Below are 1130171 nucleotides of genomic sequence, written 5' to 3'. Positions count from 1 at the left end.
AGTATGTGTGTATAACAGATGGCTTTACTAGCATGGAGGAAACTAAAACAGGATGAAGACAGAGAGTAACTGAGAGGTGGTTGTTTTATTTAGAGGTCTAGGACAGTCTCACCAACTGGTGACATTTGGGCAGAGACCTGAAGAAAGTGAAGGTGTGAGTCTCTAGGCAGAGGGAAAAGCCAGTGTAAAGGTCATGGGATGGGAATATTCGGGCTGTCCAAGGAACAGCAGTGGTTGGAACAGAGTGATCAGTAAATTCAGAGAAATATGGGGACCAGGTCAGGCTGGGCCTTGTTCATGCCAAGGATTGTGGAATTTATCTGGAGTAAGCTAAGAAACTATTAGCAGGTTTTCAGCAGGGGATTGATGTGACGTGATATGAGGCAACTGCAATCTTCCTCAAAAGAGATGGAGGCTGTGCTGGTTCTTCCTTGGCTCACATATCCCTTTATCCTGGAGTGACCTGTCCCCACTTCTATCATGTTAGACTACATCCAGGGCCACCTCCTCCAGGAAGCCTCATTTGATCTCTCTTTCCGGGTTGGGTCATGTGGCCCTTCCCAGTGCTCCCACAATGCCCATTCATGTCCCCCTCATTGTGGATAAGGTCTGTTTACTCATCTGTTTCTCCAATAGCCAAACAGAAACTTGGGCACAGAGGCTGGGATTCTTTCTCCCAGGGTCAGCTTGTGACTAGCACAAAGGAGACACTTAGTGAACATGTGTTGAGATGAACTAAAAGATAAACAATATTAACACAGTGAATACCATTCGACAAGACCTGAAAGAATCCCTGTCAAGAGGAGTTTCTAAGAGTGCCAGAGACTCCTCACTGAACTGCCACTCTAGGATCTGGGGAACTTCCAGATTTAGGTATGGCCAGACTATAAGAGACGGCAGGAGAGTGGTGAGAGCTGATGCAGAGTTAAATTATACTGTACCTTGAATGTCAAGCTAAAGAATTTGCACTTTGTCCTTCTCATTGGAAGCTGTTGAAAGCATGTGGAATAGTCAAATCTCTGTTTTAGAAATATGACCCTAAAATGGCACCAGGCCCAGATGGTTTTATGAGCTCTCACAAAGAATAGATAATTCACATGCAATCACTACTTCCCAGAGAATAGGAAAAGATGGAAAGTTTTGCTTATAATTCTAGGAAGCTGGTACAAATCTAATACCATAACCCAACAAAGACAGAACCATAAGTTCTATAGACAATCTCGTCTGAAATATCAATGGGGAAATATAAAATAAAATGCTATCAAAGAGAATCTAGTAGAATATTAAAAGTATAATACAGTAGACTGTTGAACAACATGGGTTTGAACAGTGTGGGCCCACTTAAACATGGATTTTTTTCAATAAATTCTGCAAATGTAATTTCCTTATGATTTTCTTAATAACATTTTCTTTACTCTAGCTTCTTTATTGTAAGAATACAGTATATAACATATATACAAAATATGTATTAATTGACAGTTTATATTATCAGTAAGGCTTCTTGCCTACAGTAGGCTATTATTCATTAAGTTTTTAGGGAGTCAAAAGTTATACACAAAAGTTATACACAGATTTTAAACGGCACCCCTAGCCCTTTCGTTGTTCAAGGGTCAAATGTACAATGTGATTAAATAGCATCTATTCCAGGAATGGAGATCCAAGAATGCATGCTCCACATGAGGAAAAGCTACTTACTTATAGAGTCCATTACATTTCATGCCCATTCTCAATTTAAAAATCATGCAGACTTTGTACTTAAGAGTGAAATGCCAGCAGTAGACCTATGAACCAGCCCACGTTGCTAACAAGGATGCCTGAAGCCTATGGTACAACATTGTCCTGGCTCTGCTGACTCAGGGGTCCTCCTCCGTTTGTCTTCATGACACAGACACATATTTACACACCCTTCTCTTCACGGCCACCCCCAGGTGTTGAAAGTGGGGCTTGGCGTTACTAAACCATGCCTACGATTATTCATGATTCCCAGACCACAGACCATAACCCACCCACTCCAAATAATCAGGATATGCCAGTGACCGAAGAGGAAGTATAAATATTGGAAAAGAAAGTATCACCATTTTCAAATGAAGATGCTGTTTGCCAATAAAACCCAAGACAATCAAATAAAAAGAAATATTAGAATTAAAAAGAGAGTTTGGTAAAGTAGCTAAAGGTTGGATAAGTAGGAAGAAATAACATTTCTTTATTTCAGTAGCAAGCCATTAGAAAATATAACAGGAAAAAAATCCCATTTATAAAAGCCATTAAAAAAAAGAAAGCCATTAAAAAAAAAAAAGCCATTAAAAAAAAAAAAGTACCAAATGCCTAGAAATAAACAGAACCAGAAATGTATAGGACCTTTAAAACTAAAAAACTTTATAGAAGGACATAGCAGAACTTTTAAGTAACTAGGGAGACAAGGTATTTTACTGGATGGGAAGATTGATTACTATAAAGATCTATAAAAATTGCCTGTCTTCGCCAAAGTAGTTTACAAATTTAAACAAGTACAAACAAACAATCAGTGGAATTTTATTTTTTAATTAAATAGCTCTAAAGTTCATCTGGAAATACAAATGTTTTAGAATTACCAAGAAATTTTTGAAAAGAAAGATTAATGAGGAGGTTTTGCTTATAACATAACAAAATGTACTGTAAAATTATAGTAATTAAATCAGGGAGATACTGGCAGAGGAAAAGAAAAGCAGGTCAATGTAACAGATCCAGAGACAATGAGAATTAAGTTCAGCAAAACATAGAATTCAAATCAATAAGGAAATAATGGAATTTTTAGTAAATAATGTGGAGACATTTAGAGGAACCACTGGGAAAAACTAAGGTTATATTTCTACATTATGTGAAAATAAATTCCAGATAGATTAAAGTTTTTAGAAGGAAGTTTATTTTTTTCAGTTTCCAGAAGAAAATATTGGTATGTTTACAATTTTGAGAGGATCTTTCTTTCTTTTTTTTTCGATCTTTCTAATATGACTCCAAAGACAAAAAAAAAAAAAATTAATCGCTATATTTAACTACATAAAATTATAAAATATTTGGTATATCAAAATATTGCAAATGAGCAAAATATAAAAGAGACACTCTATATTGGAGGGAGGAGGCATATTTTCTAGATATATGGCAGATGGAAATGAATATATTTACATATAAGCATATAAGTATCTCTTACAAATCTAAAAATATGATAGCGATAATTCACAAAAGAAAACATAAAAATGGACCATATGCATAAGAAAAGGTACCCAACCTCACCAATACTCAAAAACAAAAAAAGACAAATTAATACAACCCCAGGATAGCATGTTTTGCTTATTAGATTGGTCAACATTCCAAAGAATGATTAACACCCAGTGCTGGTGAGGATGCAGGGAAAGAGGCATTCTCGTGCACTGCTGGTGGGAGAGTCAATTGGTACAACCTTCTGGGGGAGGTAACACACATTAACATCCATTAAAATACACATAAACTTTTACCCAGCATTTCTGCTTCTAGGACTTTGTCATGAAGAAATAGACAAGTTCCACTATGCAAAAGTATTCAATTAACCCCGTTTACGTGTGTGTGTGTGTGTGTGTGTAAAATTGGATACAAGCTAAAAGTGTAGGGAAACGGCTAAATATATTGTTGCACATCCAACAAAGCAGCATGAAAAAGAATACGGGAAACATTTGTGTGCTGATATATGGAAGCACCTCCAAGACCAAGGTTAAGCAAATGGCAAGGAGTATGTATATTTGTAGTTGTCGGAAAAAAATATATTTACATGCGTATTTATATGCATAAAAAATCTGAAAAGATGCCCCCAAAAAACTATTAACAATGGATGGGGGGAAGTTATTTGTAGTTTTTAAAATTTTATCTTGTTTTTTTTAATTAAAAAATAAAGCAAGAAAGTTATGCTAAATATGTGTGTATATATTTTCACATGGGAGAGCTGTCAAAAATTATCAGGTTAGTAAATAGCACAAATAACATGATATCACCTTTTTTAAAAAGAAATATACGTGTGTGTGTGTGTGTGTGTGTGTGTGTGTGTGTGTGTGTGTGTGTGTTTTGTCTGTATCTGCCTCATTTATTGCTTCATCTCACTGCTGGGTTTAATAAACATTTGTTGGATAAACCAAAATGCATATTTCTGGAATATATATGTTAATATCTTAAATGGTGCCAGTCCCTAGATGACAGAATTACAAATGGTTTTATTTTCTTCTATTTGTCATTTTTCCCTAATTTTTAAAAAAATAAATAGGTATTGTGTGTATTGCTTTCATAACTTTTTCAATTAAAAGAAATAAAAGCTAATCATTTCTCTACAAAATGGGTGACAAATGGGCTGATCAATGAGCCAAGTCGTTGAGGTCTGGCAACATTGGGGAGACAGACTGGAGGGGCCACACATGCTGGCACAGTCTGCCCAGGGCACACCCCTACGAAAGACCCCTCCCCTAGCGTCCCTGCCCCACTGTCCTGATTTCTGTCCCAAACAAGCATCAGACTCATCCGGAAATTTATTAAAAAGAGTCATTGCTTAGACGGGCTGGCTCCCTGGAGGTGGCTGAGCGCACTGTGGTCTGGAGTCTCCAGGTGAGCCCAGTGTGGCACCAAGGCGTGGGCAGTACACAGAGCAGGCTCAGTGCTGCTGCCCCGCTGACATGCAGTGTTCAAGGCCTCTCAGGATCTGGCCTCAGTGTACTGATCCAAAGTCATAGGGCACCCATCTCCCTTGAACCCCATTTCTCTCCATCACCACCCCACACTAAACTTCTCTCTCTTCCTGCCTAGAACAGGTTTGGCCCCTTCACACCTTCGTACGTTCATTTGGACAGCTTCCCAATCTGGGATGCCCCCCACTTTGCCTCCTGGCACTCTCCTACCCATGAAAGCCAATCCCGAATTTGCATTCAGAGATACCCCCACCCCGTTAACAAGTAGGGTCTAGAAATAGTCCACAGCTGCCCTGCACCTAGAGTCCCGGGGTCTCAGAACAACTCTTCATCTGCCTAGACTGCAATCACCCCTCCCAACCCAACCCTGGGCAGACCACCTTCAGCCCTGAAGCTGCTGCTGGCATTTTGTGTCCATCCAGGAGACAGGATGCTCAGCGGAATGCTCCAGAACCATCCCCTCTTACAGATCCAGTTACCGATGCCCAGGGAGGCTGGCACTATCCCCACCACCCCTCACCTCCCACACCTGCTGACTCACAAAGGATTCTTACACATTAATAGCCAAGAGTCAAACACCCATTAGAAAAACAGCCAATCTTCTTCCAATAGGCACAGGGGGTGCAGTGGGGGTGTCCTGATCTGCACAGAACTGCAAATGGCTCAGGAACCTTATATCTTGGAATAGGGGTGGCATCCTGGTTTGGTCCTGGCCCACGGGGGCTCTGGCCCGCCTCCCTTGCCTCTCACCTGACCCGACCCCCACCCCAAGCTTGTCCAGCTGGGCTCGGCACCTGACACCCTGCATGCAGTCTTAGAACCTCCCACAATCCCTTGTGTCCTCCCAGCATTCTCCTCATGGCACCTCACTCCCAGCAGGTGAAGGCTGAGCCCTGCTGACAAGAGGACTGGAGGAAAGGGTGACATTTGCTGGGGAGAGCGTGCTGCATGCCCCTGGGGTCTGCAGGGTTCATTCTGCCCCATTTCCCACAGTGCCCTGGAGCAGGGTCTTGCTATCTGCCCTCTGTTCCCTGTTTTTACCAAACTGTCCACCATGACGGGATGGGTGAGGTAAATAGAGCATGCAGGTTCTGTCCCTAGGGCTCCAGGACTCCAGCTCCTCTCACCATCTGTCTGTCCCTCTGGCTCTGGTCTCAGCAGATCTGGTGGCCCCTGGCCTGGCCACTGGGTGAGAGGCTAGAGGGAGTCCGAGAGCATTCATCATGAGGGAGGCCTGACCTACATTAGTCAGGAACAGAGAGCAGGCCCGGGAGTAAGGGCCTGCCCCTCGGACGTGCCCCACGTTGATGGGCCCAGCAAGCCCCTGGGGTGGGTCTGGCCTGATTCCCTCTTTGACTCCAGCGTCCATCCCTGCTTAACATGGACTACGAGTGAAGGAAAGACTGAGGGAAGGACAGAGCTGGCGCACAGGTCAGTGCAGAGGGTTTGGGGTCTTACAGGATTCTGTCTTGGTTAAAGTGGGTCCGTCAGAGGCCGGGCCTCTGGTCATCAAATCCCGACTTTGTTGCTGACTGGCTCCTCACCTGTGTGGCCTCAGGAAAACTCCCACGCTCTCTAACCTCAGTTTCCTCCTCTGTGAAATGGGCACAATGCTTGCATCCATGTCCCTGGGTTGTTGTGTGGATTAAATGAGAATGTCCTGCCCAGTGCTGGCTCTGCGTGAATGCTCAGTGTACAGGATGTCCCCTGATCCCTCCTCCCGCCCCCATACCTTCCTCTCCCGCTCCTGTCTGCCCTCCCTTCCCTTCCTTCCTTTCCTCCTCTCCTCCTCCTACTTCTTCAACAGTTTGAATAAAAATGAGATGATGATGATAATAATTATAGTAAGGAGGAAGAGAAGAGAAACTGGAAGTCTCGGAAACCCACTCAGGGTCCTCTTTACTGGCTCCCGCCCTGGAGATGGCCTCACCCAGGAAGCCCATGGGGATGGAAGGGCGGGGAGGAGCTGCAATGGAGCAGTCGCTGGCCCTGGGCCCAGGAGATGAGAAAAGAATGATGCTCAGAGCCTGGTGGGGAAACAGAGAAATGAACAGAAAGGGGGATAGTCCGTGCTGGAGTGGGGGCCAGCTCTGACCCCCATGAACTTCTGCTTCCTGTCCTTGGTCCCTGAGGGGGAACCCTGCTGCCTGTCCTCTGTGCTGTGCCCATGGCAGCCAAGCATTGCTGGAGAGACTTCACCAGGGACCCCTAGTCTTCCCCTCAGCCCCTCATCTGCAGCCCGTCACCCGTTCACCCACCCCTAGCCTCTCTCACCACTGGGACCCAACAAGCTCCCCTTCTTAAGGCAGTGGGGCCGTCAGGTGGGAAGTCCCCTGGACATCTCAGGACCCCCAAACCTAAGTCCCCCACCACAGGCCCCGCCTAGCCTGTGGCCAACACCTGCTGCTGGGCTCTGCCTCAGCCCCTTCATCAGAGGCCCCTTCTCTCTCTCTCCACGTTCCCTTGGCCCTATAAACCTGGTCAGGTCTTTCCCCGCTTTAAAAAATGCCCTTGACTCTCTCCCCCAGCAGCTGTGCCCCCTCAGTGCTCCTCCCCTGCACAGGAAAACTTCCCAGGGGTGTCTTTGGCATCCCAGCCCCACTCCCACCTCCCCTGCTCCTCGCTGCTCCTACCTGGGCTCTGCCCACCTCCCTCTCCCCACAACGCCCTCCCGCCCAGCCACAGACCCAGGTGCGGGTCTGGTGAATCTTCACCGCGTCTCAGCTTCTTGACCCAGCCTTCCTTTGAGACTCTCCCTTCTCTTGGCTCCCCTCTCCCTCTGCACCCTGATCCCCGCTAAGTCTCTGATATTCACAGGTAACGTCTGTCTATTCCTCGCTGAATCCTGAGCACCTGGCACAGTATCTAACACAGTTGAATGAGTGTGTAAGTGAACAAATGAATGGAGAGAAGCCAGAAACCAATGAGAGGAAAGGGACTGAGAGGATCCAGAAGGAAGAGTCTGGCCGGAAAGGCCACCATGGCAGGCAAAGTGGGCATCCCTGTGCAGACAGGGACCCCACGAGGCCAGAGAGGCTGGTGATTGAAAAGAAGGACCATGGAACCAAACAGGGCTGGATTCCAACCCTGACTGCCTCCCGGGCCTCCGCTTCCTCATCTGTGAAGTGGGGCCAATAACCGCCCTTGGATGATATCTGCGGGGATTAAGCAAGTATATGACGCCAGCTCACTCCTGTCGGTGCTCGCCTGAGCTCATCTCCTTCTCACCACAAGCCTGGAAGCAGGTCAGACTATTGTCCCCATTTTTCGGATGAGGAAGCCAAGGCCAGAGGGGTTAGTGGTTTGCCCGGGGCCACTAGGTTCGAGAGTGATGGGGACCTCGAGGATTTGAACCCAAGCAGTTTGATCCCAGAGCCAGCGCTCCGGGGCACACGGCACAGCAGTACAGCACATCACAGGCGAGGGTGCCCACCCAGCATGGCGCTTACTCTCTGGGGTCACCCAGAGGTGGGGCCTCCAAGAGTCAGTAAGGAAGCCCACGATGGTGAAGGCTTTTGGCTGCAAAGTAAGGACACACCAACCTAGACGGGAGAGGACAGGGAACCTTACATTTCAGGCTGGAGTTCTGAATGTGAGCCAGTGGCCACAGGAGGGCAGGGGCTCTCTGGCAGCAGTGTCCATGGAGCAGACGCTTACACTCTAAGAGGGCAAGAATAAGGTCCGGCTCATGTACCACTTGGCCCTCTGTACCCCACTTAGTGCCTGGCACATAGTAGGCAAATGTTGGACGGCTGAATGGATGGATGATTGAATGAATGAAGTTACTACGTTAAAATGAATTCCACCCTTCAACCCAACAAGTTCTATTCTGGGAATTGTTCTATAGACAAACAATCCAATGATATGTTCACAAGGTTCTTCCCTACAGTTTTCTTAGTAATGATAAAGACAGGCCGTAAAATGTCCACCACAGGGGGCTGGTTAAATGAGCCAAGGCTGTCTGCACAGTGGAATACTATGCAGCTGTCAAAAGGACAGGCCCCGTCTACCACAACGTGGAAAGACCTTCAGGATGAAGTGAAAGAGCAAGGTAGAGACCATGACGCACAGCGTTTTGTTTGCACCTTATAATCATATCTAGACGTATGTATGCATAAAGAAACTCAGGAAGGACACCCAAGGAGCTGATGGCAGTGGTTCTCTGTGGAGGTGGGACTTCACTGCTCTGTCTATAAATAACTTTAACCATGGGAATTCTTATGTATTTCAAATAATTAAATTTAAACTCTTTTGTAATGGTTTCCAGGGTGAGGCAGGACCAGGGAGAAAAGGACAGAGAGGAAGACTCAGCTCAGCCCTGCTGTCTGGCCAGGGCCGTGCTGTGATGGAGGTACCATGGAGCTCCCCTCGGCCCTCACTGAGGGATGACCAAGGGGTTGGTGAGCTGGCAGGGATCACACCCCTTCCCCAGGAAGGGTGGGCTACCTTCCTGGTGGCTGCCCCTGATGTGCAAGGGAGGAAACTGAGGCACAGAAAAAGCAAGTCATTTGTCTGCCAGGTTCCTGGCCTGGTAATGAGTAAAACTGCTATAGGAGGCCCGTACCAAGCTTAGGCTTATGCATCTACTTTGTTCATTCATTCGACCTTGAGCCCTTGCTTTCTGCCAGAACTGGGTGCTGGGCACATGTATGCAAATCAGGGGGGCAGGGAGGGACACTTCAGGCTGGGGCTTGAAGGTACAAGATGAAATCCACAGATGGGGAAGCTGGGTAGAGGGACAAGCACGGCAAAGGCTGGGAGGTGGGAAGGGAGTGGGACTGCTGGGGACACGGTGCCGGGCCTCACCCCACCCTCCAGATGCAGGCTCGGAGCAAGCAGAGACCTGCCCATGCCACACACACCAACATTTGGGCCCCCCAGCCTCAATGCCGGTGCACTAGGGGAGCGGCAGGAGACAGACAAGAGCTGGGCAGCTGGACTAGGGGAGTGGGTGTGAATACCAGGCAGAGGGCTCAGCCCGTGAACAGAACAGCCCGTGTGGGGGTTGGGGAGCAGTTGGGAGAGGCAGTTCTTTTGAGGGGGGCGGTGTGGAAGGTGGCAGCAGCTGCGTCGCTGGCCACCGCCCGTCTCTGACTAGGCGATGGGCAGGGCTGATAGCAGCGATATTGAGCCAGCCGAGGGGGCTCACTTTGTCCTCCCCCCAAAGTTCTTTATCAGCAGGATGCGCTGTTGCCAGGGAGCCTGCTTCAGACCCTGCTCCAGCCGTTGCTGGGAGGATTATCGGAAAGATTTGAGTCTTTTTAATTAAATCCGAGCCGAATGCAATTCTATGCCCGCCTGCTCAGAGAAGCCCATTCAGTATCCTGTCGACGTCTCCGATAGCTTTGTCTCACAGGCCCTGCTATCAGGCCATCTATCTGGTCGCAAGGCAGCCACCCCTGTCCCCAGCCTGACAGTGGCAGGCACCTGGGGAGTAAACATGGGAGGGAGGGGTGCCTGGCTGCTGGGTGCTGGCCTGAGGTCCTCCAGGAAAACTTTGCCCCGAGCCAGGCCAGGAAACCAGACATCAGTCTCTTCCCTTCCTGCCTTAAACGTCACCCTCATGGGCCACAGTGCCCAAGCCCATGCCATTTGAGCTTTTACTCTGTGCTACCCGGTAGCTATTGTGCCTGGCATGTGGATTCCTCCGACTGCAACCCCAAAAGGAAGGTTCTGTTCCTGTTCCCATTTTACAGATGAGAAAACAGCCCAGAGGGAGGGAGGGGAGTCACTCACCCAGGTCCACACAGCTAGGAAGTGGCAGAGCCAGGATTCAAACCTGATTCTTCTGCCTCCAAAGTTCCCACTCTAAATTGCTGCACCTACGACTGAGTGCCCAGCCTGGGCCTCCCCCGCCATCCCAGCCTCCCTCTGGCCAAGGCCTCCTGGGCTCCATCCACAAGCTCCCTCCACGAGTAATCACCATACCGACAACAGTAATAGCAACATTTTCTGGGCACCACTGTGCCTCATCCAGGCCTCACCCAGCCTCAGGAGGCAGCTTCAGCTTATGGCCCATTTCTTGCTGCAGAAACAGAGCTGGAAGGGGTGAGTCACTTGCCCGACAGCGCAAAGTCAGGCGGAGTCCAGCCCGGGTCTCCCTCGTTTATAGCTGGCATCCACAGCCTCGCTCCTCCCCAGAGGAGGCAAGTGTGTGCTTGGCACAGCCTGGAAGAGGCAGGCAAGTCAGGGTCGGGGCTGGGGGGCTCCGAGTTGGTTCACGCTGCGGCCAGAGGACAAAATTAACTCGATAAATAACGTGGGCATGCAAGGGCGGGGGCGGTTTTTTTTGTTGTTTTTTTTTTTTTAAGAAAACCCGGCAGCTCCGGGCATCCAGGCCTGTGCGCTGACTTTATGGAGCTAAGTTTTAATTGCAGGTCCCACACCCTGGCTACAGTCGCCCTGCAGAGGAGGACATGCGTTCTTTTTAATTAAATCTGTCTGTTATCGCGGCGTATTGTTATGAAGGGAGGCCCATTAGCGGCGCGTTGGCTGCTGGGAAACCGCTTGCTACACTGGACACATGGGCTGAAATCACCAGCGGGGCCAGAATCCCTGACCCCTCCCCTGTACACGCTGCACCACCAGGAAGAAGCTCTGGACAGGGTCCCCTCACATTCAGCCCTGTTATGCTCCAGGCAGGCACCTGACATCCCTGCTCTAGATGAGCTCAGGAGCCCCTCACAGAAACTGGAAGGTGCTGGGCTCTGACCTCAGAGAAGTCTGGACTGAATACTGGCTTGGCCACTTACTTGCTGTGTGACCCTAGGATGTAACTTCACCTTTCTTGGTTATGGTGATGATGGGCAGCTCCCATGTGCCCATCTGGTTGGTCAGCTATGAGATTTATGTGCACAATCCTACTGACCTCACGCAACACCCCAAGAAGTAGGGACTGTTGTTATTCCCAATATACAGATAAGGAAACTGAGGCTCAGAAACCACTTATTGTGGGTCACCCAGCTTGTGTTGGGTCTGAGCTAGGATTTGAATAGACCACTGCTTCAGTTTCCCCACCTGGAGAGTGAAGCAATGATCCTCAATTGGGAATGGAAAGGTATGTTTTCATTTGAATTTTGTATTTTAAGTACAGGAGTGGCTATTAGCCTGATTTTCTAGATGAGTAAACTGAAGCTCTGTCCCCCATCACCCCTTGTACACATACCCCTCTGACATCATCCCACACCTGGACATCCCGGTAGACTCCTTAGCAGGCTTCCTGCCCCGAAGTCATGCCTTTCAATCCCGTCTCCTCTAAGCACCCAGAGCAGTCTCTCATTGTACCATTAAAGTAACGTATATTCGATTATAAAATAAAATGAGGATAAATATGTATAAAAGAAGGGTATAAAGAGAAAATTGAATCATCTGTAATCCAATACTGTTATTTGGGTTAATTTCTTTCTGTCATTTTCCTGTTTGCTCATTCATTCACTCAGTATTTAGTGAGCCCTTACTCTGTGCTAAGCCCTGTGCGTGGTGCTGGGGAAACAGTGATGAACAAGACCAATCTGGCCCCTGCCTTCAGTGAGCTCATCATAACGGGAGCAGATTGGTGTTAAACAGGCAAGTGCATCCATGATATTGAACCTCAGGTGTGAAGTGTACTGTACCACATATTTAAAGGATTATACACCATGACCAAGTGGGATTTATTACTGGAATGCAAGGATAATTCGGTCTGTAAAAGTTAATCACTGTAATACACCACGTTAACAGAATGAAGGGGAAAAAAATCCACATGATTATTTCAATTGATGCAGAAAAGCATTTCACAAAATTCAATACCCTTTCATGAAAAAACAAAAACAATAAACACTCAACAAACTAGGAATGGAAGGTAACTACCTCAACAGAATAAAGGATATATATGAAAAACCCATAGCAAACATCATACTCAATGGTGAAAGATTGAAAGATTTTCCTCTAAGATCAGAAACAAGGCAAGGAAGCCTGCTTTTGACACTTCTAGTCAACATAGTACTGGAAGTCCTAGCCAGAACAAGTAGGCAAAAAACAAACAAACAAACAAACAAAACAAAAACAAAAAAAGGCATCTAAATGGAATGGAAGAAGTAAAATTATATCTGCTCACAGATAATGTGACCTTATATGTAGAAAAACCCTAAAATTCCATAAAAACCGTGGTTAGAATTAATAATCAAATTCAGCAAAGTAGCAGGATACAAAATCAACACCCCCAAATCAGTCGTATTTCTGAATATTAACAATGCACCGTCTGAAAAGGAAATTAAGAAAACAATTCCATTCATAATAGCATCAAAAAGAATAAAATACTTAGGAATAACTCAACCAAGGAAGTGAAGGATTTGTAAAATAAAAACTACAAAACATTTCTGAAATTAAAGAAGACAAATGAATGGAACGACATCCATGTTCATGGATTGGAATTAAAGTTTCTAGGATGTCAGTATACCTAAGACAATCTACATACTTAATACGATCTCTATCAAAATCCCAGTGATTTTTGTTTTTGTTTTTTTTACAGAGAGGAAAAAAACTCATCCTAAAATTCATATAGAATCTCAAGGGACCCCAAACAGCCAAAGTAATCCTGAAAAATATGAACAAAGTTGGAGTTATACTTCCTGAATTCAAAACTTACTACAAACTTACTATATTAATCAAAACAGTGTGGTACTGCCACGAAGACAAACATATAGACAAATGGCATAGAAAAGAATGTCTAGAAATAAACTCAAATAATTTTTTACAAGAATGCCAAGACTAGTCAATGAGGAAATGATAGTCTTTTCAACCAATGGTGCTGGGAAAACTAGATATCCCCATGCAAAAGAATGAAGTTTGACCCTTACCATATACAAAAATTAACTCAAAAATGGATCCATGGCTTAAGTGCAACACTGAAAACTTAAAACTCTGAGAAGAAAACATAGGATAAAAGTTTCATAACACTGTGTTTGGCAATGATTTATTGGATGTGACACCAAGGCACAGGCAACAAAAGAAAAATAATAGATAAATTAAACTTCATCAAAATTAAACATTTTTGAGAGGAGGCCGGGTGACGAAATGGGGAAGATGGCAGCGGCCATGGGCTCTGTGGCTACGGGGGCAACAGCGACTGGGGAAGACGCCTTTCAGAAACTTTTCTGCTTCTAAGGGCAGAGCGGCCCCGGGACCCCAGACCTGGGAGGGGTCATCGGCTTCTTGGCAGCCCACGCTGCTTGCGGCACGGTGCCCAGTGCCCACCACATACGGAGAGAGAAGCGGCGCCCGCCCCCCAAATCTGCCTGGCTTTTTGGAGGACTTTCAATTCATGGCTGCGCCCACGGTCAAAAATGTCTGAAAATTTGAATTTATTCTTGCCATTAACTGTCCATTGGATTTCTACTTCGATTTATGTAAAAATCCAAATAACCTAACATAGACGTTTCAAGCCCTGAAGCTTGAAAAACCACTACCTGAGTAATCCCAGAACCATACAGATCGATGTTGGTTAAGCCTTTGTCCATTAAGCTGGTCCTGGTCTTCTCTGGGCCTTCTTGAAAGAAGGCATTAAAAGATTGAGATAATCCCTACAAGTTAAAAGTAGAGGGCAAACGAATCCAAGCACTATGCATTATTTCTACCTTTCCTCATGAAAATTTTAAAAAGTAACATGAGGTGGTCCAGGGAGAATCACAACTATAGTGTAAAGTACATTTTCTTTACATTCGCTCTAACACTGAGGACACCTGATCACTTAATTTGCCCATGGCATTGTCTGCAGATGGCTGGATGAGGCATTCTTTCCAGCTTAGTAATACCTAGCTCTCAATAAAATTGGAATGCTGTAATAACACCAAAAAAAGAAAAGTTTAAAAATTTTGTGCAACAGAAGACACCATCAATAGAGTAAAAAGGCAACCCACAGAAAGGGAAGAAATATTTACAAATCAAATATCTGATAAAGGATTAATATCCAAAATATATAGAGAACTACTAAGACTCAACAACAACAAAACCCACAAACAACCCAATTCAAAATTGGGCAAAAGACTTGAATAAGAAATTCTCCAAAGACGATACACAATTGGCCAATAAACACATGAAAAGATGCTCAACATCACTGATCACTAGAGAAACCCAAGTCAAAACTACAATGAGATACCACTTCACACCTTTAATATGGCTATTACAAAAACAACAACACCGACAACAGAAAACAAGTGTTGGTGAGGACGTGGGAAAACCAGGACCCTGTGCACTATTGGTGGGAATGTAAAATGGTATAGCCGCTGTCGAAAAAAGTATGGCGGTCCCTTAAAATATTAAAAATAGTGCTACCGTATGACTCAACAATTCCACTTCTGGGTGTATATACTGAAAAGAATTGAAAGCAGAGGGGCTATGGACAACAGGGGAAGGCAGCGGAAGGCATAATCTTTAGAGTTATCTTGTATCACTTTTCAATTTTGTTCTACATGCCTTTTATAACTGATTGTTAAAAATAGATAACATTTGGGCGTCTGGATGGCTCAGTTGGTTAGACTGCGAGCTCTCAACAACAAGGGTGACGTTTCAATTCCCCGCATGGGATGGTGGGCTGCGCCCCCTGCAACTAAAGATTGAAGGACAATGACTGATGGGCCCTGGAAAAACACACTGTTCCCTTCCCGAATATTCCCCAATAAAAATTTTTTTAAAAAATAAAAATTAAACTTTTACTCCAAAATAAGCTATCTTAAAAAAAATAGATAACATTCAAGGAATAATATGTTTTTCAAACATGGTTTTAAACTTCTCTTTGCAGTAGAACTTTGTTAGCTATTCACCTGGGTTCAGATCCTAATCCCATCACATACTGGCTGAGTGACCTCACATCTTGGAGCCCCAGGTTCCTTTTATTTTTTTTTAACTTTTATTTATTTTAAGTGTGTTTTTCTAGGACCCATCAACTCCAAGTCAAGTAGTTGTTTTTCAACCTAGTTGTGGAGGGTGCAGCTCACAGTGGCCCATGTGGGGATCAAACCGGTAACCTTGTTGTTAAGAGCACCGTGCTCTAACCAACTGAGCTAATTGGTTGTCCCCACCCACCCCAGGTTCTTTAGCTACACTCTTCAGGTGGGAGCAGCCCTGCGAGACAGGAGAACAAGATGTATTAAGTGCCCAGCACATAGTGGGTGCTCAGCTTTTCCCACCTGGGGTCCATCAGGGTCCTCACAGCTCGGCCTGGGCTCCCCTACTCCCTGCCCCGTCAGGACCATCTCTAGCTCTGGCTTCAGACAGGATCTTCTCTCCCCCGGGGGTAGCCCTGACCAGCTCTGGCCCCAAGCTGGGCCAGGAAGTCTTGAAATGGTGGCCCCCAAGGAAAGGGGTCCCCCGTGGGGCTCAAGTCCTGCAGCCCCCATCCATCTCCTGCTAGCTGCCAGCGCATCTGAGGCCCATGTGTGTGCTCTCCCGGCCAGGGGTTTGGGTTCCTTGTTTTATGGCTTCCTAATCCTCACTTGGCAGAAAGGAAGTGGTGGGTCTGCCCGGCCGTGTGGAGAGTGCCCCGAGGATCCGCAAAGCAAAGATTCATGGACCATCAAACGGGACTTGTGCCTCTGAGGCCGCCCCAGCCGTTCACATGGAGATAAATCATTGCCAGAGAACGAAGATAAAAGGTGTAGGGATGCAATGTCCTGTCTTATGAGAAGAACTGTGCTGAAGGGGACTCCCCACCCCACCCCCACCCCCGGACTCCTGCAGAGCTGGCTAGTGGCCTCCCAGGGGCTCCTGAGACCTGTCCCTCAAACCGAAGGGTCTGGCTTCCTGGGCATGCAAGCTGTGCAGTCACACACAGCCTTGCACTTAGCAGGGCCCAGTGCTTGGCTTAATGCTTTGCCGTAACCATCTTGAAATTCTTCATTTTTGAGCAGAGGGCCTCACACTTTCATTTTGCACTGGGCCCTGAAAATTATGTAGCCGGTCCTGCCTGGCCAGGGGTGACTTTGGGCATCTGGTGCCCCACACCCTCTTTGGCAAGTTCTTATTTGTCACAGCTTGCACACCACCAGCGACAAAGAACTCACCTCCTCCTGGGGTGGCCCGCTCAGTCTGCTGAGGGATAAATGCAGCTCAGAGGCCTTATCTCATGCTGTTGTGGGAACAATCTGCCAACTAGCTCTTACTCCCCCTTGGCTGTGACCTGGGCCATGTTATTGCACCCCAATTTTCTTGTCTAAAAATGAGATTAATAATAGGGCTATTGTGAGAATTCGAAGAGAAAATGCAGGTGGGGCCTGGTAAATGATTAGGGGAGGAGGAAGAAAACACACACACACACACACACACACACACACACACACACACACACACACACACACACACGCACCACCCACCCGACCCCCACCCCCTTTCCTTCTAAGGTCAAACCTGTCTTCACCTGGGCTCCACCCATCAGGTACCTTGTTCTCTGCTGCCATCTTCTGGCTACAATTGGGCACTACATCACAGCTGACGCTACTGGATACCATGCTTGGAACTTCATTCCTTCTTCTAGTCATTAGAAGATAATTGAATCATTCGACAGTGTTTAGAGGGCCCGCCTTGTGCCAGACACTGGGGACTTTGCTGTGCACATAAAGACAAAGTCCCTGCCCTCTTGGAACGTACATTCTTATGGGAGAAATGGATAATAAGCAAAAATAAATAAATAAACAAATAAATAAATAAATAAATTTCTGATAGTGATACGTACAATGAGAAAAAAAAAAAAAAAACACGGAGGGTGGCGAATGGAGGCGGTGGGTTCTGGGTCGAGCCAGAAGGACAAAGTCCATTCTGAGGCAGGGTCTGGAGGGCAACAGGCTGAAAAGCTCAGGCAGGGGCACTGGTGGACTTTGCTGCTTATCTGGTCCCATTGTCAGGCTTCCCAGTCCCGCCTCCCACTTCCGGTTTCGATGTGGGCAATTTCCTCCCCTGATCGTCTTCCTCAGTTTCCTCATCTGGAGAATGGGGAGAATCACAGCCACTCCTCCAGTAGTGCTGTTGTAAAGTTTCCTTGGGCTCCTGGAGGGAAAAGAAAACATTTTGTGGATTGTATTATTCTTATTCATTATAATCTTCTTATTGCTATGGGCTTACTAGAGCAGGAACTCTGCTAAGCCCTTTTATAAGTAACCTCATTGAATTCTTAGAAAAATGCTGCTAGTTAGGTACCGTGATTACTTCCCTTTTACAGAGGAGAAAATTGAGGCCCAGGAGATAAAGTAGCTTGCCCAAGGACACACAGGACAGTGGAAGCCAAGGGTCTTGGATGAGTGAGAGTTTGGGGACCAACGCCTGTCAGTAGGAAGGCAGAATCACAGCTCGAGTCACCTCCCAGCACCACCCGGTCGTCACCACCCTGAGGCAAGATGGCAAGAGTGGAGGAAAGGGCTCCCCTCAAGGCCGGAAGACCTTGGGGAGAAGCATCTGTTGACTCTTCATGACACAGGGCTGAGTTCCTATATCCATGGAACTTAGTCTTTCACACTGAGCGGTCCTGTGTCTACCCTTTCTGACCCTGGATATGCTGCCTATTCTCTCAGGCCTCAGTTTTCTCATCTTTAAAGTAGGGAGAGTAAGCAGAATTATAGGATGTGGGGGTGGGGGTGAAATAACAGAGTGAAAGGGCTGTGTAAACTGTGAAGTGCGGTGCTCAGACGGCCCCAGCTCTTTACCAAGTACCATGCTAAGCACTTTTCTTGCATTTTCTCTTTTCATCTTCATAACAACTCTGTAATGACCAGCTTGTCCTGGTTTGCCTGGAACTTTCCAGGTCTTAGCCCTGAAAATCCCACATCCCAAGAAATCCCTCAGTTCTGGACAAACCTGTACAGTAGAGAACATTTTCTCCATTTTCCAGGTGAGGAAACAGTCTCAGAGTAGGTGCCACTTGCCCCAGGTCCTACAGCCAGGAAGGGACTCAGGTCTGCGGGCTCCAGAGCTGTCTTCTAGCTAAGGCACCTGGCTGGCCCCTGTGGTCAGCGGGACACATGGAATGTTCAGGGCAGTGACGGGCTCGTGCCCAAGAGTTCACTGCCCACCCAGGCAGGCCTGTGCCCTGTAGCCACTGAGTGTCAGCCAGTGATAGAATTCAGAAGACGATAATCAGAATGGACAGCAAAATGCTGTTACCTTCCCTTCCTTATTTAGGTTTCAATGTTGAAAACACAAGTGTCTCAAATAAGTTCAACATTGGCTCGCAACCCAAGAGACTCAGTCCCCAATTGCTTCCAAATGGGGCTGTAGACCTCACCCAGAACCCGTGGTCGATGTGCACCTGGTTTCAGTCGCATGAGGGTCCCTGGCAGAGCAGGAAGGGGCCACGTCGTTCTGGGAAGGCTGGGCCACGGAGTGGAATGAGAAGGTTCAGGTTCAGGGTCAGGCTCGGGCAAACCCCAGCCCAAGCTTCTATTGTCAGCCACCGCTCACTGAGTGATCACTGAGTGAGCCCGTAGCAGTCACTGAATTGTCACTGTGGCTGGGTGGGGGAAGGCCTATTATTATCCCCATTTTACAGATGGATAAGCTAAGGCTGAGAGGGTGCATTACTTGCTGCAGGTCACCCAGTGGGAAGTACCTGAGCTGAGGAAGACCCAGGAACCTAGAGCCCCAAAGCCCCACTGTTGGCCTCCGTATCTTACCCCCATATCTTACTGTAGGGTGGCCTGGATGGGACGGGTCTCTGCCCTCTGCATCTTGGTTGGCTCACCTGGAAGAGGGGAGTAAGAGTCCACACCTCCAGTTGTGTTAGAGGACTCAAGACAGTGTGTAAAGCACTTGGGAGGGCACGGACCATGGCCACAGAAGGGAATGATAACCGTTATTATTGATACACAGCGAAGATGATCCTCGCGTTCAAATACATGATTTACTCCTATATCTTTGTTGCCACTGTGCCCACAAGATCTGGGAGCAAGGAGTTGAGCACTTACTATGTGGGGTGAAGGGGGGGCTCCAGCGGCAAGTTCTTCACGTACATTATGAACTCTTAATTCTCACAACAGCCCTGACACAGGTACAATCATCATTCTCCTCGGCAATTTACAGATGCAGAAACTGAGGCCCGGAGAGGAGAAACTCAGCCAGGGTCACTCAGCTACTAAGAGGTAGGGCTGGGATTTGGGGGACTCCTGGCTTTGGGGAAGAGCAGGAAGCTGGAGGGCTCTGTCCAGGCCCCAGGGCTCTGTGAGCACCCAGACTGCGCCACTGTTGGCTGCCTGCCCTGGGTGCCTGGAAAGGTGAGGGTGTTCCCATCTGTTTCCTCTGTGAGGTTGGAGGTGAAACCCCAAAGGCAATGAAATCAGGGTGCAGGGGCAGAGGATGAGCAAGCAGTGAGGGTGGCAGGGAGCCGGCTTAGGTCACGCAGTCAGGACAGCCTCGCTGAAAGGGCGACACGGATGCTGAGTCCTGAAGATGGACTGGAGATAGTGCACCTGCTCACCCAGCCTCAGTTTCCCCATCTGTAAAGCAGGCAGGGTGGAGTTGTCCCTGCCCTTGAGGAGATGACCGACTGAAGTTCAGGCGGAAACCCAGGCAGCTATGACCCATGGGATCCAGGCAAAGGCCAAGGGATACAGCAGGCTGGGCAAGGTCAGAGGAGGGAGAGGTAGCCTTTTCTGGGAGGGTTGGGAAGGCCTCCTGGAGGAGGGGCCCTAGCAGCCAGGCCTCAGGTTGCTGGAGGGGTTGACCGGGGACCTGAGGGGCCCGAGGGCTGGGGCAGGGCCAGCCTAGGAGCTGTGGCCTTCCTTCCAGTGGAGGGAAGAAGGACCAATGATGGGTCTGAGGTCCAGGGCTCCGGACATGCAGGAGGCAGGGTCCTAACCCACACCTCTGACATCTCCACCTGTTGGACTAGAGAAGGGCTGGAGCTGGAGCCAGGCTGACAGGACAGGACAGGAGGAGGAGGCTGTGTCCAGCGGGCGGAGAGAGCCAGCAGGTGTGGGGGACACAGATGGGAAGCAGGTGGGGGGTAGGTGGGAGGCAGGAGACAGATGAGGCCTGGACAGGGAGGAAACGGAGAACAAGATGAGAGATAAGATTTCAAAGGCGCGTCAGACAGTGGCAGCGGCGAGCGGGGAACATGAGGAGCAGCGCCTGGCCCTGCGCCAGGGAGGGCAGGGCTTGTGGGGGTGGGGGAGTGGGTAGGGCTGACAGACCTGGGACAGCTCTAAGCCGGGCTCCCCAGAGCCCTGTCCACACTGCTGTGTCCCCAAGGACTGTCCCACTGTATCTCTAGTCCTGTCCTACTGTCCTTAACCACAGTCCACTGTGCCCCACGTCCAGTTGGGACTCATGCCCACTGTTCAGGGGTGTGCCTAGTACTGTCCCCTGCATCCCCAGCCCCTGTTTGAGCCCAGCCTCTACATGTCTGTGTCCCTATGGCACTGGCCGTACTCTACAGCACTGCCCTAGCCCGGAGATGGCACTCACGCTCTGAGCGGTCAGCTTCCGTATGCAGTGGGAGGAGAAGTCCAAGACCTAACCTAAGTGGGCAGCCCACAGTGTGGGGGGCTTTCCCTAGCCCCTGCAGCCCCCACATTTCAGAAGCAGATGGAACCCAAAGGGAAGGACTGGAAGGGCATGGAGAAGCCCATGCAAAGCAGAGTCCCTGGGAGCATGTGGAAGGTCCCTGATGAGCTGAACATAACTCTACCCCCACCCCAGCCGCTGTTCACACCTCATCCTCTGTGGCCTGCACGTGGTTCTGGGGACACGGGCATGTAGATCCTGCAGCAGCCCCTAACTTGCAGACATCAGCCCAAAGCACCGCCCCCCATCTCTCTGCAGCACAGGTGTTGGCACCAGGCAACCTGGATTGACACCCAGCTCCACCTCATACTTGCTGGGTCCATTGGGTAAGTTGTTCAGCTCTCAGTGGCTCAAGGGTGGATGAGTCGGTGGTGGTATCAGCATCCCATGGGTTAATCTTAGGAGACATTAGGGGCACAGCACACAGTAGGGCCTCGCTGAATTGGCAAATGACACCTCCCCTCAACCCTGCCATCTCCATGGCTCTACTGGGAGTGATAAGATATGAAGGACCCAACGAGATGGTAAGACCTAAGATGGCCTTGCCACCCAGTGGCATCAGGCAGTGTTGGAACCCAGGCTGGTCTCTGACATATGACCTGGATGAGAGGACAAGTGTCCAAATACAGCTCTGCCTCCACTGACCGCTGGTGCCAAATGGCAGCTGACTGGTGCAGAGTCCGTGGGCGAATGGGCATTGGCTAAAGAGAGAACCACAGGCAGGGCCACTCTGACTTTTGGTAACCATGACGATGGTGCCGGAACTCAGCCCAGCGCATGGAGCAGGCGGAGACCTAAACCTTGGCCAGTGAACGCAGCGTGGGTCCCAAGTTTCGTTTTTGCAGCAAGGAGAACTTGTGCCCAGGCAAATGCGGCCTAAGGCGAGTGCGGCCAAAGCCGTGCCTGCAGTTGGAGGCAGGCAGGCACTCAGTGACCACTTACGGGGCCCTGCTGTGCGACAGCAGGCACTGCTCTAGGAATGCATCAGTGAGCAACTCAGACCCATCTCCCTGTCCTGCACTCACCTTCTAGGCAGCAGCGGACAGGCATGAAACAGGCACGAAACAGGCAAAGGATATGAGACTTGTGGGTTAGATGGTGCTGAGTGCTCCAGAAAAAAGCAGAGCAGGGAGACGGGGAGGGAGTGCTGGAGTGGGGATTACAAAGAGGTTACAAACACGATGGGCAAGAGGAAGTGCCCAGGAGTGAACGATGGACAAACAAGTGAGGGAGGTGAGGAGGGAGCCATGGGGACATCTGAGGGAAGAGAGTCCCTGGCAGAGGGCAGAGCAAGTGCAAAGGCCCTGAGGAGGGAGTGAGCCTGGCATATTTGAGGCAGGAGGGGCAGAAGCAGAGCGGGTTCAGAAAGGAGCAGGGGTCGTTTGCATCCATGTAAGGGCCGTGCCTTGGGCCCTGAGTCGGCTGAAAGATACTGGGAGTCATGAACAGAAACAGAACACAGGTTCACTTGAACTGAGAGATCACGCGCCCACTGTGTGGTGAAGAGTGTACAGGGAGCAAAGGGCAGAAGAAGGGAAGCCATTGCTGTCACTCAAGCAGAAGGTGATGGTGTCCTGGACCAGAGAGAAGTGACCTAGGGCTGTGGGAGGTGTGCTCAGAGTCGGGGTGTATTAGGAACATAGCTAAAAGGGGTTCCTGATGGAGTAGAGTTGGGTGGGGCGGGGGGAGAAAGCTTCAAGGTTTTGGGCCTGTGCAAGGCAGACAGGAAACCCCTTTCTAGAGATGGGGAGGCTGTGGAGAACAGGATTGGCTGAGGCGGGGATTCCGTTTTGACCTTTACATTCATGCACTGAGGGCAGCAGTGGGGTGCAGTGGAGGACAAGGTTGTGTAGTGGGTGACAATATGCAGTGGTGGCAGAAATGCCACTGTCTGAGTGTGGTCAGTGTGGGCAGCTTGAGTGGTGCACAGAGCAGAGGGGCTGGGCCGCAGCACAGGCCCAGGCGAGCCATTCTCAGAGGAGCAGGGGTGGGAGGTGTGAAGCAGAGCCAGCAGGGCGGGTGTGAGGGTGGGGCGGGATGGAGGAGGTGCGCTCAGAGCGCTCCCTTCAGAGTCCTGGGACCCATGTCGCAGCCTCTGACATCAGGGTAAATGGAGCCATGTCCACCCCCTGGAGTCTGACAGGCCCACATCTGAATCCAGCCCCTTTACTTCAGTGGGCAAACCAGCCTGAAACATCTCCAAGATTAAAAAACAAAACAAAACAAAACAAAACCTATGCTCAGGGATACTGAACTGGGGTCAGAAACCAGCTAGGATCACACAGCCTGGCCCAAGGTCTCCCCAAAAGTCAAGATATGACCAATGAAAGCCGCAACTACGTGTGCTTTCTGGAAAGTTTCCTCACAGGTGGCTCAGAGGGTCAGGCACAAGTCTGGTTCATTCTCACCTCGGGTCCCACCCCAGTGTCGCCTCTGAGGAGATGCTCACGCACTTCACATGCCAACGGGCTCTTCTGTCTCTATTGCAGCTCCACACATGGGCAACTGGACAAAGCCTCACTCAGGCCGGCCCACACTTTGCTCACCTGCTGCCTGGGGGCTTCTCCGTGGACACCGCACAGTGGAAACCCACACGGAGCTCATGTGTTTGCAACCCGAACGTTCAGGAAGAGATAACGCCCAGTGGGACAAACCTTTGCCAATGGGGGACTGATGCCAGTGGGTAAACGCTTCCCCCATCTTGCCCCAGATGAATGGTCCTGAGACGTGCTGTGCTCCACACAACAACCCCCCCATCCTATGGGATTGAGCAAACATCATCCCTAGATACCCTGTTTCCCCGAAAATAAGACCTAACCGGATAATCAGCTCTAATGAGTCTTTTGGAGCAAAAATTAATATAAGACCCGGTCTTATTTTACTATAGACCGGGTCTTATAATAATATAATAATATAATATAATTATAATATAATATAATATAATATAATATAATATAATATAATATACCAGGTCTTATATTAATTTTTGCTCCAAAAGACGCATTAGAGCTGATTGCCTGTCTAGGTCTTATTTTCGGGGAAACAGGGTAGCAGTGGCCAACTTGATGACACTTCCTCACACTGGCTCTCCCTCCTCCCTGAGCCGCTCTGCGAGATGACTCCCTCCTCCCTGGGCTCTTACTTCCTATCAGGTACGTACACTGCAGCCTATGTCTCGGGCCCTGCTTTCTGGGGAGCCCAGGCTAAGGCAGTGGCCCTCCCAGCGCCAGCCCCTGAGAGCGCCCTCATTTCAGCACTTCCCTTACTCTCTTCACTGCATCTTTTATGCTTCTGGTGTTCATTTGTATGTTGATTTGTGTTTCCTCCCCAACTAGACTGCAGACCCCATGAAGGCCCCCATCCCTAACACCAGGAACTGGGCCTGGCACATATTTGGTACTCAGTAAATATTTGCCAATTGAAAGGAATGGCCCTTACCAAGCCTGACCACCCCGCATTCAGATCACGAGACTGTGAAACCAGACTCTACACTCAGCAGCTGGGATCAGGCGCATTTAGAATAGAACATCTAGTAAGCTGATAAGTCTATTCTGGGGAGGGAAAAGGTTATTCTCTTTAAAAATAGGAGGTTATCTTTCAGATCCACCCAGACAGGACTTTGCCCTTGAAGATGATAAAGGTCAACAAAGAAGCAAGCATTGAAATCGCCGGTCAGAAAGCGTGGTGAGCAATTCTGGGAGCAGCTCATCCTCCCAGGAGCTTGATTGCTTTGAGCGTCTATATCACCTGGGACATTAGGAAGTGTCACCAGGCCCCAGAGAGGAGCATGGGGGACTTGATGACATAGACTTCCTTTTACAAAGTGGCAAAGGTAAGCTTCCCAGGTACCAAGCAGGTGCTGGGCTTCTGTGATCTCATTCACCCATGTCGCAGTGTGGGTTCCTCAGGGCTTGGCACGGGAAACAAATGAGACGTCACCATCGTCTTCATTATTCTTCTCACCTACGACCCTGGACCTTTCTTGTCAGACCTACGAGACAGACCCCAATCCTCCCACACAGACCACATCCACCCCAGAGGAGGCATAGATCCAGAGCAGTGGTTCTCTTCTGGGGGCGCTGTCACCCCGTAGAGTGGCTGTGTGTCCTGAAGCAGGAGAAGTTCCCCTCCGAGCCTCAGCTGCCCCAACAATAAAATGGGGAAGACGATACCCACCTCTTTAGGCTACGGGAAGATTACATGAGATCATACATAAAAAGAGGTTAACTCAGCTCTGCACAAAGAGAGCTCAAGGGATGGAGGATATACTGGGTTGCATAGTATCCCCCAAAATTCACATCCAACCAGAATCTCAGCCTGTGACTTCATTTGGAAATAGGTCTTTGCAGATATAATTAGTTAAGCTAAGATGAGGTCATACTGGTTTAGGGTGGGTATTAAATTCAATGACTGCTGTCTTTACAAGAGAAAGGGGACGGACATTGAGACACAGATGCAGAGGACACACACAGGGAGAAGACCATTGAAGATGAAGGCAGAGACGGGAGTGATGCATCTACAAGCCAAGGACCCCAAGAATGGCCAGCAAGCCCAGAAGCTAGGAGAGAGGCAGACACTCCCTCGGGGCCTTAAAAAGAACCCATCCTGCTAACACCTTGATTGTGGACTTCTGGCCTCTGGAAACTGTGAAAGAGTAAATTTCTGTTACTTTAAGCCATTCGGTTTTTGGTACTTTTTTACTAGCAAGTTAATCCGGGGCTATGGCCACACTGTGTTCACCATTCCAATTATCCGTGGCACGCGAGGGGATGTACCCAGAGCACAGAGGGCTCCATGCCCTGGGAGGACCTGCACACGTTCGCTCTCCAGCTGCTGCACGCAACTTGAATACCCAAGACGTTTCTGAAGCTTGGGGGGTTCCTCCGTGGACTGGGGAGAACGTCTGTATCTCCAGGTGCCCAGATATACTTAGAGCGCCCAGTCTGTGAGGTCCCGGAGGACCTCTAGAGCCCCTGGGATTTACCCACAATACATGGCGTACACCGTGGGCACCACCTGTGTGCCCCACCCCAGGGTGGTCCAGGGTGGCGACAGCACACAGAGCAGTGCGTGTCCTGACACAGCTCCCCATGTGCATCTAAGGAAAGGTGAGCACATTTGGCAGACTCAGACAGAGCCCACACGCACAGAAGCCTCGACAGCACCTGTGTAATGGACAGGACACCAGGTGTGGCGACAAACTGCATCCCTGGCGAACAGATAGTATTTATGGCACCAACCAAAGCTGAGGCACCGGGCGCGTCTGCTGGAGATCCGCAGGCTGGGGAAGATGTGGCTCCGTGGAACTCAGAGTAGCTATGGTACATGGAAAGCAGAGAAGGAGGAAAATCCATTTGGGGCCAAGAGCTCTGTCTGAACTTTGTCCTTTTCTCAAGCAAAAGAAAATATTATTTCACCCTCTAAAGAACCACACATAATAACAGGCGAAATGTCAAGACCAATGTTGATATAAACCCCCAAGGAAAACAAACATCTCCGTACCTTCTCCGCGGCCTCCCCACCTCACCCTGCTCAGCTAGTTTAAACAGATCTAGCAGTGGGCAGAAGGGAGGTGGGAGGCAGGAAAAGGCTGCCTGGCTAGGATTGCTGGGAGAGAGGCTGGGCCTCTCCAGGACCGGGAGCTGTCTGCGAGAGCCTGGCCTGGGATGGACACACAGATCAGACCAGCCAGTAAGAGCCTGGCCTGATTTCAAGTCCCAGTGTCACTCACTGCCTCTGTGACCTTGGGCAAATAGCCTGACCTCTCTGAACTGAGTTTCCTCGTTGACATATCAGGAGGGTGGCATGGGATAATACAGGTAGGGCACAGTGCCTGGCACAAGTGCTGAATAAAAGAGGCTGCCATTCCTGACCCAGCCAGGTCTCCCAGTGGGGAAGGCCAAGGATGGGCCCTCCAGGGAGGCCCCCCAAGCTGCATGACTGTGTGAACAAACATTACCTGAGCACCACTGTGTAGCTAGCACTAGTCTAGCTGCTGCGCTGAAATCACCTTATTGAATCCATGCAGCCCTGTGGAGATTACCATCCTCGTGTTGCAAGAGGGGAAACAGAGGCTTGGGGAGGAGAAGAGACTTACCCAAGGTCACACAGCTGGGAAGAGGGGCTGAGATTTAAAGCCAGGCCCATCTGGTTCCAAAAGCCCCAGGCAGGGGCGACTCCCAGACTCATCCAAGAGGCTGGCAGCCCAGTTCTAGTCCCAGAGTCCCTGGGACTCTCCACACCCAGGATATGGATTGGGAGCATGTGGGATTATACTGTCCAAGAGACCCCCAAGTTTGGCTCTGGCTTGAAGCCTCTCTTGACCAGGCCCTGGCCACTGGTCCTGCCAGAGGCACCCAGGTGCTCCACCAAACTTTCAGTCCAGTTTTCTGTTTTCTTTTCTTTTCTGAATGGAAGGCAATCCACCAAATATGTGTTAAGCCTCTTCTCCGTGCCAGACCCTGCGCTGAGCCCTAGAGACCTAGGGCTAAATCCTCCTGAAGCCCAACCCTTGAGAAACTCCCAATCCAGTTGGGAGAGGAGGGAGAACAGATATGACAAGACTATTACAGTATGAAGAATGCTCGCATTCGTGGGTCCCTGAATAAGCTCCGGTAGGACCTTAGGAGAAGGAACACTGAATCTTCCAGCTGAATCAAGAGTGATGACTTGAAAATGAACAGTCGTTTGCCTGGAGAACCAGAGAGAAAGGGTGTTTAAAAAGGAGCAGCCCCTGCGAATGCGGGAGGCAGGAGAGCCTCGAGTGATGGCGTCTACGTGTAGTTCAAGTTGCTGTTGAGGGTGGGAGATTGGCAAGAGGTTAGTGACCTGATCCAAGATCCCACAACAAGAAAGTAGGACGGACGAGCTGGCAGGGGCCACGTCACGATGGGTTTTACTGAGTGGGTTTTAGTGCGAGAGCAGCAGGTGCCACGGGAGGGACAGAACCAGATCAAACTTGCATTTGAGAAAGCTCATTCTGTATACGGTGGGGAGAAGAGTTGTGGGTGGGGGAAGAGTTTGCAGGAAGAAGGCTGGAGATGGGAGACCACTGAGGAGGCTGAGAATATGGCGGCCTGAACTAGGGCAGTGGGGGGGGGGGGATGCCGACGGGGAGGGAAGGGGGAGGGGGCACCCAGGATGAGCACAAGGCAGAATTGAAAACCTTGGTGCCTGACATGCAGCAGGAGGTGTGGTGAAAGGAGAAGAGGGAGATGCTCTGGGTGGGGCTGACTGTGGTCCTCTGGGGGAGATGGGAAGCCCAAGAGGGTCTTCTTCCTGGGTGAGTTCCTCGGGGATGCTCTGAGTCTGAGGGGCCTGTGAGGTGTCCCAGCAAAGATACCCCGAGGCAGTTGGCTCTGTGGGTCGGGAGGTAAGCCAGAGGTGGGGTGCAGGTTTGGACATCACCCCTGAGGTCCCCCAGGGAGGGTGGGCTGTGGGCCTGGCTTAGAACATGGGAGCACACCAATACTTAGGACGTGGAGCAAAGGAAGAGATGCCAAGAAGTCGCTGGAGAAGGAGCAGCCTGTGGTAGGTGGCGAACCAGAGAAAAGAAGTGTTAAGAATACAAGATGAAGACTAAAACCCTGACAAATGGACCGGCTGACATGGAGGTCAGAGGTGGCCCCGCCAGGAGCCATTTCAGGGGACGGGTGGGAGCAGAGGGCAGAGTGCGAAGAGCTGAAGGGTAGATGGAGGTGAGGAGGTGGGCAAGGACAGGGGGCCATACACTGGTCTTTTAAAAGCTCGGCAGGAAATGGAAAGAGAGATAGAAGATGGTAGCTAACAGGGGCTCAAGGTCAAGGGAAGGTTTTTATTTCAAAACGGGAAACTTAAAGAGCTGCTGGCGAATCAGAAGTTCAAGTCACAGGAGTCAAGGGGTTCCTGGAGGCAAGGAGGTTCCTGCGGAGGACATTTAGACAGATGGACAGAAGCGATGGGCTGGTAGGGTCAAGCCAGCAGCCGTGTGACATGAGGGGGTGGGGGGACGTCCACACAAGGCATGGGGCAATTCCAGGCCAGGCTGTGGAATCCAGCAGTGCAGCAGAGAGGTGGCGAGGCACAGGCTCTGGGCTCAGACTGACCTGGGTTTGCATCCCAGCTCCGCCACTCACCAGCTGTGTGACCTTGCAGTCCCCCCACATGGCCGTTCCCCTCATCCCCGAGGTGGAGAGAGCAACAGTCTCTGCCCCACGGGAACAAATGCATGAAAGGCATTCAACACAGGACCCTGCGAGCAGAGGACCTCGATAAATGTTAGCGAATAAGAATAATAAATAATGAGGAGCTATCGAAGGGTTTTGAAGCCGGGAAGTGACAAGGTCAAATCTGTATTTTAGAAAGACCCTGCTGGAGGAGGAGGTAGCCTGGGGGAGAAACTAAAAGGTCGTGCACTTCTCGAGGTATTTCTCTGAAGTCTGTGGGAAGTTTGTAGTGTCAGGTTAAAGATTTTATTGGTTCCATGTTTGGTTTTGATTCGGTGGTTTCCTCGGGTCCTCGCACGGCGGATGTCGGTCTTACTGGCCGTGCTTGTAGCTGGCCTGGTGACGGGGGTCTCTTTGGGGCTTCGAGGTGTATTTCAGAAATGAAATAAACGGATGGGAACAGTAAATAGAGATAAAGAAATACATAAATAACATGGAGAGTGGATTTGGGGAAGGCCTGGGCCGGGGGGTGGCAGGGGGATGGGTGGTCCAGTGACCCGGGCAACTCCAGGATACAGCAGAAGGGTGGTGGCCGAGCGGGGGTGGGGAGGAGGGTGATTCCTTGAGACAGTCCCAGCATGTTCTTCAGACGCAGGTCAGCCCTCCTTTCACATCCCTCGCAGCCTCAGCAGGAAAACCTCCAATTTGGGAACAACATTGACCCCTCTTGGAGGAGACTCCGGGCCAGGCCTACAGTGAGCCCAAGGGTGTAGGCCTGGGGGAGCTAGAAGAGCAATAATAATAATATCAGCAAAGGTTCTCGTTGAGTTCTTCCTTCTCACCCACATTCACAGCTCTCTGGTGAGACAGACACTGTTATTAGCCCCATTACACAGGAGGAGAGTGAGGCTCGGAGAATTATGCTGCTTGCCCATAACCTTGGCTTGGATTACGGCCTCTTGGAAAAGACACCCACACTCTTATCCATCCTTCTCCAGGGACCCTGGCCCACGTGAGCCCTAGGCAACACTTCTTGCATGAGACCCCTGGGAGACTAAGTTTCTCTGACAGTAATTCAGGCACAAAGCAAAAAGAGCCTTGGGGGAGCAGGTGGCCTCCCCTTCCAACTCTCCACTCACCTGCTGTGTGACCTTGGGCAAATAGCTTCCCCTCTCTGAACCTTAGCTGCCTCCTCCTCAATCAAGTGTGGTTCTGTGCTAATCCCTGGGGTTGTTTTGTGGATTTCATTGGCTCCCGCCTATCTTGGGCCTAGCACATAGTAGGCGCTCCACAGAGGCCCAAGCGCTCTTCCCAGGATGTCCCTGTCAGAGACGATTATCTCCATGGAATCCACACTGTGAAAATAAACATGAACTCAAGTGGCCCCGGTCTCCGTGGTAGCCAAGGGGAAGCTCAATCCCCAGCCTGTGTCTGTTCTGGGCAAGAACAAAAGTTTCCCTGTGAAGTTGCCCCCATCCCCCCCTTCCCTTCTGGAGCCAGCTGGGATGGGGAGGCGGGGAGCAGGACAGGCCTGCAGCCCGGTGAGCTCAGCTGCCAGTCAAAACCCAGCCTTCCTCCTGCCCAACCCCATCCCAACACCATCCAGGCCAAGGCAGGTGAAGGGCCTCCAAACTCAGGTGCCTGAGGGGCAGAGAGCTGGGTCCGTAGTAGGTTTCGAGGGAGAGAAGATTCCCATGGTGGCCCTGGGGACAGAGTGTGTAAGGACTAGAGTCCAGGGACGTGGATGGGAGAAGCCACTCGGTTATCCTTGGACAGAGCACCATGCCATTCACCTATCTCACACCCCTTTGCCCACCAGCCTCCCTGTTCAGAGCTTCTCAGATTGTGGGTTTCAGGAACTTGGGGGAAATGGGTAGGGCTTGGAGTACACAGCAGAACCAGCACAGAACCTGGTGCCAGAGAGAAATGGCACAAATTCTGGTCCATCATAAGTTGACATGAGACCTTGGGCAGGTGAAGTCCTTTCTGTATCTGAGTCACTGAATGGACCGCCCAGCTGGGGCCAAGGGGAAGCCACATCCAAGTTTGGCAACAAGCTTCTCTTCAGCAGCTGTTTGCACCCACTGAGGACCGGACAGTGTCCTGGCACAGATGTGAGACACACCCACAATGGGTTCAGACATGTGACAGCCTGAGGGGACAAGGGAGCTGGAGTGATGGGAGCAGGGCTTCAGGGGGAAACAGTGGGCCTCTGAGAGGGAAAAAGAGCCAGGCCTCAGCACAGGGCCTGAGCACAGGGGGGTGGAGGCAGGGGTGCACATGGGCAGGATGTGTTGCTCTGGGTGGCAGTGTGGCAGTGTCGACACCATTGTGGACACAGCCCTCCTCACAATACGATTGTTCCCTGGGGAGGAAAGGAGCTGTGTGGAAGGACGTCCCATATGCTAAACTCTAGCGCTTCATGTGTCCAAGCAGCCCTACTGTGAAGCCCCCAACCAAGCAGAAGCCAGAGGAGTGACCTCACCTTCCCCTCCAAGGTCATCAGAGCACATGAGTCCCCAGGGAGGGGCGGCTCTGCATGGACATGGGCCATGGTGGAGTTCCAGCATGGCCAGTGGCCACGGGGGTGAAGTTTGTTCAGCAGTGCAGATGGCACAGGGGTTGCAAATGACAATTAGGATTTATGTGAATTATATCTCAATAACACAGTTTAAAAAGACTTACTTTATGATTGTTCACTGCTAGTATATAGAAATACAATTGATTTTTGTACTTTGATCATATATCTTGCCACAAACTCACTTATTCGTGTTAGCAGCTTTTCTACGGATTACATTGGATTTTCTGCATCGATAATCATGTTATCTGCATATAAAGCACCGTACTTCTTCCTTTCAAAATAAAATAACGATCAGGATGTACATGTAGGTGTACGTTACACACCCCCTGGTGGTGGGCCCCCCTGAAACACCTAGAAGAATGGGACTCTGAAAGACACTCCGTCCCCTGAGTGAAGAGGTGGACGCTCAGTTAGCAAGACCCAGCTTCTTGTCATCATGGGCTGATGACATCAGAGTTATGGTGATCCATCCCTTCCCTATTTGGCGGGGGGGGGGGGGGGGCGGGTATCATGAGAATTCATGACATCAGTGCTATAAAAGTGTCATGCAGAGCAAAATTTGGAGCCCACAGCGCTGGGCCCCTTGTTGTCTGGAAAAGACATTTAAATGTTTAATAATGTATTGTTGTGTCCCCCTAAAATTCATATATTGAAGCCTAATCCCCAATGTGATGGTATTTAGAGGTGGGGCCTTTGGGAGGTGATTAGGTCATGAGAGTGGAGACCTCAAGCATAGGGTTAGTGCCCTTATAAAAGAGAGCTTCCTCGCCCCTTCTGACATGTGTCCTCACAGCAAAAAGATGGAGTCTACGAGCCAGGAAACAAGTCCTCACCAGGCACTAACACCCAATGTTCCACCACCGTGATCTTGAATTTCTGAGCCTCCAGAACTGTAAGAAATAAATTTCTGTTGTTTATAAACCACTCAGTCTCTAGTATTCTGTTATAGCAGCCTAAAGGGACTACGACATGTATTGTATTCAAAAATTAAACATTTCTAAAAAATTACCAAGCTCGTAGGTTTTTAAATCTGTAAAATTCTGTGACTCTGCAATCCTAGTCTTCAATATTGATCAATGGAAAATTATGAAATGCACAAATATATAACTCAATTGATGGATAGATAATAGAGAACATCACACCATCATTTATACAAAAATAACTTGATGATAATCTGACTATTCAATAAAAACATGACATGCAGTGTAGCCATTACAAATGACTGCGCTGTGCAGATATATCCTTAAGATGTGTTTGACTTCTCTGTGAGTGAAACAGGTATGATACAGTATTAGAGAATAATCCTCTTTTGGTTTTTATAAATATACGTAAGAAAACATCTGGAAGAAAAATACTTCAAAATATTTATCTAATTATCCCTAAGAGGTGAAATTAGGAATAATGTGTATTTTTTCTCTGATTTTCTTTTTCTTTTATCTGCATTTTCACAAAGTTATAACAACAACAATATAAACAATTTACTAAGCACTTTGTGTCAAGTAAGTACTGCATCAGAGCTCTCTATATGTTTTCTTATCTAATCCTTGTAACAACTCGGAGAGACAGGTACTATTGCTTTATCAGGCAGCAATCTTGCAGTTGAAAGTGACAGAATATCCACCTCAAACTGGCTTAAGCGAGGAAACAGGATTAATTAGCTCCTGTCAATGGAAAACCATGATTGGCTTCTTATCGGGGCTCAAAAGTTGTCTCCCACAATGGGTTCTTGGTTGTACTCTGGGGCAGCCCTATTCTCAGACAACCCATCCCATTGGTGAGCAGGATGGCTTTGTGGCAGGGGCCAGTCACACCCTCACAACCGCAAGGCTGTGAAAAAGAAGTGGTTCAAGCAAAAGCCCTATAAGACCCGCCACTGACCTGGCTTGGGTCACGTGACCCCCATGACCCAATCTCTGTGGTCGGGTGATGGAAGGCACTGATTGGCTTAAGCCGGGGTCACATGCTACAATCGTGGAGCCTGGGAGTGAAATCATAGCTGAGAATGGGAGAGAGTTTGTTCTCTCAAAGCAAAAGCAAAGGCAGCGTAATGGATGCTGTATGGGAGAAGAAGGGGGAAAAGCTGTCTACCAAATTACATCTCTAATTTACTGATAAAGAAGCTGAAGCTCAGAGATGGAAAACAGTTTGTTCAAAGTCATATAGACACTAAGCAAGGGGGCAGGGACCTGAACACCCACTGTCTAACTCCAAAGACCACAAACTTATTTACTAAACGATATTGCCTTCCGTGATTACTTGTATGGTATTTTGATTAATTTAGAAACAAAAGAAAATCGTAAGCTCCTTCCAATGGGTCTGTGGTGCCTGGCTGCTTCAGGCGCGGGGTGGGGGTGGGGTGAGGGGTGGTCAAAGACGCCTGAGACCTTTGTGCCAGATGCTGCCTTCCAAGATGGCGACCATCCAGTTGCTTCCTATCTTTCCATCAAGACAAGTTGCCAAGAACAGCCCTGACACCAGCAAATGGCAAGCGCAGCTCAGAAAAACAAGACACTCCACACACGCAAGTTAGAATAACAATATCTGATATTTATTGGTGGCTTATCATGTGCCAGGCATTGTGCCATTGATCCCTCATGATCACCTGCAGAGGTGGGAACAATTGCTGCCCCATGTTACAGATGAGGAAACTGAAGCACAGAGAGGTGAATTTCCTCGCCAAGGTCACACAGCCGCCTCAGATGGAGCAGGGCTTAGGTTGAGTCTGACTCCAGAGCCAGATGCTCTGATGCCTGTGTCATGGTTCCTCTGCTGCCAAGAGACAACTACAGTGGTACCTGCAGAGATCAGAACTGTAGACAGCAAATGTGCTGATAATAAAATTCCGAGTGTTCAAGGAGGCAGGGGAGGCGGATGCCACTGGCTGTGTTCTCCTGGCATTTCCCTCGGTGTTGCTGGGGAAAGATTGTGCCATCAGGGCTGAGGTACAGTGCACAGCCTAGAAACCTGCTAAATAGCCTTCCTGTTGTGGTTTCAGTCCTAATCTTGAGTTTATAATTATTTTATATGGTAAAGGATGTCATCACTGGTGAAAATAGGCGTAAATCTAGCCTTTAGTAAGGATGTTCAATTAGGAGAGTGTTCATGATCCATTGTTAGTGATTTTTTTAATGCAAATTATAGAGCTATATATATAGCATGTTCCAAATGTTGTTTCTTAAAAATATATATCCACACATGAGAAAGACCAAAGGAATATACAAAAGGCTAACTCTAGGACTAGTATTACAGAGTATTTTTATTTTCTCTTTTGTTCTTTTCTATACATTCCAAATTTTCTATAATGAAGTACATTATATCAATAACTTAAAAGTTATTAATATTTTTACAAAGGTTTCCGAGCGTAAGAGGCATAAGAGTTCCAAAACAACCTTAAGCTTTGTTTTTCTTTTAACCTTCTTTCTTCATTTATCTCTTTATTCATTCAGCAAACATCCACCGATTTCTGCTGTGTAGGGCTCTCACTTACAGTGGATCAGACGCAGGTCCCTTGAGGAGCTTCCTGTGCAGCAGGTGGACCGACAGATGGACAGACAGTCCTATACCTTAATTGTCTGCTCAGACATGAACCAACCTGCTAGCTGTATGCCCCATGAAGACCGGAGTCTGTCTAGTTCATCTCTGTATCCCAGTACCTGGGATGGGGTCTGACAGTTAGTGCTCCAGAAACACTGATGAACAAATGAGTGAAACCAGTGAGACCTGAGTTCAAATTCCAGTTCCTTGAGTTCTAGTTTCCTTTTCTGACAAGTGGGGGAGTAATGCCTACTTCATGCGGTTGTTTGAACATCTTTTATACAGTGCCTGGAAATAGTACTAGGTCCTCAACGAATAATAGAAATCACTTCATTTCAAATTGGGTGGATTACGATGGCGTCCCCAGCCTGGGGTCAGGCTTGCCTATATATGTATCTGGAGCCTAACAAGAAAGAAATTTGGTTTAAAATTTGGAGAAGAATACGTAGACTATTCTCCCATTTATCTAAGAAAAGAGCAGCCATTAAATTTTCAAATGAAAAGACAAACTAAAGAGCCGAAGCAGAAAAAGTGACTTAAAGGGAGAGGAAGGAAGGGAACAGGGGAAAGGGGCAGAGAAAGAAGCTAGGCTACTCGAAGTGTCCCATGTTTTGTAGACTTGGAAACCAGGCCAATATTTCACATAATCATAAAACAATGTTACATGTTTCAAAAAGAAATTCCAAATATCAAAAGCAAAACAAACAAAAAAGCTAACTTACAGTAAATTGGTGATAACCACATGGAAAGGAATTAAGAAGTGACTCAAGTGCAGTAATTGTGACTATCTATCCCTAATAAGATATTCCCCAAAGGCAAAGCAAAAATAAATAAACTGCAAAAGAAAAAAAAGTCACTAATTGTATTGTTGGTGGTGTTGGTATTCTTACCTGAGAATGTTATGTGGAAGTGAGACTTAGCAAGTAAGTGTGTCTTTCACCAGGAACTGGAGGAAAGGGACACACAGCATGGAAGAAAGCATATAAAGAGGTAAGATAGACGGGGCTTAAGTAAAAATGCTGTTGTCCTGAATTTAAATTGGAAGTGTCAATCTGAACTCATGATATATTTTTAGTCAAGCAATGTACTTTATTTCTTGAGCATTTTGAGGTTTACAGAAAAATTGAGTAGAAATTAGTTCCCACATATCCCTTCATCTCCCTCTGCCCTCTAGTTTGCCCGATTACTAATATCTTGCATTAGTGATATCCATTTGTTACTATTGGTGAGCCAATATTGATACATTATTATTAACTAAAGTCCATAGTTTATATTAGGCTTCACTCTTGTGTTGCACGTTCTGTGGGTTTGGACAAATGTATAATGACATGTATCCACCGTTGTAGTGTGGGGCTGAATAGTTTCACTGCCCTAAAAGTCCTCTGTGAAATCATGACTCATGATGTATTCTATCTTTGAAAAAACAAAATAATAATAATAATCAAAATAAATTTTTAAAAAACGTATTTCCCAGCTCTGTCCACTAAAAACACCCAGAAACGATGACCAACTCAAAAGCAATAAGCATCATTTAAACCTCAGTTATGGTCTCTAAATACCACTCCCCATTCAAAGAAACCAGGGGTCCTTGGAGAAATAGCTGATTCCAGGTTTGGAGCAGAAAGTGTGTAGGACAAGTCTGGGGCATCTTTCTATTCCAGAGAGCAAGGAAGTTATTAAAGTTTACTGGGGTCAAAAGGCCTTGGAGCCAACCTGAAGAGGTTCTCTCTGGCCCAATGGAATCGTTTGAGCATCAATACGAATAATAATTTCAGAGGATTGAAATGCATCAAATAACATTACATTTCTGTTCATAATGATATTACAAAAAAACTCGATAAAAAAATAACTTCAAGAATGTTAAGAAACCAACTCATTATTTGAGAACTGTTAAAGAACCAAGACTTGGTACTGTCTGTACTATATATATGAGATGATATTATACTGTACCTTGGAGTAACTAAAGAGTTGATGAAAAGAGGTTCCCTTTCACAAGTATTCCAGCTAATAAATGAGGAAGGAGGACACAATTACAATATCATCACAAACCGTAATGAAGTAATAATCTAGGCAATGAACATCAACAACTGCTAACTTCACAAAGAGAAAACACAAGACATTGTGGACCTTCTGACGGATGCACATAACACCTTTTGTGAAGTATTATGCCCCCAAATCAAACCTGAATCTGATCAAGCCTCTAGATCTAATTACGAGAAATACAGAGGACAGAGGAACATGTTAAAGGACCCCCACGGGAATACAAGCAACACAATCCAGATTGGGGAAACGCTACAGGACAAACAACCAGGTTTCCTTCAACAAATAAATGGCAAGGGGAGGGTTGGGGAGGAAGGGGGGGAGAAAGAGAGAGACAGAGAGAGACAGGGACAGAGGGGGAGAGAGAGAGAGTCTACAGATTAAAAGAGACTTAAGAGACTTGTGTGGACTTTTCTTTATCAAGTGTAAAACACATTTATGACATTTATGAGACAATCAGGAAAATGTAAATATTGACTAGAAATATGGGATGATAATAATTCTTCCAGATATGATAATGGTATTATGGCTATAATCCTTTTTTTTTTTTAAGATTTCTTTGTCTTTTAGAAGGAGATGCCAAAATAGTTATGATTGAAATGTTATATATGCTTCAAAATAATCCACTGGATAGGGCAGTTGGGCATAAGTTATAAATGTTGAAGGTGGGTGATAGGTACACTATTCTCTTCACTGTTATATATATTTGAAACTTTTCATTAGGAAAAAAGCTTACCAAAAATAAACATAAAAGCTCCTTTTAACAAGGCAACCCAGGCTCTCTTGTGCCTCTGATGTTTTTATACTGTTACCTCTTTGTATAAAATGGTTTGAGTGGCAACCCTCTTCCCAATATTCCTTCAAATGCCTGTTGGTGAGTTGGTTCTACCCTGCAGAGGTGAGGAGGGACCATATCAACCTGCACCCTGGGAAGGACCACCAACCACCAGGCAGAGGGAACAAAGCTGGGTTTGGGTCCCCACTACAGCCAACTTTGCATGAGTGAGGTAGGAGTGTTCTAAACCCAGCCCCTTGGGGCGGGCTCCTTTCTGGGTCATGTGCAGGCCTGGCATAAACCAGGTGGATAAAAGCAGAATCATGTAGTGATGAACAGCCTGGGTTCTGAAAGACCGAGGTTTGAAGCCCAGCTCTCCCAGCATGTTCCTTCCCCTGCTTGAGCCTCAATTTCCCCATCTGTAGATTGGGAACACTATGAGTACCTTCTTCATAAGGTTGTGGTGTGGACTGTGTGAGAATGTGTGTGAAGCACTGAGCACAATGCCAGGCTGGAGTGGTACCCAACAAATGGTGGTTATTTCTGCTGCTGCTATTATTATTATTATTATTATTATTATTATTAGCCAGAATATAGAATAGGGCTTTTCCCAAAAAATTATTCCTTATATTTGTCTCTCGAATTATGGGACACTTTCTCAATTATTTCATGTTGACCAACCAGGATGCTGTTTGGGGAAGACACATCAGCCTGGAATGACCCCACTCGATGCTCATTTTAGATGTTAGTCACAGTAACCTGACAAATGGGTTTTAAAAGATAAAGTAATTTTGTGTAGCTTTAAAATTTCTCCTGGGAGTGTGGCATCGCACAAGCAGGGGTTGGAGACTGTTGCAAACAGGACTGTACAGTCCACTTTTTAACCCAGTAGGGAGGCTGTGCGGTTCATGAGTCTATGCCCACAAGGAGGATAAACTAACCTAGTGGTGGGATGTTTGGCAAGAAGGTGTCTGTGGTGTGGGGATACTGACAGCACCATACACATGCCACCATAGTCAAACAGCTTAGGGGGCAGTAGAGATAGGTGCTCTGGGAAATGACACTGGCCATCCTGAAAAGTGGCTGAGTAATGACAAAGGACACAGATTCAAAGTGCAGGTGAAGCACAGGCAACAAAAGCAAAAATAGATCAATTGGACTTCTAAGTCAAAAACTGTGCACCAAAGGACATGATCACCAGAGGGAAAAGGCAACCCACGGTATGGGAGAAAATATTTGCACATCATATATCTGGTAAGGGGTTGATATCCAAATATATAAAGAACTCCTACAACTCAACAGCCAGAAAACCAAACATGGGCAAAAGACTTGTACAGACATTTCTCCAAAGAAGATGCACAAATGACCCAGGAGCACATGAAAGACTGCTCAGCATCACTATTCATTAGGGAAATCAAATCAAAACAAGGACTTACTGCCTCGCACCCAGTAGGATGCTACTCTCAAAAAATACAGAGGGCGTGGAGAAGTGCGAACTCTCATGCCTGTTAGTGGGAATGTAAACTGGGGCAGCCACTATGGAAAACAACATGGCTGGTCTTCAAAAAATTAAAATAGGGGCGGCTGGATGGCTCAGTTGGTTAGAGCGCGAGCTCTTAACAATAGGATCGCCGGTTCGATTCCCACGTGGGCCAGTGAACTGCACCCTCCACAACTAGAGTGAAGACAATGAGCTGCCACTGAGCCGCAGGATAGGCGACCATGGCTCAGGTGGTTAGAGCGCGAGCTCTCAACAACAAGGTTGCCGGTTCAATCCCCTCATGGGATGGTGGGCTGCGCCCCCTGCAACTAAAGATTGAAAACAGTGACTGGACTTGAAGCTGAGCTGCGCCCTCCACAACTAGATTGAAGGACAACAACTGATGGGTTCTGGAAAACACACTGTCCCCCAATATTCCCCAATAAAATAAATTAAAATAGAACTACTATTCTTAAAATAGAACTTAAAATAGAACTACTATAAATTAAAATAGAACTACTATGATCCTGGAAGCCCATTTCTGAGTATATACCCAAAAGAATCGAAAGTAGAAAGATATTTGAGGATATTTGTATACTCATGCTCATAGCAGCATTATTCACAATAGCTAAGGAGTGGAAGCAACACAAGTGTCCATCAACAGATGGATGGGTAAACAAAATGTGCTACATACATGCAATGAAATATTATTCAGTCTTAAAAAAAAAACAAAGAATTTCTGACACATGCTATAACGTAGATGAACCTTGAGGATGTTATGTTAAGTGAAATAAGCCAGACACAAATGGACAAATATATATGATTCAACTATATGAGGTCCCTAGAGCAGTCAAATTCTTAGAGACAGAAAGTAGAATGATTAGTTCCCAGGGGCTAGGGGAGGAAAGAATAGAAGTTACTGTTTAATGGGGACAGAATTTCAGTTTTGCAAGATGAAAGGGTTCTGGAGATGGAGGGCGGTGATGGCTGCACAACAGTGTGACTGGACTTCATGCTACTGAAAATGGTTAAGATGGGAGGTTGTTATTTTATCACAATTAAAAATAATAAAAAAGGGAAAACATGCAAGTGAAGTGTTTGAAATTAAACTGCCTCAGCAACTCAAGAAAAATCAGTATTTATATCTATTATCTCTTTTGAATCCATTTGTCAGGTCACTGTTATAACCATCCAAAATTATAGTCAAAATTGTGGCTGTAACTTTGCAGGTAATGCCCAACTCATAAACTTACTATTTTAAGTAGGCAAGTGATAGTTCCACCATCTTGAGTTTATATATTCAAATTGGCCCCAAACATTTGAGGGTATCTTCTCATTAGGAAAATCCAACGGCTCTTTCTATCCCTTCTCACAGGTTCCGGGCACACATGGAATCAACTCCTATCACCACTACCCACACCCCCAGCCCTGTCGAGCAGTCCTAGACTCTTCCAGGCTCCCGCACAGCCTAGAATCCAGAGCTTAGGACCCCGAGACTCCCACAAAGCCTGCTCTCCTCCCCGATGTGGCTCTTCCCAAGCACAGAGAACTGCTAGTGTCTAAAAGGCTCGTGTTTTGTGCTTTTTAAGGTTCTTTTGTTAAGAATGAATGAGCTGAAAACAGATTTTTTAAATTGTTCTTGCATCCCAACACTCTGAAAACAGAGTTCCTTTTGCAGAGTCCCCTCAGAGCTGTCACCTTCCGGTTGCCCCCACAATGAGCTCCCTCCTTGGTCAGCTAGCCTGCAGGGCAGACCAGGGCTTGCAGCCCTGAGGATGGAATCCTGACAGTCACCACCACGTCCTGGGTGCTTATGACGGGGAACAGGCCCCTGGCCACATCCTCTTGTCCCCTTACACTGTGTGAGACCATCACAATGCCCCTGCGAGGTTCCCCGATGAGTGCCATCCAGAATCCCCAGAGAGCAGCCTCCCCTTTCCTCCCCCTCCCCCATCCCAACCCCAGGCCTCTTAGTTCCTCCCCATCTCCAAGACCCTGCTGCCTCAGTTTCCCCAAATCATGCCAGCCTCCCTGAGAATCCAGCAAGCCCAAGTCTTCATTTGCATCTTCTCCAGGATGGGTGATGAGTCCAAGCATTCTTCTCTCCCATCCTCAGTGCTCCTGGCAGAAGGGAATGCGCTGAAGGAGGATGAAGGAACGGGGGCGATCACTCAGCACAAGCAATCAGACTCATCTTATGCCGTGAGAAGTCATTTCTTGCCTGAGTCCTCAGCTGGTCCACATGGGAGAGGCATATCCCCAACCACTGAGCCACCATAATGTGGACCATGTTATATGTCAAGGACACTTGTCTCCTCCCTGTCTTACAGAACCCCTTCCATTGCCTTGACACTGAAGGGTGCCTGCCCCATCACTTCTTCCTGGCCCTTCCTGGCTTTCTTCCTGAGACTGCACGGGGATGGGGGCGGGGTGGGAAAGATGGATAATCCCATCTCACCCTGAAGGACAAATACATGTTGCTGAAAACATAAGAGGTAAACCTAAGCTGGTCCAAGAGGTGAAGGAAGGCTTCTGGGAGGTGGTGATGTTTACACTGAGACAGAAAGGATGAGAAGGAGTAAGCTAGGAAAAGGGAGTGGGAAGAGCCTTCCAGGCAAAGGGAACAGCCGGTTCAGAGCCTGCAGACAGGAGAGAGGATGGGCTGCTTGAAAGGCTGAAATCAGGCCAATGTGTTTGGCGAGTAGTGCACAGAGGAAAGGGGAAGGAGGTAGAGCTGAGGCCGAGGAGGTGGACACAGGCCAGAAGGCCTTAGAGGCCATTGGGAGGATTCGAGACTTGGAGGCTTTTTCTGTGTTGGAAAAGCCTGAATTACCAAGCTCTTCCAGGGAGAGCAACTCTGCCCAGCAGATTGTGTGGGCTGACGTGTAGGTGGAAGCCTGGATGCAGGGATGGAATTCTCTGGCTTTTCTGTACACTGGGAACAGTTGCAGGGCTGTCTGGATCCCACAGAGCTCTAACATGCCCACTCACCACCCTTCTTCGGCTGCCTGGCACCACAGGTGGTAAGGGCAGTGGCTACAGGCCTCGCTCTGCCACTCAGTAACTACGAGCAAGGCACTTCCGCCGACCCCCGAGCCTCACTTTCCTCATCTGCACAATGGGTACCAATGCCAGCCTCCTCACAGGCTTGTTTTAAGACTCCATGAGATCACAGACGTTAGGGGTTTCACAAAGGGCCTCTTCTAGTAAGTCATCAATAAAGGTTGGTTCTTATCATCAGTCCTATTGTCATCGTTATTGCATCGTTATACGCAGCCTGGCCCAACTCCTGAGCGCTGCTCCGCCTGTTGGACTGTTTTGGGGCCAGACACTGCCAAGCCCTGAGATGGGGATGCTCCACTTTTTTGCATAAATGTGCATCTTGCATTCAGAAGAGCCCCTCCTTCCAAGGAGGGTCCAGCAGGGTTGCTCGGGGGACACATTCCAGAAAGAATAACTCTGTGTAACATGAAACCCTGAATCTGGAAACACAACCTCTATGGGAAATTAGAGGACAAGGCCTGCTCTGAGGACCGCCCAACCTCATTCCATACAAAAGGGATATTGAAACCCAAAGGCCTCGTCACTTGGCCCCCTGCCTCTGGTCTCACCCTTCACCACAGCCAGAGACATCTTCCCAAAAAACAAACTTGACCGTGCACTACATTGTTTAATGCTCCCATGGCTCCTCACTGCCCTCACACCCCTCATCATGGCCCACAATGCTCTGTGGTCAGGCTCCTGCCCACACCAACAGCCACAGCCTGCTCTGACCCCGCCATACGTGTTACCAGTGGAGCAAGTTCATTCCTGCCTTAGGACCTTGGCACATCCAGTGACCCTCCTGCCCCCTCTAACAGCCCACTGCCAATTCTAGATTCAAAAATTTCCAGATGAAGAAACTGGGGCCCTGAGAACCACCATGTGGCTCCTGAAACTAAGCCCCAAGCCATGTCAGCCAGACTCCAGAATCTTTCAGAAGCCGAGAGGAAGCACCTGGCTGCATCTCCATCAGGCGGCTCAGATAAGAGAGCTGAGCCAACGAGAAGAATGGGGCCAACGCACCACAGAGCACAGGCACTGAATGTATTCAAAACCCAGACACTCATACACTTTGGTCTAAGGCAAGACATTTGACCTATCTGAAGCTCAGTGTACTCATCTGTAAAGTGGGGCTAAATAATAATGCCTCCCTCAGAGGCGCATTGTGAGTATTCAGGAATGACACATAGGTGGCTACTCAGTGAATGGTATATGCCACCCTCCCTTGGTGCATCTGGGAGACTGCACCAGTCCAGACCAGCCCATTGCAGACTAGACTTGCATCACCCAAGGTTAGGCTGCTGGGGTCTGGGAACCATCACCACCCTGTTTGTTTTGAGTTTCGTTTCCCAGCATTTCCTTTGGAAAAAGGCCAGCTTCCTCCCTGCTGGAAGGAGGCAGAAGGGAAATGTTCATGCCTGTGCCTCAATACCTAGGGAAGCCTTGTGGAGAGGTGACAAGAGCCTGAGGTTCAGAGTCTGGTAATTCAGGTTCAAATACAGGATCTGACACTTACAATGCTGTGTGACCCTGGGTGAGTGACTTCACCTCTCTGAGGTGCTGACTGACTCACTTGTTAAAAGGTCTCATGATTTCTACCTCAGAGGATACTGGATGCAGATGGAGGGACTGGGAGAGAAGATTCTGGACGTGTTTCCCCAGTGTACATATAGTGATTCTTCTTGGGGAGGGACTGAAGATGGGGGAGAGAAGTAGGTTTACAACAGGTGTTACCAACACAAATGCCCCCCAGCAATGGAAGAGGGTGGGTGCCTGGCCCACGGTGGGGTAATGGGATAAACTGGAGGGTAGGACACAATTCAGCCCCAGATTGTCAATACCCCGCTGGGTGAGGGTCCAAGATTATCAGGAGAAGAAAATCCACGCTTTCGTGCAAAATCTCATGATTAAAGTACGGTAAGGAGTATATACTGTATGATTCCATTTATATAAAATTCAGAAACAGGCAAAACTCCCGTATGGTGATAGAAACCAGGATAGTGGTTTTCTGGGAGGAGGGCTGGGTAGTGCCTGGGAGGGGCACAAGGAATGATTCTGGGGAGCTGGAAACATTCCCTCTCTTGATCTAGGTATTGGGGACATGAGTGTGTCCCCTTTGTAATTTCACATTTTGCACACTTCTCTGTATGTATATTATAGTTCAATAAAAATGCTAAAATAATTTTAGAACAAATTAATTAAGACTGGAGGGTTGGGAGGAGCGACAGCCAGCGAGGGCCACGCTGAACACTCCGGCAGGCTGCATCCCGAGCACCAGTCGGACCCCTGAGACAGGGGCATGGGTGCTCCCGGACCCTGACACCCTGGGCTGGCTCCTCACCCTTGGGGAGCACCCCTGCTTCCTGAGCCACACAGGAGGAACGCCCATCCTGCTGAGAGCCACATCTCTGTCAGCTCACCTCATGGCCAGAAACTGCTGAGCTCAGATTCTAGAGAAACAGGCATGCCCCTGCCGCTTAAATGATAAAGCGACGCCCCAAAACCTCACCCTTATCTAGCATTCATTTTACTTCACCAAGAATACCTAGAGGACAGTAATCAAAAGGCAGCAATTCTGTTTCCAAAAAGCCTTCCTAGAATCTGGAATTCACAGATCCCGCCTCCCAGCCCACAGCTCGACTCAGCAAACCCCAAGGCTGCAAACTCAGCTGGCAGCATGCCCCGTGGGCCATCAGAGGGGTGGTGGGCAGCAGTGGGACTGCCCCGGCTCCACCCCTCTGCCTGTCCAGATAGCTTGGTTTTAGTTTTATTTTCACTCTCATTCTTTTCTTTGCTGGGGCCAACAAAAGATGCACACGCCTCCTATATAAAGTGGCACTAGCCAAAACAAATGCATATCAAATGCATTTATTTGCACAGACACTCATAAAATCTTTACTAGACACCAAATAATTACAGGAAGGGGCGAACCTCCAACTGCGCTGATCCCCAGTGTTTTGAAGTGGATTTAAGATAAAGATCAAATAGGACGGGCGCTGGCCCCACATCACACCCAGCCGGCTTTCCAGCATGGACCCTCCCAAGGGAAGCCAATGAACTTTCTTGCTTTTGTGAATGTGTGTCCAATTCATATAAAATGTCTTTCTGTGAGTTATTCTTAGTGTCCTAATGGGGCTTTTATGGCTCCAAATACAGTCCTCAGCCATCTCTTTATTGTGGCTCAGGTCCTCAGCCCCTGATTTCAGCCGAGCTGCTGAAATAATCCAGCTCATTCATGTAGTAAGAAATGCAAAGAGTTTTGAGAAAAGTGTCTTTTAAAAAGTAAATAATAAATGGCACCTTGAGCGTCACACACAGTCGATTTTGACGCAATGGGCTGCAACCCTAATTCTGTTCCTTTCCAGAGGTCCAGCTTGGGTACCCTTGGCCTGGGATCCACAGCCAGGGCAAGTGAAGAAGGCTGAGGCTGTCTGTGTGGGACATCTGGGCGCTGCCTGGGGGGGTCTCCTGTGCCTAGCCCACACCTGCCCGATCTGAATCCCACCTGCCCTAAAGGAAGATAGATGGCTGAGCTCAGCGTGGTCTGTTTCTCCTCAGGCTTTGGTTTGAGGAGGGGCTGTGATTTCCCCAAGTTCTGGGGACTCCCTTCCATCCAATTATTCACTGACTATTTAAAGAGGCCCACTACGTGCCGGCACTGCCGTGAGCACTTACACTTCGGCCTCGCCACAGCCCTGTTGGATAAATGCTGTCATCACACACACTTTAAGGGTAGGAGGCTGAAGTGCAGAGAGAGAGCAGGACTCCTGAGGTCCCACAGCCAGATCTTAAGCCAGATCTTGGTGACGACCAGGGACCTGCCCTTGACCACTCCTAACTCCTGCTTGGCCAGTGTTAGACCTTATCCCTGAGCCACCTGGCCAGGGCGCTGTCCCTCCGTAAGCATCAGCCCCTGGGCTGACAGCAGCCTTTGGATCTGAGGGAGCCTGGTCTCCTGACCCACTAGGAAGGAATCCCATGACTAACGACCCAGACCTTTAGCTGAAAAGTCATGGGTCTGTGGCCAGAGACCCCACCAGCTGGTTGAGGGTGGGGCTGGGCTGCAGGGAGAACAGAGAGACTTTGCTGGGGCGGGTGGTCCCCCACATTAGCACACAACCTCAGAGCCACACACACTGTGCTGCACCATCTAACTGCCTAAAATCCTGCCCCCTGTCACAAAACCCAATCAGTCTACAAAAGCCCAGAAGGAAGAGAACCTGTTCCCAGCCCTGAGTCAGAGGGACACCAGCTTGGACCTCTCTCCAGTCACTCCTCTCTGTGGGCCTACAATGGACTCACGGTCTCTATGAGCTCTCCAAAGGCACAAGACCACAGACGATTTCCCCTGAACTGTGGGAAGGTGAGGCGTTCCTTATCACAGACATCCATCTCTCTGCTAGCTAAGAAGGGGCCTTAAACCTTTGACCCACAAGTCCGGAGGCCAAACGTGGCTGAGAGGGGAGCTGGGGATACTCGACCTGTGTTGGTGCTGTCCAGCTCCACTCCTGGAGCTCCCAGGTCTCCTGACCCTGGGCTGCTTTCTGGGAATAGCGACTCCCAACCCTGGCCATGGCTTGGAGCGGCTCTGGTCCAGGCTGGCTGTCTCCCATGGATCTGATAATCCCCAGGGTCTGGGCGCAGCGTAGTTCTCTAGCAGGAAGGAATCCCACTCCTCAGCTGCACCCTCAAGCTCCAGGGCACCCAGCCCCGGCTGTGCCTTCTATTCCACCTCGGCCCTGGATCCTCACCTCCAGCTGGGATTGTAAACTGGGAGGGGACCCCGCAGCTCTGCTCTGGTCAGAAGCATAGCCCTGGGGAGCATGCACAAGGCTCCAGGCAGGGAGGACGGTCACAGGGCGGTGCTCTTGGCCGCTGGTAGCTCAGGTGCGGGCAGGAGGGGGTGCAAGGCTCTAAGGAGAGAAGCAAGGGGGGATAGGAGAGGGCTCAAGGAAGATGGGGCATCCACAGGATTCCGGGAGCCGAGACCCTCGCCCTAGAGCTTCCCTTTCCATTTTTGCTTCTTCCCAAGTGATTCCCAACAGCCAACTCGGTCTTTCCTTGGGTGGAGAAAATTTGAAGCTGTTTCTGCCACTGAAATCTGAGCCAGAGACAATCCCGGATCGGCCAGAGCTCTGGCGTGGTGGGCTGAGGATGGCTGGGGCAATCGCCTGGTACCGATCTCCCCCGCTGCTATAGAGCAGAGCAGAGTGCCGGTCGCCACTCACGGGCAGCATCCAACTCCCCGCCTAGGCCCCGGTTGTACCGTCCATCCGTCACTTCAGCTGAGGAAGAGGTCCAGTGGCACAGGAGCCGCAGTTGTGCTTCGTAGAGACCTGGAGCCTCTGTGCGCCTGTATGCGAATGACCTGGGACCACCGGCTCAGCTGGGGGAAGGAGGGACCCAGGGAGCGGAGACAAAGAGCCAGGAAAAGGACCTAAAGAGTGATCCGGTACGTGGGGGTGGGGTGGGGGGAACGAATGGACAGTGAGTGCGGATGTGGAGAGAGGACCCCAGGTTTGTGGACTAAGCAGCCCCACTCCCAGACCAGAGAGGGCAGCCCGCGTCTGGTCAGCCATGGGTGGCTCTGAGCGCCACCCTTGGCCCTCTTGATGTTGGTCCTGGCAGCGTGGGCTGTGGCAGGGCCAGGGGCACGCGTGACCTGCCCAGATTCTGTGACAGACCTACCCCTCGCACCGGATCTGGGCAGCCAGCACGTCCTCCTGCGCTAAGACCCAGCCAGCAGGCAGCCCCAGAACTGTGACCCTGGACACAGTCTGCAGCCACCGCAGGGTCAGAGAAGCCCCTATAGGAGACCTGGCCACAGAGGCCGCCATTCAGCCGAAGAGGGTAGTGGGAGACAGCGGGATGCGGATGGAACACTGCACCCGGAGTCTGAGGTCCGGGATGGGTCTGCAGGGCCTGTGATGGGAGAGGATTCCCAAGTGCGCTCTAAGGAAGTCAAGGGTTTGGGCCTGGAACCAGGACCCTCTAGCCTACAGGCTGTAGCCCGATAGCAGATGCAGGGACGCAGCGCTGCCAGCAGAGGGCAGAATATGCCCGGTCGGTCCATCGGCCCTGAGCCGGGCTCTGCTCGCCCGCGCCTTGCCCGCCCGGCTTCTCCCGGCAGCTGCCGCGCCCCGGCCCCAGATGCCGGGAGAAGGCGGCCCAGGCCCAACCTCGCGAGCCCAAGGCCTGGGGTTTGCAAGAACAACGGACCAACGGCGTGTGAAAGAAACTCCACATCCACCCATCCACTATCCTGAACACAAAGACACCGAGAAATACACGTAGACAGAAAGCCACATACACATATACACACTTAAAAATCCCCAAAACTCTGAGACACCGGAGCACACAGAATCATTCAGAAACTCGGAGATACACAGAGACACACAAAGGTGACACACCTACAGAAAAGGACCCCAGACACAGTACAGAGACTGAGAGACGACACACAAAGACCTACGCACCCACATAGAGTGATAGACACAGAGACACACACAAAGACCTACAAAACCACAGAAGATACAGAGGCACGGAAGGACCCCCAGATTCACACATACACGGATGCAGGGGAATCAGACATAGATTCACAGAGTCACAAACTCGGGGCCCAGAAAGTCGCAGGGACACAGAAATACTGTATGTGCACAGAGACACGGGTGCACACATGTGCAAGAGACTCAGAGGCGGGGGCATAGACACGCACAGTCACACATAGATACCCACCGACACACATGCAGGTACTGGGGTGGGGCGGGAGGCCCTAAACCTCCACAAAGCTGGGCCCCTCCGTGGGGCCCCGCGGCACAGGGGGCCACTTCTGACCAAGCCTCCCGCAGGCTCCAAATCCGATCCGCCCTCTCGCCTCCAGAGAGGTCAGGGGACCCGCCTCTCATGCCCTCCGCCCCCGCCCCGCTCCGCGCCGCTGCTCCGCTCCGGGAGGGGCGGGGGCCGCCCCGCAGCGGCTCGCTGGGGTCAGTCCCCTGCTCCCAGGCGAGCCGCCCCTCCGTAGGGACCCAGGGGCCAAAAACACAGCCGATCACAGCGCGGTGCACTGCAGCCTAATGCAGCGGCCTGCGCACCAAGCGCGGGAGCCAGGACCGGTGGGCGCCAGGCCCCGAGGGCGCTGGAGTCGGCCGCTTGGTCTCGCCCGGCTGTCGCTCCCCAGGGCCGGGGCCCACTTTGCACAGCCTGGACAGGGTTCTGTCCCTGAGGGGCGCGGCCTACCGACCCCTGGCCGGGTCTCTCTGCCACCAAAGGTCGCCTATCCTAGCAGCCAATCCGATTTCCCCTGAGCGGGCGAACACACGTCGTCCGGTACCTTCAGTCTCCGACCCGGGGGCCACTACCTGCTACCCGTGTTCCTCAGTCCAAATTCTGTGAGGCCAGATTCCCGTCCCTTGCCCCCACCCCAATCCGGGGATCCCTTTCCCAGACTTACTCGTCGTCCTCTAAACTCTCCGTCGCCTGAACCTGGGCCTCACCTTCTTTGCCTGTTCAGTGTCCCCCATTCTTGATCCTGGGGCCCCTCTGCGATCTTCGCTCACCCCAATCTCTGCCACTTCTGAAGCCTTTCCGCACCTCTCACCCCAAATCCGGGGCCCAACCCCTCTCTCCTTGGGCCGGGGCCCCCTCTGGCAAGTCCTGGGTCAGCAGGGCCTCCCCTCCTGCCGGTCCCCGTCCCTCAATCCCGGCAGCCAGCACTCTCCGCGGACCAAACCGGCCCCGGGAAGGCGCCGCCGCCCGGGGGACGCCAACTCAGCCCGGTGCGTCCTACCTCGGCCAACAGTCGGAGTCCCCCGGCGGCCACTCCCGGCCGGCGCCGTCCCCTGGTGGAGATGCTGCGCTCCCCGCCGTCCGCGCAGTATGGCCTCGCTCGGGGCCACTCCTCTTAGCGTTGAAGCTTTACAAATTATTAATAATAAAGAAGGCAAGAAAGAAAAAAGAAAGCTTTCATTCCCCAACTCCCAAATCAATTTTTCAAGGGGGTGGGGCAGAAGGATTTGTTTGGAGGGCGACCCAAACTTCTGCGAGAGGCCAGCGGGGCGCCTGGCCTGGCCGGGGCGCCCGGGCCAGCGCTCCGGGCCAGGCGCCGCGTTGGGCACAAGCTGGGGGCTAGGGGAGCCCTCCCGCAGGGTGGGGGGGGCGGCGACGGCACTATTTGACGTGGAGCCGCCGGCTCATCCCGGCGCAGGGATACGAGGCGCTCCAATGAGTTCAAATGTCAGGAAGTTTGAGGAGGGGTGAGGCGGCTCCCGGCCGGAGTATCCCTCCGCCGCCAGCCCCAGCTCTAAACCGAGCGGCTCCTCCTGCGCACCATGGCACTGGAGTAGCGCGGGGAGCGCGCCCGGAGCCCCGCGGCCCGCTGCGCCCCGCCCGGGACCCCGCTGCGCCGCCCGCGGCCCCCCCCAGTCCGTGGGGCCGCCCCTGCACCCCCGCCCCCTCCCCCGCCCGCCGCCGCCGCCACCACCGCTGCCGCCGCCGTCTCCTCCCGCGGCTCCGTCTGCCGCCTCCGCCGCAGCCCGGCTCCGAGGCTGACAAGCAGGTGACAGAGGAGCCGGCGCGCGTGGCTGCGAGTACCCAGGAGAGCGCGGCGCGGACTGCAGCCGCCCCGGCCCGCCCGCACGACGCCGGGGCCCGGGGCCAGCGCGTCGCCGCTGCACGGTCGCCGGGGGAAACCCGCGGCCCCAGCCGCAGCCCCAATCCCGCCGGGGCCGCGCCTCCCTGGCTCCGGGGCCACGGCGGCGGCGGCGGCGGCGGCGGCGGCGGCGAGCGGGCAGGCGGGCGGGCGGGCAAGCACCCTGGCCGGCGGGGCCCGCAGCGCGCCCCGCGTCCCATGGATATAGCAACAGGTCCCGAGTCGCTGGAGCGGTGCTTCCCCCGCGGGCAGACGGACTGCGCCAAGATGTTGGACGGCATCAAGATGGAGGAGCACGCTCTGCGCCCCGGGCCCGCCACTCTGGGGGTGCTACTGGGTGAGTGCTGGGTCGGAACGCCCGAGTGGTCATGGGCAGGGAGCCGGGTCCTGTCCCGAGGTGGAAATAGGCGTCCGGGCCAACGGATAAAGGAAATGGTTTGCAGGACATGGGGGTGTGGGGAACACAGAAGACTCCTGGAGTGATCACGAGAGGGGCAACAAGCTAGATGGGCATCCTGCGGGGTCAGAGGTATGCAGGGACATCACCTAGGCGGAGGATGGACAGGACAGCTCCAGCCGCCGCCCCCTAGCCTCATCAAGCCGCGGTTCTAGAGCTGCCACTCCGGGAGGGAGGGAGGAGACGGGTGGCCGGGGTGATGGAGGACCCAAGTGGAGGACCTTTGCAAGCTTGGGAGTAGTGCTGGGTCACTTGGGGAGGGGGACTTTCTAAAAGAAAAATATCCCCTGAGTCACCCAAACCACAGGTTTTGGGGAGATTGGGGACAGAAGACCACGAACGCCACTGTGGGGCGTGTCAGCCAGCGAGCGCCCCAGCCTCACCTCGCCTGTCTCCGTCCCAGCCGGCCACCCCGCGCGGTGCTCGTTCTTTTACGTATTAACACCAAGCGCTGGATCTCCGGAGAAGGGGAGAGCGCAGCGCGGAGCCAAGGCTCGAGGCCCGTGGCCTGTCTGCGCCGGAGTCTGCGGACTGGGGCGAACTAGATGAGGCTGCCCGGCCCTTGGCGCGGCAGCCGGGGGAGCGCAGGCGGTGGGCGGCGCGCTGGGGCTGCCCTCGCCCTTGGAGCCGGGGCTGCCGGCACCGCGCGGCCAGAATGCCTGGGACCGGCTGGTGGGCGCTGACGGCCCGGCTCTCGCCCTGTGCGCTGCAGGCTCCGACTGCCCGCATCCCGCCGTCTGCGAGGGCTGCCAGCGGCCCATCTCCGACCGCTTCCTGATGCGAGTCAACGAGTCGTCCTGGCACGAGGAGTGTTTGCAGTGCGCGGCGTGTCAGCAAGCCCTCACCACCAGCTGCTACTTCCGGGATCGGAAACTGTACTGCAAACAAGACTACCAACAGTAAGCGCCTCTCGTCCTCCTCCTTCCCCGCCGCCGTCCGGCACTAGAGCCCGGCCGCCCCCCCTTGCCAAGCCGGGCCGGCGTCCGCGCTGCCACCGGCTGTGCGTGCCGCTGGGCCCGTCAGCTCCGAGGGTTCCGCGGGCTGCGCGTCTCCGGCAGAGACGAACCATCTTAGCAGGGCCGGCATTGGTGGGGTGACCCGGGGCTTCTGGCAGCCCCTAGTTGCCGTCCTTTGTCCGGAAAAACCTGCGCTGAGCCACTGATTGGGGTGCAGGACAAGGCCCTGGGCCGATTGGGGGATAGATGCTGCGGTTCTAGAACAAGGCCTGGCCCCACTGAGGCCTGAATTGGGGACCAAAAATTGATTTCCAAACAAAAGCAGTGCTTTAGGGAGTCCGGCCCTGGTGGTGTGCTTGTCCAACCCAAAGGCAGGCTTTGTGGGTATCTGGGATTCCTGGAGCAAGGAGGTGGCGTGCAGGAGTGCTGAACTGCCTGAGCAGCCCCCATACTCCTTTCCTGCCAGTCTGCCTGCTGCACTTTTAATCCGCGATGGAGAGAAAAATGTCCGTTCTCCCCAAACCGGTCCATGCGGGAATTTTGCACTTAAAATTTTCGTTGGCTGGAGAAGCTGTCTAGAAAGAGGACCTCAAGAGGTGGCAAACCACAATCTGGGGCTCCCCGTGGGGGTGAGGAACTGACCAAGTCAGCCTTCCCCAGCAGGCCTTCTTTCTTGCAATGTGTGTGTTGGGGAGGAGTGGCCTGTCCTGCCCTGGTGTAGCTCAAGCCTCAGGGTTGAGGCCAGAGGCTGTGGGTTGAGCTCTACCTGCTGACTTTTGTTTTTAGCTGAGACTGTGGATTTGTCTGGCAAGGGACTTGGGACAATTAAAAGTAGATGAAGGCTTTTATTTTTTTCCTTCTATATGGGTTTGTGCCTGGCAGTATGATTGAGAGGGAGGCAGAGGGGCGCAACAGCCGAAAGAGGGATGTGGGGATCCCCAGGGCAGCATTGCCGAGACAAGTGGGTGCCTGCGAAAACTTTCTAATGAGGCCCAGAAAACCCTTTCAGTTGGGACTACAGAGTAGGTAGGCTGCTCAGGTGGATTGGGGCTCAGAGGGAACTGTGCCCATGCCTCTGGGAGAAGGCTGGGCTTCCAGTGGCTGGTGGTCAGTGCAGCCTACCTGCTCTGCCTAGGGACTGTCTCTAAATCCAGGCCCTGATGGGAATTGGAGCAGCTGCTGTGCCCCTTCTCTGCCTCCACAACCCCTTGGCTGAGGCCTGAAAATAGTGGGACTGCAGGCCAGAGCCCTCTCGAGGGCATCAGGCTCTACTCTAAAGGACTCTGGCTGAGCCCCACACTCGGGCCTAACCAGGCTGTGCTTTTCCTGTGTTCTTCCTGCTGCCTGGTGTCTCTGCAAGTAAGAACTGGGGCCCGGTTCAGAGAGTCAGCTCTTTTGCTGGTCCCAGAGCCTATCTGAGGTCTCCCCTCTGTCTGGAGCACCCCCACCCCCAACTGGACACACTGCTGTTGATCGGGTTTGCGCTGTGCCCTGGACTGATGGGATTCTAGTTCAAGGCGAAGGTGAGGCCGCCAGTCAGCTCCGCCACAGGCAGGCATAGGGCAGCACAAATAAAATGGGGCAAGGAGTTTGGGGTAAATGTGGTCAGGGGCTTTGGGAGAGCTCAGGGAGCCAGCCCCTTGGTGGGGCTCACCAGCCTCCAGCCCACCCACATCCTGCGGTACTGTAGCCCTGCTTGCTCTGCCTGCCCGCCGGAGCTGGGCTCTGGCAGTGCCACTTCCCACTCAGCTCAGCCACTGGCCTGGACAACTCAACACGTGGGGACAGGAGGCCCAGGAAACTGGAAATGGGTCTCTGGGTCATTTGTGCAGGTTTTTGAAAATTTTTTTACATATTGGAAAGATTCTTTTCAACCTCTTGTTCAAATCTGCCAGTTCTCCCCCCACCCCCAGTCGTCTACGGAGCTTCTTTTTAAAACAAGGAGAGGATACTCCTGGTTCTTCACCGAACTATAAAGTCACAAAATCCGAGTTGGATGTTCCCCTTAGAGTTGAGCAGCCAACCCCCTCATTTTACAAAACAATTAAACATTTGTGATTGCTCTGTCAAAAGTATATTTGTTTAGAAAAGAAAAAAAGCGCCTAAGAGCTTTGTTCTTCAGTGCAGGAGGGGTATGTTTGCAAGTGAATTTTGGATCTGGGCGAATCTCAGGTCTCCAGTCCCTAGTCTGGGTCTTGCAGGGCTGCAGTATTCAGGCGGGCATTATTCACGCCCCTCACGGTGTCCCCCTCCTCCCTCGCCCCCTCTTTCTTCCAGTAACGCCAATTAGGTATCTGCACTAGGCGAGCTGGTTGGGGGCTGAGGAGGAGTTATCAAGACAATCCTGGGGACAAATACCCAGGCGGGTCTCGCATCAGTGTTTCTCAGGGAGAGCCCGTGCAGCCAGGCAAGCAGGGGCTGAATGGGAAGCGATGTTCTTTGCACAATAAAAATATATTTCACAATTTATTTTTTTTCTTTGAGGATCGCAGAGGCATATTTATTGCATCTGTGTGTAAATGCTTTCAGACGAGAATCCAGGCAAGTGGGCACAGAAACGTGCCTTCTCGGTGTTGTTTTGTCTGTGCGTCAGCCGTATTGGGAAATTAACAAACCCCCTCCACCACCACCGTAACTTTTGAAAAACGTGTCTTCCCTGCGAGGAGCAGCCGGGTTGGTTCATAGAAAGAGGTTACTATTTTTGTGAAGCGTCTCTTCCTCAACTCTGTTTGTTTTCAAAGACCCGGGACACCCAGAAGCAAAGCATTATTTTACGCACCACGGGGGTAATTAATTGACATTCGGGCGCATTTAATAGCATTTGATCAAATCCACCGGCACGCCCTGCACGAGCAAAGAGAGCCCGGGCCGGCATGTGGCATCTTCACGAAAAACTCGGAAAGCCTCCTTTTTCTCCTACCTGTTTTTTGGGGTTTTTTTGTTTTTTGTTTTTTGTTTTGAGTGGGGGGGCCTCTTCTAAGGAAAAAACCAAAAGCATCAGATCCTTCTCCTGTGCCCGAGGCTCTGGCCCCTCCGCCGCCCGGGCTTCTCGGACAGGAAACCGGTTACAAACCGGGAGGAGACGCGGCCTCCAAACGTAAAATCACGAACACCCCACTCCTTCTTCCACCGGGGAACACATGAAAAAATGACATTACCTACCCCCCGCCCCCAATTTTTTTTCTTGGCAGCTTGGCCAAATAGAATTATGTAACTCTTTTTTTGCCGTCTGTCGCTCGTCTGGAAAAGGTTTCTATCCTGAGGAGGTGGCGAATTCCTCCTGGAGGAGGCTCCGGAAGGGGGGAGGGTCGGCGGGGAGAGTCCAAAAATCTGTCACAAAATGGAGTCTAATCGCTTGTAAGACAGCTCCCAGGTCTGGCGACCGGAGACTCTCCGGTGTGCGAGAGGGAGCCTGCGTGCTCGGAAGGACGCGGGGCTCCCGCCCGGGCCGTGCGCCCACCTCGGCCTCCGGGGCTGGCGGCGCCCTTCCGCCGGCGGGGCCTGCCCGGGCGGCCTCGCTTCTCCGCCTCAGTTACAGGGCCCCGCTGAGCCTGCGAGGGTTCACTTGGGCTCATCTGCCCAGGTAGGATGCGTCCACCTCGGCAGGAGGGGGTCACCGAGGCTTTGATTGAGTTTCACAAAAAGTCTCCCGAGTCCCGGGGTGATTTTTTTTTTTTTTTAATTTACCCCAGCTGGTCGTATGTAGCTTCAGTGGCCCAACCCCGCTCTTCCAGCACATTCCTTTCCTTGGAAGTGTTTACACCGGGAAAGGCCTTCCTGGGAGGCTCACCTCCCCTAGGAGCACCAGCAGAGCAGAGCCCTGGTGTGATGCAGGGAGAGCAAAATCCGCCCCAGTCTTTTCTGGCTGCTGCTTCTCCCAGCTTGTGAGGCCTCCCATAGGCCTTAGTGCAGGGTGCCAGTTACGAGCAGCACACCCTCCCCCGGTGGTACCCCAGCTGACATGGCCCCCATCAGACTCATTCAGGGCTGTAGACTCTCCTGCCCTCAATGAGGGTAAGGGTAGAGGGTCTGTCCTGGAAATGGGTCTCCTTGTAAGGAAGAGCCAGCGCTTTGACTTATGAAAAGGCCTCCCCAGGGCTCTCCGTGGGGAGCTGATTGCTGAAGGGCTCACTTTGCCAGCCCAAGCCTAGGGACCGTGTAGCCCCTGGGAAGGCGCCTCTCCGTTTAAACCCAACCCCTTAGCTGCAGGCGGAAGGGTAAGCAAAGGCCTTCCTGAGGCTGCAGTCCTCTGCTGCTGAACGGAGGCATTATTCACAGCTGACTCCTGACTCACCCTGTATTCCCCAGGCTCTGGGCTCATGTAGCCTAATTTGTTTGCCGGCTTTTTCTCGAGTGGGGGAAGCAGGCTGTGAGGATCTCCTCTGGGGTATGTGATTGGTGACCCTCAGCTCCCTCTTACCCTATTCACTGGAGCCAGGCTAAGGACCACAAAGCCCTGGCACCCACCTGAGCCTCTTCTGTAAAATGGGGACGTACCCGCCTGGGGGAAAGTATACTTATAAGGAGTCGAGATAACCTGCCTCAAAGGACCTGGCATCTTGTTGCCTGGAAATTATAGTTGTTACTAGTATTATCACCATCAGTGTGGCAAGGAATGTCTTGTCTTCAAGAACACACACCACACTGCCCATGGGTCCCATGCCAGAGAGCAGTGCCGTTGGAAGGCTAGGCTCGCCATCAGCCTCTCTATGCAGGGAAGATGAGGGGCACCCCTGGGAAAACCATTCCCTTTGCCTGAGTGGGACACAGTGAGAGTCCTGCCTCCCTCAGTGATGAAAAGAGCTTTAGACTCTGAGGAAGATCTGGGTTCACCTCGAAGCCCCAACACTCAGCAGCTGTGTGATCTTAGCCAGGTGGCTGCCCATCTCTGAGCTCTGGGTTCTCCATTAGCAAACTGGAGGTGATGATATCATTTCTCACGACATCATGAGAATTACACAGGACACCTAGTGGGCCTTCGTTCTGTAAGTGTTCTATATTCCATGGGATCCATTCTCCACTCCCATACCTCCAGAGAGGCAGAAAAACTTATGGTTGTAGGGGTGACAACAGATGCCAACTGATGCATTATCAGGAAGGGCAGGCAGCAGGGTTGGGGCTGGCTTGTCGGCCTATTTCTCTTTGGGGAAGGGGGGGGGGTGGAGGTTGGTCCAGAGCAAAGACCTTTCCACTGGGGACAATTGGAGTCTCTAGGGTCGGCATATAGCTTGGAAAAACATACTCAATGTTATAATTTCATATTTGAAAACTGTTCAAGATTATTGTTTTTGTGATTCAAATGACAGAAAAATAAAGCTCAACCAACATCTCCAAGGCTGAGAGGGGATTCAGAAGAGGGGGCTTCATGGGGGAGAGCTCTTGTGTGTCTCATAAAGAAGAGGAGGTTTAAAAGGTGAGCAACACCAGCCTAGGTGGTCAGAAGGATCCTCCAGCCCAGAGAGGTTCTTTTGGTCCCTGATGGGCTGGCAGTGCCTCCCCAGGGAACTTCCTCTGTCCTGCGGCTGTGAGATTTTTAAAACAAAAAAGGGAGGGGGGAACAAATAAAACAACTCAGTCCTACTTTGGCATTAGTTAGGCTGAGGAATGGAAGATACTCTCAATGACATGAGTTATAACTTCCAATTTGTAGGACACCACAGTCAGGCCTCAGCTTCAGGGGAGGGAGGAAGAGAGGGATGGTCCACTCAGCTGAGGCGCCTGTGCGAGCTGTCAATCAATTGGGAGTGCTGGAGGACCCTAGGCCCTTGGCGCTCTGGCTGACGCAGCCCTCTCCAACCCCCAGATTCTGTGCTGATGGCAGCAAAGAGCAAAACCAAAATTATATATATTTATTGCCACTGTAGTCAGAAGTGGAGAGGCAGTGGTAGTGAGGGGAGGACTAGGCTGAAAACCATATTTGAAAAAGTTGATTCACGAAGGCAGAGGAAGCAAAGTGGCAGACGTTTGCCATTTCATCGACCGGCTGGTGTTCTCCATTCATGTCATAAATGTCTCCTGTCATTTGAAGCCAAGAGCAACATGATTTGGTTCCCCGGTGGCCTATAGGGTTTTTCTCCTCTTTTTTTTTTTTTTGCAGTAAATGTTTATTTGTTAATAATATACTTTAAACAGCCTAGCCTTGACCTCAAGTCTCCCGAAGCATCCATCTTCTCTCAGAGAAATCTTTCAAAGTTTGTGTAATTTTGGGGGGAAGGTGTAACTGACGGGGCAGTGAAGGGCCTGTGTTTGCTTTAACTGCTGCTGCGTGGTGGAGTGGTGGGGATAAGGGGCCACTGTGTTCGGAATGGCAACTTTCTTGGGTTTCAGGCCTGGCTGACAGCACTTCCTTGCTGCCCTGTACCTTCGCTTCTCCTGATCAGTACAAATAAATTTCTGCGTGGGCCCTTCCTTTGTTATTCCCGGGGCAATAGTCTATCCATCCATTTCTGTTCAGCTTCTTGACTGGCAGCCGCTAGACCTGCCCGGTGGACCCTGGGGCCCAGGAGAGGGTTAGGGGGAGTATTGGGGTCCGGAGGATGTGTGAGTACATTGTGGGTGGAGGAGCTTTGTCTCAATTGGGAGCCTGGCTCAGACTGGCCTGGACCGAGTGCTGGCTGATGGCAGAGCACCTGGCTGGCCCTGCCCTCGGTGAACTGGGGGAAGTGTCGATGAAGGAAAAACCCGGTTCCTGGAGTCCGGTTCCAGAAGAAACAAAGATGTTTGCTTCCTGACTGGCCCGTGCTATAAGAGGTTTCCCTGGGAACTGTGAGGTGGTTGCCAGCTGGGGAAGGTTCTGAGGGCTGCCCAGAGCAACAGAGGTGCTCACCAGGGCTGGCAGGACTGAGGAGCCCAAGGAGCTGCTGGCTACATGCAGAAAGCTGAGTGAGCATGCAGGGGCGCAGGTCTGCCAGAGGTCCCCCCCCCCCATCAGATGCCTCTGTCGGGTGCTGCAACAGCAATGATGGGAGAGGAGGAACAGCACTGGGCTGAGACAAGCTGGGTGTGGTGACTGCTGGTACCCTTCTCCTGCCTCCTGCTTTCCTCTGGGACTCAATGACTGTTGTCATGTAACTCCAAGATTGCCATAGTTACTGGACTGTTGGGGTGTGGGTGCTGGCCCACCCAGGCCTGAAGCTGCCCAAGCCTGTGGAGAAGGAGAGGATCAAGGTGCTCTGGGTCCACCTCCTCCAAATGGAGTTCCCCCTGCGTGGTGCACATTTTCTCAAAGGAAAGAGTAAGATTGCAATGACAGATCAAGGATGGAGAACATCTCTGTCTTCCAGTGACACAGACCAAGGGCCTTCAGGGAAGGACTGATGGCTCTTTTTGAGCCTCAGTTTTCTTCTCTGTAAAATAGGGGTGATAATTCCAAACTCACGGGATAAAGTGAATCTGTCTCAGAGCATAAAGTGAAACAAACCCAAAGGTGCCAGCCTGCATTGGGCATTCAGTCAGTGTATGTTTCCTTCCAGTCTGCCTGCTGGGAAGTGAGCAGGGAGTCGCCCTGCCTGGCAGGAATGCATTGTCTGCCTTGCGTGGGAGGCCCAGAGAGTGTAGCCTCCAAAACAGGCCTCCCTGAGGGGCCTAGCCCACCCTCCTGATCTTCACCCAGATCTGGAGTCTGTGCAGCCTGTGGATGGACCCTCCACTACTACTGAGGGATGTAGGTGCCGTTTCTCTCCAACAGACTCTTGAACGTGGCCAGTGTAGATGTGAACTCGCAGGAGCAGAGCCTTACTGACCCCAGAGGGGCAGGCCACAGTAGTGTGCATAGAAGGAAAAGGAATTGGCGTTCCTTGCGTGCTTGCGATGTGCATTGACCTTTATCGCTCTAGCTCCGTGTATAGTTGAGGAAACCGAGGCTGAAGGAGTTAAGTAACTTCCCCCTGGTCTAGAGTTACTCTGTAGCAGATTTTTCCACCGGCAGGTCTGACTCCCAAAGCCAATGGGATCCCGAAATCCTCCCGTCCTGACCCTCCCGAAGGCCCAGATTCCAGCTCTGGACAATTGGGATTCTCCCTAGAGCGCCCAGCCTGGAAGGTTTGCGGGGGATAACTGCCCAAGGGTTGGGAGGGGTGGGGGTCACTGCCCTCTTCTCGCCGGAATGCCCTTGTAGGGCCAGCCTTTGCTAGAGAAGGAAAGAGGTTAGAATAACTGCCTTTCTCCCGGCGGGAGAGCTTCCTTCGCCGCCCCGGGCGCGCGGGCGGGGTGGCTCTCTGCCGTCTCCATCCGTGCCCTCCTCCAGGCACACCTCTCTCGGAGGGGGCCTGCTCCTTTCCCCCGAGAGGGACAGCACGGTGCACCGGCTCCTAGGTTCCCGGGCCGAGCCGCGGGCGCCAGCGGTGGTTGATGAATTTCGGTGTCACCAGGGGTTTAGCCCGGATTTGGGAACCGCGCGCTCTAATACGCGCACACGGTCCTGCCCTTTCTAAAGCGCAGCCCTTTCACCCAGCCGCTGATTTATGAAGGAACCCGATCCGAGGACGGGCTGGGCTGGAGCCGGGAGCCCTGGGCCCCCGCGGCAGCCTTCGGACTCCTTCGCATTTCTGGGGCCCTTGGCGGCTCTGGGCTCTCTTCCTGGGCAGGACTTGGGGTGCCCTGTCAGGTGGGGACTCGCATGGCCCAGGAGGAGTGAGTCCCCTCTGAGACAGCTACACCGTCTGAAAGGGCGAGAGGCTGGCAGAGAGAGTTCGCATTTTCGTTCGAAATGGAGTAAAGCCCTCACCCCTCCCCAAACTCTCCCGGCGACCCCCTTGGGCAGGCCCAAAAGCAGCGAGTTGGAGAGGTTTGTTTATCGAGGGAACAGAAAATTGAAAAAAGAGTCTAAGACCTTTTTCCCGCCTGAGAAATGTGCAAAGTCCCTCAGCTCCTGGAGGCGGTGAGGCGGCCCCGAAAGCCGAGTTCTCGGCGCGGAGGCTCGGGCGACCCCAGGCCCCCCTCCCCCGCCCCCTCCTGCGCCCCGGCCGCAGCGCAGCGGGAGGGCGGATTTTTTTCAGATTTGGTTTGCAGGGGGGAAATGTGGTTGTATCAATCCACAAATATTTACTCTTAACAGACTTGTATCTGTGGAGATTTCGAACAAAGACAGTTTAGGGGGATTACAAAAACTCTAAACCCCGTTTTTCTCCCGGACTTGGTGCTTTAAATGCCAATTACAGGCGCGCCATATCCAACAGCAACGGGGGGAGGCCGGCAGGGTCGGGGACCGGGTGGGGGGCGAATCCAGCCATTAAATGTAACTTTTCATTATGAGAAGGATTTCGCCGGTTTTATCTTCTAATAAGATTATGTCACGAACACAAGTACCTAGGATGGTGCTGAGTGACAGGGCTCTGTCGTTTAATCAGAGGCTGCGCCGCTCGAACTGCGGGGCCCTTTGTCCGACGGAGTGAACTACGGAAACTTGCCGTCCTAATCCCCTTATTCATGTCAAGCAGAGAAAAGAAGCCGAGCACCTTACAACCGTGTCCCCTCCACCCCTTCCGAGGGCAGGAGGCGGGGGCTGTGGCCCTGTGGCCCCCGGCGCCTTTCGTTTTCCAGAGCGCGCTTGGGTTTCCCGAGCCCGCCAAGCGTTGCAGCAGAGGTGGGGGAGGGGGTCGCTTTACTGAAACCTCAATTGTCAGCTTCTGGAAAATGGGGGCAACGGACCCATGAATAGAGGATACTGTTTGGGGGAATTTTTTTGCCTCCCCAGATGGAGAGCATGGGCCTGCACTGTCCCCTCTTCCCAGGAAAGATGGCACTGGGGTGTGCACACCCACCATCCCCCATTAGAGCAGACTGACAAGAAGTGAGAGGCCACATGGAGATGCTAGGCTGGGGTCCTCCGCGGGGCGGATTTCGTTGGATAGCTGGGACTGGTGTCGATGCGCGCCCTCCTGCGTGTCTCCGGGCTTGACCATTCCCGCTGCTCACTCGACCCGTTTCTTCCGAGGGCAAATTCCTTTGTTCGACCCCTGCGGAAACCCGTTTCTGCACCGGGCCCGTGGCGCCTTTATTTCTCGCCACCACCGCCGCTGCTGCCACCCTTGTCCCAGTTTGCAGATCTTTCCTGCGGCACCCAGGCCCCTCGACGTCGCCGCCTAGCCCTTGCCCGGCTGCCTACTTGGACAACTACAACTCCAGCCAGCAGAGCAGGCGCCGCAGGCACGTACTTTCGCCGCCGGCGTTCGCCTTCGGGCACAGCGGGAAGCCGCGGGCATCCGAGAAGCGGCCGCGCGCGGTTCCGGGTCGCTGCACGGGCTGAAAAAAGCAAAACCAAAACCAACACCCCGCCAATGAAACCTGCGCGCCCCCACGGCTCGGCTCTGTGCCCCTCCGGAGGACCAGGCCGGCCACCACCGGCTGGCTTCTAGGGTCTCAGACCCGCGGCCCGAGTCATGGGAGCCGGAGGGGCACTTCGGAGGAATTTGCCTCAAATACACCCGGCTCCTTGGCCTCCTTTTAAAGCCCTGAGGCTGTGTTCAGTGGCAGCGGCCCGGGGACCCCAGTGCGCGCTGGGAGCGCTCTGGAGACGCCTGACTGCACGCTGTCTCCTCCCTCTCGAGCCCAGGCTCCAGCACCGGGAGGATCGGGCTGAGAGCAGGGTGTCACCTCGTAAAAGCGACAGGCAAGGGCTGTTTTATGGGGAGGGAGAAGGGGCAGGAAGTGTTGCTTCCATCTCTCTCCGCGCAGGGACAGAGAACCCCGATGGAGGGAGCCCTATCTGGGTAGGGGACGACCAGGGGGACAGAATGGGTCAGAGGCAGTGGGGTCCTCGGCCATTAAGTGTGGGACTGGAACAGGCCAGAGCTGGGAAGGGGACTGACCGACAGACCGGGACCCGGAGCTCACCTCGCTCCCGGCCTCTCCTCTCCCGGAGCCCCCTCTGCAATTCCAGGCTCAGCCAACAGCCCCGGCCCTGCCTCCCAGGCCGGGGGTGGGGGAGACTTTCTCCATCGAAACACTTGATACCAACTTTGTTTTTTTGGCAAGAAAAATAAGCCTTGTTTGGAAAGGGGGGGGGTGGACGAGTGAGCGAGGGAAGGAGCGAGCCTGCGGCAGAGCAAACTTTGCGGATTAGGTTTCAGCGCCTCCGCCCCACCCCCAGCCCCGCGGCGGTGATTTGTGTGCGGGGGTCTATGACCCTGCGAGGCATCAAACGGCCCGCGGGAACCAGCCGAGTTCAGAGGGACAGTGGGCAGAGGGGCGGCCTAAGACAACGCAGATGGTTCATATCAGCCCTGCCGGGCCGAGCCCTGGGCTCGCAGCGTCTACCGGGCAGCCCGGGCTCCTGGGCAGGGAAGAGGCCTCGGGTCTTCAGGGGAGGCCAAGGCCTGAGCCTGAGTGGTAATAGGGGACCAGGGACGCGGCAGTCAATGCCCAGCCGGCCCCAGCTGAAAAGAGGCCAGGCAGCCAGCGACAGAGTTCCTCCACCTTCGTCTGACCCCATCCAGCTCAGAAGGAACCTGACCCTCCTTGCCAGCCCAGAGTAGCCTCTGAGCACTGACTGATCAGGAACCTTTGCCAAGTGGCCTTGTCTACCCCACCCCTGCCCAGCAGGCAGCTGATACTCACCCAGGTCATAGTGCCCCTCCCCCAGGGACCGTTAATTGCCTTTTTCTTCTCAGGGAGGTGCTCTGCCTTCAGCCTGACTTCTGGGATGGCTTTGGGAAGCCCCCATCTCCCTCTGACCATTCATTCATCCATTCATTCATTCACTCATTCATTCTACCATTGTGGTAGAGTGCCCTTCCCCTCCCTGCCCACTTGAGCCCTGCTGCCTAGAATGGGCTAACTCTAAGGGACTCCTCTTTCTCACTCAGAGAAAGGAGAACTCAGCTGGTTCTCCCCAAAGGAAAGCTAGCAAGGAGGCTAACTCATACCTTGGCCCAGAGCCTTTCTTTGGGGATGGGAGCCCACACTGGCCTTGGACTCTGAGCCTGCTGCCCTCCTCTTCCCAGAACTGGCGCCCAGCTGGCTGTTGACACCAACAGGCCCAGGCCTCCCTGCCCTGATCTTCAGGGCCTGGCTGTCTCTGCAGCCTCCAACAACCTTCTTCAGTGACCACAGCAAGGGTGCAACGGCCACACCCACCACCAGGACCTTGAGCTCCTTTAGAATGTCCCAGCTGAAGGGCTCTTCAATATCCTTGTAGAAATGGGGAAACTGAGGCCCAGGTGTGGCCAGGACTTGCCCAAAAGCTCACTTAGATGTAGCAAAACAGAGGCAGGAACCCCAGTCTGCCCACCACCAGGTTAGAGGTTTATGTGGCCACTCCACAATTCTTTCTAGAACCCTCTCCCAGACTCTGGCTTTTGCAGCAGCCTACTCTGTCCTCCCTGGACTGAGGTCACTGGGAGGGGAAGGTCCTTCGATTCTGGCTCCTGAAAGGGGGTAATAGGTAAGCCTCCATGATGAAATGATTTTGAGAGCTTTTTGGATAACATGGGCCACGTGGGTTTGAGTTTTATCTTCTAAATTGGGACATTGAGGGACAAAAGCCAGGTGAGCACAGTGCCACATCCCACCATCCCTCCATCCTTCTTGTGTCTGACTCCCAGGTACCCTGGGCTTGGCCCTTCCTCTCTAAAGCAGTGGGTGAGGGGGAGCAATGGGCTTCAGGGACCTCACGGGGCTCCATCTCCCGGGGTCCCTGCCTCCGGGGAGCAGCCGGCTGGGTTATCTATACACGGAAGACACATCTGTCCTCCACATGTTGGAGGCCAAGCAGAGGACATGTGGTTTGGGACGTGTTATCTTAATCATATTTATTTGCCAATCCTGAAATTTAAAAAAAAAAGTTTGATATTGTTACAATTCGGAAAAGATCCCCAAAATCTACAGGGCGACAGATCAGCAGAGGCTGCCAGCAACAGCCAGGTTTCTTTCAGCTGGAATCAGGACATGGCTTTGGAAGTTCTCTGGGTTGTTCTAGTGTGATGGAATCTCTATGCTGTGAAACAACACTTACCGCTTTCATTTTCCCAAGCAGAGATCTGAAGCAGAATTAATTACCTTGCCTTGACTGATAGTTGTTCTGTTGGAGTATGGTTCTAATCCTTATTAACATTCTCTAAAGTCAGGCATGAAATATGACTTTTACAACACACTCTTTGGCATATGTTTTTCTTTCCCAGGATATTTTTCAGGCTATCTCTGAGCTCACTGCTCTTCATTATTTTTGCCATAGGCCTGAAGTCGCCAGCCCCAAAGCCAGTCCCGCACAGAGCACAGCCAAGGGGGTGGAGAGTGGGAATGACACATCTCTGTTCACAACGCAAATTGCGTCTGATTATTAAGCTTTGAATGTTTTCCTCCATCATGTTTTTATTAAAAACTCCAGCAGCATATTTGCTCTTGATGGTGTCTTCATTTAGGTTAAAAAAAAAAAAGAAAAAAGCAGGGGGGTCCCCTTTCTATGGCAGTATGTAAAGAAAATAATTCTTATGACCGCAGAATTACCGTCCAAACCTGATTCTAGTAAAGCTGGCCCTGCTTTGACAAGCCCAGCAGGCTGGGAACTTTTTTCTAAGTGTTCCAGCTGCTGGGAAAACAGACCAGGGAGAAAGGCCACAGAAACCTCCATTCTGCAGGGTATACGGGGCGCTTCTCAGGAGTTAACACTTCCCAAGTTTGTGAGCTGCAGAAGGGGGCCTGGCTGCAGGGGGCTTACTGACAGGTAGGACCAGCCCAAAGAGCACAGGATGGCAGCAGCAATAATGAGATCTTAGCTGATGCTTTGCCAGTTCTCCTGGCCATCGGGTACTGCTCTAAGCACTTCCATTCTTTACCTGCACCAGGACCTAGTGCCATTATTTTCATTTTCAGATAAGACAACTGAGCCACCAAGAAGTTGCGTAATGTGCCCAAGGTCACACAGCTAGTAAGCGGAACTGGGATTGGAGGCCAGGCATTCTGTCAGGAGAAAACTTTCAGCCATCTTTTGAGAGGGTAGATTCTGGCCCTTTGCTGGGTTCAGTGCCTGTTGCTGGTTGGCCACCAGAGCTCACTGTAATTTGTTGAATGAATGCCTCAGAATTAATGGCCAGTGTTCACTGTGTGCTGCCTGTAGTAAAGGTCTGATTGAATCTTCTCACTGGCCCAGGGCAGGCATTGTTATTATCATTTCCTGTTTTGGCAACACTGAAGCTCAACCTGAGAGGTGCAGTTATTTCCCCAAGGTCACACAGCTTCAGATAGCAATGATAAGAGTTATCATTTACTGGGCACATGTTATGTCTAGGCTCTGGGCTGAGCCCTTGGCCCCCCCAGATCTTGATGAGAGTTCCTAAAAGCCCTATTGTTTACCCTGGTTTTCAGGTGACAGAACTGGGGCTCAGAGAGGTGAAGCCACACACCCAGGGTCACACAGCCTGTTGGGACTGGCACCAGCATGGAGCCAGCAGCTGCAGGTGCCAAGACTTGTCCTCTGGACTCTCCTCAGCCTTGGGGGGCACTCCACCAAGACTTCTTGGTGGGTCTCACTTGGGCTGAACAAGTATCCTGGCAATATGTGGGGTGTATTTCAGCATAAAGGGGAGCAGTGTGTCTGTGACCTGCCTCATGCCAAGTGGGCACCCATCATCCCATCCTAGCCTCACTTTACAGATGGGAGCGAGGGTACAGAGCACTTAAGTAACTTGCTCTGGGCCACACAGCCAGTGAGGCGCTGATGGGAATCCCACTCTAATGTTCTGGCTTCGGGTGGTGTTTCTCAGAGAGACTTTGCATCCTCATCTTCATCATAAGCATTGTGCCTCTTGAGTGCTTTGCAAATATACCCTGATAGGAGGGAGGTTTGGAGCGGGGAGGGGATTTTCCCAGGATTGCACTGCAAGGTATAGCTGGCCAACTGGAATGTGCCCTCCTGCTCTGCGCAGGGGACGGGGGAGCAGCCCCACCCCGTGGATGGGAGCTTGGCCAGCCCTCACAGGGCCGCCTTTACCCCATCCTGCCTCCTCGGCTCAGGCTGCCGGTACAAGAGCTACAACAGCTCGGGGCAGGCAGGCGCTGTCTGCCCTTTGAAGGGGACAGCCGCCTGAGTGTGTCACTTTGAACTGCAAAGGGGCCTGTGGTGAGGGCTCGGCCCCCTCCCACGTGCCCCTTCCCACCCACCCCTCCAGGTCTGGTTCCAGTTGGCAGGTCTGGAGCCAGAGGGGCAGGCAGGGCAGCGGCCCCCCTGTGGGATGTCAGCCTGATAAGTGAGCAGCGGCAGACCCCTGGAGGAAGCTGGAGCTGGCCGCCCACTGGTCTCACCATCCCACGTGGCAAGAGTTCAGCCTAGTCACCGAGGTGCCATCCTCCCACAGACATGCCCTTGTGGCTGCCAAGAAACATCTCCCCAAACGTCAACGATTTAAATTAAAATAACAGTAATGATAGTACTAATAATAATAACTTGTAAAAGGAAACATCTTCCCCTGGGGCACAGGGAGTATCACGGATTCCACCTCGTGCTCTGCTTGGTGAGTGCTCATGGCAGGAGGTCAGGAAGGGTATTAGGTAAGAGACTGGTGCGTGTGGGCTGCCAATCACCAGGAACCCAGCGGGGGGCCTTGAGTGGCTCAGCTGGGTCCTGACTAAGCTGGGCCAGGATGGGGCAGGCCCACCCTGCCCTGGGAGAGCTCCCCCGCAAAGAGGGCGGGTGGGGATGGGGGCAGAGTTCCGCAGAAATCCTGTCCGCACAGTCCCTGTGCCTGGAAACATGGGCCTCTGCTCTGATTTTGTGACCCCAGAGCTGATTCCTTGGGAAACCGAGAACTTAACCCGATTCTTAGCCAGGTAGACAGAGAAAAGATGTCAGTGCTTTGGAGCCTCAGGATTCAGAGTTTGATCTAGGCTCTGCCACTTACTGGCTGTGTGACCTTGGGTTAGATACTTCACCTCTCTGTGCCTTGGTCCCCGCAAAGTCTACTGAGGACCAAACACCTGCCTTCGGGCAATGATGAACTTTAAAAGAGACAGCAGATGCAATGTCCTCGTGTTAGGTGTGTGGTTCTTGCTGATATTATTACCGATGCCCCTATAGTCCTTTGTGTTGGTCCATCTGGTCTTGGTTATATGTGTCGGGCAGTCTCCTTGCCAGAGTTCTCTGTGTGCACCGTCCCTTGGCTGCAACAGGGCACGATGCATAGTAGATGCTCAGTTAGTACTGAAAGAAAGTATAGGGGAGTAAAGGGGAAGAACAGCTCGGGGGCTAGACTGGCTGGGCCGGGCTCCAGGCTCAGCCTCTTTCTAACTGTGTGACGCTTGGCGAGTGCCTCAGCTTCCCTGAGCCTCTGTTCCCTCATTGGTAAAATGGGGAAAATGGAACAGCCTAGCTTCTAGGGGTGTTGTGAGTATTAAATTAGGTGATGAATGCAAAGACCTGTGCCGGTAAATGTCAGCTATTTTTGTTAGTGGGAAGGGCCATGGGCAGGGATCCGGTTATAACGCAAGACAGCAAGCGTATGTGCTGGGTGACCCTGGGCTAGTGCCTGTGAGGTGGGAAGCTGGAGCTGGGGAGGGCATTCCAGGTAGGAACACTGGTAGCTGGAATATTAGGGGTTAAATTGGTGGGCCGAGAAAAGTGGGCTGGGATAGTGAGCCTGGCTGGAGGGGCTGCCTAGGGGGCTACTGGGACATGGGGCTGCAGAGGGGGCGGGGGCCGGTAGCTATGCAACAGGGTTTGGATTTTATTCTGTGGGCAGGAGGGAGCCATCGAAGGTTATTGGACAGGGGAGTGGCAGGACTGGAGAGGCACTTTATGGAGATGACACTGGTGGCGTATGCATGGGATTGGAGACGGGAGACTGGCAGGAGGAGGCGACTGTCTCCTTGGAGGCAAGGAGAGTGGAGGGGAATGGAGAGGGGACAGATTTGAGCCAAATTTAGGAGGCAGTTGTGAGGGTTGAGGGGAGAGCACAGGGCAAAGGGAGAGTCAGAGAGGCCTGGGGCTTGGAGCTGCGGTGATGGAACCCCCAGGTCCTGAGTACTCTGGTCTGGTCCCAGCAAGGGTGACCCCACTTGGCTGAGTCCTTGACAGGTCTAGCTTCATGGGCATATGACCTGTGCAGTCACACAGGCCCACACTGCGAAGGACTCTGCTTGGTTTAATGCTCTGGCGTCGCCCTCTTAAAATTCTTAATACTTTCTGAACAAGTGCCCTGGGTTTTCTTTTTGCACTGAGCCCTGCAAACTATGGAGCTGGTCCTCGTCCCTGAGTCTCAGGATCTGGCCTCGTGGCATGGAGGCCTGGATGGGCTGGAGCTAGAGCAAGGCCTATAGGAATTGAGAGCTCCCTGCTCCATTGGCCTGAGGCTTGTCATGGTCTTCCTCCTGGCTCTCATCCGGGACTTCCGGGCCTTCCTCAGCCAGGCCCCGCCCCCTCTCATCCTCCACCGCAGCCCTGAGCTCACCTGCTATTCTCCACTCATCTCCGACACTTGTCCATATCCAGGTCTTGCTCAGGCTGTAGTGGTTGTGCCTGAGCAAGTGGATATGTCCTCTGGCCTCCATCATCCTGTCTGCTTATGGAAAAGTCCTCCTTGTCTGAAAGCTTGGCATGAGTCACCAGTTTCATGAAGTCTCCCTGGCTTCATACTCTTATCCCCTAAGACTTGGGTCTGTCCTGTAATGCTTGTTAAACATGCACATTCCTAGGTCTGTGGGTGGACTTGTACTCTCAGGGTGAAGCTTGTGAATCCACAGCCCTCACGGAGCCCCTGGGGGGCACCTGTGTACACAGGTCTGAGAACCTCTGCCCAGGATACCCCAAGCCTGGCCCAGGGCTTGGTGTCTGTGTGCTGAGTGAATGACTGAGTGGTGCAGCTCTTCCTGAGTCCAGGCACATTGCCTGGCATGGCATGGCACCGGTGGGTGGGTGACTCTGGGTGGAAGGTGGGATGGCAGCAAGTATGGATCTAGTGGATGGTTGGGAGGACACGTGGCCCGTCCTGGAGAATCTAGCTGGGCCAAGGTTCTTCCTCTCTCCCTGAAAGCCCAGGATGTAGGGGCCAGGCGGCCCATAGTGGAGCGGGGGTGGGGGGCAGAATGGGGCATGGGAGGGCAGAATTAGTACTCTCTAGGAGGCAGGAAGAGGGCAAAGGTCAGGGGGTCCACTGTGTCATCTCTCCAATGCTCCTTGTCCCCCTAAAAGGCTACCCGCTCCCTGTGCAGTTCTCTCTGCACACAATTATAGCAGCATGGTAGGAGTAAAGGGTTTTACTTTTTATTTCTAAAGCCTTCACACTGTGCAGGTACCGAGTTAAGGACTCTGTTATCTCACCATACCCTGACAAGTCAGTGAGGCAGGGTCTGGTATTATTCCTATGTCAGAGATGTGGAAACTGAGGTACAGACAGGGGACGTCAGCTGTCCAAGGTCACACAGCTTAGGTCAGTCACCCCACCAGGCCTCTGAGATGCCTGATCCCCTTTGTGGTTCCTGCTTGTGGTATCCCAGGGAAGCCCCTGGCACAGGGTAGGTGCTCAGTGAGTATCTGAGGAAGGCAGGCAGGGAGGGAGGGAGGAGGAAGGGAAGGACCCCTGCTCCAGGAAGGGCTGGGCTGACGCCGAGGCCGTCACACCCAGTATTCTGGGGATGAGGAGTGGGCAGGGGGGCTCAAAGAAGAAGCTCCTGACTCTGGCAGGATGGGCTGAGAGGGAGCATCTAGAAAGTTCTGCCGTGTAGCATGGAGGCCAGGAAAGCCTCCTTGCCCAGCAGTGATGGGCACCATGGAGAGGCCTGGATGGGCCAGTCTCCAAAGATGACATCTCATTTCATACAAGCATTCCAGGATTACATGTGGGACCCCCTCCAGGCCAGGCCCTGTGTGGGTACTAGAGGCCTGGGGAGCAAAACGGATGCAGGCCCTGCCGTCAGGGAGCTCATGATCTAGGGGGCAGACCCAGCCCCAGCCCGATGGGCCCTGGAGTGCTGAGCAGGGTGGGTTCTAGCCAAAGGAAGACAGATGCCAGGAGCAGGCCCAGCACGTAGTAGGTGCTCAGCGGCCATCATGATTATCAGTTGCCCACCTACTGCAGCGACCCATTGATCAGCACCCCAGAGTACCAGGCCCTAGGCCCTCCCTATTTCTACTCCGGTGAGCTGTGCTGTCTCAGAGGAATCCCTTGACCTCTCTGAGCCTGCTTCCTTACCTGTAAAGTGGGTACAACTCTTCCTCCTCTCCAGGTCATTTGAAGGACTAACAATGGGAAGATGTGAAGCACTTAGCACAAAGCTCCTTACTAAAGACAATATAAAATTCAAGGAAAAAAAATGTTTCCTAAAGCTATTGTTATTTTGATGGTCATTATTTTTGTTATTAATAAGAATTCTAACAAAACAAACCACAAGCAGGCCAGTTGACCCCCTCCAGGCCCTCCCGAACCTGACGTGGCCTCTTTTTCCCCCTCCCTCCCACCTCCTTAGGGCCAGTCCCCACCTCCACCCCCGTAACTCCCTGCACAAGGAGCAGGGAACAGAAGTGACTAAGCTGGTCCTGACCTCGCTGGAGCGCCAGCCTCACAGGGGACAGAACCAGGGAAAGGCAGGGCCCACAAGGCTAATGCTGTGGGTGGAGGGCTATGACAGAGGGGAGGGTCCTTAGTAAGGAGACACCTGGAGGAAGAGGTAATGAATGCTGCCTACCTGGGGAGGCGGGAAAGCCTTTACGAAGCACTGGGCATTTGGACAGAGTTGGGAAAGGTGAGGAGGAGGGCTTTGCAGGCTTGGGGAATGGTGTGGGCCAAGGCCTGGAGACATGGAAGACTGCGGCCTGTTAGGAGACACACAGTGTCCCTCTCTCCCTCCGCTTCCCACCTTGTCCCTGGCTGTCCTCTCCTCAGGTCAGTGCGATTCAGCAGATTTGATTCCAAGTCCTAGCACCTGCTGCATGCCAGGCTCTGGCTAAGCTTGTCACCTACACCCTGTGAAGCCCCATGACACACCTGAGAGGTAGGTTTGATTTTATTCCTATTGTGTAGAAAAGGAGACGGAAACTCAGGCACAGGAGGCAACTTGCCCAAGGCCACACAGCCGCCTCACAACCAGGTCTGATTCCAGCCCTGTCCCTCCCTCACCCCCCGACTCCTCTTCTAGGGCACTGCTTACTGTCCACTTGCTCCTTGCCCACAAACCATTGTCACACAAGGGAGCAGGCAGAACATCCTAGGGCTCACACAAAGGCAAGAGGGAGTGGACTGTTGGGATTGGGGAGATCGGGAACAGGTCCACAGGGGAAGTGAGTGTAAGAAGTTTTGGAAAAACCAATTGTAATCGGAGGAGAGGCTGTGGCAAGGGCACTCCGGGCTGAGGGTGCTGCTTGGGCAAAGGTGTAGAGACTGACAAGCCCGGACCGTACTCACATTCTGTACGCATGCTTGATGGAACAGTGCAGTCACTCATGACCTTGGAAGTTCAAAGGGAAGCGTGTGTTTCAGAGCCTGGTGGTCTGGGTCTTGGTTCCATCACTTTCTGCCATTTAACCTCAGTTTCTTCCCCTATAAATTGGGCTATCTAAAAATCCAAATCAAGATTTCTAGCAAACGAAGAAATGGTAGCTGCTTTGCAAATATACCCTGCCAGCAGGGAGGTTTGGAGAGGGGAGGTGATTTTCCCAGGATTGCACTGCAATCCTCCTCCTCCTCCTCCTCCTCCTCCTCTGCCTCCTCCTCCTCTGCCTCCTCCTCCTCCTCCTCCTCCTCTGCCTCCTCCTCCTCCTCCTCCTCCTCCTCCTCTGCCTCCTCCTCCTCCTCCTCCTCCTCCTCCTCTGCCTCCTCTGCCTCCTCCTCCTCCTCCTCCTCCTCTGCCTCCTCCTCCTCCTCCTCCTCCTCCTCCTCCTCCTCCTCCTCCTCTGCCTCCTCCTCCTCCTCCTCCTCCTCTGCCTCCTCCTCCTCCTCCTCCTCCTCCTCCTCTGCCTCCTCCTCCTCCTCCTCCTCCTCTGCCTCCTCCTCCTCCTCCTCCTCCTCCTCCTCTGCCTCCTCCTCCTCCTCCTCCTCCTCCTCCTCCTCTGCCTCCTCCTCCTCCTCCTCCTCCTCTGCCTCCTCCTCCTCCTCCTCCTCCTCCTCCTCCTCTGCCTCCTCCTCCTCCTCCTCCTCCTCCTCTGCCTCCTCCTCCTCCTCCTCCTCCTCTGCCTCCTCCTCCTCCTCCTCCTCCTCCTCCTCTGCCTCCTCCTCCTCCTCCTCCTCCTCCTCCTCTGCCTCCTCTGCCTCCTCCTCCTCCTCCTCCTCCTCCTCCTCCTCTGCCTCCTCCTCCTCCTCCTCCTCCTCCTCTTCCTCTGCCTCCTCCTCCTCCTCCTCCTCCTCCTCCTCTGCCTCCTCCTCCTCCTCTGCCTCCTCCTCCTCCTCCTCCTCCTCTGCCTCCTCCTCCTCCTCCTCCTCCTCCTCCTCTGCCTCCTCCTCCTCCTCCTCCTCCTCCTCTGCCTCCTCCTCCTCCTCCTCCTCCTCCTCCTCTGCCTCCTCCTCCTCCTCCTCCTCCTCTGCCTCCTCCTCCTCCTCCTCCTCCTCTGCCTCCTCCTCCTCCTCCTCCTCCTCCTCCTCTGCCTCCTCCTCCTCCTCCTCCTCCTCCTCCTCTGCCTCCTCTGCCTCCTCCTCCTCCTCCTCCTCCTCCTCCTCTGCCTCCTCCTCCTCCTCCTCCTCCTCCTCCTCCTCCTCCTCCTCCTTTTTCTTCTTCCTACAAAATTGCAACTGAGGAAACTGGAGCTCAGAGAGGTTAAGTGGCTGCTCTGAGGCCATCCAGCTGGGAAGTGGGTGGTTTGGACTCAGGCCTGACTTCTAATAACTCCTAGGGTTTGGGCACCTCTTAGTGTTGTGGGCACTGCCCCCAAGGGGAAAGGAGGTGACACACTGAGGCCCAGTTTGAACCCAGGCAGTGCCCTGTGGGCTGCCGGCCCTTCAGTGGTGGACAGTGGAAGGCATCCACTCCCACAGCCTAGGAATGGGCACTGGGGACAACGAGTGACAGAGCAATGGCCGCTTCCTGCAGAAGGGCGGCCTGACAGCATCCTTCACGCCACTGCTTTCCCTCGATGCCCCTCCTGGAGGCTTTGGTCTCACATAGGAACTAGGACCCCACTTGTGTTCTTTCCAGTGTTTACAGAGAGGCTACTGTGTGCCTTGTCACAGGTAGTGAGGACACAAGTCAGACACAGCCATGTCCCTAAAGAGCTCACCATCCAGTGCAAAGAGAGGCACGTCCCTGGCAGCAACTCCATAAAGGCTCTGATGGAGAAGCATGGGGCATGGAGGGCCCTGAGGACAGGGTTCCTCTCCCAGATTGGGGGATGTGGAGGAGGGCTTCCTGGAGGAAGAGCTGTCCATGCTGATGGCAGAGGGACTATCCAGGTAAAGAGGGTCGGAGAGCAGCTTTTGGGCAAGGGAAACAGCATATGCAAGGGCCTGGAAGTGGGCTGTGGTGGGGGTGCAGGGAGAGGACAGGTCACACAGGGACTTGAGGGCTGTGTTGGGGAGTCTGGCCTTTACTTTGGGGGCCACTGTCAGCCATGGAAGGATTCTAAGCAGAGGAGTGCCTGGGTCAGATTTGAGCCTGAGATTCACTGTGAATCTTGCAGGGGGGATGGGCAAGGCCAGGAGGAAGCAGAGGACATGAGGAGGGCGTGCCGCAAGGCAGCGTTCTGGTGTGCACTCCTGAGTGCCCGTGGAAGTCTGTGTGGGTATCCATGAACCTGAGTTCCGTGCGCGCCTGGCCCATGGTGGGGACTCAGTGTACATGTGTGGGTCACATGTCAGTGGGCATCAGGCGTCCACGTCTGTGTGCGTGCATCCAGGCACGTGTCTGCGTGAGTCCACCCATGGTGGTGGTATGTGGTAACAAGGGTATTTTGTGTGTGTGCACGTGGAGGGTTGTGAGATGGCAGCCCTCTCTGCCAGCCATGCTTCCTGGGAGAAGCCCAGGGAATCTTGGGCAAGAGGGCAGAAAGCAGCTGGCTTCGGCTGGACCCGCTAGACCTGGTCTTGACACCCTGTCCCCAGCTGGAGGCTGCCGGCCCCACGTCTGCTTAGCTTTAGTACCAGGCTGTCTGTCAGGGGGTTATCACTGCTGTAAATTGTCGGAACAGTTTAGTCACTGCAGTACCTGCCCGGCTCACTGCAGCTGAGCTGCTGGGTGGTGGGTGGTAGGCGCAGTGTTCTGGAACAGGCAGCATCTGGAGGGGCAGGCCCAGAGCCCTCCCAGGATCCATGGCTTCTCCCACATTCTGAATGCCAGCATATACTGGGGGCGTGGGGGGGCTGGGGCAGCACCTGTGTCAGTGTGTGTGCACCTGGATGTGCTGCTCTGCGGGGGGTCGTGTGTCCACACACCATCCTCTGTGCCCATGACAGTGTCTGCCTGTCACCGTGTCAGTGAGCTCGGGTCTCGGTGCACACGCACGTTTGTACCTGTGTGCCAGTATCTGTGTCAGCATGGGAGGGCGTGCTGCGTGTAACTCAGCGTGTGTGTGGACAAGTGCAGTTCCATGGTGTGTGATGTATATGCATGTCTGTCTTGGGGATGCTGTGTGTGAGAGGGTGCTGGCCATTGTGGGGTGAGATGTACAGCATGGGGAGGGGATACACGTGTCAGTGAGGCACTGCACTATGTTTGGGCACAGGGGTTGGGTGTGACAGGTGGAACCGCTGATAGCCCCTCCTGGCCTGTGACGTCGTCGTCCGTGGCTGGCTCCAAAAGCCCAGCCCAGGTTTGAGCAGGAATTTCCTCTCACCTTTATCATGGTCTGAGGGTGGAGGGTGGGGTGTGATGATGGATGCCTGTTCTGGGGCAGCAAAGGCAGCAGTAGAATGCGGGTGCCCTCCCCACTCCCTCTCTGAGGTGGGAACATTCAGCAGCTCCTCCCCTCCCCTCCTTACCTTTCCCTCCCCCTCCTCTTCCTCCTCCTCGTCCTCCTTTCTCTTCTCAGGTGCTGGGCCCAGGCTTAGCTTCAGAGCCAAAGGTGTGGATACCCAGGAAGCCTCCCCAGGTGGGGCCCAGACCCTGAGAGGAGACAGACACTCCCCCCTTCTCTTCCACGGCCTCATGTGGGGTATCTGCTTTGGGCCTGTGGTCAAGGAGCTTCATCAAGGTCCCAGGCTGGGTCTCAGGGCCTAGAAGTGAGGAGGGGGGTCAAGATGGCACAGTGCTAGGCAGGGGAATGTTCCTGGAGCTCAGGTGAGCCCCCGCTGGTGTCCCTGGCAGGTGGGTCACTACAGGTGTGCTCCAGTGGGTGTGCCCCAGCTGGTGTGTCCTCACAGGTGTGCCCAAGCCCATGGCCCCCAACAGGTGTGCCCTGACAGGTGCTCCCTGACTTTCTCAGGGCAGAGCAAATGGAGCAGGCAGGCTGGGTTCCCGTGGGCCCCCAAAGCCTGCAGGATCCCCGCAGCCTCTGCACCCACCCACCCCCTAGCCCGGAGGCCACTGCTGCTCTGCCCTGCCCTCGGCTCTGCCACCCTGGGGAGCTGACCCCGACCCCACCCAGCCCCCCGTGTCCCAGCTCGGGGGCTCACAAAGGGAGAGGAGGGAAGAGAAAGATCGTAGAGATTTGTCTTGTCTCAGGCTGACAGCAGAGCGAGTGATTGCCAGGCCCGCTTGGCAGTTTTTAATCATTTTATCTCTGTTCTCGGCTCTCCGGGGAGACAGCCAGTGCTTAGCAGTCTGCTCAGAAAGACCTCGGGGCGCGTGGCGCAGCGGCGGCTCCGAGCTCCCATTATTAGCTGTGCTCTTCCGAGCGCGCTCCGATCTCTCCCGGGGGAGCCGGTGAAAAATTAACACGGGCTGGCGGCGCGGGCGCCCGATGTAACTGTAATTACTCCATTGATATTCCTCACACAATAGCGCTGTCATCAGTCATTTACATAAACTTTCTCTCCGCAAAGACGGGCGGAGGTGCCTAATCCTATTGGGTGCTTCCACAGCATGCATTATACATGGCAGCGGCTCCTAGGTGAGGGGGGGAGGGCAGGGGCGGGACCGGGCTGGAGGGAAGGGAGTTGGGAAGGAGAATTAGAAAGGAATGAGGAGAGGAAGGAACTGGGAGAGGCTGGGTGGCGAGGAGGGGATGGGTGAGAATAATTGAAAAAGAGAAATGGAGAGAGGAGAGGAGCGAAGGGGAGAGCACAGGGCCAACTGGGTGGGGGGGCGGGGCGCAGAGCCCCAGCCACACCTCAGACGGTGGGGGCCACATAGGCTGGAGCCCAGGGAGGCTGGGGTCTCACTTTGCCTGATGAGGGTACTACTGAATCTGAGACCAGCCCTCCAGGGTTGGGTGAGGGGTCTCCTGGTCACCCTGCCCCTCCAGCATCTGTCTTGTCCTGGGGCAGATGACTCTGATCCTCCAGGACCTCCAACAAAGCCTTGCCCCCTCTTCTGGGGACCATCTCTGTTTTACCCACGGGTGTGGGGGGGGGACCTTAAGTTCCACTGGGGCATCTGGGCTCTGGCTGGAGGCTCTTCAGCTGCTAAGGAGTTAAAACCTCCCTGGAAATTACCCCCGTAATGACCTAATTAAAGACTTCAGGGCCACCTACTCCAGGGTGAAAGCTAATAACACCGCCCAACAATAATAATCCTGGAGGAGCCCCCCTCCCCGTCATTGCTGCAGCCTCACCCCCCTTCCCAGCACCCTCGCCTGCCCCCTCCCCTGGTCCTGCCTGTGCAAACTGTCAGTGACTGAGGAGCGACAGGGGCCGAGCCCCCCAGTTGGGCAGGGAAGGCTCAGGAGGGGGCCGAGGAGAGAGGCCTGGGATAGTCAAATTTCCGTTGCTGAATATTTAATGAAGCTTGCGCGGTTTATTTGGTTGGCCTGTCGATTTTTATTCTTCTGTCAATAGCTTCTCATATGTGGGGCTGTGATGATCTTTAGCAGGGCCTCCCCAGGGACGGCTGCCACTAAATGCAATTATGGATTTTATACCTCAATGTGTTTGATATTTCCACTGATCTAATTTGCAGCCTGGTAGTTTATTGTTTGGCATTTTAATGGCGTTCAAATGCTATGGGAAATTTGATTTCTTTTTATAATTCCTCCTTAACGCAGTTAATGCGGGTGGCGGGATGGCCCAGATTTTAGAGTCCAATGTATAGAAAGAAGAAGGGAAAAAAAGGGAACACACCCTTGTTTGTATTTAAGGATGTGTCCATCGAAGGGGGATCTCCCTCGGAGCTGTGGGGCCCAGGTGCCTGCTGCCTGCCTCCAGGCTGGGGATCCCTGATGGCTGGCGCAGGGGGCTGGAGCGGAGGTATGAGGGCGCTGATGGTGGCACCCACGGCTCAGGCAGAAGGACCTGCAGGCAGCCTTTTGCTTCCACTGTCCGGAGCTCCATGGCCTGTAGGCCTTGTTACAGGATCTCTCCAAGTGGCTTTTAGGTCACTGCCCTGTCCAGTTCTGAGCAGCTTCAGAGTCAGGGAGGCCAACCCTCCCACTGTCACCAGTTTTTGTGACCTATCTAAGGGCCCAGACAATGCCAGCCCTGGGCCTTTGACAGTGGGCTGACTCTGCCACACCTGTCATCTCTGTGACAAGTCCTTGTGGGGCCACAGCCACATTCACCAAATGTATCCTCTCAAGTCCCAGGTCAGGGATGTGCCCCCTTCTGGTCCTGCCTGTACCTCTCCTTCCCCTCCTTGGAAAGGCTAAGCGTGGAGGTGTGGCCAGACCCGGGTTCCTGGAGGCTCTGCTGGTCCTTTGCTAGGCTGGACTAGAGCGGAGAGGACGCCGAAGTCCACAGAGCGAGGTGGATGTTCCCCACCACCTTGGGGCAGCTCCCCCAGCGGAGCCACCTCTGTCCTGACAGTGAGTCCACAGGCTGGCCAGCTGGCCAGGAGTAACCTTCTGCCCTTGGTTAGCAGGGTGGGGCCGTGGAGGCCACCGGGAGCCTACTCCCAGGAGCTGCCTGCCCATAGAGGACAGCTTGGGCCAGACTCCCAAGACTTGTTCTGGATAAGCTAAAACATCTTCTGGGGAAAGGAGTCTACAAAGGCTCAGGAAGCTCTTCTAAGCAATCCGCCTGAACGTGAGCGGGAAAATCATATAAGACTGGTAGACCGAGTCCCTCTGTCCTGGGTCCCCGGGCTCCACGGGGCAGGCCAGGTGGGCTGCATGGGGCATGATGAGGGAGCTGCTCCTCAAGCCTTCCAGGGAGGGTGTGTCTGGGCTCCCGGTGGCCTAGAGGCCCCAAGTTCTGGTTAGGAAGGTGCCCTTTCCTGGAGCACAGTGGAGCCTGGTCCAGGACTCTGGGGATGCAGAAATCATTCAGGCTGCCCTTACTGGGCACTCACTGGGTGCTGAGCAGAGTGCCAAGCACTCTGCACACGTTGTCTCGTTGTATCCTCAGGTGCCAAGTGTAGGTACCATTATTACCCCATTTCACAGAGACACAGACTGAGACTCTGAGAGTTTTACAACACCTGCCTGAGGTCATAGCTCATCAGGGCCAAGACATGAACCCAGGTGTGTGTACCTGCAGAGGCCCTTCTCTTAACCATGGTGCCTGACACACAGTATGGTCTCCCCGGGTTGGGCCAGGCTGGGCGTGCCGATGCAGGGAGAACCTGTTGCTTTTTATTCTTCTGTCCTTCTTCCCTTTCCTTCCTCATCCCCCACCCTCCTCAGCATCACTGGCCCTCGTTTCTGTCCTTCGGCCAGTCTATCACTATAACCCACTGGGCACTAATAGCCGGGAACATTAGTGAACCCACCTCCCCCAGGTGTCTGCTGTGTCCAGTCCAGCTGCCGCACGGTTGCTATGAGCTGTCCAAAACACCAGTCGCACCAGCCTCTTGCCCACTTAAACGTGAGCAGTCGTGGGAACAGCTCACACTCACAGAACCCCTGCCCCGGGCCAGGCCCTGGGTGGAGCGTTTAACACACACTCTCTCACAACTCGGGGAGGTTATCCCCACTTTACAGATGAGTCTCAGAGAGGACACATTCCTGCTGGGGGCCTAATGAGACTCAAAGCTTCCCCCAACACCCCCTTCCAAGTAGACCAATTCTATTACCCCGTAGCTTTCCTGTGCGTCTAATGCCATGGCAGTTGTGTTTATATGTGTGTCCTCAGCCAGGCTAGGAGGCTGACAGGGCAGGGGCTGGGTTTGTTCTACTCAGAGTCGATCTGTTGGTACAACAGGGCCTGGCATACCCCAGACCCCAGAAAGATTGCTGAACAAATGAATGAATGAACAAGTGAAGCACCATAGCCCAGGCTGTCGACCTTTCCTTACAGACATTCTAAGACCTCCTGGCACCATCAGGAGAGATCCTGGTCTGGATGCAGGTGCCGAGGTTGTTCACAGTTTTCTTTCCACGTACCCCTCAGGTCCTATCACCAGATGCCCAGTTCTTACCCCCAACTCTCTTTCCCTGGAGACTCAGCTGTCTTTCATGCCTCTGTTCCCTGTCCACACTCCCAAGTAAACCCCACTCATCCTGTAAAGCCCCAGCTCTGGTACCCCCCCATTCAGCCTGCGCAGTGACCTGCATAGGCCTGGCCCTGCTTCCTCGGGGCGCCCCAGCTGCCCCAGTCTCATCGCGTGGCTTTGCCACTGTCCCCGCTGCCCTGCCATTGCCTGGAGGTGAGGCTCTCCACTTATAGCACAGACACTGGGGAGGGTCTATTGAATGAATGGGGGAGTGAAAGACGGAAACCAGGGGACGAAGTGCTGTCCTTCTGGTCATCTCGCGTAACTCCCCTGCCCGTCAGCTAACTCAGGTAACATCTCAGATAACTGCCCATCCTGGTGGGTTGAGACAGAGGGACCTCCTGTGTACTCAGAAACTCCCACCTTGAGGTGGAAGGGAAAATGGATTGAAACTTCGTGGTCCCTGAGCGTGGGCGGGACACTGTCAGCAGGTGATGAGTAAGCAGCCCCCTGGTGGCTTCACCCTGTCCTGAGAGCCGTCTGGTGTTAAGTGAACTGCCCCCCTTCCCACCCCCAAACAGCAGTGAAATCAGACCTGGGTAATCTGATGTTCCACTTAGGAAAGAAAACAGGATTCCCCAGCCTCGAAGGAGGCTGAGGCTGTGGTGGGCGGGGGGCAGCCTGAGAGCATCAGCTTTAGCCATCAGGGTCTGATAAGATCTTCACAGCTTGTTATCCTGGGCCAGGCTGACGTGTGTGCGCACGGCTGGGGGCAGCTCTCCCCGTAGCTGGTCTGTTCTCTGTAACCTGCCAGTGGAGGGGTAAGGACAGTGTGGAGACTACTGCATGAGGAACTGGGGTCTCCATCTGCCACCGGGAGCACCGACTCTCCATCCTTGACTCCTGATAGAGCCCAGAGGGGATGAATGTGGGCAGTGCAGCTCAGTGGGGTCACACAGATGAGGGCTCAGCATGAGCCTTGCTCAGTCACTTCCCAGCTGTGTGCCCTTGGGCAAGTCACACACCCTCTCTGAACCTCAGCTGCCTACTCTAACTGGGGAGCACAACCCCTACTCCTGGATTATTTACGAGATTTAGTGACATCCTATTTGTCCCTGACACAGCTGAGCAGTTAGGTCACCATGTCATTCATTGTCCAAACCGAGACACTTTCACAGTGAAAGGAGATGTTATTAATAATTATGCTGGGACCACCGGTATAAACCAGGACTGTGCCAGGCATCCTGGGATTTACGGTCACCTATCAAAAAAATACTTTTCCACAGATCAGGGACGGATATGTCAAGGTATGTCACGGGTGCTCCCTCATCTTTCCCCAGTGCTTGTTGGTAGGTGAAGGTCTCAGAGGGTCTCAAAAAGGGACTAGCTAGAAACAATACAATGTAACATTTCAGGAGCAGTTACTACATGCCAGGCACTGTGTTCTCTTCTGGATTTGCCACAGTAGCCCTATGAGGTAGATGCCACTTTTATACCCACTTCACAAAGGAAACTGAGGCTCAGAGGGGTCAAGTAGCTTGCCAAGGTCTCCCAGCCAGGAAAGGGAGCAGGTCTGGTCGATTCCCAAGCTGGAGACCTAACCACTGGACGGCACTGCCCGTTCCGCATCGGAGCAGACCGGTCCCTCTGCCCCAGCAGCAGAGAGGAGGCCAGGCTGATAAAGGGCCATCTGGAGACCAGGTGGGAGCCATCTCACCCTGCCAGGTAACCGGCTCTCGGGCCTGCACACGCCTCCCCGGGCCCTCCATGTTCTGTACCCCACCAGCAGGTCATCGCTGCAGAATCGGTTTCCCACACTGGAGGGTCTCCCCCATCAGCTCGGCAGCTGTCAGGATTAAAGAATGAGATGGGAAGAAAAATCCATAAACTGTGGTTTTGAAAAACCAGTTTGTTGGGTGAGCTATTGATTGACTGGCAGTCTCCTCCCAAGTCAGCATTTAAGCTTAATGGCGACAGAGGATGGTGGGGTCAGTCGCAGAAAAAGGGGAGAGACATGTTAGCCCCCTCCATCCTCCTCCCCAAAACAACCTGCTTGGGCCTTGCTGTGACAGTCCCCTTGGAGGAGGGGGCTGCTCCTGCAGCCTCAGGACACTTATCCCTGGGGATCACTTCCCTACGTCTGAAGCCCCCTGTGAAATGCACAGAGCAGTGCCCTCCGTGAAGCAGCGCAGGGGAAGAGAGGCTTTGCCTGCAGCTGAACTGAGTGAGAATCCTACCGTGCGCTTCCTAGCCCCTCCCTGAGCCTCAGCTTCCTTTTCTGTAAAATGGGACCACTACGCCCCTTGCAGCGTGCCAGGAGACTCACATGCACACCCAGCTGGGCTCAAGGTGGACGCTGAGAGAAGCCCTGGGTATATCTTCCTGAGTCAGGTACTGGTGGAGACGCATGTTTCACTTGGGGTTCTCTGGAGCAAGACAGGGCTTTTCAGCAATTATGTTGAGTTCCTCAGAATCCCTGCCAAGAGCTGACAGGGACGGGCCTGGGGGCTTTTCCTGCCCTTCCAGCCCACATGCTGTCAGTCTTCCCCAGAGAGGCCCCTGCTCCCTCTCCCACCTGGCCCCCGGCAGCAGGCTGTTCTTCCAGCTCGCTTCTGATCTCTGCCCAGCTGGGTCGCCCCCGCCCCACTGGAGGCCCCCTGGTGAAGAGCCTTCCTCAGCCCAGAGAGCCCACCTCTCAAAGAGACCACCTCCCCCACACCGACTGGGCGCCTTTCTCCACAACTCTGCACTTGGCCCTGGGCAGCCCCTTCACCAGCGCCTCCTGTGGGCCTGGTCTGCCTTGTGGGGGCCACAGGGAGGACTCAGACCTGCACTCGTTCTGGGGAACACCCCATCTGATAAGGGAGACATATTTGGACACCGGTGATACCAGACTGCTTGAGGGATGCCTGGCAGGGAGCAGAACCACTCCTAACGCAGCCTCCCCACGGGGTACCTGGCTCAGCAGGCGGAACGTGGGCAGATTTCACCCCTCTCACCCCTCTGGGGAGCATCCTGCACAATCATATAGGGCAGCCTAGGAGGGGGGAAGAGCCACAAGAAGACAATTCTGTAGACCCTTGAAGTCAGAGATGGTGCTTGTGAGGCTGAAGGGTGGAAGAGCTGCTCTCCGGGCCCTGGAGCACACAGGGAGGAGGGCAGGGCACCAGGCTGCAGGAGGACGCTCCGTGTGGAGCTAGGGAGGGTGGGGGGCACAGCCTCAGAATTCTCAGATTCCGTGTTCAAGAGTTTGAGTTGACTCGAGCCACAAAGGGGCTTTAAGCAAGGGAGCAGTGGCGCCCCAACTGCTTTGTGGAGGCAGGTTAGGGAGAGAAGCTGATGAGAGAGGAGGTGAGGGAAACGCTGTACCTCTGGGATGGAAGCATGGTGAGGGCAAGGCCCCCCTGGACTGTTCAGCATGCTGAGTACAATACCTGGCACCCGCTAGGCTCATGGGAAATAGTTCCTGAGAGGATTACTAACCCAGGGTAGAGGGTTAGAATCTTGGCTCAGTTCTCATTTGAGGCCAGAGTTCCCTGGCTTCTTGGCAGTGTGACCAGGGGCAAAACATCAGGCTAAACCCCGTTCTTCTTGAGAAGAGGAAGAGACCTCGATTTGGTCCCCTGTGATGTGGGCTGATGCCCCAGAGTAGAAAATGTCGACAAGGCAACTGTCTGAGGGCCTAGAAAAGCAGGAAGGTATGCTGACCCCTCTTACCTTATTTATCCATCCACCCCACCCTTTCCATCCATCCACCTATCCATCTAGCCATCCATCTGTCCACCCATCCATTTATCCATCCATTCATCCACCCCCCTACCCACCCACCTATCCACCTATCTATTCATTGTTTGTCCATCCATCCACCCTTTTATCCACCCATCAGTTTATCTACCCACTCATCCACCTGTCTATCTATATCCATACACCCACCTATCCATCTATCCATCCATCCATCCATCCATCCATCCATCCATCCATCCAATATTCACTGAGGGCCCACTTTATACCAGACCACGTGTTAGAAAAATAAGACACAGCAGTGGAACCTAAGGTGTAGCCTGCCCTGTGGGGTCACAACCTAGTAGGGGAGAGAGACAGGCAGTCAGGTGACGGGGTGCAGCATACTCCACTCCCACGAGGCCAGGGCCAGTTTGCACTCTGTAAGACAAGCCCCTTGGCCCCTAGGTTCCAGTTCTGCGGGATGACCAGAGTGCAGCTCTTAGAGACAGCGTTCCCCAAATCAAACTTCCTTAGAGGAGGTGGACTTTCTTAGAGGAGGGATAAATCCCTCCAGACATTTTTCTACACATTTACATTTAGTTCTAATGCTGGTAACTTTGGGACAAAATAAAATCATGCCACACATACTGTTTGGCAACCTCTGTTTTTCACTTGCTGGGCAGTTCCTTTTACATTGATGTATTTAGCCCCTTCTCACTGTCCGCGGGCCCAGCGTTCATTTAACCAGCCCCTAACAATGGGCAGGGGGTTTGCATTAGATTTGCACTGTTACAAATAAGGCCGCAGTGAACTTCCTTGCACAGAACAACAGCTTTGCACGGATGCACAGGAACTAGGTTTGAACATGAATTGGGAACGGAGAGTTGAAGACCACGAGAGGGGAAGGGTATTGTCAGTGAATGGAAAATGTATGCAGACACCCAGAGGTATGGACCACTTCCTGCTTGGTCTGGGGACTGGTCATTGGCTCCTGAGGGGGGAACCATCACTTGGCTGGTCCTTTCAGGAAGCCACACTGGGAAGAGGCTCAGAGCTTGCAGGACCCGCTTGCTCAGGGTTGTGCAGCTCCGGCTTGTGGACATCCCTCTCAGCCCTCTTGGGGGAACCCAGAGGTCTTCACACAACCCCAGGCCCCACTCCACAAGCCCACCCTGTGTCCTTAGGGAAACCCCACACCTCAGGAGTAGCCAGCCCAGGGCTGTTCCAGGCATGGACTCGGGGAGTTTAAAGGGACACAGCAGCTGCCATCTCTGCCCTCCCTCTCCTGCTCTCCTGACCCTGGTAACTCCTTGGGTGATGGGAAGGGCAGCTTTCCAGCATGTGGCCCTGCTCTATGAAGTACGCATTTTTATTTCTTCAGCACGTTGTGAAATTCATAACACCCGGTAATGACTTCCTCACTGTACTGGGGAAAGAGAAGGAAAGGAGAAAAAAAAAAGGGGACCTAGAAGAAAAATGAACCGTGGCAGGCGTGGACTCCATTTGTAACAATATGGAAATTGATTGTTGAGTCGGAGGAATATTTCGTAGTTTGCTTAGCTGTGCCCGGCACTAATAGCCGGGAACATTAGTGAACCCAGGGAATGAGTTATGGGCACATTAAAGGGGCCTCGAGGCTTTCGGGCCTCCCTTGAAGGCAGGTCTCAGCCCCCTGAGTCTGCCCGCCATGGGCACTAGCTCCTTCCTGCCCTGGGAGATCCAGGCCAGGCCAGGCCAGAGCTCTGAAGCAGTAGGAAAACACAGGTGCCACCCTGGTGGTGTGGTGAGGGCAGGACTTGGGTTCAAATGTCAACTCCTCTCACTGGTTTGCTGCATTACCTTGGGCCGGTGAGTGGGCCTCTGTCTTAGTTTTCTCGTCTGTAAAATGGTGCCAATCATCCCTTGCTCAGGGAGTGGTAGGGGAAACAGTGACTAGAAAGAAGGAGCACAGGGATGGGCAGAGTGGGGCTCAGATGAGCAGACGGATGCATTGGCCGCGACTCTCCAGCTAAAGATGGTGGCTGGAGTCGGGTAGACAGATGCTGGGCTGCCAGTTGGAGGCACGAGAGAGTGACGGGTGCCCAGGACCATGCACCTCACCAGGATTGAGGGGGCTGCCAGCTGGGCCCGAGTAATTGGGTTAGGGAGACAATGACTTCCAGTCTCTTCTGAGCATCAGAAACTTCCAGGCCCCGAGCCCCCCCCGGATGGGGCACCGTGACTTCTTGACTTGCTCCTGTGAGGTCTTTCCAGGGCCCTGAGACCCCATTGCTCGGAAGTCGCAGTCCTCACTCCCACCCGTCCAGCACCCTACTTTCTGTCTCGGCGAGAGGCAGCCCTCATCCTCCGGGTGCTTAGGTCAGATGTCTCCTTCTCCCTCGCCTCACACATCCTGGCCATTGGATCCCTTGACTGTCAGTTAAATCTGTCCCCTTCTCTCTGTCCCCTTGCTCATGCCTAGTCCCGGCCTCCCGATCCTTCCCCTGAACAACTGTGTTGGCCCCTCCACCCTAAAGTCAGAGCACACTTTTAAAAATGTCCATCTGGACTTGTCACTCCCTTGTTTCCAAGCCTGCAGGACCCTTCCAAGAAGTCAGAATCTTCTAGGAACCTCCCAGAGGCATCTCCTGCCGTAGCTCTAGCACCAGGGTTCTCAAACCCGAGCAGCTATCAGACGCGCCCCCCCCCCCCCCCCCCGCCGAGGGCTTGTTAAATGACACACTCTAGTTTGTACAAACAGGTTTGTTACACTAAACACTTCCCAGAGTTTCTGATTCGGTAAATCTGGGCTGGGGCCTGAAAATGTGTATTTCTCGTAAGATTCCTGGTGATGCTAAGGCCGTCGTTCTGGGGAACCTCGCTTTAAGAACCCCTGTTCTGGGCATACAAAATATTTCACTGTTCTCAGATGTCAGTTTCCTTCTTGCCGCCAAAGCTTTGCACCTGCTGTCCCTGCTGATAAGCATGTTCTTTCTTCCTCTTCTCAGCCTGGTGAACTCCTGTCCATCCCCTCTCCTTGTGTCACTAGGCAGAGGCCAACCTGGAACCCCTCTGTTACAGCGCCCATTTGTCCCTGTTGGTCTGTACAGCCGGGAACACTTGTCTGACCACCTCTGAGTCTCCATGAAAGCCAGGCATAGGAGGCCTCAGGTAAAGGGCTTCCTGCCCTCCCAGGTGTCTGGGCCGCTTGTCCTGGCACATCAAATATGGGACCTGGCTGCCAGGGGTATGGGCCGTTTGTGGGAACACAGACCCAGGTCAGCCCTTCTAAAGGCAGGCCAGAGAGAGCAGAGGCCTGTGGGAAGACAAGGCCAGGGTCACAGGCCTGACCGGTCAGCTGAAAGGCTGCTCCGAGGGGGCAGCCCAGTGTTTTGTTTTAATCATGAGTGAGATGCTGACGTGGGCCTCCCTGGGGGCAGCGAGGGGGAGACCAGCCTTATGGGCGGTGGAGGCGCTTCTGCAAACAGTGAGGAAAACCCAAGTCAGCAGCAGTGGGGGAGAGTGAGCCAGCAGTCCTGGGAAGAGGACATTGATTATGCCAGGAGGGTGGCAGGAGAGCGCCTCGATACCCCGAGACTCCTCGCTGGCTGCGTGGCCTGCCCACGGCTCTGGCCTGGCCCATCGCCCTTGCTGCTCCAAGGACAGTGCCAGCCTCGCAGGGGTCCCTTTCAGAGCCACCGTGCAGCTGGAAGTTGTTGGCCTTAGCAAAACTTGCAGCGCATCCTTTCCGTGGGTGCCCTGGGCAGCCCTGGACGGCCGGGAAACTGCTCGCCATACCTATTTTAAACACTAGTGTAATGGTTTATGGCCCATAGAGGGATAATTACGGCGTGCAGAACCTGGCTTTTATGGCCCCTCCTCCCCGGGGTGCACTTAGAGAACAGTATGTGTCATGTAGCCAATTTAGATAATGATTCTGATAAAGATAAACGGAATTGTTTATTATAAGTAATTGGGTCTGCTAAGGCCCAGATGAGGCGGTGATGGGAAGGAGGCCGGGCGTGTGGGGATGTGGGGACAGGGGCCTGGATGGGGCTCCAGGGTGGAGACAGGCCCGCTCCCCTCTCACTCTGCGTGTGTATCTCTCTTTCCCTCTTCTCTCTCTTCCCTCTCCCCCTCTCCTTCTCCTCTCTGGGGCTCAATGGATCCTCCTCCATCTGCAGCCTGGGCAGCGGCTGCTCCTGGGCATAAATAAATCATGGGAGTTTTCTGTTGAGTCAGCTGAGCGGGGGAAGTACCTGGAAGGAGGGCCAGCAGGAGCGGGAGGCGCTCTGACCCACCCTGTGCTCCAGGACAGCCTGGCCTGTCCGCCACAGACCCCATGGAGGTCCCCAGGGCCCTGAGGGCTGCTGCCCTCCTGGCAGGCAGCTGGCAGGTGTGTGTGTGGGAGGGTCCAGGGAACGAGGGGCAGCTCAGAGCTGAGACACAGAGCGGGTCTCAAGGGGGATGGTGGCCCCTGTTGGGGGTCTTTGTGAAGGATAAACAAAATGAAGGGCCTTCAAGCCCACCCCCTCCCCACAACACACACACACCTGAGACCTCTAATTATGCCTCAACCCCAGGCAGGGCCGTGGGAACGCTGCCCCTGTAACCTGCCCGCCTGACCCCTCTCCCCCAGTTCCTCTCCTGAGGCCTGCTGGGTCTCGGCGCCTGGCTTTGTAGGGAGGAGAGGGATCCTGAAGACCTGGATTCTGAAATATGGGATGATCAGGACCCACGCACCAGAGTCTCTGAGATGAGGGTCCCCAGAAGCCAGGCCCTGAGCTGGGGGTTCAATAAGCCAGGGTATCCACAGAAGGATCCTGCAAACCAGTGCCCTTGAGGGGAATGTGGGGACCTACAAGTGAGGGTCTTAGATGCAGGATCCCACAATCAAGCTTGAATGGGAGACCCTACAAGCTAAGTTTTGGGCTTGGGGGATCCCATAAAATGAGAGAATCTTATAAACCAGTGTCCTTAAGGTGAAGGACCCTACATGCCAGGGCCATTGAGACAAAAAAACAAAGACACAAGCCAGGGTACCTGAAGTAGAGAGGTCCCTGAGGTGGGACATCTCATAAGGCTTGGGGATCCCAGGGTCCCCACAGTAGAGGCTTCCAGTTGCCCATCAGACCCAGGTGGAGGGGCCCCGACTTGGCTGCCTGAGGCTGCAGCTTCCTCGGATTGAAACCCAAACCGGAGGAGCCACCTGTCACCGTGCCTGTGATCCGCAGCGTGATTGAGAGGGGCGCGGCAGGGAGGGGGTGCTGCAGGCCCCCAGGCATCCCCTCTGTGTGGAGCAGCAGCGCAGCAGGAGTCTGAAAAGGAGAAAGAGCGGGGATTTTCTCTTTCTTCCCTGCCCGCTTATCTGATCACAGGGGAGGGAAGGGCTCCGGTTCAAAGGCAGTGTCCTTATCAGCTGAGATTTGTTTGGGGCGTGATAACTGCACCTGGCAGGGAAGCCTTCCTGCAGGTGGGGGGCGGGGAGGCAGCCGGGCGGGGTCAGAGGCTGCAGGGTGCGTACGTCCTCACCCACGATCTGTGAGCGTGCACACATCTTTACGGGCTTCCATGGTCTCTGTAAGCAGGTCTGTGTGCTGTGTGCGTCTCTGTCTGCATGTGCACATGTGCCACCTGTGTGTGACAGTCTGCATGTGGGTGGGCACAGAGCAGACCTGCCCTGCACAGGGGACAAAAGGAAGGGGTTCAAGTCCGGGCCTGGGACTGAGCTTCCCTGGCGAGGCTGGGCCTCCCTGTGGAACCACGGGGGGGGGGGGTACAGCAGGGACTGGGGAGGAGAAAGGGACACGATGCTGATGGACAAGAAAGAATCTGTGGGAATGAGGTGAGGGGTCTGGTCCAGCCCGGGGCCAGGCAAGACTGAAGTGGGAAATGAGCTACAGGACCAGGGGCCCACGGGCAGGGGCAGAGCCAAGGGCTGGTCCAAGTGTGCCAGGAGTTGACTTTGTCTGAGACCGATCCCCCCTCCCCTTTTTTCTTCCAAGTCCATGTTTTTTAATTAAACTTTTAATTTTGAGATAATTGTAGATTCACAGATAATTGTAAGAAGTAATACAGAGCGATCTGCTGTACGCTTTGTTCAGTTTCTCCCAATGGTAACAACGTGCACAACTAAAGTACAATATGACAACTAGGATATTGGCACCAATACAATGCACCCATCTCACTCAGATTCTTCAGTGTTACGTGTATTCGTTCGTGTGTGTGTGTGTGTGTGTGTGTGTGTGTGTGTGTGTGTGTGATGTAGGCAACCCTATCACGTGTGTAAGTTCTGTACGCACCACAGATAAGACAGAGAGCAGTTCTGTCACAAGGATCCCTGCTGGGGCCCTTTCTAGCCACACCCATCTCCTTCCCAAGCCCTGTCCCTAACTGCCTGGGGTTTTGGATTTTGCTTACTGAATGGCCCTCTATCTACCAGGTTCCAAGCTGAAAACCAGGGCATTGTCTTGGTAGCTCTCACCTCTGCTCCCCACTCCCGTGAATCCAATCACCCAGGCCTGGGTACTCACCTCACCCTAATCACTTCTGGGATTTTCCCCTTGTCTCCGTCCTCCCATCATTGCCCTGGCTCTTCTCCCTATTGTACCAGGGCTTCGCCCCCCCCCCCACACCTGCCCCCTGCAGGCTTGGCCCTGCCAACCCACCTACTGTGCTGTAACCGAGGCAGCTTTAACCACATCACTACGTACCCCAAATCTCTGCAGCTCCAGCTCCGCTGTTAGCTGTTAGAATAAACACAGGACCGGCTGCTCGCTCTGCCCTGCCCCTCCCGGCCTCCCCTCTCTCACTCTGTGTTCCAGCCATTCTGAGCTACTTGCAGCCCCTGGGATGCCACACTACCAAGCCATCCCTCTGCCGGGGCCCAGTGCCCACCCCTCTTGGGTAACTCCTGTGCCTCCTGCAGGTTTCAGCTGCTGTGCACTAGCCAGGGAGCCTCCCCAGCACTCTGCTTGGTTCACTGCCGCTTCCCTGGGCTCCTGTGGCCCCTCTGCTCCCCCACTCAGCCCCATCCCATGTATTGTCACGGTCTGTTTACTTGCCAGTCTTCCCCAGAGACGGCAAATAACTTGAAGGCAGAGACTGTGTCTGGTTCAGCGCTGTGAGCCATGTGTCTGTGCGGCAGGGAGCAGGTGCCCAAATGTAGTTGGTGTGAACGATGAATGGATGGGTGGGCAGGTGGTAGGTCCACAGGTTGGCCTGGTATACCTGCCTGAGGTGGAGACAGCCAGCTGAGGTGGGCTGGAGCCCGTGGAGGGAGACTGCTTGCATCACTCTTGCCGAATTGTAGCCACATGTCCCAGAATATGGCCTTCCCCTGTGACCTCTGCCTTCTGCCCTCTGACCTGATTGCCAAGGCCTGAGCCAGCTGACGCTGGAGAAGGAAATAAAGGAACTATTGAGTGCCTCCTGGATGCCAGGCTCGGAGCATGCCACAGGGAACAGAGTGGGCCAGTGGGAAGAGTAGCGAGTAGGGAGAGTTGTGACATAATATCCTGCGTCTGTTTTTGCCAGTTGTGTGACCTTGGGCAAGTCCCTTCATCCTGTGCAATGGCAGTGAGAATACCTTCTACATGCGCTTCCTGGGAGGAGGCAGGCAAGCGGGGGGATGAGTGTGATAACGCTGTGTTTTTCTCGTGGTCTAATTAACTTTTTCGAGGTCCCCAAACCAGGGGGGTGTCCCCAGCTGAGCCCTGAGGGCCCCAGTATCCCTGCCCTTGAGCCCTTCTGTGGGGGCCCCTGTAGACAGGAAGATCTAAGTCCTCGCTGCTCCAGCTCCCTAGCTGGTTCTCCTGAAGGGGACAGGCAAGATGGGGGCAGTGATGGGTGGGACTGAGGGAGCTGGCCAGGGTGCTAGAAGTTGGGGGTCCCCTGCCCAGCACAGCGGAATTCCGTCCCAAGAGGGCAGACAGACAGGCAGACAGGAAGGGGAGCACCTCGATGACTGACGGCACTGATGGGGATCCTGGCTTTGCCCCCCACCCTCTGGGATGCGGCACAGAGGGAGGGGGTTTTCTGTTTTGTTCCCCAGTGTATCCCTAGCACCCAGAACAGTGCATGGCACCTAGACGCTGCTCAAAAAATATTTGTTGAATGAATGAATCATTCCATTGATTCATGGAGTCAGGGGTGGGCACTGGGCCCCGGCAAAGGAATGGCTTGGTAGTGTGGCATCCCAGGGGCTGCGAGTAGCTCAGAATGGCTGGAACACAGAGTGAGAGAGGGGAGGCCGGGAGGGGCAGGGCAGAGTGAGCAGCCGGTCCTGTGTTTATTCTAACAGCAGAGCTGCGGAGATTTGGTCAAATCACTTCACTTCTCTAAGCCTCAGTTGGAAATAGGATTATAATGCTGCTGTTTTGTTTTCTTTTAGATATAATTCACATTACACACAACTCACCATTTCAGAGCGTACCATCCCGTGGTTTTTGGTGTATGTGCGAGGTTGAATGCTGCTGTTTAGGTCATTGAAAGTGATATTGGGGGGTAAGGGGACCCGCAAAGTGACTGGCCCGCCCTGCCCCGTGGATGGTGGTGTGTTTCTTAGTTTGTGGTGTACACCTGCTACTTTCTAAAAGGGTGGGAGGCAGCTTCCAAGATTCTTAAAATAAAAGCAGTGGATCAAATCCCTGGAGAGTGCAGGGGAAGTAAATCGAGCACCCAGGCTAATATCCCACCAAGAGGAGAATTCAGTGGAGCTCTGAGCATCCTAGCAGCCAAGACAGAAGGGGAAGTAGGATGCAGTAGAGGATTCCCATTATCTGACCACAGGAGGCTGATGAGTTCATCAGCAAAGATTGGTTTTTTTCCTGTTACCAAATTCATTTTTTTGCAGGTGTCTCACATGAGGAATGGAAAATGGGCCGGTGTCAGACCTTGCCGGGTGCCTGCCCATCAGAGGCTCTCATTAGACCTTTGATGAAGTGTAATATTACATCTGATCTTCAGCAGAGGCTGTCTCTCCCCCCCACTCATGGTTTCAAGCTGACAAGGATGAAGGGCTCAGAAGCCACTTGGAGAAGGTGTTTCTGGGGCTCGTATGCTGAGGAAAGAATGGATGTGGCGCTCCAGGGAACTTGAGGGGCGTGGGGGCAGGCAGATAGGGCTTAGGGCCCAACAGGAGGGCGGTGGCACGGAGCTGCTGTCCATCCCTCAGGACTCCGTGCCTCTGCGGGTTAGAGCTGAGCTTTCCGACCAGTGTAAACTGAGGTTGGATGGCAGCATTTCTCACCCTCAGCACTCCTGACCTTGTAGACCACATAATTCTCTGTTGTGGGGGGCTGTTGTAGGATATTCAGCAGCACCCCGGCCTCCACCCACAAGATGCCACTAGTACCACACCCCCTCGTCATGACAGTCAAAAATGCCTCCAGACACTGCTGAAGTCCCCGGGGAAGCAAAATCGCCCCTGCCAGGGACCAGCTGAACTGGCCTTCCGACCTGTGGCCACATTTGGAGATGTTATGCACCAATGCCCCCAAAATGTCCTCCATCTGGACCTGGCTTTTGCCCATCTGATGACAGAAGGAATCACACTCTTCTGACATGGCACTGGCCACCTCCCAGCCCCTCAACAGGCCCCATTGCCGTCTTTTAAGTCACACGCGTGCATTTTTTGAAGGTTTTATTACTTTTTGTTCTGAGCTTTTAAAACGGTAAAATAGGTGGGAAATGGGCAAACTAAAAGCACTACTCCTAGTCAGAAGAAGCACTCTTCTCACAGAAGGGGAGGAAAATGCGGACATTAACGAACAAGAACACAGCAGTGCGTGGAGAACGCCAGACAGCATTTCTGAAGACTGGGCGGGTGATTATCTGACACACAAAATGCACAAAACAGGCAAAGTATACTTGGGAATCTGATCATATTTTTAGTCCTCTGCAAACAGAACTCTGCTTATAATGTGTAACTCTGCTACCCCAAAGCGACTTGTTTCTGGGCTCGCCTTATGCATGGGAGCAGGGGCTGCCTGCCTGGATTGGGACGGAGGCGAGCGGATAGGAGAGGGAAAGACCCTCGGGATCCCAGAAGCCTCATGACTGGGGGGGGGACAGGGAACAGCAGGGCTCACTGCAGAGCCTTCACTACTTCCCCAGGGGCATGAATTCCCTGGTCCTGCAGCTCCTGGGCCAGAGTTTTGAGAGCGGGAGGACCGTGCTGCAGTCATCCACTCAGCAGGCAGGCCTTTGGCAAGCAGTTCATGCTGTGGGCCAGCCACCATAGTAGGCATGGGACATATGAAAATAGGGAAGGCACCCCAGGGAGCTCCTGTTTTGGGAGAGCACCCAAGGCTGTCCATGTACTGATGTGCAGGTTGTTCGTTGCACAAGGTCACGCAGCCAAGGTTGTGAGTAGGAGACTGAAATTCATCTTGCACGGGTTCACCTGGCACAGGGCTATGTCTGGCCAGGAGAAGGGGGCCACCTTCGTTTAGCATCAAGGTCCAGCGTGGGCTAGCAGTCCAGTGAAGGGAGCTTGGGGCTTCACTTGGGGGAAGTAGCAGTGGGATGGGAGACATCTGCTCAGAAAAGGGGCTAAGGGATGTGATGGCCGTGTTGGAGATTCCTAGATGTGGAGGGCAGAAAGGGAATTCCAGTGGGTGCGGAGCTCAGGAGGCGTGAATAAGGAAGGAGACTGTGTTGGAGGAGAGTGGTGGCTGGGTAGGAGCAGGGGGAGGGGTGAGAATGAGGCCAATGGGGCAGGAGAGGTGAGCCTACAAAAGGTACCAACCACAGGGCAGGTTTGGAGTTTGGGGGAAGGGAGTCAGGAAGGGTCTACAGCCAGGGAGGGACTTGTCAGCTCTAGGTCCCTTTGGCCAGGGCATGGGGAGTGGGCTGGAAGCAAGCCAGCTTCGTTTTGGCCTCCCCCGGCCCCCAGGCAGCAGGGCTCCAAGGGCCTGGGGCACCCGTTTGCTGACCCTCTGCCCTCCCTGCTGCCTGTCAGCCCCCTCCCTCCGGTCCAAATTCCCACCTCCTGATTAGATTTGGGAAGGACTAATTAGATATAATTCATTATCCTCAAAAATGAGATCAGAAATCAGGAGCTCTCCTCAGAAGAAGGTGGCCTCGCCCCTCATCCATCATGCCTCTAAGTAACCAATTTAAAGTCAGGCGGACGCACACGGCAGCATTATTACCTTGTCATAAATAGTTAGGGGAAGGCCTCCGAACAAGGCAGCATTATAAATGGTTTTTATCACATTAGTTTGCAGTTATTTGTCATCCACTTTGCTTAAGATAAATGCTGAACAAATAATCAAATTATCAAGCCAAAACCTCAGAAAATCATTTGCATTAATTGCAGCAGGAGAGGCCAGGCGTCCCAATCCAGAGAGCCCCCTGCCCCTCTCCGGCCGAGTTTAGTAGGTGGGGAGGGAGGACTTCCTGGCAGGGGCAGGAAGTCTGCACTGGGGCCAGAGGCACCCAGAGGCCCCACCATGGGACAGGGCAGGCCAGACCCAGGGCTGGGGTGCAGGATGGGGAGGGCCATTCAGGGCGCTGAAAGGCTGTGCTTTCCTGGGGCTGGGGCAGGGTGTTTGAGGGTGGATGTGCTGGGCCTCCTGTCTTGGTGTATACGCACACACACACACACACACACACATTACACACTCACACACACATATGGACAGACACACACAAACACATGCCAACTCATACACATGCACACACTTAGGCACACTTACTCTCTGTTGCTGGAAGCTGGTGCCTTTTGTCTGGCCTCAGAAGGGCCCTTGTCACAGGCGTGAATGAGCCCCCTGCTCCCACAGAGCATGACAGCTTCAGAATTGTGCCCCAGGCCTGTCTGGTTCCTGTCCTGGCCACCAGTGCTGGGCAGGTGGTGAGGAGGGTCCTGGGTCTGGGCGGAACATGTCCAGGGGCACCCGCTGAACCCCTTCCAGCTGGGCCCGGAAGGCTCCCTCCAGCAGCAGCCCCTCAGTAGAGAATGGCAATTTCACGCCACCCCCAGGAGGTCCTCCTGTGCCCCAGCTGGGCTAGGGATGCGCCAGCCCTGCAGGCGCCCACCCCCCTCACCCCGGCAGAGCCCGGCCTGGCCCCTCCAGCCTTTTCCACCTTCAGATCAGGGCAGGGACCTGCTTGATCTTCTGGCTGTGTGAGTGTCTACACTGGCTTTATAGGGTGGCCCGTGTTTGCGTCTGCACTAAACCTGGAGGTTGCCCTGGTGTGGCCAAGGCAACACAAGCTCTCCATGGTCAGTGCAGAGCCTCTGGGAGCTGCCGAAGCAGTGATTTCTGAGGCCAGTGTAATAGTATCGCGATTAGCATGGACACTGGAGCCGGGTGGCCTGGGTGCAACCCCGGCTCGACCACTGAGACTCCAGCAAATGACTTTGCTATCTGTGCCTCCGCTTTCTCAAGGGTAACTGGGAATAGTAACAATACCCACCTCCACAGGCCACTGTGAGGTTAACTGTGTTCATATTTGTAAAACGCGTGTAGGGAAGCTGAGAACACAGTAAGTGCCATGACTGGCCTTGAAATACTATAGGTCAGAGCAACTACAAGGCTCGTGTGTACGCTTGGGCCACCTTCTCTTCATGGTTCTATCTAGCTCTCCCTTCCATCTTCACCTGACACCAGTAGTCCCTGAGCACCTGGTGTGGGGCAGGTTGGACTGGGGACACAAATGACGAAACAGGCAGTGTCGGGGCATTTGGTAGGTGTTGTGCTCAGGGGCACACAGGCAGCTGCTGGTGCAGGAGCACTTAACCAGGGGGGACCCCATGGCAGGCGTCCTCGAAAAAGCAAGGTCTGAGATCTGGGAGGGGAAAGCGGTAGCCTGGGAAAGAAGAGTGGGGAAAGTTCCCCGCAAAGGACAACCTCCGAGGGCCGTGTGGACACCCCATGCAGGTGACTCAGGCCCGGGTGGACACCCCGTGCAGGGCTGCCTTTGAGGTCCTGTTGGCTTCTCGCCAGGAGCTCCAGCAGGGCCAGGGTGGGTTTCGGAGCAGAGCAGGATTGGCAGCTCAGAATGGGGCAGGCAGATGTCTCCAGGGCAGCTGTTCTGGGCGGTGGGCGGAGGGCTGGCGTGCGGGGGCACCGAAGCTGAGCCACAGCACATGGTTGCTGTCTGTTTATTGGGCAGCAAGTAGGTTTAATGGGCCAGCCCGGAGGCCCTGGGCCCTCAGAGGAACTATAGACAAGGGAGGTGCCTCCCTCCTGCCCCAGTTACTCCAGCTCAGCTGGGCCCTGGGAGCCTGGGGCTCTGTGGGGCCGGGTGGTGTCCCTGCCCACCCCTCCCCGCCCACTAGCCTGCGGTGGGGCTGAGGCCCAGCATTGAGCAAGCACCTGGAAATGCCAGGCCCTGGTGGGAGGGGCTGGGCCTGCCCCTTACTGTCCTCAGAGCCCTGAGGGTTCCCTGTAAGGTGCAGTCATCACAGTAGGGAGAGAGGACACCTGGCCAGGCATGACCTTTGCCCCAGCAGGCCTGCGGTGCCCCCAGCCCAGTGGCCCCTGCAGCCCCCAGCCACCTCAATCACTCATCTCCCCACTCTCTGAACAGCTGGTGCTTCCAGGGAAATTACCTAATGAATCAACAATGTGGCGACTGAGGAGGCGGAATGGCTGGGAATGGGCCTTTCTCCCAGCTCTTGGCCCACTGGGCACGGATGGCACCTGCAGGGCAGCAGAGCCTCCTGCACGTTGCTCCCCGCCCCCAGCACCCTGCGAGTTAAATCTGGAGTCGGGCAGACCTGAGCACCACTGCCAGTCCCTGCTTTGCCACTTGCCAGCTGTGTGGCCTTACGCAATTGATTTTACCTCTCAGCTTGCGTTTTGTTCTCTGTACAAATGGGGTTAATGTGGTACCTTGTGCTGGAGGCGGTGCCGATTGAGAGAGATGGCTCACGTGTGGTGCTTAGCATGGGCCTGCGCGAGTGACTGCCCAGCACAAGGCAGTCTAATAACAATAATTATCATACTATACCTGCCCGGGAAACGTTTTATTTATAGGTCCCAGTGACCCTCACCAAGGAATTTCCTTTCAGCTGCAAAGTGGGACCAGGAGCCTCTTTGCTTGAGGGTGGTGGCAGGGACTGAAATGTCACAGCCTGTACAAGGCCTCTGGCCTGGTTTCTGCCCCTGGAGACCTCCTGGCTCCCAGCCTGAGAGCACAACCCTGGGAATTCTGCAGAACCAGTTCCCTGATCTAGCCATGTGGGACTCCCACGCCCTGCCCTCAGGGGAAGGATGCCTGCTCCCAGGGTGGGCACAGGAACCTGGGGAGGAACAGCGGAAGTGTGTGGGGCTGGGGCTGGGCTGGGAGCCGGTGGGCAGCCTGTTGGAGCAGGCCCCGAGCTGGGCACAGAGGGCCCATTGTTGCTGGGCCCAGCCAGGCCAGGCCCTTAAGAGCGGCCACCGCTGCCGAGTTTCGAGAAGTGTCTAGACAGGGCAGCCTCAGGCCCTGGCCTGACCTTCTGGGTGGGGCTATGCCACAGGGGACAGGCAGGGAGCTGGTACCCTTGGTTCAGACAGACAGACAGAGGAGGCTAGGGTGGGGACAGGGCTGCCAAGCAGGAAGAACAAATGGGCACAATCCAGACACTGCTGGCAAAGACTGCATTGGCCATGATTCAGTTGGGACCTGGGGAGGGGCCTGTACCTGGGAGTCAAAAAACCCTGGGTTCCAATTCTTATTCTGTTGCTGTGTGACCTGGGGCAAGTGAATGCCCCTCTCTGAGCTTCACTGGTCTTAGCTGAACAACGTAAAATTTAAGAACTCTGTGGTCAGAGAGACTTGGGCTCAAATCCCAGCTCTGCCACTTCCCACAGCTGTGTGACTTTGGCAAGGGACCTCTGTGAGCCTCAGTTTCCTCATCTATAAAGTGGGGATAATAATAATCCTTTCCTCTTTTCTAAAATGAGATGAAACACATAAGATGTTTAGAATGGTGCCTGGCAGATAGAGTGTGTAATAAATGTTAACAACTATAGCTATTGTTACCATCTTCTCAATTTGTTTTGGATGAAACCAGACCTGCAGATCGGTTGCCAGGCAGTGCCTGGCACAGACCTGGTGCTCATACTGGAAAGTGCCTTTTCTGAGAGAGCGAGCTGGGGCCCTTGCCCTGTCCTTCGCCTCAGTTGCCCTGCCCGTGAAATGGATTCATCTCAGATCAGGCCACCCACTACACAAGGGCAGCGGGCCAGACCATCAATGGGGAATCCCCCTCCCCAGACTCTGCCTCCCAGTGCGAGTCTATTTTTAGCAGAGTGGGTAGGAGTGTTGTTGCTCTTATCTCTGCCTGGTATTTTTGGCACATCCTGCCTGAGAGGGCTCCTCTACCCTCCGGTGCCAGCAGCGCCCTCTGAGCCCAGCCTAAGTCTTGTGCCAAGGTCTTACCTCCTTCCCCAGCCCAGGGAGACACCAGGTGGAAGGGATGCCAGTCCAGCCACCCCTCATTTGCCTCCAGCGGCCTCCAGGCCACCCACAGCTGGCCCCAGGTCTGAGGCTGTGGGGGTCTTACATCTGTAAAGGGGAGCTGAGCACCACGCTCCCCTCCCCCCACGCACTCTGTGTGGTTTCCATGGCAATGAGCACAAATCCCCCAGCCCTTCACAGAGGAGCCTTGTTTGTTTTGCCCACATAGCTCTGGAGACCAAATCACAGGCCCGGCCCCCCAAGTACCCACCCAGCCCAGCCCACTCCCCAACCTGATCAGATGGACAGTCCCAGGGTGGGGCTCAGCGCAGCCCTCCTCCTCTGGACCAGGCTGAGCAGCCATCAGCAGGGAGCCCAGCAGTGTCACCGCTCAGTCCCTTCCCCACTTGGAGCCTCATTTCCTTTGTCTGTAAAATGGGGATGTGTCACAAGGTAGAACCTATGATACGGCCTGTACTAGGTGCTTAAGGAATGCACAAGTTGTACAAAATCTTTTTTGTCCTTGACCAAGGTAATTCACCTTCCTGGGCCTCAGTTTCTCTACCTGCGAAATGGGGGTAAAGATCTCTATGTCATTAGAGGGGGTGAGGGTTAAATAAAATGCTGTATATACAGTACTTAGCACAGTGTTTGGCACGGAGCAAGTGCCCTTCAGCAGGGATTGGTTTCTTCTTCCCAACAGTGTTTCTATTGTTGTTATTGTTACCATCCCCAGGTAGGGGTGGGGTGTTCTCATCGTACCCTCCTGCTTGTCTATGTTCCTCCAGCCAGCTGAACCCAGTCCCCCTCCTCATCCCCCAACCCCACGGAAACCTGATTTGGGGGAGGGTCGGTGCAGCCTGGCACAGACCATTGTTGGGCCTCCCCCTTCAGCCGGGGCCAGGAGGCAGGGGGGCGGGGCTACCAGCTGTGCAGTGACATTCCGCAGCCCTGCTAACCGCTGCTCCTGACTCTGGTGGCTAAATTGAGTCTTGGTTTCCTTAAAATGACTATTTATTGCTTTAATGCAGTATTGAGTATTTACTGAGTGTTGGCAAAAAGGCTGGCCCAGCGTGGGCTCCGTCCGGCTGCAAGCCAGGAGGGCTGCTCCAGGACTGATCTGGAAAAGGGGGGAGGCCCCTCTTTTCCAGAGAAACAAAGGCTTCTCAATGCTCCCAGTGCTGAGTTGCAAGGGCGGGGTCACAGAGTCTCTGATCTGGACCCCACCCCCCATAGTGTGTGTTCAGGAGGAGGGACCCAGCCTGACACCCCCACCTGCCCCTCACCAGCCGTGGAGAATTGCTGGCCTTTGAACAGAGCAGGCACCAGCTGCTCCCCACCAGCCCCTGAGTAGCCCACCTTCTCAGCAGGGCTAGCCTGTGCCAGCCTGGGGCATTTCAGCTGTGTCCCCCTGCACGAGACCCCCCCCCCACACACACACCCAATGAGGAGGGTGAGGGACCTCCCTGAGGGCTGCACCATTGTCTCCAGGGTTAATGCAAACGCTGACCAAAAACCAAAAGAAACCATACGTTGAGGGGCTGTGATGTGCTGGTGAAACAAAATAGGAGGCGGAGGAATCATTTGCATCATAGCTCAGGTATGTGGGTTGCCTGGCCCTGTGCTAAGGGGCTCTGCCCTGGGACTCAGTCATCCTCATAACCTGGGAGGTAGCTACTATTTTTGCCCTATTTTACAGATGGGAAAACAGGTTTGAGAGACTTGATCTGAACCCAGGTCTGGCTACTGGGCGCCCCACCTTCCAGGGACCCAGGGTGTGTGGGCAGCCAGAGGTGAAGGGGGGTGCTCGGTAGGCTCCCTGGAGGAAGTGCCAGTTGAATCTAACCCTGAAAGATGGAAAGCCTTCAACCCACAGCCCTGGAGGGGCAGGAAGAGGGATGGGTTAGAACAAATGCACGGAGGTGGGCCAGAAGATTCCAGCGTACAGAGTAGCTGAGGGAGGCTGATCAAGTGAATGGGGCCAGATCAGGGAGAGCTTGCCTTTGTGTGGCTGCAGCCTCAAATCCATTTCTAGAAAGAGGAAGGGGAGGCCATGAGAGAGAGGGAGGGTGGAAAGTTGAGGGCAGAGAAAGAAAGGACAAAAGGACGAAGGGAAGTGGGACAGAGAAGTTGTTACAGTACCAGCAGTGAGGATGCGAACAGCTAACGTGTCGGCAGCCTTCCCACGGTGCTGGCACCGTTATAAGTGCTTCATGCATATTTAAAAATGTGGAAGGAGAGCTCGGCTGGCTTAGGACTTTGGAGGCCACACTGAAGGAGCAGGGACTGCTCTGTCCTGTTGTTGAGTGCAGAGACTCTGAAGACCTCTGAGCAAGGTGACAGTTTGATTTTCACTCCCAAAGAGGCAGGAAGCCAGCGTAAGGCCTGGTGGGGGGGGGGGTGTAGACAGAGGTGCCACATGGGCAGAATAGGAGAAGAAGAAGAGAGGACCGAGGGTCTGTGCTACTGGCCCTCAGCCCCGGGGGCATGGCGGGTGTCACCTCCAGAAAAGCTGGGCAGAAGGAGCAGCGCTTAGGAGGAAATGACAAATGGAGCATTTTCTCTCTTTTTTTATATGTATTATAAAAGTCATTGTTGCTTGTTGTAAATAAATCCAGACAAAGCAGAGGTAAGTCTGGCAAAATCGGACAGTCCACCCTTCCCCCACCCCTTCCCGGAGGCAGTTGGCTGATGGGTAACATTCCAGACCTTTCCTACATGTGTGCAAGCATGTTCAGTGCACATGCAGCCCCTTTGCCTTCCTACAGGATCCGTACGTGTTCTGCACTTGCCTGCTCCACTTAGCGACATGCTAAGAACATGTTAGTGCATGTGAATGTACCTGGTCTTTGCAGCCGCGACGTAACTTTCCAGGGAATGGGTGAGCTGTGATTTATGAACCCATTCCCCCACTGACAGCCCTTTGGGCTGTGGCCAGCGCTTCGCTGTCACACACACAATACATCAGCAAACGTCCTTGTACATATATCTTGTGCACATGTGCCGCACGACGGGAACGGGGATGTAAACACATTGTGCTGTGCTGCCCTGGGGGCCCAGGAAGCAGGCGGGTAAAGGGGTCTGGAGCCCAGGGGAGGAGGGGGCTGGAAGGAGGGGTCAGTGCTACAGTGGTGGTGGCTCGAGGGCTTTTGGCATAAAAGTAACAACTGAAGCCATAAGAGGACAGAGCCCCTGGCATTTAAGAGCAGGTGGAGAACCAGGAATCTGCAAATATGTGGGGAGAGACCAGGACCATAATTTCCAGAAGAAAGGGATGGCTAAATGTGGCAAATGGCAAAGGAGGGTGTGAGCTTAGACGTCCAGCCCCTTGCACGGTCCTGGCACAGAGTAGCTGCTCAATAAACATTGTCGGGTTGAATGAATGAATGAACGAATGAACGAATCGGGTCTGGAAGATGGTGTGTGTTTTCAGCTGAATGGTAGTTTTGGGTAAGTGGAGGAAGCTGAAGCCAGGTTGACTGGGGAGGAAGCACAGGTGAAGACGTGGTGGCAGCGGGTGTAGACAGCGTCTCCTCAGAGCACGGCAGCCAGGGAAAGGGGTAGGTGGGCCACTTAGGAGAGGAAGGACAAGGAAGAGATCCCAAGGAAGTACTTTGGTGTTTGGGACTCAGGGACAAAGACTCTTATTGAGGCCAATGGCCTGCAGGGGCCTCAATATTGGGAGCTGGTCACCATCTCATCGTTCCTTCACCAGAACGCTGCAAAGGCAGATTATAATCTCCCATTTTACAGATGAGGAAACTGAGGCTCTGGAGGTAGAGTCATGGGCCCAAGCTCAGAAAGCTAAGATGAATCCACATCTTCTAGACTCCAAAGAAGTCCCCACCTCTGTGACCCCAGCTCTCACCTCCACCTGGGGTAGTGCTCAGCAAAGGGTAATGCTCACACAGAGTGACAGGAGCCTGCAGGCAACCGGTTCCTTTCGCCCACAGTGTGAGGGAAAGCCTTCACACTTTTCCTCCTTTGTGAAACCACCACAGATGCTTCACTGGGTAAAGAAACGGAGATGCAGTTAGACCTGTTTGCCATTTAGAAATGGACGCGGAGACTGTGGTGGGCCTGACGTCCAGCCCAGCCAAGGGGGTCTCTGGGTGAAAGGAGGGGGAGGAGGGAGTGAGGGGTGGGGAGGAAGAGTGTGGCTGGCACAGGCCGAGAAGATGAGAGGGCATCCAGGCAGTAGACTGAGACTGGCAGGAATAAAGGGTGGCTAGGTGACAGTGTGTGTCCAAAGCAGGGAAGCAAAGCAGGGTGCTGGCTGAAGGCTGGGACTTGCTGGTGCCTGGGACGGGATGGGGCGGGGGAGCGGAGGGTGGTGAGGCCTAAAGCAGGGCTGCGCCCAGAGGCAGACACAGGGATGGCTGGCTTCCATGGGTGTGAGGCTGCGGGAAGATTGAGGTTGGTGAGGAAAGGCAGCCTTCAAGTAGGAGCAGAAGGTGGGGGGCTGGCCTAGCCACGAGCAACCCCAGCCTGTGGGCCAGTCACACCCCTGTCTGCCTGACCTCTGTCCCCACCTGGCAATAACCCAGTAGCCACTTCCAGGACAGCCAAACCTTCCTAGATGTTTTCTCCTGAGAAAGAGTTTCACTTGGGTCTATAGTTCCTGTTTGTGTGTGTGTGTACACATATGTCCAGGGGTGTCCCTGGCACCTGTGTGGGCCTATGTGTCTTTATTTTCATGTGTCTCTGTGTCCTTGTTTGTCCTGCATCTCTTATGGTCTTGCACGTTAGTGTGTACCTGGGTTTTTGTACTCCTCTGTGTGTGTGTGTGTGTGTGTGTGTGTGCATGTGCGTGCACTGTGTCTGCAGGTGCCTGTGTGTACCTTTGTCTCCCTGTGTAAGGAGGTAGCATTCCAGTCACCTTATGTATATGTGACTCTGTGTCCACATGGCTATGTCCACTGGTAGACACGTGTTATGTGTGTGTTCCTGTGTCTATATACTTGTGAGGCCGTGTGTCTTTGGGGCTGGGGCATGGTGGAAGGAGGGCCCATAGGAGCCCAGAGTCCCTCAGAGTCTGGGCAGCCCATTTCCCTGCCCCTGTCCCCAGGGTGACCCCCAAGCACCCCAAGCCACAAGGCCAGACAGGAGTCACAGTGACCATGACAGAGGCGGGTAGGCAGGTGAGAGGGAAGAAGGCTGGAGGTTAATGACAACTGCAGGCAGGACCTGCCCAACTAACAGGGGCCAGGATCCCAGCCCCGCCTGGGGCCCCAACCTGGCAACTTTTCCAGAAACCTTACACTGGGATATCTCCCGAATCGGAATGCCCAAGAGTATCTCTGGCCTGTGCCTCAACGTCCCAGAATGCAGGCCAGCAGGACTGGGTCCCCCAGAGCAGTCTGCTGACCTTGGATCTGGGTGACATCCCTCTGAGGAGCAGATCCCTGAAACAGCCCCAGTGGCCGTGCGTGGCTAGTCACGTGCCCACATGAGCAGAGGCAGTGTGCATCCCCACAGGTGCCAGCACATGTGTACGCAGGTGTAAGCAGTGGCATGTGGGTACAGGTGGTGAACTTGCTCAGAGATCAGCCTGCAGACAGTTGTATACATGTGCCGTCCTAAGAGGTGGCATGTGTCTGTGTGCACGTGAGTCTGTGTGGACAGTGTATGTGTACATGGGCCCGGACCCTTGTATTTGCATATGTCTGAACAGCAGAGTGTGGCAGACACAGATGTGTAGGTGGGTGTGAGTAGCTGCACGTGTGTGTACAGATACGTGCACTTATAGTGCTAACTTACACGCAAGTGTTGGCAGGCACGCGTAGGTGGATATGGGTAGGGGCCTGTAGACTACTAGTATGTGTAATCCAGGTATGCACACATACGCGTGTACACATGTGTGTGTACAGAGAGGTGTGTGTATTAGTGGAGTCCTGTGTACTGTGCTGGGGTTGTGTACCAGGAGAGCTCACCTGGGGGTGGGTCGGCCTGAGGTTCAGGAAGCTGTGCACACACACCTCTTCTCCCTGACCAAGCCAGCTGCTACCACTGTGGTTGCCTGGAGGGGAGTGCAGGACAGACAGACACGCAGCGAGGGGGGCATCCAAGGTGGCAGAGGGGGCAAGGGACACATGGGGTGTGGGCATCTCCCCACGTCGCCCAGAGCTTGGCATCCTAGGCACAGTCCCCGTGCCCAGCTCACCAGTCCTGTGGGCAGGATTCAGTCCCACCCCAGTAAACCCTGGCTCTGTCTGCTACCGTCACCACCACTGCCGCCAAGCATGAGCTGGGGGGAGGGGAGCGCGCTCGGAAATCGACCATAAATTTCTTGAGATGCTTTAATTTTTTAAAAGCCCCACGTAGATGCTTTGCATTGCGAAAACCCACAAATATTGGCTAAATGAGGTGCGCCAGCAGAAGGCCTGGCCAGGCCCGCAGCCCTCCCCTCCCCGCAGCTGGGCCAGGGCTCAGCTGGGGCCCCTGGCCTGGCCAGCGGGGCCAAGGGGCCCATCTTTGTTCCGAGCAGGGCTCAGACTGCAGAGTGGCTGGGTAAATAGTCGCCACAGTAATCGCAGGCTGATTTCAACTAATTAAATCCTGCGCCAAGAGCCCACTCCAGCCAGTATCCCGAGAGGCCACGAAAACACAGACACCCCAGACGGGGCTTTGCTCCAGGTCGGGTCTGGCTCTCTAATCCCGTATCTTTTGAAAGATAGGCGCGTCCCGGGATGAAGGGTCAGCGGGCCTGCCCTGCGCCGAGCGGTGGAATTTTTCAATAACCAGCAGCTGGGTCACCAGGCACACAAAGGCAGTGCAATATCCTGTGGGCTTACGCGGGGAGAGAGCACGGGTGCGCGGAGCCAGCTCCCTCCAGGCCCCGGGGCAGCGGCCCCCCACAGCCCAGGCCCCCAGCGGCTGAGAGGCCACTTGGCCAGGCCTCCGCTCCCCTCCCACCAGAAAGGCAGACACAGCCCTGGTGGCAGCCTCGCTGCCCCCTCCTCCCAAAGTGGGCTTTCAAGTAAATTCATCTTCCTTATTAAAACCCAGCGTTGGTGCTCTCGGGCCCCAGCTGCGACTGTGGGGGGACCTGCCTGGGGCAGAGCTGCTGGGACCAGGACCCTTCCAAGGCACAGTGGATGCTCCTCACTGCGCAGGGCAAAGGTCTCCAGCTCAGGAGGGAAGGACCAGCGTTCAGATCCCACCGGGCCTGTCTACCCGAGGACATCATGGGTTGGCCATGCACTGGCTAATGACCTTGAGCAAGGTGCTCATTTGTCCCCTCTGTGAAATGGGGATCGTCAGTTGATGTGAGGTTATTAGGGCGATTAAATGAGGCCAGTGTCTGGCATGAGCCAGCTGGGTGACCAGGACATGGTAGCTCTCTAGTCCCTCGCCCAGCCTCAGTTTCTCCCACTGTGTAATGGGGATCTGGCTCCGGGGAGAAGCAGCGTTTGTGTCCCGTGGGGTGTGCACACTGTAGAGGGCTGTCCTCAGCAGGAATCATGAAGCACATGTGAGAGTGATTAGAAGCTGCAGAGCGCCGGTTGATTTTATTTTATTTTTTCCCAGAGAAACAATAGTTGCCCCTCTCCCGAGTCTGGAATGCTTTCCACCCAGGGTCTGGGACCCCTCATTTAAATTGGCTGCGAAGGGACAGGCGCTGCGAGCCCGGGAGGAGGTTGTTAGGGATGGAAAACCGGGGCCCAGGAATTTACAATCCGTTACTTGAGAGGTGTCCTGCCTCCCCCTCAGCCCCTCCAGGCCTACGCAGGCCCAGAATGTGCCGTAAAGATGTCACATTGGGTGGGGGGTGCTGAGGAGGGATCCAGGGCCTGGCCTGGGGCGGGGGGTGGGGGGTGGTACATAGCCAGGGACAGAATCCCAACTGCACATGTCCCAGCTGGATGAGCCCGGACAAGAGCTTCCCTCCCTGAGCCTCGGTGCCCCTCTGTACAGCAGGACAAGGAAAGTGCTGGGGGCCCAGCTTTTCTTTATCATGTACCCCCTCACCCAAATCATGCCAGCTGTGAGGCAGGTGCTAGCCTGGTGGTGGTGACGTCCCCAGACACATGGGATGCCTTGCTCAGGGACTTGGTCAAAATTGTGCACCTCTCACTGCCAGCCTGTGCCAGGCACAGGACTCGGAACTCTGCTCCCATAACAAGCAAGAGGCTCTTTTGTCTTTTGCCAAATCACACACTGATCCTCTCTCTTACTGGGGGCTCTGACACTTTGTAGCTGTGAGCCTTGGCACAAAGCATGCTGGCTCTCTGAACCTCTGTTTTGTCATCTGTGAAATGGGTAGAGACATTAACCTTGCCTTATAGGGTTGATGGGAAATGGGATAAATAATGCATGAGCTGGGCCTAGAGCCAAGCACACAGCAGGCACCCTACACAGTGCTGTCAGTGCTGGCGCAGGGCACCTCCCAAGGGAAAGGGCATTTGAGGGGACCTGTGGGAGTGAGTGAAAGGGGGAGGGCGTGGCATGCGGCTGGCTGGGCCTTGTGGTCACCTAACATACCAGGCCCCACCAACAACTCACCCTCAGTGGGGAGAGTCAGATCTGAGAGCTACATAGGATCCTGACCATGGGTCACATGTGGGGACAGCTGTCGAAGGAGAGGGAAAACGCAGGGGTCACTCAGAGAGGTGAAGGTAGCTGTTGGTGGCCTGAGGGACAGAGGAGGAGATGTGGGTCTGGAGGCCAGTTAATGAGGTCAGCGTGTCCTGAGGCCTGAGACGTGCTGGGACGCTAAGGTGAAGCTGTCTCCAGAGCTGTCCCCAGAACTATGAGAAGGTCGAGGGCAGGCTGGCACGGGGCCTGGGAACCCTGACAGTCCCCATCGGGAGCCCTGTCTGCCCGGAGCAGACATAGTCCCAAGAGGTGAGTGGAGATGGCGATTCTCCAGGCACCCTAGTTTCACCAGGTCCCCAGGCTCCAAGATGCTCACTTTCTGCTCTTGGCAGAGTGGGCCTTGGGCAGCATTGTCCGGAGCTCGTGGTGACTGTGGTCCGGTGGGGCCAGTCAGCCGCTTAAGTCACCAATGCCTGGAGACACCCCCCCCCCCAGCCCAGAGCCCTGAGCAAGGACATTCCTTGTCTTCAAGATGAACATTTAGGAGCCTTCTGCTCAGGGATGGTGGGAGGCGCAGGGGTGGAGGGCACATCCCCAAGGGGAGACTGCATGGAAATGCCCTGCCAGTGTGTGACCGTGGTGGGGGAGGGGAGCAGAGTAAACAGCCACTGCCCTGTCCTCTCTGCGGCTGTGGCCAGGTACACAGGCCTGTTTGGACAGCTGCCTTGTCTGTCCCTCTGTTTGGGAGATGCTGGCTGATAGGTGGGGGTGGGCAGACTGTTAACCCCTCACTGCCTGCAGGGCTGTGTGCTCACTGCCTCCCTCCGTGGTCAATAGAGCCAGAGGGTGGTCCTGGCTGCTCCCACCCAGCTTCTCTTTAGGGGGACACCTCTAGCTCCGAGTCAGAGACAGTGGTAAGGGACAAGGTGAGGGTGGCTCCAGGATATGGACAGTCTGTCTCCGGACCAGGGAGCCAAGGGCAGAGGAGAAGGGTGTCTCTCCCAGTGGTGAGCACGGGCAGAATTTGTCCCTCTGTCTGTCCAGAATCCTCCTCCTCACCCCCACACCCTGGCCCTAGGGCACCTCCTCTACCTACGTCCATTAAAAAGCCAGCTGCCAGGCTTTCTGTGGGCTGCCCTCTTCACAAACACCAGCTTAGCCTGGAGTGGAGCAAAGGGGGGGGTTCAGAGTCCCTCTGAAGTATGAGCCGGCAGAGATGGGGCTTGGGCCGGTTGAAGTCGGGCGGGGGGCTGGGCTCAGATCCCAACAGCCTGACTTGGGGGGAAATCCTGCAGCCACTGATGAATCAGAGCTGCTCTGGCCCTCAGTGCAGTGAGACCAGAATGACTGTGCACCTGGTGTCTCCAAGTGGCCCCATCCACCGTCATGTGTCCCATCTCATCACTGCTCTCCCATCCGCCAGAGCCCAGTCCATTTAACAGCCCACAGGGCTCTCAGATAACACCCCCCCTTCTCCCACTCCTGCTCCTCTCACCTGCAGGGTAACAACAGTGATCCTCTTAGCTGGTCACCTGCTGCCCCATCTGTGCTCCCCACACCCTGGGTCCCTGCTCTGCAGCCAAAATGATCTTTTCAAATTGTAAATCGCGCAAGCCACTCCCCCATTTAAAGTGGCCACAAGGCCATCAACAGGGCATGGGTTAAATAAATGAGGGTTTGCGCATACAATAAAGTGCAGGCAGCTGGATGCTCCAGGCCAAGACGGGGAGTCCTCTCCCACAGTTACGCAGGTGGGAGGGGGGAAGAAGGTGATGCAAGAACAGTTTGTAAATTATCATTTGCATTAAAAAAATGTGGACAAAACCCCCCAAACTCTCATTGCAAAAAAAAAAAAAAAAAGTCAGGGGGCGGGGAATGGATACACACCAGCGTGTGCACGTATTTCATAGGGATCGTGGGAGGAGGCTCAGATGGGAGACTTTGGTTGCCTCTGGGGAGGGGACCTGGAACCTAGGGAATGGGGGGAGGAGACAGAAGGGAACACCCTTTGCATCTGAATATTAAATCAGTATCTATTCAAAAAGAAATTCAATTATTTTTAAAATACCAAAATTTTAAAGTCTGTAAGACTCTTGCACACTCAGACTGGTGCCTGTGACTCCCCAGCCTCCTCCTGTTCCAAGCTCCTCCCACCAGCACCCTCCCCAAGCCCCCCCCACACCCTCCATAGGGTGATTGGCGCCCGTCTGCAGGCCTTTGCGCTCACTGTGTCCTCTGCTGCCTGGCCTCTCCATCGCTTCCTGACCTCTCGGAGCTGAGCACCCTCCTTTTGCCCAGTCTCAGCCCAGACCTCTGTCTTCAGGAAAGTGGCCTTTCCCACCCCCCAACCCCCCACCCCAGCCGGAGCTGGGTAAGGAGCAATTGCCCCACTCGTCCAATTCACCTGCTGCCTTCTCGGCACGTCGGTCCATGTGGGCAGGACAGAGCCCACTTCTGGCTTGCGCACCGCTGTCTTCAGAGCCCAGCACTGTGCATGGCACACAGAAAGCACCCCATCAGTATTTGGGGAATGAAGGAACTAACGGGGAAAGAGGATGCCCTGGGAATTCTGAGGGGGCTGTTGCCATGGGGGTTGGGAGGTGCCCACCTGGGCCTTGAAGCACGAGGATTTTGCCGGACTCACAAGGTGGGCGGTGCTCCAAGCAGAGAGCAATGCGAGGCGCAAAGCCCAGACAGTTGGATGTCGCTAGCAACCGGTCTGCCAATCCCGGCTCCTCCACGCCCAACCTGTGTGCCTTGAGCAAGTTACCTTCCCTCTCTGCGCCTCAGTTTGCTCCTCAGCAAAATGGAGGCGTTGGCAGGCCCTCTCCGAGTTGCTAGGTGCGCGGTCCGCGGATCTCCCCGGGAAGGCGCGTACACAGTCGGCGCTGGATAAATGCTGGGGGAACTGCTGCGGGCGCGGGGAAAGGGTTAAAGCCAGGCGCTTTTTAATTGTCAAATGACTGCGGGCGATTAGCGCTGGCAGCTTCCTCAATAATCGCTCTTCTCTGTACCTGCTGGGAGCTTAATTAAAAAACAAAGAGGCTCAATTTAAAGGCCATTACTATGCTAATGCGGCCGGGCGGGCGGTGATTAAGCGGCTCCGGCGGGCGGCGGGCGGCTGGGGCGGGGCGCGGGGCGATCAGTTACCCACTAAACGGACCGGCAGGCGGCGGGGCCCCGTGAGTCGCGGTGCGCTGCGGTGCCCAGTCGGGCGTCCGGCCCTGACCCGCCCCGTTCGCCCTCGCCCGCCCCCAGCCGGCTGGACCCTGAGAGCAGAGACCCAGGTAGGTGGTCTCCCAGAGCCTCTTCTTACTACCTAGCAAAGGGACGGTCCGGTTGTGGATAGGAAATGAAATAAATGCCAGCCACACCTGCAAGGGTTCCTCCACCAGAATGTCCCCTCCGACCTCGCACCAGCACTGAGTCCTGCTCCTCTCAGGAACCACTTCTCAGGTTCATCTCAGGCCCCTCCACTGGGGGACGTGTTCTGCTCACGCACTGAACTAATGGTTGTGTCCAGGCAAAAAGTCAGCCAGGCCGCTGACTGGGAGCAGGTCTCCGGCTCCCAAACTGCTAGGGCATTTGCGCCCCTGTCCAACCACCTTCCCAACCTCCAGGAAGGCAGGAGAGCATGGTGGTTACCAGGCAGGCTAACCTGGCACGGGGCCCTGGCCCTACCTCACCAGCTGGGTGACCTGCAGAAGGAAGAGACTGCTACTTCCCAGGGTTGTCATGAGGCATTGGTGAGGCCTGTATGCGTGAAGCTCTGAGCAGGGGGTTGGCCTGGTTCCTGTGAGTTTGACATTTAGTAGGAATGTATGCCAGGGTGGGGTTCAAAAACGTAACAGCAGGAACACAGGTGTGTGTGTTGTGGGGGGATTAATCCAAATCTCACGAGAGAGACTGGGCAGTGAGGCCCTCAGTGAGTAGGCTAACAAAGTTAATGTTATCTCTGGATGCATCAAGAGGAGTATAGGGTGGGGAATAAGGGAGGAGATGGCTCTTCTTGCCACTGGAGGACTGAGTTGCTGGGTGCCACGCTTTATTTTAAGGGCTGTTTGGACCAACTCAGACTTGTGATATGAGTGTGGAGAAACAGCCACCAGAATCTGGAGGGTTTAACCAGGAGAAGGAGGTGTAAGTGGAGGGGTCACTCTCTTTGAGTCTCCAAAGGCTGAAGGCCGAAGGGCGAGAAGGAGCACACTTAGTGTGTATGGTTTTGACGTTGAGCATGTTTTCATTGGCTGCCTGGTAAATTGGTGATCATAAACATTAGTCATTTTGTTGATAACATTGAAAACCACCCTACCTGAGCCTGGGGGGAAATTTAACTTGGTAAATTAACCAGTACAAGATACAACTGATAACAATGAAACTATCCATGGTAAAATGTGTCATTGGCTACAAATTAACCTACAAATTAAGGGAAGAGTCAAGTCTTGATAATCAGTGAGATGCAATATGAGCACAAACCTGAATGTAGAGCCAACCTTTATTGAAGTTTTTCATGGAAAATAATTTATCTTAATGAAAATAATTTTAGTAAAATAAAAATGAAAATGGAAAAAGTCGTAAATTATTTAACTACACTAGAAAGAAAATTGATCAAAAAATTAGATTGCCTTAATGGAGTTTGTTCCAGAAAACACTTGATCAAAGGAAGTTTATCAATATTGTTACAACCCTAATTAAAATGTTGTGGTCTATGTACTGGGAGTCCAAATTCCTTGGGGTCAGAACGATGGGGCCAGAATGTCAGCTTGGTCAGCTGCTAGGCTCTCCAGTGGTGCCCCAGATTTCTCCCTCTGAGACCTCTTTGTTCCTTACACCAGGAGGGGAAGTGACCCTGGGTCTTGTTCCCCACTGATTCCTCATCTTCTGGCACAGTGCTTGGTCATGGTGGGTTTTTGGTAAATGCTTACAGAATTAACTAGTCTTATAGTGAAAACCTTAAAAGGCAGTTTCTGCTTTCAAGAGGAGGAAGTGTGGCATAAGATTTGGCACAGGGCGAGTGCCTAAGTATGTGTTGAATGGATGGATGAAAGCATGGGTGCGTGGGTGCGTGGATGTGTGTGTGTGGCTGGCTGGCTGGCGGGCTGGCTAGACGGCTTGGTGAGTGGGTGAATGGATGGATAGATGGCTGGAGTGGCTGTGTGAGTGGGTGGATAGACGGATGGATGGATGAGTAGATGGGAACAAAAGAAGCCTGATCTGTCCTCTTTAGCCCAACATTCAAGGCCTCCAGCCTGATGCTTCTGCTTTCTCACCTGTGCTCCAACCTGAGCGACCCACTGTCTCCTTAACCCTGCAGACGGCCTCCATTTTCTTCATGCCTTTGCTTTTTTCGAACTCTCCCTCCAAGAATCATCTCTCTGCTTCTCTGCCCCTAGACAGAGCCCAGATTCTGGAATCAGACACACTCCTGTTCCCAACCCAGCCTGACCACTTCCCCCATTCAATCCTTTGCACTCTTTATAGACCCTTCTCAGGGAAGTTTTCCCTGAGCCCAGCCCAACCCGCCACCTGGCCAAGTTTGCACCAGCTCAGGCCCTGCCCTGGATCCCTCAGCCCTATTCTGGCCACACAAGACCCTGGACAGAAATCCAAAGCCTCTACATCTGGTGGTGTGGGCTTTCTCACATCCCACCTTTGTTATCAGCCCCTCACCTCTGTAACCTTGGCACCCCCAGCTGCAGACCACCAGGTCACAGGCCCAGCAGCTCTGAGCTGAGGGAGCAAGTGCAGAGTCATTCCAAGCATTGTGTGCGGAGGAGGCTGAGGCAGGAGAGGGCTTCAAGTACAGGGCGGTCCGGGAAACCGGGCAGCGAGGCAGGGAGCGTGAGCAGGAGCTCCAGAGGCCGCTCCGCCCTCCCCCAGCTTCAATCCCAGCTCTGACACTGAGGGGTTGTTACCCTCTCCAGCACCACTTTCCTCTCTCGTGAAAAGACAGTGACAGTGCCTACCTCTCAAGGTTCTTACAGGGGAGGAGTCTGTGTGCAAATAAGGCACAGGGCCTGGTATGTAGGAAACACTCAATAAATCTCAGTAAGTAATAATAACAATAATAATGGCTGCTGGATTTGGCAGCTAGGAAGTGGTGACTCAGTGAGAGTGGGGGAAGGGCACCTGGGATCCACTCAGAGGGGGTTGATGAGCAGGTAGGAGGAGAAGGCTCCTACTGTGAGCCCAGCATAAGGCCTGGGTCATAGTAGGTGCTTAATGAATGTTAGGTGGACGAATGAATAAATTAGTCTTCCCATGAATTGAATTCGCCAATGAAGGGCAGAAAAAAGAGGGACGAGTTCAACCCAAGGGTTAATGGAACGTTGTTGCGAGTAAAGCCCTCAGCTCCAGCCTGGCCCAGAGCTCACTGATGCTCCCACGCCTCTCTGCCCAGGCTTTCCTGCACTGTTTGCTGTCTGGAGGGCAGGTGGGAGGCCAGCCAGAGGGATGTGACCCTCCACCTTCCACCTGCTCTGGGCCACTGTCTCTTCCTGATGTCACCAGGAGAGGTCCGGTCCCCAAAGAAGCCCCAGTATCTCCAAATGGAAAAGAGACTCTTGGGCAGAGTCTGGGTCTTGTCTCAACAACTCCAAGGATCAGAGCCCCAAAGGTGCAGCAAGCCGTGTGCCCGTAGCAACTCCCTCGGTAGGACACTGCATGTGTGTGTCTCTCCTGGCAGCTCCCAGCAGTATCTCGAGCATGGGCCTCTCTGAACTCCAGACCCGTAGACACAGCGGCCCCCTGGACGCAGTCACATGGCTGTTAGAAGGCAGCTCAGGTGGAACCTGTCCAGAGCTGCACTCCCGATCCTCCCCCGGCCCCGCCCCTCCCCCCCTACATTTAATTTAGTGGCAGCTCCATTCCTCTGGTTGCTCAGGTCCCTGATCTTGGACTCACCCGTGCCTCCATCCTCACATCCTCCCCATCCAGGTCTACCTTCAAACTGCATCCAACTACTTCGCAGCACCTCCCCTGCTCTCACCTGTCTGAGCCTGCATCCTCTTCTGCCTGGATTATTGACAGCACCTCCCAGCGCATCTCCCTGCTCCCTCACTTCACCCCCACACAGTGCCTGCTGAAGCCAGTTAAAATGTCAGTTGGATCATATCCCCCCTTTGCTCAAAGCCCTCCCTTGAGTCAAAGCCCACGTGATGTGCCCCCTCCCCTGCCACTCACCTTTCGTCTCTTCTCCAGCCACGTGGAACTCCTTGTCATTTCTCCGACACCGCAGATACACTCAAGCCTCTGGGCCTTTGCACTTGCCGTCCCTCTGTGGCGAGCGGTGAATCTCTTTCCCCAGGTATCTCAGTGAGCCTCTGACTGCCCTTTGTAAAACCCCTGCCACCCCCATCACTCTTTTCTGCCACAGTTCTTCCCCATCACATTGTCGCCGTCTGTTGTACGCTGTATGCTACTGATGTATGTATTTGTTGCCTGTGCCCTGGTCCAATAGAACGGAAGGAAGCGGGAGGTTTGGGAGGGACTGTCCTGACAGATAGAACTGGCTCCCTGTTTTGTGGCCAGCCACCAGGCAGTGCCTGGCACATTAGCAGCCGCTAAATAAATACGTGTGGAATCACCGAATGCGTGTATCCCAGGCTCCCGGCTGTGCCCGTCCCTCCCTGGCCCTGGCCCGTGACCTCCAGCCCCTGCTGTGGGCTCCCGACGGCGCCCCGGTCCCGATCAAAGGGCCGAGGAACCAGCGGCCCCGCACAGCTGGGTGTGCGCCCCGCAGGAAGCACCAGGGCAGCCCTCGCGGCAGGCGCGGCCCCGGCGGCGCGACGAGGCTGCGGAGAGGCCCTGCGAGGCCCGCGCGCTGGCGGCCGCTGGTCCGAGCGCCCGGCCACGCCGCGCATTCCAGCCGCGTGATTGACGCGCGCACCGGGGCCCCCGCCTGCGGCTCCTGCCGCTGCCGCCGCCGCCGCCGCCACCGCCGCCGCATCAAAGCAGATGTTTGCAGCTGGTTTGAGTTGGATCCCCATCAACAGGCCCCTTTTTGTCTCAAAATAAAAAACAGCTACGCCCGGAATGATAAGGACGCGGCAGGCACGTGGGGGAGATGTCAACGAGCTGGGGAGGGAAGAGACCGAGCGCTCATTCCGCGTGCTTTCCCCCATCAGCTTCCACAAGTGACAGGCCCATTCTAGCAGCAGCAGCTGGACCCCCAAGAGTGTCCAGCGACCTGTCCCCTGGGCTCCCTGAGCTCCAGTTCATCATCCCAGGCGTCATCACAGGCGTCACAGGCCCGGGGCAATGATAAGGCCACCGCCGTACTGAGCACGTACTGTCCGGCCGGGCCTGACAACTCTGCGTGAGACCCTTCCACCCCGGGATCCCTCCCACCAGCTGGTGAAGGGCGCTTGGCGCAGAGAGGGGTAAACACATTAGCGTGACTCCTAGAAGTGGGGGTTGTGGTCCCCAGTTTTCAGATGGGAAAACAGGTTCAGAAAGTGGGGTTGGCTTGCCCGGGGGTCAGACAGCTCCTAAGCGGCAGAGCTGGGACTCAGACCCGTGACCATTCCTCCCGCCTCCAGCAGCAGGTTCCTAACTGTGTGTCATGCTACCTCTTCCAGGAAGTCCCCCGCTGTCCTCTAGGTTGACCTTTCTGTGCCCCCCAGCTTGCAGAGCATCACCCATCAAAGCACGTCATGCTCTGCCAGCTCTGTGGGACGAGATTTGGTCTGATTCTGTTCTCCAAGCATGTTTTTGATGGCTTATGTGCATTTTGTTGGGGTTCTTTCAGTTCCCCAAGCATCTTGCAAGAGCCTGACTCAGAGCCAGCCTCCATGGGGGTTGCTGGGTGACTGTGAGAAGGTGTAGCCAGTGGGGACAGGGGGCTTCAGTTCCAGGCACCACGCCTGGTGGTCCCCATGGAGGGAGTGTTTCCAGAGACTGTGGCACTTGGGCCTGGAGAGGCCCTAAAGGAAACAAGGCTCAGAATCTGCCTGGTCCCCAGTAGGGCCCCGTGAGGGTCTGACAGAGAAGCCCAGACCTCAAAGGTACAGACAGACAGACAGGTAGATAGGGAGAGCACAGACCCAACAATGTAATCGGGGGCTTCAGATTTAAATTAGAGGTGAGGAAGGGAAGGTTCCAGAGCCCACACCAGGCACCATGGTGAGAGACTGGGGAGGGAGAGGAAGCACACACCAGCCAAGATGCCCTCTGTGCCAGGCACTGGGCTAGACCTTCTCACACAGGTTAAAACTCACCAGGTTCTCAATCACCAGATGAGGGAGGGATCAACACCCACATTTTACAGAAGCGGAAACTGAGGGTCACAGAAGGGATGTGGCTGAGCCAAGGCCACGCAGCTGGTGCCGCAGAAGTGGAAAGCCACACCTCTGAGGATGGGGGGGAGGGCCGACAAAGAGCTCCTGAATGAGCAGGAGAAGGAAGGGACACAGGACAGGGGGTCTGAATGGCCCACCTTGAGTCAAGTGTCCAGGCCTGGCCCAATCACCTATGGTCAGGGGAGTCATTTAATACCAACATGGCATCCTCGGGCTTTCCCTGCGTAGTAGGGTGCTGTTGGGGTTTTTCTGCAGGACCCCCAGATCAACAGGCACGCAGAGAGCTTCGCTGATAAAAAGTTAGGACACTGCACTCCAGGTTGTATAGTTGTGACGGGAGAGGACAGCAGAGGGTGAGTTCATTTATCTTGCCACTTGGTGGCGTTCTCAGACCTCCCCTCTCCCCCACCCTGCCCTCCCCACCCCCACAAAGCAGAGTAGCCAATATTCTCTTGTCCTACCTGGCTGCTTATTCCGTTTCTCACAAGGTTGGTCATTCATTTAACAAACACTCATTAACCACCTCCTCAATGCCAGAGCCCAGGGAGGTGAGAGTAAATTAGACCCAGTTCCTGATGTCTAGGGCAGTGGGGGCTTCAGACATACACATATCTGGGTCTGTGGGCATCAGCGAAGACTTTCCAGGGGAGGTGACACTTGAATGGGGTCTTGAAAAATGAAAAAGAGTCTAAACAAGAAGCAAAGGAAGAGAGAGAAGACAAGCCTTGAAGGCAGATGGAATTTTAAGTGTCAAGGAGGCAGGAAGAGCCTTGCTTTGTTCAAGGAGCAATGAGAAGCATGGCAACTGTAGCAGAGGCCCTGAGGCCAGGTGTGACAGGGGTGTAGGGGGGCCTTGAGTGCCACAATTGGATGTTTGGGCTTATCCTGAAATTGATGGGCTCTCTTGGACTGAGAACCCAGCGAGGGGCTATATAAACTGTAAAATGCGGTGATGGGGTGTGGGAATGGCAATGCAGTGAGGAGGAAGCAGAGAAGCTCCCACTCAGCAAGGACCGTGAACAGGTGCTGGAAGACCTAGAGAGATGATGACAGCGACCATGATCCCCACTTATTTAGCCCATCTCATGGGCCTGGCTGTTATCCCCATTGGACAGATGGGGACACTAAGGCTCAGAGAGGAGAAGGGACTTGTGTAAGGTTCCAGTGCTAGGAAGTTGTCATCTCTGCAGTTGTCAGTGGTTTTAGAGAAATGAATTAATCAGATTTGTAATCCATGTTCAAATACTCCAGAAAAAGTTGGTTGCAAGGTTTTGTTTATTCCTTGATGTGTTTTGTAAATTGAGCATTAAACAAATAAACCAACAAACACTCAAGTGAGATGGAGATGTGATCTCATAGCCTGGGACTTTTCAAAGGAAGGACACCCCTAAAAAGGGAACTACTTGCTCCACAATCACAGTGTTGGGGGTGGGGGGAGTGGAGAGGGTGTTTGTGAGGGAGAGATGTTCTGTTTGGTTTAAGAAAAACCCAACGCTCAGCCATACCTACTGGGTACCAGGCTTATGCTGAGTAATGAGAACTCAGGTTGAATCAGGCCCCTGCCCCAGGATGTTTAGATCCCTGAGGGCAGACAGACATGGGCGTGGTGCTCAGAGGGCAAAGCAAGGTTATTGACAGGGAAGCACACTTGGACACACAGAGCAGGGAGGGAGTCTAGGACGATGCTGCCCTGTGACCTTGAATGAGGAACCCGCCCTCTGCACCTCGATGTGAGGGAAACAGCATCTTCCTTTTAGGGTTCAGGATTTATGAGGTGGTACATGTAGGTGATAAGTGAGCTTTATCTGTGCTCAGTAATGTTAATGAGACAGAGAATTGAGCCAGGAGTGCTCGGTCCAGCTTAGACCAGACAGAAGCCAGAAGGACCGACCTAGGACCCAGGGTGATCATGAGAGGGAGGCATGGTTGGGGCCTGAAAACCGAGTGTCATTCCTGGGTGGTTCCTCCCAGGAATGCCGGAGACTCCAGCAAGGGTGACAAAAGAAGGGCAGACACTAGTGCTTGTGGTGTGCCCTCGGCACTGTAGGTAGGTACCGTCAGTCCCATTTTACAGATGAAGAAATTGAGACGCAAAGATGTTAAATGTCCTGACCAAAGTCACACAGTGAAAAAGTTATGGAGCCAGGATGGAACCCCAGGCTGCCTGCTCCAGCTCCCCATCCCTCCCACGGTCCCACACCTACTGCTCCCCTCCCAGGCGGCACTGTCTCCCTAGGGCAGGTGGACAGGGCTCCCACCAGACCAGGCTGGGGTGGGGACTGCCTTGCCCTGCTTCAGGCAGAGCAGGACGGTATGGGTTGGTTTAGTATTCATTCAACAAACATTTAGTGCTCATCTTGATGTGTGTGTGGTCTTGTGCTCAACACCGAAGATACAGAGGTGACCAAGGGGAAGGTGGACGTGGAAATATGTAAAGTGGAGTCCTTAGTCTAAGTGCTACTGTGTGGAGGGGGCCGTGAGGATAGGGAACTCAGAGAGGGAGGCATCTATTTAAGAATGGAGAGGAGAAGGGCAGGGGGCTTCCTGGAGGAAGGGACACCCAAGCCAGATCCTTCCAAATCAGCAGGTATTTTCGGGGCAGAGGTTGGGCGTGAGGGGATGGTGATCTAGGCAGTAGCAGAGCATGAGGAAAGGGTTGGCAGTTTACATGAAAAATGGGGGAGTAGGGTTGTGTGGGTTACCAGCAAGCCTACATGCTTGTAATGTGGTCACAAAGCCTCCCTCTAGATTTGGAGTTTCTGGACTGGGGCGGGAGCGATTGGCACCCAGAGGGCAGGCAGCTAGCAGAGAAGCCACAGCCTCCCCATGGCCCCCCACCATGCCCTGACCTCAGGGCCCGCTCCATCCCCCCTCCCAGCGCCAGTGCGGGCAGCAGGGACACACATATCTGGAATCCCCAGCACAGCTCTGGGGAATGGGGACTATTGTCCCCATCTTGCAGATGAGGCAACTGAGACTCTGACTTGCCCAAGGCCACAAAGTCAGTGAGTGGCTGAGTGAGGCTTGAGATGAAGACCTGGGCTCCAAATCCACTGACTGTGGTGCTGTTCAGGGCCTCTCACAGCAGGCTCCAGAGCCGCTGGGGCAGGAGGGGAAAGACAGCGGGCCAGCTTGGAGCCTTTCATCCCAGCCCACTGTGCAGTTCTGCCTCTCTGGTCAGGCTTTGCAGCATTCCTGGAAACGCTGCTCCTGGCCTTATGAAACCTGCCCCAGCCCACTGACCACTCCCTCTGTGCTCACCACTTTGTACTGACACCTCACTGCACACTGAGAAGTAGGCTGTGTTGTTGAGCCCATTATATAGATAAGTAAGTTGAGGCTCAGAGGGAGGAAACTACTTGCCCAGTCACCAGCCAGAAGTGTGGCATCAGGCATTGAACCTGAGTCCATCTGATGCCAATGCCACCTGCCTGTGGCTAGGCCTGTTTCTCAATGGCTGCTTCCACCAAGCCCTCCATGGTGGGAGGGACTGAGAGACGGAGTGGGGGCTCACAGAGAGGAGCGACCCCACTGTTGGTGCCCCAACCCCTCCCACGCACACAGCAGCTCACCCCTGCATGGTAGACAAAGGCACCCCATAATTGGGAGCGAGTATTTCATGCGTCCCCCCTGATGTTTTATTGGGAAGAGAAAAGCTCGGAGACCAAAGGGATGGCACATTCCGTTTATAAAGTGTGTGCGGTTTGTTTTATTTCTCGAGTTTTTGCAATCTAGATAACAGATGATGCCCCGAGTGACTGGCGCTGCCTCCGTAATGGCGGCACTGAGCCTTTGGAGAAGTATTAATAATAGATTGTGTTGATGAGTTTGGAGAAAGTAGCAATCGACCCCCTGCTGCCAAGGCATTAGCACGGCTGTTCTGAATGCAGCCTGCACAGTGGCAGCGCCTGCAAATGCGGGTCACCCGCCCTGCTGCCCCTCCCCCAGCCTACGACGACCTCCTCTGGGGAGCCACCCAGGGTGTGCTGACCCCCTGAGACCCTGGCCCTGCCATGCTGGCACAGAGATGTGGCCAGTGCCTGTCCACTCATGGGCACGGAGCCCAGCCTGCAGAGCTAAGGGGGCCCCACTGTCAGGAGGTAGAGCCTGGGAAGGAGACAGAGGGGCAGTGAGGGGAGCAGGGCAGCGGGTTCTGCAACCCTGGCTCCTTCCCTAGCCCCTTGGCAAAGTTGGATGGGGGGCAGGGGGCTCTGCCTGAGGTTGCCATGGACAGTTGGGTAGGTTGTACCCTGAACAAAGGTATCTAGCCAAGGGGCCAAATCGGAGCCAGAATCCAGCTCAGGTTCCCTTTGCAGTCAGGCATGGTGTGGGCTGATGGTAGGGTCCTGTCTGCCTGCAGCAGACAGCCTGGCCCGAGCCTCAGCCAATGCCCACACTCACGGAGGCCTCCTGCCTTGTGGAATCCCTGCAGATTGGGAGCTGACGGGGCACCTGCTGTCACTCTGATGTGATCCCTACTCAACGAGTTACATGCTCAGAATCACTGACTCCTTTGAGGGAGGTCCTGTTGGCACCCTCATTTTATAGGAGAGGGAACTGAGGCCAGAGAGAGTCAGGTGAGCATAGAGGAAGCCACCTCCCCCAGACTGGGGCATCGAAGAAGGCTTCCCAGAGGAAGTGGCGTTGGAGTTGGGCTTCGCAGGATAAGTAGGAGCCTGCTGGGTAGAATAGTTGGGTGACAGAGGTTGCTGGGGATGCCCCCAATTTGAGTGCCCTGGCCTGTACCAGGGGAGTAGGCAGCACTCGGATTGGCCCTGTCCGCTGCACCCCACCAGCTAGTCGTGGGCGGTGCTGATGGCAGCCCCGGGAAGGGAGGCAGGCCGAATGCCTCGCATTTATGGCTGTTTCTGTTCCAGAACCGATTAGTAGAGAATTGCAGCTGTAATCTGTGCCTGTGATGGCGGGCCATAAAGAGGGATGGGATGTGTGCAGCGCTCCCAAGGTGGCGCCCGCAGACGTGGCCCGGGAACGCGGGGAATGAAAAATGGTTTTAATTCCCTCCCAGCAGCAATAATTTGATTCTTCATAATTTTTTCCATCAAAGTGTTGTTGAGGCTGAGTTCCCACAGAGCAGGGCACGTGACAGCGATGGGGACCGGGAGGATCGGACAGTAGTGTGGGCAGAGGAGGGGCTGTGCTGCTCAGAACCTTCTGTACATGCTGGCCGAAGGCGCAGAGCCCCCCACCCGGCTTTGTCTCCAGAGAGGGAGGGTGGCTCCACTTTGTCATGGAGGGACTGGATTAGGTCCAGGCTCAGGGTCAGCTCCATTTACTACCCATGTGACTGAGCAAGTGGCTCCGCCTCTCAGCACCTCAATTTCCTAATCTCTGAAATGGGATTAATATTCATTCCTGTCTCATAGGGCAGTTGCACGGGTTAAATGTGTTTCTGCCGGCAGCGTGCTAAGGACAGCGGCTGGCATGCTCAGTAAGCACATCTCTTCATGTTGGACATGCCTCAGCTAAAATGAGGGAGAAAAGGTGTCAGCCAAGCCCAGGGCCACAGAAAGAACATGTGGAAAGGCTAGTGTGATGACGCTCTAGAGAAAGTGCAGGCTGACCCGTAGGGCACAGCCTGGGGAAACAGAGTGGGTGAGAAGAGAGGCAGGATCGTGAAGGGCATTGAGTGCCAGACTCGGGAACCTGGATGTTCTCCCAAGGGTACTAGGGAGCCATGGAAGAGTCTGGAATAGGGAAGCAGCATGATCAGGTGTGTGTTGTAAACAGATCTCTCTGGCTGTCCTGGAGGGTGAGTGAGATGGTTGGAGGGGCCAGGAGCCCAGGGAGGGGACTGGGACAGCCACTCAGGCAGGAGAGGAGGGGCCCAGGCTGGGTGGTAGGTTGAACAGGGTGGGGTCGGTTGGATGTGGGGGTGAAGGAGGAGCAGGGAGGAGGCATAGGGGGTCTTGGAATGAAGGTGAATAGACCTGTGGGCTGCTTGCCCTTCCCCTCAGGGCAGGGGCCGACCTAGTTCTGGGGGAAGGCTGAAGCTGACCCTGCACTCTGCCCTCTAGTGGCCACTGTGTCTCTGAGCGGGAAGGGCCCTGAATTGACGCACCAAAGAGAGGGCATCTCTGGGCAGGATGCCCAGAGCTCACCCTGAGGCCACCAGAAGAATAGGGCTACACGACCCTCCCCTGTCTGGCTCTGTGCCCAGGGAGGGCCTCTCCCACTTGGGCTGGAGAGTCAGGGTGGCGGGAGGGAGGGGCTCTCGCTAAGCGGCGGCCTCTGAGCCCAGCTAATATGCCCACGCGGTGCACCTGCAGGCTCTTCGCGGCCAAGTGCAGCGGCTGCATGGAGAAGATCGCCCCTACCGAGTTTGTGATGCGGGCGCTGGAGTGCGTGTACCACCTGGGCTGCTTCTGCTGCTGCGTGTGTGAGCGGCAGCTACGCAAGGGCGACGAGTTTGTACTCAAGGAGGGCCAGCTGCTGTGCAAGGGCGACTACGAGAAGGAGAAGGACCTGCTCAGCTCCGTGAGCCCCGACGAGTCTGACTCCGGTGAGCCCGGCTGGAGCTGGGGGTCGGGCGGCCGGAGGGCGGCTGGCTGGGCGGGGTGCTGCCAGAGACGCGTGCTGTGCCCCAGGACCGGAGCTGCACAGGCCGCGCCCCCACACCCGAAGGCGTGTGTGCACTGATTGTTCGCATACACACGTGCACACGTGCAGGGGCACGTGGACCCTCATGTGCGCACAGCCTCACAGGCACACAAATGCAGCCTGTGGATGCTGCCACACAGACCTGTGCACATGTGTACATGCGTGTGATCACAAATGCACACACGCACGAGCACATAAAATGCACATGTGGGTCCCCATGCTCAGGACTATAGCACATGGACATAGATGTGCTATAGTCCTGAGCATGGGGATGTGCTCACATGCCCAGCAGGCAAAAGCTCACAGCCAGGTGTGCGCACACACACACATGCAAGCGCACGCACACGCAGTAAGCACGGATGCATATGGCCATACTCGTACATGCGTCTCCCACATGCTCACATGTACTGTGGTTTGACATGTGCACACACACCCTGATCTCGGGCCCAGCACCCTTACCCTCTCTTATCCTTGCCTTGACCCCCCCCCCCCCGCCCCCGGCACAGCACCATGGGGTCTCTGCCAGCACCAGGTCTGTAGGCTGCTGATATCTGGCAAGCAGGGACCTGATGTGTCCTCTTGCCTTTGGACCCCCCCAAAGCCTTCAGCAGTGGGGAGCAGCAGCCCTGAGCTATTGTTTCCCAGCTGGGTGGGGGCCTGAGGCCCTCTGTGATGGAGGGAAAGACCCCATTTCCCAGGGTGAAGGCGCCTCTTTACGCGGCTCTGACCCCCAAAGGACCATAGTTTGGAGCTCTCCTGGCAGGAAGGGCAGGCCCAGCCCGGAAAAGCCAGGCAGATGGCTGGCGCCTGGTCATTCCTGGGGTAGTGGGGAGACTGAGTAGGGAGTGTGGAGAGAAGATGGCCTAGTCTGTGTGGGCCCTTGGAATGACCCAGAGCCTGCAGTCACAGCATCTGCCCAGCAGAAGGGCTTTGTTACTGCCAGGGCCCTGGTGGAGGTAGTGAGTTCCCATCCATCTGTCCCTCCGTCCATTCCGGGGCAATGGCTGCCTGGATTCCTGTGGGAGAGCAGAGGCTGGCCAGGTGCCATCAGGTGTAGGGAGCGGGCTCAGAGGGAGGAGACAGCTTCATCCTCGGAGGAAGACGGGCCTGGAGAAAGGAGACCAGTTCAGATGCAGAGGCAGTGGGAGGCACATGGTTGGGGGAGGCTATTCTGTCCATCTGGGGCTGGCATCTCTGAGACCACAACTCTGGGGCATGGAAGTGGCCAGCTGTACATGGTATGTGTGGTGTGTCCCTGGGTGAATACACATGCTTCTGTGTGCACGTGTGTGTGTGCCTGTTCAGGTGTGTGCATGCCTGGGCATCCTACCTGTGAGCACGCACCTGAGTGTGTGTGTGAATATACCTGTGAGCTGCCTGTGCAGGTGCCGGTGGGTGAGTGTGCATGTGTGTGTGTGATGGTCACGAACACTCCTGTGTGAGAACGTCTGGAGTGTGGGCTTGGCCTATCCATTCATAGTCCCTGGAGCTTCAAGGAAGAAGGCTCTCTGGGCCCTGGTGCCCAGCTGGCACTGGGCTAGTGAAGTGGGAACTGATTTTCTCGAAGGGTGTCATTCTGGGCTGGGGTCTCCAGGGTGCCAAAGGCCAACCATGGCAGGCGTTGGTGGGAGGTGGTGAGAGCCTATCAGGCAGGCAGCAGATTGCCTGAGGGTCCAAGGCTGACAGGCTGGTTGTATCTCCCACAGTAAAGAGTGAGGACGAGGATGGGGACATGAAGCCGGCCAAGGGGCAGGGCAGCCAGAGCAAGGGCAGCGGGGATGACGGCAAGGACCCACGGAGGCCCAAGAGACCCCGGACCATCCTCACCACGCAGCAGCGACGAGCTTTCAAGGCCTCCTTTGAGGTCTCCTCCAAGCCCTGCCGAAAGGTGAGAGGCTGCTGGAGTGGGGCGGGGCTGACCCACACCCACTGCCTTTCCAGACACCACGCCTTCCACCCTTGCTGAGCATGGGGTTGTCCCTCCACCTCCCCACCCATCTGTCAATTCCCCCGAGTCCCAGCTGCTCCGTCCCCTCCCCAGGGGCCTGACCTGTCTTCCTCTCCCCCGGCAGGTCCGAGAGACGCTGGCAGCAGAGACGGGCCTCAGTGTGCGTGTGGTCCAGGTCTGGTTTCAGAACCAAAGAGCAAAGGTGAGAGGCCACCTGCCAGCCCCACTGGACAGGAGTAGGGTAGGGGGTACAGGCAGAAGACAGAGGGCCTGATGTGGGTGGGGCAGGGAATGAATGGGGGCCGGGGAAGGGGCAAGGGATGGGGACTGGCATGAACCGTGTCTTCTGCAGATGAAGAAGTTGGCGCGGCGGCACCAGCAACAGCAAGAGCAGCAGAACTCCCAGCGGCTGGGCCAAGGTGAGACAGGGCGGGGCCAGGGCCAGGGCGGGGCCGGGGCCGGGGCCGGGGAGGGGCCAAGGTGAGACAGGGCGGGGCCGGGGGCGGGGCGGGGCCGGGGCCAAGGTGAGACAGGGCGGGGCCGGGGGCGGGGCCGGGGCCGGGGGCGGGGCGGGGGCCAGGGCCGGGGCCAAGGTGAGACAGGGCCAGGGCGCCCGGCTCAGCCTCTCATAACAAGACTCCTAAGAAACCTCCAACCAAGTCAGCTAGAGCTCAGGAAACTAATGCTTTGGAACCATTTAAGATCAATCAAGTAGAGAGGCGGTAGCACAGGACACAGAAGGAGAGATGGCAGGGCGGGCGGCCGGGAGGGGTGGCAGATTTTCCAGAATGAACAGTGTACTGCAATCATCTACTCACCGCCACCGTGTCCAGTCAGTGGTCTCACCATTCGACACCCTCGCTCTCATTTGATTCTCACAGATCCCCATGAGGAAATGTCCCATTTCAGTGATGAGGAGACTGAGGCTCAGTGAGACTAAGGGACCTGTCCTGATCACTCAGCTAGTAAGGGGCAAGCCAGGCTTCAGCCCCATGGGTGCGGCAACTAAGTGGTACTTTTGACCGCTGCCCACAATAGAATCCAGAGGAAGTCTCCAGAGAAATCGCCAGAGAAAGTTTGCAGGCTGTTAGGGAGTCAGGGTAGGCTCCTGCTGGATGGTGAGGGGCAGTTTAAGGGGCAGGGCCCAGGCTCCCCCCAACAATGGGCTTTGCTAAAATGCTGTTTCCACATCTTGGGCCAGGGCTGGCCTCCCAGGCCTCGTGGGGACATTGAGCCTTCGAAGTCTGGAAGGGAGGGCACAGGGAACTCTTTGGGAGTGCTGAAGTGGGGTGGGGCCCCAGAGCTGCCTGCTCCCAGGTGAGACAGGGGCTCTAGGAACCTTCTACGCAGGACTCTGGGGGCCAGGCCAGTGTCCCAGGCCCAACCCAGGGCTTCAAGACCATGGCTTCGGAGGCTGGTTCTTCCTCTCTCCTCCCTTTGCCCCCTCACCCAAGACAGCCCAGCTTCCTAAGGCTGCAGCCAGTGTGTCAGGTCTGCCAGCCAGCTCCCGAGTTCTCACCCTTAAAATGTCCCCGGTCCCCTTGAGCTCGTCACATCATCCTGTACTCCGCACCGCTGCCCCTGCTGCCGTGTGCAGGCAACACCCGCTGCTTCTCCCCGACCTGGTCGCAGCAAATGTTACCACTGCACACCCACTGCCATGCCAGAAGCCCAAGAGTCACTTCTGACCCTTCCTGTCCCACACGTACTTCATCCACTCCGTGGCCAAGTCCTGCGTGTCTCCCCGTCCATGTCCCTCAGGCTCCTAGTTGTCTTTCCCCCATGATCGGGACCGCAGCGCCTCTGCCTAACTTCCTCCTCCCACCTGTCCTGCCTCTTCCTCCACCTTCCCAGCTCCTTCTGGCTAAGACCCTCCCCTGGTTTCCTACAGCCTCAGGGGGACCCCCACTCAGCTCAGCCCCCACACACCATCTCTCGTGTCTCCCCACACCTGGCCTCTCCGGCCCCACAGACTGGACTCCCTGCTCCCACTGGGCAGTTTCTCTCCTCCCTGCCTCTGCTGGGGCAAGCTGCCCCCTGCGCTGGCCTGTTGAACCCCTCCTGGTTCTTGAAATCACACGGGGGTGGGAGCCCCTTCCTCCAGGAAGCCTTTCTGGGTCCTTTTGGCCTGGGTGTGGGCCCACCTTGATGTAGGGTGCTCAATGCATCCACCCATTGAGTCATTATTGCCTGCTTAGGTGCCTGTCAGCCCAGAGAGTGTGACTTCCTAGAGGGCAGGGCCTTTGGAGGATGGGGGGAGGTGGGGAAGGGAGGGCTCTGACTTTCCATAAACTGATTCTGGAAGATGAGCTGGAATGTGTGCCTGGGGAAGGGGGCAGGACCAGATAACTGGGCTCAGGGGTCCCTGGCAGGGGTGGGGGAGGGGTGTCCCTGGGGAAGTCCAGGGAAGGTCCGAGGGACTGGACTGGGGGGGCGTGTGGGAAGTCTGTGGGGACCCTTGGGGCACATGAGAGGGGGCTGCTGGGACAGGCAGGCAGGGCCGGTGGGTAAAGGTGTGCTCTGCCCCCAGAGGTCCTGTCAAGTCGCATGGAGGGCATGATGGCCTCCTACACGCCACTGGCCCCACCACAGCAGCAGATCGTGGCCATGGAGCAGAGCCCCTACGGCAGCAGCGACCCCTTCCAGCAGGGCCTCACGCCACCCCAAATGCCAGGTGACCACATGAACCCCTATGGTAAGCCGCCCCACCCCCTGCCCACCCAAGCACCACCCCTGCCCCTGCCTGGCCTGGCAGGCCTGGGGCCATGACAGTCACCTCCCACCCCAGGCCCAGCACAGCCTACGTGCCTCCTCCTGACAGGAAGGGGACACCTCGAGACCCTTCCATGGCCCCCAACCCCGCTGGTCAGGCACTGCCAGCAGGTCACCCTGTCCCTCCCTTGCCTCCAGCCATACAACCTGTAGGGCCAATGGGGCCCCCAGGAGCCCCAGCCCGCACCCCGGTACTGACGCCCCTTCTGCCCCCCAGGGAACGACTCCATCTTCCACGACATCGACAGTGATACCTCCTTAACCAGCCTCAGTGACTGCTTCCTCGGCTCCTCCGATGTGGGCTCCCTGCAGGCCCGCGTGGGGAACCCCATTGACCGTCTCTACTCCATGCAGAGTTCCTACTTCGCCTCCTGAGAGCCAGCTGGGCCGTACGGACGCTTGGGCAAGGGTCCTGGGGTAGGACTGAGGGCCACGGTGGCCAGCCTCGCCACTTCCAGCCCTGCCGCCTGCACAGACTCTACAGACAGCCATACGGTGCCCTCCCCTCGGCCAGCCAGGCCTGGCTAAAGTGCCCACTGGGCACAGCCAGACAGGCAGACAGGCACAGCCTGGGCAGGAGGCTGTGTTCTGCCCTCAGAGACCGTGTCACCACAGGGACCCAGAGCTCTTGGACAGTCACTCGCCTCCCAGCCCCACCTTGGCCCCCATCACCTCTTTCTCCCTCCTCATCTCCTTTTTGGGAAGCTGAAATTCTCTCTATTTTTTTAAACGTCCTCTCTGTGTCCAGCCGACCTCCATGGCCCAGGCCTCGGCCCAGGCAGGCCCCCGTGCATGCCTAGGACGATGTACGCCGTGCCTGTAACCTGTGAGGAGCGTGTGTACCTGTTCCCTGTGCTGGCGCCCACCTCCCCCACCTCTGTAGGCAGGTGCACTGGCCTAGGATTACCCCCCCCCAGCCAGAGGCTGGCACAGAAATGGGGAAGAGCCTACCAGGTGCGCCAGGCCCACACGGCTCTGCCCTGGGGGGCAGTCATGGGGGAGGGTAGACAGAGCCCAGGCAGACCCGAGGGGACAGAGGCACACACACTCAATGGCACACTCATGCAGATACGCACACAGTGATGTAGAGACACTGAAAGAGACAGAGGCTTCTGCTGGGCAACCCTGCCGTGTCAGGAAGGGAAAGAGGCCAGGTAGAGGAAGGACCCCCTCTTCTTTATAGCAATAGGAGAGGAAGAGGAAGGGGAGAGGAGGGGGTAAGCATGAAGCAGGTGGACTCGGCCCAGATGGGGGCTCCCTGGACAGGCAGGACAGTCCCAGACCCAACCAGCACCAAGGGCAGAGATAGAGCCTCCAGAACCAGGCAGAGTTGGACAAAATGGCATAAACTCCAGGTGGAAAGGGACCTCATAAGTCACCCACTTGATACTCCATCTTATGTTTGGCTCCTGCCCAAGCCCCCTCTGCCTCTCTTTTTGCATACCTCCTGTGACAAGGAGCCCACCACTTCATCAGGCCCTGCTGATTTTACCTCTATCATTTTCAGCCCTGGGTCCTTATGTTTCAAAGCCAGGCTTTTCCAGTTTCTCCAGTTCTTCCTCTTAAAACTGTACCCCAAGCTTGGCTCCAGTTTTCCTTCTAAAGGTATGGAACAGATAGACCCCAATCATCCCACTGACATCAGCCAGCCAAAGTGAGCAGGCCCATCACCTCCCCCACTATAGGTGCCCTGCCTCTGTTATTGTGGCCTGAGAGCCAATGAATGGTTTAGGCCACATAACCTTGGAAACTCATCCGGCCCTTCTGTAACTGAATCCCCTGAACACACATGTGTGACAGCTAAGCCACATCTCTTTCTCTCTCTGTGTTGGCTCTGTGCCTCTCACCTAAAGCCTGTGGACCCTCGGGGCCTCTCCCTGATTGGTGCTGGCCCATTAAGCAGCCCTCCTTGGATGATATTCCAACTGCACTTCCAGCCCAGTTTTGTGCCCCGCTGGGAGCCAGATACACTATACCAACCCCCACCCCCAACCTGCTCAACTCTAGCCCTGCCAAAGAGAAAGTGTGGTCAGGCTGATGGGCCTTGCTCGCAGTAACCCCTCGCTGGGTTCTGGAGGTCACTGTTCTCGGCCAGGTGCTCACAGCCCTGCCTTGAATTCTAATTCGCAGCCCTGAGGTCTGCCCGTCTGCCTTTGAGCAAATGGGACGACGGCTGACCCTCCGCCATTGGGCCCCTCTGCCTGGCCCTCACTGGGATTCTCCAAGTTCAGCAACCTGCTCTGTGGTTTGGCTCCTCTGTCCGCTGGGGAGACTTCAGTCCCTCCAGAGGGATCTGGCCAATCTCTCCACCCCTCCTGGCTCCTGGGGTCGAACCTGCTCTTCACCAGGGCACTTGTCAGAGGGGGGACGTGGCTCAGTGCCAGCTCTCAGGCTGAGCAGCCAGCCTGGCCCTTCTGGGTTCTAATTGTTCCGCACAGAACTTCCACAAGGATCTCAGCTGATGTCCTCGGTCGTTCGGCAGCCTCAGTCCTTCTGTGCCATCTCTTGATCCTGGGCCACCCAAGTCCCTTAGGCAGCCATGCTGGTTTCTTGAGAGGTGCTCCCCTTTCTCCTTTCACGCTCACACAGTCTGAATCACGGTGGGGCACTTGGGGTAGGGGCAGGGGTAGATGCCCCAGTCTCCAGGAGACCAGGCCTTCTCTCCCAGACTCTTCAAGTTGGAAGGAACATCAGGAATGGGTCATCTGTTCCACGCCCCTCATTTTGCAGCTGCAAAATCTGGGCCAGGAGCGGGGAGGGGACCAGCCAGTCACAGCCAGTCAGTGACAGAGCTGGAGCTACGAGCAGGGACTGACTCCATGCCAGCCCCTCATCCTCCCTGGTGAACAACCTCCAGGTCAGAGGCTTAATTTGTCTCAGTCACTCTTGCCACTCCAGGGTCTCACAAACCCAGACTCCAGCCCGGGCTCTGCCCTCGCCACTACATTGCCCCCTGCCAGGAGCTGGTACAGGGATGCCCACGCTCATCACCTACAGATTGTCAAAGTCAGAAGGGACCTCCAAGAGCTTGTCATGCTCGAGTCACCCCCTCAGCTGTGGCTAGGTAACCCCTTCAGTGAGTCTGCTGAGGCCTGCAGCCCCCAGCCTCCCCCAGGCTCTCCCAGACTGATGTTCACTCTGTCCAGCCCTGGATGCACATCGGACACGGATGAACAAAGGGCCTGCCCTTGAGTGGCTCTCTCCTAGAAGGAGAGAAATACACACTCTGTCCCAGACCTCATGGAGGACCCAGTTCTCAGAGGAGAAACCCGACGCCCAGAGAAGGGAGGCAAGTATTCAGGGTCACCCAGCAGAAGCACAGTGCTAGCAAGCTCACTGGGGTGGGCTGAGAGGAGCAGGCTCTTCCCATGTAATGGGAGGAAGTGCAGCCTTGACTTGGGGGGCAGTGAGTAGCCAGGATCCACCTTCCGGGGTGGAAAGCATGAGGGTAGAGAAGTAAGGGTCTGGTCTCTGGAGAAAGAGGCAGAAAGTGAGTGGTGGGCAGGGGAAGTAGAGGCTCAGAAGGAGAAAGGAATCTGCCCCAGGTAACAGCGAATGAGAGGGGACAGAGGAGGGATGAGAAGGTAGGCTGGCGCCTCCAGCCAGAGTCTCATCTGCCTTGCCTGCTCCATGGACAGAGGGACACTGTGGTTCTAAGGGTTAAGCCATGGGTCCAGCAGAGCCTGTAAGAGAAGGGGTCAGTGCAAGTGGGCTGGAAATCTTGGGAGGCTTCCTGGAGGAGGCAGAGGTGAAGGGGTCCACCATGTCCAGAGGAGCGGGGTCCAGTAGGGTCAGGCCTCCAGCCCAGGGTTGGGGCAGCCTCTTCTCCTTTAGGGGGCTCAGCTTCCTCGCCCACCCACCTGGAGTTGGTGCCCCTCTTACTTCACACACATACACATCTTCTGGAGAGGGAGAACTGGCCTCGCCCTGCCTGGCCCCAGCCTGAGCTCTGGGCACCACCTGGGGTGAGGATCTCACCTGCCCTCTGGGGGAACCCACAGCTCTGGGGCTCAGTCCACCCTGTGGGGAAGGGGATTCACGCTGACACGCACGCACATGGACACACACACTCACACCCGGTCGTACACGGAGGCTCACAGACCCACACTCCCAGGCACACACGGCCTGGGGGGCTGGGGAGCAAGAAAGTTCCTCCAGTCTTTGGCTCCAATGAGCCTCTTTGCTGGTGTCCCTTTCCCCCCACTGGGGTTCCCCAGGGAACCCAGCCCAGTTGGGTGTGGGGACCGGGCCACTGGCCATTCCTCTGTTTTCCTTGTACAGACTCACTGCCTACCCGCCATCCCCAGACACATTTTATTTAATAACTTGTCATTGTTAAATTATTTATTAGCGTTTACCACATCACCACCCCCACCCTGCCCTCCACTCTCACCTTTCGCCTCTTCCCACAAAAGCAGAAAATGGAAACCACAAAAAATGAGACATCAGTATATTTGTAAATAAACCAACCTGTACACGCCTGTGGTGCCTCTCCTTGGGGGGAGGGGTTGTGCTGGGCCTGAGCAAGTCCTACATTAGACTTAGGAGCAGATTTCTTGGTGACCACCAGGGACAGCCGATCAAGGAGGAACGCTTGGGGTCCCTTGTCTGGCCCACCCCATTCTCTGGTCTCATTCTATAATCTTCATCTCCCATCCTCCCATCCCAACCCTGAACCACCTCAATCCTTAAACACATCCATCCCATCTTACTCCATCCTACTCCCCGACACTTGTTCATTCATTCATTCAACCAACCAATGTGAAGGGCCTCTTAAGTGTCAGCTGCCAGGCTGAAAACCAGGGATTGGTGGTCCTTACATCAAGGAAGTAACAGTGTGAGATAAGCTCAGTTGAGGGGCAGTGAGGGCTTGTGACAGGGGTACCCAATCTCATCTGGACTGATGGAGCATCGTGGAAGGCTTCCTGGAAGAAGCAACATGTCAAGCTGAGATCCAAAGTTATCTAGCATGGCAGGGACTGGATGATGAGGAGGAGTGTCTGGGAGTGCTCCAGGCTTATACAAAACCTCAGGAGCAGGCAAAAATCTTGTGACTCTCCTAAATTGCAAGAATAGCTAAGTTTGGGGGTAGAGGAGAAGCAGTGAGGCTGGAGGTAGGGCTAGACCATCCAGGGTCTTGTTGCTGAGTGGAGAATAGATCCAATTAGCTCTGGTGGACTAGAGGGGGGTGGGGGGGTCGAGTGGGTCACCTTTCTCACTTAGGTGAGAGGTGACAATTGCTTTGAGAGGGTGCTGACGGGAGAGGGAGGAAGAAGACAGCTCCCTGAGATAATGGTGAGATAGGGAAGTCACAGTCACACGCAGGCTCCTGGATCACCGAGATGGAGGTGTCTGGCACACTCTGGGGCTGTGGAGCTGAGGGTCTCTGGGGACATCCAAGTGGACATGTCCTAGAGCAGGGCTGAGCCTCAAAGTCACCAGAGACTGAGCACCGAGGTGGGTGGTCACTGAGGCACCAGGTGGGTAAGCTGGCCAGGGGAATGCAACACGGGAGAGGGAAGAAGCAGAGGCCAAACGCTGAGTAATCATGAGTACCTGGGACTGGCCATGGCCCTGCGATCCAGAGGAGCTGGTGGCAGGGGTGGGGAATGGGTGGGGATGGCAGGGGTCAAAGGAATTTGGTTCTCAAAGTGTGTTCCTTCACATCTCAAGGTTCTTCAGAGTTCCTTGAGGAGAATCAGTGTGTGTGTGTGTGTGTGTGTGTGTGTGTGTGTGTGTGTGAGTGGAATAGCTCTGTGGCTCGGTCTGCCTGGGTACACTGCGCAGGAAGTTGGGTATCTGCAGGTATCAGCCTGCTGAGTCTACCCGCAGGCAGTCTAGAGCTGCATATATGGATGTGTCTGTTTTGGCGAGGATGTTTGCATAACCACACATGGGTCTATCATTGCACACCTTCATCTGTCTGTGCCTCCGGGAGGCTTCTGGGCCTCATGTCCACAGACCTGATGTTTTAAGGATCTCTCCGTTCCCCCTCCTCCTGGTTGCTCCTTCTCAGCCTCTTCTCCCCACTCCAGCTGCGGGGAATCACTGGAAGCCACCGCTGCCGGCGGGCACCAGCGCCCCCTGGAGGCACGCTCCTCCATGTACTCTCTCCTGAAACCTCTGGGTGATTTGTCTTGAAGCCACATGGCTTCTGGGAATCTAGACACGTTGAGGCCTTCCAGTTCATTTCTTCTTTTGCACCCCACAACACCCTGAGAGGCAGGTTTTAAGGGCCCAAGTTTCAGAAGGGAAACTCAAGGCTCAGAAGAAGGAAGCAAGTGGTTCAATATGACAAAGCCAATAAGGGGCAGTACAACCAGAGTTCAAAACCATGTTTGGCTGCAAACCCCATGGCCTTGCGACCACCGGGACTGGCTCCCCAAGCCCACACTCTCTGGCCCTGTTATCTTTTCCTCAGGCCCAGGGACCTGGGGAGCAAGGAAATTCCTACCTTCAGAGTGGCCTCAATGAGGTTCAGAGAAATTAGGTCACTCGCCCCAGACTGCACAGCACAGAGGCAGGACTAAACTGGGTCTTTGTGTCCAAGCCCCAGGCCTAGGCTCATGTGAGAGGGGCCTCCAAGCTCCCCCCAACCCCCTAGCAGTGGGCTGCCAACTCTTGCCTACAGCAACTGCTTAAAATCCTGTCACTGAAAAATGTGTGTGTGGGGGTAAGGGTTGAAGGGGAGGGGCTGTGCTAATCCACTGCTCCCATGTCTCCTGCCTGCCTTCTCCCCTAGCCCAGAAAGTGAAGTGATGGGAGGGGGAGGAAATGTAGGCTGCGTCTCTGGAGATAGGAGAGGGTGTAGGCAGCTTCAAACAGGAGACACACTAGCCAAGTGCCCACCACTGCCAGTCACAGTCTGCTCCTGGACTCGGGCCATGGGGCTGGCCTGCTGTCTGATGGCCAGCCTGCTGGACAGTGAGGCAGAGAGGCAGAGCGTCAGGAGGCTGCAGGGTTCCACATAGCGCCTGTGTGGGCAGGAGGAGCAGCCCTTCCTGGAGACAGGCTGTGCGCCACACTCTGGGCAACGCCTTGCACTTCTTATTCTCCCAGGAGCTCCCATGCTGCAGCCAGCACTGCTCTGCCTCAGATGCCGCCTTAGGCCTCTGGGTGTCCCCCGACCCCATGCCAGGCAGACCTTGACCCCAGGCACTGATGGATGGACAGGAGGATTCTACTTATGGCTTTGACTTCAGAGCAACCCCGGGGGCTTGACTGCAGAATAGAGACAGCCCCCCGATTGCTCATCCTTTTGGTCTTCATCCGTGCATGGCAGACCTTCCCAGGCCCAGGACTGCCTGGGCGGAGCATAGAAGGGACGAGAGAGGTATAAAGGACTCAGAGGGCGTGGGTGGTGGCGTTGCTCAGCTGTGCCTGGGAAGTCAGGGACAGCCTCCTGGAAGAGGAAACAGCCAGAACAAATCATCAGAGGCGGGAGCTGCAGGGAACCAGTGAGGTGGGCCACACCCAGCTGCAGGGGACCAGTGAGGTTGCATTCAGGGTCTAAAGGCCAGAGATGGCAGGAAGTGAGATTCTGGGGTTGCAGTGCCCGGGCATGCCCAGGAACAGTCAGGCTCTTGGCAGTGGGAGGACACCTGACATACGTCCCATCCTCTGATTTGGCTGGGAATAAAGTCAGCACATGAAATTTTAAATAATACAGAGGAGTATATGTAATGTACTTATTTGTGGCCTAAAGAGGAATAGTAAAGAACAAAATCGCTTGTATCCACTCCCTAGATAAAGGAAATGTACATTTTCAATTTCTTGGAGCCCTTGATGTGCCCACCATGGTCCCAAGAGCCTTTATGTCTTCATTTGGAAAATTCTGGTCCAAATTAGAAAGGAGTGATGCACAGAAAGTTCTTAGCACAGAATCTGTGGGAATGGGCCCAGTGGCAGGCGGGCCCGACTGCATCTCCCACCTGCCGCAGAACACCCAAGCACCTTTCTATGGGCCGCACCCCATTTTCACTCCTCGTCTCCCTTATCAAAGCTTGGTGTGCTTTGCTGCTAAATCCCTCAGACAGACCAGAAGCTAGTTAGAATTTCGCTACTAAACCTGCAGTCACCTGTCGGGCCACAAGGTGGTGATCGAGAGTCAGGTAGGCGAGAGCTGAAGCAGCTGCCTGGCTCCGCAATTTTGCGTGGATTTCGGAGCCTTGGCCTTACAGCCAAAAGGGGAAGAAACCCTCCTCCTCGGAGGCTTCTGTGCGCCAGGTACTGTGTAGGCGCTTCACAGGGACCACCCAGGGCATTCTTCAGAACCCTGAGAAGCAGGTGTGAGCATTCCCATTTTACAGAGCACGAAAGTGGGCTCAGAGATGTTAAGTAACCTGCCTGAGCCTACACAGCTAGGAAATGGCAGAGCTGGGGCAGTGACAGCGACGCATGAGGAGGAAAATATAGGGACGTGAGCGGGGAAAGCTAGTAACTTCTTCTTGAGCACTTGCTTCAGCCCCTCCCAGCCTCGTTTGGCTCTTCCCACTGACTTCTCACACTGGGCTGGGAGGCAGGTACTGTCACTGCCTCCATTTTATTGATAAGGAAACTGAGGCTCAGGAAGCTGTTTATCCTCAATACCCTGGCTCCTGGGGAATCAGCCCTCCCTGAGCCCAGACAGAGGACCACAGGGGTGAGGAGGGGACCGCTGCGTTCCCCCCACCCGCTAGCCCTGCCCCTTCTTTTCCATCCCTTCTTGAGGAAGGTCAGCAGGCTCAGGCCCTGCCCAGAATGCAGGGCAGCCCCACCTTCCCCAGGCACATGAGGGGCCTCCCTCACCAGAGCAAGATCCAGGGCCACCTTCAGAGTGTGCTGGCCCTGCCCCCATGGATGCTTCCAGAACAGGGGAGGTGGGTCACAGCAGGCAGTCCCTGATCCGGGGTCAGTGTTTCACTCTGATCCTTTCAGTCACTGGGACCTACCAGTGGGGGCAACTGATCTGGTCGGGGCCTGGGGCTCCGGGGTTTGGGTGTGTCCCGACCCACCCAGCTTCAGGGAATGCATAATACAGTGCTGTCCAGCTCCAGTCCCAGCTCTGCCACTCACTGGTCATGACCTTGGACAAGTCTCAGTTTCTTTATGAACTGAAGGATGAGCATAGAGCCATCATGAGGGTCGCACGAGTAGGTGACCAGGCCCAGTGTTCATCCGACCCCAGGCACTCAAACAGTAGGGTTAATATTATTCACGGGTGCCCCTCACTCTGTCCACCCAGGCGGCTAAACAGCCCAGAACGTTGAACCAAAAGGGGCCCAAGGGCCTTGAAGGGGGTGTGTGGGGCCATCCTGGCCACTGACAATGGCGAAGCTCCCCTATGCCTTTAGGCCAAGGAAGCCTCCAGGAGCTGTGTTTCCTGTGGCACCAGCCTTCCTTTCCCCACACTCTGAGGCTGACAGACACCTGGGCCTTCCATGACCTCAGGAAGCAGTCACAGAGGCACGGGTAGTGGGAATTTGTCCCTGCTCGTCAGCCTGGCCTGAGTCCTGTGGCCCAGGCCTCCTGGCCAGAGCCCTCCGTTCGCTGTAATTGGTGCCAAGGTGAAGTTGGGGCACCTTCTCGCATCACAAGTTACAGGGATGCTGGCTCCTTACCACAGGGGGGAGCCCTAGAGACCATGGTCAATGCACAGACAGGTAAGAGGAAGGATGGGTACAGAGAGGCAGCCCCGAGGCTTCAGTTTATGGAGGCATTAAAGGGCTAACAAATACGTGACTAATAAAGCCTTTTGTTGTTGTTTTTTTTGCCTGAGCTAGTTTGAGTTAAGCCTCTGTCACTTAACTAACACTAATACTAAAACGCACACCATTTCAACAGGTGAATAAATGAGATAGTATTTCCAAGTTCCTGGCATAAAAATCAGTGTTCAAAAAACAAAAATGTAGCTCGGATGATTCTCAACAGAACACAAAGTGACCTCTGTGCCTCCCCCATCCCAGTTTTGCAACATCACCCCCCTTTGTTTATAGAAATATGGTTTGTGAAAACTATCGAACATGTGCACAGATTCTGGGTATTTAAAAGGGGGCATTGCTTGGGGGGCATTTTTTTCCTGCAGATTCCATTCAACTGGGTATTGTCAGAGATTCCTGAGAACAAACTGAAATAATTGTTGGCGTAAAACACTCAACGGACAACACGTATCATCACCACAAGAGCAATGTCTGCCATCTGAGCTCCGGTGGCCATGAGCGCCTGCCTGATGTAGACACCCCTCTGGTCCCACACACCTCTCGGGTTCACCCACAGCTGGAACCGGGAGGCTGTGCCGCAGGGCCAGGCGGTGGGGTACTTCATAAGCAACGGAGTTCAACTGAGAAAGTGAATTACTGGTGCTGAGTTACTAATAAGCAAATAATCAGCTTATACCCATCACAAAAATGTCCACAGACAAAGTGACTGTGACAAGGGCAGAAAGCTGGAGTCACACTCTGCAAAACACAGGGAAGCCGAAACTCTAGGAAGGTAACTTAACAGCTATTGATCTTTTTGCTTATACAACACCCTACCGACACCTAGTAATAATAATAATGACAAGGACACAACCAGGGCAGTGATAATAGCGCCTGTGTGTATACTGACGACTTCTCATGGGCCAGTGCCTTCAGGCATTATCTCATTTCATTCTCACTCAAGCAGTATTATCCCCATTCTACAGATGAAGACACTGAGGCTCTGACACGAGAAGGAGCTTGTTCAAGGTCACAGAGCTAGTGAATGGCAGATCCTGAGAGTAGGCAGGCAACCAGTGTAAACAAGCAACTCTGCCTAGAAGGCAGGCCAGGACAGGCAAGAAAAGCCCCCAATTTTTTGCAACTCTGCCTTTCTGAGGAGGTTGGGGGGGCTTCACCAGACCAGGCTCTAAGCTAAGAAGTGCCTTGGAACGGCCTGAGGGATGGAGAAGGAGGTCTCCTCCCAGGAGAGGACTCAACAGCAGAGCTGAGAGGTACGGCCCATCCTAAGCTGCTAGCCGGGTGCTGGCCAGGCGTTGGCTCAGACACGCCAGGACAAGAGAAGCAGGGAGAAAGGGAGACTGATGGCCAGAAAGCCACCGTCCGTCTCGTGGGCCAGGCCAGCCCTGTCACAGGCATGATCTGTGCCTCTCACATCATTGCCTTGTGCTGTCCACAGGAGAATGGCAGAGCTCAGAGCAGTCAGCGAAATGCACACAGCCAGTCAGCACAGATGGGAGGATAGGGAAGGAATGGGGGTGGGTTCATTTGCAAGATTAAAGCCCCTCCCTGCTGCCCTGAGAGTCCAGGCAAGAAATTTTGTAGATTAGGAGCCTAGAAAGTTGATGACTATCAGGCCAGTCAAGAGAAGAAGCAGGAAGAAGTGGGGGTCATCCATGGGGCATCCAGACGTAGGAGCTGGTGTGGGAGCTGGGCCCCCGGGAGCCTGGCCACACTCCCTGAGCCCTTTCCAAATCTGGAAGTGGGGACCTGTCTCATTGGTGACTCCTCGGAACCAGGGCACCGCTCAGGAGTGGGCCTGGCCAGCAGCACCATCGCAGAGAGGACTCTGACCACTGAGCAGAAAGATGAGGCAAACTACTGTGATTCCCTGCTGCGTGTTGGCTAATTCCTGAGCCCCGAAAATTATCTCATTCAATTTTGATTTTTTTTTAACTTTATACAAGTGACATCATACTATGCATAGTTTTCTGCTAGTTCCTTTTTTAATTCATACAGCTGCCAACATTCATCCGCATAGTTGCATGTAACCATTATCATTGTTACCGTGTTTCCCTGAAAATAAGACCTAGCCGGGACCATCAGCTCTAATGCTGATAAAGTATTATATATAATGCTTATAGAATATATTACATTATATGAGACCCGGTCTTATATACTATAAGACCGGCTCTTATATTAATTTTTGCTCCAAAAGATGCATTTGAGCTGATGGTCCGGCTAGGTCTTATTTTCGGGGAAACACGGTACATAACCCTCCACTTATTTACCAATTCTCCTACCACAGATATTTGGGCTTTCCCAGCCTCACCAGAATGAACGATGAGCGCCCATCTCCGTGGCACCTAATGCACACGGCCAGAGTTTTTCCAGAACGGAACCTGGTAAGGGAGTTACTGGGTTGCCAGCATAGGCACAGGGTCACCTTTTAAGGCAAGATCATGGTTTTCCAAAGTGATTTCACTATTTACACTCCTACGAGCAGTTAAAGGAGTTCCCATTGCTCACCATCCTTGACAGTACTTATCGATTTTGATCTTAATTTGCTAACTTATTACTATTGAAGTTGAGCATTTATTCATAAGTCTTAGTCTCCATTTGTGTTTTCTCTGTGAAATGCCTGTTCATGTCTTTTGCTCAGTTTTCTTTCGGGCTTTTTTCTTTCTCTTATTTACTTCTAGGGTTTGTTTGGTTTTCTAAAATATATGCTGGATACAAATCCATTGCAGATAATTTCTTCCAATTTGTGGAATAGAAGTTCTTCATTTTAATGTAGCCTAATTTGTCATATTTTTTTAGGGTTTATGCCCTTTTTTGTCTTATGTACAAAATCCTTCCCTACTCTAGTCATGATGATATCCTCTTACAGTTTCTTCCTAAATTTTAAAATTTTGACTTTTTAAAATTTTGACTTTCACATTAAAAATTTTAATCTATCATGAATTTAGTTTGGAGTACAGGTGAGATAAGGGTCCAATTTCATATTTTCCAATTTCGTATGGACAACCAATTATTCAAACACCTTATATTGAATAGTTAATTCTCTCCCAGTGATCTGGAAAGCCAGTTCTGTTGTAGGTTAGGTTTCCATGAATATGAGCGTTAATTATCATTGCATTCGTCTGTTGGTCTAATCCTGTGCCAATGCCACACTATCTTAAGTCCTAACACTTTGTATAAATCTTGATTGCATTTGGGGCATGTGTTAATCGCCCTTTCTTCAGGAGCGTACAGCTAGTCTTGGACTTTTGCTCTTCCACATAGATTTTAGAATCAGCTTGTAAAGTGCTTTTCAGAAATCCCGTTGGGATTTTAATTGGAAATACAATCACTCTACATAGATCATTATGGGGAGAATTGATAAAACGTGGCTAATGAGTCTTTCCTTGAACAAGGGAAATCTCCCTATTTATTTAAGTCTTCTTTAATGTCTTTCAGTAAGGTTGTGTCATTTTCTGCATCAGACCTTGCATATCTTTTATTAATGTTTACATTCCTTACTTTCTGTCACTATCCTAAATGTTGTCTTTTTCTGAGTTGTTTTATAAGCAATTGTAGAGAAAAGCAATTTAGTTTTGAATATTATCTTCTGTCCTGTCACCTTGATAAACTCTTATTAACTAATATCTCAGTACATTATTTTGGATTTTTAAGGCAGACAATCATATCATCCAGAAATGATGGCTTTGTTCCTTTCTAATCATTAAACCTTTCCCTCCTTCCTCTCTTCCTTCTTTTTCTTCTCCTTTTCCTTTTTCTTCTTTTGTATTCAACATGTTGGCTAGGACTCCCAATAAAATGCTCATTAGGAGCATATAATTAGGACCCTTTTCTTGTTTTGTTAAGAAGAATACTTTTTTTATTTTTTACTACCAAGTATGATTTTGCTAAATTTTGCAAGAAAATTCCCTTATATTTCTAGTAAGGTAAGAATTTTAATCATGAAAGGATGTTGATTTTGATAAAATGCTTTTTCTGCATAGATTTTCTCCTTTAACCTGTTAATGTTACTGCGTATAATTTTTTATATATAAATAACATTACATGACATGTAATATATAATATACTAACATGTAACAATATATAATTATTATATGTAATATATTGATATTAGTATTACATTAATATATAATATACTTTGTTAAACTACCCTTAGATCCATGGTATAAACCCATTTGGTCATGATTTCTAAATATTTTGTTGGACGCAGTATTCTATTATTCTTTCTTAATTTTTGCATCTAGGCACATGGATGAGGTTGTCCTGGTTTGGGGTCATAAGGTTAGACTGATTTCTCAAAGTGAGCTGAGGAGTGTTCCCTATTTTCTGTGTTCTGGCAGAGCTTGTACAAAATTGTAATATCTGTTTTTTTGAATGTTTAAAATCATCTGGACTTGATGTTTCTTTTTCTTTTTTTTAAAAAGATTTTATTGGGGAAAGGGAACAGGACTTTATTGGGGAACAGCGTGTACTTCCAGAACTTTTTTCCAAGTGAAATTGGTGTCCTTTCAGTCTTAGTTGTGGAGGGCACAGCTCAGCTCCAGGTCCCGTTGCCGTTACTAGTTGCAGGCGGCACAGCCCACCATCCCTTGGGGGACTTGAGGAAGTGAACTGGCAACCTTGTGGTTGAGAGGACACGCTCCAGCCAACTGAGCCATCCAGGAGCTCAGCAGCAGCTCAGCTCAAGGTGCATGTTCAATCTTAGTTGCAGGGGGCGGAGCCCACCATCCCTTGCGGGACTCAAGGAATTGAACCAGCAACCTTGTGGTTAAGAGCCCACTGGCCCATGTGGGAATCTAACCAGCAGCCTTCGGAGTTAGTTGCACGGAGCTCCAACCGCCTGAGCCACCGGGCCGGCCCCTGGACTTGATGTTTTCTATGTGGAAATATTTTAGCTACCTAGTCAATTATGTTTCAGGGCTTTGGGCCTATTCAGGATTTTTATTTCTTCTTAAGTCAGTTTTGATAAGTCATGTTGCAAGGAATTTGTACATTTTACCTGTTTTTAAATTTATTAATATAAAGTTGTATGAGATATTCTCTTTTTAATCTCTTCTCTATCTGTAGCACTATTTCCTTTTTCATTCTTAATATTATTTATGTATACCTGTGTTTTTTAAATTTTGCCAGATTTTTATCTATTTTATTAGTCTTTCAAAGAACCAATTTTGGCCTTGTTGATTCCCTCTACTGTGTCTTTACTTTTCTATTTTATTAAATGATATCCTTCCTTCTACTTTCATTGAGTTCTAATGTACTTTTTCTAATTTTGTTGGCTGCTAGCTCATTAATTGTCAGCCTTTCTTTTTTAAAATATAAGCATTTGAGAGTGAGGCTCTACATTTTCCTCAAATGACCACTTTTGCTGGCTTACACAACTTTTGATATGTAAGGTTTTCATTCATCTCTAAGTACTTCAATATGTTCCATTGTGATCTTTTTTCTAATTTAAAAACATGGACTTTTTTTTTTTACTTAGACGTTTATCATTTATATCCCTCACGCTGTGTGAACCCCCTTCCCCCCATCCACTATCCCTCTGACATCGCACAGAGTCATTACATTTCTACTGTCTCTATTCCTAATGCTGTACTCTGCTTCTTGTAAGTATATACATACATATATATACATAAAATTATAGTTGGCATTTATTATTGTTCAGCTTCAGGTGTACAGTGCAGTGATGAGGCATCTACATAATCCCTGAGGTGGTCTCCCACATGGGACAAGTGTCCATCAGATACCCTACAAAATCTTTACATTATTGATTACATTCCCCAAATTAGTTTTCAAAACCCTGTGGCCATCTTGTGGTTACTGACTGTTTTCTAATCCCCTCACCTTCCCCTTTATCCCCACCCCCCACCCATCTAGCAACCCTCAGTTTTTCCTCTATGTCTCCAAAACTGTTTCTGATTAGTTCATTCGTTTATTCTTTTCTTTAGATTCCACATATAAGTGAGATCATATGGTATTTGTCTTTCTCTGTCTGACTTATTTCACTTAATATAATGTTCTCTAGGTCCATCCATGTTGTTGCAAATGGTAAGATTTCTTTCTTCTTTATGGCTGTGTAATACTCCATTGTATAAATGTACCACAGTTTCTTAATCCAGTCATCTACCGATGGGCATTTCAGTTGTTTCCAAAAACATGGACATTTTTCATTCATTATTTTATCAATGACTTTTAACCTACTTGTATCGTAGGTGACCTGTGTGATACCAGTTGTTACTTGTTGAGAATTGCATGACGTTCTAGTATGTGATAACTTATTATAAATTTCTCATGTGTGCATGAAAACACTTGTACTCTCTAATTGTTTTATTTAGGATTTTACCTACATCCATTTGTTCAAATTTGTTAATTATAGTTTAAATCTTTGATAGCTTAATTTTGTATTTGCTTGAGATATCAATAACTGCAAGAGATATACTGAAATCTGTAAAATCGTGGATTCATTAAATTTTCTCTGTATTTCTATTCATTTGTGCTTTGTATATTTTGAGGCTATGCTATTAGTTGAATTCTTTTATCTTCCAAGTGCACTAAAAATTTTATCATTGTTAGGAACTTTATCTCTTCAATAATATTTAATTTAATGACTTTTTTTTGATACTAATTAAAGCCACCCCAGTTTTCCTTTGGCTGGTATTTTTCTCATGTAACATCTGAATACCTTTATTTTTAGCCTTTTGGTGTCCTTATATTTTAGGAGTGGCTCTTATAGACTACATAGTTACATTTAAAAAATATTGTATCTCATAATCTCTGTCTTTTAACTAGAGAGTTTAGCACATTTATATTTTTTTAAGATCAGTGATAAATTTTCACTTGTATCTGTGATCTAACTTTGTGCTTCTTTTTGAAACATCAATCTTTCCATGGTTCTTGTTTCTTCTTTTACTTTTTTAAAAATTGAGGGATTTCCCCCTTTTATTTCATTTTTCCCTCTATATATTTTGTAGTCACATACTCCTTTTCTATTATTTTAATAATTACCCTTACATTTTTATCTGTCAAATTTAAAAAAAGTCTAAACTTAATAATTATCTTATTCCTCCCCCCAAATAATTCAAGGACTTTAAACCATATTAACTCCAATCACCTCTTCCAACTTGTACACAATTGATAGTCAGAATTTGAGTTCTGCTCCTTTTGTGCCCACAAAGTAGACATTATTATTGCTATTAATACTATTTTATAAGATAATTTTGGTTTAGATTTACCTACATGTTTACCACTCTTTACTCACCATTTCTCCTTGTATATCAGACTTTCCTTTTGGGATCATTGTTCTTTATTTTCCTTTAGTAAAAGTCTGACACTGGTGAATTCCCTGTTTTTGTTCATGTCAAAATGACTAGTTCTCATTCTCAAAAGATAGTTATACTGAATATACAAATCTAGACTGATAATTATTTTGTCTCAGTACTTAGAAGACAGTTTCCCATTTCTTATGGATTTCTATTGTGGCTATTGATAAGTCAGCTCTTAATCTAAATGTCATTTTCTTTTGTAACCAATTTGTTTCTTTTCTCTGGTTGCTTGGAAGATCTTCTCTTTATCTTAGGTCTTCTGCAAATTTGTTACACTGTGTATAGGTGTGGATTTATGTCTCATAAATTCTGAAAAGTTCTCAGCCATTATCTCTTCAAATATTACCTCACCTTGGCTATCGCTCTTCTTTCCTTGTGGGTCTCAGTTGCATAGACCTTCTCATTCTTCCATCTTTCTCAACCTCCTCTTCATAGTTTCATCTCCTGCTCTTTGTGTGGTATTCTGACTAATTCCTTCAGATCTATTTTCCAGTTTATACTTTATCTCTTCAGCTGTATCCAATCTATTTAATCCATCTGATGACATTTTTATATCATTGATTATAATTTTCATTTATATGAGTTATATTTGGTTTATCTTCAAAATTTCCTGGCCATTTTTGATCGGCTTTTATTCTGCATTCATTTTTTTGTGGTGTGATTCCACCTTTTATTTCTTTGAACATTTCATAATGATTGCTTTATATTCTGTATTTACAATGTAATTGGTAATTACAATAGCCAAACTACGTCTAAGGTGTCTAAATATATTGTTTATTATATTGCTGACTCTCACACATAGTGCCTTGTTTCCTTGTGGTTTGGTGAGCACTGATTGTGAGGTCATTTTTTTGTTGTCGTTGTTGAATTTAATCTGTGGGAATCCTGAGAGCTTAACTTGGAGGTGCATTCCTACTCAGGTGCATTTGCTTCTGCTAGGAATCAGAAACTGCTATTTGCCTGGGACTACTTTAACCACCTTTGAGAGACCCTGGCTCAATGCAGGAGTCTCAAGTTAGGTTCTCTCACCTTGCCTCTGCCCTAGATTGAATTTGCCTATCACAGTGCTTATTTCAACATTTAGCCTAAGTTTCCTGCTTACCTGTTAGTTACCACACCATGTTTTAGTTTCAGTTTACCATTGTCTTGTGTTTTTCTTGGCAGAGGGTGTTTAGTTCTTGGAGATTTTTCTTTACTTTCTAACAAAACCAGCAATGCATTAAAAATAATGGTTTGTTTTGTTTTGTAATTAATGCAGAATATACTTCAATTTTAGTGGAAGGGACTTTCAGAGCTCTAATTCACCATCTCACCAAAGTAGAAATCCCAGGACGCTATTGTTATCCCCATTTTACAGATGAGGAAAAACTGAGGCTCAGAAAATTAAATGTCATGCTCACGACTACACAGCCAACCAGTGGATGAGTCAAGACTAGAACCCATGCTTTCTGACTCCAGAGCTTGAGCCTGAGTGTTTAATCTGAGGTTTGTTGGTCTCCAAAGGAGAAGAAACAAGCTTACAGGCTTGCAGTCTTGAAGCACGTGGTATAGGCCCAGGCCAACACTCTGGGATGAACCCACAAGCTTCTGCTGGGAAAGAGTAAGGAGACCCAGTCTAGCCCAACCTGGGCAGGCCCCTGCCTTCCAGCACTAGTTGCCATCTCAGCACCGGCTCAGCCAGAGCCTGTACAGGGCATTCAGCCCACAGCTCCCACCCTGGGAAGGGAGCCAGCAGGCACTTTCTGCTCTTGGGTTTCCATGACAACCAGTCACCCTATGCGATTAGAAGCAAAAGCCACAGGCAGTGAGTGGAACATTCCTGAATCTTGAGTCCTTATTACAGGTAGGTCTTCTGCAGCCTTAGGGGCAATGTGAGGGGAGCTTAGAGGGAAGACAATTTATGTGAAGGGGTAATGTACAAGCAAGCCCACAATGCCACTCGTTAGACCCTTTCTCCTTACCCACTCCCCAATTATGATGGCCCCAGGGTCCCAGGCCCAAAAAAGTCCAGAAGCATCCTGGGGGTGGCCTGGTACTAGGCCCCAAACAACACCAGATTTCCCTTTTTCATTCCACAGCAATCCCCTCCTGCCTCCTCTGGCCAGGTCCTCACGCTCCTATGATAAATGAGGGTCCCTGCCCTCAGTGAACAATCAGTCTGCTGCAAGACAGACAGGTCCTAACAGCCAATTACAACCCGGGAACAAGGAGCACAGAGGCCATGAGAGTACAGAAGATGGATTCCCTCTAGGAAGGCTTCCCAGAGCAGATATTGAGCTGGGCCTCAAAGGCTGACAAGAACTTTGCCCTGTAGAGAAGGCAGGGAAGGGCATTCCAGGCAGAGGGAACCAACTGCAGAAGGCTCAGAAGCATGAAGGGGCAAGATCACTTTAGTACAAGATGAGGGAAGCAGGAAAAGATGGCCATACAGGGGAGCCAGGCCAGAGCTTGAAGGACCTTGAATACAATGCTGTGAACTTTGGCTTTCTCCTGGGTGCAGTAGGCGACATGGCCCTATTGTCATCACAGCACCGAGGATGGACAGGAGCCCGGAAACCCAGGACGGAATCTGTTGCCATAATGTAAGGAGAAACCACAGTAATAAGGACAATGGCTGTGGTGGCAGGGATAGGAGAGAAGGGGACAGATTTGAGAGGTGTTTAGAAGGGCAAACAAACAGGACTTGGTGAAAGACTGAATGTGAGGAACGTGAAAAGGAAGGGGTATTAGCCCGGAGACAGGACGCAAAAGTAGGGGTGGAAATAGGGGTGGAGTGGCCCTATCAGAGATGTGACCAATTTTCCTCATAAGATGCCAGTGGTGGAGTTTCCTGGAGGCAATAACCAGGATATTTCCTTTCCAGGAGAAAAAGGATGTTTCAGAGCCTTCTTCAGCCTGGAAGCTTCCAACGGTCTTTAACCACGAGGTGGGCAGTTCCAGCTGCGGTTTGCCCTTGACCCCAACCCCTGCTCTGAGCCACACCAACCCAGGTGTCCCACAGCCCCTGCAAAGGACAGTGGGGGCAGCTAGTGTCTCTCACAATGGGGCCACTGGCCCCTCATCTCCAGGGCTAGTGAAGCCAAATTTCTGTTTCGTGCCTTGTTTCCTTCTGGTTATGTGCTTGTCACAAAGGTATCTGCGACTGCTGGGTTGTGTAGCCTGGAGCTATATTAATAAGAAATAAATTGTAGAGGAATCAGGGTGATTGCAAATCTACGAGAGGTGGCTCTGGAGTCAGAACTGTGTGCAAAGCTCACCTCTATCCTGTCTGGCTGTGTCTCCAGGCATGCCGCCCCCACTGGACAGGACCCTCAGATACTCCAGGCTCTTCTGCTCATGCTTTTCTCCTCCCTCACGCCCCCTTTCCTGTTCACACTCATCTCCTGTTCATGTTTCTCTCGTCTTCCTCACTCCCTTCCAGACCACACACATCTCCAGCCCACACCTGGGACATGCGAACGCCACCCAAACTAATCCTGGTAATGAGTCATAGCCTCCTGAGCCAACAATGTTGAGACCCAACGTCTCCCCATTCCCCTCCCTTCATCTCCAGCCTCCATCTTGATTTCCAGGCAGGTGCCAGGCCTGCCCATCAGGAACTAGACCTGTTTCCTGGCTCCTCTGCATGGCTGGACTGGGATATTTGACCCTGACTCAGGACTAGGAGGCATCATCCTGCCTCCAGGGGAAGTTGGCAACTCAATTGGGACACCAAGGCTGGTATCCATTTCTGCTCCTCTTACTGCCTCTTCCAGAAGGCCGCGTCACCCCAATACACATCCCAAAGCTTGCTGGTAGTAGGATAAGGGAGGTGTGGCCGGTGAAGAAGCCTGGAATGGGGGCGGGGCCAGGTCTGAAGCTCAGAGGCAAGCCCCGCCCTCTGGGCCCCAACAACCCAAACCCCTTGCAGGAAGGCCCGGGAAAACCAGAGGGGGGTGGCAGGCTGGGCACCCCGCAGGCCCGGGTGCCCCGGGTCTGATCCGCGCCCTGCCTGCTGGAGCTACCCCTCAGCCTGGGGAGGCTCCCAGACCCAGCACCCGCTTCCTCCCCGGGGCGGGGCCCGTCGGCCACAAGCCAAGCGCCGTAAAATTTAAAGAGGTGAGAGAGACACTTCGCAGAAACCTCAGCAGCGCGGGGAAATGAAATAAGGCCTCCCTTCGGGGCGCCCTTCGCCCCGCCCGCTCGCGGCCCGGGCCGGGTCACCCCAGAGGGTCCAGGTGCAGGCCCAGCGCTCAACACCCCCCTCCCCAGGGCTGGAGTAAAGAAACGCTCTCCTCCCCATGCTGCTCCCCAGCATGAGAGAGCGAGGCCAGGCACCCAGGGATCTGCACCCCAGCAACCTGCTGGGTGTCTCAGACTGGGGCCGAATCCCGCCCCTGCACGTGGTCTTCTCCAGGGCAGAGAGCACGTCCCCTCCTCCACGTGGACAAGCGGACCCAGACCACCCTCCCATGCTTTCCCGGGTGTCCGTTGGTGCTTCTGGTTCCTGCCACCCCTCCCTCTCCGAACCGCCAGAGAGCCCCCCAACCCCTGCGTAGCCTCCCTCTTTCCCCCCATGATGGATGGAGCCTTCAGGGAGCCAGCGCGGGCGGGCTCGGCTCAGGCGGAAATGAAGAGGATAAGATCTGCGAGCCGAGCCGCCCCTGACACGGTGATATCCGCCTTGCTCGCTGTGCTCTGGGTGATGGATGGGGCGGAGCAAACCCCCACACACACCCCCCGCCCAGCCCTGCAAGCGGTGGGCCCAAAGGTCCCCGCCCCACAGCCCCGGAACCCCGCCCCCACGACAGAGCTCTAGCGCGCGCACGCACACACACACACACACACACACACACACACACACACACACACACCCCTACGGCGCCCCACCCAGACACACCACACTGCTGCCACACACGCGGCGGACTGCCTCCCCACACTTCGCCCCCTAACTCATCTGGTCGTGCCCACGTACATATATGGGACTGTCCCTTCCCCTAACACCTTCGCAGCAGACCCTTCTCCTGGCACTTACAAGACTGCCCTTAGCGCCAACCACAACTTACACATTTGTCCATCTGCCTGCCTCTTGCCTGTGTACATATACATACATCCAGGCAGTCTAGACCCTCTTGCCCCTAACATGGTGTACCTAGAATCTCATGTACCACTTAGGAAGGTGTGACTACTGTGAAACTCAGCCCTGGGTGGGGGGTCTTGGCACAGGAGTAGGGCAACAGTTGCTACTTGCATTCATCATCTTGTTTGTCCACTGAACAGGTCAGGCTTGGCATGAACAGGGATAGCTGACAGCGCCAGTACTGTCCAAACAAGCTTCACTGTCAATGTTGCCATGGTTACCATCTTCCTAGCACTATCTCACAGCAACATCATCGTTACTATGGTTACTGGCCCCCGCATCCCCCTTCTCTGCTTTGCTACCATTTGGTTGCCATCATCATTCACTCATCCCCTCATTCTGCTCATCAGCTGGGGATACAGGGATGAGTAAGCCAGTGCCCGCCTTTGAGAGTGCACAGTGGAATGGAGAAGACAGGGCAGCCAATGGCCTTACACATTCCTCAGAGCCCTGAAAAACAATTAGGCCTTGCCACATAAGTGGTTTGGTAGAAAGGATACTCAGGGGAGAGCAGGCAGAGAGGGCAACAGTAAGATGGGCAGGAAGCCATCGACAGCATCACCACCACCACGTGGTGCCCCCTGTGCTTGGAGAAGAGTACACTGTCTGGGGTGTCATGGGCAGACAGTAAGGAGAGGAGGTGGATTGCTGCTACACTATGTAGGATCTTTAATGACCCAAGATTCCCTGTGGCACGGTTTTCAGAGTCTGACAGACCTGGATTTCAATCCTGACTTTGCCACCCCCAAGCTTAGGGACTTTGGGCACATCATTTCTGCACAGGGTCTGGCCCTTCAGTAAGTGCTGTGGCGGCAGTCCTTTTTACTTATTTCTAACCATGCAAAAGAACTTTGGCAAATCCCCAACGATAACACTTTTGGCCTCTGGGAGGAGCTCAAGTTCCTCTTCTCCCTAACCTACCTCCTAAGGCCAAACCCCAGAGGAACCACCCACTGGTTAAAGCCAAGGGTGTTACTGGAGGATGAAGTCTGGGAGTGGGGCTTTCCTGAAAATAAATCCACCTGTGTGCTCCCTCTCCTTTGTCCACAGGCTGTCTACGGAAAGAAAAGAGTCAATCCCTGGGACATGACAGGTGGGTAAAGACTAGGGCTCACTCACCAGGGCCAGGGATTCAACATGGTGGTGTGAACTCAAGGCCATAGATGACTGTTCTTTAACTAGTTTCCCATCAGAACCAAAAGGAGGGCCTTTTTGAAATGTGAATGCCTGGGAAATCCTGACTCAGCAGGTTTGGGTTTGAATCCTAAAGGAAGCTCCTAGGGGATTCTAATGTGCACCCTGGTTAATTTCCCAGATATCTTGGCTGCTTAGGCCCCTGGGACCAGCACTCAGTGGGCATCCTTGGTTCTGTCTAAGCAGCTCCCTTTTCTTCTCAAGGACACTATCTCCATGCCAGCCCTCTGCTGACACATGGCTATATGGAGAGCTGCCATGTTCTTCCATGATTCAGTTGATTGGTCCAGAAATGGAAAACTGACACAGGATCAGCCAATCAGAATCCTTCCCTGGGATTTTAAAAAAATTATTTCATTCAAGTTTTAAATATTAAGTATTTTATTTTTATTTATTTATTTTCAAAGTTAACACACCGAGCTTTATTTTTTATTTTATTTTTTTTGCATGAGTTAGTAGTTTATTTATTTTTTTTATTGCTAAGTAGTATTCCACTGTACGATATACTATGGAATAGAGAGTAATATAATAAAACCCTTGGCTCATCACCCATATTGAGCAATCATTAACGTTTTGTCGTATTACTTCTATCTGATTTTGCCCTCTTCCTGATCCCTTTTCATCACTTTCTTCACTACTACTTACCCATAGGTAACTATTATTAATTGGCGTGTATCCTGCCCATCCACATTTTCATACTTTTATAGTATATAAGTGTCCATAAAAATAGCGTTATTTTTAATATTTAAATAAGTTGCCCTACACCATTATGTTTCCATGGATGGAATCATTCTCAACTTGTTTCCACTCAACATTTATTTTCTGAGATCCACGTTGATACATGTAGCCCTAGTTCATTCATTTTACCTGAGGAAGAGTAGCACATATGAAAACACAATAATTTCTTTATTTACTTCACTATTGGCTGTGGACATACAGATTGTTTCCCGATTTTGTTGCAATTGCAAATGATCCTGCAATGAGCATCCTTGGGCATGTCGCTTTGTGGAAAAGAGCAAAACGTCTCTGGTGCATAAACCAAGGAGTGAAATGGCTGAGTCCTGTGCTGCGTACATTGTCAAGTTGTATTTCCAAATTGATCTCCAAAGTGGTTGCACTAATTTAACCTCCCACCAGCGGTGTTCAAGAGTCCATTTCCCCACATCCTTACTAATAATTGATACTGCCAGAATTTTTGCCCATTTGATGGATGTGCTGTGGTATCTTATTGTTGATCATTTTTTATCCTTCCCCAATTATTAGTGAAGTTAGGCATCTTTCATTTTTTATGGGAAATTCCATTTTCTCCTTTTCATACTAGCTGTTCATATCCTTTTCCCATTTTTCTGCTGGTTGTTTGTCTTTATCTTATTTAATTAAAAAAGCTCCTTATGTAACCTGAATATTAATCCTTTACAGTTTTTTTACTTTGAAATATTTCTCACGCCTTATGGTTAAAAAAATTCTACTTTTATTATTTAGGATATTATATATTGGCACAGAAATAGACAAAATAATGAAGCAGAAAGGAGAATCAAATTCATCAGTCTTTTCCTTCATGGTTGGTGCTTCCTCTTTCTTTCTCACTCTCCTCCCCCATGTTTACGAAGTATTTCCCTACACAAAACCATAAGATATTCTCTAATGCTTTCGTCTAATTATTGTGAAGCCTTCGCTTTTTTTACATTTAGCCTTCACGTCACCTAGATTTTTACATATGGCCTCCCATATGTATTATTTTATATTGCAGATGACCAACTGTCCCAGCACCATATTCCCCACTCCCCATTGATTTGTGAAGCTATCACTACCAATACACAGATTTTCCGTACATGTGTAAGTTAGTTTCTGGGCTCAGCGTTCTGTTCTATTGACCTGTTTATCCCTGTATCACTACCACACCGTTTTCGTGATTATATCTGTATAAGAAATCTTGATATACGCGCTTGCATGGCAGGTGTGACAGACTGGCTAACTCTTCAGCATCCTGTTCCTCGGGTTCTTGGAACCACAGCTGGGCTCCATGTCACAGCCTCCCTTGCAAGTAGGTGCGGCCACATGAGTGAGTTCTGGTGAACGAGGTGCATGGAAACAATGTGCACCACTTAGGCATTGCTTACAAAACCTCCTACACAGGAACTTGCAGTTTTGCATTCTCTTTCCCCTTCGACCAGCTTGATGCAAACATGCATGGTGACCCTGAAAGATGGGAGCCAAAAATGGAAGAAACCCAGGTCAATGAATCGCTGCTTGAACGAGAGAGGCCCACTGATCAGGAGCTTTTATTCTGGATTTTACACAAGCCAGAAATACACTTTAATCACGTTTGAGCCTTAAACATGTTGAGGTCTGTCTGTTTCAGCCGCTAGTGTCACCCTGATACAAAATGGTTAGGCAGCTCTCTGCTCCTTTGGTCTTCCTTTTCAAAATTGTCTTGGCTGTCCTTACCTTTATAGGAACCTTAAGTTCAGTTTACCAAGTTCTTTTTAAAAACTGCTGTGTCTTAGTTGGAATTCTATTTAATTTTTATGTTAATTTGTAGAGGCTTGCTTTCTTTACAATATTGAGTCTTTCCATTCATAAACACAATCCATTTATTTAGATATTATTTATTTGATATTATTAGCTCTCATTTGATTAGCTCTTACTAGATCAATAAAATACATAATTTGTTTTATACCGAGGTCTTGTGTGTCTTCTGTTAATTTTGTTGGCGCCGAATGAAATCTTTTTCTTTTTCACATGGTCTGTCCTAATTGGTTGCTGCTGTTGTATAGGAACCCCAGTGTTTTTTGAATATTTATCTTGTATCTGACAACCTTGCTAAATTCTCTTATTCTAGTAATGGATGGTTTTGGATTTTCTACATAGAAAATCATATAAAAGATGCCTCCACTTGTTATTCTCTCTGCCTTATCCCATCTGGTTTACTCCTTCAAGTTCAGGTCTTTGTTGAAATATCATCTAATCAGTCAGGCCTTCCCTGACCTCTATGTAAAGCAACACTCATGTGTACACACACACACACACACACACACACACACACACACACTGTTGTTTATCCATCTTAGCCTACGTTATTTTTCTTTTTAGGGCTGATGTATAAATTATTGGTTTATTTTTGTCTGCCTGCTCCACTAAAATGTAAGCCTATAAGAGCAAGAACTTTTTCTGTTTTGCTTATTTCTCACAGTGCTTTGCTCAATTGACTTTTTTTAAAAGTAAAATTTATACTTTGCTTTCTTATCTCTATTCCATGTATTTCTTCTTTTCTTTCTCTTTTTTGTGTGTGAGACTTTATTGTTTTAGAGCAGTTTTAGGTTTACAGCAAAATTGAGAGGAAAGTACAGAGATTTGCCCCTGCTCCCACACATGCGTAACCTATCATATTATCAACATCACTTGCCAGAATGGCTTTTTTTGTTTGTTTGTTTGTTTTGTAAGGATGAACCTGTATTGCCACATAATAATCACCCAAAGTCCATAGTTTACCTCCTGGTGTTGTATAATCTATGGGTTTGGACAAATGTATAATGACCTATATCATTATAATATCATACAGAATATTTTCACTACCCTAAAAATCTCTCCCCCCTCCCTACCCCTGGCAACCACAGATCTTTATTTTATTTTTTGTCTCCATTATCTCTTCCAGAATGTCATATAGTTGGAATCATACATAATGTAGCCTTTTCAGATTGGCTTCTTTTCCCTAGCAATACGCATTTAAGATTTCTCCATGTCTTTTCGTGGTATGACAGCTCATTTCTTTTTCACATTGAATAATATGCCATTATCTGGATGTACCAAAGTTTTTTTCATCCATTTACCTACTGAAGGACATCTTGGTTGCTTCCAGGTTTTGGCAATTATGAATAAAGTTGCCATAAACATCCATGCGCAGGTTTTTTATGTGGACGTAAGGTTTCAACCCTTTGAGTAAATACCAAGGACTGAAATTGTTGGGTGTCATGGTAATAGTATGTTGAGTTTTGTACGTAACCACCAAACCGCCTTCCAGAATGGCTGTACCATTTGGCATTCCCACCAGCAACGAATGAGAGTTCCTATTGCTCCACATCCTGGCTAGCATTTAATATTGTTGGTGTTCCAGATTTTGGCAATTCTAATGTGCATGTAGTGGTATCTCATTGTTTAATTTGTATCTCCCTGATGACATATGATGCGGAGTATCTTTTCATACGCTCATCAGCCATCTGTATATTCTCTTTGGTGAGGTGTCTATTAAGGTCTCTGACGCATTTTTAAATCAGATTGTTTGCTCTCTTATTGTTGAATTTTAAGAGTTCTTTGTATATTTGGATAACACTCCTTTATCAGATGGGTCTTTTGCAAATATTTTCTCCTATTTGTGTGGCTTGTCTTCTAATTCTCTTGATACTGTCTTTTGCAGAGCAGTTTTCAGTTTTAATGAAGTCCAGCTTATCAATTATTTCTTTTATGGATGTCTTTGATGTTCCACTTTTTTTTTCAATACAAAATCAAAGGGATTGCTTCTAATATTTCACCACTTATTATCTTCATTGTAGGTTTTTGGTAGGTTAAAAAAAGTGTTTTTAAAAAATATTCATAGCTTTCTAAGAGTTTAAATATTTTATTTTTATTTCCAATGGTTTGTCTCCATCTATTGATATTTACTTTTAATCTATTAATGTGGTGAATTGCACCAATAAAGTTACTAATATTAAACCATCCTTGTTATCCTGGAATAAATGTGATTTAGCCTTGGTGTATATTTAGCATAGAATTTAGGATTCATTTTGCCAACATTTTACACTTGATCTTAGCCAAAAGGCCGAGAAGCGATTGCCAACATTTTAAAAGAAATTTTGCAACTATGTCCCTAAGTGGGACTGGCCTATCATTTTTCTTTCTTAGAGTTTTATCCAAGTCTGGTATAAAAGTTATCTCAACCACAGAAAAGGAGACGGAGATGACGGTTCATTCTTTCTGTTCACGAAACAGTTTAAGACAAGAGTTACCGAGTTCTTGAAGTTTTTGGTAAAAGTCACCTGAAAAATATCCAGGTTCTGATGTTTTCATTGTAGATCAAATTCTTAAGTGGTTATGGGTCTATTTGAGTTTTCTTTTTTCTTCTGAAGTTAGTAGTATTCATCATTTTTTAGATTTCTAAAAAATATGTCTATTGACAAGTTTCTAAATATATTGGCATAGAGTCATTTAAACTATTTTTTAAAATTTATTTTAAGTGTGTTTTTCCAGGACCCAGCAGCTCCAAGTCAAGTAGTTGTTTCAATCTAGTTGTGGAGGGCACAGCTCACAGTGGCCGGTGTGGGGATGGAACCCGCAACCTTGTTGCTAAGAGCACGCACTCACTGACCTAACCCGGCACCCCAGCATAGAGTCATTTAAAGTATTCCCTTATGATCCTTTTCATCTCTATTGAGTTTGTACTTATGTCCTGTTTTAAAATTTTCTCTTTTTAGTTTCTTTCACCTTGCCAAAGGATGCGTATTTTATTTGTCTTTTCAAAGAAGTAACTTTTTATTTTACTGATAATTTCTGTTTGCCTTCTAGTTCATTTTTCTACCTCTTAAGTTGAAAACTTAGTTCAATTACTTTCAGTCACTTTGTTTTTTCTAATAAAGGTATGTTAAGGCTACAATTTTCTAAGTTCCACGTTGGTGGCAACTGGCAAGTTTTGACACGTAGTTTTATTGTTCAGTTATAAATATTTGTAATTGTTATTATAATCTTTAATTCGTTAGCTAGAGGTCTGTATATAGTGCTTCTTGTTATTTTTTTTTAGTCTCCTTTTATGTGCTAGAATGGGTCGATATTTATAAACATTCTACACGTGCATGAAGAGAATATGTATTCCCCATTTACTACACCTAGAATTCTACTTGGATTCTTTATATTAAGCTTGTTAATTCTGTTGTCTAGTCTCCTATATCTTCTTTACCCTTACTAGTTTTATTTTTTTCTTACTCCAGCTGACGTGTGTTAAAATCTCCCAGTGTAATTGGGGATTTGTCGATTTTTGCTTAATGCCTTCTAGGCTACATCAAGTTCAGCGTTATATTTTCCTGAGAAGTTGTTCTTATTATCATTAATTATACCCTGCTTTTCTTAATATTGCACTTTTCTCTAAAGTTTCTATTTCGTTCAGCATTAACATTGCTATACCAGCTCCATTTTGGTATCTACTTATTACTATATATCTCTTTCTCTACATTTACTCCAACCCATTTCATTCTTTTAGGTTTGTCTCTTGTAAATAGGATATACAAGACAGCTAAATTTTTAAACCAACCTGAAAAACTCCTGTCTTTTAATGAGTGAATTTAATTTATTTATACTTACTGTGATTATTATTTTATTTGGAATTATTTGTAACAGCTGTGTGTTTCTCTTCAGTATGTTTTTCTTTATTCTTTCTTTTCTGCCTTCAACTGAATTAATCATTTCCCTCTTCCATTTTATTGATTGAGAAGTTATATTTTCTATTTATCTAATCTAAGTAGTTATCCTTGCATCATAACAGAAATAACTGATGTAACAAAGGAAAGAGTTAATAATCAATATCTCTATAATTTTCCATAACAATATAAGGACTAAGATATTTATGTATCAGCCCCATCATCTATTTTTTTTTTATTGTCTAGCATTTAGTGTCACCTTATTTTTAACTCTCCCATTAGTTAGTTAGTTGTTTTACAGCTAAGGCTTACCATATTTTATCAAATCTAAGATGCTATGAATTGTAAGGAACACTATTATTATTATTTTATGTACCTCTAAAAAACAAGAGGGGTGACGTCGGCAAAAATGACAACGTAAGAACCTCTGAAAATTCCCTCCTCCATAAAAGGAATGAAAACAGTGGCAAAATCATTAGAAACAACTTTTTCAGAACTCTGGAAATTAACCAAAGGCTTGCAGCAATCTGGAAAGCATTTATTTAAAAAAGAAAACAAAAACCAATAGCTGAACCTCAGCAAGAACAGCAAACTTTATAGCAGTTTAACTTTCACGATTCTCATTTCCCCCCTTCCCTGGCTCTTCAGTAGCCCTTTCACTGCAATTACAGTAAAAACCAGCAGCCTGGCAGCCAGTGGAAGGGCCAGAACAGAACGGGTTGGTGCCCCTTCAAAGTACCATTCTCAGAGAAGACTCAAATGACTAAAATCAGAAATTAAAGAGGAGAGAGCACTACTTGACCTTGCAGACTTAAAAAACAAACAAAAAAAAGATTATTAGGGAATACTATGAACAAATTAAATAACCTAGATGAAATGGACAAATTCCTAGAAAGACAGAGACTACTGAAACTGGCTTTTTTAAAAAGTTAAAGGGTCGGCCCAGTGGCTCAGGCGGTTAGAGCTCCATGCTCCTAACTCCGAAGGCTGCCGGTTGGATTACCACATGGGCCAGTGGGCTCTCAACCACAAGGTTGCCAGTTCGATTCCTCGACTCCCTCAAGGGATGGTGGCCAGCGCCCCCTGCAACTAGGATTTGAACATGGCACCTTGAGCTGAGCTGCCGCTGAGCTCCGGAATGGCTCAGTTGGTTGGAGCGCATCCTCTCAACCACAAGGTTGCCGGTTCGATTCCCACAAGGGATGGTGGGCTGTGCCCCCTGCAACTAGCAACAGCAACTGGACCTGGAGCTGAGCTGCGCCCTCCACAACTTAGATTGAAAGGACAACAACTTTACTTGGAAAAAAGTCCTGGAAGTACACACTGTTCCCCAATAAAGTCCTGTTCCCCTTCCCCAATAAAATCTTTAAAAAAATTAAAAAGTTAAATACCTGAACAAGAGACCTGTAATAAGAGACTGACTTCATAATCAAAAACTTTCTGCAAAGAAAAGCCTGGGAGCAGATAGCTTCACTGGTGAGTGCTGCCAAGTGTGAGGGTGGCCCTGCTTCTCAGTGAATGCCTCCAACTTGAACATGAGACCTGCTAAAGTGTAAACTCACTTGGCATTTGCCATTCAGTTTGGGTTTGGTTCTCAGAAATCTCAACCTGCATGTCCAGGAGTTAACGGTTTCTTGCGGGGCAGACACAAGTGCTTTCTGGATCTTGACCCATGTCTTGATCTGAGAATTTAAAACCCTGAGCTCATCTGTTTTCTCCAATAATTTTTCTGATGCACTAAGAATCGACCAACCCATCCCGTTGTCTGTATACCCTTTATTTCCACTGGAGTGTTCCACAGCAGTAGCAATTCCATCTAAGGCTTGCCTTCTACAGGCCTTGACCCCAGGGATCTAAGGGTGTGAATTTAAATAACTGCTTCACTACTGCATGCCAAGGACTCAAATCACTAAAATCAGAAATTGATTTTAGGCAAAGGTGTCCCCTTTACCCCTCAATGCCTCTAAATCGACTCAGATCGGAGCGCGAATGCCAGCTCCCATCCTTAAGGTTCTGCTCCCCTGGAAGCACCGCCACTACCCATGACTGCATCAGACAGGGTTCGGTCGGGAAGCAGAGCCCCTGTGAGTGCTGTGGGAGATGGATTTATTACAGGGATTAGGCCTGACACAGCTGTGGACAGAGCTAGAGAAGTGAAGGTCCAGAGGGGGAACTGGAGGGTCAGAGGCAGTCACTGAGCAATATGCCTGACACTTAGGCTCGGAAGAAATCTAAGAAGGGAAGCACTAAGGCCACTGAAGTGAGACCACAATGGGGGGCTTGGAGGGGGGTCTGTGGGATGCTGTTGCTTCGTAGCTGCCTTCTCTGTGCATTCACTGCAGTACATCTTATGCTGCTCCTGGTGAAGAGGAGAAGGGCTGGTTGTGGAGCAAAGGAGGACAGGCTGGGAGGGACTCACTGGACACCTCAGCATCTGCCATCACCACATTGACCACAAAGACTGTCATGGAATAACGGCAGTGACTGCACTTCTACCTCCTAATTTCCTTTTTAGTCAACAGTCCTCAGGGAAGGAGATTCTGGGAGAGGTAGCTCATAGCCTAACCAAGTCAACAACAGAACATAACAGCACAGGGACTGTGACGGCTCTATAGCTCAGAGATTTACAAGCCATGGATGGAAACTGATTTGCTCGGTCCAAGCTCCAAATTGTATGGAGAGAGAATCTCATTGGCTCAGCCAGGAGGGTACACCCGGTCCAATTTGCTATGCCCAAGGGGCACAAGTCATGTGGTAAAACATGGCTGGGTGCCCTCCCTGGGAACCAAGGGACAGTTCTCAGAAAACAGAGTTAATGCATAACTTAGGCACAAATTCCCTCAACTGGCATTGTGTAAAATCGAGAACTTTGGAGAGGTGCTTGTTATTAATGTGAGGCACCCTGCTCACGGAGAAAGAAGAGCTCACACTCCCTTCTTGGGTGTGGGGGTGGTGGAAGCAAAGGGGAAAATCCTTGTCACCTGCTCAATAGGTCTTCACCATATGCCACACACTGCTTTAGGCTTCAGAACTAGTGCAGCATCAACTCTCCTGGCGCTTACAAATCGGGACATTTTAAGTGGTTGGGGCCTGACCCCCAAAGGAAGAAGATATTAGAAAAGAAATGGAGGCTGGTGGTACCCATGAGACAAGTAGCTTTTCAATTCAACAGACCCAACGGTCACCAACAGTGTGCTCATCGCTGCGCCCATCTTGGGTGAGCCCCCCAAGAGGCTCACACGTGCACACAGAAAAGAGCTCCTGAACGTCCGTTATCATGCTAGGAGATTGTTCTTTTCTTTTAGATGATGGTCAGGCAGGTGTGGCCACAAGAGGGGACACAGAGAGGTTCTGGAAAGCAAAGTTCATTATACTCATGGATCCTAGAGAGATAAAGCCCAAGGGAGCAGGTTCAACCAAGCAGAACAAGGACCTGTGGGCAAGTGCCTTTATGGGGGGTCAGGGTGGGGGACGCTAGAGAAGATGCAGGGGGATTTCACCGGTGTGTCTCACTGTTACGAGTGTTTTCATTGGTGCATTCATTATGCTCATTTCACTGGTACGTTTGAAGATCATGGTCAGGAGAGGGGAGGAAGGGGAACTTGTGACACAAGCCACCTTATCACGCTGGTGCGTTTGTCACCTGTGGTCACCTGGGCTGGGTGCTCACAACCTCTTTGTGGGAGGTGTTGAGGCAGCAGGAAAAACGGGGATAATTATGAAAATTTTCAAGTTTACAATACAGAGTTAGAAATAGGGTCTGGGATAATGTGAGAGAGAGGGAGAGGCTGAAAGAACTGAATCAGTATAACGGTTTGAGATCAGTGAAACGTACCCATGGTCTTTTTTCCTCCCCTTTCCTTCCATTTTCCTTCCCTCTTTTCCTTCCTTTCTTTCTTCCTTCCTCCCTCCCTCCCTCCCTCCCTGCACCCCTCTCCAGGAGAGATGGGGAAGCAGGGGCAGTCTGTGGCTCAGTGGTTAGCCATTATATATTACTGGTCACATATTTTACACTCGGCAGCATGAAAAAAGGGCATAAAACTGCAATTAAATGTCTGAACTGTTGCTATTTTGGAAATTAAAACAGCCTACATTATCCTCAGTGCAACTCCGATTACTGACTCAGGGCTGAGGAGCAGTTATTCCCACCACTTTAACCGACTTCTTTCCCATAAAAACCCGTTGTTAATGGGTCCCTGGGGACCTCTGAAAATAACAAGATCTGTAATAAAGAAATTAATAACATGCAGAGCAGGCCACAGCTAAAAAGCTTTTAGAATACATTCATGGTTCTGTTCTGAATGAGGAATACTTGCACCCAAATACCTCCTGTCTTTGATTTCTAGTTGGTGCGGGGGGGGGGGGGGGGGGCAGGGAAGTGGGGGCCACCTGGAGAAGTCGGCCACCCCTTGGTGTCAGCCTCCCTGCAGACAGCAGAGCAAAGGCAATCCCTAGTCGGCCTCCACCCTTCTGCTTTCTTCTCTCTCCCTTCTTGCCTGTCTCCATCTGTTCTGCTCTTTCTCATAACGACTTTCTCCTTCCTCTCTCTCCTTTGTTCCCTCTGTGCCTTTGTCATATTCCCTTTTTCTATTGCTGTTTCTGTGCCTCTGTTTCTCATTCTTTCTCTCCTCACTTTGTTTTTTTTTTCTTTTCAGTTCACACTTTAACCTTTCCTCAGTTTCTGTCTCCAATTAAATACTTCTCTGTGACTTTACATTTCTATCTATCTATCTATCTATCTATCTATCCATCCATCCATCCATCCATCCATCCATCCATCCATCCATCCTTTCTCTCTCTCACCCTCCTTTGACACCTTGGTTTCTCCTCCTATTTCTATCTGTCCCCATCCTCCCCCGAACCCCCACTCTTCTGCCTCCCTCTTCCATTTTCCCAGTCCTGCATCTCTCAAAACTCCACACATTCTCTGTATGAATCAAAAGCTCCTTGCCCTGTTGTTCATCTAATGCAAAGTCAGGATTTTCCTAAAGAGAATTCAGTTGGAAATTAAGTGGCCACTAAGAAAATGCAGCTGCCTAGGCAGGCTCACGTTCCCCTGGAATTCCGTGTTCCTATTCCACGTGGCGCGGGGTGGGGGGGCAGGAAAGCCTTTGGGGGCACGTGATCAGCCTTAGGAGGGGAGGGGCGATTCTCCACCTGGCCTCTACTAGTGCCGAGGACAAGAGCTTTGGAATCAGACAAACTACGTTCCAATCCCACGTCCTTCCTCACTTCCTCACTAACTGTGGGACCTTGAGCAAATCACCGAAATCTCTGAGTCTCATTTTATTCATCTGTAAAATGGGGATAATAGGGAGGTAAATATAATTTGTGCCCATTTTGGCAATCTACCATGGCATGGTAAATGGAAAACAGAAAATGTGATGGCAGAAATCTTTTGCAAGTAACTTTGTAGCTCCTCCCATCAAGAGGTGGAGCCTATTTTCCCGTCCTTTGAATCTGGGCTGGTCTTGTGACTTGCTATGACCAATGGAATACAGGAGAGTAGCAGTATGCTGGTTCTGAGCTTGGCCCTAACTCTTGGGACTCCTGCCATTGCCATAAGAATAAGCCTGGGCTAGCCTGATGGAAGGCGAGAGCCTACATGGTCAGAGACAAGCTGTCCCAGGTGAGCCATCGTAGGCCAACCAGCCCCCAGTCAACAAGGCCACTGACTGCAGACCCATGAATGAGCCGACCCCAGATAAGCAGAACTGCCTCACTGAGCCCAGCCCAAACCACTGACTCACAGAATCCTGAGCTAAGCAAATTGATTTGTTTTTTTACCACCTTAACCCTTTTAAGTGTACAATTCAGTAGTGTTAAGTATATTCACATTGCTGTGCATCAGATCTCTAGAAATTTTTCATCTTGCAGAACTGAAACTCTATACCCATGAAACAACTCCCCATCTTCCCTTCCCTCCAGCCCTGGGCAGCCATCACTCTACTTTCTGTTCCTACAGATTTAACTTCTCCAGTTACCTCACAGAGGTGAAATCGCACAGTATTTGTCTTTTTGTGTCTGGCTTATTTCGCTGAGCATTGACGTCCTCAAGGTTCACCATGTTTTGAGCCATTAAATTTGAGGGTAATCTGTTACTCAACAAAAGATAATTGATGAACCTGCCGTCCTCATTATTCACACACACACTCACACGCACGCACACACATTTTTTCTTTTGTGGATGAATCTTTTTCTATTTTGCTCTCTACAAGCTTTTGAAAGTCATAATTCTGTATCTATTCTTTTAATGGTTATTCTTTAAAATTTTTTGCCCTTAAATTATTGGCACCCATTATTAAACATGTTTTTCATAAAATGTCTAAAGTTAACCTATGTGACTCAGCTTCAAAAAAACAAAAACAAAGAAATTTGAGATTTTTCTTATTCTTTCTTACACACACACACACACTTTCAGGTATGAATCGTGGTTCCAGCTTGTTACTTAAAATAATGTTTTACTATCACTAGTTGTTAGAAATTGCCAGCAGGTGTTAGCATTTTCTGGCTTCATTTTCCTTCTTGCTGGAGTTCATCTTTTGTTAGTTTTAGGACAGCCTGTGAATGGCACACCTTCTGCTTTCTTATATGTCTGATATATGTCCTAAAATCTGAATGATGGTACAGAATTCTAGGTTCAAAGTTATTTCTGATCAGCCCGTTAAAGACATGCCTACACTTTTTTTTCTAGTGTCTAACAGAGCTGATGAGAAGTCTGATGCCCATTTGAGTCTCATTTCTTTGTAGATAATTTATCTCTTGGGGGGGCACATCACTTTTATGGTTTCTGTAATTCTGGTGGGTAGATGTTTGCACTGTTGAATCCAGGTTCCATTCTCGTAACTTTTCTTTCATACATTCCTTCTCTTTTTCTCTTTATTCTATGCTCTAGAAATTTATTTCAGCCCACTCATTTATGCTTCAGCAAACTTAAAAAAAAATCAACAATGACCATTTTTTAATTTACAAGCTAATTGATTCCTTTTAATGAATGCCATTTTGATAACTTCCTGTCATTGTTCCACGAATGGAATTCCCTCCTTTATCTGGGATTCTAAATATCCTTAATTCAAAGTCCTTTTCTGACTGCTCACTTCTCTGTTGAGCTCCCTGTTGCTCTTCGGTAGTGCTGGCATTCTGGGGCGCTGGGTGACCCTCACCTTTGAGGAGGGCCCCCCCCACCTCCCAACAACACATACTGTGGCTGTAGTGGCTCCTTCTTCCTGCCTTGGCTTTCGTCTGCTTCCTTCTTTTGGGGATACCTGTTTCTCTAGCTCAGAACATTCTCTTGTTTTCGAGTACACTTCTGTTTGAGTTAACTGACTTTGTAAATCTTTGTCTACCAGTTCCAGGGCTGGATGAAAGATGGTGAGACTTTTGTGTTCGCTTAGTCTCTGCCAGAAAAACAGATTTCCTGCCCATTGGTAACTGAGCATTCAGCAAAGTGTGTGACCCCAAAGGCCTGAGGGGGGAGCCCCTTGGGAGCCTCTGGGAGGGCTCCTTCTGCAGCTTTACTAATCAGCAGCCAGAGTCCTGGAAGGCTCGGACCCGCGTGGGTGAGGTCGTGCTGCACCGCGGAGAACAGGATCCCCTCGGCCCCCACCTTCTCCTCTTCTCCATCCTTGTTTCTGTTCCACTTGCTCCTCTTCCTCCAGCCCCAGTGAATCATCCCTGTGTTAGTTAGAACTCTTAAAACTCTGGGTTATCGTGACTTTTAAAAAATGAGTAGTTTCAGCAAAAGGGGGGATTTATTGGTGGAATCTTGGGAAGTGTGGTAAACAGCCAGACTGAGGACGGGAAGCTGAGCCTTAACGACGGGCCGGAGGAAACGGGGTGCTGTGGGCTTCTCTCTGCACACCAGCGTCACCCTCCTCTCCCACTCTGAACCGGCTTCCTCTCAGTCCCTATGTCCACGTGACAGAACACCTGCCACCAAGTGCTCCAGAGCTGGCCACGTTACAGCTCTGGCCATCCGGGGCGCCTGAATCAAGAACTTCTATCCGAGATAAAGTTCCCAGAAAGGACTCACCACTTCAGCTTGGGTAGATGCTGGGTAGACAGGGGGATGCCCTGCTCAGACCCCCCTTTAAGGAAAAACTTGCGGCTGCTGCAAGGAGGGTAGTTAGCTGCCAGCCTCCACCTGTTAACTCTTTCAGGCCTGCCTCAGCTGCCAACCAAGGTCATGGTCTCGGGATGGCCCCAGCCAATGACTGTGGCACCACAAGGCTGGGGTAGAGGGGTCCAAAGCGGACTCCTCCACTGACAACCTTTATCCTGGAGCTTTCCACGGCGCCAGCACAGCCTGTCAGGCCCGCACCACAGTCTGTCAGCTCCCCACACCTCCTTTCACAAGCCCAGTCCCCGATAAACCATCTGCATTCCTAATTCTCAGTTCCTGCTTCCCTGAGGACCCAAGTGACACACCTCTTGGCCATTATCTGAGGCCAAGGGGTCAGGATGACCTTGTACAAAATAGCTGCTCTCACACAGACACGCAGGGAAGGGAAATTGCCTAGAAGAGGGGGTGCCCAGGACACTCCCTGTCCTGTCACCTCCAGCTGAGGATTTTTAAACATTAACTAATTCATTTTTAATTGTGGTAAAATACACAGAATATAAAATTTACCATCTTAACCATTTTTAAGTGTACAGTTCAATGGCATTAAGTACAGTCACATGGTTCTGTTACTGTCACCTCTCTCCACCCACAGCACTTCATCTTGCAAAACTGAAATTCTGTACCCATTAAACACTAACTTTCCATTCTCTCCCCCAGCCGCCCCCCAAAATTCTGATAACCACCATTCTACTTTCTGTCTCTAAGAATTTGAATTTGACTACTCTAAACTAAGTACCTCATATATGCAGAATCATTACCATATTTGTCCATTTGTGACTGGTTTATTTCACTCAGCATCACGTCCTCAAGGTTCATCCATGTTGTAGCAAGGGTCAGAAGTTCCTTCCTTTTCAAGGTTGAATAACATTCTACTGTGTGTGCGTGCGTGCGTGCGTGTGTGTGTGTGTGTGTGTCTGAAGGGCCACCCCAGTCCCAGAGCTCCTGCTGAGACGAGCAGAGGTCTCTGTTGTAACTAGATTGCAGTTCAGCTTCATTGTCTCCCCAGTTCTTGGGGCCTGAAGGGACCAGATAAAGTCCTCTATCAATCTGGTTTGAAGCCAAATTTGAAAACCACTGCAGTAAACCCTGGAACAGTTCCAGTCAGACTGTCAGGGCCGCCGCCCAGGGTGAGGTCAGTCACAGCAGTGTGTCAGGCTGCCCAGCCTCGCACCCCTGGGCTCTGGGCTCTGGGTAGAGACTGGACCCACCTCGACGGACACTCCTCCCCTCAGTGTCCCCAGGACCCAGCCAGCTCAGGCCCTCGGAGGCACTGACCAACTCCTGCTACACTTCAGCTTGCTGACGACCTTCACACCAGAAGCTGCAAGGACAAGGTCTCCTCACCAGACACTGACCTGCAAGTCAGTGTATTTCACACCGCACGGCTTCGTTCATGCTGCTCCCCCGGGAGAAATGTCCTTCCCACTTTGGTCAACTCCTTCTCATTCTTCTTGGTTCAGCTCAAGAGACCTCCTTCACGAAGCCCTTCTGGACTCCTCTCACCACCACCGCACACGTAGAGAACCCCCCCTTTGTGCTCCCACTACAGCCCCAAACCACCAACCCCATGTATGTGTCAGTCCCCCCAACCAAACTGGACACTCCTTGAGGGAAGAGCTTGGCTTGGCTCTCCTTGACGCTGCCAGCGCCCAGCAAGCACCTGGCACAGAGCAGGCACCAGTGAGTGTCGACCGAGAGGGACAGACTGGGCTCTGAGCCCCGGGAACAAAGTATGTCTGACCTTGTTCCAGTGATGTCCAGATTTCTAGTTGTTGTTGGGTCTACTGATGGTGAACACTGTCCCACTGCCCTAATGTGTGGCAGAGGGGAGCTGCTTCTGTTCAGCCAAGTCTGCCCACCAGCCAAGACTGAAAAGACCCCGAGAGCAGGGCCAGGGTGAGACACGAAATCTAAGGAGGCCTCGCTCGCAGGTGCCAGGCCTGCACCTGCATACCTGAGAGCAAGGTGGCCTTGCTTTTTGCTCCCTGGGCACCTTGTCTGCCTCGCCCCCGTCCCACCCCTGCCTTGTAACAGCAGCAGCAGCAGCAACAGCCACACCGGACATTTATGGAGTGGTTACTACGTGCAGGTCACCGAGCTCATCAATTTGCGGCACGAAGTCATCCATCCACACAAACCCTCTGAAATGGGACCTGGCTGTCTCCACGTTACGCATGAGCACAGAGAGGCGAGTGCCTGCCGAGCTGGCACAGACATCCACTCCCAGCCTGGCCTGGTACCTTGCAATCCTGCCCTGGAGAGAGAGCCCCTTCCCTCCACTGTTCCCACCTCCGGGCCTGTGCTGTGCCAGGCTCCAGTGAAACACTCTGGTGCCACATTTCCCTGAATCTTCACAACAGTCCTGTGCAGTGGGCGCCATGGTTCTCCTTACTTTACAGGTGAAGAAACCGGGTCTCAGGGAGATGTGGCGCCCCCCCACCCCCCACTCCCTCCGGCCACCCAGGGTGTCAGTGGCACAGCAGAAAAGAGTTCTCTCCTGTCTCCCCAGAGGACTCCTCTGTGAGACCTTCCACCAACCCGCACCACATCAGGTATTTACGGTCTTGCCTGTAAAAGGACAAGCCATCCTGATAAGATAGAAACATTTTATGGGGCAACAAAAATATAGATAAAATTTTATAGTGCAAATCAGGAGGAGGAAAGTATTAAGTTCCACAAACACCTTTAAATTTTAAACAGCCCCATTGCAGGGTCCCCAGAGCCAAACTTAAATAATGGATCAGAAAGGGGATAAATTTCCTCGGTCCCCTGTGTGACAGTGGGAGAGACCTGATCGACAAACAGACAGGAAGGGGGGTGCGGGTGGCCGCCCGGTGCAGTGCCGGGCCCTGGTGAGCCACAGTGCGGGCAGAGAGCCTTGTCTTTATTGTACTTATAAAATATACATGGCCCTTTATTGAATTGCCTGCTGTCGAAATCTGCAAGAATGTTATTGCCTTTTACTGTCCTGGAGAGAAGCAGAGCAGCAACATCTGTGTAATTTCATAAGATGCAGGAGCCATAAATCTGATTGTGCCGGATATAAGATCGATCGTAAAAAATCACGCATTGAACAGAGATCGGGATGCTGGGAGGCAGCAGGGGCCGCAGCAGCTTGTGGGGGGCTGGGGGGAGGCGTTGCCCCCCACCCCCCACGTGCGGTCCCAGTGGGGCTCTGGACAGCAGGTGCTTTGGAGAAGCAAGACACTCTCTGTGGGGTCAGAGCTTCCTTGGGGACCCTATGTGGTGACAAAACCCTCCCAGACCCAGGCCCAGGCCCATGGGAGACTGGCCCACAGGCGGGAAGCAAGAGCTGGAAGGAAAGGGAGCCCAGGAGCCACTGTCCTTGACACATGCGAGGAACAGACGGATGCAGACACACTCACTGTCACCCCCAATATCAGGGACACACTGACACACCCAGGGACACAAAGGTACAACCAAGAAACGCACACCCCAACCCGTCCCGACACCCCTCACGACACCACCCACAATGACCGAGTTGCCTGATCCTTCCCTTCTATCAAAACTTGCTTTATATCTTCACAAAAAGCACAATTATTTAGAACATATATGTTGATATTTGGGATGGACACAACAAATAAAACCCCTCTCTTTCCCTTTGAGATTGGAACCCACGGGAAATAAGACGCAGACAGATCAAACATCAGCTGAATTACTGATCAAATCGGAATGGAGGGCACGGCTGAGATGAGCGACCCAGTGGGCCTCCTCACGCGCCTTCTGGACTGAATGGCCCTTGGAGGGGCACAGCCTTCTGAGGAAACCTACACACCCCGGCTTGGGCCAGCCATCAGGCGCTGTCCCTACAGGCAGGACCATGGCGTCAAGAGAGCCCAGAAGGGGCTGGGTGGAGCATGCTCAGTTCCTGTCCCCAAATGCACTAATCAAGGCTCACCGCCCCTGGGGCAGAATCAGTGAGGGATGCAGAGATGCCAGGAATGCTCCTCCTGGAAATGTGAGTCTACTCAGCAATGGAAGTGTCTCCATCCCGGCCTCTGACCTGAGACGAAGTCCCAAGAATCTCATCAGAAAGTGTGAAAAGATGGGAAAGGCTCGTGCAGGACTTCTGGGCTCTCTGAAGGCCTGCAAATTATCTTTTCCTGTCACTCACAGGTGCCCTGGCCCTACAGTTGTGTGAGAAAGGTGAATTTTTGAAGGGCAAGGAAGTGATGCAGAGATAGGAGCTGGTCGCTGGCAAGGAGATGGTCTTCCAACCGCACTCTATCAGTTACCTGTTGTTGCGTTAACAAATTACCCCCAAACTTAGGGGCTTGAAACAAGAACATGTGTTAACTCATAGCTCCTTGTAGGTCTAGAATCCTACAAGGTGTGGCCTAGCTGGGTCTCTCACAGGCTGCAGTCAAGGTGTCGGCCCCATGGGGCCCTCAACCTATCTCATAGCTCAGCTGGGGAAGAATCCAAGTCCAAACTCACTTGTGTGGTTGTTGGCCATACGCATTCCTCAGGGGCTGTTGTCACGTGGCACCCTCAGTTCTTTGTCACGCGGGCCTCTCCAGCATGGCAGCTTGCCTCATCAAAGTATACAAGCTGAGAAGGCAGCACAGAGAATACCAGCAAGACGAAAGTCAGTCTTTGTGACCTAATCACACGAATGGCATCTCCCTGCTTTTGCCATATTGTATTCATCAGAAGCGAGTCTCACGCAAGGGGAGGCAATTAATTACACAAGGGCCCGAATACCAAGATGGGGATCACTGGGAGCCATGCCAGAGGCTGCCTGTCACCAGCACTCTTTCTAGAAGCTCCTCTTCCCCAGCCACAAGCAGGAGCCAGAAGGATCCCTGAGGTTGGTGGTTCGAAGCAGACTACAATGAGAAGGTAGACATGGCGAGGCCAGACTGGGAATACAGCTAGAGGCTACTGGGACCAGGACCAGAAAGAGGTGACCCTGGGATTAAGAGTGGGATTCTTTACGTGAAAGCCTTAGAGCTGCCCTTGGGGGTGGATGAGGTCGCAAGACTATTCTAGGCTAACCAATCAGCCATTGCAAATTCTATTTTCCCTTGCAACTTTCTACCACAGGCCCAAAAGCTGTTACTCTTTTTTCCCCAGGGTCTTTTACAACCAGGATAGCCATGTGATCCAGTGCTGGCCAATGAAATGCAGTATTAAGGATGGCTTCTGTGTAAGAAGTAGCTAGTACCATCCACCTCCCCCTCCTTCCTGTCTCGGACGCAGACTTGCTGTCTGGAGTGGTGGCAGCCACCTTGTGACGGTAAGATGATGACCATCAGGAGAGAAAAGCTGCTAAAAATACTGAATTAGAAAGACAGAATGAACTTGGAAGCCATCATTGAACATGGGGTCAGCCACCTTCCTCCTGACATCGTTTTACATGAGAAAATAAACTCCTATTTGTTTGAGCCAATAGTCACTGAGTTTTCTGTTAGCTACACAGCCGGACACATCCTTTATCTGGCTGATCGCGGTAGCCAACAGAGAAAAATGCAGCTTTGAAATGGGTGTCCCCTTCTGCGATGCGATGCAGTGCACTAGTTTACAGACACAAAAAGGCAGAGAGAGATGAAAATTTTTTTAAAGGCATGCCATCCAATTTGGCAGGAGTGTGGGAAAGCGATCATTCTCATGTACTGTTGGTGGAAGTATAAACTGGTTTAGCCTTATTGCGAGTAATTTAGCTATATCTATTATACTATGAAATACATAAACTCTCTGACCTAGAAACCTCGCTTCTATAAATCTATCCTACAGTAATAATCACATTCCCGTGTAACGTGGTAAGCATAAAAATGCGCATTGAGCATTGCTTATAAGAACAAAGTTGGAAGCAATCTCTATTTCCATCAGCAAGCACACAGTTAAATACATTATGGCTAAAGTCTGTGCCACCCACCATGGCAGCCACTGGCCACACAGCGACTCAGCACTTGGTCTGACCAGTGCAAATTGAGATGTACTATTAGTGTAAAATACACTCTGGGTTTCAGAGATTTAATATTTAAATATAATGTAAAATACCTCATTAATATTTATATATTGTTTCCATGTTGAAATGATAATATTTTGGACCTATTGGGTTAAGTAAAATATGTTATTAAAATTAATTCCTCTTGTTTCATTTTCTCTTTTTCACTATGGCTGCTAGAAAATGTAAAATTACATGTGTGACTCACGTTCTATTTCTATTGGGCAGTGCTGTTTTAAACAGCCTCTAAAAGAGGGAGGTAGCTAATGAATGCTCATTTGGAAAAAGGCCCACAATACATTACTAAGTTATTAAAGAATTTGAACAACTAGACAATTGGTAAGATCCCAAATTTGGAAAAGAAAACCAGTGAGCGTTGTATGTGTAGACAAAATTCTTACAGGACCTACTAAACCACTAACAGGTTATCCTGGAGTAAGAGTGGGGTCTTGCTTTTTGTTTTTATTTGATTTGTTATTATTATTATATTGTGTTATTATTTGATTCTGTTGCACCAAGCATGTATTTCTTCTGTGATTGATACGATTTTTAATGGGAAGACAGAGGAGTAAGAGCAGCACAGTAGCAGCTGTGGCCACATTTTGACCACGGAACCCTGTGCATTCGAAACGAGGTTTCTGAAAAATGCAGAGGCCCCCGGGGGCGAGAACTGCAGAAAAGCCTAGGGGGGCGAGCCCGGGGGACACTGGCTCAAAAGAGACATCCAGTTATGCAGGACATCACTGCAGCATTCTGACCGCACCTGCCCCACTTCTTGAGGTGGCTGGAAGCCACCCCTCCTGAGGGGGCACGAAATGTGAAGGGTCTGAGGGCTGCTGTTTGACAAAGCTGCATGCAGTTCGCCCACCTCAACGGTCTCCGTTAAGACTCATTTGTAAGTAACAAAAGCCCACTTCCAAGCAGCTTAGGAGAAAAGCACGTTGTTGGTGTTATGGGGTCTTTATTACCCGTCACTCTCCAGGGCTTCATGCTTAAGTAGGAGGCTTAACCAGAACTGGTCTGCCTGCATCAAAGAGACTTCCCATCTCGTCTTGCAACCTGGGGCCTCCCCACCCTTCCCGTGTCCACTGAGAAGTTCTTGGCCATTGCCTCCGCCAAGGGAGTCCCTGTTGCCAGGGAGTCCCTTAGGAAGCGTGGCTTCTGGGGGCCTCCTGTATTTATGTAGAGGGTGGGAACTCTGCAAAAGGCTTATGCCTCAGTGTGACTCTGTTGTTGTTCTTGTCATTAATTTTTTTTTTTTTTTTGTCATTAATTTTCAAAGTGCCAAATTCAAGAGCCTCATGCGTGTTAAGGTGGAATTACTGGAGGAGAGGAAATCTGCGGGACCACATGTCCCCAAGGCCATGTCAAGGACTCTCTGTGAGGCATCTGCCGTGTTCCCAGTGCAAGGGAAGCCTGTCGTGACACCTGCCAGGCCTCATTCCTAACTGCCAGCTGAAAGCAGGACAGTGCCACCTGGATGTCTGCCCGTCCTTCACATCTAAGATGCCCAAACGCTACCTGGCGCCTCTCTCACTCCTAGTTAGTCCTGCACTTTTCTTCTCCTTCTCCTCGCTTTTTTTTACATTTCACCACATATAATTTTTCCAACTTTATTGAGCTATATTTCACATACCCTAAAACTTAGCTGTTTAAAGGGTACAGTTCTGTGGTTTTTAATAGAGTCACAGACTTGTGTAACCATCACCACTATCTAATTTTAGGATATTTTCATCACCCCTTAAAAGAAACCCCATACCCACTAGCTGCCACACCCCCATTAACCCTCAACCACCAGCCACTGGGAACCACTAATTTTTCTGTCACTACAGATTTGCCTATTCTGGACATTTCATATAAATGGAATCATAGTATGTCATCTTTTGTGACTGGCTTCTTTCACTTAGCATGTTTTTAAGGTTCATCCATGCTGTATGTAGCATGTATCAATACTCCATTCCTTTTTATTGCAGAATAATATTCCACATATGAATACACCATGTTTTGTTCATTTACTCATCAGTTGATAGACATTTCAGTTGTGTCCACTTTATGGATATTATGGATAATGCTGCTGTGAACACCCATGTACAAGTTTTTCTGCGGACACATTTTTCATTTCTCTCAGGCATTTACCTAGCAGAGGAACCAAGCCTTCTAATCTTCCTGTGAAACTGACCTTTCCTCACATTCTCTAGCTTCCCAGGCCACCCCTCCCTTTGACATCCATAAAACAGCCACGTGAGCCCTCACGGGGCAGTGACTCACTGACTTGCCTTGCTCTCGTGTAGCAGAAATTTCTGAGGGATGCTTATGTGTTCTGCAGACCCATCTCCTCGCAAACAGGCCCGTGGCTTCAGGGGTTTCTGCCAGGCATCCCTTCCTGCCTGTCACCTCTTCTCCAGGATATTGTGGCTCTCCTCACATTGCTTTACCCCAAATGTAGATATAGGCACCCCCCAAATTCTCCCAAAGCACAGCCAACGCCAGACTGTAACATTTTGATTTTTACTAAAAGCTAGGGGTGGGGATCCAAAGGAGGTATGGAGATTAGAGGAAACATTAAGACCAGATGTTCCCAGAGAAATAAAGGGAGGGAACTCTGCTAGAGGCAGAACGTCGCCAGATTCTCTCTACCCCGGAAGGGTGTATAAGGCATGTCTTCCCTCCATCCACAGCTTAGTACAGGCACAGATGAAGGTCTGGCCAATGTGTTCTCCATTTCCTCCACCCTCTACTCTCCTCGTTGATCTGACACTGGGTCCTCCCGGCCCAGGGGTGGAGGTGAGGAAAGCGAGGGAAGGGGAGCAAGAAAGCTACTACCTGCCTGTCCTGTCATGGCCTGCCGTCATGCTCTCCAGATCTGGCAAGAGTTCAAAGCTGAGTTCCTTTCTTGGGTCTTTACATGGGTTCTGCAAAGACCTTTAATCACAGGATTTCTCCCCTTCGTACTCTTGGCCCAGGTAAATACCCCTCTATTCTGGCCATGGGCTTACGCCTTCCTCAGCTCGGAGGAACTGGCAATACCTTCAGCTCTGTTCTGACATGGTGTCCAGGCCTCCATGCAGCCCGTTGGTGAGGGCAAAGACAACCCCACATCCTGTCCACAAGAAGCATCTATGTATCCTCAGCCACGACAGACCATGAGAGCGAAAACCCCTCAGAAAGACGCCTGTCCTTTGGTTCCAGCAGCCAATCAGCCCACCTTAGCCCTTCAGATGTCTCAGGTGGGATTCAGACCCAAGTCCACTGTGGGCCCTAACTTCAGGTCCTAACTTCCGCATACCAAGCTCTCCAGATGGTTCCTTTGAAGCCTCCCTTACTAGCCTCAGGTAAGAGACAGGTAACCCCTGCCTCTCCCCGCTAGGGACCGGGGACTCACATCACACCAACAGCTCTCTCCAAAAGCCATTCCACAAATCCTTTCAGTAACCACTACCCTGCCTCTGTCATAAATTCAGTGTGGTGAGAGGTTGGAAAGTTGTCTAACGAATTTCTCACCATCAACTCTCTGCAGGTTCCACGAGGTATCTGGTCTCCTAATTTCTGTTGGTATCTGATGTCTATTGCTTAGGGCATGGCCAAAACTTCCCTTTTAACAGTGTTATCCTATGACACTGCTGTTGGAATAGCAATGTAAGAACTGGAACTACAGGGAAACAACTAAAAATCTCCAGATAGCTCAACAAGGGAAAGAACAACTTGTCAGTGGACAGCTCATTTACTACACCGAGTGTGAGGCAGAAAACATTTAAGAGATCTGAGCGGAAAGGACTGTGATGCTAGAACTCCATCTCCAGCAGAATAACAATATTCATATAAGAAGACGAAAGAAAATTTCAGACCTGTACCACCAATATATCCTTCCTGAAAAAACAATTCAAAGAAGTATGTAGTCAAGACACAAACACTTAAAAATGTGGTCTGCAAGAAACATGGGTAAGAAATTAAACCTGTTAAGCTTTTTTTGTTTTGTTTTTTGTGGCTCAGGTGCATTTTACTCCATTTTAAGAACTGTTAAGCTTATAGTTAATTCTAACTAATAATTAACACTGTAAAATTTTATGCACTATTTCAAAAAGGATTCTTGAAATATAAGACACATACACTAAAAAAAGTTAATCAAAATAATGCATCATTTACCAATACATGTTAATTTAATAATGCTTTTGAAGTGAGGATGGTAAGGGAAGGGACACTAAAACACGCTAAAGGCCAAATCTTGTTTGTACATTATAGATACTTTAAAATTTTGACATTGTTATTAGCAATATAATTCTGAATACGTTTGTAATTCTTTATATTAAAAGAGAAAAGCATATAGAATGACCCAAAAAAATAAGGAAAAAGATCAAGCCACTAAAAGTCAAACAAAAAGAGAAAACTACAAAAGTGAAAGAAACAAAGTATAACATAAGATGTCAAAAACAAGGCCAATTATTAACACCTGTAAAAAATTTAACGATTAACTTCTCCTATTAAAAGACAAAGATTCTCGGGTTGTGTGGAAAAGAAAACTCTAGCTCTATCCTGGGTTCAGTTATCTGTTGCTGAGTGACAAACCACCCCAAAACTTAGTAGCTTAAAACAACACTAAACTTATTTCTCACGATTCCATGGGTCAGAGATGCTATGAGGGCTTGGCGGGGGTCACTCACTAGCTGCATTTTGCAGGTGGCTGGGCCGGGCTGGGCAGTCCCTGAAGACCTCACTCACGCGTGTGGTGCCTCAGTGCTTTGCTACTGTGGCCTCTCTGGCCCCAAGTGTGCTTTATCATTTAACATTACAGCCTCAACGGCTTTAAAGTACGATGGCTGGCTTCCCCAAACACGAGCAAAAGTTACCTGGCCTCTTAAAGACTGGGCTGGAGCTGACGCAACGTCACTTCCTCTGCTTTCTATTGGTCAAGGCAAGATACCAGGTCGCCCTGATTCAGCCAGAGGGGAATAGACCCCACCTCCTGTGGGTGGAGCTACATGTGCTTAATGAGAAGGAAAGAATTTACGGTGGCCATCTCTTGGGAAACTGTCTACTTCAGTTGTGCTTTACAAGAGCTACAGCTAAAGGTAAATAATTATGAAATATTTAAAATAGACAAGTGTATGTCAGGAAACTCCAAGTAGAATAAAGAGAGTCTGGTAATGCCCGGATTTTAAGGGCGTAAATCAAGGGCAGAAGCATTAAGTGGAACTGCGGGATATTTTTTAACTGATAAAATGTACAATCATTGAGAAAATGTAATAATACCCATTTAGTGAACACTCACATAGATAATTCTGTTTCATTGCACAACAATTCTAGGAGATAAATGCTATTCCTCAGCCCATTTCACATATGAGGAACTTGAGGAACTTGAGGCTTAAGTAAATCATCCACACCTACGTGTTTTGTAAGGGAAAGAACCAAGATGTGGAGCCGGGTAACCTAATACCATATGCCTGCTCTTTTTTTTCTTCTTTTTTTTTTTTTAAAGATTTTATTGGAGAAAATGAACAGGACTTTATTGAGGAACAGTGTGTACTTCCAGGACTTTTTTCCAAGTCAAATTGTCCTTTCAGTCTTAGTTGTGGAGGGAGCAGCTCAGCTCCAGGTCCAGTTGCCGTTGCTAGTTGCAGGGGGCACAGCCCACCATCCCTTGGGGGACTCGAGGAGTCTAACCAGCAAACTTGTGGTTGAGAGGATGTGCTCCAACCAACTGGGCCATTCGGCAGCTCAGTGGCAGCTCAGCTCAAGGTGCCATGTTCAATCTTAGTTACAGGGGCGGAGCCCACCATCTCTTGGTGGACTGGAGGAGTTGAACCGGCAACCTTGTGATTGAGAGCCCACTGGCCCATGTGGGAATCGAACCTGCAACCTTCAGAGTTAGGAGCATGGAGCTCCAACCGCCTGAGCCACTGGGCCAGCCCCATAATGGCTGCTCTTAATCACCGAGTAATTGATTAATTGTGAATCTGAATCACACATATGGACAAATACACTGAAAATAACATAGTATAAAACAAAAACTGAAATATGAGGAGACTTCTACAAAACCACCACCAAATTAGGAGATTTTAAAACATCTGTGTCAAAATTTAACAGATCAAATAGCTAAAAAATTATATAGAAAATTGAACAAAATTGACCAGATTGTTTTAATATAGACAGAATTTGAACAAGGTATACCTTTTTTTCCAAATGTTCACAGACCATAAAGAAAAATTGATTAAATAATGAATCCCAACGTAAACCTCAATAAAATTCAAACAGTAGAAACTACAATTTCTACAAATCAATAATAAAAGGACAAATGATCAAATAGAAAAATGGGCAAAGGATAGGAAGGGATAATTGACAAATGAGGATATATAAATGGCCCAAAATATATAAAAAGATGTTCAAACCTCACTAGCAAACATGAAACTTGAAATCAAATCAACAAGATACTTTTTTTTTTTTTCACCCAATGGGTTAGGAAAACAATTAAAAATTGGATATCAGTTGTTGGTAAGAGGGAAGGCTTTTGTATAATGCTGGTAGAATGAATATTGATATGGCCATTTTAAAGAATAATTTGGAAGTGTCAATGAATAGTTTAAACGTGTGACATAACAACTCAATTTTGCAAAATCTACACTGGACTTCTGGTGCTGGCCACGATAAAGTAAGCCACTGCAGCTGATCTCTCTCTCTCTCTCTCTCTCTCTCTCTCTCTCTCTCTCTCTCTCTCTCTCTCACTGATTACAACAAAAAGGTCTGGACACAATACAAAGGGCAACTGCCTGATGACTGAAAATAGCAAGTGGATTGGCAAAGGGGGCCAAAGCTGGAAGGAAGACTCTTTCAGGGTAAGTTTTCAGGGTTTTTTGTTCCTCTTTAATCATCCAGCTTTCACCCAAGGGTGGCCCCAGTACTGAACTGTGCAGCAGGTACAGGCAGCAAAAACTCCAAGAGATCCCCATTTTCCTGGACAGAGAATTGGAAAAAGAGGCCTCTGTGAGTCAGAGAGTGTGGGGTGTTTCTTCTTCTCTGTTCTCTCTTTCTACCTTTTCTGAGAACAGAAACACAATAATCAATACAATCAAAAGCTGGTTCTTTGAAAAGATAAATAATATTAGAGCCCATGGGTTATTTCCAAAGCCATACTCACTTTATGACCTCAAATGCTTTTATTAACAAAACAGGAAGATTACAAATAAATGAACCAAACATTCAACTCAAAGAGTTAAAAGAAAAAAATTAAAGAGGAAAGAATTAGTAAATATAAAAGCAGCAACTGCCTAAGTTTAAATCTCAGCTCCACTACTTGTTAGCTGTGTATCCTTAGGCAAATCACTTACTAATTTTATAATTCAGTTTCTCCATCTATAAAATGAGACAACTATGGTTCCTAATTCATCGGTTGTTACAATGATTAAATGAGTCAATAGAGCTTGGTATAGTACTCAGCAAAAAGTAAACACTATGTAAATGTTTGCTACTGTATTTCTCTACTGCTACTATTACTATTAAATTTCTGGCAAGTCTGATGAAGAAAACAAAAGAAATAAAACACAGAAATACATCATGACTAAGGTGGGATTTTTAAAAAGAGAAATACAGAGAAGATTTTTAAGATTATAAGCTAATACTGTGTATCACTTTATGCTAATAAAGCTGAACTTTTCTAGGTAAATATGATTATTATTTCAGGAAAATATATATGATTCAAATATACTCAATAGGGAGACATCAGAAAAGACTAATAATACAGCAAATAAGTTTAAGGCCATTGTCCAATGCCCTAGGACCAGATGGTTTTACAGATGAATTAGCAAACATTTTAGGAATACCTGTTGTCTACAGTCTTTCCAAAATTTTCAAAGCACTGAAATGCACTCAAGTGTATGGAAAATTTCCACTTCATTTTATAAGTCTTGTATAATGCTGATACCAAAAGCAAATAAAGCACAAAAATGAAAACTGTATTGAAAAATCTCAACTAAATGAAAAATAATATATTAAAAAAAAATCAGGTAAAAAGAATAATGTGTCATTACCAGGTTTATTCTTGGAAAGCAAGGTTAGTTTAACTCAAGAGTGGGGGCTTGAAGGTAAACCACCAGGTTTTGAACAGGCTTCACCACTTCCCAGGAACTGGCTCAGTGACCTGGGTAAGTGACGTGACCTCTCTGTGGTTGTTTTCCAAATTGCAAAATGTAAATATTAATATCTAATTCATAGGGATGGGAGGATTAAATGAACATAACTCATTTGAAGAACTTAGCCAAATGTTTGGTACATAGTAAGCACTCAAAAATGGCTAGATATTAGTAATAATTTCAAAAATAATTAAAAACCCCTTGATGATGCAATTGGCAATTGGCTTGAGCTCTCTACTAAGCTCAAGTTCTCAAACAAGTTTAACTAAATATCTTAATTTCTGGGTGGGAGGAATGGAGAGTAAGGCGGGGCAGGGCAGGAAACTCAAGGAGCAGGGGGACAGAGGGTGTGTCCCTGTGTTCTCAGTATTCTTCCAGCCCAATCTCCCTACATTGGTTTGACATAATTAGTATCAAACAACCCAGGAATTCCTAGAATTGCTGCTCTTATCCTAGAAGTCTTAGCCAGCCACAGAACTCAGAATAGTCCCCAAGGATATTTAAGTCATAGCAGCAAACAACCACCAGGAGGCAGCAAACTGCAGCTAAAGATGGGGCATATTAGCTGCCACAGCCAGACCCAGGGAACCCCTGGCCTACTGGCTGCTCAGTTTCACCCTGTTTGTTCCACAGTCATGCAATCCTGCAGTTTATCCATTGGAATATCTTCAACCACATTTAATGCATTGTGATGGAGTTTGACAAATTTAAAATTGAAAAGCAGAAAATTATCTGAAAATCATAGATATCTGAAAATCATTTTATCAAATTGAACTTCCATTTCTATTTTTTAAGAAAACTCTTAGTAAACCAGAAGTGGAAGAAAATAGTCTTACCATGATAAAAGCTATTTGTTCACTCACCCGACATCTTTTTTCTAGAAATCACAGCAAACATCATACTTACTGGTGACACCTTAGAGCAGCAATTCCAACATGACCCTGTTAGAACACTGTTCCAGGAGAAGTTAAACAGTAAGGCATGAAAGAAAATGGTAGATGGTCAAATCAGTTGAGGATATGTTTATTAGTCTTGGACATCCACAAGGCATAATAGCATCAAATTTTCTGATTATTGCTGAAATAAAGAAACAAGTTTGTCTTTGTTTAACCCAGCATGTTTTAAAGTTCTTTGGACCCAGAACTTTTTTTTCCCCTCAATAAAACTATTAGCATCCTGAAGACCAGTGTTCTTCAAATGTCAGTTTGGGAGACATCACATTCAAGGTAGCAACACTTTCGGGGGTGTCTCCTGCCACAGTGGTTACTTGCCTTCATTCTGAAGGTGCTAGCCAAGACATTAAGATAACAAAAAGAAAGGAAGGGTACCTACATCAACAAGGTAGAGACAAAATTGCCATTATTTGCAGATGATGTGTTTGGCTACCCTGAGAAGCCGAGAAGATAAACTGAAAAACTACAAGAACTTATCAGAGTATCGAATAAAGAAGATGACACAAGGTTATAAATATACCAAGATCAATATCTGTTCTCCACACCACACCAGCAATAACAAGTGAGACAGCATTGAGGGGGGAATACACTTAGCAAAATATGTGCAAAGGTGTGTGCTAAAGAACATTTTAAAAACTACTTAAATCAATGGAGAAATGGATCCTGTTTTTTGGATTGTATTGCAAAATTGTCAGTCTTCCCTCAAAGAATCTATAAATTTGATGTGATTCCAATAAAGTCTCCACAGGAATTTTTTATCTTGAGAAATTGATTCTATAGTTCATCAAGTAGAGTAATTGCACAAAATGGTCCTGGATCCCACTAGATATGCCTGGGGTTCAGGAACTCACTCTTGGATGGAGAGGGGAGCAGTTTTCTGAGAAGAAACATGTAGGTGCTTGGATACCCCAAAAGGTGTCTCCATCATGCCATCACTCGTGACCTTCATAGACACTTCCAACTCCGCTTGAGAAAACTGGACCCAGGATCTTCCCCCACTAACCTGGCCCTTCTGCAAGAGTCGTCTGGTTTGGCAAGATACCGTCATAATCCCAGTAGGGCAGGTCTGAAGCCAGAGGTCCCCTGAACCCCTCCCACATGTCCAACTGACCGTAAAGTACAGGTGATTTTATCTCCTAAATATTTCTAGAATCTGGTCATGTTTGTCTACCTCTGTTGCCATCACCCTAGTTAAAGGAATCATCATCTTTCACCTGGACCACTTCAATTGGTAGGTACTTGGCCACCTGCCAATATTTGCCACCCTGCAGTAGTGCCCTTTAGCAAATGTAAGGTTAATCAAGCCACTCCCTTTCCAAAACCTACACAAGACCAACCAGGCTCTGTATGGTCTGGCTGCTGCCTACCTCACCCGCCCCATCACCAGCTGCTCCTTTCCTTGTGCTCTGGACTCCTGGGCCACTGGCCTCCCTCCACCCTCTGGAGCACACACATGCCGTCCTGCCTCAGCATCTATGCACGTATTGTTCCCTGTTTCTGGGCTGCTCTGCCAGAGCCACTGTATTGCACAACCCAGGAACACACTGATTTCTATGGTACTGACGCCCCCTAGAGTTGTGCAGCAGGAGCCGCTCTTACCACGCTGTCTTCTTCCAGTTAATGTGTACTCCCTCCCGTTCAGAGCTCACTTCAGCAGAGCTTCACCAGGAATCCCTGACCGGACCAGGTCAGCTGCCTACTTCTTGCTTTCACCGTTACGAATTTACCACAAAGCAAAACACATTGTTTATTGTATAATAATGTTAAGGCAGCTTTATTGAGGTATAATTTGTATGTAGTAAAATTCACCAGTGTACAGGTCCATGTTCTGATAAACACACACAGTTGTGGAAACACCACTTCAGTCCGGATATAGAATATTTCTGCCACCCCGGAAAGTTGTCTCGTGCCCCCTGGAGTCAATCCCCTCCCGGACCCACGCCCCTGGAACCACTGATCTGATTTCTGCAACGATAGTTTTGCCTTTCACAGAATGTCATAGAAATGGAATCTATAGTATGCAGCCTTTTGTGTCTGGTTTCTTTCACTTCGCTGTCATATAATAATTTAATGTGTGTCTTCCCTGCCAGAATGTAAAGCTCTGCACATGAGGAACCATGTCTGACTCAGTAACTACTGTATCACCATGGTGTTCCTCAACCTTTTTTTCATTACTGCTTCTCTGAGGAGAAATTTTTAATTTAATTTAAATTCTCCCTGGTGAGAGAAATTAAATACTGAAGACGAAGATGTTGTTGAGTAGGGTTGAGCTTCGGAGGGCCACAAAACATCGCAGTAGCTAAATAGTTTTTCACCCTCCAGGAATGAATTTTCACCCCTTGGGGGTGATATCACCCCCATTGAGCATGCATGACTCAGCACATAGTACATGCTCAACAAATGCCTGTGAATTGATGAGAGAACGCTTACAGATATTGCCACGTGGTGGCACCTCCCAAGAGAGCCAGCTCATCTCATTGGAAGCTGAACTGCTGAGTTTCAGGCCAAGCTAGGAGTGACGACTCACCCCGATGTGGAAACACCCTCCTCCTTCTCTTGAAGACCCCACCAGTACCCGCAGGGCGCCATGTTGGTGGCTTCAGAAGCGAGGCCCAGCACCCATGTATTCAAGACATAATCAGATTTGTGCTTTTGAAAGTCCACTCCAGCTCAGAGAAGGAAAAGGATTAGAGGAACAAGATGGAAATGGGGGAGAGCCTATAAGAGGCTGTTGTAGTCTTGGTAGGAAATGAGGGTAGTTTGGACTTGGCTAGTGGCAGTGGGATGGAGACAAATGGATGTTCTTGAGAATCATTTAGAAAATAGAATCAATAAACTTGGTGATGATTTAATTGTGGAAAGGGGAAAGAAGGGGGGATGTATCCATATTTCTAGCCTGGACACCTGGGGGACTAGGGGTGTCATTTCCTGAGTTTGGACACTTGGTCACAGGACGCTGACGACATGAAGTTCAGTTGTGGACTCTTGAAGTGGAAGTGGCTTTGGGTTATTCAAGTGCAATGTCTAGTTGGCTATTGGATACACAGGTGAGAAGTTCATGACCTCTTCAGAGAACGTGAAGCATGAGAAGAAAAGATGGCACAGGGCGGACACCTAGGAAACAGCAAGACGGAAGGGTGCCCAGCCAGAAGAAGAGGCACGAAGGTGAAATGAACCATGATTACAGCATTAACATCTAGATTGTATTTGGATTTTTTGTCATTGTTTTTGGGTCTTGCTGGTATAAACAATGCTGTCATGAATATCGTTCCATAAAATATCTCTGTGCAAAGGTTTTTGTGTGTATAGGATTATGGTTTCAGGACAGATTCTTAGAAGAATAACTAAAGGGTAAGACCATTTATGACTATTGATGTCTTCTGTCACATTGCCTTCCAAAAAGTTGTCGACATGCTTTTTTGTCACCAAAATATGAGAGTGGGTGCTCACCAATACATTCAGTCTTGTTCTTTTTAATCTGTGCTGGTTTGATAGCAAGGAAGGAAGGAGAGGAGAGAGGGAGAAAGAGAGGGAAGGAGGGAGGGAGGGAGAGGGTGGAGGGAGAGAGAAGGCAGGTGGATGGAATCTACAAGGTTTGGTGACTAATGTGACACAGAGAGTGAGAACAACAGAGAAGTCAAGGGTGAGTCTTAGGTTATCCACTTGGGCCCCTGGGTGATGCTGGGTCGATAATTAGGAGGAGAAGCTGGTTTGCCACAAAGGTGATGATTCAGTTTTGACTTCTTTGAGTTTGAGGGACATGTGAGGCATCCAGAAGGTCAGATGTCAAAGGTAAATGATGTTTGCAGGTCTGAAGCTCAGAAGAGAGACTTGGGTTCCAGAAGGGCTGGGCTGCCCTAGCAGTTCTTGACCCAGAAGGGGAGCAGGACATTCAGTGCAGGGGGCACGTCTCAGGGAACCTCAGGACCCTGCAGCCCATCCTCTCAGCTGTCTTCTGATTTCAGCCGCAGCGGTGGTGGACAGTTCCGTACACGCTCAGCCTCCCCTAGCGCTGACAGCGTCCCACCTCAAGCTCCCTCCGTGTCGTTTCCCTTCTTCATCGCCACCGCTCTGTGCTCAGCCTGTGCTTAAGAGCCGCCTGGAAACGTGAAGAGTTAGTGTCATCCCTCCAAAGGAGACAGGAGCCTATGGATTAGTGCTCCGCCCCATCCTTGGAGAGAAAATTCTAGGTGGGGGGCGCTCTGTACACTTCACAGAGGCCCTGGAGGAGTCAGCCCCTGGTGCAGACAGCTGCAGTCTCGGTACTGTCTCCTGACATTGCCTTCCCTCATCCTCCCTCCCCCTCACTCCTGCTTCCTGGGATCACATCCAAACAAGCTACCTGAAGTCAAGTCCTTGACTCAGACTGCTGCAGGGTGCCCTGGCCTCCGCACCCTTTCCATACCTGCACGGCACATGTGTCACTGGGCTGGGTGGTTGTTCCTTCCTGTGGTGGGGCCAGCTCTTTTCAGGGAAGGTAAACAGCTGGAAAAACACTCAGCCTAAGCTGACCGAGGTTTATTTGCACAGCCCTGGAATCCTGACCCTGAACCCTCTTCACAGAGCCGGGGTATTTACAAAACAGTCTCCTGGAGGGTGGGCAGTCTCGCTCCTTCAGATGGAAGACGGTGGAAGGTTGGAAGGCAGGTTTCTAGTCCAAAATGACGCTCTCCCCGCAGGGAGTCAATGCCCCTGCCTCCTTCCCTGCTCTGTATTGCCCCCCAAGCCGGTGAGCAGGGCCTCACCCAAACTCAGTAGGGCCCTCCATCATCATCTGAATGTTCTCCTACCCCCATCTCACAAGCTCAAGCCACTCACCTGTCCTGGATCAACTGCAACAGCGCCACCTCCAGGCTGGCGTACAGAAATGTATCTTCCGACCCCTAACAGCGTGCCTTGATTAGTCTTTCAGGCTGGGAGGCAGGATGGGGGTGGTGGTGGTAGGGTTTACAACCTTGAGGACAGAGTGATATAATCACATAATACACCTAGAATGTGCCGGGCACCCAGCAAGAGCCCAGTCACCAGTTCTGTTATAAGGTTGGAAAAATCACCAGACAACCAATAGTTTCCGGGTCTTATGGAAAACTTGGCCCCCTTTCCTTTCTTTCTTTGCTTTTTTTGCTTTGGACCTCAGAGGTGCAGCAATCAATTGCTCACCATCGTCAGTTCAGCTCACAGACCCAAAAGACAAAGGTCTTCTTGTCTTTTCATTTGCTTCGTTTTTGTCTCTTTCATCCCCCTTCTTGAATCTCTTCCCTTCCCTCTTCCCTGTCCCCACAGGCAAACCTTCTAATGTTGTCAACGTGTGAGTGAGTGTGTAGCCAGGAAAATACATATTGCAGAATATTTACGTCGTATTTGCCAGACGTCTTGTTTGGCATTACGTTCTTGTGATCTGCCTGCGTTAATACACGTCCTTCTCATTCATTCTATTGAACCGGTGCCTGGTGTGCATCATTTGCAGATTCCTCTGTGATTCATCTGTTCCTTTATGAGTAGGCACTCGGGTTGTTTCCATCCCTTGGCTGTTACAAGGACATGCTTCGAGGAATACCCTTGGGCAAGTCTCTTTGTCTACCTGTGTGAGAGATGCTCTGGAGAGTGTGCCCAGAAGTGGAATTGCTGGAGTGTGGGGTATATGCTCTCCACAATGGCCACCAGGTCACACACCTGCTAGGACAAGGGTTCCTGGGTCCCCGTGTCTTCCCCAGCACATGCCCATCTGATGGTTGTAAAGTGGAGCTCATTGCCACCTCCCACTCCTTTTCTCTCCTGACTTTCTCGCCTGGATGTGCTGCAGAAGGAAGTGATGAGGCCTCTGTTACCTTTTAAGACAAGTGGACCCAACTGCGGGATATCCCCACCCTATCACTTGCTCTCATCCATGCACAAAGCACTAACTTGGTCACAGCCAGCGGGACAAGGGATGGTGCATGAGACTAAATGCATACCAAGGTGCATGGCCAACTAAGATGGGCCTAGAAACTCCGTCCACACGGAGAGTGCCAAGTCAACCCACTGGCTGCAGCTGGCATGCCTACCACCTCGCTCTAGGAAATAGAAATGTGGGGCAAACAACAGCCATGTGGGTGATTTTGTTTGGGCTGCTGTCTTGAGACACTGTTAGCAATTTTCTCGGTTGTCTCTGGAGCATGAGGGGCCACTATGGTGTAGGACAAATTAGGGTCTGGGAGTGGATGGCCGTGTCCCTTTCAAGCTCACATTTCTCCAAATCTCTAAAGTGCTTTTGCATATAGGCTTTCAGAGTCACAGGCTCTGGAGTCAGAATGTCCTGGGTTCATGTCCCAACTTAGTCACCTCACAGGACCATTGTAGATGACAAAGACATGGGACATGGGAAGGGCTTAGCAGAGGTCCAGGCACATGCGAAGCCTCAAAAATGGCCGTCTAGTAATAGTCATAGTCTATAACATAGGAAATATATTCTCCACTTTACAAATTATAAAAGTGATTCCCAGAGAGGCTGAGCCACAGCAGGAAAGCAGAATTCAAAGTCAGGTCTGTCTGCCTCTGTTTGTTTCCGTCTTCCCAGGCTGCTGGACTTTATTGACGCCCATCCTCTGCCAGGGCCTTGGGCTAAGGTCAGCACTAGATGACCTTCATGGGGCTCCAGGTCCTAGGGTCCTCCCCAGGGTGGGCAACAGGCCCGCTCGGCCATCTTGGCAGGAGTCCCTCAGGGAGTGGGAGGCCCAGGGCAGGCCTGGGCCCAGGCTGGGCTATAGGAGGCTCGCAGGTGCGGGGAAAGGCAGCAGCCTGGCCTTTCTCCAAGTACATTCAGAGCCAACCCAAGGGAAACCCCGATTCTGTCAGTGCCGGCACGCCTGGGGCGCAAGCATTGGAGACATTAAATATTAAACATGTCGGCTGGCTTCCAAGCTTGGTAATTAAAACTCTTATTTCATATTTTACACAGGATGGACAGGGAGGTCACGGGGCTGCTCTAAGAGGTTTCATAGCTTCCTTGTTCACAGATGAAGTGGCTCTTCCGAGGAAAAACCCTCTCACTGGGGACCCACGCTGCCCTATTTACAAAGTGATTTCCTGGGAGAGCAGGGTGTGGAGGTCGGGGACTTGCTCAGGGTAGAGGGCCACCCGGGGCTCCCAGCAGGGTCTCAGACTTTCTTTCTACTTCTCCAAAGTGGGTCTGTGTTCCCAGGAGCCCGCAGAGGGCTGGGCCTCAGGCCCCTCACCCCTGCTGTAGTGGCAGCCTGGGAAACGGAGCTGGCTCTGGAAATTGGGAAAGAGAAGGAACTCCAAGTTGGGACTAGAGGGAGGGCCGGAGGGAGGGGGAGCCTTCCCTTAGCTTCTAGCGCCATCTGTTGACTCTGTGTTGAACTGCAGCTCTCCCGGAGGCAAGCTGGAGGCCAAATTTGAGCTCTGGGCAGGGGGAGAAAAAAGGGGGATCAAGGAAAAACAGGCCTAGTGCTTAGGGGGAAACACAATTTAGATTTGTGACTTGTTCATTGTGTCATTCTCCGGGGTCAAGAGATAAATAAGACTCCGACTTGAATCTCTGGAGACCCAACCCAGGATGAAAACCAGAATATGCGTGGTAACTGTGGCGGCCTGTCACTCAAGTGTTCACCATGTACCGAGCGAGGGCCTACATGGCCTTATTGTGGGGGCTTTTATCGTGCTGCAGCCCATTTTACAGATGAAAACTGCAGACAGCAGGTGTCAGGACTTACTACAAAGTAGCAGTGATTAAGATGCGTGGTGTCAGCGCAGCGGTGGAGAAGGAGAGCCCGGAAGCAGGGCCTCACACATGGGCACGTGAGAAATGCAGAGCGGTGGGGGAGCGAGAGAGTTTTCCAAAAGTGATTGTGAGACAACTGGGTCTCCATAGGGGAAAACAATGAAATGAGACCCCAAATTTCACTATATGCAACAATACAAATGGTGTGCAATCCTCAGGAGGAGCTGGAACCAGGAATTGAAGAACTATTGGGAAGCCGGTGGCTTCTCTGTCCCCGCCCCCTTCTCCTCCTCCCCATCCTGCATTTCAGGTGCTGGGCACTGTGCTGAGGGCTTTGGGGGCACGTTCATTGAGTCCCTAGACATTCCTCTGAGGCCAGTATTATCCCCATTTTACTGCTGAGGAAACTGAGGCTAAGAGATTAAGTTATTTGTCCAAAGATATGTAATGCCTAGGAGGTGGGGCTGGGATTTGAACTAAAGTAAGGCAGTTCCAGAGCCCACTGCGTTACAGGACCCCTTCTGGAAAAATAAGCTCGCAGTGATATGGAAAGGGATTGGAGGATCTGACGGCTGGAGGGTGAAGGGAGAGGGGTGGGAGGTGGACCTGGAAAAGTGGGGTAGAACCAGGCTACCGAGGGCCTAGAATGCCAACCAAGAAGCTTGCCCCCTCTTCTCCAGGAAGGTTGGGAAGCCAGGGAGTCACATTTGCTCCTTTATAGCAAGTACCCCCCAACCCCTCACTCACCACTCAGGACCCCAGGCTGGTAGTTGTGAGAGGACTGTGGAGACATGGGCTGGCTCCCTCCAACCCTCATCCTTATCTCTTAGGCCTTAGAGATGACCCAGTTGTCATCTTCCCTGCCCAGGTCATGTCAGAATCTGGTCTTGCTGGATGCCACATCAGGACAAAGTGGAGAACTAGGACGTAGGCTAGCTATGTTCGTGAGAATATTCTGGTTGTGAAACAATAGAAACTCACTTGAACTGGCTAATGTCCCAAAGTGGGAATTCCATGTTTCAAACAGGGAAAATCAGAAATGTCACCAGGATCCAGGAGGACCTGGAATCAAGAATTAGAGATCCAATGGGATATGAGTGGCCCCCCTCTGCTTGCTGCACCCTGTCCATTCCTACCCCTTCCTATCTTAATCTGGGTCCATACGGTTGCTCCTGTCTGCTGTTGCTGCAGCCCTCCACCTCTTCAGCCACCTACAAAGGACACTAAAAGTTTGGCAGTTCCTCAAAAAGGGAAACATACCATATGACCCAGGAATTTCACTTCTAGGTATACACCCAAGAGATTTGAAAACATATGATGTTCACACAAAAACTTGTACGCAAATGTTCAATGGCAGCATTATTAATAATGGCCAAAAGATAGAAACAATCCAAATGTCCATCAACATACGAATGAGTGAACAAAATGTCGTATATCCATACAATAGAATATTATTCAGCCACAAAAAAGAATACCGATACGTGTGACAACATAGATGACCCTTAGAAATAGTATGCTAAGTGAAAGAAGCTAGACACAAAGGTCACATATTATATGACTCTTTTTATATGAAATGTCCAGAACAGGAAAATCCAAAGAGTTAGAAAATGAATTAAGTGGTTTCTAGGGATTCATGAGAGGGGAGAATGGGGAGTGACTGCTAATGGTATGGGGTTTCTTTTGGGGGGGATGAAAATGTTCTGGAATTAGATAGTGGTGATGGCTGCATTATTTTATAAATGTGCTAAAAACAACTGAATTGTACACTTTAAAAGGATGGAGCTTATGGGGTGTGAATTATATCTCAATTAAAAGAAAAACAAAAAGAGTCATGGCCTCCAGGACTTTTCATGATCTAACCCTGCTTACCCTTCCAGCCCTAGCTCCTGCCAGTCTTTCCATTGAGTCTTTCCATTAGACCCTAGAAATGATTTTTTTGTTTTTTTAAGGATTTAACATTGGGATTTGACCTCAGACATAGGAGCTGGGCAAGCATTTTTCTAAGTCTGTTGCCCCTGCATTTGCATCTGTGTGAGCTGTAATAGCACTTGATTAACCATGGCTGCTGCTTCATCTCTGCCTGCCTCACTTCACAGGATGTTCTCTTGAAGCCAACCCATCCCGGAGCACACAGGGAAGGGCATTCTGGGAAACGTAGTTCCAGCTTAGCTACATTGCCACAGCACAAAGCCACCCACCACTATTCTCACAGGGTGTTCCCTTGCAGAAACACAGTCCCCACTCTTCTCACTCATTTCTACTCAACCTTCAAATCTCAGCTTCCAGCAGGAAGTCTCTCTGGCCCTACCTCCAGACTTGGGTGACCCCTATCTCTGTCCTCCAAAGCCCACTTCATGGGGTCCACCACATATAGTTGTGGAGGTTGTACATGACTCTGAGGGCACAATTCACATTCATGGTCATCATAGATGTGCATCTTCGTATGACCGTTTTCCCACAGATGGCAGTAAAACAACTGGCGGAATGGGCATCTTCTAACAAAGGTGTTCACAGCCTGTGCCGGACTAACCGCACTTCCTTTATCTCCAAGGGTGGTGGGACTGGGCTGCTAGGCTGTGTCCCTTTCTAAACTCAGTTTCAGGGACCATGTTGGAACAACTCAGTGGGGGTCCCTCAGCATTTCGCATAGGGCCTAGCACACAGCGGACATGTTCATAAAACAAAGGAATAAATGAAGATCCAGGGGATGAGAAAGGTGTCGCGGGGGTGAGCACAGAAAGTTGGATGAGCCGAGGGCTTCAGGCTGAAAGAAGCAGCAGCACAGCAGGGTAATTTAGAGTACAGATACGGGAGCCAGGCTCCCATCTCCATCACTCACCAGCTGTGTGACTTCCAACAAGTTACTTCACCTCTCTGTGCCTCAATTGGCTCATCTTTTAAAAAGAGATAAAAATGGCACCTTTTCAAGGGGTTAGTGAAAAAATTCATTGGGCTAATGTTTGCAAAATGCTTAGCAGTATACAGACGTTTGTAGATAGATAGATGATAGGTAGGTAGATAGACAGACAGACAGACAGACAGAGAAAATAAAGGAAAGATGAATCATTTTGTTTCTCTCTCAAAGCCAGAGCAAAAAGCATCCCCTCTAGAGAAGCAGCTGCTGGGATTCCCCGTTTGAAGGGTAGAAGGCAATGCAGCACTTCTACTCTGAAAATATATAGGTTTAAAAGCATCAAGACAAATGCCCCAGCTGGTAAGAACATCTAGACTGGAGGGTATTGCATTAGCATACTGTTAGTTAAGCAATTATAGCTCTTAGGATACCAGCTTTCGCACAATAAAATGATTTTTAAAGCAACATTTTAAAAAGCCGATTAAAACATAACATTCTGTTTAGTTACTGCCACAGAATGTTTTGTGTGCAAAGTACAGCCTAGTGGATTTCATTTACCTTCTGCTGACACCCGTATTAGACACGATGGACCAGGCAGGCGCAGCAAGGCTGCAGGCTCCAGAGCAGCGTCATGGGGATGTGAGTTTGTGGGCTCCACCGCTGAGACTTTTTGGAGGAGGTGGCATGGCCAGGCCTCCTCCCCCAGGACCCTGAGGCTCTCCCAGTGGCCAGTACATGGCAGTCCTCACACAGGCTCTTCTTACCATGTAGGATTTGCAACGTGGCAGGACGCTGTGTGCTGCTGAGAGCAGAGACCGAAAACTGGTAACTCCAAGGACCAAGTTCAGCCCACTGATTGCTAACCCATCACAATTTCTAAAACTACAACCTAACATGTAAAAATAAGGAGATCTCACTTAAAAATCTGGATGTTTTGCTACTTTAGAAAAATGGGAAGAACTAGCAAAACTGAACTGTTGTTGTCATGGCAACAAAAGGCTGAAGTCTGAGAGGTCACATGTTTTCCAGTTTGTCACAATTCCTACCATTCTCTGCCGTCTCCCGCACATTCAGAAGTTTGAGACTGACTCCAATCCTGTGTGGTTGGTGCGTGCGAGCCATTGTTTTGCTTTTGGTGTAGAAACCTCCAATTGCATATATATCATTCTGTGTGCGGCAAGAAACAGCACACTCAAAGCTGAGTTATTAAGGAGAGTTTAGTAATGGTGTTATTTATAAAGGTATGGACAGGGTTTAGGAAAAGCAACAGGCAATGATACAGTATCCTAGTGCTACTAACACTGGGGGGGCCGTTACCACCCTAGGTCTGAAGGGATGTAGGGGGGGGCCCTGGAGAGAAAGCACTATTGATGGAGCTGAGTTTGGGTCAAGGGCTGCAGCTAGCCATGGTGACTCCATGTGATCAGAGCCTGGCAAAGAATCCTCAAGTACCCTCTCCTCCCTCCCTTCAGTCTCCTCTGGTGCTCCCCAAGGGCCACACCAACTGGAAGCCAGAAGACAAAAGTGTCCATATGGGTTAGCCTCCCAGAACCCAGAGTTGGAGGGGGGGGAGGTGTAAAGAGAGGATCTGGGGTAAGGGCCATATGGAAGAGAGCCCACATGCCATGTGTCCATCAAAAGTGGCAAAACAAAAAATACAGAGCGGACTAAATGTTTAAGGAAAAATAAGAAAGTGTATCTATTCATGTAGAAGTTAAGAATATGTGGTCTTACTCTCAATGTGCAAATGCCTGGTCCACTTCTCTCGCTGGCATCACCTTCCTGATCCCAGTAGGTATCCAACTTTGCATTAGTGACACTGGGGAAGGTATGCCCTTCCCTGCTGCCCCCCTCCTACCCCACCACACTCTCTTTTGCCTTTATTTCCATTTGAAGAAGGCAACTCCCATCCATTGCCCAAAGAGGAACCAGCATCAAAATAAGACCCTTCCCATCCTCCTTTCCACTCCCCTCTTCCGTGTGGTGAGGTGGGAGACAGGTCACAGCTCAGACAGCAGCCTCCCCTTGGACCTGCCCTCAGGAACAGCTCATCCCTTGTGTCTGTTCCTGCTGCCACACGGTTACTCAGCAAGGCAGAGCATCCGTGCCCCAGGGCGGGGGGCTGCATGGCTGGGAGAGACACTCAGAGAGAGGGGAGTCAGAAGCTCCAATTCAAATTTGCCACTAATATAGCCAAAGCTATTGTCCCCATTTGAGCTCCGTTCTTTATGCCTTATGTTGAACATTTGGTTTACTTTTTGACTACCCAACATGGACCCCCACCCTGTGTTTGAGGAATTCCCCACTTTATGAGCCTTGGAGGGAGATGGAACCCACCTCCCACTGTAGGAGCCTCCAAAGCCAGTTAGTTGTTTGCCCAGACTCCCTTGCAGCTAGCACGCAGGCACAGGACCACACTTGGCCAGACAGAGGACTTTGAATCTGTCACTAGAGGCTCAGGTAGGCAAGTTGCAGCAAGGTTGGCTTCCAAGGCAGCAGGGACAGCAACAGTGCAAACTGGAATGTCCATGGGCAGTGACAATGGTGGTGGCAGCTGCATCCTAGCCACTCCAGTTCTGTGACCTGATTGTGGATATGGTCACTGAGCCTGATTTTCCAGCGCTCCCTCCCAGGCACTCTGTGAGCCACCAGTACCCTTGCAGTGAATTCCTTTTCTGCTGAAATTAGCCAGACTCCATTTCTATTCCATGTAACTTTGAACTCGTACTGGTACCGCTGCACACATACCCTGACAGCCAGAACCCTGGAGGAACAAGGCGGTGACTGGGAACCATAACCACTCCCCCAGCAACTGTGTGTCAACTAAGGCTATCTTGATGGTAAAACGTCAAAACAAAAGCAAAGCCTCAAACTGACAAACAATAAAGGTAATGTGTGGGTCCACAGGAGCCTGGTCAGGTGAGGATAGGTGTAGACTCGCCAAGAAACTGATTTTTCTCTGGTTCTTTTTTTTTTTTGTCTTTCTTGCTGTCAAGTTCACTTCCAGCCCCCTCATATGGGTCCCTGCAACCATTGACCCTCCTCTTACAGTAATAAAATGTCTACAATAGAGCTCGACCTCACACCGACCCACACCATCCCCTAAAGAGGGTCTCTTCTGTTAGCTCCCTCACGAGTCCCAGGGTGTCCAGGCTCGTATGCCTGTCCCTGCACACACCGTGGTGGCAGGAAAATTGGATAAGCTGATTGGCTTAAGCAAATCAAAGCCCATCCCGGAGCTGAATCACCTCAAACCACAGGGTGACAATGGGACCAGTGGTGAAGGCCCCGAGAAAGTCAGTTTATTGTTGGTGGGAAGAGGGGCATGGATGCTGGGAACCTTTGGGGGACTCAGATATCTGGGGCAAGGCTCAGCTGGGCCAGTCCCTTTTCCTTCTCATGCTTCAGTGGCCAGGTCTATACCATAGTGGAAAATGGGGTGCATGTTGGAGCCCTCTGAACCCTTCCATTCTACAGGTCTGTGGGTCTCAGAGGAGGTGGTAGCATTACTTCAAGTCAGTGGCCAGATGGACTGAATTATTTAAAATTCACACGTTGAAGCCCTAACACCCAGTACCTCAGAATGTGACTGTATTTGGAGACAGAGCTTTAAAGAGGTGATTAAGTTAAAATGAGGTAACTAGAGTGGTACCTAATCCAATCTGACTGGTGTCCTTATAAGAAGAGGACATTAGGACATACAGAGAGGCATCAGGGGCACATGTGTTCGCACAGAGAAAAGGCCATGTGAAGACACAGTCAGAAGGCAGCTATCGGTAAAGCCACGGAGAGAGGCCTCAGAAGAAACCAAGCCTTGACCTTGGACTTCCAGCCTTCAAAACTGTGAGAAAATAAATTTCTGTTGTTTAAGTCACCCAGTCTGTGGGGCTTTGTGATGGCCGTCCAACCTAATATAATGGTCATGAACTTGGAACAAGTCATTTTGTGAAGGGGAGGGTTAAACCAACCGTCCCCGCTCAGCCTCTTCCCAGTTGTCTGGACAAGTCACTCCACTTCTCTGAGCCCAGCAGCATAGCTGGAGGAACACAGTCTTCAAAAGTGGTTGCTCTGTCAACACTTTCTATTGGCCACTTGCAGACACGGTGATTGTCAAAAGTGTAACCAAAACACTTTCAAGGGAACAGGGGAAAGCCAGAGCCAGTCTGTCCATCAGGTTACTGAAGCATCAGTAGTCAGACTTGAGTCATATGAGGGGTAGTCAGAGGGCAGCGTGCCCCCTCCGACCAGTGGCAGGGTCCTCCCATCACCCCACATGCCCCACCTCCAGAGCCTGCCCTCAGCACCTAGGGATGGAACGTTTTGGGGGCTCCCTCTCCCAGGTGATAAACTCTGGCTTATACCTCTGCCAGAGCCCCAGATTCCTCATCTGAAAAATGAGGATAATTGCAGCATCTACTACTTGGAGTTGTTATAAATATTCAATAAAATGATAAATGTAAAGGGCTTACTCCTACCAAGAGCGAGTGTGAAGGTCATTGTAACTCACTATAAGACAAAGACACTATGCTTGCCTAAGAGCTGGAACCATCCTCAGTTTCCTAAATATACCCCACCCCACACACAAGCCCCACGCCTGGGTAGCTGGACCACCCTCCTCATTGGTCCCTCTTACCTCCATTCCAAGCTCCACATAGTAGCCAGCATGATCGTTCAAAACATCCCTAAACGTGTTCCTCCTAGCAGAAACTCCCCCATCCCTGCATATTTCCCTTGTCCTTGGGATCAAGGTCAAGTTCCCCAAGTGGCTTACCAGGCATGCTGTGATCCCACCCCTGGCCTCCCCTCCTGCTTCATTTCCACTACTCCTTTCTCCAATCGCCATACGCCCACCAGATTGAACTATTTTCAGTTTCTTAAACATAACGTGTGTGTTCTCATCTCTGGGTCTTTGCCTGTCCCCTCTGCCTGGATTACACTTGTCCCACCTCTTCACTTGGCCAGATCATCCTTTAGGCTTCCAGTTGGACGTTACTTCTTCTGGGAAGACCTCTTGGCCTCTGAGCCCACGCTGGAGGCCTCCTCTACGCTCTCGTGCCCCACAGCTCCCATTGAAGTGGCCTTTCGACTTCTTTGTTTCCATGCTATGCCGTGAACTCTGTGAAGACAGGAACTGGGACTGTTTCATTCACCACTGAATCCTGTCGGCCGGCATGGGGCCTGGACGATTGCAGGCCCTCAATAAAAATTTGCTAATTGTATTGGTTTCCCATGGCTGCCAAAACAAATTACCACAAATTTAGCAGCTTAAATAACAAAAATGTATTACTTTACAGTTCTGCAGGGCCATCCTGTAGCGAGGGCGTGTAGGTCAAAAGTCTGACATGGGTCTCAAGAGGAGGATCCAGTTCCTTGCCCTTTGGGTTATTGGCGGGATTCAATTCCTTGCAGGTTAGGGGACCGACAGTTCCCTTGCTGGTTGAGGTCAGCTGAGGACCATTTCCAGCTTCTGGAGGCCACACACATTCCTTGGCTCGTGACTGCCTTCCTCCATCCTCAAAGCCAAAGACAGCAGGTTGAGTCCTACTGTTCACATCCATCCTCTTTATTCCATCTCATCTCTTAGAACAAAGTGGGAAAGGCTTTTCACTTTTAAGGACTCATGAGACCAAATTGGGTCCATCTAGATAATCCAAGATAATCTCCCCATCTCTGGGTCTTTAACCTTAGTAACATCTGCAAAGTCCCTTTTTCCATGTAAGGTAACATAGTCACCGGTTTTGGGGATTAGGACGTGGACATCTTTGGGAAGCTATTGTTCTGCCTAATACACTAATAAGTGAAAGTTACTGAAAAATCAGCAGGATGGAGAAACAAACCTAGATGAAGGCGGGCCACCCACAACTAAGGAGTTGGGCCTGGCCCAGTGCCTGCTGTGTGCTGCCAGGAAGGTGGAGGCCCAGAGCTGGTGGTCCATATGGAGGGGGTGGCGCCCAGGGGAGGTAGGAAGAAGCTACCTACCAGAGAGGAAGACCCTTCATCATGAAGCTAACGATCAGAATACAACTCTTTGGGGCCAGCGATGATGTGGTATCAGGAAGAATTAAGATCCCAAGTAGAATGGCAGGGATGTGAGTTTAACTTCCTTTGGACTAGAAATTGATCCTGCTCCCAAATATAACCCAGGTTTTACCTAGGTTCCCAGCCCCTTAAAATGCACGTCATGTCAGCTAAAACCACCATCCCTTCTCCTGTGGAGAGTTCAGGGTGCCTCCTAGATACCTGCAAGTAGCCAGAGCATACCTCTCACTGCTCATCTCTGGATCTCAGTGCCAGCTTATGCTGAATTTGTTCAGTTTCTGTCCCTGTTCCTCGTCCTCTCCAAAGGCACTTGACTTTTCCTTTGATGTATCTGTACACACACATACACACACACACACACCTACAGGGCCATTGTGGTTCTAACAGCTTTTATTGAAGGTCCAGGATGACAGAGGGGGGTTTAACATCACAAGCATCCAAGCAAAAAGCTCTTTAAATTTACATATTAAATATCCTTTATCTTAAATGAACTTTCATGCTTCCTGCACCAGAGCTTTCTCACTGGCCACACCACAAAGCTCCCTGGACTCTCACCATTTTGCAGGCTTCTCTATCCCTTTCATCCTTCCTTTTCATCACCTCCTTTCTTTGTTGGGCCTCTCTGAATTCTTCTCATTCCAGCATACAGAGTAGTGGCGATATATATTGAATTATTGGCCCCAATTCTTCACCCCTTCCTGTATCCTTTTACCATGCGACTTTGAAGTTCCCCCACTAGAAATGAACTTTCCTACTTCTTGACCATCTGACTTGGGTTGGCCAATGGGATGTTAACAGAGATGATAGAAGCAAAAGCATGAAATGTGTTTGCACAGTGAGGGTTGATCTCTTGCACCTCTGTATTCCATGAGAAAAGCTTCTCTTGGGTAGCTATTGTCCCTTCAGCTGGGCCCCAGAATGAAAATACATGAGTAGACCTGAGTCCAACCTGCAACGAGAAGCCAGGCCCAGCTGGCCTCCAGCTTGAAGCAGACTGCCCAGGTGAGCCCAGCTTAAATCAGTCAACCCTTAGCTGACCTGCAGACACATGAGTGAGAATAAATAACTTGTTTTAAGCTCCTGGGTTTTGGGGTAAATTGTGTGTGTGTATTTATATACATATATATTTATATACACATACGTGTCTATATACCTACACATTTATACAGTCTTATCAATCTTGCCAAATACCTTTCAATTTTATTAGTCTTTCCAAAAAAATCCGACTTTAAGTTTTATTGATCTTTATTGTGTTTCTGTTTTCTATTTTATTAATATATGATCTTATCTTTCTTATGTCCCTTCTTTCACTTTCCTTGGGTTTGTTTTGTTTCTTTTTCCCAACCTTTTAAGTTAAGCAATTAACTCATTACCTTTACACTTTTCTCCTGTTATAAGAATTGAGGGACATTTTCATTATCCGTTAATCCTAAATATTTTAAAATTTCATTATAGTCTTTTTTAACCTGTTAATTATTTTCATGTATGTTTTTAAATGTCCAAATGTAGATAATATTTTGACTTGTGGGAATGTAAAATGATGCAATCACTGTGGAAAACAATTTGACAATTTTTAAAAAAGTTAAACATACACAAGCGCAAGCTCTTAACAACAGGGTTGCGGGTTTGAGTCCCACGTGGGCCAGTGAGCTGTGCCCTCCACAACTAGATAGAAGGACAACGACTTGGAGCTGATGGGCCCTGGAAAAACACACTGTTCCCCAATATTCCCCAATAAAAAAAATTAAAAAAAATTAAACGTATACATATAGTAATCCCACTCGTAGGTATTAATGAAAGTGAAATGAAAACTTAAAACCTATACATGAATATTTATAGTGGCTTTATGCATAATTACCCAAAACTGGAAACAACGCAAATGTTCTTCAACAGGAAAATGGATAAACAAACTGTGGTATATCTATATAATGGAATACTCAGCAATGAACAGGAATAAACTGCTGATACCACAAGAACAAGATGGATTAATCTCAAATGCATTATATGCTAAGTGAAGGAACCCAAATTCAGAAGGCTACATACTATATGAGATTCCATTCTGGAATGGAATCAGAAAAGAAATCAGTGGTTCCCTGGGGTGAGGGTAATGCACAGGGTAGAAGAAAATATTTTCAAATCACATATCTGATGAACGTATGTCCATAATATATAAACAACCTCAAAACTCAACCATTAGAAAGGAAGCAAACCAGTTTTTAAATAGAAGGAGGGGCAAAAGATTTGAGCAAACACTCCACCAAAGAAGATCTGTAGATGGTAAATGGGCACATGAAGAGATGTTCAACATAATTACTCATTAGAAAAATGGAAAATAAAACCACAATGAGATATCACAACATATCTATTAAAATGACTTTCTAAAAAAGCTGTCGAGACCAAGTACGAATATTAACTCAAATATGGGGTGGATAGCACTAATGAATTCCACAATCTCCACTATTGTATGGTGAATTTGTCAATTTCTTTGTATAGTTCCCTCAATTTTTTTTCTCTAGACCACAGTTTGAAGCTATAATATTATGTGGATACAACTTAGAATTATTATGTACTTCTGTTGAATGGAACTTTTCTCCTTCTCAAATAGTCTATCTGTATCAGTCATCCTTTGCTAAGTTAGGCGGCAGAAACCGAATGACAGCACAAATCATGAACTCACTCTTAACGCACCCACCTGCAAGTGACACGTTTCATATTACATTACTCAAAGGAAGCCACATGACCACACCTAACTTAAAAATCTCTGGTTTGCAACAATAAGGGTTAATTTTTCACTTGTGCGATACATCCTTTGTGGGTCATTTGTAGCACTACCCATTTTTCATTCCATGTTATCTTCATTCAAGGATCCAGGCAGAAAGCATACCCCACCTGGAACGTGATCTTCTTGAGGCAGAAAGAACAATGGTTCTTAAAGCTCAGCTCAGCTTCCATTCACATTTCAGTGACCAATCTTGAAGTCCACTGGCTGGGAAGTACAGCCTTCCTATAGGGAGGGACTGCAAATTACTGAGAACAATAACACAATTCAGCACATTATTTCTAGCAATGCTTTTTGCCATGTTAATATAGCTAACAGACCCAGAAGAATCTCATTTACTATGCTTTTACTTCAAATTTTCCGTTTTTGTGTTTTAAACAGTGTGTGTATTAAGTTTGACTTTTTTTTAAAACCTGGAGTTGCAATTTGTCTTTTAACTAGAAGGTTTAGATTTTTTAAAAATATATTTATTGCAATTACTGATACACTTGAATTTTTTCCACTTTATTTTGTGCCTTGTAGTTTTTCCACTTTTTATGTTCCTTTGTTTCTGCCTTTATTTCCTTCTTTTCTTAAATGTCACTTTTTTTCCTTCTGGTTTGGTCAATAACTCTTATTTTTTATTCTTTCAATAGTAAACCTCAAAATTTTAACATTCATATTTAATTAAAAGTCTAACGCTAATTAATATCTTTATGGACAGTGCAAACATGTTAGATTGATTGAACTAATGAGTCCAATTCTTCACTTCCCCTGTAAGCAAACCCTTTGCCGTAATCCTTCATAGCGCCCTCCTACTATAACTCTGGACTCAGCCATGTGACGCTTTGGCCAATGATATGTAAGGAGTCTTGAAAATGTGCTTGTGCATTTTCATTTGCTCTCTTTTGGGCCCCTGCCATTGCCATGAGAACATATCCAGACTACCTGGCTGGTGAGTGAGAGAAGCACAGAGAAGAGTCAAGGGTCGCAGCGAAGGCCATCCTGGATTAGCTGACCCCAGACTTGCAAGCAAGCCCAGCCAAGCTCCTCAGAGCTTCCTAACCCACCCAAGCAGACACCAGGCATGTGAGCAATCAACAAATACAGTTGTATGGCCGCTGAGGTTTTGTGGCTCCTTGGTCTGCAATAGATAACTGATGTACACTTTATGATGCGTTAACCTCAGTAATCCTCTTATATTTTATATACTATCATTCCATTCTTTTGTTTTTACCTTTTTTAAGCCCACAAATGACAAAGTATTCTCGTTTTCTGCCCTTGATGTTTATTTATATTTACCCATGTTTGCCATTTTGTTTGCCCACCCATCCTTATTGTTCCTCGGAGCTTCCTCTTGGGATTTTATTGCCTCCTGAAATGTGTCTTCTAGAAGGTCCTTTGGTTAAACTCTGTTGGTAGTAACTCTTTAATTTTGTTGATATGAAAAGCATTGTGTGTTCATTCTTGAAACATTGTTTGCTAAGTATACAATTCTAGGTAGACACTTATTTTCTCTCATCACATTAAGACTATTATTTCATGGGTGGCGGGATGGCTCAGTTGGTTAGAGAGTGAGCCCTTAACAAGGTTGCCCATTCAATTCCTGCATGGGATGGTGCAACTAAGATTGAAAATGGCAACTGGACTTGGAGCTGAGCTGTGCCCTCCACAACTAAGACTGAAAGGACAACAACTTGACTTGGAGTTGATGGGCCCTGGAAAAAAAACACTATTCCCCATTAAAAAAAAAAATAATAATAATTTAAAAAATACATTGGTTACTTTTAAAAAAAAGACTGTTTCATTAATGACATTTTTTCGTGATATTGTTATCGTTGCTCCCATTCTTACCGTTGAACAGTCAGGGGTTGGTATAACTGTCATTTCATTGTAGATTATCAGACTTACTTCTCTGTCTGCTTTTAAAATCATCTCTTGTACTTCGGTGTTTTGCAGTTTCACCAGACTGGATCTGTTTATTTTTTTTTCATTTTTTCCCCCCCATCCTATTTGGGATTCATTGTGTCTCTTGAAGATTTTTCTCTTTCATCCATTCTGGAAAATTCTTAGCCATCATCATCTGACAACTGCCTTGTTCACATTTACTTTATTATCTCTTTTAAACAAAAGTGATAAATTTATGATGTGCTTTCTCACTCTTATTTCTCATTTCCTTGCTTCTTTGGGATGCCTTTTGGATTTTCTTCAAATCTATCTTGTAGTCCACTTATTTCTCTTCAGCTGTATCTAATTTGGTATTTAACCCTTCCAAAGAGCTATACATTTAAAAATGGATCTGTCTCTGCTGCTTGTCTTCTTTGCTTATTTCCTCTTGGGTTTTGACTGTGAGTTCATACTCATTTGGAAGCCTACCTGTGGGAATTCTTTGAGATCTGTGCTGACAGTTCTTCCAGAGAGGACTTGTGTTTGCTTTGGCCAAGTACCATAAGTACTATATACCCAGGCCCATTTTACATTGAAATGTTCAACTTGCGGGCTTTTAGACCATGCAAACAGTGTGGTCATACATCTACTAGGGAAATGTTTTATTCTCCACTCAGAACCAAGGCAGAGAGAGATAACTTTCTTGCTGCCTGCCTCTGCAGGGAAGATTTTCTCTAGTTTATCCTTCCTCTGAAGATATATTCCTTCTGAGGTCCTAACCTGATGTTCCAATTTGGCTCTCATCCTGCCTGGACCCAGGCAGATGACCCTACAGCTGGTAGCAGCATCACGGTTTACTTACCTCCAGAGATGATTTTCAAAATATTTGTCAGTATAGCACATGCACCAACCGATCGGAACAGATGTAGACTGTACCTGTGCATAACTTCTGAATATCAGCTCTATCTTCCCAGGCCTGTGTTTCTCCTTTCTTCCTGGCTTCAGATCATTGGCCTGACTTTCAATTTCAAAGGGTGCACTTAAAAGGGTGTTTTCAATATTTCTCCTAGCAATTTTATATATTTTGTTGTTGTTGTATTTACACATATGTAGTCTACAAAATTGCCAGAAACATAGTCCAAGTAAGAAGTTTATTAGGCCCATACAACAAAACATCCAGAGGTAAGCCATTCAATCCTGGAGCTATAGCTTAACGTCACATGAGACCTAGGCTTTCTCAGTCTTTCTGCTTCACCGGCCTTAGCATTTGCTTGTCACAAGCACATGACAGTGACTGAACGTCCAACCGCCAGAGGCAGGAAGAAAATAGTAAAAGTTGCAAAGTACTTAAGGAGCGTACTCAACTAGAAGTCCTAGAGAATTGGTTAAAAAACAAAAAAATCTTTTCCAGAAGCCTCACTCAGTGACTTCTGCAGTAAGTATCATGGGCCAGGAGTTGGTCACATGACTTGGCCTCGTCCAACTACCAACTACCGGGGTAATTAGAATGAGATTACCATGGTTAGTTTTGATCAATTATGAGTCATTCCCTCCAACTGGGGTGAAGGACTCCCTCCCCTGAGATCCAAGGGTCTCTTCTGGTACCTGAGCAAAACGAGGTTTTCCCTAGGGGCGCCGAGCACAACGCTTGCCACACAGAGGGCGCTCACTGGTCCTTTCATTGAACACGTACCAAGCACCCACCACGTGCGGAAGGTGCGGTGGAGGCGAAAACGACTTGATACCTTTCTGCCAGGCAGGCTGAGATCGGTCAAAGTTGAGGACGCAAAGTCCCCGGCGCAGCTTGACCGGCTCCACGCTATATTGCGCAGGCGCCAGCTACCGCGGAGCGCTCGGCAGACGCCTCGGCCAGAACGTGGGTCACGCATGCTCACACCGCTTTATCTCCGGCTCATCCCCGGAAGCACTGGCAGTTTCGGCGGACGGGATCGGGAAGCGTTTCCGGGGGCGGGAGGTGCAGGCTGAGGCGCTCGCGGCGGCGACGGCTTACACGGGGCTGGTGCGGGTGGCGGAAAGTGTCCCGGGCCGGCTGTGTGAGCGCCGAGCCCTTGGCAGGTACGGCAGAGTCGGGACAACGGGCAGCGAGGGGACAGGGAGGGCAGCCGGAGAGGTTTAAGGGCTTCTCTGAGGTCCCGGCGCGCGCCGCCGGTCCTGCCAGGCCTCTTCCGCCGACCGGGATGCTTAGGCAGCGCGCAGGCGGTTGGAGTCCCGGTGCCCCGGGTCCCACCTTGGCGGTCTCCAGCCATCCCGGCGCGCATAACGCGACACAAACGTCCCCGAGGCAGCGTCTCGCCCAAGGTCACCCCGCGGTGGCGGACCTCGGCGGACCTGAGCGCTTAGAGATCAGCCCCTGTCCGTCCGCCGGCCTTTCACGGGCGCCGGGTGGGCGCGGCTTGGCTGCCTCGGGTTCGAGCCCAGACAGGGAGAACCAACTGCGCCCGGATTTCGCGGATATTTCTATTTATCTCTGTGTTTCACGTGTGTTGCTGTCTGTTGTCACCTGTTGTCACCTGCCCTTTTTTGCCTCTCAACCCGGCCCTGTCAACTTTGTAGTTCCCTCCACTCTGTTTCTCTGGCGCCCATCTGTGAGTATCTTTATTTCTGTCCCCACCTTGCCTCTGGGCTCGACCCTCTGTTTCCCTCTCACGCCTTACTCTCATTCGTTGGCCATCTGAGTTTCTCTCTCTCTCTCTGCCTTTTCTCTGTCTTTCTCTCTTGTTTCTGCCTCTCCAACTGGGTTTGGCGGGGCGGGGCGGGGCAGGCCTGCTCGGACCTCTGAGCCATGGAAGGTGACTCATGACCCGTGAAGCTTCCTGCGCTGTTGACAGTGACTAGACTGCAGTCTGGCCTGAGCGCTGACAGGTGTCTGCCCAATCTAAGCGTTAGGGTGCAGGATCTCCTGGCAGGCAAACGCGAGGCCAGCTCAGAGCCAAAGTGACGATGAATCCTTGTCTTTCCTGATCCACGGTTTCTCAGGCCTGCAGAGCAGCCTTCTTCCCTTTGCGCCATAGCCCAGGGTGGCCTCCAGGGCTCTCAACAGCCTGCTTCATCAGGCCTAACTACAGGCTAAGGAAGGGTCAGTCGGAGATTCTCTGCCCTTGGGGCTCATGGAACAGGAGCAGAATTTCTGGGAGAACTGTATACTTAGTTCAGAAATTGTCAGGATGTACAATTAAATTACGAGAAACAATACTTTGGGGTTCGTTACTTGCTTTACAGAAGTACTCACTGGAGAAATAAAGCAGATGCAAAGGAACAAATATTGTTTGAGTAAGCTTATTCACAGTATCTAAAAAGTAGAATATAGTTTACCAGGTATTGGGAGAGGAGGGAATGGAGAGAAATTATTTAATGGATACAGAGTTGTCATTTGGGATGATGAAAAAATTCTGGAAATGGTCAGTGGTGACGGTTGCGTATCATGGTGAATGTACTTAATTGCCACTAAGAGTACAGTTCAAAATGGTTAAAGTGGTAAATTTTAGGTGAAGTATATTTTACCACAGTACCACAAAAGAAAAAAAATCTCTCATTGGAGACACCTGGAACTAACAAGCTCTTTGAAGGAAGATTTTACTTTCCACATGAAGAAAACTCATGGGGTTGGGAAAATAGTCTTTTTTATTAAAATAATGCAAAATTATGTTATTTCTTATGTGTTCTCACGGGTGAGGCCCTTGTTTGTGTTCTCTTATTTAAGCTTATCAGATTGCCTGTAGTTTATCAAGCTTTCTTATAAGACGTACCATGTTTCCCTGAAAATAAGACCTAGCCGGACCATCAGCTCTAATGCGTCTTTTGGAACAAAAATTAATGTAAGACCAGGTCATATATAAGACCCGGTATTATATTATATTAAATATAATATATTAATAATTAATATAAGACCGGATCTTACATTAATTTTTACTCCAAAAGATGCATTAGAGCAGATGGCCCGGTAAGGTCTTATTTTCGGGGAAACACTAGCTGCTAAACTGCTACTGTGTTGAGTCCCTAGATACCATCGATTATTTTATGTGCCACCAAAGGAAAACACGGCTAATTAAGCTATGCCATATGCTTTCTTATCATTAGGCTTTTAAAAATTCTTTTTGAAAAAATGTTTAGACTTATTTAGACATTCTAAATATCATTCTAGTGCATATATAAAAAGAAAAAATAAGTGGAATAAATTGTTTAAAGTGTTCAGTAAACTTCTTAACATTCTTTCTCGTTTGAATACTTTCAGTTCAGAGCTGTGTCCATGCTTTTCCACAGTGTCGTCCTTTGTGCCATCTAAAACATTGATGAGGCGCTCAGGAATGCTCTGTCACTCTCTCAGGCAGTGACAAGTATTACAGTGTCTACCAGGCCATCACATCCTCATTGCAGAAACTTAAAAATGTGAAAAAAATGCTCCTCCTAAAATCCATTGAATATGTTCTATATATATTTTTCATGAATTTTTCCTTTTTACCTTACTTATATCTACAATAAGAATAGAAAGATTTGTGTCTTATTTGTAACATATTGAGGGGAAAAAAACTTGTTGGTATATAGTTAATAATTTTCGTGAAACGAGTGCCTTTTTGCCTCCTTGATTTGAGCTTCTTATCCTGAATTCTAATGAATATGAGAGAGGGTGCAGTTAAAAACATTTCTTTGGCTTTACTGTAATGTAATGGCAGGGTGACTGATTAGTGGGGAGTTAGTGGCTAGAGCCATACCTTCTTTTTTAAAAAAATTTCATTGTAGTTGGCATACAATATTGTATTAGTTTCAGGTATACAACATGGTGATTCGACATTTATGTATCTTATGATGTGATCACCACAGTAAGTCTAGTCACCATCTGTCACTGTGCAGTTGTCACAATATTATTGACTATATTCCCTGTCCTGTACCCTGCATATTTATGGTTGATTTATTTTATAACTGGAAGTTTGTACATCTTATTCCCCTTTACTTTCTTTACCCATCCCCCCACCTCTCTCTTCTTTGGCAAAATCTCTTCTCTGTTTCTATGAGTCTAGTTTTGTTTTGTTTGTTCATTTGTTTTGTTTTTTTTTAGATTCCACATACAAGTGAAATTATACGGTGTTTGTCTTTGTCTTCACTTAGTGTAATACCTTCTAGGTCCATCCATGTTGTTATGAATTGCAAGATTTCATTTTTTTATTGCTGAATAATATTCCTGTGTGTGTCTGTGTGTCTGTGTGTCCATCCATTTATCTATTGATGGACACCTGGGTTGCTTCATATCTTGGCTATTGTAAATAATACTTCAATAAACATAGGGGTACATCATACTTTCTTTTTTTAATCTCTGAAGTTTTAGGTAAAACACTCAGCTATGGTTCCAAATTAAAGGGAAATAGGTAAAGGGAGATTCATAACATAGGTAGCTTGTTTTTTAGAAATCCTAAAACAGGTTTTACTAAGTTCTTTGTTTGGCTAGAGTTTTCCAGTTAGGAGTACTGATTGACCACAGTCTAGAGACCGAAAACACTTTTCCAAAAGATATTTAATTCTGCAAAATTACATAGGCATTGACCATTAAAACTGAAATGATGTTGGTTTTCTATTTTTGACAAATGTGCCATGGTAATGTAAGATACTAATATTGGAAGAAACTGGGTGAGGGGCATATGGGAAATCGCAGCATTCTTTTGCATCTTTTCTATAAATCTAAAATTATTCAAAAATTAAAAGTGATATGATTTGCATATGTTTTCCCCCCTGTTGTAGGTTATCTTTTTACTTTCTTGACGGTATTATTTTTACCTTTCACTACTCTTCAGTCTGCCTGCCTACTGATTGAGTCAGTCCCATCCATTCTACCTCCGTTTTCCATATTCACTGGTACTTTCATTGCCGTCAAACCTAGACTGTATTTGCTGAAATCTTGTACGTAGCCTGTACTTGAGAACTGCTTCTTCTTTAAATCCATCAACAGATTGTCCTTCCTGGACATATTTCACATGTCACTCCGAAATTTTCAGTGCTGATCCCCAGTGCCCACATGTGAAGCTCAGACTCAGCCTTTGGCAGGGTAGTCCTGTCATCCTTTCCAGGTTTATCTCCCATCACGCCCTGTGACTTGTAGAAAGACAGGTAATGATGTCTGTGTCACCTCCCATCCTTTCCAGGTTTATCTCCCATCACTCCCTGTGACTTGCAGAAAGACACACAGGTAATTATGTTTGTGTCACCGCCGGGCGTGGTCTTGAATGAAAGAGCTGAGGGAGAGTTTGTGAGATGGCTTTTTGGTGGTAATTTTATCATAGTCTTAAGATCTTACCCTAAGTGTGATGGGACCAGTAATTCAATTTAGTCTTCAATGTGTCATGTTCACAACCCACAAGAGATTAAACAGACCAGAATGCCATATGATTTGTAATTTTTCTTTCTATGTTACTAAATGAGATAGGCTTATAGTTTCTTTGTTGTTTTGTTTTGATACTAGGATTTTATATAAAAATAATTAGCAAGTTTTCTCCTACCCTTATTCCCTTGCCCCTTTCTTCTCCTCTGAAACAGTTTATGTAGCATAGGAATTAATTTGTTTTACCGAATTTTCCCATAAAATTTGTTTTACTGAATTTTCCCCAAAAGGCCTGGTGTGCTTTTGAAAATCATTTGCATATGTTTTGTAATTTCTTTGCAGTTATTAATCTGCTCAGGTTTTTTTTCTTTCAGGCCAATTCTGATCACTTACATTTTTCTATAATACTTTTTATTAATGAAACTTTAAAATTTATTAGTGTGGAATTATCTTCTATTTTAATAAGTTTCTATAATGTGATTATATTCCATTTCTTATTCCTAATTTTGTGAATTTGACATTTCAGTTTTAATTTCTTCATTGTTTTAGGAATTAAGACTACTTAATTTAATGGCTTTTAAAATTTTGTGCTTTTAATTTTCTAGATTTATTACATTGTGTAATCACATGTAATCAGATGGACTCTATGTTTGCATTTCTGCTTTGGGGAATTTATTGGTGCTCTCTGTGGTGACTTACATGCTCATTTTTGTAAATCTCCTGTGGAAATTGAAAAAGGAGGTGGATTATTTGTAGGGTTACAGAGATTGTATGTTTCAGTTAAATTAGCCTTATTAATGATACCAATGTAAACCTCTAGATCCTAATTAGTCCTTTGTCTGCTTGATTTATTAAGGATTAAACACTGTTGTCACTGTTGTTTTGTCACTGTTGTTTTTTGAAGACTATACTACATTTACAGATAAAAGTTCACAAGGTAACCCTCATTGTGAGCTATAAATTCATCAATTAACAATAAACTTGCATACCATTTGATGCTTTTTACATTGAATTTTACTTTGATATGAAATATGGTTGCCTGACTTATTTTTGTTTTCATGTACCTGTTTGTTTTCTGTGGGGTTTTTTGTTTGTTTGTTTGTTTGTTTGTTTACACTTGACCTTTTTTTGTGATTAATTCTGAAGTATTTTGCCTTCATTTTGAAAGTTACTTGGTTGCGTACAGAACTCTAGGTTGACAGTTTTTTCTTTTAGTGCTTTAATGATGTTTTATGGCTTTCATTGTCTCCTTTCTCTTGGTTGGCATTGTTTCTTACAAGAAGTTTGCAGCCTTTCTTATCTTTGGTCTTCTATACACAGTGGGTCTTTTTTTTTTTTCTGGCTGCTTTTAAGATTTTTCTTCATTGCTGGTTTTAAATGAGTTGATTATGATATACCTTGGTGTTTTCTTCATGTTTCTTGTGTCTGGGCTTTGTTGAGCTGCTTGTACGGTATCTGTGGGTTTATCATGTTCATCAAATTTGGAAAGATTTTGGCTGTTGCTTCTTCAAATAAATTTCGGTCCCTTTCGCTCCCCTCCTTCAGGAACTCCAATCAGACACCTTGAAGTTGTCCCACAGCTCACTGATACTCTGTTCCCCCTTCTCTTTTATTTTTCTCTCTGTGTTTTATTTTAGGTTGTTTCTATTACTATGCTTTCAAGTTCACTAATCTTTTCTTCTGCAGTGTTAATTCTGTTGATACTCCCATCCAGTGTTTGTTTTGTTTTGTTTTAACCATAGGAATTCCACCTGGGTCTTTTTTACAGCTTCCCTGTTTACCTAATGTGCTTAATTTTCCTCTATTTTCTTGAACATATGGAATATAGAATTTTCTACCAATTGTATAAATCTGTCATTCTGGGTCTGTTTCTATTACTTGATTTTTTTTCTCTCTTTATTATGGGTTATATTTTCAGGCTCCTTGGCATGCCTGGTGTTTTTTATGTTTGTTTTTTTTTTTGTTTTTTTACTGGGTGCCAGACATGAATTTTACCTTGCTGGGTTCTGGATATTTTTATATTCTGCAATATTCTCAAGCTTTGTTCTGGAACACAAGTTACTGAAAATAGTTTGATCCTTTTGAGGCTTGTTATTAAGCTTTCTGTATTTAGCAGGAACAGAATTGCCTTTTGTCTGGGGCTAATTTGTCCCCACTACAAGACTCTTGTGAATGCTTGAGGTTTTCCACTCAAGAGAAGTTTTCTTCTATTAAATATTTTATTTGATTATTCCTTCTACTTCATTTGTTTTGTTCTTTCTCTCAAGGACACTAATTAGCCATACGTTGGATCTCTAGTCTCTGATCTCTTGTTCTATTATCTTTTCTCTTGCTGTGTTTATAGTTTATCCTCCTCCTGCATTTTGATTGAAGTTCCCCAAAGTGCCTTCCACATCATTGATTCCATTTTCTGCAGTTGCAATTCTGCTTCTTACTGCCTGTTAAAATTTCTGCTCTATTAGTGTCCTTACGTCTGTAATTCAGTCAGCTTTTTTTCAAAATTTACATATCATTCGGTTATTCTGTCTCATCTTTTTTATACTTCATTCATAGAGACCATGTTTTCGTAAGTTGGTGGAAAACTTTAGTTTAAAAATGCTATCTAAACTGTACTCTGTTTATCCCTTAGTATTTCCTTCTTTTTTGTTATTGTAGGATCTACTTACAGACCCCACTTACTTACTGTTTATTAATTTTTTAGAGGGAAATATTCTGAAATTTTCTCCCTTTGTGGGTGGATTGGTTTTGGTCCTTCATCATATACCGGAATACTGGTAGAATCAACTCTTTGCTCTTTTGCTGGAGGACAGGCTGAACCATATTAATACCAGGTTGTAGCTTGAGTGGAATGGCTGAGTCCAGAGGCTGGGTCTTAGGTACTTTCAGGGGAGCTTGAGCTCTGTGCACTTTCTTCTCTGTTGGTGAAATTGCGATGACCACAGGGACCTCCTCGAGTCTCTCTGTCCCAGCTGGCAAACGATGGGTGATACCTTTGCCTCCTTCCTGGCGCTATTACTGAGCCCCACCCTCTCATGTCAAGTTTCTAAAAAAAAATCTTTGCTGAGGCAACCTTTGGTATCCCAGTGCAGCCACCTCTGAATTTTGCCAATCTGCAGGACCTGTCCCATGGCCACCCTGGCCTTTTAGCTATGGATCTTCCAAGTGAGCTGGTGTTAGTTGTTCTCTGTCACCATTGCTGCTATTATCACGTTTCCCTGAAAATAACTCCTAGGTGGACAATCAGCTCTAATGCGTCTTTTGGAGCAAAAATTAATATAAGACTCGGTTTACTAATAGTAAAATAAGACCGGGTATAATATAATATAATATAATATAATATAATATAATATAATATAATATAATATAACGTAATACAATAGAATACCCGGTCTTATATTAATTTTTGCTCCAAAAGACGCATTAGAGCTGATTGTCCGGCTAGGTCTTATTTTCGGGGAAACACGGTATCCATCCTAGGATTGCCTGTTAGCAGGTGCAGTTACAAGGGCAAGGTCTCCCTTCAGTCTGGCCCCATCTCTACTATATCCTTAATTAAAGTTTGTGGCATATAGATAACTTGAACCCCTATTTTCCAGGACTCAAGCCAATGTTTCCATATTTTTTAGATTTTTTGGGGGCGCAGTTGTTGGGATGTGGTAAATGGGAACAATTATATGCTGCCCTCAAGTCTTCCTCTTACCCTGGTGACACCAAACTTTATAGTGACAAGATATATAACTCGGGTACACTAGGTTCCCTCTTCTGAATTCCTCCTGGGTTTGTAATTCTTTTGTGCCTTTTATCAGCCTTTGCCTTGAGTAACAGGATTGTGCGCATGTGTTTTATCTCCCCTGCCAGATTATAAACTCTGGGCCGTGAAATTCCTTGATCATCTTAGAAATCCCCTTAAAAGACTTTCTATGAAAGTCTTTTAAACAAAACAGCAACTATACTATTAATATATATCACAACTGCCTGTAAGTTTGTAAATGTTGCTTATATAGCAGGAAAACCTGTAGAAGTTCAGGTTTTGCATATTACTAAGATCAGGGAATAGGTAGAAATGCCACACTCACCCAAAATTAAGGGCAGAGGTCAGATACTTGTTAAATTGAAAGTACTGTTGCCACCTTGACACAGTTAAGGTTACATGCCTTATTTCCAGTAGTTTTTTAATGTGTGGTAAAAGCATGTATCATTCAATTTGCCATTTTAACCATTTTCAAGTATACGATTCAGTGGCATTAACTACACTTGCAGTATTGTGCAACAGCACCACTATTTCCCAAAGTTTTTCATCATCCCAAACAGACACACTCTCCTCATTAAGCAATAACTCCCCTGAGCCCGTGGTGACCTCCAATCTACTTTCTGTCTCTATGAATTTGCCTGTTCTAGGTACTTCAGATATGTGGATTTATACAACATTTATACTTTTGTGTCTAGCTTATTTAACTTAATGCTTAGTATGATGTTTTATTTTTAGCATAATTTCAGTGTTCATGCAGCATATATCAGAACTTCATTCTTTTTTGTGTGTCTTTTAGGTATAACTGATTTATAATGTTTGAGATCTATTTCCTTGTAGATCTTCTGTCTGGTTTTTCTATCCGTTCTTGACAGTGAGGTATTGAAGTCTCCACCAGTAAATCTGTCCCTCTCTTCAATTCCGTCCATTTTTGCTTCATATATTTTGCTTCATTATATTTCTATTGCTATGTATATACATATATATATAATTGATATATCTTCTGGATAGATTGAACCTTTTATCAATATAATGTTCTTTAATCTGCTTTGTTTTATAATAATATAGCCACCCACTCTCTCTTTTGGTTACTCTTTACATGGAGTATCTTTTTCATCAATTGACTTTCAACCTCTTTGTGCCTTTGTATCTGAAGTGAATCTCTTATAGACAACATATAAATAAGATTTTGCGAATCTCTGTCTTTTAATTGGAGGAAGGATTTACTGCTACCATTTAGCTATTTGTTTTCTGTATATCTTGTATGTTTTTGTTCCTCAATTCCTCCATTTACCTTTAAAAAAAAATTTTTTTTTGACATTCCATTTTGATTTCCTTCTTTCCTTTGCATGTATATATTTTTAGTTATTTTCCTAGTAGTTACTGTGAGGTTTACAATTAACACTGTAAACTTGTAACAACCTAGTTTGACTAGTTCAAGCTTAGTTTCAGTAGTATACAAATACTCTGCTCCTATACACCTCTGTCATTCTCCTTTTATATCGTCACAGATTACATCTTAATACCTGTGTGCCTATTAACATAGATTTATAATGATTGTTTTATGCATTTGCCTTTTAAGTCAAATAGGAAAAGAGTCATAAACCAAAAGTGTAATAATATCAGCTTCTATATTTATGCGTACCTATGTTGTTACCTTTATCACTAGTCTTTATTCCTTCATATGGCTTTGAATTACTATCTAGTGTTTTTTATCTCAGAAGGACCCCTTTATCATTTCTTATAGATGAGATCTATTGATAATGAATGACACCATTAGCTTTTGTTTATCTAGGAATATCTTAATTTCTCCTCATTCTTTGCCAGATATAGACTTCTTGGTTGACAGATTTTTCTTCTTGCATTTTAAATATGAGGTGTGATAAAAAAAATATGGTGACTGTTTAAATAAAATAAATTATTACAGTAAAAGACACATTGCCATTAATCCCCCTCAAAATAATCTCCCTTGCTTCGAACACACTTTGTCCCATTGTTCTTGCCACTTTCTGAAGCAGTTCTGGAAGTCCTCTTTCGTGAGTGTCTTTAGTTGCACTGTTGTGGCTGCCTCGATGTCCTGAATCGATTCACAACGTTTACCTTCCATGGTCATTTTGACTTTGGGGAAGAGCCAGAGCTGCACAGTGCCAGATCCAGTGAATAAGGTGGATGAGGACACACCGTAATGTTTTTATTTGGCAGAAATTGCTGTACCAGAAGCGATGTGTGACACGGAGCCTTTCCATTGTGATCACAAAATACAGTGAATGCTGCTGCCGAGTGCCATCCAACAGAAAGGCAGGGGTCTTCAATACGGGAAGTGGCACATCGAACCTTAATAACAGTGTGTGACAAGTTTCCACTTGTTTGGTACAGTCAGTCGGGTGTGAGCTACCGTTGACAGAAGGTGTGTTTTAAAGTGTGCTGTAAATCATCCTCCATCATGACAACGCTCTGTGTCACACTTCGCTTCTGGTATATGGCAGTTTCTGTCAAATAAAAACATTACGGTGTGTCCTCATCCACCTTATTCACCAGATCTGGCACCATGCGACTTCTGGCTCTTCCTCAAAGTCAAAATGACCATGAAAGGTAAACATTTTTAATCAATTCAGGATATCGAGGCAGCCATGACAGCACAACTAAAGACACTCATGAAAGAGGACTTCCAGAACTGCTTCAGAAAGTGGCAAGAACGATGGGATAAGTTTGTTCAAAGCGGGTGGGGGGGGGTGGGGGGGGTGGAAGCGGGGGGATTAATGGAAATGTGTCTTTACTGTAATAAATTTTTTTTAATTTAAGTACTCACCATATGGTTTGATCACACCTCGTATGTCATACCACTGCCTTCTGGCCTCCATGGTTTCTAATGAGAAATTGGCTGTTAATCTTTTATGTGACAAGTTGCTTTTCTTGTGTTTCCAAGATTCTTCCTTGTTTTTGGCTTTCTACGTGACTTATATAATATGTCTCTCATGTCAATCTCTTTAACTTTCTCCTGCTTGGAGTTTATTGAGATTCTTGGATATGTAGGTGTATCTTTTGTTAAATTTGGGAAGTTTTCAGCCATTATTTCTTTTCTTCTTTTTAATTTTTTAAATTAAATTAAATTAATTAAATAATTATTTTTTATTGGGGAATATTGGGGTACATGTGCTTTTCCAGGACCCATCAATCGTCCTTCAATCTAGTTGTGGAGGGCGCAGCTCAGCTCCAAGTCCAGTCACCATTTTCAATCTTTAGTTGCAGGGGGTGCAGCCCACCATCCCATGTGGGAATTGAACCAGCAACCTTGTTAAGAGCTCGTGCTCTAACCAGCCGAACCATCCAGCTGCCCCACTGGCAGCCCAGCTCATTGTCTTCAATCTAATTGTGGAGGGTGCGTCTCACTAGCCCATGTGGGAATCAAACCGGCAACCCTGTTGTTCAGAGCTCGTGCTCTAACCAACTGAGCCATCTGCCCGCTCCCCATTATTTTTTTTAATACCTTTTCTGTCCTTTCTTTCTTCTGAGACTCCTATGGTGTGCATATTGGTACATTTGATGGTATCTTGTCCCACAGGTACCTTAGATTGTGTTCATTTTTCTTTCATCCTTCTTTCTACTCCTCAGACTGGATCATTTTAGTTGCTTTATCTTTGAGTTTGCTGATTTTTTTTTTTCCTTCTCCCTGCTTTAAATCCACCATTGAACTCCTTTTGTGAATTTTTAATTTTGACTTGTATTTGTTTCCTAGGTCTGCCACGGGCTAGGTGACTTAAATAACAGACTCTTTTTCCTTTCCCCCCCCACAATTCTAGAGGCTAAAAGTCAGATCGTGATGTTGTAGAAGATTTGGTTTCTCTTGAGAATTTCTCCTTGGCTTGCAGATGGCCACTTTTCACTGTGTCTTCACATTGCACACACCTCTGACGTCTCTTGGTGTGTCCAAATTTCATTTCTTACAAAATCACCAGTCAGATTAGATTAGGGCCCATCCTAGGCCCCATTTTAACTTAATTACCTCTTTACAGGCCTCATACCAAAATGCAGTCACATTCTGGGGCCCTGGGGTGTATAGAGGTAAAGGGCTGCAACATGTGAATGGGGGGGGGGGTGCAGTTCAGCCCCCAACACAGCTATTACACTTTTTAGCTCCAGAATTTCTACTTGGTTCCTTTTTATAATTTATAACTCTTTGTCGACATTGTTCTCCTGATTTCCTTTAGTTCTGTGTCACATAAGTGTGGGTTTTGTTTGTATGTTTTTAGCAATTTGAGCATATACAAGACAGTTGATTTAACATTTTTGACTAGTAATTCCAATGTCTAATTCCTCAGGGATGGTTTCTGTCTAATTCTTTCTCCCTCCCCCCCCCCAATACACAGTTTTTTCCTTTTTATGCTTTGTAATTTTGGTTGAGAACGGGAACATTTTGAGTATGCTAATATGGTAACTTTTAAAATCAGATTCTTCCCCTCCTGGGAGATTTCTTTCGTTACTTGTTGATGGCTACAGTTGCCTGTTTGTATGGTGATTTTTCCAAACTATTTTACAAAGTCAGTAGTATTCCTTGTTGTATGTAGTCACAAGTTTCTGTTGCATTATCTGTGAGGTCAGCCTATGACCTCACAGAGATGTCCTTAAAATGCCTTGACCAGGGGCACAGGGGAAAATGTGTTTGTCTTTTAAAATCTTACGATAGATGCTACTGGGGAAGCCATTGCAACCTGAAGGGGGCAAAACAACGCTGTGGGTCTGCCAGCTTGGCCAGGATGCAAAGCCCTGTTTTTGGAGGACATGCTCCTTGTCCACCCTGACATCAGCAAGCCACTGCAGGAACGTGGGCCAATGTCCCACGGGCTGTGGCAGGGCTGAGGAATGGAGATGGAGGCTGGTTTGGGCACCCTGCTCTCTCAGCAACTTCCAGCAGCCTCTCCCTTCATCAAGCATTCCTTGGCTTCTGTAGTGTCTGATCGGATTCCAGAGTTCCAAAATAGTTGATTCTGATCATTTTATTAACTTACTGTTTGTTCTGGTGGAGAGACTAACCTCTAGAGCTTCCTACTTCATTGTTTTCTGTAATGTCACGGCATTTATTTTTGTAGAACTTTGTAAGTCTTATTGTCAGTCATTTAAAATTCCACAATAGATATTTGAAATCTTGAGGAAAAAATGGATATTCAGTAAACAGTGTTGGAAAACTAGTCTAGCCGTTTTGGAGGGGAAAGGGCTGGGTCCCAGTCTTATTCCTTACGACAAAATAAACTCTTTGTATGTTAAAGGTTTAAATGCTTTTTTTAAAAAAAGTACCAGGAAAAAACCTAAATAATTCTTTTTACTTTTTAAAAATAACCTCGGAGTTGTGAGTGTGTTTCTATGTCTAACACAAAGCCCTGGAGCCATAAAAGCAAAGATTGAGTAATTTACATAAATTGAAAGTTAATTTCCTGAATTCACAAACAAACTACAAATCAATAAGATGAATTACCCAATTTATTTGAGCAAAGGATGACTGATAATTTATAGGAAAAACAAATGACCAGTAAACATGAGAAAAGAGGATCTCATTCATAATTAAAGAAATGTTGATGAAAACAACAGTTGAATCATTGGTTATTCACTTTAGAGTTTTGCCAACCTTTTTTTCCAATTTGATAATATCCAGTGTTGGTGAGAATGTGGGGGAGTAGACGGTGTCGTCACTGTAGGTTGGAGTGTGACTTGCTGCAACCTTTCTAGGAAGTAGTTAGGTAATCTATATCAGAATGCCAAATGCACAGCCCTTTGACCTAGTAATTCCCCTGGTAGAGATTAACCTACAGATATTTCCAGTAATTCCCCCAGGAGAGATTAACCTGTAGGTATTTCCAAAGATTTGCCAAGATTGTTGTGCACAGACGTCCATAATTTCAAAAACCTGGACAATTAAAATTCTGTAAAAAGAAAACTGCTTAAATTCTGATGAACCCATACTGCAGGAAGTTGTACAGCCATTAAACAGAATGAGCTAGTTCTTTTGTACTAATGTGGTGTCTTAGTCCATTTGAGCTACTATAACAAAATTCTATAGACTGGGTGGCTTATAAACAGAAATTTATTCCTCCCAGTTCTGGAGGCTGGGAAGTCCAAGGTCAAGGTGCTGGCAGGTTCATTGTCTGGTGAGGGGCACTGCTCATTGATAGCTGTCTTTTCGACACAGGGAATTCTCCGGTGTCTCTTTTATGAGGTGTCCCATTTATAAGGGCTCTGCCCTCATGACCTCAATACCTCCCAAAGGCCCCACCTCTCAGTCACATTGGGTGAATAGGTTTCAACATGAGTTTTTGGGAGGGAAAAGAAATCAGTCTATAGCATGTCGGAAGATCTGCATACATTAAGTGACAAAAGCTAAGCGCAGAATAAAATGCTGTTAATGAACCTATTTAGGGAGGAACTCTTAAAGGATATATAGGATTTATTCTGCTATATGCAAAGAGATGTGTCTAGAAAAATACACTGGATGTTGTCAATGGTGATTTACCTTGGGGGGAACATACTAGGAATAGATAGTGGAGACGTGTTTTTACAGCAGCGTCTGTAAGTTTTTTCACATGTGTGTATTAATTCCTCTTCCCATTGTTTTTCAAACAGCTAAAAGCAAATTCTACAGTGATGAGCTCTAGCAGATAATCTGTTTACCCAGATGTAGTTCTCAGAATTTACAGACCTCTAGTCTATATATTTACATGGTTAACTTTTAGAAACTGCAAATAATTCGTTTGTTTCCTGGTCTTTTTTTATAATTATGATAAAATGTTGTAAGGTATAAACCATAAACTAATACTTCATTCTAAAACCTGAGTCTTCTTGAAATTATTAATGACTAATCTGGTATTTTGGCGTCGTCTTAGATGAGGCAGAATGATGTGTTAGGAAAAATAGGCTTTAGAATAATAGAAACCTAGATTCAAATTCCAACTTAATAAAAAAATAGCTTTTATTTTAACCTTTGGTAAATTAATTGAAATAGCTGAACTTGAGAATATCAATCCCTACATTTGCAGAGTCATTGTAAACATCGAGTGAAAAAAGGTGTACAGCCCCTGGTATATAGTAATGACTCAAGAAACATTAGTTTCTTCCTTTGGCAGCTCTCCCTGTCCCGAAGATGACTTGCAATCTTTGTTTGGCTTGTCTGGTTCTTCTGTCTCACACCTGGTACTTAGAAGTGTTTTGATGTAGACAAGAGCCAGGTGACAAATAGTCCTGGTAAACCTGTTGGGTTTTGTGGTTTGTATGGATTTACTATGGAATTATGGGGCAGGAGCAGGAGCACGTATAAAGTTCATCTTGTTGATTGCCTTTGTTAGAAAGTGTTCCTCATGCCTGATTTACCCCACAAAATAGATGGACAATAACAACACAACTAATCCCTTATTCTCTTTTACAACTTCATCTTCAGATTGAGTTCATTCAGTAACAGAGACGATATTTACTATCCTCATTGGTCTGTAACTTTTGAAACAATTTGAAGACCACCATGTAGAAGGAATACCTGGCCTTGCCATTTCATTTGTTTCACATTATCAGAAGCTCCTAAAGGACCAAAATTCTGATGGCATCTAGAGCAACTCACATTGTTCGGGGTCTCTGTGAGTTCACCCCTGTGGTGCTGAGGGACCCAAACGATTGTTCTGGCACAGCCCCCTTGCTCTTCGCTCCCTCGCTGGATCCTAGCAGTGGCCGAGTTCGCTCCTGCCTCAGCCTTCTGCCTCACTTTCTTCCATCCTCACTTTCTTCCACATCCCAACTTGAAAGTTTGGGTGAAGTCGGAGGCCTCTTAAAAATAATATCATTTTCATGCATGTTTATTTTGACTAGAAATGTTCACTTTGTTTTACTTGGGCGATTTCTTTGGTTCGCAAATCTAATCTCTCTGGATTCTAGTCTCTCATTCATAGACACAGGCAAAATCAAGAGTTAATGCCGTGAAGCGTGGTGGGTGATTCCTGCTTTGGGCGAGCTCACACCTGCGAGCCTTGCCCCACCCACTAGTGCCCGCAGACACGGGGACGTTACAGGACCGTGGAACCTGCCTCAGTTTGCTTAGTGATCAATTGGGCTGGAATTCGTACTAATTTTTCTTTCTCTTGTAGCACTGAACAAGATTTGTGATGAAATGGAGCCTGGAACAAACTCTTTTCGAGTAGAATTTCCTGATTTTTCCAGCACCATTCTGCAGAAACTAAACCAGCAGCGCCAGCAAGGACAACTATGCGATGTCTCCATTGTTGTGCAGGGCCACATTTTCCGGGCACACAAAGCTGTGCTTGCTGCCAGTTCGCCCTACTTTTGTGACCAGGTCCTCCTGAAAAACAGCCGGAGGATTGTCTTGCCTGATGTGATGAACCCGAGAGTGTTTGAGAACATTCTCCTATCTAGTTACACGGGACGTCTAGTAATGCCTGCTCCCGAGATTGTTAGTTACTTAACAGCAGCCAGCTTCCTCCAGATGTGGCATGTGGTGGACAAATGCACCGAGGTTCTCGAGGGAAACCCGACAGTCCTTTATCAGAAGCTAAATCACAGCAGTGACCACCAGTCTCCAAGCAGCAGTAATTACAATGGCCTGGTAGAAAGCTTTGAGCTGGGCTCAGGGGGCCACGCTGACTTCCCCAAATCCCAGGAACTGAGAGATGGAGAGAACGAAGAGGAGAGCACCAAAGACGAGCTGTCATCTCAGCTCACCGAGCACGAGTACCTTCCCAGCAACTCGTCCACGGAGCATGACCGGCTGAGCACTGAAATGGCGAGCCAGGACGGGGAGGAGGGGGCCAGCGACAGTGCCGAGTTTCACTACACCCGGCCTCTGTACAGCAAGCCCAGCATCATGGCCCACAAACGCTGGATCCACGTGAAGCCCGAGCGCTTCGAGCAGGCGTGCGAGGGCGTGGATGTGCACGCGGCTTACGACGAGCACCAGGTCACCGAGTCCATCAGCACCGTGCAGACGGAGCACGCCGTCCAGCCCTCGGGAGTGGAGGAGGACTTTCACCTCGGGGAGAAAAAAGGGGAAGCCGACTTTGACGAGCAGGCCGATGAAAGCAACTACGACGAGCAGGTGGATTTCTATGGCTCTTCCATGGAAGAGTTTTCCGGGGAGCGGTCGGATGGAAATCTCCTTGGACACAGACAGGAGGCTGCCCTCGCAGCGGGCTACAGCGAGAATATTGAAATGGTAGCAGGGATTAAAGAAGAAGCTTCCCACTTAGGATTCTCAGCCACCGACAAGCTGTATCCTTGTCAGTGTGGGAAGAGTTTCACGCACAAGAGCCAGCGAGATCGCCACATGAGTATGCACCTCGGTCTCCGGCCTTACGGCTGTGGCGTCTGTGGCAAGAAATTCAAAATGAAGCACCATCTCGTGGGCCACATGAAAATCCACACCGGCATAAAGCCCTACGAGTGTAACATCTGTGCAAGGAGGTTTATGTGGAGGGACAGTTTCCACAGGCATGTGACTTCTTGTACCAAGTCTTACGAAGCTGCAAAGGCTGAGCAGAATACAGCTGAGCAGAATACGGCTGAGGCTAACTAAAAATAGGAGCTGGCCCTTGAGTGGCAGGCACAAAAATAAACGATGGTAATTATGCAAATCTGGGCACAGATGATATGTGCTACTTGCTATTATGAGAGAAGCTTAAAAAAAAAAAGGAAGATATTTCTGAAAGACCAGTTCTAAGTAGGCCAATTAAAAAAATCTAATTTGTCAGATTTGTATGTTCCAGTCCAGGCCTGGAGTAGGTAATAGGGGTAAGTTAACGCACCTGCCAGCTGGCAGTGTAAACCTTGAGGCCTGTGGTGATGGAGGCAGGCAGACCTGGTGAAGGAGGGGTCTGCACTTGGGACTGGGTTTAGCCCACCAGTTCCACTTAAGGTGGCAGCAGCGTTCGAGCGCTCATTACAAGGTCACGTTGGAATTTTATTTTGCTCTTACTATAGATACTTAGGTAATGTGGATTTGTTTTGGTAGCTGCTTCAATGAATGAAATGCTACTTCTGTAAAAGCTACAAATAATGTGATTCCTAGGATGCGAAATTGATTAACAGCTCTCTTGTCTGGTTTCATTCTTTCTAAAGGGTATTTTACTTAAAACTATGGAGATACTAAGAGGGCGCCATTCTAAGTATAAAACAACTTATGGTACAAGCTTCAATTTCTGTAAGATGCCACTGTCACAATGTGTTTCAGACTCTTGATAAGGCAAAGTTTTATATTTTAATATTAACGTTTAGTTCGAACAATTGCACCTAATTATAATTCTCTAGTGTGCCAGAGATAGGTATGCCTAATTGGTTTGCTGTCCCCAATCCTTTCGGTTTCATTGTAGCATCTCCACAGTGGGATCTGCTCTACGGCTGGCAGACGTCTAGCCTGCTGGGACTGACCACGGGACCGTTGGCTGCTGCAGCCGTTTTGCTGTCTTAGATTATGGTGCTTCCCAAAGAGGTCAGTCAGTGACCACAGTTAGTGAGCAGGAGCCAGAAGTCACAGCTGAGAGTTACCTGTGAACTTCAGGGATTACTGGAGTGCTGCAGTGACACTCCAGCTGGCAGAGTGAGTTGCCGAATAGCAGACTTTTGAGTGGCAGGTTACACTTGAGGGGGGAAAAAGCTGCCCAAGAAAAGAGGAGTCTGGAAAATACACTGGTGGGGGCGATAGTCTTTCAGGGGAGGGCACTGAGCTAATACTACCAGTTCTTTAGAAGTCCTGGCATGTGTTTTAAAAGGGGCAAAGGAGTCCTCATTTTAGAAAGTAGTCTACAGATTCATGCCCCCAAATGACAGGTAAAGCTGCATAAATGTACAAGTCCTCGTAGCCATCCCTAGCAAAAACAAGATAAGCAGCTATTCTGAGACCTTTTCTGCCAATCAGTCAGATGTTTGAAGGTAAAAAGCAAGCTTATACTCAGGATGTTTGACTGTGTAAGATACCCGATGTTACCCCAGGGTAGGACGGGTGCTACTCTCGTGTCAACTTTCCCCGAAACTTACTGCTCTCTTACTCCGAGTGGAAACTTTTCTTCCTTAAAATAAAAATAACTTCTTGGATTTGGGACGAAATTTCGTTTTAAAAGTTTGGTGTTGCTCTAATGTGATAAACATTGCTGGCAATGGCCTCTGGTCCTCAGCTCCTACCACCAAGGCGTTTACCTGCTGAATGTTGTCTGGAAAGGGGAGAGAAAGGACTTACTCACCAGTTAACTCTTGTAATCAAGATTACAAAACAGGGATCTATTCATGAACACTGTATCATTCTCGATATAAAAAAGCACTTTGTATTTAAAACTTTATTATAAATAGATATATATACATATACATATATATATATATACACATACATATATGTATATCTATATATATATAGATATATTGCTTTTTATAACCTAGAAACTAGATGTTACCTCTTGGTTCTTTGCCACATTATTATCCTCTTAGTGTTGACAATTCACCAGTTAGCACTCCCTTCTCTGTGTACCTGACAGAAGTGTATAGAGGTGACTGTACAATCAAGCTCGGTGGCTCCTTTCCTTTTTTCTCATGTCAGAAGCCGCTGGGTTTTAGGTGTGATCCTGGCCATTATGTGTGACGAGAAACTGTTTTATTGCTCCTAGTAATTTCAGTACTGAGGCAGTGGAGCCATTTTGTTTGATCACCCTCTTCCATGGGATTAGGAAACCATTTTCTGCCTGTTTGGAAGGTTTGATATGCTGTGTCCCATTAAAGATGACATTCAAGTGAGCATTGGGACGTTTGGGGAGACGAGTCTGAGAGGTGAAATGAAAATATTCAGGAAAAATCATGGTCCTTCAGTTTTGCTGAAATCAGCCAGCACCCTTGTCATAAGTAATGATGACAAGCTTTTGTTCAGCCAGGACAGGTGGGCACCCTTGGGTGACAGTTTTGGAAGCAGTCAGTGGTGCTGTGACTTATTTCACGTGAGGAGAGGTATATCTTTTGCTGAAATCCTCATATGCACATCAGCTACTAGATGTAGAATTTAAAGTGTAAGTTCCTCACATCTGCTGCTTTACATTTTTCATGAGAGTTGGGGTTTCCGTAAAAATTAGGGTTGCTAATCGGGTCATCCGACCCTGTGAGATGGTTGGGCATCTGAAATGCTGCCATGTTCAGAGACATGGGAGATGGGGCTTGCCTTAGTTTGGATATTAAAAGTGAATTTTTATAAACTCCGCTGTTTAGGATCAGATCATACTGTATTGCTACCGTTTTTCCCTGCCCACCTGGGTTGGATAGATAGTCTGTCTCCTGAGCCTCAGTACAGCTTTAGAAAATCTTTATCCTTCCAAAGTTTGGATAGTTATGGGGTAACATTTTCCAAACAGCCTTTCAGGGATCGCGTCAGTGGCCTACAACCAAGGTATTTGTCCTCTACTTTGAGTCTTAACTGGGGTTTTTCTCCAATCCCGGTGGGAAAGGGCTTCAAGGCACTGCCAAGGGTATTTAATATTAATACTTACCCCAAGCCTTTAATTTTCGGTACACGCAGTACAGTAATCCACTTGTTAAAGCAGGTGTCACTGTGTAACTAGGGACGGAGTGCGATAGCCTTTCCTCCATGGTGAGGGCTCCCCTCAGGGGTCCTTTCTGGCCCCAGCCCTGCTGGTTCCGGTTTCCACATCTCACCTGCCTCCGGTCCCTTCTTTTGGCCACAACTTTCAAAGAGCCTGCCCCAAAGGGTCTCCTCCATTCTAGTAGGCATTTGCCGAACTAAACTGACCCTGAGCTGATTTCTAGCTCTTTGGGAAAGCTGCTTAGTCTCGCATATCCCCAAGCTGCTGGGAAGTGAAGTTGAGGCAGAGCAGAAACAGCAGAGCTGTGCTCTCCCTAGGGAAGGGGATTTGCTGCAGCCCCCTGGTCACTGAGGGTGGAGAGGACGCCATCACACCGAACCCAGGTGTGTGCTTTCATAAGGTCTCTGATAATTTAGGAATGCTGGAAACCAAGCAACATATTACGCCCCCCCCCCCCCCAGCCCCCGTCTGTACCACACTTACTTTTGTGATTTAGGTTGCAGTCATGGGTGACTGACTTTGTTCATTGAAACCAGGGTTTGTTTGGGTTTTTTCTTTGCTACTTACATATTTAAAGGTACCTGTTTCTTATTTCAGATTTCTACTGATAGTGCTCTATGGGAAGATGCTGGAACACATTTTGCAAATGTGATTTTTTTTTTTTTTAGTTTTGCTTGAAGCCTGTGTCACATTGTCAGTTGCTGCTGCCTTCTTTCCCTTTATGAGGTTCCCAATGTTTCTTCCAGAACATTACTTTATTTATGCAAGTCAGGTGACTCTTAGACCACAAAACCGTTTGATGATAACAGATTATCACTAGGTGCATATCTTATTGATATTTTGTGAAATGTTATGCCTGTGTTGCAAAAGTTGAATAGTTTTGTCTTTATATATTGCTGTCTTCAGTGTACAGCATGGTTTTACTTAATTGAATGTTACTGTTTAATATTTTCTTCTTATAGAAGAGACCATGCCCTTTTGTATGACATGTTTTAATAAATGTTATCTGTCAACTTTGTAACAGTTTTTTCACTTTGGGCATATGACCACATGTCTTTGTTTTCATTCTGGCTTTTGCCACCTGAGAATAAAAGGTATATTGTGGCCTTTTACTAGCAAATGCCAAATAGATAATCGGATCAAATAGGTAGTGAGTGACCATTTTGCTGTGCCAGGCACTTACGATTGTCTCATTTTAACCCCCACCAGCCCCATTAGGTGTGCTGGGTATTCTCTGTTTGCACCTTTAGATCCCCTCCCCACCCTGTGCTTTGCTCTAGAAGCTGGCCTGTGTGGATGTGTCCTTCTGGCTTCTGGTCAGGGTCTTCCAGAGACACGCTGGAAAGAGCTTGGCAGATGAGAGGGGAGAGAAGTTGGGGAATTCACCCCCCTGGCTGCTGCTTGCCAGGCCTGGGTTGACGGTGGCTAGGCTCCTCTGTCAGGGGCCCAAGGGTTTGGTAACCACACCCCTTGTCCTTACTCCCTGTTTGGGGCTTCACTGTCCTCCCAGGAGCCCCATAACCCTGCCCACACCCTTTGTAAATAGTCCTTTGATGAAAGTCTCCACAGTCAGGCCAGCGGAGTGTGCCGTGTTTCATGCCAGGACCCTGGCTGATGCCTTGGGTCTGTCTCCTCATTTCACACGTGAGCCTGCCGTGATTCCAAGACAGCAGGTGTGTTACCGAGGGCAGGACAGTGACTGGGATTCAAATCAGGACGTGGTGGCTGCACCACGAGGAGGTGGCTGGTGTTTTCCACTTCTCTCTATGCCTTCATGCTCTTTAGGTGGGTCTCTGCCTCACCTCACTTTGCTCTTCCCCCATCACCCCCCCCAAAAAGAAAACAAAAAACCTTCAAGAAACAGCAGCAGTGCTTTTTAAAGTGCTGCAGGCACTGAGGGCCCCACATATTTCCTAACAACAGCTCATTACCAGAGATACTGCTTGTTTTAGACCAAACTTAACCATCTTCCCACACAAACCTTCTGTTACCACTGTTTGTTGTGAGGGTTTTTCCCCCTCCCCATGGCTGATTTCGAAGCCAACTACAGATCGCCTCTGCAAGTTGAGCCATTCTTTGTGCGGAAGTCCAGAAGAACCATTTCTAGCCTCGTTCTAAGGTGGGGCCTGTCCATCCTGACCAAGGGTGAGCAGCTCAGGCCCTGTGGCATGGTGACCCCTCCGAGCCTGACTCTCACCCCTCCCGGGCACCCTGCTGAGGCCCCCAGTTACCAGCAGGCCAGCCCCCCTAGGAAGCAGGACTTCCATAGGGGCGGGACCTCTGGGGTGTGAAGATGAGAAGCACTGCGTTTCCCGTCAGGAGGAAGGAAAAGATGAAGTGGCTCATGTGTATTTGGGAACAGAAGCGGAGTGGGATGTGACGGGTGTCACGCAGATGGAGCATATGACACCTGTGCAGTTTATGTAGATTTCCTCAGTCAGTTCGGGGACCACTTCCCACCGAACCCCCGGAGCCTTCCCTGAGACAGTCTCCGTGCCTGGCTGTCCTGGAGCCTGCACCCTCTAGAATTTACCCACAGTCAATGGATCAGTTAGGTCAGCAACAGGAAATGAGGTAAGCTTGAACTTGATGTCTTTTATTATTTGGTAAATGATTGTAAGTATGTTCTCAGTGCAGAAAGGGAAAGAGGAATTCTGTCCTTTCCAACTCTATCTTGTGTTTTTTTTTTAAGAAACTTGGTCAGAGTTCTGTGTTTCGAGTTCAGCAAATGAAGGTGGGCACAAGTGGTATTTTTTGCCCTTACTGAGAAACCAGGAGGGGAGTGAGAGTAGGGAGAGACTTCTCATAGTTATTTTTCTTTTTTGTTTTTTTTTTCCCTGAACTGGTTTGACTAGTTTCAATCAAAACCAAACAATTTGATTTTATAATCTACCACTTTCTCGTACCACTGCGAGTAGCCAGATACAATTACAGGAGAATCGCTGCTGTCCTTTGAGGGAGTGTCTAGGCTCTATAAAATCGGAATTCACAAGCACTTTTGTAGGTAAATATATATTATAAAAAATAGTGCCTTTTTACTTAAACTCCAGTGATTGAGGTCTGTTTTTTTCCTCCTCACACTCCAAAATACGAAACCAGTATTAAAGCCATTAAATATATTTATAACTTAATAAGATACCAATTACTCCCCAGAGTACACTGGTCTGCCTAATAGCTAATATTTATTCATGGAAGCTACAAGCTGCTTCTAGAACGACCCCTATCTTGTTACTTTGGGATCAGCAATGCTGTGATAAAACCTCATTTTTCAGGGTTTTCTGAAAAGATCCTCAACTGCACAGCCCTTCACTCATGGTGGACGGATGCCAAGTTGGTAAAAGCTGCTAAAATTCCTGCAGGATCTGGCACAGAAATTGTAGGCTTTAAAAGGACAGCAGTGACCTTGAACCAAACTAGAAAGGATTAATTTTTACCTCATTTCTGTAGCGTGTCATGATGTGTAAAACATCTTTTGTCTACTCACTTAGGAGATACAGAGAATTTTTCTTGGACAAAAAGAAAAATTTAACTGTAGTTCTATGTATTTATGGGGCTCTGAACACCCACTCAACCCACTGAACACCGTACCTACTTTAATAGGTGTGAGAAGAATTGGGATTATGGACCAAAAATAACAGCTCTAAGTGAAGATTCGTGGCATGCTTAATATGTGCTAAGTACTTAACGTGCATTAACTCGTTTATTTCTTATAAAAGTCCCATGGGGTAGAATTTTATTCCAGGCCGCCTCACGTGGCAGGAAGATGACAGCTTCCTATTCTGTCGGAGAGATGTTTTTCCCTGCTTGGGGAAACCCCTCTCTAAGCCCTTACTTACTGCTGGGCCAGCGGGGCTGTCTGTGTCTGAGGGTGAGATTCGCCGGCGGTCCCCCTCCACCTGCAGGGCCCCGAGCATGGCTTCCCATGCTGGGGAGCACCAACCTCGGCTGGATTCGCCTTCTGGTGCCTGTAGGTAGGTTGTGCACTTTGCTCTCTGGAGAAATAGAGACTCCATCCAGAGACCGTTCCAGGCCTGGCATCAGCTGCTGACCCTGCTTGAACTTCGTGGGTTCAGGAAATACATGTAGAAATGAACCCAGGAATGGAGAGCCCAGTGACTTTCAAACTGGTAGAAAAGTTCCATCAAGGCCTACTCCAAGGAATGGGCAGGGAACAGGAGCATGACCCCACCCCACCCCTCTGACCAGAGCAGCTTTAACTTCCCGTGGTACGGCCGGCCACCTGCTCCCTCCTTCGCAGAGCTCCCATTTCCTTTCATGGATTAACTCCACCCTCACCCCCACCTGCAAGGTGGGTGCTGGGGCCATTCCTGTCTAGTAAGGGGACTGACGGCAGAGCCAGGATTCAAACCAGGCGGCCCGAATCCCGGGCTCTGCTTTCTGGTGATTTACTTGCCCCAGGGTTCAGAAGGTCCAGAGGAATCCCCACTCTGTCTGCTGGTGCTCTGAGTCTTAAATTTTGAAGTATGTAATCTAGAGGGGGGTTCCAAAGGCCAAGGGCTAATCTGGGCCCCCTGACCACTGCCCTCGTATTTATCTCCAGGACGTTGTGGGTCTTGGCACCAGCAATACCTGCTTATCTCTGGGTTGGTGGGCCCAAAGCAGGCTGCCTGTTCCCGTCAGCCTCTGGGACCGCCGCTCCCTCACCAGAGCCCCCACTCCTAGCGTGTCTCCTACCACTTCACTGCTCCAGGCCTTCCTCCTTCCTAAACATCTAATCCTGTCACTTCCCATGAGCCACCTGACGGGAACTTAACTCCTCAGCTTGGCACCTGGGCTCCAACCTGACGTTAGCCTACGTGCTCATTTTTGTCTGCCAATCCCCACTTGGGTCCTGGCTGCTCTCCTTGGGGTTCTCTCTGTCTTCGCATGGATGATCCCCTGGCTAGAATATTCATCTTCTCTCCCATCCACCCTCCCTAACCTTTGTCTTCCTGGAAAACTCCTTCTTAGTTGTTCCAAAACTAATCTCTTCCCTGAGCACCTCTGACAATTCTTCACACCAGTCTTAGTGATACCATTTCAGTTTGAACTTTGTCCTGCTGTAGCATTTGTCATTGTATTGTAATTTTATATGTCCCATCTCTTCTTCATGTACACCCAGGTCCCCTGTTAGACAGTGAGCTCCTCAGAAACAGGAACTGTGTCTTCATTGTCTCTAAGTGGCCGTTCCTGGCACAGTCCTGACCTTCAGTCAATAAACACTGCTGAATTTAAAAAAATAATAATAAATGCAGATTTTACTGTTCAATATTTACCCACCAGTTACAGCCATGGACTTGTTGCTTCTTCAAAGACTTCTTAGGCAGTATGGGAACCCACCAATCTTATGAAGTACCCTCTTCTGACTGAATATCTTCCAAGAATTGCTGAAATTGACTGTGAGCTGAGAACTCGAGATAAGTATAGGTCCTCTTTCCTAAGCCAAATGAAAGATTTTATATCTGAGTAAGTACTTAGCTGTAATACTGGGTGGTGGCTTATTTAAGAAGAAAAGTCAGGCAGAAGTGGGCAATGGGATTTAGCAAACAGTGATTTCTGGTAGAGAAAAGTCAGTGTCTGCCTCCAGCCAAAATATCAGTGGAATAACTCACAGTTGACAACTTGCTTTGGAAGCAGAATAAACTGAATTGCCACACTCCTCATGAAACATACCAGCCCTAGAGTGAAGAAAAGTGACTCATTTTTGTTGTTGTTAATTTCTTCTAGAAGCCTGTTCTAGAAGAGAGTATATTTTCAGTGAGATTTTGGCACAGTCGAAAGCAGATGGTTACATGTTATTTGGTGCTTCATGTAATTCTAAAATTTGTGGCAATTGATTAAGGACCAAGAGTGGCTTTGGACAACATTCAAATTGTGATTGTGCCTATCTGAGCTGTATGTAACAGTAGAATCTTGTAGTCAGGAAACAGAATCTGGGCCAGACAACTGGGGGGATTACGTGCAATATAAACAGTTGGTCTCTTGTGAGTCAGCTCTGAGGGAGCATGGCATGAGACTTTTCTGACTATCTGAAAGGAGACCGGGCAGCAGTGAGCTTGTGACTCACACAAGGAGCTCTGCCGAGAAGGTGTTAAGCAGTTCTGCTGGGAGTGGTTCCAGGAGCATCTTAGGTTTGCGTCTTTTCAAGTAGAAGGGTCAACTCTTTGAGTAGTAGAAAATTTTGCAGAGCTGCCCCTTCAACATGGTAATAGTTGATCAAGAAAACTTCAAAATCACGAAACACTATTATAAATTCAGTAATACTTAAATGCATTTATATTTATTCTTCAAAAAGCAGAGTTGAAAAGTATTAAAGCAGACGTGGGGGATCTAAAAAAAAAGTAGCTTCCTATCCCTTTTTTCATTCATTCTCTCATTTATTTACCAAATATGTATTGACCACTAGCTTTGGCCCTGGGTTGGTGATTGGCTGTCTTCAGAGGTTGTGAAAAACACTCCAGGAAACAAAGAAATGGACATTTCAGGACAGGTCCTTTGCTGTCTGTGTCACATAAACGGCTAAACCTTATGAATCCAGACCTGTAAATAAGATACAACCATCAACTTCAAGAGAGCACTGCTTAAACCAACTTAACTGTGGATGTTACCCACGACACGCTTAGCTGTGGATATGGTCTAAGCCACTGAGCTTAATTAATTCATCTGTAAGCCAAGACCCAAGTTATAGCCATTTCCTGTAATGGCCACATAGCTACCCTCTATCTCACCCGCTTTTCTGGGTTTTCAGTTAACGTGTTAGGGTCACCCCAAAAAGCAAAAGAGGGCAAAGCTTCCCGATCAGTGATTCCTAGTTCTGCCTCCTAGGATTTTCCCATCCCCCGTTTCGAGCAGAACCCTTTTCTTATTTGTCCACCACAGTTCAGCACATTGGCACATTGAATTCACAAGGACAATATGGAAGCTATAGACTAAATCAGTAACAGGCCCTCAAAGAGCACACTGTCTAGTAGGCAGCGTCGTGCTTTCCAAAACAATACAAGAGCCTAATAGGACGTGCTGTTCTAGGTGAAGGACATACAGCAATAAATACAACAAAACTCCCGCTCCCCTGGAGTTCCCATTCTAGAGGCAGAGAAGACTGGCCCCTCGCTCATGCCAATGAGAAGTAGCACAGACTCACACAGGAACAGGAAGGCTGGAGGCGGGTAGGAAGCCTGCCTAGTGCCAGCAGTGTCTGAAAGGATGGGTGGAATTCTGACCTGCATACTGTGGGTTGGAGTGAGGAAGAGGCCAACCTTACCCAGAGGGAAAAGTATTAAGCAAGACATGGAGGTGGGTGGGGAAATATGGAAGGAGCTGTGGAAATACAGTTGGGAAGTATATACAGTTTGGGGGCCAAGTTGTTACCATGGTAATGGCATCAACTACTGAGCACTTACTGTACGCCAGACTCTGTGCTACCTTCTTCACCTATGATACCTCTTTAGATCTTTATTATAACCCAGCTGGAAAGGCGAGAGAAAACCGAGGCTCAAAGAAGTTCAGTAAGTTCTGGCAGCACCAGAATTCTAGGTCATCTGTCTCTGAAGCCCCAGCTCATGACAGTTACACCACATTGGTGGCCAGGATCACGCAGTGCCGCAGGCCCCAGGCTGAGGAGTGTGGATTTGATTCCGTAGGTGATGATCAGAGCTCAGGACGATGACCCCAATGGAAGGAGGTGACCTAGGATGTGTGGTTGGTGCTGCATTCCCGACATGGGCTGAGCGACCAATACTGGCCTGGCCAACGTGGTCTCCTGGGTGTGGAACCACCCAGGATGCCCAGAGGGAGGTCACCACTGCCCAGACAGGCCCAGTTCAAAGTCAGTGATGGAGTGGGGCCACACTCTCAGACTCCTGGCAGCCTAAGGAGGGGCTGTGTTAGCCTGGGCACGGTCGTCAGAGAACAAGAATTGCAGAGGCTCCTTCTTAGCTTGCTTTTCTTTCATGGGATTTTTGCCTCCAGCTCTGGTCACGTAGCCGCCAGTCACGCGTGCCATCCAAACTCCAATTAGCAATTCCTTTCATGTAAATCAAAAATTGCTCCACCAGTGTCGTCAAGAATGGGTAATGCTCACCCTTTTCCCGCCACGAAGGTCATGAGGGAAGGACAGCTGGCAGGGAATCTGAAGACCCCCGTCCCCACACACGAGTCCGGTTCTGTAACACCTTGGAAGGTGGCTGTCGCCACCCAGCCTCATTCTCTCTCACCTAGATTATTGAGCCAGCCTGTTCGCCCACTCCCCTTCATCCTACATACACCTGTCAACCTCACTCTTCATGTCACCAAGCTGCTCTGAAACCTCCAGGGGGTCCCCCCTTCCTACCAGAGTAGGTCCAAACTCTCCAGACTCTAGGCTTAGACTGCCTTCCTGGTTTGTTTTCACTATTTCTCCATCCTACGTATGCTACTCTCCAGCCCAAACCCATATTCCTTGAACTTGCACTCCACTTCCCTCTCTCTGAGTATTACTGACGTTCCCTCTGCGGAGAACGCCCACTTTGTCGTCTGCTCCTGCCAGAATCCTGCCCATTAGTTCCGCCTAGAATAAAGGCCATTTCTCATGCTACCTCCTCTAAGAAGCCTTCGCTGTTCTTCCCGTCTCACTATCATCTGTCCTTCCTTAGAGCCCCCATAAAGCTCAGGTTGTGTGTCACGCATGCAGGCATCATTTGTTTGCGTATTGCTAAGCTCTGTGAGGACCAGAAGAGTGTGTCTGTTCATTACACTCCTATGCTCCTTACGGCACAGCGCCTGGCACCCAACAGGTTTCTCGGTTGAAATCAGAATAGTCTTCTGCGGTCTTTAGGAAGGTTTGGGTGTGGCAGCTTCAAGGTGAGACGGGAGACCTGAATAGTCACTGAGATAAGAGACATCAAATTCTTGTTCTGGTGAGAGCTGACCATGTATGAAACTCTCCCATTATTGGGTGTAGTCCCTCTTGTAAATTCAATCACACAGCAAATGCAGATTATTTTTGTCTTTGAACCAGTCACCCGCAAGCCAGGAACTGCTTCAGAAATTACTGGGTGTTGAAGGTTGTCCCATTCAAGTTGCTCCCCTCATCGGGACTGAAATGTGCTGACTCACGGAGGGGACCCTGCTGCACCTCCACCAGCCCTTCCTTGAGCAGCTGTCACAGCCTGAGATCAGGAACCGAGCCCTGGTCTCAAACCAGATCACATACAACAGTCACTCGCATGGCCAAGCTGCTTCTGCTTCTCCCAGTCTCTCCACCGTCTTTGCAAATGGAGGCCAGTGATAATTCAGCAGGATTTTATTTCTGAACTTAGAAAAATGACTAGCGTGGCCATCTTTAAAAACAAAGTCTCTTCTTCTTCTCTAAGTAATCCATCAGAGTCATAAACTACCCCTTTCAGAAGTCCACACCCCCCAAATCCCCCTGCCTTGGGCAGGATATAAGTTAACTTCTTGTTCTACAGAATGCCTGGGAGGCAGCGTGTTCTGTGATCAGCGTGGCACTTGGGGGAAATTCTGCAACATGGAAGGGTGGTCTCAGAATCTGTGGTTGGGAGCCCCTCCCCAGATACCACCCTTATCTGCCTCAAGGGAAACTTACATGTTCTTAGATTTTCTCCAGTCAGCAGCTGCATGTTCTAGCAGCTCTCAACAGGATCAAGGAAGAGACCTGGATGAGAGCCCCCCCCCCCCCCCCCCCCCCCCCGTTGGCAAGGAAAGGGAAATTCTCTCCGTAGAGTTTAATGACCCCTATGGACACAAGAAAGCGGGGCACTGTGTGTTGTTCTTTCCTCGCGCTGTGAGTTAGTTTAAACTTAAAGAAATGTACACAAAAGTTTGCATCATCATTGCGTGATTCAGTCCTGGACCTCAGGATTTCCTGCTGGCCACATGCACTTTTTTTTTTTAATAACTCAAGTATGATCGAGCATAAAAGAGCACAAATCATAAATGGGGAGCTCAATGAATTTTCACAAAATGAATGTACCCATGTCACCAGTACCCAGATCAAAAATCATGGGGCTCAAAATTCCCCTCATTGCTCTTTCTAAGAGTAACCTATCCTGACCGGTACCACCATAGATTAGTTCTGCCTGTTTCTGAGCTTTATATCAATGGGATTAAACAGCACATACGCTTGTGTCTGGCTTCTTTTTTTATTTTTTTTATTTTTTTATTTTATTAAATTTATTGGGGTGACAATTGTTAGTAAAATTACATAGATTTCAGGTGTACAATTCTGTATTACATCATCTATAAATCCCATGTGTCTGGCTTCTTTTGCTCAACGTCCTGTCACGGAGCTTCATGTGTGTCATTCTGTGTCATTGTAGTTCCCCATGCTCATTTTTAATTCATTTGTTCTTTAAATGGGATGGTCCCCAAAATTGCGGCTCCGCCTCCATTAGAGTGCATACTCCACAGCAGACCAGTGCAGTTCTGAATGAGATTGTCATACATGTCCTCGTCCTGCTAGAAACGGCATTGTCATCTATAGGCATGTGACAGGAGCAAGGGAAAGCATGAGTGGAGACATTCTTGAGCCAACAGTATGGCTAGAATTCTACTGAGCAAAGAAAGGGCCATGCTTACACTTTGGCTTCCAATTTGTTCTTCTGAGTTTCTGAGTCCCCTGAAACTGTCTTTGGAGTGTGCTTTAGGATTCAAGAGGGAATTTCTGCTGAGGAAGTTTAACTGGAGGGGGTATAGAGGCTGAAGTATCAGAAAAACTTAAGGAAGAGCACCACACATTTTATTGAAAGGAATGGCTGTCCCATGGGTGGGTTTCTGGAACACCTTGTTAGGACAGTATTGTTGATGTGTTGATGGAGGAGAGGTTGGACTCTCCCTCTGAGAGAGAGAACGCCGTCAGTTACATGTGGCCCTTAGCACCTGGGGCACTGATGATGCTCGTTTCTTAGAGGTAAACTGCATGTTTTTCAGCTCTGGGAAAAGGCAGGGTGAGCAGCAGTTTTGAGAGAAGGTGGGGTGAGGACCAAGGAGGGTTGGCAGGGTAGGGGATGGTCTGCCTGCAGGCAGGGCAGCTGGAATGCTGCCCACTCAGGAGGCTGTGAGTCTGTATTCCCTACTTCTGAGCCACCTCATTCTAGTGGGAGCCAGTGGGATCCTGACCCCTTTCTGTCCTTCCTCTGTTCCTCGTTTGGAAACATGAGCACTTGCCTTGTGCCCAGCTTGGTGCTGGCACAGGACCACAGTGAGGAATGAGACAGAGTCCCTGCTCTGTCACAGGAAGCCCTGACAACAGGAAATGCTGGTGACTTCTAAGACTTGTGAGCCAGCGAGACAAGGCCCCTGTGTGAAGCGGCTTATGCCTGCGGGACAGGCCAGCAGCTGCCCAGGGCTCAGTGTGGGTCCCAGGTAGCTGGCTGTGATGGAGAAGCCTCAGCAGGAGAGTAAGGCGCATCCTGATAGGTTGGTGCGAGAGTCATTGCAAACACCGCAGTGACTTCTGCACCAACCTAATAAACCCCAATGTGAACACATGAGCGACTGCTTTTCCCGTGTTCATCATACAGGAGACAATTTGTAAAGTGCTTTACAGTCATTATCTATCTTACTGTGCTGGTCCCAACAAGCCTTTGGGATCAGAACACTTGTCCCCATTTTACAGATGAGGAAACAGACGTTCAGAGAGGTTAAGCATCTGAGCTTTGTTCAGGGAGTTCTGACCATGGAAACTGTGTTCCTAGTCTATTGCCTGAACGGAAGTCGAGCCATCGGGAACAAGACGTCAGGGCTAGAAGGTCTGCCTAAGGCGCCAGAGCAGAGGAGCATATCCGACCTGGTCAGAATCCCGGGAGCTCAAGGAGAAGGAAGCAGGAAGGAGCTTCAAGGACGAGGGGAACAGTGGAGGTTACTCACTCATCAGAATGTCTTGTGAGAACTGGAGGCAGGTGAAAAAATAGGAAGTGTTACAGTGTGAATTGTCAGCTAAGCCAGGCTTCCAAGCTGGGAAATAACAAAGGTGCTTTGGTTCCAGCCCGGAGAAGGGATCCATGCAGAGATACTGAGATTCTCTCGGTGCAAACGAGCACCCTGGGTAAGGTTAACCCACTGACTAGGGAGGTGATGAGTGCCACGACTCCTGGGTGTTCTGCAAGGCCACTTATTTTCAGAGAGGAGAAAAACAGTGTCTACAAACCGGGGCACTAAACATGAAGACAGGGCCAAGATACCCCAGTCTTCTTGAGTCTTGACTGACAAGGAAGGGGTCTTCCCCTTTGAACAGCCTGCTCTTCAGGCAGATTGGGAGGGAAGGAGGGAGCAGATCAGTCGAAGAGTTTTTCTCATTAAGTGGCCAGAGGCAAAGATGCCACAGCATTAAGCTTCCTGATGAAAGGGGAGCCAGACTGACAGTGACGGGCGGGGGGAGGGGAGGGAGAGACAAAGCAGGGGTGCACCTCCGTGCCATACTGCCCCCTGCATCGCTTCTATTAGTTCCACCGCTCCCTTGTTAGCAGCTCCTGATGAGTCAGCACCCACTATGTGCCAGGCTCTGAAAACCACTGTACCTCTATCTATTATCTCATGGGATTCTCATAACAACCATCTGGGCCAGGTGCTGCTACCACGCCCATTTTACAGATGAGAAAACCGAGGTTCCGAGAGTCTGGTTACCTTGCCCAGGGTCTCATGGTTTTTACCGTGTGGCCCCGTCTTGGAAAAACGAATGGGGAAAGAATGCCTAGTGATGGTGGGAGCACTGAATCTGAAAACAAAGCCAGCTCAGTTCTGGACCAGAGATGGTGGGCAGGACAACAGAGCTGAGACCAGGGACAGAGGGGACACAGGAGCTGGGGAGGAGCAGCTCCTGGAGGAGCCCAACAGAAGAGGACTGATCAGAGCAGAGCAGGTACCCAGGGCTCAGGCAAACCCCAGCTCCAAGTCAGCAGGGAGGAAGAGGAAGGTGGGTGCCGTGAGCCGCTCCTCACTCTGCAGCTGAGTATCCTCTAGTCTGACATAGAAGTAAGGTAAGAATTTCAAACTAGTATAAGACTCTGTCATTGGGTGATGCATTGTCTTCTCCCCTTTTCCCTTCCCTATTTATTTTCCCATAGCCCCGCTCCCCATATAACATACTATGCATTTTGTTAGTTTCTGCCTCTTTCCCTAAGAGCATGTGTGGTCCTAAAGGGCGTGAAGTTTGTTTTCCTGTCCACTGCTATGTCGCCAGCACCTAGAGCAATGCTTGGCACGTAATTGGCACTCGTTAAATGACAAAATATGCAACCGTAATATCATGACGAGGTCTCTCCGGCATTGCCCAGCTGATCTGCTTTGAGCATGGTGGTCTCACCTCTCCCGTGGGGACTCCCTCTGTCACTGAGTTGTGCAGCATGAACAAGCAAGAGGAGCTGCCCTGGGACTCTGGGAGTCCCCCGCGGAGCGCCTCATTCACGCTCAGCAATAGTCACAAAAGCAAAGGTCACGGTGCTGGTTCACAAATGTTTACATTGCCCAAAACTCATTACACCTCATGACATGAAGTTGATCAAAAGAAAAAGAAACAAAGATGGACTCTCCTCCCTCCTCCACAATGCCTGGAACCATCCCACAGCTCTCTGGGGACTGTTCCCAAAGGGCTCCTCTCCATTCTGATTCTGTCGTAAGGAGGGAAGGACTAAGGGACTAGCAGGAAAAGAGATTAAAGAGGCACCCTCTCCCCTCATCCTCATATTCAAAACCTTTTAGTGAGGCTTTCAAACAATCAGATGCCATGACTTTATTTTTAACCAGCTCCTGACTCAAGAGAGTACTGAAGTCACGTCTAAGACCAATGGAACTACTTGCTCTAGGGAAATTTACTTAAGGGAAAAAGGTTCTGTCTCCCCAGGCATCTTTTTAAAAGTCTTAGTCATCAAAGTCATCCTGCAAAGCCCTCTGACTTCTGAGTGAAGGCGAGCAATGTTTCTGGTCTAATGTTTGACGGACAGGTTGTTGCCTTTACATTAAACACACGTGACGGTGTGAATGCACGCTCCATTGAAATCCAAGGCATGCCTGGTCGGTTCATGCCGGGTTTATAACACTTAGAGCACTGTCACCTTTTTAAACCAGGCTAGATCTTTGCAGATGTCTTCACTTTACTGACTTTAGTTAAACATCTGCCTATGAGAAAATGTGGGTTACAACAGTCCACTTTAAGACCTATCTTTCGAGAATGCCATTGATTCTGAGACACACTCTGGATTTGTTGACCATGTTTGGGGCAAAAAACACAACCAGACTAATTTATTCATTGATTGTAAAATGTCTTCTGGTTCCAAGAATGTTTAAATGTGACAAGAACACATCCTTTATTAAAAGAGGAAATTCAGTAATACTAGGCCCCATTTTCAGATGAGTAAGAAGTAAAAAAGATTAAGTCATTCACCCAAAGCAACCCCAAGGATCCCTCCATTCTCTTAACCAATACAACACTGCCTACCACAGTATGTATGAGTGTCAGTATGAAACTTTGCGGCTCATGGCTTTGATGAAAATAGAGAGGAAAATGCACTGGGCCAAAAAAGTGGCCCTGGATGTATTTGTGTACCCTCTCCTGAAGTGTAGCCAGCATTTTTGACCAGGTTGGTATGTCCTCTGCAGGAACTGGGGTTAGAGACAATCCAGGCTTATGTCCTGAAAAACTCATTTTTCAAATGAGAATTCCTTACAAACGTGAAAGGGCTTTCTCTTCTCACCTATCATCCTTACGGGTCAAGGAAAGCTTCAAGAGAGGGGCTGGTCAGGTCCAAGAGACCGTTTACACAGATGGGGAGACTCGGTCGTAAGGCATGATGCAAGTAAAAGCAGAAGAGAAATGGGGGTTCATTCTCTCAGTTCCGTCATTTATTCATTCTTTGTTTCACTCAGCAAATACTTACTGCTGCCCATTCAGTAGCAGGTTCTCTGCAGAGCGCAGAGAAAATGGATTAAACAGCCCTTGCCTTCAAGGAATATAGACTTAGAAGCAAAAACAGGTAATCACTCCTTATCTATTAATTCAACAAATATTTACTGAGTACCAAGCACTGGGGAAATAGCAGGAAAGAAGTCAGACAAGGTCTCATTTGGAGTTTACAGGCTCGTGGTGGAGAACACAGATATTAAACTCATAATTGTACAGGTAATTAATTACCATTGCAGTTAACTACAAAGCAGAAGTAGAGTGCCAGCAAAGTCATTTGCCAGGGGCAGTGTTGGAGAATCAGCGGGACACCAGGAGAGAGCAAGCCGGGAAGAAAATGACAGCGGGCAAGGACTCCAGAGGCAGCTCTAGGGCCCAGTGGGTGTCGGCAGGACTCGGGTCAGAGGGAAGCCGGTGCAAAGAGCACCCTGGACAAGTTGAACCCACTGACTAGATTGGCAATGAGTGAGCTGGGCAGGTGAGACGGGGAGCGGCTAGAGGAAGCCATCTCTCCGGAAGTGAGAAAAGGCCTCATGGAAATGGGTCGGGCTCTTGGAGCCATCTTTTTTCTCTTGCTTTCTTGCTGACCAAGCGTAATTATTGAGTACGCCATGCTGGAAGCATTAGTATATTATCTTATTTACCCACCAAGGTGGGAGCCATCACCCTCTACACGGACGAGGAGGCCAAAGCTTGGTGATTGTCTTGCCCCAGATCAGATCAAGCCCTTGTGTGGCTGAGAGGGCACTGGGACTGATATCTGCCGAACCTCTTAGCCACAGCACTTTACTGCTCAGTCCCGACTGTGGGAAGGCAGAGGTGGCTAGCTGGGAGGAACCCTGACCCATGGCGATGTTCTAGAAATCAGTGGGCATCTTGGGACTGTTTGGAGAGACGGACTCCCCCTGCTGGTCCAGAATACTCAGGTGGTGAGGCAGGTGGTAGGGACACACCAGGTAGATCCCGGTGAGGGGAGCATGAGTGAGGAAACCCCACATAATTCACAGAATGGTTTTGTTGAAGGGATACTCATGACTTACATGTGTCCTGTAAAGACTCCGACAGGTGCCAACACAGACAATAAGTTTTGCCAAAGCGGGCCAGAGCCGTATAGCATAGCTTGGCTCTGGCAGCAAGGGCTTCCTATGGCGAAGGAGACGCTGGGATCCGATAACCTGGCTATCTCGACGCTCCAAGAGCTCAGGAATCTGGGATAGATGAAAAGTGGAGATTCGGGCCACAACTGTCCTAGAAAGGGGAGAAGAGGAAAGAAAGGGAAAGGAATTCACTTTACAAGCACTTCACACACTATCTAATATGTGACATGGAGGGGAGGCTGGGAGATGTGTTTCTACCATGTACCTTAAAAGAAGAGAACGCAGAACACAGACATTGGCAAAAACCAGCAATCACTGTCGCAAATGCTGGCCTCCATTATGGACGGCAAAACCCCTTGACTGGATTGAAGGTTAACCCCAGCACGAGGAAATGTGAATTTGATCGTTTCATAAACGCTGCTGGAGAAACTGGATAACTGTGGAATAAATTAAAATGAGGCCCATATGTCACCCTCTGGACTCTTCTTGATTTCAGATAGGCTAAACCATTTAAAATGCCACAAAGATTATGGGAAAACAGTAACACATGCACCCCAGTTGTGGAGAAGTGACAATTTTCTAACTAAAATACATTGGTAGGGATTATGACACAATCAGCTAAACAACAAGAGCAGGGGACTGGAAAATATATGAGTTTAATGGCCAAAGTAGATGGGGGCATAATAGAAATTTAAGAGGGAAATACCCAATGGACAGATGACCAATAACACTTGGCACAAAGGTTAAATACTTAGAAACATTTTAGTCTATATAGTCCATAATGACATACAAACACTGCATTACAGCCAGGAAGACCCTCGTACCAACAGATTTAGCAAAACTCAATTAAAATGATGAGGTCCACTGCTGGTCTGTAGAGACAAAGTAACTCACTCATGTGGGTGTGTGAATCGGCCCGCTGGTCCTGAGGAAACCTGGTCTGACAAGATGATGCATTCCTGTGACCTTGGGTTCACTGAACTTGCTCTTGGGGAAAGATCTCAAGGAAACAACTCAAGAGGAATAGTAATTAGAGTGAGACTGCCCAGGAGTCTGCAGTGAAAAACTGGTTACCTAAAATTCTGTGTTCGGAATATTCTATTACCATAAGAAGTTCTTGCCTGGAGTCAGAGAGACGGGGAGCTCCTCCCAAGTCCAGCACTTAGCTGTGTAGACTTTAGATACAAGGTGTGATCAAACAATATGGTGAATGTTTAAAAGAAAAGTATTACAGCAAAAGGTATACTACTATTAGTCCCCCTCAAAGTACTCCCCCTTGCTTTGAACACACTTATCTCATTGCTCTTGCCACTTTGTGAAGCAGTTCTGGAAGTTCTCTTTCATGAGTATCCTTCCTTGTGTTGTCATGGCCCTGATTCAATTCAAAGCGTTTACCTTTCATGGTCATTTTGACTTTGGGGAAGAGCTGGAAGTTACACGGTGCCAGATCCGGTGAATAAGGTAGATGAAGACACACTGTAATTTTTTTTTAAACTTTTATTTATTTTAAGTGTGTTTTTCCAGGACCCATCAGCTCCAAGCCAAGCAGTTTTTTCAATCTAGTTGTGGAGGGTGCAGTTCACAGTGGCCCACGTGGGGATCGAACCGGCAACTTGTTAAGAGCACTGCACTCTAACCAACTGACCTAACCGGCCGTCCCTCACCCTAATGTTTTTATGTGACAGAAACTGCCATACCAGCATATCAGAAGCAATAGGTGACATGGAGTGTTGTCATGATGGAGGATGAAACCGTCTGCCCATTTTATGTTAATGCATTGTTTGTGATACATGATTTATGGCACACTTTAAAACCGTAAAACTGTGTCAACCGTAGCCCACACCCAGCTGACTGCACTGAACAAACTGAAACGTCACACACTGTTCCTAAGTTTCGATGTGCTGCTTCCCGTATTGAAGATCCCTGCCTTCCCGTTGGATGGCACTTGGCAGCAGCATTCACCGTATTTTTTGATAACACCTCGTATGTGACTTACCCTCTGAGTTCCAGTTCCATCGTGGATAAAATGGAGATAATAACAGATGGCCACCTCCTGGAGTTGTGTATTAAAGGAGTCATGTCTATGAAGTATCTACAAAGTGCCCTGCACAGTGTTTACCAAATGGTAGCTGTTATTGGAAGACGACTACTGGATGGATCCTGGAGAAAGTTCCTACTTGCAAAGATGAGGTGGCATCCTGAAGTCTCAGCTTTATATCTTAAACAGGAGCTGCTGGTGTCCTTGACTCCTAGTTTATTTTTATTACAAAGTCAGAAAAAGGAAAATAGACCTCTGCCAATTACTGAGGAGTCCACCAAAATGCAAAGGGGAGCTCTTTAAAGGGTGTTAAATTCGCCAAAAGCGGAGAGTTAAAGTGCTGGGCAAGGTTCCCACTCCCATCCCAGGGTCAAGATTGGGGTGTCTCTAAGAATCTGGCAATGCACATTTTTTGAGACCTGTTCTGTGACAGGGGTTTTATAACCTCAAGTTCGGAATTTTTATCTCCGTTTTGAGGGAGAGAAAATCTGCCCAAGGTCTTACATTAAGTAACCCTGTATGGCAGGTCCCCAGGTACATGTTCCTAACCACTACACCTTACGGCCTTCAGCTGCCAAGCCAGGCGCAGCTCGGGTGAAAGGCAGGTGCCTGACCGGCTATGGGAGCGAGGGACTCAGAAGAGGAGGGCTGAGCGCAGGCCCGGGTGACCCAGGGTGAAGTGTCTTGGCCTCTCACCCATTGCGCTCCAGGAGCCCCGGGGTGCGCCCCGCTGCGGAGCCCTCCTCCCGCCAGCAGGGGGCGCCGAAGAGACCGCGGGCGGGAGGCTTGGAGAGCGAAGCCGTTGTCACTCCCTCCCGGAGTCGGCACCAAGGCTGCCGCTCTCCCAGTCGTCCGCGGCGAGGCCCCGGGACGCGCCTGAGGCGGGACCCGGGACCCGGAGCCCCGGCAAGACGCCCACTCCGCAGCGCCACGCTCCCGGTCCGTGCCTGCCCGGAAGCGCTGGCGCCGAGGGGGCGGGACTGGGAAGCGCTTCCGGGGGCGGGGGGTGAGGGCTGGGGCGGCAGCCGGAGCGGCGGGGACGGGCCTGGCGCCGGCGGCGGCGGCGGCGGCGGCGGAGGGAGCGCCGCGGGCAGGCGATGTGAGCGCGGCGCTCGCGGCAGGTGAGGCGCGCTGGCCAGGGGCGGCGAGCGGCGGGCGAGGCGCGGGCGGAGCCGTCGAGGCCGGAGACAGCCCCCGGCCGCTGTCCGGCTGCCTCTGGGCGCGGTGGGGCGGCAGCCTCCGCGCCTGGTCAGTCCGACGGGCCGGCCGGCTGCGCGGGCTGGAGCTGAGGCCGGGCGGGGTCGGGAGGCCCAGGGCACCTGCTCGGTGCAGGCGTGCGCCCCCGAGGGGCCAACCGTGCTCGGCCCGGAGTCCGGGTGCCGCTGGCAGGGCAGAGTGTCGCGCTCGGCCAGCTGCCCCGAGCGCTCCAGCCTCTGTCTCGGGCGTCTGGGGATCCCCTGCTTCCGGGCCCTTCGCCCCTGGGCGCCCTCCCCCTTTGTATGGGAGGCCGGATGGTTGAAACCCCTGGATAACAGGGCCGACCGGCGGGGTTGGCCCTGCTGGTGGCTGCAACCGAGACCCTGCCCCACGCCACCGCCTTTTTTTCAGGTAAACAGGCGGCGGCGCGTCGTGCTTGGCCCTAGACGTCTCCATGGTCACTCGTCCTCAGTAGGTCCTGCCATTCCGCAGGGCTGGGCTGGCGGGGTAACAGTGTCCTTCTAGGCTAGACGGCTGTGCTTTCAGGACGGCACTAGTCTGGGAGTGTCAGTCTTGAGGCTTTCAGCACGCCGCTTCCACGCTGGGCCTCAGTTTCCCCATCTGATAAGTGAGGAGTTTAGAATCTCTCTCTAAAGACCCTTGCTTACTCTACCATTCTGTGTATGTCTGAAGTTGGAAGGGCTGTCCCTGGTTCAAGCTATTGGGCAGTTTCACTGAAGACTTTTTGCAAATATGGACTTTTTGGTCACTTAATACACTTGGTTTCAGACAGGCTTTAAAATGATTCCAAGAAGCGTTTCTAAAGGTTACGTTAATCATAGTCCATCTCTTGCTTTTGTTCCTAATAGTAGTCAATCACATCCCACTGAGTTTTTGCGTGCAAATTTTTGTTGTTGTTTATATTTGCCCATTTTCTCTTTGTTCCCTAGTCCAGGCCCTCTTTGCTTCACATCTGGATTATTGCAACAGCTTCTTAGCTGGTCTCTGACTTTAGAAGTTCTCCCTACACCTCCCCCATCCTTCCTTTATGCTAATGCCAAACTTAATATAGGAAGTCAAAAAAAGAGTGGAGTGTTTGCTTGCTTATTAAATGTCAAGATGCTGTTCCATGTAGTAGAAGACACACGGCCCCCCGAGCAGCTTTACACCAGTTGCTGAGATTACCTGTGAAAAGGTAATTGATTAGGCAAGGCTGTGTGCTGTAGAATTAAGAGGAAGGAGAGATGGAGGTCGTTATAGGACAAGTGGTCAGGGGAGGCTTCGTGAGGGGGTGAGGGTTGAGCTGGCTGTTGAAGGATGAGTCGGATTCAGATAGGAAAAGAGCAGTCATGCCCAGTGATCTTACGGAGTTTGTGAGTAGACCAGTCTCCATGTAGAGAAGGGTTCATAGAAGGAAGGGAATAGGAGGAAAGATGGGTTGGGCTAGTTCCTGAAAGAACTCGAATACTAGGCCAAAGTTGAAACTATTCTAAAGGCAGTGGTGAGGGCAGGAGACTGGGGGTGGCTCATGATCATTTGCAGGAGGAAAGGGAGAGCTTAGAGGCCAGATCAGCCAAGAGGCCATGGCATTTATACCACTCTGCAAAGCTGAGTCGTGGCCTCTCGCCTGCCACGGTATGTCCAGCCATTGCCCACCCTGTCGTTCCAAGGCTCTCCTTGGTTCGGCCCCTCCTCACCTGCCTGAGCCTTTTTCCCTGCCTCTCCATCTCCCAGTCTCTTCCCTTCGGAAGCTAGTTTATGACTGCCCCTAGGGCTTTGCTTCTGTTATTTCCCCTTCTTAAGTGCTGGCCTTTTTCTCCTCAGTGTAAATTCTCCATTTCACTTCCTTCAAGACCCTGCTGAAGATATACTTCCTCCAGAGGGTGTTCCCTGACTGCCCTACCCACATGCCTTTGCGGCACTCGGAATCTAAAGCACAGGATTTAACATTGGTTCCTTGGTTATTGAACTGTTCTTGTCCCAACTGGAGTGGGAGTTTTGGGGGGGCTTAATACAGCTCTCTGAGCCCTTGTAGTATCTAATACTATACCTGGACTTTTATAATAGGCTTTCAAATACTTCTTGATTTTTGTTAATCAATTTTTAACAATTTTTTTAAAAATTTGCCCCCCCTTAAAAGAGATTCTGTTATTACCAGTTTTCTCTGTCATATATCATTTATGTCTAATACTGCCATTCAAAGTGGATATTTTCAGTTTTCATTCTTTAGGGTGCCAATAACGTAAAATGAGTCCTTGAAACATTAAAATGTTTACTCTTGATTATGGGAAAAGAAAAAAATTCAAGTAATTCTGCGGTTGGAGGCTGTGGGAGAAGAAAGCCCATCAGCTTTGGAATCCGACAGGCCTGGGTTTGAATTCCATCAAGCCTACTTACTAGCTGTGTGAACTTGGGCAATTTATATGCCTCTGAGCCTGTTTTCTCATCTGTAGTGTGGGGATAAAACCCACTTCATAGGGTCGCTGTGAATTTTAAAGTGAAAAAAGTATATGAAGGAGGTAGCAAAATTTGCAGCACCTAGTAACTGCTTAATACATTTTTATCATCGTCATCATCATTATTATTGATATTAGGTGTAAATATATTAAGGTGGAGAAATGATAGGCTGCGGAACCTCAGTGTATCTACTGAGTTGTGGGTTTCTGCATGTCTCTCGATCCCGCTTCTACCTTCCAGCTGAAGCTCTTATCAGAAATGCCAGTATGGTGGATCTAGAATGCCATCATTATGTCTTATTCCCATTAATTTTCATGTTACTTTAGTTTAAATTCTGCTTAGTATTTTTCAAACTTATTAATTGTGTCCATTTAATGTTTTGTAGCTGACAAACTGCTGACTTTAGCTTTAGTGAAGGTCATCAACTGAATGCAGTTGAATTTCTAATGGTTATTTTCTGGTTAATGATGGCCTGGAAAAACCTCATGGAAGAAAGCAATTCAAGGTGAGCTTTTCTAATCCTTTTGTCATAAGAGGTGGAACTTAATGTATTTTCCAGGTCCAGTGTCCCCTGAAGTGCCAGCAGTAAACAATAAAAGCAGCCCTCCTTGACATTTTTGAGTTCTTTGTCTGAAGAAAACTTGTTCTTTCATCAGAAGCACATCTTTCTAATTCGTGATTCGAATTCAAAGCATCTATTCGCCCATTTCATAGGTAGAAGTAAAAAGAACGGACATTATGCAGAGAAACAGTCACAAACTACTCAAAGTACCAGCAGCTAGATTGTCTCCCCTTAATCATCACTGTGTTGGTATAATGATGCATCCTTAAATGAGACTTCTCTTTCCAAGTTCATCAGTAAGAGTCTGGCACCAATAAAAATCCTGCATCTCACCCATGTGCCTGGATTAAAATCTTATTCTTACAGGAGATAAGAATTCCGGCTCTGGAGACAGACAAATCTAGGTTCAAATCCCGACTCAGCCTGTCTTAGAGACCTTGGGAAAGGTTCTTAGCCTCTCTGAGTTTGTTTCGTCATCTGTAGAATGGGGACAGGTGCGATATCTATCTCATCATGCTGTGGGGAACATTCAGTGAGCAGGTAAAGCGCTTACTTAGCATACAGTACACAGTAGCGGTTCAGTAACTTGGTTTTTGACATTGCCAGTAAAGCTGAAGAGGCCGTTCCTATCCTGCTAGGAAAGCTCAGAAGAAGCTTTTAATGTTTGCAGTGACTGAAAGACAAACCCTGCTGTCAAACCAAACCACACTCTCAGGATGAGTGTGTCTGAGCAGACTTGGAGAATGTTAATGCCTTGATAGGAAATCTCACAGTTTGGATAAAAATGTTCTTTCAGGCTCACATGAATTAATGCAGTAAGAACTCTAGACTTGTTTTCTTTTAAATTAGGATGAGTGCTTCATGAATATCCATCACGGAATGCCATTTTATTTATTTTTTTCTTGCCTGGGGTTTCAGCAGCACCAGAATGTTTCTTGCAGCCCTGGCGTTGTTCGGCGGCCGCTTCCTAAAGGATTAAATTGTAATTGGTGACAGCTCAATTTTCATTTTGATCTAGACCCAGGCAGAAATACCTACAAAAGTTATTTTTATATCGTTGTTACTGTCATCCCTGGTGCTTCCATCTGTGGTCTTTTTAATGACTTTGTCTGAGAATGAAAGTTGGGGATCTTCAGGTCTGGGGTGCCTGGGAGGGAATGCCTCGTTGGAGTTGTGTCTCCGGTATCAGCAGGTGACTGAAGCCAGCAGGTGCATGCCTGGCTCTGGGTCCTGAGCATCTTGGTTGAGAATAATGGTACCTCCCAGTGCCTTAGACAGCTTCCAGATTTGTAACCTCACTTTCCTTTTTTGGAAGAGTCACTGTTTGGAAACGAAGCGGAGCCAGTAAGAGTGTTGATGGGCTAGAGGGGACTGGACCACCTTGTTAGGTGTTGGGCAGAGATGGTCCCACGCGGTTGGGTCTTCAGCAGGAAGTGTGGAAAGCTGAGGGTGCAGCTATGGTGGCATTCATGGATTTTGAGCCACCAGCTTGCTTGAGGTTGTCAGCTGACCGACGCTGAGCCTCTCTCTGCCAGACACACTTCTGGGCTCTGGGCGCACCGTTCCTGGCCTCAGAGCGCTGACCCCCGAGAGTGAGAGCTCAGCAGCACGGGACGCTCAGAACGCAGCCCATCTCTAACCGCGTAGGTTGTGCACTTTTGTTCTGCTTGTCATTACGGGGAACCGGCCCCAGGGCTTTACCCGAGACAGGGGATTTCAAGGCCCATGGGGGTGTTTTGCCCAGATGATATTTAAGTGTCCTTTATTATCTTTAGGTTCGCTTCAAAAATGGGTCAGCAGTATGAGAAGATGTCACTGGTTTTGGTTTTCATTTTACAGTTTCCGTACAGCTTAAAAGACCGCATGATGTGTTCTTTTACTAGTTGTACTAGTCATTGAAACGATGTGTTAAGGAGAGGGTTAAGTGTGGATGTTGCCTTTTTCAGGAGGTACCATGTTACAACACTACTTTTATAGGAGCAAACACCTTTTCTGTAATCAGCTCTCTTTTTTCTGTCTTCTCTGCTGAGCTAACCTCTTCTTACCACATCCATCCTCAGTTGGAACAGCGTTTGGTTACTCCCAAGGGGTAGCTCCAGGTCTGATGTTTCTCGGTAGCTGCAGCCCCATACTTCCCACCGCTTGTTGGACAGCTCTGCCCAGGTGCTCGATGGGTACCCAGAACTCATTTTGTCTGAGGCTGAACAACTTGCGTCCCAGAATGGATAGCGTCCCTCAGTCTCCAAGCCCTGTTCAGGCCTTCTCTGGACCCATGTTCAAATTGGCTGCTGCCAGATTCGGTTTGAGTTTTCTAATCTAGCATTCAAGGTCCTCCACATTCCGACTGTGGTACCCCTCTTTCCCACATCACCCCTTGTACCTGGGCCCTGGCCACCACCGCAGACGCCATACATTTTCACTCTGCTTTCTCTGCTCTTGCCATTCCTTCCATCTGGAGTGTTCTTTCTGTTCCATTTGAAATGCAAAATCCTGTTCAGATATTACTTCCACCATGAAGTTTTTCTTTGTTCTATTTTGATTTTTTAAAATCCCTTTGGTCAAAAGTAATCAGCCTTATCATTGCTCCTCATAGTTCTTTTCTGCCTCCATAATTGCTTGATGGCTGTAATTATCCATTTACAGCCTATCTTTCTCTGGATTCTTTGGTTTAAAAAAATTATGTATTTTTAAATAAAATCCTTAGAAAAAAACGTTTAGCAAGAATAACACAGCTATGTGATTAAAAAAATTCAAAAACACAACCTAAAGTCTGTTTCTCTTCCCTCTCTCCAGTCCTTAATCCCTGTTCCCAGACGTCACCAACATTACTAGTTTCATGCGATTCCTTCCAGAATGGCTACAGCAGCATATACTTATTCTTTTAAGAAAAGTACATGAAGGGAATCACATATATACATATGTGTTGTTTGTATCTTGCTGGTTTGGGCCAAATATTAGACCTCTTTCCTTGTCAAAGCATACAGATCTGTATTATTTTTAATGGATGCATAATGTTTCATTGCTGACGGGGGTTTTTTGGGACTGTCTCCTCTTGTGGATTTTGAGATTGTTTCTCTCTCTCTCTCTTTCTCTCTCTCTCTCTCTCTCTCTCTCTCTCTCTCTCTCTCTCTCTCTCTTTCTCTCGCAAGTAAAAGTGCTCAGTGGACGTCCTTGTTACGTATATCCTAACGAACTTTTGCAAGTACTGTGTGTTTGTAGGCTCAATTCCTAGCAGTTAGTTGTGGATCAAATGGTAAATGCCTTTTACATTTTGATCAAATTTACCAGATTATCTCTCAGGATTACACTTGCCAGCCCTTTTAAACAGTACGCAAGTCTGGGTTACAAATGGTGTCTCATTTTCTCTTTGTAATTTGCATGTCTTTAGTCATGAACAAAGCTAAACATCTTTTTATACGTGTTTTTTTTGGTCATTTGTCTTTTCTTTGAACTGTACGTATCCTTTGCCCCTTCTTCTGGAATATTTTCTGTGTCACCTCAATCTGTTTGAGTAATGATATAAATTAAGGAATTTGGAAAGTAGCCTTTTGTCAAATGTGCACGTACTTTTCCTCACTATGTCGTATATCTTTTGGCTTTTAAAGGGGGGATTATTTTTTTGGCGTAAACTTCTATGTTGTCAAATGTGTTTGTCTTTGCCTTTGGCTTCTGGGATTTATGTGATGCTTGGAAAGGCCTTTATATCATTATTATAAAAAAATTCATTCATGCTTTCTTTTAGTTATTTTTTGGTGATAATCAAGTCTTTTCTAAATACTGTCCTAAGAATAAAATGGCACTAAGTGAAAAATAATAGGACCCTCCTTATATTCCCTGGTGCTTTCTCAGAAATTGCTAAACATGCAGCACCTTCGAAAACTCGGAGAGCTGTATTTCCAATAATCGGGTGTTTTATGTTACATGAACCTGTAGTGTTATACATAAGGGCAGTTGTTGCCTTTTTGCCTCTTTTGCTCAAAATTTAGTGGGAGGGGGAGGGTGAAAGGAAGAGCAGAGTATTGATTAACTGGTGTCTGTTCACCGCTTAGGATCAGCGTGTCTATAAGGTTATGGTCAGCTGGTTTCCCTGTCTTTGCGAAGTGGCTTTCTTATTCTAAAGCTCCTTCAGGTAAAATGCATTTATTCTTAGCGAGCTTTGAAACTTTAGCTTTGCAACTTGGATTACGGGCATCATTCCCCGTTTGTTGCATTTCAGAACAGTCTCTTCAGGGTGTGGTGATCTGTTCTGTAGCTTTTTTTAGGGAGGGATCTTACAAAGATTTCCAGCAGCTTTACTTGTTAAGCCTTGTTGTCATATGGTCTTGCATCAGACCTTAGTTTCCTTTTCAGAACATGCATGCATGTTTCTGTCTAGGCCCCCCTCCTTCACTTTTTACTTCAGGTCTGTGGGAGGCTGGCTGGTACGGTGATTTGCAGGACAGCTCCGCACTGGGGAAACGGCCTCCCGAGGCTCAGTCTGCCTTCACTCCGTGGCGTGTCCATTTTCTTCCCGAACCTGTTCGCCCTCTACTCCTCATGGTTCTGTGTTGGCCCTGGCCTGAGCGGCGTCGCTGCTGGCTGCGGTGCTTGGACCGTCCCCGAGAGCCGCTCACAGTCTGCTCTCGCTTTGTGAACAATCTCAGGGCTGCTTTGAATTCCGTTGAACTTGGGCTGAACCTGTGTCTTCTTGGCAGCATCTGCTGCCTGTGACTTTCACCTTCAGACATTAAAAGAACCAGTTCCTTGAGCCCTAGATCAGTGGTTTCTAATTAGTTGAGGCTTTAGCATATAAAGCTAGCTGTTTACTTAAAGCAGGTAAAATCAGCCAAGCCTGGGGCTCTGCGGGGGTGGGGTGGGGGGTGGATAAAAGCTGTGAATATGGAAGACAGATACTTCAGCTGACGGGCCAGCTGCCTGGGACTTTTTTTCTGAGCCCTTACCTCTACTGGTGATTTTGATCTAGAAAAGAGGGAGATTTTGATCTAGAAAGAGGGTGCTGTAGTAAATTCCTAGAGCTGAAGTTGCTTGGTATGTATTCCTAAAATGCACTCACAGGAAGCAGCAGGAGCCTGGGCAGCAATGGGATTTGTCACCTGTCCTTGTCCAGTTTCCTGGCTGCCACCCTCAGGCAGGAATGTAACCTGCCTTTTCCTCAGCCCTTCCTGCCTCCCTCTGCTGGTCCTCCCTTCCCCCTGGGCCAGATTAAACCAGGATGAGGGCTTATTGCTTAGAAGGTCTAGATGGGCAGCCTTTGGATCAGTCCTGGGAAAGGTAGCCTCTGAGAGCCTCAGTTTCCTCATTGCTAACGTAGTGCCTTCTGGGGGAAGGCTGAGAGGATTTAGGCAGCGAGGTGCAGAAGGCCTTGAGCCGTCCCCAGCCTGGTTCAGGCAGGCAGTGAATGTTGCTTGTTGATGATGGTGATGGACTTTCCCAAGTGGGGTCCTGTGGGAGGTGCCACTGATCCCCTCTTACAGTTGCTGAGGCCAGTGTGGAAGTGGCCCACCTGGAAGTGGACACAGGTTTGGACTGCCTGCCTCAGAGTGGGCCTTCCCAGAACCCACTGTTGAGACCAGTGGTGGCAGAGTCTCATCAGCTGACCATGGCAGAGGCTGTGAAAGCTGCTTTTAGGCGTGGGAAAGTATCCTCAAATTAAAGTAATTGGAAGAGCAGGAGGTTTGGCCATTGGTTGAATGAGACCTACGAAGAGGTAGAGAGGCTGACAAGTTGGAACTTCCCAACGGGGCATTTCAGCTATGTCCTCTCCATGTATGTTTTTTAAAAGAAGTATTTCACATTCTTATCCAAAGTACAGCTTTTACAAACAAACACAAAATAAGTATTGTTAAAATATGTATTAATGGTATTGAAGAAAAATAGCTTCTATGTGCTTTTTTTAAAATTAAAATATAGCGATATAAATGTCTAATTTGGGGATGGTTTTTTGCTTCATACAATATGACAGAAAGACCAGTGACTAATTTGCTTAATTAAAGCTACTGATTCTGATGTATTTAGTGAGTGGAATAATCAAATTCACTATTGTTTTCTCAAGCAGCTGCAAACTTAGTCTAAATGAAAAGCTAATATAAATCACTTCTCTGCATTATCAAAAGTGAATCCCACTCCCATATCTCTCTGAGTTGGAAGGCATCTGTATTAAGCTTGTATCAAACTGCAAGACTGGGACTCTTTCTTGTTCATTTTTGAATTCCCTTTGGTTGTGTGCATGCAGAAGATTGAAATCGAATGAGTATGTCCTATAAATGTAGAAAAATAATTCAAATTCCCAGTTAGTATGCCATTTAGTGATTGCAGTGAAATCTAATATGGATTTGCAGCATGTGTGACAAAAGGCTAATTTCCTTAATTTGCAAAGAGTTCTGACAGTTCAATAAAAAAGGCAAATATGGGCAAAGGATATGAATAGGCAATTCAAAGACAGACAGATTACCATTAAGCATGATAAAAGATGATCAGCCTCATTTATAATTATGTTAATGCACATCAGAACAATGAGATACCGTTTGTTTTTTTTTAACCTATCCGTTTGGCAAAAGTGAGAAAGTTTAATACCCATTGTTGGCAGTTATGGGGGGAACGGGCAGTTCCCATGTGCTGTTTGTGGAAAGATAGTTGCTGCCCCCTTTTGGGATGTCATTTGGCATTATTGATCAAAATGGAAAACTAACCCAAAACTTCCTCTGCTAGGAAGAAATACTATGACTATTTAAGTTATTTCCTGCTCTGGTATCAGGTGGGGACTGGTTAAGTGCAGTGTGATGCACAGAGTAGTGTGAAGTCGGGAGTGGTGATGAAGTAGTGAGTTTGTGCTGCTGTGGGAGGATTGTAAGGTGTAGTAAGTACATTTTAAAAAGCAGAGTACAGAACAGTTTACGCTAATAGATGCTTACAGTTTTCTCTGAAAGAGCACCCCAAAACTCTTACCAGTGATTATCTTTGGGAAGAGGAACTGGGAAAGCGTTTTGCTACTCATTATATATTTTTCTGTACTGTGGTTTGAAGTTCGACCACATGCATATAGTTTATTTTAGAGATAAATTAAACATTGATGTAACTTAGGTGTAGGCCCTCTGACATTCCATGCAGGGGAGCAGTCAAGACCTACAAGAAACCAATGAGTAGCCCATGCTGGGGAACTGCTGCTACAGAGTGGAGGGTCGTACTTGAACTTGATGTCTCTGTAAGAGGGTGTGACTTCCTCTGCCTTGGGACCACTGGACCTGATAAATCAGGTCACTGGGTGTAGGTAGCACTTGTGGTTTAATTATGTCTTTTACTCCTCTTAGCCTGGACTTAAATTCCCTGCAAATTCCCTGCATGTCAGTCTTTTGGAAGCTCTTACTCAAGAGTGTTTCTTGTTAACAGCTTTAGGCAGGAGTCTTTGAATCTCATTGTCACCACCAAAAGGAAGTGTGAAGTGAAGGAGAGGAGAATGAAGCACTTCCTTTCTCATTTTGCAGAAAAATGGAATCCCTCTCAGGTGTTAATCACGATCTCTCTAGCTCTTTAGTGTTTTTCTTTCATGTATAGTTCTCTACTTTTTTTATGAGACGAAGATGAAAAGTCACATACAAGAGGAAGAAGCCTCATTGTGAAACTATTTTCCGTTTTACAGACTCTTTTCAGAAATGCTTTATTATTTTCCCTTTTCTGCTGGTTTTTGTCCAGGACTCTGTACCTTTAAAAAGCCTGAACCCACCTTCCTTTTGCCTTTTAATTCCAAAAGTCACTGTTTGCACACTCTTGTGTCATGGAAATGCCATAATGAATAGGTAACATTTGGACACTTGGCAGCTGCCAGGCAGTATCTGTGTTTCTAGAAGGCAGCACAACCTCTGGAACCAGACTAGGGTCATCTATTAGCTGTGGGACTTTTGGCAAGTGTCTTCATTTCCTATTTCTTCATCTATAAAAATGGGAACAATCATAGCATTTCCCTCGAGGATCAAATTAATTAACATACAAGGTGTTTAGCACAAGGTACGTACTCATTATATGTAAGCTATTATAGCACATTCATTGCATGAATTTCCCTCATTTCATTATTAAGCAGTAGTGTTGGGAAGTAGTTCTTCCAAGACCTTTTCTTGATAAATCAGTTAACTGGCTTGTCCAACGCCACATAGCTATGTAAGTGTTCTTGTTATTATTTGTATTAGAAAGTGGCAGAGCCAGGGTTCATATCCAACAGGGTTCACATCCAAGTCTAACTTCAAAGCCAGTTCTCTGTGTTACCCCACCCTGCCTCCCTAAAAAGAGTATAATAACTAACCTTGATTTTACCATGTGCCAAGCAGCCACTGCTCAGTGCTTCCTACTTCCATCGTATATTCCTCATAACAACCCATGAGGCAAGGACTAGTATTATTCCTATTTTAAAGATTAAAAAACTGAACTTGGAAAGGTTCTAAAGTACCTTGCCCAAGGTTTTGCAAGTGGAAAACAGGTATCATTTGAACCCAGATCTGACCCCAAATGCATGTTCCTAATGGTTTTAGTATAATCTTTTCTTACCTTTTAAAAACTGGATGAGATATCTTAAAATTTTTAAAATGTTTCTTGTTTTTAATAAGTAATGCATTCACATAGTTAGAAATTTTAAGAGTCTGAAAAGATTACTGAAAAGATTACTGAAAGCGAATAGGCCTTCCAGCTACCCTGTCCCCCTTGCAAGAAACAGTTGAGGTTGTCTTAGTATATCATTCCAGAAATAGTCGGCGCTTATCCATGGATTTGTGTATTGACACAGCGGTGTGTGTGTTCTCATATCGCTTTATACAGACAGCATACGAGTACGTACTGTCCTGCACCTTACCCTTTCCTTCAGCGGTGTAGCATGGTGATGGTTTCATCTGTGCCAAAGAGCTTCCTCATTTGTTTTTTCTAGCTGTCTAGTAGTCTATAGTGTGGATGGACCATCATTTATTAACCAGTCCCCTCGTGATAGGCATTTAGTTTGTATTGAATCTTTTGTTGTTATTAACAATAAGGTAGTAAATTCCAGGACTGAAATGGCACAGCCCTGGGGGCTGTGCGTTTGTACTGTGGTGGGTATTACTAAATGCCCTCCAAATTATTTGTACCGCCTTACACTCTTGCAGTATTTTTTCTATGTATATGTAATGTCTGTATATGCATACATACTTTTAGAAATATCCTACCTTTATTGTTACCTGATTTTTCTTTTTACTAGCTTTAACAGGTATAACTTACATATCATAAAATTCGCCCATCTTAAGTATACAATTCAGTGATTTTTGGTAAATTTCTGAAGTTGTACAACTATCGCCATAATCTAGTTTTAGACCATTTCTATTATCCAGAAAGATCTCTCCTCATTGGCATTTGATCTTTACCTGATTTTTTGCTGTGCTATTAAATATCCATTGCGCAAATATTTATTGTCAGGCAGGAATCTGGCAGATAGTTATTAAAACAGATAAAAATCCCTGCCCTTGTGGGGCTTACAGTTTGTGGAGCTAACTTTGTATTCTTCTGTAACATCACTTTAATAAAGACATAGTATTCAGCATATAGGTGTACTGTATTATAATAATTCCCTTATCGTTGGACATTTAGGTTGTTTCCATCATTTTGCTATTGTAATTGAATGTATTTATGGATAAATTCTGTGCTATATTCATGATTTCTTTTATGATACAGAGTGCTGAAACGAGAGAAATGTCCATTTTAAAGCTTTTGTTATGTTTGTCTCCCAGGAGAATATGAGAGCAGCCCTCTCCCTATAAGACTGTCAGCCTGGGTTGTGTTTTTAAGTCTTGCCAATTTGAGAAAGAAGAATATGTCTAATGTTAATTTTTATTTCTTTATTGATGAAGTTGTTAAGGATTTTATCTGTGTTTAAAGGCTGTTTTAATTTTTATTTAGCCAAGTATTCATATTCTTTGCCTATTTTTCAGTTATTATATTTGGCTTTTATTGATTGTAAGAGTTTTATACTTCTCTGCCATATAGCCTGTATTTTTCATAATTTGTCCTTTTTGGATATAAGGTATTTTTTATATGCGCAAAAGTTTTTACTTAATAGTTAAGTCTGTGTTTCTTCTTCTGGCATCTGTCATTGTGTGCTTAAAAATGCATTCTCTGGAAGCTATTTTTGGGTATGTTGTGAAGAAGGGATCTAACTTTATTTGTATTATCCAAGCAGCATCTATTTCAAGAATTCTTCCTTTTTCACTGATTGCAAATGGCCCATGAGGCCCATCCTGGTCTGATTTCTTCCTGCCTTGACAGCCCTACGTGGCCTCTGAACCTCCCCCTGCTCCTCGTCCCAATTGTACCACGACACCCCAATATTTCCTGCCTCCCTGACTCAGGCTCTCATCTTTGTACATGGGTTTCCTTCTGTCTGGAAAACTGGAAGATTTCCCTGCAGCAACCACCAGTCCCACCATGTCTGGCTAACCTTTACTCATCCTTCAGGTCTCAATTGAAATATCATTTGTCCAAGTGGCCTTCTCTGACCACTCCCTCATTTTGAAAGATCTCATAGCTTTTATTGCAATTTACAACAGGAGAATTATAGCTCTCCCGGATCCCCAGTGCCTGGCATGTTGAAGACAGTACATACTTACCAAATGAATTATAACCTAATCACTCATTTTGACATCTAGATGTTTGGCTGCATATTTCTTTCTCTAAAGTTTCTTCAGTATTTATTCTTTTAGAGCTGCACTGTCCAATATGGTAGCCACTGGCCAGCCACACGTGGCTGTTGAGCACTTGGAATGTGGTTATTCCAAATTGAGGTGCACTGTGGTGTAACATACACATCAGATTTCAAAGACTTAAATGACTTTTTGATATTAATTGTTGAAATGATAATGTTTTAGATATATTGGATTAATAAAATGTATTAAAATTTATTTTATATTTTTAAACAATGTAACTGCTAGAAAGCATTACACATATGATAGCTTGCATTACATATTGGTTGGACTGCAATGTTCTAGAATAATTTAAAAATCATTTTGTCAGGTTTCTAAGGAAGTACTCCATTGGGCTACATTATGTTTATGAATTAATTTTGAGGGACAGTATCCATCTTGATAGTATGGAATCTTCCTGCCAGAAGCATGATATGTGTCTTCCTTTAGACATGTTTTTGTTCTTATTAAAATCTTACCGTTTTCTTCTTGTAGATTCTATTTTTTGTTTATCCTCTAGGTATTTTATTATTTCTGTTACTATTGTTGGTTGTAACTTGTCATTATCTTACCTAACTGGTTTTTTATATACAGTACTTTTTGCAACCCTCCAGTTGTTAGATCCTGATTCTAACAGATTTTTTCCAAGTGATTCTCTTGTGTTTTCGATGTAAATAGTCATATCTGCCTTGAATAGTAATTTTGCCTCCTCTTTTCTAATGCTATATGCCCTAATTTTTCTCTTGTTGCTTTGGCTGGAGCTTCCAGAACAATCTTAAGCAAGAGAAGTGATGGGCAGACAACCTTTTGTCCTCCCAGGCACTGACGGGAAGGCCTTCACAAAAGTGTTTACTAGAGTGTGTGCCAGGGAACACTAATTCTTTGGAATATTAATATGTGTACCTTGAGAGAAGAGTTTCACCGTTAAATGAGTTTGCAAACTGCTGAGTTAAATAGAATTCTTGTCTGCAGGACTTTCCAGATGGGTTATTATGCTAATGTGTTTTTTAATCCCTGGGAGATAGGGATATTGAGGCTAGCTCATGGGCGTGTGTTCTACTAAACACAGTGTGGTAAAGGCAGATACGATGTTTCCTTTTTAAGGATGATGTTGCCATTGGTTTGCAGTAGAGGCTGTTATTATATTAAGAAAACGTTCCATTCCTAGCTTATTGAATATTTTTTCCTTACTTTGAAAGGGCATTTTAGCTTTCTTTAAGTGCATTTTGGCGTAGTATTGATTTGGCCGTATGGTTTTTCTCCTTTAAGTTACTGACTTTGCAAATTATATTGGTATATTTCCTAACATACAGCCATCTTTACATTTGGTCATACTATATTATTATTATTTTAATAGGTTATATTCTCTAGTATTTCCTTTAGGACTTTAAAATCTGTTTACTGAAGTAAAGTGACAATTTTCCTTTTGCTCTTTGCCACCTCTGGTATCAGCTTTATGCCGTATGAACCAGGATGCTTTAAATGTTTTAACGTGCATCTAGAATAGTATGAAAGGCCTGACGATCATTTGTGCTTTAGTGTTTCTGTGTCTTTTTTATTTAATTCTGCCAATTTATGTTATCCTAAAAATATGTTCATTCCATACAGATTTCAAATAGATTCCAGTCATAAATCTAGGATAAATAAGGACACAGTATTCCTCTTTAATAAATAACTTCTTTCGACTCAAATGCTGATGTGATAAAAAAAAATTCTGGTGTGATCTAGTCACAGCAACCAATTGATACTTTTCTGTAAGAGTCTTAGATTTAGTTGCACATTGTCTTGTCTTGTAATTTAAATTTTTTTCTCTGTATGAATTACTTTTTTGCTTTCTTTGGGTTTCATTTGTTGTTGTTTTTCTAACCTTGTGAGTGATTTCATTTTTTATTTTTTGTCGTTTCACTGACGTTCCCTCTTAAATTTTGTTGTTCTTGTCTCAAAACCCTCAACATTTCATTATGAAAAATTTCAAACATACAGAAAAGTTGAATTTGACAGTAAACACCTGCATACCCACCGTCTGTCTGGGCTCTTCACTTGTTAACATGTACTGTGTTTGCTTTATCACATCTGTCGGTCTCTTCTTGTGGCTGCATTCTCAAGTAAGTTGAAGACATAAGTAAGCTTCACTCCTAAACCTTTCTTGCTGCAGATTTGATGTGTTTCCTTATTTTCGAAGTAGTTTTATTCCTTTTTGATTTTGTCTTTGATTCAGTACCGATTCAAGAGGTTTGCATTTCTATTGATTGGGTTTTAAAACCTAAAATATAATTGCTCGATCTCATTTTATTATGTTTGACCAGAGGAGGCGGCCTGGGCTGTATGTATAGACTGCAGTATTGAGTGAGGCAGTGCTGTGGATTCTAGACAAGAAGCAGCCAGCCTGTACCAGGTGGGCCGGTGTTGTGAGCACTCACGGAGGGAAACGTACGCGTGATGTCCGTCACTCTTATTTTGCTGCTACTGACTCAAAACCCTCGCAGGGACTTCGGTCCCGCCCAATACTTCCACTGAGACATTTGCTACGCAGAGACGAAGGGGGAAAATGTACATGAAGACAACTCAAATTCTTAACTAAGCAGGGTTCAGCTCCACTCATTGCATCCAGGGTGCTGTATGCTTGAAATACACCAGTTGGAAATGTACACATAAGGCAGAACATACTTTGATGAATGTACTCGTTTTTTACTAAGTATGTCAAATCCGCAAAACTGTGAAACGGTAATAGTTTTCCTAAAATGATACCAAATTCTCAATGAGAGTCGAAATAGCCCTACTCTGTGTGTTTTAATTTTGATCAAGATGAAAGTTAGGCAATTAGGGCACTAAGCTAATTGATCATTTGGTTATTTGGCTTTAGATGAATTAACCAAGACATGAAAGACTGAAAATAAGTAAGAGGAAGAATGGTGGTCCAGTAGCCAAAATGGTGGTGTTATGTTTGCAAGCTTCTGTTTATGCTGCTTGTACTTAGGAGTCATGGTGAATTACGAAACTCTCTCTTTCCACAGATTGCGCTTCATGTCAGTAGAAATGGACAGCAGCAGTTTTATTCAGTTCGATGTGCCCGAGTACAGCAGCACCGTTCTGAGCCAGCTAAACGAACTCCGCCTGCAAGGGAAACTATGTGACATCATTGTCCACATTCAGGGTCAGCCATTCCGAGCCCACAAAGCAGTCCTCGCTGCCAGCTCCCCGTATTTCCGGGACCATTCAGCATTAAGTACCATGAGTGGCTTGTCAATATCAGTGATTAAAAATCCCAATGTGTTTGAACAGTTGCTTTCGTTTTGTTACACTGGAAGAATGTCCTTGCAGCTGAAGGATGTCGTCAGTTTCCTGACGGCAGCCAGCTTCCTTCAGATGCAGTGTGTCATCGACAAGTGCACGCAGATCCTGGAGAGCATTCATTCGAAAATCAGTGTTGGAGAAGTCGACTCTGTCACCGTCGGTGCTGAAGAGACCCCAGAGAGTCGGAATGGAGTTAAGGACGGCAGCTTCTTCGCCAACCCCGTGGAGATCTCCCCCCCATATTGCTCTCAGGTGCGGCAGCCCAGCACAAGCAGCGATCTTCGGATGGAGACGACGCCCAGCAAAGCTTTGCGCAGCCGCCTGCAGGAGGAAGGGCACTCGGACCGAGGGAGCAGCGGGAGCGTGTCTGAGTACGAGATTCAGATAGAGGGGGACCATGAGCAAGGGGACCTGCTGGTGAGGGAGAGGCAGATCACTGAGGTGAAGGTGAAGATGGAGAAGTCCGACCGGCCCAGCTGTTCCGACAGCTCCTCCCTGGGAGACGACGGCTACCACACCGAGATGGTTGACGGGGAGCAAGTTGTGGCAGTGAACGTGGGTCCCTATGGCTCTGTGCTCCAGCACGCATATTCCTATTCCCAGGCAGCCTCGCAGCCAGCCAGTGTCTCAGAAGCTTTTGGAAGTTTGAGTAATTCCAGCCCGTCCAGGTCCATGCTGAGCTGTTTCCGTGGAGGGCGTGCCCGCCAAAAGCGGGCTTTGTCTGTCCATTTGCACAGTGATCTGCAGGGCTTGGTGCAGGGTTCTGACAGCGAAGCTGTGCTGAATAACCCCGGGTACGAGGGCAGCCCCCGGGAGAGGAGTGCAAGAGGTCACTGGTACCCGTACAACGAGAGGTTGATCTGTATTTACTGTGGAAAGTCCTTCAACCAGAAAGGAAGCCTGGACAGGCACATGCGACTCCATATGGGAATCACCCCCTTTGTGTGCAAGTTCTGCGGGAAGAAGTACACACGGAAGGACCAACTGGAGTACCACATCCGGGGCCATACTGATGACAAACCATTCCGCTGTGAGATCTGTGGGAAGTGCTTTCCATTCCAGGGGACCCTCAACCAGCACCTGCGGAAAAACCACCCCGGCGTAGCCGAAGTCAGGAGTCGCATCGAGTCCCCCGAGAGAACAGATGTGTACGTGGAACAGAAACTAGAAAACGATGCATCAGCCTCAGAGATGGCCCTAGATTCCCGGATGGAAATTCACACAGTGTCCGATGCTCCTGATTAAGATGGTAAAGAAGTGCACCAAGACAAAGCACATTAATCAATGCATATTTGTGATTTGCTTTGTTGTTTTCTTTAGTTTTCCCAACCATCTGGAAATCTCTTGGTCTTTTGGCAGTTTTTTCTAAGGTTTCTGGAAGGAACACTTCATTGGTTATATCCTTTCCCCACTATCCCCCGAAGGAGCTCAAAGCATGAAGGGCATCGTATCCAGGGAAAACACAGGCTGACAGTATCCCTCTTTGGCTGAACTCTTAGTCCCAAATCTGCCAGTGATTTCGCTATGCCAACTGGTTGACCCTACATTCTCTGCCAAGAGGCATACTCTCTCTGGTGCCATCACGCGCTGGCACCAGTGCGTTTCCATAGAGAGAGACTAGGATGCCGTCAGCTGATACAAATGGGTAACCTTTTCTAATTTAAAGTTACTTTTAGACAATTTATATATATATATAATAAAGTGATTATTATATATATAGTATATATACATTCTCAAATTTGATTTTATTCTGGTTGAGGTGAATGTAAGAGGAATATATAATTTAATGCAATGTGAACAGGGCTTTTGACTCTGTCTCGTCCCTACCTAATATGTTAGGGTTTTGCCCCTTTATTTCCCTTACAAAAGAATGTTAATAGGTTTTCATATATAATAATCATTGTGTCCAAAAGCAAGCAAAGCAAATCACAGTGTTCATAGCTCTGCTTCATAACAAATACATAAACCAAATGCCATAAAATGTACTCAACTCTAGTTGGAAACCATTTGGGATTTTTGTTCGTTGTCCAGGTAGTACGCTGGATGACCCGTGGTGCTGACCTTTTTACATATTGTAGTGTTTTAGTAGCCAACCCCAAAGGAGCAGTGGTTTTCAGTGTTTTACTGGCCTACGAATCTACCTGCATTCCGTACTGTAGAAACATACCAGGTAACTACATCGAATCACTCTACCACGAGTTACTACTCGCACTGAAGGAAAGGGATTTGTAGTTCCGTCTACAATATTCTCCACGCAGTGTTGTGGTTTTGTTGTTTTTCTTTCTCTTTTCAAACAGCCAGTTTCAGGTGCACAGCAACTTTTTCTACATGCAGTTCCCAGGGAAACTGCAGAACTTGGAATTTGTACTTTTGTAAAGATATACTCTATGGGAATTGCAAGCAATATATCTTAGTATTGTGTGTGCTAACGAGAGCCTCAGTGGCTCCCCCACTCTCTCAGTGTTTCCTGCTTCAAGAAACCAACAGTTCAAAAGCCCTCTGAGATACTCTGTGTGTCACCAAATCTGTATGTCACTATTTTTTTTGGTCACGTGGTGCTATGTTTATGTTATCTATCTTTTAGGTCAGTATAGTTGTACAAAATGTGAAATCGAATGGTAATAGTGAATTACTATTTTTTTCCTCTCTTGAGTTCAGAGCTTGAAAAGAGACCTCAAAAGCATGTGCTGGCAAACACATTGCTGTATAAAAACACACCTGAGTCCTATTTGAATAATATTCTATTAGAACTTTAGGAAACGTCTTCAGTTCTCTGTTTTGTTCACCGTGTGCTTCTAGTAAACAGAACGGGCTTTACGAGATTGCTTCGGTACTGTATACTCGGGCAGTCATTTTGTGAGCAAATTGGGGGTGAGTTTGTGCTGACGCTGCCTGTAGGATGTCAGCGCTCCAGACTCTCTGATAACCTTGGCTCTGCACCTCACAGCCAATGCGTCCACAGGAGCACAGCACAAACCACCTAAAAGAAAAAACAAATGAAAAGACCAACCTCAGAGGAGTACAAAAGCAGACGTTTGCTGGTTCTCCATGCTTTTTTGGCTCTTAAAATACCAAGAATGGTGGGGGTTGGGGGCGGTATTTTGGGGGGATTTTTTTTTTTTTTTTTTTTTTGGGTTATTTTGAGGAAACCAATCATTCAGGCCCTTGTGCGTGATGGCCCCCAGGGGTGGTAGCCGTGCAGTGGCATCTCTTTAGCACACAGGATCTGTTCACACGTGAACTGCTGCACCACATGTCAGTGTTACTACATACATATTACACTCGAATCCTGCTGCTCCCAGGAGCAGCTTTTGCTAAATCGGGTATATCGTATGCCTTCTCCTGTCAAACTGCCTAAGTAAGGGGCTTGTTCTCTCCCTGGAGCACTTGTTCAACTCCTGTCAAAGCCGCGTGCCTCAAGGGGAGGCTGGACCCCAAGTGTTTACCCACTTAAATATGTTCTGGGGTTTCAGGTAAATGTTTGTGATTTTTTTTTTTCTTACACGAATAAGTTTGGTTTTGATTTTTTTTTTTTTAAAGAATTAAATGCAAAAAATTTGTGTTGTGATACAACATTACGTTTGTGACAAGAAATGTCCAAATCAAGGACGTGAGAGGTGAGGCTCAGGGAAGGAACCTCCTTTTCACTCAGGCTTGGGACCTCGTGAGGGGTCTCCAGAGCATTCCATGATATTTCAGACAAGGTAGGAGGGGAAACACTTGGAGCAAGCTCCTTGAAGGTCCCAGTTCTTGTCACCGTGTCAATCTTACCCTTATTTACACGGCGTTCTTTGTATGTGTAAATTTGTTTAACTGGTTTGAGTTTACCAAAGAGTGACTTATCCAAAATTGTCTTTGACAAAAATATACATTGCTTTGATTGTACAGTTCAGGTTCAAACATTGTAATGGGACTGTTAAGGGGCAGAAAATGGATTGAGTTTCTCTCTAATGATCATGACTCCACATTTTGCGAGTTCCACTTGCTCCCATTCATGTTGCTAACACTTTATCCTTTCCACTGCTAGCAGTGTTAAGAATGAATTCTCAAGCCATAACACAGTACTGTAAGGTTCCACAGGGCTTCGAGGGGTCGGCGCGGAGGCCGGCACCACGTGTGGCCTCTGAGCGTGCGCGCCGTCATGCTTCTCAGTGTGCGTGTCAGGTGGCAGATTTACTCCATTCAGATCGGGCAGCAGCAATTACTTGTGCCTTGTCACACGAGGATGTGCCAGGAGGATTGACATGACCACAGAACAGAAACATGCTCCCCGAAGTTCCCATCTCCGCAGGCGAAGTACGCTGTGTAACTCCTTAGAGCGACTCTTTGGAAAGCAAAGTCCCTATTTCTGTACAGTTTTAGATTAGATGGTTCATTTATAACAAATGCAAAAATCAATTAAGAGAAAAGTGATATGTGAAGAAATCTTTTACAGTAAAATATATGCTGAGTTCCTACAGATTTGTTCATAATTGAGTCTCTTCTTGAGCTACCTTTTCCACACAGACAATGTGAAGACAGTGGCAGCGTCCTTTTCTATAGGGGTTTTACCTGTTATTACAAACTGTGAAAACAAAGAATTTTATACTTTTACTGTTTGTGCTTCTAAACAGTTATTTTCATTCGAATCAGTTCTCTACCCTCTAATTTCTACTAAAGTTGTAAATACATTTAGAAATTATATTTGTAAATACAGTATATGAAGACAAGTTAATTTTTCGGTCCGTGGAAAACCTCCCAATTGGCTCTGCCTTGGCAGATTTTTGTTTTTTTTGTTGTTTTTTTTTGTTTTTTTTAACAGCAGAAAGGATACTGTCGGTTCACTGTTAAGCAGAATATACTGTAGATCTGAATTAATCATTTTTAAATCTTCCAGAGCATGAGTAGATGTCTTTTCTAATGAGAACAGTTATAACCAAGTCTTTGTTTTCCCTTAGCCCAGACCGTAGGCCTGCATATTTTCGTGTGTGGTTTTGTTTTTACTGTTGTTTTCACAGCCTAGATTCTAGGAAGAATCTGCAGGAACACAAAACAAGGGCTGGGGGTAGGGGGGGTCATCTATGTGAATGAGCTTTACTTTAAAGAAATCAATGTATTTTATTTTAACAACTTTTTCTATTAGTTACTGTGATTATTATTATTTTTTGTTGTCGTTGTTATTGTTAAATTCTGTCATGGTTTCCTGTGAAGCCTCCACTGAAAGGGACTCAAATATGCAACACCTAAACTATTTTCCAAGGGCACACGCCCCTTGAATGGTGCTTCTAGACTGGTCAGGGTTATTTATTAAATTTTATATATGAAAGTATTGGGGAATTATGTAAATTCTTTATATGAAACTATCTAGTACATAAATCATAGATTTCATATTACTCAGTGCAACTGAACTGAAAGTTCAGAAGAGTCATTCACATTGTTCCAAATTTGTAATGGTTGTCACATGCCACATACGTCTTTTTCAGTAAGTGCCAGAGTGCTTCCACTGTTTCTGCCCAGTGCGTGACTTCTCGGCCCGGAAGAGAACCTGTTTTCTCTGGTTTCCCTCTGGGTCTGCACAGACAGGGCTGCTGTAGTTCTTGACCAAGCCCTGGAGTTAGCCTGGCTGCAGAGTCAGTAAACGGACCTCTTGCTGCCCCTCAGTGACAAGTATGCTGTGAATTCAACCTTCGGCCTTGCTGCCCAAGCCTTTGGTTGCTGCCCTGACTATATAGTAAGAGGTAAACTCACCTGGTTTTTTTGAGAACGACCATTTTCCTAATGTGAAAACCATCTCTCTCACCACTTTTATTAGTAGGGCTAACATTCTTTTCCGTTATAAATGGTTGAGCAATTTGAATGACTTAACAATGTCATTATCTTGCAATATAAACTGGTAACCTCACAACTCCACACTTCATCACCATGTGAAGTAAATGAAGCTAGCTAAGCGGATGCTGTATCAACTAGTAACTTGCCATTAAGGATTATTTTATAGCATGAATTTAAGACTATTTATTCAAATGATATTTTACTCTTGTATTCATTTTGTTTTAGATTTGTGACATGAATATTTTAGTGCTGCTTAATTTTGTTCTGAATTCTTGTTTCTTGCTTGTAAATGGCTTTTTTATGGTATAAATACAGTCAATGGAAATTGCTGTTTGTAAATAAAAATGCTGCTAGAGCAAATGCGCTGTGGTCTCCCTGTGTTTTTGCCCCTTCTGGCCTCTGGGTTTCACTGGCTGTAACAAACATCTGCAGTGTCAGATTCTGTAACTGCTGTTTTCTAAAGGTTAGGATTTCATAAGAAGCTCTTGTGCCACTGTGGTGCTGGGAAGAGGAGGAAGAAGCAGGTCTATTTCTGACCTTTCTTGAGTGCGGTGAAGACTGAGTTGTCAGGGGCCCCGGCCTGTGCCCAGGCTTCCCCAGAAGGAATCGCTGGTGAATCCCCTCCCCACTTGCCCGCAGAAGTGTTCCTTTGGCTCCCTGGAGTGTCCCTTGTTCTCCTGCCACAGGGTTGGGGCTTCGGTGCTGTTTCTGCTGTCTCCAGCTTCTCCCTCTTAGCCTGTTAACTCCCTCGATTTCAGCTCAGGGAGGGAGCCCTTCCCTACACCAGCCCTTCGAGGTCAGGCCCCTTTAACAGAGACTTTTATTGAGCTGTGTTCCTGCCCTTTGGAGTACATATTTCAATTGGTAGTTGTAAATCGATTCTTGAGGTTATTCAATTAATGTTTTGCCCTCTGGCGTGTAAGTTCCACGACAGTAGGGATCCTGGAAGGTCCCTGTCACCTGTATATGATTAACACAGGGCCTGTTACCACAGCAGGTACACGGTAAGGACTGAAGGAGTGAGCAAATGCATGTGTTCTGGGACGGTCGAGCAGGACAGGTGGCTGGAAGGCGGGTGGGGATTAAACTTGGCTGCTTATGCTACTAGAGCTGACTTGCTCCTTGCTGGAAAGCAGTCTCGCCCTTCTCACTAGGACTCCTTTACAGGCGAGTGGGCAGTGAGCTGGTGCACAGTGTAAGAGGTCATGCAGGAACCAGCTTTGCTTGCTGGCTGGGGGCCTGGGGCCTCCTGAGCTACTCAGGGGCATGATGGAGAAAGTGCATGGACTTGCAAGTCTGGAGACGTGGTGTGTATCCACGCCTTTGACCGTGACCCTAAGCAGGTCACGTACCCTTTTTACCCAGTTTGTCTAAAATGATGGATTGAACTTGCGTGGCTTAGCTAAATTGTGAGGCAGTGGCTTCTGATAGGTTTGTTTTCTCCTTAAGGCTGGAGAAGTAGCCCAGCGGTCAAGAGTCGGGTGAGCTGCTTCTCTAGCCGGACTATAGGACTATTACCAGGGAATGTGTCCTGGACATGGGACCACCACCTGAAGCAGATACACTGAGAGCAGATGTGTAGCCGTCCTGACCGCATTGCGCAGTAGCTGGCTCTTTCCATTTGTCCTGAAGTCATGATCTGTCTTCACTTTAGTTTCTTCCAGTTGTAATTCATACAATCGGCCAAGCCCGCCCAGTTTTGGGGATGTTTATGATATCCTTTGTAATGCCAAAGGACCACCACCAATCCCTCATTGCTAGCTGGCCTTCATTTCTGTTTCCTGGACCAGTTCCTTGAAAAGCCCTCGAGCCTCAATGACTCATAGCTAAACATCTCGGGTGATGTTTTCCTTTTGTGTTTCACAACTGGCCTAGCTTGCATACCTTTTGTCAGCACATAGGGCTCAAAACTTTCCAGAACACAAATGGCAAAAAGCAGCCACCTGTGTTGCACAACTTCAGCCCTGGGGAGTGCAGTGAGCCCTCGCTGGCTGATTGCTGTGCGGTGCGGGGCGAAAGGTGTACAATAAAGCTTGCTGATCCAGCTTGCACTGGGCAGGAACGTGCTATTCCTCTAAAAGCGCAGTGCGGGGGAGTCTGTCTATATGAACAGTGGATTATAATGCAGTCACCCACGGGGAACCTGCCTGAGTCTGCCCGGACCAAGCTGCCGCCCTTTCCTCTCCAACTGGGTCAGCAAGCAGAGGTCCCCTGTCCTTCATCTTTGAAAGAGGTTGTTCACTAGGGCTTTTCTTGTTCCTGCCTCTGCCCTAATGGAGGTTGGCTCTAATCAGTCTGGCTGGGCCTCTAGGGGATAGTGACATTGTGCTTTGGGGCTGCTAGCCAGGTGTTGCTGGTGGCTAGGCGATCCCATCTGGCTAGGTACACGGGCCCACTTTAAGTTTGCTGATGGGGGGCAATGAGGTCCTGGCACTCCAAGCATTCCTTCAGACTTTTCTGCCCCAGCCTTGGCAGTCTGATCAGCCCTTGGGCACTCTTCTTTGCGTCTCCACACAAGATTTGCTCCTCTTGTCCCTTGGGCTCTCCTAGGCCCCACTGGTGGCTGTGCATGGCCCAAGCCTCTGAGCTCGAATGGATCCTGCAGGTTTGCTTGCACCGTCTTCACGTGCCCTGTGCGTGTGTGTGTGTGTGCTCTAAAATGTGCAAATCAGAGGTTAAGTCAATTTGAATGCTTCAGAGTGCTCAACATGGAAGCAAAAGACCCTTACAGTCTCGTAAGAGTGGGAAAGGACCTCCAAGACTGTCTGCTCCCTGCCTCCTAATACTGGGACTACAGCCGTCTAAGTACTCTCCAGTTTCCACTTGCTTGGGGAAACTGGCTGCCTTCCAACACATTCTGCATCGTTGACAGCTTTCCATGATAGAAAGTCTTTCCTTATCCTGAGCCCAAAATCTGCCTCCTTGGTTTTCTGGTCTATTCCACAGGACCATAGCGTGCTTTCACTATGCAATGACAGCCGTCCCTCTCTCTCCAGCCCTCACTTGGGGCTTCTCTAGGCCAACTGTGACACGGGGCTATTTCCTCTAGTGTCTTGGCCACGGGCACATCCTTCCCCTTTCTGTCTGCCCACCTCCTTCCACTTCAGGCCTTTAACAAATATTAGGAGACATGTTTCTGACAGAATTTTGTTGGAACGGAGGTGGTGGAATCTATAACTTGGAAGAACACTTCTTTGGCACACAAATTACTTTTGTGTGACTGTTATTGTAACTAGTCCATCTCTGCCAGATGTTCTATTCATCGCATATCCAGCTCCCTGGAGCTGTTTTCAGGTTTGGTTTGGTTTTTACCCCTCAGCTCCTTCACTCTCCCCTTCACTCTCCAAACATTAATGTGAGAATTGAAAACCACCTTTAATTTGAGAGATCTGGATTCTGAGAGTGGACTCCTGCATCCGAATTTCCTCATACCATTCCTTCTGAGCACTTCCCTCCCTGTATGACTGACTGAGTCTTCTGCTCTCCAGGGACTCTGGCTTTCTTAACTTCACAAGCGCTGGGGCTCGCTCAGCTGGGAAAAGAGATTCCCGTCTTGCGTGTATCATCTTTGCAGAGGACAGGCTCAGGGGCCGGTTGCTGGCTTCATACCACTTCCTCTTTGCCCTTTCAACACAACTGCCTCCCCATACTTTGGCCTGACTCACCCCTTCTTGCCCGCTGGCCCCTGGCCAGGCTGGTGGTAAAATGGGAAAGCTATTAGGTGTTCAATAACTAAACGACTAGCTGCCTCTTCCCCTCTACTTCATGGTCTCCCTTTCCCCAGAACCGGCCTCCAGGTACCTCCTGCCTCTAGGCTCTGTTGATTGATTGGTCAGTGGATGACCCCTGCAGGCCCTGTGACTGCGGGAGACTTCCACCCCTGACGGAAACCAGCACTTCTCTGCCTACAGTTTTACCTGTAGAAATGTTTCCTTTTATAAATTGTCAGGTGCTCTGTGGATGTAATGGTCGAAGCCTAGATGGAAAGAATTGGATGACGTCCTTTGTGGGGGCTCTGTGTAGCTAGCTGAGGCTTATAGCCTCACTGAGACACCCCCCCCCCCCCCCCCAGAGAGCCAGCAGCAGGGCCTGGTAACCCTGAGGACTCTCAGAGGGCAGAGGACCCAGCGACGGTATTCTGTACCTGGGATTTGTCCTGGAACTACAATGTGCTCTCTCAGGTTCTGGACGGCAAAACTTGGGTGGCTTGATCATGATTCCAGGACACCACTCCCTCCTGCTGTCTTGGGAAAGGATTACTTTGTCAGGAGCCTTTGCCATCCGTGGTGCACCGGGGAAAAGCATTGAAATGCTGCTAGTCCTGCATTGGCTAGAGACCTCAGCCTTAGGGCTGAAATCACCTGGGACTAGTTTTGAGGTCCCTTGAGAACCTATATCCTGCTGGAGGGAGGAGGGATCAGGACAGAGCCAGTCTGAGGGAGGAGGCCCAGCTAAGTGAAGAGGGAGCAAGACCCTGAAACAAAATTCAGGTGAATTAAATAGTTCATCGTAGAAAAATGAAACCATGACAGAACCAGTTGTTGTTGTTTTTTCCAGGGGAAAAAGCCAGTTTTTGTTTTTAAAGGAGGTGATGATATTTGCTTTTGCAGTGGGGAAGATCTTTTTAAGGGTAAGACCAAAAAGAAGAAATCTTAAGGGAAAAATAGATTGGACTATATGCAATGTACAATATGTTTAGTGAAAGAAAACAAAACAAACACTACAAGTTTAGAAGAAAACCTTTGCAACATATAGAACAAGAACTTTTAAAATTAACAAAAAGATGAATAGTCCAGTTTTTAAAAGGGAAAGGAACTAAAGATGCAATCTACACAAGAAATACTCAAGGCTAATAAGTACATAATAAAGATATTTTCCCTCTATTGAAAGTGATCAAAGCAACAACAGGAGACCATTTTTCAGTTCAGTTGGCAATACCCAGCACTGATTGACGAGGGTGGGGGAAATGGGAAATTCATACCCTGATGTTGGAAATATAAGTCAGTATAACATCTCTGGAAGGTAGATAGGTATCATGTCTCAAAAATTTAATTGCGCATTCCCCTTGATACAGCCGTGCTCCTTTTAAGAATTTAACCTCAGAAGATAATCTAACAAGTAACCAAAGATGTATACATTTATTTATCCCAGGGTTGATAATACTATTGAAAAGTAGGAGGCCGCCATAACATCCGTCAATAAATCTGGTACATTCCTACAAGGCTGTTGTAGGAGAACACTTAAAATGATGATACAAATGTGTCACTAAACCTTTATGGCATGGAGAAATATCCATGATATATTATTAGTGTGGAAAAGCAACATATAAAATAACATGTTGTGTGAGACTACTTAGGGTAAAGTTTACACGTGTATAGACAACATGATATTATATTACATAATATATACGTAATGGCCTCTATATTTAATACCTATAGATAATGTTCATTGAATGAGATCATGTATTTAATGAGATGAAACATAGTAAGTGCTTTATAAATGCTATCAATTAGGAGGTGAAGGTGGATAGGGTAGTTCGAGCCAGATGTTAAAGTGTATTTTATTTCAAGCTAAGAGATTTGGATCTTACCCTTTGGCCATGGGAGGCAGTAGAACTCAGTGAATACTTATGCAATGTCTACTATAGGAATGCCAGAGTTGAAAAGGCTTTTTCATAAAGAAAATTGCTGCAGAGAGTGAGGCTTATATCAAGGGAAGCTCAGCCAATTGGCTCCCAGGGCAGATTGCCTTGGGGATGTCACAAGGGCCTGGGGTCAGCCCTCAGCCTTGTCCACCTAGAAACCTGACTTTGGAGGCGAGTCTGAGTCTACCACGGACTTGAGGTCATTAAGTGTAAAGCCTGACGTATAGAATTAGAACGCCACCATATTAAATTTCAATGAGACATGAGTGGTATGCTAAAATATGTCATGCTTAGCACATTAATTTTCAGCAGACCCACGTGGGAAGCTACTACTACTACTGGTAGTTCCAATCAATGATGGCAGCCATTTATGAAACATTTACTAGGTGCCAGGCAACGTGTTGAGCACTATTCATGCATTATTTCCTTGAGTCCTCAGAACAACTCTGTGAGGTAGGTAAGTACTATTATTTATTATCCCCGTTAATTTTTTTAAAGTCCCCATTTTCTAATACTGACTGGAACATGGAGTCACCATGTGACTGGGCTGCGTACGACGAAACTAAATGTTATCTGATCCACCAAGCTGTAAGGTGGGACATGGGCAGCAGCAATCCAACATCAAGTAGAAATGATATATAAGAGATTGGATTTAACAATGTCCAGAAGGTACAAGTAAGTTGTATGAATAGGTAGCTCAAATACCCTTAACACCTACTCTTAATTGTGTCGATTCCTTTACCTCAATCCAAACATAGAGCCTCAATGTACACCCATGCTGGCACCTACTGGGAAAGGACTGCTGAAAAATGACAGCTCCATTCAAGAGTGTACGGTGTCAATGGGCAATGCATTTGATTGTCCACTTTGCGTGGCCTGAGAGGTGACCAGAAGTGCAGATATGCATAGATTCCTGGACACTGATGAATGGTTTGGCTAGGTGGTCACAGAAAGGTGGATTTGGAAAGAAAAGGACTGATGGTCGTAAGAGGGCTTTGCGAAGAGATTTATGGATAGACCTCTCAGAAGGCTCAGGGAGAGTGAAGATCTTTGTATTAGGAATCTATTACCATGTAACAAACCGTGCCCAAACTTTGTACTTTAAAACAATAACCAAATCATTTTCTCATGATTCTGTGGTTCAGCTTCATTAGGCTTCTTTTCTGAACTTTTAGATTCTGAAAACCCAGAATCTCTGTAATATTGTGATTTTTAAGAAATGGTGATTCAGATGACCAAAATATGTTTCTCACATATATTTGGTCTTCATCGGAACTTCCTGGCTCACAGCTCCCCAAACCCTTGGAATTTCCTAAGCTGTTAGAGCAATGGGATCATCTTTTGTCATATTTGGCCTCTTGTCCTCAGTTCCTGAAAAATACTTCAGAGCCATAGTGGTGAAATGAGTTACTCATAACAAACCCCTTTCAACTACAACTAAGTTTATATTAATGAGGTGACTTTTGGAAATCCCCTAAGGATGGGGGTGGGGGACTGGTTGCTGGGGAAATCAGCCATAAAGAGAGGATTGGAACATTCTGTCCTTCCCCTGATTTCCAGAGAGGGGAGAGGGGCTGGAGTTGAACCAATCACCAATGGCCAATGATTCAATCAATAATGCCTATGTAATGAAGCCTCCATAAAAACCCTAAAGGAGGGGTTCAGAGAGCTTCCAGGTTGATGAACAAGAATGTTTCCACATGTCACCATGCTGAGCTCCAAGCTCCTCTTTTGGGACCTCGACCTCTGTATTTCTGCATGTGGCTGTTAATTTCTACCCTTTAATATCCTTTATAGTAAATCAGTGACCTAGTGAGTTTCCTGAGTTCTGTGAGCTGCTCTTGGAACTTAATCAAACTCAAAGATGGGGTTATGGGAACTTCTGATTTATAACCAATTGATTGGAAGCACAGGTGACAACTAGACTTGCGACTGCCATCTGAGATGAGGGGCAGTTTTGGGGACTGAGTTCCTAACCTGTGGAATCTGAGGCTATCTCTGGGTAAATAGTGTCAGAATTGAGTTGAATTGTAGGATACCCCGCTTGTGTAGGGAAACCCCCCCTCTCCACACACACACACACACACACACACACACACACACACACACACACAGTGGAATTGGTGATCATAACCTTCACTTTCCTTTGTCCTTTCAGCCTTAGGAACAGGAGCTGCTTCCTTTCGTCATTACGTGTTTCCTTAGGGTAAGAAGGTCCTTAACACTATATGTGAAGTTATATAATATTATTTGAAGATAGACTCTGATTAATTAAAGATGTATGTTGTAAACCTCAGGGCAACTGTTAACATTTTTGTTGAAGCATTCAAATGGTTTAACATACTGTACTGGATTGTCTGTTAACCGTTTAGCACTGTCCCCGCTTTCTATGCTCTCCCATGTATCACAGGGTCTGGACATGTAGGAGAACTACACTTCCCAGCATTCCTTGCCAGAAAGGTTACTAGTTAGAGTTTACCAATGAGAAGTACAGTGGACTCTTGTTGTTTGCAGGAGTTATACCCTATCAAGTCACTTTGAACAGTAATTAAATTAGTAAATCCTGAACCATTGCTCCTAGGGGACATAAAGGGTTAGGTTCCTGTGAGCCTCTGGTCACAACATTTTTTGTGAACCAATCAAAAATAACCTTGTTTTATGTGTGCTTCTGTTTAAAGACACCTTAATATGTATTGTTGATTCCTTAACATTGAACTCACGAGCAACAACACTCTAACTTATGCCTCAACCAAGCTTATCTAACACATGCACTTTCTCCATAAGGTACCTACAGCCTTTCTGGTGCCAGTTTAGGACTATTAAACAGTACCTCAGGACTGACTGGGCGTCATTTTCAACAGAGAAATCACCAACAAAAAGCTAAAAAATGGGGCACTCAATAGGCTGCGAAAAGGACAGTTGTTTATAGTATGAGAGCTGAAAAAGAAGGTGGAGTGTCACCTTGTTTGACCTCTGCTGGAAATGTGCATATTGGGTCACTAGTTTTTCGCTTGTCTGAATGGCCATGAAAATGCTGTGAGAATTAATTTTTGGATTGTAAATAAATTTTAGTGATAGGCTAATTTGCAAGTATGGAAACCACGAATAATGAGGATTGCCTGTATGTCTATTTTATTAGGTTGGTGCAAAATAATTGTGGTTTAAAAGGTTGAAAAAAATTGTGAAAAATGCAATTACTTTTGCCCCAACCTAATTGCATGCCCTCTACTTCTACCATCAACCGGAGCAACTCAGGTATTTCCACTTCACTGAGAATTGGCTATTGTTTTCTTCCAGGCTTCTAAGAGCTACTCCAGTAGCTGGGGTCCTTGCTAGGGTGTGAAAGCCCATGTCCTGAGAAGGTGTCCCCAAGTCAATGAATTTTATCTAGTCTTACATTCCCGCTTCCTTGATTGAGCACCTGCAAAATTCAACCTTCGGGTCACTCCCCTGGCTTCTGCCAGTACATGCTGGCTACTTCCTGCATTCTTAAAGTATGTAGTCTATTTTGTTCTCTTATCAGGTCCAGTGCATTCCCAGCCGGGTGATGCTAGAGCTTAACCCTACTTACCAGCCTGGCAGCCTGGAGAGGAGGTGGGAGCAGCACAGAAGGCACGGCACTTGTCTGTGGGGAAGGGCTTCTGTAGCACCTGCCAGCACAGTGGTGGCTCCGGTTCTTACTAAGGAAGGGTGTGCCCGCTTGGCAAGCCTGGAGGGGCCTGGGTGCATGTTGCAGAGCCAACCTCCTCTAGAACATCTATCCAGATGTCCCCATCCTTGTTTTAGGATCCTAGGTTTTCCCCACCAGGGCCCTGACCTTCGCCTGAGAGACTCGCCTTGGCTGAGCATTCAGACGTCTCTGGAGCTCTAGACTCTAACAATGTGGTCGTCAGCCTGCCACTCAATGTGCCTGTTCTTCCATTCCCACAGGTGATGAGGGCCTCTTTGTCAGCTACCTGCACAGCTCTCTGGTTCTCACACTTAGCCATGAGTTGCTCCTTACTAGCCCTCAGTCCCCATTACCCTTCCACGATACAACTGAGCTGCAACCAACCAATTAGTTCCTCTGTCTTTGTAGACGTTGTTCTCCCCATACTTTTCAAACCCCAGCATTGCAGCACCTACCATAGTATTCCCCTCCACGACGGTACTGTCACAGGTCACCACTACTAAAATCTTTAGCATTTGAGCCACCACCTGTTCCAGGGAATGTCCGTGTTCCACCAAATGGGCAAACTCTTTGCCTGCTGGGCAGTAGGTGAACCAGTCCTAAATCCACATCTTACCACCTATTTTGCCCAACCACTCTGCTACTTGTGCCTGTGTGGGTTCACTGAAAAGCAGGTGCCAGCACAGGATTAAACATGCAAGGATTTTCTTAGGGGAAATGGGCAGGGAGCTAAGGAGGGTTGAAAGACCCAGCAGACTGTGATGCAAGTCTGACCCCAAGTGAAGGAGAGAGGGAGGGCCGTGTGTGGAAGCAGCGTATACCACCATGCTGTCCAAGGAGTTTAGCAGAGCTGCTGGGCAGTTCTTGAGTCAAAGTTGATCGTCAGAGGCGTCTCACTGTCACCCAGGAACAGACCCACCTTAGAATCCCTGCCATGCTGCCATGTCTGGTGTTGGGTACAGTCTACGTGTAGTGTTGCCTCAGTGCAGATGCTTTGATGGGTTTTAGAGAGCAGCAGCTGGGCCCTTGGTCAAATGAGCTCCCAGTAGTTGGAGGTCTGCATGGTGCATTCTCATGACCACTAGAGGATTACTCACTTTTTTTCAGGAGATCCCTACAAGGTAGGTACTCTGACTATTACCTTCTTATAACTGAGAAAACTGAGACTTAGAGAGGTTTGGACACTTGTCCCAGGCCACATAGCTGGGAAGTGGCAAAGCCAGCATTATTTCCAAGAACTGACCAAACTGAAAACTTCATTCTAAACTCCTGTTCTTCCAGTCTCCTGCTCCTCCCATATTGATGGTTGTTTCCCCTTGGGGCACGTCACCATTGCCACGGCTATCTGTCCCCAGTGATGGTGTTCTTTTCTCTATCCTCTCCTCTGTCCCCAGATGCCCCCTAGGATCTGGAGGACCACTACATTCTAGAATCTTTGTTGCACCCGGTGCTTGATGGCCTCTGCACAGAAGCTGTCACTTGGGCACCAGGGTAGGGTGGGTTGTGCCTCCATATTCGTTATCTATTGCCGTGATCACAAACGTAGCAGCTTAACACAACACATACGAGTATTTATTATCTCAAAATTTCTGTGGGTTAGGATTTTGGCACAGCTTGGCTGGGCCTTCTGCCTCAGGGTCTCACAAGACTGTAATTTAGGTGTTGGCCAGGGATGCAGTCTCATCTGAGGCTTGACAGGGGAAGGATTTGCGCCTGCAGTCATTTGATTATTGACATCATTCAGTTCCTGCAGCTGCTGGACGAAGGGTCACCATTTCTTGCTGGCCGTTGGCAAGAAGCTTCTTGTTGCGTGATCTTCTCCATAGGGAAGCTCACAACATGGCAGCTCACTTCTTCAAGGCCAGAGAGTCTCCTAGCATGATGGGTTATAATCTTATGTAGCATAATCACATACATCCTAAAGACTGTCTTATTCTACTGGTTAGAAGCAAGTCAGGTCCTGTCCACACTCAGGGAAGGGGATCACACACGGCGCTGGACCTCAGGAGGTAGGAATGATGGGGGTCATCCTAGGGCCCCTATACCACAGCTTCCTTGTTGGTCAGCATCTCTAATGAAAGGAGCTCCTTGAACTGTCCCAAAGCTTGGCTCTCACTGAAGTACAAGTCTATGCAGATGCAGCTGGCCTGGAGGATCCCCCTTGGTGACTTCTCCAACTCTGCTTTCCTCCTGAGGTTCAAAAGACCCTTTCCCTCATTGAGAGGGACTCAAATGTATGAGACGCTGAGGGCTGGCCCACTCTACCAGCTCATCACGCTGTCACAGTGGGCGACCGAAACCCTCATAAGCCCACTGAGATGATCTCTGCATCCTGTCACGCAATGTTTGAGCAAGGGAGTGACGTGAGTTATCAGACTTTATGACAACTTTAAAAAAACAGCTTTATTGACATGATTCATGTACTGTATAATTCACCCATTAAAAGCATACACTTCAGTGGCTTTTAGTATATCTACAGTTGTGCAATCATTACCACAATCAATTTTAGAATATTTTCATTATCTCAAAAAGAAAGTCCAGGTGCCTTAGCTATTACCCCCAGTTCTCCCACCCCACCCCCCAGCCCTAGACAACCACTAATCTACTCTTTGTCTCTATAGATTTGCCAATTTTGGACATTTCATATGAATGGGGTCATACCATATTTCCCCGAAAATAAGACTGGGTCTTATATTAATTTTTGCTCCAAAAGATGCATTAGGGCTTATGTTCAGGGGATGTCATCCTGAAAAATCATGCTAGGGCTTATTTTCCGGTTAGGTCTTATGTTCAGGGAAACATGGTGTGTGATCTGGCTTCTTTCATTTAGCGTGTTTTCAAGGTTTGTCCGTGTTGTAGCATGTATCAGTACTCATGTTTTAACGTCCCATGATATGGATAGACCACATTTTATTTATTCATTCATCAGTTAATGGACATTTGGATTATTGCCACTTTTTGTATATTATGAATAATGCTGCTATGACCGTTTTTGTACAAGAGTTTTTATGGCCCTATGTTTTTATACCTAGGAATGGAATTATTGGGTCTAGAGTAACTCTATGTTTAATCTTTTAAGGTATGGCCAGACTGTTTTCCAAAGTGGCTGCACCATTTTACCTTCCCACCAGCAGTATATGAGGGTTCCAATTTCTCCACCTCCTCACCAACCCTGTTATTGACCATTTTATTTGTTATAGCCGTCCTAATGAGTATGAAGTGGTATCGCATTGTGGTTTGAAGTTGCATTTCCCTGATTTCTAATGATATTGAACATATTTCCATGGCCTTATTGGCCATTTGTGTATCTTCTTTGGAGAACTGTCCATTCAGATCCTTTTCTCATTTTAAAATTAGGTTTACAATAGCTTTTTGATATGTTACAAAACAATTTATGTTCATTGAAGAAAACTTAGATGCTACGTACAAGCATAATAAAAACAATAAATGCCATTTAGCAAGCATAGATTGCAAGCACTGAGCTAAACGTCTCTGAGCTTGCCCTAAGTCACACAGGTAAAAGAAACTGCAGCTAATGTTTATTGCGCTCCTGTTAGGTGCCATGCCCTCTTCCACGTATCATCTCATTTAATCCTCCCCACGCCTTTCTAAAGAGAGTGCTATTTTCAGCATACTCATTTTGTAATAAAGAAAGAGGCACAGAGATAGTAAGTAACTTGCTTACCTGCACACAGCTTTCTGGTGGCAGAACCAGAGTTTAGACTCAGACAGTCTATATCCCCAGTTTTTGCACTCAACCCCCACCCTGTGCATTTCTGAATCCAGAGGCTCTGAGCAGAACCATTGCATTTCACTGTCTCTTTGTCATGCGGGCAGCCTGCGGGGGGGGGGGGGGGGGGGGGTGTCTCTGGTCCTGCTCCCCACATAAGAACGCAGGACATGGTGAGGCCAAAAAGGAACACCCACGGAGCCATAGATAGGGGAATCATACCACTATATTCTCGTTGGCGACTGGGTTGGAGACACAGGAGGCAGGAGCCACACTATCCGCAACCCGCCATCCTCTTGTTCCTGCCAAACAATCTCACTTGCTAGCAATCCACTTCTCTGCAATCTGCAATCCACACTCCGCTGCTTGCTAGCTCAGCCACCATCTTCTTGCTAGCCCCCATTCGCTGGTAGCATAGCCACAGCAGTTATATTAGTGGCCAATGGCTCACTGGTTACAGCTGATGGCCAACTAGCCACAGCTGATGGCCATGCAATCACAGTTGATGGCCATTTACTACCTGAGCCAGTACCTTTCCATGTGAGGCCGAGAGCCTGGAAAGTGCACTCCTGGCTCTGTCCCCACACTCCTGTTCTGTTTAAGTAAAATAGTTAAGTATCTTCTTTGATAATTATTCCTTTCTGAATGCAAAATGACAGAAGTTGCCCTCACAGATCCCTGAAGACTTAGAAATGGTTTAATTTCTACTGACTCTATTTGTTTTTTAATATTTTTGTTTATCTCTTTTTTCTTCCATAAGCTTGGGAAGTGCAGTAACCAAATCTTTCCATACTCTGGTGTTACTGCAAAATGAATTTGAAAATTGATGAAATGTTGTTCTACTTGTCTATGTGTCCAAGAACCATCCAGAGTAAGTCAGGACATACGGTCTCCTTTTGGTGGGAGGCAGAACAGAGGGTGTTTTTGTTTTGTTTGTTTTTTGTTTTGTTTTGTTTTGTGTGTGTGTGTGTGTGTGTGTGTGTGTGTGTGTGTGTGTGTGTGATTTCCAAGGCTTCACAAATCTGGCTTCGACTATTTGTAACTTATTATCTCTGTGACTTGCATCAAATGACTTAACCTCTCTGCTCGCCTCATCCTGACCGGCAGAGTAAAGGATGTGGGAGCAGGGAGTCAGGAGCGAGGCTCATTTCTCAGCTTCGCACCTGTGTGGTCTTGAGCAAGTACCTTCACCTTGTGGGACCTAATTTGCCCAGCTGTAAAATAAATGGGTTGGACCCAAGGCCTTTTGAGGTTTCTTATGGTTCTGTGTTCTGTGCCTACTTCGGAGTTGTAAATAATGGACATTGAGGTGGTGTCTCTCACAAAACCCTTTTTTGTTGAAAATAGTAAATCCTAGGTAGGAATTTTTAGGGGAAATTTTAGGAGGCCTGGAAGGATGTGCGGGGAATAAGATGCGCTGCTATATCTAGGAAGGGGATGGGCGTGGCGGGGCACTGAAGGGGGGGTGTGCGGACAGCGGAGCATCCTTGCAAGCTGAGAGGGTGTCTGCGGGCTGGAGCCGAGGCTGAGTCTCGGGAGGACCACGACTGCAGCGGCTGCGCACTGGCGCGCCCAGACGGCCGATTTGCGTGTCTCCGCCTTTGCGACGAGCTGATTGGGGGCTCTGGTCTGGAGCCGCGCGCCGATTTGCTGGGCGGACCGCCGCTCAGGCCCAGAGCGGACGGTTCCTACTGCGGCTGGGCACCGGCTCCGCTCCCGCGTCGGCCCGCGCTCCAGCTGCGCCCGGCCTCATCCCCAGCCCGGCTCGGCCCGGCCCTGGTCTCCGAGCGAAGGCGCCGCTGCCGCCTGGGCCGCTCTCAGGGCCATGAGGAGGCGGCGGCAGCCACTGCGGCCCGCGTCAAGGTGACCGGCCGGGACTGCGGCGGCGGCGGCAGCGACAAGAGCGGGCGGTGAGAAGAGCTGTCCGCGGGGCGGGACGGGGCGGGGCCCTGAGGGCTCGGCCGGAGGGAGCTGCAGGTGCGGGGGGCGGGACCCGGAGGGGAGGGTGGGCCGGGGAGGGGCCTCAGGGAGGGAGGCGGGGCCGGGGGGGCGGGGGTTGTGTCGGGCGGTTATGAGGCCTCGGGGGCCAGGCCGGAGGCCTTCGGTACGCCTGTCCGGTGGGGGCTTGAAGGATATGAAGGTTAGCGGGAGTGGAGGTGCAGGTGGCGAAAGGCCTCAGGTGGGGGGACGGGAGCATTTGGGAGGGGCCGAGGTGCTGGAGGTGCGCGGGGCCGGGTCCGATGGGACCACAGATTTGCTAGTGGGCGGGGCTGCGAGGTGAGGCCAAAGCGGCCGGAGAGCCAGGGCCTGAGGAAACGACAGGTGCAGGGGGCGGGGCTAGGAAGACCTGCAGGCGCGGGGGGCGGGGCCCCGAATGGTTTGCAGGTCCGGAAGCGGGGCTTCAGGTGAGGAGCGGGCAGAGGTGAGTGGTCGCTGGGAAAGAGAATGCCGCCCTCTGTGCTGTTTTGGGGTTTGGGTGGAAGCAGGAGTTTTGGGCTCTTTGAGGATTCTGGAGGCTTCGAGGGTCGCTGCTGGGACGAAGGGCCTGCCAGGCCTGCCTGTACCTCTCCTGAGTTGGACTTGGGTCTCAGCTGCCCTGGTTACTAGGCCGGCAGCTTCCCCCATGCCACGCTGTACCTTAGATGGGATGTACCATTTTTCACGTCTTAGGGACTTGTCCTGTTGCGGTTGCAGGGGTCACACATAGAATGGGGGGGCGGTTGGCTTTCATTTGATGATCAGCTGTGGAGAAATGTGTGTGCTTGAAGAGTAGTTAGTATGAAGCTTGAAGGGTCCTGGCTTGCTGGCTCCTGATACCAGATGCTGCCTCAAATCTTACCAGTGTTGTCTCCAGAAGCCCGAAATGGCAGCTGGTGAGGGGGAAGAAGGGAATGAGGGTTCAGCAGCTTTTGCCTCTGTGTTACCTTGGACAGTCTTTTCCTCCTGTGCAAAATGAGCATCGTGGTACCTGCCTGGTGTGCCTCCCAGGGGCCTTGTGAGGATAGGATGGAACCGCGCTTCCTGAGCACATCGTGGGTTAAAGTTATGAGTCTCCCTTGCCTGTGCTGATGGGCAGGTTGGATTTGGGGGCTGGGGGGTCTAAAGAGGAGGGGCTTTCTAGACTATTTTCTTGTTTGAGTTTGGGATGAGGTTTGTGGCAGGGAGTCCCCAAAAGACTCGTTCTTGTGTCAGATGGTAACTGCTCCTCGGCTCTCGGAGGGAGCTGTGGCAGGGAACAGTGGGAGATGTAAAGCAGAGGAACATTGAGTTGTTTACTGACCTTTAGACCCCAACCCCAGTAAGGACTCTGAAGTAGAACATGAGGCTCAGGCTTGAGCCTTACGGAATTCCCCCTCTGCGTCCCAGGACAAACCCTGATTTTACCACATTCCAGAAGGAAGACACCAAACAGGGGAATGCCAGCACTACAGGGGCAGAGAGAAGAAAGCAAGGTCATGGGTCCTCTGCTATTCAGGAGAGTGTTCTGTGCCCATGTGTGCGGCCTTTCGTGGTGCGGGGCCTTTGCTGCTTAGCAGTTGGATCAGTCAGCACTGGAAGCCCTCCTACCTGTGTGGTACGGACAGAAGAGAAGACCGGAGGAGGCTTCTCCTGTGCTGGCTGCATTTTTCTTCACTGTAGAAGCTATGGGGCTTTTGGGGACCAACCACCATGTGCTGGCCTCTCTCACTACCACCAGTTTTGTGGTGGTGACCCAGTGGCATCATGAGGATGGCATCTCAGGCCCGGGTCCTTACTGGGGCCTGTGCTCATGTGGCAGGTACCCAGAGCATCTTGAAGCAGCGTGTGTAAATTGTCCCATTCTATCCCGGCAGAAACTATGTAAATGGCTCTCAGAGATCGCTGCCCTCTGGATAAGCATCACGCCCAGTGGGTTGGAAGGAAAGCCCAAACTTGGTGGCACACAAGAGGTAGAACATGTGTTGGATAATGAGGGGCTTTTTGATTGTAATTATTGCAGTGACAACATCCAGGGTTGAGAGAGAAACTTTATTAATGGAAAATCCTGCATCTCATATGGCCCAGTCTACCTTTTGAAATCAATTTTCCTTTTCACTATGGAGGGTAAGAGCTCTGGCTTAGAAGTCTGACAGGTCTGCATTTGAAACCTCATGCACCAATTTTAGCTTCTCAGAGCTTTGGTTTCCTTATTTGTAAAACAAGGGTGGTTATGCTCACCTTGAGAGCTCGTTATGAAGAACAAAGGAGACAAGATATGTGAAAGCACCTGATACATTAGGCACTCAGTATATATTAGGGTCTGTTTCTGCCCTGCCCTGCCTGCCCGTCTTTCAACACAACACAACAGCATGTAGCACGGAAGGAGAGCAGGACTGGTAATTGTGAGGCCTTCACTTACGTAACCTTGGTCAAACCCCTTCCCCTCTCCAGGCCTTGGTTTTCTTAGTTGAGTGGGGATGGTGTTAGATGATGTGAACATCAAGAGTGGTCCTAGCTCTGGCATTCTCTGAGCGTGCCAGCATATTAAAAGGCAGGAGGGAGGAAACTAATGGCCTGTTGTTTTGTTCTTCTTTTAAAAATACCTGTTTAGCACTTTGCCTGGCACATGCTAGGTGCTCATTAAATACTTGTTGAAGGGACGTGAAGAACTTTAAGAAGGTGTGGCAAATTGTCCTTGCAGCTTACATGTCTGTTGTATCTCTGTCTTCAAAATGCATTTTACTTATTACAGAAAAAGTATAACTTATTACAGAAAAAGCAACAGTGTTAGTGAAATTAGTGAACCTCAACATGAATGACAAAAGTTGTTTAACAGTCCTATTTCACTGCAAATAAAGTTCATCCAGCTTATGTTCATAAACGTGTAATATTTCATGGTTATAATCATATGCGTGTGAGCATTTGGGAAAGGCCTTGCAGTAAGTGCTTTCTTTAAATGGTGTCTTTATCTTATTTTTTAAGAAGTGAAAAAAAAAAAAGGTCACACATGGATTTTTTTAAAGGCAAGTAGTTGAAAGAGAAACACATTGTAAAGTGCTTGTCTTTCTTGCCTTGCGCTTCCAGTTCCTAGCCCTTCTCCCTAGAGGCAAGCACTATTACCATTTTCTTGTTTATTATAATACATATTCTCTCTCTTACACAAAGAATAGCATTCTATACATACTCTTGCTCCTTCATTTATTAACTTGATCTATTTTGAAAATTGTTCCCACTTTGGCACATGTTCCACTTGGTGCATGTATTTCTTCCTTAATAAATGTGTTTGACTGAAATTGTAAGCACAGTTTTGTATCTCCCTCTCCCCTCCCCAATGTTTACTCAGTAATGGTTAGCAGTCATTGTTTAGAAGAATAACAAGAGACAGCCCTTGTTCTCCTCTAGGAAAGAAATGGCTTTGGTCCCAGTGAACAATAGACTAAAGGGCAATCCATGTATTTGGATTCAAGGCAGAGGACAGAGAAAGGAAAAGGGATTTGTTCACTAGTAATTCTAAACTGATTTTCCATTCACACATGATTCAGAGTTCACCTCTGTCACTAACTGTGTGACTTGGGGCAAGTTCACCTCTGTCACTTACTGTATGACTTGGGACAACTTACTAATTCAGTTGCCTTAGCTGTAAAATGGATGATGATGATCGGATCTGCCTTTTGGGGTTTTTGTGTACAGGAAATGAGACCACGCATGCAAAGTACTTGCAGCAAATAGCAGGTCATCTGAGGGGTGGCTGCTATGTTGGTAATAATGTAAAGTAGAATCTTTTATTCTTTGTCAGCAGATGTTTCTGGGCAGCTGAGGGGGAGCCGTGGGGAATGGCCAAAGTCCTTGCCCTTGACATGCTCACAACCTGTCCCTGATTACAGAGCGGCATGGTGGGCCTGATGCTGGGGGAGTGAGCAGGATGGGGGTCATGGAGGCGGGAAACCATGGCTTTGCCCTGGGTGATTTGGGAATGGCTTCCCAGCTCCGATTTCCCCGCCTTTGTGAAACCTACACTCAATTCTCGGCACAAGGCACTACGCCCGTGTTGCTGCCTCGACTGTCATTGTATGCACACCTTGTGGGAGGACATGTATGTCGTCGTCGTGCGTATTACTTTGTGCTTGTGTCTCCTCCCTGCATAGGGAAAGTCTCCTTCTTCCAGTGCTGCTCAGGCTTTTGGTGGACGTTGTGATGGACCTGTGCTCAGACAAGTCATGCTGCTAGATGAGGGCACACTCTTACTGCTAAGTCATCAGGTGTGTGGTGAAACCCAGACTCTGGACTCTTACTTCATTCCCCAGGTATCTGAGTGCTGACTCGGAGACAGGCATGTCCTGTGCCATGTGCTGGCTGTAGACTGCGTATGGCTGGTGACACTTGTCCTCCGAAGTCTTAGGGATGGGAAAGGAAAGAAATATTTGCTCCAGATGCTCCAGGGCGAGATGGGGAAGCAGAGAAAAAGGCCACGTCTGAAAAGGAGCTGCCCAGCTTGCTGGAGCCCTCCTCTCCTTTCCTCGGAAGTCTGGCTGCTCATCCTTCCCTTGGGATGGGATGGTGGAGGCGCCTGCCAGAGGGAGCGGAGAGGGGGTCTATAGATTTTGACCGGGGTGGGGGGAGAGTTGGTTGGCTTGGTTTCTGTGATGGCCATCCTGGAGCGTTTCTGGGAGCACTTTCTTAGAGAGAGCAGGCTTCGCTCGCTTCCTTCCTGTGGGCACTCATTCATCAGCCTCGCTGGGCTGCTGGGGGCGAAACCCTTTGCTGGACGCCAGGCACATTGAGGCGAAGGAGCTCCGTTCTGCTCTTGGGAAGCTGGTGGTCGGTAGGTGGAGGAGTCACATGCAAGCAGAAGGGGACCAGAGGGTGACTGGCTGTGATGGAGGACCTCGGGTGAAGTGGCCAAGTGGATTCAGGCTCGAGCCAGGCGGACCTGGGTTCAAATCCTAGCTCTTTCTCACACAGCCTCTGTGACCTCGGGCAAGTGCGTTCCCTGCTCTGAGTCTCAGTTTACTGATTTATAAAATGGGGATAGCAGTGTTTCCTAATTTGGGGCTGTTATCGAAGATTCAGTGAAATAATGTGGTGGAATGTTTGGCACGGGGCCTGGCAGGAAACTGGTGCTTACAGAGTGCTCATCGTCATTTTAATTGTCCTCAGTGCTGGGGGAGCACCAAGCAGCACTTCTGGCTGTTTTCTTTGGGGTCTAGTGGAGCGGCAGTGGTGCTGTTGGGTGGTAAAGGTGAAGGAGGTGGCCGAGGTATCCGAGAAACCTCACAGTCCTTTCCTCACAGGCCCTGTTGACCACAGGGCTGTGGGTTTGTCCACTGGTGTATCCGCCCTGTCTTTTGCACAAGCCCTTGTCAGCGGTGGTTTCCAGCCTAGCGCCATCCCCAGCGCCTTTTCTTTGATCACCTGCACAGATCACTTCCATGAGTCAGGTTTGTCTCACCTGCACCGATGGGAGAGTCGAGCAGCAAATCCTTCCACAGTTTTTCTGCAGAGCTTTCAAATCCATTGTGTTCCTTGCAGGAGATTTATCTCCTGTGCATCAGAGAGGCAGATAGGGCAGCACAGAGAACAGACTCTGGAGTCAGGATGAGTGGGGTCGAGTCCTCACTACACCATTCAACAAGCCCTGTGGTTGGGGCAAGTGCACTCCTCTGTTTCCGCGGGGGCACCAGAAGTCTGACAGAACTTACTGCTCATGGGCCTACAAGGCTTCAAGGACATGCTGTGGAACAGGACTTAGCAGCATCCTGGGACACCATGAACACCTGGTAAATGGGAGCTAGAATAACGTTCTCTTTAAGCTGTGTCAGAAAGCTTCTAGGATGCTCTGTGGGGAAGGGTGTGAATTTATTGCTTATGGAAGTTATGTGACTTATTGCACAAGGAATGTGTTAAAACTCAGATGTACAGGTGGTGGTGGTGGTGTTGGGGGCGGCACCCAGGGTGGCAGGCAGAAGTCAGCCTGCTTTGGGAGTGCGATGCAAGCCCACGACAGCAGTAGGGTACCCGCAAGGGAGAGGACGGAGTCACCCCGCGGGTGGGGCCTGTCTCAGGCCCGTCCAAGGACTGGAGGCTGGTGTTCCCAGGTATTTCTTTCTCATTGTTCTGTGATTCCACATAAGTAATGGGTCTTTATATGAACTAAAGCAACATTATACTTTCCCTTTTTAGGATTTCAATATTTTTATTATAAGGTGTTATTTTAAGGTTATGACAATTACTTTAGTAATCAGAAGAAAAATTAAATGTTGGGCTGCAACGGTCCAAGATCGTCTTATTGGAGATGAAAGAAAGAATAATGAACATAATTAAATTCGTGTTTATTGGATGCAGTAATTCTCACCCACTCTTGTATAAGCTGGATAACTAGGTCAAGGGAAATCTGTGCTTTTGGTACATTTCTGGGTAATTAAATATTTATGGAAAACAAGTTAATAAATTCAGGAGAATTTGCTATGTCTCTTTTTGTGGCAATAAAGTCTATTATATGGAATTAGTGACTTTCACTATTTGAAGGTATTTCTTATTTTGTGTCCTTGTTTTGTTTGTTTTTTCCCTTGTAGGCACTATATCTCCCACACTTCCAGTCCACTAGCATTAGTAAGTTATTTCCCCGTCCGGCTCCGATAACCCCGCTGTAGCATGTAATAACCCTGTGTAACCAGCAGCCCTGGGGCTCCCCTACGTACTTGGCCTCTGTTCCTCCCGCCGTGTTCATGGCCTTGCCCAGGGCTAGTAAGTGATCTGATTTTGTCATGCCCTCTGCTTAAAACCCTTCCGTGGTTTCTAATTTCTCTTAGAAAGAAGACCAAATCATTAGCGTGGCCTGTGGGGTGTAACAATATGCTCTTCAATGTAATTGTTGGTATGTCTCCGTTGCTGCGCTGTAATGCAGCCCCATCAAATCGTGGACTGTGGCTGCTTTGCTCACCATCGGGTCCTCAATGCCTGGCGCATAGTATCTGGCCCATAGTAGGTGCTCCGTAAATATTTGTTAAGTGAACAAATGAAGTGAGTGCCTAGGCAGGAACTGACTGGAATCTATAAAATGAGAAGGTTGTTGGATCTGAGGTTCCTTCATCACAAAAGTATCTCAACACGTCACAAAGTCTCTTGACACCTGTGGGTTTTTTGGTGTGTGTGTGTGTGTGTGTTTTGCCTCATACTGATTCTGCAGGGTTGAGGGGGCAGGCTTTGGAGCACAGAGAAGAAAATGGAAGCTCAGAGAAGTAAACTGCCCAAGGTGTACCTATGGGAGAAGCTGAGAGCTCCTTAGTATCTTTTCTCAAACCCTGGGCTGCCTCGAATGTGGTTTCTGACACAATGGAGGAGTCACGGGTGAGATAAGGAAACAGGTTCATTGAAAAAAGTATTTGTAATAGTTGCTCTTGGTTTTAGTTATTTTAATTTCCTGATCATTGAATTTGAGTCGTTGAGTTCAATTTGGAGTGATGGGTTTAAGGTCCGGTTTCATTCTAGGGACCGGGACACCCTGACCTTTTTTATTAACGGCTCACGTGGAGTGATCATTGATGCCCATGCGGATTGGCTGATAACTAAAATTAGAATTTGTTCTTGTTGGGAAGCTTTTGAATGTGACTGGAAGTTACTTGCTGATTGATACGCAGCGTTCTTTTGCTGTTTCCAGAAGATGCTGGTTGCTGCAGTTAGTTTATTTCTCTACTTTATCTCTGGGTGTACCGGCTCCTGGACTGTTTTGCTGTGGCCTTTGCGCTCAGCAGACTAGTGTTGTTAGTCCCTCCTAAAGGTTAGAGATCATTGAGTCCACGCTTCCACGTTCCAGATGAGACTGGGGACTTTGCCAGGGTTTCATAGTCAGCTGTCCTGATTCTCTACCCAGCAAAACCCATGCACTTTGGCACATCTATTTGCATATTGCAGTTTCTCAACAACTGCCTGCAGCTCATGTAACGTAGCTCATAGACCACGTCCATGAAGAGCATTTCTCTGTGATGAAAACCTCTGCTTCAGTGTCCTTTGTTGCGTGTGCAGTGTGACTGCTTGGGAAGAAAACTAAGACCTGACATAGGGCACAGCTCCGGTGTCCGGTGAGGGTGGTTGGCTGAGAAAAGGCAATGCCCCTGGTGGTCTGTTAGCAACACATATACTGACCTCAGGGGGCTTCATCGTGATCTTAGGGGGCTTCTCAAGGGCTGAGAGATTCTTGGAACTTAGTTTGATCAATATAGCCAGCATACTTGTGGCCAGAGAGAGCAGCCTGGTAGTATAGTGCGATCACTGGGTATGAAGCCAGAGCGCCAGGACTGTCAGTTTGCTCTGACGCCTGCTTTCCAAGTAAACAGGAGTCTCCCTGGCGTGTGTGCGTCCTTTCTTCAATAGGAAATCCCCAGTTTTAAAATCAGAGATTGCTTTGCGAGAGTTGAGTCAGATAAAAGAGAGCTGGATGATATGAAGTATTGGACAGTAACCAGAGGCATCCGTGTCCCTTGTTCCTCCCTGTCTTACAGGCCTGCCTGCCTGTCCATCTGTCCGTCATCCCTCCAGGGCCTGCTCAGGCCTGCTGAGCGCCAGCACTGTGCTGAGTGGGGCCACAGCAGAGGGAAAGACAAGTCTGGTCCTTGCTCGCTTTTAGCTTACGGCCTAGTAGCAAAGTTAAATAAGTCTAAAACAATAAAAGTAATAAAAAATTAATTACAGCATCGACGATGGCTACAAAGCGGAGTACAAGGTGCTTAGGGACCGTAAACCAGACGAGTTTACCTGGCTTGGGGGATCAGAGCCAGCCTCCCAGAGGAAAGAGGAGTTGGAGTTAGCCAGGTGAAGCGGTGGCAGCTGCATCTGTCATGGTCCCAGCTGGGGCAAGGGCATGGTGGATTCAAGAAGTGACAGCGAGCTGGTGTGGCAGGGGCACCGAGCACGAGGAGACGCGAGAACGTTCACTCCTCGGTGGTCACAGCATTGTTTTCCTGACCTGCACTGGAAATTCTGACAGATTCTACAGCTGCTGACTCTTCTTTTTCTGAACTCCCATCTATCACCAAAGCATCATTACTGAATATTACCGGCCATGGTTTCCAAGATAGCAGTTGGCCTTTTTATTGCTTTACAGATTGGTTGCTGCTTTTGCTTCTCCAGGGGATTGAAGAACACCTTGATCTCATTAGTGGTTTTCATTCATGAAGTAAACATTTACTGAGCGAGCATGTAACTAGCTTGACTCCGCGCCCTCAGGAGCCCACAGACCTGACAGATAGGAGTAAATAAATGACGCTGATGCTGTGTCAGGGCTGGTAAGTGGTGGAAACGAAAGCTTCTGGGACCGAATCAGACTCACAGGATCTTAAAGATAGATTTTTCAGTTGGCCAGGTGAAGGGGGACCTCGACAGAGGGAACAGACTGTACAGAAACTCTGTAGGACAGAGCGTGCTGTGTCAGGAAGGGTGAGCTGTGTGGTGCTGCTGGAGTGTGGTGCTCGTGGCAGAGGGAGGCGGGACGAGCTGAGGGAGCTGAGGCCGGAAAAGCGGCTTGGGACCCGGAGTCAGAGGGACTCACAGACCGTGCTTTGGAGTCCGGCTGTTTCCCCGCGGGGAGTGGAGAATTGTTCTGGAGTGACAGGAAGAGAGAAACACCTTCCGTTATACTCCTGAGGTGCAGGATGGATGGTGTGGGAGGTCACTGGCGTTTGGGAGATGAGTGAAGGGGCTGTTACGCTTGAACCTGGCGATGGCGATGGCGAGGAGAAGGCAGGTTCAAGAGAAACCCAGGCAGAGGCCTCTGTCCTTGGATATTGAGCAGACGGGAGGGTGGGCAATGTCAGGGCTTCTCACGGTAGCGGCGTGAGGCGCTGGGCCAATCCTTGAGATAAGGAACATGAAAGGAGGACTGAGTGGGGGTCCGCGGCACAGCGTTCGGCAACTGGCCTGCGCGCCTGGAGCTCGCAGAGGTCTGGGCCAGCGCAGTGCTTCTCGCTGTTTGGAGCATTGACTCCTTTGCAGGGTTTGGAGGAGCGAGGCTGGTCATCTGTATGTTGAAGAGTTTTCGCAGATGGTTCTGATGTTCCCACTGGTCGAGAGAGAATTGGGGTCATCCTTCTGTAGCTGGCCCCTCAAGTGGTAGGAGGGGTGTTGGACTCTTTGGGAAGTTTATGTGTAGTGAGCGGGGGATCCTGGGTAGACTGCTGGGGAGCGGCAGCACGAAGGATGGATCACAGTGGAAGGGTCCGAGAAGGAGCAGGAGGAGGAAGCGATGGTGTGGAAACTAGTGGAGGTGATGGTGGGGCCCCCCAGCTCTCCCCCCGCCTCCTGAAGCTGAGTGCCGTGGTGCCCCGCGTCGACACTCTGACTTTCACTAATGTCAGAGCCAGTCTCACGTGAGAGAAGTCGTTACAGTTACCTTTGCTTCTGTGCGCAAGAGACTCTGAGGGAGCCCCTAAACCCTTTCACCTCCCTCAGAACCTTCTCAGACTGTCCACTCACGTCTTCTGCTGGTCGTCCTTTGGGCTGAAATCACTGGCTCCTGAGCAGGCAAGTTGGGATCCCGTGGAACATGCTGGGATTCAGGATGGGTCTGCGACCTTTGTGGGCAGGTGCATGTCTAGATCCGAGGAAAGACAGCTGTCAGAACCGTTGGAGGAAGTTCTGGGAAGATGATGAAACCATTCAGCCTAGATGAACGTGTTCTGGGAGCCCTGTGACGTGGGAGTGCATCCTTGGTCCCCTGTGTATCCTGAGCTTGGGGAGCAGGGAAGAGCCTGCTGAAGAATTTCCAGAACTTATAGGTGGGGTCTCAGTTTGAGTACATGAGATCTACCCAGATTTCTGGTGGAGAGAAAGTCATAAATTGGCAAAAGTGGAAGCCCATCCCCCTGGGCCTAGAAGCCTGACTGAGATTAGTTTATAGAACCCAATGAAGAGCCTTTAATCTGGGAAGCCAATGGGAAACTGACCTATGACCCAACGTATGTTTTGTAAGTATTACCCTGAACCCAAAGACCTCAGAGTGGAGGATGGAGGCGGAGACCCGGCTGCCACTGACCCTGGTGCTGAAAGCCAAGCTGGGGAGAAAGGATCAGGGATAACTAGAGGGAAGCAGCTGTCCTTAATTCTGGGGCCAGCCACCCTTGTGTGAAGCCATTTGCTGCTCAGGAAAGGAAGAAGAACGGGATTGCTGTTTGTGGAGCTGAGACGCCCCAATGCTTAGGCAAAGAGAAGGGAGCAGATGGATAGACAGAAGTATGCGTACCAGTACAGAACGTAAAGTGCCCTTCAGCTCTTGTGGGATGGAACGTAAAGAAATGTTTCAGACCAGGGGGCAGACTGAGCTGGGTTCACACCCTGCCTTTGCCCAGGGACTCCCCACCACAGCCAGTGAGCATCCTCTTTCTGACAGTGTGTCCTTGGATAAGTTACCTAACCTCGGTGGGCCTCCGTGTTCTCACTCTAAATGGGTGTGCAAAGATACCCTCCTTAGAGAATTAGTGTAAGGTGATCGCAGTGGCACGTTATTATGGATAAGGTGCTTAGCGAAGTATCTGTCACAGAGTAATGGTTCGATAAGTGACACCATCAGCGTCTGAGTGCTGCTGCAGATGTCTGCACTGGACCAAACTCCGCCAATGTATGAAATAGAGAAGAACTGCAACAGTAACAGACCCAGCGATGTGAACATCACCATGTGGGAGGGAAAATCAGCTCCACTGGTGAAAAGATTCGAACACCTGGAGGGTAAGTGTGACAGGGGAGAAATGCAGACAACGTGACAGGGGAGAAAATGAAAAAGCACCAGGCCCAGGAACCTGGATCAGAGGAGTTTTACTGGCTGTGAAGAAGAGAGGCAAGCGGTTCTGAATAAACAGCTGGAGGTGCAAGGACGAAGCAGCACGTTAGCCTGGGTTTTCAGCGACGTGCAGATTTTCATCAGTTCTGTCTCCCTGGGCATGTTGGGGGGCACTGGGGGAGATGGTGTTCGAGATTATTTACCTAATATTTGTTTATTTGTTTATTTACTCCAAAGGCTGATTTTTTTGACAAGGCTTACTACAGAGTAGTCTCTTATTAAATGTGTTTTGAATGAATTGGGTGAAAATCAGTCAGTCAGTTAAGCAGTCAGTCGATTTCTGGCTCTTTCCAGGGAAGTCTAAACACAGTTAATAGTGACAGTAATGTTGGTAAAGATGTAATGCAATTCAAATGAGATATTCTATAAAACTTGATAAAATAGTGATGCTCGTGTGGAAAAATAAATTGGTACAAAGATTAAGTTTTTTTACAGCAACGAAATGGCCTTCATTCTTCCAGAATCCGGTTCATTTCAATAAATGTTTGCATTTGTGTAAAAACGGTGCTTTGTTGTGGGAATATAACAGTGGATATCTATTGTGATGGATAGTCTCATTTAACCCTTATCACTTCCCTTATGAGGGAGCCATTTCTGTAGGTTGGGGTGCAAGGGGTAGAAAACTGAAAATAGCAAAGACATAAATAACATAGAGGTCTCTGTATGTGTGATAAGTCAGGAGGTAATCAATAAGCTCAGAGTAGGTACAGAGCCTGCATGGTGACAGACCTTCTGTCTTGTTGTCACCTCATGATGCGATCTTGGGAATGGCTCCGAAATCTGAGGCCACTTCATGGCCTGAAGTGGCTGCTGGAGCGCTAGCCTTTGAACTTGCATTCTAGCCTTTGAGGGCCACTTGCAAGACATTGCTCATGATTCTTCTTGCATCCCATTGGCCTGATCTTGGTCGTATGGCCACATCTAGCACTAAAGGAAGCTGGGAAATGTAATCTGCATTCCGGGAAGCCTCATGTCCTGCTAAAGACTCTGAAGTTATTTTCCTAAAGAAGAAGGGGAGGATGGCTATTGGGGGCCAGCTCACAAATACTGGCCCCTTTTAATGGATGTGGAGCCTCAGAGAAGTTGAGGTTAGCCCGGTGTTACATAGCCTATAAAGAGCAGAACCTTCAGAACTTATTATAAAGCCACGATTTATTAATCTCATATGGTGCTTGGGTAAGAGCAGGAAACTATATGAATGGATAAGAGGTGACTTTATTGTTGACACAGGAGCTTAATTCATGAGACGTGAGGAGAGAGAAGGAATGATGATTACGTTGTTGGGACATTTGACTCAATACTGAGAAGCATTGCGAAGCTTAACTGTGTGCTGCAGTGGGTTCCAGGCGCGGTTGAGTTAAAGGACAGAAGACGGAGTTGAAGGAGGGAAGATGTAAGCCGACTCTGTAGTGGGACCTAGGAGAGGTGGGTTCCAGGACTCCGGTTGTCGGGGGGCTAGGAAGGAGACCTTTCTCTGTCTCCTTGTATCTCTTTTTGTGTATGTAGCTCCTGAGTCAGAGACAGAGCTTTATCACTAACGTGAGCGTTAGCATGCGTGTTGGTTTCCCTTCCCCCAGGCCCCATAGGGGTGATGCCATGGGCCCAGGGGGATGCTGTGCTTTTGTGCCACAGCTGAGAACGGTGAGTCTGGGAGCCTGCAGCTTTATGACAGGCAGTAAGCAAGCCTGCTCTTTGTCCCTGAAGTATGGCCCTGAGAAGTGGCCTGCGGAAGGGTGGTCAGGACTCTGCATTCTTGGCAGACGTGTTAGAGAGCCAGAGACCATGCAGGACGGAGTCTCCCAAACAGGTGGTTGGCAGGATTCAGTGGGATAACGCCGAGTGCGTGCCACAGTGTGTGCCAATAGGAAGCTCTCCATCAGTGTTACGCATTACAATGTGGGCCCAGCGATGTCACGGTCAGTTCCCACAGTGTTTCTGCCTGGTGTTCAAAGTGTAGACCAGGCTGAAGTCCTGGGACTGACAGGATGCTGGGGAGACTGAGAGGGAGGGAGGGGGAGAGAGCTAACTCTCTGGCTGTGTGTGTCTTTTGCCGTCTTGCACACATTTCCTACCCAGTGCATCCCTGGGGCATATACTCTGCCAGCTCTTGGTAAGTTATTGATAATTCTCTATTTTCTTACATGGAATCAAATGAAATCTATTTCGTGAGCTTAATATTTGTGACTCACTTCATTTGAAATGAAGTACAGTAAGTCTTTCTTAAGAAAGAGGGTATTACTTATTTATACATATATTTAGCAAAATTCTTGATAATTAATTCCAGACTAATGAAACTTTACATCTATATGATGGATAAGAGTGTCATAAAAATGTAGAGCTAAAGGACATTTAAAGATTAGCTCAACTTTCCAGTTTTATAGGAGGAAACGGAGGCAAGAGAATTGAAAATATTTACTAAGGAGTGGTCACAGTTGATGAGTGACAGACATGGTACTGGACCTTAGCCCACAGTCCCATCCAAGAAACTGAATCCATTAGGATGTATAGAGAGGGGACAGAAGGGAATCCATCTACACTGTTTTCAGGTAAATATCAGGCCAGGACTCATCTGTCCTCGTTCAAGAATGAACAAATAGAAAAGCCGACGCTAGAAGGACCCACTGAAAAGATCCAGACGTATAAAGGGGAATAAACAAAGCGTGCAAGAAATAGAGGAAAAGCAGGCTTTGGGGGAAAAGTTTCCAAACCTTTTACTCAGAAAAACTGAAGTAAATTTCAAACATCACCTTTTTTGTCCGCTCGGAGAAGTTATAGATGCTCTGAAAGTTGAGCTGATGAGTCAACAAGCTGAGAGGAGGAGGAGCTTGAGCACTTAAAGAACAAAAGGAATCACGTAATGCTGCCATTTGAAATCAGTGGCACAGTAGACAGTGAAGGATTCGGGCAGAGGACAAACTGTGGAGCTCAGAAGGGACAGGAAAGCAGCAGTGAAGACCCCAGACGTGGATGATGGACCAGATTGGAGACCAGAGCAAACGGAATCGAAGGAAGCCTCCATCTCCTGACCTGAGGAAGGCCCTGAATCTGTACATTACAAGGGCTCACCATGAACCACAAAACTGGTAAATTAGCTTAAAATAATATCCAGGTGAAGTTGTTTTTTAAATTTCGGGAAGAAAGAGAGGGTACCATTAGCACCCAGGCAGAAGGAACCTGTAAATCAAAGGAGCAACATGAGGCTGGGCTCAGCTTGCGCGCACATGGGAGCCGGAAGGCAGTGCCGCAGTACGTCAAGGTTTGAGGGAAAGGTTGTAGCCCAAGACTTTTGTACTCAGCCAAGTGTTAGTTCACATTTGACAGTAACAGAAATTCATTTCAGTCATGCAAGGGCACACCTTGTGTGTAGCTTTTGCTACAGCTGTGCATCATTTTTTGGGGGGAAAAATCACAAGAAGGTGTGTTGCGGCCACTGAGAGATGAATCGTAGTAGAAGAGCGTGAATGGCCACGTCAGAGTAGGAAAGGATTGACGGGGAGAGTGCAACCATTCAAATACAAAATTATTTCTAAATAATTGTTGTGATTATAATTATAAAAGAGAACACCAGTGAGGTGATATTGAAAGGTACAACACACCATAATTAACAGAACAAGCAGGAAGAGAATTTCTGCTCAAACCAGAGATCCTGCATGTGAACACTGTGGACTCTGAAGAGCCCTACAGATGCGAAGGATGAGAGATTTGAAAGCGGGTCCATGCCCTCCAATATGTCTGCACACGTGTTTCCAGCTAATAAAATGCTGTGCAGGTTTACAGTCCACCTGGGACCACTTGTAGGCGACTCCGCTGGGCACCATCTTTTCCAGCTGCCTGGAGACGTTTGCTGGGCATCTTCTTTCTGCAGGTGACACATTGCTGGTGGGAATGTGAAACGGTGCAGATTCTTTGGCAATCAGTTTGGCAGTTCCTCGAAAGTTTAAACATCAAGTTACCAGGCGACCTAACAATTCTACGCCTAGGTGTATATCCAAGAGAATTGAAAACATGTCTACACAAAAACTTGTCCATGTATATTCATGGCAGTGTTATTCATAAATAGCCAAAGTGGAAACAACCCAAATACCTGTTAATTGATGAAGGGATAAACAAATGTAGTGTATCCCTATAGTGGAGTATTATTCAGCCATAAAAAAATGAAGTACTGATTCATGTTACAACATGGATGAGCCTTGAAAACATGCTAAGTAAAAAGTCCAGACAAAAAAGGCCACATACTGCATGATTCTACGTATCAAATGTCTGGAAGAAGCAAATCCATGTCACAGTAGATGAGTGGCTGCCAGGGAGGTGAGGAAATGGGAGTGAGTGCTGATGGATACAGGTTTTCGTTTTGGGGCGATGAAAATGTTCTGGAATTAGATAGTGGTGATGTTGCACCGCTTAGTGAATATGCTAAAAACTGCTGAGTTCTATAGTTTAAAAGGGTGCATTTTGTGGCATGTAAATTATATCTCAACTTGAAAAAACTAGCTCTTTTCCTTATTACTAAATGTTAATTGAAGAAAAATAAGAAAATAAAGATAGACCAAGAAAAAAAAGCAGCCATCATATTGTTAATACTTGAGATTTATATTTCCAGACTTTTTCTGTGTGTCTGTCTCAAAGTGGGAGAAAGACCATTTTATTCTTTCTTTCCTGTCGTGAGTGGTGTGTTGGGATCGGCATAGTCCACAAGCATGTTCTGCTTTAGCCCCTTGTTTTAGGTGCTTATGTTGCAAACAGTAATTTGCTACAGGTGGAAACAATGCACTATTTGGAATCAGAAGACCTGGGTTCCTGTTCCAACTCACCTTAGGTTTGTGAGCTTGAGAGGGGCACTTAGTTTCACTTTCTTCATCTTTAAAATGGATTGTATTACTTTGTGACATTACCCACCAGACTGGAAAAATGAGAAAAACAAAAGACCATATCAAGTGCTGGCAAGAATGTGGAGCAGCCAGAATTGTCAGACGCTGCCAGTGGCAGTGTCAGTTGGTTGAGCCCAATTTAGAAAACTGGCGTCACCTACCAAAGCTGCACATACACTTACTTTATGACCCAGCAGGGGTCATAAAGTTGTAGGTATCAACCCAACAGAAAGGCAGAGTGTGGGCCGGTGGTACAGGGTATGGCGATTAAAGTTACGGACTTGCCACCGTGCACTTAACTTTGGCAGCACTGTACAAACAGCTTGGTAAGGTTTCATAACCTTGGTATATCAGTGTCTCACAGCTGTGTTCGTGTTGACATTTGTGGCGGTGTCTTGCTGAGTGGCGTTCACTATTGTTGCATGGTTTTGTGTGCTGTTGCGAGAATGAGCTTGAATTAAGCAACGAACAAACATTATATTTCTTGTTAAACTTGTCAAGAGTGGAAATGAAATCAGGCACATGTTATTCCAAGTTTATGGGGATAATGCCATGAAGAAAACGGCAGTGTACAAATGAGTTAAACATTTTTCTGATGGGAGAGAACATGTCACTGATGAAGAGAGGTCAGAGCTACCAGTAATGAGCAGAACTGACAAAAACATTGCAAAAATTCGTCAAATTGTGTGTCAAAATTGTTGGCTGACTGTGAGAAGCATAACAGACCAAGTAAACATTGATAAACAGGAAAATCTTAATTGAAAATCTTGGCATGAGAAAGGTGTGTGCAAAAATAGTCCCTAAAGGAGCTCACCGATGAACAAAAGCTAAGGAGAGGAAGCTTGCCAAGACCTTTTGGAGGCAAGACGATGTTTTGGGCTGTGTTATCACTGGTGATGAAACGTGTGTACCAATAGGACCCTGAGACAAAGCATCAAAGTGCACAATGGAAGTCAGCCAATTCTCAAGGACCAAAAATGTTCCATCAGTCCAAATCAAGAGTCCAAACGATGTTCTTAACCTTTTCTGATATCAGAGGGATTATTCATTATGAATTTTTACCAACTGGACAAACAGTTACCAAGTTTACTATTTGGAAGTGCAGAAAAGACTACGTGAAAAAGTTACATGAAAACGACCTGAACTTTTCGCCAGCAATTCATGGCTCTTGTATCACAACAATGCACCAGGTCACATGGCACTGTCTGTGAGGGAGTTTTTAGCCAGTAGACAAATAACTGTTTTGGAACACCCTCCCTACTCACCTGATCTGGCCCCCAGTGACTTCTTTCTTTACCCGAAGACAAAGGAAATATTGAAAGGAAGACATTTTGATGACATTTGGGACATCAAGGGTAATATGAAGACAGCTCTGATGGCCATTCCAGAAAAAGTTCCAAAATTGCTTTGAAGGGCAGACTAGGCACTGGCATCAGTGCACAGCTTCCCAAGGGGAGTACTTCGAAGGTGACCGTAGTGATATTCAGCAATGAGCTATGTAGGACGTTTTCTAGGATGAGTTCGCGAACTTAGTAGTCAGACCCCGTATGTTCAAGATTGTTGATAGCAGCCCCGTCTGTGAGACGCAGACTGGAGACTCCAGTGTCCGTCAGGAGTGAATGACAGATGCGTGCGGTAAACTCCCCCAGGGAAGAACACTGTCACCAGGGAGAGGTAATGAACAATGATTCAATGAAAAATTTCACAGACGTAATGTTCCTTCAGACAGAAAAGATTATACACTGTACGATTCCATGCGTATAAAGTTTAAACAGACACGTAACCTATGCTGTTAGGAGTCAGAATAGTGGCCGCCCCTGGGAGGCAGGTAATGATGGGGGGGGGGGGGGTGCAGCGGGTGTCTGGGGCCGGCGGCGTCCTGTCTGTCCACGTGGGTGCTAGTTACATGTGTGTTCATTTTGTGAGAAGGCTTTGACCTGTGCACTTGTATGCACTTTTCTGTAAATGTGTTTCACTTCCATAAAAAGCTTGCTTAAAACACTGAAAAAAAGGAAGCTTATCGCATCGCTCTCACTAAAACTATTAATGAGAATGGAAGTTTTGTTATATTGTTGATGAATAAAATACGTGAACCTTTATTTCATCTTTATCTCTTCCTTTGATCATTTGTACTTGTTTTATAATGTGGATAGCATGTTGGAACATTATAATATATATTTAATTTACAAAAAATATGTATGTTAGAGGTGCTTGCTTAATTTTTTATTTTTCAATTGGTAGTGAAACATCAAAAAGTTTGGTGAGCTGTGGCTCAAGGTCAAAACAGAAGGGGACAGTCGGAGCAGAGGCCTGGCCTTGGGAAGCAGGTGGGCGACAGGCTGAACCTCAAACAGTTTAGCCAGTGTTCTGTGTTGGGTCGATTTCCTTGTTTCTGGAGCATGAAGTGTGGGACTGGGTGGTGGTGAAGCTGGCAAGGGAGGCGGGGGCCGGCCTCTGAGTGACTTGAGTTCCAGGAGCCCCCATGGGGAGGGGCTGAGAGCAAGCTCTGGAAGGTGAGAGGGCAAAAGGAAGGGGGCAAGCAGAAGAGAGGCCGAAGAGGCGAAGGAGACGGGAGGAGGAAAAGAAGGATGAGTCATTTTTAGGGGCCGAGAGATGAGTTTCCAGAAGGAGGGACTGGTGAGCCATGTTGAAAGCTGCCCAGAGGTAGGAGAGCCTTAGGTCACAGCCTTAGCAGTTAGGAGGTGACCCAGAGGTTGCAGTGCGGCCCCGGTGCTCAGGTAGGGGCTTACTAAGCGGGTGCTGGTGAGGACATCACTGGGGGCTGATGGGAAGTAGCCTGGAGTTCAAGGGTCGAAGCTCTTTGGACGACTGGGGAGAACTGAAGATGTTCGCAGGCAGAAGGAAGGACCACAAGAGTGGAAGGAACTGAGGTGGCCACAGGGCGCAGGACGGGCCCTGTGTCGCAGGATTTTCCTTGGAGGTAGAAGGAGAGGACCAGAAAAAGAGGCAGAAACATTTAGGGTAAAGGAGGGACCCGAGGGAGCTGAAGTCAGCTTTCCTCAGTGACATGTTGTGCGGCTGTGGAGTGAGGTACGGGGGTGTGGGGAGCGGGGTGCTTTGGAGGACAGAAAACGAACAGGCGGGGCCTCTGCAGGCACCTAGTGCAGGATGCTCCTCTGCCCGCGGGCCTCTCGGCTGCCCCTGCTCTGCCCCCGCTCGGGCCGTGCCAGGCACTCCCTCTCTTGCCACATATTCTCTCTCTCTCTCTCTCTCTCTCTCTCTCTCTCTCTCTCTCTCTCTCTCTCTCTTTATTAGTTTCACATACTCTCTTTTGACAGCCATGTGCTCTGGGCGCCCCCGAGTCCCTTTCTTGCTGGGTGGTACCTGTGGCCTTTCTGGTACTTTGGGCCTGCCTGCCTGCATTTCCCCGTGGAGTCAGCGCTTACCTGTGACTGCAGGAGACCCTCACCCACTTACCATGGCATGTATCCATGTCCTGCATGATGGGAAAGGAGAATAGTCACCAGAGAAGTTTCAGTTAATTCCGATGAGTTTAGGACAGGCTTTGCCACCCGTAGGCGAATGAGGATCAAATATTGACTTTGGGAAAAGCATTTGACATTTCAAAGAACAGGTTGCATTCAGATCTTATAGCACTACAGTTAAGTCTGACTTGGCTGAGTTTTGACAAACAAGTCTTACCATATGGAACATTGGTGTAACTCGAATGATTCCCCCTACTTTTCCAGTGGCTACTGTTTGGAAAAGACGTGCTGGGGCGGTTTATCCCATTGGCCTGGGATTGTGAAGCACGACGTGTATTCCTGGTAAGTCAGTTCACTGACCTGAGTGAAATGCGCCGTCTTGGGCAGAGGCCGCAGTGTGGGCACCCAAAGGTGCACGCTGGTGCAGGGGAGCATGTGTGGGTCAGAGGAGCCGTGTACCAAGCAGAGCCTGCGGGGCTGAGATGCTGCAGAGCAGCCTCGGGGCCTCAGGCATCCTCAGTGAGCCAGCCACACACGCAGGGGCCTTCCAGGGACTCCTCTCCGGATTACACTCGGGTTTTCTCCATGGTTCTTGTATCAAGGATTTGTCCCTTCCTTTCTCTCTGTGTGTCCTCCTGTGTAAAACCTCTTGTTGCTACCCTGTGGTGCTGTCGGTCTTTTGCTCCCATTGACCAGAAGGCAGATGTTCTGTATCTGCTCCCCAATAGCTGGGTTACTCGGGCAACCTCCTTTCTCTCAACGTCAGGTGCCCCTAGTTCTGTCTTTCCAGTTCAGCTCCCCTCCTCACTTTCGGCCGTCCCTTCATCAGAAAGGGCCAGCGCATTGCATAGGCTACACTTGGCCATGGAAGGATGGGGTGAAGGAATGTGAAGATGAACGAACCGTCATCATTGTCTTCAAGAGACTACGATTTACTGGTCAATCCCCTGCCACCCTCCTCCCCTCTCCCCTGCAGTTGTTTCTCCCTGAGATTCTGCCTTCTTCTAAGAATGCTTTTCTGCATTTCCCAGCTCACGGGAACCCTCCTTCCTTTAAACCCTCAGAACACTTGTTTTGACCTCCTCTCATGGCCTGCCCACAGTCTGCACTGCGTCCTGCTGTTGTGATGTACCCTGTACCTCTCGCCTTATCTCCTTTTAAGGCAGGGGCAGTGTCTTGCTCACTGTTGTGTCCCATGCAGTCTAGTTCCTCTCTACTGTGTGCTTTTGAGGCCACGAGAGGGGCTGCAGCTGCCTACTTGCTGCCTATGCCCTGGGGGTGCGGGGGGCCTGCCTGATCTTGCGGGTCCCAGGGCATCCGTGCAGAATGGCTCCCAGTCCATGCCGTTGGGAGAGGACTGCTTCTCCCGTCATCACGGGACCGATGGGCAGAGGATCTGCTCCCCACTTCTCAGCAGGAAGATCACAGTTGGCCTTGCTCATTTCACGGGGGCCCCTTGGACAAAGGCTGTCAGGCCATCCGGGGCCTCAGGCTCGCTACCGCTGCAGAAGCTCAGGGGGTGTGTGGTGAATGGGGAGATTCGAGCGCCTCCATCCTTCAACCGGCAAAGACAAATGACAACACACTTGCAGGACTTGGCCACAGAAGGGAGGGAAGCCGAGCTTTACACTTTGAGGCAGGATTATATTTGACAGGATGTGTAAGAACTTCAAGTTACAAGGAGGGCACGTCCACAGGGACAAGATCGACGTGTACCAGAGGCTTTCTGGAACTAAACAACATGGCTTCTGAATTGAAAAAGCAATAGAAGAACTGAAATTAGTGGTTTGGAAGGTCAAGTAGAAGAACTGCCTCACAACCCAGAACAATAGCAGAATGACATGGAAATAACTAAAATGCGAGGCACTTGGAGACCTTATCTAGGAGACCTGGCATGGGAGTAATGGGCGTTCCAGAAGGAGAAAAGGGAGTCGATGGAGGAGGAGGAGAAGAACAGCAGAAGCACATTTAACTGAATTGAAGAAAGATTTGATTCTTCAGATTAAATGGATTCATTCAGCTCACACGAACACTAACGCTTCACACCTGTTTTCTATTCAAGTCCCTAAACTTCAAGAAGGAAGAGAAAACTGAAAATTTTGTTGGAAGAAAGAACAGGTTGTTTTCAAATGAAAGAGAATTAGACTCTCCCTGGGCAACCCTAGAGCCTGGAAGACAGTGGACTGGTAAAGGGGGGGTGCGTCCTCTATACACCCAGCCAAGATGTCACTCACGCGTCATGGCAAAAGAAAGACGTTTCAAACATGTGAGGACACAAAACATACGCTGTCTATTAAACGTACCAGAGGAAAATACCCGGTGAAGTTCTGTATCTGAAGGACAGTTAGAGCAGAGCTGTTGAGAAAGGGGAAGTGAAGAGTGCAGGAAACTGAGCAGCAGTGTAACTGTGCATAGAATTTAATGTCAGTGGATATTGCTCCTGTGAGTCGGAATTTTTATTGTGTGTTATTAAGAATTTTTAAAATAGATGAGGAACTCCTGTATGGGAAAGCATATAGGCTGAAAATAAAATTTTAAACCATCTCTGCAAAACCTAAGGCCTTAGGAAAAAGGAAGAGAGAGTGGGGAAAAAGGGTTCCACTTTTAGGATACTTAAATAAACATAGGGCAAATAAAACACAGAGGCATGGTTATTTGCATTACAGAAAGAGAAATAAAGGTTCAATTTTGACTTTTGGGCATCAAAAGGTATATTAGTTAAGACTAGATTTTGTTGCATATTGTAGGTTATCCCTGAATAGCAATGGCTTAAACATATAAGGGTCATATCCTCATAAAAAAGTAAAGAGGCGGGCAGTCTAGGGTTGGTAAGGTAAAATCAAAGTCATCACGGACCCACGCTCCTTATATTTTGCTGCCATCCATAACAGATTGTTTCCTGATTCAAGATGGCTGCCTGAGCTCCAGCCATCACATCTACATTCCAGAAGCCGGAAGGAAATAGCGGGGGAAGAAGGGTGTGCCCTTTTTTTCCCCAGACACTTCTCAAAAAGTCTCACACAGCACTAACATTTACATCTCATTGAGTAGAGCTTAGCCACACTGAGCTGCAAGGGAGCATCGAGAGTGCTTGGCTAAAAGTAGTTCTCTTGCTAAAGGAAGAAGAAAGAAGTTGGGATCTCTGCCTCAAAAGATAATCATTAGCAGAATGCAAATTTAAACAATAACTTTCTTTTTCACCTTTTTAACTGGCAAAAAGTTACAAAGATTGATAAAACCAGTGTTAGCAAGTGAATGAGACGTGGGTACCATGACATTGCTGCTGGAAGTATGAATTGTTCTAACTTTTGGTGAACGTAATCGGAAAATATTTAATAAATACTAAAATATCCATGTTTGGCAACCCAGCAGCATACTTCTAGGAGTCTGCCATGCAGAAATAAAGCACCATTGCAAAAGTGATACAAAGCTGTATTCTGCACCGCTGTTTGCAGTGGCACAAAGACGGAAGGCATGGGTGTAAGCATCAGTGATGTGTTAGGCGGCTATTACAAAGGAGCCAGCTCTCTAGATTGACATGAGGGAAGGCCATGAAATGCTGTTATGTTTAAAAACAAATTGCAGAGCAACACCTCCAGCAGGGCTTGCAAACTGGTGGCCCGTGGTGACAGACAGTAACTGTGTGCTGTGCCAGGCACAGCGCTAAGTGCTTTAAATTCTTCTCTTCTCACATGGAGTTAACAAGATAAGTACTACTGGGTCACCTTTTTGAGAGGAGGAACACAAAGCACAGAGACTAAGTAACTTTCTTATGGTCACCCAGCCAGTAGACACAGGGCCCAGGATGTGACCAGGGCACCGAAATCTGAACTCTTATCAACTCTGCTGCCCTGCCCAAGGTTCGCTGTCTGCTCTCCCTCGTGGTGCTGTGTATGGCCAGCGGTTCTTTACAAATGTTCCCCATGGAAAGCTCTAAGTGGCGTAGTTAGCCCCAGCCCAGCTGTCCTTCTTCCACCTGCAGCTTCACTGGGACATGATCGGCCTGGGCCCACAGGCATTTGAAGGCATGACCTTGGTCTTGGTGGGAATCCCACTTGGTTATAACTTATGGTGCTTGGCAGGAAGCCTGGGAGGAGTACCCCCTGGCTGCTCGTTACTTCAGGCGGGTGGAAGAGGGTGGGCATTGCGGGAAAGGTGGGTTGAAGGCCTTTTATTTGTCTACCCTGTTGGGTTTGACTAATAGCAATAGGGATATGTGGCTTCTGCAGTTTAAACAGGAAGTCCAGTAAAGTATTAGTATAATTTAAAAAGAATTAAATATCAAGAGACACCTTAGAAGGTGTATCTGCACCTTCCTTTCTGTCATTTGTTTCTTTTGGGCTTATCTTTATAAGTGTCACTGTTTAAGCAAGGACATTTGAGTTTTCCTTTTTGTAAGACAAAGGCTTAGGCTGTTGGTTGTGTTAACATCTCTCTTCCCACTTTTGGGCTTGGCATTCTGGACCGAAGCATAAATAGACAACAGCACCAGTCCTGCTCGAGCAGCAGGGAGGCTCTGCTCCTCATAACCCGAGTCAGGGCTGCTCAGAAAAGGCCCGGGAGCCGTGGGCCAGCTCCTGCTGCTGCTTGCGTGACCCTTACTGGGTGTCCCAGCTGTGACAGTCCAGGGAGAAGACAAACACATAATTCACCACAAATAGGACGGCTGTGCGGAGCAGTCTGGGTGCTCCAAAAGCCTGTGGAAGAAGGACGTAACAATCAAGGTCACAGCAAGGTTTCCGGAGGAAGTGACATCTAGAGTGAAACTGGAAAGGAGAGTAGGAAGGAGATGAACCAGTCCCTGTGCACACGTGGCTGTGAGAGACAGCAGGGTGGGGTGGCCACCGGGGTTCTCCAGCGACACTTTGGCACCTACCTGCCTGTTAGGGCTGCACATCTCTTCTTCCTTGGCTGGAAGCTACTTCCAAGGGGCCAGATGGGAAGGGGCTGGCAGAGGGACTGAATCTCAGAACATGCACCCCTGCAGGCAGAGCCTGGGGTTCTCAGTGGGTTGGGTGCCTCTAAGCCCCCTTCCTTCCCTCACACCCAGCTTCCCTCCACGACCTTGTCTCCTGACCGGCCCTCCTGTGTGAGGGCCATGGCCCTGACCACGTGGGAGTGGATTGGAATGCAAGGGAATAGGGGGAGGAAGCAAATGGAAAGCTGGGACTGGACGTGGTCTTCGAATGGGGCGATGCTTGTTGGGTGTGTTGAAGGTCAGTCTTTAGGGAGTCTGGGAAGGGGTCTGGGCTGGAGGGATTGTTAAATCAAGTCTCGCCCACTTTTAGCTGAAGCCCCTCTTGGGTGTCTAGTTCCACTCGAGCTGAAGCTGAACCTAAGCCCACTGGTGCCCCTTCCCTTGGCCCTTCTAGCCATTAGCCCAGGTGTTTGTACCACTTCTCCCTCCTCCCCACCCTCTCCAGTGCTGCAGAGGTGTTCGCATCTGCCAGAGCATCTTCTCTCCTGGAAGTCCCTGTGCAATCCTTGAGCCCTTTTTCCTTTTTGGCAGCAGAGCCAGGTGGCTGGGGTGCTGATGGGATGGCTTAGGCATCTCAGTCTTGCTCTGCCCCTGCCCCTGGCCATAGCAGGCCGGGGGGTCGTTCGTCGTTCATTCATTCATTCATTTTTTTTCCTTTTTTTGAGAACGCAGCAGACTATGCTGCAAACTGGGGATAAAATGACATTTAAGCACTTACCTGTGCCAGGCGCTGTGATCAACACTTATCCCACAGAGGTGGCCTCAGTTCAGGAACTTAACACTTGTAAGTGCTTGGCCGAGAGCCTGGCACCCGCCAGTACCCGTGAGTGCCAGCGGGGCTGTTGGTTAGTGCTCACACGAGGGGAGTACAGTCCTGTACCCCCACTTTACAGAGGGGGACATTGGAGCTTCGAGGACTTGCCAGCCATCACATAGGTGGTAGGTAGCAGAGCCAGGATGCAAACCCAGAATTGTTGGACTTCAAGCCCGTGTCTCGGGGTGAATGAGGTAGGTGTGACACCTTACAGAGCTGAGCGAGCAGGGAGAGGCAGGAGAAAGCAGCATTTCTATGTCAGAGTGACGAGGGCTACAGCGGGAGGGGCACGACGCGGACAGGGGACCTGAAGGACGGAGGAGGGGGACCAGTATTCCAGGCAGAGCCCTGGGGTGAGCAGCGTTGCTTCCCCGTCACCCATGGGCTACGCCTCAGTCCCCTCCGGGCTTTGGTGAGGATGCACCTGTTTAGTGGTCTGTCCATGCTTAGTTAGTGATTAATCATTGGATGGCAGGGAAGTGGCTGTTCATCCCAGATCTCGGGGACCATGACCCCAGGCCCGCCCACTGGGGAAGAACCCTCCTCAGCATCGTGTCACCTGACGTCCTGCCACTCTATGAATCCCACAGCCTTCTGGGGGACGCGTGTGCATGGCCTGGGTTACAGATCTGTGTTGCTCAGCCGTCCCGCTCATTCAGTTGCCCCATGGGACTGACTGCTCCACGGCAGTTGCAGAAGAATGAAGCATCGTTATAAAACTGGGATTGAAAATCTAAGCTAAATAAGCCTCACCATGGCCTTCCATCCCAGCAAATCAAACTGTTTCTTTCCCCGTTCCCTTCCCGTCCCCGTCCGCAGGGCGAGTGGGTTTTTACACAGTTGCGCATCTCGCTGCTGCAGCTGCTTTTTGCGGTTGGAAATGAGATCGAGCAGTGAGACAATGGCCACCAGGTGGCGCTACAGCACCAGGCATCCGACTCCAACCTCCCAAGTCTGTCAGACCTGCCGGTGAGCCAGCCTTGAAGTGCTCGTGTATAGTAATTTTAAAAGAAATTGAAAAGTACAAAAAGTAGAAAGTAAAAGTGCTGTACAACGACCTTTAAGAGGCAATGACATAAACAGATGAATGGATATCCTTCTGTACTTTTATGTGTTCACATGTACAAGTGTGCATACGCGCTGGTAAATTTTTAAAAACATGTCCAAAGGGCTCAGGCCTTCTCAGACGCCCCCACCCTCTTTAAAATTGTAACCCCGCGCTCCCCCCACTCTGCCTCTCTCCTTTCCTTGCTTTGCTTTTTTCCCTATTACCTGGCATCAGCTGACACACCGTGTATTTTACTGGATGCTTTATTTATTGTCTGTTTCCCCTACTAGAATGTACCGGGGGACTTCTGGCTTTTCCTTCATGCTCTATGCCCAGCAGCTTGATACATATTAGACTTTCAGTAAATGAACGAACGAACGAATGAATGAATGTGACTATGTCCTGAATTTGTAGACATCTTTGTAAATACTGATCTGCCTCATCCTTTCAAACCACGGCTTACTGTCCCCGTGAGTGGGTGCACTCCAGCTGCATGGGCTGAAACACATCAATGAGGTTTTCCAGCCTTTTTTTTTTTGGTAGCTAATATTGCAGTCAGTGAACTTCCTGGAACCTACTCTCTGGTCGCCTGTCTGATGATTTCCTTGCTTTGCTCAGACTCTGGGCTAACTGAGTGCTTTACAAACAACATCTCATGTAATTCTCATACCATACACCTCACACCTGTAAGAGGTGCTGCTCTTAGCTTCTCTTTTTACAGGTGACAAGCCTCTGCCCAAGGCCACATGTCTGCTGTTGAGCCACAGCTATTCAGATGGGGGTGGGAGGGCTCTTTCTATATGAAGGATGTTACTTCATCATTTCTCACGTGACTTCACAAACACCCTTTCCCCAGCTTATTGACTGTCTTTCATCTTTTTTATAATGTCTTTTCCTAATCAGAACTTTTAATTTTTAACATAGTTAAATCTGCCAATAGTTTCTTTTGTTTCCAGGCTTTTGTATCACCCTAGAGAGAACTTTTGACTCCAATAAAAATTTTTTTTTTGGTATTTCCTCTCATGTTTTTATGGGAATTTTTTCATTTAAATCTTTAGTCCATCAAAAATTTATTTTTATATGTAATATTGGGTAAGATTTTAAACAAATCCTCCCTCAAGTGAATAGTCAATTGTTTCATTAGCATTTATTGAATTATCCATTCTTCCCGACCATCTGAAATGCCATCGTGATCAGATAGGAATTCTCACATACGCTTCGTCTTGGCTCTGGGCTGTGTTCTGTCCCGCTGATGTGTCCATTCTCTTCCATGCAGTGTCCTGGCAGGACACGTGCCATCTCATTATACTTTCTTTTTTGAAAACTTCTTAGCTATTTTTGCCTGTTCTTCCAGATGAAATTTTAAATCAATTTGTTGACTTCCAGAATGAGTCCCCTTAGAATTTAGAATGAGCTTATATTTTATATATAGGTCAGTTGGGGAGACTTGATGTCTTTACAATATTGTCTCCTTATCAAGAGAAGTGAATCAACTCTCTTTTGACTTTTAAACCCTCTTTTCTTTTTTGTCTTTTAATTTGCTTCAAATGATTTTTGTACATTTCTTTTAAAGTTTATTTCTAGATATTTTTTCCTTTCACTAGTGGACTCTCGTGCCATTACATTTTCTAGCCGGTTATTGTTCGGGGAGAGGAAATAGTTGATGTGATGGCCGGATGTCTAACACTCATAGCTTCCTCCTCAATCCAATTCCATTTGCTTCAAATCTTCTAGGAATTCTTCACTTCTGGTCTGTTGATGTCATCCTTGCTTGTATTCAACACTGAAGATTTCTCATTCTTATTTTTTATTTCTGTGGTTATTTCAACAAGATTTGAAGAGGGAAAGGCAAAATGTATGGACCCAGTTCATCGTCTTGAAACCAAATCTTTCTGTAGTTTGATGTCAAAATGTCATTTCCTCGGTGCACTTTTGGTGGCTCTACTTCACCCTTCATCCCTGCAGTATTCTCCACCGAATGTGGACCGATACTTGAAGACAACTTGGTGCTAGGGGGACGTTTCCCTTAAGTGTCACCCAGCCTCACGGGGCATGCCCTTTTCCTAACAGGCTTTCCGGGCTGCCGCTCAGACTGTTTTCACACCCCTGCTCCGGCCACACCTTGCCCAGCCCACCTTACTCCCTGGAGACACCCATCCTCCTGTTTGGTGGGACGTGCTAGGCTGTGCTTAATGAGGCAGGAAGGTCCAAAAATGTGGGTGTCCTGTTCTACCAACAATGGGGGCCAACCTACTCCTCACCTCAAGGTTTCTGAAGCATCTGAACAGAGAAGGAACAGCAGCAGAGGAGAATTAAAGCACCTGTATCATGAGCCAGGCTTCTCTGGTCGGAGCTGGTTGAAGCAAGTGATAGGCTCATAGCACGAGGGGGCCTCCTACACCCCCAAGCTTGATCTGTGTCTTGGGCCCTTACCTTCCTCTGGCCAGCAGCAGTGTCCAGGAATGTGCAGGCGAGGTGGGCACATTTAGGGGTACATGTGGGAGTCAGAGAAAGCCGAGCCCAAGCAGGGCCCCATTTGCCTCACGGATCTCACAGCAGCAGTGGGGAGAGCACAGGTGGGCCTTGAACAGGTGTGTGACCTTTTGGCACTCAGTGATGCTCCTAATGGATGTGGCCCAGTCGTTACCAGTCAGACCAGTTAAGTCCTCTGCCCTTGGCCGGGACTCAGAGGGAGGGAGGGAATCCCCTGGTCCTTACAGTAAAGTCGTCCTGTCTCCATTGTTTGTCCACCAGATACTACATGTTTGGCCTTCGGCCCACATGTCACGGGTGGAAAATGCCTGAACCTCGGTAACCCGGAGCTGCAGCTCACATGAGGGTTCGCTTGGGAAATGGCGAGCCCCTGGTTTTAGGCCTGCTTGTTGGGATTGTGTGTGTCGGGGGGTGCGGTGTGAGGGTGTAGAATCCCTTTACATTTGTTTAAACGTTTTATTCTGAAATAATTTTAGACTTTTAGAAAAGTTGCAAAATAATACAGAACATTCATATATACCCTCCACCCAGGTTCCCCATGAGCAGCTTACATAACCATAGTACAGTTATCAAATTAGCACAGGGAAATACCATGAACTAAACTGGCGACCCATTTCAGATGTCACCAGTGTCCTGGTAATGGTTTCGTCCTGTTCCAGGATTCAGTGCAGGATCCCGGCCTGCATTTACTTGTTGATGAGTTTCCTCCCGTCTGTGACAGTTCCCCAGTCTGTCCAGAAGGTCACGTCAGATCCTCATTGGATGATATGTATGGTCTAGTTTTGTGCTTCTGCTTCACATACCTGCCGAGTAAAAGCGTCTCACCCGAGAGAGCTCACTGAGCCCCTGGGTATTGTTAGGTGCCAGGCTGGCTGCCACCCCTGTGGAAAGCAGGTTCTCCCGCCTCCCTGGGGCTGCCCTCCTCCGCGGTGGCCTGAGTGGTGGCCACCCTTCTCCTTTGTCCAGGGCGGGGGGCTGCTAACACAGTCCTACCCTGGCCCCCTGCTCCGAAACTTGCTTCGTCACATGTCCTCCCTCTCTTGCCTTGTTAATATTTTGCCCTCCACTAACTCCTTCGTCTGAGCCTGAGAAGATGCTCAGGCTGCCCAGAAAACGCCAGCCTCCATCTCCTGCCTGCATTTCTCGCCTTCCCTTTTCTGCCCCACCTGGCACTGGGGGGACCGAGAATGTCTCTCCCTTTGCAGGTTGGCCTTTCCCTGACGGCGCTGAGGGCGCTCTTGCCAGCAGGTGCCGGGCTGTCCTCAGCTCCATCCTCAGTGGTGCTGCATTATTTCCTGCCCTTGGTGGGGCTCTTTCTCCTCTTCCACTGCCCGTGTCTGTATAATGAGGTCGCTGCCCAGGGCCTACGTCATCCCCTTATCATCCAGGGCATTTTTCTCACTTGCTTCTGGAGGAAGATCCAGGATGCAGCCTGTTTTTCTGCAGATGGGATGCTCTACATACAGGAAAATTCACCCTTTTTAGTGTAAATCTTGTGAGGTTTTGTTTTATGTTTTAAAAGGCTCACTCTGTTTGTGTCAAGAATAAACCGTGAGGAGGCAGGGGTGAGCCGGGAGGCTGCCGAGGGCTGCCCGGGGTGGGAACAGCCAGCCGCTCTTCTGCTTCCAGATGACACTGCCTGCTTCTGCGCAGACCACATGCTCCCCAGACTTTCAGGTGAAGCAGGGGACTGACTGAGTGAGGGGCTGTGCAGTGTCGGGGACAGTGAGTGGGGCAGCGTGTCCCTGGTCTGTTTCCCAGGATCCTCGATTCAAAAAGGGAAGCTTCACTACCCAGGCTTCCAGAATGGACGGGCACCCACCAGGATGCCCAGGGCTGTTGTGGGTGTCTGGCGTGTCCTGGGTAGACCACCCTCATTTCTTCACTTTCCTGTTCACCCCCATTTCCCAAAGCTCCCTTCAAGCCCTCCCCTCCACCTCCCGTTTTCCTAATGGAAAAAAATCTGCCTGCCCTTCTGACGGAAGAATCAGGCCTTACGTACCAACTAGTGGCTGCGGGTGAGGCTCTCTCTCCTCCATCTGTTTCCACAGCTTTGTTTTGGAAGGAAAGAACCTTTGGTTTCAAGAGTAATTATTTGTGCACGCGGAGGGCATGGGGAAGCGCTAGCCAGCCTCTTCATAGAGGGTTTAAAATAAAACTGTTCTGCCAACCAGAGGATTAGTTCTCTTTTGAGAACCCTCTCCCGGTTTTAAGAGAAATGCATATTCTTCATTCGTGTTCCTCCCTCTGCCTTAACTTCACATTGGTTTCTGTAGTCTTGTGCTAAGACCCGCCCCAGGGAGGGTGAGGAGGTGCTGTAGTCACAGCTGTCATTCACGGGGGCACTGGCCAGCCGCTCATGATGTACCTCATCCTATGAGTCCCTTCCACACTGTGAGGGAGGTACCGCGATTCTCCCCATTATACAGATGAGGAAGGTGAGGCTTGGCCAGGTCCAGCAATATGCCAAGGGCACAAAGTAAGTGATAGGTGAGAATTCAAGTCCTGATTTATCTGTTCGCTAAGCCGCAGAGGAGCCTGGCCCCTGCCTCAGAGGCTGTGCTGTAGCTGCCCTGCTCTGAGCTTTGCCAGGCCTGCGATTGCGGGTCGTGCTCCTCGGGGGAGCAGGGTGTTGAGCTACAGGCTGATGTGAGGCCTCCCCAAGCCCTGCTGTGCTCGGGGTGCCGTCCGTCCATAGACCGAAGAGTAGGTGCTGTAAATACGTCTCACCATTTTCCCAGTGGCTGTAGATATTGCTGTGACTTTTAAACCACAAATTCATTTCAATGTTGGTGATTTATCATAGCTTTTGTTATTAAGGGTTTCCTCTTAATCAGCAGATGCCAAAAAGAGAACTAAATTATTTTTAGTGTTGAAAAGGAAGGTCTCTAAAATGCATTTTCATGTATTTACCTGTTTTTGTATCTCCTCATACCTATATGCGGACGTGCGCATAAATGCTGCCTCACGCTACGTGGCCCGTGGAACCTCGGGCCTGGGACTAGGGGCTGTGCAGAGGAGTCTTTCCTTTTTTATTTTGTTTCTTTTTACTCACTGTCTATCATTTTCACATGGACGTGTATTACTTTGACATGAGAAGTTCAGGAAGTCCTCCTACCTGACTGGCAATGTGAAGCACCCAGGCCGGACTGGAGGTTTCCGAGGACGAAATGGGCCTGTTCCTGTCTGCCTCCCCGGCTGCAGCACTCAGTGTGCGGGCCGGGTGGGGGTGGGGGAGGGGGCGCTGGGTCAGCGCCTGTCACGTGACCCCGTGGATTGCTGCCTGAGGGTGCCTGCCCTGCTTCAGCTCCATAAATGCAGGTGCTTCCGTTTCCCAAGAACATGCTGTCTTCCTGGCCCTTTTCTCCAGGTTTGCTCCGGTTCCCAAGTTTTACCCTTTTTTCATGGGGTCTGCAGACCCTCGGTCTCTAATGCCAGCCCTCCCTCCCAGCGCGCTGCTGCCCTCCATGTGGACACTGCTGCCTCCCCAGCCATCCAGCCCTCCCCGCTCGTTACCTCCCCCTCCCTCAGCGAGAGAGGTGAGATGTTGGACGTGGAGCATTTGGCAGGGGGGTTGAGAGGAGTGGGTGAGGATGGCGGTGAGCCCTACAGCGAGTGACGGCGCTGTGCTTACGTGGGCAGGCCTCTTTGAAAGCCGCCAGACACTGCTGCTTGCCAGGAAAAGAGGTTTGGCTAGTGCGGAGCGGGTCAGGAGGAGGCAGAGATAACACCGTGCCAGCCCGCGGAGCAGGGCCTTCCTTGAGCGACTGGGAGGTGGTCCAGCCCAAGAGTGATGGTTACCCTGGGGGTTACCTTTTGCGATACTGTGTAAATCTGACAGCCTGTGTGTGTGTGTGTATGTGTGTGTGTGTGCGCGCGCGCGTGCACTTATTGTTCCTGAAGTGAACCTAAAATTGGTAGAGGGGTTGTAGGCAGAAACCCTCTTTGTTTTCCTGTCTGTCTTTGTTGTAACGTCTGTTCAAGACCCAGGAAGGTGAAACAAGCTTTGACCACATCTGCTGAGAGCAGCTCACCCCACGCTGAGGAAGCAGGCTCTGAAGTGGGGCTCGGAGTCCATTTTTATACTTGCCTGAAACATTTGGAAGAGATCACGCTCTTGTAATTGAACATTCCTGGATGTGTGTATTTTCTTTGAAACAACCTCTTTAAACTTAGGAAAAAGTAGTTATTCTGCCTTTTCAACAGTGGTCAGCACCAGACTGTCTGATGTTATTTTCTTGGTTTCCTGAACTTGAAACACTGAAGCAGAATTCTGAGTTTGGAAGGGAACCAACTTTGCATATGGGTTTTCCTTCCCCTGGTCAGGAGCCCGCACACAGCAGAGCAGATTCTGTCATACAGAAACGAGACGTGGGATTGTTCTGTGGTTCTCACACAACGGCCACGTTCTTCTGAAGTTACATCATGAGAATCGCTTTTTCTTCTGCAGTGTTTTGGTTTTCAGGGAGGCATTAGCAGCATGAGATTGTGTGTGTGTGTGTGTGTGTGTGTGTGTGTGTGTGTGTGTGGTGAGAGAAGCAGGCAGAGGGGGAAAGGTAGGGTTTTGGTGCGTACAGATAATTATGGCCCAACTAAAACGTCTGGTGCTCTTACCTTTAGGCCAGGCTGCCTCCCCGTGTGGCAGAGGGCACAGTCAATGCAGGGGGGTCAGTGTTTCCTCATCTGTAAAATGGTTTTTTAAATGCTGATAAATCCTTAGCCAGAGCCAAAACAAAGTGTCTAATAGATTGTCAGGATGACAGTCGTGATCAGACTGCACGTGAGCTCCTTGAGGCCCCAAGGGCTGGCACAGCGGTGCAGGGCTTGAGAAGAGTTTCACCAAGTTTGCTGGACAGATGAGGGAGTGGCCAGGAGACAACGTGCTGGTGCTGTGGCTGCGGTGTCAGGGCCACCTGTTAAAACAAACTCCGTGCCTGCCTCGTGCTGCTGTGTCCCCTGAAATTTAGCATTTCTCTCAGTTACTCATGCCTGGGTAGTTGGGGAGAGACACGGGGCTAGGGACAAATGAGAAGGGAAACCGCTCCCTTACGCTCCTGGCACACTGGCCTCTCGGTGGCCTTTGATGTCTTCGTGCTTCCCCACATGCTCAGACGGCCCTTCCTGTTCTCTGCCCGCCCTTTCCTTGGAACACTCCCACTCATCCTTTAAGACCTGGTTCACTGGCTCTTCTCAGTGATGTCGACTTTGACCCCCAAGGTGAACCTATGATCTGTTACAGCACATGTCCTGTGAGTATCCACTTACTGGGTTTTCTCCCCCACTACTCTGTAGGACCCTGGAGGGCAGGGCTGTGTCATCTTCGACTCTCCAGAACTGCTGCTCCACCAGCAGTCTCAGTGGATGGGTGTTGAGGGAACGAATGAATGAACTGCTTAGCAGCGTGTAGCTGGTAGGCCACCATCTACCCAGTCGTAACAGCCCCAGACTGAGACGTCATCCCTATTTACCTCTCCCCTCGCATGCATTCCATCAGCAAGTCTTGTCTGCTTCCCTACCTGGCCCCCTGCCAAATGCATCCATCTGTGCTGTGGCCAGCATTCCAGGCCATTGCCGTCTCATGCCCCCCTGGCTTCACCACTCCTGGCTTGGGCTCTCCAATCCAGTTTTCCGCACGGTAGCCACACGATTGTCAGAAACAGATCAGATCGTGTCACTCCTCGGCTCAGAAGCCTCTAGTGACTCCACACAAAACCCAACTCCCCACTATGGCCTTCAGGGCCCTTCGTGCTCGGGCCCCAGCCTGTCTGTCCTCTGCCTCCCTCTGCCTCAGCGGCAGCCCTACCACCGGCCTCCATCACAGAGCTTCTAAGCTCAGTTGTGTCTCAGGGCCTTTGCACTTGCCGTGCCCTCAGCGAAGAACATTGCCCTGGTTATTATGGCCGACTCCTTCTTTCCTCAGGTTGCCGCTCAAATGTCCTGGCTTCAGGCAGCCCTTCCCGACCATCCTGGCAAATACCGTTGTCTGCCCTATTTTATTTCTTCAGGACAGTTTTCATTATCTGAAGTTATCTTTTTTGTTCACGTGTATTTTCTGAGTCCTGCCTGGAATATAAATTCTGTGGGGAGAGGGCCTGCTCATTTCGTGTCCTCAGTGCCTGGAATGGGGTTCTTGACCATGCGTCTCTGAGTTTGCACGGGAGAAAAATGACATCTTTATTTTTACACACTTCTACCTGAAATTTGGCATTTCTCTCAGTTACTCATGTAGACAATGAATCACAGTAATATTAACAGTACCGTGGACTTTGTCACAAAAATCACAGGTATTTTCGTATCACATAATAACTGGACATCTCAGAATGTCTATGCTCATAGCTACTTTGAAATTATGGTAGTTGTTAGATCTGCCAATAGATCTGGTTATTGAATGCAATAATAAGTATGGGAATGCATATTCCCTTACATGAAGAAATACATGTATTACTTACTACATTACACATTGTTTTTGAAATAATTTAATGACTGTATGTTAATATAATTGGTTGCCTGAGTAATCCTGTGTAATTGATTTCCTGTGTAATTTTATTTTCTGCATTTAAAAACATTGCTGTGAGAAGGGGCCCAGATGCTTCACCAGACTGCCAGACGGGTCCGAGGCACAGCAGCGGTCAGGAACTCCTCCCTAGAACCCTGCCTGCGTGACGCAGGAGTTCAGTGCGTGAGTGGGTGCGTGAGTGACGAGTGGATAAGTGAATGATGGTGCATAGCTTTCCCCGCTCAGATGAGCCCCCGTGTTTTCAGGGTCAGGTTTCTGGTGGCTTGGCATGAACTTGGAATTTAGGGAATAGCCTTGGTCAGGGTCTTTTGGAAATCTTAACTACCTGACACTGAAAAAGAGGCATTTGTTCCAGAGCCCTGGACGTGGGAACCAGGCCCACTGCTCTCCTTTTCTTTCAGACATGGCTGTCTCTTTAGCTTCCTCTGTGCGTCTGCCTCCTCCCCACTCTGACCAGACGGTCCCTGCACCGGGCGGGAGTCGGCCAGCCTCCACTCCTGAGGGTGCCTGTGCCTCGGTTTGGCTGACCAGCAGACTGGTGTCTCAGGGTCCTGAGTTCCAGGAAAATCATGGCCACTCTGGTCCAATCAGTCTGGCCTGGGAGGCTCGGCCCCCATCTTTAGGGAAGGGGTTCTCAGGGAGGGGCCTGGGCCAGGCTGATCCACTCGATGGGAGTCTGGTGTCTGAGGAGGAGTTGGGGCTTGACCAGGCCTCAGGGACTGAAGGTGGATGGGTGGGAGTTTCTCTGGGCCCTGGAAAGGATGTTCCATTCTGCTTGGTTCTGTGTTTTTCTTAGAATGTGAAATATCACTTGTATGAGAACCACTGCCCATAAATTAGGCTGTTTTTGTCAGTGGCAAGACGTGCAGGAGTCAGATCGGAAACAAGCACTCTGCCTGTCTAGCGTAGGCTGCCCATAGGAAGCATAACGGGTGTTCAGATAGCCCAGATCAGGCTGACACTTGATTCTTTTCCATCTGCCTCCAGACCATCTTTCCCAGTGACTTGTGGGCTTCACCTTGCTCTCTGGGATTGATTTTCTCATGGGCACCCCAGATCCAGCATGTCCCCAGTTAAATTCAGCTTTCCCTACACATCTGCTACACCATGTCTGTTTCTTTCCTTGGTGGACACGCCATCCTTCTGGTACCTCAAACGAGAAGCTACTCATCCTCAGCTTCTTCTCCCTGACCCCTGTCTGTCTCTCCGTCTGTCTCCTCTCTGAATTCGCTGCTGCAACCTTAGCACAGAGGACCCCCCTCCTCTCTTGCCGGGGTAATTGTTGGCTTCCCAACTGGTACCTTCCCTTCTCCGTTTCCTCCCCCATTATATCGCCCCTACTCTCCTGGTCACTTTCCTGCTAGCAGGCTGGTATGTGGCTACAGTTCTGTGATGTTAAGTGATGTGACAATTCTCTATTAGAGTTGTGCACACACTGGCATGAGAGCCAGCGGTTTGGCTTTGGGTGATCCCGGCACGATAACCAGACGGAATGGCATTCGAGCAGCGTCTTGAATGATGGGATCGGGGGACAGCATGAGCAAAGGCACCAAAGCCGAGTTACGTACCTTCTCTGTGCCTTAAATTCCTCACGTGTGATGTGGGTCTTACAGTGGGACCTGCCTGAGGACCGCTGTGAGCGTTACATGAGTTAAGGTGTGTGAGGCACACGGCACGGGATGAGCACAAGTGTGAGCCCTTGTCCACATTGTCGCTGATGAAACAGACGGGCTGGTGTGCAGGGAAACGCAGTAGTTTGTCTTCTCCATCTGCCTTCACTGTAAAACAAAGGTCATGAACCCTGGTCCCTGTGAGGGCCAGGCACGTACCAAAATGGTGGCACAGGCCAGGTGGGCAGCCGTTCTCAGCCCGGCTGATGGTCGTCATGCAGGAATGTGGGCCCAGCACTGCCAGGTATTTCTATGTTCAAGAAAAGTCAGAAATCCAGAATTCTGTTTGAAACCTTTCAATTTTTAAACATTGGTGATTCATTTAAAAAAATATTCAGACCTGTGTAAGCCCAACAGCTACACCTGTGGGCCATACTGAGCCCGAAGGCCGCTGACTTAGAGCCTGTCTTTCCAGGTCTCCTCTGGGCTCACTGCTCCTCGCACAGCTCGCCCCCAGGGGTGGGAACAAGCTGGCTCGGAAGGCTGGTCTGATGAGTCCCTTTGCCTTGCAGGACTTCTTCAGACAGGTTATGTCACCGACAGAAGCTGCCCTGAAGCTCCCTGTGGCCTGGAGACTATGTACAAGAGGAATGGTCTGATGGCTAGCGTCTTGGTCACCTCTGCCACTCCACAGGTACAGGGGACAGTGGGCGGGGCCCCTTTCAGCTGACCCTGGCCCCAGCTGCATCGTGGAGCGCAAGGCCGCGGGCTCCATGAATACCACCCTTCTTAGCACTCCCGAGGCCCCTGGCCACGCCAGGTGTGAGATTTGGGAGGCAGTCAGCCCTGAGGATCAGTGTGTTTTCTGAAGTTGTTCAAAGAAAAACAAATACCTGCCCAGTCCAGTCATAGCAAGTGCCACATTCCATTTTGGTGGCAAGAAGAGATCAGACCTTTCCCAAGAAAAGCCGCCGCTGATTATAAATAAGTCACACATTCCGGAATGAAGTCAGACAGAAGTGAGTCCAACTGGCCCTGTGTTCTTATTTACCTTGCTCACTAGGAAATGGCTGTAAGGACCGGTGGTCTGAGAGTGACCTGGGCTAGGGCCCCTGCCCTGGGGGTTTGGAGCTTGCTTTCCAGGTTCAGTCACGGAGCAGAGGCTTGCGGAGGAGTGGGTGTCATCTGAGTCTCAGGGATGCCACATGTCCAATGCCTGGCTCCTGTGACAAACTGGCAGCGCTCAGTGTTCTGAGCTCACAAGGCCCCATAGTCGAGCTGGGCTTTGAAATGATCTTGTGTAATCAGCTAGAAATTCACAGGAACTAATTCATTTCTTATAAAACTTTCAAAAGATTCCTTATTTTGATCTCTGGTTCTGAAAGCAAACTTGTGGGTACCTTTTAAAATTTCCTGATGGCGCCAATATAGGTTTAAATAAAGTTACTGCATCACCACCACCACCAGCACCGAATGTATTCGGGACAGCTTTTGATTAAATAAGGCCCCTTGTATGAGTGTGTTTGGGGCAGAGGCAAAGGGTGTTACAGGAAAGTTACAAAACCTGAAATCCTAGGAATGGACTCTGGTTGGTAACAAGAGGAATCAGACTTCTGTTTCTGTTTACAATTTGCATCCATCTAGAGCGCGCGCACACACACACACACGTATAGATACTATGTATATGTACATGTATGTATATACACATATACACGTATATGTGCATCCAGAACATGGTAGTTACTCGATAAATATTTGTTGAGTGAATGAATGAATGAATGAATGCATGTATAATCGAAGTGCTCAATACATTTCGGTGACTGAATGACCCACTGACACACACACACACCCGTAGTTAGTGCTGACTGTATACCAGGCACTGTTTGGCATGTTCCACAGGCACCACCCACTTAGTGCTCACAGTAACCCCATCAGCTATGGGCTGTAGTTCACCCCCAGGTTAGAGGTGAGGACACTAAGGCAGCGAGAGGTGAATAAACAGGCTTCAAATCGCCAGCTGATCAGCGGTGGGTGGGGATTCAAAGCCAGGCCTCTGTGACTCTCGAGCTGTGCCCCTAACCGTGATGACACTCCACTGCCCTGTCCCCTGCCTTCGCCTGCCTCCTGGATGGCGGTGTGGAAGTGCGGAGTGATTTCTAGGTGTCATCTGCTCAGAGTCTGTGTGTGAGACTGAGGGGTAGAATGGACTGCCAGTTCCAGAGGCACTCAGGGTGAGTCTTCATTGCTTTGCAAAGTTTAACATGGATTCTCCTCAGTGGAGACTGTCCCATCACCCATGGGATGGCAACTTTTACAATAGCCACCCCTGAGCCCACTCAGGCCCCTCGAATCAGCATCTCCCATGGTGGTGGGGGTTCTGCCACTTGCTTTGGGAGCTTCATTGTTTATAACCCACACTGCAACCCTGGGGAGTGGGTTCCAATGGCGCCGTTTTACAGACGGTGGCTGAGACTCAGTTACTAGGTGACAAGTAACTCACCTGAGGTCAGATAGCGGCCGGTGTGGAGCTGGCTCGTTGGCCAGATCAGTCTGACTTCAGCACTTTTAACCACCACAGTGTACTGTTGCTTACGATTATCTGAGAGTGTTTGGTAGAGGAAGTAGACTCATTTGTAAAACCTTTAAACGGCACAGGCCTATTGAAAGCTACAGGTTTAAGTTTCCGCTCCTCCTTTTAACCTCACATTTTCAGTTGTTGACTGTTGGTTTCCTTCACTGGCCTAAAAACACTCTAGTTTCCAGTAAGATTGCAAAGTTTTTCCAGATATAGCCATTTTGGAAAGAGTGAAATAAAGAGGAATTAATAAAAGCATATATTCTCTAAATCCCACTCCAAGATGTTGAGTTTAATGGAAACCACAAAATCCGTCTTCATGGATCGAGACAAATGAAACCGTTTGTGAACAGGGCACAGTCTTGGGGTGGTAAGCGTGATTGCCAAAGTACAATTTGATGAAATTCAATAAAATTGAAGAGCAGGTGTGTTCAGCATTCTGGGATCCCCACAGTGTTGGGTTTTCCTGACACCGGCCACACTTGGGGAGTTTTAACTTGCTTTTTTTATGGGAAACCCTTTCTTTGCATGCGGGACTGTGTTCTTCTTAATCACAGGCTCCACTAACTATAACGGTCACGCCCATCTCCCAGAGCCACTTGGTTGCCTCTCAACTCAACAGCTAACTGACTTTGAATTCCAAGTGGCCCGTACATGAGATAGGTCTTGAGAGCCAGTGTAACTTAACATTTCGTGGAATAATTTCCTGCAGTGACTTCAAATCACAGGAAAAAAAGAGGTGAAAACAGGTAATGTTTAAAAGAGGCAACAAAACAGGTGAGCTCCGCAGGCCTCCTGAGACGTGGAGGCCAGTTCTCCCCGAAGGAAGAGGGGGCTGTATTTTTGGCCCCACCACCACACAGCCAGCTGGAAGCAGGTGGGGTACAGTGATGGAGGGGATGCTTTCTGGGATCAGCAAGCTACACAGCGACGTTCGCTCTGGCTCTTCCGTTTCCTAGGGGGAGTGCCGTTGCCTCTCCTCCCTTAGCTCTAAGGTGGGACTAGTCGTCGTGTGTGCTCAGAGCCTTGGTAAGAGAAGTAAAGAAGGTGATGCCTGTGAAGTGCCTAGCGCTGTCTGAGCCCTAGGAGCGTTTGTCCCTCTCGCCTCCTCAGCTGTGAGGTGTGGGAGTCGGTCACCCTGGAGTCAGCCCGACACTCAGGCGGCACCGTCTCTCCCTGCAGGGCAGCAGCAGCTCCGACTCACTGGAGGGCCAGAGCTGCGACTATGCCAGCAAGAGCTACGACGCCGTTGTCTTCGATGTCCTGAAAGTGACTCCCGAGGAGTTTGCTGTAAGTAACAGAACTGATGTGTGTGCTGGCGGGGGCAGGGGTGGGGGTCAGTGCTCAGGTCGGAAATAACCCACATACCCAACGATAGGGGATTGTTGAGTAAAGTATTCTTTATGAAATACCATGCAGTGTTAAACGGGATGCTTTCAATCTAGAAATTAACCACCTTGGGAGGCATGCCCAATATACGTGAATAATAAGTGAGAGGAGTAGTTATAACACAATTTAGAGAGAATAATGCCATTTTTTTAAAAAGCATGTACAACACACACCTATTTATATTTGCATAAGAAGAGGTCTAGATTTGATGTTTACATATTCATAAATATTTGGATGTATATGGCCAAACAGATTATTTACTGTAGTTTCTGGTTACAGGAGTCTAGGTAATTGGAATTTTATTTTTCTTCTTTTTATTTATCTGTACTTTTTACATTTTTACAATGACCGTTTTCTACAATGGCAGACAATATTATTTGGGCAATTTTTGTAATGATACATTTAAAAAAATTGCTTTCGTTCAACCCGTGTTGCTGTTGGTCAGACTGGGGGCCGTCCTTGTGGTGGAGCAGAGCTGGCTCCCCGTTTTTCTATGACTTCACTTCTTCCTTTTGCAGTTTGGGGGCACAGGGAGTCCACTGGCTCTGGGGTGACCTCGAGCCTGACTCTGAGCACTGTCCCAGGGCTGCATTTCTCTGCAGAACCACGGTGGTGTTTCCCACCATGACCGTTTCTTCCCTGTCTCTCTTGCTGGAGCAGGTTTTGTGCCCTCCAGGGCATTACGGGAGCTAACTGGGCCCCATCTCATTGCTCCGGCATCACTGGCTCCCGCATGTACATTGAGCCAGGACGTGCTGAGCCTGGCACATGCATCTCGTCCTTCAGTGTGTCTGAGGGATCCTTTCAACACCTGCGTGGATCTGTCTAGCGGCTCCGTCTTACTGGAATGAGACCCAGAGTTGCTCCCAGGCCTCCAGTGCCCACGGTGGTCTGGCCGACCCTTCTCTCCGCCCCGATCTCCTTGCTCCCCAGCTGTGCTGTGGCTGCCTTTCTTGCCCAGACTCACTTGGCATCCCCCTGTCTCAGGGCTCTGTGCTTATTCTTCTTTCAGTCCTGATGGCTCTTCTCCACATGAGTCTCTGTTCAGATGTCAGCTCTCGGGCTCAGGTAGCGTCTCTCCATCAGTCTCTCTTCCCTCACTCTGCTCTGTTTTCTGCATATCTCTTATTACTACCCAACATTACATTATTTAATCATATTTTTGTGCTGTATCTTTTCCACAGGAATATAAACTCGAAGGACAGAAACTTTATCTGACCTGTTCATTGCTCTTTCCCCAGTGCTTGGAATAATGCCAACTCATGGGAGGTGTTCAATAAACACACGTTGACTGAAAGAATTCGCTCCTCAGAACAACCTGATGAGGCAGATTATCAGCTCTTCATTTTCTAATAAAGAAACTCAGGATCTAAGAGATCAGTTCCTTTACCTGGATCGGGGGTTAGGCAGGCCAAGGCTGCCACCTTCGTCTACTCGTCACTTACTCAATGATAATAACAAGGGCAGCTCCTGTTTTAGAACCGTGTCTATGGCTTCTGCTGTATGTTTCACACACGTTATCTAATTTGCTTTTCACAAGAGCCTTATGAAGTCGGTATATTTATTATTCCCAATATACTGATGAGCAAGTCAGTGCTTAGAGAGGAAAGTCACCTTGTCACACAGTAACTGGCACGACCTATCTGGGATTTAACCTCAGGCTGTGTGACAGTCTAGACCAGAGCTGGCCAGCAGAAATATAATCCAAGCCACACGTACAATTTTAAACTTTCTACCTTCAACCTTAAAAAAGGCGAACTTACTTCAAAAAATATATTTTGTTTAACTTAGTATATTTAAAATATTATCATTTCAATGGATAAGCCACATAAAAGTATTGCGATACTTTGTATTCTTTTTCCAAAGTAAGTCTTCAAAACTCAACATGCATTTTGAACTCAGAGTGTGTTTCAAATGCCCAGTAGCCACCTGTGGCTGGTGGCCACTGTGTTGGGCAGTGCAGTGAGTCTGGACTTGTAGCCAGACTCGTAGCTCCCAAGCCTCATTACTTCTCCTTTAGAAGACTTCGTGGACCTTGCTGGCTGGTGGTTGAGCTGCTATATTCTATTTGCTTTTGTTTGTTTGTTGTATTTCTGAGCTTTGTGAACGGAATGAAGCAATCATGAGGCTTAAAAACCCCTTAACAGCTGTTCACCATGCGGAGTGGCAGAGAGGTACGGTGGGCTGCACCTAGAATGACCCTGCCCGGCAGGACTGCCTGCTGAGACATCGGTCCTGGCGTTCTAGCCTCCCCCTGAAATACATTCGGCTTGCCCTGGCCAATTTTCTGAGGCTGGCAGGCTGCAGGGAGGATGGGGAATGCTCTAAGGGTGCAATGCTAACACGTTGGCTGCCCCTGCCAGAGTCAGTGCGTCTTTAGCTCAGATGTGAAGCCGGGTCCCCTGGAGTCTTTGGTCGCTGTGGAAGCATTAGAGTTGCCAGGTGTTGGAATTGAACCAGACCACCTGGTATTTTAGTTTCCTGTCTAATAATATGAAAGAAGGAAAAAAGCCAGACACAGAAGTCCATAAAAAGTCTTTAAGCGATTCTGGGAAGATGGTAGTGACAGCAGCGTGGTTCTTATTCTCTCTGAACCCCCCACGTAAAAGTACCCAGCAACCAGACAGCAAACCCTGAAATACATTAACGATGTTTACAATAAAACTAGGTGACAAGTTATCCCCATCAACCCAAAATACAAGTGGCTGGGGGCACACCGCCCACATCAGTAACACCTGTAGAGCATCAACATCTGTCTAAGAGAAACAAGAAGTAAGCGTTGAGGCATTTGCCAGACTCGAGAATTGGAGAACCCCAAAATTTCCAATAGGAATTCACTGGAAAGTTTGGCAGGTCAATGTGAGAACAACAACTGGAATTGAGAGGGATTTTGACCTGATGAGTGGATGAGACGTGTGCACTAGGCCTTATAATCTCCTGAAACCAACCAGCTAAGGCTCACTTTCAGGCCAAGGCTCCATGCCAAAGAGAAGTTCAGTGTGGGAGTGGAGTGACAGTGCTCAGGACAGGGCAGTTAGGTTAAGGAAAAAAAAGGTCTAAAGAAAAGTGTGTGTGTAATCTCAAACAACAACTGTGTGTATTTGAACACTACATGAAAGCAACCAAAAGGAGAGCTATATGAAGTTAGAAGAACTACTCCGAACAATGTTTCCCTCAAATAAGTTCAGGAAAACTAATTCTACATAAAAATAAGCAACAGGAAATTATTGATGTCAAATCTTTCAGTTATTATAAGAAAAAAAGAGTAAGGAGAGAATCCCTATAGATAATGAAACCAAGCTAGGAAGGCACTCCACAAAACAGATAAAAACTGTAACTCTATTTCAAAATAAGCTAAGAGACATTAAGATCACGCTGTAAGGCATAAACAACATAAATCTGAAATAGAAAAATTTCAGAAATGAGGGTGACAACTTAGGAAAGAAGTGAAAATTGAAAAATGATTTTAGAAATGAAAATCGAACTAGAAGAACACAAGAATAGATCAACATAACAAAGTGCGTAAGGGAGGAAAAATTTTAAGGTCAAACTAAATGAAGAAAGAGATAAGACTTTGAGAAAAAGTGACAAATATTGATGATAGGCAAAGAAGATCCAACATACAGATAATATAAATCCCTGAAAGGGGAAAATAAAAAGGCAAGGGAACTGAACACATACTTAAACTATAATTTAAGAAAACTTTCACACACACAAAAATTAAAACTATATATTGAAAGAGCACGCCATGAAGCTGACAATGTCAACATATTCTTGGTAAACTACTGCATGTTAAAGAAACAGAAAATCCTGTGGGCATCTAGGCAAAATAACAAGTGACTTTTAAGAGAAATAAAATTAGATTACCATCCATCTTTTTGACAGAAACACTTTTTGCCAAAATAAAATAAAATAACAGATAAGTCAAGATAAGTGAGCCAAAGATTTTATATTCCGCAAAACTGACTTTCAAGTATAAAGGGCACAGATAAACTATTAGGAACATGCAAAGCCTCAGAGAATATTATTCCCATGAGCCCTTCCTGAGGAATCTACTAGAGAACAAGCTTAAGACAGTGAAAACAATTAGAGAAACATCATTATAAAGATTAATGGAGAGCGGTAACCATTCAGTTACAGTAGAATTAAGACTAAGTGAGGATTAAAAGGAGAGGGCATCGTATGCAATGGCTGCATGCCCATATAGTAGATATAATATGACTATTATAGTATGAACTATAAAAATGGAGGAGAATGGAGAGAACGTATGCAAAATTTCATAACTTTTCTCAGTAATTACAGTGATAGTGGTAGCATTAGTGTTATTATTCTGAGACCGTTGTGTGTATAATGTAGGATAAAATAAATGAATACTTTGGGGATGCTGTAACCCTATATTCCCTGTGTCCTACAGACCAGGATTTTTGATGTGGAAGAAAGGAGATACAGATACAATACAAAAGAGGCTAAGTAAATAAGTTAGGGAAAAAAAAACTGTTCTGAACTTGAATTTGAAATCTCTGTATAAATTCCAGATTGTGGTCTTGAAATATTATTTGTCATTAAAAGAAACAGGGCTTCCCGGGGAACTGGTTGATTCCAAGTCTAGGAAAGGAAATGTTCAAGATAAGCCTGGTATATCTTTCCAGTATGAGCGAGGAAGCTATCAAGGACTTGTAGAGTCATGTTAAAAGGATTCAAGAGCCAGCTAGAGGAGGCTCCCACGCCCAATGATGGGACAATTTGAACTTCAAAAGGATAGTCATAGCAATTGACTGAAACCCATCAAACAATGGGTCCTCACTGGATGATGATAGGGAACCAATGTATTATCTTAAAAACAGGAATATAAGGACAGAATCCACTGTTTGTCCTGCCTTTTTCTTTTGATCTGTATTGTGTAACCAAATTATAGATGAGAGAAAGTTTCTCTCTGTTAAATTATTTCAGTGACTAAATGGGAAAGAAATGATGGAATTGGAATAGCATCATTTTATAACGCCAGTGAACTAATAGATGTAAGCATTGGACATCAGCAGCCGTTCCCATCACAAAAGGAGAGGGGTTCTGTGCCTTCTGATGAAACAACATACCATCACTTCCAGTCCTGCCAAGGGATGGAGCCTGTGTCTGATCAAGTCTCTGGTTCCAGCTGCCAACTTTCAGGAAATGCCAAGGACAGAGGAATGTGTTGACCTCCATCACGAATGTGGGGAAATGTGTAGGTCAAATGGCTGGATTCCTCAGCAAATACGCTGTAAGGAAAATAAAGGGATGGAGAGAATACCTGTAGATTAGAAGAAACTTAAAAATATGCATCAACTTTTAAAAACACACACACAAGATGACATTGTAATGCCTTGGTATACACACTTGGGTGATAAAATTATAAAGAAACTTGAGGAAAGTCAGGATAGTGGTTACTTTTGACAGGAGGGAGGGACTTGTGATTGGAACAAGGCACATGGAAGAACTCTGAGGTGGCTTTTTAAAAAAATTGTGGTAAACTCTATGTAACATACGTTTACCATCTTTACCATTTTTAAGTGCACAGGCCAGTAATGTTAAGTACATTCACATTACTGAACAACCAATCTATAGACGTGTATTCATCTTGCTCACCAAAAACTCTGGACCTGTTAAACAACTCCCCGTTCCACCCTCAGCCCATTGTCCTTTCTGCTTCTATGAATTTGCTTACTCTAGGTACCTCATCTAAGTGGGATCACACAGTATTGGTCTTTTTGTGACTGGCTTATTTCACTTGGTATAATGTCCTTGAGGTTCATCTGTCTTGTGGCAGGTGTCCGAATTTCCTTCCTTTTTTAAGGCTGCATCATTCCATTGTGTGTATAGACCGCATTTGTTTGTCCATCCATCTGTCGCTTAGGGTGGCTGTTTCCTGACCTCGGCAGTGGTTACAAAGTGTTCACCTTATAATAAGTTATCAGACCATGCATTTGTTTAATGTAATTTTCTGTAAATGTGTGTGAGTTTACAGTAAAATGGGTTAACATTTACGAGGTCCTCATTCTTTTTCTGGGGGTGCTCGACGGGTAAATCCCAGTCCTTTTACTCCCCAGTGGCTGAACACAGAGCAAAAAGCAATCCCATAACTTGTCTTCATCATCAATGGATCATGGGCATCCTTCCAGGCCAGTATGTGTCGATCTGATTCTCTATTTTAATGGCTGCATAATATTCTAGAGTCTAGATATACCATGATTTTTTTCCAACAAGTCCCTTTTGATGGCCTCTTAGATTGTTTCCAGATTTTTACTGCTAAAAATAATGGTGCAGTAAACATCTATATTTATATCTGTGCTAAATGTAGATCTCTGTATACACTCTCCTTACATACCAGTGCTTTTGTTTCTCTAGGTATAGGGACTGGTGTGTCAACAGTATTCTCATTTCACTTTTTAGGTGATCATATCTAAATGCAATGCATGATCCTGGATCAAGAAAAAAATTGCTATAAAAACAGTATTGAGATAATTAGCAAATTTTGAATGTGGATTATGTATTAGATAAACTGTTGTACTAATGACAAATTTCCTGAATTTAATCAGTTTAACGTTATGTAAAAGCATGACCTTGTTCTTGGGAAATGACATGCTGAAGGATTTAGGGGTTAAGAGTCATAATGTCTGCATATTACTCTCAAATGGGTCAGAAAAAATGTGCATATGTAATTGTATACATAGTGATAAAGCAAATGAGGCAAAATGTTAATAATTACTTAAGTTAGGTGAAAGGTTATAGAGTTCATCATATTATTCTGGCAACTTTTTTGTAAGTTTGACATTTAAAAAAAAACCAAAAAGCTGGAAACTTCTTTATGAATTCCTGTCAGATTACTTTCCAAAAAGAACAGCAGTTTCTAGTCCCATCGTCGTGATGGCATTGATGGATGCCAAATGGTATCTTCCTGTTTAATATGCATTTCCTTGACTACAATTCTAAAATTGCCTGACACGTGCTTCCTGTAGCTCTGGGAGTAGAAGCAGGAATGTATCTTTGGAGCTGATTACTTTTTGTTCTGTGAGCCTTCCTGGTTATGCTCAAATTGAAAGAGATCGTCTATTAGAAGACACACTGCTTATTTAGATTTAGTCAGCCACTGTGAGAGGGGAGAAACACTATATTCAAAATATGCAAAAACTTCTTGTTTTCTTTTTGGCTAAGTAGCTTTCACTTATCCACATAAGACCACCTTTTCTTTAGGGCCACATTGTGAAGTGGTCCTATTGTTCTCTCCATTCGCAAAGATTCGTATCTGTAGAAATGTTTTGGGTACATGGAGATTGTCCATTTTCCTAAAAAGCCTGGATTTTTAGGGGACCCTGGACTAGGAGGAAGGGAGAGATGGGGGAAGAGGTTAGGATTAAGGAAGGCATTGCCAAGTGACTAGCTTAATTGGACATCCCGTGTTGTGGCTTTATTTCCAGGAATCAGGAGAAGCCATTAAGATGCCTGTTGACGAGTGTCGTCATCAGTCTAGTGATGTGCTCCCCACCATAGTAGGTCCGCTGCTTAGAGCAAGAGTCACGTTGGCTCACGTTTCTGTTGAGGCTGTACCACACCCCTCGGAGATGACCTCTCTCCAGGAAGAGGGGACATTTCCCCAGGGAGGGCTGAGAGCTGGTGTGCTGAGGACAGAACTTGGTCCCGCCCCTCAAGCTCTCACCCCGGTCCACACCCTCCCTTTTTCGTAAAACTGTCTGCCTTGGGGGCTCAAACTTCTGGGGAAGGATTGCTCATCAGCAACCTTTTACACATGTTTGGATTTGTATTAAAATAACATTATATAATGAAATTTATAGTCGGGTTATTTTAGCTGTGTATCGGTATATTCTTGCTCTGGACACTGCGTCTTTTTTGGTCAGAATTGAGAGGATAGAAATGGGAGAGATTCTTCTAAAAACCCTCAGATTGTGTGTTTGGGACCAGCCAGTCTATTTTAAGTCTGGAGACTTCTGTTGTTCTTGTTTGCTTTGAATAACACACCTGAACACATTTTCTGATTTACAGTCTGAGCAGGGATCAGAATATTTGCAACTTGGACCATCCAAAAAAATATGAAATATAAAGTCACTATTTTAATAAATCATTTGGAAATTCAGTAGCAAACCCTAGAACTGATGGCAGGATGGAAAGGAAGTTTTCTCATTTTCACATTAGCAGACTTTTGGTTCTTTTCCTAAATGACACTGCAAACATCCTGCCGGTTCTGGATAGGGAGTTACCTTGAACTGTGGGAGAGATTTCCAAGGCCCTCTGAGCTCTCTGCTCAACTCTCCTGTTTTCACAAGGCCGTTCTGTTCCCCAGGACGGCAGAATTAATCCAAATGTCAGGAGCGCTTGGCCCACAGTCTCCATGGGTCTGGCAGGAGAAATGCCAGTCTGTTTGCACTGCCTCGGCCAGACACACAGGCCCGTAGGCCTCAGGGCTCAGTAGTCACCCGGCACCCAGATTGGGAGGCCAGACCCACATGTGCTGATGTCCAGTGAGTGCCCCCTTGCCACTGGTGGGTGGGCCTAGAGGTGGACAGGTGTGGATTCCTAAGGGCTTCTTCGTTCCCGGTGCCATCTGCTGTCTCTGCCGAGCTTCCATTGGTGGCAGCATGTCACCATTGTGCCATGAAGAGCACTACCTCCTGGGAGGGGACAAAGGGGCTGTGCGCCGAAGCCGCCTGCTGCTTTCCCTCGCCGGCTCAGCCCTGGTGCTGGATGGTGTGCTTTGGTCTGCATCCCGTGCTTCCCCGGGGCCCAGTGACTGTGGACTGCCTTTCAGTTGTGCTAAGAACTAACTGTAATTCTGCACCTAAGCCCTAGATTATGGTGACAGCTGTCCTACTGTGTGTGTGTTGCCATTTTTCTCCAATGTATTCTTGACATGAGGCTTTTTTTCATGACAGTATTTGCTGACTGAGTATAACAACCTCCTTTAAATATTCTCTAGAGCGACTTTTATGCATGTATATCAGTGGTCCCTTATTTCCTAGCTCATGTATTGGTCAGAAACCATAAGTTCACATGCCAGTACATGAGCCCATCTATATGACTTCCCTTTTGTCAAAACACACACACACACACACACACACACACACACACACACACACACACACACACGGTGTGACAATTAAGTTCGCGAACTCATCCTAGAAAAAGTGCTACATTCCTCAATGCTGAATATCACTAGGTCACCTTTGAAGTACTCCCCTTGGGAAGCTATGCACCGACACCAGTGCCTAGTCCACCATTCAAAGCAATTTTGGAACTCTTTTTCTGGAATGGTCATCAGAACTGTCGTTGTATTAACCTTGATGTCCTGAATGTCATCCAAATGTCTTCCTTTCAATATTTCCTTTATCTTTGGGTAAAGAAAGAAGTCATCGGGGGCCAGCTCAGGCGAGTAAGGAGGATGTCCCAATACAGTTATTTGTTTACTGGCTAAAAACTCCCTCACAGACAGTGCCGTGTGAGCTGGGGCATTGTCGTGATGCAAAAGCCATGAATTGTTGGTGAAAAGTTCAAGTCGTCTAACCTTTTCACACAGCCTTTTCAGCACTTCCAAATGGTAAACTTGGTTAACTGATTGTCCAGTTGGTACAAATTCATAATGAATGAGCCCTCTGATATAAAAAAAGGTTAACAATATTGTTGCAACAAGTTTGTGAACTTAATTGTCATATCATGTATGGTATATAAATATATATGAAATTTATGAAAATTCAAGATAAGTGATGCAGAATGCTGGCACCTGACAGATGCTCGCTCATTCTCTCTCTCTCTCTCTCTCTCTCTCTCTCTCTCTCTCTCCCTCCCTCCAGAGAGAAAATCTATATGTGTATATATATATATATACAAATACACACGCACACATAGATGTATATAGAGAGTATCTGCCAGGTGCCAGGTATTCTGCACCTCTTGTTTTGAATTTTCACAAAGATTCTGTAAGATAGGGATAATTGTTACTATTTTCTAGATGTGTCACCCGAGCCTGGGAGCGGCCGTCAGGTGCCTGAGAGCACTGCTGTTAAGTGTGGTATCACACGTCCACTGCAGCCCCGCTCATGCCAGTGCCCACGTTGGTTGCACGACATCATGACCTCCCCGACGACCCTTGTTCAGTGGACAGGGGAGGGTGTCTTTGCGAATTAAGAGGCATCCAGTGGCCCTCAGCTCTCCTTTCCCTGGCCTGTCAGAGGCGTCTGTTCACTGATGCCTGGCATCTCATGTGACACATGGAGACAGGTCACGTGAAGTCACTCAGTCCATGCCTTGGGCTGCAAAATCGTCAGCAGTGATGCCTCTTTTACTGCCGCCCGATGAGCTTCTAACAACGGGAACAGCCTTGTAACCAAATGTGTGTTTTCTATATTGACAACATCAGAGCTTCTCCAGCTAGCTGCGGCGAAGGACCAGTTCCTTTCATTTCCGGTCTGTGGAGGACGGATACTTTGAAAACATACAATAGAAATGGTGTGGTAGTTTGCTGTGAACGTTTCCAAGCGCTTACTCTCAAGTTCTGTAGTTTTCTCACTGTGGGCAGGTGGGATAAACAGTTAGCAATCCAACACTGGTCTGAGGGCACATCTTGACTCGCACTCTACCGTGTAATTTAGAGGAGGCTCAGACTTCAGCTACAATTCTTTTAAGAAATTAAGTGTAGAGTAGTAGTGTCTCTGTTTAGCATTCTAGTTTTTAATATTATCAACTTTTTAAAATTACAAAAATAATTCATGCTTGAAACAAACAAAAAAGCTTAAATTATACAAAACTATCCAAACTAGAAAATGTTCCCTTCCTCTCAGTCCCACCCTCCAAACTACTATTACCAATTCTTAAACTGGATGTTCAAGAAGGGTGTGGATCAAGATTTATGAAGCAGGAAGAGAGGGAGAGGCGTTTTAGAAATTTGCCTATTTTTTCACTCTATTCAATATTGATTTTTATTCAAGGGGCAAGGTATAAAAATAACACATAAGAATGTGTTATTATGCTGCCAGTCGTCCTTGTGTCTTCTAACACCCCTTCTCTTCTGTTGCAGAGCCAGATCACATTAATGGACATACCCGTGTTTAAAGCCATCCAGCCGGAGGTCGGTACCCTGTCCTTTATACTCTTCTACTAATGCTGTGGCCGGAAAGAGAGCTTTAGTCGGCCATGTTGGAGTGACTCAGTTTCTCGGTTTTGCTATTGAAGTCCTTATAAATGCATGTTACTGACTGACACTCCTGTTAAAGAAAGCGAACAGGAACTTTCCATTCTCGATGGTGCTTGTTCTTTGAGCCGGGTGTCTGGGTTCTCCAAATAATGTCGCCGCTTCTGGCCCACTCTAGCAGGGCTGGGGCAGTTGGTGTCCACGGCCTCCACACCTGAGTCAGGCCTTGCCAAACTAATGACTTCTCCCAGGCTCCTCCTGCTGAAAATGGTGACTGTCAAGAAGGGGACGTGAGCTCGTGTTTTTTAAGAGAGCTTTCTTTTTGTTGATCCCAAATTCTGGTGGTTGTCTTGTTTCTGATTTTGAAACCAGTTGCCACAGCAAAACACATACATATTTGCATTACATTATAATATACATTTTTAGAAACAGCACATTCATAAGGAGAAAAAATGTTGACTTAAAAAAATTGATCAAAAAAGTCCCTGGAAATGCTTAGCAGTTGGTAATGAGGCTTTATAGTTATTTTAGTCCGGGTTCTTTTTTGTTGTTGTTAGCAAGTAACAGAAATGCATTTCAGAGTAGCTGTAATAGGCAGAAGAGGAATTTATTACAAGGATAAAAGGGGCATTTTACAGAATCTGGGCATGGAGGCGAGGTCGCCTGGACAGCCAACCCGTCTCTGCATCTTGCCTCCGCTTTCCCTCTCCTTCTCTCTCCTGGCTTCTTTCCTGTCTGCCCGTGTGGTTCAACACGGTCTACCTAAAGGGCCCACCTTTACATGATCCGCATTTAAGCCGCCTGCCAGACTGAAACCTGCAGCGCTCAGTGCAGCCCAGTGGAGTCACGTGTCTGTGGTGGGTTCAGTGACCCAGGTCAGGACTAAGTGGCCAAGACAAGCAAGCACAGCTGAGGGGACCCAGCTTGTGAGTCGGGTGTAGGTGGGGAGGAATGTCCAAAGATGTCTGCCGCAACCGTGGTGTGAGTTCCAGAACACTCTTGCCATAATGGCCTTCTTACAGTATGATAACTGTTAAGACTTTGAGAAAAATGGTGTGTTTTAGTATAAAGTCGGACGAAGGCCTTCCGGGACCTGGCATCTAACCTGTTACAAAGTCGGAGGAAACTAATGTTAGCTGCGATCAGCATCTATGTAAAAATGATTTATATTATTGTGTGTGTATGTGTGTGTGTGTGCACACGTGTGAGTGCACACATGTGTGTACGCGTGTGTGCACGTGTTCTGTTCATTAGGTTTGGGGAGCAGGCAGCTATGTTTTCTTTTTAGAATTGGCTGACTTCCTATCTTCTGTTTTCTTCCGATGTGGTGTCATCCATTCTTTCTAATTAAGAAACAAAACAAAAACAAAGAACGACTCACTACCCCTTGGAGCCTTGCGGGGAGCAGCGGTGTGGTGGTCACCTTAGTTCTCAGCTGAAGCTGTTTTTGACCATGTTCTCTGCTTAGCTTCGTTCTGGAGCGGTTCAGACATTGGCATCTTTAGGCTTTGTCCTGAGCTTGGAGGAGGGCAGCCCAGCCTGCTGTGAGCCCTGAGCCCTGAACCTACATGCACCCCAGGAGGCTGGGATCGCAGCTCGGGCTGGTTGTAGGGGGAAGGGATGGGGAACTCTTCAGAGACACAGCGAGGGGCAGACGCAGACTTTTCCCCAGGGCTCTGTCGTTTGGAACGTACTTCATCCCAGGCATATCTGGTTTCAGGTTGTGACAAGACATTAAGGTGGAGATGTTTTGCTTTCAAGAGTTTAGCTTGCAGCAGCGGTTCTCAGCTGTGGCTGCCGCACAGAGCCACCTGGGCGGCCTCTGAAATACGGGGTGCCAGACTCCACCCCAGGCCATCGCATCTGAATCTCTGGGCCAGGGTCCAGAACCCAGTCAGCCCTGTTTTGTAAAGTTTACCAGGTGATTCTGATGCAGAGTGAGGATTAAGAGGTAATTGCTCTGAGGTTTCTGGAGAAACCCCAAACTTGAATGTCTTGGATCGATGATATGTGAGCTAAAAATGGACGCGCTCACTCCCTGTTGGCATTGTCAAAACTGAGGGTAAAAGGAGCACCCTGGGAGCTGCCCTCGCTGTTTTGCTGTTTTAATTTTTGTTAGATTGAAAACTGGAGTTTTTCCTCTTGAAGATGCCTGCCACATTGTGGCTGGACCACCCCAGATTTGGAAGGACATGAAGGGGGGACGATTGTAAGTTTGCTGTAGACGAGACTTGCCAGGAAGCAGAAGCCAGCAAGATGGGCCCTGGGAGGAACCTGGGCTCCCACAGACCCGGAAAGCTGCGGACGGCGCCATGCAGCCCTCGCTAAGCATCAGAATCCGTGAGGAGCTCTGTGCAAACATATAGATGCCAGGGCCCAATCCTCCAAGAGTCTGATTCCGGAGGCTTAGAGTAGGTTGGGAATCCACACTTCAGTCAGTTGTAGTTACCATTCTTTTTGATGCATGAATTGTCTTGTCTTGAACCAATGGGCGTCCTTTCATGTCCTCTGCTGCATGTTTTTAACATGATCCCATTCGTTTTTTTCATGGCTTTCTTGCTCTTTGGCAGAGCGCTGTGCCCGTGTTACGTTGTACATTTGCCGCTGCCGACCTGGAATCAGGTATTCCTCCAGGGGTGCTGGTTCCTTTGCGTGGAGAGTAACATTTAGAAACCAGCCTGGGAGAGAGGATTTTCATTGCTACTGGGCTGCCATTCTTTCTAGGCTTTTTGGTGGGCAGGGCTAGGAAATATTAATTTTTTTAAAGGAAAAATCATGAGCTCATGATTCGGGAAGGTGGCATTAATTCTCCACAATTCTTCCTTCCCTCCTCATCCTCGTCACAACGTCCCTGTGGCCGTGTCTGTTTCCCCACCATATAGACCCTGGGCTTGGCCTTGTGACTGCGGCGCAAATGGTAGTGTGCAAGTGGGGAGCTCGTGGGAGGCCTGCCGAGCTTCCCGCACGCCTCTGGGGACGGCCACTCTCCGTGACGTACCGGCAGCGATTGCTCATTTGGCCCGAATCCCAACATGAGGACATTGCAGATGAACTGAAGCTAATCCAAAGGCCAAATTCCAGCCCACCCTGGCCCAGGCCGGCGGACCCCAGCAGAGCTCAGCTGGACTCCACACGCCTATGAACACGAAGCGAACATTGCTGCCGTAAGCCTCTGAGATCTGAGCGTGTCTGTTGCAGCACGTTATCTGGTAGGGACTGATTGACACACTATTGACCTTTCCAATTCAAGGTCAATGGGTGGTTCACTTCACTCCCCGGACTTTTATATGTTGTCTTGGACACTGACAATTTTGGTTCTTAACAACGTTGAGTAATTACTTTTCCGTATTATTCCATCACGTACAAAATAGTTTTAAAGTCACAGTATCAATATTACTATTCACCAGCAGACTGCTTTTATAGCTTAACATGTCTCTGCGCTTCTGTTTGTCTTTAGTCCCTTTTCTTCTCTCCCTCCACTCCTACCACTCACCCCCGGGGGCGTCCCTCCCTGGCCTCCCCTCCCAGAGGTCTTTGGATGTGTGGGGGCAGAAGGAGGGGTATGCACAGGGGGTTCTGGAGGTCTGCACCTCAAGAGCCCGCTGTAGTCCCGTTGCCTGTGCATCGCAGCTAATACTACTTGTTGACTGACTGAAGAATGAATGAATGACTGAATGACTGAGTGAGAGGAGTGCTGTAGCAGGACCGTATCTGGCTGTGCTCAGGCACACAGCCGAGGGCGGGGGGCAAGTAAGGGAACAGTACGACCAGGGTTTTGCGGTGTCACCACTTCCCCCACAGCGAGGGTTTTGCCTGGTGAGCTCAGCCTTTGCAGATTCCAGTTTCCAAATGCTGTTCATAAGTGAGGGTCGAAGTGTGGCTTCTGTTCATTCCTGCGAGGGGGACAGCAAGCGCATCATCCCGGGGCTGAGAGGAAGCCAGGCAGACGGTGAGTTCAGGATTGGCAGAGTGCGAGGAAAATGGAAGTTAGCAAACACGGAGCCATGACTGCCCCGTTCCCTGGTGACTCTAACAAGTGAAAATTTTATCAGAAATTGGCGAGCTAAGGCAGATACAACTTTGCAGCCTAATAGCTCACAGCTGTGTTTAACTTACAAGCTGTGGCCTAGAACCCTCTCACCGTGGTGGATTGGGCTGCAGGGCTGGGCGGGTTCCTGGTGGCCCGAGCTCAGCGAGGGGCTGCGTTGTGAAGGACGTCTTCCTGAGGGGTCCCAGTGGCAGCAGCCTTGTGAGAAGCGACATTTTCAGGGTGGCATTTTGTTCCCACCAGCATTCCCTACCAAATAAATCTATCATGGTGTCCACCTCCCAGCCTATGGAACTGAAAGTTCAGCCGTTTCTCAGAAGCCAGTTGAAATGTCAGAACTGTTTTTGTCATTAGTTTCAGTGCGGAGCCGCATCGAGGGGAAGTGCTGTGCGTAGAATGGGCTGAAAAGGAGCACGGTGTGTGCTGTACGCAGCCAGGGTTCCGGCCGGGCCAGGCTGCTGGGCCCACGGACCCTGTCCAGTGTCTGAGCGCGGCCTGGATCTGAGAAGCTGTGCTGGAGCCCCAGCCTCACCCTGCCCAGCCCGGGCGTCGGACAGGCCACTGCTCCTTCTCTTTATGCTTCGATTTCCTCGTGTGTAAAAGGGGGAAATCATTGTTTTCCCCCTGCAAGGGGCGTGTGAGAGCTGAGTGTAGAGCCTGTCTGCGTTTACGTCCCCAGTAACGTGTGGCTGTTGTTTCTCGTCGGTGCAAGTTTGACTAGGCAGTGTATTGTGACATGAGGTCGTGCCCAACAGAACGCTCAGCGATGTCCGTGTGGGAGCCAGTGGCCCCAGGAGGCGATGCTTTGAGAGGCAGAGTGACAGAGTGCGACACTTGGAGCCCTTGAGGCCTGAGTTCACATCCTGGTCCCCTGGACGGCGGGGGGCTGGGGCCTCATGAAGGCTTCTATGGCGCCCTGAGCAGGGAGACTTGCCCGCCTTGGACTCAGCTTCCTCGGCATGAAGGCTGGAAGGGAGTGTATCTTATGGGTGATTTGGGGGATGGGATGGGACTTGGGGAGGGCATTTCAGGCAGAATGAAGAATAACTCATTGAAAAGGCAGAGAATTTATTGAGCAAAACTGAACACTCCTTTTGGTGCCTGGTGATTGGGGAGAAGGAAGGGTGAGCCTGCCATTCTCTTGGTTCTGTGCCCCCCACGGGCATTGCTGCCAGGGATGTTGGCATCCTGAGGAGCTCGCCTCGAGTCCTGGATCATTCCCTTCCAACTGGCACTGGCACTGGGGCTGTGCAGAGTCTCAGAGGCGCGATGGGTGTCCAGTGGGCCCCGAGCACGGTGCAGACAAACGGCCGTGGGTACCAAACTCAATGGGGTGGAAAGCTGTCCTACGTGCTGTGTCTTCCTGTCCTCTTGCTGCGCCTGCCGACATTGCTCCTTCCCCACTGCCAGATGTCTCAGTGGCCAGACCGACCTTCACTCCGTCCTCAGTTCACTGTGCTACGTGCCGGAGAGACAAAGACGAAGGGGACACTGGCACTGTCCAGCGAGACTGAGGGGCAGAATGCAAACAGAAGCAGACAAGGAGTGTTTGCGGCTGTGGGGCGTCCTGGAGAGCGGGGGGTGGGATGGGCTGGAGGCAGGGCTTTAGCTTGTTAGCCGTGGGGCTCTCTGGGGGGATTACGATGGGGGGGGGGGACAGACGTGTGTTCTAGGAAGTTTATTCGAACCTCAGGCCCGACCGACCGGAGTCAGGGTGACTGGTTGGCAGGCTTTGCAATAGTCTGTGTGAGACAAGGTGGCAGTAACGGAGGGTGGGGGGGCCTGGTGTGGGCCTGGTTCTGAGGCTGCCCTGAGAGCCCAGACAAGAAGAAACAGGAGAGGGCAGTGGGCTGTGCATTTGGAGAGCAGAAGGAAGAGCAGAGTGCAGAGAAAGTGGCCCCAGGGATAGGACAGGCCCAGGGAGCCCGTAACTTGGCAGTCAAGCAGGGTGGGGAGAGGGCTGATGGCGTGGAAAACTCAAGAAGGGCCGAGGGACCAAACATCGAGCAGAGGTTTGGTCAGGAGCAGGGGAGCCAGAGGGCGCCCGGAGGTCATGGAGGGAGAAAGAGGGCTTCTGAGTTCTGGGTCTTAGAGGCGGGGTGGCTCTGCTGGCTGTGTGTGAAGGGTTGATGGCTGTGCCTGTGTGTGGCTGAAGAGGAGGGGAGATAAAGGTCTTTCCAGGAGGAGGTTGAGGCACAGTGTGACCCAGGGGTGAGGGGTGAGAAGGCACACCACCCAGTTAGTAACATCCCTGGAGACGACAGCAGGAGAATGAACTGGAGGAGAGAAGACCATGAGCCAGAGCCAAAGGCGAGAGTACGTCCTGGGGTTGAGAGCTGACGGGAATGTGAAGGGAGACGGAGGTGCCAGGAGGTAGCGTGAGGGCCTCGAGAGGAAAGCTAGACTGCGAGCCCTGTGAGGTGAGCCAGTGTGTCACATACCTGCCACGTGGGTCAGGTGGTCCTGGGAGGCAGGCAGGGGTGGCCGGTGTGTGTGCCATTCTCTGCTCGCCTCCTCACTGTGGCCCTGGAGGGAACCTGGTGTTTAAAGGAAAAGGCAGATACGGTGAGAATGGCGAGGTGGGAGCAGCATTAACAAGTGACTTGGGACATTGTCCTGCTAGAACTCATGTCCCTGTGGGGTACTTACTCTCGGGTGATTGGGTCTCACCCTTCCCCGCAGCAGAGCTTGAGACCCGAGAGCCTGGCTTGACCAGAACCGGCTGGTTTGCAGAAGGGCCGCCCTGCCTGAGTGGAAGGCTCCCCTCTCCCCTCCGAAGTGGTTTCCTCTGGGCCGCATGACACGTTGCAATGCAGGAAAACACTGCCTGTGGGTTCAGGAGCCTGACCCTCTGGCCTTTTGTCTGGATACCGTTTGCCTGCTCTGAAGAGGCGGGCATTCCAGAAGGCCGAGGTCAGTGTTGGATGGCGGACAAACCCTGTGTGTCTTGCTGCTCCTAGGAATCACAGTGTTGGGCCCTGGGAGAAGGGAAGAGCGTTGCCAGAGGAGATCGGTTTCGCTGACATCATTAAAACCCCTCTCAGGTCACATGGTCGGCAGTTTTCTTAGACCATTTCCCTCCACCGCCCCAGCCTGACCTAAGTTGCTGCCACCTCTCATCCCATCACGTCTCCCCTCGGTCTGCCCTGCCCCCCAACCTTCTCTCTCCATCCAGAGACATCTTTCTAGAGGTGAAGTGACAACTTCCCCATCATGCCTAGCGCCTTCTGAGGCTCCCAGCTGCTCTGAGGATGCAAACAGGCCTCCTTTCCCCAGCCGCCCAGCTCTGCAGGCGCTGCAGCCCTTCAGCCTCCAGGCCCACAGCCTCCCTCTCGGCCCATCTCAGCTCCTTCCACGTGCTGTGCCACCACGTCCCTTCCCAGCCGACCCCTCCTCCTTCCTCAGGAGGCGGAGTGAGCAGCAGAGAGCCCCAGGGTGGGGCAGGTTCTCCTCCGGTTCCTCCCACCTCACCGCCTCCTACTTGCATGGACAGTGCTTTGCACCCTTGTGCTAAAACGTCAGACTTCTAGAAGTCTGACTAATTAGTTGTGTCCAGTGTGTCTACCCCCGGACTGTGAATTCCGTGGCCACAGGGGTCATGACAGTGACATTCATGCAGCCTCCTGTAGCCCAGCACAGGGCCTGATGTTACGTGCCCAGTACATTTAGAACACAGTGGTACTGCTACTAATAATACCCAATTGAATCCTCTGCACTTCTACGCTCTACTGCCTCCCTTTGTTCACAAAACTGAATTAGGTCATGGGGGTGGCCCAGGTGCCCTGAAGCTGCGGCCCAGGCATGTGTGGGCGATGCTCACGGATGTTCTCCAGCAGCTGTCCCTCGTGTGTTGTTGCTCTGAGTTTGCATTTGTTATTTGCTTCTCACTTCCTAGTAATTGCCATTTCCATTGCAAGGATTTCTTATGACAATGGGAACAACATGGAAAAGGGCTTCCCCCAGCTCCATTCATGATGGAGACAGAGGCTGGAGTCCCTCTCTGGGCGGAGGGCGGGAGAGCCTCCTGGGGCAGGAGTCGGGTCTGCCTGCAGACATAGGCCAGCAGCATGTATGATCCAATGAAACCAACTTTGCAACTTCCAGACTCATTTTCTCTCTCTTCTTGAGAGTGACTATGACATTAGTTCTGGTTAGAAACCAAATTTCCTTTTAGATGACTTAATAACACAAAACAGAACCTGTGGTGAACAGCTGTTTTTATCCATGGGGACTGGGCGCCTGGTTGTGATTTTGTCTGCGAGGAAAACAGCGTTCGTTTGGATTCTTGTTGGAGGAGCAACTGCATATTTCCAGGCAGTTTGGTGTGATGGGAGGGTCGTAAGCTTCCGAGGCAGGAAAGCCTGCATTTGGAACCTGGCTTAGGTGCTCTCTAGCTGTGTGATCCTGGCAAGTTCCTTCACCTCCCAGTGCCTTCATCCCTTATCTGTAAAATGATACCATCTCCTACTGTTGTGATGGTTAGAGGTGATTGCATAGGCACGTGGCCCGGCACATGGCAGAAACTCACAAGTTAGTGCTTCTCTTCTGAGAGAAGTCAGGGATGTAATAGGAAAAGTGATGATAGTGCTAGTAAGTCAAGTTTCGAAGGGCTCTGGGCCCCCAGTGTGTAAAGCTCTCCAGGGAAGACCTTTTCTGTCACTGCTGTAGCCCTTCCTCCAACCCGTGTCTGGCACATTATAAGATTAGTGCTTGTCAATACTTGTTAAATGAATGAGAGGCAGATGGGAAAGCATTTCTTTCTGTACGGCCCAGAGCTTAAGAGCTTGGGCTCTGGAGTGAGAAGGACCTAGGTGTGTACCTGTGTGACCACACTCAAGTCACTGACCCTCTCAAGGTCTCAGTTTCCACAGCTGTGAAATGCAGATGATAATGTGACCACCAACAAAAACGGGGCATGAGGACTGAATGAGACTGTTTTCAGCTTTATTGAGGTATAATTGACATATAATAAACCACACATAAATAAAGCCAACAATTAGATGAGTTTGGCTGCATGTATATACCTGTGAAACTGTCATCAAATCAAGATACTAAACATCACTCAAAAAGTTTCCTCGTGCTCCTTGCAATGCCTGCTCTCCCACTCCCTCCACTGTCTTGAAATCAGGTGGTCCTTAAAATGTGTTCCTCTATTTCAAAATTGTTTTGGCTATTCTAGCTTTTCACATTTCCATACGAATTTTTAAATCAGCTTGTTAAGTTTTACAAAACGCCTGCAGGGATGTTGATTGAGATTGCGTTGAATCTCAATTTGGGGCGAATCGACATCTTAACACTGAGTCACCTCAACCATGAGCACAGTATTATCTCTGTGTATGTAGGTCTTTAATTTGTTCCAGTAATGTTACATATTTTCAGTGTGTAGGTCTTACACACCTTTTGTCAGATTTATTCCTAAGTCTTTCGTTTTCTATGCTGTTGTAAATGTTTTTTTTTATTTACGTTAAATTGCAATTGCTTGTGATTAGTTTATAGAAATATGACTGATTTTTGTAAATTGATCTTGCATCCTATAACTTTGCTAAACTCCTTTATTCTAGTAGCTTTTTTTTTTGTAGATTTTATAGGATTTTCTACAGATGATGATGTCTCTGAACAATGGCAGTCTTCTTTCTTTCATCAGTCTGGCTAAGTTCATCGATTTTATTGATCTCACAAAAGTGTTTGATTCCATTAATTTTTTTCTGATGCTTTTCTGTTTTCTAATCCATTGCTTTCTGTTCATAATTTCTTCTCTTACTTTGGGTTTAATTTGCTCTTCTCGTTTCATAAAGGGGAAGCTGAGGTCAATAATTTGAGACCTTTCTTTATTTCTAATGGAGGTATCTAGTTCTATAAATTTCCTTCTAAGCATAGCTTTAACTTTGTCTCACATATTTTGATATTTTGGGATTTCATTTTTATTCAGTTCAAAATGCTTTCTAAGTTTCCTTTTGATTTCTTTTTGATCCATGAATTATTTAGAAATGTGTTACTTAATTTCCAAATATTTGGGGATTTTTCTAGGTATTTTATACCATTGGTTTTTAATTCAGTTGTGGTTAGAGAACATACTTTGTACAATTTGAATTATTTTAAATTTATTGAGATGAATGTTATGGCATAGAGCATGGTTTATCTTGACTACATTCTGAGTGAACTTGAGAAAAATGTATATTCTGCTGTTTTTGCATCATGTTCTATAAATATAACTGAGGTCAAGTTGGTTAATAGTGTTACTGAAGTCATCTGCATCCTGATTTTCTAGTTATTTGTTCAATTAGTTATTGAGAGAAGAGTATTGAAATTTCCTATAATTGTAGATTTGTTGATTTTTCCTTTAAGTTCTATTAGTTTTTGTTTCATGCATTTTGAAATTCTATTATTAGCAGCATAAACATTTATAATTGTTATGTTCTCCTATTGAATTTACCCTTTATCATTATAAAATGACCTGCCTTATCCCTGGTAATACTCTATGCCCTAAAATTTACTTTGTTTGATATATAGCCACCTTTCTTTTTGATCAGTGTTAGCATGTGCTTGGGTCTGAATGTCTGTACCCCTCCCAAGTGCGTATGTTGAAGTCCCAACTCCCGCAGTGATGGTGTTAGGACGCGTGGCCTGGAAGAGAAGATCCAAGGTGGTGGGTTCCTGCTAGCATTCACTAAAAACACAACCAATGAAAAACCCCAACCAGCCAGACAAAAAAATACATAGCCACTTCAAAGGACATTAAAGGATGTGTCATAATAAAGAAAAAGACCTGTGGCCCTTGAGCAGAGCCCTCAGAATGGGGATTAGTGCCCTTACAAGAAAGACCCCAGAGAGCGCGCTCATTTCTCCTGTCAGGTGAGGACAGTGAAAAGTCGCTGTCTATGAACCAGGAAGTAAATGTGTCCTTAGTGGACACCGAATCTACCAGCATCTCGAGCTTGGTTTTCCCAGCCTCCAGAACTGGGAGAAATCCATTTCTGTGGTTTATAAACCACTCCATTTATGGCATTTTTATTATCGCAGCTTGGACAGACTAAGATCTCTTTCATCCTGTTACTTTCATCCTATTTGTATCTATATTTAAAGTGGGTTTGTTATAGGCAGCATATAGTTGAGTCCTCTGTTTTTATTCAGTCTGACACACTGCCTTTTAATTGAGGTATTTATATTTAATGTGATTATTGATATTGGTTGGATTTAATTCTAGTCTTTGTTCCCCTTTTCCTCTTCTCTGACTTCTTTTTAAGTAATTGAGCCTATTTCATGATTTCATTTTATTTTCTTTATTGGATAACTAGCTATAATTTCTTTTAGTGGTTGCTTTAGGGTTTATAGCATACGTCTTTAACATACCAGTCTATTTTCAAGTGATAATATACCATTGCATGTATACTATAAGAACTTTGTAACAGTGTACTTCTATTTACCTCTCTCCTATTCTTTGTAGTATTGTTATCATACTTTTTACTTCTGCACATAAAATCTCCACAAGACATTGTTTGCTGCATTTGCGTTAAACACTTATTTGTTAAAGTCAATTATTTTTTAAAACAGATTTTTAAAAGTACACATAGTAGTAAAGTGCACAGATCTTAAGGGTACAACTCATTGCATTTTTACAAAGTAAGCCAACCATGTAACTGTCCCTGGATCAAGATACAGAACATACCGACACCCAAGAAACCTGCCTCACGGCCCCTCCAAACCGTTAGCTACCCCTGGGGGGAATCGCTATTCTGCCTTCTGTCAGTATTGGTAGTTTTGTCTGTCTTTGAACTTTATATAAATGGAATCATATTCTATATACTTTTTTGCCTATTTTCACTTAACATTATATGCACAAGATTTGTCACGTTTTTGCGTGTAGCAGGAGTTTTATGCGTTTTCATTTCTGCATAGTATTCCACTCATTGTATGAATAGCCCATATTTTATTTATCCCTTCCAATGCTGATGGATATCTTAGTTGTTTCCAGTTTAAGGCCATTATCAATAATGCTGTTACAGACGTCCTTGAACATGACATCCTTTGTTTGGACATAAACACTCATTTCTCTGGAGCGTAATATCCAGGAGTAGAATTGCTCAGTCAGAAGGAATGTGTATGTGCAGCTTAATAGCATTACCACCAAACTGTTTTCCATGGTGGCTGGACCAGTGTACACTCCCATCAGCAGTGTACGAGGGTTTCAGTTGTCCCTCACCTTTGCCAGCACTTGGTATTGTCAGAGGACAAAACAAAGTGAACCTAGAGTCACTTCAGTGCATTTCCCTTTCTTCTGGGGTCTTGGGCCCGCCAATCCTGGCTGCTTTGGCTACCGTCCATCTGATATCTTTAAAGGACAAGGATTTTGTTGTTACAGTATCCAATTTTTATAGTTAATCCAATACTAGTTACTTTGTCATAGACAGAATCAAAAGCCTCCTTTATTTTGAAAATAATTCTTTATTTTGAAAACTATCTTCTGTGGAAAAGTTATCTTTCTCAAATCATTATATATTAAGGTATCCTTCTACTCCAAAAGCATGTAGGATGGCATGAGATGTTACCACATACATCTGGGTAATGACAATTTCATTGTCACTATGTATATTGTGCTGTCTAATATTTTCTCTTCAAAAGGAATGTATGGAAGTGCACCTTACCTTTATCATATGCACACCTGTTTGTGTTTACGTGGATCCTAGCGTACGTCAGAAAACATAAAATGGAAAGAGTGCAATGAAGCGTACAGAATCTCTGGTCATACTTTTGTGTCACTGATCACATGATGCCTGAGAGGGGCCAGGGGCACCCATACGCCAAAGATTCACAGGGGAGAAAAGACCTCATGAGGGAGAAGAAAGCTTCACTGAGAAAGGCTGGAAATTTCCCCAAATCTGGACTGACCCAAATCTGGACTTCAAAGCTTTGTTTTGAAATACCCTCCAAGAGTGCTTACTGCGTCGCCAAGCCAAAGGAGCCACTCTCACTGGAGGGAACTTGCTGAAGCCACATCACTTGGCCCGACTGAGCTGAATTGTGGCTCCGAGCAGAGGAAGGAGACGAAGGCAGTTTCTGGGTCCAGTGGTGTCCTTCCTAAAATACCTGACCCATCTTCTGGTATTTTGAAGTAGGTCATGGAAAGAATCAGTTGCTGTGCCATTTCTTCTGACATTCATTGTACAAACTGCCCACGATGGTCTCGCTGCAGCCAGCTCCTGTTGGTATCTGTTATCTGCATGCTGTCACTGTCCAGGAAGAATTCTTACGGGAAACTTCCAAGTCTTCAAAATTGCAAACAATTTCTTTGCCAAGCTAAATTTTGACTGAAAGGAATGTCAGGGCTATCTGTGTACAGATGAAATGTCTGCTTTGAAGCTTTGGCAACACATCTGGCTCTGGCGCTTTGATAAAGCAAGAAGGCCTGCCTGCACTGGGGCTGGGACCTTCTGTGCCTGCGTGCATTGCTGTCAAAGACGGCAGCGGTGCTGAAAGCCTGCTTGGAAAGCCTGCAATTCCATCAGAGCTGGGGCCATGAGTTACCACCTTCTCGGGAGGTTTTGCTATGAAATGGAGCAGAACGTAAAGCCGCTTCGACTACCCAGAAGTTGACTGGCTCGTTAAAGGACAAATCTTGAAGTACTTGACTGAACTTCAGGCTGAAGTTTCACTTTTTTTTCTTTGAAAGTAAAGGAAAACACACAAAACAGAGAAAGAGGAATTCATTCATGACTTGGCTTACTTACTAGATATTTTTGGCCATGTGAATGACGTAAATCTTTCAATTCACTATTATAGATGTTTCCGAAAAATGGGCAGTTTTGGCCATGCTGCTCCCTGAGAGGAGACTGGGCTGGACAAGTCTGTAAACTTTCTACTGCTGGAAGAAACGTCTGTACAGCCTGGGAGTGGCGAGTCATGCTAAGTCTTCAGCAGCAGAAATCTGGAGATACCTGGAAGCACTGTCCTCTTTGGAAGGCTCCTCTGCTCAGCAGAACACGCAGAGGGAGTATAGATTCACAGTCCTTCCTCGGGACAACCATCTGTGAAGCAGACCTTCCCATTGTTTTCCTCAGAGGGCTGAGAGGACCGCGAATGAGGTGGTGTTGATTCTGCTGGAAAACTCTTGGAGAAGGGTGCTGGTCCTTGACGCCTGACGCCTGCTGACTCTCCGGAGTAGGCTCTTGGAGACGCTGTCGTGTGCCACGGCCTTCCTTGGGGAGTCAAGGTTCTCAGCATCTCTTGGTAACCAGAAAAGTCAAGTTGATTGAATGTCAAGGTGTCATGTGCCAAAGAGCATCGTCTGTGTTGGATATCAAGGAGTGTTCCACAATGTCTCTTTATATTTAATAATTATCATAATTACAACTTTATTGACTGCTTCTGTGTCAGTCACTATTCTCATAATTTTACATGAATTGAACCATGGAGCATCCATAGCAATCATAAAAGGAAGGCCCTTTTGTTGTCCTCATTTTTGAACGAGAAGACTGAGGCCAGAGAGGTTAATTGATCTGACCAGAGTCATAGGGCTGGTCAGGGGCAGAAGCAGATTCGAACTCAGGTGGTCTGGCTCGAGGGTCCACATGCCAACCCCGGCACTGCCTCTCTCGTGCCAGACTGCAATTCCCACCAGCGTTTGTGTTGCTCTTATTGGCTCAGCTTGGATTTCTTCTGATTGTTTTCAAGAAGTTGGTATTAATGTGTTGTGTTTTTTTTTTTTTTTTTTTTTTGCTTGAAAAATGAGAGAGAGGGGCCGGCCCGGTGGCTCAGGCAGTTAGAGCTCCATGCTCCTAACTCCGAAGGCTGCCGGTTCGATTCTCACATGGGCCAGTGGGCTCTCAACCACAAGGTTGCTGGTTCAACTCCTCAAGTCCCGCAAGGGATGGTGGGCTCCGCCCCCTGCAACTAAGATTGAACACGACACCTTGAGCTGAGCTGCCTCCCAGATGGCTCAGTTGGTTGAAATGCATCCTCTCAACCACAAGGTTGCTGGTTCGACTCCTGCGAGGGATGGTGGGCTGTGCCCCCTGCAACTAGAAAATGGCAACTGGACCTGGAGCTGAGCTGCGCCCTCCACAACTAAGACTGAAAGGACAACAACTTGAAGCTGAACGGCACCCTCCTCAAGTAAGATTGAAAGGACAACAACTTGACTTGGAAAAAAGGCCTGGAAGTACACACTGTTCCCCAATAAAGTCCTATTCCCCTTGCCCAGTAAAATCTTTAAAAAAAACCACAAAAAAAAAACCACCCTTTTAAAAAAAAAGAGAGAGAAATAATCTCTGAAAAGATTTTTTTCATTCGATTTAATATTAAGATAAATTGTGTACCAAATTTCACATAATTTGTTTATGCACATTTTACTGGGGAGGGAGCCCGTAGCTTTCATTAGGTTCCAAAGGACCCTGAAACTTAAGGGCAGAGACCTAGTGTGTCTGTCTCTCAAATGCTTGGCGTGGTGCTGAGCATGTAGTATTTGTTCAGAAAATTATCTTTGTCTTACTAAAGAAAAAGTGAGTGTACTTAAAGAATTGCACTTACCACGATCTGGAAAACCCGTTTTTCCCAATCACTTTACTTCTTGTTAGTTAATCTAGAATATCGCTCACTTAGCCAACAGTTAGTTATTCGATGTCAGCTCTGGCCAGGTACTTAGGAGCTGGACATACAACGGCGAACCAGGTAGATTCTTAGGTCCTGCCCTACCGTCTCGGGAGGGAAGGCAAGTTGACAAGCGCGTCACAAAGAAGGGTAGGGACTGCTCTCAGAAGCGTTACACGTGCATGTCGGAGCACCCGGGGGCCAGGGGCAGTGCTGGGGTCAGGAAAGCTGGTCTGAATAAACGGGATCCAAGCCAGGACCCGAGGAGGGAGGTGCAGTTGGTCAGGTGAAGGCGAAGGAAGGAATATTCCCAGCAGAGGGAGCAGCGTGTACCCAGGCCTTAGGTGACAGAGCAAGACCGGGAGGACAAAGGACTGAAGGAGCCGTGCACGTGGCTGGGTCACATGCATAGGCCGGGCACCTGGGTGGCTGGTGGAGGGAAGCAGATGACAGAGGTGCAGGGACACTTGGAGAACTGGGTTTGCACTTGCTGACTTTGAGGTGCCTGTGAGACACCCAAAGGAGAGGCCCAGTGCCAGGAGCACGACTTTGCAAATAGAATATTTCTTTCTCAGAAGGTTTAAATTGGGCTGTTCTGTGAAGAATCTGCCTGCCTTCCGGCAGAATTGCAGATTCCCAGGAGCGCATGATCCTGTCCTGTCTATAGGAGGACCCTGTGCTTGCGAAGGGGTCCCAGGGGCTGACTTGCCACTGGAGACTCGTTAGTGGCCAAAGTGTCCCTGGAAATTGGGACACTTGTGGACCCGGGAAAACAACACACCTGAAGGGGCAGCCGTGAGAGAAATGGCCCCGGTGATAACCAGAGCAGCTGGGATGGGGTGACATTGCGAGGAGAGACGCATCTTGGATAGGACCTGTGGTTGCCTAGAACCCTCCAGAAAGGAAGAGGAAGAGTCAGGGCTCCAGCACTGTATCTTCGGGGAGATTGTGTGGCATATTGGTTAGTAGCATGAGTTATGGTTCAGACAGAGCTGAGTTGGAGATCTGGCTCTGAGGGACCAGCGGTGTGAGCTTGGGCCGGTCCCTTAACATCTCTAAATCTTTGTTATCGCATCCATGAAACAATGATGGCGGTAGTCCCTACTTCACAGGGTCACTGGGAGGGCTTAGCACTCTGGCTGCACCAATCAGTGCTCAGTAGATGGCTGCTACTGCTCTTTCTTCTCTTCCTCTGTTATCATCATCACCCACATGTCTCTCTGAGATGGATGTAAACTGGTCTTGAATCTTGAATCCCAGCCCTATGCATTTAGGAATGCCAGGGCTTTCTCTCCAGATTTGTGCAAGTTTCCGAGGCTTCCTCCTGTCATAGGCACCATTGTTACACTGCACCACGTCGTATGACAGCACCTTTGCCACACCGAGTGCTAGGGAGCCATGGAGAGTTCATGGAAAGGGAACCTTGGGAGTCAAGTTAGCAGCTCTCACGGGCACTGTAGGCATCACTATTTCTAAAACACCCATTGGAGGCACCATCCGTGTGGACCCTTAGCTGATGCCAGCCTCTACCGGCTTCTCCAGCTTGTTGAATGTCCCTCAGTACCGTCCGTCCACCTTCACTGTGCAGGACAGTTCAGATCCCCCGGCACCTACAGCCCAGCGTGCCTCTCAGATCCACAAAGGTGCCATCAGACAGCGCACCCTCCCCCTAACAGGACCACCTTCACTGAGGATTGTGGTGGTGAATAGCTCCTTTGGTGGTAGGGGTGGGGAAAGAAAGCCAATTTCATTATTTTTATTGACGGTCCCAAATGCTTCTTTGCTCCAGTCCTTAGGGAAAGAAGAGTTGGCCGGCGAAATCTACTCATGGGGTTGGGTTGAGAGCACGGTTTTGGTGTATGGCCAACATTGACCTCGGTTGAAACCTTGGGTTTGCCACCTGCTGCTGTGTAGCCTCATGTAAATCGCTTCATTTCTCTGAGTCCCTGAACCTCAGAGTCCAGGGTGGCTTTCCCTTCTTAAAGTTCCTTGGCCTGGAGCAAATGTTCTCTAGGTGCCTGTGGAATGAGCTGCTGTCTTAACCCCCACCCTTTCTACTTCCCTGAAGGATTAGCCCACAGCCCTGATTTTGTTGAAATCTAACTGCTGACCTCTCTGGAAGGAAGCGGGAAGCGGTTTTGCACATCAGGAATGCCAACAGATTCTGGAAGCTCTGAGTTGGAAGCCATGTCCTGGTCTATGGTTCCGGGCTCCTGACTCTTCCAAGGAGGTCCCTGGAGTCCTGTTTGATTGATTTCCCTGAGTGAGGGGCTTTCCCAGCGTGGCCTTCACCTGCCCTCAGCTCCTCTTCCCTTCCCCGTCCTTTCCTTCATTGAGGCCACCCAGGCTAAGGGCTGTGAGAACAGAGCAGTGGGAGACCAGGTGAGTCAGGATGTTTTTAGTTTCAGGTAACAGATAACAGCTCAAACCAGCTTGACGAAAGGGGACTTTGCCAACAAAAAGGGGAATTTGCCGTAAGCGTCAAGAGGTGTCTCATGGAAGCTGGAAGTGGAGAAAGGCTGGAATCCGGGGCTGGAAACCTGGCTAAACACTAGTCTTTCATCTCTCACTCTGTCCTTCCTCATGTCTCTTTCCTTGGCTTCCACTGGCTTCCTCTGACTCCCTGGTAGGCAAGGGGAACACAAGATGGCTGCCCAGGTACCTGAGCCCTGGAGGCCGATTCTTTTCTCTCTCCCTCCATCTAGATTCAGCTTTGAACACAGGGAATTAGTAAAAGGTATGATAAACAAATACAGTGCATGTTTAAATAAAAAAATATTACAGTCAAAGACACATTGCCCTTAATCTCCCTCAAAATAGTCTCCCTTGCTGTGAACACACTTATCCCATTATTCTTGCCACTTTCTGAAGCAGTTCTGGAAGTCCTCTTTCCTGAGTGTCTTTAGTTGTGCTATTGTGGCTGCCTCAGTATCTTGAATCGATTCAAAACATTTACCTTTCATGGTCATTTTGACTTTGGGAAGAGCCAGAAGTCACATGGTGCCAAATCCAGTGAATAAGGTGGATGAGGACACACCATAATGTTTTTATTTGACAGAAATTGCCGTACCAGAAGCGATGTGTGACACGGAGCCTTTCCGTTGTGATCACAAAATACAGTGAATGCTGCTGCCGCACGCCATCCAATGGAAAGGCAGGGATCTTCAATATGGGAAGCGGCGCGTTGAACCTTAGTAACCGTGTGACAAGTTTCAACTTGTTCGGTGCAGTCAGTCGGGTGTGAGCTACAGTTGAGAGAAGGTGTGTTTTGAAGTGTGCCATAAATCATCCTCCATCATGACAATGCTCTGTGTCATACATCGTTTCTGGTATATGGCAGTTTCTATCCACTAAAAACATTACAGTGTGTCCTCATCCACCTTATTCACTGGATCTGGCACCGTGTGACTTTGCTCTTCCCCAAAGTCAAAATGATTCAGGACATCGAGGCAGCCACGACAGCGCAACTAGAGACTCACAAAAGAGGACTTCCAGAACTGCTTCAGAAAGTGGCAAGAATGATGGGACAAGTGTGTTTGAAGCGAGGGGGAGTATTTTGAGGGGCATTAATGGCAATGTGTCTTTGACTGTAACAATTTTTTTTTTATTTAAACGTTCTATGTATTGTTTGATCACCTCGTAATGGCCTAGTGGGGGGCAGGTTCATGTCGTGCAAGGTGACTCCCCCTGGGATGGGGTTGAGGACTAGGTGCAGTTCTCAGAGAAGTGGGCATGGCCAAAAGCTGGCAGACACCCCCAAAATGCAAGTGATGGGGAGCTAGTGTCCTTCAGTGACCTGTTGCCCTAATACGTCGTTTGTGTCTTGGGTCCCTCTGACTCTGAGACCAGTGCCTTTCGTGTTCAGATTGTGCAGGCTTCTGAACAGATTCCGAGGAGGTAGGGTGGGGGGCCTGGGAGGAGTGGGTGGAAAGAGCGATCCGCCTCCTGCAAGTTAATGCTCCCCAATGTCCACGTCACACGGCCTTTATTTGCATGTGGCTTAGGTCAGATGTGGGAACACTTGGCCATTAGAAAGTGAGCTTTACGTATTTATTTAGGATTAAGAAAGATCCCTTATGGGGAGCTCATTCTGCATGTTAACACCTCTTGCTGTGGTCTCGGATGTGCGACTCCTTGATGGAGGGCCCCAGATAGCCAGTGGCGGCTCCCGCTGTCCGCTAGGGTGGCTGGAAGGAGTCCTAGAGCACCTCTGTCCCTTCCCCCTGGCAGCGTGGCCAGGAGGGGGCTCTGGCTGGGCAGTGAGGGCATCTGCCCTGGTGGCCGGGGATGTGTGTGGAAGAACCCTTCCTCTAGACGCTTAGAATTCAGTAGGGTGGAGTAGACAAATTATGTCTAACTGGAAAAATTGGACTGCGTTTTAAATCCTTTATTTATACCTGGCTGATATTTAAAAAGTTATTTTGACTAGGTTTGTACCTGTATGCAATTGAGACATTTAGGTTGACCCTCCCTTCCACCCCAAGATTTTTTTGGGGAAAAAATACTGTTTAATAGCATTTTTCATGCCAAGATTTAGTCTGGATGTCAGAGCATAAAAATGGGTTTCTATGTAATGGGAAGATTAACAGGCAGTCTCCCCCCACCCGCACCCCCTGCCTCCCTCACAGAGTGGTCCTGGCAGCCCCTTCCTGCCTGTAAATACTTGGGGTTGCCTCATTGGCGTGTCAGCACGGGGAGAAGCAGCCAGATGATTTTATGATCCATAAACGCAAGCACCAGACATGCTCCGAAATTCATTAGTGTTTGCTTGTCATTACAAATAGCTGTGTTGTTTGTCCTCCGACTAGACTGGCAGACAGGCAGGGCCCAACCAGGGCGTGGAGGGCTCTGAAGCCCTGACTATCTTGGGAAGTGGGAGTTTAAAGCAAACTTTTAACTTATGGCTGGAGATGGTTGCTTTCTTTTGAGTGTAGGTCTTGAAAATTTGAATCTTTAAATGTAGATTGTTTTTTTTTCTTCAGTGGAAAATATGAGGTTCTTGGATAAAACCTCCTTATAAAAAGGGCCGTGATCTCTCTCTTTCTCTCTCTCTCTTTCCCCCTCCACACTGTGGATAAACTTTCTGAAGAGGGCAAGGCCCTCACCATGTCGTGCCCAGCCTGTCTCCCCAGCCTTGCCCCACTTTGCAGAGCATACCCCTTCCCTCCTCTTGGACCTGGAACAGTCGGGGCTCAGACTGCCTCCCCACGCGGTCCATTTCACAGCCGGGAGGTGATTGTGAGGCTGTGGGGCTCAGAGCCACTGCGCTCTGATGTGGACGCGGTGGCGCAGGGCTGAGCAGTCTTCGCTGCAGAGGTGCTACAGGCAAGGTTTAGGCCACCCGTGGAGGCCACGTGGCGTCTGGAGGAGGCTGATGCGCATGGGGCCAGATGTCTGAGGTCTCTGAGTGACGTTATAGATGTCAGTGTCACGAGAGGAGAACTTTTTCCAGATGATCTTCAGATGGCTTGCCTAGGCATTCCCGGGGCCTGCTGGGATGGTGGCTTCCACGCTTGTTATTCAGTCGTCCACACACATTGACTGTGTGCGAGGTTCCTGCCTGGTGTTCCTGCCTGGTCTAATGGGAAATGTAAGAAATTTATGTAAATCATGACCAGGGCCACACTGAAGAGGGACAGACTAAGTGCCATCCGGAGGGGAGCCAGTACTAGTAGCCAGGCCAATGGGCAAAGCCTCCTGGATGGTCCTGTTTGCTCGTGGCCTGGAAAGATTGGGATGATCTGGATATAAGAAAGGGCCTTCCGGGTAGAGGGAGCAGCTTGAACACAGGTAAGGCCACTGGGGAAAGTGGCCGTATGCAGGCGCCAGTGAGCAGATTGGTTTGGCTAGTGCAAGGGAGCGAGAGAGAGGTGAGGGCATCGTGGAAATATAGACTAGAGCATAGAGTGGTCCATTGTGTGGCTCTAGAATGCCGTGTCCAGGGCTCTTGGGACTTGCTTCTCTAGGAGCTGGCAGAGCTGTGCTTCCTTCAGGAAGCTGAACAAGCAGCAGCTGAAGTCCTACAGGCCCCATGGCCCCGGCATGCCCCAAAGCAAACCCATGATTCTTTCCCCAGAAGCCTGCTGTGGCCGTCACCTCCGGAACGGCACACCTGCCTACCACATTCTCCTAACCAGTCCCTGTCCCTTGTCTCTCTCCTTGTACCTCTCTCTGTGCCCAGTGCCACCTCCCAGCTTCGACTGGCTCTCACCTCCTCCTCGATTTATATGCTCGTCTTCCAGTGGTCTCTCTACACCCATTTCTACCCCATCCTGTTCTGTCACCCACCCTGTAGTTTTCAAACCTCTACCCACATCCCTGAGCTTCTTCAGAATTTCTGATGCTTTCTCCAGCGCCCTGAGGCCCAGTACCAAGCCTTTAAGATGGGTGTGCAGGCCTCGTGAGCCCTGGCTTTCCTTTCCTCCCCAGCGCGTCTCCTGGCCTTCCCCCTCACTTCCCTGCGTCACCTCCTCGGCCTCCTCGCAGGTCCGGGAGCTTCGTCCTGTGCACTCGCTCTTCTCTGCCTGGTATGCTTGCCCTCTGTGCCAGTCCTCTCCCCGTGTGGGGGCTCGCTGCTGGCCCCCACATCTTAGCTAAGCCAGACCCCAGTTACACGCTCCTCACACTCCGAGCGTGTGCCTAGGCACTTAGTACCACATTCATCATTAATACGTGTCTTCTTCGCTGGAAGGCGGACGCCTTGTTCACTGCCCTCGCCCACGAGCCTCGCCCAGCGCTTGGCACAGAGGAGGCACACAGTGCAGACTGGCTTGGTGTGACTGGTTAGATGGGGCTGGATGGACACACAGCCGAGGAGCTGGCCGGGCGCAAGCTGACACTGACACCATGGTCTCACGTCCGACAAAAGGTGGTTTCACACCATCAGCGGCTGGGGGCTCCAGTGTCTGCAAGATTTCCTCACACTTTTAATTTAAATAGGTATCCTTGTCTAGATGAAACATCTGAAAGTTGGTTTTGCCTTTTAGCCTTTCAGGAGAGGAAATAGCTGTGAAAGAACCGTTCCTCCTGGTCTGCTTGTGCACTGGCCGTCTGTGGTCACCACCCAGGGGTTCAAATGTCGAAACAGCCACAGCCAGCACCCCTGTAACAGCCTGCTGTGTAGCCTTGCTGGAATTTATCAAAAGTCTGGCTGTTTTCCAGAAATCCTGCTCTGTCCAGGGGCTTTAAGCTGCTTGTGATAAAAACCAATTACTGGGGGTGGGGGTGGGGGGAGACTCTTTCTTAGTGACACATTGAATGAAGCTATTATTTTGATGAATGCAGACTTACCGTATGGCCCCCTCCTGCTGCTCTGCCTTGCTCCACAGGTAGGCCTGACTCTGTAAGGAGGGGCCGGGGGGTGTCCTTAGGGCCAGGGCAGCCCTGAGCCCCTGGGCAACCTCCAGGCTCACCATTTCCTACAGCCCCCCGCCCCCTTAGCTTTTCCTGAGTGACTTCTGTCTACACCCTGGACCCTGGCTGGTCACCTTACCTCCCAGCTCAGTCTCCCTCTGGGACCTTTTTTATATTAAAAACTCAGACTCTGGTGTCTGCCACTTACAACCTAGATGAACTTGCATAAATTCTCTCATCTGTGAGCCTCAGTTTTCTCATCTGCAAAATGAAATAGTAAAATCTACTTCATGGTCTGGCTTTGAGACTTACTCAAAGTAAAGTAGATAAAAGCACATTGTACAGTATCAAGAGCTTGGGAAACATGCAGTAATTTGTAGCTCTCTTCCTTCCCTGTCTTTTTGTTCACTTTGTAACCCCTATAGTACCATCCATTTTGTGATAGTATTATTCAACATGTTGGTGAAAACTGTGGTAGTAATGCTTGGCCAGGCTGAGAGCACTGTGGTTAAAGAGCCTGGCTTTTTGAGTCATGCAGACCTGGGTTTGAATCCATTTCGTCACTTGCTGTGTGACCTTGGGTAAGTTAATTATCCTCTCTGAATCTCCATTTTACTATGTGTGACCTGGGAGCAATAATACCCCTTCTTGATGGCTGCCATAGTTAAAAATGTAAGTGGTCTGATGTAAGAAAAGTGGCTTAGTGCCTGGCATACAGTAAGCCAGCTGCTAGCCCCTGCTGCTGCTGTTGTTTTATTATTATTATTCTCAGCCTGGATACAGGACTGCGCTCCTCTGGAAGGACCCTGCCGGCCTCCCAAAGTGAGAAGGAGGTGGGGCCGATGGTTGGTTATCTCAGTGTGTTCCCACTGTGTTCTCTTCCTGTCTGGTGAGATTTGGGCCACATGGTCTGAGTCTCAGCCTCCCTGGGTGTGTCCTAGGTGTAAGGTGACTAGTGCTGCCTCTTGGTGTCTGACCAGCCCGTGTGTCTGCTCCTGGCGTGGAGACCTTCAGAGGCTGCCTTTGGCTGGAAACGTGGGACGCCTCCTGTGTGCTACGCATTTATTTGTCTCTCCACGTTCCTCTCCTGCCCCAGACAGCTTGCCGTCCACAGCGCCCTCACACCCTCCCTCGCTGCCCACTCTACCCTGTTTCCACCTCAGAAGACAGCCTGATGCCACCTGGAATTTAACCCTTCTAACTGGGAACACCTTCTTCCCCCTCCCCCTCCCCTACCCCCCCCCCCCCCCCCCCGTCCCCTCCCTTCCCCTCCCTCTTCAATCCCCTTCCTTTTTCCTCTCCCCATTTCTCCAGCTCCCTCCCCTTTTCTGTTTCTGGAACATGAGTGTCTGATGGTCGAGGTCGATGGTCATTTGTGTTTTCCTGTTCATCGGCCCCATCTGCCTCCCGCCTCACCCGATTGGCACGTCCGCTTCACCCCTGCAGAGCAGCACAGTGCCCTGCAGCCTCCCACTGCTTCTGACTGTGTCACACTCAGCCTCCACGCCCCCTCAGGACACTTGGAGAAGGAAAACCACTGCAGTCATTTGCAGTCTCCAGGGACAGGTCTTACTCAAGAGTATTTTTATATAAAGCCATGCATGTGACCTCTGCTTTTTTTTGGCTCATAGAAAGGGGGAATTGGAAGTGGGGGTGGGGAGGGGGAGAATCTTAAAGACCATTCAGTGCCCTTGTATTTTACAGGCAGGAAACTGAGCCCCCACAGTGGAAAGGACTGACCCAAAGTCTCAAAGGGCACAGCCGAGATTAGAACCCAGGACTCCTGACTTAGGATGTCCCCATAAAACCTTAACATTGCCCATGTGAATTGCATGTGTCTTCCTCAGTCTTTTTTTTTTTTTGTCAACCGCTTTTTCTGCCTCTTTTTTTTTTTTTTAAAGTTTGTTGGGGTGACAATTGTTAGTAAAATTACATAGATTTCAGGTGTACAATTCTGTATCACATCATCTATAAATCCCATTGTGTGTTCACCACCCAGAGTCAGTTCTCCTTCCATCACCACATATTTGTGAACTTCCTCAGTCTTTAAAACATCTTTTCATTCCGTCTGTAACCCGAGTCCCTCTAACAGCTGCCACTGGATCTACCTCACCTCTTAGTGACAAGCTGCACCTCCCTTTGAGGGAGCCGCGGAATGGAGTCAGGGACAGACTTTAAGTAATGGGGACATAAAAACTTAGGTCGTGGGTTCATCACCTGTTCAGTCTCCCTGCTGGTCCTGAGCTGACCTTCCTCTCTGGTGCTTAGCTGTCCGCCTTGGCTCCCTCTCTCACCCTGGCCCTGCTGAGGGGGCTTCCTGACTTGTCTTTGGTTCTCCTGCTTGACCCCACCTTATATTTCAATGTCATGCCTCATGTATTGGTCAGAGCTGTGTTTTCCAATATGGCGTCCACGTGTAGCTATGGGCACTTGAAATGTGGCTAGTCCAAACGGAGGTGTTCAGTAAATGTAAAAAACACCTCGTTGTAACGACCTACTACAAAAAAGAATGCAAACTATCTCATCAATAATTTGTTACCTTTGGTCGACCAGATAACTCATTTAGAGCCCAAGCTCTGAACAACAGGGTTGCCAGTTCGATTCCCACATGGGCCAGTGAGCTGAGCCCTCCACAACTATTGAAGACAACGAGCTGCCACTGAGCTTCTGGAGGGGCGGCCGAATGGCTCAGTTGGTTAGAGCGCAAGCTCTTAACAACAAGGTTGCTGGTTCGATTCCCACATGGGATGGTGGGCTGCGCCCCCTGCAACTAAAGACTGAAAACAGCAACAGGTCTTAGAGCTGAGCTGTGCCCTCCACAAGTAGATTGAAGGACAACGACTTGGAGCTGATGGGCCCTGGAAAAAAACACTGTCCCCCAATACTCCAAAATAAAATTTAAAAAAATAATAATAATTTGTTACCTTTTATATTGATTATAAGTTGAAAAGATAATATTATGGGTATATTGAGTTAAATAAAATAAATTAAGTTGGTCTTTTTCTCCCCATTTTTTTAGTGTGGCTATTAGAACATTTTAAATATGTAGCTTCATTGTATTTCTACTGGCCAGCACTGGATTATGGCTTCTGGGCCTTTCTCAACCAGGGATCCATAGAGAATTATGCCTAATACCTGAAGGTCCATTGTATGTAAGAATGTACCATTCTCAGGAGAATTAAGAAAGTCACACCCATCATTTTCTGTGTTCTGTGGTTCAGGTAAGGAATTTAGCTGAGAAAGGCTGTACCACCTGTTGTTTCTAGTTTTAATTCAAATTCCTGTAGTGCTTCTCGTTGTATAACGAGGCTGCTGATTTGAGATAGATGTTACTAAACGCCTAAGAAGTTCTTTTTTTTCTTTTTCAAATCTCAAATGAATGTTGCATTTTGTTAATTACCTTTCAGTATCTGAGAGGATCATACCACTTTTTCTTCTTTGATTTACTGATGTGCTGTTATTATGTTAAAATTTTCGTAACATTAGTTTGTTCTTATATTTCTTAGACCTGCTAGGTCACGTACGATGATTCTTTTTCCCTCTCGTTCTGTAGGATGATTCTTTTTCCCCTTTGATCTGTGTTTATTACGCATTAGGGCTTGTGGCTTCTTTCCATCACTTGTTGTGCTCTGGAATAAATTATTTAGCATAAGAATTAGGTGTTCTTTAAAAGTCTGAGAGAGTGCACTGGTAAAATCATGTGCCCCTGGAACCTTTGAGTTAACTTTTCCAGTTTCCAACGTGGTGTTTAGCATATTTACCAGACATAGAAAAGTTTATTTCATTTCGTGTTCCCAGCAGTGTCCAGGGTGACCTTGCGCACGTGAAGATCCAGGTGAAGAAGGATTGAATTGTGCTGAAAATGTGATTACCAAACTTAAATTGCAGGGAAGCAGTGAGCCGCAGATTAGACATTGCATAAAACCAAAGTAGAATTAAAAGACAAGCTAAAATGTTCTCCTAGAGTTCAGAGGAAAAACAAAAGGAGATGAATATGAGAATTGTTTCTCGGAGATGTCATGTGTATATAATAGGAATTCTACAAAAGGAGGGGTGGGGCAGATGTGAGAAAATGTTTGTAGCCTAGTAAGGACAGAAGTAGGTTATAAAACCACAGATGCCGCAGGAGCTCAGTTTTCAAGAGTGTGTGTGCGTGTGTGTGCGCGCGCGTGTGTGTGCCCCTGCACCTGTGAGTGGGGAGTGGCCACCGTCCTGGGGACGGAGGTGCTCTGTGGCTGAGGGCTCAGGCTCCTGATACCAACAAGCCTGCCCCTTTCTGATTGGCTCTCATGCTGACCACACATGAGGATTTGAGCAAATTGCATAACTTTTCCAACTAAATGTTCGTTTCTTCATCTGTGACATGGAGAAATAATTGTCCCTCTCTGATGGGGTTGTTGTGAGAATTCAGTGAGCAATGGATAAATGTGTGTAAAAACCTCGTGCCGGCACTTAAGTAAATGTTAGCTGTTGTTGTTACTGTCATCGTTATTGACCAAAATGTAAAGTCTCATTTTCTCTGGGTATTAAGCTAATGTGGATTTAAATTTTCTTCTTTGGGCCGTCTGTGTTATCCAAGTTTTCTGTAATGAACATGTACTAGGTCCCTCATCAAAACACCAGTGTATTCTTTTTAAAAAGAGAACATCTGAAAGATGCTGTTTCGAAAAAAGTATTTCCCAATAATATGGAGAAAGGAAATTGAGCCTCGTCCCCCGTGAAAGAGTGGAAAAGGAACGGACAGCCCTGTGGGGCTCGTACTGAGCTTGATCTGGCCGGTGGAACTGCTGGGGGCTGCTCACTCATTCCTCTGGGGCCCTTCCTCTGTCATGGGGACAGGAGCCTCTTCCCAGGGCGCGTTGGCTGCGGCCCTGAGTTGACAGCTGGTTCTAATTGTGCAGAGCACACGGTGCAAGGACTGGAGAGGGAATGTTATGGGAAATTTGCATCATCTTCATGATCCCAAATCGACATGTTTCTAAGCAGACAGTGGTTTGGGGATTTGGGGGAACAGCAGTGGCTGTTAATTGCGTTGCTTCTCTATGGAAACCAGGATGACTGAAAGCTGAGAAAGACGAGTCTCTTCTATTCATTCAGTGATCGCCCCTCGTCACATGCCCTGACTCCACAGAAGGTGCCCCCCTGTCCCCAGTGACTCTTTCCCCTCTTGCGGTTTGTCTAGTCAGGCGCCTGAGCCTCGGAGGCCTCATTCCTCCCTGGGCCCTGCCTCTTCCCTTTCTCCCCACACACAGCCCCTGGCAGGTGTTCCTTTCAAATTACTAAAGTGAAGTGCTGTCACGTGAGAAAATTATACCACACGTGTGCGAGTGTGGTACAAACTCGGGCGTGGTGCCGCGGGAGAGCGAGCGCCTCGTGCTGCATCTGTCTGCCACTCTCGTGCCCGTGCTGTCAGGGCAGTAGAACCCACCCAACACAGCGTGAGGCTTTTGGGTGCTGCGCCTGCTCATTCCCTCCCCATCCTACTCAGAATGAAACCCAGTTCTTACCTGGCCGGGCTATGACCTGGCCTCCCCACCCCCATCCTTTCTATCCCCCACCTTGCTGTTCTCAGGGATTCCATGTTCCTCCGACTCAGGGGCTTTACACTTGTACCTCCTTCTGCCTGGAACCCTCTTCCCTGGTAGGTTACCTGCAGGTCTCCTTGCCTCACCTCATTTTTATCTCCACTCCAGTGTCATCTTATTAGCCAGGCGTCCTGAGGCATCCCGTCCAAACATTCCATTCCTTCATCCTGATTAATACTTTTTCAAGGGATTTATTGTCTGACTTATTACAGATTCCTCATCTGTTCCCGCCTGTAAAACCTGAGTCCATGCAAGCAAGAGCATGTTTGTTTTGTTCATTGCTGCGTTTCCTAACCCGGACTGTAACCCCGGTAAAGAAATGAATGTAGATGTGCTTTACACACTGTCAATTACTGTTGTCCCCCCTTCCTTTTTACTTTCTCTTCCTTCCTTCTTTGTTCTTTCTTCTCACCCTTTCCCCTCTTCCTCATCATCATCATCATCATCATCATCATCATCATCAAAGAGTGAAAGACTCTTCAGCCCCCCGACAGCCGACAGCCGCTCAGAAGGCTTGGCTCTAGGAAATGTCTTTTAGGACTTCAGTCTCGGGAAACAAAGCAGGAAAGTGCAGTTGTCCTTTGCTGCCTTGAGTCGCGATAATTTATGTTCATGGCCGCCTCCCCCACAGGACAGACACTGAGCTCCCGGCCCGGCTGGTCTTCTTGGAACAGCCAGCACAGCGCCTGGCATTCCTCGGCCGCGCCTTCCCTCGCTTCTTGCTTCCCTCCCTTCCCGATCCCGCTCTTTCTTCTTCCCTTCCTTTCTGTCATCCACCCTTCCTCCCTTCCCTTGCCTCCTTTCTCCTTTTGCCTTTCCTCCTTCCCTTTTCTTTTCCTTCCATTTTTCGTCACAGCCGGTTTTGTTCCAGTGAGGGTTTACGCAGCTCCTGCCCTGAGCCCCCCAGGAGGCTGTCCTGACTCCCCAGATAGCTGCGGCCTCTTTGAGCTTCACTTGACTGAAGCCCTGACCTCTCTCTGTAGGACAGGCATGTTTCCCAGAGGCCCAGCTGGCCACGACTTTCTCATGATTACTCCATCCAAAGGCACAGAAGCATCTCGTGGTCAAGTGGAGACTATCTGTTATTTACAGCTGTTGACACTGACAAGTTATAAGCGGATTTTGACTTTGTAAAAATGTTGTATATTTTCTGAGTGCTCTGCTGTTAAAATTTAATTTTACAAGGACCACAATGAGTAATATTGTAATATGTCATCTATTGCAAGTTGTTCCAAAGTAGCTCTGAACACGATAATCAAACAGTGCAGAAGACCTTATGAAAAAAGGCTTCATCGCTTAGCCATTCTCCTCCCCAGAGGTAAATTCTTTAAACTGTTTTTCTTCTCCTGGTGACTTTTGGAACTTGCTTTGGTGCACTGAAACCTCCAGTTCTAGTTTCATCAGCTTTATGTAGTGTTTCTTGACTGCTCACTAAATATGTTTTTCCTCCCCTTCTCCACTTGCCACTTTCTTCTGACAGCTGTACTTTTTCATTGTCAAATCAATTAAATTAACATTCTGACATTCTGCAGCTACGACCAAGTCCATCACACTTTTCCTTAGGTTGCCTCTAAAAGTTGAAAACCAACAAACAGCATTTATTATTATTATCACTGTGTAAATATTATTCAGAGCCATGCTAAGTAACATGCCAGGATTGTATTTTATTCTCTAACGACCCCGGGCCACTCAAGGGACAATATGCCTCAATCAAGGACCCACAGATTCTCTTTCAACTACTTAATGTTGGAATTTATATACATATATAATATTTAAATGTGTGCAACTATTAAAAAATATACTTCAACAAGTATATATACTATTTACATGTAAATATATTTAAATATATAACATTTTAATATATACAAGTAGGAATTTTTGTTTTTTTGTTATTCTTAGAGATTATGATTGCGGTTTTTTCTATTATCATTTGACTTCATGTCCTCAAACTTTTTCAAGCTTTCTATTGTCCTTTTATTTCTTTCCTATTTTTAATTGCATCGGTTTTTTTCCCAGACTCCTCCCTTTAGGGCCCTGCGTCTGCTCCAGTTTGAACCAGTTGTTCTTTAGTCTTTTTGTGCAGCTGTTACTGTGGGACTTCCCTTCATAGTCCTGTGTGGTTGGACCGTTTTCTTTTCTTTTTTGTTCAAAGTCGTATTTATTGAGGTTTAATTTCATTTAGTGACACTCACCCTTTGGTGAGTTTTGATAAATGTATAGTCTCGCGTCACTCCCACAATCCAGAGAGAGAACTTGTCTCTCTCTTCAGAACGTCCCTGTGCCCCATTGTAGGCAGTTTGCCTCCTGCCCCCAAGTCCCTGGCAGCCAGTGTGATCTAATTCCTGTCCCTATAGTTTTTACTTTGCTCAGAATGTCATATAAATGGAATCATATACCGTTTTGGGTCTGGTTTATCTCACTTAGCATAAAGCTGTTGACATCCATCAATGCTGATGCCTGCATATGTCAGTGGATCATCCCTTTTTCCTGCGAGCAGTGTTTGATGAGAGGGCTGTATCACACTTTGTTTATCCCTTCACCAATTGCTGGAACTCTGGCTTGTTTCCATGTGGGGGAAATTGAGAATGAAACTGCCATAAACACGCACATATGTTTTGTTGTGTGGACAAATGTTTACATTAGTGAGATGGCTGGGTCATTTGGTAAGTGTGTGCTTAACATTATAAGAAACTGCTAAACAGCTTTCCCAAATTGCTGTCTCATTTTACTTACCCAACAGTGAGGTGTGACAGTCCTGGAATGCCTTATTCCTTAGTCAGACCGCACCCCCAACCCCTAACCAGCACTGTCCTTCCCCACTGCCTCAGTGGGTCATCCATTCCCCGGCGTGTTTTTAGAACTGCTTTGACTAAGTGTGTGATTACCCACCAGTTTTGAAGATTGTTCCAGACGATAGGATGGGAGAATGGGGAGAAACGTGGAGGGAAGAGGAAGAAAAAAACGGTTGCTATCGAGCAAAATGCTGATGTGGTGCTGCTGGCTGCCAGCCTGGTGGTGGTCCCCGCGGTCAGATTTAGTGCCCTTTCCTCGAGGTGGTGCATTTTTCCATGTGTGCATGTTTTAGGAATGTGATTTGGAGACAGCAGTCAGGATTAAGCACCTGTGCAGAAGCGCCACGTGTTGGCACCAGGCTCCTATGGCCGGGTGGCCTAGATCCTGTGGGGGTCTTCATGGAGAATGTGTCCCACTCCCCAGGGCTCCTCTTCTAGGGCCTTACCTTACTGACCCCAGACATGGTCACTTCCGGGCATCTGACTCCCAGACGCCTGAGCACAAAGCTGGTGGCTGGGGGGCTGCTCCTGGCAGTGAGGCCCAGAGCATCTTTGCAGGGTGGGCTGAAACCAGGGTTTGACTGTGCTGCCACCTCCGAATGCCTGCAGGTGGGGGAGGAAGACAAAGGTGTTTTACAGCAGCCAGGGCTTTTCTTCCCCTAGGCAGTTTCTTTACAATAGCATTCTCTTTTGACTGTCAGAATGGATGTCTCAATGAATCTCATATTGTTCCCTGTGTTTTTATTTAAGGAAATGGTCAGGCAGCCTTTTGGTCTAGGCCTCCTGATTTTGAGATGCCTGTAGGACGCCAAGGAAGGCGTGGCCCGGAGGTGGCTGAGTGTCCTGGTTTGGAGCTCAGGAGAGAACCTTGGGCTGCACAATCTCCGCGTGATGGAAGCCATGGCAGTATATGTTATCTTCAGGGGGGAACAGCCGTCGAGGAACATAGACGACAACACTGAACAGAGTTAGGTGGGGGTGGGGGACATGTGTCAGAAAAGAAAAAAGCAACTGGAAAATAAGACTGAGCATAGGGTGCTGAGAGGTGAGAAGACAAGCGGGAGAACCCATGGCTGAAGGCAAGGACAGAGAGTGAAAAATACGGCAGAAGGGTTGCCTGGCCAGGAGGTTGTGTCCAGTAGAGAAAAGGGCAGTTTCAGTGGAGAAGGGGGAGAGGGACGTGCAATGAAACAGTGAGAACCGACAACTGTTTCAAAAAATTCTCCCGTAAGAAGAAAGAGTTAGCAGGAGACGGGAAGTCAAGGAACGATGTCTTTTGTTACTACTCTCATCATTATTATCATCACCACCATTATTATTGTCAATGGATAAGGCTTATGCACATTAAAACGCTAAAAAGAGGGAAGGAGAAATCGGAGAGGAGGAGGTGGAAGGTCAGGGGATGAAAGGATGTCAGAGCACGGGCCTGCGGAGCAGGGGGAGGGGAGTGGATCCTGAGAGGAAAGGGCGTCTCTTCCATTAAAGCCAGAGGAGGGGAGAGGAGGCAGGTACATCTGTACGTTTTGTGGCAGAAAGTTTTCTTCTCACATCTTTTTTCTCCCTGATGAGCCCGGAGCACAGACATATGATAGAGGAGAGGCCCAGAAGGAGGTGGCAAAGGACTGTACAGGCTGTCACTCTCCTTTCACATCCAGGGCAGCTGAGAGGCTCGTCAATGACCCAGGGCTACTAGAGCCTTATCAGCTTCAGCCCAACCCCTGTCTCCCTTCTAAAACCCACCCTGTCTCTTCTGGTTAATTTTCACTTAATTACACTGAGATCAGTTCCATAGCATGGGCCTTTTTAAGGCCTTAGTGACTGGAAGAGTTTTGTTCTATTACCTCACATTTTCCAAACCCACTTCACACAGATGGAATCTCTTGTAATGCTATAAGGATTACACAGAAGAGGAACGGTGCCAAGGAGGTTGGGCCCAGGACTTGTTTTTGTGTAGATAGATGGTCTTATTTCTTTTGACATCTTGATAGATATTTCTGCACTGAATTTGGGAGGTTTCAACACCAAGGAACGCTTGTACTCCATTCATTCGGCAAATGCCGCTTGGCATCTGCTGTGAGCCAGGCTTCTGCCCTGCATGTCACCCCCTTTGTCCGGCTCTCCTTGGTCTCGGCCACGATTCTGCCGAGTTAACGTCAGCATCCCTGCTTTCATCAGCGATGAAACTGATGCCCGAGGTCACGCAGGAAATAAGTGGGCTGGGATTTGGAGCAAGGTCTCTTGGCTCTAAGTCCTTTGCCTTCCATTTTATCAGGGAACCTCTTCCACGACGTTTTACTCTGTGGAGGTTTTAATTTTAAATGTTATGTGTCTTCCAGTGCAAACGCTTCCTTAGGGAATTGTCCAGACGCAAGAACTGCACAGATAGTGTTTGTATCAGGGTCTCAGGAATGTTCAAATCAAATACATTCAGGGCAGATGTATTAAGTACCTGCCTGCATGCCATCGGCAAAATGAAAGGGAACTAGTCATAGATTTTTAAATAAGTCAAGACGGCAACAGGAGTGTGGTGTGGGAGAAGGAAGAGGATGGTTGGGTTACAGCAGCATGACCCTGGGAAGAGGTGGGGCGATAACCGCTGTTACGTACTTTTCACGTGCTGGGTGCTGGCGTGTTTTAATCTCACTTAGTTGTCATGACGAGCTTCACAGATAAAAATAGTAGCATACTCATTTTAAGATGAGAAAATTGAGGTTCCGAGAAGAGAAGCATCACGCAGCTGGTGTTTGGAGGGCCAGGATGTGACCCGGGTCTGTCTAAGGCAGGGGTGTCCAAACTGCGGCCCGCAAGCCATTGTTAATTGGCCCGCAGTAAATTCCAAAAATGTATTTACTTAAATAAACCAGGTGAGGCAATACGTACTTCACCTCTGTTGAATGGCCCGGCTGTTTGTGTATTTTACCGCATACGGCCCTTGGTGAAAAACGTTGAAAAAAGTTTGGACACCCCTGGTCTAAGGGGAAGGGCCACTCTGCTCCCTTTCAGGATGCTTTCCTAAGTTACGGTGTGGAAATAAGACCACAGGTTCTCATGAAATGTACGCACGCGTGCACACATACACGTATATGTATATAACTTTTGCTGTTTATTAAAGAATTCAGGAAGAAAACAAAGGGAGCAACTCTCAGCTGGAAAATGGGCAACAACCACACCTCAGTCCTTGCGTATCAGTTTTATGAATTCTCTTTTACATCTGATTATAACCCACACCTTTCTGGGACTGGCTTTGGAATCCGCAGGGGACAGAGGCTCTTGTCCTCACAATCAAACATAGAAAAGGCAATAATATATGTTTGCAAAATGATTAAAATACATGTTCTGAAGGTGGGACAGGGTGGGAGAAGTAAATGTCACTGAGGTAGGTCAAATATACGTTTGAAAAGAGACTCCAGTGTACATTTTCAGAATGAGAGAATCGTGGTGAACAGAGGTAAATTCTGCATCTCAGAGATTTCATGTGTATTTTTTGAAAAGAAGTGGAATTAAAGTGCGCATTAAGAAAATGAGTAACACTGATCCCCTTTCCTCTTTGTTAAAACGGAAGTGGTGAGAATTACCCGTACATGAGGTGACACGTGAAATGCCTTGCCCAGCACCTGGCATGTGTGGGATTCTTGATAACTGTAGCGTTAGTTAATATCGTTGTCATTACTGTTACTTGGGGTCTAAACTGTGAGGGTGAAGGATGTGGCAGGGTTGTGTTTTCTCCTGTGAGTAACTGGGAGGGCGACGGTACCACCTACAGAAGAGGCAGCCAGGAAGGGGGGCTGTGTTTCTTAGCTCCTGATGGGTTCCCATTCGTTCTCAAGTGCAGTTCATTCATCTTGTATCCAGAGCTGTCCATCGCCTTCAGCTAGGCTTCCCACAAGTGCCTGTCTGTGGTTTATAGTTTGGTCCCGAGGTGCATTTGAAGGTTTGAAGGGCACGGCAAACGGCCGTAACTCACTTCTCAGCCAGCGCCTTGCCTTCAGCCGTCCCCGCTGCTCCCCTGCCTTCCTAGCAGGCCCGCATCTGTGTCTGCTCCAGCTGGTGGGCAGCTAGCTCTCACTAACCATCTTATAAAAGTTCCAGGTGTGTGGCAAAATAACGTTATTAGTAATACCAAAGCCTGGTATGAATTAAAAGGTGGTTTTGTAACTTAGGAGTAGAGAATTTTTGAATCTACCCTTTCCTCCATTCTCTGCTAGGGCTCCCCAGGGCACAGGCTAACAATGCTAGGCATTGGATAGTGGCTTTTGCTTGGTGCTTTCATACACCATCTACCACCCCCAGCCCCCCAGGTAATCCCATTAGATTGCTCTGTTATCTCCCTTGGATAGTAGAAACCAGCCTCACTGATAGGTAAAATTTAGGTCATTTGATCAAATTATAATGCTAAACCTATTGGAAGAAAAGAGACAAGGCCCCTGAAGAAGATATTAAAAGGAACCTCTCCTTCCACCTTTTGGTTATATGGGAGATGGGAGGGGCCATCTTCAGGAAGGAATGAGATAATCCCAGAAGCTTCTCTGATGCAGTGGACTTGGACCCGAGACTTCCTGACTCCAGGAATGGAGGCCGTCACGTAGCTGAGGAACTCTGAGATTCTTCAGCCAGATTTAAATTTTAGGTTTGCCTGGGTGGATGAGTCCCACTAGTTAAAACATTATGTTCTCTCTCAGACACTTGGCATTCAGAAGGGACTTCTGGTCCCATGGGAGCTGGCAGAGTGGCAGTGGTGGGGTTAAGAATATTTTGGCACAGAAGTCCTGGGAAATGTGGCTGGAGTTGTGGAGAAAGTATCCCGTTACTCCTCCTCTCCTCTGGGCTGGGGGGTGGGGGGGTCCCAGGAAGCACCCCTACCTAGAGACCCGGCCCTCCTCTCCGGAGGAGGGTATCCTCTCCCACCAAGGCTCAGTCCTTCCCCACCTTTAGGTCCCATTCCAATTAGATGCCCCTGGTGTGTTTGTATCACTGTTGAATTTGACTCTTTGCTTCCTAGGAACTAGCCAGCTGTGGATGGAGTAAGAAGGAGAAACATAGTCTCGCCCCAAATGTTGTGGCCTTTACCCGGAGGTTCAACCAGGTAAGCAACACCCTTTGCATGTGACTGTCCAGGAAGCAGTGTCGTCCCCTGGAGGCTGGGAGCCCTGCCAGGGTTCAGTCCCGCGCACCTGGCCCCAGGTCTAGACCCTTCTTCCTGACCCCCTACCTTCATCCATTCTTGTGCCATCGCATCCCTTTTTTCACACAGCAGGTAGAACTGAACCCATCTTTCCTGTGTTTACATTGCTTCCGTGATCTCCAATTCCACGTAAGCTAAGGTTCAAGCACCTCAATTGCCCCACAAGGTCCTGCATGATAGGGCTGGCTTCTCTACCCCTCCAGCCTCATCTCTGCCTCCCCGCCAGCTCTGTGGGCTTCTGCCACCCTGGCCTTCCTTCTCTTTCCCGGTACTTCATATCTTTGTCCAGTCAGGCCCCATGCGCACTGTCTTCTCTGCTCAGAATTCTTCTTCCCTGTTCAGCGCCCGCCCAGTCAGAGCTCAGCCAGAATGTCACTTCTTTGGCGGGGGGGAGGGTCTTCTGTGAATCCCCAGCCTGTATAAGGTCTTCACGTGTGGCCCTTTACTCATCCTCCCTCATTATGTGTAACTCATTGGTCTCCATCTTCCTCACCAGTGTGTGGGCTCCAGGAGGGCAGGGATTATGTGCACCTTGTTCGTCCCGGCGTCCCTCACTCCTTGCCCAGTGTCAGGCGTCCGGTAGACCCCAGGACACATACGTGGAGTGAATGAATGAGGTGCTCAGGAAACACTTCTTCATTTGAATTTCTTTGAATTCCTGATGGCCTGGTCTCTGGCCCCATACGTACCACTATAAACTGACTTGGTCCAACCAGAACCTTTGCTCCAGGTATAAGATCTGCATCCCTACTTATTAGAATTATGAGGGGGCCTTGGACCAGCCGAGTGGGGTGGGCTTCTGACTACCCAGCCAGATCTGCCAGAACCCAGACTTTTGCAGGACCCCCTCGGGTAGATCAGACACCAAAATGGTGCTGTGGACAGTTTTCCTTCTTGTTTTTCTGGTGTCACATGAGGGCATTGGCCTAGAGGTTGCATAACGTGCGTGATTGGACCTCTGGGATGGGCCTGGGTTCCCTTTGGGCCTTCTCTGCAGCTGGGCCTTCCCTCTCAGAAATGCTGGGCCTCTGCATCGCCGTTTGTCAGCCTGTCCAGGCCTCCCCAGCCTCAGCCACCACCCTGAGTCCAGCAGGAGACTCAGGGAGCCCCAGCCTGCGGCCCTACGATCAAGGCTGGCGTTAGCATTATTGTTGTTCTGTGAGATGCAGTAGGAACTAGAAAGGCCTGGATATGTCTGTGGGGTGGGGGGAGGGGGAGGGGGGCTGCGCACCGTTTGTTTTGAAAAGGGAAGTTCTGAAACCTTTTATTTCTGTTTTATTTCTTTTCAAAATCTTTTCCTTTTCAACTGAGCTTAGTCTTTTTTTAAAAAACAAAACAAAAACAAAAACAAGAAAACCAGATGTGCATACACTACCAGGGGACTCATAGTTTCCTTAGCAAACTGTCTGACTAGGAGCCAGCTCCGTTCTGCCTCCGACCGGCCGCAGCGCTCCCCGGAGGAGGGCCACGCGGGGCTCTGATGTAATCTGCTTTGCACGCGGAGGCCAGGTCAGCTTGGCACAGGGCGGTGCAGCTCGTTTGGGGAACAAATGCGTTGTGTGCAGATCAGACCAGTGAAGCGAGCCAGAGTAAAGTCGCCTTTTCCCAAAAGTGCTCTGAGAAATGGTCTTCCTTCCTGTCCGCTACTCAGACCAAGCAGCTTCTGGACACAGCCCTGGTGGCTCCGAGTGGACAGCTGGCCAGTGGCCAGGCCTGGGCAGCCACCGCGCTGCTGTCTGTGAGGTGACTGGATTGGCATCCCTTCCTGGCAGCCTTCCATATGTGAGAACAGGCTCCTCATCAGACTCCAGATAAAGGAAAGCAGGTCACTTACCTTTCTGAGCCTTGTCTTCCTTATCTGTAAACGAGAAGAGTAGCAGTCCGCACACGTGACACATGAAGAGCTCTTCGCACAGTGTCTGGCATGCAATAGGCATCCAAACCTTTTAGGGAGAAAGACTGGGGAATGTGAAGATCAGCTGCTTGGAACGAAGTTGCCAGGGGATTTGAGGCTCCTTTTGGCCAAACCAGAAACCCAGCGGCCAGGGTCCTGGTCAGCTCCTGCGGGCCCGCCTGCTTCTCCCTGGGGCCCGAGTCCCTTGGGATTTGTTCATAGAATGGCTGAGATGGAAGAGCTTGGCCAAGGTCACTAAGTGTCTGTTACAGGCCAGGCCTGTGTCTTGGCCCCAAGGAGTTTACCATAAAACCCAGAAGTTCCCAGCCTTTTTTGGATCATGGGTTCTTTTGAGAGTCTGATAATATCATATAGGAAACTGCCCCCAGATAAACCCGCAGGTACATAATTTTGCATTTAATTTAATTTTAGCGGGTTTGCTGTTCCTAGCGCTGAAGTCTGTGCAGGAACAGGTGAGCGGTCTGTGGACAGCAGGCTGAGAAGCTGTGGTTGCAGGGAATATGCAGGAAAAGACCTGGATTTGCGTCCCAGCTGTACAACTTGTTAGCTGTATGACGCTTATTTATAAAACAGGGACAGTTGTTTCAAGTGGGTTTGAAGATTCAGTGAGAATCATGTATGTAAAAGGTTAGATCAGCACTTGACACATAGTAAACAAGTAATGTTAGCTTTGAAAAACGGTGCAGGGCGGTGGGGGCTGTGAGCTGACAGCAGTTAGCCTGGGCCTACTTGCTGGCTGTAGGGTTGGGACTGTGTCGGGAAGATGCTGAAGAATTAGGAAAAGAGGAGGAGGGCGCGGTGAGGACTCGGTTCCAGTTCTGACACTGCTGCCAGTTTGCTTTGAGGCCTTGGGCAAGTCCCTTCCTCTGAGTCTCAGGACAGTTATATGTTAACGGAGATTAGACAGGGCCAAAAGGGTCCCAACACTTTGCCCTGGAGGAGCGCTTTAACTGTTTTCGTGGACTCATATGTACACGTAGTTCCTAATGACTGAAACCCCAGCTCAAACTTGCCTCAGTGGCTCCTGTAACAGAGTCCAGGGAGCGATTAGACGTCTCATGTTGCTAGGGCGCTCCTACAGCACCAGCTGACCTTGGCACTCCACCTTCAGGTTCTGCTTTCTTCTGCGCTGGCTCCCCTCTCAGGCAGCCCCCTCCTCTGTGGGTGCAAGACGGCTGCCATCCGCTCCCAGCTCATCTTATTCTGAGGGCAGCCCCAGAAGACAAGTCCTGCCTCTGTTTCAGTAGCTCTATCTTCTGATGTTGTGTAATTGAGACTCAGGGCCTCTGATTGCCTGGCTTGTGTCCCATCTGTCCATCCTGATCCAATCACTCTGACCAGGAAGACGGGAGGCTGTGTTTGGCAAGGTCTCAGAAACAGGGCTTCCCATAGAGGTGGTGGTGGCGGGTGGGGGTAGGGGACAGGCCACGTGGACCGAGAGTGGAGGAGTGGCAGTTCCTCAGGGAAAGTCAGGGTGCTCTGACAGGAAGAAGCCGAGAATGATGGGCAGGAAGGAAAACACAGGTGCCCACTGCAGACCCTCTTCCGTCCTTCTCTGAGCTCTCTGCTCTGTCCATGCTGTCAAGTCCTGTCTGCCCTCTGAACTCTCACGCGTCATCAGCGTGGTCACTGACTGTTTCCACTTCCTCTCGGTTTTAATTGCAACTATCTAGAAAACATTTATTGAGCACCAGGTTCCGCTTACTGAGTCAGATACTATGCTAAGCATTTTATCTGCATTATCTAATTCAGTTTTCACATAGTCCACTGAGGTAGATATTCTAAACCCATTTTATGGATGAGGAAACAGAGGCTTGGGCAAGTGAAGCATTTTGCTCAAGGTCACATAGCTGGTGAGTTGCCTGTACTGTGGGGCCTCCTGTTTTTTCTAAACACGATTCCTGTTCTTCCAGACCTCATTTATTGTAGGTCTGGGAGACAGTGTTAGCATTCGCCCTTCCAAATGCTACCTCTGAACAATTATTCTTTCCCCATTATATAAACCCACTTTCATTTGAGGCTTATTACTCTGGTTATATGCATTTGTTTGTTTAATAGACATCTACTGAACACATACCAGGCTCCGTGCTAGGTTCAGGGGCATGAACAGTTCACTAGATATAACCGCAGCCATTGTTAGCATCTAGTCTGGTGTGGGAGACAGACGTGATGGAGGTGCTTCCAGCCCAGGGGGACCAGTGCTAGGACGGGGAAACCAGCGGAGAGGTGTGGGCTGTTGGCAGGGAGGCCAGGAGACTGGATCATAATCTGCTCCTTTAATCCAGGTGAAGGCTAGAAATGTGAAGTTGCTGGATTCATGGTGATGCCAGGATGTGGAGGGAGGTGACAGGGAAGAGCAAGGGGGTCCTCCTTTGTGACCTGGCAGCACCGGCCTGTGAGATCGTGAATTCAGAAGGAGTCAGAGGAGGAGATGACCTAGGTTTGGATACGTGGGCTGGACTCTGCAGCAGGAAATTAGACATTTGAGTCTGGAAGCCAGGGGACAGGTCTGGCCTTGGAGATGCAGATACTAGAGTCGTCTGGGTTCAAAGCCACAGGAGTCGATGAGACCATCCCGGTGAAACAGGCCCAAGTGAGAACCTGAGGATCGCTGCCATTTAAGGGATAGGCCGAGGAGAGGGGGCTGAGAAAGAGCAGCCTGGGGGCCGGAAGGACACCCAAAGGGCGGTGCCTCCAATCAGTGTTTCGAGAATGGGTCAAGTAAGGTAGGACTGAAAAAGAGTCCTTTGAACTAGACAGTGTGGGTGTGCTGGTGAGCTCAGCAAGAGCAGTTTTGTGGGGATGTAAATGGAAGGTGGGGTGTCGCCGCTTGAGTGGTAGATGTGAGGAGGTTCAAAAAGCAGGTGGAGGTGATGCTTAGAACAATGGCTCCCAGGGAAAAAGGTGAGAAGGGGGTGGCTGGAGGGGTTGGTCCATATGGCGATGGATTGGAGTTGGAGACATCAGTATAAACTCATAGTTAGTTTAATATAGATACAGATGGGTACATATAGAAATATTTATAGATATGTGTTACACGGGTTAGTACACACACGTACACACACACACACACACACACACACACACGCACACCCTTGCTCTGCCAGCTGAGAGGGCCTAGAAACGATACCTTGATGGCAATAAGCACTCCTAGCACCTGGTCTTGGTTTCTAATACCACTGAATATCGACTAAAAGGAACCAAGTCTCCTTGGAGAAATGTCTGGTTTAGAACCGCGGCAAGAAATGGACAGGATGAGCCTGTAGCATCTTATAGAGTCAGAAAGTAAGGAAGTGCTCAGACAAACAAGCAAACGACTGAAGCAATGCTGGGGGGGTGTCAAAGGGGAGACACGGGAGCCAACCTGAAAGAGCTCTCAGTGGCCAAAGCTGGAACAATCTGAGCAACAAAATAAATAGTATCATCCTGGCTCATAACACAACGTATAAGATAAATACATGTGAGTCCATTCTGACATAAATAAATGATGGAACAAAGAAGTGGAGGAGACAGGACAAAACTCCTGTACAAAAAAATTCCAAGTAATTTATGTGGATATTTTGCCCTCATGAAGGTGGAGCTTAGCTTCACCCACTTCCTTGCATAGCAACTTTCTTGGAAAGTTTGAGGTGAAAGTATTATTTATGATATCAGTTCCCTATTGATGGGCATTTTCTTTTCTATTCTTTTGCTTTATAAATAGTGCTTCAGTGAACCCTTATACAGATGCTCCTTTAAATTTCTGTATATTCGTAAAATAAATATTCTAGCGAGCATATAGCTTTACCATTTTGAAAGACATATTTAAGTTGTTCTTCAGAATGGTCCTATGAATTTATATTCCCCAAAACAGTGTACAAGAGTACCAACTTCTCCACACTCTTGGTACAATATATGACTCACAAAGGGTTAATGTATTTTCTTTACTATACAAAGACCATTTACTAATCAATAGTAAGAGGACGGATATCCCAATAGAAAGCCAGGTGAAGGACCTGAGCAGGTGTTCACAAGGCCAATAGTTCAAATGACCTATAAATATTTGTAACCAAAAAAACCCCTGAAAACAAAGTGCAAAAAAAAAAAAAGTTAACTGAGAGTCATGATAGAAATGCAAAATAGAAACAGTGAGACATTACTTTGTCCATTAGGTTGGTAAAGAAAAAAAGAGCAGTAATAACTGGCATTTGCCTGTGTGTGGGAACATAGATCTGCTGAAACTTGTTGATGGATAAACAAACAGACCTTTTGGAGGCCAAGATTTTTATATAACTTTTGAAAAAAGGTGCACATACTTTTATTCACTCCACTTTACAGGAATTTATCCTAAGATCTTAATTAAAAATGTGTATATAAGTATGTTCACTACAGCACTGTTTATTACACCAAAATAATTAGAAATAACCTGCTCAAAATAGGGTTACTTAATGATAATACAGCCCTAAGATGAGATACTTGGCAGCTGCTACAAATTATGTTGTAGAAGACTATTCACTTTATGATACTATGATTAATAATTATCAATTGAATGGAAAAAGACAGACGTCCGTTCTATGTGTGGGAAAAAAGACAAGAAGGGTACACAGCGCATTGTTGCTCGCTGTGGTCTGGATGTGAGAATGAGGTTGCAAATGATTTATCTTTTGTGCTTTTCTCTGTTTCCCTTGTTTTCTGCACTAATCTTCTCTTAAATTTTGTAGTTAGAAAAGAGAATAAGAATGTTTAAACCTGATGGTCCTACCTTTGTAACATCTTTCTTACCGGCCCCTTCTCTCCATCTGCTTCCTCATGGCCCCCGCTCAGGCCTCCCGTCTCTCACTCAGACCACTGCACCGCTGTCCTGGTGGGGTCCCTGCTGAAGAATCTAAGCTGTCTGTCATTCCTTTGCGCACAAGGCTCTGGGACGCTCCCCAGGTATCAGTGTCTTGGGTTCTTCTCCTCACCTTGTTGCTCCAGATGCCCACAATCTGGCCTTCGCTCTCCTCTTCAGCTTCAGTCTCCATCTTTACCCCACCCCACAGAGCACGTGCAACACCAGTCCTGGCAGCCTGGCCTGTGCAGCTCTCCTTGGCCGTGGCGTATACAGCCACGCCTCAACCCTATCTTTACCTGTTTCAAGTCCACCCAGGTTTCAAGGCCTGCCGCCTCCAAGAAGGCTTCCTCTGTCATCACTTCCCCCGTACTCCAGTCCAGGCCCCCATACTCCTGTTCAGCTCCCCCGTATTCCAGTTCAGGCCCCATCACCAGCTGCCTTTTGATATGGCAATTTCTGGAGGACCTGCCTCCTCCTTTGATCACCTCCATGTCAGGCAGGGTCTGGGCTCACAGTGCCCTGAGCCCGCACACAGTAGGGCTTCATGAAAGTCTGTTGAATTCAACTGACCCAGACTTGCCTCTGTACACCGTGCTGCCACGTTCCCTAATTACGTCTAAAGTATTTGTGAGGTTTTTGGCACACAGGAATCTATTAACTTATACAGTACATATAAACGATCACACTTCAGGTTTGTAGCATAAACATGTGCATGTATTAAAATATAAGGTTTATGGGTATATCACTTGGTGTCAGAATATCTTTCTTCCGTAACTGGCTAGCAAACATTTGAGTCTGAACTTAATTTTAGGCAATTCCTTGGAAAAAATGATTCTGTGGAAACCCGGGCATGTCCTGGAGGCAACCACAGATAATTATGCTGAGAAAACTTTTCTGTGATATTTCTGCTTAATATGAAAAGCAAAGTTTTGATTCTTGGTTACTCTTTCCTTGTTTTCTCACTGAAAAATAACAGTATTTCAGTAAAGAGAATACATTTGGTTGCAGCAGTAAACACACCTATGTTAACTCTGGAATATTCTTACCTATTTTTTTTCTTTGTAAAACTTAGAGGTTTTCAGTGCCTTGCCTTCCTCTTAATTCCACACATCCCCACACTGCCCAGCTCTCCACCTGCTCTGCAGTGCTATTGCATTCGTGGGCATCTGGGTTTCACACCAAACCGTTGTTAAAATAGTGAAGCAGAAGCAAGAACACTAACCACTTCCCAGAGTTTCTTGGCATGAAGCCTCTTCTGTGTTCACTGAGGTGTCGTGCGAGTCAACGGACACTGGTAGATGACTTCCTTGTTCCCACCAAAGGATTCAGGGGTTCAGGGATGTTCATTTTTGTGAGAGGTGTAGCATGAATGATGTTCAACAGGACCAATATATCCTTTTGGCATCTGCTGTCTCGAGAAACAGGCCCCTTAACCTGCACTGCTTTTTGGATCTTTGAAAGACGCTTTTGTGTCATTTATTATAGATGAGTATTTGGGTGAACCTATCCTAGAAAATGAAATTCTTACAATTGTGTCAATATTGGTAAATCCTTCTTGTCTTGGGCCTGGCTGGCGATATGGATCTCCTGGGGGGTATTGCCGGTATGCCCATCCCGTTGGCCATTTGTCCATCCATTCATCCATCCGTCCACCCGTGGTCTCCCCACAACTGGAATCCTTCTGAGCAGGAATCCTGGCTGATTCATCGCAAAATTCCCTGCAGCACCTTCAGAGAGACTCATGTCGGAGAGGCCCAATAACTCCCCTGGGTGACAGTAAAAGTACTGTGTATGTTGGAGAGGTGGTGCTGAGGACACGGGACCCCTTTGCAGAACCGGGGTCATAAAGGAACCTTGGCCACATGTCACCGGCTGTGCTCTCCCGGTGTCTCAGCCTCTTGGAAATCCCGTAACAGTGGTGGGCAAGGGTGACATGGTTGGCCTGGCATTTAACAGCTTTTCTGGTGTATGTGTGTGTCTGTGTATGTGTATTTGACTCTACAGGTCAGTTTTTGGGTTGTACGAGAAATTCTAACAGCACAGACTTTAAAAATAAGGGCAGAAATCCTGAGCCATTTTGTGAAAATAGCCAAGGTAAGCTATTTTTTTCCTCCCCTTCCTTTCCTTTCCTTTCTTTGTCTCGAAAATGTGTTTCCTCAATAATTGGGAGCAGCTTTACTCTGGGCCTGGGGGGCAGGGTTCACGCCGGGTCTGTGACCTGATCTCCCTTGGCAGAGGCAGCGGTGAGACCCGCCTGGCTGCCCACCCGGCCTCTCAGCCCCACTCACATTGGCAGCCAGCCATTCCCTTTGGCCTTTCACACTCTCCACAAGGCCCCAGGGGCTCCCCCGGGATCTCGCCATCCTACTTCAGATTTAGCCAGTGCCCGGGGTTGATGGGCTTAGTTAGCATTGATGTTTGTGATGCCATCACATCCTGCAGTTTTGTCCCCAGTCAGCAGAGCTCAACCCACCCATCCTGAGCCTAAGGGCTGGGCGGATGACCCTGCTGCCCCCACTCCCACCCCTTGCCCCCTGGCCTGAGCCTGATGGGTTCTGTTTGTGTCAGTTGTTGGGTCCCAGGCTCATGTCTGCATCCTACCTCTCCCCTCCTCTTCCTCATGTCTGCCAGCCTAGGCTGGGATCCCGCGGACCAGTTCCTCCCCATCCACTGCCCCCGACCCCGGGCTTGCCTGACTGCCAGCAGAGCACGGTTCTGTCTGGTCCCATGCTTTCTGGTTTCTCGGTGTGCGCATGTTGTTTTCCCACCCGTGCTCTAGGCCAGCTGACCTGCACGAGGCCCCTCATGAGACTGGCACCACAGCAGGTGCTTTCCTGAAATGACTGTTTCGTGCTCGCATTATTATCATCCCGTTTCCAGAGGAGGAAGGGGAGGCTTGGAGAGGCATCCATGCCCAGGGCCCCACAGAGTCAGGGAGCATGTCTCTCTGCCCCCAGGGAGCTGCTCTCTGCCCCTCATGGAAAGGTTAAGTGCGTCTGTCTGTAAGCACGTCAGGCCCGACGGACACGTATGTCTTGTGCATCCGAAGTATGTGGGCCCAGGCTAGGCTTAACTACACTGGCTGCTCTTATTGAGGTCACGCTGGGCCCTGTGAGAAAGTAGGATTAAGGTCCTGCCCACCTGGTGCTTTCAGCTTGGAAGTGAATTCATGGTCCCCACCCAAGGAACCTAAACTGTTCCCTCCTTAATCTCTGCCATCTTTGATGGTGGGTCATCACTCTGTGCTGTGCCCTGGGAACGTTCCCACGTGGGCCCCCTCCTTTCTCTGGGCCGTGGTTTCCCATCTATACAATGAAAGAGGTGGATTACATAATCTCCCAGCATGCCTTCAGCTCTAAAGAAATTCTGTGGCAGGCAGAGCAATTCAGATACACAGGAAGAGATTTAGTCCCTGCAGAGACGCTATTATTACACACAGGAAGCAATTAGAGAATGCTGTAAGATGTGTGAAATGAAGGGGGGACTCTCCAAGTGGGAACAGAGCCATGAAGACTAGGCATAAGGGCTTTTCATTTATTCATTCATTTTACCAGGCCCTACTATGTGCTGTACTAGGTCCTAGAGACACGATGGCAGATACAACTTTGTCCCTGCTCTCAGGGAACATGGTGCAAGGGTGAGAGAGGAGAGTGAAAGCAAGTGCTGTCCGGTGAGCTAAGGAGAAGTTCAGACTGCTGTGGGGACAGACAGATGGGGTCCCCAACCTTCCCAGATTTGGGAACATGGTCAGGAAAGACCTAGTAGACGAAGCGGCGTCTGAGCTTGGGAGGACCCAAGACAAGTGACAGTAGGGGGATGCCCAGCCTCCCTGGCAAAGAATGAGCATGAGCCGTTCGCATGGCACTGAGCGCACACCCTGGTGCCGGGCGCCGGTCTAGGCTGTGTGTACGCACGGTCTCCGGCAGCCAACATGCTCATGTTAGATATGAGGAAGGACGCCAAGGCTCAGAGGGATCAGGTAGCTTCCTGATGACACACAGGTCCTGATGGCGCACAGCCAGTGGGAGCCGGCTTGGAACCAGGGTCTCGGTTCCCTGGAGCCTGCTCGCTGCACCCAAACTTCACTGACTCCCAAGAATGAGAAGGGGAACCTCAGTCCTGTTAGCAGGTTTCCCTCAGCACAAAACCAAGAACAGACCAATTATGTTTTTCTGCACTACTCTCGAGTGCGTCTCCTTCTGTGGAGCATAGTAAGGAACTTGTCTGAGACTGAATTGAATCCAAATGTTCCCACTAATTCAGGGGCTGGTTCAAAGGTGCGTGGTCAAGGTTAGGAAGCCCGAGCTCTGTCCGCCCAGCTGAGAGGGACGGTGCTGATGGAGGACCTCTGTCCTCGGCCGCTTTCCTTCCGGGGGTTGAGACGATCACAAAAGACCCACGCTGACGTGGCTGGCACAGCTCAGGGTTCACTTTATAAGAGCTGCCGGGACCCTTCAGATTCATCCAGACGAAGGACATAAAAGGCAGTGTCCAGCCTTATCCTGAGCCACATTTCTGTCCAGCAACCAGATTGTCAGCTTATGAAATTTTGCAAATGGTTTCGATGCAGACTCACCTTTTCACAATTTGAAAGACAAAGAGCATATGGTTTCTATGAACTTCCTAGAACTGTATTTTCTACAGGAGATATTTTTAAGCGTAATTAAATTTCATAAATATGACATTTGGTAACACTTGAGCGTGTTTTTCTGTTGTTTATAGCAACAAAATAATCTATTCCATATCTTTTTTTCAGAAACTTCTAGAACTCAACAACCTTCATTCTCTCATGTCTGTGGTGTCAGCATTACAAAGTGCACCCATCTTCAGGCTGACAAAAACCTGGGCTGTAAGTTAATTTCCCTAAGTCTATTCCTTTGGTTTGGGTTGTCATTTCATTGGTGAGGTTCTGCATCCCTTCAGCCTCAGAAGGCTTCCTCTGATTGTCTACCCTTTGTCAACAACAGAGGATGACTGGGGGTTAATGAAATGTTCCCTAGACGTCCTCTCCCTTCAGTGATCTCAGCCCCATTTGGGCACAGGGAAGTTGTGAGGACGCTGACGAGGAAGGGTTGGAAGCCCCCTAGAGTGGACCTTTCTGTCCCCTCCAACATCGTGTGTGATGGCTGGGTCAGCGACATGCCTTCTGCCCTCCACTTGGCTGGTATTCTCCCCTGGCGGGCTCCAGACTGCCCTTGGGAAGCTCTCTGGGCTGATGGTTTGCAGCTGCCGTGTGTTGCTGGCCGTCCAGCTCAGAGTTTCTCTGGAGAAACCTGTGACCCTCGTGTAGGGAAAAATGATTTTTTTTCCTGAAGTCCATGGATAATTTCTGCCCAGAGGTGGAGTCTGATAGTTATATAATTGAGTCTGTAGGAAAGTTTTCTGCTGTAAAAATACTTTAAAAATATCTCAGACCTCTTTATCCTCCTTAGTTTGGCACCGTGCCTGACATGGGAAAGTAATTGCTGTTTCCATAGCTCATTGGCATTCACCCCCTGGCCCGCCTGGTCCAGGGTCTCTCACAGCCACACAGCCCAAGCCTTTCAAGACCTGTTTATGTCCCCCAGAACTGAAGGAAACTATATGGAATTGTCAGCTGTGCTTCTGCAACTCATTTCCGAACTTCTTTCTGCCAGTCTGTGGGGCTGGGCTCTGTTTCGTACTTGGCTAGTTCAGGGGCTTTTAAACTATTTAGCGATTATGCTGTAGGTGATGAGCTTTGAGCCTCGTTTCTTTAAAGTGCAATTTTCCGCAGCTCTAGCCCTAGCAGAGCAGAGTGAGAAGTGTTAGCCTGGAATCAGAAAACTGGATTTGTGCTCAGGTGCAGTTTAGAGCGTGACTTTTGTGGGCCTTGTTTTCCGTAGCAACTCAGAGAAGTTGGCCTAGATTAGTGCTTTTCCATCAGTGCTTTTGGAGCCTCAGGGGTTCCTTGGAGCTGCCTTGGGGGCCCCTGGGGGCTGGGGGAGAGGAGAGAAGGTGGCAGGCAGACGGCTGGGCACTATTTCCACCAGCACAGCTCTGTTTGTATCAGTTTTATGCACTGAGCTTCTGGGTGGATTTCAGTTGAGCAGTGGCTTTGGAGGTGGAAAGCAAGTTTGGAAGCCACTGGTCTCTGCAGTGACTGCCAGCCCTGTGATTCCTTGACTCCATCTGAGTTGTGAGCCTTTTTTCAAAATTCGCATGGAGATTCTTTTTCAAATGAGTTTTCCCATCATTTAGATGCTGCTATTGTTTCTTGGACTGCTCGGAGCTCTGTGTGGACCCAGAGGAAGGAATTAAGAATCTCAAGGTGCACAGACCTTACTGCCAGGGCTGGGGTGACTCTCAGGGACCCCATAAGTTGTATCGTTAGTGAGGGCCATAGGGAGTCCTGCAAGCCACCATTCACCCGCCTATCCTGGTTGTTAAAGGACTGGTTTGTATACAGAGCATTTGGGAAATGGCGGGGGCCAAACATCACCTTTCCCCTTTATCCAAATCACCCCAGCCCAGGAGAACTGATGACCACATGGTGTCCCTGACACTCTCCATGCCTGTCCTCACACAGCATGTGCTCTGTGGTTTGTTTACAGGTCAGCCTCCCCCTTCTGACTTCCTTCCTTCGTGACAAGGGCAGATTGTTCTCTGTGGCCCTGGTGCCCGCTGAGTATGTGCTTGTCGAGTGAATTGTATATGATTGCTGTGCTCAGTTGTATCCTTCCCTTGCTGTGAATTTCTGGTAATAACATTAGCCACAGAAATGTGACCCGAAAAGAGCTATATCCCATTTCCCCACATATCCCTTGGCCTGGTCCCGGTGATACCTTCTGGGCCCACAGAGCAGGGAGGAGAGCAGCCCTGGGCACTGCCAGAGCAGCCCCACAGGTGAGTGCTGTTATAGTCTTTGCTCATCAGAGAAGGAAACTGAGGTGCCAGGAGGTGCAGTGACCTGTCCAAGATCACAGAGCTGGTGAGAGCCAGAGCCCACGTGATGCAGCCGAGCCTTACCTGAGCCCAGAGCCCGTGTTCTTGGCCCATGTGCCGGAAGGCTTGTCAGGGATGGGACCTGCGATTGGAATCAGGCTGGGCACAGGGCAGGGAGAAGCAGGCCTGGAGAAGTGAGGCTGGCACACTGCCCTGCAGCACAGGACTGGCTCGCTGGGTGGCACCGACACACTGGGTCTCCGGGGAACTCGGACAGAGGCAGTCACAGGTGTGGGCGGAGACCTGCCGCTTGGTCGCACCCTGGGTAACCTCAGAGACAGCCGGTTGGTCATTAGCTGTAGGATAGGGTAGCCTGTTGGCCCGGCCATGGCTGGCTGCTGAGTGCCAGCAGCTGAGTGAGCTGGGACAGGACCACGCTTGACGCCAAGCATGGCCCGCACATAGTAGGCCCTTAATAAATGGCTGGATGCACAGATAGGGAGGGAGTCACCTTCTGCTGGCTGGAAAAATACGGATAGGGTCTGATTTATCCCAGCGCTGGGGCCACTTTGGAATACTGGCTGCCTCAAAACCATGAGACCTTAGTAAGAAGTTGTATCGGCCAATTCTGATTTCCTGAGTACACATTACCGTGTGTATTTATTCATTCTGCAAATCAAATATTTATCGAATGCCTCTTCCATGCCAGGCCCTGAGGCTATGCTCAAGGCCCCTGCCTCCACGAGCTTTTGATGTTATTCAGAGGAGACAGACCTGTTATTGAGGGAGAAGAAACACATGCCTAGTCTGGCTGGCATAAGAAGTGATCAATAAATGTTTGGTGAATGCATGAAGTCATGAATGAAGAACTGTCAGATGGGAATAAAAGCAAGCGATGCAGAAGGCAGAGCAGGAGGACGTGATCGAGAAGGCCTGGGTGCTCAGGGCAGGCCTGATGAGAGGACAGCTTTAAGTGGAGACCGGAGCCACAGAAGGAGCCAGCCGTGCCAAGACAAGGGCACGGGCCTCCCAGGCAGAGGGCACAGCCAGTGCAAAGGCCCACAGTGGGAAGAAGCGCAAAAGCCGGTGGGGCAGAAGCACAGTGAGGGCCCAGGAGGGGATTGGTGCAAGGCGCTGTGGCCGGGAAGGGCTCATGGCCCCAGAGTGGAGTTCAGTTCTGCTCTAAGTGGAGGAGGGGTTTTGAAACGGGAGAGGGTATGATCTGGTTTACAGTTTCTTTTGATTTTTGTTTTTTAAGTACTGTTGCTACTGCGTGGAAAACAAACTGAGTGGGAAGTACTGGGGGTGGGGGCGGTGAGAGTAGGAACGGGGCCTACTTAGGAGGCTAGGGCAGAATCCAGGGGTGGGATGGAGGCGGTGGCCGTGGGCATGGAGAAAAGCAGGCTGCGAGGGTGGTGCTCCGAAGATAGAGGCGGAGGGTTTGTGACGGATGGGATGTTGCAGATGAGGAAAAGAGGAATGACGGATGAGTCGTAGGTTTGGGGCTTGAGCAACTAGGAAGATGGTGAAACCTGGTCCCAAGAGGAGACTTACTTATTTATGAGTGACCTGGGGGTACGGAATTCCTGGAGTATGAGTGAGTCACTCATCACAGCAACTACAGTCATGTGCTGCCTCTCTCTCTCTCTCTCTCTCTCTCTCTCTCTCTCTCTCTCTCTCTCTCTCTCTCTCTCCCCCTCTCTCCCTCTCTCTCTCTCTCTGTCTCACACACGCATGCACGCACGCTCTGCTTGCTCTGTGCATGTTCCTGTTATGATCCGTTCTTTCCTACTGAATTGATTCAGAGCTGGATTCATCTGCAGCAGCAAAGGCAAACGGAAGTTTCTGGCTGGGAGGGCTTCACAGCCGATGGCCAGGTGGCCTGGTCTGCATGGTGGGACTTGAAGGGGAGCTGGCTGGGAATGGGGTGCTCGCTTCCAGACACCTGGGGTGCATGGTCACTGAGCCGCAGGTCAGAGAATGGCTACTTTGCGAATTACCCTGGGAAGGCACATGTGTGTATTTAGGATTTTGGAGTCTTTCATCCAGGAAGTGTCCTAGTAGCCCTGCTCTGATGTTGTTGAGAAGGTGGTGACAGGCGTGGGGTGCCTGTTTCAGCCTTTCCTGAGCCTTGGCTCAGGTAGGAGGAGAGATGGGTGAGGGGGTGAGGAGATGGAAGGCAGAAGAAACCAACACTTTCACCCTCTAGTTACCCCTTCCCCAGACATTTCTCAGTAGCCCTGGCTGCACTGCTTCTCAGAAGTTCCCAATCATGAATTCTGCTGACATTGCCACCCTTATCCTCCCTGACATTGTCATAATATTGGGCACCGTTCATCACCTTTTTCTTGAAAAATCTCTCGCTTGGCGTGGCTCCTTTCCTGCCCTTCTGACAGCTGGCTGGTCCCTGACTGCTTTTGTTCTCCCACCCACTGGCTCTCTGTGTTCTGGAGGCTCTGACCCCAGCTCCCACTCTCCACAATCTGTTTCCCATCCCTTGGGGGTCTCGCTGGCTCGGAGAGCTTCAGCCATCACCTCTGAGCCTGAGTGGTGGCTGCCTCCTCGGCTGTCCCCTCAGCTTCTTTCTGGAGCCCTAGAGTCGAGGCCCAGTGCCTGCCGCACAGAGCCGTCTGCTCACGTGTTCCTGTGACAGCTCACAACGTGGCACGTCTGAGATCAGACTTTGGTTTCCAGAGGTGATAGTGCCACAAGGGTCTCTTAACAGCCGGTGTTTTGACTTCGAGACAATATGGCAGACTGAGCTGGTGAGGAATATGCCCCTTCCTCCTGATTGCCTGCTCCACACAAAAGCAAAGAAATGCTGGATAAGACACAACCAAATTAAAAACCAAGAAACTAAGCTGAGCTAGAAGTCAAGAAAGGGAAGTCGCGACGTACAAGAAATAGAGAACGTTCTGAGGCAGCACAGTGAGCAGAGCGAAGAGAAACCACTGTGTAGACCCTGCCGCTAGGGGCTGGCGTTCTCATGCTGCATACGGGGGGGAGTCCAGGCTGCAGCCCATGTACATGGGGGGCTGGAATTTAGCTACCCGTAGAAATCAGAGAGACATCGAATGTCACCCCATCGGACAATTTCTGTTCAGCCTGGGAGATTCCCAAGGGAACATGAATGGAAAAAGTCACCTATGAACAACTCTCACCCGGCCTATATCTCAGGTGGCTGTGGGGTCTGAATCAGACGCCAGCTCAGCCTTGGACCTCCCTCTGACAGTAAGGATTAAATGAGTAACTGTATGAAAAAATATTGAGAACAGTGCCTGGTACATGCTAAGGGCTAGATAAGTATTAGCTGCTGTTCTGCTGCTGCTGTTATTTTTCAACTCTTCTTGGCTGCTCTTAAATGGGCCTCTGCCATCCCCGTGACCAGGCCCTTTTCCATATGACCTGGTGTTGTCATGTTCTAGCTGGTCTCCTTGCTTTCCTCACACCACTCATGGAGTGGTCACCCCAACACAGTGCTCTGGTGTTTTCACTTCCCAGACGAAAGACAGTTGGTAGCACTCTCCCATCCCCTCCTCACTTAGGAGTCTGTGCTCACCACTCTTCCAAAGCAGGGCGCTCTGCCATGACCATTTTGAGACCACTCTTTTTAACCCATCATTTGAATTTCATTTCACCACCTCCAGTCTTACAATAGTAATGTTTTTGTCAGCCCAGTTTTAACCATCATTGGGATTTCTAAGCCTGGACTTCGGTGATCCCTTAGGAAAGAGACTGAGCATGGATGAAAGAGAGGGTTGGCATGTCTCAGTGGGTGTTTTTGAGAGAAACTCGTATTGGGGAATGTGGAGCTCCATGAATGCTTGTGGGTCAGGAGCGTCCTGCCGTGCGGAGGACACAGTAGAGGCTCGTTGCCAGTGGCAGTAGATACCGGAAGGTTTCACACCTACTTCCTGACCCTTAAAACAAACCCTGAACCTGTCAGCTGTGGTCAGTGGAACATCCGCCGCCACCAGCAGTATAACCACCCAGTGTCCCAAGTCATGTGCAAAAGAGACGGTCAGAGGAATTTCTGGTTCACACAGGGCTACGGTCAGTTCATTCCTTCCCCTTTGGTTAGGATTCGCTGTTCATGCTTAGCTGCTTGTGGTTGGCACCCTGTTTGCAAGTTGAGCTGAAGTATCCAAATAAGCAGTCAAAAGGGTCATCACACGTCCATGGCACCCAAATGGCTATGTCACTGTGTCAAAACATGCTTTGTCAAATGGCGAATTTCCATCTCTCCTACCTTTCCAGTCTTGTCAAAGCAACACCTGCCTGCATTTCCACTAAACTGCTGCTCCTTTGAGCGTCTGTGTGTGTCCCCACCGCCGGGCCACTGCTTGGGCGTTCTTGGCCTCTCCAGTGCCATTGCCGCTGACTGAAATCTTTCAAGGCTCGTTTCCGGGACTGCCTTTTCCTGAAGTTCTTCCTTCCCCTAAGGGAGTTTGTTCTCTTTCTAGAACCCTCCTGCAGTGTTTCTGACCCTTCCTTCCCTTAGCTCAACCAGGTTGAACAAACGGGAATGCACATTTGGTGCCTGACTCCTCACCCATGCAGACCAACTCTGGACCCAGGATGGCACTTGGCAAGCTTACATTAGGGACCAGTCTGAACATTCTGGCTCTACCCTTAGCTTTGTAGGACTGTCTCCTAGGGTTGCCATGGATATTCCCAGGGTGATAATCAATGTCATTCTATGACACATAATTTACCTTTCTGTGGACAGGAATTATTTGCATTATTAAATGTTCTACAAGTTATCTTTTATCTGTACAGAGTTTAAAATAGCCTTAGTCAAAGACAAATATGGACAGCTTGGCCAGGACACCTACGAAATTTCAAAGTCACAGTTTCCCCTCAATGCTGCTACTTGTGCCAGTCTCCATTGCACCTAATATTTCACATTAGATCTATGACTTTTTAGTTTCTTTTTCAGAAACTGATAGTTTGTATCCAAAGAGGTGCAAATTCCTTTTTTCAAGCGCCCTAGTTTCATTCCTTACTCACTCCATACTCAGCCTGTTGAATCCATTCGTCCATAGATTACCCATCACAGCACTAAAAATTCTTTCCATACCAACAGTAGACACTGGAATTGAAGTAGAATTTTGAGCCAGTTTTACATATTTGGAGCAACAGGCTCTTTGTTGAGAAACATTTCCACGTATCAAGAAATGTTATTCTCTCAAGGCAAGGGGACAAGATACCAAAGCCCTCATAAAGAAGATCTGGGGGGACTTTTTTCCCCCCTCCATGGATGCGGTTTCCAGATTTGAACTGTTTACCAGAAGAGGGTTTTTTTTTCATCATTAGTCCAAGTGCCATATACAGACTCTCGGAGCATGATAAGGGAAGTCCGCACAAGCAGCCCGCGGCCTCAGTGTTTGATCAGGATGTGCGGTCTTCCTGGCTTTCGACCCTGTGCTTTGAGTCCCATTTGGTACCATGGGAATTACTTACAATCAATATGCAGGGACTTGATTTTTACCTTGTAATTTTAATTCACTTTGCATATGAAGTTATAGCCCCTTTCTCAACCCTAATGCTGTCTGTTTTTGCTTTTTGCCTTATTAGTAGAGGTTTTACCTATTTTATTGATATTTTATAAAAATTAGTTCTTGGGTTTTGTTATAATTCCCATAAGTTTTGTGCTAAGTTTCATAGTTTTATTTTGTTTTTAACATATCAATTTCTAATTTTATCTATTAATCAATTTCTTATTTTCCCTCCACCCTGTTTTCCTAGGTTCTTGAGTTGACTGTTTAGTTCATTTACAGTCTCACTTGTTTAATTGTAAAAGAGTTTAAACCTACGTGTTTCCTTCGCAGTCCAGTTTAGGCCTCATCACATAGTTTAACACCTAGTGTTCTCATCATTTGTGGTTTGTAAATAGTCCATAATCTTGGCTTTTTTCCCCTTTTACCCAAGAACTATTGGAGTGTTCAAAATTTCCCAAGGAACTGCATTTTTAAGTTATCATCGTTAGTTTTCTCATTGTTTTATTCAACAAATATTCAGGCCGTGTTTCCTGTTTCAGGGGCCATTCCAGATGCAGGGGATAGTACGGCCACTGCCTTGATGGGCTGCAGCATTAGCTGAGTGAGACACGAAGTAATCGCACAATTATTAATAATTACAGTCGTAGTAAATATCATGGGAGAGAATCTCACGGTGCCCCAGACTTCTAAACATTATTACCTGTGAAGTTGCCTGTTGTATTTAGTGAACTTTCCGTCAACCTTATTTCCTTACCTCTTTTCCTGAACACGAATGCTTTTACTATCTGTTTGACTCAAGTAGGCAAATAATTTATTTTCTTGTACACATTTCTGATGATTGCTGCCTGAGGCTTCCTGTAAACTCTAAAATCTAAAGGACCTTCAATTCATACAAGGTTTTCAGTTTATGGCTTTATTTGTAATAAAAGTTTAAGACATGTATAAATAAGTGCTATTATGTTTTGAATAAACAAACCCTATGTTTAAAAACTTAAATCTTTAAAGAACTTTTTCAGCATAATACATGTGCATTAATTTGAAAAATTGCTAAGTACTGAAAGGCTTAGTAACACAATGAGACTCATCACTCTGTCTCTCCTTACCCTATTCCTTCGCCAGAGGCAAACACTTATGGTTAATTAGCATGTTCTTCTGGTAGTTCCTACCACGTTTCCACCAATGTGCTTTTGCTACAATTACTTGATCCAGTCACTTTAGATAGTACTTGGGGTCTTCTTCGTATGATAGATGTGGGTTTAGTTTCCCTGAAGCACCTCCCCTCATTCTTCAAATTTTTCCTTCACAAATTTGGACAAAAAAGTATACATTATACACGGCAAAATATGGTATATATATAAATATTTTATATATGTTATGTAATATTTTATTATATATTATACATTATATTATGTTTAACATTATATTTTAAATAGTTATCATTTACTAGATTTTTGTGTAATATACATACATCTTAAATTTACATTATTTTGATTTTTTATTATATGTAATAAGTATATCTTTTTCTTTCCAACAAATGTGTGGTCCTATCAGATTTTCTGTGGAGCCTTTTCTTTCTCTGGACACATCTCTTCGGGGTTGATAGGACGCGGGCCAGGCATTTGTAAGGCCTGATGTTCGTCTGCATCCCCAGGCCTCCCTTTACGCCCCTGGGTTGGATCTACTGTTTCCTGTACCCTCATCTTCCTGTACTTGGTTTGTTCCTTCATTTTGCTACAGGAAGTTCTCAAGTAGTTTTCAAAAACATGATTGGGAAATCGTTTTTTCATGTCTTCCTGCATCCTCTGCATTATCATTGAGAAATCTGACGTGACCCTGAATTGCATTTGTGGACACAGAATGGAGCAGATCAGTGACTTTGACCTTCTGAATGTGTGTGTGAGTGGTGAGGGGGTCGGGGATTGGTCAGGAGTATGTGTGTACAGGCAAGGTTAGCAGAGGGAAGAGTGGCCTGGAGGAACGTGGTTTTAAATTTAGGAAGCATGAAAGTGTGGCTGGTTTTGGTCGTCCCGCTCGGCCGAAGAACGCCAGTTGTCGGTTTGAGGTCAAATCTGCAGAGCGGTTTTCAGGAACATCCCCCATATTGACCTGATCGCAGCCATGTCAGGGCACAGATGGCATGCTGCTCCCCTCTGTGGGGCCACACGTAGAGGCACTCGACAGGCTAGGCAGACGGGCTGAACGTGGCAGGGACGTGGGCAATCCCCAGCCAGGTCCGAAGAACCAGTGGTGTGAGCACTGGGTCCCAGGATGGCCGAGCTGCCAGAGTGGGATTTGACTGCTGGATGAACATGGGTGATGGCCGAAGTGGGCTTTAGAGCTGACCTCCCGGCCCAGGGTGTGAGGGACCCGCCCCACTTTACAGTGGGGCAGTTCACAACTAGAGTATCTCGTTCTCATCTGGATATATGTGGTTTATTTAGTGAATTTCTCATCCTCAAATGTTCATTTCAAATGCCTCACTCTATATAGCTTTCCTTGACACTTCACTCATGCATAATTTACTTATTTGTCTGGGTTCTTGGTCTCTATTTCCTGTCTTACCATGTTGCTATAACATACATCTTTCTCCCCTATTGAATTGCGTTCCCCAAGGATTCTCGGACACGTCACTTAATCCTGTGATTATGAACCTGAAATAGACGCAATAATCTTGGCTCCATCTTTGTCACTGGGCTTTGTACTGATCAGATGCGTTGTATGTTACAGTGCTTTACAAACAGCAAACGGGAGCTGGTGTTATTTCCTGTCTATTTGTTAATGTGATGAGTAACAGCCTCACATGAGCAAGTTAAGCAGCCACTGTCCCCAGTGTCTGTGTAGCTTCCCCACCCAGATATGTCCTGAATTTCTCAACAGGAAATAAAAGCTTGCTATTCTCTAATTTCTTCAGCACTGGGAGCTTTCTTTTAGCTTATTCTTGTCTCTCTCCTTCTTGGAGTCCTTAATCTTTCACTGCTCAGCTGGGCTGTCACACAGCTGTATCCTCTGTGACTCCAGAGTCTGAGGCTCAAAGAACTGGGCAGGGCCTGCCCCCGGCAGCCCAGGCTCCCTGATGCACCAAGCCTGGCCTGAGCCTGAGATTTGCAAACCCAGGTCTTGGGAACTGCACTGCGTTTGTACTGAAGTAACCCAAAGGGGTGCTGGTACTGATGCACTTCTCTCTGCTGATGATGTGGCTGGCTGACCTCCATCTGATGGGTGTGGCAGGTCTGCACGTTCTTAGTGTTAGGGTCTCAACAGCAAATGTGACCAAGGATGCTTGCAGCCGAGGGTCCCTCTCCATTTATACTCCTGGGCTCAGCCGTTGATCTAAAATCCCAGAGGCCCTGGGTCCTGGAAGCTAAACTTGGCAGAGCTCCCAACATGGGTCACGTGCTGTGCCAAAGCCAGCCTTCCCTGAGTGACCCTCCCTCGGAGCCTCTTTTCAAGCCTGGCCTCCCAGCCTAGACTCCTTTCTTCAAAGCCATTTTATTCAAGGAACCTGTGCCATTTCTGGCACTGAGCCTTGACCTGGGACACGCAGGGCCACCACAACATGAGTCCTTAGCATCACATCTGGGGAACCAGGATTCAAGGTTCTATTCCTTTCTTCAAGAAGTCTCCTTCTGCACACTCAGTCGTCACTTCCTTGGTGACCAGCTTGCATACTAGAGATGTCAGTCATAAAGCATCTTGCTCCTCTAAACTCTATGCTGTGGGTACCTGCTCCTCCTGTATTTGCTTAGCTGAGTCATCCCTTAGATGACTGCCTATGGGTAATGTTGGCTCCTTTTGATTAAAATACCATAACCAGTATAAATATGTCACAGACACAGACTGCAGGGAATGTGGAGGAGATAGCCTAGATTGGAGAGATGGCCTGGCCGTGTGCATAGCACACACAGGTGAAGTGTGAAATGTCCTGGGGCCTTTAGAATGGCAAAGACGTGGAGGAGAGAGCACGGAGCTCGCTGTGGACTCAGGGAAAGGGCTGCTGCAGCTGTGAATTACTCGGGGATACAGAGCAATTTGCTTTACTCTCTGACCTCTGTGCTGTGTAGGGCCTAAGAGCACCATGGACGCAGGTGCTCTGCAAGGGACCTAGGACAGTGGCCTAGGTAGCTTCGGAGGATATTTTCCAAGTGTGAGACTCTGGGGAAATAATGACAGACTGAGGCCGTGAAACCTTCCACCTCTGCATGAAACAGCCTCTTTTTTTTTTTTTTTTTTTTTAATTTATTTATTTTTAATTAATTAGTTTCAGGTGCACAAGACAAAGCAAAACTTAGACGTTTATCATTTATATCCCTCACACTGTGTGAACCCCCCTCCCCCCATCCACTATCCCTCTGTACGTTCCCAAAACCTCTCACCTTCCCCTTATCCCCACCCCCCCGCCCCTCTAGCAACCCTCTGTTTTTCCTCCATGTTTCCAAAACTGTTTCTGATTAGTTCATTCACTTATTCTTTTCTTTAGATTCCGCATATAAGTGAGATCATATGGTATTTGTCTTTCTCTTTCTGACTTATTTCACTTAACATAATGTTCTCTAGGTCCATCCATGTTGTTGCAAATGGTAAGATTTCTTTCTTCTTTATGGCTGCGTAATACTCCATTGTATAAATGTACCACAGTTTCTTAATCCAGTCATCTACTGATGGGCATTTCGGTTGTTTCCAGGTCTTGGCTATTGTATATAGTGCTGCAATAAACATAGGAGTGCATAAAGATTTTTGAATTGGAGTTTTGGATTTCTCCGGATAGATACCTAGGAGTGGGATTGAAACAGCCTCTTAAAGTCTTTCGTGGTGCACAGGATTTGGCACACCATAGACACGCCATTTAGGATGCTTCCTTTTAGTCTCCACCCACACTTCCCCTTGCTTTTTAGCTTCTTCTGGTTGATTTTTCTCTCTCTCATACTGTTTTCTTCTCACGCCAGCTTTTGAATAGAAAAGACAAGACCACCTTTGAGAAATTGGACTATCTGATGTCTAAAGAAGATAATTACAAGCGGACTCGGGACTATATCCGAAGCCTGAAGATGGTTCCCAGTATTCCTTATCTAGGTAGGAGTCTGAATTGGCTTATTCTTTGTTAAGAAACCTGCTCAGTGCCAAATAAGATGTTTGTACAGTTTCTAATGGAGAAAATTCCAGGAAGCCGCATGGGCCATGGATAAAAAAGTCACTGGTTGGCTCCTTGGATTGAAACAGGCTGTTGGTTTCCCAAGGACTGGGATTTTGATGAGGGCCTTGAAACAAGGGACATTCTGCTTTTGATACAAGGGACCCGTGACTCCCAAGCCAATCCCTCCTGCAGCCCAGGAGGGTCTCAGACTCTTACTATCCATCTACATCCTCCCAAACTGGGGGAACTCTGGCCCAAACCCTCTGTTTCGGTTCCCGGGACATTATTAATAGAGCTTATAAGATTTGTCCCAACAAAATGATAAGAACAATTATTGATTTTTCTGATTAGAAACTAATACATGTTTGTTGTAAAGAATTAGGAAGAGAAGAAAATTACTATAATATGTTATCCCACCTAGAGATAATCCTATTTTGCCTCATATCCTTTCATTCATTTGGGTGCATTTAAATATATACATTTATTTTGTTGTCAGCATTTAATCTTATTACCTACGTTCCCATTGGATAGATTTGTCAAACTTGAATCTACTCTCTAATATTGACAATTAAGTTGTCTCTACATTTTTGCTAGTAAAATTTTGCAGTGAACATCTTTGTTACAAAAATTTCCTGCATATAGTTATGATTATTACCTTATAATAAATTCCTAGAAGTGTGATTATTGGGTTAAAATACAAGCAAAATTGTATGCCTTTCATGTATATCTTTAAAACGTTCTCCATAGAGATTGTGACAGCTCATACTTTCATTGGAAGGGGATGAAATTACCTATTTTCCCCACGTGCACAGATACTTTGTATTTTCATGTTTTGTTTTGTTTTTTCTTTTTTCAATCTTTACCAATTTGATAGGTGAAAAATGTTTCTTGTAGTGTGGGTTTCAGGGTTATGCTAATTTTATGAAAAAATATTTCTACCCTTTTTATGATCAAAATAGTATTAATAACAAGGGCAATTAAGGTTTTATAGAAGTAACCTTTAATATTTTCAGGGATCTAGAGCAATTTTTTTGAGATACATTTTTGACAACTTTTAAATTTCTTTCATAAGCATTGCTTATTTAGATTTTCTAAGTCTCTTAAATCCAATTTGGAGAGTTTATTTTTAGTAGAAAATTGTCCATTTGATCTAAGCTTTCAAAATTATTAACGTAGTTTTTTCCTTATTTAATTTTTTTTGACCACAGTTTTTATATGGTATTCTCTTATAAATTTTAACCTCCTGTGTATGGTTATATTTGCTTTGTATTCCTAAAAGTTTGCGTTTTTCTTTTTCTTTAATTTGTTTTGCCAGAATTATGTCTGTTGGTTTTTCCAAAGAATTAGACTTTGTATTTCTTTATCAGTCACATTATTTGTCTGCTTTCTAATTTACTATATTCCGTCAGCCTTGGCTGTGCTTTTTCTCTCCGCATTTTAATACCTCTGATACTTGGATGCATCTTGCAATCAATGGTGACAAAGCATTGTGACATGGTTTAATCGGCAGCAGTTTTTCTTAGTGGTACATAAAATAATGGTGTATCTTATAACAGATGACATCCTAAATTTGATGAAATACGGAGTTTCCACTTTTGTCTTTTATAATTCATTTCTCCTGCCTTCCTTAAGTTGTTTCGTTATTTCTATTAACTACTTCAGTTGAGTTATTGGTTCATGTGTATAAATATTATTCTTTCCGCTTTAATTTGGAAAACAGTTAAGGGCATATACATTTTTCTCTCATTGCTACTTTTGTTTTGTCCTACTGTTTTGATGTATGGTGTTCTCACTGATGTTCTTTAAATGTTTTGTAATTATAGTTGCAATTTTTCTTTTATACAAGTATTATTTAAGTTAGTGTTTTTTTAATTTTCAAGGGTTTGGTTTGTTCTTTTAATGGCTTTATTGAAATATAATTCATTGTATCATTTATTTAAAGTGTACATTTCAGTGGTTTCTAGTATATTCATAGAGTTGTGTCACCATCCACAAAATTTAGGACATTTTTATCACCCCATGTAGACACCCCATACCTTAGTAGTCACTCCCTTTGTTTTTCTACCGACCCCTCTCCAGTCAACCATCCTAAGCCCTAGACAAACCATCTGTCTATTTTCTGTCTCCATGGATTTGCTTATTTTGGGCTTTTCCTCTACATTGAATTGTACAGTCTGTGGTCTTTTATGAGCGGCTTTATTCCCTTAGCATCAGGTTTTACAGTTCATCCCTGGTGGAGCACGATCAGCTCTTCGTTCCTTCTCATTCCCAAATAATATTCCATTGTATGGATGTACCACATTTTACTTACCCAGTCATCATTTGATGGACATAGGAGTTTGTTTCACTTTTTTTTAGCTATTATGCATAATACTGCTATGAACGGCTTTGGTTTTTAAAGACATAGTCTTTAAGTTTCTTACATTGGTTTAGAATTTGTGACATATATGCTTTCTGGGTGTTTTTTTAAATGTTTGACATTTGTCTTGTGGTTTAATATAAGATGAGTGTTTGTAAATGTTTCCTGGGTACTGGAAAAGAAGGTGTAATCTCTCAAAGCACTCTCAGAATGACATTATAATACGTAGGTTATTGCTTTTTGACTACTTGGCCTATCAAGGACAAGAACGTACGTTAGACTCCCCGCATTTCTAAGAGTCTGCCCTCACTGTTTACTGCATAGAAGTTTGTAACAGCTGTCGATTCATTGTGATGTGTCCCCTACAAAATGTCTTCATTCCATTTTTTATTTGCTTTTACTTCTTTGTCTGATATCAAGTCTGTGAAATCTGTTTTATTTTTCCCTTGCATTCATTTTATACATCTTTGATTCTGTTTTGGATTTTAATATTTTAAATTGCTCTGTTTTATGCATGATCCTTGAAAACAGCATTTAGTTGGACACAATATGAGAGACCTGGCCTCTTAGTAGGGGAGGAAAAGTCTTTCACATTTGTTTAGTCCTTAGACATATTATTGAATGGAATATCATCCTATACTTTCTTTTTTCATGTTTCGTTAGCCTTTCCTTGCTCTCTCCTGATGTTTTGCAATGTCTTTCTTTCTACTTGGTGACTGGCGAATCCCCGTGTCAAGTGTGTTGCAGTGCACGGCTCCCAAGCCCCTTTCCACTTTGCCCAAGGCTAATCAAGTGAGGAGTGAGGCGATGGTATCAGGGTGCGGGTAGCCTAGTGCGGGCCACTGGTTCCAGTAGCCACTGCTCCAAGATCGTGAAAGACAGGCTCTGAGCAGGAGAGCTGCCGTGTACTGTCTGCCTTCTCTATGCCTGGCTGGCCCTTTGCAGCGCCTTCTCATGCACTACTGCAGTGACTGCTCGCAGTAGCCTAGCGAATAAGCAGGCCCTGTGAGGTTGCCTGGGGTCACATCACTGGGAAGTGGCAGAGCCAGGACGTGGTCCAGATGGTCTGGCTGTAGGCCCTAAGTTCTGGACACTGCCCTCTCCTGATTCCCCATCTCCACTCTCCAGGTCATTATTTTCCTACTCCTCCCTTGCAGTTGCCACCTGTACATCCTCAGCCATTTATGACTTGTGGATGGCCTCCATCGGCACTGTATGAAGTGGGATGAATTGTGACGCCCTCTGTTCTTGGACCACAAAGCGGTGCTGTCTTAGGTTTCTGAAGGCATTTGTTCCTGGGTCTCAGCCAAGGGCAAACCGGACCAATACCAGCTCCCCTTTCTGACCTGTGCCTCTTGTCATCAGACCTAGCATATGCACCCCAGCTTCCCCCACGACAGATCGTCCTGTCCTCTCGTTAGGCTGTGGGGCAGACCTGTACTCACAGTGGACAGGTAGCCTGCGCCAGCCCTGGGCCCCTTGCCACCAACTTTCTGGACAGCTGCAGCCCTCCTCGTCCTTGATGACCTCATCTCAGCTGCCTCTTCCTGGCAGGTGCCTCCCGAGAGACGCCGCCTTAGGCCTCTGTTCTCCTGCACAGCCCTCCCAGCTTAACTGCCACGCTGCGGGCCCCTCAGCCTTGCAGTGATTTCCCTGTCTCCTCAGGCCAATGGACTGCATTCTCAGACTTGCATCAGAATGACTCCTGACATATCCAAGTCAGAGGGAGAGAACAGGAAGCCACTCCAGTTTTCAGGACAGTGTGTGAAGGTTTACCATGGGGACGCCAAAGTATCATTAAAAAGAGCTCAGCATGATCCTATCTCAGTCTCCCTGGGGTCATGTATCCTGAGGGCAGCTCAGGGCCCTACCTGCCTGTCTGCTTGCCAGGGACAGACTCTGCCCAAATCCAGGTGGTGGTGTCAGTGCTGGATTCCTCTCGAAAACCCAACCTGTCCCGCGGATGGATTTGTTTATCGAAAGAGGAATAGTGACAAAATTCCCGGAAAGTACAATACGGAAAAAAATGTCTGAAACCATATTTTTACCCTTGGCAAAGTGGTCACAGTAGGTGTTTCCCTGGGGAAAGGGAGTCATGCTTTAGGAGCCATTTCTAGCTGCTTTGTTAGTTCCACTGCTTGAGGCCTTGATGCTGCTTTAGCAGTTATTTGCCTCCATAGCAAGTTTTATTTTTGTAATGATTCTTTTAAACCTCTGTGGACGGCTCTGTGCTAACTGGTTTCCTGGGACTAGTCACATATGTGTCTCTTACTCCCTGAAAGATACCCTTATGTAGAACTATCAATTGTTATTAACCGTGTGGGTGTGTATTCCAACTCAATTTCAATGCAAATTTTCTGCATTGAAAACTTTGGTGCACTGAGTTTCTCGTGAAATATAATTTAAAAAACACTGAGGGGAAAACTACATTTTGAAAATAAGACTCTCTTTGTATCCAAAACTTTCAGTTACTTGAAAGTGTAAAAATAGTGGTAGGAAGTGTCAGGTCAATTATTTGCAGCTTAATTTTATCTGATGGCAATTCTTTGTAAAAACCTAGTTCAGACTAAAATGACCACAAAAGCAGGCAGAGCTCTGTGAAGAATGGCTATGCCATGTATTTCTAATACCTTTATTGACTTACAGAGTGACCATAATTCCCTCCAGAAAACAGCTAAGTAAAATTAGGAATGCAATGGATTTTGAAATGTTTAGCGCTGATTCTAAAAGTAACTATAGGCAGTGTGGGAAACTGTGATCTCTCACAGAACAAAAATTAGGCATTCTGACAGTTCTGAGCAGTTAGACATTCTTGGTGAATTTACCCAGACTTCTAAACTATGAAGTGAATTTCTAGAACCTAAGCTACTCCTCCAAATAAGCAAACCTTTCCATTTTTAACAAGTAAGCCTCTATTTTCAAAGATGAATTCTGAAGTTTAAAGTGAAGTGGTTTCTGAGTGACAAGGGAATAGACCTAAGCTGTTGGATGTCTAAAAGGATTTTCAAAGAGAAGAGGTCATGGGTCACAAAGAAGTGTTTATGCTTATGCCCCAAAGCCCCAGAGAAGCCAGGGAGTGAGGGGCTCCTACAGCAGCCTGAGGGTGGCATGTGCCAGGCCTTCTGCACGATGGGGGGGGGGGGGGCACTGCTGGTCATCAGAGGACCAGTGGGCACTTCCATCCGATGATGGGCTCACCAGACAGCATCTCTGCTCTGGGGGAGCCCACATCCCAGATCCAATCACGGGCATTGAACAAGAAACCAAAAGTGAGCTGAGCACTATGAAGGGAAAGGCAAAGAAGCAAATGAAGGGGACGCAACCCAGTCTGGGGGACCAGAGAAAGTTTTCTGGAGCGAAGCCCTAAGGGATGAATAAGCAGGGTGAAGGGTGGGAGCATGCCAGACAAAGACAGCAGCTTGTGCAAGAACCCTCCAGTGGGGAAAAACATGTTTGTTGGAAAAACTGGCTGGAGAGTGGAGAATGAGGGGGAGGCTGTCATGAGAAGCAGCTGGAGTGGAAGGGAGGGGTGAGATCGCCTGGGGCCTCAACACTGGGAGTGGGAGCCCAGGCTCTGACCCCGACCCCAAGAGCAATCAGGAACCACGGGGAGTTTTGAGCAAGGGCATGGCCAATTGGATTTGCATTTAACACACTCCTTTGCCTACCTCATGAGAATGGCTTTGAGAGGTCAGGCTGGGGGAGGGAAGACCAGGTAGGGGAACGATGCAGAAAGGAGCCTGTGGTGTATCACTGTATTTCAGAAATTGCTGGAGGAGGAGGGAAAGCCCTTAAAAACAGTTCACTTTAGAGCACAGCCTTGGAAGGACATAACACAGCTGTCAGTGAGCACGCCCCTCCTACCTGATGGAGACACTGCATGTCCCTGTACTTTGCCTTGGAGCTCCATGTGTGCATTTGAGCGGTGGGCCCCCTGAAAGCAGAGATGAAAGGGCACGTACGGTGCTCTCTTGATGTGCGGGAGGGATGAGCTGATGGATGTGGGCAGCACTTCTGCTTCCCAGAACATGGGTCCGAGTGGCTGGTGCCCCTTTGGTGGGGCCACCACTACCCAGGACCAAGCCTGATGGCTCCCACATCAGGTTACCACGATATTGTCCAGCTGTCCCCAAGTTTGCCAGCATTAAGGGTAATCCTTTCCCTTAATGCCCAACTGAAAAAATTCCATTCCCCATGCAGGAAATCCAGCCTTTTTTTCTCTTTTTTTTCTCAGTTCCCCACTCCACGTGTTTCCAAGGATCCCCAAGGAATACTCATTTGTTCCACAGCTCCATCCTGGTTGCTGCATGGTGCCTCAGCCTGCTGCCTGGCCCCAAACCTCTGTCCCCCCACCCCCCCAATCTCCTGCCTTTCCTAACCAGTCTCTCCAGCTGGGCCTATGTGGAGCCAGGCTCCTCCTTCCTTAGCTGGGGCAGCACAGTTTAGTGATGGATAAGGGGGTGTCAGTGCCACAAAGCAAAGCTTAAGCCTGCATTTTGGAATGCCTGCTCTGGAGCCCATGGGCCCTGCCTCTTCTCTTTGCCCGATGACCACATGCTATAGCGGCGACCTGTCGCCCTCCCTCCCCTGGCTCAGGAAAGCCTTTGATCAAGTTTCCCCTTCCCCAAAACGAGGCATCCTCCCTCTCTGGGGCCCAGCAAGCAGGGAAAAGCTGCCCTCTGACTCATCTCAAACTTACTTCACAGTCAGCAGAATAATCACAAAGACATAACCCTGTCCCAAAGGAAGGAAACCTTTTCCATTATTTTATAGCGTGGTTAGCTACATACCATCTTCCAAGAGAAAACTTTTGCCTTCACTTTTCCAATCTTAGAATTTGTTACCTTAAAATTTACAATTCTCTGGGACTTCCACTCTTGCTCAATTTTACAGAAAGCCAGTGGATGTTATTAAAATCCGCATTTTGTGAATGAAAAAAAGCCCACAATTTGACTTATGACTTACCCGATGTCACATGCCAGGAGGATACCAAGTTTAACTCTAGTTCTCATGCTCTGGCTGGGGTCCCACCCAGCTTTAACTTAATGCATCCCTCTTCCATTTAATATCTCTGTCTCCATGGAGACAAACAGTGTGGGAGGAAAACATGGTGGGGAGGGCTTGTTCCTGCCTGCTTTGCTGCCCAGAGCTGAGCACCTTGTCACATTTGTCCCTTCTGGGGCATAGGGAGGACTTGTAGTCAGCTTTTCTGTGGGTCAGAAAGTTTTATCTGATCCCCTAAAAGGAGGTGAGGGGATAAGCCCATTTTGTGTAAGAGAAAGTGTTTTCCTAGCAGGAAGTCTGCATACTCAGCAGGATGCCTGGTCCTCTTTGACCTTTAGTCTTTGGATTTCTAATTAGAAGCTAATAATAATAGCAACCACTCACGGTTATTCTTTCACCATGTGACAGGCATAGCACTGAGCACTTCACATGTACTATCTCATTTAATCCTCCCAACACCGCTTCCTCTGAGGGAGGCACTATTTTTAATTTATTTCACAGCTGCAGAAGCTAAAAAAGACTCATGTTAAAGTAAGTGATGAGAGCAGTGCTCAAACCCAGGTCTGACCCCAGTGCCCAACCACTCACCTCAGAATGTGCCGGATGTTCCCGCTAACAGGTCTTTACCCTCTAGGGAAACCAGGAGAGTGGGCTACAAGGAATGTCTCCAGGGACTCTCCCGCGTGGAACAAGGGCTTGAGGTAGAGACCGAGGGCCCTCCCAGGGTCAGCCAGCCCTATGGAAGAAAAGGGTTAGGGGTAGAGACTACTGCGTTTCTCCGTCCTCAAGAGTAACCTGGGCCTTTGGGCCGTTTCAGAGAGGGAGAGTGAAGACAACGCTCCGAGCAGCTGAAGGATTTTGTTTGGTAGATAGCTTGAAAGATGGCCACCAGGGTTCCTGCCCCCTCGTATTTGTGTCCTTGTGTAATCCCTTTCCTCTGAGCGTGGGCAGAGCTTATTGACTTGCTTCAAACAAATAGAATATGGCAGAAATAATGGGACATCGCCTCTGAGATTGGATTGTGAAAAGACTGTGCCTTCTGTGTTGGGTGCTTGCTCCCTCTTTCTCTCTCTTGGATCACAGAAGCTGGGGGACTCCAGCTGCCATGACTTGGCCGTCCTGTGGAGAGGCCCATGTGGTCAGGGATTGAGCTTGAAAGCAGACTCTCCCTGAGTGGGTGGAGCCTTCGGATGAGACTGCAGCCCCGGCCAACAGCTTGAGCGCATGACTTGAAACATCTGAGCCAGGGGCACCCAGCTGAGATACACTCCTCTTCCTGACCAGCAGAATTGCAGAATGTATAATTACTGTTTATTGCAGGCTGCTAAGTTTGGGGGTAAGCTGTCACACAGCAGGGCGTAACTAGTACATTGCAATCTTTATCATTACCCCACATTATTACTCTGTTGCCCCATCTGTACTGGGACAAAACCAGCTGTAAAACTCAGCACACACAAGACTCTAAGATTGACCTGTAGGGCAGCAGGAAGTGCTAGGTTCCTCTGAGAAGCTAATTTTGAGGGGAGGAAATCCTGTGGGACAGAGGGTGTGGTCGTCCCTGTGAGAGGTGATGAATTCTCACAGCTCTCTCAGGAAGAAAGGTGCCTGAGAAGAGCCTGAAAGTTACCCTCAGAAAGGCTGCGGGGCCCTAAGCCAGTGTATGTCGGCCTTTGCAGTGTCATGTGTCTGGACCTTCAGACGTCTCGGAACGCCTGCTCAGGGAACACAGGGCCCCCCGAGAGGCTGTGCCCAGCAGTGGCATTCAGCACCCACTCATTCTCTTAAAAACTTTTTAAATGACAAAAGTAACACATTGTTTGTTGTAAAACTCATTCACACTATGAAAAAAGTCTATAAAGTATAAAGGCGAAAATTCCTTCTTCCTCTCCTACGCCCCAGAGGCAGCCACTGTGAACAGCTGGTGTGTATCTTTGCAGAGAGCTTCGTCTGCATAATGAATATACGGCCCCGGGGGTGGAGGGGTAGGTGTGTGTGTGTACGAATGATACTGTGCTTTTTGACCAAAATGGGAACATTTACGTGTATTGTTTTGCACCTTTTTGTTCCGCTTAAAGTGTCGTAGATACTCGGTGACACAAACACAGAATTCCTTCACTCTCCCCAGTGGCTCCCTGGCACCCACAGATGTGCGGGTGATTTGTTGTGGGGGTGCCTGGATGCATGCTGATTTGTTTAGCCGTGGCCCGACTGATAAACATTTAGGTTGTTTCTCCTTTCTCCCCCTGACAGATCATGCAGTGGAGAAAGAACATCCTCGTACATGTGTCTTTACTCGTTTTTCAGAGTATTTCTGAAACACGGAGTGCTAGAAGTGGAATTGCTGGGACAGAGCTCTTTGCGCCTGTTTTCTGATAGCGGCTCTGGAGTGCCCTCAGAGAAGCTGCAGTTACACTTCCAGCAATAGAGTGTGAGCGCGTCTGTTTTCTCCCTCTCACCAGCATCGGATATTACCAGCCATTTTATCTATAATAAAATGAGAGGGGAAAGATGGCATCTTCTTTTAACACACATTTCTCTACCCACCAATCCTTTGTGCTCTTGGCAGAGGAGCTGCTTTTCTACTTCAAACATACGCTCCCTGGACTCTCCCGGGCCCGGGGCAGGCAGCCAGGCCTCCCACCCAACTGCTCAGCTGCCCTCTGCTCCTGCTTCTGCCTGCTGAATATCGTATCTGTCCTTAATCTCTCTCCCTGGGTTCCGGCGAGCAGGCTGACAGAAATCCATTCCCCAGGCACATTTGCCTGGGCCTTGGTCAGCATTTTGGGTTCCAAGGAAGCTATGTGCTTCTTCTAGTTCTTTCCCCTCTTTGAGATGACTCGTTGTCGGCCTCTGTCATCACATAGCCCTGAAAGGGAGTTCTGATTCCATCCCCCAGGCTCTGAGCCACCCCCAGCGCTGTTAAGGGTCAGGGCAGGTGTGGGAGCTCTCCTCTGTTGTGAGATGCCCCTCAGCTTCAGGAGGGTTCACATGCTAAAGTGGGGGAAGGGAGCAGCCATAGACCAGCCCATGGAGCCATATTTATTGTGACCATTGATGAGCCGGGGATGAGACAGCCAGATGGCCCGCCCACCCTGGAGGTCCCACGTGTGGAAGTGCTTTGGGAAGGTTGCACAGATGGGAGGAATTATCTCTGTGTGGGTTTCCATGTGTAGGCTGAACTGGCTCAGGATGCCCTGGGTCAGGAAAGACGGGGACATTTGAATGTCATGGTGACATTATGTCCACTAGTGGCGAATCCCAGACTAGGCCTGGCTCAGGCCTGCCTCTGGAATCTGGGAGGTAAGCAAGCTCCACGTCTGAGGCCTGGAGCTGGGAGCTGGGCCACCTCATCAGGGACCCAGTTACCAGACGACGTGGGCCAGGACTTGTACCTGATAGAATTGGTGCACAAGGTGACAGCTATAAATGGGACACTCTGAGTGCCAAAGTGTGGGGCCGAGTCTGCAGGTTGTAGGACAGGCAGCTCTCTTGTCTTACGAGAGGAAGGGAGAAAGGCAGGGCCCAGCAGCTTTAGCCTGGGAAAGGGGTGGAAGCCCCAAGGAGCTGTGAAATATGTTCCATCATTGCCCTCTATTCTGTGTCCTGCCCACTGCTCTGAAATAAATTGGGCAAACGCCCCTGAGCTGATGTTCTGACATCTGGGGACCTACTTACTGTTCATCCAGCTGTGTCTGCACAGCCAGGCTGGCCAGCTACCGCACATACCTGCTTCCGTGGGCAGGAGGCTCCATGCCCCCATGATTCTTAGACGTTCTAGGGAGTGATGATGGGGGAGAGAGGAGCCTTAGTCATTTCGTTTCATCCATGGGGACAGTGATCTAACGCTGCAAAGGCAGGAATTCCAGTCCCGAGTGTCCCAGGCTGCACGTTCTCGGTCAGGTCACTTACATCTCTGAGCCTCGGTTTCTGTTGTGTCCAAGGGCGGGGAATTACAGAACCCACCTCATGGGGTTGTTGTGAGTGTTTAGAAAGACACGCACGGTGCCTGGCACATGGAAGGCATGCCATAGACGGGAGATGGTAGGAGTGTTATCCAGAGCGAAATGCTGCCAGGAAGACTCCCCACAGTGGGGACCTTGTTGCTCCCATATCCACAGAGACTATTGAGAAAATCCATGTATGCAGCAAGGGCAGGAAGAGCCCCCTCTGGGCACAGCCAGGTGTCTGTTTAGTGACCCAGCTGGGCATGGAAGGGTTGGCCATGTCTTCTGGGATAGGGCCGGGTCAGCAGGGGAGGGGCTGGGGAATAGGACACAGTCTAATGAGTGGTGGGACGGAATCCATCTAGCTGGCAAAACATGGTCCCTGGAGGGGATGGGGACCAACAACAGCTGGAGTTTAGTCTAGACACTTTTTGAATCCAGACTCAGCCTGTGACCCCTCCTTTTCTGGGAACCTGGGAGCTCCCCCACTTCTCCCACAGCACTGAACTCCAACAGCAGTGTTCCTACCACCTACTCCTCTCTGAGGCAGAGTTGATAGGATTGAGGGGCCCCCTCCCCAAGGGGCCAGTCGCAGTTAGCGCTAGAATGGAGAGGGGCTTGTGAGTCTCCTGGCACTCAGACCAGGAGGACACGCGAGCTCAGGAGTTCCACGCTGGGGAAAGCAGATGGACGCACAATGAGAAACGGACGCACAATGAGAAACAGAGAAAGAGTCTCTGCAAGCAAGGGAAGAGGAAACGGCAAGGGAGGGACGCTGAGATAGCTGCTGCCTAGCCTCTTGAAGGCTTTCCTGGCAGTTTCTGGTTCCTGGCCCTCGTGAGGCCCAGCTGTGTCCCTGCTCGTGGACTCCGGGAGGTACCTCGTGTCCTTATGTAACCAGCTTATTAAATGAGCTGGACCCAGTCAGGTGTAAGAAGAAACCAACTGTATTTTTTCCCCATTGTCCTTTCCAGTCTACTCTGTGGGCTAGTTTTAGTCCTAGTTGATGCTGAAAACTTAGCCGGCCCTTTTGCCTTTCCTCTGCTAGGCGTGAGGAAGCCCAGTTGTTGCCTTCTGTATGGACAGAGGATACCATCTCATGGTCACGTTCTAACGCTCACGTCATTCCAGCCAGTCCAATGTCGCAATCGGACTTGGCGGCCTGGGGAAGAGGGGGGCACACGGCAGCCTCTTCTGTGGATCGCGCAGTCCTGCTGCCTCCCCACTTGCCGGCCGATGGGTGTGGTCCTTGGGTTTAGAACAGGGGAGAGGGAGAAGTGAGGGGTAAAGGGGTCATCTTCTGTGGCTGGTTTAGTCGTAACCCAGACCTTGTATCCACGCTCTGTCTTTTCCCCCATTTTTGCTGCTGCTGCTTCAGACTTTCCCTTCTGGGCACCTCTGACTCAGCTGCCCGAAGCGAGTAATGCTGCTCCATCCGAGCACTTGTGGCTCCTCACTTGGCTCCTGGGCGGCTGCTCTGTGCCCAGCCTCAGCCCCACCCAGGCTGCCCCCTGGTTCCTAGGACACTCGTGCTCTTGCCTCCCCTGCTCCCATCAGCGCGCTTGCTGTTGGCTTCCAGGGGGCCAGTGCCTAACTGCGCTCTGCCTGGGGCCCGGAGACTTGGGGCATGAGGCAGGTCGTCGTGCCTGTGCTTGCCCATGCCAGACTCTCCGAATGGGTGGGCCCTTGGAGTCCCTCGCACTTGACTTAGGGTGAGGGGGATCCCACTCTCCCGGTGGTAGGGGGGGATAACTAACTCATCCCCCACCCCAGGATGCTTTTTCTGCACTTCTTTCACAGGCTGCGGGTGGGCAAGGAGCTCATGCTGTAGGACCAATCTGAGGTCATCCCCCTGCAGGGACGGTCTTGCACCTGCTAGAATGTGGGATACTTGGCAGTATACTTTGGAGTGTAGACATAACCGAGGCAGAAAGAGTGCCTGTTGAACATTTTGTTACCCTTAAAATGTCCCTCTGTGTTTAATGCAGTTGGCTGGCTCTCTCTTACGGTAACTGAGTCTTTACAAGGCTGTAAAACAGATGAGTGGTGGTGCTGGGAGATCAGGGAAGACCCCTTGAGCTCCCAAAGAGCATCTGGATTAAGAGCATTGTAGACGCCCATAAACATTGTTTTCAGTAGTTGGAAGGTTCTCTTTCCATCTTGCTCAAATTGGCAAGACTTAGGGGAGGGGGTCCTGTTCAATGTCACTTGCTTGGGGAATGTCACCGTCTTCCTGCCGTGTTCCTCACATGAGCCCAGCAGGTGACGAAGGTACAGCTCAAACTGGGAGGTGCGGGTTTGGCTGAAGCAGGTAAGTCCGGGTTTCACTGACTTCCTTCTGGTCTGCAGGTGCATTCACCATGGAGACCTTAGTAGCAGCAGGACTCCTGTGACCGTGAGCCTTAAAGGTCACTGGCAGGATGCTCAGGGAGGAGGGGGAGTGTGACGTGGGTGTGAGACCCAGCGGTGCAGACTGGCTGGGGGTGGAGCGGCTCGCTGGGCCTAACTAAGGCCAGTGCGCTGGAGCTCAGCTCTCTCCTTGGCTCATTCTCGCCTTTGGTGCTGTGGGTTTGGTAAGCTGCCCCTGCCCCCCATTTAGCTCTAAAGAGAGCGGGTTCCACATCTCTGCCCTTCCTCTCCTTCCATATAGCCAGCTTTGGGGTTTGGGTTGGGGATTGGGAGAAACAGCTGGTGTCACAGCCTGCTTTTGTTTAGATGCCAGGTAGTTTAGAAAAAGGGGGACTCCTCCCTGCCCAGCAGGGCTTCCCCAAGCTCTCCGCTTTGGGCTTTGGGCCCAAGACCAGTGACCAGAGAGGTTGGACCCTGTTCTCCTTTGCCGTTGACCCTTCTATCCCACACGTTCCACCCAAGTATGTGGGGAGAGGTGGCTATGGTCTGGGCCAACGCTGAAATACTTTTATCGAATAGCACCCAGATCTCACTGTAACCCCCAAAACTGACTAGGATTTGGGAGAAGGGAGTTGAGAACTCATATTTAGTGCCTGTCACCCAGAACCTTCTGGATTAACTAACTGCTCTTGGGGCATTGTTACCAGCAGTCTAACCACGAGCCTCATTTTTCCTCCTTCAGTGAAGTGAGAACAACCTTCCTTCACAGGCTGGTATGAGGGTCACATAGGAAAACAAGTCCAATTCCAGGCACATAATAGGTGTCAGTAAACGTCGGGCTCTCCCTAACCACAATTTTGCTAGAAAAAGCTCTCGTATGGTCATTAAGAAGGGATAAGTGCATTTTAAATTCTGATACATGCATTGCCAAATTCTCTTCAAAACAGTCGAATCAATTTATACTTTCATATAAAGCATATTTTACTCCATTCCCTTGTCAACATGGAGACTGATGTTTTTCTCATCTAGTCACCATGTGTTGGTTTAGGCTTGATTTAATGCACCGCTCTGGTTATTACTGAGGTTGGCATTTTTCCTTGTTTACTGAGTCCTCTAATGTGATCATGTGCTTTACCAAGTTTTCTGTCGCAGTGTTTGTATCTTTCTTCTTAATTCGAAAGAGTTCTTGGTAGCATGAATATTAATTTTGCATTTTTCTCTTGTTTAATATTTGCCTTTTAGTCTCAGTCATATTTTGTTTTGTGTTTCGAAGGGCAGAGAACTTGGGGCTTTCTTTAGTTATGTCTGTTAGTCTTTTCCTTCATGGTTTTGGGCTTTCCTGTCATGCCTAGAGACACTTCCCGATGCATGGATTTGTTTTACAGGAAGGTGGTTCTGGGGGTTAGTGTGGAAGTTGGGTTGGAAAGAGGGTGACGGAGGCACAGGCCTGGTCTTGTGGGGAGCCTGCTGCAGTAGCTGATGGGAGAGGAGACGAGCGCCTGCTCTGAGGCAGAGAAGCCGGCTTGTTTGGAGGGAGCAGTTCACCTTGGGGAGGGGGAGGGCGAGGTCCTTATTTTTGACCTGAGCAATTGAGTAGATGGTGCCGTTTGGTGAAATGGGGCCAGACCTGAAGGAAAGGGCTTTAGGTGTTGTCTGCACTGCCTATGAGGTGTTTCCAGGACGTCCAGGACACAGCGGGATGTAAAGAGGTCGTGTTTGAGAGCCATCTTGGCCTGAGCTACTGTCATGGGACTCCTGGGGGCATAAGCGGAAACCAAAGAAAGGGAGGGTGTGATTTCAGTGATAATGGTGTAAGTCCCTGGTGTTGACTCTCTTCCTGGTTTTACTTCAAGAGGCTCTGATATAGGAGGTCCCAGGAAGACATTCTAAAGGAATGACAGAGCATAGGAAGACACAGCATAGATACATTCAAATAGCACTGATGGCTTTTATTGCAGATTTGTGTCATTACAAGGATAATTTGGGAATATATTAAAAAAAACCCTCCCTTTTATGTACACAAAACATGCTACATGGTACACTGTGTGAGATTGCTGAGGTAACGGGCACGCACCCAGGCTTGGACAGGACCACGTGTGTTCCAGCATCCTGCACGCCCCGACCCACATGCCCACCGGAAGGGCCTCGCCTTCACTCATCTCTTGCTGCCTGTTTGGCAATGGTCCTGGTAGTCCTGAGTCTGACACTTCGTGGCCAACAGGACTTGGAAAGTCACCACGCTGTAATGCATCAGCCAAGGGGGCTGGTGGCCCCTGGGTATTCAGTAACTCACAGGATGTAACACGTTCTCATTCTTGTGGCTCCTGCGTTCTCCGGGGAGGTGTGGTTTGGGGACGAGATGAGGACTCTAGTTGGCCTGAGAGCGTGGGACCTTTGGTCTGCAGCCATTTGGGGGTCCCAACAACCAGATGATGACATCTCTTCAATTGAATGTCTCCTGGGTAAGGTAGGCTATTATTTCTGTGAAGGTTAAAATGACACGTAGGCTAAAGTGTGAATGGAAAATACAAAACTGCGAATACATTATCTATGTGGCCAGCAGTTAGCTTTTGGGCCTGGCCATCCCTTTCCTGACCAGAAACCTGGAGCCCAGACTGTTTCCTACTCAGAGGCTAAGGAATCTTGCCTGGAAAGAAAGGACGGTGTGACAGCAAAGGTAAGGAGAAGGTAGGTACAGAGTAGAGAAGAGCAGCAAAGGTGTCTGGAAGTACGAGTGGCTAAGGATTGATACACACAAGCCATTTATTGAGCGGTGTCGAACGAGTGACTGAGTGGATGGATGGATGGATGGATGGACGGACAGACGGACGGACGGACGGACGGACGGGTGGTCAGATGGATGGGTGGATGGCAAAAGTCCTGAGACTGGGAAAAGTGTAGAAATGGAGATGGAGGGGGATTTCTGAAATTTGATTAGGTGCCCAAAGGGGTTCTTAAGCGAGGAAGTTGAGAACCCTGTGTGAGAGAATAGCATTGTAGACATTCCTGGAAGAATCCAGGCTCATGGACGCCAAGGATAATTCTGTGAATCGGAGCTATACAGTCTGTGAGCTGCTCTTAGACTCAAGTAACGCAACATAATGAAACGCTCGTCTCCTAAAAGCAATGCTGTTGGTAAGAGCTTCAACATGTGAGAACAGAATACGTGTGTATTTAGGTATATAAGGCAAACCTTCATATGTATCTAGATCTATGACATGTGGCATATACCTAAATGCATATGTATGTGCTGTGCACATGTGTGCACAAGGTCGGCTCATACAGTTGTATGTTAGGAAGGTATTTTGCAGTTGTGTTTTTATCGTAGGGATTTCATTTATTTAAGTGAGGCTGGTCTGCAGTCCTGTCCTGTCTGGAAACATGGCTGTCTGACATGAAGAAAAGTGGTGGGGACAGAGAATACTGTATCCGTTCAGTTCCATTATCTGCCGCAGTGATGTCGGAAATCGAATCCAGTGTCCCAGTCTCCCGGCCCCAAGGTGAACTGGCGGGCAGTTGCTTTTTGTGCGGGGGCCAGCGTGGCCGGGGCAGGCTCCTGGCCAAAGCCACGCGAGGTCAGGAGGGGCACTGGCTTTAGTGGAAGGTGTTGGGATTGGGCCGGATCATCATCACCACTTTTTTGAGCGAGTAGGAGCCTCCTCGGAACTCAGCCCAGTAGACGCCGTCCTGGTAGCGGCTCCGGTAATGGCCCCCACGGTACCAGACCCCGTTGAGGTTGGAGTGGGCGCAGGCATTATACCACCAGCCTCCTTTCTGGTAGTGGGCACAGTTTCCTGCAAGAGAGAAGGGAGTGAGAAGGTCTCGGGGAGGAGGCTTTAGGTTTTCCCCATGTCCAGTTTGCTTGGGGACTTTGGCAGGACCCTCTGTGGGGGGCATTTGCAGCAAGAAGGCTTGAGAGGTGGCCCAGGCCTCAGACCTGCTCAGACCGGTCTATGAGGTTCGGCCTCTGGCTATCGAGCTGTGTGAGCTCGGGCAAGCCACTGAATTCTGCCTGTGCAATGAGTATAAATATAACGCCCCCCGCACGGGCTGCGGTGGGCGCTGAGTGAGGGCGCGCATTTCAGCACTCAGCCCAGGGCTTGGTGCAGGGCAAGTGCGGGGGACTCCACACCACAGGCTTACTAGAAAACAGAAATGACCCGAGGTGGGCAGGGCAAAGGCGAAAGAGTTTGTCTTACAAAATTTTTTAAGAGTTGAAACTATTGGATCAAGAGTCTTTATAGAATGACAAAGGAAGTGTTTAAGAGAAAATTCTCTATTCCTCCCCAGCCTGTATTCCAGCCAAATATATACTTTTTTATTATTTCTCAAAAGAAAGCTATTTTCATGAACCTTTTGGCACTGTCATATCACGCTGGATTTTGCTGCCAAGGACAAACAGTCCAGAACAGCAGTAAAAGAGTGTGCAAGGTGCAGGCAGCACGCAGGGGCTCAGCCCTTCACGGGAAGGAGGGGGAGGGGAGCCACTGTTTGCCCGGGCTGCTCTGAGCTAGAAGAGGGGGATCCCAGTCTCCTGATCAGGCCTAGGAAGGGGACCCCCATGCAGGGTAAGGGCTGCCCCAGTGACGTTTGTGTGGGGGGGGGCCTGATGGGAGCTGGCAGCCCTGCTCCGGCCGAGGCCTTGGGATGCAGTGAGGCGGGAGCAGGCCGGCCAAGGCAGAAAGCTGAGGAGAGACTCAGCCCAGGTTTTCCCAGAAGGTTTCTCGGGTTCCTCTGGGCCATGACTGGAGGCCACAGGACCAAGTGGCAGTGCTGGAGAGCAGAGAGAGCCCTTGGCAGCCACAGCCAGCACCCCACCTGCCAGCAGAGAACCCACCAGGGCCCAGGAGCTCAGCTCCTCACCGTTCATTGACCGTGCTGCTGGACAGGCCTGACGGCGGGGGTCACAGTCACAGTCCTCACCCTGTACCAGCCCCTGTGTCCCCAGTCTCATCAGCTCTACGGCTCGTCTTCCTGCCCTTCCACCAGTGAGCCGGTAGAGGTCTCTAAATGTCCCCTGGTGCCGAATGGTCTGCTGGAGTGTGGCTGCCATGGGGCCTTAGGGTGAGGCCCTCCCTCCTCTGTACTGGACAGCAGAGCTTGCCTGGAGTGCAGGTAGCTCCTGGGACGGTCCTCAGAGGGGAGGGACTGGCCTTCAGACCAGGACTAGATGGGGAGCTGGGGCAGGAGGGGCCAGGTTTGCCCACGAGAACAGGCAGCCTTGGCCTGGAGGCGGCTTAGCCCCTCCGGGAGGAGCTAGGCCTGGCTGACTTTGCAGCCAGCGAGGGCCTCATCTCAAGAAACTGGGTGTGGGGCCTCGGGAGACATTAACTGTGGGGTTATAACTTTCTGTTTTCTCCCTTGGTATTTGTTTTTGTCTAATAAAGACTTCCTAGTAAAGAGCCAGTGTGAGGCATGTGGTCTTGGACAGAGCACTTCACCTCTCCTACTGGCTTCTCTCCGTTAGCGCCCCAGCAGCTGGGCATTGACAGTGCGTGCTGCTGCAGGGATCACAAAGAGAGCCCCCGGCCCAAGCCTCGATTGTCTGCACGGCCCAACAAAGCACATACTCAGGTACATTCTTTCTGACTTTCTCACCTTGTGCAAGTACGCACTGGCCTCAGCTCCCGATGTGGAAACCGAGGCCCAGAGAGATGAAGCAGCTGGCCGGGGGGCGGGGGGCAGGGTTGCTACCCAGGGCGGGTGGCCCAGAGCCCATGGGGACATGCAGCCCTGATACCTGGTGCCGCAGGTGGAGGTGGTGCGAGTGCACCCAGACTGGCCCTTGAATGTGTCATTTGTACACCCCTTTCCCTGTCCCTTTTTATAAGTGCCACACTGACCCAGCTTTGCAAAGGGGATCTGTGGGCGGACGTGGAGGAGTGGGCCTTCGCGGGCAGGCATTGGAGTCCGGGGCTCTGGCTTTGGTTGATGGCTTTGCCCTGCCCTCCACCTGGGTTTGACTCCCCTGGTCCTACCTGTGTAGACATCATGGTCTCTGTCCAGGGTGGTGAACTGCTTGCCGTTGTGCCAGGTGAAGGAGTCACCCGCGTTGCCATGGTAGCGCCCCAGCCGCAGCTTATAATACTCGCTCTCGGGCTCCAGGCGGAAGCTGGCATATTCTGCAAAGACCTTGCGGCCAGACCAGTCCTCCATGGTCACCAGCAGTTTGTAGTTGCCTTGGTTCGTCAGCCAGTAAATGTTCTCCAGGCCCAGCCAGTACTCGCCATCGATGTTCCCAAATCCTTGCTGGGGACGACGCGGGAGAGCGTTAGTGAGGAGCACGCAGCGCTCTCAGCCAGCAGGCCCAGCTGGGAGGCTCAGCCGTGGACACTGCCCGGGTTCAAATCCCTGCTCTCCCTGGCTGTGACCTGATGAGCCACTCGCCTTCCTGAGCCCCGTCATGCATCGTCAAGGCTGTTAGGGAGTGCTTGCTCGTGCTGGGCATTGTGTGAGCACAAGTGGTGCTTGTTGCCCTCCTCACGGTTGTGTAGGGACACGTGGATGTGGTAAAGGGAGAGCCCGGCACACAGTAGGCATGCAACCAGCACTCCTTGGACAATCCCTTCCCTTCTCTGAGCTTCGGTTCCCTTCCCTGGGCAGGCTGTGTGAGGGTCCCGTGTGAACTGGAAAGCACCAGACAGGTGTGAGCTGTGACAAACGTGCCACAGCCACCCGGGCTCTCTCCTAAGTCTAAAATCCAGTGGTTTGGTTATTATTGTTTTTACATGTTATTTGGGGAGTCACCAGCTGAGTGGTGGCCACTGAAGAAAGAAAATCCACTGAAAAAGGTGGATTCATTGATAATATTGACAATAGCTAGTATTTCGCTCACTGACTCCTGTACTGGTCTCAGGACTTCACGTAGGTTATTTGATTAATCGTCAAGCCAACTCTAAGAGCTAGGTGCTGTTATTATCTCCCTAGAATGGGTGAACTGAAGCCCAGAGATGCCTAGGGACACAGAGTGCCTGAGTGAGAGTCAGGATTTGAGCCAAGAACCCAGTCTTACCCACTGTGCTCTACTGCCTCTGAGAAAGAGAAAACAAAAGAGGAGGAAGGAGTTAGGGCGTGAGTCTTCAGGAAACTCCGTTTGGAGGCGGAGGGGAAAGAGGAGAAAGCAAAGACACAGGTTGGCAAGGAGGTGGGTCAGAAGGCAGCCAGAACAGGCAGGGGCCATGGCAGAGCCACGGGCAGGCGCCCTGGCCGAGGAGTTAGTCTGCTTTGCTGTCTGAGGCCGAGGCTCTGGGCACTGCCCCGCCATTCCCACTGTGCGGCCCTGAGCAAGTGACTGCACGTTTTCATCCATAAACTGCGTCGTTACCAGTGTCTCCCTCCTAGGGTGACTGTGAGATTAAAGGAGGTGCTAAAGGAAGCCCTCGGGGAGCCTGGCCCGTGGCGGGGGCCCAGGGCCCTGAGCTGCTCTGCCAGGCCGGCCATAGTACCACCTCTTTGTCCAGAGGAAGGGCAGAGCACAGCCGAGCCCAGCAGCCTCTCCTATTGTGAGGGTGAGCATTCAATCCCCCGGGAGTTGGGAGCTGAGAGGATGAGCCCTGGAATCAGGACCCACGTATTCTCGCAGTTTCCTACAGCAGGCCCGTGGGAGATTCTCCGGGACCTGTGAGCCTTGGGATTTGCCTCTTCTGGGTCTTCCCCCAAGAAAGCGCCAGCTGGGAGTAAGGTGCTCCCCACACCCGGGCTGCAGGGAGGGGCCACTGCACACCAGCATTTGTAAATCACCCCCGATCTGTGGGGCTTGGTGGTCTGGACAGCCCCTCCCACACACACACACACACACACACACACACACCCTTTGTGGTCTTGCAGCCGCGGCGAGTGGCAGGCAGGGAAGGAGCTACTGGTCCTCGCCATCCCTGGTGGGTTTGCAGAAATGGATGTCAGTGTCCTTGCCTCAGATGGTTACACTGGGCTGCACAGGCCCTAACAGGTCGGCTCCCACCTTCCCTCCGAGTGGTTCTGTCTCTGGTCATTCAGGCCTCAAGGTGGGCAGCTCTTTGTGGGCAGCACAGATAAGCCCACAGTTCTCACCTTGTATGTCTCCCAGTTCCTGAAGAAGTTGACAGAACCGTCCAGGCGCCTCTGGATGACGGTCCAGCCCCCGGGGTCATGTCTCTGGTCGCACCACACCTGCATGAGACGGTTGGTGTTCTCTGGCTTCACCAGGTAGATGGAGCTGGTGTCATGGCCATCCTCCAGGGCCTGCAGACAGTCTCTCCACGGGCCTGGGACACAGATGGGCACATATCACAGACCGCCCTGTTGCCTGTCTTCATGTGGCCACCGAGTTACATCCATACCCCCACCCCATCCCTGGCTGCACCCTAAGCAGGCACAGCCTCTGACAGGGCTCTAGCTACAGTGAGGGGAAGTACAGTAGTCCCCCTCATCCACAGTTTACATTTTCCACGGTTTCAATTACCCACGGTCAACCACAGTCTAAAAATATTAAATGGAAAATTCCAGAAATAATTCATAAGTTTTCAATTGCGTGTCGTTCTGAGTAGTACGATGAAGTGTGCTGTCGCACTGCGTCCCTCCCGGGATGCGAATCAGTCCTCTGCCCAGCATCTCCACGCTGGACACGCTCCCGCCCATGAGTCACTCAGTGCAGTGATCAGATCAACCGTCAGGCTCGTGCTGTGTTCAGAGCACCCTTATTTTACTTAATGATGGCCCCACAGCGCAAGAGGAGTGATGCTGGCAATTCAGATATGCCACAGAGAAGCTGGAAAATGCTTCCTTTAAGTGAAAAGGTGAAAGTTTTTAACTTAAAGAAAGGAAAAAAAATTATATGCTAAGGTTGCTGATATCTATGATAAGAACGAATGTTCCATCTGTGAAATTGTGAAGAAGGAAAAAGGAATTCATGCTAGTTTGCTGAGAGAAAGAGAGCACATTCATTTAACTTTTATTATAGAATATTTGTTATAACTTTTATTGTTATTATTGTTAATCGCTTACTGTGTTTAATTTATAAATTAGACTTTAGTGGTTTCAGGCATCCACTGGGGGTCTTGAGGATAAGGGGGAACCACTATAATGGGATATAAAGACAAGAGCCGAGGCTGGAGGTCAGGATGCTTGGACTCCAAGCCCACTTTCCCCCTGAATCCCTCACCATGTGATCTGGGCAAGCTTCCTTACCTCAGTTTCCCTAGCTTGTGGAAGGGAGCTCAACTTGACCTCGTTTAAGGATTACTGAGCTCATTTGTGTGGAGTTACGGGAGTGATTTTTCTTTTACCGTTGGTTAAATTGGCAGAAGGAGCTGTGTGCCCGCTAACCCGCAGCAGTATTCGTCAGCCTGTGCGGGTCCCGACGCGCTGTCCCAGTCGGGGACATGGGCTCCCTGCTCTTCCTGAGGCTGTGGACTGACACTGGCCAGCGGCACCTCAGTGCTGGCTCCACACTTGCCTTGTGAGTGACAGTGCTCGGTGACAGTTGCTGCAGTTTTTAGTAAATGAATTTCCATGGAGTCACAGGGGCCCAAGCAGTGCCCCATCTGTGGCCACGTAGCCAGCAATTTGAGGACATTTCTAGGATTCAGACACTGGCTTCCAAACATCTTTTGGAAGGACCAAGTTCCCTTTCAGCTCAATCGGTGTGTTTTGCAAGGGAAGCTCACTGAGGGCCAGGTGTGCGGAGGTCACACCCTCTGAGGTGGTGGTTTTGTAGTCGAGCCCACGGGTTTAAAGGACGGTGTCCAGGACACACCCCAATCTGCGGCTCTCTCCTGAAACTCAGACCAGATGCGTTCTGTGATTTTCTGTGACTTCACTGAGCTTGGGCAGCCCGGTCAGGAGGAAGGGGTGTCTGGGAGTCTGAACAGCTGCTGCAGGCCTTTCACCATCCCCACGCCCGTCTCCCCTGGCGGTTTCCTGTGTTTGGATGTCGGTCCCATCAACAAGGAAGTACAAACTCGAGTCCCCAAGGTTCAAATAAACTGGGTTCTTCTTCCTTATTCATCTGAGGAAACTTGAGAAGGTTTTCAGGACCTAGCCATGGAACTGCGTATTTTAAAACAAATAAAATCGACATACTTTGCTTCAGCTTCTCTTTAGACTAGTCCCCAAACTGAGATGGTTAAGATCAAAAGTGCTAGGAAAATTCCATCTTGTTCTTTAGATTAATTGGTATGTTTATTCAGCAACTGTTTATTGAGTTGCAGCTTTGGCAGGTACTGTGTTGGCAGTGGAAGCCCAGGGCAGGGTGGGGGCTACTCTGATGCCCAGCAGGGGAGGAGCTACCACAGCAGCCTTCTCTTAACTTGAATTCCTGTGGAATCTAGTCCTTTTCCCTGTGTGTGTGTGTGTGTGTGTGTAGGAGGGGTGGGGGGAGGGGTAACGCAGGTGGCAGGTGTACTCAGCTTCCCCTGTGTAGATTGAACTTCTCAAATTTCTTCCTGGCTGGTGGTTGGCCCTCATTAGTCCATATGTAATGGTAAAACAGGAGAAGTTTAGGTTTCTTGGTCTTTGTTACACATCTCAAATGGGCTTTTCTTGAGCCTGCGCGGCTGTGTTTGAGAATCCCACCTGGAACCTGCAGGGAGGCAGGGGCTACCTGGCTCATCTCTCTGTGCAGCACCGAGAAGAAAGGTCGGTGTGGGTGCTCGTCACTGACACGTAGCCCAGGGGGGCTCCTCTCTTCGTCCTCCAGGGACAGGCTGTCTCCCCTTTACCTGTTCGCCAGCCCTCTGTCCCTCCAAGGGGTGGGGCAGTACCCCCGCTCCTCCCGGTAGCAGATGTGGCACAAGCAGCTGCTTCCTTCTTTGCCGTGTGCCTCTTCCGTCCTGGGAAGGGGCAGCCAGACCTCCAGAAAGAGCATTCATGACAGAGAAAAAGGTTTTGGTTGTGTTCGGCCCACAGCCCCAGGGACCAAGACACAGAATAGGAGTCTGTCCCTGACAGCTGGAGCAGAGCATGCAGTGGGCGTGGGAGGCCGCCCAGCTCGCTACAGAGGCAGAAGCACAGGAGAGACCGTTTGATGCGAATGCTGGCGCCGGAAGACCCCGCCAAAGCCTGCAGAATAACACCCACTGCTCACCGGCAGCCAGACCTCTTACTGTAGCGCTGCCGCAGGGCTCCTGTGGAGTTCTCAGAAGGAAAGGCAGCTTTGAAGAAGGCGCCACATGGGGAGCGGCTTCGGAGGCCACTGGGAGAGGGCAGGTCCGCCTCGTGCCTCCAGCCTGAGCTACTTTTGTGGGTGCCATCAGTGGTTTCAGCTTTTCCTTTGACATTTCTACAAAGGGCTCTCTTTAAAACGCAAGTGTTTTAAAATGTTTTGGGGTCACTGGTTCCTTTAAGAACCAAGGGAAGCTCTAGACCCTCTATTCAGAACAATGCACAGACTCACACCATTTTGCTTATAATTGCAGAAGGTAAGTGGATCTCCACACCCCAGGTTATGAAGCCCGAGCTCTAAGAGAGTCCGGACCGGCGCAGTAGTAATGGAAAGATACGCCTACTAGCCAGTGTGCATTGAGCACGCGCCATATCCGACGCCCTATCCATACATTTACAGATGAGGAAATCGGAGCATGGGGACGTTAGGTGACACCCCTGAGTGGCTGGTGAGGGGCAGATCCAGTATCTGAACCAGGGTGGGCTTGGAGGTCCAGAGCCCACACTCTGGAGCTTCCTTCTTTTCCTCCAGCCAGAGTGAACCAGGGTCGGGGGCCCAGGGTGACTTATCTCTGTGTCCTTAAGACTATTTTTAATCTTTGCCAGTCAGCCAGGTTAAAAAAAAATACAAATTTGAACTTCTACTTTGCTAAGGTTTTGTACCCTTTAAAAAAAAATCTTTATTAATGATTTTTCTTCTATGCTTACCTTTTGGTGTTCTTTGCCCATTTTTCCAACTATTTTAATATCTTTCATGATGTAGAAGTTTTCCCTTCCTTTTAGTTTTTTTTTTTTTTTTTTTTTTTTTTAAGGCAAACCTGGCAGTTCTTTCTTGTAAGGCTTTTAGGTGCGGCGCGCTTTCTAAAGTCACGGAATAGGTATGAAATAGCGTAGCAGTGTTTAGTATTTTCTGCTATTACAGTGTCCAAACACATTTCTTTTCCTACATTAAAGGCACCAGTGGCAAAGGTCAGAAAGTTAAATGATGGATGAAAATTAGAAAAATACTTAGCATTGAAAAATGGGCAGCAGTAAAATGTTTGAGGAGCAGAAAATGGCGGCAGGAGAATTGTCATGTGGTTGCATTAAAATGGCTGATTCGAAACACCTGCTTTGGTGAGAAAGCTGTTCCTGTTGTATATGCACAGTGTTATGTTGGAGGCCCAGGTGGGTTGTTCATCTTTGGGGGCTCGGGAGGAAGTGTGGGGCTGGGGGAGGATCCCACACTTGGCGTCAGCTCCAATCTTGGTGGCCTTGTCTCCTCGTGGTGGGACTTCGGGCAGTTCCTCGAATCTCAGTTTCTTCTTCTGTAAACAGGGGGAAAGAACCTACTTCTTCTGAGGGTCTCATGAACATGAGAACATCCAGCACGAGGCCCCCCCAGCGCAGGTGCCAGTGAGGGTTCTCTCTTCCTTTCCTTTGTGATAGAAGCTGGTAGTTTTGAAGTTGTCCACTCCCATCCCCCCCACCCACACTCAGACAAGTTACTGTATCTGCTTTTGAATTTCCAAGACTAAATGTAAGATTATTTACTGACAGATGTTTTCCTAAAAGGCATACTTAAAAAGTCAGAACTTCAGTTAAGAGGGCCACAAAAATACACTGAAATGAAGAGTGGAAATATTTTTTTGTCAATGAAACTGCATTTTCTGTGCAGTGGGCAGAGCTGTCCCTTTGGAACAGTGCAGAGTGCCCCGGCGGTATTTCACTTGGCTCTTCTTCTGAAAGGGCAGCCCTGCCCGGAGCGCCAGGCCAGCACTAACTCGGCAGCACCACGGCTCGGCGTGGAGGGAGCACCAGGCCGCATCTCTATAAAGACCATATTTACACTCTGGTCGGAGCTGCAGTTGGAATGTTCCACGTGGAGGGAAGTGCAGCCGCCATGGCTGAGCTGAGTCTGCTGGTTCCTAGAGAAGTAACACAGGGTGTGGAAAGCACAGAGGGCCTGGTGTCAGGAGGCCTCAGGGAGAAGGGACATGGCAATGGGAACACAAAGTATGCAGGTCTTGGGCCTCCAAACCCCAATGTCAAACCTGGTTAGTAAGTGTTGAGGTGATCAAGATTGGGTGCCAAAGTCCCTTGCCTGCTGCCTTGCTCCTCTCTGGGGTCATAGCCTCCCAGGGTGGCCAGTCCAGGGCACACTGTTCCCAGTACAGGGCCTTTCCAGTCAAGTGGAGTTGGAGCCTGCAGCCAGGCCAAGACCTAAGTGTTGCTCCCAGTTTCCTCCCTGGGGCTGAGGCAGACCCGCTCAGCCTGACTTACCCACCCAGGCCCCAGTGGAGAAATGAACCGCCCCACCGACTGCATCAACTTCCAGTGCAGTCACCTTTCCTACCGGGGAAACATGGCCCATGAATGTCTGACCAGGTTGACTGGCAGCTCCCGTTGAGGCAGGAGCTAAGAACTGGGTAGACAGTGGGCCTGTGTGGGCAAGAGTGGTGCCTCTTCTCCCCGGCTGCGTCTGGGGCTGGGGCAAGGAGCAGAGTCCTTCTTGGCCATGAGCTGGACTAGACTGTGCGGCTGGCCAGTGTCTGACAGGCCGTTTCTCCCCCACGTACCTGAGGACCTGAGCACCTGAGCCATACAGAGGACGCTGTGGCCTGTAGGAATCGTTCTAGGGATGTGTCAGTCCAGACGTGGGCACGGGGAGAGGCTTCTGTGAGATCACCCTGGCATGCTGCTTTTGCGTGAGAACCGTGTGCTGTGTTCAGTTATTCCCATTGATGGTCTGTCTCCAAAGTCTTTTTGCCACGCCCAGAAACATTTTTCTAACAGGAAAAATGACTAGTTGTTGAAACTGGATCTGGAATGTCCTAGCCAAATTAACCTATCCGAGAGCTGGGCACGTGGAATGCTGAGGTGCAAATCTTGCCCCGGTCGGCATTAAATCCTGGGAGTCCTGGGCGAGGGCAGGAGAGCACACACCGGGCAGGGATGGCAAGGAAGTTATACGTGCTGCCTGAGTCTCCTTTATCCAGGAGGCTCGGGGAAATGACGTTTTGGTTATGAACATATATAGTCTACGTCAATCGCCACTTTTCAGTGAACTAGAGTACAAAACAATAACCTAAACACAGGAGCATCTGGTGCGGTCCCAAAGGCATCTCAAGTTCCTGTATGGTCTCAGAGTTGATATTATGAGTATTGTTTCTAGTCCTTCTGGGGAAAGGGTCCAAATGTTCGTCCCTGCTGTTGAGGCCGCTTAATGTGCCCTCAGACGAAGGGCACGAAGCCTGGCACTGACGAGCTTTTCAGGAGTTTATGAAAGTGTTAGAGGCCTAAAAAAATCGATTAGCTCTGAAATATGAAAAGAACTACAAACTCAAAATTTATAAGTGTGTAATTAAATTTCTGCAGAGTGTAACATCTTGTCAAATTCATTAATTGTTAAATTTAGTCTTCATAAAAATGCTATTACTTTTGAAAACAATGTGTAGGTGGATTTTTCTCACTTCCCCAGAATTCTTGAACATGCCTGGTGTTTGCTGAGAAATCTGAGCCAACCATAAATTAATTGCGTTACTCTTGGCCAAATAATTTCAACAGCAAAATTATTAAAATCCTTTCAAACTTTTCACAGTAAGAATTATAGCAGACGTGTGAGGTGGGTGTATTTCAGTGCATTTGATATGCCCTGAAGCCCCCTAACTGAGAACGCCTAGGGCCCGCGTGAGCTTAAGGGGTCCCTTTTTCTGCCTGTTTGACCTCAGGATAAACAGACAGCGCAGTATTGCTCCCCAAAGAACCCTTGTAAACACCTGGACCCCCTCTAGGATCCTATCAATACCCTTAGGCAGGAAGAGAAACCAGGATTTAAAAAGAAGAGGTTAGACCAGGAGGGGCTGTGGCGGTTCGCTGTGTGCAGTGGGTCCGGGGCTCAGTGGTGCCCGAGGCTCCCTGGGTGACGGGGGGGGGGGGGGGGGGGGGGCACTGTCACTGGCCATGGAAGTGGGCAGCACACGGGGCTGCCTGGGCACAGTGACGAGCATACCGAGACCCTCTCAGCCCAGAGATTGGTGGTGCTGGCATGCAGGCACCTCATGGAAGAGCTCCTCAGACCCACGCCTGCAACGCACGAGCCTGGGGGGCGGGGGCAGTCCTGTGGTAGGCCAGCCCCTCGGCCTTTTCCAAGAAAGGGAGTCAGCTCCTGGGGTTGTTCTTAGGAACGGATGGTGGCTTTCCTTGCTCACCTTTTAATTTCCCAAATGCTCACAAACCCCTCTTTATAATCTTTTGTAGTTTTTCTGGGGTTTACCACAAGCCAGTTGGCATGTCATTTCTAGTATTTCATCCTTTTTCTCTTTTGGAAAACAGATCATTTTCCCGGCACCAAGCCTGGTCTTCACGATTTTTTGGTGATGGCTGGCAGTGGTTCTGAGAGCATATCTACAAGGCCCTCAGCCCGCCTCTCCCTCCTCCAGGAAGTCTCCCCAACCCCAGAAGACCTGCTTATCGTCCTCAGGGTTCCCGTAGCACCTTCCATGTTTATCTCTACTGGTGTATTATAAGAAGGATGACTACCACGTAGTAGAGCCTTTACACGCTCTCTCGTCTCATCCTCACGCACCCCTGCAACACTGAGGAAACTGAGGCTCCAAGAGACCACACAGCCGGAAAGGGGAGGATCTGGGGATAGAACTCAGCCCTGCCCTCCGAGCCCTGTGCGGTGCTCGGGCTGTCACACCGTGTTAGGATTGTTCGGCTCTGTCTCGCCACCAGACTGTGGGCTCCTTGGGGGCGGGACCCTTCTCAGGGGCAGTGATTATCTGACGACCTTCCCAGTCAAGCACCGAGAGTCGCTTAGTGCCCCACACGCCATCCTCTATCTCCTTGCTTCTCGCCACCATTGGCTGAGTTCCCTTTGTTGTCTTCATTCTGCTCTTTCCAGTTTAAGAACCAGTAACAATAAATCCATCTGGAAACAGGGACCCCATGTGGTCTGCATCCTTCCTCGTGCCAGTAGAGACCCCTGGGAAGCACACTGAGTCCCTTTTACAGCAGTGCACGGCCCATGGCACTCAGTGGCCCTAACCAGCTTTGTTTAGATACGGTCGTAGCGTGCTAACTTAACTCTGCTTTCTTTATCACTTTTTCTGGGGGAGGATCTCAGAGTTACGATACAGTCCACTGAGTACATTTCCCACAACAATCCCTTTGTGTGACTAGTGAGCTGGATACAAATGCCTGAGTTCCAGGATTTTCTAGATTACTTTCAGTTTGCCAAGTGCCACACTGTTGGGATTTTCAGGCCACAAGATGCCAGATCACCACTTTTAACGGTAACAAGCTGATAGTTTATCTCCTGGGCTGTAAATAGCCTGAGTGTTCAGCCAAATGTCTTCCTTGGAAAATGCCTGAGTCATAGAGGAAGAGCCCGCCATCACACTCAAAAGGCTCTCTCTGACCCAGTCCCCGAGGTACCCCATGAGGGGGAAAGAGAAAGCCAAGCTAGAAGGAAGCTGACCCAGCTCGAACTGAAGTTGCTTTTGTTTATGAAGAAGCTAGCAAGGAATGCTCTTTGAAATATCACTGGATTACGTAGTTTGCAATGAATTTGGGAACCTTACTTTGTTCAACAATAACATGTTAGAAACAAGGCAGCACAGTGCAGTGAAGAGCACAAGCTCCGGAGGCCGGAGAGCTGATGGGGTTTTCCCTCAGCCTCTGCACCCCGAGGCCCAGTCACCGGTGACTGGAGACACCCTCGCCATCCTCACAATTTCCAGATGCATCTCCAGCTCCCCACAGCGCTCAGGCTTGGAAGCCCAGTGGGCTAGAGCTGGTCTGCACATCTGCCCAACAAACAGCTTTTCACCTGGGTTGACGATTATTTACCTCCAGGAGGAATGGAAGCCACAGTGTGCTATGTCTCGTTCGTTCTCTATTTGAAAACATACCACTCTGCCGGGGAACCACAACCTAATGTACGTATTTCCCACCTCCTAGGGGGAAATCAAATAAAAGGGGGGAAGTCTACCTAGGAAGACACTTGTTCAGGTGGTCCATGCCTCCTTGACCATCGGCCGTCTGTTATGAGCGGTGGGCAGTTTCTGTGTGTTACAATATCCGTGAGGCAACATGCTTGCCACCTAATGTGGCCCACAAGCAGATCATAGCTGCTGATGTTTATATATTGAAGGTTGACATATTTAAAGAAATCAGGAGTTAGACTTAGCTATATGTTGAAATGCTGACTAGAAGTAACTCGAGAGAATTTGTCCAGATTAGATACAAATTAAAAATCAGATTTATCAATAACTTCAGTTGGGTCCATTTACTAGAAAATCAAGTGCATATCATGTTTTCTGTGGGAGGGCTCAGTTGTTTTAGATGCTCTGTAATATGACGCTACCTTTTAGTTCTGCTTTGTTTTTGTGCGGGTGGCATCTCAGGATTATGATACAGTCACTACATAAAGTCACCACGACAATCCCTTTGTGTGACTAGTGAGCTGACCACAAATGGTTGGTTTAGTTGGTTCCTTCTAGGTGGTATTGTTTTAGTGGATTCGCGGTGACAATGTCTTGTGTTGTTAGAAAGTTCTAATAACAAGCCTACCGACTGTTCCCAGAGCTCTTTTACAAGGAGATGCTTGGAACCGGGTACATGAAATAGTGACAGAGGGTCAGGTCCCAGGCAGCTGGCACTTGGGGCCAAGTCAAGCGTTTATAGAGTGATTTTCACACCAGTTCCCCTCCAGCCTTTCCATGGAAATGTGCAATATTCCAGAGTGGTTAAGACAGACTTGGGTTTGATCCTTGGCGGAGCCTCTTACTAGCTGTGTAATCTTGGCTAAGTTGCTTAACCTCTCTGAACCGCAGTATCCTAGATGTTACAAGTCCAGGGACCAATCTTGGCTCTGCCACTGAGGCTCTGGGATGGGAGGGCTGTGCCAGGGTGGCTGAGAGGCCTCACACAAGCTCTAATATTTTAAGATTTTATGGCCCCTTCATTCCGTTGAGAAACAAACTGATTACATTCTTTCCAAGAGAGAAAACAGCTGGATGTGCCTACTCCTTTTGGTTTTTAAAGATTCGTTTCAGACAAGCCCTCGCTGTGGCAGCTGGAGGTAGCACTGCTGCTTCTTCTCTGATCAGTGTCTCGGGTGGGTGCTGTGGCAGGAAGGCTGGCGTGTGCGTGGCTGTGCCTGGGCTGAACTGAGCCCTGAACAGCGTCCCAGGCCTCCCAGAACCACCTGAGAGAAGGCCGGAGCTGAGACCCAGCCTGTCACTTCCTTTGCTTCTGAGAGAGCGAACCCCGCAACGTTCCTCTGTAACAGACCTGACTGGTGTGTGTGTGGCAGAGCTGGAGAAGGAGGTTGGGCGATGTGAAGAGTATGAGAAAGAGTAGAGAGGAAGGAAGGGCAGCCGCGGCAGGACCCCAAGGAGAGAGGGCCGGAGATGGAACCAGGCGGCCCAGGCCCTGTCACAAGCATCGTCCCAACCGAAGTGCTCCCAGCTCTGGCCAAACCTGACAGAGACAGCAAAACCCAGGGGAGACGCCCCGGGAAGCCAGGAGCTGCCTGGGTCTCCCTCACTCAGGCTCTAGGCCTGGGCCTGGCCTGGGGCCAGCCTGTTGCTGTCTGGCTGGGAACACGATGGTGAGTCAAGCCTCAGATAAGCGGCCATGGCTCCCTCAGTCCCCGGGGAAGGGGACGCTGTGGGCTGAGCAGCCTAGACATTGAGGAAGGGTGGATGGCTCTGTGGTTGCAGAATGAAAGACTCAGAAGCTGCCAAAACTTGAGGGCAAAGGTGCTTAATTGCAAAGGTGCTTCTGGCTGAGTGATGTCTCCAGGAACAAAGAATCTGTTGGGCAAGAGCATAGAAGAAGGTTTTGTTTTCCAGGACCAAACCTGCCCCCCAGCTCTCCAAACAGGCCTGATAAGAGCTCGCTGCTGATTGGCTGAGAGAGACAGTCTGGCTTTTCCTCCCCACTTAGTCCAGTACCAGGAAAGGGAAGGGCCCCCAGCCAAGCTCTTCATGGCTCTGTCTGCCCCTTCGGCTTCCACAGCCAGGTGCTCAGTCTCGGCCGCTCAGGCCTGGTGTGGGAACTCAGTGGTCAGATGGGTCATAAGGGATCTATTCCTGACAACCAATACCCAACATTTGGGAGGCTTTGCTTTAAGAGAAAAAAGAGTAAATTAGAGCGCATTCAAGTTGTCTCCATAATAAAGTATCTGCCATTCCCTCCCAAGCAGGTTCGCTTTCAGGTGGGAGGAAAGGGGTTGGGTGTGTGCAGGAGCCCTGGGCTGTGACAGTGAGCACGCAGGGTCTGAACCTTTTGAGGTGCCAGGACTAAGGCCGCACCCCTGGGTCTTGGCACAGACGCGTCTCCATCAGGGACCCACCAGTCACTAGTTTCCCAACTCCCATGGCCACCTGGTAACCTGCTGTGCATCCGTAAAGATGCAACACTGAAGTACCCACCTCTGCCCCCCTGTCCTCTTCTACTTCTTGCAGACTCAGTTACGCCACCCTAGTGTCCCCGGAGCTCCTCCTGTGCTCCTTAGCACACCTGGTGTTACCATGGTAACCGCACAGCCCATGATTTTCAGTGCATTTCTGATCTCAGGTACTTTGTTATGTTGGTCCCATAAGTTCTCACAACATTCTGGAAATTTTCACTTTGACAAATGCTTCCTCTCAGAGAAATCCTTTGTCAGACCTGAGGTGCTGATTTTAGGAGCTAGAACTGGTGGGCATTGGGTGGATCCCAGCGCGTTCATGCATCTGCCACCTCCCCCAGGCTGAGTTCCTGAAGGTCAGGGACCACAGTGTTTCACCTGCTCCCCAAGTCTAGCTCTGTGACCAGCACGGAGTAGGGTCTCTGCCGTTGTTGGCTGCCCCATAGGACATCATATCACATTTCTGATTGCATTGAGTTTTCACAACAACCCTGTGATATTATGACTCTTGCCCCCGTTTTACAGAGGAGAAAATTGAGGCTCAAAGGAGTTAAGCAACTTTCTCATGAGCAAACAGCTAACAAGGGGTGGATGCAAACCTAAGTCTTCATTACTACACTGTACATCTGTCAGCTCAGTTCCAGTTCAGCAACATCCTGAAATTGTTGAGTCAGAAACCAGAGATGCTTAGGTGAGAGGAGATCTATTGAGTAACCACTGGGGTTGGCCTGACTCCCATCAGGATTATAACAACATGCAGCCGAGCCTTCATTGGGTGCCCAAGGGCATGTTCTACCCTCTGGGTATTCTACCAAGACATATTAGCACACTCTGCCTTCTCTTTTGGAACTTCTGATTTAAAACAGACGCATGTACAGTTGAACCAGTCATCAGCTGTAGAATGCCAGAGCTAAAAAGGGACCGTTTATTTATTTCAAATTCCTTGTTTTAAGACGAAGAGACCGAGACCAAAGGCGACTCATAGCTACCATGTATTGAAACTTACTATGGGCCTGGCACTGTGCTAAACATATTTCTTGCAGTATTTCATTTAATCCTCAGGTAGGCTGTTTTAATCCCTCCCCATTGACAGGTGAGGAAACTGAGTCTCTGAGGGGTGAAGTGACTTGCTTACTGTCCCAGAGCTAATCGGTGGGGGAACTAGAACTGGAATCCAGGTCAGTCGGCTGCAGAGCATGTGTTCTCAACCGGCACTCCCAGGAGAGGGCTCTCCCGTGAGGTGCTGCACGCGGGGCGGGTGGATGCCCTGGCCCAGGCCCCCGGCAACCTGCAAACAGTGCCACCTTATCCTTTGCACAGGGAGCCCCCTGCACTCAGGTTCTGCCCCTCTCAGGAACCAGCAAGAAGTTGCCCTTCCCAGTAGTGGTGGTTATTTTCAGAAGTGTGAAATGAGTGTAAAACAGGATAGTTTCAGTAAAAATATCTCTCTGCTTATACAACGAAGTGGTACCAAAATCACTGACTTTGAGCAGATATGTGGTTAATTTTTGCAAAGATCAATCTAGTTCTCCTATGACAGCATTTGGAAGGCTCACAGGGTCCTGGATGAAGGAGAGATGGAGCTTCAGGGGGCTGGGCTCGTGCTCCCCCTGGAGTGAGGAGCCCCGAGTCCTAGAGCACAGAGCAGTCAACCCTAGACTTAGAGTGAACAGGCCCGAAATCGTATCCAACCTGAGGGTCCTCCCCCTCTGAGCAAGTCCCTTATCCTCTCAGTTAACCTTCCACAAGGAGCTGCAGGGGTTAATGATGAAATTAATGTACATGAAAGGGTCCGGCGCCAATATCACGGTCAAGCTTCAGAACCCACTAGCTACCTCCCTCCTCCCCACAGTGATATTCGGAGAATTAACCATGTTTTAAGGTGAAACGTATTTAAGAGTCTATGGAATCATTGAAAATTCTAGACCACAGCAGACTCTAGGAAATGTATGGGCTTTAGAAAGTAATCGTATCCCCACCCCCACCCCACAAGGTGTTTATCATACGTTGAACTTGGTCACACTTTCTTTTCCTTTGGCCTGTTGTTTGTTCAGTGGGCATTCACTGAATGCCAGTTCTGCGCCAGGCACAGTACAAGAGCTTTCAGGAGAGCCACTCTGCTTGCCAACATGGAGCATCTAATGCGGAGCCCAGGAAACCACAGGTCTGGGGCTCTTTCACAAGCCAGAGAGCACCTGTTCTCTTCTGAGACTCCCCGTTTCCTGGTTCTACCTTGGAGCACCCATCTAAGGAATGTGGTCCCCCTCGCACCCCACCAGCTCCAGCGGCCGGGCCCAAGGGATCTCTGGGGGTTTACGCAAGTCTCTTGGCCCAGCTTCAACTTGCCGTGGCTTTTCCCCAACTCGGGGCCACAGCCAAGGGAAGCCTGGCGCCCGACTCTGAGGCCCAGATGGCGCAGGCTCCCGGGAGGACTTACCCGACGGCTTGTCCGTGGAGGATGGGAGGCTGGTGAGGGTGGGCATGGTGGGCAGAGGGGGCGGCAGCACCTTGAGGTTCTGGTCACTCTGAATCTCGTTGGTGGAGATCTGGTTGGTGATGCGGTTGTAAGGGGACGGCTGGTAGACCTGGGGCGGGGCGGCGGGGGGCGGCTGGGGCACGGGCCTGGCGTCCGGCAGGCGCTGGCAGTGCTCCTCCAGCTGCGCGATGACCTCCGACTGGTTGTGGGCCAGCGTGGCCAGGTGCTGGTACTTGTGCTCCAGGTCCTTGTACTTGCTGGCCAGCTGCAGCATGTCGGCCGTCTGGTTCAGGATCCGGTTCTCCAGCTGCGAGAGCTCCAGCGCGTTGTCGCGCTTGCGGATGATCTCGTGCAGGAGCTGCATGTACAGCTGCGTGACCCGCGAGTTCATGTTGCGGCTCTCCTTGCGCAGCAGCTTCACCTCGCTCACGATGCCGCCGTCCACCTCCACCAGCTGCTGCAGCGTCTCGATCTGCCGCTTCTGCTTGAGCAGCTCGCTGTTGAGCAGCTCCAGCTCCTGCCTGTGCACGCGGTTCTCCAGGAGCACCTCGGGCTCCTTGGAGTTGACGCAGATGGCGCCTGTGACCCGCTGCTGGGGCACAATGAAGGTGTAGGTGCACTTGTCCGGGGACTCGCCAGCCCGCTTGTACCTGTTCAGGTATATGAACTCGCTCGGCGAGCCCTCCTCGGTGCCCTCCAAACCCTCCTTCTGGCCGGCGGCAGCTCCCAAGGCGGCCAGCAGTCCCAGCCACCAGCACGTCACGCACAGCGGCCTCATGGTCCTTGCAAAATGGTGGTTCTTTGTGAACAGAGCCTATGAAAACCTGGAAGTAAACAGAAGGGGAGACTCAGTAATGGTCCCATCGCTGCCAGTGGCCTGTGCCATAAATGAGCTCAGCCTTTTCACCAGGCAGATCTTTCCAAGAATGCAGCTTCAGGAGGCAGCCCTGCTGGAAGCAACAGAAGGAAATAGGCAGGCCCCAGCAGAGATAGAAAGGAAAAGGGAGGAGACCGGGGCCTCTGGAGGCAGGAGGCCACAGCCCGGCGGCTCCTACGGCCAGTTCCAGCGCCCGCAGCCTGAGCCAGGAGGGGAGGCGGGAAAGGTTGCCTGATTCTACACATTCATAGCCCTGGACATTCCCTGTCACAGCGATCGCAGCTGTGATGAAGCAGTATTCTCTCTGAGCCCTTCTGCTGGACCCCACGCTGCACGAGGGCAGGCACTCGCTTCAATCCTGTATCCCCAGGATGCTGCGCTAAGCGAGCGTTCAGTGCATATTTGTTACATGACTGAATTGCTGGAAATAGTATGGAATGTGTCCAGTTTGTGGTGGACTATGTCAGTGGGAGGATGTGTCCAGTCCCATGGCGTTGGTCTGTGTGTTAGCTGAGCTGCAGAGCCCAAACAGGAACAAACAATCGAGCTCTTCTAAATCCAAATATTTGCCACAGCCAGTAACTGCACGGTCCGGATCGCTGCAGCGTGATTACGCTGGGCGGGTGCAGAAAACAGACATGCCTCCAGAGCTGTCCCAGTTCTGTTCTTGGACCATGCATATCTTCCCCAGATAGTTATCGAACGTCTGTGGCTTGCCAGGCAGTGTGCTGGCTGCTGGAGCTATGGCTGCAAATAGGACAGAGCCCGCCCCTGCCCTCACGGGGCTTACCCATCATTACAGTCCCTAAGTGCCGTGAAGCGGAAGCAGTATATGCTATGAAAGAGTACCGGGGAGCTGACCTCATTGGAGGGGTCAGGGAAGCTTCTCTGAGAAAGTGACCTACACGCTGACCCTTGAGGGATGAGTAGGAGTCGGCCAGGCCAAGAGCGAGGGCACGGACATGCGCAGATCCCCCCTCTCGCCTCCTCAAGGGCATTGCTCCGGCGTCTCCCCTGCCTCTCCCGCATGATCCCGTCGTCCCCACGATCATGCTGTTATTTCTCTCAAGTTAAAGGATATCCTCTCTTGACCTCATAGCCTTCTCCAGCTACTATTCCATTTCTGTGCTCCCCTTTTTAGCAAAACCTTTCAAAGAGTTTCACTCTTTACTCTTTCCAGAAAGCCTCTCTTGTCCTGTTCTCTCTTGAGCCCACTCCCATCAGGCCTCCACTCCACTCCAAGTGCTCTAGACAGAATCACCAGTGGCCTCACTTGCCAGACCAAATGGCCAGGTCTCGGTCCTCGTCAATACTTTGCCTCTCAACACTGTGGGGTGTGGCTGGTCTCTCGCTTCTTGGACCTCCTTTCCTGAACGCCATCCCTCTCCTCCGATCTCATCGGCTGTTCCTTCTCAGCCTTCTTTGCTAGTTCATCTCCTGTTCCTGTCCTGGGGGCTGGGGGCCCAAAGCTCAGTCCCCCTCTCTGCCTCAGTGATGTCACCCAGTCTGGTGGCTTTAATGACCGTCAAGCATTGATAACTCCCACATTTATTTCTCCAGCCTGGACCTCATCCCTGGACTCCAGACTTGTACATCCAGCTACACCTTTGGCCTCCCCGCTCGGCTGTCTGCTGGGCACCTCAGACGTAATTTGTCCAGAAATGGACTCCCGGTGTTCCCCGGACCTCCCTCCCAGCCTGTTCATTTCCGTTTCTGCTGTGTCAGTAAATGGCAACTTCGTTCCTCTAGTTGCTGAGGCCACGACTTTGAAGTCCTCCTCGACCCCTCACTTCCTCCCGCCTTCTCTGCTTCCCTCCCTGCCTTCCTTCCTCCTTCCTTCTTTCCTTTCCTTCCTTTCCTTTCCTTTCTCCTTCTCTCCTCTCCTCTTTCCTCCTCCTCCTCCTCCCCCCCCCCCCCATCTAAGTCACTACCAAATGGTAATAGCCGTATCCTGGAACTATTCCTAAAATCCTACTGCTTCTCCCACCTCCCCTGCAACCTGGTGCAACCCACCGTCACCTCTCTCCTGGACCTAACTGGTCTCCCTGCTCCTGTGCCTGCCTCCTGCCGTCTGTCCTCAGCCCAGCAGTCGGAATGATGCTTTTAAAAAAGTCAAATCGGGTCACTCTTCTACTAAGCTCCTCGTGGCTGCTCATCTTGGAGAACAAGCTCACAGGTGTCTCAGGCCCCCTCGTCTGGCCCCATCCCTCACTCCTCTCATCCTCCTTCACACCAGTCCAGCTGCAGAGTCCTCCTGGCTGCTCCTCAAGCTCATCAGGGCCTACGCACCTGCTGTTTCCTAGCTAGCACTGTTTCCTCATTGCTCACTGCCTTGCCTCTTTCAGGACTTTGCTGAAATATCACCTTCCCAGTGAAGCCCTCCTGCTTCCTTAAAATTGTGACCTCACTACTTTCCTTCCCCCTCCAGAGTCCTCATCACCATCAGACATATAGTGTCTTCCTACCCCATTCCTGTGAGTGTAAGTTCCGCCAGGGCAGGAGGATGTCTGTTCTGGCCACAGCTCCACTCTCAGTGCCTGGCGTGTGGTCTGGAATACTAGGAGCTCAGTAAATATTGTGGACAGAAAGAAAGACACGCCCACCAATGGTTGTAAGCTGCTGGGAGTGCCATGGGAGGGAGTTAGCAGGTGGGGGCTGCAGAGCCCGCAAGTGAATGCCTGAGGGCGTGGGAGTGGCACAGGAGGCCATTTATGATATTTATTCATGACTTTCATAATGTCTACTTACTGAGTGCCCACTAGGTACCTGACCCTGCACTAAACATTTTCCAAGTGTTTTTCTACTTTACTGAATTCTCAGTGTCTTTTTAATGTAGATACTGTTACATTCATTTTACAGATGAGGAAACAGAGACCCAGAGAGGCTAAGTGAATTGCCTAAGATCACACAGCTGGAAGCAGAACCGGGACTTATCCCTGGTCTGATGTACTCCAACCTGTCGACATAAGAAACGTCTAAAGCTGTAGAGAATTTTTATGATGTTTATTTGAGCTAACCTGACGATAATTGTCAGGAAGCAAAAATCTCAAGGGACTAAGAAAATGCTCCTAAGAATGGCAGATCTGCATCTTATTTTACACACTGGAATCAAAGGAGGAGACATAAGGAGAGTTACATGAAATCCATTGGTGGTAGATTAAGGGGGCGGGCGAAAGCAAAGCGGGGAAATCTCTAGGCTTGGATAAAAAGCAAACTGAAGAAACACATACTTCTTTTACATTTGTGGGTGCAGGATAGTTAATAATGAACATTTACAGCACATAGAGATGGTATATGGGCAGCCAGATAACGAGGGTTCTGTGATGTGCTCTGGCACCAGCGACTGTGCCTTCAAGGAGTCTAGGAAAGGAAATTACTCTGACCTTTCAAAGCTATGTTATCTTAGATGCATAAAAACAGTGGACAGGCTCATTTAAGGTAAGATTGACCTTTGCTGTGGAAGCTGGAGGCCTGGGATGTGATGGCCCACTATTAATGAAGAATTTTTATGTTCAGACCATCCTGTGTGGTTAATTTCCGGCTCCTTAGTCTGTAGTGCCTGCCACGCAGGCCCCTCCTGAGCTTGTCAGGTTTGGTATGTGGCCCCTTTCTCATCCACAAACCTTCAAACTCTTAATGACGGCACAGAAATGTATGATACTTAATCTGGTTTTTAGTAGTAAAGTATTGGCAGCACCACTTTCTGATTTCACACTAATTTATGCTAAAATAACAATCACAACACAAGACCGGAAGGTTCTATCTTCCCAGGGCCCCTTTGGGGACTTCTCCGGTGCGCAGCCTGGGTTTGCGTTCCACCTGCCCAGCCAGTGGGCTGCGCTGATTTCCACCGGGGTGGCAACGCCCCAGCATGGTTCTGACGGGCAGCTCAGGCCTTTGAGCCAGGCAGAGAAAGGTGTTGCGGACCTCGGGTTGGGGCTGGGCGAGGAGGCAGGGCTGCAGTGACGTGAGTGGAAACCGCGCTGAGTTTGTGAGTGTTTGCCTGGTTTCCAACACGCCGCAGCCACGCCCGGACCAGAACAATGAGGAGGAGCCGCCCTCCTGGCTAGGGTGGGCCCGCCCGCTGCCTTTCAGGGCTGTTCACCTGTGGCAGCTGGTGACAAACACCTTTCTGTGCTGGTGCTGAGGCCGGCGTGGGTCTCCGCCGTGGCCAAGAAACTGCCAGAGGCCCGGGGAGGCAACTTGACTCCAGGAAAGGGTGCCTTCCAAAGCTTCCCGGGCAGTCTCTAAGAGCAGGCAGGGAGGCTCTGTATCATGGAGTTCTGTCCCTCCCCGGGGGCGTTCTCACGGCTTCCAGGTGCAGCTCTGTGCCCTGGACTTGAGATCCCAAAGGCTGCCCTTCTGTGAAAGGGGGTGAGCCAACCCTCCTGGTATACCAGGTCAGGAACACGGAGCGCTTCCGAAACTAGTAGCGTGCTAGTGGCATTATAGCCAGGACAACAAAGTCGGCCTAACAGTGAGGAGTGCTGGCCACGTGCAGTGGTCAGCACCTTCCACTGTCTCCTTGAACCCGTCCCATCGCCCTGAGATACGGCTATCAATCATCCCGTTTCACAGAGAAGGCGCTTGTTCCGTGTCACAGAGCGGGGCTCTGACCAGGAGGTCTGCGTGCCTCCCCTCCCAGCCCTGAAGCAGTCCGCTGGTTGATGGTTCCTCGCTGCCTCAGTGTCCCCGGCATGCCACACAGAGCTGAGCACAGCGTGGGGAGGCAAGAGGCATGCAAATGCCATCAGAGACCGTGCTGCCTGTAAAGAACATTTCTTGCAATTGTACTATTAAAAAGTGAACCAGACCTGATAATTAACAAGTTTTAGGTTCCTAGGCCTTTTGGATAGGTATTATCTCATTGAATCATTACAACATTCAGAGCTAGTTAGTAAGTAGCGTGATGCCATTTGAGGGCGTGGAAACTGAAGCTCAGAAAGGTGACAGGCAGCTTGTTCAAGGTCACGTTGTGAGTAGTGGGACCCGTCCTGAAGCTATAGGATTCTATCTCTTCCTGGTGCATTTCCATGAGGTCCGGGGTTTGGTGGCAGTGACTTGAAGCCGCTTGGGTTACAAGAAGACGGGAAGGAACAGGACACTGCTGGGTGTCTGATATACATTGTCCCAGGTAATCTCTTGAGGTGGTTACAAATGGGGACATAGAAACCCAGACAGGCTAAGTGACTTTCCTAGGAGCACAATGCAGGTTAGAGTCAGCTCTCACCCAGCCTAGAGCTCGGCTCAGCTGACACCAAAGGCCGTGCTCTTTGCGCAGCCCTCAGCCTCCGAGTCATTTATTTTCCTTCAAGATTCCAACCACCCCTCCCCCCCTCAGTTTTTTGCTAGTTTGGCAGTTCTTAATGGGCAGTAATGAGTTTGTTTACTTTTGCTCTCTTGATATTTATTCAACTAATTGCATCCCAAGAGAAATAAGCCCCCAGCCATCTTAGACCTGGGGAAGAACTCAACTCCAGTCAAAGCCATGCTCCTCAGTTTCTTCCTATGATCAACAAAGAAAAGCAAATCCAACTGTTTGCCTTGGCTTCGAGATGAAAATCAAAACGATTCTTGAAATGGGTTTTCCACATTGTATTGTGAGGAGTTTCCATTATGCACAGGTTTCCCTCCCCACAAGTGGGGCTGATGTGGCTGAGCCACGTGATGGCCTCTGCACACTGGGAGGTGGCCTCCCCAGCCAGGGCTTGCGTCCCACCCAGCCTCCAGTGGGCAGCTATGAGTGTCCCCGCTTGGCTCGGTGCAGTGGGGCCACACACCGTGTCCACGCCCCTCTCAGCACGCAGCCTAGGCAAGGGGCCACTTTGTGGGAAGAATTGTTTTGATAAGACATAGCTGTGTGTCCTATCCTGTGGCAGAAGCTGTTGGCCTGGGGCACTCGTGTGAGTGTTCCGCCCCAAAGGTTAGGAATGTAAAAAGTTAAAATACTAAAAATAATAACTACAGTCAATTATCACCAATGACCGAAGCACTCTATATATGCTATCTCAATCTTCCCAACAGCCCTGGGACGGAAGCCCTACTACTTCAGGGCTGCCATGCACGGTGGCCCAAGTTGTGCACTTGTTGTCCTTGCAGTTTTGTATGTTTACATTATAGCAATTTTCTGATTCCCACAAAAATGCTTTTAAGGCTAACAGCAGAGGTGACAGTTATGCCCATTTGCAGGTGAGTAAACTTGAGAGTCAAAGACCATGAGTCATTTCGCCCAAAGTCACCAAGCAAAGTGCTACGATGAAGTGCAGAGCTGGTAACAGAACTCCGAAGTCTGCCATTGCTGAACGTATAGAAACAAACGTGCTAAAGTGACAGAACCTCAAGAGTGTTCTCTGACTCCAGCCCAGGCAGTCAGACAGAGTTCTTGAGATCCCTCGGACTGCTGACCCCAGGGAGGCCTCTGAATTAAATCCATATCTCAGGGTGATACTGCCTTACCAGTGCAGGCTGCAGCCTTGTCTGAAGGGCTCACAGAACCCATCTCTCTCTCCCCCGCCAGCCCTGCTCCATCGTGCCTGATCACAGATGAAGGCAGGTAGAGCCTAGGCCAGCGGCACCGCAGGAGGCCTGACAGGCGGGCCTCCGCCAGGGTGGTGAGGGCATCTGGAATTGCCGCCTGGCCCTGCGTGTGCCTGTCTGGCTCCCGACATCTAGGTTCTGGGAAGCGAGGAACCTGAGCTGTGTTTGAGTGAGTCTGGTGGACCTGAGCACCAATCCGGATTGTTAAACCAGCATCAGGGCAGATGAGAACATCAAAACTTCAAAGTTGACAGTTTTTCCTACCAAAGCTGGTTGAGATGTATGGTGTGTCAGTGGAGTACCCAAACCAACTGGTAATCCAGGGTGTGGGAGGAATCCAGATAAAGGAAAATTCCAGAAGAGGCCCTAGAGGGCCCAGCTGACCATCTGACCAATAGTCTAGAGCAGAGGTATCCTAACTTTTTTCAACGTTTTTCACCAAGGGCCATATGCGGTAAAATACACAAATAGCCGGGCCACTCACTCGAGGTGAAGTACGTATTGCCTCACCTGGTTTATTTAAGTAAACTAAATATATTTTTGGAATTTGCTGCGGGCCAATTAACAATGGATTGCGGACCGCAGTTGGCCCGCGGGCTGCAGTTTGGACACCCCTGGACTCTAGATGATAACAGCTGTCACTTCTTTGTTGTAAACTTACTGTGTGCCCAGCTGCACTCTCTCATTGAAGAGGGGAACATGTGTTATGGTTTGTCCCCCACTGACGTGTGCTGTTTTATGGAATTATTAATAGCACCCCCTTGAGTCTCAAAAGTGCCCTGATTGAATAACAAATTACATGGTTGCCTTACCTGGGAGAAAGGTATTATTATTTGCATTTTGCAGTAGAGGAAAGGCAGGTCCAGAAAGGCTGGGTACTTGCCTAAGGGCGCGTGGAGTACAGATCAGGACTGGGACTCAGCAGTCGGCTACGAGGCCCGACTTCCATCCCGATGGGCTCCCCACCAGTATGAATAAAAGGTGCCTGTTTGTTTAATGGCACATCCTTCTTAGTCACTGCTGACTGAAGAAGTAGAAATGGCTTTCAGGCCAGCACAAGGGGGAGTTTTGTTGGATATTAGAAAGAGCTTCTTCATCATTCAAGTGGCGAGACCCCAAAATGGGCCTCTAGGATGAGCAGTGGCATCTTTGCCTTAGATCACCTGGAGGGGGGACTGTGCGTCATTGTCCTAGGTGATTCACCGCCAGCCTGCAGGCCAGGGAGGGAACAGCCGCATCTCCAACTGCCGGGACGTCCCCTCCCACCAGCCTGGGATCCTGTGAATCACTTCCCACCACCAGGCCACACGGGCACCCAGGGAGTCTGGTGCCAGTTCCCAGACTCTGCCACGTCGGGTCTCATAGACCTTCAACACACCATCTGTCCATCCTCCCAGCCTTCCATCGCCCGTTATGGAGCCTTCCCAGCCACTCCCCTGTGTGTGGCTACCACCTGGGTCCAGCCCTGTCGCTGCTGATGGGAGCACAGGTGTGAGCCAGAGAAGCAGGTAGTAGGATAAGACAGATTTGCGTGCGAGAGCAGCCCTGGGGGATTGAATGTGCCCGATGCCCTGGGCTCAGCGCTCCAGCCCCTGGGGAGCTGCTGGCTCCAGGGAAGGGCGAGTTGTGGTCACACTGTGAGACCACAGGGTGGGGGGGATGTGGTTAGGCAGTGGGGTTTGCCAGGGAGCCAGGGGTTCTGCTGTTACTTTTTCATGGTGCGTTATTTGGGAACCATTTTGAAATTCCCCCAAAGCCGGTGCACTGAGCCCTCTGTGCCAGGAGCCTGGGCCAGCAGTGCAGAGGCGGGGACAGTCTGCAGAAGCCATTTCAGAGCCCGGCTTCTGAGTTGGCTGCTGCATTTCCGGCAAGGCCTGGTGTGCTCTGGAGCCCTGGAACTGGGGAAGCTTCAGATAAGAGGAAGAAGCCAGGGGCTGTGTGGACAGCGCTGCCCAGGTGGCTTCTCGGGAAAACTGAACCTTGCCTGGAGCTGCTCTTCTGGGCCAGGCAGAGTGGTTGGCACCAGGCTTCTCATCCTGTTGGTGTGGGCTTATCCTTCGAGCACTGGGACAAGCACTTTTTGTGCCTACCTCACTGATCCCAGCAACAATAAGGCAGGGGCTATGATTGTCCCCATTTCACAGATGAGGAAATAGAGGCAGTGGATGAAGTCACTTGTCCAGGGCCACAGAGCTACCAGGTGGTAGAACTGGGCTTGGAACCAGGTCTGTTTACTCCAGAGCCAGGTCTCTTATCTGTCCAGTCCTAACTGGCCTCCCTGCCTTTGGGACAGCGCAGCATCAGGCCTGTCTTTCTAAAACTTAAATCTGGTCTTGTCAGTATGCTGCTTACAACAGAGCCGGTGTTGTCATGCCTCCCTGCCTCTGCACAGCACCTCCCCGTCATGCCTGTCTTCCTCTCTAAGTTGGCCGCACAAGTCCACCTCTCCGTGAAGCCATCCATTGGCAGTGAAGGCCCCTCCGTCCCCCAGCTCCCAGGAGTAGCTCCTTCCATCACAGCACCCAAGACACTGTTCGTACTCATCTGGTTGTCTACCCCCAGACTGCCAGCTTCTTAAAAGCAAGGTGAGGGCCACTCCCCCTCTGATGACCCAATAGCCAAGATGGCACCTGGGTTACTAACTAGAATTCAAGGATTTCCTTCACTGAACATATTCCTGAGCTTTTTCCCTGTGCCAGCCACTATGCTGGGGGCTGGAGAACGGGCAGGAACAAAGAAGGCGCCTGCCCCCCAGGGCCCCACAGGAGGAGGGGAGACAGAGACCAGGCTCTGGTCCTGCAGGGTGATCAGGGCTGTGGCGGCATCCGGAGGAGCACGTGGAGGGACAGGAGGCATCCCCAAAAGACACCTTGGCTGGATGATGCGGAGGGGATGGTGTGGTACCCCAGGCTTGAGGGGCTTGTTGGCCTGGGTCTGAGGCTTCATTCATTCATTTTCATTCACTCTGTCACTCACTGCACAGATACCTTCCCTGCTGGCCCTGAGTGAGTATCGAGGGCTCAGCTGTGACTAAGACATACAACCTTTCCTTCGTGGAGGTGGGAGTGGGACTACCTTGGGCAGGAGTCTGGGCATTCCTAGAATTGGGTGGGTCCTCAGGCATATCTTGGAGATAAGAACAGAGTTCATTCTGGCCTTTCCCGAGGTGATCCTGGGCCTGCCTTTCTGGAGGACGAGGCAGCAGGGAGAAGCTGAGGCCCTGGGGCTGCTGGCCCCCAGACAGGCTGATTTCACCAGAGAATAGACCTAACACAATAGCTCGATTGTAAGAGGCCTGCCTCCCCCCACCCCACCAGGCACACACATGTCAACATTTCTGTGATCAGAATGTCTTAAAATGATGTGTACATGTAACGGACATTGTAATGTTTTACAGCATTTTACAACATTATAATGTAATGTTTACAGTGCCCCCCCAAAGCTGTTATTAAATCCGTCATATGGCTCACAGCGGAAGTGAGGGAATTACGGTGTTGTCATAGAATCTACCCTCAGAGTGAGGTTCTGATGTGACCTATCACCACAAACTCCAAGCTGCCAAACTCCAAAGTGAAGGGCTGAATAACCCTTCTCTTTGGGGTGTTTTATATAAATTCACAGAAAAGAAATGCTGTTCAATGAATTGATTCATTCTTGAGATTTCCAGTGTGTTTGTCCAGGATGGGAGCAGGCTGGTGTAGAATGAGCCCAGATCTGGGTTTGAATCCCTGCTTTTTGGCCCTAGTGGAGAGACCTTGGCAGAGGTGCCTCACGCTCTGAGCCTCAGTTTCCTCATCTGTAAAGTGGGGACAGCACCCCCCTCCCCCATCTTGCAGGACCCTTAGTGCCACACGCTTCCTTTTCACAAGCCTGCTGTTGTGCGTTTGTGTGATGATTAGGTTCACCTTCTGCCTCCTCCCGCTGGGCTGTGGGCACAAAAAGAGCCTCTCCCTCACCTGACTGCTATCACTTGAGGTCATTTCGGATGAAATGAGCTGTGATTCAGAGGCCAGAGCTGAGTGTGCCTGCCTTGGGTGGTGCTGCTGTTTGTTCTAACGTAGCTACCAGGTGCCGCAGCTCTGATGGCGTCTGAGGAATTGCTCAGGTGCGTCCCAGTCTAGGTCCCGAGGACCTGCACTCGGATTCTGCAGCCCTCGGAGTCCGCAAGCAGGGCTGCAGGAAACATGTGGCTGGTGTCTCAGGCACACGGACAGATGTTTGCCCGAGGCTCTGCCCCACTGAGCTGGTGCCAGAGTTCTGTGGCGCTGACGGTGTGTGAGGGGGTGCGGGGGTGGGGGGGGAGCAACGCAGAGCACCAGGTACGGGTTTCTGAAGTCAGGCGGCCTGGCTGGGAATCCCGCTGCATTGCACTGACCACGTCACCACAGGCACGCTGTGTGTGGCTGTGCTGAGGCTCGTCTGTAAGAGGGGTCACAATAATGCCTGTTCTGTCTCAGAGGTAGGAAGCAAGTGATGCGTCCGAATCGGGTAAGCACGTGGTTTTCAGGTGGGCTGGTGCAGCGTTCTGCAGGGCAGCAACCAAAACAGACTCGGTTGCTGGGGGCCATGGGCCAGGACCCAGTGACAGGGTCAGGAAAAAAGGAGTCACGACACCTTGAATGGGGCAGTAGAGTGAGGTGGGAAAAGGTACAGACTTTGGAGCCAGAGTGACCGGGCATCAAGTTCCACATAATCATCAACTGTGTGACCTTGGGCAAGTTGCTTATCCTCGCTGAGCCTTAGTTTTCTCATCTGTAAAATGGGTTGCTAAAACTAGAATCTACCTCCTAGGGTTGTGGTGAGGATGAAATGAGATGATGTGTCTATGCCTTCCTTAGCCAAGTGGACACTCAAAGTCAAGTCAGAGCCTCTGCTCAGCCGGGGCTGCCCAGAGAGCACAGTGACGCACCATGGTTCTACAGCCCCAGAGCCCTGTGCTAGACAAGCAAATATTCAGTGTCAGCTTTTCAAAATGCTCCCAGGAGTTCAGGGAGCCCACTGAGACCTCTGGGGCCACAGGAGAGAAGCTACCGTCCTGTATTGGCTCATGTCAGAGCCACAGACATGGCTACCATGTGGCCAGACTTGGTGATGGGGGTGGGGTTTGGGGCAGGGGTTTTGCCTGGCATGGGTCCTCTTGCTTTGTGGACCTCCTGCAGCACAGATAGCTCTCCGCCCTCAGCCCCTACGGCCCTGGCTGGGACACCAGCTGGCAGACAAGTGGTGCCTGTGCAGGTGGCAGGATGCTGGTACTTAGGGCTGGTGCCAGACATACTAAGCTCCTTTCGTCGGTGCATCTGCCCTTTTCCTTAGTGTGGGCTGCTAGGACCCGGACATGGCTGCAAGTCGCCCCAGACATAGCCTCCCTTCCGCCACCCGCCTCAGGCTCCTGGAGGACCCCCAGCAGGGGCAACCTTGTGGATTTTCTGACACCCTAACAGGATGTATTAGGACAGAGAGAGAATCTGGGCCTCTGCTCTTCCCTCTGCGATTCCGAGTGTTCTGGTTCCTAATAATCAGTGAGTAACATTCTGGGAAGGTTTGCCACACACCAGGCACGGTGCTAACGCCTTCCCAGGCATGGCCACATGGGGTCCTCCTAGAAAGCAGGGGAGTGTGGTGCAGGGGACTGGGTTCAAGTCCTGGGGCTGGCACGTACTAACCATGTGGCCTGGGGCACATCACTTACCTGCTGTGCCTCAGTTTCCTCACCTGTAAAATGGTGATGGATAACAGTACTTATGTTACAGGGTGGTTGTGAGGATTCTACCAGTTGGTAAGTGCCTAGCTCGGGGTAAGTGCCATATAAGTATTAGTTGTTATTAAGACATTATTATCCCCTTTTACAGAAAAGGAAACTGAGGTTTAGAGAGACTTAGTGTTCTGCCAGAGTCATTTGGCTCATAGTGGAAGAGCTGGGATTTGAACCTAGCTCATGATCACCACCCGACTCTGCCTCGATTTGGAAAAGTGCATGTGGGGAGCATTGGGCGGCTTCGGAAGTGCCATTCTCAACTTTCCTCAGAGCCCCGGTGAAAGGAGATCCTTTTCTAAGTAACCGAAATGGCCTCTGGGAGCTCTCATAATCCCTCAGCAGAGTCAATAGCTGACCCATGACACACATATCACAGAAGGAGAAGGGAGGGGTCGGAGGAATTTCTGTTTGGAAATGTTATCTAACGCTGAGCACTCTCAAGGCACTCGGAAGTGGAGCCTGCTCTGTCCCCCCTGCCTGGTGCTGGGGAAGCCTGCCTTCCCCTAGTTCCCAGTCAGGTCAAGCCTGCTGGAGACCCAGGGCGCCATCCAGTGAGAGGAGGGATCAGGTGCCCTCGGACATGCCCGGAAAGCCCAGGCAGCACTTTGCCCCGAGTCACAGTGGCAGATCCCCTGCTGGCGCATCCCTTCTAGTGCTGGAGCCCTTCGCCCCCTCCTCCCGGCTGAGGGTGTGAGCACAGGCTGCTCAGCTCCCCGGAACTTTATGAACAAGGGCTCCCAGCTCCCACAGGACAGCGTTTGCTTTTGCCTGGATATCCTCCCTAGCTGGGGTACAGACGATCCCCAAACTTCAAAATGATTTCCTGATCCCCGGGCTACCCCGGCTGTTCTGCGACTCCTTTGGTCCGCTGCTCCCTCCAGCACACACCTCCACATGGCACATATTCATGCACACGCCAGCGCCAAGCTGTGCCCAGAGCCACTGCCGTCACCCAAAGGCTCTTTGTCTGAGGAGGAGAGTGGGGCTTACTGAGGAAGCCTCGGAACCCCAGCCCACGATCTCATGCCCTGAATGCTACCCTCTGCCCAAATGTCCACAGGTCCTGCCCCGGCAAATGCTCGTTTGGCTCCAAGTGAAAGCAGGAGTGGCCCCCTCTGGGACCCAGCTGTACACACACCCCCAGCTGGAGGGGTCAGGGGTCTTGAGCCCCAGGCCGTGGGGCCAGCTGCTACCTCTCGCCCCCTGTCCCTCAGTGCCACACAGCTGGCCCCTTACCTCTTCCCTCCTGCTTGGCTCCCAGGGCAGCTCCTCACATGCTTCCTTCCCCTGGACCGTCAGCAGGGCAGCCTGTCCATGGCCTCCAGGAGGGGTCCCGGGGTCGCAGGCCGGCCTGGCCACCAAGCAGCTCTGCCTCACTGGCCTCTGCTGGCTCTGCTCTGCCTGCACAGCAGGGCTCGGCGGGGCCGGGCCGGGGGCTGGCCGGGGGTTCCTCCGGGACTGCTCACAACCTGCCTCTTCTTGTGGTGGGGGCCGGCGGCTGCCTCAGGGTCATGCTCTGCAGGTTGGGACTCAGGCTCGTCCGTCCTCAGGCGGTCTGCAGCAGCCTCATTTGAACTCCCAACTCCTTTGTGGAGCCTTTACATGCCGCCGGAGGAAACTGTGAGCACAGCCTGACCCTGGTTGGCTGCAGGCACTTCTCTCCACCCACCAGTGCAAGAGGATCCCCCAGGCCCCAGAAAGGCTTCGGGCCTCCCCTCAGCCCCAGACAGAGGCGGGCCGCCCGGTGATGTCACACTCGCTCCAGCCCCAGCTGGCCTGGCCCCTCCCGCCCCAGCCCGCTTTGGCAGCCTCGGAGGGCCCCCTCCTTCCTTGGCACGCGCAGCCTGGCCAGCTCTGCTCCCTGGCCCGCCTGCTCCCCGAAGCCGGGCAGCTCCTAGACAGCTTCCTCCTCTGACTCAGGTAATGGGTTTAGATCTGCTCCAGCTGTGCAGCAACGGATGTGCGCGGGCAACAGGGAGCCTGGCCCACCCCTCTGACTCCCCCCTCCTGTGCACTGCCACATAGAGCCCCAGGTGGGCAGGCAGGGCAGCCCCCCACGCAGATGGCCTTCCTGGAGGCCTTACTCCCATCTTTAAGCCCTGGGGAAGGAGCCCAAGGCTGTCTGCACAAAGGCCAGCAGCATCTGCTGTGACAGTTACCGGGGGCAGGAGCCTGGGAGAGTGGAATGCCACAGGCTGCATGTGAGGCGGCCCTGGAGAAATGCTCCGTCACTTCCCACCTGAGTGGCCTTGAGTGCGAAGTCACCTCACCTCTCTGGGCATCCCTTCCGTGCCTCAGCAAATGAGCTAATACAAATGATCTACCGCCAAGGGCAGTAGCGGGGGTTCTGTGAGGTCACTCGGGAAAGTGACCTCACTTGGTACAGGGCTAGGACACCTCAGGGCTCTGAAATCAGACTCTGGGGTCAGGTGGGCCAGGGGTTGCTGTGACCCCCCCTCCCCCTGTCCCTGTCAGGAACAAGTAATGGGGATCCATCAGAGTTCTCAGCAGTCTATCACCAAGGCAGAGCTTGTGAATGTGTGTAGGGTCAGAGCAAGAAGGGAAAAGAAAGCCCTGGACCCACAAAGTAAGCAGTCGTACAGGAGGGAGGAGGGCGAGGGGAGCAGCCAGGCCCAAGGGCGTCCCTTTGCCTGGACAACAGCTGTGTGAAATATTGGTGGTCACTCTTCTTTCCTTTTAAAAAAAAAATCAGTGATGATGATGGTGGTGATACTGATGTTTGGGTACAAATTGGGTGAGAAATTATAATGGGGTTCTCCCCACCCCTAGGCACAGTGTATCATGTTCTTGGTCCCTGGGCAGACCCGTCCATCATGGCCCCCCCTCCTTTCTTTGGCCGCTCCTGTCTTTGCAGGGAGCAAACCTTTCTTGTTGCCGCAGCTTCTTTCAGCCTGCTCAGACCTTCTCCCCTTCCCGTTTGTCAGTCCCCTTTCCCTTTTTAGAAGGTGGCTCTTTGCCAGAAGACCCCAGTATCTTATAGGTCACATCATTAGCCAGACTGCTGGACTGGACAGAAAACCTCCCATATCTCCTGTGGGAGTGACGATGCCCACCCACTGTGGATTCTCCCAAGGGCCTGGAGGGTCCCCGTGGGGCCGTGGTAGAGCCTTCGGCACTCTGGCCAGCTGGGGTCTCAAGATGAGCAGAAGCACGTGAGGCTGAACTCTCTCTGAGCTGCGCCCTCGACAGCCTGCAGGCTGGCATGTCGCCTTCATTTTTCTTCTTCCTCCTCTCTCTCTGTGTCTGTCTTCTCCAGGATGTGTTTATTGGGAACCTGCTCTGAGCCAAAACCAGGAAGCCAAAGTCCCTGTCCTCACAGAGCTTCCAGTCTGGAGGGGAGACAGACAGATAGACAGACTGGGGTACATGAGAAGTGCTGGCACTAAGGGATGTCTAAGCCGGAGGCCTGGTGAAGCCCGGGCAGGGCAGTCAAGACAGGCTCCCCGCCGAAACCTGAGTGACAGGTCAGACTTAGCAGCTGGTGAGGTTGGTGAGAGGGTGGTCCGTGTGCAGGACTGCATTTTCCAAGATGGCCCCCACAGTGTCTCCTGGTCCACAGTGAGACCTTGTCACTCCTCCCCCTGAGACATAGGGCCTCTGCCCTCTCCCCTTGAATCTGGGTGTGTTTGTGACTTGCTTGTAACCAACAGAATGCTGTGGGAAGTGACACTACCTAACTTCCAAGGCTGGGTGAGAACAGGCAGTGCAGTCTCTGCCTTGTTCACGGGGACACACTCTTTAGGAGCCCCGAGCCAAGCTGGAGCCTGAGAAGCCCAGCTATCCAGAAGCTGCCATGCAGAGGTCAGGCAGAGCACAGGTTCCAGAGGACAGCCAGCATCAAGCCCTAGATGTCTGAGGAGAGATGCCCCTAGATGGTTCCAGCCCCTAGCCATCGAGAGCCTTCCTGCTGAGGCCCCAGACCTCAGGAGCGGAGGTAAGCCATTCCACACAGGGGAACTCTTAACCCTGGAATCCATGAGGGTATGAAAGCGGTTGTTTTAGGCTGCTAAGTGCGGGTGGTAATTTGTTACCCAGCAGTAGTAACTGGAGCAGAGCTGAGGCAAAGCAGCTGCAGGGAGTCCTTCCCAGGAGCTGCGAGAAGTTCCTGTGCTGAGGAGAGGGGAGCCGAGAGGCCTTGTAACAGGTAGGACGGTATCCAAAAGGGAGTCAGGAGCCCCTGAACGTGTTTAAGCAAGACAGTGTTCAGACACACTTTTATTTTTAAAAGCCCCAGTTGTTGAGTGGAGCCTGGATTAGTGGGAGCTCAGACCAGTCATCCAGAGCCGGTGGGAGCTGGTCGCAGCCATCCCAGTAAGAGCGGCAGTTGGAGGCAGTGAGACTCGCTGGGCAGAGGGGGTTCCCGGGACTTCCGCCCTCTGGGAATAGGTGCAGCCCAAGACCCTTGAAAACAAATTTGCTTTCACAATTCCCAGTTCCTAGGATCTCGTGAAGTAGGCAAGGGGCGGCGAGGGGCACCCGGGTGGCCTTGCCTGTCCATCTCTGCATAGCCCCTGCCCCTTCGGTGGCCTTGCACCGTCGAGGATGTTGCTGGGAAGCTTGAGCTGTGGAGTCACATTCTAGTTCTACCGTCAGTAGCTCTGAGCCTCACTTTCCCCATCTGTGAAATGGAGATGGTACCAGGATTTACCTCGCGGGGCTGCTGTGAAGATTAAATAAGATGGGACCCATTAAGTGTCACACACAGTGGCTAGTGCATTGCAAGAGCTCAGTAGATGTTGGTTGTAGTAACTTCCGTTGCCTCGGTCACTTGGCTGTGAGTTCCCCGAGCACTGGCGTGTGTGGGCCTGGCCGGTGCAGTGGAGCAAACACACGCGTGAGACACCTGCAGGTGAGGAGCTGTGGCTCCAAGTCCAACAGACCTGGGCTCAAGTCCCACCCCTGGCACTACCCTGGGCAACTTTCTGATTCTCTTACAGACTTTGTTTCCTCATTGAACAAAAACGAATGATCACACTCACTCTTCGGGGTTAGTGTGAGGGTGAAGATGGGGCTTGGCGCCACGCCTGGCGCTCAGCACTTGGCAGTTGCTCAGGAAATGTGTGCTGTTGCCGCTGCTCTTCCTGGTCCCAACCCCTCCTCACTCTTACCCAGAATATCCTGGTCAGGCTTCCACCCTGAGGGATCCTGGATCTTGGAACCCCCCCGCCCCCACACCTCCTCAGGGAGCACTGTTCCCACATTTCCAACAGCTATTGGACCAAGGTGTCATGTGACTAAAGCATTTGAGGAGAAGGGAATCTTCGTTTTTCTTTTTTAGAGTTTTTATCAGGATGAAAAATATGTGATGTTTCCATGGTGGCAGAATACGAAGAATCTTAATTGTGTCCCACAGTTTGTATGAATTATTTCATGTGTTTTCGTGTCTTATCGCCTTCCTGACAGTTACAACATTTTTTCTTTTGGGGAATGTTGAGATACTGTGTGTGTGGCAGGTGTGTAGAGTGCCTGGCTAGCGTGTGTTACAATCGGGGATGCTGGGACCAGAGCTTTGCTGTTACCTTGCCACCTCAGAGTCTCACCAGCATTTCAAGCTTCACGTATCCCAAATTGACTTTTTTTCCCTTTTAGAACTTTTTAAATGCCATTCCATTGTCTTCTGGCTTACGTTGTTTCTGATGAGAAGTCAGCTGTCTTTCTTATTGTTGTTCCTATGTCCATAGTGGGTCTTTTCCTCTCTAACTTTTAAAATTTCTCCTTATCTTTGATTTGTAGTAGTTTAATTGTATTGTGACCAGATGTGGTTTTCTTTGTATTTGTTCCGTGGGGTTGGGGGTTCACTGAGCTTCTTAGATCTATGCGCTGATGTTTCTCACTGAATTTGGAAATGTGGGGGAAATTTTTGGTCATTATTCCTTCAAATATTTTTTCTGCCCGATTCTCTCCTCCCGCCCCTTCTGGAATTCCATTTACACACTAGGTGTTGTCCCACTAGTCACTGAAACTCCGTGTATTTATTTATTTTTATCTTTTTTTCCACCCTGTTCTTGAGTTTGGACCATTTCTATTACCTATCTTCAAGTTTGCTGATCCTTTCCTCTACAAAATCCATTAGTTTCATCCAAAATGTGTTTTATGTCAGGTACTGTATTTTTTGGCCCTAGAATTTACACTTGGTTAACTTTTATAGGTCCCATTTCTCTTCTAAGATTCTCTATCTGTCTGTTTATTCTATCACTCATTTCCTGAAAATCCTGTATATGCGGTCAGACAATTAAGTTCGTGAACTTACCTCATACCTCACTGCTGAATATCACTACGGTCACCTTCGAAGTACTCCCCTTGGGAAGCTATGCACCAACGCCAGTGCCTAGTTCACCCTTCCAAGCAATTTTGGAACAGCCATCAGAGCTGTCATTGTATTACCCTTGATGTTTTGAATGTCATCAAAATGTCTTCTTTTCAATATTTCCTTTATCTTCTGGTAAAGAAAGAAGTCACTGGGGGCTAGATCACGTGAGTAGGGAGGGTGTTCCAATATAGTTATTTGTTTACTGGCTAAAAACTCCCTCACAGATAGTGCTCTGTGAGCTGGTGCATTGTTGTGATGCAAGAGCCATGAATTGTTGGCGAAAAGTTCAGGTCATTTTTGTCTAACTTTCTCACGCAGCCTTTTCAGCATTTCAAAATAGTAAACTTGGTTAACTGTTTGTCCATTTGTTACAAATTCATAATGAATAATCCCTCTGATATCAAAAAAGGTGAGCAACATCGTTTTGACTCTTGATTTGGACTGACGGAACTTTTTTGGTCATGGAGAATTGGCTGACTTCCATTGTGCACTTTTGACACTTTGTTTCAGGGCCATATTGGGACACACATGTTTCATCACCAGTGATAACACAGCCCAAAACATCGTCTTGCCTCCAAAAGGGTCTTGGCAAACTTGGACACTTCTTTGCTTTTGTTCACTGGTGAGCCATTTTTGCACATACCTTTGGGACCATTTTTACACATACCTTTTTCATGCCAAGATTTTCAGTTAAGATGTTCCTGTTTCTCTATCGATGTTTACTAGGTCTGCTATGCTTCTCACAGTCAGCCAACAATTTTGACGCACAACTTGACGGATTTTTGAAATGTTTTCATGAGTTCTGCTCATTACTGGCTGCCCTGACCTCTCTTCATCAGTGACTTGTTCTCTCCCCTCAGAAAAACATTCAATCCATTTGTACACTGCTGTTTTCTTCATAGCATTATCCCCATAAACTTGGACTAACATGTCCCTGATTTCACTTTCACTCTTGCCAAGTTTAACAGGAAATTTAATGTTTGTTCGTTGTTGTAATTCAAGCTCAGACATTCTCACAATGACACACAAAAACATGCCACAACAATAATGAATGCCACTCAGCAAGACACCGCCACATGTCGACACGAACAGAGCTGTGAGACACTGATATACCAAGGTTATTAAACCTTCCTGAGCTGTTTGTACAGGGCTGCTAATGTAAGCGTACGGTGGCAAGTTCGTGAACGTAAGTGTCAGACCTTGTATGCTATTTATAATAGTCATTTTAAAGTCCTTGTTTACTAATTCCAACATCAGTGGGTCTCATTTTATTGACTGTTATTTCTCTTGATATATGTCACATTTTCCTGCTTCTTCTGATGTCTATATAATTTTAATTGTATACTGGACATTTTGGGCGAGCCATTGAAAAGACTGCGTGTTTTATTGTCTTCCTCTAAAGATGTTGTGTTTTGTTCTAGCAGGTCATTAAATTGCTAGAAAATCTACTTGATCTTGTGGGGCTTGGTTTTTAGGTTTTGTTCATGTGGGTTTATTTTGGTTTTGCCCATAGCCCTAGGGTATAACACTTAGCCCTGGGCATGGCCTTTGTGGAATTAAATCGGAAGCCTTACATGTTTGCTAAGCCCCTTTAACTTGGCAGGACTTGAACTCCAAATTTCATCTTCCATGCAGTTGCTGAACTCTCTGCTTCCCAGCTATGCTTTCTTTGGGGAGCTTTTGGACATGTTGGAGTCTCTCTCTACACATATACAATTTAGAGGCTAACTAAGGATTTGGCGGGGAAGTTTTACAGTAATTTTGGAGCTCCTCCTTCTGTGGTTCTCTCCTTTCTGGCATTTTCCTTTTCATCCTCAATGTCTAACCTCTTCCCCTCCTTCTCAGCTGGTGATACTGCTCGATTCTGTTTTAGTTCTATTTCCCCAGGTCTCACCATAAACTGAGAAGTGCTCTAGTTTGCTTCCCGTCTTTCAAGGACCACGTCTCCTCTAGCTTCTGTTGCCTTGTGCTGTTCTCAAGTACTTTCAAGCAATTTGTTTTGTATATTGTCCAGATTTTATCATTGTTATCGACTAGAGAGTTAGTTCACTACAGTCCACTCCTCCATTTCAGGAACTGGAAGTCGCTACGTCCCAGTTGAATTTATCTTCTCACCCAAACCTCCTGTACTCACTGCTGTTGTTGCCCGACCGTCAACTTAGCCAGCTGGTCGGTGGTTCTTCACTCATGTCTCTTTCCTCCCTGATCTGGGTCGTAGTCTGTTGGGAAATATCAGTCCCTATAATGCATAGATTCATTCAGCCCAGTGTACCCACCTGAGCACCAGAAGGTGACAAAACGTGTTGTCCCCACAAGCCTTGTTAGGACACGTTATTCACCTGTGATGGACTCGCCATCAAGCTCTACATTTTATGGGTAACTTTTGTTTCCCTTCTCCTCTCAAAACCTATGAGGGAATTCTAACCATTACGTTCAACTAACAAGAAGACAGAGACTTAGCAAAGTGAAGTTCCTTGCTCCAGGCTGCATAGCTAGGAAGTAATGGCACTGGGATTAAGACCTCTGTCAAAGCCAGCAGGACACGGTTGCCCTGCAAACAAATGGCATTTCTTCCGTTCTAACACTTTTTTTCTTGTTCTAAGAACTCTGGGATCAGGATGCATCTTAAAGTTACTAGCGTGTCAGGGTTTAATTGAAGGCACTTTTTGTTTTTCATTAGAACATGACACATTTATTAGTTGATGACTTCTGAGATTCGAGGAAGTTTAGCAGTTTCAGTGATAAGGTTCCAGTGAAGTTGAGCCATGATTAAGGGATATAAAGATAAGGCCCCTCCTCTTCTGGTCAGCTGGTCATGGAAGAGCCTAGGGGAGTGTCCGAGCATCAGGAAGCCTGCGGAACTGCCAGATGCCTCCGTCCATCCAGATTTAATAATACGCCTGCCTCTAAGCTGAGAGTGGGCCTCTCCTCTCCTGGAGGCACCGTGGTCAGATCCTGTGACTCACTGCGCTGCGCCTGGCAGGGGAACCCCGTATTCCCTGGCCCTGGTGAGCTGCGCAGCGAGGAGACTTGCATTCATAGGAGGACTCTGAAGTCGTGCTGCCGCTCATCCTGTGGTGCCCAGTGTCACAGAGGATGTCCAGGCAGCATGGAAAGCCCTTTGAAGACACTCTCTGTTCCATGGTTGCCAAACAAATGTCAGCACAGGGCACATGCTCAATTGCAAAGCAGCTTTGAGAGCCTGTTGTTAGCTCATATATGATGCATTTCATTCCTGACTCCTCAATCCACTGCCAGGGGACAGAGTCGGGGCAGCACTTCTCCCTCAAGTCTGGACATCACCTAACAGTCAAACACATTTGCTATTCAGTCAACAAATATTTATTAAGCCCCATCTGAGCACCAGAGTTTGGGCTCCAGGTCAATTTACTCAAAGCCAATTTGCTGAGACTTTTAGTTGCCTGGTTTTCATTTTGTCATCATAACAGTATTTTAAGGAATGTTCATTTGGTTTTGTCCCTGTGCTCTCATACTGCAGCTGATGCTGGGGCCCGTCCCCAAGAGGGGGGACTGAGGAGCAGAAAGAGGAGAGATTTAATTTCAGTTTGCTGGTTTTCTTTGTATCTTCATAATAAAAACTTCACGGGAAATTTCCAAAGCTGTTTAAAATCATCCCCATCCTATATACTATTTTTAAAAATTGTTGTTTCTGGAACATTGTCTGTCTGTATCAGACAAGACCTTTATCCCAAACAGGAGGGCTCGGGCAGCAAGGAGGCCATTTGGGAGTCTAACTCTGGAGGAGAAAGGAGAGGAGACTCAAGGAAGGGGAGATAGCTGCCCTGACATCGTGAGGTTGCATCCGGGCCATGGAGGGCCTCCCCCAGGCCTGCTCCAAGCTGGCTCTGGGGATCCCACGTAACTCCGTCCTCCACTGACCTGGCTCCCAGGTGCCCCTGCCTGGCCCTGCCCTTCCCCTTCCCCCAGTGCTTCATCTGCCAGGCAGGTGCAGGAAGGGAGGAATTGCTGTACTCGGCCATCCTGCCAGGTGTGGGTGGGGCCGCCGGGGGACAGAAGTCCACGCAGATTCCTTGCAAGTACAGATGGGTGATAGTGGTATTCTCAGTGTTAGCCCCTCCTCTCCACACGGCAGGGCCAGTTCCCAGAGTGCTTTGGCATTGGTTCTCTCCCTTGAGCCTCATGGCAGGCCTGGGAGAGGGAGGGCAGTGATTATTCCCTTTTATAGATGAGGAAAGTGAGACTGTAAAATATCACAGTCATTATTATTGTCACCACTTACTAAGTGTTCACTCTGTCCTTCACTTGCCTCATCTCCAAATTCCTCGGTGCCTGCACTTGACCACATCAGCTTGGGGCGCTCCAAGGCCTTTGGGCTTACAAGATCTGTGCTCTGACAAAGCAGCTGTCATCTGTTACAACTCGCTGTGTGCCTGGCATGGCGGGAGGCCTTTCCCATGGAGTCCTCAAAACAGAACCTTCCAGGAGCGGTTCAGTTCACTGTCTTCCATTTTAAGCGATGAGGTAGTTCGGACTCAGAGAGGTACAGGTCAGGGAGTCTACTCAGAGCCACACAGCCAGTAAGTGGCAAAGCCAGGGTTGGCGTGTGGGCCTGTTTGAACCCAGAATTCACAGTCGTACCAGACTTGAAGCTGTCCAAGCTCCCAGCAGTGTGAGGTTGGGCAACGGAGGGAAGCTACCGAGCCTCATTTCTTCATCTGTAGGCTCGTGCTGTTTATTCCAGGTTATGATGAAGGTTAGCTGAGAGGCTGTGTGCTTGACGCATAGTAGGCCTTCAGTCAGTGTTGGGTCCCTTGTTCTCATCACTTCGGCCGATCTTGGATCAGCGGCTCTCACGCTGTAGTGGCCGCAGAATCACCTCAGGGCCTGTTAACACACAATACGCCAGGGCCCAGCCCAGAGTTCCTGAATCTGTAGGTCTGGGATGAGGCCTGAGAATTTTCATTTCTAACAAGTTCTCATGAGGACCACACTGAGGGAATCACTGCTGGAGAGATGAGTTTGCCAAGAAGGTGAGTCCGCGATGGCCCTGCAGTAACTGTACCTGCTTCTGATGGTTGGTTCATGTGCATACAGGTACTGCTTATGTATCAGGTGGGGAAATGTGGTTTGGTTTTTCCCAGCCATTTCATGGGAGCTGGCTTGATGTTTTTAGTCTTGCCCTTTCCCCTTCTTACCCCAAATGCCTGAGTTTCATTGACCTGGGAAAACGTAGGGTTTAAGCAGCATGGTGATGTCTGGACTGCGAAACAAGTTTCATTCAACTGTCGACATAAGAAGCGTTCAAACCTGTAGAGAATTTTTATGAGTTTATTTGAGCCAAACTGATGACAATTAGCGGGAAGCAAAGTCTCAACGGACGGAGAAAATGCTCGGAGAGTGACAGTTTTGCAGCTTATTTTATACATTAGAATCAAAGGGAAGAAATGAGGATGTTACATGAAATCCACTAGTGGTAGATGAAAGGGGCAGGAGAAAGCAAAGTGAGGAAAAGTCTGGGATTGGATAAAAGGTAAAACAGAGACACACACACTTCTTTTACGTTGGTGGGTACAGGATAGTTAATAATTAACACTTTACAGCACACAGAGATGGTATAGGGACAGCAAGATAACAATGCCGGGTTTTGTGGTCTCTGCTCTGGTGTTGGGTGTGCCCTGAAGGGTCTGGAAAGGAAATTGCTCTGACATTTCACAGGTATGTTGTCTTAGATGCAAAAAGACAACAGACAGGCTCATCCAAGGTAAAGATTGACCTTTGTCAAGGAAGCTACAGGACTAGGATATGACTACCTGCTAGGATCCCCTTTTAGTTAGGAATTTTATGTTCAGACCATCCTGTGTGGTTACTTTTGGTCTCTGAGTTTGTAGAGCCCGCCGTGCAGGTCTCCCCTGAGCTTGTCAGGTTTAGTATGTGGCCCCTTTTTTATCCACACAACCAATGTCGTTAACATGTCCCTGATTTCCAGTTGCTTTCTTGGTACAGAACAGGAAATAAAAGGCACCTGAAAAATATAATAAATCATCTTGCAGAAATCACTTCTATAAATTATCTCCCTGCTCCTCCCTCCCCCAAAAAATATCCCCCTGAAGCATCACTCAGGCCGTGTATACTTTCCTTCAGAATTGCAATTTTAGGTTTATTGCTATGAAGATATGATTGGTGTTCTCCTCTCCTCTGACAGGCTGTAAGGGTCACCTTGTCACCTCTGGGTCTCCAACGCCCAGCACAGTACCTGGCACACAGCAGTGGGTACTCAGTTGGTGTTGCTGTTGGATAGATAAGTGAAGGGCCTGGTGGCACAGTGGTGGGTGCGAGGGTTAGGGGGACCTGGGTTTGAGCTGGAGGCCTGCCCTCTCTCGCAGAATGGCCTTGGGCAAGTAGTTTATCATGTGGGCCTTGGTTTCCCTCTTTCTAAATTGAGGATAGTAAAAATAGTACCTGTATTTCATAGGTTAGTCATGAGAATTAAATGACACAAGGTATCCAAAGTAAGTGCCTGCCACATAGTGCGTGCTTTATGTCTTCTTCTTCACCATCGGCAGCAGCAGCAGCATCCCGCCAGGCAGGACAGGGTACTGGTATAGAGTGTGGGCTCTGGAGCCAAACCTTCAAGTTCAGATCCCAGCTCCACTCCTGACGACGAGCTGTGTGGCCTGGAGCAATCCATGTCACCTCTCTGCGCAGTGTCCTCATCAGTAAAGCGGGGATAAAAGGCATCAGTCTGACAGAGTTCTGGTGGTCAGTAAGGACGCCTGTGTGTGAGGCGCTTAGGCCCTGGCCGGCCGGCCTTGCTGCCCTTCTCCCCTTCCACATCTGCAGAGGGGCAGTGGCCTGTGGGGAGAGCAGCTCGGGCGAGGACAGGGGAGGAGGCACAGTGCACCCTAGGGCTGCCCTTCTCCCCGAAGCCCACCCTCAGTCTCCCTACCCCCCCCACCCCCAGAGTGAAGAGCAGTGTGGTGGGGAGCGCCCCTGGGTAAAGAGACACCCCCAGCTTCTGCCGCTGGAAACCCCCTCTTCTGGCAGCCCTTGGAAGAGCAGCTCAGTCTTCAGCTGGTTTTGATTACTCTCACGAGCTCCAGAGCGTGCTGCGGTGGCGTCCCCCTCCGCAGATCTGCCTTTCCTTGCAGACGTCACCCCCTTCCCACTACCTGCCAGGCCGAAGGCTGCTGCGTGGGGTGGGGCGCACCCGCAGGGACGAGTCCCCGCCAGCCCGCCTGCAGGCCTGCCATCACCTTTCTTCCAATGCCAGGCTCGCTCTGGGCAGCCCCCGGCCTTGGCCCTGTTCTCTGGCATTGTCACAGAAGCTTCCAACACCTCAAAATCATCCTGGGGGGACCCTCCCCATTCCCTTTAACGTAGAGCCCAGAGTGTCTTGGTTTCTATGTATGCAGAGTGTTTGGTAAACAGAATGCTTGAGCCCTGACTTGCTGGGAAGGGGCAAATCCCAACTGACGCCCCAGACGCTCAGCCTGTTTGGGGTCTGGTCTCTTCACCTCCCTCCCACCCTCTGCCCCCCGCGGAGGTCTGTGGTCTGCGTTCATCTGCGCCCACCCCAGCACGGGGGGGGGGCGGGGGGGGCGGAGGGAGGCCGCTGGAGGAGCCGGTTTTGCGTTCTTTTTCTGCTAGAGCGTTTGCCCAGCCAGGTCCCCCGCCCCTGCCCCAATCCCAGCTGATGCCTGGTATCCACTTAGGAAATGCTCTTGTCCCGCTCCCCCCCCCCCCCCCCCCCAGTGAATGCTGTAATTCAGCACACACAGAGGAGCTTCACTGAAGAAAGTATTCACGGCTGCCATCCAGCCCCAGCAGGCGCCGACAGACAGCTGCTGGCTGGGCGCCCCGCCCCTGCCCCTCCGCAATGGGAGACCGCCCACCCTCCACCACACAGGGGTCTTGCCTCCTCATTTTTTATTTATTTATTTATTTTTTTAAAGACTCAGAGTCTGTTTTGGTTGCTGGACCAAATGCAACTTAAATCTGTGTTCAGAACACCTCATTAATAAGTAGCAGATGAATCGTCTCCTGGGATTAAGGGAACACCACCCATTCAAAAAATGTGTTACAGGTCTGCGTGTGCCTGGCGCTGAGCTGGGCTCCTCTGCCAGAGCTGGAACAGCCTTCAGGACACTGAGCCAATGGCCCGAGATCCTTCCCCATCCAAGACCCCTTTTGTATTGCTTCTTCACTCTGGGTTTTGAGAATTGTGAAGTTTATGATTATTCTGTGCTGCCAGGTACAACCGGAAGCTCTTTATTATCTCAAGGAGCCCACAGCTTCTTGTCGTGGGTCTGGTGATTCTAATCTCCATTGTGCAGATGAGGAAACGGAGCCCTGGACAAGTCAGAAGTCTTACCCAGGGTCACTCAGAGCGAGGTCTGCCTCCACCCCCACCATCCGACTCAGTTCTTAGTTTCTTTACTGTTGAAGTATAAACTTGTCTCTGGGAAACATGCTGCTTGTATAAAGTAAGAGCAAAGCGCCTTACTCCCTTACTGTTAGCAAGCATAGCTAACCGGAGCGTCTGAGCTGAGAGTAACGATATAATACACATGACTTTCCTGCCCCCACCTCCAGTGCTCATCCCCTTCCCCCACATTTTGGGTGTACATCAAGTCTAGTTTTGAGATGAGACAGCTGTTTCTCCTCCCCAAGGCCGGTGAGGAGGCTCTGGGAGAGTCCTTTTCGAAGACGGGTGTGCCTCCTGCGAGAGGGGGACTGGGCATGTGATGAACTGCAAACACTCAGACTCACCGTGGAATATGGGAGAACCCCTGGGAGCTGAGAGCAGGAGGGCCACATCCTTTTCAGTCCCCTCTCTCTCTTTGAGGAAGACGAGGGTGATTGACATTAGACCCTGAAGTTTGGATCATATTAAATGTAGAAACAGGTGCCTGTTCCTGGTATAAAGATTTCTGAAGGCAGGACTGGGGAATCGCCAGAACTCAGAAGGACTTGGGTATCAGAAGAAGTGGGTTCCACACTCCCGTTCTAGTTCTCTTTGGCCCTTACACAATGCCAAAAACTAGCCCAGATGTGAAGACGACAGAGCCTGGCAGCCGGGCAGGAAGTATGGCTACCCAGGTGGCCACCGCACTAAGCAGTGGGACACCGAGCCTAGAGAAGGGGTTGGGACGTATGCCCCACGTGGCAGGGAAAGGATACTTGGCTGCTCTTCCGTGACGGAAGGGCCAGGACACAGCTGGACATGTCCCTAGGAGACCCAGATCACCACCTGCGTGGAGACCACCCGCCCTCAGGTGCCACCTGCATCAGAGAGAACCAGAGCAGACCTCCCACCACTGACAGGTCACCCCTGTGTGAGCAGATCTTTCTTCTCCCACAGCGTGGGCCCAGTGAGGTCTGCTAGAGTCTGTTCAGGCAGACAAAGGAGGGGCGAGAGGGAAGGGAGAGAAGAAATGAGCTTTGAATTGAGTTTCAATCAAGTCTTCAAATAAACAGAACCAAGTCTTAAATCTTGAAATGTGACTATGCTAATAGTGGAAAGTGACTGCAAAGTTACTGAATCTGGCCCAGATTTCATTTAGGGACCAACTGCCCAAAATTGGAAAGGGGAATCAACACAGCATGGGTGGAGAGAATAAAGCATTTCATGTCTGTACTCCCAGTGGACTCAAATTCCTCAGTAAAGTCGTAATGACCTTAGTGACCCTAGCTTGGGAGTCACTGGTCTGGCCAGCTGAACTTCCCACAGGTGCCCGGAAGGTGCAGGACTGTCCAAGAAGCCTCTACTCACTGGGTGGGAGAGATGTGGCAGAAAATCACCCTCAGCTCTGCTTGCTGCGGCATCTAAACCAGTGAGACCCGCCAGCACTGCCAGCCAGGGAGCCGTGGCACCGGAGGTGATTTGGTGAAGTGAGAGAAAGAAAGAGAAAGAAGAAGCAGGAGGCAGGTCTCGTGAACGTTACTGAGTACCCACCCTCTTCCCGGCACGCGCCTGGGGCTTTCCCCAGCCGCCTCCTCACCACTCAGGCAGCAAAGCGCAGGGGTTAAGAGGCCTGACCCAAGTGCCCAGAAGAATTTGGAGTTCAAGTCCTAGCTTGCTGCATACCAAGTGTGTGCCTTGGGGGAGCCGCTCAACCCCTGTGGGCCTCACTGTCCCCTGTGGCACAGTGATCCAACAGTGCCCTCGTTGTAGAAACTCTACGTGGAATTGTGAATGTTGATCTTTTCCCAGCTAGTGGCACGCCGTATGGTACTGTCTTGTGATGCTGGGAGCGGCCGCCGCTCCCAGCTGGGCATGTGGTCACTCGGCTCAGTAGCCGACGCTCTGCAGTGGTATTTTATGTAGTTTTGACGTGGGATATTTTTACTACGATGAGCTTATTGGGACATAACCCCTTCACGAATTGAGGAGAATCTGTACCATAAATTAGGTGCCTTATAAACAACAAACATCCGTTTCTCAAAGGTTTGGAGGCTGGGAAGTCCAAGATCAAGGCCCTGGTCAATTCAGTGTCTGGTGAGGGCCCACTTCCTGGTTCACAGACAACTGTCTTCTTGCTGTGTCCTCACATGGGGGGAAAGGGTGAGGGAGCTTTCTGGGGTCTTTTATAAGGGCACTAACCCATTCCTGAGGGCTCCCTCATGACCTAATTACCCCTCAAAGCCCCCACCTTCTAATACCATCAACTTGAGGGTTAGGATTTCAACATACGAATTTTAGGGGGACACAAGCATTTAGTTCACCGCAGGGCTGTATTTTTAACTATCCTGTAATGAATAGTAATTGAGTTTGACAAAACACTTAAATCACACCTGGATAGCTGAGATAACTTCCTGTTTGACAAGGTAACCTGCCAGGATGGCTGTTGTCTTTACCCAGCATTCACCTCCCACTGATCCCTCACCCCCACCCCACCATCCCTGGGGCTGTCCTGGGACTGCCTGGATTTTGGGGTGCAGCCCCTGGTCTTGTGAGCCATTCTAGCTTTCTTATAGTCCTTCCCCCTTTTGAAGCTGGTTTCAGGTGAGTTTCTGTCACTTGCAACCAAAAGCGTTCTGACTTATACATCTTTTATCCCCCTTTCTTTCATTTAAGAAATATTTACTGGGAGCCTGTGGTGTAGCAGGTATGGTGCTAGCACTGTGGGCGTGGCTGGAGGAGAGCAGACTTGGTCCCTGACCCGAGGGGCTCACTGCCGAGTTGGGGCAGGTGATGATTCAACATCATCAACAAGTACAGGTGAAGGAGTCTGGCAGACATGGCTTTGAACCCCACTCTGTCATTGGCTGGCCAGAGGACCTTGGACGAGTTTAATTTATCTGAGCCCAGGCCCCCTATCTGTAAGTGGGTCCCCCCTGAGGGTTCAGGAGACGTGGTATGGAGCGAGCAGGCAGCCCTCAGAGAATGGAAGCCACTCTTATCATTAGGATTAGACGCCCTTAATTACAGAGCCACTGATTGTTACAGAGGAAACGCGGAGGTGGGCAGGGAGGGCCGTGCAGGGAGTGTTATGGGAGCCGGACCTGCAGATGGGCAGGTCTTATCTGTGAAGTGGGCATGATAACGGAGCTGCTTCCGAGGACTCCACGGAGCTCGTTGATGATAAGCCCTGACACCCACCAGGCACCCAGCAAATGGAACTTACCACTAGATTATCATTAATACGCTAGGGTCACGGTTACTGGTGGGTGGGCAGCACTTTCACTGACCAGAGGTTTTAGCTCATACCTCATCTGAATTCTTCACGTTCTTGTTCTGGTCCCAGCAGACACAAGGATCCCTAGTTTGGGTCCCACAGATCCCACAAGATCACTCTGTCTCTCTTTGTAATTCACTCCGGTGGCTCAGCCCCGCCTCTCAGCTGTCTGTCCTTGCAAGGGATGGAAGATGGTCCTTCCCGGAGAGTCCCGTCTGACCTCGGGTCAGTGGTGCCTTGTCTGGGCTTGCCCTGCCTCAGAGGAAGCGTTGGCTAAAAGGTGGGTCACACTGTGCTCTGCTGACATGCGGCAGCCTGGCAAGGCAGGAATTGACGAGCCACCATGTACCCCTGCCCCAAGGAGGCTGCTGGTGTGGCCTGTGGCTGGGAGAAATTTCTAGACCTGCCATTCCTGGGTCAGTTTGACTAGGGAGGCTCCCAGAGGTTGTGACTGCCAGGCCCATGGCAGACTTGCCCATCCACAGCACCCCATCCACAGCACCCAGTCCACAGCACCCTCCACAGCACCCAGTTTACAACACCCCATCCACAGCACCCCATCCACAGCACCCCATCCATAGCACCCCATCCACAGTACCCAGTCCACAGCACCCCGTCCACAGCACCCAGTCCACAGCACCCCGCCCACAGCACCCCATCCATAGCACCCTGTCCACAGCACCTCATCCATAGCACCCAGTCCACAGCACCCCGTCCACAGCACCCAGTCCACAGCACCCAGTCCACAGCAGCCCATCCACAGCACCCTTCACAGCACCCAGTCTACAGCACCCCATCCATAGCACCCCATCCACAGCACCCCGTCCACAGCACCCCATCCATAGCACCCCGCCCACAGCATCCTCCATAGCACCCAGACCACAGTACCCAGTCTCCTCCTACCCAGAGGCTACATAAATGCTCCTGAACCCAACCTGCTGTGCCGGCTGTTCTGGCCACAGATGCCTCAGTGGACAGGACTAATAATAGAGACCTGTGGGAGATGGATGCTGAATAGCCAGTGGCGTGACCCACCAGGGGCCAGAGCTCAGAGAGTCTGCCCTGGGCGACAGGTGAGCATCAGGTGGGTCAGCAGAGTGAAGGCAAAGGGAGGAGAAGCAGAGCCTGCCCTGCAGGGACCAGGGCGAGGAGGACCCAGTCTCTGGGGTCCTAAGCCCAGTCACCACTCCCTGGGGAGCCACCTACCCTCCCTATGTGCTGTGATATGAGTGTGGAACAGCTGCTGTGAGGGTCCAGTAAGACAACGCAGTGTTTCTCCAAACTTCAGGCCTTTGTGGCCATCTTCACTATTCCTGCTGTCTTCTTACTTTTTCTATTTTAGTCATATCTGTGATGTTGATATGCTATAGTTTTTCTAATACATGCTAAAATAGATACAAATATCCATCCCCAGACCACCCACAATTCTCTCAGTAAAGGGTGTCCACACTTTGGGAAACACTGAGATGACAGGTGTTGTTGAACTTGGCACATGGTGAGCTCCAAACATGGGTCAGCTTTTATATTGTTATTATTGTTGTTGCCGTTATGGCATTGAGCCTGTAGGAGGAAAGATGGGGGAAGCTGGGGCTCGCTCATCACGGCCAGCACCTCCTCTCCACCCTAGGAGGTCTGTCCTTTTTCTTTACCTGCTTATCTTCCTGCCTTTAGAGTTGGTTTTGGGGTGCCCAGGAAGAGGAGTGCCTGACTGACGGGGTCAAATGTGTGGGCTGCGGCTTCCCACTCCCAGACCCTGGAGCCGTCCGGGCACCTGTGTAAAGCGATGGATAGCTCTGATGACGTGAGATCAGGAAGGACCTGCATAGGATGTGCCCAGGCGGGTGGCAGGGCCTGCGGCAGCCCCTGCCCACTTCTTGGGGCCTTCACAGAAAGCACCTGGCATGTCTGGCCTCAGTACCTAACTTGGGTTGGGACTCTGTCCACTTCCACTGGACAGTAAGTCCCCTGGGGCCTTCCATCAGTGGGACGGTCCACTGGAACCACATGGCAGCATGTGTTTGGCTTGTCTAAACGAGTGTGTTTAGGTGAAGGCTGCACCTCCATTCTAAGAGTGCTTATTCCACAGCCATGGGATTACAGGCACTTAGTTTTCTCATTATGCTTTTAATCTCTTTTCTAAGATGAACATAAATTCCCTTTTTAATCAGAAAAGATAATGTTCTTTTAAACCTTTAAAAAAAAGATAGTGTAGATAGGGAGACAGCAAAGATACCCAGATAAGCATGGCGCCAGTCAGGGAGTCCATGCTGGAGGAGTTGGGCGAGGGTGTTGGCCCTGGAGGGAAAGGCGGATGGAGAAAGGGGAAGGGCAGAACAGGAAGCCGAGGTCATTCATTTAGGAAGCAGGGTGCCCACGGGGAGGAACAGCTGGGGATGGGGATGATGGGCAGCTGTTGGGGAAAACCAGCTTCCCAAGGGAATAGGAGAGGCCCCAAGGAGGGGCAGGATGGTGGAATGGGCTGGGGCCTTGCCAAGGCTGGAAACTGGGGATTTGCAGTGTTGGGTCAATGCCTCCAGCAGCACTTGGCAGCCTATGCAAAGGCTGGGAGATGCCTCCCGAGATCAATGCAGAGATGGGGCTTTGTTGGCCCGCACCTGACCAAGGAAAGGAGTCAGAGGGCCAGGGGAACAGGGGAGACTGAGGTCCAGGTGATCAACCCCACAGGAATACATAAAGTCTGACAGGAAAAAAAAAAGGGAAGAGGTGAACTCAAGCTTGAGATCTTTGTGCCAAACTGAAATTCCTACTTACTCAACCTTCAAATATTTTGTAAGTTTTCGGGATGCTCTAGCCTGCAGCAGTACAGAGCTGCCTCTCTGCCTGGCCATCTCACTTTCCTTGCTCAGAAGCCACCCTTGGGGATTTCCAGCTCTGGCACGCTCCATGCCAACCAACAATCTGACGGCTGCCAGAGAACCGTGTGTGATCTCAGGCTAGTGGGTCCCAGATTTCGATTTCATGGCCCAGGGGAACTTCAAAAAGAAAGTTTAGAGACTCTCACATATGCTGCCAACTCTTTCTTTAATGGCAAATGAAAAAAATATAAACTATCATCATTATCTTCTAGAGGAAGGAACATTTTAACACCAACAATGTAAGCAGAGCATAATCTCAGGATAAAGGATATTTTTTCCCAAGTAAGGTCAATTGGCAGCCTTTTGCTGACATAGATTTTTTAAGTTTTAAAAATGTAATCTTTATTTAAAATGTTTTGAACACAGAAAAATTACATCATAAAATTCTATTGCATGTTTTTAACTTATATGTAAATGCATCTTTCATATGAATTTGTCATTTTGGAGCATGTATTTGACAGCCCATTCCAGAAAATACTTGGTGTTTTTCACAGTTGTTTGTGAAAATCCAGCCCCACAAAGGTCTGCTGATGAAAATGGGCACAACACTAAATGCCAGCTGCTCTGTTGGGAATATTCTAGGAGGACAGGCCTCCTGCCTTTTCTCCTGCCGTCTTCTCCCCAGGTGCTGGGAAGTAACTCAGGGTGGCAGGCCAGGTTTTGGGGTAGAAAAGGCTGCAGGCCCTGCTGCCCAACAGCAACAAATGCCCAGGGCTCAGTGCAAGAGGCCTGGTCACCTCGCAGGGCACAGGGGACCCATCCACAAGGGGCTAAGGCCAGTGAGTCCATCCTCACAGACCCGCCCGTGTGCAGGTTAAGAGAAACCCTGGTCTGGGCTCCAAGAGTAGGAATGGCGTCCAGTGGACGAGTGAGCGGTCCCTGCACTGTGAGTGGTAAGTGCGACAGGGCACACCACGGAAGGCCTGAAATGCCGGGCTGAGTGGTCCAACCTGATTGTGTGGGTGAAGGCTGATGGGGCAGGGACTCTGGAGGCCATGGGAGGGGCGGGCATGTCTAGAGGGAAGCAAGAGCACCAGGGAGCCATCTCAGCAGGTCCAGTGAGGTGGGCAAGTCAGCTGGCCCTTGGGACTCCCTCGGGGGCGGGGCTGCCAGCTCCATTCTCCTGGCTGTAAATAAGATGCCACAAATCACTGTGGGCTCACCCGAATTTCATGTGCCCCTCACGGTGGGTAACCAATTAAATAACTGGGAAGAGGAAAGAAATGAGGTTTCCCAGTATTTTGCGAGGAAATCATTCTTGTTTGGGGGCTTGTTGACTATTTATTTATATTTACATATATAACAAATCTATATGTATGTATGTATATGTATTTTTTGTTACTCTGGTGAGAAACTTAAATCCGATGGTTAATATCAGTGATTAGAGGAAAGTTTTGTCTTACATAAGATTAATACAATCTTTTAAAAAATGCACAAACAACTGTATAACACTGCTGTAATTTTTTTTAAGCATGTAAAATTCCACCGTTCCAGCACTTAATGTTTCCATGTCTTTATTTCCATATTTTTGTCATGTAGTTCATTTTAATTTTCTTAGCTATTTCCCTACTGTTTGACATTAGAATGTTTTTAGTTTTTGTTGTTTTGTTTTGTTTTTAACCACTATAGGTTTCCCTGCAACAAATATCTTTCTGTGTACAATGTTTTCCCTTCTTTTAAAATGATTTCCTCAGAATAAGTTCCTAGGAGCAGGATTTACTGAGTCAATGGACACCAGTATTTTTCTGGCTTTGGAATCCCTAATGCACTTCAACAAAGCGGTACCAGCTTATCCGGCGGCCAGCAACGGACGGGCTTTTCCCTTTCACCACAGCCTTACTAGCTTCCAGCATTGGTCTTATTTTAGTATATGTGCTGCCGAAGCGAGCACAACATTGGTCTTATTTTAAATTTAATGATGTAATGGATGTTAAATGGCAGCTTTTATTAATTTACATTTGTCTGCGCAGGGCTCCCGTCCTCTTTCTCCAGGTCCCGTGTGTGACGTGGTTGCGCTCTGCCCCCAGACACGAAGCCCAAATAAATGAATGATTGTTGGGGCTAGACATTCTTCCCTGTTTGTGTGGGAACCACCTCAATAGATTTTAAGGGAAAGACAGTGGAAAGATGTTTAAACTATAAATAGATTTGGTGACACCTCTTATTTGTTCAAGGTGGTCCCAGTAATGAATGCAGACTCTGTGCTTCTGGGAATATGTTTATGTCTCATTTGAATTCTAGAAGACATCAGAATTAGAGCGTTAGTACATGATGTATAATTTAAGTCAGAGATGAAAGAGTCCCCATCAAAAACAACCCCTTCTTTCTAGGCGTCCCTTAATTACCAAACCAGAGGTCTGAGTGGGGGCAGGACGCCCAGCTGGAGAATGTCTGAAGGAAACTGGAAGGCCAGCCCCTCTCCTCCTGGCACCTGGAGAGTTTGCCTCCAGAATAATGGAGGATGAGACAGCCCAGGACTAGCCCCACACCCGTTCTGGGCCTTTGCTCTGATGTCATGTCTGTTGGCGGCCACAGCCCTAGGCCCTGTACCTCACTGCTTCCATGGCACCCCTTCTCTCTGCTGTGCCCCACGTTCCCATGAGCGCATGGGCTGAAAGCTTACCCCTCAGGCCTGTTAACAGACACTGGCTCTCCAGCACTGAGCCTCGGCTGGCCCCCTCCCACAGCGCTTTCGCCCCCTCAGGTACACCGTGTTCCCAACCCAGGCTCAGCCTCAGGGCCCTGCCCCACAGCGGCCCTGCGCTGGCAGCCGTGTGCATGGTTCGCATGGGGACACGTGAACTCTGAGCTCCCCAGAGTGTGATGTGTACTCCCATGGGCCTCCCGATTTTCAACGGCACCTGGGTAACCTCTCTTACTTTGATAGCTAAATATTTCTCTTAATGTGATTAGCTCATTGAATCCATGATTTCGGTCCAAAACTTTAAGTACAAAGTAATATAGTGACCCAGCAATTCCATTCCTGGGTGTATACCCAAAAGAATTGAAAAGACGTGTTCAACCACAAACTTGTATATGAATGTTCATAGCAGCACTGTCACAGTAGCCGAAGGGTGGAAACCACCCAAGTGCCCACCAGCTGATGAACAGATAAAGCAAATCATGGTATATGCACACAATGGAATATTACTCAGCCATAAAATGGATTAAAGTACTGACATACGCTGCCACACAGGACCCTGGAAACAGGAGGCTAAGTGCAAGAAGCCAGACACAAACGGCCATATAATGATTCCGTTGCTGTGAAATGTTGCCCATTGTCAGTAAACCCACTGAGACAGAAAGTAGATTAGTTAGTTGCCTAGGCTAGAAGGAGGAGAGCAGGGAGTAAATGGGTATAGAATTTCTTTTCGGCTTGATAAAAATGTTCTGAAAAACCCTAGTGGTGATGATTGCACAACATCGTGAGCATACTAAATGTCACTGGTGGTAAATTTTACATTGTGTGTATTTTACCGCAACGAAAAATGTTATACTGTAGGTGCTATGTTGGCAAAAATCGCGACGGTGCTGTGTATGTGAGTAAAGTTAAAATAACATTACAGTAAACAAAGCAAGCTAAGAACTAGCCCTCGCACCCCAGGGAGGTTCTGTTTCGTTACTGAAATCTACTTGGCTGGAGGGAGGACCAGCTGACCGGCCAGCATCTGCCTGGGGACAGCCGCTGCCTGGCACCGAGGAAAGCACTTGGCCTGATCTCACTGCAGCCGCACAGCAGCCTTCCAAGGAGCTGCCCTTATTCTCCCCATTTTACAGACGGGGAGCCCCGGGCCACAGTGCTGGTCAGTGGCAGAGCCCAGCAGACAGGCACACCTACCCACTGGGCCCTGTGGCAATCCGCATCTTTTCACCCAGGGCGCCTCAGAGGCATCCCAATTGGGTTGTCACCTACTAGTGACACCTGCTACCCTAAGTTTTCAAAAACTGGGCAGTTGCTTTCCTGAAACTCATTTCTCTTCCGGTGCCTTTCTCACAGGGCTGAGTGGCCCCATGGGACCAAACCCTCAGCTTTCTGACTCCTGCCTGCAAGGGCTGTAGTCACAGCAGTGCATGGAGGCTCAGCAAGTGGGTTCACCCGCAGGCTGCCTCTGGTTCCGCAGGTGCTCTGAGCAGTGGTTCTCGGACCAGGGGAGGAGCCTGGGGATGGGGGGCTCTCGGTAGATGAGCCGGAACTGCTGGTGCCATTAAAGGCATAACAGTCGTCATTGAATGAGACTTGGGGCATACGCTACCTCTTTCCAGGTGTGTGACCCTAGACAAATTGCGTAACCTCTCTGACCCTAATTCCCTCATTTATAAAATGCTATATGTAAGTGGCATTGACCCAAATGGAGGGCTATACTTCTTTGTTGTTCTTACCATTTCAGTTTTTATTCAGTGATCACTTGGGCAGTTACTTGTTTACTGTCTGACTCCTCCTCTAGGCGCAAAGGCTGTATTGGTCGTGTTCATGCAGCGTCCCTAGCTTCTAGAATAAATGAATGCCTGAAAAGCGTGGCACATCGCGAATGGTAATAGGTGTTGTCATCAGTGTTATAATTGTCATTAGTATTGTTCCAGGGGATAGTAAAGGCTTGCATACAATAGCTCTGATTCTCAAGGCAGCCTTGCACAGTTGGAATTATGGGACAATGGAAACTGAGACTCAGATAAATTCAACAATTTGCCCAAGTCACATAGAACAGCTGACAGTGAAGCCCGTAACCTGTCATTTGTCAGTCGCTGCAACACCCCAAGTCCCTTCACACAAACGGGGAAAGGTCTGTGACAGAAAATTCTACTTTCTGAGCACACGTCTTAGAAATACAGAACATTTTGTGGGAGGTAGCGCAGTTCTCGCCGTTTTGACAGATGAGAAATTATGGGTGCCAGAAGCTACGCAGCTTTCCGAGGCTGCTACCCTCTGAGTGAACCACAGCCTGGGGCTCTCCCTGCGACCACTCCATGCAAGAGAGGGCAGGCCAGAGCACAGAGAGCCCGGTGCAGAGCCTGGCAGAGACAGTGCTCAGCGAGTGTTTGGTGGATGAACGGATGGGTGCATGACTGACCGAATGAATGAACAAATGAACAGATAAATGAGCAAACATACTGTGTGCCTGGCACTGCTGGCTTGCGTATAATGTCTCATTTAATCCTCCAAATGGTTGCACATCTGAGGTGGGAGCAGATGAGGAGACGGGGCCCAGAGGGCCACCTGGTAGAGTGGGCGTTCAGACCCGCAGCTCCCGACTCCATGAACCGCCTTGAAGAGGAGAGAGGCTTCCCGGGCACTGGGAATCCTCTTCCCCAAACCAGGGAGCCCCTTACAGCTCCGGCGGAGGCAGAGGCCAGAGAGGAGGCAGGCGCAGGGAAGAGTTGTTCTCCAGGTGGTCACATCCTCGTTCCGCCCCCGCCGCGGGTGTGACAGGATGTGAGGGCCTGGAAGAGGAGGGGGCAGTGGGGACGAGTGAAGATGCGTCCAGGTCTTTGCTTCTCTGTGCACTGGGCCTGCCAGACAGTGTATTCTGCTAATGTCATCATCACCGCTCGAACCTTTTTTGAGCAGTGACCTTGTTCGGGAGGGACATACAGACTCCTCAGCTCCTTCCATCTCACCCCCACATGAGGGAGGCATCACTGTTGCGCATCCCCTGCCACTGAGGGAAGAGGGGCAGAGAGACTGTTCTGAGGTCACTGAGAGCAAGTCAGGGGTAGAGTCGCCCTCCCACCAGACTGCCTGGCTCCAGAGCCCCCACGCTAAGTGGCACCAATGGGACGGGCTTCCCAGGCTGGCCTCCAGAGGGCTTCCTCCATGGAGCAGCTGCTGCTCCAGAGGGCGGCCGTCCTGCTTCCAAGCCCAACCCATCCACACTGGCCAGCACTAGTGTGTCTCAGAGGGCTGTGTCCTGAGGTTCATGGCCGAGGCAGGGCTGACACCGGACTGGACGCCTCTTACTGAAGGAAGCATTTGGCTTTGGAGGCCTTAGCCCGGGGATGTGGCTGAGCTGGGGCCCATGAGCCAGTTGGAGTGAGGTTTGGTGGAGCTTAAATCAGACTTTTCTGCCTGAGCTCTTGGTAATCCACATGGAACTAGGTCCTGTTCTAGCGTGGAGAGGTTTCTACTCCATGAGAGGACATCTGCCCCTCCGAGGGCGGGGCCTAGGACTCAGCCCTCAAGTCCTGGACTGAGGGTCTCAGCGGGCAGGCACCAGAACGGAGAAATTCACAGCTGCAAGGCAGTCCCTCCAGCCCACCCAGCCAGGGCAGGGAGGTCGAAGGAGCATGGTTTGGGGCCAGCCAGGCTTCGATTCAAATCTTGGCTTCTCCAACTACTGGCCAGGAGACCTTTGAAAAGTCACCCTCCCTTTCTCAGCGCATTTCCCCCTCTAGAAGAAGGGTTAATGATGCTTTCCTTGAAGCCCTGTGGGTGGATGAGCTGAGGAGATAGATCTAAGGCTCAGAGCACACGGGCTGGCTCAAGGTCACCCCACAAATGGTAGTGCCCCCGCCCTAGCTCCGCAGGCTTTGCATGTCCTGTGCTGTCCTGCAGGACCAGTACGAGGAAGGGCAAGGCGGGGCCACACCATGGGTCAGAGCCCAGACTCCAGAGCGAGACCTGAGGTGCAGTCTCGGCTCTGCTCTCGTTCGCTGTGTGATCCTGGACAAACAACTTAGCGTCTCTGAGCCTCACTTCCCTCTTCTGTAAAGTGAGGATTCCACGTGATTGTGCAGGGGCAGCTCTTAGCCCAGCGCCTGGCACATAGCAGGAGCTCAATGCCCATGGGCTCAGTTACCCACATTCACTTGCCCAGGGCTCCCGCTCTCCCGCTCTTGTCCCAGGGCCGTATTGGAGCCCCTCCCCCCACCCTGTGTATGGACAGACTACTTTGGGTCACCAGGGAGTCCTGCTGAAAGTAAGATCCAGGCCAGATTCCTGTCAGGAAACCCTGATCGAAGTGTGTGTGTGGGGGCATACCTTTGCCCAGAGCAGCGCCCACAGAGGCCTGGGAAATAGGACATTTGCAAATTACTCTTCCTTCACCATTGCCCTGAGGCGGACTTTCCACTTTAGCTGAGATGAGCTTTTTCAACCTCCACATGGACCTTCTTACTGGGGTCCCCAGGGTACCTCCCCACCCCGCCCCACTTCTGTCAGCTCCACTCCATGGCCAAGCACAGGTTCCTGCCTTCTGGGTGCCCGGTGCTCAGAGAGTTGGCAGGAAGCACCCACACCCCACACTGGACTTGACAGAAATGCCTCTCCCTGTGCTGTCACAGCCCATTACTTGGTGGCCTCTCTGCTGGGCCCCGCAGAAAGGCCCTCACCCTCAGAGCTCGCCAGCGTCATCAGGTCTGACACAGCCATAAAAGCTACCTAGCGCTTGCTTTCTGACCCAGCCACTGGGCGACATTTGCGGGAGGGGTTCTGGCTTCACAGACTGCTGACGAGGGAGTGTGGCTGAGCACGTGTCATCTCTTAATTGCGTGTCCAGAGGCTGGCGTTTTCTGTGGCCCTCAGTCTGCAAGTGGTGAAACAACCCCATAAATTTATGTGGAAAAAATGTGCATTGACCAAATTTTATGGCATCCAAAATCATATGCTGAGTCTCTGGATCTTTATACTTATGTACCATAATTACTAGGGGACAATGTTTTTCTTCTTAAAAAATCAAAGCAATTGACAAATGACCAGATGTCCACTAGCATTTCATGAATAAACAGTCCTTCCTGCCTTCCTCCCACAGGAAGCAGTTGCCATCATTGCCATTGTGTGGGTCTGGGGGAGTGTCAGTTGCAGTTAGAGCAGAGAGAATGGGGCTCCTACAAGTCACTTGGAGGGGCGGGGTCACTTTTATGTTTTGGGGAGGCGGTTGCTTTTTTTCTTTTGCCTGGATCTTTGCAAGATTTTTTTAAATTCAAACATTTATCCAGGATGTGTCCGGGGTGGATCTCCTTCTTGGGACCTGGTACACGGTCCTTGGGAAGATGCCCTTCCCTGAGTCAGCTCACTGTTCTCGGGTCCCCCTAACCCCTGGTATTCTTTCTTCCTTTGCTTTTGTCCTTGGCATTGAGGGAGACCCTGCCAAGTTGGCCCTCCACGCCAATGATGCGAGATTCCCATTTCGCTCCTTGCTGCCTCTGATGTTGTTTAATTCTTCTGCCGTGTTTTTACTTTCCTTTCATTCTTTTCTCATCGTGTGCATCTCTCTTGCTGTCATCCTCTTGCAATTTTATCTCTGACAGTTCTCTCCTGTCACGCCCTCATCTTCTTGTACTGATTGAAAAGACAGCTTTGTCTTGAAACTTTCTTCTGGATCCTGGAATAGACCGTTCTCATGTCTTACTTAGCTTCTTCTCCATGCAGTCCAGATCCCGTTATTTGGCAGTATTTTTCCATGTGTCCTTGTTGGATTTCCTTTCCTCTGTATGTTTCCTTGAACATGGTAAAATCTGTCATCTCCAGGATTCATCCGAGCATTTGGGTTTCCCTCTGGACATGCTCCACTTCTTTCCTGGGGGTAGCAAACTGCATATGAGTGTGAGAAGATTGGGGGTGGAGGTGGGCGGGAATACCCAGCTGGAGCATTCAGCCCCTCGCTCAGGCCCTGAGGGGGACAAAATTGTCTGCATTTCAAGAGATAAAGTCCAGATTCGCTCAATGTCTGTTCTGTACATCTACCTGTAGTATATTCCACTTCTTCCTAGAGTCTGTAGTAGGGCTATCTACCCATCAGTCTTATTCGTGAGGTGGATTTCATCTTTTTCCTATCCACAGAAATTTTAGTGAGAATTCAGGGGCAGCTCTGTGAGGGGCTGGGTGGTCTCTGGAAGGTTTCCAGAAACAGGCATATACCCCGGGCACGCTTTATCCAGATGCTGTGCTAGTCCCTTCCTGTGTGTCATCTCCCAGTCTTCACCTCAGCTTTGTGAGAAAGTTACCGGTCGTTTCTTCATTTTCCAGCTGTAGAAAGCAGTTGAAAAACTCACACAGGATCACACTGAACAAACGAGTGACAATACCAGAATTTGAACACAGATGTCTTAGGTTTTAATGTCATTCCTTTCATGTCTGTACTGAGCGATGAGCATCTCATATAACGGAGTAGATAAGAGTGTGGGCCCTAGAGCCAAACGACCTGGGCTCAATCCGACCTCTGCCATGTATGTGCTGAGTGACCTTGGGCAGGTTACTTAACATCTCTGGAGTTAAGTAACTAAGGCAGTGGGGAGGAGATTAATGAAGCCCATGAGAGTTGAACACACGACGAACCCATTTCTGTCTCAGGTGCCACTGATTCCTCTGGGGGGTGGGTCTCATTGGCATCTGAGGATAATTCTCCAAAGTAAGTATGTACTAGAGTATTATTTTTTTAGCAGTTTCATGCCCTTATTATTTGTGTAATTAATGCCTCTTCTGAATGCCTCATGGCGTCAGGGGCCGTGCTTGCCTGGTTCTCCCCTGTACCCGTGTCTAGAATGTGGGAGGCAGTCAGTGAATTTTTGCTGCACTGATGTCTTTTCACGATTACGGTGGCCGGTTCCGAAGCACATCACCCTGTGCCCTTGCAGCTTCCTTCTCCCCACAGTGACTTGCCACCTTCCTCTGTGCTCCCACCACTGCTGATTGGTCAGCAGACATGTTTCCTGCCACGTTGACCTCGCTCTTCCCTGCACAGCGTCCCCTGATGATGTAGCCAGGAAGGTCCCGGGGAGGTAGCATAGGCCCCAAAGTCTGCTGGAACCGCAGTGAGCTGTGAAGAAGGGGAGGAGCCAGGGCTGCGTAAAGTTGATGCTGTAGAACCAACCGGAGTAGAAAGCTGGGTCTCGAGGAGGTGAATGCTTCTTCGGGGTCGGGTTTCTTGAATCATTTCCCAAGGGTGTTGAGTCTAGCAGCCAGGGGAGAGGCAGCACAAGGGTATGGTGGGCCTGGCAGCGTGACCCCAGCCAGTGACACCTGCTGTCTACCTTCCCTCCATCCCACTCAACAGGCCCAATCCCAGACCAGCAAGCGTCCCCTGCTGGTGGGGCTGAGTGCTCTCCTGCCCTGCTGAGACCGGGTCACAGGCTGGGTGGGAGTAGCTCTGCCTGCTGGCCCAGACCGTGGAGTAGGGCTGGAAAAGGCTGGGCTGGCCCTGGACCAGCTGCATCTAGCTGGGTTGAGTGCCTCCTGTACCCAGTGTGTCCTGGAGAAGGGCGGAGCCAACAGAGATGGCCCCCACTGTGGAGTAGGGGGAGCCCCTGGTCCCCGAAAGCCCGTTTTCTAGGACAGGGCTAGAATCCTGCCATCCCGATTGAGCAAGACAGGGAGAAATCAAAACACAAGTAAGTCAGTGGTCAGATGCTTTTTTACTCCAGAGGAACCCAAGGAGCCTGTCAGTGTTCCATTTCAGCAAAATCAGAGAAGAATTTGCTTTCAGAAAGAGAGGGTCAGTTTGGCTCTAGCCAACTCGCCGAAAATCTATTGCTTATTTTCCCGAGAATGCAGGATTTGGTGATGGGGGCTTAGAATGTGGTTTTCGTTACACTTTCCATTGAGTAATGACCAGACCTGACATTGTTGCCTTTGCCTCCATTCTTTTTTGTTACACTTAAAGACTAGGTGAAGTGTGGTCACAGATACATGCGCAAATTAGTGGAAATGGAAAATACTTTGGTGACTGAAGCAGCCGGCCGGCCATGAGCTCACCCTCTGGCCAGGATCCTGGTGTCCGCGGACGTCCAGGGAGCCTTTCTGTGCACAGTAGCGAATCTCTGAGCCAGGCTTGGAAAGACAAGCTCCGGGTGTTTTCCTTGGCATGTGGGCAGTCTCGGTTCTACCCAATATGAGGCAGGTTTCTGAGGCTTTCACTGGGGGAATCATCTTGCATTTCCTTTTGGTGACGTTAGCTACTCTGGAAACCCTTTGTAGCCCTCAGAGAAAGGCGGGTATTTAGCTTGGCGATATCAGGACACACGGCTGACCCTAACAGGGGCTGTGGAGTGAGGTACCTGGCCGCTACGGCTACTCTTCCACTGACCAGTGGAATTTCAGATGTCAGATTGAAGAGTCATGTGTGTTCCAGTCATCCCCCCAAACGTTTTTTGAGCCCCTCCTCTGTGCTAGGCTTGGTGGTAGACCCTCGAGATGGATAAGACACAGTCCTTGCCTTCAGGGAGTGGGTAATAAATGCTGTCCTTGAGAAAATGGCACCCTGCTCTGAGTACCCAGGAAGAGCCAACTACCCTGTTTTCCCGAAAATAAGACCTAGCCGGACAATCAGCTCCAATGTGTCTTTTGGAGCAAAAATTAATATAAGACCCGGTATTATATATTATATATTATGTTATATTATGTTATATTATGTTATATTATGTTATGTTATATTATGTTATATTATATTATATTATATTATATATTATATTCCCAGTCTTATAGTAAGATAAAACCAGGTCTCATAGTAATTTTTGCTCCAAAAGACGCATTAGAGCTGATTGTCCAGCCAGGTCTTATTTTCGGGGAAACGTGGTAACAGCCAGAGAAGGAGGTCTAATGGGCCAGGGGAGGAAACGCCTCTGCTGAGCTCAGAGGCACAAAGCAGAAGGCTGGTTCAGGGAACTGTGAGCGGTCCATGAGGCCGGTGTCTTGTAAGAAGAGAGTGGGGGAAGAGGCCAGAGATGCAAACATGGGCTGGACCCAGAAGGCCAGAAATGCTTGCACGGCACGGAAAGTCGTTGGGGAGTTTGAAGCTGGGGAAGAGCACAGTCTGATTGGGTTTTCGAAAGAACATAGGGTGAAGGAAAGAAGGAAGGGAGGGAGGGAGGGAGCAAGGATCTTGCTCTTTTATGTTTCTAAAAGTAATACATGCCATAATTGAAAGCTGAAAAAATATAAAATTGTATAAAGCAGAAAATAACCCTAAAATTCCGTTCCTAAAAATGGCTACCATTAACAGATTAGGTGATACATTTTCATCCTCTTTCTCTCATAAAATCATACCTGATTTTTTTCACTTAAAAACACATCATGGATATCTTTTCATGTTGATTCTTAGAAATCTATTTTACTCTTTTAATAACTGCATCATATTCCTCTACTTGATAAAAAAATTTATCTAAACCATGCAAGTTTTCACAATTATAAATTACATACTATGGTGCAATGAATAGCCCTTGTTTATTTTGCCAATTTGTAGGAGTATTACTGTAGAATAAATTTCTAGAAATGGAATTGCTTGATCTCGGAAAACACATATTTGAAATTTTTGCTGGATGCTGCAAGTTCTCCTCCCAACAGCTTCTGTTGCTTTGTGCTACAGTCAGTCTTGTATAAGAGTGACTGTTGTCACACACTCTGGTCAACACCGAGTATTAGCAACCTTTTTGACCTATGCCAGTATAAATGGCACAAAAGCAAAACATACAAACAGAAACTTGTTTTAATTTCTACTTCTTTGATTATTAGTGAGGCTTGGGCGTCTTTCACATCTCTATTGATCATCTTCTGTAACATTATTTGCCTTTATTATAGGAGGTTTTTACATATTAGAACTATTGACTACCTTTCAGTTGAAAATATTTTTCCTGTTTTGACGTTTGTGTTTCAACTTCGTGTAAGGTATCTGCTTTGATCCTGCAGAAAGAAGTGTGTGAGTCTCCTTCATGACTTGAGTTTCGTGTCACACTTAAGCTTTTGTGTACCCCAAGGTTATAAAAAGATTCTCCTATGTTTTATTCTGAAACGTGTTATTTAGATTTCAATCCCTAATTCATCTGGAATTTGTTCTGTTTTAAGGAATGAAGTAGTAAACGCCCAGCTTTATATTTTCCTAAATGGATAATCATTGGTCTCAATATCATTTATTGAAAGACCCATTCTTTCCCTATTGATTTAAAATGTCCCTCTTATCTTTCACTGAATGTCCCTAACCACATGCATCTGTTGTGGGTTTCCCCACTCTGTGTCGTTGGTTTGTCTGGTTCTGTAGCGGTGGCACCCAGCTTAATGAAAATGTTCTATTTTCATGTATTTACTCCTCTAGGTGAACTTTGAAGTCAACTCTGGAATTATATGAATTTTATACATTAATTAGGACAATCCCCCTGTGTCATTTTTCTTTTCAAAAATGTCCTGTTTTTATTGCCAGTGAGTTTTGAAATCAATTTTGGACTCATGAAATTCATATGTTAATTAGGCAATAATTGACATCCTTACAATGCTGAGTCTTGCCATCTAGGAGTATTGTGTAGTTCCTCATTTATTTACATATTCTTTCATATCCTTAAGATACGTTTACTTTATTCATTTTTACTGTAATCATCAAAATGTTACATTCTCATTGTGACAACTAAAATAGAGAGTTATAGAGAAAAGGTTCATACTTGTAACTATTCTGCTTTTATTTCAGTAAAGTAGGTTCTTCAAAGACGAATTAATAAACCCAGGATATGTGCATATTTAATTTTAATAAATGTTATATAATTTTTCTATCAAATAAGTTTTATTTATATAGATCTTAAACGTTTCATTTTAAGTTTACTCCCAGGGGTTTTATAGTTTTATTTTTACTGTACATGCTCTCTTTTCCCCCTATTTTCTAACTGATGATTGCTGGTACATAAGAATGCTATTGATTTATGTATATTTACTTTTAATTTAACTCTCTTATTTAGTACTGATAGTTTTTCAGTTGGCTATCCTAGATTATCTAATTATGTAACTAATATAACTAATTCAATTGCCTGAAAATAATGGCAATATTATGTGTGTCTTTAATATTTATAACACATTTCTTTGTCTTATCTCATTGGCTTGTGCGTTCAGAATAGTATTAAATGATAGCAGTATGTCAGGTGTTCTTGACTTGTTCCTAATAATAGGATTTCATCTTAAGAACATCGTTTTAACTTTTCTAACGTGCATTCTTCATCACAGTAAGGAAGCCTGTTCCTAGCTCAGTACTTTATCAGGAATGGATATTAAAGTTATCAATGACTTTCCAGCGTCTCTCAAGATCATTTACTGAAATGTGATTGCACTCCTGTAATTAAACCTCTTTGCTTTATCAATCTTTAGCATACTGCTAATTCAGTTTGCTAATATTATTTTAAAACACTGGTGAGTTTTACTTACTAATGTTTTATTTGGAACCTATGGATCTTTATTTATTAATGAGATCCGTCTCTTTTTTATGCCTTTTCTGTCAGGTTTTGGTATAACGCTGATGCTGAAGTCATAAAAAGCACTGCAAATATTTCTGACTTTTTTATTCTCTGGAATAATTTAAATAACATCAGTTTTTCTTTTAAGGTTTTATGGATGGGTTCCATAAAACCATTTGGATATTGTACTTTTTAATTATAGTATCTTTCTCAATATTGTTGCTATTTTTCTCTTTATTGAAGGTTTTTGTCTCTTCTTGAGACAATTTTGGGAAGATAGATTTCCCTAGTAAGCACCCGTCTCGTCTAGATTCTCAAATACATCGCAATAAAAATTACATATCACCATTTTCACATCTCCTCCGTATTTGGAATCACATTCTCTCTCTCATGCCTAACATTATAAATCCGTGTTTTCTTTTTTTCTTTTCCATCACACATACCAAAGGATTGTCTACTTTGTTGACTTCCAAAGAACCAACTTACTTTTTGAAATTCATTATTTCTGCTTTTATATTTTCAATTGTTTTCTCCTACCTTCTTTTGCTTAGTTTTGTTCTTTTTCTAGTTCTCTATAATAAACACTAAGTTCATTTCTTTTTTATCTTTCATAATTATTAATATAAGCAGTTGAGGCTATGGATTTTTATTTGAGTAGTTATGTGGCTTTGACTGCATCCTATATGTAAACAGTTTGTTATTTTAATTTCAGTTTCTTGTTTTATCTCTGAATTGGAATGTTTTTTTCTTTCCCAAATGGTTCATTTTTACCCCTGGGGCAGGGGAGGAAGTGGAATTGCTCTAGACCTACCAAAACCACATGGATTATGTGTGGGAGGTATGATTTCCCCCAAAGGAAAAGAGAAGACTAGACTATTTTCAAAAGAATTGGGAGTGGATGTTAGACAGACGAAAGTACCAGTTTCTTCTTTATTGTCAATAGAGTTGTTAAAGGATTGAATGAGATAATACATGTAATTTACTTAGCACAGAGTCCAGCACAAAACAAGCCCAATAATAATGAGATTAATGCCCTCTCCTCATGCCCTTTCTCATTGATGATCAGAATACCAACGCGTGCTGTGTGATCCCACAGCTCTCTAGGAGAGCGTTTGCAAATAGTAGGTTACCCCATCGCACCTGGAGGTTACCAGGTACTCCCCATGGCATGAGGGGATCTATGACTGGGGCCTCATTTCACCTTGAGGAGCCAGGAGGAGATTTGACTCCCCCGGATCCCAGATTCTGGGCTGGCTGTGAGACTTTGCCACTCCACGTGCGTCTGTGATTCATGAGCCTCCACACCATGAAATAAAGGAGGCCATGTGCTCCTCCCAGAAACGTGGGCTCTGACCACCTGACACGTGACTGCCTGGGCCTGCCCCCTTTCTGCAGACCTGGGAAACATTTGTCTCAGTGTCCTTAAGCTTCCAGCACATTGTACATAAGGAATATTCTTTCAGTGAGGATTTTTTCCTGCAGTCTGTGTTTTACATGATTGATATTAATTAGCAGGTACTAATTAATACAGCCTTCTGGCATCTTGACAGGGGTCCTGAGCCACATGCTGAGACCTCCCCCTGCAGTAGATGGAATTGCTTTGTGCTCTCTTAAAAAAAAGAAAAAAAAAAACCTAATGAGCTGCTGCTCTGTTATTTCATTTGGAATTTATCAGGACAGTTTATGTGATCAAACCACACAAGTATAGTTCTGGGGGCCAGCCCTCCTCATTTCTGAAATTTGAAAGTGATCTTTTTAAGGCAGAGCAGGAGAACATGGAAAAAAGTCTTTCATCTCAAACTTTAAAAGAGAGAGAGAAAGAATGGAAAGAATAAAATGGAAATGTGGCATATTTTTCTGCTGTGGAGGGCTTTTTTCCCCTCAACGCAGCAGAATTTTCCTTATTAAATAGATAGCTGTGTGAGAAAAACCAAAACCAGACTCGGGATGGAAGTGAGACGGGTGGCGATGGGAGAAACAAGAGAGCAGTGAGTTTCTGGGCTTGCGGTGAAGCCCGGGTGCCAGCCATGGGCTTTGGCTCTGGGAGGCCGAGAGCACCCAGCTTCAAGTGGGCTCCGCTCCATGGAGCATGGTGTCCTGCAGCGTAAGAGAAGGTGTCTGTTCAGGAGAGCACCTCCTTTGTCAGCATGGCACCCCCTCCTCGGGGCCGGGGCGTCTTGTGGACAAACCCTGGTGGGGGGCCTGGATTCACTGTCAGGAAGAGGGTTTGGCCACATGCCCCTGGGATTGGGACCAGCCCAGCTGTGGAGGGCATCTAGAGCAGAGCAAGCTGAGGGCTACTTGCTCCCAGCCCTTGGGCTCTCTGCCCCACCATGGCAGTCTGGTTGGCACTTCTGTTGCAGCCACAGCAGTGACACCAGGCCCTGTGTGGGACATGGAAGGAGGGAGCAGAGCAGAAGCATATTCTGGGTAGCTGTCCATCTCAGAGGAGGTCCAGTCTACAGGCGGGCAAGTGCTGGGCCAGATGCTGGCTGCCAGCAGCATCACTGGGGGAAAGCAGGCCACAGCAGGGGTCCTCACACCCCCAGCTCTGTGGCTGGGACTCTTGTCCCTGTGCCAGCCAGTGATTCCCATTCCCTAGGGCTTGGCATTGCTCTCTGTGCCAAACCTTTAGAGTCAGACATGCCTGAATTCAAATTCTGACGCTCCCACTTGCATGCTGTGTGATCTTGGACAAGTCACTTTTCCTCTCTAAGGTCCCATTCTGTAATCTGGGAAATGAGAGTACCTAGCAGCCGGATACAAGCCAGGCCAGCCTTTCCTGTCGCAGAGTGGCTGTCACTGTTACGGTTGCTTCCTCCAATGCACCTGAACCTCCCAGTATGGACCCCGTCCCTGACACTGCTCAGCTCCATGGCAGCCAGGGCCAGCAGCTGGCCCACTTGCTGTCCGTCACAACAAGGCCAATAACACAGTGTCATCTGCTGAGGTAACTGTATAAATAGGAAAGGAGCTGAGATGTCCCAGCTGTGCTGCCCCAACCCAGATAGAAGCTCCCAGCACTGGCCCGTCTGAGGTGGGTGGCCACCGCGTGCTCGGCATCTGGGCGCCATCCCTGGTTATGGCAAACCCAGCCAGTGCATCCCTCCCATGGGCTGCTCCAAGTGGGGCCTCGCCGTGGAGCCAGGCTCGGATCAGCTTAGCTTCTTGGGCATCTCAGTGGTCCAGGCCCTGAGCCAGGAGACTCCTCACGACCGCCATCATTATCCCCGATCCCAGTCAAGGAAACTGAGGTCCTGGGAGGTGAAAAGGCTTGCCTGTGGCCACCCAGCTGGGAAGCGGCAGAGCTCAGGTTCCGAGTCTCCTGGCTCTAAGCCCCACACTCTTCCACTCACAACACAGCTGCCTGTCACGTGGCAGAGTTGGCAGGGCCTCCAGGCCTGGGTGGGCCCACTGAGGATGGGCCCTGGACAGCTATGCCGTGATGCGTGCCAGGGAGGCAGTGGCAGGAGGTGGAAGATGTAGCAGGGGGAGGTGGCCGCAGTATAGCCGTGTGCCCTCTTGGACAGTGTTGATCCCAAAGGAGAAAGCAGGCTGGGGAACCTCTGGCTTCAGCTTACTTCGCAGCTGCCAGGCACCAGAGGACTGGCTGGGGTAAAAGAAGGGCTAACAATATGGCAGCCTCGACAGACCTGTATTCAAATCCTGCCTCTGTCACTTCCCAGCTGTGTGGCCTCAGATAAGCAATGCAACTCTCTCGGCTTCCGTTTCTTCTCTCTAAATAGAGGTGAATCCACCCTGACAACAGTGCTGTTGTTACGAGTCCATCTCTCGGCAAAGCCTTTAGCTTAGGACCTGGCACATAGTAAGTGCTCAGTTTTATTATCGTCACCTGACTTTCTTCAGCTATACACTGAGGGTAACAATGTACTTCATAAAGTTATTGTATGGGATAAATAAAATATGCCTTCATTCATGCTTGTCTTCTTTCAACTAATGTTTACCAAGCAGCTCCTGTGTACTCTGTTCCAGCCGCTGCGGACTGAGCTGGTGGAGCAAGACACACTTCCTACTTGGAGGGGCTTTACGTCTGACGGAGAAATCCGACAGTAAATGCATGAATGATACAAATAAGTCCATAATTGCAGTTGTGGTGAGGGCTTGTATAGGCTTAGCACAGCACTGGCCAGTACAAGTGGGAGGTGGCTCTTTTATGATTTCATTATGAGTTAGGCTTTTAAGTATTTCTGGTTACAGGCTAATAATACTGAAAAGATTTCCCTGGATTTGCGTACTATTAACTGTGGAAGATTTGCTGCTTTTGGAGTTTTTGTTGTGGGAGTGAAAGGTTGTTTATATGAAGGTTGTGCCCAGAGGTTACGGAGGATCAAGGTCGCCCGGGTCCCTGGGGCCAGGAGGCCTCCCTGGGAGGTCCCCTCAGCCCTCGGCACACTGTGGCCTTGGCGGTGTGCTCCGATGCCGGGAGTCGCCAGTGCTGGAGGCGGCATACTTTGTGGAGGTGGGTGATGAACACTCGGGCAGTGGAATTTGCTCTTATGAAGCAGTGAGCTCCTCGTGCCCCCAGGGGCTGGTGGGGGGACATGGTGTGTGGCTGGGGTAAAAGAAGGGCTAGCAATATGGCAACGCTTCAAAAGCAAGTTCTCCTGGCTTCTGTTTGTAGAGCCAGGAACCTGAGGGGAAGCAGAGGGGCCCGCACCCGTCCTCACAGGGGGGAATAGGACGAGGCTTCCACACCGGGGGTGTTATTGGAGAAAAGGCAGTTCCCCGTGTGTTTCTGATGGCCAGTGAGTGGACAGGAACACGGGCGCTGGAGCCAGACAGCTCCGGGTTCAAATCCTGCACGCTCACTGTGAGGCCTTAGGCAGGTTTCTTAATCTCTCTGAGCTTTGGTTTTCTCTGTAACCCTCATGGGGCTGATGGGAGGGTCACATGAGGTAAGGAGGGTCGGTGTCCACCTTGTAGCAAATCCTCGGGAAGCATCCGGTCTCTCCTTTCCCCGTGTCCTGCTGCTCAGTGTCTCTTCCTGGGCACTGTTCACTGTGCCACTCAGAGGCCGCTGGGTTCAGGTCTGCACCCAGTTCTCACGTGAAACAAAGCAGCCCCATGTCCCTCATCCCGTCACCTCACGCTCAGCACTAGAGACTTTCTGTTGTGTTTGAAGCAGTAATGGGATTTTCAGGACTGCCATTGCTGAGTCTTTGGGGAGGTAACTGAGTTACATTTTTAAGAGAGGAGAGGAAAAACAAGGGCAAGAGAAAGAGGCATTCTGTGGATTTCAACTACCAAACTTGGAGCTTCTACACAGGAGAAATTATTTCTAAGGATTAAAATTTTGGAAATATGATGCCTTTAGAAAGAACGGAAGTGGAAATGGCTCCTCTGAGAAGTACCAGCATATGTTTCTGTGATTTAATGGTTTCCCGTCACAATGTGTAGCTATTTTAAAAGCAGATGAATGACTCATGGTATCCAGCAGCAGCGGTTTACTGTGATGGCAAGAGCAAGTCCTCAGGGAGGCAGGCTTCAGTTTGACTCCCATCTGCATCATTTGCCAGCGGTGTGACCTGGAGCTAGTTACACATCCCTTCTGCATTTCCTTTTCCTCCTCTATAAAATGGGTTGTTGTAAGGATAAATAACATAATGAATGTGTAAGTCAGTGCAGTACTCATCCATCCATACAAAAAAACCCCATGACTTTTACATTAAGTACCTGGTTAATTTTATTTGTAATGATTCTTAGTAGTTCAACAGTAAACTTTTACGGCTATAAATTTTCCTCTGATTACCACTTTGGTCTGATCCCATAAATTTTGACTTGTCATGTTCTTATTGTCATTGTCTTTGAAAAGACTTTTTATTTTAGATTTTTTGTTTTTTCTTTGAATTGAGAGTTGCTTGTGAGTGTCTGTATGTGTGCATGTGGATTTTCCAAATGGTTAGACTTTTTTCTATATTTATTGTTAAATCCTAGATGTAATGTAAGGTCAAAGAATGTGAATAATGTTACATTTACTTTTTGAAAGTTATTGAGCTTTTCTTTACAGCCTAGTATATAATCAAGTTTTATAAGCATTCCATGGGTATTTGAAATGAATTACATTTTCATTTGTATAACGCCAAGCTTGTTAATTTTGTGACTCAAATACTATAATCACATATGCACACATACACACATGTATGTATTTGTGTGTTTTTTTTAATGTACATACACATGCACACATACACACACAAATTCTAGAAGAGACATGCCCAAGGCTCCCTCTATAGTTACAGCTTTGTTGAATGCACTTTTCATTTCTGGCACTTTTCTGCTTTGTATACTTTGATGCAGTGTGGCTTTGTGCGTAGAAATTTGTAATCATTGGATCTCCTCAATCAAATGTGCTTTTCATTAATATCAATCACTCCTCTTTGCCTTGCTCAATGTTTTCTGCCTTGAATTCTGCTTTACGTCATACTCCTGCTCAACCCCGCCAATGTTATGGGTGCAGTGGCAGTACTCATGGAGGGCTGCTGGAAGAATGTGCCACCCCTTGTCCACGCATGCCCCCCGAGGGTCGGAAGGCGGCCCTGCAGCAAGCCAGTCAGCCGAGCGCTGTGTCGTGCACACGCTGCACAGCCAGTCCCCGGCCAGGTGCTTTGTCCTGAATTCCCCCTGGGGCAATACCATGCGGCCATGCCGCAGCTCAACACTGGCCGGGCATAGCCATGTTTGTATGTCACACACTATTTTCTTATTAAGCACCCTCAGGAGAATTCTCTGTCTAGCCTTAGCTTTTATACCAAGGACTTGCTTTTTTTGATTTCTTCTTTTGTCCCTTAGTTAATTTATGGTGTGTGTGTGTGTGTGTGTGTGTGTGTGTGTGTGTGTGTAGATAGATAGATAGACAAATGGATACACAGCTAGGTGAATAAATGAAAAACTGAATTCAATCCAAATCGTGTTCTGCTGGACACGACCCCTTAGACCTATTAAACTTCATCGGTTGGTGAAAAACACAAGTATTCATTCATCCCTTTTATGTCCTGTTATTTTCCAGTTGGGTTACAGGGAAAAAAACCCTTATTGCTAGAGAGTGTATGAACCAGAAATGCTAGAATCTTGCCAGCATTTATTTTGGTTGTTGCTCAGATGTGTGATTTACAGTTGAGCAATCTATGTGAAAAACTAGTAGTCAGGATTGGAATGGAAATCCAAAGAGTATCTCAGTTTTTCGTGTCACCCTTTATACCTTCTAGCAGAGCTAGTTTTGTGCTGTTTTGTCTGATTAATGGTGACGCCCACCATCATTAAATACCTTCTTTACTCTTAGGGATCTATCTTCTGGATCTAATCTACATCGATTCTGCATATCCTGCCTCAGGCAGCATCATGGAAAACGAACAAAGATCCAATCAGATGAACAATATTCTCCGAATAATCGCCGATTTACAAGTTTCCTGCAGCTATGGTTAGTACCCCTGATTGTTGGAATTGTGAAAACTTGATCACTGAAATTGGGGTCCAGCACATCATCAGACAGAAAGCTCTAGAAACCAGGTAGTCCCCACACAACTCTTCATTTTAATACCTTGTGCTAGATACTAAAACATGTGCTAGATCTTTTACACACATTTGATCTTCAAAGACTATGCAAACCAGATGTTACCGTCTTTGTATCACAGATGAGGAAGCTGTTGCTGAAAACAGGTCAGTCGCTTGTCTGAGCTCATGCGTGTGCTGAGTGGCAGCGCCCAGGTCTGTCTGGCTCCCAAGCCATTCATTCATGAAGAGCTCTGTGGGCAGCTTCTGGGCAGTGCTCCTTGAAGCCACTTCAGGACCCAGGCTCTTCCGTCTGGTGGCTCTGCCATGTCCCCTGGCCGCAGAGTCCTCCACTGAACAATACCTCCAGCTGGCAGATACAGGAAGGGAGAGAATCACAGAAGAGGGGGTTTTATGGGCCAGACCTGCTTGTGGCACACACCACTTCTGCTGAGGAACGCTAGGAAATGGGATCCAGTGGCAGAGGCCTCAGGCGACCTGGGATCAAAACCTGACTCTGCCACTTCCCAGTGACATGAGCTTTGCAAGTTGCTATGGCTTCTTCTGTGAAATGGGTATATTATGTACCCCAAATGAGTTAGATGCGAAGGTTAAAGCAGGTGACTCCTAGATTGCTTGGTATAAAGCCTGGCTCAGAACAGGTGCTCCAGTGTTGTCTTCCCAGGATGCAGCAGCTGCCGCCACGGGCCAGACTCTCCATCTGTGCCAGGACGTGGATTGGGCCTTCACACTAGGCTGGATAGGGTTTGTTCATCTATTCTTGCATTCTTGTCACACAGTGATGGGCAAACTCAGAGGTTTGCCTAGTTCCACCGGGGAAATCGGTTTTCGGGCACAGACAGGTGGCTCTGGTGTGTTCTGGAGGCCAGCTTTCCCCAAAGACCCGTCTTTTCCCCAGAAAGGAAGTGTGGTGGCCTCGAGGTGTGGTGTCTGTGGCCTCGCCATCTGGGGGTCACCCCTCGAGGACAGAATCCAGGCCTGATGACCCCTCTGTGCCCAGTGCCCCGCACAGGGCCTGGCCCAAGGGACCATCAGCAACTGTAGACAGACTGAATGTGTCCCAATACCCAAGGAGCATCTAGTGCCAAAATCAGTGATTTGTACACTGTTCATTTGGGGCCTAGAGATGGGGAGAGACTGAAGCCTCTGGATTTTGTCCCCCATTTGCAGATCACCTCACAACCCTGCCCCATGTGCAAAAGTACCTGAAGTCCGTACGCTACATCGAAGAGCTCCAGAAATTTGTGGAAGACGACAACTACAAGTGAGTGCCCACTGCCTCCTGGCCCTCGTTGGGACCAGTGAGTCGCCCCCTGCAGGGCTTATAGAAGACCACTGCAGCACACCCACGCCCCAGCCACACAAGCCCATGCACGTGATGTGACCCGTGACCCCTGACCCCACAGAGCCCTCAGTGGTGCAGTCTGAGCACCGCCTCCTGCCAGCCTCTGCCCCAGGCCCACAGGTGCCACGGCTCTGAGAAAGGTGTTTTGTGAACTCCTCAGCATGGCTCTCCCACATCGCTTGGGTAATGTGAACTTGGACTCCACAGCAGTGCGTGGTACATACAGGCTTGGTGCTCCAGGTTCTCACTAGTGACTCACAGTACTGGGTAGAAGGGCAGCTTTCAAGCCATAGCTCCAGGCTGGCAAACGGAGTTTTCTCCACGAGCCTGTTTCGTGGACGAGACAGCACCCTGCGCTCCCAGCTTTCTGCAGGATACTCACTGACTGGCACTGGCTGAGGCCCCATTTCTGTCCCATGCGATGCTTGTGGAGTCACCCAGTTTCCACGAAGACCCCTGTGGGCCCTTGGCCTCATCTTCCACTCACCCTGCTCTGGCTTTTGGTTCTTCCTTCATTTGTGGCCCCTGGGAATTTATCCAGCATTTCTATGTATTTAGAGGGTGAAGGAGGGTTTTTCATAATAGCTATGTCTGCCGTGTTAATTGGACATCCTCTTGACTCATTTTGAGCTTGAGGTCAACCGAGAGCCTCAGAACCTTTTCATGTGAGCTGGTAGAGCAAGGCAGGTCTCAGCCTTCTTGTCACTCATCGCTTACCCCCTACCTGTCAACTTGACATGTATTCCTCTAAATCTCTTCTTATTGGTCGCTTCTCGTGTACCATGATTCCTTTGAATCCTGTTACCCAGTATATATATTTTTTATCTCTTCCAGTTTTGCATCTGAAAATGTGATCAGCTTGACTACTTGGTTTTCATCTAAATTACTAAAAACTGTAGAGAACTGTGGCCCCTAGAGACACCCCCCAGGTTACCTGTGGTTCACTCACCAGGACCCCAGGAATGGCTGCTCAAGCAGCTCCACATTTGCCGGCTCTGCAGTCATGGTTCTCAGCCCTGACTGTGAACCAGTCACCTGGAGCCTTGTAACCATCCAGATGTCTAGGGTGGGTCCTGGAAAATTGTATTTTTAAAGCTCCCTAGGTGCTTCTAATGATGGGTTAGAACTTGGGGAACAGACATAATGGCTTCAGCTGTTATTGTATAATATTTTGTTAAAATAGAATATAATATGAAATTTTGATCTATTACATAATAGTAACAACAATAACTGAAGGCCAGAGATTATCGTTAAAGTTATGTTTGCCACAAACTGAGCTCATTTTACTTACGAAGCATTTGCTGTTCCTAAAAAAAGTACCCTGGAGTGTAAAATGATCCCCACTTAGGTTCTGGGATAATATTTTCCATTCATGTGCCAGTAGTACAATTAAAGAGACAGTAATTTTTCATTAACACTAATATCCCTTAAGGAGAAAAACAGCCTATTAATACTTCTGACCATGAGCTAATCCTTGGACAAGGTGCAGATTGTGGGTAACTACTCCTTTCCTTCAGAAGGACATTACCCCTCACCCCCCACCCCAACTTGATGCTAAACAACAGTCAGCCTGGACTTTACAAAGGCCCTTTGTTGGGGTCCAAGTGGACAGACTCAGGGAGGAAGGCTGCGTTCTCACCCCCAGGCCCCTGGGCTCAGACCACTGAGAAAGTCCCTTCCCAGGGAGTGGGTCCCTTCCTGGCTCTGAGTGGCAGAGACGTTCAGGGCTTATGATTCTACTGGAGGAATCCACACTCTAGAGCCCAGCTAGAAACTTTGCTTCCCACCCCAGAGGACACAGAGGCTTAGCTATTACCTTGATGACCCTACCCCCGTCTACTTTGGAGCTTTTGTGCCAAAGGGGCCCACGCAGTGCTTGGTTTTTCTCAACCTTTAGTCTATTTTGTTTTATTTAAGAAAAATCACCCTGATTCCCACCACCTAGGAAGCATGACCGTTAGCATTAAGTGAACGTAACTTTGGACATTTTTCTATGCATCAAAAGTACAAGTGTAGATATGCATAGGGAAGGATGGACAGGTGGACGGACGCTAGGACAGAATTTATTAAAATTGGATCAAGCTACACTTGCTATTTTTAATTAAAAATATTAAACTTTAATTTTAATTTAACCAGAAAAAAGCAACTGGAATAAACCATCAGGAATTGCTGCTCTTCAAATAAATATTTCGCCACCACAAGAGATATGATTTCCTAGATGAGCCTTCTAAGATTCATAAAGGAGGTCAGGAAAACATCAAGAGGATTGAGTCCATACGTTCTGGTTTAACTAGATTTCCATCGTACGCAGGGTCAGTTCACTCTGGTTATGAAAGATGAGAACATCCTGCGCCATCTTCCAGTATTTTGTTATATTATTACTACGTCGTCCAAGTTTATAACGTATTCATCATGGTCAGGAATCTCGATTCCTACTGTTTGGTGTTATTAACCAGATCCAGTTCTTGCCACCTGTTGTTTTTCCACAGCTTCTCCGTTCCTGGCGCCTTTATTTTAAATCAGTCCCTTAATTTCACTGGATTTCATCATGAAGTAGGTTTTCACTAGTCCTGCAAGCTCTGGTTTCTTTCATTACAGTGTCCGCAGCTGACTTGCGGGGCGCCGCTCCTTTGCGTCTCTCCCCCGGGGCTTGCACACCCTCCGGGCCTTGCATGTTGTTGTAGAGAAGCCTCAAGCCAGTCATTTTCCCTCTTGTAAGTGTCGTGTTTTGTCTTCCTGGTGGGTGAAGAATTCCTTGAAGTTCAAAAGCTTAACAAGGGGAATGCTTCCGAGTGGGGGTCCCATACATACCAAGTTTCTTTGGAACATGGTGTGCTTTCTTCATTTCAGAGGAATTCTTTGCATTTATATCTCTGACTCCTTCTTCTGGGCCATTTCTTGGCTTTTCTTTTTCAGCAATTCCAGGAATCCATATCTTGGACTCCGCTTTCCATACCCGTTAGCTTCTTTCTAATGGCTATAATCTCCATCTTTTCATCGACGGTCACTTCAATGATATGTTTCTATTTAGGTTTTCATTCAGTCCTTACTTTGTTCCCCTAGATCTCCAGTCTCCCTTTCCATCTTACTCCTTGTGTTATCATTTCATTTTTTAGGTCTTGTTTTATTCACCCCGTGTTCTGCGTGAGTTATTCTCCTGCTCAGAGCACTTGGGGGCATTTCGTTGTCCTCCTGGGGGCTGCACCCTGGGCTGCACAATTTGCTGCCTTCCTTCCTCTCTCCTTTTCCTGGGAGAGGATGTTTGCTAGGCTGCTGTGCCATTCCTTTTCGTCTGCTCCCATTGGACAGGCTCCGTCTGGATGTCCCATGGCTGTGATCGAGAGAGGTGACGTCTGACTGCTCTTGTGTGTGAGATCAGCTGGTTCTCCTGCTGCTGAGCTGTGAGGTCCCTGGGTTCTTAGTCTTTCCCTCGTCTGTTGCCTGGGGGAACACAGAGCCCAGGCTCCATGGAGGCAGGGAGCAAGCAGTCCAGATATGGGGGCTCTCTGAAAAGACCTGTATCAATCAGGGTTTCCTCCATCCTGTTGGGGCTGTATCCCATTCCAGAAAAGGATCCCCTCAATTGTGAAATCCCCCCCACCCCCATAGAGGCTTCATTTCCATCACCATAGCTTCCCTGCTGTCCACCCATCCCACCCGTTTCTGCCCAGCATCTGGAGCCACTCAGAGGAGGGCTAGGTAAGGAGGCCCACACAGACCTCCTGGAAGCCTCAGAGGGCAAGACAACAGCCGCGCCATTACAGCTCTTGGTCTGAAGTTCATGGCTTCTTTAGTGCCCGCTCCCTTGTTGAGTAGCAGCTGCTCAGTTCGTTTACTCCTAAGCTCTCATAATTGTGTGTTGGTTTTGTTGGGAGAGGGAGAGCCTGGCATCTGGCTTCACTCTGTCATTTTCACCCAGAAGTTCTTAATTGAGGCTTTAAAATAATAGTAATATTGAGGTGCCAATCCTCATAATGTGTCTATTGCCTCCTGCCTCTCGGGGGGCATCTGAGAGGGGGTGCCATGTGACGATAAAAACCCGGGTTTGGTGTCAGACACCCTGGGGGTTGCTCCCCTGCTCCTCCACTTGGTGCGCTATGAACTTGGGGAGCTACTTACTTAAGCTCACTACCCCTCTCACCTGTAAGATGGAAATCATATGCGTACCTGGCTCACAGGGTTGGCCTGCGAATGAACATTGGTGCCCAGCCGATGAGGGGCGTGATTACTCGTTTTGCTGTGTCACCGTTAACCGTTATTTCTTGGCCACGGAAGCCCCCTGGGGATGCAGAAGGAAGTGGCTGTGATCTGGAGCAGACCTCGAAGGGTTCCTGGGCTCTGTGATCATCATGGTCCTGAATAGCCGTCCAGTGTCCCAATTACAAACATATGCATGCTCAGGCCCCCTTGGAGATGCCAGAGCCCGTCTGACCTTGTGAAAATCTTTGTTTTCAGACTGTCGCTCAGAATTGAACCAGGAAGCAGCTCTCCAAGACTAGTCTCTTCCAAAGAAGATCTTGCAGGTATTGTAGCCACACCACATAGAGTGGGGGCAAACCTGTCATTAGCCCTAATATGTCTGCCCGCCTTGGCCTTGACTGTGGAGCCAAAGGTTGCAGTTCAGTTTGCAGGTTGACAGTCAGCTATCCCTGCGCATAGTCCTCCCACACCAACCTGTCCAGGCTCCTCATCACACGGGACCCCAGGGGCCCTCTGGGCTGGGGTTCCCTGGAAGAGCCTGGGACCCAAAAGCCCCAAGAGAGGCAAGATCAGAACCCTGCGTTGGGAGCGCAACCAGGGTAGATGGAGAAAACCCCGGGATCTTCTCCAGGTCACCTGGACCCTTATCCCCAGGCCTCTTGCCCAGGCGCGGGTGGACGTGTCCTGGAGGAGTACAGGGGATGCCGGGCTATGTGGTGCCACCAGACACAGAAGGGTCACCTTCCTGGAGCATCAGTTCCGTTCACATATTTGGGGCACACACAGTGTTCCCTGGTGATTAAGGGCCCAGGCTTTGAAATCAACCCGAGCTGTCCTGTTTCCTAGCTTTGTCACGTGACCGCTCTGGTCCTCAGTGGCCTCATTCACACAATGGAGGGGCTACTCACCTCGCAGGGTTGTTGCGATGCCTGGGCCTGCGAAGCGCGCAGCCATGTGGGCACGTTGTGAAAGTGCTTCGTCGTTATCGCTGTGCCAGTTCCTCTCACCAGTGTTCAGCCACCTCTCAGTGACGGGCTGATTTGTGCTGTGCCCAGGGAAGGACCAGATTGGGGGCGAGGGGCTGACTGTTCTTCCTCCTCCTGGTGTGAGCTTGGGTCACACCAACCTGGGTTCTAGGTCTCTGCAGCCTTGGACAAGCAACTTCATCCCCCTGAGCCTCGGTTTCCTTACCTGTAAAATGAGGATTAAAAATCCTCATTACCATGATCGTTGAGACGTCAAATGGAAATGCTATCCGGAAGGCACTCAGGGTGGCCTGACATGTAGTGAGTGAGTGGTGAGGAGGTGGGTGCTGCAAGCTGCTGCCTGGTGTTGTGCCACCCCCAGCCTGTGACCTGCTCAAGACACTCTCTCTACTGTCTGGAGCCAGGCCAGTATGGCCCTTACATCTCCTGCTGGGCACAGGACCACCGAGCCTACAAAGGGCAGCGCTGCAGCCTCTCCTGAGCCCTAGCAAGCAAGGCCTCTGCCCTGACCACCAGGGTTCTCTCCATGCTCCTTTTCTTTTCCAGCCTCTGCTGGCTCCACCCTGCCCCTGGCACCCTGGGGGACCCCAAGTAACTTAGCAGAGGGAGACACTGGTTGATCCACAGAGCCCTGGCCTAAGCTTGATTTTCACAGGGTTCCATGAGCCCCATACTAACATATCTTCTGCAGTCTCCCCCAAATCCACCGCCTTCTACACGTGACAGATGACCCACTAGCAGAGGTGACCAGAAGGAAAGCTCCTGGTGCTGCTCTTGTCTCTACCTTCTTGCCTCTGTTTGTCCCTCTCAGTCAGCAGTGTTCCTTTCGGGTGCTCCATCACCTAAACCTGACCACTGGGGGATGGGCCGGGATCCTGTCAGAGGGATGTCCGAAAAGTAGCAGGGTCCTAAAGCAATTGTTTAGGGCCACAGAAGGGACAATAGGAAACACTAACCATTGGAGACTATTTCTTCAGGAGATGACGCCAAAGTTGTGGAGCAGAGAGTGGGCTGACACACGCAATGTTCTGCCCTCTGCGTCTCCTCCCGACTAGTCTGAATAAGAAGTCTCTGCAGCCAGACTTACCCGGGTCATGTGCCTTAGCAGGATGACCCACGTCTCTGGCTGCCGAGAAGTCCCCATGGCCACCCTTCCTTTCTGTCCTCCCAGCAGGGCTGCAGGATTCATGTCCCACTGCTCCTCCCTGCCCCTGGCCCAGGTCTGTACCAGCAGCTCCCCCCTGTGTGGCTGGAGGGCGGTAGACCAGCAGCCACACGGCTAATGGGGGCCTCAAGGACTGGGCCACTCACCGAGCCCTCAGGCAGGAAAGGAGGAGTTATACTTACTTGTGACCCCTGCTCAGAATGTCAGTGCCCGAGCTGGCCCCAGCCCTGGCCCTGCCTCCTCAAGGGTCAGCCGAACTCACCCGACCCTTCCACCATCACCTCCAGCTGCTCCGTCATTCATTAGCCATGTGAAACCAGAATGCAGCAAGTTAGCGAGCCTCCAGCATCAGTCAGAATCCTGGCAGGCAACTGAATTGTCCTTGAATGGCTCACATGAAGAGACTCGGCGAAAGTGAAATGGACAGGAATAAATACTTCACATAAAGAATGGTGTGGCACCCAGCGCCTCTGGGCTGAGGAGAGGAAGTGACTGGTGAGTGTCAAGGCTAAGCATCAAACAGAACACCCAGTTTCCGCCAAAGGCTCACTGTCTCCACCTGTGAAGTGGGCACACCAATACCTCCCTCAGGGTTGTTGTGGGAACTTGCTGAGATTGAGTGTGTAAAACCCATGGCACCGAACCTGACACACAGAACACACTCATCAAGTGTAACATCCGTTATTAGGAGGATGTTGTTTTTATCAACATCCGGGAAGCCTTTATCCACCCTATCCCCACCCTTCCTGGACCCGTCAGGCCCTTCACACCAGGGCTGGCCATCTAGGGGGTAATCCACAGCCACACCCATCCCTGACCTATTGCCTGTGGCAGAGCTGAGTGGTTGGGAGAAGACCCTCCAGCCTGCAAAGCCTAAAACATTCACAAGCTGGCCTTTCACAGAGTTTGCCGACCCTGCACCCCATCCCACCCCTTGCAGCTCTCTCCCCTCTCCGTAGCATGTCCCTCTGTGGTGATCAGACAGTTAACTGTGCTTGTCTGTCCCAGCTCTGCCTTCCCCACCAGAATGAACCCCCGAGGTAAGGACCCGTCTGGAGTTCTCAGAGCCTGGCACACAGGGCCACTGGGTAAATACCTGTGCTTGCCTTTCCTGTCCCTGGAGCCCCAGCCTCTGAGCTCCTTGCTGGGCCCTGTGGGCACCTGGTTCTCGGAGGCAGTTCCAGAGTGGGCCGACTGCTGACTCCGCACTCCCTCTCGGAGAAGTGCTGCTGCCAGCAGTTTTCATGCAGTGGAGCAAGCCCCGGCTCTCAAGAGTGTTTTCCACCAATTTCCCAAACCCCTGGTGCAGCCCTGGAAGCAGGATGTTAAGGTTTTCATTGATCACCAGAGGGCCCGGGAGCATCTGGAAGGTTTCACATCGACTCAGGTGACAGAGAGGTGGCCCCCATGGGACAGCCGAGGGGTCCCATGGAGGGCGGGGCTGTAGGGGCAGCTCCAGGGAGGATTTCCCCAATCTGGCAATTAGACTGGGCTGCGTGGCCCGACCAGACTGGGGACGTGTGCCTCTTGCAGTCCCAGGAATGGGAGGAACACAGCCTCCCTCGGCGCCTCAGGAGGAGGCGTAAGCTACCACTCTGGGCTCCTTTCCAGCAGTCAGGCACCCCCACACCGGCCAAGGACAGGCCCCAAGATGCGTTCATTCGTTCCTTCACTCAAGACGTCCATGCCCAGGGACAGCTGCGAGCCAGGCACTTGCTATGGGCCATGGGCCACGTACCCAGTGGAGCAAAGCCAAGACTTGTCCTCATGGAGCCGACATGTTAGTTGGGGGACAGGGGCAGGAGCCACTGGGGGGGTCATGTGTGGCACATCAGGGAGCTAGAAGGAGGTCCGTGTGAGCTCCCTGACTCCTCTTCGCAGCTGCGCCTGCTTCTCTAACCAGCTTGCCTGCCTGGGCGCGGGAGACACTGGCTCTGGCCTTGGGAGCAGCCCTGGTCCTGGGTCCCTCGGAGCCTTGGTTAATGTCAGAGTGGTCCTGAGCTGAGGCTGCACCCTCTGCCTCTGTGATGGCCTCTGCACCCCCAGAGAGCTGCCCCTACTCTCCACCCCCCAGCCCTGGGGAGTGGCTATGCTGGCAGTTCTGCACCAACAAATACACTGTGAGAAAGGAAATGGAGAAACCTTCTCAGTTTCTGGTCTGTGGAGAAAAAAAACGGCCAGGAATGCCACGTTTTCAATTTTCCCCCTGTATGTAATGTTTAGTTTATATAAATGAACTAATATTTTCCTGGAGAGCAAAAATCATAAAGAGCGTTGACCCCCAGAGAAGGCAAGTCATGTTTGTGTGTGCCTTGGAACTGGTGAAGACATTTCCAGATTCTGTTAGCCCCGCCTCCACGTGGCTTAACCAACTGACAGGTTTTCTCTGAAGAGTCCTTGGCAGCAAAGCAAGTCTATGGAAAATCTCAGCCTGCGCCTGGGGTTTCTGCTCTCGCACCTTCAGGACTGCTCCCCACACACCTTTCTGTCTTCCTTGTTCCATCGCCCAGTGGGCAACAGCCCTGCTTAGAGTCAGGTAGGCCCGACTTCAAAGCCCCGGCCCCAGCACTTCACTGTGGGACCCTGGGCCATCGGGTTAATCCGTCTATGCCTCAGTTTTCTTGTTGGTGAAATGGGAGTAGGAATAAATACTTCGTGTTGGCTTCCTTCACAGGGCTGAGGCTGTGCCCGAAAAGCCTTTAGCACAGTGCTTGGCACACGCTTACCACTCGGGAACGTTAGCTTGTGGCCCTAACAGGCAGGCTCTGATGCTGTCCCCATGGAGGGACAGTGGGAGGCAGCAAACGGAGCCAGGGGCCCTCACCTCAGCACGAGCTCACCACTCGCCAGCTATACCAGGACTTCGGCCGCGTAACAGATACCCAGGGCCTAGCGGCACACAACCACCATTTTATTACACATATAGATTCTGCGGGTCAGGAAGTTGGACAGGACACAGCCAGACAGCTTGTCTCTGCTCCACGGTGTCTGGGGCCTCAGCTGGAAACACTCGAAGACAGAGGGACTCAATGGCTGGGGGCTGAAGTCATCTGGACAGGCCTGGTGCTGGCTGTGGGCCAGAGCTGCAGCTGGGGCGGGACACACATGTTCATGTGGCCGCCGTGTGCCCCGGACTTCCTCACCGAATGGCAGATCGGGGTCGTCAGACTCTCGTGTGGCAGTGTGCCCCCAGACAGGATGTCCCAGGAACAGTGTGCAGGCTGCATCATGGCATTTGTGGGACCTACCTTGGAAGTCAGATAGCCTCGCTTCTGCCACAGTCAAGGCAGTCACCAAGGCCTGCCCAGAACCAAGGAGAGGGGACGTAGACCCGACCACTAACAGGAGCAGTGGCAGAGAAAGTGTGCACGTGTTAAAACCACCACACAGCTGGTTCATGGCAGGGAAACAGGCTCAAAGATGAGGATGGTGGTGATGATGGTGACAGCTAGCATGTACTGCGCCTGTGCTCTCTGCCAGGAGCGGTGCTCAGAACTTGCCGCTGTTCACTTGGGACCTTCACGCCTACCCTGTGAGGTGAGGGCCGGTATCCTTATTCTCCAGGTGAGGGTACCTCATCTCAGGCATGGAGGAAGGGCCAGAGCCAATTGCTGAGCCCAGGGGTCTGGACTGGTCTCACCTGCATCCAATAGGAGAAGCAGGAGGCCCGTGAGGCCCCCGTGTGTTCGGTGCTCGGCCCACCACCCCTTGTTTCTGTGCAATGCTGTAAGCACCCTGCCTCGGGTGACAGCTTGGGCACATCTGTGACTTTCCTGCAGACACTTTGAGTCACATAAGACCATGATGGTTGAGTAGGAAAAGAGAGCACCCTTTGGGTGAGGGGTGGGGACGCTTCCTTCCATGTGCTCCTCTCTCTATCCTTTTATATTCTCAGAATGGGTGAGGGGCCCCTAGGCGAGGGGCTCAAGGGCTGGGAAGCCACTTGTCACCCATTCGCCCTGGACGCTCACATCTGCTTTGGTCTTGAAGTCTCCCATCTTAGTCGCCTTTCATGTCAAGGTCATGAGAGGAGCCGAGACTCAAGCCCGGTTCTGTCCACTGTGGCCCAGCTCCTCTCATGGCACCAGTGGCGTCCCTGGCATTCCTCGCTCCCTGTGGCCTGGGAACCTGGGCCTTCTGACTCCGAGGAGAAAGCGTCTGGGCCTCAGCACAGTTGACCGGTGATCTTCACTCACATAAAGACCCGTGAGAGCTGCATGTATGAGAAACAAAGAATGTGTGTGAATGTAAAAGGGACCAGCTCCCAGGCTGCACCATGAAACCTGGCCAGAGGAAGGTTTCAACAAAAACAGATTTTCTGTGAGAGGCCGTGTCCCAGAGTGCCGAGGGCTCTGGCAGACCCAGGGTGGGCCGAGTCCCTGGTCTGGGAACAGGACTCTGAGCAGGCGTAGGAAAGAAGCTGAGAGACAGAACCCCTTTCAGCTGGGGTGACAGTGCGTCAGACACTCAGGGTGGCACTTTAAGAGCTCCAGATCATGGCAGTGAGGCCACAGAGGCGCAGAAGGCTGCAGAGACTGACCCCTGTGCTTCCAGCTCAGCCCTAGACAGAAGCAAGACTGGAACACAAGCCTGTGACTCCCAGTAGTTTCTCCTTTGCCACAGCTGCCTCCCATTAATTTCCGATGTGCGAGACTTGGAAAGCACCCTGGTGAGCAACAGCGGGGCTGCCAGACTACTTAAATCGGGCAGCGCTGACCCAGGGCAGAGCCTCTTGGATGCTGCTGGAAACCCGTGGGAATGAGGCTCCCGTCTCATGAGCCTCTGCAGCCATGAGCACCACACCGGGCCATTTGGCGCGCTCGGCCGCACCCCGGCTGCTCGCCCAGCCCTGTGCTGCGCACTGGGACACAGAGCTGGTGTCTGATGGGGATTCGGCCCGTCCACAGGAAATCACACACACCCTTAGTTACAAATGGGCGGGTGCTGTGATGCAAGGTGCAGGCCACCTGAGAGCAAGTGATGGGAGGCCTTGACGCAGGAGGACCAGTGACCGCCCTCTTCGTAGGAGCTCAGGGGTAAGAACTCTGTACAGCACTGGGCTCTGTCAGGGAAAGGCCTCACCGCTGTCTAATTTAACCCTGAAAGATGGGAGATCAGCAGTGCTTTCCCTCCATCTCTCTCTCTTCTCCCAAAACTTCCAGGATGAACAAGACGTCATTTCTGGGGCATTCCAGGCTTGTCTCCTGTGGGCCACAGGGGTGGGCACAAGAGGACCCTGGCCCCAGGCCGTGTTCTGACTGGCCGGCTGACCAAGGTGGCACAATAGGCCCCCCGGTTTGCTCTCTCTGGAGACCCAGACCAGAGAAAAGGGGACCGTTGTTGTGTGTTCAGCCCCGAAGGTGGGTGCTGCCTGCAAAGGGCCGCCTCTGAGAGGGAAGAAGTGACAGTTGAGACCCGGGGCTGCTGAGGTCAGAAGAAGAGCTTCTGAGCTGTCTTCCTTTAGAATTACAAATGAAGCACAGATCACTTTCCTCGTGCACCTAAAATGATCCTTTCCTCAAATATTTGTTCTAGTGACCCTGGTTTCACACTCGCTCCTTGCAGCCGTTCTCTTCTCATCGCACACACACTGGTCTCCCCTGCATCTGTCGCAGGCCTCCCCCTTCTCCCTGAGCTTACAACCCTGGATAATCTCGCCCCCTCTTGGCTCCACACACCCCTGTGCTGACATGGTCTACACATCTGTCCCCAGCTGCCATCCGTCTCCTGAGCACCGCACCCATCTACCCATGGCCTCCCCACATCAGTCCCAAACTGCACTTCTCACCGGCTCCCCCGTGCCTGCTCCCTAAGTGAGTGGCACCAGCCTCCATTGAGGGTTACCCGGAGCCCCCTCTCCCGCCACAGCCCACCCGTGGTCCACCTCCTAGATACCACTCGGCCACACCTTTCCTGCCCGGCCTGTGGTCTTGGCCACAAGCACGTGCTGTCCAGCCAGAGTGAGTTTCCTACTGTGCGAATCTGAGCACATGACTGCCCCTCCTAAAACTCTTCACACGTTCCCCTCGTGAAACTCTAGGCTCCCCATGGCCCCGCAGCTCTGGCCAAGCCCCCCGCCCACACACATTCCCCACCCTCAGCTCTTCAGCCAGGCTGGTTCTCTGCAGTTCCTCTGGTAGGTTCTGCTGCCTTTCATCTCAGGGTCTTTGCACGTGCTGCTCCTTCTGCATGCCCCGCTGCTTCTGCTGAAAATCTTGTGCCGGCCTGGATGTGAGACCCTCCTGTGTCCTCAGATGCACTGCTCACCAGCTGCCCCCAGGAAGCTCCTTCACCCTTCTGGCCTCAGGCTCCACATTGCAGCATTGAGATAATAGTGCCTGCGAGGCAGTGTTATGGCAAGGCTTAGATAAGACCCTGCATGCCTGCGTTTAGCACAGTTTCTGGCACTTTGTAGATGCTCGTTACCTTTACCACCGTCGTTATTGGCACAGTAGTTATTGCCATTACCGGATTTATCGTTACGATTCTCCCATCAAAGCATGTGTCTGCCCTGGGTGTAATTATCTGGTCACTTGCCTCTCTCCCCCGCTCGACTCCATGAAGGTGGCACATCGGCTCTCTAGTTCAGCCCGGCTGTCCAGCACCTGGCCCAGGGGCTGGCCCAGGGGCAGAAACATTCGCTGTGGAAAGAAGGGAGGGGCACGCATCCCCTTCCTCCTCACAGGCAGGCTGCCAGGTCCGACCCCTGTTCCTGTTTTGGAGAGGTAGCATTCAGGCTCAGAGGTGCAAGGTCACTCGCCCTAGTTCACTCAGCCTGCAAGTGACAGACACCAGGGGGACCCCAGGCCTGTCTGCCTCTGGATCCTGACTTCCGTGCTGTTGTCGTCCATCGTTGGTAATCCTGCCCATTCCACAGCCGTGATTAGAAGGCCCTGTAGTCTTTTATAATCAATGAGTGGTCCATTGGGCAGCATGTTGGTTTCTTGAGAAAAATGTAATGAAAACCAGACTTTTTAACATGATATCTCATTCCCCACAGACTGCCAGTTCTCATATGTTCCAATAAAACTGCTAAAGAAACAGCCACTTAAAGCGCTTTAAAGATTATTCATGGAAAAATTATGCTGAGGAAAAATAGAGCAATCCTCAGAGATAGTCAAGACACATGGTCAGTTTTTCCAGCTGTTCGTGCCATATCGGGCCGGCAGCGGGACCACACTCCGCTGAGCCAGGCCAGAGCCCTCGATCGTTATCACTGCCCACATACCGCCCTCCTCCCAGAAGACATGGAGAAACAAACTTGCCAGCCACCCAGCTCTGAAACTGTCCCAGAAGACACGTGTCCCTGGTGCTGTCACGTGGTGGCCACCCCAGGCTTGCTGGGGCGGGAACGTGAGGCCTTTCAGTAGCAGAGAGTGTCACTTCTTGGCATAGAGGCCACCCCCATCCCTAGGTCCCAGCTGAATGGAAATTCTTCTGCTTCAGCGTCAGACCCAGGCTGTCGGTCAACAAGGGAATGGGAGTGGCCGAGACCCAGGAAACCCGGAGCAGCATTAGCTCTGACACTGGGCCCAGGGCGATCACAGCCACTTCTGCTTGGGCCGCCCACCCTTCCTCCAGCTAAACCGAGGGGCATCTGAGGCCAGGCATGCCTCCCAAGGCCGTGCCAAGCAGCAAGAAGAGGGAGCAGATCCAGTCCTCGTTCTGAAGGGAGAGTCAAGAGCTGAGTGGGAGACCGAGGGCAAGTACAGACGCTTGAGAGAGCCTGAAAGTGGAGAGGTGAGCCAGGAGCAGGAACCACATGGAGACAGATGGGAAAGGGAGTCCATCAGGAGGGAACAGGAAGCCCAAGGAGGGGACCAGAGGAGCCCTCAGAGTGCCCAGCGTCCCTCCAGCGTGTGACTGGTGTGCTCCGAGCATCCCTTTAGACGGGCAGTAGTCAGAGCACCAACTGCATGGGAGGCAACTGCATGCATAGGGCACTGAAGTGTTGGTAGAAGCCTGGCGCACAGGTGGTGCATACAGGAGTCAGTCCCCTTCGCTTTCCCTTTTTCAAGAGCAAGTGGGCCTTATTCATTGTTTTCCTGGAGGAAATGCCTCCTGCTTATCAGCATCTCAAAAGTGTCACTGGTTCCTCCTTCCTCAGATTTTCACTAATGTCCAACCTTTGAACTGTAGAGTTTCCCCGCCTCCTCACAATTGTGCTGTACCCCTGGGTTCACGTCCTGCATGTAGTAGATATAAGCCCTGGCTTCCTTACCTGTCAAACAGACTTGCTAAGAGACTCATGTCATGGGTTGCAGCCCAAGCAAAGCAGCCAGGCACGGGACCTTCAACCGTAATTCTCAGCGTTGTTATTGCTGCGACAACACCAGGGAGTTGAGTTCCATTCCAAACCCCAGGGGGAGGAGCCATGCCTTTTGACCTTTACAAAATCCTTTGAGAACCCAGGGTGGGAGCCAGAGTGACTCAGGCAGAGAGACTATAATCCTGCTGATAAACAAGGCGGATCCCACCCTCTGCACGGATTCACTTTATTGAGCAACATGTGCAAAACGAAAACAAAGCAGGACGGCTCCCATTCGTCCTTTTCCTCTGCGGAGCAACTGCACGAGACGTTTCCTCCAGGACAGAGCTCGCCTTCGCTCCAGCATTTGGAGCAGAAGTTCTTCCCCAGGGTGCACAAAAGAGTCATGGGCGGGCAACACCCACCCCCACCTGAGGCAACAAAATCAGAACGTGCAGGGATGAGCCCAAGACCCTGTTTCCACATACTCTCCGGAGGGTTCCGTACATGCCCTGGTCTGGAATTACAGCCTCAGAGAAGCTGACTGACAGTGTGGAAGCCCTCGCCAGAGAATGCACACAGAGCTTAGGTGCAACTGCAGTACCTCCACACACTCTTCAAAGGCCTTCCAGGGGCCCTGCTGGGCTGGTGAAGCCCATTCAGGCCAGGCCTCGCTGAGCTCATTACCACCACGCGCCACATGTGACTTCCACGTCAACGGCAGGCCACATATACAACGATGGTCCCATAGATTATAACAGAGCCAACAAATTCCTGTCGGCGCAGTGACGTCATAGCTGTCCTAAGTCATAGCACAAGGCATCACTCACGTGTCTGTGGTGATGCTGTGTAAGCTAACCTACCGCTCTGACGGTCGTTCGTATAAACGTGCAGCACATACAGTTCTGTGCAGTGCATAGGGCTTGGTAATGATAATAAGTGATTGTGTTACTGCTTTGCGTATTTACTATACTTCTAATCGTTATTTTAGCATGTGCTCTTTCTACTTATGAAGTTTGCTGTAAAACTGTGCCGTATCACGCCAGCAGCAGCCTCATACACCCCGTGTTTACCTTGTCTGCTGATTGCATCATTTTCTCTTGTCCTTGATTTAATCTCGTGCTGTTTTGTACAATCCATGCTGTACAGACTTGTAGCCGAGGAGCAGTCGGCCGTCCCATACAGCCTAGGTGTGTAGCAGGCTGTCCCATCCACATTTGTGTATGTTGCACTCTGTGATGTTCTCACAATAGCCTACTGACGCAGTTCTCAGAACGACACCCATCGTTAAGCAACGCGATAGTATTATGAATTGGTCTGTCAGAGCCCTGTACTTGAGATGCCATATGCAGGCTGGAATTGGGACCTCGGACAGTGTCCCCTGTGCCCTGCCACCAGGTCAGGTGGCCCAGGCAGCCGCCCCCAGAGGCAGTGTCGGTGTGGGGGGGCCTCCTCGGCTGCACAGTGATCGTTAGCGTCAGATGCCAAAGGCTCTGGTGAGAAGCCCATGCGTGTTCATTGGTTTGTCAAAAATGAGGTCAATGGAAATGTCACCAGGCATGGAAACCAGATTTTAGTGACTTGAGGAATGAGGGAGAGGGGCAGGAGCGGAGCAGTGAGGAGTGCAGCCCTCTGTGTGAGGAAGCGTGATTGCCGGGAGGAAGATCTGGGGCCAAGGGGCCTTCTTTTACAGAAGATGAGACTAGAGTATGTTTATAGGCTGCAGGAAGGGAGCAGAGAGGGAGAAGGGGAAAGTGATGGAGGGAATTCTCAGAGGAAACAGGTAGGACGGGAGAGGAGAGATTGGTCTTGGACAGAGGAGGTCCCACCGCCCCAGGCCAGACAGGAGGCTGGAGTGGACGGAGGTGCGTGTGGCGGTTGCAAGGCTAGATGTGAGAGCGGTCAGACGTGAGAACCACAGTGTTCTCAGGGAAGTAGAGAAGGGGAAAGGGCCAGTGAGTTGTGCAGGGGGCTTAAGGAGAGAGGGGACGTTTGGGAATAGTTGTTGAGGGCAAGGCACTGGTGGTGGGGCCTTGGGGAAATGAAGGAGAAGGTGGGAGGGGTTGGCAGAAGGGTAAGACACAGCTGAGCGCAGGGATTCAGAGCTCGAGGGGATGTGAGTTCCCCGCCTCGTGAACCTTCCCCCGTCTCAAGTGCCAGAAGGGAGCCAGACTGTCCACAGTGGACAGGCTGGGGACGGGGGTCATTATTTTATCATTAAAAGTGATGAGCCAAGCGTGCAGGAGGACATGGGACCCTTAGGTCCCTTGCGGATCCATAGCCTCCTGTGGCGGAGGACCTGGAGCCCTGGATGGACCTCGAGCTTCACAGGCCAAGCAGCAGCCCCTTGATTTGCTGTGTGTCTGAGCTGTTCTACAGGAAGTGCAGAAGCCCTAGCCCCCACTTCCGGTGTCCGGCCCAGGCAGCTAAGGCTAGGCTGGCATCTGGGGTCACCTTCCTTAAAGACTTTCCTTCCCAAGCCACAGAAACGAAAAGAATACAATAGTGGTCGGGACCACACCCCTCAATGTATGGCTGTGGACTTGGCCGGCATGGATTCTGCCACCGTCTCTGCATATGGTGCTCAGTCGTGTTTGTGGCCCCAACCCCCGGCTCTGCTGACCTCCTGTTGTCCTCATGACTGGGGCTGAGGAGGATATGGTAATAATTAACGTAATAAAAACAAGTATGAAGGCTAACTGAAACTGCCTATATTACCTCATGACTGAAAGGTGAATTGAATTATTCCCATTTTTCAGATGAGGAAACTGAGGCTCAGTGAGTAAGTCAAATAACCCGTCCAAGGTCATCCAGACTGTACCTTTCAGGCCTGGGGTCAGAGCCCCTGCCTACCTAGTAGCTGTGTTCTCACTAGTAGATCCTCTGCCTTCCCATAACCTCTCCATCCTTTTTGTTGAATGTGTGGGTAGAGGAAAGGAAATGTCTGTAGAAGGGCACAGAGGTAAGGGGCTAGACTTGGACTCAGATGACATACTGTTCAGTCTCAACTCTGTCACCCAGCTGGGTGGCCTTGGATATGTCATGCCCAGTTAGGGGCACCATGCACCACAGGCCACTGGCCATCCTAACGGATGTCAGTCCTGGAAGCTGGTTATGCTGGAGTAGATGGGGCTTGTATGAACCTTGTCCCCTAGGACAGCAGGGCTGGGTGCCTTATCCCGGGCTCATCCCCTCTGAGCCCCCACAGCCCCCATCGTCGCTCTCTCTCTGCTCTGTTCATAGGCCCCTCCACCAGCTTCAGTTCTGCCAGGTTCAGCCGGCGACCCACCTGTCCTGACGCATCTGTTGCTGGCAGCCTCCCCACACCCCCCGTCCCGAGACACAGGAAGAGCCACAGCCTGGGCAACAAGTGGGTAATGCATTGGGCCCCTCGGGCTCTAGAGGGGCTGAGTGTGGGGCCTGGGCTGACGGGCTGGCCCACTGGGGCCCTCCCACCCCACCGAGGAGTGCTGACCGGTGTTCTTGCCATCCCTGCCCGGTGCCCCCTCCTCAGACTGGCACAGGGTCAGGAAGAGGTGGGTGGGGCTTGCACAGCACACACTAGGTACTGGTGGGGGGTGTCGCAGGTGGTAGTATTGCTGTTGGGGTTATCACTGGTGGGATTACCACTGGTGGGGTTTTGCAGGTGGGGGCTGTCGCTGTTGGGGGCTGCACTGGCTCAGTAGCTGATAGAGGAGGAGGCATGCAGGGAAGGGCAGGGAGGTAAGGGTGGGACTCCTTGCGCAAGTGTGCCCAAGCTCCGTGATGCCGCCCTTGTGTAAACCCCTGAGTCCAGTGGGCACTGCGACCGTCGTCCAGGGCAGCTCTAGGGGCCTTCATGCGCCTGCCAGGTGCTCGAGGGAGCCTGCCACCGCGTCACCCGCTCTGTGCGGCTGCCATGTGGTCCTCGTATGGTCAGGACGGCTACGCCTGTGTCCCCAGGTGTGGGCCACAGGCTCCTGAGCAGAGGGACCATCCCTCCCTCCCTGTCTTGTTCCTTCCTGCCTTATTCCCATCTCCCCTCCTTTCCTCCCTCGCTTCCTTCCTCCCTCCTTCCCTCCCTCCCTTCTTCCCTCCCTTCTTTCCTTTCTTCCTTCCTTCCTTCCTTCTTTCCTTCCTTCCTCTAAGACACAAGCTTCAGCCAGCCCAGGCTGGCCCTGGAGTCGCTCGCAGGCTAGAGGGAAAGTGGTTTCCCCCTGAGTATTCGGGGCTTGCTCTGTGCTAGATACTGTGCTGCGTGGCTGTCAGGCATTATCTCACTGAGCCCCTGCCGCCTCGGAGGTAGGTGCTGTCTCGGCGCATTGTACGAGTGAGTCCCGCGCGTTGAATGGGGTGAAGTACCTCGCAACGCTGAGACAGGGTGGAGCAAGAATTTGAACCAGGCGTGTGTGACTGCAGAACCAGCCATGACCACGGGTCACGTCCCCCTTCATTGGTGAGCCCCATTGCTCACAGCACCACCCACTCACTCGAGCCTCATAATCATCCTGGGACACAGGTAGGGCGAATATCATTGGTCCCCATCTGACACATGGAGAAACTGAGGCCCACAAAAAGGAGGAGACTTGCCCAAGGTCACGCCATGAGATAGGGCAGAGGCTGGGCTTGTGCCTGGTTCTGGGTGGGGGTTTTCTTCCTGCAGGTGCACCATCTGCTCAGGACCCCAGGGCAGGTGTAAGCACTGTTACTCCATAGATAAGGAGCTTGCCTTCTTTCTTCCTTTCCATTTTCCAGTATGATGTGTCAGTTGAGTGTAGTTGAGAGTAAAAGTGCGACATTCCCATCGGAGAAAGCGAGGCACCTGCTGGATGACAGTGTCCTAGAGTCTCGCAGCCCCCGCAGGGGCCTCGCCCTCACCTCCTCCTCTGCCGTCACCAATGGACTCTCCCTAGGTAAGCGTCCGGCCTGCACACCACAGCGGGGGGCCGCAGCCGGCGTGTACTCGTGTCTGTCTGTCACTGTGCAGCGCCCGGTGGCCCCTCGCCCCTGCAGGAGTCGCCAGAGCCTTATTTCCTGGCCTCCAGGGTGTCACGAAGGGCCCTGGGCTTGTCCTTGTGCTTCTGGTGGCCCTGGGCCCTGAGCATGGCAGGCAAGTGGAAGGGGCAGCCAGACGCACGCCTGAGACCCGCCGTCATTGGTTGGCAGTTGTCACAGCCTGGCTGCCACCTCAGTGGGGCTTCTGTCCCTGGGGAGCCACAGGCCCCAGCATGCAGCGTAAAGGTGGGGAAGCTGCCTGAGGACCTCAGCTGGTGGGCCACCGGGTTCTCGCGTGTGTCCTTGTCTGTACGCTGAGGAGTCAGAGTTAGGGAGGATGAAAAAGTGATCTTCAGGGATGAAATTGCATGTCTGCGCTTCTGCCAGAAATGAGCTCATGGCAACGGGAGGGACAGAAACTGAGCTGCGGAGGCCGGGAGGGGCGAGGTCCAAGTCAGAGCTGAGCAGTGCTGAGCTCTGGTCTCAGACCCGTCCCTCTGCAGTGCCCAGGTCGCCTGTCATACTGCCATCGGGCCAGGGCATTCTCTGCTGGCCGAGCCCCGTCCACGTGCCTGTGCTTCTGTAGTCGTTGTGTCTGTGTGTGTCTGCTTCCCTTCACACGGAGCCTTCCTGGGGCTGGTGGCAGGCTAGACAGTTGGCAGGCTGGGGGTTCGAGGCCTGTAGGGTGGAGGGCCCACGAGCGTGGGGACAGGGAAAATGGGCAAGAATCTCATGCCCCACATCCCTGTGAAATGAGGCCAGTCTCTGAGGCAGTATCACTCCAACGGGCAGCTCTCCCTGCCCCCAGAAAGTCTGTGACAAGCAGGATTCATGTCTGACGTCCTTCTTGGGAAGAGGTCATCCTATTAGGACCTCATCAGGGGTGTACAGCACCGTGGTTCAGAGGTATGCTTTGGGAGAAGAGTTCTGGGGGCAATATGTCAGGGAAAGGCTGGTTAAACCAGAGGATCAGGTCTCTTCTCAGAGATGCTAATATGCTGAGGGCATCATGGGTCTCCAGGAAGGCAGCAGAGTCTGCAGGGTCCCACATTATCTGCTCAGGAAACCCTCTCCTGGGAGTGTCCTGTGACATGGGGTTCTAAGGAACCAGTTTGGGAAATGCCTGCCCTAGAGCCCTCAGCTGGGCCGCCCAACAGGTGTTTTACATCCTGGAAACTTCCTGAGCTGTACCTGAGCCCAGGCCCTGCTCTCCCTGAGACAGCAAACAGTCAGATGCAGTGCTGCCCAGTCTCTAGGCCAGAGATGATCAGGCCATTTAGTTCTCAGCTCCTGTACTCGGGAAACTCAGGTGTATTTCTGTTTGGAGCTGAAACTCTGGGAGCAGGTCACCGTGTGCATGTGCCCTGTTTGAAGCTGCACTGGTCCTCTCTGTCCTGTAACTGTATCCCAAGGGGCCGAGACCTCTTCCTTCCCCCTTTCCCACTGCCCAGCCGCGGTGCCAGCAGGTGCCCAGGCAAAGAGCACTGAACCGAGGAGTACGCAGACACTTGGCCACGTGATGTGACAGGAGGAAATCTCCGTGCTGCCCTTGTGGCCAGAGGTGGCCTGAGGGGAGGGTCGAGCCCCTCCCTGTGTGCACACTGGACTGAAGGGGCCCGCCCTCCAGGCTGTGTCTAATGCTAGGCCGAGGCTCTGTGACCAGTGTCTAGTCAGGCCCTGACCCTTGAGGGAGACGTCTCACTCATTTGGCCTCTGTCGTCACCAGGTGAGCCTGTTCTAGCACTGGCTTTGCTCGGGCCCAAAGGGAGGCAGTGGTAGAGCCACCAGGCCAAAACAGAGGCCTAAGGACCCAGACCCCAGTGGGCCTGGGGCCGGCAGCTGCAGCCTTCCGGGAGGCAGTGGGAAGGGAGTAGAGGACCCACCTGGGAATAGTGGGATGGATGGTTCTTTCAACCCTCCCAGAGTAGAGAGGCAGAAATAGAAGCAGCACAAACCTAGTCGCAGTGCCACCCACAGGGTCAGGAAGCTGTCTGTCCGGCACATCTGTGGAGCTCCGGGGCCTGGGCCCGGTGAGCCAGGAGAACAGGCCCCTCTGGGGTGAGGCTGCCTTGCTCATTGACCTGTGTTCCTTTTCCAGGCAGTAGTGAGAGCTCAGAGTTTAGTGAAGAGATGTCTTCAGGGCTGGAAAGGTGAGTGTGGCCTCAGCTCAGCCTCCCTGCCAGGGGAGGTGCTCAGGGCCCCAGGGAGGTGCAGACAGTTCCAGGCAGGGACCAGCCCCCCAGCCTCACCCACTGGTAGCTGGGCCCAGGGGCAGGACCCCTGCCTGAGCAGCCCCACTTGTCATCTGGTCCCAGCCAACCCAGGAGCCCAAGGCCAGTGCCTCTGCCTCAGGCCGAGCTTCTGAGGAAACCTGGGAGCAGATTTGGTCTGAAATGTGGGTTCTTGAAACCAGAAGCCCGAGAATGAACCTCATCTGCAGATGGGCACGTGGCGCCGCCTGGTGGGGTCTGAGAGTGTTGCACCCACATCCACATGGCCTTGGGCCTTGGGCTGACACCCCCCCTGCTGGGCACTGGTGACAGCGGAGCGGATCCCTCAACCCCGGGTTTGACTCCCTGCAAGGAGCCCATCTGCCCCGGGAATTGGGCCTCCTGCTAAGGAATCCCCCCCCCCCCCCCCCCCCGCACCTACTCCACGTACTGATGCTTTCTGTGTGCCAGGCGCCAGCTGGGCTCTGGGAAGACCAGGGACTCTGTAATGGGGAGCTCCCATAGTCTCGGCGCCGCCAAAGGTGAAGGGCATTATGGCGACTGAGAAATCCAGTGACATAGTGTCGCGAGAGGCAGGTTTGCACCATCCTTCAGAGTGGCCCCTGCACAAGCATGTGGGGCCTGTGTGTACAGACGCACACACACGCACACTCCCACAGTTATACACTCTCACAAGACACACACACTACACACACACACACATTCATGTCTGCATACACACGCATGCACACACATACCTCTCACATACATGTGGATGCACACTCACACACGTCCTCTCACACATGTGGGTGTACATACACACCTGCACACCCATACCTCTCACACATACGTGTGTTGCACACTCACGCACACTCCTCTTCTGATGCGGAAGCCTCCTCCCTCCTCAGTCCCCATAATCATAAAGTGGCCAGAGGAGGGGAATCCCTCCCAGCGTCCCCACAGGGCAGAGGGACGGAACACGGTGATGAGCGTCTTTGCGGAGCGTCGCCTGTGTGCCAGGCCCTGTCCTGGTTCCACTGAATCCTCAGGCACTCCTACACGGTGCTTATTCATAGTGGCCTCTGTGAACAGCGAGGCTCAGAGAGGTGAAGTGACCTGTCCTGCTTCACAGTCCTCTGCTGGGGCAGACGTGCCCCAAATCCACGGCCTCCTGACCCCCGAGCCCACCTCTCCACCGCTGTGCTCCAGGCCCCATCCGGAGGGTACTGGCCCCACATCGGTCAGTCAGTCTGTCTGTCCTTGAAGCCCTAGATGGAGAGCAGAAAATGGGGAGCAATAATGACATCGGCCCTCAACGCCCTTCCCTCTCTCTCAACTCCAAGACTCATAGAAGGATATTTGTTCTCATTTGGGGAGCTCAGGCGGGTGGGCCCCACTGCCCTCGCTCGGGGCCACCCCGCAGTGGGATGAGAAGCAGGTAGGCACCAGCGGCAGACTCCAGATCAGCCGAGGACATGTGACTTTCTCAGCACCAGTCAGGGGACTCCTGGGAGACCCTGAGGACGGGACTTACAGGCCAGCCAGCATCTCTCCCCCCAACTGAGGAGACACCGAGGGGGCAACGCAGACAGTGCCAAGATCCTGAATATCACCCAGACCTGGACCTAGTCATTGGCTCCTTTTTTCCTCTCTTCCTTCCTCCCTCCCTTCCTTCATTTATTCATTCATTCATTCACTCATTCATTTATTCAGTAGGCATTTATTAAGCACCTGCTCCCTGCCAGACACCACGCTCATCACGGAGGGCAGCAGAAACTGTTCCTGCTGAGCACCCACGACTGAGATTAGAACTCCTAGGAAGGAAGATGGTGAAAGAATTTCTGACCCAGCGAGATACGCTGTACTCAGTTCAGTGGGGAACACCATGAGATACTGCATTTCTTTTTCTCTCTTTCACTTAGAATGTAGCATTAGATTTACTATCCATCCAAATGTCTGTAATAGGTGCTTTGGGGGTGAGATCTCCTGCAAGCGCTGGTTTCAGGGCTCAGCCACCTGTGCAGGCCCAGCCCTGCCTCCAGCAGCCTTCAGGACACCCTGCAGGGAGAATGTCCTGTTTCTCATTCTCTTGGGACCTGGCGCCGGTTCCAGCCCCTCCTTGCTGAGCGTAGCAGGAGAAAACCTGCTCTGGAAGGTGCCCGTGGGGCTAGGAGATCCCCTCCTGCCCCTCGGAGACCCAAGGCCGCCCGGGCAATCGATGACAGCTGCCTTTTGGCCTCCAGCTCCTGTGGCCCGGCCTCCAGTCTCCATTTCCATCCTGCGCCAGCCTCCTTCCATGTCCATCAGAAAGAATCCGCTCCTTCAAAAGCACGTGAGCGTTCTAGAGTTTCCTAGAGGGGAGGATTTACCTCACACACTCTGAAATCTTCGTTATATGTTTTTTTCTCTCACAGTTCAGTGACCACTGTTCAGGTGGCTGCTTGGGCCCCCCTTATTCCCAACCTTTGCCCACCAGGGCTCAGCCCCACTGAGTCCTCCCTGTACCCCGGCCTCCCCCAGGCCACATTGCTCCTACCCTGTAAAGGGGGGCAGATTCCCCTTTCCCCAGAAGCCCAAGTGTCACCCTGCCTGGGCCCAGAGGCCAGCATCTGCCTCGAAAGAGTCTGCAAAGCACTTTTCAGCAAAGTGAGCCTCCCCTCTTGGAAACCCCGCCAGCTGTGCCCAGCAGACGCTGTAAGAGCGCAGTTTTCTCTGCGTCTTCATATCCGCATGGGTGGACAATGGCCTCAGAACCAGAGCCAAGGGAGCAGGAGAGGGCTGGGCCACACCCAGAGGCCAGGCTGGAGGCATGGGTTAACACCTTGCTCCACAGCCCTGAAGCTTAGGGACTACAACCTTGAATTGACTCGCCCAGCCCCGCGGCCCTGGTGACAGACTTGGCCCAGGCCAAGAAGAGAAGTGAAGCCAGAGACCAGCGTGAAGGGCAGGGAGGCCCCAGGCCAAGGACCCCCGCCACAAGCACACAACTTTCCATCATCTTGAGGGCACCTCTGCATCACTCTTTCTGCCACTGTGAGCAGACGGACAGGAGGGTCCCCATTGTTTGGCCAAGACTGGCAGGTTTGCCTTTCCCGAGTTTATACACACAGACATTTCAGCCTGGCGGCCCAAAGGCGATCCTTGGGTGGCAGCTAGAGTTCGGGCTGTGTCCAGTGCTTTCTTGAGGTGGCCATCCTTAAAGAGTGCCCGTGTGGGAGCCCACAGGGTCCCTGGGACCGGCCCCACTGCACTCTGTGGGGCGGGCCAGGCGCAGCGGTGGCACAGCCACCAGCCCCTGTTCTTGCTGGGACTGCGGAATGAGGGTTCGGGGCACAAAGGGGACCTTCTGCTGCTGCTGCTCATCCTCCTGTCCCCTCATTGATCTGCCTCAGCAAGGTCATAGGGCTTGTGCACTGGGGGTCGGGGGGGGGGGGTGTCGGTGGCCACACCCAGGGAGGCATTGGTCATTCCTCAGCCCCCCGGGCTGCCCTGAAGACCTTCCCCTGTCTCAGGGCCCAGGAGGAGGACAGAGTAGAGGTCCTGGGTGAAGGCCCTCAAGAGCCAGAGGCTGGAGTCACTGGGCGGGGGGAGGCCTTCTCTCTTAAGACGCTTCCTCATGCCCCCAGCCTCCTCAGTGTCCTGGGAATGGGGACAAAGACAGAAGAAGAGCCCTCTGTCACACTATACTTTCCCAAGAAGGGGAGGGAGGTGGCCCTGAAAAGGCATTGTCCACATGGACTTAATAACTGGAAAGCAGGGACTGTGGACGCTGCACCAGGCAGACCTCGAGCAAACCTTGGGCTTCACAGAAACTGAAGGGGGAAGAGGATGTGTTAGTCGGGCCCATCAGTAGAAAGCTGCGCGTGCTGCCGTGTGCCTACTTTGGCTCTAAAAATGAGAACAAGAAGGTCACCCTAAGAGTTACAATTATTAAATAATGTTTCTAAAAAGAAGAACAAAAGGGATGCTAGAGAGGAGCATATACATAGGCAAGAAAATACATAATGTCATTCCTCTGGGTTATCTCTGAGTTGTAGGGTTAGGAGTGATTTTCTTCCTTTATTTTTGTCTGTATTGGCCAAAATTGCCACAGTGGGTGAGTGTTTCTTTTACACCCAGAAAAAGAAATTGACATCTAACTATTTTAAAGAAGATATCGTCAAAAATGTTTACTGATCAGTTTTTAAGAGGTGAAATATGAAAGTACGTCACCAAGTTCATTACAGAGGCTCATGAAGAAGACGTGTCGCATGCAATGGGGTGTCCAGCAGGGGGACCAAGTCAGACTGCGGGTTCAGGAGTGGCTCCTGGTATAGGTGACGGTGAAGCAGAAGCCCGAGGACAGTTGGTGAAGAAACCACAGTGGGCCCTCGAGGGGATCCTGGGCCTGAGGAGACTGCTGCCTGAGTCATGTGCCAGGATGGCAGAGGGGGCCCAGGAATGCTTGGTGTCTCTAATGCGTCGCCACAGGATGTGCCCTGGCCCCTGAAGTTCACGATGTGCCCTGTAGTGCAAGACCACGGTCTGGCTTCCGGACGCAGCGGTCATGCTGGGCGGGGCCTGCCGTCAGGAATCGTCCTGTCTCAGTGACCTTGGGCACGTGTCTCAACCTCCCTGAGTCTCAGGTCCCTTGATCCTGCAGTGAGGACGCCCACAGGAAATACTTAGCACATCCGTGGCGTTGCTCCGTTTGGGATTTTTCTCAGTTTCACTTTGTAGGAGCCCAGGGCTCTAAGGCTGGGTGGGGTGAAGAGAAAATTCCCCAGATGGCAGTTCAGTCATCATGGGATGGTTGGACTACAGTGAAGGCATGTGCACCGGCCCTGGTCGGCCCCCAGAATGCGTGGAACTGGGGGGAAGGCCTGTTAAGGGGATGCTGCCAGCAGTTGGCCCCACAGGTGCTCTAGGGTGTCTAGGAGGTGGGGCGACGCAGTTTCTGTCTGTGTGAGGTTACTTGTTCTTCTTAGCTGGTGGAATCTTCCAACATCCTTAGGGAGACCCCAGGACGGTGGAGTCATGGCAGGAGAGCCCCAAGCCTGCTACCTTGAAATCGGTTTGTGATGCCACTCTTTTCCTTCCTTGAGGAAAGCAGAGGTCTCGGGCAGATGCCCTGGGTTTGCCAGGTTACAAGGGGGGGGGGGCCTCTTGAGCCCCAAACTCTGCAGCATTTTGGGAGTGGGAGGTGAAGCTCTGGAGGCGATCCTGGAGGTAAGGGGTTCACTTTGACTGAAGTGCAACTGTGAGAGTGTCTGTTTTCAGGGTGACTGTCACAGAGGTCCTTGGCCCTCAGCCCGCCCTTTGGCTGAGGGCCAAGAATCCCCCAGGCTCACGTCTCTCATCTGTCACCCCTCGGTCTGGTTTCCTCAGGTCAGTCCTGCTCCGGTCCGCCGTTCTGCTCTGCCACGGGTGGGGCTTCTGCTTCTGATTCCCCTCAAAGAGCCCATCTCCTGCCTTGTTCTGAGCAGAAGGCACTGAAGTCTGGCACGTGAGGCTCCACCCAGGAGCTTAGGCCCCTCTGAGCGCGAACAGTGGGCAACGGTACCAGGGCCTTCTGCTTGACCTGTTTGGGCGCCTGCAGGGGGCGGGGCCCTGCCTCACCTGTGCAGTTTCATAGGTAGCCAAGAAACCTCTGCCACAACCTCTCTGGCCAATACCTCTGAGCTCCAGGGTCAGGTCCTAGGAAGTGGGCAGGACTCTCCTGTCTCATGTCAACCCTTCTCTGTTTATCTGCTATACTCCCCTCTCTCCCTGCGGACCAGACTTCTAGACACCTCAGCTCACAGAGGGATCATGGACACCTCACAGCTCCCGAGTTGATGTGTTACGGCTTCACCCAGCCGCAGAGCCTGACCTTCAGTCTCTCAAACGTGGTCCCTAATTGCCAGGAGAGAAAATCTGACTGACCTGGCTCAGATCAGGTGTTGTTATGTCCACTCAGCTAAACTTGCAGGACAAATATGGTTCCTCTGGACCCACTCAGTGGGTCAGGGACAGTGCCCAGAGAAGAGTGAGGGACTCACAGGCAGTAAAAGTCCTTTCACAAGTACTGCCTGAGGACGTCCCAGGGCCCAGAACTCAGGCGGGCAGCTTCCTACCTACAGATGAGGGGGAATCATTAGGCCAAGCCCTACCCTGATGGGCTGGCGTCCCTTCCAGGGTTTGCTGGTGCAGGACAGCACCAGTCCCTGGACCCTTTCACAGCTACGCTCCCACCAGGGGCTCTGTGCACTTGAGATAGAAGAATCGGGGGACCCTGTTTCTGCTAAGACGAGATTACTGAGGCCCCAGTATGGTTTTCATCCAAGACTTCTCCCTGCTCCCCAGCCTCCTAGACCAGTAACAGGAACCCCCAGGTACCTAATGTTGACCTAGAAAACTATCGCAAGGAAGATGCCTTTCAGACCTGCCTTGGCTAGTGTGAATTCCCATGATGCTGTTGGCTCAAGCAGGACCCTGGCTGCTTCCACCTCAACAGCAGCACCCACCCCTCCTTTTTCTAGTGTTGTGACCTTGGGCAAGTTACTCCAGCTCTCCAGGCCTCACCTTCCTTATCTGTAAAGTGGGGGTAAGAATAGTGCCGGCCTCCCAGTATTGTTGATTAAACAAGATAATGAGTGAATACTGCTTAGCTCATTACCTGGCACCCATCGTCCCCTTCATCACCATCACCATCGCCCATCACCCCATCACCCCATCACCAGCACCCCCTCAACTTTCACAGCCTTTGGGACTGAGCTGTTCTGCTTGGTTGCCAGCCTACATCTTCCCCAGACCAGATTCCCATGACGAGGGTTGCTTGCTACAGCCCCTCTCCATGCCACCCCCCCAAGGTCCATCCCTGGGAGGGAACAGGAAAATGGCCTTCCTGGGATACATTCTGCTCAGCCTCATGTTCCCAGCACGATCCTGGGAAGAGTGCCTGTGGCTCTGGAGTAGGAGCTCCCACGTCAGTCAGATAAATCCCATGATTTCTGGAGTCAGATACCGCTGCCCATTCATTCTGCATTTTCTGGCCCTGAACATTCGAATAGCAAATCTTCCCAAAGCAGGGAAGTGATCTGGCCCCAGTGGCTGAAGATCCTGGCTCCTCTGTGCTGGAGCTAGTCTTCCTGGGCCCAGCCGGAGCCACCCGCCGGTCACACCCTCCTCCAGGCCTGCGGCACTCACCTTGGGAGGGAAGGATGGCTGCCACAGCCCTGACTCTAGTCTCCTAAAATCTGGCCTTGGGGAAAAGTCACTGGTACACTGCTCTTCCAGGCCTGGGTCACTCCCCCAGGCTGCCGGCCTGACTGACTGCGCCCTCCACTAACCCGGGAAAGCCAGCCTCCTTTTGTGAGCACTTGCGTCTCCATTCCTAGTGACAGGCCAGTGGGGTGGGACAAGTGGCTTCACCTCCCTGAGCCTCAGTTTCCTCTTCTAAGGCAGGGTGAGAACAGTGCCCCCTCACAGAGTTGGGAGAGACAGTGTGTGACAGCACTTAGTTGTCTCATAGTAAGCAGTCAGTAAATAGCAGCTGCTCTTAACTGCCAGGCAGCGAAAATCATCAGGACACTCCCTCAGGGAAGCCCAGGGACCCCAGAGGTACGCCCACCTCCACCCCCCAGAGATCCAGGGCCTAAGAACAGTGTGGCCCTCCAGTCTGAGACACTGACAGAGCCCGTTCGGCGTGAGCTGGCAGCAGGCATCTGCAGGGGCAGTGCCGCCTCCAAACACGGGCCCAGTGCCCATGGCAATGCCCAGTGCCACACGGGACACCTCAGTCTGTCCCCACCCGAAAGGGGTGGGAGATCTTGGGCTACAGAGTCAGGCAGACCTGGGTTCAAGTCCTGGCTAACCAGGCTCACACCTCGTTCAAGGGTCCACATTGTTGAGCCTCAGTTTCCCCATTCTGAGGAGGATAATGGTGCTTGAACAAAACTCCCATGGGAGAGTGAGTGTGTGGCCTGGTACGCAGGGGCCCTCAATAACTAGTGACCCCTCCGTGAGCTGCCTCAGTGACCGCGGCGTCCCTGCACCCCCCACCAGCCCAGTGCACTTGGGAGCACCTCCTCCAGGAAGGAGGTGAGGACCGACTGCATGAAAGGCGAGACTGGGTGAAACGCTGACGCAGCGCTTCCAGCAACACGGCCGTCCTGCCCAGCCTCTGCTAAGCGGCAGCCATGCTGTCTCCACAAGGGGGGAGAACGGTGAAGAGAAGGTAGCAGCACCCCCCACGCCGCCCGGTGAGGAACTGCTGGGCTCTGCTGGCAGTCCACTGTCGTCACACACTTTCCTGGGGCTCCGGGAAAAGAAGACTCACGAGAAGAGAGGTGGACAGAGGGGCCAGAGGATCCAGATCCGGGAAGGGAGGCGCCATGCCCACCTCCACCCCTGAGGCAGCTTGGAGCAGGAGTCCGGTCAAACGAGGCGACCCCCTGGGCACACAGGGTGTCACCATAGGAAAGTTTGCTGTCAGCCCCTGCCCTGACTCATGGCTGGGAGCAACGCATCCCTGGGACTGTGCCCTGCAACTAGCCTGCTTAAGCACAGGGTGGTGACATGTCATGGTGTCACGCCCAGGTGTGCGGTGCACGACAGGTGTCGCCAGTCATGGTGAAGTTGCTGAAGCTTTTCATAAATTAGAGCAAGTTCATCGTTACCTGTAGAGTGTCCCGTTCACTCGCTGCATTGCAAGCCTTTCTGGATGGAAGACAGGGAGGAGGCAGTCGGCCTGTGGGCTGGGCATCGAGCGTGCCAGGGCCTGGTCTGTGCCACAGCTCATGGTGGGGGTGGGGGGTCAGCCTGTGACCATCACCTGCCAGGGGGTGTGGTGGGGAAAGGGCTGAGACCCATTAAACATCTGAGGATTTGGGGGACCAAGCACATGCTGCAATGGGGTCCCAGAGCACTTGACCTAGATGACCGTCAGACTCCCACCAGCCCTGAACTTGGGCCCCTGGACAGCGGACCCAAGATGGGCCTCAAGAACAGTCCCTTCCTGAGTGGAGGATGGAGGAGTCCTCGCAGAGGAACCTGAGCTCAGCTATGTGATGCACCTGCCACAAGGAATGAGGATGTCCCCACACCAGCCGCAGGTGTCCAGGGCCACAGGGTAATATGCAGCCACTAGGACTGGCAGTGGAGAGCAGAGGGAACATTTGCAAAGGAAATCCGGACCTCGTCTGAGTTTGTAAATTGGGTTGCATCCTTGTTTGGCCAATGGGCAAGGAAAGCTGGAGCCCAGGGATAGAGCATGCTGCAGGGGTGGGGAGAAGGCTGAGGACCAAGCGGACACAGGAAGTCGTTCTGCTAAGACAGGGAAGGGTAACGAGAGGAGAGAAAGATGGGAGCCTCCCCCCAAATAGGTTAAGCTTCCTGCTGACCCTGGAAGCGGCACCTGCCCCTGGAAAGGCTCACTGCTGGTGACCAGGTGAGATAGAAGCCAGCTGGGCAGCCCCCGGAGAGATCCTGGAGCACGAACTCTTGGACAGAGCAGGTCACAGAGCAGGTTTGCAGGGACCGGTGGAGAGGACGGAGCCAACAGGAATTCAGTGGTACCTGGTGAAGGACACTGCAACCCTTGCCCCTGGGTCGACGTGCAAGGCGGCCCATAGTTCTGTGTCTGCACTTTCAGTTGGGTTTACCATGGAGTGTTCGGGCATTTTCTATTGAACATCTTAACCTCACACTGGAGTAAGAGGGTGTGCCTGGATTTTAGTCACCGCCTTGCCACTGGAAGAAGGGTGAACATTTCATTTTAAAAAGTTAAGGAAATAATTATCTGGAGACCCGGGGGTTTGCTGGATGGAGGCTCTGGGCTGTTTGATCACTGACCTGGCAGCTCAGGTGTGCTTGCAGCGTGACCGAGGAGGCTGGGTAAGAAGTGGGGTTGCCGCTTCCTGAGCTAATGACCACAGAGTCTGAGATGCTCTGGACCCCTTCAGAGTATCTGGTCTTTCTAGTTTCTTGCTAAAACTCACCCTTTTTCCTCTGAATCAGGGGACGGCTCTATGCCACGCTGGGGCCCAACTGGCGGGTTCCAGTTCGGAATTCTCCCAGAACCCGGAGCTGCGTCTACAGGTATTCACTCATTCATGTGCTCGTTTATTCAATAAATAAACTGTAAGGTGCTTGTTGGATGCTAATCCCTGTGCTAATAGCTGCGAATGAGACGGACACAGCCTCTGTCTCAGTCCATGAGGCTGCTGTTATGGAAGAGGCAGAAAATCCCAGGTGCCAGTGGTCTGGGGTGGGTGGGAGTGTGCTGAGGGGAAAGCAGGGAAGGCCTCCCTGGAGTAAAGACTGGAAGAGTGATAGAAAAGAAAGGGAGGGGAGGTGGAAGGGCAATAAGAGCGCCCCCAGCCCACGGGCCCATGAGGCAGGAAGAGCAAGGTGACTGGGAATGAAGGAAAGTCAGTATTAGAAACAGTGAGAAAGGAGAGAGGGGTGTGAGATGAGGCCCGAGAGGTGGGCGGAGCCACGCCCGGCAGAGGGTAAGGATGGTGTCAGACAATGGACGGGTTGGTGTGAGAGGGGAGGGAGAGGAAGGGTGGTGGCGACCAGGTCCTCCTGGCTGCGGTGTGGGGAGTATGTGGGGGAAGGCAGGAGGGGACGGTGTGAGGCCAGGGCTGAGCAAGAGGAAGATCAGGTTCTGCCCTCAGGTGGGGGAGTGGCTAAGGTGGCTGAGCCGGACAGTCAGCCATGTTTGGTTCATGGGATCAAGGCATCCTTGGGGTTGACTCCGTTGCAGGGGTGGAGGGGTGAGAGAAGAAGACCCCTCGGTTTGTGGCTCAAGCAGCCGGGTGGATGGTGTGCCATTCACTGGGCTGTGGAGGAAGAGCAGCCTGGGGGAGGTGACCGGCTGAGGGAGGCGCCTCACGTCCAGTGAGCAACGGCTCCTGCACACGTGTGGCTGGAGCTCAGGACAGAGGTCTGGGCCGGTGCACGTGCACGCCTTTACCTGTGGCAGAGGGTGACAGAGGAGCACTGAGGAACAGGTGCAGCGCGTGGCGGTGTATGTACACCTGCCCCCACCTTCTCATTCCACCCCACCTCTCCCACTTCCTCGATGCTCCTCCAAGTCTCCTGCCAACACAAGGAGGGGCCACCACAAAGGTCAGGATGGGGGGTGAGTGCTGCTAGGGGCCTGGGTGACGGGGAACTTGCTCACCAAGCCGAGAGCTTTGCAGCACTCAGAAAGATGAGGGAGGTGCGGTTCTAAGGGTGGGTGAGCTCTCTGCGGCCTCAGGCCCTCCCTCCCTGGCCTTGCCCAACACTGTTGAGTCCTCCGACCTGTGGCAGCATGTGGGCTTGGCAGTGAGGGACCCGTGGGCCCCAGTGAGTGACAGGGTGCGTGAGCTGAGCTCCTCTGGGCGATGTCTGACCAGTGTTGTCCCCGTAGCCCCACCGGCCCGTGCACCTGTACGCTGGGGAGCTCAGCAGCAGTGCCCACCATGGAGGGGCCTCTGAGAAGGAAGACTCTGCTCAAGGAAGGACGGAAGCCCGCGGTAAGTGCAGGCCCCCTCTGTCCAGAGGCAGCACGGGCGTCAGTGAAGGGTGTGGGCTCTGGACACCAGCCAACCAGCGTTCCGGCCTGTGCCACTGGGCCTGTGTCCTAGAGGACTTGGCAAGAACGCCGTATGCAGCAGTGTGCACAGTGAGCATGCAGCAAAAGAGTGTGCAGTTGTCTTGAGGGCACGTGGACCTGGGGACCCGGGCAGGTGGGGTGGATACTGCCCCTGGAGGTCTGCACAGCCGGGGATGTTCCCATCCAGACCCTCTCCCCCAGCAACACTGTACAGCAGGTCACAACAAGACAGGGACAAAGCATCAGGAGGCTCTTCAGCCTCCACCACTAGCCCCCAGGCCACGCGTGCTGGACCAGATGCCCCTGGCTCCATGACCCCACCCGTGGCAGGGCCTCAGCCCTGTGCAAAAGCCTCTCTGTTGTTTCCATGGAGCATCTATAGCAAGCTGCCTGTGACCTGCCTGTGACCTGCATCTAGTAGTACCTGCTGGTATCTGCTCTGCCCTTCCTCTCTGGCTCTGGCCCCTGCTTGCCCCTGTCCACTGCCACACAGCCACTTGCCCCTTGGAGAGGCCCACCATGAAGATGCCAGGGCCCAGTCCAGAGGCTGCCTCCAGACACTCCCCTGTCTTGAGAAGCCAGGTGGCTCATGGGTGGGGAGGAGTCTTCCCCCAGCCGTGGGTCACATTCTGTCCTTGACCCAGAGTGTCTCAAAGCATCCTGTGACATAGGGCCTTATGTGTAGCGATTGTACAGACTGCCTGCCTCGCTCACACCCAGAGTCCAGGCCTCAGCCATTCTGAGGCCAGAGCAAGATGGTCCCTGAAAGCAGTGTTTTCCCAAATGCTGGTTGGCCCAAAAATGAGTGATGAAATCAGTTTAGTGGGTCATGACCCATATTTTTGGAGTAGAATAGAATAAAAAATAATGGAGTTCCTGACAGTAAAGCCAAGTGTTGTTTCATGGAGCTTCTTTCAGTCCGACACGCATACACATGTGTGTTGTACACACCTGTGGGGTCATCAGAAAGCTACTGCTTTCACATTCTTGGTGACGCAGTTCCACCCAATGTGGGGCGGGGGCCCTGTGGGTTGTGACGCCCACCAGCCTGCTCCTGTACACGCAACCCTCTTCCTTCCAAGAGAGGGTGTTTGCTTCACCTCTGCAGGACCAGAAGGCCCACCGAAGTGTTTTCCCCAAACCGAGGAGCAGAGGCCCTGAGTGGGAAGCTCCTGCCTTTACAGCTGGAGAAACAGAAGCCACGCCTGCAGCTTGGGCCTCTGGGTTTTCCCACCTCCAGCTGTAAATTCTCCAACTGCATTGCCGTTCATTCTCCGCCAGAGCACCCCTGGAAAACACTATGGTTCTTCCAGGCTACGGCTTACCATGTCCGTAATTTAAAAAAGTTTTTCCCCAGGACATTCTTGGGCCCAGGTCACCTGAACACAAAAGTTATGCCTCGGCATTGTCCTAGATGAGGTGAAAAAAGGAAGGGCTCTCTGAGTTAAGGAGCAGAGCAGGGAGGTAGGGCTTAGGGCAGATGAGCTCAGAGGCACTGAGAAGGCGTCTCCCTCCTTTAGGTCCTGGGTGCAGGTGGCATTGAGGGGTGTGGGGCACCAGGGAAAAGACGTGCCCTTTGCTGGCATTGGTTGGGAAGAGGGGCGCATCCTCCCACCCACGTGGCTGGGTCAGGTATCAGGCAGCCAGGGGACTCCCACCACTCACAGCATGTCACTCTGCCTGCCCTTCCTGTGTAGATGTCGTCGTGGACCAGATACTGGGTCACACTCTCAGGAGCCACCCTCCTGTACTACAGAGCCAAGTCCTTGCGGGGCACAGACAGAAAACACGTAAGTCCTGTGAAAGGACTCTCCGTGCTGGGACTTCCTCTCGTGGGAACTGCGGGGGCTGGGTGGAGGAGGGGAGGGCGGTGGGGTGGGAAGGAGGCTTGCGTGGCCCAGGTCAGCCTTCCTTGGGGAGTGGAGGCTAGGACCTCCTGCCTATGCTGTTGTTCTCCAGTATAAATCCACACCTGGCAAGAAGGTCTCCATCGTGGGCTGGATGGTGCAGCTGCCTGACGACCCCGAGCACCCGGATATCTTCCAGCTGAATAACCCTGACAAAGGTAGGCAGTGGGCCCGGAGCTGGGGCCTGCAGCTCATCTCCACCGTTTCCTCTTTTGCTAAATATGCACCTTGAAATAGTAGGAACTTCTGAGGTTGCTGCTTTCCCTTTGCTTTAGGTTCTGATGTTGCCAGGTCCCCTCACTAGTCCATAAAAGCTGTTAGATCATGGTTGGTGTGTCCACGGAGCAGTGTGCATGCAGGAGCCCTGTGTGGCCTCACCTGTGGCCACCCCTGGAGCGGTAGCCTTAGGGGCTTGGAATAATAATATAATGCTGGTGGCACAGTGACCACGTGGCTGCAAGCGTCTTGCGAGGCTTCCGGGATGCCCCTGTGCCATGAGACTCTGGCAGGGCCCTGGTCCAAGGCCAAATCAGAGAAGAAGCCTTTCACAAGGCCCCACCGTTAACATGCGCAGTCACCTCCCATCCTCCTGGTTCTTCCCCATGACCGTGCTGGGAAGAAGGAGAGGTTCTGGGCGCCACCTCGTCCAGGGACCCCATCTGCACTGACATTCAGAATGGCCATGCCAATCTCCTCCGTAGCCCAAGTCACATGACCAAACCCCACGTTGCCCAGGTCTTAGGCTCTAGCCAGGCAAACTCACCAGCACTGTGAAGTCGCCAAGCATCTTCACACCACAGGAATGTTCCAGTGCAGGGCTCGTGTGCATACAAATCAGTGGGGATCCTGTTCATAGATTCGATGCATCTGGGGTGAAGACCAAGATTCTTCATTTCTAACAAGTTCTCAGGCAAAACGGATGCTGCTGGTCCAGAGACAGCACCTCAAGTGTCAGGCTCCTAATGTTTTTAGCAGGACAGTAAAGAAACAGGAGCCTCCAAATGCCCTGGGGATGCAGAGGAGAGGAGCCACGTTCCCAGCTCTGTTTCTGGGTGATCGAACCCACATACAGCTGCCCTCAGCCTGGCTGCCACCTGAGTTTCTTCCTCCAGGCTCTGAACCCGGATTAGAGGTGGATTCTTTAGCAAATACAGGCTGTGCCTACACAAGTTTGACCTAGAGACCTCATGGCCACGGGACCACAAGCCACTCTTGGGCTTTAGCCCAGAGGAAAGCACTGTCACCAACAGAGGGAAACGGGACACAGCGGGTGGCCAGGGTCCATGGGTAGAATTCAAGGTCTCTGGGAAGTTAAGTGGGAAAAAAATTACATCTTTGTTTTCCATGACCTCCAGTCCTTTAATTAGGAGTGTCAAACTACCAGAATGTTCACAATGCCTATGATTTTGTCTACCAGAGAAGCCACAGATGTTTTCCTATCACGAGTTGTCGCAGACATCTCAGAATCCATTACGCCGTCTCTTTGAAGTTACAGTGCAGCATCCGACCTCCTGACCTTGTACATTGATGAGGAAGCACGTACAGAACTACATCACTCATTGGTTTCCTAGTAGTTTGATAACTGTATTTTATACTGATTTTTTTAATATGTTATTTTATGCATTTGAAAACATTATTTTGAGAAACGTCCACAAGCTCCACCAGAGCCAAAGGCATCATGGGCCGCAAAACGGTCAAGAGCCCTGGGGTGGGCTGGGCGCCTCCTCTGCAGCCCCCATGCTGGCCTTGGGCTGCTCCTGACCTTCCTTCATGGGTTTAGTCCCCCATGTTCACATTTATCTTCAGGCCACAGTCACAGACACGCCCTCCCCTGTGACTCTCTTCTTAACCCGTGGTTTCTCTGCCCATCAGGCAATGTTTACAAGTTCCAGACTGGCTCCCGGCTCCATGCAATACTGTGGCACAAGCACTTGGATGATGCGTGTAAGAGCAACAGGCCTCAGGTAAAGTCACCACAATCCTCCTTGTCACTCTTGAAACACCGTCTCCCACTTTCCATCACCGCCTGTCAGCTAAGGCCCCAGGCGCCCTCTTTGGATGAGCCTTTTCCCATGATTCAGCAGGGCACCGCCTGCTCCGCTTCGAACAAGGCCCGGCTTCAGACCGGAACCTTGAGTCTGCTCCATGTGTCTTGCCCACGGACAGTTAGGTGGCAGGTGCGGTATCGCCTCAAGGTTCAGTCCACAGCATCTATGTAGATCATCTCCCCTAAAGTTGATTCATGGGAAAACTCCAAACTGACTAACGGGCCTCCCGCCCGCCCATCACCCACCCATAGGAATAATAACAGTTCATGTATCGAGAGCCAGCCATGCTGCTGACAAGTGGGGCTCTGGTCTGCTGGGCCTGGCTTGTGGCTCGGTCCCCTCCCCCACCACACCCACTGAGCCAGGAGCAGGCGCATCACTCCAAACACTTCCCGTGCAGGAGCCGGTCCCGCCCTCCCAGCACCCCTGTGAGGCCCATTCTCTTGCCATCTCTGTTTTGCACTGAGGACACTGACGCTTAGGAAGTGGCACCACGTGTTTAAGGTCCCATGGTCAGTGTGCATCTGCCCCACACCGAGTCTGCCCCTGAGCTGTCCGCCTCACGCCTCCCGGGGAACCTCTGCTTGCTTAGCCTCCTGCAGTTGAGCTAAGGGCCTGGAAGCACAGCCTCTGCCATCCAGGCTTGTGAGAGGAATGGCTGCTGCCTCCCCACTCGGGCACAGGAGGGGCAGGCTGGAGCTTCCTCACCCTGGGGGTCGGGTGGGCAGCCCTTGGGCTGCGGTGCCAGCATTGGTGCTCCTTTCCCTAAGGCACCTAGGCTCAGCCAGGAGAGGGAGCTGGGGAGTTGGGTTCCTCTCAGAGAGCTTGGAATAGACGAGGAAGCTTCCAGGAGGAAGTGTGGGCGCCGCTGGAGGCAGCAGCCCCAAGTGTGAGAGCAAAGGCCAGTTCACACCCAGGGGGCTGTCGTGTGGGCCCAGGAGAGGAGGGACATCTGTTGTGCTTGTCACAGCACAGTCACAGACTTCTTGGCCCCTCCAAGCAGTTCTGTAAGTGTGAGGGAGGTGTGGTGGCATGTCTGTAACATAAATGAGGACATATATGACGAGCTGATCAGATTCTAGCGGATAAGAAACTAGAAAGCAGAGTTGGCAGAAAATCCCTGGCAAACGGAACAGTCGGACCGATCCAGGGGTAAACTCGAGCTACCTCAGCAAAGCTCAAAACAAGCTGCATTTCAGTCGCTCGACTCCGCCGTCTGCCTGCTAGGAACGTGTGCGAGGGACATGCTCACACGTGCGTACAAAGGCACGTGGGTAAGAATGTTCCGGGCAGCACTGTCCTTGAGAGAAACCTCGGGGACCCTCAGTCACCCCCTGTTATGCCACATCCGGTAGCGGTTAGGAAGACAGAGGCAGACCCGAGTGTGAGCACTGAAAGGGGATAAGTGAAAAAGCAAAATGTAAAAACGTGTAGCACGACCTCGTTTGTATTAAGATACACATATTTATCACTTGTACACTTGTGCCCAAAATGATATATAAGAAACTGTAACTGTAATTGCCCCGCTCCGTGATGGGAAGACCAGGGGTTTTGATGGGCAGTCACCCCAAGACGATGCAAAGTAAACAAGGTGTGAGGGCATGAACAAGGCTGGTGCCACCTCTGGTCACTCAAGAGAGGAAGAATGTCCTGAACCTCCTCTGCACTGGTCACACCATGTGGGGGGGGGTGCGGGGGGGCCTCATTAGCTCTGAATGCCATTCTTGGAGCAGGAGGCTGGGGTGGCTCCAGGTCTGACAGTGACTGACAGCCCTGAGGAGGGCCACCAGGACAGTGGGGGAGGGGAGAGAACAGGGCCTTGGCACTGAGGCAGCCCCAGCTGGGATCACTGATGGTTCCTCTGAGCAAGAGCCCATTGCCCTCGGGGGAGGTGAGGGGGTAGCCTGAGGGTGGCAGCAGGTCCACAGCAGGTCGCAGGGAACTGGGTCAAACCCATTTGGCAGAACAGGTGTTTGATCAGAAGGACAATCGAATTTCACATGTGGTAAATGTGGGGTACCGTGGCAAGGTTTTGCTCCTTTTGAGTGTTTCTGTCCTACTTTTAGACCTAAGGGAGGGGGATTTTTTATTTCTCTACTCTTTCCCCTTTTTATTTCTAATTTACTTTCAGCCAAATATTTCCGCTCTATGCTGTGTGTCATAATAAAAAGTTGGCAAGAACGGAATATTCCACAGCAGAGGATTATTTCCCTATGCCCCGGGCCAGCCGTGTGATGACATGCAAGGGGGTGCCATGCAAGGCAGTCAGAAATGCATCTCCTCTCATGGGAAATCTCAGCGACTGAGATTAGTTTTCTTTTTGGGGAATTGTATTTGTTAAAATGATACTAACACTGAATACACTTAAATCTCATAACCCCATACCCACGCTCCTGGTTTGCTTGTTTACCGTTCTTGTAAAATGTTAGGGAGTGTATTGATTCCTCATTGTATGGTGAGGGTACATTTTTTAAACTTCTTTTTAGAAATAGAACCATAACTGTCTATTTTCTTCTGTGACTTGCTCTTTTCCTGCAGTGTGTTCTTCAGAGTCTTCTGTGTCAATGTGTGTAACTTTCATTCATTTATTTGGACTGATTTTTTCTTTCTATCAATTCTTCTGTTGGTGATCCCAAGAACGATGTCCTGCTTTGTGCTGTTTGGAACAGTGCTCCTGTCACCATTCTTAAAACTGTCCCCTGGGGCAAGGAGATGCATTGTTTCCAATTTATCAGTTTGAGCAAATTGACACCAACATGGATTTGTTTTTGATGAAGTTACTTCTCGTCACACCTGCCACCTCCCCCGCGCCCCTCCCGCTGGCTTCCCTTCCGAACGCAGATGCCCATTGGGGTCCGTGTAATTTCACTCCAAGAGCAGTTGTATTTTGACCCAGAGATAGTGGCTGAGAGTGTGGGCTGGGTCTTAGCCTTGCCACTTAGGCACTGTGTACTCTGCCTCTCTAAGCCTCAGTTTCCTCATCTTTATAATGGGGATACGTCTAGTACCTGCCTCGTGGGGTGGATGTGAGGACTTGAGGATGCAATGCACGTGAAGTCCTCAGAGCAGTGCCTGGCCCACAGCGGCCACTTAGCAGATGGTAGTGGTCATTATTGCTGTGCCCTCTCCCCCCAGACCCGCTCATTCACAGACGAATGGGGAAGGCCTGGTCCCTTCCCTTAGGGACCACCTCTGGTCCCTTTCCAAAAAGTTGGAACTTTCACAAAAGGCTGAGCTTTCTCTCCTAGGTACCTGCAAACCTTATGTCATTTGAATAAGTCTCTGCAGGACGTGGCATGACTTCAGAGGCTTCTGGGAGCCCGGCCTGGAACTGGTGGTGACGCACAGGTCCTGGGCACAGGCTGATGGCCCAGGTGCTGGGAGACTCACAGCTGGACCCAAGGGGACGTGGCCTGTGGCCTCATAGTCCAGAGGGCCCGCCAGAGCAGGCCGTACCACCAGTCCCCAGCGACTGTCATGACTCATTCTGCAGCAACACCCGCCCTCCCTCTCTGGGCCCTCGTGCATCCACCAGCTGCTGCTGTGACTAGAGAGCATTCAGCCCACGTTGGGTCCCTACTGCTCTCTCCTGCACGAAAGAGTGGACAGTGTTAAGCTGTGTGGGGGACCAGAGAGAGGGCACTGGCTGTGAACTGGCTTTTTACACCCCAAGTGCATGGGGTTGCTTGCCCACAGGGCGGCCTCAGATTTTGTACAACCCCCGAAGCGTCCTCTGCGTGTACATGCCGTATACATGTGCTTGCGAGCGGCGAGCAAGTGTGAACTCTTCGAGAAACATGCATTTTGGCACAAGACTCGTGACATCACACACTTCATTGGCTTTGAGGCCCTGCTTTCACCTGAAGTGACAGCCTTGTCACCCAGGAAGGTCAGAGTGAGAGCCCAGATCCCTCCTGTTTTACTGTAAACAAACAATGCCTTAAACTGTGTCTTGTTTTCTGTTCCTATGGGTGCTACTCATCTGGAAGGCTGCTCCCTGGGCCCGGGTCCCTTCCAGGCCTTGTTGCTGTCGGCTCTTCTGAGACAGGCTTCAGGCTGGGGGGGGAGGGGGCTTGGGCCCCTGGCCTGCTTGCTTCCTCCCAGCCCCTCTCCCGTGGCCCGAGGCCCTTCTCTTCTCACCCCCTCCGCCCAGGCCAGAATGGAAAGTTGTGACGCTTTCCCCAGCTTCTCAGAAGCAGCTTGGAGGCCGCCATGCTCATGGCAAACGGTTGCGCCAACCTCTTCCCACAGGCCAGGCTTCTGTTCCCATCATCTCACCCTTTGCCTCCACTGCCAGGCCAGGGCCCATTGGGATTCCCGATTACACTGGGGAGCTGAGTGACACTGAGGCCTTAAGCTCCCTCGTCTTGTCCCCGAACCCAGTCACCAGCAAGTTTTCCATCATCCAAATCCAAGGGCACAATTGTTGATGACCATGGTGACGAGAAAGCAATGCCCTGGGAGTGAACAGCCCACGTCCTGCATTCAGTTACGAGCTCTTCACACGAACAACGTCCTTTTCTGTTACTGTCATATTTTAAGTGACTTTTATTTTGCACAAATACATTTTTATTCAAAATAATGAATAAAAATTAACTTCATTTGTGGTAGCTTTATCACCATAGCTCCCCTCCCTCCCCCATCTCTCTCATCTGGGTGCCCTAATTCTAAGAAGGAAACCCGAAAATGATTTTTTGAAAGAAGCTGAATTTCTGGGTCCGTGTTGCTATCATAGTTTCATGGCTCACACGAGATCAGACATCAAACTACCCCTAACAGTTTCTGGGCAATATGTTTCAAAAGAGCATCTTAACCAGTGAACTGTGATAGGTCAGATAAAAAGCGACTAAAGGACCCACCACTGTATTTTGATCAAATGGTGACAACTTTTCTAAAACCTTGAATGAATTGGTGAGGAAAGGAGTTGTCATCAGGAGCTTGTTTTGTGGTTGAGCTTTACTCTGTGTGCTCAATAACTACCCCTGCTCTGGAGCAAGTTCTAGAATGCTCTCATGCCAGGAGAAACTCCAGATGGTAAAGTGGAGGCCTTCAAACACTGGCCATTGGTACTTTGCATACCCACCTGCAGCCAGGGTCTGGATGCGGGCACCCGATTCATACCAACGACTCTTCAAATTAGCCTCTGGAGGCTGAATGAAAACACCACACTCCAAACGCCTCTCACCAGACCTGTGCAGTGTGAACGCTCTGACTTACGTTCAAATCTGATTCTACCTGTTAGTTTTTAAGTCTTCAGTTTGGAGGAACGTGCAACAGTGGAACATCAGCCACTTCTTTTCCTTGTGCTTCTCCACTCTTCGACTGTTCTGGCTTTTCTCACATGAAATATTATAGATGTCGATCCAAAAACCTGCGAATTTCAGGCTCGACTTAATCAGATGAGGTTCTGCCCTCTACAAAATGTTCGTCTCTTTCACAAATTAGGTTCTCTTCTGAGTCTAATGTGAGACAGCACATTCGCCGTTCTTTTCAAAGTGTTTAGTCTTTTCGCTAATTGAAAAGGATCCCACACCCCCTCCTAGAAACCTTCTTAGCTTGGACTCTTGAAGAATCTGTTCAGACCTCATTGGCAAAGCCCCCGTAGAACTGGTAAGCACCTCGAAGGTACCAGAGAAGTCCTGAGACAGGGGCTTGGGGCCGAGCAAGTGAATGAAATTCAGGTTGTCTGCTCAGTGTCGGCTTGTCCCTCAAGCTGCAAGGCAGGGACGGAGGGGCCAGGCACAGACCCCAGCGGGGACGTCCATGGGTGGATGCTCCCCCTGGAGGGAAGTGTTTCTGCTTTTTTCTCCTTGACGGTCCACAGTGCACAAATGTTTGTGACACCATTGAAGATACATGTCTTGCATGCATGTGCTGTATCTTTTTTTTTCCTTCAAGCAAACATCACGGCACCCCAAAAGGAGAGTTACAGAATGCTGTCTACAAACTGGAGTAGATAGCTGGTGCCCCAAGAACAGCTCCCTCACCGATTCCTGGGAGTAATTTTCACCCGTTTGAGTTGAACGTGTTTTGTAATTCATGATCTACCGAGTGCATTCTGACGAATGAAACACTTCCTGGAGGATTTATTTGATGGAGAACAGTAGAAATATTGTTCTGAGTATGCCCGGTGAGGGAGTGTGGCCCCTTTCTCTTCCCTGAAGAAGCCCATTGATCACACTGTCCTACTGTGGAATCGAAAGAGGAAGATACTTGAAGGGATTCTGTTTGGGAAAGAACCCGCTCTCTCTTGCCAACTGAATTTATAAAGCATTTTTTCTTGCCAAGATGGCCAGTATTTCTTTCATCATCTTCCTCCCAACACCTGTATTTTTTAGAATGCCATTTTACAGGTGGAAAATGGTCCATGAAAATGGGAAGCCATCGGCAAGCAGGGTCTGCTTTCATTCCACAAGTGGAGTCTAGAGCTCCCACTCATGTTACTGATGCTTATAACCAGGAGAACGTTGCCAAAAACACAACCTAACTTATTTTCAGTGACTTCATCAATGACTTTAATGAGTCCCACATCATACTGGCATGTTAGGTGATTAAAATGTTTAAAAAAGAAAAACAAACACAACTACCAGAGTCCCTTTGAAAGAAAAGATTCTCTGCGCATAACCACCCATACATTCATCTGCCTCTCTAGTGAGTGCTTCCTGTGTGCCAGGCGCTACCCCGGATATGAAAGGACAAAACACTTGATGGCTGCCCTGGAGGAGCTGACCACTCAATGAAGAAATAGTTCTCACGCTGCATCTCCTCTAGCAAGTCCCTGCCTCTCTCCCAGCAACAAGTACAACCCTGTGCAGCTGCCACCAGGAAGGTTTCTAAAGGCTGCACAGATGAAAGAGCCTCTTGCCCTGCCAGTTCAGGGGCAGTGAGAACTAGGTGGTCCCAGAGGCTGGTTGGCCCAGAACCGGCAGGAGCAGAGCTCTGCTTGGGAACGCGTAGGACTCCAAGGTGGAAAGAGAGCAGGGTCCTAATGTTTGCAGTATTTACTTCCGAGGCCTTTTGGGCTTACTTTCAGTGTTCAATGCAGCGTGAGTGACAGCTGCATTTTCTTGGGTGTGGAAAACTTGGAACTTCCCATGGACCACCTCGCAGCCCTGCCTTCTGCGTGCGAGTGTACTGCCCGTTCTATAACCATTATCTCTTTACCCATTTCTGAACAACTGTGACCCTTCAGTAATGAAACAATAGTAATTAATTTATTAGTATGGTATAATCTTTAATAAATTTCGTGCCAAAATGCATGGTTTTTCACTTAGCATTCAAAATGTTGTGTAGAGAGTAGTTTTCAATTTCTTATGTATTCTTCAAAGTAAATTGGAAATCAGTTTCTACATTTTAATTCCTTTCTTGTTAATCTGTTGCATTCTCCTGGGTTGTCTTTTTTTCCAGCAGACCCCCTGCATGCAGTTGTGTAAAGACTTTCTCTAATTCCTATAAAGTGTCTCACCTGCAATAACCACTGGACATCAGCCCTCCGGGGATTCTTTAGATTTTGGGTGAAGTATTTTGTTACCTCAGTCTTGTATCAAGTTGCTGTATTTTTCAGCTTGTTACACTGATAATTGTTTCACTAATTAAATACTTTAATGTACAAACATCTTTGTTTACTTTGAAATTAAATGTGTTTTCCAATGAATATTGCTCAATTCATTAAAGTCACGTGCATTTCACTTAGCAAAGAGTTGCTGTGCCAGCTACAGGCATGAAGGATGTGTGGGGCATCCCAGTTAAGAGGTACTGGAACGTAAATGACATATATATGAGCAGTGCCCTCAGGAAGGGACACAGTCAGTGCTGTGGGCACTCAGAGGGAGGTGGGGGGATCTGTGGAAGCTTTAGAAGGCAGTGGACATTTGGAGATTCATTTCAGAGATCTCCGAACACAAGGAGAGTGGAGCAGGCAGGGAGACAGAAAGGAAACAGAGGAGGAGGAGGTTGGGGAAAGCAGCCAACCCAGTCTCACTGAGTAAAGGATGGGGGGGGAGTAATAGGATCCAAGTCTGAAAAGATATGTTGGGGGGAGTTCATGAAGTTAGGCAAAAACCTGAAGCTCACTCTAGCTTGCTTAAGAGAAAAAGGGGGACTGTCTTACAAGGTGGGGGTGGGCTGTTTTACAAGGGTTGTCTCCTGGAAACCTGAGGGGAGGACCAAAGTGGAGTCTCAAGGAGCCAGAATGAGAAGTAGATAGCCCCTACATCTTTTTCTCTCCCTTTCACTCTCTCCCTAGACTGGCTTCTCTGCTGGGAGGTGCAGAAGCAAAGGAGTCCAGGCCTTACTGGGAAAGCAAGTCATTGAGGGAGTTGCACCAGGGAGGGACATGATACAAGGTGATCAAGGGAGCCCCGGCCCTGCCTGCCTCAGTTTCCCAGCTAGTGACTTCCAAAGCTGCAGTGGCCGATTCTCCAAGCACAAGCTCCCCCCCACACACTCCTCAGTCTCTGTTCCACCGCCCCAGTTCCAGGCTAGAATGGCCACACCTCCCTAGCCTAGACAAGCCCTGCTAGCTGAGGGACCCTAGTTCACCTCACGATTTAGATGGCACAGTGACCCCCTAGCTTTACCCAGATGGGGTAGCTGCCTCAGCCACGGTGCAGTGTTCAAAGGCTCTGAGACGGATGTATCTGACTTGGGAAGGAGGATGGTGGGATGTGGTGGTTGTCACACAGCTGGACAGTGATGAAGGCAAGACTTGAACCCACGATTGGTAGCCTGCAAAGCTCCAGCCCCTCAGCCTCACTGCGTCAGGTGCCACAAACGACCACCAGGAGACAGCAGTACTTCCTCTTGGTGGATGGAGAGATCCGCGAGCTAACTCAGACTGTGTGGCAGAATGCCTGTTTAGCCTTGAAGGTGGGCATGTAGCCCCTGCGCGCAGCCAGCCACCGCCCGGGCACCCGCGGAGGGGGGAGGGGGGAATGGGCGGGGCCACCTGCGTGGGCGGGGCAAGATCGCGGGCGGGGCCTGGAGGGGCGGGGCTGAGGGCGGAGCTCTGTTCCCCGCAGGGTTGAGGAGGGCCGCGAGTGAGCGCAGTATGGGGGCTCTGGTGAAAAAAGGCGGGGCCGTGCCTGTGGGCGGGGCACTGGAAAGGGCGGCTCCCAGAGGGCGCCGTGCTACATTACAAAGCGCCTGGGGGTACTGAGGTGTGGAGGAGCGACGTTCAACTGAGCCGACCCTTGGGGTGAAGGCGGGGACCTCACGGGAGCTCTGTAGCGGAGGGGTAGGTGACCTGGGCCTGGGTTAGTGCAAAGGGGCAAAGAGAGGGAGGGGCGGGGCCGTGGACAGTACACAGCTGAATGGGCCTTTCGTGTGTGCATGCCTAACAGAGGTGCGGAGAACAAGCTTTGGGAACCGGGTTGGGACCAGGGTGGGATGGGCGTGGCTAGAGTGCGGGGCGGGGACGGGGCGAGGCACTGGCTGGGTTGAGGAGCGTGGGGTAAGCTGGGCTGAAGTTCCGGGAATGGGGGGCCCGGAGCGGGGTCTCGACGCAGCTGAGGGGCACGGAGTGGGCAGGGCTGAAGTTCGGGGCGGGGTCTGGACTCGGCTAGGGGCAAGGAGTGGGCAGGGCTGAAGTTCGGGGCGGGGCAGGGGCGGGGCCTGGGCCGGGCGGAGGCGCTCGGGGCGGGGCGTGGGCTGCGGCGCGTGAGCCTAGAGGCCCTCCGAGGCCCGCCGAAGCCCGAGCCCACCCGAGTGCGCCCGAGCCCGCGGCCCCCGCCCCGGGGCGATGGAGCAGGAGCTCGGTGGGGAGGCCGCTGCGCTCCTGCGGCAGAAGAGGGCGGCGCTGCGGCGCAGGGGGTGCAGCTTCGAGAGCCCCAGGTACCGCGGACAGGAGGGGTGCGGCTGGGAGGGGCAGAAGCGGGGTGCCGGCCACGTGTGGGGGGTGGAGGTCGGAGGGAACCGAGGGCTGCGAGGCCGCGGCGCGGGGTGCGGTCGCTGGGGGGGAGGTCTGAGGGTATCCGGCGAAGAGCCTGGGCCGAGCGACGGGGGATCGAGGGGGCTGGAGCATACGAGCGGCAGGTGCGAAGGGGGTCACCCCAGAGAAGAACCTGGCGAGCGTCGGGAATCCAGACCAGATGAGACGCCCGCAAAGCGTTGGTCCTATGGCAGGCCCGGAGCAGAGCTTTGGCTCTCGGCGGAATCCGGGCTGTGGAGAACGCCCTGCCCGCCGCTTGTAAATTGCTCAAGGACAAGGTCGGGAAATAGCCCTGCTGAAGTCCAAGGGAGGTTTCCCTCCTCCGGGGAGCCTCTCTGCGCTGCCCCAGGACCCGGGCCAGCTCCAGCCTCCCCATCCTCGCTCCGCAGGTAACGCACACCTGCTGCCTCACAGCCCCGCCCATCCTGGCACCGTGTGGCCCCCTGCAGGTGAGGTCTCTCGCGCCCCTCTGACCTGCCGACACCTTTCCTCCGCTGGGGGTGCCCGTGCCCCGGCTGGCCTCCTTCCTTTGGCCTGGGGACTCTCCCGAGATGCTCGGTTCCCCCTCCTCCCTGGAACCTTGCCCCACAGACACGCCCTCCCTCGCCGGGTTTGGCGGCGCTCCCTCTGCTCTGCCAGCCCGGTTCCCTCCGAGGGCATTTTCTTAACTTGGAGTGCCTTCTCCTGCTCCAACATTGCTGATGTTGGCCCTGCTATTTTTCAGCTCCCCCCGCGCTTCTAGATGACTCCCGCAGCCTGTCCACTAGACTTCCCCTCTTTATTCTTTCTTCTCTCAAATCCACATCCTCACTGGCTGCAGGAAGGGGCTTACCCAAACTGTCGGCTGTGCCCCGCCGGCTGCCTAACCGCTCTCTCCCGCCCCTCCCCCGCGCCGGCTATCAGGAGCTCTCCATCTCCCACAGATGGGGACTGGGGTAGGGAACAAGGAGAGATAGAAGCCAGGAGGCCAAAAAGAGGGTTCCACTGCTAGGCTGAAAAACAAACCAGTCTCCTTAATATGAGGTCTGAGTCCTTGCACACCTTGCCTCATCCTTGGTGCTCCTGCAGTGCTGGATGAGAGTGAGTATAAGCGTCATGAGGACAGGGGCCATTGCTGTCCTGGTCCCTGCTCTGTCTGCAGAGCCTGGCTCAGGCCTGGCCCATTACAGACAGTCATTATCTGCTGAGTGATGAAATGCCTGACCAGCTGGTAATTCTCTTATGCTGTGCTTTTTCTCATCAGTGCCTTTACTCATATCATGCTCTTTTCTGTGGTTACTGCCTAACCCCTCCTCCCCTGGGAAGTCTTCCCTGAACCCCAGGATGAACTCAGGGCTGTATTAACGCTCTGCATTATCGGCTCTTCCACATGCCGTTGTGTATAATTACCTGGGAGATCCTATTTGTCTGGGAGGACCACACAGATACGATCTCTGTCCTTCTGGTGCTTCCTCTCGTGTTGCTGGGACATGAGGATGCGGAAGAGTGTACCAAGAGATGAGGCTGAAGAGATGAGCCCAAAGCCGGATGCAGGCTGGATCCAGGTGTGAGGGAGAAAGCTTAGAGGAGCGCTGTCCAGGAGAGCTTGCGAAGCATTCTCCAATCTGTGCTGTCTGAAACCGTAGCCACCAGCCACCTGTCACTCCGAGCACTTGAAATATGGCTAGTGCAACTAAGGAACTGAACTTTAAATGGTATTTAACTTTAATTAACTTAAATTTAAATAGCCACATGTGGCTAATGTTTGCAATATTGGACAGCACCAAATAGAAAGTTTTTCTCTTGCTCTGAATTCTCACTTTTACCATCCTCTCCTTTCTCCTCATGACCTTACCCACCTGAAAGACTAAAGGACGTCTTGGCCTCCAGCGGTGTTTTTTCTCTATTGAACACACCATAATATTACTGTATAAGCCTTAGAAATAATGATTACCAATTTTCTGGTGACAAAAATAATTCATGTTTGCTGGAGGACAATTTATCTAATCCGCCTTTATTATTGTACGTGCAGTTTCTTGCCAGATTGTCACTCTTACTAAAGACACATTGAATCCATGTGCATTAGCCTGTGTATGAAGAGGTGCTCTGTTTCCTTCAGGAAAATTCGTAGAAGTGAGAGGGATTATCGGATCTGAGAAAATGATCAGTTTAAAGGCTTTTGAAACAGAAATTGTACCATTGTACAGTTCCCCCAAAAGCATATACGTGTGTCTGTTTTTTCTCATCTCCAGTGCTAAGCATTATCATTTATAAATGTTTGCCAACGCGGTACCTGTGTTTTAATTTGACTTTTTGTTTAGTAGGGAGGTGAAACTTTTTTCTCATGTTTATTCGTAATTTGTATTTCTTTTTAAATAAAATATATATGCATGCACTTTGTCCATTTCCTTTTGGAATGTTTATCTTTGCCTTATTGAATTGAAGCACTTTTTACTTATTAAGGGAATGAAGTTTTTTGGTCAAATATGTAGCAAATATTTATTGCAGTTCATTATTTGCCTTTTAACTTTATTTGTGGTGTTTTTTTGTTAAAGTTTTTACTATGATTGGTTTTTTTTTTAATATAGTCAAATCTATTCCTCCAGTTTATGCTTAATTAGGAAAGACTTCCCTAACTTAAAAGAGATCAATGTTTAGCTATAATTCTCCTATTGTTTTTGTTGCTCTAAAAAAATATTACCTCTTTAATCCATTAATCTACATTATTGCACGTTTAAGTGAGACTATTAAGAGCTACCTTGTATTGGACAGACATAATGGACTCTTCGGGCTAACAGGAGAAAAATCACCTGTGAAAGTTCTTAACCATATGAGTGTGTGGGTCCTTACCCCAGGCCGATTGTTCCAGAAAGGCCAAGGTGGTCGTGGGGTGTGGGGATGTGAAGGAAGCCCGGTAGTTGATTCTGATGGACAGCAGGGGGGTGGGGAACAGCCTCTCCTCATTTGTGGGCGCGTTGCCAGGTTAGCCTCCTTTACTGCAGAGGCCTCAGTGACTTCTCATTTCCTATCAGATCAAGTTTAAATGCCACTGCCTCGTGTTCAGGCCTTTTAGAATCTGGTTTAACTATATTTACTTACTCATCTTATTGATATGGGGGAGGGAAGGCATTACTTTCAGGATGGCAACTGTCTTTGCTAAATATCCCACATCAGCTCTCATAACTGGTGGGCAGACACAATGCATAATGAATATAAAGGAGCAAGGAGTGGCCCAGGTGTTAGGCCTGCAGGCAGGTGGCGGTGAGAGGCCAGCTGGGGAATCAGGAGGCCATAGGGCGAGACGCTTCTGTGGTTAGACCACTTGCCCTAGATATATGTGTCCTGATTTTTACAGGAAGGTATTTCAGATGGTTTTCAAGAACAAGGGCTTTGGACTCAGACAGACCTCAGTTCAAATTTCTGTCCTTTCACCTGCTGTGTGTGTGGCTTGGGACAAGTGGTTAACCCCTCTGAGGCTTGGTTAACTCCTTTGTAAAATGACAGTGACACATATCTCACAAGACTGATGTGAGCTTTAAAGGAACTAGCTTATGCAAAGTGCTAAAAAACAGTATCTGGCACAAAGCATTACTAAATGGCAACTTTTATGGACAAAAACGGTTAACACTTATATGAAAGTTCTCAACCTTTCCTTCCCCTTGCCTCATTAAATTGCTAGCTTTGCCTATTCAATTTTTCCTCCTGTGCCTGCGGAGCAAGGTCCTGCCTTGCTGTTGTGCATGTTCCAGCTGCAGATTTAGGAAGAGGGATTGAGAAGAAGGACTATAGGTGCTCAGGGCGCTGGTTAGGACTGGCTGGAAAAAAACTTTTATGGGGTGTTTAGAGGTGGGCGGTGCCAGAAACACCTGTTTTGTATGAAGGAGGCCAATAGGTCTCCCTATTGTTTTGTTGCTTAAAGATATATTTCAAAAAAATAGATCTGTTATCTTTGGTGACCTTGTGGTGATTCAGAAACACAGTCAATGAACCCAAGTTATTTTCAGTTACTCTTCTGTTGCTGAGCTGGGTCCTTTTGGCTACAACACCGGACCCCGTTTCCGTCACAGTGTTAACAGGGTTACGTACTAGTAGGATTGATTTTGCAAGGCAAATTCTAAAGCTCAGAGAATCTCCCCTGAAGGGAACTTGACACATCACTTAGGTCAACACCGCAGACAGTGGTAGTCAAAGTATGATCCCTGCACCAGCGGCATGGGCATTACCTGGGAATTTGGTGGACGTGCAAATTCTCATGCTCGAGCCCAAATCTACTCAATCAGAATCTCTGGGGATGGAGCTCAGGAAACTGAGAACGAGTTTCTAGTTGGATACTGTGGTTCTCAGTCCTAACACATGAGACTCACTGGGAGGGCTACTTAAACAGTTTCCTGGGCCCCACCCCCAGTGATTCACTAGGTCGGGTGGGTCTATGAATTGTATTTCTCACTAACTCACAAGTAATGCCAGCACTGCTGGTCCATTTTGAAAAGCAGTCCTCGAAGGTAATGCAGGGAGCCCACTACAGGATAAGGCAAGCCGTTGTAGTATTGGGCAGCTCTATTGTCTTTCCCTGATTGCACAGTCAGAGCTTACTTCATTATACTTGCCACCCATTCAAGATTCTGCTTTCATAATCATTTGCGGCAGCAATGCCTGCAGTTCTGACTCCAGGTGAAAGGTGGGGGCTTGGATTGTGGGGTGCAGACTCGGTCAAGTGGTTCTTACTCCGGCCGTCCAGTTGTGATCACTATTGAAGAGTTCTTTAGCCATAAGCTGGACTAGTAACTCATTGCCATCTTTTCTGATTGGGGCCTTACCAGTTGTTAATTTTTGTTTCAAAGATTATCGAAGGCTATGGGTAACAAGCAAAGGAGAATCGTGCGGTCATGCAATTGCAAAATGCTGGGGTAGCCCAAGCTTTGGGAGAGGGCAGAGCCAGGTGTTCAAATAATGGCATCAGTCTTTCCCAGGCAATTGACAATAATGTCAATTGTCTTTTCTGGGTTGGCTTTATTCTCAAGGTCTTTCTTCATGGAGGCAAAGAAAATTAACTATCCCAGGCTTACTTTCTACCAATGGACAACCCCAGCAGAAAGATAGGGCCTCTTTCTCAGTGGTTCTAGAGCATGTGCCAGGCTTGACATTCATTGGATCTCTTGGGTTCTATGCTCATCCCTGAGCCAATCATTTTGGCCAGAAGGGAGTATAACATGCTAATTGGCTGAGCCTGTGTCATATGCCCAACCCAGAACTGAGGGATTAGATCACTTCCATCCATAGAGACCAAGAGACAGTGATTGCCCAAAGGAAAAAAATCAGTGCTATTACCAGAAGAGGGATGGATACTAGATTGGGGTGGGGCAGGCGGGGTAGGGGAGAGGGGCGGAGTGCAATTACATCTGGGAAGCTTTCCAAGACACCGATACCCACATGCCACTCCAAAGTCACAGAATTGGGGTTTCTGTATTTATTTTAGTTCTTGTAAAAGACTACCTTAGTTCAATGGTTAAATTATGCTTACTGTGTTTAGCCAGAGTGGGTGCAGAGCCCTACATAGACAGAAGATTGGGAATTACAAATGGAAAACATTTTCTACTTTCCCAAATATTGCTTCCTACATGGTAACTTCCTTATTAGTAATGTACATAACTCATGCCTTGTGAGAACAAATTCGATGCCAAGACAAATGCTTACTTGTGCCTGAATGTGGTTTGCCTGGCCAAGAGAGGATCAGAAAAGAACAATTATCCATTATGCTTTGGGTTGCCTTCTTCTTCCTTATGTTTCTCCTGACTCTTAGATTCTTAGATTTTTTTTTTTTTTTTCATTTTTTCCAGGAGACTTTTTTTTTAGGTAGTTTTGTGAACAAGTATTTTAATGTGAGCTGTTTTCATAGTCTTCGTTCCTCCATATTATGTCTTTTTGTTTGTGTCAAGCTCGTAAGTATTTAATCACAAATAAATCTGCTGCTGTCAGTTTTCTTTTGGAAAAACAGCAGACTTCCTGGGAAGGACTATTAAGGGCTGTCCTTATTGGGCTGACATAATGGGCTCTTAGGGCCAACAGAAGAAAATTAATTTTCATATTATGTCTGTTCTCCTATGAGAAGGAAAGAAATCTTTTATTATTCACTAAGAGTTTAAGTTAATATAAACCAGCTTCCTTTCTTAGAGGAAGACAATAGTCAAATTAGTTTTGCTGTGGAAGGTCAATATGAAAAATTATGTTTGGTTGTCTGCTTTCCAGACCTGAAGATCTGAACAGAGATGAAGTCTGACAAATAATACTGTAGGAAAATTATAAGGGATTTGGCCTATCAGTGAGACTCACTGCTTGTTTTCCTGGGGAGGGTGGGGCAGTTCTAAAGCAGCGTGCAAGTGTAGAGATGTGGGAAAATATAGACCACACATCTGGTTGACTCTAGAGCTAGAATCTTGAAGACAATAAACAAATACAAGTTAGCAATGCAGTGTGTGCCTGCTCAAGGAGGTGTATATAGGCTCCTCGCTGTTGGATTGCTTATAAAAGTTAAAAAGAAAAATCCATCAGAATTACATCACTACAATACTAACCATCTGTTAAAAAGATTGATGCCAGTTTATACTTCTGACTTGGAAGTTGATTGTATTTAACTCACAATATCCAAAATATTGTCATTTTAACATGTAGTCCATAGTAAAAATAATTAAGATAATTTACCTTTTTTTTCTGTACTGTGTAAACTCTGATGTGTATTTTACACGTACAGCATCTCAATTCAGACTAACCACATGTTAAGTGCTCAATTGCCAAGTGTGGTTTGGGGCTACCATATTCGACGGTGCAGATATGGACACTCAGGTAAGAAGGGTTGGAAGAAAGCGTTAGGGTTTTTGTTTTGTTCTTTAATATGACTGTGAATCACAGTGAAATAGGGAAAGGTAAAAAAAAAAAGAAATTGTGGGTAAAAGGGATACCATATGTCTTTACAAAAAGGGAATCAATACATAAACTTTGTGAGTCAGGAAGAATGACTGTGGTTTGCTGAACTTTGGTTAACTATTCATATCAATCCCAAGTAAAATTTAGACTTTGAGACTTAAACATGAAATTATTGAATCATGGATACATGATACTATTAAATATTTTTTTTTAATTTGAGGAAATTAGTATAAATAGTTTTTGAAAAAGAGAGAGGGAATGATTTTCTGTGTCATGTTGCTGACAGGTCAAGCAGAAGGAAGAGCTAAGAACTGACCATTGGGTTTATCGTCAGGTGTGTCATTGGTGGCCTTTTACAAGAGCTGGCTCTTGGGAATAGTGAGGAAGATAGTCTGACTGGACTGGCTTCAAAAAACAATGAAAGGAGAACTGGAAACGATGAATATAGTCAACTCTGCAGGGGCGGAGGGGATGTGAGTTGAAAAATTATTTATTTGATTTGGTTTGTTTGGTTTGGGGTTGTCGTTGTTTTCTTTGTTGTTGTTTTTTTTGTTTGCTTTTGTTTTATAAAGATGTTTATATCTGATGGGAATGATCCAGGAATGAGAAAAGATTCAGTAGGGGGTGCTTTACATGAAAAAGAGAAAATTTACAGAGGACATAATAGCTGCCTTCCCACATTTGAAAAGGTATCATGAAAAAGGACTGAGGCCCACTCTGTGTATGGCCCCAGGCTAGACCTAAACTCACAGTGGGTATGAGGGATAATAAAACAGGTGAACTCATACATGAAAGAAACCCCAGCAGTCAGTGCTCCCTGAGCTACCATGGCTGACTTCAAGATGCAGACACATTTTTATTACTGGAGATGTTAAAGCATCTATAGGTTGGACTAGTGTTTCTCAACTCCTGTGTTTTCCGCAATGCATACGAGTTGATACAATTTTTGGTGGCTCACTCGAAAAGCCCGTGAACAGCATGACGCAGGTCAGTGACAGTGACAGCACAGTCATTCAGCAGTGGCCTGAGAAGCATCCAGGATTGGGGTGCTGTTCTTTGGTTGCCCTTCAGCACCTCTTTGCTGTGTGAGCAGAAGTACCTAGAGCTTTGAGCAAGCCCTCGTTTACACTCCAAAGGCAGAATTCCTATGTATTCCCATAAAAGCACAGTCTCTTTCCATCGCCCACTGGAAGTTATACGCCATACCCGCCAGAAGGAGGCTGTGCCCTGCTCTGCACTCTGCAGAGGGTCACATGCACTGTTCAGCTCAAAATCCAACCGGACAGACGCCACTACAGAAGGCCTAGCAGTTGGTAATCTGTTGCCAACAACAGAATCCATTCTACTTGCTACAAGCAGAGCAGATTTAACAGTGATATGGGGAGTTCGGTGCTTACAAAGTTGTTGGCAGGGCTGGACAGCGACTCCAGTGCGAGTTCCAGAAGCAGCTCCGTGCCCCCAAGACCATGGCCCTCCACTGTGATCAGGAAAGCTGCCAGTCGTAACAAGAAGCTGATCAATCCAGAAGCTGCTGCCACCTCAGCCAACTGCGGAACCACACTACCAGCTCTGCTTTGGTCCCCAAAGCTGCCACTGCTGCCTCGGAAAGCCCTAGAACCAAGAAGCTGCTGACTCCACAGGCGACACAGCTCCGCCATGACCTACAAAGCAAAACGATGCCCTGTATCCTCTCTCTGAATCTGCCTGGCTCCCTTCCAAATCCGAGTCTCTCGTGATTGCATCTGATTTGTGGAATCGAAATTGGAACTGCCGAGGAGGTTGGGATGTGTACATTTTAGCTTTCCCACCTTTGCACACTGGGATGGGATTGAAATGGGTATTGAGCAAGTCGTTCCACGGTATCTGCCACAAACAGCATCTTTTCTTCAGTACAGCAAAAATAAATTTGACACATTGGCCAGAAGTTGGCAGCACACGCAGGGAGTTTCCTGTACACTGGGGTGCCAGTGCATACATGGCATGCCAGCCTTGGAGCAGCTTTAGTGGGCGAGGAGGTAAAAATGGAAAACCACACCTCAGATGGGTGCCTGAAGTGGACTTTCCAACCTGAAGTGGCAGTGGTTCCATAATTTTAGCCCAAGTGGAAAGTAGGATGCAAACGCCTGCCTTGCATTTTGTGACCAGAGGGAAGAGTGTCTGTAGCAGAGCTGCCGGCCATTAAGTGTTTTCTAGTGTCAGTGCCATGACCAGGCCTGGGTTGATGTTTTGCAGATGTACATGTCACAGGCCTCGCAGAGCCCCTGCCTGTCAGAGGCGGGCAGAGACACTGAGCAGGTCCCACCGCGGTCTGCCTGAAGCCACCATGACCTCACTCCAGAAAGCCACACAGCCCGAGTCAGTGTCTCTGTGGCAGGGGTGTCTTTTTCTTGTGTTCTAGACGTTCACATAGTCACTACTTCATTCGGCAGGTATTTGTCGAGCGTTGCTGTGTGTTGGGCAGCGGGGGGACACGGGGAACAGGACAGATGGGGGCCCTGCCCTCGAAGACGAAGGCAGACCAGCTACCAGTAGAGAAGTGAGTAACCAGGGCGACTTCCATTGTGCTGTGTGCCATGGAGGAGGAAGGTGACAGGACAGGCAGCAGCTGTGTGTGGGGGGAACGTTTAGATTTGGGGGCCAGAGGGAATTTGTCTTCCCACCGCCCCCCAGCTCTGCGGGGGTGCTCCTGCTGAGCCAGCTCAGACCCCAAAAAGCTGATCTTGGTTTAAGAATAGGCAAGAATGGTGATTTCTGCTTGGTTTAAGGTTGTTTTCAGCCAACAATCAGACCAAGGAATAATGTACACGATCAAGAATGCAAGGGAGGGCGTGCGGCTCCCAGAAGTTCCCTCTGCTCCCCGTGGAATAACGGGTGAAGCACAGTGATGGATGCAGGAGGCCCCACAGGAGGTACCGGCCACGGCCAAGGTGAAGGGGCAGGAACTGAGACCTCGCGGCCTCTTCTGCGGTTGTGCTGCGTTCAGGGGTCGGCCCAACAGCGTGTGAGGCGGCGTGTGTGCCGCAGTGGTGTTCTTCGTGCTGTTTCTTGCTGTATCGTTGGGCCTCAGCAGGCCTGGCCATGGCCACTGCAGCTGCTGGTCGCCCTCCGGAGCTCCGTGACAAGTTCTCTCAGGGACCCCGTTGCTTCCCGTGGTCATCAGCACAGGGCTGGCTATCTGTGAAGTAGGCCACGTGTCTCATGTGTGCCGTCTTTTTAGACTCCCAATACTCAACACTCAAGGCACACTGAGGGCTTGGGAGTCACAACGTGAGGCTTCTGAGGGCTCTTCTCAGTCCAGTTAAAACCTCCATGTGTACAAAAGCGCGCCACACGGGAGATCGGCTCTTGGACGCCCTCATTTCCTGCCCTCAGGCCCAGCCCGCTCCCAGAAAGCACCTCTACAGTGAACCAACCTTTTTCTTGCCATATTCTGGCAGTTTTCTCCTAGAGCCTGTGAAGCCTGTTGTATTATTTGACGTTTTGTTTTGAGAGACTTCTTGTTCTTGCATTTTCTTGAGAAAACAAAGCTGTTACATTTTTCATCTGATCCCTGTGCATAATCTTCTGATCTGTAGTTTTCCTCTGCCTTTTGCAAACCTCATTTCGTGGGTCCTGTGCTAGTTTATTCCCGCATGTTCATCTTTGAATGGAGGCAGTTTGGTCCAGGTCTGTGTTGACCGGTTAACAATATGGGTAGATTCACCTTGACGCCCCTCCCTGTTTGTCTGAGCAATGGTGAATCTTCTCTTTCAGAGCTTGAGCTGGAGGTCTGGCCTTGTTCCTTCTTGGGAGGTGGAAAGGGTGTGGGGGCAGTGGGAACGTGCCATCGGGTTTCCCTCTCTCCCCAGGCTTTCCCTCCCATCGGCAGGGTCCCCTGTGCCTGTGGTGTATGTGACCTCATGGCAGGACTTCTCCTGAATTTTCAGCTGTCCCTCTCCAAGTTCAGGGCAAACGGGCCGCTCCAAAGAGGGCGTGGCTTGCTGTGATTTCCCGTGACTTGTGGATCTTTTTGTGGATTCAAATCTGTAGATTAACACCTTTAAAGAGGTTCACATGCCTCCTAAGGTATATTTTTCCTTCTTTTCTTCAGCCCTTCCTCAGATTAGGTGTCCCCTTCATGTTAGAAAGCTGGGGCAGTGAGAAAAAAAAAAGAAAAAAGGAGAAGAAACAGCTTCTGCCCAGTGCAACCCTAGCTTCCAGCTTTCCTTGCAAATCGGGCATTGTCAGGCCCCAAGGACATTCTTGCTCGTTTCCCTCACATTGCACAGGATACGCAGAACTTGGTGTTTGCTTCCATCTGTCCACAGATCTTCAGAGTTATAGCACAGAATCTGGCCATTCTCTTGTTTCAGTAAGTTTTCTTCTCTATACTGGGCTGCTTGTGCTTATTTCCATGGGTTCCAAGGAGTTATGCAAATGAGCGCTTACTCTGCCATCTTTCCAAGAAGTTCTTCAACTGCTGAATATTTTAAATAGTGAGACAATAAAGATAAAATATGTCAGAAGATTAAGAGGAATGCACATTTTTTAAATTAGGAAGTTAAAACCGGGAATGGTAATAGAAATGAGTAAAAGGATTAAAATTAACAGTGATGAGACAGAATCTGCGAGGTTAGAAAATGAAGCTAAAGAACTAGATGAAAGTACAAGAAAACTCAAGCTCTAAGGGTAAAGTTATAGCGAAAAGGTCAGATTAAATGGCGGGAAAGGTTTAAAAGAACTAGCATTTAAGTGTTTTTAAAGAAAAATTGAAAAATTAAAGGGCTGGAAAATAACATGCCAAGACAATGAGGTAATCTCAGTATTCCAAGATCAAAAGAAACTAAGCAGAATGCGAGCACTTACGAAGGTAGACAATTAAGTTCGCGAACTTTCCACTGTGTAAGTCACCTTTGTATAAGGTTGTCTCGTTCTGTAATATTGCATGTTAAGGATGGCCTGTATTTACTGAGATACAACGATGTCTGCAACTATGTTTTAAATAGAAAAGCAAGTCACAGAACGTTGTCTAGTCCACGTATACGTGTCACATAAAGCTTTGCAGATACGTCGAGAGAGGAGTGATAAGAATCGGACCAAACTTAGTGGGAAGAGGACAGCGAGTGGAGGTGGAGTGTTGTGGACACTGTCCCCTCGCCACCCTTGTGCGCTGTCACTGTCACTCCAGCACCCACACTGGGGTGACTGAGGTGGGCTGTCCTGGCCCCGTGTGCAGAGAGCGTCAAGGAGCTGGGAGTTTACATCCCACGCCACCCGTGGTCCTCGGCTCCTTGTCCCAGGGGGACAGTTCTGAGGCTCCATCTACCTCAAGCCGCATTGTCCAAAATACAAAGCAAGCTACGGACGTGACTTTACATGTTCTAGGAGCCACATTAAAATGAATTCTAATCTATTTTATCTTCGACATGTAATCAATATAAAAATTATTAATGAGATCATATAGATTCATTTCCATTTGTACTAAGTCTGCAAAGTCTGGTGTGTATTTTATATCCACACGTCTCGTTTTGACTGCTGACATTTCCCATGCTCAGTCATCACCTGAGGCAAGTGGCGACCAGGCTGCCCAGCCCAGCTTTACGCAAGTTGACGCTGTGCCTTCCCAGGGGGAAATGAAAATGGAACCTCACGTCACTGGCCTGCTTCTGCCACTCCCTTATCAGTTTCTTTGAGGAGCACTTTGTTTTCACTTGCATGATTAAGAGAAGAGCACTTTTCTTCATCTCTCACAAGCAAGTTATTGTTTTTGTAATTTAAAAAATTCTAGCGGTTTCAGAAGACAAAAAAAGAATATGTCTCCCGTGCGGAAGCCCTGCTTTGTTGTTTGTTTGTTTACTGCTAAGGCGAACATAATCCTCAGTGACACTGAGTTTCAGAAGACTTGGGATTCCACTGAGTAAAGAACAGCTGAGACCGTACCAGAACCTTGGTTTCTTGCCATTTGTCGTGTGTGGAAGGAAGGCTTGAGCCTTTCATGTCTATCTAGTTGCTTCCAAGGGGGAGCCAGCCGAGGGGGAGACCACCTAGCAGTCTGTGTCAGGTCTGCAGCAGGTGGGCTTCCCAGGCCAGGAAAGGCGATGGGTGGGTGAGGTGGGGACCGGGTCATCATTTAGAAAGGACGCATGCCAGGAGGACCTGGCAAGTGACTTTAAAAAAAAAAAACATGCCTGCAACCCAACTGGTAGCACTGTAGCAGCGTGAGAGTGGGCAGTGTCTGTCTGGCTCCAAATGCCCAGACTGTATGGAGTTACTTCTCGTGGCACCCAACCTGGCATCAAGAGAGTGTTTCCTGAGCGGGTGCTTCTCCTCCGTGACACTGCCCCGAACCACTCAGCCTTCTGTCTCTTGCCTTGTCACAGTTTTTGTTACGAAGATGTTATAAGAGTCCCTTTCGACCCAAGTGTTATCTAAGGGTGCTTTTTATTTTTCCATCTCCAAGTCATTGGATTTTGTTTGCTTGTTTGTCCCTTGAGGTGGATGTGAGGGGAGAACGCTGCTAATTGGCTCCGAAAATAATTCCAGTCAGAAGGAGCCGGATGCCTCCATTTCCCTAACAAAGCCACTGTCACCCCAGAGCCACCGTCCCCACCTTCCTCATTGTATCAGCAGAGAGAGGCGCACACAGGCCTCAGGGATGCAGGTCTCAGTTTATTCCCAGGAACCCATGTATTAGTTCAGCAAGCGTCCACTGCTTACGTGCCCTGTGCCATTACTCCTGAAATGTGGATTCGGTCCTTGTTGTCTAGTGTTGTTGCCAGTGTAGGCCCTTTTTATGGCTTTCAGAAATTTTCATTGGAAATCAGGAGATAATCCAAGCTCCCCTAGACTAACAGAGTAAAGGCCATAAGGTCCCACATTAACTATTCTCCAAAAGCACTCTAGATACAGCTGTCTCTTCCTGAATGAATGTTGCATTTTCCTAAGGAGGTTTGTGACAGTTTAAATGCTCAATGTCCTCCTTTCCCCTTAGACCCCACTGACGTGGCAGTGTGGATGACACGCTTGGGTGTGACTGCATTTGGACGGTTCCAGGGGCATGATGCCTTCCTCTGCCGTATTGTGCTCGGGCGTCATTCAGGGCGTGGTGCAGTCTAGGTGGGGCACCTGGGTTTGGGGACTGCCTTGGCTTCCCCGCTAACGTACTAACGGACTGGCCTCTGGGTAGGAGTGCAAGAATCAGCCAGTGATTGGCCTGTCATTCTTCTCTGTTCCCAGTGCCTTTCCCAACTCCTGCTTCAGTCCAGCACCTCAGCCTCCAGGCCCACTGATGGATCCACTGACGAAGGGGTCCTGTGGCGGTCAGATCGCACACACCCTTCTGTGGAAAGCAAAGTCATCGCTCTCCTTTGGCATCCAGCCCCTCCAGACATGGCCAACAAAAGACCCTGAAGTAGAGTCCCAGGTCAACCTGTAAGTAAGTAAAAAAAGCACCATCTGTTTGGGCTCGTGCTCACTGTAACTTGAAATCCCTCAGGAAGAACGTTACCTGTTTGGGGAAAATAGAGGGGGGAGATTTCTGTTCTTAACAATGTCTTACTCGTGTGTTTATTTACTTAGGAATAATCATTGAGCACCTACTCAGCCAGGCCCTGTGTCAGGCATCGTGAGCAAAATAGATTCAATTCCTGTCTGCAGGGCATTTACAGCTCATGGGACAGATATCCATTAATCAAACAGTCACACAAATGCTGACAAACTGTGATAAGTGCTAAGCAATGTGGCGCCTTGACGCCATCAGCATAGACAGACTGCCTTCTATGTGCCAGCAACGTTTTGGGTCTATAAGAGAATCAGAGATTTCCTCACACTGGAATATCAAATAGTATCTAAAAGGGGGGAAAAATCCAATATTATTCAGAAGAAGTAACAGAAATGACTAAAATATAATGAATATGTTAATAGATTCTAAGTCCCATAGAGTGGTAACTATGTTTCCCTGTTTACCCCTGACTTCCCAGAGTTTTGTTACGGTGTGCACTAATATTTGTTGGATGAATGAATACATAAATGAATGAAGAAGATACTACAAGACAGGGTGCTTAGCTCTCCAGGGGAACCAAAGGCAACTAAGTGCAACAAATGAGATGCTTCATCAGTTCAATATCCATCAATAAATATTCACTGATGCTTTCTTTTGGGAAGATGATGCCTAGCGAGGGGCACGGTCAGAATTACCTGGGTGGGGGGAGGGCTTAAGAAACAACTGAGGCCTGAGGCCCACCCCCAGAGAGTCTCATTCAGTGGCTCCGGAGTGGGTGAAGAGGACTCTTCAGGACGCTTGCCCTCCAGGAACTCACAGCCTTTCCAGAGAGACAGACAGGTGACCAGATAACGCCAGTGATGCTGCTAGAAACGAAGCATGTATCAAGTGCGGTAGGAATCAGCAATCTGCTGGAGGACGGGGAAGAAAAGGGGTAACGCTTTAGCTTCGCCAGGCAGGATGAGCATCACCAAGCAGGAAAGGGGCAAGAAGGTCACTAAACAGGAGCCTGCAGAGCAAAGGCTCAGATCCATGACAGCGTGTTCCAGCAGTGTTGATAGGCGTTAAACCAATGGTTCTCAGCCCCATTGCACAAGAGAGTCACCCCGAGAGCTTTAAAAACATGGAAACTGCAGCAGCCCTCCAGGACTCTGAGGTCTAGGGTGGGGCATAAATACCAGTATTTTGTAAAATTCTCCAGGTGATTCTCATGTGCAGCGAATGTTGAGAAGGGCTGCTTTAAAAATGTGATCACACGTAAATACAAAATCGTTATGAAGCACCTTATATGCCTAGCTAAAGGGTCTGAACTTTATATCTTAGGTGATGGGGAGCCTTTGTTAGCTTTTATGATGTTAAAGATAATGCAGTTTGAAATAGACAGGCTTCACAGAGTTTGGATAAATTTATTATTGCTAGTTCTGTAGTGGATTCTCCAGGGGAGCTAGGGGAAGTCTAGAGTCACTGCTAGCTTTTCAGTTACCATCGTACCTTCCACAAATGGCCATTTACGTGCATTTATTAGAATATGGAGATTGAATGTCTCCTTGATCTGAAACAAAAATCTAAAATTTCAGTGCGTACTGAATTTTCTGAGCGAAATGCACCCATTTCTTGGAGGCCACTGGTAACCAGTGTCCTGGGCAGCGCTGGTGCTGTGCAAGGGAAGGAAGGGAACGCCAGGGCTCCATCTACTAAAGGGGGGGGGGGGGGAGAAGGGCTGCTCCCGCTCTGGAGCCCCAAGCAGAGTTACAGTTCTCACAGTAGTCCGACCGGTACCGCCGCCTGTAGACTACCAGCCCCACAGTGCACTGCGCGGATTACGTGGTCAAAGGGGCGGGCAGGACTGAGGGAGAGCCTATGAGACGCAGCGGAAACAGCGTGAGGCGGTGCCTTCCTGGCCCTATTGGTGAATCTGGTTGGGGGCGGGACCGAGCGCTGGTGATTGGTGGCTGCAGGGCTGGTGAAGGTGGGCGGGGGCCGGCCAAGGGCTGGACCCCAGACTCAGGGGCCTCAAAGGTCAGACTTGAAACTGTTTCTACCGGGATCCAGATTTTGGGTTCTCTGAAAACGGGCTAGAAAATGTATCTTTAAGAACTGCCATTCTGTGGGCCGCTTATTCATTCATTCATTCATTCATTCAACAAATATTTATTGATCACCTGTATACCAAACACCCAAACATCCTAAATGTGTTTCCTCATTTAGTCTTCACACAAAAACCTGACGAGGTAGCTACTGTTAGCTCCATTTTACAGGCAAGGAAGGAAGCTGAGGTGCAGAAGGAGGAAGAGACTTGTGCAGGACGCACAGCTTGTAGGTGACAGCAGGAATTTGAACCGAGGTCTGTGGAGCTGCAGCGCCCACATCCTGACCTCAGCGAGCTCAGCCGTGCGGTCAGGAGCAGTGTCCACAGGGCGTCTTGGCACTGTCCAGTGATGAATACAACCGTACTGTACTGGGCACCAGTGAAGTGGACCAAGCACAGAGCTGGGCCTTGTGCTAGGTGCTGGGGATGCAAAGAAAGCATCTCCTTCCAGTGAATTGGGGGCTTATGGAAGTGCTGTTACCTAGGGCAGTCTAAGGAGATTTCTCAGTGGACGAAATACGTGAGGGCTGGGAACTTTACCAGGCAGTTGTCAGGGAGCCCTTCCCAGATATATGTGCAAACGCCAGCAGCACTGAAACACTTCGGGGGGTAAGGGAACCATGAACAGTCTGGTTTGGCCTGTGTTTCTTGGAGAGTGGGGAGCAGTGAGTCTGGGGAGGCAGCCAAGAATTCTTCGGGGAGCGGGAGGGCTTAACCACCCTGCTAAGAAGTTCGGTCTGACTCTTTAGGTTGGGGCGTAACATGATCAGATTTGCTTTTTGGAAAGATAGCTGGTGTCAGTGGGCAGCTACATTGCAGTATGATAAGGCTGATGGCAGAGAGACCTATGAAAGTGGGCAGGTAGGAGATAGGAAGCATTCTGGTGAGTGGTGGGAGCAATGGGATTGATTGAAGACATATCGCAGAGGAAGAGGAGCCTGGGCCTGATAAACGTATGACTGATGGGGTGAGAAAGGGAGCCTCAGAGTTTTGACTCAAGCAACTGAGTGTTTGGTCTTGCCATTAATAAGAGGACCCTGAGATGGGACAGCACAAAAGCCAAAATAGAATAACACAAAGATCATTAGATAAATGCCATCAGGCCGAAGAGGGGTACAGTTACATCTTTGGGGGCAGGGAGTACTTAGGAAAGTCTTCTTGAAGCGAGTAATGTGAAATGACCTTGAAAATGAAGTAAAACTCCCTTTCTTCTTTTTTCCTTCTTGAGTAGATTTTACTAGGTAGAGAGGGGGCAGGAGGATTTTCTAGATGGCCATATCTTGGGTTTTCTCTCACGTGATGAAGTAGTAGGAAGTCTGCAAAGTCAAATTGGGGGACATAGTATGAAAGATGCTGCATTTAATCCTTGGGACATTGGTTTTGAGTGGATTTTGAGGACAGACAGTGATGGTTTGGGTTCTGATTTTTAAATGTTAATTGCACACTATGTACAGTAAGGAGGCCAGTAAACCCATTAAGAGATGGACTACGGAGGAGCTTGTTGGTTGTAAGTGACAGAAAACTGACTCAAACTAGTTTAAGCCAAAAAGGAAAATGGACAGATTCATGTAAGCAAACTACAGAAAGGGCGATCTGGCTTCAGGGGTGACTAGATCCAAGGTCTCATAGGCTGCAGTCAGGCCGTGTTTCTCTTCCTCCCACAGCCTCCCCTCCTTTATTTAGTCCTGCTTCTCTCTGCCACTTGGCCTGTCCCCTGCTGTCCTGAGTTTTCCCCGTGCAGCCCACGGAGCGATCTCAGGCAGCGTGGGCTGTATCCTTACAGCTTTGCAGCTTGAGAGGAACAAGCTTCCCCATCCGTTAGAATGGCCCTGGTGAAGGACCTTGTTGCCCAGTCTGGGTCACACGTCCCTTCCGGTTCTGTGGGGGAGTGTCAGTTACCAGGGGCAGAGGGCAGAGTGCCTGGTGGCCCTGGTGAGCACAGAGCCTCGGAGACTGTTCAGGAGGCAGGAGAACAGGACTCGAGTGAATGATGGAAGCCAGTGGAGGAGTGTCAAGAAGAAGGGCAGCGCTCTGTCACTGATCACAGAAACAACATAGGAAGTATTTTTTAAAAATAGGGACCATGGAACCTAGTTAATTAGAATCCCCAGGGATCTGGCATAAGGTGTCGAATGCCACAGAAAAGGAGAAGATCAAAACTAAAACCTGACCATTGGATTTGATGATTGGGAAACCACGGTGCACCTTTGAGACTGTCATTTCAGTTGGGAAGGGGCTTGGGTAGAAGGCAGGTTGCAGGCCTCTGCATTCATCACTTTTCCTAATTCGTATCCTCGTTTCAGGGCTGTTACTGACCCTGAATAAGGTAAAATTTCTTCACAGAGGTATTTCAGCTCAGTATATTAGGACAAAACAAAGGAAAGCTGTTAGAAAGATGGTTATTCAGGGCCATTCTGCCTTACAAGGATGTCAGGCAGGAGAGCAGAACGTCTGAAACATTCTTAAACCCTTCTGAATTATCTGCTAATTCTGTTTTACTATCAGTCCTTCCCATGATTAGTTACAATGTGCTACCAGAAAGTTGGATTTCTGAAAAAGCATAATTCACACTTAATTGCCCTCCTCAGGCTGAATTAGCGATGGTTTACTTTTTGATCTTTTGAGGAAAGCTGTCATATATTTGAAAGACTTGGTCATTAAGGCATTATACATTTATTAGACAATTCTGTATTTCGACATTTTTAAATAGCTTCCAAAAGCCTCGAAAGACCTGTTTGCTCCTGAGTGAAGGACCGCCTGCCTAGTTTTAAAACACAGTGCTGGAAAGCAAGCTTCCAGCTTGCAAGCTTACTTTAGGGGACACTCCGTTCCCCTGTCCTCGTGTTTCCCTGAAGAAACTTCTGCTCCACTCCCACGGAAGAAAGAGGTTGGACGGGTGACTTGTCCCCTTCCCCTTTCCTCTCTCAGTTTTGGGATCTGGTTGCCCACAGAGCATGTGTGTTACCTCCTCTTGTATTTCCCCGTGGAAAAACACACCTGAGTCTTCTAGAGACAGGTGTGGAGGCCCATCTGCCTCGGTTTCCCCTTTTGGAGTTTGACAGTCATGACACAGCAGTTCCCCTGCAACCAGGCAGGCGAGTGTCTGCCTCTCTACAGACCAGACCGTCCCCCAAGGGGGCTGGTCCAAGGTCTAAGCTTGGGGGGAAGTTATAGGAAGCCTGTTTTGGTGTGAGGCTTTGTTTGCCAATGAAATTTTGACAGTAAGGAAACTGATATTTTGATTTCCTTTTGCCTGATTCCTGTTCTCAACCGATCGCCAACACAGAGAAGGGAGCAGTGGGATTCTTTTTTTTTTTTTTTTTTTATAAGCTCCCAAAGCTCCACAATAGTGAGACAGGAGAGGATTGATTTGTGGGGGTCTGGTTAGGGGGGGTTTTGTTCATTTTTGTTTGTTTTCATCCTCTTGTTCTTCCCTGTCTTAGCAGAGTATCTGACACATAGAAACTGCTCACTAAACGTTCGTTGGGTGTAAGTTAAGGGTCACAGAGCAGAGATGGCCCTTAGAAGGCTTCTGTGACAAGGAAGCTCTGAGCTAAAGCGGAGAAAGTGGAAATGGAAGGGGAAAAGGGTCAAGGGACTCAGAGACACGTGTCCTGGGCAAAATGGCACATACAACGTTATGCATTGCTGCTTACTAGTCATAATGAAAGCTCGAAAACTGTTTATCTAGGGAACTGATTACATAAAACAGGGTCCTCTGCTCATTTGAATACTATGTGGCCATAAAAACGAATACAGGAGATTTTGGGGACGGCTTTGGAAGGATCACCAAGATACATAAAATGGAAAAATAGCAAAAACGAGGAGTAGAGTTGTGTATAGTATGTTGCCACTTGTGTAAAAAGGGCGGGGGTGATATGCATTTCTCTTTCTTGGTAAATGCACACAGCTCTGTGGGAGTTACGGAAGTGGGCTGAGTGGCAGAGAGGGGAGACTGCCCTCTCCAGCCTGTTAGACTCTCTGAGTTGTGAACCTCGTGAGTGTGTTATCTCTTCAAAGAATGAAATACAAATACACAGATACAAACCTACAACTTCCGGAAGCAACATTGTGCAGGAGCAGTAGCCGGGCCTGGTGACTGATTAGGTGCTGGATGTCCAAGAAGATATGACGATGACTCTGGAGTCGGTGCCTTGGGTGACCAGGAAGAAGATGGCAGCTGTGCTGATGCGCGTGCGGCAGTGGGAGGACATGTGATCTGGGCCAGGTTATGGCGTACGGGCTGCTCGGGTGTCCGTGCATTGCTGCCCAGCACTTGGAAGCTTGAGTTTGCAGCTGGAGAGCAAAGTCTGAGCTGCAGGTTTGGTCCGGGCAGCCGTTAGCACAGACGTAACACTTGAAGGTGCAGGAGCAGTGAGGTCCCCAGGGAGGGAGGTGGCCTGAACTGAAGGGAGAAGAATGTGGGTCTTCTCCAGGTTGTGTATGGTCTCGCTGTGCCGGGACATCCTGGCCTTTTTCTGGGGACAGAGGCTGCAGGTGCCGTACTCACCACGGAGCTCTGCGTTGCCTGGAGGGAAAACTGCTAAAAGCAATCATTTTTCCTCAAAGAGGTGATGCCATTACCAAGATTTGTATTCCGTTGACGATCCGCGTTTTCTGTTCTTTCCAATTTTCTAGCCCTCGAGGACCAGCAACCCATTTTTGGTGCTCACCTCATCTGAAAATACAGTGCAGAACACTGTAAGGACACACTATAAATAGGGACCAGATAGTATTACTCTTTTAATCGTTGTTTCTAAGAGGCAAAAGGAAATGGGTTCCGCTGGCCCGCCCTGAATTCCTCTCAGCCAACACTCGTTTTCACAAAACCCATTTTGGCCTTGGAAGCAGGCTGGTTGTCTTCTTGTCATTTCCTGTAGTAATAAATGTCCTTAGTTAAAAATACTTTTGCCTCCTATATTTCTACGTTTCGTTTATTATTTTGCTCTCTTTAAAGACTATCTCCCCGACTTCCCTCACCACGCTCCTTCAGCCTTGGTTTCGTTGTCTCATTTTCTCAGACTATCTCAGAATCAGAGCAGCTTAGTGAAGTAAACATTTCAGAAAATCTTTCAAAAGTATAGTTTGACCTTAAAAGCACAGAGTAAGCAGCTTTTTTTCTACTGCAGGGTCTGAATGTGCCTGGAGGGAAAGTGAGCACAGGTAAGCCTGGAGAGGATCCAAACTGGTCCAGAAAATTAGAATACAGGGATCATTTTAAAAGGAGCCTGGGCCCTCTCCTAGATTACCTCAAGGTAAAATTCAGTCAATTCCAGAAGCATTGATTTTTATGTTCGGTACTAAGAATTTTTCACATATTGGTACTGGCTATGAATGGAGATCAGAATATGCCACCTCAAAATTTGCCACTTTGGGGCCGGCCCGGTGGCTCAGGCCGTTGGAGCTCCGTGCTCCTGACTCCGAGGGCTGCTGATTGGATTCCCACGTGGGCCGGTGGGCTCTCAACCACAAGGTTGCTGCTTCATTCCTCAAGTCCCACAAGGGATGGTGGGCTCCGCCCCCTGCAACTGGGATTGGGCGCGGCACCTTGAGCTGAGCTGCCACTGAGCTCCCGGATGGCTCAGTTGGTTGGAGTGCATCCTCTCAACCACAAGGTTGCCGGTTCGACTCCCGCAAGGGATGGTGGGCTGTGCCCCCTGCAACTAGAAAGCGAAAGCGGCAGCTGGACCTGGAGCTGAGCTGCACCCTCCACAACTGGGACTGAAGGGACAGCAGCTTGAGGCTGGGCGGCGCCCTCCACAGCTAGGATTGAAAGGACAACAACTTGATTTGGGAAAAAAAGGCCTGGAAGTACACACTGTTCCCCTTCCCCAATAAAATCTTAAAAAAAAAACAAACAAACAAACTAAAACTTTGCCCCTTTGGCCTAAGGATTATTTTGAGTTGAAGGCAATTGAGAAAAAGCAGAAACATGAAGAACTCTCTGCCCCTTCTGCATCAAAACAGGGTATAAATTTCTTTTTATAACGTACCCCAACCCCTCTCCTGTACCAAGACGAGAACAGCTCCATCACCGGAGACAGAGAAGGCCCCAAGATGAGTCTTCATAAACAAACCTTACAAAATAACCCTCATCTACCATTAGTTTCTCCCACGTATTTACCTTCCCATGACTTACCACTCTTAGAAGCTGCAAATTCCTTTTCTTTCGTCCAGTCATTTTACAATTTATTACCCTTTGTTAAAATGGTACATAAGCCCCTATGTCTTACTGCTTCTTTGGGTTTGCTATTCTATGGTGCCCTTGTGCACATAAAATTAAAAGTAAAATTTGTGTGTCCTTTCTCCTGTTAATCTGTCTTTTGTCGGTTTAATTCACAGGTCTCAGTCACAGAACCTAACAGGGTAGAGGAAAAGGTTTTCCTCCCCAACAGCTATGTTCCTAAAGTGAGAAAATTTTAGATTACAGCAAATTCTAGCTCGTCCCTAACTTTCCATAAAGATACCTTTTTCCTTCTTTGTGTTTTTCTTCCAGCACACACACACTCTGCTTCCTAATGAGAAGTGTGGATGCACAAACTCTATTCAAATAGTTATTGTGCCCAAGCTAGACACCACGCTAAGTGCTTCAGATGTATTTTTTCATTAAAACCAGCAACCCTATGAGGAAGTTACCATGGTTATCAGTATTTGTTGAACTAATTTGTTAAGCCCCATTTTACAGTTGTAGACCTCAAGGCCCAGGAAGGAGCTGTTCCTTGCCTAAGATAAGGCAGTGAGTTAGTGGTGGGTTAGACAGGGCTACATAAATATCAGGCAACACCTATGCACATATAATTTCTCTATACCTACAGTATTACCTTAAGTTTAGAGTCAGAGTCATGTATTTTCTCTGTATGACATTTTAAAATAATTTTTTATTGAGTTATAATTTACATGCAGTAAGTTGCAAGAATCCTAAGTGTACAGTTGGATGAGTTTGACACTTGCAGCTGATCCTCTTTTTAATGTTACAGTGTCAGTCGGTTGTATTTAATTGCATTACCAATTTATTGAAAGACACCGACCACTAGACGTAGGATGTGTAAACTTTGTCAGGATCTAATGGCTAGTGAATGACGTCACAATTTGTTTATTACGATGGCTCCCATGGCATTTTCTTTGTTGGCTCATATTACTGGCATTGTGGGAACCTGTGAAATGAATTTTTTGAGATTAACCTGAGGCAACATTTACAATATTTTTATGTCTGACTCAAAAACAAATTTCATGACTATGCTGTACAATGCAGCTCACTTCCAACAGCAGCTGAAAGTGGAATTGTGAACAAATGGGATTGTCTCTTAGGCCAGACCCTAGAGAAAGCTACAGAGTAGCCCATAGGATTGTTCACATCACCCTCCCATGTCACTCCCGGCCCCTCTAAAGAAGAAAAGCCACAGGGGATGTGATGGCTCTTCTCAGATGTTTGAAGGACTTTCCTGTAGAAGTGATCTTAACTTGTTTTATATAGCATCAGAGGCTTGGCTGGCATTCATTCACTCATTCATTCATTCATCATTCAACAAAACCCCACTAGACCTAACTCTGTGCCAGCTGTTACGTTAGGTGCTAAGGGTTTTGCAGTGAACAGAACCAGCAAGGCACCTACCGTTGTGAAGCTTACACTCTAGTGGGGGAAACAAATGTCAATCCATTCTTCTCTTTGTAATTTCTAGTCTGGGACAGGGGCCAGGGATGTTCAGGAAGAAGAAGGAGTTTGGAGAGAGCATTCCAGAGCCTAAAATGGGAAGAGTCTTAGAAAACTGAAGGGAAGGGAAGACAGGCAGTGCAGCTGGAGTGCTGCGAAGGAGAGAGTGGGCCAAACTAGAAGTGATGGTAGAGAACTTACGTAAAAATGAAAGGGTGAAGATGGAAGACCAGCTGGTGGAAATTGAGGTGTGATAGATTTCAACTCAGAGTAGAAAAGAACTGTTTCACAGGAAGCACTGGAGGCCTGAGGGCACACTGGGTTTCTTCCCACTGATAGTGTATAAGGAGAGCCTGGAGAGCTATCGTTCAGGATGAGGAGGCAGAAAGACTGACGAGGCTATTGTAGGAATCTGGGGACGAAGCAGTGAGGACCCATGAGGCTGAGGGGCTGGGCTGCATAAGTATGGGAGGTGAGCACTGATAAGTATGGGAGGTGAGCGCGGATGCTATCCGATGATTGACTGTAGAGTGTGAAAGAGAGGGAGAAGTCAAAGGTGATTCCATAGCTTGGAGACTGTGAAAACAATCATGCACCGACAAAGTAAGAAAAGTTATTGGATGAGTTTTGGAAAAACCATACTGAACTACTGGCGCTCCTGGGAGAATTAGGAAAGGTAACAGTGTAATTAAGCCCGGAGAGGTATATTTGAGACGTGTCAATAATGTTGATGTAGTAAGAGTGGACAAATCCTTCCGTGAATAGACCTTAGGGAGCATTTCAAGTATGGGAACAAAAAGAGAAAGGATGAGCCAGTGAAGGAGTCAGAGGATATGTTTTCCTGGGACTTTGGAGAGGAGACGCTAACATCAGCACCCACTGGGTGGAAACGGGTCTGCCGACATTTCTGAGAATCACCTTTGGAACTGATTTTCATTAAAACGACAGGTGCTTAGATCCCACTGCTGAAGATTCTGATTGAGGAGAGCTGGGGTGAGAACTGGGCATTTACATATTTAGATGAACATGTATGAAGCAAACCTGAAAACTTGCAAGGAATCATGGGGGGCTATCTTTATGACATCATGGTGGTGAAGGATCTCTTACGTCAGAAAAACAAAGACCATAAAGGAAAAGGTTGAAAATGTCTACGTTAGAAGTTAAAACTTTCTGCATGACAATAGACATCAGGAACACGGTTAAAAAAGAAGAAAAACCGCTCTCTGGAAGGAGACATCTGTAATTCGTTACCCAACACAGGGTTGGTATTCAGAATACACAAATTATTGCTACAAATCAATTAGAAAAAGACAAACAAGAAAGAAAAAGAAAAAGGAAGGAAGGAAGGAAAGAAGGAAGGAAGGAAGGAAGAAAGAAAGAGAAAAAGAAAGAAAGAAAGACAACCTACAAAAAGGGGTTGGGCAAAGAATTTGGAACAGGAAATCACAAAAAACGGTAGCCCAGATGGCCGAGAAGCGTAGGAAAAGCCGTTCAAGCTCTTGAGTTAACAGAGAGGTGCAAATTAAAACTACAACTCAGCGAAACACCATTTCATATCTTTCAGACTGACAAAAACTAATTTCTGACAATCCCAAGTATTGGCTAGGACATGGAGCACATACAACTTACACGCTGCTGATGGGTGTGTAAATTGGCACACGATAAACCCTCACTTACCGTCATCAACAGGTTCTTGGAACTGTGGCAAGACGACGTACAACAAAACCCATGTTACCACAGGCCGATAGATATAAACAAAGGTGAAGGTTGTAGCATCTCCTCCACGTTATCAGGAAACGACGTTGCACGAAACGTTTTTTGAGGATTGGCTGTACTCATTTTGGAAAGCGAGTTTGGCAGTGTGTAGACAAAACACAGATGCACATGTCATGACGCAGCAATTGCACACCTAGGTGTGGCTCTAGGGATGTGACTGCACTTGTGTACAAGAAGACACGGACTAGGATGTTCGTGACAGCGTCGCTTAAACATTGGAAACTGAAATGTGCAACAGAAGGAGAAGAGAGAACCAGTGGTGTTGATGCCGTCGGACACTACACAGCAGTGTAAGGAAATGCATTAGAGCTCCAGGTACAGATGGACAAACGTCAAGACAAATTGTTTAAGCAAAGAAGCTAGTTGCAGGAAGACAGGCACGTGTAAAGTTTTAGAACCTGCTAAACAATGCTGTATATTGTTTACGAATAAGTACATAGTCAGTACAAATACAGAAACAGAAGCAGGCAGCTTAAACCAAATTGTTTAGTGGTGGTTTCAGGGGAGGGAAGAGGTACACAGGGGTTGCAAGTCTATCTGTAATGTTCATTATGTTATCCTTTATCTTTCTGGGTCTTGAAATAGTTCATAATAAAACAAATAGAGGAAACATCCAGGTGATTCTGATATGTAGCTAGGTTTGAGAGCCAAGGTCTAGAATCAGTGCTTCTCAAATTCCAATGTGCAACCGAATCCTTGGGAGATCTTGTTAAAATGTTGATTCTCTTTCATTTGGTCTGAGGTGGGGCCCGAGAGCCTGCGTTTCGAACCAGCTCCGGTCCACGGCCCACACTGAGTAGGAAGGTTCAGAATGACTTTGGTGTTCTCTAGGATTCTCGCCACCTGGGGCACAGTTCGGAAGCACCCACGCTGGGTGGCATGCATCCCTCCAGAGTGTGGGTACAGTTGGAGGCAGAACTTGTGAGTGAATCTCAGTGGGGAAATTTTGAGAACCTGGCAGACGGACTCTGGAGGGATTTCCCCAAAGAAGTAAACGCTGCAGGTGTCGGGAGGCAGGCGGCGACATGCGCTGTCTGCTGATTTTTTTCCTTAAATAAGTGTCTGCGTAAGACTCTGTGGCCATGCATGTGTAGGTTTCCTGGGAGAAATGTTTCCCGAACCAAATCCTACAATGAGCTGGAAAACCTTCCGGTCTTGACCTTACAGGAAAGGAGAAGCCAAGGTCACTGAAGAGTGTGGTGCAGACAGGGAGCCGATGTGCAGACAGTCCACTTCGCAGGAATCATTTTGTAGGCAGCGGTTCCCAAGTTTCTGCATGGTGGGTCTTGAGCTGAGAAGAGCGTGGCGAACCTCCCAGGCTTCTGCTGTGGGCACCCACCCCCGAGGGCTGCACGTGCTGCTTTTGAAGGGGATAAAAAGAGGCCGTTTGCCAATTTACCAGATTTGCTATATACAGGTGTTCTTTGCTGGCACAATATTTTTGTTCCTGTGAAGTCCTGTGTACTTATGTTTTCCTGCTGCTCTGTAAGCGCTGACAGCAGGGGCCACACCTCTCAGGTTTAGCACCTGGTACTTGCTCAGAGGTGCCCAGTAACTGCTTATTGAATGAGTGAAAGAATTTTTGACTTCACATGCCATTCCTTTTCTTAATTAAATTTTATTTTGAGAGACTCATCGAGTCATGCAGTTATAAGACAGCACAGAGAGATCCATGTCCCCTCTCCCCACTTCCCCCCAATGGTAACGTCTTGCACCACTACAGTACGGTATCGCAGCCAGGAGACTGGCGTCGACACAACCCCTGCATCTTAGATTTCCCATTTTACATGCAATTTTATCGCATTTGTATGTTCGTTCATCCACTGCCACAGACGAGATACAGAATGGCTCCATCACTGCAGATCCCGTATTGTTGCCCTTTTATAACCCCACCTCCCTCCCCCTTCCCTCTATAATTTAGTCACTTCAAGAATGTTATATAAATGGAATCATTCAGTATGTAACCTTTTAGGATTGGCTTTTCTTCGCTCATCATAATTCCCCGGAGATTTAGCCAAGCTGTTGTCTGTATCAGCAGTGGGTGTCTTTTAATTGCTGAGTAGTTTTCTGTGGTGTGGGTAGACCATAGTTTGTTTAACCATCTGCCCTCTGAATGACATCTAGGCCTTTTCCAGTTTGGGGCTGCTATGAATAAAGCTGCTGTGAATATTTGTAGACAGGCTTTTGTGAATATATGTTTTCATTTCTCTGGGATAAATGCCCAGGAGTACAATTGCTGGGTTATATGGTAACTGCATGTTTAATTTTATGAGAAACTGCCAACTATATTCCAAAGAGGCTTAGCTTACTTACCGTTTCATATTCCCACCTGCAACGTGTGAGTGGTCCAGTTTCTCCATATCCTCACCAGAATTTGGTATGGTTGCTGTTTTTTTTACTTAGAGGTAGAATTTCAAAGGCACTAGTAGAAATCATTATTGAAAGGAACCTCACAGGGAATTACTGGAAGACTTTCTCAATATTAGAGAACCAGATAAGGTCCAGGGACACATGTCTTTGTCAGAAACTTAGTGGATACATAAATACTACAGGAGGAATGCATTCCAGAATGAGAAGGTATGTCAGAATATCTAATGATAGATTGGGGACGGGGAGTGTTGGGGGAGGGGGAAAAAAAGGGGGCAGGAGCCCGCCTGGGTTTAAGTAGAGCAGAAGCAAGCAAAGGTTATCCTTTATTCATTATTCATTTATTCAACAAATATTTATGAGCAGCCTGCTAAGAACCAGACATTCTGTAAGACTCACAAGGTGTGGTGATGAGCAAGGTATATAAGGTCCCTGACAGAATAACCAGCATTTACTTAGTGGCTACTGTGTGTCAGATGTTGTCCCGAGCACCTTATGATTTAATCCTTCCATGGAGATGGCTTTATTTTAAGCCCATGTTAAAAATGCGGAAACAGGCTCAGAGAGGCTAAGTAACTTGCCTGAGGTCACAGAGCTTTTAAATCCAGGCATGTCTGACCACTTTGTGGTTGGTGAAACTTACTACAGGGTGGTAAACCTAAGAGAGTGGGACAGGAATGCACGGGGCTGCGACCCCAGAAGCACAGTAGGGCAGCAGAGAGCTGTCTGGAGCAAGAATCAAGGGGCTCTGATTTCCTGGGACCCTTACACTCTTATAACCACACCCACCTCCCTCTTCCTGCTTACTTCTAATCTCTTAAAGCTGGTGTCTTAAATCTCTTCAAAAGAGGACAGAAGGGCTGGCCCGGTGGCTCAGGCAGTTAGAGCTCCGTGCTCCTAACTCCGAAGGCTGCCGGTTCGATTCCCACATGGGCCACTGGGCTCTCAACCACAAGGTTGCCGGTTCAATTCCTCGAGTCCTGCAAGGGATGGTGGGCTCCGCCCCTGTAACTAAGATTGAACACGGCACCTTGAGCTGAGCTGTCCCTGAGCTCCCGGATGGTTCAGTTGGTTGGAATACATCCTGTCAACCATAAGGTTGCCAGTTCGACTCCCGCAAGGGATGGTGGGCTGTGCCCCCTGCAACTAGAAAACGGCAACTGGACCTGGAGCTGAGCTGTGCCCTCCACAACTAAGACTGAAAGGACAACAACTTGACTGGGGAAAAAGGCCTGGAACAGTGTACACCGTTCCCCAATAAAGTCCTGTTCCCCTTCCCCCAATAAAATATTTATAAATAAGTAAAAGAGGACAGAAAATCTTCCATTTCATCTTTAGAAATTAATAGCATCTCGGCTATAATTGGCATCTCTGCTTCTTTGTGTCACATCTTCAGAGAGAGACAACTGGCCCCTTTTATGCAATAAGCTATTCTACAACCTGTTATCTGGGGGCCCTGGACTCCCTCCAAGCCTAAATCTGTAGTCTGGCACATTTTTTACCTTCTGTCTGTCCCTAGAATAGGGGGATCCCTTCCATCTATCTGTTACTATCTACCTACTATGTTTCCCCAAAAATAAGACCTAGGCGGACGGACATTCAGCTCTAATTGAAGACCGGGTCTTATTTTAATATAATATGAGACCGGGTCTTCTATTAATTTTTGCTCCAAAAGACGCCTTAGAGCTAATTGTCCGGCTAGGTCTTATTTTCAGGGAACCACAATATCAAGGGGGCTGAGGCATTGTCCTGGAGCTCCTGACATTGAACTCTGCTGTCAGTCGGCTTCTGAGAAATTGCCTGATGTTTCTCACCAAGTCTTTGTGGATCCAGGAAGAATCCTCGTTCTTGCTGTTGGCTTTGACATTTCCAGCAGTGCTGGAAATGACTGAGCCTAGATTAGTGGGGTCTGGCCAGTTGTTAGGGTCCGTCACTAATCTCTGGGTGAGGTGAGTAAGGACCGATCTCATTGAGTTTCAGCTTCTTTCTTTTTTCTATATTTAGTTTCCATAACTAGTCCTTTTTGGAGGAGGTTGCCCTGCTTTCCGGGAATCTGACTTACATAATGGCAGCTCCTCTGGGTGGAGCTGGAAACCTTTGCTTTCATCCTGGGCCCTACTTAGAGATTTAACATGAAAGTCTTCAGCTCTGTTCATGCTTTGCAAAGCGTGATCCAGCACCCTCAAGTATTAATCTGCTAAACAGAGGCGTTTATATTTAGAGCCTAGAGCACATTGCATGTGAGGAACTCGAGCTCTCTGGTGCGGTTTGGCACCTGCCATGTTCTGGTGACATGCTCTCGGGTCCTGGGCACTCCCTAGGTGAGGTCCCTCTGCTAGGTCAGCACTGTAGGGAGGAGAGGGCGTGCCGAGCTGTGATACGCCCCCTAGGAGGCCTGCTGCGTGGCCCCCGTCTCCCTTTCTGCTGCAGCGGGAGAAGAAAGCAGCTATTTAAAACTCTTTAAAAAGTTGGTAATCACTTATGCCAAACACCCCTTCCCAGGGCTCTCTCTAACAACCTGAGAAGAATTCACACTCATAATAAGAACAATAGTAACAGCTAACCTACTTTTCCATGATAAGCATTGTGCTTAGAGTTATCTGCTCTTTCTGATTTATTCTTCATAACGCTACTAAGTGGGCAATACTGCCAACCGCATTTTACGTATGAGGGAACGCATGTCTGGAGAGGTGGAGAGCCCACGTCTGACTGAAGCACATGCTCTTCAGGACTATATCCCATGATAGAAAGCTTGATCAAGGCTTTGTCCTTCCCTATAAAAGTGCCGTGGAATTGCTAACAGGTTGCCCAGGAATTCCAGAGTCATCTGGAAGAGCAGTGTTTTTCAAAACATTGTCTGTGGCCCGTCTGCACCGGGATTTCCCCAGCTGCTTGTACAAGTCACAGACAGGCTGAATCACAACCTCTGGGAATAGGGCCAGGGGATCTGCATTTTTAGAAAGCTCCCCCAGGGACTGTGAGGGACTCTAAAGTCTGATAATCACTGCTAGCGGATATTTTCATTGGCACACTGGTCACAGTTTATGGGTAGGCCTGAAACCAACCACAGGGATTCCTGACACTGTAGGGCGGTGTGGGGCAAACTTTTCTCTAAAGGGCCAGATAGGAAATAGTGGGGGCTTTGTGGGCCGTACAGGTCACTACGGCAAGTACTCGAGTCTGTCATTGTAACCGCAAAGCAGCCACAGAGGACCTATAGCCAAAGGGCGTGGCTGTGTTTCCATAAAACTTTGTTTTCAAAAGCAGGCCATGGGGGCCATAGTTTGCTGACCCTTGGTGGAGTCATCCTGGCCCACCAGCCCGCCGAGGATCCCTTTTTGTGGGGGTTATTCTTACACTACTTTCTGTTCCTGTGGAGAGCTGTATCAATGAAGATAAAAATCGCCTGTTATACTAGATAAACCCTGAATCTTAGTGACATAAAACAGTGTTATTTCTCATTCATACTGAGGGTCCTCCTGCTTGGGATTTTCTAGGTGGTCATTTAGGGACCAGGGCTCCTCCAGGGGTGGCTTCACCGCCCCTGGTCTGCACAGGCCCCTCCCTCCAGCCAGTGGATGACAAAAGAGAGCAGGAATGGTTCATGGGAAGTTTTACGGGCGAGGTCTGGAGGAGGAGCCTATCATTTCTACCATTTCATTGGCCAGAACTCTTTTTGTTTGCGGTCCAGAAACAGAACAATTTTTCAAGTCTGTGAGGCTCTTGGTCTCTGGACTCTGTTCCCTTCTGTCTTTGCTTGAAATCCATCCAGTTCCTGCCTGGGCTCATCTCTTCCTTGGAAAACACCTGGCCAAGGCCAGCCATCCGGCACACAGCATCACCCTGATCTGTCTAACCACTTGCCCGAGTACCACGGCTCAGCAGGCACATGTCCATCTTCTAAATTCCTGGAGGTGTAAGTCCTACCACATACTCTGCTACCATGTAACAGAGATCTCCATCTTTCAGCCTCTGAGATCAATGTCCTCAGTGGCCACTGCCTGCCTACTATATTTTAGGTTGTTGCTATGGTAGCACCCATTGCAAGATACGCACTTCTGCATTAGTTCAGATAACACAGCGGCTCGAACAGGTAAACCCAGATTCGACGTGGTTAACACAACGGAATGTTCATGTCTTGCTCCCATCATGTTCCAGTCCAGATGTTCTGGAGGTGTGCCCTTCCACGTGCGCATTCAGAGACCCAGGTTCCTTCTGTCTTGAAGCTCGGCCTTTCTACAGGTCCTTCTATTCCTGTCCACCTGCTGGCCCTGGGGAGCAGAGTGCGTGCCCCTCATGGACGTGCCTGGAAGTGGGGCACAGCACTGCTGCCCAGAACTCGGTCGTATGGTCACACTGACTGCACGAAGGGCTAGGAAATGTAGTGTAGCCACAAGCCCGTGAGGAAACGAGAACAGGTTTTGGCGTGTGCGTAGCAGGGTCTGCCTCGGGGCCGAGACGGTCTGGACTGGTGGAATAATGACCAGGGACTGATCAGGGACAGTGTGGACAGGTCACAGTGCCTTCGTGCCCACAGGGGTGCTGACAGCTAGAAAGGTCAGAGGATGCGCCAGTATCTTCATTAAGGCAACAAACATTTACTGCATGTCCCCTCTGGCCAGGCAGTGGGCCAGACTCTGGGGACCTGGACGAGAATAAAGTGCCTCTCGGAGCTCTGGGAGAGCCCCTCTAATCACAACCCTGTGCTGGATGGCGAGGAACCAGAGAGCCTGGGCAGGGGAGGGGGTGGAGAGGGTTTTTAAACATGGCTGGTTGGAGTTCCTCCTGCAGGCCTAGAAACACACCTGGTATAGTTCAGCCTGGTGCCACCATTAGCCAGCCGTCTCTGCAGTGTGTCGGATGAAAGGTAATTAGAGGGGCGGAAAGGGCAACTGATAGCAGATGTTCTGTTTGTATCTGTCTTGGTTGTTTTCCCAGGACATTATCTCCCTCTCTGAGGCTTCTAAGGCAGTGGTTGCTCCAGGACGTAGGGTTGTCATTTTGTGTGTGTGTGTGTCTCTGGCTGTTGGCAAAGTGAGGGAGCTGGCACTGTGTCTTAGAACCCCCTGCGTGGTGCAGAGGGCAGCAAGGGAGGGGCCCAGAGCCTGGCATCCGGCTCTCTTCATGTAACTGGCCCGCCATTCGCGTTAGAGGCTGCGGCTGGTGTTGGCTGCGTAGCCGGCCGGGCAGAAACTGAAGAGGTGGCTGAGATGTGGGCACACAGAGCTTTCAGTCAACAGCCACTGAGCGCCCGCTCTGTTCCCGGTCTCTGCCCAAGTGCATGGACGTTCCTCCCCCTGGAGTCCATTCTCTCTTGGAAACTCAGGAACTCAGGTCACCAGGGAAGGGTCCTGACACTGCTATGTAGGGCAATGGCAGCATTCTCCAGGGGGTCTTCAAAATGAGCTAAGAAAATGGGCATAGAGGACGGATTTCACACCGACCAGAATAGGCCATGCAGGGAAGTTTTTAAATCTCTTTCAGAGATTTTTTTTTGGTAGACAATCATGTCACTCAAAGAGGATAGCCGGGGTAGTATCTAGGACACCCTTCCAAGCTGCATTCGTTAATTTGTTGCACATTTTCTGCCAAGGAAGTGAGAATACAAAAGGTTAAATTTCTCATATAAGATTAATTCAGCCATCTCTGTGAAATGGTGGAAGCAGAATATCATTAGGCCCCCTAATCTCATTTCTCTCGTGCTGTCTTTCTTGGAGCCTATCAAAGAGGGCCTGGCAGAGAGTCAGCTCTGTGGGTGCGATGCATCAGTCAGTCTCTTTCTGAAACGTGAAAGAGGCCTGTCATTTAGAAAATGTAGCTTGCCTTTTAGGGGAGGATGAAAAGGTACTGAACGCACCTGTCTTTGCATGTTAGAGCTCAAACATTTTGGCTATGTTAAACTTGTAATTCCTGTGTAATTTTACTTTCTATGTTTTCTTAGAGTTATTTGCATGACATATTAGAACAAAACTTACTGAAACTATTGGTATTTGTGGATCCCTAGTGGTTCCATGAGTACTGTTTGGGGTCCCAAATACACTAACTAGTAAACAAGATATGTGTCTTTTGAATGTGCATTCGAGATATAATGTAGTAACAATTTTGCCCTTGTTGTAATTGCTGGTCTTTGATAACGCATGTGATTTTTCTTATCTGATTGAAGTGTTTTTTGAGGGGAGGGGGTGGGAAAGTATTAGCTACTGCTGTGTAAAACACTAAATATACTGGGAAGTTCGATTTTTAGATATTTTTGTTAGTCCTGGTCTTTTTTCATGTTGTGATATTGTCATAAAATAAAGGGTGGGGGGGAGCCGACCAGGATTTTTGAAGTTTTTTTCCTCCTATTTAAAGTTTTGTTTCTCTTATACAGCCTCAAATAATGCTGGTTATTTTTATGTGGAATATTTGGGACAAAGAAGCTCTCTTAAACGAAAGATAATTGCAAGCTTTGTCCCTTGCCTCAAGTTTACTGCAGGATTTCTATCCGCTCTGGTTATACAGATATGAAATTATAAACCACCAGTAGCCTTGGAAATTGCAATCGATTCCTAATGACTAAATATTTAATTCAATCATTGCCCAGACTTCCAGGGATGACTCGGGTGTTTTCCTTTTGACTGAGGGCTCCATGAAAGCCCGGCAATGGCTGCTAAGGACTGGGTCTGTTGCAAGGAGGCTCCCCTGCAGTGAGGAGCTGGGGCCAGCCCTTTCCATAGCAGCCCTTTTTGCAAATGGTAGTCGATTTTTGCAGAAGGTTTGTGGCCAGATCGCTATGTGTAATACTGATGAAGCATTTTTGTTCCAGCTCTGTCTCGGAAGACCTAGGCTGTAGACGTGGGGATTTCAGTAGGAAGCATTATGGATCTGTGGAGCTGGTAAGTTTACACTGTCTGTTCAGTGGTAGTACATTGATTTAGAATTTAGAGAGGCTTGCCAAGCTCATCAGATCTTTTGTTGTATATTTACTGTTAGACCATGTGAATACAGTATGAGGGTTGGATGCGAATAAATGACCATTAAAAGGGTCTAATAATCTGATCATCTTTATTTGTTTTTGTTACGTACTTTTCATCTGTGTCTTTCAGTTTGTTAAAAATGTGTGTGCCTTGGTATTTTTCTCTGTCAGTGATGTGTATTATTTAAAAATGATTTATGAATTAGGAAAGGTAGCATTTGGTTTTTATAATATCTTGTTCCAAAAAGTTTATAAATCTCGTTTCTGAGGTTTAAATATTATTGAAATACATATTCTGATTTTTTTTTTGTACCTTTGCTCCCTGGGTATGTGATAGGAGTTAGAATATTTATGAGATTTTTTTTTTCCTGTTAAAAGTATATTTGTTGGACTGTAATAGATGATAGATATCTGGAATGAAAACGTCCACATTTTCTTTAATGAGGGACATTGGGGTTTGTGTTAAGATTTTTAAAAATAGTATGCTTTCATTTTTTAAAAGGCATAAGGAAGGCATAAAATAGCCTCAATTTTTTTAAAGACAGAATTGAATTGTGATTTTTTTTCTGAATTGCATGGAAATTTGAACAATTTTTCAGGAAAATCTGCTCATAAAATTGTCTTGGTTATTATTTAACATTATTAAAAACGTTAAATTTATTTCTGTCTACTTAACCAAAAACTGAGTAGATACGATCCATTTGTGTAGCCCCCAATTATCCCCCATTTATATAAGCTGCATTCTTACAGGGTTTAACTAGTAGAAAATTTTGTGCCAGAGTTGTGTAGCAGTAGCATATAGTACAGGCCTGACTATGTACCTGGCTGGCCCAGGGATGAATAATCTTGAACATATAACATAAATGAAAGATTTTATCCTTGTTCTTAAGGAGCATACTGTCCTCAAGCTGGGCAGATAAGATACATAAAATATCTAAAGAATGAATTTAGTCACATAAAAAACTCATTGACTGACTCAATCGATGTCTGTTCTGTGTCAGACATTCAGACCACCACCTCTCCTGAAGGAGCGTGTGCATAAATGTAATTCAGGGTGGGAATTGATAAATAATGTGAGAGGTGTACAATAGGGCACGGTGGGGGGCGAGGGAAGGGAGGGAGCCACCCATTCTGGCCATGATCTTGGGGAAGCGGCCTGGAAGGAGGCTGTAGGATGTGGGTTGGTGGCAAACAAGGTAAGATAGTAGATATTTGCAAGCAGCGTGATTTGGGGCAGTGGTGTATTTGAAGGGCAGTGAACAAGTGGCCCTGCCTAGCAGAGTGTAGGCAGCAGAGCTTAGTGGTTATAAAGCAACTCGGCTTTGGAATCAGAAAGCCTACGTGCATATACCAGTTCCATCACTTACTATCTCCGTGAAGTTCGTTGAACCTTAGTGGTGCTTAAGAGCTTGTGCTCTGAAGACATTCTTGTTTCATTGTTTACTAGTGGTATGATCTTGAACTTCTTTTGGCCTCAGTTTGCTCATCTGTGAAATGGGGATATTAATATTATCTACCTTACAGAGTTGCTGGAGGATTAAATGAGGTGACATGCAGAAGCACAGTCCATGTTAACTAGCTGTCATAGTAAAAATGAAATTTATTAGCAAAAGCAGAACCTTGAATTCTCAGGTGAAGACTTTGAGCCTGATCTAGTAAGTAGCAGGGAGCACTTGGAATGAGTGAGAGCGGTGTTTGTGTGAGACAGACAACACAGGATGAAAAATGGGCCCTTTATTGACGTGTGGAAATCCTGGAATGTCAACTTGGGAAGGTACTTGAGAGCAGTGCATTCAAATTGAACTGGCATCAGAATCACCTGGAGAGTTGATTAAAACAGAATGCTGGGCCCCACCCCCAGAGTTGTAAATTCAGTCAGACTTTGCATTTCTAACAAGTGCCCAGATGGTATGGGTGCTGCTGACCCCAGGACCACACTTGAAGAAACCCTGGCTTTGGAAAATCCCAGACTAATGAGACCAATAGTTCTTCAATCCATTTGTTCAAGTTTTTACTCTGGAGCCATGAGTGTGTGTGTGTGGGTGTGTGATTGACTTTTTAAGATATTATATAAAGTACATTTTAAATATAGTTTTAAATCCCATGTATAATTTCACCACCTTGCAGCATGTGTTCTCATCTTCTTTTGGTACCTTCCAATCTTGAGAGCTACAAATGTCATTTCTGCTTGCTTGTAATCAAATTATATATTTCATTTTACATGCATCCTTTTTCATTTAACTGTTTTTTTTTTAAATATCTTCTTGTTGTTATACAGTGTTCAGTGTTACCATTTTAATTGGCATGTGATAGCCCAACATGGTGATAAAAAATGACTGTGTAACAATTTCCCTCCGTTTGTAAAATTAGGTTGTTTCTAGTTTTCCCATGTTAGAAGTGACATGGTGGTTAGGATGGTTGAGAAAAATGAAGCAAGTTCCATTTTGGTTATCTAAGGAGCTCTTGAAATTCTGACTCCAGGAGGGAAGGAGAGATTTCTCTCTCACCATGAACAGAGCATTATTAAATTAAAAACTGTTTTATACGTTCTGTGTTTATGAGGAAGTAAGTTTAACCATTTCTTACCCCTGGTTTGATGAATATTTTTGGGGACCCAATTAAATCTTGGGAATGCTGGAACTCAAACTTAGAGGGACAGGATACCCAGGATTCTGCAAAGTTGAAATTTTAGCATATACTTCTCCTGACCTTGAACAAATTAGGTACGAGTCCTTGTGAAGAATTAAGCTTGGCCATTCAAATCAGGAATGAGGGCTGATTTGGGGGCTAAGTTCCCTCAGTTTAGATTGGGTGTAAAGGTTCGTGAGTGAGAACGTGGACACTCAGATCTCTGTAGACCAATGCGAGAGGTTCCCAGCCCTCGTTCAGTGACTGTTTATTGAAGGTTTACCACCACGTGTCAGGCACTGAGGGAGAAGGAAAAAGTTTCTGCTCTCACGGAGCTAGAGTCCAGCTTTAGGAACCGAGTGCCGCAAACTCTGTCTCCACAGTGCTTCTTACCTGGACCCCAGCTTTGTTCCCTGCCTTAGTCAGGCAGTGTTTTGTTGTAAGGAACAGAGAGCCACTTGGTCCAGCTCACGTAACGGATGTGGAGGAATCTCACCGAGACGCAGTGCAGGAAGCACAGCTGGGCCTTGTGTGACTGCGAAGCCTTCCAGCAGCTATTTTCTGTTTCTCTCTGGTCCCTCTGATGTCTCAGCTTCACGTTTCTCTGCGTGTCTCCTCTCTGCAGACCAGCTTCCCCTGACTGCACAGTTGCCTCGCTCCAGCCCTTTTCTCCCAGCAGTGGTGCTTTTTAAATGTTTATTATGATTATAAATATACACAACATAAAATTTACCATGTTTAAGTGTACAATTCAGGACTATTAAGTACACTCGCGTTGTTATGCAACCATCACCACTATTCACTTTTCGAACATTTTTCATCATCCCAAATAGAAACTGTACCCATTAAACAATAACCCCATATTCTCCCACATCCCCAGCACTTGGTAACCTCTCTGTGAATTTGTCTATTCTAGGGACATCATGTAAGTGGAATTATACAATATGTGTCCTTTTGTGTCTGGTGTATTTCACTTAGCATAATATTTTCAGGGTTCATCCATGTTATAGCATGTATCAGAATTTCATTCCTTTTTATAGCTGAATAATGTTCCCCGGCTCTTTACTTACCACTGTATTCCTAGTTCCAAGCACAATACTTAGCGGTAGTTACTTAGTAAATATTGGTTGAACGAATTGAATAGTTTAATTTGGTTGAATTTAGAGAGTAGCCTAACCCGTCAAAAATAAATAAAGGAAAAACAAGCCTCTGTGATCCCCCACCCCAAATACAGTTAGATTCATTAGCTCGGGGTGCATTCCGTCTAAAACGCATGCCATTTTTCTTCTTGATGAATGGAAAGTCTGGCCTCTCATAGCAGCATTGTAAGCAAGGCACAGCTCCCATCGACCATTCTTCATGGCTTTATATCAAAATTTGTCAGGAAAAGCATAAGATTGTTTGTAGCTTTTATTGATATTTTCTTGGCCTTTGACTCAATGGATAGGAAACTGATGTGTTATGAATGATAAACAGTACGGGCTCGATATAGACTTCACTCTGGCCTACATCTCGCTACTTCTGAGGAAGTCACAATCGGCAGGTAATTTCGAGTCAGGATAAAGCAGAGTAGGCTATTGTCGGTTTTTTAAACTTGTACCTTAATGAGTCAAGCCTGCATGGGATGAGCTCCGTGCTCCCCTGCTGTGTCGAAAAGAAACATATAACTGCTTCTCTCTGAGGAGGGCATGGTTTTGTTGTTATGGACCCAGGGGGCCTCAAAGGGCATCTGTCTGTACTATTTCATTATTGTCAAAAGAACGGTTTACGGTGAACTTGCTTGGCATCTGCAGATTTTAACATTTGCCGTTTGACTGTTTGAAGACTCTTGAAGTCCGCTGCGTAGTTATGTGTATTTTTGCTCAGGCTCGGATCTGAATTGTGCCTGTGGGACTGTCGTGCAGAAAGATGCCTCTTGGCTGATGAGTGAGTCAGCTGCCTCTCCGGCATCCCTAGCACCGCTCGGCTTTGTTCTCTAGTTAGACTTGAAGAGGCTTTTTTTTTTGTTTCCATAGGCATTTTATGGGAGAAATTATATTCTATGTATTATTATCAAAGTGAGGGATTAGTGAAGGTACCAGCGTATTTCCCCCAGGAATATCAAAACAACAAGACTTCAACATTCTCCAGCTAAAGCCATAATTTTGACAGATGTTCTTAATACTTAACTGGCTTGGATCTAAGTCTTTATAGCAGGTCGACTCGTGGAGGTGCCACAATATTGATGTTAGGGCATTCACCAGTAAGGTAGCCTGGCTTAAAACTGTGGGTGCTTTTTTGGGTATTTTTGGTGCTTTTGTGGGCGCTGCTGAAAGCTGACTTTGAACCGCTTCCAGGCTAAAATTATTGCAACCGTTTTCAGTGATGTAGAACTTTGAGACCTAAATCATATAATTATTTATGCATTAGAATGGAACCAGAAATCTTTTATTATGATTATTATTTTGTTATTGCTGTTACTGGTTTCAGCATTTATTGAATGTTTACTGTGTACCAGTCACTGAGATAAATACTTTAGATGCATTTACCTATTTGGCCCTCACAGACAACCATAGGTGCTAGATGTGATTCGATTATGCCTCCCACTGTGGGTGCTCAGAAGAAAATGTGGATATTGAATGAATTCCCATTTCGCTGAGGATCTCAGACACGTCCCACAGCCAGTGAGTGGAGGAGGGGTGACATTTAAACCCAGGTCTGTCTGGCTCCAAGAGCCCCTGGGCCCAATCTCTTAGTCTGTGAGCTCTTGCCCTTGTAGCCCCGCTGCTTGCAGGTGGTTTTTTAAGGAATCTAGGTTGATTGTCACAGCAAAAGCCTCTGCTCTTAATCGACAGCAGAGAGGAACTCTGCTTTAGGTTTTCGCTCAAACGAATCATTTCAAACTCCCTTTCATCCAAATGTTAACACAAGCTTGGTTTTAAGAAGAACATTTATAAAGAGTTCTCCAAAGAGATGTCCGTGCCATTAAGTGGTTTACGTTGAATTCCTGGATGAATCCCAACATAAGGTAGGCAGGTAGCTGCAGACACCTGGCCTGCCGTTCCGAGCCCCTCGCACACCTGCTTCTGTGGCTCTGTGCCTTGGCATTCTGCCTTCAGCTTGCTCTGATGGACGGAGTGGGAAATAGCCTTAGGGATCTGGATGGTATGTTCTGCTGTAGGATCCTCTTGAGGATTTTTCTCAGTCTGCCACAAAGTGTCTTTTTTAAGAGGACCTCTGAGATCAAAGTTTTTCTGGGGCAGAAGTAGCATGCTTTTCCTGAGAAGCGGCTGTGTTGTTAACCTCACAGGCAGCGGGAATCCTGCAAATGACGGTATTTTCCTCTTTGCACTGGCCTCTCGGAAGCTCAGAACCCACGTTATGGCTTGCTTCTAACTGCCTTTATAGCATGCATCTTGACCTTATTCTCTCGTTTCCATTTAATTTACCCACACCTAATTTTCCCTTGTTCTGAGCTTGCTCAGTATCTAATTTTATCCTTTGAGTAAGATCTATATCAGTAGCTGCTTTAAATATTTTTTAAATAAGGTAGAGCAAAAATGAAAAATAAAAATAATAAAGTAGAGCATGAACAATAAAAAAAAAACCACACACACAGTATTTCTGTATCCAGCCCTTACCTTAACAACATATCCTCTGTACCCCCCCCCCACCCCCATGGCAAACTGCTTTATAGAATGCTTTGGGCCCTTGTCTCCTCCTCTCCTGACTCTTTGATAACTGTTATTTTATCACCTGTTTTCCTTGAATCAACAACACTTGGGGCGAATTTGCACCTCCTGACCGGCCATTTGGTGACCACCTTGAACACCGAGCTGTGTGTGAATGGTGCGGATAGCTGGGGAACAAAACTATCCCAGATCTGCTTGATAAATACACACTGTAATACAAATACCAGACAAGTCCTCCAAATTTTCCCAGGCAAAAATCTTGGGAACAGCCACTTCCATGATATTCAGCACCAGCATGCTTTCTAGTTTCAAAAGTAGAACTGCAGACGCTCCACTCCGTCCCATCTGTGGCTCCAGGGTAGCTCATGTTCCTCTAGCAGCCACACAAATGTCCCTGTCCCCTACTGCCACCTTCTCTTCCACGGTGATCCCCGCTGCTGTGGCAACGCCCTCAGCTCAGCTCACCGTCTCTGGCTCCTTCCTACACCTTATGCTGGCTGCCTGGGGTGTTTCTGTTCATTGACTCCGTGGTCTTCAATTGGTGGGGCACAGTACCCCAGTACGCTGGTATGCTGCAAAAATACTTGCAAATTTTGATCAGTGTGTAACAGTTCATTTTTTATATATAACCAGAGATACAAACTGTTAACATACGGTTTGCTTGGTTAGTTCTTCAGCATAGGAAGTCAAGTTTCCTACCTTGATTGTGGTTTCTTGTATTCCCGGGAGGCAAAATTCTCATGTGTGTCGCAAGCACAGTCTTTCTCGGCACCTGTTTGATAATAACCTTTGCCTGCATCTGATGTGTGCCAAAGGGCTCTCTGCCCTACATCACCAGGGCCTTCACGCACCCACCTCAGACCAGGCTCAGCAGCATGGCTCATCCATTGCAGCAAAAATAAATCTTAAACTTGATCAAAAACATATACTGTTATCTACCTTCGTCTACTGCTCTGATGAATAGAAAATATTTTCAGTTTTCCGAAAGTGCTTTTTTAAGAACCTGTGTTTCCTTCTGCACTTAGGCAGGTCTGCCATCAAAACTGGTATTTAACAGCCACACACACACACACACACACACACACACACTTGCGTGTGCGCGTGTGTTGAAAACCACTCTTTTACTTCTGTTGGAGCTGTTAAAGTTGAAAAGGAATTTTATCTTCTTGCCAACCTTTCCCCATGTGGCTCTGAGCATTTGGAGCTCCTTCCTATAGGCCTTCCAAATAAATCTGCCTCTTTTAACTTATCAGCTGCCCCCTGGCGGCATCCTGGGCTGATTTCCCTGGGGTTGCGGGACCCAGAAAATTGAGGCTGCATTCGGTCTCTCTCAGTGCCCCAACCTGAGGGCCTTGTCTTTCAGCTTTCACATCCGTTTTCTTCGGGGCCACATCCATTCCACGGTTGGAGCAGTTTTTCACCCTCTTTGTAAGAGAGGAACATCTCTGAGTCCTAAAAGTGCTTCTCCGTCTCCCCCACTGAATGGACTTAAGGAAAATCGTGCCCCCAAATCCGTGTAAGATGCCATGACTGACTGACCACACAGGGTTCCCAGCTTTACGTTCCCACAGTTACTGTTCAGCCACAACTAATATTCTTATTTCTGCTATATTGAACTATTTCACCCATTTAATTAAAGCAGTTCCTTTGGGTTCCTTTTTGGCCTCAGTTTTTTAATTGGTCTGTTACAGTTATCACTGTGTTGCCATCTTTTAAAATATTCTCACAAACTGCATTTGCTTAATAGATGTGAAGACTTTTCCATTACTCTGGGGGTACATCTCAGCCACTCTCTTGTTGATCCCCGCGGTAGTGCCACAGTTTCCCTTCTGAAGTCCACCTTGGGATGTCTCCCCTTCTTGTTCCTCACTCTTGCCAAGGTCAGCAAACCTCCTTGCTACCAAATCGTTTCCTCCCCGCAGGACCTCGGTTGCTGCCTATAGACTGGTGACTCAGGGCCCTCTATTCAGCCCAGATCTCTAGCCACAGCATCTGCCCAAATGCCCACTGGGCATCTCTACTGGCAGCTGACCCTTAACATGCCCCAAACTGAACTCACCTTCATCCCTCTTCTCCCAGCTCAAACCACTGAGTGAATGGCACCACCGTCCCTTCAGTTGCTAATTCCAGACACCAGGAAATGACCCATAGCCCACATGCAATCTCTTCCCGAATCCTGTTGGTTCTATGTTCTAAATAAACTTCATGGGTAAGTTGTTCTTATTCACGTGATATTTACTTATGGTACCAAACAGCCTTTTTGAGAGATAGATGACACATATATATGTAGCTACATATGGAAATATGTATGTAATAATTTAAATTTCACAGCTACATGTTGAGATGTAGATATTGTTATTACCCCCACTTTACAGCTGAGGTAACTGAGGTTCAGTTGTTCAATTAACTTGTTCAAGGTCACATAACTAGTAAGTTGTAGAGCTTGTTCCCCCACCTCATTCACAGTAGCTCGTGTTTACTTAGAAGTTCTGGTGTCTCGCCATTGTTCCAGGCTGTTCCACTGGCCCTCCAGCTTTATTGTACAACATAATCACGTGAGGAGTTTACCTAAACTTCTGGTCGTGATTCTGTATGTCTAGGCTAGGCGGAACAGTGCGCATTTTTCACAAGCTTCCCTTATGAAAGTGACTTCATTCCTGTGTGTTTTTCATTTGGTCTTAAGGAGATAGGAAAAGAACAGGAATGTTTGCTTCTGTGTGCTCCCTTCTTTTGTGCTGTTAGTGTCATTCCCTTTCCCTGACCTTCTGGCACTTTCTCTTGCTCTCCCTGACTTCTCAAAGTGGCATGCAACAAGTTTTGGTAAGATTGCATCAGTTTGTCAGAATCCTCAGCTGTAATGAACCTGAGTCTGGCTGCTTTGATTTCCTTAATGCTGTGAAGAATACTTTCCCAAATGGACCATGAAATCAACCTCATCTTTCTACTTACAAACAAGCAAGCAAACAAGTAACAACAACACAAAAACAGCAAACCTTCAGCATCTCTCCTGTGCTTATGGGATAATGTAGGTACTCTTCACCTTGACATTGAAGGCTTTCCACAGTCTCACTCCAACATATTTTTGGAGCCTTCACTCCTGTCGCCCACCATCCAGCCAAACAGACCTTTACCCACCATTCCCCAGGTCTCTGGGCTTTCCGTGTGCCTCTCCATCCTTCTAGAATGCCTTCTTGCGTGTGCCAGGCCTCGGTTTTCCATGCAGCCTTCCCGGATTCACTATGGGGAAAGTCCTCTCTCACTCTTTAGAACCCTGCAGCTCTTAGCATTTCTCTATGACACTTGTTATATTTTACACTGTCTAAATATAACAGGTGGTCATTTCCTACCTTTTCTAGTAGGGAGGGCTCATGGTTATTTTGTTGTATCCCCAAGGCACTTCATTCACTGCCAGATGTTCATGTATGAGCTATTAGGTTGGTGAAAAAGTAATTGTGGTTTTTGCATTTTTTCCCTTTTAAACTGTAATTACTTTTGCACCATCCTAAATAGAAGGTGTGTTTTTCTAAGAATCTGGTATCTGATAAATCCTTTTTTTATCTTCTTAAATGTTTTGTATTACTTCGCAGTCTTTGTATGTGCATGTATGTGCACGCTGATATTTTTCTGATCATAAAAGGAAATACATGCTCATTATAGAAAATTTGAAATATACTGAAAAGTGCAGAAAAATTAAATTCATCTGGGGTGGCTGGATGGCTCAGTTGGTTAGAGTGCGAGCTCTGAACAACAGGGTTGCTGGTTTGATTCCCACGTGGGCCAGTGAGCTGCGCCCTCTACAACTAGATTGAAGGACAACGACTTGGAGCTGATGGGCCCTGGAAAAACACACTGTTCCCCAATATTCCCCCCCAAAAAAAGTTTAAATTCATCTGTAATCCTATCACCTTTGGATAAGCACTGTTAAGATTTAGTGTATGTCTTTTGAAGATTTAGTGTGTGTCTCTTTAGTAATTAAATTTATATACAAAATGGGTTTATATATTTTATTCTGCTTCTTTACTTAAAAACAAAGCATGATACTCTCCTACAAACAATTTTGTCTCCTCCCATCCAAATCTCATTTCTTCTTTATGTCTAATTGCACAGGCTGGGCATTGGCTGTTATTCCGGAACAGCAATAAATATCACGGTTGCAGGAATCCCTGTCCTCGAGTTCCAGTTAAGGTTTGTCGGCAGTACGCCAGGGTGTCTTGTCTCAGTCATTACATTCCTGAGATGACCTCAAGTTACGCCTTCCGCAAGAACAACATGGCTGGTTTTAAATTTCTGACTCATCACCTCTTTCTCTTCAAACTTCACAAACTTTGATCTGGTTTCCTAGGCCTGCGGTAACAAATGACCACAAACTGAATGGCTTGGAACAACCGAAAGTTTTTTCTCTTGTAGTTCTGGAGGCCAGAAGTCCAGAATTAAGACGTTAGCAGGACCATGTTCCCTCTTGAAGGTTCTAGGGGAAAAGTAGGTCCTTGCCCCTTTCGGGGTCTGGGGTCACCAGCCGCAACCCGACTGGCCTGTAGCTGCAGCACATGGCCTTCTTTCCCACGGCTTGTATCTACATCTCCCTCTCTCTTTTCTCTTGTAAAGACACCAGCCCTTGGACTTAGAGTGCACCCCCCCCCCCCCATCCAGTATGACCTCATCTTAAGTTAATTGATTATACCTGCAAAAACCCACTTTGCAACTAATGAGATTCCAGGTGGATGTAAATTGCAAATAATGAGATTCCAGGTGGATATGAATTTGGGGGGTAGGGGGGTTCACTATTCAATCTAGTACCCTCTGCTCTTGGGTGTTCTGAAGAGAAGTCCGAGGCATTTCCTGCCTAGAGCTTTCTCAGATCTTCTTTATTCTTCTGTTTTAAAAATATTTCTCATTATTTCTCTGCGTGTTTGTCTTTTCATTAATTTTGCTTAAAACATTGTGTCTCGGTGGTTCTTAGATGCAGGTTTTTGTTAAGGCTGAATATTTTCTTCCGCTGTATCTTTAATTATTGGTCATTTTTCCCCCTTCAGAATAGTGAGACCGATCTTTTTCTCTGTGCTCTGCAACTGTCTTTACTTTCTCATTATTTTCATTTTATTTTGTGCCCTTTCATTCTGGGAAAGCATTTCAAATGACGAACATACTACTGTCTCCGATTTCTGCAGTGGACATTTTGCTTTCCTCCTCAGGTGAGGACTTCAGTCCTACACTTGCGTATTTGGGTCCTCTTTTTGTTTTATTTCCCCCACATCCATAAGCTTTATACACTTGTTGCAAAGGTCACGCCTTTTGTCTTATTAACAACAACAACTGCTTTTACCAAAGTTGTATTTTGGTTGCATAGTAAAAAAAGGTACGCTTCATTTTTTAGTTTTCAGGATCATATGTAGCATTTTTTTCATAGCTCCCATCTTGGGTTGTTTTCTTTCTTTTTTTTTTTTTCCTTTTTTACGAAATCTTCAAACAGAGAGAGCTTTTCAGACCTTATATGTTTCAAAAGACTGTACCTGTCACTGGCCTCCGTTCTCATTGTCCTTCTGGGAACTTCAGCTTCTCAAGCTAGACACCTGAATGGCTGCTGGTTGTACAAAGTTTCCTGATCAGTTTCCAGTATCTATAATAGTTGGTGTTTCTCTTGCAAAGCTCTGCTGGGGGAGCAGCCGTGCTTGGCTTTGGCTGCTCTGAACCAGTGGCTGCAGAATTTAACATATACAGCAGGGGCTTAGGGGGCTCCAGGCTGTGGGAAGGGAGTGCTGAAGTAATGCTGGCTCAGCTCTTTACACAAGCATGTTTTTCTGTATAGACGAAAGAACATGGAGACTATGAAGAGGTGAAATCTCCCCAGCCCCAACCTCCCTTTGGTGGTCACCGCTCTGCTCCCAGGGCTCTTCCGGTCTCCCTCCCTACCTGGGGCACTTGGCTTATCAAGACTGCAGTTTCTAAGGTGGACTTTCCCTCCTTTTTACTTCTTGCCCAGTGGTTTCTTGGAGTGAAAAAGAGGTGCCAGTACGCCTGAGGCTACCTTGAAATGCAGACCCCTTGCAGTAAAAAGGATGACCCCCAGAGTTTTATGGTTACTCTGCATGTAAACCCAATGTCCCTTAGCCAAAACGAGATAGCGGAGGGAAAAATTAAGTGTCCTCTAACTTTCTATGCTGACCATAGGTTTGCTCTGTTTCAGGCAAGGAAGTCAGTGACTAAATATGTTTTCCAGCACTTACCATTGTCTACATAGATAATAAGTGGAAAATGTCCTGATATTTTGGCCACAGGATGGGCAGTCTTTCTTCAGGCTCACGAATTGTCATCTTTTGTGCTGAATCTTCACAGGTATTTTACTGGAAGTTGAATATCGGGGACTGCTAGTCAGATATTATGTCAATGAGGAAACCAAGACTGATATTTGAGGTCTGACAATTAAGTTCTTGAACTTCTTACAACTATGTTGCTCACCTTTTTTGATATCAGAAGGATTATTCATTATGAATTTGTACCAACTGGACAAACAGTTAACCAAACAGTTGACTCTTTTGAAGTGCTGCAAAGGCTGCGTGAAAAAGTTAGACAAAAATGACCTGAACTTTTCGCCAACAATTCATAGCTCCTGCATCACGACAATGCACCAGCTCACAGGGCACTGTCTATGAGGGAGTTTTTAGCCAGTAAACAAATAACTGTATTGGAACACCCTCCCTACTCACCTGATCTGGCCCCCAGTGACTTCTTTCTGTACCAAAGATAAAGGAAATATTGAAAGGAAGACATTTTGATGACATTCAGGACATCAAGGGTAATACAATGACAGCTCTGATGGCCATTCCAGAAAAAGTTCCAAAATTGCTTTAAAGGGTGGAATAGGCGCTGGCATAGGTGCATAGCTTCCCGAGGGGAATACTTGGAAGGTGACCACAATGATAGTCAGCAGTGAGGTATGTAACACTTTTCCTAGGATGAGTTCGCGAACTTAATTGTCCGACTTCATATTTTGAGATGTAGAATTAGGTGACAGTACTCAGTTGCCTCACGTTTCTCAGTAAAACAGGTGGAAAGGTCATCTCATAAAAGAAAGGGTGTTTCTGGAGTGGTGACTTGGCAATTGACACAATGCAGATGAGGTGGGAGATTTAATGGGAAGTGAGAAAGGAATGGAGAAAAGAATTGGGGAGTGGTAGTGAAGAGCTTGCCATGGCGGTAGCATGAGCTTGCTGTAGGCCTAGTCACGTGGACGCTTCTGTTTCTCTGAGCACGAAGAGGAAGAGTGAGAGTTTGTGGTTGGGGTTACTGAACTTGACTGAGTGGGCATGAGGAGGAGTGAGCAGGACGCAAGAGCTGGGTGTTGGTAAGTGCAGCGTTGCCGTGGTTAGCCACAGGTCCCCAGCTAGAACGTGCACCAAAAAGAGCCAGAGTGACTATAAGCTAGGTACTGTGGTGACGAAGCAACGCCAGTGTGACTGCGAGCATGTTTGTAGTGTGTGGCAAAGCCGTGGAGTCAAGTGAAGTGATTAGGTTTGACAGAGCAGAAGGCTGTGAGCTCAGGACATCAGATAGATGCTTGTGATGGATGCTGAAGACGGTGGCCAGCGGTTGGTGGTGATAAAAAAAGGGCTGAGCCCAGATCCAAGGCCTGCAGCCAACATTTATTCACCTGGCTGGAGAATCTTCTAACCAACCCAGGTGCCCAGCACTCCAGCTGCCCAACCCCCCAAATATTTTCCCTGTCCCTTGGAACAGGCAGAATAGGATCTAAGGAAGAACGTCTCTTCTGGGCCCTGCACCCCACTCCCTAGAGTGACCAGGGGACATGGCCTGAGAGTGGCACTCACTCATTCTCCTTGTATTTAGGCATCACACACACACACGCAGACACACACACTTTTTGATGGAAACATTTAAACTTTCTTTCATCCTTCTGAGCAGTAACGTCTAATTCAGTGTGTGTGTGTGTGTGTGTGTGTGTGTGTGTTGTGCATATACAAAGTCAAATGGGTCTTCTTGACCAGTATTTGTAGTTTAAAATGTAAAAAAACAACAACCCTGCTTATGTTGGAAATCATTTCTCAAAGGTCCCATACATTGTCCAGAATAAATTGTATTACAGCAATGAAACCTCCAGCTCCCCCAGGCAGAGTTGGTCTCTCCAGCCTCTGACCTCCAAGCACCCCATTCTTGCTTCTATTGTGGTGGCACTTAACCAGGTTGTGTGCTGATTTATCTGCTTATATGTGTGTGCCTGTCTCTCTCACTAGTCTCTGTGCCCCTTCAGGCCAGAGATCATGTTGCATTTGTCTTTTTAAGTCCAGCGGTTAGCACAGGCCCTGGAAAATGGGTTCTCAATACTGTTTGCCAGATAGACAAATGTTTAAACAGAGTGTCCATGAGTTTAAATGCAGCATTAAAATGGTTTAATCATACTAACTAATATTAAGCAGAGTGTTTTATAGTAACTATGATTATATTATTATTATATGTGTTGTTATAACATTTATTAGGCACTTCCTGTGTCCAAGCACTGTTCACGTTCAATTGAATCCTTTCCACAAGACTAGAAGTAGCTGTAATCTTTGTCCCCATTTTAGAGATAAGGAAACTAAAATTTAGAGAGAAAAAATTAAGTGATTTGCCCAAGATCACACAGCTAATAAGGGTGGAACTGAAATTTCAACCCAATTTACTTGGACACCAAAACCTATACTCATAACCCCTCATTTTAAAGAAAAGAGATAGGGGTAGAGTGCATCTGAAATGTTGTTTTAAAGATAAACTTTATGTTAACTTTTTGAGATTTTTTTTTTTCTGGTTAAAATACTGTTTCTGTGATTTCTATACCTGAATGCCAAGTGCACAGTGCATGATTAACAGAAATTGCGAGGAATCCTAGCCCACCTTTAGAATGGAAACAGACACCAGCCCAAAGAAACAAAGCCATCAAGTAGAGAGAAGAGCCTTTTGTTTTTGAAAAATTACATGTTTATATTAATTTAGGAACCACTCTCATTTAATTGCCTATAATATTAAAATAATAATACTTTTATGTACAGTAATTAATGAATGACATTTATTCTTCCTGGTTTTTAAATTTTTTTCTTTTAAATTCATTTGTTTAATCATACAAATGGATATAATTGCTTGGATGTTACTGTTTTCCAGAAACTAAACATCTAATACACTGAATGCTGTTTAGTTTAAATGAATCAGTGACAGTTTGGGCTGAGATTGGACCAAAGCCTCTATTCAGGATGTTCAATTACATGAATTTCCACTAGTTTTCGTGTATTTAACTAACTAAAGGAGGCTTAGCCTGAGAAACTGATTTGATCTTGGTCACCCAGAGTCGCATCAGTGGCCAGCATGTCACCGCCCTGTCCAATAGAGCTTCCTGTGATGATGGAAAACTGTGATCTGTCCACTGGAGTAGCTACACGGAGCTACTGGGCACTTGAAATGTAACCAGTGCAACTGAGGAACTGAATGGTTTTCTTTTATTTAATTAATTTAAAATTAAATTTAAATGGAGCCGGTGGCTACAGTATTGGACAGTGCAAGAACTCTAAAGGGACCGCTCCCAGTGCCTGGCAGATACGAGCCACATGATAATGTGTGTGTGTGTGTTTTGTTGTTTGTTTTTGTTTGTTTCGGGTGTACAAAACAATGTAATAGTTCGACATCTACACCCCTCACAAAGTGATAAGCCCCTCCCCCAATCCACTACCCCCTCCGACATGATAACTGGCCTGAGAGCCAGGCCCGCCTCTGTGGGGCAGGGTTCTGACACCTGGGTCCGTTCTCCAAATAGTTATTAGTATATTCAGGTCTCTTTCTCTCTTAAAATAATTTTTATTATGTATATTTTCCTAGAAAATTTCCATTCCCTTGATGTTTTGGGTAATATTTGCATAGTTTCATGTAGCATTCTCTCATGCTTTTAAAAATCTCTTTCTTCTTAGAGGTTATGTTTCCTTTATTATTGCTTTGTGTATGTGTGTTGTTCCTGTGTATTTGCGTTGTTCTTTGTGGTATAAAAATCAGACTTGCTGTTGATCTCTTGGATGTGTTTATTGAGTCTACTGTCTTTCTAAATCTATCATTTCTGCTCTGATCTTTTGTTGACTCCTTCCCCCTGCTTTCCTTGGGTTTCTTTCATTGTTCTTTTTTGTATCTTCTAGAGGTTAATGCATACATAGTTCATTGTTTTTATTCTTTCTTGTTTAATAATGAAAACATTTAAGATTATGAATTTTCCTGTAAATATAGCATCTATCACATTATATGTTTTGACATGTACTGTTCTGGATGTCTAAATATTGTTCAATTTTAGTTTTCCTATTTGACCCAAGAGTTTTTCCAGATGTATATTTTTTAATTCCCAACTTTTTAATCTTTTGACATTAATTTATCAGTTGCAATATGCTAAAAAATTATCTTTCCTGTTTCTATTTTATAGAATGTATTCATTCTTGCTTTCTAGCCAATACTTGATCAGTTTTTAAAAGTTTAATAGATGTTCTTAAAGAGGGTGTATTCTGTTTGTACCTTGATAAATTAAATATTTGTCTATTAAATTCATGCTTATTAATTTCTGTAATTTGATTCCTCTGTAAATTCCTACTAGTGTTTACCTTGACCTATCAGGAAGAAACATACTAAAATTTCCCATTAATAAAATTTTCCAAAATAAAATTCCCAATAATAATTATAATTTTATAAGCTCCTAGTTATAATAGTTTTTGTTTTCCAGTAAGTATCTATAATTGTTATATTTTGGGAGTCAGTGGATTTACTTATACACGTACTATAACTTTTTTTAACTTGGTATTTTTTTTCTAAGTGCTAACATCTGATTTTATTATTCTCTCACCATTTTTTTCCAACTTATCATGAACATTTCTTCTCTTGCGTTTCTGTTTAATGATTGTTTTATTGTATTTAATGTGTCTCTTGCTGCTAATTGGATTTCACTTATGTTCCCAATCTTATAGTCTATTTTTCTTTTAATGGGAGTGTAAGCCATTCGTATTTATTGCAATGTCTGTACTCTTCTCCCCATTGACCTGGGGGGGGGGGGGGTTCCAGGTTCCCCTTTATCCACGTCCTGATCAGATTAAAAAACATCTTACTGGTCACTGACTCCCAGTAGGCAGAGCAGGTGGGAACGTCCTTTGTGGACACTTCTTCCGGAAGAATAGCAAAGGGCCAGAGACGCTCCTGTGTGAGGAGCCGACCAGCGTCCTCCTCCCGCCGGTCTGTGGACGGGTAAGAGCTCAGACTGCCCTGCTCTCTACTGGGTTTCTAAGCCTCTCAGGCCAGTCTACAAACCGATTTTCTAATTTACTCTTTTGGGGGCGTTTTCTTCCCAGTATCTAATTTTTGGTTCAGTATGGCCACTGTGAAATGTGGTTACATTTCAAAAATCAGAAAGCATGCTTTTCACTGAAAACCGATCACAGATTGTTCCATTTTCATAGATCCAGTATCCTCCCAAATTATTATAACAATTAGCGATTGTCTAAAATTTTTGTGTGCTTTTTGCAGTAACTGTGTTTCATAGAACGTTTGCTCTGATATCTCAGATCAGTTTCCATACTTTATTTTATGGACTTGTCATAGATTCGATGATTTTTCTCTTTGTTCTTCCTTATAGGGTAGATTAATTGGCTGAAAATATCTAATTGCAGTAAAGAACAAGTGTATTTCATGGTCACAAGCAGCCAGGCATTGAGTCATTCTCTGCCCACACAGCAGGCTCAGTATGAACCCACTGTCCTCACTATGCACTTCAAGGTCTCTGGTCACTGAGGGTTTAGCTAGTGAAAGGGAAGGGACGTGTGCGGGAGGCACCTTTGCTCTCTGAAGGGCCTCGATCCCCCCATTCCCTCTGGGACTTTGACTCACCTTCTAGTGGAGAGAATGAAGTCACATGGCCACCTGGAGGGAAACGTGGTCTAGCCATGTGTCCAGCTCTAATTGCGTTACTGTGGACAAATGGATCTTGGTGGCAGCCAGAACTCTGTACTACGGAGAAAGAGTTGGGGGAGAGGGCCTGCAACACTGGACATTGATTGAGATGGGTGCCATTCCGGAGCCAAATCTCCTTCCGACTAAAGGAAGAGTTTATCGATTTGTACAGTTTGAACTGGCTGGACCAGAGGTTTATGAGACTAAAAGAAAGAAAACTATTGCTAGAAACAGCTTCTATGCCATGTTGAGAGGGTTTTGTCTTCTGCAGTGTTATTCGTTTCCGCCCCCAGTTTGCTGGAGCCCTGCCTCTCTTCACATCAGTTGGGGTACCAGTCTTCACCAGACACCAGACACCCTGGCACCTTCTGCTTTATTAAGCCAGCTGCCCAAGCCAGCTGCAAAGTTGGGGGTGGGGTGGGGAGCTCTGGGACTGCCATTCCTGTGCCAGTCGGATCCCTCACCCAGTGTGACTGTAGGTCGCGTTCCCCCCTACAGCCCTGGCACCCACCCTGACCTCTGGCAGGCCTTGCCAACATGAGCTCGGGCTGTTAGTCTGACCTGCAGGATTTGATTAAGTCTACATCAGGCTAAATTCCCCTTGCACACGGTGATTCAGGGTTTCTGACCTGTCTCTTCACTTTGGTCTTTCCTGAATGACAGACCTGGGAGAATTTCCTTTAAAATGTTTGTGTGACTAATGAACTTTCTCTGGTTTCCAGGCCTGGTATAGATCTTGTCCCCAGTGTTATATTCCTTTGGTCATTTCAGTAAGAATTTGGCATTCATTTATTCACCTACGTCTGGTTTGCTAAATATTTCGTGACTATGTATACTCTGCGAGGCAGTGTGCTCAGCTCTGGGATGCAGTGGTGAGAAGAAGAAACTAGTCCTGTGTTGGTGGAGCTTCTCAGCAGGGAGTAGAGGGAGGGAGTGCATGAGGAGACACAGGCATGAATGGAGGACTCACGCAGAGAGTGTTGGCAGTCCCAACTCTGAGGCGCGCTCCAGAACTTACAAGGGGCTCGTTTTCCCAGGCACTTAGGTCAGGAAAGGTATCTTCAAACAATGGGGACTGCGATGCAATCACTAGGGGAAGGCAAGGGAGTGCCGTGTGTGCAAGCCCTCCGGTGGGAAGGGGTGCGGTGCTGGAATAGATGGCAGGCGGGACCATCAGATTTACCGTGAGCTGGGACCTGCCAGGCTGCGGTGTGAGGAATTGGAGAGAAGCAGCCGTGGGTGGATGTATCAACCGGTTAGGAGGCGGTTGCAGTCGTCCGGGTGAGAGGTGACAGTGACTTGGAGGAAGATAGTGATGGTGGAGAGGGTAAAGGGGACAGTTAAACATGTTAGCCTGAAGTCTGAGTTCAGTGCCGACGGGTTTCGTGATCGTAAGTGCAGAGGGAGCTAAGTTCCTCCTAACCTTTCTTCCTTTCTTCTTCTTGAGCCTTTTAAGCAAGATAAGCAATAAGCTTCCTGTTCTAATCTCAGCCAAAGAAAAGGGCATGGCTGCCTTGGCCTGGCAGTGTCTGGAATACAGCTGGTTGACATTTAATTTATGAGTATTGTGTGAATGGAGGCGTGAATCACTACCCACTCTTCTCCCAATCCTTTGAGTCCTAGCGAGGGCTCTATCTAAAACCTCTAATTCCGGGGTGCGTGCATCACCCTCTCTCTTTAGATACCTATGTCAGACATTAATTGATTGCAGCTCTTTTTTCTCACTAAGTCCAAATGAGACCTCAGACTGTTCCTCCCAAAGCCCCCGAGGCTGCCTGTACCAATAATACTTGGCTTGAAACCTATTTGCTATTTTTACAGCGAGTAGAAATGCACAAGCAAAGAAATTAACACTGAATCCATTCTACTTCCTCTGTGAGAATGGCAGTGACCCCAGGAGACCTAAATTCATCTTGCTCTCGTACTTTAGAATTGGCCCCTCTGAAATTAGGAACCAATCCACAAGATCCCTCCCTTCTGACACCAGCTGCAGAGTTTGGGGGTACCCAAGGCCACTCTTGGGTTCCATAATTTGCTACAAGGAGACTCACGGAATTTACTGGAAGCTGTTGAGCTCACTTATGGTTTATTACAGTGAAATGATGCATGTTAGAATCAGCCGAGGGAACAGATACGTGAGACAGAGTGCAGGCGAGTTCCAAACGCAAGTCCCCAGTCCTCTCCCATTGGGGTCACGGGCAGCATGGACTCCTGGTAAAAATGTGCGACAGTACACCTGGAGCACAGCCACCCAGGGAAGCTCACCTGAGTCTTGGTATCCACAGGTAGGTCTGATACCGTGTGACCCAACGCCTCTATTCTAAATCATGTGACTGTCCCACATGACTCCAAGTCCTCAGGTCAACAGACACTCATGCAGGGCCTTCCCTGGGCTTAGAGATTACGTCCCAGGAGCCGGGGGCAAAGGCGGACCGCTGTCTGGGCAAGGTCAGATTCTTGACCACACAGCCACTGTTACTCATCTTCAGTGAATGGACAGAGTAATGATCTGACATCATAACTGGCTCAATGCATACATAAAAATCTTTTTATTTGTTTCTAGAAATTCTTGTACAAGCTGAAGATTAGGTACCAAAACTGGACTTTATCGTGCATATTCCGTGGAGCCTGGTTAGGTAGGGTAGGGTTAGGTAGGAAAACGGGCTTCTGCCGTCTGACTGCCCGTGTTCACATCCCAGGTCGACCGTGTTATGTGGCCTTAGCTAGTCGTTATTTTACCTTTCTCTGCCTTGGGTTCCTCATTAGTAAATGAGAATAATAATAGTACCTATCTTGTGGTGGTGTTAGGAGAATTAAATGAGATAATACGTGTTCAGGCCAGAGGAGTGCATGGCATGTAGAAGCACTCAGTAAATATCAGATACTATTATTTTTACATTTATCATTGAAAAAATTATCAACCTTTTTCAAGTTATTTTCTGTGGAAAAATATGTAGTTTTTACATGAAATTTTTCCATTTTCATATCTTTATCTCTCTCAACACAAGTGAAAGAGTGAAATAACAATCTTTCTTTAAAAACTGTGGTCTTTTTACTGGGTCCGCCCAGAGTTACAGTGGTGAGAAGTAACCCTCTGGGCCACTGTGTTCTAATGACTCTGGGATATGGAAATCATTGGCAGATCTTGGCTATAAATTGTGGGCAGAATGAAAAGGTGTTTTTTTTTTTTAAAAAAAAAAAAAAAAAGGCCTTTCATTTTCCCAAGACGCCCCTGAGAAATCTAGAAGGTTTGGGAGAAAATACGTTAAATCTCGAGTCAGTCATTTTAGGACTGCTGTGTCACGCCCCGATCTTCTCACTCATCGCTTTCTAGCATGGAACCCTTTGAAGATTCGCTTTGCCAGCATCGCATAGCCAGGGCTAAAATACAGTCTGCCTGCTGTGGACGGGACCTATCGGCCTTTTGAAAACTGTTTAAAACTGAACGAAGCACAGGAGCTTTCTATGATGTTAGCAGAGCTTTGAGTCTCTACCAGCCATTAATTGTCTTTTTAGGCTTTCCTGGGAAGGTGGCTGACCTCGAGACTTGGCTTCCGCTTTTGCCATCTGTGAGCTGCACTTGTCTACATGTGATATGTGTTAAGATTGTTTTTCCAAAGAGCATCACTTTAATACTTTTCAGTATTGTGATACATTCAGACTTAGATTTGATGCTCGTTGTCCTCACTCTTCAGACTGTGGGGGCCGACTTAGGAGACTTGGCCGATAGAGCTTCAAAAAGACCATTAGCTTCTAGGCAGGGGGTCCCCCTTTGCCCCCCCCGCAAAGCTCTTGTGGATTTGGTTTACTTATAGGACAGAAACAAGTAGAAGGGGCATTGCAAGTGACAACCTGGCGACCTAACTGAGCACTGTCTTGTCCCCCAGCTTATTTCCAGTGATGCTGACGGAGCCATCCAAAGGGCTGGGAGATTCAGAGTGGAGAATGGCTCTTCAGATGAGGTAAGGCAGCGTCCCAGTTCCTGTCGTGTCACCGGGCACGTGGTTCTGTGATACAGCAGGGAGCAGTTGGTGACCCTCGCGACCACGGAAGACTTGCCTCAATGGGGCCTGGGAGGGCTGAACAGAGCTTTTCAGAGCTTTGCTTGAAGCAGACACGAAGGGAAACTACCATTCTTTGTATGGAAAGTGCTATTAATAGGATGACACATGCCCTTTAAAAGATCTGATACCAGATAGACATATGAGATGAGACCAAAAGGCAAATTCGCAGCCAGGACACCCTTTGCGAATGGGCCCTAGAATCCCAGGCTGGTCACCTCGGCACTGCCACGTGAGCAATATCAGGGTCCAGGAGAGCGATGCAGAGAAGTACTGTGATTCTAAAATGTCATCTTTATTCAGAGAAGATACCAGAAAAGGAGGCCATTACTGTCTACCACTCCTCGGGCCCAAGCCCCCATTCTGGGCTCTCCTGGTCGTCCTTGCCGGGCCACAGGGATGGGCTCGTCTCACTTTTCTTTCTTCTTTAAAACTTCCGCTGCCCACTCTGTCCCTCGGGGTCGACCCCCAGTGAGCAGTAGCTCCTCATTGTGCTCCAGCAGCCCCCAGCTTTGAAGTCAGACAGTCCTGGGTTCAGGTCCCAGCTTCCCCACCTCCTACACAGTCGTGTGACGCTGGCAAGTGACCCAGACTTGCTGAGCCTTGCCTTCTTCATCTGTAAAATGCAAGCTGTCTCGGGGTGGTTGAGAGGATTCAGTGAGCTGAACCTGGAAAGCTGTTAGCACTGTGCCTGGTGTAGAACGCATTCAGTAAGCGATAGCTGTTCTCGTGATAATGGTGGTGGTGGTGGTGGTTCCCATAACTGGTGCGGTGTAGCCGGCCTTGCCCTCCTGACCATCTTAATCAAGTTCTTGGTGAAGGGCTATAGATTTAACTCAAAGGGCACATCATACAGGAAGTTGTTGCCCATCTTAACCTTTGCCTTAACGTAGATTACCCATTCACCCAGACGTGTGCCCTCACCATTGTTCTGTGAGGCAAAGGGACAGTTCCACCTTGGGCTGGACCTCTGAATAGTGCCCACATGCTTCTGGTCTAGAATGATGTCAACTGACCCACATAGAAGAAGGGAAATTTGCCTCTGAAGCTTGAAAACAGCCCTCCCCAAATGGCCTGGCTCTAGAGATGAGACAATCTTATTACCACAGACTCAGGCAGCCCAGGGTGTCCCAGGAGCTAAGTTGGGAGCAGAAGCATTCAGTCCTCATGTTCTAGTGCTCAGAAAACTAGTGGCCGCCATGCTGAATTTCTGCTTTGAGAACCTAAGTGTCAGAGATCCCCAGAGGTTGCTGTACCTCAAGAAATCCTCTGCTGCCAACATTTTGCAGAACTTCAGCCCAGCTGAAAATGAACAAACTTCACTGGACCCTCCCCACCCTACACAAGCACAACTCCAGCCCCTGCCAGCACCCGTGTCTAGAGGAAAGACAGAAATGGAGCCTTCACGGGGTCCTAGGATGACCACACCCTTTGGTCATCAAACAGTCCTCAACTGGTGATGTCAGCTGGCCCTGCTATTTGCCAGAGGACATGTTCTGGGACCTGGTCAGGGATTGGAAATCTCCTGAGGACCATGATGGTCTGGAGTGGCTCTAGAGTCAGCCTTCATGGGTTCAAATGGTGGCTCCACAACTCACCAGCATGGCCGTGGGCAGCTCACGTAACATCTTTGGAACCGTTTGGTGGAGTGATTGATTTCACAAATCACTGCGGTCTGTTGTATTCAAAACACAGTCCTGTCTCGGATTGCTTCTCTGCGAAATACGATACCAAGGCTCAGACATGGTTTTAAATTTTATTTCTACCAAAGCCACTGAGCATGAGGGCTCAGTTGGAGCATCTTGGCTCTGTTTTATATTGATGGTGTTCCGTTAAAAGCTTCTGGCCAGCGTTGATGCACAGCCTGATAAAAGACCTTAGGGGAACCCGAGACTCAAAGGGAAAAAAAAAAAGAAACTGGCTTGTTCTGAGTTAGTTAAAGCAGTTAGGATGTTAGAAGATTCCATATAGATGCTTAAAATTTTTCAAACCCATGAACAAACAAATTGCAAAGCAATTTCACTGTTGGGTATTTTTCCTTTTTATTATTGAATTTTAAGAGTCCTTTACACGGTATGGATACTAGACCCTCATCAGATATATGATTTTCAAAAATTTTCTCCCATTCTGTAGGTTGTCTTTTCACTTTCTGGATGGTGTCCTTTGAAGTACAAAAGTTTTTAAATGTGATGATGTCTAATTCACTTATTCTTTTGTTGCCTATGTTTTTCGTGTTGTAGCTCAGAAACCATTGGCTAACCCAAGGTTGCTTGGTCATTTTTTATAGTTACTGTTGACATCTTAAAATGTCAAATTTGCCTTTTATTTTTTAAACATAGTGCGTATAATGGTTTTCTCATCTGTGACTGGTGATTCCAGAGTGTGAAGTTTGTTGTGGCTCTCTGTCTGTTGTTTGCGTTTTCTCCTGGCATATGCTCATGGTATCCTGTGTTTCTCTGGGTGTTGGCAGCCTAATTGTGTGCTGTTTGTGGTTCAGGTAGATGGTGTCAGAATTGAGTTGAATTGTAGGACACCCAGCTGGTGTCGGAGAATTGCTTGGTGGTGTGGGGAAAAAACACATATCAGAATTGGAATCAGCATCAGAGGGAGGATTTGCCTTCACTTTTTCCAGACACCTCTAGACTAAATTCCCAGCTTGAGACTTTTACACCGCCTGGGGGATTTAGAATGGAATTGCAGATGTACGGGGAGGCCAGCTTACGGTCACAGCACGTCAGGGACACTGCCCACTCGGCCCGCTCAGCACCGGGGCAGCCTTCCCGGCACCTTTGGGCAGAGTGAGTGGTCTCTTCTGGTCCCCTTTCCCTTGAATGTGTAGCCCTTTGGGTCCTAGCTTAACGTGGAGAGGGCTGGGTCTCCTGTGAGACTGACCTACTTCCGTGGGTCCTGGGGGTTGATTCTTTGCCTACTTGCTCCACGAATTCACCAGAACCAAAGTTTCATGTGCCAGGATTGACACATACTCTCAAGCTAAGGAGAGCTGCCATGCCCCCCTTACCTCTCGGGGTTCCCACTTGCCTTCAGTTTGGGCTGGTAATTCCATACAATCTGACAAGCATTCCAGTGCTTTGAAGGAGATGATTTTCAATCTTTTCCTAGTGCTTTGAATTTCTTCAGTGGGAGGGTTGGTCAAATAACCTGGCCCACCATTACCAAAAACCCAAGTTATAGCAGGAGCGCTTTTCATATAATGTGTCAAGTCGTTCATTCAACCCACATTCCTTGGATCGTTTCTCAGGGCCAGACTGGTCGTGCTGGGGTGAGTAAGACTGCTGAGCTCCCTGCCCTCGTGGGCTCACAGACTGGCAGGGAGAGCAGGTGATAAATAAGTAACACAGATACACAGGATGATGCAAGTTTTGTAACTGCTGTGGAGAAAACAAACGGGGGCCATGGTGCAAAGTAACAGGAAGAGCCCTGCGTAGATGGGGTGACCAGACGAGGCCTCATCAGGCACAGTGAGGCCGAGGCCTCTGAGCAGCGCTTCTCAGACTGTTCGTGGGGAAGGACCCACGGCTTTACTTCTGATCTGTGGCAGAACTCTGTGCGTCCCATTGAGCAGCATGCAGGACCCACCTCACGCAACTCACCCCCAAATTTAATAACACCAGGTTGGGCTGGACTCTGTTTAAGGAGCATGTACTGAGGTGTCACAGAAATCTCAGTTTGCTGTCCACGTTCCTGAATGCTTGCTTTCCATTCCATGCACGTCACCGTGGACCACACGTCCTGCCTCAGCGTTCACCTAGCTAGTCCCGTCCCCAAGGCACAAAGCCCTGTAACAGCTTTGCCGACAGTCAGCTTGTCTGGCCCTAGTTGAGTGTCTCCAGTGGACACAGACTTGCTACTCTCTTGATGGGTTTTCCCCTCCTGACACCAACCAATTCTGACACCAGCGGAGTGTCCTACCATTCAGTTCAATTCCCACACTAACTACCCAGAGTTAGTGTCAGACTCCACAGGTTCAAGGGCTCAGTCCCATAGACTGCCCTCGCGTCAGACGCCAGTAGCCAGTATCAGGTCCCGGGTTACCCATCCTTCCGTTCCACTTGACTACAAAGTCAGAGGTTCCCACAATCCTCCTCCTCAGATTTAGTAATTTTCTAAAATGATCCACAGAACTCAGGAAAGCACTTTACTTGCTATTACCCGTTTATCGTAAAGGATGCAATTCAGGAGCAGCCAAAAATGAAGAGACGCACAGGGGAAGGTATGAGCATTGGGGGCACGAAGCTTCCATGCCCTCTCTGGCACACCACCCTGCCGGCACCTTGATGTGTTCACCAACCTGGAAGCTCCCGGAACCCCACGGTGCAGGGGGTTTTAAGGAGGTTTCATCACATAAGCATGACTGATCATATCATTGGCTATTGGCGATTAAATCTATCTCTGCCCCTCGCCTCTCCACTTAGGTTTCAGGGTGGGGCTAAGAATTCCAAGCTTCTCATCAAAGCTTGGTCTTTCTAATGCCCGGTCCCATCCTCAAGCTATCTAGGGGCCCACCAAGAGTCACCTCATTACAACAAAAGATGCTTCTATCACCTGTATCACTCAGGAAATTCCAAGGGTTTTAGGAGCTCTGCACCAGGAACTGGAGACGAAGACCAAATATATACTTCCCCTAATCCCACAGCCCTAAAACAATCACTTTCATTGTTTAGCATCTCTAATTGCTAGAAAGTTCTTTTTAATTGGACAGAATTCATCTGTCTGTGTTTTCCAGCCAGAGTTTCTGTGTATGTTTTCGGTAGCCCGTAGTGCAAGGCTGAGCCCACTTCACATGGTAGCCCTCAGGCATCCCAGGACACCTGCTGCCTTGCTCCTGAGACCCGGGCGCACTGGGCTCACTTCCATTCACCATCACCTCACGTCTGCTCCCTGGGCACGTGAGGTCCTTACTGAACCTTTGAAACTGGACGTCTCGGAACTGAACGAGGGCTCCAGGTGCACCCCGCACAGCTACAGAGCGTAGCAGGCTGTCCTGTCCTTGCCACCGACAGCCTCCCCTTTTTATAAAGCCTGACGACGCCTTACTCACCACACTGCGCTACCTCCCCCCACACGAGTCTTTTCCACCTGTGCTGTTATTTAGCTGTGAGGCGACATCATGGTGTAGTGGGGACAATTTTGAGTCCAACGAACCGGGGTTCAGACCTCAGCTCTACCACTTATGACTCAACATCCATAAGCCTCCGTTTCAAAATAGGTGAAATGGGTACAGATTCCTGCTTTGTAGCAGCTAGGCTTTCCCCAACTGTACCTGTGCAATTTGTATTTGTACCCACGTGTAGGGTTTGGCGTTGTCCACGTTGAGTTTAATCTCATCAGTGTGTTCCCATAATGGCTAATTGTCAAGAGCTTTTTTGACATCTCAATTCTGTCGTTTGTCCTATTAGCTCACCCACTGAGAAGCTTTATATTCCCTGTGCTTCTCCTGCCATCTGTGTGCTCATTCCGATTATTAATTAAAGTGAGTGTGACCCTTGGCTGGACCACTGGAGACCTCCTTTCAGCTCACTTATATGTATCAATTAGTGTATGGCGGAGCAGGGGCACGATCTTTCAGCTCTTTACAAATCTATCTTCCCTAGCATGAGGAAGATTCTCTTATACACTGTTGGGGGATATGTAAATGAGTACAATCTTTTGGGAGGGCAATTAGCAGTAATTAAACATGTGTGTACCGTGTTCCGCCGAAAATAAGACCAGGTTTTATATTAAGGTTTGCTCCAAAAAATGCCTTAGGGCTTATGTTCAGGGGATGTCATCCTGAAAAATCATGCTAGGGCTTATTTTCCAGGTAGGTGTTATTTTCAGGGAAACACGGTACCATTTGGCGAGCAGTTCTACTGTTAGCATGTGTATGGTAGCACTGTTTAAAATAGAAAACCACACACACACACACACACACACACACACACACACACACACACACACCTGAAAACTACCCCTATTCCATCAGTAGAGGAAATGTAAATTCTGATACATTTGTACAATGAAATGCTTAGCAGCTTTAGAAGGAATGAAGTAGATGTAAAACCATAGAAAAGTGTTTAAAAAAGTGATAGAAAAGCAAGTTCCAGAATGATTTGTATATCATCCCATTTCCTTAAAACAGCAACAACAACAAAAAAGATACATATATTTGTCAAAATGCAAGAAAATTTTCAAAAAGATACCTAAGAATTAATAGTAATTTCTTCTGCAGAATGGAAATGGGAGGCCAGGAAAGAAGTTGGAGAACCATAACCTTCCACCCTAGGTCCTTTTCTGCTCTTTTCATATTTTATACATCGATACTCAACTGAAGTATTTAATTTTTTAAAAAGGAATCTGTATAGTTGTTTAAAAGAACAAGGTAGATCTATATCTACTGACATAGAAATATTTCTAAGATATTTTGTTTAGCAAAAATACAAGTTTCAGTATAATAGCTCTACGACTGTCCCATTTATGGAAACAAATCATACATGCACATCTGTGTGTGTATGTGTGTGTATGAATGTGAATGTTATATGTATATATTATGTATACAGTGTTTATACATATGTTTATATTTTCGTAAATGCATGAAAAGATCTGGGACTATCCAAAACAATCCAGTAGCATGGTTATTACAGGAAAAGAAAGTAGGTTGCGGCATGGCGGATAGACGAGAGAAAAGAATTTTAATTTTTGTGTGATTTCACTTTTTTCAACCAGCTTATGTTTATATGTGCAATACAAACCCTTTTTAGTTTATCTTTTTTTAAATCCATCTTCTTTACTGCCAATGTTCTCTCAGCAATTTAACCTAGAAACTGAAGTAAAGTCAGTTTAAATGCATTCCCTCATTAATGCAAGTCTAGAAAAGACTCAAAAATCCCAGGCATTATAGAAAATTGGGTCTCACTTGTGGTCTGAGTGCTGTGTTGTATGGGTTCCCTGCTTAGTCAAGTATTAGAGAACATTCAGATAAAATGAGGGTGCTATGTATGGATTTTGACTCAGTTCAAAGTATCTTGGCCAGGTTCAGTCTTCTTCCTTCACACCCCACAAGAATAAATGGGTACAAAAGACAATTACGGCAGCACGGAGCCTTCGGGGGCTTTGGAATCTGAGGCAGAAATGGCTCCAGTTTTCTTAGTCTCAGGACTCCTCCACACTGCGGGCACGTTCAGGTGTGTCTGCAGCAGAGAAGAATTAAGGTGCATTGCTCCCCATAACACCTCGCAGCAAATGATTATCTGAAAGGCCATAAAATAATGTGTTTGCAATGGGAAACTTCAGTTGACTGGAAAATACGCTCATCAGAATATTTCCCCCTAACTTTCTTGTTGAAGTCAAAAGATATGGCCCTGTGTCACCGTCACCTTGAAGTGCTGCAGACAAACTTTCTGTGTCGCTGGAATTTTCTGTAAAATAGGTCATACTTAAAACAGTTAGGCCTTAGTGCAAAATTAAAACCACAAGTAGGTACCACTACACCCACTGCAGAGCTGCTCAAATGAAAGGGCTGAAATGCTAAGAGCAGGTCAGAGGACGTGGAGCCGCTGGAATGCTCCTTTGTATTGCTGAGAGTGTCAAATGGTGCGTCCCCTCTGGAGAACTGTTGGCAATATCTGCCAAAACTGAGCGTCTGCCTCCTGCATCCCAGGAAGTACACCCAACAGAAAGCGCATGAGCGCTTATGCCCCCAAAAGACAGGCGCAAGAGTGTTCAGAGTGGCTTTATTCTTAACAACCCAAAACGTGAATCAATCCACATGTCCAGCGACTGAAGAGTGAATCTGTGGATGGTGGTGTCCATCCTGTGGATTGCTACGTGGCCGCGGGAAAGCGTGAGCTCCTGCTACACCAGTAACGTGGATAAATGTCACCGACATGATGCCGAAGGACCAAAAGCCTGACTCCAACGAATACACACAATGTGACTTCATGCTCTGACGTTCAAGAACAGATAAAACAAATCCGTGGTGAGAGAAGTCAGGAAAGTGAGAAGCTTTTGACGTGTGATTGGGTATTGACTGGGAAAATGAATGGAGGCGCCTTCTGGGTGCCAAAGTGTTTGCTATCTTGATCCAGCTAGTGATTATAAGGGTGTATATATATTGTTAAAAATTATTTAGCTGTTTAGGGGGAACAGAGGTTTGCCACCCCAAAATATGCCTGTTTGGGGGGTATTGATTCTTTTAAGCTGGTGATTTTTAAGGAAATAAAACTCAAGAAGAGCCTCTTACCTCCCGCTTACCTGCTTAAAGGAGTTGAGTTAGAAAAACCTGCTCCAGGAAGGGAGATCACCTTAGCATAATATGAACTAAGTGTGGCAGAGAGAGGAACCTGCAAAGTCTATCTGTTAGACTCCCCTCTGTGTCCCACTGTTTCTGGGTCGCCAGCAAGAATTTGTTTATCAAATCTTGCTCTTTCATATCCACCGTGATTGCCTACCTTCCCTTCAGCCCACATCACTACCTCGTTTCACCTTAGCTCAAGATGGCATATAAGCCTCAACTGCCCGATTTGGCCTCAGGTCACATATTCTCAGAACCCCCATATATGCAAACCTACTAAATTTGGTTATTTTCTCCTGTTAATCTGCCTCGTGCTAATTTGATTATTAGTTCTTCAGCCAGAAGAACTTAGAAGGGTAGAAGGAAACTTATTTTCCCTCCCCTGCACTGTACCTTAAGGTTTGTGCTCTTTCCCGTCTACTTCGATTAGATGTCATCAGAAATTGGAACTCACTTTCAAAGTCATTCTTCTGGGGTCCTGGAAAGAGAGTCTTTTTTTTTTTTTTTTTTTTTGGGGGGGGGGGGCTTAGTTCCCATTTCTTTTGTCGCTTCCTGTGTATATTTTCATCTTTACACCTCATCATATGTGCTTTTAACAAGGCATGGGAAGTGTCTTGCTCTGCGAGACTCACAACTTTTTGGTGTTGGATTTTTTCCCCTCCAGTTTAGCTAAGTATTCAGTGACGATGGAAGTTAAATCGGTAATTTTTTGATCATTACAAAAAGAACTCCTCACTGACAGTTTGCACAGCATAGACGTATGGGTATGCCACTGGCCAGAGTGCCGTCTCGTCCTCAGAGCTGCTGGGCTGTGTTTGGGCCTCCCGTGTGACTCCATGCCACAGCTGGCTGTGTGCAGACCTCCGGGAGGGGCACGACACCATGGAGTCTAGAGTGTGGGGTCATTTTCTACACCTGCGACCCCCCTTGGCAGTCTGTGAAGCCTCTAGACCCCTCCTCAGGATAATGTTTTTAAAGGCATGAGACAAAATACCCAGGATTACAAAGGGAAATCCGTTGTATTGAAATAGTTATCAAAACGATTTTTTAAGCCTAATAAAGGATGCCATAATATACATGCTTCTTTTTAATACATTAAATGACAAATCCAGCAGGAGGTCTCATAACTATCATAATTTTTAAACAGTGAAGAGTGTAAACAGCATTTCAAGCTGTCTACAGTCACTAGAATGAGTTCTGAACATGCCTGTGATTTTTATTGTGACATGGTTATGAGGGCTGTTCGTCCTACTGAAGTTTTTTGCATATATTCATAGTTGAATGAAATACTAAATTTAACTTAGAAGTTAGGGAAAATAAAGATTTCTTTTTTTTTTTTTTTTTGCACCCATCTAGGTTCATGCCTAGCTTGGATTCCTCTAGAACCCCTGTTTAGAGCACTGATTCTCAAAGTTCAGTGTTCAGCAGAATCACCTGGGATGTTTGGTAAAATGCAGATTCTAGGGCCCAAACCTCAGAGATCCTGAGGAGGAGATCTAGAAGGTGCCCAAGGGTGCACATCTGAACAAATTTAAAAGCACTAAGCTAAGATCTGGGCTGCTACCTGAAAGAAACCTCTCTGTGCCATGCAAGTGCTGGCGGCTCGAGAGGCTTAATTAACCTGGTGACTTTAGCGTCCCCTCTCCAGGCTCTGCTGATGCTTTCTAGGATCCAGGGCCTTGGGACCATGACGCCACCCACTGTGGGTCTGACTATGTAAGGCCAGCTGCCTCGTCTGGACCCGACCTTTGCTGGTCAGCTGATGTCTGACCTGGCTGGTGGACCCCAGGGTTCTGCTGCAGCTACGTGCTGTGTGGTGACATAGTAGAAAGAACTGTGGACCGGGAGGACCGCCAGTGGTTTCTGGTTATAAAATGAATAGCTGTTGATAGTGAACCATCTGGAAAATCGACAAGGAACAAAATCCAATTATATGCTCTTCCTGACTCACACCAAGAGATCAAAACTAAGAGGCAGCATCTCGAACAGGTGGTTCACATTAGCATCGCCACTGAGGAACAGACTGAGGGGGCAGCATCGCGTACACGCAGTATTGCGACCAGGTGCGTGTAACCTGCAGCCAGTCATGCGAAACATCAGACAAACCCAAAATGAGGCCTGCTTTACTTTTTAAAAGGGTGTGTGTATGCTGCACTCTTCACAAACGTCAGTGGGCTAAAAGACAAAGGAAGTCTTTGGAAATGTTCCAGATTAATCTGAAGAGACACGGCACTAAATGGTCCTGCCCTGAAGGGGGAAATGCTTAAACAACATTGCCAAGTCCATTGACAAGATCTGAATACAGATGGTAGATTCAAGTATTGTGTCCAGGTTGAACTTATAACAGTTGATAAAGCCGTATTGTGGTCCTGTAAGAAGATACTTCTCCTCCTGGGAAATATACACTGAGGTCTTTAGGAATAAAGCACTGTTGTTAATGCAACTTAGTCTTAAATGATTGAGAAAAAATGTGTGTGTGTGTGTGTGTGTGTGTGTGTGTGTGTGTGTGTGTGTGTGTGTGGAGAGAGAGAGAGAGAAAGAGAGACAAGGAAGTGAACAAATCAATACATGGGATAAAATGTTACCAGTCCGTGAATCTGGTAAAGGACCTACCAATATATCAATAGCTGATTACTAAAAATTCAAGAAAATTCAATAAAAGCACCAAAATACTAAGAAACTTTAACCTCCTTTTCTACTTCTTGATAGGTTAAAAAGGTAGAACATAAAAAAGGACACAGAAGATGATATCATGGTTAAGATTTTTAAAAAGAACACAAACCTCTGAAATGGGAACTGATTTCACTTTCACTTCCACTACTTATTATCTCTGCTGCAACCTATTTCATGAAGTTGGTGGAGATAACGCTAGAGCTAAAGTACCCGGCCTGGTACTGGGCCCTAAGTGCTCTCTCAATGAATGTCAGTATTTCAGAGCCATGAGAAAGATAGAAAGCACCCCAGTTCACTTTGTAAAGCAATATAACCCTGAAAGAATGACAGAAATACGTACAGGAAAGAAACCTAAGGCTCCATCTCACTAACACACATGATGCATCAATCGTTGCTTTAAATCCAGCTGTATATCAAAAGAATCCTATACACCATGACCTCTAGTAGGATGTATTCCAGAAATCAAAGAACTGTTCAGCGTCAGGAGAGCTGGTAGTATAATTCATTACATTGCTAAGCTTTCCCCATTTAATCTATAATCTCAATAGTTGCCCCCCAAAAGCTTTCAGTAAAAAACTAAGAAAAGCCTCTGTAAACTTGGAATGGAAGGGAACGTCTTCAACATTATAAAGGAACTATCCACAGACATCTAGTAAGTCACTAGATTCATGTCAGAGCCAGAAAAGTAGATGCTAGAAGTCTGCCTTATACACATGGCACAATGTGGAAGTCGATGGAGTTTCAAACAGTATATTCATTATGATTCCATTTGGGTAAGAAAAATACGTATGTATGTCCATGTGGGGGAAAAATGAGATGAAATCATACCAAATCGTTAGTAATTATCTTTGGATGGAGGATTCAGATTACTCATTGTGTTTTTATTTTCCACATTGACTTATTTTTATGATAAATTTTTAAAATTCTACAAAGAATATGAACTCTGCTGCAGAGATGTGTTGTTGCAGGTGAAATGTGCCTGTGACAGGGTAACAAACAGAAGAGCGTGCCTCTAGGGGGCACCAGCTCCCAAATAGTGCAGAAGCTTCCAGCCAGAAAGGAGAGAAACCTGAAATTCAAGTTAGAAATAGCTGAATTCGGTGGAGTCTTTAGGGTTTCTATGTATATATAGCATCATGTCATCTGCAAAAAGTGACAATTTTCCTCATTCCCAATTCGGATGCCTTTTATTTCTTTCTCTTGCCTGATTGCTCTGGCTAGGACTTCCAATACTATGTTGGAAAGCAGAAGTGACAGGGGACAACCCTGTCTTGTTCCTGAACGTAGAGCGAAGGGCTTCAGTTTTTCACCATTAATTATGAGATTAGCTGAGGGTTTGCCATATATGGAATACTATTCTGCCATAAGAAAAGATGAAATAGTGCCATTTGCGACAACACGGATGGATCTTGAGATTATTATGCTAAGCGAAATAAGTCAGACAGAAAAAGTCGAGAACCATATGATTTCACTGGTATATGGTATATAAAACTGAAAACAACAAAGGAACAAGACAAGCAAATGAAGAAACAAAAACTCATAGACACAGACAATAGTTTAGTGGTTACCAGAGGGTAAGGGGGGAGGGGGGTGGTAGATGAGGGTAAAAGGGATCAAATGTGCGGTGATGTAAGAAGAACGGACTGGGTGGTGAACACACAATGTGATTTATAGATGATGTATTACAGAATTGTACACCTGAAATCTATGTAACTTTACTAACCATTGTCACCCCAATAAACTGTAATTTAAAAAGAAATAGCTGAATTCACTGGCTCACTTTGTTCTTTTTCCCACACCCCAACGGCCTCCAGAAGGCTTCTATGATGTCGATTTAGACTGGGTCGATTAGACTTTTCTAATGATAACATGTGGTTACAGCCCTGTTTGTACGCTTTTAACAATGACTTTTCTTTGGCCTCTGGTTCATTGTCAGCTTCTTGTTTACTTTCTAAGTAAGCCTCTTAATGGCACAACTTTGTTGCTTTACAGAATGCGACTGCTCTGCCAGGTACGTGGCGAAGAACAGACGTGCACTTAGAGAACCCAGAATACCACACCAGATGGTATTTCAAGTATTTTTTAGGACAAGGTAATTATGCCATGACTGTGTTCGGGAAGAAAGGACAGTCAAAATGGAAGTTAGTGTTGGTGTAATTTCTAGCAGGCTGTGTGTGTGAAACTGATCTGTGAAGGGACACTGACGGCAGGGCATTTCATTTCAAGGTCGGCCGTAAGCTTTGGAGCTCTGACGATTCGATTCAGAGTCTCAGCCCTACATGAGTTTTTCTTGTAATTTTTTTTGGGGGGGCCAGTTGTTTTTGTCCCTGGGGAGTTAAAGGAGATTAGATCATCTGAAAGTGATTTGAGACATAAGAAGAATTTGCAGGGTGGAGAACAGCTTTAGACTTAACAAGGCAAGTACCCTGTCAATAGTGGGTTTTGAACACTTTAGTTCAAGGCAATAAGGGGCAGAAATGGTTCCCTGAGTTCCAGGGCCAATATAGAACCAGAGGCATCTTCCTGTAGGCTCTGGTGACAGGTGTTTATTCTCACCCACCATGTGCCTGGCAGTACCGTGATCCCGGCCTTCATGGAGACGGTAGAATGGGTTCGGATCCTCGTCCCGTCATTATTAACCATGGGACCTTACCCTAGTTACTCTCCACTTCTGAGACTTAATTTTCTTATCTGTAAAGTAGGGGGCATTACTATTACACATCTCGTAGGTTTGGACAGACTTTTCAATGAGATACGCAGGGGGGAAAATGAAGTCTGATGCCTGATACAAAGCAAGAACTCAGGTATTAGTAGAACACACGTACCTGGAAAAGTAGAAAACAGGAGTGTGGTTAATGACAGAAGGTGTGGGAGAATAATCATTATTGTAAATGAGTTAGATAAACTTATCAGGCTAATACATTTGTTTGTAGAGAGCTATGAAAGACACCAAATAGTATCTTTCAAAAACTCTGATACTGTACTATTATTCCACTTATTTGGCAAGGTCAAATATTCCTTTATATTTCTTTATAAAGTAAGAAATCAGTGGGAAAACTGTCATCTTCCCAAAAGCTTGAAAGCGCAGAGCGTGGAGCAATGGTGACTATAGAGAAAAACGGTGCCATCAGTTTGGATGCCTTCAGCTTCCTGAACTGGCTTAAACATAAGGGATGTAACGAGAAACCCAGAGGGAGGGCAGGCACCGGGGTTGGTGGGTTCTGTGATGTCATCAAGGCTGATCCCCCTCAGGGTCACAAGGAGGTTGCAGCAATTCCGGTGATCACTTCTAGACACCTCTGTCCAGAGTTCAGAGAAGACTGTCTTCAAGAATGAAGAAGCCTTTCCAGAAACCCCTTGACACATTTCTCCTCCTATCTCATTGGCCAGAATCGGGTCACATGCTCATTCCTGAACCAACCACTGGCAAGGGAATGGGATTGCCTGCTTGGTATGGAATGGCCAGGCTCTGTCCTGAGCTGCGTTTGGCATTCCTGTTCCCTGGTCGTGTGGAAAGGGCTGGATACCACCTGAGGTGTCCATACAACCGGGGACTACAAGAGCCAGTTGTATCTTCACTGTTCTAAACCTGTTTCTTTTCCAGTCCATCAGAATTACATTGGAAATGATGCCGAGAAGAGCCCCTTCTTCTTGTCTGTGACCCTTTCTGACCAAAACAATCAGCGTGTCCCTCAGTATCGTGCAATTCTTTGGCGGAAAACAGTAAGTAACTGGCTTGCACCTCGAGTTTCATCACCACTTAATCCGTGTGCTGTGCTGCCTCTGTTCATATAAACCTCCGTGGAATGTGTCAGAAACGGCTTTCCTTTTCTAAGCATGTTTAAGCTAACAATCTGATGTGACGTAGAGTTAGAGCTTACTGTGAAGGACGTCCCGCGGGAAAGTTCCGGCACTTACCCCGCCCCCATGCCACTGCAGTTCGGGTCAGTCTTGCCATCAGCATAGCTGTTAATTGAAGCCAAGTTTCTGCATCCCTTTTAGAAGATACCATTGGAGCACCAGGGGCCCGTTTTTCCACGTGCGTGCATGACAGTCTTTTCTCATTTTTCACCTGTTGAGAAGTAATAATGCCCTTATCCAAAGCCTCTTAGCTTCTGCACCGGGAGGCTGTTTTCTGCCTCCCGCCCCCCCCTCGCCCCCCCCCCCTTTTGCTAATTACAGTGTTCTAATCTCTTCCGGTTTAAATATTTCATTTGGATAACTCTTTTGGACAAATAATCAGTCTTTCGAGTTCTTTCCCCTCTCCCTGCTCCTCTTGAAGTTGATACTCGGGGTGCGTGGGGAGAGGGTTTAGGAGACATCATGGTGGCCAGAAAAGAGGACCTTGGATCCACATGGGGCCCTCTGGGTTCCTTCTGGTTTCTGTTGTGAAGTGACTGGTCTGGTCTCTGAACTAGCAACCACTGAGACGTCACTGGTCCCCCTGGCTTTGTCATTGGAAAGCCCTGGCCCCTGAAATCCGTAGTCCCAGCCACATGCCCCTTGTTGCAAAGTCTTTGGCTGGATCCCAGGTCTCTGCCCGTCGCCGAGCCTCTCACAAGCTCTACACCCTCACTGGGGTATCTGCCAGATGGCAGGAGGCCGGAGGATTGCCTTACGCTCATGCCTCTCATCTTGCTGACTGTGCCTGGGAAGTGACCCTCCAGTCCAGAAGCTCGGGGCTTCCGTTTTTACCGTGAGATCCTTGCAGCATCCTCTCCACTCCCTTCCAGGCCTGCCCTCGGAATGGGGAAACCAAGGCCCCCGGCACATAACCGCTTAGCTTCCCTACCTTCCTTCCTTCCACCAACGCACGAGGGGGTAGGTTGCATACTTCCGCTACCTTGCTGGCATAGATCCTCTCCATGTTATATCTTCTTCCCTCAGGAAGTAACAGCCACTCCACCTCCTCACCTGGGATGTTGCCAGGTTCTAGGGGAGAAAGAGTGGAGCAAAGGCAGGGGGACGTTTTTGCTTATTTTGACTTCCAAAGATATTGTCTCTATTACACTACAAATTGTAATAAGCACTCTGAAGGAAACAAAGACACAGAATAATACAGGAGACCGGCTTTAGATAAGATGGTTCAGGGAAAGCTTTCTGAGATGACATTTAAAGAGACCTGCAGGATGACAAGGAACCAGCCACTTACAGAGCATTCCAGACGGAAGGAACAACAGACACAAGGCAAATGAGGCATGCCCTGGGGATCACTCTTGGCTGGTCTTAGACAAGGCAGGGGATTTAGACCCCAGGGCCACATGAAGCAGCAGTCCAGGGCTGGGCGCAATGAGTGTTTGTCCCCTTCTGTGGAGAAATGCTACTGCATTCATCCATACCACTTACCTAGGCCCTAAACTATGTGCCAGGGCAGGGTAAGCATTTGCTGCCACCTACAGGGAGGCATAGCTGAAGGGCAGTGAGGAACTGAAAAATCAGGGTCGGCATAAGGGGTCAGTTCTTAAGCCCCTATCAGCCCCAAGCCAGCTGCCGGAGGCTGTGGGAGTCCAAAGACGTGGACTCAGCACCCCTCACCCCACCACGAGCTCACGTTCTCTTACAAAACAGAGAAATAGCCACATGTATAAACCATGCTTTAAACAGTCTTGCCTGTCTCTGCTATGTTTCTTCTAAACACAAAGAGAAGGCTTCTTCTGAAATAAAAATGATTCATACTTGTAAAAATTCCATCAAGACAATACAGCAAAGCAAAAAAGGAGAGGACCAAAATCCAACTACTCAGAGAGAATCGCTGAACTCCTTCGGGACACGTATACGCGCTCACGCACACACAAACCCCCACCCGGGCTGCATGTGTGGGGTGACGTTCGACATGGACCTCTGTCCTTGCTGTGCTCACTTTGTGCTGCCTCCTATGCACATGGACTGGGCTTTTCCTTTGCATTTGTGGGTTCCACTGGAAAGCATCGAGCTGCAAGGTGCCTTTTTATTGGAGAGCGATTCTGGAAAGGGAGAAGATGGGGGGGGAAGAGCTGTACTAGTTTGTGATGAAGAAAAATACAAATCGGCAACCCCACAGGCCTTGGGCTTCGCGTCCACGTAGGCAGCTCATGGAGACGTTACTCTCACCCAGGTAGGGGCGGGTCCTCGCTCTGTTCCATCCAGTTCCCCTCCAGCTGCCCTTGGCTTCCCTTTAAAACTGCGTCTGAATGTTCCGTGAGAAGAACAGGTAGACGAGGGAGGGCCTGAGCAAGAAGGTCGGATTCAAGAGCCTCCTCGTCAGGTTAGCAGCCCACACAGGTGACCGCGGTGTGAGGTGGGCTGGGCCGCTGAGAAAGCAAGGCCATAGAAGGAACTCAGGTTTCAAGGAGTGGGCTGTGTGGAATTTGAAAATGCACATTCCTGTCATAAGACTACCCCATATTTGGAAACGTTTCTTAATGTCTGTAACACAAACTACACACACACAAAAAGGCTGAACCTAAATTTCCTTGGCTACGGAGAACCCATGAGAAGGGCTCTATCTAATGCAACCTCAGGGGTGTGGGTGAGATAACCACGTTCTCCAAGGACGTGCTCTGAAAGTTGACTGAAAGAGATCGTGAGCTTGAAAGGCTGGGGAGCTCCACTCCTAGGCACTATTCGGGGCTTAGACAGATGAGTTGGCAGATGTGTCCCCCAAAACAGGAGGAAAGTCACATTTACCTCTTTGCCCGTTTCCTGCGAGAAATGTCCTTACCATTCTCTAGCTGTTTGTACTGCCAATTTATTAGTCAGTCGGAAAGTTTTAAATGTGGACTATGTCCTAATTCCTTTGGCTAACCAAGTGGTGTAAATCCTTCGTATATTATAAATCTGTATTGTCTCTTTAGTGGAAATTATAAGGAGACTAGCTTTCATCTGTATCTGGGTGCTTTGGACGTGGGACTGAACCGTTCAGGCAGTCCTCCGTTCATTCTCTCCCATTCAACCAGTACTTACGGGTACTTTCTATGAGTTAGTCACAGTGGGCACCCATTTAGAGAGGAGGAAACAGACTTTAAATAAGTAAACAGGTAAATATCAAAGTACACATTATGCAAACCTCTGTGAAAGAGTCGAGTGATTTCTAGTTCAAAGTCTTTGACTTGGAACTATCACATTTGGGTCCCATTGAACATGTGGAGACTGTCTTCTTACAATCCCCAAGGCTTCTCTGACTCTTGACTCAGAGACCAGACCTCCCTCTCATCTGGTTCAGACAGCTCACCTGCTCGCCACAACACCTGAGACCCTGAGGACCTGTCAGTCAGTATGTTAAAGAGTCCTGTACTGTTTGGAGTTGGGGGGATGGCGGAAGAGGCTGTCAAGACTGAGCAAGGTTGTTTTTTCTCACATGGAATATGTTTACTCAAACACAGGCCCCTTGAAGAAAAATGAGAAAGACTGGATGTAGGTTTCTTTTAAATGGCCAGGTAAGGCTCTTTCAGAGATGGAAATTGCCAAACTTCTCCCTGATTTGGTGTTTTGACTTTCCAGGGTACCCAGAAAATATGCCTTCCCTACAGCCCCACCAAAACGCTCTCTGTGAAGTCCATCTTAAGGTGAGTACAGAGGAATAGAAACCCAAAACCAAGGGCCTTTGTACATTTTGTTTCCTGTGATCACTGTTAGCTTTCTATTTTCTTGAGCCTTGGCTATGTACCAGACATTTGCTAAGCACTTGACATGCATTAGCTCGTGTAATGTTCACAGCAATCCTAAAAGGCAGGTACTGTCGTCACCCCCATTTCATAGATGAGGAAATAGAGGCTCGGGGAGAAAGCCGAGATCACACAGCTGGTGTGTGCTGGCCCTGAGGCCCGAGTCCAGGTCCGGCAGTTTCTGCGCGTTGCTCTTAAGCATCTCCGCCCTGCGTTGGTTGTCCACTGCTTTTTTCTTGCATCCATGCAGATACTTTGGTTTTGTAAAGAAAACCAGGAAATGTTTTTCCTTTCATGTTTCTGCTTTGAAATAGAAACTCAGATGTCAGCAAATGCTTCTCAGGGAAGAATGCTCTTATTCTTCACCAACCCAAAAGTTAAATGAATGGAACATCTAGCTGCTCCACGCCCACCTCTCGTGCCCCCACCTTCCCCATCCCTGTCATATCTCCCCCATGTTGGGTGCAGCCTCCCCTAGGGAATGCCACCACCTGGATCGGGCCTGTGACTTTGTCACCAGCTAAGATGTTACATGCCAGTCACAATAGCTTCTGTTTGTCAGGCCAACTGCTTTATAAGCATTCTCTTAGTAAATCTTTAAGCCAGTTCCACAAAGTAGCTCTATTATTATCTCCATTCCACAGAGGAGGACTCAGGGCCTTAGACAGGTGAAGAGATTTGACAAAGATCTCACAGCTCAGGACCCCGCAGAGCTGGAATTTAAACCTGGATTCATGTGACGCCAGGGCTTGGGAGGTTAACCACTAATGCCATCTCACGTGACCATGAAAGCTTATCACCGTGTTCTGGTGACTTACTCTGAGCTACAACTCACACTTGCCAAAGTGTCCCTTAGAGTGACAAACTGGACCCTAATGGCTAGGATTGCATCTGGCTGGTGAAAAGGCACTGAGATTAAGAAGTAAAAAAACTACATACCTCATTGTCAAGCTTGATTTGGTCTCCAAATTGTAGACCTCAGAGTTTTCTTCTGAGCCATCTGAAGCCCTAGTTGAGAAAGCATCAGGGGAGAGGCTCACATTTTTGTTAGGCAGAAAGAAAGAAATATCTTGCTGCTTCTAAATCTTAACTTACTTTGAAAGTAACACTTTGAATTATAGTGGCTTAAGATTTCCGTGCATCTTTGTTTCCTCACGAGGAGTTCCTCCGGCTCATTTCTTCTTTATATTTAAAGACAAGGGACTTCATTTAGTTATAATTTCATTTAGTTACATGAATACAGCCCTCACTTCTCAGCCTGCCACTCATAGCAGAGCCAGCTTCAGCAAGATAATATTTTTAAAGTTGTGAAGAATTAAAGCTTCTTAGTTACTGCCAATTGCCGGAAAGAGTTTATCTTCATTTGTTACAATCATGAACTTGAAAACTTAAAAAGAAATTAAAATATAAATGCTATGGAGTCAGATAAGCCTGAGTTCAATCTTGGCTCTATCTACTACTGAACAGCTTTGTTATCCTGGACTGAGCCTCAATTTTCTCATCTTTAAAATGGGGATAAAATAGTACTTCCCTCATAGAAACTAAAGGAGAAGATAATCCATGGAAAGCATTTAGCAGGGTGCCTGGAATAAGTAAGGATGCTATAAATATGAGCTATTATTTTAACCTTTCACTTACAAATACAGGAATCCTTGCTGAAAGTATCCTTAGAGATTCTCTAGTTTGATGTCCTTGTTTTACCTCTGGAGGGACTTAGGCTAACGGAAATTAACATTGCTTGTCCAAAGGAAAACAAAAGAACGACCTTGTTTAAGGACGGTCTTTGCTGTAAGTGGCAGAGGACTTGTCAAAGGAAAAAAGCTATATCAAGTCATCTTAATTATATTTCACTTTATCATTAATTGCTATGTAAATGTCAGTGAATCACTTTTTTAGTAAATAAAGGTAAAATTCATGAAGAATAGTCAAGGTTTCCGAAACTGCTCTCGATTCCTCTCTTATTACCTGAGTGTCATTAGGGGCCAGTTCTATAAGGAAAGTACGATGTGGTGTCTGGTTACTTTCATATAGTCTCTCACTGCTCCCTCCTTCGTTGGTTTGTATCTCCTGTGGGCCAGGCCCTCCCTTGCTGGTTCTAGGAGATATGATTTAGCTTCTCTGAAGAACTGAGATAGACTCCACATTATTTAAGTTTCCACCACACTGTGGCTCATTCTGTCCATTCTGTTGCAGTGCCATGAATCTGGACAAATTTGAGAAAGGCCCCAGGGAAATTTTTCATCCTGAGATACAAAAGGTAACAGAGAACTTTATGCTTCGTAAGTGTGTGAATTTGATCACAGAGTTAGATTAGAACTGACAGATCTCCCGTGATTCTTCGCCTGCGATACCCATCAGAGCTTCTGATCTGCTAGGTCTAAAATAGGGGATAGGAATCTGTATTTTTCAGAAGTTCTGTGAGTGATCCTGGGGCATCGCCACAACCAATACCCACTGAACTCCATGGGCCTCATTCCATGAACCAAAAAGGGGGCGGGGGGTTGCTCAGAAGCATCCTATTGGCTTAAAGGCCAGTCTTTTTACCGAGTGATGTGGAATTGTGTGGAAAGTGAGATTCTTTTTAATCAGTAAAATACAAAATGTGCTTTTTGAGCTCTAACTCATGGAGGATGCTCTGCTGGGTAGCGGACAGAGGGTGTCCAGAAAGCCATCCTATTTTCTTAGGACTTATTGTTCAGGGAAAACAGTCTGCACTGGGAGAAGAAAACTTGAGTCACAATCTATGTAATGATCCATCAGAAAAATGTCAACCAAGCTAATCAATTTCGCTCTGAGATGCTCCCCTTAAAACATATAAACATGGCCAGCACTAGCAGTGTGCCAGCTGTGTGTCAAGGAGCTTCAAGGAGTTGGGTACGCCAGGGCGGGTGGCAGGGAAGAGGCCGGAGTGACAGGCTGGATTCCATCCAGGAGGGCAGGGAGCCAGAAGAGTCTTTCCGCCAAGGAATGTCGTGCTTAAATCTGCTTTTTGGGGAAATAGCATGGGAAGACGAGCAATCTTTGCTTCATACCTTTAAATACAGTTAGCTTTTAAAAGAAAGCTACTGGCTCTCAGCTTACCCCAAAGGTATAGAATTGTGAATTCCCCTATCTTTTGTTTTAATTTAATTTTTAAAATAGTATTTGTACCCTGCCTCCACCCCAGAAGGAATTGAGGCAAAAATGGGTGTGTGAGGTTAAACTTTAAGCCATGCTGTGCTTAAAAGTAATTTTTATAGCAAACTTAAAAAGAAATTAGAAGTATGAATATGCCTGTACCAGTGTACATTTATTACATCATTTGTACAAATTATAGTTCTTAGTCCTTTCCTTCTTGAAGCCTGGAGGTGACCCCCCCCAGACACTGGGCCCCAAAACCCACGAGCCCAAGATGCTTCTTTCCGCATCTTGCTGCTGAGCAGGTCCCCTCAGCTGAGTTCATCTCTACTCGGTCATCCTTATCTGCTTTCTCTCCTCCATAAAATAAACGGGGACAAGAAAATGAGATAAAAGAACCTTCTGCCTGTTTATACCATAACTCTGTGCCTATTTTTTACCAAACAAAAGACACTTCCTGCTTTGCCTTTATTTGTGTTTTGACTTTCTTTCCTTTATCAAGGACTCTTCATGAGCTTTCCCCCGTCCTCTCATGTGTGAGTGTGCACGTGAGTGAGCCCCTTAGCAGCAGTAGTTTGACAGCTGTCAATCAGGTTTCTGTAGGAAGCCTTGAGCAGCAGGCTTTAGGCAGAGAGGAAAGAGTTCTTGCAAATCATTGGATCCAAAAAGTAAACAGGAAATAAGCCCATTGCATTAAACAGAAGGCATCTTCTCACCAAGTGGGAAGGTGGCTGATGCTATTTAAAAATGTTCAGTGTCAGTTTCTGGCAGCTATACTGTAGAAACATTTTTCTTGGTCAGGATCTTTCCAGAAGCAAAGTGTGACAAGCTAGGTTTAAAGGGATAGAGAAACCGAGGTGTCTGTGCATTTCTTCCCACTGTTGTGCCCCATCTGTGTTTCCAGAAAGTTCTGGTATAATCTGACTTTCCAAAATGACCAGGTATTTGATAAAAATCTGCAGAGCTAAATTTGAATTTTAAAAGCACTTCTGGGGGGCGGGGAATGGTGTAAACTTCAGTAAACTAAAGCTTAGCTTTCACAAAAAGTCAAAATGATCACCATTAAGTGTGGGCATAAATTTTCAAACTTTGTTTGACAGGACTTGCTGGTTCTTGAAGAGCAAGAGGTAAGTAATTTTATGAGATGGGCTCCCAGCTGTGCTCTGCCTCCATATTTATACATGTGCTTCTCCCTTCACCACGAACACAACCCTTTCTTTCCATCAAACCTCGATTTGCACAGTGTGAGTCTTTTCCCACTGAAAGACTCTGCTGATGTGTCTTTTCAAGGTATATTTCTGAATTTTCTATGCAGCTAGTTACAAAGATACAAAACCAATCAAGCTACTTAAATCTGCTTGGAAATATTCAAATTTTAACCTTGCGATCGGGGTAATGAGGTTTTTATTTTCATTGAATTAAAGATAGGGTGTTTGCACTTTATCACACACTCCATTTACAGAATGCCATGTTTATTTGTGTGTTTCCAGCCCCTGTTGCCCCACTTTAAAAAACGTATTGGGTTTTCTAAGTACGTAACTAACATAGGGAAATATCTCGAATATTATAAATAGGCAACTGAGTAAGTAAATCATAATTTGTGCATATGATGCCTCTCGGTAAATGGCAATATCATTGATCCAGTTGCTCAGACCAAACTTGGAAAAATCCTTAACACCCCTCTCTCTCTCACACACCCCATATCTAATCCATCAGTACATCCTGCTCAGTCTTCTTCAGGCTGCGTCCCTAATTCAAATGTTTCTTCCATCACGACCACGCTAATCCGTTGACACCACCCCCATCGTCTCTTGCCTGGGCTGTGCAGTGTCTCCAACTCATCTCCCTGCTTCCTACGCCTGCCTTCTATTCTAGCTTTCATGCAGTATCCAAATGTTCCCTTTAAAACATGTCAAATCAGGTCATCTCTATGCTCAAAACAGTCATGGCTTCCCACCCCACTCAGAGTAGAACCCAGTATGCTTACCATGGCCTGCTGGGGCCGGCAGGGCCTGGTCCTCTACTGCGTACGATCCACACTGACTTCCTTCTTCTCCCGCTTTCTCAGGAAGAGCCTGCTGTTCCCACGCTGGGGATGCTCTTCCCCAGATGTCCTCATGGGTCACCCCCTTCCCTGATCACCCTAAAATAGCATCCCCTGCCTCTCACCCTCTGCCTCACACCCTCCGCCCTTCTAGATGGCTTTGTTTTTTTTCCTGGCACATGTATTTTCATTTATTTGTTTATCTGTTGCCCCCACTCGAATGTAAGCACCATGAGAACAGGAATTTGCTCAGTTTTGTCCACTGCAGCACCCCCAAATCCTAGAACAGTGCATACGGATAGAGGGCATGGGGGAAATACTTGTTGGTTGAAGACGTGAATTATGCAGTGGTTGAATTAATTATGAAATGTTATGATGCCATTAAAAAGAAGGAGGTAGATCTTTATTTACTGGCATGAAAAGATTTCCATGACCTAACATTTACTGACATAAAGAAGCAATTCACAAGGCATTACTTACAGTATAATCCCAGTCGTTTTTATAAACAAAGATTTATATGTAGATTCATTTCTTCATTCATTCATTGATTCAACAAATATTTATTGAGCTCTTACTAGTATGTGCGTACCACGTACTATTTGAGGAATTGGGGATACACTGATGAACAAGACAGGGTCCCTTCTTCCTGGAGCTTACAAGCTGGTGGGTAAGACAAACTAAAGCGGTAAACAGGCAAACATAAACATGGTGATATCCATAGTCCTGAGAGCTGTGAAGAAAGTACAACAATGTGGTGTAAGGAGTAGATCTGCTACATAAAACGAACAGGGAAGCTTTCTCTGAGGCTACGACATGTCAGCTGATTCCTGGACATGGTGATGTAAATGCAGAGAAGGGGGCTGAGAGGATGCACCTCAGACTTCGGGCAGGGCAGTGGGTGGAACACGGCAGGGAGCGGGCAAGGGGGACCGTTACGTTTTTGTCTATATATTTATTACCCATGTCTGAATCATGCTCGTTGCTCCAGAATGCATGAACTCCATGTGTGATTTGTAAAGGGCAAAAAATCAAAGTAATACACATGTCCGGGACATATCTGAAAACTGCAGATGTTAATATTGGTCAAAACTGAGATGAAGGGGAGGACGGAATCCCCCAGTGTCCGTTCTGGTCACTTGGCAGTTTTCTTAAATAATGACCAGCACATCTCATAACTGTGTATGCTTTGATGATAAAATGAAAGTCACCACCTTTTGTTGTCTTATTGTAAGGGCTCTGTGAATTTCAAGTTTGGGGTTCTTTTTGCCAAAGACGGGCAGCTCACTGATGATGAGATGTTCAGCAACGGTGAGTGTCCCCACCTCCTGTCCGCGCACGGAAACCCTGTTCTGCCTGGTTGCGGTTTTGAACGTGCCAGTTGAGTTGGAGTCTTGACTGCAAAGAAACAGCCAGTAGTTTTATGAAATGTTAGGGTAAATTTTCAGGGTCAATTCTGTAGGGCAGATGTGGCCCAGTTTTGTTCATTTGATCAATATTTCTCAGCCACCTAATTAGTACCTGGCGCTGGCACCAGAGAGGCAGTCTCACTGGGTAATTACATGGGATCTGAAAAATTTGGTTCCGCATAGTCTTAGCAGCAGAGGAAGATTTTTCGCTGTGATTGTTAGCATTGGGAGAATTATAAAATGGTGCCCCTTTCCCGTTATTTGGCACTTTTCATGTTAAATACCTGTGAATGGAAGCAGTAGCAATGTTTTCATCTTGCAATCCTAAATACCTGTGATCCCGTCTGGCGGGCGTAAGGTTGGTCAGTCTGATTCTGTCGTTTTGCCTTCCTTGGATTCCTGGGAGTTGTGGACACCCCCCCCCGCCTGGGCTCCCAGAAGGAGGGAGCGCGACTTCTCCACTCTCTCCCACTGCATACATCTGCAGCGTCTAGTTCACTTTCACGTGACTTCAGTGCATAATGAGAAAATAAAGACGAGTTGATACCGTGCTTTCTCCACTGTTTACCTCTTCCTACAGAAATCGGAAGTGACGCTTTTCAAAAATTTTTAAACCTCCTGGGTGACACAATCACTCTGAAGGGCTGGACAGGCTACCGCGGCGGTCTGGACACCAAAAGTAAGCTTGTCTCTTGGTTTCTGTTGTCATTTGTATAACTTTTGTCCTCAGCCTGATCGGTATTTGAATTTATACCCAAGATGGCGGGAGGGATGGACTAAGAGGATAAGAGGGATTCGAGCTTCACATCCAGGCTGACACGGGGTCACTGGGCACATTTAGTGGCTCCACGGAGCTTTACCAGACGGAGTAAGCCCTCACAGCCCCTAGGGGTGGCAGGAGTCATGGTCTGCCCAGGAATTCTTAGCGCTGTGTGCCAGGACTGTGTGAGGGTCTGGGGACAGAGCAATGGATAAACCCACATGGTCCCTGCCTCTCTAGGAGCTTATAGTCCAGTGGACAACACAGACGTTAAACAGATAATTATCAAATAGTTTAGTACCAAGTACTTGGATGAACTAAGAAGAAAAAGTACAGAGTGCCATGGGAGCATTTGACTAATCGGGGGGATTAGATAGAGAAGGCCTCCCAGAGGGAGTGGTGAGTGGGAGTGATTTGAGTGTCTTGAAGGGAGAAGAGAATTCCAAGCAGAGAACATTTGAGAAGTCCCTGAGGCAGGAAAGAGCATGATATGTTCTAGAAACTAAGAGAATGCCTGTGTCGCTGGAGGGAGCAGAGGGATTGGAGAAAGGGGCAGGGTGATCCGCAGGGAGTTTGATCACATTCATAATTTGGGATTTTATTTTAGATGGAATTGATGTCATGAAAGGGCTTTAAGTAGGGGCGTGATGGGATCAGATTGTACCCTTGAGCAGAACGTGCTGGCTGCCATGTGGAGAACGGTCCCAGGGGTGGTTAAGAGGCTGCTGCCACAGTCCCAACAAGGCTGTTGCCTCAGCTGCTGGTGGGTTGGGAGGTTGGACGGAGAGGAGCGGACCTGGGACACAGCGGTTTTAAAGGTAGAACTCACAGGATCTACCTGTGACTGGTGGAACATGGGGATACAGAGGAAAAAGAAATCACAGAGGACACCTGGCTCCGGTAGTGAGATTGGGAACGTCCGAGGGGAAGCAGTTTGGGGGTGGGAGTCTGAGGGGATGAAGGTAACTGAGATCACAAGAAGTTTAGTTTTGGAATCACTGAAGCTCTCTTATAATTGGGTAGCGTTTGTAGTTGTTTCCTGCACTTTTACTCCTGTTGTTTTATCTGCTCTTCACAGTCAGTCTTTGAGGTGAGCCAGGCAGGTGAGGCGAGGCTCATGTGGCCTAAATTTGAGAGACTTCGAATCCGGGTTCTCTTACCTCTGGGAGCCTCAGCTCTCCGCCAGCCCACGTTGGCGTCAGTGCAGATTCTAAATACGGAAAGGTTAGGCACCTTGTGAGAAGTGGCCTGTGAGTGACTTACCCAACAGGTGCAGGGGTGATGTATGTGGCCCGAGGTGTCAGTCCCCAGCTTCCCCGTGACAGGCTCCGTGTGTGCCTGGTGAATCCTGGCATCCCCACGACAGGCTTCATGTGTGCGTGGTGAATCCTGGGGTCCCCATGACAGGCTCCGTGTGTGCATGGTGAATCCTGGGGTCCCCATGACAGGCTTCGTGTGTGCCTGGTGAATCCTAGGGTCCCCATGACAGGCTTCATGTGTGCCTGGTGAATCCTGGCGTCCCCATGACAGGCTTCATGTGTGCCTGGTGAATCCTGGCATGCCTGCTCGTTCATCTCCCCCTTGCTGACTGTCAGCCTGTTACCATCATAACTACCATCTGTTGAACACTTATCCTGCCAAGCACGGAGGATCTGGTCAACATCCTTACGGGTTAGATATGATTTTTATCTCTGGTTTCAAATTAAGAAACTGAGGCTCAGAGAAAGGTGAGGTGACATGTCAAAAGAAACATTGCTAATGAGAACTTGCATCCAGGTCTGCCTAACTCAAAAGCCTGTGCTTTTAATCACGATAGAATTTCGCTAGTGTTTTCTTCTTTTTGTTTTACGGGCAAGGTAATCATTTTCATGTCTCCTTGTGTTCACTTTGTCCTGCACCAACAATAACCAGAAAGCAAGGAATTGTAATGTACTCTCGTTTTTAGCCCGGGCTTCTCGTGACCTCCTCTGCTCCGAGGGGAGGCATGAATGAGACAACAAGTGACTTAGAGAGGGCGGGAGAGGTCTCTCCGCGTGGGGAGGATCCATGCTCTTACTTCCCCTTAGATGGACCATCCAGAAGGATCTTTATGACTGTACTGACCGGCTGCACCTAGAGAGTTTCCTCCTGGTCTCAGGACTCTCTGCTCCCACCAAACGCACGTTTGTGTTTTCCAGATGACACCACAGGGACACATTCGGTTTATACTGTGTACCAAGGGCACGAGATCGTGTTTCATGTGTCCACCATGTTGCCGTACTCCAAAGAGAACAAACAGCAGGTACGTGTGAACACACAGCCTGTCAAATCGTGCCCTGACTGTGGAGAAGGCATCGTTATGATTCCAGAGTTAGAGAGTACACATGTTAACACATGAGCTGAACGGCGGGCACCAATTTAGGGATAGTCTGTATATCTGAACTTTAAATAAGCCTTAGGAAGAACTATCCTCACTGATGTTACCCCTTAAAGAAATAAAGGCTCAGAGGTAATACTGTGCATGGGACTCTGTGGGTGAACGTGTGTGTTTGCATGTGTGTGAGTGTGGTTTTGTGGACCTCTGGAAGACGATTTTGCCGATATGTTGCCTTTTCTCTGTGATTTCTCTCAGTGTGTCTTGTCAGCACGAGATTATCCGGGACATAAACTAAGTCAGATCCTGAGTAATGGCTGACAAGGGTTTTTCAGGTTAATGAGTGTCTGCATGGGCTGGACCACGTTGGGGGAAAAAGCTGCCTCACCCACCCCAGGGTGTTACAGTCGTGAGATGCAAAGGTGCTTTGGGGTCATGGCAGATCGATTGGGGCAGGAAGAGCTAGTTTGATGGTTTGGGGGCTGGGATGAGGAGCTGGTGGGTTGTCTTGCAGGCAGTGGAGACCCACTGGAGCTTGAAAGTTTTTTCTGGCTTCAGAGACTGACTGGGAAAGGACAGGTGGATGCAGAAAGTACCTGGGCCCAGGAAAACTGCTTAAGTGGCTGAGTTACCACCTACAAGGAGGATACCTGGGTGACTGCCACCAGGTTCCACCTCTTAAGGGCTGAAGCTCGTAGGATTTTGGGGTGACGTGGACAAAAGAGACCGAGCTGGCCTTCCCCGTCATCATAAACTGTATTGCCCCTTACATCTCAATAATAGCATCATAGAACTTCCATTGAAATGTCTTACAATCCTCCTCCTCCCCCAACTCCAGCCTTTTCAACCCTGTGTATTCACCAACACTGCCCATGGCCTGTGCCGGAAGTGGCGTGAGCCAGAGAGGCGGGAAGAATGCATGCGCCAGTTCAGCCTTTGCCCAACTCAAAAGCCTTTAACTTTATCTTCTGAGGGGGCTGTTAGCATATTAAGGTGCAACAGCACTCACCAGAAGCATGGAAGTATTCCCAGATGGGCCCTGGTGTTCTTAACATCTTGGCTGGTTCCCGGGTGATGCTTGAGGCCTCCACGTGCCCAGCATCCGTAGATGTGAAGAAAATCAAAACTATAAGCTTGTCTCTGTTACCAGGAAGATGCTGCAGGTGGGACGAAAGACAAAGAAATGCAGGATGATAGTGAACCTTAACAGGGCCTGATGGTGGGGGAGCAGAGAAGGACCACTCATTGGGAATCTCTCTCTGTAACCTGTGTGGTCTCTTGGGGGCTTCAGGTAACAGTCAGAAAGTCAGAGGCTAGGCTGCCTCATAACGTGATCGTGGCTTTTTGACACCTAGAACGCTAGTGGAGCAGTCTGAGCTACATCACAAATCTGATGTAAAGAAACAAACTCACAAAGATGTTGTAGGTTCTGGTATGACAGTAACTCCTTCCATCTCCCCCCTCCCTCCATCACCTACCAAACCATAAAGGGAGGGGGTGTTGAGGTTGCCCCTCTGCAGCCTCGGTTTCTTCCCCACATCCCATAATGTGCAGCCCCAGTAACACCTTCTGGTCTCCCAGCACTCCACTCCCTGACGGCAGCATCTGGTACTGGAGGAAAGCCTCTGTGATCAGCCAGATCTGGGCCAAATCCTAGCTCTGCCGTGAACTAGCTCTGTGACCGTGGGCGCATTTTGTGCATTGCCAAGCCCCAGGCTCCGTTCTTGGTCCTCTTCTCTTTTCTTTCTACACTCATTCACTCCGTTGATGATCTCATCCCGTCTCGTGGCTTTAAATAGCTTGTATATTCCAATGATGACCCAAATTACATCTCCAGCCAGACCTTGCCTCAAAACTCCAGACTCAATGGGCCAAACTCAGGTACTGCTTGTTTTGTTAAATAAAGTGTGTTACTAGAACACAGGTATGCCCACTCGTTTGCGTCTTATCCATCGCTGCTTTTGAACTGCCGCGGCAGAGCTGTGTGGTCGCAAAGAGATAATACAATCTTCACAGCCGAAAATATTTTCTGTCTGGCCATTCATATTGCTGACCACAAGTCTAAGAGATCTCTTTGAAAAGGTCACCTGGGGTTAGATTAGATAGTGCCATTATTTTCACTGAGTATGTGCTTCAGAACAGGCTAAGGCACTGCTAAAAATATACATGTTTGAGCCCCATCCGCAGGGAATTCTGATGTAATACCTCTTATTTGGGGGCCTTGAGTGTGAGGCGAAGGAGAGAAAGTAGGAGTAGAGGTGAACACAATCAGAGCAGCAAAGACGGAGAGAATGGAGGCAAGCAGGCGAGTCAGAAGGCGTCCGTAAGGATGCACAACATGGGCCTGAACTGGGAGCAGAGTGGCAGAGATGGGTAGAAGAGCCAGGAGACAGACAGCTGATAAAATGTGGGAGGCAAGAGGTCAAACGTAACTGACGTTCCGGGCTCTCTGCAAGTTGTGCTTGGTCATACTGTGTTAGTGTTTTAACTGTGGACGTGCCCCGTCTGAGTGACTTTCTCAGTGATATTATTTATGCTTACATCCAGGTGGAGAGGAAGCGTCACATCGGAAACGATATCGTCACCATTGTGTTCCAGGAAGGAGAGGAACCTTCTCCGGCCTTTAAGCCTTCCATGATCCGCTCCCATTTCACTCGTATCCTGGGCCTTTGTGAGACGTTCCAGTTTAGTGAGCTATTGGTCAGCCTCACTGGGCTTAACACTTAAACCAAATGTTATAATTGCTTTGCTTGTTATAATTGGTTTGCATTGCTAGATTCTTAGATGCTTTTCTCTTCAAAAACCCCTTTTGGGATTTTTTTCCTCAGCATTGTTCCCTCTTCTCTCTCCATCCATTGAAATAATGGATGGATTAATTCCCAGAGGATTCTTGATTTCTGAAATATCCTCCCTTTCCTCAGGTAGTCTGTGAAATGAGGGAAACTTCCTACCATCCATCGATAAGAAAAGAATTAGAAGAACATAGGTAGTGAATCCACTGAGAAATTTGCTGTAGTTATAAAAACTTGCCAGTAAAGCTAAAAAACCAAAATAATGTTTCTTTGTTGAGTCTTTGCACTAGTAATCGCTGCAGCACTGCCGTCTCTTGAGATTGGAGGAATCGTAGAATTAATCATATTTTGCTTCCGTTCTGCTTCCTCTAGTCCCTGTTTAGCTCACATTGCCGGCAGGTTCTGCTAAAGTTCTCTGTCATGTCCAAGCTTAGCTCAGTCAGACGGGCATGGGACATGAACGTGGCCAGCCCAGCGGATACCCAGCTGCAGCCCTGTTGCTCTGGGTCACACGCCATGACAGTGAAACCCAAAGCTGGTGCCTCTACTGGTTGTACATAATCAGCAAAAGGCAACTAATAGGCATTTTCAGAATAAAGTCGGGTCTAGTTGTTCGTGGTCCCTGGAGACTCCAGTAAAAATGTTGGGAGACAGAATCCTTATGACTCATTGCATCGGGAAGTCGGTTGCTCTCCATACTTTCACTTGTTCATTGAAACCTAACAACATAGCATGGAAGTTTTCAAAAGTTGAAAACTGCCAGATTTCTTCCATGAGAGCAGGACAGCAAACAGATATGCGCCTAAGAGTTGCTTTTGCTCCCTCCCTGCTTATTAAGAGCTGTCTTGCTCTGTTCACTGGGATTTAGGGCTAGTATTTCCTCCCCTCTTAGTGCAGCTGTTCTTGTAGAACAGAAAACTTCTCCAGGTACAGTGCTGGAGGGGGGAGGGAGGTGACACTTAGTGACCGAGGGGTAGTCATTATTTTTAGAATTTCCTTTACTTATGTGGTTTAGATTTGGGGCTTGGCACATCTGTGTCTGGAGAGGCCCATGCAGATAGTTAATGCAGATTCCTTCCAATGAGTCTAGATATGGAAACACTTGCAGGAATCGATGGCTTTTGAGCCCTAGCTAAGGAAAGCTGGGGGCTGGGAAATGATAGGAGAGGAGGAATGGTGAAAAGGAGGAAAAGCTGGCTGGAGGTGTGGAACTGTTTTAACCCAGCATGCCCGACACAGGAAAAGTTGATTCTACTCCGAGGCAGCCAGCAGCCACATTGGTTTGTTTTGGTTTGTTTGGTCTACCAAAGCCAGAAGTTGACAGAGGGAAGATGTATGGTAGAAACACTTACATTGCTTTTCTCTTCCTAAAGTGTAAGATGAAACCTATGACTCATTTCCTGTCGGGATGTTTGTATTTCCAGGCAGGGGAATTGCTCTTTTTGCTTGGTTAGCTACTTAGTTTTTTTAATAGCTTTATTTATATTGCTTTTCTGACAGATTGGAGATTTAGCCCTTTCCCCAAAGGATGAACACACAAAGGTTGAACCAGTGTCTTCCTGGGCTGTCTCTTTCAGAGAAATCCAGGTTTCATCTCAGCCTAAGGGTGACAGGTGCCCTGAAAAGGCAGGTCTAGGATGACTCTGCACAAGGCGTTTTCAAAGCACCAGCCACTGACAGCGAGCATCGGGGTTGTTGATTCATTTCCTTAACCATCACCGCAGATATTTTTGCCTTAGTGAGATATGACCAACAAAATGACAACTACAGGTAAGTAATGACTATCTTGATTGCTTTTTCTAATTCTCATGTTTACTTGTTCATTTGGCATTAATTTTATAAGACTCTTGATAGAGATATTTCTTAATTCATTTGATGTGTCCTCACCTTTTAGAACTTTCCTCAAGGCCACCATCTCTTCTGGGAAAACTTTTCCATATAGCGAGGCCCTGTGCAGTAACCCCAGGGTCAGAGGTAGTTTGGAATTTTACTGGACTCTACAATGGGCACAAAGTTGATATTTTTTATCTTGATCAGAGTACCCCCTTTCCTCGGTTTTTATCCTTCCTGTTTCAAAAACTAATCTGTTAAGAGGTATCGTGATGTTGTGAAAGGAGCATGAACTTTGAGCCAAGTAGATTTGGGTTGGGATCCCAACTCCGTCACTTAATTAACTTTGAAGCTTTGAAAAAAGTGTTTATCTTCTTCAAGCCTCAGGCCTCGTCTGTAGAATGAAGGTCATGAAACTACCTGGGCAGTATCCGTCCCAATGCCATCTCAGAATACCAATGTGCTGCTGGTATGCAGTGGGTGCTCGGTGGTGGCCTTCACTGCCATTCCTGGGGTGCCTGACCTTGCCCACGGCTGGGGGGTGGACCCACAAAGGATGCAGGAAGACTTGGTCTCTACCCTAAGGTCTCTACCCAAAGGAGACCTGCATGGGGGCCGGGGCTCTGGCAGCCCAGAGAAGGCCCCTTCTGTGGAACGAATATTCCTAACACATCACATAGGCAACTGGACCAATTTAAGGTTCCAAATATTGGTGATCTCTGAAGAAAAACCAAGTAATCCTGAAATATTCTCTACGTAGGCTGAAAATATTTTCAGAAGAAAGCGTACCACTCTTTGGCCCACCCTTACCATCCCCGCCGGTGTTTCCAGACCACCAGGAATTCAGGGACTTTTTGCTAGTGAAATGTAAGTTCTATTTTGAAATATTTTGCCACGTGTTCTGCATCAGAATACACTTCTTCAAATTCTCCCGAGATGCTGTATAAAAAAAAAAATCATCATTTACGCATTGATTCCACTGCATGTTAATTCTTCACATGAAACATGTTCAGTTTTCTGGTAGTGTTAAGTAGGTTTTCCCGAGTGTCCTCATCTGTACCTACCATCCTACCCACCTTCAAGAAAAGGTCTCGAAACCTGGGACCCAGGAGGTAAGCAGCCTTCATGGAGCGCCAGTAGCAGGCAAGGGACCACTACTAGCTCGTAGTCCTTTAACCGTGGGTTAGCGATCTCTCAGCAACACAAAGGACACAAGTTTTTAATGGAATCCATTGATTTCAATAGAGTCAGTCAACAGAGTGACCTTCTTCAGCACCCAGAGGCTTGGGGTGAAAGGAAATGAAGGGCTCAGTTGATCTACAGTTGAAGATTTGCAGAGCAGTCATAGTGGGAGAACGCGAAGCTAAAGGTTATGAGGAAAGCATGTTAAAAGAAACAGAGCCTGGAGCCAGGAAGGACCAGGAGGGAGTGAGAAGGTAGAAACCAAGGGTCAGAAGTCTCTTTGACTTGCAAAGTGGATGTAACAGGAGGGAGGTGGTGGGACAGGTGGGAAAATGCCAAGGTAACAGGAAATGGCATTTCAAGAGAAATTGTGGCCTTTGCCCCTGATTCGGTCAAAACAAGTTATTTAAAATTGATGTTTATGGGCTACTAAGGAGAAAATATCCTCAACCAAAAACTTTCCATTAGAAAAAATCATACACATGCTAGAGAAAATAATAGACATGCGTAGTTTAAATTCCTTAAGCGATGTCTTGCCACGAGTAAACCCAGCTTGCCCCCAGAACACAGATGCCATCTAGGAAATGCCTGTCCCCAAGAAATTAATTTTTCAGTCGATGAACACTGTCCTTCCTTTGGCCCTCTGTGTGCGAAAAATAATAGTTAATAACAGCTAGTTTATTCAGTTCGAGGTGCCCAGCCCTGGGCTGACTCTTTCCGTGTATTATATCATTTAAACACTTACAACGACCCTTATAAGGAAATACAGGTATATCCATTTTACAAGGTAGAAAATTGAGGCCCCGAGAAGCTAAATAGTTTGCTTGAAAATGCTCAGGTAGCAGCACAGCTGGGATTTAAACCCATAACTGTCTTGACTTCAAGCTCCTAACCTCTATTGTACACTTTTTGTTCTGTACTCTAATGTGTAACCGGACATTCCACTTTATGACTCTTAGCGTCAGTAGTCCATTAAACCACAAGCTGCTCTTCCCAGAAGAAACTCTATTAGGCTAAGAATCTCAGTACTCAAGCAATTGTTAATTTTTCTAACAATATGCAGAAAATATGTAAATATATATATTTAATCCCATTTGAATGGCATCCTGGTGGTTTGGCCCATGTTGGATGGGTGGAAGGATGGATGGATGGATGGATGGATGGATGGATGGATGGATGGATGGATAGGTGGATGGATGGTGGATAGATGGATGGGTGAATGAGTGATTGGGTAGATGGATGGATCAGTAAACAAATGGGTGGGTGGATGGGTGGAATGGTAGATGGGGGCAGGTTAGGTGTGTACTCAGTCTTTAAGTAATTAGATGTACCCTCTGCTCAGGAAACTTGCAGTCCAACATGAAAGGTAAGATAGACAAACCTATGGACTATCGACTTGCATAGGGAAATGTAAAGAGTTTTTAAGTGTTCTTCTATAAAGGAAGGGTAATATCTATGGTAATACCATATTAGCAAAGTGGATGGTGTTCGCTATGAAGCGTTTCCTTGTTAATGTTAATATTTGTAACTCCCTTTAAAACTTGATTTATTTTAGTAATTAATGGTGAAAAAGCCACTTTGGAAACGCCAACATTTGCCCAGAAACGCCGACGTACTCTGGATATGTTGATTCGATCTTTATACCAGGATTTGATGCCAGATCTGCATAAGGTAACCCTGGGTCCACGGTCCTCTTTCCTTCCGGGGTCTGAGTGGAGAACACAAGTCCTGGCGATGAGTCCTGGTTAGAAGAGCATAGGCGTCACCTTGACCCTTGCTGTCAACACAGGACTGCGGCCACTATGGCTGATGTCCTCTGGTTACCACGACAAGAAGGGATGTTGACTGTCCATACACAGGAACAGGATTTTCATAAAACCAGGGCCTGTGGAAGTCGAGGGGCAGGCTGCGGGCATGATGTCAGTCAGGAACCCCTAGAGTGTTGGAGAATGTTTCTGGGGGGGCACTGTCCTCCGTGGTACCACTCAGCGTTACCAGTGCCACCGAGCTGGAGGACAGGCAACAGTGGGGATTGTAGAGAGAGACTAGGTGCTTTGTAAGGTCTCTGGAGATTTCCTGGCCAGCCCCTTAATCAGGCACTGAAACAAAGCATTTACATTTCATGAAAATCCACTTTGTGCCAGACTTGTCCTAGGCTGAAGGTAGATCCACACTGGTGAGACCCGGCACCTCTCCTGCGGAGCTCAGAGCCCCTTAGGACACCCGTGTTCTCTGGGGGCGTCCAGATTCGGTGTGAGATCACCAGATGTCAGGGACTCGTTAATGCAGAGTAAAATCATCCCCACAGTTAACAAGAAAGACAGAGCAAGTGGGCTGGCTCCTCTAGAATCCGTGAGTTCATAAACTGCAGCAAAAGGGATTGCTAGTGATGTCTGTAAATAAACGTAGCATCGGGTCTCAGGAGCTTGCCCAGGGGAGACGAGGAATATCAAAATGAGCTGGTCCCTTCCCGTCAGCACAGTGACCACCAGCCTTGTGCAGGCCGCCCTTGGCTTCCGGCTGGTCAGCACACCCAGCTACTGGCAGGGACTGGGCCAGACTAACCCCAGGGCCCTGAGGAGCAACCGGTAATCTGCAGTTCCTTTCTCCCCTAAGGTCAGGGCAGGGCGCAGAGAGGTGCCAGGATGAGTTCACGGTGTCCTTAAGGTCCCCGCTGAAGCATCACACCCTGAAGCAGGCCTCCCCCGACCCCCAGGTGAAGCCAAACCCCTGTGAAGTGCTCTCAGGTGCTCTTCGTACTTCGTACTTCCCCTCCATAGAGATGACCTCCTGTGCCAGTCAGGGACTCGGTGGCTTAATCTGTCTCCTCCGGAAGACCCTGTGCTCCACGAGGACAGAGATTATGTCTGTCACATTCCCCAAACCTGGCAGAGGGGCAGGTGCCCAGTCGATACTTGCTGATTGATGAGTGCGCCCAATTCTCTGACTGGTCTGGGAGAGAGCTCACCTTTACCAAGCATGTGCCAAGCACTGTGCTACGCCCCTTACATGTATTTCCTCATGTCGTGCCCATGACCCACACAGGAGACAGGTAGCAACCACACAAAGACACTGAGACTCAGAAATTAACAAGTCACTCGCCCAAAGTTACCCAGAGGGCCACAGAGTTGCACAGCTCCGGGGGTGTCATTTGCAAAGAATTCAGTGCATGGTGCTCCAGGGGGGCCACTCAATGAGACTGCCCCCCCTCCAGCTGTGCAGCGTGGCAGCTCCTCACACCCGAGGAAGATGGAAGTGTTGGAGCTGCTGGTTTGCTTCATTGCAAAGCCCACGCGCTCAGCCGTCACATGGCGCTGGCTGCACACCTGCTGGCTCTTCTGGCCCTGGCATCTAGCGGAGACCTTGCCACCTGAGTGGCCCTCCATCGCCGCTTACTGAGTGAATGAATACGGGAGGTAGAAGTAGGACTGTTCAGACAAATAGGTTTATGCACTCAGACGAGACAAAGAATGAGACTGACAACCATTTGTGGAACTCATAACTTGTTTTTCTGTTTTTAGAACATGCTTAATAGACGGTCTTTTAGTGATGTCTTACCAGAATCACCCAAGTCGGCGCGGAAGAAAGAGGAGGCCCGCCAGGCAGAGTTTGTTAGAATAGGGCAGGTGGGTTTTATCCTGAAACCTTTTGTGTGAGTCGTTGTGAGTCCCTCCCATCCAAGCCAGATGGCCCCCTGCAGACACTTTTAGGTTTGCGCACTCCTGCAGGAGCTCCGTCATGCCTCTTAGGATTATCGTGATGGTCTGGATAAGTGTGTAGGTGTAGTTCTCTGCAGGCGTGAGTACAAGGAAAGCACTCTGGAGAAGAGGCAGTGCTACTGACTGGAAGCAGGAGACCACCGGGCCCAGCCTGGGCCCCCTCCTGTCGAGGGATCACGTCCCATTTGCCTGCCTCCTGGGAATTCTCTGAAGGGTGGGAAGCCACGCTGGGAAAAGCATCGTGAAGCCCGTCCTGGCAGGAGTAAGCGCAGAGTGGCAGTGCCCTCGCAGAGGACCTGAATTTCCACCCGGCTGCTTGGAAGCTGTCGTCACAATTTGGCGGCTCCCACTCATCACCTCATTCCAGATGTTGGAAGAAATCGCTCCCGCTCTGCCTTGCCCCACATGACATTTGTAGTTCTCAGTTCCGGGAGGTGACACAGCTTTCTGCCTTGAACCCATGTCACAATAGGGAGGAGGAGAGCTGCCAGCTATAGATAAGCAAGGTGACCAAGGGTTGCTTTGAGGCAAAGATCACTGTTTCCCCGGCACTATGACAAGGGGCCCCCAATGTTGGTCCTTGGTTAAAGATACCCCAACTCTACTTTCAGAGACTCTTGATTTGTCAAGTTTCAGGAAGGACCTGGGAACTGTTTTCACTTGGAAATCTCTGTATTGGTGTATTGATTGGTTGAAATGACAATGCCAAGGAGTCATTGGGGTTGGGACATTGTCATTAGGATTTCACCATATCAGGCTGACTCCATCCTTATTTTCAGTGATGAAGCCCTGTGGGAATCTGAAACTTTAGTCTGAAATACTCCTGTTTCATTAAAACTGTTTCAAGTCATACTTGTTGATCTTGCTGTTCTTTTGCTGCCTGAAAACAAACTTTAAAGGAAATCTCTTTTCCTGTAAGGCGCTGAAACTGAAATCCATTGTGAGAGGGGACGCTCCGTCCAGCTTGGTGACTTCAGGGATCTGTAAAAAAGAGGTGAGTTGATGATACTTTCAAGTTCAATTGTGAATGTCCTTTGTCCTCAGTGAAGTTACTCAGATTCTTGGAAAGAGGTTTGCGGGGCAGGGGGAAGAAGAGCTTGTCTACCGCACAGCCCTCGTGGGAAGCCCCAGACGAGCTGGGTGGCATTTAGTGACAGCTTCCCTATTTCCATACCATGCACGTGCCTTTTCACGCTTACGTGGAGCAGAGCTGCTGCACTGGGCCTGGTCAGGCAGACTGGATCCAGCAGTGCTCCCCGGGCCTTGTGTGTTTCCAGATGGCCTGGACATCCTAACCAGTGCCAAGCGCTCATGTGGTGCCTGTGCTACTGAGCATAGGCACACTTGAAACAGCAAGGCCCTGGGGCAGTTTTGAGCTTCTCGGGCTTTCGTGTGCATGAGTTTCTGATGCAGGAGGTCTGGAGCAGGGCCTGAGAATCTGCATTTCTAACAGGTTCCCAGGTGATGCTGAGAGAAACCAGTGCTTACTGGACAGTTCGTTCAGCCAGACAAAAAAATTCTGTGGCCTGTGTATCTACTTCTCTTTTCCACTTTTTCTGGAAAAAGAACTAGGTGGTAATCAAGAAGAGAAGAGGAAAAAAATAATAAACAAGTTGCAGTATGAACTTACTATTTGCATGATGTTGTTTTGTAAAGCAACACCTTACTTAATTACGTCTACATTCAGAATGTGTAAAAGTTAAATGGAACAAATGCATAGCACGTCACTAGAGAAGTGTCCTTATAAAAAGCAGCAGAATTATGAATGCATTCACTTTAGTGGTAATGGTGTAGATGACTTCTATCTGAATTGCAGACCCTACACACTTGAAAGTCTGTTTTCAGGAAAATGATAAGCTCAAAATACAATCGATGCTAAAAAAATAAAAAACCCAACCAATTTAAGACCAGACTGATGGCAAAGCATCTTTTCCAAAGTTGCAGAAATTCCCACTGTCTGCTTGTTCATGTGAATAGAATTTATAGTGTTGCCAAGAAATGTATAAATGCCAAATTCCAGTAAGGTTAATAACCTTCTTTATAAGAAGTTCTTAGCTGTACAGAAAAATAGAGGTCTGTGGAATGGTGACTCACTCACCAGTGAACGACAAAGAAAGCACTTCCATTCAGGGGATCAGTTCATAACCTCCCAGTGGGCCGTCCTTGGAGAGACACTGCTCTCGAGGCCCTATGGCCTGGTGTGCACTTGGCTCAGCCGAGGCCAGAGTCCCCCGTGCTGCTCCCAAGCCTGTTTTGTTTCCAAAGAATGGACTTTGTCAACCTCCTGGGCACCATCATTTCCTGAGCTGTGTTGATGTGCTTAGAGGGAGGAAGTTAAGAGTCCTGTGCTTAGGCAGGAAGGGCTGGGGAACACATTCTCGCCCTGGGGAATCTGCACGGAGCCCCTCACATGGCAGAAGGGAGTCCAGTACAGTGGCAACGCCATTAGCGCTCAGCCCAGAGCCTTGTGGGCCAGCTCTCAGCTCCTGTCTCTGACACTTCATGATGTCCTCTCGTCATGGAGTCCCCAGCCCCTTTGAGAACTCCTGAAAGCGATGGACACACACACACACACCCATTCAAATGTCCAAATGGTACATATCGCATTTTGAATACAATTTCAGGGTTTCACAGACCTCCTTAGGACCCCAATGGATCCTCCACTAGGGCCTTTAGGTCTTCGGGGTGAACCTGTTCTGCATAAGGTTCTCAACTTGTGTCCTCGGGTCAGAGAAGATTGTGTGATGAAGAGAGGTTTTCCCACCTCGGTCTCACCTAATGCTCTGATGTCTACGTCTGTCTCCCAGTTGACATCTATATTGGCTTTGCTTTTTCATGTCCTCCTGCTATGACTCACAGACTCCGAATTTCCAGAAGTCTTCTTGGGGAAAGGCCATTCCAATTAAACCTGCACTGTGTAGCCCTTTTATGAAAATGTCTTCACATTCCCTATGTGATCTTTTCAGAACAGTCTAAGCCTCATCTTAGCAATTAGAATATTCATTTTGAGGCGTGTGGGTTTCTTAAAGGGAGAACATACTTTTCTAAGAGCGCGATAATACACACAGTATTTACCCTCATCCCAAATGACACCCTTGAAGGGGACCTCAGAGCGTGCATTCACTCAGCGTGCACAAACTCACCTCCGTGAATACACACAGGCTCTCGCACAACCCCAGCGGGACATCTGATTGAGCATGAAAGTGGGGAGGTAAGAATTCAGCTTGTCCCTGAGAATCTCCAAAAACTTCTTTGTCTTTTACGGCCAAACTACGTGCTTTGGAGAGAAGGTAACGGTTCTGTTGAAAATGTCCACAATTCTGGTGGGACTAAGAACCTGCTAAACAATGCCCATGACTCCAGGCGTCCACACTCCGCTCTGAGGCAGTGTGAGGGGGGTGAAGTCTCTCTGCCTGAAGTGAAATTGAAACTCAGGGCAAGCGTTCACATGGTATGAATATGTCATGCAGGGGAACATGAGTAGGTTTTGTCGGCACCACTTGCCGTGTCCCTACAAACAGATGTGATTTTTTAAAAGATTTTGTAGCCTTGAATGGGTCAATAAGCATTTTCCTATTAAGTCTCAACTTCTTGCACTGTGCATGGTTTAATAATTTTGCTGAATCAGCAACACAGGGATCTGTGGGACTTGTTTTTATGATGAACTAATGTGAATTCTCCAAAACATAGGCACCAATTGGTCTAACTTCCAGGTGTTAAAGAAAAATGTTTGCGTAGAAAACTTGACCAACGCTTCGATTGCCCCCAAAGAATATTTACCATATAGAGGCAGGGCATGACGCCAGAAACGCTTCCTATGGCATACATATTTGGAAGGAGACTTTCCTTCCTAAGACAGGGAGCTGAGTCCAGAGCCGATGTAGCTTCTGGGGTTTGGAGGGGACCTGTGTTGCTGTTTCAGGCGATGTGCTGTACAGTTCCCTATGACGGGCCGCGGTGTGTTCTTGCTGGTGCACTTACGTTCCCATGCTTGTGTTACCTCGCAGCCTTGGGAGCCCCAGTGTTTCTGCAGTAATTTCCCTCACGAAGCCGTGTGTGCAGATCCCTGGGGCCAGGCCTTGCTGGTCTCCACTGATGCTGGCGTCTTGCTAGTGGATGGTTAGTGAGTAGCTGCTCCTTCAAATGTCTTTGTTTGTGTGATTTACAGTACTTCTAAGATGGGTGACCGCCAGTCAACTCCCTGTAGATAAATGTGCCCTCAGCAGTGAGGTTAGCGAAGTTTCGTTTCCTTATCAAATTAACCCCTCGTTTTCCCACCAGCTGAGGGAATATATTCTGAATAGCAAGCCGGAGGGTGAGTCGTACATAAGAGGTTCTTCTCTGCCCCAGATCTGAGTGGTCTGTGGATGTCGAGTGACCTGCAAAAGGAACCTCCTTTTTGGCCAATACTTATCATGATGCCAACATTTTACCCGCAGTCGACAAGAACACGTTATCTAGAGCCACTCATCTGAGGGACATGCTGTCTGTCAACGCTCTTTGTTTTATAAGGTTTCTAATTCAAAAAGTACTTGGTGTCCAAAACAAACAATAAGACTCTTAGATAACCCATTTTTGATGGATATAAAAACAAAAAGACTTTGACAGGAAGACAGATTTCAACTCAATATAAAATCAAGCCTTTTGACAGTCAGGTGGATCAGCCTGCCTGGGGAGGTCGTCAGTTCCCTGTCACCACAGGTCAGGCACCAATTGGACATGCCCTTGGAGAGGATGCTACAGAGGGAGCTCAACTTCCGGTGGGGATTTACTTTGACTCAAGGACCGTGTGGTCCCTTCCTGTGGGAGGCCCCTGTGGATTTTTCCAGACTCCTGATGAATGTTAAAGGGGCTAAACACTGGTACCAAATGTCTCCTGGGGCTTCAGAGGAAGCCATAGGCAGAGAGACAGCGTCTTGCAAGGGTACATGCTCCACTGCACAGAAGCAGGCTGCCCAGGCTCTGGTTACCATGGTGATGTTTGATGAGAATCCCAAAAGCCACGGCAGTGAGAGTGACGTAAACACCTAAAACTGCAGCATCTTCCCACCCTTGGCTGTGACCTTTACTCCCTCCTCAGACCCTGATTCAGTGTATTTACTAATCGGCTATGTGCTGAGTCCTGTGTCAGGGGCCTTGTGTAGGAAGACAAGGCAGGTGGGCCTAAAGTGGGGGTAATTTTTTTAAGTGGCTGAAAAATAGTTTATAATAATGAAAACTGATGAAGTGACCAAAATGGGGGTGATGATCGTAACGACAAGGAGGGGTTCTGGAGGTTAAATTGCTGCATATGTTAAGTGCTGAAAGCTGTGTCGGGCACATGGCAATAGCTTATTAAATGGCAGCTATTACCTTTACTGTACCCCTGGGAACTTACTAACAGGTAACAAAATCTGTAGCTTTTGCAAAAAGTACAACCAAATAAAAGAATTTATATAAACACACACACACACACACACACACACACACACACACACACACACACCTTAGAGGTTTAGTCTAGTCTCTTAGTTTTATAGATGAAGAAACTGAGGCCTAAAGAAACGACGTGACTTGCCCAAGATCACACAGCTAGTTCGTCGCACAGCTGGAACTAGAACCCAGACTGGTTCCCAGTCCTGCGCTCTTTGCACTAAACCAGCTACATTTTATTAAAATTAAATTAAACTCTCCCAATGTTATTGTCTTTACCTTAACCCAGATTTCCAAAAATACAGTCCTGAGTAAATAATTATGAAAAAATGTTGTTGTGATTAAAAGAATGTTAAATACTTCATCGGTTTGCCTTTGTGGGAAAGAGAATGTGTGCTTCATAGTGAGTATTCGTAAGGCTTGCCTAAAAACAGGGGGGGGGGGAATCAATTTGAGTTGGCTTCCATTTTTTTGAAAATGTGAAATCTAAACCAAGATTACCAAGTCCCTTTCTGAAATTTTCATCTTCATGGATCCACAGTTTAATAGCGGTGTCAGATGTAGGGTTATTGTGATTTGCCAGGCAATTCTTTTCTTCCACACTTATGAGTCGTCTCACACAGGTAGTGCCACGGACACCCACCACCAGCTTGGATGTATGACTCACATCATCGTTTTCGTGGCTGGTTATGCAGTGGTGCCTCCCGGTTTGCTTTTGCTAAAAAGAGAATAAGCCGTAAGGCTTTCTTCATATTCCTTGTTATGCTTTGAAGCCATAATTCTCTTGTTATTTCTTTGTTTATCTTTTTCTTGTCTGCACTTAATCACATTACGAATTGTTTCCAGGAGTGAATCTCTCCTTTCGTTTCAGGCTGAGTTTCACTCTATCCCATTAACCTCTGCTTAATGTCATTAGACTTAGCCTTTGAGAGTCTGCCCCTTCCAAGGTCATTAAGAAATCAAGATCTTTTGTATTCTAAGCGTAGCCAAACCTACTTTGAGGGGAGACCAAATACTGATTAAACAGGCTATCACCATTTGTTTTGGTTTTGCAATCATAGAAAAGCGAGCTCTAGAGGATTGTTTTTTCATAAAGAGATTACTAAAAGAAAAAAAAGTTATGAAACTGTCATTAAATCCACGTGGCACTTTCTCATACCCTGGCCCCTTCCTCTTTTCCTGTGCTGTGTATCAGCCTATTCAGCCACCTGAGAAAGGTCTGATGGAGAATAAATGCTGATTTACTCTGTACGTAGTTGGGCATCTACACAGGATCCCCGTTTTAAATGTAAAATGAAGTGCTCCTGTCACTTACTAATTCTTGGCAGTACTGTTGCTTCTGTAGTAACACCATCAATCCATGGGGATACAGGATGCTATTAGGCTGCAACACTGGCTAAGAGCACAGGCTTTGTCCTCGCACACACTGGGATTCCACATGCTCAAGACATGACCTTGGACAAGTTATTAGCACCTCTGAGCCTCAGATTCCTCACCTGTTAAATGGGAGTGTTAGAAGTTCCCACCTAATGGGGTCATTGGGACATTTAAATTATGTGACACGTGCAACACTTAGCATTTGGGCCCGCTGAGTAGGAAGCTGTCAGCGTCTGTTAGCTGCCATCCACAAAATGAAATAATCATAGTTATTAGTCAGATAGGATGATGGGTACTGAAGTGGTCATCCCATGTTTTGAAAAATCAAGTCTGTCCCCGCAGAAGCAGAGAGAGCCTGAGAATCAATTCCTATTGGGGTAGAAGAGGAACGAAAACGGTCTCTCACACAACTTAGATTTGCCCCTTCATTGTGGGGAACTAGAGACGAGCCCTCCGTCGAGTAAAAGCTTAGCAGGCTCTGTGTTCCCACCAATTCAGATCCCTCACTGGCCTAGAGGAGTGGGAGAGGCCCCCTCATCAGGTGATTATCAGCCCTCAGGACCACAGTCTCTGCCCCTTTCTGGCACCATCCACAGAGGGATGAACTCCCAACCAGATATGTTTCTGGAAGAGGCGAGATGCTCAGGGCCCCTGGCACCGAAACTATAACTAGACAAACAAGCCCAGCCCACACAGAGCACTTGAAGACCCAAATGTCTGAGGAAGTACAAATAAACAACAAGCAGCCACTTCTCCTGCCTAAAATGTCTCCCCCATCCCCAGACTTCATCACCTTGCCCTGATTCTGTGCCGCGCTCACAATATACCCTTTACTTATGGAACAGACTTATAATCTTTTTAGCCCTTTAGGTCCTGGGGTTCCCCAGGAGCAAAGTAATTGCTAGCGATTTGAAATCCCAGTAAGTAAGCTTAGAAACAAATCCTACATATAATGGCAATGTTTTTAATCATCCGTTTATTTACCTAACATCTTCCTGAGCTTTTCCACTACAGTTAATTTTTTCCTGTTATTTGGGCAATTTAACTTATACGTCTCTATTTTATTTTTGTCTAAAAAGGAGATTTCATTTTCCTCTATGGAGAAATAGTGGAAATTTGTAAGTAAACTACTCTTGATCCAGACGCAGGGGATGTTCGAATAGGATATGCTTGTATTTATTTTAAATACAAAAGGAAATTTTAATTTTGCTTTCTTGAGAACTAAACAAAATAACCTAAGATACACAATTTCAAAAATTACATCAAGGGGCGGCCGGTTGGCTCAGTTGGTTAGAACGCGGTGCTCGTAACACCAAGGTCGCCGGTTCGATTTCCACATGGGCCAGTGAACCATGTCCTCCACAACTAGATTGAAAATAGTGACCCGACTTGGACCTGATGGGTCCTGGGGAAACACACTGTTCCCCAATATTCCCCAATTTAAAAAAAAAAAAGGTTTGGAAAAAAATTACATCAAAATCAGAAAAGACTTAGGAGAAATGGCTGAGCTTCTTTTTTTTTTTTCAGCTGGGTGTTACAACCCCAGTAAAAAGGTTCAGAGGTGCTACTTTTATTTGATGAACACTGAGGAGAAGACTATAGCTTAAGGGCCCTGCTGCTACGCTCCTAAGGAGAGTTCTGAATGCCTTTGGGAAGGGAACGTCAGGCCTTCTCCCAGAGCTGAGAGAGTAGTGATTGAACTTACTTACTGTACAGCCCTGTGCAAGCTCTAGCAGCTGACTTCCTTCCTTGCCTAGAGAGAACTGGGGTCCAGAACTACCTGCAGGCACGTTTTATAGGTTCTGGCGAGCGGGGGCTGGGTTGCAGTGTTGGGTAACCAGGTCTCCTTTTCCAGACGACCTTCCGTCAGTGCCAGTGTTCGACAGAACTGTGCCAGTGAAGCAGATGCACGTGCTCGAGACCTTGGACCTTCTGATCCTCAGAGCAGACAAAGGTGGTAGTCCCCCTCTGCCTGGGGTTCTCTGGCAGGGTCACGGGGTCTGACCTGCATAGGTCATGCCAACTCTCTCTTCTCTTGGTGCCCAGTGCTCAGGGCTCCTTCGTGGCCCGTTGGTTCTCTGAGGAGGGGACGGTGAAGGAGAGAGGGACGGATGTCCTTAAATGTATTGTTGGGGACAGACAGTGTGGGGTTTCTCCCGAATTCTCAGTCACCTCAAATCCCCATGCTTCTGGCAGTGGTTTCCCCACACAGTCAGCCCTTTTAGTTCTTCCGGGTCATTCTACTTTTCCGTTCACCTCCTCCTCTGTCTGCTTCACCTCACCAGGAAAAGACGCCCGCCTGTTTGTGTTCAGGCTGAGCGCTGTGCAAAGGGGCATGGAGAGCAAACAGGCCGTGAGGAGCAAGTGTGACTGCAGGGAAAACAAGCTGGAGAAAACCAAAGGTGGCCTGCTTCTTCCTGTTTTGCTGGTTTCTGTTCAATTAATCTTTTTCCCAGACTGCCCAGATTTTACTGAAAATTAAAGTGAGTAGGAATTTGATTTTATGGGTTTGATTTCACCTTGGAAACAACAGAGAGATGCTTGTACGATAGAAAAACATGTTGCGGACCAGAGGAAACCCCCCTAGGCCTGGATACCATGTTTGGGAGGTGGGTTAAGCTCTGCTAGCAAACCTGTGAGAAGGGACTGTTAGACTTTGGTTCCTGAAGCTCTCATCACCCCGCACTTTAATAATGTCCTGTGGTGGTTATGGTGCTAAGACCAGAAACTACAATGCGGGGACTGTGACTTTCTTAATTCTCCTATAACTCAACCCAGTTTTGATTCCAAGTCTCCATTTTTCTTGGTGGCAGGAACATCTAGTCATTTCACTAGGTTGTGCTTCATTTCCGGGGGTCTTAGTTCACTCTTGCCAAATTGTCCAGGCCTGGGGGCTCCCCACCTCTGCCGTGTGCTCAGCACCCCTCATTTCCCTTCCCAGGCTGCCACCTGTATGCCGTTAACACTCACCACAGCAGAGAGCTGAGAATCGTCGTTGCCATTCGGAATAAACTGCTCCTGATCACGAGGAAACACAGCAAGCTACGAGGGGGGGCCAGCATCTCGCTGTTGTCCCCCCTGCCCGAGTCGCCTGTTGAAGAATTCCAGTACATCAGGGTGGGTTTGCTCTTCAAAGCCCTGCTCTCCTGGCCGAGGGGTCACAAGGCCAGGTCTTTCCATCCACCCAGAGTCTGTCATCCTCCGGGCTTGTCCCACGGTCACTGATGCACCAGGGAAACCCCTTCCTGTTGTACGAGGCCAGAGGACAAAGGCAAACGGGGCTTTTCCCTGCCCCATCCAGCTCGTTCATGCTGACGACTGCCCATCAGTGCTGTTCTAGGCTCTGGGGACACAGTGGAGAACAAAACGAAGCCTGTCTTCTCATGGAGATGGCTTTCTAGCTGCAGGGTAACACAAATAAGCAGATAAATGTACGAGTCCTGAGGATAACAGTAAAGGAGGGTAAAGAAACAGGGTGACGGAGCGGGGAGGTGGAGGACGTGTTCTAGAAAGGATGTCCCGGAAGGCCTCTCTGAGACGGTTGCCTCTGGGCAGAGATCCAGACGCAATACGGGAGTGAGTGATGAGGGTGTCTGGGGAAGGGCGTTCCAGGCCCTGGTCAGGCACAGCCAAGAGGCGGGGGTGGCTGGAGCAGAGGGAACAGGCAGGAAAGTCAGGGTGTACGGGGACCAGGCCACTGCAGCGACTTTGGCTTTGACTCGGGGGGTGGGGGAGGGAGCCATTGAAGGTTTGAAGCAGTGAAGTGGCATGTTTTACGAAGATCATTCTGGCCACTGGACAGAGGAGCACATAGGGCATCAAGAGTGGGAATAAGAGCCCTCTAAGAGGCTAACGCAGGACGCTGGCAGGAGACAGTGGCTTGGGGGGTGGGGGGAGAAGCAGTCGGCGAGGCAGCCCTGCTTCTAGGGTTTGCTGTTCAGTTAGGGTGGGACCTTGTGAGACAAGCCTCCTTGAGGGTCAAGTTCCTTCCCTGATCTGATCATATCTATCTAGCTGTTTGAAAACCATGGTACATTGAGGTGTGAAATATACCAAACATTGCCTACTAAGGCAGAGTATGCCTATGGGCAAGCTGAGAAATTATTTTTGCTTCGAGTTAAAGCCTCCTGAATTATGCAAATCAATTTCTGCTAATATTCCATTTAGCGGGATAGAGCAGCATAACAGTTACATTAAAATAAGTTAAAATCTTGCTCTAGGAGTCAATCTTAATACAATTACTAGCAATTTTAATGTATCTTTATATAGAGCCTGCACATTTATGTGGCATGTGAGCTTTGAAATCAGATTTCCTGAATTCAAATCTTGGCTCTAGGACGTATAAACTATGTGACCGTAGGCAAGTCACATGACCTTGGAGCCTCAGTTTCCTCGTCTGTAAAATAAGATAAGCCTTACCTATTTCACAAGCTTGTTATGAGGGCTCAGTGGGAACAGTGCCTGGCACTGTGTTAAGTGCTCAAAAATAAAAGTTAGCAATTATTCTTTCTCACTATTATTAAATCACAGGACAGGACCTGACTCTCTGAGGGCTAACGCAAACCACACCGTTGAATCAGTTTTGTAAAATTGCTTCCTGGCCTCTCCGCTTTGCAGTGGACAGAGGTCTCAGTCCTGAGGACAGGTTGTGGGAAGGAGACGTCTGATGTGGTCCCTGCCCCTTTCCTGTTGCTACCTGCTGTGCAGGCACAGGGTCTGCAGGAGCCAGGGGAGGGGCGCCCTCTTCTGGCTGGGACAGGAAGTCAGGGCTTGAAAAGAAAATGGCAGCTCTGTGTCCTAACCCCTTTCTCCTACACCACACAGGAGATCTGTCTGTCTGATGCTCCTGTGGTGATGACCTTAGTAGACGGGCCAACAGAAGAGAGTGACAATCTCATCTGCGTGGCTTACCGACACCAGTTTGACGTGGTGAACGAGAGCACGGGGGAGGCCTTCAGGCTACACCACGTGGAGGCCAACAGGGTAAGTGGACAGATGCCGGGGCAGGTGGGATCAAAGAAGACTAGGACTTGTGTCATCTAGCTTTGAGATGCCATGATTAGGATTTCTTTTAAACTACACTATTTATCAGATCAATATTATGTGATACACTGTGTAGGCTGAACCACATAAAGTCACCATTTTTTAAGTCAAAATGGTTCAACCTAATATAACTACCCCTTTACTCTGTTCAGCTTCTCCCTACCATTCCATCTTCCCCATAAAAGAGAAGTGAAGTGGCAAATTGGTAAATATAGGTAACTAAGTAAAGGAGAGTGCTTGTTAATGCATGCTTGGAGGGTCTTTGGAGGACGAGGTTGCTCTCGGTAGCCCTGCAGACTCCCAGCTTGGGGTCTAGGTGTCTGGGGAGGGTACAGACCCTGTCTCCACCCCTTAGAGGCCCACTAGGAAAGGAAGAAGGGACAGAAAGAGAGAGAGAAAGTGCAGATCAGCACTGGGTGTCTATTGTCTATGCCCCTGGCTCACGCTGCATAGAGTAGTGATGGCCTGGCTTTGGACAAAATCTAGGACCCACTCGAAACTGCACTGCAGCTCTAAAGGTGACTGTGTGAGCACTCCCCACCCTGAGACCTGGGGACCTGCCTGTCCCTGGAGCTGCTGCACGTGGACACTGACTTAGCAGATCACAGAGCTCGTCAGCCCGTTTGTCGTTTATCGCAGTGAAGCAGGGCAAGGCCTGCTAACACGGAGGCACTTGAGTGCACAGTGCAGGGCCAGCACTCTGGCTTAGTGCCAAGGACACCGCAGAACAGGGACGCTGCCCCCATTCAGCTAGGTCAAGAGACTGCAGAATTCTTTCTAATTATGCTTTGCAAGAAATAAAAAAAACATAACTTGTATGAGCCCATGCCCTACATAAATATTCATCAAAATTGCTAATTATTGTATTAAGAAGACTTAACAACATGAGAGCAAGATTTTAAGAAATAGAAAAAGAAGATTCTAGATATAATGAGGAGGACTTCTTGCCCTCAGCTGTTACCCATCACAGGTCAGTCTGTCGTTTCTCTTCTGTATATTTTTGTGGTGCCTCCACTTGTCTGCAATTGGAGTCCTCTGAGGAGCTTCAAAAGCCACCTTTGCCCGTGTCCCACCCCCCAAGATTTCGCTGGTCTTGAGTGTGGCATGGGTTTTGGAATTCTTACATGGTCCCCAGGTTGTTCTAATGTTTAGACAAGTGTTAAAATCACTGGTATATACCAGAACATCTCAATTCTGGCTAGAAAGCTTTAAAAGTCCTCTCAATCCCAGTGGCTGGGCAACTGTGATCATTCCTCCAGGTGACGTCTGAATGACAGTCTTGCCCCTTCTTGCTTTTCAAAAGTGTCTGTGTGACCAGCCTAAGGGGCAGAAAAATCACAACCTGGCAGGTCCTTGTTCAAGCAAGGCTTTCCCTGGGAACTAGTTCCCTACGAGTTAACCCGCTTTTTCTAGTGATTATAATTATTTACTTATATTTAATATTCTGATCATTCATTCGAGTGTCTGTGGATTTTTTTCTTAAGATTCATGAAGATTCTAAGATTCAGGAAAAACAGGGTTAAAAACAGGTTGTTACATACATATTTTTTAATAACGTCTGAGTGTTGTTTTTCTGAAAGCCAAGAAGAACAATTCTAAAATTTTCCATCTTTTCTTCAATATGCTTTTTTTTTTTTTAAAGATTTTATTGGGGAAGGGGAACAGGACTTTATTGGGTAACAGTGTGCACTTCCAGAACTTTTCTCCAAGTCAAGTTGTTGTCCTTTCAATCTTAGTTGTGGAGGGTTCTTGTTTAGCTTCAAGTTGTTGTTCTTTCAGTCTTAGTTGTGGAGGGCGCAGCTCAGCTCCAGGTCCAGTTGCCGTTTTTTCTAGTTGCAGGGGGCACAGCCCACCATCCCTTGTGGGAGTCGAACCAGCAACCTTGTGGTTGAGAGGACACGCTCCAACCAACTGAGCCATCCGGGAGCTCAGCGGCAGCTCAGCTCAAGGTGCCGTGTTCAATTTTAGTTGCAGGGGGCGCTGTCCACCATCCCTTGTGGGAGTCGAGGAATTGAACTGGCAACCTTGTGGTTGAGAGCCCACGCTCCAACCAACAACTGAGCCATCCCGGAGGCAGCTCAGCTCAAGGTGCCGTGTTCAATTTTAGTTGCAGGGGGCGCTGCCCACCATCCCTTGCGGGAGTCGAGGAGTTGAACTGGCAACCTTGTGGTTGAGAGCCCACTGGCCCAAGTGGGAATCGAACTGGCAGCCTTCGGAGTTAGGAGCATGGAGCTCTAACCACCTGAGCCACCAGGCCGGCCCCTCAATATGCTTTTTAAAACAAAAATACGAAGCTTTTCCCTAAGAGGAAATGTTTTTTAAAAGAATTTTTAAACGCTTTCCTGGGTCTGGGTGGGTCAGTGTACATAGCCCGTCTTCTGGTGGCTCAGCAGCTGCTGAGTGTTTGCTGAGCAGGCAGAGACGCTCAGACGCTCAGTCTTTGCAAGGAAGTTACTGTCTAACTGGGAAGGTAAGCCCGAGAGAAATGAAAAGGCCCTGAACAATGTATTTCCGAATAGTTAGGCAGAAATGGCCTGTGGGATCAGGGCTGGCTTTTTACCAAAATATTCCTGCAGCCCAGGCCCCGAGTGCAGTGGAGGCAGGAGTCAGACAGGTCAGCCTTCCTCAAGTCCCTGGGGATTCCGTGCCATTCGAGGTACACTCACTGGCTGCCTGCTGTGTGCGCGGCACCACTGTGGACTGGGTGGCCTAATTTCCTGCCCCCATTCCTCCTCTCTCCTCAGCCAGGCCCACTCGATTCCCCTTTTAGGCCTCAACCCCCCCAGGGTCTAAGACAATCCGAGCCCAAGAGCGGAAATGCCTTAGGAAGCAGCAGCGAAGCAGCTTTCTGCAAGTCAGCATGGAGTTCATCTTACGCACGCCTCCTGTGACCTACTGCCCCAGCTCCAGCAGTCAGCATTGGCCGCCTTCCCAAAACAAAGGTCTCCCCTGGAAGGAACTGCAGGCCTGGTAACAGGACCTGGCTTATTGGCTGGGCCCTAGTCCTCCGAGGTTCTCAGCTGGGAGCTGCACCACACAGGAACCACATGGGGAAGGCGGGATGCTGACCTACAGTGGCTTCCTCTTTCAGCTGGGGCTGGAGCAGGCAGGGTACAGGCTTTACTTGTTCCGAGTCTGTGTTTTGAATTTTCACAACCACCATGTGTTACTTTTCTCATTTTTAGATGCCCATAAAATGAACTTTTTAATCAAATACAAATTAAAAAGCTAATGCTTATGTCCCATGCTGGGCCTACTATATCAGGATCTCTAGGAGCGAGAACCCAGAATATACATTTTTTAAAAGCTCTCTAGTTGATTCCATGGCCTGGTCAAGAAACAGTGCTGCAGAGACTGATGCCTGCCAGGCCCCTTGCCCAGGGAAGAAACCGACGTGTATCGAAGCATGAAATGGGTCTCCCTGTGCTAAGTGTTAATAAAGGTCTGAAAGAAATGCTGTGGAGTGCCTGCGGGAGGGAAGGGGTTAAGTCCGAGCTGTGGTCTCTGTCCGTGGTCCCAGCTGTGTACTAAAGCAGAGCTCCGCCATTGCCTGCCCCGCACACAGCCTCATCTGCATACAGCCGTGCTGGTCCGCCATCAGCACATTTCCTGAGAGAGTCCCCTGATGGACCATCATGTCAGTGTTTTGCCATCAATTACAGACCTTGGTCTGGAAGGCTGCCTGAACGTCCTCTAACTGTCACTGCCGCCTGCCTCTCCCCGCCCCACCCCAAACACATGCACACACCTCACCTCTAAACTCCCAGGTGGCCTAGTTCCACCTTTCCCACTGAGGCTAACCCTCCCGTAACTATAAGAACATGGCCACCACTGAATGACCTCTTCTATGTACCAGGCCCCAAAGCACTTCTCTCACAACATCTTCCCAACAATCTGTGGGGAAAATACTGTTCACTTCCCATTTTTGCAGAAAAGGAAACTGACGCTCAGAAAGAAGGATTTGCTTATTTACCCAACACCACGCAGCTAGTAACTAGCAGAGGCGTACCTGAACTTGTCTGACTCCGAAGACCAGGCCCCTAAACCCAGCGTGCGTGGCATCCACAGCCACGTCACAAAGCGTGATGGGCACCTCAGGTCCCAGCTACAAAGCTGGTAGCTCTGGGCCCCTCCCCTCCAGAAGTTCACAGTCTGGCAAAGTGGACACATACATACCCACTACGGCTTGAAGCCTCTGGCTGAGATAAGTGTCGTCCAACTGACCAGTACGAGGACAACTGAAGCGGAAGTGATTCTAAGTCAAAGTGGTGGGGATGGGAGGATCCCTTCAGGGGTCCTGTGTACTGTGTACCCACTGGTGCTGGTCCATAGCTACAGAATGCTACCAGCTGACATTTCTTGAGCATTAACCAAGTACCAGGCCCGGTACCAGGTACTCACATAAGTGACCTCCTGGACTCTTCAGTCCCCGTAGGGGTAGGTGCTCTTACTAGCTCCCATTTTAGTGATGACAGTGATGTTCTGAGAGGTGGGACCACTGGCCTAAGTTCACTCACCTCTAAAGTGACAGAGCCGGGATTGCATTAATTCGGTCGCGCGTCCAGTGAGTATTTACTCTGCTCCTGCTCCATGGCAGGCCCTGGTCAGGATCTGGGGATATAACAGCACAGCAGCGTGGCCTCTGCTCGGTGCAGCTCATATTCTAGTGGGGAGGATAGCGCCAGTAAACAAACAGACAAGTGAATGTGGGACAGCGAGACGTGCCATGCAGATGATGACAGGGGAGGGGTAGGACCCATAGCAATGGAGGAGCTATTTGGGATGCGACCCCCACGTCGGTGCTCTTGACCTCTGGGCCTCGTTGTCTCCCACCCCTCGGAAGCTCCCACCGCTCCTGGTTGTGGCATTTGCCCCATTGTGCCTTGTTTTAGGTACATGTGTGCTTTTCCGATTTTTTTTCTCGAGGGGTGAAACCTTGCCTTATTCATTTCTGTATGCCTCGCAGCACCTAGTACAGTGCCAGGTAATAATGACAGGTGGGAGAGGGGCAGGGGTTCCACTGGAGGAACTGCCAGAGCCAAGACAGCGGCCCTGGCTGAGCGTAGCCAGTGAGGGGTTCAGCTTTGTGGTGAGACTGTTTAGAGGAGAGGGCTGCGCTTTGGTGACAGCAGTGAGAAGGGCTCACTGGGCAGAGGGCCTGGGGGAGGAGCCCACGCCATCCTGGGCGGTGCAGAGAAAGATCAGGAGAGAGATGAGCTGAGCCTCGGGAGATGGGCCCATGCACCTGCCTGGGAGGCCGGGCCCAGCCTGGCATGGCAGCAGTGGCACACGAAAGCCAATTGAGGGACACTGAAGAGAACGCTGCTGGGCGTGGGTGAGAGGGGAGCCCCTGAAACTTCAGGATAGCTCTGCTAACAAAAAGGAGGAGATTTAGAAAAGCTCGTCATGTGTGAGAGAAAGATAATAGCCTTCACTGAGTGCTGACAGGTGTCAGGCCCTATACGAAAATCTTTGCTTTATAGATGGAATTCTCATTACAGTCCAGCAAAGTATCATCATGATACCAGTTCACAGATGAAGACTTGAGGCCAGAGGGTGAGCCATTTGCCACAAACCACAGAGGCAGCAAGTGGCATAGGCAGGATTTGAACTCAGGTCTGTCTGCCCAGAGTCCGTGCTCCTATCTGCTCCCCACCCCACAGGGCCTCCTGCATTTTGTGGATATGGAATCGATTGCATCTGAGAAAACAAAAGACTTAGCAGTATGGACTGGAATTCTGAGGAGAATGTGTGCCTGAGGTTGTCAACTTAGAGGTTTTAGGCAGAGTCAAATGTGCAGCTATTACAGTGGGTATTTTTATAAATGAGAGAAGAGCCAAGAAATAGAATAATCTGAAGTGGGAGAGAGGGTAGAGGGAAGAGATGTCACATGTCAGAGGCTGCGGGATAAGCATTGGGCAAAGGCCTTCAGTTTGCGGGAGAAGCCAGCTGTTTCCTGACAGTGTGGGAGGGCTGAGGACTGAGGACGCTAGTGAGGAAGTGAAAGGAGCAGGTGATTGTAAAGGGTCGGAGTTTTGAAAATCAGGTCACGCACCCTTGTCTCAGAAACTGAGGCCCAGAGAGATGGATTTGCCCAGGTCACAGAACTAAGTCTCCTGAGTCCCTTTACATTGCGTCATGCTGCCTCCCTAAGGTGAAGGAGAGAGAGCATAGAAGTGAAGACATGCTTGGGTGATTTGAAGATTCAGAGACCTTCCATGTTTGAGGCAGGAGGAAGCCTGGCGGAGGGCAAGAGGGGGAAGGTAGGACAAGAACCAGAGGCCTGGCTCAGATCTTGGCTATGGCACTTAACAAGCTCAAGGATTAGCGTGACTTCACCTCTCTGAGCCTCACTTTCCTCATCTGTAAAATAGGAGTAACACCCATCTACTTTCCGGGGTTGATGTGAGAGTGAAAGGAATAACCCACATGGAAAAGCCTTGTGGACTGGCGCACACTACCTATATATGAGTCATTTTAATAGAGAGCAGAGATGCTCTCAAAGGGATGCAAAGATGATGGGAAAATCCCGGTGGAGAAAGAAAGGAGAGCCATTCCTTTCTTTCATACCTGCCGTGTATTGTAACCATGGCCTCCGATGGGGCTTATGGGTGCTGGTGAGGTGGAAATGACCCCGCAGCTCCTGAATTTCCAGAGCATTGAGGGCCACTGCCAAACACTCATAACTTGGGACTATCTTGAATAGCATCAGTGCCCGGCCTGCCACTACCATTACCCGTTATCATTGCAGGTTAATTTTGTTGCAGCTATTGATGTGTACGAAGACGGAGAAGCCGGTCTGCTCTTGTGTTACAACTGTAAGTGAAGGATGTATTTCTCTCGTTATTTGCTAAAATCAACTGTTCTTTTGGGGGGCCATTTAAAGGGACTTAACTTTAGATTGTTCCTGTATCCTTAACTGCACTCCAGGGAGCATCTAAAACGTGCCGTCCTACCTGGATCTCCCAATTCGCCCCAGACCTCCTGATGAGATGGCGTGAAAGCCATTGCCTGTGGCCCTATCTCCAACATATGGGGGTGACAGTGGCTTCCATTTAGGGAGCCCTCACTGCGTGCCATGTGCTGTGCTCGGTACGCTCTAGTCGATGTCTCTTTAAATCTCAGGTACCTATAGTTTGGAGATAAGGCAACTGAGGCCTGGAGAGGTGAACTGCCTTTCTCAAGATCATGCAGAACAGCAAAGCCAGGGTTCACATTTGGGGGCCTCTTGACTCCAGCCCCCAAAACTTTAACCACAGTTACTATTCTACTGTTTGCTATTTCTCAGGCATTAATGACGTCAGCCTAAACCTAGGTATCCGGCCTCAGTGGGGTTCGTTTGGGTCAGGTGGCAGACCAAAGGTGCCAAATCGGGTCTTTAAGGATTTTCAGCATTTCAAAGCTAATATTATACAATAAAAAGGATCTTTTTAAGGCTAAAAAGATCTAAAAGTACTAAGATATGTTCCTGGGTAAGGCTGCCCAGTCTAACAAAAACAGGAAAACAATTTTTCAGCCAACAATTGTATCGATTTAGAGTGATAATGCTAGTTATATCACATGGGGCAGATACTTTGATTCATTAATCTCTGATTAATAAGTACGGGAAAGCTAATTATTAGTAGAGAAATTTGTTTGGTAAACATCTTTTAAAATTTGAGATTTATAGGGAATAAGTGAGGAGAAGGTAGTCACGGGGAGAAGCCTCATCGTCAATAAATGGCTCTTTTGTGACATTTTGGCCACAGAGCTAGCTAAACCCTCCTCAAAATCACCAGTGTTTAATAGGCCATTGATGGGAAAGGCCACACCCAAGGCAGCAGGAACAGGCCACACGGCCCATGTGCCGACGAGGTCCTTAGATGCCAGTGCTCGGTGGCCAGGCCACTACTGCCCTCTGTCCTAGGTTTTGGGGGACAAAGGGGAATAGTGGTCACAGGTTTCAAGTCACTTCTCGAAGATGTCAATCTCTTTAAAGTGTGGTCTTTTTACTTTGTTGAAAAAAAATCTAAGCAAAACTTGTGGCAGAATGCTTTAAAAACTGATGTAGATTTTTTTTCTTTTGACTTCTTGAAAGGATGGAGGGTTCTAGGTGGGAGAGAAGAACAGAAAGTAGAGCCATTCTTTAGAATGGGAGAGTGAATCCCAAAATGAAAAGGGAGCATGGACGCAAATGTAAATGACGTCCTCTCTGTGCCACATTCGAAGCTTACTGATTCGAGCAGGCATCGTTCTGGTGGGCACAGTGGTCCGGCCTCCTGACCTGGAGAATCTAGCATCGTGACAGCATTCGTACCAGCTGTTTCTAAAGAACGAGCACATAGGACGCTATTCTTGGTGCCTGGTTGTCATTTATCTAAGTACAGGGATGTAAGTATTGTCGCTAATGAAAAATGAGTCACTCTTGTTTCATTGCAGACAGTTGCATCTATAAAAAAGTTTGTCCGTTTAATGGGGGCTCTTTCTTGGTTCAACCTTCTGCGTCAGACTTCCAGTTCTGTTGGAACCAGGCTCCTTATGCGATTGGTAAGAAAACCCTTTCACCCTAACCCCCTTCCCCTGCATAGATTCGTCTGAACTGTTCGATCCTATGTAAGCAAACTCCCTGCCTTGCTGCTAAATTGCCATAAATTATGTGGCTATGATGAGTACTCAATGTACTTTTTCTTCCATAATTGCTTTTATTGTTCCCCTTTTGGGACTATTGTCTTCCACTGTGTCTCCCAGTTCTTCTCTTGAGCATTTAAGATCAATTAAATCTCAGCTTTCAGTACTGGGGCACAGTACAGTACAGTACAGCTTCCAGTATCCTTTCGTTTCTGGGCCTCGCGTTCCTTTTTCTAAAATTCAAGAGCAAGAGTTCCATCCTTAAATCACTGACTGACTTGGAGGAGAAGCACAATGCATTCAGTGCCATTCTTATGTACTTCGAAGCTTGAAAATCTAGAATCACAGATACTCGGATACTTTGCCACGCAAATGTCAGGGCACATGTGGTGGTGCTTCACTTCTGTGGTTCGAGAGCCACAGCTGGGCACATGCCTGGTGAGAGCCAGACCCAAGCCAAGAATGTTCGAGTTAGTGCTGTTTTCCTCAAAGTAAAAGTATTTGTTAAGAGGTAAATGTAGGGTTTTGAGAGGCAAGCAGAGGAACCAATCCAAGACACCGAAGGCCTGGTTCAGCTTAATGACGGATTAGATATGGTTAAAAAAAAGAAAAGAAAAATGACGGAAAGGTTGAAATAGCTGTCAGATCCTGAGTAACAACACTGGAGGTCACTTCCGAGATCAAGGCAAGAGGCGTGGGTGTGATAGGAAGAGTCACCAGCATGAAGCCAAGGGAGCAGATGAGTTCACCGAGGAGAGGGCAGAGACAGTGGGCCAGTGTGAAGGGAGGGGAGAGAGCACGAAGCGGCCAGTAAAAAAGGCAAAAGTGGGATCACTGGGCAACCAGGGCCATTGTGGTGCCTGGAGGTCAGTGTGTCATAACAATGATGTCAAGAAGAGGGGCTGGCCATTAACAAATAACTCAGCAAACCCACTGAACCCAAGGCACACTGTGAGGGGCAGGGAGGACTACGTAAGACACAGCCCCTGCCCGGACACATGTGACAGGAGGAGGGCAGAGGAGGAGTAACCGACAGGATGAAGAGTGAGTACAGGCCAGGCTTTCCAGGCAGAAGGGCAGGTATCAAAGGAGGGGGGGTGTCAGCTCTCGTCCAGACGAGCATAAGGGGAGAAGTCGGCAGTGAGCCGCCAGAAGATCTGGTTACAGGATTGCAGGAGGAAAAGATGGCAACGAGAAATGGAGACGGTGCACACCCGCTGCAGGCAGAAGCTCGGCCGCTACGGGGAGGCTGTCCTAGGAGTGAGGGCTCTCTTAAAATTAGGGGACATGCCCCTTGAAGGAAGAAGAGAAGCAGCCAGAGGAATGGGAGAGATAGATGTTAACAGAGAAGCGAGGATGGATGTGAGACAGTCATGGCATCTCCACAGCCACAGCCAGGGGCCTGGGAGCTGACGCGCCCCGTTACTTTGCAGTCTGTGCTTTCCCGTACCTCCTGGCCTTCACCACTGACTCCATGGAGATCCGCCTGGTGGTGAACGGAAACCTGGTCCACACAGCAGTCGTGCCTCAGCTGCAGCTCGTGGCTTCCAGGGTGAGTAGACCTGGAGTTTTATTTCTCTCTGGGAGCCTTTGGGAGCCCCTAGCATCAGAAGGCTTCAGGTGAGCACGGACACTCCTCTCGTCCACGTAGGGGATAATGACAGCACTGCTTGTGTGTCAAGTGCCAGAAAGGAGATGAAAAAGCTGAAAACAGGCTCGTGGGACGGGTTTTCATGTGCAGCCCCTTAGACTTCAAAAGGCCCCTCCTTAAGAGTCATTCACTGCTGGGGGAGCAGCTGGGGAGCGCCCAACAGAAAAGAGAAATCCCCCATCACACTGGGTCACTACTGAAAGACAGTCCAAATCTAGAAAAGTAAGAGCTGCAGTAGCACTTCCTTCATTTGCCGCCTTCCGTCCTCAGTTTGAATTTGAATCCCATGAACTATGGCTGAGTAATCTGTGTCTAGTAACAGAATGTGAGCAAAACCGAGGGGTGCAGGGACAAAGATGGCTTCCCAAGGTGTCTTCTATCACTGGTCCATAATCCAGGAGGGTGGTTTTAGTCCCCTCCCTGAGTCAGCGCCACAGTCTTTCCTGGCCCTGCCAGACTGGGCCCGTCCCCCTGCTTCACCCTGTGTGGCACTTTCTCCATCCTGACAGGCATCACGTCTGGTGGTGGGTGACTGTGTATTTGTCTGCCTGCCCCGCCACACTGACACTTCTGTGAGAGCCAGGACTGTGCCTTCTAAATCACAAGCATGTCCCCCGTGGCGAGCTGTAAATGTTTAACCAGCCCTGCAGAAAATGGATGTGCGTGTGTGTATATGCACACATACGTTAGTTGATTATAAATTGTACTGATACTAAAATAGCTTACAATTTATAAATAATAAAATATAGAGATTTTTATCTTCAAGTCCGTTGAGCGACTTGGCTCTCACAAAATGTTTTGTTAATTTTTGCTGAACTCTTATCTGTAGCCAACCTATGATTTTACAGTTGGAGTTAGAGCTCAAGCCATTAATTCTTTTTCCAATAAGGTTGTCATTAAGTCTGATATGCGATCCACTGTTAAACTGTTTCTCACCCTAGTACAAATCAGTCATTAAACCAAAACTTTTCGTTTCAGCACTAAGCATTCCATTTAGACTCAACATACCTTCCAGTTAGTCTTGTTACCACTTCTCCATCACTTTAAGTCTAGACAGCCAAAAAAACAACAAATCAAGCTCTGATTTGTAGCATTTGTTGGTTTCCATGGTGTAAATAGTCCCACCTTGATTGATTTCAAGCTTCCAGTGTGACACCACAGAATCAGGAGCCACTGCTATATGGCATTTCCACCACTCAGACACTATTGCTGCAAATCACCTCAAGGGCATAGACAATAGTAAGTGTAGGAAAATAATTAGGAACGGTGGGATTTGGATATTTAGTATCTTGGTTTTTAATGTAATGTACGCATATTTAAGTTTAATAATGGCTGTTTTTAACCGCTGGATTGCAAAATCCCTGAAAATCAGCCCGCATGCGTCAGTACGAGCTGGCTCGCACACAGCACTGCGGTCACCTCCCGGGCCCCCATGTCACGGGTGTGTGCAAGTATGTGCGGACTCAGTGCATGAGGGGCCCATTTCCCAGTCCGTAAGTGGACCTGGCCGAGTCCACAAATCCTTTCCAATTCTGACTCCCCAGGTGGCTGAGATTCCTGTTAGGGAAGTGTGTGTTGTGTTTGTGTTTGCAGAAGGTGTATCAACAAATAGGAGGAAATGAGGGGAACTGAATACTCAGGAAGGGTCTGAACTGGCTGTGCGGCTCTTTGCCCTGGGAGCCCCCACCGCAGGCACCGTTACTGCACTGCACGCCCCAGGGAGGAGCTGAACGGGAGGGAACATTTAGGGGCTTTGCAGTGATGACAGGAGGGCCGGTGGGTGCAGGGCCTGTAAAACCAGGCAGCGCGGTCATGTTTATCTTTTTTCTAGTCGGATATCTACTTCACGGCCACCGCAGCTGTGAATGAGGTCTCATCTGGAGGCAGCTCCAAGGGGGCCAGTGCCCACAATTCTCCTCAGACACCCCCAGGCCGAGACACCCCAGTGCTTCCTTCTTCCCTGGGGGAAGGTAAAGTCAATTTTTACTGTTTTATTAATAGATATTTTTAGTCTATTCTGATTTCTCTAGCTCATTGTCAAAAACCGACACGTGCTTACTGCATATGAAAGTCATTTAAAGCCATTAAAAAAAAAAAACTTGCATTCTGAATGCACTGGTTGCATTCTTAAGAAATTTTGTGCTAACAACAATAACAAAAGTTCCCATGATGAAAAAAAAAATGTTTCAGTAGGGAGAAGGGAGTTGAGGACCAGAGATATCCTGACTTGCCAAGCAGTTATTTTTCCTTCACGGATGTTAACCACATAGTGGGTTTTATAGCTAAAAGGTAATGGCCATAAAACCTACACGTTACTCAGTATACGCAGTCTTTCGCTCCGTCTGCCTTCGCCCATGAATCCCACAGGCCTTTGCTGTGGTTACTGGTCGCTCTGAACACAGCGTTTCCCAACCTCTCACCACATCAGTCGTCTTTATGATTCCTTTTTACTATAAAGCGCGGGACTCCCCAAGCGGGCGGCTGTGCAGCTGGCTGAGTGGCAGCTGTTTGTGGTTCTTGTCTGCTCTTTCCTCCTGTGCAGGTATAACCAGTAGTGGGTGCATTTAATCCGATTTACCCGTGGAAATGGTGCCCTTAGAAAACAAAGCCATCAGGCATCATCACTGTATTGCTCCTAATAGGACATCAGCGTGTGACGTAACATCTTCCTTTATGACAACTATGTTGAGGAACCAGAAATTACTGTCTTGTAAATAATAGGAACTTTTCTTAAAGTTCTGATGTTCTTTTCTAAATCATATTTCAGGTGAAATTCAGTCAAAAAGTCTGTACAAGATTCCACTCAGAAACCTTGTCGGCAGAAGCATTGAGCGACCTCTGAAATCGCCCTTAGTCTCCAAGGTCATCACCCCGCCCACCTCCATTGGGGTTGGCATCGCTGCCATTCCGGTCACTCATTCCTTGTCTCTGTCCCGAATGGAGATTAAAGAAATAGCAAGCAGGACCCGCAGGGAGCTCCTGGGTAATGGCTCTCGATTTTTCTGTTTTGCAGTTTGTAAATACACCAGCTGATTTTACCCTGGATAGTCATCATCCTCCAAAGCAAGGAGTTAAAAAGAAACTGGGTTAAGAACCCCAGCTTTAACTTCCCCTCCTTGTCTGTGTACAATATCACACTTGCAAAAACTAGAAAACTTTCTTGAGCTCTAATCTCCCATTGAGTGGTAACTCTCAATAGGCATCCTTTTGCCTAAGAAATAAAGTTCAAATTCTCTATCCAAATTCTTTTTCCCTTTAATAAGGGATTTATAAACGAATTACAGTGCACCTCCACCAAGGAATACTATACATTTCACTCCCAAAAATAATGTGTCAATCTATATTCATTGGTGTGGAAAGCCACCCACAGCATGGGTAAAGGGCAAAAGGCAGTTTGTAAATAGTGTGCCTGGTCTGATACAACTTTTAAAAATATAAGTCTCTATATATGTATGATTTCCTAGAAAAAAAATGTCTAGAAGGGTTTCCATCCTACAGTTCTGGGATAACATTTTATATTTGTATACCCAAAAGTTTAAATTTACCATGTTTGTCCATATTTGTGGTGCAGTTCAGTTATCACTTTTCAAAGCCCCTAGACCATGGGGGCAGGTCTACGTGGGCGGTACAGATATAAGATACCTGTTAGGCCCTTCTCTCTCAAACTACAGATGGGAGACCAGATCAGAGAAACGTAAAGTACCATGGTAAACTGTGAAAAGTCTAGACCATTATAAAGCTTTTTGTTCGGACGTATGAAAACAACGTGAGGAAAAAAGGAAGTGATATGTTAAGCCCTTAAGAACTGTTTTGAAAACTGGAATTGGGAGCTGTGTGGCATAAAACTGTAAGGACAGTGGCCTTAGCACATGCCTGCCCTGCTGTCATATTTCCGGAGCAACTGGAGAAGGGGATTGGGGCCACGTGACAGTGCAGGCTTTGACACTGGCAAAGTCCATGGGTTCCAGAAGTTGGTGCCTTCCACTGTGCTTTCAAAATATTTGTATTGCTATTTTTAACCCACTGTTCCCTATGAAAGCTTGATCTCCATCCTGTTTTACAAGCCACTGTGCTTTTCCGAAATTGAACCTCTGGGTTGGAGAATTAGTTTCCAGTGGTAGGATTGTAGGAGATTTTCTCTCCTTCATTAGACTCTTCTGAGTCTAGTTGATTTTTTAACTATTTTTTGGCCATACATATATTCTTTATCATAAGAAAGAAAAACATCCCACCAGTAAGAAAACCAATTATTTAAAAATATATACTTTATTGTTTCTTCCTGATTCTATCCCAATAATGAACCAATTCCCAACCAAGAAGAAAAGGACATTCTGTCTCCATGGCAGTCCTGTGATGTTGACCCTCTGATCTGTGACTCTCCCCTGCAATCCAGGCCTCTCCGATGAAGGTGGACCCAGGTCAGAAGGAGCACCAAAGCCCAAATCAAAAGCCCGGAAGCAGTTAGAAGAAAGCCAAGGAGGCCCCAAGCCAGGGACAGTGAGATCAACTAGCAGCGACAGGTAAAGGAGGAAGCAGCCCCAGCATCCCTGCTCAGGGTGGTGGCCCTTCAAGTCACAGCACTGTCACGAGGCCCTGTCTGCTGATTGATGATGTCGTAAGCCAGCCCTTTGACCAGCTACAGCACAGGGTCAGCATCCAGTTCTTCTCTCAGTCTCCCCAGAGAGCACAGCCTGCCAGGGAGGGGCCCCGACAAATGGGGGGCCTCACTAGCAATCCCACAAATGCTCATTAAAATACAACGAGAGACTTTTCTTTTTTTGCTCACCAGATTGACAGAGATTTTGTTTAAAAACAAAAGTGCTCTGTAAGAGTGAGGGGAAACAGACACTCTCCAATACTTCTGGTGGGAACAGAAACAGCTACAGCCTCTCGGGATGGCAGTTCAGAGTCACATGTCAGTGTATACTTGTTGAATCCCATTGATTTGTCCCCTAAGATTCTCTGTGTCCCTCAAGCAACATCGTGCCTGCTCCATTAATTCATTCAGCCCACATTCCTGGAGCGCCTGGCACTGAGCTGAGTGTTGGAGATGACCTTTGGGTGTTCACAGGCCAGTGGGAAGGCCAATAAGTACACTCTAGGCAGGACAGCATTCCAGGGTGGCAGTGATGCAGGAGAACGAGGGGAGCCATCCACCCACACCTGGGCTAGGGAGGGTCTCAAACATCAGGAGAGGCTGAGCCAAGTCTTATAAACTACGTAGGCATCGGCCTGGCAGGGAAAAAGGCAGCACTACTCATGCTTTAATCCGACAAACTTTTATTGAGCCCCTACTATGTGACAAGGCCCCTGCAATCATGGACTTTGCATTCTTGTATGGAGAAACAGACAATAAACCTGTAAACAAATAGGCACATTAAATCATTTCCAATAGTGACAAGTGCTGTAAGGAAATTTAAAAGAAGATAAATGATGGAGGTGGGGAGGATAGAACGTCTACTTGGAGGGGGTGGTCAAGGAAGGCTTCTTGGAAGAAGTGGCACTGAGCTGAGCAAGAGAGACATGGTGACATATGAAGGAGCTGAGAAGAGGCTGGAGGGGTTGGCAGGGCCAGGTAACTGTGGCCTGTGGTCCTGTGGGTAGGAGTTTCAGGCTTGTCCTCAGGCCAAGGGGGCTATGGGAAGGTTTAAGATAGTGACATTATCAGTGTTGGCACTTGAGAACGGTAAACAGTATCTCACAAACACCTCCGAGGTGTCACTGCTGGCCTTTAAAACTCACAACAACCCAAGACTTAAGGCTACCTGACTGCAGAACTCAAGCTCTGTTGGGGTGAAGGGTGACTCCTGCACTTCCCCACCTTTCCCCCGGAATGGGTGGGGTTGGGGGGGAGATAGACTAGAGCTCAAAGGAGCAGGAAACTGCCAGACACAATAGACCCATTTCAGTGCCCCCTCCCCAGGGATCCTTTTCTAGTTACTTTTTTCTTCTAGGATCACATCGGGCTCCTTGGAAAGTCCTTCTACTTCCGAAGCCAATCCAGAGGGGCATTACCACTCAACAAGCTCTGACCAGGACCCTGGGGCAGACAGAGAAGGCAGCCCAGTCTGGGCCGGCAGCCCCTTTCAGCTCACAGCCTCCTCCGATGAAGACATTATTGACTTGAAGTAAACAGTCCGAATCGAGTTTGCCACCATTAATTTTCTTATGGAGGCTTTATACTTTTTAACCAGTTCTAACATCATTTCTCAACAAAATGTGGCTTTAAGCCTGTCCACGATCTATTGGACCAAACCTTTGGCACACTCGGCCAATTTGGGTCACTCTCCAGTGTCCAGTGCCATCTTTCTCGACCTTTGTTTCTTTCTGTTCAGGAACCATCAGTCCCCTTGTAATACAGGTGGTAGATTTCATTGAGGTTTTAGATAGAAACTTTAATAAATCAAAAAATGTTCATTCTTATCTTACTGCAACCTTCTCTTATATTTTATATACTCGTACTTAGATGGAAAAAATTATTTTTTCATTAGTTTTGATTTATGTCACAATGTGTTTCTTTTATAAAAAAAAGCCATTGCTTTTAAAATTTATTATAAAATAAGTTTTCTTTCTGTATCTTTGGCCCATTACTGTTTCAGTTCACTGTGATTGGAACCAGCTATGTAGCTGACTGTTGACTTTTGAGAAGCTGAATGGTTAGATCTTAGAAGCTCCTGTTTTCTTCTTCCTGTGTCTCACGAAAAATAATAAGGTATAGGAGCTTGTAAAGAGTCTTACGATTATTTTGTTTGGTTTTATTGTCACTCTCAAATCATATAACCAGGGAACAGTTACCAAAATTATCATTCTCAAGTTCCCTCCTCTCATCCGGGTCTGCTTTTGCTCTTTACATGAACCAAATAATTATCCTTCCTCTTGTCATTTATCTGCCATCTGTTGCTCCCTCCTCAAGGTGAAAAGAAAATGTGGATTTGTCCAAATGCAAATGACATGGTGAAATGTCAGCCTCTAGCCACGACAGATCAAAGGGGGAAAATCTAGTTTCACTGACATTTTAAAAAATGTAATCTGTGTGAAGAAGGTAATTTACCTTTGGCTTTAGTCTGAAGATTGCATTTTATTATATCTCTTCTTGCCTGTATTCCCCATCAAAAGAAACTTTAAATCATTTCCCCTGTTAAAGCAACTCTGAGGAGTTCTGCAACTAGTTCCTATTCGTAAATGCAGAGGGCTGTGTGTGACATGACCTTGATCTGACAGATTTGACAGAAGTTTGCATCCTGCCTCCCTGCCTGTCGCACAAAGGATTCAACGTGATGAATCCAAGCTGAAGGCTGCCTAGTTCCCTTCAGCAGAAGACAAGAGTAAGAAAGTAAATTAGTAATACAGTAAAGACAGTGATTTTTAGGTAGACCCAGGTGAGGCATTTACAACCAAATGTCTTTTGGCAGCATTCAGCATTTCCACTATTCCGTTGTGTTTTGTTATGCCCTTTTCATAGATAGGGGAAAACATAAGACCAGCTACATACTAGATCTCGACTTCACCAAAAGTTTTGTAAATTAGGTTTTATTATTTTTTGCTTTTCAAAGGAGGAAACTGAGGCTCAGAAAGGGGGAATGGTTTGAACCTGTGCGTTCTCTGACCCCAGAGCTGTGCTCTCTCCCCTGTCCACCAGACAGAGCCAGGCCTGTGTCAGTTGGTGATACATCTGGCTGGTGTTTTTCATGTTAAACAAAACTGGAAGCTTTATGAGCTTGCATGTGTGTTTTCCCTGTCATCTTTTTTTCCTGGGGTTTCTTGCTTCTCATCCTTGAATATAAAAACCAGGGCTTTTTAGACCATTTTTCCAAAATAGGGGCAGCATCGGAGCCACCCCATGGTTTGACAAAAGTCACAGATCTGAGGAATGAATGAATGTAGAAAGGACAAGAATTGGACCCTACTAATCAGACTAGTGGTGCTTAGCTTGCAAAAACCAGGTGGGGGCGGGGCTGCTCTGGCAGCAATATCTGCTTATAAAGGTCAAGCAGTACACCCCCAGGGAGGGAGACGACCAGCCAGAGGGCAGGAGCAGGTTTGTAGGGGTCTACGGCTCAGAGGGCCTGGAACTAGCTGGGCTCACAGAGCATCCTGTCTACCTAAGCTTCTCCCTATATACCCCACTGGCTGAGTTACAAAATAAACCATCTACCGGAGCAGTTTGCCCATGGAGTTTGAGGCATGTATCCACTCTGCAAACACCAAGTCCTGTCCAGAGGAGGAGGTCGCGTCCATTAGGCGAGGGAGAGAGGTAAAAGACGATCACAAAGCAGTGATAAGTGCTGTAATAAGAACTGATAACTCCAGCACAAGATGCTGAGTAAGCACAGAGGGGAGGTTGCCTAAGTCTTTAAAGATATAGTACAGTCAGGTGACTGCACTAGGTCAAACAATCCTGATCACACTGGCTGGCACTTGAGTGCTTCGCAAGTGTTGGGTTTTGTGTACATTGCCCCTTCTCAAAACTCTCTTGGAAGATAGATATTGTCATCCCCTCTTAGAGATGAGGAAACAGGCCCAGAGAAAGAGTAGAAGCTAAGCCTCTTACTCCCGTAGTCCTGATTCTTTCCAGAATTACACAGCACTCCACTACAGCTGCCTGAACCCAGTGTTGGCTACAAATGATGCGATTTTCCAGAGCCCTGACCTCATCCTCGCTGAGGTAGTTAGAGGCGAAGAGAGCTGGCTATTAACACAGGGAACTCAAAGTTGGGAGGTATTTACATGAAGATTCAAGAGTCAGGATTACCGTGAAGTGAGTGTAAATTAACAGGGTGCGTGGAGCTCATCATGTAAGCCCAGATCCGTCACACACATGTGTCATGGGGGACCCCGCCCAACACAGGTCCTCAGCACCTGGAGGGCCTACGTAGTCGTCGTAGGCTCTGAAGCCGTCTGCAATCTGAAAGCTACAAGTGGTGACCGACACAATAGTAGGTTGCGGCGCGCAGGGCCACGCCTCCGTCCCCAGCAGCCCAGCTGGAGCGCCGAGCCAGGCTCTGCGTCCGAGAGGAGAAAGAGCATCCCAGGGCAGTCATTTGGAGAGCTCCCGCCCTGCGGCTCTCAGTGGGCAGAGCTGGGCCAGGCGGAAGAGTCACGCTTCTCCAACTTAGGCCCCAGAGAGGCTGTTAACGCGGAGCAGGAACTGCAGAGCCGACCACTGGAGGACAGTTACAGGTCCCCAGAGTGCGCGCGAGAAGTGCTGGGAGTGGCCCACGTGCTCCGCCTTTGTCCGGCTCCTAGTACACTTGGTTGAAGCTAGACTGAAGCAACTCCAGACGCAAATACAACCCTGCTCTCCATCCTCATTGGCTTGAGGCAGCTTTTTGACCCCTCCTCCTGCTCGCACCACACTCCTATTGGATGAGTGTGCTGGAGGCTCGGAAACAAACTACGCCCCACCTATACATTGGATGGCTCCGTTCTAGGGGTGGTTCCAGTGCTCTTCGCCGACAGGCTCTTTGCTTCCATTGGTCTGCTTTGATTTGAAGGGCGGCTCCTAGCGCAGTCACTAACTCCGCCTTGCGTTCCCATTGGCTGTTCCCACACTAACGCCCGTTCCGGCCCCAAAGCTGCCCAGAGTCAACTATTGTCCTGCTCGGCGGGGAGAGCCCGGTGCGGGCCGCAGTCGCGGGGCCAGTGCCAGTTCGGGAGTCAGAGCGGACCCAGAAAGCGTTGGCCGCGGACATGATGCCTGAGGACCAGGAAGATACCCAGCCGCTTTTGCGGCCGCCCGATAGGTGAGTGGGCCAAGGGTCTGGCCTCGCCCCTCCCGCTGAGCCCAGACCGGCGCCGCTCATAGACCGCCCTGTCCCGGCAGCGCTCCCCGCGGCCGCCGCGTCTTCCTCGCAGTCTTCGCCGCTGCCCTGGGCCCGCTCAGCTTTGGCTTCGCGCTCGGCTACAGCTCCCCGGCCATCCCGAGCCTGCGGCGCGCCGCTCCTCCGGCCCCGCGCCTCGACAACAACGCCGCCTCCTGGTTCGGGGTGAGACCTCTGGTTGAGACCCTCCTCCTCCCACCCCTAAGACGGGCACGGGGCACCTCCAAGTCCACCCTCCCGGACGTGCGATGGGACCCTTTCCCTGCCTTGCTTGAGGCAGGCACTGAGACCCTCCGCCGAGTACGTCCCCTGCCAGGGGTCGCCTTCTCCCAGCCCACCAGCCATGGACCCCCATCCGCTGCCCTCTGAGGCCGCCGGGAGTGGGGTGGAGGGCAAGGTTGGGCCACGACCCCCTGGCGCCCCCTCCTCAGCCGGCGGTCGCCCCTAGGCCATCGTGACCCTGGGCGCTGCGGCGGGGGGCGTGTTGGGCGGCTGGCTGGTGGACCGCGCCGGGCGCAAGTTGAGCCTCCTGCTCTGCACCGTGCCCTTCGTGACCGGCTTTGCCGTCATCACCGCGGCCCAGGAGATGTGGATGCTGCTCGGGGGCCGCCTCCTCACCGGCCTCGCCTGTGGCATTGCCTCACTAGTGGCCCCGGTAAGTGTCTGCGCCCTGGGACCAAGGGCAAGGAACAGATCTGAGGGCGTGTTTCTCCCCGCTGGGGCCCCTGGGTGCCCCTTATCTGCTTTATCTCCCTTACTCTTGCAAGTAAGGAAGGAGCGACTGTTGTCAGCCCGGTTTGCAGATGAAGTAAGTTTCAGAAACGTAAAGTCTTTTGTCCAGGCACAACTAGTCAGTGGTGAAGCTATTAATACTTAAACTCAAGATTGTGCCATCAGTTAACCCATCTCTCTTTTGCTCTACAAATAAGATGGAATCTGTGAATGGTCAACAGAAGCCTCACGGTGTGGTTTGGATCCCCCTTGTCATTCAGACCACTGACTACAGTTTAGCAGGAAAATCCTATTCTGGTTTGTACCCAAGAGCAAAAGCTGCTGGGACCTGATTCCCTTTCACTGTTTACACACCAGTCCTCCCACTGCTTCCCCTGCTTCTCTCTGCCAGGGCCTGACCAGCACTGCCCAGGATGACACGAGCTACACACACCTGGGTGATATCCCAGCTCTGCCATTTACTGGACCAGAGGCCCTCTCTGCGCCTCGGTTCCCTCCCCTATACAGTGGGAACCTCATGTGGTGGGTGAGGATTCAAAGATTTCGCACATACACACAGCCCTGGCGTGGCTTGTGGAGGACTTGGACCCTGGCAGCTGGGATTGCTGGGTAACCAATGGACTTGATCATGAGCTTGATGATCAACCACCCACAGCCCATCCTGGTTGAGATTGAAAGCAATGGCTCAGGGTCCTCCCTGATCATCCCTTTGCTCCTGCCATTCATTTCACCCACATTTGCTAGGCAGCAACTGGGTTGGATTTTATGTTTTGGATTTTTTTACTGGGCAAGAATACGCCTGTCTATGTCATGTGATAAGGTATGGAATAACCTAGAAGCACAGATGATGCCTTTGTGACGCCTGAGCTCAGAGGAAGCAGTGACAGTCACTGGTAGCGATTGAGGCAAAGAGTTCCTGCTTTCACGCCAAGGGCACTAAAGTGTGGTCATTGGGCCAGCAGTCTGGTGTCACCTGGAGCTAGTTAGAAAGGCAGAATCTTGGGCCCCACCCCAGACCTACTGCATTTTATCAAGGATATTCATGCAATTAAGTGAAAGTTGTGCCCCCTCCCACCCATTCCCCACACACACACAGCAGCTGGGTATATATATGTATTTCCTTATTCCCCTTTAAACACTTGTTGCAGATCACTTGGTGGGGTGCGGGGAGGTATGAGGAAGGCTCTGCTGACCTGAGATTGCAATTAGGGGCCCAGCGGGCCTGCAGCAGCCCAAGTTGAGGCTCTCATCTTAATTGCCAACAGGTCTATATCTCCGAAATTGCCTACCCCGAGGTGCGGGGGCTGCTCGGCTCCTGTGTGCAGCTGATGGTGGTCACAGGCATCCTCCTAGCCTACCTGGCAGGTAGAATTTTCACGTTATCGCTTTTGATCCCTGTTAATGGCCGCATGGCCACTTTACAGATATAGAAATTAAAGGTCAGAGAGGTCAAAGGACTTGCCCAAGGAAACACAGCCAAATGCCCAAGATTCTAGGTTCCCAGACCACCTCCCTGAGTGAGACCCTGGGACGTGTGGGTCTTGTGACTAAGTTCCAGGAAGAGCTTGCAAGGTGATGTTCTCCTCTTTCAGGGACAGAAACCCATTCCGGGGGTGTGGGGATGGCTGACAGGTTAGGGCAGTACCTCAACATACAGTGACAAACAGGATTCCAGGGGCAAGGCCCAGAACAACGGAGGGCCCAGGCATGCCTCCCTCAGAAATATCAGTACTGGATTTGCAGCATTAAGGAGGCAGGTGCCAGGGGACCTGAGGGTCAGAGCTGGGCCAGCGTGAAGAAGCTTCCAGAGGCAGATGTGTTTCCACCAGAACTGGGGTAGAAAGAGGACGGGCTTCAAGTCTGACAGTCCCAGATGAGGGGACGGCCTCTGCCACTTACTAGCTGTGTGACCTTGGCCTAGTCACACCACCCCTGGGAGCCTTGCTGTCCCTGTCATTAAGTGCAAGGCTGTTGAGGGTTTAAGTGACATGAAAAGTGCCTACGCCAAATGAGAATCAAGGGATGGCATGAGAACTGTTGGGGGTTAGGGGTTTATGGCCTGACAGAGGAAGCGGGGCCCAGGTCACGTACCCTCTGAGTCTTTAGAGTGGTTGATATGCAGATTTGTGGTCTTCCATCTTACCCACTTGCCATCCTGACTCTAATTCAGAGTCCTGCCAGCAGTCTGGCTGCCTTGGGGGCCCAGCAGCGTGCCAATGCCCTGCTGTGTACAGACACTGACATTTGGGACAGACACGTGGGTATTGATGCACCCATAGAATTATCTCTAGTTCGTCATAATCTGAACTTTCATTGATCAATTTCTGTGACTTTTGATCTTCTGGTGTTCAGTGAAAACTACCCCAACCCTGTCCCCCATCCTCTCCTAGGGAGCCAGCCTTGCCTGCCTCTTGGTGGCCCTCCAGAGAGTCTGCATGTATGACTGCATGTCTGTGCTCCTGCCCCGACCTTTTACACAAATGGTGCCATGTCATACCCATCATCACATAGCGAGGACCTCATTCTTTGTTTAATGGCTACGTAAATGTTTACTGAGCAGATGTATTCACCATCATTTCTACAACATTTCAACAACAATAATGACAAGATCAGTAACAAACACGAGGGTAGCCATGCAGAGGTAGTGAGGCCCCCACCCTTTAAGCTGAGCCCCTGGGGTTGGCAAGGGGACAGGCACTCATGGGGAAAGGAAGGCCAGGCCGGCTCCAGCTCTTGACGTCTGACACCTTCCTTCCAGGCTGGGTCCTGGAGTGGCGCTGGCTGGCCGTGCTGGGCTGTGTGCCCCCCACCTTCATGCTGCTGCTTATGTGCTGTATGCCCGAGACCCCACGCTTCTTGCTGACTCAGCACAAGCGCCAGGAAGCCATGGCCGCTGCGCAGTTCCTGTGGGGCTCCGAGCAGGGCTGGGAAGAGCCTGCTGTTGGGGCTGAGCACCAGGTAAAAAGATGGGAGGCAAAGCTGGGGGGTGTTCAGTGAGGTAGCACCCCGTTGCAGCCAGGGGAGGCCAGCATAGCCTGCACACGTGCGTGCTCACACTCACACACACAGGGGTCAGTGTTGTCCTGTGTGCAAGCAGGCAAAGTCCTGCTTGAACCCCACTCCTTGGCTGGATCCGAGCCTTGGAGATCCCTGGGAAAGCTTGAACCTTGATCTTACTGTCCCAGGAAGAGAAAGGTTGGGCCGGGTCCAGGGGAACTGCAGGGCAGATTGAGGACTTAGATTTTTATGTGGGGAGTTGTAGGGCAGGGGAGAAGTTTGTCTCTGCCACTTACCTGCTGTGTGACTGTCCCATTGTTAAGCCTTAGTTTCTTCATCTTTAAAATGGGAGTCAGTATGTGCCTGCTGGTGAGGATTTGGTGGAGCCAGAGGTGGCGCTCAGCCCAGGACCAAGGCTGGCGGGACTCTGGACCCCCGGCCCTTGGACCATGTACTCTTTTTGTGGCTCCCCAACAAGTCTGGACGGGACATGAGGAGGTGAGGATCTTGTCACCTTGCAAATGGAGAAGCTATAATGATACAAAGACCTGTGTGGACCTGAGGCCTAGGTGGGGCCAAGACAAGAAGCTGAGGCTCACCCCTCCACCAGACCTTAGGATAGTAGGCTCAAAGCCGGGGTGCCCCTTGGGAGAGGGTAGAGAGAAGTACTGATGCCCCGTTTCTGTTGAGCAGGGCTTCCACCTGGCCCAGCTGAGGCATGCTGGCATCTATAAGCCCTTCATCATCGGCATTTCACTCATGGTCTTCCAGCAGCTGTCGGGGATCAATGCTGTCATGTTCTATGCAGAGACCATCTTTGAGGAGGCCAAGTTCAAGGTAGAGAGGCCTCTGCCCTGCCTCATCCAGATGCCATGTGGGTGTGGCCTAGTCCCAGGGGCTTTGCCTGACCCGCCTCGGCCCATCTCTGCAGGACAGCAGCCTGGCCTCGGTCATCGTGGGCATGATCCAGGTGCTGTTCACGGCTGTGGCGGCCCTCATCATGGACAGAGCTGGGCGGAGGCTGCTCCTGGTCTCCTCAGGTGAGGGCTCAGCCCTGTGCAGGTGGATGGCCCAGGCCAAGCTCCCCACTGCGTGCTGGGGGGTCTTTGCCAAGGCCGCCGTGTTGTGGGAGGAAGAGGCCAAGTGTCCCTGAGAACACGACCGAGGTTTAACGGGCGCTCTCACTGAGCGCTCGCTCCAGACCAGGCCTGCATGACAGCGTCACTGCGTCACGCCGGAACCTTTACAGTGAACCTACAAAGAAGGCGCCATCAGGGCCCCGGTTTACGAGGAAACTGAGGGCCCAGGAAGTAAAGTGACTCAGAAGCTAGTGGTCTTTCTGAGCAAGTGACTTGACCTCTCTGAACCTCAGTTTCCCCTCTGAAATAAGGGTAATGATGGGCCATGGTGAGGATCAGGAGATGGTCCACGTGAGGCCCTCACTTGTGTGGAGGCCACAAGCACTTGGCGCTGTTGGGGAAGGGGGTTCAAATAGTGCTGCTGCCGCTGTTACTGCTCCTGCTGCCTCGGGCCAGACAGAGTCTGCTTCGGGGAGCTTCTCAGAGCTTGTTGAGGTTTGAGGTCCAAGCCCAGGGCCAGGCTGGGTGGGTACGGCCCAATCAGGGCTCCTGGGTACCGCTCGCTGCCCCTCTCGGAGGCCTCCAGGCCACATTGCTGTGGCCACACTGCACTGAGACTCCAGGTGCCACACGCCCGGGCTTTGGACCACTTCGCCCAGCACCCTACCCACGGCCACCACCCCGCAGGTGTGGTCATGGTATTCAGCGCCAGTGCCTTCGGCGCCTACTTCAGGCTGACCCAGGGTGGCCCCAGCAACTCCTCGCATGTGGACCTCTTGGCACCCGTCTCCATGGAGCCCACCAATGCCAGTGTGGAGCTGGCCTGGTTGGCAGTGGGCAGCATGTGCCTCTTCACTGCCGGTGAGAGGGGCCCCATGGGTGGGGAGGTGAGTGGGGGCCGACGGGGACGCCCTGGGTTCCTACAGCTCCCAGCGAGTCCAGGCCTTCCTGGCCTCACCTCACATACAGGTCCCCACCTCTGCGTTTATAGCACTCAGCATGTGCCAAACAGCGAGCTAAGCCTTTCTCTGCTCCTTTCACTTAATCCCCGCAACAGCACGCTGAGAAGACCCCGTCATTATCCCGTTCTGTGGAGGAAAGACCTGTGTGTAAGACATGTAGGGCCTGGCTAAGACCGCCCGGCAGGAAGGTGCAGACCTGGGGGACCCAGACGAATCCAGGGCCCCTCGGCCTGTGAGGCTTCAGCCCGGTCTGTGGCTTCTGATGCTTGTCTTGCTCCCACAGGCTTCGCTATGGGCTGGGGGCCCATCCCCTGGCTCCTCATGTCTGAGATCTTCCCTCTGCACGTCAAGGGTGTGGCCACTGGCGTCTGCGTCCTCAGCAACTGGCTCATGGCCTTTCTGGTGACAAAAGAGTTCAGTAGCCTCATGGTGAGTAGAGACCTGTCTCCGATGCCTCCCCTCAGAGTCAGCCGAGAAGCGCTTTGTAGAATTACTCTTATTGCAAAAGACTCAGGATCAGCGGCCTTGTGTGCAGGCTGAGGCCCCACCATCCTGGGACACCAGCTGTCTTGGTCAGGGGTGACGGGGAGACACACGGGCTGGGGCAGTTTGAGGACCCAGGCTGTGACCACTCAGGAGCCTTCAGGCTGTCTTGGTGGAGGACAGCAGGGCAGGTCTCCCCCCTTGGACTTTGGGAACATGGGTCGGGAAGTCAGAAAAACTCTGGCTTTGGAGTCGACAGGCCTGGGCTCTAACCCTGCTTCAGCCGTTTCCTGGCTGTGTGACCTTGGCTGTGCTGCTTACCTTCTCAGAAACAGCTTCCTTGGCTGGAAATGGAGGAGGGTAACTGACAGTACCTTCCTCGTAGGGTTGATGGGAGCCTCAGTTGAGTTCAACATTTGCCATCTTCTCATGGATGGACTGACACAGACATGGTCTCTGCCTAAGGGGCTTCCCAGCCGGGGGGTGGGGTGAAAGGTATGGTGCTGGAGCAGACAGAGAAGCCATTTGTTCAGTTATTTGTTCCCCCCAGGTCTCCTGGCACCTGGTACCACATCCTGGCCTGTTCAAGGCACCAGACAGCAATGAAGGAGATAGACAGGGTCCCCTTTATGACAAGGGCTGGGCTGGCGGTGAACAGTGGTGGGCGAATGACGCACCAGGAGGCTGGGCTGGGGCAGGAGGAGAGATCCTGAGAGGAGTGGACACCCAGGGCTGGCCTGGAGTCTGTCCAGGGCCTAGGCCCACTCAGGCAGGGCTGCCCTGGGGAGCATTTCAGGAAGACCAGGGAAGAGGCCTACAGGTGAAATTACTTGCTGGGGGCTTGGAGGGGACCAACAGAAAGGAGGGAGGAGGTGGCAAAGGACCTAACAGTGACCCAGGGGCGTACAGTGCCCAAGAGGCTAAGAGAAGGGCTTTGGGAGGAGGGGAGGTCCCAGAGGAAGAGGAGCTGAGAAGGGAGGGGCCTGTGGTGCTGGCGCCTGCGAGGTCATAGGGCTGGGCTGGGAGGGTGGACAGGCTCGGACCAAAGGCAGCAGCTCACTTTTCCCTCCATGCCTGTGGGCCTGCGTGTCCCTGTGTGCTCACACTGGCCCATCTCAACCTGCTGTTAGCTCAGCCATTCCCTCCAGCACCGAGGCTCCTCTGGGGGCAGGGACCTCGAAGGGCAAGGCTGAAGCGACGTGTAGAGGGTGGGTCTGTGGGTCCGGAGCGCGGCTGTCACTTGACAGTGGGTCTCTGACGTGGGGGCGGCCACTGCATCACTGTGAGCCTCAGTTCCCCAGCCACACAGCGTCCACACTGGGCAGCGCTCAGCCCAGGTTTCTGCAGAGCTGCACCAGTGCCCCCGGCTGCCCTGAGGCGGCGCAGGGCAGGCTGGGGCCATGCCTCCTGATCCGTGCCACGTCCACTCAGTGGCCTCTCCCCTCTCTCTGCAGGAGGTGCTCAGGCCCTACGGCGCTTTCTGGCTCGCCGCCGCCTTCTGCACCGTCAGTGTCCTATTCACTTTGTTCTGCATCCCTGAAACCAAAGGAAAGACTTTGGAGCAAATCACAGCCCATTTTGAGGGGCAATGACAGCCCCTTCCTGGGACCAGCTGCCGCTCCTAGATGGACTGGTTTGGGCTTTGGAGGCAACAGAACCTGCCTGTGACTACACGCGGGGCCTCAGCCAGAGTCCGGATCCCCGGCCCACACTCAGGGAGCCGGATCCAAGACTGCAGCCCTTGGAGCCTTATCATCTGGGGTCTTCCTTCCTGCCCAGCTCAGGATGGCCCCTCGAGCCACAGGCATGAGGTTCCAGCCCTGGGTCCCGTTCCCACTGTTGTTCTGAGACTCGGAGGAGGGGACACCTCAGACGGTCTTTGCTGCTCTGTGGCCAGTCCTCCACGTGCCGTCTCCCTCATGTCACAAACGTGACAGTGGAGGAGGGGGACTCTTGGCTCCCCATTTTCTGGAGGAGGTGATTTTGGAGGCTGGGTTATGACCCATGGTTTCTCCTCACGTGGCTGCATTATCAGGAAGGAACTTTGCCAAATGAAAAGATTTGACTCAGAAAATCAGGTCATGGTCTCTCTGTGAGTTTGAGAAGCCTTTTCCTGTCCCTTCCATAAACTGGGCCTTGCCAAGAACATCTGCGGCTTTACTTCTCAATTCCGTAACATGCCTTATTCATGTCCCAGGCTGTGCATCCCCAGCGTGTGCCCACCGTGGCACCTCCTGTTAGGCTTTGTAATGAGGCCAGAGAGTGGGCGTGCACATGCCGTGTGGTCCAGGGCAAAGGGGTGGGGAGAGCAGAGCCTCAGGCTCGTTTCTGGAAGAACCTATGGCAGCTGCTCTGATTTCAGTAAAATGTGCTAATACACAGGACAGCTCTCAGCTTCAGCAAACTCCAGATTCCTCGGGGCCTTCCAGAGGCGAGCTCGTGTGCAGGCGCACGTTCTGTGACAGTAACTGCTTGTCTACACTCTCCTTAGTGCCTGCACGGTGGTCCCCTGGGTTGAGAAACGCATTGTAACGTCGGGTGAACTGTTGTACAAATGTCAATTAGGTCACATTTAATAGAGGGCTTCAGGCCTTCTACGCCCTTCTCGGTTTTCTCTCCACCTGTTCTGTCCATTATTGAGAGAGGTGTTGAAATCACCTACAAATGTGGACCCGTTTCTCCTTGCAGTTCTGTCGGGTTTCGCTTCGTGCGCCTTGAAGCTCTGTTACCAGGTGTGGGCGCATTTTGGATTGTTACATTCTCCTGCTTGTTTTGTGCTTGATCGTTATGAAATGCCCTTCTTTAACCCTGGTCACAGTCTTGTTCTGAGGTCTACTTTGTCTGATCTCAGTGTAACCAACCACTCCAGCTTTCTTTTGACCAGTGTTTTGACAGTCATTTAAAACTCTCCTATTCTCCATTCCTTTTTCACAGCATCCTATACTTTTTGACGGAGTACCGTTTGGGGATTCTGTGAGGATTCATACTTTCACTTTTAAAAAAATGAGTTTTATTAAGACATATTTATATACCGTAAAATTCCACAATTGTAGGCATACAATTTGATGACTTAGGTCGGTCAATTTTGAGTCTGGCTTTAACTCAGCAGAGCAGGATTTAGGCTCATCCATGTTTCATGCATCACTGGTTCATTTCTTTCTACTGTTGAGTAGCATTCCATTGGCTATTTGGGCCAGTTCCGCCTTTTGACCGTTATGAAGAAAGCTGTATTTGCATGCAAGTTTTGTGTGGAGTGGAACTGCTGGGTCGTATGGTAAGTTTGTGTTTATTTTAAGCTGCCCACCTGTTTTCCAAAGTGGCTGTACCATTTTGCTTTCCCACCGGAAGTGTACGAGAGTTCTTCACCAACCCTGTGTTCACTGTTATAAATAATGCTTATATATTTAACTTTTCAAAAGTTGTCTTCTGTTCTCTGTTTCCTCTGGAACCCCTTGATCAGGTCATTTATCTTGGTCCCTCTCTTTTGTGCTGCTGTATTAGCTCAAATAGCTGGTGAGCTTTGGCTGTCCACAATTAGCAATGAAGAACTAGGGTTTCATTGTGGTAGATGGTGTCTCACACACACACACACACACACACACACACACACACACACACACACAACCTATTCTCAGTTCTGTGATAGATCTGTTTCCTTTTACACATCTTCACTGTTGTTTCATGGGATTTGGAGGAAAAGAGGAACTAAGTGTATAAGTTCAGTCCTCCAGCTTGAAGTGGAAGCTTTCTCCATCCTTTTAATGATGATGTGTTTGCTATTGGAGTCATGCTATGTGGTCAAGAGCATGTGCTCAAATTGTTGTGGACCTTAAGATGATTTCATTATATAAATACATCAAATCAACCTCACTGGAAACAGATTGTTTCCAGTTTTCTGCTTATTGATAATTCTATTATGTAGATACAGATTTAGAGAAAGTGATGAGGGAAACGATGGAGGGAGAGGAGAGAGAGGAGAGAGAAGACAGGTGAGATAGAGGAGAGATGAGAGGGATGATGGAGATGAGAAAGATGATAGTGACAAGAGATGAGATAGAAAATAGAGATGGAGGTGATGTGGATAGAGGTGGAAATGGTAGTGATGATGGAAGTGGAGCTAAAGAGAGAGATGGTTATGGACTGAATGGTGTCCCCCTTTTTAGGGGGCCCTAACCCCCAGCACCTTAGAACGTGACTATATTTAGAGGTGGGGCCTTTACATAGGTAATTAAGGTAAAACGAGGTTATGAGGGTGGGTCCTAATCCACCTCATAAGGACTGCTGTCCTTATAAGAAGAGAGTAGGAGACAGACATACATGGAAGGAACACCATGTGAAGATGAAGGAGATGGCCATTTACAAGCCAAGGAGAGGCCTCAGAAACCAACCCACCAACACCGTGTTCTTAGACTTCCAACCTTCCTTCTTCCAACTGTGAGGTCAATTTCTGTTGTTTGAGCCACTCAATCTGGTATTTGTTACACTAGCCCCGGAAAACAGATGCGGAGCTGATGGAGATAAAGAAGATGATGGAGATAATGGAGATGGTTGAGTCGGGGAGAGAGAATTAGAGGTAGACCTGTGCGTGGGCAACCAGAAATTTCTTAGGATAAAACCTTAGAGGCATAATTGCTGGTCAAAGAATGTGTGCATTATCAAGGCTATTGTTCCCTCCTGTTGGACTGCACCCCAGAAAGTTACATACTGGCCGTGTCTGAGACGGGCTTACTCCCCACCGTCTCCAAATCTGTTCTTAGTGAGTCAGCACCAAAGATCAGGGAGCAGGACCTTCAGACAGGTCCAGGCACACATTAGGTGTCTGATGACTGGGACAGCCTTGGCACCTATGCTGCTCACGTCCACTCAGTGTGACTCAATGTGACAGGCCGCCCACTCTGAGCCACCTTTCAGAAGGCTGATCTTGTCCTGAGTAACTTGTTGACATGGAGCCTCATGCAGAGGCTGCTCCTAGCTCCTGCTTGGCCATCCCCAGCCTCTGCAAACAGGAGCTGACAAAGGACCAGAGGGGAGGCAGGAGGATGGATCAGCCCCACCCCACCCCCAGGCTGCAAGGGAGATGGTTAAACTTGTGGGCAAGGAAAACGTTATTGTGGCTTCAACCCTACCTTGGCCTCTGTCCTCTGTAATCTAGGGACCAGGAGCCATGGCAGCATGGTAGGAGCCAGTGAACTTGGCTCAAATTCTGGTTGTACTATTCACTGTCTGCGTGACCTGGCCAAGTCACTTAGCCTCTCTAAGTCTCAGTTTATTCATCTGTAAAATGGGCGCAATGATGCTATCTCCCTCATAGGATTGTTGTGAGGATGAAAGGAGATAATTATGTAAAGCACATACAACCGAGGCTGTCAAGAGTAAGTGTTCAATCGATGTTCGCTGCTGGTGGTGAGGCTGTGGTAGTGAAGGGGAGCTCCATGCAAGGCTGGTGTAAGGCTCAAGAGGTGCCTCTAAAAGGGACATTTGAAGTCTTTACATGTTTTCTCATATCCTGTTTCCTATCCCACTCCCTCAGCAACTATCCACACCACCTTCTGATTGCTACCAGCACCCATTTATAGGTACCAAGGACTGTGAACACACATGCTCTTCAGAGGTTCCCCTTAGACTCCTCTGGGGCACAAGATGCTTCAGGGACCAAGAGCCAACCCCACTGACAGTCCTGTATCTGTCCCAGGAGCCCAGCCCAGCACCATCAGACACAGGGCCATGGAGAAGAGGGGCAGGATAGAACATCCCCAGAAGTCAGGTGCAGCAGAAGCTGAGCTTTACCTAGCCCACAGAAGACTGGTCTTTGCACTGGATAACTAGTGCACTGGATAACTAGGTAGAAATCTGCATTGCCCACCAACATCCCCCCCATCTCCCATTTCCCACCGCCCATCCCCAAAATAACTCCCAGGAGAACCCTGGCTTCTGCAAACCTGAGGCAAGGACTGCGCTACCCAATGGCGACAGGCGGGATTGCATCAGCTGAAGCTTCAAGCACTAGGCCACCTCTCAGTAGCCCAGGGTGTGGTGGCAGTACTAAGTCAGGAAACCCTCGGCTACTGCCTAGTGGCCAATGTGGGATTAGCACCTGCTGGCCTGTGGCTGCGAGCAGAACTGCACCAGCTGGAAGGGGCCACAAGTCAAGGAACGCAGGCAGCTTCTGGAAGCTGGAAAAGGTAAGTAAGTAGATCTCCCCTAGAACCTCCAGAAGGAGTACAAACCTGCCAACACCTGGATTTTAACCCAACAAGATCCCTCTCAGACTTCTGACCTCTAAAGTTGTAAGCCCCAAATTGCAGAAGCCCAAAGTAGAGAAGGGCTTATCTCAAAGGGATCTGTAGGTGTGGCTTGCCTAATGGCGTGACTCCCAGTAAGATTAATAGAGGACCCACAAAGTTAAGAGAATTATATTGGCAAAAACACTACCAGCTGTGACCAAAAAGGACAGAGAGTACAAATGAAGAGAATTTAGGACACCCCTCTCCCCAAATTCATTTCTGCATTTCAGTTAACACATTCCCAGCTTAACGTCAAAATGCCTCTAACTGAATTGGTCATCAGAAAATTCCTTGGGTAGTGAAGAATTTACAACAGGCTTGAGGGGAAATTTCATCTGCGCTCTGAGGAAGCCTGTGGAAATATTCCCTGGTGCAGCAAGGAAGCCTCCAAGGGATAGAATATTCAGGAATCTCCTCTTGCAACAGTGCTGATCAAACACTATTAAAGTGTGTTTCTGCCCATGAAATTACTTACGTTCCCTCCTGCTGATAGATTTTATACTTTGAGAATTCCAGGCCACCAACCCCGTGGTTGCCCTGTGCACACTGAGGGGTCCACGTTTCCTTTACTCATCCCAAACTCTCAGTAGGGCTCGAGAGGATCGTGAAGGTGGCTGGGGGCCTGAACTGAAGGTCCTGGAAGGAGAGAACTCCCGCCTCCCGCAGCTCTGAGAACTTGAACCACTGAAAAGAAATCAGGCGCCCAGTGTAAATCTGTTCCTGCGCTAAAACTACCACTCCCAGGACCCTTCGCGCCCAAGTAGCTTCCTGTCTCAGAGGCCCCTGCCGTTGGGTTCCGGTGGACCTAAAAAGCATGGGCAACAAAGCATGATGGGAAATAGATTCTGGGAGCAAGAACTGGCGGAAGCGTCTCTGAGAAACACAGTCCATGAGGTGTGCGAGTCACAAAGCAGGAACCGAGAGAAAAAAACGCTTTGACCAGGAAGAGAGCCCTGAGATTTCTGGAGAATGGAGTCTGGTGGGACGGGAGGCATGTGCGCATTACCGGAAATGACGCTGTTCAGGCGCGTCCTGTTTGGCGCGGGAGCAGGACCTGGCGTCTGGCAGTATCTTCCACCGCAGTTTCTGAGCTCCGGCCAGTAGAGCGGGCAGCGGCTTTTTCACGTGCTGTTCTGCTTGAGACCCAGGCGTTGGTTGCGCCTCGGGCTCCCTAGCCGAGGCCTGGCTGTGGCTGGGGAGACATTGAAATACCGGCTGGATAGGCCCTATCGGAGCTTCCAGGGCCCAGCACCGCAGGCTTAGACCCGGACTCGCAGGGGAGAGGCTGGAGAAGAGCCCAGTAGTTGGAACAGGCCTGCAGAGCGCGGCTGGAGCTGCAGTGAATCGAGCTGACGCCCAGAGAACTGCTGGAAGGCGGTGGCGCGTGGTGAGACCCAAATGCTGGAGGAAGGAGGTGAGTGGTGGATGGAACGGTTTGCCAGAGAGCTGGCTTCTCGTTCTACTTTGTCCACTAACACTGCTGTATCCCCCTTTCCCCCAGTCCCAGGCAACCACTAATCTACTTTATGTCCCTATGGATTTGCCCATTGTGGGTATTTCATAAAAATAGAATCATACAATGTATGTGTCTGACTTCTTTCACGTAGTATATTTCAAGGTTCATCCATGTTGTAACATGAATGTGCATCACTCCTTTTTATGGCTAAAGAATATTCCATTATATGGATATACCACATTTTACTTATCTGTTCCTCAGTTGTGGACATCTGGGTGGTTTCCAGTTTTGATTATTATGAATAATGCTGTGAACATGGGTGCACAAGTGTTTGTGTGGACATGGCTTCATTTCTCTTGGGTATATGCCTAGGAGAGGAACTGCTGTGTTACGGTAACACTGTTTAACCTTCTGGGGAACTTGGAAACTTTCCCCGCTGTGGCTGCACCATTTTACATTATCAGTAGCAATGTCTAGTGTCCCAATTTTTCTACATCCTCAATACTTGTTTTCCCTTTTTTTATTATTTTATTTTAGTCATCTAGTGTGTGTGAAGTACCTCGTGGTTTCATATGCATTTCTCCAGTGATTAGTGATGTTGAGCATTCATGTACTTATTGGCTATTTGTACATCTTGCTTGGAGAAATATCTATTCAAATCCTTTGAAGTGGGTTGTCTTTTTTTGTTGAGTTGTAAGAATTCTTTATACTGGACCCTTAGAAGATATGATTTGCAGATTCGTTCCCGTTCTGTGGTTATCTTTTCACTTTCTTGATAGTGTCTGTCTTTTGAAGTAGGTTTTGGGGGGGTTTTTGTTGGGGAATATTGGGGAACAGTGTGTTTCTCCAGGACCCATCAGCTCCACATCGTTGTCCTTCAATCTAGTGGAGGGCACAGCTCCAAGTCCAGTCACTTTTTTCAATCTTAGTTGCAGAGGGTGTAACCCACCATCCCATATGGGAATTGAACCGGTAACCTTGTTGGTGAGAGCTCACACTCTAACCAACTGAGCCATCCGGCCTCCCGAAGCACGTTTTTAATTTTGATTGAATCCAGTTTTATTTTTTGTTGTTGTTGCTTGTGTTTTTGGTGTCATAGCTAAGAAGCTATTGCCTAATTAGAGGTCATAAAGATTTATACTTATGTTTTCTTCTAGGAGTTTTAGCTTTTACATTAGGTCTTTGATCCATTTTGAGTTATTTTTTATTAGTGGTGCAAGGTAGGAGTCTAACTTCATTCTTTTTTATGTGGATATCCAATGTCCCAGCACCATTTTTTGAAAAGACTGTTCTTCCATTTAGTTTCTTGGCCTTCTTGAAAATCAGTTGTCCAGTTTTTATTTTCAGTTCTTTTGTGTTGATTTGTATGTTTAATTACTGTTGTTTTGTAACAAGTTTTCATATTGTAAATATGAGTGCTTCAACTTAGTTCTTTTTCCAGATTGACTATTCTGAGTCCCTTGCATTTCCTTGTGAATTTTAGGATTAGTTTATCCATTTCTGTAAAAAAGTCAGCTGGGATTTTGATAGGGTTTGCATTGCTCAACGTTTGGTAACACGTCTTGCACTTCATGTTCAATTATTTTATCTTACAGAATTTTCATTTTTGGATTGTTATTAGCTGGGGTATAGAAATCCACCTGGAGAAATGTCGATTCATATCTTTTGCCCACTAAGTGGGTTGCCTCTTTATCGTATATTCATCTTGTATCCTGCAACCTCACGGAACTTGGTTAAGTGAGTTTTTTTGGGATTCCTTAAGATTTTCTATATACAAAATCATGTATCATGAATAGTTTTAATTCTTCCTTTCCAATCTGGGTACCTTTTTTCCTTGCCTAATTGCCATGACTAGAACTTCCAACATAATACTGAATAGATGTGGCAAGAGCAGACATCGTTATGTCCTGTTTCTGATCTTAGGAGCAAAGCATTAGGCTTTCACCATTATGTATGATGTTAGCCCTGCGCTTTTAGTAGATGCCTTCTCTCAAGTGAAGGGAGTTCCTTTCTGTTCCTAGTTTATTATGTTTTATCATGAAATGGAGTCAGATTTTGTAAGATGGCCTTTTTAGTGTTTACTAAGATGATCATGTGGTTTTTCCTTTTTATTAATATGGTGTATTGATTTTTCCATGTTGAACCAACCTGTGTTCCTGGGATGAATCATTACCCCTTCTTCTGATTAGGCAAAAGTCTGAAATTTGCAGCCACTTAAAGAACTAATAGGTAGTATTTGTAAACTATATACTTACATGCTAGGCATTGTGCCAACTCTGCATTTTCCTTTAATCTTCACAGCAACAACTTTACAAGGGATTATTATCCCCATTTTACAGATGAGAAAAAATGAGACTTAGAGGTTACGTGATTTGCACACTGCAGGTAAGTGGTTGGTGGGCGATACTTGAGTCTGTTAACACCTAATGCCTCCCTATACTGAATTGATGGGATTTCCAAGGTAGGAAGGAGAATGGGAAATTTTACATCCCACTCACTGCAGGTCTGCAAATTCAGCCCCAGTGGCTTGGAACCCAGTGTCCTTTGAACCCTCTTCAGAATGAGAATATTGTGAGCTATATAGACTTTTATGTGTCATTGGTTTCTTTCTTTTCCTCCAGAACCTCCTTCTCCAGACACTACAGTGATCCAAGAGGAGAGCACAAGAGAGGAAGGAATGGTGGCTGGTCTCACAGCTGGGCCCCATGTAAGTTGGAAATTTACTGCAATACAGCCTCTTTTTTAAAAATTCATATTAAGGGTTCTTTGGTTTGATTTTTAATCACAAAAGGAATTCATGTTCATTATAGAAAACCTGAAAAATAAACACACATACAAGAAAATCGCTGTTGATCCCCCAGATAACACTTAATTTTTTTATTTTTTTTTTTTAAGATTTTATTGGGGAAAGGGACTTTATTTGTGAACAGTGTGTGCTTCCAGGACTTTTTCCAAGTGAAGTTGGTGTCCTTTCAATCTTAGTTGTGGAGGGCACAGTTCAGCTCCAGGTCCAGTTGCCGTTGTTAGTTGCCATTGTTAGTTGCAGGGGGCGGAGCCCACCATCCCTTGTGGGAGTCAAACTGGCAACCTTGTGGTTGAGAGGACACACTCCAACCAACTGAGCCATTTGGGAGCTCAGCTCAAGGTGCCATGTTCAATCTTTAGTTGCAGGGGGCTTTAGTTGCTCTATGCCTTTGCTCATGGTGCCGCCCCTGCCGTGGATTTCCTTCTCTCTGTGCTCTTCCATGATTGTCCTCCCCCCCCCCCCCCTTTGCCCCCAGCTCTACCCAGGATTCTTCTATTATCCTATAAAATGGGTTTGTCCATCTCAACGTTATTACAGATGGTTACGTTACGTACCTGGCTCTCCTGCTGTACTACTGTGTGATGTCTGAGTTCGTGGGGATATTTATTCAATGTTCTGAAAACATTCAGCTTTTACCTTTCTTTGCTAATTTGCATCTGATTCCTCATTGTGTAAATGCACATGTTCTAATTTTTTCTATATTGGCTCTTAATTCCCAAACAGCTGTTAGTTTCTGCCCAGTTAATGTTCATGTGTGTGTGTGTACATTTTGTTTATTCGTATGTAAAGTCTACGAGAATTACAAATGTGAAGGCAAGAGAGACTGTTCTATTTGTGTCAGCATCCATAGTGTTAGGCACATAGTAAGTACTTTTCTGGAACTCACCAGAGTCCTGAATCCTTTCAGAGACCCTTTGCAGACCTGTTACCCACCTCGCCCCACGGCGCCAACCTCCCTACCCCCTCTCCGCCTCATTTCCTAAGGTCACTGGGCAAGAAGAAATGTGCTTGTTGTTTCAGGGATCCATGCCCTTCAGCACTGTGACTGTAGCTTTTACCCATGAAGAGTGGAGCTACTCAGGTCCTGCTCTAAGGGACAGGTCCAAGGAGGGGAGACCAGACAAGGCCAGGAACCTGGTCCTATTGGGTAAGGAAACCACTTAACATACAGAATCTGCTCAATTCTGAAAACCTGTGGCTCTTTCCAGTGTTAAGTGATCCCGAATTGCTGACATCCTGAAGGGACAATGTTTAGTCCTCCTCATCCCCTAGGGAAAGGCCCCTGCATTCTTGGTTGGGAAACAGGCATTTTCATTTGCTCCCCAAGGCTGCACCTTACCATTTGCTTATTTCTCAAGAGGGTTGGGGTAACCTTCAGGCCAGTTCCCTCCATATTCAGTAGGGAAAGTTCCCATCTTCCTAAGTAGCTTGCTTTATGGGCTTAGTTTAACTTCTGGCTGACCCCCTGCTAGAGGCTGTTTCTCTAGCTCTTTCCAAAAATGCTTTACCGAGACACTGGCACCACGTCTGTCTTGTTCACTGCTCCATCCCCAGTGCCCGGCACCAAGTGCTCAATAAATATTTGCTTGTTGAATGAAATTCACGACCTAACTGGCCTGTTTCGTTCCCCTGAGTTCTGGGTGGCTCTTTCTCCCTTGACTAGGACTTCCAGTTTCCCAGCCTGGCATGAACTCCCAGTTGGAGCAAAGGGAAGGCCCATGGATGCTGGAGGGAAAGGGCCTAAGGAGTACCTGTCCAGGTAAGTGAGCAAGCTCTAAGCCCGTGAAACTCTTGGAACAAAAGCCTCTTTGAAAACTATTAGTGCATTTGATAAGGGAACAGTGACTGGGGGCACAAAGGTTTGAATGCACATATGGTTGGGGTGGGGGGCGATTTTAGATCAGAGGAATAGGAGAAACCACTGAGGTGGTGACATTGGTGCTGAGACGGTAAGAGAGTGAGCCGGTCATGTGAGTATTTGGGGGCGAAACATTCAGCATATGTTGAGGCTCCGAGTGGGAAATGAGCTTGCTTGGCTTGTATGAAGGCTCTGAAGACCCCAGGACTGAACAGACAGAGAGTGGTAGGTCATGTAGGGCTTTGGAGGCCGTGGTAAGGGATTTAGATTTTGAGCAGGAAGAGACAATTACTTGATTTGTGTCTAAAAAGATAATTCAGCAGATATGTAGAGAACAGATTTTCAGGGTTCAAGAGTAGAAGCAGGGAAATCAGCTAAGAGTCAGTTCAGAAGTTCCAGTGAGAGATGATGGTGGCTGGTAAGAAGGGGGATTCAGGACCTATTTGGGTGTTAAAGCCAATAGGACTTGCTAGTGAATTGGATGTGAGGGCAGGAGGCATTAATGGTTGAAACTGGCCTGAGTATTTGGACAAATGGGAAAACTGACAAAGACACTAGCCTACAAGGGAAAACCAGCAGTTCCGTTTTGGGTATATTCGGTTTGGGATATTATTAGATAGTAAACTCCCTTGACTCAGGAGGTAGGCTGTGAGGTAGGACAATTCATGAACATCGCATGAATTGCTCCTGTCTCCCACTGCTTTTCCTGTCACTTTTCCTCTCCCATTTTTCACTCAGATAGATGGTCAGATACTAGATAGAGATGCTCTCAACCTGAAATGGGGGTGTCTGTGCTTGCGGCAGACTGGGCATTAGAGGTATACATGTGCCCCTTAGAGGGAAATCTGCTTAACGGGAAGCTGTTTTAAGATAATAACAAGCACTCATTTAACACTAGTTCTCACGTACCGTTCTGGGTCCATTATATGCTTTAATTCATTTAAATACAGTAATTCTGCATGAGAGCTACAAATATGAAGATTAAATACAAATATAAAGATTAAACAATTTGCCCAAAGTCACACAGCTAGTAAAAGGTGGAGCCATGATTTGAACACAGACATTCTGGGTCAAGATTCTGTGTGGAAATTCAAATCAAGGATATCTAGAACTAATCCTGCTATTCTCTCCTCTGGGAAATAAGGTCGAAATGGAAAGAATCTCTTCAGGAAAATTGACCATTGTGAAAAGCTCCATAGCCTTCCCTAAACTCCACTCCCTTACCTCCAAACACCTATGTAGGACACAGAGGTGTCTGGGACCTTACGCCTCGTTTACATTTCCAAATATTGTACACTAATTTACATTTTTCAAGTTTCTCTTAAAATGAATGAGGTCCCAAAGAGGGTTCAGAATCAGTCCAAGATAGCAACATAGGGAGACCCTGAACTCACCTCTTCCCACGAACACATCAAATTTATACCAATAGACAAGCAATCCCCCTGCATAACAGAGCTGACTGAACAACTGCACAAGCAACAAGCGAGTGACCACACAGAAATGGGAGACTGAGCCATGACACCGTGGGAACCCCACCCCCGATGCACTGATCTGTGGTAGGGAGGGGTCACTGGAGGGCCTACTTGCAAACTTGACCCTGCTGGGGAAGTGGTTTAAAAGGCACCGGGACTATTCGGGAAGGAAACCCATTTACTAACCCTAGAGCATCTGCCAAATGGGAGGGGAACAGCAGGAAGGGAGTGCATCATTTGTTGCCCCCCTCCTCCCTGGATGGCCTGGATGAGACCATGATCCCAGCTCTCTAGGCAGACCCCAGGCCCAAACCAGCGCTGTGGCTTGTCCCCAGAACTCGTTACAGCTCCTGGCTCCCATACGACACAGCTTACCCGAGTCCCTTCAGCCTGCTACAGCTTCCAGCTGGGATTCCAAGGGGGTCCCAGCACAGCTTACCGCCGGGCCTCCCTGTGGCTCACCCACTACAGCCAAAGCTCTGGGCCCCCGTGTGCTTGCCCCTAGGACTTCACTCGGCCTGAGGCCCCCCAACTACAGCTCCAGCTGGCCTGCCAAAGCAGCCCCACTGGGGCTTGATCCTGGGGCTCCCAAACCTGCGCCAACTGCAGCCCTACCAAGTCTGCGAAGGTGCCCAAGCGAGGCTTGCATGGGACTCCAGGGCCCATGCCTGCCCCAGCTTCCACCGGCCTAAGGTGGCCCCTGTATGCCTTACCCCCTGCCCCCCATCCAGCTCCAGCTCGCCTGCCAAACACACCGCACACCATCTACACCAAGGGAAGCGCCAACACGAGGCCACTCCTTCAAGACAGATTGCCGTTTTGCCTAATTCATAGAAACAACCCGCCAAAATGAGACGATATATTCCAAATGAAACAACAAAACAAAAATCCCAGGAAAAGAACTGAATGAGACAGAGACAAGCAATCTACCAAACAGACCATTCAAAACACTGGTTATAAGGCTGCTCAATGAACTTTGGAGAATAGATGAACTGAGAACTTCACAGAAAGAAAGTATTAAAAACCAATCAAACTGAGTAACTGAAAAATATACTAGAGGGAATCAACAGATTTGCTGATGCAGGAGTCAGCAAGCTAGAAGACAAGTTAACAGAAATCAACCAATCGGAGCAAAAAAATAACAAAGAATTATAAAAATGAGGGTAGATTTGGAGACCTTGGGCAACATCAAGTATACTAACGTTTGAATCATAGGGGTCCCAGAAGAGACAAAGACAGGAAACCTATTTAAAGAAATAATGACTGAAAACTTCCCCAACCTGGCGAAGGAAACAGACATCCAAGACCAGAAAGCACAGAATCCCAAACAAGAGGAACCCAAATAGGCCCACATCAAGGCACACCATAATTAAAATGCCGAAAGTTAGAATCTTAAAAGCAAGAGAAAAGCGGCTAGTTACACACAAAGGATCCCCCATAAGACTTATCAGCTGGTTTTGCAGGGCAGAAGGGAATGGTATGATTTATTCCAAATGATGAAAGGGGGAAAAAGCTATAACCAAGAATACCCAGCAAGTTTATCATTCAGAATTGAAGGATAAAGTTTCCCAGATAAGCAAAAGTTAAATCAGCATTGGGGAAAAAAAAGTTAAACTGACTTTAAGTGGGCAAGAAAAGGCCAAAACTAAATATAAGAAAATGGAAAGAGTGACAGCATCATAGCAGGGTGAGAAGATTCCTTTTGTATCTCCCCTTAAATTTACAAGTTGACATCTGTAATCCAACAGATTCCCGAGGTCCAAGCATCAGTACATTTGAAGGCAGGTGTATTGGAACGCATAGGGGAGGTGTCCACAGATGCTGCAGCCCCACCTAACAGCAGGGGAGGAGTTGGGGTATACCCCCCACACTGTGGCCCAGAAGGTAAGGGCAGAAGCAGCGTTGGTGCCAAAGAATCGGGCTACCCTCCACCCCTGCCCCCCGCCATTGCAGCATAGCCTGGCAGCAGCAGAGATGCTTGGAACATCACAATGGTGCTATTGGTCTTTAGAAACAGAAGGCAGCACAGTAGGCTTGTGACCCTGGCTCCCTGCCACCATGGTGGTTCTGCCAAGACTCAGGGTACCCAGACACAGCTGGTACATCCACCATGACTTCCAAGGCAGGCGCAAGGAGTGCAGGTAAGAAGAAACAAAGACCTAATTATCAACCTCTGAATTATGAAGATCAAAACGGTATCTAAACACGAGCCCCCTATCTCAAACGCACAGGCAGAACAATCCAAGTACCACGAACAACCAAGGTAACATGGTAATTTGCACATGTCCAGACCCAATCTCAGAGTCACAGAAGATGGATTTTCAAGATTTGTCATGAAGAAACTCAGTGATACAAAGAAACTCAGAGAGGCAGTTCATTGAGCTCAGAATAAAATTTATGAACAGAGAGTACCAAAGAGATTGAAACTAGAATCAAATTCTGAAGCTGAAGAACTCAGTAAATGAGTATATTAAAAAGCACTGGACATATAGCAGACCAGATGGGAGACAGAATTCGCAGGCCTGAAGATAGAAATCTAGACATGATTCAAACTGAAGAGAGAACTAGTTTTTAAAAAATGAACTAACTCCACTACAAGGACCATCTGACTCCATCAGAAAGAGCAACGTAAGGATAATGGGTGTCTCAGAAGACGGAGAAGGGAACCGAGAGCCTATTCAAAGAAATAATTGATGAGAACTCCCTAAACCTAGGGAAGGAATCAGACAGTTGAGCACAGGAACCATGTAATTATCTCAACGCCAAAAGACCTCCAAAACATTAAAACTATCAAAAGTTTAATGATAAAGAATTCTCAAGGCAGTCGGGAAAAACTGTAACCTACAAAAGAAAACCCATCAGATTATTGTCAGATTCTCAGTAGTAACCATATAGGGCAGGAGAGGGTAGAATGATATACTCAATTTTCAAAGAAACCACCAACTGAAAATATATCCAGTAAAGTTGTCCATGAATAGATCAATGGGTGAAGATGTAGTACATATGGAATATTACCCATCAAAAATGATATCTTGCCACTTGCAACATGGGTGGACCTAGAGAATATTAAGTGCAGTAAGCCCAACAGAGGAAGACAGATACCATTTGATTTCACTCATGTGGAGTCTATAAACAAAAACAAGCTCATAGGTACAAAGAACAAATTGATGGATCCTGGAGGGAAGAAAAGTGGGGGCTTTGGACAGAAGGTAAGGGGACTAAGTACAACCATATTGTTTTCCAGAAAGGTTCCAATTTATGCAGCTGTACCAGTGTATGCTCTCGCCAACTCTAGAATGAACCATTTAAAAATCTTGTTAAGTGAAAATTCATGTTGCTGACGTCCTTCACCATCAGCTTTTTAAAGTGAATTATTTAAACCTGGTAGCTAGATTGCCCAAAACCAGAGAATTTTGCAACTAAGACAGCTTGAGACTACAGTAGTACTTGGCCAAAAGCGAGAGATAAATATCAGGAAGAAATAAAAGGAGTATTGCATCTGAGGCCGAGGATTAGGGTAAATTTCATCCCTTCCCAGTTTAGAAAAGGGGCCTAAAGGGTGCTGTCTCTGAAAAGCCACCTTGGTCGTTATTCATGGTTTAAAACAGAAACGTAAGTTATGTTCTGGGTGAAAGGAAGTGTAGTAGTGAACTGTCTGCACGAGCTCAGCTCAGCTCCGTCAGCCTTTTGTTTTTCAGTAGTATCTTCTCTTCCAAAAGAATTTAATTGCCTCTCAATTTTTTTCAGACTGGAAGATTGTATCTAAATCACCAGAGCAAGACATTTCTGAAGACTCATTCCAAGACAGAAGTGTAGAGATGCCGCCTGGAGAGTCAGATCACAGGAACAGTGAACTGATGAAAAGCTTCAACCTGAGACCAGTCCTCTCTCCCCAACAGAGAGTTCCCATGGAAGTGAGACCCCCTAAAGGTGAAACGCAAACAAAGAGCTTCAGGAAGACTTCAAGTATCATTAAGTCTCACAGAGTGAAACCGTACGCATGTAATGAATGTGGCAAAGCCTTCAGTTACTGTTCTTCCCTTTCCCAGCATCAGAAGAGCCACACGGGGGAGAAGCCCTATGAGTGCAGCGAGTGCGGGAAGGCCTTCAGCCAGAGCTCCTCGCTTATCCAGCACCAGAGGATTCACACCGGAGAGAAACCTTACAAATGCAGCGAATGTGGAAGAGCCTTCAGCCAGAACGCAAACCTCACAAAACACCAGCGAACTCACACTGGAGAGAAGCCCTACAAGTGTACCGAGTGTGAGAAAGCCTTCAGTGACTGCTCAGCCCTGGTCCAGCACCAGAGAATCCACACTGGAGAGAAGCCCTACGAATGCAGTGACTGCGGGAAGACCTTCCGGCACAGCGCCAACCTCACCAACCACCAGCGGACTCACACGGGGGAGAAGCCCTACAAGTGCAGCGAGTGCGGGAAGGCCTTCAGTTACTGCGCAGCGTTTATTCAGCACCAGAGGATCCACACAGGGGAGAAACCCTACAAATGTAAGGTATGCGGGAAGGCCTTCAGCCAGAGCGCCAACCTCACCAACCACCAGCGGACTCACACAGGAGAGAAGCCCTACAAGTGCCGCGAGTGCGGGAAGGCCTTCAGTCAAAGCACAAATCTCATCATCCACCAAAAGACCCACACTGGGGAGAAGCCATATAAATGTAATGAATGTGGGAAATTCTTCAGTGAGAGCTCAGCGCTTATTCGACATCACATAATTCACACTGGAGAAAAACCCTACGAGTGCAATGAGTGTGGAAAAGCATTTAACCAGAGTTCATCCCTGAGTCAGCATCAGAGAATTCACACTGGTGTGAAACCCTACCAGTGCAGCCAGTGTGGGAAGGCCTTCAGGTGTAGCTCAGCTTTCATCAGACATCAGAGACTCCATGCTGGAGAGGAACTGGGAACATGACCAACATAGATGGGACCCGACAGGTAAATGCAGATACTTTGAATGCATCTGGAGACGTCTAACTTCGGAGCCCAGAGCCACGTGCAAAAAGCACCTTTAATAAAGTCAGAATTTTACATGTGGAAGGTCTCCATTCTTCCTCCTTAACATCTTCCACAAGCTTCAACAGCCCCGCTCCTATTCGTCTACTTTAGTTACCTTTCTTCAGTGGGCCACAGTGCTTTGTATAGCAGGCACTCCCGAAACCTTGCTCTCTAAGTGGTCAATGAAAACCAACTTGGTGCCTACTTAAAGGCTAGGTGTTTTGGGTTCTGTTCTCTTTCCTTTAATGAGGGCTGTTGCTAAAGAACCAAGAACATTGGCTAGGAAGGAGCCTTTCTCTATAACGGGGCCACTAAGGTATCTGATTTGGGGGAGTAAATACAAGGAAGGGCTTCTAGGGCCAACCATTAAATGCTGTAGTCCCATTGGGGGTTGGGAAGGGATTCACTCCCTAATGCTAACGACATGAAAACATAAACACAGATGCAACTCAGGAAGCACTGCCATGCCCAATGTCTAGTGCTTGTCACTGCTGTAAAGAAACCAGTCTTGGAAGGACAGTGAAGTTGAAGGTGTCAAAAGCTACTGAAATCTCTCCAGAAGGCACTTCCCCTTTCTGTGGAGACTAAGAAGGGACCACCTGATGACAGCCGTGCTTTCCCTGACTCAGGCAGGTGGCCTGTCTTCACTTCTTTCCCCTCATTGGAGAACGTTGTTTCCTTAGAGCAAGATTTTCCCCTTGGCCTGTTTCCGTTTTCCTTTGCACTGAACTGAGTCCCACCCCTGACATTTATACCGACCTCACAGCCAACTGGTGTGACCTCATCTCAGCACTTCTAAGTCCTGTGTGCTTCCCTGACTTGGGGTTAGATAGGCATTTGACTTCCCTTTACTATCTTCTACTACTTGTGTCCTGAACTATCCTCACGCCAGGCCTCCAGCCTTAACTCCTTGGGTGGCTCGGCACGTCCTGGAATGCTTCTCCTTCCCTCACTCAGCGTTCTCAGGTCATCCTTTCCACTGAAGGGTAGTGTGTTACTCCAACCCGGATTCCACCTGGGGTGATTAAAAACCACCTACTCAAGAGCCTGCTGACAAAATTCATGGGAGAGCAAAGAAATGGCTAATGGCGGGGAAATGAGGTTCTTGGGTTAATCACTCCCAACTGCCTTTAGGGTAGTGACCAGATGTCCCTTCCAGCTACTATGGCCTGTCCCAGTCAGTGCCCAGGTGTCCATTCACATGTCTAATAAAGTGAGAGTGACAAGCTCAAACTGATTCAAAAAGAACAAAACTAAGGGGGAGTTGAGGACTTAGGAAAGATAAAGGAAGACCCATTAGAAGATAGTGTTACTGGTTTAAACAGCTTCAGAGAACCGTCAGGCTAGGAACTGCAGCTGACTTCAGCAATAAACGTCACCCTCACTTTCACATGAACCTCAGCTGTGCACTGTAATGAGTATCAAAGCCTTGAATTACAGGCCCTGGGGCCACCCACTAATGATTAAATTAGTCTGAGGTGAGTTTATGCTGACCTACACGTTTTCCTTCTGGCCAAGAATTATTTCTTATGAAAAGCTCCACGAATGTCTACAAAAAGCACTGAGACCTCCTTTCTAGGTGTCTTTCCCACGCTAGTCCCATACAGGGCAGAAGTCTGTCACCCACAGGAGCTTATTGCCCAGATGGCTACTTCACAGGTTCTGCCACCTTGGCCCCAATCATCCGACCACAAGGGAGCTAGGTGCCCCAGGGAGGACACTACAACAAAAAGTCCACTGGTTGCCAAATGATCTTTAATTGAAATATTTTCCTTTGTAGTTCTTAACTCTGTGGGAAAGAAAAAAGAAATCCTATCAGTGATAGGACAGCAAAAAAAAAATCTTATCTCTCAACCCCACTACTGACCATTTCTAGAACTTTCCAGTTTATCTCCATGACTACATTAGCTCCTCTCCAGCTTTCACCCCGATTTTAAGCAAATGAAACTAATGCAAGTCACTCACGGTGGGGCATTCCACGGCACCACTGTTGATGTCATCTATGATGTCATGAGGGTGACGACCATCGACATTGCAGCCCACAGACTGGGCCGTCCCCAAGATCTCTTTAATGGTTCCTGTAATTCAGAAAAGGTGGCATCAGAGGGGGCTGTCGGCCCCTCACAATCCTCAGATACCACTGGGGAAATACTTTGAGTTTCACAGCAGAGAGGAGGAACTATTTTATAAAATACCAGGAATCTCCCTGCTCCTCTAACCCCAAATTCGGAGTTCCATTTATTAGGTTGGTACAAAAGTAACTGCAGTCTAAAAGATTAAAAATAATTGCAAAAATCACAATTACTTTCGCACCAGCCTAATTACATAAGCCCTGAATGCAGTGTTTCCATGGGACCCTTGATACCCAGATTAAACACACCCAGCCCAAAATCTTCAACATGATTAAGCCATTCTTTCAAACCCAGGGGACACTGCACCCCAAATTTAGGGTCTTACAGAATAAAACCCACTTTAAGTGGGAAAATGCTACCACTCAGTGAATATACCGCCATCACGATGAAGGTGGTTCCACACTGTCCTTCTCTTACCAGAGAGTTCTCTAGCTAAAGATCGGTGCCGCATCTGCCGGGCAATGTTGACGATCTCGTCAAAAGTGATATTCCCACTGTGCTTAACTGCAGAGAAGAAAAAACAGCAAAGACTATGTCACAACCCAAGGCCAGAGCAGACCACACGTCCTCCCTCAGCCATTTCCAGGCTGTTCCCACGCTTTCGGCACAGAGTCATCCACATGAAGAACAACCCTGTTTCCTAAGCTGGGGTTTACTATCAGCTCACCACTGGAATGCACCAGCCAACAGAACTGGTCGGGTGCAGTGGCGGGTGGCTGGGCTCAGGGCAAAAGCAAGTCTTTGCTAATCCTATGTGGAAGAGACTTTAGAGATGAGAAGACAAACTTGAGTTATTGGGGCTGGTTAAGCTGTTTAGTGTGACATCCAGCTCAGAAGTGCTCTCTCCTAATTAGTGGTCATCATTCTCAGTGGCTTCACCCTGCCCATGTCCCTCCTGCACGGCACTTCTTGGTAGAGCCTGGCTATAACAGTCTAACATCAAATCCCCATGCTATCCCAAGGTTTCATTAAAAAGAAAACATGCAGCTATGTATTAAGCACTATGTAGACACCACCACTCACAAACCCTGTATCAGGGAAAAAGCCACTCACTGTTTTTTTGCTTCTTTCTGTCTCTTGGTGGTTCTTTGAGGGCTTTGATGATCAGGGCAGAGGCAGAAGGTACCACCTCAATCTGCAAGAGATTCTCAATGTGAATAAACCCTGCCCCTCTCTCCAATGAAAACAATATGCCACGCAACTTGGTTCTTAGAGACCATGGACCACACTGGATTTGATGCTCATTCTCAAATAATTTTCATCATCTGAAACATGTCCTAGCCTAGGAGACATTAAGTGACATGCCCAATGTCACACGAGTGACAAGAGTTAATATTTGAGCCCATGTCTTTAACCGTGGTCCATGCTCTTGAAAAAGCCTTCCCCACAGAGAAACTGCTCTCAACCACTGGTGGCAGGTAGCCATGTCAGCAAAAACCTTCCACCCAGGAATCCCAGGGGTTGCTACTACCTCTGCCCTCCCTCAAACCAAGCACCTGGGCCTGTCTGTTCTGAATGGTCAGTTTCACTGTGATCCTCAGACCCTTCCAATCACCGGTTGCTTTAGCGATGTCATCACCAACCTTTTTTGGAGACTGTAGAAATAAAAGTACGTCATCATATTGTGCCCAAAGTTTAAGCAGTCTGAAAACCTGCCGGTCTTCCTTACTTGACAAATCCTCCTTATCAAGCACACAGGAAACTGTCTGAAGCACACAACTGTACCTACCCAATCAAGACTATCACTCCAGTATATATAAATTGGGAAAATGAGGCTAGAGGTGAAGTTTGTTCAGAGCTGTAAGATGCAGACCTAGGGCCATAATGGGACCAAGTCCATTTCCTACCTACCCTCTCATAAGGACCCATGTGGTAATGTAGGAACTTTCAACTCGGGTTACACTTCCATCACCTGGGAAGCTTTAAAGGTATCAGTGTCCGGTGCCAGACTAGCTACTGGGATGTGACCTGGGCACATGCTCCTTCAGAATTTCCTAGTGACCACTAGCCTAAACAAGTGTCACCAGTGAATGCCAACTGAGCTAAGGGCCAAGGAAGAATACTAAGACTGCTTAAACAAAACCAAGTTTCAGAGCACTTGCACCACTATGCAGGAATAAAGGCCTAATGATATTTAGGGAACTGCAAATTCAGTAAAACGGAGAAGCAGGTAAATGAAGCTGGTCATAGGTAAAGCTAGTCATATTAACCAGTAGGTTTATTGTAGAGAAAAAAATCTTCCAACAGCGATACGCCCAATCCCTGACCCTATTTCCCCGAAAATAAGACCTAGCCAGACAATCAGCTCTAATGTGTCTTTTGGAGCAAAAATTAATATAAAACCTGGTATTATATAAGACCCAGTATTATATTAATTATATTATAGAAGACCCAGTCTTATACTATAGAAAAATAAGACAGGGCTTACATTAATTTTCGCTCCAAAAGACGCATTAGAGCTGATTGTCCGGCTAGGTCTTATTTTTGGGGCAACACGGGAGGAAACAGGATGTCACTAAGCCCATCGACTTCAAGTCCCTCACACTTGACCTCTCCCAGCCCATCTCACCGGTACACTAACAGCAATGGTCGAGACATTGGAAAGTAAGTTACTGCTTCCCGGAACCGGGTTTGATTTTCGTATATAACCTTTCTGCCGCCCCCAGTGCCAATTCAGTGCCTCAGGTCTAATCGGGGACAGATAGCCCGTGTTTGCACAAGCCACCACAGAACTCTTCTCATACAAGAAAAGTCCTCTACGAGAATGACTTACCAGACCCAGGGGGCCGATCTTGGGGGCCAGGGCAGATGTGGCACCCACTTCCCCACCGGTGCACCTCAGGTATACTGGGAGAAAAAAAGAGCAATGCCTCTGTAGAAGGAGCCGCCGAAGCACAGCCCTCTCTCCGCATCTTTTCGGGGCTGGCCACACCACCTGTTTTGACGCTTCTCAAAACGGCACCTCGAGCCTCAGCGCGGAGCGAGGCAGGCCACCCCCTTCCCGCAGCCACCTCCTGCTTAGGCGTGGACAGCTCCAAACGCCACGCGGTAGAGGCCTTCGGTTCAGCCAAGGCTGCCGAGGCCCACACCGGCCGGCGCGGATGCATCCAAACCGCCAGCCAACCCAGCCTAGCGGGGGAAGCGCCCGGAGACAAGCCTTACCCTAAGGCGTGCGGGCGTCCGGTCCTCCCTCCCCTTTAGCACGTGGGGAAGCTGAGTCCCAGGAGTGAGACTCGGTCAGGACTTCACAGCGCCCTGACGCCAGCACCCGAAAGGCCTCTGCCGCTTTCAAGGCAGACGTGGGAAAGGCAACTGCGGAGGGGCCGCAGGCCCGAGGGGCGGCGGAGAGAAAGAAGGGACGCTCCATCCCGCAGCCCCGGCCACATCTAATACACGCACCGACTTTGACCTCGTTGGGGTCGAACTTAGGCGGCATGATGGAGGCGACTGGTGTCGGATGAACCCGGATTCGGGACGACCGAAGAAAGTTGCACCGCTGCCTCCTCCACGCCGAAAGCCGAAAGACCGGAAGACCCTCGACTACGCCGGATATAGGCTGGAAAGCGCGGCTGTCGCGAGAACCACCGGCTCCGCCCAGCCTCCCAGCGACGCCTTTGTCGCCATGTTGCTTGTGGGCAGGCGCCAGAGGCTGACCGGTGGAGAACCTGGCACCGCGGTGAGCTGGGGCTAGGGGCGAGGAAGGGAGTTCAGGGCTGTTTGCCCAGGGGAGGCAGACAAGAGAGGGCTGCTCCCAAGATCCCGGGCCTCGCTGTTCCCCATTCTCCCTTATCGTGAGGGTCACCCATGGTCCCTGTCACCTAATCCCAGAGCCCCGCCCCTCCCCTGAGAGGACCGCACCCTCATTCCGAGACCCCAGAGCCACAGCGACCCTTATCCCTTTTAACTCCCTCGTGATGTGTGCCTTTTAGTCATCAAAACTATTTGTTCCGGTCCAAATCCGTTCTAACTCTGAATTCTAAGATTCTGCGGTTCTCAGAGTCTCAGACTTCGTCATCCTGGTCTGCATGACTTTCTGTGATTCTGAGTTTCGGTCCCCAGCTCCTGCGTTTGGAGGACACCAGTCTCTGGATCCAAGGGAGCTCGCGCCAGGTGGTCTGCGACTGGCGTCCACGACCAAGCCCTACGAGTGATCGGCCTGCCTTCAGGGTCACCAGAGGGAACGATCGTCAGGGACTGTCCAGACACAAAGCCAGGTCAGGCTGGCCCTCCCCGCTCCAGCCAGAGGAAGAAGGGTGTGGTTCTCCCCATCTCTGCTGGATGTTGGGGGATGGGGTGAATGAGGGATGGACATGGGACCAGGTTGGGAAGAGCTGATCCGGGAGACTTGAGGGAGGTATGATCGCTGGGGAGGAGATGGAAGGAGCTGGACTTCGGGGAGGGGGGGAGGGAGGGTTAGTCCTTGGGGAGCAGAAGATGAAGAGCTGGTGATGGGGTAGGATGGGGACGGCTGCTTTTAGACTACTCCCCATCCTTGCAGGCTGGTGGGGTGACAAGTGCCAGCTCCGCAGTCTTGGCAGCTCCCCAGACAGCTCATGCCCCTGTGGGCGGAGACCTGTGATCTCTACCCCGCCCCCTGAGGACTGTGCGTGTGTCTTCTTCAACTGTATCGCCTTCCTAGCCCTCTGCTCCCTAGTCCTTAACTGTAGTGGGCCCTGAGTAACTGTTTGTTAGACGTGTGGCTCACATTTATTGAGCACTCATTATGTTCCAAGTACTGAGCTATACAGGCTTTACATACACGACATCACTGGATCTTCATAGAATCAGGTGCTGGTAACATTATTTTACCAATGAGAAAACGGAGGCTCAGAGAGGTGAACCAAGGTGACATGGTTGGCAGGTGGCAGATCTCGGATTCAATCACAGTTGTATTTCACCCCCAAGCCTGTGCTGTTCACCATAAACTTCCATGGATGGTTGCTTCCTGGCCCATCTATATGCGTTATCAAGCGCTGATGTGTGCAGATAATGGGCAGGCAGTGAGCCCCTGGCTTCCGAGTTTGGGACAGTGCACTTAGTATGTGCTAAGTTATTTGAGCGCCAAAGAGTTGGGCAAATCCACAGGATCAGAACGCAAAAGAGCAGAATTCCAGACTGGTTTTGCTACATCCGGGCTGTATAACCAGCTCACTGAACTCGATGATTGTCAGTTTCATCACTATAAACAGAGGTGTGATGAGAATCAGATGTAATAAGAGAATCAGATGTGATGTAATCAGATGTGAGAGTGGTAAGGTGCCTGAGAATTGCTTTTGAATTTTTCTGATAAAAAATCTCTTTGGTTATGATGTAGTTGAGCTCCCCAAGGTCATGGCTGGTTGATACCACCCTGACAATGTTTCAGAGGCTAGATGCGATTCATCAGGCCAGCCTGTTAGACTCCTTAAAGAGCATCTTTGGACAGGACCTGAGGAAACCTCTCTAGGTCAACCCCCTTGTTTAACGTGGAGAAGAGATGGGGGCCCAGAACAGAGCAAAGGCATGCCAGGGCCTCATAGTGGCTGATGGCAAATGTGGGCTGGAACCCAGGTCACCTGGCTTGCCACTGTGCTCCTTCCACCATTATGTGGTGCTTATTGTTTAGTCAACACAGAACAAAAGGTATTGAGTACCTGCTCTGCCTGGCTCAGGGCACAGAGTGATGGTCAAGATGGACACAGCCCCTGCCCTTAAGGGATATACAGTCCAGCAGACCCGCTCCATGCTCTGTGTTACCGTGCTACCTGTCCTGGGTGCCGGGGGGTTGTGAAAAATTCCCCAGGCCCCAACTTTTCTCCTATGCCCTAGTGTTGTGAAGATTGCTCCAGGAAAAAGGAAGGATGCCGCTCTTTTTCAGGAAGAGGAAACCTAGCGAGGAGGCCCGGAAACGCCTGGAGTACCAGATGTGTCTGGTGAGGGAAAACGGCTTTCTTCGGAGTCCATCCCCATCTCCGCCTCTGCCCTATAAAACAGGGCTCTGCACTGCTCCCCAAACAAGCCTTGCTCCCTCCCATCAGCCTTCCCCACCCCCAGAGGAAATGTCTGACTCAGAGCAGACTGAGGAGGCTACCTGTCAAATACGGGAGTGCTCTGTACTTCCCACCATAGACTGACATCTGTCATCCCTTGTTCATTTGCTCTTCCCTGCTGGCCCTCAAGCCCCTTTAAAGCCTACAAAATGGACGCATTGATCCAAATGCTGTCTGTGGTCCTCTGTGGAGTTGTAATCCTGTTTCTTTGCCTGATGTGTCCACTCTGCAAGGATGATTTGAACACTTTTTTAAAATAACTTATTTTATCCTTAGGCAAAAGAAGCTGGGGCAGATGACATTCTTGACATCTCTAAATGTGAGCTCTCAGAGGTAAATTGGGGTGGTGTTCTGACTGCGAATTTGATCTGTCCTTTCTTCTTGAATCATGTGTTCCTGGGACAGACAGATGTGGACTGGGGCTTTAAAAGGTCCAGACGCACTAATGGAGGTGTTTCCTTAGATTTTGTTCTTGTCCAAAAGAATCGAGATGATCTTAGGCCTCAACGTAGTCTCCAATGAGTCAAGGAGTCTACTTGGAAAATGTACCCACAGATACCTAGGGTCCTGGGGGCGTCTGGGTTTCCCTAGCCGCTGCAAAGCACCAGAGACCTTTCTTTAGCCCCTGATGGAAATGATGACGGGGATGGGGATGAGGTGGGCGGACTAGCGCCTGGCAGGACAATCTCCTGCCAGCTGATTGGAAGGGAGGGCTGACCACACCCCGAGCCACATTCCTCACCAGCCTTTCCTGGGCTTAGTGCTGTTCTCCACATCAGCATTTGGCATTGTTCGCCTTCTGCCCCATCTCTCCCTCACACGTGTGCCAGTCAGAAAACAAGTTTAAAACTGGCAAGGAGGCACTGACTCTTCTTTATCTTATCTTAGATTCCATTTGGGGCTTTTGCAACATGCAAAGTTCTACAGAAAAAGGTGAGACGAGTCTTTGTTTTCAGAGACTTGTTTATTGCATGTTTGTTCGTTTGCTAAGAGGTGGGCCTTTCAGGAGCTCTCCTGGCACCTCCCTGCTCTCTGATTCTCACCCTCTCTGCCTGCAGCAGGTCTTTTCACAGTTAGGAGCGCCGCCCTTGGCATTGAGTGGCCCTGGGTCGCATCCTGGCTCTGCTCCTCATGACTTGGGCAACTTCCTTAAACTCTTACATTTCAGTTTCTTCATCTATGAAGTGAGGTATTCATAGCTTTACTCTCACAGAGATACAGTGAGACTCGACGAGTGACAGAGGTAGATGGACATAGAGATATAAATGCACAGAGTATAATGCCTGCCACAGAGTAAATACTAATTGTTATTAATAATAAAAACTGCACTCACTTCATTCTGGTCACCCCCGGGAGATGAAGAGTGGGATGAATAGTTGTTCAGAAAGTCTGTGTGGCCTTGAATGCAGCTAGGTAAGAATATTCTAAATGGATTACCTAGCTGAAGGGCGGTGAGAGGTGCTCCAGACCAACAGAGCAGTGAGCTTCTTGACAACGGAAGCACCCATGCAGGGTCAGAGCCTAACAAAAATGGCAACAGATCACACGGATTGAGCACTGGGGCCACGTGCCAGCTCAGGCCAAGTGCTTTTGGTCTATTAGCTTGTTAACCATCATGGCAGCCCTCGGAGGCAGGGACTTTATTATCCTCTGTTTTCCATGTGAAGACACTGACGCTGGGGAAGGTTAAGATCAGGGCAACTGCACGGGGATCTCTTCTCAGAATGGGAAGTAGAATTAGGCCTCCAAAGTCCCTTTCACCATGAAATTCCAGGTCTGAAGGGCATCTGATTCCACTTTGGAGATCCCATCGCCCGCTGTGGTGTCTGGGAGAGCAGAGGAGGCAGGGCACGGCAGGGCAGGCCTGCGTTAGGCTGTGCGTCCAGCTCCCCTGAGCTGACTGAGCTGACTGCGGCCCTCAGCCATCCCCCAGGGGCTCATCTTCCCCCTAACATGCAGCTGATCTTTCCCACACAGGTGTTCATTGTCCACACGAATCACCTCACCTCCCTGCTTCCTAAGTCCTGCAGCCTCCTGAGTCTCATAACCATCAAGGTACTGGGGCACTTCTCCCAGGCATGGGGGACTCTGCATGGTTTTCCAGGTGGCAGCCAAGCGTCCTACTCCCTTCGTGTCTCCTCTGTTCAAGTTTATGCCAGACAGGCCTAACAGAGTCAGTCTGGGGTTTGATCAGCATGGTTTCTTGGCACCTTCTACGTGCTGTGTGTGGGGTGGGGTTACAAAGAGAACCAGCCACAGGCCCTGCCCTCAGGGAACTTGCCAGCGAGGTGGAAAGGCAAACCATAGACTCATAGCAAGTGAACTAGCAGAGGGCAGAGAGACTGATGGTCCCAGACAGGGAGGAACAGGACGACGCCAGGTGCCACGTAGTTGGTGTGTGAAAGCCTGGTGACCTGGGGCGACTCCCTCCTGTCAGTCAGCTCCTCCAGAATAGAGACTGGGATGGAGTCACACAGTATGGGAGGCATGACCCCAGGATTGTTCCATGTGACCATGGGCTGTGACAGTGGGTACACACACGAAGAGAAAAGACTAGCAACATGGGCATCAAAGTGTTTCTTATGGTTAACTCGGATTTGTATGGATGGGGTAGTTTTTACTTCTCTGTATTGTCCAACATGCGTTATTTTTGTAGTCGGAAAAAAACATTAAAAATTGTTTATATTTATGTTTTATATATTTCATATATATATATAGTATATATATGTAGGCATATATATATATATATGTATATGTGTATATATATATATATATATATATATATATATATATATATATATTCGATGCCTTTTTTGCTCATTTTCATTGTTAAAAAATGACCAAGTACAATTAAGCAGAAAACGAGGAAAAACATGATTTCACACTCAAGAGAACCACTCTCAGTATTTTATTGTATATTTAGTAGTCTTTTTCTATGCAAATATCTATTTATACTATGAAGATTTTTTTTCTTTTTAACATATGAATGCATACTTTTTTCACTGAACAGTAAAAATACATATTTGATAAATAAAAGGATGAAATGGTATAATATTTTTAAAAAGGAAATGAGCCGGAATGACCGTTTTGTTGGAGAGGAATGGTTGGGTGTTCTCCATTCCAACACCAGAAGTCTGAGGCACCCCCTGACATGTGCCTGCTTCTCGGGAGCCAGAAGTCAGAGGGGCTATCTCGGTGACTGACAGGTTTCCTTCCGCAGGTTCTGGATCTTCATGATAATCAGCTGACGGCCCTTCCTGAGGATATAGGACAGCTGACGGCCCTCCAGGTATGGCTACAGGCAACAGAAAACCCCCCTCTGATCCCTAAGTGACAAATTGCACCTCCACAGGCCTGGAATGTGCTGCGTGTGCTCTGGCCAGGGCGACACTTGGCGCCAGGGCCTCTGGCCCTTTGCTGTTAAGACACCCAATGACACCCTGGCCATTGTGGTCTGGGCCGTGGGCGTCTCTCTGCCGTATTTTTGGCTTGTCCTTTTCGGGATTTCATCACGCGTTTCCGCAACTTTACAGGAAAAGAACACGCCGCACCTTTAAAAATGCTGGATTGGGCACTCTGACTCACCTCTCCCTTTTAATCCTGGTTCGTAGCAGCCCCTCCACTTGTCTGTGGCAGCACAGAGCTAAGCATTTCCTTTGCGTTATCTATTGATTCCTCACAGCCTCCCAATGAGGCCGGTGTTGATTGTCCCCAGTTTACAGAGAAAGAAGCGACCTTCCTTCACACGTAGATTAAAATCCTTTCTCTTCACTGAGTCCAATCAGACCCTGTACGATGGGCCCCCGTGTCTTTCCAGCCTCCTCTCCTACCCTCTTCTCCCCTTCGCTGCCTGCAGCCAGCTCCTAACACTCTTCTGGCCTTCTGTGCCCACCCCGGGCTGGGCCTGTCCACAAGCCTCTTCCTTCTGCCTGAGAGACTCATCATCTGTCAGCCCAAATGTCCCTGAGGATCTTCCGCGACCTCCCTAAGAAGCTCTACCTATTCCCCTCGGTCTCAACCCGGGCTTCTCCCCCCGAGCACACTAACTGCAGTATAATTACCGGTGACTGGCTCCCCTGCTGAAAGGGCATTCTGCAGGCAGCGTCCTTACCTCGCACACTGCCTTGTACGTGGAGGAGACTGAGAAATGAATGAACAACCCTACCATGTCGGGGAGGTTACCGCCTTTTATAGAAGAGAAAACCCAGGTCCAGGGGGATGATAGACTTGCCTGAGGTCACACAGAAACATGCCACAGAACAGTAGTCATTGCCACCACTTAGAGCCATCGTGAATACCTTGGTGTTGGAGCTTTTGAGACATTTTTTATGTGTATATTTTTATAGAATTGCTTCATTTGTTGTTTTGTAACTTGAATATCTGACTGTAACTCATAACCATCCTTTGGTTCATCAACTATTCATCTGCCACATTATTTTTAATGGCCGCTTAGCTTTCCATTGTATCTGTGTTTCACGACTGTTCAATGTGTCATCCTGTTGGCGTTGCTCACCTCACAGCACATCATCCTGGAGGGAGCATGACCTTCAGAATCCAACAAAGCCGGCTTCCAGCTGCCGGCCCTGAGAGCTCGGGCTCTCCCACTGCCTTCAGGTGGCTCAGTTTCCTTCTCCTAACACTGGGACGACTAGAGCTTTATCACGTGCTGTCTCACCAGGATCCCTGAATCTGTTCGTCCCCTTCTCCCTGCCTTCCTGATTATGGGACCATCATTGGGCATTTTGTGGTCTGTGTAAATGATGGAACCTCAGCCAGAACCAGGTTCAAAGTCTGGCTTTGCTCTCTTGGGCACATGATTTCACTGGCATGAGCCTCAGTTTTCTCATCTCTCAGATGGGATCCTAACAACTTACACCTTCCTCACAGAGCTGTCAGGAAGAGGGAAAAGTTTGTATGTGGTACCCGGGTGAAGCCTGTCCCAAAGCAAGGATATCACAATTGTCTATGTAGGAGGGTCTCATCATTTTTTCTCCTTTCTTAGGTATTGAATGTGGAAAGGAATCAACTGACATACCTCCCACATTCCATTGGGAACCTGACCCAGCTCCAGACCCTCAATGTGAAAGGTAGGGGCAAGGAAGCCCTATCCACATGACCCTTGGTCAGCTCTGGGCTGTCCAAGCTGGTATCTTCCCAGAAGCCATTGAGCATGAGGGCAGCCAGTCCCGAGGTGTCTCTATACACTGGACTGACCTCCTGTTAGGTTGATCTGTCTCCATGGTAACCATGGGGGGGCGAGGAGGGGCCCTGTGGGGAGGAGGACAAATGGCATTGACAGCTAGGCCTCTAAGACTCTGTCACTCGTGTGATAACAATGAATATGGTGATAAGAGCATTGGACTGACAGGGTGAGAGTGAACCAGGAGCCATCGGGACAGTTCTGAGTAGCACTTCACACCCAGTGAACAGCTTGCAGCGAGCCTTGTGACTAGGCCTGAGGTAGGGAGAGGGAAGAGGTGTTAGCCCCAAGTCCCAGGTGAAGAAAATGAGGCTCAGAGAGCAGTGACTCGCTCAAGACCACCCTGTGTGACAGTGACAGAACCAGGATTCTAACGCATTGATAGAGCCTGCCTCACTGTACCCCCAACCCTTTCATTTCTCCTGGCTGTTTTAAGTATTTTCTGCACAGAATGCCTCAGTCTACCTAAATGTGACATGAATAATGATAAAAATAATGCTGCCCCATTTACTGATCACTTATGTGACAGGCTCTGTGCTGAGGACTCCATGTGCATAATATCCCTGAGTCCCTGAATATCCCTATGAGGCCAAATGGTATTATCGCGTTTTACAGATGAGAAATCTATGCCCCAGGGAGGTCAAGTCAGTTTTCCAAAGTCAGTCCGCTGGTGAGTGGTGGAATGGGAACTTGAGCCCCGGTCACTGAAACTCCACCGTCGTGTTCTTCCTCACAGCGTCGCAGTCAGGGTCAGAGAGGCTCTCACCTCCCCCCGAGTCCTGGTGGGTATGAGGCAGGAAGCTGGTGAAGGGGCTTTGGGGTGTTGAGCTGTGCCATTGGGATCTCTCCAGACAACAAGCTGAAGGAGCTTCCAGGCACCTTGGGGGAACTTCGAAGCTTACGTACTCTCGACATCAGTGAAAATGAGATTCAGAGATTGCCCCAGATGCTGGCGCATCTTCGAACACTAGAGGTAAGTCATTCTTGCCCGGGGTCCTCTCTGGCTTGACCACCTCCCCACTCCCACGTTGCTGAATGCCTATCCTGGTCACAGGGTGCTGGGGTCACAGAGATCTCAACACACAGTCCTTAGGAGCTTGCGAAGTGACTGATATGTGAACAGTTGTAATTATTTGGCTTTTGCTGTCATAATGGTGGCAGAAAAACATATTTCCAGAGTGAAGAGATAAGGCCAAATCCTGGTGGGGTTAACACTTTCTGAAAGAGGTGGTATTTGAGCCAGACCTTGAAAGAAGAATAAGCTTCGGAGACGTAGCCGAGGCTAAGATATTCCAGGTGTGGGGACCGTGTGAGGAAACGCAGGAGGTGGGAAAGCACAGGATGCATTAGCGGAAGAGCGGGGAGCCTGTGTAGCTGCAAGTCGCGGGGCCTGAAGTGAAGGGTCCAGATCACAAGGCCAGGGCGCTGTGAGGGAGGGAGCAGCCTCAGCTGGAGCTGCAGAAACAGTTTCCTCAGATAAGGGGGTGCCGGGGAGGGGAGACTGAGCATTTCCAGGGACACTGGTCGTTTGCCAGGGCGGCCATAACAAAGTGCCTCAGGCTGTGTGGCTCAAACAACACAAATTTATTTTCTCAGACTCTGGAGGCTGGAAGTCCAAGGTCAGGGTGTCAGCAGAGTTGGTGTCTTCGGAGCCTCTCTCCTTGGCTTGTAGATGGCCGTATTCTCCCTGTGTCCTCACATCTTCCCTCTGAAAATGTCTGTGTCCAGATTTCCTCTGCTGATAAGGACACCCATATTAGATTAGGGCCCAGCCTAGTGACTTCATTTTTAAATGATTGCCTCTTTGAAGACCTTATGTCCATGTGACAACATGGATGGACCTAGAGGGTATTATGCTGAGTGAAATAAGTCAGACAAAGAAAGACAAGCACCATATGATCTCACTTATTTGTGGAATCTAAAGAACAAAATAAACAAACAAACAGAACAGAAACAGACTCATAGGTGCAGAAAACAAACTGATGGTTGCTAGATGGGAGGGGGGTTGGGGTTAGGTGAAAAAGGTGAAGGGAATAAGTGCAAATTAGTAGTTACAAATAGTCACAGCGAAGTAAAGTACAGCTTAGGGAATATAATATTGTAACAACTTCAATCATATTGTAATAACTATGTACAGTGCGGGTACTAGACTAATCAGGGTGATTAATGCATAAATTATATAAATGTCTAACCACTAATGCTGTACACCTGACACTAATATAAAATAACATTGAATGTCAACTGTAATTGAAAAATAAAATAAAAGACCTTATCATAACCAAAAAAAGACCCTATGTCCAAATACAGTCACATTCTGAGGTACTGGGGGTTAGGACTTCAACGTGCATATTTTGTGGGGGGACACAATTCGGCCCCCAGCAGACACTGCACGATGCAACCCACTCAGGGAAGGCGGGTTCTTACAGTCATGAGACAAGCCGGCTCACATTTATCAGGGGGCCTGCTCAGGCGAGGCACCTGACCTGCGTCGGCTCCTTGAATCCTCACAAAAATCCTGTTGTGCCCCTTTGCAGATGAAGAAACTGAGACGCAGACAGTTTCAGGAGCTTGTCCAAGGGCCACACAACTAGTAATAGCAAAGATGGGATTGAAACCAGGCCATCTGAATCCAGGGCCCGGGCTCTCACCTCTGTGCAACTCGGCCTCCGGACCAGGGCCTTATCCATTCTGACCAAACAGCCCGAAACCCTCTGACGGTGGCCAGGCATTAGCTCTCAAGCCAGATTGCTGACCACTGGTGTCGGTGTCAGCAGTGGGTGGGTGAGCGTGGAGACAGCAAAGGGAGGGAGGTGGCTGGCTCCAGTGGCTGGTCCCTGCTGCCATCGCGGCCAGCCTGAGAAAGGACCGACTGGTCAGGCTGGAGAGACAGGCCACCACGTGGGTATTCTCTGTGCTGTTCGATAGAACTTTCTGCGATGATGGAAATGGTCAATGACTGCTGTCCCTCGGTAGCCACTACCCACGTGTGGTTGTTGAGCCCTTGAAATGTGACTAGTTTGACCAAGGAAGTACATGTGTAATTTTATTGAACTTATTGAATTTTAATTAATTTGTATTAAAGAGCTACTTGTACTCAGTGGCTGCCATACTGAACAGTGAGTGCAGCTCACGCCCGTCTTTCTAATTCTAAAGCCATTCTGAGACAGCTGGTAAGAGCTCTGTGAGTGATTCGTTTCATAATGATTCTTCAAATGAAAATCTTTTGAGCTTCTTGGTGGCACCTTGGACAAACCTGTTTTCAGGACAAGACAGTAACAGCAGCCATTTTTAGTTGAGGCCAAGTTCTTTCCCACATGTTAACGCTCCTGTTGCCCATTAAACAGCCAGGCTGGTGACACTGTGCCCGTTTAAGTCTGAGGCAGCTGCAGCTCAGAGAAGTGTGATGGCCTGTTGAAGGGCCACACAGCTGGCATGTGACAAGCTGGAGTCTGTGTGACTTAGTTCAGTGCTGTCCGGGAGCTGTGTCCCCTGCTGATGATGGAAATGTCCTGTAATCTGCACCGTCCGATACAGTAGCCGCTGGCCGCCTGGGGCTGCTGAGCCCCTGAAACACGGCTAGTGCAACTGAGGAACTGAGCTTGACATTTTCTCTAATTTTAGTCAATTAAAATGGAAACTTAATTATGGCCACACATGGCTCGTGGCCACCGTACTGAGCGCTGCAGCCACAGTCCATGCGCTTACACTGCCACACTTTTTACTCAGTGACTCATATTACCCACATCAGATTAATTTCCTTTAGATTCAGTTCCCCAGGATGAGGTTTTCTGCCCTTGGGCCTCCCAACCCCAGGCAGTCAGTTCCTCGGCTCCAGAGCAGGCTCCCGCCTCACCCCTGCAATTGACGGTCACTCAGCACCCTCGGGGACAGGGGCTCTGCTGGCCAAGGCGAGGAAGGGGCGTCAGCTGCTCTTCCCGGGCCTGGTCCCTGCCAGGACTCCCCTGGCCCCTGAGGCTTCTCTGTCTGTTCCGGGCACAGAGATTATCAGTTCCTGAAAGGGGCCTACGTGCCGGCACTTGGTGGCATCAAAAGGGCTATGGGAAGTGAGAGGCTGGCAGGAGGGCTTGGTTAAACAACAACTCACACCATGGCCATGGGCAGCTTTGTGGGCGTTTGTGTGGACCTAGGTCCTTCTCTCCTGGGCTTCATAAATCTGTACGCGTGCATGTGTACGCTTGTATAAATATTTGCTTTTTCTTACTTGAAAATCATACTGCATGTAGTTTAAAGATTCTAATATGAATAAAACATTTCATGTACGAAGTACTCCAGAACCTACCCGTAGAGGAAAACACTTTGAGTCAGATATGTATTGCTCCAAATTTTTTTCTATAAACATACTAATGTGAGAGTATGTGAGTATGATATTTTTTGCAAAGATGGACTCTTATTCTTTGTGCTGTCCCATAACTTCCCTTTTTCATTCACTCATGTATTTATCCAAGAACATTAATTCAGTGCTTGCTGCATGCTGGTCAGTGTTTTAGGAGCTGGGAACGCAGCTGGAACAAGACAGGTAAGCTTCCCCGCCAGGCAGGAGACAGTACCCACAAATTAACGACTAACGCAGGTGGTTTTTGATTGTGTTGAGCAGTGCCGTGAATACCGTGTAAAGAGGGCTCCCCTTGTGTCTGCAGACTCTGAGCCTCGACGCCTCGTCCATGGTCTACCCCCCGCAGGAGGTGTGCTGTGCCGGCACCAAGGCCATTCAGCAGTTCCTCTGCAAAGGTAAAGCCAGGCAGCCTGCCTCCTCTGCTCAGTGAGCACACGTGGGCGCGGCGGCTCCCTGGGCCACCCCAGGCTGGGGGAACGGCAGAGGCCGAGGAGCCCACAGTCTGGCAGGAGAGACAGGCCAAACGGAGGATGACACGAGGAAATCTAACGACCAATGATGGTTCTGAGAGTACAGCGGGGAATCAGATGTAGGGGCCTCGGGAAAGCTGTGTCTGAGAAGTGGCTCAGCTGAAACCTGAGGGATGACCAGGACTTAGACAGGACAGAAGCGTGTTGCTGGCAGAAGGAGGTGCGCATGGAAGGGCCTGGGGGGCGGGGGAGAGGAAGAAGGGTGGAGAGAAGGCCCAGTGCCTGGGGACACCGGAAGGGGAAGCGAGACGGGGGTGAGGGGTAGGTGCCCAGGCCCCATCATACAGGAGAGGAATTTGATCACATCTGCTTGTTGCAAAGGTCATTCCAGCTGCAGGGAGGAGAAGGGACTGGAGGAAGCAGAGTGGAGGAGGAGGGGGCAGTTAGGAGGTCCCTGGGGTCGTCCAGGATAGAAACCGTGGTGGACTGGACTTACAGGAGTGGCAATGCAGCAGAGGCTGCTAAACCCCAGGGCCACCACTCGTCTGGGTGCCAGGAAAGGAAAGCATATACAGGCATACCTCGGAGATATTGCACGTTCCTTTCAAGACCACTGCAATAAAGCGAGTGGTAATCTTTTTGCTGGTGGAAGGTCTTGCTTTCAATTTATTTATTTTTTTAAAAAGCAACATCTGTGAAGCACAATGAAGCGGGGTGCAATAAAACGAGGTATGCCTGTACCCAGTTACTCCTGTTCAGCTGGGTGTTCTCAGTTAGGGGCTCCTGTCACCTGTGGAACTTTTAGATCACAGCCAAGACTCACTCATACAGTCATCTGGTTTATGAAGAAGGTGCCATGGCAAAGCAATGAGGAAGGAAAGCAAGGGTCTCTTCTATAAATGATTCTGCATCAACTGGTTATCCACGTGGAAAGAAAAGAACCTTAACCTCTTCCTTAAATAGGAGACAGGCAGCACTAAGCATAAAAGATTGATAAATTGGATTTCATTAAAATAAAAAATTCTCTTTCCAAAGACACCCGCTAGGGAAAGGAAAGGCAAGCCATAAAGTTGGAGATGACATTTACAATACATACATATCCAACAGGACTTGTTTCTAGAAGATGAAAAGAAATCCTAGAGATCAGTAAGGACTAGGCGTTATCAAAAGACGTGACTAGGAATTTTACAAAAGAGAACATCCAAATGGCCGATAGTGTCTACTCAACATCACTTCAGTCAACAGGAAAATGCAAATTAAAACTGCGAAGAGACACGTAAACCTTAGCACACCCACAAAAATGGCCAAAATTAGTCTGTCCACACCAAGAATTAGCAGAGATGTGGAGCAACAGGAGTTTCCAGACTCTGCAGGTGGGAGTGGAAACCAAAAACTCTTCAGAAAATGATTGTCAGGATCCACTCAAGCCGAACATTCCAATACCCTGTGACCCGTCAATTCCGTGCCTAAGTAGATGCCCAAGAGAAACGCCAAGTGGACACAGGGCAAAGGCCCACGACAGAAAAATCCATAGCAGCACCTTCTGTGACAGCCCCATGTCCATCAGCAATCGAGTGGACAAACTGTCTTACCCTCACGTGAAAATATGACGCAGCAATCAAGAATAATCTAGTGCTGTAGCCACAACCTTGGGGGACCTCCCAGACGCCGTGTGGGCTGAGAGAAGCCAGACGCTGGCGTGCCCTTGGATCGCTCTGACCAACACTGATTGCTGCTTATCAGGCCGTGTTCACTTATAAACATTCATCAAGCTGTACGTGAAGACTGTGCTTTTTTCTGTATGTGTGTTATACTGCAGTTAAAAGGGAAAAAATGTTACACACACACCACACACAACAGTTCACCAGGCCACGCATCTACTGAATTAGTCTCTGAGCAACGGGTGATTCTAATATGTACTCTGGCCAATGGTTGAGCTAGACCAAACCCTTTCCTTTCTTTAAAAAGATTATAAAATCATCCACTCTCCAGGGATACACGAGACATAAATAATACAGCAGTGAACATGTGTATACCTACTACATAGCTTAAGAAAGAATCCTTCAATTTATTTAAACTGTGTAGCATTTATACATATGTATGTGAAATTTTGAGTTTTGCTCTTTTAAAAGCATAAAAGAAAAAACTCACAAAAGATTTGATGCTACAGGATTCTACGCCCTGCTTTTTTCACTCAAGAATAGGTCTTCAGCCTTTTCCTATGTCAACCTATGGACCCGCCTCATTTTTAACTGCTATATAGTATTTCAGGTGGCAGCTCCCGTTGCTTACGTAGCCGTCCCCTTATGAACACAAGTCATTTCCAGTTTTCCACTGTTATGAACAGTGTAACCCACGCCTGTCTGGTACAGTGCGAGTATTCCTCTGGGGCAACAGGAGGGTTGGTAGGTGGAAGGGGACACGCACTCTGTGTTGTCCTCTGAAGAGGCCATGCCAGCTCACATTCCTGTGAGGGGCATCTAAGGGCACCCTCCCCGCCACAGCCTGGCAAACACTTGGGATTTTTGCAAGTCTTCTAATCTGATGGATGAGCAAGAGAGTCTGTTCTTTTAAATATTTTTTCATATGCCTACTGCCCAGTTTTAGTATTTCTTGTGAATTGCCTATTTATCCCCAGGGGGTAGGGGGAGATAACTTTGACTACATTAAAATCTAAAACTCCTTTACCTCAAGAGGATACCATCATCAATGTTAAAAAGATGAATTAGCACCCGGAAAAAGATAGTTGCACATGTATTATAGGCTATTAGCTACAATATGTAAAGAGCACCCACACATCAGCAGGAATAAGGCAAACAACCCAATGGAAAATGGGTAAAGGGCATGAACCCTTTGAAATTATACAGGAGGAAACTCTTTAGGGCCAGAGAAGGCAAGTATCTTGCCCAAGGTCTCACAGGAAATCATGGGTAAGACTGGGTCTTGGCTTTTTCTATCACCTCATCCTCGCTTGGATGACGAAGAGTCAGGTGGTAGGCCTAGTTACTCACTCAGCTGATGCTTATTAAGCACTGACCATAGTCCAGGCTCATGCTTTAGGACCGGTGAACACCCCAAGGGCCCGTCTAGGGCAGGGGTGGGACAGAATGCTGGGGAGGAAGGAGGAAGGCAAGGGTGGCAGGAACTGGTGGCTGCTGGTACCTGGCCTGTCTCCTCCCTCTTGGTCAGCTTGTGTCGTCTCTTGCAGAGTCAGGGCTGGAATACTATCCCCCTTCTCAGTATCTGCTGCCAGTCCTGGAGCAGGAGGGAGCCAAGAATTCCCAGGACAGCCCTGATGGGCCCACGGACAGATTCTCCAGGGAGGAGGTGGAGTGGCAGGTAAGGTGCACCTGCCTGCTGGCATGTGGGGTGGGGGATGGGGGAATGGGGAAGGTCAGGCCTGTGAGGGATCAGTGGTTACTTTAGTTTTCTATGCCATGTTTTAATTTTTCACAACGAGAATATATTCAGATATTTTCTGTATAATTAAAGATTTAATTTTTAAAATCTTATTCCTACATCAGGGTAGGAAAAATCTTATTTCCTCATAGGAGGCTTCTACAGCTCAGACAGAGACTGGTCCTGGTCTCAGAGGCAGAGAACTAAGTTGAAGGGCTGGGCCGCAGAGAGAGAGAGAGAGAGAGTTGATGTTTGACTACAGAAGTAATTCGTGCTCTTTGTTATAAATGTAAACAATACAGAAATAGACCCCGTAAGTGGATGCCCCCCTGCCACAATCCACCCCCTGGAGATAACCATCATGAACTGATTAACAAACTCCTTTCTGACTTTTGTCTCAATGATAAGTTTCCTTGATGTTGTTTTTACAAGAGTGGACTCATGCCTCACATAGAGTGGAAGCTGGCAGGCAGTTTTCCCTGTAGGCTACCCCCACTCGCCCATTGACCGTTGTGTAACAATCCGTTGTGTGGATGCACCTGGGCTTCTTGAGTAATCACCTGTTGATGGACATTGGCGTTGTTTCCAGTGCTTTCACTGTTTTGAACAATTCTGCAGGGATTTCTGCAGACACCCTTGTGCATTTGGGAGTGTTTTGGTGGGCTAGAGCTGGGTACCACAGGTGTGTTGTGCAAATGTACAAGGGCATCAGATATCCCATTTCTTGGGCTCCTGTTTGGAGCAGCATGTCTTCTCAGTGCTGCAGCCCAGAACTGCCTTGAAGACCTTCCTACGATGGCCCAAGCCACTTGGTTCTCAACTCTGGTGTCCACTAGGACCGTCTGGGTCCCTTTCTTACACTACCCAGCCCCTCGTCCCCACCCCCCACCCCCACCATGCTGATGCCATGCTCTGGGCTGGGTCTCGGAGTCTGAACGGTGCCTAGCTGCCCACCTTCTCTGACCACTGTTTTTTCCCCCCAGAATAGATTCTCAGACTATGAGAAGAGGAAGGTAAGAAAATGCCTTTTGTCTTCTGTCACTTTTATTTTCATTAAAGATCTCAACTGTTATAAAAGACTTGAGGAAACAAGTTCTTCCTGCCTCTAAATTAGAGGGTAACGCTTTCCTCTTACACCCATCGCCTCAGCGCGTCCTCTCACAGCCTCAGTGGGTGGTAGAGTAGCTCCACTGACAGGTGAGAAGAGTGAGGCTCAGAAAGGTTGAGCCCAACCCCAGGCTCTGAACCACGAGCCTCTGCCAGCAGACAGCCAGTTCTGTTACAGTGGGGCCCTGGGGAGTTGACCTGCCCCCTGCCCTGTTCAGAGTTTTGGGGTGGGTTCACCCTGCTCACACGCTCGCAGAGGCTGTGCCAACAGTCACCAGCATTTACATTCTTGCAGCAACAGAAGATGCTGGAGAAGCTCGAGTTTGAACGGCGCCTGGACCTCGGGCAGCGAGAGCACGCCCAGCTCCTTCAGCAGAGCAACAGTCAGAAGGACGAGATCCTGCAGACAGTCAAGGAGGTTCGTGAGCGGCCTGGCGGATCAGCACCCCTGCCAGGGCCTCCTGACTCCAGCCGAGGTCCCTCTGATGCGGGAAGGCAATGGGAGGAAGCTCGCTCACTTCCAGCGTCCGGGGTCTGGGGGTCCCTTGCAGGTTGCCTGGTCCAGCCTCCTGTGTGCCACAGACACCCTGAGGCCTAGCAAGGGAGGACCTGGTCCAAGGTCACACAGGAAGGGCTGGCAGGCCAGGGACAGGAAACCTGCTCTCCTCACCCCAGTGCAGGCCTCCTCACTGCCCTATAGTGTCTGAGGGGGTCCCTGTGCTCAGGACCTCTGCCTGTCCTGCCACAGGAGCAGTCCCGGCTGGAGCAGGGCCTGAGCGAGCACCAGCGCTACCTCAACGCAGAACGTCAGCGGCTGCAGGAGCAGCTGAAGCAGACAGAGCAGAACATCTCCAACCGGATCCAGAAACTCCTGCAGGACAATCAGAGGTCAGGCCCCATCCTCCTGGCCCCCAGACCCAGAGACCTTCTGCCACGTGTTACCCTGGAGGAGCTCAGGATGGGGGTCTGCTTGCCCCGAAGGCCCTACTCCTGCCCAAGGTTTCCATCGTTAGGATCCAATCTTGCACCAGTTTAAAGAGAAAAGACTGATCTGGGCACGATCAGCTCTGTTTCTTGTCGTGGGGCTGCCACTGATTGGACCTGGGCCTCCCAGGTTTCCCATCTGTAAAATGAGTGTGTTTAACAAGACAGTTGAGATCACATCTGCTTTGATATTTTGGGTTCCGTAACCCCTTGTGCTGAGGTCAGCCTTTCATCGTGTAGGGAGATTTGTCTTAACAAATCCTGTCCAAGGTAGGAGCTGCTGGGAGCAGGTCTTGATGGGGCTTGGGAGAAAGGGGGCCAGATAGACATGTCAAGAAGCCTGAGAAAGTCTAGTCGGGGTCTCTTGTGGAAAGATTCCAGAACTGCTTTTACCACATCCCCTGTTCCTTCCAGGCTTCCATTTGCTTTTCTTTTTTTATGATTATTTTTTCCATTACAGTTGACATTCATTATTATTTTATATTAGTGTCAGGCGTACAGCATAGCAGTTAGACATTTATATAATTTATGCAGCGCTCCCTCGGATTAGTCTGGTACCCACCTGGCACATACATAGCTGTTGCAACATTGTTGATTCTGTTCCCTATGTGGTACTTCATCTTTTCCTTTTTGCTTGCTCCTCCGCCATCCAGCAGTTACACGGTGCCTGAGCCGGCAAGCGCCGTGTGCAGCTCAGCGTGCCCGCACCGCCAAGGGCATCCAGCAAAGCCACCATTTGTTGGGTGCTTCCTATGTGCCACGTACTCCATGTATATTTCCTCACTCACTCTTTACAAATACTCCATGTTTTTGTCATTATTATTTTTCCCAGTCACAGACAAGGAACTGGGGCTTGGAGTGGTTGAGTAGTGGGCCTGAGGACACAGAGCCCCTCAGTGGTGGGGCCCAGGGGCCCCCAGCCCAGTCACTAGGCCCCCTCTGCACAGCCGGTACCATGAGGGGAGGCAGTGCTGTCGGAAACAGGCCTGCTGGGGGCGACTGCAGGAACCGTTCATGGATTTCTCCACAGGCAAAAGAAAAGTTCCGAGATTTTGAAGTCGCTGGAAAATGAAAGGTAAGTGTTCTGCTCTAGCACCTTCTCTGCACCTCCTTTCCTCTGGGGAGACAATGTCTTGTGATTCTCAAGGATTATGGCAGAAAGCTTTCCTAAAGCTGTCAGGAGTGGGAATATTGAATTAGAAAAATCACTCTCTGCATGTTTGTTAAAACACATGTACATTCCTGAGGAAAATTCAGGTGTGAATAAGAATACATACGGATATAATGTCCAACTACATTTCTAGTATAAAAAATAGAATAAAAATCTACATTTCTGGGGGGAAAAAGAATTTGGTGGCATAAATTCTGTACAAAAGAATAATCTGTAGCCATTCAGTGTCTTGTAGAAGACTACTCCTTAGTAAAAGAAACACACTATATTTCTAAGTGGAAAAGTAGGGTGTACAGTGTATCATTTCTTGAAGATACTCTGTTTGTTTCTGTGCTCAGAAAGCGAAAGGACCCAACCCCAATGGTTCACACTGAATATTTTTGAAAGGTGGGAATTTGTCGTGATATTTGATTTTTCCCTTTGCGTTTTCTGTATTTTTCTAAGTTGACGGCCTTGACATGCACCAGTTCAGTAATTAGCAAAGATGATAGTTGGGACGGACAACCTGCGCCCCCCTCACTTCCTGAGGTGTTACTGGGACCCCTCCTGGTTCTCTGGGGGTCCCAAAACAGCAGAACAGAGTTTGCTGCTGCCTGGGTGCCTGGCGGGCCTCTTGCAGTGCGCTCCCACCAGCTTGCAGGGAAGCCCCGGCATCCCACCCAGTTCAGCTCTGGTGCTTTGGGAGCCTGGGCGGTCAGGGCCAAGCTGCATGGTGCCAGGGGCCAGGTCAGCACACAAGGACCAAGTGCCCTCTCTGCGGAGCCTGGGCTGGGCCTGGAGTCCAGCAGCGCATCACGTACGGCCTTCCCTGAGCAGCTGTGGTCCTGGGCAGGAGGCAGAAGTGCTCAGATGGTATATGCTTCTTCTAACGAAGTCAGATCCTGAAGATCCAGTAAAAAATCATGTCTCCACGCCACTAGTATCAGTTTAGTGTGAAAAAACACACAACAAAAACCAAAAACACGCACATACACGCAACATGCACATATATACACGCAATTACCTTTTTTATTTTCATTTGTTATATCATGGATGTATTCCCACACCACAAACCTTATTATTTGTAAGAGCTATAGAGTATTCCATCATATGATTATGTCATAATTTGTTTAATTAGCCCTCTGTTCATGGACATTTAAGTTTCCAGTTTTTCACAATTACAAATACTATTACAGTGACTATCATCTAAGTATACCCGTATGCATTTATGTGAATATTTTTGAAGGACGTAGTCAAAGGACATTTGATAGGTATTGTCAAATTACCTTCCAAAAACATTTTGCCTGTTTTCACTCTTGTACCAGTAGATGAAAGTGCCCATTTCACCATCTTCATTGCCATCACCAATGGTTGTCAGTTTTCTTAATTTCAACCAATCTGATAGATGGAAAAAAGATTTTATTTTCTTGACTTATCAGTGATATGAAGCATCTTTCTCTATGTTTATTGGTCACTTGTATTGAAGCATCAGGGAAATGGCTGTTTGTTTCCCTGGCCCATTTTTCTAAGGGAATGTTCGTCTTTTTATGCAAGAAATTGTAGCTTCAAGATTGAAGGTAAATAGGCCCCAGTAGAGGTGCATGATGAAGCAGGAGCACGTCTAGGCTGGCACATCCAGGAGGACTTCCTGAAGGAAGTGGTATTGATCTGATGGGATTCCCTCCAGGAAATGTTACATTTGCTCAATAAATGGATGGATTGTTTTTCTAGAATAAGAATGGAACAGTTGATGTCCATAACCCAGGAGGAGACAGAGAACCTGCGGAGACGAGAGATTGCCTGTGAGTCTCAGGGTGGGGAAAGGCGGGGATGGTGGGAAGGGAGCTTGGCTGACTGGAGAGGCGGGGGTCAACAGCCCTGTCTGTCAGTCACCTACAGACAGTGCTGAGGGTGACCCCTTGGGAGGGGACGTATTTATGAAAAGTTAGAAGTGATGTGTTTAGTAGGATAACATCTTTTTGTGTGTGTAAAATATAGGTAACACAAAATGTACCATTTTAACCACATTTAATTGTATAGTTCTGTGGCATTAAGTACATTTACATTGTTGTCCAACCATCACCACCCTCCAGTTCCAGAACTCTTTTCATCTTGTAAAACTGAAGATCTATACCCACTAAACAACAACTCATCAATTCCCCCTCCCCCAGCCGCTGGCAACCACCATTCTACTTTCTGTCTCTGAATTTGGCTACTCTAGGGACCCCATAAAAATGGAATCATATGATATTTATCTTTTTGTGACTGGCTTCTTTCACTTAGCATAATGTCCTCAAGGTTCGTTCATACTGTAGCTTATCTCTGAATTTCCTTACTTTTGAAGGCTGCATAATATTCCCTTGTATGTATAGACCTCATTTTGTTTATCCATTCATCCATCAGTGGGCACTTGGGTTGTTTCCACCTCTTGGTTCTTTGACTATTGCTGCTGTGAACATGGGTGCACACATATCTGTTCAATTCTCTTTCAGTTTTTTTACTTTAATTTTTTAAAATCCATAAACATGCATTAACATTTGACTGGAAGAATATATATCAAAATGTAATAATATCTCTGGTGACAAGATCATAGAAGATGCTGTGTGTGCTCTTCAGTGTCGTACAATTAGTCAACTTTCAAGTTTAAGTTACTTCTACAGTGAAAAACATTTCTTTTAAGGGTGACGATCAGGTGGGTAGCTAGGTGAAACCTACGAGGCCACCCCAGGAGTGGCCCCTGTCTCAGCCCCCGTTCCCGTGTTTCCTCAGCCGCCATGCAGCAGATGCTGACCGAGAGCTATAAGAACCAGCTAATCCAGATGGCCTATGAGTCGCAGAGGCAGAACTTGGTCCAGCAGGCTTGTTCCAGGTAAGGTAAGGAGCGGCTTCCTGAGGAAGGGAGTTGGGGGAGCCGGCTCGGGGCCCAGGGAGTCCCCTGCCCCAGGCCACCCCAGCCTCAGCCATGTTGTCAGGGGCAAGTGGTAACTGGTCTTCATGACTTTTCTAGCTGTCAGTCTGTGTAGGGCCATGATAAAGTGACAATACCTCGTTTTATTGTACTTCACAGATAGTGTTTTTTTTACAAATTAAATGTTTGTAATCAGGCCTCAAGCAAGTTTATTGGCACCATTTTTCCAACAGGCTGAAGTAGTTAGCATTTTTTAGCAATAAAGTATTTTTCATTCAGGTATGTGCATTTTTTAGACATAATGCTACTGCACTCTTAGACTATACTGTAGTGTAAACGGAACTTATATGCACTGGGAAACCAGAACAATTCGTGTGACTCGCTTCATTGCCGTGTTTGCTTTATTGCGGTGGCCTGGGCTGAACCCGCAGCATCTCCGAGGGATGCCTGTAATCACTTCCTCTTCTCATGCATTGCCTGTGTGCCAGGCACTCGACTAAGTGAGGTACATTAGCTTTTCGAACCTCTGAGGGACCATATTGTTATCAGCCCCATTTTACAATCACAATTCAGGCTCAGAGAGACTATGTGACACACCTAAAGGAATAAACCTAGCAAGTGTGGGAGCCAGGATTCGAACCCAGGCAGAGTGGGGGTAGGCTTGTGACCATGTTGCACTCATCATCTCCAAGGGGCCGCACAGGTCGGGAGCAGGGTGCACTGGAGGGAACGGTGACAGGGTTGCCTTCATGCTGATGGCCACTCTGAGTCTGGCTCTCCGAGTTCACCACAGCACTGGGGTCTGCTGTTGAAGGAGGAGCCCCCGGGGTCCGGCAGAGCCAAGTGACAAAGCCCAGTCGATGCTGAGAAGCCCCAGATGGGGACGGTCAGCAGCCCTGGCTGCCGTGTCTCTCCTCCCATCCAGGTGACACAGCTGCCAGCCTCCCCTGTGTCTTCAGGTGCGGGCTTCCTCCCTCCTTTCCTGGTATGTGACATTGTGCTCAGAAGCACAGGCACGCCTCTGAGTAACTCTGAAGTCTTGGCCGAGTGACGAGCCTCAATTTTTTATCAAAAATATGGGGATAAGTCACAGAAGTCACCCCTAGAGTTGCTGGAGGGTTTAATGAGCATAACATCTACCACATAAAGGTCCAGTAAATAACAGCTATTATTTTAAAACAAGCAAACTCCAAACCAAGATTGTACCAAAGTATGGACATACATGAGGTTGCAGGGCTTGGATTTTTGTGCCAAAAGCACTAGACTTGTTCTAGGGCGTGAGAGCAGATCCACTGCTCAGGCGAGAGACACGTGGTGGGGAGTGCAGACATTAGCGCCCAGGAAGGGCAGCTTTCTCAAGGCCTGAGTGGCTTACCTAGGAGGCCATGTTCCGGTGGAAGGGTGGATGAGAGGACCCAGAGATTATCTGTCCCAGCTTCCGAGACAGACTCTGTCACCTTCCTTTCAGGGCCATGGGATTCAGACAAATTCCATGTCTGCACCCAGCCTGCGACATGGTCCCCAGCAGGTGCTCCATAAGTATTGTTGAATGAATAAATGGTTTATCTTGATCTCCTCCCAAGTGCCTGGCACATAGTAGGTGCTCAGAAAACGTTGCGAGAGTGAATTTGCTCTCTTTCTGGCAGCATGGCCGAAATGGATGAACGATTCCAGCAGATTCTGTCGTGGCAGCAGATGGATCAGAACAAAGCCATCAGCCAGATCCTGCAGGAGGTGAGCCTTTGTCCAGGGCGTGAGGGCAGGGGTGCAGGAGGGGTGCAGGAGGGGTACAGAGAGGCCAGGGCAGAGCGTAAGAACTCTCCACGGAGCCCTGTCCTAGGTAGAGGGTAAAACCCAGGATGCCTCGCGCATTTAGTATAAACCATCAGGAAGGGAGGAGCAGAGAGAGGCCTCTGGGTGGTGATTTTTCTGGTCACTAAAATCTCAAGAAGCACCCCCTTCCCTGGTGGGCCCACTCCCCATGCTGTGACGGACTGAAAAGGACAGAGGGGACCACACCTCGGAGGAGGGGCCCACATGAGAGGGCGGCAGCAACTCGCACTTCTCACTTCCAAGCCCGCTGCACCTGTCCTCTCCTGCGGTCCTGGCCATGGGTGGCCCACTGGGAAGGCAAGGCCGCCCGGCCCTGCTGAGCAGGCCGTGATCTCTGTTGCAGAGCACCATCCAAAAGGCCGCATTTGAGGCTCTCCAGGTGAAGAAAGACCTGATGCATCGGCAGATCAGGAACCAGGTAAGTATGGGGGTCGTGTCCCCCCACCTAGACCTGCCCTGTCAGCTTTCAGAGACATGCAGAGGTGGCTGGACAGGCAGCAGTTAAGGTTGTAGCCTGGCCCCTTCATGTGCCAGCTCGGCAGGAGGTCTCCCCTTTCCTCCCAGAACCTAGGTCACGGGCTGTTGGGGGCTGCCTCGAGGCAGCACTCACTGTAAGTACCTGGCAGATGTGACCTGGTCTCACCATTCCTCACGCTGCCCCAGGCTGAGGGGAAGGACAGCACTAGCTCTTGGCCTTGACTGCTGGGGCAGCCTCTGTGCTGACCACGCCCCAGGCACGACTCCCTCTCTGGGGGCTCAAACTCCAACGTCCCCATCAGCTCATCCTGGGGAACTGGGACAGACTGGATTTGCCACCTGATGCCAGCTGAGGCGTGACCTGGGCCTGGAGGAGGGGTGTGTGCTCTTGCCCAGGCCCTACGGCTGACCGGCAGGCCGGCCTTGGCCAAGCCCCACTGCTGTGGCCTCCTGGCTGCCTCCGTGGAGGGGGGTTGTGTCTGACTCGCTGGGCTTCCCGCGGGTGAGGAGCGGTGGGGGAGGCTGGAGAGGAAGCGAGCTTTCAGGCTGTGGGACGCTCATCACACCGTATTCAGCACATTTTGCATGTTTTTTTTTCTTTTTATTCTTTTCTTTTTTGGCCAAAACCAACTTACCTTTTTATTTCCCTCTTTAATTTCAACCCCACATTGCTGCACATGAAGCTCGTTCCTCTGACCAGGGGATGGTGGGGACGTAGGAATTTAGGGACAAGGGTCATAGTGTCATAAGCACAGGGCAGAGGCCAGCTGTGGGGTCTGACCCGCAAGACTAAAAGCTCCCAGTCACATCCTGAGGGTATGCAGTGGCCGCTAGACATTCTCACTGTGGGTGCTTCTAACCCACCAGGCCAGCTGTTCCCATTCAGACTCCAAGCAGGGACGTCCCAGAGAAAGGGCTCACTCACCTGCTCTGTGTCCCTGGGCAAGTTACTTAACCTCTCTGAGCCTCAGATTCCTTGTCTGTGAAATGGAAGCAATAATACCTCCTAACAGCCAGAGGGTAATTGATACATCTGAAGTGCCCAGCACAGGCTTGGCACCCAGAACCCTCCATACATATCAGCTCCTACTACGACTGTTATTTTTATTCAGTCACTTCCATTACCCTCTGCTCTCCTCTGTGACAGCTGTTTAGAGGAAGCAAGAGAATTGGACCAGTAAGAGGCTCAGGAGCAGTCGTGTCTGGCCATCACTCTGGCCTGAGCCTTGAAGGAAAGCCCTTCGTTGTTCCACAAACCTTTACCGGCACCCACTCTGGGACAGGCCCTGTGCTCGGCTCCTGATAACTGCACTGACCAGGACCAGCGTGTCTGCCCCGCAGAGCACTCAGAGCCATGAAATAACTAATTCTTCTGAAACCCCTGCGGATGAGCTTCCCAAGGCACACAGGTCCCTTCATTCCAGAGCCCCCCAGAAAGGATTCTTAGACCCCACTTTGCCATCAGAGAGCTGCAGCACAGAATTGAAAGTGATTAACGTGAATAAAAAAACCGTCTCGTCTTCTGTTTAGATTAAGTTAATAGAAACTGAGTTATTGCAGCTGACACAGCTGGAGTTAAAGAGGAAATCCCTGGACACAGAGGCACTACAGGTATGTAGGGCTCCCCGCTCTGCCCCGTCCCTCCCCCGCCCCTGATGAGATCCCCCGCTCCCCCCGGCCTCTCTCGGCAGCTGCTCTCCAGCAGACAGGGCAGGTCTCCTCTGTGGCTGTGATGCTGGAGGGTGCCCCAGCCCCAGACGGCTGGAGGGAGCACAGGCCAAGGTTAGGGGTTGTTGGGTCAGCCTATTGCCAGGTAGGAGGGTCAGAGGAAGGAGGGTTTCATTGCCAAGGCTCACCCAGGCGACATCTCCATCTCCACATTTTCTTTGTTTTGGAGTGGGATTGCTGCGGAGCTCCCTGTCTCTTTAAGCCATGCTTCTGGGCCGCTGGTTCAACTCATGGGCTGACATCCTCTGGGGAAGGAGCTTTCTTGGTGTCCAAGGAATGTCTGGAGGAGCGGGCCCAGTCGTTGCTGTGTCACTCCTCGCAGGCAGCCTCTCTGTGAACGCCAGTCTGGGTGTCCTGCTCCCAGAGGCGCAGGGAGCAGGGACTAACAGAGCATCTACACTGCAAGCCTGGGACCTGAGTTCTGGCCCAGCACAGTCTTGCTGTGTGACCTAGGCGGGTAGGGGAAAATGGTGGTCCTTTCCCTTCTCTGTGCCTCAGTTTCCCCTGTTGTACACAGAGGGGCTAGATTAATGGTGTGTGAGGACATGTGCCCCATCCCAGGCTTTTGAGCAGAGCCTTCTGTCTGTCACTGTCCCTATGTCTGTCCTCGTGGAGCAGTCGTAAGTTGTCTCATGGGCTTCTCAATGCAGTGAAAGAATGCTGGGGTCTGCAGTCCTGGTCTGAGGTCTACCTTGGATGTGCTGTGTGACCTCAAGCAGGTCACTTCCCCTCCCTGGGCCTCTATTTCTCCCATCCATAAAATGGAACTAATCTTCCAGACCCAGCCTGTGCCAGGGCAGGCAGAGAGGGGTGAGCTGGCAAACAGAAAGCCCTGTGTGAGCCTGGAAATGGTCTTCAGAGACGAGGGGTTGTGGAAGCTCTCAGAGCAGGTGTAACCACCGTGCTTGACAGGTGCCCTGTCTCCTGCATGTTAGAGCTTGCGGGGCTCCCATTTCCGGGGCCTCCATGGGGTTTCCAGAGTAAGAGATGAGTGGAACGTGGATACAAACAAGGGCTCCATTCTGGTTTGCATGTGCCTCCATCTGTGTAGAGCCTTCCCAACTGGTGTGGGGTGACACACCAGCCCTCCCTGCCACGTGCTTCCCCCACATGGTCTGTAGTCAGTACGAGTCAGATACCCATGCCTTGTCATTTCCTGTTTGCTGTTTCTTACCACTCCACCGGCATCAGTCACTAGATCCCAGGCCTGGCCTTAGCCACATGGGGAAAGTGGATGCAGGCTTAGGAGGGAGTGAGGAGGGGATGCCGGCAGAGGGGCCCCTCGGCTCTGTCCCCCCAACTCTCAGCCTGAGACTGTGGGCAGAGCCTTGAATTGAGTCAGCCCACCGTGGGTCCCCAGCTGAGAACTGAGTGAAGGGATCCTGTCACAGAGCTGCGGGACTTCCGGTGCCACGGGTGCCGGGTGCCAAGCTTCCGCAGCACTGGGTGTGGTCTTGTGTTACAGGAGATGATCTCAGAGCAGCGCTGGGCCCTCAGCTCCCTGCTCCAGCAGCTGCTCAAAGAGAAGACGCAACGAGAGGAAGAGCTCCGGGAAATCCTGGTGCGTTGGGCTTCTGCGTCAGCATCGCGCTGGGCTTTGCTCTCCCCCAACACACCTGCCATTCTTAGAAACACTTTCATTATTCAAGTCATAGCTGTTCATCAAAGGCAAAATGGAAAACACAAAGGATAAGAAGCTCATTTCCAAGAGTTGTCTGCTGCTGCCGTTTGATGTACATTTTCCAAACACGGTGGTGCATATTGATAGCAGTGCATGTATATGCTTTAAGCATAGAACGGTGCCCCCGGATGACCAGCTCGTCTTCATCTATCCTTTTCGTGTCACTAAAATATTCCACTGTGAGCTTTTCATGGCTGCATTTGGATGGGTCATCGTGTAGTCTATTGCGGAACATTTTGGCTACTTCCGGTTCTTTACTTTGATAAGCAGTGCTCTCTGATCATCTTTGTAGCTAAGTATTTAAGGACAGCTGAGCATTTACTCAGGACAAATGCTGTGTCCAGGACAGGCTGTTTAATAGGCCTTTGACAGGAGTTGCCTGAGTGTCCCCTGTCCCAGATGGTTTGACCCTGGCCCATCATCGGGGTGGCAGAGCCCCGTTCAGGGGTAGTAGGTTGGGTCGTGTCCTCCGGAACCCAAGTGCACCTGAGTGGTGAGGATGGAGGCCCCGCCCATCAGCTGGGGCTGGGTGGACCGAGTGGCTCGCGTGCCATCATTACCGCTCCAAACGTCTTCTGAGCTCCGCTGTGGGCCAGGCCCTGTGCGGGCAACAGAGAAGCGTGAGACCAGCTTCCTTCCGGGCCCCGCACCAGCCCAGTGGCATGTTTGTGCTAATCACAAGCTGCCCATTCCTCACAGCACCTCGCTGCCATGGCCTGTGGATTGTAGTGATGTGGGAACCGTGCCCTTGGCGTTGTGCAGGAGCAGCCATATGCTGTGGCCCTGAGCTCCTGCTGGGAGGGCCTCGGGGGACTCGCTGCCTAGGGCACAGAGCACCACCTCAACATAACATGACTTACGTCAGGATCATAGTTTCCCGGAGAGAGGTATGTCCACAGCCTGGGGAGAGCCATGGCCCGAGACAGGAGCCGACGTGACAAGGTCCAGGAGGGACCACCAAAAGGCAGTCAGGTCCAAGTGGACTAGGGAAATGCCTGTGTTTCCACACACTCCCCATGACCCCAGTGTGAGGCTTCAGTCCTGGATGGGCCGGCTCAGCTGTTCAGAGCACAGGCTCCGGAGCAAGACGGGCCCGGGTCTGCATCCTGGCCTTGACACGAGGCAGCTCTTTGACCTTGGGCAGGCTACTAACCATGCTGAGCCTCAGTTTCTTCACCTGTGAAGCAGGACCTACTTCACAAGTTGTGAGAATTAAGTTAAATGCACCTCTCAGCACACAGCACAGTCTGGCACGTAGCACCCAAAGTGTGAGCTGCTGATGCTGGTGGTATCATTTGTTCACTGCTCCGTCCCAGCCTCTAGAACAGTGCCTGGCCCAGGACAGCACTCGAGGAGTCTTTGTTGAATGATGGAACAAAGGAATCTGTTTCAATAGCATGTTTATAATTTTCTGGCTTTGTCAGAACAGTAAAGGCCACTCAGAAGCTGCAGGTGTTTGGGAATCCTGCGTCTGTCCCTGCCTGGCACCCAGAAGACACGCCTGAGCTTTGTGGGAGAAGGCGGTGCCGGCTTAGTGCTTTGCGCTTTCCACAAAACGATGAGAAGATGCCCTTCGCAGACTAGTGACGCACAGAGCGAGGTGCCAGGTGTCAGCAGCCCAGGTTCAGGCTCCCCACCAGGTGTGCGGTGTCTGAGCTCATTCTCAGCAGTAAATCGCCCATAGGGGTGCTTCCTGCCTTTCCCGTTTCGGTAGTTTAAACGATACGGTAGCTGTAGGAAAGCTGTTTGTACAATACCAAGCTCCAATCACATGTTCAGAGGGGCTTAGTCCACAGTTGTCACTGTCATTGTTTTTATTTATTGACATAATTAACAGTGTCTGCTTCGTTCTTGGCAGACGGAGTTAGAAGCCAAAAGCGAGACCAAGCAGGAAAATTACTGGCTGATTCAATATCAACGGCTTTTGAACCAGAAACCCTTGTCCCTGAAGCTGCAGGTGAGGACAGGTGGCACCTGCGCCCACCAGGAGCCAAGAAGGCTCCATTCCGAGGGCCCTTCCAAGCCCCAGCGACGCCTGGCTGCTTCATCTTTCCAGTTTAATTTTGTGCATATTTCTGGTGGCTAGTGTGCCAAGTCCTGAGCTAGGCCTCGGGAGGGGACAGAAATTAGACAGAGGGAGCATTCATTCTAGTGAGGGGGAGACAGCCACTGGTCACTGTCGTGTGGAGCAGAGACCCGTGGGCCCACAGCGGGGCAGGGCCTGCTGTGCACACCAGCTCAGGTGGGTAACAGCCCTGTCTGCGAGTCCCTGCTGTGGACAGGACAGATGTGGGCCTCTCCCTTTCTCCCGGCCTCTCCCCCACACACTTTTTTTATTTATTTCAGATAAAAAAAAAGTCTTTCTATACATACTATTTTGACAACTTCCTTTTTCTCTTAGCAATAGTGATGGGCAGTTGTCCGTGTCCATACATACAGTTCTCAATGTTTCCAGACAGCTAGCTGCATAGTATGCGGTATATGGATGAACCCTCATTTATTTAAACAGTCCCCTCTTGATGGGTACTTCAGTTACTTACAATTTTCAAGTTTACACATAGAGCGGCAGTGAACTTCCTTGTGCATTTATCTCTATACGCTTACATATGCATTTTTGTAGGAAAAATTCCAAGAATACATTTTACGTATCATGTGATATATATTCAGACCCTTTTTGTGCTGTTGTACATAATGGCTTCTTGTTTTTCTCGGCTTGTCTCGTGGGTCTGCCATGCAGGAAGAAGGCATGGAGCGCCAGCTGGCGGCCCTGCTGGTGGAGCTGTCAGCCGAGCACTACCTGCCCATCTTTGCCCATCACCGCATCTCTCTGGACGTGCTCAGCCGGATGAGCCCCAGGGACCTGGCCAAGGTGGGCAGCAGCCTGTCGGGGAGGTTAGGCAGGAGGGCAGGCCACTGGCTCAACCTGGCCAAGGCGTCACCTTGCTCTTCTTACGTTATCAAATGTGCCGGGGTCCCCTTGCTTGCAGACGGCCAGAACACTTACCCCATCTGCCCCCAACCAGCTGAGGGGCCCGGCATGCCGTCTGGCTAAGGAAAGCCAGGGACATGGGTCCCGCTGACCTCAAACTTCCCACCCGCTCAGACTGGATGTTCACGTTGTAGGGCCAAGGCAGGGCCTTGGAGATCACCTGGTGTGGCCCTGACCCCTTCCCCCAGCCGTTTTACAGACGTCGTGCCAGCAGCACTGCCTGGGCCTGCTTACGTTCTGGGCACATCGCACTGACGCATTTACTCTTCAGAAGAGACGAGTAACGATGATAACTAACGTGTCTCGCACTTGCCAGTGTCAGGTGCTCTTCCAAGCTCTTCTCACATTCCAACTCATCGAGTCTTCCCAACCACCCCAGCAGGCGGGTGGCGTCCTTTTTCAGATGAGGAAACTGAGACACACGCTAAGGTAGTGATCAGCCTGAGGTCACACAGCAGAGCCGAAACGCACGCCGGGCGGTCCAGTGCCAGAGTCCATGCTGTGTACCCTCTGCGGGCCGCCTGTCCCTACGCAGAAGAGCTACCCAGGGGCCATGTCACCCGAGCTCAAGAACCTGTGTTCTGGAGGCTGAAGGCCTTTGTGCTTCAGGCACTGCCACTTCGCCACAGCTCAGCTTCAAGCGTGTGAACTGGGACAGAGGGTCCTGGCTTACTGGTCGTCATGGGGGTGACACGAGGTCATGCAGGCGAAGCTGTCAGCACAGTCCTTGGCACAGCAGAAGCACTTGTTAATCCGTAGCTGTTACTAGTGTTGGCTTCCTTTTGGCCTCAGTTTCACCCTCTACCACACTGACGGCCTCCACATTTCCAGCCGAAAGTGCCAGAAGCCAGGATTGAGGAGGTCCCGGTGGCTCTGTGCTGTGTAGCGGGCTCCTGCCCAGCCCAGGCCACAACCTGTTTTTCTTTGCACTGATGCAGGTGGGCGTCTCAGAAGCTGGCCTGCAGCACGAGATCCTGCGGAGAGTCCAGGAGCTTCTGGACGCGGCCAGGATCCAGCCAGGTACTGACCCCAGGGCCTCCACTGAGCAGAGGCTCCGACCTTAGGTGTGGGCTGTGGTTGGAGGCAGTGACCTGTGTGCATTTCCAGTCGCGTCCTAAGGGCCGGTGCTAGGCCCTGCCAGTCCTTAAGGTTCCCACCTAAAGGAACAGGATTCACCAATGAGAAAAACAGGCCACAGAAATGGAGAAAAGCAGAGTTTCCTTGTGGCAGTGAGGGGCCCTCCTGGCTCCCTGTCCCATACCTTTCCTAAGCCTGCCCTGCAGACATCAGGGACCACACCCAGGATCCTTGCGGTCACAGGAGAAACCAGCCGTAGCCAGTGCCTAACGCTGTGCCTGGGGCAGGCCTGTGGTTTGGGCACAGAAGGATGTTTGTGATGGGGTGTGACAGATAAAGGCAGGTCAGAAAAGCAGGAGGCCAGGAGAAGGCTGGTACCACGGCTGACACACGGGCAGGCATCTGTGCGCCGAGCATAAACCAGGTGCCAGGCATTTGCTGACCATTTCACATGTGCCATGTCCTGTCACCTTTGTTTTAACCCCAGGAGGTGGGCACTGTTGTTACCCTCATCTGAATGGTGAGGAAACTGAGGCAGAGAGAGGTTAACATGTTTCTTGTAACATCACACAGCGGGCAAATGGCTGCACCACTGGGCCTTGCTGCCCACCGCCCCCTGACAAGGGAAAGGGAGCCTGGGGCCTAGAACGGGAAGAAGGAGAGGGCAGGCATGGGCTGCTGGGCTGGGCGAGCCCATAGTACGGCCCGTCTCGGGCAGGGTCTGTCTGTTTGAATCAGAGGCTGAAGGTGGAGGTGCCAGACCAGACTGCAGGGGTGACGTAGGAGTTCGGGCTGCCCAAGAGGGAGGAGGCCTTCTGGCCTCCGTGATGTCTGCAGACTCCAACTTTCCAGCCACTTTTACTCCAGGGACATTGACTCTATCTAGGAAACAGCCATTAAACTTCCAGCTTTAATATCAAGTAATGTGCAAAACAAACACCTTTCAGATGTCCCCCCAGCACCAACCCCTGTCACTCTCAGAGGGGAGGTCAGGAAGAGTTTGGCACCAGGAACTGTGGTTGCCCAATCCCTAACCGGCAAAACTCCCTCGAGCAGGAGTCACGGGTGTCTTTTCACTCCGAGCCCCTTCAGCGTCCAGAATGGCTGCCTCTCACCCATCTCCCACCATCCCCAGCGCTAGCAAGAGCTGCTCCCTGCTCAGAGCTAATCAGCAAATTCTTCCTCCCCGCCTCCAAGTGTCCCGGCGGCCAGTGTGTGACGCCTGCGCTGCTTAGGGCTTCTTCCTGGCCGTGCCCACCCTGCACGGAAGGGAGCTTTGGCGGGATGGCTCCTCTCCAGCCCCAGAAGACACGGGAAATCCTCAGGCAGTTTCCTAGTAATTCTCGTATGGCTCCCAGGACTTGATATGCGTTATATTAAATATAGAAGGGACTCTTTACAGTGATGGTTTGGGGACACCATGATACCCTTAGAGTGTCTAGTGTTGTTGTAACAGCCTTTTAAACATGTTCAGTTTTTCTGACAGGCTCAGGGGAGACCTGCATGGCAGTCTCTACAAACTCAGAGACCGAAAGTAACCACACAGGATGGTCAGAACATAAAAATTCCTAACTAAAAAAGTAGTCACATCCTAGGCCTCCAGCTTCCTTGACAAAGGTCAGTCTTTACCTTAAGTGAGCCTGTCTGTTATCTTTTTGCATCTAAGATAACATACCTTTGAAATATCAGAGGAATCTCCTTTCCAGACCCTTCAGGGCACACCCAACACCAGAGCAGAGACCCCAGAACCCGGCATTGTTATCTTGCTGTCCCTATACTATCTCTGTGCTGTAAAGTGTTAATTATTAACTATCCTGTACCCACCAATGAAAAAGAAGTGTGTGTCTCTCCGTTTTATTTTTTATCCAGTCCCAGAGACTTTCCCTCTGCTTTCTCCCACCCCCTTAATCTACCTCCATTGGATTTCATGTAACCCTCCTTACATCTCCCCTTTGATTCTAACGTGTAATATAAGCTGCCAAACTGCCATTCTCCAGAGCATTTTCTCAATGACTGTTGTAAGGGCCAGTCCTGACGTCCTGCTTCAGGGCTGGATGATGGCTCCAGGCAGAGCAGTGGGCCCGCTGGGGGTTGCGGGGAGAGCTTTGGGGGCTGCTCAGTCATCTCCCTGCCCCTCTGCTTCATCCTGTCTTCTGGGTGACCCGGGAGAGAAGCTGAGAGTGTGGCCCAGTCCAGCCCAACCTCCCACACCGCAGCTCTACCAGCAGGTGGCCCTGTGGCCTTGAGCAAGTGGCTTCCCCTCTCTGAGCCTCTCAGAAAGTGAGGAGCCCTACTTGCAGGGTGGCCGCTAAGGATCCAGGGGATGTGAGGGGTGAGAGGCCCCACTTAACCAGTGCTGTAGCGTCCCTGCCAGCGTCCCAGCACGACCGATTTACACATGGGGCACGTGGCTCAGACAAGAGAAATAAGGGTACGTGGGAAGGCCACCCTTCCCCCAATTATGAGGGCAGGACACCCCCCACCTTCCAGCTCACTGTCCACTTGGGGCAGGCAGGGCCAGGGGCATCCCTAGGGGTTGAGATCACTGGGAGTGACCCTGGCTCAGCCTCTCTCTCTGGTCCCCACAGAGCTGCCGACACCACCCAAGGGTGAGGTCCTCGGGGCCCTGGAGCCTACTGCCCCTGAGGAGCTTCCTGAGTCAGTGAGTCCGTCGGCTCCGCCTGCAGAGCTGGAAGTGCAGACCTCAGAATGTGTCGTGTGCCTGGAACGGGAGGTATGTCTAGGGCAGGAGCCTCCCACCCCACCCCCACCCGCCTGCCCTGCCCCCACCCCCACCCGCCTGCCCCGCCCCCACCCCCACCCGCCTGCCCCGCCCCCACCCCCACCCGCCTGCCCCGCCCCTGTGGCCATCCCGAGCCCTCCCGGGCACGTGCAGTCTTCCTAGCACTTTTCTGCTTATATAAGTATACTGTGTTCATTAGAAATTGTGGGAAATACAGGAAAGAAAAAACAATACAGGAAATAAAAATGACCCACGATCCCATGACCCAAATGTGACCAAGGCCGACATCACTTTCTGGGCCTTTTTTTTTTTTTCCCCCCAAAAGAGAGTTTTTACCCTACTTAACAAATACACTAAGGAAAATGATACAATTTCCTCTGAACAGGATATTTTAAAACAGTCTTTTTAAACAAAACTTCAGCAAAATTAACTTGTAAAAATTAAACAACATAGTGTAGAAAATTATAATCCTCTCTCTACCATGCCATCCTACTGAGAAAAGGCGACCATGTTACAGCATTTGATCACCCGGAGATCTTACCAGACTCAGGGAATGCAGGATGTGGAGAGACTCACTGGTTCTAAATTGAACGAAAGTCCTGCTTTGGGGCCCCTTAGGTGGCTTCCAACTTGTTGCTGTGAACAGTGCTGTACCAAGCAGCCCTGAACTGACTTGGGAGCACTTGATGCTTTCCTTAGGATCAACTCCTACAGAGAGGAAATGCCAAGCAAAGCGTCACACACCTCCGTGGCTTCTGACCCAGAATGCTGCAGTCATTTTAGACTGAGGGGCTGGGCACGTGCACATAAAAAACAAACGTTGGGAACAATCTTCACGTCCGACAGCAGGCCCACACGAAGGGCACCACAGCCGTCACGCCGAAAGCGGGCGTGGGGCGTGTCTAAGACAGGGCAGACAGAAAGCAAGTAGTGAAACATGGGAAAATATAATCCCGGTTAGAAAGGGGTAGGGGCTTGTGGGTATTTATAGATTTTTAACAAAATATGGAGAAATCATACCAAAGTGCTAACAGAAGGCAGGACTAGATTTTCACTTGCTGTGGCATCTGTTTCCGTGATGTTTGAGTGGTTTAGGATGACCACACTATCCGGTTTGTAAGGTAAAGAACAAGGGGTCCGGGGCTGGGACTCAGTTACGCATCCCCGGAAACCAGACGGGCCAGAGCCTGGACGCTCCCACTCTCTCTCCTCAGGCCCACATGATCTTCCTCAACTGCGGCCACGTCTGCTGCTGCCAGCAGTGCTGCCAGCCACTGCGGACCTGCCCGCTGTGCCGTCAGGAAATCATCCAGCGCCTGCGCGTCTATCGCAGCAGCTGAGCTCCGCAGGGCCAGCCTGGTCCCTCTGGCCCCACCTGTACCACCTGCCAGCCCAGGGCTCCAGCTCACCCCCTGCTCTAGCCAGACTGGTACCCCCCTCTGCCCTGCGCCCTTCCCCACAGCCCCGGAGGGTGCACCCCACCCTTGCTCTCCAAGCACGCCTGGGCCAGGCGGGGGCAGGGAGTGTTCCTGACCGATAACCTGAATACTGTGGAGAAAGACAGCGGATCCCTCACGGCGCAAGGACAGGCTCGGACATGGAGAGGCAGCTGTGCCACCATCTGAGCACAGGACTGAGTATCCTGGCCAGTGTGGCTCTGCCCTCCCCTCCCCAGGAGCCTTGGTATCCTCATCAGGGGAACACGGACAGTGCCATCCCACTGGGTGGGCTGGTGGGAGTGCAGGAGGGCCCTGGCTGAGGGGAGCGGAAGCCCAGGTGGAGCTGGTGTGCGGAGTGGCCACAGGCCACCACAGGCTAGCCTTGGATTGACGGACTGGCGTGTGTTCAGTGGCCTGTGCCACAAGCAACGTGGGCCCTTCCTTACCTTCCTCACTCCTGCTCCCCAACACTCTGGGCCCCCCTGCTATCCAGACCTGCACCACCTCACCCCAGACAGCTCAGGGCAGGCAATGAGCTTTGCAGACCCAAATCAGGAACACCAATAAACCCACCTCCAGCCTGCTCCTTCAGTGTCATCACTGGGTCCTGATGGAGCTTGGGGAGGGGCGGGGTCAGGGCCTGGGGTGGGGCGGGAGGGGGCTGCACCTCAGTCTAAAGGAGGGGGAGGAGGTAGAGGCATTCCCAAATGTGACTTGATTGAAACCTCCCCTCGTTACAGGTAGAGAGACGGGGGCTCTGGGAGAAGGGCATGGAGAGGCAGCTGGAGTGGGTTGTGCTTTGTAGGTGCTCCACTGTCGTCATCCCAGCCGAGCAAGCCGAGGATGAGGGACTCAATGCCCAGGACCTTCCAGCTGGGACACGGCGGTGCTGGGTTTGGAACTGGTGCAGTTGAGCAGGTCGTGCATTGCACAAGTCTAGGGGCCATGCACAAGCTTGTTGCTGGAGTCACACATTTATTGTGCCTTTTCTGGCAGATGGTTTTGAGCCAAGGGCAGCTTTTTCTCTGGGCTAGAGGCAGGCCTGCTCAGGGCGCTTGGGCTCTGCCTCCAGCTACCTCTGGCCCTGGCCAGCCTTCCAGACTTGATTTTCCCATCCTTCCATACGGGTCACCAGGGGCCCTGACGCAGATTGGTGGTCACCAGGGGGCACTGAGTGCTCACCCAGGTGCAGCGCCGAGAGCCCGCTGGATGCAGGGACAGGCCCCGGGCTGGCAGAAAGAACCCTGGGCCTCAGTTTGGGACCATCCACCAATCCTGTGGGTGAAAGCCTCTGGCGGTGCGAGTCCTGCTTTTCAGGCAGGCGCTGGGGCCTCTTACGTCGATGTCTTCTTCGCCCGGGGAACTTGGATGGTTCCCTCTCCCCACTCACCCTTGAGGTCTGAGGTGGGAGGGACACTGCAGAGCACAGCACTGAATCCTCACAGGCCCTGGGAGAGAGGACTTTGATGATTCCCTTTCATAGGTAAGGAGCCTCAGGCTGAGTTAGTGACTTGCCAAGGAAACAGCAAGACTGCAGGTGAATCTCTGGTCTTCGGGCCCACAGTCCAGGCTGTTTCGTACCCAGCCCTTGTCAACAAGCCACCATGGACAGGCTGGTACCAGGGAAGCCAATGTCCCCCATGGCAACTGGCTGCCATACGAGGGACATGTTTTTACCCATGGATGAGGCAACCCATCCCCACCAGTTTTGGGGGTGGGGGGGTGACCCTGTGCCCATGACCTCACCCAAGGTTCCCACCTTCCTGGGTGGCATGGTGATGATGATGGCGCCACCGCCTAGAGCTGCTGTGAGGTTCCTGGTCCTGCACATAAGGTACGTGGCCCACGGGAAATGCTCAGTAACTGCTAGCTGTGTGATCAGGAGTCTTGAAAGCGCTGGCACTGCTGTTTAGGGCCAGCCTGAGCGCAGGACCCCTCCCACGGTGGGTGCCCCAGGGCCCAGTGGCTTGAAAGCTGCTGGCATCCCTCTTGGCCTCACTGTAGCCCTCCCTGCCTGAGGAGCACCCCGAACAGATCTATTAATAGCTAAGGAAGTTCTCTGACCTGCTGGCAGGCCAGTCACCTACATGCTCTACATCGTCTCTCTGAGCCTCAGTTTCCTCCTCTGTAAAATGGGATAAGACTGTGGACCTAGAGATATTCGGTCAAGTGACAAGCCCCAGAAACCAAGGTGCACGGGCCCCTAGACGCAGTCTCAGCCCAGGTCGTCCACTGCTGGCACCACACATAAGCCACTGGCTTTAAATAAAGCATTTATTGATTAGTAAAAGCTTAAACAGTTTGCATAATATTTTCAATACAATCTGGGAAGAACGATTGGAAAATCCCAAGAAAGGCACTAAAGGAGAGCATCTTAAGATGGAATGTAGTGAGATGTTTGAGATTGGGGCTGGGGAAAACGGGGGGGGGGGGGGGGGGGGCCCTGAGCACCAGCCACCACCACACATCCTGGGGGTCCAAGGCCAGGGCCCAGGAAGCAGATCCAGGGGACAGAGGATGCAGGGCTGGGTGGGGGCCCCACCCTGAGGACCCTGACGAGTCAGTTTCTGCCCTGCCCACCCTCTCCTCAGAGCAGGGAAGGGGTGTGGGGCTGCCGGGCTGGGGCTGCCTCAGCTTTACCCTCACCCCCAAGAACAAGAAGCTGAGGAAGGATGGCCGGCCTTCATATTCGAAGAGATTCATATTCGTAAAGGGTGAGGTGACTTAATGACTCAGGCAGCAGGGGCCAAGCCACCCTGACCCTAAATCCTCAGGCCACCAGCAGTGCCTTGGGGAGCCATGGCCCCTCAGGAGCCCCACCAGCTCCCTCCATGGACAGTGCGTACCTTGGAGGTGGCCCGCAGAAGACAATAGAATCCACACCCACTAAAGCCTGCCTCTGAGCAACGTGAGCAACGTGCCACCATCCCCTCAGCATGTACCCCAGCATGTGTGGGTACAGAAGGGCAGGGGAACGGAGGGACTCCCGAAGACTGGATCCCAGCAAGCAAGCGGAAGGAGACAGCCGGGGCTGGAAGTGGGGGCGAGACAAGCCTGAAGGCCGCTTGGCTTCCAGCAACGCTCCCTCTACCCTGTTGCCTCCGTTCGCACACTCCCAGCAGCACCTCGGCAGGGCTCGCTCCTTCTGCCCCTCTTCCTGCCCTCTGACACTTCCTCTCCCCAGACCAGCACTTACTGCGCCTTTCTCATTTCATCCCCAGGCCCACAGCCCCATCCCCCTTCATGCGGCAGCCCTCCCCTCGCATCCCCCAGCCTGGCTCCAGCCTGCAGAACCCCTCCTTGTATCTCCCCTCACCCGGGGTCAGGGAAAATGAGCCCAAGGTCCACTCCCAAACTGGCCTCTGGGCCCAGTGGGGAAGATCAGGGAGGGAGGAGGGGCGCAGAGCTGGGCCTCAGCGCTCCAAGTTCCTGGTTCCAATGAGCCCCGGGTGAGGGGAGAGAATTCGTGGGCTCTGAGTCACAGCAGACAGTGCCTATACCTCCCTCTTTGCAAGGATGGCAAGACCCACGAGGGAAACAGGCACAGAGGAAGGGCAGGAAGAGTGGACCCAGGGAACTGGGGTCCCAGGACACTCCCCAGCCCCCTCAGCTGTGCTCAGCCCCCAGCACAAAGAGGAAACCCCACAGAAGAGAAAACAGGGAGCAACAAAATATGACCAAACCCAGTAAAGTGACTCGGGTGGGCCCATCCCCGCCCAGCCCCACCTCCACCCAGAGGCACAGACCATTCGGTACTCTTGCCCGGAGCCACGCCTGCCAGTGCCTCGGAGGGAGGAGCCCATGTGCCTTGTCCAACAGAAGCTCGGGGACGACCAGCCTAGAACTCAGTCTGCACCCCTGCGCTGTCCTCGGTGGTGGTGTGGATGGTGGGACGGCCACCGGGGCTGGACACCTGCTCCCCGGTCTCCTGGTCGCTGGGCTTGGGGGGCTCAAGGTCCACAGCCTTTCCAGGCGGGAGTTGCCGGAGGGGCGAGGCGGGTGGTGAGTTGGCCTTGGGGGTGGCCACGGGCTGGGTGCTCTCCTGCACAGGGGCCCCATTGAGCAGGGGGCTGGCCAGCGGGGGGCTCTCAGCACGCAGATTCTGGGCCAGCAGGCCACGGAGCTCAGTGACACTGTCTAGGGACGCAGGTGACAGTGGCTCGGGGCCAGCCTCATAGGGCAGCCCTGCCTCCTCGTCCTGGACCACGGACACCACCTGCTTGGCACGCCGTCGCTTTTCCGAGATGGTGGCTGCTTCTGGGACACGGGAACCGGGGCTGCCGCTATCCCCACTGCTGCCACCACCACGACCACTGCCACCATACTCCTCACCCCAGTCGATGGGCGTGCCCTCGGCCAGCAGGTGCAGGTTGGGGTCACTATTATGCAAGACCACGCTGTCCCGGTACAGGTTGTGTTTCCTCTGCACGGCAGCCTCCTTCACGGCTGTGGGGCCAAAGGGCGGGGGTCAGGACACTTACCACGGGGACTGCGCTGCCACCACACCCAACACTGTGCCCAAATGCAACCAGCATCATCCCCCAGGGGCCTCGGGTGTCATGACTGGGATGTGATCTATTCCAGCCCTCGCTGCTAGGAAGAAGCCGTGACCCAAACCCCAAGCCCAAGCTGGTAACCACCGTGTCATCCTGTCACTCTGACACTCCCCGAAATGCCAAGGACCCACAAAAAGCAGAGACATGATGCCACCCTCCTAGGGCCACATAACTAACAGTGGATCTAACCTAGCCCACAAGCTCTGACCCCACCAGGAAGACCTGTGGGCAGCTGCCTTCATCACTTTCCGGGCAATAAGAATCCGGGTGGCGGCAGGGCGACCCCACCCAGCTCTGCAGCCTTCCCTCCCGGCAGCGGCTGCCACGCACCCTGCAGGATGTCCTTCATGACGGTCTGCAACACCACCTCCTCGTATGTGTTCTCCACCAGGATGAACCTGGCAAAGTCCTCGAAGATCAGCTCCTGGAACCGGGGCAGCTCCTGCCGGGCGGGGCGGGGCGGACACGGGACAGAGAGAGGGGCGGTCAGGGCGGCCGGCAGAGAGAGGGCCTCCAGGTTCCACCCCGCCGGGGACACTCGTCAGGCCCACTCTGGTTCTCAGGGACCAGGAGGGGGCCAGGGCCAAGGGCCTGGAGCAGGCTGGGCTGAGTGGGGGCCGGGCACACTCACCGACTTGCAGGTGGGGGCCAGCTTTTTGAGCAGAAACGGGATGGTGATCTGCAGCAGCGCCTCCCGGAAGAAGCGCTTCCGCACAGAGCTGCTGTCGTAGTCATATTTCTGCCAGGAAAGGGGACAGCGTGGAGGGCTGTAAGTCAGTAGGCCCCACCAGCCCCTGGCAGGAGGATGGGAGGCCGGAGGTCTGACCTGAGCCTCAGCTTCCTCAGCTGTGCAAGGGGGTGGCTGGCGCCGCCCGTAGGGACAGCAATCCTGGTGCCAGCCCGGGGACTGGGTTCAGGGCTCGGCCACACTTAGGACAGGTCAAGGGCCAGGGGTCAGGGCCACTGACCTTCAGCACCCGCTCCAGGATCCGTTGGATGGACTTGCACAGCTCCTCCTTGGTGGGCCCCTTCCCCAGCTCCTGGTGCAGAAGCGTCTCGAAGGTGTACACGGCGTTGTCCATTTGCTGTGGAGCACAGCGTGGGGCTCATGAAGGCCCCGGAGCGACCACAGGCCCTTCCTGCACGCCTCCGAGGGGCTCCTCGGCCAACTGCCCCAGGCCTGCCCGGGAGGGCGGGCGGCCTGTGTGCTCATTCACTGTGTTCACTCCCTCACATCGTTACTGAGTGCCTACTGTGTGCTGGCACACTGCACTGCTGGGCACTGCGGCCTTCCCTGCCTCAAGGAAACAGGAAACGGGTCCTGTAGGAAAGGGCTTGGGGAGCCAGGAGGGCTTCCCGGAGGAAGGGGTCTCTGGGCCGAGACCTAAAAGATGAGTCCAAATTAACCAGGGGAAGGGAGGAACAGGTGTCCCAAGCAGATGTGAGACCAGAGCAGGAGAGAGCACGCGGGGCCTGTGTGGCTGTAGTTGGCACATGAGGGTGCGGCCAGGGAGTAAGGTCGGGCGTCTCTCCCAGGAGATGGGGACTGTGGAAGGCGGGTGTGGGGTGAGCAGGGATATGGGATGTGCTGGGGCAGCAGCCTCGGGCGCACCTCACGCATGTGGATCTGGGCTCGCTGCTTGAACACGGACGTGCTGGACACATCGAAACGCTGCTGCAGCCCATCGAGCCTCAGCGGCTCCATCTTCTCATAACAGCTCTGCATCTTGAGTGGGTGATAGGCCAGCTGGGACAGCTTCTCCATGTACTGCGGGGAGGTAGGGGTACGTGGCACCTGAGCTGGGGCCACCTGCATGGCCAGGCAGCCCCCCACAGACCCACACCTTGCCTGGGCCCTCAGAGTCCAGGCCCTGGGGCTAGCACTAGCACCTCGGAAGGCCACCTGGGGGGTGGGGTGCCCACAAGGGTAAGCCCTGGAGGGCCTGGAACAGGATGAAGATCTGAAGGCAGAAAGACCGTGGTCCAGCAGCACAACCTGGGAAAAGGGTTCACGTCCCTTCTGGGGCCCTGGGTGACCTTGGGCAAGTCATGCATCCTCTGTGAGCCTGTTTCCTCAGCCTCAAAATCAAGAGATGTTTTTTCAAGATTTCTAAGGTCCTTTTTGGTTCTCAAATTCTGTGATTATTGTCTGTGGCCTCTCCAATTTGAGGTATGGAAATCTTAGGGAGGCTAAGATTACAGGATCAATTCTATCTGCACCTGACAACCATGTGGGACTCCAGACAGCCAAGTACCCCAATATGGGGTCTGTGGAAGGTTGTTCATCCCCAGAACCAAATAACTGAGGGAGAGTGAGAGAGCTGGGCCGTCTCCATTTGTGGGGTACACGAAACGGCATGCATGTATTTAATTCTACCTCCATACCTGTGTTACTCATAGCTGAAGTTGCTTTTCCTTCCTCCCCTCCTCCTCGCCTTCCTTCCCTCCCTCTCTGTTAAGTTCTTTGACATTTTAGCAACCCGACTGGCTTATAAAGGCTGGTGGAAGGGGTGAACTTCCCCCTTTCCTCTACCTGCCGGCCCCAAGAGGACAGCCAGCTGCTTCAGCTTCACGCACTCGGCCCTTCAGAACATCTGTTCACAGGCTATGCCAGGAGGGGACTGGCTACCCTGGCTGACAGCAGGGGCCTGACCCAAACCCAGGAGGCGCCCCCTGCCCAGGGTGGGGGCTAGCCTCACCTCGCCCAGCTTGTCGATGCCGCCCTCGTTGATGACATTCAGGTTCATGTCGGTGACCTCCTTGAAGAAGACGTCCCGCACCTCAGTGAAACCCTGGCTGGTGGGCACCATAAGGGCCTCCAGGATGGACGGGATGTAGGGCTGGACGTGGTTCCGGACACACACCTCCGCCTTGGGCAGGATGAAGCCTGCGCCCAGAGAGAGCTAGTCAGCTGCCGCCGTTCCAGGGGCATCTCCCAGCCATCCCAGACCCCGAGGCTAGACGCAGGCTGTTGGGTTATTTTTTAAAGAAAACCACTGGTGACAAGAGTAGCAAACACTGATTCTAGAGACAGCTAGCTAATCGAGATAAGAAAGCCATGGAGGCAAAATAACATGGAAGGCAGATTGGACCCTGATATTTCTGAACCTGGGATGGCAAGAAACTACAAAACTGCTAAACCAAAGGTGCTGCCAGTTTTTCTGCTTAGCTAAAGGTAGAGAAAAACATCTTTGGGGGTCTTGCTCCTTTGTTTAGAAAATAAATGGAAGACACTTTCGTAGATTCATTGAGCCTCTGGGTTTTGCAAACACTGAACCCGAACTTGCTCAGAAATGGTGCGGCCTCAGTGTCACCACGTAAAAGGCTGTTCCCCTGTGGACAGGGGCCATCCCCGGGACACTCTGACCACAGCATTTTGACTCTGGGATGTTTTGATGTCCCTCTCTCGCCTCTGCCCCGCTAGTGTTGTTTGTTCCACAAAATAAATGTCAGTTCTCAGTGCTTTATCCCGCTCACAATGAATACAGCTAGTAGAGAACAACTCTCAGACAGCTAAAACTGCCCACAGCCAATGTGCTACGGCGCAGGGAGCGAAATGATCCCATCTGGCTGGGAACCGAAAGGAGCATAAACGGACTCGGAAAAGTTAGATGTCGTGAAAGTGCGTCGTCACAGAGTTAGGCTGAGGTCTGGTCAAATGACATGTGGTAGAAACCTGTGATTGACAGAAGATGAGCAGAAGGCTGAACCTGACAAAAATTTAGGTCTTCAAGATCTGGGTTTATAGAAATAACAGCTACCAGCCAACTCACAGGAGTTAGAAAAACAATCGCTCAGATTTGATTTCGATTTTTTTAAGACAATCGATAAATCAAGTTGTGAAATGCACCCGGATCCACGAAAGAGACAGGAGGTCCGCCCAGGCCCGGGGCCCGTGGTCCCAGCAGGTACCTCGGATCTTGCTGGCCAGGTGCTCCTTGGAGGTGATGATCTGGTCCATGTCGGTGCGGATAACCGCCTCCATGGCCGGCCGGGCCAGCTGCAGCTTGGACAGCACCGCCTCAAAGCGCGCTTTGGCCTGCTCATATACCAGACGGTACACAGCGTCCGAGATCTGCGGGCAAAGATTCGGGGTCAGCACCAGGCTGAGGGTGCTGGGCAGCTGGAAGCCTCCAGCCCCCGCCCCCAGCCCAAGCCCACCCACCTGGATCCACTGCCGCTGTCGCTCCTGCGGTTTCCCCTTCAGCCGCGGGCTGAGCTCCGCCTTCAGCTCAGGGCCCAGCTCCTCCATCACCAGGTTGCTCAGGATCTAGAACGGGGAGGCAGAGCCGGGGCAGGGGCTGGGGCACATCCAGGTGTGCTCCTCTCCCCGTCCCATCAGGCCCAGCCACTCAGGTCCCTACTTCCTCGGGGTTTGGCCCTTTGCTCCATATCGCCACTCCCCTCTCCCCTGAGCTTATCTGCTTGGGTGTCCGGCAGGATCCTCAGGCTCAGGGGTCCCACCTCAGAGCCTTGGCACATGCTGCCGCCCTGTCTGCACCACTACACGCCTCCTCCCCTGCCCTTGCATGAAAGTGTGTGTGTTTATCTGTCTGTTTCTCCTGCTAGACACACAGCTCCCTGAGGGCCAGGACTGCGTTCCTCTTGTTCCCAGCAGCACCTCAGAACCTGACCTAGGGCAGGTGCTCAGTAAATGACACAAAAAAATAACAAGCATCTCCAGCTGCATGACCCACCTCAGACTCCATTTGTCCAAATCTGTGCTTGTTGTCTGTCCAAACCGGCAGCACCCCAGAGCCCCATCTCTGTGCCCAGACCCACCCTCTGGACCCCGAGGTAACTTCCGCAGTCTCCCTGCCAGCTTTCCTGGCCTCACCTGCACCTCATTCCCACACAGCATCTCCCAGGTGCCGTACAGCTCCTTCGACTGGCGGTACATGCGGATGGCGTCTGTGAATGCGGGGCCCTCCACCTTGGAGTTCTCAGGGATCCCTGCCCAGGAGAAGGAGGTAGAGGAGATCAGAGGGATGGCGCAATGGCCTCCAGCAAGCCCAATGGACACACACACACACACACACACACACACACGCATGCACACCCCCACTGTGACCCCCACTGCCCTTGTAGTAACTGTGACAGGAGTAGTCGCAGTGACACCAACCAGCAGCAGAAGCAAGGCAGGCCCCCTTCGTATCCCCTATCTCCTTAAGTCCTCCCCATCACCCCAAGACATGGGCACTGTCATTTACCCTGCTTCACAGATGTCGGGCCACCGGAAAGAGTCCAAGGGCAGTGATGGCAGAACCAGGGCTGGAAGCCATCCCACCCTCCCAGGGAGGCTGCCCAACACTGCAGAGAGGGCGCCAGAGGTACCCCAAGATCCTCGTGGAGTCCCGTCCCCTTCCCTTACTCTCTACATCAGATGCCTACAAATTTTTCCCTGCTAAGAGCCAAAAAGTAAATGTTTTCAGCTTTGTAGGCCAGATGATCTCTGCCACAACTCCAATCTGCCATTGCAGCATGCACGGAAGCAGCCACAGACATCTGTGAATGAACTTGGTTAACAATACTAGGCAGTGGCCGAATTCAGCCCAGGACACATGGTTTGCCAAACCTGGTTCTGGATCACTGATCCCAAAGGGACTCAGTTTCCCCTTGTGAACAATAGGAACTGTGACTGGTCCTGGACTCACACACCCATTAGGAGCCTCCAGGGGCCGCAGTGCAGCCCCAGCGTGGAGTTGCATCGCCTTTGACTCATAAGGGCGGTTGAGTAATGGCTCTTGCTTCCGTGGGCAGACCTGGGTCTACCTTGGTCACCGCTGGGTGTCCGGATCTGACTAGAAAATGCCATGTTTATTTTTGTCAGTGGCGGTGGTGGCAGTGATGGTGGCCGTGGCCCAGCTAAATTTGCCCACCTCCCCTGTGCTGGCGAGGTGGGTCAGTGAACCCCCAGCGCCTGCGTGCTAGGGAGGCAAGCTGCAGGAAGTTGCAAAATCTGACTTAGGGAAGAACGTGGTTAAACACCACAGAGACAGGCAGCCACGTGCCTGTGACCACTGCGTCCCCAGAGCTGAGGGAAGGGAAACACCAGCCTGTGCCTCCGAAACCCCAGCTCCCACTGCAATGACTATAGGCTGAGTCACCCCCACAGAGAAAAAACCCCTCTGTGGTGTGGGGAGGACCACTCCCCTCACACATCCGGCTGACGGCAGGAATCACTGCCTGTCAGAGCTGGAAGGTAGCTCAGCGGTGGGGAAACTGAGGCCCAGCCCCCATCTCTGCAGTGGCAGCTTCCTGGGCTGGGATGGGGATGGGGGCGGTCTCTCGCCTGCGTTTCAGGGACCTGACATCAGGCGGGAGTGACTAGAGAAGAGCAGGGGTGTTCGAGCCAGTGCTACCCCCCTGAGGCTCTCAGGAGGGACACAATCTCCCAGAGACCAGGTTTTGCCTGGAAAAATCCAGGCTCCGCATTACATGCAGCCCCTCCCACATCGGGGCATTTCCATGCTACAGGCAACAGTCAGGGATGCCAGGCCGGGGCACTTTCCAGGTGGCCGGAAGGTGAGGCTGGGGCAGCAGGAAGGAAGCTGCCCATGTTCCGGGCCCCGGCTCTGGCCGGCCAGACACTTAGGACGTCTCAAGTCTACACGCCGAGCTGCTGAGTTTTACAAAAGTGAGGGTCACCCCTGCTGAGCTATTCCCATGAGCCTGGCTGTTAAGGGCTGAATTGCGTCCCTCCAAATTTATATGCTGAAGCCCTAACCCCCAGTGCCTCAGAATGTGACTGTATTTGGCGATAGGGACTTAAAGGGTGACTAAGGTAAGATGAGGTCCTTACGCTGGGCTCTAATCTAATATGACGAGTGTCTTTATGACAAAAAGGAAATTTGGACACAATACGTTCGCCCACAGAGGGAAGACCAGGTGAAGACACACGGGGAAGGTAGCCCTCTGCAAGTCAAGGAGAGAGACCTCACCTGCTGACACCTTAATCTTGGACTTCCAGCCTCCAGAATTGTGAGAAAGTTAATTTCTATTGTTTAAGCCACCCAGTTTGTGCTGGCCACCAGAGCAGACTAAAATACTGACCCTGGGCTGACACCTCAAGACCTCCAACACATTCCTTCATCTAATCCTCAAAACAGTCCTGTGAGGAACAGTTGTTCTCAGCCCCACATCCCCAATGAGAAGAAGCTCAGAGAGGCAGTTACTGGCTCAAGGACACACAGCTAGGGAATGACAGCCCCGGGGTTTTGAACCCAAGACCTGCTGACTCCAGCCAGACCTGGAGACTTCCTGCCTGTGGTGTCTTCAGGGTCAGGCTGAGAAAGGAAACTGCATTCCTCAGGCCTGGGCAGCAGACAGGAAGAGGCCTTGACCTCTGTACCCCAGGCCCACCCTCAGGGCTCAGCTCAGTGCCCCAGCTGCCTCTAGCCACCCCCAGCCACTTCAGGAATGCAGGATGTGAGGGGGGCCCTGGGATGAGTTGGCGTCCACCCAGATTGGCCTCCTTCCCCCCCCCCACCCCACCCCCATTTCCTGGCAGCCCCCAGAGTGAGCAATTCCAGGCTCCACAAATTCCAGGCCCAGCCTCCCGAGCTGAAGAAAGAAGAGAACTTTCCCACAGTCCTCAGGGTAGAAGAAAGGCTTGGCTAAAACCAGCCTTGTTAGCTCTGGAACACCTTCCTGCCCTGCCGTAGGACGCCCCTTCCCTCCTCCTCCCCGCCCCCAGCAGCTCTCCCTGTTGTCCCCTCCTGCCCGCAGCACCCACACCCAAGGGGCTCCCCTGGCCTCCCATCTGAGCACTCGCTATATGCCAGGCACGGAGCCAAGCGCTAGCTCATTTACTCCTCCCACCAACCCCACAAAGCCCCAGTTTATCATCCCCCATGGGGTCCCGAATGGTGACTCGTCCTCACTTTATTCTGTCCCCATCCCCCACCTGGCCTGGGGTCACCCTGCCAGGTCAGCCTTTAGTCTTGGAAACCTGGAGAGGGTGAAGCTGGGCCAGGCCTTGGGGGCGGGGGCGGGGGGAGGGAGGGAGAAGAGAGGAGGAGAGAGGGTGCCCCAGGCCAGGCAGCCAGAGCCCAGATCGCCTCCACCCAGTCCAGGCCCCACAGTCCCCAGGGACCTGGGAACAGGAGGCTCTTTGTGGGCAGCAGGGCCCAGCCCAGGTGGCAGGGGGTGGCCTGACTGAAGACCTGGTTCCTCTGCCTGGCAGATTCCAGACAGGGCAGAGGCGGTTCTGGCGAGTCGAAAGGACGGGTGGGAGTGAGCCAAGGCACCACAGCTGCTGGCCTCCAGGTGTGGGTGCCCACACCATCTGTCCACCTCTGTGTGGAGCTGAGCCCAAGGTGTGTGAGGCCGGCAGGGAGGGTCGGGGTGGGCACAGCTGCCTCCCTCTGCTGCCCCGAGGCCAGGTCGCTAGGAAGGTAGTTCAGGGTCCAGGACAGGCTGTTCCTTCCCCAAGTGCAGAAAAACCCTCAGGGTCCCACCCACCCTCAGGAGACAATCACAAGCCTTTCTGATCCAAACCCTCAGATCACTGCAAGGCTCTCCTGACCTAACCCAGTGTCCCCTGCAGCCCCATTTCAGGTCACCCCCTCTCCACTTCAGGGCCTCCTGCAGTTCCTCCTCTAAACTGCCCTGCCTCTGGCCTCCCCCACGCTGCTGCTACCTCTTTCTGGGACTCTCCTCCCTCTCCTGGAAGACTATTTCTCTAACTTCAGGTCTCAGTTGAACCATCACCTCCTCACGGGAACCACCCTGATCCCCTTCATGCCCCGCCCCTGGACATTCACACCCTCAAGGCTCCCGGGTGGCTCCCCCAGCACCCAGCACAGCTGTGACTCATCACCTCTGGTGTCCTCATCTGTTTAACATCTGTCTCCCCCACCAGGCTGCTGGCAGCTCTGGGGCCAGGACCACATCTTCCTCCCTTGTTGCATCCTCAGTGCCCAGACACAAAAAGTGTTTGTTGAATGAATGAGTGAGCTAAAAGAGACCTCTTAACTTCACAGATGAGAATACTGAGGGCCTGAGGGAGGAAGCGAATTTCCCAGACTACCTAGAGGTCAGTGGTAAGGGGATATAATAAATAAAAACTGTTTTACAATTGAATGCATTTCCACTGTGAATCCTCACAAACCCCCCAGACAGGAGGGATTATATCCCCATTTCAGAGGTAAGTCAGTCTTCTTTGGTCACATTACTAGAAAGTGGCAGAATCAGGACTGTGATTCTGTGACCCAGGGTCCAAGGGCACAATGAGCACACTCATCTGAGAGCAACTGCCCACTTTTTTTCCTGAGCAACACAGAATTGTTTCCATCAAGGAAGGAGGTTAAGGATAGCATCACAATGCTTTCTTGCAAGCCCAGAAGGAAAATGAGAGCCTCTCATTGAGCAGGGTTGCCACACCACTCTCAGCCAGTAAGTGTCACCATTCAGCAATAACCCAGGTGATGCCCTGAGCTCACCCCGCACAGCCCCAGGGCCTCAAGGCCACTCACCATTGTTGCAGTGCCGGATGCAGTCCTGCAAGACAGCCTGCCACTTGTCCTGCTCGGCTTCTGTCATCATGCAGAAGTAGTAATGGCGTGCGGAAGGATGCCAGAGGATGAGTGGGAACTGCGTGGGGCACTTGAGGATGGGGGCGGCGCCCGACTTCGATGTGGTCCCTGTGGAGACAGCATCCTCTGAGCAGCTGCCCTCTGTAGTTTCCTGGGGTCCCGATCTGAGGGCCAGGCTCAGGCCCACAGAGGGTCTGCCTGTCCTGGGGTAACCAGCGAGTTGGTGAGGAGGCAGCATCCTTTAGCCAAAATGCCCTCACATCCTGGCTAAAGGGGCCTCAGAATCCCCTGGCACCTGTCTAGACCCATGTCTTAGAGCTGGTAATGCACTCCCTCTTGGGGAAGGTTCTAAACTCCGCGTGTGAGGCACAAATAACGCAGGGTCAGAGCCCTCGGGTGCAAAGGTCAAGCATTACCTTCTTGGGTTTCCTTTCAAATTTTATCTGTGGAGGCCAAAATGTGGTTTAAATGTCCAAGGAGGGAGGGAGGCTTGTGGGGTGCGGGATAGAGAATAAATAAAAGGGGATTTTTCTCTCTCTATTTTGACTGCACGGATATTCAAGATCCAGCGAGATAAGGGGTCCTAAGCGATGACCTTGCCACTGTTGTTAATAATCGGACAATGACAGTTCTTCTTTGCACCCTGGCTCTGTCTGCATCTCTGTGCTGGGCTCGCTGCACACAGCACCTCGTGGGGTCTACACAATACCCCAAGGTCAGTCTTCTCAGTGCCCTGTTGCCCAAGACAGCAAAACAAAGCCAGGGTAGGGGCTGGAATCCAGGAATGCTGACTCCAGCTGAGCCCTCAGCCACACAGGGGCGCTTTAGCCCCAAGTCCCATCTGGGGGCACACACGCCACCCCCAGTACCTCCCGCCCACTCTTTGGTTTCCCTTAAGATCATCTGAGAGGCAGATGTGTTCCTACAAAGCTTCTGGGAGTCTGTGACAGGGTGGGGTGGAAACAGGGCGCCGAGAATAACTCCTCACAAATGCAGTATTGACTCAGCAGTTTACAAAGCTGGGTCACCTCAATCATCTTCTCCCCAGCATCTCTCAAGGACTCAGGGAAGGGAAAGGATAGAGAGTGAGATCCCCATTGCACAGCTGTGATGGTTAGGCTCAGGAAGCAGGGTACTTGGGTGGGGCCCACACTGTTCCAGCCCAGATTCACTGCATGGCCTCAGGTAATGCCACCAGCTCTCGGCCCAGCTGGTCCTTCTGCAAACGTAGAGCCTGGAGCTCCAGGATCAGGGCTGCCCTCTCCCCTAGCCAAATCCCCAGGTTTGCACAGGACATGTTGGCCTAGGTTGGGTGCTCCTTTACCTGGTAAAGAGTTGCCAACGAGCTCCAGGTACTGGTCCACGGAGGTGAGGATTTTGTAACCTGCACTGTTGATGACAGCTCGGGGTGGGACATGCCGCTCATAGGCCTGAGGAGGGGGCAAGAGAGATGGACCCTAGGGGTTACAGGCGTGGCCAAGCGTAAATCCCATCTCCAACTCTTTGCCTGCCTCAGGTGGGGAAGGAAGAAAGGGAGGAAGAAGCGAGACAGAGAAGACGAAGAGGAGTCTGACCAACACTAGAGTCAACATAGTATAGTGACCTGGACTCAGGCCCTGGGCTCAAATCCTGGCTCCACTGACTACCATCTGTGTGACACCGAGGGTCAGGTTCCTTTACCTCCTATGCTTGTTTCTTCAGCTATAAAACCAGGGTAATAACAGTTCCTACCTCACAGGGCTGTGTGAGGACAGAGTGAGGTAACCCACAGAAAATGGTCAGCACAGTGCCTGGCACAGCGAGGACAAGTAAGCATGCTGAGATTATTGTCACTAGCATCACTATCGCTACTAATACTGCCTCTTATTAGCAGTTACCACTAACTGAGCGTTTGTTACATACCAGGCACTGTGCTCCGGGCACTGCATGCTTCATTTCACAGACTCTCACCATCTAGCAGGTGGGTACCATTATTAGCCACAAGTTCACACAGCCAGCAAGTGGGGACCTAGGACATGAACCTGGCCTGTCAGCCTACGGAGCCCAGGGTCTTTGACCATAACCCTGAACTGTCCACCAAAGTCCTAGGTTCTGAGCAACCACACAAGTTGCCTTTGGAGATTAGGTCTGGGTACTGCTTTCTTACACCAATGGGGAGAAAAGTGGTTCTTCTGCAGTAGCTCATACAGCAGGGCTGCCATGCTGCACTCTGCCACTAGGTGTCACTACTCAACACATTTCTCAAGAGTGGCTGGACCCTCTAGGGCACTCATTTGCCAAGTGTGGTCGGTCCCAAGTCATCAGCAGCAGCCTAGAACTTGTTAGAAACGTAAATTCTTGACCCCACTCCAGACCTGGATCAAACTGGGGCAGGACAAGCCACTGGTTTTTTAACAAGCCCTCCAGGCGATTCCCAATTCCCAAGCAATTCTACCAATTTGAGAACCACGGCCCTGGGACAACAGGTTGCTCCTGTGTTATGCTAGCACAGATTTGCCTGGAAACAGGGGGCTCAAGCCTGTCCTCTGGCTGCTCTAGAGAAATGTCTGGTAGAAGAAATGGGTCTGTGACTCACCCAGATGGGGCTTCCCCAAGGGCCCAAAGCAAAGATAAGGACACTCAGCAGGACACATCTACCCACTGCAGGGCAAGGAGGTACGGGGGGGATCAGGAAGGAAAGGATAGGACCACCACCCAGGGCTGGGCAGGGAATGGCTGCTGAAGAGTGAGGCTGGGACGGCCAGTCAGAGAAGCTGCGCGCAGAGGAGCTGAGCGGCAGGAGGCCCAGCCAGCCCGAAGCCGAAGTAGAGGAGGCCTGGGCAAGGAAGGGCCCTGCAAAGAGAGAGACCTGGAGGAACGGGGAGGAGCTAGTGAGTTGGTTATGGGGGAGATGGATGCCTGGATGGATGTGATTTAGAGAGGGCACCGTGCGCAAGCAGGTTTGGGGAGGTAGGAAGGGGTACGGAAGGGTGCTGAGGTTCTGCTTTGGCCCTGGGGACAGTGGAGTGGGGGTGCTGGAGGACAGGGTGAGGGTGGGAGTCTGGAGTCTTCGATTTAGGAGTACGGGGTGTGCGTGATAACTACCGTGGAGAAGGACAGCTGGGGGAGGGGGTAGAAGGGGAAGACGACCTGGCGGGGCAGGCAGGGGCGGGGGCTCAGTGCGGGGCCCGGGAGCCGGGGGGGTGGCGGCCTCACCACTTTGTTCTCGTAGAGCACCAGCCCGTAGTTGTGGGGCACGAGGCTAAAGCGGTTCCTCCACTTCTTGTTGTCCTCCTGGTACTGAAAGAGGTTTCCCGAGAAGATGATGCGCTCGTCCAGGGGCACCTGTGAGGAGGGACAAGGGAATGGGTTCCGTCAAGGTGACAGCCTGGCCTGTGGTGCCCACGTGCTCACCTACGAAGGCCTCCGAGGCAGGGCTGTGTCACACCCACTCGGCAGGTGAGGAAAGTGAGGCTCAGAGCAGTGAAGGGACTTTCCCGGGGTCCAGGAGGAGCAGTGGTGATGTCAGGACTTGAACCCGGGCCAGACACCATGATTCAGAACCCAGACAAGACTGTACTCCATCCTGGCCCTAGGCAGGTACAGCTACCTCAGGACAGGTCTGGAACTTTCTCTGCCGTCTGCAGCAAGCTGCGTCCCCATCCACCTCCACTACAGCGAGGGTGCAGGGCAGTCACCCCAGCAGAGGGGACACGCTCACAGACCAGGCCAGTGAAGGCCCCAGCACCTGGGGCAGTTTTTCCTCGGGGTAACAAACACTTGACAAGGTGGCTCAGCTCTGACAACTGACAGGATGGCCTCCATGATTCTGGGTGGGGGTGGAGGGGGCCTCAGCCTGGGGGGTTCCATGGTTTTTTTATTGTTGTTGGGTTTTTTTATTTATTGGGGTGACAATTGTTAGTAAAATTACATAGATTTTAGGTGTACAATTCTGTATTACATCATTTATAAATCCCATTGTATGTTCACCACCCAGAGTCAGTTCTCCTTCCATCACCATATATTTGATCCCCCTTACCCTCATCTCCCACCCCCCACCCCCCTTACCCTCTGGTAACCACTAAACTATTATCTGTGTCTATGAGTTTTTGTTTCTCATTTATTTGTCTGAGGGTTCCATGTTCGACCAGCATCCTGGCAGACGGGTGACCAGTGTGAGCAGCGGGAACACCCAGACGTCCCTGCAAAGCCCTGGCTTTGACTCCACCTCTGACTCAGTGTGACTCCGGGCCGGTCCTATCACCTCTTTGAGCCTCAGTGAAATGGGGACAGTGACAGCCCCGACTTCATCTAGGTATCTCGAGGATTCCGTGAGATAACACTTAAAAAGGTCACGCAGGCAGTCAGGACCTGGCAGGCAGTGTGCACAGCACACAATACCCGGAGCCACCACGACCAGGCAGGATTCCTCAGCCTGGGCGAGTCTCCCAGCTCCACGACTGACTTCTCAGGGGTGGAGGGGGCGGGGGAAGTGGCCATCCTGAGAGAGTGCTTCCCGACAGATCAGTACCGGGAAATTTCAGGAAAGGAGACACAGCTCACTCGTGGAGGAGCAGAGCTCGGAGAGTCCAGGGCTCCTCGCTTTCTCAGCAGCTTCTATCTGTTCTACAACAAATATGGCGTCTTTTGCGAAAAGAAACATGTATCATGCCATAATGGGAGAAAGCACTATGTTAATGGTGCCTAATCCTTCCTAGCTTCCGCGTTGTGTTTTGGGGGGTCAGATGAGAGCAGCCACCCCCCACTCCCAGGCCTGGCTCTTCACACGCAGCCCCCTCTGCCCAGCAACCTCCCCGCTACTCTTCAAGGGGAAATGCCAAAACATTCTTGGAAAATGAGGGCCCATTGTACTCAGACAATAGGACCCCCATAGCCTGCTTCCTACCCAGGGATAAAAATATTTACAGGAAAAGAAAATGGTCCCCCCCACACACACACACACACACAGTGGGTTTTGCCCAAGTCACAAAGCTGCTCTTGAGTGGTCTATATTTAGACCAGGACCTACTCTCAACCCACCTCTCAATGCCTAGCTCTTCTTTGAATCCCCAGGCCTTCTAGAAAGAGTGCAGATATAGCTGTCCTGACACCCTGCTAAGACCCTCAATCCCCCAGGCCTTTGCGTAGGATGGAAGCCTGCCTCAGGGCCAGTGGGAGGCTGTACTCAGGGCACAGCTGACCACCCAGGCAGCCCTCCCAGGCCCAGTCAGGCTCGGAACCCCAGCCCCAAGTCCACCCCCAGTTCCTGAGCAGCCAGTAATGGGTGGTTGGTTGTGGGTTTGGGTTTTATTTTTAAGACTTTCAAATGGCAGAGTTATGTTTCCATTAGAAGGCCTGCAGGAAACAAAACACAACCGACAGCCCAGGCAAAATATTTTGGACTCTGAAAAGCTCTCCAATGCCACGGTGGGACTCTTCAGTGGGTGGTGATGGCTGGAGCACAGACCCCGGGTTTCAGCCCCAGCGCCACTGCCTACACCAGGGGAACCTGGACAAATGACTCCACCTCTCCAAGCCTCAGCATCCACAGCTGTGATGAGGACAGAATCATAGTCCCTCAGACAGCGGAGTTGTGCCAGCTGGATGAAGCGTGCCCACACAAAACACCTGCTATTTTTATTATTATTTATGTTTTTATTACAACTATTGCTATTTTTATTGCATTATTCCTTTTTTATTATTGTTCCTAATAAAAACAATTAATATTATGGTGATGGTTATTTTTATTATTTCCATTATTATATTACTACCAGGACGGCCAGTTTCCTGAGTGGCAAGATGAGACCAAAAATCCCAGCTTTTCAGGGATTGTGGGTGATTTCATTTTACTCGTCTTACTTACATGTTAATTCTATTTTCCTACAATGAATACGTACCCTTTGAATGTCAAAGGCATTTTTCATGCAGAGTAAAAGCTTAGTGTAGTCACTGGCCCTCACTTGTCTTGTGTTATTGGGACCTGGCTCCCTGTGACATTTCTTTCAAAAAACGGGGGCAATTCCAGTTCTGCCCACTCGAAACAGTTCAACCTGGGTTGAGCCCAAGGCCTCCTTTCCTATCACACATGTGTGCACCTGCCAGACACCCAGGCCAGGCCACATCTCCATGTACCTCTGCCCTCTGTTGTTAGGAGGTGGGGAGGCTGTCATGACACCAGGGGACCAGTAGTTTGGGGGTCCAAAAATCAGAGGGCTATGTGATGCTTTGAGAGCATCTGACACACAGCCCTACCCTCCACCCCAAGTGAGCTGAGGCTTGAGGCAGAAATCTGAAACCCAGCTCTCGTCCCGTCTCAACCATCCTGGGCCATTTAAAGGCTCAGCTCCGAGCCTTTGCACATGCCATCGCCTTGGTCTGATACTTCTTCTCCCACAAGAGCCTCAGCTGAGATGACCTTTCAGGAAACCCTTGTGAGCCCTGAGAGGATGTCAGGCCCTCACTGTCACAGCTCACCCTGTCATCTCCTTCATAGTGCTCACTTGACTGTGTAAAGGGCTGTTGACTCTCTGTCTCCCGTCTGCCATCACCTGACCTGACACAGTCAGTGTGTCCGACTAGGGGCCGCCTGTCTCTCCCTCAGGGTAATCCCGCGTCTCATCAACCCTCTCCCACCCCTCTGAGCTAACGCCTCCAGCTGAGAAGATATCAAAGGGTAATAAATTCTCGAAGCCACCAGGTCAAGTGGCGCCAGCTCCTGCCCCTTTGGTCTCAAGGTAAATAGGCACATTTTCAGTTACTTGATTTTGGGGGAGGGTGGGAGTGGAATAAAATAAAAATCCCAGTGTGAGGCCTTCTCAGCCTTTTCTGTCTGCTCTGCCACCTCCCCTGTGACCCCATACCCGTCCATCTACCCTTCATCTGCCCCCCATGCCAAAGCTCCATGAAATCCCCACCCGCTCCACAAAGCTACTCTGACCCCCTGGCCCACGACGACTCTTCTCTCTGAATATCATTTCACAGACAGAGAAAGTAAAGCCACTTGTCTAAGGTTGCCCAGCAGGTTGGGACTCACGCCCCCTTAGTAATCCCATCTGCTCCCCAACTGCACACCATTTATCCTTTCACTGAAGCCTTAGGCAGCAGGGACCCATTTGTCAGATGAGGAGACTGAGCCTTGGAGGTTGAATGAACTGAGAGGATTTGAACCCAGGTCCCCCTGAGTTCTTTCCCACCACACCACGGGGTTCCAGCCTCAGTCCCTCCTCTATGGCACTGGCCCCAGCCCCTGAAGCCTGAGCACTGGCTGACCGGGGCAGCCTGGAGGAAGCCAACAGAACCGTGGGAGGGCGTGGCAAGGTGACCAAGGGCAATTGTGCCGCCTACCCGCCATGGAATTCAGCCACTAATGACCTGAGCGCCAGGCACTGGGGTTGCCTGGCTGACCTGGCTCTCACCCCACTTCCAGAGGGAGCAGCTCAGCCAGCTGGGTTCCCCAGAGGGAAGTTGGTGGGCACTGCTCAGGGGCCACTGGCCAGCCAAGAGTAAGTAAACTCTGGCTGCTGTTCGGCCATTCCAGGGCCAGGCCGCCTGCAGAGGAGATGGGTCTGGAGCCCCTTTTCCTCATCACCCCACCTTCTGCCACCTGCCTGGCCATCCAGGGGGCAGAGGGTGAAGATCACTGAAAGAAAATGACCCCTGCCCAGAGACGTGCGGTACCCGCAAATAGGGCTTTCCTGGGCTAACACGGAGCCCCCTGCACCACTCCCAGAGGATCAAGGCCTGGCCTGTCACCCCAAGTGTTCAGACCCGGTACAGGCAGCTTCCAGCCTGGCACTCAGAGCTCTGCCTGTGCTCCTAACATTCCCTCACGTCCTCTAGGGCCAGTCATCACAGGGTCCCCTTCCCAGGAGGCTTTGCCTGCCTCCTTCAGCCCATGTGGATCCCCAGGCCAGGGCCAGGGGGCTTCCAGTTCCTCACTGTGCAAATGTTTACTGGGCAAACATCATCCCACTACTAACAACGGGATAATGACGAGGCCACTGATGACGACAGTGGCAGCCAGCGCTCTCCAAGCACCTTACCTGCTCCAGGCACCCAGCTGACTCGCATCTTTAATTTTCACGACACCCTGTACAGGAGGTGTGCTCATCCTGTTAAACTGAGGCTCCACCAGGTGAGGTAATTTGCTCACGGGCACACAACTAATAGGAGGAGGAACTGCGCTTGAACTTGAGCCTGTCAAGATGACTCCAGGGCCCCAGTTCTGCTGATGGAGCGAAGGAGTGGGGCGGGGGAGTCACCCACAGTGACAAAGGGGGCTCGACAATACCACCGGGTCATCTGTCTATTCGGAAGCTGGGCGGAGCCCTTAGAGACCATTATGGCAACAGGGGGAAACTGAGGCCCAGAGAAGGAAGTCACTCACCGGAGATGACGGTGAGTGGGCATCAGAGCCTGACCAGGATCCGCCCTATGCCCCCCTGGGCACCTCTCACCTTTCGCCAGAGCAGCTGGGCCTGTGGTGTCCCAGTACCCTCAATCTCATGGCGCATGCTGTTGAAGAGGGCGACACCATACTGGTCCTCATAAAAACGAAGGAACTCCGTCAGGATCTTTCCGGTTCTCTCTGGAACAGAAGGACAAATAGGACCGTCAGGTTGTCATGGTTACTTACATGCAGCAACCCTGCCCCAGGGAGGGGCGTCCACAATGCCCCAAATTCCTGCTTAAAAAAACTGCACAAGCTCTGCGCTTTCGTCCGCTTTGCATTTCTGGGCAGAGTTGTACATTTCCTGCACACACTTGGGTGAACCTCCAGACAGGAAAATGGGCAATGACCCTAGACAGAGAAATCACCAAAGAGAAATTACGAGGAACCAACAGGCAAGTGCAAAGACACTTGGTGTCACCAGTCATCGACCAAATGCAAAAGGAACCAAGATTCCCCGGTCAGACCCTCCAGGATATAAAGGAACAGGCAACTTAACCCAGGGCTGGGGGTGTTGGCAATGGGGCCGGCCTTTGTGGAGGGTGACTGGCAGCTGTGTGCACAATTTTAACAGCGGAAGTAAGAAGATGGAGGTGGGGGCGGTCAATAAGTACATGTATCAACAAAGGGAAAGTATCCACATTCTGTCACACAAAGAAAAGAAAGTTACAGAACCAAATGCTGAACATCATCTCATTTAAAGTTATTCCTGTTCATGCATATAAATTATTTATGCCTGGAGACTTATGGGAAGAGGTCCCAAAGGCCACACTCCAGACTGTTAAAAGTGGGACCTCTGCGTGTGGGAATGAGGAAAGCAGAGTCCATTTCATTTTCTGCTTTATTCACTTTTATAGCATTTGAATTATTTTACAAGCATGACTCCTTTCACAATAAAAAATAAATATTCTGAAATGGACTCATTTACCAAGTTAAACAACCTTTCTGCTTTCACGGGCCGTTTGATTCTCTTCCGCTAAAGCAGTGTCTGAACAGAGAAGGTTGAGTACCGTGGCCTCCAGAGCAGGCCTAGCACGCATTAGACACCCAGTATTTGCACTGGCTAAGCATCCCTAATCACAGGTGAGGACACTAAGGCCCAGCGAGGGTCATGACCCATGACAAGGGGGCCTTCTCCTTGGGAGAGACTTCCTGATGCTGAATAGTTACGGTCCGTCCCGACCACGGGTCGGCCCACTGTACTGCTCCCTCTCTGGGCCTGTTTCCCCTGCACACTGAGAAGCCTGGATTCAATAACGGACAAGCCCTGCTACCTCTAACAGTTTTGGATTCCAGGTTTCAAAGTCCTGGTTCTTTCTCAAAGGAGAAGGGGCTGACCTGATGCTGTCACTCCCATGGCTGGCCTCTGGGTACGGAAGGTACCTGGCTAGGACAGCGTTTCATTTCATCCTCTCAATAGCTCTGTGAGGTAGGACTGGTGTTATCCCCATTTTACAGAGGAGGAAACTGAGACCCACTGGCATGAGGTCACACAGCTAGCAGGCAGTGTAGCTAGGCTTGTAGTAGCCAGGATGTGGTGGCCGGGAGGAAGGCTAAAAGCATGTACCCCATCCCACCCTTGGGGCCTTGAACAGGCCCACTCCCTCTGGAGGCAGCTCAACCCATGGACCACTACCCACAGGCATGGCCTTGCCTGTGTTCCTCTTTCCTGGAATGAGGTCACGTCTGTCCATATTCTGTTTGGAGGGGGGTGGGGAGGAGGGGAGAACAAATACGGAAATTGCTTAGAACGTCTATTTTTTAAAAGCCATTAACAACCAGGACTCTCTCAAAGACCATGGGAATTGTTTTGAAAAATCATGAGGCAAGATTGGGCGGGGGGCGGGGGGGAGGTAATGGGATAATGAATTGGAGCCAAATAGAGAAAATCGGATCGTAGATGACAATACTATTGGTACATCATGTAATCATCATAGTAGTTACCACTGATTGTTAACCCAAGCCAGTGGGTGGGCAAGTTTTACTTGCATGATCCCAAAGAACCTTCATGAAAACCCTAGGGAGTCAGTTCTATTGTTTTCCCATTTTAGGGATGAGGAGGCTCATGGTGCCGGGACTGGAGAGCCTGCTCTCCGCTGCCAGCCCAGGAAGCCTCAGCCCAGGGTTTTGTCCCAGCTCTGCCCCAAGCAGCCAGACTCCCAACGGGTACTATCCCAGCCAGCAGGTTTGGGCCTTCCGATCTCGAGGGTCCTCCACCACGGCTCTGCTCTGGGAGGCCTGACCCAGCCCTGGCGCACCCAGCCTCAGACAGAGCATTAGTTCCAGAAGGGCCAGAATCTGCCCTGACCCTCGAGGAGCCAGGTCCAGGAGGAAGCCGCTGGCCTGTTAGCACTCACACTGGGGTCTGCCTGACCCACAGCATGCTGTCAGCTGCCGGGTCAGCGAAGGCCAGACATCGAGTGCAGGCCAGCCGTGGCTGGGTTTAGAAGTCCCCCGGGGCTAGACTGGGGAGGACAGGAAGGGCAAGGCCAGCCAGGTGAAGGCCCATCGAGGGACAGGCATCCTTCAGGCCCACACTGGGTGGGGCTGTGGGTTGAAGAGGAAGCCAGTGGAGGCTGAGGAAGTGACAAGCAGAATGAGGTGCCCCAGACAGAGCCAGAAGGCAAAGATGCGGCTGACAAACCTGTAATATCCAGGCTAAGAGGGGCCAAGGCAGGGTGGGAGGCAAGGATGAAATTCATTCTGGACCTCTCATGTTATCCAAGTGAGGCTGTGGGACCAGGGTGTGGAAGCCAGGAGGACTGGGGCAGACAGGATACCGGCAGACCTCTGGGGGGTGGGGCGGCCTCACTCAAAGGAGCAGGAAAAGAGGACGCACTCCATGAGCCCTGCAGCGACTCCGCCCCGATTGCACCCAACTTCAACTACAGGCAGGCCTTGCTATCCAAATTCAAGACCTGTACAGCTCGAGGTCTGTTTTTAGATAAACCCTTTGCTACCTAAAATTTCAGAACCAAATAGATCGGAGAGTGTGGGGTCTCTCACTACTCAGCCTTGCTCTCCCAACTCGGGAGCCAAATGGATTGGGATAAAGAGGGGTGCTAGTATCTAAGGATTGACTGCAAACCCCAGGAAGGTGGGCCTGGTGCCCTTTTGATCACCACTGGATCCCCTTAACTCAACTCCTGTGGCCTTGAGCAGGCCAGTCCCCAGGGAGGGGGAGTGCACTCACCAAACCATGACTGAGTGCCCGCTCTTTCCCAGGCCCCACAGAGGACATGCTGGGTGAGGGCTGGGGGCGATGGCAACCCCGAGGGGTTAAGGACTAAAAGGAAAGGGCTGGCAGTGTCAGGGAGCTGAGGACCCTAGTCTCCTAAGTTTGGCAGTAAAAGGAGCGCTGGAAAGGGAAGACTGTGGGGGAACAGGGCCGCGGGTGGCTTCTTGGCAGAGGTAGCCCCAAGCACATTCTTGAGAGATGTCCTAAGACAACTTGGGAGGAACTGCCGCATGCTTCATACAAAGGAAGAGTCACAGGAAGGCAGAGGATGAGGAGTTGGGGCATAGGGACCTCGGAGAGGCAGGAGGAGAGGCTCCAGCCCCCTCAAGGGACGAAGGGCTTACAGGAGAGCAGCCCTGAACAGGGACCCCCTCTGGCCAGATGCTGCAGACCCGGGCAGGCGTGCGGCCCTGGGGTAGGCCTCCATGAGAGGGCCGCGCCTCAATGCTCCTGCCTGCTGAGCTCAGGGCCTCGGTCCAGGCAGCCCCCTCCCTATAAAGGATACTCAGCACCCCACTTTCCCACTTCCTGCCTCCCAGCAGCGGCCATCCACTGGGATTTTACAACTTGGATTCCCATTGCAGCATCCCGGCCTGGGTGTTTGTGGGTGGTCCCCAAGGGTTCAGGTGCCCCTCTCCACACCTGCCCACACTAGCTCTTCCCACTTCCTCCCACAGCTTCTGGAGACAACCTATGCCATGGATCTGGGGTCTCCAAGATCAAGGCTCACCACTCCGGAGGAGACTGAGCCAGAGAGGATGAGGGGCTCATCTGAAGCCACACAGCCAGACTGAGGCACTCAGGGTTCAAGCCGCAGCCTGCTGACCCCCTCCTGATCCTGGCTCTGACCACTGTCCACAGGGCTCCACAAGGCATCCTCCACCCAGAGGGCAGACCGGAAGCGGCTATGGCCCCATCTCCAAAGGCCCAGGACCTGGGAAGCCCCGGCTAGCTGTAGCAATCCAGATGCTGGCTGTGTGCCGGCCTCGCCTACCTTCCACAGTTTCTCATCCATCCTCCCTCCCTCCTCGCACTGACTCAGCCCAAGGTGCTCTTGGAGGAGAAGTTACAAGAGGGACTGAGGGAGCCTGCCTTCCAGCCCCAGGCTTCCAGCCTCCTGATGAGGAGCACAGGGTAAGGGCCAGAATCCCAGTTCTGCTAGACCCCAGCCCTGCAGCTGCCTAGCTCTCTCAGAGCCTCGAGTTTCTCATCTGTAAAATGGGTACAACAGAATCCATTCACAGTGCTCTGCAGGACAAGGACAGGACGTGAAGTGTTTGGTTCAGGGCCTCCCTAAATGTTACTATTAATCACAACAGTGCTCAGCTTATAACATGTGTAAGAGAGTAAAATTTTTAGTAGCAGATGTAACTTTTATAGTTTGAAAAACTCCAATAAAGACTTAAAAAAAAAACCACAGGAAGATAATCATAAAATGATATGGGTGGATAAGTCTTCAACAAAGATCAGATAAAGGGAAAGCCCACACGAAGGCAGGAATCACACAGGCAAAGGTGAGAGGCTAGGAAAGCCAGGCCAGGTGTGTGCAAGGAGCACCCCTGTACCCAGGTTCCCACCTGACCTTGGTGGGGTCCCCTGGCATGATCTTCAGCCTCTTCTAGTGCGCAGAGCCGATCGCTGTCCCCTTTTGTGCCCCTCTGTCAACACGTCCCACAGAATTAGGAGGTAAACTCACCGCCACTAGGACACAGGGCCCAACACACACACCCAGATTCTTCAAATGGCCCAGAGGTAAATATAGGTAAATAAGGCCCTCCACTTTACAGGTGTGTGAACCAAGGCTCAGAAAGATTAGTGGCTCACGAAAGGTCATTTTACTCTGTCAGTCAACAAAAATCGACTGGGCACCTCCGTGGGCTGTCACAGGAAGGGCCTACCTGTGGGCTCCTGATTCTTTCATTAGCAAGAGGGCAGGCAGCCCACAAATCCTGGGTATGAGATCTGTGCCTGGCCACCACTGTGCCACTGAGGCTGCCATCTCCACGTCACATCTGTAGTACGAGGGTAATAGATACCATCCGGCTTCAAAGAGGCCACTTCCCAGGACGTGGGGGTCTGGGGGAGACACGACACAACACGACACAACACGACACAACACAACACAACACAACACAACACACACACACGGTTTGTTTTGGAGTCAAGCCTTTCAGCGAGCTGGTTGAGTAAGGGTTCTTGTATCTCAGATCTCTGGGCCTTAGGATGGTTCTGCCCCCCAGATATGTGGAACCCCGTCTCCAAAGCCTGCACCCTCTGGGACCACCAGGGGTCACCTAGAGGGGCCTTCTCACCAGCCAGTCCTCCTCACTCTGCCCCCAGAACTCCCAGAGTTTACCAGGTGTACTTGCCTCTGAGAACATATGCATGCTCAATAGCTCGCTTCATGCCAAAATACTGTTACACCCACTTTACAGATAGGGAGACCCGGTGACTTACTCAAAGACACACAGCCTAGAAGGGAAAGAGGTGGGTTTCAAACCTTGTCTTACACCAAAGCCTCTTCCTCCCCCAGCCTCATGCTGCAGCACAATACAATTTCCAAAACCTTATACTTTATGGCTGAGTCTTTGGTCCCACGAGGTAGGTAAAGCAGAATTTACTGTCCCCATTTTACAGATGAGGAAACTGAGGTTTAGAGAAGCAAAGTGACTTTCCCAAGGTCACAAAGCTTGCCACGCAGTCAGAGCCAGAACTGAAGTCGGGGGTTGCCAGCCCCCATCTTGTCATAGCTGGCTGGGAACCTTCATACCTACTGGGTACTTGCTTAAGCATCTTCTCTGGGCCTCAATAATTCTACTTATAAAATGGGTGGGTGGGTCCCTGTTGGCTCAGCTGATCGAAAATGTTCTGAAATCTCAACGGCAATCTAATCAGTGTTATTCTGGCCCCAAGGACTGACCAGGGTGCTGGCCTCAGCACCTCCTTTGAGCTGTTGGTGAGTCAGTTCTGAGTAGGAGCTGACCACAGCCCCCCAAGCTGGATAGAACGACCAGGGGGAGGGTAGGTGGAGGACAGGATTCAGTACCACCCCCACCTGGTTACAGAGCACCATCTTCTCTGGGCACATGAGCTCTGGGTTCAAGTCCCAGCTCTGCCACCTGCTAGCTGTGTGGCTTCAACCAAGGCACTTACCCTCTCTGAGCCTATTCTCCCCTCTGCAAAATGGCACAACGGCATATACCTGATTGGATTGTAGGACGATCTATAAGCTAAGGAGCAGAAAGCACTATGCCCTGAGAAGGAGAAGGCACGTCACTAATGGGGACATTTATAAAGTGCCTCTTGTCCAAGGTTCCTTTGACCCAGGGAGAAGCCCTTGAAACAGAGGTAGAGGAACCACCATCCTACCCACCCCCCGCACCAGAACCAACAGCAGCCAAAGCAGCCGGAAGAACACTAATCTCTGATTTTCCAAACTGACAATGTTAAGGATCATGCTACTTCCTGCTCTCAGATAGCAGAGGCTGAGCAAGAACGGGGGGCGGGGGGTACTGGGCCCATTGTGCACATAGGGAAACTGAGGCTCAGAGAGGAGAAGAGGCTTGCTGAGCTGCGAATGGGAGGAAGAAGCACAGGAGTCCTCGGAGAACGGACCTAGAAAGGGGATACCTTGGAGAGCCTGGGAGGCCCTCCCAAAGCCCACCACATGCCACACCTGCGCTAAGCCTTTGACCTGTATCATTCCCCCAAATCCTGAACTCAACCCTGGGGCAGGGGGTGTCAAATCGGAGGAACGTTTCAGACCAGAGGACAGAGACCCAGGGAACTGAGACCCCCTCTCAAGTCTCTCACTGGGGAGAGGCAGAGGCAGGATCTGAGCGCAGGCCCTGGACCCCCCTCCATGCTGACAGTGAGGCACCTGGACGAAGAGGAAGATTTCTAGCTGAGATCGCACCAGCCTTGTGCCAACCCCGGGGGCTTCACACTGGTCCCAGCCCTGGTTTGGCCCGAATGGAGGGCACGGCGCCAGGCCTGATCCCGGCTCATCCAGTCCCTCCAGTGGGCTCTAAGGACACACCTCACCCACCAGGCCCGGCCCAGTTTCAGGGCTGAGAGATTTGCAGACTGAAACCAGGCAGGCAGCTCTCTGTAGGGCGGGGCAGGCCCAGAACCTGCCAGCCTGGTTCCCAGACCTCTGGAGAGCAGGGCCGGGGAGGGGAAGGGGGGGAGGCCGCCCGTGACACCAACCCCACCCATCCCAGAGCTGAAGGAACAGCAGCAACAGAATGGGGCTGGGATTCTATTTCCCTGTGTCGTACAGTTGTCCAAAGTATCACCATGGGGAAGCAGGAAAAGCTTGAGGTGTAGAGAGGTATCCACACTCTCCTGGAGTCCCACAGCATGTCCTGACAGGGCAGGGTCCCCACGCCTGGCCCCAGTGCCTAGCCCAGGGCCTTTCCACTTGACTCCCCTTATGATCAGTGTTAACACAACAGCAACAGCTGTGTGATCAGCCGCTCCTCTGTACCCAGCGTGGTGCTACACGTTTACACGCATGACTTCACTCGTTGTCCCCACTTTGTAGAGGACACTGAGACTCAGAGAGGGTAAGTGACTTCTCTAGGGACATACAGCTTGTAAATGACATGCACCCAGAACCGCCTGAGTCTAACAGGGAACCAAAGTTTGGGCAAATCCATCTCACCCCCATCTTCCAGACTGGCAGTCTCTGGGGGCAGGGGCCCCACACAGCACTGGCCCTGTGGGTGGCCACCGTCAGGAAGACTGACAGAAAGGCTGACACGGCTCCTGCTCAGGACCTGTAATCAGGGGGGAGCCCAGAGGAGGTGGGTAATGACAGGCTCCATTGGCCAGCAGGGCAGGGGATAGGCAACCCGCCTATGAGTCTCAGCTAGCAGCTGGAACTCTCCAGAACCAAACCCAGGACGGGGTCGGACACCTGAGTGCACCTCCACAGGCCAGTCCTCGTCCAGAAGGGGAAGAGCACCCAGAGAGGACACGGGTCACCCTACAAGTCTCCCCTGAAGAAGGGGTGTGCTCAGAGCATCTATAAGGCAACAGTAGGTCCCTGCGACCCCACTTCTGGGCCCAAGAGGACTCCAAGCCCTCCACGCCCTGCTCCCCAGAACAAGGACGTCAGGGTGAAGTGGACTTCCTAACGGGGAGCCCACACAGCTCAGCCCAGGCCATACCAATAGTCACTGTCCCCCAGCCAGGCCACTCTCATGTTATGCCTGCCATAGCCTCCGAATCTCTACCTCTTGTCCCCCTGATCCCCGCCAAATCACCTCTGCTCAAAAACCTTCCACGGCTCCCACGCCTTTGGGCATCTCAGTATGCCACAGGCCCCTGTGTGCCTTTCCTTGCCAGGGGGTCCTGCACAGGCCGCTCTCCTCTGCTGAGCTCATTCCTCAGCTCTCCAAGGCACCCTCCCTTCCCCCAGGAAGTCCCCAGGTTGGTGGGTGCCCCCCACGGACTCCCACAGTCCCCCACAGTTGATCTCCCAGTGCGTAAAGGCCTGTTCCCTGTCTGACTCCCCCTGGCAGTACCCACCACATCTGGGACAAATCTCGGCACATAGTAAGAATGGGAAGGAAGCCCAGAGTGAGAGGCCAGAGGCAGTGATCCTGGGCCAGGGCCACCCCCCGCGGAGAGACACCACCCCCATTGAGCAACAAAGCTCCCCACACACACCCCAGAGATTCCTCACCGCAGAAAGAAAAGCTAATGCCCAACCCAGGGGCTGTGGCTGGGTCTCAGGGATGAGAGAATGTGCACAATGCTGTCCCTTTTCCTCGGGAAGGTGGTTGCCACCCACGAGATTTCCCTTCCTGCCGGCCTCAGGTGCCCCAAAGGGGCCCTCTGCCGGGTCACCTCTTCCTGGGGGCCAGTTATCAACAGGAAAAACCTCTCCCCATAAAATACAGCAGCCCACAGCACACCAAGGCCCAGTAATGACAGCCACCTCATCGCATGCCACCTCTGTGCGAGGGACCTTATGTGGGCAATCACAATGGCCCAGGGGAGGGAGGTTCTGTCATTACCCCAGTGGACAGAGGAGGAAATGAAAGCATGGGGCAGTTCAGGAACCTGCCTAGTGCCACACAGCTGGAAAGGCACGATGCCGGCTGGTGACACCCAGCTCCCCACATGGCCTAGCACTCTGCAAGGGCATTTACCAAATTTGGACACTGAGCCCTGGCAACAGCCCCGGAGGTGGGTATAGGTATCACCCCCATTGAGGAAACAGAGGCTGCGAGGCCCAGTGAGTTGCCCCAGGCCAGCCAGCTGTCAAGTGGAGGAGAGGGACTCCAAACTGGGGCTTGAACCCAGACTCCAGGGTTGTGGAAAGGACAGGAGACAGTCACACATAGCACTTTGTAAAGGCTCTCGCTGGCCTCCGATGGCCCGGGGAGACGGTGGACTCATCCATCACCACATTCTCAGTAGCTGACAGGGGACCTGCCTGCAAACACTTTACACTGAGTCGGATCCAGGCTCCACTAGGATGTCAGTCCCACTCCCCCCGACCCATCACCCAACCCAACCATTTCCTGCCTGTCTCAGATACTTCCCACCTCCATGCTATCACTGGGCTGTGCCCTCTGGCTGGAACTGCCTTCCCCCTCTTTCCCACAGTTCAAAATCTTAGTCACACTTCAAGGCCCTACCCAAACATCATCTCTTCCATCACAGTGTTTTGTAGCTGTCCATTTGCATATAATTATAATAATAACTGGGGCATGAGCTAATGCATCTAACATTTAGCCCAGTGCCAGGCACAGAGGCAGCTCCCTGTGTTAACCATCACCGTCAACACTATTTCACTTAACCCTCACCAGATCTATTGTTAAACCCATTTTATAAAGGAGGAACCTGAGGCTCAGAGAAGCGAGCCCAACAGCACACAGGTAAGAGCAAAATTGAAACAGGAAGCCAAGCTGGCGTTTGTTCACTGCCCTGTCCCAGTGCCTAAACGGTACAATTCACAGAGAAAACTCACGAGTACTGGGTGACTCACGAGCACTCAGTCGACTGCTGGGACATTCCCCACTTGAGGGGCAGCTCCCCGTCTGATAACAGGCCACTGGGCCTGAGAAGGGTCCTCTGAGACCAAGTCCAAGCTTTCCATGAACAGATGGGAAACCGAGGCTAGGGGAGTGGGGAAGGAGCAGCCAAGCTCCCGCAGCCTCGTGCTCCTGCGAGCAGCTGCAGAGAAAGAAGTCAGTGGGCTTTTGGTACTCAGAGAAGAACACCGGCTCTGGCCTGAAATGCTCTCCCAGAGCCCTCCCTCTCCGCCTAGCCATCCCCTCGCCCCTTTCCTCCTTCTCCTCCTCCTCCCCAGGCTCGAAACCACCTTGGTATCCCTCCCCCACATGTCCTGTCCCCTCAGCCTCGGACACCACAGTGCCCACTTCTCCTTGGAACTCTCTGTAGCTACAATTACTGTCACTGTGAAAGGCTCCGTCGACCCGGCTCCCCACAGACAGAGACCTTGTTCCACCATTTGCCCAGCACCCAGCTCATGCCTGGCCCAGGCCAGAGCTCGATAAACAAGTGCTGAGTGAACAACGCCTGGGTGGAAGCTCATCGAGTTTTGGACGCCAAAATGGCCGTCCAGGAGGCTGCGTGGGACTCGGAAGGAGGCCGAGGAGGACAGAGTCTGGCTGGGCCTCCCCATCACGAAGGCAGCTTTGGGGCAAGGCGGAGGGCCAGAAGCCGGACGGGATTTCTCACAAAGCTGCCTTTAAAGCTCCCCTCAGTTAGCAAACATGTCACCTCGGCTCAGCAACCCAGGGCTGGTGAGAAAAGTGAGCGCTGAGGCCTGAGGAAGGAGGGACGTGGCTAAAGTGCAGGCCCAGAGAAACGCCAAGAAAAAGGGCAGACTGAAGACATGCCCACCCCAGGGCTGCCCTTTCCTTTACACCTCTGTGGTGGCCTCAGAGGGAGGAAGTCAATTCCCATCTTGACACAAACAGAGGGAAACAAAAGCCCTCTCATCTCCTCCTGCCCCTCCCTCCCTGCCTGGCAGCAGCCCCGTGCCCACAGCCTACAGTTGGCAGCTTGTTCTGGAGCCCAAAACCCAGGCATCCCTGCTCTCTGGGAGCACAGACCCAAGCTGGGAAGGGTGGAGATGAGGTGCCAAGGCCCCCATGCAGCGTCCCCAACCTGGGCCAGAACCAGCCTACCCACACCTCCCCTAAGCCCGCCCAGGAACCTGGCGCTGTGCCTGCCATGGAGGGTACCACTTCCACTCCTGGGAGCATGTCTCAAGTTGGGCTCCCAAGGCTGGTATCCTATACCAAGCCCTGACATTGCCAAGGTCACACCCCAGGCCAATGGAATCATGAAGAAAGGGTCAAAGGGAAGGTCAAAGGCAGCTGGAGACCCCCCGAGCTGCCAGATGCCCCAGGAGGACCAGCTACCCTGCACTGTGCAACCCTGCTCAGCTGTCTCATCCTCCTGCCCCCAAAGAGAGCCCTGGCTTGGAAGCAGGACACACAGAGCAGATCTCAGCTCAGTGGCCCAGTGGCCTCGCCTCTGAACCTCAGTGTTCTCTGTGCACTGGACATAACTTCTCCCTCAGACGGTTACTGTCATCAGGATTGGCACAGAGGACCTGTCAGTTTTCTGGGATGTTTCATGCCAAGAAACGGGCACCAGCAAAGAGCAACTAGAATGGCAGCTACCTGGCCCCTCAGCGGGCCACTCAGGGGATGAGAAGGTGACATGCTTGGGGTCCAATCTTTCTGGGCCCCTTTTGGTTAACTACTCAGAAAGGGGAAGTGGAGAGAGAAACCCCAGTGAAGATTCTGAAAGCAAACACCCCAGCAAACCTCACGCCACCACACCTCAGCTGACCAGAGCCCCTCTGCTCCGTGGCAATGCAGGTGGGTGCGTTCCTCGTCTCTCTGAGCCTCCGCTTCCCCAGGGTCGCCTCACAGGATGAACAAAGCTATGGTGAGGCTGGATGACGAGTGCTTTGAACTCCGTGAGGGCAGGACCGCGTGTGTCTTGCTCTCCTGGTATCTTGTGTGGCTACGTCTCTTTTGTTCTTATCACGTTGACTAAAACATCCAGATGAGTGCTAATGAAAATACCTTCACGGTTTCAACATCGAGTTTGCTCAGTCATGCTCAGTATCTGATGGATGATGCTGTACAGGGCTGAGTACCAGGTAGGGGCTGCTAAGAGAAAGGAGGGAGGACTTAGCTCTTCTCCCCGAACAAAAGAGTTGGATAATTCCCTGGGAAAATAGATGCTGGAAAAACCCAGTCATAACCATGCCCCAATCAAACCGGAGCCTGTTCTCAAGTGACCCACCAAAGACAGACAGATCTCCAGAGAGGGCTTTCTACCTCAGATGCCCAATGTGGGACAGGTGACCCTACGAGGTAGAGAGCGCCCCATCACTGGAGGCGTGCGGGCAGAGACTGGATGGATGGCCAACTGGCAAGGAGGCTGTGGAGAACATTCTGTGCCAGGAAGGAGGTTAACAGTAAAAACAAAAACTTTAGGACCAGCAGACTTGGCTCTGCTACTGACCATGACTTCCCAAGCCTAACTTTCTTTATCTATAATACGGGGAGAAAAATAGTACCCACCTCAGTGTTGTTGTGAGGACTAAATAAGACAATGTGTGAGAAGTGTCTGGCACTCTGCCTGACTATTGGTAAGAGCCTGCTAAATGACAGCTGCTGTTCTAATAAGAACCAATCACTAACAAATGCCAGTTGCCGAGGCCCAACCCTAACAGAGAATGGCTAAACAGACACAAATGCCCACATTTCATTAGCCAAGTGCCCTCTGACGTCAACATCCTCTGCACCGAGTCCAGGCTTTTTCCTAAGCTGCCTGAGGACCCAGACTCCCCCTGCCCATCTTACACATGCGCGCGCGCGCGCGCGCGCACACACACCACCACCACCACCACCACCACCACCACCACCACCACCACCACCACCACCCCCTGCAGTGCTGGCTCTCCAGGTCCTGAAGGCAAGTGAGGTGGGGGCAGGAGGAGGACTCCTGCCTTCTAAAGCCAGGGACGGAGAGGTTGAGGGGGGGTGGAAGGGAGGAAGATGAGCCAATATGAAAATTCACTCATGTGTTTGCTGCGGGGCCAGAGGAAACCCAATCCAGGGCTGGAATGCCGGGGACCCCCAGCATGGTGAGGCTTTATGCAGATAGAAGATGGAAAGTTTATTCAAATAACAAGACTCCTGCGGTTGGCTGCCCCTCTGCTCCACCCTGAGTCACCAGCTGCAGGTCTCCTCGGGCTCCCGAGGGGGCCAGAAGGGGAGGTACCAGAACTCATCCCCTTGGACGCCCTACCAGGCTCACATTTCTTGTTCCAGGTGCCTGCATGAACCCCCATCTGTGCTCCATGGGAAACTCTGTTCTCAGCTAGCAGGCCCAAGTCCTGTGTCTGCTTCCCAGGAAGGGGGTCCCTTGAGGGTGAGTGGGAATGGGCTCACTGTCTCCCCTGGCAGCGATGCATAGATTCCAATACAGACTCCAGTGGGTGATGCAGGGTTAGGAGTGCAGGGCCCTAAGTCCAGGCACTGACTTCCAGTGGGTGAGCTCGGGCAAGCCCCTCACCCTTCCTGGCTCTCCGTCTCCTGTCCAATGAATGGGCTGGACTCCACTGCACTGGACACACAAGGCCCTGGTGCCCTCCCACTGTGACATAAGATGGCATTCCCTCCCCAATACAGCATCACAGGGTCAGGTCCAGGGGCGCCACCACTCAGGCTTTATCACATTGCCCCAGATTTCACCTGTCAACCTGGGGTACCAATTGCACGGGCCGTGACAGTCACTCCCCCCATTCAATGGGTCAGAACCCGCCCCCCATGGTTATAAGCACAACTTTGCCTCAATAATTAACTGCTTAGTGTCCACAAGGGCAAGGACTCGGTCTATCTCATTCATGACATATCCCCGGCACTGAGCACAGTACCTAGCACGTAAATATTTGTCCCTGATTGTAAGATGACATCTGAGCACCTCAATTAGCACCTCCCCGGCATCTTAAGACACAGGAAGAGGCCAGCTCAAGCCTGGAGACAGACCCTTCCCCTGTCCCAGGGGCAGTGTTAACCATGGGCTCTCCAATCCCAGTAGGGTGCTCCCTGTACAGGTGGTGCCCGGTCTGGAGCCAGCCAGGCTAGCCCAAGGTCACACATCAACAGCAGAAAAGGTCACCACCCTGTCACACAAACCAAACTGTCACCTAAGCTCCAATCCTCAGTTTCTTCTTCCGGCAGATTCTGTCAACCGATACAGCACCTGCAAAAGGCCTGGAAATTGGAGCTGAGCAGGCCCTGTACTTGAGCCTCCTCTGCCCCCTCCAGCTGGCACAGGTGGTGGGTGGGGGACCACGCCGAGAGGCTGGAGGCCTGGGTCTGCCAGATTCTCACCCGGGGCAGGTACATCACCCTGCTTCTGTGTCCCCCACTAGAAGGAGATCCCAGCCCCACAAAGGGACAAATGTATCGGCACTTTGAAAAACAACTACCAATGTGTTGTGTGTATGGGGGCGCTGCTGCCATGGCCAGCAAGAACCAGGGCAAAAGCACCAATTTCTGAGAAATTCTGGTTCCCCACAATGGGCCTCTGCAGAGCTGCCCCTCCACCCATGACCCTGCTCTTCTCCATCCTTTTAGGTCTCACCTAGCTATCCCGCCCTCCAGCAAGCCTTCCCTCGCCTCCAAGTCTGGGTTACTGCTGCTCCCCGGGCTCCCAAAGATGACCTTACACCTGGCCTAGGACCCTTAGAGGGCAAGGACCATGCTGCCTCCCCACCCATCCGGCACCCACAGCCCCACACACGACCTGGCACTGAGCAGGCTCTCAAACAACGGTGGAATCAATACATTAATGCCATAGAAATGATCACTGTCCCACAGAGTACTGTTTACAACAGTGAAAAACAGAAATAACCCAAGTGGCCATCGAGAAGGATCTGGCTGAGAAAGTTGAAGCGCAGACTGCTGGGACATAATGAAATACCCCACAGCCATTCAACATGCTGCAGGGGGATGCCATGTACGCAGATGCCCACAACCCACTGTTGGTTATGCATCAGGGAAAGGCCTGAAAGTCACTCTTCTGGGTGGTAGGATTACTGGCGATTTTCATCTTCGTCCTATTACTTACCTTTATTTTCTAATTTTCATTGATCATTAAATATTGCTTATGTAACAACAGCAGCCACAAATGGGGCAGCTGAGGAAGCTCAAAGTTGAAAGTTCAAGCCTCCAGAGGCTGAGAACCTGCCCTTTGGCGGATGCTAGCAGGTGGGAGCCACTGCAGGTCTAAGAGGGAGGTCAGAGCTTGCTGCCAAGAGACCCGGCCTACTACACCATCCTGCCACTAGAGTCTAGGCTGCGCTAAAGCCACTCCCTCCACCTACCTGTACCCCAACTCTGGTGGCCAAAATCCATCCTGTCCTTTAAGACTCAACTCAAACACTCCACCTTCCAGAATCTTCTCTGCTTTCTCCCTCTTTCCCAAGCATGCCCTGTGCTTTGCAATCCCCGCAGGACTCCACTCAGACCAGGGTGGCTCAGATTCTGGAGTCAGAAGAATCAAAATTTCCCCCAAAATATGGTCAATAGGACTATTTTTTAAATTTAATATATTTACCATGAAAAAGAAACCAAGAATGAAAAAAATTTTAATAATCCATTACCCTACCATCCCTAAAAAAAAAAAAAAAAAAAAAAAAAAAAAAAATCTCTATTAATATTTTAACGAATTTCCTTCTGTATTTTTTCTGCACCTGTACAGATATATATACTCGCAGACATACAGAGCTGTATCTTCACCTTACTGGCTACATATTATGCCATTGAACATGACCTACTGGTTGACATTGCTCCACCCACCCTCCTTTTTTCCCGTTTTAACCAATGCTGTAAGGTAATGTAACCATTCGGCCACATTCAGGTAAATTCCCCGAGTGGAATGGCGGGGAGCTTTCACCAGGGGCTTTGAGCCGCCTTTCTGCTGGTGCTCCCACTGGTGGTGGGGCTTCGGAGGCCCACCCTCCTTGGGCATCCATTTCCTACCCAGCCTTTAGAAAGACCCAATGCCTGAGTCCCGGTGCCTCTGTAACCCATATTTTCGCCTTAGGATACACAAAGAAAGGCTTTCAGGGACTACAGTACATCCAGTCTGGCACTGTGATTATGCAGCCCCACAGGCTGTGCTCGTGGTCCTGAAACGGCCGAGGAATGACGTCCCAGGCCACGTGTGGGGCCAGCAGCAGGACCTGGCCTCCATCAAGAGCTCTCCTCTCAGATGGGTATTTTACCCGACAAGGAACTGAGGCACCAAGAGGGAAGGGACTTGGGCCCGCTCTCCCACCCACTCAGAGGATCCTGGCAAGTCCCTTGGCCACCAGGAGCCTGTTTCCTCATCTGTGACAGGAGGGCAAATAACAGGCATTGCTGTGACAATCCCAGGGAATGTGTTCGCACGGGCCTGGTGCAGGGCCCACAAATGTGAGCTCTCAAGGAGGCTGGTCATTTCATCACAAACGATTTGCCCTCTGATAGTTATTTAATTAATAACCAATAACTATTGTTCGATGCATCTCTCCTTGAATTCTACACAGGCAGGGCCTGGGCAAGTCTTGTTTGAGTGCCAAACACATAGTAGGGCCCTCAGACAAGTGTGCCCCTGTGCCTGACACACAGTGAGTCTGTGGGGGCACCAGGACCCAGGTACCGGGTCCCCTGCCTGTCACACCAGGGGTTCAGTCCTGGAGGCCCAGCATGTGATGCTGCAGAGGCTGGGGAACCATGGGGAGGGTTTTGGGGGGAGAGCCAGGGGGTGGGTCAGACCCAGAGCGAATCCCTAGGCCCCTGATTCTCTGGCCACCTCCTCAGGGCTCAAGGACAAGAATAAAGGGCTTACAGCCGATGAGTCAGACTGGGAAGAATATGGCCAGGAGGAAGGAAGCCACATGTGCTGCAGGAGCTCCGTGCCTGCGGTCTCAGACATGGTGGGGCCCAAACCGCTCCTTCTAGGAGGAAGAGGGGAAGTCAGAACCAGCCAAGGCTCTGCAGCCGCCTGCATCTGCAACCCCCCGCCTGCATCTGCACCCCCCTTCTACCCCCTGATGCACACTTTGCCTCCCACCAGACCCTTCATCCAAATACCGTGTTTCCCCGAAAATAAGACCTAGCTGGACCAACAGCTCTAATGCGTCTTTTGGAGCAAAAATTAATATAACACCTGGTCTTATAGTAAAATAAGACCGGGTCTTATATTAATTTTTGCTGACCGGATCTTATATTAATTTTTGCTCCAAAAGACGCATTAGAGCTGTTGGTCCAGCTAGGTCTTATTTTCGGGGAAACACAGTAGCTTCAGGGTGCCTAAATGCTACAGTAAATGTAACGTAAATCCTGCAATGACATTCATTCATTCATTCACCGCTAAGGAATTAAAACCGTTTAAACCAGTGTTAATGATAGCTATTGATTATTGAGCATTTCCTGTGTCCAGCACTACGTTAAGTACAGAAATGTAATTCATTCATCACATAATACAATTTAAACTTTACAACCCAGTGAAGTATTATCATCATCCCCATTTTACAGCAAAGAGCCAGAGTGACTGTCCCAGGGGCACCTGGCTTGTAGCTGCTGAACAAGCTCTGACCCACAAGGCCACACTGTCCACCTCAGGGGAGCCCACGATGACCGAGCCCTCGTGGTATTCATATCAGAGAAGAATTACAACCACAACCACAGAAGGAGCGCCGAGAGGGGCCCCGACCCAGCCTGCCTGGGGTGGAATCCATCAAAGAGTACTCCTTTCTGCAGGGGCTGGGCCATGAACCCACAGGGCCTTTCGGGGTCCCTAACTTGACCCACAGGGCTTCCCAGAGGCTCTCATCCAACTTCTTCATTGAACCCTGGGAAACTGAGGCCTAGAATGGAGGCTGGACAGAGCTCCCATCCACAGAGCCGGACTCTCAGAAGCCACACAGGGCTCTCAAGAAGAGGGGAGGGGAGGGGAGGGAAGGGGCTCTGCCCCTAATCACACAGGAAGTCTGCTGGTCCACCCTGGGGGCTGCCAGCCAGATCAGCAGCCCAGCCCCCAACCAGTGGGGCAGGCCCCAGAAGCAGCTCCTCTCAGATTCTGCCACAATCTCAACAGGAAAACAGGAAAGCTGAGCTGGGCGGCCTGCTGCAGCCTGACTTGGCTTGGAGGCTTGGTCTCCTAGGAGCAGGCCGACTCTCAGGTCACTGAGAAAGTAACCCTTCTGCTGGGAGAGAGGGGCCACGCCTCTGGCCTCAAAGAAGTGAAGAGATTCTGCAGTCGGGCTGGCCTCGGGTCAGGGAGAAAGAAAGGGCTCCTGTGTTCAACCACTCGGCTCAAATCGTCCCCCACACTCGCCACCTCCTTGAGAGACAGGATCCTCCCCATTTTAGAGACAGAGAACTGAGGCCCCTTGACAAAAGTCACCGTGAGCTGTCACTGCACTGAGCTGAGCCTGGAGAGCTGAGCAGTGGTAACACTAGGGGGTCAGGCCCTGCCTCTTCCCCCCTCCCCTTTTCCTGGAAGCATTAAATATGGGAGTGGGGGTGGGCGGGGGCTGTAGCTTTGGCTTTTTTTAACCTTCTATAACACCTCACTGTCTGCGCACCGACAGGCCTGGGCTGTCTCCTCAGACACAGGCCTATCTGTGAGGCAGGCACAGGGCCTCTTCTCTCTCACTTTCATGGAGGGTTTGTTTGTTTACTCAGTTCTCAGAATTATAACCTTCGCAGCCACTCATTCCTTCCCTGACCAGTCTTTGCTATCTAAGGCCGTCCATGGTGGAAGAGGGGACACAAGAATGGAAAGGGCTTCATGCTTCAATGGCGGCCCTGGGTTTTTGGCCCTGATCTAAGCCTCTGGGACCCTGGGTATGTCCTCTCCTCTTCCTGGGCCTCAGTTTACTCAGGAATGAAATGGAGGGGATCTGTTAGATGACCGCAAAGGGTCCTGACTGGCTAGGAGAAAGAAGGGTCTGGACCAGAAAAAAAGAAAAGCAGCCACTGCCCATCCCACAAGCTCCAAACTCACCAAGGAGGAGATGTGGCCAGAGCAGAACTGAGCAAACCTTCCACCTTCCGCACGGCTAGCTGGCTGCAGGCTCCCCAAAGCTTACGCTCTGTTCTCTTTTCTCCCAACCCCTTCCCCAAACATTCCCAAAAAAACAAACAAAAAAAGAGAAAGCAAAAAGTGAAATACAAGTGCAATTGCCAGCTCACTTCCCCTTTGGATGTCCCATCACCCCTTAAGTCCCTAACTCCTCCCAGAATGGAGCTAAAATGGAATTGCCACTTACTGAGCACCTTCCCTGTGCCATGAACAACTGCCTCTCAGAATCTTCACACACACCAGAGGCAGGGATCCCCTTCCCATTTTACTGACAGCTGAGGCTCCAAGGAGAGTGCCTTGCCCACGGCCACCGGGGGTGGGGGTGGGGGTGTCTCACTGGCACTGCCTCCCAGTCAAGGTTGGACTCACTGACTCTTGAGTTGGGCTGACCAAGGGTTTAAAGCCAACATGTGCTTTGTGAAACATAAGGATCCACTGTCTTTGCAACACAAACCACATTGCTTCCAGTTTGATGGAGCTTCTTGGCTGGTATAAGTCCCACGAGCTCGTGTCACTGCTTCATCCCCACCACCCTGCTCAGGCCCTCAGGCCCCACACAAGACAGCTCTTCCTTTCACACAGCAAGATGGTATCATGCAATAAATATTTTCTCGGTACCTGCACTGTGCCTTCAACGCAACCCAAGGTCCACAGGCTCCCAAGAGGTCAGAGCCAGAAGGACACTAGAGACTGTGCCCATTGCACAGAAAGATAAAGTGAGGCCAGAGAGGAAGAAGGGCTTACCAAAAGTCACCTGGCACCAGCACTGGGACTCTCACCTTTAGCTAGCATCCATAAATGGCTACTGGAAGGGGGGGTGGATTTGAGGTGAGTGGAACACAAGAGGATAGTTTCCTGCCCAAAGGACTCCTCTTCTAGAAGATTCTATCTTAAAAAACTCAGCTGGACACAAATAGCTCTGTTCTGCCTGGAATGTGGGGAGGATGGACAGTAGCTTTAGCTGGCTTGGCCACAGATGTGTAAGTGGGAAACTGGGGTTCATACTTTGCAAACCACAATTCATTCTTCCTCTGCTCCTCATGAAACCCAGTCACTGACTGGAGCCCCACCCCCGCACATGGACCCTGTACCTGGTGCCCTGGGCCACGCCCACAGTTTTGACCTCCCTGAAAGGAGGGGCTCCCGTGGCCAGGCTCCTATCATGGACTTTACACAACAGTGATAGCTAATGACAATAGGAGCCAATGCTTTCTTAAATGCAAAGAGATCTACCCACAGCATCTCATTGCTCCCTCACAAACTAGCAGGTCTGCGCGACTATTATGCCCACTTTCCAGATGAGGAACCTGAGACCCAGAAAAGGGAAGGCACCTGTCAAACAACAGGGCAGCAGAGACAGGATCTCAAAACCAGGTCTTCAGAATCCAGGTCCAGCCCTCTTCCCACTCCGCCCCTTTGAAGGGCAGGAGGTTCTCATACTCAGAGGCGCTTAGGAAGGGAGTGAGTCTCCTGTCATTACAGGAATGGGAGCAGAGGCTGCAGGGTCACTGGCTGCCTTGATACCTATGGGGTCCATCCGCCCCATAAGGCCAAGAAGAAAAGATATCAGACCTCCCCAACCTCGCGCACCACCATCACGGAGGCCTAGTTATTCCAAATGCCCCCCACACACTGTCCCCAGACTGTGCCCCACCGCCATCCACCCTGCTCCAGGCCTCCCTCTCAGCACGGGGCCTCCTCCGTTCATCCTGCCTCACGCACAGCTGCACTGCCTGTGCCACTTTCTGCCTGAAAATGCCTCTGAGGCTTCCCCATGACCTTCATGACAAAGTCCCCTCCTGTCCAAGGTTAGTCCCTGTGGTTCCCTCCCTCACTCACTAGGCCAGTCCCCTTCTCACACTTTTCCTGCAGGTCTGCCCCTCTGAGAAGGGCAGGCGCCCTGCAGGAGTTTGTGTATCAGTGAGCCCCCAGTGCCTACCGCAGTGCCTGGCACATAGTAGGTGCTCAACAGCTATTTATCGAATGAATAAAAGAACGACCAAGTGTGTCTGGGGCCAGAGCTCATCCACACCCCTGCGGAGTCTCATAGGCATGCAGACAGGGACTCTCCACCTCAACTTCTAACATCCAAAGCACGCATCCCTGCCTTTGGGGAGCACCTCAACACCCCAAGGAAAGGGTTTTCAGAGGCAGAGAATTGCCATGAGTAGATACTGGTCTTGGGGCCACAGATGTGGAGAAAAGGCATAGAGAGGCACAGCCGTTGGTCGAGTCACATAGCAAATGATCAACCGGACCAGGCTTGGGACCCACAAGTCTAGTTCTAGACACGTGGCCAGGTGGGGGGGCGGGGGGGTGTTCCCATCTGTCTTTCGCCCACATATTCTGTGTCCTGCCCAGTCCTGGGCACGGTATGGACGCTGCTGTTGAACGACTGACTCTGCTGTGTAACCATGGCCCGTGTCACCACCCTCCAGGTACCTGCAGGTCTGATAACTGCAGGTATCCAGGGCCACAGGCTGGTGCTCCTCAACCTGAGGCAGGCCACCTTCCCAGGGCACAAGGCCGGAGGCCCCAGGACACACCTGGCACATCTCCCTCCATGAAGTGCCAATCGTAAGCTCCCACTGCCTGTGTTCTCAGCCCTCACCAGCCCTGTGCTGCACTGTCCAGGGGCGGTCACTTTGATCCTCACTACTGTCATCCTCTCTTATACAGGAAGCTGAGGCTCATAGGTGACTGACTTGCCCCAAAACACCAGTCCATCGAACCCAAGCAGTCTGACTGCAGAGCCTTGCCTCAAACCTCTCAACTCCCTGCTTCTTCTAATTTACCGTCTACTATGTCACCAGGCAGTGGGCCACAGGTAGTACATCTCCAAACCTGGATGGTTCCCAGGGGGTGGAACCAGGTGCCATGAGGAGGCGGGTACTTCCTGTTCTTCCAGTTTTAAAAATCTGTGAGATCAGAAGATTGCAGGCTTCCAGAATGAGGCCCTGAGATTCCACCAGGAGGGGGACAAGGCTCAGCCCCACCCTCGAGGGTTTAAACCTAGGCATCTGCCTTCATTATTCCTTAAAACTGCCCAGCATAAGCTACAGAACCCCCTTCTTCCCCCCACCTCACAGAGAAGTGGAGGGGAGTGGAGCGGGGGAAGGGAAAAGCAGCTCAGGAATTTGTGCAACCCACAGGATGCTGCTGCTGGAGACCCAGGGCAAAGTGAGTCATAAGCTCTGCCTGCAGAGGAGGAGGGGGCGACACGAGGGAGAACAAGACGGGCCAACGAGGGACTTGAGTCTCAGGCTGAGTAATGATGGGAGGGATAGATTTGTGCAACTGTACTAGAGCCTCTGACACATTCCACTCTGCTCCCAAATCCCCTCCCCCCCACTGCCTGCCTCCTTTGGGGACTTTTCCACATTGTCCCCTGCCCAATCTGGGCACCAGGAAACGTCTGGTCACAGTGGAGCATGGTTTTAGCAGCAAAGGCCTTGGACTCCCAGATCTGGGCGTAGGCCTGCCACAGACTAGCTCTGCCCCCACCTGTTCAACATTGGGGAGGGGCACAGAGGGTGAGGATTCAATGAGGTATACAGGCAAAGGAAGGCCTAGCACATAGTAAGTGCTCAGTTAAATGGCAACTGATCTTACAGGTATCGTTCAGAGCCTGATACAGCCCTTCCCTACTCCATCAGCCACCATTCTCAGGCAGGAGACATATCAATGGCGTCCTTGCAGCAAGAGTAAGTGGTGACACATACCCAGAGGCCAACGTCATCTGTCCACGTCCCAGCTCACAGGCCGCCCCTTTGAGCCTACTCCCCTGTGGATGTTCAGACATGACAGGGGCTCCCAGGAAGGAGCCTCCCTCAAAATGCCCATTGGTAGAAGCAGGCCAGCGCACACAGGCAGACTAGGGCCAGCGGATGAGTCTGTCCTCAGCAGGGAGCTGACCAGATGGGAAAGGAAGCAAACACAGTGACTCAGTTTGCCCTTGAAAGCCAACTGTCTGGCCACAGTGGAGTGTGGCAATGCCCAGCATTAAGGGAAAGGCTTAGGAAATGGCCTTTCTCCACAGGGATGCCTCAGGTGGCACAAGAGGCAATGCTTGGGATTCTTCAAGGGAGGTTCTAATGACCTATAAATCGTTTAGTGGAGGAAGCGAGACACAAATTGAGCCATGGTCTCAGCAACGTATACCAATAAACACAGAAAGGAAAGACTGCTAAAGAATACAGTGGTTCCCTCAGGATGGTGAGTGATGCCTAGTCTTGTCTCTAAACTTCATTCCTTGGAGGCAGGGAGGGAGGGCCGTGGCCCAGTTTGGGTTTAGAAAGGTCTCTGGCAGTGTGTACGGGAAGGATGGAGGGGTGGAGTGGGAAGGGTGGAGGGGTGAGGCAGGAGGCAGCTCCTAGCAGGCGAGGCCAGAGGTCTCAGCACTGAGAAAGGAACAGAGTGGAGGCTGAATGGCAGGGGAGGGCAGGGTCAACCCCAACAAAAGCACGTTATGTAAGAGACACAAGAGTGGCGCAGAATCCCCAGACACTTCACCCCTGGGGCTGACCCCGACCTTAATGAAGGGCAGTAACCCAGGCTGAGCCCGGCACTGCTTCCGGCCAGCCTGGTCTCTCGGCAAAGCTCAGACAGCAGCTAGGAAGCCACGCACTTGGATGGGGGCTGGCCCAAAGCAGACACCTCCATCCGTTCACTCCTGGGACCTACAGCCATTTTCCAAATGTGGAGTGGTAGGTTTTTAAAATCAATTTGGAAAAAGGCATTCTTTGTTTTGCTCAATAAACAAACAAGATACTCGTACAGAGTTCATACCAACAGGACGGAGTGTCAAATGTTTACAGCCTTTTCAGAGGCTATGTGTCAATACATCTAAACGGGACCCAGGAGTTCCATTTTGAGGCCTCGGTGACACTGGAACAAGGTGCGGGATATGTACACAGTTTCGGGCAGCGCGGTGATTGCTAGCCAAACACTGGAAATAACCCCAATGTCCATTAACAAGGGACTAGGTAAATAAACCACACCAAGCACAGAAAGAAACCCACGGATAGAAGAATGAGGCAGACTCGTATGTTCTGGCACGGAGAGATGTTCAAAATATACTGAGTGAAAAAACGTCAAACCACAGAAACATATCATTGGACCTCTTTTTATAAACAGAGCTAACTGCATGTGTACACAGAGCTGTATGTTTGGAAACAGCTACACATCAAACTTGAGTGATTTCTTCTGGGAGGGGGTTGAAGGGAGGGAAGACGGAGGGAGCTTTGGTTTTTTCACTTTACTCTCCCACATTGTGTGCGCAATGCCCCTGCAATCAGACAACTGTTCATTTGCAGTGTTTGCGTAGAGTCGGGAAGGACTGGGGGGAACAAACGTGAGTACAAATAGGTAGAGGGTTTCTTTCAGGGGTGATAAAAGCGTTTTAAAATGGACTGTGGTGATGGTTGCACAACTTTGTGGATACATAAAACAATACTGACTTTTACACTTCAAGTGGATGCATAGTCTGGCAGGTGAATTCTATTTCAAAGAAGAATCAGCAAAGGGAAGGGCAGAGCGAGGAGCACAGGTGCAGGCGGACTCCCTCACCAGCCCTCAGGGAATCACCTTTAGGGCAGTATGCTTGTATATAGGGGGGAGGGTCCTTGGCCCCCACAATTTCCTCCTGATCAATAGACCTTCTGGAGCAACAGCTGAGTCCTTCCAGAGCTGTCCTAGAGGCAGAGCCCCATCCCCCGGCCTCCCAGGCAATGCCAGGTTTCCTGCCAAAGCCACAGCACCCAGCCCCTACTTGCACATCTTGAGCAACAGTGAGCTCACTCCCTCACCTGCTCCATCTTGATTTGTGTCTCAGACCATATGCAAAGAACCCCTCATACAGCGCTGACACAGGCCACCCAGGTATTTCCACTCTCTTACCCTAGTGCTGTCCTCTGGACCAGGTGGAAGGTGTGGGTTGGCCTAACCCTGACCCCTCCACATCCTAGTTCCTTGCAGGATTCCCCATCTCTGCCCTCCCACTCCAGATAGTCGACATCCATCTCACACATATGACAAAACAGAAGGAACCAGGTCATCAAGATTTCTGAAAACCTGGTGGATTCTTGAATCCAGGGACCTGGCATCCACCCTGACCCCGGGACTGCACAAACCTCAGAGAAACGGGACCTAAGCCACAGCTACAATTGCCTCCTTCAAACTCCAAATAGCTGGCCACTCTCCTTGCCCACTGGAGAATCAATTACAGGGAGTAAATGATAATCTCACCCTGAGCACTTACTATGCCCCAAGCACTGGGCTGACTTTCTTACCTGCATTATTGCATTAAGTCTTTGGCAACAGGACCTAGCAGGAAGGGACTATTAGTCCCATTGTACAGATAAGACAATAGAGGTTAAGATGTTGGCCCAAGGTCCCACCAGCTAACACACAGTGGAGTCAATGTGGGGACCCTGAGATTTGTGGGAAATTTTGGGCTCATTAGGCCCTCAGAGCTGGAAGGGACCTCAGCTTACCAGGTAGCACACCGCTTCAGTTCTCAACTAGGGGAACGGTCCCGGACAGAGTACCTAGCTGTTCGAGGTTACACAGGCCTCCTGGCTCCCAGGCCAGGCCTCTTTCCTCCATGCAAACTCCCATGAAAACAGGAGGAAATCATCCTGCCATCAGCCTCATGGGGCCCTGGTGTGAGAACAAGCCCGTGCTTGCCAGGGGCTTTGAAATCCCAGGATGAAAGGCGCCGTGACAGCAAAACAGCACCATGGGCAGGAGCGCGCCTGACCCCTGCCAGGACTTGCAGGCTGGCATTCACCTGCTCACCTGCTCGGGGGCGGGCCGGCCAAGCCACAGAACCCTAACAGGCCTCAGAGCTCAGAGCACTGTGGGAAGCGGATATTCCAAACCCTGACGTTTCTACAGGGCCGGCCCTAGGTCTGCTGGGCGGAGAACCAGTCCCCAGGTAGGGAGGGCACTGGAATTTTAATTGTCTGGCATAAAAATGCCCACTGCTCTTTGGGTGGAGTGAGGAGGGTGCCGGATCACTGGAGGTGGCAAAGGCACGCCCTCATTCCCCTCCAGCAGACATTTCTACAGCAGCTCACTTCCTTGGGAGGGGGCTGGAGGCTTGCTGGTTTCCTCCCCTTTCAACCTCCCACCCCCACACCTCAGGAGCTTCCTCAGGTGAGCCTGCACCAGGAATTTGAGGCATTTGAAGAGGGTTATTAATAGCACTGAAGTGTTGAGAAGAGGGAGGCCAGCAAGCTCTGAGTGGGCACAACCCTCTTCCACCCAGCCTGGTATCCACAAAACAAACCCAACCCTGTCCAGGAGAGGACACTTCACCTTTTGTGGTCTCAGTCTCCTCCCCTGTAAATGGCAGGGGAGAAGAGGGGGAGCAGGCAGTTCCCTGCCCAGGAGGTGGGAAGAGGGGAGAGCCAAGGCTGGGTGTGGGGGAAGGAAAAACCCCACTGAAGAGGGGGAAGCACACCCCACCCAGGCTGGGTGAGGGGCCCCAACAGGAGGTCATGAATGGACAGACTGTTACAGAGCCCCAGGAGGCTGCCACCGGCAGGGAGGGGACAGGAAGACTCCGCCCCGGCCTTCCTCCTCCCAGAGTCCAGGCCTGTCCTACAAGCAAGACTTCCAGGACTTACTCCCCTGCTGGTCCAAGGCTGGAGAGGGTCTGACTCATTTCTACATCACCCTCACCCCTGGCCCAGCCCCAGGCCTGGCAAAAAGGGGAAGCTTAAGCCCTGGACCCAGGAACACAGTTATTGGACAAGCCTTTCCCAGCACCTCTTTTGTGCCCAGAGGGGTGGGGCCACATGGAGTTAAGGGCCACCTGGTCCCTGTTCTCAAGGGGGATGAACAGACAAAACACAGCTGCTGAGGTCTGCTGAACATATCGAGGTAAATGTAAGTGGACACAGAGTTCTGGGTCCACTGGACAGGGAGAGGCAAACACGGCCCAGGGGAACGGTCTCCTCTTTCCACAGGCTGCCCCACAGGGACCGGCAGCCGGTGCACTGGTGCCTCCTCTATGCCAGGCCCTGTGCTAAGCAAGCTACGTAAATTAGCTCACTTAAGTCTCTCAACAACTCATAAGGAAAGAAGAAACCATTCACCCCATTTCAAAGAGGAGAAAACTAAGGTGCCAGGATATTAAGAGGCTTGTCCAAGATCTCACAGCTGAGAAACAGGTGCTGGGGTTCCGCCCAGGCAGCCTCAGCCAAGGCAGAGAGGTGAGCCACAGAACTGAGCTTCAGGCAGCCTGACATTCTCACCCTGTCTCCATTCTCCTGGGGAGAGGAGACCCTCAGTACCGGCTGCATGTAGTTGCCTCCCTCGGAGCCTGGGGCCCTTCTGAGAAGTGGCCACCGTGTAGTGACAGGCTGGGAGCAGAGCTGACTGGAGGAGGAGACTGAGGAGGCTAGGCTCTGGCCTTCAACAGTCCCCTGAACACGGCTGCCAGCAGGAGCACCCTGCTACGCCGGAGCCAAAAAAGAGGGGTTCTGACCCACTCGTTCTGTGCACCCCATCTATCCCTAACCCCACTTCCCAGGCTCAGTCCCAGGCGTTGATGGGCTGGTCCCTGGAAGCCTGCGCCACGTGTACTGGGGCTGGGGCCAGGGCGAGCTGCGGACCGGGACAGTTAAGGAAAGCGGTCAGTACATGCTGGCCGAGCGGCGGGCCTGTAATGCTTCCGGATGGGGATACCCGAGGTCGGGGGAAGGGGGGGGGGTCGGAGAGAGACTGCGACCCCTCCCACAGCTCCATTGGGGTAGTGTGTTGGGGGATCCGATGGGACTGGCTCCAGGGAGGTTCCAGTTGAGTGTGGTGGGGGTTTAAGTGCCCTCGGGAGGGGGAAGGGTGAGCTCAGAAGAGGTTGGGAAGGGGCGCCCAGACGTGGAGGAAACAAGCTGGGACGATGGACTTGGTCCCCAGCCACTCCCGCCTTGCCCGGGGCCTGACTCTCCCGGGACCCCTGCCACAGCGCGAACAGCGGGCCGGGATGGTGGCGTAGCCCGGGAGCTCCCAGCTGGGCCCCAGGCGCGCGCTGAGCGGAGCGAGACTCACCTGTGATGTGCTGGCGCCGGGCGTCATCCAGGTGCGTGGACAGCACGTCCCCCATGGCGAAGAAGAGGCGCGGTCGAATGCGGCCACCACCCGCCACTGCCCGCGCTGCTCAGGCCGACGCCGCTGGCGCCATGGAGCCCAGCCCGCCCTGCTCCCGCAGCTCCCTCTGCCCTGGCTGAGGCCTCTGCTCCGCTCGCGCTCCAGCAGCGTCGGTCCCGGGACCGCCTCAGCCTCGCGCCCCAGCCGGCCGCCCAGCAGCCCGGGCGCGCCGCGCCCCGCCCCGCCAGGCCCCTCCCCCGGAGTAGAGCCCCGCCCCCTCCTTGGCCTCGGGCAGGCGGGGCCGGGGGCGGGGGACGCCCCGACCGCCCGCAAGACAGAGACAAAGAGAAGGTCGGAGAAAGGGAAACGCGAGAGACGTGCCAGACGCACGGGACCCAGACCGAACCCGAGAAAGAGATGGGCAGGTCGGGGCATCTGAAAGAACGGAAGGTGCCCAGGGTGTCACTCCCTCCCCTCCCGGCGCTGACAAAGAATCACGCCGAGGAGGACGTGGGGCACTGGTAGGAATCACTAGGCCGACGTTCGCACCCCACTCCTCCCGCTCCCGGCTACCTGCACCATGCCCCCCTGGCCCCAGCCCCGCCCTCGCTGCCGCCGGTTCTCAGGAAGTTTCCTGGCTTTGATCCGACCTGCCCAGAAGGTGTGCCGGCTCGTCTTGCACAATAGTGCAAGGAAAGGGGAGGTGGCCTGGAGGGCTCGGGCCCAAAGGCATTCCTAGTCCCAGTGCCAGGCGGACATTCCTAAGGTCAGCATATGGGTATTTCACTCAGGAGGTGGTTCATGGGACAGGCCAAGTGAGGGATGGAAAAAAATAACAGTACTTTACAGTTTATATAAGACTCAGATTCAAACGCTTGAACTTAGGGTGCTGGGCCTGCAGGGCTGGGCTTGGTTGGTCACGGGTGCCAGAGGAATGTGTTTCAATCCTAGCCTCGGGACCTCCCAAGCTGGTAGGGTAGATCGGTTAACAACCGAGAGTCCCAGATCATGGACTAGGGTGGCACAGGCCTTCCTTGGCTGTTGGTGCTCAGACCTCCTGTACAGCAGCACCCCAAGGGTCATCCAGTTTCTGCCTGCTTACCTGGGTGACTGAGCACTCACTGCTTCTCCCTGCATCCCACCCTGCAATTAGGTCTAACTGTAACTGTGACATAGGCAGAAAATGATGGTAATAAAAGTTAACACTACTGAACACGGGGAATTCACTCCTGTCAACACCACAGAAGGAAGGTTTGAAATTGAGTAATGCGATGCAGGCACTCATTCATGAATTCAGTGGCTTAGCAGTCATTCAGCAAACAGGTGACAAACACCTTCTGCTTACTAGGCCCTCTGCAAGACGCTGGGGGTGAAATGAGAGTATGCCCAAGCTGCCTTGCCCGCTTTGTGATCCGGAACAAGGAACAAGTGGCATTACTCCTCTTCTGTCAAATGAGAATAATGATGCTTTGTTATGCAGATTAAATGAGATAATAGTGACTAGTACAGCGCCTGGCATAGGATCCGTCATCTCAATAAACAGAACCCACAATTCTATTCATCATAGTCCCTGCCCTCAAAAGCATATAGAAGCTTGAGGAAGGAGCAGAACATTCTGTTTTGAGGAAAATCACAGAGGGAGTAGTACTACAGGTTGAACTACAAGTTGAAAAACTAGAATTTTGACAGCAGATACTGGGGGACGGCATTCCAAGAACTAGGGATGGAACAGGCAGAGGCATAGTCTTTGAAGAGCAGGATGTATTCACACAGCAGAGTCATCAGGTGGAATTGAAGTCAAGCTGGCAGGAATTACCAGTTTCCTTTTAGGGAGACTGAAACCGAGACCCAGAGAGGGAGAGTAACTTGCCAAAGTCACACAGCAAAGCAGAGGCGAACCCAGCCAGAAACCAAGTCTCCTGACAGCCAGTGTCTGGTTCTCTTTGAGCAATCAGAAGCAAATGATGCTACCAACCTCATTTTATTTTTCCCGTGACCTAAACTAAAGGGACTGAAAGGCCCACTCTACCCTGGGGTGGGGGGAGCAGAAGTAGCTCGCATCTGGGCACCCCAAGGTGTCTCCTCAGTCGGCTGGAGGCCTGGGACAGTTGGTGTAGAGGTGGGGCACAAGTAGCCTTTTGCCAGTCCTTATGGTGTACCCAGGCCCATGAGCCTGGGGCACCCACAAACTTGCCAAGATGCCAGGTCCTTGGCCCTGGTACCTTCCCTCTTGGCTTTGGAGACTCTGCTACCTACAGGTCACCTTGCCACTCTGGGCAGCCATGGCATCATATGTGAGCAGTAAATGTGATCGTGAAAAGACATTATAAGCAGAGGGTGATGTACATGCATGTGAATAGCTCCCCCCCCAAGACCTTGGGGCCAGTCCCTTCCAATTCAAGATTCATTCATTTCACACAAAAATTATATTATCTAGGGATGGGGTGGAGGGCAAGTGACTGCAAAAAAACTCAGGAGGAGGCTGGAAATGGTTTATGCCTTAACTGGGGTGATGGTCACACAAGGGTACAGGAGTCAAAACTCCTCCAACTGTACAACTGAAAATGGATGCATTGTATTGTATGTCAATTATACTTCAATAAAGTTGATTTTAAAATGAAAACATACATGTATGGAGCACCTGCTGTGTGTCAGGTGATACACTGTAGGTGTTGGGAATATATCAGTATACAAGGTAGTCAAGGTCTTTGCCCTTGCAGAGGGGATGTCCTCGTGCTGGAGGGAGAAAGACAGTGAGGAGGGAGAATGCCACGGTTTCAGAGCGTGATAAACATTAAGATAAAATAGAATGAGGGGGTAGAATGACAGGTAGGGGGGTGGCACCTGGAAAGTGGTCTAGGACGGCCTCTCTGAGGTGACGCTTTAAAACCTGATTGGCAAGAATAAACCTGATTTGCTCTGTGAAGATCCAGCAATAGCTACTATTTATGGAGTATGTTCCATACCAGGTGTCATGCCAAAGGCTTTTGCTGCCTTGTCTCCACCATCCTCACAACTTCTCTGGTGGAAAAATCACCAATTGTGAGAATTTTTAAAAGATGATATTGTAATGTATGCACATAGCAATCCTTATTTAAACACTGGATAGGTAGGCATGGAGGGGGCATGCCAGGTGAAGGTGTCAGTGTGAGCCGAGTCCTTAGGGACCGCAGGGCCAGGTGGCTATGCCGAGGCTCCTAGGGGAAGAGGAGAGAGGGGTCCCTGCCATGGATGGATGGGACCAGTGGGAAGCTCCTTGAGCACCTAGAACATAGAGTTTATTACTTTATTCTGGGAAGATTGTAAAGTTCTTTAAAAGTTGTCAGCATCCCACTACTTTATGTTAATAAATCAGGCCAGTTATGATCTTTGGGTGGGGGAAGAATGACAGTCTTTAAAGGAAAGGAAAATGAATGCAGTCGTTAGCACTGTATGAGGAAGAGGAAAGGATTCCGGGAAGTTAGACATCAGAAGAATTTCTCAACTCTACAAGGTGGGGAACCCCTGCCCGGACTTGATGCTGTTGTGATGTTCAATTTTCAGTTCTGAGTAATTAAAGCAACCTTTCATATGTTTATTGACTGTGTGTGTGTGGTTTTTAAATTCCTATCCGCTGCCTGCTTTTCTATTGGAATGTCTATCTTTTATATTATCTTTAAGACTTATTTCTGTAGGAAGAATTTCTCAACTCTGAGGCAGTGGGTGGGGGTGTGTGTCTGCTCTTTTTCTGGGGCTCTGGGTGTCCTTTCTATCCACAAGGATCTCCCACAACCCTTTTCTTGGCCCAGGCCCCGGAGCCTGGTGGAAGATACCAGGCACGTGGATGAAGGATAGGAATGGTCTAGATCTGGGAGCAGGGAAAGACGATTCCCCCTGCCCATCTGCTGGGCCTGCCCCCTGCCTGGCAGAGAATGCCACCTACAGCCCCTGATTCATCAGTCCTTTGTCAGGAATTGGCTTCTGCCAACCTGCCTCCCTGCAGGGCTGCCCCACCCCACCCCACTCTAAAGCACATTTAGAAAGGACCCAAACATGGAGAATATTAATAGTTCACTTTGAAAGGGAGGATTCAGAAGGGAGGGGGCAGTGCTTGGGCAGAGGCCTAGAGAAGGGAAGAGATTTGTCCCAGGACATCCAAGAGGGTCCCAGAACAGGACCCTTTCCAGTCTTGTTAGAAAGGGGATGGACCTCCCTTGACCCATTGGTCCCTTTCCCTCCCAGTTGGCTCTGACCCCAGCTCTGCTCTCCCCTCAAACCTGTCAGACCTGAAATAGCCCAGGAGAAAAAAAAACAAACACCTCAGGTAAACAACAGGGAGTGTGAATGAATCAGGATTTTGTTTTTAAGAAATATCATGTGTCCACCACTGTTTACCCAGTTGGCAGGGCCCGTTGTGCGGAAGGGACCCTGGCACCACGCCTGGGCCGCCCCTCTTTATTAACTGTTGGGTGGTGGTGAAAGGAGCTACAGCTCACAGCCTGTTCCATCTGTCACCTGGGCTCAGACTGCTAAACTCCCTTACTGCTCCTGCGGTGGCCAGCTCCTCCGCCACACCCAAGGCCAGGCCCCATGACGGCCATCCTGGTTGACTGCCCAGCCTTTAACTGGCCCCCTACCTGCCTCCAGCTTCCCGTTTGTTCCTCACTGGTCAGCCAACTGGATTATTCTCACACACAAATATGACCATGTCATTCCCTTGCTTCAAACCTTCTGGGGGTCCCTCTGTCCTCGAGATAAAGTCAGACCCAGACCCTAAACGTGGCATGTAGGGCTCCTGCCAGCCTCCTTGCCCCTCTTCCCCTCACCCTTCTCTGGCCACGCTGATCTTTCACGTCCTCAAAGCAGCCGTGCTCCCTCTGACGTCCGAGCTTACACACATGCTGACTCCTTTCCCCATTTTGCCCCACCAAACATCATTCATCCTTCAGATCTCAGCTAAAACCACCCTTCGTCAGAGAGGTCTTTCCTGTCCCCACCTCCCCCAGTGCCCTATACTCCTCCTTCAGCGCAAGCAGCACATTCAGCATTATTTTGCTTGGTGTGGTTATTTATTTAAACAGATCTTCTTCTCTGATGACAAGGACCATCCTCATTCAACATGACATTCCTAGTGTCACACGTGCTGGGTGAACACCTGCAATGTGCAGAGTGCTCTCCTGGCCACTGGAGAGGACTGTGACCGTGGGCACCACTTGGCCCCAGCGACTTGGCCAGCGCCTGCCTGCAGTGGCCACACCCACTCCACTTCCCGTTCAGTAGCAAAGTCTGTTCTACAGTGTCTCTGCCTTGCAGAGGTTCTGCTTGCATACCTCCAGGGAGGAGGCGCTCACCACCTCCCCAGGTCATCACTCCACGTCAGACAAGGGGGTGCCGAAGCGCCAGCAAATAGGCAGAGTGAGAAATAATCACAAAGGGATGATTTAAAAAAAACAAGCAAAGCTCCCATCCATTGCGGGCTCATGCTGCACCCAGCTCTGGGCTCATACCCTCTGCCTCTTTCATCTTAACCGCAGCTCTGGGCAAGAGGCCCTTTTGGGGGGCGTTCATCTTATAGGAGAGAAAACTGAGGCTCAGTGAGATTAAGTGACCCATGCAAGGTCACACAGCAAGTAACAGATGAAGCTAAGACACACACACAGCTCTGCCTGCGTTGGAGCTACAACACACCACACCACCATCCGTCCAGACCCAATCCCTTGCATTTTGTCTAGTTCTCAGACACGAAACGGGATTCTCTACTATGCCCACTACTTACTCTCACTCATTTTTATTTTTCACTTAGCAATATAATACGAGCATCTTCCCACACTAATGAATTTTTAAGTCTACTCATTTTTAATGGGTGCATAGTATTCCATTGTATGGCCCATTAAACTACGTACCTAAGACTGGATGCTTATTTTCTTCATTAGATCAATTTCTAGAAGTGAAAGTGCTGGTATACACCTCCTTTTGAGGCTTTTGACACATGGTGACAAATTGCCCTGATGAAATGATTATAGCAGCCAGTGTTCTCCAGGCACTTGCTATGTGCCTGCCCTGTGTGCCTTGTCAAGAACCTCTGGTGTTGTGGTGGCTTTTGTACAAGTCTCACCTCCCATCTCAGCCCACCCCTCAGCGTGAGGGCCCCCAAGGGCAGGGACCCTGAGCCTGGCCCAGTTCCTGACTTCCTGGCCTGTGCTGCCCAGCTAATGTGGATAGTCCCTCCCAGTTCCTCCAGGTCCAGCCAGGAGGGGTTTCAGGCCCCATGAACCCCACGCATCCCTTCTATATGAGGCTTGGTTTCCTGCTGGGCTGAAGCCACCCCTCACCAGCTGGTGACTCAGAGCCTGGCCAGAATGGCAGTGCTATCCTACCCAGCCCTTGGAGTGACTAAGCTTGCGGTGAGGCTGAGCTGGGCCTGTTGGGGTGGGGCCGCCTCTGTCCCAGCTTGGCCCTCCTTCCTCTCTCCCTAAGTCTTGCTGATTTTTGTCCTCTGGGCCTTCCAGACAGAAGGAAAATAATCCTGGTTTCTGAATGCCTAACTGTGCCAGGGGTGACAGAGATGAGGGTCCCACCCTCCTGGGGGACAGAGCGTAGACAACAGAAGTCATTGCATGGGGGACGAACAGAAAGAAGGACCAAGAGGAAGGGGAGTGGGGAGAGTGACAGAGATGTGAAGAGTGTCCAGGGTGGCCGCTATGTGAGTAAGGACTGATTAAGGACACAGTGCAGGGAGCTTGCAGCACTGGACCATTCTACCCCAAATGGTACCTCTGTGAGAATTGGCAAAACCAATGACAACAGTCTCTCACCAGGGCCCCAGCTGTCTTGGCAAGTGCAACACAGGCTGCCTTCAGCCGCCATCAGTCACCCAGTCCATCGGACACCCTCCTGGAGGGTCTGACCTGCACCCTTGAGCAGGGAGTCCTGCGCCAGGAGGGAGCTGTAGGGGTGGTACCTCCTCCCAGCAGGCATTTGTAAATGTGCGGAGGGGGGTGTTTTTAATCATCACTATGCCTGGTGTCTGTGGGGGTGGGGGAGGAGGTCTACTGGCATTTAGCGTCCAAAGGTCAGAGATGCTAAACATTCTGCTGCAGTGGCCCATCCTGCCCAGGGACAAAAATCCTTTCCCCACCCCCAAATCCAAGGCTGAGACCCCTACATTTGAAAGTGGATCGTGCTGACTTCAGAAGTACCTACCAAGATTTGAAGTGGTTTTAAGATACATGTTTCACTAGGCTTGAACCCTCCCTGGCCAGAGACAGAGCTGATGTTTTCATTTGTCACATGTAGTAATAAAAATGGTAATGACACGGGTATGACACCCAGCGGCCCCTGCATGCTGGGCACGTGGCCAGGCCTTTGGACTGGTATCTTCCTGACCATCCCATGAGGGTGGCACTCTTATTATCCCCATTTTGCAGATTAGGAAACGCAAGTTCAGAGAAATGAGGGCAGTCACAACCGTGGAAACTCAGGAAGCCCACTTTCCAATGTGGGTCTACTTCACTCCAAAACCCCAATCCTCACTGGGAGGACAGATGGGGAGACTGATACACAGACATTTTTACTGCTCCCCAGCTAGCCACCGGCAGAACCGGGCAGAAGAAGGTGTCTGAGCCCATTCATCCAGGAGCCTTCCCTCCACCGCTACACCAAGGACCTACGAGTGCATCCGTGGGGCTCTTTAATCAGAAGAATAAAAAGCCCCAGGCAAGGCCTTCGTTACTCCTTTTCTCTATCTACCCATGTTACCTACTTTCTCCAAGTATTTCCTGATCTGGAAAACGTGAAGGTAATTCCTTTTACCTAAAGTAAACCGCCTTTCTCTCTGTAAGGTATCTTCCTCTGACTTTGAAGAACTCCAAAGGTGCTAAATCCTTCTTCTCCGGTCACCCAGGAAGCCCCTGGTTCCCCTAGAGGTGAGCAGGAGTGGAGTCCGGATGTAATTCAACCTTCCTATGTCCCGTGAGGACTGGCTCCGACTGGTTCTCACCACCCTGGCCTTGGTTTTCACAAAATGGAGCTAATAATCCCTATCTCCCTAGGGAGCCAGAGAAATTAACCATGTATAGCGCTTGGTCCAGGGGCTGGCACGCTCATCAAGTGGCAGCTGCTCTAATGATGATTGTCAGCACTTAGTGTGGAAGAAAGGCAGGTCTACAGTGGATTCTAATTCTGGTGATAGAGGTTTGAGCCAAGGGCCCTGGGAGGGTGTGGCATGAGGCAGGAAGGCTTCTCCGTGGAAGAGGTCGTATAAAGAAGCTGTGTATCCCAGGTGAGTTAGCTGAGCTGTGGAGCTCTGATTTGTAGAAATTCTCTGGGGTGCTGCTCCAAGTGAGAAAGAAGGATCCCCGTGAGACCCAGATGAGGCTGGAAGTGTCAATCTGGGAAACAGGTCAGGGGTACAGTTTCTTCCTTTTCTTTGTCGTTTATTTGTTGAAGCCTAATTTACATACATCAAATGCACAATTTTCAATGAGTTTTTTCAAAGTGTTTTTGCAGCTTTATTGATGTGTAATTGACATATAATAAACTGCACATATTTAAAGTATACAACTTGATGATTTTTGGTATATGAATGCATGTGTAGACCATCACCACAATAAAGATAAGAAACCATCCCCTCTCAAAGTTTCCCCTGGTCCTTTGCAATTTCTCCCTCCCTCTTTTACATGCCACACATCCCAAGCAGCAATTGATCTGGTTTTCATCACTGTAGGTTAGTATGTATTTTCTAGAATTTTATGTAAATGGATCAGACAGTATTACTCTTTTTTGTCTGGCTTCTTAAAAAACTCAGTATCGTTATTTTGAGATTCATCCATGTGCATTAATAGTCCATCCTTTTTTCTTGCTGCCTTGTATTACACTGCATGGATATACCATAGTTTCTTTATCCATTTGCCTATCGATGGCCATTTGAGTTGTTTCCAGTTTTGAGATATTACAAATAAAACTGCTGTGAACATCTGTGCATAGCTTAATGAATTTTTTCTATGTATACACACATATAACCATCACCCAGATCAAGATATGAAACATTTCCAGTACCCCAGAATGTTATCTATGTCAGGCCATATTCCTCCAAAGGTAACCACTATTTGGACATTTATCACCATAAATCAATTTTGTTTGTCCTAGAACTTCATATAAATGGAATTAAACAACAATGCAATACATTTTCTTTTGAATCTGGCTTCTTTTGCTCAACATTATGTCTCTGAGATTAATCCATGTTGTTGCCTTTATGAGTAGGTCATTTGTTTTATTGCTGGAATATAATATTCCACTATAGGGACACACCACAAAGTATTTATCCATTCTCCTGTTGCTCCCAGTTTGGGGCTATCATAAATAAAGATGCTATGAACATTTGTGCACAAGTCATTTGTGGACATCCATTTTCATTTCTCCTGGTGTGTGGGCCGTAGCTAGGAGTGGAATTTCTGGTTCATAGGGCAAGTATGGCTTATTACTAGAAACTGTCAGACATTTTTTTTCAAAATGGCTGCGCCACATTGCACCTCCACTGACAATGTCTGAGAGTTCCGGTTGCTCCACATTCTTGCCAACACTTGTTATTGTTAAGCCTTTTAATTTTAGCCTTTCTGGTGATAGGCAGTGGTATCTCATGTGGTTGTTTTGCGTTTCTCTTATGACTAATGACTCACGCTCTTCAGCTCTTTCATATGCTGACTGGATTTTATTTTTCCTTTAAACTTTGTGTTACTACAAAAGTGAAACATGCTTAAGGTAAGCCATTCAACTACAGAAGTATATAAAGTACAAAATTAAAAATTTTATCTTATCCTCCTAATTTCACTCCCTGGCATTAACTAACAGTTTATTTATAGCACAAACAGACATAATTGAACATACAAATACACATATTCACATTTTTTAACCACACAAAATCCCCTTGTTTTTATTGAACACATGCTATGCATGTGTAGATTTTAGGCTAAAGGACTGATATGCATCACATCACCAACTCTGTACAGTGTGCTAAGTAGATGAAGAGACTGGGACCCAGAGAGGTTAAGAGAGTTGCCTTAGGTCACACAGCTCATAAGTGGTAGCACTTGAACCCAGATCGTTTTGACTTCAGAACCGCAGGTGGATTAACTTGAGATGCTGTCCTTTTACAACCTCAGAGTCACTCACACATTCATTTGTTCTTTCATTCATTCAACAAATATTCTTGGAGCCCAGGCTAGCCCTGCCCCGCCTTTCAGAGCCACAGATGAGTTGAGGAGAGGGACAGGTAGATTGACTAACATAATTTAGGGAGAAAGGCCTATGATCGGAGAAGTAGAGGGGGTAAGCCCGACACACATTTGGGTCAGGAAAGGGTCCTGGAGAAAGCACTTCCTGAGGGGTGTGCAGACGCCTAGAAGAAAGAAGGCGAAGCTGCAGAAACAGCATATGTGCTAGAGAGTGCACTCACAGGGAGCCCATCTCTTCCCTGAGTCAGGACTGGAGTTAAGTGCAGGCAGGCAAGGTGGATGGTGTCAACAGCAAGACCTCGTGACCCTCTTACAGAGCCTGGTTCCCTCCTGAGCATAAAGCGGAACCGTGAAAGGGCTGGAGTCATGATTTTCAGATTCCAGGGTTCTGGGATTTAATTTCCTTCCCTCCCCATCCTACAATATTCCTCTGCAAGGAGCACAGTGTCTGTGGGTGGCTCAGAGGCCACCCAGGCACCCTGCTACACAGCTGCCCCCAGGGGGAGATGCTCACCACGCAGGATTCGACCGCCTGGTCGGCCTGGAAGGAACCCATTGCCCCCTGGTGGTGACCAAAGGGAAATCCGACTCCTGCAGGGTTTGGGTAAATGGGGACAGGGCAGGGATCCCACTCCTCCCCCAGACCTCCCACCTCAGTCACCACACCACCACCTACCCAGTTGTTTAACCAGGGCTCACCCTGGAGCCCCTCCTTCTCTCATTTCACTCCACCTTTGCCATTTCTCCTCCCTCCATTCTCTCCCCCAATCTTTGTCATCGTCTCCCAACTGGTTTCTCTGCCCTCTGTCTGGACCACTACTCTAGTCTCTACACAGAAGCTAGGGTAATCTTTTATTACTCTTATTTATTTATTTAAGTTACATGCAATAAATTACACAGCGCTTAAGTGCACACAGCTTGATACATTTTTATACATGTAGTCACCCAGGTAACACCCATCCAGATCAAGAAGCAGAACATTTCTGCCTTAGAAACCCCATCCCTCAAAGTTAACCGGTATTCTAATTTCTACCATCAGTCAATTTGGCCTGTTGTTAAACTGCAAAGAAATGAAGTTACCATATAATACGCAGTCTTTTGTGTCTTGCTTATTGCACTCAGCATACCTTTGAGATTTTCCCGTGGTGTTGCGTGTACTTACATGTCCTTTTTATTGTTGGGCAGTATTCCACTGTGTGATACTGTTCATTTATCCTTTCTACTATTGAGAAACATGTGGGCTGCTTCTAGCTTGGGGCTATTAAGAATGTACCTTCTGCTCCAAGTCTTTCGGTAAACACAATTCATTTCTGTTAGGTATATGCACAGAAGTGGAACGGCTGGGTCACGGGGTAGGCCGGGCTATGCGGGTACTGCCGCATAACTTTCTAATGCGGTTGAACCAATTACGGTCCACCAGTCATGTATGAGAGTAGAGTGATTTTTCAAACTTTTTATTTAGGAATAATTTTCAACCTACAGAAAAGTTGCAAGAATAAAAAATAGTTCAAAGAGCACACTTGTATACCCTTTACTCAGATTAAATTATTATTTTATATCATGGGAATCTCTCTGTGTATCTTTAAACATACACACACTTGTACATACACACACATAACATGGGATTTTATGTGTACACGTATATAACAGTCACATCGTATATGTATGTGTGTATAATTTTTTCTGAATCATTTGAGTGGAGGCTTTGCACATCATGTTTCTTTACCCCCAAATATTACAATGTGTACATCCCAAGCATGAGGATTTTCTCTTACGTAAGTATAGCATGGTTTTCAATTTAGGTTAATTAATATGGATTCAATACTTTTATTTAATCTACCATTCACATTCTTATTTACAGGATCTCCTCTAAGATCAGGCAGTGCACTTAGCTGTGATGTCTCTGCAGCTCCTGTCAATTGTAAACATTTTCACAGCCCTTCTTTGCTTTTATGGCCACAGCAGTCATTCTCAATTGGAAGCAATTTTTGCCCTCCAGGGGACATCTGACAATGTCTGAAGACACTTTAGGTTGTCACAACTGGGAGTATACTCTGTCATCTAGTGGGTAGAGGCCAGGGACGTTGGTAAACATCCTACAGTGCACAGGACAGCCCCCAGAACAAAGAATCTTTAGCCCAAAACTTCAACAGTGCTAAGGTTGAGAAACCATAGACTCAAGTGATCTTCTTTTGTTTTTACACATTTTATTATATATTTTTTTTATTTTTAAAATTTTATTTTTCAATTACCATTGACTACAATATTCTATTAGTTTCAGACATACAAAACAACATAATGATTAGATATTTATATACCCTACAAAGCGATAACCCCGATAAATCTATTACCCTGACACTGTACATAGTAGTTACCAAGTGATCTTTTAAAATTGTGACTCACATCCCATCACCTTCCTGCTTAAATCCCTCCAACAGCTTTCCATTGTTTTTGGAATAAAATCCAAACTAGTTATCATGACCTACTAAGTCATACATGACCTGGCCCCAGACATTCCTCTTCCTTGTTTACTGTGATCCAGCACACCAATCTGTCTGCTCCATAATTGTGCCCAGCTGACTCCTACCCCAGGGCCTTTGCACTCTCTGTTCCCTCTGTCGGGAATACTCTTCTCCCAATATCCACGTGGTAGATCCTTAGCATTTAGGTCTCATTTCAAATGTCCCATCTCAGGCTTCCTGACAACCTAAATTCTCTAGCCCATTATGCTGCTTTAGTTTTTTCGTAACACTTTTTATTACCTGACATTATCTTTTTGGATTAATTACATGTTTATCGCTTGTCCTCCTCACAGAATAAATGCTGCATGGGGGTGGGGAGGGTAACCATTTTCCTCACTGCTGTATCCCTGGCATATAAAACAGGTCCTGTCACATAGCAGGCGTGCACAAATATTTGTTGAATGAACATGGCCTAATGATTACAAGAATGGGTGTTGAGTTGGGCAGACCTCAGATCACATTGTTGCTTTGCTTTTTACCAGCTGTGGACCTTTGAGTAAAGTACATCATTGAGCCTCAGTTTCCTTATTTGTACATGAAGGTAAAAGTGGTGCCTCTATCACGAGGGTGTCTAATGCTTGTAGAGTATTTCTGGGCACATAGTAAGTGCTTGATAACTTATTATTTGTGGGCCAGATATAGATGAGACAGCAGATATAGATAGGAACTGGGACAGAACCCAGGCAAACTCCTTTCATAACCCCGATCCCAGATGCCATCCTTCTTCTTGTAGCCATTTAAAGCTCTTGTGATACTTGATTGCATGTTCTGGATGCCTTCCTGCGTGACAACTGCCTGAGGCCAGAGACTCCTCCAGTCTTCTTAACACGGTACCTGGCATAGAGGAGCTGAGAAGGGAAGGGGGGTAGAGGAAAGGGAGGAAGGTTCTTGCCTATGATCTTACCGACGAGGTGAGGTCCTCTGATGAGATGCCAGTGCTGGATTGGGGGAAGAAATAAAGATGGGGATGAAGATTCCAGGTTTTAGGAGTATAAGGTAATAGAAATGGAAGGCAAACGAGGCTCTCCTCTAGGGTGCAAAATTTAGGGGAGGGAGGTGGTATGTGCCCAAAACTTAGTAGTCAAAATAAATGTGTAATGTAATATTTTTTTAAATCACAATGAATGACAAGGGCAGCCAGATGGCTCAGTTGGTTAGAGCAGCAAGCTCTGAGCACAAGCTCTAAACAACAAGGTTGCCGGTTCACTTCCTGCATGGGATGGTGGGCTGCACCCCCTACAACTAAAGATTGAAAACGGCAATTGGACTTGGAGCTGAGCTGCGCCCTCCACAACTATATTGAAGGACAACGACTTGGAGCTGATGGGCCCTGGAGAAACACACTGTTCCCCAATATTCCCCAATAAAATTCATAAAATAAAAAAAAAGAATTCCAAAAATTCCATGGTGAACAAAATTCTAACATTTTAAACAAACCCAGAATTTGTCACAGTGCTGTGCTGAGCCTGCGGCACAAGAAAAAAGACAAATCTTATTACCCTAGTCTGGGCCCTCAGGGTTGCTGTTTCTCCTCTCTACCTGCAGGGGGTGCGGTCAGCCTCGTTTTGGAAAATAGTCTCCACAGGGACTTTGTTTTCCCCATCTGTGCAATTACTTAACATAGATGCTGACCTGGCTGGGTGGACATTCGGTGATCTTGGATAAGTCCTTTACCCTTGGGGGCCTCAGTTTTCCTATCACATTTCATTTCTAGCTCAAACATCTCAGCCCTGAGTTCTCCTTCACCCTCACTCTTCCTGCCGCACCATTTGGAATGTAATTATTTTCAATGTAGCACCCAACACTGTTTCTCTCACTCCGTCTGTGAGTTCTAAAGGGCAGAGGTCCCACTGTACAAACTGTTATAGCCTTCCTAATATGTATAGCATGGTACAAGCACGCACTCAATGCTTAAATAATATTTTTTTCTGGCTAAAAAGTTATACATCTCTTTTGTTCTTTAATTTGTTTATGTGATGAATCAAGTTGACTGTGTTTCTAGCAACAAAATCTCTTATTCCTGGGGGTGAGGAAGGGGACCCAAAAGTGAATATCATCTACAGTTTTCCTTTTTTTCAGAAAAAACATATATAGATAGATATAGGTATAGATATAGATCTATGTTTGGGTACTAAAGTAATGTTAGTAAAATGAATCAGGAACTTTCTATATTTTTCTATGATCTAGAATAGTTTGTATAACCGGAATAATCTGATCTTTAAAGACTCCATAAAACTCAGCTGTAAAACCATCTGGGCTTGGTGCCTTTTTCTCCTCCAACTTATTAAAAATTTCAAATCTACAGAAAACTTGAGCACTCTTCAGATAGATTCACCAATTGTTCACATTTTGTCACATATGTGAGCTCTCTGTCTCTGTCTCTCACACACACACACACAAACACACACAAACACACACAAACACACTCATGCTCTACTTTGTACTGTGTCTACTTAGCTGGAACCAAGTTTCCTAGAATTCTCTTCCCTGTGTGATTCCAAGTTGGATTGGCTACAAAATAACTGTGCTCAAGATCTGGAAGGAACAGACATTTGTTCTGCTTTGCACTTAAGGGGAAGGCCTTAGGCCCGGTTGTAGCTGGCACATGGTTGTCACTGAACTACTAACTTGCCTTGCTGGCTTGGGGCAGCACCTGGGCCTGTGTCTTCTCTGGTTCCTGCTGGGTCTCCTTCAGCTTCTGAGTCTTGGACCAGGTAGGTGTGCAATGAGGTTGGAGAGGGTGAGAGACAGATGTGGACTCCAGATTGTTCTTGCTCTCCCCATGACACGTCCATCTCTTCTTTCCAAGTACTGGCAGATGTAGAGGCCTTGCACAGTCTGTTCCGCCATCACCCACAATTGCATGAGGTCTAGTCCCTGTTACCAATCCCTTATTTTATATAACTCATAGTAGCCCTGCTTCTCTGGATCAAACACAAACACACACACACACACACACACACACACACACACACACCTCCCACACTAAACATTTTTTTGCTCAACTATTTGAAAGGTGAAATGCAAACATCAAACACTTCATTCCTAACCACATTTTAAAAAATGTATCTCCTGAGATTTAGGACTTTCTGCCACATAAACAAAATTCCATTATCCCAATCAACAGGAACTAGATATAATAATATTATCTAGCACACAATCTATGTTCAGCTTTCTCTGTCTCAATAATATCCTTTTAGGGGTGGCTGGATGGCTCAGTTGGTTAGAGCGCAGGCTCTGAATGACAGGGTTGTCGGTTTGATTCCCACATGGACCAGTGAGCTGCGCCCTCCACAACTAGATTGAAGGACAACTACTTGGAGCTGATGGGCCCTGGAGAAACACATTGTCCCCCAATATTCCCCAATAAAATTAAAAAAAAAAAATAATGTCCTTTTAACTGCTTTCTTACTCCAGGATCTAATAACCAAGAATCTGTCAGTGCATTTGGTTTTCATATCTCTAATCTTTTCATCTAGAACAGTTCTGCCTTTTTTCCCTCTTTTCACGACTTTGATTTTTTTCTTTTTAGAGTCTAGGTCAATTGTCACGTAGAATGTCAATTCTACCATTTTTTTCTTCTTTAATTTGTGTTGGTACTTCATTCATTTGTTTTGACTTGTGTTTGCTTCTTCATGATTAGATTCAGGTTGAACATTTTGGGCTACGATACTACATAGGTGATGTTGTATATTTCCCATTGTGTCATCTTAGGAGGCATTTAATGTTAGTTGGTCCCATTACTGACTCAAAGTATTTTGGAATGCATTCTCTTTAATTATCTTTCTAATCTCTCCCATGGTTCTTTGTTAAAATTTTCTACTGCTTGGGTCAATTTTGATAGTTTATATTTTGCTAGAAAATCATCTATTTCATATTCCAATTTATTACTATAATAGTTTCAAATAATTATTTTAATAACATCCATACCTGTGTTTATATTGCCTTTCTTATTCCTAATGTTGCATATTTTTGCTTTTTCTCTTTGCTTTCTTTTTTCAGACTTGCCTTTAGTTAAGATTTTCTCATTTTGTTTGTCTTTTCAAAGCAATTTTATTTATTCTTTTAGTATTTTTTTCCTATTTCGTAATGCTAGCTTTCATCTTATTTTTCCCTCTTCTTTCTTTTATTTTATTGCTGTTTTCCTAATTTCTCATGTTGAATACTTCATTCCTTATTTTCAGTCTTTCGTTAAAAATGAAAGTATTTAAGGCTGTCAGTGTTCATCTGAGGACAACTTTAACTGTGTCCCATGGGGCTTTAGCATGAAGAATTCTTTTCCTTTTTGAGATACGTTTAACAATAAAGGTGTACTGTATTACTTGTGTAATGAAAAGTGAAGAGTGGGGCTGCAAACAAAGGCTCGGTCAAGAAAAGGAGCAGTCAGACCACCAGAGCCCCTCCCCACCCTGCAGAATAGCGATGGTGACAATGGCGATTATGATGGTGATGACAATGACAGCAAGCATATATGGGGCATACTGTGTGCCACGCACTAGTCCAAGTTCTTTATATATTTCAATTGATGTAGCCCTAACCATTAGCTATGAGGCAGTTATTAATATGATTATTATTCCCAGTTTACAGATGAGAAAACTGAGCCATTTGTCCCAGATCACACAGTCAACAAGCCATAGGACCAGGATTCAAACCTTGGCATGTGGGAGGTAAGGATGGAGAGTAGAAAGCAGTACTCTTGGACTTCATTTATTTTTCCATGAGGAGACTGGTGTAATAGCTCAAGTGGGAGATGGTGGAGTCCAAGCCTGGGGGCGGGGATGAGAAGGGTTGAACACACTTGAGGTGAATAAAAATCTCACCTGCCATTTCCTGAGTATTTTTATGTGCCAAGTGTTTCAGGCACAATATTTCATTTAATACACCCCCCATTCCGCAAATAAAAAATTCTTATGAAGTGGGTATGGTGATTTCTATCTACTTTACACAAGAGAAAACAGGCACAAACTAGGATTTGAACCAAGTATGTCTGACCTGTCTGAGCCCAAGCCTGAATTCTTACTACAGAGCTCTGCAGCACCTCCACATCTCAGAGCCTTTTTGAGTCCGACATAAGAGTATACACTATGATTCCACGCATAGCAAGTTTCAAGAACACTAAACGAATCAATGAGCATAGAAATCAGGACAATGATTATCTCATGAGGGTGGAGAGCAAGGAGAATTGGCTGGGGAGAGAGACGAGGGAGTGCCCTGGAACTCTGGAAATGTTCTGTGTCTTGATCTGGGTGGTGGTAACACGGGAGCACATTTATGTAAAAATTCCCATCCCCCTCAGACAGCAGTGGGACTTAGGTTATAAAGGATGAAGGAGGAGAAACTAGAGGTGCCTCTGAGCAGAGGTGTGGGTGCCGTGAAGCACGGCCCTTTCCGAGGCTCTGTACCTGATTTTGGTTTTGTAATTTTTTTCTTTTTCTTAAAAAGAGCCCCCCACCTCCACCGCCACCATATTGTCGAAGCTTCAGGCCCCACAAAACTTGGATCTTCCCTGGCTCAGAGGGTAGCTGGGAGGAGGCTTGCTGCATCATTAGATCCCAGGTGGAATGTTACTTAGCAACACCTTAACCCCCATCCCAGCTTTTGGCAGGGTGTCTTGGGATCCCCATCAGGCATGACCCCAGCACCAGTGTCCTAAAAAGTAGACGCCAGAAAGCTCTCAGTAACCTGAGAAAAGCAGGGATGTCTACCCCTCCCAAATCAAATTAAACACAGGCTGTCTTTCTAGCCCCTCCAGCTTCCTGCCTCCTCACCATGCCTTCCTCCCTCCGTCTCCTTTTGTCTACTGTCTTCCACCTTCGCTTTCTCCAACTCACCCCTCTCCCTGACAGAAGCAGCCTTAGCACCTCAGGCCACAGCAGAGTCAGGACCCAGAGCCTTCCCCACCAGGGAGCAGACCTAGTGTAACGCGTAGCTTTGCGGAGCCAGGAGTCCAGGCTCCAGTCCTGCCTTGTGATAGCCCCAGCCAGTCACTTCTTCCCACTGGATATTAGTTCCCCCATTTCCCATTTATGCATAACCTGGGTTCCGGGCTCCATGTCTTGAATCACATCGGATGTCTCTATCTCTCTTCTGAGTCAGGAAGCAGGTAGACAAGGGGGACCATCTTGGGGACCTGGCTCTCCTCGTCACCCGGGAGATATTTCAGGTGTCTATCATTGGGCGAACAGAGGAGGCAGGTCTGGGGTAGGGACTGATTGCCCACAAGCTCGGACTTATTGCCCAGATCCTTGGGGACCTCCTTGCCCCCTCTACATAGGAACTCCCACTCGCCTCTGATGCTCAGGGCTCCTCTTAACCCCTAAGTTCCTTCTTTCCTTCCAGGCTGTGACCTTTCCCCCAGCTGTTGATAAGGCCTCCCCCTTAAACACATCACAGCCGCACTCTCTGGATAGTGCCCCAGACAAAAAGAAAAAACCTAACAGTTCTATTTATTATGTAGTTAGAACCTAACAACTTATGTTATGTCCTAACGACTTAGTAGCCATTTGAAAAAATAATACCCATAAATTGGAAAAAAAATTAATATACTTCATAAATAACCACCATTACTTACTAATGGGATAGGTACACCTTCTCAGACCTTGGAATCACATCGGACATCAACACTCTCATTTCCTGTTCCATCTTGATTTTTGTGAGCTATTTGCTTCTTATCACATCAATTGTCAAAAATCCAGCTTTACAAAGACATAATGTCATAGAAAGGAATGTAGTAGAGTCTAATGTTGAAACTGTGAAATACTTCCAGCTAGTGGTTTTCACAGTGTCCAACAGATGATATATCATTGTGTTTTTCTTCAAACTTTAAAAGACTCCACTGTGCTCCTGTGGAATATTTTATTTGCTGTGGCACCCCAGGGTGCCCCGACACACAGTTTGGGAACCACTGGCCTATGCTCTTTTCTTTGATTAGATTTGATTTTCTCTTCCTTCTCAGCCTCTGGGCTCAGCTCAAAGGCCACGTCTTCCATGAAGCTTCCTGGCCAAGCTGGCCAAAAACAAAACACACCTGAACAAAACTATTTCCCTAGTTAGAATGAAAAGTCCTTCCTCTGGGATCCCACAATAATTTGATATGTAAAAGGCATGAATTTTTCTCTGACACCCAAAGTGTAACACATGCCATATTTCTTTATGTTTCTAAATTGAATAAAACCAGCTTTAAGCCCCTACTGTCTGAGGTCACTGCGATTGCTAATATCTGGCATTTTGGGGTGGCTCCCTCCTTGTTCTTGGGCATGTCCTAGGACTATGGGGCTTTCAGTCCCCACAAAACTGAGCTGCCTGCATCAGCTGTCCTCAGAGGCTTACACTGCAGTCCATTCAAAGGTGGCTGGCTCTGATCTGCCACCCCAGAGCCAGGCTGAGCAGAGGGACTCTCTCCTGGCCCTCTAGGCAGAGGGGGAACGCCCTGGTTCTTGGTGCCCAGGCATTCACACCACCACCAACCCTGTCCAAAGTCCTGCCCACCAGGGGGCTCTATGCGAGGAGGATAGAAGTCAGTGCCTCTCTGGAAACGTGTTGTTTGGGGGAATCCAACCTCTCCCTTTGGGAAGAGGTATTAGTGCCCCACAGTTTGCATGCAGGTAGCCTGGGCATTGGATGTGGCCCACAGATGTGTTTTGTTTGGTCAGTGTGGTGTTATTTAAAAAAATTTTTTTTTAATCTATTGGAATGCTTAAACATTGGAAGATGTCACATCATTTCTACAATCAAGACCCTTAGTTGCTACACAGAACCACTGACTGGAGATGAGTAAGCACTGCCCCTCTGAGCAAGGCATGTGCTCTGCAGTTGGCCACATCTGTGGTGTTGGCTCCTGTTTGCCTGGTCCCTACAATCCTTCAAGCTTGAGACCCTGGCCTAGGGTTTTGAAAACAAAGCCTTTTTGTTTTCAACAAAACTGTTAACTCACTCTTGGGGGGTGAGGATGTACCAAACGCAAGCATTCTGGTCCAGCTGCTCTTCGTACCAGGGTGGGGTGGCAGGGATGATGGTGGTGGAGACAATTACTTTTTCATTTTCTGTCAATGAATCTACAACAACAAAAAAGGTAAGACAGCAAATGAACTCTCCATAACTGTATTTGCAGCCTCATGTCACTTTTAACTACATTAATAGCTAATATTCATTGGGACCTTATTAGGTTCCCAGTATCAGATAAAGTACCCTATAAGTATTATCTTGTTAAATTCTTTAGAAACTGCTTCTAAAACAGGGTAGCAGAATTTAAAGATCCAGCGGCCAAGAGGAGGAGGTGAAGGTGAACACGGAAAAATGCAACTGATGATGTTGCTTAAAAGTGGAAGGGAGGCAGGTGCACGTCCGAGGCTGTCGGAGAAGAGGCTCAGACTCTGGACCCACGGCTCTCCAACGGGCCCTGGGTGTGTGGAGGATCCAAACCAGTGCGTCCGCGGTAGCAGTAGGTCTTGTGGCGACAACTGCACCTAGTTGCTTCTGTCTCTTCCTGGTCGGTTCCATTGCCTATTCTGGCACCTCGGTTCCCTTCTCTTCTCCGTCTCGGTCCCTCCAGGCGGCTCCCTGTCTCTCTGGCCTGGTCCCAGCTTCTCCCCGCTCCTCTCTGCATCAGTCTCCCTACCTGCGTGGCGCCTGGCGCAGCGGCCAAGCTGGCACGTAACCCGTGCGTGAATCACAGGACTCTTCCCATCCCCAGCCTCTGGCCCGCACTCGGGCTCTGCAGAGGCTGCAGGCCGCGCATGCGCCAAAGCAGGAGCACCTGTGCGCCAGGCCAGCGGGGCAGCGGACCAGCCTAGAGCAGCATCCTGCGGTCACAGCCGCGCCCCGCCCTCCAGCTGGGCCAGGCGCCGGGTGATGGACCCGCTTGGGTCCGGACTCGTAAGGGATTCTGGTTGTTGATGCGCTCCCAGCAAGCTGTTCACACAGCCAAAGCTCTCCTTAGGTAGGGCGCTGGGGCTGGGCGCTGTACGTTCTCCCCCGGGCATCAGGAAGTCGGAGCGCGAGACCCGGGTCTGCGCTGAAGCCGTGTCACCTTGGGCAAGTGACTCGACCTCCCTGCGCCCCAGGAAAATGGAATAATAATAGCATCGACCTCGTGGGGCTGTAGGCGAGAATTCATTGAAAATTCATGAGAGCCCTTTGCGCGGTGTCTGGCGTGTATCAAACGTATATGCAAATACAGAATACAGAGCAAGGGGAAGTCCTGTGTGACGACTGAGCGAGGATTTTACCCCGTCGTGTAGGTCATCCCACTGGCTCCGCAAAGCCACTCTGTGAGACAGACCTGGAAGCTTTATTTTCCCTGTTTCACAGATGGAGAAACCAAGGCTCAGAGATGTCAGCTCTCAAACTAGGTTTTGGAGTCTACATCCAGAGAGATTCCAAACTGACACCTCCGAGTCAGGAGTTCCTGAGTGAGTTCACAGTCTGTCACCCCACTGGCTCTTTCACCCATTCTATTTAAAATAACATCCGTTCTGATTTTTGCCATTCCTGGTGAACATCTCAGGTACACATCTGCAGGAAAGTATTTCTTTTATTGTCCTTCCTTCTGCAGAAAATAAGGAGCTGCTATATTTTATTTGCTGTGACCTTTGAAGAGGTTGCACGCAGATTCCAGGCTACGGAATAGTCCCGGAGCCCTGCAGCGAGGTCTACCCCTGGGGGCTGCCCTTTCCACCCTGCCCCTCAGACTGTCTCCCCTCTAGCCACACCAGCCCCACTCTGTTCCTGGAAAAGCCAGACTCCTTTATGGCACTTGGTCTTTGTACCTTCTGTATTATCTGCATAGGACACTCGCCCAGTCCCCCCTTGCTACCTTTTACTCATCTCAGGAAGCCTACCCTGATTGCATCTCCACGCCCTCCTCTGGGTCAGGGGCAGTGTCATTCACTCTCACAGCCCCCTGTTCTTCTGCTTCAGCACTAATTCATTGGAACAGTAACTCAGTGCTGCCTGTGACTCCCTGATTCCTGTTTATCTCCTCAACTAGAATCCGGGCTCCTTGAGGGCCATCTCTGCTGACATGCACCAGCTGACCAAGGAGGGAGCATGCGGAATCACAAGTGCATCCTAGGTCCCATTATGTTTACAAACTATCTCCTCCTTCACCAAATGCTCCTGAGGCTATCAATCCCTTCCTTGGGTAAAAGGCTGAGACCATACAGGAAGAGAGGACAGATGAACACTTTCTCTCTCTGTAAAGCCATGTGAAGGTTCTGTTGGGATAGATTGGGGTGGGGATGAGAAGATGGGTGAAGTAGGACATGTGGCCTCTTGTCCTGGCTCAGCCATTGTTTACTGCGTGACCTTGGGAAAGTCCTCCTTTAGACCAGCTTCTTTAGTTGTGGCTCAGTATAAATAATGGTTCAGAATTCGGATTCTAAAATTGGATCTTTCCTTTGTCATTTAACTATCAAAGCACTTCTCTGAATCTCAGTTTCCTCATCTGTAAGGTATTATTGTATTTCTTAATACTGTTAAGAAAATAACCTGTCTCACACAGCTGTTCCAAAAACTTAATGAGCACGCATTGATTTTACAACTACCACCTCTCCTTTCCTTTTTGATTTTTAATGGGCTCTACTCATTTGTTTTTCTTTGAAGCCAAAGGGGAGCTCTGTCCCATATTTCAAAACTAATCTCCCCCATCAACAAAGAAATTCCAGTGAAAATTGACCTGGGACCACTTTGATAAATGTGGACTCCAGGAAGGAGACACTGAGACCAGAGTTGTCCCGCAGCATATTCTTATCAGATTTGGGACTTAGAAATTCTTAAACTTTGAGTACCCCAAGACTAAGATCTAAGTCTGCCTTGTACACGGCTGTAGCTCCAATGCCCAGAATAGTGGCTTACATATAGCAATGAGAGAACAATAAATGTTTGCTGATGAATGATACACAGCCAGAGAGCAAGTCTAGTGCTCAATGCTCTGAGCCTCAAGTTTTCATTTGAAAATGGAAATTAAAAACCATGCCCAATTAATTGTGAGGATTTAATGAGATAATGCATGTAAGGGGTTTAGCATAGAGCTTGACACATAAGAGTTCAGTGATTGATAGATATAGGTACCCAGAGAGATAAAGATGGTGGTGATAAACCTCACGTGATGTTGTGGCTCGGAGTGGGTACTACTAATTAGAGATCTAGCCTGAGTTCAAAATGGAAGGCTCCCAGAAAGAGGAAAGACAGGACCATAGCTGGGTTACAGAAGGATGCAGAGTGTCAGTAGCCCGTGGCCAGAGAATCAGGTGTGGAGGCGACAGAGGGGTCTTTAGGACCCTGCGACTCGGGAGCGCGCGGTTGTCGGGGGCGCGCGGCGCGTGAGGTGAGGGGGAGGGCGCGGCTCTCGCACCAGCCTAAAGCCGCCTCAAGCCCAGCAGCATCTCGGAGGGCGGGGCCGAACCCCGGGCCGCAGTGCGATTGGCTGAGGCTCGCGGGTAACGCCGACGGCTGGCGCGAGGCTCCGCCCCATGCCGGCCCCGCCCCCGCGCGCGCTCCGGCTGGTCTGCAGCCTCGCTCTGGCTCGCGCCGCGCCCCCGCGCGGAGTCCGCGCGTCAGTCGGTCCCTTGCGCGGCTCTGGGACGGCGGGTTGCAGCCAGCAGAGCGCGCTGACTCCGGGAGGCGGTGGAGTCCTCGGGCGTCTCGTGAAGAGGCTCGGAGCCCGAAGACTCGCACAACGTGATGGCCCCCATTGGCCTCAAAGCCGTGGTCGGAGAGAGTAAGTGGAATCGCCGTCCTCGCCAGAGTCAGGGGCTGCGGCTGCCCAGGAGGAGCCCGGCGCCGTACCTGCCTGCAGCGCTCGGGCCTCGGCGCTGGCTGCTCGCCCCGCCCGGCTGGGAGCTCGAGGCTGGGAGGGCCCCGTTATTCCGGCGCCGCCCTGCGAGGGAAGTCCCTCCGGCCTTCTGCGGCCCGAGCCCGCTTCCCTTCTTCCCCCGCTCTCCCCTTCCCGAATTCCTCACCCTTCCCCCATCCCTCCCCTCTTCACCCCATTCCTTACCCTGCATCCCACCCTTCCCCTCCTCACCCACCCATCCTTCCTCCTTCACCCCGTCCCTCCCTTCATCCCCATCCTTCTCTTCCCTCTTAACCTCCATCGCCTTTACCCCCATCGCTCCATCCCTCCCTCTTCACCCCATCTCTCCTGTCTTCAACCCTGTTTCTCTTCCCTTCACTCCATCCTCCCTTCACTCCATCCCTTTTTCTTCTCCCTTTACCTTTGGCACCCCATTCTTCCCCCTTCACCTGGCTCTTACCCCCCGCTGCCCACTGCCCTTCCCTTCCGCACCCCATCACTCTCCTGCACCCTCATCCTCTTCACTCCCATTGCCTTCCCCTCATACCCCCTCTCCCCTTCCTTGCTTTCTTTATTTCCTAAGCGCCCTGATTCCACTCCTTTTTCTGTCTCCAGCCCCTCCCTCTTTCCCACCCTCCTTCGTGAATCGTGACGAGCGAAATCCCGGTCTGCGTCCTCCTGCTTCCTCCTCCCTCCCGGGAAGCCAGAGCCGCGGTCCCCCGCTGCAGAGACCCACCTGGGAGCGGCTTCGCGCGCCCAGCCTGGGCCACTTCTGGCAGCTGGAGAGACGCCAGTTTTCCAAAGGCTTGGCTCTGCTGGCTGAGGCCGCCTCTCTCCTCCTCCCGTCCCAGGGTCTTGGCTTCAAGGGCGGGGTCTTATCGGGGTCCTGAACCCTCTTAAATCTCCCTGGATCGCTGTAGTGTGCGGCGGGAGGAGTGGCCCTGCCCAGCACCGCAATCTGCAGTCTCCCTGTTTGCACGACTCAGCCTTTGCTTGGCTGGTTGTTTCGGGCGGTTCAAACCACTGTTGCAGGGAGGAAATGATTGTTTATGGGTTTGGATGAAAGGCTCAACGTAAATGGATTTTTAAAAATGGATGGTGGTGAGTTGTCGGCTCCAGCCGACAGGAGTGAGGGCTGATGTGGGTAATATTTGGAAAACGGCGCCCTCGCTGCTAAATAAGATTGGTGGTATGTGTAGACAAACTGTCTCCAGTATTTTAGCTATTTCTTTTAACAAAAAATTGTGTAAGGATTGCTGTGGCTTCTGGTACCTCTTTTGGAATTAAGAGAAAGTTGAAACTGGGCATTTCTCTGGAGGAGACAATGAGAAAGGAAATAGAATAAAAATGGTGGAAATTAGTTTCCTTTCCAAAGATTCTCTCCTATTATAGCACTCATATTCTCTCTCTTTTTTGCTATCAAATGTTTTGTCTGTGCAGTGTTCCTTTTGGGCATCATTACTGTTTTTTCTTTCCCATTCTTTTCATTGGTGTATAGGAAATATCCCCATTTGTACAACCTTACTGACTGACCTATTACATCAGAAGTAAATTGTTATAAAAGCTGAACCCCAAGTGAATAAGTTTTTTAAAAGTGCCCACTATAACCCCTGCCTTCCCCATGCAGTAGGATTCTGAATCATGTCTGTTTTCTAAGGAGAATCAAGGCGGTTAGGGATCCTGTAATGCCAATACCCTCATTTTACTCCTGGGAAAGAAATGGAGGCTCAGAGCAGTTAAATGACTTGCCAAAATCTGTGCTAATTGATTTTTAAAACTTGGTGTCCATTTCCTTGCAACATTAGTAAAAAACAAACAAACAAAAAATTTCTTCATTATCCCAGATAGTATACCATTTCCTTCTAACTCTTTTTAAAGGGTTATGGAATGTGAATGTTACATGTTACATTCTTTCAAATGTTTGAATAAGGTGCTTGAAAACAAAATCTTTAGTGTTACAGAAATCAAATTTTTGTATCCTTTTGCCAGGATCCAGGTGGCTCCCTAATCCTCCCCACCCCCACCCCCATTTTTTTAGAAGCAAGCATAAAGGTTAAAAAAAAAAAAATCAATATGTAATGCGGCCAAAATTTCTTTTCCAAAATAAAGCAAAGCCTCTGTTTACGAAAATAAAACCAAACCAATTTCACATAAAATTGGTGAATGTGTGAACAGTGTTATATTCCTATAAAAGTGAGTTAGGTATACATTTTGGGGAAAAATACTGCAATCCTTTGTCGATGACACGGTTAATTCTGGCTCCTAATTTTGGATGGGGTTTCCAGCCTTGCCTTTTCCCTCTAAAAATAAAAGTGAAGTGAAGATGTTTTTAACCAGCATGCACCTATTTAAATGTCACCTTCACTGCCTCATCTTCCCAATCTACATTAACAGCCCATAGTCACTGTTTATCATATTTCCTCATTAATTTTCTTCATAGCACTTAACATTATCTAAAATGATCTTGTCCAGTGTTTTCGTTTTTTGTGTTTGATTGTTTTATCCACAGGAACGTTTCTTCTAGGAGAGCAGTGTCTCTATCTGACGTGCTCAGCACTGTAGCCTGTGCCAAGAATGGTGCCTAGCTCTTAATTGGCAGTCAGTATATATTTATTGACTGACTGAATGAATGAAGAATATGATGGAGAGGAAGATAAATGTAGTTTTTGGCTTCTTGTCACATCTTTCTGAGTTGAGTTTTAGAGTGGCAGTAGGTACAGGCACAACAAAAGTAGAGATGGGTCAACTTTAGCTGTTCATTCAACAGATATTTGTTGAGAGCCTGCTGGGAACTATGGAAGAACACAGGGCAACTAAAATATGGGAGACTCATACTTTTGTGACAGACATAGACAATCCTGAGATGCTTTCCCTGTCACTTCCCAGACACTTAGGGTATGCTCAGTACCTTGTACTTCTTTGTGTTGGTCTGGCCCAACTAGACCAGAAGTTCCTTCAGGGGAAAGTAGGAGCTTGTCTTATTCTTATGTCTACCCTTGGTGTGTGAATTAGTGCTTGGTACTCAGTAAAGAATGAATGACTTAATCTTCATGTATAGCACTTCAGAGAATGGGCTCTGGAAGTAGACTACCTGGGATAAAATTCGGATCTACCACTTATTAGCTAGGTGATTTTGGCAAGAAATAGGACATTTTTCTGCCTCAATTTCTTCATCTATAAAATGGGTAATAATAGCACCTACATAGTGGTGTTCTGTGAGTATTAAGTGAGGTAATGGAGGTATAGCATTTAGCACAGTTCTTGGCATACAGTAAATTCAATAAACATTATCATTATGGAAAGGTCCACAAAGAGGATCAGTAAAAGTGTTAGAGGATTTCGAGAAGAAATAGACTACCTCTGTCCTATGGAGCCAGGGTTTTGGGGGAGAAAGCAGAGTCTCAGGTAAGCTTCTTGAAAGAGGTGCAAATGAACTTGAAAATAGAAGAATCGACCTGAAAAACATAGACGATTTGTAATCTGACCCATTTCTATTCCCAGTCCTACTCATTTCTTTACCTTATTTTTTCTTTATTATTATTTTTCTATAAAATGTAGTTGTTTTCTGCTCTCTACAAAGAGATTGTAAGAGAAAGAACAGTTTCATTTTTTGTCGCATTTTCTATCTATTTTTTGTTAATAGATGATGTTTCAATTATGTAAATCCATGTTGTATAATCAAGAGTTTATTCCTGTTCCCTGAAGTTTTATCAGTGTTACAGAGATGCAAGGATTACAAATGTACTGTTTGTTTTTCTTGTTGTTTCCTAGCTGTTAGCAATTTTTCCTCACGTTTGCTTATTATTATAGAATCACATTCTTTTGAAAAAGAACGTAATTTCAATTTGTAGATTAAATACATACCTTTTTCAGATGGGGCCATGATACATAGGCTGTGTCAGAAGTTGAGAGGACAGACACCTGGATAGAAGCAATTGTCATTCATTTTCTACACTTTCTTTTAAAGAAACTTTGGTTAGCATACAAATAACAAGTCTATTTTGAACTATATTTAGTATATGTATTTTTTCCATTTTTAAAAAGTAAGGTAGATTTGCATACAGTAAAATTCACCCTTTTTAGTGACGAGTTCTTCAAATTTCAGCCATTACAGACAGTCACGTAACCACCACCATAATCAAAATACGAAACAGTACCCATCACCCCCTCAGATTCTCTTGTGCTGCCTCTTTCTAGTCTACGTCTCCTCCCACCCCCAGCCCTGGGCAAACACTGAACTGTTTACTTCCTCTATAGTTTTGCCTTTTGCAGAATGTCATATCAATAGACTCGTAGTATGTAGCTTTTTGAATATGACTTCTTTAATTTAGCATAATGCATCTGAGAGTCATCCATGTTGCCTGTATCAGTCCTTTGTCCCTTCTCATTGCTGTCTACTATTCTGTGCTATGGATGTACGGTTTGGTTATCCATTCCCCAGATGAAGGACATTTGAGTTATTTGCAGTTTGGGGCAATTACTGATGCTTCTATAATGCTTCTATAAGCATTCACACACAGATTTTTGTGTGAATATATTACTTGGATATATAAACACTCAGGAGTAGAATTAATGGGTTGTATGACAAGTGTATGTTTGACTTTATAAGAAACTGTCATTGTTTTCCAAAGTGTCTATACCATTTTATGTTTCCAACAGCAGCCTTGTTAGTACTTGGTATTGTCAGTTTTTAAAATTGTAGTTATTCTGATAGGCAGTGGTGTCTCATGGTATTAATTTGCATTTTTGTAATAACTAATAATGTTAAGCATTTTTTCATGTATTTATTTGCCACCTGTATATCTTCGTTGGTAAAATGTCCAAATCTTTCGCATATTTTTTATTGGGTTGTTTGTTTTCTTCTTATTGAGTTTTGAGAGGTCTTTATATATTTTGGGTACAAGTCCTTTATCAAATGTGTGATTTGTGAATATTTTCTCACAGTTGTGGCTTGTCTTTTCATTTTGTTAACAGTATTTCTTATAGAGCAGAAGAAATTTGATGAAGTCCAATTTATCAATTATTCTTTTATGAATTGTGTTTTTGGTATCCTATCTGAGAAACCTTTGCCTAACCCCAAGTTCACAAAGATTTTCTAGTATGTTTTTTTCCTATGTTTTCTTCTAGAAGTTTTGTAGTTTTAGGCCTTACATTTAGTCTGATCCATTTTGAGTTAATTTTTGTGTATTGTGTGAGCTATGATCAAGGTTCATTTTTGTGTGTACATGAATTTTTTTGGTATGTGAATGTCCATTTCTAGCACCATTTGTTGAAAAGGCTAGACTTTTTTCCATTGACTTGTCTTTGATCTTTGTTGAAATCAGTTGGCTATATATGAGTGGGTCTATTCCTGGTCTCCATGTTCTGTTTCATGGATCAATATGTATGCTTTCACCAACACCAAGTCTGTCTCAATTATTGGAGCTTTAAAGTAAGACGAAACCATGTATTATGAGTCCTCCAACTTTCTTTTTCAAAATTGTTTTGGTTCTTTTGGTTCACTTGCTTTTCCATATAAATTATAGAATCAGCTTGTCTGTTTCTGTTTTAAAGATCTTTCTGGGATTTTGATTGGAATTGTGTTGACTCTATAAATCAGTTTGGGGAGAATTGGTATTTTAACAAGTTTACTTTTAATATTTTAGTTTCTTTGCTGTATTACAATGTGAAAATCATAATTGTTAGCTTCACAAATAAGGGAGCAACCCTATGAGGAGAATTCTATGTAGTTTAGCAAGGTTGCAGGATACAAAGTCAATTTACAAAAATCAGTTGTATTTTTATATACTAGCAATGAACAATTAGAATTGAAATTTTAAATAATACCATTTACAGTAGAACAAAAATCATGATACACTTAGGTATGAATCTAACAGAACATATTCTCGATCTATATGCTGAAAACTACGAAACGCTGAAGAAAAAAAATCAAAGGATTAGATACGTGGAGATATATACTGTATTCATGGATTGGAAGAATTTACATTACATTTATTTTATTTATTATTATTTTTTAATTAAAGTTTATTGGGGTGACAATTGTTAGTAAAGTTACATACATTTCAGGTGTACAATTCTGTATTACATCATCTATAAATCCCATTGTGTGTTCACCACCCAGAGTCAGTTATTTTATTTTTTTAAAACATGTTTTCATTGTTCTTGGGTAGATACCCACGAATAGAATTGCTGGGTCGTATGGTTACTCTATATTTAATTTTCGAGGAACTGCCAAACTGTTTTCCAAAGTGGCTGCACCATTTTATATTCCCACCAACAGTGTAGGAAAGTTCCAGTTTGTATCAAATCTGACATTTCATACTTACTGGATTATTTGTTTGTTTATCCCTGCCTCCACCAGCCAAATGTAAGCTTTATGAGCGCTTAGACTGTTTTGTTCACTGCTGTATCCCCAGCACCTAGGAGAATAGTGCTGGTACATAGTGGGCATGCAATAAATATTTGGAATGAACAATTGAACAGTATAGTTTATAAATATTTTACATATATATACATATATATGCTATTTTTCTTCCTCTTAAATCTTTTTCAGATCTTCTGCATCAGAATTTCTCTCTCCTTAAATGCATTGGGAAGTTCCCATCTTTTTATATGTTCCAGAATAGATGGAATAACTTGGAAAATCCCTTCCTTACTGTTATTTATTTATTTATTTTGCTAGCCATTTTTTAAATTAGTTTCAGGTGTACAAAACAATGTACTAGTTAGACATTTACACCCCTCACAAAGTGATAACCCCCCTCCCCTAATCTACTACCCCTCTGATATCATATGTAGCTGTTACAGTTCCACTGACTCTATTCCCTGTGCTGTGCTCCACATCTCATGACTGTATCTATATTAAATTATAGTCGACATTCCATATTGTTCAGCTTCAGCTTCAGGTATACACTGCAGTGGTCAGGCATCTACACCGTCCATGAAGTGGTCTCTCTAATAAGACAAGTGCCCATCTGACCCCCTACAAAATCTTTACAACATTATTGATTATATTCCTTGACTGTTAGAAATGATTTATCTATAAAACTGTTTGGGGGAAGAGGATAAGTATTTGACAGCTTTTTAAAATTTATTTGATTACTATTTATTTAGGCTTTCTATTTCTTGAGTCCATTTTGGCAATTTATATTTCCTTATAAAGCAGGCCTTAAATTTTTCAAATTTATTGACTTTAAATTAAATATGTATAATTTTTAAAAATGTATTCTGCATTGGTAGTTGTGATCTCCTTTCTTACTCTACCCTGTTTTTGTTATTTTTTGTGGAAATACTTCCTAGAGACTAGTCAGTCTATTTTAATTGTCTTTTTTTAAAAATCAATTTCTTCTGGGTTGTATGTGTGTGTTCTTAATTTCTAGAATCAAATGCCTGGTTAATTTTTTTCTTCTAATAAAAGCATCTGAGGATATGAATTTTTATCTGAGTACAGCTTTGGTTGAATCCCATAGGTTTTGCCCCCCTGAGCCCCATAGTTTTGTTTTGTTTTTTCCCCATAGCTTTTAATATACAGTATTCTTGCCATTCATATCAAAACATAGTCCTCCTTAGTTTTGAACTCGGTATTACTCTTATGGGGTGATAAGCAGTTTAAATTGGGGCATAATTTCCGTAAGAGGTGGTTTGGGACTCAGGTATCATTCATGTGTTACCCATCAGATGTATCTGCCTCAGGATCCAAAAAGGGTTTATACGTAGTGCTGGTACAGAGATTTTTCCCTCTGGCTTTGTTTTGGGCACACAACACCTCTTAGACAAACAGGTATTTGGCAGCTAATGAAGTACCTTTTCTTCCGTGGAGTAGCCGGGCCAAATTTTATAGTTATCACTGGCAATTCAACAGTCATAAATTTTGAACCCTCATCCTTGTGTCTATAGGAGAAGCGCTTGGAAAATCCCCAACTGATCCTCTTGCGTGCTTGCCTCAGTCAGTTCCTTCTGTGCAGGGCTGTTGCTAGAGCTCAAGTTAGGGGGAGGTATGCAAGAGTTCATTTTAATTTCAGCTAGTCTGAGTTTTACTTACTTTTTCCCCCATGCTTTTTTCCCCCAATTATCATTATTTTTTAATCGGAGAGAAACAGTGTTGTGTAGTGGAAAAGTTCTGGACTAGAAGTTAGACATCCAGCTGATAGTCCCAGTTTTAACGCTTAGTGGCTGGTTGACTGGGACATGTTATTTAACCGTTTTTTACAGTGGGAATTCTAATCCCAGCATCACAGAATTCTTTTAAGGCTCACCTAAAATAATACACAAAAAGAAAGTGCTTAGAAAACAAGAAAGAGTCACTATAAGGGGTTCCAATTTTATAGATATAATTACAGAGATTAGTTTACTGGCTCAAGGTTACTGAATAAATCATTAAAAGAATCAAGGAAATTAATCACTTCACTCATACTTGATAGACACATAATCTAATAATCACCAGACAGCAGCCGCTATTGCCCACTCTGATGCCCTTTGGGGGAAGTTTGCATTGGTTAAAACAGCAATTTGCTTCTGATGTACACTGATCTGATCTTAATATACATCTTTGGGGCTCCGAAGCAAGAATAATTACTGATGGCTCAAACTGCCAGCTCTCAGAGGGCAGATTTCCAATATTTCTTTCTTTTTGTTTCTTGTATGCCACTGATATTTACTTTGAATGTCTACTAATTATTTGGTCTGAGAGCTGACCTTGTAGGAAGTGAATGAGATAGTAAGTATTTATCACACAGGAAAGCCTATTTTATTCTTGGGAGTAAAAAGAAAAATTAGAGATGGAGAAAAGTAAAGAAAAACAAACAAATTAAAAAAAAAAAAAAGAATCCCTGGAGCCTAGCTGTGAAGATACGGATTTGAGTCAGTCTTCAGCAGTTCCTCTTTGGAGGATTTCTGAGATGTCAGAGAAACCCAGGGCCATATATCATGGTTTGTTTCTGTTTCAGCATGACTCAGAGGGTTCCGGGACCAAATTTTCATTCATTCAGCAAATATTTATGTAGTCACTCCTGCGTGCCAGATGTTGTGCTAAGGGCAGCAGATACAATGGTGTGCAAATATAAGTGGACCTGGTCCTAGTGGGATTCAGACAGGTAGTGGTGATATACATTGGGGTAAGCCCCCTAAGAAAGGCAAATGGTGTGATGAGGTTGGAGCACATGGGGGAGCCCCCAATAAGGCCTGGGGAGTGAGGGAGGCTGAGGGAGACCTGGAGGACAAGGCAGTTAGCCAGGAGAAAGCTGGTGTTGGTCAGGCCTGCGGGGGACAATGTCCAGGTTTGGCAAGAAAATGAGACAGGTTCGGTTGGCTAATGCTGGTGAAGTACGAATATTTTCCTGTGAGTCCCCAAACGATGTAAATGATGTAGGATCTGCCGGCAGTGTCTGGGTGTGGGCCGGGATCATGTCTCGTGAAGCCCCAGAATGGACACACGGACTAGGGAGAAGCAAAAAGTTTTAAAAAGAGGATAGTTTATTAGAGGCAGGAGAAGAGGTTGCAGCTCCAGAGTGGGAGGGGGTCTCGAATGGGGGTGCCCAGTGACTGAGGCAAAAGCTCTTACTTTTATACCTTCCCTTGCCTGCTTGGGGAGGGGGCTGGAGACTTCTAGTGGAATTCATCTATCAGGTTTGTCCTGTTTGCTCATCCTGAAGGGATTAACGAACCAACCCATTCCTATCTATCAGATCTGCTCCTTTGTCCTGCCAGAAGGGATTTGAGATTATTTATTAACCTTAAGGCATATTCTCATGTCTCTGTCCTGGAGTGAAGGAGACATTCCAGAGCCTGGAGTTTCAGGACATGGCTGTGTTTTGTTTATTCCTCCAGGGACCCCCCAGTCTACCTAGCAACATGCTAACTAACTTGTCTCGTTGGGGGGTGAGAACGTGTGCAGAGGGAGTTAGAGAGGTGCTCAGGGCTTTCCTGTCCTTGTGAAGGACTTTTATCTTTATCCCAGGAGCAGTGGGACACTGCTGACGGCCTTAAGTCAGGAAGAGACATGGTTAGTATTTAGCTTAGAAAGATCTCCGGTTGCTGTGTGGAGCATGGATGGAAGGGAGGGAGACTGAAGCCAGAGGGTTCAGTTAGGAAGCTGTTATGGTGGTCCAGGCTGGAGAGAGTGATGGGGAGAGTGGCATCTCTGCCAGGGATGGAGATATGGCTGGTGGAGAGCTAGACCTACTTGGAGGAGTCTCGGGAGGAAAAAGTGTCAGGTCACGGTGATTGACTGGATGTGGAGGATGCGGAAAAGGAGTTGGGAAAGATGCCCAGTGTTCTGGCTTGGGCAGCCAGATGGAAGGCCGTGCCGTCCACTGAGGTCTGGAAGAAGGGGAAGAAACAGGTTTGTTGAGGAAGAGCCGCTTTTGCAGCCCGGTGTTTCGGGTGCTTGTGCACTATCTAAGGGTAGGTAGGAAGCAGAGCCAGCAGGCTTGAGTCAGAGACAGGAAAGAGAATCTAGCCGAGCTGTGTGTCTAGGGCCCACCCCCACGTTGCCTCAAAGCAAGCTTGAGCCAGCAACGGAGTCTTCTTGTAGGAACGAGCCTCCACTCTCCAGGCCGGGAGGCTCGGCAGGTAGAAACTTTTCAGTTTTTCTCCTGTGATGTTTCCCCTGTCTTCACGTCAGCCCTTGCCTCTGTGAACTTCATTGTTCAGGATTGTTTTGAGGAAGAAATGAGGAAATGGTTGTAGTCAATCAAAATGGGAAGCTCTGAGGATTTGGGATTTGTGCTGTGTCAAGGTGCCATCATGTTGTAGACTCTTGGCCCTGGGAAGGATCTCAGAAGCATCTAGTCCAGACTCTCACCCAGAGCAGGAAGTCAGGTTGTACGAGTCTGTTGGATGAAACACATTGGCAGATTTTTTTCCTTCTCTGTAGCTACTGGGGACAGACAGTGTTATTTTCATGTTCTGTGCCGGCAGGGATTCACAGTGACAAGTATAAGGTACCAGGACTGTTACAATCGTGAGGGGAGAAAGGCTGCGTATACTACTCGTCTTAGATATAGCTCAGGACTTTCCAGTCAATTCTAATCCAGTTGCAGATGAGCCTCGTAAACCTCCTTTAATGGCAGCAGGAACAAAGCTGCTTCTGTTTGGCAGCTGAGGGGGAAGAAGAAAGAACTTGTAGGCGTAGATGGTTTTCAGAGCCTCCGTACTGGGAGTGGCAGGGTGAAGCAAGCTCATTGATCCTCTTCTCTCGTAGTTTCTTTTCACCCATCTTCTGATCATTGGTGTAGCCAAGGGAGGAAGGAGAGAGGCCTTTCCCTGGCCTCTGGACACATCGATATTGTTGGTACTAGTTGCTAGTTTTTGTGGAAAATAGAACATTGGAGCTGAGCAAGTCTCCCTCCACTTTGGGTTAATTTCACACTCTGGGCTTTCAACAATCGGTTACTGTGAGGCCGACCCCTTAAAATTCTCAGTCTCTAGACCTCATCGTGTTTGGGTAAAAGTGCTTCTCTGGGATTTTAAGATGAGGCAATCATGTGTCCACTGGGAGTTTTCCAGTTTGCTTTCCCTCAGGTGATCTGAGGGTGGGTTACCTTGAACTTTCGTGTTTGGGTTTTGTGGCGCCGTCAGCGTCTTCTCTCCTCCTCCTCCCACTTCCATCCCCCTTCTTCTTCTTCCTTCTCCTCTTTCTCCTTTTGCTCCTTCTCTCTGTCTCTCTCTGTCTCTCTCTGTCTCTGTCTCTGTCTCTGTCTCTCTCTCTCTCTCTCTCTCTCTCTCTCCCTCCCTCTTTCCCTCCCTCCTCCTCTCCCTCTCTCTTCCACCTCTCTTTATTCTTTGAGGAACTTTGAGATTCAAGTTAGAGTAGTAAGCTTTTTCAGGCTTTAACTGAGACGAAATGATCTGGTCAGTCTCTCATAGAGTGGTAATGCTCATTCTTTCCCTGCCTCCAACCTCTTATTAAGAAATATTTACAACATACTGAAAAGTTGAAAGAATAGTATAATGGTCGCCCACCTTCCTTCTACCGAGATTTAACAATTAACCTCTTGCCATATTTGTTTTTATCTCTCTATATAAATACTTTTTACTAAAGGGTTAGGGTTAGGGGTTAGATGTTGCAGAAGAAAAAATGAATGAATTTGAAGATACAGCAATAGAAACTATCCAAAGTGAAACATAGAAAAAAAGCTGGGGAAGAAAAACAAGAGGCATCACTGAGCTGTGGGACAATCTCCTTTTATGTCTCTCTCATTAAAAAAATGAAAAACAAAATAATAATAATAATAATAATAATAATAATACATTGCATAGTCTGTTTCCTCCAGGTTTTCTTGCTGTTGTTTTGTTTGGTCTCTTTTTCCACGTAGGGACTTTCCTGGGATGTGTAGCGCACCCTGGTTGGCGGCTTGTGGTTAAGCATGAGAGGCCCATGCTGATTGGGAGGGGGCACTGACCGTATGGATGTGCTGGTCCTGGAGGGGCTGTTTGCCGGGGATCCCCAGTGTCAGTATCCTTAGATTTTTTTTCTTGGGCTCAGTGCCCCAGAGAAGTCTCTTTCTGTCTCCTGCCTGGGAGATAAAGGTCTAGCTGCCAGACTTCTGGGAGCTGAGTGGGTGAAGGGGGCCCGAATGTGGAGGGTGGTTCTCAACAATTAATACATATACTCAGTTAGTCCTTCTGTTTTCAGTATTGAACTCACGCTCTCAACTGTGTCTTGGGTACCCCAGTCCAGGGACGCTCTCCACTCTCTGAAGAGGACATTTTCAGTGTGCCACCGTGTTGGGACAGTCACCCAGTGACCGGAAGTGGTAGAAGGGATGCCTTATGCCCCATTTTTTTAGGTTCCAGAGGGACCAGGTGCTTCCAGTTCCCCAAACTGTTAAGGATCCTTCTGGGGAGATTTCACTGGTTGTCAGTGTGCTCTCCTCCTGGCGTGGGTCTCCACTACAGATTCGGCTTTCCTCGGCCTGCGAAGTCACTTACCACACGTCTATTGTACAAAAGAAGACCACAGACTCAGAATTTAAAAATAAGGCTTTATCACTTGTAAGAACTGCAGTCCAGGAAGGAAGGAGGGGAGTGGCTGCCAGCCAGAGGCTGGGGACCACCCCATCCTAGTTTCTTAACATAGCAAATGACTGGCTCTTTTGGCAACTTTTTTCCTTTCCCGCCCAGAGGAGAATGGAAACAGTCTGCTAGAGTTCTAGGGCTAATTGGGCAGCAAACAAAAATCTGACTAAACAGACACAGGTTAAAAAAATATTTGGGACACCCCAAATCCAGGAATTTCATTTGGAATTGGCTCATTAACTCACCAGGAAGCAGGAAATCAAGAGCAGCTTAAGATCATTTCTTCTTATGCTGAATACCCCCTGCTGTACCCCAATATGCATCCTCAATGGAATGGTCTTGGGCATAGAACTTTTTACTAAATTATATAGTTTGGAGAGACAGACTTCACCAGTCAGTTCTCCACCACCCACCCATCCCCTAGCTGAAGGCTGGGCCAAAAACATTATCCTCACACACATATTCTGAGGGTAATAGTCAAACAATGCCTAAGTAAATGGGAGGGGCAAAGAGCCCACCTACGCATTTTGGTACAAATAGATGGCCAGAGAGAATGGCCTCTGGTCTAGGTGAGTTAGACAGACAAGGAAAAAAAAAAACACACCTACATGGGTGCTGTGTATTAAAATACAAAAAGCAGAATCTTTTCTGTAGAGTGTGGAAGACTGATGAGAAAGTCACCCAGTCTGCATGTATATTCAGTGAAAGTTCATGCAAACTCAGCTATTTCTTTTGGATTTTCAATGTCTCTTCTCTTCTTGGAGCTCCACCTTCTTCTTGCGCTTGATCCTGAGCCCACAACCCAACAGGATGTTTTCTTTTCCTGGTATCTTATTGCAACCAGTTACCCGGATTTGGGAAAAGGAAGCAGCCCTCCTGAAATTAGACCTTTGTGTGTGTTGGGGGATGGGAATGGGGGAAACCATTTCTGCCATCTGGAAGCTTCCCAGGGGCTTTTGTTATGTCACTTTGACACCTCTAGAATGGCTGTGTTGATGGTTCCAGAGGAGGCTTGAGCCTGTGGTCTTGTCACGCTGTGTGAGACGAAGCATTTTTTTAATATCTCAGACCTGAAGCAGATTAAATCTTCGATCAGAACAGATTGGGCTGATCAGAATCTTGGGCTTCACAATAAGATGATTCCTAACACCGCTGTCGTGGACAAGTGACTCCGTCTCTGTCAGGTTCTGTTTCTTTATAAAATGGACAAAATCAGGGTTTCTCTACCTCTGCACCGCTGACCTTTTGGGTCGTATGAGCCTGTGCGTTACGGAATGTTTGGCAGGTCCCTGACTCTCCCCACTAGGTGCCCAAAGCACCCTCCAATTGTGACGATCAAAACTGTCTCCAGACATTGCCGAATGTACCCCGAAGGGTAAAATCACTTTCCATCGAAAACTGCTGGACTAGATGGTCATCTTTATGTCCCCTGTGTGCCCTGGGTTTCTGGACTTATATGAAACATTCCATTCTTTCCCCCTCTTTCTTTCCAAAGTGTATGTTCCCTAACCCTTTAGTCCTTAGGGAAACTCCCATTTAAGTCAAGACATGTGATTTGGGGCCATTATATACCACATCTACCAATTTAAGGTACTGGCCACATTGTGGGTTCCTTTCAAGATCAAGACAGATAGTGATTCTCGGTGCCTGCAGTTCCAGGCAGAATCTGCAGTCGTCACAGAGGCTGTATCAGGAGAAGGACAGCTCTTTGCAGAGAAACAGGTAGACAGAGGCTGGCAGACCATTGGACCACTAGCAGAAGAGCTGTGCTGCCGTGGGCGCCGGGCGAGGGCAGTGGGTTTTGTTTTGTTTCTTTAGCAAATGTAAAATGCCTCCCAAATGGCTGCGTGATAGTATCACTCATTGTCTTGTATCAAAACGGCCCTCATTCTTGAGTCCTTTCTTTTAAAAATGTCTTCTTTCCAATTGTGGTTTTTTTCTGTCCTGGAAGATTAATTACCATTTCACCACTTTTTGTCTTTGTTCGGTCTTTTTGTTGAACACGTTAATGTAACTAAATAGTATTTACTACTATGAGCTATTGATTTTAAGAAGATATAAATTGTTTTGGTTTCCTTTTTTGGTTGATGTTTTTATTTGCACATGTTTGGTCATTTCCCGGCTCCTTTTTCCAAGGAACCTTGTGTAATAGGCAGCCTCAGCAAGAAGAAAATGGCTGCTTTGGAACTGAGGTGAAGTGACTACAGTAGGACAGGGAACCCCTATTTCTGATCTCTTTTTGTCCCCAGTTTAAAATTTCCTTACTACTAATCAAAGTTCCAAGGTCCACAAGGCGTTGCTTTAGAGACTTTCTAGCTCCTTAACTTTTTGGTTCTAAACTTTTTGAAACAGAATGTGGAAAATTAGATCGAAAATGAGGATTTCTTGTGAAAGAGAAAGTGAATGGTCATCTCTGTAACTGTCTTCAGCATCTTTATGGGTCTGGGCTTAGGATTTGGTTTCTCGGCTATCAGGCACTCCTCTCAGATCCTGGCAGCAGCCCAGGGTTTGGATGTCATAACATTGGACATCTGAGTCTTACACAACCTCTGGGTGTGCTTACAAGGGCGTGGAATCAAGTCGCTGTTCCCCCATCTCTGCACGGCCTAAAACTTGTGACCACCCCAAGCAACCGGCCTCCTGCCTTCTCTCCCCTCCCCACCACCCGCAAGTAACCCTGAACAGGACCATCCCCAGGTTACCAGCTATCATCAAACACTTAGAGGGCGCGCTGCCCTTTTCTTGCCCTGATGCTGTGTGGTCGCTCTTGGTCACTCTCACTTCCACAAAGTATAATTTCAATACAATTCATAGGAAATTATACTTTTAGATAACTGCTATTTTATAGGGGTAAGCCCGGGCACCTGTCTTCAGATGAAGACGTCCTGGGGCAGTTCCGTCTTAAGCGAAACTGCATTTCTTTTTCTAATTAAAGTTTATTGGGGTGACAATTGTTAGTAAAGTTACATAGATTTCAGGTGTACAATTCTGTATTACATCATCTATAAATTCCATTGTGTGTTCACCACCCAGAGTCAGTTCTCCTTCCATCACCATATATTTGATCCCCTTTACCCTCATCTCCCACCCCTGCATTATTTTTTTGTTTGAAGTTTTCATCTAAAATCCTCTGATGATCTTTTAAAAACAGCTTTCTTGAGCTATGATTCACATACCTTACCAATCACCATTTAAAGTGTACAGTCGATGGGTTTTGGTGTAGTCACAGAGGCACGCAGGCATCATCACAATTTTAGATACTGTCATCACCCCAAAAAGAAACTCTGTACTTCTTAGATATCACCCCAACTTCCCTATCCCCCCTGCCCTAGGCAACTACTGATTTACTTTCTATCTCTATGGATTAGCCTGTTCTGGGCATTTCCTGTAAATGGACTCCCACAAATGTGGTTCTTTGTGACTGGCTACTTTGACTTAACATGTTTTAAAGGTTAGTTCGTGTTGTAGCAGGTATCAGTGCTTCATTCCTTTTTATGGCTGAATAATATTCCACTGTATGGATAGACTTCATTTATCCATCCATCAGTTGATGGCCACTTGGGTTGGTTCTACTTTTTTATTAAAAAAAAAAAAAGATTTTATTGGGGAAGGGGAACAGGACTTTATTGGGGAACAGTGTGTACTTCCAGGACTTTCTACAAGTCAAGTTGTTGTCCTTTCAGTGTTAGTTGTGGAGGGCGCAGCTCAGCTCCAGGTCCAGTTGCCGTTGCTAGTTGCAGGGGGCGCAGCCCACCATCCCTTGTGGGACTCGAGGAATCGAACTGGCAACCTTGTGGTTGAGAGCCCACTGGCCCATGTGGGAATCGAACCGGTAGCCTTCAGAGTTAGGAGCATAGAGCTCAAACCGCCTGAGCCACTGGTCTGGCCCGGGGTTGGTTCTACTGTTTAGCTATTCTGAACAATGCTGCTGTGAACATGCATTTATAAGTTTGTGTAGATGTATGTTTTCTTTTCTCTTAGGTATATACCTAGGAGTGGAATTGTTGAATCTTATGGTAACTCTACATTCAGCCATTTGAGGAACTGCCAGACTGGTTTCCAAGGAGGCCGCACCATTTCACATTCCCACCAGCAGTGCATCAGGGTCTTAATGACTTTATATCTTATGCTGTGGGTATAATGTCTTGTTTCTTCAACTGGACTACAAGTTCCCAGAAGTCAAGAAATTGCTTTGTGCTTTTTGGGGAAGTTGTCCTCCGTAGATTTCATTTAGTTGTGTGCATTTTATTGTGCGATAGCTAGATACTTCGCTTCCTGGGGCCTCAGTTTCTTCCTTTTAAAAAGGAGTTGATTATAATAATTTCCGAGGGTCGCTGTAAGCTTTAAATGAGATGATACATGTAAAACGTATAGGACAACATATTCCACATAGTAAGTCTTCAATAAATGTTAGATACTACTATTGGGGGTGACTTTTTTCTTATTGCAACTGAATTATTGACTGAGTTTTTTCTTTAATGTGAACTTTTAAAAGAATTTTGGCTGAGGTTATGATATCTCAGTTAGACACTGGTTAAAAAATTAGTATATCGAGAAATGGTAAGATGGCAGAAACTTTGGACCTGAGCGTTTGTATCTATATACTCACATAATACCACACTCCTCACTGAATTTGAGTGAGTGAGGAGAGTTAAGGGAAAAACTTTTCTAGATCTTTCTGGCTTGCAAACTTGTATTGGCTAGAATAGCTATAGTTTGCCTTTCATATCCTCAAGATAAAAGAGATTTCTCTCCCAGCAGTCCATGTGAAAGAGTTTCTGAGACTTTTTTTCCAAGCAGTGGTCTTTGACCTGGGAGTTGGGAATCCAGGGGTGTCAGGAGAGGTGGTTGGAAGGGGCTGTGTGGTGGTTGCCAGAGCCGCTGGGTGGAATCACCTCACCCAGCCATGCCGGGAGCAGAGCTGCTCATTTCCCTCCCAGCAAGCACTGCTCACTTACGTCACTCAGGTTCATTCATTCTGCAGGCGTTTGCTAAGTTATTATTTTATGCCAGATGCCAGAGATGGGCGGGGTGAGAGCGCAGGGATGGGGTGGGAACTGTCATGTTGAAGGGGAATGAATGGCGCTTAGTGTACAAAGAGCAGAGTGCAGCGAGTGACTTCCGCAGTCCTTCCTCAGCGAGCAGTTACTGCGTTAAAGACTAAGTGAGACACCGGGCGACCTGAGTGCGTCCTCTCCCTCACTGAGCTCAGCATGTGTCCCCATACCTGCTGTCTCCATTCCTAGCCTGTCCCATCCTCGGGGACTTTGCACCTGCTCTCCCTGTACCTGGGAAACTTCCCTCAGGTCTTCACAGGGTTGGTTCCTTCTCGCTACCTCCTCAGAGGACCCCAGCCCCCGTCACACTCTAGTTCATTAACCTTTTCCGTTTCCCTAGAGCACTTACTCTCTAGAATGATCTTGTTTATTTCCTTGTGTTTATCTCCCTTCCACGTCAGGTATAAAACCTTGCGAGCAGGAGTCTTGTTTAGTTTCGTGGCCTTTCCGATGCCTAGAAGGATGTCTGGCCCATAGCAAGTGTTCAATAAATTATCATTGTTGAATGGATGAAAGAAGTGTACACAGAGAAACAAACTGGAAAACAGGAGACGTCTCATAAATTCCATGGAGGAGCAATAAGAAACCAGTTGGAAAGCATTGGGTTCTTCTTTATTAGGAAGGTCAAATACCATTTAAAATAGATGATGCTGCTGCTGGTGACAGCCAACAGTCTTGACTATCATTCTAAGCACTGAATTAGTGCTTTACACACATCACTCATTTAATCCTCACAAAAGCTATGAGGCATGTGTGGTTGTTCCCATTTTACAGATGGGGAAACTGACACCGAGAGGTGTAATAACTTGCCCAAAGTCACAGCTAGTAAATAGAAGGGCAGGGATCTGAACCTTAACCATATGGTTCCAAACCCATCTGAGTCACTTTGCTTTGCTGTGTCAAGGTGACCATTGCAGTATAACAGAGAAAAGGACACTTGGGTTCAATTTCAGAGTCTAGTCCATGCTAGTGCCTGAGGGACAGTATGTGTGTGTAGTGGGAAAAGCATTTGGACAGGGATCCAGAGACCCGTTTCTGCTCTCTGGACTGACCAGTTAGAGGCCTTGCCCACTCCAGATGGCTGAGTTTTGCAGGGAGTATCTTAATTCTGAAATGAGGAATTTAGACTCTGGCCTTAGATAATCTCCAAAGTTCTGTCCAATATAAGTTCTTAAGCACCGAAGAAATAGACTTGTTGAAAGTTCCTTTGCCTCCCCAGGCCTCAATGCACTTGCGTTCCCTCACACACTTGTATGTGCCCAGAAAAGGACCTGCAAGGATGCCCTCTGAACTGGCAGTGCTCGGTTCCCTCCGGAGTGGGTTGGAGGGAGGGAAATTGAGAGTACTTGGAAGGCTTGTTTTCACGTGTTTCAACCATTCCCCCATCTTGTTTACTACCGTGTTTCCCCAAAAATAAGACCTAGCTGGACCATGAGCTCTAATGCGTCTTTTGGAACAAAAATTAATGTAAGACCCGGTCTTATTTTAACATAAGACCAGGTCTTATATAATATAAGACTCGGTATAATATAATATAATATAATATAATATAATATAATATAATATAATATAATATAATATAATCCTGGGTCTTATATTAATTTTTGCTCCAAAGATGCATTAGAGCTGATGGTCCAGCTAGGTCTTATTTTGGGGGAAACACGGTATTACCTTATTCCACCTGGGATGATGCATTTGTTTAGCAAGGAGACTCAGCGGCCCAGAGCGTAACATTCAGAGATGTGGCTGCTGTCGTCAGATATGGAAAGTGCTGTTAAGGAAAGAGGAACAGGCTTCTGGGGGGGGGAGGGGGGGGCAGAGCAGAATTACCAGGAGTGGGTAGAATGGACGGGGGTGGGGTCCCAGCTCAGTCTATGCTGGTAACCAGTGGCGTGGTCCTCCCAGAAACTGGTTATTGTTGCCATGTCAAATTCTTCTTGGTTTTTATGGAGTTATTTTGTTTCTGCCGCCTGTCTAAATGTTTTAATGTTTCTAATAGTTTTTCATTTGAGCCCCATGATTTCTGCAGGCAGATATTCTGCATCTTTCTTACCAATATTACACCTCATTTTGTTTTCTTGTCTTAATGAATTTTCAGAACAATGTTAAGTAACAGCAGATTAAAAACATAGTCCTGTGTGCCTGTGTTGTGACATTAAATGTTTTACTTTCCCTGGGCCCCACTTGTGCTTCAGCATTAATGCATCTCTTCGTAGTTAACCAGAGGACAGCCTCTGTCCCCTAAGGATTCTCATGTTCAATTTTATATTTTGCATTTGAGATTTATGTACACTGACACTTTGGTGCCACTATTCCAAAATGTCATATTTGCATGTGTATTGTGGGTCAGAGTTTTAAAAGTTTTTTGTGAAGTACCCAGAGTTTGCTATCTAAATATTTTGTGATTCTTTTAAAGCTGTATTTTTAATATGTATGTTCTTTCAATAGGGCTTTTGTTTGTTTGTTTGTTTTTAAGATTTATTGTATAGAAGAGATTTTTTTTTATTAAAGATTTTATTGGGGAAGGGGAACAGGACTTTATTGGGGAACAGTGTGTACTTCCAGGCCTTTTTTCCAAGTCAAGTTGTTGTCCTTTCAGTCTTAGTTGTGGAGGGCACAGCTCAGCTCCAGGTCCAGTTGCCGTTGCTAGTTGCAGGGGGCACAGCCCACCAACCCTTGTGGGAGTCGAACCGGCAACCTTGTGGTTGAGAGGACGCGCTCCAACCAACTGAGCCATCCGGGAGGCAGCTCAGCTCAAGGTGCCGTGTTCAATCTTAGTTGCAGGGGGGCGCTGCCCACCATCCCTTGCAGGACTCGAGGAGTTGAACTGGCATCCTTGTGGTTGAGAGCCCACTGGTCCATGTGGGAATCGAACCGGCAGCCTTTGGAGTTAGGAGCACGGAGCTCCAACCGCCTGAGCCACCGGGCTGGCCCGGGTTTTTGTATTATAAGGAAAATTCTGATTGATGGAAGTAAAGTGTCATAATTTCCTTATTTCCTTGTCTGTATGAATAACATATTTTTATAGTGACATCACAATCAGTACCTTTTGGTGAATGCCTCATATGTGCCAGGCACTGTACTAGGCATTTTATCTCATGAATCTTCACAACAGGTCATTAAAGTATTATCATTTTAATTTTGCAGATGGGAAAATGGAAACTTAAAACATTTTAAACTTGCTCAAGGTCACATAGCCAGCAAATGCCTGAATCTGGATTTTCCCTAATCTGTCTAACTTTAGTGCTTCTCTTGGCATTTTTTCTTAATTTTGAGGGGTGGGGACAACCTTTGTCTGAGTGACTAGCATTTATCCTCACACCACTGAGGTTTATTCAAGAGGGTGTATTCTTTCAGAAGAACGGCCACTATCAAGCCGGAATAACTCTGGAAATTCTCTGTACTTCGGAGCAGTAAAGGAGGAGGGCCGTTGTGGCACAAAGTCAGACTCCCTGAAAGCCCTCAGCAGAATGGGGGCGCTTCTCCTCACAGCCTGGAGACGTCCCACTCCCTGATGCATCTGTTCAGGGCAGTGTGGAGTTGGGGCTGCAGGGCGGAGACCCTTTAACTGCCCCATGGTTTTGAGCACGTGGGTGATATACTTCTCCCAAGCTGCCGGTGCAACTGCTATTAGTCATTAGCTACTTCAGGTTTTGCCGCACCCTGGGCTCAGGTGTCCTGACACATGTCACTGTGGAGGGCGGTCATGTGCCGGGGCTGTAAGGACAGCGCGTCACGAGGTGGGGTGAGGTTCGCAGCTGTCCCTAGAGCCTGCGCTTTGGGACTCCAGGTGGTATCTCAGGTATACCTGAAGACGTCCCAGATAATCTTAGACCACCTGCTGTTTTTCTCAGGCCCGGTAGGGATTTGTTGAGTTTGGGAGTTACCCAGGACCTAAAGGACATAGTTGAGAAGGAACCTACTTTCTCACCCCTTCGGCTCCGAGGGAAACAGCCCCCCAGGGCCATGGCCCTCGCGGTTAGGGAGAAGCGGCAGCTCCCTGGTCTCTCGTCCCATCTGCATAGACAGTGAGTGGGGGGACGATGTTTTGGCTGTAGATATGCATGATTTGGCATGAAGAAGTAAGACCTGCTGGCTGGCCCAGCCTTGGAAGGCTTTATTCTTTCTTTTCACACAAAGAAAACTGGTAAGGGAGATGGAATGTGATTGCCAGGGATTGTTTGTGAGGAAGTAGTCCAAGCAACTGGATTCTTAATGCTAACCTGGGCTCTAATCCTTGTTTCCTTTTTGGTATTGGATTAGAAACATGTAGGGCAGGATTAGAATTGGCTGTTAACAGTACCTATGACCAACATATGCCCCGATTCGGAGCAGGCCTGACAAGGTAGGAAGGGTGGAAGCTGCAGCCGTTACTCCCAGTCTCTACGACTTGTGATACTTTCTGATTTTTCAGTTCTACCTGTCTCTTCCCCTAGCAAACGATGACTTGAATTTAAAGTCAGTGAATTAATTTTGGGCAGTAGAGAGAGAGAGAGAGAGAGAGAAAATGTTCATCCCCAGTAATGCAACAAATATTCAAATAAAGGTAATGAAATACGCTGTTTTCTGCTGACACATTAGTAAAGATTAAAATAAACCTCAAGGTATTATCAGTTAGCGTGTTAATTTGGAGAGTCATGCAAAGTAGCGGTGAGGGTGGAAATTGTGCTTTTGGAAAATAATTTAGCAGAATTCATCAAGAGCCCAGAACATTTATACTCTTGACCCATTCGTTCCACACCCAGAAAGCTCTCCTAACAATTTGTGTGAAGAAAAGCCCTGGTACAAAGGTGTTCACTGACATTTCTTTTGGAGCCTTTTTCCTGTTACAACAAATAATATGTACTCAATCCAGAAAGCTTCGGAGAACATATGAAGACACAAATTAGCAAGTAAAGATTAATCATCATCTTACTGCACAGAAATAACATTTTGGCATATATTTTTTTTAATTTTCCCCATGCATATATACTTTTTAAACAATAGTTGTAACGTGCCTTTCTTTCCCCTTAGCCATATATTGTGAGCGTTTTCTCACTGTGTTGTACTCACCTGGGGAAACTCTAACCCTACTTGAAACCAATTCTTCTTTCCTTCCTGGCTTGTACCTGGACAGCTGAACATTGTTTGGAAAAAAATCACACAATTGAGCTGCCTGGTTTCACTTTAAATTCATGGTCATGAACCTCAGATTAGCCCTTAATACTGTCCAGAAATGCTAAGACATCTCCGTGGTAAATTTACTTTCCCAATCTGGGAAGATACTCAATCCCTTCTTTCTTCAGACTTTCCATATACAACAGCGCTCTGCCCACCCTTAGCCAGGGACCTCGTCTCCAACAAGGAAACTCCTCACCTCTGCCACCAAGTCTGCCAGCCCACCAATCACCTCCTCCCTCCTTCCCACCGGGTGCCATGTGGTGCCCTGCTGCTGTTCTTGCCTGGTGCTTAATACAGTGACTGGCAAACAGTGGTTACTCAACAAATGCTATTGAATGAAAGAGTGAATAAATGAATATATAGTTTCCCATATCATTATTTCTAATGAGTACATTGTATTCCATTGCGCAAATGTAACCTAATTTACTTACCCTGCTCTATTAGTGGATATATTTGTTCCTACATTTTCACCACGCTAAAACATGGGAAATAATCTAAATGGCTATTGAGATGATTGTTGACTAACTATGGACTATTATGCAGGCATTTAAAATCCTAGGAAGCATTTTTATTAACCTGGGGGAATGAGTTTGTTACCAAAAAAAGCATAATACAAAATTATATATATACAGCATCATCTTAACTATAAAATTGCGTAGAAAAAGCTAGTAGGAAATAACTAACTTGTTGATTAAGCATTTCAAGTTGGCAGGATTACAGATGATTTTTCTTTTTGATTTTTTACAAAGTACACAGGTAGGTAATACATGGTATTTTCTTCTTTATACTTTTCTGTGTTTCCCAAGTTTACTGCAGTGAGTGTGTTTTTTATAATCAGGAATACAGTTTTTAAACATTTTAGAACATTTATGACACATCAGATTATTGAAGATAGTCAAACATCAGATTATTGAAGATAGTCAAAAGCAGAATTAGGAACCACTGTGCTCTAGAGAATGACTTACGTGTTTGAAACATACTTGCTGAAGACAACTATTAGCCTTTGAGTCATTCCAGGCCTGTTTATTACCTGGGTTTAGAAAGAGTGGCAAGAATGTGTTTCCTAGGAAACCTGCATGGCTGGGTACACTTGTGTGTGGAGGGGGCATTGTAGAGACTGGGGCTTACCAAAATGACGATTTTGGGCTGAGGACACCTCACAGATATTCTTAGGGTTGGAAAGACTTCACAACCGCTCTTCCCATCTGTTGTTGGAGCTTGCGGGGTGGCTCATGTGGCCTGCGGTATCGTCACAGCCTTTTACTCAATTTAAGGCAGTGGTTCTCAAACTCAAGACCCTTCTGGGAGTCCGTGAGGTCAGAACTATCTTCATTAATAAGGTTAAGAAGCTGTTACTTGCCTTTTACACTCTTATTCTCTCACAAGTGCACAGTGGAGTTTTCCAGATGTTCTATGATTTACAACAGATTGTAGAAGCAGATAGGAGAATCCAGCTGTCTGTGAAACCAGACAGTAAAGAGAGTTGCAAAAATGTAAATTAAAATAAAAAAGCCAATATTCTCACTAAAATCTTTTTCTTGTTAAAAGATAGTTATTTCATTAAAATACTATTTATGTGAACATATGTAATGGGTTTATTTTAATGAATTAATTTTGAAAATTTTCTCCGTTTTACTCTTTGTACTACGGGAAGTATCAATAGATATTTATCCACATAAACAAACACTCTTTGGGGCCTTCCATTTTTAGGAGTGTAGAGGAGTCCTGAGACCAAAAAGTTAGAAAACCACCGAATTAAGGAAACAGGAAGAGAACTCTCTTTATGGTGGATTGATTATGGCTCAGTAAACAGGTTGCTGAACAAAGAGAACAAAGCCTATGGGGGGGCGGCGGGGGAGCAATGACCTAGTCTAATAGGCAGGTGTTGGAAGGCCTTGACATTACGTTAAATTTTCCTTTTTTCCTCCTTCTTTCCCTCCCTCCCTCGTTCCCTCCCGCCCCCCTTCCTCCCTTTCCCTCCCTCCCCCCCTTTAGAGATTATGCATGATGTGATAAAGAAGGTGAAGAAGAAGGGGGAGTGGAAGGTAAGTAGAAGAGTGTGATTAATGGCTTTAAAGATGAGTTCATGTGGAAGACATAAGCGTGAGGGGAGCGTTGGGGGAAAGGACCTCTGCTGTGCTCAGAGTACAAAAAAAGGTAATTGGATCTGCCTCTCATTTCATACAGTCCGGGTTTAGAAATCTGGTCATAAAACTTACCTGAAAGACCACCTGGGGGGCGTTCTATCAGTGGAACTCTGATTCGTACCAGTTCTTACCTGGAACGCATCGTACAGAGCGGAAGAAGGTGGAATTCTCCTTGCTATGGAAGAGAAAGAGGAAGCCCTTCTGGCCCCTCCAGCAGCCCTAAAGCATCTCCCTGGAGCCCACGCAGCAGTGTCCAAAGCCCTGGTCCGGTCTGCGCCATCTGTCTGTCTGTAACTAGATAAGACGGAAGAAGTTCCATGTAACTTTGAGAGCAGTGCTGGCTGTTGCACGTGTAATGTACATGAAACAAGTATTGAAGCCAATCAAACTGATTACAGCCCTGGTTCCTGGAGTGGATGACGCGGGAGTGGGACAACGTGCTGTCCTCCGTCAGTGTTTTAAGGGTCACTTGGGTGTCTGGGGCTGGGTGTCACACTGGCCAGGAGAGCATGCAGTTTTACTTGAACTTCCCTGTGTGTTATGGAAGGGTTTATTTCAACCAATCTTGCCCCCAAGTTTTCCTGCAGTCAAAAGCCCACACTCTTTCAAGTCCGTTGGGCCTGGGAGCAGCAGAGTGATTGGCCGAGGATTTTGAAGCCTCACCCCTGGTCTTGTGAGATTGTTTTAGCAGGACGGCCTCCTCACCACCAGGGCGGGAGGCCACCTGGCGGGAACCCGTGTGCCCGTCTTTGTGGGCATGTGAATTTTAAATGAATCTCGAGGAAGCTGCCACATGAAATTGAAACTGATTGGCCCTTGCACTGCAGCAAAACGCTCTCTGGCTCACCTCGTGCCTAACTTCCGGTACCTCGGTTTGTATTATTTAAAGAAGGAGATGAAAACTAGCCTGGTTTTAACTGCTGGCCTCCTCTCCCTCTGTGGGCTGAATGGAGCTAGGATAGGTTAGCTGAAGACGTGCAGGTGTGAAGCCTTTAGACCAGGCACATTTTTGGCCTTCCCGTCTGGACTGCAGAAGGGTTTCCTTCCAGGGGAGGCTCGTGCTGGTGACGGTGCAACCTGATGGCATTGCAGCAGAGGCCCCAGCTTCCCCACCTTCTGGGCGGCACGAGTGTCCATTCTCCCTGTAGGAGAAAGTTACTCCCTGAGAAAATACTCCCCGGTACAGCTTTCTCTGAGTGTGGGTGCTATCAATTATTTTTGTCTTTTCTTTTTTTTTATTTTGATTTTTATGAATCATTATTTTATTTATCATGGAAAATGAAAACTTGAAATTTGGTACGTTTATAAAATTAAGTCAGTGAGAGCAAACGCTTCAAGTCCTAGCAGGTTAGGTTTGGGTGTGGGAGATCAAAGCTAGCGTGCGTTTCAGCAAACTTGGGGCCCACAGGAAATACCGGTAAGTCCTACGCGGCACGTTGTGCAGTGTGCGGCCGTCGCTGTCCAGAGCGTCGGAGCAGCAGCCACGCAGGCTGTCAGCGGCGTCTTTGCTTCCAGGTGCTGGTGGTGGATCAGCTGAGCATGCGGATGCTGTCCTCCTGCTGTAAGATGACGGACATCATGACCGAGGGGATAACAAGTGAGCACCGTTCCCTCTGCCCTTGAGTGACGCTCAGGCCTCCCGTCCGTGCCGGGCGCCCCTGCTCCCTAGTCATCGTTACCTCGCTTGACTTTAGATCCTTCCAACAACCTAGGTGGTAAGACTGTAAGTTCCTGAGAGAGACCCACGATTGCTTGTTCATCACTGAATCCCTAATCCAGTGCTACATGCCCATTGAGCATCTGTTACAGGATGCCGAAAGGAAGGTTAAGTCATTTAAAAAAGGCAGGCCATTCAATAGAAAAAAATGGGCAAAAGTCCTAAACAGGTACTTCACAAAGGAAGAAATCCAAATGCCCAATAAACACATGAAAAATTGCCCCCCCTCCCCCGCGTTAGTGGTCAGGGAAATGCAGTTAAAAGCAGAGTGAGGTATTTCTATACACTCACCAAACTGGACTATTTAAATTCTGATAATGCCAATGACGGGGTGTAGAAAAATGGGAGCTCCCGCATGACGGCGCGTCCATGGGCACAGCTGGGAAAACCCTGGGCCGTGTCTAGTAGAGTTGGAGGCACGCGTGTCCTGTGAGCTGGAAGTCTGTGCTTAGAGGTGTCCTGGGCAACCTCAGGCGTGTGTGCCTGGGATACACGTGCGGGAATGCTCGCAGGACATTGTTCATAGTAGCTCCAAAGTGGAAACAACCAAAACGGCCATCAAACGTAGAACGATAAAATAAATGGTGGTAGAGTCACACGGTGGAATACTACATAGCAATGAAAACGAATGGCCTCTGACTACTCACGGTAACATGAATGAGTCCAATAAACTTACTGGTGAGCAGAAGAAGCAAGAGACAAAAAGGTGCTTACAGTAGGCTTTCATGGATATGAAGTTCAAGTCCAGGCAGAACTAATTTGAAGTGCAGGCGTAAGCGGTAAAGCCAGAAAGAGAAGTGGTCATCATTCATGTCAGGATGCTGCTTCTCTTTGGAAGGAAGGAGGAAATTGAGGAAGGAGGGGAGTAGAGGTGGGGTGAGGACGCGCACGCAGCGCTGGTGGGTCCTGCTCCCTGAGAGTGGTGCCTATACAGGCGCTTGTCTTATGGTTATTCACATCTATGTTTTATTCGCTCTTTGGAATGTGTTCTAATTTCACAATAAATAGGTTTTTTTCAAAAAGTTAAATCACTTGCTGAAGGTCCCTAGCCAGTGTCACACCTCAGACTAGGACTCGGACCTGGCTTCTAAGCGCTCTTATTCACGCTTGTGTGCAGCTCTCGTCTTACCCGGGGGCTCCTTTCAAGAGGGATCACGTATTTTAACCTTTGAAACAGCATTTATTGAAAAGCAGTCTCTTTTGAGGTATTATTTCAAACAAGGAAGTTAACCTTTGGTTTTCCCCTGAACAAAATGTTAGGTGGAGCAGACCTGCGGTAACACAGTTCTCAGTTTTCTCCCCTGGAGACGACTTTATATGATGTGTGGCTCACAGACTGTGGCTGGTCTTTGTCAAAATTACTACCATACCACAGTTCCAGGACGCAAAACACGGAGGGTGGAGGTTTTCATTAAGCTAAACGAATTTAATTTAAAGATTTGCTCTTTATTCTAAGGTTATGTCTTTCCTATTATTTGGTGTTAAAATGTTCTTAAATTGTAAAATTATGGTGATAATATATTATGGATTTTCTTGATTAAATTATATATATATATATATATATATATATATATATATAATTTTGGGGGTGCTCTCACACCTTGGATATGATTCCTTCATTTTATTTTTTATTGGGGACTATTGGGGAGCAGTGCGTTTTTCTAGGCCCCATCAGCTCCAAATCAAGTCGTTTTCAATCTAGTGTAGGGTACAGCTCACTGGCCCCTGTGGGAATCGAACCGTTGACCTGGGTTTTATGAGTCCTGCACTCTAACTAACTGAGCCAACCGGCCACCCTGATTTCTTCATTTTTAAAAGCACATTTCCAAATCCAGCTTCTCAGAAGCATAGTACGTAATTTTTGGTGTGACTTTTTGTCATTTAGCGATCCAAGACCAGGGTTGCCCCTATTTTGAGCTTACAACGTTATTTTTGTCAATGATATATTTTTTTAACTGTTGTTTTTCTCTGTCAAAGCAAAAAATGCACAAAATTAAGGGGAAAAAAGCTAAATGGAGCTAATGAGCTTCTGACAAAGCAACAGTGACGCCCTGCCCTACTCCCTTCTCCCCCACCATCCAGGGCCCATCACACCTGAAATGGGCACTCTGCTTTTTCTTCTGGTTATATTTTTGATATTTCTAGATAAATACTTATACTATTATCTCTTGATTTATCAGCGTTAAACATTATCTGTTGACTTCCGTGGTCCATGAGGGTTCAGCTTTCCCCTTCTGCACACAGACTCTCCCCTCCCCAAAAGGTGGCTTTTAAAAAAATGTCCTTACTTGGCAAAGTTTAAAAGTTAACAACCCTGTGGTGAACCCCAAAACATTTTTGGCGGAAATAGTATTGTTCTTTGAAATTCAGAAATCTACCACCATTGCTGAAGTAGATGGTTGTGAGATTTTAGGGTTAATTTGAACATTATTTGGGGTGAGAAGTCTTTGTAAATGCCACAAGGGATATTTCTAAAGTGATGGTTTTATATCCCTAAATCACCTGCAGAGGAAAAACGGCACCATAGTACTGCCCTCCATCCCAGGGGATGACGGTACAGCGTGGGGAGCCATCGTAAGCGCTGTCAGGTGACTAGTAAGAGGAGGCCTATCCCAAAGCTCTTTCCGGGGGACGTGGCTGACGGGACCGTAAAAGAAACCAGGAAACCAAAAGCCCCTGGTTTGCTTTAACAAAATAGAATGTTTAGTCTCTGAACTATTGAGAGGGACTGTATTACATAGAAGGTATGTTTGGAATGTCTTCATTTAATATACAGAGGAAAATGAAAAAACTGTCCAATGGTTGATAAATAAGCCCAACATAGAAATTCCAAAGTACATGGGATTATTTAGGACCGATGAGAAAAAACTGAAGAGGCCAAAGACTGTTCTTGACTGAATGAGGTAGCATTTTCCATTTTCAAATAGAGCAGATCAAGGAATGTACTTAAACCAGAAAGGGAAGTGGGAGGTATTTAGTGTGATATGGTTTCAGGTTTTCTAACATCTTCAATGCTGTGGGACAGTGAAATGTGGTAACTCTAAGGAAGGGACAAGTGACTACCCCCCACCTAATAAATTTGTGTCTGCGCCTGTCTGAAGGTGGCCTGTAACTATGGCTTCCAGTTTTATGATCGCCAGTTGTGTTTTCTCATTCACTGTGGGCTGGCTGTTTTGTTGTCTAGTTGTGGAAGATATCAACAAGTGCAGGGAACCACTGCCCAGCCTGGAGGCTGTGTATCTCATCACTCCATCTGAGAAGGTAAGTCCTCCCCCAGCAGAGCTTTGGCTGAGGTTGCACATGCTGGCTTGGTGTCTGCGTGGCACAGTGCATACTGTTTCTAGGTTAAGCATGCATTTAACACGCTGTTTCAGTATGCAGTCCACACGTGGGGAGGGAGGGGCGCAGTGAGGAGTGAAGAGAACATTAGCTTTCCAAAATACCACGGCTGTCCCGAAAGCCAGCTCCGGGTCATGGCTAGTTTCCCCCTCGATCTCTCTGTCTGCATAGGAGGCCCACTGTATCCAGTCAGGGAGCCGTCTTCTGAGCTTTGGTGTTGTATGCTTTCAGGTTTCTTTTGTCAGTATCCAGTTAGATTTACCTGTCAGATTTACCAGATGAGATTTACCTGTCTTATCATGGGGCGGGGGAGGGTTCAAATCAGCATCCAGGCAAATTCCTCCTCTAGGTCTCTCAGTCCATATAAGTTCCCTCCAGTATTCACGCTTTCTTTTCACTTTTGAAAACCGGCTTACATATGAGCTTCTGCAGATGCAACGAAATAGCCAGAACGTCATTAGTATGAATCTCCTGAAAGGTTTCTGACCAGTTTCCTCTTCTGTGGGCCTTTTCTTAGGAACCCAACTTAGGGTGGCTCCAAGGAACACTGTCATTTTGGAGTGAGCTAAGAAGGCTTTTGTTCATCTAAATACTGAAATAATCCTAATTTCAAGTCCTCAGAACTCAGTATGGCCAAAATGAGTTAGAATTATATTCAAAATCCCCCGCAATTTTGTACAAGTGGCTTGAAAGCCCAGTCCCAACATGGGTCCCGTTTGCGTCTAGAATTGGCTTCAGTTCCCTCTGTTTCCCTCCCACAGTCTGTCCGCTCTCTCGTCAGTGACTTTAAAGACCCACCAACCGCCAAGTACCGGGCTGCGCACGTCTTCTTCACTGACTGTAAGTACGGCTAGCTGGTGCCATCCCACTCTTCCCAGGTAGTTTCTGCGTGGCAAGGCTGAGCCCAAACCACGCCAGAGCAACAGGGAAGAAACGTGTTGTTGCCAGGTGTGTCCTGATCTTTTCTTTTCAGAAGAGAAATTGCATGAGAGACAAAAATAAGCACACACAAATACAGACCTACTATGTCGTGCAGTCCTTCTTGACGAAAAATAACACCTCTTCTTGGGACTGGAGGGTTTAATGCTGAGAAGAATTTCCCGATGCCAGCTTGGTGTTTCACTGTATAGACTTCCAGATGCTATTGTAAACTGCGGTGTATGTCATCTGTTTTTCTACCGCAAAAATATTCTGGGCGATGATCTTGGTCTCAGGATGGCATCATTGTCCTAGAATCCGTTTTATTTTGTGGAGGTTGTGTGTGTGGAGCCGACCTAGTACATAGCATCTTGATCCATCTTTGTTAATAGCAAGGCGAGATGAGTAGGGCTAAAGAGTGGACAATAGTAACAGTCTCCCCAGTGTTCCTCTCTCTAGGAAAAACCCACAGAATCCACCACTGAGAAAAAGGGGAAACAAAAATTATTCTTGGAAAGAATAATTTTATACTGTTTAGATGTGGGAGACAAAGAAAGCAGGTAGATGGCATTAGTAATAATAAACCAATAACACGTTTCTGGGACCCTGCAGCCATGTGTTTGGCTCAGGAGAGTCAGTAGAAATTATGGTTCCCCACCAACTGGGTCTTCTGAGCAGCTGAGCTCCTTAGAGGGTCCGGGGGAAATGCCTGTATCACGTTTCCCAATGATTTGATTTTTCTTTATTTTTCATAAGCATGTCAGATGTGTGGTGCTTGTTTAGATTACAGGCCTTATCCTTTCTTAATTTCTTACAGTTTTTTTTTCCCCTTCTTCTCCTTGATGTCAGAAAATAGTTTTTATTAGCTCCCAATCTCAGTCTTGACTGCCAGTTGTATCTCTGTTCTATGTCGAGGGCCTTGTAGGTGGGCTTATATTCCTTTTATACCCTAGAGGTAGCGGATGTTTTAGAATGGGATGAACTTTCTGTTTGCCTTTTTAAGATCCTAACGAATAAGGAGTCCACTGGACATGTGTGCCTGTTGAAATGAACCCGCAAATGGATGGGAAAACCTGCTGTCTTTTGTCATTCTCACAGCTTGTCCAGATGCCCTGTTTAATGAGCTTGTAAAATCTCGAGCAGCCAAAGTCATCAAAACTCTGACGGAAATCAACATTGCATTTCTCCCCTATGAATCCCAGGTGAGGCTGAGTAGGACGTGCATGGGAACTCTGCACCTTATTCTGTCAGGAGTTCTGGCAGGTTCTGAGTGGGTGGGGGAGGGGTGAAATCCCCCACAGTGGGAGAGCCCGTGGGCCAGGGAATGAGGTGCTGTAAGTGGACACTTATGTCATGGAAAGAGGCAGTCTTCCTTAGGGGTCTGCCTGGCCCTCATCTTACTCTCCAGTTATTTCTGACTTTTTTTCAGCCATTGTGCCTTTCTTTCTGTGCATGTGTCTTTGCTCACAGTGTTCACTCTGATTGGCTGGTTCCTGAATAACCAAAAGGTAGCCAATCCAGAAGGAGCGTGGAAGGAGAGATGGGAAGGGATCAGACAACACCCATCTGCTGTGAAGGAGACTGTCTTTATGTAGAGATAACCTCAGCATGTCATGTGCTGAGAGAACAGATGGCAGCCTTCGTCATTAGCCATTAACGCTTCACATGCCAAATGCTGTGGCAGCAAACCTCTCCCCTGGGGAAAAAAAAACAAAAGTTGTTAAGCCAGTAAAGGTGAAGATTTGTGAGAGCATATACAAAATTTATATCTTAGTATTTTAAGATTTGTTAAAATCTTAAAGTCTTCTCCTAACAAACAAAGGAATAAGAGTAACAGGACTTTTGTGCATTTTTGTCGAGATAAAAAATGATTGTGGCGTGTTGGATCTTTATAGATCAGTTTCAGACACCAGAGAGTAATCTATTCTTAGGTAAAGAAGGATGGAAAAAATGCAGTGTAAATATTTAAAAACAATCTCATTTGGCCTAAAGCCTGGTCCCAGCCTGAGGGCAGGAATTTTTTTTTTCTCTGTGGGAGCCCCATCACCTCCTGGATTGAATAAAGTCCATCTTTAGTGTGTTCAACTATGTTATAGTTCACATATTTTTTAAAAAGTAATAAACTTTTTTTTAAAAAAAGGCTCAGGTTTTCTAGAAGATCAGGGTAGTTTACATAAATGAGATCTGAGAGAATACTGATTGCTGGTAGGCAAGGTAGTTTAAGAGAAAATTTTAAACTTCCAGAATTCTCCAAAGAAAAAGAAAAGAAAAATACTTAGAACATACTTTTGAGGGTAGGATATTATTAAATCAAAAAGCTCCATTATTTGCCCACAGCCACAGCACAATTTCTAGCTCGTCCCTTATGTATTTACACTGATAATGGCCCGTGATCTCCTGCTCTCCTTCTGGTCGCAGGCCTCAGGGCCCTGGCACTAGCCAGTCCCTCCATGGCGAAGTCCCCCTGCTGGTGACAAACTCCTCACTTCCTCCAGCCCTTGCTCTAACGGTCCAGCGTCACATTCTCAAGGAGGCCCTGTCCCCACTGACCAGCCCTCCTCCTGGGTATTCTTTCCCTGCTTCATTATTTTCTCAGACACTTACTAATTTCTCACATACCATAAAATTTACTTTTCATTATGCTTATTATTTATTGTCTGCCTTCCTTTCACATTCCTCGAGGACGGTCATGCTTTGGTCACTCATAGTTCCCAAGTGTGTAGCACAATGTCTGGCACAGCGGACACCCAGAACATGTGTAGAGTAAACGTGTTCTGTGGACTCGCTTCAGGGCTAGAGAAAATTCTGACAGTTCGCCATTCCTGAATGCAAACACTATGTGTATTTTCTCCCTCCTCCTCAGGTGTATTCCCTGGACTCTGCTGACGCTTTCCAAAGCTTCTACAGCCCCCACAAGGCTCAGATGAAGAACCCTATACTGGAGCGCCTGGCAGAGCAGATCGCAACTCTGTGTGCCACCCTGAAAGAGTACCCAGCTGTGCGGTACCGGGGGTAAGGCAGCTCCGGGCCCCCGAGTGAGGAACTGTCCCCGACGCATCCTCTGCCCTTAAAGTCCTCTGACAGTTGTCTCAAGAGGGTCAAGATTTGAGCATCACATTGATAATTATTCTTCCAGTGGTTTTGTTATTTTCTAAATTTTATCATGAAATATACATACATGCATATAAAATGTGAACCCCTATGTTACTGCAACCCAGGTTTGCTATAGTTTTTTTTTAAATCTTTTTCTAACCTTTAAAAAAGCATCATCTTTACAGAAACTGTTTCAGAGTAAGATAAAATACAAAGAGACTAATTCTCTATAGGACACATTCTTCAGATTTTATAGTCATTCCCTTAGCACTTATCTGCTGTGTGTTAAGTGCAGGGGACACAACCTGGGGACACGGTCCCTGCCCTTAGAAGGCCCTGACCTGGGAGGGCAGGTAAGACACCAGCATGTCGTGCGTAAGCGGTGCACACCTGTAGTGAGGCCCTGCGACATGACTGCCTGCGGACAGGCGAGCCCAGGGCCTGGGCATCCAGGGCCCTTCAAGCTGAGACGCTCAAGAACGGCTTCAGACGAGAAGTGACCTTGGAACTAGGTCTTGAAGGACAGGTTTGGATTTCACCAGGCTGATGAGGAGCAGCGGGCATTTTGTGTGGACAGTTGGCTCTTGCGTTGGTATGAGCAGAAGTGTGGAGTTGGGAAAACAGAGGGCAAGCTTGAGGAGGCGTGGCAGCCTGGCGCAGGGTGTGTGTAGGACGGTGGAGCGAGACGAGGCCATTTCTCGGGGCCTCAAATGCCAGCTGTGGGATCCTGTCCATCAGTGTCTGTCACTGGGAAACTTTTGGAGGGTTGACGGGAGTGAACACAGTGCTGTGAGAGCGTGAAGATGGAGTGTGAGCAGGAGTCAGGCGAGGAGAAACCGGAAGGGGGAAGTCCCCTGCCAGAGGAGCTGCGGGCCTGAACTTGGAGTGCCGTGGAGCCGTGTCCCACCCGTCCTTATTGCCTCATTGTCTGCTGGCCGTGCAGCTATAGAGACACGCCTTCCCGGTCTGCCCCAGAACCTGGCTTTGCTCTATTATCTGTGTTCACCGACCAAAAGCCTGGCGGAAGTTAAGAAATGGGCGCCTAGGCCCTATGTCCCACAGAGTAGTGGGAGACTGGAGTTCATTCCTGGGAGTCACGGGGCTGGGTACAGAGCTGCTTTAGTGCTGACGGCAGGTGGCAGGCAGCAGCCACACCCTACATACAATTGGGTGGGGCCCCAGGATATACTGTCCAGCTTACCCAAGGGGAAAGGTTTAGACTGAGGCGCTCACTGATATCTGCTCTGCCCGCAGAAATCTTACTTGCCATCAAAACAAAACAAGACCCAAGGGAATTTGAATTGAGGGAAGTGAGAAGCAGGTGGGTCAGGCTCAGGTGGCCTGATCGTGGGGAAAGAATGGATGATAGGACCCTCTGCTGATGTGTGGTTGTTTATCTGATGCTGCTTAGAGAGACTACCTCTTTCTATTAGATTAAAAAAACAAATAAAAAGGAACTAGAAAATTACTATGTTCCAGGCACTGAGCTAAGTATTTTATTTTTTTAATTATGCATGCTATATATACCTCTATTCTTATTGTAAAGGCCAGTGCAGAAGCTCCCATCACCCTTGACCCTCGCCATGCTGGCCTGCCTTCCTCCCCGAAGGCAGTCAGCGCCATTGTTTGGGTGCAGGGGCCAGTCACCTGTGTCACTTCTCCTTTGTCAGGGAATACAAGGACAATGCTTTGCTGGCTCAGCTAATCCAGGACAAACTCGATGCCTACAAAGCCGATGACCCAACCATGGGGGAGGTAAGTCCTGGGGAGAGCTCAGTTGCTCACGGCGCATACGTGAGTGCCGCTGTTCCTGCACGTGGCCTCCAGTGAAATGCTCAGGCCCTTGGGCAGGCTGATTTACATTTTGTTCAGTGGAGCTACGGTGACCAACTTGTTTCTGTTCACCAGGAGTTCCCCAGTTTGGGCACTGAAAGCCCTCCATCCGGGGAACCCCCTCAGTAGTACAATACCAACCCAGAAAATTGACATTGGTACAATCTCCAGACCTTGTTCAGATTTCAGTAGTGTGTACATGTACTCATGTGTGTGTGTGTGTGTTCCATTTAATTTTATCACATGTGTAGATTCACATAACTCCCACTGCAGTCCAGACACAGTTCCTCATTATCTTGGTTTTAAAACTGAAAGTCCCAGGCAGACAGGATGGTGGGTCGCCTGTTTGTAGCTGAACCCAGGCGATGATGCTGTGCTTCCTGAGCTCACTCTGGACCCCAGCCGCAGTTTGGGGTCTGCTTCAAAGGACTCTTACTCATAGTAGACACATTGCATTCTCACATGTTTACTTGTGTTCTTGTCAAGCAGTAAATGAACTATATTCAGTGCCGTTTTAGTAGGTTTTCCCGCCGAGTTCACTTCCTGCTGCCCCCTTTTACAGGAGGGCCTGCGCTAGTTGGAGAAGCTGGAGTTGTGGGGGGTGGCTTGTGACAGCTCCCTGTGTCCTTCCTGCCAGGGCCCGGACAAGGCTCGCTCGCAGCTCCTGATCCTGGACCGTGGCTTCGATCCCTGTTCCCCGGTGCTGCATGAACTGACTTTTCAGGCCATGAGTTACGATCTGCTGCCTATTGAGAACGATGTCTACAAGTAGGTGCACACGCCCCCGAGGGACTAGGCTCTGCAGACAAACCACAGACACCTCTGACTTTAGAGAAAGAGGACGTCATGAACCCTAGGAAAAGCAAGTGCATTGATATCTGCAATCTTTTCTGTGAGTTGCCAAAATCCAGTGGCAATTCTAACCAGGAATTTGGGCCCCTTTTCAGGGAGAACAAGAACTTTGGATCTTCCGTTCATAGCTCACATCACCTCAGTTCATAGCCTGCTTGGATGTGTGAATATGTCAGTTTGGGCCTGTGTGCATATCCTTATTCAGAGTTGAACCTTCTTAATTATTGATCATGAAATATGACAAAATGGATCCACAGGAGTTTCTCACTAAACTCTATTTGCAGAGGAGCTGTTTTCTTCATTATAAACATTTTTCTTGGTAGCAATCATTGGAAACTAGTTTCTAAAAACTAGTTTTTCTTTTTATGGAAACACTGTTCTTGTGTCATTTATTTTACAATGTTGATCATGAATGAAAGTAGTGGTTTCAAAATGAAGATTCTAAAAATATGAGTGAAAATCTCTGCTCTTCTCCGTTTTGGCCCCATAATTCTTGCCTTCCTGTAGATGCTCATGATTTTACATGTAATCATATGCTGAGGGCCTGTTACTGGTCGCTGCTGGAGGCTATTTAGCCACCACACATTTGAGGATGGTATCCAGTCCTTTCTCAGAGAGGGACAGACATGATCTTTGTCCCTTATAAGTAACTCTGAACCCATCTATACCCTGACTTCACGCCTGGACCAGGTGGCTCAGGTGGTGCTCCTGTCAGCTGACCCTGAGGATTTTAATACAGAACTTCAAGTCAGCTAACCTTGATTAGAGCTTTGGGTCTCTCCCTGCCCAAGGAATTAGCTGTGTCAGTGCTCGTACCATAGACCTGATACAGACAGTGACACATCGGGTGGTCATGGGGCTTGTGAAATCATTCATGTGGGCATTTGTCATCTGCGGACTGTGAGCTCTTGTCTATTATAAACCAGAGGGCACTGGATGAATTTTGTGGGGACATCCTCTCTCTAGGTATGAGACGAGTGGCATCGGAGAGGCACGGGTGAAGGAAGTGCTTCTGGACGAGGACGACGACCTGTGGATAACCCTGCGCCACAAGCACATTGCAGAGGTGTCCCAGTAAGAGCCCCTTTCCTCTCCTCCGCTCTCCTCCAGGGCACAATGATTTTCTCTGTCTGTGGTCTCTGAGAGGCGCATCCTCTGGGCAGCTTGGGTGGAGTTCTTCAGTGGATGAAGTCCTGCCTCAGCGAAGGCGCCAGCCAACATGCTAACCTATGAGGACAAATCCTTTCTGATCTCTGAGCTCGGGCTCCACCAACTCCAGGAAGTTAGAAAATCCATCCTGTGTTGGGGGGGCTTTGAGAGTTTTGGGAAAGCATTTGTAGCGCTCTCCGCAAATGCTTTATAGACACTAAACATGTAAAGGCAGTTCCTTCCACTGAAGATCCATATTCCACTTCCACGCAGTCCTCTTGTTTAGCTGGTGTGTGTCTTCCTCCCCTGTCTGAGCAACAACTGATATCTGTATATGCCGAACCTACCTGAAAATGTTCCAAATGTTTCTAGTACCTAAACATTGTTATAAGACCTTTAAACAATTCTATTTTTGCAGAAAGACACATTTTGCTACACATTGATTTGGTGATGTCCTTAGAAAGTCACAAGGAGGAGTGAGAACATAATAGTCTTGATTAGCTCAGTTACTTAGAAGTGGTCTCCAAACTTTTTGGATCACTCAAATTTAGAAAAATGTTGAGTCACAGTTCCAGTGCTTAAATTTATCTATGAATTAAATATATGCTTTATTGTACTAATGTGTATATTTTGCAGCCTACACAAAAACAGATTTGAAAAGGATGAAGTCAGATAAACATAAATAATGTCCTAATATTTTCTTCTCGAATCATCTCGTACCCCCCACTCTGGACGTCCCGGTTTAGAAAACAACGTGTCTCTCTCCTCTTAGAAATCACTTTCAAGGGTACCTTATTTGGCAGGACGATTCCCCACAGTTGTTTTTTTTAAAGGAAGACTCTTGCGTTGCTCCTGCAGCATCCATTAGAAGTGCTTCGTGTTGCTTTGAAACTTAGCTGCCTCCTTCTGTCTTCCAGGGAAGTCACCCGTTCTCTGAAAGATTTTTCTTCTAGCAAGAGAATGAACACTGGAGAGAAGGTAAACCCACACTAACCTTCAGTGCCCTTTAAGCTGATCCCTGCTTTCTCTCTAGAAGCAGCGAGGACACCTCCTCTGGGTAAGGCTAGTGAGTTGGGGGGTTGTCGTCCTCCCTTCATCTACAATCATTTTGTCTCATTTTGCATTCAAGATTGAAATCCGGAGCCCCATATTTTGATATTTGTGGGGAGTTTCTTTTTGTAACACTAAAGATTCGTATTTACTGTGTTAGATCACAATTCATTTTAAGCCGGAAGAACTGGGACATCTTTTTCAGCTTGTGGTGGAATTAGCATTCATACCCTGGCTTACCTGGGCCTCTCCTTATCCTGACTGCTTATCAGAAGTGGCTCACCCATCTTCGTCAAGGGAAACGCAGCTCTGATTCTGTCACTGCCTTGCTTAAAACCGTTTAGTGACTTCCCATTCCCCCACCTGTGGCCGTCTTATAGCACCTGGGTCGTCAGGCTCCGGGACACCTCTGGTCTCACCTCTGTCTCCACCTTGTCCCCACTGCCTGGCTCCATCGGCACCTGACTTTCTTGCCTGGGCCGAGCCTTGTAAAGTCCTGGCCCTTTGGCTCAGGCGTCATTTCTGGGGGGAAACCTTCCCCACTCCTCCCTAGACTAATGAGGTGCCTCTGCTCTGTGCACCCACATTCTGATGCCTTGAAAGAGTGCTTATCCACTTAGTTGGATGGCTGCTCTGCTAGATCTGAGCTCCATGAAGGCAGAAATTTTTTTTTTTGGTCTTGTAGCTTTAGCCCTTAAAAGTATGTGTCATGTCGTAGTAATTCAATAGATTTTTGTTGGAAAAATGAGTGGGATTAGGTGGGTCACAAAGTTAGAATGTAAACAGACCCTCCCGTCAGGAGGCGGATCCCAACCTTTCCTGCCTGTTGCCTCCTTGTCACCTGTCTACACAACTGCAGCCTTTCCTCTGGGATGAAGTGTGAACTCGATGCCAAGAGTGCGTGAGTAGAGTATACAGAAAGGCAGTAGAAAGAAGAAAAAGTGTTCTTTCCTGGCAAGAATTATGCTTTCAGTAACCTTCTAGTCTAAAAAATAAAACATAATTGCTAGACTTCAGCATTCCATTCCCACCAATCAGACAGTGATAGTATTTGGATCAGTAGTTTTTTGACCCAGAGACCTGGCTGGCAGTCTAAACAGCCATGATGTTGTGTTTAACAGATTCATTTCGAGAGTTACAGAGCATGCGCTTGGGAAGTCCAGTGCGGGCTGCTGTCCTGTCCTACGCGCCCAGCCTTGCACAGCCTCTTAGATCAGGGCCATTGGAGTGAGACCATGTGCTGTCCTCTCCCTTACAGACCACCATGCGGGACCTGTCCCAGATGCTGAAGAAAATGCCCCAGTACCAGAAGGAGCTCAGCAAGGTATGGCGATCCACAGTGGATTGGAATCTGGGTATAAATAGCTGCAAAAAGACTTCTCAAACCCCACTACACTAATCAGTGCATTGAAATCCACAGATTTTTAATTATTTTCAATTTTTGTTAGACAAAAATGGAAGGCTGGGGTAGACAGCTTATGTCCTGTGATGTTTTTTTCTCCATATATTTCTCTCTTTGTCCTTCCTATTCCTCCCCTCATGGACCTGGCACAGGGCTGCTTGAGACTTACCATATGTCAGCTGGCTTCCCCAGAGAGAGCTCAGGGGAAGTCACATTTCCCTCTGTGTCCTGACCTGGGATGTCACACGTCACTTCCTGCACACTGTCCATGAGGAGGGCATCACAAAATCCAGCCCGTGCTCCAGGAGAGGGCAACTAAGCTCCACCTCCTGGGGGGGGGGGAGGATCAAAGAATCTGTGTACGTGGTGCGAAGCCATCCTGCCACCCTACCCTCATGAAGGATCCCCCCTTCCTCTTGACTCTTAGAATGTGGTTTGTCCCTCTCTCCTGACACACAAAATTTCCTACCTTGTGGTGTTTATGTACCGGCCTGAACACATTTCATGTCCTTTATGAGGCTGGAGCCACCTTGGGTGCCTGGCCCCGTGTTTCTACATCGTCGGTGCTCGGTAGATGTATGAATCAGTAATTCCCTGATCACAAACTTTGTCCTAGTATTCGACCCACCTGCACCTTGCGGAGGACTGCATGAAGCATTACCAAGGCACCGTGGATAAGCTGTGCCGCGTGGAGCAGGTAGGGCCTTCTCCTTCTCTTCTGGCCATGCGCATTTACCCAGCTGCATTTTAACATCTGACCTTGCACATCCTGCAGAATCATAGGCCACTGAGATGGGCTAGCCTACTAGATCATGTTCCCTCACCGCTGCAGCCAGTGCCACTCCACCGTCAATGGTAGGGACGAGGCTGGTCTGGAGTGCCGTGCCGTTTGGATTGTGCATGCCTGGCTTTCCAAAGTCTCCATCTCCCCTGGAATGGCTGAAAGGAGATGTGTGGAGCTCTGAGCCCTCCATGCACAGGGCTGGCTGAATAGTGTATTCTGAATGTATTTCCTCCTGTCGTGGCCACACCAGCTTTGGAGACCTGGGGGATGAAAGAGGAGAGTGCAGTAGCAGGACGGAAATTGACCCACAGCCTCACTGATCACAATTAGGACTATAAGTTGAGAGTTTGGGATTTGAGCTCTGTCTCTGTCACTGATTTGTTTGATGTGCCCATTTCTCCCTGCTTTATTTTCCTCATCCGCAGAGGGAAATAACAATGCTGCCACAATTTCCAGGAGTGTTGTGTGGAGTCTATAATCCTGGCACTCCTTCAAGTGTGATAAAAATGCTCCACTGGGGTCAGCTTCTCAGGGAAGAAGGGGATAAATGCTCCTGTAGCCTCAGCGGAAGGTCCCTTTTCACAGAAAAAAAACAGCTCTAGTTCTCAGGGTGAAGCTACGATGGAAGTCTTCCGGTTTGACGGCTGCCCTGACGCATTGCCTCTCTTGTAAGGGGAAGCAGCCCTGCTAAAATCCATCACTTCACCGGTGATCTTGGTAAACACAAGGGGTTCCAAAAGAACTTGACCATCCAGAGAAGACATTATCACTAGATCAGTAAAACTGCAATTGGGATTAATCCTTGGGAGTTCACATTTTTTCAGAAGTGCTCAGTAGTGTTTGTTTTGTTTAACTTGACTTTAGAGAGTATTAGAATCAGACCCTGCTGAACAAGTGCCTCTTGAGGCTGGTGGTGGGACTGAGAGGTGACAGGGCCTAGGAGAGGTACCTGCCTTCCTCCGACCCAGACTGGGAAACGACCATGAACTCGAGATCATGATTGTTATGGACTCCCGGGATCCCCAGAGGAAAAAGGGAACCTTCCGGCAACCTCTGTAAAGCCACGGAGGAAGTTGCCACCGCTGGTCTCTGAGAACAAGACCAAATGGTCCTTGACGGGCTGAGGCTGAGGTGCCACTTTCTCTGGCCTCTCGAGAATGTGTCCTGCTCTGGCCTGGGTCGCAGTGTGAGGGTGAGGCCGGCAGACAGTGCTTACTTCGCTCTCTCTCATCTTCAGTTCTTTTGTCAGCCCTTCTCTCTTCTTTCATCTCCTTGGGTTGGATTTGCAGGTTTGAGAGCCCATTCTTTTTTCCTCCTCACCCTAGAAATGATTGGAATATTAAAAACCTGAGCAGTTAAAACTCAAAAGGCTGTCCTTAGTGCCAGGGGAAGCAGAGCCAGGCAGAGGCACCTTAAAATGCCAAAGCATTTCTTGTGTGGAAAGTGCGTCCCTCTAAGCCCCAGTCCCCCCACAGGGCTCTGTGCCTCTAGAAGACCTGCCAGGATTGAGCCTTTCCCTGAGGAGCTGGCACAGGCCCTCCCCTGAAGGGAACAGCCTACCTTTAAACAAGACGGCAAGTCATGTGGTTTCTGTGTGAGGAAAGTGAGACTTGGAGCTTTGGTCTCGCTGATGATGTAGAGATCAGCGCTACTTACCACACATCGCGAGAGAAGTACCTGTGCAACACCTTCCCCACCCCAACAGCAAATCCCAGACATTTACGGGCCAGGAACTTTCTGATGGTCACCACCTATGACTGTCACCAGAAATGAGGCCAGCACACTGTGTTTCCTGCAGGACCTGGCCATGGGCACGGATGCCGAAGGGGAGAAGATCAAGGACCCCATGAGAGCCATCGTCCCCATTCTGCTGGATGCAAACGTCAGCACTTACGACAAAATCCGCATCATCCTTCTCTACATCTTCCTGAAGAATGGTAGGAATGGTGGGGTGCAGAGGAGGCGCAGCTGGGAGAGAGAAAAGAAGGCGGAAAAGTAGTTGAAAAGATGTGGGAAAGGGAAGGGGAAGGGTGTTTAACAAGAAGATCCTAGTGGCTCTTTACGTTTGGGGAAATGTAATGTCGGCAGATCCGTTGCAGCTAGAGGCTAGTGTCCCCCGGTAATCCTGGGGTTAACCAGTGGTACGGGACATACAGATGAGGACAGGGAGGGGGTGAGGGAGCAGGGGGCACTTGCAAAGCGGGGAGAGCTTCACAGCCAGTTTCTTGGCGCGTATCTGCCAGATACTTGTAACTTGCATCACTTTGTAATCTGGGCTTTTAAATAACCGATTTTTCCCCACATCATAGTTGCCCATAGTTGTTTGTCTGTTGTGCAAAAAGATGGGCCCAGAGGCTCTCTTGTCCAAGTTAACTTTGACGTGGGCCAGGAGTGGCAGGGACGGCTGAGAAGCAGGGGCGGAGGGAACATGGACCAAAATGGCCACAGCCTGGGATGGAGTTGGGGGGTGGGGTGGGATTGGAGTCCCGATCTTGTCTTTGTCTTACAGTAAAGTTGATGCAATGAACAGATTAATTTCCACTAATTCTGAGAAGAAGGGGCACCGTTCCTGAGTGCGTGGTGTGCAGTGGTGGGTGTGGTGACCGGGCTTTGTTCTCTTAGGCATCACTGAGGAAAACCTGAACAAACTGATCCAGCATGCGCAGATCCCCCCGGAGGACAGCGAGATCATCACCAACATGGCCCATCTCGGGGTGCCCATCGTGACAGACGTAAGGGCCAGCCTGTGATGGGGAGGGGGCGGCAGCAGGGAAGCTGGTGGGCCTTGCCTATTCTCCCCTGACTTACTTAAGGCAGCTTATGATACACACACTCAACATCGAGAAAGAGGAAGCAGATAAAATCAGAGGAATAAAGATACAGAGGTGTAAATAAAATAGAGGTTTCATTAGCACCAAGGACCCAGGCGTGCACATCAAGGAGCCACACAGTCGTTAGAGCTGAGCTGTGTCTGTGAACCAGCCCATCACAGGGGTCCTACCGGCTCCTTCAGGTGGGTCTGGCTTTGCCTCTGGACACGCAGACTCAGCATCTTCTGGGAGGGGACAACCAGCACTTGGCATCAGGCAGTTCCCTGCTTTGAGTCCCCTGTGCTAGCGATGATGCAGGACCAAGTCTGGGAGGCCCGACCACGCAGTGAGCTCTAGAAGAGGCTGGGGGCGGGGCGCCCGGACTCAAGGAAGCGGCGGAAGCACTCTGCAGAGTACTCGCTAGGAGCCCCCCCTCCAGTAGGAGCCCCACTGTGCTTTCTGTCTGTAGGGAGTCAGCCCAGCAGCAGTGCTAATACAGCTAGAGTTTCGGGTGCGCTCCTTTTGGAATCTTGGAGCCAAAAACTTTGTTCTGAAGCCACCAGACCAGAGACATGTAACTCGCAATTTTAGACCCTATTCACAAGAGGGACCAATTCCTTTAGGACATCCTATACCGTTGAAACAAAATCAAAGAATAAGTCACACCTGAAATAGTATTTTTTCCCATAATCGACTTTATTATTATTTTTAAATACCTGGATTGTTTTAAAATGGCACATATATTTACCCACATTTGCCATTTTTCATGATTTTAGAGAACCAAGTTTAATCCAGGTTCCTAAAAGGCGCATATTTTTGGCTTTTCCAGGGAAACTGTCCCCTACTCATTATTCTTTGCCAGTGCTGCCTCTCTGAGAGTCCTCGAGAAGACTTTCTGGAGGCCAGCACAGTCACGTAGGGCCCACGTGGCCCCTGCCTCAGTCTAACCGTGAGCGTGTTTGCTTTCAGTCCACGTTGCGCCGCAGGAGCAAGCCAGAACGGAAGGAGCGCATCAGTGAGCAGACCTACCAGCTCTCGCGGTGGACCCCGATTATTAAGGACATCATGGAGGTCAGTGACGGTGGGGGGGAGGGCGTGGAGGGGGACAGCCAGGGCCCAGGGCTCTTCCCTTGAAGGCCCACGTGCTTCCAGCTTCGCCTGCTCTCAGGTGGTGGTGACACCCCAGGTCTCCAAAGCTCGTTCTGGCCTCAGAGCATGTCTTGTCCTGAGGGCTTATGAAGAACAGTCCCAAGATACCGCCAGGTGCGGCTCCCCAAGATCCAGACGGTCTTGCCCCACAGTAGAGACCCCTTGATGACAGCACACCCAAAGGAACCAAACATATCACAGCATCTAAAGGTCCAGTGAGTAACAAGGTCCACGCTGAGGTGTGGGTGTGTCACATGACACCGCTGTCGGTGCGAAAGGGCCTACGGAATGTCACCCCAGCCTACCTTCTCCCACTGCTCCCCTCCCTCAGCCCTCCGTGCCAGCCAGAGACCCTGCCAAACATATTTCTGCCTCTGCTCTTCTATTCAAAACCACCCGCGTCTGGGCTGTTCTCACTGTCCTCTCCACTTCCTGAATCCTGCCTGCCTTCAGAGGCCCGTCGGGTCTCACCGTTCCCACACCCCACCCCACCCGTCTGACCCCCGCCCCACAGAGGCCTCCCCGGGACTCCTGTAGCGTGTGTCAGGGAGGCTCTTTACGAGCCTGTATGCTCCTCGGTGCTTTCGCTCACCTTTTTATACCTTGGTCCTGGGCCCTTAACTGACGTGTCCTCTGGTACCGTGCCTTGTCCATGGTGGGTGTCTCATATTTGTAAAGCTCCCTGTGGTGGCCCTCCCCTCCCTTCTTGTAGAGTGAGGAAACCCTGCATAGAATTGTACTCTGCTAGATCTTTAGGGGGGATGGGAGATAATCTGTCCAACTCCTGCACTTGACAGGTGGGCAGGAATGGGGTTCTGAGAATGAAGGCTCTTGCCCAGGGTCCCTTTGTTAATTCATAGCCGTCCAGGTGTTTGTACTGAATTGTATGTTAAAATAAATACTTTAAATATATATAGTGAGTCAGCTTCCTATTTTTAAAATCCACAAACTAAAACGATGGGTGAACATGAGACATCTAGAAACCAATTACATTTCTTTGCTTGGTGCAATAGATAAAGCCAACCCCTGTCATTCCCTCCTTTGTTTTCTGCTCCCTTTTTCTGCCCCTCCTCCCAGCCTCCAAAGACACATGTGTGGGCTTCACATGGTAGCTGTAAGTGGGGTTGTCGATTTCTAAACAGCAGGAGGCAGATAGCTAGGGCCACCCACCAGATAATTACACCCTTGGGAAGCGGAGGGTGGAAGGTTTTCTCTGGCTGGAGAGACTCTGCTTGTGTCTAGTTTACAAAACTGGTGGCAAGTGTCAGTACTTTATTGGATAAAAGACAACATTTATAGTCTCACAAAAGAATAAATTGGAAGGGAAACAAGGAAAATGAATGCAGTCTTTTCTAACTTCTCCTAGAGAGCAGATCTACAGGCTTACTCAGTGTTTTAGCCAGTGATGGAGCATATGGTCCACACTGGGCCTCAGCAGCAGGCGAGGGAGCTCTGGTTGGTGCAGACCTGGCCGTGGGTTTTGCTAAGTGATTTTTTCTTTGAATCATGTCACCTGGGTTTCCGGCAGCTCTTTTCAGACCAGTGGCCGACCTAACCTCCGTCTCGTCTCTTTCCAGGACACTATTGAGGACAAACTCGACACCAAGCACTACCCTTATATTTCCACCCGCTCCTCTGCCTCCTTCAGCACCACGGCTGTCAGGTAGGTGAGAAGCCCTGAGCGGGCAGGGGGTCAGGAAGTGGGACCGGCTCTGCTCGGATGTCAGCTACACAGTCGTCCTGTTGTGATGCCTCGTGACCCGTAAGAACACTCCCGCTGTTCTCATCTCAGCCAAAGAGCAGGCCAAGTCCTTACAGCAGCTGTGAGGCCTTCCCCCTCTGGTGTCTGTTCCTCGTGACTCATTCCTCACTCTTCCCTTCTCTTGCTCCACTTCAGCCGCACCAGCCTCCTTGCTCTTCTCTGAACATGCCAGGCTTACTTCTGCCTCAGGACCTTTGCACTTGCTTTTCCCGTGGCCTGAAATGATCTATTCCCAATATATCAGCATGGCTTGCCTCTTATCTCCTTCAGGTCTTTACTCAAGTATTACCCTTTATGATCTTCCATAACTACTGTTTAAAATTACAGTTTGCCAGTGTTCCTAGCAGCATTATTCATAATAGCTCAAAAGTAGAAATGACCCAAATGCTCATCAACTGATAAATGAGAAACGAAATGTGGTAGAGTTATAGATGGAGTATTACTTAGCCAAACAAAGGAAACAAAGGACTGACCCAAGCTGCAACGTGGATGAACCTTGAAACATTATGCTAAGTGAAAGGACAAATCACAAAGACCACATATTATATGATTCCATTTACATGAAATGTCCAGTCGGAGAATGACCGCTGATGGGTATAGAGTTTCTTTCTGGGTTGATGAAAATGGTCTAAAATTGATTGTGGTGATCGTTCACAGTTCTGTGACTACCCTAAAAGCCATCGAGTTGTACACTTTAATGTGTGAATTGTATGATGTGGAGATTTCACTCAATATAGGTGTTACAGAAAATAAAGGAAAAGTTCCAGCCTCCCCACGACAATTCCCATCTCCCTTCCCTGCTTTATCTTTCTCCACAGATAACGCCACCACTTAGTGTACTATGGTTATTTATCTTGTTGATTGTCAGTCTTTCCCGACATGGGTGTCCGCCTTGTGAGGGCAGGGATTGGTGTGTGTTTTATCCTCAGTGCCGAGAGCAGAGCCTGGCACGTGGCAGGCCCTTGGTGCATTCTGTCTTCACTTTTGATTCATAAATTGATTTCAGTTATTAATTAAGAAGGGGATGAATATGTCGTCTGCACAGAGCCACATTTCTCAGATCCGTTCTTGATGGAAACGCAGATGGGGGACACGTGGCTGCTTTGGGTTGACTGGGTTTCTGGTGATGCTCAGACACATCTCAGCTTCAGGATGTCAGTAGAGAGTCTGTCCCCAGGTTCTATACAATGCGTGTTCTTGGTCGTCCACGGTGCCTTGCGAGGTCTGTGTTCGGAGCTCTTCCTCTCACTCTCCTTCTTCCCTCATCTAGAAACCTTTCCTGCTGTGCTCTGTGGTGGTGGGGGGGGTGGATATCTCCACTCCACAGGCCTGTCCCTGGGACTCCGTAATGTGACACCTGTTATAGACTCACTCTCTGGTGCAGTCTAGTGCTGCCCCCCCCAACCCACAGCAGCGTCTGGTACCTTTCCTGAGGTGGTAGGGGGCTACTCTGTATTTCTCTGACAGCAAGACCTTTGCTTGGCTCCAGAGAACAGTCAGGGCTGAACATGAGCTTGGAACAGGAGAGTCACCAGTGCCAGGAGGGCGACCTGGGGCACTGGTGTAACACTAGGATATACACCTTTGTCCCTCTTCTCATACTGTGCCCGCCCCCCCTCTTTCCATCTTTACTTTCAGGCCTTCTCCTGGGGGCGCTGAAGGCCTGTGTGGCACATAGGGCATTGTGCACCCCCTCTGATGGCAGTGGAGGCCAAACGTTTATTGCCAACGTTGGAGTATAGTGCAAACTCCCAGCTAGTGCCCCAGCCAGGCTGGATGACGATGGCAGAACCTCCAATGACTGCTCGGGCAAAGAAAGTGACTGAAATTTTGTGTCGGCCCCACAGGGGCCCCCAGTGCCTTCGAGACTTGGAAAGTGACTTCAATGCTGATGGCTGTTATAGATCAGGAAGAAGGGCCGAGATCTCACTGTCCAGAGGGGACTTGCTCTCCTTGTTTGGATTTGCGTTTTGTTCCCTATTTTCTTAACCTACTGTGTTTCCCCGAAAATAAGACCTAGCGGGACAATCAGCTCTAAAAATTAATTTTGGAGCAAAAATTAGTATAGTAAAATAAGACCGGGTCTTATATAATATAATGTAATATATAATTAATATAATATAATATAATATAGTGAGACCAGGTCTTATTTTACTATAAGATTATAATATAATATAATATAATATAATACCGGGTCTTATATTAATTTTTGCTCCAAAAGAGGCATTAGAGCTGATTGTCCCACTAGGTCTTATTTTTCGGGAAACACGGTAGAAGTAGCCCATTTGTCATTCTTCTTTCTGAGGACAAGATGGAGATCTATTGAGGACGCCCAGTGGCAGAGCGGGCACCTCCGCAGAACTAGGGAACTGAAACCCGTGTGTCCAGAGACAGCTCGGTGTCACCTCTTTTGGGAAGCCTTCCACAGTGACACTTGGATAGCACTAGATGGCCCTTCACTGCGTTTGTCCCTGTGACACTGAGCTACTTATTCTCCATCGTAGTTTCCGTCTCCCCACCCACCTGTGCCACCCACCCCAGTTAAGCCGTGATTCCTAGTGGCAAGGGCTGTGTCTCCCTCCTGCTGGCTCCTCATGCTGAGGCGGCCCCGCATGTTTGTGCTGGGAAGCCCGGCCTTAGACTGTCGTCGCTGCTCGCTGCCAGCAGAATGTCCCAGACAAGCCTCGAAATGTACAACCATGGGTGGACGCCTGGACGAACGTCATGGTGGGTGAAGCTGTTGCACTTAACAAGCCCAACTTTAGAACCGACCTGAACCTGTCTGCTGCCTACATGTTTCTCAGTGTGACAGGGTCACGGCATGGGCGCTCTTAGTGATTCTTCTCCCGGCAGCCCAAGCACTTAGGGTTTTGCACTGCAGTTCATTCACACACTTACTAAGCGTTACTCCGCTTTGGTCACTGGTGCACAGAACCAATGTGTCACTGAGTCACGGAGCTGTGACGTGCTAGATACTGTAAGTGCAGATAAATGTAATTAATCTCTCTCTCTCTCTCTCTCTCTCTCTCTCTCTCTCTCTCTCTCTCCCCCTCTCTCTCCCCCTCTCCCCCCCTTCACTTCTCCCCACTCCCCAGCGCCCGCTATGGGCACTGGCATAAGAATAAGGCCCCGGGGGAGTACCGCAGTGGGCCCCGCCTCATTATTTTCATCCTGGGGGGCGTGAGCCTGAATGAGATGCGGTGTGCATACGAGGTGACCCAGGCCAACGGGAAGTGGGAAGTGCTGATAGGTGAGTACGCATGTTTTCTAGCGGGAAGGGGCTGCTTCACCGCACTTTGACTCCATTCCATGCTTTGGTGTTTCATTCTGTTTTCGACTCTCCATGGCCCCGGCACAACGAGTCTCTTAACCCGTTTGTGGATGGCACAAGCTAAGGGGCGACGGCCTCCTTCCTCATGTCTACACCATCTCTTGATGAGAGGCAGATGCATGTAGAGGGAAGTGCCTGACCACAGACTCCATCAGCCCCAGGCTCACCGCTCTACCTCTGCCCGGGGGTCTCGTGGAACCAGGGCGCCACGTCTGCAGACTGCGATGTCCTTACCCAACCAAATGGGGTTAGAACACCCACTTACAGCCCCGAACCAGGCCTGAGGTGGGACTTGTCAGTGTCCTGGCGTTGGGCCTCACACCCAGAAGGTGCTCACTGAGAGGAAGGTCAAATTGTGACCCGCTCTTTACCTGTCCAGTTGGAGATGGACAAACGTGTGTGAGCAGATATTACCCGAAACCTATCAGCCTGACTGCTGGACTCTGCTAAGGGTTCCCACCAACCTAGACTTACTGCTTTCTGGGTCTGTCACACCCTTTCTGGTATTTCCTGTTTGTTTTCCAGAAGAAAGGAAGCAACTCATAAGAGCTGACTTAATGCAGCAGGAGATTTTTCTCCCTTTACATGTCTGTAGGAGCTTCCACAATTTCTAGGCCTTCCTTTTTGTCCCATCTTGCCCTTGATAAAATGGATTAGCACGCTACCAGGTGCATTTTGACTTTGATGGGCAAGAGGCGCTCAGCACATACTACCCTGGCCAGGCTCTGTCCTTTCCCCCTTACCTTAAGAAGCTGTGTCAATTTTATTCCTCCCCTTGAGGGTGACCAAGTCTCAGTGGCCACCCATCCCCCCCAGGCTCTCAGAGCAAGCAGCTTACAGCCCAGTCCATATGACCATTCCTGGGTGTCTCAACATGGACCTGGCACTGTTGGCCACCTTCTAAATACCGCCATTTAGTGGGGAGATTGGACATCCCCCCGCCCACTCCCAAAAGCTTCCCGTCTGGTTGCCATTGCTCCTTGTATAGCTTCTTCCTTTCTGCTACGTAGGGCTCGTGAGTAAGCTGCTTGCATATATGTTGCATGCGTGTGTTGGATAATTCTCAGCTCAAACACAGCTTTCCTGGGCAGAAGCTGTCATAACCAGGCTCGGGGGTAAATCTCCCTCTTCAGCTCTGGCTCTGGCCTGAGGTTCCCTGTTGGGAGGTGGGAACCTGGGAAGAGAAAGTGGCCCATGCGGATTCATGGAGGGGCCTCACGCAGACAGCCGACGTCCGCTGTGTGGACTTACCTGCTTTGTGCATGCCAGCCATCCTGCAGTGTGTGTGTGCGTGTGTGTGTGCATGTGTGTGCCCGTCTTGCTTTCTCATACCTCATTGGCTGTGTAAAATGTAGGCCTAAGTTGGCATGTTCCTGTAACGTACCTTTGTTCAAGCAGTCAGCTGGCCTCTGTTCTCCCGCAGGTTCTACTCACATTCTTACTCCCACCAAATTTCTCATGGACCTGAGACACCCCGACTTCAGGGAGTCCTCTAGGGTATCTTTTGAGGATCAGGCTCCAACAATGGAGTGAGAGCCAAAGAAACAAAGTAAAAGCAGCTTATTACAGAAAAGAAACTCTTCCACTCTGAAGGGTTTTCTTTGATTATTCCGTCACTCTTTTTATTTTTCCCTTTTTAGTTTCTTATTTATTTGATTTTCCTTTAACAAGAAAATGCTTGCAGTTCTTAACACCGATTGAAAATGTGTCCGTCGCTGCCTTCACATCCCCTGCCCTGGGGCCTCAGGCTCCAGCTTGCCAGCTCACGCTGCCTGGGGCTGCCTGCTGCTCAGTCCAGCAGCTGTAGCCCACCGGGTTTTAACCTGAAAATGAGAATAACTGCTGTGAACAGTCCTCTCAAGGGGGCTGAAAATTGAGGGATGCCAGGGGCACGGCGCCCAAGCCTGCTGGCCCAGGGGTGAATTTGTGGGTACCAGGCAGAGAACACATTGCATCCTGGTTGGGATGAACTTGGTGTGAACTTGAGAGTGAGGCTAGCAGGCGTTCAAGGGACGGTCGTGGCCAAGAAGCAGAACCAGTGGAGGTGCCCATGGGTAGGTGATTGTGCGGAAGGCTTAGCGGAGAGCATCAGAATCGGCCCCGCGTCAGGGGTCGTTAGCTTCGTCAGTGCCTTTTTCCTGGGACAGGCACTCATCCCGAGGGACAATTTCTAAGGGGCGGGTGAGACCACAAGCCACCATGTACTTGGTGAGCTCCAGCCAGCCACGGAAAGAGCTCATGTCTCATGTTCCTCTGGGGAATACAGCACTTAATAGTCATTTGCTCTTTTGGTAATTGTGTTTATTTTAATTGTCCTGTGATCCTTTCAAGAGTTGAACAATCACAACCCCCTTTCCAACTGAAGCCTCTTGGTAAGATCTGAGAGCCTTTGGGTAGAAATCTGTTCCTAATGCTATGCGCTCCTTTAAAGAGCGTCTCGCTCTCCCACCATGCTTGTACCTAATCTCAGTTACCTAAGAACCCATTGTCGGTTTGGTAGATTATCCACATTTTATTCTTGTCCTCGTTCCTTCGTCTCTTTCCATCCTTCGTATGTGCCGGGAACATCGTTTAACGTGTGAACGGCAGACTGATGTGGACGAACTCCACTGCTATGTTGGTCCTGCCTTGGCTTCGTTACACATTCTGTGACAAGGCCGCATTTTGTGTCCCTGACCTCGTGTGCTCCATCAACGATGGACCTGAACATGTCCCTTCCCCTGGGCTGACACGCAGCCCGGTGACTCGGACTGTGAGTCACCTGTGAGCAGTGGAGAGACATGGACTCTGGCCCCAGTTGTGCCATGAGCACCTGTGTCACTGCGGGTCATTCCCACTCACTGAGCCACTGTGCGGAACACCGGGAGGCTGGATCACAGCCCCAAGGCTCCTCGAGCGCTGCCGTCTGAGTCAGTAATTCAGTCTGGGGACTCAGAGCACGCAGCCCCGCCCACTCCCGCACCTCTGAACCTCGGGAACGGTCCATCAGAACTGTGGCTAGGTAACATCGGAAGGTGCTTATTTGTATAAAGGGAGTGTGTTCATCCCATAAGGACTTGTTCTGAAGGTCAGAACAGGAGGCACCAGTTGGTCTCCTCTTTCCTTCCCCCACAGAGGGACAGTAGTTAGGTAAGAAATAGCAAGCGGTTGTGAGCCAGGACACTGGGGCTGGCTGTGGCCCTGGCCACCTCTCACCCTGCCCAGGCGCCTTCCCCAAGAAAGCGAGCCAGTGGGGCAGTGAATAAAAGTGTTAAAAACCTCAGTGTTAAAAACCAGTCATTGTTTAGAAGCACCCTGGTAGGTTGGTAATCAGAGATACCTCATTCTGTGTGCAGATGGCAGGTGGGTGGGCTGTGTTTGCTGCAAGATGTATTTTAAGACTTAGAGAAGGACAGGTGTTAAGTTGAGGCTGTGGCAATGGCAGACCACTTGCAGGGTCTGAAAGAATCACAAGCCCAGACACCAAGGGCACCTCCTAGGACTCACTCTGGGTTCCCTGCTTCAGAAGTCTCCTTTGCAAACTGTTTTCCTATGTTTTAGGTTCGATCAGCAGAGAGGGTCTCAGCTGCCATCAAAGCAAAGGGAGAATGAATAGACTCTGGTTGTACGTGCTTGGCTTCTGAAATGCTTTGTTGGATTTTGGAAAGTTCAGTTAAGAGAAAGCGAGGCCCAGAGCCCTAATACCAGGGAGGTCAGAAAGTAGATTCAAATCTGACTTGCCCCTTCTGTTGTGATTGTCCAGGTGACCGAAACCTAGGTCCGTGCTGAACATTAGGGAACTGGGTTGTCTTCTTCCGAATGTCGCTATTTGCAGTAACGTAGCCTGTAAGAGAAGATGAGTTTTCCCACTCAGCAGTGAAGGAGAGTCCCCAGCAGGCTGTGCAGGGGTGCCGGCGCCTGGCTGTCCTCTCCCTGCGCCTCCCTCTCCTGGAGCTGAGGCTGGCTCCCCAGGTCTGTGTAGAAGGGAGTGGGGGTGGATGGCGGGTAAGGCAGCCTCCACCCAACCTCGTCTTAATCCCTGCTAATCACTCGTCCTTCAGACGCCTGAGAAGTGAAATCTGTCTATTAGATTTTCACCTCTACACCCTGGGTGGTTTATTAAAAATGCTGATTATTAGGGACTGTCCAGAGGCTGTCAGATGCTAATGAAAGCGGCTGAAAGGCTGGCTGAGACCTCTTGTATGGCACTGACACTTGGCAGAAAGTTTTTGGTTTTTTGTATTGAGTGTTGACTTTATTCCAGGTGGGGGTCAGACCAGTTTCATTTTTCAGGGGGACTCAGATTTGAAACTGAATATAGAGCCAACCCTTTGCCCAGCTGCTATTTAAGCCCTCCCCTTGCACATCGCCTTCTGGGGCTCAGGAGGCCCCAGGGTACCCAGAACTGAAACCAGTGGCATGGCTTCTGGGCCTGGCTGTGCCACCAACCTGCAGCAGTCAAGCACTCCACTGCTCTGGGTTTCATTCTCCCATCTGTAGGTGCCAGGTGGGCCAGAGCACTGTTTCCCAAACCTGGCAAATCATCACACTCACCTGGGCTGCTCTGAAATACACACCTACCCGAGTGGCATCCTGGACATTGAGTCAGTAGGCCTGTTTCGGCTGAATGCAGAGACTAGACCCGCTGATCTGTAAGAACTCATCCAATTTTCAGATTCCACTAGTGAAGAAAGGAGGATTTTTGTCCTAGCAGAGCTCGCTGTCTGGCCCACAGCTTTGAGTCTTTTGGATGACTTTGTTTTCAGAGGCCACCATTCCCATTTCACAGTCTTCCACTTACGTAGAATAAGAGGGACCCTCAGAGCAGTGGAACCCACTTGCTGTTCCAGAAGGCATACGTGGGTTCAAAGAGACCATTTGCAAAGTGGGGATTAAATTCATCCACTCAATTTGCCAGATTTGTAGTGGTGAAAAGTTTGGCCATGGTTTTAAAACAGTACAGACGACTGGGCATCAGAATTGGCTCTCAGGTGATTCGGATTAACACCAGGTGGTCTGGGCCGTTTAACAGACCAGGTGAGGGAGGGCCCGGGAACGTGCCTGTTGGGGAGCATCCTGGAGGCCTTGCTGCTTGTCCCATACTCTTGGTCCCGGAAATTTTCTTTCTTTAGTCAAAGACTGGGAACATCAGATGGTCAGTGATCAGATAATATCAGAAAATCCTAGAGCATGGATTCCTTAACCTCTTTTGGCCTCTCCCAAATCCTGAATTTGCGTGTAAGCAAGGGTAGGGAGCAGTTTTGGCATGGGCATCTGATCAGAAGTCCCCTTTTGAGTTTTCCTCTAAATCAAGTCTGCTTTCCTGTTTCCTGGAACTCAGTGGATGGCCAGGGCGGAGGGCGTCAGGGGCCATTTTCTCTGACCCTTTCTTCTGCCCTGCTGTTGCCTTTACCTGGGAAGCCCCTGAGCCACTCCCTGCACGGGGTAGCTCTGGGAAGTAGCCACTCACAGCAGTGACTGGGTGTTTGGGGCTTGAACTGCAGAGAACGGCATATTGGAAGAAGCCCCTCTCACTAGAGGGCTTTACAAGTTTTCTGCCGGTCTGGATGACCGGGAAGGTCCCAGGCCTGCGGTCCCAGCAGTCATGGGTCAGCTGAGCAGGTAGTGGTCAAAGGCTTAGAGACCCTGGTATGTGGAATCATGCTCAGCAAGCCAGCCATAGCCTCCTTTTGCCTGCCCTCGGGGTGGAAATCTGGCATCCTGACATTTCTGTTCCCCTCATCCCATGAAGGCCCATTCCCTTGCCTGCATCTCCAGGGAGGCACATTTTCAAGTACGGATCTCTTTTGTTCAGTTCTTCTTTCCCACCAGGATTTCTTTCTTTGAAGCCCACTGCTGCATGCGTGCAGGCCTCATGCTCACACACCAGTCACTTCTGTTCTGTTTGAGTAAGTCCATGTCCAAACCACACGGTCCATGCATCTTTTTTTACTGCACTTACTAGATCTGTCTCTCCTTATGAAAAAGGGCTTCATTTATTTTTTTATTTTTTATTGTTTCATTTTTGCAGAAGTATATCTGATTCCATTAGCTTAAATTTTTGCAAGCATTTCTAATTTCTTACAATGCGCGGTCTCTGCAAGGTAAGGCCTCAGGTACCCCGGTCCTCTCCCTTTCACACCTGAGGTCCCGCCCCTCACGCCCCCCACGGCAGTACCAACCAGCTGGCTTACCAACCAGCTGGCTCCCAGAGGTCAGTGGCTTCCCCCAGGGTGCTCTGCCCATCAACTGCCTCCCTATCAGGTACCATTCTTTCCACACAGGCCCCCACGTAACCCCTGCCCCACTCCCAACCTTTTCTCCTGCCTTATGGTTTGGAATTTCTCTCCCTGGCTTCCCCTTGAGTTCAAAAAGCAGCTGCCCTGTCCCCTGGCAGATGGCGCTGAGCCCTGAGGGAGAGGCGTGCTCCTTCCTGGGTGCAGCCTGGGACCCTGCCTGAGCCAGAGGATGTGTTTCGTTTATCCACAGTCTCCAAATGTCTCCCAGGCCTACGACATGGCCCCAAACCCCAATCCCCAGTCCCCTCCCTGCTTCCACTGACCAAGACCTGGGTGGGTGCGGGGAAATGGAGGCAGATGTGGGAATCTAGAAGAGCAGGGAAGGAGGAAGTGTGCAACACGAGCGCCGGCAAACTCACTCTCTTTTCTGCCCCCCCCAGGATCCACGCACATTCTCACCCCACAGAAACTGCTGGACACGCTGAAGAAACTGAATAAAACAGATGAAGAAATAAGTAGTTAAAAAAATAAGCCGCCCCTCCAAAAACCGAACCTTCTTCCCCAGTGCTCCGCAGCCCCTGCCGCTGACCTGATGCCTTGGTTACTTTGCTGACCCCTCTCCCTCCGTCCCTCCCAGCTCTGCACGCCCTGGCCGGCACTGTGCCGCTGCGTTCTCGTGTTAACCGATGCCCTCTCCTCCTTGGAAACAAAAGAAAAGAATGCATTGTGTTTTTTAAAAAGAGTTAGCTTCTGTATGTATCCTAAGAGGAGAAGTTCACGTGTAAGTGGCTGCTGGGGAGGTTCCGGGACTGTTTGAATGAATGGACACCTTCTCCCTGTTGGTTATGATTCCGTGACCTTGTACATAACCCAGTACGAATTGTGCAAATCGCTTGAGTATGGGAAGTTAGATGCTTGGGTGTTTTTCAGAACCAGCCTTGGATTGTTCCTGTTCTTGTTGGGACGCACAGAGATGTGTGTTCTGGGAGTGTTTCAAACTGAGCATCAATCTGTTCTGTTCACTGCAGTCCTACCCCTCAGTGCCTGCTCCCATCCAGATCAGCTTGGAAGTGAAGATCAGGTGGCATCCAGAGGTTTGAGCTGGACCCCCCCGCTTTGCTTTCCCCAGGGCTCGTCCTCCGGTGCTGTGGCTGTGGGTGGAGGTGGGGTGTCCACATGAAGTCAGGCTGGGTGCCAGCCGGCACCCAGCCTGGCCCGTGTCCAAGCGCTGGGATCCTGGGGGAGTCATTGTACAGTCCAGGTCACCCTGCCCGGAGAAACAAGTGAGGAGCGGGCTCCCACTGGGAACCTTCGTCTCTTGGAGAAGCGGTTAGGCCTGCTCCTTTGAGCGGACTCCTTCCTTCCCCAGGCATCATGCCCATCACCTCTTTCTTAGTGGGGTCAGCCTGGGGTAACGCTCAAGGGTCAGGAATGGACCAGAACAGGATGGGTTCTGCAGGCTGCTGGTCAGAGGGCCCGTCCCCTCAGATGTCACGTAGCCGGAAGACTAGCCCGTTGCATTTATACAGACCTTTTCCCACTCAGATTAGCCTCAGTTTAAGATGCTTCATAATACTTTATTTTTTGTAGTGTGGGGTCATCTGTTGTCGTGCTTGTAAGAGAAAATGATCATTTTATTCTCTGTATAAAAACTTAGCTGTACAAAATTTAGCTCTAATGCAAAAATTAAAGAAGCAAATGCAGGCAGGATGGCTCGTCATCCTCAAGACTCAGCAGTTCTCATTCTCCGGGAGTGAGTACCATTTGTTCTGCTGCTGTTGTCGTGAAATATAATGACAGTGGAAGTCACAAAAATGTCCCCTGCCCGGCCCCCTCCCCCGCCACCCTCGAACTGCAGACCATGTGTATATTACTGTCTCGTGATGTCATTGCAAATGTGGTGTATGCTAGTTAACACCCCCCCACCACCGCTTTCCTTTCAGAATAGGTTCCTCGCCCGCCTGATAGATGCTTTGTGGTGTTCTCTTCTCAAAGCTTTGAAATGTCCCTTTTGCGCTCAGATTAGTTTTCAGGTCTGTCTCCCTTCTCCCCCTTAAAATATCGATCTTATTTCCTTAGGACAGAACTGTAGGTACTTGCATTGGTTTGTTTCTTACTGTTACTGCTTGTTTTGTCCCTTCCCCTTGACCAAACGATGCTCATGCTTCAGGACTTTGTTTGTCAAATATGTTGGTTTTTCCTTTGTCTGTTATTTATATAAAAATAATTTATCAAAAGGATATTTTAAAAAAGCTAGTCTGTCTTGAAACTTGTTTACCTTGAAATTATCAGAATCTCAGTGTTTAAAAGTATTGAAGCACAAACATGTATAATCTCTGTACTGTTCTGTACTAAAGCACTCGAGTCTAATAAATAAATCAGCGCCCATTCAGTGTCCAGGGTGACTCCGGTCTGGCTTTACTGTGGGAAGTGGCGGGAGAAAGGCTTCTGCACTGGTCCCTGACAGAGGACGTCAGCCACCCCCAACCTTGGCTTGGAGTCTTCTGGATCCAGGTCACCGTTACTTGTATTAGGATCTATGGGTGTCTGACATGTGGGGACAATCTGTGAAGCTCGTCTTGGGCCCCTCGCAGCAACAGGCACTGCCTGTAGACGAGGTAGTCTTTCCAGCGCCCTGTTTCTCCCTGTCTAGAAGGTTTCTGTCTCAGGGACTGCAGAGCTCTGCCTTTGTAAGTGCTCCCTTCTCAAGCATGTGGTGATGGTGTATGCAGGGCATGTAATGAGGTCACTTTATCAGTGTCACTGCTCTCGTCCTCTGTCCCTGCTGCCACACTGTCTAGCCTTCTTATGAACTTCTTTCCAGATCGGAAGCTGGTGTGTGTCCTGCTTGTCTCGAAGGCCTTCCATGACCTGGGGAGACTGCGATGAGCTTTGCCCAGCCTGCATAGTAGACCCTTAAGTTAGGGTTGGGGTCACACCGGAAACCTGCTAGAACACTGGGCATAGGGAAATGGGGTTAGTTGTAGGAACTCTTGTCTCCAGTTACTCTCTCATTCAAATCCTTATCTCCTTAGTAGCATTAAGAAATTTTAACAGGTCAGAGCCAGTTGATGGAAGTTGAACCTCCCCAACGCAGCTGTTGTCCGGTGAAACTTGCCTTAAGGGAGGTAATGATGACAGTGACCATCTGTTGAGTTCCTGCTCCATGTCAGTCCCCTCACATACCTTGTCTGTTGGGTGGGTCCTTCCCATTTCATAGATGAGGAAGCTGAGGCTCAGTGAGATGCGGTAACTCACAAAGCTCCCTCCAGCTGGGGAGCATCCGACACTCATTGTCTTATGTCAGGAGTTGCTTCACCAGTAACCAAAACACCTTGGAATGGGATCCAAGATTAGAATTTTTAAATTCTAAATTGTTCTACACGGTGTCTACATTAAAGCAAAGTAAATAATGTTTGCTCCATCTTCCCAGAGACATCTGTATCCTCCAGGCCCACAGTAGTTGTTTGCAAGTCTCTCTGTCCCTGATTGTTTCTGACATCCTTTGACTCAGGGTCCCTGGCACCTCTTTCCATTCCATCCCCCTCACTACTACCCAAAGGCAAACAAGTCTGGCCTTTTTTATGCTCCTGGCAGAAGTCCTGGTTCTCCTGGACTTCTGTGTACAGAGGGAGCCTGCAGGTCGTTCCTCCAAAAAGTCTCCAATGGTGTTAAATATTCTTGGAGGGGCAGGTGGTTCTGAAACAAACCAACGCAGATAGTGCTGAATCAATAAGCCATCCTAAACCAAGACAGGTCCCTGAGCTGCAGTCTGTCACTGTCTTTCTAGGGGCCCAGGTCCAAGCTAAGGGTCTCAGCCAGACCCTGCTAAGAGGCTTGCACACCCAACTCAGTGTGACACCAGTCATTTGTTCCTGGGAGGCAGAATGACAGTGACTAGGAGCACAGACCTCAGCATCAGGCAGGCTCAAATCCACATGATCTTGATGAGGGACTTTGTCCCCTCCTGTGAGTGATGCCTGTGGAAGAGTGACACTGAGCTGAAGGATAGTTTTGCTGGATATAGAATTCTTAGTTGACAGTTTTTCTTTCTGCCCTTTGAATGTTATTCCACTGCCTTCTGGCCTCCATGGTTTCTCACAAGGGGTCAGCTGTTAATCTTATAGAAGAGCCCTTGCATGTGATAGTTTCTCTATTGCTACTTTCAAGATTCTTTTGTCTTTGTCTTTCTATAATTTAACTATGATGTATCTAGGTGTGAATCTCCTTGAGTTTTTCAACTTGGAGTCCATTGAGCTTACTGAATATGCAAGTTAATGTTTTTCATCAAATGCAGGAAGTTTTAAGCCATTATTTCTTAAAATTTTATTCTTCCCATTTATCTCCTCTTTTTTGGGACTCCCATTATGTGTATGTTGGTATGTTTGATGGTGTCTCACTGGTTTTTGAGGCTCTGTTCATTTTTCTTAATTCTTTTTCTTTCTGCCTCTCAGATTGGATAATCTCAATTCACCTATCTTCAAGTTTGCTGATATTTTCTTTTGCCTGTTCAAATCTGCTGTTGAGTCCCTCTACTGAATTTTTTTCATTTCAGTTATTTACTTTTCAACTTCAGAATTTGTTTAAAAAATAATTTCTTTCCCTTTATTGTTATTCTTTATTTGGTGAGACATTGTTCTCAGAATTTCCTTTAGTTCTTTTTTTTTTTTAAGGAGTGCATAGCTCACAGTGGCCCATACAGGGATCAAACCGGCAACATTGGTGTTATTAGCACCACGCTCTAACCAACTGAGATAACTGACCACCCTTTATTTAGTTCTTTAGACATAGTTTATTTTAGGTCTTTGAACATATTTTAAATAGTTGATTTAATGTCTTTGTCAGGTAAGTCAAACATCTAGGCCTCCTTGGATATAGTCTAGTGACTGTTTTCCCTCTGTGTATGGGCCATATTTTCCTATTTCTTTGCGTACCTCGCACCTTTTTGTTGAAAACTGGACATTTAGATAATATATTGTAGCAACTCTAACTATTTACAACCCCTCCCAAGGGCATTATTTGCTTGGTTACTATTTACTTAGTTACTTGGCTGAACTAATTCTATGAAGTCTATTTCCCTCACAGTGTACAGTTTCTGATGTCCCTGCTCAGATTTCCCCTTTGCTTTTTATCTTTAGGCTTGCTATTTAGGGGTCATCCCTGAGTTGGCATAAATAACTTATTGGTCAGAAGTTGGGGTTAAGCCCCCTTAGTGCATTAGATTTTTACCCCTTACTATTGGATGTGTGTATGTGACTTAAAGGCCACTAGCTATCACAGTTCAGAGAGTTTATGGTTTTTTTGTCCCACATTCAGCCAAGGAATAATAGCTTTGAGATCTCTCTGCTCATTCATGAGAGGCATAGCCTTGGACATGCATGGTCTTCCTCACTTCTAGAGATAACTGTGAAATTATTGTTTATTTTTTGCTTACAGTCTTTATTGATATGAAATTATTTTTAAGTCTGAATTCCTAGGAGTCAGTCCTGGGTCAGAGTATCTTATTATTCAGTGTTTGTTAACTGATTAAGCCCTTCCTGCTAATAAGACGTTAGCCCCATGTTGATGGGGGGGATCTTTGATGGCTTGGGTAATGCCTTCAAGTCTGCCCGTGTCCTGCACTGATTTCTTCTGAGTGGGTGCAGCCTCGTACGTGCCTTCCTGAGAATGATCCCAGAAGAGCTCCTCTTGGCTGTCTCTTTTTCTGATTCTATTAAACGTCTGCTGCTCAGCTGTTTTGCTTATATCATGAAGCTACTAGCCTCCTCTTAATTGCTCTCTACCAAGATCTCTGTTGGTTTTGAAAACACCCTAGGCATGGAGTTTTCAAAGCTCTGATCCAAATCATCAGCTCCCTTAGGCAGAACTATGGAGCTCTTTGTCTTCACAGCTGTCTTTCCCCAGAGCAGAACCCATACACCACTGCACCCAGGCTGGGAGTGAGACCTCCTTTTCCTGGAGTGACACCCTGCTCTACAAGTGATCTTCTCAGCTTACCCCCACAATGTAGAACCTCTACCCTATGAGCTAGCTGAGGTGTGAGTCGTTAGGGTCCAAGTATTCTAAACCTGCTGCATCTGGAGTAGAGCTTCCACCCTACAAGTGGGTCTGTGTGGGAAAGTCCTCCCTGTGGGACTTGCTTGCATAGAAATTTTGTAACACGGCAGGCAGAGGAGGATGAGAAAGGCCAGCAGCCTGCCCCTCCCTAGGTGAAACTGTAGCCCCATACTAGGAGCTGGGAGGGGAGGGAGACCCCATCTTCTTGACCACAACCTACCCAGAGTAGTGCATCCATCCGAGGTAAAACTTCCATAACACAGAACTGGAAGGAGGAGCAGGCATATGTTAATTTCTGACACCAAATACATGTTGCTTTTGCACACCACACCATTTCTCCAAGTGTCTAACACCAACTGGGTATCCACTTGTTCAAGTCAATTCTGACACTAACTACTCAAGAGTTAGTGCAGACCCCACAGGTCAAGGGCTCAGTCCAACAAAACTGCCCCCATTTCAGATGCCAGCCACCAATGGGGTGCCCAGGCTACCCACACTTCTGCCCAGCTTACTACAAATTTGAGGGTTCCTACAACCCTCTCCTCAGGTTTGATAATTCACTAGAACAACTTACGGAACTCAGGAAAGCACTTTAATTACTTTAACTGGCTTATTATAAAGGATACAACTTAGGAACAGCCAAATGGGAGAGATGTATAGGGCAAAGTATTGGGGTGGGGTGGCCCAGAGCCTCCATGCCCTCTCCAGGCACACCTCCCTCCAAGCACCTTCATATATTCACCAACCTGGAAGCTCCCCAAACCCCATAGTTTTGTTCTTATGGAGATTTCACCAAGTAGGCAAGGTTGATTATATCATTGACCACTTGTAATTGAACCCAACCTCTAGCCCCTCTCTCCTTCCCAGAGGTTAGGGGGTGGGGCTGGGGGGGTCAGCTGAAAGTTCTAACCCTCTAATTATGTGCACGGTCTTTCCGGTGAGCAGCTGCCATTCTGAAGCTATCCCCCACCCAGGAATCACCTCATTAGCATAAATTCAGATATGGTCAAAAGGGTCTTGTTATGAATAATAAAAGATATTCCTCTCAATCAGGAAATTCCAAGGGTTCAGGAGCTCTGTGCTAGAAACTTGGGGGCAAAGAGCAAATATATGTATTATGATACCACAGCAGATAAGGGAGTGGTCATTGCTCAAATACCACACTAATTCTCATGAAGAGTTGGATTTTCTTCAATGGATGTTTTTCCCATTTACTGTATACCCTTAGGACAATTTCCAGACACTTTTTTTTTTTAAAGATTTTATTGGGGAAGGGGAACAGGACTATTGGGGAACAGTGTGTACTTCCAGGACTTTTCCAAGTCAAGTTGTTGTCCTTTCGATCTTAGTTGTGGAGGGTGTTGTTCAGCTTCAAGTTGTTGTCCTTTCAATCTTAGTTGCGGAGGGCGCAGCTCGCTGGCCCATGTGGGAATCGAACTGGCAGCCCCATTGCCCAGAGCTCGCGCTCTAACCAACTGAGCCACCTGTCCACCCTCCAGACACTTAAAATGAGTTTCTTTTTTTTCCCCCTTCTTCCGCCTCCCACCCCCCTCCAGTTCAAGCCGTTGTTTCTCAGTCTAGTTGTGTAGGACACAGCTCCCTGGCCCATGCTGGTGTTATGAGCCTTGCGCTCCCCCCGGCTGAGGCAGTTGGTCACTGGTCATCAATCGGCTGCTCACAGCATCTCATGGCAGCTCTTGCCGGCTGCCGGCCGCTCATGATGGTTGTGAGCCACTCACACTGGCCACTGGCCAGTCCTGGCCGCACAGGGCAGCACAGCAGCCCGCCACAGCACTTAGCAGCCCAGATCCAGAGAGAGCCGTTGTTCACAATATTAGCTGTAGAGGGCGCAGCACTGGCCCATGTGGGAATCAAACTCATGTCCTCGGCGTTAGGAGCACGGCGCTCCAACTTCCTGAGCCACTGGGCTGGCCCAATTGTTTCTTTTTTAAAAAAAATAATCTTCACCAGTTAAATTACTGTTTTGCTGAGATGAGGGTCCATCGATTTCCTTACTATGCTATCTGGGAATTCTTTTTCCGTTTGGTCTTAGCCAGATGCTTGCTGAGAAACTACTATGTGCCAGCTTTCATCCTAGGCTCTGGGTATGCAGCCATGAACAAGACAGCCTGGGTCCTGATGAGCTCACACTAGTGGGAGTAGTATTATATATCACACACACACACACACCCTGGGTGAATGAATCTCCCATGCCATGTGCTCCACAGAAGCGGGCAAGGCCTCAGGCATGTTTAGTGGTGCCTGGCCTCCCTGTCTCGCGCAGGTCTAGGCTTCCTTCCCTCCAGAACCTCCCAGAGGTGGCAGTGCCCCAGCCCACAGCTCGCTGCCAGGCTGTGTGCGCTGCACCGACTCCACCGCTCACTCCTCCACCGCTCACTGCACCGACTCCTCTCAAGACCCAGACCACAAAGTCCGGCAGCTCCAGCAGCTCTCGGCCCACCACCACCAGTCCCCAATGTAGGACCAGAAGGCAGTTTGAGAGGCAGCAATGGGAGGGTGTTGCTGGGGTAGCTGATGGCCTGTGGCCCAGGATAGGGAGCTTGACAGAGGCTCTCCAAACAAACTCCAGGAAGGGTTATCCTCCGACCTGCAGCATCTCCTTCCCCACCCCCACCACCTGTTAGGATGGCCTGGTCACCCTTGCCCTGTGACTGCAGCCACATTTCTCAGCCTGGCCCTTGACCCCCCAGGAGCAACCCTGGTGCCAACACAGGAGGGAGAACTGGTCCCAGTGCTGACACCTGTGGGCTCCAGGCAGCCTGAGGGGCTGCAGGCCAGGCTGCTCCATCTGGCTGGGGATTCAGAGCTACGCCCTGAGCTAGGAGGCATGAGTCGGGAGGGGCAGCTGGGGTCACTGTGGGGATCCTTTGCCTGGGCTAGGTTTCTGCAGGGGGAGCTACTCAGATCAGGGAGGGGAGCCAATGTCCAGCTGGAGTGGAGGCCATTGCTGTGGGCTGAAGGGACAGCCCTCCTGCTGGCCTCAAGTTTTGGGTACTGGGCCAGGCCTCTCTCTCTTCTGGGGCCTGTGTCACCCTGTCTGCAGTCCTGGGCAAACAAACTTCAATCCACTTTTAACCAATCACTGCTTCAATCTGCCTCATTGCCAAGAGTAAACACCCACCTCCGTGTTTCTGACTCTCCCTCCCCATCTCCCAACCCTCATTGCAAGGATCCCTCTGTTCACAAGATACAGCCACTTACACCATCCCCAGATGCTGCAGTAACCTGAGCTTCCCCTTGTCTAGCTATCAGACTTTCAGGATGGATTGCATCATCTCTTACTAAGTGCCAAGCCTTGGGATGAAGAGGACCTGCCATTCCCCCAGGGAATGCCTGGGCCACAAGCAGGCGTACAGGCATGGCTGGCTGGAGATGGGGGCTGGAAATGGAGCACAAAGGGGCGAGAGCCTGGTTGGGGCACACGGCTGCCATCCGGGGTATCTGGTAGTTGGACACCTACCGCCCCCATCCCCAGGATGCTGCCACCCCAGGCCAAGGCTACAGAGCAGGCCTTTGTTTTCAGGGGTCAGCATGGAATAGATGAAGTACTTCCAGAGCCCTGTGGTAAACCGAGCCAGCGTCTGGACGGGGATGTCCTGGGACCCCAATATTGGAGCCTCCTGTGTAAAATGTCTATTGCTTACCATACTGCCTCCCCAACCCCACTTTGGGCGAACCTAAAGAATGATTCAGCTGTGTAGCTGCATCACCAAAGAATTAAGCCGGTCTAAGGAAGGGGCTCCTTGGACTGGGGGCCAGATGACCAGCTTCATCTGGTCCTGGGGAGTTCTGGGGAAGATGCCTCCTCTGATGGGCACACAGGGGCAGGGTGGTGCTTTCTGGGGCTCTCACCCACTCTACTATTTCCATGTCACTTATTCTACTTGGGGGAAGGGTCTCCCCAGAGCCCAAGAGTGCCCCGAGAGCCTGGCGTCCTGGTCTCTGAGACGCCATTGCCTGGGCCACCCCAGCCTAGGGCGTCTGTGGTGCTGTCAGCCTCGGAGGCAGAGACCATCCACCAGTGCCATCTTTCCAGGAAGAAGGTAGGGTCCCTTTAAGCCTTGCCTCATTAGTCAGTTTGTTGCTATGTATGAGACCAACTTCCTTAGCAACCAGTTAGCCTCTTAAAGGGGCCTTGGAGTAGCAGTTGCCACTAGCCATGGCTCCCAAAAAGGCAAGCAAGGGGGCCAAGGAACTCAAGGCCAAGAAGAAAGGTGGCAAGAAGGAGTCCAGCATGGTCATGGAAATGCCTTTAACCGAGGAGACCCGGGAGTTCTACCACATCCAGATCCGAGACCTGGAGGACAGGCTGGCCCGGTGGGTAGGCAGGCAGGGAGGTTGGTCCGCTGGGTCAGAAGCTCCGCTCAGAACTGACCACTGTGCAGACTTAGCTGGGGAGGGGGTTCTCTGACACATTCTGAGACACATTTACATGTTTTCTCATTTTTCTTATTTTAAAACTTAGTTTCTTCCCAGTGATGATGCACTCGCCCAGTCTCAGGGTGACCTTTAAAAGACACACTTCTTAGGTGACATAGGCAGTGGTTCATCCCAATGAGGTTGCAGATACAGCTAATGTGGAGTCATGTGTGCCAGGTGGCTGTGTCCCCGAAACAGTACGAGAGAGGTCTTGACATCATCCCCATTGCACAGGTGGCGGGACTGAGGCTCAGGGAGGGAAAGTCACCCCCAGAACGGGAGCCCTTGTCCCAACTGCCCTACGCCAGGCTGCTCTTCCTTGTTCCACAAAGCAGGCCATTCAGCTCTGCAGCCTGCAGTGCCTTCTATGTAGCCGTTCAAAAGATGTTGGTTGAGTCAAGCATGAAGTAAAACATCTTTCCAAATAACTTCCACCAGCTATTCCATTGGAAACCAATCAATCAATTATGTGATACTCTTAAAAATTCACAAGCTTCCCTCAAGCCGAGAGCATATTAAACGTATTTGGGGAAAATGCAGTTATTTGGTGGTTACTATTTGCCAAGCCCCTCTGCCAGGCCCTAGGAGTACAGTGGTGAAGGCCAGGGGTCTGCCAAGTAGAGAAGACAGACACAGCAGGTCTCGATTACCCAGTGGGATGAGGGCCAACCTAAAGGAGGGCACCAGAGAGTCACAAATGTAGCTCAGGGCCAAGAAGGCTCCACCGAGGAGGTAACACTCAATGGATGAGGGTAAGGAAGACAGCCATGCAAAGGCTTGGGGTTGCAAAGTGTGGAAGTGTCAGGGAGGTACAGAGCTGGTCGGCTGTGGCAGTAGGTAGGCGTTGTAGTTAAGAGCCTCAATTTTGGGGTCAGACTGACTTGAGCTCAAGTTCTGGTTTTGCCACTTACTAACTAGGAGTTTCTTCATCCCTCTGAGCCTTCGTTTCCTCTTCTGTAAAATGGGTATAATCATAGAACCCATTTCCTTATGGGTTGTTGTGAGAATTCAACACAAACTGAGTACCTACTATGTACTGGGCACTGTCCTAGGTGTTGGGGACACAGCTGTGAACATAACAAAGGCCCCCATGGGACTTACAGGTAGTGATGTAATGAACATATAAGCACTGAGCACAATGCTGGCTGTGGATTCCCACCATGAGGAACCTCAAATGCCCCTCTGTGGGAGGGTCCTGAGGGGCGGCCCAGTGCACAGAGGCCTGGCTTGCCCAGACCCCTGGACCTCTGCCCGCCCTCGCCTCAGGTACCAGCGGAAGTGGGATGAGCTGGCCATCCAAGAGAAGCTGTTGCGCCAGGAGTTTGAGCAGTTGGCCAACAACAAAAAGGAGATCGTGGCCTTTCTCAAGCGCGCACTCAACCAGCGGGTGGATGAGATCACCGACCTCAACAAGCAGCTCCAAAGCATACAGCTGGCCAGGGAGCTGGAGAAGGATGCCTTCGAGGCACAGCTGGCCCAGGTGCGCCATGAGTTCCAGGAGACCAAGGACCAGCTCACCACAGAGAACATCATCCTTGGTGAGGGCGTCCGGGGGCACACGCGGTGGGGACAGGGAATCAGAGGCTCTGGCTCTTTGGGCTCTAGTCCTAGCTCTCCCACTGTCTCTGTGGCCTGGGGCAAGCACTGCTCTCTGACCCTCTTTTGCCACCTGGGAAATGGGAATAATATGTCCACCTTGCGTAAAAATAGCTTTGGGCTGCTTCCCACACATTATCTTCCGTAATTGTCCCCACAATCCTACAAGACAGGAAATACTATCACACCCATTGGTAAGTGACCTTGTCTTGGCCAAGGTTACTCAGCTGTTTTTAGGCTTAATGACATCATCAGTGCCTGGCCCAGAGAAGGTATTCCAGTTGAGTAGCTATTGTCACCATCACTTTCACAAGAGGGGAGTGGAGGAGAGTGTCAAAGAAGACTTCTCAGAATGAAAACTGAACGAGGCTCAGTAAGATTAGTGGAGAGGAAGAGAGTTTTCCAGACTAAAGCAATAAAGGTGGGCAGGACTGGGCTAGGGACAGCGGTCTGGCCCTGCTAGATCAGGAACCACAAGGAGGGCAAGAGGAAGTAGGAAGGCAAGGGGACTGCTCAAGGCCCTCGCTACCCCGGGCCCTGCCCTCCCCAGGCGGCCCCTCACCAGGCCTGGTGGGGCAGGTGGGAAGCTGGCAGCCCTGGAGGAGTTCCGGCTGCAGAAAGAGGAGCTCACGGAGAAACTCACCTGGCTGGAGGACCAGCTGCGCAAGCAGGGGAATGAATACAAGGACTACGTGTACAACCTGGAGAAGAAGTCGGTGCTGGACAAGGACAGGTGGGCAGGCCAAGGGCGGGGGCCGCCAACGGTGGGGCCAGGAACAGCCCAGGCCTGGCTGCCGCTTGCCTGGGCTTCTAATGGGGACTGCACGAGCTCACCCACTCCCGACCCTGCAGCTCCTCAGACTCCTGGCTCATTTACGGAGGGTGGGAGAAAAATAAACAAGCACCCCAGCTCTCGTCCTCATGCAGCACTGGGGAGTCCCTGAACTTCTTTTTGCCACATTTTGTGACTTAAATCATATTTATTTCATAGGTAATAATACACTGGTTTGGTTCACAATTCCAAAGGTACAAAGGTCAACAGTGAAAAGCCTCCTGCCTGTAGACTCTCCCCTCCTGGGGGAAGAGCAGAGAGGTGGCTCTAAGTCTCTGGGGACCCCCACATAGGAAGGGGGTGCCTGAGGCTTGTGTCCACTCTGCCCAACCCCCCTCCCACCCATCTTGACTAGACTGAGGAAGGAGATCATTCAGCGTGTGAACCTGGTGGCCACTGAGTTCCGCAAAGTGGCCACTGACCAGATGTGGGACACAACAAAGCGGGTCATCCAGGAGAACAATACCATGACCTTGCAGCTGTCCAAGGTCTCCCGGCACGGCATGCAGCTTCTGCAGGAGAACGAACAGCTCAGGGGTGCCCAGGACACACTGTGCAGAGAGCTGGAGGTGCTGGAAAGCACCAAGAAGATCATGGCCAGCCGCAGCAGAGGCTGCCACAAGGTGCGCCTGCCAGGCCCTCGTCAGGGGTGTTTAGCACAGAAAGCAGGGGGGAACCCGAGGGGCCCCGCTGTCAGGGCAAACACAGCCCGGCAGGGGAGGGCCAAGCTGGAGCCAAGTCATGAGGGAGGCAGCAGTGAGGGGATGGGGCCCTCCTTGGTGGGTCTCTGGGCTGCTGGCCCCAGCTCCAGTGTTTCTTGATTTGGTTTAAAGACTCCATAACTTGTTGAAGTGGAGCCCACTCCCAGAGAGCTGGGGGCTCTGCTCAGCAGCTGTCCAGAGATGTGGCCTCTCTGTACCTTGGTCTGAGCCCTGGCTGAGCCTGGAGCTGGGGCAGTGGGGGTGGCCAAGGGCCCACGGTGGGCCCGGGCATGGCCACCTGCCTGCACCCGCAGATCATCCTCATGCTGAGGGAGAAATGCCTCGAGCAACAGAAGGACAGAGTGGAGGCGGAGCGCCTGCGCCTCCTGCTGAGCCCACTGGAGCAGCGCCTGAAGCAGCTGCAGAAGGACAAGGAAGCCCTGAGGTGTGTGTGGCCCAGAGGGGCCAGTGGTGGGAGCAGGCGGGAGCCCGTCCCTTTATGGCCACGTGACACAGGCCATGACTTCCCCTCTCTAGAGGGGCCTCGAGGCTTCCTCTGTCAAACAGGCTGAAGCTTGGGGCTGGATGAGGGCCCCTGTGGGCTAAAGAGAAATGGCAGGGCCCACTGCACTGAGGCAGGGAGGCAACTGACTCGTCTGTCCCGGGGCCAGGAGCCAGAGAGAAGAGCTGAACCTGCAGCTGGAGCAGCAGCAGGCTGAGGTGCAGCAGCTACAGCGGGAGCTGACCAAAGAGCAGAAGGTTCGGGAAAGCCTGGAGACGGCCCTGGCCCAGGCCACCTCCTTCCTACAGGACATTCTGCAGGTGACCTGGAAGTGGGTGATGGGGGATGAGGGGGTGGCGCAGGGAGTGGGCCAAGGACAGAAAGTGCTCAGAGATAACGGCCATGTGGAGAAGGCCAGGCAAGGGCCAGAGACCCCAACTTTCCCCCGAGAGACTCCTGGCAAGCCTGTCCTTTTCTGATTCTGCACTTCAAAGATCCTTTCAAGGCTTCAATGGGACTGGATAGAGTCCTTCTCTGACGCCCTGGAAGGCCTCAGGCCTCAGTCTTCCCATTTGGAGAATGGGTATCCCGCCACAGCCAGGGAACACTTTGCAGAAACAGGCACTGGGGGTGGAGTTGCCCAGAGGTGGGTGTTGGGGCCACTCTGGGCCTGATCCCCATGGGCCAGCCCCTGTCCCCACTGGCAGATGCAACCAGTGCCAGAAGATGGTGATCCTGATGCTGAGTTACAGCTGCAACACAAGGAGATGCTGCAGCAACTGCTGGCCGTGCTCAGCTCAGCCATGGTCCTAAGCCCTCAGATGGCTGCGTGTCCCCGCCGGGAGAGCCAACCTCATGGCCCACCCAAGGAGAGGTGAGTAACCCTATGTGACCTCAGAAGCAGCTGTGAGACTTGTCCAAGGGCTGTCCTCAGTGACCCTGGGCCGGAATTGGGCTCCCCGAAGCCTTTCTGAACCTCAGCCTCATCTATGAAATGGAGGTGATGACACCAGCCCCCTCCCCACAGCACCCAGCCACCCAAGATGGCGTGTCTGCTGCAGCCGCTGTCCAGCATCACACCCTACCAGCTGGGGGACCTGGGCCTGGTGCCTCGAAGGGCCCGCATCCCACCCAACCCTGAGGACCTCAGGCTGCTCTCTCATACCACCCGTGTGGGAATCTTCCACACACACAGCAGCTCTGAGGTAAGAGTGTCTGGGGCCCTGATGACAGCAAGATGGCAGTCAGCCTTGGGCGCAGATCATGGCTCGGCCATACTGCAGCTATGTGGCCTTGGGGATGTGCTGGACCTCTCTAAGCCTCCATTTCCCCATCTATGAAATGGGCCAAAGAAAGGTGTGGCAAGGCCTCAGTGCGCTAAAGCATGTCCACACAGCCTCTGGGAGGGGGTCTTGCTGGGCCCTGTGGGCCCCTCCTCCACAGGCAGGGCACGTGTATGAGCCCCCTGAGGAGATCTCAGCTTCTCAGCCAGCATCTTCAATCTTACAGATCCACACCTCCGGTTCTCCAAAAAGGTTCAAAAAGTTTAGTCTTCCTGACGTTTCCCTACTTTCCAAGTAAGACAGAGAGAAGACCAACCCCTTACCCCAGAAACGGACCGATCCAGCTACAGTCCCCCCTTTAATCTGTAGGAGGCCTGGAGCAGCCCACAGAAGTTATATAAAAAGTGAATACCACAGGTTGGCGTGGCACCTCCGTGGATGTGGCTGGGTGTGCGGGGATGGCAGTCAGGCAGGAAGCCGTGTCCACTGGTTGGTATCAGGTGCCCAACAAGGGCCCCTGGCTTCGCTCACGGATGTGGTCCAGGAGTAGGTCGCTGGCACGCTCCAGCAATGGAGGCAGCAGCTCCTGCTCCGCGGAGGAGAAGCAGCCCAGCACGTGTGCATTCACTGCGTCAGGGTGCGTAGGGCGCCCTATGCCCACCCGCAGCCGTGGCATTGCCTGTTGGGAAGCAAAGGGGCCCAGAGAACTTTGGTGAGGAGTGTTGGGCCCCCATGCTGGCCCACCCGACCCAGAGAAGGACAGATGAGTGGACTCACATTGGAGTTGAGGCAGGTAATGCAGGAACGGACTCCATTGTGGCCCCTTCAAGGGATATGGGAGGGGTAGTCAGTGCTGTGCTTTCCTGGGAGAGCACCCTTCACCCCTCCCAGCCCAGGCTGGGGTCAGAGCACCCCACCCCCTGCCGAGATTGGGGTCAGCACCCCTACCCCACTCCAACTGGGAGGCTAGCTTCCCTATCCCACCCAGACTGGCTCAGGGCCTCACCTGGCGCTTCCCCCCAACTTCAGAGACAATTTCCCCAGGGGTTTGTCCAGCTCATCGTGCACCAGGTAGACCTCCTCAGCGGTCAGTCCGAACAGCTCGGCTTGGCACAGGGAAACGGTGGCCCTGGTTACTGCTGATCTGCCCAGAGGGCATTGTCCCAACTCAGGGCTCCCACAAGGAGGGGCCACAATTAACCTCACTTCACATGTAAAGAAACTGAGGTTCCCACAATATCCGAGGCCATGCAGCAACTGGAGCTCAACAGGCACCTGGAGGTGAACAGGTCTGCAGCAACCCAGAATCCCCTCTCTAGCCTCTGCACCCTCCCTGCCGGTCGGCTCACCCTGGTGCCCTCAACTCACCGGCCCGGGCCACGCTGCGCCCGTTGGCATTCATGAGCCGCCGTGGCCGAAGCAGGACCAGCTGGGCATCCCCGAGCGAGGCCAGGGCGAGGTCGGCGGCGCAGCGACGGTCGCGCGCCCAGCTCTCCGCCACACCCAGCCGCCGCGCCAGGTGCCCCAGCACCGCCATCCCCACGCTATGACGCGTGCCGGGCAGTCCAGGGTTACCTAGGCCGGCCACCTGCGGGCGGCACCAGGGAAGCTGAGGCCCGACAACTCTCGCCACCCTCTACTTCACAGTGCCCCCCTAGGACCCAAAGCAGAAGAAGGAAAACGAAGAGCAGGACCAGCGTAGGAAACGGGTCGTAAAGAAGGGGCCCAGAAACCCTGGAGACCCCAAAAGGCCGAGTGGACATTGGTGTCCCGCGGGCTGGGCGGGCAGGGCGCCCAAGTGGAGGAGCGGAGTTCCTGGACGTTTGGAGCCCGTCGCAGTATTAGACCCATTTCTAGATAAGAAAACTGAGACACATTTGGGGGAATTTGCCGGGGAGGCAATGGCGAAACTGGAGCTAGAGTCCGGAAGCCTCGACGTCGCCCCCTCCACTATACTCACCAGCCACCGCTTCCCTGGGGGCCGGGGTTCCAAAACGCAGCGGCTCATGGCTCGACTCAACCACAGCCCCGCGCGCAAAAGGCGAAACGACGGCATGCTGCCCTCTTGTACAGCCTCTCTCCCGTCCCCTGACGTCACCCCCGGCCTCGGCCAATAGCGGTCGCCACCTGCCCAGGGGCGGTACCAGCGCCCAATCCGGGCGGGCGACAGGGCCGCCATGCTTCTGAGGGGCGGAAGTGGCGGGGCGGTGGCTGTGGCGTGGAGGCCCCTGCGGCGGGGCGCCCCCGCTCATTCCGCGGCGCGGCGTCACCATATCCTGGTGCGCTTAGTTATAGGACTCGCAGAGCCCTTGCTTGACCTCCGGATTGGGAGGAGGGAGCCTTGTTCTCGTCCCCGGTGTGGTCCTACCTCGCTGCGGCAATCCTGCAAGTCTTTCCCCCACCGCATCCTCAGCCTTCCCAGCTAATGAAAGTTGGCTACCCTGCTTACGGCTCAAACAGCCTCTAGATGCCGGGGGCGTGGCCAGGGGGCGGAGCCTGTAGACGTCGTGGAGATGGTGCCTAGCAACGTCAAGGTTTAGGGCTGTGAGGCAGCCAACTCAGGTCTGGAGGTCCTCCTGGAAGGGGCCTCATGACAGACTCCAGAGAGGTGCGGGAGAAGGCGAAAGCATAGGCAGAGCGCCGGGGGAGAAGAGACTCAGGCTGAGTTTGCAGGAAAGGTTTTAAGTACCTCAGAGACAGGATCAGTTGTACAATTCAGAAAAGTCCCAGGCCGCTGTACGGAGAACAGAGGGCTTGGGATGTGTGGCCGGTGGGGAGGTCAGAGGGATGGCCGGAGTCGGTGTTCTGACAGAGACAGCATTGGGCCAGACAAGAGGGTGAGAGAAGAGGAGGGATCTAAGAGACCTTTAGGAAGTGAGACAGAGGACTTGAGGACTGATGGGGCACAGGTCTCTGGCTGGCAGAGAAGGTGGGCTCGCCGAGGTGGGAAAGCTGGGGCAGAAGTCAGGTGAGGTGCTCAGTTTGGCCTGCTGGGCGTGAGGGTCCCACAGGATGTGCTAGGGCCTGGCCTGCAGCTTGGGGGAGAACCTGAGTTGGAGACATTAGAGTTTTGGGTGTCAGGAGCTGGAGGTTGGAGCTGAGAAGGACCAGGAGAAGAGCAGAGGGCAGTGTGAGCATGAGAAACTTGACCCCTGACCTTGACCATATGAGAGGAAGAAACGCAGAACTGGAGACAGAGAGAAGTGGTCACATCCCTAACGGGAATGGGGCTGGGAATGCCATCAGACCCTAGATTGTGCCTCCTACCAGGCCTCATTTCCACTCCTCCTGTAAAATACCTGAAGAGAGTGTGTAAGTGGAGTGGGGGTCATCTCTGAGGTCTGCTCCAGCTTGCTGTCCCTTGGTTCTAGGATGGTCTGGGGCTTGACCAGGATCCCTCACAGCACATTCCAAAGCCATGGGTGTTTCCAGTCCCAAAAGAGACCGTTCAGCGCATCTTTGGGACCAGCCAGGTGTTCCAGAGCTTTGGTGATATAAGACCAACGACCACTGGGTTAACAGTGCCCCTCAAAGTCAGGGAGTAGTGAGTGACTACCTTGCCCCAGGGTTTTAGGTTCCTCCCTTGCACAGCCATCAACATGCTGTGCAGCCTTGGGCCAGTTACTCTACCTCCCTGGGCTTCAGTGAACTCAACCGTGTAATAGGTCTCTTCCATCTCAGTGGATAAAAGGCTGCTGGCCTGGATGAGCTCCAAGAATGCCAGCCTCCTCTCCCTGGATCTCTGTCTACCCCTCCTGTTTTTCTATCCAAGTGCCCCAGCCATATGCCCTGGGCAGGTCAAAGTCAGGGTCAGCCCCTCTGCCTGTGCCCCTTGCCCCCACAGCTACCACCGAGGCCACCAGTGCTTGGAGAAAGAAGACTGGGAGTCGGCCGTGCTGTTCTTCTCCCGTGCCCTCCACCTGGACTCCCAGCTGGTGAGGGGAAGGGTTTGGACGGGCATGGGCAGTCTCTGGCACACACTTCCCTTCACTGTCACACCTGCCAGGACTCTTCTCTCAGGACCACTCAGTTCCCTGATGGTAACTGAGAGTCAAACCTCAGGGTGAACTGTGGGGAGTGGACAGCAGCCTGGGTCCCCTCTCCCTCAGGAAGACATCTATGCCCGAAGAGCCGAAGCCTACATCCAGCTCTGCGACTTCTCCTCAGCCACCCAGAACCTGCGAAGGGCCTACTTCTTCCAGCCAGAGAACACCAGCTACCTGGAACGGCTCACATTGGTGCTTTACCTGCAGGTGCCTGGAGCTGCCCTAGGCCCACGCGAGGCACCCACCTCACACCCAGGCCTTCTGGCTCTCCCTCCAGCTATGGGGGCTTTACTTGCTCCCAAGACTAGTTCTGACTCCCTGGGGACCTCCTTGTTCCTGTGTCTGTCACCCCACCTGCTGCCTGTCTCATGACCTCTCCCACCTCTGGAGTTGGTTTTTAGCACCAGGGCTGGGTACAAGTTTGCAACATTGTCCAATAGAACTTTCTGCAATAATGACAATCTACTTGACACTGTCTGATCTGGTTGCCATTAGCCACATGGTATTGTGAGCCCTTGAAATGTGGCAAGTATGACTAAGGAACTAATTTTTAAATTGCATTTCATTTTAATGAATTTAAATTTGTATAGCCACATGAAGCTGGTGGCTGTTGCCCCGGACAGCACAGACCTAGAATCTAGAGGCTCTAAGCACTAAAAAGGTAATAGTATCCCCCATTTGCAATTCAAAATAAAAACTATTAAACCATAAAATACCAACAAAGTCCTCATTTTTTTCCATTTTGACAACTTTAATATCTTTAATGTCAATAATTATTCAATTCTTGAAAAGAAACATTTCAGGGCACCCAAACCATATGCTTAATCTGTTGGGGTCCTGAGTCCCATACTGGCACTTCCTGTGTGACCTTGGGGAAGTTACTTCACTTCTCTCAGCCTCAGTTCTTTCACCTAAAAGGGGGATGCTAGTTATCACCAGTGAACTAACAACTTCAGGTCCTTAACACAGGGCCTGGCACCTGGAGCCCTGATCCAGGCTGGAGCCTGTTACTATTAGCTCTGCTGTTCTTGTCTACCTGCCAGATTTTCTGTTTCTCTTTGTTCCTGTGTCTCTGTATTGTTGTCTGATTCTTAACTGTATGTTTCTCACTTTCTCATGCTCGCTCTCCCCAGCTCTGTATTTCTCCCCATCTCTGTGTCTTAAAGTTTCTCCAGATTTAAAGGTCTCTGTCGCTGTCTCTTGTCTCTCTCCACTGCCACCCCAATGTCGCCCACCCCCTCTCATGAGTGCTGCCAGGCCAGGGATGCAAGCAGAAGTGACTGCCCCTTGTGTCCCCAGGGCCAGTGCCTGTTTGAGCAATGTGCCTTTCTGGACGCCCTGAGTATCTTCTCGCAAGCCTCTGAGCTCCAGCCCGAGAAACCCCAATTCCGTTACCGATGGTGAGTGCCCCATCTGCATCCTTGCCGGCCTTGTTTTCTAGCAGCCCCTTCCTGGCCCTGTCACCTGGCCGACAGAGCACCTTTGCCCTCTGCCCTCAGCATGGCCTGTCTCCTGGCCCTCCAACGGTATCATGACTGCCTCTCACTCGTCTCCAAGGAGGTGAAGCATGGCACGACCAACGCTGATATCTACATCCTCCGGGCCAGGCTCTATAACTTCTTCCAGAAGGTAGAACAGGGAGGATGAGGCAGCGGGTAGCCCTCCCCCCAAGCCTGGTTGCCCCCAGCATGCCCCAAGATTACAGGAGGCAACTAGACCATCAGCCAGCTCAGAAGCCACATCGTCACAGTGTGGTGGGGGCATTGTCCTCTATGGACAGAGGCCTGACCACTCAGTGGCCCAGTCAGGTATTTGCTCCATTGTCACTCAGCCCTGGCTCTGTGCCAGGCCTGCGCTGGCTGCTGGAAACCACAAGATGAAAGACCTATGCCATGGCTACCCTCACAGAACTCACAGCCCAGGGGAGACATCCCTAAGCAGATAATAACGTGAAGAATTATTTCCTGAGTATATGTAGCACCACCTGAGATCCATTAGATAAGGTGGCCCCTCCTGCTGCCTTCCTTTGTGTCCTTATTTGCCTCAGAGGACATTTACTGAGAACACCCCAGCTGGTACACCCTCTGGGCTGAGCATGGGGACAGATAGTCGGGGACTAGCTTAGGGGCAGAGAGACTTGAGGTCACAAAGGAGGAGGGGACTGCAGGCATGGGAGGGCATTGGACAGGGCTTTGAACCCAAGACGACCCTGACTTTTTCCTGGGGACATCAGGAGCCTCAAAAGGGTGCTCTCCAGGGCAGTGGGCTTCAGAAAGATCCTTCTGGCTTCCAGGGGGAGTGTGGGCTAGAGGGTGCAAGTCTGGAGGCGGGGAGCCTGGAGAGGAGGCTAGGTGCCATCCAGCCGAAGAGGAGGGAGCCGGGGGGAGGATGAACCAGGGGGGCGCGCCACAGTCCTTGGAAGGGATCACAGATTCACGTTCCGACTTGGCCTGGTGCCTGGGAACTGGGACACTCGGGGGGAAGGAACAGGGTGTGGGTGAGATTGGGTGGGGGTTCCCCTCAGCTCACCGGGTGGAGCATCCTAGGGGTGAATAGACACATGAACCTCCCTATGCTGAGGGTTGGGCTTCTGTGTCCAACAGTGAGTCAGTGGGAGAGCCTCCTTCAAAGGTATGGGACTAGTCATTACTGATAATTATTGTTGACTGTCGGGGTTTTAGCTGTGTTCCTGCCACTTCAGCCACTGCAATGCACATGCTAAGTAAGCACTTTTTCACATTTACCTTAAAAGCTCACAATAACCCTTAGAGTGGATACAACCTGTAGTCTTCTTTTCACAGATAAGGATATAGGCCCAGAGGGTCTGGGTTACTTGCTCAAGGACACACAGCCAGTTCTCAGTGGTGCTACCCTTGAACCCAGGTCCACCTACTCCAAAGCCCTGCCCCTAGCCACTGCGGTCTTCCCCCTCCCGACTTCCACTCACACCTGGTGTCCACAGTTTGCTCTGCTCCCTTCCAGCCAATTATCCTATGGGACACAGGGTGCATGCTAAAACTGTTTGCTGACTGACTAACAAACCTGCTCACCCAGTGGAAGGTATTTGCCTGGGGATGTTTTCCTCTCATGCCCAGGCCTGAATCTGTTCTTGGTCAGAGTTATCTTGGGCTTAAAGGTCAAGGGAGTGGGGGAGGGTGTGCTGAGAAGGTTAGGGAAGACACAACAGTCACAGTCGGGAGGCCACACCCTCCCCCACACCTCGCGTGACCATCACAGAAGTCCTCCAAGGAGGCAGTATCTGTGACCCCATTCCATGGCAGAAACCACCAAGGCTGACCTGGCTCACCTGAGGTCACACCTGGAAAAGGCCCAGAAGGGATGGAGCCTGGGATGGGATTTCCCACAATGTTCCCTGCCTCCTTCAAGAGGCAGGAAGGGCGGAACAGCAAAATGGCACAAAGGATGGGTGGCATGGTGCCAGCCTGCCCCCAGAAAGGCCCCTACAGGCCTGAAGGTCTGCCGCCCCCCACTGGACAGAGTAGGGCTCAGCTTGGCCTGCACCCCTGATGTCACCCCTGGCCCCCTGCAGCCCAAACTCTGCTATCAAGACCTGCACAGCGCCTTGCTATTGGATCCCAGGCACCCACAGGCGAAGGTGCTGCTCAAGATGATGGTGGACCAGGCCCAGAAATCATGCCAAGATGCCAGGATCCTAGCCGTGCAGGGCAAGCTGCAGCATGCACTGCAGTGTATCAACTGTGCCATCGAAAACAACCCTCTGGACCCCAGCTTCTTCCTCTTCCGGTACTGGGTGCAGCGGTGCCAGTCTTGGGTCCCCTGTGTGGTCTCAGGAGAGCCCTTGAACCTCCTTAGGCCTCAGTTTCCCCATCTAGCCTCTAATAATCTGTTCCTATTCTCCACTGGGGTCGAGGCATCATGGGAGGTGGTCTTTGCTACTGCCCGTGAAGGAATCCTGGAGCCCCAGGCCTGCTGGGCAGTTCATGGTGGGAGTATCAGCCCAGCTCAGTGGACAAGGCTTGGGGGTGAATCTGGCCCTGCCAAGGACTGACAGCGTGATTCAGGGCCATTTAATTTCCTTGGGCCTGGGTTTTCCCATATAAACAGTGGGAGTGAACCGTCTGTCCTGGTACAAAAAGGCCTTAGCATAGAGGCTGGCATGCACCTGGCTCCCAAAAAGAAGGGAAGCTGGTTTTGAGAAAAGAATTACCAGTGACTAGCAGGTTATCCGAGGTAGCAATCCAGGCCCCACCGGCCTTACCCAGTGTGTGATGTGGGGGCCCCACCACCAGCCCCACGGGTCGGAAGGCTCAGCGCCGGCGGCGGCTCGCCCAGCCACCCCGTCAGTGGTCAGGGGCAGTGCTTTGGCCCTCGTGTCCCTCCCCCATAGGGGCACCATGTACCGACGGCTCCGGGAGTTTGATGCCGCCGTGGAGGACATCCTGAAAGCGCTGGACATGCTGCCCGAGCAGCAGGAGGAGCTGGTACAGCAGGCGCAGCGCCAGCTGCTGCTGACCTACAACGACTTCGCCGTGCACTGCTACCTGCAGGGCGCCTACCAGGAGAGCGTGCTGCTGCTCAACAAGGCGCTCAGGGACGAGCAGCGGGAGAAAGGCCTGTACATCAACCGCGGCGGTGAGTGGGGCCGCAGCCCCGCGCCTCCCTAAGGCCTGAGCTGCGCGCTTGCGGCCCCTGAAGGAGGGAGGAAGGAAGAAGGGAAGGAGGAAACATTTAAGAGTCTCTGTCCCACCGACACACGGGGAAGCATTGCCTTCGACAAACTGCCTACAATCTAAGGAATGCTCAGAAATCAGCTGGGAGGCAAAAGGTGCGCAGAAGCTCGGGGGGTGGAGCAGACTGGGCCTCCACCTCTCAGCCCCCATCTCCGTCCCTGGGCCCCAGATTGCTTCTTCCAGCTGGGCAACCTGACCTTTGCTGAGGCGGACTACCGGCAGGCTCTGGAGCTGAGCCCGCAGGACGAGGGCGCCAACCTGCGCATGGGCCTGCTGCAGGAGAAGATGGGGTTTTGCGAGCAGAAGAGCAGGTGCGCGGACGGGGAGAGGGGCGGGGCCGGGGCGGGGCGGGGCGGGGGCGGGGCCTGGGCGGGGCGGGGCGGGGGCGGGGGCGGGGCGGGGCGGGGCGGGGCGGGGCCGGGGGCGGGGCCCGACCTGGCCGGAAGCCGTCTGCTGGGAACCCTGGGTCAAGATGCCTGAGCAGTTATGTTTCCTAAATACAGATTTTATTTTCTAAGTTTTCGCTAAAATGGCTTTACATTTTTCCTGAATATTGTGGTAATTGTGCTTTTTATTTTTAAAAAACTTAAGTGTTCAGTAATTTATAACTCAATATGAAAGTTCCTTCTAATATCTACCTCCCAACGCCTCCCCCGCCCCGTAAGTTTGGTAAAGGTTGTTTCCTACGCATATATTAACAATTATTATCATTTTATAAAAGTGAGATCACTGTGTTTTGACTTGCTTTTTCACTTCCCGTGGCATTACATATGGACTGCCTCATTCTCTATTTACTGTTTGCATGGTATTCCATTCTATGCAGGTACCACAGTAAATTTCTTTAGACAGTCCTCTATGCTGAATATTTGGACTATTTTCAGTTTTTATTATAAATAATGCAGTTATGAGCACCCAGGACATACGTTTTCATGCACTCATACTACTAGTAACTATGGTTAGATTGCTGGAAGTTAAATTGTTGGTTTAAAGAGTGTGAATAGTTAACATTTTAAAAGGTAATATCCAAATGCTCTCCAAAAACAGTGAACCAATTATAAACTTCTCCCAGGAAAAAGGTCTTGGTTTCCCAAGCCTCCCTAGTGGAGGTTATGAAGACTATTTTTCAACTCTGTTCATCTAGTAGGAAAACAATGCTCTCTCACAGTTGACTTTGCATGTTTAAATTGCTACCGTGTTTCCCTGAAAATAAGACCTAGCCAGACCATCAGCTCTAATGTGTCTTTTGGAGCAAAAATTAATATAAGACCCGGTCTTATATTATTTAAGACCCTGTCTTATATAAGAACCGGTATTTATTATATTATATTATATTACATTATATTATGCCGGGTCTTATATTAACATAAAACTGGGTCTTATATGAATTTTTGCTCCAAAAGACGCATTAGAGATGATGGTCTGGCGAGGTCTTATTTTTGGGGAAACACGGTAGTGCAGTACAGCACCTCTTGTGTGTTTGTTGGCCATTATGGCCTGCCCAAATCTTTTGCCCATTTTGCTATTAAGTTGCTCATTTAAAAAAAAAAATTTTTTTTGGTTTTAAGAGTTCTTTGTAGGCTAGGAGAATTGACTTATCATCTGTCTTATGTAGCAAAATATCTCTCTCCTATTTATTGCTTTCCTTTGTGGTATTTTTGCCACTGATTACAGGATTTATTCACAGTCAAATTATTTTTTTCATTTTTAGCTGCTGGATGTACGACAGTCTCAGAAAGGCCTTCTCTAATCCAAGATCATAAAAATGTCCACTTATGTTGGGCTTTTATATTAGCATTTGAGTGTTGGGGCCATTAAGAGCATAGCTGGGAGAAGGAGAGCAGAGGGGCATGATGGCGGGGAGCAGAGATCATCCTGGTTTTCCCCAAACTCCCCCTGTGGGCCTGAAGCTGCCATGGCCCCTCCCCCCAGGTGGCCTAGCTCATAGCAACAGCCTGTGGCCTGCTGTGTCTTGTAGGCAGTTCCAGAATGCAGAAAGCCACTTCTCAACGGCCATCCAGCACAATCCCCAGAGTGCCCAGTACTACGTGCACCGTGCCAGGTGCCGGCAGCTCATGCAGAACATTTTTGGGGCCCGTCAGGACATCGCCACTGCCCTGCTCCTCAACCCTAAGCAACCGAAGGTGGGTTCCTACTGGGCCAGGAAGGCAGGCTCCAGAGTCAGTACACCTGGCCACCTCAAGATACTCCCTGTCCCTAAAAGAAATTTGGTTTCCTAGCAAATAATAAGAGCTGCTCATGCTGGAGCATTTACTATGAGCCAGGTACTGTCCTAACCACTTCAGCTTACATCACTCTGTCTAACCATCTTCAGCACCCTACGAGACAGGTAACATTATTATAACCCCCCAACTTACAGACAAAGGGGGTAAGACTCAGAGAAGCCAGTTCCTTTGCCCCAGGTCACACAGCGTAGAGGTCAGACCTTCATCTTTCTGGCTCCAGAACCCATGGCTAGACTCACCATCAGTGCTCCCTCTCTGAATAGTTCCTCTCTCGTGGTCTCCTGATAGTTCTGGGGCAAAAGCGTCCAGTCCTTTCAAAACAATTTGTAAACCCTTCCCTTTTCAGCCCTATGACGGGACTCTGTAAGGGCAGGGCAGACCATACCACCTGCCCTCTGTCCTGGCTCACACCTGGCTCTGGTCACCCCCTTTCCTGGCAGTTGCTCCCACTGATAACCAACCTCTTCCCGGGCATGTCGGTGGAGGAGGTGCTTAGCAGCCAGATGGCCTGCCTGGCCAGGTTGCAGCTGAGTCGGGTCGTGGACGCTGGCCTGCACGAGAGCATCCCTAGAGGCATTGTGGGGTAAGCTCCTCGAGCAAGGGCGGCAGGGCCAGAGGGCTAATGGCTGGGGCTCATGGCTCCTCTGGCCCCCGCTGCCTCCTCGGGCCACTGTCCAGTCTTGGGGACGGTGGGATGAGTCAGGGAGACCTACCCCGTGCTCTGGGGCCATGGCTTGCCAGGCAGCTTAGGAAACGGGAACTAGAGCGCCAGAAGGCCCAGGCCCTGCAGCATTCCTGGAAGCTGGGACAGCCTTTGCCTGAGACCTCAGAGAAGCCGGACACCACTCCCCAGACCCTGCAGGCAGAGGCAGCACGCCCAGAGGAGGCCCAGGGCCCTGAGGAGGAGGTGAGTGGGCCACATGCTGGGGCCTGGGGCCCTTGAGGTCCAGGTGGAATGTACCCTGAGCCAGGGTCTTCCAGGCCTGGCTCTGCCAGCTCTCAGCTGTGTGACTTGGGCTGGGGCCATCTTGCTATGACATGGGGATGGTACCAGTAAGGGACACATGAGGATGTGGCCCCTCAGAGAGGCCTTCCCAAACCTTGCCCACACTAACCTTCATAAATGCTGCTGTGTGCACTGGCCACTTGTGCTAGAATTTTCTTAATTCTTAAATTCATTTCTGAGAACTTTTTATTGCATGCAACATACAGAAAAGGACATAAATGAGCTGTTTGATAAATTTTCACAAGCTGAATACACCCATGACACCATTACCCAGACCCTGAGAGAACACACTCCCAGCTCCCCAGAAGCCCCTGGCTCCCCCTTTCTAGGCCCCTTGCTCAGCCCAGCCCAGCCCACCAGGCTGTTCTGATTGCTAACACTGCAAAGAAACGTGCCTATTGTTCAGGGGACAGATCGGTGTGCCCTCTTGTCTCTCCTCCTTTTATCTCCATCCTGTGACTGTCCTACAGTTTGTTTAGCCACTCTACTGCTGATGGACGACATGTAAATTTGTATTCAAAGGAAACTTTCCACAATTCAAGAAAATGGGATACCAGCATCCTTGGCTGTAAATGGAAAAGGCTAGCTGGACATTTTTCTAGTTCACATTAGAATACAAAAGTACAAAATGTCAGGATCCCCTGAAGTCACTGGGAGCTGGCTCCTGTGATACCCATCCCCACGTTCCCACCTCCTTCCCCAAGTTCCCCACTGCCCGCAGGTGCGAATGGGCCAGAGGAGACTAGGAGCCTGTCTGTGGAGTCCGCAGACCTGGATTCAAGCTCAGCTGCTCTCCTTAGCTGAGTGCCCTGGGCAAGCCGCTGAGGCACTCAGAGCCTGGGTTTCGTGGCCCATGGAATGGTAATAGCAGTTCTCTCCCAGATGAAATGGGATAAGGCGTGGAAGGCATGGAAAGCTCCTGCCTTCCTCGCTAGCCATTCCCTAGGGTACAGTACTTCATGGTTTACACAAGCCCGTCCCACACTTGACTAATTTCGATTTTGCAGATGGGGAAAAGGAGGCCCATGCAGCCTCTGGAATACTGCCTTTCTCACAGCAGCACGCCTGTCTAGGCTGGCCACCCCCTCCTGTCCAGTCTTTGCCTCTCCATGTCCCCACGCAGCCCTAATCCTTGAGAAGCTCTTAAGTCGGGGGAACAGCCACTGCAGGTCCCAAGGCCTGCTGGCCTTCCAGAACTACAGCCCCGGGCCCAGGGCTTTCTGCAGCCTGACTGCCCAGCCTGTCTCCTGTCCTAGGAGAAGCCAGAGCCCGCTCCTAGCAAGGTGAGGTCCCTGACCAGCAGCTACCTCGACCAGACCTCTTCCAGCTCCTTCTTGGGCTGTAAGTCCCCAGTGTTCCTGCCAGGCTTGAGTGAGCCAAAGCAGCAGAGTGGGCAAAGGGCAGGGCTCCGAGCCTCCCTGGCCTGGGTGTGGATGTGGCTTCTGCTGCTTAGAGCTGGGTGACTCTAAAGTGGGAGTATAACCCCAGCTTTGCAGGAGGCGTGCTGAGCTCTCAGTGGGGTGATGCCCAGCGCAGGGCCTGGGACGCCCGCTCTCACTGCAAGGCACTTCCCAGTTGCTGCCTGCTCCAGCCTCACTCCCTTCAGGCCCTTTTTTCTGTCTCCTTGGCCTCCCCCTGAAATAAGCCCACAAACCCTGTGCATGTCCAAGGGCCTTTTACCCCCAGTTCTGCTAGGCACCAGCATGGAAGGGACACAAGTGAAACACCCAGGAATACGGCTCCAAACAGTGTCCCAAAGGCAGGTGTGAGCAGTCCAGGGTAGGGCTGAAGAGTGGCAGCCAGCCCAGGGCAGGGCCTCTGCCACACACTGGTTACAGGCATGAATGGCCCAGTCCCTGCCCCAGGGAGCTCTTGGTCCTGAAGGTAAGAAGGCATGCAGGTAAACAGATAACCAGGACAGTGCAGACGTACATTGCAGGGCTGTGGGCGCATTTAGCCCCCTTTGGGGCGTCCGAGAGGGTTTCCAGGATGTGAAGGAAGAGTAGGGGTTAGTCATGTTTGGAGGGGTGCAGCAGGGGGCCCAGGGCCCTGCAGGCTGTTGGTTGTGTCTGGAATGCAGAGGGCAAGGGGCAGCCAGCAGAGTGGAGGCCACAGCTGGGCAAGTGGGACCCTCAGTATCTACCCCTAAAATATAACCCTGGCCCACCTACGAGGTTCGGGTTGCTGAGGAGGGCTGGGCTGGCGTGGTCTGGCATGCCTTCCCGTTGGCCACGCAAGGCCTCCGAGATATAGGCAAGAGTAAGGCCTAGAAGCCTCCTTTTCCGGGAGCTGCCCAGGCAAGGCAGCCTGATGGGTGCTCTTGGCACACCCTTCCCAGACAGGACCTGGCCAACCTCAGAGACAGAGACGTCCACTACCTGCCAGGAATATAGGAGCAGCTCGGCCTCCACTGTGGCATTCTCCGATTCCTCACTGCTGAAGACTCAATCGTCAGACTTAGGAAACAAGGAAGACCTAAGCCTGGGCCGGAGCCCCAGAAAAACCAAGGCTGCCCGGGACCAGAGCTGGAGGCCCACCAAAACTGAGGCCACCCAAGGCCCAAGGCAAAAGCCCAACAAGACCAAGGCCACCCAGGGCCCAAAGCAGAGGCTCAGAAAGGCCAAGCTTGCTCATGGCCAGAGCGGGGGACCCAGCAAGGCTGCTGCTATGCAGGGCCAGAGCTGGGGACTGATCCGAAGTTCCAGCAAGACCAAGACTTTCTCTGACCCAAGTTTGAGCCCCAGCAACACTGAGGCTCCCCAGAGCATAAGCCCAGGTTCCAGCAAGACGGAGGCCACCGAGGGCTGAGCCAGAACCCCAGCCCCAGCAGTTACACTGCTCTCTGAAGGGGCCACTGAGCCCCTCACTTCTTGCTGGGGATGGGAAATATACTAGCCTCACACACACTGGCACTCAGCAATTAGAAACCTCAGCCAACATTCATCTGGTCCCATGCCTAAGTTTATTGCATCTGTTCTCTTCTTTTACAAAATTAAAAACTTTAAAAACCAGGCCCAAGTGGCGGCTTGAGTCCCTCCATTCACGGAGACTGAGGAGTCTCATCTGGCTTTACAACGCTGGGAGGGACATAGGGTATGGACGGAGGGTTGAGGTATGGTGCCGGGGCAAGGAGCCAAGGGTAAAAAGACCAAAGAGGGAGGGAGCAGCCACGAGCCACAGTCCCTGAGTTATAATTCACATTTTCAGAAGGCTCAGGCTGGAGGGCGAGATCAAGGCTCATTGAGGTTCTGGGGTGACCAGCGGTTTCCCCTGAGGAAGGAAGCAAAGACCAAGATGCCATAAGACCAGTTCACAGGCCGGGGCCCGCCCTGGCCCTCTGCCCCATGGCCCAGCCAACACTCCTCCTCATCTTCAGTTTGTGTTCTGGGTCCCCCTCTCCAGGAGGTTGGGACCAGGATCCCTCTGGCAGAGGCGCCAGGGCTTTCCTGCACGGCCTGGCCAGGTAGAGGAGGGTAGATGCCCCCTGGACACTCAGAGGAAGAAGGCAATACGGGAAGCCACAGTCTTGCAGCCGTTGGAGGAAAAGAGCTGCTCGTCGTCCGGGAAGAAGGTGGTGCTGTCCAGCACGGCCTGGATGACCTCATCGCGGGGCTCCAGGCCCAGCTGCGCCAGCTCGTTGAGCACGCAGTGCCGCACATGGTGCCGCTGCAGCGGTAGGAACGGCACCAGGGCGTCCAGGAGATGCTCTTCCATGATGCCCGAGCGCCAGAAGCCATCTGTAGGAAGGGGCAGTGGACAGAGAGGCTGTGCTTCACAGAAGTGCCAGTGCAGATGCACTGCTGGTCGAAACCCCCTCAGCCACCTCCCGGGAGAAGGGCGCGGAGAGGTCGGAGGACAGCCAGGAGCACCAAAGCCTGGGCTGGGAAGCACCAATCAGCGGATCTGGGTGTGAAGCCCCAACCTGCTGAAACCTCCCCAGGGTGGGGCTCCTGAGCCAAACTCACGCTGTGGGTTGTCCAGCACAGCCCGGGAGATGACTGGTTCTAGCTCCTGTAGGCGGATCTCCTCGCGGTCCCGGTGGTTACGCCACGCCTCCAGTGCCACCTGGTTGATCTGCTCGCCACCAGTGTTGCTAAAACCATGTGGACCCGGGGCCAAGACTCAGTGGGGAGCAGGATTTGGCCCTCGCTTCCCACATGCCACGTACCATAACCTGAGCTAGGGGCACCGCTCAGTGCCAGCAGGAGCCAAACCTACTGACAACACTCCACGAGAACCCCTCCCCCACTCCAGAGCTTGTGTCCACAACCATGACCCCGGGAAATTCACAGGTAGGTGCCACGCACTTTACAGTTTACAAAACAATTTTGGGTCTATTAACTAACTTTCCCTCACCCAACCTCTAGGAGGATGGTGGGGCATTCCTATTGCTGTTCAGAAGAGGATATAGGAGCTCAGAGAGGTGAAGTAATTTGCCTGAGGAAACAGCGAGGACTCTTAGAGGTGGGATTAGAACCCTAGTCCTGTTTTCCCTAGGCCTATGTCCTCTTGGCCATAAAAGAGGGAAAACTCGACCCAGCAGGGCTTCTGCAAAGAAATGCTGAGGATCAGAAAGATTGAGCCCAGAATGGACACTGAGATTGTCAAAGGGGAAGTCAACCACCTTGAATGACAGTGTCACCAGTGAGACTGGGAGAGGATCTAGGAAAGCCCGAGTGGGCCCAGGGGGACCACAGGCAAAGACTAGATAGCTGAGATCTCTGACAAGTGTCTCCGCACTATGCCAACTGCACAGCTGGGCCTCACCTGATGAAGATGAAGATGGCTTTGCGATAATTGGTCCCATACACAACCCAGGAGGAGCCCAGGAAAGGACGCAGGACCTCCATCAGGCCTGGGGCCAGCTTGTCCATCTCATCAAAGAGGAAGAGGGAGCGGCCGCAAACAGTGAGATTCCCCTGGACCCAATTCTTAAGATCCTTCTGCAGGAGAGAGGCAGGAGTTTGAGGGGGACTGGAGACACTCTCCCAGCCCCAGACGTCTTCCCAAGGCAAGAACGCATCCCCTTCCCAGGAAGATATGGTCTCACAAAGAGCATCAATCCCTTAATGGGACTGATGGCAAAACTGGCCCTGAGCGGGGCAGACACTTATCCAAGCTCAAACAGCAAGTCAGCAGGAGAACAGGGACTCAAATCCAGGCCTGGCACCTGCCTGTTCAGGGCTCCTTCCCTGGCACCTACTGCTTTCTATAAAAGGGGAAAAGCTCCTTCCTGCTCCATGAACTTTCTCAGCAATGCTGACAGCTGAAACAGATCAGCATGGAAATACCTTGCAATCAGCAACAACAATAATAGTAGTAAGAGCTAATGTTTACTGAGTACTTACTCTGAGCCTCAAATGGGGGCCAAGTGCTCTACAGAGAGAAGATAATGCGGACTACCTGGCAAAGGTACGTGCTTAATAAATCATACCTGCAATTCTATCATCCCATGTCCCTCACAACAACCCTGGCAGGTGGGTACCATTACTGTCCCCCCACCCCAGAAATTAAAGCGAGAACTCTCTGCCAGGTAAAATGGCAAAATCTCAACCTCTGTTCAGGATGGGTTCTGAGGGCTGAGGCTCCAACTGGCTGTGTGGCCTGGAGCAAGTGAATCCCCCTCTCTGGGCTTCAGACTCACTCCCTAGGGTATGGCACTCACTCCCTAGGGTGATGCAGGCAAATGATGGTCCAGTATACAACCAGCCTACCTTGTAGCGCTCCATGTGGCTGGGGTGGGGAAAGTGGATGACAGGGGAAAAGTGGTGCACATGGGGGCTGCGAAGGCCACCCCGGAAGAGGTAGTGTGCCAGCAGGGAGCTGACATAGGACTTGCCAGTGCCTGTCCAGCCATGCAGGGAGAGGACCAGCGGCTTGGTGGGGGCCGGGTCCTGCACGAAAGTCTTCAGTGCCTTTACCACCAGCGCTCTGGCCAAGTGCTGGCCCGCTAGGTGCTGGGCCAGGTCACATTCCAGACCTAGGGCCACAAGAAAGACAGTGTCAGAGCTGAAGACACACCCCACCACGGAAGAGGTTCAAGGGGAAAGCGATGTCTGGAACCTGGTCTAGGGAGCCCTGCGGTCTGGGCGATTTTACAGGATGTCTGCGGAAATAGAGTGGGATCAGGTCTCCGGCTGCAGAAGTCGCCTTCAGGCCCTGAGGCCGGATTCAGCTCGGCAGCGCCCACACCAGGCCACCCTATGAACTGCGCTCAGCCCTAAGTGGGTGCGAGCGGTCCACAGGGTCTCCCCCAGGTCCCCCTGCACATCCTCAAGGCAGGCTCCTCCTTGACAGCTAGTCCACTGTGGAGGCCTAAACTTCCCCGCCAAGGCCCGGCTGTCAAAGGCCTCTTGTCCATCCTGGCAGAGCTCTGTCTGGATCCCAAACAGTCATCCTTAAACCCTCGCCCCCGGATCTCACTTCTGGCCCTGGCCGTATGGAAGTCTGAGGGGTTCTGCCCCTCAGTTCTACCCTCCAGGTCCAGCCCCGGCGCAAGGCCGGAGTCTGTGGGCTCCTAGGTCAGCTGACCCCTTCGCTCACGGCTCCCGCGACTCCTCACCCTGGAAGTCGGGCCGGAAGTCACATTCGCAGAAGGTGCCGAAGTTGCAGCGCAGTGAAGTTAGGTCCCAGGCGGCGGCCGCTGCCGAGACCAGCCCGAGCAGTCCGAGGAGGAGCGAGCGCCAGGGCCGGCAGCCACGCGTGGCAGCAGCCATCCGGGTAAGGCCCGAGCTGGGTCTGGGACTTCCAACCGCCTCTCCCAAGAACTACAGTTCCCGGCGTGCATCGCTCCGCGGCAGCCACCTCCCATTGCCTACAACTCCCGGCTCTCCTCTTGTCCCTTTCAAAGGCCCGCCCCGTCATCCCGCAGCAGGACCGGAAGGTGGCCTCCAGGGGGAGCCCGCGAACCGTCCATTCCGGGACAGCTGGCCGCGTTTCCATGGCCACGGTAACTAGGGGACCGTAATAGTAGCTCCGAAAGAATAATAAAAGATTATAACCTCAAGGGTGACGTAACAATTGTAGCAAAAACTTGTACGGCACCTTATACCATAAAAAGCGACTTTTTTATGCTCGTTTTTTCTTTAATAAGAGTGCTCACTAATAGGTTTTGGTGAGAACCTACTGTGTGCCATTAGTTTCAGGTGCCTTATATATCTTATGATACGATAACAATACCTGTCATACAGAGGAATGGTGATGTTCCAATGAGGTGTACGCACATAAAGTGTTTTGGCTCAAAGTAATAAATGATCATTGATAATCCATTATACATAAAACATGGTGGTCCATTACCTAGCAGCTACTATGTACTAAATGATTTAACAGCAATCCTAACAGATCAATTCTGTTACTGTCCCCGTTTTATTGAGGTGGAAATTGGGACCCAAGGGGTTAAGCCTCATATCCAAGGTTACCCAGCTACTAAACAATAGAACTGAACCCAGGTCTGGCTGCCACCAAAGATCTAATGCGCTATGTTACTCAGCCTCAGTGAAAGGATTCAGAAGGGAAAGGGCCCCAGACATTTCAAATTCAGGGAACGGGCTCCCCAGCCTCCAGCCTGATCTGGAACCGTGTTGATCCACCTTGCCTACCTCTCCCACCTACGGAATCAAGACAACTGCCTTTATGGCCCTTTTCAAAGATCCCCTACCCTCCCCTCCCCACATACATACATACACATGACTTCTGGGGCCATGCTTCAAAGCCTGAAAGTAAATTAATAGTTCCCACTACCGAAGAGAGAGAAATGGAAAGAACTCCAGGTCAGGGCACCCAGGTTCCAGCCTTCCTCATTCTGCTGCTGTCAGAGAAACTCCCTTCTCCAGTTTTCAGTTTTCCAGAGGGAGGTGGAATCTTAGATTTCAAAAGCCCTTCCACCCCAAACATCTGGGATCCTCGGTTGTGTTTGTGGAAACCTTAGCTGTGGCTTCCCGGGGCAGAGGATGGGGTAGGAGTGGGGCAGGCCAGTGTTTCTCCCTCTAGTTGGAATTGGCTGCTTACATCTCCCACTGGCTGTGAGCTCCTCCAGGACAGGGACTGGGTTTCCGTATTGGCTGTAACTCTGGCTCCTGGTACAATCTGGAATGTCCCAGGGGCTAAATAAGTATTTGTTGAATGAATTTTTCCACCTTTCACCTGAGAAAAGATGCTTCCTCCCCACAACCGAAACCCCTGAGAGCCAGAAGAAAGAGTCATAAAAGTTTATTATATGAAAGAAAGAGCATGGCTCTGTACATCTATTTACAGAACAGACTTATTTACAGCCAGATGGAGGCCTTGGTGTTGGTGGAGAGCAGATGCCTGAAGAAGAGCGAGGAGGCGTGAGGAGTCTCCCGTGGCTGGAACACAGTGCACCTCAGCAGGAAGGGAAGAAGCAGAAGCTGGAGGGAGGAACAGGGCTTCCAGTTCTTCCTGAAGGGAGACTTGGTGAGCATGTAGCAGGTGGGACGGAGCCCAGAGTCCGCACAGGACCCTGGAGGTGCAAGGGAGTTCCTGGCATTGAGCCCAGAACATTCTTGGGCTGATCACAGTGTCCCTGGGGTGCTCTGGGGAAAGGTCTCTGCCCCTCTGTGTCCGTTGCTGCCTGCAGCTGCAGAGGGGAAGGGTCCATGGGGGTCACAGCTCGCTGGAGCGGACAGCAGGCTCCAGTTTGTGGGACAGGGCGGTGAGAACCTTGTCGAACTTCTCATAGCGCCGGGCCTGGCTGCTGCTGGCGCCTTGGCTGCCCCAGAGGAGGCGCATCTGGAACTCCGTGCTGAACACTTCCAAGAGCTCGGGCTGGGCCTGAAACCCTGCAGGGCGGGGCACAGCGTTCACCATCCAGCTGGTGAGGCCGGGGCTCCTGCCGAGCCACCACTTCCCTCAGGCCCCACCCCAAGGGGTAACCTCCCCCCAGCTCTGGCAGGCATTTGACAAGGTTTGTTGATGGACATGACCACAGTTTCACACCTAGACTTTGCCCTACTATTCACAACATATCATTTTAAAATGACTAGAAGATTAAAATGTTAATTTGGGGGTATCTTGGGTGATTTCTCTTTTCTTTTTTGTATTTTTCTGTTTAAGTTTCAAAATTTTCCCTAAGAAACATCTATACATTTGGTAAGTCCATGCAAAAGAAAAAAATCTTTTTTTTCTTTCTGAAAAAGGAAGTCAGGAAAGATACCAGAATGCTCACAGCATTTGCCTCCAGGTAACTATGGGTGATTTTTCAAATCTTGTTTTTGCTCAGCTATAACTTCTGATTTGTCTACAGTAAACTTTTATGACTTAAATAATGTCTAAAGCAGTAAAAGATGGATTGTCTGAAGACACTTTTCTCTGCTCCTTTCAAGAGAGGGAGTTCTCTACCTTTCAACTAGACTGAGAGCTCCTGGAAGGCAGGGCAGGTCTGTCTCAGCCCTAGGGCCCCAGGCCAAGCACTTTGCAAACAACTTGTAAAGTAGACCTGTTAGGATGCCCTCTTCACAGATGAGAAAACTGAGGTTCAGAGAAGTTAAGCCAGACAGCTTTTTGAATCATCTCTGTGTCACCTGGTGCCTGCCACTAACAATTGCTTGTTGAACTGATGAGTGAGGAAGAAAATAGATGAGAAAAATGAGTCAGGAAGACAGGACAGGAAAGAGGGGTAGAGAAATGGGAATAGAAAATTGGAGGAAAGGGGAGAGCAAGGCAGTGGGAGAGAGGCCCAGGCCCACGGGACCAGTGACAGTCTCGTCCCCCAGATAACAACCAGTGACTCACCCTGAAGCTTGACCTCGGCATTGGTGTGGTACAGGCCTCCGTGGTGTGCCACCATGCGGGCAGCCTCCAGGTGGGCCAGCACCACCTCCACGCCATGCTCCGTGCTGCCCCAGGGCTCGGGGCCCTCAGCCGGGGCCGTATCACATTCCAGGAGAGTGATGAGAGGCAGTACATGAGGAATCGTGGTGTTGCTCAGTGGGGGGCCTTCTGCACGGAGGGAGATAGCAGACGCTTAGAGAACCTGGAGGGCCCCACTTGTCCACTGTAGTCCCAGAAACTGAGATGCTGGAGGGGAAGGGGCTTCCCTTGGTCCCAGAAAGCCCCCAGGGCTCCTGATTCCTGGGACAGACCTTTCCCTTCAGCTAAACCCACAGCAGGCTTGGCCCAGCCCCAAAGGCCGAGCCTGGACCTGGACATGGCTTACACCAGGGTGTCCAAACTGCGGCCCGCAGCCAACTGCGGTCAGCAATCCATTGTAATTGGCCCGCAGCAAATTCCAAAAATATATTTAGTTCACTTAAATAAACCAGGTGAGGCAATACATACTTCACCTCGAGTGAGTGGCCCGGCTGTTTGTGTATTTTACCGCATGTGGCCCTTGGTAAAAACCGTTGAAAACGTTTGGACACACCTGGAGTTGCCTGGTACAGAGAGTACAAGGAGAATGGCTTGCACAGAACTCGGTCAAGCTCTCGTCACCATCCACACCAGGAAAGTTTTTGCTGGCCCAGAGAGGGCTGGAACCTGTACAAGGTCACACAGCAAGGTAGGGGAGGTACCTGTGCCCTCGTTGAGGCTCTTGAGAAATGGCTTGAGCTTCTTCTCATAGAGGATGGCACCCTCCGTGTGTCGCTGCCGCAGGGTCATCCATGTCTGCTCCAGCCGGGCAATCTGGGGAGACCAGACTGTGAACGACCAGCCAGGAAAGGGGCCAGCAGGGACCACAGGCCACCCTGCTGAGTGGACACCCAGATGTGGGGTAATAATTATTATGGTCGCCATTCATGTATTAGAGACGTGACTGACTGACTGCTTTTCAAATGTCTCTCATGAGGACCTCACAACAACCCATTTTACAGATGAAGGAACTAAGGCTCAGAGAGGGGAATGACTTGCCCAAAGTCATTCCAAAAATAAGTGGCAGAGATGGGTGTTGAACCACTGAATTTGGCACCGAGTGGTTACTATTTACTAGGCATAGGAAAGGAAGTGTAGTGTGGATGAGGTTCGGGCTCTGAAATTCGATCTAGTTCTAATCCCAACTTTTTCAGCCTCTGACTGTGTGACCTTAGGCAAGTACAGCTCTCTGCCTCAATTTCTCCATAAGTAAAATGGGGACAATAAAGATGTTTCCCTTATGAGACTGTTTTGAAGAATCAGTGCTTGTAAAGTACTTAGTGTAGCACCTAGCATACAGTAAGCTCTCACTAAATGATAGCGACTTCATATTCATTCTTTATATTCCTATAATACTCCTCATTCACTTTACAGGTAGGGAAACTGAGGCCCAGAGAAGAGGAAAGACTTGGTCTCAGAGCAGGTCAGCACTTAGAGAACTCAGCTCTTCCAGTTGCCCTTTCACCAATACTGCTGAGAAAGTGCCAGAGGTCTTCCGGAATCAACACACAGCCCTCCCAAAGGAGCGCATCCCAGGGCTCTTCCAGACAGAGTCTACGTGATGATGCCCTGCTCTGCATGGGCCCCTCAGTACCTGGGCCATATCCAGGGCGCTCATGACTGCAGCAAAGCTGAACATGTTGCCCATGGTCCCGCGAAGCTCGGCAGCCAGTTGGATGGTCTTGTGCAGAAGCGCTGCCCGCTCCTCAGCAGAGCCGGTGCAGCCCAGGATGTCCACAGCCAGCATGATGGACATGGTGTGGAACCTGTCAAAGAGGCCAGGTCAGAGGGGTGGGGCCCTGCACTGTCCAGTGGTTGGGTACTGAGGGGGGAGTCCAGATGGAAAGGATTCAGTCTTTGGGAAACCAGAATTGCTTGGAGCTGGATAACAAGTTGCGATTGGTCAATGGGACAGTGGGCATGGCCAGGACCCCTGGGAGCCGGGCTGGGAGATTGACTGGCCAACCGGCCACAGCAGAAGAACAGCGAGGTAGCCCTCGGGTTCCCCGCGAGTCCCTGTGCGCCGGTGCTTGCCTTACCTTTCCAGCAGGTCTAGTCGTAGCTGCCGGCCATGGGGGAGGGTGAGCAACTCCGTGCCCCAATGGACTCCCATTAGGGTCTGCATCTCCTTAGTAACGCCCAGTATCCTAGCAACCTGCAAGGACGCCAAGAGGGCTGATTAATTTCCTGTCGTGGCTGGCCCAAGCCATCTGGGAGTCAGAGAACTTTATCTAGGAGGGCAGCCTGGCGGGGAGGCCGGGTTTGAATTCCAGCTCTACTGCTAACCCTCTAACATGGAGCAAATAGGCTTAATTTTCCTCATCTGTAAAATGGGGGATAAATATAAAAATGCCCAGAGGTGTCTGACATGCTAAATATTCAATTAAGGTTAAGTACCAGGACTCCCTTATTCCAGAAGGCAAACCTGAGTCCTAGGGAGAGAAAGGGCTTGTCCAAGGTCACACTGGGCCTAGAACCCAGGGCTGCTCCCTTCACACCTTAGTGCTCTTCACAGAGCAACATCTCTGCACTGGCTCTTGTCTTGCTTCCTGAATTCAGAGACCAGTGCGACCAGGTCATCAGTGCCCTCCAAACTTCACAGGGAGAAAGTGAGGTGTCTATAGATGGGTAAAGATTCATTCAAAACAAACACCCGGGGCTTTGACAATTAGTGGGCCCAGGTACAGTAATGAGTTTTGCTTATTTTGTCCACCAGGGGGTGTGGGGGCGGGGAGTCGGGAGTCGGGTCTTTTCCATTCCCTGGACCAGCGCCGGACTTTCACCAGGCTCAAAAAGTGCCCCAGGAAGTCAGATACCATTGGGTGTCAGGGCTGCCCAGTTCCAGTGCCAAACTGACATCTGGAGGAAGCAAGAATATATTGGCGTTTACTATTTTAAAAGGAGAAAATGGAGGCCCAGAGAGGCAAAGTGATCAGCCCAGAGTCACGCAGCAAGTAAAGCACAGCCATGAAGCCAGAATCTAGGCCCACTGACTATACTTGGAAAATTTCGGGCTCAGCTCCTCACCACCCTGACCCATGTCCCCTGGACTGTGCACCGAGTGGGCACCCAGCACCTACCAGGCAGTCAACCTTGGTGACATGCCGGGCCAGTGTCCGGGCATCCACCTCTGTCAGCAGCTCCTTGACCTTGCGCAGGAGGCCCACTTCCAGAGGGCGGTTATCACTGGGGATCAGTAGTGACTGGAAGGTGACCGGCTTGAAGGAGGACGTGGATTCCACAGTGGGGACGATGAAGGCCCTGCACCTGTCCCCCGCAGGGGCTCCATTTTCTGACAGTCCCTCTAGCCTTTCCCCATAGTGCTTGGCCTGCCGGCTGGAGGCCTCAGACGCTGCCCACTCACGGCTGCCATGGACGGGAGGCTGGAGCTGGCAGTAATGACCAGAGTCTGGGTCACTGTAGCTGCTGAGCGATGGTGATGGGGAGGCCTTGCAGAGGGTGTGGGAGGGGCCCTTGTCCGACTCCCCAGGGGGCTTGGGGGCACTTCCAGGACACAACTGGGGTTCACTGGAGCGGCGGGTGACGGGGGAGGCAGGCAGCGCTGTGGCTGAGGGGGCTGCAGGGGTGGCGTGAACACGGGTCACTGCAAGGAGATAGAGGGAGAGGACTGGTTACCGTGGCTCCCACCCAGTGAGGTTCCCCCACCCCCTTCCCAAAGGACACGTTCGATCCACCCTACAGATGACAAGCCTGCATTCCCACCCAGGCCAGGCCCCGCAGACTCCAGCAAACTGACCAACCCTCAGCAATACTCTGAAATCACTGGCCCCCAGGAGTTTGCACGCTCCCACCCTAAGCTGCTGTGAACCTAAAACGGCTCCAAAAAATGAAGTCCATTTAAAAGAAAAAAAAAAGCACAGTATGGCTCGCTTGGTTTGAGCTAGCCATTTGGAATCAGGACTCCATTAATTCCCAGTCAGTGCAGGGCCCAGCAGAGCACCCTCCGTGCACCCTACACGCAGTAGGAGCATGACCAGTGGGATTGGGTTGCTGTGCGAGTGCACTGTGCAGCCTTTGAGCCCAGGTTTAGTAACACAGTGAGCTTCTAGCAGACTCTACTGCATTCTGGAAACTACTGGAAAGCACTGGAAACTACTTCATGCACAGTGCCTGGTACCCAGTAGGGGTTCGATAAATCATTGCCGAATGAGCAAGCCATGGTTTGTTTTGTATGTCAATATCAATAGTTCCACTAGCATGTTTTTACTGTAAATTCTTGAAGTGTCTTGTTCTCAGAAAAGAGGTAGAAACACACATAATCACACACGCTAACAAAACTCATCAGAAACACATACACACACAAGGTTATTGCCACCAGATCCCCCCACCTGCCCATATCCCCTCTGCTGGCCATACCGGTACTGTAGGCAGGGGAGCTGGGGCTCTCAGAGATGGGGGACATGGGCGAGTGCAGGTCTGGGATCTGGTCCATACTGAGGGCACAGTTGCGGATGGATTCCCGGGGGTGGGGCAGTGATGTGCTGTGGAGCAGACAACTTCATGAGCAGAGAAACCAGAGGTTGGGGTCCTCACCCAGCCTTTGGACCCCCACCTCTGCTTTCATTCTATATCCACTGAACTTCAGAGGCAGAAAAGGCTTGGTGATTATTAAATCCAACCTCCCAATTGACAGCTACAAAAACTACAGCCCAGAGGAGGAAGGGCTTGTGCAGTCCACAACCTGTACAACTGCTCTCTGCTGGGAACTTTGTCTCCAACTTGGAGAACTGTCTGGAGAGGGTGGCTAGCAGGAAGTGTGAGAAGCCCCAGGGAGCCAGGCCTGCCAACTTGGCCCCTCCTCACTGCTCCCGTACTATGCTCAGGATGTCTGGGGCACACATGGCCTGTGGATGCTGGCACCATTACCATCACCGGCTCCAAACCACAGGCCAAGTAGCTGCTGCCCACAGGGTATCCAACCACCAATTCCTTGGCTGACAGCACCCAGCCCAGGCCCAGGGAGATAAGACCTATCCAAGTGTTAGTGGCACAGAATGGCAGGTCTCTTTGAAAACAGCCAGGGAAGCCATAGAAATTAGGGGCACAGACTTTGGAGTCACACACCTGGGTTTGAATCTGTCTTATCACTCTCTAACAAGCAGCTTTGTCTCTCTAGGCCTATTTCCTTCATCTATAAAGTGGGAGTATAAACAGGAGCCAATGCCCAGGGGGACATGGAAGTTGATGAGATTGGGCACAGAGAGCACTCAGCACAGAGCTAGGCGCATAGTAGGGCCTCAGGAATGATTCACTGCTGTGGCTTTTCCTGGGATCAGGGCCTGGCCTCACCCAGCCCCAGAGGCAAAATGTCTCTAAGAACATCCCATTCCCTGTGTGGTGGTGTGCACAGGGCAAAGCCCTCTGCTCAGATGCCCACCTTGGCCTACCTAGGTGGGGTGGGGAGGGGGAGCACCAGCAGCAGGGACCAGGCCCCCTGTTTGGGACAGAACAGTACCCAGGGCACCCCCTGGGCCAGAGGGGGCTATCTGAGTGAGGGCCCTTTATAGGTAGGAGCATGAAGCTGAGAAGGAGCGCCAGGGCCCAGGGCACACAGCTAGTCATAGCAGAGCTGGGACTGCACCCTGGGTCTGCCTGCCTCCCAGTGCAGACTCACCAGTACAGCCTGACCTTCCTCCTGCTCCCGGTCCACAGGCTCCGGGGCAGTCATTTCACCCCAGTTCAGTGTGACTGGGCCTCCCCTTTCTCACCAGCACTCTCATTACTGACATCCTCACTTGACAAATGGGGAGACTGAGGCCAAGTGTGGGATCCTTGCTTACCTGGTGGGGCAGCCATCACTACGGGTGACCTTGTCAGCGGTGAGCCCATCAGTCATGGTGACACTGCGCCGCTTCATGTGGCTGCCCTTGGGGCCCGAGGGGCTGGCAGGGCTGGCAGCCTTGCCACCGCCCTGGCCCAGACCATAGCAGGCCTCCAGGTAGCGCAGTGGGAAGGTGCGGTTGACAGGGCAGTAGATGATGGCTCCACTCTGCTCTGATACAGCCTTGCGGCTGCCCACATGATAGCGCACGAGGGCGGGCACGTGGTCGAAGCTCTCCTGCTCGAACAGGTACTGGATGTGGGTGTAGCTCTCGCCCGCCTTCACCACCACCTTGTTGATCTTAAAGTGCAAGGCCTGGTTGCGCCACCGGCATGTGAGCACGTAGTCTCCTAGGCTGGTGAGCGAGTCCCGGATGAGGAAGTCGCCATTGCGCTGCACCAGGGTCTCCGAGACCTGCAGGAGGCAGTGGTCAGGCAGGCAGGGCAGGGGCAGGCAGGGCAGGGCAGTGGCAGGAGAGGGCTACACTCAGGATCTTGGGGACACAGTGAACAGAGATATCAGAAGCTTGGGAAGGGGGCACAATGACCCAGACGTGGAGGGGTAACTCAGCCAGAGACCCTGGGTCTGGGGCCAGAGGCTCAGGAACGGCAGGACATAATACCCTGGAATGGAAATCACAGGGACACAGGGTCTGGGAAACTGGGTTCCCCATGATCTGAAATTCAGGTGTCAGACCTACTCCTTCTCAGGGCTCATGTTGAGCAGAGTGAATTTCCAATCCTCACTCTTCCAAACACCCAATACTCTGGCACGTCCCTGGGTACCCTCAAACTGCTTTCTCTGCCTGGAACATCCTGCCCACCTTGCCCGCCTGGTGAACTCCTCTCAGTCTCACAGTGGCCCCTCTCCCCAGCACCCTCTGCTCAGGGCTCGCCCACATCCCCTGTTGGCACTCCATTCTTGCACTTCTCCCACTGGACTCGGACTGCCTGCCCGCCTGTCAGCTCCCACCCTGGACTACCAGCCTCAAGGGAAGCCACCACCTATTTTAGCTCTGCATCATTGGTGCCCAGCACAGGGTCTGGCAGAGTTGATACTTGACAAAGATTTATAGCATGAATGAAAAAGGAAATAGGTGATTATCAGCCCAAGTCTGAGTGTCAGTCTGGAAACTCAACTTTGCCCCAACTGAGTAGTCTAAGGACTGATACTCACCAACCAAACACATAGGAGGCTGGTGTATAGTCCCCTAACAAAACAGTAAAAAAACAAACATAATAACAACAAAGGACGATGTTCATTGAGCTCACCAGACATCATGTTGAGCACTTTACATGAATTATTTCATTTAATTCTCACAACAGCCCTTTGAGTTAGGTACTATCATTATCCTCCATTTTATAGATGAGGAAACTGAGGCTCAGAGAAGTGAAGTGACTTGTTCGAGGACACACAGTCAGTAAATGGAAGAGCTAGACCTCATCCCAGTAGTCCACTCTGATTGAACCCACCAAGCAACAGATCACAACCTCTCTGGGCTGGGGCTGGCCGAGCGGTGGGTGGAAGCGTCTAGAGCTGAGGTCCCAGCTCAGGGCCCACTCACCTCGCGGGGGATGCGGCCATGATACCAGGCGTGACTGCGGAGATCTGTGCTGCTGAGTTTGAGTTCTTCTTCCAACTCCTTGTGCAGTTTCTCAGGCGATGAGTCCAGGATGTACTTCTCCTTAGAGAACTGGGCAGGAAACAACAAGAGTTGGCATCCAATCTGAAGCCTCCATCCTCCTTCCCTCTCAACCTCCCCCGACCCCAGGTGAACTCCTTCCATCCTGGGACCCTGGAAACACTTAGGCACAGGTGCCAAAACGATCCTTACCCAGAAGTCCCTATCCTGGCAAGAATAAAGAAATCTCAATTAATTCCTCCAAACAGTGCCTACTGTGTTCCAGGCCCTAAACTATGTGACAGGGGTAAGTGAGGCAATAAATAAACCCGGCCCCGTCCTCAAGGAAGCTCCTCGCTAAGAGGGGAGGAAAAGCCACATGAGCATTTGAACAGACTGCGGTCAGCACCACAGTACTGGACAGCGGCAAAGAGCGGGCTGGCGGTTAGAAGGGAGGAGACGAAGTCTAAGCGAGGTGGAGTGGTCCAGGAAGGCTTCCTGGATGAGAAAGCAACAACAAAAGACTCGTTATGCACCAAGGACACCAAATTGATCTTGAAGTGGAGGGAGAGGGGAGTTTTATGGGTGGATCTGGGACGTAAGGCAGCAGATACCTGGCAAAGGCATGGACAAAAACAGCTGGATGGACGACGATGATACATTTTGGGATAGTGAATTACACAGTGGAAGGGTGAAAGAGGCAGACATAAAAAGGGAGGCAGAGTCCCCCTCCCCCAAATATCTGTGTTGTCCTATACAATTCCCAAAGCTCTTTCCTCCTTGCTATCTCAAGCCATCCTTGTCAGATGCAGAAACCGCAGCCCAGCGGGAAGCCCAAAGTCACTCACTGGAGATAATGCCCGGGACTTTTTGCTTCCACCTGCCCAGGGGGAGATTTCTGGTTTCTTGGTTACCGTGGCCTGGGGTGGAGGCAAGGACAATGGGAGGGGAGCCCCTGCTGCCAGGTGCACCCCCACCACAGAGCCCAGCCCAATCCTGGCTGTGCTGTGTAAGCTCTTGGGCCTCGTTTTTTTCCTCTGTAAAATGGGTATGATGATAGAACCTGCATCACTGAGTGAGTTGCAAGGATGAAAGCAGATAATACTCCAGAGTACTGTGACTAGCCCGCAGATGTCTTCATCACTGTGAGGGCATATGACATTGCTTCCTCTCCCTTCCCCCAATTCCAGGCCTCAAAGATGGCTGCTCCAGGACAGCTAGATCTGGCCCAGAACTAGCCACGGCAGGACAGATGAAGGGAAGCACTAAAGGACCTGGCTTCAGCCCAGGTGACAGTCTCTCCCTTAGGACCCCCCTACTCACCAGGGTTTGAGGGTCTTCCAGTCCACCACCTGCCCCTGCCTCCTCAGGCCTTCCACAGATCTCAGAGCCTAATTTGCTGCTCCTTCTCCACCCCTCTGCTCCCACACTGCCTCAGTTTACCTTAATCTACACTTCTCCCAAGAAACCCTGATTCCCAACTTAAGAGATATCCAGAATCTCTGACTCCATTACTTCAACATTGATTAAGCCCCCACTCTGGGACAGGTCCTGTGCCACGGGATGAGGGCACACGGTCATCAGGACAGGTGGTCTCTGTCCTGGGACAGCCATGCAGACCCTGACAAGCAATTCTAGGTTTTCTGAACGTTCAGAGACACCCTGAAAGTTCTGGGAGCAGATAGAGTGTTCCTCCTCATCTAGTCAGAGAGTGGACTCCCTGAAGAGGCGATGTTTCCACTGAATCCTGAAGAGGGACTGGATGAGCTGAGCAAAAGCATCAGGGTGAAGACAGACAGACAGGCAGATGGGCAAGGAAGAGCTTCTAGGAAAACAGTGGCACAATCAGGGCCCTGTGAGAAGAGCCAAGGCCCTGGTGGGGAGGGTGAGAAGCTTCAAAGGGGCCAGGGGGGGCAGCGGCAGGTGTGGCAGCGCTGTGAGGCTGCCTTGGGGGGGCTGGGGTTTACCAGAGGCCACAGCAGAGCCACAGGTTTTTAAAGTGTTGGGGCAAGTTCGATCTGCTATGTGGAGAGTGGTCCAGTGTTTTCCAGGCAATGGCAGGGCAGAGTGGGGTGCTGGGGGAAGGGCATTTAGGAAGCCATTGGTCAGGTGGTGGTGAAGAGGGCTCAGAGAGGACTCCAGGCAGAGATCCTGGGAGGACCATGGGACCCTCTCTGAGGTGGGCAAAGCTGGGGCAGGAGCAGCTTGGTGATGAAGCCATGGAAATTGGGCTTTGAGGAGCCGGTAGGGCTCTGGGGACAGATGGTGAGGTAGGTGATATGTACAGGTGCTCAAGGAAAGGCAGGGAGTGGACGGGGATTCTGCACATCCTCTGCCAGAGTAGAAAGTGATAACTGGGAAGGCAGAGAGACCCAGGGCTGTGCAGAGATGTGAGTCTTCACGAAGCCTGCACTTCTCCATAGCCTTGCTTATTCTTCAGGGCCCCTGACGTCCCTCCTTATACCCACACTCTGAGCAGGAGGAGGACACCAGCCGTCTGGGTGCTTCTCCTTGACAAAGAGCAATTGAGAACTTGCCCCAGTACCATAGCTGGAGCAAGAGGAACATGGGACAAAGAAAGGGAAGGGGCTGTGTGGTAAAGAACCTGACCTCAAGATTCTGCCTGCCACTGTGTGGCCTTGAATCAGTCACTTTCCCTCTCTGGGCCTGGAGAACGTAATCTGTAAATGGGTGGGAGACTAGGCTCCACTTTTCCAGCCATAATCAATGGTCTGGGAGAATCTGGGGGGACCAACTTGGTCCTCCCATACACCCGACGGGTGGGGAACCCTAGGGTGCCTGTGCCCTCCTCCTCACCCTGGACCTGGGGGGTCCCCAGCTCCCAGGAGGGGGAGGGCTGGGGCGCGAATGCAGCATCCCTGATCTCGGAGCTCTGCTATTGGCCAGAGATGATCTCACCGCCTCCCAGCCTGCGCCCGCCTGATTGGCGGGTGCAGGGATGCTGCGCTCCGCCGCCGGCGCGGCCGTCATTCAGGCGGGCTACGGGCGTGTGTGTGAGCCTAGAGGAGCGCAGAGGTGACGCGCCCGGCGTTCCCCAGGGACTCGCGAGGCGAAAGCGCGGAGACCCCCGGTCCGGGTCTTAACCCTTTCCCACCAGCCCGAGCCCAGCAAGCCCCCTCTAGTTCTTCTAGTCAAGAAATCCCAAGCAAAGCCATCCCCAGATGATGCTCCGCAGAGAGGCGGGGTCCGGGTTCTCCCCTCCACCCCCTTCCGTTTAACCCTCTCACCGCCACGGCATCGTCCCACACTGCCCGGCCAGCGGGGCTAAGAGCCCCGCGCTCAGAGCTTGCCCCAGCTCACCTAGAGGGCAAGAAGGTGGCAGGCACTCTGGCCCCAACCCCGGGCACCCGCAGCATGCTCTCAGCTTCCTGCCCCTCACTCAGCTTTCTGACCCGGCCCAGCGCCCCCGGTACAATGGGGAGCCAGGCTGCCCGGGTCAGCTGCAGGGACCAGAGTGCTCGCGGGGGGACTGACGGGACGCCAGGGATCTCATCTCCCGATACCCAATGCCCCAGCTCAGCTCCCTCCTGCGAAGGAGGCAGGACCAGAACGGCAGCCCCCGCAACCCCGAGTCCCGGGAGTGGCAGCCGGACCCTCACCCCGAGTAGCGTCAGGCGCCCAGAGGTGAGGCTGGAGCGACCCCGCCCCCTCCCGCAGCCCGCAGCCCCTGCCCAACCAGACCCTGCGCGGCGTCACGGGGCTGCGGCTCCCGGGGCGAAGCGGCCGGGGGTCCCAGCCCGGAGCGCCTGGCGGGGGCCGAGCCGCCCCCTCACCTGCACCTGCACGAAGGAGCCACGGTAGAAGCAGCAGGCGGCGGCCGACAGGGCGCTCCACAGGCTGCAGCGCTCGGTCATGGTGGGGACCCGCGGCCGGGGCCGGGACGGTGCAGGGGGCGACGGCCGGCGGGGCAGGGGCGCGGGGACCGACCGGGCTGGGCACCGGCTGCGCGTGCCTCTCGGCGGCGCGATTACCTCATCGCCTTGTCGGGGGAGGAGCGGGGAGGCGGGGCGGGGAGACCCCACCCTCCAGCCGGCCAGGGGAGGGGAGGGGGCCATTGTTCCTCCCTCCGCCCGCCCCTCGCCCCTCGGCCCCCGCCCACCCGCGCTCCAGCCCCGCGCGCCGGGGCTGCCTGGAGTAGGGGGATGCGGAAGAGAGGAACTGCCAAAAGGGGCGTCACGGGGGGCAGCGGGATAGGGTGGGGACCCCTGAACCAGCGAGGGGCGTCCTACCTTCCCCACTCGCTGCACCCCTCACTGACCCGGAGCGGGTAGAGACTTTGAATTATATCCTATCTAAAGCGAGAAAACATCCCTGTGTGCATTTGATCAAATCCTTTGTGGCCTCAGGAAATCTCCCAGAGCCAGGATTTCTCATCTCTGATTTGGAATCAGGGACTCTGCTGAGAATCGCCGGATGTTCAACTGATAGCCTGTGGGTTGCAGAGAGCCAGTAAGACTCAATGGTTAGGGCAGCAACCTGGGTTCTACCAGCAGTGTCTCCACTTCCACCCCACCGGCCCCTTCTCTTGGAGCTCAGATGTGTGCATCTGGAAAATATACCTGTGCTGACCTCACAGAACTCTTGTGAGCATTGGCTGAGCTGATGCTTGTAAGTTTCTAGGCATAAAATAAGTACTCAATAAATGCATGCGATTATTGTCAAGCTTAGTGTCTTAGAATCTGGACTTTTTGTCAGAGAATCATAGACTCTTCAATGCAAAGAGAGTGATTGCTGATTCTGCATCAGTCAGGTCTAGGGGTTCAAATCCTTTTGACAGGCTGTGTGACCTCAGGCAGGCGAATCCACCTCTCTGGGCCACAGTTGTATGTTTGTTTTCTGTAAATACATCTGAAGCTCTGAGCATGGAGCTTGGAATCTATGGTGTTGGAACTTTCAAATCCTTTCCTTAGAATGACAGTATTCACATCATGGTCTGAGGTTCCTGGAGGTCTGGAACCTGAGTACCTCAGGGCAAGAATGGACTTTTGGAACCTGAGTATTGATTCCACCCTCTTCTGAGTCCTGAAGCTAAAACTACTAACATTCCTTTGACTTCATCCTTTAAGGGATTGTTTAACCAGTTCCAGTGAGCAGGTACTATTTCTTTTATAATATTTTGATTACATTTTTAGTCCCATAAACTAAAGGAAAAAATCCAAAGATCATCCTCCTCACAGGGATTTCACTACCATCGGTGAGGGGATCTCAGTATCTTGTCAAACAGCTGAGATTTGTGGGGAGCTGCCGTGTGTTTTACCCACTGGCTGTGGTGCTGCTTCTCGCCGAGGCCCTTGTACCCCTGTGGTGTAAAGATCCGGATAAGGAGCCAGCGCCCAGGCTCCAGGAGCAGCTCCTGCTCCACTTGCCACAGCCCTGGGCTGCACTTTCTGGGCTCATCCAGCTGGTTCTCCAACCTTGCCCACACTCTTGCCTAGACCACCAACCTTACTGCTCATCTCTCTTTATCTTTGTCTCCTTTCCAGCTTTTCATTTGGGGAGAGGATGTTGGTGAATGTTCCTGGTCAACTGCAATGGCTTGCATTCAGTGCTTCCTCCTCCAGAAAGCCTTCCTTGATCTCCCCCTCACTAGCTCCTTAGCTAAAGGTCATCCCCTACTTCTAGTGCTCCAATGGCTTCTTACATGAGCCTTCTGGTGATGATGGGGGACAGCAATCTGAACACTTCACATACCGTTTCATTACTAGTTACTTACACAGAACTTTACAGGCAGGTGATAGAACCTCCCTGGGGTCTAGAGCCAGACCAGACTGCTCTGTTCCAGAACCAGCTGTCCCTGGATTCATTGAGCCCATAGCAACCCTGGATTGGAGGTGCTACTATTACCCCATTTCACATAGGTGAACACGGACGCTCAGAGAGGTGACACACACACCCAGAGTCATGTGGCAAATAAGTGACAGATCTGGGACTAAAATTAGGATCTGCTGAATTACAAAACACAAGCCCAAACCATTGTGTGATTCTGCCCTGATCCCCGTATGGACAGGGAGCCCTTTGAACACACGGCCTGGTGCTCCTCACCCTCTGCTGTATGTTCCATACTCAGCAGAAGGCCTGGCTCAGGGTGGCTGCCCCTGGAGGTGGAAGGCCAAGGGCTTTCTTTGTCCATGGTCTTGGCATCAAGTAAATTTGGACTGCGACCCCAGTTCCCCCCGTTGTAGCTGTGTGACCGTGAGAAATTCACTGCACTTCTCTGGGCCTCAAGTTTCCCATCTGTTAAGTGGGCACAGGAAGGCCTTCACTGCCCAATGATGAGGGAAGAAGTCAAAGACCTCATTCATGTAAAGAAATCAAAACTGTCTCCCTTCTAGTACCAGCAGCCAGCACAGGGCTCTACACACAGTAGGCACTCACAATGTTATGTTGTATTATTGTTATCGTTATTTCAAAACTACATTTTCAACAGTCGCAGAGCCCAGGACAGGTTAAGCTTGTGACAAATGTGAGCTGTGCCCATTATCTGTGATGAAGAACTGAGTCATCCTTTCCTGCTCCCACCTCCCAGCACAGCACATGCTCAGAGACTCAGTGGCATCAGAGCACCATGGTCTTTGCATAGAGACACCCTTGGGGTCCTGTCCAGCTGGCAGGGGGATGGGGTCTGCTGGTAACAAGCCTTGGGATGTCCTGCGAGTGGAGCCAGGAGAGAATGACGGCAGGCATGGGAAGATGCCGGGAATGAAACCAGACCCCAAGCGTTGCCGTGACCCCTAGACCTTTTCCTCCTGGGGACAGACAGTGAGATCTGGCTCCTACCAAGGCTCAGAAAAGGATTCTGCCCTTCATGGAACAAGTTCCCAGCCCTCCAGTATCCCCTGCTCAGCCCTCTTACCTTCACGTAGTCCCCGCCAGCGTCCAGCTCTCCAGCAGCTCTGGAAGGAGAGAAGAGAGGTGAGTGTCCCCAGAGTGTCCCCTGCCTGGCTCCCCAGCTGCCAGCCTCCGCCCACTTGCCTGGTGCCAGGACCTGGCCCTCAGAGCCCCAGAGGCTCCTCCTGAAGGCAGGAGGGGGCACTGCAGCTGACAGCTCTTGCTGGAATCTGCCTGCCAGGCTGCTCCCACACTTTACAGCTGTGGGACCCTGGGCAAGTCCTTTCACCTCTCTGAGCCTGGGTTTCCTATCTGTTAATCGGGAACAATGACAGCTTCTGCCTCATCGGGATGTTGTGAGGACTCAAGAAGCTGATGGATGATACGTACTTAACACAGGGCTGCTTGCTGAATCAATGTCTTCACTCAGCTGTAGGACACGGCCCTCTCCGGGTGCTCTCTCCCCACCCTGTCCTTACTTGTATAGAGGCCCCAGGCTCTTCCCCTCCGGTCCTGCACTCCCTCCCTAGTGCAGAGTGACCCATTCAGCGGCTGCCTAGACGCATACTGTGGTGCCAACTACTGGTGACGGTGGACTGAGGAATTGATCCCCTCTGCCTTTGGGGTGGCTGGCATGGAGCCTGAAGAAGCCAGAGGCCAGGGTGGCTGTTTTTCCGTGGTACAAAACAAATACCATCTTTCCTCAGAAAGGCCACCATGAATCATTTCCCCCAGCTCTTGGCCTCAAATGCCATCCCTTCTCTGATGCAGTCTGGACCTCCCCCTTCAATACGAGACTCATAACCTCCTTGGCATCTCCTCTTGGATGTCTGACGTCATCGTGAGCTCGTCATATCCAAAGCAGGACTGTTGGATCCTCCCCTACCTCGCCCCTGATCCCCACACCCACTTCCCCATCTCAGTTAATGGCAGTTTCATCCTTCTTGTTGCTTTGTTTGGCCAACAATCTGTGGTCATCTGGGCCTCCTCTCTCACTCACATTCCACACCCAATCCATCAGGAAATCCTGCGGCTCTACTTTCAAAATAGGTCCTGACCACTTCTCTCCATGTGTCCCCTCTGCCTTACGTGGGCCACCCTCTGTGGCCTCCGGCTCACTCCCACACCCCTTGGCCAGCTTTCACTCCACCACCAGACAGCACGAAGGTGAAAACCTACGTAAGCAGATCAGGCGCACACCCCACCCTACCCCCTACCCTCCCATCTCTCAAAGAACAAAATCTAAACCCCTCTCCATGGCCTGCAGATGGCTGGCCATGCCATTTACCAACCAAACCAGAATGCTTCTTCCCTTGTGGGAGTCAAGAGGGTGCCATTATTGTGCCAGAAAAATAGGCATAAACCGGGTCACATATTCCCCAACCTACAGGGCCCTGTGTGTGGCCTGGTGGTGCCCAGTTGCCCACCTTGCCAACCCCCCGCCCACTTGCCTCCCTCACTCATTCTGACCCTCATTCTGCCCCAGACACACTGGCCTCCTCGCCTAGCTCATTCTTGCCATAGGGCCTCTGCACTTGCTGTTCCTTCTGCCCACCTTTTTTCCTCACAGCCTCAGTCCCCGCCCAAGACAATCACTACTCATTTAGCTGTTGACGGATAATTACTTGGCATCTCCACAAGGGCACTACTTTGTCTTATTCATTGTAGAGACCCCAGCCCCCAGCACAGTGTCTGGCACCTCCCTCGCAGGAGCTCAAGGAATATTTATTGCTTAAAGGAATGCATGAATAGCAAACACTCAACCACTATTAACGATAGTCAATCACTATAATTATTATTAATTCTGTTGGGGTGGACCCTATTCTCTGGTTGGAACAGGCCTCAGTATTCCCATCTGCAAATAGGGAGTGAGGTCAAACATTGGGGAACTGCTTCCTCACAAACAGGAATGCAATATTTAAATTCAGATGTAATAAATCTAATAAAATCAATTTTTTAAAAAGCTGGGGGGAAAAAAATGTGGTTAAAGTGTATGTCCCCGGGGCAGAATTTCATACTGGGTCTCCCCAGCTCCTGAAGCCAGGGGCTCCTCATTGCAAAGCAGTCTGACAGCCCTCCCTGTTCGGACATTCTAGAGTCCCTGTTGCTAACCTTCCCTCCTTCAGAGTCCTTACTGATCTCTAATTATAGTCCCTCCCGCTGCAGCTTGGCCACAGCAGGCTACCCAGGCCACTCAGGTACTCTCTGTCCAGCAGTGACAGTGAGGTCGAGTCGGGCCCCCTGCCCTGCTCACCAGCACCGCTCTTCCTGGGTGAGGTGTCCCATCCCAGCGTTTCCGTTTCCAGCCATTCAGGCCCGGAAATCCTTCCACTGCTGGGAACAGATTGGCCAGGACACTGGGATCATCCCAGCATTTCCTCCTGCTTCCTGTCCACTTCCCCTCGGGCTCGGGCTCTGGGCGTGAGCAGAGCCTGGGGAGGAGGTGGCTGCACCACAGATCAGGTGGGATGGGGGTGCTCAGGGCAGAGGCCTAGGAAGCTGAGGGCTGGGGCGGCACTCAGCCCCCCTCACCTGCCCCTCTACAACACTCCAGGATTTCCGAGACATAAGGTGACCGTGTCTGCTTACACCCACTGCCATCGCATGCCCAGACTATGGCCACTGCTTTGCCACTGGCCTCCATCTGTGCCCCCTGTGACTTGTTACCTCAGCAGCCCGAGCTGTCCTATAAAAGCGAAAGTTAGAGCACGGCTTTCTCCACTCCAACCCAACAGAGTGGCCCCCGTGTCACTCAGAGTGAGAGCCAAAGTTCTCCTCATAACATTTCACAGCCTCACCACCTCTCCCACCCCAAGTTGTCAACGCTGCTCCAGCCAAGCTGGGCTTCTTGCTGGCTTTGGTCCCCACCTCAGGGCCTTTCTGTTCCCTCTGCTGGAATATTTTTCCTCCAGACATCCATTGAGCTCCCTCCCTTCCCTTCTTTAGGTCTTTATGAAAATGTCCCCTTCTCAGTGAGGGCTTCGCTGGCTACCCTGCTAAAACTGTGACCTTCTCAAGGCTCCCTACCTCCCTTCCCTGATTAGTCTCTCTCCGTAGCACTTCTTCTGACTTACCATATATCCTATCTCAAGCACTGACAGTCTCTTCTCACTAGACCATCAGCTCCACAGGGGCACGTGGTAGAGCAGGGCAGGGGCCGAGAGCAGTGCCAGACTCCCCATACATTTTTTTTGAATGAATGACTGTCACAGCAACCCCTACAACCCTGAGGATAGTCCTCATGGTGGCTCATCCCTCAGTGCCCGGGCCCCTGTTAGCCATTCCTCCTCTCTCCCCTCTTCCTTGCACTCTGGCCACCTCACACTTCCTCCAAAGAGTGCAGCTCCCTCCAGCCTCAGGGCCTTTGCACATGATGTTCCCTCTGCCTAGACCCTCCTGTTTCCCTTAGGGTCAGAGTAATTCCAATTTAGACTTCAGATCTCAGTTTGCTTGGAGATTTCTGGAACATTCCCCCTCCTGTTGTAATGATCAAATCCAGGAATCAAAGCTTCCATTTCTAAAAACTCAGTTCCATTCATTTATTAACTTATCCCTTATTTTATGGACTTAAAAGGCACATCCCCCCTAATATTAGTGGTGAAATCAATTAATAAATAATAGTGACAATGCTGCTAAATCAGACACATTAATCAGCCACATTAATTATTTAAATAACCAACCCCTTTAATTGCCTGTATTAACTGATTTGTTCTGATAACTGATACCACTCATTGCATATATTAGCTCAATTAATTGGATTAATGAGCAGTAATTAGAGCCCATTATCTTTTTTCCCCCATTGCAGGTTTGAATCTGAACATCACCTTCAGGGCCTCCATCCTGGCCAAGAAGAAAGGGTGAGGCTTTCCCAGGGATCCTGGAGGAGAGGCAGTGGACAGAAGCTGCCATTCTGTTTCATCCTGGCCCTTCACCCCACAGGCAGTTTTGCCCTCAGCAGAGCCCTACTGCCTGTCACCCTCTACCTGTCCCCCAGTTTGTTCCCTTGGGCCTCGGGGCCTGGTCATATGGCCTTGAATGGAGACTTCCTCAACCTCTGCCTCTTGCTACTTGGCTTTTCCCTTGTTTCTCCTCTCTGAGGTTCAGCTTCCTCATATGTGAAATGGACACGTGGTAACTGTCTTCCCAGAGGGGCCGCGAGGATCCTAAGAGGGAAGGGTTCTAGGTTCCCTAGCCCATGTGGTTCCTTTCTCTGCCCCAGCTCCCCCCTGGAGATCTCCTGTCCTGCCCCTTCTAGCGGGCTAAAGATTCTTTCCTGCCTTCCCTCTGACCTTCACTCACCCCAGGCAGAGAAGAAACACTGCTCTGTGCCTCTCAGTCCTTAAGGCCCTGGACAGAGAGAGAGATCTGGGGCCAAAAGCCCCGTCTTGCTGGGGACACCCCACCATGGGGCCTTTGGGATTTCCTGCCAGGAAGGCTCTTGGCTTTAGCCCCTGCCCTGCCCCATTGCCTCTAAGATGGGCCACCCCTGTCCTGGAGACGTCCCTGCTCCTTCTTCACCATTCTGCACCCTCAGTCTTCCTGACAGGGTGAGCTCCCCAGCAGGAGCTCAGAAAGGGTGCTAGCCCTGTGCGGAGAGGGCAGATGGGGGCCATTCTTCCCCAGGCAGAGCTGGGGATCTGCTAACTGAGGCTCAAAATCTGCTCAAGAAGAGCAAAAGGAAAGGCATGTATTGAGTGCCGAACAAAGCCCCACGTTCCAGGGCAGAAAACTGAAGCTTATGACTTGACTGAAGAAACACAGCTGCACACACTAGGTCTGGGTTGGCTCTGCTCTGTTCCTTGCATGAGGCAGCCTCCCCAGGAAAATGGAAACTGCTCCTGAGTGGAGAGGAGAGGAAGGTGGGGAGGGGATGGCAAAGAAAAATAAGATTTCAACCAGACCAGAAGCCCAGAACTGATGTCAGGAAGAGGAAATGGAGTGGGGCTGGACAGAGAGAAGAGCCTCTGGGGCGCTGGAGAGGGCCCTCGGCTGGGAGAGAGAAAGCTGTGTGATCGTGGGCAAGTCCCCCTCATTGGGCCTGTTTCCTCTTCTATAACATGGGCGTGGCAGTAGCATGAGTGGCTCCTTGTACTGGTACTTCCTTAGGTCAAGTCCAGGATGAATGCTCTACCTGCCACATCCCATCCAATCCTCATAACGACCCTGTGAAGCAGATGTTGTTATTGTCCCCAATTTACAGACGGGGAAACTGAGGCTCAGAGAGGGGAATGGAGTTACTCAAGGTTGTACAGTCCGTGGGGCGCTGAGCTGCTGATATGTCTGACCCCTGTCCTCCCCAGCCCTCATCCCATGTAGGTCCAGCATTCTGCAAACAGGGTCTCTTGAGGGTTTGGGGGATGTGTCTCGGGTTGGGGTACCGGGGCAGTCCATCTTTCCCCAGCCAGCACAGTTCCCACAGCCTGAGGCGTCCGGGGGTCTCAAGGACTGTGAGAAAGTCTCCACAGGAAATGAGAGCCAGGAGCAGCTGGGCCCCTTCGGAAGACAAGGACCAGCCGCCCAGAGCCGGAGCAGGCTGAACAGGCTGGGCCCACCACAGCCCCCTCCCCGGTGGGTAATCACTACCAGATGCCCGGCAGCTGACGTCACTCTGCAGGGCCGAGAGGGTCGTGGGACTCTGGGGAGCATTGGGAATTCTTGGACCAGAATCAACATTCCAGAAGGAAAGGGGGGGAGTGTCTTGGCTTGTTCCCAGTGCCTGCCTGGTACCAAGGCTGGGGCACAGGCAACACAGGGTGCCCCCGGCTCTCCTACAGGGTACCACCTTCTCCCAGTTTCAGTTTCCTTCTGAACAGCCCTGGGAGTGGGGGTGGAGGAGCCTGGGTCTGTGGGTGGGAGAAAAGGATACTTGGGTAAGACACTTTAGAATGACTAGAACTGCATGCGAATCCTCCTCAAAGGAGAGAACCGGGTGAACGTAAGTCAGAGTGGGGCGCCCCTCTGCTCAAGGCCAGCCACGGTTACTAAGAGTCAAAGCCAGGTCCTGGCCAGGCCTTCCAGGCCCTCTAGTATCGGAGCCAGAATCAGGCCTCTCTGGCCTGACTCCTACCACTCCTCTCTCCCCAGACCCCCATCGTGTTCTATTCCAGCCACTCAGGTCTTTGCTAATCTTCAAACATGCCGAGGACGCTCCCACCTGAGGACCTTTGTACATGCTATTCCCTTGGCCTGGTACACTCTTCCCCAGATAGCAAGAGGTATTGTTCCCTCATCTTCTTTGTTCAAACATCACTTCCTCACTGAGACTTTTTTCCTGGCTAACAACCTTCCTAAGTTGCCACCACCAGCCACTTCTGCCTAAGACCAATTCCCCAACTTGATTTAAATCTTTCTCCATAGTGCTTTTCTCTTCTAGCTAACCGTAACTTGTGAATCGGCTGTCTTCCCCACAGTAGAATGGGGCTCCATGAGAGCGAAGCTTTGGCTGCTGTCCTCACTGCTGTTTCCCCGGGACCCAGAACAGTGTCTAGGGCATAGTTACATCTCAACAAATACTAAAATGACTGTGTGACCTCATGCAAGTTATTAACCTCACTAAACCTCAATGTCTTCATCTGCAAACCAGGCACCTAATACCTCTCTCCAGGAGGTCATGGAAAGTCATTTGAAATAATAGTAGAAACAGCTCTGAGCTTTTACTTGAAATGGGCCTAGTGGTTAAGAGCTTGGACTTGAGAGTTGGTCAGGTCTGGGATCAAATCTAGGCTCTGACACTTAATCTGTGACCCCAGGAAAGTCCCTTCCCCTTTCTGAACCTCATTCTCCTCACTGGTAAAATGCTGCAGATAGAGGTGCCCCCACTCACAGGCCTTGTGGTGGACAGTGCCCATTGGGAGCGCCAGACAGGGCCTGGCCGGTTGTGAGCCGGATCTTGATTACCTCTGGCAGGACCCAGACCTGACAATTCCTGTGTGGATGTGCGTGGGGGGTGTTGGGAGCCTCCCTTTCCCTCTGGCCTCTGCTTCCAACTCTGTAAGACGGACTGAGAGGGAAGGGTGTCAGGCATCTCTGGACCGGCTACTTCCCTGCACAAGGGTGAGGGTGCTGGGGGCGAGGGCAGGCCAGGCTGGCATTCTCCTTTCAGTCCCTGTGTGGTTGGCCCCTCCTCCCTCCTTCCTCCTCATCCCCATGATCTCAGCAGGGAACAGGGCACCAGGAAACTCCTGCAGCCTCACCTCTTCCCCTTCCTTCCTTCTGCTCCAGGTGCACCCTGCCTCCCAGGGAGTAGGGGAGAGACAACCAGCTTAGGCTGCTCCCTGAGCAGCCACTGAAACCACGGCCTTGGAACCCCCTTGGGAATGAGGCCACCAGTCTCGCTCAGCAGCAGTTCTCAAATGCCCTCCTCCCCAAGCTGGATGGATCCTCAGAAGCCATCCCAGACCCATCTGGGCTGCTGGGGAGCTTGAGGCCCAGAGCAGGGGAGGGCAAGCCTGAGCTCACACAGGCAAAGCAGCTCTCCTAACCCCAGGGCACAAGGCTCCTGGAAATAGTCAACAATCCTGGCCTCCTACTTGGCCTGGAGGGCAGGTGGAACGCGGGGTCCCAGGGCACCAGGAGGGAGTTCAATCTGACCTGCTAACCCACCCACCCTTTCAGGACCCCTGGACACTCCAGATAAGTAGGGGATGGCGGGAGAGTCTATTTCCTCCGACAGCTTTAGGGCCACGCCTGATGCAAGAGGCACTGCCCACAGTGGAAGAAGGCTAGGTCCTAGACTAGGCATCTCAAGGTAGCTCAAGAACATCATTCTCGGAGGCCCTGGCTCTGCTGGAGGGAAATGAGTTGTGGAGCCTTGAAAGACATAGGCCAGGAAGGTGGAATTAAACTCTGGGTCTGATCTTTGCTGTGTCAAACCAGGCAAGCAAAGGTCTTTCCTCATCTGTAAAATGGAAATGACAATAGTGCCTCTCTCCTGGGGCCGTTATGAGGAGGCAATGCTCAGCCTGCGCAGGGACAAAACGGGATGGAGTTACACCAAAATAAACCTTCAAAGTCCCTTATGCTAAGCCGGCACCCCTGATTTGTCAGTTGTCCCGGGGGCACGGATTTCTCCCTCAGGTCACCACGGTCTCCGTTAGCCCTCCCTGGCCCAGCTCGGTCACTCACCCTCTGGTTCCCAATGCTGGGTACCTTCGGCCCACTGCAGTCATGGTTTCCCGCGGTCACCGCCTGCAGCCTGGGGACCTCCTCACCCCAACGGCTCCCGCCTTTCTCCGGCCACCGAACAGCGGAGCTCAGAGCAGAACTCCGGGGGCGGGGCCTGGGTGTAAGCCACGCCCCCCGCAGCCTCCCCCCTCTATCGGGCGCTGCTCCACCCGCTGGGAAGGACAAGTCCCGCCTCGGACACGCCCCTCCGCCTCCTGTCTCGCTCCGCCCTCTCCCTTGCTGTCAGTGTCCCGAGACAGGAAAGCCACGCTCCCGACACACCCCTCCGCCTCGCCCTGCCCCGCTCCAACGCCAGCTGCCTCTACAGTACCCGGGGCAGCCGGGAAAGACCACGCCCCGCCACCCCGCCCCGTCCCGCTCCCTCAAACTTCCAGTGTACATCTCAAACGTTGGGGTAGCTCAGAACGCCTATCAGGCCCTCTCCCCTACATACAATCCTTGCTCCTCCACGCCCGAATGAGGCGGAATTTAGGAGGGAATAGCAGGGCATCCCGGATGGTGGGGCAGCGAGGGATGGTAGAAAGCGTTAAGTTTTATTAATCATAAACATAAGTTTACTGAGTGTTTGTGGTGTGCCAAGCATTGTGCTAAGATTTTACATGTTATGGAATTCTCACCACAACTGTACAAGATCGGTGCTATTGTTATACCTATTTATCAGATGAAGAAACTAAAGTTCAAAGAAAGGAACAGACTTGTCCAAGAGTACACAGTCAGTAAGAGGCAGAGTCTAGACTGGATTTACTCTGCAGCTTTACAAGGTCCTGCTCCCTACTGCTCCCTACCTCAGCACACAGCAGCTGTGCTTGTGTCTCAGGTCACAGCCACTCAAGAAAGGTCCCAGCACCAGCCCTAGAGTTACTTTCGTTCAGCTAGGTTTTTTCCTCTTTATCTCAGTAGGCACATCTGACCAGTGTGGTTTACACAAAGACTGAGGGTTGAAGGGCTCCTTTAGTTGGAATTGAGGGGTCTCCCAAGGGCATCAAGTACACGGCTTGTAGAGATTAGAAGGTAATGTGTACAACGGAATGGATGACTGTGCAGCCACTGGAGGCCAGCAGTTTCCTGTTTAAATCACAGCTCTGAGACCGTGGCTGAGTCTCAGTTTCTCCATTTGTAAAAGGAGGCTAATCACAGATTATTTTACAGAATTTTCAGTAACATTTGTTTTGACACCCAGTAAAATGGGTGCTTCCTAAATGGGAGCTATGACTATATCATCACCATTTGTATTTTTGCATGAACTCAACTCACCCTATAACCAAGTTAAGTGACAAATGGTTTTCTAGACCTGGTGAAACAGTGTTGTCCAACAGAAATAAGGGTAGTGATTCGGGGCCCAGGGCAGGGATGCAGTGACTGGGCTTGGGGCCCAAGCAGCAGCTAAGGGCCAGGCTGGATGGAGGCTGCTTAGGGCTTTGGAGTCAGGTGGGTCTTAGTTCCGATCCTAATGTTTTCATTTGCTAGAACCTGATGGGGGCAGATGACTTTCCCTCTCTGAATCTCAGATTCCTCATATGGAAATAACAGTATCTCCTCCCTAGTTCTTTTTCTTTTTTTTCTTGAGAATTAATTGCAAGTGAACGGCTAAGCACAGTGCCTGGTCTATAAGCACTTGGCTAAGGCATGGTGTTTATTTGTTAGTTTGTTTACCCAGATGTGTATGTTGGGGGTCCCTCTAGGCACTATTGGCAGGAGACACTAGAGGCACCATCCTTACAGGTCCCGCCCTTGCCCTCTCCTGGTGGGTACCTACCTTTCTGGGGACACATTCTTGGGGGCGTTCTCCTCTTCAATATTTGTGCTGGGGTCTTCAGGCTTTCTCATGGGGCCCACGTCCACCACTGAGGGATTCGGTCCCACTGCTGGGGTGTCCTCCAGGGGGACCTTGGTTTTCACCACCACCTCCTTGGCTGCCTCCAAGCCTGGGGGGTCGGGCAGACCTTGGGACACTAAGTGGGGCCCAGGGTCCACCTCCCGGGCCTTCTTGGCAGCCTGTCGATCATGAGCTTTCTTGAAGCTAGGGCGAGGCATGGTGCCCATGTGGCTGTACATGTCGCTGGAGCGGGCATAGGCCGGGGGGCTCTTGGGGACCGTCACCATGTCATCCTGTGTGGCCTCAAAACTTTCAGGCTTTAGATGGGACCGGATACTGACGGGGGCCGAGGACCGTCTCAGAGTGAAGGATCGAGGGAGGTTGGAGAGACTCCCAAAGCCCTTGAACTTGAAGAATTCTGGCAGGAGGGAAGGGGAGGGAAAAGAGTTAACGACAATGCCAGCTGCAATAGTAATAACAATTTTAAAAAACACATGCTGTTTAACTCATTGAGGGCTCAAGGATGGTCAGGCCTCAGTAACAGTCCCTCTAATTATTAGGGTATAACTTGGCAGCTTGGGAGTCACACAGCCCTGCATTTGAATCCCTGCTCTTCCACATCCTAGCTGTGCAACCTTTGGCAAGTCACTTGACTTCTCTGAGCCCCATTCTCCACATCAATAAAATAGAGATCATAGTACCCACCTCCTATAGGCAGTGGAAGGATTGAAGGAAAGCATGTAAATAACTTTCTTCACATAGCTACATAGGTACCCAGCACATAGAACATTCTCAAGAAGTAATGAAGATGATGACAATCATAGTAAAACGCCTCTGCATTTGTTAAACATGCCGCACATATGACCTCACTGAAAGCTCAGCACAACTCAATGACACAAGTGTAATCCCCCAATTTCCATATGGGGAAATTGAGGTTCAGAGATGGAAAATGAACCACCAAGATCACACAGCCAGCCAGTGAAGATGCATGCGTGTGTGTGCGCACGCGTTGGGGGCAGGGAGGCGGTGTTTGAGCACCTGGGTCAGGGGCTAGATGAGAAGGGGGTTGTCAGGAGTCTGAGGGTCCCACTCCCTGCGGTTCTCTCCTTCCTGTCAGCCGAGCCCACCACCCCGACTCAGGCAGCAGTGCTCTGGGTGATACCATCTCATTTCCGCAAAGGGTGCATGTAAATTCCTTCCTTCCTGTCCCCAGCTGTGGGCGTGCCCCTCCTCACGGCCACTACCAGCTGACTTCCTTAAGCATCCAGAAGAGCAAAAACCAAAAAAAGACTCTGGCATTTTCCACTTCCTTGGCATCCTCTGCCTCCTGAGGTCTTCACAACCACACTGGAATATAGGCAAGATGCCCACCTTTGACAAGAGAGGAAACTGAAGCCCAGAGAGCGGAAGAGACCTGCCCAGGGTCACACAGCAAGGCTGAGCATGGATGACGACTCCCAGGGCTGTGGGCTGCTAGGTCAGTGCTTTCCTCCCAGACCTGCCCACCCCTCACTCCGTCCTAGCCTCTGCCTCTTCACAAACACTGTCCGAAAACACCAACGCTCTACTCTCAGAAAGCTATGCCATGGGGCAGAAATTGTGCCAAGAGCCAGAGAGAGGACTATAAACTGCCTCCTTTCTCAGCACCATTTGTTTTGTCCCCTGGGCACCGGGAATCTGGAGAAAAGAATAGCAGGGCAGGAAACTCCAAGGCCCAGAGTCCAGGGCCATGAGACTGAGCTCTGGTCTAGAGCCCCATATGAGCTCAGGCAGTTCTCTGGGCCTCAGTCTTTTCAGCTGTGGAATGCAGTTACACACACACACACACACACACACACACACACACACACACACACACACACCGTTCTGTCAGATCAAAAGAACCAGGGGGAGCAGAAGTTTGCTAGGGCCAGGAGGGGGCGGACCTGGACAAACAGCAGTGGGTGGGTATGGCCCTTCATTAAGTTGCTGTGGGTCCCAGAGTCACTGCTGGTGGGGACATGGGACAGCATCCCATGGCACACAAATACACACCCACCCCACCCCACCAACTCCCAGTCTGAGACCCCGTGAGAACCAGGACCAGAAGCAGAAGGTGGAGTGTGTGGTCTTCCCTGACCCAGCCATGAAGTCAAAGAGAGCCAGAGACCAGGATACATAGACAAATAGAGAGACTGAGTCAGGCTGGGGAGAGACAGAGACAAAGAAGCATGAGATGGAGAGCCAAACCAGCCAGAGAGGTAGATACTGGGCCAGAGTGACAGAAAGATGGTGACATGGAAATCCAGAAGCAGAGAACTCCACATAGAGACAGACACGAAGAGAAAGAGAAAGAGAAACAAGACAGTCATGAAGAAGCAGATGCAGAGAGAGGCTGAGATGGACAGAGGGATGAAGGACAGTGCACTCACTGAATTTTTTGCTGGGCTTCTTGGGAGCCTCTGTCATCTTGGCAAGTCGTGCAAAGCCCCTGGTTTGTGGGAAAGTGGCCACTCAAGGCTCTGAATATCGACGTTGAGGTGCCTCCCTCACCTCCCCTTCCCCTTTCTTGCACCCTCTCACTCGCTTCCTCTGTGTATTTTTAAAGCAGTGAAAGTCCCACAGCCCCACCCTCCCCATCATCTCTGCAGGGGCGGGGGATGGGGCCTCCCCCAGTCCGGTGGTGGGCCTCCTCCTTGGCCTCCACAGCAATGGGGGTGGGGGGGGCAGTCCCATAAGCCCAGTGGAACCTGGAAGGTCTGGGGAACAACCCACAGGCTCTGGGAACAGTGCCCACTGGGCCAGGGGCCCCTGAGGACCTGTCAACAGCTGTCAGAGGGTCTGGCCATTGGGCTGGGACGGTGTAGGGAGTCAGGCCTGCACACAGGGCAGTTTATTCTAAGCCTGCCTGGGGAGGGACTGGCAGCAGTTATAGAAGAGTGCCGTGGTTGGGCCTGTGGGCCCTGGAACTGCTCAGACCCAAGTTCGAGTCCTGGCTGACCACTTTGTCACTGTGTGATCCTGGGCTAGGGCACTCACCTTCCTGAGGCTCAGTTTCCTCTCGGTGAGTAGGGGTATTTGCAACGTCCACCTCACAGTGTCCAGTGATTGGTGCAAAGCCTGGCACAAAATTGGTGCCCAGCAAGGCATGGTCATTCCTTTTCAAACTACCAGGGACAAATGGCGATAATTTGGTCCACCACACCCACTGTACAGAGATGGGGAAACTGAGGCACAGACAGACAGAGGGATTGTCCCAGGTTACACAGGGTTGGTGGCACAAACTCGGTTACAACTTGCCCTCCCAAGTCCTTTAGCCCACAGCCTGGTGCTTTTTCACCCTACAATGCACACGCACGTGTACACGTATGTGTGTGTGTGTACACTCCCATGGGCAGGACAGAAATGAAGAAACAAGACCTCCCCTACACAGGTTGTCCCAGACACCTGCAGACGCTGTCAACAGCTGCTGGGGTTGGGGGTCCACAAGACCAGGGGCTTCAAATCCCACCTCTGTGTGCTGCAGACAAGTTACTGGAGCCTCTGAAGCCTCAGTCACTAATCTCTAGAATGGGCACAAGTGCAAGGTACACAGTCAACCCACAGAAGCTCCCGCATAGTTTGACATTATCGTCCTGGTCTCTGAGGCTGGCTGGCAACTATGGCTATGAGAGAGGGAGTCCAAGGTCAAATGGGGCTCTTCTTGCCTCCTCCATAAAAATAATAATGACTAAGGTCTTCTGATCACTTAGTATGTTCCAGCTACAGGGCTCAGTCCTTCTGCCCCAAGAGGTAAATATCCCCATTCTATAGATGTGGAAAAGTCAAGTTACCTGGAGTTTGAATCTGCTTGTCCAGCTGCGGGCCTAACGTCCACAGCCATGGCTCCTGCAACCCCCCGGCAGCTACATGATGGCCCTGGGTGGGGGAAGGATCCGCTGAACCTCCTTGAAGGAATGAGGGGGAACTTGAGGCCTTGAGAGAGAAAGGGACATAGCCCATGAAACCTAGACACCAGGGTCCTGCTCACAGACAGGCTGGATGGGACCAGTATTCAAAGTTCAAATGAAAGGATGGGGTTTCTGGGTCATAGAATTGGGAGAAAAAGAGGAGGTACAATTCCAGCTCCTTCTACCGAGCACTAAGAGCTAGGCATGGAGCTGGAAGCCTCCACAGATCATCCACTGAATCCTTACAACAGACCTGTGAAGCAAATCCTGCTATTGTCCCATTTCACAGATGAGGAAACTGAGGCTACAGAGGAACAGAGACTAGACAGACACCCAGGTGTCCTAGCTCCCAGGCTGGTGCCCCTCTCATCTCCAGGTTGTTGTTGGAAGAGGGAGACGGGCCTGTGGCCTGGTGGTAGCTGGGGGTCTTCCTAGTGGGTCCCTGGCTTCTGTCCCAGGAGGCAGTCCCAGGGACTTGGCCCAACTGCTGAGGCTGTGGCATCGGCCAGCACTGACTTCCTGGCCAGGCTCACTCCCAACTTACTATGTGATCCTTCATAAGAGAATTTACTGCTCTGGGTCTGTTTCCTTATCTGTGAAATGGGTCACAGTAGCCCCCACTTCCTGAGGAATATGAAAGGAGCATATGTACACTATGGCCTCAGCAAGCCCTGGCAGTTGTTGCGGAAGAATAGGGGTGATTCAGGCCAGGAAACCCCAGCATCAGGCACACGGCGTGAGCGCCGGGAATACCGGCCACAACGAGACTATATTGTGTGGTGGAGGTGCCTTGTCAGCGCTGGGGGCCCTGCCAGTGGCCCGGGTACCAGGGCGATTGCCACATCCCTGGGAGAATGAATGGGACTCAGTGTGGCGGCTCTGGCCAGCTCAGAGCCCCCATTGTGCTGCCTCAAGTGGCCGTTGGGAGTGCGGCTGGGGGACCTGCTGGTGGTTGGCTGTCCCACAGGCCCTCCTCAGCCTGTGCTGGAGGCCAGCCCAGCCTTGCCCACGCTTGGCTCCGCAGCCCTGAACACACAAGTGCTCTCCTGCCATCAGGCCTTTCCTTGGGCTGGACCCATACCTGGAATGCAGCTCTTCCCTCCACTGGCTCCATCTTTTGCCTCCGTTGAGTCCCTCAAGGATAGATTCAGCTACAGTGCCCCCAGGAACCCTGCTGTGATTTCTGTCCCCTCCCCTTGCCCTCTTCCCCAGTCTAAACTCAGTTGCCTGCAGTTGGTCCAGGCACTATTAGGGCCTGGAAGCCTTCAACTTCATAGTCAAAGACATTGGACTCAGGCAAACCTGAGTTCAGACCTCACCTGCATGATCTTGGGCAAGTCACATCACCTCTCTGAGCTTCATTTTTCCCATCAGTAAAATGGGACAAATACCACATCCTTCACACAATCCTGTGGCAATGAAATAAAACATTTATATGAGAGTATCATCCATAGTATGTTCACCTGTGTCTTTCTTTGCATCTTCCAAACAGACCTTGTGCTCTGAGAGGAAGCAGCCTTACGCATCCACGTTGGACCCACGCCTGCTGTGGGACTCAGTCGATGCCTTTCCCCAGCTTGCCCACTTGCCTTGTATTGGGGGCAGTGTAGGATAGTGACAGCCTTTGAGAGCAGAGGGACCTGGCTTTGAATTCCAGCTCCATACCTTCCTGGCTGTGTGGCCTTGGGCACACTCTGAGCCTCAGTTTCCTCTTCTGTAACTTGGGCCTGATACTAGCAACCTCCTAATAGGGGTGCTGTAAAGTTCTAGGGGGACGACATATCAATACAGGTCCAGGCAGAGTCAGTACCCGTCTAGTGGGGACAGAATGTCCATGGTGTTACAGGGCTATTCACACAGCCATAGGTATCACACAGCCATTCTCTGTGCTGTACCCCCCATTCAGGGATCCCTTGTCTCCTCAGGCTTACCAGCAGCCAAGAGCACCCCACCCCACGGGCCCATCTTCCTCATCCCTCCATACGCTCCCCACCCTGTCCCTGCTTGGGGGAGAAAATAAGAGGGTCCAGGCCAGTGGCTCCTTTTCCCATCCTGTGCCTCAGTTTCCCTGACTGTTAAATGGCAGCAGGACCATAGACTCTCTCAAAGCCTCGTAGTCAGTCAGCAAACATTTATTGAGTATTGGCCACATGTCCGGCCTGGCTAGCTTAGCCAATCCAGGGAAGAAGGAAGCATTTCCCTCAAAGCAGCGAATCAGAAATCAAAGTCAGTGAGAAATTGTTTCTGGCTAGAGCTTCATTTTTTCTCCCTCCCACCTGGGCAGCCTGGGCAGCTTTCTGACCACTCCTCCCTGCCCTTTCCCCAGGGAAGGCTGGGGACACAAGACCCAGAGGGGAAGTGAAGTGACTGGTAAAATGTTAGGGTTCAGGTCAGAGACAGTAGGGTGGAGGTGATGACACCACCGGAACTTCTGCTGAGGCTTCTGCCCACAGGATGTGACTTAGGGAGTGTTCGTGGGAAGTGGGCAGGGGCCCCGGTCTGAGAAACTGATGGTGACACCCACACAAACCCATGATAGACCCCAATGCTGGTATCACCTCCTACACCTCCTGTCAGCATCCAGGGCACTCATCCAGTGGTGCTGTGCCATGACTGTGCTCCACGCCCAGTCCAGATAGGTGGGGTCCTGACACGGGTAAGTGCTGACTGGCCTGGCTCAAAATACCAGTGTGGCCATTGGCCAGCTGTTTTACCCTGGCCAGGTGATGTCACCTCTGAGTTTCAGTGTCCTTATGTATACAATGGAGGTGATAATAGTACTCAACTTATATGGCTGAGTGAGAATTGAGATAATACCCATAAAGTGCTAAGTGTAGGGCTTGGACCATTTATTTGCCTTCAATATATTGTAATTATCACAATTATTATTTTCTCCTGCCTTGCCCTCAGCACTCCCACTTTAGTCAATGGCCTCCCTGCTGCTAAGTGTACCCATGAAGCTGATCCCAGCTCACTCCCTGGTATGTCACTCACTACCTAAAACCCTCCTCGCTGGCTCCACACTGCCCTCAGGAGAGGGAGGGCTCCCTGCTCCTCATCGGACCCACAAGGCCCTCCCTGGCAGAGCCCTTGTCCAGATCAGGGCCTCTTGGGACAAGGGATCAGGGCCTTGTTCAGATCAGGGCCTCTTGGGATAGTCAACAGATCCACTCCTGCCTCCTCCTACAAGGAGGCTTCAAGGCTAAGCACGTGGGGTAAGAGCTGGAGAGTTTCATGCAGATAGAGAGGTTCTGGGGTGCAATTAGGAAGCACAGCCAGCCCTAAAGACAGGAAGGCCCTGGGGAGTTAGGAAACAGGAGATTCGTGTGGCCTAGGAGGCGAGCTGGAAAGAGCCTCAAATGTCACAATTTGTTTTTTTCTTCAAGGGAGTGGTGGGAAATACCTGCAGACTCTATTTCAGAATGCTCTGGTGGGTACTGTGAGTGGGACATGGAGAAGCCGGACTGGGGAGGCCAGGACTCAAGATCGATGGGCAAAGGAATGCAGAGGGGCAGATCGAAGGGGTACAGAGGAGGTAAAAGACAGCTTTTCTGGGGGCTGGTTGTTGAGTGGAGCTGGAGAAAGAATCCGGAGGCCCCCTGGAGCCAGGAAGATATCAGAAATATGCTGGGGAAGGGCTGAGGCAGCCTCAAACAGCACCACTGCTATACTCCTGGCCAGGACAGCCTGAGTCAGGAGAATCCCCTTCAGGCAGACCAGGTTTGATTCCCAGCTTTGTCATTGTGTGACCTTGGGCAAATGACCTCACTTCTCTGAGCCTCAATGTCCTCTTCTGTAAAATGGGTTAGTGATCCTTACTATGACGTTGTTGATTCAGGATTCAGAGGAAACGCCCAGTACTTCCTGAGTACACAGAGGTGCTGAGTAAATGCTATTTTTGTGATTACTGACCCAAGGCTCGCGCAGCTCGGCTGGGGCGGGGGTCCTCTAGGTTTCATCCCTGCTTCCCAGAGAACAGGGTCCAGCGCTAGAAGGCCCAGGCATTGCTTATTCGCCGCCTCCAGTGTTGCCGCGCCCCCTGGTGGCCGTCGGTTACCATGTCAACGGCGGGTGGCTGGGGCCCCGGGAGGCGGTGGCGGGGGCCGTTCTCTCCTCCCGGACCTTAGGCCGCTCCCTCGCTGCCTCCCGCCAGTGCGGGGGGGAGGGGATAGGCGCTCTCTGCGGCAGCTGGCATGTCGCGGTAAACTGAGGCACACGGCGAGGCGCCCCTCAGCCAGGTGTCGAGTGCGGGGCCCCACCTCCGAAGGCGTAGGAGGGGCCGCGGGCTGTGACGCGCCGAGGGCGGCCGGCGGACAGCCGGCGGGAGGCGGTGGCAGCGGCGGCGGCAGGTGCGGCCGCGGAGGACGGGAGGGCGGAGGGAGGGGGCGGGCGGAGGGGGAGGGGAGGGCGAGGCCCGGGCACCTCCCCCTTTATAACGCGCCCCCTCCCGGGCTCTCGGGCCGCCTCCTCGTCGGCTCTTCCCGTCTCGCCCCCTCGCCCGGCCGCCCCGGGCCCGGGCCCGGCCAGGGAGCCCCCAGGCCGCGGCTTGGGGGCCGTCCCCCCGCCCGCCACCCCGCGCAGCCCGGCGGAGGCGGCGCCGTCGGAGGAGGAGGAGCAGGGCACTGCGGCTGGCCCGGGATCGGGCGCCAGAGCGGCAGCGGCTTCGGCAGCAGCGGCGGCCCGGGCCAATGCAGCGGGACGCACCGCCCCGAGCCCCAGCCCCGGCGCCCCGGCTCCCCGCGCCCCCAATCGGGGCCGCCGCCAGCAGTGGCGGCGGCGGAGGTGGGGGCAGCGGTGGCGGCGGAGGCGCCTCTGCAGCTCCGGTTCCTCCTGGCCTCCCGGGAACTACAAGTCCCAGGGGGCCTGGCGGCGGGCGGCGGGCGGAAGAGGCGGGGTCGGCGCCTCGAGGCCGGAAGTGGCCGTGGAGGCGGAAGTGGCGCGGCCGCGGAGGGGCCTGGAGCACGGCGGCGGGACCCGGAGCGGGAGCGGCGGCGGCGGCGGCGGCTGGGGGTGGCGGCGGCGCGCTAGAGGCGGCCATGGCAAAGCAGTACGACTCGGTGGAGTGTCCCTTTTGTGATGAGGTGACCAAATACGAGAAGCTCGCTAAGATCGGCCAAGGCACCTTTGGGTAAGGATGGGCCCCGAGGGACCCGGTGCCCTGGGCCTGCACCCCTCAGGGCCGACGTCGGGACGCCCGGGGCTGGGCCAGAGGTGGTCGGGGAGCCACCCGGCCCTAGAGTTATCCCCTGGTCTCGCTAGGCCGCACTGCAGTCCGCCAGGGCCTGACGGAGCTGGCTGGCGGGGAGGAGCCTGAGGCCCATGGTGGGGAACGGGCAGGATTGCAGAGGAGCTTGTGAGGGGAGCAGGATCTCTCCGAGAGACGTCAGGCTGAGGAGAAGAGACTGGGGAGGAAGTAGAGGTTGGGAGAGGGACCGCAGATAGCGGGTGGTGGGGTAGCCCACTGCCCTAGGTACCAGGCTCAGCCCTGCACGGGAGTCCCTTTTCTGCCCTCCTCCTCTGGAGGGGGAGGGGCGAGCCATGTGAAAACGGCCTGATGAATCTTTTTGGGTCCCCCTCTCGGCCTGCAGGGAGGTGTTTAAGGCAAAGCACCGCTTGACCGGCCAAAAAGTGGCTCTGAAGAAGGTACTGATGGAGAACGAGAAGGAGGGGGTGAGTGTGGGTCGGGTGGGCCAGCCAGCCAGCCATCTCCCCTGGGCACGTGGGTTTCCATCCTGCTGCTTCTAGGACTCACATGTTGAGATTTAGTTTATGTATAGTAGTTCGAGAATTTCCATAGCCCGGTAAATTTGACTTCCAAATGAAATCTTTCAGTTCCAATGTTTTAAAGCATTTGGTATTTCATTCTGAGGCAAATACAAGGTTGGGGCCAGGAGGGGGAGCTCACGCTTGCACTGAATGCGCTTGGGCTTGTGAAGTTGGAAAGCCTTTGTTAAAACACTTCCATTAGAATTTAGTTTTGTTCAATGCAAAAGGAAAATACATGCAATGGCTTTAAAGGAGTGACTAGTACTCAACTGAAAAGGAGTAGTGCCCTCTCCCACCGCATCTTAGCTCTAGTCCAGCTTTCAGAGATGTGCTTGTTCGCAAGGAAATTTAATGGTCATTTGTGTTACTACCCAGCAAGTTAAACACAGGCACAGAGCTAAAATTTAAAGGTTGAAGAAATTAGGGAGCGTTTAGTGACCAATAATGAAGTGGTTAAGTATCACTATTTCAATTCATTGTCTTAAAGCATCTTCTTGAGGAGTGCGTACTACTTTATACCCATTTTACAGATAAGGCATCTGAGATAGCTGATTTCAGAGCCTGTGATCTTACTGTGTCTTCCCAACCTGTTCCCTTTAGTACAGACCCCATGGCCAGTTCCTCGGTCTGCAGTGCGCTTTCACTTTTGACCTCCTTTCTTTATCCCACCCAGTTCCCCATTACCGCCCTGCGGGAAATCAAGATCCTGCAGCTTCTGAAACATGAGAATGTGGTCAACTTAATTGAGATCTGTCGAACCAAAGGTAAGTTGTTTGGATCTTGTTCCCATTTTCAAATGGAGAAAATGAGGCTTAGAACTTAAGGCTTTGTTTGCAAAGTTGGAACTGGACACACTTCTAACCCAGGCATACCTACCAACTGTGACTGCTTTCTCTGGTCCTTTCATCGTAGCTGGTGCTTCCCCAGGGCCCGCCACAGCACCTGGCCCAGAGGACTCACTCGGGAAATATTTTACCAGTGAAGGAACCCACAAATGGATGCTGGGTGTCAGTGGGTTGGAGGGGGGTAGGAGCTGGTTGTGGGAAAATGAGTGGTATATGGGATTTTTTATTTTCTTCTTCTTGCTCCTTCCCTATTCTTCCCACCTCAGCTTCCCCCTATAACCGCTGCAAAGGCAGTATATACCTGGTGTTTGACTTCTGCGAGCATGACCTTGCTGGGCTGCTGAGCAACGTCTTAGTCAAGTTCACACTGTCTGAGATCAAGAGGGTCATGCAGATGTTGCTCAATGGCCTCTACTACATCCACAGGAACAAGGTGGGGGAGGAGAGACCGTGGCTTGGTCTGCCTGTACTCCCGCCGCTGGGTGGCTGGGTTAAAGGACCCTTGGGAGCCTGACTGAGCCCTCACTTTTGCCCTTGCAGATCCTGCACAGGGACATGAAGGCAGCGAATGTGCTCATCACCCGGGACGGGGTCCTGAAACTGGCAGACTTTGGACTGGCCCGGGCCTTCAGTCTAGCCAAGAACAGTCAGCCTAACCGCTATACTAACCGTGTGGTGACGCTCTGGTACCGGCCCCCAGAGCTGTTGCTTGGTGAGGACTCCCGAGTGGGCAGAAGGGGGCAGGGGCTAGGCACTTAACCTGGCCTCAGCCCCCCACTGCCAGGGCTTCTTGAGCCGCCGGCCTCCGGGCATTGCGTCTCAGGAGGCCCTCGGGCTCAAGGGGCACTCCTGGTGCACTCTTCTTCCCAGGGGAGCGGGACTACGGCCCCCCCATTGACCTGTGGGGTGCTGGGTGCATCATGGCGGAGATGTGGACCCGCAGTCCTATCATGCAGGGCAACACGGAGCAGCACCAGCTCGCCCTCATCAGCCAGCTCTGTGGCTCCATCACCCCTGAGGTGGGTGGCCAGGCTGCCTGGGCCTCTGGGCCCTATAGGATGCAGAAGTCTCCCTGGCAGGGGAGGAGTGGGCCGTGGAACAGACAAAAAGCTCCTCTGGAGGCGGCTGGTGGAAGGACAGGGCCTGCCCTTTAAGCCACACAGGCTCTCGGCTCCATCACCACTTAGTTCTGTGGTCTTGGGCAATGCATTTGAAATTTTCATCTCAGAGTTGAGTTTCTCTTCTGTGAAACAACTATGCCTGTGTCAGCCTTGGCACACCCATTCCAGGCATTTTATGTAAAAGGGCCCAGCACTTGGGATGTGCCAAATACGGGGTCACTGGTGCTTTCACCTTGGAGGGGTTAAGTTCACCTTCTAGACGTGGTCTGGGAGCATCTGAATGGAAACATTTGAGTCCCTTCAGGTGCTTGACCAATGGACAAGCCACGCACCCCCTGAATTAACTTCATCCTCTTTCCATGCCCCCTTCAGGTGTGGCCAAATGTGGACAAGTACGAGCTGTTTGAGAAACTGGACCTGGTAAAGGGCCAGAAGCGGAAGGTGAAGGACAGGCTGAAGGCCTACGTGCGTGACCCCTACGCCCTGGACCTCATTGACAAGCTGCTGGTGCTGGATCCCGCACAGCGCATTGACAGCGACGATGCCCTCAACCATGACTTCTTCTGGTCTGACCCCATGCCCTCGGACCTCAAGGGCATGCTGTCCACCCACCTGACATCCATGTTCGAGTACTTGGCACCGCCACGCCGGAAGGGCAGCCAGATCACCCAGCAGTCCACCAACCAGAGCCGAAACCCCACCACGACCAACCAGACGGAGTTCGAGCGCGTCTTCTGAAGTCCGGCTACTGTCGCTTTTCATTGGGGCTCTTGTTTTATTTTCTCTTCTGCTGTGTGACTCACATTGTGGAGCTGATGGGGCATTTGAGTTATTTCTCTGGTGCGTATTTTATTTAATCCCCACCCTGGGCACTGGGAATGCCAGCTGAATGGACTGGAATAAAGCTTTGGCTGAAAGTCCAGGAGGGCACTGGGGTTGCCTCACCTGGTTCCCTGGCTTTCTGGATAATGCCCAGAGGGTCTCCATTTACCTTACGATAGGAATGGGGTGGGAGGAGAGGTGCACCCCATCAGTGACTTTCTAAGCGTTCTCAGCATGATGGGAAGAGGGCACAGGTCCCTCACCCATCTCCAGACTTCCTCTTGGGATGGGAAACTCGCGTGAGGGACATCCAGCCTCGGAAATGGGCTGCTCTTGGCCCAACCCTCAGAAGCACTGGGGCTGGCAAAAACTTGGTTTCTTCGATAGGAGAATTTTATCGTGTTTCTGATATTCGGTTGTTTAGAGACATTCCTGGACAAAGTTTGGCCAGTTACAATTAAAGTTGACTCTTTTTTTCAGTAAGTGGCCGTGTGCTCTGTTCTGTGTTCAACTCCCAGCTCTTACCCTACAGCCAACAGGTTGGGTTTCACTGTTTAAATTTGATTTATCAAATCTTATCTCGTTTCTTCGTCCCAGTTCAGGTGCCCGACATAATTATGCAGGACTTGTGTCTTTTTTTCCTTTTTGTGGTACTTTCTAGAACACTTGCCATCATGCTCCCCAAAGTTCAGGTGCCATGAAGCTCCCTGTCTCCTCCCCTCGGTATCAGAGGGAGAGGGAAGACAGATGAGAAAAGGGCCTGTTGCCTAGTGAGGGAACTGGAGAGGGTGTGCTATAAGCTGCATCTGCCTTGGTGACCTAGGTGGGCATCGTGTGCTATAGCGGACAGATGTGGTCAAACTTGACTCATGAGCTCAGGACGCGGCAGACGGCCCTCAGTCAATGGAATTGCAAGAGGTCTGTAGCTTGCAAAGGTCCTTCAGGTTGCTGAGTAGGGGGTGGCATACGGGAGCCAAGAGAGGAGATGACTACAGGAGTTGAAGGATCTTCAGGGGCTTGGGAAGGTGACAGTAGCCTGGATTAAGGTGGTGGGACAGGAGGACAGAAGGTGGTGTGAAGGTTGGATCTTGAAGGCTCCGAGCTGGGACCCTTAGAGGAACAACACTCCCCAAGTCTAAAGTTGCACACAGGCATGTTTGAAGCAAATTCTATGTTCTGCCTCTTGAAGGAGTCCAGGAAAGGGTGAAAGGTTCTGTCCTTGTGAAAATTGATCCAGATCACAGCTTCACAAAAGGCCGGTGAAAGTAAAAAGAATTCTTGAGTATTAGTTTTTCAGGGCTGCCATAACAAATTACCACAAATGGGGCTTAAAATACATCTTTCTGTTGGTTCTGGAGGCTAGAAGTCCGAAAGCTAGATGTGGGCAGGCTTGGTTCCTTCTGGAGGCTCAGGGAAAATCGGCTGCATGCCTCTCAGCTGCCGAGGCCGCCAGCGGTCCCGGTGTTCCTCGCCCTGATGGATCAGCCCACTCTGTCTTCATGTGATGTTCTTACCCTCTGCTTGTCTCACGAGGATACGTCATTGGGTTTAGGATTCGCCTTGATCCAGTACGACCTCGTTTTCACCAATTGTATCTACAAAGACCTTTTCAAATAAGGTCACATTCTGAGATTCCAGGTGGACATGAACCCTGGGGACATTCAACTCAGTACAACTAGTAATCCAAAAATAGCAAGGTGTCCATTGGTGATCAAGTTATTGGGATTTGAATGACAGGTAACTGACGTGGGAAAACACAGGGCTGGTTTAATTGTTCAAAGTATGATTTGTTTTCTCTGAAGGATAAAAAGCTATAAAAGGTTCATATTCTTGGACCAGCAATTCCATTTACAGAAATTTCTTGTGAGCAGTTGTACACTCGGTTACCTCATTGAGTCCTCACCGGAAGAGGGGGACAGGGGGACGTGGCCCCTTGAGGCACTCCAATGTCATCCAGGAATTGGGGGGAGACAACAGATGAAGAGACTAGAGGGAGAGGGTTCCAGAAGTGAAGAGACAGTGTTTGGGGAGGAAGGAGTGGTCACTTAACACAAGTTCTGCTGGTGGGTCCAAAGGGTGGGAGTGAGGACGGGCCATTGGGTTTAGCGTCCAGGTCAGTGGTGACCTTGGCAAGAGCCACTGGGTGGAGTGCCACTGAAACCCCACCAGGAGCAGCAGGATCACAGGAGAACAGGAGGAGGGGAACCGAGGATAAGTAGCATCCACCATGAAAAGAAGGATTAGGGATCAAGTTAGTCTTGTACAGTCTAAGATGAGAGCCATGACGTCACGGAATGATCCAGTAGGAAGACGCATGTTGATTCTTATCCCATAGACAGAAGGCCCATGTGGCCGAGTGTACAGTGGCCACACCAAGGCCGTAACCTCAAAGGCTGCACCCCTCACCTGTTGTCTGTTACCTCTGCCCAGTGCATCCACACCGTTCAGGGCAGCCCTGCGTGTGGAAAAGCTGGAAAAGCACGAGCCTCCATCAGCTTAAATAAGTTAGAGCAGCTCTTCTCCAGTTTCAGTGCACTCCAAACCCTAACTCAGGGTCTGCGTGGGGCACCTCTAACAAGCTGACGGGCGATGCCCACGCTGCTGGGGGGATCTGAGCAGCGTGGACAGGGCAGGGCCCGCAGATTGAATGCTGGGCAATGAAAAAGGATGTAGAAATACATGCACTGTGCTAGGAAGACGTTCCAAACACAGCAGGTGGAAAATACCTACCGCTTCAGCTCATTTTATGAGAAGAATGGAAGGAATCGCATTAAACTACCCATGGTTATTTGGAGTGGTTCTGTCCTTTACGCCTCTCTGTGTTTTCTCAGATTTCCTGGATTAATATTTTTATTCATGCGATGAAGTCATATTTTAAAACAACGAAAGAAGGCCTTACGCCCTGGAGTTTCTGGCTCCGAGCTCCCCCCACACCCCACCTCCCCATAGAACCCCTGAGAGGAGACCAGGACAAGCGGCAGGTGTGGGTCTGTCCCGCATCAGCCTCCAGCCCTGATGTGACAGGGGTGTCATCCCAGCTGGAGGGAAGTACACGGCCCAGAACGAAAGCTCCCAGAGGGCAGGACCTGTGGGGTCATGACCTGAGGCACCTAGAGCTGTGTCTGGCACCTGTGAATCTCCCAAATACGTCAGACAACCTGAAGCAGAGGACTGAAGAGGTGGGTAAACAGGAAAGGTCTCTGCCGGGCTCTACCAGCTTGTTTGGATGGGTCCTGGCTTCTTTTCAACCAAATGATTTGCTGAAACACAGCCTCTCCCCACAGTAGGCTCAGACTCCTTAGGTCAAGGGCACCCTTGAATCCTACCCCCACTCCCCAGGAATCCTGGCCGGGCATGGTCAGGGCAAAAGGGCCCTAAGGGTAAAGGGAGATGGGCTGTGATAAGATCTGCCTGACAAATCAGCCCAAGGGCTGGAAGCCTTCCAAGCGGCCCTCTCCTCAGAGTCCCCTCCCCTGCCTGCTCACCTTTAACCTCTGCCCAGTTGTTAGTTAACTCACAGAGATTCTGACTAGTCCTGCATTCTGGAAACCTCCAGAGAGGATAAGAGTTCCCTGGGCAGATCCCAGGGTGAGAACAGGAACCTACAGGTAAGACTTTCCTCCCTGCACACTGGAGGAGGGTGGAGGGCCTGGGGGTGGGGGTGGGGAGGGGGAGAAGGGCAGATCTTAGGTATCTTCTCAACTCCCCCTCCCCCCTCTGGCCCAGCTGGAGCATAGGCAGAGTGGGCTTGGCTTGGCAGAGGTACCCACACCTGTGATCCCTTCGTGCCCTGCCTGGCTGGGGAGCAGGAAGGCCAGGCATGAAAGGTGATAGATCCCTAGCTGCCTCCTGGCCAGTGGCCAAGAAGCTGTGGCGGGAAGCAACCGTGGAGCGGCTGAGCCCATCTGGGGGGAACTTCTCCGCTAAATCTGCCTCCTTCCAGGTAGGAGAACACAGCGGGTAGGAGACTAGATTTCATCTGATTTAACTCTCTGGACTTCTGCCTCTCTAAGCCTCAGTTCTTTCTTTGGTACATATGAGTGGAAATGTCCCTCAGGAGTCCAAGGCGATCAGCAGTGATGATAACCACACACTGCGGAACCCCAAGGAAAAAGCCTTGTCATTGATAAGCCTTGTTCTAAAGGCCTGGGGTGGTCAGGTGTCCCCAGGACTTCACAGCTCTACCTCCCACCCAGCTGGAGGCTCCACAGTAGCCCCCACCCAGGGGGGTTGTGGCGAGGCTCTCAAGGAGGGTCTTGAGAGCAGAACTGGGGTGGTGGCAGAGGCTACGGTGAGGGTCTTCCTGTGTGCCAGGCCTGTTTACATGATCTGTAGACTAGATTTCATCTCATTTAACTCTCGGACTTCTCTGTGAGGAAGGACTATCAGTCTCATTTTAATAATGATAATAATGATGGCCACACTGATCGGGTGCTGACTGCCTGCTGGGCCTGGTGTCCATTGTTATCGTATTTCACAGATCTGAGACGATTATCTGCATTTTATAGATCTGGTAGGTGCGGTTACAAGCTGTTAGGGACTTAGCATGTGAAAGGTTTCTAACCTTGGCTCACAGGGCCCATCACCCTCTCAATTAGCCTCATCCAGCCCTCTGAGGTGGGCACACCTGCGACCCTCGCTTTACAGGTGAGGCAACATGGCTCAGTGAGGTGAGGAGACTCACTGAGGAGGCCAGCAGCAGAAGCCTTCCAGCCCAGCTCAAGCAGAGACTGGCTGGAGCTGGGGATCGCAACCCCGGGTCGTGCTGCTAGGGGACGGGCCAGGAGATTTAGGTTCACGTCCTGACAGACACTAGACAAGTGGCTTCGCCTCACCAAGCCTCGGCTTCCTCGTCTATTGAATGGATACCACGAGACAGTGCCTCCCTCCCTCCTGAGATTGCAGTCAGAAGCCCAGGCAAGAATGCAAGGCTGTAGCAGCTCAGCAATGTTCCCTGCGGCTGCACACCAGGTCGTGCCATGTCTCCCCAGACTCTCTGGACAGATGGCACCTTCTGCCCAATAATAGAGGGCCGGTGGCCCCCCAGGCCAGGGTTTGGGAGCAGTGGCTCCTTTGAGGTGACCTAGGCCTCCTCATTTTAGAAGCCAGGATCTGAGGGAGATGAGGTGACTTGCCCAGAGCCATGTGGTGTGGGTCCCCTCACCAGGGGAGAGAGAATTGAGGGCAGCCTCCCAAGGGTCTGGGGAGTGTTGGCATTTCACAGGGCCCCTCACCAGCAACAGGGCCTTCCTTTGACGTAAGAGCCAGCTCCAGGCCTGAGCTCTGGTGACCAGGTCACCTCACGGGGCACAGGGCAGGTGAGGGCAAGGTCCTGGGGTGGCCTGGGGGTGGAATCCAGGGCCCAATATTACAGACCCCTGTGAATGACTAAGTCGCTTCTTCTGTTAGGATTTTGTTGCCTCTCCTGAGAAATGGGTCCCAGAACAGAACCTCCCTCACTGGGTGGGTGAGGATCCAATGAGACAGATGCGTGTAAAGGTCTCTGTACAGTGCTGATGTCTAGAAAGAACTCACGTTAACTATTATTTGAGAAAATCCAAGTAACAAATGAAAAAAGTTAGCTAGGAATTCCCCAGCTTGGTCAGAGGGGCTAAATCAGTAGTCACAGGAATCAACTGGAGCTGGGACAAGGCTGAGTCCTTGCTCTGCCACTTGCTCGCTGGTGACCTGCATGGGTGACTCCTCTGTCAAATTGTCACTTATAAAATGGGCTCAGCACAGCACCTGGCAAGGAGAAGGCTTGGTCAATCTTAACCTGTGAGCAGAGAGGGCCTTCACCAGCTCCCAGAGCCTCCAGGCCCCTCAGGGAGGAGGCAGGCCCGAAAGTCAGTCTCTCTGTGGCCTGGCTTACCACAAGGCCCCATCCACATGCCTGGTGTCCTCCGAAGGCCCCTCATGGCCACGAGTGGGGACCCCAGGAACTTCTGGGGAGCCATGCCTGGTTCCAGGTCAGTTCTGGCCCCCTGCTGGCCTCAGTGTCCCTAACTACTAAACAAGAATTGGTCCAGACGAGCTCTGAGGTGCAGCTACCCAGTGTGGTAGGAACTGTCTGTTCGTTTCCCTAATTATGCATGTTCCTAGGGGGAAAATTCTAAAATACATATAAGCAAAAGGAAGATAAAAGTCACCTGTAGCCTGGCCACCTGAGCTAATGACAGTTACCATTTAGGGAATAACTTTGAGGCTATTTCTAAATTATAATTATTTTAACAAAAATGGGATCCCACTGTCCATACCATCTCATCACTGGGGTTGTTCCCTTAATAGTCTTTCTTTATCGTGATTCATAGCACTCTTTTAAAAAAGTATTTATTGTGAAATGCTAATTACGTGGTTCAAAATTCAAAAACTGTAAAAAGGTGGATGGTAAAAAGATGGCAGCCAGAAGGAGACATTGGAGCAGAGACCTGGAATGACCAGGAGTCGGTCATGTGACCTTTTGGGGGACGGAGGTTGCAGCAGAGGGAACCACCAGTGCAAAGGCCCTGAGGCTTCGTCCTACATTCACTCTGTGTGACCTTTGGCTGGCTGAGTAACCCTCTGTGCCTCAGTTTCCCATGAAGATTACATGAGTACCTTTAACAAGGAGCGCTCACTAGTTGCAGACTTTGGCGGAGGTGGGCATGAGTTTGACATATTTGAGGATCAGAGAAAAGGCCAGCAGGGCTGGGAGTGATGGTAAAAGATGGTAAGATCAAAAGTTTGGATTTCATCCCAAGTGCAGTGGGAATCTACTGGAGGGTCTTAAGCAGAAGAGAATGCAGATCGGATTTTCTTTAAAAGTGAAGAATGAGGATTGGATTTTCTTTAAAAGTGACTGGAGAATGGTTGTAGGGTGAAGGAGAGCAGCAGCAGAGCCTATAAGCTAGAACAGCACTGGTGGCCTGGAGGGAAGGCAGGAGTGTAGAGTGGACAGGCCTGCGGATGGTGGAGTTGGGGGTGAGGGAGAAGGAAAGCCAGGGTGAGGCCCAGCGTTAGACGTGGGCAGCTGGGTGGATGGTGGAGCTGTTTTCCAAGCAGGAAAGGCCTGGAGAGGAGCAGGTTTCACGGTGGCGATGCAAGAGAGCATGTGTTATAGATGTGACCAGTTTAGATGCCATCAGATGCTCAGGGCTGTAGGTCACTGAAGAAGGACATTTGTCATATGTCATCACAGACCCAGGACAGCAGAACCTTGGAGCGAGAGGTATGAGCCCTGGGCCTTCCAATGGGAAGATGTTAGAGAAGGTACAGCCAGCAAGGAAGGAGGACAGCCGGGAGGGAGGGTTCCGGAAGCCCGAGAACAAAGGCTTTCAGGAAGAAGGGCGTCATTAGCTGCGTCACCTACCACCTGAGATGGAGCCTGTGGGCCTCTGATCACAGCTCCAATTGTTTTCAGGGTCATGCTGAGAAGTGGAATTGCAGGGTCAAAGAGAGGCCCATTTGTCCTCCTAATGAGCCAAATAACACCTTAACAGCTGGCATCAGGGCAAGGGTTAGGAGAAGCTGTCCCACTGAAGATACATAAATCTGCCTAAGGCAAGTTTTCTTCCCCCCTTTACAGAAGTTTCCTTGTAGGTCACTGAATGTAAATAATATTCGGAGCTGGAGGAGTCCTTCTGTATACCAGAGGATCAGAGCCCTGGAGTGGCTATCCCAAATGTACCGTGTACCCTCTGTTCTGAATGCTAGGCTTCTGCACAAACCTGCCAAAAAGCTTGACCCTCCGCTGGTCTCCACAGAACCCTGGGTGGGGCAGGGAAGGGACAGCTGGACCTCTCTAGTCCAGGCTCTCAGAGAGTGCGATGGCCTTTGAAGACTTGCCTTCGTTGAGACACTCCACCCACTGCCCCAAGATATCCCCAGAAATTATGGGCTGGTAAAGAGCTCGTTTCAGCCCTTACCCTGCTAAGGAGAGACTGAGAGTCAGACGGGTCAGAGAGGGGAAGCGAATTGCCCAGGGTCACACAGCACATCAACAGCAGAGAGCCAGGATGACCAGATAGGTGGTGGTGAATAACGGCAGACTTTAGAGTCAGCAAATCCAGGTTTCGATCTGGGCTCTACTACATACTGGTTGTGTCACTCTGGTTGAGTTGCTTAACCTCCATGAGTCTCCATTTCTCCACCTGTAAAATGGGTATAATCTCGAATTCACACAATTCTCAAGAAGAGAAAAAAAGATTGCAATGCCAAGTACAGGGATAAGTGCTTAATAAATGTTAGCTAAAAGCAGCTCAACCAAAAAAGCAAAGAAGAAAAGAACAGGGGAAAGGTGTTTCAGGCAGAGGCAAATGTGAGCAAAAGCTTGGAGGTGGACGAGGCCAAGGCCAATTCTGGAAGTCCTTGCCAGCTGGCAGGGATGGGGGCCCTGCAGTGGTGGACAAGGCCAGACGTGGGCAGAGGATGGGACACAGCGGGCATGTGGGCTTTCTTAATCCTGTGGGCATGAGGACAGGAGAAGGGGCAGTAACTTAGGCAGATCTGAGTTTAGAAAGTCTATTCTGGAACCCAGTACTGTACCTTTGCTGACCTGCTGTGTGACTCCAAGCTGTCTCTGTCCCTCTCTGGGCCTTAGCCTCCTGCCCCTATAGCAATAAAGGTGGCTCTGATCAGGGTTTGCAAATATATATATATATATATATATATATATATATATATATATATATATTTATATATTTGTGAATATCCTTCTTTACTGCCTTCTCACCACCCTGACAGGACAAGCAGAAATTTGTCATCTGTCCCTAGAACCCAGTGTCCCCAGCACCCAGCCCAGGATCTGGCACAGAAACAATTTCTCATCAAACGATTGAGTGAATGAATGAATGGATAGATAACATCCTTTCCCTTTGGAAGGGTAAGCGTTAAAGCAGAATCCCTTGACCCTTCACTCACCCTCCACACACCTGCAGATCTGCCTCCAGGGTGTGGTCACTGGCCTACTTGCCAATTTCCCTGCACCCTTGTTTTCTTTTCTCTCCAGACAATGGCTTTGTTTCTATTCTTTCTGGAGAGCGGAAATGCCTTCATGTTCTGGAGAACAGTGGTTCTCCAGGTGTGATGAAGGTGACTTTAATTTGCTCCTTTACACATTTCTTCATTTCCTTCATGACTTTTCAAGTAAAAAGCAATGACACAAAGGTGAGCAAACTGTAAAGGAAATACAAATGGTTTTTAAAAATAAGAAAAAGGGCTCAGCCTCCTTCAAATAAAATAAATGCAACTGATGACTACCCTGAGAATCCATTTTTCCACCTATGCGATTGGCAAGGATCAAATCTGGCTAATGGTCAGTGTTGGTGAGGAAAGGGCTGGCTCATGGCCTACTGGGGACATGGGGATGGAAAGCAGCCTCACCCCACTAGAAGACAATGTGAAACTGTCAAATGCAAACCCCTTTCGACCCAGCAGTTATACTTGGAATTAATTCATCGGATATACTCACGCATGGAAAAAACGATGAGGGTAAAATGTTGCCCACTGCAACATTGCTTATGATGAAAAAATACCAGAAAACTAAATGTCCATCAGTAGGAGATTGGCCAAATACACAGTAGTACTCCCGCACCAAGGAGCACTGCACAGCTTAGAAAAAAATTTAGCCAGTGGGGAAGCTCTTATGTACGTCATGACACCTTCCAGAATAAGGTCCAGGGTATAAAGGCACGTGGAAAAAAATACAATGCAGACTGACGTATATGGTCTGCTATCTGACTATAAAAGGGAAATCTGTGTGTATATATTTGCTTGTAAATGCATAAAGTAGCTCTGTAAATGCATGAAATATTTCTGTAGGGGAAATTAGGATGCTGGGACCTGGGGTGAGAGGTGAGCTTTTCACTGTATATCTTTATGTACCTCTGACTTTTTGAATGATATGATGTATTATCCATCCAAAAATATTATAATTTAAAAATAAAATTACAAGTAAGGAAAAGTTTTGATAAGGAAAACAAGATAAATTTATTCTATCCTCTCCTCCTTAAATTTTATGCCTATAAATTTCCCAGCATCACTGGCTATGAAAATTGTCCCTAGAGACTATGGAACAGGTGACCCGCCCCAGGCCCCTAGGTGGCTTTGCCAAGGCCTCAGTCACCACTTATAATTTCCTATACAACTGGGATGACACCAGGTAGGATCCCTGAAAGTTTCTGTGCTGTTTCTTGCCTTCCGTGTCTGTACATCTACTTCTGTTTCCCACTGGAGCTGAGGGCTATAGTTCAACATTTGCCAGACTGCAAATCCGCTGCACTCTAGAGATGGCTTGTCACTGGTCAGAGGGGAAGGTTGACACAGATGGCTTTGCTCTGGACAAAGGGAGAGAAATCAGTTAAAATTCAGGAACATAGACAAGTGGGGTTTTCCACCTTACATCTCTCCTGAGAGGTCATTTTCCCTGGGACCTTATTCTTAGGGGAATGGCCCAGAGTTCCAATGCCCCCTGTGACATATGAATCAATGGAGGCCACCACTAGTCGATTGAGAGAAAAAAACAACAACTTGCCATGTGGAGGACAGAACTGAGGAGTAATATCTGTGATACCCAACGTGCTTTTATGTTTCACAAGAAGGGGATAAACAGACATTAGAGAAATGGACCAAAGGTGAGTGAGGCAGTTTATTGAAACAAATGCATGGAAAGGTGCTCAAGTTCACCACTGCTAGGGAAATGCAGAGTGACAATGAGAAGGGACTCTACACCCAGCAGTCTGGGGGACATTCTGGGAAAGGAGCGCCCTCCTCACACACAGCTGGTGAGATGCAAAGGTTACAGCATTGAGTGAAATGACCCAGCCCTCCCACTGCATGCAACCTCACGGCAGGAATGAGAGTCCCTGGTGCGCAGCCGTCCACAGCAGCAAAACACTGAAGGTTATGTGAAGGCCCTTCAGCAGGCAAATGGAGGGTGCATTAAGTTACTGCCACTGCCATTGAGTTAGCAGTGTCCCCCTCCCCATGGGAGTGCAGGAAGGAGCCACAGAGGCTAGGAAGAAAGACTCCAGGGCCAGAGTTCAAATCTTGATTTTGTGACTTGGCCATATGCCTTTATCCCCTTATGGCTCAGTTTCCTCACCTGTGAAACAAGGATGGTAATACCAATACCTGTTTCCTAGGATTGTGATGATTAAATGAGCAACTATGTAGAAAGTGTTTAGAACAGTGTCTGGCCCAGAGAAGCGCTACTTAACTATTTGCTAAGTCACTGACTTAGAGGAATCCCGATAAGCTTTTTGTTGAGTATGAAAGTTAAGATGCAGAAAATATTGTCACCAGCATCGACAAGGCCTTATAGATGTCTAGATGTGTCTGTGATTTCATGAGCATAGAAAACTATGGGACACATAGTTGGTTGTCAAGGATTTCCAAAGGAGGAGGGTGGGGGTGGGATAGGGTGGGGCAAAAGAAAAACATTTAAAGCTTCTTTATGATCATTTTTATGCATTTATTAAGTTACGTACATGTCTATTTGGAGAGAAACTTTCAAAGATTAAAAAAAGGAAACCAAGAGAGGAGAGAGGAAAGGACCGCTTTATCTACCATGGGGCCGGGTGGGGGCGCCAAGCAGTGATGTGAAGAGCGGAAGTCCAGCCAGCCAATCAAGGAATCTTCCCAACACATCATGTGTTTATTTCAAAATCAAACAATCTCTGATAAATATTTACTCCCAACTCCTGCAGGAAAGAGGGAGGGAGGTACTGAAGTCCCATCAGTTGTTTGAAGGATTGTCTTTCATCTGTGGAAACTTCCTTGGAGGGATGCTTGCAGCACCCTTTCCCTGCTTTCTGGGCCTCTGCTGCAAAAGGAATCTCCAAACTATTTTTTCCACGCTAGCAGTTGGGGCCAAGAAGGTAATAGGAAGTTCTGAAAACTCTAAGACAAATAGAGGTTGTCCTACCTCCTCGCCAGATGACTCTTCAATCCAGTCTTTTTTTTTAGAGATCTAATTGGCTTACTAAATGATTTATGAACCCGGCAGCATCCCATCTAGAAAATAGTAAGGTGCTCGCCACACAGCAAATCTTCAAGTACAAATCTGATCTTGTCATCTCTTTTAAAATCATTTTATTGTCATTCAAATTTAATCCAATTTTCTTATCAGGCTACAAGATCCTGTTGAATCTAGGATCCTGGCCCTCTGGGGTGACGAGGCCCAACCAGTTGGAAATGTAGTTCTCTTGGATGCCTAGTTCTCTCTCTCTCCAATCGTTTGCTTTTCACACATCGTTCCCTGCCCCCCTGCCACCTCGCTGACTTCCCCTACCCCGGGACTCAGCCAGTATGTTGCTTTCTTCTAGGAAGACTTTCCAGGCTGCCCAGGGTCGGCTAGGGTCCCCAATAGAGTAGGTGCCTTGTTTTGGGTTTCCTGCCCCGCAATCGGGCTGTCCCATTCGTGAGGGCAGAAGCCTCATCCCCGCAGCCTGAGGTCTCTGCGTTGAGTTGAGACATCTGGGGCTGGGGTTAAGCGACCTCCATAAGGTCATTCCATTGCTCTTGGAGCAGGTTCCGGCCTGGAGCAGAGGCTGAGGGCCACAGACTGGGACTATTTTGGGGGGTGTGGACAGATCCTTGGGCGGAGGATGACAAAATGGGTGCAGATTCATCTAAAGCGGCAGCCGCTCCGGGAGCTTGCCCCTCACAATTATGGGCGAAGCCTTCCGCCTGGGAACCTGCCCTTCACAAGGATGGCATCCGCGGATTCTTATTGGTGGCCGTGGGCTCCTTGGGCGGTGTTGATTGGTGGAGGGCGGGGGCGTGTCGGGCGGGACGAGGCGAAGCCGGGTGGGCTATCTCAGGCCGGCCCAGCGTCAGGTCGCCGGCGCGGCGACAATGTCCCGGGCACGCAGCCATTTACGCGCGGCTCTCTTCCTGGAAGCGGTTTCAACGCGCGGTGCAACGACCCGGACCGCCGCGCGGCGAGAGTTGAGCGCTAGGCCCGCGCCGCTGAAGCCGGGCATGGAGTATCAGGTATGCGGCAGGCCTGCGGTCGTGCGTTGACACGTGGGCCGGTCCTGAGCCACACAGCATCCGGCTCCGCCAGCCGAGGGAGGGTACCAAGGGCTTGACACTGGGCGGGACATCCTGGAGTCCTGGGATGGGAACTGGGACTAGAAAGTTGAGCCTGTGCCGCCGGTCTGGGAATTCTGAGGCTGAAGTGTCCCGCAGTTAGAGTTGGAAGGGACGCCCGGTGATAGGACCAAGAGGTCCAGTGGCTCAGCTGGGGTTTTGGTGTTTCAGACTCTCGGGAGTTTGAACCAGCAGTTGAGGGGTGGGAGAGGAAAGGGATTCAGGAATTCAGACGAGAGATCCAGGAGCCTAGATCTGGGGTTGTAGTCCCTAGGATCCAGGAGATGGAGATCCAAGTCCCTGGGACTGGGGGGCAGACAGGAATCGGGTGGAGAAGGGGTGAAAATCTGGGAAACAGAAATCGTCCTCTTGGCTTTATGCCAGAGGCTAGTTGCCAGAGACCAGAACATGATGCTAGCCAGACAGGTGGTGCCAGTTTGATGGGGGTGGGTCCTGCAATTAGCCATTGCGGCCCTGAAGGGAAATAAGTGGCATTCTCACTGTCACCACCCCCACTCCCCACCCCCCGTGTGGACTCTCCTAAAACTGACCTTCCTTCCTTCCTGATTGGGTAACTGCAGGCACACCCTTCCTTGCACCCTCCTTTTCTCATCTAGTGGCTTCAAACAGCTCTACTCTGGGTCAACATGTGGAACCCCAATCATCAAGGTTGGACATGGAAGCTTTTAGGAATTCCTCACTCCAGTTCTTCCAGTTCTAAGACCCCAGCCTTCTGTGGTTCTGGCCCTACCTCAGTAGGGGCCCAATAAAGTGGCAGACCCATTGGAAGGAATGAGGGCAAAGGCCCCAGGGGTGAAGCCTGGGAAGCCTGAACAGGAAGCAAGTCTAGTCCCGTTAGTCATGCTATCTGCTCAGCCTGGCACTCCCTGGGTGGGGCTGAACTGCCCTAGGTGCCCATCTCTGCCTAAGCAGGATGGATGCCACTTCTCTCTTACTGCTGGCTTGATCTCTAGGCTGGGGCAACAGGGCTGGCACACAGGATGGTGCCCTGGCCTGGCCACTGGTGCACTGGGTTTCTCTGTCCCTATGGACCGGACCCCTAGTGAGCCTTAACCTGCTACCTGGGGACTGTGGTTGCCAGGATGCTGTACGCACACTCAACACCCTGCAAAGCAATGCCTGCTACCTGAAGCAGAGGAAGAGCCAGAAGGGTGACTCCCAGACAAAACTGGAAGCCATGGAGCTGTACTTGGCACGGAGTGGGCTGCAGGTAAAGTGGGTAGGGCCTGTGACCACCCCCCACTCCTGTCTGTCTGTGAGTCCTGTTGCTGAGATGGAGACCTTGTCTGTCTATCCCAGGTGGAGGACTTGGACCGGCTGAACATCATCCACATCACTGGGACCAAGGGAAAGGTGAAGGATGGGACCCAGGGGGAGGGTATCCACTTGGTGTGGGGGGCTCTGCCCAGACAAGAACTTTTCTTTCTAGGGCTCCACCTGTGCCTTCACTGAACGTATCCTCCGAAGCTATGGCCTGAAGACCGGATTCTTTAGGTACTGAGGTGCAGAGGGATATGGTGTCTCCTAACTCTCTGGGGGGCTGTGGAAGGAGGAGGCCAGGGTCACCTCCAAGAACTGAGCTGCTTGTCTTTCTGCCCAATGTTTACTCATTAAACAAACATTCAACTAGCACTCACCACATTGCCTCAAGATTATGGCAGTCTTTAATTTTCATAATGAAAATTTGACTGTACAAACTAAATACATATCTAGAATCGTCACGTCTTTTTTAAAATTCTATATACCAGTTTGTTTGTTTTTTGTTTTGTTTTGTGTTTTTTTTTTTTTTTATTGGGGAAGGGGAACAGGACTTTATTGGGGAACAGTGTGCACTTCAGGACTTTTATTTTTCCAAGTCAAGTTGTTGTCCTTTTTAAATCTTAGTTGTGGAGGGTGCCATTCAGCTTCAAGTTGTTGTCCTTTCAGTCTTAGTTTTAGAGGGTGCAGCTCAGCTCCAGGTCTAGTTGCCCTTGCTAGTTGCAGGGGGCACAGCCCACCATCCCTTGCGGGAGTCGAACCAGCAACCTTGTGGTTGAGAGGACGCTCTCCAACCAACTGAGCTGTCCAGGAGCTCACCGCCGCTCAGCTCAAGGTGCCTTGTTCAATTTTAGTTGCAGGGGGCGTTGCCCACCATCCCTTGTGGGACTCGAGGAATCGAACTGGCAACCTTGTGGTTGAGAGCCCACTGGCCCATGTGGGAATCGAACCCGCAGCCTTCGGAGTTAGGAGCATGGAGCTCTAACTGCCTGAGCCACTGGGCCAGCCCCTATATACCAGTTTTAAATCACATGCAAATAGTTTTCAATTAGGATGTCTTTGCAGTAAGGAGCAGGAAACATGGCTTACAACGGCTTAAATGATAAGGGTAGTTTGTGAGTCCGTGCTGCATCCTGAATGGGCAGCAGAGGGGAGCCCTTCTACTCTGCCAGCCTCAGCTGCTGCTCTGTCCTCAAGGCAGCCCCCCCTCTTGGTCACACTCAAGCATCTAGACTCATAACAGACGATGGCGGAGGCCCCTCTTCCCTGGGCTCTACGTGTCTCCTCTTAGCCGATCACCTGTAAAGCAGTTGGATTAAGCTCGTGGTTAATTGCTCAGGATTTGGTCCTTGGGGTTGGGACATTTAAGATTTTTGCCTCCTTATATATAACCAGTTCCTTCAAGTGACCTCTACGCATCTGAAACCAGCTGACTGAGGTTATTTCAGGCTAATATTTTCCCTAAGTAGTTGTTCAAAATAAAGAAATTGAGAGAAGGACTCATAATATGAGAAGGCCTTTGAGGATTCAAATATAAGCCAACAACCTCTCTTCTAAAATAAGTTTTTGGGTAAAATCCCAGCCCTCGACTTGAGCCCTTGTGGCCTCATGGTCCAGTCAAGGATGCACAGACGGGCTGGGGCACAGGGAACTACCGAAGGACTTGGGAGAAGTGAGGCACAGAGGCCAGTGGCATCAGCCCCACAGGGGCCTGGGAGGCCGACGGGAGGAGCTAGGACTCTTGAGAGCAGGGGGAAGCCGCAGCAGGGTTTTCAGCAGGACAGTGACATGGTCAGATTTGTGTTAACAAAAGACAGTTCTGACTGGTGGGTGGGGGAAGACCTAGGGGCCTTGGGCAGGGAGTCCTGATGACTTTAGGTCTCCTGGCAGCTCTCCCCACCTGGTGCAGGTGCGTGAGCGGATCCGCATCAATGGGCAGCCCATCAGCCGCGAGCTCTTCACCAAGCACTTCTGGCGCCTCTACCGGCGGCTGGAGGAGACCAAGGTAGCTATGCAGGAGGGCTGGTAGGTGGGCAGGGTAGGGCACTGGAGTGGGTGGATGGACCCAGAAGGCACTGCACATCCCAGGATCCCATCTCCCCAGAGCAGAGGCTACAGGGGCCCCAGGCTCTGATGTGTTCCTGTCCACAGGATAGCAAAAGCTGTGTCTCCATGCCCGCCTACTTCTGTTTCCTTACGCTCATGGCCTTCCACGTCTTCCTCCAAGAGCAGGTGCATGCCCACTCCCCAGAACCCTGTGTCTGAGGCCTTGGGGAGGGGAATCTTAGCAGGCTGGGGGCTCCCACGTGCCCCTATCCCCCTTGTCATGCCCTCTGGTTCTCTGCAGGTGGACCTGGCAGTGGTGGAAGTGGGTATTGGTGGGGCTTATGACTGCACTAATATCATCAGGTGAGGGCAGCTGCTTGGGGAGACAGGTGGTGCCCAGGTGGCCCAGGGCAGCAGCATCATGCCCCTTTTGTCTTCTGCAGGAAGCCTGTGGTATGTGGGGTCTCATCTCTTGGCATTGACCACACTAGCCTTCTGGGGGACACGGTGGAGAAGATCGCATGGCAGAAAGGGGGCATCTTCAAGGTGACCAGGCAGCCCCAGGGAGGGGAGGTACATGGACAGCCCCGTCCTGGCCCTTATGCTCAGGGAAGGAGAGCTGGGGCAGGGTCCTTTGTATCCTGATTCAGGGCAAGGTTTTGGGCATCAGTGGAATATGGGTTCTTGTCTCAGCTCTTTGTGTGACTGGAGCAAGTTGAGCCTTCTCTCCGGCCTTAGTCTCCCTATCGAGGGGTTCCCATAGGTCCTATAGGGGGAGACTACATGGGACGGCCAGGCCCAGAGATGTGGGAGCCAGAGCTGGAGGTGGAGGTTCCTTGGCAGCCCCTGTCTCATGCTCCCTGTCCTCCACAGCATGGTGTCCCCGCCTTTACTGTGCCCCAGCCTGACGGTCCCCTAGCAGTGCTGAAGGAGCGCGCTGAGCAGATCTCGGTGAGTCTGATTAGATGTACTGGGGAGGTGTTTTATCCTTTTGGGCCTCAGTTTGCTCATCTGTGCAGTGAGAGCCAGCTGCTCGCCCAGCTGGAGCACATCTTGGTTCTAGGAGCAGGGCTTGGTGGGTTCTGGTTGGTGGGGAAAGATGGAAGGGCCTTCTGGCCAAGGTGGCAACAGCACCTCCCCTGATTCCTCTGTAGTGTCCCCTTTATCTATGCCCACAACTGGAAGCCCTGGAGGAAGGGGGGCCACCTCTGACCCTTGGCCTGGAAGGAGAGCACCAGCGGTTCAATGCTGCCTTGGCCTTGCAGCTGGCCCACTGCTGGCTGCAGCAAAAGGTCCACCGAGGTAAGTGGGCAGGGGATACGGGAAGCCTGCCCCTGAGGGCTCTGAGCACACCCAGTCCCACACGGTCCTCCCTTGCCCCCAGGCATCGGGGAGCTGACGGCATCCAGGCCGAGCCTCCTGCAGCCGCTGCCTCTGGCGCCTGTGTTCCAGCCCACATCCCACATGCGGCAAGGTGAGTTGGACCTTGTCCAGCCAGGTCCCTTCAGGTGATTCTTTCGGTTTTCTATTTGAGACGTAGGGACAATTTGAGATGGTGCCCAAGAGAAAGGACTCTGAAGTCAGTAAGTTTCCCTGACTTTGAGTTCGTGAGCTCTCTGTGTTCCTCAGTTTCCCCTCTTGCCAAATGAGATGATTATAGGACCCACTGTGAGGTGACATCACTAAGGGGCTGAGCCCAGAGCCTGGTGGGTGTGGAGAAAGTGCCTCGCCAGTGGTAGCTGCCATTCCCATCATCTTGGTCATCATCATAAGACTATGAGGTTCTTGAGAACGGTGATATTGTCAGGCTTCTCACTTCCCTCTAAGCTTTCAGCACATAGTAGATGCTCACGGCTGTTAAACCCCTTCAGCAAATGGTTCCAATGTGCCCATCGTGTGCCAGGCTCCACAGCAAGACCGTGACACAGCCCAGAGCCTGGTAGATCTTAGATCACATTCTAGCCCCAGGACTTACTGCCTCTGTGACCTAGTTTCTCTAAGCTAAGGGCTCTCCACGTGTAACATGGGGCTGATATGATAGTAGCCCCATGAGGGCTGCCTGGAAGATTCTACCATATGAGGCAGCCCAACAGCTGATGCCAGTGATTGGCTCCCAGTGATAGGCGGCAGAACAGCTAGGTCCTCAGAGAGCTCAGGTGAGGGCCCTGTGGATGGGTTGTGTACGCGAGTTGAGGACTGGGGTGGGAGAGGATGTGCGAGGGCTGCCCTGCAGCAACTGCTGGAGAGCTGCCTTGCCCCTGTCCCCCAGGGCTTCGGGACACCGAGTGGCTGGGCCGTTCGCAGATGCTGCGGCGCGGGCACCTCACCTGGTACCTGGACGGCGCGCATACCTCCAGCAGCATGCAGGCCTGCGTGCGCTGGTTCCGCCAGGCGCTGCACCGTGGCGAGAGGCGGGGCAGGTGAGCGCTGCACAGGGTAGGGGTCGCGGTGGGACTGGGCCAGAGGAAGGCGCGGGACTCGGGGAAGGATGGAGCAGGTTCCTGCTGAGAAGGGATGGGAGACGCGGTTTTCACCCCCTCCTCGCCCCTCCCACAGTGCACCAGAGGTGCGTGTCTTGCTCTTCAACTCTATTGGGGACCGGGATCCCACCGCCCTGCTGAAGCTGCTGCAGGTGAGGGACTGGTTGATGGGTGGGCAACAGGCAGCCCAGCACTGATTCTGGCTGTGTGACACCCCACCCCATCCCTGAGCCTCCGTTTCCTCAATTGTAGAATGAGGCTAATTCCCCTCCCCTGAATTGTACTGAGGATTAAGTGTAAAAGCTTCAGGGCACATGGGATAGTCTAGTCCTGGTCACGGTTCTCATCCTCACTGGTCATGTCCCTTCAACCACTAGCATATGACCCTGGACAAGAGAGGGCATTTCCCTGAGCCTCATTTTGCTATTAGGGATACCTGCTTCTCAAGTTTGGTTTAAGGAGTCACTGGGCTAAAGCATGTAGGGGCCCGTCTCTGCTCAGGAAACTGAGGCGGCCCTAGGCTGTCACGGCTGGAATGGTTCCGAGGGGTCATTTCCCATTTCACAGACCAGGAGGCTGAGGCTGTTCTTCATATCCAGAACCTTTCCCGTTGGTGCAGAAAGCCTTTCCCAGCCTGAATTTGGAGCCTGCTCAGTAGCTGGGTGACCTTAAAGCTGTACCTCCCCCCCAAGCCTCTGTTTCCCCATCTGTACAGTGGGCCATGCTGCCCAGGCCACAGGCCAGGCAGGGTCTACTGAGGTAGATGAGGGGCCACTGAAGTGCTGGGGCAGGGTTTATGCAGCATCACTGCAGTTCAGCTGGGGTGGGGGGGGTGCATCTCCAGAGATGGGGACGTGTATGTGGGTTCTGGGGTGCTGTGTGGAAGTCGGGGTGGGGGTGGGGCATCCTCTCAGACTCTGACACCAGGTACCCCTTGGCCTTCTAGCCCTGCCAGTTTGACTATGCTGTTTTCTGCCCTAACCTGACAGAGGTGTCACCCACAGGCAATGCAGGTGAGAGTTGACAAGCATGGTCCCTGGAGGTGGGCAGGGGGTGGAGGGCTGCGCTGGTGGTGACAGTGGGGGCTTCTGAACTGGAGGTCTGAAGTAGGAGCTAGATTTGTTTTATTATATAAATATCCTTTGGTATATTTTGAACTTTGCATGTGACTGCAATACTGAAAAAGAATTACTGGGGAAAACATTTTTCAAAATGCAGGTTACAACCTACTTTAAGTTTCTTGAAATCAATTTAGTGGGTCTCAGCCAGCATTTTTTATTTTAAATGAAATAGAAAATATCTATGTGCCTTGGACAAAGTAAGGGTAGGTACTGTTTTATGAAGATTCTGTTCCAGACATTTATGTACACATATGTGAGTACTGGGTTGCCTTTGTAAAATGTATTTTTTCCTGTGGGTCACATGAAAAACATTTGAAATAGTATTGTAAAAAATACAGCTCCTCAGGATCCACATCAGACTGTCGGGGGAGTTCGGAATCTGCGTTTCTAGAAATGCTTATGTCCACCTAGTGATGGGCCCTATTTATTTTACAGATGATGACAGTTGAGGCCAGGGTGGGAGATGTGCTCAGTGGGCAAAAGCCCTAGCTTTGAAGCTAACCTGCCTGGCCCTGCTTCTCACCTGCTTTGTCCTAGTGGGCAAGTCACCGAACCTTTCTGAGCCTCAGTTTCCTCATAGCGTCCACTGTGAGGACTGGTGATGCATGGAAAGGACCAGGCATTAAGCAGGCGCTCCCAGTGGGCCAGCCCTTCCCCCGCCTCCAGTCCTGTCCCCCTCGTTGACGTGCCTTTCCCTGTGTCCTGCAGACCAGCAGAATTTCACAGTGACACGGCACCAGATGCTGCTCCGCTGCCTGGAACACCAGCAGCACTGGAGGCGCCTGGATGAGGAGCACGCCAGCCCGGACCTCTGGAGCGCCCCCAGCCCAGAGCCTGGTGGGCCTGCCTCCCTGCGGCGGCCACCCTGCCCGCCCCATACCCACAGCTCCGGCTCCCTTGTCTTCAGCTGCATCTCCTATGCCTTGCAGTGGATCACCCAAGGCCGGGACCCTGTCTTTCAGCCACCCAGTCCCCCACAGGGCCTCCTTGCCCACCCTGTGGCAGGCAGCGGGGCCAGTGTGCTTCGTGAGGCGGCTGCCGTCCACGTGCTGGTCACAGGAAGCCTGCACCTGGTGGGCGGTGTCCTGAAACTGCTGGAGCCCTCCCTGTCCCAGTAGCCAAGGCAGTGGGGTTGGCGGTAAGGCCTCCCACACCTGCCCTGCGTCTTTTCACGAACTCCTGTATTAGGTGCCTTTCGTTGTCTGCTTTGCTGATTCTGTCTAGACTGGCCCAGGGGCCTGGGCTCTGGGCAGTGACATAGAGGGCTGGTGGGTGGGAGGCTGAGATCAGACATCCTCTGTCTCTGAGCCAGCGGTGCCCTTGGCCTCTCCTTCCTGCTGAGACAGCCTGGGGCCTTCCCAGTTCTCCTGCTGTGGTAGTCGGCCTGACAATCCAGTCCATCTCCCTCCCCCCTCCCCTGCTTCCTGCCTCAGGCCCAGCTTATTGTGTGAGCTGCAGCCAGGCCTGGGGTCCTGCCAGGTGCTGGTCAACAGATTTCCTCCTCTCAGTGCCTTCTGGGAAAGGAGAGGGTCCCTGCCTGGGGCGTCCTGGGGACAGAGGGGGGCTGGATTGAATTAAAGCCTTTACCTTTTTTTAAAAAAAAAGATAGCAAAATGTTTGATTTAACTCTTGACCTCTAGCTCGCTCAGCAGACAATCAGGGTGGGGGCTACAGTGGTATAGTAACTGGATTGTGTAGGGCCTGGGCTGTGTGACCTGTGACAAGTCCCTCCTTCCCTCTGAGCCTCAAGTGGCCTGTCTGAAATGTGAAGAGTGGCCTGATGTGTGTTGACCATGTGCCAGGCACTGCTTTGCAGACCTCCTCGCAGAGACCTTGTGAATGAGGAGTCGCATACCTATTTCACAGATCAGGAAACTGGCTGGTTTAAAGAAGCCATGGGACCGGCCCACAGTCACACAGCCACACAGCCACTAAGTGGCAGGTCGAGGATTTGAACCCAGAGCTGTCCCCAACACCTCTGTTTTAGGGACTCCTCCCCTTCTCCCAGCCCAGCCCAGCCCAGCACTGGTTTCATGGTCTGATTTATTGGTGGTGAGTATATAGGGGTGGGCCCAGGTCAGGCAGCCTGGCCACTCCCATCTGCTGCCTTCCTGCTGGGCTAGGAGGGTGGGGTCTCCATGTGACAGTTGCAGGAAGGAGCTAGGCAACCCCATCCCCAGGGTGGGCACCCCGAGGCTTTAGTACCCCCTCCCAAAGTTGTGCCCGTCCAGGTATGGATGCTGCTGGGATCAGATCCTGGCGGTTCTGGGCTGGCCATGGAGGAGGTGCTTTTGGCCGGGGTGGGCTGGGCAGTCTGTTCTGAGTTCTCACCTCCTGCCCAGCCCAGGTCACTGAGTGCAGGATCCGGGTGAAAATAACAGGGACTTGCTACAACAATGTGGACATACAGGGCAATGGTCTGTCTCTCCGTGGTCCTGGGCAGCCGTACCCCAGGCCCACTGAGTTTGAAGGTTCTGCAGGATGGGGTAGGGGGACCCCAAGGTGTTCCAAGCTGGTGCCCCCGCTGGCAGCAGGCCTCTGAGAGGGAGGCAGGAGGGGCAGATGCAGAAGGCACGGTCCATCCTTGGTCGAGCAGAAGGGTTGGGGTCCTGGGGTGAGTTCATGACCAGTAGTTTCCAGCTGGTGGCTGCTTAGTCTCTCCTGCTGGGCAAGGGCTGGCTGGGTGGCCCCCAGGGCTCCTGGCTGGGTGCTACGCCATGCTGCTGGTGGAGCAGGGGGTGCTCTGGGTGCTCCCGATGCTGTGGTTGGTGCTACTGCTCTCTGAGGAGGCCGGGGCAGCCACTGCCACCACGGGCTCCCGCTTGCTGGGGGGACCTGGGGGCAGGGGCGGAGGTCAGGGCCCCGGCCAGGGTTCCCCACTCCCCCAGAGGCTTTGTCAGGCTCCCCCAGGTGGTGGTAGAGGGGTCCTGAGCACTCACGGTGGGGGCCTGGGATACTCACGCGTGTGCGAGTAGATGTACCAGAGTGCGGCGGTGAGCAGGGCCCCGATGAGGAAGGCGCCAAAAGTGATGCCCAGCACAGCGGGCAGGACAAGGGTTTTGCCTGTGTAGCCAAGGGAGGGATGGCTGCGGTCAGCACTGCTGCCTCCTCCCTTGTCCCCTACCCTGCTGTGCTGGCCAGGAGCACAGCTTTTGGTGGGAGTCCCAGCTCAGCCACTGCCCTGACTTCTCTGAACCTCAGTCTCCTCATCTAGTAAATGGGTTCATCACACCCATGTGTTGACTAAGCCATGGTTGCTATGACCGTTCACCCAGAGGGCCTAGCTAGGCCCCCTGGGCCATGCCTCTGCCTCACAAGGCTGATGGGGATACATTTTAGGGAAGATGCATGGTATAATCTGAGCAAAAAGTGAGGGGGCCTGGGAGTCCAGAGCCTGCCCTGCTTCGCTGTGTGATCTTAGGTTAGTCCCTGCCTCTCTCTGAGCCTTATACCATGGTAGGGACCGGCCAGAGCACCTCTGAGGACTCTTCAGCTTTGCTCTTGGGTTTTCTCAAGCCTCATTTCTTCCACACTCCTGACTCCTGTGTGACTATGGGCCAGGCAGTCTCCCCTTGGACCTCTGAGTTCCTATCCATGTGATGGGGTTATTAGCCCTGCTCTCCTGGTTGTGAGTTGTGAGTGGAGACTCAATTCTGGCCCAGGTAGGGCGGTAAAGAGGGTTGTACCCGCACCTCTGTCCCCAGTGTCAGGGAATCTTCTGCCTGGTGGGGGCGTGGCCCCAGAGGGAACTAACAAAGAGGCTGGAGGGTTCTGGGCTGAAGGCATCCTCTACACTGGGGGCCTTAAGAAAGGTGAGGCCAGCACCACCCCATCCAGACCTGATTCTGGAGGCCCCATCCCTCCAGGGAGGGCAACCAGCAGCCATGGGGATCGAGAAGAGCCAAAGGCCTGGAATGCTGTCCCCCAGGGCCGTCCCGCGCAAAGGCTGTCCATCTAGTAGACAAAGCTCTGGAACCTACTCTAGGCTGCTGGGAAGCCCTTGTCCTGCCCTCCTCCCAGGGCTGCTCTCTCTGGGGTCCTCCCTGCTGTGTGTCTAGGCCCCATCCCTCTGGGCCATCGTGGTGCCCCACTCTGATCTCCGCCACTGGAACCCCAGAGAAACCTGGAGAGAGCTTACCAGGCACGCCAGGGCTGACGATATTCAGGCGCATGGAGACAGTCCTGTGGGCTTCCTGGGGGAGGAAGAGAGAATGGTGAGTGGCACAGCCTTCAGGAGGAAGCTCCCAGGTTTACTCCCTGGCAGGGCCTTGGCTTTGAATCCCATCTGACCACTTTCTAGCTGGGAGCCTTTGAGTGAGTCCTAGGAGATCTGAGATATGGCGGGGTGTTGGGTGGACAATCCTTGGCTGCTCCTGGAATGTCCTGTGGGTTCCTGGGAGGCCCCCAGCTCCCACGAGGAGCGCTATGCACCGCACCCATTACTCTTGTGAACACCTTGGAAGAGTGAGCCAGGTCAGCCCAGAGGCCCACTTGGCAGTGGCCCCAGAGGCTTCTCTAGGTTCATACCACCCGGGATTGTTCTGTGTGCAAGGGCCTAGGGATGACCGTGTGAGTGTGTTCAGAGTGGGTGGTGAAGTGTTGTGACTAGTAAATGCAGAAATTGAGTCCTCTGTCATCCCGCTTCTTGGAGGTCCCGTGTTTACTGAGATTACACAGGTCAGCCCAAAGTGGCTCTGCCCCTCACCAGCTGCTCTCACATCCCGGGCTGTCAAGTCCCTTCCTGGAGACCCCTGACCCAAGACCCACCCTTGATACCAGGCCTGTCCCAGGCCCCACTCACCAGGGAATTCCTGGAACGCAGAGATACGGTGCAGCTGAGGGTGCCAGCCTTGGGCGTGGGCACCATGTAACCACGGAGAAGGAAGCTGAAGCGCGCATCACCATGAAGGCTTGGGGACAACAGGGTCACACAGCTGCCCTTGGCTGCCTGGCTCTGGATGAGTTCCATGGTCTCTGCTTCAGGCCCCAAATCCAGGTGGCAGCTGTCCAGCTGGAGCATGAGCTCAGGGATCGATGGGGACATGCTCACCTGCATGGGTTGGGAAGGGGGACGAGGCATGGACAGTTACTCTGAACCCTCCGCCCTGCATGCGCTCATGAAATAAGCTAGATTCATTCTCGAGTTCCTGCCCCGGAGCCCTGATGGTGGGACAGTAGTGGGCCCGCCTGGAGGAGGAGGTTACATTCCAATCAGTGTCTCTAAGCTCTGCCGTTTCTATCTCTTCCCTCTATCATGCACCATACTGGCTCCCTCCTTCCTCTAGGAAGTTAAATTCTCATCTTCTCTGTACTGATGGTGGGAAGAAAGGCTCTAAGAAACCCCGAGAGTTGGCAGGCGTGAGAGGTCAAGTCCAGTACCTGCACGAAGCCCTGCTGCCCCAGCTCGATGGTGTTGGAGGCCTGGAGGAACTTCGGGGTGAGGTAGAGTCCCAGCTGTAAGGAGACGCTTTCCATTCTGATACACTGCACCTTTTTCTGTAGGAGTTGGGAGGGAGACTGGGTCAGTCTTGGAGGCGCCCGGCCAGGAAGGTGAGGGGTGGGGGGGATGAGCAGGAGTCATGGTCCGGAGGGGTTGCCTGACCCTCATCCTCATCTTAAAAAAAAAATAAATAAGTGCTTTCCATGTATCGTCTCGGTGACTGCTCATAAGCACCCCCATGGGGGATCCTTTCTTATGCCACCACTTACAGACCTGAGCTTGGGGCTCAGAAAGCTTAAGTGATTTGCCCAAGGCCACACAGCCAATATGTGCTAGAACCCTCTGACTTGAGAGGCTGAGAACATAACTAAACAGTACTGCTCCCATTGTACAGAAGGGGAGGCTGTGGAGACAAATGGCACGCCAGCATCAGGGCTTGAGTTTCCTGCTCCCTCCCAGGCCAGGAAGGGGCCCCCAGGACTCCGGACCAGGTGGGTTAGCTTGGTGACCATCATCTCACCCGCTGTGGTGATGAGCTCGCCAGGAAATTGACGACTACCTGCAAGAACAAGCCAAGGAGCTGGTCAGAGCCAGAAAGGACCCCAGAGGATATCCCACCCCATGCGCTCATTCTATAGGTGGGGAGACTGAGCCAACCATGGCTAACATGAACTTGTCTTCCTACTGAGCCCCACACCCCACTTTCCCAAACGCCCCTCAGCCTGAAGATCAAGGAGGCACCTGGAGGGGACACCAACGAGGCTGGCTCTGACACCTTTCCCACCCCAGCTCTTACCTCGTTATTGACCACATTTTCTGTCACTTCCATGCCACAGTTGGAGTAGGCGCTGCGTAAGACAAATTGGTCACCTCTGTCCTCAGCCTGGCAGCTGGGGTCCCAGAAGGTCAGGTTCATGATGCTGCACTTCAAAGTCTAAGCCAGGGGTTAGGGAGTGGGGGGCACTGTCAGGAGGCACCAGGCTCCTGGGGGCCTGTCCATTACACCCCAGCACCAAGGGCTGATCATAACCCAGGGGCCCCACATCACAGCCATTCCTCTGCTCCCCTCCATTTTTATTAGATTTTGTCATCCTACACCATTTAAGACTTAATACTTTTCCTGAACTTGACTCGCTTTTATACTTAGCCTTGTCCTAAGCAATAAGATCTGGAACATCATAAGTTTGATTTGCTTATTGTTTTTTAAACATATTAAAATAAATGCAGAACTATTAAAAATTTTAAATTCATTCAAATTCTACACATAATCATCATTCACAGCCCCAAGGGCATGCAGACCCCACCAGCGTAATCCAATGTCAGAGTCATAGGATCTTAGACCTAGGGTCAGCAAACTTCCTATAAAGGACCAGATAGTAAATATGTTAGGCTTCGCAGACCAAGAGGTTTCTGTTGTAACTACCCAATTTTTCCTTCATAGCCTGAAAGCAACCATAGACAACAATATGTAAATATAGGTTGCTGCAGGAGTAATTGTGTTTTTTTGCAATTATTTTTAACCTTCTAAACCACAATAATTTTTGCACCAACCTAGATGGGTGTGACTGTGTGCCAATAAAACTTGATTTACAAAAACAGACAGTGGGCCCTCATTTGTCAGCTCCTGTTTTAAAATGATCAAATCTTAGAATTTTTCACACTTTCAGTATCAAAGAATCTCAGCGTCTTAGAGGTGAGTGGGCTGTCAGAGGTCCTACTGGAGTCTAGCTCACTCACGTCCACTCCTCCAGAATACTGTCCCTGATAGCTGCCGTTCCGAGCTGCCTAGCGCCACTTTAGGGGACTTCAGTCCACCAAATAAAAATGGCTCCTCACTGGGTGCAGCCGCAGTGACAGTGAGCCCGGAATTCAAACTCTGCACACTGACCACATTTCATAAGTTGATGAGAGGCAGCGTGCCCCATGTTTGGGGGTTCAGAATCTGTTCAGACCCTTTTCTTTGTGTTTTCTTCTATACAGACATATATACTCAGAGAAAATATGTGGATTTTTTGGTACTTTTAACAAATGGCATAGTACTGTCATTCATGCTGTCGCTTAATTTTCTCACTGAATAATAAATCATATACGTGTACGTCTTTCTATGTCATATTTATAGATCACATTCTTTTTAGTGCAGTGTAATGTTCCAAAGACTGATGGGTAACAATGTACGCATCCATGCCCCTTGGGACTGGGCAGCCGTAATGCCAGCCACTGCTGGTCACTGCATCACCTCCTCTACCTGCTGGACCAGGCACAGGCAGGGGAAGAGGGGGAGATGGGCAGCCAACAGGTAGAGCTCCATAGGGGCCCCTACACCTCACACCCCAAAAAACTTCTATATGGACTTAACCACAGTTAAATGTCATTCTAAAAATCCCTAAGAACATGAATGATTAGTCAAGGCTTTGGCAGCAAGATTTCCTGCCTCAGAAAGTCCAGAAGAAATCACAAAGGAGGAGATGGGTAGCTAGGAGGGCCCAATGTTTTCAAATGTCCAAAAAGTTAAAAACCACTGTAGCCAAAACTTAAAGAACTATAACAAACTGGGAGAAATGATTTTGATAAGAATGAAGGACAGAGGGGCAAAATGTTTTCTTTATGTAAAAATCGTATTAAAATCATCAAGAAAAGTACCAAGCCACAGTGATAAAGAGCCTTCGGTTATTATCAGTCACGTGAAGCCATGCCTGTACTCACTACTAATCAAAGAATGCCACATTCTACCTCCCACACTGGCAAAGTTTTTTTAAACAAAAATAATAGTCGAGAAAGAGTCACAGTGCTCTCATAAATCAGCAGTGAAAATTGGAATCGTCTTTTGGAAAATGAGTCATCAACATGTATCAAAACTTCCAGAATGTTTACTCATTTTGACCCAGCAACCTCACTAATGTGGAAATCTATCCTAAGAAAATAATCCTATGTAAAAAAAAAAGCTTCATGTACAATGACATTTTCTGCATATTTATAATATTACAAAACTGGAAACAAACTAAATGTCTAACAAAGGAGGAGGAGTTAATAGTGGTGTGTGAATATGATGGAATAATATGTGCTCATTAAATGTGATACTAAGTGCGTATGTCAAAGTTCTAAGAATACGTTAAGTGAATATAGCAAGAGACAAACAAGTGCCTCTGACATGATTCCACCATATAAGAAATACACAGAGAAAACATTCTAGACAGAAACACACCAAAATGTTGGTAGGCATTGCCTTTGGGTGGGGAGATTATTTTCTTCTTTTCTAATTTTGTAAAGAGCCTATGTTATTTTTACAATAAATACCCTTGTTCTTGAATCAGGCAGAAATCATACCGTGTAAGCATTTTAAACGACCACCCTGCTCAGCCTGCATTTAGGATTAACAATGACGACCACCTAGTTTCTACTCCTTGAGCACTTGCTGTGCACAATATCTAGCTCAACCTGTCAGATCTCATTTAATTCTCACCACATGGTAGGTACCATTTTCGACTCCATTTTACAAGTGGGAAAACTGAAGCTTGCAGAGGGATGTGATCTGTCCCCCTGCCTGCGTTAGGACCCCAAGCTTCTTGGGTTAGAGGAGGGACCAGCTCCCCATGGCAGCCAGGCCAGAGAGACAGGGGTTCCCTTACCGAGATGAGATTCTTCTTGAGTACCAGAGTCATGATGTCATCGGAGCACTTCGGCTGGATCAAGGACATGAGGAGCTCCTGATTGCAGCTCTCCTTGGGAGGGGTGGTCTGGACAGGTGGGGGTGAGGTCTGCAGCCCACTGCCTGCAAGGTAGCAGAGGTGGGCCAGGTGGTCAGTCACTGAGGGCTCACCGTGCACTAGGCAGTAAGCACTTCTCTAGCTAGCTACTCTCACTGTCCTGTTGCAGATGAGGAAAATGGGGCTCCCACAGGCTGATGCAACTTGCCCATCTCACACAGCTGTGTGGTGGTGTTCACCACACTGTGGCAACTGATCCAAAGAGAGGGCAAAGGAAGGCAAGAGGGCAAGGATAGGGAGCCAGGTGCTCACCACAGCTGCTGGCACGCAGAGAGACCTCATTGGCCACAGGCAGTTCCACGAAGGACGCTACCACGCTGGCGTTGAGCCTCCGGGCCTCCGCCAGCAGGCCTTGTGGTGTATCTGGGAGCTCGACGCCAGGGATGTTGCTCACTGGAATGCTCTCCAAAGAGTATTTACCAGTGGTCTAAGGAGGGGGAGAGAGGTAGAGCAAGGAGCCATAGACACCGTCAGGGGTCACACAACCTGGCAGGGGTGCTGGGGCAGGGCTTTGGAGAGCATTGGTGAGGCCTGCATGGGACTTTCGGGATCGCGGAGCAAGACTCACCAAGATCTGCATGGTGTGTTTGGCTTTGATGAGCCACGACACGTAGGGTGGACCCTGCAGGATGAGCATGGCGCCGGGTTCCCCCACGGGGCATCTCAGATCCACCTTCACAGTCACCGTCCGGGGCCTGCCGGTAAACAGACGCCAGCGTCAGCGCGGGCGGGAATGCGGGGTTGGGCGGGGCCTGACGGAGACTGGTCCAGCCGGGACAAGGCCTGGGGTCCGAGAGCAGCTGCTGCCCTATTACTTACTGAGATGTGGGCCTGAGGGATGGGCGTGGAAATGAGCAGGGCTTGAGCTCCTAGAGGAGGCGAGACTATACTATTACTATCTGGCCGGGGGCGGGGCTGAAGCTTTGGACAGGGCGTGGCTTAGTAGAAGAGGGCGGGGCCTGGCCCGGGGGCGTACCCCCTTACCTGGGCTCCGGGCTCGGCAGGACCCTCAGGATGTGCACCTCCTTGTGGCCAGCCACACCTTCCAAGCGGCAGCCCCGGACCAAGGCCTTGGTGCGTGGCGTCCATTGGAGAGTGTGGCCCATGTCCATGAGGGGTTCGGGACTGCAGGAGGATGGTGACCTGGGGGCTGCGGAAACAAGCGCACCTCAGTCCCCTCCTCGAGAAGCTTGGCACCTAACACAGAGGCCCACCCTTACCCACAGTAAAGGTGGGGCAGGTAGGATGGAGCAGCAAAGAAGTGGGGGGCAGGGGAGGACCTGGGCTCAAATCTCCCCTCCACCACTTACTGCCAGTCGCTCGCTCACCGCAAGTCCACCTCCCCCCCACACCCCTCCACATACTGCCTCTGTTTCCTTATCTGTCAACACACGGTTTATATAAGGTGTGAACCATGGCACATGTTAGGGACAAAGGCCTCTAGCACCTCACTCCCATGTGTATCTAATAACCTGACCTTACATAATTTATTTATCTGTAGATATGTTTATTGTCATCTCCCCACCACAGTGTCAGCTCCAAGAGGGCAGGGTCTGGGTCTGTGCCCACAGAGTCCCCAAATGTCTAGCATAGGGCTTGGCACATAGTATGTGCACAATAAAAAATATGAAATTACTGTTTTTGTAGGTCAAAAAAACTGACAAGTAGCAAGTTTACCTGGTTCAATCTAATATTTGGTGAAGGAGTAACTACTGTTCCAATAAAGCACTGACTTGCTATATGTGACTTGGGGCAAATTACGTCCCCTCTTGGAGCCTTAGTGTCCACATCTGATGAATGGGCCAGAGGAATTCAGATTCCTCCAGTCCTGAGCCCAGAGAGGCTGCCAGGGAAGCTGACCTTGGTCCAGATGGAGAAAGATATTTTGGGGGTCATTCAGCTCGGCGGTAGACGTAATGGCGCCCTTTGTACGTGCCCAGTTGAGGACCTGGCTCTTGTTAATGAAGACTGGCAGTTCTGTGACATTGACTCCTGAGATCTTTTGAAAGATGACCAGACCGGGATCCTGAGGAGAGACAAGGAGGCTCAGGGCACTGTTCCTGGGTCTGAGTCCCCTGTACCATACAGGAGGTCAGGAGGTAATTTGGGGAGGCAGCTGTTTGGCTGAGCAGACGCAGCCAGGGCTGGGAATGCTGAGGCCGGCAGATCTGAAGTCAGCCCCGAGCCCCCTAACTAGGGTCTGCCTGTCTCCCTTCCACACCTGGAGGTCTGGGTGGATACATATCCATGTTCATCACCTGTCCCAAATCGCCCCCCACCCCATACTCATACTCATTCAACCCACACTCATGACAGCAGGTGGCTGCTATCTGGTTCCCTCACACTCTATGGGTCCGGGAGGGAAAACGTCTGCCTTGCCCATCCCTGCATGATGCTCGACACATAGTAGGACTGAGGAATATTTGTCTGACTTTGCACCTGTCTCTAGGCCCAACACAGGCGTCAGGATGATGCCTGGCACACAGCAGGTACTCCCTCCACATGGGAAGGGAGGAAAGAAGAAATGGCTAAATAAATGAATGCATAAAAGACAAATAGAAATGGTTCCTTCCCTGGGGATCTTACCATCTAGAAACTAGCCATGCATCGTCATTTGAAACAATAGAAGACAAAGAATATTATTTAATAAGAAACAAAGGAGCAGGACAGGTCCCCTGGGTGAACAGGGATGGGAATTTCGGTGGCGCCAGTGCCTCACTGCCCCTATTGCCCACACCCCAGGAGAGACCCTGGTCGGCCGGGGGAAAGGAAACAAGGAAGCCTTCCTGGTAGAGGTGCTGTGTTGAAGTCAAAGGATTCAGAGGAAGTCGTTGGAGCCTTGGATTCAGCTCCCTTGCATTCCATCTCCAAAACTGGGGGCATTGAGCTGAAGCAGCATAAGGGTTTCAGGCTAGATACTCAAGGGGACTGCCTGACAGTGGCGATAGGAAAGACATCACAGAATGGCCCACCTTGAATAGGGCAGGACTTTAACAAGGCAGCAAAATGATGAGCCCCTGGGTGAGGAACCTAGCCCCCATGATGGAAGGGTTGGGGCAGTGGCGGAGGCAAGGAACTTTATCCAGTCTAACCCTCAGGGTCATGGTCTGTAAAATGGGAATGTAACAGGGATTAAAAGGCAAGGCATTTGTCTGGTTCTGGCCCAGAGTCTCGTGCCCCCAGCTGGACCATGGCCTCTCTGGTGGCATTCCTGCTCCAGAAGCGCAGGCCAAGGCCTAGCATGTCTCGGGTGGTGCCCCCCACCCTGAGTATTCTTAGCCCCAGGAGGAAGGCCAAAGGAGGCGTGGCTGCTGTGACCTTCCAGCCCTGGCGGGCATGTTTCGCGTTCCCTGCCTCACCCAGGGCCCTCTGGGCTCAGCTCTCCTGCCTAAGTCACCTCCGAGGGCCTGGGATGGGAAAGGAGGAGGAGGACAGGCCTTGACAAGACCTGGTCCCTCACTGGGCCTCGATATTCCCCCACTGGGAACAGGAATGTACTGCCTGGGCTCGTCCAGCTCTGCCTTCTGGTCGGCTTCAGGAGCTCCCTCACTCTGGGGGCTTTCGTGCTGGCCGTCTCCGTCTGTGGTGTCCCTGTCACCAGTCTCGATTCTTCACCCCAACCACCCCCTAATTTATCTCTGTCTCTGGGCCTGTCTCCCAGGCAGCCCTGGATCCCATCTGTCTTGGGGTCTCCAGCTCCTCTCCCCCAACTGTCCCTGGTCTCTCAGTGTCTGTCTGTCTCTCCCACAACAGGCCCACCCTCTTTCAGTCTCCATTTTTCTTTCTGTGTCTCTCTCCCCCTTGTTATCTTTGCTGTTGTCTGTCCCCGCCACCCCACATTCTCTGGCTGTAAACAACAGCTGCTCACAACTGGGGGTCACCTCCCAGGGTCTCCATGTAGAGGAGCCAGTGTTGACAGCCACCCTACTTCCTCCAGCCCTGAGTGCCCTTGCTGTGGGTCCCTGCCAGTTACCTACTCTCTTAAAACTTGAATTATTAAAAAATATTTTTTCTCCAACGTAGGCCATATTAATTAGAGCAAATCTTACAAAATAATTGTGTCTCCTAATCCTACTTTACAGCCATAACTACTATTAACATATTATTAGGTTTCCTCCTGACCCTTTTCCTCTGTTCTTAAATATTTTCAAATATATGTAACTTTTTCAAAGACAGTGACAAGATTATTTTATGGAATGTCATCGGGTCCATCACTGCCCCTATTGCCTGTAGTTCTCCCACGGGACAGATGGGAAAACTGAGGCTATGTGAGAGCGTGGAGTTGGCCATCCACCTGAATCACACCTCCAGGTTTGGACTCTACCCCAGACCCTGCTGCTTTTGGGGTTCTTTCTGTCAGGGCCCCCAGGATTCACCAGGCAGGGCCTTCCCATGGTCAGTGCCTCAGCCTGGGCTTGGAGGTAACACTCACGTAGGCCAGGTGGAGCGGGAATCCTGGGTTTTGCAGCTGTAGGAAGACAGACTTCTTTGTGCTTATGACCACAAGCACCTCTCGGGGCCAGGTGCCATTTTGCTTGGGTATTTGGACAGTCAGCTCCAGCTCTGATATGTCCTGGGTGGGGCAGGGAAAGACACACACACAGAGACCAGTCAGACTTGCACAGACTGTGCCACCCACATCAATACTGACAGCCCACGTACCGTCTGACGGCTTTCACTCCCCTCTTCCTGCCTGGCCTGTCCACCCCTGCTTCCCAGGGCCCAGCTCAGGCCTGGCCCTCAGGAGGTGCTCAGAAAATATTTGTTGAATGAATGAGAGTGATTAGTCCCAGCAAATCCAAAGAGATAAAGAAAAACATGTGATGAGCCTGAACTGTATCCAACAGTCGATCAAGCTTTGTTATTTCTATTGAGCACTTGCTGTGTACCAGGCCTGCAAGCTTCTGTGTGACTCAGTATCCGGTGTACTTTCTCTGTCCATCTGAAGCAGGATCAAGGCTTCAACCGCTCCCCCAGTTTATAGTATTCCTGTTTCCTTACTATTTTTTTTTTTAATTGGGAACAGTGTGTTTTTCCAGGGCCCATCAGCTCCAAATCGGTGTCCTTCAATCTAGTTGTGGAGGGCGCAGCTCAGCTCCAAGTCCAGTCGCCGTTTTCAACCTTAGTTTCAGGGGGTGCAGCCCACCATCCCATGTGGGAATTGAACTGGCAACCTTGTTATTAAGAGCTCACGCTCTAACCACCTGAGCCATCTGGCCGCCCCTCCGGAAGCTCAGCAGCAGCTTGTTGTCTTCAATCTAGTTGTGGAAGGCGCAGCTCACTGGCCCATGTGGGAATCGAACCCGCAACCCTGCTGTTCAGAGCTCGCACTCTAATCGACTGAGCCATTCAGCCGCCCTGCCTTACTATTTTAAAGTACTCAAATGCCCTTATTTTTGTTGATATAATCCATTATTTTGATATTTTATAAGAATGTGAAGTTGAGATCATTTATGTCTTGAGCAGTACCAACTGCATTAAAAATTTTAATTGCTCACAGTGTACACATTTAGAATGCTCCCAGAACAACAACGATACTTAACACTTATATAGTGCTTACTGTGTGCCAGGACTCTTCTAAGTGCTTTACATATTGATTCATTTAATCCTCACAAAATCCCTAAGAGGTAGGCACCATTACTAGTCTCACTGACAGATGAGGAAACAAGGCACAGAGAGGTGAAGTCATTTGCCCATGATCACGCAGCAAGTAAATGTGGAGCTAGGATGTGGACCTGGGCAGGCCTCTTCTAGACACTCCACAGCCCAGCCATATTTTTCTATACCTCCTTATTCCCAAGAAGGAAAAGAATCCAGCGATTCACAAAGGCAAAGCTTCTATTGAAAGAATATCTGCTCTGCTCAAAGACTTTCTGAACCAGTGGAGTGTGAGCTACTACTGAACCTGAAACAGGTTTAGGCCTCAGAAGCTCTGCCAGGAATTCAGACGGACAAAGAATGGAAACCTTTTACTGAAACACAAACTCCAGCTGCTCTCAAAAGCTGGCAAGCTTGACAAAGAGAAACGCTGGTCCCCCAAATTTCCTTAAACTTATCAAAAATGAGAGAGATTTCAAGATGAAGAGATCAGTGGAAAGTTTTTAGATTTAACTTCTAATTCTCTCTTGGCCATTTCCCCAACTGATGTCACAGAGCCAGAGAGAATGTTTCAGCTGCTGGAAAAATCTGCCCAGAAATATTTCCGTTACTCCGTAATGACACCATAATCACTCTTTGTTTGTGAGTTTGTTCTTTAAAACAAAAAGAGGAAATAATATTCCATTTTCAATGTTTCACAACTTATTTTCAGTTTAGTGAGCTAGTTAAGTTGCTTATTTTTGAATAATTATTTTTATGCTAATTTGTAGAATGATAAGACATGTTTGAAATTTACGTTTGTATAAGTTTACATTTTTTGTTCATTAATGTTGTCTGATGGGTTTATAACTTTTGCGTTTTGAAACCTGTTTCATCAATTTTTTAAAATATTATGCATCCTAAAGACTTTAAAAATTAAATACTGGATTTAATATCATATTTTGGTAAAATATGAAATCTACATCTAAATATCAGAACGGACATTTTGTTCCAGGATTGTGATCACCACTTGAAATTAACAGGGGAGAAGGGAGACCCCCCTTGGTGATATCAGGGAAAGCCAGGGGACAGGCGACCTACCAGAACCTTTGACAATGGACACACCCCAGCGTCTTTACCTTGATTGTGTACATGCTGTTAGTTTGAATAATATGACCGCACAACTCTGTATATATACTAAAAAGTATATATATACTTTATATACTAAAGTATATATACTAAAAAGTATATATACACTCAACTGTACACTTTAAATGGGCCGATGTTGTCTCGATAAGACTGTGAAATACACAACCATTAAATGTCAGTAATTTCACATGGTTCGACTAAATCCGTGCCTGGCCCTGTGCTGAGCGTGTTACACATGCTCTCACCGAAGCAGGGTCAGGTGTTCTCCCATTTTACAGATGCAGCAAGTCAGACTCAGGGAGGAAAGCTGCCAAGGGAACTGCTGGGGAGTGGGGAAGTCAGGGGCCCAGGGCATGTTAGCCTCGTGCCAGAGTGGCGCCCAGAGCCCCTGGACCTGTGGGCATCTTGTCTGCCCCATCTGTGTGTCCTCACCCAGGGGAGTAGACTTTGAGACCCCACACATGGTAAACAGATGGGCCCTGTGGTTTGGAGATACCACAGGCTGCAGTGGAAGAGGAGATCCATCCCCTGCCCCTTGGTGGGCACCCACAGGCCGAGAGCGCTACAGGTGACAGAGCAGCTGGGATCTCAGCCCGAGTTGGGAGGCAAAAGCCCTGTGAGCATCCATTCCTGCTGGTGCCCTGCAACTGTCCCTGTTCCTCTGTGTCTCAGTTTCCCTAGCTATGAAACAGGAGTAGCAGAGTTGGGAACCAATACTAGGTAGGGCTCTGGATAAAGGAAGTGAAAAGACAAGTGGAGGTCAGGGTCGGGTCATGCAGAGGGTGAGGAGACTAGGAGACTAGAACTTTGGGACCTCTGTTAGGACACTCAGCTCCTCTCCCAGAGCTTTCACACCAAACCACCGCTTAATTGTCACCAAGTCCCTCCCTGTAGAGTTGGGGGCTGGAGTGGAGGGAGGGCTGAGGCCCAAAGAGGGGCAGTCATGGGCCAGGGCCACACAGAAAGTGGGCAGTGTGGACACTCAGGAAGGCTTGAAAACGGGGTTCTCTGGGGTCTCAGCTCCCGGGCCTAGCTGAGGCCAGCTGGTTACCAGAAAACCTCGTCAGGGTTTCCACAGCAAACATTTCCATCCCGTAGCCCTGACTCATCAACGCGTTCACTCACACGCACACTGATTTCCCTCTTCCCTCCCAGCCCGGAGCCCAAAGGCAAGGAAAGGGGCCTCCTTGCCTCCCACCTCCAAACTCCCAGTCTTCCCAATGGCACCTGGGAATTCTGAGAGCTTAGCCAAGGTAGGCAGCCACCTCCTTACCCCCAGCTCTGAAACCTGGGCCAGCTTGTGTCACCCAGGCCCCCTCCCTGAGAAGGGGGGCGGGAGACCTAGTTTCTATTTTTGTGCCAGTGTCCCACAGATGCCATTGTTGGCCCAGCGGTCAGTGGCGGGAAGGGGGATTTCGGTGAGGAGGTCCTGAGCACTAGTAGCCACTTATAGAAAGTCGCTTCCAGCAATTCTTCTAGGAGTGGAGCCTCAGGGCTGCTTGCAGCCGCCACCCTCCTAGGGCCAGACTGGAGCCGGCCAGATTGGAGCCAGCCGTCCCTCTGTCCACCCCAGCAGACTAAGATGGTACATCCAGGCAGGGTGGCTGGGGACGGGATCAAAGCCAGACTGACCTGAATTCAAACGTGGGTTCAGTCATTAGCCTGTGACCCTGGGTGGTCACTTCCTCTCTTTGGGCCTCAGTTTCCTGAGCTGGAAAATGGGCTGAACAATATGCCCACTTCATAAACTTGTGAGGACTCAGTGAGATTCTGCCTGCAAAGTGGGTTCAGTGCCCAGCTAAATACAGAGTAGCGCTGCTTTCGTGACCTCCGATCTCCTTGCCCATTCATCCAAAGATGCCATGGTTTGGGGGCTGGGGAGGCTGATGATAGAGGTGGGCAGCACTTAGCTGGAACTGGGACACACCTCCTGTGGCATCCCCTCTCGGGCCTCAGTCTCCCCATCTGTGCAGGGAGGAGTTAGGCTCAGTGCGGCCCGTGGATTCCATCCTGCCTGCTGGGGGTCCCAGTGTTTGGCACCTGGAATCATGGTTTTCAGCCAGCTGGCCACAGAGTGGGCTTCCAAAACCCCAAGAAGAGACATACTACTTTCCCCAACTGAGGGCCAGCCCGTGCCTTCCCCATATCCCCACTTCGTTTGCCTATCCAAGAGGCCAGCACTGGGCCCAGCCTGGGGCTTCTGTGTTGTCAAAGTGGGAGAGGAAGAAGGCACACTGTGTCCTCCATGAACTTGGCAGAAAACAAGACTAACACCCCCAAACAACCAATGATGAACAACAAGTAACACTACTAACCCCTTGGGGATAGCCAACCAGTAAGTGTTTATTTATACACATGTATGTATTTCTCCTTCCTTCCTTCCTTCCATTATCTACTCACCTGTCCATCCATCCATCCAATATTTATTGCCAGACGGACCCTGAGCTGGACACTGGGGATACAGCAGTGAGAGAGCAAATGAAATCACTGCCATGCCCCTCCACCAAGCCTACCCCTAATATTTGCAAGGCCTGGAACAAGAGTACAAGTGGCAGCCCCTGGTCCCCAGCCCACCCCCTTCTCTTCACAAGCACTCATGTGAGAACTCAGCCTAGATTCCCAAGCTCTGCTGTGCCCACCCCCCACAAATAGTCACCTCTCTACCCTTTAGGTCTAGGGGAGTTTACACCAGCCCTGCAGTGTTCCCTCTAGAGAACAGGACAAGAAAGAGCCCCAGGCCACTGTGGGAGGAGGCTCTGCGCACTGGGGCAGGGAACTCTGGAGTCCTGAGTACCCACAGCATGGACCAGGGGGAAGAGTGCAGGTTCCAGGAGGGCACGCTGGGGGAGGGATGCAACTGAAAGAGGGGCCACTAATTGTGGGGCTCTGGGCAGGATCCCCCTTTGCCCAAGTCTGAGGGTACCACTGCCTTCCACAGCTCTTCACAGTCTCTCAGGACATTCTGGGGGAGTCCAGGGCCCCTGCCACTCTCCCTCTGCCTGAGCAGCCCTGCCTGCCCTTCTGGCCAGGAGTGAGTCAGTGCCAGAGCCCAGCAGGCTCCAATGGTTGGGTGGGGGTATCGTCGGCTCCCCGAGTTTACCCAGAAGTGGGGTGAATCACCAGCTGCCCCAGCTCTGGCCCAGCTGACTGGGGTTTGTTAGAAGGACAGCAAGCAGATCGGAGCAATCGGCCTGACGGGAATCACTGAGACACCAGGCCGGTTTCCTGTCTCTGCGGGTCAGGATGTGACCCTCAGCCCCCTCCCGGAATCCAGGCTCCAGCTGGCCCTTTGGGGACCCAGTGAGATAGAGTTCTGGCCCAGCGGCCCCCTCTTCTGTCTGCAAATCTCCCCAACACACACACACACACACACACACACACACACACACCCCGAACCTCTCTTCTTGAGGCTGTTGGCTGCCACAACTCATCTGCCGCCCATTCACAGGAAATCTGAGGATTCAGAGGCCACGCAGGGATGGATGGGAAAGCCGTGTCTCTGTGCCAGCACTTGAAGAAGGCAGACATATGTCGGGAGGGATTGGACTGATTACTGAGACAGCTGCCGCCCACGCTACCGCTGCCAGCTCATGGAGTACCCTCTGCCTGGAATGCCCTCGACCCCCTCTGCATCCAGCTAGTCACTGGGAGCTGTTTCCCTAATGCCCCTTTCCCTCCACAATCAGGGCTGACGGCCCCCTGTACTTACTTCCCCCCTAGTGCTGATTCCATCATTCAATACTGGGCCTGCTGATGGCCATGGCTGCCTCCCCTGGCCTGGGAGTGGCCCAAGGGCAGGGCCAGGTCTGCTTTCTCTCTGCACCATCAGTGCCCAACACAGGCTGGACACAGAGCAGGCACCTGGCGATGACTGGTTGAGGGGTACTGTTGGGCCATGGACCCCATTCTTAGGGGCTGTCTAGGTAGGAAGGTGCCTCCCAGGGAGACCACAGGTCCTTCAGTGTCATAGCAGTAGGGTCTGGTCAGATCATGGGCTTGACCCTTAGGGCAGGGCGGCCAGGAGCACTCGGGGGCGCAGAGGGGGGAGGGCTCCCTCAGGCTGGACCTCAATTGCCCCCTATGAAAATACATTCCCAGCCCCTGCATCACCTGGTAGCAATAATCTTTGGAAATCAAATTAGTTGACTGATGTGAGGTTGTTCTACACATTGTAGCATGCCTGGCGAAATAAGGGTATTTACGGATGAGCCATGGAGCCCAAAGAGGAGCCATTACAATAACCACAAGCACAGCTACCAGACATGGAGCAGTCGCTCTGGGTAGGCCCGCACTCAGTATTTTTTCTGCACTATCCCATTGGATTGTCACCGTTCCCTGAGACGCAGGGACTATCATCTCTATGTTTGCTATGGGAAAACCAAGGCTTGAAGAGGTGGCCCAAAGTCATGCCGCTATGAGTGGGGAAGCCAAAGTTCAATGTGAAGGCTGTCTGCCTCCAGAGCCCATCTTCTTAACCCCTACATCCAGCTCACATAGCAGTGCATTCATTCATTCATTCATTCATTCACACATTCAATAGTTACTTGGTATATGCCAGGCCCTGGCCCAGATTCTGACACTCTGTAATTCTTTGGTGAGTCCTGAGTGCAAGAAATGTGTGTCTATTGGAGAGTGGGGAGAAGAAGCCCCCTCAGCTTGCCAGGCACTATACGAGGTGCTGGCCAGTGAAAGGTCCAGGACTGGAGCCCTAGTCTACTGAACCCCAGCTCTCTCCAGCACCCCTTCAAACAAACATGCTTGACAGTCCTGGAGCTGGCAGCCTAGCTCCTTGAATGCGAAGCCAGACGTTCCATGGACTGAGTTGTCTGGAAGAGGCAGAGTGACAGGGAGATTCTGTTGTCATGAGTTTTAGGAGGATGGAGTTACAGTGGCACCCTGCTATGCCCCTGAAAATCCTCCAATGATTGTCACTGCCTACAGGATAAAGACCAAACTCCTTAATAAGATGACAGGGGCCTTTTCCATCTCCCCAGCTCTACCCCAAGGTAACCTGTAAGCTCCTGCCCCAGCGAACCACAGGCTGACCCCAACTGCGGCCCTCTTCCCTACCTGTGCGTTCACTTTATCCTGTTCCTTCACTCAGTAAGCTCCTGGCCGTCCTCACTGTTGTTGTTTCCTCCAGGAAGCCCTACCTAATCCCACAGCAGCTGGGGTACCCCTGCCCTGTGCTGCCTAAAGAGGCACCAATCACTTAGACCCTGGCTGTCTGTCTACACATCAGCCTCCCACAGACCGGGGTACTGGGCAGGGGCCTTTCTCTGACTGGCCCACAGTTGAGTGATTAGGGTGGGGGATCCCAGTCACCCAGAAGAGGCACAGAGACCCGAACATCAGAGCAAACAAAATGAACTTATAGAGGGCAATCTTATTTTCTAGATCATCACCAAAATTGAAAAAAATTACAATGGCTATGAAAACCATATAACGTGTGTTTGGCGCTATCTGTGGTTTTGGGATTATCAAGGCCCACAGTCCTCATGGCAGGCAGGGCGGTGGGGAGCAGGCCCCCCGATATTGGTGGTCTGGGCACTGTCTTATCACTGCACAAACACAGGGCAACTTAACAGTTTCAGGGGCAAGTTGGCCACAAGTTTACCCTGAGCTGACACCACTAAATCGCTATCAGGACCCGAGTCCATAGCAGCCAGGTGTGGTTACCAGCCCAGGCGGGCCAGACGCTGCCTGAACCCTGAGATTCACTGGGGAGCCAGGTGACAGCCTGGCTTGGAGACCCTGGGAATCTAGTATGAATTCTGGCCTTGAGTGTGTTGCTTCACCTCTCTAGGCCGGCCTCAGTTTCCTCCTCTGAAAAGTGGGGTAATAACAGATGCTGCTAGATGGGAGGCTTAACATATATTAATGTGTTTAACTCACTTTCTGGCACATAGTAGGCCTAGCATAGCACAGTACCTAGCACATAGTAAGTGCTCAGTAAATGTGTTTTTTTTTAAAGAGGAATTTAAACTAAGTGGTGGACCTCAGGAGGGTTCTCGGGGGAAGAATAGTCTCCAAGGCTGGCATCGCTGGCTTCCAGTCTCTGAGGGGCTGCTGACCAGGTCACAGATGTTCAGTAGGGGACATTCCAGGGAGGGAGACTTGGACTAAACGGACGGAAGCACTTTCTCAAAGTCAAAGCTGCCTAGAGTGGAACTGTGTCTCCTGAGAAGCAGCGAGCCCCCCATCATAGGACACACATGCACAACAGCTCACCTGGTCTGCTCCACCCCCCACCTGGCTCTACTTGGTTGCCAACCAAACCCAGCCTTTCCCACCTGGGACTTGCGGTGGCATCCAGAAGATTGCCCCAATGCTGGCCCCAGAAGTGCCAACCTTTATAGGCCTTGTAAGTCGTCCATGTCATCCTCCTGGGAGGAGCCCTGGTGAGGCCTTAGCCCGCTGCTCAGGGACAACCACAAAGAAGGCTCCCCTTATCCCGTTGGCCCTGGGCCTATCTCTGGGTCCCTCCCCGACCCTGCCATCAGGCACTCACCTTTGGGAACTTCAGGAACAAGATGTGGACTTCAACGGTAGCATTGGGCACATGAGCCACGCAGCCCTCAGAAACCTGGTTTGTGACATATGTCACCTCAGGGTCCACAGGCTGTAAGTCACAATGGACTGTTTCTGCAAGACCTGTCGGGGAAACACAGCCGGAGAGAGGATCAGGTAAGAACAAGGTGGTTACAATTACTCCCTTTGTTAATGCCTACTGGGTGCTTGGCACTGACTAAGGGCTTTATTGCCTCTTCACAGCTACCTTGTGAGGTGGATGTCATTATATCCATTCCACAGATGAAGAAACTGAGACTCAGAAAGGAACAATCTCTTGCTCCAAGTCACAGTTCTACTAGGTGTAAGGTTGAGAGATAAAATGCAGACAGCCAGTTAAATATGAATAAATAAAAAATGAATAATTTTTAAAGTATAAGTTTATCCCAAATAGTTCATGGGACATACTTACACTAAAATTTTTTTCATTGTTTATCTGAAATTGAAATTTAACTGTGTGTCATGCAGGGTCTCAGCTCCTGCTCCAGGCACCAGAATGCAGGATATGGTGAGGCCAAAAAGGAACACCCACGGAGCCATAGGTAGGGGAGTCATATCACTATAGTCTCGCTGGCGGCTGGGTTGGAGACACAGGAAGCAGGCTCCACACGCTGCACAATCCGTTGTCTGATTCTTTGCCAACCAACCAATCCCCAATGTAGCCATGGCACTTATATTAGTGGCTAATGGCTAACCGGTAACAACTGATGGCCACCCAGTCACCGCAGATGGCCATCTGATTACAGCTGATGGCCATCTAATAACTGAGCCAGCACCTTTCCACATGAGGCCGAGAGCCTGGAAACTGCTCTCTGAGACTCTGTCCCCACACTGGGCATCCTATATTATATTTGCTCCAACTGGCAGCCTTAACTGTGTGGCAGGACCCACATATTCACATACCCAATCCCCCAAGCTGGTTAACTCCAAAGTAAGGCAACAGCTGAGATCAGGAGACAAAACTTCCCCTCTTGAGCCCCAAGGAGGCTGGGAGGAATGGGCCAAGGAGCGTTTAGAGACACAGTGAGCCAAATGGGTAGCCCAGGTTTGGAGGGCGACTGTCGGAGTAGGCCACGGAGCTGGCCTCTGTGCTGCCCGGAAACGCGGGTCCTGAGGGAAGGGAATGGAATTTCACCCTGACCCAGTGAGGAGGAAGAGGAAATGAGGCCCCTACACCTCGTCCTAAGGAATGTGCCAGGGAAAGGGGGGGGGTTGCTCCGGAGGAGGGAAGGAGGACAGGGAAGGGGAGACTGTTTGGAAGTTTGTGTCTCCATCTTGTCGCGCTCACTTCCTGTTTTCTTGGAGATCAAAGATGGGTGCGGAGGGACTGGCTGCATGGCTAGCTGACGCCAGCTCAGAGAAGGGGGGTAGGGAGGCTTCTTCTGAATTCCAGGCTATTGGGCGGTCTTTTGCCTAACCCGGACTTCTTTCCCACCTTTCCGCCACCTTGTTGGGATCAGGACCACCAGAGGTCAGGGAAGGACGTAAGATGGCTGCCCTGGCCATGCAACACTAGCCGCCAGCAACACCTTGGGACGGATAAGCTCAGAACAAGGACATTTCACCACCATGAGGGCCCAGGCCTTACCAGTTCTTGCCCTGGTCCTGTCCTATGTCCCAGGGACTTCAGAGTGCCTGGGTCATATGGCATTTTGGTTAAAAGCAAGGTCTCTGGAGGCAGGCTGACCTGGATTTGAATCCCAGTCCTAACACTTACTAGCTATGTGGCTTTAGCGAATGATTTTACCACTTTGGGCTTCAGTTTCCTTGTCTGTACAAGGACAATAAGAATGGAACCCACACAACCTTTAGAGGTTCTTGGGAGACTCTATGAGAAAGGGCATCTGGTAGCTCTTCTCATCACAATTATTTGATTGATTTCAGTCACGTGAGAAGAATTGACTGTCTATGGGGGGGGCAGGGGAGGTTGGGCTGAAGTGGTGAGATGGGGCAGCCTGCAGGTGAGGGATCTCTGAGGGGGTCTGATTCTCAGGCCAGCTGACTCTCTCACCCCAGTAGACTCAAGGGCTGGCACAATGTCCTGCTGTTCCAGCCCCTTGTAAATTCAGCAAGCCCCTCAGAGCTCCCCACCCTCTCCCTTTCCCTATCAGTGAACACATTTGGCTGTTACCTAGTCCCAGCCCCTCCTATAAAGATGGGGATACTGAGGCCTGGAGAGGCTAGTTGATACAGGGTCACAGTGCACATGGCTGACCAGGCTGGGATCAGACCCACCTCTCCCCATATGACCCAGGGTCTGGCCTGCAGATTAGTGCAGCGCCTTCCTCCTTCCCTTCGGACTTTCCCTGCCCCCTCCCCAGACTTCCAGGAACCCCAGTTCCTCCCGGATTGCCGGGGCCGCCTGAGCCACCTCCTCCATGCCGTCAGCGTCAGCGGGAGAGGCCACAGGCCTGGCCATTATGTAATGATCAGATAACAGGCCAGGCTGGGAGATCAGATAAGAGGTCCATTTATTTTGGGGCCTTTTCGAATCCTGGCCGCCCCCACCCCGCAGACGAGAATGGGGAGACAGGAGGGAGTGTGACGCCTGGGCCTGTCTCCTGGAGCCGGAGGCGGGCCCAGACGGAGCTGAAAACAATCCTCTGGCACCAAGGGGAACGCCAGGGCCACCAGGGACCAGAGTTGAAGGAGGCACCACTGGAGGCCTGGGTGACCGGCCTAGAGAGAGACCCTGGAGCCACCTTCCCACCTCTGTTCCCTTCCTCCTCCTTCCTGTCCTACCAGCACAGAGACACCCTCAGCACCTTTGGAGGCCACAGATGATAATGGTCAAGAAAAGCAGCTCTGGAGTCAGATGTCCTGGGTCAAATCCCAGTTCTGCCTCTTAAAAAGCTGGTCACCTTGAGCAAAACCCTAACTGCTCTGAGCCTCAGTTTCCCCATTTGCAAAACAGCTTCCATTGTGCCCACTAGGACCAGGTACTGTTTTGAGGCTTTGCCTGAGCTGATCCATTTAATCCTCACAGCCTACAAGGTGGGTACTCCTACTATAACCATTTGACATGTGGGAAAACTGAAGATCAGGAAAGTACAAGAATTGGCCACAAGGTTACTCAGCTATTAAGTGGCAGGGCCTGTATTTGAACCCAGACAGTCCAGCTCCAGCACCTAACACTCACTTTGCAGGCTGTGCGTCAGCTTGGTGAGGTAACCCAGTAAGTCTTCTGTGACTATTTCATAATTACCAGGGCAGATCCTTTTTTGACAAGGGTCTTTTCTGCTTTTTTCTTCTTCAGTCACCGGGCCCCCCAGCCCCCCTTTGCTCCTTTCAGGGTCCAATCATAGCCTCACAGATACCCTAACTTCCAGCCCAACCACTCCCGCTGGGCCTGACCGCCAGCGAGGCCTCAACACTTCTTTCTCCATCCAGCCTTTCATGACTCCCCAGTGCCTGTAAACGCTCCACAACCTAGAGAGGAGTTGCAAAGTACAGGGATCTGACAGATGCCAAAGGTTCACGTCCTGATTCTGCCACCTTCCAGCTTCCTTTCCATGGCTCAGTGTTACTATCTGTAAAATGGGGATGAGGATAATCATGACACCTTTCTCATCAAGTTGGTGAGCAAGTTGGTAAGATGACACATGCACAGTGCGAAGCAGGCTCCTGACGCATGAGGATTGCTCAGGAACTGGCAGCTGCTGTCACAGTTATTTATGCCCAGTCAGTGGGGAGACGTGAGCTTTTCCTTCAAACAGACCTGGTTCCTTGCCTCTGCCATGCCCTTTCCCAGACCAGCGGTCTTCCTTTATTTGACAACTTGGTCAGCTTCTACTCATCCTTCAAAACACTGTTGTAAAAATCTCCTCATCAGAACTGACCCAGTTGCACTCTAGGTGGGAGAACCACGGTAAGTGCAGGAAAGGGATCAATGCCCAGGGTGAGACGATCTGGCAACAGAGAGGCCCCCATTATCTCCCCTGAGGCAGTTTGGGCAGTGGTTCAGCCCAGGGCTCAAGCCCCAGCTGCTCAGACCTGGGCTGTGTTACTTGGGCAAATTCCTTCACCAGCCTGTGCCCCAGTCTCCTCAGCTGCAAAATGGGGTGACAGGAGTGTCATCAGGCTTCTGTGAAGGTTGAGTCTGACAGTACATATACCAGGTCTAGAACAGCATCTGGCATACAGTAAGCTTTCTAAATATTGACTGTTACATTTATCTCTCCCTCTGTACCCTTGTCACAGGGACTGAAGTCAGCTCAGCCTTGGATGAGGGTCCTCTTCAGCCTCCAGGGCTGATGCCTAAAGCTGGGGCTGTAGCTAGGAGGGTGGGCCCAAAGCCAGGGCAATCAGCTCTCCAAGCCCCCACACCAGGCCATTAAAGGTACCAGGAAAAGAAGCTGGGTGTGGGAGCAGACAGCCTAGGGTTTAAATCTGGACCTGCCATTGTCCCGAACCTCGATTTCCTCATCTGTAAACTGGGTATAAAGACATAGAGCTGCCTGATGCACCATGGACACAGAAAAGGTGCTTCCTTCCCTCTTGCCCATATTCCCCCTCAGACGCTTAAGCAAATAGACCAGGCCTGTCCTCAGAGAGCCCAGCACTGACCTATCTGTGACCTTGAGACAAAGACTCTCTCTCCCTCTGGCTCTTAGTGTCACCATCTGTCCAGCTGAGGTGAGAGAGAATCTTAAAGGTCATGTCTCCACTGGTCCCAGGGACCCAGACTCTTTTGGCTCACACAGCTCCTGCTCCAACCTCTTTTTTCTCCTGGCAAATAGGAATCGGCCCCAGAGTGCAGACTTTAAGAGATGGATATTTGTGGTCTCTGTCCTGTGTCAATAATCTCCTCTCCAGAGAGTCCTAAACCCCCACATAGGTGGCAGGCTCGGGGACTCCAAGTCACACCTCTGGCCCATCTACATTCATCTACACTTAGGAAACACTCTTTGATCCCAGCCACCCAACGTGGGCCATGAACCCTAGCACCCCCACTTCTGAGACTCTTTCCAAGTGAAATACTCCAAAATACAGGAAAAGGTGCATATACCAAAAATGTGCACTGAGGTAGTATTTATAATTAGCCCCAAAGAGAAAACCACCCAAATATTCAATAATAGGGGCTTCATTACGGTGAATGATGGTTGGCAGTTAAAGGAGAGAACATTTCAGAACCACAATGGGATGGTTATGGAATCCACATGACGATATCGAAACTTCTGGGACGTAAGAAGGGTACAGAGGACTCCAAAACGTTGATCCACCTGCATTAAATGTACCTTAAAAAGCTAGACAAACGCCAGTACGCAAGCCACCAGCATGCTAACAATTTTTGCCCCTCATATCTCCTTTCTTTGAGGAGTGGACTGAAGGTAATATGTGGTTAAATTGCTTTTTAAAAATCTCTACATGTTTGTTCAAAAATTTCCAACATGACAAAAAAAGTATGTCTTAGAAAGTGAAAATCCCCTAGAGAAACCCGCCCGATGCTACAGAACAAAACAGTGACATCGGGATTTTCTCTGTGCATATTGTGAATTATTACTATTTTATTCTTGCAGAAATGAATCATTGCTGTGTGGGCACCTAAGTGTGTCCCGTACATCTGTCCACAGTCATGTAGACATAGGTCTAGCTTTTTCTTGGTAATGGCTGCATGATAGTCCACTGCATAATGGGATCCAGGCTGATGGGCATTTGAGTGGTCTCCAGTTGTTGGGTTTTTGTGACCGGTACCTATGGACTATACACGTTTATAGAGCTGGTCAAATAACTCTCTAGGTCTGACTTCCGAAGTTGGGTTGTTCCATAAGTTATGGTTTTGAGAGATTCTGCCACTGTGTTCACGGAAGGTGGGACCTGTTTTTGAACCTGTTTTGGAGCCATTTGGATCCTTCTTCCAGCCTGAAGAAGGATGCCTGGGTCCCTCCCATCCCCTGCCCCTGCATGGAGATCTGGGTTCCAAGCCTTGGCCGAGGCCCCCATCTGCCTTCCGTGGGCCTCAGTCTTCCAGACTGTCGGTGAGTTGAGCTGGATGGTTTGGGATGCCCTTAGAACCCTGCGATCACTAGGTGCCAGTACCAGCTCGCAGGAGCACATTGATAAACTACCAGGAGTTTTTCCAACTGGCTGTTCAACACAGCCATTATTAAAAAATAAATTTTATAAGCTTACAATTAAATACATATATTTTAAAAGGTAACAAATATCAAACTCCTTACTTCGTAATGATTTTTCTCCATTTTACTATTATCTATGCTCTTGAGGTTATATATGTCTGTCGTATATGTGTGATGGAAACACTAGATACGGGTGTCCCTATGGGCACTGTGGGCGACTCCAAGTGTGGTGAGTTGGAAGCTTGAAATCAGCCGTGTGGGAACATTTACACCACAGAAACTGACAAACTCTACCCCCCATCCTTGTTGTTAATTATTTGCCAGCACACAACTAACTGCCTTTGATCCTATAAAACCAAATCCTAAAGAACTACGTAAATCTTTCTTTCTCTGATGACTGAGAGGAAATGCGGGGGCAGCTGGAGAGATGGCAGAGAGGAAATGCGGGAGCAGGGTAGCTATCTTGGAGCTCAGGTAAGGCTTTTATCTGAGCTATAGGAACTTGGCAGGCCGCAGCTTTCACTTCCTGTCCTGTAAAATGGGGTGACAAGGCAGCCATCTTGCATGGTTATCAGGAGCTGTATCAAGAGGGGTGGTCACATCACACGTGGTTAGGAGCAAGAGTTCCAGAGAGCCACAGGCCTGGGGTCAAATCCCTGCTAAGTCACTTAGAGTCTGAGGCTCAACTTCCTGTCTGTCAGTGAAGCAGGCCGTGGTAAGAGCTTTAGAGACCAAGGATTAGGGATTTTAAACTGCTGCAAGGTTGGGAAAGGCAGGGAGGAGGTGGCTACTGCTACTGGTCCTCTTCTCACCACCTCCCCCAGATCCTTTAGGGAGTTCCTGGGTGCACCATGGGTGAAGGGGTGTCCACAGGGCCATCCTGTGACTTTAAGTGGATGTGTCCACAGAGCACAGCGAGGCCGCAGTAAGTGGGATAAGGGGTTGGGAATCCCCGGCTCCTCGCGGCCCATCATCTGATCAGCTTCAGAAGGCAGCAGAGGCAGTGCCTGCCTGGAAGAGTCCCCAGGCTGAGGAGCCCCCTCAAAAGCCCTGGTCTGGGACTGTGCCCCATCCTACGGCTTCTTGAGGGATAGAGGCAGGGGAGATAGTGTTGCGTTCAGAAAGGGTCTGAGAGCCACTCACAGGCCCCAGGGAAGGGTGGAGGGTTTAAAGCTAATCCTAGAACAACAATAACAACAGAAACAACCAGCCTGCCTGAGAGCTTTCTCTACAAGCATTGCCTCAACACCAACCTTACCAACAGCCCGAAGTGTGTCTGTTACCATCCCCACTTCACTCAGAGGCAGGAAGGCCGTTCCCCAAGATCACACCACAAGGAAGTAACTGACAACCTAAAGCCGAGCTCCAACTGTCTTGCGTCCTCCTTCCCACATCTTCCTCAGGGATCTTAAGGCCCAGAGAGGGCAGGAGGGTGGGGGAGTAGGGGGATGCACAGCACTCTGGGACCTGGGCTTCCAGGGGAGAAACTGGGAGGACCGGGCCAGAGGTCAGGGTTAAGGGAAATAACTCACCCCTGTGTGCTGAGACTTATAGCTGAAAGTTCTTGGTCCTGCCAAACTGGGATGGTTGGTCACCCTATGGCATCTGCCTTGGGCTGTCCAAACCCCCTAGGTCAGCTGCTCTGCGCATGACCTCAGGACACAGGGAGGGGGCCAGAAACACTTGGGGCTGAGTATCCCCACCCCGGGTCCCTGAACACCTACTTGTGGGGCTGAGGCTGCAGGCGGCCAGCAGTACGGCCACGACCAGGGAGAGCTTGCTTCGGTCCATGCTGTCCACTCGGGGGTCTGTGTGCTGGGCCTTATCCGGTATCCAGGGGCAGGGCTGCAGGCGGGCGCGGGGGCCGGCGTGGGCTCGCGCGGGGACCCAAAGGGAGCAGGCAGCCGGAGCGACGGCGTCCCTGCTCCAGCCTTCTGAGGTGTAGGCCGAGGGGTCAGGAGAAGTGGGCACAGGGGTGCAGGGCCAAGCTGGGGGTTGCTGGCCGAGGAATGAGCAGGGAGGGAGTGCTGGGCTCCCCTGGGGTGGACAGCAGTGGTGGCCGCAGTCTGGGCCAGTGGCTGCAGATGGAGGCTGGGGTATGACCGTCAGCGGTGGGGAGCTCCTGGCTCATCCAGCCCGGCCCGGGGAGGCAGGAAATGCGCTTCCTTAGAGAAGGGGCTGGGCCAGGCGGCCTGCCAGGCGGGAGAGGAAGTGCCACGAGCTTTGTCGCTGGGTGGGGGGCCCTGGGGGGGGGGGAGGCAGTGGGGTGGGAGGGCCAAGGCTCCAGGTTTGTCTCCCCACACACCTCACCTTTTCATCCCATCCTCTCTCTCCAGGGCTGACTGGTGGGGTTCATCTGGCATCCCCCAGGGGGCAGATGAAAACAATCACCCTAACAGCCCGCCAAGCCACGCGGAGCTTTCAGGGGTCAAGCGCTGGCCAAGGCAGTCCATGTGGAGCTCACAGCCCCATGAAGTCAGTGTTCCCATTTTGCAAATGAGGAAATAGAGGCCTAATGAAGTGAGATAACTGTCCCAAGAAGATGGTAGAGTTGGGATTTGAACAGATCTCAGTGGGCACCAAAGCTGGCTTATATATAGCATGACACTGGCTATCATTCTCTCATTTTTCAGACAGGGAAACTGAGGCCCAGGATTGGGAAGGAACATTCCCAAATTGGCATGGTATGACAGCTGAGACCTCAGGGCCCAGAGAGGACAAGGCAGCGGCCCAAAGCCACACACTTTGTGTCTGCCCCCTCCATGGGCGGAGAATCCTTCGGGGACAAAACACAGCCCCAAATTGAAATGGGGACACACTTTAATGACATGTCTGAAGTCAGATGGCCCTGGGTTCAGAGTGCTTCCCTGCTTGTTCTGAGCTATGAGACCTTGGTCATAGTTCCCTTAACCCTTGGTCACCCTGTTTGTAAAGTGGGCATAACAGTGCTTTCCTTGCCAGGCTGTTCGTGAGATTTCCAGAGGTCAGGGCACTATAGTGCTAAGCCCTGGGCCTGGCACACAGGAAGTACGCTCCCATCAGTGCTCCCTGAGTTTGGGAGACAATCCTAGAACTGTTCCTGGTTCATTCTGCAAACAGTAAGTGCCAAGTATGTGCCCACTGTGGTGCTAGTTATGGGTAGGACCTAGGGTCAGGCCCAAGGGAGCTCAGAGGAGGAAGCCTGAGCTGCCTGGAGGAGGTGGCATTTAGGCGCCGCCTTTGAAAGACTGTGTAAGTGGGGGTGGGGTAAAAGAAAGGAGTGAGGAGGACATTCAGGCAGGGGAATAGCCTGAGCAAAGGCACAGAGGCAGGAAGTAGTTGGAGCACTGTGGGACAGCAGGGGTGTGGTAGGACAGGAAGTCTGAAGAGGCAGACTGGCCCTGCTTTGGAAGGAGGGGCCTCCAATACCAGGACTTTATCCTGAAGGCTTGTGGGAGTCATGGAGGGTTCTAGAACAGAAAGTACTGGCAGAGGCGGGCTTTGAGAAGACAAATTTTGGTGTGTGTTGGCAGGACCCACAGAGGGAATGGAGCTGGGAGGGGGGCGTTGGGGAGTGTTTTTTCTCTTTATACTTGTCCTGGGTCACAGATGGGGAAATTGAGGCCTGGGAGGAAGGCCTGGGTGCCTCTGGAAGGAGCACAGCAGGATGTGTTTGTCTCTGCAGGACCTGACAGAGAGACAGGAAGGCTGGGTGTGGCTCCTTGGGTGGGGATTAGAAGAAGGTTCGCTTGCCCAGTCCTGTGGCTACAAGGCCAGTTCCTGGCCAGGCATGAGTGTGGGGTCCCAGGAGACCCACTCAGGCCTAGCAAGCTGGGAAGGCTGGGATGGGGTGGAAGGGGTCCCCAAATGTGGCAGGTCCTCTGCCTTTTCCTATGGGCTCAGAGACGGGAAGGTGGGCACCACAAGGCAAAGGGTGGCCTCAGTGGAGGACAATGGGGTGGCTATGGGGTTTCCCCCGGCCCCACCAGGGACAGTTAATCCACCCCAGGGCTGAACTCTCCCTGTGCACCAGCCCCGCCCTAGGCGTTCACCTTATCAGCTCTGAATCCGCACAGCCACCCCTGGAGGTCGGTGACATTAAACCATTTACAGAGGAGGAACCCAAGTATCTATGAAAAGTGAGAGACCCCCAGGCTGAAAAGTGGAGACCCATGGCTGCCTGGCCCCACGCTTACCCCCTTCACTGCTGCTCCCACCTGAGCTGTCTGTGGAGAGGATAGATGTCACCAGGGCTGTGAGTTTCACAGGGTGAAGGGGATTATTGTCCAGAGTGGGTGTTGGAGCATCTGGGGAATAACAGAGACCCCGTAGGAGGCTTTCCCTAAACTTTCCTCCCTCCCACTTCCCTCCAAACTGCATAATCCATTCCCACCCACATTATAAACAAGTCCCATTGGATTCTTCAGAAAGCAGGAGAGGCTGCAGGTAGACATGAGGAAGAACTGGTAGGGAAACTTCCAGGGAGAGAAAAACCTACAGGAGCCACACGAGGGCCTGGACCTGGCCCCAGAGATCCCACGGAAGAAGAGATAGGGGCCCCCAGGGGTGGACAGGAGATCACCCTAAAGCTCCCACAGCACCTGGGCCTCCCCACAACCCCTGGCCTGTGTGGAGTCGTGCTGTATGAGCATCTCCACACGACTAGAAGCCTTCGAAGGTAGGGATCTCAATGCCTCTGCACTGCTATGTCCCCAGGACAGAGCCTGGGACCCTTTGACTTTTGACATATATTTATCAAAAGCATAAAAGTGCCCTGGAAGGTAAGGCAGGGGCAGAGGCCATGGAATCATAGGGAAACTGAGGCACAAAGTGGTAAGTCCTGCTCCTGTTCCCCAGTGGAAGAGGCCAGTCCCGGGACTGGGTCACCTGTCCCTGGGAAGCTTGGTGGTCATACAATTTCACAGCTGGGGTACAGATCTTGGGGTGGTTGTCTTCCATTGCCCACCAGACACAGTTTCCCTCCCAATGGACACATCTACCTGTCCCACGCCCCTCAGCCCTGCACAGATCCGAGAGAGAGGAAGGAGGGGGAGGAAGGCGGAGGAGGGGAATGATTCCTCCAGCTCCTTCCCTACAGGGTCACTGCCTCCCTCCACTGAAGGCCACAGCCCTGACCCGTCCCTCTCCACAGGGCCCTTCAGGCCGAGGGTGGTCATGACCCCGCTGCTGCCATGCCTGGGGGCTCAGCACCGTCCCTGTGGTTTCACTGTACCCTGCCCACACCTGTGTAAACAGACCCTATATTAAACTCTCCTGATCCCAGTGGAGCGTGCCATCTGTTTCCTGCTGGGGCTCCGACTGATGTAGATGTTTTCAGGTGCCGCCTAGCCACACGCCAAAGAGACATGTGGCTGATGGCCAGCCCCCTATGCCTGGACCCCACAGTAGGCAGGTGCACAGATTCAATGCTTCCTCCTTATGGCTGGCCAGGAAGGGACACAGCATGTCCACCCTGGCTGCTGTCCACTGGAGGAATTTCAGGCGGGCCCCAGGGAGCCCCCCCAGGCGGCTGACCGTCTCCAGCATGGGCCTGGAGCCAGGGGCTAGTGGGAATAGCAGGGCTAGACCCACACAGGCAAGGGAGAAAGTGGGTGCAGAGGAAAGAAAGCACCGGACCAGGAGGCAGAGTACCCAGGCTCTGTGCCGGGTGGCCTCAGGCAAGACCTTTCCATAGTCTGGGTCTCAGTTTCTTCATCTGTGCAATGGGAGTGCAGCCTGCTAAGCTGGAGGAGCTCAAAACCCAGGACCAGAATCGGAATCACTCCACCATTCACACACTTGCCCAGCCTGGTGCTAAGTGCCACCTCATAGTTACCTCAATGAGCTGAGACTGTCATGTCCCCATTTCACAATGGAGGAAACTGAGGTTCGCATGTGCTTCTCTGGGAGAAGCAGAGGATAAATCAAATCTGGACCTCTTTCCTCCTTTGGCTTCCAGAACATTCTGTCTTGGTTTTCCTCCCACCTCTCTGGTCGCCTTATCTGCCTCCTCACTGGTTCTTCCTCATCCTCTCACACTTGGCTCCTCGGCCTCTTCCCTTCTCTGTTTACCTTCACTCCCAAGTCAGGTTTTCTCAAACTTTTGTGACCATGACAACCTCGCGTCCCAGTACAAACCCTGGGACTCAGGCTCGAATAACTGAAACAAAGGTTTTGTGAAACAATATATATCCTCGTGATGTGTATCCATTCTGTTGCAATTTCTTTCAAATACTGATCACAGCCATTCTATTGATTTCATTACCCACCAGTGGGTCTTGTCTGTAAAATACAAATAATGCCCTAGAGCCTGGTACCAAGTGTGGTCTCTCAGGCCCTGCCCCAGACCTGTGAGTCAGAACCTGCATTTTATCAAGACTCCCAGGGCACGGGGGTGCACATTAAAGTTTGAGAAGTGCTGTTCTGGATGCCCTCATCCAGACAAACAGCTTTAACTATCGTTTATATACTGATGGTTCCCAACTTCATAGATTCCAGATAGAAAATTCCAGCCAGAACTCTCTCCAGGTCCCAGGTTCCTGGATGTCTAGTAAGCAGCTCAGACTTCACTCATCCGAAACTGGGCTCTATTCCTTCTCTGCCAACTGCTCCTGCCTCAGACCCTCCATGACAGACCGTGACAGCTCCGTCCTCTCGTTGCTTAAGCCTTGAGGTGGACCTTGACTCTCTCTCTCTCACACCCCCATCCAACTTACATGCAAATCCTGTTGGGTGTTCCCCCAAATTCTCAGTGTTTGTGGGGTTCTTACCACCCCACTATGACTACCCTTGTGACCACCAGCACCTCAAAATATTGCAGTCACTTCCTCACTGAACTCTCCTTGCTTCCAACCTTGCCCTTAGCCCACTCTGCACACCATAAAAGGCACCTGTTAAGCTAAGTCAAGTTCCTTGCCTCCTCTGCTCAGAGTCCTCTGGTGGGCAACCATCTCATTCAGTGTAAAAAAACAGGGCCCCTCAAATGGTAGTGAGGCTACCTCATGCCCTCACCAACCTCACTTTCTGCGCTTACCCCCTTGCTCATACCACTGCAGCCATGCGGCCTCCTTGCTATTCCTTGAATGTGCCAAGCATGTGTCCACCTCAGGGCCTTTGCACTTGCTGTTCCCTTTCCCTGAAACACTCTACCCCTAGATGACCACAGGGCTTGCTCCTCACTCTTTAAGTCGCAGATCAAATGGCATATGGTCAGTGGGAGCTTCCCTGACCCATTGCATTTAAAATAGTCCTCTCCCTGTACCATAAGTGGCCCCTGGGGCACACATCACCCTGTCACATACTGTACATTGTTTATGTTGTGTCTCCCTCTCTAGAATAGAAGGGCCCCATCACTTAGAAGAGTGCTGGCTCACTCTTCTAGCACTTATAAGCATTTGATAAGCGCTTATGCAATAACTGAATGGGATTAACCACTGGGCTACACAGCTCAAGGTCTCATAGGTTTTGATTCTTAGTCCCCAGAGTGTGGGTGCTGAGGGCATTCTGAGCCCAGGGACAGGGCCTCTGAAAAGGGGGAATGACTCCCCAGGGGTATAAGGAAGTCACAGGGTCTGTGATCCCACCAGACTCTGTTCTAGAAGAGCAAAGTCCCTCAAAGTCTCCCTCACTTTCCCCGAGGAATGGTTCTGGTACCTGCTGCCTCCTGGGTGATATTAGCCTTCCTGATAAAACCCAATCCTCACGGTCTGAAGGACCCTTGCAGATCACCTAAGAGGTAGAAGGATTCCACTGGACCGGATTCCACTGGAATCTAGAACCTCTGAGTTGTAAGGGCTCTGAATTCATAGATAGGGAAACTGAGGCCCCAAAAGGGGAGAGACTCTCCCAGCACCTCACGAAGCATGGTGGGCAACACAGGCAGGACACCCTGCACCAGAAACTCAGGAGTAGGGCAGAAGCAGGAAAGGTAGGCAAGGGTTCCCCTGCCTCACTGTGTGATCTGGGACAAGCCATACAACCTCTCTGGATCTGTTTCCCTAGTGTGGAATCTGTGTGCTTGCAGGCTGCGCAGGTCCAGTAGGGCTCTGGCCCCCACCCCTCCAAAGCCCCCCCACCATGGAGCCGCCAGGCCTTCCTGTTTACTCGAGGCCCCTCTCGCGGCTGGGAGGCGACAGCCTTGGCCTCCTCTGCTCCCTGCTTCCTTCCTCTCCCACTTCAGGACCTCCGGTCAGGCCCTCAGGGCCCCCGAGGCCAAGACTTAGGGGTGCCGTCCAGTGGGGGCATCTGAGGCCACCACCCCAAAAGGCCTACCTGGCAGCACTGCTTCTCTGAGACCCTGCAGTTAAGAGGCACTATAGCATCCCTCTGGCTGATTAGAATGGAACAAGTCATTTCCTGGAGTGTCCCTAGAGATATGAAGAGTATGACAGCATCTACTGTCCCGGATCTGATGCCATGTCCACCTTTCAGCCCACCAGTAGGGGAGGAGCACACGCTGACCTTAGGGGAGCTGCCTCCTCCACAGAGCAGGTTCCCTCTGAGCTCCCCAAACTGTGGGCCAAGGACCAGCAGCCAGAGCCTCGCCACCCAACCCAGACCTGCTGAATCAGAATCACTTTTGTAACAAGACCCTGAGGAGCTGTGTGTGCACTTCAAAGCTGGAAGAGCTGCAGATCTGACCACCCTGCCCGGTTTTAAACCCTTCATGAGCCTCACCTATTAGGTATTCTTGGCCCAGAGGCTCAGCCTGAATCTCTGAAACCTTTACAACTAACTTCCAGTTTAGAAGAAATTCAGGGGATGGAGGAACAAGTTAAACGACACCACAGGAAGCAACAGACAAATCGGGAAGGAGGAATTTTCTGCAGGACAACCAGTCCTTTCACAGGCCAATGTCATAAAAAAGATGGGGAGAGCCTTTCAAGGTCAAAGAAGTTTGACGAACATCACAACCCAATGAAACATGGTCCTGGATTGTCTCCAGTTGAAACACACATTTTGGGGAAAAACTGCATATGGACTGATGATGATCTATTATGATGTTAGTGTTTCCTTAGTGTCATCAAAACTCTGAGTTGTGGTTATATCGAAAAATATCCTTATTTATTAGAGTCACACTAAAGTCACACTTTAGGGGTGAAATTTTTTCATCTCTGTAATTTACTTTAAAATAGTTTGGCAACAGTAAAACAACAATGAAGGAAGTATGGAAAAATGTTAATTACTAAATGTTGGTGATGGGCGTATGGGTGTTCATTCTATTATTCCCTCCAATTTTCAGTTTATTTGAAAATTTTCATTGAAAACTCTCTGAACCTCTCATTGCCCTTAGAGGAAAGCCTAGCTACCTGGGTTGGCATCCAAGGCCCTGCAAGCCTGGCCCCCAGCACCGACCAGGCCTGTCGCTCGCTACGGCATTCCCTCTAGTCTGCATTCCAGCAGTCCTAAAGGCTTCGCCCTTCTCACACTCAACCGGTCCTCTCCACCTCTGCAGCTCTGCAGAGCTGTTCCCTTTGCCTTTCCATGGCCTCTGTCTCACAGTGAAGTGAACTGCTAGGTATCTTCAAGACCCCACTCCGGAGCTCCAACTCAAGGAACCTCCTGCCACTAGGGGCCCCTCTGAGCTCTGTGCACTGAGCTGGTCAGACGGGTCTCAGTTCAGTAGGTCTGATGGAATTTTGTGAACATGGGTCCCCTCCTTGTGCCAGGAGCCATATCATAGTGAGCCCGGGGCTTATGCGCCTCTGTCCCGCCAGCATGGCAGGTGTCCCGGAGTATTGCTGAAGGAACAAACATGCACAAAGGAAATTTTCAAGGAAGGTTTGTAGAGGCAAGGATGGGGTGGTGGTTACTGGAGCTTTTAAAATGTTGTTTTTTTTTCACTTTTTCAAGTCTTTTGGGGTTTCTTTTTAATGAACAAAGTGACTCTGTGGTGAATAATTTGGGTCAGCTTAGGTTTTTCATAAGCTGGGACATACCTGAATTCGTGAAACTGTAATAAGAAAATAAAGATAGTGATGATGTCACGCAGGACATGGAATCCAAAAAGGAACAGCGGAGCCATGGACAGGGGAGTCATACACTATATTCTCGATGGCGGCCGGGCGAGACACAAAAGTAAACATCCACCAGTACCCCAACAAGGCGTCTTCCTGTACCCCAATCTCGCTGGCGGCCGGGCAAGACACAGGAAGTAGGATCCACACGATCCGTGATCCACAATCCGTTTGCTAACCACACTTGCTAGCCGCAATCCGCTTTCTGCTTCTCTGCCAACCAACCAACCGCCTTGCCAGCGTAGCCTCAGCAGTTATATTAGTAGCCAATGGCTAACTGGTAACAGCTGATGGCCACCCAGCCATCTAATCACCGAGCCAGCACCTTTCCACATGAGGCTGACAGCCTGGAAACTGCTCTCGGCGACTATCCCCACAGATGATGATTTTGTCAGGTGGATTTCTCTATCTCCTTATCATGTTTGGCGTGTTTTCCCACTCATCCTCATGCAAATCCTCAGACAGCCCCGAGATAGAAGGGGAGTGTGCATGTCAGTGTTGGCGTGCGTGTGTGCATGTGTGTGTGTTAGCCCAGTTTGACGGATGCCACATGGACACCCCCAGGAGTGAGTTAGGGCTCCTTGGCACATCCGGGTTGGCATGGGAACAGAGACCAGCTGTGGAAACTGTAATGCAGGGAGTCATACGGGGTCTCTGGTCCCGCTCCCCACATAAGAACGCAGGATATGGTGAGGCCAAAAAGGAACACCCACGGAGCCATAGGTAGGGGAGTCATACCACTATATTCTCTCTGGCGGCACTATACTCTCACTGGAGGCTGGATCCACACTGTCCGCAAACCGCCATCCACGCTTGTCAGCCCAGCCGCCATCTTCTTGCTAGCCCCCATTCTTCTCTCTCTTCTCTCTGCTAGCGTAGCCACAGCAGTTATATTAGTGGCCAATGGCTCACTGGTTACAGCTGACGGCCAAGTAGCCACAGCTGATGGCCATGAAATCACAGTTGACGGCCATTTACTACCTGAGCCAGCACCTGTCTATGTGAGGCCGAGAGCCTGGAAACTACTTTCTGGGGCTCTGCCCCCACAGAGACCTTCACTCCGCACCCCACCCAGACAGGATGGCGCACCCCACATGCCTGCCTTCTCCTCTCTCCCCTGTATTATTGTGGGGGCAGAGCCCCAGAAAGTAGTTTCCAGGCTCTCGGCCTCACATAGACAGGTGCTGGCTCAGGTAGTAAATGGCCAACTGTGATTGCATGGCCATCAGCTGTGGCTAGTTGGCCGTCAGCTGTAACCAGTGAGCCATTGGCCACTAATATAACTGCTGTGGCTATGCTAGGAGAGAGAGGAAAGAGAAGAAAGAATGGGGGCTAGCGAGAAGATGGCGGCTGGGCTGGCAAGTGTGGATGGCGGTTTGCGGACAGTGTGGATCCAGCCTCTAGTGAGAGTATAGTGCCACCAGAGAGAATATAGTGGTATGACTCCCCTACCTATGGCTCCGTGGGTGTTCCTTTTTGGCCTCACCATATCCTGCGTTCTTGTATGGGAAGCGGGAGCAGAGACCCAGCAGGCCTCCCTGCACGACAAATGGCGCAGCGAGCAGGGTCTCCCGCACGACAATTATCATTTATTTATTTCATGTTCTTCTTTCAACAGACTCACCTTTTAGAACTTAAATACGTTTATTTTAAAGGAAAGTTTAAATAGCTAATGTAAATGGAAAACCAGCCACACTTGCCATAAATAGAAGGGACACATCATGGGCGCAATCAACGCACACAGCATTTCATTCCAGCCAGGTGTGGCCCGCCAAGGGCCGTCTTGGCTTTAAAGGGAGCCAGCTGGGGCTGAGACAGGTGTTAAGGACACGTGAGCACCAAATGGAGCCTTTCTCTCCATGATGAGGTCAAAGAGTGAAAGAGAAAAGAAAAGGGAAGATGGTTCTCCCCAGTGGATTCTGGGACCTCCCCAAAGCACCCCAGCCTGGCACATCCCCAAGGCCTCTCCGGTCTGTGGCTCCCACAGGCCTCAGTAACTAACAGCCTACACCCCTTGCTTAGTGTGTTCTCTTCCTAACCTTGGGAGGGGAAGGGGGCACTGAGCCGAATTTAAATTTTGAACCGGGCTTAGAAAGGACAGATTGTGACCTGTCCAGGGCCACATGGCAGGAAGCTCTTTAGGTCTCACCCCTCAAGGAGGCACTCCTGACCATGACCACCCCTGCATCCAATCTTGATGCCCTTTCAGACCTTCAGAGCTTCTTGTATCAGGAGGCCAATCACTGCCCACTTGGTCAGCTGACATGTGCTGCCCCCACTACCAGGGAGCCCTCCAGTGCCCATGACCTCTCTACCTGCTATAGCTCAGTCCCCAGCGGGGGTTAGGCACAGAAAACAGGCTCAGAGAGATGATGGGTCAGGACCAAGTCCACACAGCAAGGACCCAGAGGACTCCGGTCCAGCTCTGCCTTACCCAAAGTCCCAGAGAGCAAGGACGCTGCCTCAGTCACCCTGCGTCCCCAGGCCTGGCACAGCCTGAGCCCAGCACACCCTGTGTGAGGAAGGGCCCAGGGTGAGCTAGGGGAGGGGCGGCTGGCTGAGGCAGCTGAGGGGCCTGAGGAAGAATGGGGAGGAGCAGGGGCTGGGGACTCAAAGCTGGGTGGCCATTCCATGCGAATCAACCCCGATGGAAGCAAAGAAAAAGGAGTAAAACCGAATGTCCTCGGAAATTCCTTTAGTGCTCAGCTGTCCATGAAAACAGGATAAAGTGGCTTCCTCTGTCTGTGCTCCCGCTGTGCAGGGTGGAGGCGCTGAGCTCAGGCCAGGACTCCTGAGTCAGGGCAGGGGTGGGGTGGAGCTCTGAGCTGGAGAAGGGGCTCCAGCATTGCTACTTGAGAGTGTCTAGGTGGGTGCAGACTTGGGAGAAGACACTGTCCACAGAACCTTCAGCATTGACCTATAGGGAGACAGGCCGTGAGCACAGAGATGCTGGGTGGGCCCCACTGAGGCAGGCTCCTCCTCCAGAGGCTGGGCCTGGCTCCTGAGCCCAGCCACAGTGGACAGCAGCCCCTCATCAAAGCAGTGGGGAAACAAACCAAGGCCCAGGGAGGAGGGCTGGCCCAACGACACGGCAATTTGAGGCCAAGCCAGGCAAAAGCTGGGCTTCCTAGGGCTCCGTTGGGCCTGCAGGGGGCGCACCTTTCGTACGATGCCACGTTTCTCATAGAAGACGATGACAGGTTCTGTGGCCTTGTAGTAGGTATCCAGCCGCTTCTTAATGGTCTCCTCATTGTCATCCACACGTCCACTGGTCTCTCCACGCTTCAGGAGCCGCTGCGTCATGGTCTCGGGGCCTGCGTCCACATACAGCAGCAGCGAGGGCTCTGCGATCTGCAGATGGGGCATTAGTCACAAGGGCCCCATTCCTGCCCCCTGGGGCCATCTCCTCCCCATCTTCCCACTTCTGGGGCCCCACTTGAGATCTACTCAGACCTTGAAGCCCTTTCCCAAGGCAGCCTGATAGACCTTCCTAAAAACAATGCCCACAGAAGAAAGTGCACACACCTAAAAGGGCCTGCCCCCACCCCAGCCCTTCTCGTTTCCCGCTTCTCTCTCCCTTGTTCACCTTGCTTCAGCCACACTGACTCCCTGCAGTGAAGGATGGCTCTCAACCTCCTCCTATACCAGGCCTTTGCTCATGCCAGGAAGCTCCCAGGAACTCTTTCCCCCAATAATAAGTGCTCACTTTCAGATTTGACCTAAACGCTCATTCCTCTGGACAGTCTTCCTGGATGCCACCCCCACCACCATCTCCAGCCCCCTGGGACATGCTCTTCCAGTCCCCTTTACTTCTGCCTGGAGTACCTCTGAGGAACGCCAGGAGGGCCTCTGGATATTTTCCTAATGTCCCTCTCTCCAGCCTGGCCCAAGTCCCTGAGGGCAGAGAGGTGTCTATCTTACACCAGTGGGGCTGGGTAAGGACTTGACAAAGGAACCAGGGCTGAGGGGCTGCAGTGCTCGGGGAGGCTCTGAACAATGTCATTGTTATTGGAATGAGTGTTTCATCACCAGGAAGCGTGGGAGGGCAAGAAGGAATAAGGCCGACCCGTCTTCCTTTGGTGAAGACCTGGTGCCCCCTGGTGTCCAGACTCAAAAAGACCAGGGCCTAGACCCCTGCAGGCCACAGCAGGGCTGGGCCCTGTGCCTAGCTGGCGCCCATACCAGCACCCACAACAGCCCCAGGAGGGCTGGGGACTTTCATTAGCCCCATTTTCTGAATGTGGCCCTGGGGGTCAGAGGTGATGTGACACAGCTGGTGCATGTGGGCCAGGCCAGGACATGCCTGGGCTAGGTCCATGTCCTCCTAGTCTGAAGGAAGCCCAGCCAACCCCCATTTCACAGATAGGGAAACTGAGGCCCAAATCAAGGTAGATACTTCCTTGAGGTGTTGCGGCCACTTAGAGGTCAAGAAATACAGTATCCTACCTCTGGATGAAGCCCAACGCTATGGAAGCCTAAAGATGGGCCTAGCCTCACAGAGATGGGGAGTGGGAATGAGGGTCTGATTCTGTCCCCAGCCCATCTCAGTCCCCACTGCAAGGCCTAGAAGGAGTCCCTCTGCCAAGAAGCCCTCCCTGAGCCCCCCAGCACCCTTGCTGACCTCTCCCGCTTAGACACTTGCAGCTTTATCTGTTTTTCCCATATGGTGTGTGACGCCAGAGGTATAGGCATATGTGCATATATGTGTGTGCCCATGTGTGTGCATACCTGTGTATAGGTGTACTGAGTTCATGTACGTGCATTGCCTGAGGCACGTGTGTGTGCATTGCCAGATGTGTGTACACATGTACACAGCCTGTGTGCATGTATGCGTATGTCTGTGGCCTTGGGCACACATATGTAGTGTGCACATGTATGAGTGCTTGTGTGCCTGTGTGTGCATGCACATGCCTGTACATGTGTGTGGGGGCGAGGCACTCCCACCCTGTGGGCACCCATTTCAGACAGCTCAGAGGCATCATCCTCAAGGCCCACTCTCCAGCCAGACCACCTGTGGCCCCTGAAAGGAGACTGGACTCCACTCCCTGGCATTCAAGGTCTCCAGTCAGGCCTGAATGTCCCTCTCCCACATCCCCCCTAGGTGTCCTGTCCCAACAGCTTCTGTTCTCCCCACACTGGCCTGACCCTTCCAGCTGTCTATACTATTCCCTGCCCCACTGACCACGTATTTGCAGGGTGCCAAGCCTCACTTTTGCAGGATACATACTCTCTAATCCCCATGATGGCCCTCAAGGCAGCTGTGCCCTGTCTCTCCCAGATGGGAACACTGAGGTTCACACAGGTAGAATAACGGCCCAAGGCCTTGAGCAGCTGAGCTGGAACCTGAGCCCAGGCTTGTGAACTCCCCAGCCTGGTGCTTCCTATTCTAGACTTTTCCTCTAGACTTCCAAAAAGAATCCCAGAAAGTCTCCCCTGGTTCCGCTCCTTATCCCAAGCCCCACAGATCAGTCTCTCTCTCTGCCCGTCACATCAGCCTCTCCCTGGCCAGCCCACATCACAGCCCCCACAGGCCACCCACCAGGTGGTGCCTTACCCTCTGCTCAAACTCTATCCCCTGCTGTACTTCCCGAGGGTAGCCGTCGATCAGGAAGCCTTTGGAAGTATCGACCTTGGCCATCATGGCGTCCCGGAGCATGTCCAGCACTGTCTCCTGGGGGCACAGCAGAAGGAGGGGCCATGAGCCCCTCTTCCCCCCCTCATCTGGGCCCTGGAGTGTGCTGCCCCACAGCTGAAAGCCCTCTGCTCTAACACAGATGTCCCAAGCAAGCCTCCCTCTCCTGGCCTTCTCTGAACTGAGAAGACTTGACTGGTGGATCAAATCACTTATTAATTCAATAATATTAACTGAGCTCCTCCTCTCAGCCAGCTCCTGTTGAGGCCCCAAGGATACAGTTGTGAACAAAGCAGACCCGCCTTGCCCTTGCGAAATGCACAGTCTGCTGAGGGAACAATTACAAAGCTGATTTATCAATTTCCAAGCATGATACAGGTGATATGGGTAAAGAAAGGGGCTACTGGAGTAGAAAGTTAGGGGGCAGTATCAGCCCTTCCTTTCAGGAAGGTCTGAAAGCTAAAGAGGAAAAAAAGCATTCCAGGCAGGAAGGAGTATAATGAGTTTGAGGGGACAGAAAGGCCAGGATGTGGGAGGGCGGAGGGGTCAGCAAGGCAGGGTTCTGGAGACTCTTGGGAGCTTCTGGAAGGAATTTTCTGACAAGGGCAATGGGGATCCACAAAAGGGTTCATAGTCAGGGAGGTCATGGTCAGCCTTGCCAGTTTGTCATGGGTTTTGCTGGCTGACGTCTCCTCAAGGCCACCATCACCCCCCACCCCCCACCCGGCCGGGGCCCACTCACCAGTGGCACCAGCTGCCCCTTCTCCATGATTTCCGACAGCATCTTGCCCCTGGCCGAGCCCGAGCTGACCTCGGCCCGCAGGAGGTCCCCGGTGGAGAGGTGGGTGTAGCCGTACTTCTGGACAATCTTCTCACACTGGGTGCCCTTCCCTGAGCCAGGCCCGCCTGCAAGCGCCCACCCATTCAGAAGCCCCAAGAAATGGGGCCCCCGCAGGGACAGGGTCTACCGGGGACATCCAGCGAAGGATGGGCAGAGCCCAGGGTGCAGCCCCAGGCCCTGGCTCCCCCCAGTGCCTGTGAAGACCCCCCTGCTAGTGCCTCACCCGCCTGCCTTGGACTCACCCACCACAAAGATGATCTTGGTTTTCTTCAGCTTCTCTGTGGGAGAGAAAAGGGGAGCAGAGTTCAGTCACTCGCTTGACAAATAGCCAGAAGCACTTCCAGAGTCTCAGGCCTGTGCTGGGCCGGAGGCAGAGGGACAGACACAGCCCGGGCTCCTGCCAGGGAGGCAGACAAGTCACAGCCCAGAGTGAGTGGTGATGGGGTGAGGAAAACTCAGAGACTGGGACAGGTCAGAGGGAGAGAGGGTGTTCTAGGCAGAGGGACCAGCAGAGGCACAGGCCGTGGGGGGGACTCCGAGGGGCTCAAATGCCAACCCTCACACCCCCTCCCTGGCTGGCAGCAGCGGGTAACCTCTAGCCTTAGAGTCTTCCTCACTGCGGGAGCTTCCTGCTGAGCAGCAGGCACCCATGGTCCTGTTCTGCTGTGTCCCCTACCCTTCCCCTGCCAGGCCCTGGGCCTGCCCATACCCCCCGCCTTCCCTGGGTGGTACAAATGTGGAGTTGGCAACCACAACATATGTTGCCCTGGAGACAGTTGCCGGGGAAGAGGGCTGTGGTGGGTAGTGGAACTCTTGCCCAGAGGGAGGCCAGCTTACATTCCAGCCTCTGCCTCGCAGACCCTTAGAACTTAGACCACAGCCCCACCGACAGAGGGAAACTGAAGCCTAGAGAGGCAGGGGCCTGCTCCAGGGCTTCCAGAACCTGAACTGGAAGCCAGGGCCTCTTCCCAGGCTGCTGGCCTTCCCTTCTTCTCCGGGGAAGCAGAACCTTGCTGTGAGACCTTACGAAAGATTTCCATGCCCCTCTCTGGTTCTCTGTCACTGTCTTAATGAGTAGGTGAGCTCGGCAGCTCCCAGGGGCCCTCCTGGCCATGGGGCTAGAGCCTAGAGGAGCTGTCAGAAGAATGACTTCTCCTATGGGTTCCCACCACCTGCCTACCGTGTGACGGGCACAAGCCTGAGTGTGGGGGAGGCCACAGCCCAGTGGCAGCTGACTTTTGGAGCCCCAGGGGTGAAAGGGTGACTGCGGGTTTCAGGCAGCAGCAGCAGCAGCAGCAGCAGCAGCAGCCAGGCCCACTGGGCTCCTTTAAGAGCTGCCCAGGCTGAGGCACAGTGCCAGAGATGGGATGGGTGGCGCTGACAGAAGGCAGGCCAACTAGGCTCTCTGCTCATGACGCCTTCAAAGCCCAGCCCATAAGCGCCAGGAGGGTCCAAGACACCCCCAGGACCCTCCCCCACTGGATGACCAGGAAACTGCATCCCACAGAGGTGCATTTGCACACTTGGGGCTTCTCCACAGGGCAGGCCTCTCCTTGCCAGTGCCCACCCTCTCCAGAAAGAGGCAGGAATTCAGCTCTAAAAATACCAGCATAGGAGGTGAGCCATGGGGCTCTCCTCAAGGAGGCCTCGTCACTTCTAAAATTAATCTTGAAGTTGGCACATTCCGTGAGAGGCCTGAGGAGGAGGTTGAAGGCTCCCACACAGGCCCCCTCAGGCAGTCCCAGAGCGTCTCCCGAAAGCGCACCACTTTAACAGATGGGCACACTGAGGCCCAGGCAGTGAGAAGGAGAGGAGAGGAGCCTTCATACCTTCCATTCTGCCAAGGTCCGGGGAGCCGACTCAGCGCTCTGCAAAACAAGGGTACAGATGGGGAAGGTGAGCGAGATTCTCACCACCCTGCCTCTGCTTCCGCCAAGCCACCGGTGTGTGCCAGGCCCTGACATGCCTTCAGAAGGCGGAGGGGGCTGCTGGGTAAAGGGAAGGCCCAAGAGCCTGGATGACCTTGGGAAAGTCGTCTTTCTTCTGTGTGCTTCCGCTGCCTCACCTGTCAAGAAGGACAGCAGCTTCCTCCTGGCCACTGAGAGGCATAAACAGAGACGCCAGCAACTGCTCAGCTGCTCCCCTTGCAAATCCCAGAAAACACAGTGCAGTCCTGCATCTGCCTGACACCTTGACAACGCTGGGCTCCCCAGGGCTGGGAGGAAAGCTGCTGGGGAGGCCGGAGGCAGGAGGAGTGACAGGGAGCTGGGTGTGTCCTCCGCTGGGATGTGGTTTGGAAGCAGATACTCAAAAGGACACAAAAGTCGGAAGGGAGGAAGCTGCGGGGGCCATTCTTGTGGAAGCTGCGGGGGCCATTCTTGTGGACACTGTCCTGCAGTTTTCAAATAAGGGGGTCCCTAGGCTCTCATTCCCTGGCCCCCTGCAGGACCAACTTCCACTCCCCATGTGGCTCCTGCCCCCTGACCCCTTTGAGGAGCTTGCTCCACTGCCCTCCCATCCCCTCAGCATATAGATCAACCCCAACCCCTCCTGGGACCCCACTCTGCTTCCACAGCCGCCCAGGGACCTCCCTCAACCTCCCCTTACCATCAATCTCTTTAGAACTGCTGCCTATACACCGTTGGCCTCCACCCACCCTCCCCAAGGCTACTAGCAACCATCACAGCCTGATCTTGCCTTGCCCTTTGACCCTCAACCCTCTCAGCATTCCTCCCTCCTGGGACCCTCACCACAGGCCTCTACTCCACCCTCTCACTGTTGGTTTCAGATTCCCAGGGACCCCAGCCCACATCCCTACCTAGCCAGCCCAAGCCTCTCTAGCCAGCCCCCAGATATGGCAGAGACCCCTCAGGCTCTGAACAGTCCCTCCTGCGTCCATAGCTAGATGCCCTTCTCTCACACCCATCTCCGCCCTGCATAAGCTGACCCCAGCCCTCTGGTTCCTGAACTTCTTTCTAGTCTGTGTCCTCAGGGCCACTTCCTTGTTTCAGGCAGGTGGCTTCCCTACCTCCATACCCCACCAGGCAATCCGCAGCATTTTCCCACAAGCATAAGACTATGTCACTTGCCTGCCTAAAACTCTTCCATGTGTGGCCCTCTCATTTCCCAACATAAAGCCTGGGCCCCAAATGTAGCTGACAGCCTGGCGATTTGCCCCCACCCCTCTGCAGCTTTATCAGCTGCTGTCTGAACTACTGCTGGGAGCTCCCTCACCTACAGTGACCATTTCTCACCTCGAGGCCCCAGCTCATGTTGCACCCAATGTCTGGATGCCTTTACCCAAGGTGCTACTGTTTAAGACTCAATTCAGGTGTCACCTCCTTCAGGAAGCCTTCCTGGACTCTGCCCTCCACTCCCACATTGGCAGGTATTTCCTCTAAAATTCTCCCAATGTCACTGTATTGAATATCTCTGTTGTACTGCAGGCCTGTATTCCCCTGGCCCAGGCTGAGCACAGGGCTGGGGAGCCTCACTCCATCCTCACAGCCATCTTCGGAGGGAACTGAAGTTTAGAGAAGAGAAACTTGCTCCAGGGCCTGGCTGGGGTCAAACCTGGAGCTGCCGTTTTCTGCTGCTTTGGGCCCAGCACTCAGTAGGTCCTTAAGCAGCTTTGCTGACTGTGCTGCTTGAGAGGCATGAGTTACAGCCTCTTTCCTGTTGAGTGTGCTTAAGGAACGGTAGTAGCTGCCAACACTGTCCAGCAGCTGGCAGGGGAGGGGGAGGGTCCCCAGCCCAGGAACAGCCTGCAGTGACACCTGAGGATTTGCCTCTGACCTCACCCTGCTCCGCTCCCTCCTAGTAACCTAAGCCCCTCTGTCTGTTGGCATCTGCCACCTACTGGGTCCAAAATAACCTGGGTCCTGAGGAGGCCTCACAGAGGCCAGGGGTCCAGGATGGAGTTGGGTTACATACTCAGCACCCAGGCCTTATACGGCCCCCGGATCAGGGTGGTCTCCCCAGAAGCCTGAGGAGCAGAGGCCAGAAGGACAGAGACAACTTAGGCCCAGGTGTCCCGTCTCCCAACCAAGAGCACCCTTTACAGTGGCTGGCAATCAACCAGGGTTCAAATCCCAAATCTATCACTCAGCTGTGTGACCTTGGGCAGCTGGTGTCCCTTCTTTGGGCCTGCACCCCAGGCCCTGTCCTGCTGCCCTGAAGAGTCCAGGGTTGGTAGCTGAGCAGTGCTCAGGAAAGTCCCCAGGTGCTGGCCCCAGCGCCCCTGCCCTTTCAGAAGGCTGAGGCAGGGGCCAAACATCCAGGGGGCATCCCATCCCCCCAGCACTCAAACTGACAGGATAGTTCCTCCAATCACAGAGGCTGCTCTGCCAGCCCAGGTCATTGACAGAGGGAGTGAGGCCATAGCCCCCCTCCCTGGGCCCCAGCTGGGATGTGCCAAGGACAGGAACCTGGAGCTCCAGGAGTACCAGGCAGGACAAAAGGGTGACTGTGTAGGAGGTTGAGAGGGACTGCAACACACACACACACACACACACACACACACACACACACACACGTACGCACGCACAGTGTGGCATGAATACCCAGAGCAGAGCCTGGGGAGAACAGATAGGCAAATATACACAGATCATAACCATGGACACACACAGCCACACAAACCCCAAGGATCCCGACGCCACAAACACGCACTCCCCAGATGCTTGCGGCTTCCCCAGTCCCCGGAAAGGCACTTCCCCCACGTGCACAGACAGACAGGGGCACTCACTGACCTGGGGGTGGGGTGCGGCTGGGTGCCGGGGCCAGTGCGTGCCCTGCCTGTCCTCGCCAGCCACCCACCCGCAAAGGAGACTATTTATAAGGCTGTCAGCAGCGCGTGGCATGCCGGGAGCCAGCTTCGCGATGGCAGGAGGGAGGGAGGAGGGAAGGAGAGCAGACCGGGCAGGGAGGAGACTGGACCAGAGCAGAGTCTTAATGGGAAACCAGAGCAAGACTGGATGGAGTCCTCCATCCGGGTGGCTGTGCCTACACCTTCACACAGCACTTTACAGTTTGCTGAGGGTTTTCCATTCCAGCGTTACCTCCTCCATGCCCGCATTGCTCCAGGGGGACAGGACCAGGCTTCCCATATGACAGCTGGGGAAACTGAGGCCCAGATAGAAGAGGCTTTTTGTACAAAATCCCACAGCAAATTGGTGGCAGAGAGGCCAGACCAGGGAGGGAAGGGACCAAGGCACGGATTCAGGGGGTTTTGCTGGCCAGACCAGTCCTCCAGTCCCTCCTCAGGTCCAGTCCAAGGCACCTGGGCCAAGACCCACCTGGAATTCCTCCTCCCTTGTTGGAAGGGATCCAAAGAACTCCTCTGGGACTGAAACTCTCCAGGACCCCAAAGACCACCCACGAAATCCTCTGCCAGCTGGTGGTTATGTACAAGATTATAAAAAACCAACGCTGCCCCCATGAAGCTACCTGGCAGCTCCCAGTGAGGCGAGCCTGAGTATGTGGGACACTCAGAATGCTGTACCCGGATGGGGGAACTGACGAGCCTGATAAAAAGAACAGCCCCCATTAATGAGCACTTACTGCAGTACCAGGCACAGGGCAGCGCACCAGACTCAGGCCATGTCTGTGAGTTCTTAAACCTGGAGTAAAGTGAGGTACACACCTGCAAAATAGCTTGCCTGCGGTTCCCAAGAAGAAAGTGATGTGTTTATCCATGGAGACTGACACATAGCAGTAGGTGCTCAATAATGTAGTAGAACAGAGACCAGGACCGTGCAGCTTCAGCACTCCGGCCCTTGACCACTAAACCATGACCTTGGAGGCAGCAGTCTCAGATGATAGGGTGGGTTAAATTTAGAATTTGTCTTACAGGTACTAGGGAGCCATGGAAAGTGTTTGAGCAAGAGAGTGAGACTTCCCAGAGAGTGAGACCACTTTAGGTGGGTGGTTTCTTAGCAACAGCAGCAGTCTAGATACCAGAAGGCCTGGATCTAGTCCCAGCTCTGCCACCTGTGACATCAGACAAGGTCCTTACTCCCTAAGACCTTAGTCTCCCCATCTGTGGGAGGACAGGTGCTGAGTCAGAGGGTCTGCCTTAGAAGTTGTTTGAAAGGCCCTCTCCAAAAGGTGGCTGTGTGCATTGGAACAACCTTTGAGGGAAGCAAATTGAAGATGTCAATCAAAATTTCAAATGTGCCCTTCACCTTTAGGAATTTCACACACGGGCACAAAATGTGTACAGGACGGTTTCCTAGTGCCCGTGGGGACTGACTGGTGGGAGGGACAGTGGTACAGCCAGGGAGTGGAGAGGTGGTGACTGCCCTAGAGTCAACATGAGAAAGGAAGCCAGAGATCTGTGAGGCTGGCAGGGCAAGAAAAACTGGCAAAAGCCCAGCTGCCTTGGACTTACCCACCTTCAACAATTCTAAACATGCAGGGACAGGGATGTGTGTGTGTAAAATCTAGTCCTCATTTTTTTTTTCTTTGCATTTTAACATCTCTGAAATTGTGTTGTCTTATAATCAAATCAATGGCATCTTCAAGTTGAAGAAATAAAGCAGAACTGAGAAGGGTGTGTGTGTGCGTGAGCTCATGGGGTGGAGGTGGGACTTGCACTTCTTTCTTTTCTTTCTTTCTCTCTTTCCTTCCTTCCCTCCCTCCTTCCTTCCTTCCTTCTTCTGTTTTTTTTTTTTTTTTCAATACAACAAGCAGCTATCACTTTTTGTATAAAACACTTTTAACACAGATGTACTAGCTCGAGGACATTATCTGGAAGGTTATCTGGAGGAAAAATCTGGAAGGTTATACCTTAGACTGTTAAATGAAATAAGCCAGTCACAAAAAGACGAATACTGTATGATTCCACTTCCACGGGGCATCTAAAGTCGTCAAATTCATAGACACAGAAAGTAGGATGGTGTTACCAGGACTGAGGGCAAGGGGCAATGGGAGTTGTTTAATGGGTATAGAGTTTCAGATCTGCAAGATGAAAAAGTCCTGGAGATTTGCTTCACAACAATGTAAAAATACTTAACACTAATGAACTGTACAAAATGGTTAAAAATGGTTAACTGGTAACTCTTATGTACTTTTCTTTCTTCCTTTTTTACCACAATAAAAAAATAAATTTAAAAATCTTAAAAACTGAAAAAAAGAAACCTATTTTAAGTTTTAACTATTTCATTGATTTTTCACCTGTTGATTTTCCAGCAATGCTGGAATATTAGAATTTCAGGATTTTTTTTTCTCAGATATAACCTATAGAAAGAAAAAAAGGAAGGAGAGAGGAAGAGAGGCAGGGAGGGAGGAAAGAGGCAGGAAGGGAGGGAGGAAGGAAAGAAAGGAGGGAGAGAGGGGAGGGAGAGAGGGAAAGAAAAAAATTGCATGGAGGAAAAATCTGGAAGGTTATACCTTAGACTCTTAACAGAGAATAGGTGATGCTCTCACTTTCTATCTTATATCATTTGTATAGTTTCAGTTATTTTATAACATTAAAAATACCTAAAAACATAACCATATCAAATGAAACCAATTTTTAAAAGCATGGTTAAAGAAAGAATTCCCAGGTTTGAAAACAAGCCAGCATTGGAGACTAAATCTGGGCCGGCCTCACTCTGAGGTTCCCAGCTGGATCCAGGCATCAGCACACAGGGCCCCTAAGGGGCTGGCTGCCCCAAGTGGGCCCAGCTGGACTACTGAGCACCCGCAGGAAACTGGCTGATCCAGGAAGCACATGTGGGGTTTGCAGCTGGTGGGAGATGCCCCCACACCCGAGCAGGGGTGGAGGGGCTCACAGGGGTAAGAGGGATACACAGGGATGCAGGGGGACATGAATCCCAAATGAGGAGGTGGGTTTGGTCCTGGCCACAGTGAAGGTTTCCGAGCAAAGAGAACTATGATAAGGTGGCTTCTGGAAGATAATTTTGGCAATGAGTGTACCAGTCTCCATGAGTTCCCTCTGGGAGGGCGGGGGGAAGTTTGTGGGGTTGAGGACTAGGCCCCAGGCCTCCTGCCCTCAGCATCCTCTACCAGTCCTACTTCTTGCTGCTGCTAAACTGAATTTTCCCAGGGTCCACCTCCAGCAACCTAGCCCCTCTTAAGCCCCTCCCACATCTCCCTTCATAACCCCCAGTGGGCAGATTCCCAGAAGCCTCTGCACAGGGCTGGAGGGTGCTGCATTCCTGTATCCCCATCCCCATGCAGCGCCTTAGGCTCACCACATAATGTCTCTGCAAGGAGTCCCTGTTTCTCCAACACGCCCAGCACCACCACCATTGCTATGCGTGGTTGGCTCAGGCTCTAGGCCCAGCAACCTCCCAGCCTCCTGACTGTCCTGCTGTCTGAGCAAGGATGACCTCTCCAAACAAGAGGGATTGAGCCTTTGTCCCCCTCAGGCTGGCACTCATGGCCTTTTGCCATCTGGTGCCAAGGGTTCTCATCTCCCACTGCTCCTTCCTTCTGTAGTCTTGCTGCCTGCTGGGCAGCGAGGCTGTGGGTCCCACCAATGGGCTATTGTTTGGACCATTCTTCCCACCTGACATTCCCTCCCTCTTCAATTGCACCTAATACAGCACATGGCACGTGGCTACTTACTGAGAGAATGTATCCATGAACCGAGAGACAAATGCAGGGTGCCATTCTCTCCTCCCAGCTCCATGGACCACCATCTCAGCTGGCCCAGCGCCCAGGGAAAGCTCTTTCTGGGTTCCCAGCAGGCCGCCTGCCCTTGTCTCACACAGTCACCCTTTGTTATGCCTCCTGCTCCCAAGGGCATCTTATCTGCCTAAACAGGTTGTAATCTCCCAAGGTCATGGACCCCCTTCCCTCTGCCAACCTGGAGTCGAAAACAAGGGCTTTTACTCAACCACAGCTCACCACACCCCTCACAGGGTTGCAGCCCTGCCTGACTCCTGCCTGCTGGGTCCTGCAGGAAATTCTGGCTCCCTGCCCTCAGCGCCCCCAGGCCCTAGAGCCAACCTCTGACCCCACCACCTACCCGCTCCCCTCAATGGGCTGCTCTGGCCTCCTCCCTCCTATCCCCCCAGATGCTTTCTGTGACAGGGCTGTCATTCTCTCCCGCCCTCCTTCTCTCCCTGCAGGAAACTCTTCCCTCAACCCCTACAGGACTGTTCATCTTTCAGGTCTCAAAAGCCCTTCTCATAGCATCTGTGGTATTGTCTTTGTAACCCTTGCTGCCCTTAGTGGCCAGACTGGGGCAGAACCGTCATGGGGCCCCTCCCCTCCCCAGAACCTGAGCTCCTTGAGTATAGTGTGTGGTCCCATTTCAGCCGCGAGGGAACGGGGGTTCTGAGAGGGGAAATGACTTGCCCAAAGGCAAGGTAGCAGCAGGACTGGAAAAGCCCGGTGGGCTTGGTTTGGGAACCCCACACCTCCCCAACCCCCAGAACTGCTAGCTCTCCACCCAAACTGTAAAATGCATGACTCACTGGCCAGCTGAAAAAGCTGGCCATCCTGCTTGTATGTGAGTTCCCAACCTGGAGGGTGTGGGCACTGACCCAAGGAAGTCCAAAACCCCAGGCCAGAGAGAGCCCCGCCCGATCAGGAGACACAGGAAATGGAGCCGGAGCTTAGGTGCATTTATTCCTGTACAAATCATTACAAAACCAAGTCTGGGGGAGTCACTGCCCCCCACACACCCACACACATGTGCAATCATTTGCCTGGTCTCCTCCTCCTCCACCTGGCCCCTCTCATTCAACAGCCTCCTCCAGAAAAGCCCTCCAGTCTTCCCTTCCAGGCTCCAGAAGAGCAGGGGCAAACCCACCCCACTGTGGCCCAGCAATAAAGTGCCTGATATAGAGTGAGGGGGGACAGAACCCAGGCAACACAGCTCCCAGCCCCCTTGAGCTCTCCTAAGCCCAGCTAGAACCTTGGATGACTCCAGAAACTGCAAAGGGACTGCTTGAAACCCCAGTTTGGCTGGGGTCCCCTCCTTCTCAGCCCCAAAGGCTCCTCTAACAGGTGGAAAGCCTCGCTGCTGGATGGCAGAAAACGGGGCCTGGCTCTTTAAGAGCCAAGCTAATGGCAGCTGGGCAGAGGGCTAAGAAACAGCTGAAGGCTTGTCCCATTCTTATCAGAGTCCCCCAAACCTGGGGGAGTTTGCACAAAAATACCCTAATTTCCAGGAAGAGATGGGGAAAGGAACCCGAGATCCCCAGGGAGCTGAGCTCCCAACAATCTGAGACTCCCCAGGGAGCTGAGCCCCCCATCAAGGGAACCCCAGACCCTCAGAACCTTACATGGGCAGAAGGGTGCCAGAGAGGAGTCAAGGGATTTGTCCAAGGCCACTCTGGGCAGAACCAAGACCAAGACGCTGGCCTCCCACCTCTGGGACCCCTACACAAAACCCCACAAATGCCCAGCCGGCTTCTAGACAGTGGCCACCTCCCATGCAACCTCTTTCTGGCTCTAGGAAGTGAGGGGGCAACACAAAGCTCCCAGCAGCCTGGGACAGGACCCCACTGTCCCAGTCAACAGGAAGTGATTTGTGGACCATCCTGGGGCTTTGAACCAAGGCCTCATGGGAAAGGACGTGTCCTTAGCCTCACAATACTCAGAAATACCCTGATTGACTATGCTCAGACCCTGACTGGACAAGAAATCTCAACACCCCTGATTAACCACATAGAAGTCCAAATCCCTGATTGGCCAAGAGCTACCCCTAGGCCCTGACTGGCTGGAAGATATACTTCTTCAAGACCCTGACTGGACAGGAGACACTCCGGCCAGCCTTGATTGGCCAGGAGATGGCCCTTGGTGGAGTGGCTGGGTGGAGAGCCACTTCTCTTGTATCCCTTGTGACGGCCCCACAGGCAGGGCAGCCTAGGTCCAAGAGGGATGGGAGAAGGTGATCCCGTACAGCTGGGCCCAGGATGAGAAGACCCTCTTCTCGGTGATGAAGCGGTGGTGGTTGCCCTTGCGACTGTGCTCATTCTGGATGTAGGTGACACACTCGTCCGGCCCCTTGGGCTCATAGTAGTGGTAGGGCATGCGCTGCAGGCGGGACCGCTGGCTGGGACAGAGCAGATGGGGGCCATGAGGGCAGGGTGGGCACTGGCAGGGCCCTTCCCCTTGTGAGCCCCTGACCTGCTGTAGGACCTCAGTGGAGAAAATCCCTACCCCTCCCTGGGCCTCAGTTTCCCCATCTGTAAAATGGGTGCAGAGTAGATTAGGTTTGTGACCACCAAATGTTTTCTTTTTTAAAAAAATGCAAACCTTTTCCTGTCCCTAAGAGGATGGCAGAGTAGGGTAGAGGTAAGGTCTGTGGGCTCTAGAGCCTGCCCACCACACTTTACTGTTTGTGGGACCTTAGGGCACTAGCAAAATGTCCTCCTCAGTTTTTCTCATCTATGAAATGAGGATAATAACATACTTTTCTTAGGGTCTCTGTGAGGAGTGAATGAGATAATAAATATAGACATGCTTGGGACATGTTCAGCACTCAGTAAAGAATAGCTGTCACCTTGTGGGCTTTTCATATAGTAATAATAGTTATTATTAATACACAAACTCTGGACTCTGGCTGAGCTTGGGGTAGCTCCAAGGAGCCAGTCCCTCCAGCCAGTTTCCAGGCCCCCAGCTCTGTCCCGCAGCCAGTGACTGGGCATTGTCCTGGGGGGGCGCTCACCTGCAGTAGTCAGGGGGGACCATGCCATAGACGTGCACGTGGTCACACAACTCCACTGCAATCACCATAGTGAACCAGCCTGTGCTCAACCACGAATGGGACTTTTCCCTGCGGGCAGAGAGCAAGCATGATAAGGGGGCATGCAGGCAGGGGTGGGACAGGCAGGGGAACCAGTCAATCCCCCCAGTTTCCAAAAACTCCACCCACCCATTCATCCCCCCACTGCAGTCACCCCCAATCCTGCCCGCCGTGGGAGCAGGGGCATACCGGCAGAGGGCTTGTCTGAGCAGAGGTGAGGGGTGTGGAGAGAGCTCCTTTGAGGGAAAGAGTAGGAAGAGGGCATGCTGGGAATAAACTCCTGGGGAGACCAGACACACTTGGGCAGGCTGGGAGCGACCATGACCACAGAACATGCTAGAAGCAGCTGTGCCTATTCTAGTAGCAAACTCCCAAGGGGTGACTAATCAGAGACAGTCATGTTAACAGTGACAAGTTCAGAGCAAAGTATGGAAGAAGGAGCTAAGAGCCTAGAGCTGTGCTTCTCACTACAGAAGCCACATGGAACATATGTGGGTACCTGTGAGCCCTTGACAGGGGCTGCGGTGTGTTGTCAATGTGAAATATACGCTGGATTTCTTAGAGAGTATGAGAAAAAGAATGTAGAATATGTCATTGATAATTTCTGACATTGATTACATGTTGAATTGAAAATATTTTGGATACGGGGTGACCGGTTAGCTCAGCTGGTTAGAGCGTGGTGCTAATAACACCAAGGTTGCCGGTTCGATCCCGATATGGACCACTGTGAGCTGCACCCTCCAGAAAGAGGGAAGGGAGGGGAGGACAAGGGACGGGAGAAAAAAAGAAAAAATATTTTGGATATATTTGATTGAAGGTGGTTCTCTGAAAAGTTTAAAAGAAAATAAACCTCTCACAAGACTGACAAGAGAGAAAAGACACAAATTACCAATATCAAGAATAAAAAAAGAGGATATCACCATAGACCTTACAAATATTAAAAGAATAATAAGAAAACCACACAAAAAAACAACATACATGACAACTTAAATAAAATGGGTCAATGCCTTGAAAACCACAAACTACCCAAACTCACCCAAGATGAAACAGATAACCATATCCTGTAACCATTAAATAAATTGAATTCATAGTTAAAATCTTCTGAAAAAGAACTCTTTAGGCCCAGATAGTTTCACTAGCAAATTCTACCAACCATTTAAAGAAGAAATAACACTAAATCGATACAACCTCTTTAGGAAAATAGAAGAGGAAACATATCCCAATTCATTTTCTGAGGCTAACATTACCCTGGTACCAAAACCAGGCAAAGACAGAACAAAATAAACTATAGATCAATATCTCTCATGAACACAGATACAAAAATATCAACAATATTTTTATTGTTTAACAATAATATTAGTAGCATAATATTAGCAAATTAGATAATACAGGGCAGCTACAAAAACCTATAGCTAACATCATATTCGATGATGAAGGACTAAATGCTTCCCCCAAGGGACCATAGGACCAAGGCAAAGATGTCTACTCTCACCACTTCCAATACAATTCAACATTGTATTAAAGGTCCATGGGGCGAACGAGTGGCTCGGTTGGTTGGAGCGCGTCCTCTCAACCACAAGGTTGCCGGTTCAACTCCCGCAAGGGATGGTGGGCTGCGCCCCCTGCAACTAACAATGGCAACTGGACCTGCAGCTGAGCTGTGCCCTTCACAACTAAGATTGAAAGGAAAACAACTTGACTTGGGAAAGTCCCAGAAGTACACACTGTTCCCCAATAAAGTCCTGTTCCTCTTCCCCAATAAAATCTTTAAAAGAAAAAAAAAAGTTCTACCCAGTGCAATAAGGCAAGAGAAAGAAATGAGGCATATATATCGTAAAAGAAGAAATAAAACTGTCCTTATTTGCATGTCCTTATATAATCATCTGCATAGAAAATCATCAAAGAATCTACAAAAATCTCCTAGAACCAATAAGTAAGTTTAGCAGGATTACAGGATATAAGGTCAACACACACAGGTCAATCATATTTCTAAATACCTGCAAGGAATAATTAGGAACCAAAAAAGATTTTTCTAATACCATTTATAATAGCTCCAAAACTTCAAATGTTTTGGTATAAATCAAACAAAATATGTACATGATCTATATGTTGGATATAATGGGTTAAACAAAACATATTAAAAATGATTTCACCTTTTTCTTTTACTTTTTTAATGTGGCTACTAGAAAAATTTAAATTATGTATGTGGCTTGCATTATATTTCTATTGGATGGCACTGGCCTAGCTTTTCTAGGGAGATTAGTCAGAGCAGTGCTGGGAGTGATGTATGCATAGAATAGAGCATGCTGGGAGCAACAGTATGCTTAAAGCAAGAAGTGCTGGGAACAGTCAACACTTTCTAAGAGGCACACTATTCAGGGAGCTCTCCTAGAAAGATGCCAGCAGAGACTGTGCAACCTTACAGCGGAGCATGCTGGGAACCCTCATTTCCTCAGAACGACGCATGCTAGGAGGAAGCCCTCCTTGGGAAACGAGGCCATGCACAGCATGTTGGAAATGACTTGTGCTAAGAGCCGGACATGAAGAGAACTCTAGGAAACCTGACCAGAGGGTGGCAAGAAATGACCACACCCTGAGAGCAGTGCATGCTAGGAGCAACAGGCCTCTGGGCAGAGCACACTGAGGGGGAGCAGGGGCTGTCCAGAGGGAGCAGGCAGGAGGCTGGTACCTGTCCTTGCCCGTCTCACCCCGGAAGAGGTCGTCAAATTGGCGCATGCGGCCGGGAGAGACGGTGTAGGCCTCCATGTTGGGGAACACCAGGCCTGCCCGCTGGATGGTGCGCACAAGGCTGCCCTGGGGTTTCTGCATCTTGTTCGGGGGGCCCCAGAAGATGAACACGGTTTCGGGGGTCCGGTTGACAAACTCCTGGGGTCTCCGCAGCACACGGAATACACTGGAATGGGCCACCACGCGGAAAGTGGTCTTGTTGCCCACATCTGCTGAGTAGCCCGTAGTGGGTGCGTCATTCATGCGGATTGTGCACTCAGCCCGGTCAATCTCAGGGCCCAGCTTGGTGCCCAGCAGGTGGCTGGAGCTGGTGACAATCACACACTGGTGGCACCGGGAGGGCAGCGTCTGGGGGGGCAAGGAAAGTCAACACTGTCACAACCACTCCACGCCAGGCCCTATGCTTTGTACATACAGGCTTCCAGGAGGCTGGAATTACTATGCCCATTTTAAAGACAGAAAGCAAAGCCTATTCATTTAACATTCAACAAATATTTATAGCAAGCTGGCTAATGGCCAAGTACTTGGGACAGAGCAATGAGCACAAGAGACCCCACACTTGCCTTCAAGAACTCATGGTCGGAGAGACAGACGGCAAACAAGTAAATGATAAAATAATGCCAGGTGGTAAGTAAAATGGCTAGGAAGAAGACAAAATAGGGGCAGAGGACCAAGAGTGACAGGAGCAGGGGCTGTTTCTGTGTTGTCAAGTACCCCAGTGTCCTCCCAAACCCAGAAGAGACAGATCAGTGAAAACCAGAGACAGCTTTCCTTGACTGAGGAGATGGAAGGATTTTAGTGCTAAGCATGGACACTTGGAGAACTGAGGCCCAGAGAGGGGCAGGGCATTTGTCCAAGGTCACACATCATACAAGGGGCTGAAGGCACTGCAAGCCAGGGCCTTGACTCCCAGGGTCCACCCTTTCCTTTAGGAGGGATCGAGGGAGTGGAGCAGAGGAGGGAGGAAGAGAAGGGAGCCGTGACGGTGGGCTACGGGGAGGATCTGCCTGGAGTGGCTGCCCTACCTTGTTGCCTAGAATGGGGACATAGCCATCGGTGATGCTCCACTTCCTGAGGTTGATGGGCCGGCGGCTGCGGCCTCTTAGGGAGCCGTAATGAAAGACCTCACTGGCACTGTTGGAGCTGTAGAGGATGAGGATGGTGATGAGAGCAAAGAGGATCACGAACACTGCTGACCGCTGCTCCTGGAGAGGGGAGAGGCCGGTAAGGGCCCAGTGACCCTGCAGGCTCGGTGCCCCGCCTCCTTGCCACCTACCACACCTAACTCCTGCTTCTCATTCCAGACCAGTTCAGACACCACCTCCTCCAGGAAGGCCTCCTCCAGCCCCCTGTGCACCCCCATCACAGTACTGATCACACCACCATGAGCTCTGAGGCTGGGACTAGGTCAGCCTCGCTGTGATCACAGCTTCTCCAGAGTTCAGCTCACGCAGTACACTCAACCACCTGCAAAGACTCAGATACCATCAACTTCCCTTCCCTAGAGCAGACTTTATATGGACCTTGGGCGCCTCCAGAGAGTTATCTCCCATGAACAGCCTTCCCTGTAGCCTAAGAGGGTAGATTTGTGGCTTCCACCAGCACGGCACCCCAGTGAGTTCTCTGCCATCCATAGCTGTGCCCTCTCCAGGAAGGCCTGAGCCTCAGGCCTGGAGGTGGCGGCTGCTCCTTATACCTGCTATTCCTGTATTGTTTAAAGTTCCAATTTCTTGTTACTCCAATGTCTAATTATAGGTAATAGCTCTTTACATTAAACTTCCTCTGTTCAAATTACGGTGTGGTTTCTCTCTGCCGATTGGACCCAGACTGATACACACATATCACCCTGCCCCCAACCCTCAGGCTCTGCCAAGGCTGTGGTACAGTAGATCCTGGGAAAGGGATGTGCAGGGCCAGGCACACAGTAGATGCTCAGGCAAGTATGAATGAACGGATGATGGGGAATCCTGACACCCAGAGTGATGCTCACAACATTCCCTCAAAGTGGTATCTTTGACCACTGCCCCCATCCCCAGCCTCCCACTCACCTCTACCTCCCCACCCCCACCCCCTGCACAGCACTCCAAGTCAACTTCTCAGACAATCCTTTACCACATATGGACCAATCAAGCCTAGGAGGACAGAGGTAGACCTGGGCCCAGAGAGAGGCAGGATCTTGCCTAAAGCCACACGGATCAGTGGCCACAGCAGGGCTCAAAATCAGGGCCTGCCAGGTATCAGCCGCTTCTTGATGAGAAAGAGAAACTTGTGGTGGCCTGCGTCTGAGACAGGTCGGAAGGAGCCCATCTTACAGAGGGATGTAAGAGGCTGAGATGAGAACAGGAAATGAAGGGGGACTTACTTTGTTGCTACTCATCTCTCTCTCGTGGCTGCTGAGGGGCAGGGGCCAGCGTCCTGCAGGTGGCCCAGGGGGCAGGGATTCGGACTTACACCTGCAAGCCACAGAAAGGTTTATGGCCTGGGTGTCCTCCTCTAGGTCCAGCTGGTCAAAGGCTACACCCTTCCCACCCCTGCCAGCTCTCCTACCCACCCATGACTTCAAGGCTCAGGGCTATATCCATTTTGCAGATGGAAACAGAGGTCCAGAAAGGGCAGAAACCTGCCTGAGGTCACACAGCCAGGCGGTAGCTGAGCCCTGCCTCTTTCCTTGCTCCTTGCTCTCTCCTACTCTGCTCCCTCAGCAGGGGCCTCTCCATATACGGGCTGTCCTAGGCAAGTAGTTCCGCACCTGGGGGGTCCTGGCCCCCACCCAGAAGGAACCTCATTCACACCCCTACTCTAAAACTTGCCTTAGGTACCTGTGGCCTAGGAATAAAGCAACATTCCTTACAGGTCCCCAAACTCCTCTGCACTGCATGCTTCCAGGTCTCAGAAACTGTTTGCAACACCCTGCCCTCCTGCACACACCCACTCATCCTCCAAGCCTGCGGTGGGCCATGAACTTCCCGTGTCTCATCTGCGGCCAGGCTGAGCGTTATCTGAGGGCGCAGCCAACATAGGTCCTCACTCAAATTCTCTGCTGTGCCTCCAGAGCCCTGGAGATGGGTGCAGGAGGATCGCTGAATGACTTCGTTAATTAACAGTAAGATCTTGGGGGTTAAGGACACAGACTTATCTGTCAAACGGCCTATAATCCCAGCCCTACCCTCAGAGGGTGGGTGAGGGGCCTCGGGGGATGATGAAGCCTTGGGCAGCCCTTCCTTTCGGCCCCAGCCCCAGTGGCCTCTGCTGTGAGGGGACAAGCCCAGATTTGCTCCTCACTCCCCAACCGATCCCCATCCTCATAGGACCCCAGCTCCTCTCCTTTTCCCCACCTGTCAAAAGGAAACAAGTACTTGTGTCCAGCCACCTCCAGCAGATTCAAGTCCAGCGGGCACTAAGTTTGGGACAGTGCAGAGGGAGAAGAAGCTGGGCTCGCGGCTCCCCAGCTTTGTCCTCCCCTCCTGGGGCCTCTCAGCTCCCTCTACTATCTCCGCCCCCTGACCTAGCTGCCGTTTACTCCTACACAGCCACCGGGAATAGCCAGAGAACTTCCAGCCAAAGGAGGCTCCCCCCCACGCCGCTCCTGATTGGTTAGCTTCTGACCCTGCCCACTGCCCAACCCCGCCCCCTCTCCACGGGAGCTCCCCGCCTCGCCAGCCGGGTTTCAGGTTTCTCCCAGGCCATCCCTCACAGCCAGTCTGGGAGGCCCAGGGACTCTATAATCAACTACAGATCAGAAAACTGAGGCTCATCAGAAGGGAAGAGTGACCTGTCCTTGCACTCACAGCCCATTAAGGCAAAAGCCAGGAGTCCAGAATCTCAGAGTCGCGCCCCCGTCAGCCTAGAAGCCTCTGACATTCCAGGCCCTCACAGGTCCAGCTGAGCCAGGAGCTTCTCTGAACTGAGCCTCCCCACTCACTACTATTTCCTTCAAATGCCCCTTGCTCCAGACATACTAGAGCACTCCAGTTCCCAGCCCTCCCCCCCACATCTTTTGCCCACCTTTGCCTGAGCAGTGCCCTCAGCCAGGAAGATCGTCCACCTTGTCAGCCCTGTCACAATCCTGCTCTGGAGAAGGCCATGGTCAGTACAGCATCTCAGGTTCAAGTGTGAATCCTGGTTCCACCACTTACTGGCTGAGGGTCCTCGGGCAAGCCATGTGACCTGAGCCTCAGTGTCCTCATCTGTGAAATGGGAGTAATTATGAGTAGGTAACTCACTGGGTTATTCAAGGCCAGTGTTAATTTATGTTCATTTGCCAGCGAAACACTCCCCCATCCTCTGATGCCTATCCCAGAGACTTCCCTCTTCTATCAGGAATGTGTTCACAAGCCATGCTAAGCATCACCCACTCACTCACCTTCCTAGCAACACGGCAAGGTAGGGGCGCTTATTTCCCATTTCACCGATGAGGAAACTGAGGTTCAGAGGCAAAATGCCTTACAGTGCTCTGCAGAGCCTACTGGGGGGCCTTGTTTCCAGGGAGCAGCCCAGGGATGAGGCTGACGGGATCCCCCTCGAAGATCCCCCAGGGCTGGAATGGGTCAGAAGCCACCGAGTGTTTGCCCGTCACCTAGCCTGGCACAGAGGGCATGCCTGTTGGGGAGCAACTTGCTCAGTCTGGGAAGACTTCAGTCCAGAGTGCTGGGCCCGGCGCATGGACTCAACCCCAACGTGGGCCGTGCAGTTGGGCTGAGTCTGTGGGTGAGGGCCACACCCTGCCCTCTGTTTGGGGGCTTTGCTTCTCCCAGCCCGGGGAGTCCTCCCGCAGGGTCGGGATGCACCCACGAGCTGCGCGGGAGGAGGACGGGGTAGAAGGGGGAGGGGCCACCTAATTCCTAAATGGGGGGCGCTGAGCCCGTGAATCCACCTGGGGTGGGGGCGACTCACCCTCTGCGCCCCCTTTGCGCTGACCTCCCCCACTCCCGCACTCTGGGGGGTCCAGAGCCCTAGTCCCAGCTGGGAAGAGAAGGGAGGCAGAACGGCGGCAGGGTCCCAGAGCTCCAATGGTGTAGTCAGCGGGAGGAGGCCCCGCGAACCCCACGACGGCCCTTGGGCGCGAGGACCGGGATCTCCGGGGGCGGTTGCCTAGAGAGTGGGTCTAGGGCAGCCACCCGGGCCCCCGCATCATCACTTCCCATCCCCCCGAGAAGCAGGCAGCTCCCCTCCCGCTGCCCGCCCCCGCGCAGCACCTGCTCACCTCCCCTGGGGAGCGCCCGGCCCCCCGCGGCCCCCGAGCCCCTTCACATGGCTCCGGGTGCGGAGAGCCGGGGGTCCCCGCTCCTCCGGCCGCCCAGGCCCCGCCGCAGCCCCGGCCAGCAGGGTCCTAGCGCCGCCGCCGCCGCCTCTGCTCAGGCCCAAGCCAGGAAGGCAGGCGGAGCCTCGAGGGGCCGCAACTGGCTCCGCCCCCGAGCGGTGCCGGTGGGGAAGGGTGACGGGCTGGCTACCCCCGGCCCGGCCACGTGAACGCCTCGTTTACTCCTTTAAGCCGCCGTAGTGACAAAGAAAATAGCCTTCCAGACCCCTTTGGTGTGGGTCAGGCCCACTTCTAACTGGCTTTATTGTCACCATGACCTAGATGGGGAAACTGAGTCTCGGAGCACACTGCGCTTGAAATCAGTTGGGTTTCTCCCTGGGCTCCCTACCCAGGGCCTCCCGAGCCCTGCACCCAGTAGTCACTCTGGGTGAACTCAGTGTCCACCTTGGATTCAAATCCAGCTCGGCCCTCTCTAGCCGTGAGGCCTGGCACATTACTTACCTTTTCCTTGCCTTCCTCTGGAAAATAGGGAGAACAACAACCTCGTTGTAAAGATTAAAAATGTTGTTGACTTATAATTTTCAGGGTATTCTTTACATAACTTTATGTGATAGTGAAAAATAACAATAGCCATGATAGGGGCCCTGCTAAAATGAATGCTGCAGATCAATACATATTGACAGAAGGGATGGCCAGGATATTTACGGATGTTTAAGTGAAGAAAACAAGTTAAAGAACTGCATCTCTATAATCCCTTTGCAAAACAAAGGTAAAAATGGGCATTCCCCTCCTGGGAAAAATTCTTGCACATGTACACAACAATGGGCATAGCAGCATTGCTTGAAATAATACTAAACTGGGAACAGCCTATATATCTACCCACAGTAGAACTGACTGTTTTTACATGGTGGTACCTTCACAGTGTGGAATATTAAATAGCAGGGGGAAATGAATGAGCTGCAATTACATGGATGAATCTTAGAGACATAAGGAGTGAAAAAGACAAGACTCAGTAGACAAATGAACTACACAATACATTGTTTAAGCATACAGTGGGCAGTAGGGCACCTCTCAGAACCCGGGACAGGAAATAGCTTTTGCCTATCAGAGTGATTAAAGTTTTCAAAGCAAAACTCAAGAACACAGTTGTCTCAGAGAGGGAGGCAGAGATGTGGGAGGAAACCCAGGGGTGTGAATTTCTAGCACCTGTCTGGTCTTTCATTGGGACATGGGTTCAAGAGGTTCATTATATCATTATGTTGTTTAACTTCCAGGTATGATGAACGCCATCATTTATGTGTATCACAATATTTTTTTTAAATGGCAAAAAAGGAAAGAAATCAAATGAAAAGAAAGATATCTTTTGCGTATTATGGTGATTAAAGTGTTAATAGTGGATATTTCTGGAATGATGAGATTATGGGCTGCTTTTTTTCTTTTGGCTTAACTATTTTCCAAAATTTTAAAATAATGGTTACACAATGTTTTTATATTTAAAAACGTGTTTGTTTGTTTCTAATTTATAAAAAATGGACTGTATAGGGGCAGCCTGATAGCTCAGTTGGTTAGAGGGTGAGCACTAACAGGGTTGCCGGTTCGATTCCCACATGGGCCAGTGAGCTGCGCCCTCCACAACTAGATTGAAGACAAGCAGCTGCCGCTGAGCTTCTAGAGGGGCGGCCAGATGGCTCAGTTGGTTAGAGCAATAGAGCTCTTAACAACAAGGTTGCCGGTTCAATTCCTCCATGGGATAGTGGGCTGTGCCCCCTACAACTAAAAGCTTCTAGAGGGGCGGCCAGATGGCTCAGTTGGTTAGAGCAATAGAGCTCTTAACAACAAGGTTGCCGGTTCAATTCCTCCATGGGATGGTGGGCTGTGCCCCCTACAACTAAAAGATTGAAAACAGCAACTGGACTTAGAGCTGAGCTGCGCCCTCCACAACAAGATCGAAGGACAATGATTTGGAGCTGATGGGCCCTGGAGAGATACACTATTCCCCATTAAATTTTTTTTTAAAAAATGGACTATATATAGCATGATTTCTTTTTTAAAAAAAATACAACTATCGATACATATATGTTTGTAAATGCACACAGTTGTCTGGAAGAATTTATGAGGAACTACTGGCAGTACTTGTCCCTGGGGAGTGGAGGTGGGGTGGGAGGGATGGGTGCTACCTTCACTTTTTGCTTTATAAACTTCCAGGTTGTTTGCATTAGACTAATTTGGTAAGTCAATACCACTTTGTTTTTAATTAAAGCCAAAGTGGTGGAGGCAAGGTCCAGCTTCCAGGCTGTGGAGACAACACCCACCAGGCAGTGGATGAGGGTAGGGAGGGCCACGAGTGGATTGGAGGCTTCCTGCCACTTTGGTGTCCCCCTCCGTCTGCTTCCTGAGCCTCAGCCCCATGCCCACCCCTGGCCCTTCTTGGCCGCCTGCCGGGATGGAAAACCACAGAGCAGGGGCCAGGGCAGTCAGGCAGGAAGCCTCATGAACCTGACTGCTAGAGGCTCAGAAAAGGGGAGCCTCTTGCCCAAGGTCACCAGCAAGTTGGAGGCTACACCAGGGTGGGGCATCCTGTCCCCAGCCCTTCTTCCTACCCCAGGCCAGTGACCTCTGGAAATAAGAGGGTGAAGCAGCCCAGTTCCTGGACCAAATCTGGACCTGGAGCTCCCCCCTCAGGCCTGCCACATCCCCGGGCCCTGGCTTATGCCAGGAGGCTCTGCTGTAGGGCGGCTTACCTTTCCCTGAGGAATAGAGTGAAGAAATAAAACAGAGTCACTTGAGTCAAGGGGCTAAATTACTCAAATCAAGTAGGTTGATGTATGAGGAAATGGTTCTATTCTTGTTTGACTGGGAACTTACACTTTTGAACTTTCCAGTCCTGCATGAAGGCCTAGATATACATCAAACCTCCAGATAACCCCCTGGCTACCCCTGAAGGACTAAGGAAAATATGTTCATGTATCCAGACCGCCTGACATCCAGTATTCAGATGGTCATCTAGAGCATGACCATCTGGCACCAATCCAGAGGCCAAGAACGCATGACTGATTGTTCTCAAGAATGTATTTTGTACTATAAGAACCCTCAGTTTCTCTTTCTTGTTTGAACACTCTGGGTATGGGCTAATTATCTTTCCAGTTTGCAAGCCCTTGAATAAATCTTTATCATTTATTTCTAGCCAAAGCCTCCGGACTCCTTTTGAGTTCCTGTGACAGCCCCAAGAACAAGAACAACCACTTCAATAATAAGGAGGATAAGAAAAGCAACAGCTCTCATGTGTCATGTGTTTTCTCCTGTGATAAGCACTTTGCAAACTCACCCCACTGAATCCTTAAACTGACCTATGAGATGGGTACTGCTGTTACCCCAACGTTCTAGAGGGAGAAGTGAGACTCAGCGTACATGTGTGCCCGAGCTGGATTCCACCCAGGCCTGTCTGCTGAATAACCACAGGCCATTCTGCTCCAAAGCCCCAGGCCTGCCCACACCCACACCAGGACTTTCATGGGTCGGTGGCTGTGGCCAATACTGGTGCCACTCCCTGACCCTACTTGGAGTGGGTCCTCTCCCCAAGCTGCTCCCCTGTGGTCTGGGGAAGATGGCCTCTGCTTCAGCCCTTCCTGCCCCAGGGTGGGGGTCCTGGGTGTGACCCTCCTTCTTGCTCCTTAACAATCTGCACTGTTAGGATTTTCCCCTTCCACAGGGTCCTGGAAAGAGTCCTCAGAGACCTCCTCATCTGCCACACCAGCTCCCAATTTACAGAGACTGAAACTAGAGGGGACAGGACTTGCCCAAGACTCCCATTGAGTCCTAGGCAGAGCCAGGATGGGAGCCAGGCCTGGGGACTCCAGCCTCTCTCCCTCCAGGCAGAGAAGGAACCAGACAGATGGGCCTCTGAAAAGAGGCGGTGAGAGCCACTGGCCGGTGAGGGCCTGCACACAGCAGCTGCTCCATAAGCACATGCCTGGACGGTGGGTCTGGAACCAGAAGTACGGGGTTCTTCACAGACAGAGGCTGGAGTGGTCAGGCGACACTGGACATGGGTGCCTACCAGTACCCAGAAGAACTGACGTTCCTTCCCTCACCTGGCTAGATGAGGTTTGAGTATGAGTTCCTGGCCTGGCCCCAAGTTCCTTTGAGGGGCGAGGCCACTTAAGATACCTCCAGGTTGTGAGGCTCACCTGGTTTTCCCTGTGGCCTCAGGAGGCAGTAGGTGGGTCCCCAGCAGGCCTGCTGAGGGGACAAAGGAACCAGGGTAGGGCAGAGGCCCAAAGAGGGGCTGCATACCAAGACGCTCCCACACTCCTCCGTTCTCGGAGGAGCTCCTGCCTCCAATCACCTCCCGGAAGCTATAGGACCTGCAGTGGCAGAGCCTTCGGCAGGCCTGGCAACTGTCACCAGACCAGCCAGGGATCATCTTTCTGCCTGGAGGAAGTAGCTGGTGGATGGCTCCTGCCAGGTCACCACACCAGAAAAACAGTATTTGGGCCAACCCAGCAGTAAACACCCTAGCCAGGGGCAGGGCCAGGACAGAGGCGCCTGTCTACTGGGCCCAACGGCTGGACCAGCATCTTCCAGGGGATGGAGGAGGAGGAGGCAACTACCTGGGAGGGGGTTGAGTTTGAATCCCATCAGAACCAGTGGACCATGGCCTTGGAGCCCAAGGATGAGGCTGTGGGCAGGGAGAGCTGATGGTGGTGGGAGGTCTTCCTGCCCATCTGTCACCACCAAGAAGGGCGAGGCCAGGTGAGCAAGGGCTCCCACATACCAAGTGCCAGCCCTGGGGACAGGCACTTTACAGATGTCATCTCTTTGAATTCATACAATCCCATGAGGTAGGGATGACTTTAATATCTTTTTTACAGATGAGGAAACTAAGGCTCAGAGAGAGGCACTAATCTGCCAGGGTCCCACGGCAGGAAGTAGAGCCAGAATGAGGCCAGGTCTGACTCCAGAGCCCTCCCTTTGCACCCAAAAGTTCCCCTACCAGCCCCCCACCTGCCAGGTTACATCCCACACTTATTTCTGCCTGACACCTGCTCAGAGACACTCGCCACTGCCAGGCCAGCAGCTGTGGTTTCGCTGCCAGCCTTCTCCCTCCCACAGTAGCGCTCCCTCCTTCTCCGGCTCAGGGCTCTCCTCCCTTCTCCCACTCTTGCAGAGCCTTCTGGGTCCCCCTGGCACTGGGTAGGGGGAGGCAAGGCACAAAACGCAGTGCTGTGGGCCATTTGCCAGGTCTCCAGCCTCTCTTGAGAAGGTCACCCAGACTCCCTGGCACGACCAGCTACACAATTGTGGGGTCCAGCGCAAGATGAAAATGTGCAGCCCTTGGTTTTTTCTGTTTTTTTTTTTAAAGATTAGAATTTCATGTTTGTGTCAGCAGAGCATTAAGCTAAGCAAGCGTAGGGCCCAGGGCAACTAAGTGCCCAGGTCACATGCCCGTGAAGTAGCAGACTCCTGGAGCTGGAAGCTAGAACCCCAAGGCTCCACCCCAGCTGAGAGCCTGAGGTCTGGGGCCCTGGTCCTCCATTAGTCAGTCTCTGATCTTCAGATGAAGGAAGATGGGAGGAAAATAGGGAGGGTGGTAAAGCCCTTGTGGGCTCTTTCCAGCGCCTTGATTCAGGGCGCAGATGCTCAGGCTCAGCTCTCAGACCTGGGACTGCATCCTGGCTCAGCCTAGTGCTTTCACCTCATCTGTAAAGTAGGCTAACACCAGCCCCCTTCCCAGGGTGGCTGCATGGCCTTGCTAAGTGTTTGCTGGTGAGTCGGCTTTTCCCACTTTACAGGTGAAGAACCAAGCTCAGAAAAGGCAAGCCTCGGGCCTGCCCCACTTCTCCCAGCCTTACTTTCTTGAAGTGTAACCAACTCCAGAGTTAATAGGGGATTTAACTGGCAAAGTCCTTGGAATTTGACCCTGAACCACTGGGGGTGATGTGGGGTGGAGGAATTTCCTTCCCACTGAGTCGTTTTTTCCTAGGCCCCAGACCCTCCTCCCAGTGCCCACTGGGAGCAGAAAACGGAGTCCCATGGGTGCCTCTGAGTTGGGCCATGGAGGCCAGACTCTCTAACCTGGTTGGGAAGGGGGCAGGCTCTTGAGAAAGAAACACGCAGGCAGATTAAGTGGCCAGAATCCCAGCAGGCCGTGGGTCTGGGGAGCGGCCCCAAGACTTGGTCTGCCCTCAAGTTAATAGGTTACAGGATTGTGGCAGGGACAGGAGCCCCAATGCCCACCCCTAGACACATAACCACACTGGAGACAGGCTTCCAGAAAACATACATTTACCTGTACACTCGAGGTGGCCCTGGCAGTCACAGTTCAAAGGCCCCTTCGCCCAAAGAACCCCAAACTCTGGGCTGCCCTGACCAGGGCAACCAGCCTGGGAAGTGTGGCACCAAAGGTGGGTGGAGGAGGAGTGTAGAGAGGAAGGACCAGGGCTAGTGCAAGGTTGAAGGTCATGAAGCTGGTGAGTGGGGAACCACCAGCCCTGGGGGCAAAGGCCACTGGACAGACCCGGAGGTGGGATGAACCCCCAAACAAAGATTCAGATTACTCAGGGAGTAGGGGTGGGGAGGAGAACACAAAGGTCACCACAGACCCGCTTCTCCCCTTCAAGTCTGGAGGCCCGAGATGGCTCCAAGTGTCCCCAGGGTTGGACAGGAAGGAGTGCTAGGTCCACTTGACATGTGGCAGAGGCAGGATCCATAAGTTACTAATAAATGCTTTTGGTGGAGTGTGAATAGAACAGAGGCCTGGTGAAGGCATTGAGGTCGGCTGGGCAATGGGGCTACTGGGTCCTCCAGGATGGGTGGGCAAACACGATGGGCCTCTTCTTGGCCCAGCGGGAGAACACGGCCTTCTCAGTAATGAAGCGGTGGGCACTGCGGGGCGCCCGCTCATGGGCCAGGTACATCTGACACTCGTCCAGACGGCCCTTTTCGAAGTAGTGGTAAGGCACTGAGAGGTGGCTCTTCTCCCTGCAGGGTGGGGAACAGGGACAGGCATGAGGCACCAGAACTTGCCCTCCTCCTGCCAGACCCTGCAACTACCTCGGCCACCCCTCACTACAAGCCCCATGCCTGGTCCCAGAGGAGGCCAGGAAAGACAAGAGAGGAACAGAGCAGCTTGCCGATCCCAAAGGCCAGTGTTCAAGCCCCGGCTCCGCCTCTTGCAAGCTGGTTGACTCTAGGCCAGAGATGTACCCCGTAAACCTCAATGACCCACCTGTGAAGTGAGAATGGTGATATGCAGGCCTAGTCCATAGGTCAAAAGGGTAAAGACTACAAAGTGCCTTGCTTGTGCTGGGCTCATGGTGACGGACCCTTTGTGCCCTGTGATACACCCACCTACGCCCTGGCACCGTGCATGCCAGCGTCTGGCCAAGTGCCACAGCAGAGGGTGCACGGGCTCCTGCCGTCTCACCTTCATGCTCAATAAACAAGTTCCAAAGAGAACAGAGGGTGAAAACATGGGATCTCTCTGAACTTTTTCCTTACAATAATATTGAAATATAACATCAAAAGGTCGATGTAATATATCACTAACATATAATCAGCCCCAATGTTAAGTACTTCCGGAGATTATCTCTCTCTAAATGTTTCCATAACCTTCTGAGGAAGGTCTAATTATTTTTTCTCTTTCACACAGGAGGAAATGAGAGGCTCCAGGAGGTGGCGCGACCGGCCTAAGGCCATACTGGCAGAGTGGAGGTTGGCATCGAGCCTGTCCCAGAGGCTGAGCCCCTTTTCCATGGGCTCCGGGCCTGAGGGGTGTCTGTGCCTTAGCCACCCACCCGGAAGCCCACATACCCTGCACTCCACAGCTCCCAGACCCTCCGGCGTGAGGCCCCTGGTCCTCTAAGCCTCCCCAGCTCCCCTTCTGCCCAGGGCCTGGCTGGACTGACCTGCAGTAGCTGTCGCTGACCATTCCATAGACCACGATCTCTTCACACAGCTCTAGGGCAAGGATCATGGTAAACCAGCCGGTGCTGAGAAAGGAGCCTGACTGCCTCCTGGCAGGGAGGGAAAACACAGTCAGCTCGGCCACTTTCCCCGCTCAACTCAGAGCAAGGGGCTGTGTGGGGGTCCCAGCCTCAGTTCTCTCAAGGCACAGCACTGGTTACCCTCCCAGCCAAAGGCCACTAAACTTGACCCCTACAAAGGGGACCCTTGGGGAGGCTGAGGAGGGAACAGAGCCAGCCTGAGCCCAGCAGCAGGCAAGGGGTAGAGCTTGACATAAACCTAGCTCTGTTCAGTTCCTCACCACCCACACAGGGCTTGGGCAAATCTTTGGACAATGGTACGGGGGCCCTAGCCACATCCTCTCTGCGTCTAAGGGACCAATCTTGGGGAAATAGTGGGAGGTAGCAGAGCACAGTGGTTGAAAGTAGGAAGGGGGGTTGCCTGGAGTCAAATGGTCTTCGATTCAAACCCTGCTCTGGGGTTTCAGATTTGCTCGTGAACCTCTCTAAGCCTCAGTGAAACGGGGATCATTATAGGTGGTTATGAGGAGGGAAGACTGTCAGCCCAGCAGCCTTCCCCCCTCCCCCTCGCATGGCTCCACACCTAACTCAGAACAAGGAGCTGTGTGGCCACCCCAGGCCTTTAGTCTCTCAAGGTATCAGCACTGGTTACTCTCTCAGCTGAGAGCCACTCATTTCTACCTCTACAGAGGCATTATGAGGTGATTCATTTACTCAAATTGAGCACCTCCCAAACCCTGTTCTGGCCAGGAACCTGCTACACCCAATGCTAACATCCTGAACGGAGGAGGCTGCTGGAAGAGAACAGCTGAGAGGACAAGGAAACAAAAGAATGGGGATAAAGAATATCAGATGGGGGCTGGCCCGGTGGCTCAGGCGGTTGGAGTTCCGTGCTCCTAACTCCGAAGGCTGCCTATTTGATTCCCACATGGGCCAGTGGGCTCTCAACCACAAGGTTGCCAGTTCAATTCCTCGAGTCCCGCAAGGGATGGTGGGCTCCGCCCCCTGCAACTAAGATTGAACATGGCACCTTGAGCTGAGCTGTAGCTGAACTCCCGAATGGCTCAGTTGGTTGGAGCGAGTCCTCTCAACCACAAGGTTGCCGGTTCGACTCCCGCAAGGGATGGTGGGCTGTGCCCCCTGCAACTAGCAACGGCAACTGGACCTGGAGCTGAGCTGCACACAACTAAGACTGAAAGGACAACAACTTGAAGCTGAACGGCACCCTCCTCCACAACTAAGATTGAAAAGACAACAACTTGACTTGGAAATAAAGGCCTGGAAGCACACACTGTTCCCCAATAAAGTCCTGTTCCCCTTCCCCAATAAAATCTTTAAAAAAAAAAAATACAAAGAAACCAAAAAAAAAAAAAAGGGAGGTGATCATCAGATAGGGTGGTGAGGGAGGGCTTCTCTGAGGAAGTGACATTCCACCCATGCCATTCGGCAAGAAGGGGTCAGTTATGGGGAGATTTGGGAGAATGTTCTAGGTGGAGGAAACAACATATGCAAAGGCATGTGAGAACCAGTGTGGATGTCTGAGGAAGCCCAGACGGCCGATATGGCTGGAGACGAGGTCACAGAGGCAGGCAGGGGCCAAATCATACAAGGCCTGTAGGCCAGAGGAGGGAAGGAGGTGGGAGTCTGGACTTTATTCTCCATGTGAAGTGAAGCTACTGTCGGGTTGAGAGCAGGTGACTGATGGGATGAATTTACTGGGACAGCTGGAGCTCAGATGGCAGGGGGCAAGGGTGGCAGCAGGGATACCAGTGAGGGGAGTGCTGCAAGGGCAGGGGAGGATGGTGGCCCCTGTGGGCACAGAAGGAGATGCAAGAGTCCATTGTATGTGGTAGGTGATAGAACAAAGGGAATTGGGGACAAAGCCCAAGTGTTTGGCTGGAAAACTGGAAGCTAGCAGCTGTATTTCCTGAGCTGGGGAGGCAGGAGAGGAGCCAAGGAGAAGGTGCGGATAAAATGAGATCTTGAAGGCAAACTCGCAAGCCAGTGTCTGGTGCATGAAGAGGGCTGTCAGTACTGTAACCGTCCCTTTCATTTTCTGGAAGGGACCAACTCAGATCTCAGAGCATCTCCTCCAGAAGGAAGAGCTCCCTGACACTCCCCCACTCTGGTCAGTGCTCCTAAGGCCGAATGCCCCTCACCACCATTCAGGATCCTTGATCTATGCGATAATCTGATGAACGGCAGTCGCTCTGATTCCTGTTCCCCAGTAGAGGGCAGGACCAGGTCTGCCTCCATCACTGCTCATGCCCAGCACCTGATGGAGCAGACCCTTGATGGACAAGAAGCTCCTGGAGAAGGCAGGCCCACAGCCACCAGGGAGACCCCTGCAGGCGGGTCCTAGCTCACCGGTTCTTCCCGGTCTCGTCCTGGAAGACCTGGTCGCAGTAGGCCATCATGCGCTCGGTGAACGTGTACATCTGCAGGCCCGGGTACATCTTGGTGAGCTGCAGCAGCGTGCGGTACGTGCGGCCCCCGAGCGCCCGGTCCATGTGCTTCCCCTGACCCCACACCACATAGAGTGTGTCGTGGGCCTGCTGGAAATAGTGTGAGTAGTTGCGAAGCAGCAGCGGTACAGTCGTGTGCGAGATCACGCGCAGGGTGCTGCGCTGGCCCACGTCCGCCTCAAAGCCCACGGTGGGTGCCTGGTTCATGCGCAACACACACTCAGCACTGTCAATCTGGGCGCCCAGGCCTGAGCCCAGCATTTGGCCGGAGCTCGACACCACGGCACAGCTGCGGCAGGTTTCTCGCACGAGGGGCTGCAGGCGGGGGTAGACAGAAAGAAAAAGACGTGGGCATACAGCTTCCGCCCCTTGCTCCTCCCCCAGTAACACCCACGGACCTCGCTTGATCCCTGTCTCGGCTCCAAGTATTATACTTTATCAACCCATTTTACAGGTGAGAAAACAGGCTGGGCAGCTGGAGTGACTTTCCCAAGGTCATACCAACAGCAAGTGGCAGAGCTAAGATTCTACATTCAGAGCCCCATGTTCCTTCATCAGCCATATTCATGGCCTTCCGCCCTTACTGCTGAGGCCCTAACAAGCCGTTCATCATGAGTTCCTTATTAGAGCTACACGAGCACATTTTTACAATATGCTTAGAGCCGCATCTGGCATGGGCTGGGTGTCATATATGTGTGTGAAGTAAATATGAATTTCATCTCTTCAAAATCACTCTTAGGTCACTCCATCCAAGCCTCTCTCACATTGTGTCCAGTTTATAAGTAAAAGCAGTGTTTAGTGCCCATGACAATGTTAGGAACCTCTGGTTCTGAGCCTGAATCCTAGCTGTGCCCCTCCCTAGCTGTGTGACCTTAGGCAAGTCACTTTGCCTCTTTGAGTCTCAATTCCCTCATCTGTAAAACGGGGATAAAAAATAGCATCTACTTGACTAGGTGGTGAGGATTTAATTTAAAATGCCTGAAGAGTGATCCACACAGACCTAGGGCACAGTGAGGGCCCAACCCTCATCTCATTATTCCCAAGAGATGGAAGCTGAGCCAACAAGCCTGCAAATATTCCCTCAGGGTCAGAGTTCAGGGGTCCCAGAAAAAGACTTGCTCCCCACCCCAGGCCTCTGTGCCCTTCTAGGGGAAGGTGGGTTTACGGAAGCCTGTAAAGGCTGTGACTGTCATGTCTGACTCAGGGTCATTTCATATCTAACATCGTTTTGACTTAAGGACTCATGGGACCATATTTTGCATCCCAGCAATAAAGAACAAGACTTTCTACTTCTGCCCTCAGTTTGAGCCGGTCCTGACAACTGGGGTCTGTTCAGATCCAAAGTGACCACCAGCCCAAGGAGGTGTTCTGCTTGTCTGTACAAAGTCTTTGAAACATTGAATTAATCCCTAATTTATAAAAATCAGCCCTTTTGACATTCAGGACTTGGATATCCCGCTTCTCTTAACACCCCCAGAGGATGTGGCCACCCTGAGCCCACATGCCCATGAGCTCTGAGTGTCTAAAACGAATACTGGCCACCACTCTGGAAGATGGGACAGCGTCCACCCAGCCCACCCCAACATTTGTCCCACCTGGCCAAACCTGTGGGGCACTTGAATTTGTGTGCCCCCCACTTTCATTTCTGCATCTTGATCAAATACTTATACTGTACCTGTTCTGAACACTGTCCATGAATCATCCAGTTGAACCTTCATAGCAACCCTACAGAGGTAGGAGCTGCAGGACCGTCTTTTACAGACGAGGAGGTAACTGAGACTCAGAGGGATGAAGACCCGAAAGAGGTCTCCTCCAAGCCCAGGTCCCTGAGCTAACCTCCCTCTGACCAACACTCCGAGAGCCATCCAACTCAGAACCAGGACTTCCCACACTGGGTGTCGATGTGGGACGCTTCTGAGAAACCTACCATACGGGCCCACTGATATCAGGGTGAGGGGCGTAAAGTGCTCCAAAGCTCACCCGGCAGAGCTGACATGGGGTGGTAGGTGCTATGGGGAAGGGATGCAGCTGCCTCGTCACTCCTGGGCTCGTGTCCCTTCTCCCCATGAGAGGGAAAAGCCTGTGTGGACATGACTTTTACGTGTTCTCTCTCTCCCCAGCAGCAACCAGCACAAGGCGAGACCCATTCAAGGGACCAAACACACACTTGTTGAACGAATGGATTGTGAGTGTGGACAGTTAAATCTGAAGATACACACGAGGCACCCACATCACCATGATGTGATGATGTCTGTCTCCCCCACTGGAATGGGAGCGCCAGGTGGCCAGCCACTCTGTCTGACTCACCTTGTTTACCTCCTGCACCCAGCTGACAGCATCCAGGCAATACATATTTGTTGAATTAAAAAACCCATTTCCTCTTAGAACCTGGGGCTCAGAGAGGTGAAGTGACTGTTCAACATCACATAGCTGGTGAGCAGAGGCGCCTAGCCTGAGGTCCGGGCTGACCTGGAATGAGCCCAGTTTGCACTACCCCCCCAGAGAGTTGGGGGGCACCCTGGCAGCCTCAGCCTGCCCCCAACATGCTGCCTGGCCGACTCACCTTCCCATCTGGCACGCTGCTGTACCCGCTGAAGTGCAGGGGCCCTGGCACAGTGGGCCTGGAGTTGGTGGCGAGGTGGGAGTCCAGGCAGGAGGCCAGGCAGAAGGGCAGGCAGGCCCAGCAGCACAGTAGGGTGTAGATGACGGAGAAGCCCACAGAGCACAGAGTAATGATCAGAAGCCGACCCTGAGGAGACAGCAGTCGTGAGGGGGGCAATGCGAGTCCCTGGGGCTCCTCGAAGCTTCTACAAGGGGGCTGCACCCCAGCCTCCTGGGTCCAAACTCCGGTTCAGAAGCTCCTAGAGCAGCAGCAGAATCCAAAGTGTCCATTCAGCAGGACTTCCTGTGGACCACCAGGCTCACAGCACAAGAAGCGCTGGAGATCAGCCCAATATTATCACCATGTTCTAAATAAGAAAACTAGTTTGGGGTGAAGTGTGTAACTCAAGGCCTCATAGCAGGGTGGGGCCTCCAATCCAGGCTGCAAAGCCCGTGCTCTTCACCAGAAGCCTAGGTGTTGTGCAGCATTGGTTTATGACTCCCCACCTCTCTGGGCCCTCGGAGGGGCCCACAGTAAGTGTGAACTTACTGTGAGGACAATGGGGAAAGTGTTCCGTATGCTGCAAAGTGCTGTGCACATGAGGACAGGAGAGCATCCGTCGGAAGGGCAATCAGCCCCCTTCAGACCCTGGACTGAGGCTGCAGTGTGACCATCCCGTCCCCTCCCCCAGCTGACTCAGTGGCAGTCCGCCTAGCGGATGATCCTGATCTGGGTCAGCAGTCGAGGTGAGTAAGAAGGACAGTGGAAGGGGATGTCAGGGAGTGTTATTCAGGAAATGGTTTCAATAATTCAAAGGTGCCCGTCCAGAGGCTCTCCCTCCAGAAACCATGTGACAAAGGCCATTTGAACGAGGAAGCTCTCCTGGCAGGTTGGCCCTGCTGGCACAGTTTGTGAATGTCCCCACCGAGCCTTTAAGGAGGGGCCACCTGGTTTGGTGGGGTTCATGACCCGGGGCTGCCATCGTGTGCGGGGCCACCCTGGTTACCACCTGTTTCTCTGGGCTCTAATTTTCTCCCAGCCTGCCCAAGGCACAGGTCCCTCAGCCACCCATCAGGAACCACCTGGCATCTGGCTGGTGCTCTTTGAAAACCAGAGGTGGAAAAGCAGCCCCCACCATCATTCCCCCCCCCCAAGCATATCATGCCAGAGGCCCACTCTTCTGCTCACAAACCACATCAGCTTCTAAAAATAAGTCTCCTTTGTGTGGCCAGCTGTGTGGGATTGAGGGGGGGGGGGGGTCAGCCCGAGGCCACAGGCTCTGCTTGGCACCTGGTGCCCTGTGCAGGAGGGACCCAGAGACCTCCATTCCGGCAGCTGTGGTTGACTCCCCCCACATCGAGGGCTCTCTCCCACAACCAGGGGCTCCTGGGTGACGGCAAGAGCAACCAAACCGAACTGTCACACCGTAGCCCACTCCCAGGCAGGTGCCTCACCTGGGTGACCTCAAGGATAGTCACAGGAGGTGATACTGTTGTCTCCATTTTACAGGGGAGAGGGGCAAGGCACTAAAACCAGAGAGGGATCATTACCTGTCTGGGGCCACACAGCCTGCCAGATCGGAGCTGGACTTTGAGGCTAGTCTGCCCTTCTCCTCAGCTCAGGGACAGTGGGGTCAGAAGTGACAGTCAGTCCTAGGGTGGGCAAGCCTACTGAGGCTACTATGCTGGAAGCCACCTCCAAGCTCCCCACCCCCACTTACCGGAGCCTTCATGCTGTCGCTGCCGCTCAGCAGCAGTGAGGCTGCTGTCTCCAGGGCTCCGGCTGAGAAGGGGTAGGAGCCAGGCACCTGTCAAGACCCAGAAACTCAGAGCTGGCTCCCAAGCCTCAAAGGAAACTGCCCAGGGAAACTGAGGCAGGGGAGAGTACAGGCTGGGGTCAAGGCACATGGCTTCCGAGAATCAAACGCCTTAAAGTCCCCAAATACCAAGCAGCACTGTCCCGTCCTTAAGGAGCTGGAATGCGTGACCTTTGCGAACCCTCCCACCAACTCAAACCCCACTGTGCAGAGGAGGAAGGAGAGGCAGAGATGGGGAGCCCCGGGCTCAAGGTCACCCAGGGAGTCTCCATCAGATAGCGCCAGGAGCCCCGACTCCCACCCACCCTACTACCTCGCTACTCAGGACCTGGAGAGGCCTGGGGCGAGATAGGAGGAAGATTTCTGCCCCTCGTCCCGTTTCCACCGCCCCCTCCCCCAGCCGGGTGCTAACGGGTTGGGCAGGCTGGGGTGCGCCGGCTGCTCTCCATCCGCTGCTCGGAACTCCATGGCCCGCGGGCCGGGTGAGCCGAGCTGGAAGCCGAAGCCGCGGGTCAGAAGTGGCGCCGAAGCCACAGCTTCTGGAGGCTGGAAGCCGAAGGCACGCAGCCGGCAGCGGGGGCGGGATCTGCCAGGACCTAGAGGAGACAGGCTCGGGGGCGGGGTCTACGAGCGCCGCCTGCACAGCTGAACACGGAATTGCGCGGCCGGCGGCCAGGCCTTCGGCAAGAGGGCGCGGTCTGCAGGCCGCGGGCGGGCCTCAGCAGCCGGGGGTGGAGTCTGAGCTCAACATCTTCCTCCACCTTTTCCGTCCTCCAGCATTTCTTCCAAACTCCCGCCCAGGCTAGGGTTGGGCGGCCCGCAAAGGAAAGACCCAGGGTACCGCTGAACCCTGACTGCCTGGCGGTCCAGACTTGAGTTTCTCCATTTCTGAAATTGGGGGAAATTAAACAGGGGCTTGAGTTCAGGCAACCCTGAATTTCAAGCCGGTGGGGTTGCCAGATTTAGCAAGTAAAATATGGGACACCCAGTTTCTTTGGAATTTCAGATAAACAATCAATAATTAGATTAAAAATCTGAAATTCCAATGGAGCTGAGCGTCCTCTATTTTTTGTGGCAACCCTACCTGGACTGTCTCTGACCATAAGACCTTTACCTGAGCCTCAGTTTTTCTGTGTGAAGCGGAGATAATAACAGCGCCCATCCCCTCGTGAAATGCGAGTAGTGCCGGGAAGGAAGCTTGTGGCAGTCATGATTCAAACCCTGAGCCAGAGCTCTGACTACCTGCCTTCCTCTTCCAAAGGCCCCCTTCCCAAAGTGTCCTCCAAATCCAGGACAACCCAGTCTAGTGCCCTTGTAGATGCGGAAATGTGCCTTAGTTGAAGGCTCAGATGGGGTCCCTCAGGGATTTCAAACTCAAGTGGCTTCAGGGGTCAGAAGGGGTTGAAGGAGCAGATATGAGGCAATAGGGAAAGCGTACTTCCCACCTAAAGTGTTTTTACAAAATGTTCGTGGGCCAGAAAGCTCATCTGACCACCCCTGCCACACCACCTCCCTCTGCAGGGCCCTGGCCGGATAACCAGCCTGTGTTTCTGCTCTGGCCCCATTTCAAATTCCAGGTTCTGGTGTGGGCACAGTGTCAGGGTATCCATGTGGGGTATGTGCTCCCTGCTCAGCAACTTTCCAAGGCTCCCCTGTTCTGGGTGCAAAGCCAAGTCCCCTAAGCTGGTGATCTGGCCCTCTGTGCTTCTCCCCATCCTGTTAGGGGACACTGCTGAAGTGGCCCTGCCCCCAGGCCGCCTTTGAGCACAAGCCCTCGTTGTCTCCCCTACCCCACCCCGGGCACACTTCACGGGTGGTGGTTCAAGTTCGGTCACTTCTGTGACCCCTCATTCACAAGGCAAGGCACACAGTGGGTCCCCAAAGCCAGAGTCCTTCTGCCTCCCCCACGTCCTCATTTGTCAAGTTTCTCTCCTCATAGACCCAACCCCAAGGGGACAATGATGAGAATTTCCCTATGGATTCATCCATCACCCACAATGGCTGGTGAAGTGACGATTCCAGAGACGCAACTCCTTCCTTGCTAGGGCCGCACAGAGACGGGGGCACGCCCAAGTGTCCTGAGCTCTCAGAGCAGATGGGGCTCTTACATCCACCATGGGACTGACACCAGACAGTCCCACACCCTCAGGTGAAGCAAAAGCCCACTCTCCTTACTTTGACCAAGGCTCTGCATGGTCTGAACTCCTGCCTCCCTCTTAATCATCGTCTACCCACCTTGGCCCCCCTTCTGACCCCCAGTCACACTTAACTCATTCCTACCTCAGGACCTTTGTACTTGCTGGACCACTCTATTCATATGGTCAGTTCCTTGTTGTCATTCCACTCAAATGTCATGTCCCCGCTAACCATTCTATCAAACACTGCACCCCCATCCCTCCTGTCACACCTTGATTTCTGTTTTTCAAGTACTGTCACAGTCCGGAATCACCCTGTGTATTAACTGGTTTTCTTGCTACCCGCTCACTAGACTCCAAGCTCTGTGTGGGCAGAGTCAGGCCAGTCATGTTCTCAAGGCATTTCTAGCACCTGCACTATGCCTGGCACACACCAGTTACTCGATAACGTCTGTTGAATGAATGAGTGAGTTAGAAGAGCCAGGAGTCCTGGACCCCATGAGATCTTGGACAAGTCACTTCCTTATTTAGCTATAGGCGCTGCCTCAGAGCATTGCCAGAAACCCAAAGGGAGTGAAGGGCTGAGCCATCCTTTTCTAGGAGCTCAGGAGTCTGTGGCGCTGACTCAGCCCTGTCGGATCCAGACTCCTGGGAAATGTGACGGCAAACCCGTTTCCTGCTGTGTTACCCTACCACCACTGAGTTTTCACAACCCACCTACCCTCCAGGGGTGAGGGAAATGAGCTGAATATACGCGATGTCTCAACTTCCTGCTGAGCCAGACTAGAAATTTTCTGTGTTTGTGTCACCCCAGAGAGGTTTGTTGAGTAATCACCCAAGGGCACCAGACAACGAGGGGTGATGTGAATTATGTATCCATATCTAGATCTGGATCTCCAGGAACCCACACTCCAACCCCATAGCATAAGCTTTCCCTCTTCCTCTCCCTTCCCCATCAGCCCTTTTTCTTCCTTTTCTTTGAAGACTAATGGAATGGCAGTGTTTAGTGTAGCTAGGGGCTTTCCTAAGATCCCAAGTCATTTTGGGGGTCAGCTCTTGGCCCACACAGCCCCCCACCACACTGTCCCCACCCACTCTCAACTCCGACCACAGGGAAATGTTTCTTTATTTCAAGGGCCAGCCTCTCTCTCATCCCAAACCTTTGCTGTGCCCTTGGCCTGGGACCCTCCCAGGGCTGCTCCCGACTCTTCCGGTCTCAGTTTAGAGGTTAGAGCCGCTCACACATTAAGTAATTAGGTGAGGGTCCCTTCCTTGAGCTCCACAGCCCCATGCTCCTTCATAAGGCTTTGTCATGCCAGGTTACTTTTGTCATTGCCCCCCACACAGTGATTTCTGTGAAGGTGGAATCTGTGCATCTTGCTCCAGCCCCAGGTCCCCAAAGCCCAGCAGAGGACCTGTCACATAGCAGGTGCTCAATAAATATTTAATGAGTTAATGAGGTCCATTTTCATTCTTCCCATCTTACAGATTAGACAACTGAGGCACAGAGAGGTTTAGCACCTTGCTCTGGTCACACAACCAGGCCCCCGTCAGCTCTATAGGAAAGGCCCTCTTGGGCATGGCTGGATTGGACGATGTCAGAGGCCAGGCTGGAGTTTCCTGGAGGAGGGAGGGGCTATACAGGCACTTTGCTTCTCTGCTCCTAGTGAGTCTGTTTAGCCAGGGTTCTTGGTCTGACCACCAACCCCTGCCCGCATTTCTCAGATGAGAAAAATGACTCTCAAAGGAAGGCAAAGCTTATTCAAGATCAATAGTGGACTACAGCATAGTGCATCCCAGAGCGGCAGGCCCCTCAATATCCCACCTGCATCCCTAGAGGAGCATGAGTGAGGGGGCCACCCCAGAGGGAGGCCAGTGGGTCCTCCTAGAGCAGGAGGTAGGGAGGCCTGGGTTCTCGGGCTGGCCTTGCCACATACCCGCGCATAAGCCCCTTAAAGTCTCTGGCCCTCAGTTTCCCCATCTGAACTACAAGGGGGCAGGGCTGGAGCCTTCAGCCTCCCCTCTTCCCCAGAGCATGAGGACAGGGCTATGGGAGCTGGTGAGTAAGAATACAGGCTCCTGAGTCCAAAAGGCACAGTCGAGTCTTGGTTTCAGCATTTATTGCTGAAGGATCTTGCTCAGTCCCTTCACCCCCTCAGCCTCCATTTCATGGTCTGTAAAATGAGAATAATAGCATTTTTTTGAGCATTAAATGAGCTAATGTGGGGAATCCCTGACACAATGCCCGGCACAGCATCACCATCAAATGAGGCTGTGTTGTCCTAGTATTAGCTGGGGAATACTACCCTCTAGAGGCCAGGAGTAGGAACAGCAGGCAATGGGAGCCCGACCCGCTGCCCCGTCCAGGCTTGAACCCGCTCTCTGCGTGTGCCCATTGTCCGGATGGAAAGGACGCGGGCCGGCGCTGGTCACTCGGTGTGCGCCTCCACCCACTGGTAGAGGCGATGGGCATAGCGAGCTGGGCTGACGGTGGAGAAGGTCCGGCCGGGGTAACGCAGCGTCTTCCATAGGTGCTCCAGCCGCTTGCGGAGCCCGTAGACAGTGGCAAGGTCCACGAGGCCCAGGAAGTAGCGTTGTTCGGGTCCGTCCAGGATGTGAAGGGCGTTGGGGGCTTCTGGCAGCAGCCGTCGGTTCTGGGCTCCCGGCTCATCCTGGCTCTGTACCCCTTGCACAGACCTGGGGGCCGTAGGGGAGGGGGTGTGGGGGGGTGAGTCCTCCAAGGGGCCCCAGCCTTGACCCTGTAAGCCTGGCTAGGTTGCCCCTAGTAGGCACTGCCCTAACGCTGTGCTTCCCTCGCTCATCCCCACACCTCCTGAGTGCCAGGCCTAGGAAGTGAGATAAACTGGGAGGCTGAGTGAAGTGTAGTTGATGGTCTAGAGCTGCATTGTCCAATATGTAGCCACTAGCCACATGTAGCCTTTGAGCTCTTAAATGTGGCCAGTCCCAACCGAGATGCGCCGAGTGTAAAAGACATACCTACTGAATTTCCCAGACAGGATGAGAAAAAAAATATGAAAGATCTCATAAATGTTTATATTGATTAGATGATGAAATGATAAAATTTTGGACGTACTGAGTAAATAAAATATATTATTAAAATTATTTTTACCTGTTTCTCTTTAGTTTTTTAAAGAGAATACTAAGAAATTTAAAACTACATAGGTGGCTCATATTGCATTTCTACTGGGTAGTGCTAGTTTAGAGAATTGGGGGTACACAGACACTAGCTCTGCACTCACATGCCACATCACTTTGGGTAAGTCCCACATTGGGTATTTCCTAAACTTCTGTTTGGGTGGTCCAACCCTGGAAGTTTCAGGGTGGCAGAGCTGAAACTTTGGGAACAAAGTCCAACCGCAGTTTGCATATGGTGTGTGGATTTTTTTTTTTTAACCTCAAAACGAACCCAAATCAGAAGATGCCTTTGACTGGGCCCCCAGTCCCAGCCTGAAGCAGATTCAGTTCCCTTTGTCTTCCTGAAGATGCTGGGAAGGTGGAAATGGGGTGTCACTGAAGGGTTTTAATAAGCCAGTGAGAGACAAGCCCCACCGAGCTGGTACCCCCTGCAGTGCCCTATTTCACATGGATGAGGTGAAGTGTGTGTGTGTGTGTGTGTGTGTGTAGAGGGGTGTTCTGAATGAGGGGCTGGGAACTGGTGGGGGTGGGGTTAGGACAGTGGCTGTTTACCAGCCAGCACAGAAATATTTCAATATGACAACAACCATTACATGCAAATTCGGGCTTACTGGCCAAATGTCAGCAGAGATCTGACTACGAACTGGGGGTAGAGGGCGAGGGAGAAGCTGAGCTAGCTTGGAGAGGCAGACTTGGGAGGTTCTGTGGCCCATGACAGGAATTCCAACCTCTGGTCAAGATGTGCCCAGCCCAGGCCAGCCACAGGGTGTAGGGAGCCGTTACCCTGGATTCTGCTCAAGCCTCCCTCATCCCAAGGTCTTCCTCTAAGGGGTGGGAATGGGGGAGAAGTAGAAGTCATTTTTCACTCATCTTTCCCACGCACTGAATCGATGGACGTATCTCCTTAAAGTACCTGTCTTAACCCCTATGTAAATTCTGTTCAACCACAGAGGTGGGTCTTGGAGGATTGAAATCCAAGTAACTAGCCAAGTACTAGCATGAATCCTCAGAAGTCATTCTACAACTTCACTTCCCCTCTCTGAGCCTCAGTTTTCACATCTTTAAAATAGGAATGAGCTCACCTTAATGAAGCTCATGGTCAGCTTGCAAGGCGTGACAGTTACCATTACAAAGGGGAGGACAACATGATGGTGGTGCCAGTGGTGATGACCTCAGGGTCCTAGAGGTGGAATTATGGGGTTAAGGGGCAAGAGCTCTTTCTGAGGCAACAAATGGGTCTGAAATCTGCTCTGAAACCTTCAATGGCTCCATATCCCCTTCTGGGAAAACGGTCGGATTCTTCAAATCTGGACTGAAGCCCTTGTCCAACTGGATCTTACCCACTCGTCCCCCTGCTGTGGTCCACCTGGACCCTCTACCCCTGCCAGCCAGGCTTCTCCCACCTTCCACCCTACACACACACACACACACACACACACACACACACACACTGCATTTTCCAGTCTTCAAGGCTTTGCCTATTCGGTTGCCCACCTCACATCTGTCTTTCCCAAGCTCTCATCACCTCATCTTGCCGTTGCTCCTGTGGGGGGCCCACCTGGCTGTGCGCAAGACAAGGCTGCTGCCCGGGCCCCTCTCATCCTTGTGGAGACAATGAAAGGCCACCAGGAGGCTGTAATCCAGCACGTTGAGCTCCCGGAGGAAGGCGGTGTCCAGTTCCATCTGGCGGAGGAGCCAGCTCCTCTGGGGCCCTGCTGGAGCATCAGCACCCCCTGAGTGCTCGTTGTGTGCCAGGCAAGGTGCTGAGGGCTCCAAAAGCATCTGCCCCAGGAGGGCAGGTGTCATTACTGTCCCATTTCACAGATTTTCATGCATAATAATTTACTAGCTAGTAAGTTGTGGAACTGGGATTTGAACTCTGCTCTGCCTGACTCCAGAATCCGGGTTCTTACTGACTTGGGCAGAGGGTAGTGCCAGGGACACCCTTCTAACTTCACCCTGAATGGAGAAGACCAGGCAGTGAGTGCCCCATGGCTCACCCAGGTAGATGGTCTTGCCCTGAAAGTTGAGGTCCTTCAGCACCAGGATGAGGGGGCTGCCCTCAGGGGCCGGATCCACCCATCGGCTCACCTCACAGCCTTTGATGTCATACCTGCTTGGCGAGGGGTGGGGGGGACACGACAGAATTCAGCTTTACACAGACTTGAGACACACAGGGACCTTCACAAGTTAATAATAAGAAGCAAGAGTTTCCACCATGTGACTGATCAAATCCTCAGCACAATCCCATTCCATTATTGTCCCCATGTTAGAGATGAAGAAAAAGGTTCAGTTTCTTTGACTTGCCCAAGAACACACAATAAGTAAAGGGCAGAGCAGGGATTTGAACTCAGGCCTTTGGAAGCCCAGTCCAGGTTTTACCCCTGCCTGTGCCTGACTCTCAGCACGTTGTCATTCCTGCAGGTGTCCCAGACACCGGGGTCCAGCCCTAGGCAATAGCACCAGGAGGATCAGAGGGAAGTTGGTGGCCATGAAGGAAGTTGGTGGCCCTGGGGAACACCAGTGAGGGCAGAGTCCGAACTGGCAGGCGCGGAGGGCAATGTGCAGTCAAAGGCTAGACTGGAACCCTTACTCCTCGCATAATACCTGTGCGGGCTGCCCCCTCCTCAGTTTCTCATCTGTAGTATGGAGGTGATACCAATGCCTACTCCTCAGGGTTGTTATGGGAATAAAGATTATGAACGCAAATGGCTCCACACAACGCCCAATGCATACGGAGTGTTCAAGAGATGCTGGTCGTGGGAGTGGCGTTTCTGACCCATCAGGAGATCCTGGGAATGTCCCTTCTCTTCCCTGGGCCTCAGTTTCAGCGTCCATCTACTGCTTGTGGGTGCTTCCAGTGGCACATTCTGGGTGGGCCGGAGGCCCTGCGAGGCCAGCTCACCTCTCAGAGATGCGGCTGGCGGGATAGAAGACGCTCTGCATGATGACGAAGTATTTCTGCGGACAGGGGAAGGGAGTGAGGGAGGACAAGATCTCATCCTGCAGCTGCCCCTCCGGCCCGGCCTCTTCGCCTCGGCCTCACCCACCTTCTTGCCCCGAGCCACCCGCAGACTGTGCACTCCTGGAAGGGGAGAGGGTGCCAGGTGAGGGGCCCCAAACTAGGCAACCATGGGTCCTTCCCACCCCGTCCCAGCTCCAGGCCACACCTCCTTCTCGAGTTCCTCTGCATCCGGAGCCCACCTCTCCAGCCTCGGCCCTAGAACCCTTCCTCAGCTTGGGTCGGTGTCGGGACTCCACCTGCCTCTAGACTCATCCCCCAAAGGGCAGCGTCCTGGGGCATAGCTCCGCCCACAACCCTCCCCCAGGACTGTCCACTCCCAACCCCGCCCCTTTGGGCCACGCCCACACACCACTAGGTTCCCCCTACGTTGCCACCTTGGACCCCGTGCGCCGAAGTCTCCCCGCAGTCGGACTGTCTCCTGTCCTGTCTGGGCTCAGGCTCCCCACACTCCCCCTTCCTGGAACCACCCTACTCGCTGGCCCTCTCCCCTCCTCGCTCTCTCCTTAACCCCTTCCCCCATGCCCCGCAGTCCCGGATTCCTGGCCGGTGGCGTACCCAGCAACCGCGCGAGCAGCGAGTGCGGGTGCCGCTGCAGGTGCTGCACATAGCGTGGCAGGTGGGCGAGCAAGGCCCGCACCTCCTTGCGCCTCTGGGTCTTCAGGAAGAAGCGCTGGTCGTGGCTGGGGGAGTGGAAGGGAGAGGTCACTAACTAGGCTCCCACCCGGCTCCCTGATCCAGCCTGTCCATGTGTGGATCTGTCTCCCGCCGCCTCCTCCAGCCCCCGCCCTGTCTGTCCTCCTCCATCTGACCTCTATCTGGCTGGGACTTTCCCCTGACCTGGCCATACTGGTTCTCTCCCCAAATGCCTCCCTCCACCGGGACATCACTCCCACCCTTCCCCACCCCTGCTGCCAGCTCACGACAGGAAGAAGCTGGCCTTGCTCTTGGAGGTGCTGAGGAACTGCAGGTAGGGGCCGTCGGGCCCCAACGAGGCCTGATAGTCCTTCTCCGCCAGGCCTAGGGAGTGGCGCAGCCAGGCGAAAGCTGGGCCAGCCAGAGTGCCCAGTTCGAAGCCCTGCAGGGGAGGAAGAGCACCCCCAAGAGTGTCCACGGAGGCCCAGGTGTGAGCAGTTGGCCCTAGTGCAGGAGGGTCAAGGTAACCACACACTTGCTGAAGGCCCTGAGGCAAGCCATCACTCCCACGGCCCACAGGGAAACGGAGGAGGAGAGAGAACAAAGATGGTACCAGTCCCCTCCCACAAAGCAGTCTGGGGCTTCCTACCTCCTGAACCTGGGTCATGACCTCAGAGAAATCCTCCTCAGTGGGTGGTCCCTGCAGGGAGGGGCAGAGGGGCTCAGAGCAAGCCTCAGTCCCCAACTGCCAGCCCCAGGATCTCCAAACGTCCAGCACCTGGCCTCATCCCATTCTCCCAATTTGATTCCTCCAGCAAACAGGGACTGCCCTGGAGGTGCCTGAGTTGGGTAGATGGGGGCTGCAGACCCTCCCAGGACTGGATAGAGGACGAGACAGTGACCTGAGGCAGGTCCTGAGTATGTCTCATCCCCAGCTGGGTCCCCAGCACCTGTCTCTGAGTTAAAGCCTGGCACATTTGCCTAGACACACACATTGGCCCAGTGAAGCCAGATGCCATCCCAATAAAAGGAGATGGCCTTACTGCCAAGGGACCTGCCTGACTCATCCTGGGAGGGACAGATCAGAGAAGGCTTCCTGGGGGAGGTGACCTGTAAGCTAAAATCTGAAGGGTAGTGGAGAGGAGGAGCAGGGTGCTCATAGTAGTGGGAACAGCATTGGTGGCTGCCAGGATGGGCAAGAGGACCAGAGTGGCTGAAGTGAGCCAGGGAGCGATGGAGTGTGAACGAGGCTGGACAGTTGGCCCTGGGCTTGAACCAGCGGGATGCCGAGGCCATGATGACTCCTGGGGAGCCATGGAAGATTTTCAGCAGGTAATGAGATGTAGAGGACTCCCTCTGGCTCCTACACTCTCCCTGGACCTCTAGGTCCCTGTGCCAGGGCTTGGCCTGTGGGATGAGGTCACACTGTGCATACATGTGCACACACACAAACAACACATATCCTCACCGGGGCCCATCCAGCTGCTGAGCTTGCATTTGGGTGACCCTTTCTGCTGAGCCAGCCTGGCCCCAGCCTGAATTCCAGGGAGGATGGGCTGGGCTGGCGGGGTGGGGGCAGGGTCCCTTCTCCACCATACACCCTGGCAGAGCTGAGAGGGCCTCAGAGACCAAGGAGTACAACTCCCACCCCCCACAGTCATTATATAGATGGGGACATTGAGGCCCAAAGAGGGGCAGAGGCCCATCTAGAGTCATACAACAACCACCTAGGTCAGGGGGTTCCTTACACCCCAACACATCCTGGGCTTTCTGGCTTCCTGGCCTCAGCCTCCACTCCAGAATGACCCTCCCTCCCTGCACCAAGCCCCTGAGTTCCTTCCCTTATAGCCATCTCTGATCCCCACCTCTGCAGTATTAGCAAGACAGCCCATCAGCCCTATCTTACCATTGGTGTGTGGGACAGATTGACCACTCACCAAGAGTGGGTGGTCTATAGAGACTTGGATGGCAGCCCACAGCCCTGCCTGCATCATACATGTCAGCCGGTGAAGCTCATGCCCCGGGTCAATCTCAAACAGGCCTAGGCGCGGCTGCTTGTCTCGTAGACGCCAGAGAAGGCCACCACGGCTGGAACTTGAAGTGGCTACTCTGCGTCCAGCCTCTGGGGATGGGGCCAGGACCTGGTGGCAGGAGGCACAAGAAGCAATGAGCATGTGGCAGCATCGCAGAGGAGAAAGACCCAGGTGTGAGTCCCATCTCCACTACTTTGAGCCCTCCTCTTTTCTCTCTCTGCCTCAGTTTCCTCAGTTGTAAAATGCAGATAATGCCGGTAGCCACCTCACTGGTTGCTGTGAGGGGCCACACAGTCCCTGGCATACATTCAGTACCCAAAATAGAGTGATGGTTATTATTAGCATGCAGTTCTGCAGCCAAACCTGGCCCAAGACTGTCTCTCACCAGCTGTGTGATCTTAGATAAGTCACCTAACCTTCTGTGCCTGTTTTCTCACTTGAAAAATGAGAACTATAACAACTTCCTGGCAGGTATTAACTGTTGTTACTGTTGAGTTTGAGCTCCGTGCACTGGAACCCTTGATAGGAGCTGTGATGCCAGGATTCAGTCACCTATTACACTGTCTACGCCGAGTTCCTCCAGGCCAGCGCAGAAGGTCAGCACAAGCTGAGATCATAGCTGCTGTCCCCTTAGTGGTGGGCACCCACCACGTGCCCAGCACTGGCTGAGAGCTTGACCTCCTAACAGCCCTATGAAGGAGGGCTTCATATCATCTCCATTTTCCCGAGGAAGTTAACTGAGGAAGTTCTCCTGGGATACACACCAGATTTATCCCTTCGTACCTGCGGTTCCCATGTGGGGCGTGTCCTGGTTCCCGCCCAGTGCATGACCTCTCCTGGGCTTGGATGGGGGTGTGTCCGCACCGCACGGAGAGGAGAGACCGACTCCTGCCCCACAACCCTTCCTTCTCCTGTCCTCCCTCGGGTCCGCACCTACCTCGCGGGGTCCCGGGCTCGGCGCGGCCATCGCCTCCTCAGCAGCTTCCCCGGCTCTGGCCGCGGCCCCTCAGCCGCAGGAGTCAGGCCCCGCCCCTGCTTCTGGATCGACCAATCGCGCGGTGCCGATCACGGCTACAACCAATCCGCGCAGGAGTGGCCGGCGATCGCCTGCGGATCTCCCCGCCCCGGCTGCAGCATCTTTCGGACAGCGGTACAGGGCGGGGCAGTGCCGTTACGCATCGGTTAGGGTCCCCCGGAGGTAAGACCCTCCCCCATTCCTCCCCTGAGGTGTAGGACTCGGGTCTCAGGGCCGCTGAGGAGGTGGGTAACCTAAATCCAGTCACGCCCACCCATTCTGGTATGGAATCCCCAACGACTGTTTTTCGGGTGAGGAAACTAAGGTTTAGAGAGACAAGTGCCTACCTCTATGTTACACAGAAAGTCAGGGGCATGCATTCATTCAACACATATATTTTAACACACTGTGGGCCAGGAGCAGTGCTAGGCTCAGGATTTAGTGGTGAATGAGGGAGAAACACAGCTGCCAACGTGATCTTTTAAAAGCTAAATCAGGTGATGTCACTCTCATGCTTAAAGCCTCCAGTAGCTTCCCATAGCACTGGAACAAAACCCAAACCCCTGGCCTTCGCCCATGCCCTTCTGCCCATTCTCCAGCCCTACCTCAGACTGCTCTCGCTCCACTCAATACACAGCCACCTCGCTGGTCCTTAATCATCAAAAACGCTTTCACATTTAAGGGCTTTTGCAAGTGCTGTTCCTTCTGTTTGAAGTCCTTTCCCCCCGATTTCCATTTGCCGTATTTCTTCTTGTCACCTTGGCTGACTCTAAGTGCTCCTTCCTCTCATTCTTGATCACATCACTTTGTTTGATTTCCTTCATCACACTTAACACTATCAGAGATTGCCTTGTTCATTTATTACATCTACCCCTAGAATGGGGGTGCCAGGAGGGCAGGAACCATGCCAGGCTCATTTCCTGGCACAAACCAGTGTTGGATAAGTGTATGTTGAACCAATGTGAGTAGGATGTGCAAAGGGCCTCGCTGCGTCCCAGGAAACGAAAGGGCAGCCTGGTGGTGGCTGGAGTAGGACAGAGCAAGCAAGCACGCAGGTTTTTGAAGGCCATGGTAGGGAGAGGGGTGGTGACCTGGGGAAGCAATACGTTTGAGAAAGATGACCAGATGTTTTTAAAAGATCACTGGTTGTTACAGTCAGTTTGGAAGGGACCCGAGTGGACAGGGGGAGAGCCACTTGGAAGCCTTTGGTGACTTGGGGCAGAGGATGGTGGTTTTGCATCACTAAGGTGGCTGGGGGGAAGACAGGGAGAATGGACAGGATTTGAGACTTGTGGATGGAGGTGGGAAAGCTAAGGTCAGTGATGTCTGCCAGGCTTTCTGGCTGGTGTCCAGAGCATGAAAGGGCGCAGGGAAGGAGGAGAGAGCCAGACTTGGGGGTGGGAGAACTCAGATCACGACAGGATGAAATTTGAGGGGCCACTATGACATCCGATGGGATGAGTGGCGAGTGCATATGCAATACACTGGGGTTCAGGAGAGAGCCAGGCTGGAGGCAAGCCTGAGTAAGGACCAGGTCACCTAGGAAGGGTGTGGGGCGAGGAAGCCTGTGACAACCCTGAGGAACCCACCCTCTCATGGCAGAACAGAGAAACACGACAGCCATAAAGTGCAGAGTGGGTCATCACACACAACAGAGCTTCTGAGGGTGCATCCAGCGGGATGTTTGTTACAGGCCATATGCGGTGTAGGGATCAAGGAAACGTGCTCTGGATTTAAAGACCAGCTGTCACTGGTGGTCTGAGTGGGGGCAGCCCTCCTGGAGTGATGTTGAGCAGAGTGGAAATGAGAAAATGCAGGCAGCAGGTGTGAACATCCTTTGGGAAGTTTGGCTGTGCGGGAGAGGGGGAGACCTGGAGGGAATTACTGGGTTGATGGAGGATCCTTTAAGTGGGAGCCTGGTGCATGTTCATGAAATGCTGGGAGGACCTTGTTGAGAAGCAGAGGCTCTTCCCATGAGAGGGGGAGCATAGAAACAGGAGGCTCCTGCTATAGCAGTGGGAGAGGACAGGACCCACAGCCCAGGTGGGCAGTTCTGCCTGGACTGGAGGATGGGGAGAGGACAGGGCAGATATGCCTGCAGTTGGCCTGTTCTGGGAAGGTGACGCCTCCACTAACTGGAAGAAGAGAGAACTCCAAGGTGGGATGGGATGGAGGCTTATGTTAGGCACTGTGAATGGGAGAGCCGGCTGCCCAGAGAGGCTCAGGGGGATTGCTGGGGGGCTAGGGCTGGGGCCTGTCTGTACTAGACCAGTCAACCTGAATACAGTGGAACCAACTTTGCTCTGGTTCAATAGCAGCTCTCACTGCTCATAGCTACTACTCAGTTCGGCTGCTGGTACAAGGGGTGGACAGGCTTATGCTTTTGGGGAACTGGCCTGAGGGTCCCTAAAGTTCTAGTGCATGCTGGCTGGGCTGGCACAGGGGAGTCATGGTGGAGGCTGACACGGGGTCTGGCAGCCTGCCACGCCTCCACAGACTCCCCAGCCATGAGCTGCAACAAGCTGAAACCACATCTGTCCCAGTTCCCTCCTGATCCTGTGTCCAGCATAGGGACGATCCAGGAGGCACCTGAGGCACCTCATTGCACAAACCAGGGTCTCTTGACCTGAGACTAGTGCGAGGCCAGCTCCTAGCCCCTCTCTGGACTGCAAGCAACCCAGCTCCCCTGGTCAGGGATGGCACAGAAACAAACACACCAAAACGTTTATTGTTCAGTTCTCCCCAGCAGGCCAAGGCCAGTGTCAGGACTGAGGGGCTGGGACTCCAGACAAGCAGCAGGTCTGGGGGCCCAGTGTGCCCACTCTAATGCACCCTGAGGCCTGACGGTGGTCCTGGGGCCTGTTTGTCCCCCCGCCTAGGCGTTCCAGGTCCAGAAGTCCTGTGGGATCTGGGGCTATGTCAGACCAGGGAAAGCTGCCTTCATGGAGGACATGTGGGGAGAGGTCATGTGATATCTTAGAACCTGCCAAATCCAGTATCAGCAGGTAACAGGAGGGAAACTGAGGCAAGAGGGTAGAACCGAGGGGAAAAAATGACAGAGTCTGAAGGTGAGGCAGGGAGGACCAGCATCTTTCAGGCCCTGGGCCAGAAGGGGGAGAGAGGGAGACTGCAGGTACTCCTCCCTCCTAGCTTCTGGAAAGGTGAGCAGGGGAGTGGGTGCTCTTGTCAGTCAGGGGTGAGTTCTGAACAGCTCCATCCTTCAGGGTGTCTGCAGAGCAGCCAGGTTTGAGGGCGCCACAGTGCCTGAATAGGTCCTGTGGGCCCCTGCCCTTGGTATGCCCTTGAGGGGAGGCAGAGAAGGGGCCAGCAGCCTCATCCCTGCTGGGCTTTCACTGAGCCTTTTTGGTCACCTGGTTCTTCAGCATCACATAGGTGATGAACACTCCTGGAATATACAGACCAGAAAGACCAGGTAAGATCGGGGCTCAGGGCTGCTGTTAAGGCCAGAGCAGGGCACGGCACGGCACAATGACACATACATGGGACCAAGCACCTCCCAACCACCCTCCAGACCACCTGGTCATCTCCCTAGCCATCCATCAAGCCACACATCCACCCACATTCATTCAAAACACACCACCGAGTGCCTGCCACAGGCAGTTTGCTACGTTTAGTGTTTCAGAATCTATGGGGTACAAGTTGCACCCAGCTATCCATCTACTCACCCAATCAATCACCTGTCCACCTACCTATCCACCCACCCACCTGCCCACGCAACATCCAGCATCCACCCACCGACTCCATCATCCAGTCATCTGATTGTTGACTAATCCAAACCACTTTATTGAGCACCAACTTAGTGCCACAGCCTGTGCAGGAGCTGAGGACACAGTCATGATAAAGACACAGTCCTGGGAAGCCCACAAACTAAACCATGGGAGACAAAGAGGTGCAGGAACCATGAGCCAGGGTGACAAGGGGGTGAGAGGTGATTGAGGTGTGAGCAGAGCAATGCTGGTGGAGGGAACCGGAAAAAGGGAGACATCCCATTAGAGCCTGAGGCATGGGAAGACTGACTTACAGCCCTGAAGCATGAACAGGAAAATGCTGGGGGTGAATTGGGAGCAAAGAACCTCAAGCAGACATACGGCAAGTGCCAAAGCGTGGCCACATGTTGAGGGGTGGGAGACACCCTGCCCAGGGTTGGGGGCATGATGACTTACCTACAAACAGGAGCAGCAGGAGGCCGGCGGCCAGTGGGATGGCAACGGCGTAGGCTCGGGGCAGGAAGTACTTGTGGATGACATGCTGGCTGTCGATGAATGGCTGGCATCGAGGGCAGAGCTCCAGTGAGCATTCCCTGCCTTGCCCAGCCCCCTCAAGCCAACATCCCACCTCCTCTGTCTCGGGTTGACCCACTCAAAGCACTGGGACAGCATTTGCTTTTGTTTAAGACGGCATTTTGGATGCCTTGGTTTGTTTCCTTCCTTCATTTATTTAATACTGTGTTTCCCTGAAAATATGACCTACCCCGAAAATAAGCCCCAGTTAAGACTGTCAGCCAGACAGGCGCACTTAGTACGTTATGATGATGTTCCAGAAGATGACATGACTGTATTTGAATATAGATTGTTGTACATGAAAAAATAAGACATCCCCTGAAAACACGTCCTAATGCGTCTTTTGGAGTAAAAATTAACATAAGGCCCAGTCTTACTTTCAGGGAAACACAGTAGTTTACTGTGCACTTGACTGGTACCTGCCCTAAGTTGGTGCTAGGGACCTGGCAGTGAACAGAAGTCGAAGGACTTGCCCTAATGCCCTCACAGTTTAGCAAGGGCAAAGGGTACACAAGGAATCCTCAACTAATTCCCAATTTTGGCTCCAAGATCTTCTTTACTAACAATTTTCTCCAAAACGATACCAAGTTCTGCAAGACTTTGCCCTCCAAATGCACTGCACGCAAGTACTAACCAACAAACCCTTTCTCCACACACATCCTAAATGCCCTCACAAAAGCCACTGGCACCTGTCATGCCCATAGCCAGAAGGACTGGACCCATCAAAGGGAAAGCAAGTCAGGAACAGGGCTTTACACTGTAGCGGTTAAGAATGTGACCGTGAGTCCGACCCTTCTCCCTGAACCTCAGCTTCCTCATCTACAAAATGGGGATACCACTGGCATCTTCCTCATAGTGTTGTTCCGGAGGTTTCATAAGACATTCAGGTAAAGCACCTGGCACAGTGCCTACTACATAGTGGGGGTCGGCTGCAAGGAATGGGAGAAGGTGGGAGAGGGCGGAGGAAGAACACATACCAAGAGAATCACCCAGGTGGTGTAGTAGGTGAAGATGATCAGGCTCACGGCAACGAGGCCGAGTCCCACCACCTGGTCTGTCCCGGTGGCCTGGAGAAAAGGGAAGGCTCAATTGACGAAGTGACTCTATTTAGGTGCACTAATGGGGTAAGGGGGCGGCGTCGCAGTCTGATTCCTCAGCGTTTTTATCTGTACAATGAGCGGGCGGGAGAGCAATCTGGTTCCGAGTGCCCAAGCTCCAGCTCCTAAACAAACCAGGGAGCCAACCCCAGCACTCTGCCACCAACTCACCATTTCCCCGGCGCTCCTCACCGGAGCAGCCAGCCACATCCGGTTCCGCATCCGGGCCCTCGGCTGCGGGGCACGCCGGGAGTCGTAGTACATAAGGCCGCCCCAGGACTACGTTGCCCAAGACAGGCAGGCGCCACCTCCCCATTTGCTTGTCGGGAAATGTAGTTTCTCAAGGGTATTGGGGAACAAGTTGTTCCCGAATCTCCATAGAGAATGGGACCGAGTTGGGAACCCAGACCGCCTGGTACTCGTGGCCTCAGTCCTGTCGAACTCGCCCCTGAAGAAAAGCCCATTTCTAAATATCCCAGAGTCCCAGAGCCAGAGCGAGATCTGGTAGGGGGGAGTTGGAAGTCTCATTTCTCAGGGGGGGAAAATGATGAGGCTCAGAGAAGGGCGAGGACTTGCGGGAGATCACAATTCGTGTCTGTGGTGAAGCCGACACCAGAACCTGGCGTGTGCATGCCAGTTATTTCCTGGTCCCGAGGCCCTAATGCGTGTTGAGGGAAGGGTGCAAAAAATGTTCACCGCCCAGCTGGGGGTGGGAGGAGGAGGGGCTGGCCCAAGCCTGCTGCGATGGGGCTAATTTCGATTGGCTGTAAGGGTGGGCGGCCCCCTTACCAGCGCCTGGCTTCCCTGCCCTGTCTTCACTGCAGGGATGAGGCCAGGGTGACCCTCTCTTCCCTCATCGTCTGCCTCTGGGGCCCTGGGTGTTGCGGCAGCGCTAGCACCAGTCCAGGCAGGTCTTGGGAATGGCCGCGTGTGCAGGATCCTCTCCAGGCCGCGTGGAGGATCCTCTCCTCTGAGAGCAAGGGGAGGTTGGGCCTCATCACCTTTGATGTGTTCTCCAGCTCTGGAATCTGGAACACTGTCTCCTCACAGCTAGTGGGCTAGCTGTTCCTCATCAGGGCGACACATCCCAGGGAAATCACCTTCCCTGACAGGGGTTCCCTCCTCTGTGTTCCACAGCCCCAAGTGTGTCTCCATGATGACGCTTGTCAGCACCGTTTTAATTAGCTGATTTACTTGATGTGGCCCACCTGTGAGCTCCCTGAGCCTAGGGTCTGTGGTCACTGCTGTATCCCCAATGCCCAGAATGGGGCTTGGCACAAAGTAGGAGCTTTGAATCAACCAACTGGCTTTAAGATTGACATTTTAGATCCTAGAACGCTAGCATTCAGCATCTGGGGACTCCAGGCCTTCTGAGGGGTTGTGTGGAGGCTCTCCTGCTGTCTCCATTTTGGGGGGTGGAGGGGCACGTGGAGATTGAACCTGGCATGGTTCACTCGTGCCTGCAGCATCTGCCTCCTTGGGTCATCTGAGCCCATCTCTGAGTATGACGACTGCTGGAGCAACCTTTTTATTCCCTACCCTTTGGCATGCTGCTTTTTCACTTAGCATTACTGTGTTCCAAAGGAGCAACCTTTTTGGGCCTAAAGCCCAATTCCTTCCCTCTGTCTCAGGAGACTTTGGGCTTAGTCGGGAGCCAACTTTTCCCTCCCCAGGTGTGCACTGAACAAAGGCAGGGACTGAGAATCAGCCTGGACATCAGCCCTGAGAAGGGGTGAGGATATGCAGTGCTGTGACAGGGATGAGGCGTGGTAGTCTGGTCCCTTCTGGCCTGTTCAAAGCCGCTAAGGTTTCCTGCCACTTCTGAGATCATTAAAGGCCCAGGGCGACTTGCCTTTCCCAGAGCTTGGTGCAGGCTGCTCTGTAACTTGAGACAGGGCAGGGATGATGGGCCTAGGCCTGAAGACAATGCAGGCTTGGGCTTTAGAGGATGGGAATGAGCTTGGCATCTCCCATAGGTCAGGCTGTACACCCACTTTCTCATTTGATCCACAGCCTCACAGCCCGCAGCTGAGAAAACTGAGGCACAGGCAGTTTTCTGTCTTCAGGCATGCTTGTTCAAAGCCACCTGACTACTGGGGAGGTCCGTAGAGCAGTGGTTAGAACTTGGGCTCTGAGGTCTGAGACTGGCAGGAAACTACTCTCCAGGGCCCGTTTGCTGTCCGGGACTCTGGTGTAATAAAGGTGGTCACAATTGTGACTGCACCGGGACTTGGAGAAACCTGGCCACCTACACCTTCCCCACCCCCAACCATCACCTTACACATCTGGCTTCCATCTGACGCTTTGATCCTAAAGTCAAGTTGGTAAAACAAACAAACAAGAACCAACATACCATAACAAACAAAAACTGCAACGTTTAATTTTGTCCCCCAAACCAAGACACTGACTAGGCTGATTTCCCTTTACAATGTTATTTTCTACAATAGAAGCTGAGACGGATACAAACACAGCCCATTGAATTAGGGTGTGGTGGTGGCGACATTGTTAGATAAGAGGGGAATTAAAAAAAAAAAAAAAGACCTTTCTTCCCCCCCATCTCCCTGCTCACTTCCCTAAAGAGAGGAAAACGTAGACATTCTCCATCCTGGCAGATCATGCCCTATGGTCAGTTTGTGGGGTGACTAGAAAAAAAAATAACCTAAAAATATTGTATTTATTTTCTTTAAATCTCCTAGTAAAAATGTTAAAACTGTCTTCCAAGAAGATTCCAAACTGGCATTGCATAGACCAATTCCTTTCCAAAAATATCTCTAATATATTCTATCTCTCTCTCTATATATAGAATTTTTAAGTCCAGGAGCTGTGGGTGTCTAGTGCGAATTCACTGAGTTTGAAGGGACCAGAGGACTGAATAAAGAGCTCCCACATGGGGATGAGGCCGGAGCTTCTGGACTCCAGCTCCAGCCACCATCAATTTGGTTGTGGCCGAATTTTCAGTTAGTCCAATTACCCCGGCCCAGGGCCTGTCATGGGAGAATGTGGCAGGCTCTGTCTCCTTCTGGGGTGACTGTCAAGTTCAGACCTCGCCTAGAGAGGGGCTGGGGTTCCTGGTTTGGGGGAGTCTCCCCAACAGCACCAAAGCCAGCTGCTTTATGCCTAAAGCCCCAGAACTTGAATCAGACCCCAAATACACCTTGAATGCACCTCCCCACTGGGCTGAGGTCATGCAGACAGAGGGAAGAGCGGCATTCCCCCATCTTCTGGGGGTCACTTCATCTGGGGACAGTGCAGCTGGTCCCCTTTTAAAGTGCCAGGTGTCTACGGGGCAGGAAGGGACCCACAGAGCTGACCAGAGCCTTCTCCAGCCAGAGCAAATGCTCCATCCTGCCTCGGCAGGCACCTTCTAACATTCATTTTCTAAAAGAGTTAGGTGATTAAAAACAATAAGAACAACCACAAAATCCTAGAAATGCTCTGACTCCAATGCCAGGAGGCTCCAAGACCATGACTCTTGTCAGCTGGGCAGAAAGGACCCCTCCCCCCCTGGGGAGGGCACCTCCACCCTAACCCCTACGAGAGAGAGAACCCGTATCCTGGCTCTCCATCCAGATCCCCAGCCCTGCTGGGACCCAGCCAGCGGGTAGGGCAGAGAACAGAACCACCTCCCCTCACCTGGGGGAGGAGAAAATATCAAACTGTGAACCCTGAAAAAAAAAAAAAAGAAAGAAAAGAAAAAGAAATAAAGAGAAAAAAAAGAGGAAAGGAAAAAACAGTATAGGGCTAAGTAAACACCAGCCTGCTGGGCTTATACAAAGATGAGTGAAATTAAGAGTGGCAAGGGAGTCTGTCCAGAGGCTGGCTGGCAGCCAGAACCCACCTTCAAGCAAATAACAAGGACCGGGAGGAAAGTGCTCAGAGCTGAGGCGTTAGCAAGGGGCAGGGGCAGAGCCAGACTGCTCCCTGCTGGAAAAGCCCCCCTTAAAGGGCCTGTCTCTCCCTTGCCCAAAGAGAGGGGTGCTTTCAGAGGAGGGCTGAGGCTTTTCTGGCCAGGAAGCCAGCTCCAGCTAGTCCGGTCACAGCCCACCTGCCCCTCTAGCACTGGTCCCAGGCCAGGACCAGCTGACCCTGAGGGGAGAAAAGGGGGCAGTGCTTGCCCAGCCCAGTCAGGCCCCCGACCTCCATGGGCTTGGGAGGCACCTTCCAGGCTTCCTACAGGAAACCAGCTCCTCAAGACCCAGCCCCGGGCAGAGGGGAACCTTTCTCAGCATGGGTCTCAGGCCTGAGCTGGAGCTAACTGGAGGGAGAAGAGGCAGTGCCCCGTTCCAGCCGGGCTGCTAAAGCTGGGCCGCTGACTGCACAGCAGGCAGCACCCAGGAACCCCTGGGAAGGGATCAGAGGAAGGGCAGGCGAGGGCCAGCGGGGCTGTGCTAAAGACGAGCGTGTGCAAAGTGCAGGCTGCCAGGGCAGCAGGAGAACATTCGTTGGGGGCGGGGTCTCAGTCTAGAATGTGGGTGGGGTCTGAGGACTTGGCTTCCAGGAGGAGGCCGCCAGCGGGTCCCCCAGGGCACAGGGAAGGGATAGCTGAAGCACTAAGCAGAGGGCCACGGTGGCAGGATTCTGGAGATGAAGTGCCCCCCCCCCCCCAGGGCAAGGGGGCCATGGAACAAAGCCCGGCCAGGACATGGCTGAACGGATGCTCCTGGAGCGAGCAGGGACACATGGCAAGAGGCCCCTCGGCCGCTGCATGTCCTCATCCAGGGGGCAGGTCGGTATCCAGCAGGGCATCCTGGCCATCTTTGTCTCGCCCACCTACTTCATGGGCCTGTGTGTCCTGCCCTTTAGTGGTTCAGAGAGAATATTCACAGTGGCGCCCGGGCCCCACCAGGCCAGGAGGGTCCCAGCACGGATGGGGGGACAATGGAATGATGCTTTGAGGCAGGAGAGGGGCTGGAGTGCATGGAGGAGGCACAGATGAGACGTGGCGTGGATGGTGATCCAAAGGGGAAGGTCCCTCGTGGAATGACGTGGGTCTGGCCACCCATGAAGGCAGGGCCCTTCTCCAGCCTGGATACTTGCTCCTCAATGGGTTTCAATCACGACTGGCTCGTAGACCCCAGAGGAGACCCTGTGGGGAGAGACAGGTCAGCTCGTCCTCCCCGACGTTCCTCTGGGCCAGGCCCTTGGAAGTACTTCACAAGCAGGCACCGTTAACGGGCCCATTCTGCAGAGGAGGAAGCTGAGGCTCAGAGAAGTTAAGTCATTTGCACAGGGTGACACAAGTGTACGTATCGGAGTCTGTGGGATTGCAGAGCTGGCACAGGCTTTGCCCGAGCCCTTTCTGGGCAGCAGTGGCTTACATACTGGGGTGGACTGTGCCCATCCTCACAGCAACCCTGACAGGGAGGGACTGTGCCACCCCACCCCACTTGACAGATGAAGAAACTGAGGCTCAGAAGGATTATGAGGCTTGCCAAGAGGGCAGCAGAAGGTTGGGGAGCTCTTCTCCCCACGGATGCCAGGCCCACCCAAGAGGCCGTAGACATTCAGAACGCAGCAAGCTGCTCTGCTATGATCTAGCTGCCACAAATATGGGTTCTCCCCTCCCCTGAATCCCAGTTTCAGAGGGAGGCTAGAGATGGGTATTTACAAAACTTCTCTTTTTGCCCTCCTCACTCTGGAGGCAGTGGGGAGATGGCAGCTGCAATTTCGAGCCTTGGCCAGCAGGGTTCAGCATAGCAGCACCAGAGGGCCAGTCTGGGGACCCTGAGGTGGCCCAAGCTAGTCTCCAGCTCTGGCTCTAGATGTTACATGGGCACTACCCCACCCGGCCAACAGAAACATGGGGAAAAGCCTTCAGAACAAGCCTGCACACGGGAAGCTCCTCCACACACACACTCAGCCAGGTACACGGTAAACACTAAACAAATGACTTGAGAGGGCGCTGGCACTCTGTAAACGAGAGTTCAAGGCCAAGTTTGATCCTACCACCCCCTCATCTGTGAACATTATGAGGGCAGAAAACTGTTGCTCTCTATTGGGTCCCCAGAACCTAGCTCAGTGCCGGGTGTGTGGCTGGTGCTCAACACATAACCGTTCAATAAATGAGTCATCGTCATTTTTAAGGGGTTCCCAGATCCAAGAGGAAGGGAAAGCAGGGTCCAGAATAAAGATGCATGAAGCTCCTGCTGTGTGCTAAGCCCCTGCTAGGCACTTTCCAAGGTTCAAGGTTACCCTTGGAACCCTCAAAACCAACCCTGGAGCGTTGTCCCAGGTTTCCAGGTGAAATGAGGTGGTCCACACCATTTGAGAGATGGGGAAACTGAGGCTTGGAGAGAAGTGACTGGCCCCTGGTCACACTGTGGTGACAAGAGCTGGCATTCAAAGCCAGGTTGGTGGGCTGCAGAAACCTTGCTCTCAGCACCGCCCCTCCCATGGCCACCCTAGTGACCCACCCCTGAACCTCCACCCCTACCTGTTGGCCAGCTGGATGCCACTCAGCGTGGTGGAGCCATCACGGCTCACGAACAGCCGGAGGTTGCTGTCTGTGGGGAGACGGGGGACGGTGGGGGCTGAGCAGGGCAGGGACGGGCAGGCAGCATCATCCCCCCGCCCAACTGGTACGGACGGGCAGCTCACCCTCAGTGTTGCTGCCGTCTGTAAAGTCCTGGCTCTGCATAATCTTCTCCACGATGTCGTCCGCGTCAATCCGTGTGTCATCTACCCACGTCGGGTGGCTCTCCACAGAGTCCTTCTTCCGCCTGGAGCAGGGTGGGCAGTCCCAAGTCAGGGCAGTGACAGGCATGACGATGACAACAGCGCGTGCCTACAGCCCTCAGGATGCTCTAAGTGCGCGCGAGAGCCTGTGCAGGTTGGAGTCACCTAGCCTTCATGGCAGCCCTCTGGTACAGGTGCCACTATTACCTGGTCTTATAGATGAGGACACAGCGCCTAAGCAGGGGACCTACGGTACACTGAATCCCACATAGCGACCGCTAAGGAACTGGTCACACGCACAGTTAAGCCGGGGCTACGACCCTCACGAACATCAACCGGTGAATCGTCACCATCCAACCCTGAGGCAGGGACCCTACTGTCCCATGTTACCGGGAAAGAAGCAAAGGTTCAACGAGCTACTGGGAGGGGTCCGTACTGCAAAGCACTGAGCGGAGACTCACCGAAATGAGCGGTCGGACAGATGTGGGGGCCGCGGGGGCCGTGGGGGCTTCTCGGGGGGCCGGTGCTCACGCTCACCGCCCTCAGGGCCCTCCACAGTCATGCTGAGGCCGCCAGAGGCACTGCTGCTGGTGGACGTGTTGCGACGGTGGGTCAAGTCCGAGAGGCTGGAGGACCGTGAGTGCTCCGTGCTGTAGCCTAGTGGGCAGGAGGCGGCAGTTCATGATGGGGGAGCTGGGGCATGTGAAGGCCAAGGGCATGGAGCCAGGCGGGCACTCACCAGAGATCTTGGACTGCTGGCTGGCGTAGCTAGAGTTGCGGGAGTGGCCAGAGTGGAACACCTCCTCAGGGCTGGACAGGTTCTGGTCCGTCTCTTCAGGCACCCCTGGAAAGCAGGGCGGGGGCAGGGGTTACTGGTGGCGCCTGTCCTCTCACTGAGTCTGGCAGGGGAGACTATGTATTTCCATTTAACAGACCGAAAAACTGAGGTTCAGAGGAGCAGCGATCTGCTCCAAGCTGCAGTTCACCCTCTGAACCCAGGTTCGTTCCTTCCACAAATCTGTCAGGGACCTCCTCTGCACAGGTGCTCTACTGGGTGCTGTGGCCAGGGGAGAGGGTGTCACAAGCCATAGGGGAGGAAGAATGGTGAACAAAATGATCCACAATGAACCACAACTGTGGTGAGTGGTGCAGAGCAGGGAGCAGTGCATGTGGGGGTCTGACTCAGGCTGAGATCAGGGAAGGCTTCTCTGAAGGGGTGGCCTTAAGGATAGACCTTCGGAGGTGTGGGAGGGAGCATCAGAGAAAGGGCCTTCCAGAGAGAGGGAACAGCATAAGCAAAGGCCCTGTGGCTTGAGTGAGCTTGGGTCAGTGTGGCTGCAGTGAAGCGCATAAAGGTGAGGGGAAGTGGCTGACAGCCCTGTCCCAAGTCACCCACAAGCCCACTTTTGAAATCTACTTCCCAGCGCTCCCAGCGGGAGGAGCAAGGGAACCAGGCGCATCTATGCAGGGCTGCGTGAGCACCCACCCACCCACCAGTCCTGTGGGACTCACCCATCCCTTCTCCATAGGTGAGCACAGCCAGGCCACCCGCTGGACCCCAGGCCTGCCTGTGTCCCGCCCAGAGCCTGGTGGCTTTTCAGGTCCCCAACAGGTTTTCCGCATATGAGGGGAGGGGTGCAGAAAAGCAGCTACAGAGGCATCTGAGGGCTCAAATCCCACAAATGAGGGCTGCCACGTGCTGCCGGACTCACTAGTGCGCTGGAGGGCGCACTGCCTCCCAGCTCTGAGCTCACCCGCAGGAGGGGTGCAGGTGCCAGGACTCATACTCGGCGGCCTTGCTTCACCCCACGCAGCACTAGGTATGGGGGGGGGGGGCAGGCCAGAGCCTCCTCTCCTGGTGGCACCTCCTCCTCCCAACTGCCGTGCCATCTCTGGGGACTCAGGCTGGTTCAAATTTTTCACAATGTTAGTAATAATGATAATTGACTAGAAACACAGAGTACATCTCTGTGCAGGCAAGGCCCACACGTTTGCTCAGTTCTTCCCCAAAGCAACCCAGGACGTGGTTACTATTGCTGATCCCATTTTACAGGAGGACACTGAGGTCCAAAGAGGCAAAATGACCAGTCAAGGTCACGTAGCAAGTGGGAGAACAAGAGCTCACAGCACGCGTCCCTCTGCCAGGAACACTGCACTCCATACCCCAGATCCAGCTCAAGTGCTACCTCTTCAGGGGGCTTCCCTGGCCCCAGATGGATGTTTTGCCTCTCACAGCTCTTGGCACTCTGTAGGTGGATATGCGTTTGACTTATTTACTGTCTGATTGACGCCTGTCTCTTCTGCTGGACCCGGAGGGCATGGCACAGCGCCTGACACATGGGAGGGGCTCGAACAGCGTCTGCCTAAGGGAAGCACGGACAGCGCAAACACCATCCCACCACCTCACTTCTCAGCACGCATCTCCCTTGGGACCTGGGGATACCTTGGAAGTAAAAGCCTTTGATGGCAGAGCAGGGTGGGCAGGTAGGGAATGTACCTGAGCTGAGGATGGTGGGCCTGGCCTTGGGGGGCCGGGACCCCGTCAGGGAGTTGGTGCTGCTGCCGCCACTGCTGCTGGTCCCGCCACCCTTACACGTCAGCTGCAGTGAGGAATCCTGGCCTGGGATGGAGATGGACTTGGCAGTGGATGGCGGCCTTGGGAGGAAAGAAGTATATGACTGGGGTGCCCCACCCTTGGGGGCAGATGAAGACAAAGGAGCCCCCACCCCTCAGGCTTCATGCACCCACACTCACGTCTTGAAGCACGGGTCTCCAGAGAGCAGGAACATGCCAATGGTGACCTGGGGGACAGGGAGAAGTGGGCCACACTGCGTCCACTCACCCAGCCCCGGTGCCCAGCCTCCTCAGCCTCCCTGCTCGGGCTGCACAGGGCTTGGCCTCTGATCCCGTCTCTGCCCCCTCACTGGCACTGTTGAAGCCACCAAGCCTCACTGAACCCCTGTTTCCTCGTGCAGAAGACAGACTGCTCCTGACACCTGATGCCTGCCCCGTGGGACAATGAGAGGCTGCAGATGAGGCCACCCTTGGCTTGGCACCGGCTCCGAGCGGCTGAGCGGCAAAAGCCGCTGTTGTTATTTCACAACGACACCGAGTGAGCCCTACGGAAGGGGCCGCACGGGCACTCCCTCCTCAGTGCCCCGCTGCTCGGGTGGGTGTGGCAACACCAGCCCCACATGGCAGGAGGGAAGGTGGCTCGAGAAGCCCATCTGGTGAGGAGGGGGTTCACCGAGCCGGACATGGGGGGTGGGGCACTCACATAGTCCAACACTTGGCAGGGACTTGTAATGGCAAACGAGGCAAAATTTGGGTCCCCAAATCTGGGCTGAGAGGGTACAACAGGTGATGGGGTGGCAAAGAGGTACTCAGATTCCAACCACACCAACAAAAATTGGAGACCATTAGGTTGAGGCTGTTTTTTCTTTTCTTTTCTTATGGATTATTTCACTTGGCCATGGTAGCAGCCTACAAAGTAGGTGATGGGTCCAGGTTATAGACGAGGGAACTCAAACTCAGGGGAAGTGACTGCCCAAGGTTCTGTAGACAGGATGTGATGGAGCTGGCCTTGAAGCCAGGCCACCTGTCCTCCAGATGCCCTTGACCTGGCTTGAGGCTGCACTGTGCCAAAGGAGCAAGACTGACAAGTCCCAGCTCCCACCACAATCAGCCTGCACTCTTGCAGGTGCCTCCGGTTCCCTCTGCAAAAGGCCTGGGAGTCTCCAGAACCTCTGCCCACCACCTCCTCCCTGGCTCTGCCCTGGCACAAGGCACTCCCACTGGATCAGCTGGCAAAGGTGTGGTTAGGATGAGACTGCTTTCTCAGCCAGGTGGAAGGCTATGGAGACAAGGAAGAGAGGTGTGCGGGTGGTAGATGTCTAGATACCTCTGCTCCAAGAGGCCAGGGAGGCAGCTGCCTAGGGGTAGGGAGCTGTCCCGGCCATTGGAACCCTGCATGTGACTGTGGGGCCCCCGGAGCAGCTGCACTCAGTGTGCCCAGGTTGAGGATGGCAGGTTCTTTTGGTCACTAAGGCTCCACTGGGAGCTCAGGCTGCCTCATGTCACGTGGGGCAATGATGAAGGTCTGAATGGCGGGCTCACGTGCCAGCTCCGCTGTGACCCCAGGCAAACGATCTAACCTCTGGGCCTCAACTGCCTCCTGTGCGAAACTGGGACTAATAACAGACACCAGGCCCCATGGGGCTGTTGTCAGGCATCAGAAGACAAGGTAGGGGCCCTCAGCAATGCTGCTCTCACCAAATCCTGAGAGACTGATGGGGTCCACTCCTTGGCCCCCCGATTATGGATGGGGAAACTGAGGCCAGACTTCAGATGGTGGTTTCCTGACCCAGGGCCCACATCTGCCTGTCCAGGGGGAAAACCTGTATTTTTAACAACCCTCCAGGGCCTCTGATGAAGAGCACGGTTGCCCTGTCCCCTGATGGGAGGGGGCAGAGGAGGGGGCAGGGCCCCAGTACCTTGAGGATGGAGTTGTCCTGGCGAGTGTTCTTCGTGTCATATCCCTCCAGCAGGCAGCAGCGCACCGTGGAGCCTGAGCCTGCAAACTCAGCCAGGTTCAAGTCAGCAAAACCCAGCTGGGAGGAAGAGAGGAGACTGTGGGAGGCTGCAGGGAGCGTGGGCGCAGGGCCGGCAGCGCAAGGGTTAACTCGGTGGGGAGGGGCCGGCAAAGCCCCTGGGCCACCACAGCCCAGACTGCCTGGTTGCATAACCAGCACCCAAGGACACAGGCCCGGGTTGGTGGCTTGGGTTGGCGGCTCTAATGAGGCAGAGCCAGGAGCTCACATCCCTGAGCTGCACAAAGCGCCCTTTGTGCCGTGTCCCAGAGTACACCGGGGCAGCGCCTGAGATGAAAGGACATTGTTGTCTGTGACACAGACACATTGTTCCCTGGGAAACAAGGCTGTGCTGTGGGAGCCGCCAGGACAGTGGGCAGGGGGGAGGGAAGGCCCGTGGGAACTTGGTGTTGGGATGGGTGGGTGGGGGGTACTCTGCAGGGGGGGCAGGAGCCCCTCATGAAGGCTGGAGTGAGGGTCTGTTGGGCAGTGGGTGATGCTCCTCGGAGGCAGAGAAAGGAGCAGGGATGGGGATGGAAGTGGAAGAAAGTGCGAGAACAGGATGCATGAGCTAAGAAGTCCTCTTAGAAGGAAGACAAGTCTGGCAGACCTGGAGGGGCAACAGAGGTGAAGGTGAGGGGCGCCTGGGACTAGGGACTCAGAGAACAACCAAACCAACCAGGGGTGTGGACTGAACACTCGCTGCGGGCAAGTCTCCATTGCAGACTTTGGGGCACAAGTGCCAGAGTCGGGGACTCGGGTTCAGATCCTAACCCTGCCATCAGTGACTCAGTGACCCCAGTTTACAGATAGGGAAACAAAGGTTCAGAGAAAGGAAGTGACATGCCCAGGGCTTAACTGGTAGAGCCAGGCCTAAAACTAGGCCTGATCAGTGTCAAGTCTTGCCACCTCTTTGGGCCTCAGTTTCTGCCTTTGTTTCATGGTTACTGAGCCTGTGTGGACATTTGATTGGAGAACAGAAGGGAAGGGCCTGGCAGGTCTGACACGTGCCAGGTGCATGATAAATGTTTGCTGGGTGGAGATGGGATGCTCCAGCTGTTTGCTGGTAGTTTCTTTCCTAGCTGGGTAGCTGTCCTCACCCACAACGCGGTGAATCAATGGGAAGAGAAATTTCCACTCTGACAGCACCTTCCACAGCGCAGTTCTGGCCACCGTGCCCTCTGCTCCTGCACAGGAACACGACGCCCGGCCAGGGCAGAGTGCATAGCGCAGAACGCTGAGCTTCCTGAGCTCTGGTCCGTGGGAAGGAACACAGCCGGCACACAGGGTGAAGAGGCGAAGGCGTTTCCCCTCTGGACTGACTAAGCCCACCGCCCTGCCACTGTGCCATCTCGCCAGAGAGGCCCCAGCGGCGGGCCGAGTCCTCACAGAGAAGGGGGTTTAAGGGCAGAGCAGGCTTCCTCAAAGCCAGAAGGAACCCTTCCAGAGCTGTCTTCTCTCACTTTTCCCAGTGGGAAAGGTTGTAATGTGGAGGGCTGAACTGTCTGTGGGTGCAGTGAAAAGCTGGCAACAACACAGATGTTTGACAGCAGGGACGGCTGAGTCACCCGTCCACCAGCCACACAATGGGACACTGCTGCTGCTAAAGCAAAAGGAAATGTGTGATGACATGAAAACATACCCATGACGTACTGGCAAGTAAAACACCAAGCTGCAGAACCATTTAGAACAAGTCCCTGTTGTGTATTTAAAAATCCTGTCTGCATGTACACGATACATGCAGGGTGCTCACTCTACATTTCTCTAAGTCATGCGCATGTGTTTTATGCACTGCTTGGGGTCTATGATACATTTCATGTATTTTTTTCTTAAAAGGTCTGGAAAGATCCTAATGAATCCCAATGCTGGGGGCTGGGGAGGAGGCCTGAGCAGGAAGGGGGATGGAAACTCCCCTTTCCACTCAATGAATGTCTACCATTTGTGTTGCAACAAACATATGCTGTCTTTACGTTAAGTGCAAAGACTATCAATAAAGATATTTCCAAAAAATAATACATCTCCTGTATGGCTGAGTGTCTCCTGTTTGGGACAGACAGAGAGGGGGCAGGACATTCTTCTGGGAGCCTCTCTCACGCCTGTCCCATCCCACACCCCCTCACACAGCCCCACTCACCTTGGAATAAGCTTTCCCACCTTTCAGCTCCTGCACAGGGAGAGAGACATAGCAGCAGGGTGACTACGAGATCCAAGGGACCTCATACGTCCCCCAAACCCCTCCCCATGAATCTGACTGCCAGGGAAGGAGGACAAGCAAAGGGGCAGATGACTCATCTCATTTTCCCCGGGCAGGGGGACAAGTCAGGGGATGGGCCTAAAGCCATCAGAGTGGGGGCCCCACACCCACTCCTTAGCCTTAAGCTCACAGCCCCCAGCCCTGGCCAGAAGCCCAGCCTCACCTTGCGAACTGACACCCGGAAGGTGCAGGGGTCCAGCAGGCCGGTGGCTGGGTTGGCGCTCATCTTACACACGAAGGTGAACCTCTTCCGCCACCGCACGCAGTTCTCCTGCACCTCCTCCCTGCAGGCCAGACAGGACAGAGAAGCACAAGCACACAGGTCAAGGCCACGGAAACCCATGTCAGGGACAGCGCTCACCTCCAGGGAGGCTAGGGAGGTGGGGGGGGGGAAGGGGGCTCTCGCTTTTCACTTTGTATCACAAAGTGACTATTTTCGTAACAAGAAAGTCCTTGCATAAGTGTAAAAACATAAAATATGTAATAAAAAATGAAAAACACAAGGCGGGTGAGGTCAGGCTGGAGGTAGCTGCCCCTCCCTTGGCTCCCAGTGCTGTCCCCCATCTCGTTCTGTGGCCTCGGGTGGCTCCTTCTGCTTCCATCACCTCCCACCAACCAGGCTCCCACTGGCCATCTCAAGTGACCCTCACAGCAGTCTTCCCAGGCTGGACTACCAGTCCATTTCGCAGATGAAGAGACCAAGGCCCAGTACCACCCAGCCAGGAAACAGCTGGCCCTAAGCCCAGGGCTGCCTGGCTCCAGAGCCCCCTTCTTCACCACAAGTAACAACAGCAACAGCTGACGCTCATACGGGGCTTCCCATGGGCCAGCACCGCTGCAAGCACTTGACAGACTCAGCCACCCCTGGAGCCTGCTCCAAATGCCAGGGATCCACGGTCACGCCAACCCTTCCCACACGTGTCACTACCACCAGGCCAATTCCACGTGCACAGAAACCGAGCTCTGGGGCTGAGCCCCGGCCCTGAGGCCCACCCGGGGCAGGACAGAACAGCGGAGCCCAAGCAGCCTGGTTCCGGGTGCTACACACACACTAAACACTCACCACTCCAGGGCGGACACTACTTGGGGCCCTCAGCCTCCCTGATACTAATTGGGGCGCTACCCTTCTATCCCCTCAAGTTCCTTCTGGGCCTGGAGAGCATGACCAAGCCCCCAAATTCAGCACTCCCTTAACAGGGAAACGTTTTTTGTGCCCTGGGAGTGAGTGAGAGCCGGTGGGAGCAGCTCATCCAAGCCTTTCCTGGCTGCTGCGGGGGCCTTGGCAGAAGCTGGGGGTGGTAGTGGCACGTGGCAGAGACAAGCTCCCATCCCTGCGCAGTTTCCTGTTCCCCCCCCTCAGCCATGGAAGGGAGGGCCCGGCAGGAGAGACATTCTCTCCAGCCTCATCCCACCTCACAGGCACGGCCAAGGGGACAGCGGAAGTGACCACTCCACACCCGGGGACTGAGGAGTGCGGGCTCATTGCCAGAGTGGGCCTGAGGGGGAAGAGTCAGCCCAGGATGAGCATCTCCTGAGCAGGGCTTGTTTGCCTCCCACTGAAACCTTGGAAGGTAGGCTCTGTGCTACCACTTTCTGCAGCGGAGAGCACTGAGGCTCCAAGAGCCAGCCCAGATCGCATCCCTAGTGATAAAGTAGGCTGCGAAGCCAGGGCTGTCTGAATGCTGGGTCACAGCCACTAGCCATCACCTTTCCTCATCAGCCACAGAGCCGAGAAGCCTGGCAGGTGGAAACCACCGAAGTTGTGGGGCCAGCAGTGCCCTGCTATGTACCCGAGGCACCCACCCATGTCTGAGTGCCAAGTATGTGCCAGACACTGAGTACTGCAGTGGACTTACTCACAGACAACATCTGTCACCCCAGTGATGACTCAGTGTCACCGGGAGAGGGTGGAGGGAAGGGGTGAGTCAGGGAAAGTGACTGGCCACAGGGAGGTGACAGTCAAGCTCAGACCCAAATGAAGAGTGGGTCGTCGCCAGCGGGGGACAGTGCCAGGCTGAGGGGAGAGCATGAGTGAGCTGTGCTCTGGGTCTCCTTGGCCGATGCAAGCCTCTGTGCAGAGCCTCTGCGAGGAGCTCCCTGCTGGCTCTTCAAGGCTGTGAGGACGTGACCAAGGCTTGCTCCATGTTCTGCCAGGTCTGTGGCAAGGGGCAACGGGACCTGGGTTCGCAGCCCTCACTCTGACCCTCATCAGTAAAAGAGACGTGCCAGCCACTCAGTCATGGGCACCTGAGGGCATTCAGTGAGCTGAGCCCGGCAAGGGCCGGGCCTGGGGAGGTCCGCCAGATGTGTTTCGTCTGATGAAGACACTAGGGAACTATGTGGACTCAGTCACCAGAATGTTCCAACCTCGTGAGGAAGGTGACCTCCAGCAAGCCCTGCAGCCCTAAGACTGGGGGTGAACGGAAAAGGGCAGGGCTAGAGATGGGGGGAAGAAGGGAGAGTCCCCAACCTGACAGACATGGGCGGGAGCCCTCAGGAAGCAGGTGCCACAGGGGAAGCGGGAGGCCTGGACTGGGCCTCACCTGACCCAGCCATGCTAGCTCCATTCATTCATTCAAATAAGTGAGCATCGCCCGTGCACCCGTGCCTGTTCTGTGCACTGGCGTCACAGCCGTGAGCGGCTTACATTCTGGTGGGAGCAGAAAGACGAGCATCAAACAAATGAGGACAATACATGGGAGTGGAAAGGAAGAACTAAAACTATCTCTTTTGGCAAATGACTCAATGTTGTATGTAGAAAATCCTAAGGAAGCCACTAAAAAACTAGAATACACGAGTTCAGCAAGGTTGCAGGATGTAAGATCAACATAATAAAAATTAATTATTTCTATATACTAGCCAGTTTCCACAATGAAATGAAGAAAACAATTCTGTTTATGATGGTATCAAAAAGACTCAAATATATAGAAAAAATTTCACAAAACAAGTATAAAATATATACTCTGGAAAACTACAAAACATTGTTGAAAGAAATCCAAGCTCTAATAAATGGAAAGACATCCCACAATTCATGGATTGAAAGATTCAGTATTATTAAGATGACAATATTCCCAAAATGATCTAGAAATTCAACACCACCCCTATTAAAATCTCATCTGGCTTCTTTGCAGAAATTTGACACGTTGATTCTAAACCTCGGAAATGCGAAGGACCAGAATAGTCAAAACAATGCAGAAAAAGTAGAACATAACTAAAGGATTCACACGTCTTCATTGCAAAACTTCTACAAAGTAGCAATAATCAAGAGTGTGCTTGTGGTATAAGGATAGACACAGAGAGCAATGGAATAGAACTGAGAAATAAACCTTCACATTTATGGTCAATTGATTTTCAACAAAGGTGCCTATGGGGGAAAGAAAAATCTTTTAAACAAAAATTGCTGGGACAACTGGATATTCACATGCAAAAGAATGAAGTATGACCCATGTCTCATACCATATACAATAATTAACTCAAAATAGATCAAAGACCTAAGTTTAAAAGCTAACACTATAAAATTTTTAGATGAAAACATTGGGGTAACTCTTTGTCATCTAGGATTAGGCAGCAGTTTCTTAGCTATGACATCAAAAGTACAAGCAACAAAAGGAAAATATATTGAACTTCATCAAAATTAAAACTTTTTGTGATTCAAAGAACACCATCAAGAAAATGAAAGGACAACCCACAGCATGAAGGAAAATATTTGCAAATCATAAGGGACTTGTAGTTAGAATATATAAAGTGTACTTACAACTCAATAAAAGACAAATAACCGAATTAAAAAATGGACAAATGATCCGAATAGACATTTCTCCAAAGATATAGTAGTGGCCGCCAATAAGCATATGCAAGGATATTCAACATTACTAGCCATCAGGGAAATGCAAATCAAAACTATGAGTTACCACTTCACACCCACTAGGATGGCTATAATCAAGACAGATAATAACAAGTGTTAGCAAGAATGTGGAGAAATTAGAACCCTCATGCACTGTTGGTAGGAAAGTAAAATGATACAACCGCTTTGGAAAACATTCTGGCAGTTCCTCAAAAGGTTAAACATAGAGTTACCATATGACCTAGCAATTCCACTCCTAGGTATCTATCCAAGATAAATGAGGCATATGCCCACACAAAAAACTTGCCCACAAATGTTCATAGAATTATTCATAACAGCCAGAAAGTGAAAGCTACCCAAACGTCCATCAACTGATGACTGGATACATAAAATGTGGTATATCCATACAATGGAACATTATTCAGCAATCAAAAGAAACTAAGTGCTTATACATTGCTACAATGTTGATTAACCTTGAAAACATTATGCTAAGTGAAAGAAGCCAATCACAAAAAAACTATGTACTACATGATTCCATTTATATGAAATGTCCAGAATAGGCAAATCCATAACAGACAGAATGTAGTGATTGCCAGGGGAGGAGGAAATGGGAAGAAAATGGGGAGTGACTGCTAATGGGCTTTCTTTTTGGAGTGGTGAAAATGTTCTAAAATTGACTGTTGGGCGGATGGGTGGCTCAGTTGGTTGGATTCCTAGATGGGCAAGCGAGCTACACCCTCTGCAATTAGCATGAAGTCAATGAGCTGCCTCTCAGCTCCCAGGTGGCCAGATGGCTGGAGCAAGGGCTCTCAACCACAGGGTTGCTGGTTAGACTCCTCAACTCCCACAAGCAATGGTGGGCTGCGCCCCCTGCAACTAGCAAGGGCAACGGGACCTGGAGCTGAGCTGCGCCCTCCACAACTAAGACTGAAAGGACAACAACTTGACTTGGGGAAAAAAAATCCTGGAAGTACACACTGTTCCCCAAAAAAGTCCTGTTCCCCTTCCCCAATAAAATCTTTTTTTTTTTTTTAAATTGATTGTTGGAGATGGTTGCACAATTCTGTGAATATACTAAAAACCACCGATATACTAAAAACCACTGAATTGTACACTTTAAATAGGTGAATTGTGTATGAGAATTACATATCAATAAAACTGTTACTGAAAAAAAAGAAAAAGAAAAGAAAAAACCTACATTGGTAGGTCAGATAAAGTGAGAAAAATGGAGAAAGCAGAGCAGGGAAGGTGGGTAGGGATGAGAAGGTGGGGGTTGCTACTTCAGGAGGGTACATCTGAGCAAGGCCTCGAGTGAAGTGAGGTTGAGGGCTGAGCAAAGACTGGCAGAAGAGCTGTCCAGACGCATGAACTTCAAATGCACAGGCCCTGAGGTAGAGGCATGCTTGGCAAACGGAAAAGCAGCACGGAGGCCAGTGGCTAAATGGGACTGGGGAGGAGAACAAAAGGGATGTGGTCGGCAAGGGAGCAGGCGCTTAGGCCATGCTGGATCTCCAGGGCCTTCCTTGGTGAGGATTTTGAATCTGATTCTGACAGCGGCTCTGTCTTGCCACTATGGATTCTGGCTTCAGGCCAGAGCAGCCCTGGTGGAGGTGGATGGATGGGTAAAAAGAGTGGAAATATCTCCCAAGCAGCCAGAGGCCCAAGCTTGAAAGTGGGGAAAGCTGGCAGGGGGTGGTGGCCACAGCTCCCCTGTGAAGCCTCAGATCTCTGCCCACCCCCTCTGCTTGAGCCAGTTGGGGAATTGGAAGCAGCTGCTGGAGACCCAATTCACAATGCTGGGCGTGTTGAAACACCCAGAGGAATTAGGATTAGTATCTGGGAACAAAAGCCGATATCAAATTGTGGGCTCTCTCCCTTCCCCTTTGTGTGTCTGCCATGGGAACACCCAGCCAGGAAGCCTCAGGCCCCCTTGTGATTCCAGCAGGCCAGAGAAAGGCACGTGGAGCTCTCCCAGGCTCAGGTAACAGGCGGCTTCCTCCCCCCCCACCCCCCACCCCCGCGGGAAGGTGAGCTGGGCAGCTCACGAGATCGGTGCTGGGCCTCCCTCTTATTTCCACAGGGCTCTAAATACACACTATTAAATGCCACCACTCCCACAGGAAGAGGCTCACAGCCTTGCCCTGGCCCATCCCAGGAAGTCATAGCAAAGGTGAAATACACATCCCAGCAGTGGCCATTTCCTGAGAGTTTACTATGTGCCACCTAAAACTCTCACATTGAAAGTTGGGTGTTATCATGGCCCACTTTACAGATGGGGAAAGGGAGGCTCAGAAAGGCTGAGTAATTCACCCCCAGTCACAGAGCTATGAGGAGCAGAGCCCGGTCTCAACCCCAGGCCCATCTTTGTCTAGAATCCATGTCAGAGCCAGAGATGGCACAGCCCTGCAGCCATCTACAGGGCCCCTCTGGAGAGAGGGAGCTGGGCACCCCCACTTAGGTGGTATGGGGTCCCAGGCATTATCCCAGGATAGGGATAATGGGAGAGATGAACAGGGGTTGGAGGAAGTGTTCATAAAAAAAGGCAGGAATGAGGATGGTAAACAGTAGGCCATGAGCCCAAGGTGTGAGCTGCCAGGCCAGGTTTGAGGAAATGTCAGACTCAAGTCACTCAAAAACCTTTTATTAAGCACTTACTAAGTGCCAGGTACTACTGAAGGCCCTAGGGACATAAACAGTGAATAAAACAGACAGAAATTCCTGCCTCCAAGGGGCTTAGAGTCTGGGGTGGGTGGGAGACAGACAAAATGAAGCAAACACACCTCCCATGGGGGTAAGTGCTATGGGGGGAAAGGAACCAGGGAAGGAAGAAGTGACCAGATGGGGGGACAGTGAGGAAGAAATGGCCAGGGAAGGAGTTAACAGGAAGGGGGAACGTGACCTCTGAGCTGAGCTGAAGGAGGAAACCGAGGAAAGAGCAGTCAAGGCATGAGGAACAGAATGTGCAAAGGCCCTGAGGTGGGCCAGGCAGCTGAAATAGTAGTGAGGGGGGGAGGGGTGGGAAGTGAGACTGGAGAGGGAATATGGGCCCCAAACTTACAAAGGTGCCGCGTGGAGGTGCTCGCAACCATGGGCACCCCACGTGCACTAGTGGGTAGGGAAGGACAGAGAGAAGAAATGAGGGTGTATGGCGTAGGGCAAGGGGATTGGGTCCTTTTCTTTTTGAACTGGAAGTATATCGGTTGTGATTTTTTTTTAAAAGCAATCCTGGGGGGAAAATGACCTCTTCTGGGAGTCCTCCGATTGCAAAGAGGTCAGAGGCCACAGAGTGACTGTGAGGACCGACTCCCAGGATCAGCAGAGGCCACGAAGGTGGGGAGAGGGGGACAGCAGGGCCATTGTTTTTGTTTCTGTCCAAGAAGGTGTTTCTGTAATTGAAGTTTAACTTGAAAAATGGGTGTGAGGTTAGAAGAGCTGGTCAAAGGCAAAAGGGATTCGAACCCTCATCTACCTGATTCAAGGGCTGGGCCCACATTCACCCTGCCAGCAGGGCCGGGCCCCCTTGGGAAGAGATGAAGAAGGCCTCGACTCTCCTGAGCCTGAGGCTTCCGGGCCCGAGTCCCCAGCTCCACACTGCCTGCCAGGGACAGGTAATTACAGAGGCTGGCTTTCCAAGGCAGCTTTAGGGGAATCTCGTTTTTAGCTTTAAGATATACAATTAGACGTCCAAATCCCAGGGAGGCAGGGAGAGCCCTCCACCCACGGCAGCCCACAGTGGCCATTGCAGTGGTGGAATTCAGCTATTTCTGGGTTGGCCTGAAATAGAGCAGAGCACCCCACCAGGCCAGTGTCCTCAGGCCAGTTCTCCCTCGGAAGAGCTCCCGTGGCCCCAAACTCTGACCAGGGCCTCTACTCTGCAACCACACTTACTTTGGCCGCCAGCTCCATCATGCAGGTGACAAGGGGACAGTGCAGTGGGAGCCACCTCCTGACCACAGGCTGCCATGCCCCCAAGGTCCGTGTGGACAGGGACCATTCAGGGCCCCGCCCCTGAAGCCAACATGAGAGCAAAGGCAGTGTGGCTGGCAGTCCTTGCAGGAAAAGAGTCAGGAGAAGAAGGGAACCTGGGGCACTAGTGGGCAGCCCAGGGAATGGGTTCCAGGGAGACCCCATGCCCACCCTCAGCACTCCACCTTCCCAGCTGCCTGGCTGCAAGCACTTTGCATGTCTTTGTCACCATGGCATGCCCCGCACAGAGCCCTGGCCTGGCAGGGAACAGCTCAATCACGGCCATAGCAAGGGCTGGGGGTGGTGAAGCCGGCAGGACAGGGCTTCTCAGACTCAAGCCAACATTGCAAAGTCCTTGGCTTCTCACGAATGAAGAGTCCCAGGTGCTGCCAGAACTACAGACTGTAGGGCAGGGTTTCTCAACCTGGGCACTAGTGACATTTGGAACGGGATCGTTTTGGTTTTTTCAGAGGTGTCCTGTGCACTGTAGGATGTTTAGCAGCTCCTGCCAGTAGCACCACTGCAGCTGTGATAACCAAGAAAGGCTCCAGACATTGCCAAATGTCCCCCCCCAAGGGGGCAAAATTGCCCCCAGCTGAGAACTACTGCTGCAGGCCTTGGACTGGACTTTTTAAACAAGCTCCCAAGTGATTGAGGCAGGAGCTGGGCACCGGGCTAAGAGAAGGCATACCCACAGTAACTGAGTGGGCCCCCCGGGACCTCCCAGCCCCAGCGGTGCCCCTGGGTTCCTGATTCCTCCCATCCAGCGCCTGTAATGAAAGGTACCGGGATCAAGGCTCCATCACGTGAGTCCCACGCTCTGGCTGGCAGCCCCTGGGGGGGCTGCCCCAGCATCCAGCCCCGCCCACTCCATGATCCCCCAGGCCTCGGCCAGGTTCCTGGAGGGGCCGGTGGTGATGCAATCAAGGTCCCTGGCTGAAGCCAGGGAAAGGCGAGAGTCTAATGAGGAAACAATTTAAATTGACAACATATGCCTGTGCTTCCCGGAAGAGAAGAGAGCACAGCCGCCTGGGGAGGGGCCCACCCCGGGGACCAGCTGAGGCATCTGTCCAGGGGCTGCAGGGCAGTAGAGCCTCATCCCAGCAACGTGGCGGGCGTGGCAGCCCAGCAGCGTCGGGCTCCTGCCAGGAATTCAGGGCCGTGCGCAGCAGTTCTGACACAGCCAGCCCAGCCTCCGGCAACACCATGAGGCAACAAGAAGTTCCTAGAAGCCAAACCACTCTGTGCTCCACACGGGAGCACTCACTGGAGCCAGCCGGCACCCCGACACCCTTCTCTGCTCTCCTGCCAAAAACGTGAATCCCGAGGGTGGCCCTGGGATTGGCAGGTGGAATAAAAACTGGTGGCAGCAAGTGACCCTCGGAAGTACAGAGTGGACAGTACACTGGGGCTTCAGAAACTCCACATTAGCAAAGGCGCAGGGGGTCAGCCAGGTCTCTCAGGCTCGGTGGGAAAGCTCAGGTCTCTCAGGCTGAGCAGCAAGGATTCTGCAGTCAGGTGCACCTGGGTCAAATCTTGCCACTCACCAGCTGAGTCACCTCGAGACGGATCAAACACACCTAACGCAGGCAGGTGCTGTCCTCCCATTTTACAGACACAGGACACAGCCTCTGCCCCCCAAGTCAGGCCATTCGGGCAGCTTCCCCACCACCCAGGAGAATGCATGGATGCGCTTCTCACTTGATGCCAGTGGGCACTGCCTCTTGCTCTCGCAGCCTGAGAGGGAGCTGACCGTTGAAGAGATCCAATGTAAACTGCTGGCTGTGAGCAAGTGCTGGCCCCCCCAACCCCTACACACCTGGGCAGAGGTCCACACCACGCAGTGTGGTCCAGCCTGGCTCCTGTTTCCTGGATACCCTCCCATAGGCCAGGTGTTGCTCTGCAGGCACAGCCACCACCCACTTCACAGATGAGCAAAGTGACACTCAGGGAGGCCACAAGTCACACAAGAGGTGAGGGGTGATGTGTACTACCCGACGCTCCCCTACCCCACCCCATCCTGTAGGATGGCTGGAGACTGGGGCTTTCTCCAGGGACTGTGCTCTGTGGGCGGACCCTTCCCCATGCGTCTCAATACCAGGAACGAGGCAGCCTTGAGACCAGGCTTACACTAAAGGAGGGTGGTGATTGGAGCAAAATGCGCGGGCAGTGGGACATGGCACTGGGCCAACCCCATGAAGACCTGCTGGTATGGGGACCAAGCCAAATCAATCCAGTTGGAGGACAGAATGGGAAACATTCCTGTCGAAGTTCATAACACAGCCCGTTTCCTGAGCCCTTTCTAGTTATGAGGAGTGAACCAACATCTTTCCCTGCCTGATCTCTTGGAATCCACACCCCAAACCTGGGAGGTAGGCACCATCATCCCCACGTCACAGGTGGGGAAACTGAGACCCAGAGCACAGAAGCCACCTGCCCCAGGTCTGGCTGGGAGAGGCCGTAACCTGAACCCATGGCTGTCTGACCCCAGAATCTCCCACTGGGCCCCCATGCCAGAGCTGGGCTAAGCTGGAGGCCCTAGAAATTCAAAGCAAGACGCAGTTGGGCTGTATCAGCGACTTCCCCTGTCTCAGGACCCACAACTGCAGAAAACACAGAGCTTCAGGGTTGGCTGTGCTTGGGGAATTTCCCTTCCTGAGCCCTTAAGACTCCCAGTGGGTCTGCTCATAAGTCATGGGTGCGGGAGACAGAGTGGCTGGGGTTTCAGGCCAGGCTCTGCCACCCCCTGGACCCGCCCTCTCTGGGCCTCAGTCACTATGCTGCCCCTCTTATGAAGGTGTAGGGAGAACAGGACCCAACACCTATCCAGAGGGCACTCACGCTGCAGGGGGTCATGGCTACCACCGTCAGAACTGACTCCGAGACAGGTGGTCCCACAGGAAGTCAGGCATGCAAGACCCTGTCAGGGCCCCCTTCCCCACCCCAGGACCCTGGATGAGGACGTTTCCCCAGGCCGTGCCCTGGCTGGGATGTCCTGGGAGGGAGACTGGCAGGTGGCGCAGGCTTGCCACGGCCGCTCCTGGCTGACTCAAGCCGGGGTGGTGTTTGAATCACCCAAGGAGGGAAGGAGACAAGGGAGGCATCCCCATGCCTGGAGCCTGCTTCCTCGAATGGCTGGATTCAAGCAAGTCACGAGGATGTCCCTGTCCTCTGAGCCCCTTGCCAACTCCATAGCCTTTCTTAAAATCACCCTCCCCCCAACTACTGCAGCTGGACAAATTATTTCCTCTTCTGGGCCTGGGCCTTAGGTACGAGGAAAATGGAACCAGGCTCCCACGTGCCAGAGCATGCAGGTCCTAGAGGTCTTTGTTTCACTCGCTGCTGCTTCCCACGTCTGAGGATGGCACCTGGCACATAGTAGGTGCTCAGTAAGTATTTGATAACTCGATTAATGACCTTCAAAGCCCTGCTCCCAGTAAGGGCTGCCCTAGACCTCTTTGCACAGATATTTCCACCTCCAGGGAAGGGGCCTCCCAGCTGAGGTCAGGCCACATCGTCTTGCTCTCTGCAGAGTCTGAGGGGCCAGGGGTCATCGCTATCTCTGGATCTACCCCCAGGTGTTCCCACAGCTCCACACAGCACTCCCCATGGCTCCCTGGACTTCTGAGGTGACTGGGGAATAATGAGCGACCACTCAGCCAGAGCCACATCTCTTCACAGAGCCGGCACAGACTCTGACCTGTTTTTCCAGCCATCTTCCAAGATCCCAACCACAGGAAGAAGGGCTCACGGTCAGGTGGGATCATGAGGACCTGACTTACCAGTCTCCACCTCCTCCCAGAGACCTGATTCTTCTGCAGACCCACGGACCACCCCTCGGACGATTGCTGCTTCTGTTGTTCACTTACTACATACGCATTAACTGAGCACTTACCATAAGCCAGGCCTGTGCATCCAGAACAAGCCTGGGTCTCGGTCTTGCCTGCATCCAAAATAGGCATGGCCATTCTTTCCCAGGTCCATGTGATTCCTCTTTAGCCAACATGAAACCCTTAGGACGGGCTGGAGCCCAGGGTCAGACCTTCTCTTGGCCTCCAGGGAGAGTACCCAGTCAGTCAAAGGCCCACCCCCAAGTGAGGGGTCAGGGCCAGAACATGCAGAAGAGACCAAAGCACCCCCCATCCCCCTGTGCTCAGCACTTCTGAGAGCTTGTGTGTCTAACGGTCTCCTCAGCTCATGGGCTCCATGTCAGGGACCATGGCTATCTTGGCCATTGCCAGGCCCAGTGGCCAGTGCCGGGCCAGGATAGTGGCCTGGCTCTAATCACAAATGTTTCCTGAATGGGTGAACCACAAGAAGAGAGAAGAGAAAGAATTAAAGGGAGGGAGAGAGGAAAGTGGACCTTGCCTTTTTGCACCCACCACTGCATCCTCTCCAATAATTGCCCTAAATACCAACCACCGCCAGCCTTCACTGAGCACTTACTCTGTGCCAGAGGCCATGCTGGGTGTTAACTCATCTAATCCAAGCACCAGGAGCAGCTTACTGTTCCATTTCACAGATGAGGAAAGCAAGGCTCAGAGAGAGCCCATGGTCTGGCAGTCTCAGGAGCCCACCCTCCCTCTGAACTGCCAAGTCCCCCAGCCCAGAAGCCCCTGCCGGGTTTGCAAGAGGCAGAAGGGAAAGCCCCAACCAAAGAAGACTGTGGGCAGCTGCCAAGATGAGTTATGGTCTCATGAACAGGTCGGGATGGTTCAGGCTACCCTGCCAGAAAGACCCAAGGACTTCCTCCAGGCAGCCAAGAAGGTGCCCCGCTACGGCGCACAGGGCCTTGGCAGCCAGCACCAGCACAGGTGGGGGCGTCTCAGGCTGTCTCGGACACAGACCTGTGCAAACAGCGTCGGAGCACAGCCTGCAGATCCGCAGGGCAGTCCCGCGTAGCCAGCCCCCAAAAGCAGGACTTCACAGGCCCCAGAAACCCCTTTCAGACATGACCAGCACCCCGACACAGATAGAGCATGCTGGCTTGTACCAGGATGGCTGGTTTTTATCGGAATGCTTCTGAACTTTGTCTAAATGGCATCACAGCACTCTCACCTCCAGCTTCCTTCCCTCAACATTGTTCGTGACACTTGGCCCTGCTGTGAGCAGCAGCCGCTTGTTCATTCTCACTGCTGCACAGGAGGCTGCAGGTTTAATTGTTGCCATGACGACAAAGGTGGACAGCCACCCCTCTCAGCTGAGAGCCACCTCCCCTTCTGCGACCTGGAGCCCCAAGTGGTCACCCCCATGGCTGCCCTGGGTGGTTCTAAAATACAAATCTGCCTGATTCAGAGCCTTCTGTGACTGTCCCTCAGATGAAGTCCCAGCCCCACCCCCTGCTCCCCATGTTCCCTCCCCCCCAGACCCCAAGCCCTCAGGCCGGGGCTCTTTCCTGCTCAGCATTCTGCCTTTGCTGTCCCTCTGCCCTTCTCCCACCACCTGCTAACCTACTTCCTGGAGGGGCCCTGCAGGGACACACAGAGGTACTCAGGATGTTTCCCCTGAGGGGCTGGGGGCGGGGGAGTTGCAGGTGTCTGCAGAGGAGTCCAGCCTCAGAGAGGAAGTGGTGGGAGGTGAAGGCGCCTTCCGTGCAAACAGGACTGACTTCTGCCCTCCCCAGCCGGCTCCCCACACTGGGCTGTGCACTGTCTTCGCTCTCAGGCAGGCTTAGTCCGTTTCCAGCTGCCAGGTGCCCAGCCCTGTGCGAAGCAGGTGGTCCTGATCTCAGGTAGCACCCCCACCCCGTTTGATGGAAGAGGAAGCCAAGGCTAAGGGGACTAGGCACTTAGCCATGGTCACAGCCAGAGGGCAGCTGCCAAGGTCCAAGTGCAGAGCCTGGGCAGCCACAGCCCCGCCTCCCACCCCCCACAGAGGGCCCACCCAACAACCTAGTGGCTCCCCCAGCTGCCGGGGATGCTGATGAGGGCTGCTCCTGACACGGACTGATACTTCTGGGACCAGTGGGGAGGGGCTGGACCCCAGCAGCTGGCAGTGGCCGACACATAGCCCAACACCATCAGCACCCACACTGGTTCAGTGCCAAGGAATAAAAGTCCAAGCCCTACGCCAGCGCTAACCCATGGAAGGAAGCCCCAGGACTAAGATGCAAAGGAGGCCACTCCTGCCCACAGTCTGGGGAAGGAGCTAAGAGGGTGGACAGGGATCATAGCATCCTGAGATGAGGGCCCACAGTGGTTATGCAAGGCCCAAAGAAGCCAGGGAAGGCTTCCCGGAGGAGGTGGCCTTTGTGCTGAGCAGTTCAGCCAGGTGAAGAGGCAGGGAAAGGGAGCTTGAGGCTAAGGCAACTGCAGAAGCCAAAAACAAGGAGTATAAGGTGTGGTGGAAGCAACGGGAGTGCCAGGGGCCTCCCCACTCCCACTGAGGGACCCTCGTCTTTCTCATGTGCTCCCCTGCCCTCCACCTCATGTCTTCCGCTGCCAGAGTGGGTCCCAGAGCTGGCTGTGCAGAGAGCCTCTTCCCACAGGCAGAAACCTCCCCCAGCTCAGCCCCACCCAGTGGGAGCACGCCAGTTCTCACTGGCTCAGAGCGAAGCACCCCAAGGTGGGGCCGGTTCATGTCAACAGACTCCACTGGGGACCCTGAGCCCCAGAGTGAGGCTCTGGCCCTTAGACACTAGGTGTGCTCCTCACCTGCCCCCACCCCTCCAGAGGGCAGAGCCAGTGCCCCACTCGTGGGGAGAAGTATGCTCTCCCCTCAGCAACCTAGTCAGTCCTAGGCCAAAGGGAAGTGCCAGCTGCCACAGAGGGGCAACTGAGGTGCACCAGCCAGCCGACCGCCATGACTCAGCCCGGGGAAGAGAGGACAGACTGCAGCAAGTACCATGCGTCTCCCATGTGCCAGGAACCGAACTGGACATCTGACAGGCATTATCTCACTGAGTCCTCCCAAGAACACTGTGAGGCCCGCCCCAGCAGCCCTGCTAGGTGGGGGGGCCACTGAAGCTTAGCCACTAAGTCCCTTGCCCAAGGTCACACAGGCAGCAAAGGGCAGAGGCAGGATGGGAACGTCCTCCCCAGACCTGTGTGTGGAGCAAGGCACCAGCCTGACCAAACAGGCAGAAAGTCAGTCCTGTGGGGAGTGCCTTCCTCCCAGCTGCTGCACAAGTTGGATGCAAGGGCTGCGAGCTGGCCACTCCCAGTTCACATCTGGGCAGGGTGGGGGGCAGGGGGTTCCAGGCCAGCATGTGAGAGCTGTTCCAAGCCCAAGGTACCATAAGGGGCTCAGAGCAGAGACCAAGGGTTTGCAATCACAGCCCTAGGTGGACACCAAGGCCCAGCACAAGCTGGGCAGCTTCAAGCCTTACTCACCAAAGCCACCAATGGCACAGTGTGACCTCATGGCGAGCCAGAAGGCCCAGGGGAGACAGACCTTAGGTCACAGAGCACATCGGCCTAGGAGGCAGGTCTGGTTTCCCCAAAACCCAATGCACTTGCCAGGCAAGGTGGATAATGAAGAGAGACACCCCTCATCCCCTCCCCATGTTAGTTCTGGGTCTCTTTCTAAGCAAATCTGACGTCTCTCGCCTGCTCAAGCCTTTCTGTGGCTGTCTAGGCAAGCCAAGGATAAATCTATACTGGTTACCCTGGGCGTTATACTGCCTGCCCCAGAAGCAGGCAAGTGACCGCAGAGTCACCACATGGCAGTCACCAGACTTCACACTCTGAGTCCCCAGGCTCATGAGATCCAAGAACAGACACGCTAGCAGCTATCACAAGGCCCAGGCAGGGCTTCCTGAACGCAAGTCAGGACTCCCAGGTACTGAACAAGCAGAGTTCAAAGGTACCCCGGGCCCCCAAGCAGAGCCCACAGATACTCGCTGTGGTTGCTGCTAAGAACCCCTGGCCAGAGGGACTCCCAGGACATAGCTCGAAGGGAGGAACAGGCCTCAGGGAACAGCCTTGGCTCCACAGAGCCAGATCACCTGGGGTCAGGGTTCTGCCGGTGCCAGGCTGGCGGGCAGATGGCAGGGGCTGCCAGGGTGACACCTGCCAATGGTGTGGCCAGCTGGCTGCAAAGGCGAGGTCCAAGGAGCAAACACCAAGGCCAGACACAGGCTGGGCAGCTTCAGACTTCACCACGGGCCCCACCAGCACAGCCTGACCACAAGGGAAGCCAGCAGCTGGCCTGGTGCCACTGCCTGGCTGCCAGGGGTGGCTTCTGTGGCCTGCCAGCAGCACTTCTCTCCGCATGCCCGCCCCCTACTCCCACCCCGGGCTGCACGTGGAGGGCTTTCCACAGGGCCCCCTGGGACCAGGTTGGCCTGAGTAAAACGAAGGAGACAGACCACGTCAGGATCCAAGGGCAGGCAGTAGGGGCAGGAGCCTAGAGCAGGCAGCCCATAGAGGAGGCAGCTGCAAAGACCTTTGGGCCAAACGTTGCCATGTAACACTGTTGCCAGATCTTCCAATTTAAAAGACTCCGGAAATCTGGATTTTTATGCTGTCAAAACTATTAGAGCACGATGGGGCAACAAAACCCAGCTACGGTTGGCCACTGAGCACGCTCTGAACTTCCACCTTTCAGCACCTACCAGGCACTAGGTGTGGGGCAGGAACTTCAGGACGAGGAAACCCACCTGCCTCCTCTGGCTGGCACTGCCCAGCCAACTCCAACTGTCCCTTATTGGGTGCCAGTCAGCACCCCTTCTTCTCCACCCGCAGCCAAGAGCCATCAGCCTAATTGGCAAACCAGGCCACACCGCTGCCCTGCCCTTCGGCTGGCCCCTGAAGGCCAGGAACGGTCCGGTCCAGCCTAACCCCCCCCCGCCCCTCTTCGCACCAGAACCACACCAGCCCCTTGCCTAGACCACTGACCAAATGCCGTCTAACCAGGGGCCGCTCCCTAAAGGCTCTTCCCACCTCTCTCCAATCCAATCCCTGTCGGCCTTCAAGGCTCCTGTGAGGGGTCACTTCCTCGGGGAAGCCTTCCCTGTTGGAATGATGTGCCCCATCACGAGATTATAAGCTCCATGAGGTCGAGGGCCATGTCTAGCCTGGGGGGATATGTCAGTCAACACCTGTCAAACAAGTGGACAGAAGACTCAAAAAAAATGCCCTCCCCAACTGGTCCACTGGGACCTAATGGAATCCTGGGGAGGACTCGCTCTAGACCTGCCTGGCTCTGCCGTCTCCGTGATGCCCCCCAGGCACGTGCCCCCACCCTGTGGGGGGCTCCATGGACATCGGATTGCCTGGTCCTTCTTACCGCTGAAAGCCCAGGACCAAGCGGGGTGCTCAGTAAGTGTGGCCTCCTCCTCCCTCCATACTTTCAGTGTCCAGAGCTCCTGCTCTGTGTCGGAAAGTGGATGCCCTGCCTGCCTTGGGGGTCCCACGGTACCTTCACATCCCGCCCCCTAGAGCCCAAGGGATGAACCACGTGTCATCTCCACACCACCTCCTTCCACACCAAGACGTGTGTGACAGCAGGCCTTGCAGGGTAGCAGATTCCAGTGGCATTCCGCAGTCTGTGCCAAGGAAGGAGGGAGAGAGCCTTGGGGAAGCAGAGGCCCGGCCAAGCCTGTGGTGGGTGTGTGTGCAAAAACCTGGCCTCACCAAGCCCGGGCACAGGGCTGCCAGCTGCAGAGCTGACCTGTCCAAGACCTTCTTCATGCCCCCAAAATCTCAAACAACTCTCCAAGGCCTCCCATTCTGGCCGGCTCAAGGCCTAGCCCACGGAGAAAAGGCAGTGCCTGTACTGGGAGCAGGCGTGCCCTCTCAATCGGTTGCCCACATAAAAATCCCACTGAAGAGACAATTGAGAATTCAAAGCTGCCAAAGAAGAAAGGAAGGGGGCAGGGCGTCCCCAAGTCACACAGTCTGCTTCTTGGACAGCCTGGCACACAAGTCCAGGGCAGCAGGATCCCCTGATGGGCCCCTACTCTTTTTGGCCCTGCCTGCCCGCTCCATGCAGAGGCACAGGGGACAGAGGTCAGGGCCAGACCCGAATCCACCCAGCTGTGCCATCATCTCCTCCCATGAAGTGACCTGAACAGGTGATTTCTCTGTCCCGGGCCTCAGTTTCTTCATCCATTGGCTGAGGAGACATTCTGCCTGTCTCTTCCAGAGAGCACTTGTTATAAGGTAAATCAACACCTCCCTCTCGCTCCTTCGCCTGGTACCACCAGCCACGTGCACGGGGCAGGCCACAGGACCAGTGCCAGCTGGGCACAGAGACCTTTTGGGATGTCAGATTCTTCCTGACTGAAGGACAGACCAGTTGAGGCTGAAAGCCTGCTCCCAGCCTACCAGGGGAACCACGGCCCAGCCCCCTGCTGCCCAACTAACCAGACTTGGTTGGAACCCCTGCATACCTCCCACGACCCCTGGGAAGGCCTCCCAGATGCCATTTGGATGCAACTGCCTAGAAGGCCTCTGGGCAGGGACCTTGGCAAATGCCCACTATGCCACAGTGCCAGCCCGTGCCTCGCCCCAAATCCACGCCAGTGACTTCCGCCCCACCCCCACCTATGTTCCGGGGACCCCTTATCCTCAGATCTCACAGGATCTAGCTTGGTGCCTCAAAATTATCCAAATCTGGAGTTTCCTGTGCCACCCAAACCACTGAAAGAACTTTCTTCAAAGGTATGGGGCCATCACATGGGGCTGTAGCTGCTTCCAGCCCTCTGCCACCAAGGCAAGGCAGGGCTTTAGAGCTGGACCTGCCCAAATTTAAATCACAGCTCTGCCACTCCCTAACTGAGTGACACAGCCCATCACTTTATGTCTCCTCACCTCAGTTTCCTCATCAGCTCGTGAAGTGGTTCAAGGACACAACTCATCCTGAATTCGAGAAGCTCAGCAGGTGCCTGACACACAGTCAGGGCACAAAGGTGGCTGAAACCCTGATCATAAAAGGGTGATTTTCCCAATTGCATTATCAGCTGGGTGACCTAGGGCATGTGGCTTCACCTCTCTGGCCTCAGTGCCTCTCTGGATAGCTGAGAGGATTGGTAGGTATACCATTCGCAAAACTCTCTGCAGGCACGGCGTCTGCCGCATGGTACAGGCACTCAGAACATGGTAGCTTTGAGGATTATGGTTCGTAACGAGGCCTGAGAAAGATGACGCTGGGCACAGCGCGATGAACCACCTGTTCTACCTGCTCAAACTGGGTCAGGCTGGAGCTGTGTACCCAGCTGTTGCCATGGCACCCAACACACAAGGAAACACTCCAGCTAGGAAGGCGGGTGTTACAGGGGTGGGGCCTTGGGCCTGCCTCACTTAGACACCACCCATGCCCACGTCACCAGTCTCTGGGCCATCTCGGGGTCCCTGGGGCTGGGGTAAGTATGCTACTGAACCTGAGTCCAGGATCTAAACAGTCTGTCACCCCTGCCCCTTCCCCAACTCCAAAACACTGGAGCCTTGGCCATCTGGACAGGTGAGCTGTGAGGTGGGGCTCCCAGGCTGCAGACCAGGGTGGGTGGGATGGGAATTGAGGGGGTTAAAAAAATACCAGGAGCCCCCATCTCCTAAGCAAAATGCAAAGCAGTTCTAAAGCAGCCTCAGGTCACAACATCGCTGTCTCTCCTCCCTCCAGCCATACTGCACAAACAGGTACCCAGCACCCCCTAAGTGCTGTCTCCTCCCTCCAGCCACACAGCAGCAAACACGTACCCAGCACCCCCTAAGTGCTGTCTCTCCTCCCTCCAGTCATACTGCACAGCAGCAAACAGGTCCCCAGCACCCACTACGTGCCCAGCCTTGGGGGACTCATGTCAGCTCCGCCCCGCCCAGCCCCACTCAGGTTTCATCCAGGATGAGAGCTGGGAAAGGCTGTTCGGGCTCGGCTGCCTTCAGGGAATCCATGGCCCCTTGCCAGGAGGGAAGAGGGGAGGCAAAGGTGAAATCCAGACACTGTGGGCCAAGACCTGGAATTTTCCAGACTTTCCCAGATGAGGGGGCAGGTTTAGGGCAATGAAAAAGCTGACAGGTAGGGTGACAGTGGCCCCAGGGCCTGGGATGCCAGGAGAGACCTCAGCCTGGGGCTGAATACCAATTCTTCAGTGGGATCCAAGATCCTGGCCCCAACCCTAGCTGACATGTAGGCCCCCTGTGGGCTCTAACTGTTCCTCCCCCATTCAAGACCTGGGAGCGGTAGGGGCTGGGCTCCTCTGCCATAAAAACCACAACTGCTGCAACAATTTGTCTGAGCCAGAAGCGGCATATACATTATCCATTCCCCCTCATAACTCTAGGGGTGGGTATGACCTCTCCCATTTCACATAACACGAAACTAAGGCTCAAATGCAGAACCAGACAGTAGTTAAAAGCACATCCTAACTTTGAATCTGGGCTCTGCTGTATTAACTCAGGCAAATCACTCCTTCTCTGAGCCTCAGTTTTCAACTCTGTAAAATGGGGATAATAATCCTACAGGAGCCCCCCCACCCACCCAACCTCCACCCTGCTCCATAGCATAGTCAAAGGGCTAAGTGAGAGGTGCTAGTAAAATGGGGAGCATAGCACCAATAATTGCTGGTTCTTGGAATCAGAGAGGTTAGGTAACTTGCCTGAAGTCACCTAGTCAGTGAGTGCTTGAACCCAGGCCCTAGCTATGAGCACAGCCCTTTCCCTGAAACCTTGGGCTGCTGTGTGGGTAGCCCTGGATCACAGGCTTCCTAGGCAACCAAGAACACCACCTCCCACCCCACCACCCCCACAGCAAAGGGCAGCCCTTGTCTGAATTCCTCAGATAAGCAACTCCCAGTAGACTGGGGAATCCAGACCTGAGCAGGCCCAAATGCACAGAAAAGGTACCCTACCCTGTCCACATCAGAGTCCTAAATCTGGGTTAGGCTGTGTGTCTCCCCTCCCCTCCTCCCAACAGAACGTTCAACCACCAGATACATCCAGTACGTCTCCAAACAGGCCAAGTTCAGTTGACAACTGCCTTCTGAGAGGTCCCTGGCAAGCCACTTACTTTCTCTTTCTGGGCCTCAGTTTCTCCATCTGAACAGGCAGCCCATCTCAGAACCGTTATGCAGCTCCAGCTATCTGGGCCTACAGGGAGGCCTACAGAGCAGAGGGGCAGAGCAGGGAAAGGAACCTGCACGTCCTAGGCACAGGGCCAGGCCCTACACCGCCTTCTATCTACTGAATCAACATCTCCGCAACAGACACAGACCTGTACTGGGCGCAGAAAGGGACAGAGCTAGCACTCAAACCCCCATCTGTCAGACTCCAAGGCACTCTCCCTGAGGGGCCAAGACTACGTGATCCCAGGTGGGCCCAGTCAGTGGGTGTAGCTTGGGAACTCAGTAGCCCTTAGCAATGAGCTGGGCAACTGGACCTGCAGGATGGGGTCGAACACAAAACCAAAGTTGACCAGGCCTCTTTAAGAGACGACTGAAGCCTCTTTGACAAGGGCATTTGCAATGCAAAGCAGCCCAGCTCCAGCCAGAAGAGGACAGTCACTCAGAGGGGATGGGCAGGTCAAAATCTAGCCACCTCCCTCCAGACAGACCAGGAGTGCCTGGGGCCTGGCCTTCCAGAGCAGGGAGCGTCTGGGAACCTGTGGCTGGCCGGGGTGCTCAATCATATGACAGCCCTAGTGGCCAGCTGGGTTCAAGGTGGCCTGGAACACTCCTCCCCATCTCAGCCCCTCAAGGCACAAACCCCGCTGGGCTCTTTGTGCAAGTCTGCAGAATGGGCTTACAGCAGGTTGTGGGTAGGGCCCCAACAGGGGGGCTGAAAATATAGACCCCCAGGTATCTGGCAGCTCACCTGCAGATGGGTGCCGGCACCCTGCCAGCTTCCTCCGGGCCCAGACCTCCCAGATCGCTCAGCCCTGCCTTGTGCAAACCTGCCCCAAACACACATAATCCTCAAGACTCTCTGGGCCCCAAGGGGCACTTCCACACTCGCCAAGTGGCTACATCTCGCTCATCACCTCCCTCCTCTGCAAGCACGACTGCCCCAGGTCCTACCGTGAAGATAAGCTGACAAAATCCCCGCCATCCAGCAGTCGGACCTTGCAGAAGAGGACCCCGTTCACGAAGGGAACCGCTGTCAGCTCCTCCAGGGTGAAAGTGGTTTGGAATTTGAATTTCTTCTTCTTCATCAAGAAAGCCATGAGCGAGTTCCCTGAGTCTGAAGCCCCGAAGGCCCAAAAAAGGGGAGAGCCAGAAATCCCCAGGATTCCTTTCCCTACACCACACCCCCTCCTCAAAACACCAGAGCTGGATCCCGCCCAGATGGTGGCGGAGGCAGCAGAACAGACCGGGATCTGAGTCCGGAGGGCCCAGGTCTGAGCGACCAGTCCAGTTCGCGGGCCGGCTGGCTTCACCCTCGGGGAGACAGGGCTCGGAGGGGCTCGGAGTGGCCGAGAGCTTCACCGGCATGTAAACAGCGGGACACGGCCCAGGAGGCAAGGGCAGGGGTGGCGGACAGCGCGCGAGCGGCCGCGCTGGAGGGCAACATCCCGAGCCGCGGTGCCCGCGGAGCTCACGACGCGCGACCGGGCGCGGCGGGCGGACCGGTGAGACTGAGAGCGACCCGCTGACCGGCGAGGCCGAGGGCGGCAGGCGTCCCCGCCCCCGCCCCGCTGGCGGCCGGGGGAGGCGCCCTCGCTGCGCACACGCCCCCGCACCTGGGTGCCAGGCGGCCTTCGCAGGTGAGTCTGGGAAGGCTGAGGGCACCCTCAGAGGACGGCCGGGAGCTCTGGGGGCCTCTCCGGGAGGCGCGTCGGGGACACCCCCGGCCGGCAACGTCCGGCCGCGAGCCCTCCCGGCGGGCACTGGGCCCCGGGCAGCGAGGACGCCGCCTCCTGCTCAGTCCTGGGTCCCGCGCCGCGGGCCCCGGAGAAGCTGAGGCGCCCACCCGGCCGGCCGGTGGCGCCCGCCGCCTCTGCCCAGCACCCCGCGAGCAGCAGCGCCGTAGCCGGCGCTCCCAACGCTGGTGCGAGAATGCGGAGGCCCAGCACCGCCGCCCGCGGAGCCGCCGCCGAGCGCAGGAGGGGCGGGACGCCGGCGGCCTGGCCCGCCCGCGATTGGGTGGCCCAGCGGGACGGGCGCGGCTCGTGATTGGTGGACGGTGGCGTGGGGGCGGGACTTGAGGAGGCAGAGGCGGCTCGGGATGCTCGGATTGGTGCGCCGCGTGGCTGGGCTCGCCTCCTGGGTCCCGGCCGAACAGAGGGAAAGAGAGAGGGGCCCGGGAAAGGCAATGGGAGGTCGCGGGGCGGGAAGCCGGGTTTGGCGGGGCATGGAAGAGAGCGCGAGCAGAAGAAAAGAAGAAACAATGAAGAGACGAAACAATATGAACACTATGGCTGGAATGGCCCTCCAGAATCCTCCCAGACACGAGCTCGTTGACCATTAAATCAGTCTTGTAAGGTAGCAAGTCCCATTTTTTTCAGAAAACACACTCAGAGAGCTGGCGGGTGCTAGATCAAGCAGGTCTTACACCCTCCGAATCTAGTTCTCAGCACTGAGGAGGGAAGTGTCTGCAAAGCCTTCGCCAAGGGGGTGATTTGGAGCAGTTCATCACACCACCTGTGACGGACCCAGCTTCTTCCACCCCAAGCTGCTAATTAAACCTTTTGTTGGTTAGTTTCTTACCTAGTTAAGGCTGGCCTTGACTAGATTAACTGCCCCAGGTACAGAGACCGCTAAGTAACCTCGTACCTACCAGGCCTTCCACATATTGTAGTTCATTCATTCAGTCCCCAAATGTTTAGGAGCAATCTGCTCTGAGCTAGGCTGGGACCTAGTAGTGAGTCTAGTGGGCCTGTACTCTCTCCAACCTCTCCAAGCTCAAAAACAGGTAGAGAAGCAGACAGGGACAAATCTAGCGGATGAAAACTGTAATAGGGGACTTACAGAGGACTGGGGGAGCCCAGTGGAAGCAGTGGGGGGGGTTGGGGAAGAGAACTCAGAAGGCTTCTGGCACAAAATTATCCAAGCCACCCTGAGTTAGGGTGTATGTGGTGAGTTAGGCTGGGTTCAGGCAGGAGGAGCCTCCAGAGGCCTCGCAGGCCAGAGAGAGCAGTGCCCATCCAAAGCTATGAGTACCTCCCATCTGGCTGCATTTTGGCGATTGGTGGTGGCGGCACGGGTGGGAATGAGGCAAGAGATGGGGCTGGAAAGTCTACAGTGGCTGGATCTTGCAGAGTCTTGTAAAACAAAGGAGGGAGCCGTCACATTTTGAGCAGGAATGTGACCCAGACAGATTTGCTTTTTGTTGTAAGACGCTCGCTCTGGCTGCAGGTAACGCAGAGGGGAAAAGATGGGAAACAGGTGAGGGACCTATTGTGGTGATCCAGGCAAGATAATGGCAGTGGAACTTCAGCCCTGACGGAAAATGAGAGGATGGGTCTTAGAGGCATTCTAGAGACAGAATCGACTGGATTTGGGGATGAGTTAGGTCCAGACATGTAACTGAGAACTCAAATTTCTAATTTCTTCCTGCTTCTCAGCCATAAAAGGGGTAACGACCTATATCTCTCTCCAGTTTGTCCCATAATTTAGAAAACACAGCCAGATAGAAGAAGACAAAGACTAGTAACTCCCAGTGCTATTGTGTATCCCCATTTACAGCAAGGAAGTTGAGGGCTGGGGAGTTTATATCACTTGAGTATTGTCTTGACGCTGGAGCAAAGGCTCTAGAGTGCTAAGCTGTGCTACCCACACTGTGGGGCGTGTTCTCCTCACTAATCCTGGCTGGGCCTGCTCCACAGGGAAAGAGCCTGTGGCTACCTGCCCCTAGGAGGGGATTTCAGAGGAGAGAGCCAACCAAGGATGTCCCAAGGCCTGGCAGGCTCCTCAGCTATGACCATGAGTAACCCTAGGCCACTCCAACAGGAAGCAGTGTGGGGGCCTGGCTGCCAGACTTAGCTTGGGTCGGGTATTCATCTCTGCAGCCTCAAGGCTGGGAACCCAGGAAGTTTCCCTTCCTTCATTTGCCAGATCGTGCCTGAAGGAGGGAGAGAGTGTGGTGCCAGGACAGGATGCTCCATTTGTGGTGAGACGAGCCCAGATTAGAATCCTGGTTCTGCTGCACATGGGCAGTGTGGCCTTGGTTCAGGACACTGAGGCTTGGGGGCTCCAGAAGTTCCGTATGATATGCTAAGACTACTTGCCCTAGAGCCAGCAGGGTTCCAAATCTGGCTGACACAACATTGACCACCTGGGTGACACAAACTTTGGGTATAGTTTTGCAGGCATAGAAGGGAATCTTGAAGGATGCACCCTAAACTTTTCCATCACTGAGCCACAGTTTCTTCAGCTGTAAAATGGGAATAAGAATATCAACCTTTCCAGAATGTTGTGAGGGCTTCAAGAGGCTGTGCCTGAAGAAGGCTTAGTTCTGAAGGGATATGGGGATCTGAGCGAATGGTCAGCAGGAAGCTTCAGGCCAGCACTTCCACACTTTTGCCCCCTCCCACCGCCAATTCCTGAGCATAGCCTGCCTTACCTCTCTGAGTCCCTCACCAGACATACAAAGAAACCAGTACCCCACAGGATAATTCAGACACGTGGTCTGGAGAAGGAATCCCAGGGAAATGTGAGATAGGGTGATCAGATTCGGGGTCCCGATTTAGATGGGTGGTCAAGGAAGGTCTCTGTGAAGTGTTAGCTCAGCTTAGACCTAAATAATAAAGGGGACCCAAGCCTGGGAAGCTTTGGGGACAAAGACAGGAGCTGGCATGTTTGGGGAACCAGAGGGGAGTGAGTAAAGGGAGGAGAGAGAGGCATGGGGTCTGGCAGGAGCCTGCTCACATGGGCCCTGTGTGCCTAGGAAGAGTTTAGATTTTATTCAAAGCCCAAAGGGACACCATTGGAGGATGTAACCAGGTTAGTGACAAGATCCAAAATACTTTTCAGAAGTTCCTTCTGGATGCAATGGGGAGAATGGGTTGATTGTCAGGGTGAGAACAGAAGCAGGTTGCCAGGTGAGGAGGGTATTACAGCCATCCCAACGGGAGACTGGTGGCTCAGACCAGGGTGGAGCCAGAACAACGGGAAGAGAAAGGGAACGCATTTCTGAGAAAGGGAACACATTTCTGAGAAAGGGAACACATTTCCAAGGAAGAGCTCAGCACTTGATGAGCAATGATAGTTACTCAATTAGAACGTGTTGAATATTCCCAGGGTTTTGAATTTGACTCAGTGCCACCAGGTTCATGAAGTTGGGAGGTAAGTAAGCATAAGCACTGCAATAGGTGTGGGGAAGGAGTAGAAGGAAGCAGAGGAATGGAGTGGGACTGCAGCCTCTAGAACAGAATCATAGCTGGAGAAAGTGGGATGGCCCTAGAGAATCCTTACCTGGACCTGGACAAACTCTCGTGTTATTTACTTATTTCTCTTTCTCATTAGAGCATGAACTTCACAGGGTCAGAGACCTCACCCATGGGTGTCCCTATGCCCAGTTTAGGGCCTGCCATGTGATAGACACTCCATAAATGGTTGTCAAATGAATACATGGATGGAAGGATGCAGGGATGGATGGGTGGGTGGATGGTTGTACATTGAATCATGTCACCCCCTACTTTAACACTCCTCAGTGTTGACAATAATTATCAAAATTCAACGTGCACACAGTTCCTTTCAAAGTAAGTTACCTAATAGCAATACTCACACCTGCGTGAGAAGATAGCCATGCAAGATGGTCGTTGCACTGTTGTATGTCATATGAAAATGTCAGGAACAACCTGATGTCTGGCTGCTGGGGGACGGCGGACTTGAGAATAAGGACTGTGTTTTGTTCCTGGCTTCATTCGTGGCTCCCGGGACAGTGCCTGGTACGCAATAGGGGTCAATAAATATTTGTGGAGCAAAGGGAACCGTCATTAAGGAGATGCTGTGTTGCTTTTGAGAAGAATGCTGGAGATGGTGTGTGTTCTGAGGTAGGAGATGTTTATGCTATGATGCCAGTGCAAGTCAGAACAGTATGTACAGGATGAGCTGACTTTTATGGAGAAAAAATGGGTAATTTATGTATGCATGGACAAAAATGTTGAAGGAGACAGACTAAACTGTTACCAGAGGCTTCCACCTGAGGAGAGGGTTTGGAGGGAAATTTTTACTCTTATTTTAATGAATATTCTTGAGTATTATTTGATTTTTTTCAGTATGATGAATTATTTTTATAAGGTAGTAATATATCATATAAAATATTATAAACAAAAGCCCTCCCATGCTTCTCTATCACTTTCTAGATAAAATCCAAGGTTCTTAGTCTGCCATGCAGGCCCCTCTGGAAGCAGCTGCTCAGCCTCTCCCTGCCAGCCTCCCTTGGGTCCCTGCAGCCCTGCCCAAAGGTCCTGGCCTTGTCCCCCTGCTACCTGGTGACACCTACCATGTGTCAAGCTTCAGCTCAACTGTCCTCTCGCACCCCATTCTCCCCACATCAGGCACAATGCTTACTCCCTGCTCTGTGCCCCCAAGTTACCAACCATCTACGTGCAGAGAAAATGAGGGCCCCTGGCCTTCTGTTTTCTGTCACAATACCTGGTGCATATTTGGCACTCATTAGAAGAAAGGGAGGGAGGGAGGAGAGAAAGAGGAAAAAAGGAGAGAAAGGGAAAGAAACAGAAAGAAAGAGGAAACTGAGATAGGGGTAGAGACGGCCACTTGTCCAAATCATCCTGAGGGGCAGCTACCCAGCTGGCCAGCTTTCTCGGTCACCTGACACCCAGCACAGAGTGCCACACCAAACTGCCTTCCCAGCCCTGCTTGCCAAGGGCGGTCGGTGCTGATTCACCAGTGACTGGACTCCAATTATTTGCAGAACTGGAATGGCAGCGGAGCCACCCCAGCAGCTGACCAAGGGCGTATCAATTGTGCCGGGCTCCTCACTAATATCTGAGCCAGTCACACCGAAGATAAAGGCTCCAAAGAACTCACCCATGGTGATCTATCCTGCTTAAACCTCCCACAGCCAAGTCCACAATTGTCCCCATTGATCAGCCAACTCTGCTCTTTCCAACCTAAGCCTGACCATCACTCATGGAAGGCAGTCATGGTTCAGAACCCGGGATCTGGAGTCAGGCGGCCCTGGGTTTATGCGTAGGGATTATGAGTCAAAGGGTATTCACATATTTAGATGCTGCCAAACTGCCTTCCAAAAAGGCTGGGCCCGTGTATACTCCCACCAACAGTATAAGACAGCACCCATTCCCACAATTTCTCCATGTTTTCCAACCTTTTGGACCACCCCCGCCCCCAAAACCTACACTACCGTGCTTGCATTTCTTTCACTAGCATATTTTCATATTTTTCAGTAGTTTGAATTTACTCTGTACGTTGCCTGGCCATATCCTTTGTTTACTTTTTAAATTAGAGTAGTTATCTTTTTGTTTTTTATTTGTAGTAGCTAATTACATATTGTGGATATCAACCTCTGTTTCTTCCACTTAATTATCTTTGGACTTTGTTTATGGTGTCTTTTTGCCTCAGAGAAGCCCCTTACCAAGCCCCAGCTAAGAGACAGAAGTCAACCTATTTTTGTGGAGCAGTCACTAAATTAGGAGTCAGGACTCACTGTGTGACTTGGAACCAGTTCCTGACCTCTCTTTCTCTATCTGTTAAATAAGAGCATTGAATTAAAAGGTCTCTGAGGACCTGTCCACCTCCACGGTCCAGCCCAGCAATATTTATAGAACTTTCTGCAGTGGTTGAAATGTTCCCTGTCTGCACTGTCCAGTATGGTAACTGCTAGCCATGTAGCTATTGAGCACTTAAAATGTGTGACTGAGGAACTGAATTTTAAATTCCATTTAATTTAAATTTAAAATTCAAGTAGCCACGCATGGCTAATGACCACCATATTGGACAGTCCAGAGGGGTCCAAAGGGTCTGGATCCCTCCCACCTCTCAGTGAGCTGCGATACAGCTTAATTAAGGCAGGGCTAGAGAGTTCCTGTGTGACATTGGGCCAATCACTCCACCTCTCTGAGCCTCAATTGCCCCATGTGGCCAGTGCCTGCCTCCTGGGATTGCTGAGCAGATTTGATTAGGGAGTCTGTGAAGGCCAAGACCCAATGCCTGGCCCGACACTGCAAAATCAAACCAGATTCCAGCTTGAAACATGAGAGTGTGTTTACCCCATTCCCATCGTGTCCAGAAACCCGTGGCAGCCTTCCCCAGAGCAGCCCGTCTGCTGCTCCTGCTTTGAGGCCGGCTTCACCTTCCCAAGCCAGGGCTCCATCTCCCCGTGCACATTCAGCCGGGACTCCAAATCACTGACCGCACAAAGTCCAAACTTCAGCCTGTGTTCCAGGCTCTGAACACTGGCCCTACTCCTGTAGCACCGCCATTAGTATGACCTGCAACTCAGCCCGCAGCCTCGCCATCCTTTCCCTACGTCTGCCCTCTCCCCCAGCCTTCCAAGGCCTGCCAAGCACTTCATTCATTCACTTCATTCATTCATTCCTTTTTCACTTACAGATGTTCATCGTGCCATCTGCTCTGGGACTGGGGCTGTGCTGGTGAGCACGCCAATGTGACCCAAGTGATGAGAATGGTGCAGGTTGGGGAAGTTCAAGGAGTGGGGGTAACACAGAGGGGGACTGACCTGGTGTGTGTGATCAGGGCAGGCTTTCCTGAGGAAGTGGCACATAAGCCTGAGCTTGAGGAATGGGTAGAAGTCAGCTGGGAGAGAGGGGAGTTGGTGGAGGAGAAACTCTAAGCTGAGAGAATGTAGGAGCTCGGGATCTGGGAGAAGCAAGGGCAGGGCTAGATAGGTAGGCAGGCCCCAACCCCACAGGTGGGCTTTGCGGCCCCTGTTAGTGATATTGTGCTTTATCCTAAAGGTAATGGGGAGCCATGGAAGGTATTAAGAGAGGACGATGTAATTATTCCAGGCCAAATCCCTACATGACCTTTGCCTCCTGGTAAGATTCAAGAATTTACCCCCTTCAACTTTCCCTTCTCTGCCTACCTCCTGGGTCTCAAGATGCCTCATGAGCACATAGTTTCCAGGGCCTTTCTTCTGCCTAAAATGCCCTAGGCTCAAACCCCAGCCCCGCCACTCCCTGGCCCTATCACGTCAAGCAAGTTATTAACGTCTTTCACCTCAGTGTCCTCGCCCATAACATGTTGATAATGACCTTGCGCAGGTACACAAATTACAAGGAAAAAGTATATGGCACAGAGCCACTTAGGAAACGGAGTCCAGTGGAATTCCTTCCGTGCAAAGTCAAACCCAAGCTGTGGAGGGGTTTCCTGAGGACACCTTCCTGAGGGGGCGTCCCATCTCTGGGAAGTGTCCCTTTGGCCCACTGGCCTGGACCAGCATGAAGGGAAGGGTTGACTGAGGCCTTTCTCAGGCATCCTGACTGTGTGCGAGGAGACCTGCCAAGCTAGACTCGGTCTTCTGGACCTTCTCAGATGTCCCACCCCCCTCGCTTCTGCCCCTCCCCCCCACACACACACCCCCCCAGCGGGCCAGGAGTCAGCAGGTGGACACAGAGCTTACATAACTGGGCAGGAGTCTGACACCTTTTACCCAGTGATCAGGGCCATGTTTACCCAGAAGAGGTGTTTCCAGGTCACCTCCCTGTCTCTCAGGTACCGGCACACGTAGCCCTTTAGCCGTTGCTGAGCTCCGCTTATTTTTTGAATTCTTAGTCCCAGTCCCTGGTTTTACCGTCAGCAACAGCTATTATTTTTAAACGTGAAAATCATCAGTGGTGCCATTTAGCGATGAGGCATTGGAAGGACTGAGGGGGACACGGGAGCAACCAGGACTGGCAATCAGACCAGGGTGTAAGTCTTAGCTTCCTCCACCTTTTAGCTCTGTGACCTGGAACCAGTTGCGTGGAGTCACTGAGCCTCAGTTTTGACAGCTGTAAAATGGGTTTAGTGGCCATGCTTACCTCATGAAATTCTTTTGAGGGTTGGATGAGGTAGTAATGTATATAAAGGGCTTTGTATATTACCTGGCACACAGGAAGCGCTCATCAAATGTTGGCTATTAACACCATACCGTGTGTAGTAATCTGTTGTTTTACTCAATTCATTATGAACCTCTTTCTAGTAGGGAACTTAACACTTGGGGCTTTCTGACGCATCCAGTGGACAAAAAAGGGGTTCTGTAATAAAACTGACACTAAATCCAGTGATGGGAAGTAACCTCACAGGGTGATCTGATCATAAATTCCTAACTGGGCAGGTCCTGGTGGGTGTTCACGCCTGAGACATATAACTTTTTAGTAAAAGGCTTATCTTTGCCTCAAGCCAGTCATGTCCATTGTATCTGTGCATCTAGGTTAACACACCTTTGAAACACCTCTTTTCAGGCCCCTCAGAAGGAAGCTCTTAACCACCCTTAAGAAAGCACAGTTTGGGTAACTGTCCTGTAATCCATTGCCTGCCTTGCTTTCTCCCACTTCCATTTAATCTTCTTTATGTTCCCTCCTTAATTCCAAATGCATAAAAGAAATTCAAAACTGTCATTCTCCACAGCCTTTGAGATCTTGCTTCCCGGAAATCATTGTCCGTTTAGCTCAAATAAACACTTATAAAAATTCTCTACAAGTTTGGACACTTACATTGACAATCCCAAACTCCTGACTGCCTGATGTCCCAGGGTTGCCAGCAGAGAACCCTGAATTTCAATGTCCTGTTTAGTCTTGGGGTCCCACCCTCCCAGTCCTCAGTCCCTGACTCCCCACAGGGTGTCAGGGTGGAGGACAATGCTTGCTAAGGGCCCTGCTCTCTGATTCTGTGTTTCAGATCTAGAAACCCCAGGTCCTGCACCTCCCCCTTTCCTTCCTTTATTCCTTCAACAAACATCACTCAGGGTTCACATTCTGACTTTGCTTCTTCCTGGCTGTGTGGCCTTGGACAAGTTATATAACCTCTCTATGCCTCAGTTTCCTGATCTCTAAAATGGGAATATATTACCTATTTTTCCAGGGATGTTATATGTAGTGAATGAGTAGATATTTGTAAAGTGTTAGAATAGTGCCAGTTTGACAAAAACAAAAACTGAGTGCCCGCTATGATCCAAGTACTGTTGTAAGAACTCGGGGTAGAAGTGTGAACAAGCAGGTAAGAGTCCTGATCTCAGTGACATTGTGTTGGGACAAGTGATGCTGCCATTCTCTTGCAAGGTGGTTGGCTTTAAAGAAGGCCTTGATGCTGTCACTTCTCTTTCTCTAAACAACAGCTTCTGTGTATTGACCTTGACCTGGGGGTCCGTGCTCCTGTGTTCCTGAGAGCTCCTCAAATGCCACCCACCTGCAGGTGGTTCTGTCATTGCTATGGACTGAATGTTTGTGTCCCCCCAAAATTCATATATGGAAATCCTAACCCCCAGTCTGATACAAGGTATTTGGAAGTGGGGCCTTTGGGAGGTCATTAGGTCCTGGGATTAGTGACCTTATGAAATAGATCCCAGGGAGTGCCCTCCCCACTTCCACCGTGTGAGGACACAGTGAGAAGATGGCCCTCTATGAGCCAGGAAGAAAGCTCTCACTAGATACCGAATCTGTCAGCTTCTTGATCTTGGACTTCTCAGAACTGTGAGAAACAAATTTCTGTCGTTTGTAAACCACCCTGTCTGTAGTGTTTTGTTATAGCAGCACACACAGACTAAGACAATCATCATCCCCATCTCACAGAAGAGTTTATGTCTGTCCCTCCTGTCCCTACCCAGGGCCTAGCACATAACAGCGAGTGTGGAAGGAAGGAAAGAAGGAAGGGAGGGAGGGAGGGAGGGAGGGAGGGAGGGAGGGAGGGAGGGGGGAGGGAGGGAGGGAGGGAGGGAGGGAGGGAGGAACACTACTGACAGTCACCCTCCCACAGCACGAGGGTCACACATGGAGTCAGGAGCCCATTACCTCCTGGAAGGCAGAGAGCTCAATCGTATGTGCTGTGGTCGCCATGCTGGCTCAGTGGAGACATCCCCAGACTGTTCAGTTGCTACTGTCTCCTGTTCCGCCTCTTCCCTCCCCCCCCCATCATCCCAGCTGACCCTTCACTGAGTGCTTTCTATGTAGCCCAGACTCTGTCTACGGTTTGCTGCATGGGAACTCTTTTAATGCTCATAACAAACCCAGCTGAGGAAACTGAGGCACAGAGAGGTGATACCACGTATAGGGTCACGTGGGGGATGAATGATGGAGCTGACTTCAAATCTCGAGTCTGGATCCCAAGCCTGAACTCAGCCACCGTGCTATTGGGACAACCTCCTCCTCCTTGAATCACGGAGTCTCTGGGTCGCAGCGCAGCACACGCTCTGCAGTGGAATGAAACTAGAAATCAATAACAGAAGGAAAACTGGAAACGTCACAAATATGTGGAAACTAAACAATGCACTCGTAAGCAACCGATGGGTCAAAAAAGAAATCACAGGGAAATTAGAGAATAGCCAGAGAACAAATGAAAACAAATGAAATGAAAACACACCAAAATGTCTGAGAAGTTTATAGCAGTCAAGGCTTACATTAAACGAGAAGACCGATCTCAACACAAAAGTTAACACATGGTCCTCATTTAAAAATTCAAGCATTGCACAATTTTATACTATACAAAGTGAAAGTTCAAAAAATGGAAATCCCCATGATGACCCTCCCCAAGACATAACTTCTGTCAATAGCGTGGTATAAGATGCTTCAGATAGTGTTTTCAAGCTTGAAGTAATCGTATCTTTAAAAACAAAATGGAATAATACAACGTCACTTTTTCGTTGTTTTGTTTTACCCAACAGGGACTCCAGAGGCTGCTCCTTGCTGGAACATTCTCTGTGGTAAGGACATCTACACTGGATTTAGCCAATTCCATTAGGGTATGTTTGGGGTGTTATTACAGTTTTTAACTATTTCAAGCCACTCTACAGTGAGTACCCTGGTAAATGCCCCCCTGTGTGCTGGTGGGAGGGTCTCTGGGGGCTAATTTACAGAAGTAGAACCTCTGGGCCACAGGTCAAGAACATTTTTAACATTCTCTCTGGGAAGGCGAAACCAGCTTTGCTTAGAGAGGAGGAGATAGTCAGTTCTCCTATCCTCACCGCCCTTGCTGTCATCTGTGCCCAGCTAGTCCGTGTGAACCCCAACTGTTGTTTGTCTTGTCCTGCTGAGTGGTGCCTGACCCTCGAGAGTGACCCAGCCTCTTGTGGTGGTAGCCCCGCTGCTGCCATTGGGATCCAGGAATTGACCATTCTTGTGAACAATATCCATCAGTTGGCTGAGGCCAGAGCACTTCTCAAAACCCCAGTGTTTGCTTTTTTACTCCAATGTCCAAATGAGCGCTTGGAGAGAGGCCAGGGCTGGTGTGCATAAACCGCCAGGCCCCAGTTTTGAGGTGAGCAGTGGCCAGGCTGGCCTCTGATTAGCATCTCCACGCATGGGTAGCTGGGCTGGCTGAACTGCCTTCCAGAATCCAGCGAGTGGCTTTTTCCCTGAATCATCATGACTCCCTCAAACCCAGCACTAAAATGATTAGTGCCCTTCCGGGCCACTTGGTAGCACACATCTCCTGCATCCACAGGTTTGTCCTGCTGCCACCTCAGAGAGCTGCGTGGATTCAACTGTGATTGAATCCCAGTGGGGAGTCAGGGCAGGGTCACAGAGAGCGCGGCCAGTCACCTGGAGGCCCAGGCAGGGTCCTTATCATGCCCTGTCACCTTTGCCTTGGGTAACCTTCAGCAAAGCACGTACCTAATCTGGGGCATGCTGTACATGCTGTTCCCTCTCACCTGGACCTCTGCCCTCACCGCTTTACCTGGCCTACTTCTTGTCGCTCTGTGGACCACAGCCCCAATGTCACTTCCTCAGGGAAGCCCTCCCTGATTCCTCCAGGCAAGGACAGTCCCTTTCTAGAGAATCTTAGAGTACCAAGCTTGCAGCACTTAAAACAACAGTGACAGCTCATGATGTGGGTCGTTACTATTTATGGCTATTTCCTCCCAGGTAGTGAGGCCTGGGAAGTGGGATGTGTGCCTTAGTCTGTATCCCAGTGCCTGGAACATTATCAGGCACACACTAGTGCCCAGGGGGCAGTGGTTATAAGCATGACTTCAGAGCCAGGCCGCCCAGATTTGAATCTTACCTCTGTGAACTAGGGCAAGTTACTGAGCCTCTTTGTGCTTTAGTCTTCCCATCTACAAAATGGGAATAATAGTACCTACCTCTTGGAATTGTTAGGAGAGTTACATGAGTGGATATATGTGAGGTGATTGGATGGGTTCCTGGCCTACAGAAGGTGCTAGATGAGTGCTAATGTTAGCATGAAATGCTAGTGGTTAGACAAGGTTCTCCAATGTTCCATCTGTGTCTGCAGGCATTGATGCTGCCTACTCAGCATCCTCCTGCATGGAAATTGCTTAGCATGTCTTTTTATGATAAAAAGCATGCTTTTAATTGTGACTTGTGGTGGTTGTGTCCGTGTTTCAGCCGTGGGCCTGGAACTCCGGTGGTGATGAAAAGCCCCAGGGAATCACCTTTATTCTGATTCTTTTGTGCCACTCTGTGTGTATCTTCCCACACTGCTCCTACTGACAAAGCCTGACCTTCCCTTAAATAACCGAGTTCAGATTCCTCAGAGGGCTTTTGCCATCCTTGTTGGGGCAGAGATTTGCTGCTCTGGGGCAGGTGTCAGAGCAGGTGTCACCAGTGACGTGCTATGGCACAGACCTAGGTAGGGAACCACTCCATGGGAGGGGGACTGGAGCAGGCTGGCTTGCTAATGTTGGGCCCCTCGGGATAGCTGCCACAAAGGGAGGCATTATGCTGTCTGCAGGCTAAACCAGCCAATCAGATTTGCTCTGTTTGCAGCATGTAGTGGACAATATTTATCTAGAGGTCCAGGCCATGCCCACCCCTTCTCTGAGAACCCCTTGAGAGCTCCTTAGAAGGCATCGTAGTATACTTGACCCTACCCCATTGGCTGACTGGGTACCACATGACCCAGGATGGGCCGATTGGATTCTACCTTGGAAATTTAGCTCAGAACTAGTCTTCATTGGCACAGGAACTACCCTCAGGGGTAGCCATATGCCCAAAGAAGCAGAGAATGAAGCAGATAGTCCTTGGCAATAATAACTCAGGAGGGTCCTATTTTTTTCCAGGTCCTTGTTTTGGTCCCTTAGGAGCTGGGCTGCACCTCCTCCTCTTTCTAAATTCCCTAAAAGCCAAACATGATTGCGTGCCCCTTACTCATGCAAACCCTGCACACATTACCCCTCCTTGCTGGCCCTGACTCTGCAGAGGAAATGCTCAGGCCCCTTCCGTGGGTGATTTACTTACTGGTCTAGCGCATGCTGACCCCTGGGCCTTCCGGGAAGCATCTGCAGGGCTGCTCTCGTCACTGCCCTGGGAGCCGCTGTGCTTAGGGACAAGCTCACAGGAAGCCCTAGAGTCTGGGTCACCTCCTGCCTCCGGCTGGAGAGGATGGACAGAGAAGAGGGAAGTTAGGCCCTCTTAGGGCGCTTGTTTGGTTTTCCTCTTGCAAAAATGGAAATTGTTTTTTATTCATTATAATTATAAATACAGGTGTGTGGTTGTTAAAAAAAAATTACACAAACAGAAAAGTTTAAAGAAAAAAGTCTACTTCACCTCTGATCCCATCACCCAGAAAATGCACACGTGCAAATGCCTTTTTTTCCCCAGAAAGGAAATCAGATTGTATATATTGTTAGAACATGCCTTTTTTTAAAATTTAGTAATGTAGCAAGAGAGCATCTTTCTTAAAAATAGCTTTACTGAGGTGTAATTGACATGCAATAAACTGAACATACTTAAAGGGTAGAGTATGTTTCAACATAGGTATACACTTATGAGCCCATCACCGCATTCAAAATGGCAAACATATCCATACCCTTGAAAGTTTCCTTGTGGCATTCTGTAATCCTTCCTGCCACCACCACCCACCGACACACACACACACACACACACACACACACACACACACACTCACTCACTCCAGGAATCACTGATCCTGCTTTTTGTCACTATAGATTAGCTCTCATTTCCTAGAATTTTATATAAATGAAGTCATATAGTATGCACTCTTTTTTGTCTGGCTTCTTTCACTTAGCATAATTATTTTGAGAGTCATCCATGTCGTGTAGATTAATAGTTCATTTCTTTTTATTGCTGAGTAGATTTCATTGAGTGGATAGACCACAGTTTATTTATCCACTCACCTGTTGATGGACATTTGAGTTGTTTCCCATTTGAAACTGTTACAAATAAAGCTGCTGTAAACATTTATGTACAAGTTTTCATATGGACCTATGCTATTATTTCTCTTGGGGGAATACCTCAGAGTGGAATGGTGGAATCATATGGTAAGTGTATGTTTAACTTTTTAAGAAAGTGCCAAACTGTTTTCTAAGATAGTTGTACCATTTTACATCCCCAGCGACAAGCAGTGTGTGCGATTTCCAGTGACTCTGCATCTTTGCCAATATTTGATATGATCAGTCTCTTTAATTTTATCTATTTTAATAGGTGTGTAGTGGTGTCTCATTGTGGCTTTATTTTGTGTTTCCCTGGTGACTGTGGAGTAGAGCATCTTTTCGAGGCCATCTTTGTACATCACTAAATGTAGCTCTACCTCATTTTTAATGACTGTGCAATTCTATGCCATCGCACCCATCCTCTCATTTCATCAAGACCCTATTGATGGACATTTTGGTTGGCTTTGACATTTTGCTGTTCTACACAATGCTGTGGTGCACAACCTCGTGTGTGCATTATTTGCATATTTGTCTGTTTCCTTCGTGTAACATCGACCAGTACAAAGAATGCACATTTTTAAGGCTTTGGAAACACATCACCAAATAGCTCCCCTGGAAACTTGCACCCATGAAAGCCCATTGGCAGTATGTCAGAGACAGTCTCTGCTTTTAATTCCAACAGAAACCTCCAGAGTGATGACTGGCAGGGTTTGAGGAAGTCTTTCAAATATGACCCCATGACTTTTGGCCAGAAGCCAGAAATAAGGGCAAATTGGCCACAAGACTCCCTCAGAGTGGCCTTGGAAAATCGTTAAGATGGCCTGCAGGAGGGGAGGCTGTGCAGGGAGGGCTGGGGAAGGAGTGGCGGAGCTGGGGTCAGGCCTGGGGTCAGCCCTGCAATGTTCACTCCTGCCAGTGACCTTGGGCCAGATGGTTGACCTTTCTAACCACAGTTTTCTCAAATGGGGAGTAGAACAAATAATACTAACCCCCACGTATGTGAAAGCCCCTTTCAAACTCGGAAACATTCCACAAAGGTATGTTGTGAGGAGCCTTTGTTTCCTCTCTAGAAATCTGGGTGACATACACGTCTTCCTGGGCTCACATCTGCCTGGTGAGGATGGTGAGGATGGGCAGGCCGAGGGAGGGAGGGAGAGGAGGTGTGGTCATCAGAAAAATGGCCCCCCGCAAAGGTGTCCACATCCTAATACTGGGATTAGTGCGACGATGGTAGGTTACATGGCAACGACATTTAAGGTTGCAGATGGAATTAAGGTTGCTAATCAGCTGACCTCAAAATAGGGAGATGATCCTGGGTTACCTGCGTGACCCCAGGGAATCACAAGGGTCCTTCAATGTGAAAGATGGAGACTGAAGAAAAAACAGAGATGGCAGCATGGGGAGAACTCAGCTTTATGTTGTTGACTTTGAAGATGGAATGAGGGCCCACGGACCAATGAATGCAGGAAGCTCCTAGAATCTAGAAAAGGCAAGGAAGCAGATTCTCCCCTAGAAGCACCAGAAGGAATACAGCCCTGCCGACACCTCGATTTATCCCCAGTGAGACCCATTTTGGACTTCTAACTTCTAGAACTGTAAGATAATAAATTTGTGTGTTTTAAGCTACTAAGTTTGTGGTATTTGTTACAGCAGCCATAGGAAACTAATACAGGAGAACAAATGGGCCCCTATGGGCTGCAGGAATGACTGGGAAAGGGACTGGAGCACCTCCACTCCCCAATTCCTGGTGGGGGGAACGGCACCAGTACAAGTTTGGCGGCAGGTATCCTTGTGTCCTCTGGGCAACACTGAACAGTGTTCTTTGCTTCAATGTGGCTTCATGCCAGGGGACAAAAAGAGAAAATCATGCCAGGCTGGAGGCAAGGGGAGCCACTGAGGGTTTCAATCCAGGCAGGGAGGTAATGAAAACTTGCTTTTAGCAGCAGGGAAATGAAAGAGCACTGAACTTGGAGTCAGAGAACAGAGTCCAAATCCCAGCATTGCCTCCCTGCTGACCTTGGGGCAAGTTACCAGCATGCTCTGGATTTGGACTCCCCTCTCTGGATTTGGGGCTATTTCTGGGGTTCTTCCCAATTGAGAAACACATCTGGCCCAGACTAATCAGGCTTTTGGTGGATCAAAGGGAATTCTCCAGCCTAACACCTGGAGGTTGGAGAAAGTGTAAGAAACAAACACATAAAGCAACGTTTATTGAGCACTAACGACTTCACAGGATATTATCTAATCTTCTCACCATCCTGTCAATGGCTCCCCAGTTTAAAGGTCGACAAGATGGCCCTGAGGCCCTGCAGATATGGTCCTGCTGACTCCTCCAGGTCTCACCTCAGACTAGTCTCCCCTTCACTCCCTGCTTCAGTCTCTTTCAGTCCCAGAAGGAATGTGAAATGCCACTCCCACCTCAGGGCCTTTGTACAAGTCATTCCACCGAATTGCCATGCAGTTCACCTGCCCTCTACCCTCGGTAGCGCCTCCATGCTCAGGTGTCAAGTCAATGGCCATTTAGTCACCCCACTCTTCAGCAAATTCAGGTTTGTGTACTTACACTGCATTTCAGGTGACATAGCCCCATATGGAAGTACATAAAAATACATATCTCTGCGGTTCCAGATTGGCCTCTGCCTCCCACTAGACCATGGGGCCAATCTGCCAGGATGCCCCTTCAGGATGTTTGCTGAAAAATTGATAGATAGATAGATAGATAGATAGATAGATAGATAGATAGATAGATAGATAGATAGATATGATAATAGATGATAGATAGAGATGATAGATAGATAAAAGAAAGAGAGAAAGGAAGGAAGGAAGGAAGACTGTTTGCTAAGGAATAAACAGAGCCCAGAGGTTCATGTTATCATCCGCATTTTTTCAAAAGCAGCTACAGGCTCACAGAAGATCAGAGGTTTGTCCAAATCACAAGGCGAACCTGGAAGGCTCCTCTGTTTGCAGGAGGTGGAGCCAGGGGCTGGGGCCCGTCTTTGCCAGAGGGTCCCTGTGCGTGGGGTCAAGGCTGGAGGAACTGGGCCTATCCTTGAGGCAGGTCTGCTTGGGAAGCGCCTTCAAGGCAGCACTGAAAGAGGATGTGCTGAGCACAGCCGCCCAGGCAGAAGAGGAAGGAACTGAGATGGGGGTGGGGTGGGGGGCTGGGGCCCCAGACCCTGCTCCCTGCAGTCACAGCAGATCTTCCCCCCCATCCGGGCCTTCACCCTACCCTGCCCACTTCTGCAACATTTTCACATGTTCACTCTGGCTGATGTTGCTGTTTAAGTGGCTCTTCAAACTGGGTCTCATCAGATATAGACAAGGGTTGGGAGCCTGGCCCCCTTTACCCCTGAGGTGGGAGAGCAAGTTGGGAAGACCATTGTGGAGGGTGATTTGGCAATATCTGTGAAAGCTTTTGGAGTGCGTACCTTTTGACCCAGCAATTTAACTTCTGGGAATTTATCCTAAAGACACTTTAATGTCAGTAGGCAATGATATTCACACAAGGAGGTAGCACTGCTTGTCCTGGCAAAGAATGACAGGGCACCCAATGTCCGTCAGTAGGAGACAGATATGTAAATTATGCTTCAGTGATTCCATGGAAAACCGCAGTCATTAAAAACAAATGAGCTGGGGCCGGGCCGGTGGCTCAGGCGGTTAGAGCTCCATGCTCCTAACTCCAAAGACTGTCTGTTCGATTCCCACATGGGCCAGTGGGCTCTCAACCACAAGGTTGCCAGTTCAATTCCTCGAGTCCCGCAAGGGATGGTGGGCTGCACCCCCTGCAACTAGCAACGGCAACTGGAGCTGAGCTGCGCCCTCCACAACTAAGATTTAAAGGACAACAACTTGACTTGGAAAAAAGTCCTGGAAGTACACACTGTTCCCCAATAAAGTCCTGTACCCCTTCCCCAATAAAAAAAAAAAAAAAGAAAGCTATGCTAAAAAAAAAAAGAGAGCTGATCAATATGAACTGACACAGGAGGATGCTCATGATATATGCATGTATTAAGATTTTTTTAAAGTTTCAGGACAATCTGTGTTTCTGTTATCTATTGCTGAGTAACAAACCACCCCAAAACTGGCTCAATCATATGCTTGCGTTCAACTGGGAGCTTGGCTGGGCTGGAACTTCCAAGATGGCCTCTTATCCCCCAGGGCCTCTCTCCACGTGGCCTCTACTCGTTCTGCAGTCTAGCCTGCGCTTCCTTACAGCGTGGCAGCTGGATTCCAAGAGGGGAATTGTAAGAGGACAAGCCTTAAAGTGCAAGCCTTTATTGCGCCCCTGTTTGCATCATGCTTGCTAATGTCCCCTTGGCCAAAGCAAGTGACATGGCCAGGTCCAAATTCAACGTGAGAGGGGCCTGGGTGCTGGGAGGCAATATGCAGTGGAGGCCGTGATAGTAACAATCTAGCACAATATATGTAATTAGATAATATTTTATTAAGAAACCATACATGTTCTTAATAAAACACCACCTTACATATATATCGTATAACATACATATGTATGTATGTATGTCTATATGTATATGCATTGATGAGAGTCTGAAAGATGATTTAATAAACTGCTAACAGTGGCTAACTTTCAGGAATAGAAATGGGTAGGTAAAGGGGGACCTTTCAATTTTTACTTTATACTTTTCTTTAGGGTTTGAATGTTTTTAAAATGACATGTATTATTTTTGCAATAAAAAATGTTTAAATATGCTGTGAAGACCTCTGCATGTCATTAGATAAAAATTTTCAGCACAACTTTTGGTAGCACAGCTTCATTCCCCTAATGCTGGACACTTAGGCTGTTTCTGACAGTTCTGCCATTGCAGGCCACATCCTCCGAACCACATCTTTTCACAAGTTTTAAATTATTGCCTCAGGATAAGTTCTAAGGAAAGGAACTGCTGAGCTGGAGGTTAGAAACATTTTAAGAATGTAATACTTTATGCCAGATCGTCCTGCCTACTGGCAGACAGCTTCTCCCAGTCCACCAGTGGTCTAGAGGAATGTATACTGTGGTCCAGTCTGGTGTCCACCCTTATAAGAACTTGGTGCCCATTTCACAGATCAAAGAACTGAGACCCAAAAAGAAGCACTACCGAAACCAACACAGTACTATGCAGCCCAGGGGACACCAGCTCAGCCGGGGTTTTTTTCTCCCCATCTAGCCTCTGATGCCCCACCCCAGGCTCTGCCTCCCCTCTTGCTCAGTGCAAAGTCCTACCTCCTCCTGATGGTGAGTGGGCTGGGCCCTGCTTACCTGCCTGCCTCTCTTCCCGTGCCACCTCTGCCTTCACCATGACTTCCACCCAGATTAACCTGCTTTCACTTCCCCAAACGAATAAAATGATGCTTGGTCTCCGAACCTTTGTACACTCTGTCCTGTCTGCCTAGAACACCCCTCTTGCCACAACCCCCACCCCACTTCCTCCTGGAAGCCTTCCATGATCACACAAGGGGAGGATCAATAACATGGTCACATGTGCACTGCCGGATTTTCCATTCATTCATGCCTGCTTGCATTCATTTACTCACCAAATGTTTCTTGGATGCTTGTTTGTACCGTTTATTGGATGCTTGTTTGTGCCAGGCACCAGGTTGGGCAGCAGGGATGCCAGAACGAACAGACCCTCCCTGCCCTGAGGAGCTCACATCTCAGTCTGGGTTGCGAGAGGGAAGGGAAGGGGCAGGGACAAACAGTGACAGTCCATGTGTGAACTGGGCTGGGCATGGGCCATATGCACATGGGAGGCAAGTAATCCTCCAGCTCAAATAACACAAACACCCATTTAAAAGGGGAAAATCTCTCAGAGCCCCAGAGATGACACAGATTATTTCAATTATCCTGTTCTCTAAATATGTATGAACTTGATAATCATACTAATTCCTGTTTATTGAGCCCCTGCTATCTATTAACTCACCAAATCCTTACCACCACTTAGGAGGTAGGCATTATTATTGTGCCCATTTTGCAGAAGAGGAAACTGAGGCTCAGAGAGATGAGTTGTTTTCCCAAAATGATGCAGCTGGGAAGTGGCAGAGCCAGGATTTGGACACATGAAGTCAGGTTCCTGAGTCCTGTCTTCTTGGCCACTACACTACAAATTAAGCACAAACCAAACTACAAGAACACAGCATTCAAACTGCCGCACAAACTGAATGTGACAGAAGATGATGTTTTGAGGGAATGAGGTTGCCCCCTCCACCGTGTTGAGTTCAGCCTGGGTGTTCCCCAGGGGGCCCTGGCTTGCCCACTACATTTCTTTTTCCAAACCATAGGGAAATAGTCAGATCTTCTCTTTTGCTTGCCATAACATCACCTTTTTAAATTTTTAATTTAATTTTTGGAACAGATAATACTTTCACTTTAAGATCTTTGTTCCAAAGATCTTAAATACTACATATAAATGGATAGACAGAGATACAGTTCCCTCCCCTCTCCTCGAGAATTCAGTCTTATGAGTTTCTTGTGTGTCTTGAGGTAGTTTACGCGATTACAAATATATATTCTGTTTTATCTCTCGTTAAAAAAACACACAAAACACAGTCTGCTACCACATCCGGTCTCCACGCCAAAGGCTCTCAGCGACCGTTGCCTATCAGTAGGGAAAGGACTTCCTCATTCCCCTTCACAGTTGCGTTGTGTCCCCTGCCTGTCCCTTGCCAATACATGTGAGCGGTGGTCCTGACCTTCACAATTGCCCATTTTGGTAAGCAGCTTTTTTGATGGCCCCCAGTGATCCCACCTCCTGGTATTTATGCCTCTGTGTGATCCCTGCCCTGTGAGAGAGGGCCTGGTCTCAGGACCAGCTCTTAATGAATAGATACAGGGGAAGTCATGGGATGGCTTAGAGGGCCTATGTAACACCCTACTAGCAAGAGGTTACTAAGACCCAGCATCCAGCACCCGGATCCTGGTTTCTAAATACCATTCTCCAATAAAGGTAATCAGGGCTCCTTTGAGAAATCGCTGATTCTAAGGCTAAGACAGGGAAAATAGACGATGAGCCTGGAGCATCTTGTAGTGCCAGAAAGCAAAGAAATACTCAAAAGACAAAAGGACAGGAGCATGTCAAAGGGACACAGGATCTGACCTGAATGAGCGCCCAATGGCCAAAGACAGAACAATTTAAGCAGCAAAATAAATAATGTAGTATTGGATTACACCACAAAGGATTAAAAATAGATATGATCCATACTGATATAAGTAAATGGTTGAATACATAGATAAATGGGAGATTGAAACAAATCATCCTTACAGAAGAAGTCCAAATAATTTATGATACTCCTCTGGGAGGTAGAGTTTAATTTCGTACCCATTAAGTATAGGCTAAACTTAGTGACACGCTTCCAAAGAACAGAGTACGGAGAAGGAAAAAATCTTAACCTTACAGTGGAGAAAACTGTCAGACCATCTTAACCAAGAGGAGGTTAATTTCATTCCTAGGTGATGTCACATGTGCATCATGTATCCCCTAATGAAGAGGGCACTTCACCCACTTCTGTAGTATCCTACCCCCCAAATCTGTAACCCCAACATAGTTATGAGAAGAACAAAGACAAACCCAAACTGAGGGACATTCCAGAAAATACTTGGCCAGTACGCTTCAAAACTCAAGGTTACGAAAAGCAAGGAAAGACGGGGAAACTGTCACAGACCAGAAAAAATCAAAGAGGCGTGACAAAATGTAATGTGATATCCTAGACTGGATTCTGGAACAGACAAGGAACATTAGTGTAGAAATGAGTGAGATCTGAATAAAGGTTGGGGTTTGGTTAATAACGATGTACCAAAGTTGGTTTCCCTGGACAGATGTTCCATAGTAAATTAAGATGATAATATTAGGGGAAAGTGGGTGAGGATATACAGAAACTCTGTATTATCTTTGCAATTTTTCTGTAAATCTAATGTTATTCCAAAATAAAAAAGTTTATTAAGAAAAAAGTGATTGGGGCGACCGGATGGCTCAGTTGGTTAGAGCACGAGCTCCGAACAACAGGGTTGCCAGTTCGATTCCCACATGGGCCAGTGAGCTGCGCCCTCCACAGCTAGATTGAAGACAACGAGCTGCCGCTGAGCTGCAGGAGGGGCGGCCGGGTCGTTCATTTGGTTAGAATGTGAGCGCTTAACAACAAGGCTGCCAGTTCATTTCCTGCATGGGTGGTGGGCTGTGTCCCCTGCAACCAAGATTGAAAATGGTGACTGGACTTGGAGCTGAGCTGCGCCCTCCACAACTAGTTTGAAGGACAACGACTTGGAGCTGATGGGCCCTGGAGAAACACACTGTCCCCCAATATTCCCCAATAAAAAACTAAGAAAAAAAAGTGATTAACCCTTGGACACTGCTGGTGCTATGGAAAACAATATGGAGCTTCCTCAAAAAATTAAAACTAGAACTACTATATGACCCAGCAATTCCACTTCTGGATAACTATCTGAAGAAATTGAAGACATGAATGCAAAAAGTTATATGCACCCCTATGTTCATTGCAGTATTTTTTGCAATAGCCAAGATGTGGAAGCAACCTAAGTGCCTCTCAATAGAAATGGATAAGGAAGATGTGGTACACACCGTGTTACCCCGAAAATAAGACCTACTCCAAAAATAAGCCCCAGTTAAGATCATCAGCCAGACGGACGCATTTAGTATGTACGACGATGTTCCAGAAGATGACGTGACTATATTTGAATAAATGTAGATTGTTGTACATGAAAAAATAAGACATCTCCTGAAAATACGCCCTAATGTGTCATTTGGAGCAAAAATTAATATAAGACCCGGTCTTATTTTCGGGGAAATATAGTAAGGACCTGGTCTTATTTTCAGGGAAACACAGCACATACAATGGAATACTACTCAGCCATAAAAGAGAATAAAATCTTGCCATTTGCAACAACATGGACGGCCTAGAAGGTATTATGCTAAGTGAAATAAGTCAGGCAGAGAAAGACAAATACCATGTGATCTCACTTATATATAGAATCTAAAAAGCAAAATTAACAAACAAAACAAAACAGAAACAAATTGATGGTTGTCAGATGGTAGGGGACAGGGGATGGGCAAAAAAGGTGAAGGGATTAAGAAGTACAAACTGCCAGTTACAACAATAGCCATGGGGATGTAAAGTAAAGCATAGGGAATATAGCCAAAAATATTGAAATAACTATATATGACATGAAAGTAATAATATTAATAATTACAAGTACAAAACAAAACCAAAAAAAAAGAAGAAGGAAATAACTATATGGTGCCAGATGGGTACTAGACTTGCCGTGGGGATGCTTTCCTAAGGTATATAAATGTCTAATCACTATGTTATTTTTATATACCTGAAACTCATATAATACTGCATGTCAACTGTAAGTGAAAAAGAAAAAAGTAATGGTGTCACTTCTGAGATTAGATCACAGAACGATTCTGGCTTTTGTCTTGCTTGCCCTCTCTTGCTTTTTTACTTGCTGGCTCTGATAAGACCCATGTGGCAGGAGAGGCCAACAACCCTGGAGGAACGGAGGCCCTTAGTCCAACGGGCCGTCAGGAACTGAACGCTGCCCACAAGCAGGTGTGTAAGCTTGGAAGTAATTCCTCCCCATTTAAGCCTTGAGATAGGACCCCAGGCCATGTTGATACCTTGATTGCAGTTTTGTGAGAGACCTTGAGCCGAACTTGACCTTGAGCCGAACAAAACAAATGTTTTGTTGTTTGTTGCTGCTGAGTTGTGGGGGGTAATATGTTATGCAGCAATAGACGACAACTCATACAGTTCCCCTGTCTTTGTTATTTTCTCTTTGTGACTAGAGCCCTTGACGTAGCCCTCACCTGGCTCAGACACAAGCAGAAACGCTGAGGCAGGCCAGGCTCCAGCGTCCACGTGGTCCAGTACGGAGGCTGGCAGTTTTACTAGATTATTGAAATAAAACATTCAAAACTTGAAAATCCTCAGGAAACACCGTTTGAAAAATATCACTCCCCTGCTTTAATCCTCCTATACGGTTGTCGTGCGGGAGACCCGGCGGGGTCTCTGCTCCCGCTCCCCATACAAGAACGCAGGATATGGTGAGGCCAAAAAGGAACACCCACGGAGCCATAGGTAGGGGAGTCATACCACTATATTCTCGCTGGCGGCACTATACTCTCACTGGAGGCTGGATCCACACTGTCCACAAACCGCCATCCACGCTTGCCAGCCCAGCCGCCACCTTCTTGCTAGCCCCCATTCTTTCTCTCTCTGCTAGCGTAGCCACAGCAGTTATATTAGTGGCCAATGGCTCACTGGTTACAGCTGACGGCCAACTAGCCACAGCTGATGGCCATGCAATCACAGTTGATGGCCATTTACTACCTGAGCCAGCACCTGTCTATGTGAGGCCGAGAGCCTGGAAACTTCTTTCTGGGGCTCTGCCCCCACAATGGTCTCACTGCTCTTCACATAGAATCCAGATTCCTTACTGTGGCTTGCAAGGCCCTCAGGGTGCCCCCACCGACTCTCTGAGCTCCCTTTCCATGCTTCCCCTCCCCGTTGTCTAGGCCCCTGGTCACACCTGTCTACCTGTCCCTGCCCGTGCCTGCCTCAGGGCATGGGCACATGCCATGTTCTCGGCCTGGTATGTCTTTCCCCACATCTTTCCATGGCTGCTGGCTCCTTAGGATTCAGGCCTCAGTTCAAATGTCACCCACTGGGACAGGCTGCCCTGAACATCCATCCTCCGACCCCCTGTGTCCCCTCGTTCTCTCAACCACATCTTCCTACTTTAGTTTCTTCCTAGCATTGATCACTATCTGAAATTACCTTGTTTGGTTATCTGTGTATGTTTTCTTATTTTGTTGTTAGACAGGCAGTCGAGTTCAAATCCAGTTGAGTTCTGGTTTGAATCCTGCCTCTGCCACATACTAGCTCGGACCTTGAACAAGTTATCTAGCCTCTCTGAGCCTCAGCCTCCTTATCTGTGAGGAATAATAATAATAATAATAATAATACATTGGGTCATAGGATTGTTGGGAGAACTCAGAGAATAAAGTGCCTGACCTATGCCTGGCACGTTGTAAGCACCCTCCATATACGTTTGCTGTTGTTATTATTGTTGTTGTTATTATTATTCTCTGTCTCCCACCTTCCCTGAACAAAAGCTCTATGAGGGAAAGGACTTGGTCATTTGGGGGTTTTGCTCACTACTCTGTCCTTAGCACAGAGCCTGGCACACAGTAAGGGGTCAACAAACACTTGCTGAATGTAAATGAATGCATGAACAATGTGGAGTAAGGATTAATGAGTCAGGCAGACCCCTTAGGAGCAGTGTGACCTTGGCTGAGTGGTGGCACCTCTCTAAAGGCACCCTGTGTGGGGCCTCTTCAGAGAGTGAATGGGAGCGTCCTGCACTCCTTTGGGGCAGGCCTCCAGTGCAGTTCCTGGTATGCAGGCGGGGCGTGGGGCGCAGCAGCCATCATGCTTCTTGACCTTGACGCTGCTGGCTTGCAGATACACACGGATGCACATGGCGGTTTGCAAACAATTCCTGGGGCTCCATGACCCCGAGTTCATCCTCAAACAGCCCCACCCTAGGGGATGGGTCCTGCCCCTGGGAGGAGAAGGCAGTGGGGGGAACCAGATCAGAAGGCTGTGTTCCTGACTGGCGGCCCTACCTACCGCCCCAGACAGGCTGGGCCTGCCTCAGTGGAGAGTTAATGCTTCTAGAATGTGCCATATCAACACTTCCTTCCTCTGGGTGGCAGCAGTGCCTGGGGGCTGCAGAAGGGCCTTGTGACTTATATCCCTGTGACTGAGGGTCTCGGATAGGAGAGCACAATGAAAGTGGATAGTCAACCTGGGGGCAGAGGGGTGGATGGTCCCAAGGTCATTGAGGAGGAGCCATGGCCAGACTGTGCCTGAGTTCTGACCAAATGAAATGTGTGCAGAAGTGACCAAGCTTCATTTCCAGACCTGATCCATGAAAAATCTCTCGCTTCATCCTCTATCCTCTAATATCCCCCATTTGCCAGCTGCATATCTATGCCCAGGGCTACCTGAGAAGCCACATGTGACAATAGCAGAGCCTCAGTCAGCCAGACCCCCAATGGCTCCACGGAGCAAAGCCCTTCTCACCACCCTCCCTGCGGCTGATTGAACTTTATAAGACTGAACATTGAAATATCAAGGGTTATCGGTTTTTGAAGCCAATTTACTATGTTTTCCTATCAAGCTCATCTTAGTCAAGTCTTTTAAAAAATATTGTTTTTGTCCACCAGTTTACCAAACTAAGACAGATACTTTGTAAAAAGTTCAAACATCACAGAAATGAGTGAAGATCCCCAGTGCTCCCCCCACCCCATGTTTCTGCAACAGAGAGCTAACCACTATTAATACTGTGGATGTATTCTTCCAGATTTTTTTGCTCTGCAATGTCAGCATATTTTTATACAAAAAAACATCACACAGTACACATTGTTCTGCATGATTTCCTTTCGCTTAGCAGCATACCTTGGATATCTTTCCACGTTTGGACACAGGGATCTATTTCATGCCTCTTAACATTGACCTGCATTCCATAACAGGTGTACAGTGAGTGCATCTAATGGGGTCCTGTGTTAGTTATTTACTGCTGTATAACAAATTGTCCCAAAGCTCAGCAGCTTAGAACAACAAACATTTATTATCTCAGAGATTCCGAGGGTAAGGAATCCAGGAGTGGCCCAGGTGGGTTCTTCTGGTTCTGGATGTCTTATGACGTGCAGTCAAGCTGTTGGCTGGGGCTGCCGTTTTCTGAAGGGGCTGGAGAATCGGCTTCCGGGCTCACTCCTGTGAGTTTTACAGGCCTCGGTTCCTTGCTGGTTGTGGCTGGAGACTTCAGTTCCACGGGCTTCCCCGTAGGTCACCTGGGGGTCCCCATGCTGTGACGTTGCTTCCCACAGAATGAATAATGAAAGAGGCCAAGATGGAAGCCACAGTCCTTTATTACCTCAAGTCAGAAGTGACACACCATGATAGCAGACCGCTCTGCCATGGTCACTCAGACCAACTCTGGTACATGTGGGAGGGGCGTCCCAGGGCTGACTACCAGGCATCGAGGGACAACACTGGGGCTATCTTGGAAGCTGCCACTGCAGATGCCGCCAATGAAACGTGTAGATTTCCCCTTATCTATGTTCCAAATACTGCTGCCGTGAACCTCTTTGCTTGCTTCCCTTTGCACACCTGTGGGAGGGAGGTTTTCTGTGGGATACATTCCTCTGGGAAATATACACGCATCAACTCACTGGGTTCTCATCACACTGCAGGGAAGCAGAGACAGTCCTGTGCCCACTTTGTAGATGACCACAGGGGCTCAGTCTCCTCGGCTCAGTCCCACAAGGATTCTCAGCACCCTCGGGAACACAGGGGCCTCGGTATGAGTTTTCTAGATAGTCTCTTTTGATGGGAGACGAGAGTCAATGAAGCTGAGCAGCGAAGATGACCATAAACCACAATAACATCAGTCGCAGCCCTGCACCTGCTTTAGGTAAATGAAAGGTGGAGCAGGGCCACCACCCCATCACACAGATGAGGAAACTGAGGCTCAGAGAGGCAGAGAGCCTCAGGCTGTACAGGTGGTCAGTGACAGAACCATGGATCATACCCATGTCTCCTGACTCCTCCCAGATTCCCACCAGCACAGTGCCAGGCACGGAACACACATCAGCTCCAAAGAACCTGAGGAAGTCAGCTCTATTCTACTTCCCATTTGACAGAAGAGGAAAGTGAGGCTCCAAAACAAGAGGTGTGAAAATGCTGCAAAAGCCACAGGCAGGCCATGGCCATGTGCAGATTGGTGGCTACTGGGGGCTCTCCAACAGGGCCAGAGGAGAGAGGAAGGAAGGAGGAGGCAGGGCCTTACATCAAAGATTAGCTCCTGATACCCTGTTATCGAAAATTCATATCTGTGAGGCAGAACCGGAAACAGGATGTGGGTTTCCCTTTAAGGGGCTGTGCCCCAAAAGGACAAGTACCAGCAGATACATGTAAACACTGTGGGAGAGGCAGTGCTACTAAGTGTCAGAGCACAGGGTCTGGAGTCAGACAGGTTCCTAGCTGTGTGACTGCAATAGGTGGCTTGACCTCTCTGGGCCTGTTAGAAGGGCTGGTGAGATAGCCGCTAAGTAAATGGTGACAAGGGCTCTTTGCAATAATAGGAAGTGGGAGCAATTCTTTTGCCAAAAGAGGAGGCAAAACCAATGGACTGGATTGGCCAGATTTATCCCCCTCCCCACCACAATAACCACTGGCAGCCCTGTACCGCAGACACCCTAAACAAACACACTGTTGTGTAAAAAGAGTGAGCTTGCTCTGTAAGTACAGCTTCCAGACAAGTCCCTAGACCCTCCCCACCACCACCACAATTTCCTTCCACATTGATGCCTCCAGACTCCTCTTGTGGGGCTGCCCTGTCCTGAGGCCAGCCCGGCCTGGCTGCTGACCCAGGCACTCACAGCTGTGTTCACGGGACCTGCTGAGCCCCCAGCTACCATGCCCTGCCCTGCCCTCTGAGGGCTCTGCCTGGACCCCGTAAGTGTGACCTGCATTTAGGAGCTGCAATCCAAGCTCTCAGTGATGTCCTGAGCCTGGGGTGACAGTAAGGAAGGGAGAGACTAGGTTCAAGAGAAGGACACTGGATGGGGGTTAAAGGCCCAGGCCTAAGTCTAACTCAGCATTAGTCTTGCTGTGTGACTTTGAGCAAAGCCCTGTCTCTCTCTGGGCCTTACCACCGAAGGGACAGGGACGCTAAAAGGAACTCTTTCAAACTAATCACAACAGAGGTAACACACTCTGGAGTAAATAGCCCCGGGGTTTTGACTCTTGTCTATCACTTACTGGCTGTGTGACATTAAGGAAGTCACAACCTCTCTGAACCCCAATTTCCTTGTCTCGAAAATCTGAATAATCATCCAGGGTTGTTTAGAATATTAAACAAAAACATGGGCAGGAAGCACAGTGCTTTAGCCACAGGAGTTCAATAAACAGCACCTGTTCCAATTAGCTCACTTTATTTTTCTTTAAAATTGTTATTGTATCGCAATAATGCCACACTTCAGTGACTCTAGTCCATCAGTTGTAACATGTATCGTTAAACACACTGCCAGTTATGGCTGTCAGGCGCACCATGGATTGTTAAAAGATGCATCTCAATTTTAAAGACGTTACAATATGAACAAATGGGCATCTTAGAATTGATAAAATATGGTATGAGCATGGGAAAGCAAAACAGACTAGTGTTAAAAGGAAGAGAACAACACACGGTGGTTTCCTGTCTGCTCCTCCCTAGTGTCCTCATGACACCTTCCCAGAAACAACCACTTTTGACTCTTTGAGTTTTGGGGTTTTTTTCCTAGCACTTATGCATCTCATATTTCTAATAAGCACATACTGCTATCTTTTGATACATTTGGTTTTTTGGGGGTTTTCTCTTCTTTTAAAAATTATTTATTTTTTCAGTTACAGTTGACATTCATTTTATATTAGTTTCAGGTGTACAGCATAGTGGTTACACATTTATATAATTTATGCAGTGATTCCCCCCCCCCCATGAGTCTAGTATCTACCTGGCACTATTTGATACATTCATTTTAACCATTAACTACTACCTGCCTACTATCTACCTGATAAAGGACTTAGCTCTCCTCCCCCACCCATTTCCTCTCCTCCATCATCCACTGTGGAAGTAAATGTTACAACTGAGATTAAATCCCTGGTCACACTTCAGATTTGTACACATTTTTGTGCAACTCACTGAATATATATAATACCTCAATAAAAAAAATCACTGTCTTTACATTTTTCTTACGTAAATATTATTCATAGCTTAGCATGTATCCCTTTCTTTCTTTTTGTTTTTCCTAAAATTAATACTTACTTTTTATTACAGCTTTATTAAACTATAACTGATGAAAAATTAACTGCACATGTTTAAAATGTACAGTTTGGTAACTATGGATATAAGTGACCACCCGTGAAACCGCCACCACCATCCAGACAGTGATTAGATCCTTTACCCCCATGAGTTCCTCAGACCTCTTTGTAATCTTGTCCTTCTTACCCTCCCGGATGCCCCACCCCATTAAGGCAACCACCGAACTACTTTCTGTCACTGTAGATCAGCTTGCATTTTCTGGCATTCTATATCAATGCAATCACACAGTATAAATTCTTTTTTGTCTGGCTTCTTTCACTCAGCCTCATTATTTTGAGACTTATCCGTGTTGTTCACATGTCGATAACTCAATGCTTTTTATTGCCATGTACTGTGGCATGGACACACCACAACTTGTCAACCGTTCACCTGCTGCTGGACATTTGAGCTCTTTTCGCCTGTTATGAATAATGTGGTTATGAACATTCCTGAACAAGTCTTCATGTGGACATATGTTTTCATTCCTTGTGGGTAAATACCTAAGAGTAGATGTGTTGGGTATGCAGGAAGTGTAGGTATAACTTGATAAAAACTACAAAATTGTTTTCTAGAGTGGTTGTTCCACTTCACATTCCTACCAGCAGGATATGAGAGTTCCGATTGCTCTGTGTCCTCACCAACACTTGGGATGAAAGTCTAACTGTGCCAGTGGGCGTTTAGTGGTATCTCCTTGTGGTTTTCATTTGTACTTGCCCCATGACTAATGCTGTTGAGCATTTTTTTATGTGCTTATTGGCTATTATATGTCTTCTTTTGTGAAGAAACTGTTCAAATATTTTGCCCATTTTAAAATGGAGTTGTTTGCCTTATTACTGAGTGTAGACATCTGTATATTCTGGAGACAAGTCCTTTGTCAGACATACGTATTGCAAATATGTATTTGTTCATTCTCTTAACGATGACTTTTGATGAGCAAAAGTTTTAAATTTTGATAGAGTCTGACTTATCAAGTTTTTCTTTTATAGTTTGTGCTTTTTGTGTCCTAAGAAAGCGATGGCTTAAAAAAAATCTCTTGACTGTCGTTTCAGTAGGAAGACAAATTTGGCAAGTATGAATAATTCATACCTTACCAAGGAACTTCTCTTAGCTCATGTTCTTCAGTAGGAAATTCTCTCACACCTTGATTTGCATCTCCTTCCATCATGGGAGGTCAGACCGACATGGTAGAAGGCGTAAACAGATCTAGCTTTCACTCTTGGCTCAAACCACTCACAGATCTAAGCCTTGGGAAAGTCCTTTCATCTTTTGGGGCCTCAGTTGCCCAATCCAGAGAATAAGGGAAATGTCATGACCTTGGGTGGAGGTGGCAAGGTCAGACACGGAGAGGGTTATCACAGGGCTTTGGGCTCTGCAGGTAAGCCAGTGGCCTTCCGGGCAGCTAGGGGAGGACTTTCAGCCATCTCAGACCTTTACATCAGGGCTCAGGTTTGACAGGTTCTCACATCCTCACTGCTTGGGAGGGAGACTGAAGCCAGAAAGGGAAAGGGAAGCAGAATCACACAGCAGGGCAGGGCCCTTGACTTCTGTCCCAGAACTGCCTCTGGGCTAGACGGGCTGGTAGAACTGGCTATGTCCTCTCTTAGGGGTGACGGAAGAGCCTGCTCCCCGCCTGGACGGGATACTGCTGAGGTCTCCCTCCAGCCTCACCCATCCCCATCCTCCAGCCTGGAGCTCTCTGGGCTGTGCCCCGGTCTGCGCCTGTGGTTGTCTAGCGTCACCTACAGGACACATGGAGAACGACATGCCCCACAGTTTCTCTGAACCCCTATTCCTGAAACTCTCGGGTGGAAAGGCGCCCCTGGACGGAGCGCCCTTGTGGCCCCTTAGAGCTCCGCGTCCGACGTCGGTCCCTTGTTGGAGGCTCCCCATAAATCCACAAAAAGTATTGAATCAAATCTAGGACACCTTCAGTTGAAAGATGCACCATTTATTTTTGTGCCACTAAAAAAGAAAAAAGCACTACCCAGTGAAATATGACACAGTACTTCCTTATCACTTAGAAATTTTATTTTATGCTATTGAAGGTGTCCTTTTAAACTGAGACATTTTTTAAAATCGTGTATCACTATGGTGCATACATAAAAAGGAAACTGTGATCAAAATAATGTAGTGAACGGTATTCCTGAAATTTTTACACGTGCAGAGTCTGACTTTTCTGCATCACTCTTTCATTCAGAGTCATTGAGGTCTGTGTTCTTCCAGATAATGTTGTCCAGTGTCATCAAGACACTCTTGTCTCAGGGATGACCTCCCAAGCTGCAAGTTTTGATGTGCATGTAACAGGTATTGACGGATATGTCACAGTTGTTACCTGGTCACTGCAGTTGTAAAATATGTCCTGGTTTCAGAAATGTTAAAATGCGGAGTGGAAACACACCTTAGGAGGGATATGCTGTTAGCACTGCTTGTTTAACAAAATTACTGAGGTGCCTGCTCTATACCAGGCCCGTGCAAGGGGCACGAGACACAGCTCCAAAAAAAAATGTCTCATCCCTGCTTTCAGGGAGCTCACAGTGCCACAGGGAGACAGACATCAAACAAATAATCACGCAGACACAATTGTTTAATGACTACAATTGTGCTCAGAGAGAGGTCAGTAGCAGGGGTGACGATATGGAGTCAGAAGGCTTCCCTGAGGAAGTGGCATCTGACCTCTGATGAATGACTAGGTCCTAGCTAGGGAGAGAGGCTGAAGACAAGCAAGGCAGAGGGAAGAGCATATGCAAAGGTCCTGGGGTTGGGAGGAGGAGTGTAGGGGCTCCAGTATGGCTGGAATGTGATAAATGAGGGGGAGAGTGGCAGGAACCAGTGCTGGAGAAGTGAGAAAGGGCAGATCAGGAGGGCCTTTTTCCAAAGTACAATGGGAAGCCATTGTAGGACTTTAAGTTGAGATAGAAACTGAGGTGCAAAGGGGCTAAATAATGTGCCAAGTCACAGAAAGTGATGGAGACAGAAATGGAAGTCAGGTCTGGCTGGTTCCAGCACCCAAGCTCTAAATCCTCGTTGGGGGGGCCAGAGGGGACTGACTATCTGATTCACCTCCTCACTGTCCAGCTGAGGAGACTAGGGCCTAGAAAAAAGAACAGGCTGAACCTGAGTCACACAGCTGAACAAGGGCTAATCTGGAACCCAGGTTTCCAGTTTCCCAGGTCCCGCCACTAATACCCCATGCCACCAAGACCTCCTGACAGAAGTGGTTTAAGGGGAGAGGCTCTTCTGTGAAGATCTGCTGTAAATGGCGGGAGGGTGTTGTGAATCAAAATGCTGATAAGAAAACTGGGAACTTGAGAAATAAACTACGTCTTAGGTAAGGGTCTCTTGGGAACAAGTAACAAAAATCACCTGGGTTAGTTACCACAAAAAGTGGAAGGGGTCATAAAAATAAGGGCAGGCAGTGGGGCAGGAGGGCTCGCACGACGGGGGTCAGGGCTGGAAACTTTATGGAACCATGGTCATTTAGGTCATTTATGTCGGACTCTCTCAGTCCTGCCTCTCCTCGCATGTTCCCTCCTTCCTCTCCCTCTGCTGAGCAACCTTTTCTACTTCTTGGTGTGTGAGGTGTAAGAAGGTTCAAACAGCCACAAAGACTGAGCAGGTCTCTGGATCTCAGTTGCAAATTTTGGGGAAAGAAAACCAACTGGCCCAGCTTGGACCAGGTATCCTCTCCTGGTTCAGTCAGTTGTGGCCAGATGGGCGGAATCATGTGGTTCGAACAAGGAGGAAGGATAGTAGAAAGGAGAAGCAGAGGTTGGCCAGTGTTCTTGAATTTGAGGTTTAGTCAGAATCACATGGGAGCTTGTTCAAAATGCCACCGGAGTGCACACACATGCCCAATACCACCAGTATCTCTTTCCATTGGTCAAAGGTGGGGCTCAGAAATATGCATTAACAACCCCAATGGTCCTATAGCTAAAGACCCTTGGGTTATAACTTGAGAAACAGCTGGTCTAGGCAAATACTCTGAAGATATTTTGACCTGGAATTTGAATTGCAGATCCTTAAGGTGGGGAGAAAGCATTAGGACTCTTTCAGCTGCTAATAACAAACACTTGCTTAAAATAACACAAGCAACACTGGAAATTTGCAGGTGCTGTAACTACCCTGTTTCCCCCAAAATAAAACCATGTCTTACATTAAGGTTTGCTCCAAAAGACACATTAGGCTTTATGTTCAGGGGATGTCATCCTGAAAAATCATGCTAGGGCTTATTTTTCAGTTAGGTCTTATTTACGGAGATTCACGGTAGTAAATCCAGGAAGGTAGACTAACTTCAGGAACTGCTGGATTCAAGTACTCAAACCCAGAGCTGAAATCTTTCTCCATCCTCTATTTAACCTCTCCTAGGTTGGCTTAATTATTAGATGGGCTTTCTCCACTGCGTGACCTCCCTAGAGCCTCAGGTTTTCATCCCATCAGCTTAGAAACTTCAACAGAAAGAGCAAAAGTCCCAGGGTAGACTCTCATTGGTCCATCTGGGTCATGTGCTCACGCTTCACCAATCACTGTGGACAGAGGGATGCATTACTCTATGGACCAGTCCTGGGCTACATACTTGCCACTGAAGCCAGAATTGGAATCCCTCCCTGAAACTGCGTGGACTGAGAGTAGAGCAGGGGTAGTTCCTCAAAACAAGAGTGCCACAGCCAGAAGGAGCTCTGGGTGCTGAGTAAGCACTAAAAACAGCCAGAAAAGATAATAGAGGCTTTTGGCCCAAACTCCCTCCCAGACAGGACCCTGTCAGAGGCCTGCCTAGACATAGTGCTTCTGCCAGCCTCAGCCTCGGTGAGAGTCCCCTATGGTGGCCAGTCCCCATTTGTGCTTGGTTCCTGACAGGCAGGTGGCATGTGAGTATTATTGCCACGTTTGTCAAGACTGACTCAGCTTTGAGAAAAGCAAAAAGGCCCGCCCAGTTCCTCCCAAGGAGTCAGGCCTAACATGGGCAAAGGAAGGGAATCTGAAGGGGCATCCTTACTAGGGACCCTTCCAGGTAGCCAACCCCCATCATATAGACTGGGAAACTGAGGTACAAGAGAAAGAGAGATCTGGCACCCAGGCCTCCTGCCTACAAACCGCTGCCTCCAACTGCCTTCCTCTAGCTCCTCCCAAGGGGTATAAACTGACCCCCAAAGGCTGAAGTACAGAGCTTGCAAACTAACTTCCACAGACTGACTCTAGCCCCCAGGTGTGTTTTGTTTGGCTTACACAATGTTTACAAGTATATAGTAGTCAATATGTTTAAACTGGGAGATTTGACATAAAAGCCCAGGCTTCTGGCTGCTTTTGTAAAAAAGGGAATATCTGGCAGGATGAACCCCCATTCCTCACTGTCAACGTTTCCCGAAGCCTCGTTCAGCCTCCACCTAGCCAACCCCATGCAGATGCTGGCAGAGCCTTGAGTGGGGTATCACACATCGACCCCCTAAATCCAAAGGACTCTGAGCTGAGCGGCTGTGACTTCAGGATTAGCAGGATCCTGGGAGAATCCTGCCGAGGGCTCCCCAGGTGGGCCCGTTCCTGCCTCTTCATTTCTTCATGTGCATTACCTTCCTGAGCCAGGCCCTGTGTGGGACTTCGGGGCTTCACACCCCCTCACGTCATTCATTGATCTCATTTAATCCTCAGCCCCCTCAGAGGCGGGGGCTGCACAGGAGGGGATACCCCACAGCCTAGCAGGGAGATGTGACTTGCCCAAGGTCACAGCATTCAGGTGGGGCAGGGCCACTCAAGGTGGGGCTCCTGAGGCACCTGTCACAGGTCCAGGGGCCCAGCTCCGGAAGGCTGATTCATGCTCACACTCTCACAGCAGGTTGACTCACAAAGAGAAAGCTGCACACCCAGGCACACCTAGAGTAGACTGCCAGTTCTGCCACTTACAAATGACGTGCCACCAGCCGAGTCTTGCCTGTAGTCTCTTTGTCTATCAATTGGGGTAAATGTAAAACATTTTACAGGCATTCAGTTCAACCAACAAAACAATGAACAGTGTATAAAATACCTGTTCATGGACTGTGCTCTGCACTTGAAAAGTAACTGAATAAAACAGATGCTTTTGCTATAGGACTGTTGTTCTTTATTGAGGATGATTTTGCCCACCCCTCGGGGGACATTTCTGATCGTCACAACTAGAGAGGAAGTGTTACAGGCATCCAGTGTGTAGGGGTTAGGGATGCTGCTAAATATCCTACAGTGCACAGGACAGTTCCCCCACAACAAGGAGCCATCCAGCCCCAGATATTCATCATGCTGAGGCTGAGAAACCCTCTTAGAGCAGGACCCGGACATTTAAACATGTGATGACAGGACAGTGTAATGAACATATGAGAGAGAAAACACAGGGTGTGACCCAAGAAGGCTTCCTGGAGGAAGCGACACTCAAGCTGGGTGTGAAGGATTAATAGGAGTTAGGAAAGTGATGAGGAAGAAAGTTGTTCTCAGTAAGAGGAATAGCAAGGCAAAAGTTTGGCGGGTAGAAAAAGAGCCTGGCATTTTTAAGTAAGTAAACTTTCCTTTTTTAAGAAAAATTTCCCCAGTTTTATTGAGATATAACGGACAAGGAAATAAACGTTCAGTGTGGCTGGAATGGAGTACAAGGTGGGAAGCAGCATCTGACCATGAAAGGCCTCTGTAGGTCACATTTAGGAGCTTATACTTCACCCTGAGGGATAAAGGAAGTCACTCAAGGAATGACACAGAGAGCAACCTGATTAGATTTGCTTCTGAAGAACCTCCTCCGAAGGGCCTGGAGGCAGGGGGGCCAGTGAGGGGGATGCTGTGGGTAAACCAGGTGACCAGGTGAGAGAGAAGGCAGGATTGGACTAGGAGAAGGAAAGCGTGGATAGATTTGAGGGATGTCAGGAGCAGGAATCTTCAGTGGATGTGAGGGGTGAGGTAATGGGAAGAGTCCAGGATGTCACCTAGGCTTCCAGCTTGGGCAACTAGGGAATAGAAGTGTCATTCACAGAGCTGGGCTAAAGTCCGGAACAAGGTCACTGACGCCTAGGGGCTCCCAGTGAGGGGATCAGTTAGAACACAAGGAAGTCCATGTGGGATGCGTTAGAGACTCTGTTCAGGGAGCTGTGGGAATGCACAGCAGGGGAGGGTCTACCTGGGCTGGTGGGTACTCCCTGTGTACACGAGCCACGCCTCCATCCTGGGTAGTTGGGAAGGGCACCTTGAGGAGGTGACATCCAGGCAAACCCCTGAAGGCTGCCCAGGAGTTGGGGCGTGGGGTTGGGGGAAGAAGAGGAACAGAGACAGTGACCTGAGTTGGCAGAAATCTGGCACATTCCAGGATGACCTCCACACTGGACAGGCCATTTCAAGAACTACACCCCTCTCTCTAAATATTCACACCAAGTTTAGCTCATCAGCTCTAAGCAAAAGAGTGGGTGTGTCCCTGCCTGTTGCTCTCAGCAACCACCTTGCCACTCTCTACCTATTGTCTGGAATTTCTCCAGGGGTCAGGAAGTCTTTTCAGACAGATTTCCAAGCAGGTCTGCACAGATGGGCCCCTTTCTAACGTGCTTTTTCTCCTTTTAATCTCTTGACTCAAAACTACTGGCAATGGAAAGTAGCTGCAATAGGTTCTTTCAAAATTTGGGTGTGTACCTATATTTTCTTTGCCTCCTAATTGGTGGGCTGGAGGGAGTCCTCAGCTCCCCTAGGAATGTGGGAGAGAGGCTATCTGTCACGGGTCTGAGGTCTTGATCCCAATTTGTAATAAAAGCAGCATGTTAGCTTGTCTCCAAAGATGGCCACCGTCAGTTCCAGTTCTCCCTGTGTACCCAAGCCATGCCTCCATCCTGCGTCTATCCCCGTGAATCTGGGCTGGCCTGCGAGTGCATGACCAACAGAATATGCCAAAGCGATGCTGTGCCAGATCTAAGCCTAACCTTTAAGAGGACTGGCAGTTTCTACTTCCTTGTTCTCAGAACCCCACCCCAAGAGCCCAAGCTGCGGCATGGAGAGACCCGTGTCCAGGAGAACCGAGGGGTCTGCCCCAACTCCCTGCCCCAGATGAGGCCCAGCAGACTTTCATTGGGCAGCACCAACTTGCAAGGCATGTGAGTGAGCCATTTGGGAAGCGGATCCCCCAGGCCCAGTGAGCCGCCCCAATGAACACTCTGAGAGCTGTTCTTTCTGAGCCCTGGTCAAACTGCAAAATCAGGAGCAAATAAGTTGTTTTAAGCTATTAAGTTTTGGAGTAGTTTGTTACACAGCAGTAACTCACGGAAATAAGCAACCACCATCACTGGGCACCTACTACGTGCCAAGCACTGTGCTAAGTGTTCTATAGGCACTAATTTGCTGACTTCTCACATCAACCTCACTAGAGAAGGATTTCTAGCTGAGGAAGCCTTGGCTTGGGGAAAGTCAATGAGCCCATGCCAGGGCACACAGCCAGCAAGAAGCTGGCAGATGCCAAAGACCTGGCACTTACCTGTGTGGAATCTAGGTACTGGCTGCAAACCTATGTGTGATCATTCAGGCCCAGCCATAGGCCATCATAGAGGTTCTCCATGGCAGACCTCACGGGGCACGTGGACTTCCCCTACCAGACTTGGGGCACAGCCAGTGCACTGCAGTCTCTAAAGGGAGTTGCAGTCAAGGAGGCAGGGCCCCTGGCGGCCATTTGTGCTCTTACGCATAGTTGATTTCCCAGGCCAGGCGCTTCCATGCGAGGCCTCTTTACTGGGGGCTGTCAACCGAAGATTTCCCCGGCTGCCTCTGCCAAGACTTCCCTGTCGGGAAGAGTAGGGAAACTTTGCTCTGACTCAGTACTCAGTACTTTTCCACTCCTAGCCCTCACCCCTCTCGTCACCCCCAACACACACACAAGTCCAGAAAACAGCAGGAGGGTTCCCTCAGCAGTCAGATGACTCCCCATCTGCAACACATCTGACCCTTGCCTGGTGCTGTCCTGTGGGACACTGGGGGAGCTGGCACTTTCTCCTCTTGCTTATATCATCACAGTAACTGATTACGGGCTTGACTGTTACATTTTGGCTTGTTGTCTTAATGGACTACTGTGAAAAGGGGCAGCTCAGCTTCTGACAACTTGATTAGTTGAGTTAAGAGCAGTAGTTAAGAGCACGGGCCACTCCAGGAATAAAATAGCTGTGTGACCTTAAGCAAATTGTTTAACCTCTCTGATCCTTAGTATTGTCTTTTGCAAACTGAGAACAATATTAGTATGTAATTCACAGGGCTGTTGCAAGGAGTCAATGAGGTAATGCTTATAAGGCCTGGACGGAGCAGGGGCTGCATAATTGTCAGTTTTTATTATTACTAAATATTGGAGAGAACGATAACTATGTCCAGGGAGGCAGTGATCCCTCCAGAATGAAGGCCAATCTTAAATGAGAATCTCTGCTTGGAGAAATTCCTGAGAACCAACCCTCCCTAGGCTACGATCCCCATTCCACCTGAGTTTGACTCTTCTAGTCTCTGAGCCAAAGTTCTTAATCTTTCACCAGAATCACCCAG

At 50.0% G+C, this 1130171-nt stretch overlaps 26 protein-coding genes, 8 long non-coding RNA genes, 1 other non-coding gene and 1 pseudogene across 101 annotated transcripts; 15 read left to right on the top strand and 21 right to left on the bottom strand.

Annotated features, from left to right (window-relative positions):
• Window positions 1-24185: 24185 nt before the first annotated feature.
• Window positions 24186-50715, bottom strand: LOC148754949 (uncharacterized). Its single transcript, XR_016019498.1, has 3 exons — window positions 50586-50715; window positions 30490-30705; window positions 24186-30134 (listed from the first exon to the last, which is right to left on the bottom strand). It is a non-coding gene; the product is annotated as an uncharacterized LOC148754949 (long non-coding RNA).
• Window positions 50716-50873: 158 nt separating this feature from the next.
• Window positions 50874-133921, top strand: LMX1B (LIM homeobox transcription factor 1 beta). 2 transcript variants are annotated; one of them, XM_074331028.2, is made up of 8 exons: window positions 50874-51783; window positions 52616-52802; window positions 124396-124628; window positions 126433-126614; window positions 126799-126876; window positions 127027-127093; window positions 129205-129369; window positions 129664-133921. In XM_074331028.2, exons 1-8 carry the CDS (start codon window positions 51030-51032, stop codon window positions 129819-129821), a joined length of 1824 nt encoding a protein of 607 aa, XP_074187129.2. In that variant the 5' UTR covers window positions 50874-51029; the 3' UTR covers window positions 129822-133921. The 2 variants fall into 2 exon arrangements, with proteins under 2 accessions (XP_074187129.2, XP_074187130.1); XM_074331029.2 differs by having other exon boundaries at window positions 51225-51783; window positions 129205-129348.
• A 23527-nt stretch (window positions 133922-157448) lies between these two features.
• Window positions 157449-157604, bottom strand: LOC148754948 (U2 spliceosomal RNA; annotated as a pseudogene).
• Window positions 157605-178244: 20640 nt separating this feature from the next.
• Window positions 178245-185835, top strand: LOC141571373 (uncharacterized). Its single transcript, XR_012496123.2, has 3 exons — window positions 178245-178339; window positions 180007-180100; window positions 182763-185835. It is a non-coding gene; the product is annotated as an uncharacterized LOC141571373 (long non-coding RNA).
• A 13496-nt stretch (window positions 185836-199331) lies between these two features.
• LOC141571188 (uncharacterized) lies at window positions 199332-205544 on the bottom strand. Of its 2 annotated transcripts, none has more exons than XR_012495945.2 (2): window positions 204467-205544; window positions 199332-201963 (listed from the first exon to the last, which is right to left on the bottom strand). It is a non-coding gene; the product is annotated as an uncharacterized LOC141571188 (long non-coding RNA). The 2 variants fall into 2 exon arrangements; XR_012495944.2 differs by having other exon boundaries at window positions 205210-205544.
• ZBTB43 (zinc finger and BTB domain containing 43) lies at window positions 205528-227258 on the top strand. Its single transcript, XM_019728600.3, has 2 exons — window positions 205528-205680; window positions 221798-227258. Exon 2 carries the CDS (start codon window positions 221821-221823, stop codon window positions 223237-223239), a length of 1419 nt encoding a protein of 472 aa, XP_019584159.1. The 5' UTR covers window positions 205528-205680; window positions 221798-221820; the 3' UTR covers window positions 223240-227258.
• Window positions 227259-228429: 1171 nt separating this feature from the next.
• On the top strand, window positions 228430-264187 carry ZBTB34 (zinc finger and BTB domain containing 34). 3 transcript variants are annotated; one of them, XM_074331051.2, is made up of 3 exons: window positions 245318-245386; window positions 248305-248424; window positions 262184-264187. In XM_074331051.2, exons 2-3 carry the CDS (start codon window positions 248366-248368, stop codon window positions 263706-263708), a joined length of 1584 nt encoding a protein of 527 aa, XP_074187152.1. In that variant the 5' UTR covers window positions 245318-245386; window positions 248305-248365; the 3' UTR covers window positions 263709-264187. The 3 variants fall into 3 exon arrangements, with proteins under 3 accessions (XP_019584161.1, XP_074187153.1, XP_074187152.1); XM_019728602.3 differs by lacking the exons at window positions 245318-245386; window positions 248305-248424 and adding an exon at window positions 228430-228811; XM_074331052.2 differs by lacking the exon at window positions 248305-248424 and having other exon boundaries at window positions 245282-245386.
• On the bottom strand, window positions 236395-245099 carry LOC141571189 (uncharacterized). Its single transcript, XR_012495947.2, has 3 exons — window positions 244962-245099; window positions 242171-242378; window positions 236395-236711 (listed from the first exon to the last, which is right to left on the bottom strand). It is a non-coding gene; the product is annotated as an uncharacterized LOC141571189 (long non-coding RNA).
• On the top strand, window positions 245294-534498 carry RALGPS1 (Ral GEF with PH domain and SH3 binding motif 1). 12 transcript variants are annotated; one of them, XM_088793587.1, is made up of 21 exons: window positions 282976-283225; window positions 303680-303757; window positions 321448-321569; window positions 324633-324740; window positions 335899-335949; window positions 372373-372456; window positions 381288-381377; window positions 384040-384132; window positions 396631-396757; window positions 487966-488103; window positions 489366-489459; window positions 493996-494063; window positions 507383-507509; window positions 508874-509031; window positions 511212-511263; window positions 521302-521382; window positions 522704-522809; window positions 524587-524679; window positions 524849-524954; window positions 526669-526760; window positions 529482-530083. In XM_088793587.1, exons 3-21 carry the CDS (start codon window positions 321513-321515, stop codon window positions 529614-529616), a joined length of 1860 nt encoding a protein of 619 aa, XP_088649713.1. In that variant the 5' UTR covers window positions 282976-283225; window positions 303680-303757; window positions 321448-321512; the 3' UTR covers window positions 529617-530083. The 12 variants fall into 12 exon arrangements, with proteins under 12 accessions (XP_074187142.1, XP_088649714.1, XP_088649713.1 ...); XM_074331041.2 differs by lacking the exons at window positions 282976-283225; window positions 303680-303757 and adding an exon at window positions 245294-245386; XM_088793588.1 differs by lacking the exons at window positions 282976-283225; window positions 303680-303757; window positions 529482-530083 and adding exons at window positions 245298-245386; window positions 530093-534498.
• LOC141571190 (uncharacterized) lies at window positions 341156-342878 on the bottom strand. The gene is made up of 3 exons (XR_012495948.2): window positions 342710-342878; window positions 342502-342597; window positions 341156-341570 (listed from the first exon to the last, which is right to left on the bottom strand). It is a non-coding gene; the product is annotated as an uncharacterized LOC141571190 (long non-coding RNA).
• On the bottom strand, window positions 412399-447366 carry ANGPTL2 (angiopoietin like 2). 2 transcript variants are annotated; one of them, XM_019728615.3, is made up of 5 exons: window positions 446899-447366; window positions 432455-433317; window positions 418524-418717; window positions 416453-416723; window positions 412399-414268 (listed from the first exon to the last, which is right to left on the bottom strand). In XM_019728615.3, exons 2-5 carry the CDS (start codon window positions 433269-433271, stop codon window positions 414069-414071), a joined length of 1482 nt encoding a protein of 493 aa, XP_019584174.3. In that variant the 5' UTR covers window positions 433272-433317; window positions 446899-447366; the 3' UTR covers window positions 412399-414068. The 2 variants fall into 2 exon arrangements, with proteins under 2 accessions (XP_019584174.3, XP_074187157.2); XM_074331056.2 differs by lacking the exon at window positions 446899-447366 and adding an exon at window positions 435836-435932.
• Window positions 491617-495202, bottom strand: LOC148754947 (uncharacterized). The gene is made up of 3 exons (XR_016019487.1): window positions 494649-495202; window positions 493708-493819; window positions 491617-492981 (listed from the first exon to the last, which is right to left on the bottom strand). It is a non-coding gene; the product is annotated as an uncharacterized LOC148754947 (long non-coding RNA).
• A 1986-nt stretch (window positions 534499-536484) lies between the features above and the next one.
• GARNL3 (GTPase activating Rap/RanGAP domain like 3) lies at window positions 536485-660627 on the top strand. Of its 3 annotated transcripts, none has more exons than XM_074331031.2 (30): window positions 536485-536675; window positions 550888-551082; window positions 571841-571910; window positions 594132-594206; window positions 607261-607360; window positions 608873-608991; window positions 612748-612812; window positions 615105-615168; window positions 617129-617155; window positions 619305-619380; window positions 620059-620157; window positions 622416-622519; window positions 625139-625247; window positions 627108-627153; window positions 627974-628080; window positions 629951-630066; window positions 631917-632021; window positions 633034-633108; window positions 636122-636233; window positions 640759-640857; window positions 641189-641305; window positions 641845-642020; window positions 643728-643886; window positions 650698-650764; window positions 652365-652472; window positions 653942-654105; window positions 656036-656174; window positions 656972-657187; window positions 658598-658724; window positions 660159-660627. In XM_074331031.2, the coding sequence occupies exons 1-30, from the start codon at window positions 536584-536586 to the stop codon at window positions 660334-660336; spliced, it is 3306 nt and encodes a 1101-aa protein (XP_074187132.2). In that variant the 5' UTR covers window positions 536485-536583; the 3' UTR covers window positions 660337-660627. The 3 variants fall into 3 exon arrangements, with proteins under 3 accessions (XP_074187132.2, XP_019584162.3, XP_088649712.1); XM_019728603.3 differs by having other exon boundaries at window positions 536486-536675; window positions 653987-654105; XM_088793586.1 differs by lacking the exons at window positions 536485-536675; window positions 550888-551082 and adding an exon at window positions 570733-570879.
• A 2985-nt stretch (window positions 660628-663612) lies between these two features.
• SLC2A8 (solute carrier family 2 member 8) lies at window positions 663613-673696 on the top strand. 2 transcript variants are annotated; one of them, XM_074331057.2, is made up of 10 exons: window positions 663613-663947; window positions 664028-664190; window positions 664474-664680; window positions 666023-666122; window positions 667516-667715; window positions 668526-668591; window positions 668686-668794; window positions 669521-669694; window positions 670079-670224; window positions 671733-673696. In XM_074331057.2, exons 1-10 carry the CDS (start codon window positions 663895-663897, stop codon window positions 671868-671870), a joined length of 1356 nt encoding a protein of 451 aa, XP_074187158.2. In that variant the 5' UTR covers window positions 663613-663894; the 3' UTR covers window positions 671871-673696. The 2 variants fall into 2 exon arrangements, with proteins under 2 accessions (XP_074187158.2, XP_019584175.3); XM_019728616.3 differs by having other exon boundaries at window positions 663627-663947; window positions 668448-668591.
• Window positions 673697-675455: 1759 nt separating this feature from the next.
• Window positions 675456-689207, top strand: ZNF79 (zinc finger protein 79). 4 transcript variants are annotated; one of them, XM_088793590.1, is made up of 7 exons: window positions 676285-677976; window positions 679614-679755; window positions 680320-680403; window positions 680640-680725; window positions 681845-681971; window positions 682488-682583; window positions 687902-689207. In XM_088793590.1, exons 4-7 carry the CDS (start codon window positions 680696-680698, stop codon window positions 689080-689082), a joined length of 1434 nt encoding a protein of 477 aa, XP_088649716.1. In that variant the 5' UTR covers window positions 676285-677976; window positions 679614-679755; window positions 680320-680403; window positions 680640-680695; the 3' UTR covers window positions 689083-689207. The 4 variants fall into 4 exon arrangements, with proteins under 4 accessions (XP_019584179.3, XP_019584182.3, XP_088649716.1 ...); XM_019728623.3 differs by lacking the exon at window positions 679614-679755 and having other exon boundaries at window positions 676284-677976; window positions 680358-680403; XM_088793589.1 differs by lacking the exon at window positions 679614-679755.
• A 1691-nt stretch (window positions 689208-690898) lies between these two features.
• On the bottom strand, window positions 690899-694855 carry RPL12 (ribosomal protein L12). The gene is made up of 7 exons (XM_019728627.3): window positions 694697-694855; window positions 694071-694144; window positions 692794-692892; window positions 692351-692432; window positions 691715-691801; window positions 691131-691243; window positions 690899-690954 (listed from the first exon to the last, which is right to left on the bottom strand). Exons 1-7 carry the CDS (start codon window positions 694731-694733, stop codon window positions 690949-690951), a joined length of 498 nt encoding a protein of 165 aa, XP_019584186.1. The 5' UTR covers window positions 694734-694855; the 3' UTR covers window positions 690899-690948.
• Window positions 691883-692010, bottom strand: LOC141571418 (small nucleolar RNA SNORA65). The gene has a single exon (XR_012496161.1). It is a non-coding gene; the product is annotated as a small nucleolar RNA SNORA65 (small nucleolar RNA).
• LRSAM1 (leucine rich repeat and sterile alpha motif containing 1) lies at window positions 694833-731449 on the top strand. 5 transcript variants are annotated; one of them, XM_019728617.3, is made up of 26 exons: window positions 694833-694973; window positions 695357-695511; window positions 697106-697209; window positions 697603-697659; window positions 698215-698259; window positions 699304-699381; window positions 700547-700615; window positions 702329-702413; window positions 703378-703499; window positions 707185-707275; window positions 710559-710689; window positions 711733-711762; window positions 712152-712274; window positions 712605-712744; window positions 713871-713915; window positions 715722-715792; window positions 716760-716859; window positions 718545-718632; window positions 719075-719149; window positions 720739-720819; window positions 722402-722497; window positions 724476-724574; window positions 725355-725486; window positions 726545-726626; window positions 729272-729417; window positions 730641-731449. In XM_019728617.3, the coding sequence occupies exons 3-26, from the start codon at window positions 697138-697140 to the stop codon at window positions 730764-730766; spliced, it is 2184 nt and encodes a 727-aa protein (XP_019584176.2). In that variant the 5' UTR covers window positions 694833-694973; window positions 695357-695511; window positions 697106-697137; the 3' UTR covers window positions 730767-731449. The 5 variants fall into 5 exon arrangements, with proteins under 5 accessions (XP_019584176.2, XP_019584177.2, XP_019584178.2 ...); XM_019728618.3 differs by lacking the exon at window positions 699304-699381; XM_019728619.3 differs by lacking the exon at window positions 720739-720819.
• Window positions 731450-733121: 1672 nt separating this feature from the next.
• NIBAN2 (niban apoptosis regulator 2) lies at window positions 733122-782058 on the bottom strand. The gene is made up of 14 exons (XM_019728629.3): window positions 781827-782058; window positions 753393-753523; window positions 748153-748281; window positions 746282-746387; window positions 744898-745065; window positions 740259-740374; window positions 739587-739691; window positions 739334-739496; window positions 738121-738308; window positions 737034-737189; window positions 736390-736506; window positions 736053-736160; window positions 735752-735863; window positions 733122-735311 (listed from the first exon to the last, which is right to left on the bottom strand). The coding sequence occupies exons 1-14, from the start codon at window positions 781879-781881 to the stop codon at window positions 734704-734706; spliced, it is 2262 nt and encodes a 753-aa protein (XP_019584188.2). The 5' UTR covers window positions 781882-782058; the 3' UTR covers window positions 733122-734703.
• Window positions 782059-795400: 13342 nt separating this feature from the next.
• Window positions 795401-807261, bottom strand: LOC109445867 (uncharacterized). The gene is made up of 4 exons (XR_002137098.3): window positions 807129-807261; window positions 802532-802652; window positions 799251-799364; window positions 795401-795536 (listed from the first exon to the last, which is right to left on the bottom strand). It is a non-coding gene; the product is annotated as an uncharacterized LOC109445867 (long non-coding RNA).
• On the top strand, window positions 806081-865577 carry STXBP1 (syntaxin binding protein 1). 2 transcript variants are annotated; one of them, XM_019728630.3, is made up of 20 exons: window positions 806141-806317; window positions 831622-831671; window positions 833289-833370; window positions 836675-836751; window positions 837591-837669; window positions 838846-838949; window positions 840611-840759; window positions 842511-842595; window positions 843311-843441; window positions 844492-844599; window positions 845592-845652; window positions 846983-847048; window positions 847743-847823; window positions 849709-849847; window positions 850533-850642; window positions 851690-851791; window positions 853447-853532; window positions 856727-856881; window positions 858386-858511; window positions 863621-865577. In XM_019728630.3, exons 1-19 carry the CDS (start codon window positions 806281-806283, stop codon window positions 858493-858495), a joined length of 1812 nt encoding a protein of 603 aa, XP_019584189.1. In that variant the 5' UTR covers window positions 806141-806280; the 3' UTR covers window positions 858496-858511; window positions 863621-865577. The 2 variants fall into 2 exon arrangements, with proteins under 2 accessions (XP_019584190.1, XP_019584189.1); XM_019728631.3 differs by lacking the exon at window positions 858386-858511 and having other exon boundaries at window positions 806081-806317.
• Window positions 865578-873398: 7821 nt separating this feature from the next.
• Window positions 873399-878941, top strand: CFAP157 (cilia and flagella associated protein 157). Its single transcript, XM_019728634.3, has 9 exons — window positions 873399-873575; window positions 874944-875215; window positions 875853-876006; window positions 876461-876728; window positions 877121-877251; window positions 877478-877628; window positions 878016-878182; window positions 878336-878513; window positions 878818-878941. The coding sequence occupies exons 1-9, from the start codon at window positions 873418-873420 to the stop codon at window positions 878887-878889; spliced, it is 1551 nt and encodes a 516-aa protein (XP_019584193.2). The 5' UTR covers window positions 873399-873417; the 3' UTR covers window positions 878890-878941.
• PTRH1 (peptidyl-tRNA hydrolase 1 homolog) lies at window positions 876220-881070 on the bottom strand. Of its 5 annotated transcripts, XR_012495956.2 has the most exons (6): window positions 880552-880892; window positions 879960-880179; window positions 879598-879730; window positions 879369-879414; window positions 879004-879270; window positions 876220-876617 (listed from the first exon to the last, which is right to left on the bottom strand). XR_012495956.2 is itself a non-coding variant. In XM_088793536.1 (5 exons), exons 1-5 carry the CDS (start codon window positions 880996-880998, stop codon window positions 879088-879090), a joined length of 621 nt encoding a protein of 206 aa, XP_088649662.1. In that variant the 5' UTR covers window positions 880999-881070; the 3' UTR covers window positions 876220-879087. The 5 variants fall into 5 exon arrangements, 4 of the variants coding, with proteins under 4 accessions (XP_088649662.1, XP_074187166.2, XP_019584197.3 ...); XM_088793536.1 differs by lacking the exon at window positions 880552-880892 and adding an exon at window positions 880960-881070 and having other exon boundaries at window positions 876220-879270; XM_074331065.2 differs by having other exon boundaries at window positions 876220-879270.
• A 21-nt stretch (window positions 881071-881091) lies between these two features.
• TTC16 (tetratricopeptide repeat domain 16) lies at window positions 881092-893610 on the top strand. Its single transcript, XM_074331060.2, has 14 exons — window positions 881092-881199; window positions 881963-882135; window positions 882436-882526; window positions 882701-882844; window positions 883937-884037; window positions 884137-884266; window positions 886188-886402; window positions 887007-887251; window positions 887519-887660; window positions 889325-889490; window positions 890033-890175; window positions 890334-890499; window positions 891855-891939; window positions 892937-893610. Exons 1-14 carry the CDS (start codon window positions 881182-881184, stop codon window positions 893404-893406), a joined length of 2289 nt encoding a protein of 762 aa, XP_074187161.2. The 5' UTR covers window positions 881092-881181; the 3' UTR covers window positions 893407-893610.
• TOR2A (torsin family 2 member A) lies at window positions 893542-897376 on the bottom strand. Of its 2 annotated transcripts, none has more exons than XM_019728635.3 (5): window positions 897161-897376; window positions 896313-896578; window positions 895366-895541; window positions 894564-894691; window positions 893542-894335 (listed from the first exon to the last, which is right to left on the bottom strand). In XM_019728635.3, the coding sequence occupies exons 1-5, from the start codon at window positions 897312-897314 to the stop codon at window positions 894091-894093; spliced, it is 969 nt and encodes a 322-aa protein (XP_019584194.3). In that variant the 5' UTR covers window positions 897315-897376; the 3' UTR covers window positions 893542-894090. The 2 variants fall into 2 exon arrangements, with proteins under 2 accessions (XP_019584194.3, XP_019584196.3); XM_019728637.3 differs by lacking the exon at window positions 897161-897376 and adding an exon at window positions 896662-897130.
• On the top strand, window positions 897180-898999 carry LOC141571191 (uncharacterized). Its single transcript, XR_012495957.2, has 3 exons — window positions 897180-897318; window positions 897449-897547; window positions 898869-898999. It is a non-coding gene; the product is annotated as an uncharacterized LOC141571191 (long non-coding RNA).
• SH2D3C (SH2 domain containing 3C) lies at window positions 898791-932755 on the bottom strand. 6 transcript variants are annotated; one of them, XM_019728642.3, is made up of 12 exons: window positions 932619-932755; window positions 924718-925195; window positions 914803-914842; window positions 907872-908000; window positions 906267-906721; window positions 904843-904967; window positions 903546-904069; window positions 902505-902620; window positions 902060-902231; window positions 901128-901239; window positions 900349-900555; window positions 898791-899396 (listed from the first exon to the last, which is right to left on the bottom strand). In XM_019728642.3, exons 2-12 carry the CDS (start codon window positions 925062-925064, stop codon window positions 899221-899223), a joined length of 2403 nt encoding a protein of 800 aa, XP_019584201.2. In that variant the 5' UTR covers window positions 925065-925195; window positions 932619-932755; the 3' UTR covers window positions 898791-899220. The 6 variants fall into 6 exon arrangements, with proteins under 6 accessions (XP_019584201.2, XP_019584200.2, XP_019584202.2 ...); XM_019728641.3 differs by lacking the exon at window positions 932619-932755 and adding an exon at window positions 927189-927337; XM_019728643.3 differs by lacking the exons at window positions 924718-925195; window positions 932619-932755 and adding an exon at window positions 922902-923047.
• A 439-nt stretch (window positions 932756-933194) lies between these two features.
• Window positions 933195-937743, top strand: CDK9 (cyclin dependent kinase 9). Its single transcript, XM_019728647.3, has 7 exons — window positions 933195-933834; window positions 934295-934376; window positions 935146-935236; window positions 935584-935750; window positions 935858-936029; window positions 936188-936336; window positions 936811-937743. Exons 1-7 carry the CDS (start codon window positions 933395-933397, stop codon window positions 937174-937176), a joined length of 1467 nt encoding a protein of 488 aa, XP_019584206.2. The 5' UTR covers window positions 933195-933394; the 3' UTR covers window positions 937177-937743.
• Window positions 937744-940767: 3024 nt separating this feature from the next.
• Window positions 940768-959147, top strand: FPGS (folylpolyglutamate synthase). 7 transcript variants are annotated; one of them, XM_088793533.1, is made up of 16 exons: window positions 940768-940868; window positions 940987-941203; window positions 951434-951562; window positions 951652-951705; window positions 951782-951846; window positions 953500-953614; window positions 953719-953841; window positions 953957-954018; window positions 954099-954201; window positions 954529-954606; window positions 954810-954957; window positions 955040-955129; window positions 955925-956075; window positions 956212-956287; window positions 957082-957148; window positions 957965-959147. In XM_088793533.1, exons 2-16 carry the CDS (start codon window positions 941081-941083, stop codon window positions 958372-958374), a joined length of 1794 nt encoding a protein of 597 aa, XP_088649659.1. In that variant the 5' UTR covers window positions 940768-940868; window positions 940987-941080; the 3' UTR covers window positions 958375-959147. The 7 variants fall into 7 exon arrangements, with proteins under 7 accessions (XP_088649659.1, XP_074187162.2, XP_088649660.1 ...); XM_074331061.2 differs by having other exon boundaries at window positions 940781-940868; window positions 953761-953841; XM_088793534.1 differs by lacking the exon at window positions 940987-941203 and having other exon boundaries at window positions 940781-940868.
• Window positions 959148-959282: 135 nt separating this feature from the next.
• Window positions 959283-988172, bottom strand: ENG (endoglin). Its single transcript, XM_019728648.3, has 15 exons — window positions 987558-988172; window positions 979698-979840; window positions 970893-971033; window positions 968321-968486; window positions 967445-967610; window positions 967029-967155; window positions 966713-966887; window positions 966323-966465; window positions 963493-963630; window positions 963217-963255; window positions 962636-962752; window positions 962058-962306; window positions 961395-961449; window positions 960218-960319; window positions 959283-960091 (listed from the first exon to the last, which is right to left on the bottom strand). Exons 1-15 carry the CDS (start codon window positions 987622-987624, stop codon window positions 959967-959969), a joined length of 1953 nt encoding a protein of 650 aa, XP_019584207.3. The 5' UTR covers window positions 987625-988172; the 3' UTR covers window positions 959283-959966.
• A 9281-nt stretch (window positions 988173-997453) lies between these two features.
• AK1 (adenylate kinase 1) lies at window positions 997454-1022096 on the bottom strand. Of its 5 annotated transcripts, none has more exons than XM_074331077.2 (7): window positions 1021957-1022096; window positions 1004131-1004169; window positions 1002544-1002579; window positions 1002203-1002366; window positions 1001383-1001499; window positions 998988-999179; window positions 997454-998745 (listed from the first exon to the last, which is right to left on the bottom strand). In XM_074331077.2, the coding sequence occupies exons 2-7, from the start codon at window positions 1004135-1004137 to the stop codon at window positions 998677-998679; spliced, it is 585 nt and encodes a 194-aa protein (XP_074187178.1). In that variant the 5' UTR covers window positions 1004138-1004169; window positions 1021957-1022096; the 3' UTR covers window positions 997454-998676. The 5 variants fall into 5 exon arrangements, with proteins under 5 accessions (XP_074187178.1, XP_088649375.1, XP_019584221.1 ...); XM_088793249.1 differs by lacking the exon at window positions 1021957-1022096 and adding an exon at window positions 1020759-1020899; XM_019728662.3 differs by lacking the exon at window positions 1021957-1022096 and adding an exon at window positions 1007050-1007167.
• On the bottom strand, window positions 1011856-1022089 carry ST6GALNAC6 (ST6 N-acetylgalactosaminide alpha-2,6-sialyltransferase 6). Of its 8 annotated transcripts, none has more exons than XM_074331068.2 (7): window positions 1020759-1020892; window positions 1019682-1019809; window positions 1019116-1019206; window positions 1017779-1017958; window positions 1016695-1017101; window positions 1013928-1014035; window positions 1011856-1013312 (listed from the first exon to the last, which is right to left on the bottom strand). In XM_074331068.2, exons 2-7 carry the CDS (start codon window positions 1019687-1019689, stop codon window positions 1013123-1013125), a joined length of 984 nt encoding a protein of 327 aa, XP_074187169.1. In that variant the 5' UTR covers window positions 1019690-1019809; window positions 1020759-1020892; the 3' UTR covers window positions 1011856-1013122. The 8 variants fall into 8 exon arrangements, with proteins under 8 accessions (XP_074187169.1, XP_019584212.1, XP_074187172.1 ...); XM_019728653.3 differs by lacking the exon at window positions 1020759-1020892 and adding an exon at window positions 1020089-1020105 and having other exon boundaries at window positions 1011856-1013308; XM_074331071.2 differs by lacking the exons at window positions 1019682-1019809; window positions 1020759-1020892 and adding an exon at window positions 1021957-1022089.
• Window positions 1022097-1028281: 6185 nt separating the features above from the next.
• ST6GALNAC4 (ST6 N-acetylgalactosaminide alpha-2,6-sialyltransferase 4) lies at window positions 1028282-1037444 on the bottom strand. Of its 4 annotated transcripts, none has more exons than XM_019728665.3 (6): window positions 1037294-1037444; window positions 1036786-1036872; window positions 1035027-1035212; window positions 1032366-1032778; window positions 1029921-1030028; window positions 1028282-1028994 (listed from the first exon to the last, which is right to left on the bottom strand). In XM_019728665.3, the coding sequence occupies exons 2-6, from the start codon at window positions 1036795-1036797 to the stop codon at window positions 1028805-1028807; spliced, it is 909 nt and encodes a 302-aa protein (XP_019584224.2). In that variant the 5' UTR covers window positions 1036798-1036872; window positions 1037294-1037444; the 3' UTR covers window positions 1028282-1028804. The 4 variants fall into 4 exon arrangements, with proteins under 4 accessions (XP_019584224.2, XP_088649373.1, XP_019584225.2 ...); XM_088793247.1 differs by lacking the exon at window positions 1037294-1037444 and adding an exon at window positions 1037195-1037213; XM_019728666.3 differs by lacking the exon at window positions 1029921-1030028 and having other exon boundaries at window positions 1037294-1037438.
• A 3665-nt stretch (window positions 1037445-1041109) lies between these two features.
• Window positions 1041110-1051444, bottom strand: PIP5KL1 (phosphatidylinositol-4-phosphate 5-kinase like 1). Of its 10 annotated transcripts, XM_019728672.3 has the most exons (10): window positions 1048801-1051444; window positions 1047768-1047971; window positions 1046480-1046530; window positions 1046118-1046272; window positions 1045753-1045877; window positions 1045223-1045257; window positions 1045078-1045133; window positions 1044173-1044285; window positions 1043731-1043884; window positions 1041110-1041713 (listed from the first exon to the last, which is right to left on the bottom strand). In XM_019728672.3, the coding sequence occupies exons 1-10, from the start codon at window positions 1048828-1048830 to the stop codon at window positions 1041446-1041448; spliced, it is 1191 nt and encodes a 396-aa protein (XP_019584231.3). In that variant the 5' UTR covers window positions 1048831-1051444; the 3' UTR covers window positions 1041110-1041445. The 10 variants fall into 10 exon arrangements, with proteins under 10 accessions (XP_019584231.3, XP_088649364.1, XP_088649367.1 ...); XM_088793238.1 differs by having other exon boundaries at window positions 1043731-1043887; window positions 1046118-1046530; XM_088793241.1 differs by lacking the exon at window positions 1048801-1051444 and having other exon boundaries at window positions 1043731-1043887; window positions 1047768-1048779.
• Window positions 1051445-1051588: 144 nt separating this feature from the next.
• On the bottom strand, window positions 1051589-1054566 carry DPM2 (dolichyl-phosphate mannosyltransferase subunit 2, regulatory). Its single transcript, XM_019728676.3, has 4 exons — window positions 1054448-1054566; window positions 1054157-1054246; window positions 1053063-1053165; window positions 1051589-1052284 (listed from the first exon to the last, which is right to left on the bottom strand). The coding sequence occupies exons 1-4, from the start codon at window positions 1054538-1054540 to the stop codon at window positions 1052229-1052231; spliced, it is 342 nt and encodes a 113-aa protein (XP_019584235.1). The 5' UTR covers window positions 1054541-1054566; the 3' UTR covers window positions 1051589-1052228.
• A 2060-nt stretch (window positions 1054567-1056626) lies between these two features.
• Window positions 1056627-1090567, bottom strand: EEIG1 (estrogen-induced osteoclastogenesis regulator 1). The gene is made up of 11 exons (XM_019728675.3): window positions 1089553-1090567; window positions 1067958-1068078; window positions 1067675-1067704; window positions 1065445-1065561; window positions 1063706-1063752; window positions 1063449-1063606; window positions 1061691-1061795; window positions 1061413-1061608; window positions 1060874-1060995; window positions 1060710-1060779; window positions 1056627-1059362 (listed from the first exon to the last, which is right to left on the bottom strand). The coding sequence occupies exons 1-11, from the start codon at window positions 1089696-1089698 to the stop codon at window positions 1059317-1059319; spliced, it is 1158 nt and encodes a 385-aa protein (XP_019584234.1). The 5' UTR covers window positions 1089699-1090567; the 3' UTR covers window positions 1056627-1059316.
• Window positions 1090568-1130171: the final 39604 nt, after the last annotated feature.

Source organism: Rhinolophus sinicus, chromosome 16 (genome assembly GCF_057876585.1).
Source record: "Rhinolophus sinicus isolate RSI-liver-muscle chromosome 16, RSI-T2T, whole genome shotgun sequence".
Taxonomy (NCBI): domain Eukaryota; kingdom Metazoa; phylum Chordata; class Mammalia; order Chiroptera; family Rhinolophidae; genus Rhinolophus; species Rhinolophus sinicus.
This window is presented reverse-complemented; position numbering and strand designations above follow the sequence as displayed.

Bases quoted from the DNA above. Each gene is read 5' to 3' on its own strand.
- PTRH1 (XM_074331065.2), bottom strand. From the start codon at position 880,770: ATGGCGGCCCTGTCGCCCGCCCGGATTGGGCGCTGGTACCGCCCCTGG. The intron at 879,731-879,959 runs GTGAGTTGAGGG...TGGGCAGATCAG, and splicing joins GCGCAGCGTGGCCCGGGCCG to CAGTAACCAGGGCCACCGTT. The intron at 879,271-879,368 runs GTGAGTCCACTC...GCTTCCCAACAG, and splicing joins TTACCTGCCTCAACTCCAAT to GCAATGCCACGGCTGCGGGT.
- SH2D3C (XM_019728641.3), bottom strand. From the start codon at position 927,225: ATGACAGAGGCTCCCAAGAAGCCCAGCAAAAAATTCA. The intron at 914,843-924,717 runs GTAGGTACCCAC...CTCTCCTTCCAG, and splicing joins AAGAATGTGTCCCCAGAAAG to AGCTGCTGGAGAGCTGGACG. The intron at 902,621-903,545 runs GTAGGTGCTGGG...GCGTCCTTGCAG, and splicing joins TCACCAAGGTTGACTGCCTG to GTTGCTAGGATACTGGGCGT.
- GARNL3 (XM_074331031.2), top strand. From the start codon at position 536,584: ATGGAGCAGGAGCTCGGTGGGGAGGCCGCTGCGCTCCTGCGGCAGAAG. The intron at 628,081-629,950 runs GTAAGTTCTATT...GATTTATTTTAG, and splicing joins GGACTTTTTGCTAGTGAAAT to TAATTAATGGTGAAAAAGCC. The intron at 640,858-641,188 runs GTGGTAGTCCCC...TCACCTCACCAG, and splicing joins GATCCTCAGAGCAGACAAAG to GAAAAGACGCCCGCCTGTTT.
- ZBTB43 (XM_019728600.3), top strand. From the start codon at position 221,821: ATGGAGCCTGGAACAAACTCTTTTCGAGTAGAATTTCCTGATTTTTCC.
- PIP5KL1 (XM_088793237.1), bottom strand. From the start codon at position 1,048,004: ATGCTCATTGCTTCTTGTGCCTCCTGCCACCAGGTCCTGGCCCCATCC. The intron at 1,046,531-1,047,767 runs GTGAGTGGTCAA...CCCTCCCTGCAG, and splicing joins CTATAGACCACCCACTCTTG to GGACCACCCACTGAGGAGGA. The intron at 1,045,134-1,045,222 runs GTGGGTGAGGCC...CCCTGTCCGCAG, and splicing joins GGGTGGCTCGGGGCAAGAAG to AAATACTTCGTCATCATGCA.
- RALGPS1 (XM_074331041.2), top strand. From the start codon at position 321,513: ATGTACAAGAGGAATGGTCTGATGGCTAGCGTCTTGGTCACCTCTGCC. The intron at 488,104-489,365 runs GTTAGTACCCCT...CCCCATTTGCAG, and splicing joins ACAAGTTTCCTGCAGCTATG to ATCACCTCACAACCCTGCCC. The intron at 522,810-524,586 runs GTAAGTGCAGGC...CTTCCTGTGTAG, and splicing joins AGGAAGGACGGAAGCCCGCG to ATGTCGTCGTGGACCAGATA.
- LMX1B (XM_074331028.2), top strand. From the start codon at position 51,030: ATGTCAGGAAGTTTGAGGAGGGGTGAGGCGGCTCCCGGCCGGAGTATC. The intron at 52,803-124,395 runs GTAAGCGCCTCT...GTGCACCTGCAG, and splicing joins TGCAAACAAGACTACCAACA to GCTCTTCGCGGCCAAGTGCA. The intron at 127,094-129,204 runs GTGAGACAGGGC...CTCTGCCCCCAG, and splicing joins CTCCCAGCGGCTGGGCCAAG to AGGTCCTGTCAAGTCGCATG.
- ANGPTL2 (XM_019728615.3), bottom strand. From the start codon at position 433,271: ATGAGGCCGCTGTGCGTGACGTGCTGGTGGCTGGGACTGCTGGCCGCC. The intron at 418,718-432,454 runs GTAAGTCCTCCC...TCTGTGTCCCAG, and splicing joins CTCCACGGACAAGCCGTCGG to GCCCGTGGAGAGACTGTCTG. The intron at 414,269-416,452 runs GTAGGACCAGGG...TCTCTCTTGCAG, and splicing joins AGACCATGATGTCTACACAG to GAAACTGTGCCCACTACCAG.
- RPL12 (XM_019728627.3), bottom strand. From the start codon at position 694,733: ATGCCGCCTAAGTTCGACCCCAACGAGGTCAAAGTCG. The intron at 694,145-694,696 runs GTGCGTGTATTA...TTTTTCTCCCAG, and splicing joins CCCCAACGAGGTCAAAGTCG to TATACCTGAGGTGCACCGGT. The intron at 692,893-694,070 runs GTAAGTCATTCT...TTATTTCTACAG, and splicing joins AGATCGGCCCCCTGGGTCTG to TCTCCAAAAAAGGTTGGTGA.
- AK1 (XM_074331076.2), bottom strand. From the start codon at position 1,002,952: ATGGGTGCCTGCTGCTCAGCAGGAAGCTCCCGCAGTGAGGAAGACTCT. The intron at 1,002,580-1,002,894 runs GTTACCCGCTGC...TCTCTCCCACAG, and splicing joins GGAAGACTCTAAGGCTAGAG to AGAAGCTGAAGAAAACCAAG. The intron at 1,002,367-1,002,543 runs GTGAGTCCAAGG...GGGCGCTTGCAG, and splicing joins CAAGATCATCTTTGTGGTGG to GCGGGCCTGGCTCAGGGAAG.
- ZBTB34 (XM_074331051.2), top strand. From the start codon at position 248,366: ATGGTTATTTTCTGGTTAATGATGGCCTGGAAAAACCTCATGGAAGAA. The intron at 248,425-262,183 runs GTGAGCTTTTCT...CTCTTTCCACAG, and splicing joins ATGGAAGAAAGCAATTCAAG to ATTGCGCTTCATGTCAGTAG.
- SLC2A8 (XM_019728616.3), top strand. From the start codon at position 663,895: ATGATGCCTGAGGACCAGGAAGATACCCAGCCGCTTTTGCGGCCGCCC. The intron at 664,191-664,473 runs GTGAGACCTCTG...GGTCGCCCCTAG, and splicing joins ACGCCGCCTCCTGGTTCGGG to GCCATCGTGACCCTGGGCGC. The intron at 666,123-667,515 runs GTAGAATTTTCA...CCTTCCTTCCAG, and splicing joins CCTCCTAGCCTACCTGGCAG to GCTGGGTCCTGGAGTGGCGC.
- EEIG1 (XM_019728675.3), bottom strand. From the start codon at position 1,089,698: ATGGCTTTCTTGATGAAGAAGAAGAAATTCAAATTCCAAACCACTTTC. The intron at 1,061,796-1,063,448 runs GTACATTCCCTA...CCTGCTTTCCAG, and splicing joins GCCCACCATCCTCAGCTCAG to GGGTGCCTGAAGAGACGGAC. The intron at 1,060,780-1,060,873 runs GTGAGCTGCCCG...GTCTCCCCACAG, and splicing joins AGACGGCAGCAACACTGAGG to ACAGCAACCTCCGGCTGTTC.
- CDK9 (XM_019728647.3), top strand. From the start codon at position 933,395: ATGCAGCGGGACGCACCGCCCCGAGCCCCAGCCCCGGCGCCCCGGCTC. The intron at 934,377-935,145 runs GTGAGTGTGGGT...TATCCCACCCAG, and splicing joins TGGAGAACGAGAAGGAGGGG to TTCCCCATTACCGCCCTGCG. The intron at 935,237-935,583 runs GTAAGTTGTTTG...TTCCCACCTCAG, and splicing joins TGAGATCTGTCGAACCAAAG to CTTCCCCCTATAACCGCTGC.
- LRSAM1 (XM_019728617.3), top strand. From the start codon at position 697,138: ATGCCGCTCTTTTTCAGGAAGAGGAAACCTAGCGAGGAGGCCCGGAAA. The intron at 719,150-720,738 runs GTAAGTATGGGG...TCTTCTGTTTAG, and splicing joins ATCGGCAGATCAGGAACCAG to ATTAAGTTAATAGAAACTGA. The intron at 725,487-726,544 runs GTGGGCAGCAGC...GCACTGATGCAG, and splicing joins GCCCCAGGGACCTGGCCAAG to GTGGGCGTCTCAGAAGCTGG.
- ZNF79 (XM_019728620.3), top strand. The intron at 680,726-681,844 runs GTAAGTTGGAAA...TTGTTGTTTCAG, and splicing joins GTCTCACAGCTGGGCCCCAT to GGATCCATGCCCTTCAGCAC. The intron at 682,584-687,901 runs GTAAGTGAGCAA...AATTTTTTTCAG, and splicing joins CCTAAGGAGTACCTGTCCAG to ACTGGAAGATTGTATCTAAA.
- ST6GALNAC4 (XM_019728665.3), bottom strand. The intron at 1,032,779-1,035,026 runs GTGAGTCGGCCA...CCCCGCCTGCAG, and splicing joins GCAGCGTGCCAGATGGGAAG to CCCCTCGTGCGAGAAACCTG. The intron at 1,028,995-1,029,920 runs GTCAGTCCAGCC...CCCACCCTGCAG, and splicing joins GTCAGCGACAGCTACTGCAG to GGAGAAGAGCCACCTCTCAG.
- TTC16 (XM_074331060.2), top strand. The intron at 884,038-884,136 runs GTGAGTGCCCCA...CTCTGCCCTCAG, and splicing joins CCCCAATTCCGTTACCGATG to CATGGCCTGTCTCCTGGCCC. The intron at 891,940-892,936 runs GTAAGTCCCCAG...CACCCTTCCCAG, and splicing joins TTCCAGCTCCTTCTTGGGCT to ACAGGACCTGGCCAACCTCA.
- FPGS (XM_019728649.3), top strand. From the start codon at position 950,095: ATGTCCCGGGCACGCAGCCATTTACGCGCGGCTCTCTTCCTGGAAGCG. The intron at 950,233-951,433 runs GTATGCGGCAGG...TGTGGTTGCCAG, and splicing joins AGCCGGGCATGGAGTATCAG to GATGCTGTACGCACACTCAA. The intron at 956,076-956,211 runs GTGAGCGCTGCA...CCCCTCCCACAG, and splicing joins CGTGGCGAGAGGCGGGGCAG to TGCACCAGAGGTGCGTGTCT.
- DPM2 (XM_019728676.3), bottom strand. From the start codon at position 1,054,540: ATGTACTACGACTCCCGGCGTGCCCCGCAGCCGAGGGCCCGGATGCGG. The intron at 1,053,166-1,054,156 runs GTATGTGTTCTT...CCTCGATGCCAG, and splicing joins CCACCTGGGTGATTCTCTTG to CCATTCATCGACAGCCAGCA. The intron at 1,052,285-1,053,062 runs GTAAGTCATCAT...TGTATATTCCAG, and splicing joins CCTGCTGCTCCTGTTTGTAG to GAGTGTTCATCACCTATGTG.
- NIBAN2 (XM_019728629.3), bottom strand. From the start codon at position 781,881: ATGGGGGACGTGCTGTCCACGCACCTGGATGACGCCCGGCGCCAGCAC. The intron at 753,524-781,826 runs GTGAGTCTCGCT...CTTCTGTTCCAG, and splicing joins CCGGCGCCAGCACATCACAG to AGAGAACCGGAAAGATCCTG. The intron at 739,692-740,258 runs GTGAGGCCAGGA...TCCCCGTTCTAG, and splicing joins TGTGTGGGAATGAGGTGCAG to ATCCTGAGCAACCTGGTGAT.
- STXBP1 (XM_019728630.3), top strand. From the start codon at position 806,281: ATGGCCCCCATTGGCCTCAAAGCCGTGGTCGGAGAGA. The intron at 806,318-831,621 runs GTAAGTGGAATC...CCCCCCCTTTAG, and splicing joins CAAAGCCGTGGTCGGAGAGA to AGATTATGCATGATGTGATA. The intron at 833,371-836,674 runs GTGAGCACCGTT...TTTGTTGTCTAG, and splicing joins CATGACCGAGGGGATAACAA to TTGTGGAAGATATCAACAAG.
- TOR2A (XM_019728635.3), bottom strand. From the start codon at position 897,314: ATGGCTGCTGCCACGCGTGGCTGCCGGCCCTGGCGCTCGCTCCTCCTC. The intron at 896,579-897,160 runs GTGAGGAGTCGC...TTGTGGCCCTAG, and splicing joins CTTCCGGCCCGACTTCCAGG to GTCTGGAATGTGACCTGGCC. The intron at 894,692-895,365 runs GTGAGGCCCAGC...ACATGGTTTTAG, and splicing joins GCCATCTTCATCTTCATCAG to CAACACTGGTGGCGAGCAGA.
- CFAP157 (XM_019728634.3), top strand. From the start codon at position 873,418: ATGGCTCCCAAAAAGGCAAGCAAGGGGGCCAAGGAACTCAAGGCCAAG. The intron at 875,216-875,852 runs GTGAGGGCGTCC...CTGGTGGGGCAG, and splicing joins CACAGAGAACATCATCCTTG to GTGGGAAGCTGGCAGCCCTG. The intron at 878,183-878,335 runs GTGAGTAACCCT...CCCTCCCCACAG, and splicing joins CATGGCCCACCCAAGGAGAG to CACCCAGCCACCCAAGATGG.
- ST6GALNAC6 (XM_019728653.3), bottom strand. The intron at 1,017,102-1,017,778 runs GTAGGGCAGCCA...TTGCCCCCCCAG, and splicing joins TCCCCATTCTAGGCAACAAG to ACGCTGCCCTCCCGGTGCCA. The intron at 1,014,036-1,016,694 runs GTACCAGCCTCC...CTCTGCCCGCAG, and splicing joins GGTGAGACGGGCAAGGACAG to GGAAAAGTCCCATTCGTGGT.
- ENG (XM_019728648.3), bottom strand. From the start codon at position 987,624: ATGGACCGAAGCAAGCTCTCCCTGGTCGTGGCCGTACTGCTGGCCGCC. The intron at 966,466-966,712 runs GTGAGCACCTGG...GCTACCTTGCAG, and splicing joins TCTGCGTGCCAGCAGCTGTG to GCAGTGGGCTGCAGACCTCA. The intron at 963,631-966,322 runs GTAAGGGAACCC...CCCCTGGCTTAG, and splicing joins TCAAGAAGAATCTCATCTCG to ACTTTGAAGTGCAGCATCAT.